This window comes from Zalophus californianus, chromosome 9, assembly GCF_009762305.2.
Source record: "Zalophus californianus isolate mZalCal1 chromosome 9, mZalCal1.pri.v2, whole genome shotgun sequence".
Classification (NCBI taxonomy): Eukaryota; Metazoa; Chordata; class Mammalia; order Carnivora; family Otariidae; genus Zalophus; species Zalophus californianus.
The window spans coordinates 80,624,358-81,656,153 of record NC_045603.1 but is presented as its reverse complement, the minus strand read 5'-3'; the positions used below and the strand labels follow the sequence as shown (position 1 = coordinate 81,656,153).

General features: G+C 37.3%; 7 protein-coding genes, 2 long non-coding RNA genes and 1 pseudogene across 54 annotated transcripts; 5 read left to right on the top strand and 5 right to left on the bottom strand.

The window, feature by feature from the left end:
* The first annotated feature begins 24,175 nt into the window (after window positions 1-24,175).
* On the top strand, window positions 24,176-58,870 carry LOC113922300 (inositol 1,4,5-triphosphate receptor associated 2-like). The gene is made up of 3 exons (XM_027594252.1): window positions 24,176-24,262; window positions 29,711-30,318; window positions 58,686-58,870. The coding sequence occupies exons 2-3, from the start codon at window positions 29,724-29,726 to the stop codon at window positions 58,868-58,870; spliced, it is 780 nt and encodes a 259-aa protein (XP_027450053.1). The 5' UTR covers window positions 24,176-24,262; window positions 29,711-29,723.
* LOC113921794 lies at window positions 37,601-41,632 on the bottom strand. Its single transcript, XR_003519813.1, has 4 exons — window positions 41,163-41,632; window positions 40,861-40,984; window positions 40,222-40,292; window positions 37,601-38,407 (listed from the first exon to the last, which is right to left on the bottom strand). It is a non-coding gene; the product is annotated as an uncharacterized LOC113921794 (long non-coding RNA).
* A 2,584-nt stretch (window positions 58,871-61,454) lies between the features above and the next one.
* On the top strand, window positions 61,455-144,955 carry IRAG2 (inositol 1,4,5-triphosphate receptor associated 2). Of its 2 annotated transcripts, XM_027593026.2 has the most exons (36): window positions 61,455-61,523; window positions 61,614-61,692; window positions 63,035-63,193; window positions 66,766-66,883; window positions 69,572-69,622; window positions 72,530-72,607; window positions 75,111-75,167; window positions 76,465-76,524; window positions 76,624-76,688; window positions 77,658-77,757; window positions 79,381-79,536; window positions 80,254-80,355; window positions 81,472-81,635; window positions 101,509-101,623; window positions 102,088-102,250; window positions 109,050-109,111; window positions 110,409-110,489; window positions 111,272-111,368; window positions 113,195-113,342; window positions 114,064-114,145; window positions 123,641-123,687; window positions 123,794-123,858; window positions 124,015-124,122; window positions 126,489-126,559; window positions 129,467-129,524; window positions 130,411-130,474; window positions 130,563-130,590; window positions 130,849-130,989; window positions 132,768-132,902; window positions 138,212-138,359; window positions 139,256-139,299; window positions 140,798-140,860; window positions 140,972-141,018; window positions 141,302-141,403; window positions 143,318-143,425; window positions 144,226-144,535. In XM_027593026.2, exons 2-36 carry the CDS (start codon window positions 61,619-61,621, stop codon window positions 144,467-144,469), a joined length of 3,405 nt encoding a protein of 1,134 aa, XP_027448827.1. In that variant the 5' UTR covers window positions 61,455-61,523; window positions 61,614-61,618; the 3' UTR covers window positions 144,470-144,535. The 2 variants fall into 2 exon arrangements, with proteins under 2 accessions (XP_027448827.1, XP_027448828.1); XM_027593027.2 differs by lacking the exons at window positions 61,455-61,523; window positions 61,614-61,692; window positions 63,035-63,193; ... (10 more) ...; window positions 101,509-101,623; window positions 102,088-102,250 and adding an exon at window positions 102,371-102,424 and having other exon boundaries at window positions 144,226-144,955.
* CFAP94 (cilia and flagella associated protein 94) lies at window positions 144,832-204,256 on the bottom strand. Of its 9 annotated transcripts, none has more exons than XM_027593028.1 (16): window positions 204,156-204,256; window positions 200,572-200,589; window positions 188,909-188,993; window positions 187,570-187,661; window positions 185,025-185,126; window positions 184,056-184,193; window positions 179,156-179,302; window positions 176,533-176,636; window positions 174,899-175,208; window positions 156,721-156,796; window positions 154,042-154,202; window positions 151,387-151,543; window positions 148,410-148,624; window positions 147,464-147,631; window positions 145,943-146,056; window positions 144,832-145,228 (listed from the first exon to the last, which is right to left on the bottom strand). In XM_027593028.1, the coding sequence occupies exons 1-16, from the start codon at window positions 204,156-204,158 to the stop codon at window positions 144,953-144,955; spliced, it is 2,166 nt and encodes a 721-aa protein (XP_027448829.1). In that variant the 5' UTR covers window positions 204,159-204,256; the 3' UTR covers window positions 144,832-144,952. The 9 variants fall into 9 exon arrangements, with proteins under 9 accessions (XP_027448829.1, XP_027448832.1, XP_027448834.1 ...); XM_027593031.1 differs by having other exon boundaries at window positions 154,042-154,151; XM_027593030.2 differs by having other exon boundaries at window positions 144,927-145,228; window positions 145,973-146,056.
* Window positions 204,257-204,305: 49 nt separating this feature from the next.
* ETFRF1 (electron transfer flavoprotein regulatory factor 1) lies at window positions 204,306-210,472 on the top strand. Of its 6 annotated transcripts, none has more exons than XM_027593041.2 (3): window positions 204,306-204,439; window positions 209,276-209,363; window positions 209,440-210,472. In XM_027593041.2, the coding sequence occupies exons 2-3, from the start codon at window positions 209,313-209,315 to the stop codon at window positions 209,659-209,661; spliced, it is 273 nt and encodes a 90-aa protein (XP_027448842.1). In that variant the 5' UTR covers window positions 204,306-204,439; window positions 209,276-209,312; the 3' UTR covers window positions 209,662-210,472. The 6 variants fall into 6 exon arrangements, with proteins under 6 accessions (XP_027448842.1, XP_027448843.1, XP_027448844.1 ...); XM_027593042.2 differs by having other exon boundaries at window positions 204,391-204,443; XM_027593043.2 differs by having other exon boundaries at window positions 204,417-204,504.
* A 146-nt stretch (window positions 210,473-210,618) lies between these two features.
* KRAS (KRAS proto-oncogene, GTPase) lies at window positions 210,619-250,158 on the bottom strand. 4 transcript variants are annotated; one of them, XM_027593038.2, is made up of 7 exons: window positions 249,996-250,147; window positions 248,186-248,243; window positions 246,047-246,168; window positions 229,134-229,312; window positions 227,558-227,717; window positions 220,026-220,149; window positions 214,922-215,052 (listed from the first exon to the last, which is right to left on the bottom strand). In XM_027593038.2, the coding sequence occupies exons 3-6, from the start codon at window positions 246,155-246,157 to the stop codon at window positions 220,030-220,032; spliced, it is 570 nt and encodes a 189-aa protein (XP_027448839.1). In that variant the 5' UTR covers window positions 246,158-246,168; window positions 248,186-248,243; window positions 249,996-250,147; the 3' UTR covers window positions 214,922-215,052; window positions 220,026-220,029. The 4 variants fall into 4 exon arrangements, with proteins under 4 accessions (XP_027448841.1, XP_027448839.1, XP_027448840.1 ...); XM_027593039.2 differs by having other exon boundaries at window positions 248,211-248,243; XM_027593037.2 differs by lacking the exon at window positions 248,186-248,243 and having other exon boundaries at window positions 249,996-250,148.
* On the top strand, window positions 230,412-244,217 carry LOC113921795. The gene is made up of 3 exons (XR_003519814.1): window positions 230,412-230,512; window positions 235,152-235,223; window positions 243,901-244,217. It is a non-coding gene; the product is annotated as an uncharacterized LOC113921795 (long non-coding RNA).
* Window positions 250,159-408,377: 158,219 nt separating the features above from the next.
* Window positions 408,378-905,172, bottom strand: LMNTD1 (lamin tail domain containing 1). Of its 24 annotated transcripts, none has more exons than XM_027592017.2 (12): window positions 905,078-905,154; window positions 870,182-870,235; window positions 780,717-780,891; window positions 614,396-614,494; window positions 506,227-506,345; window positions 496,674-496,903; window positions 486,740-486,935; window positions 465,975-466,161; window positions 465,125-465,244; window positions 462,887-463,101; window positions 462,096-462,267; window positions 450,515-452,658 (listed from the first exon to the last, which is right to left on the bottom strand). In XM_027592017.2, the coding sequence occupies exons 3-12, from the start codon at window positions 780,738-780,740 to the stop codon at window positions 452,590-452,592; spliced, it is 1,431 nt and encodes a 476-aa protein (XP_027447818.1). In that variant the 5' UTR covers window positions 780,741-780,891; window positions 870,182-870,235; window positions 905,078-905,154; the 3' UTR covers window positions 450,515-452,589. The 24 variants fall into 24 exon arrangements, 23 of the variants coding, with proteins under 23 accessions (XP_027447823.1, XP_027447818.1, XP_027447820.1 ...); XM_027592019.2 differs by lacking the exon at window positions 905,078-905,154 and adding an exon at window positions 904,738-904,828; XM_027592014.2 differs by lacking the exon at window positions 905,078-905,154 and adding an exon at window positions 903,904-904,461.
* LOC113921612 lies at window positions 649,617-669,616 on the bottom strand (annotated as a pseudogene).
* On the top strand, window positions 904,826-1,030,037 carry RASSF8 (Ras association domain family member 8). 6 transcript variants are annotated; one of them, XM_027592038.2, is made up of 9 exons: window positions 904,826-904,960; window positions 918,821-918,888; window positions 939,310-939,440; window positions 939,954-940,072; window positions 941,367-941,464; window positions 997,099-997,304; window positions 1,022,063-1,022,952; window positions 1,025,044-1,025,188; window positions 1,025,797-1,030,037. In XM_027592038.2, the coding sequence occupies exons 6-9, from the start codon at window positions 997,202-997,204 to the stop codon at window positions 1,025,916-1,025,918; spliced, it is 1,260 nt and encodes a 419-aa protein (XP_027447839.1). In that variant the 5' UTR covers window positions 904,826-904,960; window positions 918,821-918,888; window positions 939,310-939,440; window positions 939,954-940,072; window positions 941,367-941,464; window positions 997,099-997,201; the 3' UTR covers window positions 1,025,919-1,030,037. The 6 variants fall into 6 exon arrangements, with proteins under 6 accessions (XP_027447839.1, XP_027447838.1, XP_027447844.1 ...); XM_027592037.2 differs by having other exon boundaries at window positions 939,292-939,440; XM_027592040.2 differs by lacking the exons at window positions 918,821-918,888; window positions 939,310-939,440 and having other exon boundaries at window positions 904,834-904,960.
* The last annotated feature ends 1,759 nt before the right edge of the window (window positions 1,030,038-1,031,796 follow it).

Below are 1,031,796 nucleotides of genomic sequence, written 5' to 3'. Positions count from 1 at the left end.
GAAACACAAAACTCCCTGGTCAGATCTCAAAGAGCTGTTCTCCTTCTCAGTGGGTGTAAAATACTTTCTTATCAATTTGTGCTCATAAATAGATGAACAGAGAAACAAAACAGGCTAACAGACCATATTCTCTGTCTGTCACATTTCACCCCACAGAAAATTGATCCTCATCTTCATGAGGGAGATTACCAAGGGAGCAAGTGATAAAACCAGACTCTCAGTTATTATAATAATTACTGCCAGTAATGAGGAGTAAATCATCAGCCATGTAAGTCATAGACTCACATATACACAGGGTGCTCGAAGTCCATTATGCACTACTTCCTGGACCATATTGTAGAAGAGAATGTGGCCCAACCACTATTTTCTAAGGACTCAGGAATACACTCAGGAATATGACCACTTTGTGCTGCAGCTGGCTGCACTGGCTTACAAGATTGTGTTTAGCTCTTCCTAACTTTGCATTCATTGACAACACGTTGCTAGCTTATCATTGGCCATATTGGAAGTATTTATACCGTAGAAATCAGTAGACACTGGAAAATCAGCCCCTATGCCACCTCAAAGAACCAATTGTCAAACATTTTCCAGCATACAATTGTCCTTTACCCACTAGTTCCTGGACCCAGTAATGAAAGGAGAAATGTCCCCAAATGCGAGTTAGACAAGATGTGGACATTTTAACAGATTTGGCCAAGAAAAGAAAGAAAAACAAATAGACAGAACGAAAAGAAAAGGAAGCAGAGGAGGAGAGTCAGCAGAAGGAAATTCCACTGACACATGACTAGGCTTAAGCAGCCCATGTGGTGCAATTCTAAGGCAGTTTAGTTAGTCCCAGCAAGTGACTCCACTTGGACATCTCAGTGACCTTCCAAACTTTCCAAGCATAGATTGCAAAAGCTAATAACATGACTCCCACACACATAGAGAATAACCATGAATCAAAAAACTTACTTAATTCATGAATGAGGGAGCCAACATGAGAGTAGAGCTGATTCAAAGAAGTATAGTAGAGACTGAAGTATTTTGTAGCCAGTGAAAGATGGAATGCAGAACCACAATGGCAAAGTTCAATACAAACTGGACTCTGGGAAAGAAAAGAAGGAAAATATCCATTCTGACATAGACCAAAATAATAATAGGAAGAAGAAGGAGAAGAAGAAGAGGGGGAGTGGGAGGAAGAAGAAAAAAAAGAAGAAGAAGAAGAAGGAGAAGGAGAAGAAGAAAAGAAGAGGAAATAAAGAGAAAGAAGGATGGAAAGAAGGAAGGAAGAAAGGAAGAAAAGAAAGGAAGAAAGAAAAATAGTTTAAAATGACGTGAATATTGATTGGGATATAATAAACAAAAATCAAGTCATAGTTATTTTTCCTCATAGATTTATCTGGTCTCAGTTTCATAGGTCTCTTATTAACAGTCAAACACAGACCAGTGTTTATCATACTTTGAGCTCAAAGAATACATGAGCTTTAGGAATATGTTTTTAAAAATTAAACATTATCACCTCAGGTGAATCTTCGACTGATTTGATTATAAATAATCAAATCAAATGTGGACAATGAAATTTATGATCTCTTCTGGCTACAGGATGTCCTTAAGAAAATTTAGGGGGTAGTGGGGAATATATATATTATTAGAAAATGCCCACACATCCCAAGAGCCTGTACCCTGAGCAGAAACAGAGGGTCTAAACTAACCAACAGCTCTTTGTGGATGAAAACTCCTAAGGAAGTGGTGCCTACTTGGAAGTGAGGGTTTCCAAGGATGACAACATGCTTGGAGTATTGACATGAGGACCAGCAAAGCCAGCAGCAGGCCAGCACATGCCAGGGCAAAAGCTCTCAAGACTGGAAACCCTAAGTATCCTTTTTATTGCAAATATTTGATAATGCTCCCTTTACGATCCTAAAATAAAATCCATAGATAAGATGACCTACCTACACACCTAATTTAAACACACACACATGATAAAGGAAAGCTAAAGGGAAAATAATTTATAATAAAATAATCAGTGTTTCCATATGTAAATGCATAGACATGACTCTTCAGCAAAGCACAGTGGAGCCTAATGCTTACACCTGTATGTGATATCAACATGAGTAGGACAGCTTCAGATGTAGACTGATCCTGGGGTGTGGACTGATAACACTCAGAACTAAGTGTGATTGCATTTAAATGATGCATTTTTCCCATTAGTGAACACCTCTTCCAAACTCCAAAGTTCAAAATTATGGTACAACTTGTCCTCTACTTACATGGATATTGAATTTCAAAAAATTGTTTATTAAACTACATGTGTGCATGCATGTACACACACATACACATGCTTTAAATAGAGCTTTTTTAAAGATTTTATTCATTTATTTGAGAGAGAGAGCACAAGCAGGGAGGAGGGGCAGAGGGAGAGGGAAAAGCAGACTCCCCGCTGAGCAGGGAGCCTGATGCAGGACTCAATCCCAGGACCCTGGGATCATGACCCGAGCCGAAAGCAGTTGCTTGACCAACTGAGCCACTTGGGTGTCCCTAAATAGAGCTTTTTCTTAAAAAAAAAAAAAAAATTATTCACTTGAGAGAGAGAGAGAGAACAAGGAGGGGCAAAGGGAGAGGGAGGGTGAGAATCTCAAGCAGACAACCCACTGAGTGCAGAGCCTGACCTGGGGCTCGATCTTAGGACCCTGAGATCATGACCTGAGCCAAAATCAAGAGTCGGGTGCTTAATCAACTGAGCCACCCAGGCGCCCCTGCATAGAGCTTTTCCATGTTGGACTTTCAATGTCAAAGGGCAGTTAAAATTCACTCTAGAAAGCTTGGAAGTTGGAATTCAGTTATCTTCCAACTTTATATTTCCTGAACTTGAGGAAATTGCTATGGCAAGCCACTTCCAGTTTCAAAGCAAATCCTGCCTGTTACATTAGTCCACAAAGCTACAATTCTTGAGAACTCAACTGACCAGTCTATACACCTCTCATCCTCTGGGGCCACACCAGAAGTTTTGGGAGAATTTGAATTCATATTACTATCTATGCAGCCATGTGTGGCTGTTTAAATTTAAGTTAATTAAAATAAGATAAAAATTTCAGTTCTTCAGTCAATTTCAAGTGTCCCATAACCACATGTGGCTGGTGGCGACTATACTGAATAGAGCAAAATGCTGAATATTTTCAACATCACAGAAAGTTCTATTTGACAGTGCTGAATTTGATTATAAAAAGGTTGCTTGGTATCAGAAAAATCTGGGTACTTACTTTCTGACACAGATGTGTACATAATATGAAAGTTGTTCTTATCTCCTGAAACTGAGAATACAAATAGGAATTTGTATCGATTAAGACCTTTGGGACTGCCTTCCAGGAGAAGATAATGTCTAGAACCATAATGGTAAATTGCTGTAATCTGTTATCTTGCTCTTCACTGATTTTCCAAATTTCCCATAAACCCTCTCAGTTGTGACATTAGTGGAAAACACTAATGATATGGGACTTCTGTTGATGCAGACATTTTCACACCATTTTGGAAAAAAGAAATTGCTCTCTTACACAGGATTTTATTCTTGTGGAAATATTTAGTTTAAAGGCCACCTCTTCCATGTAGAATTCCCTTATTTCAATTCCTTCTGTTACTCTCTTCCTTGGCAGCAGAGGATGGAGGCTAAAAGGGCTGACACTGGAGCTAGACTGCCTGGTTTCAAATCCCGTATGCTACTTATCAGCTGTGTGACCCTGGGCAAGTTGCTTAACCTCTCTTTGCCTCAGCAATTGGTAAAACAGCAATCGGTAAAACTACCAATTTTAGTTTTGTTTCAGAAATAATAAAAATTGAAGAAAGGTAAAATTTTATTACTCAGGCTTTTCTCTCCATATATTTGAGATTATAGCATGTATAATATGCTTTTATTTACTTAAAAGCTTTGTTTTTAAACTTAAAGATTATTTTCACGCTACTCCCATTGTATCAGTTTTGGATGTCCCCCTTTTCCTCAGTTGTATTTGAGAACTGATGGAAGACCAACTCCTCAGAACTCTCTGAAGCAGAAATGCTACCACAGCTGTTTGAACTGCCAAAGGAGCTTTATTAAGTCAACAAAATACTTTCTCAGCTTTGAGGTACTGTGCAGTGAGATTCAACACAGACATTCCACTTGTCTGGATTTTCCATTTTGAGACTCATGTAAGTTAGAAAAATATGTAAGTTCTACCATTTACTTTTTATTGTTTCCTTTATGCTTTTATTTATAGCCATATTTTTTAAAATTAGGGGTTTTCGTGGATGTAGGCCTTTAGTAGGGCTTACAGAAAATCTTACAGGAAGGTGTTATAAAGTCTATAATTTACTTTAAAAAACTTCAGTGTAGGGTGCCTGGGTGGCTCAGTCAGTTAAGCATCCGACTTTTGATTTCAGCTCAGGTCATGATCTCACCATGTGAAATCGAGCCCCGTGTTGGGCTCCATGCTGGGTGTGGAGCCTACTTGGGATTCTCTCTCTTTCTCTCCCTCTGCCCCTCCCCCCTCTAAAAAACCAAACCAAAACAAAACAAAATACAACTTCAGTGTGGTCAGCATATTATTATGTACATGCCAATTCGTTTAAACTGTATCTCCAGGGGTGATCAGTTGACATGCTGTTTCACAGGTATTTCACAATGGTCATCAGCACTGTCTGGAAAAAGCCAGGTTCTCTGCTAGCCTCTCTCCTCCATCAACCGGGTCTTGGCCAATTAGCTTATTGGATGTTAAATACGGGCTTTTATTGGCAAAACTCATGTTTGTATGGTATCAAGATGGTAGATGTTAGAAACTGGTTCTCACTGATAAAAATAATATTCTCTCTCTATATGTAGAAGCAAAATACTTTAGGGACACTTTCTAAATCAGTTCATAATCTGCCGTATGGTAGGCCATCCCCGGTGGTTCCTGCCTTTGTGTAATCTCTTAGCCTAAGTGTGCGTTCGATTTAGTGACTTGATGACAAGGAATAGAGCATGGCAGAGATGGAATGTCATCTCCAAAATTAGGTTTAAAAGACCAATACTATTTTTGGCCTCTCTCTCTCTTCCTCTCAGAATGTGTGTGTGAGAGTCTTCTCTTTCTCTTGGATTGCTCACCCTGGGGGACGCTGACCGCCACAACTACCCATGTCTGATATATTTTTGGCAATAAAATAGCTAATTCTCAGAATGCCCGCTAGGTGCTAGGCAGTCGTGTATGTATTTCATTGGTTACTCATACTGTTGTTTATGGACAATTCTCAGGTAAGGAAAGTGCCATAGAGAGGTTAAGTCACTTGTCCAAGAGGCAGAGTTTTGAGAAGCACCCCCCCTCCCACCCCCCGGCAATCCAGGTATTGAGCCCATCCTCTTTAGGACTGTGCTGCATTGTAGGTCTTGTGGTTTAATTATGGCAGGAAAAGTGAGCCAAGTGCAGTCAGAGGGCCCTGATGGGCAGGATGGAGGGAACATGAGCAAGACGAGAAGTTGAAAATCCTCACGAAAGGCTAAATTTGACCTTATTAAGCATAATCCACAGGAATGAAATTACCCACCCCATTCCCACTAAAAGCAACTAGCAGACTCTGGGGAAATCGGCCTATTTTGTCAGGAGGGGCATTTTTCAAGAGAGGAAGAAAGCCCAAGTCAGAGATATGACAGATAGGGTCAACAGTGTTTCTTTGGGAGGCTGTCTGTTCAAATAAATGAACACTTCCATCCCAACTGATGCACTCAGAAGCAATGAATTCATCAACAGATTGACCCAAAGAGGCTCCCTCCAAGATAAAACAAAATATATTACTGTGATTTTTCACAATGAAAGTCACAGACTATTTTGTTTTCTTTTTCTTCCTTTTTCACACACCTTCTATGCATCTGTGTTTGGCATTTAGGGTAACATGAAGGGAGCAGGGGCCTTGGGGACTCCACAGGGCTTCAGACACACTTCAGGCTCATCTTGTCCCTGCAGAGAACGCCAAGAAATCCCATGTGTGCCCTGTGAGCACCTTCTGACCTGGTTGGTGAAAAGAATAAAGCTCAGCACCCTGTGGTTATTGCTGATTAAAAAAAAAAAAAAAAAAAAAGCCTTGTTGAGTGTCAGGAAATTTAGCCCAGTTTTGTCCCAACAAGGTATTGTAGACCATGGATAAACAAATGGAGGAAAGAAGTTTAATAAAGATGTAAGTAATGATGTCTCCCTCTTAGGACCTACGCAGTGCTGATATATATTATAGTGGTCAGGATCATTCTACCTTCATAACAGTTTCACACCTGCTTACTGATTTTCAAGAGTAGAAGCTCTTGTCTGAGAAGCTTTATTTTTCCTATAACATGTCAAAGCCAAGTCTGTTGATTTAGGAGAGCGGAGAATACCCAGGTTTTACTTAGAGTGTTTGATTTATTATTCAGCTCTGTGCGCTAGTTACTTCGTGAGTAGTTTTATGGGGGAAAAGTCATGGTGAATAAGTGATTCCATTTTGTATAACATAAAAACAAGAAAGTGAATGCAATATTTATGTAACACAACCCTAACACTAATTCTTACCTGCCAGGCAGGAAAAATAAAAACATGTTTGCCTTGCAAACTAAATAGGGCTCTAGTTCAAGTATTCATGATTGCACATTTGGGAGGAATGAAATACCTCTTCCATTTGAAAAGTACTTGCATGTGTTCTCTTTGGTTTTCTAGTGTATAATTTGGAAACATGAACCGCTCAAAAGGGCTTTTTTTTGGAAGGATATGCAAGGCAGATATATACCCAGAGCACCTAAGTCACATAGCTCAGTCACTAAATGCCATCTGAGCCCTCCTCTTGGAAAAATAAAATAAACTTTGGGCTTACATAGTTACTAGAGCCCTCTACCCACAGTCCCTCACTGCCATGGCCATACCCGTGGCCTTGTCATTACCAATCACCGCAGCCTAACATATCTCAGATTCTGGATTCTATACTTGAGCGTCATCTTCTAACTTCCGAGTTCTCCCCTTCCGGTACCCCAGCTTCACCATTCTCTGACCCTACCTGGACCTTCTTTCTACCCACTGATCCTACTCCTGCTGTATTGTCCCTCATGCCTATCCTAGTTAAATCTCATGTTCATTGTTGGGTCACTGTTTTATATATACTCTCAACTCTGCTCTTTCTCACATCTCATGTGGTACTCGTTAGATAAATCACAACCCTAGTTAACTCCAACACTCCACCTATTCTATGCCAGCCCCCAGGCAACTCAACAACACACAACCACACTAGCCGGACTCATGTGAAACTGGGGACCACAGATCTTCGTACTGTCTCCTGCTGTCCAGCAACCACACCGTGCTTCCTGAATGCAGTCTCTCACTCTTTCTCCTAGGTTATTTCATACTTTCTCCACTCTCCTCAAACTTCCAACACTCCTTCCTCTTTGGCTTTGCTGAGATCATTGAAGCAATCAGAAGAGAACATTCACCATCTCTCGCCTGTACCTACCTATCTGTCTCTGTGCCCATCCGTGGTGCCTTCCCTTGGCCTGTGGATGGGCTGCCTCTGCAGCTGGCGAAGCCTGAGCCCACAGGGCCTAGGTCTCATGTGTCAGGGGTGACACATGCTCAAGGACAGGTCTACCATTCCCAGCTCTCTCTTCTGTGGCCTCATAATTTCCCTTCTTGATTGGATCATTCCCATAAATGTGCAGATGTGCTGTTATTTCTCTCCCCTGTAAAAAACAGCTAAACCCCAAACTCCCTTGACTCCACTTCTCATACTGGTGTTGTCCATTTCTTTTCTTCCTTTTACAGCAAATTCTTTTATTTTTCTTTTTTCTTTTATTTTTTGCCATTTTATTGCTATATAGTGAATATACAAACACTTTACATATTTAATGTATACAATTGGATGAGTTATATGAGAATATACCTGTGATACCACCACCATAATCAATATAATAAGCATATATATTACCTCCAAAAGTTTCCTTATGTCCCTTTTCTTTAATTTTTTCTTTTTTTTTTAAGATTTTATTTATTTACTTGAGAGAGGGAGCATGAGAGAGAGAGAGAGAGCATGAACAGGGGGAAGGAGCAGAGGGAGAGAGAGAAGCAGATTCCACGCTGAGGAGGGAGCCCAATGCAGGGCTCGATCCCCAGACCCCAGAATCATGACCTGAGCAGAAAGCAGACGTTAACCGACTGAGCCACCCAGGTGCCCCTCTTTTTTGGGGGGGGTCATCAGAATACTTAACATGAGGTCTACCCTCCTGTATTTTTTTTTCTCTTCCAGACATTTCTTTTTATTTACAGTTTATGTTCAATGCAAATCAATTCTATAACATGAGAAGTTACTATGAATCAAAGCATAAATACACAAACACAATATATAATCCAAAATAGATGTATAGCATTCAGGTGTGAAACAAAACAGAATGTTCATTCACACACACAGTAGCTTGACATCTGTTGGACATGGTTGTTTTGGTGTAGGTTCCTAAAGATGGGGAAAAAATGACTTCAGGTATCAAGACTACTATGGCCATATTAAGATATTGGAACATCTAAGCATTAGTGAGTGACCATGCAAACAAAAGTTCTTACAGTGTCTGTTTTTAAAAAAACTTTCTGTGCATCGAGGCAGTTGTGAAAAGATATACTTACCGGAATCAAGCCCACTTAGACTCAGGACCTAGTTCTATATAAAAATATTGACTAACAGAAAGTGTTCCAAATGTGGCTATTCTGATTCAGAGTTAAAAAATACATATGTTAACAGAAAGAGCATAAAAGTTTTTGGAATTTAATGTAAGCAAGCTTCCAGTCTTTACTTCCCAAATACTTGATTTATGGTTTGGTTCCTGCATATATTTTGCCTTTTTAATTTCAAGATTTGTCAATTTTACCTTCACAACAGATAATTTTTTTCAACATATGCATAAATAAAAAGCATTTTGGAATTACTTGAGGTCAATGTACTTCGACTCTTTGGAATCAGTTTAGGTAAATGAATCTGGCACTCTCATTGAACAGGAATAAGTGATCAGTATATAAGCAAAATGTACTCATTATACTTCAATCTGAGGTAGATTCCAATCCATCATTGCCCTGAAACATGTCAGTTACTATATAAAAAATCAAATCCAATGTCAAATCCAAAGTCTCAGAAGAAAGAGTTCCGCTCCCAAGAGACGGTGATAGCTTAACAATATAAAACTTTATCTGGAGTACATATGCATTAAATTAGGACTGCTGAAACAATGCATTGAGGATTTACAGCAACATCTGGAAATTCCTTCTAATGTACATATAAATAGAATCATGGAAGCTTTTTGTATTGCCTATTTCATGGCCTTAAAGATTTAATGAGCCAAATGAAAACTGGATCACATCCCATCCTTTATATCTAGGTTAGATAAAATCTATTCTCATTTTCAAGGTAGAATTTTACATGTCCATACTTCTTAAGCCACATTTAAAGAAATCATCTCTTAACTAATTTTGGAATTTGTCTCTTCATCTTATACATGAAACTCCAGTAGATTTAATAGACATCACCTAGACAATACACCCTTCACATATTCTTCAAACCAATCAAATTTGGGATCCTCAGTATTTTCTTTGTCAATAAAAGAAGGTATGGAATTAGCAGATTCAATGAAGACCTGTTTTTCCCCTGTCACAGTGGATGTCTAGCCGCCATTTGGATTGGGTTTAGAAGACAGGGAAGTGTAGATGTTTCTTGGCCCAAGTCTCTTGACAGTAGAGATGTAGAAGGAAGATGGAGATCACAGAGAGACTGGCTGATGACTGCAGAGCACTCCCAGTTGCCACGGTGGTGGCATTAGCCAGATTTGGGGCAGTTGAGGTATTCTGGGAGGAGTTCCTTGAAAGTGTTACAACAATTGTTTGGTTTGAAGAAATCAGCATGGGTAGGAGCAGCGTTAGAAACAGCAGCCCCAGTCCCAGGCTGGCCACCAACGCTCTGCCTGTGCCTGCTCTGTCTGTCTCTGTGCATAATGCATCTCACTGGGTACATGCGAGTGAGAACCGCGGGGTAGGGTGGGCACAGGCAAGGGTAGCCTCCTGTATTTTAAGGTGCACAGCACCACCTCCTTAACTATAGGCACGATGTTGTATAGAAGTCACAGCAAATGCTTAAAAAGCAGTGTCCGGGAGCACCTGGGTGGCTCAGTCAGTTAAGTGTCTGCCTTCGGCTCAGGTCATGATTTCAGGGTCCTGGAATCAAGCCCCACATGGGGCGGGCAGGGAGCCTGCTTCTCCCTCTCCCTCTGCCCCTCCCCCTGCTTGGGCTCTCTCTCTTTCAAATAAATAAAATCTTAAAAAAAAAGAAAAAGAAAAAAGCAATGTCCATACTCAGATGCTCTAATTTCTCTCCTGCCATTTATTTTGGAACACATTATAATGAAATTTCTCTTGTCAAGTCACCAATATCTTCCTCCCTTATTGCTAATGGAAGGTCATTTCCTAGTCATTTCTCTTCCTTGAAATCCTTTCCCTACTTGACTTCCAGGACACCACACTCGCTGGATTTTCCATTCTCTGCCTTCTACCTTTCTGGTGCTCCTTTCCAGTCTCTTTTGTTGGCTCCACCTCATCTCATCACCCAGGCTGTTGAAAGTTGACATGCAGTGAGGCCCAGGCCTTGGACTTCTCCTTTCTACTTACCTTCACTGCCTGGCTGATCTCAATAGGTCCTGCAGGTTTCCATGCCACGTTTATGCTGAGGACTCCCACATTTATACCTCTAAGCTGAACCTCTCCCCAGAATCAGACCATACATCCACCACCTATTTGACAACCCCCAATTGAATATTTAGTAACATCTCAAACTCCACATTCTGAAAGTGAGCTTCTGAGATTCCTTCCTCCCTCTAAATCATCTCAATTAATGACAGCTACACTTCTCCTGTTGCTCAGTCCAAAATCTTGAAGTCATTCTTCACTCTTCTGATACTCTTGTACCCCACAGTAGTTCTGGGCTGGCCAGCATATCCTGTCTCTTTTAGCAGTACATAACCCTATCTATTATCTATCTATCTATCTATCTATCTATCTATCTATCTATCTATCATCTATCTACCTATGATTTCTTTTTTTCCACAGATTATTTATTCAACAATTTTTTTGTTTGTGTTTAGTTTTTTTATTTAAATTCAATTAATTAACATAGAGTGTATTATTAGTTTCAGAGGTGGAGTTCAGTGATTCTTCTGTCTTATATCATACCCAGTGCTCATTATTTCACATGCCCTCCTTAATGCCCGTTACCCAGTTCGCCCATCCCTCTACCCCCCTCCCCTCCAGCAATCCTCAGTTTGTTTCCTATGATTAAGAGTCTCTTATGGTTTGTCCCCATCTCTGATTTTATCTTGTTTTATTTCCCCCCTTCCCATATGATCCTCTGTTTTGTTTCTTAAATTCCACATATCAGTGAGATCATATGATGATTGTCTTTCTCTGATTAACTTATTTTGCTTAGCATAATACCCTCTAGTTCCATCCATGTCATTGCAAATGGCAAGATTTCATTTTCTGATGGCTGAGTAATATTCCATTGTATATATACACCACCTCTTCTCTATTCATTCATCTGCTGATGGGCTCTTTCCATAGTTTGGCTATTGTGGACATTGCTGCTATAAACATTGGGGTGCAGGTGCCCCTTCAGATCATTACATTTGTATCTTTGGGGTAAATTCCTAGTAGTGCAATTGCTGGGTCGTAGGATAGATCTATTTTCAACTTTTTAAGGAAACATCATACTGTTTTCCAGAGTGCCTGCACCAGCTTGCATTCCCACTAACAGTGTAGGAGGGTTCGCCTTTCTCCACATCCTTGCCAACATCTCTCATTTCCTGACTTGTTAATTTTAGCGATTCTGACCAGTGTGAGGTGGTATCTCATTGACGTTTTGATTTGGATTTCCCTGATGCCGAGCAATGTTAAGCCCTTTCTCATGTCTGTTGGCCATTTGGATGTCTTCTTTGGAGAAATGTCTGTGCAAGTCTTCTGCCCATTTCTTGATTGGATTATTTGTTCTTTGGATGTTGAATTTGATAAGTTCTTTACAGATCTTGGATACTAGCCCTTTATCTGATACGTCATTTGCAAATATCTTCTCCCATTCTGTTGGTTGTCTTTTGGTTTTTTCGACTATTTCCTTTGCTGTGCAAAAGCTTTTTATCTTCAAAAAATAATGATGTAATGTATGGTGATTAACATAGCAATAAAAAATTTTTTAAAAAAGCTTTTTATCTTGATGAAGTCCCAAAAGTTCATTTTTGCCTTTGTTTCCCTTGCCTTTAGAGACGTGTCTAGCAAGAAGTTGTTGTGGCTGAGGTTGAAGAGGTTGCTGCCTGTGTTCTCCTCTAGGATTTTCATGGAATCCTGTCTCACAATTAGGTTTTTCATCCATTTTGAGTCTATTTTTGTGTATGGTGTAAGAAATTGGTCCAGTTTCATTCTTTCGCATGTGGCTATCCACTTTTTCCAACACCCTTTGTTGAAGAGACTGTCTTTTTTTCCATCGGATATTCTTTCCTGCTTCGTTGAAGATTAGTTGACCATAGAGTTGAGGGTCCATTTCTGGGCTCTCTATTCTGTTCCATTGATCTATGCATCTGTTTTTGTGCCAGTACCATAGTGTTTTGATGATTACAGCTTTGTAATAGAGCTCGAAGTCCGAAATTGTGATGCCACCAGGCTTGCTTTTCTTTTTCAACATTCCTCTGGCTATTTGGGGTCTTTTCTGGTTCCATACAAATTTTAGGATTATTTGTTCCATTTCTTTGAAAAAAGTTGATGGTATTTTGATTGGGACTGCATTCAATGTGTAGATTGCTCTAGGTAGAATTAACATCTTCACAATATTTGTTCTTCCAATCCATGAGCATGGAACGTTTTTCCATTTCTTTGTGTCTTCCTCAATTTCTTTCATGGGTGTTCTATAGTTTTCTGAGTACAGATTCTTTGCCTCTTTGGTTAGGTTTTATTTTTAGGTATCTTATGGTTTTTGGTGCAATTGTAAATGCAATCAACTCCTAATTTCCCTTTCTCCTGTCTCGTTGCTAGTGTATAGAAATACAACTGATTTCTGTGCATTGATTTTATATCCTGCCACTTTGCTGAATTCTTATATGAGTTCTAGCAATTTTGGGACAGAGTCTTTTGGGTTTTCCACATAGAATACCATGTCATCTGCCAAGAGTGAGAGTTTGACTTCTTCTTTGCCAATTCAGATGCCTTTTATTTCTTTTTGTTGTCTGATTGCTGAGGCTAGTACTTCCAGTACTATGGTGAACAGCAGTGGTGTTAGTGGACATCCCTGCCATGTTCCTAACTTTAGGAAAAAAGCTCTTAGTGTTTCCCTATTCAGAATGATATTGGCTATGGGCTTTTCGTATTTGGCTTTTATGATGTTGAGGTATGTTCCCTCTAACCCTACACTGTGTAGAGTTTTAATCAATAACGTTGCTGTACTTTGTCAAATGCTTTTCTGCATCTATTGAGAGGCTCATATGGTTCTTGTTCTTTCTTTTATTAATGTAGTGTATCACATTGATTGATTTGTGGATGTTGAAGCACCCTTGCAGCCCAGGAATAAATCCCACTTGGTCATGGTGAATAATCCTTTTAATGTACTGTTGGATCCTATTGGCTAGTATCTTGGTGAGAATTTTTGTATCCATGTTCATCAGGGATACTGGTCTGTAATTCTCCTTTTTGGTGGGGTCTTTGTCTGGTTTTGAGATCAAGGTAATGCTGGCCTCATAGAAAGAGTTTAGAAGTTTTCCTTCCATTTCTATTTTTTTAAACAGCTTCAGAAGAATAGGTATTAATTCTTCTTTAAATGTTTGGTAGGATTCCCCAGGGAAGCCATCAGCCCTGGACTCTTGTTTGTTGGAAGATTTTTGATTACTGCTTCAATTTCCTTGCTGGTTGTAGGTCTGTTCAGGTTTTCTATTTTTTTCCTGGTTCGTTTTTGGTAGTTTATATGTCTCTGAGAATGCAACCATTTCTTCCAGGTTGCCTAATTTGTTGGCATATAGTTGCTCATAATATGTTCTTATAATTGTTCGCATTTCTTTGGTGTTGGTTGTGATCTCTCCTCTTTCATTCATGATTTTATTTATTTGAGTCCTGTCTCTTTTCTTTTTGATAAGTCTGGGCAGGGGGTTATTGATCTTTTTAATGTTTTTCAGAGAATGAGCTCCTAGTTTCATTGATCTGTTCTACTGTTCTTTTGGTTTCTGTTTCATTGATTTCTGCTCTAATCTTTATTAATTCTCTTCTGCTGGGTTTAGGTTTTATTTGCTGTTCTTTCTCCAGCTCCTTTAAGTTTAAGGTTAGGTTGTGTATTTGAGACCTTTCTTGTTTCTTGAGAAAGGCTTGTATTGCTATATATTTCCCTCTTAGGACCACTTTTGCTGCATCCCAAAGGTTTTGAACAGTTGTGTTTTCATTTTCATTTGTTTCCATGATTTTCTTAAAATTCTTTTTTAATTTCCTGGTTGATCCATTCATACTTTAGTAGGATGCTCTTTAGCCTCCATGTATTTGAGTTCTTTCCAGATTTCCTCTTGTGATTGAATTCAAGTTTCAAAGCATTGTGGTTTGAAAATATGCAGGGAATGATCCCAATATTCTGGTACCAGATGAGACCTGATACATGAACCAGTATGTGATCTATTCTGGAGAATTTTCCATCTGCACTCAAGAAGAATGTGTATTCTGTTGCTTTAGGATGGAATGCTCTGAATATATCTGTGAAGTCCATCTGGCCCAGTGTGTCATTCAAAGCCCTTGTTTCTTTGTTGATCTTTTGCTTAGATGATCTGTCCATTGCAGTGAGTCGGGTGTTAAAGTCCCCTACTATTATTGTATTATTATCAATGTGTTTCTTTAATTTTGTTATTAATTGGTTTATATAATTGGCTGCTCCTGTGTTAGGGCATAAATATTTACAATTGTTAGATCTACTTGCTGGATAGATCCTTTAATTATGACATCGTGTCCTTCCTCATCTCTTACTATAGTCTTTGGTTTAAAATCTAATTTTTCTGATATAAGGATTGCTACCCCAGCTTTCTTTTGATGTCATTTACCATTTTCATGGTAAATGGTTTTCCACCCACTCACTTTCAATCGAGAGGTGTCTTTGGGTCTAAGATGAGTTTTGTGGGTGGCTCAGTCAGTTAAGCATCTGCCTTTGGCTCAGGTCATGATCCTGGGGTCCTGGGATCAAGTCCCGAGTCAGGCTTCTTGCTCAGTTGGGAGCCCGCTTCTCCCTCTGCCTGCCACTCCTCCTGCTTGTGTTCTGTCTCTCTCTGACAAATAAATAAATATAATGTTTAAAAAATAATTTAAAAAATAAAAATGAAATAAAATGAGTGTCTTGCAGACAGCATATCGATGGGTCTTGCTTTTTTTATCCAATCTTATACCCTGTGTCTTTTGATTGGGGCATTTAGTCCATTTACATTCAGAGTAACTATCAAAAGATATGATTTTAGTGACACTGTATTACCTATAAAGTCACTGTTTCTGTTCCTTTCTGGTCTGTGTTTCTTTTGGGCTCTTTCTTTGCTTAAAGGAGCCCTTTTAATATTTCTTGCTGAGCTGGTTTAGTGATCACAAATTCTTTTAGTTTTTGTTTGTCCTGGTAGCTTTTTATCTCTCCTATTTTGAATGACAACCTTGCTGGATAAAGTATACTTGGCTGCAAATTTTTCTCATTTGGCACCCCGAATATATCACGCCAATCCTTTATGGCCTGCCAGGTCTCTGATGATAGGTCTGCTGCCAGTCTAATGTTTCTATCCTTATGGGTTATGGACCTCTTATCTCAAGCTGCTTTCAGGATTTTCTTGTATCTGAGATTTGCAAGCTTCACTATTATATGTCAAGGTGTTGACCTATTTTTTTTTTTTTTTTGAGGGAGGTTCTTTGCGCCTCCTGGACTTAAAGGCCTGTTTCCTTCCCCAGATTAGGGAAGTTCTGTGCTATAATTTGCTTCAATATAACTTCTGCCCCCCCTCTCTCTTTCATTATCTTCTGGGATCCCAATTATTCTGATATTGTTTCACCTTATGGTATCACTTATCTCTTGAATTCTCTCTTCATGATCCACTAGTTATCTCTCAGCTTCTTTATTCTCCATCATTTGGTCTTCTATATCACTAATTTTCTCTTCGGCCTCATTTTTCCTAGTGGTTAGAGACTCCATTTTTTAAAATATTTTATTTATTTATTTATTTATTTATTTATTTATTTATTTATTTATTTAATTTATTTATTAGAGAGAGAGAGAGAGAGAAACAGCATGAGAGGTGAGAGGGTCAGAGGGAGAAGCAGGCTCCCCGCTGATCCAGGAGCCTGATGTGGGACTCGATCCTAGGACTCCAGGATCATGACCTGAGCTGAAGGCAGTCGCTTAACCAACTGAGCCACCCAGGCACTACAAGAGCCTCCATTTTTTTTTTTTATTGTATCTCATTATTAGCCTTTTTTATGTTGACTTGATTGGATTTTAGTCCTTTTATTTCTCTAGAAAGGGATTCTCTAGTGTCTTCGGTGCTTTTTTCAAGTCCAGCTAGTATCTTTATTATTGTTATTCTGAACTCTAGTTTTGACATCTTACTTATGTCCATACTGATTAGGTCCCTGGCAGTCAGTACTGCCTCTTGTTCTCTTTGTTGAGGTGAGTTTTTCCATCTTGTCATTCTTTCCAGAGAAGAAGAGATGAAGGAGAGAACAAAATACTAAAATGGCAACAATAGCCCCAGAGAAATATACACTAAACAAATCAGAAGTGACCTGAAACTGAAAAAAAAAATTAAAAAAAGAGAGAGAGAGAATATAATCAGACAGGTGAACAGAACAGAGCAATACACTGGATCCTCTGTGTACTTTGATGTTTATTAGAAAACTGGATCCCAGAATTGTAAAGAAAGAAAAACTTATATAACTTATAAAATTGAACACAATGAAAGGATAGAATGTAATTTAAAGATGAAAATTAAAAAACACTTTAGAAAATAGAGAATATAATCAGACAGGTGAAGAGAACAGAGCAATACACTAGATTCTGGGCATATTTTTGTCTGTTAGAAGAAACTGCATCCCAAATTTGTAAAGAAAGAAAAACTTATATATATATAAAAATAAAATTAAGTACAATGAAAGGATAGAATGTAACTGTAAAGATGAAAATTTTAAAAAGACTTAAGAAGAAGAGTTGACAAAATAAGAAATTGGTTGAAAAGGAGAGAGAAAAAAATTAAAATTGAAAGACTAAAGAATTATGAGAAAAAAATCATTAATTTTATACACTATTTTCCCTTAGTGCTGGAGTTTTGCAGTTCTGTGTGACGGGTAAACTTGGTCTTAGCTCCCACTGTTCTTGCTGATCTGGGGGAGGGGACTGTTAGTGCTGATTCTCTTGTGTCTTTGCCCCAGGTGGAACTGCACTGCCCTTGGTAGGGGGCTGGGTTCTAGTGGCTCAGGATTGCTCTATGTGGCTTTTGTTCCCTGAAGGCTTTCTGCACACTTTAGAGGATGAGAATGAAAATGGCAGCCTCCCAATCTCTGTCCCTGGAGTGGAAAGCTCATGCTCCGCCCCCCACTCCTCAGTGCTCCATCAGGGAAAAGCAGTCAATCACTCCTGTCTCCCTGATTTCTGTCCGCACTGTGTGCTCACCCAGCCTGTGACCCAGTGTTTCTATCTTAGGCAAGGGCCCCCCGCTTTGAGTCTCCAAACCCTGCAGACTCCTGCGGTAAGCACCTGCACCACTCCTCCTCGGGGAGCAAGGGGTGTCTAGCTAGTTCTGCCACTTGTTGGGCCCCGGCTCGGAGAACAGTTGCCTGACCAAGCCCCAGTGAAGGGTATATGGCAACCCTGAGCTGAGAACCTGCTCCTGGGCTTATTGATCGCACCTGGCTTCCCTCACTCTGATGCCTAGAAACTCTGCTGCACTTAGGCACCCCCAGTCTTCCTGTAACCCTGGGGTCTCACTTCCTGTGAGACCACACTGTCCCATCTGGGATTCCAACTCACTTCGCCACCTGAGTACCTTTCAGGCAGGGATGTCTCTCACTGGAGCAGACTTCTAAAAGATCCGATTTTGTACTCCACTGCTTTATCACTTTCAGGTAGCCAGCTTCCGGAGGCTCCCTTTCCCCCGAGGTTTATGTTCCAACATATCACCTTGGATTCGCTTCTCTGCATCTCCTACATTGCAGAAAGTGGTTGCTTTTCTATTTGTAGAATTACAGCAATTCTTTTCTTAGATGTCTGGTTGAGTTGACGGTATTCAGAATGATTTGATAGCTATCTAGCTGAATTCCTGGGACCAGACGAAACTAAGGTCTCCTACTCCTCCTCCATCTTAGAAACTCGAGCCTTCCTCTGATTCCTCATTATCATTTCTCCTCCTGGATTATTGCTACAAACATCTAATTAATCTCACTGTTTCTACCCTTGACCCTTTACAGTTTTACACATTTATTCAGAGCACATATCTCCTCTCCTTAAAATCCTTCCAATGGCTTCCCATCTCACTCAGAGTAAAAGTCAATGTCCTTCTATAACCTTAAGGCCCTACATAATCTGTCTCTTCCATTAATGCTCTGACCTCATTTCCTACTATTCTTTTCTATTCTTTTCACTCTAGCCACACTGGCCTCTTTGCTGTTTCTCAAACATGCCTGGCAAATTTATACCTCAGGACATTTGCACTTGTTCTTCTGCCTGGATGCATTTCCTCTGACTAGTTCCTTCACTTCCTTCAGGTTTTTATTCACGTTAACCTTCTGGTGAGCTCTTCCCTGGCTCACCATCTACAATTGCAAGCCTTCCTCCAAACTCATTCTTCACATTCCCTTTATTTTTCTTTGTTCAGAATTTATCAGAGTGTAACATACTGTATATTTTTGTCAATTATGTTAACTTTATGTCTCCTTTGGTAGGAAGTAAGTTCTATGAGAGCAAGAAGTTTGTCTGTTTTGTTCACTGTGTGTCCTCAGCACTAAGACATGCCTGACACACACAAAGTCTTCAGTATCTGTCAAATGAATTAATTATAATGCTGAGAACTGAGCAAAATATGTAGACTGACAAGACAAACATATACAATAATGCTCACTTTTATACAAATTGTTAAAAATAGTTATTATTTTATTAATATTTCCACATGAAAAGTGGAGTTCTGCACTCAGATAACAAAACATTAGAATTATGGACTACTACAAAAGTGTGTGATTTTTTTAACCTTAGCAAATTCCCACAGTGATTGCTAAAAATTGTGATATAAAATATTATCATTCTTATGATACACTCTTTGAGCAGTTGATAATAATCACAAAATAGAGCACGAGAAACCTTAGGTAGGTTTAGTAATGATTTCTGGGTCTTGAATTTCAACTCATTACCAGCAGAGGGTGCTACCGATCCACACTTTCATATATATGTTTAAAAAGAGTTTTACCGGTTGCCTGGGTGGCTCAGATGGTTAAGTGTCTTAACCTGAGCCTTCAGCTCAGGTCATGATCCCAGGGTCCTGGGATCGAGTCCTGCATCGGGCTCCCTGCTCCTTGGGAGCCTGCTTCTCCCTCTGCTTCTCTCTCTCTGTCTGTCATGAATAAATGAATAAAATCTTAAAAGAAAAAAAAGTTTTACTGACTTTAAAATCAGGTTTCAACACTAAATGACATTATCTTACAAATCTACATTATATGGTAATGGATCAACCACCCAAAAATAACGATTTGAGTTTTAAAAATCTACTGTTTTATTCTTTTTGTACTTATTTAAAACGAGGATATTGTACATAGATATGATACAAAAATATACAGAAATAATTAAATCTCTCTTCTACCCCTTCCTTGAACTGCCAGTTTTCCTTCCCAGGGTTATCATTGTCTCTAGTTTCTCCTGTATTTATGTGTATGTGTGTTTCGCTTTGTGTTTGTACTGTATATTTTTAATCAGAAATGATGTAAGTACTGTTCTTTATCTTAGGATCAATTTATAACTTGACCACATAATTTTGGGATTCCATATTAGTACTTTTAAAAGCTTTTTCTTTTAAACAGCTGTATTTTATTCTAATGTGTGAATGAATTGTGATTTATATAACCAGTACCCTTTTGAAGGGTGAAGATTGTTTTCAATATTTTGCCTTTCCAAACAAAACAATAATAAATAGTTTTATATTTACATTTGTAAATATGTGCAAATATATCTGTAGGTTAAATTTCTGGAAAAACTGGGTAGCCCTTTGAAAAGTAATGAAGGTAAAGTCCTATTTGCCTACATACCAAAATAAATTCTAAATGTAGTCAGTCATGAAAGTACTAGAAAAAAAAATGGGAAATTCTTTTGTGTGATTTTGGAGTCAGGAAAGACTTCCTAAGGCTAACACAAACTCAGAATTTCACACAGAAAAGGTTGAAATTTGACTGTATTTAAAAAAACAACAACAACAACTCTGCATGGCAAAAATAGCATAAACCAGAAATAGAAATGACAGTTGTACAAATGAATTGCTAATGCATATTAAAAAGAAATAAATTTCTTAATATATAAAGAGCTTTTCTAAGTTGATAAAATCAAGCCCCTATTGAAAAGTGGCCAAAGAATACAAACAAACAGAGCATAGAAATACAAATGGCTTTTAACACATGAAACCATATTCATGAAGAGAGAAATGCAAATTAAAATGGCGTGATGCCATATTTCACCTATCAGATTGGCAAAGATCAACACATTGTGAGGGTGCATGGAACAAAGCAGGCTCACAGATTGTTGGCAAGATGATAAACTGATATAATCTCTATGGAAACCGATTTGGCAATAGCTATTAAAATTTTCAAAAGAAGGTTGGTGAAGTTTTCTTTTTCCTTTTAGTCAAATCTCCTTCTTTGAATTATCTGTATGTACACAACCAAAAGTAAAGGCTAAACAAAAGAAAAGGCACAGAGTTTAAAAATAAAACCAAAATATTTTAGGAGAGGTATTATGGGGACACCTGGGTGGCTCAGTCAGTTAAGCTTTCGACTTCGGTTCAGGTCATGATCTTAGGGTCCTGGGATCGTCCTGCATCTGGCTCCCTGCACAGCAGAGTCTGCTTGTCCTTCTCCTCCCTCTGCCTCCCCGCCCCCCCCCCCACCAGCTCGTGCACTCTCTCTCAAATAAATAACATCTTAAAAAAGAAAAAAACGAGAGAGGTATTATGCCTTTTGTGTAATGTGGATGGCAACCATTTTGGGCTATGGAAATTTACATGACAACCAAAATTATCCTTTAGTGTATATCAGTCAAGGTCCCTTAGGAAACAGATGGCACATTTTTTTTAAAGGGGAGGCTGAAAAGAATTTCACTCATGAAGGTGTGGGCAGGGTTAAGAGAAACAGTAGGAAGAAGGGAGCACCCCCTGGTGTTGGCATGATGGCTTTAGGAAGCCATTACCATCCCCAGCAAGAGCCACGGGAAGGCAGAGGTATAGAGCCAAGCGAGGATTGTTACTCCTGCTCTACGTCTGGATAGATCTGGAAAGGCAACGGATGATTTTCATTCAGCTAATATGTATCTTGGTGGTATCTTCAGGGCCTTGCTTTATTTCCACTTCCCTCCAAAAAGGAATTGCCAAATTTTCTTTCAAAACGTTCACTTCGGAATGGGACCCATAGATCACTTACTTTCCAATCCTTTTCTTTCTGGGATAGTGTCTTTATGAAAGTTGGCTTCCTGAAGACATTGCTTTTGTTTATTGAAGTTTAATTAAAAGTGATTTAAAGATGATGGCACCTAGAATATAAGAGCATTTCAGAATACATTATAAGAAATAGTACATTTTACATAGAGTGGGCTTTGAAAAATAAAATGTATGTTATGTTTGGCTATACTGAAGGAGGATTCCACTATCTAGTTTTCTTTCCTTCCTTCTTTCCTTTCTTCTAATAGTGCCCCCTTCCTTCCATCCCTTTCGATCTACTTTTGGTTGGACAGTGTGTCCCTTGGATCAACCAGAGTTAATCTCAGAGATTGAGCTGCTAATGTCTAGCCACATTAAAGACAGTTAGAAAGGGATATTGTTTCATGTAAATACATCTTTTCTTTTTTTTTTCTCACCTACTTACATAAGATTGCATTTCCTTGCAGTGTCCCTCAGTGGTTCTTGGATACAAGACAAGCAGTTACTTTCAGGTCTGGCAACGTCAGGGTCAACGTGCCTTAAGGGGAAATGACTTGGCAGGTAAACACCCTGCTGTTATTAACTCTCCAGTATATCGAAAAACCCAAAGCCCCGTCTTGTTTTTTGTTTTTTTGTTTTTTTGTTTTGTTTTGTTTTTGCTGAGTCTGCATTTTATCCCTTTATACTCTCTCCTGTGTTCACAAAGCATGTGTTTGGGGTGGGAGAAGCTGTTTTGGGGGAGAAGGCACGTTTCTGGCTGCTTTGGGGCTTGTGCTGTCCACGGGCAGAGAGCACAGTAGGAGCACATTCTGTTAGGATCCTATGAGGCAAACAACAAATAAATAATGGAATAATATGTTCATTTAATTCATTACACATCCGTTGCAGTTTATTGTGCAGGCTTTTCCTTTCACTACTTTGAGAAACATCAAGTGTAATACGCTCCTAGGGAGCAGGAAGTAAGAGTACAATTTGCCAGACAGGTGATATGGTCTAGTGGATTCAGAATTTTAATATTATTTTTGGCTCCACCACTAGCTTCCTTTATGACTATCAGGGAACTCTCTCTGGGTCTTACTGGTTTCGGTATCTGCGGGTTGATAAGATCACAAGCACAGATGTTATGATAGTTAACTTCCTGGGAAATTAAACAGAGCACATCAATGAGAGGAATGGGTTAATTGGTTCTTTCTGGGCACTCCTTTTCTTTAAGAGTACATTTACTATCTGAATAAATTAAAGGAGTTTCAGAAAGTGCATCCTACATGTGCTGTCTCATCTCATCCCTGCAGCAAGCCCTGGAGGTCATTCATAATATTGATTTTGCAGATAAAGAATCTGAAACACAGAGTTAAATAATTTGTCAGAGGTCACAAAACTAATTGGGCTGAGCTGGGATTTGAACTCAGGTTATCTGAATCCAGAGCTCCAACTCTGAACTACTACACTTCCCCTCGCTCTCCTTTGGGGACAGAAATGATGACCCACAGGAATAGGAGCAAATATAAAAATCTAGATATTCCAAAAATATTTTCAGAGCACCCCAGGCTGGGCGAGGAAGAGAGAAAATAGAAGTAGGAAATCACCAGTGCTAAGGGCTGTGAAGCATGTGATTAGGGAAGGAGGGGTCTGGCTAGAGAAGCCCAGGGGGCCGTAAGCAACACTGGCAGCTTGAGAACAAAATGTTCCAGTTACGATGTTTCTTGTATGTGTGGAACCCAGAAGCTGGTTTGCTTGTTTGTTTTGTTTCTAAGATGTCTGTCCTCCCCCTGCATAGTATTTCTTGGATGGGAAATGGCATTACAAAAAAAAGGTCCCTCATGTCTGAATCTGCCTGTATCTTCCCTATGTAGACTTAAACATTTTTTTTCACTATTCTGCAACCTCCCACCTACCTCGCGGTTCTGTTTACCCAGTGCTGCCAGGTCTCCCGACCTCACAGGTTTGTCCAAGCCCCTACCTTCCCCAAATAGTGTATTATTTAAAGCCCAGTTTATGTCTTACCTACTTAAAAAACACCTCTCAACTCACACTGTCCTCTCCCTGTCCCGACCTCCCAGGGAGTTTAATGTACCGCCCGTGCACTTCTTTGCTTAATTATTGCACTTTGTGTAGTCGACATACTGTGTCTGCCAAACCAGAGACAGTCCCTTAAGAGATGTCATGATTAATATTAGTGTTTTTAGAAACCATACAGCACTTGGCCCAACAGAAACGTACGAAATTTAGTTAAAAAATGACTTTTCCTCCATCCTGATTACAGAGATTATATTCTGGGTTATGTTCATTTTGTTGTTATTACCGTGGCGGGGAGCACACCAAAATGGCATCGATACATCCAAAGCAGTGGTCCTCCTTCCTCCTCTGTCTTTCCTCACCCCCCCCCCCCCCGCTCTCAAGATCTTGGTGCGACCCAAGCGGCAGGTGCAGCTGATCATTGGCTTCCCTTTTCTCCAGCTGTAGGTAGTTTCTCTGCTCGCTCCAGAGCGCCCCGGCGGAAGTCAGCTCCGCCCAATCATCTGATCCTGCGGGTCTTGTCTCTAGTCTGCTCTCAGAAGATGGTTCTTGGAGTGCTGGTAAAGAGAAAATAAGGTGGTGAGTTTTCCCCCAAGTAAACAGCTAAACTTTGGCGGATGCTGGCCTTTAGTCATCTAAGGTCAAGAAAGTCCCTTCTAAAAAAAAAAAAAATTCCCTTCTAAACAAGGCAAAGCCATCCCAGGGCTAGCCTCTGTCTTCTCCTCACCCCCAGGCCCAAACTCAATACGCTTGTGGCGCTGAAACTAGATTAGCCCCAGAGATGTTTTCACCACAGGCAAATCCTAGAATTGTTTTCAAAGGGGCGTTTGGATACCTAAGGTCCTGAATTGTCATTTCCAGCCTTAGTCATGTGCCATGTGTGTTAGTGGAAAGAGGTTATGTGGTTTTGTAGATTCCCCCCAAGAACTTGGAACCACCTGGATTCTTGCAGTTAGAGATTTTAGGTCTTCTCCCAGTCTCTGAGAGGAAAACCAGACCTCATATAATAAGAACTGAAACAGAAGAGCACAGTGAGTTTTCAGAAGCATATGTGTGACTATGCTATTTCAGGAATTGTTCCAGTATGAGATGTTTATCATAAGTTTGGTGTGACCCAGCCAAGGAGCTTAATATAACAGGGTTAAGTGAATGGTGGGAGGGGAGAGTCCCATTCTATGCCAGCTTGCATTTATTAGTAATCAGACAGGTTTGCAGATGAGACTCGCTGAGAATTTACTAAATCTGGGACTTGTGGTTTGCAAATCATTTTGATTAACAGCTGCTGTCACCTATCTTAGGACAGAAAAAAGTGTTATTATTTTATTACACTAAATATTAGTCACAAAGAGACTTAAAACAGTATAATTTGGCAAATATAAAATTTACTGGTTAAGTCGAAAACCATGCTCCGCCCTCGCACTAGGCTTGCTAAAGATGACTTTCCTGGGAACATCTTAGTGAACAGATGCTTCTTCTGTTTCCATGAAGAGTTTACTGGCATCTGTTAGTGAAGGGCTCTTTTGGCAAAAGGAATTTCTTGTTTATCTACATATACACACAGATATTTAAAAAAAAATTTTACATAACTTACTTAAGGGTTTTGCCTTAATTAGATCTCCAAAAACTGGGACTCAGGTGAAATATTTGCCTGAGTTTCATAATTAAGTATTGAACGATTATTAAAATATGCCTACCTGATCTAAAGTTTGGAAGCTTAATGTTCAAGAAATAATTGTTAGTAAAGGGAGAAAATACTTAAATGGTTGCTAAAGGAAAGATAATTACATTGTCAACATAATCTTTTGAGTTAGAGTTTGATTCAGAAGACTTTCTTAAAGAGCTTTTGAATACCACTAAAATCTTTTTTCAAGGACGCTACTTTTGTATCTTGTATAAATCTTTGCAAAGAAATTCAACTATTTCTTAGTGATTAAAGAATATGGATATTGAAAAATACAAATTATGTCCTTATGTTTGTCAATTCCTAAAGAATATGAAATACTGTCTACTGTACATAAATAGTGAATTTATTCTAACTCCTTTAGGAAGTCAGAACAACTGCAGGAGATTTCTGTAAGTCTCAGAGTGTAAATGCCTAGAGGTTAATATTGAACTCTGCAGTTACATCACTGGTGAAAATTAGATCCATAATGAGTAAAATTACTTTAGGTAAGAAACAAATCACATTATTTTTTAAGATTTTATCCATTTGAGAGAGAGCGCACAAGTAGGGGGGAGGGGCAGAGGGAGAGGAGGAAGCAGACTCCCTGCTGAGCAGGGAGCCCTACTCAGGGCTCCATCCCGGGACCTGAGATCATGACCCAAGCCGAAGGCAAACGCTTAACTGACTGAGCCACACAGCCACCCCCAAATCACATTGTTTTATAGATGTTGCCAGGCCTCGGAGGCTTTTAATCATTGCTTTGGATCATCAGGGAGATGGTTAAAAAGTGTTGACTCAAGAGATTTTACTATATATAATAAAGCAATTCAGGCAATAACGAGACTCAGATTCTAGAAATAACAATGAGGTGTAGTTCAGTCAATGAGAAATAAAATGAGTGAAATAATTGGTATGGATAATCTCTAACATTATTTTAAATTCAGCTAATGTGAATCTAAATGGAAATTCCTATAGCAGATTTGTGGTCCCAGTGTTCTGTTTATAACCATGATTTAGCAAACAATATAGCATTATGCACAGTGCATGACACATAATAGAGGCCCCTCAATTTTTCCATCCTCACTCCCAAACTAGGATAACCCCCTATTATAAGCTCCCAGAGACCCTGGCACTTTTCTTTCCCAGTGTGTAATTATATGGTTATCTCTGGGCTTTAGGGTTGCTAGATTTATCTAATAAAAATAGAAGCGGCTCAGTGAAATTTGAATTTCAGATAAACAATTTTTCAGTATGTTTTTCTTGTGCAACTTTTGTGATGTACTTATACTAAAAAATTAGCCGTTCTTTATCTGAAATTCAGATTTTTTTTTTAAGATTTTATTTATTTGAGAGAGCACAAGCAGGGGGAGTGGCAGGCAGAGGGAGAAGTGAGAAGCAGGCTCCTGGCTGAGCAGGGAGCCCAATGTGGGGCTCCATGTGGGCCTCAATCCCAGGACCCTGGGATCATGACCTGAGCCGAAGGCAGACGCTTAACCCACTGAGCCATCCAGGCGCCCCTGAAATTCAGATTTTCTTGGGCATCCTGGATTTGATGTGGCATTCCCGGTAGCTTGCTTGTTCATATCTGTATGTCCTGCAGACTACAGGTCTTAGGAGAGCAGATACTCTCTGGAGCAGAGGTATTAGCACTTTCTAGGTACTTGATAAATATTGGTTGAGTGCCTAAAAGGATGAGTAGTATGGAGTACAACTGAGGTTCAGAGAATTTAAAAGCAAAAAGCATTTCCTGGGGCACCTGGCTGGCTCAATCAGAGGAGCATGTGACTCTGGATCTCAGGGTTGTAAGTTAGAGCCCCACATTGGTTGTAGAGACTACAAATAATAAACTTAAAAAACAAAAAAACTTCTTCCCTTTGGGATTTCTACAAGTATACCATCTTTACACTGTGAATATTCAATCAACTAAGATAAAGAGGAAATTCCATTTAAAAGAGACTCTGAAGGCGCCTGGGTGGCTTAGTCAGTTAAGCCTCTGCCTTTGGCTCAGGTCATGATCTCAGGGTCCTGGGATCAAGCCCCACAGCAGGCTCCCTGCTCTGCAGGGAGTCTGCTTCTGCCTTTGCCTCTGCCTCTGCCTCTCACTCGTGTGTGCTCTCTCTCTCTCTCTCAAATAAATAATATCTTAAAAAATAAAAGAGACTCCAGGCAACTGATCTTGCAAATATAATTAACTTTCAGTTTTTAATTTGCAGTTAGTACTTTTTCAAAGATAGTTATTGCACAAGTTCAACTTGTATTTTTAAGTGTTATGGCAGATTGCAGCTAACCTTTTCTGTTGAGATCTAAAACTAAAAAAGGTTTGTACGGGACAGACAGGAGATGTTTCCAGGCCATATATGGAGGAGGTGCCCCAAATTTTGAAATCCTTATCATCACATCTTTTGAACTCAGACGTTGTGCTTTATATTAGAAAAGGCAAAACAAATTAATCTTGAGAACGTTCATTAGTTCATGAAGAGTCAGAGTCTTAAGTATACTCTTTTTAAGGTTTAGTTCATAAACCATGGAGTGGAGGTCACTTAGGTGAGTCATGGGAGTTTAGCAAGCAGATGGTAAAAGGAGAAAAATGCCTTGGAAAAACAAATAGAAATGCATGTCTTATATACTACAAATAGAAATGCATGTCTTGTATGCTAGGAACATTAATCTGGATTAGTCACAAATGCCCACAAGGCAAAGCCTTTCCCTGTGGCTTGAATGGCCTCCCACTACAGAGTTCAACAAGGAGGGTAGACAGGATCTGAGAGTTTGAGGTTCCAGTTTTAGGGCTTCTATTAGCCTTGTGCCCAACCTGCACTTCTGTTCTCTGGCTCTTGAAGGGACAAACAGTCCTTTCATATTGAGAACACTGACAGACTCTACTTGACATGAGGAAATTCGATGGCTCCTCCGGTGTCCTCGCCACAGTCAGCCATAGATTTAAAGCATATGTATTCACAGGTGAACTCTCTTCTGTCATTCCCACTACATCACTTCCAACCTCCCAGTGGAGCGAGGAACAGCTCCCATTTGGCCAGGGCAAATTCTGCAGATAAGGTGGTAGCTGTGAGGAGTTGAGGGTCAATACTCACGGGAGCTGGGGGACACATCTACAAGCCTGGTAATTGTGTGTATTACATATGACTGTGGCTTATCAATGATGCCAACAATAATGTATTGTGTATCTAGAAAAAAATCACATCATGGTTTTTGAATACAAGAATTAAAATTGTTTTTGAGGAAACAACATGCATACAGAGTTTAAACAATGTCTTCCAGTGATGGAAGACAAAATTTAATTAAATGACAAACATACAGTACAATTATAAAACCTAGGAGAGTTCAGGAAGAATAGACTCCAGTGAGTATACACTGATTCCAGAATTTCCATAGAGGAATGTGTTTTAGGCTTGGCGTTGAAAAATAACCCTTGAATATATGCAAAGGAGGGTATTGTCAAGTGACAACACAAAGGTTGAGATGATCATGACTCTAATTAGTAAAGGATTCTGCTGGAGGGAACTTCATTGGCTAGAGCTGGTGGTTGTCAACTTGGAGTAAAATGAAGCCAGATTTTGAGGATTTTTGAGTACCTTCTAAATACCAGTCTTTCTAAATACTCCTTCCAATTATAGTTTTTTTTTTTAATTTCTCTACCTTTTGTTCATTTTCTCTGAGGGGATTTTTTTAAGAAAGATCTATGAATGGAAATCTTAAGGTCCTAAAAATCATCACTTTCAAACTCTGTAACTCTCCAGCTATTTGTAACTATTCAAGCTATTATAACTCTTTGCCTAGGTTAATTTAAATTTTGCCAGTTTAGGCAAAATTTTGGATTTATTTCCACAGGGCATATATAGTAAGTTCTCATTAGATGAGAACTAGAACAGTACTCAAATAGGAGCTGTAAGCATCCTTACCATCACCATCATATGTGACATATTATTATAAATGAAAAGCAATATGGTTAGGAGTCAGCCTCTTGAGCAGGACTGCCTGGGATCAAATCCGGCTCCAGCACTTATCTGGGGTGACTTTGGGTATGTCTCTTATTTTCTCTTTGCCTGGAAATGGAGATAATAGTAATGTCTACTTCATAAGGTTGTTTTGAGAATGAAATGAGTTGATACATGTAAAGGATGTAGTACCATGCCTGGCATGTGGCAAATATTTTATATGTGTTAGCTGTGTTTATTTTCAGGAAATTCAAGTGCCAAAGTTAAACACACGGAAAGTTGTTTAAACCAATCATTTAAAGACCTCTTAATCCCTCCACACGTGATTGAGGACTAAATTGAGTTGTTAGATTATTGTCAGGACAATACTAACTTAAAAAAAAATGTCTACTTCTGCCTGCACTTTAGCCACTTCATCTGCATGATCGGAGGAAGGTCAGCAATGGCTTCTGCGAGGAAGGTCACTGACAAGCGGCATAACCCAGTGGAAAGCATTTGTAGAAAAATCAGAGCCATCCAAAAGAGAAAAGAGATTTCAGATCCAGTTCAACAAATTCTCAAGTATCAATCTAGCAGTTTTGATAGTCCACAGATTAACACCAAGAAAGATTTTGAAAAGGTACTGAAGAACATGGCAACCACTCCTATTCCCTCACCCAACACTTGTTTCTCAAGTATTGAGAAAGACGATGCCATCATTATATCTCCTCAAATAATGTCTCCAAGAATCCCATCCATTTCTCACCTCAGCTCTCCCGAGAATGCAACATACCCTATTCCTCTCACAAGTTCCGAAAACCTCTCAAGGCCAAGATCACAGAGCTCTCAGAATTACACATCTCGGGTATCACAGACTAGGAAAGGGGAGCACTTCTTTAACAAGGATTTGAAAAACTGTTGTAGTGAAAATAATTTTAGTGCATCAACACTTGACTTTGATTCAACGTCTCATAAAAACTCTGAATGTTTTACTCCTCAGGAATCACTGGCGAAAAAATTATCTCTAAATGGAGCTGGTAAATATTAATCGTTTAATGTTAGTTCTTCCAATAAAGGAATAAGCACTTTCTGAATACCTGAGTTAAAAAAAAAAAACCAATCCACATGATTAAAACTTAGATGGAAGCATCCATCTTTCCCTTTTTAAGTATGTTTCTTTTTCTCTCTTAAAGAATTTTTCATTTTTAAAAATTATTTTTAAATTTTTTAACTGATGTATAGTTGACCCATTTCAATTATGTACTTTATTAAATGCTCACCATAAGTGTAGTTAATGTCTGTCTCTGTGCAAAGTTATTACGTATTGTTGACTATATTCCCTGTGCTGTACTTTAATACCCATGACTTATTTATTTTATAACTGAAAGTTTGTACCTCTTAATCCACTTCACCTATCCTGTCACCTACCTCCCTTCTGGCATTCACCAATTTGTTCTCTGTATTTTTTTAGTCTATTTACTTTTTGTTTTTGTTTTTTAGATTCCACACATAAGTGAAAGTAAATGGTGTCTTTCTCTGTCTGACTTATTGCACTTAGTATTATGCCCTCTAGGTCTATCCATGTTATCCTGAATGACAAGATTTTATTCTTTTTTATGGTTGAGTAATATTCCATTGGGTATATATATATATATACACCACTTTTCCTTTATCCATTTATCAGTAGACATTTAGATCACTTCCATATCTTGGCTATTGTAAATAATGTTGCAATAAACATAGGAGTGCATATATCTTTTCAAATTAATATTTTTGTTTTCTTTGGATAAACACCCAGAAGTGAAATTACTAGTATTTTCATTTTTAATTTTTTGAGGGACCTCCATATTGTTTTCCATGGTAGCTGTGCCAGTTTACAATCCCACCAATAGTTCATAAGGCCTCCCTTTTCTCCATATCTTTACCAACAGTTGTTATTCTTGACTTTTTGATGCTCATTCTGACTGGTGTAAGGTGATATCTCACTGTGGTTTTGTTTTGCATATCCCTAATGATTAGTGATGTCAAGCATCTTTTCATGTGTCTGTTGACCATTGGTATGTCATCTTTGGGAAAATGTCTGTTCAATTCCTCTCCCGATTTAATTGGGTTATTTGGTTTTTTGGAGTTGCTTGTTATTTCTATGTCTTGGATATTAACTTCTTCTTGGATATATCATTTGCAAATATATTCTCCCATTCATTTTATTGATAGTGTATTGCCGTTTCATTTTATTGACAGTTTTCTAAGCTGAGCAAAAGCTTTTTAGTTTGATATGGTCCCAATACTTTATTTTTCCTTTTGTTTCCATGTCCTGAGGAGAAAGATTCAGAAAAATATTGCTAAGGTCACTGTTCAAGAGTTTACTGCTTGTGTTTTCTTTTAGGAGTTTTATGGTTTCATCCTTTACATTTTGATATTTAATCCATTTTAAGTTTATTTTTGTGTATGATGTAAGGAGTGGTCTAGTTCCATTCTTTTCCATGTCGTTGTCCAGTTTTCCCAGTATTATTTATTGAAGAGACTATCTTTTCCCTACTACACGTTCATATCTCCTTTGTCACAGATTAATTGACAATAAGTGTGGGTTCATTTCTGGGCTTTCTATTCTGTTCTATTGATCTATGTGTCCGTTTTTGTGCCAGTACCATACTGTTTTGATTACTACTGCTTTGTAATATAACTTGAAATCTGGGATTGTGATGTCTTCAGCTTTGTTCTTCTTTTTCAAGATGGCATTGGCTATTTGGGGGTCTTTTGTGGTCCCATATAAATTTTAGTATTTGTTGTTCTAGTTCTGTGAAAAAAATTTTTTTTAATTTTAGGTAGTTAACATACAGTGCTATTTGTTTCTGGGGTAGAGTTCAGTGATTCATCACTTACAAACAACACCCAGTGCTCATAACAAGTGCCCTCCTTAATACCCATCACCCATCTAATCCATCCGCTACCCACCTTCCTCCATCAACCCTCAATTTGTCTCTATAGTTAAGGAATCTCTTTTAGCTTGTTTCCCTCTCTCCTTTTTTCTTTTCCCCTTCCCATATGTTCATCTGTTTTCTTTCTTAAATTCCACATATGAGTGAGCTCATATGGTATTTGACTTTCTCTGACTGACTTATTTCACTTAGCATAATACACCCTAGCTCCATCCATGTCATTGCAAATGGCAAGATTTCATTCTTTTTGATGGCTGAATAATATTCCATTGTGTGTGTGTGTGTGTGTGTGTGTGTGTGTGTGTGTGTGTACGTGTACACATACCACATCTTCTTTATCCATTCATCAGTTGCTGGATATTTGGGCTCTCTCTATAGTTTGGCTATTATTGATAATGCTGCCATAAACATTGGGGTGAAGGTATCCCTTCAAACCTGTATTTTTTGTATCCTTTGGGTAAATAAATACCTAGTACTGCAATTTCTGGGTCATTGGATAGTTCTATTTTTAACATTTTGAAGAATCTCCATACTGTTCTCCGGAGTGGCATCAGTTGACATTCCCCCCAACAATGCAAGAAGGTTCCCCTTTCTCTGCATCCTCATCAACACCTGTTGTTTCTTGTGTTGTTAACTTTAGCTATCCTGACAAGTAGCAGTATTTTGATAGAGATTGCCCTAAATGTATAGATTGCATTGGGTAGTATGGATATTTTAACAATAGTAACTCATAATCCATGAGGATGGTATATCTTTCCATTTTTTTTGGTATTGTTTTTAATTTCTTTCATCAATGTCTTATAGTTTTCAGACTACAGGTATGTCACCTCTGGCTAAATTTATTTTATTTTATTCTTTTTGATACGTTTGTAAATTGGATTGTTTTCTTAATTTCTCTTTCTGTTTGTTATTGGTGTATAGAAATGCAACAGATTTCTGTATATTGATTTTGTATTTTGAGACTTTACTGAATTCATTTATACTTCTAAGAGTTTTTGCTGTAGTCTTTAGTGTTTTCTATATACAATATGTCATCTGGAAATAGTGACAGTTTTACTTCTTCCTTACCAATCTGGATGGCTTTTATTTCTTTTTCTTATCTGATGGCTGTGGGTAGGACTTTCAGTACTGTGTTGAATAAAAGTGGTGAGAGTGGACATCCTTGTCTTGTTCCTGATCTTAGAGGAAAAGCTCTCAGTTTTTCACCATTGACTATGATGTTAGCTGTGGGTTTTTCATATAAGGCCTTTATTATGTTGAGATATGTTCCCTCTAAACCTCCTTTGTTGAGGCTTTTTTTATCATGAACGATGTACTTTGTCAAATGCTTTTCCTGCATCTATTGAGATAGTCGTATGGTTTTTCTTCTTCATTTTGTTAATATGGTGTATCACATGGATTGATTGATGCATATAGAATCATCCTTGCATCCATGAAATAAATCCCACTTGATTGTAGTGAATGATCCTCTTAATGTACTATTGAGTTCAATTTGCTAGTATTTTGTTGCGGATTTTTGCAACTATGTTCATCAGAAACACTAGTCTGTAGTTTCCTTTTTTGTAGTGTCTTTCTGATTTTGGTGTTAGGGTAATGCAGGCCTCATAGAATGAACTGGAAGCTTTCTGCTCTCTTTCTTTGGAATATTTTGAGAAGAGTAGGTATTAACTCTTCTTTAAATGTTTGGTAGAATTCAATTGTGAAGCCATATGCTCCTGGACTTTTGTTTGTTGGGAGTTTTTGATTACTGGTTCAATTTCAATACTAGTAAGTATTCTGTTCAGATTTTCTATTTCTTCCTGATTCAGTTTTGGGAGATTGTATGTTTCTAGGAATTTATCTATTTTTTCTAGGTTGCCCAATTTGTTGGTATACAACATTTTGCAGTAGTCTCATAATCCTTTGTATTTCTGTGGTATTGGTTGTAACTTCTGTTTCATTTCTGATGTTATCTGAGTCCTGGATTTTTTTTCTTAAGATTTTATTTATTTGTTTGACAGGAGAGAGAGAGAGACAGTGAGAGAGGGAACACAAGCAGAGGGAGTGGGAGAGGGAGAAGCAGGCTTTCTGCTGAGCAGGGAGCCCGATGTGGGCTTGATCTCAGGACACCGGGACCATGACCTGAGCTGAAGGCAGACGCTTAATGACTGAGCCACCCAGGCAACCCCCCCTTTCTTTTCTTTTTTGATAAGTCTGGCTAAAAGTTTATTGGTTTTTGTTTATCTTTTCAAAGAACCCAACTCTTAGTTTCATTGATCTTTCCTATTGTGGGTTTTTTTTTTTTTTTCAGTTTCTATTTCATTTATTTTCCTGCTTCCTCTGCTTCTATTTCTTTTCTCCTACTAACTTTGGACTTTGTTTTTTCTTTTTCTAATTCCTTTAGATATAAAGTTAGATTGTTTATTTGAAGTTTTTCTTGTTCTTGAAGTAGGCCTATATTGCTATCAACTTCCATCTTAGAACGGTTTTTGTAAGTCCCAAAGATTTTTGAACCAACAAAGATTTTGTGCTTCCAATTTCATTTGTCTCCACGTACTCCTTGATTTCTTCTTTGATTTCCTCATTGACCCTTAGGTTGTATACTAGCATGTTGTTTAGCCTCTACGTGTTTTGTGGTTTTTTCCAGTTTTTTTCTTGTAATTGATTTCTAGTTTCATAGTACTGTGGTTGAAAAAGATGTTTGATCTTCTTAAATTTACTGGTACTTATTTTATGGCCTAATGAAATCTGTTTTGGAAAATATTCCATGTGCACTTGAATGTGTACTTTGTTGTTTTTGAATGGAATATTCTGTATCTGTTAAAGTCCATCTGATATAATGTGTCATTTAAAGCCACTGTTTCCTTATTAATTTTCTGTCTGAATGATCTATCTGTTGATGTACATGAGGTGCTAAAGTCCCCTAATGTTATTGTTCAGTTTCTTTCTTTATATCTGTTAATAGTTGGCTTTTTGTATTTAGGTGCCCTGTGTTGGGTGCATAGGTATTTACAATTGTTATATCCTCTTATTGGATTCATCCCTTTATAATTATGTAAATGGCCTTCATTTTTTTGTTTCAGTCTGTGTTTTAAAGTGTACTTTGTCTAAGTATTGCTACCCCAGCTTTTTTTTTTCCATTTGCATGAAATATCTTTTTCCATTCTTTCATTTTCAGTCTTTATGATTTTAGTTTAGGGTCTCTTGTAGACAGCATATAGATGAGTCTTGTTTTTTTATCTAAGTCGCCCTATATCTTTTGATTGGAGCATTTAATCTATTTACATTTAAAGTAATTATTGATAGGTATGTACTTATTGCCATTGTGTTAATTATTTTCTGTTTTTGTAGCTATTCTCTGGTCCTTTCTCCTTCTCTTAGTCATTTCTCACAGGGAAGAGAATTTCTTTAGTGTGCTTGGATTTCTTTCTCTTTATTTTTTATGTATTTATTACAGGTTTTCGGCTTGTGGTTACCACGAGGTTCATATATAACATCTACGTATATAGTCATCTGTTAAGTTGATGGTCACTGAAGTTCAAACACATTTTAAAAGAACCACAGTTTTACCCCCCTCTACATTTTATGTATATGATGTCATATTGGGTAGCCCTTCACTAATTTTTGGAGGTGTAATTGATTTTACCACTTTTGTCTTTTAACCTTTATACTAGCTTTATAAATGATTGATCTAGTATCTTTACTCTGTTTGCTTTTACCAGTGAAATTTTTCCTTTTATAATTTTCTTATATCTAGTTATGACTTTTCTTTTTTCACTTAATTAAGTCCCTTTAACATTTCTTATAAGGCTGGCTTAGTAGTGAGGAAGTCCTTTAACTTTTGTCTGGAAACTCTCTCTTTCAATTCTGAATGATAACCTTGCCATGTAGAGTATTCTTGGTTGTATTTTTCCCCCCTTTCAGCACTTTGATTATATTGTGCCACTCTCCTTTGGCCTGCAGTGTTTCTGTTGAAAAATCAGCTGATAGTCCTATGGGGTTTCCCTTGTACCTGTTAACTCCCCCTCTTGCAGCTTTTAAGATTTTATCTTTAATTTTTGCTATTTTAATTATTATGTGTCTTGTCAGTCTTCTTGGGTTCATCTTGTTTGGGGCTCTCTGTGATTCCCGAATCTGGATGTCTGTGTCCTTCCTAAGGATAGGGAAGTGTTCAGCTATTATTTCCTCTAATTTGTTTTCTGCCCCCTTCTCTCTCCTGCTTCTGGGATCCCTATAATGTGAAAGTTGTTATGCTTGATGTTTTCCAAGAACTTCCTTAACCTGTCCTCATTTTTTGAAGTTCTTTTTTCTGTTCAGCTTAGTTGCTTTTCACTACTTTGTCTTCCAGATCACTGATCTATTCTCCTGCATCATCAAATCTGCTATTGATTCCCTCTACTGTATTTTTCACATCAGTTTTTATATTCTTCAGATCTGGCTGATTCTTTTTTATATTTTCTATCTCTTTGTTAAGGTTCTCACTGAATTTATCAAGTCTGGCAAGCATCTAATGACTGTTACTTTGAACTCTTTATGAGGTAGATTGCTTATTTCCATTTCATTTAGCTCTTTTTCTGGGGGTTTGTCTTATTCTTTCATGTGGTTCATAGTCCTCTGTCCCTTCATTTTGTCTGACTCTATTCATTACTATGTATTAGGTCAGCTGTCTTCTAGTCTTGAAAGGAGTGGCCTTATGTAGAACATGTCCTGTGAGGCCCAGTAGCAACCCCCCCCCCAGCCCACAAAACCAGGTGTTCCAGAGGTGTCCCTTGTGAGGCCTATGTGTGCATTCCTCTTATGACTGGGTCATGACTGCTACTGGTCCTCTGGTGGGCAGGACCAGCCCTTAGCCCAGCTGTCTGCAAGATGGGCAGCAGGGCTTGCTCCCAGCACAGCTGAATGAAAGCTGTGATGTGATGGATACAACCTGATCTGGGAGTAAGGATGGCTATTTAGGTGTTGGTTATTTCTTTATAATTTTTTATGCCTATTTTGCATATTTTACCAGTGTCTTGAGTAATTTTTTTGAGCTTACCAACTGGTTTACCAGCTCCAATCATTGGAACTTCTTACATGTCATCAGTGATCCCTACTAGAAATATATACCTCAAATTTATAAAATCAAGATACAAAATTTAGCTCAAAATTGTTAATTTTAGAGTATGTAAAAGTTACTATCCTTACAAGATTTAGAGTCACTCCCAAACATAGCCAATGAAAGAACTGACAACCTGCATGCCCCAAGCAGAAAGAAAGCCAAGCCACATTCTTAGTGAGGCAGGCCGGCTGAGTCCCAAAACCCAGGGGGCGGTTGCAATGGACCAGCCAGGACCCTTCCTTGGCTTCACGCAGAACAGAAATCAAATGTGAGCCAGAGAAAGTGGAAACAGAGTTTATTGAATAGTGTGACAGACAGATAACAGCAGACGGAGTGTCTGGGAGACTCAGAAAGGAGTGAAGAATGAGTCTCATCATTGTTAGGTGTTTGTATTAGGAGAGTCTAGGTACATGTTCCTCCAGGAATCCAGAGTAGGGTACAGTCAAAGGCAAGCGTCAGGTGAACAAGAGGTGTTATTCCATAAATTACTGAAGATAAGTGTATTGATGCCAGCACCAGTTGAGGTTTGTTTGAAGCTAATGTTCTGGGACATGTTTAGGATCTGGCTCTTCTTATATGTTATCAGGTGTTTGGGGCCTAGGACAAAACTCAGTGATTAACTTGCTGTCCTCTGCCTGTTGCAGGATCATTGAGTGGGCAGAAAGAGCTGAACTTTTACTGTATGAAGCTGGTGGTTGGTTATATGCTTAGTGCTCAAAGGAGAGGGGACATGCAGGGAGTATTAGATCATAAATGTTTTCTTTCAGTTTCTACTCATAAAACTACTTTTGCAAGATTTCTCTGGTGCTTATCATTGAGCTTGATATTAACTATTAGAAGTACAGGTGGTCATAAGACCCTTTAAGAATGTAGCAACCAGCACATATTGGATCCTTATCGGAACGATGCAGGCTATAGGTCAGCCTTCTGGGCTAAACGCGAACATTTTTCTGCTTCTATCCCTCATCACCCCTTGAAGTGGGAAGATAGCTTCTTTGGCTTGTTCAGAGACAAAATATGGAACATGAGTCAATAGGGCCTAGCAGAAAAACAGCAGAGATGGAGACTTTCTAAAATGGAATCCCTTCAGCTTTCCTACTTCCTTAAGACCTAAAACGATACAAGCAAGAAGGAAATAGTTAATTCTAGGAGATAAAGGATCAATAACCAATGGGTCTGGATTTGGGAAGGAAAGAACGATGTGAATTTTTATTTCCATCTTTAGACTGGGCTGAGGAACAAATCTATTTACAAAACTCTTGAGGATCCTCTCTGGGTTTAGGAAATTCTTTAACTAAGACCCTTAGTTCAGACTTTGACCAAGGAGTGAAAGATGCCTGATGAGGATCTCTGGTGGTCCTGAATGGTCTTATTTTTAAAGATTTTATTTATTTGACAGCTAAAGAGGGAGAGAGCACAAGCAGGAGGAGTGGCAGAGGGAGAAGCAGGCTCCCCGCCGAGCAGGGAGCCCAATGCGGGGCTTGATCCCAGGACCATGGGTTCATGACCTGGGCCGAAGGCAGTCGCTTAACCAGCTGAGCCACCCACGTGCCCTTGGATGGTCTTATTTTTAAAAGTACCTGTTTAATAGTCTCTTTAGCGTGGAAAGACAATTCAGAAAGAGGATAACGAGAATGAATGCTCAAAGGATAGAGGGGAGCATTAGGAGTTACATCAGTCTTATAGTCTTATTTTAGCTACATTGTCTCTTCATTAGCTTTTTGTAATGAATCAGTGGAACTACTTTGGAATTTTGAAACTTTTTAGAGGCTTCTGCATGCCAGTTACAACAGGTATCCCATTCTGTTTAATTTGGGAACCCTTGCTTTCAAGTGCACTTCTTAAATGATCTTACCTAATTAGAAAAGTTCCCCATACTGGCCATTGTATTTCTAGGTTGTAATACCCTTGAGGGCTGGGAGCAGTTTGGTAGGACCCTAGCTGCAAATGGAGTTAACCCACATTTCTTCTATTCAGCCATATCTACCTGCAAATGAAGTGAAACTCACATTTCTGTCTGGCCTTATTTTGAGGCCCCCAACCTGACAGTTACCAAGCCAAGTTCCACAGGACACAAAACAAGTTTAGTGAGATTTTGCTGTTTTTGCTAGATAACTGAGATTTCTGGAACTATAGTTCTTAGACACAAAATAAGCAGGTGTGTAAGAAGGTGGCATGCATGACTCTTAGCATTTAAGAATCCCATTAGCTACCTGCAAGGATATTTAAAAAATAAATAAATAAATCCCATTACCTAAGACTGTGGGTTTCTCAGAGCCAGACTATACCTAAAAGGGATGTGCCACAGGGTTGGGGTTTGTGTATGTTTTATAGTGTACCTTGTTGCATGGAAATTTCCTTGCAGTTGGTGGGTGACCTAAAGTCAATCTAACACATTCTGTGGCCAACTTATCTTGTCATGGGATTCTTTTTGAGGTGACTAGTGCTCTAACAGCCTTTAAATGCTCAAACTATGCCTACCAACTTTTGCAGCTTTTTGGCCTCCAAGATCCCTACAAACAAACCTGTCCACCTTAATGTATCAGTAGCAACCTAGAGATGTTACTGTAGCCTGGCCACAAGAAGGCCCTGTATGCACCACCAATTCCTGTGGAAACTTGAAGTTTTCCACTATGGGAATTGTGGTCTGAAAGGCTAAGGGCTTGGTTCCAGGCAGACCCTTCTGCCAGCTCAGTTGGGCTCTGGGCAGAACCACCAGCTCCACTGGGCTCTGGGCAAATATGCCAGGTCAGTTGAACTTAGGACATCACTGTCTGCCCCCACAAGCTGACCTGCCCTGTAAAGGAAAGCCAATTAGATTGAGAGCTCAAATACAACAGAGCAGAGCTCAGAACTGAGAGGAATTTACCCACAGCCCTTGGAAATGACAAGAAAAACAGAGAACTCAAAGAGTTCATGGGTACCATGGCTGTGTGTCTCATCATCCCCAAACGTTGCTGGAAGTTCACTTTGGATCCTTTTGCTGCCACCAAATCTGTTAAAAAACAAAATTCAACTGAGTAAATTTGAAGGTCTAATTGGCTTTATTAAATGATTTATGAATCAGGCAGCATCCCATCTAGCAAGTAGGAAGGAATTCAGAGGTGTACAAAATAGAAGGTTTTTATAAGGACAGTGGAACAAGAACATTATTAGCAGAAGAAAAGGATTTTTCCAGGCAAAATGGCTTTCCCTTAGGGGGAATAGTGGGAAGGATTTGGGAGGGATTGGGGTGGAGGATGGTGGTGTCTTACCATGCGGATTCTTCCTTTAGGGACAGAGAGGGCCCATGAAGCAGATTTGTTGGTACCCATCAGAAAATTCCCCATTGACCAGTTGAAACTACATTTCTGGGGGATTGAAACTGCAGTTAGATTACGTATTGAGCTCTGGTTTGGGACTTAGCCTAAGGGACACTAATTTGGGCCTGTGGTTTTCTTTTTAATAAGGCCTACCTCTGTTCTTTCATTAGGTGGTGCAAATGGTGATATTCTATCATTCCTTCCTAATTTCTCAGCTGGAATAACTGATGAAAAGAAACTCCTTCCTGCTACATCACCTACCTGGCTATCCTAGGTCTTCTTTCCCGAAGGAGAAGCAAGATAAAAGCCTGATTGTGTTTCTGATCACTCAAGAGTAGGTTGGGGATGTTGTGCCTTCTTACCCCTGTACACTGGTGCATATTTCCTATAAACAAGAACATTTGCTTGCCTGAATATGGAACAGTGATCAAGATCAGGATGTTTAATATTATTGCAATACTATGATTTAATTCAAAGTTTGTTCCAATATTCTCAGTTGTTGTCCCAATCATATACTTTACAGCTTTTTTGTTTTCTGGACCAGGTTCCAATTCAGTTCACACCTTGTATTTAGTTGTCACAGCTCTTTAGTTTTCTTACATCTGGAGAGTTTCTCACTTCCTTGTCTTTCATGACCTTGAAATTTTTGAAGAATATAGGCTAGTTACTTTGTAGAATGTCCAGTATTTTCTCTTGAGTATTCAAGTTATACATTTTCACAGGCACACTACAGAAGTGATGTTGTATTCTTCTCAGTACAATATATCAGGATTTTAAAATTTGATCACTTGATTAGTGTAGCGTCTGCCAAATTTCCCCATTGCAAAGTTATATTGTTCCTTTGTAATTAATAAATAATTTATGGGAAGATATTTTGAGTCTATGTAAATCTCCCATTCCTCATCAGATTTTCATTCACTAGTGTTAGCATCTGTGCTATTGTGCTTTATAATAAGAAATACATATTTGATCTTTGTCCCATTTCTGGCCCTGAGCTCCTAAAACATAAGGAATTTCTTAAATGATGAGAGCAATAAAGGTGTCTTTTGTTATGTTAATGAGGTGACTTTTGGGCCTCACCTAAGGACAGGGGGCTGGTTGCTAGAGGAGACAACTGCAGGATTAGAAGGTTGGAACTTTAAGCTATTCTTCCCTGACCTCAGGATGGGGGAGGGGCTGGATATTGAGTTCTATCATCAACGGCCAATGATTTAAACAATCTTGCCTATATAATAAAGCCTCCACAAAAACCCAAAAGAAGATGGTTTGGAGAACATCCAAGTTGTTGAACATGTGAAGATTTGGAGAGAGTGGTGTGCCGGAGAGAGGGCATAGAAGCTCTGTGCCCCCTCCCCACACCTTGCCTTGTGCATCTCTTCCGTCTGGGTGTTCCTGAGTTATAACCTTTTATAATTAACTGTGGATCTAGTGAGCACAATGTTTCCCTGAGTTTTGTGAGCCACTCTAGCAAACCAAAGGAGGGGTTCATGGGAACACCCAATCTATAGCAGGTCAGTCAGAAACACAGGTGATGTCCTAGACTTGGGATTGGCATCTGAAGGTTGTAGGGGTGGGTCTTACGGGATCTGACACCATCACCAGGCAGAGAGTGTCCAAATTGAATTGAATTGTAAGACACCCAGCTGGTATCCAAGAATTGCTTGGATGTGTGTGGGGGGAGAAAAAAATCTCCACATTGGAATTTGTGGTTAGAAACATGGCATCCACTGGTATTTCTTGCCTAAATCAATTACTACTATAATTGTTGCCAAATAGAAATATTTTTTATCTCCATCATTCTTTCTATATTTCTTGTCAATCTACTGTAAGGGTTTTACCTTCTTCCTAATTAATAAATTAATATCACAAGGAATTCTGGATTCTTCTTATATCCAGTGGTTTATAATCTATTACTATCATTATTTATTTTGAAGCTCAAATTGTCCCAGAGTTGGCTGGCAGGATATTATTTAAGGTGGCTTCTATATCTGTTTGGTATGTTCCCATCTTTCTTTGAGCATTTAATTACTTCCTGGTAATAGCCAGATGTCCCAGGTACTAATACTTTCGACATGTCCTCATTGTTTTTAATAGCTTATTTTCCCTGGTATTATAAAAGTCTCTAGGCTTGTCTTATACATTTCCTGCCCCAACCTTGGAATCATCTATTTCTTCAAGTATGCATGGCTCTTTTTCATGGGAAATAATAGAGGCTACAATCTGGAGGCAAGGAGTTGTTGTTATTTATGGGCCTTTTCAGTAGTCAGATCTAGGGAGTACTTAAATTTTTTGAAGATAACATACATTATAAGTTCAGCAACTTTATCCAATGCAAATTTAGTATTATAGGGGTTTTACTTGTCTCTTCTGTATCTCTATTTCCTTTCTCACCCATAGAAAATCCTGGTCCTCAATGACACCAATATAAATGCTCATTTGTTTTATTCTTCAATATATACACAACACTTTTAGAATAATAATACCCAAACTACTTGTATTATTTTTCTGTTGCTGAATTTCCACAAACTTGGTGGCCTAGAACAATACACATTTATTACCCCATACCTTCTGTGGACCAGGAGTCCATGCACAGCTTAGTGGGATCCTTGGCTAAGGAAATCACAAAGTTGCAGTCAAGGTGTTGGCCAGGGCAGCTGTGTTATCTGTGGCTCAACAGGAGACTGACCTGCTTTGGGAAGCAGAATTTAGTTGTTTGTGGTTATAGGACTGAGGGTTTCAGATTCTTGCTGTCAGCTAGAGGTGTCCCTGAGTTTCTTGACAGTTGGGCCTCTCAGCATAGGAAGCCCATAACATGGCATCTTGCTTCTTCAAAGCCAGCAGGAGAATTAGTGACTCCAGCCAAGTCAAGAGTTGTGATCTTATGTACCTTAATCATATAATCACATACAGGTATATCCCATCACCTTTGCAATGTTCTATTGGTTAGACGCAAGACATAGGTCCTGCCCATACTCAAGGGGAGGAAACTACACAAGGGTGTAAACATTAGGCGGCAGAGATCAAAAGGGACACCCTGGATTCTGTGTACCTTACTACCACAGTAGATTGCTGAAAATGGTTTAAGATTTTTTGGGTCATTCTTTTATTCTTAAGATACATAAAGTATGTTCCCCAAATGTGCATGGGAATGTTTCCAGACTTGTTTTTATAATCTGCTTTTACTCACTTAGTAATTTTGAGTGCTCATTTGTGTCCGCAAATTTTCTTCATATACTATACCTTTTTGGGAATATATCATATTTTACTTAACCAATCTGTCTCAACTGGATATTTTTTCTCTATTATAAACAGCATCATAATGAATATTCTTGCAGCAAAACATTTCCATGCACCCTTAATTATAGCATAGGATCAATGGTGCTTATTTATTTCCAGAAGGCTGCTCTGCTTGGGCAGGATTTAAGGAACTATTTCCCTGAAGAAAATAAGGAAGCTCCACTGAAGGTAGATATTGATCAGAATTCTTCAGAGAAACAGAACCAATTGTGTGTGTGTGTGTGTGTATGGGTGGATAGAGGGATGGATAGATGGATAGATAGATAGATGATAGATACATACATACATACATAGATTTATTATAAGGAATAGGCTGACATGATTAGGGAGGCAGGCAAGTCCCACGATCTGTCTGTAAGTCAGGAAGCTAGAGACCTAAGGAGCTAATGGTTTAGTTCCAGTCTGAATCCAACCAAAGCTTCCCCAATGAGAACCGGGAAAGCATATGGCATAGTTCCTGTCTAGAGGCAGCCTCAAGACCAAAGAAGAGCTGATGGTTCCATCTGAGTCCAAAAGCAGGAAGAAAGCTGAAGTCCCAGTTCAAACAAAGGCAGCCAGGCAGAAAAAATTCTCTCTTACTTACAGGAGGGCCCACGTTTTTGTTCTACTCAGGCTCACACTCGTTAGGAAGGACAATCTGCATTAGTTAGTCTACCAATTTAAATGTTCATTTCATCTAAAAATACCTTCACAGAAATATCCAGAATAACACTTGACCAAATATTTGGACATCCCATGGCCCAGTTAAGTTGACACATAAAAATCCATGACAGGAGGCATTTTCAGTTTGAGGTATGTGATAGAGGGCTTAGAGTTTTAGTGGAGGAAAATAAGATGAAGATATTCTTGTTGGTTTCACAGCTCTCTTTTCAATTCTATAAATAAAAGGAATAATAACCATCTCTCTAAATGTATTTTTTCCCTTCTCAGTACCTCCTAACACTGCCAAATGACATTTGCCATTAAATTAATACAGATCTTCCTCGACTTATGATGGGGTTACACCCTGACAGATTCATTATAAATTGAAAATACCCTAAATTAAAAATGCATTTAATACATTTAACCTACCAAACATCATAGCTTAGTCTAGCCTACCTTAAGTGCTCAGAACACTTATATTAGCCTGCAGTTAGGCAAAAATCATTTAATACAAAGCCTATTTTATAATAAAGTATTGAATATCTCATGTAATGAATATTGTACAAAAAGTGAAAAACAGAATGGTTGTATGGGTACAAAATGGTTGTAAATGTATTTGTTGTTAACCTTTGTGATCGCATGGCTGACTAGGAGCTGCGGCTTACTGCTACTGTCTAGCATCAAGAAAGAGTATCATACTGCATATCACTAGCCAGGGAAAAGATCAAAATTTGAAGTACAATTTCTACCGAATGTGTATCACTTTGCAACCACTGTAAAGTTGAAAATCAAACCACTGTAAGTTGGGGACTAGCTGTACTCTCTTTAAAGTTATTCATTCATTTGTTAGTCTATATTTACCTCCTTGAAGGGAGAATCTTCACCCCTGCATCCACCCTGTCCCCAGAGCATATATCTCAAGGCAGGCTTCAGTTAGAAGTAAAAGACAAGTCTTATGCTTAAATAAGATTGGTGTGTCAATTACGAACTTACTTTCTGAATGTGATAGTAGGAATGACTGTATCTAAGAATGGCCTCTCCACATCAGTTTACCCAAAAAAGATTCGAAGTACTTACTTGAGACTGAAATTTCATCTAGGGTAGATGCTGAATGCCTTTGTTTTCTCCCCACATTTTCATATTTAACTAATAACACTTTTTTTGTGCCCTGAGAAAAATATAGGCAGTAGTTAATTTTTAACTTTATTTTTGAAGTATAGTTGACATAAAATGTTACATCAGTTTCAGGTGTACAACATAGTGATTCAACAAGTCTATAGTTATGCTGTGCTCACCCCAAGTGTAGCTACCTTCTGTCACCATACCACACTATTACAATACTGCTGACTATATGCCCTATGTTGTGCATTTTATCCTGACTTTTTCTTTTTCTTTTTTTTAAGATTTTATTTATTTACTTGGAGAGAGAGTGAGTGAGCTGGGGAGGGGCAGAGGCAGAGGGAGAGAATCTCAAGTAGACTCCAAGCTGAGCACAGAGCCCGACACAGGGCTCAATATCATGACCCTGAGATCATGACCTGAGTCAAGATCAAGAGTTGGATGCTTAACTGACTGAGCCACCCAGGTGCCCCTCCCCATGACTTTTTCTATAACTGGGAGCCTGTATCTACCACTCCTCTTCACTTGTTTTGGCCATCCCCCCCCCCCACCCCTTCTCCTCTGGCAACCATCAGTATGTTGTATTTGTGGGTCTGTTTCTGCTTTTTGTTGGTTTGTTTACTGTTTTTGTTGTTTTAGATTCTACATATAAGTGAAATCATATGGTATTTATCTCTGTTTGACTTATTTCACTTGGCATAATACCCTCCATGTTGTCACAAATGGCAAGATCTCATCCTTTTTTATGGCTGAGTAATATTCCATTATGGATATATAATGCATTTTTAAATACATATAATGCATTTTAAAATGCAAACTCATTCCTATGTGATGTGTATGTATACATCTTTATCTACTCATCAATCAGTGGATACTTGGGCTGCTTCTGTATCTTGGTTATTGTAAATAATGCTGCAATAAATATAGGGGTGCATATATCTTTTCAAATTAGTGTTTTTGTATTCTTTGAGTATATACCCAGTAGTGGAATTGCTGAAGCATATGGTAATTCTATTTTTAACTTTTTGAGGAACCACCATACTGTTTTCCAGAGTGGCTGCACCAGTTAGCATTCCCACCAACAGTACATGAGAGTTCCTTTTTCTCCACATTCTTGCCAACACTTGTTGTTTCTTGTGTTTTTTATTTTAGTCATTCTGACAGGTGTGAGGTGATATCTCATTGTGGTCTTGATTTGCATTTCCCTGAATATGAGTGATGTTGAGCATCTTTTCATGTATCTGTTGGCCATCTGGATATCTTCTCTGAAGAAATATCTGTGTATGTCTTCTGCCCATTTTTTAATGGCTTATTTGATCTTTGTTTTTTGGGGGGTTTTTTTGGTGTTGTATAAGTTCTTTATATAATTTGGATAGTAACCCTTTATCAGATATGTTATTTGCAAATATATTCTCCCATCTTGAAGTTTGCCTTTGAGTTTTGTTGATTTTTTTCCTTCACTGTGCAGAAGCTGTTTATTTTAATGTAATTCCAATAGTTTATTTTAGCTTTTGTTTCCTTTGCCTCAGGAGACATACCTAAAAAAATGTTGCTACAGCTTGTGTCAGAGAAATTACTGCCTGTGTTCTTTTCTAGAATTTTTATGGTTTCAGGTTTCATATTTGGGTCTTTTTTTTTAAATGCAAACTCATTCCTATGTTTATTTTCATTTTCTCTAGTAATTTATAGCATCTGCTATTGATTCTTTAATTTAGTCTTCACATTTTTGTGAATTATCTCTTAATATTGACTGCTATACAAAGAAATGATATTTGTCAGTATTCGTAGGATCCTACAATCATCCAGCTATTTACACAATAGAAACTGACATTATGTTTTTGGATCATCAACACATATTGGGACCTATAGCAAATCAAGCATATTTTATGAAATACAATGATGCAACCAAATAATGTAGATCAACACAATTCTTTTTTCCCTGTCTTTTCTAAAAATGTAAGGCAAGAGGCATGACTTAAAATATTCTTATGATCTGTGATTCCAGTAGTAAAAGAACATGTCATTTCAGTAAATGTCCTGTCTCTTCTCTCCCTTATGCTCTAAATTCCATTATATAGATATTTTTCCTTCCTCTTTCTTTCTCTTTCTCATTCTTTCTTTCTTTTTCTTTCTTCTTTCCTTCTTTCTCTTTTTTCTTCTTTTTTTATTTCTTTTTTCTTTTCCCATTTTGTATTCAATTTCTAGTTTCTTTTATTGAAATAAATTTCATCTGTACTGCTTCCTTTTGGAAATTTAGATTTCTCTGTAATCAGTTTTTTTGTTTGTTTCATTTCAGGTGTAGAATTTATTGATTCATCACTTATATACAACACCCAGTGCTCCTCACAAGTGCCCTCCTTAATGCCCATCACCCATTTAACCCATCCCTCTGCCTACCTCCCCTCCAGCAACCCTTAGTTTGTTCTCTGTAGTTAAGAGTATATTTTATGGTTTGCTTCTCTCTCCCCCCACCCCCCATGTTCATTTGTTTTGTTTCTTAAATTCCACATATGAGTGAAATCATATGGTATTTGTCTCTCTCTGACGGGCTTATTTCACTTAGCATAATACTCTCTAGCTCTATCCATGTCATTGCAAATGGTAAGATTTCATTCTTTTTGATGGCCGAGTAATATTCCAGAGTAATATTCCAGTGTGTGTGTGTGTGTGTGTGTGTGTGTGTGCGTGCATGCAAGCGTGTGCATGCGCACGTGTGTACACATGCTCTTGTATACACACACCACATATTGTCTATCCATTCATCACCTAATGGACATTTGGGTTCTTTCCATAATTTGGCTATTGTTGATAATGCTGCTATATAAACATCAGGAGACATGTATCCCTTTGAGTCAGTATTTTTGTATCCTTTGGGTAAATACCTAGTAGTGCAATTGCTGGGTCATAGAATAGTTCTGTTTTTAACTTTTTGAGGAGCCTTCATACTGTTTTCCAGAGTGGCTGTACAAGTCTGCATTTCCACCAACAGTGTAAGAAGGTTTCCCTTTCTCCATATCCTCACCAACATCTGTTATTTCCTGTGTCATTAATTTTAGCCATTCTAACAAGTGTGAGGTGATATCTCATTGTAGTTTTGTGAATATGAGTGATATTGAGCATCTTTTCATGTGTCTGTTGGCCATCTGGATGTCTTCTTTTTTTTTAAGATTTTATTTATTTGAGAGAGAGAGAATGAGAGATAGAGAGCACGAGAGGGAAGAGGGTCAGAGGGAGAAGCAGACTCCCCGCTGAGCAGGGAGCCCGATGTGGGACTCGATCCCGGGACTCCAGGATCATGACCTGAGCCGAAGGCAGTCGCTTAACCAACTGAGCCACCCAGGCGCCCATCTGGATGTCTTCTTTGGAAAAATGTTTTTTCATGTCTTCTGTCCATTTTATAATGGGATTATTTGTTTTGGGGGTGTTGAGTTTGATAAGTTCTTTATAGATTTTGGATACTAACCCTTTATCAGATATGTCATTTGCAGATATCTTCTCCCATTACGAAGGTTGCTTTTAGTTTTGTTGATTGTTTCCTTCACTGTACAAAACTTTTTATCTTGATGTAGTCCCAATAGTTTATTTTTGCTTTTGTTTCTCTTGCCTCAGGAGACATGTAAGAAGATGCTATGGTCAATGTCAAAGAGGTTACTGCCTATGTTCCTAGGATTTTGATGGTTTCCTGTCTCACATTTATGCCTTTCATCCATTTTGAATTTATTTTTGTGTATGGTATAAGAAAGTGGTCTAGTTTCATTCTTTTGCATGTTCCTGCCCAGTTTTCCCAACACCATTTGTTGAATAGACTGCCTTTTTCCCATTGAATATTCTTTCCTGCTTTGTCAAAGATTAGTTGACCATATAGTTGTGGGTCCAGTTCTGGGTTTTCTGTTCCGTTGACTTATGTGTCTTTTTGTGCCAGTACTGTCTCGATCACTACAGCTCTGTAATATAACTTGAAGTCTGGAATTCTGATGCCTCCAGCTTTGCTTTTCTTTTTCAAGATTGCTTTGGCTATTTGGGGTCTTTTGTGGTTCCATACAAATTTTAGGGTTGTTTGTTCTAGATCTATGAAAAGTGCTGGTGGTATTTTGGTAGGGATTACCTTAAATATGTAGATTGCTTTGGGTAGTATAGACATTTTAACAATATTTGTTCTTCCAATCCATGAACATGGGATGTTTTTCCATTTGTGTCAACTTCAATTTGTTTCATAAGTGTTCTATAGTTCTCAAAGTACAAATCTTTTACCTCTTTGGTTAGGTTTATTCCTAGGTATCTTATGGGTTTTGGTGCAGTTGTAAATGGGACTGATTCCTTGTTTTCTCTTTCTGTTGTATCACTCTACCATTTTTTGCATTTTTTGTATATGGCCTTTATGATGTTGAGGTATGTTCCCTCTATCCCTACTTTGTTGAGACTTTTTCTCAAAAATGGATGCTATACTTTGTCAAATGTTTTTCTGTATCTGTTGAGATGATCATATGGTTCTTATCTTTTCTTTTATTAATGTGTATCATATTGATTTTGCAAATATTGAACTACCCTTGCAACCCAGGAGTAAATCCTGCTTGATTGTGGTGAATGATTCTTTTAATGAAACTGTTAGATTCAATTTGCTAGTATTTTGTTGAGAATTTCTGAGTTCATGTTCATCAGGGATATTGGCCTCTATTCCTTTTTTTAGTGGAGTCTTTGTTTGCTTTTGGAATCGGGAATGCTGGCCTTGTAGAATGAGTTTGGATGTTTTCCTTCCATTTCTATTTTTTTTGAATATTTTGAGAATCATATTTATGTCTTTAATCTATTTTGAGTTTATTTTTGTGTATAGTATAAATAAGTGGTCCAGTTTCGTTCATTTGCATGTAGGTGTCCAATACCAGCTTTTCCTAATACCATTTGTTGAAAAGTGTCTTTTTTCAATTGCATATTCTTGCCTCCTTTGTTGAAGATCAATTGACCATATAAGTGTGGGTTTATTTTTAGGCTTTCTGTTCTGTTCTATTGATCTATTTGCTATTTTCGTGCCAGTACCATACTGTTTTGATCACTACAGTTTGTAATATATCTTGAAATCTGTGATTGTGATACCTCCAGTTTTGTTCTTCTTTTTCAAGATAGTTTTGTCAATTTGAGGTCTTTTGTGGTTCCAAACAAATTTTAGGATTATATGTTCTAATTTCACGAGAAATGCTGTTGGTATTTTGATAAGGATTGCATTAAATCTATAGATTGCTTTGGGTAGTATGTACACTTTAACAATATTTTTTCTCCCAATCCATGAGCATGGAATATCTTTCCATTCATTTGTGTCATCTTAAATTTCTTTCATCAGTGTTTTATAGTTTTCAGAGTACCCGTCTTTCATGTACTTGGTTAAGTTTATTCCTAGGTATTCGTGCAATTGTAAGTGGGATAGTTTTCTTTCTTTTTTTTTAGATCTTTTTAAAATTCTTTTTAAAGGTTTTATTTATCTGACAGAGAGAGACACAGCGAGAGAGAGAACGCAAGCAGGGGGAGAGGGAGAAGCAGGCTTCCCGTGCAGCAGGGAGGCTCATGTGGGGCTCGATCCCAGGACCCTGAGATCATGACCTGAGCCGAAGGCAGACACTTAATGACTGAGCCACCCAGGGGCCCCAAGTGGGATTGTTTTCTTAAATTCTCTTTCTGCTACTTCATTATTAGCATATAGAAATGCAGTGGATTTCTGTATATTGATTTTGAATCCTGTGACTTCACTGAATTCATCAGTTCTAGTAGTTTTTTTGGGGAGGTCTTTGGGTTTTCTATACATAGTCTCATGTCATCTGCAAATAGTGAAAGTTTTACTTCTTCCTTACTAATTTGGATGCCTTTTATTTCTATTTCTTGTCTGATCGCTATGGCCAGGACTTCTAGTACTATGCTGAATAAAAGTGGTGAGAGTGGACATCCTTGCCTTGTTCCTGCTCTTATGGGAAAAGCTCTCAGTTTTTCTCAAGTAAGATGTTAGCACTGGGTTTTTCATATCTGACCTTTATTATGTTGAAGTATGCTCCCTCTAAAACTACTTTGTTGAAGGTTTTTTTTTTTATCATGAATGATGTTGTACTTTGTCAGATGCTTTTTCTGCTCTACTGAAATGATCATATGGGTTTTATCCTTTCTCTTGTTGATGTGATGTATCACATTGATTGATTTGCAAATATTGAACCACCCTTACATCCTAGGAGTAAATCCCACTTGATCATGAAGAAGGATTTTTTTAATGTTTTGGATTTGGTTTGCTAGTATTTTGTTGAGGATTTCTGCATCTATGGTCATCGGAGATATTGGTTGATAGTTCTCTTTTTTTTGCAGTGTCTTTATCTGTTTTTGGTATCAGAATAATCCTGGATGCATAGAACGAATTTGGAAGCTTTCCCTTCTCTCCTATTTTTTCGGAATAGTTTGAAAGGAGTAGGATAGCTATTAACTCTTCTTTAAATGTTTGCTAGAATTCACCTGTGAGGTCATCTGATTCTGAACTTTTTTTGTCAGCAGGTTTTTGTTTGTTTGTTTTTTGTTTTAACAGATGCAGTCGCATCGCTGGTAAATGGTATGTTCAAATTTTCTATTTCTTTCTGATTCAGTTTTGTGGGTTGTATGTGTCTAGGAATTTATCCATTTCTTCTAGTTTGTCCAATTTGTTGGCATACAATTTTTCATAATATTCTCTTATAATCCTAATCCTTTGTATTTTTGTTGTGTTGATTCTTTTTTCTTTTCTTCCTCCCTCCCTCCCTCCCTCCCTCCCTCACTCACTCACTCCCTTCCTCCCTTCCTTCCTTTCTTTCTCTCTCTCCCTCTTTCCTTCCTTCCTTCCTCCTCCTCTTCTCTCTTTGTCTTTCTTTCTTTCTCTCTCACTCTTTCCTTCCTTCCTTCCTCCTCTTTCTCTCCTCCCTTCCTTCCTCCCACCCTTCCTTCATCTTTGAAAAGATCAGCAAAATTGAGCCACCACGCATCCCTGGATGGAATGATCTGAATATATCTGTTAGATCCATCTGGTCCAATGTATCCTCCAAAGCCACTGTTTCTTTGTTGATGTTCTGTCTAGATGATCTATCCATTGATGTAAATGGGGTATATCTTTTGTATTACTCCCTTTATCATTAGAAGTGTCCTTCTTTGTCTCTCGTTAAGTCTTTGGTTTAAAGTCTATTTTGTCTAAGTATTGCTACCCTAGCTTTCTTTTCATTTCATTTCATTTCCATATGCATGACAAATGCTTTTCCATCCCTTCACCTGCAATCCTCATGTGTCTTTAAGTCTGAAATGAGTCTCTTGCAGGCAGCATGTCAATGGTTCTTGCTTGTTTATCCATCTGTCACTCTAGTTTTTTGATTGGAACATTTAGTCCATTTACATTCAAAGTATTTGATGAGTTTGTACTTATTGCCATTTTGTTGCTTGTTTTATAGTTTTATAGTTATGTTAATCACTATACATTACATCATTAGTTTTTGGTGTAGTGTTCCATGATTCATTGCGTACAACACCCAGTGCTCCATTCAGTACGTGCCCTCTTTAATACCTATCACCAGGCTAACCCATCCCACCACCACCCTCCCCTCTAGAACCCTCAGTTTGTTTCTCAGAGTCCATAGTCTCTCATGGTTCGTCTCCCCCTCCGATTCCCCCCCTTCATTTTTCCCTTCCTACTATCTTCTTTTTTTTTTTTTTTTAAACATATAATGTATTATTTGTTTCAGAGGTACAGGTCTGTGATTCAACAGTCTCACACAATTCACAGCACTCACCATAGTACATACCCTCCCCAGTGTCCATCATTTTATAGTTGTTTTTGTAGTTCTTCTTTATTCCTTTCTTCTCTTGCTCTATTCTTTCATGGTTTGCTGGTTTTCTTTCTTTCTTTTTTTTTCCATATCATACAATTTTTTATTTTTCCATAAGGACATGCATTATGATTTATAGCATAGAATAGAATCTTAGGAATCAAAATTTGTGCTTCAAAGAAATGCTACATTGGGACAGAAAGGATAGAAATTCATCAAAGTGGAAGCTTAGAATATTGGATTCTATATTTGGCTCTTATGACATTCAAGAAGTATTTACCCATTTATCTTAATCTGTACAAATCTTAATATACACAAATCTATACCCTTCTGATAAGAAGTGTTTGGTAAGCTTTTCAAGGTCGCTCCCATAGCTTACCTACTACATGTCCTTAAGAATTCTACAAAGGGGCATTTCTTCTCCTCAGATATAGAAAGCACAAGACTCCCCCAAATATTGGCTACTTTTAATGTTTTCTTAATGGCTACAACAGAGTTTGATGGCTAAGTTTATGTGTCAACTTGACTGGGCTAAGGGATGTCCAAATAGTAGTCAAACTTTATTTATGGATGTGTCTGTGAGGGTGTCTCTGGAAGAGATTAACATTTGTGTTTGTTTATTTGTTTTATTTTGGGCTTTTTTTTGGTCTTTAAATCTTTTTTTGTGTGTGATTTTTTCCAAATTTTTATTTAAATTCTACTTAGTTAACATATAATATTGGTTTCAAGAGTAGAATTTAGTGATTCATCACTTATATACAACACCCAGTGCTCAACACAAGTGCCTTCCTTAATACCCATCACCTATTTGCCTGCCTCTCCTCCATCAATCCTCAGTTCTATATATTTAAGTCTCTTATGGTTTGCTTCCCTTTCTTTTTTCTCCCCTTCCCCTATGTTTATCTGTTTTGTTTCTTAAATTCCACATATGAGTGAAATCATATTTTATTTGTCTTTCTCTGATTGGCTTATTTCACTTAGCATAACACACTCTAGCTCCATCCATGTCATTGCAAATAACAAGATTTCATTCTTTTTGATGACTGAATAATATTCCATTGTATATATATACACCATATCTTCTTTTTTTTAATTAACACATAATGTATTATTTGTTTCAGGGGTACAGGTCTTACACCATATCTTCTTTATCCATTTGTCGGTCGATGGACATTTGGGCTCTTTCCATGCTGGTTTCCTTTGGTTATATGCTTGGATTCATTTCTTTTTATTTTTTGCATATCTGTTACAGGTTTTTGATTTGTGATTACCATTAGGTTTATATCTAACATCTTATGCATATAGCACATTATATTAAATTGCTGGCCATTTAAGTTTCAACCCCATCTTAAAGCACTAAGTTTTTACTCCTCTGCCACCTGTATTTTTGCTATAAAGTTTCATACTTTTGTGAATTCCTTGACTGACTTTTATAGGTATACTTAATTGTAGTGCTTTTGCGCATCCTACTTTTCTTACTCCTGCTTGTCTTTCTACTCATAGAGTCCCCTTTAACATTTCTTGTAAGGCTGGTTATTGGTCATGAATTCCTTTAAATTTTGTTTGGGAAACTCATTACCTCTCCTTTTCTGAGTGATAGCCTTGCTGGATAGAGTATGCTTGGTTGCAGTTTGTTGTTGTTGTTGTTGTTTTCGGCACTTTGAACATATATCATGCCACTCTTCTCTGGCCTGCCTAGTTTCTGCTAAAACATCAGTTGAGAGCTTCATGGGGTTTCCCTTGTATGTAACTGTTTTCTTTCTCTTGCTGCTTTTTTTTTTTTTTAATATTTATTATTTGAGAGTGAGAGAAAGAGAGAGAGAGAGAACATGCACAGGAGGAGGGTCAGAGGGAGAGAGAATCTTCAGCAGAGTCCCTGCTGAGCACAGTGGCCAACACAGGACTCAGTCCCAGGGACTCCCCACCCAAGATCATGATCCGAGCTGAAATCAAGAGTCAGACACTTACCTGACTGAGCGACCAAAGTACCCATCTCCTGCTGCTTTTAAAATTCTCTCTTTATCACTGCTTTTTGCCATTTTAATTACTATATGTCTTGGTGTGGACTTGCTTGGGTTGGTTTTGTGCCCTCTCTGTGCCTCCTGGGTCTGGATTTGTGTTTCCTTCCCCAGGGTTGGAAAGTTTTCAGCTGCTATTTCTTCAAATAAATTTTCCTCCCTTTTCCTCTTTTCTCCTTCTGGGATCCTTTAATGTCAACATTATTACTTGATGGTGTCATTGAATTCCCTTAATCTGTACTCATTATTAGTCTTTTTTCTTTCTCCTGTTCAACTAGATCTCTTTCCACTACTTTGTTCTCCAGGTCACTGATCCATTCTTCTGTTTCCTCAACACTACTATTTATTCCCTGTAGTGTATTTTAAATTCCAAGTATTGAGTTATTCATCTCTGGTTGGTTCTTTTTTTTTTTTTTTTTTTAAGTAGGCTCCACACCCAGTGGAGGCTTGAACTCATGGCCCTGAGATCAAGAACTGAGCTGAGGTCAAGAGTCCAATACTTAACTGAACCACCCAGGCGCCCCTCTGATTGGTTCTTTTTTATGTTTTCTTTCTCTTTGTTGAGGGTCTTACTGAGATCCTCCACTCTTTTCTCAAGTCCATTGGGTATCTTTATTACCATTACTTTAAATTCTCTAACTGGCATATTACTTACCTCTGTTTTATTTAGCTCTTTTGCTGTGATTTTGTGCTCTTCTTTCATTTGGGACATATTCCTCTGTCACCTCATTTTGTCTAACTTTGTTTCTATGTGTTAGGAAACTCAGTTCCATCTCTTGCTCTTGAAAGAGGTGGGCTAATGAAGTGGAGGTCCTGTAGTGCCCTGCAGTGCAATGTCTCCTGTTCACCAGGACCTGACACTTCAGGAGTGTCTCCTATGTGTTTTGTGTGCACCCTACTGTTGTGGCTAAGCCACATTTGCTTTCAGTTCAGTCATCTGCAATAGTTCTCCTTGCCTGTTTGGGCAGGATTTGGTCCCTGTGTGGTTAATGGGCTACTCTGGAGCCACCTTTGGCTTGAGTTGGATCAGATTGGGTGTTCGCCAGAGCTGTGGTCATACAGAACTGCAAGGCTCCCTTCCTGTGTTGTCCCCTGAGAAGCTTTCTTTGGTGGGTGGGGCCTATAGTCAGACCAGATGTCTGCCCCCTGTCCACTTTTGGGACCATAGTCAAACTGATGTATGTGGTTATCTTCCCCTCTCCCTGGGACAGGTGTCAGTTTGGAGTGGTGCTGGTCCTCTTGGGATACTTGCACACTGCCAGGCACGGGGCACTGCTTTGGATGGATTCCCTCTGAGGGTATGTTGGATTGAGTGGGTCCACAGGAGAAAGCTGGGGTAGGGTCACTGTTAACATGCTAGGTGGAAAGAGGTCACACTGCAGGTTCCTGCAGGTGTCCATATATCTAGACTGGGCAGGGGGAAAGGCTGGCGCTTGCCAGCACTTTTTTTCTTGGAGGAGTCTCCCAATGGTCCCTGTCCCTCCTGCACATGTTCTAAAATTAGTAAATAAATCTTCCCATATATTCCAGGTGTTTTTCAGATTGCCACTTCTCTGTTATATCTCAGCAGTGTTGTTATGCTGTCTTTTAAGGGCAGGAATCCATTTCCTGTTGCCCTCCTGCTCTCCCAGAGCCATGCCTGCTGCTTTCTAAGGTTCTAGGTGTTAAACCCCACTGATTTTAAGAACTTGCAAAGTTAAGCCCCTCTGGTTTTCAAAGCCAAATGTTATGGGGATCCATCTTCCCAATGGGGATCCCCCATGCCTGGGATGCCTGGTGTGGAGTGTGCTCCTTTCTGATTTCTGTTCCTGTGGTGTCCCTCCCTCCTGTGGACAGTCTCATGAGTCAGTTTGGTTTCTCTACCCTTCCTACCTTTTTTGATGTGGCCTCTTTTCTACATTTAGCTGTGGAGAGTCTGTCTGTTCTGCCAGTGTTCAGGTTATTTTCTGGATTGTTCATACTGATGTGCGTGTTATCTAGATGTATCCATGGGATGGGGTGAGTTTGGGATCCTCCTACTCTGCCATCTTCCCCAGATGTCCTACAAGTTTTACGGTTTTATATCTCACTAATTTGGCCCTTAATCCATTTTGAGTTTGTTTTTGTTTGTGGTGTAAGAAAGTGGTCTAGTTTCATTCTTTTACATGTAGCTGTCCAGTTTTCCCAGCAGCATTTTCTGAAGAGACTGTCTTCTCTCCATTATATATTCTTGCCTCCTCTGTCATAGATTAATTGACCATATAAGCATGAGTTTATTTCTGGGCTCTCGAGTCTGTTTTATTGACCTATGTGTCTATTTTTGTACCAGTACCATACTGTTTTGATTACTACAGCCTTATAATATAACTTAAAATCTAGGGTTGTGATGCCTTCAGCTTTGTTCTTTTTCAAGATTGCTTTGACTATTCGGGGTTGTCTGTGGTTCCATACATGTTTTAGGATTATTCTAGTTATGTGAAAGATGCTGTTGGTATTCACTGAATGCTTTTTTTTAAAAAAAAGATTTTATTTATTTGAGAGAGAGAGAATGAGAGAGAGAGAGCACATGAGAGAGGGGAGGGTCAGAGGGAGAAGCAGACTCCCTGCCGAGCAGGGAGCCTGATGCGGGACTCGATCCAGGGACTCCAGGATCATGACCTGAGCTGAAGGCAGTTGCTCAACCAACAGAGCCACCCAGGTGCCCTCACTGAATGCTTTTTAAGGAAAGAATGGGAGATACAAAAAAGAATGTCGCCTTTTGATTACTCTCACAAGTGATTATTGAGTATATATATATATATATCATGCATATTTAAACCTCACAACAACTGTGTATGGTAGTTTTTATCATCCCCATTTCACAGATAAGAAAACTGAGGCTTAAAGAGATTAAGAAATTTTCCCAAATCTACACACCTGGTACATGCCAGAGCACAAGGGTCCTGAAAGAGTTGAGCACTTCACTCTTCACTTTTAAAACGTAATCTTAATACATCTTTCAAAAGGGATGCCTGGGTGGCTCAGCTGGTTAAGCAGCTGCCTTCGGCTCAGGTCATGATCCTGAGGTCCTGGGATTGAGTCCCGCATCGGGCTCCTTGCTCAGCAGGGAGCCTGCTTCTCCCTTGCCTGCCACTCTTGCTTGTGTTCACTCTCTCTCTCTCTCTCTCTGATTAAAAAAAAATACATCTTTCAAAATTAATTTGCCTTTCTTCCTAAGGTTCAGTTGGAGTTGCCAAAATAATAGATTACCTGAGACAAGCAAGTAGTCAAAATTCTGAAGATAGTGGACTTGAGGAGCTATGGAACATACTTGATCCTGAAAAGGGAGACCTACATGTGGACCTGGAAATTTTTTGTGCCATCCTGAAAGAATGGATGGCTTGCTGTAGAAACAAATGGTAATCATTGGGGTGCCTGTGTGGCACAGTCGGTTGAGTGTCTGACTCTTAGTTTCAGCTCAGGTCATGATCTCATGGTTATGAGATCAAGCCCTGTGTCCAGCTCTGTACTCAGTGCGGAGTCTGCTTGAGACTCCCTCCCCCTCTCCCTCTGCCCCTCCCCCCTGTTCTCGAGCCCGTGAGCTCTCTCTCTCTCTCTCTCTCTCTCTCAAATAAATAAATCTTTTAAAAAAATGGTAATCATAGTCCCAGCAGGATGCATATTCAGGTTCTGTTTTAACAACTGACTACAATTAATGCTAATCACTGTGTGTGTGTGTGTGTGTGTGTGTGTGTGTGTGTGTGTGTGTGTGTTGATGGAAGTACTATAGATATATCCAGTGCTCCTCACACTTTAGCATGTACTGGAATCACCTGAACTATTTATCATACCTGATTGTTGCCCCCCAACCATGATTCAGCAGGTCTGGGGTGAAGCCTGATAATTTGCATTTCCAACATATTTCCAAGTGATAATGATGCTGAGGAGTGTATGTGTACACATAGGGGTGATAAGCATACTTTGAGAATGTATTATATTAATTATGTTAATCCTAATAACATCCATTTATTGTGATTAGGGGCAGCACATATTATTATGTTCTCATAAAAAATTGAGCTGACATAGGAGTGAAGCAAATTATTGATAATGACCAGCAAATCTCCAAATGCATTTAAACTCAGAGTGAGTGCCCTTTAGAGGTCAGTGGGGATAATTAGGCAGTGAATATAATTTGAAAGCCTAGGATAAAGAGAAGCTAAAGGGAAAAGGAAAAAAAGTGGAATTAGAAAAAAAAAAAAAAAAGAAGAGTATGCATGATGTCAGGTGTGCCTGTGTGGAACCTGGAGAAATTTTACCTTCTTTCATAGGAAGCCTAATTTCTCTGGCTTTAATCAGCCACCGATCTCCAGCTATCAGCTTATATATACTAGGAATTTTCTTAAATAACACTGCAAGCCTAAAAAGTGACAAAACTTGCTAGATTTCATGTAGGGTTAGGATGTCTAGATGACTTAAGATGACCAAAATGTTGTTTGCCAAGAACGAGTTAATCATGAAAGCAAGATAAATTCATAAAAATATCTAATTTTGCTAGTAATCAAAGGAATACAAATAAAGACAACATACCAGTTTTGCCCATCAGTTTTAAAAGAATAACTCTACCCCATGTTGTCAAGGCAGGTGGAGAAATAAGCCTCCTTTCATACAGTGTTGCTGGTAGTGCAAGTTGGCATAGTTTTTTCAAGAACAATTTAGGAATATATATCAAACCCTTAAAAATATGTGATGTATTTGGGCTAGTCATGTAACTTCAAGAAGAATAACCAACCATATATGTATGTTTATGACAGTGATAAATATAAGCAACTTACAAATTTTAAAATAGAGGGTCAGATTAATTATAATGCTTCCATCCACTAGAATCCTAGTCACTCAAAATTATAATTAGATAAACATTTGAGAAGAGAAATATTCATATATATTTATTTCAAATATGACCGTAAATACATATATGTATTATAAACCCATATTAAGGGAAAATATGCATAAAGTTGGGAAGAATATATTCCAAAATGATTATCTTTCCATGATGGTTTCATCTTTCTGTTTTTTTCTTATGCATTTTCCCATTTTTCTAAAATACTTAGGTTTGTATAATGAAAGTATTAAAAATCTATTATAAGATGGTGTGAGAGCAAAAGAAAAAAACAATTTTTATAAAAAAAGTAAAGAAAAATGTGGGAGGTAAAAGCACAAAATAGAAGAACAGAAACTCAAATGGTGATAGGTATATAGCTATCAATAGTGAAGTGGTGCGTGAATTATTCTGACAGACGTCGCACATTGAAACACAATGAGATGTTAGTACAGATCTAGAGAATTCTGTAGCTGTTCCAAAGAGATAGTCTAAGTATTTGGCACTTAGAAAGATTAAATAAAACTTAAAAGCATAGTATAGAGACTCTTAAAAAGGAAATGGTTGAAACTTTAATATGTTTGAGGGTTAGAGCTAGAATTTGTGTTCTAGATAGTGGACTATATAGAGCTTTCCCCAAATTTCAGGAGTAAAAGCTCAAAGTACAATTCATTTAGGTTCAACTTGGTTTTCCATGAGAAAGGAAAAATGATAGCACCATGAAAGTATTCGTTGTTCATGCCTTTTCCTTCCCAATTTTTCAAATCCTACAGTCTTGTTATCTCTGCAAACTTATTACGCCAAACTATGTGTTGACTTCCTAATCCCTTGAGACCTCCCGTTCCCAATCATAAGCGCTGCACATCATTACCTGCCTACTTCTGCATGCACATATTCTTTTTCAGGTTAGATTAAAAGTTAATGGAAGATAGAGGTAATGCCTTAAGTTTCTTTTCTGTTACCCTATCTAAGCACAATGTCGAACTCCAAATAGTTGCTGAATGAATAGTTTTAAAATTCAGAAAGAAATACCTGAATAGAGAAGTTACAGAGCACATCTGAAAAAGTAGCTGAGCTTTGGGCTGGCAAAGAATCCTAGCTCATGGGTTTTGTTTGGTTGCAGGGAAAGAATGAGTGGTGGATCAGGTGGCACCGAGGATTCTGTTTTTGAACAGGACAGCATAAAATCAAGTAGAGCAAGTATGCATGTGTTTCTTCCTGTTTGTTCTGCCACTTTCTTGTGGTCTGGAGAAATGGATTTTTCATAAAACACTCTTGTATGTGTTTCAGTTAAGATGACCACAGATAAAACAGAATCTACGTCATGGAGCTTCGAGGCTTTGGGTGGAGATATGTCTAAAGGAGTCTTGTAAGCATTCTTACTTGTAATGCTTTCTCAAGTACCTCTTATTTCTTTTTCTCATTTATTTCATAGGTCTACTTGTTTTACTTATGATAAAGCCTCTTAGCTTTGTGTGTGTGTGTGTGTGTGTGTGTGTTTGTGTGTGTGTGTGGCTAACCAATCTTTTATTTAACTCTTGACTATTCTATCCCAATTGTATTAGAACTAATTTCACTAGGAGCACGATTTATATAAGACTCACATTATATAAACTAACATTTCCTCACTAATAAAACCCTTCTCCTACATTAACTTCATGTGCTTTCCATGGAAAACAAGTTCCATTTGAGGTAAAATTATGACATTGACCTTCAGCTCTTTGGGTGATTGTTTTTAAAGCACCTCTTTAATAGATACTTTTAGATATGAATGAGAAAGAATGTTTTCTGCTAAAGGTGTGTAAGTTTTAAACATCAAGAAGAGGCAGTTCTCTCTCTCCCTTATGTTCTCTTTGCCACTTTAGGTTTGCCCCTGCAGAAACGTGTGGTAGGAACCATGTGCTCAAGCTGTGCTAAGCACTGAGATAAAATGGCAGAGAGGAGAAGGCCTAGGACTCCATGAAACATGCCGTCTAGACTCTCAAAGGGCCTGAGCTCTAATGTCAGGATCGAGGGTGACAAACACATTAACACGCTGTAGAAAATATTAGGAAAGATGAATCCTAAACTGTGAGCTACAGGCTGCAAACATAAGTCTCTAGGAATTGTTTCCTAGTTAAAGGCCTATTAAAACCTGCCAAGATCGCTTGGCTGAAAGAGTAACAATGTGTCAGTTTATTTCAGAGCCCTCATAACCCGGGCAGAAATGGAAACTCTTCATAGGAGGCCGAGGCAAGTGTTAGAAGCGAAGTGGAAAAGAATTAACAAAGCTGTGGCAGCTGACTTCACAGCTGGCCGATGCTGAATATTTGGCAGTTTTGGAAAAATCTCTGCTACTGTAACAATGCTTGAATAAATATTTATTATATAAATGGACTACACTTACTAGGATTGAAAGGGATAAAGTAGAAAGTTGCACAGTGAGGGCGCCTGGGTGGCTCAGTTGGTTAAGCGACTGCCTTCGGCTCAGGTCATGATCCTGGAGTCCCGGGATCGAGTCCCACATCGGGCTCCCTGCTCAGCAGGGAGTCTGCTTCTCCCTCTGACCCTCTTCCCTCTCGTGCTCTCTATCCCTCATTCTCTCTCTCTCAAATAAATAAAAATAAAAAATAAAATAAAAAATTGAAAGTTGCACAGTGATATATGCTTTATTTTGATCAGGAGGGATTGGAGATGTTGAAGATGATTCTCATTCATTCTTTCACCCACAGAGAAATTTCTGATTTGATTACCTATGTAGCAGACCTGCATTTTCACAAGCAGAAACTGGAGGAGGAAAACAATAAGTTTAAATCGGCATTAGAAACCTTGGAAGAAGCTAACTGCCAGTTATCAGAGGATTGTACTGAGTTACGCCATCAGATAAAAAGGTGACCCATAGAGAAGGGGACAGTGTGCTGGGAGCTTTCCCTTCTTAAAAAATCTGTTTTTTAAATTGGGTTATAATTCACATGGCATAAAATTTTACCCTTTTAAGGTGTACAATTCAGTGTTTTTTACTGTATTTGCAAGGTTGTGCAGCCAATTACCATGATGCAATTCATCACTCCTGAAAGGAAACCCATCGCTGTTAAGTGTCACTCCCTATTTCCCTTCCCCTCAGCCCCTCACAACCACTAATCTACTTTCTGTCTCTATGGATTTACCTGTTCTGGCCATTTCACATAAATGGAATCATACAACATGTGACCTTTGTGTCTGGTTTCTTTTACTTAGCATAATGTTGTCAAGGTTCCATGTAGCATATATGGAACTACTTTGTTCCTTTTTGTGGCTGAATAATATTCCATTGTATGGACATACAGTTTTGTTTATCCATTCTTCAGAGTATAGATATTTGGGGGTATTTTCACTTTTTGGCTATTACAAATACTCCTGGTATGAACGTTGGTATACAAATTTCTGTGTGAACATAGGGTCTTAGTTCTCCTTGTTATATACCTAGAAGTGAAATTGCTGTGTAGTGACTTATAGTTAGAATCTTGAAGAATGGCCAAATTGTTTCCAAAGCAGCTGTACTATTTTAGATTTTTGCTAGCAATGTTTGGCAGTTCTTTTCTAGCAATGATATTCTTTATGTCATTGTCTAGTAATGATATTTTGCTAGTTTGCTAATTGCTTTTCTAACAATGATATTCTTTATTGTCATTCAAAGCAGTGTTGCCTATTTAAGACCAATATACCTATTGACCAAGTGTGGATCTCTCCAAAGCATTCTGTTGTTCAGCTGAACTCTTACTCTATGCAAATTCCCATGCTAAGTACAGTTGACCCTTGAATAACAGATCTGATCTGCACGGGTCCACTTACACATGAATTTTCTTCAATAAATACAGTACAATACTATAAGTGTATTTTTTCTTTTTTTAAGATTTTATTTATTTATTTGGCAGAGAGGTACAGAGCGAGAACAAGTAGGCAGAGAGGCAGGCAGAGGGAGAGGGAGAAGCAGGCTCCCCGCCGAGCAGGGAGCCCGATGCGGGGCTCAATCCCAGGACCCTGGGATCACGACCTGAGCCGAAGGCAGCTGCTTAACCGACTGAGCTTTCTTCCTTATGATTTTCTTAATATTTTATTTTCTCCAGCTTACTTTATTGCAAGAATACAGTATATAATACATATAACATAGAAAATATGTGTTAATCAGCTGTTGATGTTATTGATAAGGCTTCCAGTCAACAGTAGGCTATTAGTAGTTAAGTTTGGGGGCGAGTCAGAAATTACACATAGATATTTTAGGAGGGTTGGTGCACTTCACACCCATGTTGTTCAAGGGCCAACTATATTATGAGAGATTCATTGATAAGCCAGGTTTTAAAATGTGCTTTCAGGGGTACATGATAAGGATGATGGATGATAAGAAAAGTTGTGACTTTAGCTTAAGATAAAAAGGGATAAAGGACCTAGGGGACATATCACATAGTATCAAGTACTGGTAAAATGGGTTGTGAGGAGATGCCTAAACTTCAGGGGAAAAAAGCAGCAAAGTTCTCACAAAGTCTGTAGTTACAGATGTTGTAGGTGCTAAAATTTTGAACAGAAAAGTTCTAAGTTAACTTGAAAAGACAGTAAAGCATTCTGACCATGGATTCTTCCCCTCATAAATTTTGACCAGCCAGTCCAGCCTCCAAACCAATCTATAAAATAAATAAAAAGAACTGCTTACCTTGAGTTTTCTCCATTCCACAATAGTTTTATTTATTATTTATTTGAAATATAATAATTCAGTTTCTCTTAAAAATCTATGCCTTAATAAAAAGAAAAAAAAAGTCTATGCCTTGAGAGGTGCCTGGGTGGCTCAGGCTGTTTAGCGTCTGCCTTCAGCTTAGATCATGATCTTAGGGTCCTGGGTTCGAGCCCCACATTGGGCTCCCTGCTCAGCAGAGAATCTGCTTCTCCCTCTCCCTTTGCCTGCCACTCCCCCTGCTTGTGCTCTCTCTCAAATAAATAAAATCTTAAAAAAAAAAAATCTATGTCTTAGAGGAATCTACTACTTAGTTCAACTAAACATCATCTTTCATCCGGATCACTACAACAGCCTCCTGATTCATCTCCCTGCCTTTCCAAAACTAGTGCCACATGGGCAGGAATGCTAGTCTGACCACATCATGTCTCTGCTTTAAACACATCCATTGATCCCTATCACCTTCAGGATGAAATTCAATTTGCAGAGTCCTTTCTGACAGGGTTTCTGTTGCTGATCTCTACTCCCGTTTTCCACTCTAGGTTCCAACAATATCTAACTGCTTGCAGCCACTCAATGGGCTGCTGTTTGCTCTCTCTCTTCCCCCACCCCTACCCTCCCATTATCTGAGCTGTCTGCCTTTTACCCAGTGTCTACAGAACTTGGGTTCACTCTAATCTTGGTTCTTATCACACTGTATTATAATTATGATTGTCTGTTTACCCTTCTCTGTTTATCCTTCTGGTCTGTAAGCTCCAGGGAGGTAGAGTTCTCATGCTTGGACTCACTTTTGTCTTCTTCAGGGCCTAACATAATGCCTGGTACAGAGCTGGAGCTCCATGAACATTTATTGAATGATCAGTGTAATTTCCTTAGCAAGGAAAAAAATGGTACCTTCTTTGAGACCCTGCTCAGAAAACAGTTTATAATCCAGTGGGAATACAAATAAGCAATTCAATGATATGAATTACCATAATTCATTTAATAAGTTTTTTTTGTTGTTGGACATTTAGGTTGTTGGTATTGTAAACAATGCTATAATAAACTTCTAATGTAAAGTACATAGACACTATTTGTAATGATTTGTTTAGTTGTTCCTCTCCTTCACTAGTATGTAACCTCTACAAGGGCAAGGACTGTGTCTCTTGTTCACCATCATAGGCCTCTTTGCAGGATACAGCTCCTAGAACATGGTATTAGTCAATAAATACTTGTAGAGGGGCGCCTGGGTGGCTCATTTGGTTAAGCGACTGCCTTCGGCTCAGGTCATGATCCTGGAGTCCTGGGATTGAGTTCCGCATCGGGCTCCCTGCTCAGCAGGGAGTCTGCTTCTCCCTCTGACCCTCTTCCTTCTCATGCTCTCTCTCATTCTCTCTCTCTCAAATAAATAAACAAAATCTTTAAAATAAATAAATAAATAAATACTTGTAGAATTGCATTAACTAAATATTATATCTTAGTGGAAGGAAAGAACCATGCGATTCAGCCAATGATGAATTTCAAAGGGAGACTCCAAATTTTTATCCTCAAGAATGTTTGTTTCCTTCTATCTCTCTTCCCCCCACCACACTCCCCCCAAATCTCTTCCTTTTCTAAGGACTGTGAAAGATCATGGGTGTATTTTTACTATTGTTGGCATCTGGCTTAAGCCTTTAGTGGTTTTCAGCTTGGGTACAAAAATAGTCCTTGGCTTTACTTTGTATCTTTGACGGTTATATTTGAGGTTTTGCTCATTGCCTCCCCCTCCCATCCCCACAGTGCCCACCAAGCTATTATGAGAACAAATCTGTTAAAAGAAGAACTGGAGGAACTGAAAATTAGTATGAATGCTTCTGAAGAGCAGAAGACCATGATTTTAGCCCAGAACAAACAGTTAGTAAGTCAGCCAAGTAATTTGAAATTGGCATATAGTTTACATAACTGAAATCCAAGAGGGTTTATTTGGGCAAAAATCAGAAGTCAGGGGGACGCCTGGGTGGCTCAGTCAGTTAAGCGTCTGCCTTTGGCTCAGGTCATGATACCAGGGTCCTGAGATCAAGTCCCTGCTCGGTGGGGAGCCTGCTTCCCCTCTGCCTGCTGCTCCCCCTGCTTGTGTTCTCTCTATCTCTCTGACAAATAAATAAATAAAAACCTTTTTAAAAAATCAGAAGTCAGGTACGCCTGGGTGGCTCAGTTGGTTAAGCATCTGCCTTCAGCCCAGGTCCTGATCCCGGGATCCTGGGATCAAGTTCCACGTCGGGCTCCTTGCTCAGCAGGGAGCCTGTTTCTCCCTCTCCCTCTCCCACTCCCCCTGCTTGTGCTCTCTCTCTCTCTCTCACTATCTCTCTCTCTGACAAATAAATAAATAAAATCTTAAAAAAAATCAGAAGCCAGTAGGCTGATGAATGAATTGGTAATACCTTAGAAAAGTAAAGGAAAATAGGATAGACTTTTTCTTTTCAGCCAAGATTAAAATTCTTTACAAAACTCAGTCATATTCACAAAGGTTTCTGAAGATCTAGAAGATCTCTGGAATGCTTCCTGAAGTTGATAGGTGAATTCATAAATACCTGATACTAAAAACCACTTGAATTCTCTAAAAAAATAAATTCCCTATCAAATTTTCACCTTTTTCTCAGGTTTAAAAAAATCCATTATCTTAGTACTTACAGATTACTAAGAAGCCCCATAAATCAGTCCTTACACTAAATAAACACAGGCTTGAAAATTTTAGAACAAAACATTATTTAGACTAAGCTTTAAATTAAAGCTAAGTTTTAACTAAAAACTAAGTTAAACTAAATTGAAAACCAAGTTTCTAAATTGAGAATGTTAAATTATTATCTATTTATAGATAATATATATATTATATATTATATATATATAATATAAAATCTATTATGCTGACAATGGTGGGGTCAGATGAAAGTCATTCAGACTAATTCCTTTTTAGATCTATAAGCCATCAGGAGACTTGGGCTCCAGGCCTATGTCACTCCCACAACCAACACAGATTAGCTTAGCTCTTGCCTCAGTGGCACAAATGTGGGGACTAGACTCACTGAGTGTCAGGTGACTCTGCAAGTCTCTGAATGCAGTACAGGAAAGACTCAGTTTGGGACCACAGAGGAACTTGTATGTGGAGGAAATGCTGAGAAACGAGCAAGTAGCCATTCTTGTGAGTCAGACTGCTGACATCCAAGGCCTGACTCCAGCGACTGTGTAACTTTAGGCAAACCATGTAAACTCTTTTGCCTTTAGCATCCTCACGTATAAAATGAAGATAACTGTACTACCTACCCTAGGGCTGGAAGGGTTAAATAAGTTAATACGTGTAAAATCATCAATGTCCTTTTTGGACAATTGATGATTTGGGCTCAATATTGTTAGCTGCGATTGTTAAAAGGTCAGAATCCTAGATACACAATCCTAACCTTTTGCATTTTATAGTGTTTTACAATTTCAAAAGAATTTTTACTACTTTACCTCATTGGTCATAGAAATTCTGTGAGGTAAAAACAGAAGTTGATATTCTTCAATTAAAAAAATTAATAGTTATAGGTGAAGTCCAGAAATGTTTTGATTATTCAAAGTCAATTATCTGATAAACGCAGAGCTACGACTGAACTCAGGTCTTCAGATTCCAATTACATGGTGTGTGTGTTCTTTCATTCTCATACCAATGACATCTTAACCTGAGCTGGTTCCCCTTTTATTTCTATGTTATAAAGGTAATACCTGTTCACTCTATAAAATGAGGAAATGCAGGGGTCCCAGGGTGACTCAGCCAGTTAAGTCTCCGACTCTTGATTTCAACTCAGATCATGATCTCAGGGTTGTGGGACTGAGCCCTGGGTTGGGCTCTGCACTGAGCATGAAGCATATGCTTAGGACTCTCTCTCTCCCTCTCCCTCTGCTCCTCTGCCCCCCTCCCCCTCCCCCTGCAAGCATGTGTGTGTGCACACACATGCTCTCTCCCTCTCTCAAAAAAAAAAAAAAGAAAAAGGAAATGCCTATTAACAAAGAAAAAATAAAATCCCACAAAATCCTTAACTTATTCTATCCACAAGATTTGCTGTTAACATTTTGGCATTTATCTTGTCCTAGAATATTTTTTCTTCTCGTGGTTCTGAGTTTTGGGCTCTTCATTATAAAACAGTTTTTGATATTCATATGTTCTGGCAATATTGAATCTGAGAATATCCACCGCTTCAAGTAGAAAGTTAGAACTTTTTGTGATTTCAAGGTGCCATTTAAATAGATGAATTCATACTACCTGTCATAAGTGGACAGTGGGAATGTTGCAGGGAAAGAAGCCGGGCTATTCCTTTTTTGTTTTTCCTCTTTCCTTCCCTGTCAGGTTGAGTCAAAGAGAAGAGTGACGATATCTTATAAATCCCAAGAAACTAGAAGCCAAAGGCTTAGCTTCATACTGAGAATATTTTCAGACTAAGCTCCTTTGTGATATGTCAATACCATGTTTAAAGTTGATAAAGAGAAAGAATGTCAGTAGTCTTAGAGGTAAATAAGTGGTATTTTCAAAAACTTCTAAATACTTTTTAATTCCTTTCTCTTAATGAATCAGGAGACAGAAAACCGGGCTCTGATTCTTAAGATTCGGATTCTCCAAGAAGAGGTATGCTGAAATTATTAAACACAGGTAGAGAAAAACATATGGAAATCATACAGGCATGAATTCTGACCCTGGATTAAACAGAAATCATGTGAATATTCAGACTCCTGTGAACGAAGACCAGTTTGCTTTGTCAAATGCAAGTGAGGAAGAGTGGATAGGACCTTCATGTCTGAACAGAAGTACATTATTACCTTTGTAATTATCCATGGAAGAAATGGGGTTTAAGAAATTCAGACTTAGGATAAAATGAAATTAACCCATGTAAAAAGTATACAAATCAAGAAGGAAAAGGTAGACATTATTAATTTTCCATTATTCCACTGAACTAGCTGGAAAAAGTCTTGAATCAAAGACCTAGTCACTGGGTCTGAAAGTCTGACTTTGGAAAAACCATTTATCTTTTTGGAGTTAATAATACCTATTCCCTACAGTAACTTTGGAGATTAAGATATTGCATGTGAAGCTATTTGGTTAATCATAATGTACTTCATATGTGTTAGGAAATATTAGTAAAATATCTAAAAAAATAGTCCTATGCCTTAAGTTTTTAAGCAACAGAGTTAAAGCATTGAAGCAACAGATAACAGAGCTACTTGTAAGTTAATATTTTGGAGGAAAATTCTCTATAAGTACCTTTTGAATGTTAAGTTTATAGCTTTTTAATTTGGGCTTTTTATAAGTTTATCAGGGGTATTTATTAAGCTGTGATAAACAGTCTGTGATGAAGAGTTATCTCAAATATGGGCCAACCGGACATTAAAGAAATTATATAGTGGGTTGGAAAGGAACAATTAAAAGATTGTCAAGAAACCCTACATTAGATTTAGACATGGTATAGCGACAAGGCCAGGTTTTCATGAAACTAGTGCTTTACAGTTAAGCTCTCAGTATAAGATATTTTTCTCCTCATATTTAAGATGATTGACTAGCATCAAAGAATTGTACAGAACTGAATTTAGAACTGAGGTAGAAGGAGGAAGATGTGGAACCCTTCCTCATGAGAGCATTGCAATTATTGATTTGCATTAGTAAAAGCATATAAATGTCACTACTAGATGAGATTCCTTTGGGGGGTAAAAATCTGATGCACTGTGAAGAGTAACAGCACAATAGCTTGGGTAGTTACGTTCATTCATTCATTCATTCATTCAACACATACTTATTGGGAAACCTTTGTGAACTAGGAGGCACTATTCTAGGTGTTGATCATACAAGCTTATGTAGAAAAGCCCACAAGGACCTAGCATGTTAGGTGGTGATTAGTGCTATGGAGGAAAGAAAAGCAGAAAACTAGAATTACGAGACAGTGCAATTTAAACTAGAATGGTTAGGAAAAGTAGCCCTATGAAGTTAATCATTTGATCAAAACGAAAGGAGGTTTATCAGTGAAGGAGCATTCTAGGCAGAGGAAACTGTAGCTGTAAGTCCTCAGGCTTAGCCTGCCAGCTCTTTTCGGGGGACAGCAAGGCCAGTGTGGCTGGAGCAGAGGTAACAAGCCCAAGAAGTACAGAGAGCTTCAGGGAGCCAGACCCACAGCATCTCATATAGGCATTGTGTGGACTCTGGCTGTTTCCACTGACTGAGATGGGGGCTGTTGAACAGTTGTGAGCAGAGGAGAAATATGATCTAATTTCTATTTTAACAAGATAACTCTGGCTGCTGGGTTTAAAATTAACTGTAGTGGGACAAGAGAAGAACTGGGAGACCAATTACGAGCCCTTGTAACATACAGGCATAAATTTATGGAGGCTGACTGCTGGAGAGAAGTGTTAGATCAGCAAATGCTTTATAACATATCCAGACGTATTTATTATATGTTCTGGTGATATAGAAGTTCTCTTCTGATTGTTTCTAATGTCTCAGTGACATAAAAGCAAAGTGATCAGCTGATAGTGAGGAAGGTGGAGGAAGTATTTGACATTCCAGGAGAGAGAAGGGATGAAATGGGCCAGGAGTTGGTAAACTTTCTTGTAAAGGATCTGATAGTAAATACTTTTAGGCTTGCCTGGCTAAAAGGCCTTTGTTGTAACCACTCACTTCTGCCATTGTCATATGAAAGCGGCCATAGACAATATGAAAAAAAAAAAAAATAGGCACCGTTGTGTTCTGATAAAACTTTATTTCCAACCCAGGTAGGTGGTCAGCTGGAGTTGACCTGTGGGGGTGGGGTGGGGTGGGGAAGTTGGTGTAATTTGCAGTTCCCTAATTTAAGCCAGGGGCCACATGAATGGATTAGGATTGTATGATATGATCACCGTCAATATTGAAGTTAAAAATTATGAATTGAATGTGTGACCTGTTGCTTCGTTTGTATTTTTCTTTAACAATGTTTATCTGGAAGGGTGCTGTTCATGGAGTGGGTGGCAAGCTGAAATTAAGCAGCTACTAAGAAGTAGATAGGGGAGAAGGAAGGGAATAGCGGGCAAGTGGAAGAGAGGTATTATGATGATTGACCATGGGAGAATTTAAGCTGAGTAAAGAGGGGACTGAGTTCACAGGAAGGGGGAAGGATAAAGAGAAGGTGGTGGGATTAATACAGGCTTCAGTGGGGACTGAAGGTTTGTTGGCTCTCAAAGAAGTAATCTGCAAAGAGGAAGTGGTGGTTGAAGAGTGAGATGTTTGCAATTAAAATAAAGGAGGGGTCACACTTGCTGGCAATGACAAGTCTGAAGATGAAGATGTGACTGGGGAGTGCATGGCCAAGGGGCCAGGGAAGATAAAGGGACTCCCAAGAGTCCTGGATGGTCATGTTAAAAGGACCATGTTACTTTTGGATAAAGTCTAAAGTTTTGTCCCTTAATTTAAAATGGATTGTGATATTAATGATGAAAATACCACTTCCTAAAAAAAACTTTGTTCTTTTATTTTTTTGTCTAAATTTAAGAATATTATCTTCTTTTACATCAGAATACTAAGAACATTATGGATATATATAAATTGGAAAAGAAGATTGAGGAGTTGTCTAAAACTGAGACAGAACACCAAGTAAGCACTTCCCAAATACTGGTAAAATATTTTCTTTTGTCAAACCAATATTATTTTGTGAAGGTGTATATGACTTCATTGACAAAGTATCCTTTGATTATAAATTTTGAAATTTGTGTTCCTCAAAAAGTCTGAATTACGGTGTATAAAACAGTTCCTCTCTCTTTTTAATGTAATGGCTTTACTGATATATAACACACATGCCATTAAATTCATCCACATAAAGTATGTAAGTCAGTGGTCTTAGTGTATATTCACAGAATTGTACAACTATCATCAAATCCAATTTTAAAATATTTTTATCATCCCAAAAGAAATCCCTTTAGCAGTCACTTCCCATTCCCCACCAACTCTAGACAACCGCTATAGAGACTTTTTGTCTCTATAATAAAGATTTACTTGTTCTGGACATTTCATATAAATGGAATTATATACACTATGTGGTCCTTTGCGATTGGTTTCTTTCACTGAGCATAATGTTTTTCAAGGTTCATTCATGTTATAGCATATATCAATACCTTATTTCTTTTTATTATTGAATAATACTCCATTGTATTGATATACCACATTTTGTTTATCCATTCATCTGTTGATGAGCATTAGGGCTGTTTCTACTTTTTGACTATTATGAATACTGCTGCTATGAACATTTGCATATATGGTTTTGTGTCAATCTATATATTCTCTTAAGTATATATTTAGGAGTGCAACTACTGGGTCATATGTCTATTTTTGACTTTTTTTTTTTTTTGAGAGAGAGAGTGTGCACGTGTGAGTGGGGTGGGGGGCAGAGGAAGATGGAGAGAGAATCCTAAGCAGGCTCCACGCTCAATGCAGAGCCTGATACAGGGCTCAATCCCACAACCCTGAGACGATGACCAGAGCCAAAAATCAAGAGTCGGATGCTTAACTGACTGAGCCACGAGGTGCCCCTATGTTTGACCTTTTTAGGAACTTCCAGACTTTTTCCTGGTACCATTTTACATTTCCACCAGCTATTCATGAAGGCTCAGATCCCTGCACATCCTTGCCAACACTTGTTACTAATTATATTTTTTATTATAGTGGCAATTTCTAACTTAAGAGTATCTGGTTTTGTAAATCCCTTAATCAGCAAAGATTTCAACTGTTAGACTTTCTTAATGCAGAAAATGAGAGCTGGGAAAAATCTATCCTTGATTGAATTAAGGGATGATAGGGCTACAAAAATGATTTTTTAACTATATTGCATCTAAAAGTCTATATTTATTGTATATTCCGTATATTCTTATTAGGAAACTGAAGAATATTAATAAATTTAGGAATTTGTGTCATACTTATTGTCATCTCTAATAGTTTCTTTGAGCAATATTTTTTGTTGTAGTGTATGTGCGAAATGATGTACTTAAGTTTCATGTTTGTATGTGGAGTTTTCAAGTTTCCTAGCAGATACCTAAATTCTGTATATGTGTGTGTATACATATACATATATTATGACATATATATATCTATCTAGCTCATAGTTTAGATATTCAAATTAATTTTATTCTAGGAATGACTGTTTTTGGAAAACACAACTGTCATAAACTAGTAGTAGAAAGAGTCAGAAGACATGAGTTCAAATCCTGTCTTCTCTACTTAAAAGTTTTATGACCTCAAACAAGCAGTTATCCTCTTTAAGTCTCAGTGATCTCATCTGCTAAATGGTTGTGATATTTCCTACCTAATCCCAAAGCTTGGTGGAAACTCAAATGAGATGATTATGTGAAAATACCTTTAGAACTATAAAGGGGTATCAAATATATATGATTATATGGTGATTTCTACTTCTGACTATGCTGATTATTTTTCTAGGTTTTCAATTCAATTAATATATATATATTTATTAATCATATTTAGAAACTTTTGCCAACAAGCTTGCTTTTGGTTTGAATAAACTGATACATTCTAATATTTGTTTTGCTAAAAGACATCTTGAACATTTTAAACTATGTTTTTAAAAGAGGAAGAGTTTTTTTTTTTTCTTGCAGTCCAGCTAATCAGATTTTGGCAAGTCTAGGTTATATTGCTAGATAATCTGTGGGTTTCTACAGTACTTGTTATCCAAGAGGAAGAGTCTTTTATATGTTCACATGGACTCTGTGTTCATGTCCTATCTAGACTTTCATTTTCACCCAAAAAATTAAGACTCAATTGGTCCTCTTACTTTATAAAGGGTAAAATAGTGGAAAGGGCACTTGGCGAGAGCTGAAGATTCATATTCTATCCTCAGTTCTGACCCTTACTGTTTAGGACATTGGGCAAAGTCTCTTAATAGTGCTGAGCTTTGATTTCCTCACTAGTAAAGTGAGGGCAACAACCCTGGCCTCTCTGGTTGTTGTGAGGCTGATGTGAAAGTTGTTTATAAAGTAAGAAACACATGCTCGTTAAAGGGGTTTGAGAAACATGTCTCCCTATTGGAATGATTTTGGTGGCATTATCTTTTACCAAAGCAATGGCCTTCCCTAAATTTGTCTCTTTTCAGATGCAGTTACATGCATGTGAGAACGCTTTGCTTAGTAAAGATGCAAGTTTGCAGAAGGTTGGTACTATTCCTTCCCATGAAGTCCCATGGGATTTGCTAACTCTCCCTAAATCATAATGGATATGATCATTTGAATAAATTCACCCCTATTAAAGTACCTGATCCTGCTATTCCGTCACAAGACTTTCCTTTATAATACTTCACAAAAATGTTCTTCTGAGTGAAGAATACTGACTCTCTACCTGGAATAAGTTTTAACATATCCTCTCTAAATTTTGGTAGTATTCATCCATTTATGTAATAAATACTAGTGTGCCAATTTACCAGTTACTGCCTAGGTATGGTGATGTAGTTTTAAATCATAACAACACAAATGAGTGTGTGGTCATTTATTTTAGGGAAAAGGAAGAATGTATTCCCAAATTATTTTCTACCTAGTGTGATTGATTTGATTGATAGGTAGATAGGTAGGTAGATACCATTCTCTTTATCTTTATATCCTGTGATCATTGCCTATGTGATAACAAAAGATTCTGGCTACAGAGATGCTGGTTATGGTGGCTTTAAGAGACATAGGAAGGACACAGTCCAAGTTAATAAACTTCCACTTTCCAAGACAGGGAAGTAAATACAAAGCAGTGTTTTCTCTTTTCCTTTCTCTGAATGTCATAAAGTTTCCAAGGAGTCATATGAATTGTGGACATTGATTGATGAGGTTACTGAATGTTGTATTGACTTTCTTTCTTCATCGTGGGTGTTGTCTCCATATGGTGACATTATGGTAGTGGTGGCTGCTCACCTCCTCCATAACTCTGGTCTTCCCACCACTTTGCATTTATGCCCAACATTCATAAGGTATTGATTGAGCACTTCCCATTTGTCAGGTTATGAGAAGCTAGTCATGAGATAAAATGATAAGTCAGACATTGACTATACCCTCTGGTCTTACAGTACAAAACCGTGATTTTAACAGATATCATTTGAACTGGATAAAAATGGATGCCTTAATAATTCATCAGTCATTTGCAGGTAGACTATTTTTTTCCTTAAATATGCCATGATAATAAATATAATTTTGACTTGAACTTGAAGATTACCTTTCAGAGTTTGATTCCATTGAACCAAGGGAAATAAAAACCTAATGGCACAAGTTAGGTATAGCTGCCTTGCTGTCCCATACTTTTTGTGTGTTTTTAATCATAAACACAGACTGGCTCAGTTTTCAAATAATAATATTGGTAGAAGGTCTTATCATCTTTGGGCATTGACAGTTCTGTGGCTCTGATTGACATTCTACTAAATATCCTTTGGTAGACTCCTACATTTATTTGTTATTCTCTCTTCTACTTTTCAGAAAGATTTAAGTATAGAAGAACTTAAGTCAACCATCATAGAATATGGAAACATTATAGAGGTATACCACAATAATCTCACAGTTTGCAAGGTGGGGTTGTTTAAATGTAAATCACCCATTAAAGTAACACATACAGCCTAATGTTGTATGTGATTCCAGAATTTACGAGGGGATAAAAACAAACTGACTCATGAGTTACAGCACATGCAGCAGGAACTTATCATGTAAGTAGAGCAACTTCTCACCAGCCTTCTCTCATGTGCCTCCATCCTTTATTATTGGCCTGCTTGAGCTATACATAATTCTTTGAACGTGCCACATTCTTTTCTTCTGTACTTGTATAGGTGATATTTTCTCTGCTTTTCTCCAATAGAGCTCCTTCTCAAGTTTTCTATGACTTTCCCTTGCTTTTCTCTTACCTTGAAATTAAGCAGTCCTTTTGAGTGCATGCATAGCATGCTGTTCTTACTTCTTCCTTAACACATATCATCTTATAATAGTTTGTTTTTGAATATGCAAAATATGCTAGTCCAGGAGTCTACAGGAGCAGATACCAAAAGTGAGTAAGGCCACTAGGGTAAGTCCACATACTTATGAGAGTGACAACTGAGAAAAATGAATTAGCCAGATGAAGCCAACTAATCAAGAGTGTATGGGCTCAGGGCACCTGGGTGGTTCAGCTGGTTGGGTGTCTGACTCTTGATTTCTGATCAGGTCATGATCTTGGGGTCTGGGTTCTAGCTCAGCAGGGAGTCTACTTGAGATTCTTCCCCTCTCCCTCTGCCCCTCCCCCTGCTCGTGCATGCTCACTCGCTCACACTCTCTCTCAAATAAATAAATCTTAAAAAAAGAAAGAATATATGGGCCCAGTGCAGCTGCATCTTTTGATTTTTTAAAGAAAAGCCAGAATTCTAGATTTTCAGTGGAATTTACTAATTTTTAATTATTGGCTCCAGTTCTTTAAAAAAAAAAAAAGCATGACCTACCTGTTTACAACCACATAGAGTCCGTCACTAATCTGTGCAGCTCCTGGAGGATAAAGACTATCTGTTATTTCTCTCTCTCTCACTGAGTACCTTATACAATCCTTGGCACACATGAGGGCTTACTGTGTTTAGAGGTAAACTGCATTTTGGTGACTTATAGCATAGTCACATCTAACCAGACTAGACTATTGCTTTTGTTTTTTCAAGAAATGGGATCCAGTTGAATATTAGTGGAGAGTGTAATAGAATCATCTCTGAAGAAGAAAAATCTTTACATTGTGAACTCATTCTTGCTCAGTCTGCAGAGGTAAGTAATCCCAAACAGAAAGCTTGAAACAATAAGACCATATGCAATAGTTTTCTATTAGATGAAGGCCCAAGCTTGCTGAAGAGTGACTGTGACATTTTGAGGAATCTGTTGATTGTTTTTAAAATCCAAGTCTAAGGTCTCTTAGCCTGGAAAAAAAAAATGGACCTTTTTCAAATTATGCTGAAAACCATAGTGAGGCTCAAGACTAGGGTTGAAGAAGCATGTGTTCAGTGAATCCAGACTTTAGAAATCTTTATATTCTTCATATTTTTTAGGAGAAAGTACCTGTGCTGATCCCCAGCCTGGGGTCCTAAAGGTAACAATAGAGCTCCATGAACCATTTTCAGTATTTTCCTAAACCCCCAAAGCAAATGTATCTGCCAAAAATAAAGATGCTTAGAAACAACATGAAACTTCTCTGCTCTAAAATGTAATTGTAGCAACCCAGTGCAACGGCACTGATTATTACATTCTGAACAGAATTAGAATGTTCGTGTTTTGGTTAATTTTAAAAGGCAAATGAATTATTACTTAAATCTTTGTTAGGTAGAATCAGTTTTTTACAGCATGGGAGGAAATAATCAAAAGCCTTCGTGCGGATGAAATGTTGGGGATTCCCCCCAATACTCTGTTTTCTCTCCTTTGTGCTTTCCAGTTTGTGCTTGTTATCTTAGGAAAAGCTTTATTAGCAAACTGCTTTCTTTTCACCATTTTGAGGGGCTCTCCCTGTCTGTGGACAATAGAAATGTCAGAACGTTCTCCTCTTGACAGCTGTGATGTGACCTTGAAAGGAGAGGAAGAATGTCTTTGGGGCTAATGCTGTTTGAATTTCTCCTGCCAAGGATGCAGGGGCAACATATGCTGCATTCATCTAAAGCTGTCTCGGGCAGCCTTGGCCATTCTGCTGAGGGCTCTGCTTTCCTGACATACTGTTTCAAATACTCATCATCTGACTGAGTTTTTGAAACCAAGCCAAACTGCCAGACTGAATGAAATGGTGACAAATCTGCCACAGCAGTCCTCTGAGAGCATCATGATGTCAAGATACCAGCCTGTAAAGGTCTACACTTCTCAGCAGGGGTTAAGCCTCTGGCAAAGTTCTGGCTCTGGGGTTTATCCCATTAACGGATTAGGAACTTTGCCTTCTAATTGGAGTCTAGAAATAAGAGCTCTATAAATGTTTTCTAATAGACAACAAAAAGGAAGTTAAATGTGGTGTTGCCATTTATCTAAAATATGTCAGAGATGGATGCTTTGAGAGAACTGTAAGAATATCCTTTGGTAAACATTATTGGGAGGGAGAGACAAAAGAAACTAGTCTGTTATCAATGGGATCTGTTGACCACCCTCCCAACAGTTTTTTTTTCCTATGAATTTCTTTACCTTCCCCTATTTTCATAAAAAGAGAACCGTAGCAGTTTATATTACCCACATGTACATGTTATCTATTGGATAAATGCTTTTCCTTAAGAATGAATAAATGTTAAGTTGAAGCCATCCTAGAGAGAAAATGTAAACCATTGGACAGTTATATTGACCCATGAGCATCATTTTCATAAAATAAAAATACTGTTCTTTATTAGAATGACAGAGTTGTGGACATTTTAATAATTGTTTCAGAACGATGAAACTGGGTGGCAGTGCGGTTTAATCAACTTGTCATCTCTGGATATAATGATGGACCAAGAAATGCTGCTATTACTGAGAACATTTGAACAAAAGGGAGTGAAATTCACAGCTATGCTTCAAAAGCTGGAATTGTATAACATATGTACTGTGGTGATTCACTGGCTAGGAACGTCTGCAGATAACTGATCTACATCCTCTTTGCTGAGTCCAGGCATATCTGTGTTTTGTCGAGACCCAAATTATTCCTACTATGAAAAAAGATTTTTCTAAAACCTTCTTGAGGTTGATTTTCTAGTTCTGGCTCAGTCAGTTCAACCTCATGATCATTAGATATGAATTGTTTGGCCTTATTTTTCCTATAGGTTAATCTGTAGTATCAGAGGACTAAAGACATGGTATCTATTAAACAGTTTCCTTCTGGCTAGTAGCTAGTACCTCTTACTCTATTTTGATTTTTGACTGGAAACAAGATGATTAGAGAAAGCAGAGAACATATTCATGTTGGTATTTCCAGTCCCTTTCACAGTGCCTAGCATATGATAGGTAGTATTTAGTTTAATGAGTAAAAAAATCCATGAAAATGATTGTTTCCTATTTTAGAGGGGCATAAAAATGGGTACATTTTGTTTTGAAAAACAATTCTATCTGTATATATTCAGCATATATGGAGCACCTGACAAGAGTTGGCATTAGGCATGGCGACACCCTGGGATAAAGGAAAGTCATGGGGTGGCGTTAAATGAGAAGGAATTCTGTATGGTGTCTTAATTATCTATATAGTAGACCTTTGGTCTAAATTACTTCTTATATAATAGCCTATGCCTTTCACCTGAATTCCTAGTTGAACATGTGGAACTTTTTCAGCATGAAGAAGTTTCTGAAGATGAAACCATCATGGATAGCTCGCTACAGTGGGTAACTGATCCAGAAATTACTGTGAAAGAAAAGTGGGAGAACAAGCTTACTGTAAGTGTTTTATATTTTGTGATTTTCCTGGTTTTTCTTCTGCTTTCTTAACCCAGGTAATACTTATTACGTGCAGTACCATTTCTAAGACTTTATTATAGTCTTCTGCTATCTCGGTCTGTTGATGTGTATGGAGTGTATGTCTGGGGATGTGTGTGAGTGTGTGCATGTCGGTGAGAGTAAGAATGTGAAGGTGAGGGTGAAGGTAAGTGTGTGGGACTGTGAGGGTGAGAATAAGTGTGCGTGAACTTGAGGGTGAGAGCAACTGTGTGTGACGGTGAGGATAAGTGTGTGACTGTGAGGGTAAGTGTATGTGCATGTCAGGAGGAAAGTGAGAGTGAGGGCATGTGATGTGTTAAAGAGACAATAAATAAAATGATTTAATAAAAAAGTATTTTATTTGAATCCTGTGACAATTGCTAGTCTAATCTTGGATTTTTCCTTGACCTATTAAAATTCTCTAAATTTGATAGAATGATTATTGTGCAAAGGAATGTTATTCCTGAAATTCTGACAATTTTATTATCCCACAAATTGGCAGAACATGACAACTTAGGTAGCTATTTCCAGTTTTGTTATAAAGGAAGCATATAAGATGAAATTTCTTTAATTTATCAATTACTTATCTCTAGTTCTTGACTGCCAAACAACTTTCTAATATCCATTAGCTTCCTAAGTTAAGCTAAAGCAAGAAGCAAACTCTGAAGACTCTGGAATATTAATTTCAACTCCTTTGACAAGCACTTTTTTAAAAACTGCTTTTGCATATGTTTATCAACAAATATTGATTTTTATTGCATTTCCTTGTCTCATCCTATTCTAAAGCAGTTGTGATGTTTGATGAAATAAATGGTCAGGGACCACTTATATTAAAAAAAAAACGCAATTTTAGGCACATAACAGGCATACAATATGCACTTGTTAAATTGAGATAATCATTTCAAAGAATAATCAATCTTTGGGCAATGGAGAATTGGTATCTGTTCAATTAGAATTTTCGGGTTTAATAACGATGAATACTACTGAGATAGGATGACCATAACATTTTGTATTGCCTACCATTTATTTATATTTAACACTGGAATAGTAGAGTTTGTTTTGTGACTTTTCTTGTAGGAATTCAAATATATAATGGAAGAGAAACTAAGTCTTTGCATATTAATGCCAAACGGCTTGGGAAACCAAAAAGAATCTCTTGATAAAGAATTTGTCAAACTAATAGAGATTTTGAAGAGATTCAGGCTGGAATATTTTTATTTCAGAAAAGAATTTCTCTCCAGGTGATGGTCATTTATATTTAAGAAACCCATGCTTTATATACATGACACATTTGTGATTGTACCATAGCATCCAGTTTACTTTTTTCAAGTTGTATACATTGATTTCAGATGATACTTTTTCAAAGAAGGCATTTTGTCTGATAATTTTGAATTCTGAAATAGTGTGAAATTGACTTATATGTTCAAAATTGCAAATAGTGAACTTTAAACTTTGTGGAAACCCTGTATAATGAGTTATTTTCCCTAAAGAAGGCAGTTGGAATTACAGAATATAGAATTCTTTTAACCAGAAAGGACTTTAGAGAACATTTAGTAAAATCTTATAATTTTATAGAGAACTGAGGCATAAGGATATAAAGTGAATTGATCAAAACCCAAGAGTTATTAACGGAAAGTATGAAGTGATTTATTAATGGAAGAATTTGCTGAGTCTATTGACTCCTATCCCATTGGGCTTCATTTCCTGCCTCAGTACACAATGTATTGCATTGGGCACTAGGACTAGTCAATTAAATTTCAAGGAAAAGAAGTCGGGGAATAGAGGACTCTAAATGTAAAATAATACTATCTTACTGTTCCTCTACCTTAATTCTTGTGACTGTGGGGAAATTCTTGAAATCTGTATACGCTGTAAACCACATACTAAACAAGGACAGCTATTTTATCTTTTATTGACCACTATTTATATAGCTGCTAGTACCATACTAAGCATTCCCTTAAGAAATGCTTTTTCAGTGAGTGAATGAACATGGGTGTATAGTGAATTTGAGTAAAGTAAAAAACAAAAACAAACAAACAAACAAACAAAAACCAAAAAAATCAGGGCATCTGGGTGGCTCAGTCAATTAAGCATCTGCCTTCAGCTCAGGTCATGATCCCGGAGTCTCAGGATCGAGTTCGAGGATCAAGTCCCACATTGGGCTCCCTGCTCAGCTGGGAGTCTGCTTCTCCCTCTGCCCTTCCTCCTCCTTGTGTTCTCTTATTCTCGCTCACCCTCTCTCTCAAGTAAAAAATTAAATTAAAAAAAAACATTAAAAAAATGTAGAGACAAAAGTTGCTTAAAGAAAGTAGCCAGAAGAAACTATTTTATTCCCCTAAGAAAACTAGATACCAAAGAGAGGTTAATACCAAAAGGAAATTTCAAGAAAATGATCTGCTTTCTCTAAGAAGCAGGGAACCCAGACTTCCCCATAGTGGTAAAGGTGTGGGTTAAGTGGATATGCAGCTTCCTTACATGGATACCATCTCCACAAAAGGGAGCACTGAAATTCTTCTAGTTAGCAACAAAGAACTATTTGGAGAGAAGCCTGCATTAGAGTCATTTCTGAGTAAGTGAATCTTCTGTATTATTCTACAAGACACACAAGCAGTCCAATTAAGTAACAGTAGGTGCAATTTGTTGAGAGCTTACTGTGTTGGAGGTAGTGCTAAAAATTTGACATACTTTTATCTCCAGAGAGGTTCAGTGACTTACCCAAGGTTACCCAAGAGGGATTAAGTGATAGCTGGGAGCAGACCTAGATGTGTGCAACTTCAAAACCTATGTTCTTTCAACTCATAATCCCCCACCATCTGCTTGTTAAAACTGAATAAAATATTCATTAAAAATATTCTGGGAACCTGGCATTGGGCAAGATACTAATCACTGTAAGGATGGTTAAGCCCCTGCCTTCTGGATATAATTTAAAACAGACAAAACCATTTAGTGGCTACAGACAAAATGATTTGGCTATCAGTTTTAACTATGAATAAGAATATAAATGGAGTGGGGTGCCTGGGTGGCTCAGTTGGTTAAGTGTCCAACTCTTGATCACACTTCAGGTCTTGACCTCAGGGTCATAAGTTCAAGCCCTGTGTTGGACTCCATGCTGGGTGTGGAGCCTACTTAAAATATATATATTTTTTGGGGGGATGAGAATAAGAATTCTATGTTTAGATGAAGTAGGAAATATTTATTAAAGGTAAACTTTTAGGGCCTGTTTACTGAGAAAGAGAAGGCTTTCATTCTGTTGCAAGATAAATAGGCTCCAGTGCTAGGGAATGGAAAGAACTGAGTGAGTCAAGGAGAGGCAGTGAAAGAAAAAACTGCTCTTGAAGGTCTCAGTGAGAAAAAAATATCGTTTATGCAACACCCAAGTGCTAGCTTTTGCCAGTTTTTTTTTTCTAGGTGCTAAAAAATTAAATAAGACCAAAATCTCTGCATCCATGAAACTAATATCTATTAGTTAGACACAGACAGTAAACAAATAAACATATAACTATATAAGATAATGACAGGGAGTGGTAAGTGATATAAAAATTAAAGGAGGATAAGAAGACCAAGAATGATGGGGCAGGAAGACCTAATTTTAGGAAGAATGGCCAGGAAAGGCCTGTCTGTGATTGATAAATTTAAGGAATTGCTGAAGTGAGAGAGTAAGCTAAAAGATGATCTGGGAAGGGTTCTAGCCAGAGGAATTAGCTAGTGCAAAGGCCGTGAGGTTTTAATCAGCTTGGTATATTTGAGCAGCAGCAAGAGGGTGGCATGGCTGGGATGGAGTGAGTGCTAGGCAATGGTAGGAGATGAAGTTAGAGATATAGGCAGGAGTTAGGTTCACAGTGTTGCAGTTCATGCTTAGGGATTGGCATTTTATTCTAAGTAGATGAGAAGCAATCAGAGGGTTATAAACAGGGAAGTAATATGACATATTTTGAAAGATTATTCTAGCTGCTGGTAGAGCATTGTCTATAGAGGGAGAAAGTGAAAACAGTGACACCAGTGAGAAGAGTTTCTTCAATAACAGATCACCAATGAGAGATCTTGAAACCAATTTATCAGATTATAAGTCATTTTAAAAAATAAATATAAAATATCAGTGTATTTCATATAGTAATATTTCATAAAAATATTCAGCTATGTGTATGTGTGTACTTGGTTGAAATATAAAATATTTGCTGTGTCATGGTCAAAAAAAGCCACTGAGTTAGAAACTATTTTTTTTTAAGATTTTATTTATTTGTCAGAGAGAGAGAAGAGCACAAGCAGGGGAGGAGCAGTAGGCAGAGGGAGAAGCGGGCTCCCCACTGAGCAGGGAGCCCTGTTCGATGCAGGGCTCAATCCCAGGACCAGGGGATCACAATCTGAGCCAAAGGCAAATGCCTAACCAACTGAGCCAACCAGGTGCCCCAAAACTATTTCAATAATCTAGGTGACGGGGTAGGACATGACTCAATGTGAGCCAGTTGGTATGAAATGGTTGGATTCAAACTGTATTTTGAGGATGGGTCAGATCTGACATGCTAGTGAATTGGATGTGGAAATGCAAGAAAGAGTCATCCTTGACTTACAGGTTTTGGGTCTCCAAACTAGGTAAATGGGGTTCTATTTAGATGGCAAAGTTTCAGGGAGAATCAGACTAGGCAGATGTAGAAATCAAGATTTAGCATGAGGACATGTTAACAAGGATAGTTACTGAATTCAAAAACACACTCAAAGCTAATACTATATTTCTTAACATGATAGTGCAAGTCTCTATGGAAGAAAACTCTTCAAAGGTTTAAAATCTGTTGAATATCTTTAATAATGGTACTATATAATTTTTTTTAAATTTTATTGTTATGTTAATCACCATACATTACATCATTAGTTTTTGATGTAGTGTTCCATGATTCATTGTTTGTGCATAATACCCAGTGCTCCACGCAGAATGTGCCCTCTTTAATACCCATCACCAGGCTAACCCATCCCCTCACCCCCCTCCCCTCTAGAACCCTCAGTTTGTTTTTCAGAGTCCATCGTCTCTCATGGTTCGTCTCCCCCTCCGACTTACTCCCCTTCATTCTTCCCCTCCTGCTATCTTCTTCTTCTTTTTAATAATGGTACTATATAATTTTTAAAAAGTTATTAAGACTGTTATGATTCATAATGTGCATTATTATCTTATAGGTACAAATAATATATATATGTGATATATATGATTAAAAGTTGTAATATTATTAAATGTGGATTTCTGTTGGTCCCTTACAGTCCTTTTGCTTTCCCTTGGAAGATAAGGGACAGTCTTGAGAGCTTAGACTATTCCTACAAAAGAGAAAAGTTGATAAAACTGATATCTTAAAAAAAAGAAGAGGTGATGTCAGCAAGAAGGAATAGGAAGCCCTGGGCCTTCCTTCAGCAATATACAAACATATTCCTTTTGTGAGAAATCCAGAAACTAGTTGAAAGGCTCCTGCACCCTGGGTAGATGTGAAACCAGCCACATCAGTGCTGGTAGGAAAGTTCTAGATACCCTGTCAGTGTAATTCCTGCCCTGGCATAGGATCTTGTGATCAGAGGGAATCCCTCATCTCCCAGATTTTCCCTGCGGATGAAAGAGTCAGACTATGTGTCCACATTCCAACTTTTCTGAGGACTTCCCAAGATACTGGCTTTTGTCTTGCCTGTCTCAGAGTGCAGATGGAACTGGGCATACTATAGACATCAAGAGGACACTAAGAACAATGACGGCAGGTGGAACCAGCATACAAGTAACTCATCATAGTCCTTCTCCTTGGCTCAGAACAAAGTAAGCAGATGAAAAACCCCAGATCTTAGCTTTTCCCTGGAAGGAAAGAATAGGATCACACATTCAATATTCCAGCTTTTCTGTGGGTTGTCTAAAAGACTGTCTTCTGTCACACCCATCTTAGAGCAATGATGTTGCTATGATACTCTAGACACTTAGGGCCTACTCAGGACAAAAATGGTGATTTGAACTAGCACAAAGATTTGAGAGCCCCCAGAACCTTGCCCAGACTGATTGGTATAAGTTTTCTCCTATATAAGTCCAGGCTGTGGAGACTGTGAGAAGTGGTTGTTTTTTCGAATGTGCTGATACCAACAAAAAGCGTCAGGAAAAATGGAGAAATATGTTCCATCCAAAGGAACAAAATCTCTAAAAACTGACCCTAATGAATCAGAGATAAATTATTTACCTCAAAGAGGATTCAAAATAACTGTCTTAAAGATGCTTAATGAGGTTAGGAGAACAATGCATAAACAAAGGGAGACTATCAGGGTACCTGGTGGCTGAGTTAAGTATCCAATTCTTGATTTGGGCTCAGGTCATGATCTCGTGGTCATGGGATTGAGCCCCGTGTCGTGCTCTGTGCTCAGTGAGGAGTCTGATTCAGATTCTTTCTCCCTTTCTGTCTACCCCTCCCCACTCATGCACTCTCTCTCTCAAATAAATCAATAAAATCTTAAAAAAAAAAAACCAAAGTGAGAATATCAACAAAAGACAAAAGTATTAAAAGAATACCCAACAGAAATCTTAGAACAGAAAAATATAAGTGGACTGAAAAATTTGATTAGAGAGGTTTAACAGCAGACCAGATCAAGGAGAAGAAAAGATTAATGAACTTGAAGACAGGTCTCTGGAAATGATGTAGTCAAAGAAGTGAAAAGAAAAAGGAATGACAGAGAGTGAGGAAATCTTAAGGGCTGTATGGGATATCATAAAGTAGACCACTATATGTATTATTAGAGTCTCAGAAGGAGAAGAGAGAAAGAAAGGGGCAGAAAGGCAAGGAAAAATATGGCCCAAAACTTCCAAAAGCTGGGGAAGGACATCTAGATCCAGGAAATCCAATGGATCTCAAATAAAATGAACCCAAGAAATCCACATTGAGACACATAATAATTAAATTGTCAGAAGTCAAAAATAGAGAATTTTGAAAACAGCAAGAGAAGTTTTATGATGTACAAGGGAAGCACCATGACATTATCAGTGGATTTCTCAGCGGAAACCTTGTAAGTCAGGAGAAAGTGGGATGATACATTCAAAGATACCAACCAAGAGCACAATTTTCAGCAAACTGTCCCTCAAAAATCAGGGTGATATAGACTTTCCCATATAAGCAAAAGCTGAAAGAGTTCACTACCACTAGACCTCCTTAGTAGAATCGCTAAAGGAAGTTCAAGTTGAAACAAAAGGATCATAAACAACAGTATGAAAACATATTAAAGTATAAAATTTGCTAGTAAAGGTAAATATTATATAGACGAATACAGAATACTGTTATACTATAGCAGTGATAGGTCAATTTTAATTCTAGGATAAAAATTTGTAAATTGTAAGTATATAAAGTGACAAAAACGTGTTAAGGTACACAATATACAAAGTTGTAAATTGTGACCTCAATAAAAATGTAGTGGGAGGAGAGAAGTGAAAGTGTAGTTATTGTATGTGATTGAAGTTAAATTATCAGCTTAAAATAGACTTGTGTTTTATGTAAGCCCCGTGATAACCATGAAGAAAATACCTATAGAAGATACACAAAAGAAAAATGAGTCAAAAAAATTAAGAAAAAGGAAACACAAAGGAAGACAAGGGAGGAAAGAGGAACAGCAAGACAGAAAACAATAAAAAAAATGGCCATAGTAAATCCCTCTGTATCAATTACTTTAAATGTAAATAGATTAAACTTTCTAATCAAAAGACATAGAGTGGCTCAATGGATTAAAAAACAAGATCCACCTATATGCTGTCTACAAGAGACTCACTTCAGATTTAAGGACACACATAGGCTGAAAGTGAAGGCATGAAGAAAGATGTTCCAGTCAAATACTAACCAAAAGAGAGCCAGGGTGGCTATACCTATATCAGAGAAAATAGACTTCAAGTCAAAAATTGTCACAAGAGACAAAGGAAGGACACTATACAGCAATAAAAGGATCAGTTCACTAGGAAGATATCACAATTATATATATATCAGAGCACTTAAATATATAAAGCATAAAGTGACAGAATAGAAGGAAGAAATAGAGAGCGATATAATAATAGTAGGAGACTTCAATACACCACTCTCAATAATAGAACATTGAGATATAAGATCAATAAGGAAATAATACACTGGAACAACACTGTTGACCAGGTGGACCTAACAGACATATACAAAACATTCTACCCTCTAGCTACAGAATATACATTCTTCTCAAGTGCACATGGAACATTCTCCAGGATAGATCACATTAGGTCACAAAACAAGTATAAACAAATTTAAGAAGATGGAAATTATACTAAGTATCTTTTCAAACCACAATGGAATAGAACTAGAAATCAATAGCAGAAGGACAACTGGAAAATTCACATTTAGAAATTAATACACTGCTGAAAACCACAAAGAAGAAATTAACAGGGAAATTAGAAAATATCTTGACAAAAGTAAGAACAACATATCAAAACCTATGGCATGCAGCAAAAGCAATACTGAGAGAGAAGTTAACAGTGACAAATGCCTACACTTAAAGAAGGAAGATCTCTAATTAACAACTTAATGTTATAGCTCAAGAAACCGGAAAAAGAAGAACAAACTAAGTTCAAAATTAGCACAAGGAAGGAAATAATAAAGATTAGGAGAAATAGAGAATAGAAAAACTCTTTAAAAAATAAAATAAAATGGAGTTGGTTTTTTAAATTAAAAAATGTAATTTATATTTAACTATTATGTTATTTAACCATTATAAAACTTAACTATAATTTTAATTCTGGTATAATTAACATACAATGTTAGTTTTAGGTGTACAGTATAGTGATTCAACAATTCTATCCATTACTCAGTACTCACCATGATACATGTATTCTTATCCCCTTTACCTATTTCACCCATCCCCACCCACCTCTGGGAACCATCAGTTCTCCATATTTAAGAGCCATTTTTGGGGGAGTGTTTGTCTCTTTTTCCTTTGTTCATTTGTTTCATAAATTCTACGTATAAGTGAAATCATATGGTGTTTGTCTTTCTCTGATGGACTTAGGTCATGTAGCATTACAACCTCTAGATCCATCCATGTAATTGCAAATGGCAAGATTTTATTCTTTTTTATGGCTGAGTAATATTCCAACACACACACACACACACACACACACACACACACACACACACACACACACACACACAACACCACATCATCTTTATCCATTCATCAATCAGTGGACATTTGGGTTCTTCCATAATTTGGCTATTGTTAATAATGCTACAATAAACACGGGTGCATATATCTTTTCAAATTAGCATTCTTGTATTCTTTGGGTAAATACCCAGTAGTGGAATTATTGGATCATATGGTAATTGTATTTTTAACATTTTGAGGAACCTCCATACTGTTTTCCACAGTGGCTGCTTTCTGTGCACAAGGGTTCCTTTTTCCATACATTCTTGCCAACACTTCTTGTTTCTTGTGTTTTTTATTTTAACCATTCTGACAGGTGTGAAGTGGTATCTCATTGTGGTTTTGATTTGCATCTTTCTGATGATGAGTGATGTTGAGCATCTTTTCAGCATCTGTTGGCCATCTGTATGTCTTTGGAGAGATGTCCATGTCTTCTGCCCATTTTTTAATTGGATTATTTGTTTTGGGATGTTGTATAAGTTCTTTATATATTTTGGATACTAACCCTTTATTGGATATGTCATTTGCAGATCTCTTTTATTCCATAATTTGTCTTAGTTTTGTTGATTTTTTTTCCTTTGCTGTACAGAACATTTTTATTTTGTTATACTCCCAATAGTTTATTTTTGCTTTTATTTCCCTTGCCTCAGGAGACAGATCTAGAAAAATGTTGCTGTGGCTGATGCCAGAGAAATTACTGCCTGTGCTGTTTTCTGGGATGTTTATGGTTTCAGGTCTTACACTTAGGTCTTTAATCCATTTTGAGTTTATTTTTGTGCAGTGTAAGAAAGTGGTCTGGTTTTATAATTAATTAACTAATTCATTTATTTATGAGATAGAGTACAAGTGGAGGGAGAGCAGAGGTAGAGGGACAAGCAGACTCCATGCTGAGCACAGAACCCAATGGGGGGCTCGTTCCCACAACCCTGAGATCATGACCTGAGCTGAAATCAAGAGTCAGTCACGACCGACTGAGCCACCCAGGGGCTCCATTGTTTCATTCTTTTGCATATAGCTGTCTAACACTAGTATTCCCCAACATCATTTGATGAAGAGACAATGTTTTCCCCATTGCATATTCTTGCCTCCTTTGTCATAGATTAATTGACCATATAAGCATGGGTTTATTTCTGGGCTCTCTGTTCTATTGATGTGTCTATTTTTGTGCTGGTACCATACTGTTTTGATTACTACAGCTTTGTGGTATATGTTAAAATCTGGGATTATGATACCACAATTTTGGTGTTTTTTTTTTTTTTCAGGATTACTTTGTTCAGGGTTTTTTGTGGTTTCTTAACATATTTTAGGGTTATTTGTTCTAGTTCTATGAAAAATGCTGTTGGTATTTTGATAGAGATTGCATTAAATCTGTAGATTGCTTTGTGTAGTATGGGCATTTTAACAATGTTTGTTCTCCCAGTCCATGAGCATGGGCTAACTTTCCATTTGTTTGTGCTATCTTCAGTTTCTTTCAACAGCGTTTTATAGTTCTCAGTGTACAGTTTTTTCACCTCCTTGGTTATGTTTATTCCTAGGTATTTTATTATTTTTTGGTGCAATTATAAATGAGATTGTTTTCTTAATTTCTCTTTCTGCTACTTCATTATTAGTGTATAGAAACACAATTTCTGTGTGTTGATTTTATATTCTGCAACTTCACTGAATTCGTTTATTCTAATGGTTTTTTGGTGGAGTCTCTAGGTTTTTTTTTTAATATATATATATAGTATATCATCTGCAAATGGTGACAGTTTTCTTCCTTATCAATTTGGATGCCCTTTATTTCTTTTTCTTGTTTGATTGCTATGGCTAGGACTTCCAGTACTATGTTGAATAGAAGTGGTGAGAGTGGACATCCTTCACTTATTCCTGATCTTAGGGGGAAAGATCTGTTTTTCACCAATTGAGTATGATGTTAGCTGTGGGTTTTTCATATATGGCCTTTATTATGTTGAGATATGTTCCCTCTAAATCGACTTTGTTGAGGGTTTGTGTCATGAATAGATGTTGTACTTTGTCAAATGCTTTTTCTGCATCTATTGAAATGATCATAGTTTTTATCCTTTCCCTTGTTGATGTCATGTGTCATGTTGATTGATTGGTGAATACTGAATCATTCTTTCATCCCAGAAATAAATCTCACTCGATAGTGGTGAAAGACTTTTTGAATGTATTGTTGGCATTTGGTTTGAGAGTATTTTGTTGAGGATTTTTGCATCTATGGTCATCAGAGATATTGGCTTATAGTTTTATTTTGTTGTTGTTGTTTGTTTTTTGTGGTGCCTTTATCTGGTTTTGTTTTGTTTTTGTTTTGTCCTTTCTTTCTTTTTCTTTCTTTCTTTCTTTCTTCTTCTTCTTTTTTTTTTTGTATCAGAGTAATCCTGGCCACATAGAATGAATTTAGAAGCTTTCCTTTCTCTTTATTTTTTTGGGAATAGTTTGAGAAGGATAAGTATCAACTTTATTATTATTTTTTTAATTTAAATTTAAGTTAGTTAACATATAGTGTAGTGTTGATTTCAGGAGTAGAATTTAGTGATTCATCACTCACATGTAACACCCAGTGCTCATCCCAAGTGCCCTTCTGAATGCCCATCACCCACTTAGCCCAACCCCCCAACCTATCACCCCTCCAGCAACCCTCAGTTTGTTCTCTATATTTAAGTCTCTTATGCTTTGCCTCTCTCTTTGTTTTTATTTTATTTTTCCTTCCCTTCCCCTATGTTCATCTGTTTTGTTTCTTAAATTCCACATATGGTGAAATCATTTATATGTCTTTCTCTGACTGACTTATTTCACTTAGCAAAATACACTCTAGTTCCATCCATGTTGTTACAAATGGCAAGATTTCATTCTTTTTGATCACTGAGTAATATTCCATTTAAATATATACGACATCTTCTTTATCCATTCATCAGTTGATGGACATTTGGCCTCTTTCCATAATTTGGCTATTGTTCATAGTGCTGCTATAAATGTTGGGGTGCATGTGCCCCTTCAAATCAGCATTTTTGTATCCTTTAGATAAATACCTAGTATGAACTCTTCTTTAAATGTTTGGTAAAATTCACCTGTGAAGCCATCTGATCCTGAGAAACTTTTGTTTCTTGGGAGGTTTTATTATTATTATTATTATTATTATTATAGATGCCATTGCATTGCTGGTAACTGGTATGTTCAAATTTTCTATTTCGGGGTGCCTGGGTGGCTCAGTCATTAAGTGTCTGCCTTTGGCTCAGGTCATGATCCCAGGGTCCTGGGATTGAGCCCCACATAGGGCTCTCTGCTCTTCAGGAAGCCTGTTTCTTCCTCTCCCACTCCCCCTGCTTGTGTTCCCTCTCTTGCTGTGTCTCTCTCTGTCAAATAAATAAATAAAATTTAAAAAAATTTTCTATTTCTTTCTGATTCAGTTTTGGGAGGTTTTATGTTTCTAGGAATTTACCCATTTCTTTTAGTTTGTCCAATTTGTTAGCATATAATTTTTCATAATGTTCTCTCACAATCCTTTATATTTCTGTGTTATTTCTGTTCTTTTGATTCTCATTTTGTATGTTTGAGTCATCTTTCTCTCTTTTTGATGAGTCTGGCTAAAGGCTTATCAATTTTGTTGATCTTTCTAAGGAACCAGCTCCTGGCTTCATCCATCTGTTCTGTTTTTTGTTTTTTTTTTTTTCAGTTCCTATTTCATTTATTTTTGCTGTAATCGTTATTATTGCTTTATTCTACTGGTTTTGGGATTTGTTTTTCTTTTTCTAGCTCCTTTAGGTGTATGGCGAAGTTGTGATTTTTCTTGCTCCTTGAGGTAGGTCTGTATTCTATACACTTCTCTCTTAGAACAGCTTTTGCTGTATCCCAAAGATTTTGGACCATTAGTTTACATTGTCATTTGTCTCCATATATTTTTTATATCCTCTTTGTTGACCCACTCATTGTTTATTTCATGTTATTTAACTTCCATGTATTTGTATTCTTTCCAGATTTTTTCTTATCGTTGATTTCTAGTTTCATAATGCTTGGTCGGAAAAGATGCATGGTATGATTTCAGTTTTTTTTAAATTTATTGAGACTTGTTTTGTGGCCTAATATGTGACCTATTCTGGAGAATGTTCTATGTGCACTTGAATGTGTATTCCACTGTTTTAGGATGGAATGTTCTGAATATATCTGTTAGATCCATCTGGTCCATTGTCACTCAAAGCCATTTTTCCTTATTGGTTTTCTGTTTGGATGACCTATCCTTTCATGTAAGTGAAATGTTAAAGTCTCTTACTATTATTGTATTGTTTTCTATTATTTTCTTTATGTTTGTTAATAGTTGCTTTATGTATTTGGGTGCTCCCAAGTTGGGTGCATAAATATTTACAATTGTTATATCTTCTTGTTGAATTGTTCCATTTATGATTACATAGTGTTACAGTCTTTGTTTTAAAGTCCATTTTGTCTGGGGTGCCTGGGTGGCTCAGTTGGTTAAGTGACTGCCTTTGGCTCAGGTCATGATCCCAGGGGTTCTGGGAGTCCTGTGTCAGGCTCCCTGCTCAGTCAGGAGTCTGCTTCTCCCTCTCCCTCTGCCCTTCCCCCTGTTCATGCTCTCTCTTTCTCTTTTAAATAAATAAAATCTTTAAAAAAATAAATAAAGTCCATTTTATCTGATCTAAGTATTGCTCCTCTGGTTTTCTTTTACTTCCATTTGCATGATAAATGCTTTTCCATCCATTCACTTTCAGTCTGCATGTGTCTTTAGGTCTGAAATGAGTCCCCTATAGGCAACATATAGATGGGTCTATTTTCTATCCATTCTGTCTCCCTACATCTTCTGATTGGAGCCTTATTCCATTTACATTCAAAGTAATTATTGATAGTTATATATTTATTGCCATTTTGTTACTTGTTTTATGGTTGTTTTTATAGTTCTTCTCTGTTCCTTTCTTCTCTTGCTCTCTTTTATCATGGTTTGCTGGCTTTCTTTAGTGATATACTTGGATTCCTTTCTCTTTATTTTTTTGCATATCTATTACCAGCTTTTGATTTGTGGTTCCCATCAGGTTTATCTATATAGTGTTTTGCATATAGCATTCTAAAGTAACTTGATGGCTGCTTAAGTTTGAACCCATTCTAAAAGTACTAAATTTTTACTCCTCTCCCCCCAGAATTTAGGTATACGGTGTCATACTTTACACCGTGTGTGTGTGTGTGTGTGTGTGTGTGTGTGTGTGTGTGTGTGTGAATCCTTGACTGATTTTTATGGATATACCTAATTTTAGTACTTTAGTGCATCCTACTTTTCTTACCCCGGCTTATGGTCATTCTTTTCCACTCAAAGGGTCCCCTTTAACATTTCTTGTAAGGCTGGTTTAGTGGTGATAAATTCCTTTAACTTTTTTTTTTTTTTCCGGGAAACTCTTTATCTCTCCTTCTACTCTGAATGATAGCTTTGCTGGATAGAGCATTCTTGGTTGCAGTTTTTTTCTTTCAGCACTTTGAATATCATTCTAAACCCTCTGGCCTACACAATTTCTGCTCAAACATCAGCTGATAGCCTTATAGGGTTTCCCTTGTATGCAACTGTTTTCTTTTGTTGTTTTGAAAATTCTCTATTTATCACTACTTTTTGCCACATTAATTACTATGTGTCTTGGTGTGGATCTCCTTGGGTTGATTTTGTTTGGGAATTCCTTTGCCTTGTGGATCTAGATTTGTGTTTTCTTCCCCAGATTCAGGAAGTTTTCAGTTATTATTTCTTCAAATACATATTTCTTCCCCCTTTGCTCTCTCTCTTCCTTCTGGGATCCCTATACTATGAATGTTGTTATGCTTGATCATGTCATTGATTTCCCCTAGTCTGTTTTAATTTATTGCTATTTATTTTGTTTCTCCTGTTCAGCTAGATTGCTTTCCACTACTCTGTCCTCCAGGTCACTGATCCATGCTCCTTCCACTACTGTATTTTAAATTTTAGTTATGAGTTGTGCATCTCTGATTGGTTCTTTTTTATGTTTTCTCTCTCTTTGTTGAGGGTCTCACTGAGATCCTCCAGTCTTTTCTCCAGCCCATTTAATATCTTTATTACCATTACTTTAAGCTTTCTAATAGGCATATTACTTATCTCTGTTTTGTTTAGCTCTCTTGCTGTGATTTTTAAAAATTTTTTATTTATTAGAGAAAGTGTGTGTGTGCATGCACATGAGCACTAGTGGGGGGAGAAGCAGAGGCAGAGGGAGAAGCATGGAGGGCTCGATCCCAGGACCCTGAGATCACAACCTGAGCCAAAGGCAGACGCCCAACCAACTGAGCCACTCAGGCGCCCCGTTGCTGTGATTTTTGACTTGTTCTTTCATTTGGGACATACTCCTCTCTCTCCTCATTTTGTCTAACTCTCTGTGGTCTGTTTCTATATGTTAGGAAAGTCAGCTATGTCACCTGCTCTTCAAATTAATGGCCTTATGAAGAAGAGGTCCTATGGAGCTCTTTTGTGCCATATTCCCTGTTCACCAAAACCTGGTCCTTCAGGGGTGTCTCCTATGTGTGTTGTGTGTACACTGCTGTTGTGGCTGAGCCACATTTGCTTTCAGTCCAGTCATCTGCAGTGGCTCCCCTTGCCTGTTGTGGGCACAGTTTGATTCCTGTGTTGTTAATGGGCCAGTCTGAGGACACCCTGGGCTTTATTTCTGTCAGACCATGCTTTTGCCAGAGCTGCAGTAGCACCAAACTTCAGGGTGTTCTCCCTATGTTGTCACATGAGAAGCTTTCGTTGGTGGGCAGGGACTGCAGTCAGACCAGATATCTACCCCCAGTCCATTGCTAGGGCTACAGTCAGACTGGTGTGTGTGGTTATCTTTCCCTCTCCCCAGGGAAGGAGTCAGTTTGGAGAGTGTTGGCCCCTGTCAGGTCTGCTTGCACACAGCCAGGCTTGTGGCACTGCTTTGAATAGGCTCCTGCCAAGCACATTTTTGGGGGACAGGTCTGTGGGAGAATGGAGGGGTGGGGTGCACTGCCAGCAAGTTCTGTGCTGGTCTGCTTTGGGAGGGTGTGTGAAAACTCCTGCCTAGTCCAGGATGGAGGGAGAGCATCTGCAGGAGAATGCAGGTTGGGGTGCACTGTTATCAAACTAGGCAGAGGGTGTTTGCTCTGTGCTGTTCCTGCAGGTGCCTGTGTGTCTAGACTAGGGTAAGGGGTAGGAGAGGAAAATGGTGCCCACCAGCTCTTTTGTTCTTGGAGAATCTTACAAAGATCCCTGCCCCTCCAGCACCTGCTCTGAGATGAGTAAATAACTCTCCTTCTCTTATGCCCCAGGTTTTTTTTTTTTTTTCAAACTGCCATTTCTATTCTGTATCTTAGTGGGACTCTTTGTTGTGCTGTCTCTCTAAGTGTGGGGGACTCAATTTCCTATTGCCCTCCAGCTCTCCCAGAGCTCAGCTTGCTCATTTTTAAAGTTCAAGGTGTTAAGCTACACTGATTATAAACTTGTGAAATTAGGCCCCTGTGGTTTTCAAAGCCCAGTGTTATGGGGATTCATCTTCCCAGTGTGGCTCCTTGATGCCTGGGTTGCCTGGTGTGGGGTGTGCTCCTTTCCTCTCTCTGTGTCAGTGGCATCCCTCCTTCCCATAGACAGTACTGTGAGTCAGTCTGGTTCCTGACCATGTCTCCACCCTTGCTACCCTCTTCATTGTGGTCTCTTCTTTTACATTTAGTTGTGGAGAGTCTATTCTGCCAGTCTTTGGGTCATTATTCTGGGTTATTTACACTGATGTGGGTGTTATCTAGTGTACCTGTGGGACAAGGTGAGCCTAGGATCCTCCTCTTCTGCCATCTTCCCTGAAAGTCTGAATTTTTTTAAAGATATAATTGACAAACATTTAGCTAGGCTAAGAAAAAGAGTAGATTCAGATAAGATAAGAAATAAAAGAAGAAATACTATAACTGATGCTACAGTGAGAGGGTTGGGGGTGAGGGTCATAAAAGACCACTGTGAGCAGTCATACACCAACAATTGGATAATCTTGAAGAAATAGATAAATATTTAGGAACATACAACCTACCAAGACTGAATTAGTGAGAAAAAGAAAATCTGAACAGAACAAAAAATAGTAAGGAGATTGAAGCAGTATTCAAAAATCCAACAAAGAAAAGATCAGGACCAGGTGGTTTCACTGATGAATTCTGCCAAACATCTAAGGAAGATTAATAGTAGGAGATTATTGAAGACTTTTGAAACTTCCAAAAAATCATAAAGGAGGGACCACTTCCAAATTCATTTTATGAGGTCGGTACTATCCTGACACTGAAACCGAAGATACTACAAGCAAAGAAAACTACAGGTCAATATCCCTGATGAGTATAGGTGCAAAAATCCTCAACAAAATACTAGCAACCAACTTTAATCATGCATTGAAAAAATCATACCATGTGAGATTTATCCCTGCAAGGCAAGGATGGTTCAGCATACACAAATTAATGTGATATACTGCATTAACAGAATGAAAGATAAATATCACATGATCACCTGACTTGATGAAGAAAAGCATTTGACAAGCTTTAACACTTTTTCATGATAAAAATATTCAAAACACTAGAAATAGAAACTACCTCAACATAATAAAGGCCATTATGAAAAACACACAGCTAACATCATACTCAGTGATGAAAGACTGAATGTGTTTCCTCTAAAATCAAAACCAAGACGAGCATGCCCACTCTCACCACTTCTAAGCAACATAGTACTAGAAGTCCTAGCCAGAGCAATTAAGCAAGGAAAGGAAGAAGTAAAATCATCTGTATTTGTAGATGACGTGATCTTATATACAGAAAACTCTAAAGACTCCACAAAAAGTTGTTAGAACCAATAAACAAATTCAGCAAAATTGCAGATATGTAATTAACATACAAAAATCAGATGCATTTCTGTACACTAACAATTATCCAAAAAGAAAGTTGGAAAAACAGTCTGATTTAAAATAACATTCAAAAGAGTAAAATAGGAATGAACTTAATTAAGGAGGTGAAGACTATAAAACATTGCTGAAAGAAATTAAAGAAGATACAAATAAGTGAAGACATCTGTGTTCATAGGTTAGAAGACTTAGTATTGTTAAAATGTCCATGATACCCAAAATCATCTACAGATTCAGTGCAATACTGATCAAAACCCTACTGGCATTTTTTTATAGTAATAGAAAAAGAAATAATTCTAATATTGACAGGGAACCACAAAGAATCCTGAATAGCCAAAACAATCTTGAGAAAGAAACGCAAAGCTGGAGGTAGCACACTTCCTTATTTCAAAATATATTACAAAGCTATATTAATTAAAACAGTATGGTAGTGGTCTAAGGACAGTGGAACAGAATAGAGTGTCCAGAAATAAACCCATGCATAAATGGCCAACTGATCTTTGACTAGAATGCCAAAAATACACAATGGAGAAAGGATAGTCTTTTCAACAAATGGTGTTGTGAAAGCTGGATAGTCCCATGCAAAAGAATGAAGTTGAACCCTTGTTATATACCATATACAAAAATCAACTCAAAATGGATCAAAGACTTAAATATAAGACGTAAAACTGTGAAACTCTAGAAGAAAACTTGGGGGAAATTCTTCATGGCTGTGGACTTGGCTATGACACAAAAGTACAAACAATGAAAGAAAAGTTAGGTAAGTGCGTCTACACCAGGCTTAAGAGTTTTTGAACAGCAAAGGAATTAACAGAGAGAACAGGTACATGAAAGAATGGAATGAAAGAAAATATTTGCAAACCATATATCCAATAAGGGGTTAATATTCAAAATACATGAAGAACTACAACAACTGAGTAACAACCAAATAACCCAATTTAAAAATAGCAAAGGACTTGAATAGATATTTTTCCAAAGAAGACATACAGTTGACCAACAGGTATATGAAAAGATGCTCAACATCACTCATCGTCAGGGAAATGCAAATAAAACCCACAATGAGTCATTCACAATGATGAATGAATCACACCCGTTAGGGAAGGCTATTATTAAAAACCAAAGGGAAAAAATAACCACCAAAAGATACCAAGTGTTGGGGCGCCTGGGTGGCTCAGTTGTTAAGCGTCTGCCTTCAGCTCAGGTCATGATCCCGGGGTCCTGGGATCGAGCCCCTCATGGGGCCTCCTGCTCTGCGGGAAGCCTGCTTCTCCCTCTCTCACTCCCCCTGCTTGTGTTCCCTCTCTCGCTGTCTGTCTCTCTCTGTCAAATAAAATCTTTAAAAAAAAAAAAAAGATACCAAGTGTTGGCAAAGATGTAGAGAAATAATTAAAACTCTGTACACTGTTGATGGGAATTTAATACAGTGCAACTGCTATGGGAAACAGTATGGAATTTCCTCAAAAAGTTAAAAATGGAACAACCATATGATCCAGCAATTCCACTTCTGGATATATGTGCAAAAGAATTCAAAGCAAAATCTTGAAGAGATATTTACACACCCAAGTTTATTACAGCGTTATTCACAATAGCCAAGACATAGCACAGCCTACATTTGATCAGTGGTAAATGAACAGAGAAAATATCGTGTATATATATGCAATGGAATATTATTCAGCCTTAAAAAGGAAATTTTGTCGCATGTGATAACACGGAAAAATCTTGAGGATATTATGCTAAGTGAAATTAACCAGTTACAGAAGGACAACTATGGCATGATAGCACTTCTATGAGGTATCTAGAATAGTCAAACTCAGAGAAGCAGAGAGAGGAATGGTGGTTTCCAGGGACTAGAGGAGGAGGAAATGGAGAGCTGCAATTTAATAGGTATAAAGTTTCAGTGATGCAAGATGAGTAAGTTCTAGGGATCTTCTGTACCACATGGTGCCTACGGATAACAACATTATACACTTTAAAATGTGTAAGGGGATAGACCTCATGTTAAATGTTCTTACCAAAATTTAAAACAAGAAGAAACTGACTATAAGGTATTGAACAAGTCTCAGTAGATTGTTTAGGTAGTTTTTATTTTTGTTCAGAGTTTTGTTTGCTAGTTTACCATGATGGTAAGCATTCTGTGCGACGATCCTTGTCTCTGGTGCGGTTGTTCTTGTACTTAGGGCTGGATTTATGCCAATATACGATGTGATTCTGACTGTGTTAATGTTTGAGAGGCATGCAAAAGGCCTAAACCTGACAATGTCTTCCTCTTTGCTTTGAAGCTCCCAAAGTTTATCATCCGTTTGAGCTAAGGATATCATCAATATTCATTTCAAGCTGTTTCCAGATAGTCACTGATATATTGATACCTAGCATTGTTTAAATAATCTCATCAGCTGAGAGCAGGTGCATTTTAATACATTTTGGAGGATTAGAAATGGATCCAAAAGAGAGGTAACATAACAACACTAAGAGATTTGGAATGAGGAAGAAAGGGGGGGTCAAGTTTTCAGGAAAGACAAGGCTGTGGTAGAAATACTAACATGGAGTGTTCCATCCATGCTTGGGGGCAGCCCTTCTTGTGCTCACCATTTAGCATGATTGACAACTCTTAAAGAGAAAAGGCCATGGTCATGACCCAAAGCTCTTATTGCCTTTTTTTTTTCTTTTATCCTTCCCTTTCCTTTCTTTTTCTGAAACAGCAAGCTATGATGTGTAAATACCGCACCTGTCACAGTGACCTCATTACTGTGCCATCCTCTAAGCAATTGGTGCCTGATGCTAATTACTACGATGAATGTAGCTTGTGGGAAACTGAATATCCCAGTGTAAATAGGAGACCAAATGCCCTTATCTCTAAAGTGAGCGTATCAGACCAACTGATCAATATGAGTGCTTTGATTAAAATTCTCTATTTGTTAAGCATTTATATGTATGTAAATACTTTCACTTTTTCCTCTGATCTCTGAGGAAGTGCATTAAGTTTGAATTTGTCACAACTTCCCAGGGGTGACTCTCAGCTGAAATATCACTGACAGCTTGTGGTTTGGACTTTTTTTTTTTTTTTTAACTCCAGGCAGAAACAACGAGAAGCCCTTGAACAAGTGCAAGAAGATGCTGTCAACCAGGAAGCTGTCGTTAGGAAGAAGATCCAAAGAACCAGCCAATGGCTGGAGGACAGGGAGGAGCAGGTAGGGTAGCCTGTGACTACTTTATATTCAAGGGGAAGTTTCCTCAGATGTCCTTGAAACCATGAAGTATAAAACGGAGGAGGAACAGAAAAGAAAAAAACAAAAAACAAAAAACAAAGAGGAACTGCGAAGTTCAGTCCCTGGCGACCAGCAGTGAGCGGAGGAAGTACAGGGGAGTTGTAAAGGAGGTGGTGTCAACAGCCTCCTGATGAAAGAGGCATCTTTGCAGAAAGAGGCAACTTGACATATCAGGACTTTTACCACTGTAGAAATAGCTCAGGAGCCCATGCAAAGCCCATGCAAAGCCCATGCAAATACAGAATTGCAGAAGTTCACTAGAGGCTTATCACTTCCCTGAGAAGAAAAGCACATTTTCAGTTTCGTGTGCATAATACCGGTGAGTGCTCAATTGCTTTCTTTCCTGGCCACCCTGCTAAAATCCAGTATTAACCGTACGTGTCCAGGTTGAGGATCGAGATCCGGCAGCCCACTCAGCTGGCGACAAAGAGAAGTCTTTGCTGCATGAATTAGAGGAAGCAATCTCGGAACAACCGAATCTCCAGACTGTAAATACCGTGTTGGTGAACACTTGCCAGACACTTGAGCAGAAGACGAGGAAATTGAAAAGTGAGTAGCAAATATGTGTTATGTCCCAATTCAGTCCACTCGGAGGTGGGGCAAAAGGACTACACCCATTTTTGTAGATGAGACAGCTGCTGTGTTAATACCCACATTTATTACAATAAAATGGTTCCAGAAGGCAGTATCGTGGGCTTCCAGAGAGGCTTGCCTGGTGTCCAAGTAGGCTGATTTAATGACTAACTTTCCCTTTCAGTGTTTTGTTGTTGTTGTTGTTGTTGTTGTTGTTGTTATGAGCTGGATTTGTCCATGACTGTTATTTCTTTAAAAATTAAAGTTCTCAATATCTGTAAAAGTAAAGAAGGGGGAAAAAATCTTGTATGCATGGGGTATTTGAACTTGTAAATGGCTTACCTATTCTACCCTGATTTTATTAGCTAGCTTGTACCCATTATATTGTAGAAAAGGACCTGCCTCTCTATTTTCTTTTACATAGTAATTTTAGGGGTGGGCAAAATACTTATGAATTCAGTGCATCAAAATATTAAATATGTGAAAATCCTTTTTAAATTTTAATGTGCTCTTTACAAATATATTTTGCTTTAAAAAAATTAGAATATTTGTCATTTTTCTGTATTACCTGAAAGTAACTGTTTACTAAGGATTTAGGTGAAAAGACAATTGTCAAATGACAGATGTCAGATTATTCAGAAGCGAATTTTATTCTAGAAACATAATTTGGTAAAAATAAAGCTTATTTGACCATTTATCAGGAATTGCTTTTGTTTGGCCAGCTTCTTGTTCTAGCTGTCCTAGATGCTCTTTTTAGACAAAATTATTGATTCGGGTAACAAATGAATTATCAACATAAGCTAAGCTAGAGAAGGAGATTTTCAGACCTGGGTTTGTTTTGGATTTATTGTACCCTTTCTACTGCTATCTGAGAACGCTGTTTAAAAGTTTAAAGGACTTGGCTAGTTCTAACGTAACAGTAATTATTCAATATTTTATTATTATTTTTTTAAACCTTGTAGGACTTGCTAATTTTCAATAATTTTAAGTACGACAGTGTAAGTCTTTAAATTACATAATCTATATGTTGTTTTATGATTGCTCAGAGAGCATTGGAAAAGGTTCCATTGTGATTAAAAGTGTTCATGTTGAGACATGAATAATAAGGTGTTCCAAATTTGGTTTATGGTATGTTTGCTTTAGACACTGTACTTAGAGGACTAATCTTTTGGTTCAGTTATATTTATCTTCGATTAAGTCAACATTATACATCATAGTTTTATAAAACTAAGAATTTATCTCCTCCCACAACTCTCCCCCCTGCCCCTTTGATTTCCTTTTAGTACCTTCTTGGAAGAGTCAAATTTTATAACTTATCCCAAAATATACATTCCTGATATAATGAACTCGCTATTGTCTTCTCACTTCATTGGTCCAAATATTCTTAAAAATAGAAGATGAAAGCCACCCTGGGTTGCAAGCGTGTATTTTTTTTTTTCTTGGCTGCATATAGTTGCTCACAACCTGCCTAGCTTTTTGAGTTCTTTTACTTGTTTGTATCTTTTGCTGCCCGTAGAAGGCATACATATCAAGATTTTGCTCTGAAGACCATTTGCTTATGAGGATTTTTCTAACAATGCCCTTAAAAATCGACCTTTGCAACAAGAGGGAAATTTAGGTGGCACATATTTTTGAAATGTTCTGTGGAGCAGATTTTCCAGATAGACTGTGAATAAATGTCAGTGAGGTAGGACAGTTATCACATAAACACATCCTGGCACATTCCACCATTACCACTGTCACCACATGCTGTTTGAATTCTGAGTCAGACGTTTGAATTCTGAGTCAGAAAACAAAAATATTCAAATCCATTTAGTTCTTCTGAAACTTTCTGGTTAGCTTAATACATTTATTAAGTGCTTAAGGCAATGGCTTTTTGTCGTGTCTGAGAATGGTTCTTTTGCAAATTGGGTGGGGATTCAGTGATTGTGTCCAATTGTTCAGGTCAATGACAGGGTTCTTAAACTGGAACTAGGAAGTTGTTTATGACATTTGATTAGAAATCCTGAACTTCATATTGAAGAAGTAATATTGTTCGTGTTTTCAATGGCCACCAGGACTGGACTGCTGAATGAGGTTCTAAGTATACATGGCCAGCTTCTGTGACATGTGCCATTAGAACTGCTAAGTTTCTTGAATGGTTACTTACATATTTTCTTTCTTCTGCTTCTTACTTATGTATGTATCCAAGTATCTTGTTAACAAAGGCAATACTAGGTATAAATGGATGTTTGGTTTGAAAAGGAAACAAAAAGGCTTCTTAGATCTAGGGTGTTTACCCAACGTATGAGAGTGACTCTAATGAGACATAGACCACTTGATCTAATAGAGACTCGACTACCTCTTTGCTGTTCATCCTCCTCTTGCCCCTTCTAACATGAAATCTTCATTGAGTCCCTGATTTAATCAATAATAAGGGCATTGATTACCTTTAGAAACTATAAATATTTCCTTGGCAAGAGAGCCTGAGCGGCTCCTGTATATCAGAATTCCTTATTTGAACATAGTAGCTGTATAAACTTTAGAGAAGGCTTTCACCTAGATGAACCCACTGGAAACTGTCTTCTGATTTGCTGTCCTTAGCACGGAGGGCATGGGGTAGGGGACAGATAAGAGCCTTATGGCTTTGAGGATGGATGCAAGATGAGAACCATGTGTCTCGAGCAGTCAGTACCTAAGAGGGAAATGAGACACGAAAGGGGGCTTGAGGTGATTGAGACACTTAAAGATAGGCGTTAGGTTGAGGACCAAGGGAAAAACCCCAAATCAGATAGAGCTTGCTCAGCAGCTCCGATGGGGATGGGCGCCTAAGTTTTCCCAAATGTATGCAGAAATGGATGAAATAATCTAGGAGGCCATATAGCGTAATGACTAAGAGCATGGTATTTGGCCTTAAACAAACCTATGTTCTAAGTCAAAAGCGAAACTGGATAAAGTTAGGCAAATCTCTTTACCTCTCTGGGTACTCAGTATCCCCTTCCAGACAATGCAGTATGTAATTTATAAATAACAAATGCAAAACAATAGCTAGTGCTTGGTCATACTTGGGAGAGTCTGTTCTGCTAGAGCACGTTTCTGCCGTGTGCGTTACCTCGTTCACCATTAGCCAACGGGTAATGACGCGAATGTCAGATGGAAGTTGTGTCGTTTCATTCATGATTTTCCTAGGTAGGGGATCTGGGTGGGTAGGGATAGAACCATAACCTTCAGCGGGGAAGGAGGAAGTGTTTGGCTTGGCTGCTGACAAACAGCAGGAGCCCCTTTAGCTTTATTTTGCAAGTGTCTGCACTTAGGCCACCTCCCCCAGAGAAGTGCGGCCCAGCCTTGCAGGGCTCTGGCTGGAGGCCGGCTGTGCTCCCTCCTGCATTCACTGCAGCAGTCCCACTGCCTGAGTTCTGCTCTCATCTGCATTTTCTTAGCATCCCACCAGCACTGCACCATTTAAAGGTCACCAGCATCTCTACGCTTTTGTTATCTATTCCTATTATCCTGGGGGGCAGCCTTTGGTCATTTTAAGAGGCACGAGGTCTCGGTGATCCAAGTTATCTTCCCAGGCACTATAATTATTTATAATTGTGTTTGTTAGTGCTCTGGTTATAATGTTGCATTTACATTTTTAGTGGTCTTTTCCTAATGTTAATCTCATAAACTCTGTTATTTTTGTTCTTGTAACTTTTACGTTTTTTTATTAATGCATAATTAACATCATGAAATGTTCAGATCTTAAGTGTATTAGTTTTTTTTTAAGATATTATTTATTTATTTGACAGAGAGAGAGCAAAAGCGGGGAAGCGGGACAGGGAGAAGCAGGCTCCCCACTGAGTAGGGAGCCTGACACAGAGCTTTTTCCCAGGACCCCGGGATCATGACCTGGGCTGAAGGCAGTCGTTTAACTGACTGAGCCACCCAGGCACCTCCTTAAGGGTCTTGTTTAACCAGTTTGCCAAATGCACATCGAAACACAAAACTGTAACCCCAGAAAGTTCCCTTGTGCTACTTTCCAGTCACTGCCCCTCCCCCACCTCCACCACTATAAGGATCAACCTCTGATCTGATTTTTATCACTAATGGGTTAGTTTAGCTCCTAGAATTGAGATATAAAATATGTACTTTGGTGTTTTTGTCTTCTTTCCCTCAACATAATATTTATCTTAATATGTTGTGTTTATTCATGGTATGCCTTTTTCATGATGGAGTCATATTTCTTTGTATGAATGGTTCCACAATTTGGTTATCTTTTCTCCTATTATTGGACATCTCAATTATTTAGATGTTTGGGATTGTTATGGAGCAAGCTGCTATGAACATCTGTGTATAGGTCTGTGTATAGACATATGTCTTTCCTTAACCTAGGATAAAGATCTACGAGCAGAGCTGTTAGGTCATAGTGTAGCTGTAACCATTTAAGAAACTGCCAGTAACATTTCACACTCCCACCAGCAGTGTGTGGGAGTTCCAGTTTCTCTACAGCATCAATGCTTGGTGGTGTCAACCTTTTCCACTTTTGTCACTCTTCTGGGTATCTTGTGATTTTCATTTGTTATACTGATTGGCTATTATGTATCTTCTTTGTGAAATATCTTTTGCCCACTTTCAAATTAGGACATTTGTCCTTTTGTTATTGGGTTGTAGGATTTCTTTACATATTTTGGATACAAGTCCTTTGGTAGATATATGTGTTGTGAATTATTTTCTCCTGGTCTGTGGTTTTCAATGAAACTTGATTTTTTTTAATACACAGTTTTATAGAACATGAGATAACACATATATTGTGTTATAAAAATCCATCCTCCATAAATGTCAACCATCATTGATAACTAGCATTATTATCATTCTAATACTATAGTTTTAATTATCAACAGCCAATTAATTGGCAGGGCCTTTGCCTGAGAGTCTCATTGCATAGTCATTTGGAATGTTGTTTTATCCCAACTTCCTTCAAAGGCAATGTATCCAAGACACCCGGTCCCATCCTATATCACAGATGGCAACAGCAGGGGATACAGTGGCCATTGTTTCATTTGCTTCCATGTAAAATCTAAATGTCCTAGAGACATGGCAGGTCCAACTCCAAACACATAAAAAAGCATACAAAGGTGAATGCAAATTAGGGTCATAAGGCAATGTGTTTTGCCTCATGGAACATATGGAAATAGTTGCTACACATTGCACAAAACATCTGTTGAAATAAGGTGTACAATTTAAATATTTTGAGATGGACTATTCCTAAAACTCAAGATTGCCTGGTGGGAAAGCAGATGGGCAATTTAAATAGTCTTATACTAACTCATTATTTCTTCTGAAACACAAGCCTATTTGGAAATCCAAAGACAGTGTTTTGGAGATACACGGCCTTCACAAACATAATGTTGGCCACTTCTGAAAGGTTTGGTTGCTGTTGCTTAGATGTAGTTTGGGAGAAGGATTTATTTAATACCGTTAAAAGAGAGAATTTTCTAAAATTGAATCTTTACTAGAGTTTTAAGTATTAAAAATTAATTACTTAAATATGTTAGAAATTTTTAAAAAGTATTTTCCTCCTAGTGGGCCTAGTAACACTATGTCAAGCTTAGTTGTGAAATAAGGAATTTTTCCAAAAAATTCTTACAAAATAGAATTTTACATGAGTAATTTTTGATGTAATTGAAGATTTTCAAGACTTTTTTCTTAGAAAAAAATTTTTTGTTAGATTATGTACTTTTCACATATATTAGTATTATTTTAATGGTTCAGAATTTTTTCAGGCTATTGAGATATAAAACTGTTGCTACAGATTCATATGTGTTTTGGACAACGGAGTATTTGCTCTGAATTTTCCTTGCTGTTGTGATTAAAAAAAAAAAAGTGGCAGCTATTAATATGTCAATGTCTCCATCTAGCAGAGCTTCCTACCCTCATGTAACTTTTGTTTTTAATCATCTGTGGGCTGAGAAAGCAGTCAGAGCTTGTGAGAATTATGTATAAATTCAGAGCCTACTGGATGAGTGGAAGTGTGAGGGATTGCCACAGGAATAAAGGTCATGAATATCAACATCTATTTTGGTTCCAAAGATTTGGGCCTATTTTCTGGTTCTTGTCTATATTTTAAAGAGTATGGATTGTCAGATAAGTAGTGTGTACCTGTGTAACTCAAAGAGTTAAAAAGGTATTTTTTTCCTCATTTCTGTTACTCCAGAGATGAGAAGTTGGAAGTTACTGGGAGGCAGATTTCAGTGAAGTAGAAAGACAAACATTTTTAATTTCATGAAAAAGTATACTGAATTGAACATTATCCTGTGAGTCTGATCCCAGCTGCATGACTAACCAGTTATCATTGAAATCCTCTGGACAAAGTGTTCTCATCATCTCAGACCTACCCATAGGATTCTGGGATCACGGGGCTCCAATTCTAGGGGCTGCCGTCACTCACAGCTCACGCAGAGGTTTCTGGGAGAGAGGATTTCCACACCCTAGGCGGTTGGACTGAATGACCTCTGAGGTGTATTCCCAAGTTAAGGTGGAATCATTCTGTGACTCACTTCTAGAGGACATCACTTGCATCTGTCAAGGGGAATTTTGAATGCCCAGGGGTGATCATGGGTTAGCTGCTCTAGCCTTTGTTTTGCTCTTCTATTCCCACAAGACATGAGTTGAGAACGCCATTCTCAGAAGTCACTGCTTTCTCTCTCCTTTCCTCAGACCCCAAATTTAAAGCTGTTAAAAGTTTATGAAAGGAACTGAGGGAAAAGGGGGTTACAAATCGTCCTATTAAGCTGGTTATGAATTCTCTTTATAGCACCAACTGAGTCACTGAGAAAGAAGTTAATTAAAGGACGCCTCCATGGCTTGCCGTTTCAGGTAAAACAAAAACAAAAACAAAAAACCCTGTGATATGTGTTTACTGTGGGGAAGAGGTCCAATCTGTATATGGATTTGAAGCTAATTTATAATAGATAATGACTTTTATCACAAAATTAACCAACTTAGAAGAAAATGCTCTGGTGGACTTTGTTCTCTTCTGCACCGAAAGCATTTAGCCAAACAAGAAGGGGGAACTCACATTAGTGAATGGCTAATAACATCTTTTAAAGAGGAAGCATTTTAGAATTTACTGTATCTGTTAGCAAAGGGCCAGTGTTTTAGTCTTAGGTACCTGTTTTCTGATAACTCTTGAATGCGTACTGTTGGATGGGCTGGGATGGTTCCTATCTCTTTTTTCTCCTATTTTTTTTAAGATTTTATTTATTTGAGAGAGGGAGAGAGAGAGAGCACGTGCACAAGCAGGGGGAGCAGCAGAGTGAGAGGGAGAAGCAGGCTCCCCACCGAGCAGGGAGCCTGACTCAGGGATTGATCCTTGACCTGAAGGCAGACACTTAACCAACTGAGCCACCCAGGTGCCCCTCCTATTTGAATTAAACTTTTAACTCCTTCCTGTCTGGATATCTCAATATATCCATGGTAGAGTTCAATGTATTTCTTTCCCTTATGATACTTGGTGAATTTTTCCTTTTTGTTCATAAATGAGGAACATAAGGAACAGTAAGGTTGGCATGGGGGAAGGGACTGGAGAAGGGAAGAAAGAAGGGCGATGTCTGCATGTATCTGTTTCCAGAGCATAATGCAGGCACATCTGTTTAAGTAGAAAAAGAAATTTTCATGTGGGAGATTAAGCCAGGCAGAGTACCTAAAAAGCCCCCTACAACAAATTGAAGTGGAAAAACCTCCACATCTAAATATGCTTTAATCTTACCAGGAACACCAATACAATTTTCTATTATAACTGTGATAGGTATGTATCTACCTCTTGGACTAACGCCACAATCTGATTGCTATGAAATTTTCACAGGCAACATTTTCACTACACTGACATGTCTCCAGCAACCTCCTTTGGCCTCTGCCTAAAGATTTCAATGACAAAGCCATTGTATTTCCTGTCCCTGATCTTTGAATTTCATTCCTAGAACAAGTAAGGGGAAAAATGCAATGAAAGTTTTACAATTACAAACCTGTTCCCTTAAGTAGAATACTTGACAGAATTGGCCAATACCACCCTCCTCAGGTAGCACAATATCTTCTCTTAAATGGAATATGTTTTGTATCCTTGACTCTGTCGTCATTCTGCCTTTGAACATGCTCCACCATTTTTTCATGACAGAGCTGTTTAGATGAGGAATTTCCTCACTGTGATCCCTCGTCCGGCACAGATGGAATTCAACAACCATTTCAAGATCAACTGGTAAGTTTAAGCTTTTTGAAACAATTTAAGTGCCAGTTGTGAATCACCACTGTGTCAAAAGAGAAAGTGAAGTCCAGTATGTATTAGTAGTCTTAGTACTTTAAGCCAGATCACTTTTGAGAGATTATTAGATGAAACAATGGATACCTACTTTCTTTTTTTAACTTTTTTTTTCTTTTGAGAGAGAGAGCGTGCAAGCAGGGGACGGGGGGAGGGGAGGGTGGGCAGAGTGAGAGAGAGAATCCTAAGCAGACTCTATGCCCAACACAGGGCTCGATTTCATGACCCTGAGATCATGACCTGAGCTGAAATCAAGAGTTGGATGCTTAACCAATTGAGCCACCCAGGCATCCCTACCTAGTCTTTTTCTTTGTCACACACATGCATACAATGCTGGTAGACCCTACAATATGGCAATATGTTAAATTATTTGACTGTGGTATCATGAAGAAGTATTGTCTAACTAAGCTTGCCTCTCATCCATACCTTTTTCCTCAAGGCTTTTGTTTATATGACAGTGTCGATTATTGGGAATTGATATAATTCTGTTAAATTATTGAACTGTGATTTTTAATGAGAATTACACTTTACCCATAGGGTATAGCTTTTGATCAAAAGGTTGAAAGCTTTATTACTTTATTACTTGCAATCATTTATTTTCTTCTTGACTCTTCTTGATGCCAGTGATATTCTTTCTACCTTTGGAAATGAAGAGAATAGATGATGAAATATGTTATGTTACACCCCTTTAGGTAGCTAATACTATTTTATTTTCTGTTCAGAAGCAGTGTTGCCGTAAACAATATAGTGGTCAAGAAGCAAGAATATATCAGACGCTCCTGACCTTCAAACATACATGCTGGTATACACCTCTGCTGGGTAAGCATGGATAGCCCCCCTCTTACACCCTATCAGGCATGGCTGAGGGTAAGGTTCTTTTTGAAAGGGAAAATAATTAATCACAATTATATTTATACAGGAAAAGTTGTTGAATGTTTGGATATTTATCCCTGAATTCTGTCAGTCAACTGATGTTTGAGCACCTACTCTGTGCAAAGCACCATATTATGTATAATAGAGAATAAATCCTAAAATAGCTCACAGATTATCAGGGAGGTTAGAATGGGCTCAGAGAAGCCCAAGAAAGCTCTATAGAAGAAATGAGAGTTGAACCAGGCCTTGAAAGATGGGTTGCATTTGGAGTAGCAAAAAGCATGGAAAAAGTATTTTAACTGAGGAGGACAAAAAAAAAAAAAAACATAAAAACAAAAACCAAAAAAAACAGAAGAATGCAAAAGCCTCAAGTGTTTGAAGAGGAATCAAAACTGGACAAGTCATTTTGGAAACAAGAGGAGTTTGGTTGTGATACAGTAGAATGTAAGTTTGGAGCAGGTTGTGGGTCAAATGGTGGGCTATTACTCAGTGCCAGGCTAAGGAGAATGAGCTTTATTTTAGGAAGAAATGCTCATGGTAGTGACATCTCTCATCACAACCGAGATGTGGTTGAAAGCAAAAGTTAATGGCTGGTTCTGAAATGACAGAAGACATGGGATGGTTATCAAAATAAAGTTAAGAAGAAATAAATAGCAAGTAAAATGATCTGTGGATCATTTCAACTAGAGAAGGGAAAACTACTACCACTACTAATTGAATGGCCATTTTGTATCAAACAATAGCTTAGAGCTTTATAGAGATGATTTTACTCACACTAACCCAGTAATAATAACACAACCACAACCCGACAGTGCCTGCAGATGCCTGCTATATACCAGGCACAGTTCTCTGCTCTTAGCATCACTACTACCTCATTTAATCCTCACCACATCCCTGCCAGGTAGATGCTAATGTAATTTGCATTTTCAAGATAAGGAAGAGAAGGAAACAGAGAAATATGGAGTTAGTAATTTCCCTAAGGTCGTGTGTCACTTCATATGTAAGTAAGCTAAGGCTCGGAGTGGTTTAGTTATGTGTCCAAGAGCACACAACTAGTATGTGGCAGAGCCAGGATTTGAACTAAAAATTTCTGATTGACTCCAATGCCTGTGTTTTCTTCTATTAAACTCTGCTGCTTCCTATACTCAGAAAAACACATAGCAAGATGGCTTCCTCCAAAACACATGATCCGTTACCCTATTTCCTTTGTCTCTTTAACGGGTCCCCATCACAATGTCTAACCCTCTTCCCTTCAGGGTTTGGTAAAGCTGTTTCTGTCAAGGGCCAGACAGTAAGTCCTTCAGCCTCTGCAGGCTGTATGGTTTCTGCAGCAATTACTCAGTATCACACAAGTGGCCAAGTAATGAATGAATGGGTATGTCTTTGTTACTGTAAAACTTTATTTACAAAAACAAGCAGCTGGATGTATTTTACCCTCTGGCTGCAGATTGTTGACCCCTCTAGTTGTTTTTAGGCAAGGATTTTCTGCCCCCTCCCCACTCTGCTTAAAAAAAAAAAAATGGCATTTTCACTTTCGCAGGGTTAATAGAATTGAACTGACTTCTGCTTTTTCAGAAATGGTCCAACCTCTCAAAAGGGAAAAAATTCATATATGTATGATATCTATTTTTATATATAATAAATACTATATAATATACATGAGAAAAATAAGAATTTTTATATATTATATATATGAATAAATATAAATAAGTATTTATTATATAGTTTAAACCAGGAACAAATTTCTGGTTTTATTCTTTTCTGTTCTGCAGATGCCTTGCATCTAGAGAGTCTCACAGCAATTCCAAGCCTGGAACTCACACTTTCCTCAGGTGTAGCCAAACGAATCCAGGTTTCATGTGAAAGGCCCAACTATGGAAAAGTAGAGGATGGTGATTTGGATGTGACTAGAAGACGCAAGTAAGTTAAAAGAGCAAAATATACTTACCCTATTCTTCATGGGTGGCCTATTCTTAGTGCCTGAACTTCTAATCAGTTAGACTTTTGTATCCTGAGACTATAACGTCTTTAGGATGGAACTTCTGACTTTCTGAAAATTCGCAATTTTAAAACAAAGATACCTCTATAGTTTTCTTGAAGTGACTTTTCTTGTTCTTTGAATTCTCTAATGTCCATTCTAAAACGTAAAAGACAAATCAGGCTACCTGAATGTTTCCCAACTTTTAGGAATATACTATATACTGCTAAGTTAACTTACTCAGAGAGGTTTTGATCATATTCTATTCCTTCTTCCTCAAGGTTAATGAGCCTCTGCAAATCCCTGTCCCCACATCTGTGCTCACCTTTCTGAGTACACAGACTGACCTTCCTTAGGAAAAGTTTCAAAATGTCAGTGGAGTTTGTGAGCACTATCCACCCCAGTGAAATTCCCTTTCTGTATCAAGGGTGAAGAAGCAAGATTTTGAATTGCAAATTCTTTATTTTCATTTTTGGCTAGATTCTCTATGGTTTGCAACCTCTCTCTGGTGGAGGTTGGAGCTCTTTTTCCTCATGTCTTACTAAAACCATGAACTTAATTAGAAATTTGGTTAAGCTGGGATAGAGAAGGGAAACCTTTTGGTATCTGCTGAAATTCTCGGTCTTTCTCTCTGTAGTAAGGAACTTTGCTTTCTATTGTCAGGTGCCCAGGCCCTAAAGTTGGCCCCCACCCAGGAACAGATCTTTCAGGTTGCATCAGGATGAATGATGACCTAAGGATGGAAGTGAGCATTTGACTATATTTCAACTTTATTTTAGTACTACTGTATCCTGGTCCTCCTCTCTGGGTGTATACATATTTTGAAGTATTATGAGCACTCTTACAGCAAGTATGAATCTTACACCACAAAACACAGATGCGTGAGAACTGTCAGCCTTTGATGGCAGGAAATTAAAATTCAGTCATTTGGGGGCTTTCTACCCCTTCTGTAGTATAAGCTCAAGGGTATATAGCCAAAAGGAGATTTTGGTGAAGTATACTGAACATTTTGTTAAAGAGGCAGGCTGGTTTGGGACTTAAAATTCACTAATGACTCTAAGAAGTCTCAGGTCTCATTGTCTCTCTAAGAATTGAAGCCAAGCCTAGATAACCTTTGACGTGCTGGTACTTTGTAAAAAGTCACAAAGTAGGACAATGCCCAGAGAGTGTTCTTTGCTACAGTTAGGTGCTTATGAGACTTCTCTACCTAACAACAACAACAACAAAAAAGAGTAACACTGAATAACATGTCATTTAGACGAACTCCCCAGGTTATGGAGGTATGTATGAAGTGCCTCCCTCAGTCTACAACCAGAGCCTGAGCTCCATAATTTTCTCAATCAAATGAAGCAGACAGTTCTGTTTCAGGATATAATAATCCATCATTCTTCCTTTTTCTTTCATTGCTTAATTGAAATATAGTTCATATATTAAACAATTGATTCAATTAAATGCTTTTAAATAAATTCACAGAATTGTACAACCATCACCAAAATTGATCTTAAAACATTTTGACCATCCTAAAAAGAAACCTCATGCCCATCAACAGTCTGTCCCTATTCCTCCCACCCCCAAACCCTCAGTCCTAGGCAATCACTAATCTACTTTCTGTCTCTTATACATTTGCCTAGTCTGGATATCTCATATAAGTGGAATAATACAATATGTAACCTCTTGTGACTGGCTTCTTTCACTTAGTATAGTGTTTTCATGGTTCACCCATGTTGTAGCATGTTATCCCCATACTTCATTCCTTTTTATGACTGAATAATATTCCAGTGTATGAATATATCACATTCTGTGTATCCACTCATCAGTTGATGGGCACTTGGGTCATTTCCATTTTTTGGCTATGTGAATGATGTTACTATGAATGTTAGCGTATAAGTTTTTGTATACACATATGAGTATTCTTTGGGGTATACACCTAGGAGTGGAATTGCTACATCATATGGTAACTCTAACATTTTGAGAACCTGCAAAACAGATTTTCAAAGTGATTACTCCATTTTACATTCCCACAAGTAATGTATGAGGATTCCAATTTCTCTACATCCTTGTCAACATTTGTCTGGGTGTTTTTTTTATTATTATTATAGCCATCTTAGCAGATGTGAAGTAATTTTGATGGTTTGGGTATGTATTTCTCTAGTGACAAATGATGTTGAACATCTTTTTGTGTACTTATTGGCCACTTGCACATCTTCCCTGGAGCTGTATCTACCCAGCTCTTTACCCATTTTAAAAAATGTGGTTCTTTTTACCACTGAGTTATATGAATTATTCTTATTATTCCTTTTAAGTGTGTGTATCTGACATTTTTCTGTTCCTTAATACCCATCCTATTGAGTAGCTAAGAAAAGGAAAGAAAAAGGAAATGAATCTATTTTGCTATTACTTAGCAGTTCTTGTAAATTTAATAAAGGAAGTTGGACTTGGAAGCTTACAGAATGTTTGGTTATTAGTAATTTCCCTTTTATCTGACACTGATTTCACCAACAAGGGGGAAGAAACAAATATCAGTTGTGTACCAGGTACTTTGTAGGAAAGCATTACCACATGCCATGTTATTAATCTTCTCTACAACTCTGAGTGGTAGGTATTCTCAGCTTTTGCAGATGAGACAACTGAAGTTCAGAGAGGTTAAATAACTTATCCAAGATCACTCAACTGGTAACTAGCAAACCTGGGATTCAAATTCAGGTTTGTCTAACTTCAAAGGAGAAGCTTTTCTCACAGACCCTCTTAGAACACTGATTGTAGACCTTTCAATCATAATAATTACTCATAATTGCCTTGAAAGTGGTTTTTTGGCTAAGAAATGTGCTATCTAAAAGGATCTCCTAATCCACTATCTTTAGGATATGTGATAGATTTTGTCTGTGGTCTTGACACCACTGAGAAACAGGAGCTAACAGACCATAATAGAAACTCCTATCAAACATCCCTGGGGAAATGGACACACTCCCTGAAGTTTATCATGCTGTCTTCTGCACCGTTTCTTCTAGAGTCCCCAGGAACAAGTCTGTCGGCTGCACTTGGTGGCTGATATCACCACTTCTCACCATTCCCTTTCCAGGTTTCTGCTCCACTGAAGAATCTCTTCAGCCTGTTCACTGAATGATTCACTCTCTCATGCTTATTCCTTGAGTAGATCCCCACTTCCTACCCCTCAGACTCCCTACACCCATCTCTAAACAAATAGAAAATTCTCCTTAGGGGCGCCTGGGTGGCTCAGTCGTTAAGTGTCTGCCTTCGGCTCAGGTCATGTTCCCAGGGTCCTGGGATCGAGCCCCGCATCGGGCTCCCTGCTCAGCGGGAGGCCTGCTTCTCCCTCTCCCACTCCCCCTGCTTGTGTTCCCTCTCTCGCTGTCTCTCTCTGTCAAATAAATAAATAAAATCTTTAAAAAAAAAAAAGAAAATTCTCCTTAGAAAACCATTTTCTAAGCATTCTCATTAATAAGCGCAGGGAATTGGAATAAAATATGAGATAAAAATTACAAAAAACATAATCTGTATTTACCCCAGCGACCCATAAATTATAGTGTTTTAAGTCTTTGGCTTCAAACTGTAGGGTTTTTGTCACCCTTGAGAGCCTTTATAACAAGCAACTTGATTTGGTCTTCAAGCCCCTCTCTAATCTGGTCACAACCTACCTTTCCATCATTTCCCACTGCCTTATGGTTGTCCCTGCATGTCAGTGAAACCGAGTAGCATTTATCATTGGAATATATCCCCAAAGCCTGCTTATACTGTTCTCTCTGCCCAGAACACCATGCACTTCCCCATTTCTCACATTCTATTTGTTGAGGCCCATTTCAAAACCAGCTCTTCTATAAAACCTTTCTTGTGGTAGCAAGAAATGTTTACAGTCAACATTTCCTGTCCTTCTAGACTAGAGGTAGAAATCAGAATAATTAGAAGTTGAGAGGTGAGGTTTTTCCCTGTTTCTACCTCTGTGTAACTATGGAAAAGTCATGTCTTTCAGGCCTGTTTCCTCATTTCTCAACTGTCCCACTCAGGAAAAAATGAGTTCACTCCCTTCTTTTAGACCCCAGTAACTCTTTGTCCTCCTTGTTGTCATCTGTATGCTCTGGTTGCATTGTAATTCTTTGTTGTCTTATATTTATTTCTGTAGTAGATCAGAAGCTTGGTAGAGAGTGCCTTTGACCATTAACCAACATGCATCTAGCACTCTGCACAAATTTGGTGTATGGTAGCTGCCCATTAATACTCATTAAATGCCTATTTACTTATTCTTGTACTCCCTACAGGGCCTATTTAAAACATCAAGACTGAGCACTCAGTGAAATTGTTGAGTTGACAACCTTGCTCTATTGCTTTCTGCCTCTTTTCTTTGGACTGGTATTCCTGAGAACTTGGGATTTATTTTTTTATTCATCTCCCATATTCATAGAAGAAGCTACATTCTAGCATCCTTTTCAGAAAGCACAGGGTGAGGTAAAAGTGAACATCTGTATTCTTAGGATCTTTCTGAGTGAGCAAAGGACTCTAATAAGATTATTGTCTCAAGAAGAACATCTCATAATAAAATAATTTGGGGCCCAGTTTGGGACATTCTTGGGGAAAACAGTTCCTTTATTGACCCGGAAAATTTATTTATTTGGAATATTGTAGTGTAGAGAGAAAAGAAGAATATTAATTATTTCCAAACCTTGTCTTTTAGAGATTCAGACTGAGATATTTATGGAAGAAATGTTTATGATATCTGGGATTTACATCAAAACAATGCAGGGGTGTTTTTAGTGGGTGACAGAATAGATTGGCCACAGGTTGGTAATAGCTGAATCTGCAGAATGGGTACACAAAGGTTACTTATTCTATTCTGTTACTTTTGTATTTATTTAAAAATCTTTCCAGTAATGACTTAGAATTTTTAGCCACATAGCATAGACTTTGGGATCAAGCAGTCCTGAATTTAAGACTGGCTCTGTGACTTGCTAGTGGTATAAACTTGGACAAGCCTAACCTCTCTGACTTTGCCTGTGTCCCCCCGTGAAACAGATACAACTTTTCAGGGTTCTTTTGAGGTTTCAAATACACAATACATACATGTATGCACATACATATCTACATATCTGCAATGGCTAAGTTCTAGCCTAATCAATCCATGAAGACAAACCAAGTTGGTCATATTTAGAGAAAAGACAAATCTTAATTCTGTTTCACCACTTGCTGCTGAATAAGAAGACCTTTCATCTCCATGGGGTCCCTTCTCAACATTTCCAAGAATCTCTAGGGGCATATACTGCTATCTCCTAATGTCCTTCAGGCCCCACCAACTAGTGGGTCCCAGGAAAGGACACCTAACCTCCCCAGAGATTGTGGGGGAAAAGAAGCTGGTTTTACCACTCATATCTTTGCAGTCGTCTTTGTTCATGATCCCTGCTGCCCACAGGCCCTCCATGCTGACCTCCTTGGAGCTCTGTGTCTGATCACCTAGTGATCTTCTCTCCCTGGGTGGTAGAGAGATGACTCTCCCTTCTTGTCTCAGGACTTCAGTGTGAGGTCCTACTGTGGTTGGGTGGACTGCTTGTGATGGGATTATTAAAATTACCCTCTCAGTTAGTTTCAAGGCACATAAATAATCCAGCAGGCTGGGAGGCACAGTAGTCCCTAAGTAGCCGCCTCCCACTGCCTCCACCACTGAGGCTTCCTTCAGGAGCTAGGCCTGGCGGTCTGTTTAGCCCGACTTCCTCAACTCTTCCTCACTCTTGGCAGTTTCTCTCCAGGGCCCAGCTGTCTCTCCTGACAATCTGTCTTCTTCTCCTTAATCACTGCTCCCACCATGGAGTCTGAACAGCAGCCCAAGGGCCAAACTGAACATGTGCTTAGGTGCCTGGGTGTGTCCCCAAATACTCCAAGAATTAAGGAGCTTCGTGAAAATTCTATGACCATGAAACTGATTCTTCTCTCTACCTTTCAGTCTCAGGTCAGACCCCACCAAGACACTTTATAAAGTATATGCAAAGTTCCTGATTCCTAGTAAACACTCTGAAAATAGCAGCTGTGACTGTCCCCCAGAATCAGAATGATCAGCAGTGTGAAGCTCAGACGATACCTTGTTATGAGCATTATGTAGTGTGTAGACTTGTCAAATCACTGTCTTTTATACCTGAAACCAGTATAACATTGCATGTCAACTACACATCAATTAAAAAAAAAAAAAAAGCAGGGGGGTTGCCTGGGTGGCTCAATTGGTTGGGTGTCCAACTCTTGACCTCAGCTAGGGTCTTAATCTCAGGGTGGTGAGTTCAAGCCCCATGTTGGGCTCCACACTGGGCATGGTGCCTAGTTAAAAAAGAAGAAAGATACCTTGTTACAGTCAGAAGATATGAAAATGAATTTCTCTGTTTTTACTCTGGCTGTTGAAAAAAAAATTAAGTGTATTGCCATCCCTTTGAGCTGTCCTTCATGTTATTACATGTTTTTGTCTAAGATACACTATCACTAAGAGGAGGTGATTTATGAGACAAAGGACAGAATCAATTTTGAAATATCTCAGATTTTCTGGCCATTGTCTGTCCTGTTCTCTCAGGCTGTGTGTGGTGCAGCATTAATAACCTTGGAGAATAAATAACATTGACACTTACAAAATTGGGACATGTAGAAGTTGACTGATAACTGCACTATAGATGAACCTCAGAGTGGTGGGTGTGTCCTGTAGATCTGAGGGTGTGGTGTCCTTTTAGTTACAAATTAAGAAAAAAAAACTTGTGAGGAAATTTACTTTTGTTTAGGTTACAGTAGTTGTGATCTTTTGGCGTTCAATTTTACATTCTTTCTCTTTTTAGAACATGGAAACCGGCACTGAGTCAAGGGCATTTTTTTTTTTTAAGTTAGAATGAAATAAGACCATATGGACTTTTTTCAGTTTTTTTTCTCAGAAAATCCTATTAATTTATTTCAGTAGCACCAATCATCTACAATAGGTCTGGTAGCAAAAATTATATTGGTAATGTGAATGTAGCATAGTGGAAGGGTTTCTGCTCATAAAATCTACGGATGAAGAAACATTTCATCTAATAGAGCAAAAATAAAGTGACCCTGGGAAATTATCTAAGCCAATAATTACCCTTACTAATATCTTAAAAGCTATAACTTATTATTCTTTAACTTTTTCTACCTAAATGTTGAAATAACAGTGGTGTGCATGTGTGTATGTGCGTGCGTGCATGCACATGCGCATGTGTGGCGTGTTTGCTAACCCAGCTGATGGGAGAATATGTCTCATTTTGTTCCATGAGTACCTTGGCAACCCCACCCTACGGTAGACGCTATCAAAAACAAATGGGCTGGACCACAGATTTTCATGTAAATGTTATGCAGGTTGATATTTGAATGGCTTGGACAGGAAGAATATTCTTCCTGCTCTGTGCTATGAACATGAGTTAGACTCATTGACTTGAGCCAATCTTCTACAGGTAAGTCAGTCTGTCATCTGAACTCTCTTTTTCTTGCTTTTAGTCAATTTCTTAACTTTGCTTGGTTTTAAAATATAACCAGCAGGTTATCTTTTTCATGATCTGCCCAGGTCTTTATAACTCTGTGGGGGTTAGGCTTTCTTACGGGTCTAGGATTCTGGTTTGAATAGTTGGGCTTTTGATGCTGGGAAAAAAAAGAACACAATTGTGGAAAATTTTTGCTGAGTTATCTCCCACCCCCACTCCATATGTACAGACACCCTGAGGAGTTATATTTAAAATTTCATTAACTATAGTTCTAAATTTGAAAAAGGAAAACTTCTTTTGTCTAGCTATACTTGTAACAAGGGAAATATGCTGTTAGGTCAAATTTGTGAAAATCTGGGATTGAGATATGTTGTATATTGGGGTGTTTTCTGATCAGTGGGATTTATAAAGACTAATGAATTGGAAGTAATATCCAATTGCTTACCTTGCAACTGTTCCAGAACAATATAGTAATGTATGACTACTAAATATATGACATTTCTCCAAAATTACAGAATTATTACTTATTTAATCCATAAATATTTTATATTTATCAGAAAGCTTCTCACTAAAATGTTTCATATATAAGGTATTGAACAGAAGGACTTATACAGAACATTACAGCAAATGAGACTAATTTGTAATATAATGGAAGTAAACTGTATTTCTGCTGTATTATTTTGACTTTAAATGAGACTTTTTTAAAAAAAAGTCTTTTTCAGACAAAATTAGCTTTTTAGTTAGTGCAATATTATTATTATATATGTATTAGTTATAGTACAGTAATAAGTGTCATTTCAAGCCATATATAATCAAAATTTTATATGTTATGGAGTCTTAAGTGGGCCTGATTTTTAAATTCCTATTAAGGAATGAATCCTTGTTGACTTTTATGAAGTATGATACTTGATGAAACTGAAGGATATTTAATATTTTCCTTTTTTATAGCTTCATTTCTTACATATATATTGGAATATAGTTAAATAAGCATATAATTACTAATGCATTCTATTAAATCTTTTAATGATAGGGCTATCATCATTTACCTGTAAGTTATGTTACAATTTCTCTTCAAAATGTAATTCAAATATTACCCCACTCTGTTTTGTGCATATTTCTTTCCTCTGTGGAATGCTGCCTATAATTTTTTATTTGTTTTATATATTCGTCTTCCTGATTGGCCTACAAACTCCTCTGGGACAAGGACTGTAGTTTTGTGTGTCTCCAGCTTCTGTCACTGCTCCTGGGACAAAGTGGGCCTTTGATGAAAGTTGTTGAATTAAATCAAGCTGATGTCATGACGGGCTTCAAGCACACATGGTCTGACCCAAAGGCATTTAAAGCAGAGGCAAAATAAAACAGAGAAGATTGCCTGACATTGATATGTAGGAAGATTAGGTATAAATTCTTGCTTTGCAAGTTTGTGAATTCTTCTAAACATTTGAGATGAACATTTTAAACGTTTATGTTTAAATCATCTACCAGTGTGTAAGACAATAATTGGGAAGTCTGTGCCTTACCAACAGCCTGGGTTAGGGTATCTCAGAGACAGTTCTGTTTACAGTGGAGAGGACACTGTATTTAGTTCGAACTGGGTTTGAAGGCTGACACCACTATTCAGAATACTCCCGGGATATTAGTTTATTCACTGGCTTTACTTTCTTTACCTGAAATAAGTAAATATTTTCTTGCTAAAATCCACTTCCTAAAGTTGTTGAGAGAATTAAATGGGATGATATATAAAAGGGCTTCTGTACATTTTAAGTGCTGTTATTATATTGTATAACTATGTATTCTGCAAACTGTTACTAAACTCATACCTTTCTGTGACGATAGTCAATATTGTCTGGGGTAGATTCTAAATACTGTGTGCGATATACAATGTCCCTCCATTGAAACCTTTTGTTGGGCTGTGGCTGTTAATAAGTTCTTTCCTTGATTATAGAACACGTAAATGTCTTCATCTTTTCATTGTTTGTGCAGGTTCTTGATATGTTCAATTGGTTTCAGTTTTCAATATTAAATTTAATTCCTACGTAAACCAAACACTAATGAAAATATATGTATTAGAAAAACATTAAAGAGTAACCCATGTTCCCACTGCATTATTTGAGAGTAAGTGAGCTAATCAACCCTAATGTCCTAAAGTTCCCCCTAAATTAGGAACTTCTGATCAAGATTAAGAAGTTCAAATAAAACTTTCAAACACTTGCCCTGGCAGGCTAGGACCACAATTTTGTTAAGGTCTGTTTGAGCACCAAGCAATAGGTGCTGATGTAGATATAATCCCTCAGATCTTTGAGAATGGGATTAAGTTTAAAAGGTATTATTTGTCTAGCTAGACAATTGAAAACCATTTTTAAATCACCAGGTCAAAAGTTTTAGGTTGAATAATATTTCCATAAATAGAAATGTGTTATGCCCACATAGAATGTTCTGTTTAAAGACAACTTGACTTAAGTTCATGAAAGAAACTCTATCTGCCCTTTAAGTTTAGAATTTGTTTTGCCCAAGAATTTATTAGGTATTCCTCAAATATTGGACTTGTAAGTATATTTAAAATTGGATTTTTTTGCAAGTACAACTTGGAGAAAGTATGTTTATCAATCTACCCTACAGCATCCCAGTCCCGTATCCTCTTTTCTAAAAGAGCAAAGTAAATATGGGTTCATTTAAAATTGTATGAAAATGTTTGCTTAAAACAACCTCTCTGGAATGGAAAATGTCAAATTGTTGAACTTGTTTTTCCTTTTTTTTTTTTTCTTTAGGAGAATGGTGTTGACCGCTTGTATTCTGAGAGCCTGCCACAGTCCAGGTTTGCTTGCTTGTTTGTGTATATGAATTTGAATGTATATTTGGTTAATTTTTAAGGAACTCTTTGGACCTGACACTCCAAAATATTTCCTCTACTCTCTTGACAGGGAATGTTCCACACTGTCATCTCCTGGACACACTTTGTCCACAGAGAGTACTGTAACTTCAAGTGGTGAGTGAACTTGGAAAATATATAAAAATAGAGGATTAGTATTATAACTATAAGCTTGGTTTCTGTGGCCTGCTGAGGTGAGTGCAAATGAAAAGAACATAGGCAAATAATTTTTTTTGCATAGTGTTCATGCTGTTAGTTTCTTCCTGTTGATAGATTCTGGGTCAGAAATTTTGAATATGGCTTCTGGTGACCTGGACTGTAAATCACTCTGTGAGAAAGAGGGAGATACAATTTCAGCTTCTGCTATGATAAAGATCACAGGTAAGCTATTGAAGTATTCAAATATAGTTCCCATTCCAAAGCAGTAAGCAAACCTGTAAGCTACTGGAGCAACTATCCTCATGGTTCAGTAATATTATTTTATTAAAAAAAAGCTTGAAGATATAGTCTGGGGAAAAAAAGTCCAAGAGGTAATCATGGCCTTCATATATGATAATGTTGCCATTTTTTCCCCAGTTCTATAGAAAGAACAAAAATTACAATATATTTTAATAGGGCTTAAATATTTCCTAATGGCAAAGATTGACTGGATACAACTGGGTCTCAACTGTGGCATAGATGTAGAATCACCTGCTTAGGAAATTCTCAGAATCTTGGGGTGCCTGAATGGCTCAGTGGGTTAAGTATCTGGCTCTTGATTTTGTCTCAGGAAATGATCTCAGGGTTGTGAGATCAAGCCCTCCATCAGGTTCTGCCCTGAGCATGAAGCCTGCTTAAGATTCTCTCACTCCTTTCCCCCACTCCCTCCACCATTCTGCCCTTCTGCTTGTGCCCATGTGCATGCTTTCTCTTAAAAAAATAATTCTCAGAATCCTAATTAGAATCTGTTTGGTTAAAAGGATGGACCAATTCGTGATGGTCCACTCAGGAGGCAAAAGAATTAACAGATAATATGTTACATCTTTTTTTGCTACTTGAGTCTGAAAACAAGGTAGTTATTCTCAACCATTCCCAGTGAGACATCACTACAGCTGACACTCATGGGAAGCACATAGGCTCCCATTCCCACCAAAAAAAACAAAAAACAAAAAACAAAAAACAAGGAAAATTCATTCTATTGTTTAAACTGGACAGTTAAGTTGAGATATAGATGCTAAACTAAAGGAGTTGTAAAATTGTAGAAATGGAATCCTTTCTTTATTTTAACGGAAGAATACCTTCATACTTTACCTCAGACTGAGTAAGAGAAATTTTAATTAGAACTACACCAAGATATCATTTTTCACCAGTCGTGTAGACAAAGATGCAAAACTTTGATTACACTCTGTTGGTTAGCTTGTAGGAGAAAAAAAGAAATCTCATACATTTCTGTAGGGAATGTAAATTATTATAATTAATATAGAGGGAAATTTGCCAATATTCACCAAAATGTTAAATATACATATCCTGTGATAAAACAATTTAGTTTCTGGGAATTTATCCTATAGATCTAAGTACTCACATGACTTGTAGAAGTTTCTTTACTACAGTATTTTCTATAATAACAAAATATTGAAGACAAGTTAATTATCAAAAGAAGCCTAGATAATATATATTGGCATCTCCATGTAATGGAATACTAATATACATCCATAAAATGTATATAAGGAAACTTTCTTAGAAAGATATCAAAGAATTATTGTCTCTTAAAAAACCCCAAATAAAAACATTATGTATTGCATATAAAATTTTGTGGGAAAATAAAAAGGATAGGAAGAAGTTTTTATGTATGCATAATGTATCTCTGGAAGGCTAGACAAAAATTAAATAACATTGTCTGTGGGGAGGAAAAGTAAATTTCTTATAGGCATGTATGGGAGAGAAAATTTTTACCAAAAAATATTTTACACTTTAAAATTTATGGGCCATATGAATCTATTATCTATCTTAAAAGTTAACAAAAAAAATTAAAATTTTCATTGGGAAAAGACGTTTTATCTCTGAAGAAAGTGGTTACCATTTTGTTCTTATTTCCATATAAATTTTAAAAACATAATACATTATTTTTTCTTAAAAAGAAACAAAACCTATTTATAGCTGCTGACCTTTATGCCTGCACTGAACTAAATTCAAGACAATGGACCATGTAAAGAGGAAAATCATTATCAAGTACATTACGGTACAAATAAAGTACACAAAAATAAAGGGAAATTACCAAGAGGAATGGCATAAATTAAAAGTACCTTTGTTTCTTAGTTTGATGACTTTTTTTTAGAAAGATACCATGTTTTGAAAGGACATCAAACTTGGTTATCAGTCTTGCAACTGTAATTAAAAAAAACCTGTTTGTCAAGCTGATTGTTCATTCTTCCTTCATCCTGTTTCTGTAAGTTTAGTAGTAATGTGTTTGATTTAAAAAAAAGCAGCAGCCTTAGAAAAGATTTTAAAACTATTACTTGAAGGCCATTTATACAGATACTCATTTCTATTAAGAAATCTTATATGGCTAGCTTCCTTGGGAGCCTTAGCTGCTCTAGTCCTGATTTTTAATCAATGGGCACATTTAAAGTTTTTTGACATATAATTTGACTCACGTGTTAAGGTCTTTGACACTTACTAGTCTGCTCATATTGCCACCCTCACTATTTCTTCCTTTCTTACTTGTTACTGCTCAGGCAACTATTTAGTGTGTTCTCTTTTTCTCATAGGCCAAAGTCCAGCTCCTGAGAATATCGCACTCCAAGGCTCTATGAGTGAGGACAAAACCATGTTAAATTTGGTAAGGAAATATACATATGTTAACAGTAAAGGTAATGATATATTACAATGGTATAACTGTCCCTCTAGGTTTGCAAAATACTCTTAAAAGCACTGTCTCATCCTCTCAAAATATTATGAAGTTAATAGAATTTAATTACTCCAGTGTCTTATAGATGAGGAAGTAGGTGCCAAAGAGTCCTTGTGACTTGTTCAAAGTCACACAATAGAGTCAGAGCTAGGACCTCCTGACTCCACATTGTTTTTTTGTTCATTCATTCATTCATTCATATTCATCAAAGATCTACTGGAAACAAGCTCAATATCTATCAATAGAGGACTTTTAAGTAAACAAATGTATTAATAAATAAGGTTAAATAAAACAGTAATATTTACCTTAAAGATATGTTCTAATTAAGAGAACATGTTCTAATTAAGGGAAGAAACATACAGTTACTCAGTAATATATAATTACTCAGTGTGGTTAGGGATATAAAAGAAAAATGTTTGGGTTAAGAGGCCAGACAAGTGTCATGGAGGAGGTACCTTGTGAATGGTATCAAATGCTATCCAGGTACCTGGAACACTGCTATAAAACATTGTTTAAATGTTTATAGAAAAAGTTAAGTTCCTTTCCCTAAAGAGAGGGTTCATTGTCACTGATATGAATTTATAATTATTGAGGAGTAACTCGTAGACTATGGATCCCATTCCATGTTTCTTCAAGGGTCTTGTTTATGTATTAGTCCCCCTCTGTTAAGAGATGATGATTAGCAGTGTGTGTGTGTGTGTGTGTGTGTGTGTGTGTGTGTGTGTGTGTGTGTGTGTGTGTGTGTGTGTGTGTGTGTGTTGTTGTTTTCCCCTCTGTATATGAATATTGCTTTAGTTAGGCCCATTTGGTTTTAAGAAACAGAGACTCAGGAAAGCTAACTCAAGTTAAGAGATGATTGTGGCATAGATATATTTGAGGCAATAGAGTAGATAAAAATTTTATAGTATTCTAGTCTGAGCGGAGTGGAATGATTGGGTATGTTATTTGGACTCGTCCTTTGTAGTGTAAAGTATATATAGAGTGTAGTGTTGGCTAACAAGAATGTTGAAAGTGGTTGCTCCTTACAAAAAATAGAGGAATATTTGAGTCCTCTAATCATTCACAGTAGTCTTCCGATAAAAAAGAATTTTTTCTCATCTCAAAACAAGATAGAAATAAACTTAGAAATAATTTGTTAGAAAACATAGTAATGGAGATGGGGTACTGGTTAGGATACTGGGTAACAATTCAGGCAAGAGATGAAGATAGTATGAATTTAGTGTGGATGGAGAAGAGAAGAGTAATTTGGGAGAGATTTAAGGGACAGAATTTATAGTACATGGTGACTGATAACCAGGATGGGGGTTGGGGATGCATGGGAAAACGTAAAAACTTAGGCTTATGGCTTATCCTACAGAATGAATAGACTATTATGAGAATAGGGAGAAAGTAAGAAGAATTTGGGGGTAAAATAAGATTAAGTCAAGTTTCAGGTTGATATGACATCAGTACTCTGAAAGATTATATACATAGCTGCATACCTATATTCATAAATTCATTCCTAGGACTTTTAGGAGCAGACACACATTTGTGAGCTATCAGCAAAAAACCAAGTATGTGAATAAGATTTCCCAAGGACTCTGGCAGGCAGGAAGAGAGCACTGAGAATAATGGACTCTTGCTGATTCCATTATCTCATAAAAGAAGGCAATGACAGAGGAAACTCAGAAGGAGCTACTATAGCAATAGGAGGACATCAGGAGATGAAAACCAAGGAGAGAAAAATCTTCAAGGAAGAGAGAATTAAAGATCATTTTAGATGCTACAGTGAAGCCAAATAAGATAAAGACTGAAATTTTCCCATTGAATTTGGCAATAGAGAGTTCACTGATAACTGGGGAGGGAGGTTTTCTTGGAGTATTAGGTACAGAGACAGAAGAGAGCTGAAAAACTGGAAGCAGCAATTATGGACAATTCTCCCCAGAAGAAGCATGACCATAAAGGATAGGATTAGAAGAAGGTGCCGTATCTAGAAGAGATCATGGGGTTGAGGGAGGATTCAGAAAACTTAAGAATATGTAAATGTTGATAAGAATGATCCCGTGCTTTACCTGTATTATTGCATTTGTAACATTTTGTCAAAATCTTAGCTTCAGTTCTCTAAAAAAATTACATGACATTTTATCAATGGCTCTACCGAGGAAATTTGTCTTAGACTTTATTTTTCAGGGAAAATTTCCGAGAATGCTGAATAATTATCACCATAAAATTTTATACCTATTGCTTTCTCATTAGATTTTTCTCAGGCAGTATAGTACAACCCTTTTACCATTGGTAATTCTTGTTGTATAGATATATTTGTAAGATAGTTGGTCAGTGACCTTAAAATGTATTTATATGGAGTAAAAGCCTCACATAACATGGTTCTACCTGCAATTTTTGCCACAAGTTCCCCAAAGATCCCATCTAGACAGCTACATGTGATATCCTGGATCACCCCTACCTCTTTATCTATCCAGTCCTCCCACAGCATCAAGCTCCGGCCATGTTCCTTGTCTGTAAAGACTTCCCATGCTTCTCAAGCCATGGTGTCTCTCCCCTCCGTTTGTAGAGCACTTATTTATTGACATCTCATTTATTTGGCAATCAATCCTAGTTTGCCTTATGGTAACTTGTATCACATTTATAGCTGTTCATATGTTTCTGTCTTTTGTACCTCAACTAGATTGGAAACCCCCTTAGAGCCAATCCTGTTGTCTTTTTAACCTCTAGTTCAGTTCTTTGAATACCACAGTGTTTTTGATAGAGTAGGTTAGGAGAGGACAGGAAGTTGGGAAATGATTGGTTATGAAGGATTTCCACTCTATGTACAGCAATAAAATCTCTTTATGATTTTAGGAAGCAAAAGAAGAACCAGAAACAATAGATGAGCATAGAAAAGAATGTGCTGCAGGAGGTAAGGAATGTTCTCTTCCAACTCCCATGTGAACTTTTGTTCCTGCTTATATTTTTATGGGTGAAATCTTTCTGAGTAAAGATATGGTACCTATAATTATGCATCTTTAGCTAAAATCAGCCAATAAAACTGATTCTTGATTCAATTTGTATCATTTTTGAAAAGCCACATTTATGTTGCATTAACTATTAAGCCCCAAAGGACTTGTAATAACTACTACGTTATTGTGAACAAAGAACCATGTCAATGTTGGTAGTAAATTCAAGCTCTACTTTGAGATCTTTTTCTATTATCCTGTCCAAAAGTAAATAAGATAGTATTTAAAGAATAAGTGCTAATATACTTCCCTCCCCATTTCACCTCCAGTAGGATGGAGTAATGGATAGAGTTGAGACTTTGAAGTCACACAGACTATATTGGGTGACTTTCTGACCAGCTTTGACTTCAGAAGTTTATTTAACCTGAGTGTCAACTTCCTCATCTGCAAAATGGAAATGAGTTAAAAAAAATTAACCTTTATTGAAAATATATCATATGCTAAATTCTAGACTAGGTTCTTTTTTTTTTAAGATTTTATTTATTCATTTGACACACAGAGGGAACACAAGCAGGGGGAGTGGGAGAGGGAGAAGCAGGCTCCCCTCTGAGCAGGGAGCCCGATGTGGGGCTCGATCCCAGGACCCTGAGATCATGACCAGAGCTGAAGGCAGACACTTAACTTACTGAGCCACCCAGGCGCTCTGAGGCAAATGCTATTATTAACTGGCTATTATTTCAGACATACTTCAATGAAATGCCTTTGTGTAGTGGAGAGAGGGCATTTGATCAAATGTGCCTTCGGCTGGGAACCTTTGTAACCCAATACTATTTTATTGTCTTTTAATAGACACTGCTCTTTCCTCTCGTCCTGTAACCACTGTGAAATCCGTTAACTTTAGACAAAGTGACAAGTAAGTTCTTCTTCACATGGCATGCTCACAGTTCTTGCTCTTCTGCTGAATTATGTTGGAATAATTTTTTTTTTGTCTTATCCTACAGCACTTCTGCTAATGAGAAGGAGGTGGAGGTGAGTTTTTTTCCCTTTAAGTTAAAAAAAAGTGTTTCTGATTCCCTCGTCTATCATCAGTTCATACTTTTATACAAGCTGTGGGTATGTTTGGTGTCTGGCTGGCTTGGCAGCAACTAAGTACAGGTAAAGCCGATGCATGCCAGCATTATGTTGCTGGGAGGAAAAAGAAATGGCTCAGCGTAATCTGGTATTAAACTGAAATATTTCACTACAACCAATTTTCTCCCCCTCACCCGTACATTATTTTGACAACAGGCTGAATTTCTCAGATTATCTTTGGGATTTAAGTGTGACTGGTTCACCTTGGAGAAAAGAGTGAAGCTTGAAGAAAGATCACGAGACTTGGCAGAAGAAAATTTGAAGAAAGAAATCACTAACTGTTTAAAGCTGTTAGAGGTGAGAATCCTAACAGTTGGGAACTACACATTTGATGATCATATTGTTAATAATGTTTTCAAGATTAGATACAAGTTTACTTGTGTGACTAAAACCAACACCAGGTACCAAGCCCTGCCTGACTCAAACGTAAATTAATAGGAAGTAAGAATTCAGAATCAGGCTAAAATAAAAAATTCACTAATAAAACAAATGCCTTTTGAAGTCATTGTGAGTCACCTGCCTTCTCTGGACATTCAAATAGGTTTCAGGCAGAAGAGTCATCATGCAGGAAACTGAGCAATAGGAAAGAATATCAATTGTAAGCTTCAAAGAAGAGAATCAAAAGTCTATTTCCATTTGATTAACTGAAAAAAGAGAATGGTGATTGATTTTAGTCTTCTCAGGTGATGGGCAAGCCCTCTGTAGGTACATAGGTAACAACTACTGTTTTTCCATTTTGTGAAATCTCCATATAAATATAGAGATGGGTTGGAAAGTTAAGAGGGTTATTTTTGGAAAAAAAATAAAACTTGAGAAACCATATTCTTTTTTTTATTGTCATAAAAAACACATAACATCAAATTTACCATATTAACCATCTTAAGTGTACAGTTCAGTAGTGTTAAGTATGTTCACATTGTTGTAAAACAGATCTCTGGGACTTTTCTATCTTGCATATTGAAACTCTGTACCCATTAAACAAGCCCCCTTTTCTCCTCCTCTCGGCCCCCAGTCACCATTTTACTTTCTATTTCTATGAATCTGACTACTTCAGATACCTCATATAAGTAAAATCATACAGCATTTGTCTGCACTGAGCAATCTCACGACCCTGAGATCACGACCTAAGCCGAAACCAATAGCCAGATGCTTAACTGACTGTGACACCTAGAAACCCCTACTTTTCCTTTTTTAAATGACATACAAAATTTATGGTGTTTTAGACTTGGGCAAGTCTTAGAAATTTGCTCATGGTCACACAGTTAATAAGCAGTGGCTTGTTTGCTTCCAAAACTGCTGTCCTCTTAATTCTGTCTCTACCCTAGTGGGATGGATGGTTCTCCATCAGGAAGGCCATCATCGTGGATCAAAGACACAGGTTTCAAAGAAATATTCATAAGGCTGTGAAGGCATACCCATCTAGCCAGCTCAATAATGCTTTGTCATCAATGGAAGAGCAAGTAGCATAGTCAGAGCCATATCTAAATCTTGTATGTTTTCACTACTTTTATTAAAAGTTCAAACTGGGGTGCCTGGGTGGCTTAGTCAGTTGAGCATCTGCCTGTGGCTCAGGTAATGATCTCAGGGTCTTGGGATCGAGCCCCACGTCGGGCTCTCAGCTCAGCTGGTAGTCAGCTTCTTCCTCTCACTCTCCCTCTGTGCTCTCTCTCTCTCAAATAAATAAATAAAATCTTAAAAAAAAGTTCAAACCATGCCCCTCATATAATACATTCAACTCATTCACAAGCATAATTTCTTTACCATTAAGTATATCCCATTCTCTTAATTGTGGAAAGTGATATAAATGTGTATGAAGAAATGGCAAATTCGGGAAGTAAGGAAGGAAGAGATTGAGATTAGATATAAAAGGTTTTGTGAATATTCTCATAGGTCTGATAGCCAACAAAGATATTAATATTCCATTATCATTCATTATTGGTCTTTGTTGCTGCTTTTCACTTTATACCAAGATAACTGAGATGTGACTGTCATCTGTATTTACAACATAGTCATTGTTAGAATCACTTGCTGAATACTTGGGTTGGATATATTTTAATACTTTGCTTTCTGTGCAGTCTTTAACACCACTTTGTGAGGATGACAACCATGCCCAGGAAATTGTTAAGAAGCTGGAGAAGAATATAACATTTCTTAGTCAGTGCACTGCACGAGTGGCCAGTAGGGCTGAGATGCTGGGAGCCATTAATCAGGTAATCTGTCTCCATTTCTTTAGCTAAATGAAATTACTAAAAGGATTTGTTTTCCCTGAGATTATGGATTACATTTCTAAGAAAAAGTTAAAAAAAAAAAAACCTCTGTGTTATATAAGACATACGTGTTTAATATAGAGAAAATGGAATATGCAAATAAAAATGTAAAAAAAAAACCCTCTTAATAGCATTAGCCAGTGACAATCATCCAAATAATCTCTTCCAAATATCAGTTTCATATTTTCTCCTTTCTCTTCAAACCATCATCATGTCCTTTCCCATCTTCTCTGTCAAATAATGACTGCTTCCTGCCTCAGTGAGAACATTGAGTCATTCAGAAGGGAACTGCCACAAGTTCCAAACCTAGTAACATCTGAACCCTCATACTTTTCCTTCCTTCCCAGTATAAAATATGAGTTGTCTCTAATCCTATCTAAGGCTAACCATCTCCCCTGCATACCAGAACCCATTCCTAATTTACTTAGAATCTTGCACTCAGATTCTCCCTACTTTCCTCCATCTTGAATCTTCCCTGCTACATTAAATCATTCTCATGAGTACACAAATATGTTGTTTTTAAGATGGGAAAAATAACATAAACACAAGCAAAATAATCTTTGACCCTTTCTCCTCTTTCTCTGCTCTCATTTATAGCAAATATCCTCACAGGATTGTACTCACTGTCTCCAATTTCTCTCCTCCCATTTGCTCTGAAATCTACTCTAAATGGCCTTAACCCACTCATTTTCCTTAGCTGACCTGCTACATTCAGCATATCTGAGCTCTTCCTCCTCCTGAAAACACTCCCCTCATCTGGCTTCCAGGTACCACATTCTCCTGTTTCTCCTCTTAACATCATGGGTCATTCCTTTCCAGGCTCCTTTATGGGTCCCACCATTCTCCTTGGCTTCATAATATCAATGGGCCCCAAGGCTCGACCCTTGTGCATGTGATGTCCATCTTCCTTCAATCCCCATACCATTCTGTGTGGTCAGTTGATAACTCCCAAATTCACATTCTTATCCTAAACCTTTGCCATGAGTTCCAGACTAGAATATACTACTATGGATGCAGCATTTCCATTTGGATGTTTGACAAACAACTTAAACAACACACACAAAAATGAACTGCTTATGGTAACTCCAAAACCTATTCCACACATGATCTTATCTCTGTCAAAGCTGATCAGATTGAAAATCCTTGGGAGTAATTCTCAACAATTTTCTCTCACACTTTACCTCTAATCCTACAGAAAATTGTAATTACTCTACCATCAGAATAAATCCTATTTACTCTACCATCAGAATTCAACCATTTATTTCCTTCTCCACTGCTACCACCTTGAGCTAAGCTACCATTCTGTTTTTTTGCAGATTAATACAATATCTTCCCACATGGTCTCCCTGTTTCCATTTAAACTCAGTACTCCTGCAACATAGTCTGTTCTCCATAAAGCAGCCAGAATAATCCTTCTAAAATGTAAGCTAGATCATGTTTCTTTTTGGTTCAAAGTCCTCCAGTGGCTCCTCACTTTTTTCAGAATAAAACCCCAAATCCTTATGATGGCTTAAAAAGGTTTACATGATTCCGCTGCCCTCTTAACTTATGAAATTTATTTCCTATGATAATCTTCCTGATTTATTGCATTCCAGCCAGACTGGTCTCCTGTCTGTTCATGAAACATGGGAGTAAACATGTAGTTTGTTTAGAATGTGTTCAAACTTAAATGACCATCAACTTAATATAGACTCCTATGTACTTACGATGTTATGTATGAATTTCATGGTAACCATAAAAACCTATAATAGATACACAAAAAATAAAGACAAAGGAATCATAACCCTAAAGAAAGTCATCAATCACAAGGAAGAGAGCAAGAGAAGGAGAAAGGACAGAAGAACTACAAAACAACCAGAAAACAATGAACAAAATGACAATAAGTACATATGTAGCAATAATTACTTTAAATGCAAATGGTCTAAATGCTTTAATCAAAAGACTTAGGATGACTGAATGAATAAAAAAAAAAATATCCATCTATATGCTGCCTACAGGAGACATGCTTTAGAGCTAAAGACAGACTGAAAGTGAAGGGATGAAAAAAAAATTTCATGCAAATGGAAATGAAAAAAGCTGTGGTAGCAATAATATATATCAGACAAAATAGACCTTTTTTTTTTCAGACAAAATAGACTTTTAAACCAAAACTGTAACAAGAGACAAAGAAGGGCATTACATAATGATAATGGGATCAATCCAACAAGAGAATCTATAAAATTGTAAATATTTATGCACCCAACATAGAAGCATCTAAACACATAAAGCAAATATTAACAGACATAAAGGGAGAAATTGACAGTAATACAACAATAGTAGGGCACTTTAATACCCCACTTACATCAACAGATATATCAACCAGTCAGAAAATCAATAAGGAAACAGTGGCTTTGAATGAGACATTAGATCAGGACTTAACAGACATAAATAGAACATTTATTTTTCTAACAGAATGCACATTCTTTTCAAGTGAACATTCTCTAGGTTAGATCATATGTTAGGCCAAAAAATAAATCTCAGTAAATTTAATAAGATTGAAATCATATCAAACATCTTTTCTGATCACAACAGTGTGAAACCAGAAATCAATTACAAGAAAAAATTTGAAAAGATAGAAACACTTGGGAGGCTAAACAATATGCTATTGACCAATGGGCAAAGAAATCAAAGAGGACGTTATAAAGACATGAAAATGAAAATGCAAAGGTGTAAAATCTTTGGGATGCAGAAAAATCAGGTCTAAGAGGGAATTTTATAGTTTATACAAGCCTACTTCAAGAACCGAGAAAAATCTCAGAAAATCTAATCTTATACCTAAAGGAACTAGAAAAACAAAGCCCAAGGTTAGTAGAAGGAAGGAAACAATAAAGATCAGAGTAGAGATAAGTGAAATAGAGACAAATTATATATATATATATAGACACAAATTTATATATATAAATAGACACAAATATATATATAAAATGAAACTAAGAGATGTTTCTTTGAAAAGATAAGGAGAATTGGTAAGCCTTTAGCTAGACTCATTAAGATAAAAAGAGAGGCTCAAAATCAGGGGAAAGAAGGAATAACAACTGACATCACAAAAATACAAAGGATTATAAGAAACTATTATAAAATATTATATACCAACAAATTGGACAACATAGGAGAAATGGATAAATTCCTAGAAACATAAATCTTCCAAAATTGAATCAGGAAGACGTAGAAAATCTGAACAGAAGGATGTAATGAAATTGAATCAGTGAAGGAAACAATTAACAAATGTAAAAGGTAACCTTTGGAATGGGAAAAGCTATTTGCAAATGACATATCTGATAAAGGGTTAGTATCCAAAATCTATAAAGAACTTATCAAACTCAATACCCAGAAAACAATACAGGTAAGAAATGGGCAGAAGACATGAATAGACACTTTTCCAAAGAAGACATCCAGATGGCTAACAGACAAAAGATGCTCAACATCACCCATCATCAGGGAAATAAACATCAAAACTACAATGAGAGACCTCCTCACACCTGTCCAAATGGGTAAAATTAACACAGGAAACAACAGACGTTGGGGAGGATATGGAGAAAGGGGAATCTTTTATACTGTTGGTGGTAATGCAAACTGGTGCATCCACCAAGTGGATGGAGCTAGAGGGTATTATGCTAAGCAAAATAAGATAATCAGAGAAAGGCAAATACCATATGATTTCACTCATCTGTGGATTTTAAGAAGCAAAACAGATGAACATAGGGAATAGAAAAAAAGAGGGGGGCAAACCATTAAGGAGACTCTCAACTATAGAGAACAAACAGGGTTGCTGGAGGGTAGGGGGGGATGGACAAAATGGGTGATGTGTATTAAGGAGGGCACTTGTGATGAACACTGGGTGTCATATGCTAAGTGATGAATCACCAAATTCTCCTGAAACCAGTATTACACTATATGTTAACTGAAATTTGAGTTTATTTTCATGTACTGTTTTAGACCCTGAATGGATATAAGCTGGCAAATTATGTTCTTGAGTTCTAGAGATTTTTTGAATTATTTCCTTTTCCACATTTTGTGGAATTTTCTATGCTTTCTTGAGTTCCTGTTTTTTTTGTCTGTTGGATCTCCTGAACAGGTCCTTTTTCATCTCTTTTCTGCCTTTCAATTTTTTTGCTCTAGTTTCAGGGAGATTTCCTCAACCTTACCTCGAAACTATTATATTGAGTTATGTATTTTTGTCATATTTTTAATTCCTAGATTCTTTTTATTCTTAGCATGTAGCTTTCTTTATCTTGTTCTTATTTCATGGATGTAATACTTATTAACTCTGAAGATATTGCTATTTCCCTTGAAGCTTTTCTGTAGTTGATCTCCTCCAGCTTGCGTTTTTTCTGTGTTGATTTTCCTTTCATGGTAGAGGCTTTCCTCTGACTAGTGATGATCCACTATATAGCTGAATAGGAGCTGTATAGCTGAATGTAGGGTGGGGAGGGTTCTCATTGGCTCTGAGTTTCACACAAACTGGGATGTTTCACTGGGATATTCTTGATGTCAGTAGTTTTAAGACTTTTATCTTGCTACGTTAGATTCCTCAGAGGAAAATCTTCCAATTGCCTGCTTTGTGAGTATAAGCCTGGCTACCTGTGTTTGCAAGTTGGAAGAAGAAATCAGGCTAGGAATCTCAGTATTCAATATGTATACAGACTTTTGCCTAAACCTATTCTTTTCTCTATGATCCATTCACCATCAACTCTTACTGTGCGATCCACAGGCTCTCTGTTTCTCTCTCTCTCTCTCTCTCTCGATATCCAACATTTATAGTCTTTCAGCAAAGTGGTGAAGGAAAGTTGCTCAGTTGGCCTGAATAAGGGAGGAGATCTGCAGATCTAATCACTTTTTCTGCAGGTTTTCAACCATTTCTTCTGTTCACATATCTACCTTCACACTTAATTCCAGAGGCACCACTAATTCCTGAGCCTGTATGGCTTTCTGTGATGCAGCCCAGGTTGCTTGTAGGCTTTTCCTACTTTTTCTTAGGGCTCAGGTTTTTCAGGTCTTAGTCATTCACCACTAGTCCTACTACTAGCAGGCTTTCAAAATTTCATTATACCCTCTTCTATTTGTTCTGTGTCTTTTAAAACAAACAAAACCACTTCATTGTAATTTTAGTGAGATTTGGTGATGGAGTGAAGATAGATGTATGTGTCTAATCATTTTTTAACTGGATATCAAGAATAATATTTTCAATGTAAATTTACTTTTTTTTCTACTAGGAAAGCCGAGTTAGTAAAGCAGTTGAAGTGATGATTCAGCATGTAGAAAACCTGAAGAGAATGTATGCCAAAGAGCATGCTGAATTAGAAGAACTGAAACAGGTTCTTCTGCAAAATGAAAGGTCTTTTAACCCTCTTGAAGATGAAGGTAATAAAAGTTTAATGGTATCAGTTATGTTTTTCTAAGATTCTCCTTTCATTCTCTTTCTTACTAATTCTTATGTCTTTAGTATAAAACTCTTAGGTTAAGGTTATGTTAGAATAATAATTCATTCCTGTTATTTATATAGCCCCAAGTAAAATGTAAGTTAGAAAACAGGTTGGGACACAAGGAGGATTCTTTGGTAATGACACCAAAAATTCATTAAATTAATTTAGATTGCTGAGATGAGAGAATATATTTTTCTTTTTTTTTTTTTTGAGAATATATTTCATCCAACCCACTGAGTTGACTCTAATGTTCTCCTACTTAGGGTATGTTAGAATTGGCTCTTTCTCCACACACAAAGCAAAGCACAATAAATTAAATGAGCCACTCTCATCAACAATGGTTTTCTATTTCTTGAAGAAGGAATGACTCTGGCATAGTAAGCTGGCAGACGGATTGGAAAATAAGGACACATCTCAGGCCATGGGAAATACCTTAAAATATAAGGTTTATATAAGTCTTGTAATAGTTTTATTTTAAATAATGTGAACTTTTCTGAGCAGAGTTATTTTAATGATCTCTTCCCTTTTCTAGGAAAAGTAATCATATTTGATAACCTTCTGATCTATAGTTTTGGATTCATTTATTCAGCCTATATCCATGTAGCATCTCCTATGTGCTGGGTAAGCATTGTGGGCATATATAGTGACATAGAGGACAGTATTCAGATGGTAATTGTTATGAGTCACCAAATGATAACCAGATATCTTTACTGTTCAGTAGTCTTTAGGGTCTTAAATATTTCTGACTATTGCTTTTCTTTGTTAAGAAATAAGACCATTGCAATAAATTGCTTATGTAATTCCTCAAATGTGCCAATGTGTTTTTCCTTTCAGATGACTGCCAAATTAAAAAACGTTCATCTTCCCTAAACTCCAAGGTAATTACTAGTTGACTTAACAGTCTATCAAATGTTATGGATGAGATGGTTTTAAGATATTATTTGAAACAACACGGTTTTAAATGTAAATCATGTATATTTATGTAGATATGCATACGCATGTTTAAGTTTATATATGTATGCTTTTATACTTCTTACTATATTTGTACATCATTTAAGTTTGTCTGAAAGCAAGAGGAAAGCCAGATAGTTTCTCTCTCATGTAAAACTGGAGATGGAAATAGGCAGTCCAAAAATGGTAGAGTGGCTTCACGAAATCCACAGGGCCCAGTCTCCTCTTGCTGCTTCATCACCCTCAGGCCTCTGCTTCCACCTCATGGTCTAGGGTGGCTCCATCAGTACAGGGGGCACCAAGTTCTGGTCATTACATCCAGTCACATTCTAAGAAAAAGGAAGACATAAAAACAAGTGTTCCCTCTCCCTCTAATGACAATTCCTAGAAGTCCCAAATAACATTTCCTTGTCATTCTTGGCTGAAAGACTAGAAAATCCATTTTTATATCTGGAGGCTTTTGTGCCTAACTGAAAATCAAGGTGCTCTTTACCAAATAAAAAGGGGGGAAATGGAATATTGGAAGTCAACCAGCAGTTTTTGCCAGTTTGAAAATCAGGATTTCACAGAATTTTTGAGCGAGAGACTTTAAAATCATTCCATCCAAATCTTTTTCACAGATGAGGAAAATCACTTTCACAGAAGTTAAGTGATTAGTTACGATCATATAGTAGCAGAACCATGGTGAGAACCCAAATTTCTTGGATTGCAATTTGATATTCTTGATACTCAGCTAACCTATGAAATTAGGAATGGTGGTTTAAGAAAAGGATTCACCTTAAGCTTCTTTAGCTTATTTCCTACATTTAATATATTTTTTATTTCCTGAAGTTGTACTTATATACTACTTTGATTTCTAAAGTTTAACATTTTCCTATGCAAATCTGAGGCTGATAAATAAACTCATCCATTTATCAAAATATCCTGCCCATCTTTAAATGTCTTAAATGGAAAAGATGAAACCATGAAAAAAACAGCTAGAAAATAGGTGCACATGTATCTCCTCGAGTTGGGAAAGCCTCAGCATAAAATAAATGATAGCAAAAGATAGATTCAGCTGCATTAACAATGAAAAAAACTTCTGCCAGAATTATCATTAATAACATTAATATGGGCAATGATCATACAGTTCCCAGAGCAGATATATACATGATTATTCACATAAAAAAAGTGTTCAATGTCACCAGAAAACTAAACAAGAAACTTTATTTGGCAAAAATTATAGTCATCCAGTCTTGGAGAAGGTAGAGTATAAACTGGTACAATATTTCTGGAAGGCAATTTGGCCATAACAAAATATGTCCACAGGTTAACTCAGCAGTGGTCAAATGCAGGGATGTGTATGCACAAGGATACCCATTAGTGTTGTATCCAGTGAGAAAATACTGATAGTTTTCTAAATGTACCTTTGCCTTCCTCGGGTAGCCATCTTCTCTCCGAAGGGTGACCATTGCCTCTTTGCCCAGAAATATTGGAAATGCAGGAATGGTAAGCAAATTCCTAAGTGTTCTTAATCAAAAGCAAATTCATTTTCATATAACAAAAACAAACTTCACTAAAGTCATATTTCATTATTTCTTTAACATCTGAAATTTAAAGGTGCCTGGGATGGAAAATGACCGATTCAGTAGGAGGTCAAGCAGCTGGTAAGTGTAATTTTATGGTTGCTCTTTGGGAACCCTACTGTTTTATAATTGACTGAAGTAAATGTGTGCAATAAGTAATAAAGTAACATTTGATTTGCACAGGGTATATGCACAATAATTATAAAATAGGTGTATAATCATGAAATTTTATTATGAAGTATGTGAGTGTGCCAACAAAAAATAGAACATATAATTTTTGTATTAATTTAGGTAGTAGGAAATAAATTGATAATGGCTACAGATGTATTTAATTTGACAAGAGGCTATAATCATCTTTACTTAGGCGTATTTTGGGATCAAAGCAGAGTGAACACCGTCCCTCATTACATCGATTTATTAGCACCTATTCCTGGGCAGATGCTGAAGAAGAAAAATGTGAACTAAAGTAGGTAAAGCTTGGTGTGTGTGTTAACCTGATGTGAGCTGGGAAATAGTGGCGATCACTTTTATTCCATGGAAATGAGATAATGCTGCATTATTCAAAACAGAATTAAGACTTTTATAAACCATAGTGCATTGCATAAATGTTATTTGCAAATACATTTACTCTTGTAGCACTCAAAACTGTAAGGTTTGAGGTCTTAAGTTAGACACTGAAATTTGCCAGAATTGTGAAGATTATTTTTTTCCTGTATAGGTATCTGGTCATCAGGGAGAAAGGTCAATAAAGAGCCACAGAAGTAAAATGTCCATCTACTTAGATGGAAAAACAAAACAAAACATGAATTATATGTAACATGTAGCCACATATGTAATATATGTGTATTGTATATACATCTATTTTCTCTATGTAAATGAACAGTAGGAGAAACAAAACTCTATATTGCTGTGGAAGTGTAGCAATAGGTAGAGGGCAGAGGAGGGACCGGAAGAAATGTTGCCTCTAACTCCTGGAGTGACATTGGACCAATTGTTTAACTTTATTTGGTTTCTGTTTCCTCATCTGTAGAGATCTTAATGAAATGATTTTATGTTCATTTTATACATGTTCATACCTGCCTACTATGTGGTAGATACCAAACTCAATCCTCAGGGGTATAATGATGAGTAAGACGTAGTGCCTACCCTCAGGTTTTGTGTTTGTTTTTAAAATAATCCTGGGAGCCTACTGCATGTGCTGAAAACCATTTTCAGATTTAGAGTTAACATAATGGATTTTTCTGATCTGGGTTAAAAAAAACAAGTTTTCTTCAAAAGATTACAATCTATTATTTGCTTTTTGTTAGTATGGTATGATTTCTACTGAGAAGTCTTAGTGAACAAAAGACTGAAATCTTGAGAATCTTACAAGAATTCAGTATGTTGGGCCTTTTCTTTTTTAAGATTTTATGTATTTATTTTCGAGAGAGCATGCAAGTTGGGGGAGGAGCAGAGGGAGAGGGACACGCAGATTCCCACTGAGCATGGAGCCCAACGTGGGGCTCGATCCCACAACCCCAAGATCATGACCTGAACCAAAATCAAGAGTCTACATTCAACCAACTGCCATGCAGTCGCCCTGGGCCAGGTTTCCTTTAAAAACTAAAACTAGCCACATACATTCCCTATAGACGTCCAAGAAGAAAAAAAAACTTTGAGAAACAGTTGCCTTTGGTAATAGAGCATTATTAGCTTGGAATTTCAAAATTCAAATCCAACTAGGAACTCATCAGTAAACATGATAATGAAACAAATTATGTTCAGGTTAAAGGAAAAACTCTTTAGATAATATGATTTTATTTAAAATACATTTGATCCAATTTATATTCCCCAGCTCATTAAATAAACACTTTTAAAATTAAGGTTTTTAAAGAAGAAATGACACTTGATATTACTCCAGTTTAGCATAAAATCCACTGTTAATATATTATGGGGTAGAAGGAGAAAAATTTTACCATATGTTGAATAAAAACAATACAGAGGAAGAAATACTCATCTTTGTTTTTTAAAGTTTAGTTACTATACACAAGCAGGGAAAGAAATCACAGGTTAATAACACCGGTTAATTATGAGTGGTGATAACTGACGAACTTCTACATGTTCTTTGTAAATTTCTCCTTTTTACTTATCCTTTGGCTAGTATCCCAACTTCCTACAACAAACATTTTTCTAAATATAGCAAGTTTTTAAAATTAAATTCCTATAAATAAAAATTTAGTGATTTGATTTTAGAATTATATAGCAAATCTTTCTAAAGAAAAATACCTGAGAACCTCTTTAGTAAACAATAAAAATTAGCAATATTTTATAAATAATCTGGTATATTATCCATAGTTTCAAATATTTATTTCAAATATTTAAACATAATACTTATTTACAGAACTAAAGATGACTCAGAACCACCTGGAGAAGAAACAGTAGAGAGGACAAGGAAGCCAAGTCTTTCTGAAAAGAGAAATAATCCATCAAAATGGGATGGTTCTTCAATGTAAGTTGTCTGCTTGCTAATGATACCATTTTTGTGGAATGGGGAAAGATGAGGCAGGGTTAACAGGTTAATCTTAAAGTACTAAAAGACCTGTCAAATTGTTAAATTTAAGATAAAAAAAAAACAAACTTCACATGGTCTACCGGAGTTATCCCTGACCCCGTAATAGGTCACACTGATAGGACCTTGGTCCTGGAGCAGAGGGGCCTAGGCAAGTTCATCTTCTTTTGAGTGGCAATTTCTTCATCTAGAAGATAGGGATGACAATAGTAGTACATGTAAAATGCTAAGACTTAGTTGATGTTATAATAAGCTTTTCTTGTGTGTCTCATTTCTTAAACTAAAAATAGTTTAAATTTCAATATAGCACAAGTCCAGGGTATGGTGAGAAATAAGTGACATATGTATATACACACATATCATGCTCTACTCAGTAAATAACATTTTTGTTTCTACTACTGTAGGAATTTAAGATGCCTTACCTGATTGAAGGAATGAGATAAATACTCAAATGTTCTTGTTAGGAGTTAAATAATGCCCGAGTCACCTAATTTTCAGATCATCACCATAGCATTTCTTAACTCTAAATCATTTCTTTAATTCTAAAAATTATTGGGGTGGGAGTGGGGCAAATTGTGGCCTAAACCAAGATAGCAGGTCACATTATGTAGCTTATTATAAGGCAATGTTTGTGGTAGGTAGGACAGATCGATGACTTGACTGGTATTGTTGGCAAAAGAAGTGTTTCTAATAACAGATTGTTGCTATTACCAGATTCTGAATTTGTATTTTCCTTATAGTTATGACACAGTAGCTTCATGGGCAACAAATCTCAAGACTTCCTTCAGAAAGGCGAATAAGGCACTCTGGCTTTCTGTTGCATTCATTGTACTGTTTGCAGCTTTGATGAGCTTCCTCACAGGACGATTTTTCCAAAAGTCTGTGGATGCTGCTCCCACACCAGATGGGGACTCCTGGGTGTCTCTAGAACAAATCTTGTGGCCGTTTACCAGACTCCAACACAATGGACCACCACCAGTGTGACTAGAGCACATCTTGATGTGTGTGTCTTGATTTTTAAAGTTTCAGTATCTGAACTTCGTAAATTAGTCATTTTTAGCTGGGAAATTATAGCATTGAACCAGAGGGTCTCAGAAGGACTGTAAGGTATTTTACATTCCCTGTTTCTGCGATTTTCCTCTCTGGCTAAAATACAATGGGGAGGAAGCCTGCCTATAATTTTTAATGAGCTTTTTGAGGAGGAGATATTATATATTGTTTGTTAAAATTTATTGAAATAAAGAACCTCAAGTCTTCCTAGAGTGAAAAGTGGAAGTCTCAGTAGGCCAAATATTCATAGGGGGGGAAAAAACCCACTTTTTAAAAAATAAAATTTGAGTATAAAATGCTTATTAAATTTTAATAACCTCTTGAAATATATTCACTCATTACATTTTATTGAAGAAATACCTGATTTTGCTCCAAGTTGCTTGATTCTACATACTGCATAAAATTTATCAGTGGGGATTAAGAATAGCTGAGTAATCTAGTTGAGAGTAGCATATAGCACACAGAGTCAATAAACTGACAGTTGGAGCTCCTAATTTTTTCCATTGCTTTTTTGGAAGCAAAATCCTTAACCATGTGATATAAAGTAGAATGAAACTCAGTTTCCTCCTGAAGGGCTTCAGAGAATGCCTCACTGTTTTCATTGATCTTGAGCCTTTGCGCTCTGTCACCACTAAACATTAAATTGGTCCAATTAGGTTTCTGAGTAGGTTCTTCAGTAAGGTGTTCCTTCAGCTAAAGAAAAAGAAAATTAGAGAAATCCATTAATAGTTCTTCTTTTAGGTATTTTGGCAGAGTATAATTTGAACTCAGTCCCCAAAATTGCTAATATAAAAGAAACATTCTTAAACCATGTTTGTATGGAGCTTATCATTCAACAGAGATTTATTGAGTAGCTACCAGGTGCAGGGAAGGTTCGAGGTGCTGGGGATATAACAACAAAGAAAAATACATATTAACAGCTGCAACAATAAAATCCTATCCTCAAGTAGCTGATATTCAAGTGGGAGAAACACACAACACACAAGTAAATATGGAGGCTCATGCTAAAACATTCATCAGCTTTTAGAATTTGTTATCTTTTTCATCAGGCAGTAGTAAATGTGCCAAATGCTAAATTGGAGGCCTGTCTCTGAGGAAAAAGTTTGTGAATCATAGATATATTCACATTAAAAGCTTCCATCTGTTCTCATGTTGATGTAAAGAGTTATAAGGACGCTAGCCTGAAGTCAAGAGTGTTTGATACCATAATGGACAATGAAGGCATAACCTTTATATAGTTTGGTTTTATATCTTTGACAAAATAAACAAAAGTGAAGTTTTAAAACTATTTTGGATGTTAATTTTTTTCACCTTTCCAAGAGGAGAAAGCATGGCCTACATTCATTTAGCTTTTGAGTATCTTCTTTTGGAGGACAAAGTAGTTTTATGGGTTTTTACATACTATACCTTAACTATAACTTTTTTTGAATTACATACTGTATTCCACTTGCTCCAACCAAATGCAAAAGCAGAACTTAACAGGGCCAGTTGTCGATAAGCTTTCATTTCTACTAAAGGATCCTGTCAATATAAAAACAAATAGAGCTGATCATAGAGCCTTTCAACAAGACTTCCATCTTTGGCCTCCTACAGTTGCTTCTCAACACAGAAAAATCCATTTAAAATGTAAGTCAGATGATATGACAACTCTGTCAGAACAGGGCAATGGTGTTGCCTTTCTCTTCTCAGAAGAGAAGCCAAAGTCCTAACAATGACCTACAAGGGCCTCTCTAATCAGACATTCCCCCCCCCCCCCCACAGACTTCCCATTATCATCTCCTTTGCTTCTCCTTTTGCTCTCTGAGCTCCACTTGGCTAAATTCCCCACCTTCAAGTTTTGTTCAGATCTTACCTTCTCATTGAATGCCCCCTCCTCCAATACCCTATTTGATACTCTATGTTGCCCTAACCCCATGATTCCTAGCTGCCCTTTTTTTCCCATATAAAATATAAGATTATCTAGTATATTTTTGCCTTCCTCTGCTAGAATGTAAGCTCCACGAGGGCAGGTACCTTTGTTTTATTCACTAATGGATCCTAAGCATCTAAAACAATGCCTAGAATATAAGCATTCAGAAAAAAAAATTCTTAAATATTGAGATGAATAGTACACAACATTCAGCATTTGTAGAGTAACTGGCAATTGAGTTACTAAAACCAATGTGTTTTTTTTTCCCTACACATATGTACACACTCTTAGTGATATTATTTTCAGATGTCATATGGCTACCTACATTGTCATTTTCTGGTATATTATAAACGAGTTCTATAGCCAAGAACATCTTTCATGATTAGAGCCTACTTTGGCTTCATTTATATATCATAAATATTTACTAAACATCTGATTCAAGGAATATGCTAGGTGCTAGAAGAATCATAGGTGATGAAAGAACAGTCCTCATCCTCATGGAGCACACAGTTTAACATGGAAGGATCTTATTTAACTAAAGTCTTATGAGTAACATGAAGCAGTATGCAGACAGGGAGCCTCTCTCAAGAAACGGAAGGAAGTGGGTTCTGTATATCAGTGGTCCTTTTATGTGTTTAATTTTGCCTAATTTGTCATGTTTGGGAAACTGCTGAGTCATTTACTCTTTTAAGAAATCTTACATATATCCAGCCTGGAAGAAGAAAGAAAATACACAAAATGCAAAGTTGCTCTAACTACCTTTGCACTACACTGACCAGCTGTGGGTAAGGTTCCATTTGTCAATACGAAGATCATACTACAGGCTTACTTTCTTGGGAAAGATTATTAAACTTGAGAGAACCCTGGATTTCTGGTGTTGCCATTTATTCCTTCCTAACCATAATTCTGTGTAAGTGAATATAGAAAACCTAAAATGTACCTGAAGAGTTACATAACATTCAATACTTGCTAACATTCTAAATGTCCATTACATTAAATTTGGAAAGATTTGTTCTTACCTTATAATTTATAACAACATAAAAATGAGAGTGTCCACTAGGGAAGATATTCAATCCAGCTTCTTTCAAAGCACAAATAAAAGAAATAGGAGTCATCCATTTTCCTTCCAAAATAGAGGAATGCTTTTTGTTATTTAGTTTGATTGATGCTAACATGCAGAGGTTTTCCTAGTTTCAATAAGAAGAAAGATAATTACATCATTATTCCATTTCCAGCCTTTAGGTTCTTCATACTAGTTTTTTTTTTTTTTTTTAGCTCATTCTGTATTAAAAAGAATGCAGGATGGATATGTTTTGGGCCAGCTCTGAGAAGTCTCACATAAAGTCTCCCTTGTTATCCCAACCAGTCAGTCGGTCAACCCTTTGGGGGCTTTATCTGAACAAATCAAGGGACTAAAAGATCTCTCAGGTCTCCACCCATTGTATGAGTTATGATCTAAGAACACTGAATATGGTCACATTGAATTACAAAAGCTATTTGATAGCTATTCATGTTGCAACTTTTAAGGATAATTTTTTTCGACATACAAGATTTAACATAACAATGCAAAATTATCCAGTTTTAAAGTTCGCAAAGCGGCAATTTGAAAGTGTACAGAGTTCACATCTCTCATCTGGTTTTAAGGAGGAAGCCTCTTTAGAGTGGATCAAAAACTCTCTCAAAGTCACACTGCAGCAGGCTTGTAGCTTCATTAATTGGTTTATTTATTTTATTAAATTATTTAAATAATTAGTTATTTCTACTAACTTTAGGGTACAAATTTGCACATCACTTGTTATATGTTATTACCTATCCAATCACTATTTCATTTAGAAATTATGGCTCAAAGTATATTTATAACTGATTTCAATAGGTAAATCACCAGTGACTGATTACTTTGACATACTTTTACTGTCATCAAAGCGGTTTACCGCTCTCATGTGACTTGCTATAATTGTGACTTACCTTAATTTGTATTTGAATCTCAGTAAATACTGTAGTCACAGTCAAAAGTACTTTATTCACATCAAGTGGTCTTAGTTCCCATGACTGGAACGGCATGTTAATATGAGAATCTTGAATCAAGGTAACAGGGCCAAAAGTTTCTAGGCTGAATGTTATAAGTCTCTCTTCTGATTTGTAAGAGACATTGCTGATGCCATCAGTTTGCCAATGCTTACCTTCATAATAAGGAAGAGAGTAACAGTTTTATTTTTTCTATACAAAAATAAGATGAATGAAACCACCCAAATAACTGCAAAGGTGTATAAATTTATCTTTTACATTTAGAAGAGAATCTCTACAAAAACCACTTTTGCTGGGAGGTTCTTACTGTCTACAGGATCAAATCCAAACTCCTCAGCATGATATATAAGGCCTTCAGAATGAAGACTCATGTCTCTGGCTTCATCCCTTGCACTTCCTACACCTGGTTTTAGCTATGCTTTTTTTCCCCCTCCCCCAACAGCATCATATACTACTGAGCCTCTGCACATGCAGTTCTTTCTTCCTAGATTACTTAATCCTTTAGAGAACCCCTCCTCATCTTGTTTTAAAAAAAAAAACTTTAAAATTCACCCATGTTAAGTATATATTTTTAGTAAATTCACCCAGGTGTGCAACCATTACCACAATCCAGTTTAGAACATTATTATTCTCTCCTTAAGATCCCTCATGTCCATTTTATAGTTAATTATTCCCATTCTCACCTCTAGCCACAGGCAACCATTAATATACTTCCTGTCTCTAAAGATTTGTCTTTTCTGGACTTTTCATATAAATACAATCATATGTGGGTGGTCTTTTGTGTCTCTTACAACTTACTAATAAAACACAACACAATTTAAAAATGGGCAGAAGATTTGAGTAAATATTTCACCAAAGAAGATCTAGTAAAGGATAATAAACACACACAAAAAGATGCTCCACATGATCAGTTATTAGGGAATTCAAATTATAACCCCAGGAATACCACTTCATACTCACTAGAAAGGCTAGAATAAAAAAATAATCACAAATGTTGGCAAGGATGTGAAAGGTGGGAAACCTCATATAATGCGGGCATGTAAAATGGTACAGTTACTCTGAAAAACAATTTGACAGTTTCTTAAAAAGTTAAACATAAATTTATCATTCAACCCAGCAATTCCATTCCCAGGTATATACGCAAGAAAGAGGAAAATGTACATCCACACAAACACTTGCATGCCAATGTTCTCTTAGTCTCTTAAGGCCCAGTTCAATATTCCATACTATGACAAGTCTTCCTTAATGCTCCAGGTGGACCCACTGTCCTGCTCGATAGCACTTTTATCTATTATAGCACCTTACTGTATCGTATTATGAGGCTTTTCCCTGTCTGCCTCTCCTACAACTTTGAAAACTCCTAGAGGAAGGAACTATGTCCCATTTACTCTGTATTTCTTATTGTGTAGCATAATTATGGAATACATGAGTCATTCCCTTCCTAGAATGCTCTCTCCATCTCCACGTGGCTTTCTCCTCACATGCAGGGTTCCACTCACTATTTTTAACTCTTAAATTCAATATAACAAATACAATTATATTGATAAACTAAGTTAGTCATAATTCCTCTTTTTGTTTTTACATTAACAAAATTACTATAATTTTTTAAAGGTAAAAATTAAATATCACCTATAAACAAACTCTCCAAATTTATAGTATTTCCTGGAAAAAAGTTTCCCCATGGGAAGAATTATTGGAATTGTATATTACTGATCACTAATTACTGCAGTCAGAGACAAATTTTACACATTATATTTCCCTGAATCATGTGGGATAACTTATCTTGTCTAATTCTAATTTAATGTGAATAATTTTTAACATAGTAAACATTTAAAAACATTACCATTAAAGGAAAAGTGAAACTCCTAAAGCAATGTGAAGGGTAGAAATTACCTAACTGTTCATTTTGTTGTTTTATAATTTAATGTTTTGATAGACCTATACTGTTATTAATTCATAAGTTATTTTTAGAATATAAATATCTTGTGTCTATGTCTATACAACCAAAAATGTGGATTACTGTAGCTATCATAAAAAAAAAAGTTTAAACTACATAACATTTACCCTTCCTGGTAGAGAAATTCCTAAATTCTCTGCTCCTTTGACTACATAAATGGATTAAGTAATAGCTCTGTGCCTTTATGATGTTCCCAAGCTGTCACCAACTAAGTAAATTCCTCCATAAATATGAATGTAAAATGCTTCACATTAAAAGTAAAGCTAAACCTTTTTCCTCTAGCAGCCTCAAACCTGCATGCATTAATTTACCAGACCAAGACTTCTCAGACTTGAGCCAGCCAACCCCAAATGAGGTATTTGTTAATGATTAGTAAATCATTAGCTTGTATTTCTGCTGGTACTTCTGACTTTGTTCATATTTATTTCACATTCTGGATAACCATGGTTCCACAATCAGAAGTTATAAAGAGGCAGAAAGTGGCTAGTGTTCTTCTGTCTCGGGTTTCCCAATGGCTCACTCCCTATCTCCAGTACTTGTTTGTAATAAGATGTGCAATTTCTAAGTTATTAAGATTAAAATAAATTTTAATCACACCAATCTGAATTGTGCAGTCATTTCAGGAGAGAGTAGGTTTTTCATTTATTTATTTTCATGTGTACTACTATTTTGATATTTTTGTTAATTTATTATTCTTTTAAAACATAATGACATAAGTAATTGTTCAGAGATTATGGCAGATCTAAGACTTCAGCAACTAACAGTTATAACATTCAATAAATAAATTCCAATCCCTATTCATTTCCATCAAGAGCAAACAAAGCAAAGACTCCAGAGTTGCCATAGAAATGTGTAAGATTAGAGATGCAGAGTTTACACACTGTATTTTCTGTTTTAAGGATTTGTGTTATAGCTCTTTTCATTACATAATTATCAAAGCTGATTAAGGTATTGCTGTACCTTCAGCATCCCACCTTGCAACCACAGGATCCTCAAAAAAGATTACATTCTCCTGAACCTCAAGTGTGACCTCTATGGGTGGGAAAGCATTTTCTGTTTCAACGTCTTCTGTAGTTTCTGGAGGATAGATATATTTCTGCAATCCTTCTTTGAGTATCTTTTAAAAATGACCAAAATAACATCAAGTTAGAAGCTGACTGGTAACAATTAAATATGTAAATATTGCTGACTAAACTATATATAATTATTCCTAATAAGTGCTGAAGATTGGTCTCATTTAACTAAAGACTGACTAACAAAATGTCACAACAAAATTAAAAGATGATTGAGGAGGAAAAAAAAATCACTAAATCTGAATTACAGAATCTTCCTATGGTCCAGGTTCTATGCTGGGACTTACTCATCATTTTATTCCTCCAAGTAATCCTACAAGACATATATTTAACAGAGATAACTGGGACTTAGAGAAATCAAAGAATTTGCCAAAGATTACAAAATGACCTCAAGGAGGCACCACAATTCAATAACAGAGCTATAGGACCCTAAATCTCAGATTCTAAAACCTTTGGTTAGGGTGTATAGGTGAAGAGAGAAAAGAATATAAGCAAACATTGTGAGAAGTATAGAAACAAATGGATGAAAGTAAATTAAAAATCACACGGTGGTACCCTTATATAATGCTTTATGTCAATTATATCTCAATAAAGCTGGGGAGAGAAAGTAAATTAAGCCAACAGCAGATTTCCCTGGGACGAAGATTTGTCCATTATTTGAACACAGCAGAGAAAGATCTAGGGAAGGAAGGGTAGGGAAGATTAAGAATGGTAAAAAAATAGAGGAAAAAAACTGGATAGGTAAAAATTCTAGAGGAGGTAGAAGATTACTGAAAAGAGACTTGAATAAAAGGAAGAAGACCTCTTTGTTGGAGAAGAGAAAAACAAGCGTAAAGGAGGATACTTCAGGCTCAAGTGGAGAACATGGAATGGTGATATCAGGACACCAACAAAATTCAAGAACAGATCTTTGAATGAATTCTTGGAAACCCTACCTCTGGCTGGGCCCTTCCTATGGATAAAGAATTTTGAAGGCCTACCTTCCCCAAAGAGATGCCTTTCTGTGACTCCCCATTGTCCTTCAAGTAACCCTGAGGTAGAAAGAGCTGATTCGAATAGATTGTTCAAAGTGGCTACAGACCAGGTTATCTACCTCAGGCAGGCTCTAGTAAGTGCGTTCTCACTTGGGGGAGAAATGGGAAAGGGAGAGCAGTATCATCCCCAAGGGGGTGAAAATTAGTTTGGGGGGCATGAAAAAAATCATACTCTTTTAGGTGTAAAGCACAGCTATCTATTTAGTACATACACAAATATATTGTATATCTATGGTATTAAAATTTCATGGGGTGGGTGGCTAGGAAAGAAAATGTCTACAAAGGCTCCTTAGGCGATAATGGGGAAAAGAATAAAAGTTGAGAAATACCACTCTATTACGAGAATGTACCAAGATCCTTAATAGTAGAACTGTGGGTGAGAAGTGCCTGGCAGTCTATGCACATGATGTGCTGAAGGAGAGAGAAAGAGGTCGGAGAGACAGAACGAGAGGGAGGGGAAGAACTCAGAAAGGCTGGAAAGCAAAAAAGGGAGGAGGAAGGGTCTATGACAATATAACAGGGTATATTTGGGACACAAGCCACCATGAAGTAAAGTTAAAATAAACCAAGTCAATACCAGGGCAAATGTTACTATTTATTGAAACAGGAGTGAGGAAGTCCTTTAAAAATGATCTAACACCTGCTGTCATTAGCCTCCTTACTAAAAGTGTGGAGCATGGATCAGCAACATTGCCATCACCTGGATCTGTGCTTCTCAAACTTAAATGTGCATATGAATCACCTGAGGGTCTTCTTAAAATTCAGATTCAGTAGATCTGAGGTGAAGCACCAAATTATGCATTTCTAACAAGGTTCTAGGTGATGCTGACGCTGCTAGCTCATGGACCACACTTTATACATCAAGGATCCAGACCAGTGGTTCTCAAACTTTGAGGTGTGTTTTGCTAATACACAGACTGCTGAACCTCACCTCCAGACTTTCTGATTCAGTAAAACTGAAATGGGGCCCATGGATTTGCATTTCTAGAAAATTCACAGATGATGCTAATGCTTTTGGTCAAGGGACCACATGTTGGGAACCACTGATCTAGACCAGGGTACACAAACTATGGCCCCTGGAAAATCTGGCCCACCACCAGTTTTTGTAAATAAAGTTTTCATTTATATATGGCTGTCTTACTGTTAGGATGGCAGCACTGAGAGTTGCAACAGAGCTGGTATGGCCACAAAGCTGAAATATTTACCATCTGGCCCTTTACAGAAAAAGTTTGCCAGCATCTTAAATAGACTATCATTAAGACCAAACTGGCACAATCTAAACATAGGTTTACAATTAACATGCATGAATTATAGTTTCAAAATTCGTATTATTTTAGAGTCCTTTCCTTTAGTATCTGATTTAAATTTTATAAATTCAAGACAGTTTAAAATTAGTTTTTCTCTTTATGCTTGCTGAATAGGGTTAAAGTTCATTAGATGTTAGATCATTTAAGATAAAAGTGTGAGAAATTATTTTACTCATAAATTTGATTCAAAAATCAACCTACTTCCACAATCATCCAGCCTTTCATTGGTTTACACTGTGGGGGAAGCTCCAAAATATCCAAGTGGTACACTCCACCCAGGGTTGTGAATTGGCATAAATCAACCTCATTGTCTTCAAAGAAACACGGCTTTTCATTAGCATTCTCTATCAGCAACAACTGTGCTAAAATTAATCAGATTAATTTAGTTTCTAAATAGATTGTAACATTTTGGTATTAGGAGGGAAAGGAAAAAATTCTGATACTGGAAACAGTATTTAGCTACTAAAATGTCAAAAAGTGGTTAATTCAAAACTATTCACAAAGCTAACCTTCAAAGTAGTAATAAACACGTATAATGGTAGGATAAAGGGAGGGCTCCATTTGTGGTTTGTATACCAAAACTTTAAGAATTTGTATGTAATAAGCATGTTACTATTAAAATAACTTCAAAAATATATTGTAGAGGAGGAAAAATAATTTTCCCTCTTCCTTCTGAGTTCTCGGCTGAACTTTTATAATAAAAGATTAACAAGAGAAAAAACCATTCATTTATTAAAATATGTATACCTCGTGTAAACATGGGAGATTACCCAGGGAAAAATGAGTAATCTGAAGAGGTGGCTCAGCACTCTGTTTTATACAGCATCTTCAACCAAGAACAACAAACTTGTGGGGAAATGACAAAGGAAAGGAGTTTTAGGTTTTTGAGGGTAGAGAAAAGGACTAGTAAGTAAAGTTTGTTATGCAGATTCCTCTGGTTCTCTCTAGGCTGACAGGGTCTGAAATTATCTCTGGGCATTAACCATTGTCCCTCTTGGTAGAGAGAGAAGGAGTGACACCTTTGAAATTTTATGTCTTGTTTTTAGGCAAATAGGAAGGTAGGCAGCTTTTCTTACATCTGCACCTTTTCAGTCGCTCTTAACTTAAAATATCCTTATGCCAAAGTGGCATATTTTGGGGTGGCATATTCTGCTACCTTTATTATAAAAATATGAAAAAGTGAATTAAGACAAAATTTGATAACTGATAAATTAATGTTTTTAAATTGGACACTATGGGGCTAAAAATCTGAAAAAAGAAAGTAAAATGGTGAAAAACATAAATTTTGGACCATATATTAAAGCTAATTTTCTTTTTCAACAAAAACAGGCCCAGCTCATAAAAAAAAAAGAGGGATAGAGGCTTTAAAGTGAAGAACTGAACTGGATAATCCCTTCTGTTTAGAAATTTTATGGGGAAATTCTATAATTCCATAATTCTCAGTGAACAATCAAGGGAATATTTTAAGTCACATATCACTAAGACCTATCACCAAAAGTCTTTCAGTGTAGTGCTCTAGATAAGAAAGGGAAATCAGACCACTTATAGGTTCCACCCTTTACTTGCTGTGTGACCTTATGCAAGATACGCTAATTAACATGTCTTTTCTCCCTTTCCTCTACAAAAGAGATATTAATATCTACCTTATTGAATTTGGGGGAGTTGTGAGTTAATACATGTAAAAAGCTTAGAACTGGTGCCAGACACAGAGTAAAACTTAGGATGTGTTAGTCTTATTATTTATCATTATAATTTTCCTCTCCCATGAAAGGAAGCACACTTGAGAAGTCACTGAATTTAACCCATGGAGATCAGACACTAAAAATTAATGACAATATGCAAAGAAAATTCCAGTTAAGCAATTGTCCTTTTTCCCCTGTATACCTTCAATAAAATGCAGACTTTAATTTTCAAATTTATCTAGTTAATAATCCATTTACCTAAAAAGAAAGAAAAAGAATACCATATCCAATTTCAGACAATTATGATATATATATATATTATTCAGGGATTACCATATAGAAAACCTCAATATTATTGACAGAGATTCATGGACTATAGTATCCTAATTCTAGCAGGAAAATTACCTCCTCAAGGTTATAGAAAAGTTTTAAAGATATAAACCTAGTTGGCTGCTGAAACAAGTGTGTTGGAAAAAGTGAAGAAGTAGACAAGAAGTATGTTATGACAAATATGCTAAGAAATCTATAGAATCTATTGAATGTAGAAAATTTCTTAGAAGTTCCTGGGAAGTGATGTACATAAATCTCAAACTAAAAGATCTGCAAATTAGACATCACTATCATTTTGACATTTTTAAACTCTCTCAAATTTCTATTTTCCAAGATAAGACTGAATACAAAAGTGCTGAGAAATTTATGATTATGTATGTGTGTTTGTGAATATTCATTACAACATTGTAATAATAATTAGAAATAACCTTACTATCAATAAAGACTTAAAGAATCTTCCATTATTGGATGGAATTATATAGCTACTAAAAAGTAAGTTTATTAATGTGTTCTAACTTAGGATAGTGTTGAATATTATTCATTTAAGTAGAATATGCATTATGTTCTATGTATGTATGTATGTAGAATATGTTACATAAAACAACAAATATTATTGATAAAAAAGTAACTTTCAACATTTGTATGGTATTTCATGGTTTCATTAAAAATCAAGAGAGCTACAGAGAGAAGAAATACAAATAGGAGAAATTCTGTTCATATTGGTTATTTCAGAAGAGGGATTATGAAGAATTTTCACTTTAAATATATTCTGCAACATCTGAACTTTTTTATAATGACCCTGCATTTCTGTTGTAAGCAGGAATATCCCAATAAAGTTAAATTCTACAAATGTAATTTAGAAGAATACCTGATAAAACTGTTTCACTTAATAATTTCATCTCCAGTTCAAATTTTGTGGCTTCAGGTTCTTCCTGGACAAAACTCTACAGAAAACACAAGGACAGATGGGTATGCTTGTCAGTGTCTGCTGCAGCCCAGATTCATTCTTCACTCTCTCTCTGCTCCAGTTTCCACTTCGGATGCCTGCTACTTTAATTCTTGGGCCCCAAACTGACACTCGCTCTGGCAGAAAAAATGGACTCAAAAACAGTATTTTAAAAATCAGTGAAAACGAGAGCATATCTCCACAGAACCTCACGAGGGTAGGAGCTAGTCTGCTCAGATTCTCTGATGACAGTCATCAAGGATAAAATAAGATGAGGAGGCAATGCAAGCTATAGAAATATTTATATTTACATTTTGATTTTAGCCAAGATTTAGATTTTCCTTGACTGTGGCAATCAGCTCGCTGATAGACTGATTCCAAAGCCCGCTTTTGGGTGAGCCTCTCAAGGAAATTAAAGATGCCATGCACCAAGTAATGTACAAGATACTATGCTGTAATGTAGTAAAGTGAGCATTTCAACAGGAGGACATAAGATCTAGAATGTATATCTAAATCTGCCACTAACTTACTTTTGTAACCTTGAGCAAGTCATTGAACCATTTTGGGCCCCAAATTCCTGCTTTACCAACATATTGGATACTGAACTGTGTGCCAGACATAATGACACAACGTGTAAACAATCCTAAGAGATGGCTGTTATCTTCATTTTACAAAAAAAGGAAACTGAAGCTTAGGGAAATAACTGTTTTAAGAATCAAATAAAATAATAGAAGAATTTTGTACACAGTAAAGCTGTGTACACTGTAAAAATTTGGCTTGTGTGTGCTAATATTTGCTAACTGGATGATATCCAGTAAACTTCATTTGACCCCATATACCATCTGTACTTCTAGAGCAATAGAAAAATCTTGTATCAGAATTTTAGTCAGAAGCTAGTTAATCCCATCATGTGTCTCATCCTCAACCACTATACAGAGCCTAGTCTCCCTTAATAAATTATCTTTTCGCTTATTCTTGTCACTGTATTGTCCTGTGTCTTCCTCTTGACCAGTTTTAAAAACTACTCCATTCTCTGCCAACCCTTTCCATGGCACCTCTGAAACTTCTCATTCACCAACTCATTCATTGAAAGAATTTTAACAGAGTGCCTAAATTGTACAGGCATTGCCAGATACTAGGAATAAACAACAACAAAAAAGGTCCCTGACTCGAGGTGCTCCCAGTCTATTAAGGAAAGCAGGTAAACAAATAGTTATAATACAATTTTGTGGGTACTACAGTAAAAAGTCAGGGGATCCATAATAGGAATATAAAGGAGGAATAGTTAATATTCCGTGAGTGAGTGAAGATAGGAAATGCTACCCAAAGGTGGTAAAGTTTGAACTAAATCTTGAAAGATAATTAGGTCTTCCTGAAAAAATGGTGGGATAGAATTCCAAGTGTGAGTGAAGGCAGAAAGGCATGAAGCAAAACAGAGTTCCAAACACCCCAAGTACTCAGGTATGATTGAGGTGAGACATACTGAGAAGGTGTAAAAATCTGAAGCTGGAGAGAGACAGGGGCCAGAGTGTAGAGTTTAGATGACACTCTAAAGACTAGAATTTCTCCTATGGGTAAAAGAGAGCCCCAAAAGGACTTAATAGGAAAGTGGAGTGAAGAAGTTTGCATTTGGAAAGAGTATTCTGGTGGCCAGCTGACGAATGGATTCCTCAGTGGAGAGTAAGAAGTCCAAAGTAAGAGGATCAGGGCCTAACTCAAGGTAGAAGTAATCAGGTTCATTAGAAGGAGCATATATGAGAGATGACACAGAGGTAGAATCAACATAACTTGGATGGTAACTTGATATAGAAGACAAGGGACAGGTGAAGGCTGATTTTCAGGTGTCTGGCTTAGGTAATAAAGTACATGGTGATACAGTTATCAGGAAAAGACAAGGAGGAAGGACAAGTCTGGGGGAAAAGTAGTGAATTCAATTGTGGATATGTTGAATTTGAGGTGCCCATGGACATCCAGGTGGCCTTTGACATTATCATTAAAAAGCCAGTTGCATTTCTTTCTTACAGGAAGGATTATGATCATTAAAAATACCAAAGATACCAGGCCAATAAGCAAGGCAGGCTTTCCAATTCACATCTTCAAAAAGTTGAGAATTCTTCAGAGTTTAGACCAAACTGGTTTCTTACCTTGCAGGAAAACTAAAAATTTAGATTTCTCAAAGGAGCTTTTCCCTTGATAACCACAGTACTACAGCAGGCAACAACAGGAATTTATCAGCTTCTGTGTTATCACATAACAGAATAATCTGGTATTTAACATACTACTTTACATAATTCAGAATTTTTACTATTTTATGTTACTCTTTAGCTCAACTGATTTTTTTCTGAAGCTAGACCACTTGATGCAGGAAGCAATGTGTCAATTTACATTCTGGTGCAAGCTCCTTCATCTTGCTCACTCCTCCAGGAAGTCTTCCTGTCATTGCAGCTGTGCCACCAGAATGGACTCCTGCACAAAACTTAAGCTCCAAACCGCATCTGTTGGCAATATAATCCTTCACAGTTTTATACATGAAGTTCCTTGCGTTAGTTATGAAGCTGAAAAAAATGTTTTTCTTCATATTATGTTTTATATCTGATCATGAAAAGTCCTGTTTCATCATAATTGTTTTACAAAATTGGCTATTTTCCATGGATTTTTTTTTCTTCTTCTCCAAATAAACTTCAGTAGTGCTTTGTCAAGTCTCAAAAATTACCAACTGGAATTTTTACCTGAATTGCACTAAATTTATACATGTATAATAAATCTATAAAAACAACACTTTCTAAAAACTGTTTGCCTGGAAACAGGCAGTGAGACCTGGGCTCAAAAGATACAGGAATTGGCTTATAATGTGGGAAGAACTTCACAGAACACTAGCAAAGTATTTTTTATTGCAACTTGATAAATGTGCAGATATTGTAACATGGAAAAATTTTAATATATACATGATTTGAATTTGATATAAAACAACCTGGATCATGAATAAGATCAGTGGAAACAGAATAGAAATTCCAGAAATAGATCTCATGATCCACTTGGGAACTTAGCATTTGGCATTTCAGATCAATAGGAAAAACCTAGGTTCATATGGTAAGTGTTTTGAGACAGTTGGCTAAGATTTGAAATAAAATAAATTTAGATTCTTCCCACTTTACACTAAAATAAATTCCAGATGGAGAAAAGATTTAAATGTAAAAACATAACTAAACCAATCAAAAGTCACAAAAATCATGCATGTATTTGATGAGACAGTATATGTTGATATCAACAATTATCAGTGCAGTAGGTGATCTTAATATTGCACATCTGCAAAACATCAGCACTGACTACAAGTTGGTCTAGAATTCTATTGTCCATCAAAAGAATATCCATATAAAGGAAGTTCATTGATCTGAAATCCTATTTTTTCATCAAAAGGTGGTTTAAATTTAGAGCTTCAGAATAAATTGTTGGAATTGGTTCTTCATAAGGAATTAAAATGAATTTTGAAAATACAGTGTCATTTGCTTCATCTTGTCAAAAAGCTAAGGATGATTATCCTGAGTTTGCTGAAGTCTCATTTATTCCCATGGCTTTATACCATCTGTAGGCCAGTGGTTTCCAGATCTACGCTAGTGATGCTCTTCGGGACACCACCATCTGTACTGCTCAACTGTAGAAGTGCAGCGCACAATGCACACGTGGACATGTAGCTGTGCCTGACTGCTCAGAGCTCCAGGTTCACATCTGCCTACTTGACGTTTCCATTTGTGTGTCCCCAAAGTACCATGCCCAAAATAGAACTCTTGTTTCACTGTCACTCTCAACCAGTTCAGCCCATTCCTGTGCATCTTAGTAAACTGTATCACCATCTGCTTAGTTTCCCAAAATAAAAACTCCACAGGATTATTTATTTTACCTGCAAAACATGTCCCAAACATATCCACCTTTCCATGTCTCTTACTACCACCTTCAACCAAGCACCACTGCTTCTCATGCTTCCCCACTGCTATTTAACCAGATGCTGGGCTTCTACTCTGACCCTGCACAACCCATTCTCTACATAGTAGCCAGAATCACTTTGCAAAGCTATAAATCATGATCATGCTACCCTCCCACTTAAACCCTCTAATGGCTTCCCACCTTAACTTCTTACTCTGGCCTGCAAAGCCCTGCTTCTTCTGGCTTCCGCTCTCCTCTCTGATGTCATCACACACCACTTTCCTCCTTCCACCATATGTCAGGCCACTGGCCTTCTTACCTGGCACTCATTTCTGTCTCATGATGTTTGTAGTAATTGTACTCTCAGACTAGAATATTTTTACCCTATTACAATAGCTGATTCCTTTTAGTCATTCTCAGCTTAATTAATAATTCATTATACAAGCCCCCCCCAACCACCCAATCTAGTTACCACCAGTCACTTCCATAATCCTGTTTAATTCTGTGCATGATATTTACTACTGTTTTCCAGTTTTTCTTATTTATTGTTGGTTTCTTGTGACTTGTATATAAATCATGAGAGCAAGAATCTCATTTGCCCTTTCACCATTGTCCTTTGAGGAGAGAACAGTACCTGCATACATAGGTAGACATTCAATAAATATTTGTTGAGTAAAGAAATAAGCACAAGGTCCAGGGTCTGACCATGAAAATGGGTCAATGAAGGAAATTTGTGGGAAGTTGAAGGTCACTGAATGTTAATGCTATATTTTTTACATGGATTACGGTTATTCTCATGGATTTTAAATTTATCATGATGCCAAGAAGTACCTGAATCTCTAAGGATATTTCATGTTTTCACACTTTTCCCCATAACCAGAATAATTTCCTTTCCTTCTCATCTAAACTTCTCCATGCCTATCAAAAGATTTAGTTCAAATGTTACCTCATCAGAGAAGACTTCTTCTATTCACTCTATTTTTCTTTTGGATTAAATGTGGTCTCTTAACTCCCATCCATAATCTCTCTCATTGCACATATCAAAATATATGGTAACTGTTACTGTTCTCCACGAGATTGTTAGTTCATTGAAAATAAAGATCATGTTGAATTTCTTATAGAAGGTGCTTAATAATGTTTTATATATATCTACTCATATTTGTTAAATTTTGTATCTTTTTAGAGTATCTTAAAGACAAAGACTATTTTTAACTTGAGCTTTAAAAAGTTCAAAGGCCCATATATCATGCATGCCTCTTAGATCACTACAATATTTCTGAAGGTGACTATCATCTTTTTAAAAAAAAAAGTCTCATAAATGTGTGACAACGAGGCTTTTCTAAAAATTTTCTAAGATATATAAATTGGGAAGACAATATTACCCAACACCTATAATTTTATTGTATTAGTATTACACATTTAAATTAACTAAAAATATGGTATTAAGAGCCCCCTAGTGGCAAAGTTCTTAATAGACCTATGGAAAAAAAGATAATCCGGATCATCTTCAAAGAGATTTAATTTTTTTAACAAGGTGCTAAATACTTGTTATTTGTGATCATATCATGTATCACATACAACTCGGATATCTTGGGTAATTCCTGCATTATTATACTAATAATTTGTCTTGCAATCAGCTCCCAAATTCATTAAAAAGATAGGGGAAATATATTTATATTAAAATATGCCAACCTAAAATTTTAAAGGTAAGCAGTTTACCCTAAATGAAAAAAGAAAGTTGTAAAAATAAAGAAGTCTCTTCCTCTAAAGCCAAAATATACTAAGTTTTCCTACTGATGTTACAGGTAGTCCCTAATATACACATACACTTAAACAAACTCATGTACCCAGACATATACAAGTTAAATTTCATGAAATTTACATGCCAATTAAAAAAATTTAGAATACCCTTGCCAAACAAAACAATGTTGTGGCTGACATTTAGGGTTATGATAGTCCCTATACTGCTGTGATTATAATATAGGAATACAAACCTAATTGCTTTTCATATATATTGTTTCAAATTCACTCTGAGTTCCAAATGGACTACAAGGGGCACATTTCCGGAGGCGTTGTGGTGGAAGTGAAGCCTCCCTATCACCACTTCTGTCAGATCACTACAGGGATCAGGACTGCTGAGAACAGGGTCCCAAGAATCTCTATTGACGAGCTTGAAGATTCCCTAAACATAGTATAAGTGGTTCCCAGCACACTCAACTGTAATTGAAAGGGTCTTAAGCATCTCTAATACAGAATAACTTAAATGCGGATAGTGGCTGATTCCTTAAAATGGGTGGCTGTTCTGTTATGTAGGTTGTTCACAACAAATCAGACTTAAGTCAGGGCCTACTTTTAATCACTTAACCATACATTCATTCACTTATTTCAAATAAACGTTCTTTGAGCCCCTACCATGTACCAGGCCCTGTGCTTATAGTAAATACAAACTCTGTCAAGATATTCTTGTCCTCAAGATCATAATTATTGTTTAAGGTTAAGAATTCTGATAATTAAACAGAATAAGAATGGAGTAGAGACATCTAATCTAGCCTGAAGGGGAAAACTCTATATATAGAGGTAAAATTTAAGGTAAGTCTTTAAAGACAGAGAATTTAGGTGTAGTGGACAAGGATGATGGGTGGAAGAGAATTTCACAATGACAAAATAGCAAATAGGACATCACAGAAGCTTATGAACTTTCTCCCTTTAAAATAAAAAAAGGAAATATATTGTTTCATTTTCTATTAGAACAGTAATGTGTGGGAAAAAAAAGTGTGTTGAGTACTTGCTTTTTGAAAATGCAAACAATATATAAGAGTAAAGAAATTTTTAAAATCACTGATAATATAGAATCATCTCACCTTTCTCACACTCCCCACACCTGACCACCAAAATAGCCACTGTTTGGTGACAAGCCTTCCAGATTTTTTTCTATGCATTAACAAGTAACAAAAATCCCCTCACAAAACAGAATCCTATGGCTAATACCATTTTGTAACTTGAATAAGTATCTTAACAATACATTTTTGGTATCTTTCTATATAAAAGTATACAGGTTCCAGTTCAAGATGGTGATGTAGGAGGATCTTGAACCCACCTCCTCCCACAGACACATCAAAACTACAGCTACATATGGAACAGTTTCCTCTGGGGCCGGGCAGGGAGGGGGGAGCCCAAAACTAGCTGAGTGACTCCCACACATCGGGTGAATGAGAAAAAACCCACATCAAAGTGGGTAGGAAAGGCTGAGATACAATCTTGCCATAAATCCCACCTCCCTGCAGTGACCCACAATCAGGAGGGAATACATAAACACCATCTTCTCGCTGAGGACTGAAGCATTTGAACCCCCTATCTAGCACCCTAACTTTTAAAACCTGCAATTGGGAGACCAGCCCCTAAAATACCTAGCTTTGACTGCCGGGGGGGCTTGTGTCTACAAAACCCACAGGGCTATATAGCAAGCTGAGAAAGAGTTAAAAGGTTCCTGTGCATGACTTACCATCCCCAGGGCCTAGTGCAGAAGCTGCTGACTGAAAATCACCCTTTCTGGGAAAGAGGCTTATTTGCTTATCTTAAAGCACAGGGCTGAGGGCCAGGCATCTAATTTAACACACATCTAGGAGCCTACTGAATTCCTCTTCAAAAGCAGAAGCCAGTGGGTACCATCTCTGTGTTCTCCCTCTGTCTAGCTCCAGATTCCAGTATCTCCCAGAAAGGAGCTTGTAACCTTTTTCTGTGTGTGATTTTTGCAGCTGCCCCCCAAGGGGACACCTTTAGATTGCCTGGCTCTGGTGACCAGCAGGGCTCACATACAAGAGTCCCATAAGACGATAACAAATATAGAAAGGGTTCTTAACTGGCCACCATCCCCAGGGCATAGCAGAGAGGCAAAAGACCCAGGAGCTTAGTCTTTTTGTGAAAGCGGCTTATTAACTTATCTAAATAGCTGTGGCCTGAGGGGCAGGCTCCTAATTAAAAACACATCTAAGGGCCAACTGTAATCCTCCCCAGAGACTGCAATGGGGGGGGGTCTCTCTGCCCCGTGCACCCCCCCACCGCCCCCGGGCTCTAGAGCACCAGTATTTAGCAGAGGGGAGTTCGTACACGTGCCTGGTGCCCTAGTTCCCTGGTTTTTGTGGCTGCTGCCCAGGGGACACCTCTTGATTGCCTGGGGATGGTGGCCAGTGGGGCTTGTATTCATGAGTTCAACAAAACAGTTGCAAAGAAAGAAACAGTCTTAACCGGCTATCACCGCAGGGCTTAGCTCAGCGGGAGCAAACAAAAATATCCTTCCTCCAGTAGTCCCTTGAAAGATGTATATTTGCATACTTTAAAAGCTGCTACCCGAAGGCCTGGATTCCAATTAGCCTGAACCTAGGTTGCTGACTGAGACTTTGGGAAACTCAACTACTGAGAGCCACCAAAAATAAAGTAGGCTGCTTTGGACAATCACAAAAGATCAAGAGACAATGAAGAGCTAGGGCAGGGTTGAATGATACATTTTATCTGCTACATGAGGCCACTCCAAGACTGGGAAAGGTGGCTGTTTAACGTACAGAAACCAACACAGAGAGTCAAGTAAAATGAAGAAACAAAGGAATATATTCTAAAGGGAAGAACAAGATAAAACCTCAGAAAAGACCTTACTGAACTGAAGATAAGTGGTTTATCTGATAAGGGTTAAAAACCATGGTCATAAAGATAACTCACCACGATGAAAAGAAGGGATGAACAAAGTGAGATTTTCAATGAAGAGATAGGAAAATATAAGAGTGTGTAATAGAGCTAACGAATACAATAAATGAACTGAAAAATACAATTAATAAACTCAAAGACAGGGCAGTGGAATTCACCCAATCAGAGCCGAGAAAGAGAGAGAAAGTGTGGAGATAGCTTTAGAGACTTACAAACATTACACAGACCAACATTCACATTATAGGGGTCCCAGAAGGAGAAGAGAGAAGGGGGTAAAAAACTTATTTGAAGAAAGAATGACTGGAAACTTCCTTTACCCTGGGGAAGAAAACAAACATCCAGATCCAGGAAGCCCAGAAAGTTCCAAAAAAGATGAACCCAAACAGACCCACACCAAGACACATAATTAAAGTGTCGAAAGTAAAAGACAAGGAGAGAATCTGAAAAGCAACAAGAGAAAAATATTTCATGACATACAAGGTAGCCCCCATAAAACAGTGAGCAAATTTTTTTCAGCAGAAAGTTTGCAGTCCAGAAGAGAGTGTCACAATTTACTGTGCTAAAACAAAAAAACAAAAAAACAAAAAAACAAAAAAACCTGCCACAATGATAACTGGCAAAGTTATCATCCAGAACTGGAGGAGAGATAAAGAGCTTTCCAGACAAGCAAAAGGTTAAGAGTTCATCACCACTAGACCAGCCTTAGAAATGTTAAAATGGCTTCTTCAAACTGAAACAAAAGGGTATTAATTAGTAACAGGAAAAAACAAGAAAGTAGAAGTCTCAGTGGTAAAGGTAAATATATAGTAAAATTCAGAATAATTAATGTTGTAAAGATGGTGAGTCAATTTCTCATAAAGCCTATAAAGGTCAAAATAGAAAAGTAGTAAAAATAACTATGACTACAATAATTTGTTAAGGAATACACAAGATAAAAAGATGTAATTGGTGACATCAAAACCATCAAACGTGGTGGGAGTAAAAATACAGAGTTCTAGAATGTGTTCAAACTTAAATTGTTATCAACTTAAAATAGACTGTTATAAATATGTTGTTTTATGTAAGCCTCACAGTATCCACAAAGCACAGAACTTATTATAGACACACAAAGATTAAAGAGAAAAGAATCAAAGCATACCACCACAAATCAAAAGTAAGAGAGCAAGAAAAGAAGAACAAACAGAGGACTTACAAAATTACTAGAAGACAATGAACAAAATGTCAGTAAGTAAATATTTATCAATAATTATTTCAAACGTAAACCAGCTAAATTCTCCAATCAAAAGACATAGAGTGGCTAAATCATAAAAAAAAGAAGACCTATCCATAGGCTGCCTAAGAGATTCACTTCAGATGTAAAGACAAACACACACACACACACACACACACTGTGTGAAGGGATGGAAAAAAATACTCCAGGCAAACAGAAACCAAAAGAAAGATAAGGTACCAGCACTTTTATCAGACAAAGACTTTAAGATAAAGACTAATAAGAGATAAAAGTCATTACATAATGATAAAGGGGTCAATCTAACAAGAACATATAACATAAACATTTATATACCCAACATAGGAGCACCTAAATATAGAAAGCAATTATTAACAGATCTAAAGGGAGAAATAGACAGCAATAGAATAATAGTAGGGGGCTTTAATACCCCACTTTCATCAATTATTAGATCATTCAGACAGAAACCAATAAGGAAACACTGGCCTTAAATAATATGTTAGACCAGATGGACTTAACAGACACATACAGGCCATTCCATCCAAATGCAACAGAATGCACATTCTTCTCAAGTGCACGTGGAACATTCTCCAAGATATAGCATATGTTAGACCACAAAATAAGTCTTAATAAATTTAAGAAAACTGATATCATATCAACATCTTCTCCAACCACAATGTTATGAAACTAGAAATCAATTACAAGAAGAAAACTGGAAAATTCACAAATATGTGGTGATTAAACAACAAGCTACTGAACAACCCACGGGTCAAAGAAGAAATCAATAGAGAAATTTAAAAAAAAAATGCCCTGAGACAAATAAAAATAGAAACACAACATACTAAAACCTATGGGATGCAACAAGAGGGGTTGTAAAAGAAAAGTTCATAGCAATAAATGCCTGTATTGAGGAACAACAAAGATTCCAAATAAACAATGTAACTTTAGACCTCAAAGAACTAGAAAAGGAACAAACGAAGTCTAAAATTAGAAGTAAATAATGAAGATCAGAACAGAAATAAATGAAGTAGAAACTAAGAAAACAATAGAAAAGATCAATAAAAGAGCTATTTTTTTAAAAAGATAAAAACAAAATTGACAAAACTTCAGCTAGATTCACCAAGAAACAAATAAATAAAATCAGAAATGAAAGAGGAGACATTACAACTGATACCACACAAATACAAAGGATCATAGGAGACTAGTCTGAACAATTACACACTAACAAAATATACAAACCCAGAAGAAATGGATATTCCTAGAAACATACAACCTGCCAAAACTGAATCTTGAAGAAACAGAAAATCTGAATAGATCAACTGTTTGTAAGGAAATTGCATAAGTAATCAAAAACCTCCTAACAAACAAAAATCCAGGACCAGATGGCTTCACTGATGAATTCTACCAAATATTTAAAGAATAGTTAATTCTAATCCTTCTCAAAGTCTTTCAAACAACGGAATAAAATGGAACATTTCCAAACTCATTTTACAAGGCCAGCATTACCCTGATACTAAAACCAGACAAGACCACCACAAGAAAATTACAGGCCAATATTCCTGATAAACATAGCTGCAAAATCCTAACAAAATATTAGCAAAGTGAATTCAACAATACATTAAAAGGGTCATACACTATATTATAGGGATACAAGAATGGTTCACATCCAGAAATCAATCAATGTGATATAGCACACTAACAAAAATGAAGGATAAAAATCATACGATTATCTTAGTAGATGCTGAAAAAGCATTTGGGAAAATTCAACAGCCATTTTTGAAAAAAACTCTCAACAAAGTAGGTATAGAGGGAATGTACCTTAACATAATGAAGGCGATGTATAACAAGCTCACAATCATCATACTCAACACTGAAAAGTTGAAAGCTTTTGCTCTAAGATCAAGACAAGGATGCCCACTCTCACCACTTTTATTCAACATAGTATTGGAAGCCCTAGCCAGGGCAATTAGTCAAGCAAAAGAACAAGTAAAAATGCCACTATTTGCAGATGACATGATATTATATACAGAAAACACTAAGGACTACACCAAAAACCTGTTAGAACTTATCAACAAATTCAGTAAAGTTGCAGGATACAAACTCAACATACAAGTATCAGTTTCATTTCTATATACTAAAAACAAACTATCAGAGAAATCAAGAAAACAATCCAATTATAATTCTATCAAAAAGAATAAAATACCAGGAATAAATTTAAACAAAAGACCCATATACTGAAAACTATAAAACACTGATAAAAAGAAATTAAAAACACAAATAAATGGAAAGATCTTCTCTGCTCATGGGTTGAAAGAATTAATATTGTTAAAAAGTCCATACTACCCAAAGCAATCTGCAGATTCAGTATGATTCCTATCAAAATTCCAATGACATTTTTTACAGAAATAGAACAAATGATCCTAAAATTTGTATGGAACCAAAAAAGACCCTGAATAGCCAAGGCAATCCTGAGAAAGAAGAACAAAGCTGAGGCATCGCATGTCCTGATCTAAAATTATATTACAAAGCTATAGTAATTAAAACAGTATTATATTGGCATAAAACAAACACATATGTCAATGGAACAGATTACAGAGCCCAGAAATAAACTCATCCATGCCTGGTCAATTAATTTATGAAAAGGACCTGAGAGGGGTGCCTGGGTGGCTCAGTAGTTAAGCGTCTGCCTTTAGCTCAGGTCATGATCCTGGGGTCCTGGGTTTGAGCCCCGCCATCAGGCTCCCTGCTCGGCTGGGAGTCCGCTTCTCCCTCTCCCACTCCCCCTGCCTGTGTTCCCTCTCTCGCTGTGTCTCTCTCTGTCAAATAAATAAAATCTTAAAAAAAAGAAAAGGACCTGAGAATATGCTATGAGAGAAGACCAGTTTCTTTAATAAATGGTGCTGGGAAAACTGGACAGCCACATGTAAAAGAATAAAACTGGAACACTTCATTTTTTTTTAAGATTTTATTTATTTATTTGACAGAGAGAGACATAAAGAGAGAGGGAACACAAGCAGGGGGAGTAGAAGAGGGAGAAGCAGGCTTCCTGCAGAGCAGGGAGCCCGATGCGGGTTTCGATCCCAGGACCCTGGGATCATGACCTGAGCTGAAGGCAAATGCTTAACGACTAAGCCACCCAGGCGCCCCAAAACTGGAACACTTTACATCATACACAAAAATTATCTCAAAATAGGGTGCCTGGGTGGCTCAGTTGGCTAAGCGACTGCCTTCGGCTCAGGTCATGATCCTGGAGTCCCTGGATCGAGTCCTGTATCAGGCTCCCTGCTCGGCAGGGAGTCTGCTTCTCCCTCTGACCCTCCCCCCTCTCATGTGCTCTCTCTCTCACTCTCTCTCTCTCTAATAAATAAAATCCTTTAAAAAAAAATCTCAAAGTGGATTAAAGACTTAACATAAGACCTAAAACCATAAAACTCCTAGAAGAAAGCATAGGTGGTAAACTCCTTGACATTAGTCTTGGTTACCAAAAACAAAGGCAACAAAAGCAAATATGAATAAGTGGGATTACATCAAACTAAAAAGCTTCTGTAGAACAGAAGAAACAATCAAGAACAGAAAAGACAACCTACCAAATGGAAGAAAATATTTGCAAATCCTATATTTGATAAGGGGTTACTATCCAAAATATATAAAGAATCTACATAACTCAATAGTGAAAAACAATCCAATATAAAAATGGGCAGAGGATCTGAGTAGACATTTTTCCAAAGAAGACATTTAGGTACATGAAACAGGCCAATAGGTACATGAAAAGGTACTCAACATCACCAATCAACAGAGAAATGCAAATCAAAACCACAATGAGATATCACCTCCTACCCATTAGGATAGCTATTTTCAAAAAGATAATAACAAGGGTTGACAAGGAAGCAGAGAAAAAGGAACGCTTGCGCACTATTGGTGGGAATGTAAATTGGTGCAACCACTATGGAGAATAGTCTGTAGCTTCCTCAAAATCATTAAAAGTAAACTACCATATGATCCCATAATTCCACTCTTGGGTACTTATCCAAAGGAAATAAAAACACTAATTTGAAAAGATATATGCACCTCCATGTTCACTACAGCATTATTTAGTCAAGACATAGATGCAATGTAAGTGTTCACCAATGGATGAATGGATAAAGAAAACATGGTATATATACACAAATGAATATTAAGCCAAAAAAAAAAAAAAGGAAATCTTGCCATTTGTGACAACATGAATGGACCTTGAAAGCATTATGTGAAATAAGTCAAAGAAAAACAAATATTAGATGATCTCACTTACATGTGGAAGCTAAACAAAAACAAAAACAAAGTCAAACACAGAGAAGACATTGGCAGTTACCAGATATTGGGGGGCGGAGAGAGTGAAATGGGTGAAGATGGCTAAAAGGTAAAAAACTCCAGGTATAAAATAAGTCCTGGGGATGTAATGTACAGCATGGTGACTGTAACTAATAATACTGTATTGTATATTTGAAAGTTGCTAAGAGAGATCTTAAAAGTTCTCATCACAAGAAGAAAATATTTGTAACTATGTGTGATGATGGATGTTAACTAGACTTATTGTGGTAATTATTTCATAGTAAAGATATTAAATGATTATGTCATACACCTGAAACAATAGGTATGTCACTTTTATTTCAATAATTTAAAATTTAAAAAAGTAAAAATTTAAAATTTAAAAGAAGTATATAAAATTTATATCATTTTGAATGGCCACTAATATTTGACTGTTGACTATTTGATAATCACTCTGTGGACTATATTTGCTACTGTAAAAATATCTCAAAAAACATTGTAGCACATTTTTATTTACTTGTTCTATTACTTCATAATAAATTACTAAAATTAAAATGGGTACATTTACATACTAATGCACTTCAGAAAGATGGTACAAATTTACATTTCTAACAACAGTAAGTGAAAATGCCTTCTCCCCTTCATGCTAAACCTAAGAAGACAGGGTATAATGTTGCTTCTAATTTGATCACTTATTTGATTCTGTAGCTTTTCATTTTTTCATTGGCTAGTTGCATTTCTCCTTTCATCTGCCTACTCGGGTCCTTAGCCTAATTTTACATTAGGAAATTATCTTACCAATTTGTAAGAGCTCTTTATATTAAAATATTAATCCCCTGTTTTATATGTTTAGTTTTCTCATTTCGTCATCTTTCAACTTTCTTCATAGAGAGGTTTATTTGGCTATACAAATGTTTGAATCCAGTCTCCTTTTATGGTCTTGATTTTAATGCACTGATAAGAAAGGCCTTCTTGTAAAGATAATAAAATAACTTCCTATGTTCTCCTCATATATTTGTATCATTCTGAGTTTTGATTAGTTTGTTTTTATATTTAAAACTTTAATTTTTTAATCTGTAGAGTGAAATACAAATAAAAATTAATTTCAAATCCCAAGGCAATTATTATATTAAATCCATCCTTTCCCGTCTCAATTTCTGGAACTTCTTTTATACAGAATTTGAAACTCTTACTTCTTTCCATCCTTTCTTTTACTTCCCCCCCCAAATAAATTCCAACAAATTATCTTCGTCCTCCTCTTTTGAGCTGTTGATTCTTTTTATATATCCAGTGATTTTTGCCCTCTGCAGGCTACTCACACTTACAAAAGGTGGTTTACACTGTTCAGAATTGGTAGCAAGAGTAGGCCCAGCTGACCATGGTTAAAATCTGCTCTCTCTCCTTTCCTACCCAGCATAGCACATCAAGGGCCTGGGGGATTCTTCACTCCAAGCAGTTCCTGCTCCCCGGGCCTGATCCCGCCCCATTAATCCTCCCTCAGCACAGGAGATGGCTTTTCCTTCCCGCCTTGGCACACTTAACCATTACTGTGGGATCCTTCTGCTTCTGTGGAACTCATATAAACTTTCTCAGAATGCTCTGGGGTTTTTGGAAGGATGATAGAGCACACATGCATAAGCTTCTATACACACTGCCTGTTTGGTGTGATATGAGTTTTGGTTCCTGGAAAGTAGGGGCCCTAAGTGAATTAATGTTACTCATCTTTTGGGCAATTTTCTCTTTTGAAATCCCCTGAAAACAGTTTCCTCCAGCCACATTTCCCTGTCTACCATTCATACAACTGTTGGTCAAGCTTCCCAGGCTGTGGAGAAGTTTCATAAAATAAAACTATTTCTTCCATATCACTCATTGCCTGCTGATCTTTACTCTGGGTTTCCTAGACTATTTAGTTGAGGACAGCTTCAATATTCCATGAAACATGCATTTTACCACTGGGTAGAATGCTTTTCCTGGGCGTACTTTTGTGGCATTATCAACACTAGCCATTGGCATACCTTTAGTTATCGTTATAAGTTGAAATTGTTCAATAAAGCATTAAATAATAATGGAAAAACCAGATGTAAAAACATTGGTAAGAGCCATTTGAACTGAGGAAAGCTTAGTTTGGTACCTTTGAGCTCACTAGTTGAGAGTAAAGGAAATAACTCCTTATTGTAACAAATGACAGACCTTGAAAAATCTGTAATTGCACTGTTCCGAATTACAGTGCACTTATAGGCTTGTATTTTTAATATAAAATTATTTCCAACATTAACAGAACTATAACAAATTATCACTGCATAAGGCCACTTTAACAGACATGTGCATAAGAAAGAATTGTGTTAGCCATGTCAATTCAAGTAATCAAATTATGTTTTCTAATTATTATTTCACAATTTTCAAATAATGTGAAATTCTTGAATAAAATGTTGGTGTGTTTTCATTAAATATTAATTATAATCAAAGGAACTTGAGGGGGGAGAAATTATCCAGTATTTTGAATCAGATCAAGGCCAAACATTTTTAGACACATTTTCGTACAACAATTTTGTTACCTTGTTTTTAATTGTTTTCATGAATGTTCAACCACAAATCCTGTCAAATTTTAAGTTAATGGGTTTTCATTTTGTTTTTTACTGCATATTTAATTATTGTGAAGTCCAGGGCCCATTTACTCATTCCTTATTCCCCATCCCCCTTAGAAATCAGTATGTCCCTTCCACTCACATCTTATTAGCTAAAGCAAGTCCTAGTCATGCCTAACTTCATGGGGGTGAGGAGAATAATCATCCAATGTGTTCGGAAAAGGCAGGAGAACTGTAAATATTGTTGAACTCTATCTAGTGAAGCTACCATGCCACCTGAGAGGTAAAATCAATTTTTTTATTTTAAAAGCTATTGGATTGCTCAACGAATTTTTTTTTAAGTGACAAATTTTTAAAGAGCAAATTATTTCCCACATCTCTAAAATACTAGCTATATACAGGTTTCTGGGTTCTCCTCCTCTATTCCTTTTAATTTTTACATGGTTGTAATCATACTCTAAATACTATTCTTTGTATTGGTCATAATGTCATATCCATTTTCTATATTGCTGAAGAATATAATTTTTTATTCTGGTGTAATATTTAAAATGGAATTTCTCAATTAAATATAGTCTTAGATTATTTAATAATTCCTATTCTGATTTCAAATTTATATTCAATCCAATGCTTAACCTCTCCCTGTGTTTAAAGAAAATAAATCAAAAAAACAATACATATCATGTCTTAGGCACTTGTAGGAAAACCTGCTATTTCTGGTTCTTCTTAAAAAGCAGATTGTTTATGGCCAAAAAAGATGCTTAGTTCTGAAAAATTCTAAAGAGGCAATTCTAACATAATAAGTAGCCTAAAAATCCCAAAAATAGAAAAGAGCAGAAAATGACTAAAGGAATATGATTATTAAATTACCCAAATATGTTATTATGTCTAAAGATGTTTTAAGTTTTAAGACAGCAGTACAATACTTTAAGAAAAGCAATTTTACTTTACAAAATTCTTTCTTACAAAACCAAAAGCTAAGAAAGTAATGTAAGATAATCTTTCAGTTTGTGAAAGTATTTACCTCAAGTTTCCATATAATGGCAAGTTCCCTTAAGTGAGTTTGAAATACAATATATAAAAATTAAATTAGCTTCAAAGTTGTTCAGGCATGTCCCTAAAATATGACTGAGCAATTCCTGTGCTGAACTTTAGGATGCTGAAGCAACAGGCTCAACTATGAATAGTGACTATTAACAGAAGGCAAGAAGAAAATATACACATTCAAAAATGAGCCATTGGCAAGAAAGTGGCTTTCAGACAACTTCTGGTTGTTTAGGAAAATAATCTTAAGAATGCTCCAAGGGAATTTAATAACACCTATTACACGAAGAAAAAATGTACACGTTTAAAAAATGTGTCCTACCATTTGTACTTCACTATCACCTTGTTCCTCAAATTTTGTTTCTTCTTCCTGAACTGAGCTGGACTCATTTTCTCGTTGTTTACCCTCTTCTTGGAGCTCTTTGCTGATTGCTGCTTCTTCATTCTTAACTTCATCCTTGACAAAGTGAGTTACTGTGGCAGTATGTTCTTGTAATGATGTTGGAACAGGGCACAGTGGTGTGACATGGTCATAGTGTGTATGTAGGAGGCGTAGAGCAATGTCACTTGTTGCTAAAATCCTTGGAATTTCAAATCCAATTTGTGTTTCAGAGAATCTGACACTTTTGTACCTGTTAATAATTTTAACAAAAGGGATGAGATCCTAGGAAACTGAGTCTGTTGAGAATTTATACCTAAGCAGTATTTCGCTCCACTCGAATTTTGCCAAAGTTTGGGGTCCTGATGCTTGCTTGCTTGCTTTGCAGCATTTGGACCCAGTTGCTAATGTTATCCTTCTCAAAACACTCTCTTGGGATCTATGACCCCATACTGTACCATCTCTGGCAGGTCCTTCTCTGTTTCCCCTGTATGGCCTTTTTCCTACTGTCCCTTAAATGTTGACATTATTCCACTCTCTATCCAGGCCCTCTTTCTTCTTCCCTCTACACGGTCTCCTTGGATATTATTCTGATGCCTGAATCATAACTTACGTTATCAGTTTTCAGCATGAGTTCTATGTTTCCTGGGATGGGTTGGCAGGGGAAGAGGCATCCCTGAATGGGTTTTAAGAAGTCCAAAAATGCCCTTACCTATGATAAGTATATATAAGTTCATAAGAGTCTATGATTCCCCAAAAGTTAAAAACTACTGATCTATATGACGTCTCCTCAAAATAGATCTCCAACTCAGATTTTTTTTAATGCCTTCAGACATTTGTACTTTGATATTTCGTAAGTATTTCAAACTGAACAGGTCCAACACTGAACTCATCATCCCTGCAACCCCCCTCACTATCACTCTCAAATAAAACAAAACTTGTTTCTGCCTCTACTGTTCACTATATTAGTAACACACCATCTAATTCTCTTCTTAAATCTGAGTAGCTAATACAGGGCTATTCATTTTGCTTCTTTTAAAATTATACAGATTAATTTTTTACTCTTCTATATGTAACACATTTTACAATGAAAAGGGTTATATTATTATATCGTCTCATTAGATTTAAATGACAGAGTATTTTACAGCAAATATAACCTGGAAAATATTTTGTCCCTTCCTGTTACTAAATATCAAAATTAAAGTCCAATTCTTTCCATTGTCATATGACCAGTCTTTTCAGAGCTGGGACCAGAACCCAGGGCTCCTTTTACTTTGCTAATTTTTTCCTAAAACTCACTGCCATACTAACTCAATTAATTTGAAATACTGAAGATTAAACAGAAGTGATCATGAATTTATCATTATCATTATCATTTCTCAGAAAGATGTTATTTGCTGAAAATAACTTGCCTAAGGTAGACAAACAGCAGGTTTGTGATTCAAACCCCAGTTGGCTGACTTCCTAACATAGGTTTTTTCCCAAGTATACCATCCTAGTATACAACAGGCATCTGCCTGGTCATCATGATGTGACTCCCAATGTCTTTTGACCTATAGTATCACCCACAGGAATACCTTGGATTCTTCTTGAGGTTTGCCCACACATATAGAGTAACATTTTCATCTTGAATGACTTTTTCCATATTTCCACTGTCCAGATCTGCTAATGTACTAGCTTGCTATAAGAGAAAAAAAGAAAACATTATAAAAGATGAGAGGCCTCATAAGCTATGCAACTTAGAGGAGTTATTTCATCACTTAGGTGTTAGATTTGTTACTTAAAAGAGTAATTTGGGTAAAAGTATCAAAATAACAAAAAATTGTTTTAAAAAATTCTCTTAATGATATAAATGTATTTAACCTAATTAAATGTGCTTCACCTTTCCACTCAGTTTCTCTTACTGTGTCTAAGGATTCAAGTTGCTCCTATAGTCCCAGGATTACTATTATATTACCCTTTTCAATTTTAACATTATCATGACTTTAACTATTCACATGCTTCTTTATCTGTACCTTATTAAAATGTAGATCATGCTACTACAAAAGTTAGTCTATTTCTGAATATCATCAAGTTTAGAAAATATCCAGTTCATGAAATCCAGATGGGTCATGTTTTATAGTCCAATACTTGATATCCAACACTAAACACAATTTAAGGATGTTCTTATGAATGTTTTAATAAAGACTAATATAGCTTGGTGTATATTAACTCTCTTAAATGGCTTAACTAAGTCAATATTGTATGTATTTAGTTGCCATAATATAAAAACTTAGAAGTATTGGAGATTGAATTTATTGTACATTTTTAAAAAGGAATTGATCCCCCACACTTTTTTCCCCCTGGGACATTCACTTTGGAAGCGTTCAGAATAGTTGTCTTATAGAACTGTTCCACATTGTGAATTTATCTGATTCCTCATGGTATTGCTTAACTTGCTCTTCTATCCCCTTTATTTTTTGAAAGTTAGGTCTAGGTAGGCTTAATTATTTTCGGCAAGAAGGCATTGTAGGTTATGTTGTATTCTATATGTTGCACCCTATCAGGAGGCATATAATGTCCCACTATTAACAATGTGGATTTGATCACTTGGTTAAGGTGATAAGTACCCATATCTCCCAGTTGTGAAGTACACTTTTCCCCAATCAGTAAGTAATCTGTGGTCTAATACTTTAGCACTATGAGAATCATGTGTTCCTCAACAACTTTTCACCTAATTATTTAAGTGAAAATGATCCTTATCATTTATTACATTGAGGATTAAAAAATGGTGATTTTCTAACTGACAATTCCTTCTACATTTATCAGATGGCATTCTTTTATAAAGAACTGTTCTTTCCCTCCACCCCCCTTGCCCCCTTCCTTTTTTGGAGTATCACTTTAGACCCACGGATTTTTATTTATTCAATGGTCTATAATCAATTATAATTATTCTTTATGATATTCAAATTATTCCAAATTTGACCAGTGGGAGCCCCTTTAAGCTAGTTCTCTCCCTTTGGATACGACTCCATTAGTCTCTGAGCATTTATTTGCTTTCTAGCACAAGATAACTCAACCTCATCTTTCACTTACCCTGCTCCAGACCTGGAATTGGCTGTTTACCCCAACTAGACCTGGTTCCATTTTATGGATTAAAAAGAAATCTGGTTCATACTGATATTTCCATTTCAAATTTAACATTACAGTATTTTTTCTAATCTCCTTTTCTTTTACATACTATATCTTTTTCTCTTAAAATAATCTTGATTACTAAAAATTATAATACATTTCCTTGCTTTTCTTACAATATAAATAAAATAGTTCCAAAATTACATTATGAATATTACTACTAACAGTAAATTTAGTGAAATTTAAGCCTTCTTTGCAGTTCTTTTTGTAATTAGAACATATTCTACCAAGGCAATACAGAGAAAAAATAAACCAAAAGATAAAATAGACAAAAAAAAAAAAAAAAGTGTGATTTTTAGGTTGTTTTCTGATTTAAAGACCAAAATAAAACAAAAACAGCCATAGAAGACATTCATGGGATAGGATATTAGCCAAAATTTAAATATGGACTGGACATTAGATTATGGAATTATTACTTTCTAAGGTATAATAATGATTTTACAGTTATATGGATATTATCATTAATGATAAGGTATTTGGGGAAAACAGAGTGACTACCAATTATTACGATCTTTGTCAATTTATCTAGAGTAGGGAATATTTAACATATTTAACATATTTATCTAGAGTAGGGAATATTTAACATATAAATTTTGTGAATTTATTTTCATAGTGATCCTACTAAACCTTAGCAAGTATAAGAAAAAAAGGGGGGCCTGGGTGGCTCAGTTGGGTAAGCATCTGCCTTTGGCTCAGGTCATGATCTCAGGGTCCTGGGATTGAGCCCCACATTGGGCTCTCAGTGAGGAGTCTGCTTCCTCCTCTTACTCTCCCTCTGTGCTCTCCCCTCTCTCAAATAAATAAATAAGATCTTAAAGAAAAACTGGACTTTAACTATATTGATAATGTTTTTTTAGAAATATTTACAATTGTTATATCTGGATAAATATATGTGTTCAAATTATTCTACTGACTTATCAATAGCCTTGTAAATAAAAAGATACTGGATTTTTTTTTATCATATAATGTAAAATTTAACTTTTTAAAAAAAGTTAATCATAAGTTATAAGCAAAAAACATCACACTTACTCTGAGAAGTATTTCTGTGGCTATGTTAAACTTAAGATGAAGGAGCTCCTGCAGTTCTAGAATTGATCCTTGGTACTGTATTATATTTTTATCTTCCAAATCATATGGTGGTGTTTCCAACAAAATTAATTTCAATTTATCAATTAACTATAAAATAAAAACAATGTAAAAACTTACTAAAAAATAATCTTCTGACAAATAGTCAAAAAGTGAAAAGGGGATGTTCTATCACTTTTGAATTGAGGCACACATCATATCAGTAAAACATAAAAATCCTTTCTTATATTTATTGTATTATTTAAGATCATGGAAAAAATAAATATTTTCTCCAGAAACTCCATTATAAGAATTCCCAACTATCTGTCACAGAGCTTTCATTAGCAAGTTAATAGAACAGGGACAGCTGGGATACCTAAGCCTATGGAACAGTAGAAATGATGATATAACAATAATGAGGAGGAGGAGCAGGACATGAAGAGAGTCACTAATATATACTGAACGTTTATGTAGGCGTCCAGGGCAGGCCACCCCCAAATGAACCATAAAGGCACAATACTGATCATTTTGAACTGAAGCTACTTGAGAATCAACTGGTACAAAGACACTCAGACCCTCCTCTGTCCTCCTGAAATCAGGAAACATATCTCCCATATGAAAAATACCCTCCCTGTACTAAGAAAAAACATCTTTATCACCACAGACATGGACTTTCAAGTAGAGAAAACTGTGGAAATAAACCTTGTTACTTTTTTACTAATCTACTACCTCGGCCCAAATTCCTCTTAAAATTCCTTACTAATTCAAGCTCACAAACACCTGTTTTCCTTATCCTGTAAATTCCTCACAAATCTATTTTCTTTGTCTAAAATTTGCCTGCCTTGGTCATTTCTTTGGGTCTCAATTTCATTATTGGGTCTTCATGTGCATGTAATAAAATTGTCTTTTTTCTCCCATTTTCCTGTCTCATATGAATTGAATTCTCAGTCCAGCTGAAAGACCTTGAAGGGTAGAAGAATTTTCTCTCTCCTATACTTACTATGTGCCAGGAACTGTTCTAAAGGTTTATATGTTTTAATTCATTCTATCTTCATCATAACTCTATGAGCTAGATACTGTTACTGTGCCTATTTTTATAGATAAGGAAACCAAAGTAAGGAGTTTGGAAGACCCCACCCCATCCTAACAAGTAAAAAGAAAAGCTCAACAGACTGAAAAATCAGCAACTCTTCTTTGATCCCCAAGAGAGGAGGAGATAGGACAAACACCTGCCCTCAAGATTGGAGAGATCTATATTCAGGAGCAAAAGCCACTGCAGAAACCAGTGCCAAGTAAGAACATCTGAATTGTAAATGACAAACTATTGGAGACTCAGTGTAGACAACTCTTGAGAGTTAAAAACTCCAGGAGAACACAGCCATGGAAGAGGGCCCACAATATTGTTAGATTTACCTCCAAATGCTCCACCAGGTTCTCATAATAACTGTAGGAGCAAACTCCCCTCCTATTTCTAGCAGAGGGAGGGGAAAGAAACCGTTTTTGAAATACATCAGAGTACTCTTTTTTTTTAAAGATTTTATTTATTTATATGACAGAGAGAGGCACAGTGAGAGAGGGAACACAAACAAGGGGACTGAGAGAGGGAGAAGCGGGCCTCCTGCGGAGCAGGGAGCCCGACATGGGGCTCGATCCCAGGACCCTGGGATCATGACCTGAGCCAAAGGCAGACGCCTAATGACTGAGCCACCCAGGTGCCCCCAGAGTACTCTGTTCTTAACAAGGCCTGATCTCAGGGGAAACTACTTAGAGCCTAATCTGCAGGAGTTTTATCAGAGCCTAACTCACCTGGGGGAAAGAAAATACACAACTCCAGCTGGCTCTAGCCATTCCCTCCCACTTAGGAGGGAATAAAAACAACTGAAAACACTTGTGAAGTTCACCATGCAGAGATGCAGACACAGGCTTTACTAAAAGACTGAGACCTAATTTCACAGGTCTTCCCCTCTCCCCACCTTACCTCACAGTCCCATTACTAAAGGCCTATTTACAGAGGCACAAAGATGTTGTCCAAGATCACACTGGTAATAAGTGGCTAGGATTGAAGCCCTGTACATCACTGTGTCTTCTTCATTTGTGAAATGGGAATAATAGTGCCTATCTCATAGGGTTATTATAAGAATTCAGTAAGTTACTATTTCTAAAGCCTGGCATAGTATTATTTAAGAGCCTGCCAAATAAATTTGATCATTCGGAACTTGGTGTTCACCATGTCATCAATGCTATCCAATTCTTTCTGTTCCTCATGTGCTGCCTGCTTTAGTTTCCTATTGCTATGATCATTCTCTTCCATCTCCTGTTTTGTTTTACTTACCTTTTTTTCTCATTTTCCCTATTATTTATTATGTCCATTTCTGTAACCCACTCTCATAATAGGAAGATTTCACTTCCAGCTTATCACTGATGAACTCTACTACTTCTGCTACTTCCCACTCTCTCTAGGCTTTTGCAGAGCATCAGAGACCAGCATCCTGTCATGGAAGCATGGCAGAGAGGATATTCAATGGCAAGAACACCCCATGGTGTGGGGGAGGCTCCATGGAGCCCTTGGAAAGTCAGAGTAAGGGGCGCCTGGGTGGCTCAGTCAGTTAAGTGTCTGCCTTCAGCTCAGGTCATGAGCTCAGGTCCTGGGATCGAGCCCCGCATCGGGGCTCCCTGCTCCGAGGGAAGCCTGCTTCTCCCTCTGCCTCTGCCCCTCCCCCCGCTCCTGCTCTGTATTTCTCTCTCTCTCAAATAAATAAAACCTTAAAAAAAAAAAAAAGAAAGAAAGAAAGAGTAAGACCCATCTGAAGTCTCATAGGAGGCTCTCAGTAAGTCACAATTTCTCTCTCTTTATACGTAGAATGGGTCTCATAAGCTTGTCCAGATCAAATTAGGCAATGCACGTTAAGAGCTTAACAGAATCTGGAGTTACTCCATCTTACAACAACACGTAGAAGTAAACCACAGTGATAAGAAACACAAAAAGGTGGGGAGGAATTTTAACAAAAAGCATTAGAGGATAAAAGGACCAAGAGCAGTGAATCCCGTCTAGTTTCAACTATTATCTAGGTGTGTCTAGTGTGCATTTTTCTATTCATCCTAACTTGGGATTTGTTGGGTTTCTTGAATCTGAGGGTTTGTATCTTTCCTCAATTCTGGAAAACGTCAGACATTTTATCTTTGAATATTGTCATTCCCTCATTCTTCTGCATCTCTTTCTGGTACTCCTTTTCAATGTATTTTCGCCTCTTTTCCTCTGTCATACATGTTTATTAACTTCTCATTCATATTTTCCATCTCTTTATCTCTCCTATATTCTGGTAAATTCTCCCAATCAACTTTGGATTCACTTGTGATTATGAATCATTTTCTTGTTTCCCTTCTCTAAGCTAAAGATGAGCCAAACAAGTTCGTATCATCTTTTGCCGAGTAGGTATTTCCCCTATTACCCACAATAACTTTTGGAGGCTCCCAGCCATATAAGGACTCTCTGATTCAACTTGCCACCTTTCACATTCTCTAGGCTTTGCCTCCTGATGGTCCTTTAAACCAATGCGAACCCAAGACTTAACAGAGAGGGCAGTCTCTGGGAAGCCACTGACTTTGAGACTTGCCCACTTTTCTGAATTGGCCTCTAAGATTTTCCCTTACTTTGTTTTGAACTAGGCAATGAATTTATTTTTTTTAAAGATTTATTTACTGGGGTGCCTAGATGGCTCAAATGGTTAAGTGTCTGCTTTTGGCTCAGGTCATGATCTCCAGGTCCTGGGATCAATCCCCACGATGGGCTCCTAGCTCAGTGGGGAGTCTGCTCCTCTCTCTCCCTCTACTTCTCCCTCTTCTTGTGATCTCTCTGTCTCTCACTCTCAAATGAATGAATAAAATCTTTTTAAAAAGATTTATATATTTAATTTATTTATTTTTAAAGATTTTATGTATTTATTTGACAGAGACAGCAAGAGAAGGAACACAAGCAGGGGGAGTGGGAGAGGGAGAAGCAGGCTTCCCGCTGAGCAGAGAGCCCAATGCAGGGCTCGATGCCAGGACCCTGGGATCATGACCTAGGCTGAAGGCAGACACTTAATGACTGAGCCACTCAGGCGCCCCATATTTATTTTAGAGAGAGAGAGACAGCATGCAAGATAGAGCACTAGAGTAGGGGAAGGGAGGGAGGGGGAGAATCTTCAAGCATACTCCCTACTGAGCACGGAGCCATGTGGGGCTCAATCTCACCATCCATTAGATCATGACCTGAGCCAAAACCAAGAGTCAGACACTTAACCGACTGAGGTACCCAGGAGCCTATAGGCAATGAATTTAAATATCATTAAAAAAAAGTTGTTTCTAGCATTTTTAAGTGCGTCATAATGTGGTAGATCCTCAGGGTAGTCTGTCCATCCTATTTGCAGAAGTAGAAGGTACAATGTTCTTACTCATCTTTGTACTTTCATGCCTTAAAGGATAGGTGCCTGGCACATAGTTAACATTGAAAAACATCTGTACTGAATCACAGAATAGTGGAAAATTTCAACTCAGGATAAAATCATGCACTTTTTCCCCAAGTTATCTACATAAATGGATGCAAAATTTTTTTTTTCCTGCTTGGATTAGACACACATAATGTTTCACATTTATGTTATGTTGACCTTATATCTAAGGTGGCAAAGATAAAAAATTTAAAAAAGGAGTTGTAAAAATAAAAAAAATGAAAAGATTAGCAAATAAATTTTCTCCATAGCCAAGCAAGCAGTAGTGTTAATTGGCAAGTATGACAGTTATTCAATTTATTTTTATTTTGGAGTCAGTATCAGACAATTTGTAATTTAAGTAATTTAAAATTATAAAATAATATTCCAATACCTACATTTAGCACTAGTTTACTCTTCGCAATCACTTCCTCAAGAGTCTCATTTGTTTCCTCTTTCCACAGGCTAATGAAAGTATTAATTTCTGGGGATATTGAAGGATCAGGACTCCCATCACATTGAATGTAGTGTTTCCACTGTGGAATAAAAATGTCTGAAGGTTCACACTGATGAAAATTCAAAGATTAAATAACTTTTTTCAAAGTATCAGTTCTCATAACCTAGTTTTTCCAATTTAGGCAAAAAATATTATGACTTTAACTGCTTGAGACATCTCTAAAATAACAAAATTCTCTTCACCAAAATAATTTAAAAGCTTCCATAATTCAAGTAAATAACAATTCTAGTAATTGTCATATTTTTAAAACAGTATTTATGAGTTGGTTTTGTTTTGCTTTCTTCTCTAATCATATAACTTCTATATTTACAAAAGCCAACACAGGCTAATTTCCACTTCTCAAATTGTTACTAATTGTTAATCACCATTGGCATTTTAGTATGAGTTCTTCCATTCATTCTGTAGTCTATGCAAATTCTACATTTGTAATCATATTGTACTTAGAGTTTTTTGCTTAAAATTATACCGCCATCTTTTGTCATATTATTCGTTTTTTCTTTTTCTCCTGATAATAATCTTTATTGTTTCCAAACTTACGCTGTTTTGAGCAACACTAGATTCCATGAAGCTCAGTTTTCTATTTTAATTTAGAATAATTTCCTCAGTATAGATTCCCCAAAATTAAATCAGAGTCAAAAGATATAAAAATTTCAAGGGTCTTATTATTGACAAATAGTTCTCTACAAAACTATGTGAATTTACTTTGCTACATGCAATATAGGAGATTTGTCCGATTAGAGATGTTTTACAAAGTCAAAGTTTGGGAGGATTAAAAAGGATATCAGACTATAACTCCCTCTTGTGGTACAAAAGTATTGGTTCACACACACGTAACACAAATCAGTCTTACCTGAGAAAGCAATCTAGTATCTCGTTTCAATTTCTCTGCTTCAGGAAAACACCCCTCTAATAAATAAAGTTCTTCAAGTTCTTCATTTCTCCTTTCCAGATCCTATTACATGGGGATAAATACATTGGCTAGCTCTTTAATTTTAGCTTTATGTTTCACAAGTAGCATCTAAACTTTACTGAAAAAATACTTAGTTTCAAAATGAACACTAACTAAAGTTAGTTTGAATGTAACCGCTATTTCCAAAAGGTTTCATCTGAAACTGTGGTTTGTGAATGATCTGCAGACTCCTAGTGGGTCCCCAAGACTCTTTAGGGATCTATGAGGTCAAATCTGTCTACATAATAATACTAAAACAGTATTTGCCTTTTTTGCTGTGTATACATTTGCACTAATGGCACAAAATGGTATAAAATTCTGGGTGCCTCAGCACAAATAAGTCATAAGCTGTACTAGGGGGCACATTCTTTGGGGGAGAGGGGTGGGAAACAGCCAGTTTCACATAAGAATGATGTGATGAAGTGAAAATTATTAATTTTATTAAATATCAACTCATCAGTATATGTCTTTTGATTATTCTGTGTAATAAAATGGGAAGTATACATAAAGGACTTCTGCATATCAAAGGACAAGACTGTCTTGAGAAATAAATACTTGTGCAATTATTAGAGTATCTTGGCAGACACTCTCAAAAATGAATGAATTGAGCATGTCAATTCCAGGGAACAACTAAAAGTATTTGTTACCAATGATAAAATTCAAGTTTTCAAATAAAAATTCAAATTTTAAAGGGGTACCAGGGTGGTTCAGTCAGTTGAGCATCCGACTCTTGGTTTCGGCTCAGGTCATGATTTCAGGTCATGGGATCAGGCCCTATATCATGGGGCTCTGTGCTCAGTGGGGAGTCCCCTTGAGATTCTCTCCCTCCCGCTCTGCCCTTCCCCCCTGCTTTCTCTCTCAAATAAATGAATCTTTAAGGAAAAAAAATTCAAATTTTAGGAAAACTTATATCTACGCCGTGAGCTTGACATTTTTTTCCTTAAAAACCTTTCTGATTTGATTGGAGATGAAATTAGTGCATGTGATTTTTTATAATGAACAATAAAAATGTGTCAGTATTTGGAAGGAAATAATTCAGTAAACCAAATTTTTCCAAGCAACGAATGCATGATATTGCAAAATCATACATGGATACAAGATCTACTTAAAGAGTAAGATAAATCAATGTTTTAGTGTAACAGAGCATGAAAAGCTCACTGATATGATTTCAGATTCCACATTGAGAAACTATGATTTATTGAGTTTTGGTATAGTATCAAAAAGAATATTCACAGTTATCTGAAAGGCTATTACAATATTCCTTTTTCCAACTATGAATCTTTGTGAGGCCAGATTTTCTTTATATACTTCAATTAAAACAACACATTGAAACAGACAAAATACTGAAGTAGATATGAGAATCCAGCTGTCTTTTGTTAAGTCTGACATCAAAGAGATTTTAAAAATATAAACAATGCCACTTATTTCCCTAATTTAAAAAATACATAATGTGTGGTTATGGATGTAACTATTGTATTGTAGTAATCATTTCACAATATATACAAATATCAAATCACTATGTTGTACACCTGAAACTAATATAATGTTATATGTCAATTATAAATCAATAATGTATATTATATATGTAATTCTATGTATAGTTGTTTTCTTTCTTAAAATGTTAATACATTTTATTTTTACTAATGTTTATTTTTAACAATATTAAATATCTATTAATATAATGCATCTTAAAATTTCTCAGTTTGAATTTCTAATATGGTAAATATTGATAGATATAACCCACATAAACAAATCTCCTTGGGGGGTCTTCAATTTTTAATACTTAAGAGGTTTCTCCTCAGATCAAAATATTTCAGAACTAATGATCTGAAAAATTCTGGTGAAAAAGAGAAGTAAAACTAAAACAGGAGAGGTAGAAATTGAGTTTGGGGGTGGGGGAGGGGCATCCCTGTTTATCTATAAACAGATTGAGAAAAATAACAACGCTTACAAGCTCTGAAGCAAAGCTATTTATGTCTAAATCCTGGCTCTGCTGCTTCCTTTCCCTATTCCTCAATTTCCTTATCTGTGAAATGTGGGTAATAATTTCACTAACTTTCTGGTACGATTAAATGAGTTAAACCAGTTTATAAAGGCCTAAACACTAGTGGTAGGTATGGGGGAGAGTGACGTTACATGGCCAAACAGATCTGATAGCCACATAGTTTGTCTTCATTAATAACATTACTAGGGGTGCCTGGGTGGCTCAGTCGGTTAAGCGTCTGCCTTCAGCTCAGGTCATGATCCCAGGAGGTTAAGCGTCTGCCTTCAGCTCAGGTCATGATTCCAGGGTCCTGGGATCAAGTCCTGTATTGAGGTCCTTGCTCAGCGGGGAGCCTGCTTCTCCCTCTGCCCACTGCTCCCTCTGCTTGTATGCACGCGCTCTCTCTCTGTCTCTGACAAATAAACAAAATCTTTTAAAAAAATATTATTAATGTTTATATACTTTCGCTTCAAGTTGATGCCATTTTTCTTTCTCAATCCGTTGTATTTCAAGCCTTTCCATTTCTTCTTTTTCATATTTCACACGAGCCTCCTCTAAAGAACCAAACAAATTTTTTTCTCAGTGATTATATCAATCTATTTTTAAGCCCTTAAAATTGCTTAAAGTATTTTCAAAATGTAAGGGTGGTGGAATTTTTATAGAAGTCACAACCATATCATGTGATAGAAATAAGACGAATGCTAGACTTCTTTCAAAAAACAACATGACTCAAACTTTCTGGCCAAGAAAATAGGACTATAATGATATTTCTCTTGCCCAAAAAGTTTATAGAAATCCAATAATGATTTAACCAATAAAAAGTGACAGATCTATCATGGGTAATTAAGGAGAGGTAAAATCTTCAGAAGATTTCCATAAGTTCGTGACATCTACATCATCAGAAGCAACTACCCTAATCTTCTCTTGCTTTCGCTATTAAAAACAAAATATGAAATATATGTTGAAGAATATGAGTTTAATCCAATATAATAAAACTTTCCCCAAGATCTAGATCCTGATAATGTATTCTTATCATGAGCCACCTAAGAAGGATTTATAATGATTACACATAAAAAATCAACATGGAACCAGAGGGCAGACTTTTAAAACCTGAATTTGAATCCACACATGTTCTTAATGCTAAAAGCTACAACCACTTGAAATAGTCAGATTTTTAAAATCACTTTTTGGTATTTTAAATAACTGATATTTTTATTAATTTTTAACTGACTTTTTTTTTTTTTACAAATGAAAATCCTCTTTAAATTTGGCAAATAAATACTATTAAACTCTAAGAACTTAGGCTGCTCTGTACATTTCTTGCTAGTGTCTACTTCCTATATTTAGTGAATTTGAGTTTCAGAATTCTTACTGTACAATAAGCACCAATGCCTCTGATTTCATCAGTTAATATAAACACTTCAAGACAGGTTGGCCAGAGTTAGCAAATAAAAATACACAGTGCTTAGTTGAACTTGAATTTCAGATAAAAGAACTGCCCTTTTTAAAAAATTTAAATATGTTCCATATTGCATGAGGCAAATTATTCCAAATTATCCATTGTTTATCTGAAATTCAAATTTAACTGGGTATTCTGTATTTTACCTGGCAACTCCACTTCTGAAAGTGATGGGTGTGTACTAACGGAACTTTCTGGGTACCCTTTAAGCAGCAGACATTATAAAACAGATAAAATTTGAAAAATTGAAGAATTTTGAAAATCCTTTTAGAAGAATGTAGAAATACCAACCCATTGCTATATTCCCTGCGTATGAAAATAGCAACACTGTGTATTTTGTACCTTCCTCTCTCTGCCGTCTTTCCTCCTCCTCTTGTAGCTGCTTTAATCGTTCAGCTTTGGTGATTTTCCTCTTCTTCCTGCCAGACTTAAATGTCACAACAGAAAAAAGACTTAATATTAACATGCACCCAAATTACTTTAAAACACGTATCCCTCAAATAGTAATTATGAAAAACACTTATGCTTCCATGAATCCAGTTTTTCATTCGTTCAAACAAGACTGTTACGTACAAAGCCTTGACCCAATGCATTGAGGACAAAGCATGGAAACAAGTAAGAAAAATAAGCATATAAGTTATTTAAAGGCAAGAGTGACAGTGCCAATTTAATTACTATACAATTAATACTATGCAATTAATATGCAATTTACATAATTTTCTCATTCCCAGTTTCCGCATCTTTAAAATGGTGCTAAATAAGACTTCATTTGGGGGTGCCTTGGGTGGCTCAGTCGAGTGTCTGACTCTTGATTTCTGCGCAGGTCATGATCTCAGAGCTGTGAGTCAAGCCCTGCGTCAGGTTCTGCGCTCAGCACAGAATCTGCTTCAAATTGTCTCTCTCTCTCTCTATCTCTGCCCCTCCCCCCACTCACGCACCCTCTCTGTCTTAAATCACAAACTTAAGTTTGTGCCCAAAAGATTTTAACATTCAGATATGTGGGGAAGGTATCTCAGGAAGAGGGAAATGCAGGCAATAAGATACGGAGACAGGATGGCCCTGCAAAGGCAAGAAGTTCATGGGCCCTGGGGAGATTCCAAGAAAAGGTTACAGAAATGAAAATGGAAAAAAAGGCTGGAGTCTATGCTATAGAGGTTGGACATTATTCTAAAAATGTGGAAACCCTCTAAAAGTTTTTGAGAAAGGCTGTGGCTATTAAGAATATAATTTTGAAAACTAACTTTTGTATTAGAAAAAAAAGACTACGAAGAGGATACCATTTGGGTGACTATTAAGAGTAGTTACTAAAACTAAAGTCATAACAATGTAATAAACACAGGAGAATGGATCCAATAAATATTACATAAGCTAACTTATTTGATAATGATAAAAATTGGAGGCAAGGAGAGGAATGAATTAGAGAAGAGTAAAAAGAAAACCTGTAGTCCAGAACAAGTAAATTTGGATGCAACATTGTTGAAAGGAGTTTAAATATAATTAATATGAAGTGTGAGTAGAGCATCCAGGCAATGTTTGCTGGCACTGAACCTGGAGAACTAAGCTTTAGCAAAGAGATCAGGGCTATGGAATACAAATTTGAGAACTATCTTGGTGATAACGACCTCCTCTCCATTTTCCCAGGAAAGGATAGAAAGAAAAGAGCACTATCTCAATTTAGCAATCAGTAGAGTGGTTACTCCTTGGAATATATAGACTTTTGGATAACCATCTTCTCCTTTTGGCTCACCTACTGCAGAATGCTCCATTGGAATCTCTAATCCATTAGCCCTACCATTTCTTCATTGATCATTAAGCCCCCCATTCCTCCACTTCTTTACCCAGGTGAAGTTTCACAACTCATCACCATAATGTGTTAATACACATCCTCATGACAAGCTACCTTATGTTTTATAATGAGCCAGGTATGAATTGACTCTATTTCCTCACACACTGTTTTAAAAAGATGCAATTTTAATGTTCTGATCTTAACACAATTTACATTTTAGGGTCAATATTGAATGTTCCATAGAAACCAGGACTCAAATTTTAGGCAACCAAAGCCTGTTTGTGAATACAGATCTTCCTTGAGACCGGGTTACATCTCGGTCAACCCATTTTAGGTTGAATCTATGGTAAGTAAAAAATGCATTTAATATACCTAGCCTACCAAACACCATAGTTTAGCCTACCCTACCTTAAAAGTGCTTAGAATGCTTACGTTGGCCTACAACTGGACAAAATCATCTAACACAAAGTCTATTTTATAATAAAGTATTGAATATCTCATGTCCTATACTGAATATTGTACTGAAAGTGAAAAACAGAATGGTTGTGTGGGTACAGAATGGTTATAAGTGTTTTGGTTGTTTAAGCCTGTGATCAGGTGGCTGGCTGAGCTGGGTGGCTCACTGTTGCCACCCAGCATCATCAAGAGAGTATTGTACTGCCTATCACTAGTGCAGGAAAAGACCAAAATTCAAAATTAGAAGAATGGTTTCTACTGAATATGTATCACTTTTATGCCATCATAAACCTGAAAAATCACAAGTAGAACCATTGTAATTTGGGGACTGTATGTACAGTGTTCTAAAATTAAAATAGGATTTTAAAGTACAGATATGAACAATAAGTCCCCCCACTGCACATTCTTTACAGTTCTAGGCTGGGAAGTACTTGGGCACCATTCTTAATCTATTCAAAAAAGGCAATTCAAAGAAAAGTATTCTAAGTCCTGTAAAATCTCTTCACAGCTGTATTACTAAAAGAATCCAAATGTCAAAATGTCATTAATAATGCCATTTTCTTTACTGGAAGAACAGTCATAGTTATTAGCTGGGAACAACTGGAATCACCTATGTATTCATGAACCTATAAGGTAATTTTCCCCTACAATCTAATTCATGTCTTCTGCTATTCCATGTATTTTATGAAGTACAGTGGTTTCTGAAAAAAAAAAAAAAAACTGCTCTAAATGCAGTGATAGATCTTCTAACAGTGTAACTTTTCTGTAGTCTTGGACAATTTTCCTCGCTTTTGCAATGAATAATACTAGTTTAAGTTCTATCAAGTTTCACAAGCATCTTTAGTGAAAACATTAAGCTTATTTACATTTTTGGTGATACCCTTAAATCTTTCTTCATTAAAAAATTAATATTATAAATTGCATTGTGAGAGGGTTTTTTTGCATCTTCGTTGCACAATAATCTCACAGGTAACGTCACTAAAAATTATTACCAGTTCCACAACTCTAGGCTACAACATAAAAGAAATTTACACTATCTCAATACCTCTACTGCCACATTTCACCACAAAGAACAAGAGACACAAAGTCCCTTGGTACCTTCATTTTGCTAATACCAATATTTGAATTTTCCCTTAGTTTCATAGCCTAGGCCCTGGGGCAATGAACCACTAAGATTTAGATCCACTCTGGTTTTGTAAAGCAAGAGAGTAATTGTGAAAAGGGAGGACTTCATGACAGATTTTTCCCAGTAAAGGCGAAATATGGAAGTTGATGATCTGGAAACTGATTTCCATAAAACTATCTGTGTTCTGGCATCCTTAGAAAATCTTTGTGTATCTCTGAGAGTACTTTTTACTTGTAGGTTTATTTTGGTAAAAAGACTTCTGATCCAGACTGCTGCAATAGCTTTGTAACTGGTCATCCTGATTCTACTCTTAACTTCCCTACAGCGAATTTTCCACTCACCTTTTAAAAATGTAAATCAGACCATGTCACTCTTCTGCTTACAACTTTCCTAGGCTACCAATCACACTCAGAATAAAACCCAAACATTTCACCATGGCCTACTTGGCCATTATTGCAATAGCTGTTTTTTTCTTTCTAGAATCTCATCCCCCAGGTAATTATTCACTAACTCCCTTGCTTCATCTAGGTCTCTACTCAAACTTTACTTCCTTAATCACCCTATATGAAAGAGCATCACCACTATTCCCTACCCCACATTTCTCACTGACTCCTTTCTTGGTTTTCTACATTTTCAAAGCTATCTGAAATTATATGTCACCTCACCTCCCCCAGATAGAATGTAAGCTTTATAAAATGACACCACCATCTCAGAGATATCTGTACCCCCATGTGTACTGCAAGACATGGAAACAAACTAAGTGTCCATCCATAGAAGAATGGATAAATATAAGTGGAATATTATTCAGCCATAAAAAGAAGAAAATCTTGCTATTTGTGACAACATAGATGAACCTTGAGGGCATTATGCTAAGTGAAATAAGTCAGAGACAAACACTGTATGATCTTACTTACATGTGGAATCTAAAAAAGCTGAACTCATTGAAACAGAATAAATTGGTGATTGTCAGGGGCTAGGGCATGGGTGAAATGGGCAGATATTTGTCAAAGCATAAACTTCCAGTTACAAGATGAGTAAGTTCTGAAGATCTACTGTACAGCATGCTGACTACCGTTAACAATACTGTATTGTATACCTGAAAGTTGCTTAGTCAATCTTAAGTGTTCTCACCACACACACACACACACACACACACACACACACACACATATACACGCACACATATATATAATGGTAATTATGTGAGATGACAGATGTGTAATTAACTTTAGTTTGGTAATCACTTCATAATACATAAGTACATCAAATTGTTACATTGTACACCTTAAACTTATAGAATGTTATATGTCAATTATATCTCAATAAAGCGGGATAAAAAAAGAATGTAAGTTTCATGAGATCAGAGACTCTGTCTTGTTATTGTTCTCTTAATGTCTAGAACACTGCTAAATCAATGAAATAAGTATTCGTCCATACAGATGTAAGGCCTTATATACAAAGATCTTCATTCTTACCTTGTTATGATAGCAAAAAAGAGGGACAACATAAAAATCACAGTACATACTTTCAATGAAATATGAAGAAGCTGTGAAAAGAAGTGACACTATCTCATTGTGCTGAAACAAAAAAGTCCAAAGACATACCTATTCTACCCAATCTATGATGCCATCAGAAGTAAAATGTACCTTTAAATTATTACTACAAAAAAAGGGAATGCCCAAGATGGGAGTCTAATAGGAGATGCCTAAATAAAGCCGGATATGAGTAATGAGAAATGAACCCACAACACAGAGAGATACAGCAAGAAAACTTGCAGATCTTAATCCTGAAAAGGAATAGAAAGAAGAAAAAAAATCCTGAAAATTTAAACCACAAGCCAGTTCACATGGATTTGCAGCCTGACTGATACCATTAGCATGGTCCAAAAACTCTCAGAAAATTTAAAGTAGTATTAAGTATGAGTAAGCCCATGTGACTGACAGAAGCAAACATCCTCTCTTGAAGAAATGGATGTCAATCCAGAACTATGATGATTTTAAGATGATACTGACTATAAGACATATCTCAATTTTAGTAATGTTAAAATGTAAAAAGATGAGTATCCTAGGATTAATGAAATACAGTATCATTAAATGATAAATAGGAGGTGCAGAATGCTCCCAACTGTGGGGAGAAAAGGGATTGTGTGTGTACTCTTTAACGCTTAGACAATTTATGAAAAGATATGCAGTAGTTCTTCCAGTCTTGAGTAAGAGGAAATTTTCCATTTTTATCCTATTTTAATTTTATACCATGTGCATTTATTACTTCTCCCTTAAAAAAAATCTGTGACAAATCAGAAAGAATAAAATATATCTTTCAATGCTTTCCTAACTATACTATAAATTCCCTTACAGACTCAATCCCCAAACCACAATCTTTAAGAATGGAATAAATAAAAAGTGAGTGATTTATTCCTTATGTTTGGTTTCAAATTTCATAGGCTTCCTATCACCATTCTCTAAGGGATTCAACACTCTGAACAAAATAGTCCAGAAGTATTTATTTAGCATCCATGCATATACACTTAAGCACAGAAGTCACTTAGAACAATGAGTTTTCACATTGAAAACAATGTCTCTAAGATTTCACAATCTAAAACCAAAAATGAGAATCCACACAAACGAATAAACTATTACAGAACCACATACAAATAATTGTAGTCCTCCATAATACTTCCATGAGAATGTTTCCAGAACCTTCATAAATTTTGTTCAGTTATACCCACAGTCCTTAAAACAGTTTCAGGTTGGTAGTGGGTCCAAATGACTGAGAAGCAAACACAGAAGGCACTCAAAAGCATCTCTTGAAGAAATGTTTAACTGTATAAATATTGAATACACATTTAAATAAGAATTTTCTTTAAATGGTCAAGGGCCCAGGTGTTTTTAAATGTTTGCAGGGTAAATGGGTTTCACATATTCATTAGACAAATATTGACTGAATTTTTATTATGTGCCAGGCATTGCGCTAAATGCTATGAACATAAAAATTAATACGACATGCTCCTGAACTTAACTCACAATTATAAATTATGACAATAAAATGATATAAGGGTTATAACTGAGGTATGTACAAATGAATGTGCTATAACTGATGGTGGAAGAAAGAATAGTAGAAAATTTTAGAGAGAAGTGACCTTATGAAATATGCCTTAAAGCCAACATTCCAAATCCAAATCCCTATTGGGATCAGGCAGGTAAATAAAGTAGGGAGTTTGTTCATAGTCAAGACCATGGCGAAATGAAGAGTTTATGCATTTCTAAAAGGGGTGGCTGCTACTCAATCTAGACAACTGCTGCCTTACAGGACTATAGGCCCAATGTTATCAGGTTTCCAAATTTTCAATAATAGATGGAAATCATATATTTCTATGAAAATAATTTGGCAACTAATAAAAAAAACTTTTCTGGTCAACAAAATATGGTAAAGGACTAAATCTGGCTTGCCGGTCAAGAAATTATAATTTCTGCTTTAAAGTACAAATCTACTAAGTGAAGAAGAGAATAAGGCATTCTAGACATCCTTTATTAAATTCAAATTTCTAGAAAGTACAAAAGAAAATCAAGTATGCATTACTATACAATCCTTCTAAAGACATTTTACCTTAGGGTCCACTTTTCAGGTTTTGTAACTAAATTTTTATGTTTATCTAGAATAAAGAAAAGGGGTTCCTAACCTAACATTTTCTAGAGCACAACTAATAAAAAGCCTCAAACCAAGGTACAAGTAAAAATTAAAGACTGTGAAACTAGAAGAATCTTTTTATGTCAAATTTGAAGTATGTCCTGTTTTGTAAAGGATTACCCATGATTTAAATAGCAGTAATAAGTCTCAAAGACAAAGAGAAAATTCAGAAAGCAGCTCGGGAGAAGAGATCTGTAACCTACAATGGTAGAAACATTAGATTGCCAACAGACCTATCCACAGATAGATGGCAGGCCAGAAAGGACTGGCATGATATATTCAGAGCACTAAACAAGAAAAATATGCAGCCAAGAATACTATATCCAGATAGGTTGTCATTGAAAATAGAAGGAGAGATAAAAAGCTTCCAGGACAAACAAAAACTAAAGGAATTTGCAAACACAAAACCAGCCCTACAAGAAATATTGAAAGGGGTCCTCTAAGCAAAGAAAGAGCCTAAAAGCAACATAGACCAGAAAGGAACACAGACAATATACAGTAACAGTCACCTTACAGGCAATGCAATAGCACTAAAGTCATCTCTTTCAATAGTTACCCTGAATGGAAATGGGCTAAATGCCCCAATCAAAAGACACAGGCTATCAGATGGGATTAAAAAACAAGACCCATCGACATGCTGTCTGCAAGAGACTCATTTTAGACCCACAGACACCCCCAGATTGAAAGTGAAGGGGTAGAAAACCATTTACCATGCTAATGGACACCAAAAGAAAGCTGGGGTGGCAATCCTTATATCAGACAAATTAGATTTTAAACCAAAGACTGTAATAAGAGATGAGGAAAGACACTATATCCTACTTAAAGGGTCTATCTAACAAGAAGATCTAACAATTGTAAATATCTATGCCCCTAACATGGGAGCAGTCAATTATATTTGCCAATTAATAACAAAAGCAAAGAAACACATCGACAACAATACAATAATAGTGGGGGACTTTAACACCTCCCCAACTGAAATGGACAGACCATCTAAGCAAAAGATCAACAAGGAAATAAAGACTTTAACTGACACACTGGACCAAATGGACTTCACAGACATATTCAGAACATTCCATCCCAAAGAAACAGAATACACATTCTTCTCTAGTGCCCATGGAACATTCTCCAGAATAGATCACATCCTAGGTCACAAATCAGGTCTCAACCGGTACCAAAAGATTGGGATTATTCCCTGCATATTTTCAGACCACAATGCTTTGAAACTAGAACTCAATCACAAGAGGAAAGTCGGAAAGAACTCAAATACATGGAGGCTAAAGAGCTTCCTACTAAAGAATGAATGGGTCAACCAGGAAATTAAAGAAGAATTAAAAGAATTCATGGAAACAAATGAAAATGAAAACACAACTGTTCAAAATCTTTGGGATACAGCAAAGGCAGTCCTAAGAGGAAAGTATATAGCAAGAGAAGCCTTTCTCAAGAAACAAGAAGGGTCTCAAATACACAACCTAACCCTACACCTAAAGGAGCTGGAGAGAGAACAGCAAATAAAGGCTAAACCCAGCAGGAGAAGAGAAATAATAAAGATCAGAGCAGAAATCAATGAAATAGAAACAAAACAAAACAAAACAAACAAAAAAAAATAGTAGAACAGATCAACAAAACAAGAAGCTGGTTCTTTGAAAGAATTAAAAAGATTGATAAACCCCTGGCCAGACTTATCAAAAAGAAACGAGAAATGACCCAAATCAACAAAATCATGAACGAAAGAGGAGAGATCACAACCAACACCAAAGAAATACAAACAATTATAAGAACATATTATGAGCAACTCTATGCCAGCAAATTAGATAACCTGGAAGAAATGGATGAATTCCTAGAGATGTATCAACTACCAAAACTGAACCAGGAAGAAATAGAAAACCTGAACAGACCTATAACCACTAAGGAAATTGAAGCAGTCATGAAAAATCTCCCAAAAAACAAAACCCCAGGGCCAGAGGGCTTCCCAGGGGAATTCTACCAAACATTTCAAGAAGAACTAATTCCTATCCTTCTGAAACTGTTCCAAAAAACAGAAATGGAAGGAAAACTTCCAAACTCGTTTTATGAGGCCACCATTACCTTGATCCCAAAACCAGACAAAGACCCCATCAAAAAGGAGAATCACAGACCAATATCCTTGATGAACACGGATGCAAAAATTCTCACCAAAATACTAGCCAATAGGATCCAACAGTACATTAAAAGGATTATTCACCATGACCAAGTGGGATTAATCCCTGGGCTGCAAGGTTGGTTCAACATCCACAAATCAATGTGATACAATACATTAATAAAAGAAAGAACAAGAACCATATGATCCTCTCAATAGATGCAGAAAAAGCATTTGACAAAGTACAGCATTCTTTCTTGATCAAAACTCTTCAGAGTATAGGCACAGAGGGTACATACCTCAATATCATAAAAGCAATCTATGAAAAACCCACAGCGAATATCATTCTCAATGGGGAAAAACTGAGAGCTTTCCCCCTAAGATCAGGAACACAGAAGGGATGTCCACTATCACCACTGCTATTCAACATAGTACTAGAAGTCCTAGCCACAGCAATCAGACAACAAAAAGAAATAAAAGACATCTGACTTGGCAAAGAGGAAGTCAAACTCTCACTCTTTGCAGATGATATGATACTGTATGTGGAAAACCCAAAAGACTCCACCCCAAAACTGCTAGAACTCATACAGGAATTCAGTAAAGTGGCAGGATATAAAATCAATGCACAGAAATCAGTGGCATTCCTATGCACCAACAAGAAGACAGAAGAAAGAGAAATTAAGGAGTTGATCCCATTTACAATTGCACCCAAAACCATAAGATACCTAGGAATAAATCTAACCAAAGACGCAAAGAATCTGTACTCAGAAAACTATAAAATACTCATGAAAGAAATTGAGGAAGACACAAAGAAATGGAAACACGTTCCATGCTCATGGATTGGAAGAACAAATATTGTGAAGATGTCAATGCTACCTAGAGCAATCTACACATTCAATGCAATCCCCATCAAAATACCATCCACTTTTTTCAAAGAAATGGAACAAATAATCCTAAAATTTGTATGGAACCAGAAAAGACCTCGAATAGCCAGAGGAATGTTGAAAAAGAAAAGCAAAGCTGGCAGCATCACATTTCAGACTTCAAGCTCTACTACAAAGCTGTCATCATCAAGACAGTATGGTACTGGCACAAAAACAGACACATAGATCAATGGAACAGAATAGAGAGCCCAGAAATGGACCCTCAAATCTATGGTCAACTCATCTTTGACAAAGCAGGAAAGAATGTCCAATGGCAAAAAGACAGTCTCTTCAACAAATGGTGTTGGGAAAATTGGACAGCCACATGCAGAAGAATGAATCTGGACCATTTCCTTACACCACACACATAAAATAGACTCAAAATGGTTGAAAGACCTAAATGTGAGACAGGAGTCCATCAAAATCCTAAAGGAGAACACAGGCAGCAACCTCTTCGACCTCAGCCACAGCAACTTCTTCCTAGCAACATCGCCAAAGGCAAGGGAAGCAAGGGCAAAATGAACTATTGGGACCTCATAAAGATAAAAAGCTTTTGCACGGCAAAAGAAACAGTCCACAAAACCAAAAGACAACCGACAAAATGGGAGAGGATATTTGCAAATGACATATCAGATAAAGGGCTAGTATCCAAAATCTATAAGTTCTTAAACTCAACACCCAAGGAACAAACAATCCAATCAAGAAATGGGCAGAAGATATGGACAGACATTTTTACAAAGAAGACATCCAACGGCCAACAGACACATGAAAAAGTGCTCAACATCGCTCGGCATCAGGGAAATCCAAATCAAAACCTCAATGAGATATCACCTCACACCAGTCAGAATGGCTAAAATTAACAAGTCAGGAAATGACAGATGTTGGCGGGAATGCAGAGAAAGGGGAACCCTTCTACACTCTTGGTGGGAATGCAAGCTGGTGCAACCACTCTGGAAAACAGTATGGGGGCTCTTCAAAAAGTTGAAAATAGAGCTACCATATGATCCAGCAATTGCACTACTGGGTATTTACCCCAAAGATACAAATGTAGGGATCCGAAGGGGTACGTGCACCCCGATGTTTATAGCAGCAATGTCCACAATAGCCAAACTGTGGAAAGAGCCAAGATATCCATCAACATGAATGGATAAAGAAGAAGTGGTATATATACACAATGGAATATTATGCAGCCATCAAAAAGAATGAAATCTTGCCATTTGCAACGACATGGATGGAACTGGAGGGTATTGTGCTAAGCGAAGTAAATCAATCAGAGAAAGACATGTATCATATGACCTCGCTGATATGAGGAACTCTTAATCTCAGGAAACAAACTGAGGGTTGCTGGAGTGGTGGGGGATGGGAGGGATGGGGTGGCTGGGTGACAGACATTGGGGAGGGTACGTGCTATGGTGAGCGCTGTGAAGTGTGAAAGACTGTTGAATCACAGATCTGTACCTCTGAAGCAAATAATACATTATATGTTAAAATAAAAGAAGAAGAAGAAGAAGACAGCAGGAGGGGAAGAATGAAGTGGGGGAAATCGGAGGGGGAGACAAACCATGAGAGACTATGGACTCTGAGAAACAAACTGAGAGTTCTAGAGGGGAGGGGGTGGTGGGATGGGTTAGCCTGGTGATGGGTATTAAAGAGGGCACATATTGAATGGAGCACTGGGTGTTATATGCAAACAATGAATCATGGAACACTACATCAAAAACTAATGATGTAATGTATGGTGATTAAGATAACATAATTAAAAAAATAATAAATAGCAGTAATAATCTAAAAAGTAAGCTTAGTAAATCCTATTATAAACTACAATAAAACTAACTAGAAAAATGTTTAAAAATTCTGTTCATACAATGTCAGTGCTTATAAAACTATTTTGAAAGAATAATTTCTACCTACCTTTTTTGCTTTGGGACCCTGAAAGTTGGAAAAACAAAAGGATTGATAAATTTTTTTAAAACTCAGATATTTTTAACAAAAGTAACAAGATTATATAAAATGTGAAAATTAGGAGAAGGCGGGTAAAAAGCATAAGGAAACTGCATCATCTTTGCAACTTTTGTGTAAAACTAAAATTATCTCAAGATAAAGTCTTTTTAAAAAGAATTTAGACAAAACTACAAGCAGGTCTAGGAAAAACAAAAATAGTTCACCCACTGAAGCACCTTTTTTAAATTATACACTCTTTAAATCTTACACTCTTTCTTGTGACAGTCAATGACCTATGCATAATGAAATGACCTACCACTACACAGAAGTAGCAGTCAGGGAGATACTGGTTTAAAGGGTTCCAAGGAACAATAAGTGATTGACTAAAATACAGGCACTGATGTCAAGTTTGAAAGTGTGGAAATGATCTCATAAATAAATCACCTTTCTGAAAAATTAGATTGCTGATTTTCTAGAAAAAGAATCAGTTATTTAAAGCAGGCAAAGCTATGATAAAATGATTCTCTTCAGCAGATCTATTCTTCTTTGGAAATTAATTTGGAAAGCACAGTATTGCAATAAATATTTACCATTAGCATTATCATTACATGTGTTTTTCAATTAACACTACTTGCAATTTCCTGATTAGGCTCATGTGTCCATTAGATTTCTGATAAGGAATCTGTAGGAGATCATGTGACTATAAGATTATACACATTCCATATTTGACAACTTATCCAGGAAAAATTACTGGTTCAAGCTATAAGATTATCAACTGTATTAAATATAAATGTTGAAACTGACATGAAGCAGATTTTATCTTCTTGAAGGTACATATATTTCATTAATTCATTCAGCAGATATTTATTAATGATTTGCACACAGGGTGCTCTGGGACACTGGAGATGATATAAAGAGGAATAGTAGAGACTTTGCTCACATAATTTTTACAGTTGGGTTCTATTTTTATCATTGTATTTACTATCAATTAATAGTTAATACAGTCTCATCTTGAAATAAGTACTATACAGCAGAATATGCAAACAGTATTGCTCCTGTTCTCAAGTAGTGATATTTTAAGATGGGCAAATGATCATCTCTCACTAGTGCCTTTAGTGTGAAGTGGGTTCGGGATTAGTACTTATCCTAACCCCTCCTGCAAATCATAAAAAGAGCATCATGTAGTATAGTACAATTGACCCTTGAACAACGCAGGGTTTGGGATGCCAACCCCACGCAGGCAAAATCCACATATAACTTTTGATTTCCCCCAAAACTTAACTATTAATAGCCTATTGTTGACTAGAAGACTTACTGATAACATAAACAGTTAACGCATATTTTGTATGTTATATGTATTATATACTGTATTCTTGCAATAAAATAAGCTTGAGAAAAGAAATATTAATGATAAGAAAAAATACATTAACAGTATCGTACTGTATTTATCAAAAAAAATCTGCCTATAAGTGGATTCCCGCAGTTCAAAGTGGACCAGTGTTATTCAAGAGTCAACTGTAGTTCTCAAAGATCAGAGGGCTTGTTAAAAAAATGCATATTCCTGCTATGGTGAGTGCTGTGAACTGTGCAAGACTGTTGAATCACAGACCTGTACCTCTGAAACAAATAATGCAACATATGTTAAGGGAAAAAAAAAAGAAGATAGCAGGAGGGGAAGAATGAAGGGGAGTAAGTCGGAGGGGGAGATGAACCATAAGAGACGATGGACTCTGAGAAACAAACTGAGGGTTCTAGAGGGGAGGGGGGTGGGGGGATGGGTTAGCCTGGTGATTCAGGCTATTAAGAGGGCACGTTCTGCATGAAGCACTGGGTGTTATGCACAAACAATGAATCATGGAACACTACATCAAGAACTAATGATGTGATGTATGGTGATTAACATAACAATAAAAAATTTTTTAAAAATGCATATTCCTGTGGTAGAAGTGTACACACTTCCCCTCCCCACTGCGATTCAGTAGACATTATAGATTGAACTGCTTTCTCATCCTATTCCCCGGTACCTCCAAATTTTACCTTATTTGGAACTAGGGTTGTTGTTGATGTAATTAAATTAAGATGAGATCATAATGGAATAGAATAACCTTTAATCCAATATGACTGGTGTCCTAATAAAAAGGAGAAATTTGGACACAGACACGCACACAGAACACCACATAAAGAATGGGGGTATGTTTCCACAAGCCAAGGAACTACTAAAAGCTAGGAAAAAGGTCTGAACAGATCCCTCCCTAGCACCCACAGAGGGAGCACAGCCCTGGAAACACCTTGATCTTGGATTTATCAGCCACTAGAATTGTGCAACCATAAGTTTCTACTGTTTAAGCCACTTTGTTTACTTTGTTACTTGGCAGCCCTAGGAAACTGGTACAGGTTTGTTTGGAGTCCAGTCTGTTCCTAGAATCTGCATCTTAACAAGTATTCCAGATGTGGTAGAAGCAAATGTTCCAGGGACATTTTGAGAAACATTGCTAGATGGATAAGATGAAATTTATGTTCCATTGGAAAATAAATAGGGGCTTATTGTTCCCTCAATTTACCAGCAGTTTTAAGTCAGCTTTAAGTCCATTTACTTCCTGTTCTTCCTGACATGAACATTGTCCATCAATTCTGGTAAATTCATACTCATACTTTAAAACACAGTTTGAAAAGCACTGCTCTTCCCTTTCGGTGCCCTTTCCCATCCCAATTTCATCATTCCCAACTTAATCTTAATCCATTGTAGACATTTCAAGTGTTACAGTTAAAAAACTGTATTCTTATTAGTTTAGCCTGTCTTCCACAGCAGGGAGGGGTCGTAATATTCACTTTTAGATCCTTGACTTCTAGCCTAGTATCAAACACAAAGAACGTAGTCCGTATTTCCCTTTAATTAATGAATTAAAAAAATACATTTTCTGCTTCCTTTGGTTTTAACCACATAAAATGGAAGTCACATTTAAGAAAATGGGAACAGAGATCATCTCATAAGGGGCAGGTTGGTCTGTGTTCTGGAAAAAGACAAAACAGCTGAGGAGTGCATTAAGACAAAACAAGCAGCTTTATTATATTTAACAAATTCAAGGCAAGCTGAGTAATTTGAATCACAATTCATATTTCCACAAAATACCACATAAAATGACTATCCAAAGCAGAATAAACTGCAACAGCTTTTAATTAACTACCGAGGAGGCACAAAAACACATTTTCGCCAAGTTGCCAATGAAAAAAGCAATTTAATGGAAACGTCTATCATTCTTGGAAGTTACCAGGTTGAGGCCAATTCTTAAACCTAGCAACAGTGCGAGATTAGGACACCATTTGACCGCACTGGCCATCCCTCATTTGCAGAAACCGGTTTGAGACTCCCATCCGTCCCTGAGATCCCGGACGGTAAGGCCACGGGATCAGAAGGCCAATTTCCCACAGGGGTAAGGGTTCTTTCTGAAACCCACCCGCTCCCCTCTAACATATGTCAGGCTCTTATTACATCATTTAACACGGGTGAATCACTGCTCGCCTCTTCACCTGGGTCCCCCACTTTCCCAGCTCACCATTCTGTAGCCAGCACAGCCTCCACAGTCGGCCAAATCGGAGCTCAGAGTATGTGGACGAACGCTCCCGGGTTGTCAGGACGACAAGCCCCGCCCACTTGCCCCAAGGGAAAGAGCGCAAATCCTCGCGTACGGGTCCGCGCAATCGTGCCGGGGTTCTTCCGTGGGGCGCCCCGCCCCCTTCTCTGACTGGCTGCCTCACACCAACACCCGCCCTGCTTCGCTGTTGACAGACCCCGGAGTCGAAGCGGTCGGAGGCCTTTACGACTGTGGAATGCCGGAAAGTGCGTGAGTGCAGCAGCCGGGACGTTTTATTGTTTTCCAGATGCCGGGGTCTGGAGGCGGTGAAGTATGGTCTGGGCAGGGACTACCGGGTGTGGCATAGGGTTTCTGAACGTCTTCTGACGTTGACAGTCTCTCTTCCTCCCTAGGAGTGTGTTGGGGCCGGTCTTTCTGTGAGGGGTTTCCAGAAGGAAGGGAGACGCCGGCTACGCGATTGGGTGAAGTGACTGACACCCGGGTGGGCTGCCGGGCCTGCCTTAGGCCCGAGTGGGGACGAGGTTCAATTGGCAATTTAGAGAAAGGGGTAAATAAATTGGTTCCAGGAGGGTTGGTTATTTTGAAATTAATGACCTTTGGATTCTTCTCTGCACATGGTTCAGTTTACTTTCTGTGCAAGTTATGTTTTGCAAGCCGGTTTTCCTAAGAGCAGCTCTAAACAAGAACTGGAAATTACTTGAAGTGATTCCTAGGTAAAGGATTTCCTACAGTTGAAGGTCGCTGAGGCCCAGCAAGACTCATTAAGCCCAAGGTCACAGGCTAATGGTACTAGCCAGTTGCACAACCTTCAGAATTTCAGTCTCCTCCCCACATGAAGAAACACTGGCAACTTATTAGACCAACAGGAAAACTAGAAGAAATTAAGTGATTAAGAAATTAAGCTCCTTCCAAATGCTCAATTCTCTGGTTTTTATGGCCCTGTTTTAGCATGACAAAACATTGAATACTTTCAAATCGTTGCATTTCTTATCTCTGAATTCTAATTGTATAATGCTCTCTCCCAACTTTATTGACTAAATATATTAGTAAATAAGGATTACTAAGCTAGTCTTGTGGGCTGAAGTGTTATTAATCCCCATTGTAATAGAAATCCAGATTGGTAGCAAGATAAAAAACATCTTAATGTCGACTTCATAGAGAGTTCTGAAGCCATCTGGTATGGAAGTTTTTGAGTGTTTCAAACTAATGTTTATGATATAAAACCTCAGTCAACTCAATTAGGATTGATGGGCATAGAGTGGTGTTAATGGTAATCCCATATTACCTTAAAATGGTACGCCTCTAGGGGAGAGGACTTGCCCAAGCTCGCTCTCGATGCTGCCTCCCTCCTAGGGAGGAGGAAGTGCTAGGGATGTGTAAGAACATACTAGACTGTTCTAGGGACACTGTGCTGTAAAAATTATACCAGTGAGTTTGGCTCTCTAGTACTTCCCTTGCAAGCTGCCTAAGTGTAAGGGCGATTTCCTGTTCTCTCTGCCTTCAGACCAGCACAGTATCCACCCATTCTGAACATACACATAACCAGCTCCTTTCAACTCCCTTCTATAATCTGGCTCCTAGGTATGCCTCGACCAAGCCAAATGCCAGCCTTAGGGGGGCAAAAATTTTTTGCCACCTACCTCTCTGATGACATATCCTTTGGAGCTGGTGTTAGAGTTTTTTATGTGAAGCTTCTTAGGCTTAACTAGTTTGGGGAAATGTGTTTCAGCTGTTTGAAGTCAAAATCTTATCAGAAACCAATAAATGGTAACATTGCACTGCCTTTCTTTGCCCATTTTCCTTCAACTTTTATTGCCATCTGAACTTCATGAGGAAGACTGATTAACAACAGCTTTGGCCACCAGTAAAATGACAATTCTTAGTTAACCCAGGACTGGAGTTGGTGAAGTCTGAACTCTCTCAGCCTGCAGTCATTGGAAAAAAACCATCAATGGGGATTGTACCTCCTTCCCCTTGCCCACCACACACATTCTCAGAATGATAGGGGGCTTCTCTTAGTCCCTAATAGCTTGGCTCTTTACAAAGAGCAGTAACCTGCATGACTTCATGTAGGGTTAAGGAGCAGCCCCAGGTCCCTGCTGCACTTTAACCTCACCAGGTGAACCCAAAGAGACCTCTTTCTCCCAATGGCTAATAAACTTAAAGCCTGAAGGTCAACATAAAATCATGATAAACTGCCTTAATTTCTATAAATTAATATATCAAAGAACAGGACAATTTTACGGTAGTAAACCAGCTACATTTTTTGCTGGGCAAATCCTTTATTATGTATGATTTGTAAAAAAAGGCAATAGCTTAAAAGGACAATTTAAGCTTTTACAAATTATAAATTCTGACTTAAATAAAGCTGTGTTCTTTGCCAGAAAATTTAACAGGCTATAATTTGCAACTTGAGAGTATGTCTACGTAGATTTAGAATCATTTTTAAAGCATGCGATTCTTAAGAACGATTCTTCAATAAGATTAAACCACACTAGAAACTGGCTCTCAGCGAACAAAAAAGTTTTAAAATGGAAATTAGGTGTTAATATAGATTAAATGTACGCTTCTAATTTCATTTCCTTTCAAAACTCCACTGATCGTCAGTAAAAGGATATAAAAATAAATTGAAAAAATGAGAGAAAAAAGATGACAACAGTAAAAATTTGGAAGCTGCAAACCAGATGAATGAATGTGACAACACACCAGAAAAGCCCAATTTATACTGCATAATTCTCAAAAGGCACTGGAACAGGGCCAGTGGAATTGGAAATGAAGAATGAAGTAAATCAAAGAGATTAACTACAGGGTGCCTGGGTGGCTCAGTTGGTTAAGCGACTGCCTTCGGCTCAGGTCATGATCCTGGAGTCCCAGGATCGAGTCCCACATCAGGCTCCCTGCACATCAGGCTCCCTGCTCAGCAGGGGGTCTGCTTCTCCCGCTGACCCTCTTCCCTCTTGTGCTATCTCTCATTCTCTGTCTCTCAAATAAATAAATAAAATCTTTAAAAAAAAAAAACAGAGCTGTCATCAGCTTCTTAAAAAAAAAGAGAGAGATTAACTACAAGCTATTTGAAAAACACCTCTAGAGGGACTGCACCTCTCACTCCACAGAAGCATGGAGATGTATTTCTGACTAAATAATATTCTATGCACTGAGGTGTCCTCAGGTATACTAAGTACATGAGAACCACACTGGAAACAAATTAAATTTGGTGTACGTAATGCTGAATGCAAGGCCCCCATCCTTCTTCCATTTCTTAAGGTTGAATAGGCAAATCCTCAGCAAACTGGAAGTTTCTTCTCTGGTGAATCTGATCAACCAGTCCAGGAAGAATGACTTTGACTTCAGAGGTTCCCCCACAAAGGAAAGGGTGCACTCAGATAATCCCTCAGTGAGGCTCAGTCTGTTAAGCTGTAATCTTCTAAAAAGCTTTTTTTGTCCTTTCACTTGTAAAAATGGGGGAAAAACATCAGACTTGGGAAGAAAGCTCAGAAGCAATCTAGACAAAAGCAGAAAAAGCAATCCAGAGAAAAACAGAAAATTTCAAGAAAGCTCAAAAAGAACTGTTCTGCTACATTGTATGTTTGCTATATGAATTAGCTTAAAAACTACTAGTAAAGTGGGGAATTATGTAAGAATTAAAATGTAAATGTTTCTTCATTATGTGATTCTTCTCCCGCTTAAGAAAGAAGACAGAGAATCAGATTTATGAACTTCACCATGAAATGAAAAGGACTTCATTTAGCTGCCATCCCGGCAGCAGGAGTCTTCCAAGTATATTTTTTAAAAATTTAAAATAAGTGTTTACAACCAGGGCTCCCACCCCAGAGAGGCATACCTGGTTTTATGCAACTTGACTGGTGGCTGGTTTAACCACCTAACCTAACCACTAACTGGCAGCCTTGTAGTTTAGATCTCCATTTCCATGTGTACCTCACTATCTCCCACCCCTCCTCTTAACATTTGCCAGCATATTTACACCAATTTTTTAAAAGTTTTACTGAGGTATAATTGACATAAGTTATACTTAAAGTGTAAATAGATTTGATTAATTTGACAGACACATACAGCTATAAAACTAGCACCACAATCACAGTAAATAAACATCTCCATTATCCCCAAGGATCTCCTCCTGCCTTTTGATCCCTTCCTGTTCTCCAGTCCCTTGCTCCCCTTCCCAGGCTACTCTCTTATTTCTGAGCACTTTAAACATCTGTGGTAGTCTCCAGCTATTCTACAAAATAAATGGCCTGTGATCTTCACAAGTATGAAGTTCATGGAAGTCAAGGAAACTTGAGGAATTGTTTCCAGACTGAAAGCTAAAGAGACATGAAAACTAAATGCAATGTGTAATCTTGGATAGGAACTTTCTGCTATAAAAGGCATCTTTGGAATGACTGCCAAAACATGAAGGGGTTGTGGGTTTGACGTGGTAATGTAGCAGTGTTAGCTTCCTTATTCTGATGGTTGTACTGTCAGAAAATGTCCTTGTCACAGGAACTATACTCTAAAGCTGTGCTGTCCAGTATGGTGGCAACTAAGCCACTGATACCTATAAGCACCTGATATGTCGCTAACATGACACTGAAATAATATTTTGGATATGAACAAAATGTATTAAAATAATTTCTCGTTTTATTTTTTAATATGGGCTACTAGAAAATGTTGCCTTGAGAGCAACGTAGACAGTCTTCCTTTCGATAGTAAGGAAACTGAAGCTCATAAAGTTTAATCTGTGTAACATTATGCAGCTGGGATTCAAATCTAATTCATTCCCCTCTGTATAAAAGAAGGTACACCAACATAACTATCTTTGACAAGTCATTTTCTCTCTCATTACCCTTTCCCTTCATAGGACTTACACAATTCATAATTCTCTTGTTTATTATGTCTCCCACAGGAAATGTTCTGTGAGAGCAGGTATCTGACATTTCGTAGCTATTTCCCAGTGCTTGGAACATAAGTGCTCAATAAGTTATTGAATGAAAAAAAAAACATTTTTTCCCAATGTGTAAAATCTTTGATTCTTTTTTGGGACTACAATGCAGTTATTTACAAAAATTTTTTTTTTTCTTTAGGTATGTTATGTATAGAAGTGGATACTTTCCATAATAAATGAAAATGGCCAATTCTTTAAGAGGAGAAGTACTGAATCTTTATAAAAATGTAAGTAATTATGTTGCCAGTTTTATACATGTTATTGAGATACAGATTTAGAAATATGTAACCTTTCTTTTTTAAGCTGCTGTATCTTGGACGAGACTATCCAAAAGGAGCAGACTATTTTAAAAGGCGTCTGAAGAATGTTTTCCTTAAAAACAAAGATGTGAAGGACCCAGAGAAGATCAAAGAACTTATTGGACGGGGCGAATTTGTAATGAAAGAGCTAGAAGCCTTATACTTCCTTAGGAAATACAGAGCGATGAAACAACGCTATTACTCAGATATCAACAAAACTAACTGATCGCTATTACTATAATTTGACTGGAATTCAGTGCCAGCTGTTTATGTATACCAGATATGATAAAAGTAACTAACTTAAAATGGCAAGATTTACACGTCATGTAAAAAAATGCCTGAGCTGCCTTAATGAACTAAAATAGGTTTCAACTTCTGTTCACAGAGCTTTATCAGCAATCCTTAATGTTTAATTTTTATATAAAACCAGCAATATAGCCAACTACCAATTAAAAATTAATGAGTACCCAATTTTGAATGAAAATATAATGTACTTAAAATAATTTTATTAAGTTTTACCAATTATTCTTAGCCCATTTCTTCATTTTACTGACAAGAGAATGCCATTTAATGCATGTAACTAAGCAAAATAATTTATTGCACATTAATTTCCCTTAACTTTTGAAGGAGTACCATCTTATTTCCTTATTTTTGAACCTATTTGGTACATTAATAGCACACATTCAAGGTTCACTACAAAACAAATAGCACATGGTAATGATTTAAGTGCAGTTATAGAAATAATATGTATGGAGTAAGATTATTTCTGATATTGAAGTAGGCTGCCAGGGATTGGCATTATATACATACCTATTTAATATCTTCCATTATTAATTTTGCTTCTGGCTCCCTTTGGGTCTTAAAACAAGTCACCTGTTGTGTATCAATTACCTTTACTGATAAAAAGTAATAAATAATGTTATTCTGTTCTTTCATCATAAAGGCAGATCTGTTTTGCATCTACTTCTTAATGAGTTAACACAGTAATGGACCTAAATCTAACATGGTTTTAAGCAAACACTTAAACCTTTACATAATGTTCACAGCACCTTTCACAAATAAAGAATATATCTAACATATAAGCTGCAAAAGATTCACTAATAATAGGGTCTGTGGCTTATAAACTATTCCATATCAACTGCGGGGCAAATGTTTCAAATTTCAAGAAGTACACACTACCATAGTCACCATAACTATTTTTATTACATTACAATAATTAGGAGCAGTACAGTTCATGACAAAAATATTACAAATTTCAGATCACTTCACAGCACATACTCCTATAAACATTTAAAAGTTAATTTTAATTAAAAGAGTGGTCATTTTTAAATTTAATGTTTGATATGACCAACATTCCTAGGTCAGCGCAACCAAATGATGGCAAACAACTGGATCACACTGCATATGTCCCACAAAAAAAAGCACAATGTACAAAATGTGCATGTTTCAGTTTACACTATACAAAAATAGTTAAAATACATTCCAGGTAAACATGTTACATTAAGAAATAGTACTAGTAAGAAATTGGCACTCAAAGGAAAAATGCAAAAGTATTTTCAACATGAAAACACAAGACAGTGGAATTGGAAACTTTTGGATAAAACATTACATAACCCATTTAGCTCTATGGGGAGGGCAACCCTCTGTAATGGACATTTCTGTAAGTTAGAACTTTGTTTTTTCCTAAATTCATCGAAATTGCCTATCATCCCAAACAGGCACTTAAAACTATTAAACTAAAACAGTTATTAATCTAGTTATAACTATTCTTCAAGAACTGATGTAAATATATCTTTAGGAAGAAATAATTTTCATTTTCTGAAGGAATTTACAGCTACCAGTTGTATGCTGTTCAATTTCTCAATGCAGATTTCATGCTACCCAACACTAATACAGAAGTTATTAAATATAAATGCAGTTTTAAAGTAACAGATGGTTTTTTAAAAACCATTAATACAGTTATCAAGAAATTACTTTTTGACAATGGAAATGACAGTTTTTATTGCCTACCAAAAAAGCAATGTGTATTTATTGTTTAGGAAAAAAAAAAATGGTTAGAAGAAAAAAAATCACTGGAACACAAATGAGATGAACTTGTGCAAACTGCAACTGAACATGCCTCACAAAAGTTTCTATATATATTAGGACAAAATTGTGCAATGGTGGCAAAGATTTTGATAACCTGTAAGTTAGGTTCTAAATTCCTATGCAGTGTGACTCAGTTAAAATAGAGCCTAGAATTCCTAATTGGGAATATTCACTCAAATTATACTACATACTTCTGCTATGTTCTTCCACAAACATGTTAATGTCTAAGACTATGTAATTTAGCAATTTTTTCAACTCCAAGGATTTTTGATTTTTATCTTTAAGGCCGTAATAATTACATAGTATTTTTTTCTAGGATTATCGCTCCCCTTTTAAAATCTCTACAAAAACAAACCTTTTGTCAAACCATTCAAAATTCACATAATAAAGGATGATTACCACTGCCTAAAAAAAGTTGCCCAGCTACATCAAAAAATTCAAGAGTCCTAAAAATCCCTCAGTTATGCACTGCAATTCCTGAAGTATGGCCATTTCTTTCTCTTGTGTAGAAACAAGAGGAAGTACTATATAAAGTCTTAACACACTATCTAGATAATGTTCCATAAACTTGTAGTTTAGCATAGCATTTCAGAAATTGGACTGAATTTTACACAGAAGTTTCCTTTTCTGTGAATTAGTTCAGGCATCTGTTTATTCATACCCAGATAAATAAAACTATTTTTGAATTCAATATTTAAGTCTATTTTAATTATGATACAGAGACCAACTAGAATGTTACACACTTGGGAATTTTAATGTTATCATCTGACACACGATTTAATGTATACTACAATTGTCCCAATAAAGTCACATAATTATCCCAAATAAAAAATATAGTCAAGTTTACTCCCTTAAAATAATGAAGTAAAGTGATTTATATAAAGTAGCTTGATTAAACAGCTTTATTGGAATCAGAGCGAAACAATTATTTTAGAACTGGAAGAAACCTTAGAGACCATATCCCTTCTTTGCAAAACTAAAATATGCATTATCTTATCTCTGGGTCATGTGCAAATGCCTCACTAAGATTACAGACCACTCTAAAATATCAGCACTACTTAAGGATAGGAATTAGGTCTCTTGTTGGGGATACTATGTAGTATCCCCACTGCCTTGTGCAGTACCTGGCATCCAATAGGCACTCAAATATTTGCTGGATAAATGAATTCTGCTAAAAAGCTTTATGAATTAAATTTTAAAGTATTTTTCATTGTAAGAAGATTTTACTTATTAAAATAATGGAATGTATCACTGCTACCAGGTCTAGTCCTAGTTTTAGACTATCTAAGGAATCTTTCAGTATTTATTAATTAAATTTATTAAATTCTTCTACTGGATAGGGTCTGTCTATTCTTAGCAGGTATGAAAAATCCTACTTTTCCTACTTAGCCACTAGTCGACCAGGTAGCAAAGAGATGATGTTCAAAGGGTCAAAATTAAATTGCTATAGCTACCACCTGAAAATTAGCTATTAGGTCAAATCCTACTACAGTATCTGTCAGATTATGTTGAGCCTGAACAATGTGACTTGATGGGAAGCCTTCAGGGAGATACCCAAAGCAGCAATAAATTTTGAGGTTAGGGGAATTAGAAGAAAGTCATGTGGCATGTAGAAGGGTAGGCAGGCAAGATGACACTAATATGGGAGAGGAGTACTGCTACTGGAGAACAGAGAGTCAAAAATAAACTTCACCTCTTGCACAACTTTGTCTAAGACTGGCGCTGAAGATAACACAGGTAAAAAGTTACAGATTGTGCTGAGATTGACAAATCGGTATATCCTTATGTAAACTGAAGGTAAATCACATAGTTGTAATGCTAGCTAAGCCTGAGATGACTTCTTTTAACATGAAGAAATGGATAGTAAGTGATTTGCCCAAAACTGAAATTGTAAAAGACATGTAACTAGAATCTAAGTCACCTTCCTCCTAGTCCAGTGATACTTTCACCTCAACACACCATCTCACTTGAGATATTTAAAAACACATTTTAAACGCACTGAAAGAATCACTGTTATTAATTTATTATTTAAGCATTAGATATTCTTAAATACGGACCATACTTGCAAAGTGTGTATGAAATGTTACTTTAGCCAGTGTTGAGAACTAGCCAATACTAAAGATTTTGAAACTTTTTCACTTCATTGTTTTAAAAAAAAAATTAAAGTCTTGCCACCCCTACCCCAAAATCTTAATTGAAATGTTTTTAAAAAGTTCTATTGGTTGTTTTTTTTTTAAACCAAAGTGATGTTCCTGATCTGTCAGCAGGACCACCACATAGTGAGGATGCATCTTATCCAAACTCTCCTCATCCCCATTTCTGATCACCCAATTCATGACAACACTGGGAGACCACAGGGATGCCAGTCCATACTATGAAACTCTTAATGAAGCTCAAAGATTTACACAAAGCCTGGCCTTGCAACCTTGGTCTCTTTAACATCTACTAAAGCTAACTGGCCCAAATAATCTTTAACGTCACTACCAGAATTAAAACTATTTTCTAAGACCAAAGATCAAGAAAAGATTTAAAGTTATGCTAAGAAAGAGCAATCTGACACAGGGAGACTGTTTAATTCCTATGGGAATTTTTTATACATGTTAAAATGTTTACAATTAATACAAAAATTTAGTAGCATGTAATATAGCCCCAAAATGGTTGCAATAATCCTCATTACATACTGGGTCTGCCTTAACAGGAAAAGCTATTCAGAGTATTATAGGAATTTATCTAATATGGAAAGTAAATGCCTTTTAATATTTTCCATTGCCTTGTATTTTTTTCCATTTTTTTCCCTTTTTATAGAAAAAATATAATATTTTTGGGAGCGTGACTATGACAAATAGCAGTGAAAGATGGAGAAAACCTTTGTGAACAGTGTTAACTTTACATTCATTAAGGGTGACTGAAACTATAGGACATTATACCTACAAGATGAATCTACAAGAAGCCCATAAATTCATGTTCCCTCAATGTTTCAGTAAAACCAATCATGAAATCTCAACTGAAGTTATAATTAGTAATTAATCCATGTATGTGACTAGATAAAACACAGAATAGGGATGATTCGAAAGCTTCATTAATTTGTTTCACATCAAAGTTCACAATTGGTTAAGAAAAATAGGAAGTAATCAACTGCATGCACCAAAAACCCCAAGACCAAAATCTCAGGTATTCAGTTTCTTTTTCACAGGCATTGCTAGTTCAAAAACCAAAACTCAGGGAATACTGGCACTTAGAGGAAAAAAAGTTTCCACTGTCATTTTAAAATAAGCATTCAAGATAAAAGCTTAACAGTTCAGATGGAGCAGAAAATTAGGTAATGCTAAAACAAATGCTAATAATTTAGTGTAATGTACAAAAATTACCACTTTTACTTAAGTATGCCTTAAGAAAAAAGTACAAATTGTATTTACATAATTATACACTTTGTCTTTGACTTCTTTTTCTTCTTTTTACCATCTTTGCTCATCTTTTCTTTATGTTTTCGAATTTCTCGAACTAATGTATAGAAGGCATCATCAACACCCTGAAACACATGACAAATATTAAAATGTGAGTACATATAATGGATTGAGGTATATAGATAACAGAAAGGATATGTAACTACTGGAAACACTAATACTGATAAAGAGTAAGGACACTTTACATTTTTCTTTAGGCAACTGAATATATGTATCAGACTTTTATTCTTAAAATGTCTTCTTCATGAATATTTCATCAATATCATAAATAGGAACACTTTCACTTTTGTGAAAATCAAATGTACACAATCTTACATAAACTAAACAAATAAATTTTTCCCAGAACTTAACTTTGCTACTCATTTTTCCATATTGGCATACTTTGTCACCAAAATCCAAATGCACTTGTGTTTTTCTGTGTGTGAATATATATTTACACTTAATTATCCCGGAGCTTCTAGATATTAGATATAAGCCATGCAAGTATATATTATTTTCATAAATACTCAGTAACAATATTTGAGCTCTGGGTTCAATACTTACTTAAATCCATTAGATTTAAATAATCCCCAGGAAATAAATATTCAAATATCCTTTCAGCTTTCAAATAATATATATTAAGGCATAGTTTCAATTCAATACTTAACATATAGAAACTTAAAGTTGATTCCAAAGACAAGACACAATAGTTCGAAAAATGTAATACCTCAGATTTGTAAAGAAATGAGCTAAATCATTTAAATGGTGGTGTAGTTACCAATTTGGAGTAGATTCTCTTTTATATATTATTGTTTTAGTTTCTGTTTAATACATTATGTATTCAAAAGTTTGCCATAATAAGCCAAATTGCTGTATCTTCAAAGAAATTTTCATTTGGTCATTTTGATACATCTATTCCTGATCAAAGCAAGGTGTATAAGTAAGTAATGGCTGAAAGTGATTTCAAGTCAGAATTTTTATCCTAATAATTCATAAGGTAGAAAATGGCACTCTGAAAGTGGTAGCAGAACAGATTTTAACCCTGCAATATTGAAATTATACAATGCACAGACGTCAATTCCTGTCATGACCCCATTAAAAAGCAAGTTAAATATAACAGCAAAATAAAAAACTGAAGAAAACAAATTTCAAAAAGTATGATCCTCTATGTATTTTAAAATCTGTTCAACGGAAATAGTAATTATTTTTAAGCCTGTTAACCTAATGATGCTTTCAAACAGAGACACTAGAGGGAGTCCTAAGAACAAATACCCAGCAAATAAAGCTGTATAAATCAAGCTACTTTAAGAACAATGAAAATTGGGTTTTTACTCATCTTAACCACTTCTGTTGAATATTCATATAAATGCACTCATTAAGTTATATTATCTTGAACATAATTTAAAATTTAAAAACTTAACAGTGATATGATTTCTCCTTTACTGCACTACTAAGATCTTTTACAGTTAATATTTCAAAATAATAAAATTAATTCAGGGCATTTTCATTCAAGTTACATTTAACTAATTTTCACAACAGATCTAAAAATCAGAAAAATATTATCACTATTTCTAAAGAAACACAGAGCAGGAATGACAGGCTTGCTCAGGTTTAAATAGAGTTGTAGGGGTGCCTGGATGGCTCAGTTGGTTAAACAGACTCTTGATTCTGGTTCAGGTCATGATCTGGGGGTCACAAGATCAAGCCCCACCACGGGCTCCGCCCTGAGCGCAGAGTATGCTTGAGATTCTCTCTCTTCCTCTCCCTCTGTCCTTCCCCCGCACCCCCCACTCTCTCTCTCTCTCTCTCTAAGGGGCACCTGGGTGGCTCAGTCGGTTAAGCATCCAACTCTTGATTTCAGCTCAGGCCATGATCTCGGGGTCCTGGGACCCGCATCAAGGTCTCCTCTCAGCAGGGAGTCTGCTTGAGGATTTCTCTCTCTCTCTCTCTCCCACTGCCCCTTCTCCCCGTTCTCTCTCTCTAAAATAAATAAATCTTGAAAAAAATAAATTAAATCTTTTAATATGTAAATAAATAAATAGTTCTGGATAAAAAACAGAGTTTTTGTGTGAAGTCTAGTTAAAAAAGTCCCCAATAAAACACCCAAACTGCACTCAACTGATGTTCTCCACTTTCTGATTATCATTCATTACTGATACACATATGCTTTTTCTTTACCCAAAGGAGAGAGGAAAAGTGATAAAATATAATTTTTCAGCAATACAATCAAGGCTTAATTATATAAACCTTCATGCTAACACTTTTAACACATAAAAAGCAAAAACTTCCAATGATATAATAAAGAATAATTATTTTATAGCTCACCAACCCAACTAATTTATAATCATAAATCCTTAGAATGGTATGGAATCTTAAAAGAGGATCTAGTCCAACTCCCCCACCCTTCACAAATGCCCTTTGATCACACACACAAGCTTATGTCGTCTACCCCACTTCAATTGCTTTTATAATGAAGAAAAATGTCAATGATACTAAAATGGTGAAGCAGATAAAATGAAAAACCATGATATGGATATAGAGAAGACACATTCTAAGGTGAAAACGACACAAGTATTTAGGAGACAATGAAAACAGAACTGTTAACATTACCTTCTTCAAAGACTCTGACAAATACTTTAGGTTAATACTGCATTCTTTCTTAATATTGAACTTTTTAATGTAACTTACTAAAATTAAATAATTTCAAAGATTAGGGATAGGTTATAATTAGTAGAAACAGGGCACTAAATTCCTTTTTTCCATATGGGAATTAGTCATTTTCATATACATATATAAAAGACAAAAATATTACCCCAGTAATTTTGCTGAAACCCAACCATTTTAGGACGAAGAAAAACTAATTTGTATATATTTATTACTGTCAATTTAATTTTATAAAACTATTTTATTTAAAATTTTAAGTATTAGCAAGTACATTTTATTTAAATGCTTTCCATGCCCACTGAAGAAACAAGGACTTAATTTATCATGCCCACCAACTGACATTCACACTACATAGTCACAAATAAGAAATCAGAAAATGATGTGCTTCCACCTTTGTTTTAAACAAAAGTTAAACTGTAAAATTTATTTTATTGTACTTTAAAAATCACCTCTAGTAAGACAATAGGAGGAGAAAATAAAAAAACCCACCACCTAAATCTGGTCATGGCTACTGTTATTTAAAAAGTTTAACTTCTCAATTACATTGTAATGTTAAATTTTATCAGAACTTCTAAATTAAGATATTTGTCCTATACAATGATACTCAAACAATATTGAGTTCATAAATTTCAATAAAAATTAATGCCAGTCATGCTTTATTTCTTCTTCTGAGGTTAGCAGATTAGTATAACAGCTATCTTTTGGGACTGAGTCTATTCAGATGTACATTTTATGCTTTTGGGAGATACACTAATTACTTCAGACCTTATATCCACATAATAAAAACTACTGAGTGAAATCTTTTCTGAGCAAGACCAAATTTGGTAATTGGTTTAGAAAGGAAAACTGGGGCACCTGGGTGGCTCAGTCAGTTAAGAGTCCAACTCTTGATTTGGGCTCAGGTCATGATCTCAGGGTTGTGAGATGGGGAGCCCTGTGTCAGGCTCCACGTCAGCATAGAGTCTCTCTCTCCCTCTCCCCGACTGCGTGCATGCCCAAGCGCATGCACATGCTCTCTAAAATAAATAACTCAATCTAAAAAAAAAAAAAGGAAACAAATTCCACTCAGTAAATCCAAATGGGCAGCTATTATGTGCCAGGAATCTTGTTAGGCCATCATCACGCAAGGATTGAAAATACATGATTCTGGCTAAGATTCTACTGTATAGGAAGCAAACATAAAAGAGCTTATTTCAATTTAACATGGCAAGCATGTAACAGTTAAGAACAGTATATTGGGAATACACAGGAAAGGCATTATGCCTAGTCTAAGGCTATAAAGATTCTTGGAGAATAAACAACCATGAAAAAATGTTAGCTAATTAATAAGACTATGGATAAAGATAATGGCATTCCAACCAAAAGCAACAGCCAAGACTCAAGGGAAGGTAAGAAATAACGTGGTGTTCAAGTAAGGACAAAAAAAAAAAAAATCAACAAAAGAAAACTTCAGGCAGGCGCCTGGGTGGCTCAGTTGGTTAAGCGACTGCCTTCGGCTCAGGTCATGATCCTGGAGTCCTGGGATCGAGTCCCACATCGGGCTCCCTGCTCAGCAGGGAATCTGCTTCTCCCTCTGACCCTCTTCCCTCTCGTGCTCTCTCTCTCTCAAATAAATAAAATTAAAAAAAAAAAAAAGAAAACTTCAGGCAAGGAGTTTTTAGGGATAAAGCCAAAGGCTAGGAGGGTAGAAAGATGTTAAAAGACTATACAACATACTATGAAGTTTGAGATTTTACTCCATAGGTAACAGGAAATCAGTGACTGGACTTAAAGAAAAAAGAATGACATTTCTTTTAAGTGTATCTCTCCAGTTGCACTGTGAATAAAGGCAGCAACAGATAAGTCAAATAAGAGAATATAACAGTCCCAGCAAGAAATGACAGGAACCTGAACTAATGATGTGATAAAAGTCAAAATATAACATCAAAGGAATTTGTGGTTGCCTCCAAATGAGAGTGCAAAAGAGGGATGTCAGAGTCATCCCAAGACTCCCAGGTTTCTTACTTGGGTAAAAAAATGATGCTGATGCCACTGAGTTAGAGAACACAGGCAGAGTAAGTACCTGCTTGCAGAATGTCCAAAAGAAAGAATACATTGTAAGAGTGGGTCCTTCCCCACCCCTGGACCATTCAACCTTACTCTCTATACAGTTTCCTTCCTTTTTTCTTTCTAGACCCAATGACAAATGTAGTCCACAGCTACCAAAACTGCATCAATTATAATTAACATGCATTAGATTAAAAATAAATGTACTAATTATGGAAATAAACTACCTATTTCTTATCTTTTAATACTTCAAATCAGAATCCCACACCTAGGTAGTTCTAATGTGGTTGCTACTTTGTTACCTTTGAAAGACATCTGCTTTCGGCCAAAATTAATATGCTGAACTTACCAGATTACATTACAATGCATTTTTTAATTTTCACACAGCCAGGAGTCTTTTCTTCTTTGTTGATTTTTTTCAATCTGTATTGTCGGATCTCTCTCACCAATGTATAAAAAGCATCCTCCACTCTCTGCATTGTAAAACAAAACTTTAAAGTCTGTTCCATTGGTAATAGTAATTTATTGGGACAGCCTTGTGTAAGAAGTTTGAAATTATGACCTTCACTTGGGAATTTCTTTTTAAAACAGACATCAGATTGTCTGAGTAAAACTGGGGATGCAGTTTTAAAATATGGGCTTGAATCCTGGTTTGTTCTTTAAAATCATTTTTGTTTTATAATGGAATTAGAATTCTAAAAATTTTTAATTAGGAATTAGGGGAGATTATAAAAAACCTAGGCACATATATTAGTATCTGTGTATCAATTAATGCAATCATTTTAGTTCACTAGTCATGGAATTAATCAAAGCTTAACCTCAAGTTAGATTTAAATTATTTGACTTAGGAAAAACAAGCATCCCTACCTCTCCCACCTTCCCCTACCTGGGGAATGAGGAGAAAAATGGTACAAATGGGATGTTTAAAGTTAAAAGCACACACACACCACACACACCACACACACATAGAAAATACCTCAAAATAAAGTTGGGTCAAGAGACTGGAATATTGAGTTCTATCTGCAATTAAAACACTGTCCAGCCAATTTCTAGAGTCCACAAGTGGAGCTGAAACTGAGACTTTTGCAGGTGGATAGCTACATTATTTAAATAAAAATGCTACATGAGGGCTGTTTACCATAATATGAAAACACCATGAATCGCTTAAAGTACACACACAAAATAGTAACAATGCATTTTGTTTCCTTATAAGAAATATTCTTAAAAATAATTTTTAGAACAGTATCCAATTATACTGGCTTCATACCTTCTATTCTAATTTAAATACTCTAAAGGGAGAAAGGACTTCTGCTTAATGCCATAGTAAGAAAGTTATGACAACAGACACAATCATATATGGCCATATTGAGATCAACAAAGTTTTTAATGTCTTTTTCAGTCCAGAAAAGTGAGCAGTAGCCAAAGGGGATATAGTATTCAGTTAACTGTGCTCCTAGTTTGTCGAAGAAAACATACCACCAAAAGTTGAAGCTTACATCTAAAGATAAATGCATACAAATATTAATCTACATGTACTGATTAATTTAAAAGATTAATAATTGTGTTTATTCTTCTAAAAGAAAATGTAAGTATTTAGAAAGTGTGGTATATTTTATTGCACATTTAATTTTAAGCCTAATCTGTTTTTATATTTTAAAATGAATTACTTACTATGGGGATTGGCATATTTTAACTTTCTGGGATTGGTAACATCAGTCTTTCTATGAACCAAATGTGACAAAATGGACCCAGTACCTAGAAAGCTAAGATATATATCAAAAATATGATTTGTAGGTTTAAATTCAATCAGGCACAGAGAATTGACCATTTAAATATTAAATGAAGTAAACCAATAGCTAAGGTTTAATTTTTCCATTCAGAAGTTATCACATATTCATTACCTTTAATAGTTAAGGGGAAAAAAAGGCACCTCAATTCTTTAGGGTATATTAATTTTTATAAATCTCAAGAATATACTAAGAACTGCTTCAGGAGAGTTCAGTAGTTTACCTTTGAAGTAAAACTTTAAAATTCGTAAAATTAAGTTTCAGTTAATAGGCATTTAAATATGTTGTTTATACATTAAAATGTACATCTCAAGTTATTTATAACCATCCAGTGATATATTTCTATTCAGCTATCTAAATACAAAAATCGTAATAGCCCAAGAAAATTTGCATCTCCTTTTTAACGGAATCAATTTACTCAACTAGCTAGCCAGCTAGCTAAGTCAACTACAAAATAAAAATTTCCAGCCATTTTCTAAAATTATTAAATACATTGGTACTTTAAATTAGATAGCCACTGGGCGCCTGGGTGGCTCAGTTGGTTAAGCGACTGCCTTCGGCTCAGGTCATGATCCTGGAGTCCTGGGATCGAGTCCCACATCGGGCTCCCTGCTCAGCAGGGAGTCTGCTTCTCCCACTGACCCTCTTCCCTCTTGTGCTCTCTATCTCTCATTCTCTCTCTCTCAAATAAATAAAATCTTTAAAAAAATAAAAAAATAAAAATAAATAAATTAGATAGCCATTTGTGAATGTATACAAATCTTGTATTTTGTATTTATCATTCTCAAGAGGAAAGCATTTATTACTTTTAAGTCTGTAAAAATTATGTATCAGAAAGTCTCATTACGTAAGATAAATAATTTAGGGCATTAAAATCACTCCTGTAAAACATGTAAAATGTAAAGTGTGAGCTGGCATTTAAGATATTTTCATAAATGACTCTCTTTCAATTCAAAGATCAATGCAATATTATAAAAAATTAAAAATATATATATATACACACACACACTTATATGTGTATACACACACACACACACACACACACACACACACAAACAAACCAGGTAAAAGCTCATGTTTTTTAAGAACGTAAACTGTTATTCCTATTTAAAAAAAAGTTACAAGGTCAGCAAGAGAAGTAGTAAAACATGCTGCGGGGAGAGGACTGGATGTTGGTCCTCCACTAATTTAGCAGAAGCAAATTTTGATTGTAACTTATTACTAAAATCAGTTTGAACATGTCTACTTTTTAATTGTGTGCATCCCCATCACCAGTACAGAATATATGATTTTTGTTTCCAGCAATGCAGAGAGAAAATTGGAGGCCAATAATTAAAAAGAAGAGATTACTACCCACCACCAAGAATTCAGCATTAGGGCCTGAGTGGCTAAGATAATTAACACTGAGAAATAGTTCTTCCAGAGTGACTCTGGTCATTTCTTATTTTTACTAAGAGGAAATTATATTAGATTTTAAAGAGTCAGCTATTTACCATATTTTCTCAGATTTAAATTATTTCTCATTTCTTGATAATATGCTTTAAAAGTCATATGACATCAAAAGAACATTATTTATCCTTGTGTGTACCTTAAGCCACTGGCACTACTGAAGAACACTGGTTTCATACTCCAAAATGTGTAAGTAATTTTTGAAGACAAAGTGTAGCTGAAACAGATTTTCAATACCCACTGAGCTAGCTGCTAAGCTCTTAACTGGCACTCAATGATTTATTCTTGAGAATATGGCTTATTGCCACATACATTCATTTTCAAACATCACTTACTAAACTTTCAGAATAACTGAAAATATGTAGGAACAAAAGTGTACAAGTTCATATGTGTAAACTGTTTTTAAATCAAGAGATTTGACAATAATTTCAGCTCAGCTATTATCTGAAAACACACTTGTGAGACTAAGGAAACAGAGCATTCCATAACAGAAAAGAAACTGTCAACAAATAGCATCATCCTATATTCTGGTGCCTATAATGCTTTCACTAAATGATTTCATTCTAAACAAGTTCCTGTTGAGTGGCCTATTATCAAGAAAAATTCTTGAAAACACTTTCAAGGAAATAACACTTCAAATACCCTCAACAGAGACAGATACAAGACAACTAGCTTTCTTGGGGGACAGGAATGGGATAAACTAGATGTATTCTTAAAAAAAATTCTGTATTCATGAATTTCTCAAGAAACCTTGCCAAACTATAGTCCATCTCAGGTACTACTGAAATGCAGCAATACCACTAACTTGGGAGGTTATGCATGGTGCCCACAGCAAGTGCTCGGTTACTGTTTTATTTTTAACTCATAAAAAAGCTAAAGTTCAAAATATTTATCTCATGTACACAAACTCAACTACTAACAAACAAAAATACATAAGGAGATTTTTTATTTGGCTTGCTTCAAAACAATCTGATCAAAAGCTTTCTTTAATACAGGTCTTCTAACAACCAATTTTAAGTATCTAGAAATTAACAAAAACCAGGAAATTAATCACTCAACATTTTCAAATCTGTAAAGCTAATTTTCACATTATGCTCAAACTGAGACCTCCAGGAAGTAAAAAAGCTGAATCAGGAGTAGCAGATACGCTAAGAATTCTGCTTCTGTCATCCACTTTCCTGAACCCTCCCCAATTCTGATTTTAGCAGACTGGAAAACACACAGCTGATTACCATGGTGTCAATGTTTTGGTTTCAACAGTCTTTGCCAACACTGCATGCACTGCCCAATGAGGCCAGAAAAATCTGGCATTTACTAAACTACCCAGATAAATGTGAAGTAGGTGGCAGTCTTTATATACTTGGAACACAGGGGCCACATAAAGCATAGTAGCAGAAAATAAAAATTACTCTGGCCTTTCAGATGTGGACTAAAATATTGTAAAAAATATATAATTCATTATATTCTAACCCAAATAATGGGCTTTTTTAAAACTACAAAGTAATTTCATAAAATATATATTCTGCAGTCCTATCTTAAAAAGTACTAGAGTAAAACTCCTATTTCCCTTTCATAGAGTATCTGTTTTATTTTAAAATTACTACTGTTAGCCTGTAAAATTTAAGTCTAAAGTCTGACCTAATTTCTAGCATCTAATCAAACAATACAGTTCCCCCAGAGAATCAGGGATCAGCACACTACAGCCTGCAGGCCAAATGTAGCCACAGCCTATTTTTTGTACTGGCCACAGTTAAGAATGATTTTTTTGCATTTTTAAAGTGTTATAAGAAAATAAACTGCAACAGATATCACTATGGCCTCCAGAGTTTAAAACACTTATTATCTGGTCCTTCTAAATGAATGTCTTTTTCCTACCAACCTGAATATAAATAATTCTTAGTTTTGTGTTTTAGGTTCATGCTCAAGACTAAAACTTAGGGTATGAAGCAAGTAGCTGCTGATAAAATTCAACAAGAGTATGCATATTTAGTTTGCTCAAACAACAAATAATAGCAGATAAGTAACAAAATACTCTGCAGAAAATAGGGCTTCAAATTTTCACAAAAACTGGAAACGTAAAATTTATAAAAATTTACATATATCCTCCACAATTACTTGGAATAGCTTTTTAAAGTCTTCCAAAAGCATGCAAATATCAAATAATTTCAACAGAGAAAGACTGAATAAACTTTTGAAAGGCAAATCAACAAGTCCATGAGATAAAGAGAAATCAAAGATCAGAAACTTAAGTATCTATAGTTTAGCAACAAATTATATAAAGATATAAAGTAGGTTATAAATATAAGAAAAGCTGAGCATTAGAAGAAATAAAGTACTACAAGTATTCTTTCATATTACTCTATATTTTAGATGATCTACATAAATGTCAACAAAGCAAATTTAAATTAATCTACTTCCATATCATACATACTACATTCACACTCCATACCCCCCCCAAAAAAACTGTAAAAGCTACAAAATCTACTTTAAAAGGAATCCAGGTAATTTTCTGATTATTATGAATGCTGTGGTATATTAAAGCATTAACGTCAAACACTAAGAATAAACTGTACTTCTTAGGTAGTAACTATACAACAAGAAAGAAGACACAGCTATTTTAGGCTCTTAAAGTAGAGGGCAACATTGTCAGAATAACAGACAACTCCTTTTTACTGTCTTCTGTTGTCTTTCTACCCCAAGTGTGGTCCATGTACCAAAATCAGCATCACCTGAGAGCTTGTTAAAATGCAGGACTACAGGTCCCAACCTGAACCCACTGATCAGAATCTGGATTTGAATAAGAAGCCTACTCCATTCATATGCCTATTAAGAAGCCCTGCTCTATTTGCAACCCTTTTAACCACATTAGGCAAAATCAGGTTTTTAATAAAAAGTAAACTAAAATATTAAGTAATGTTGTCTAAAAAGCATCTTTTAAAAGTTACAAATAGTGCAAGTTAATAAAATGTAATGGTATGATTTAGTAGTAGGCAGTACGTTGACAAGTATTTTCAGTAACGTTCCTTGTATTTTACATTTTCATAAAAAAATGTTGGGAGAAAAGTTATAAATATTATAATCATGTTTTCTGAGTACATCCTCTATAAGGCAAATCAAGAAGTCTGGTTAGAGAAGACCAGTAAAAAGAAGACAAAAACCAAACTTTTCCCAGTCTCTGGGACCTGGGAATGGATTTGAATGCAATCTCAATTCAATCTAATTCACTTCTCAATATAGAAGTGCTATATACCAACTTCCTCAACCTATAAATCAGGCTTTAGAATGAGATATTTGTACTATAATCAAACTATAGAAATTCAGCTTTTAATCCCTCCAAAAAAGACTTAAAATAGAATTCACTGTTTCTTCAGTGTGTATCAGATTTGTACAATCAGGAAGCAGTACATATGATCTTCCACTAGCGAAACAGACATATACACTAGCTGAATGATGGTTTACTTTAAAATTTTTATCCCTTTATAAATTCAGTGAAAGTTACAAATACCTGTTTTTATGTTTAAACATGTAATGAGTTGTTCATCAGTTTTCTTACTAGCATTACAGAAGTTAAATTCCACAAAATTGTTTTTCTGGGTCACAGGTACATGTTACTAGCAAAGCCCAAAACAAACGTTCAACTTGTATGGAATATAAAATTGATCAATTTCTCAGTATATGAAAATTATATTCCATCATATCGTTATGTATTCCTTTCTAGAATTTTTTCCTGTATGTTAAACTCTCATTTCATACAAATAGGTTAAATAATGTCAACTGAAATTATTTTAACTAGAGAAAAAGTCACTTTCAAAAAGGATAATTTTTGAAACAAAATTGAGTTAATATGCCATTACTTTTTTGTCAGAACAATACAGTAAATGAATAACTGAGAATTTCAATTTGCTTTCTAAATATCCTTTTGCTTTAATGAAAACTTTCTCCAAAAATAAATATATCTTAAAAAAAATTCTACCAAAAGGGGTATGGGGGGATGGGGTGGCTGGGTGATGGCCACTGGGGAATCGGATATGTGTTGTGGTGAGTGCTGTGTATTGTGTAAGATTGACGAATCACAGACCTGTACCCCTGAAACAAATAATACATTATATATTAATGATAAAAGAAAATTTAAAAAATTCTACCAAAATAAAATTCTTCAAACATAATAAAACTTAATCTAGAAACACATGGCATAATACCCTTCCTTCAAAACACTTCTAAAATAGGAATCAGTATTTGTTCCCTTGTTCTTTGACTTTATAAATATAAGTTAAAAAAAAAAATCCCTGTATTTCTTGAATGCTTAATGTAAGATGTGCTGAGCTGAAGAGAAATATTCAATGTGGAAAGAAACCAAAGCCAAAAGTAATACCATGGACATTGGATTAAAAAATGCTGCCTTTCATATCCTTAACTAGAACATTTACCAAATAAACATTGTTTTTTCTATTTTAGCATAATGAAAGAAAAATTAAGTTACATTAAATGATATAACCGTTATGCTATCAGGTATGTACATTTATCAATGTTCTTGCCTTCCTACCCTCAAAATGATGTTACCAGAATGTCAGCAAATTATGATAATTAAAATTTTTTGATATAGGTTTACTGAGAACAGATTCATATTTATTACAATTTTACCTACCTGTCTTGTCTTTGCTGATGTTTCAATAAAAGGAATTCCATAACTTCTTGCTAAGTCCTGAGCCTGTTTTGTGTCTACTGTTCTAGAAGGCAAATCACATTTATTTCCTACTAGGACCATAGGTACATCTTCAGAGTCTTTAACTCTTTTTATTTGTTCTCTGGGGAGGGAAAAAAGAAAAACACATTACAGCAGAGACATTAGTAACAAAATATATCTTTCAAAAATTGTCCATAATTGTCTTATAAAATATGGCTGAAAGAAGACATTTAATATAATCTCTAGTTTCCAACCACACCAAATTTTCCTTGCTTCTCCTTCTATTTATTTTTTTCTCCAATTTAAAGAGAGAATTTCTATGTCCCTTAAAAGATAAAATACCAAAAAAATATGGTAAAACTACAACCTAATAGGTCCATATGCAGGTAGGTCACAATGATAAAACAGAAAATATTGAAAAAATTCTGGGCTAAAAATGTGCTGTGCCTGTTAAAATTATAATCTTAGGAACATATACTATGTTATTAAATGTACATGTATTTATTACAAAAACATGTAAGGATTACAACACTGACATAATTTTCACGTATCTTTCTCAAAAAGGAGAGAACCAAGTGGAAAGATTCTGATTTGTATGTGGATAACACTGACATTACTACACTGTCTATTCTGTTAAAAGTCCTACATGTTGATTTTTTTCAGTAAGATGTGCATAAACTCTAAATTTGGGGTAAAGTTATATTCTTTTACAATTTTAGGTGAATTTCAAAGACAGAGCATGGAATAAGTAGTAGAGAATGGAGTAAGAACTGGTTCAAATTCCCAGTTCCTCTACTCAATAGCTAAGTAACCTTTATAGCTTAACATACTGACACCTATTTACTAGTCTACAAAAACACTGTCACCCATTCAAATTTCTCTCTATCACTAGACTACAAAGAAAACATGCTGTAAGAAATGTATTAAAATGTTACTAACTCATTGTTATAGAACATAGCTAATGAATAGGATATTTAATATGCACTTTGAAAAGAAATAGAATATAAATTATATTTAATACAATAACAATTAAAGTAGTCAATTTTATGCAGATTTGCCAGATTCTTTAAAAACTGTAATTGTTCCAGTATTTCAATCTTTTACAACCTCAGAGTTTGTTTTTCTTAACTATCTAAAGCCAATGTTTATCCAGTTCCAAGAAATTCTACACTATACTCGATTATTTTTAAGGCTATTTCAGTGGTACCACCTCCATTACCTTTTCACATTTTTGTTGATGGTATTCATTTTTATGATGGCTCTAGCTTAAAGCCTTGCAGTGGTTAACAGCACAGGTTTTGAATTCAAACAAGCCTAGGTTTCAATTCCAGCACCACTATCTATGCAATCTGGAACAAGTTACTCAACTGTTCTAATCCTCAAGAACTTCATTTGTAAAACAGAGATATATTACCTACCTCATTATTATTTTAAAATTCAGATTAGATAATTTATGCATGGTAGTCAGCAAAGACTCAACAAATGAAAGATATAATTACTCCTCAATGTCATCTTACTATATTCAATTTAAACCCACCTATAATGGTGAATATCTTCAAAAGATTTAGTATTATTTATGGCAAATACACAAAGAAAGCCCTCCCCAGTCCTCATGTACTGGTCCCTCATTGCACTGTACTCCTCTTGACCTGCTGTGTCGAGAATATCCAAGAGACAGGTTTCTCCATCAATTACTACTTGTTTCCTGTAGGAATCCTAAGAAGGGAGAAACACAGTCTGGATTATTATGGTGCACCTTTTACTTTTAAAAAGGTGTTATATGCAACCCAACAACAAAAAGACAACCCAATTCAAAACGGGGTAAAGGACCTGAATTGACATTCCTCCAAAGAAGATAAACAAATGTCCATTATGCAAATGAAAAGATGCTCAATACATCGTTAGGGAAATGCAAATCAAAACCACAAGGAGCTACCATTTCACACCCATTAGGATGATTATTATTTAAAAAAAGGGGGATGGGGGAAGACAAGTGTTAGCAAGGATGTGGAGAGACTGGAAATTTTATACATTGCTGGTAAAATGGTACAGGCATTGTAGACAAGTTTGGCAGTTCCTCAAAAAAAAAAATAGAACTACCATATGATCCAACATTTCTGTGCCTACATATATAACCAAAAGAATTGAAAGCAGGAAGTCAAACAGATACGTGTATGTCAATGTTCATTGCAGCATTATTTAGAATAGCCAAAATGTAGAATATATACACAGTGGAATGTTATTCAGCCATAAAAAGGAATGAAATTCTACATATGTTATAACACGGAAGAATACTGCAAACATTATGCCAGACACAAAAAAGGGCAAATAACTGTCATTCCACTTATATGAGGTACCTAAAATAGGTAACGTCACAGAGACAAAAAAGTAGAACAGAGGTTACCTGGAACAGGGGGAGAAGGGATTTGAGAATTATTGTTTAATGGACACAGGGTTTCAGTATGGGATGATGAAAAAGTTCTGGAAATAGAGCTACTGGTTGCTCAACATTGTGAATTTACTTAATTCCACTGAACTGTACACTTAAGAATGGCTGCGATGATATATAAGATATGTAAGATATATGTATATATCTTACAATTTAAAAAAGTTTCCAAAAAAGTGTTATGCAGAGATTCAACAATGCAAGTGTTCATATTATTAACAAAAAGACCCAAATGCTCTATGAAAGAAAATAATTATTACAAAAATGGGATAGCTCTACCAACTCTATTATTCAGAATAGGATGATTTAAAATGGCAAGAAAAATCAATCAATTTACAAATAATTGTCATGCATCTATTTTACTTACAGTCAGAAGAATATATAAGAGAAAGGTCAATACTGAGGACTTTAATGCACTTATCCATTTCTGAATCCTGGGAAGAATATGTAACAGCCAGATGGATACTACGGTAACTCTAGAGGGCATGACTGTTTTATCCGCAAATTCTATGGGGCTTCTATAAAAGGGGGAGCAAGGAAGGGAGAAAGAGATGGATATCTTAAAGAGACTGTGCAACTCTAAACCTTAGTAAAAGGAAAGGGAGTGGGTAACATTATAGAATCTTAAAATGAAAATGTGATTTTCCTCTGACTTTTGATTAATACTTATGCCTAAAAGACTTCATGTACTCTCTGCCAAAACAGGACTCAAAAAAGTAAGGAAAAGGGATGGTGCAATGTGAAGTCATGGAATAAGAGGCAGGGCTAAAAATGGGTATAAAGTATAAACCAAGGGGGCGCCTGGGTGGCTCAGATGGTTAAGCATCTGCCTTCGGCTCAGGTCATGATCCCAGGGTCCTGGGATCGAGTCCCGCATCGGGCCTCCTGCTCCTTGGGAGCCTGCTTCTCTCTCTCTCTCTCTCTCCCTCTGTCTCTCATGAATAAATAAAAGAAAATCTTTAAAAAAAAAAAAAATAAAAATAAAAATAAAGTATAAACCAAGGACACTTCCTTATTGTTCCACATGTAGGCTATAGTATTAAAGTGCCCTTAGTTCAGGAATTACTGCATAGACTACTCTTATCATTAAGAAAAAAAGAACGGTCATTAAAAATCATATTTTTGGTATAATATCTGAAAAATCTTTATAATAGAACACAAAGATATATATGTAGCATGATCCCAAATATATGCATTTATCTATATAAATTTATCAGTATATATATTTAAAAACTGGTGGTATATACATCAAAATGCTAAAAGAGTAAGTTTTTGATAGAGTTACTTTAGGAAATAAGTAACTTATATCTTGCTTATCTTTTTATTTTTTTGGTACTAGATACTATATTAAAAATATTCCTTTCTATGAATTTTAATTTTTAAAAGTGCAAAAAACTACCATATTAGACTATGATCTCAAGCTTATCTTTTAAAGTAAACTATACTTTCTAAATTGTCTATAATAAAAATTAATTATCCATCAGTCAGAAAAAAAGGATATCTATTTACTTTCTAAACAAGAAGGTGTTTACTAAAGATTCGAACATTTGGTTGGCATTTTATTATTTTAACCTATTCCCTTAAGTACTTAAAAGAACTCCTGTATATTATAAATTGAAAACCAGTGTTTTTGAAGTATGATGGAACAGCAGGAATTGAAGCAAAGTACAGTGTCTTAAAGTCAATCCATTCATTACCCAGGTGTAGCTATAGACCAAAGACTTTCTTTACCTATTGCTGTCACCTCACATTCTTCACTTACCAATGCCAACTTAAGTTAACCTTACAGTTGATAGTTTCCTTAGTTTTTACATCTAAAATTTTCTCCCAACAATAAAATTAAAGACCATAGTTTCTGGAGCCTAAGGCGTGGCTGGGGGATTACTCACTATCCACCCACATATAATACCTCCAAGATGTACCTCAATGAATTCCCATTTACAAAATTTTGAAACACTGTGTTCCAAAAGTATATAATGTGGAATATTAGTATTTTCTTTGTATATTTCATAACATGTTTCCATGATGAATATTTTCTCCATCAAAGGAACTGAGAAACTGGAAAAACAGTCCTTATTCACCAGTACATTTCATTCCCATTATCTTTTCCCTTCTAAACCCTAAAAAAATTGCCAGCAAAGTTCTGAGTCACACTCGGTTATTGAAAAAAGTAATCTAAACCTACGTATGGGCAGTGAGTAGAATACCCTGATTAGAAATAACAGTTTTAGTTTAAAAATTCAGTATTTCCAAAGTTAATTCTAACTAGAGTTATCCTAGAAGTGCAGTCACTGAGCTACATAAAAAGGCAATACAACTTGGTAAAAGCTTAAGAACAAAGTGTTAAATGGCAAAATATTATCTGAAAAGAACGGACATGTGTGGTGACAAAGCAGAAGGCAAGCACAACAAAAATGACATATAAATACTAAAGATTTTGTTCTAACTTCAGGTTAGCTGTAAGAAAAGAAGTATATGGAAGTAGAAAAAATTTACATCAATGTAGACTCTTTCCCAGGATCAGAGTCTAAATAAGGGTTCAGCAAACTACTGGCCCATAGGCCAAATCCTGCCCACCTGTTTTTGCATGGCCCACAAACTAAAAATAGTCTTTGTGTTTTTAAATGGTTATTTAAAAAAAAAAAAGGCAAAGATTATGTGATGAAGACCTTTACAGAAAATGAAATGTGGTCCTTTGCAAAAGAGTTTGCCAACCCCTGCTCTAAGCTAATAACTTTTCACAAATCTGAAGCATTCTCAATACGTTATTTATTCTTTTTACACTTAAAAAAAAATCACCACTTTGAGAAAGTACAGGTTATCAAAACCCAACCAATTTAAATACACATAGGTTCTATAATGAAACTAGTTAAGAATGAAGCAAGAAAAGGATCAAGACTTTTTTTTTTTTTTTTTTTTTTTAAAGTAAGCTCTATGCCCGATGTAGGGCTCAAACTCAGGACCCTGAGATCAAGAGTTCCATGTGCTACCAAACTGAGCCAGCCAGGAGTCCAAAGACCTTACATTTCTAATTAGTATTATTTCCAGCCTTTCAAATGGAATAAACTTTTAGATCGGGTACATAGGTTACTAACGTTCTTTGCAAAAGAAGATAAAGCCACTTAAATTAATTCAGTATAACATTAATTGAAGGAAAGTTATTCCACATATTTTCCTTTACTCCCAGCTAAAGTGCTATTTTTTAATTTGCTGAAGTGGTTAAAAAACAAAACAAAACAAAACAACCTTTCTTTTTTTTTATTTTTTTTTAAAGAGTTTATTTATTTATTTGAGAGAGAGAGAATGAGAGACAGAGAGCACGAGAGGGAAGAGGGTCAGAGGGAGAAGCAGACTCCCTGCTGAGCAGGGAGCCCGATGCGGGACTCCATCCCGGGACTCCAGGATCATGACCTGAGCCGAAGGCAGTCGCTTAACCAACTGAGCCACCCAGGCGCCCACAAAACAACCTTTCTAAAAGAAATATACCATGCTGGCAAAAGTTAATCTTGATAGAGCACAAACATTTCTGGTGATACAATAAAAACAGGCACAATCCTTTCGGAAAGCAATTACGGTATTTATCAAGAATCATACAATGTTCATAGCCTTGGACACTGCAATGCTACTTCTGGTAAACGATGCTTGAGGAAACATGGTTTTATCTTTTTTAAATGAGTTATAATAGAGATATACTAAACGTGGCATCCTAAAAAAATTACATAGGCATTTAATACTGACCCACAATCTTGCTATTTATCTATTTTCAAAATATACTTCACATCCATGCATCCACCACCACCACTATCACCCTAGTTCACGACAACTGTTTTGTCTCATGCAATTTCTTACAACTGCTTACAACAGAGATCCCTGTTGTTACTCTTATATGTTCTCCACAAAGCAGCTAGTGATCATTTTTAAACGTAGGTTAGACCATGTCACTCGCTTGCTTTAGGACTTCTAGTAACACCCCTTCCTTTTTAAAAATAAAATCCAAAGAAGTTACCAGTCTTCTTCAACACGTCTGTATTTCCTTCACAGAATGTATTATAATATATAACTACGGTTTAAGTGTATACCCCCTACTATGCTGTGAACTCCATGATGGTTGGGCTCACATCTGCTCTGTTCACTGTACACCCTATGTGTAAAGTCTTGAATACCACAGGCAACCAGTACTGTCTGATGAATAAATTCAACATAAATATATGCATACACTATAACAGTCTTATAGAAATAAGCACAGGTTTAAGATATTGTAAATTATATTAAAACAATGAAGTTGTAAATTTTAAAATTATATTAAGAGTATTTTAACAAATGTATTCAAGCAAGTTTTATAGGATATGAAACCTTTAATGTAAAAATATAAACAAAACATGAGAAAAATTTAAAAAACATTTTTGGGAGGAAAGAGTAAGATTGCAGAGACCACAGGGGCTTTCAACTGCATTAAGTTTTATATCTTGAAAAAGAAAAAGGATCTACACCAAATATTGCAGAATGTGAAGATATGAAAAAGCTGGTTGGTGCATACATGATGTTCATTATATTAATTTTCCATACGACATTAAGAATGTACCAATTTCATTACCACTCACTAGCAATGGATTTTATATGTTTATTTTTCTTTAAATTTTGTCAATTTATTAAGCTAAAAATTCTTATTGTTTTAATATCCATTTCTTTGAGGACTGTTACTTTTTTCATATTTCCATATTTATTCCCATCACCTGGAATTTTCATCTTTTCTGCACTGACCTGTATAATTTTTTAAAGTGTTTTCCAGTTTATTAAGACACCTTTAAAGGGGGGAACCTGGCTGGCTCAGTCAGAAGAGTATGTGACTCTTGATCTTGGGGTAATGAGTTCAAGCCCCACGTTAGGTTAGAGATTACTAAAAAAATAAATTAATTGAAAAAAAACACCACACACCTTTAAGTGTTGTTTTATATACAGAAACTTATCTGTAGACCCAATTAGAGGAATTTGAAAATTAATACTAAATCGTTCAAGACGAGATAAACTTGTTGACCAGGACATCACTTTGTCAATTTTCTATTATAATTAATAGTAACCAAGTCACTCAGTATGTTCATCTTTTCACAGACTCAAGTTTGTTTTTCAACTCAGGCAGTGAAACCCTGAATGGGAAGACACTACAGTAAACAAACAAAAATGGTATGTCAGATGCTGTGATAAGCATATTACAAGTATTATCCCATTTAATCTCCATCTTCATGCTGCTGATTCCATCAGATGCTCTTGTAAATATGAATAGGACTGCTGAAAATGTCAGCTAAAGCATTATTTGAGGATTTACTTTAGAAATGTTTGTAAGGTTTTCTTAATGCATTAAGTGCCATGACTACTTTTCATGTATTGCTAAATATAATAACCCCTACAGGAAAAAAGGAGAAACTCACTTTTACTCTCTTAATGCTCAAGTATTTTGTTACTCTTCCAAAAAATTATGTTAATCCATCACAGAATGATATGTTCCACACTACTGGTTATAAGCCATCAAAGGCTGCTGTAGACAGCTACTTTTTTTTTTTTTTAAAGATTTTATTTATTTGACAGAGAGAGACACAGCGAGAGAGGGAACACAAGCAGGGGGAGTGGGAGAGGGAGAAGCAGGCTTCCCGCTGAGCAGGGAGCCCGATATGGGGCTCGATCCCAGGACCCTGGGATCATGACCTGAGTCAAAGGCAGATGCTTAATGACTGAGCCATCCAGGCGCCCCTAGACAGCTACTTTTCAAAGACAGCTAGAATCATGTATAATAGCCAGATATGTCTGAATTATAATAGGAAAGAAACATGGAATTTGGGAGATACAAACCCAGGCTTATTAGTTCATTCCCACCTACCCACTCCATTCTCCCTTGCATCATAGGGACACTTACTAAACACCTACTAAGTGTTATATACCATGCCAGGAGTTATAAAGTTTCTGACTTCAAAGAGCTAGGTCTGGCAGAAGAGATATGATATACAAATAATTAAAATACAATAAAATATTGTATTGAAATAAATGCACCACCATATTCAGGACAAAGTACAATGGTGGCAACAGGAAGGAGAGATCAACTCTGCTTAAAGGGGTTAAGAAACACAGGGGAGGAGAGGGCCACTTGAGGTGATAAGGAGCAAAAAGAACACATAAAAACATGAAGCATATGTTGAGTACATGGAACCAAGAAGTTCAATACAACTTTAACTTAGAGGGATTTTAGGTAAGTAGAAGTGAAACTCGACAATCAGGCAGAAGTCAGCTTATGGAGGGTCTTGTATGCCACATTAAGGAATTTGGAACTTCATCTTATACTAAACTACTAGAAGGTTTTTAAGTAGGAAGGAAACATCAGATTTACCAGATTCACTGTTAGCATTATTATGAAAAATTATAGAAAGGGAGCAGGTTGGAGGCTGGAAGATGAGTTAAGAAGCTATTACAAGAAATGATAGAACTTGAAGGCAGCAACAGCAGTAGAGAGGGAGAACATTAGTTAAGAGAAATATTTAACGGGGAAAACTGGCAGAACTACCTTATACACTGCTGGTGAGAATGTAAACATTGCAAGCACCGTGGAAGCGTCTGACAGCTGCTCAGAAAGTTAAACATAAAGGTACCACGTGGCTTTGCAATTCTACTTCTAGATACATACCCAAGAGAACTGAAAATACATGTTCACCCAAAAAGTATACATAAGTGTTTACAGCAACATTATTCAAAACAGCCAGAAAGAGGAGACAATCTAAATACCCATGAACTGATTGATAAACACAATATGGTATTATCCATACAACAGAATATTATTCGACCATTAAAGGAATGAAGTGTTGAACTTCAGGATGAACCCTGAAAACATTATCCCACATGAAAGAAGCCAGACACAAAAGGTCACATATTGTATGATTCCAATTATATGAAATATTCAGAATAGGTGAATCCACAGAGACAGAAAGTAAATTACTCGTTACCAGGAGTGGCAGAAGAGACTAGGGAGTGAATGCTTATGGGTACGGGGCTTCTTTTCAAGGTGACAAACATGTTATGGTCATTTGTGAATATACTAAAAACCACTAAACTGTATATTTTAAAAGGATGAATTTTATGCTATATGGATTTTATCTCAATTTTTTTAATGGCAGTTTAGTGACTGGGCATAGGAACAGAGGGTAAGAGTAGAGGAAAAGATGAGTTCAATTTGGGGCAAGTCGAATTCCACGTTTATGGGTTGTTCTGGTGGCCATGACCTGGAGGCAGCTTGCTATACAGATCTGGCGCTCAGGACAGAAATCTAGACTAAAGATATACTCCTGAATTGTCCATCTAGGGGCAGCTGCAGAACTCCACTTACTTGTGGTATGAGTGCGGGCAAACTACTTTAATGTCTCATGTACTGTAAGCCATTGTTCCCTCAGCGGTAAAAGTAGGTAAATAATACCATACAGGATTTTGCATAGCTTAGGATTAAAGACTATGAAAATCCTTTATAAAATGAAAAGTGCTATAACAAGTTAACTGTATGATTTTATATATTACATTGCACATGCTATTACAGGCCAAAAAGGTTAGGGGCTAGGCCACTGGCTACTATGAACTACACGGCAACAGTAGTATCCTGTCTTTATAAGATCACTGAACAACTACACTTGGACTACTTTTTGCAAAACTGGTCACCATATTTCAAAATAAATACAATGGTGCTGGACAAGCTCCAGGGAAGGAGGGCTAAAACTCTGAAGATTACAAAGGATCTCTGTTTTGATTAAGCAGCAAGGGTGTTAAAAGAGCTTGTTCTCATGACAGAAGTTTTGGTTAAGATATTCATTAATAGTAAAAATAAAGAAAACAAAAATTTCTTTACTAAATACTTTATGAGAATGTTGAATCTTCGCTTAAGACTAGAGAGAATAAAATGTGTACTACTTGCAAGAGATAAAACTGGTTCAAAAATCTGAATAAACTCAAGGAAAATCTGCATAACAGATTTTGAAAATAAAGATATAATAAGCATACATCTGTAACTATTGAAGTCATGTGGCATTCTGCCATAAATTATCACTCGATGCCAAGGTCAGAATGTGAGGCAGGATCGAGCATGGATCCAATCTTAAAACTACAGATGCCAATAAAATTTTCATGTTTTGTTATTATATCTCTCTCAGCTCTTCTTTAATTGGCCTAATACCAAATTCTTTATCCAAGATACCTCTGCATTGTCCAATCTGTTGAGGCTTTCAAAAGGGGAAGAAAGTAAATATGAAGTAATCTAATGGTAGATAATATGTTAGTGACTTTTCTCCCTCAAAAATGAGTATTTACTTTTCCCTCTCAGAAAGTATTATGCTCATTTTTAAAAACCAAATACTAGAGATGAGTCTGACTAAACTACCATATTTTATGTACATATCCACAGTTTTATATAAATGGAATCAAACTCTACACAATGTACTATGATGCAGCTTCACTTACATAATGGGTATTTTTCAATGTTAGTACATACAGATCTACCTAATCTTTTTGACAATGATATAATTTGTATAGCTATATCATAATTTACTTTACCCATTGGTAGCCATGCGGATTATTTCCATTTTCAAAAGTCATAAACAACACTGCAAGAAACATTCCTATGTGTTATACATCTTTTTTTTTTTAAAGATTTTATTTATTTATTCATGAGAGACAGAGAGAGAGAGAGAGAGAGAAGCAGAGGGAGAAGCAGGCTCCCCGCCGAGCAGGGAGCCCAATGCGGGGCTCAATCCCAGGACCCTGGGATCATGACCCGAGCCGAAGGCAGACGCTTAACCATCTGAGCCACCCAGGTGCCCCCATGTGTTATACATCTTAAACATTTATCCAATTGAATGGTTGGGATAAATTCCTAAAAGTGAAATTACTTGGTCAAAGAACATGCAGTTTACATTTTGATACATACTGCCAAACTGACTTCCAGAACGTTTATAAGAAGGTACACTTCCACTACCTCATTAAGAGTACACTTGCCTACACACCCTTCCCAGCAGCCAATATCAAAGTGAAAAATTTCATTGTTTTGAACTTGCATTTTTATATTAATAAAGTATCTTTTTATATGTTTATATGTCATTTGTTTTATTTATTTTTGATGGATAGGTTGTCTATTTATATCCTTAGCTTCTTTTTTATTCCATTTGGATGTTTGCTTTTTTCTAATTTATATATGAGAGCTTCCTGATGGATATATGATGCAAATACTTTTCCCAGGTTTCCTTGTATTTTTAATGATGTCTTAATTTTCATATACCCAAATAGCTCAATCTTTTCCTAGATGTTTTCCTAAGTGGTTTATGAATATTTTGACAATGGAAAGGATCCCTACTTTTGTCAGTGAAGAAAAATGTTTAATCCCAATTCCATGAATACAGAAGCTAACCTAATGTTAACTCACTTGATCTGTATTACTTAAGATAATACTGCAAGAAAAGAATTGAAGACTGATACTTTATTTCAACAGCTGTCTGATATTTAACAATGAAATGTATACAAGGTAGAACCAGGGTTCTCACCATGGGAGAAAAAGATAATGGAGGAAGGTGAGGAAGAAGGAACTCATGATTTTTAAATAAAATATATTTCTCAGTTCTGTCTGTTGAAAGGGTCTAGAAGCAGTGACACCCCAGTAGCAATAAGCATACCTAACATCTAGGTCTTTTTTTTTTTTTTTAAAGTAATCTCCACACCCACAGAGGCAGCCAGGCACCCCTCTAACATCTGGGTCTTAATTTCTAAATACCATTCCCCACCAAAAGGAATCAGGACTCTTAGGACAAATGGCTGAATCCAGGGTGAAGACACGGAAAGTACAACGTGCACCTGGAACACACTGTGCCGGAAAATAAGAAAGAGCTCAGAATCTGATAGAGACCTGTCAAAAGGATACAGAGGCCAGCTTGAAAGGGATTCATTGGCCATATCAAAAACAAATCTGAGGGGCGCCTGGGTGGCTCAGTCATTAAGCATCTGCCTTTGGCTCAGGTCATAATCCCGGGGTCCTGGGATCGAGCCCCATATTAGGCTCCCTGCTCAGCAGGAAGCCTGCTTCTCCCTCTCCCACTCCCCCTGCTCATGTTCCTGCTCTCGCGGTCTCTCTCTCTGTTAAATAAACAAATAAAAATCTTAAAAAAAAACAAAACAAAAAAAAAACAAATCTGAGATCAAAAAATAAAGTACAGTAATAGACTTGAATATGTTGAATAAAAAAAGAATCCATGTGTCCACACTAATACAAATAAGAAAAAAACAAACAAGGGGAGAGAAGAGAAAAGAGAGAGCCCTTATTTATGGATGTTGGGGCACCTGGCTGGCTCAGTCAGTTAAGCGTCTGCCTTCGGCTCAGGTCATGATCCCAGGGTCCTGGGATCAAGCCCCATGTTGGGCTCTCTCTGCTCAGTGGAGAGTCTGCTTCTCCCTCTCCCTCTGCCCCTCCCCCTGCTTGTGCTCTCTCTCTCTCTCTCTCTCTCTCTAATAATAAATAAATAAATAATCAATCTATGGTAGATGTTAACTAGGAAGTATAGAAGATGTTAACTAGTAATGATAGGGTTATAAGATGACCTACCATTCTGCAACCACTATTGTAGTAATTTATTCTGGCAAGGATTATCATGGACGCTGTATCCCACTGAGTGCAAGTATGTTGGAGAACAGGATAGTTTATAGTCTCAAAGCATCTCCCCTTAGGGTACATACTAAAGAAAAAGAAGATACCTTTACATCGACAGAAAACTGATAGACATCACCTTAACCAAATAATCAATGTAACCTGTTTAACGCTAACAGGTATTCACAGTATTACTTTTCACTACTTTTCCATAGGTCGGAAATTTTCAAAATAAGCAGCTGAAAAATTACCTAACATAAGCACTGTGTCCCTATTTAATCCTCTCAAATATTTTATTTTTACTACCCATTTCTACTAATTTTATTAAGATTACAATAATATAATTGCCTATAAACCTAGGCACCCTGTGACAATATAGTTAGAGGAGATGCAAGAAATCTAATGCCCTCCTAAAGCACAAAGCCTCTAAATTACATTAAATAGAATTAGGATCATTGTCCAGAAGCACGCTCTTCAAAATACATTTAAGGCCAGAAAGCTTCATGAAGACAGTGCGATCTGGTCCCTTTTGCTTCTCAAAGTATCTCCAGCCCCTAGGAAGCCTGTATGGTAGAGTGGGCACTGAATAATTATTATGGAATTAAGGAATTAGTCGTGTTGTTAAAACCAGAATCTTGTTAAAACCAGAATCTTTTAAGAGATGCCAAATCATAAAAATATTTTTTCCTTTCACTTATTTCTGTTACCAACTTTCACTTCTATGTTTGTAAAGCTTTGTATTTATAAAAATTCAAGTAAGAATAAAACATGTCTGATAATTTTTAACATTCAGGTCTCAATAAGCAGTTATTATTATTAAATACTTATTCTTAAATTGACCTAAACACAAGGCCTGCATTTTGTGTTACTTTATTCTAAAAATCAGGTGCTCACAACTATTCTACAGTACTATAAAAAAAAAATCTATACGATGTGAACTGTCACAATTACCACTTTCCAATAGGCCCTTTCCTAACACCCCATGTAACACATCACTAAGCTTTGAGGTCTGTAGCGTAGCTCCTATGTGCATGGAAAGAAATTCAGAGTCAAAGTGCCACTTTTTATTCCCATTCCCTCAAAGTAACCTCAGTAAGGGTTAACAACGGAACCACCCCATTTTCTCCTTCACTGCCACATTTCCTTTCTTAGTTAAAAATATTCACCTATGTATTTAATTAGTTAGGCCTAACTAGTTCACACAGTAATCTTAATATTAGCAGAGAATAAAACTGACACTTTAGATTTTTAAAAATTATATAAAATGACTTCTAAATAAAACTGACTTATTTATAAACTGATCATACCCACAGTTTAAGTAGGAAAAATACCCAAACCTGGTATTTCATTGTTACTTATTATAAAAGCAAATAAATTGACCAGTAGAGGGCACTCACTTGAAAGGGGGGGGAAGAGCGGGCCAAAGCCTTGAGAAATGCATTTACAAAATTACTGTGTACTTTATTTTAAAAACAATGTTTTAATAGAATGCTAGAATCAGCTAAAATAATATACTATTAGTTTAGAAAAGGTAAAGTTTAAATCTGTGCTATGTTAGAGTATCTATCATAAACCTTATTCAGAGACTTCAAGTTGACAGAGATGTTGAAAGCTTTATATAACACATAGGAGGGTCTCAACCTCAGCACTACGGACACTTGAGGCCAGCTCACTGTTGTGGGAGCTATCTTGTGCACCGTAGGAAGTTTAACAGCGTCCCTGCCTCCAAAGTGCCAGTAGCAGTGCCCCTTCTCAAGACGTAACAACCAAAAATATCTCTAGATATTGCCAAATGTCCCCGGGAAACAAAGTCACTCACCCCTCATTGATAACTACTGCTACATTAAATATAAGACCAGAAAAATAACGGCTTTCAACATTATACAATGCTTTCTTTTCTCACACCATTCTTCAATACTGGTTTAATAGTACAAATGATCTAGCTACTACACCTTATTCAGCAAGTAAAATAAATTCCATAGTTAACATGAAAAAGTAAAAAGAGAAACTGATAAATCTTGAATAAATACTCCACAGCTCAGAGCAATAAAGATGGAACAAATCAATCCAATCAAGAATCCATCATCCTTACTGAGTAGGAAACTTTCATCGAAGAAGGGCATAATACTTAGACTGAATTATAAGTGTCACATTAACAGAACTCTTCTGGAACTCTTTGGTGAACTTCACAAAAGATAAAGGTAAAATGTTTCAAAACAGAAGCTGATTATCATGTACACAGACTCAAATATAAGCATGATCTATCTATGCATCATGCCCGTTTAATTTTATATCATATCTCTGCCATTAAGATGCCACTGGAGAGGAAGCTAAGTTCAAATTTTGGTATATCGATAAATCTGAATCAGCCTCCAATATTAAATATCTTCCTAGCTTAAAGACTAATTTCTCATTTTTAAAGCTGTGTATACAAGGGTACAGTGGAAATCCCACTTAACTTGGTCTCAGAAAACTTAAAAGTCCACTATTTACTAGCTAAGTATTCTCAGGCAAGTTATAACCTCTGAGAGACCATTTTTATCTATAAAATGAAAGAAACAATGACCACCTTCTTTATCTACCTCCTAGTATAAATCTTTGTAAATTCTAAACCACTAGAAAATGGTATTCTTTAATTTTTAAAAAAATTTCCATTTGTTTTAGTTCAGGAAAACTGATGAGAATTCCAAATGCGCAGTCTATGTGCTCCTTCATTTTCTCTTTGACCTACATTATTCACCAATCAAAACCTAATAGCAGTAGTGATATCCCCAAATCTCCTTTTTAAACTTTTTATTATAAAAAATCAAGTCAGCATTTTTGCTTAACCACTGTTTATTAAAATAAGCTACTAAATTATCTTGTCTTTCTTGTAATTGAACTACACCAAGAATTTAATGTGTCAGTTCCCTAAGACTCACTGTAATTTGGAAGACAAGAGACAATCTCTGATAGTTTTTCCCGGATGGCTAAACTAGTGAGGGAATGTCAAAGTTTCAAAGTTCACAGGTAATCAATGCTTCCCCAGAGTCAAGTCTTCTGCCCTGGCAGAAATCATAATCAGAGTTAGGGGTTTGAATTTATAAACTTTTTCTACCTTCACTCAAAGGATTAACTTTTGGCTTTATTTTAGATCTATATTGTACTTTTAACAATTCTGACAGAAAGGCTTCCCAACATGTTTTATCACATTATCTCGTATAGCACACAGGAAACAGAGTGTAATGGAATCCCTTGGACTTTCAAAGAAGATGGAGAGCACTTCTGCTAAAATCACCTTCCAAAATCCCAGGAAAACTTCTGTGTTTAACCGGAATTCTATTAAAACTTCCTTTTACTTCTGATTTAAATGGAGTATGCCAAGTAACCCTGGTTTTCGAATTGGGTGAACTATTTAATCCTCCTCAAAGAAAAAAAGAAAAAAACAAACAGCACCGAACTGACTTGTCAAGAGAAAATATAGAAGACTATTATACAGGTGGTCCACTTCAGTTAGACTCTTCCCCTTTCTTCATGCCAAATAAAAGCTGGCTAGATTTAAATCATATCTTTGCAAATAAGTGTCATTTCTCTCTTTTTTTCCTGCAGTACCAAAAATATTTGACATTTCCTTATGAAGCTGTCTAATCAATCCTCAAAGTTCTAACTGCATAAACATCTTGCCAAGGCCACCAATGCCCTCAGAATCTACCTCAATGCAGTCAAAGTGTTCTTGAAGACATCGTACAGCACAGTCCCTTAACAGGGCATCTTAACCTGTTCCAGATTCCACAGCGAGAGACTCAGAGAAAGTTCTGGGAAATTTTTCAGAGCTGATTAAAAAAATGATATGATCTGCAGACCCAGAATAAAAGCTAAGGGATTAGGACTGCTTAACCTGGGATAACAAGTCTAAGAAATAAACTAACAACATAAGTCTATTTCAAAGACAGGTGATATATTTATTTCCATCTCCACTGATGTTGCAGTTAACATATATATTCAGATTATGTGTAAAATACGTTCATAATTACAATCTGGAAGTGAGTTAACAAGGACAGTGATGTGCCATCCCCTCCTGCAGGTCTTTAGGATTAAATAAATCCTTATCTGCTTGAGATAATTTGAGTATAGCGCTGCCAGAAGGCAGTAGGAAATATTATGTGACCTCTCAAGGTCTCTTGCAGGCCTTTATTCTATTATTTTGCTGTTGGCCTTTACTTTGGCAATTTTTCATGAATTAAAAAAGTTTAAAAAATTTAGTAATCAATTTGTAATAAAAGCAATTCTAACATTTCTTTGAGTAAATTAAAAGAGGGCTGCAAAGCAAAGGTAGGGATTGATAGTGGTACCCTTATGTAGCACCTGATACAGATACAGATATAAAATACACAAAGAATGAGATTTTAAAATGTATCAGTAGCTAGCTATAGGTTCTCCCCTACTTCAATGTGAAAACGGAAAATGCTACTAATTAAGTGTTTTTTTATTTTTTTTATTTTTTTTTTTTTAAGATTTTATTTATTTATTTGACAGAGAGAGAGCCAGCTAGAGAGGGAACACAAGCAGGGGGAGTGGGAGAGGGAGAAGCAGGCTTCCCGTGGAGCAGGGAGCCCAATGCAGGACTCGATCCCAGGACCCTGGGATCATGACCTGAGCCGAAGGCAGATGCTTAACGACTGAGCCACCCAGGTGCCCCTAAGTGGTTTTTTTAAAAACCAACCACCAAATGATTACATTTTACCAGTACAATTCAACTATAACCTGTATGTGACATTAAAATGGCAAAAAAGGGGAGCCTCGGTGGCTGAGATGGTTAAGTGTCTGCCTTCAGCTCAGGTCATGATCCCAGGGTCCTGAGATGGAGCCCCACTTCCCACTTCCGGCTCCTGGCTCAGCAGGGAGCCTGCTTCTCCCTCTCCCTCTGCCTCTCCCCCTGCTCATACTCCCTCTCTATCTCTGTGTCTCGAATGAATAAAATCATTTAAAAATAAAATAAAATAGCAAAAAAACCCATAAAAATAGCCATTTTTTTAATGACTGTTTGAATTTGGAAGATGTAAATTCACATCTTTACCCTCTCACCGAACTCTGAAATACACTTAAAATTAAAAAACACATATACTAACATAGAACGAACATTATACCTCTTAATATTCTCTAGAGAGAAGGGCTCTCCAAATCTCTGGTTGTATATATAACTTCAGAATGAAGCCATGGAACCCAAGTACATTTCGGAAAACTTGGTAAAATCATTTTCAGTATAACTGCCTTGTAATGAGTAGCCACAAAAAATGATCAGAGAAACCTTCTTTTTGTACCCAAAGAATGGGCCTGCACAAATCAATATGCATATTAAAATAAAATTTACCTCTATTGTAGGATCATATTCATCCACAAAGTGATTCTGAATTAGCTGTATCGTCAAGGCACTCTTGCCTACGCCACCAGCTCCAACTACCACAAGTTTATATTCAGTCATTTTCAGCAGGCCTTATAATAAAAATAATGAAAATGTGACTAAATTAGAACATGTGGTTAATATAAATTAGAACATGAGGTTAATATAACCCACTCTATCAATACCTTTTAACACAAATTCACCCTTATATAAAAAAATTATTTCAAAATGCTTCACCAAATTCAGTGATGAAAACTTCACTTGACTACAGATGAGTATTGTAATGAATTGCACTTTGTTTACAAACTCTCCCATCAACATTTGAGAAAAATGCATTCAGAGTACAAAGTTCTTTTATCTTATATTCAGGTTGTTCTATCTAAACAGCCAGTCTGCTGTTCTGTAGCAGTTAATGGCTCTCAAAGGAACATGCCATGACTTCACTCAGTAGAAGAGCCTATACCCTGTGGACACACCCACACAAAACTTGTTGACAGCTACCTCTACAGTATTCCTAGTTGACTCTGGCCCCTAAGAGTTACAAGTGGATACGCTGAGTGCCTTTGTCAGAGCCAACAGCTATAGAAAACTTTTTAAAAGCATCATCATAGCAGTTCTCCTGGAGTTAACAAGAGTCAGATGGGGGGCAAAGGGAAGACTGACAAATAAAGCTGGATTGTGTAGTAGGGAAATAAAAATTGAGACACCAAAGCAGATTTGATAACATTTCAATCTGTAAAATATCTGCTGGTGAAAATAATGGTGTATAAAAACTAAGAGAATTTTAAGAATTTTGAACTATTCAGTATGGGTGACTTCATCATCTGTCACAATATATAATCCTATATTAGTGCTGAGAAAAGCACTTTGCACCAGAAAAAATTAAGTATATAAAATTTAAAGATAAGCACTGCTTTTAATGAGAGGAATTTTAAAAGCTGTAAGTGAATACTTCTCAGCGACTTTTACTCTCTGCTCCTTGTACATAGTCTCTCAACAACTGAAATAAATATTGGCAACTTATAAGGTTGACAGCTCAAGACAGAAAATATTTTTTAATCAGCTGTTTCAAACTTTTTGAAATAAAGTGAATTTATTTAATTTTATCTTCTTCTCCCCCAATAACTACATTATTAAAAATAAGGATTGAACTGCAGAAAGAATGGCAGTAAATGCACAATAATTACAGGATAAGTTATTCTAAATTAATGAATGTGCAAATATAAACACTATAGTGCATGCAGTATTATATTAACTGAAGACCAAGAATTATCCAAATAAGCCCCCACAAAGAAAGTTCCAAATGATAACATACTAACCATTACTTCCTTACACTATTCCTGAGTCTTCTCACAAAGAACAGTTAGGCTAGACAACTGTTGTATCAAAGACTATTATATTACAGCCCCCTGGCCTATTTTGTGCCACCCAGCCTTATTTGCTAGGCCACCTTGGGAGCCTCTCCCAAGCATTTATCTTATCCTGTTCGCTCCCGCTTTTTTATTCCAAATACAGGCAATAGGAAATGGGGAACAATGAGGAGAATCACACCAAAATGTACTCTAGCTCCCTGCCTATCCCACCCCCTAAAACAATTTGGGTAGCCTAGAACAGTAGTTATCAAACTGTGGTCCAAGTATCCAGCAGCATTCCTAAAACTTTTGGGGGGTCCAAGAGGCCAAAACCAATAATACTAATACCATTACTACTGCAATGTTATTTACCCTTTCCACTCTTATTCGTTAACAAGTGTAGTTTTCCAGATGTGATCACAATAGAGTGCAGAAGCAGACAAGCAGATGTCTTCTATTAAGCAATATAGTTAAAGAGATTAGCAAAAATGTGAAACAATGCCACTACTCTAATTTTTGTTTGTTTTGAAAAAGTCTTCATAAAAATGCTATTATGTTCCCAAGTAATAGGCTTATTATTTCTATTTTTAAATGAATTAATTTTGTAAATTCTCGGTTTTAATTTGTATTATGGTACTTATTGACATACCCCATATAGGGATCTTCAATAATTTTCAAGAGTATAAGGTGTCCTTGCAGCTAAAAAGTTTGCTAGCCTAGGAGATACAGTGAACAAGATAAGAGATTAGAGCTTAACTGTTTAAGTGCTGAGAAACACACACCTTCTGGTCTACCTGTTTATGCAGCTGTTCTTTCTGGAAAAGAAAAAAAATCCCTGAATTATTTTAGAAACCAAGTAATATTTAAATCCACTGGAGAGAACTGGGTTCCCAAGGAGACTTACTGAAAATCATAGGCCAGAAAGAGCCCCCTCACCCAAAGCTAAGACAGCTACGGAGGGGTAAAGTGGGACTAGAACCCAACATTTTGTTAAGGGAAAAGGAAAACCACTTTTGTCATAAAACTGAATTATCCTCTCATCTACGGTCTCTTAAAATCAAGTATGCCTGAGGATGGCTACAGTCTCAAAGTAAACAGTATACTGGTATCAACCATATTTGATGTCTATAGTCTATCTCATGGTCGAGTCAGCATTTTGGACCTTAGTCACCTAAAGTGACATCACTCATATGGTTGATTCTGAGATGATGATTAGGAATAGAATTTTTCCCTTTGTAATTTCTTTTTCAACCATTACAAATAACACATATACTGTATAAAAACTAGAAAATACCTTTCTGTTTTAACCCTTGTTTTGATAAATGTCAAGATTTAAAAATGCTAGCTTAGGACTTCAGCTAAAGCATGTACATGCTTAAGAGCATTTCAGGCAGTTGGCTGGAAGATTGCTACAATTAACTCCTCTTGCAAGTCAGTTTGAAAAAAAAAATGCGCGCTATTTAGGAGTACTGTAATAACTCTTGGGACGGCGGTCAAATATGTAAGGATAAAGGTAATATACAAGAGATAGGGGAAAGGACAAGAACTGGCAAAAAAAAACTTTAAGTACGATTTTAGCTATTGCTGTCTACACTCAACTAGCAAGGAAAAAGCCCTGATTCTGCTCTGCGGGTTTTCTGTTTTAACTTGACAAAGCAAAACAGACCTTCTGGGATTAACTTTTTCCTTTTCACTAAGTCACAGGCTTTACGTTGTAGGGTGTTGGCCACCTGTTCTTCCACCACCATCTCTACCTCCACCTCCTCCTTTGTGGCCACAGCAATGTCACAGCCCATACATGGGGGAGGGGAGCAGTCAGGAACTCGGCTGCAGATGCATTTTTTCCAAACACAATAACCACAAACAGTGGTCTCTAAGCACTTTCTTAGGCTCTTCCAAAACGTGACCTCTCCTATTACTCATATACCCCCTGCACACTGGAAGGGACCACTATCCGTCGTCCAGTCCGCGCTCGAGGGAGAAGTTTATACCTTCGTCCTAGAGATGCTAGATGCAGCAGAGAAGGCAGTAACCGAGGCAGCAGAGGGCTGGGAAGGGAGGAAGAGGTGTGGGAGCGAAGGGGGAGAGAGAGAGAGAGACAGAGAGAGAGAGAGAGAGAGAGAGAGAATGAGAGAGAGAGAGAGAAGGACGACGAGGGGGAGGGGAGATCGGAGCGCATCGGGAGTAACCTCCACCGCACCCGACCGCCCCGAGGGGCAGCCCGCCCAGCCCGCGAGTTTCTCCCCGGCCGCCTCCAGCCGAGGCTCTCGGGGAGGAGGAAGGAAGGGGTTCCCCGTCCAGGAAGCAGCACAAGCGGCGGCCGCCTCTAGCCTCACCCTCCTCAGCCCCGCACCGCCCATTCCTCATTCCCCGCGTCGCCGCGTCCCCGCGCCTCCCCCTGCAGACACCCCCACCCGGTCCGCTCGCCCGCTGGGGCTCAGCGCCCGCGCCCCCTCCCCGCCCCTCCAGGGACCCCTAATTCATTCACTCGCCGCTGGCCCCACCCGGCGCCGGCGAGGAGGGTCGGGACCGGGGCAGGGGCCCAGGAAGGGTGGTCCGCTCCGTACCTCTCTCCCGCACCTGGGAGCCGCCGAGCCTCTGGCCCCCGCCGCCGCCTTCAGTGCCTGCGCCGCGCTCGCTCCCAGTCCGAAATGGCGGGGGCCGGGAGTACTGGCCGGGCAGCCGCCACCGCCGCCGCCGCCACCGCCGCCGCCGCTGTGCCTCCGCCGCCGCGGCCGCCGCCTAGGGAAATCGAGCTCCGAGCACACCGATGAGTTCGGGGCCGGGCGGCCGCAGAGGGCAGAACTATCGATGCGCGCGGCGCTCGATTCCTCTCCAGACCCGCGTGCGGGGAGGGAGCGGCTGAGGGCGGTGTGGGAAGAGGGAAGAGAGGGAAGCCTTGCGAGCGCCGCCGGGGAGAAGGAGGGGGCCGGGCCCGGCCAGCGGAGGAGGAGCGGGGCCCGGGCCGGCGGGGGAAGGGGGTGGCGGGCGGCGAAGGGTGGGGGAGCCGGGCCGGCGGAGCAGGGGGTTCTGGGCGGCGCCTCGGCGGGGCGGGGAGGAGGGACCGCCGGACCCACGCGGCGGCCCGCCTCGGGACTCTAGCCGCAGAGCCCAGCTCGCAGCCGCAGACTCGCACCCGGGCCGGCGGGTGGTGGGCTACACGCACGCCAGGGGCTCCGTGAGCGACCCTGCCGCACCCTTTCGGGGTCTACTGCGAGAAGCCGCGGGAAATCCGTCGCCGCTCGGGGTCGTTCATTAACTTATTTACTGCAAGTAAATAAACAATGCAGTGACCAAATGTGGGAGGCGACTTCGGTGACTTAGGGAGACATGAGGCAGACAGTTCCCCACCCAGGGGCTTTCTGACTATGGCTTGGTGATTACCAGCCTCAACACTGGGGGCTGGGAACCTAGCCCGAAGCCCAAACAGACATGACATAGCCTTTCATCATTAATCTTAACGGAGAGGTCTGTCGTTTATTGTTGTTGTTTTTATGAATGTTTTGAAGTCATCACAGGTCATTGTAAACAGCGACCTCAAATGTGCCTATCGCCCATGAGGGCACAAACAGAAGGCAAACTGTGTTTAAGTGCCCTTGATAGTTTAGACCTGAGGAGAATCACTCAAACATTAATTAGAAGACCGAGATGAATCAGTTAACGTTCAGGGAGTTAACACGTTTAACAACAGAACAATTAAAACTGCTAGCATAACCCAGAGTCTGATAAACTACCTAGAGAGGTAAATTGTTTGGGTGAGTTTTCAAGATTGAGGCCTGGCAGACGGGCGTCTGCATCTGAGTCTCACCTGAGTCTCAACTTCCAGTTCCGTCTCTCTAGTCCACATCCTAAAACACAATAAAATGATTATTTTAAACTATTACATCACTTAACATAGGCCTTAAACCAACTGTCACCCTTTTCTTCCTACCCCTTAGGTGGGCTGTCAACTGCAAGGCTTATTCTGGTCTTTCTCTCCTAGCACCTGGTACCAGGTGGAAGAGAGAAGAGAGGAGGTGGAAGACAGGGAAGGGGAAAGGATGTGCCTACTCTGTGTCAAGTAGTTGCTCAGTGTTTTGTACATATCATCTTATTTAATCATCACAACAACCTTATGAGGACGAATACCTTTCACTATTTTACAGATGAGGAAACAAATTTAGAGAGGTTAAAAATTGGGCCCAAGTTTCCCCTCCCCCCCCCCCAGAAATGAAATATCTGTGTCAGATCATGTTCACTCCTCTGCTCCCAGCTCTAGAGTCTCCCATCCTGCTGTGGCTTCCATCCCACCTAACAGAAAAGCAAAAATCTCCCAAGTCTTATGGCCTTAGATTATGTGACATCCCTCACCCCTTGCCTCTCTGAACTCTATCCTATTACCTTTCCTCACTTCCACACACACACACACACACACACACACACACACACACACACACACACACACACACACACACACTGGTTCCTGGCTGTTCCTTGAAAATGCCAGGCAGGCTTCTTGTGGAGGAATTTGCATTTGCTGCCTCTAACAGAACACATGTCCACTACACAGCCACAGATCTTCCTGACACAGATCTTATAGGAGACTTTTTTTTAATTTTTTGACAGAGATACAGCACAAGCAGGGGGAAAGGCAGGCAGAGGGAGAAGGAGAAGCAGGGTCTCTGCTGAGCAGGGAGCCTGATGCGGGGCTCGATGCTGGGCTCGATCCCAGGACCCCGGGATCATGACCTGAGCCAAAGGCAGCCGCTTAATGACTGAGCCACCCAGGTGTCCCCTTATAGGAGAATTATAAACGTCTCCTTCCAATGAGTTTTTCCCAAAAGATCGTCTTTGATATTGCATCTCTCCCTCCCCCCAAATCCTGTCTCTCTTCCTGCTTTCTTTTTTCCAAAACACCATATTCTAATATGCTATATAACTTATTTATTATGCTTTCTTGTCTTTCTCCCACCAGAATATTAAGCTCCAGGAGGGCAGGGATTTTTGTCTATTACTTACTGCTGTATTTCCAGTGTCTACAACACAATAGGCACTTAATAAATATTTATGGAATATTGAATGAATGAAGTTATGTACCCTCCCTCTGAACTCTGTGACTCTAAATCCTTACTTAGAGTGCCTTAAACTCTCGGTAATCTGTTTTCACTTTCTTTCCAAAAAATGCCTTTAAACTCACCCAGGTCACCTTCTGATGAACCACACCCTGTGGAGTCAAGGAAAGTGTCTGCACATAATGGACACAATGAGTTTTTGTTAAATGAATGAATTTGCACTTACTTGGATGTTGCTTTGTAGTCGCTCTTAAGTATAAACTACAGATTTATTTTGTCCAACTTCAAGTACATGATACACTCTTGTTTTCCTTGACAGCTGCTAATACAATGTTCTCCCTGTAGTTGGTGCCCCATAAATCTTGCAAGGACTATAATAAAGAGGAGAGAGCTTTATATAGCACTTTAATGCTGATTGTGAAAATTCTGGCATTAGCAGAAACCTAATCCATCTCCATGGTCTCAATTATCATCTAGGTTCGTGATTCCCAGAGCAAACCTGCATGCCACTCTGTTCTGCACACCCTATCCTCCAGCTTTACCTCACACACCTTCTCTCTTTCCTTTTCACTCCTACAGCAATGTATGCCCATGCTGTGCCAAACTTTTCCACCCTTCAGTTTTGAGTGCTTGCTCAGATGCCAGAATTCTCTTTCTTTCCTTGACACAGGGCTCACAGCAGTGGGTCTCAAAGGGAAGCACCTTGCATACTTAGGAAAATGCAAGTTCCTAGGCCGCTTACCCAGAGATTCCATTCAACTGGGGCAAGGTGATCTAGAAATCTTCATTTTTTTAACAAATCAGGTGATCCTAAACTGGTGGTGAGCAGTCTGTACACTGAGAAACTCCGATCTTGACACTCACATGGCTCTTGGCAGCCACACTGTCTACTGTCTTCTGGGGTTTTCTTCCTTAAGCTTGGTGCCTGCACTGAATAGTCTCCATGGCCTCTCCTTTTCTCTGCTCTCCCTAAGGACAAGCCCACAGACTTCTACTGTGATCACGATGGGAAAAGAGAGAGGGAATAGCAAAAAGCATAAACTTGGGGATTCGAGGCTTGCTTTGAGATGTAATTGAGGATTTTACCCTCTACTCTTACACTCTTAGGGGAAGGCAGCCACATACACACGTGTCCTTGGCAACATCCTTTTGATCATGCTTTTTTTTTTTAAGATTTTATTTGTCAGAGAGAGAGAGCACAAGCAGGGGGAGCAGCAGACAGAGGGAGAAGCAGACTCCCCGCTGAGCAAGGAGCCCAATGCGGGACTCGATTCCAGGACCCTGGTATCATGACCTGAGCTGAAGGCAGACACTTAACCAACTGAGCCACCCAGGCATCCCTTGATCGTGCTTTATGAAGATCACACTGACCTATCCTTCATAAGGTACGCTCTTCTGCAGATAGAGTGAAAGCCCAAACAATAGAAATTCCTTTGTGCTAGCTGGGTTCTTATGAGCTATAAAGTGCCAGGACATGTTCAGAGCACTATGAATGCTGAGGGTTTATTTTAAGGAAAGAAGGAAACCTTAGAAAGACATATCATTGGCCAGAGCTACTGTCGATTCCAGAAATCAACTGCAGTTCTTAGGATCCTGCAACAGGCTCTGGTGCCTTGCTCATCCCCTCACTGACAAGCGTCTATTGCCCATGCTCTAGTAATTTTGCCATTCTCCTGAATCAGCATCTCTCTGCTTCTTTCTCATATACAGTCCCAACTTCTACTGCTATCTCTGCTTCAAGTGACCACTCTCTGTGACTTACATTTTAAAACATCCCAAGCAAGAGGATCGAAATGTATCTGTCATTCACTATTCAATAAGAAGGGCTTTTAGGGGTCACAATTTTCCTGATGGGCCACCTGACTGGTGGTGGGTCTTCTTCATGCCTGACTTTGAAATGATTGCCTTCACTTGGGGGCCAATCCTGAGTCCAGACAGTCTGGCCAGAGTAGCAGGACACAGAGCAGGAAAGATTAAGCAGAAGGAGCTACCTACGGGTGCTTTCATGGACTCTCCAGTTTTTCTCTAGTGGGAAATTTGTGTCACTAATAAGTGTCATTTAATTCACTTTCTTAGTATATAATCTCCTCTGGACACTTATCTTCATTAGACTTTATATTCCCTTTCGCACATCTGTTTTCCCCATTACGTTAATTCCTCAAAATCTCTGCCTCATTTAACTCTATATCCCATAGCTCTTAGCACATAGTAGTGATTCTATAAATACCTGCTGAAGTGAATAAAATTATAACAAAACTTCAGCCCTGTTTCTACATAGTCACTTCATTCTCATCTAGCCAAATTCCTAGTCCATTTCTAAATGAATGTCCTGTCATCATCTTGGATGCCTGTCCGAAACTAAATTCTTCACCTTATTCCCCCAAATCAATTCCCTCTGCCAATTATTCCATCTTACCTGAGTGGCATCATGGCCCCTCAAAACACTTAGATTTGAAGACTTAAATTAATTTTCAACCCACTCCACATTCAAATTGGTTCAGTTCCTTTCTTCCTAAGTATTTTCTCATATCTGTCTCTTCCACATTCCTTCCTTCACGCCTATATTTCTGGAACAACTTCCTCATGATTTTCCTACCTGTTGGCTTTCTTCTTTTCAATTCAGGCCATATGATGTTACCAAATTAATCTTCCTTATACATGTCTTTCATCATCATCAAACATTTACTCTGCACCTATTCCATACAGGTTTCAGTCCTACAGATTATAGAGTTTTAACGTGCAAAGAGTTACAAACTAAGTACCTAATGAGTACCTAAAGATGATGATAATTACCTTTGAAATTAGAGGGAGAAATGATCATTGGTCCCAGCAAAGCCTTCACTCCAACTGAATCTTGCTTACAAATCTTTAATAACGCTCTATATCTACCTGAATCAGGTCTAAATCCTTGATGCCCAGCTTTTGATCACATGCACGGTCTGGCACCATCCTGCCCTGCCACTTTGTCTTCCACCTTCCCAGAGCAGATGCTCTCCTCTCAAGCACATCCCCACTCTGTGCCATAAAATCAGCATGTTGTTTTTGCTTCTCTTTTCACCTAGCATTTTTTGTCTCTCTCTTTACTAAAATGCTCTCTCTTTCAACATTCTTTATAAAAGCTTTGTTAATTATGCCATTCTCTTTTTGGTCTTTCTATTATTTCATTTGCATTAATCATGTCTCCCCAAGTAAATTCTAAAATTCCCGAGGCAAAACCCCTATCTTAGGTGTGTGAACACCACCAGCCCCATGCAAGCCTAGTTCACTGCAATTACTCAATAACTGCATGAATACATATAATGTGCGTATCAGCAAGATAAACATGTTGAAAGCAATGTTCGAGGATGAACAGAATGGCAGCTAAATGCAGAAAAGATTGGAAGGAAAAAGACCAAAGGTAAGGTGTTTTGTGGATGGCTAAGAGTACCCAGTGACAGTGGGAACAGTGCACTGGCCAAATTTACTAGTTCTGTGAGCTAGAATAAATTCGTTAATCTCTGCAAGCTTCTTGCTTAAGAATCCAGCAGTGACATAACAGCTACCATTTGTCAAACTACTCATATAAGCCAGACAAGTGTTATGCATAATTTTAAACAAAGAGCACATGGATCCCTTGTCTGTCCCCTTGTCTCCTTCTTCACTGCTACCACTGCAGTCCAAATGCCATCCTTCGTCCCTGTCCCAGGGGGACAGTCATCTCTAACGGGTCTCCTTGCTTCTACTCTTGCCCCTCTGCAATCCATTTCCCATGAAGCAGCCAGCCAGATTCTTTTCAAAATGCAAACTGAATCACATGACAAGATCAAACTCTTCAAAGCCTTTTCATTGCACTCAAAAATAAAATTCAAACTTCAAGCTATTTCATGTGGCTTCTGACCACACCATGTAGGACCCTTCTCCTTTCTGGGCTCCCACTATACTAGCCACCTTTTGCTTCCAACCTCTTTGGGGGCCCTATACTTGCATGCTCCTGCCAGCAAGCCTCTTCCTGCCTTTGAGATGTCGGCTTAAAACTGCACTTCAGTGAGAGATTCCTTAACACCCAGTCTACATCATCGCTCCCCACCCTGTTCCCTCACTTCTACCCTTCAAATAGTCACATTTAACACAATGGCCTGTTTCATTCCTTTACTTAGTGTTCACCATACCTGAAATTATCTTGGTTGTTTATTTGGTTGCTTGTCTCTTCCTCTGATGAAATAATAAATGTTATGAGCCAGGGACCACTGAATTCTCAGATTTTATGAGCCAAGGAGAGTTGAGCACATTGTAGTTACTTAATAAAGATTTGCTGATAAGCTGCTCCAGAGAAAATAATAGGACAAATAATCCACTCAAGTGAGGTCTTTGCAAATCAATTTAAGTCCCTTGCTTTTGTTTCTATTCAATGCAATAGTAACTTTATTTAATGCTTGCTTTGTTTTTAAGAACATTAAAAGTCATGGGGCACCTGGGTGGCTCAGTTGGTTAAGTGTCGGTCTCTTGATTTGGGCTCAGGTCATGATCTCAGGGTTGTGAGATCGAGCCCCGCCTCAGGCTCCATGCTTGATGCAGTCTGCTTGAGATTCTCTCTCTCCCTCTCCCTCTGCCCCTCCCCCCGCTCATGTGCACCCATGTTCTCTCTCTCTCTCTCTCTCTCTCTCTTAAATAAATAAATAAATAAATATTAAAAGTCAGATTATTATTTTTTAATTGCTTTCGTCTAGTTCTCCAAGGAGGTGCTCATTGGACTACTATCAATTACAAGCCTGAATTTCCTAGTTTCTGTCTTTTGTCCTTAATCACAGTTATTAGATATATCGTAACATCAATTCTGGAGCCTAGGGGCATTAACCCTTTGGGACCAAGCTTCTAATTTAGTATCCATATGTCCTCAGTTGAAAGAAGCAAGTCGCTTTTTTTTGCTAAATTTTTCTTGTTTCGGTGGAACATTATTTGCCTTGTCAAATGTCCAGTGAAAGCTAAGATATAGGAGTTTGTGAATGTACCAAAAAGATAAGAGGACCAGTCATTCAGATGCTGAAAACTCAAAAGAACTTCTTGGTTTTCAATGAAAGGGTGATTATTTCTTATATCAGGGGTCTTTGAATGTATGGAGAGGTTATAAATGGAAATATAAATGATTATTTCACTTTATTCTGAATTTTTTTCATGAATAATTCTAATGCATGCATAAAATAAGTCCCTCCTAATGTATGTACAAACCTCAACAACCCAAATATTACCGTTTGTCTCAGGCCCTTGAGAAGTCCGTGTTAGTTCAATAGTTACATGTTAGTAACCACTCATTCATTCATGTATTCATTTAGCAAGTATTTGTTGAGTACTTAATATGCTAGATACTCTTTGGGCTGCTTGGTGCATTGATGCACAAAACAAAAAAACTTCTGCTCTCTTGGAACTCACATTCTAAACCAGTGGTTCTAAAAAATTAATTAACTAACTAATTAATTAATTATATAAAACAGTGGTTATCAGACTTTGTGATTTCAGGATCCTTTCACACACTTAAAAGTTGTGGAGTTCCTTATTTAGTCACTTCAAACAACAATAATAAACTCATTGCATGCTAACATAAAAACCATTTTTATAAAAATAACCTAAATCTTTAAAGGTAGTGAGAAGAGGGGTGCCTGGGTGGCTCAGTTGGTTAAGCAACTGCCTTCGGCTCAGGTCATGATCCTGGAGTCTAAGGATCGAGTCCCACATCGGGCTCCCTGCTCACTGGGGAGTCTGCTTCTCCTTCTGATCCTACCCCTTCTCGTGCATTCTCTCTCTCTCTCAAATAAATGAATAAAATCTTTAAAAATAAATAAAAATAAATAAAAGTAGTGAGAAGAATAACACTGTTTTAACATGTTTGCAAATCTCTGTAATGTCTGGCTTAATACAATAAGCTAATTCTCACATCTGCTCCTGAATTCTATCTATTTAGAATGAAATAGCCTCTAGAAAATTCCACTGTACACTCATAAGAGAAATGAAGATGAAAAAAGAAAATAATAGCTTGGTGTTATTATAAATATGTTTGACCTTGCAGACCTCCTAAAAAGGTCTTGGAACTTTCAGGGGTGCCAGGACCACACTTTGAGAACTACTGTTCAAAAGAACTTTTGTTAAATTTTTTTTGGTAGTAATTTAATAATTTAATTAATTTAATAAAGGCCAGTGCACTAATTAGCTTTTTTCCAAAATTTTTGTTTTATGTCTCAGAACAGGCTCTCTGAGTCCTTATTAGACAGTACTATTGATATTAGTATTTGGGAGAAATTATCACTAAGATAATATATAAAGGTAAAACAGATGCCCCAAATAATGTACTTCCTTGCCATAATTGAAAATTCTTTTTTTTTTTTTTGAAAATTCTTTTTTTTAGGGCGCCTGGGTGGCTCAGTTGGTTAAGCGACTGCCTTTGGCTCAGGTCATGATCCTGGAGTCCCGGGATCGAGTCCCGCATCGGGCTCCCTGCTCAGCAGGGAGTCTGCTTCCTCCTCTGACCCTCTTCCCTCTCGTGCTCTCTGTCTCTCATTCTCTCTCTCTCAAATAAATAAATAAAATCTTTAAAAAAGAAAAAGAAAAAGAAAATTCTTTTTTTTAGTTCAGTTTTGTGTTCTTCAGGATCTTGAAGTACTTTACAGACATTACTTAATTGAATTTCTCAGAATGCCAAGGGAATGTTTCCAAATACAATTTTTGTGCATTTTGCAGATGGTTTAACTGACACGGTGGCAGGGCTTGTCCTGGCTTGAAGAAAAGCTCTGAGTAAAAACAAAGAATTATCATGTATTTATTACGACTATAAACACACCACAAATCTTCCTTGACTTATGATGGGTTTATATCCTAGTAAACCCATCATAAATTGAAGATATCAAAAGTCGAAAATGCATTGAATACACTAAGCTACCGAACATCATAGCTTAGCCTAGCCTACCTTAAACATGCTCAGAATCCCTTACATTAGCCTACACTTGGGCAAAATCATCTAACACAAAGCCTATTGTATAATAGAGCACTGAATATCTCATGTAATTTGTTGAATACTGTACTGAGGGTGAAAAACAGAACGGGTATACAGGTATGGTTGTCAATGTACTGGTCATTTACCCTCGTGATGGCAGGGCTGACTGGAAGCTGTGGCTGCCGCTGACCAGCACCACAAGAGAGGATCATACTGAATATCACGTGACTGGGAAAAGATCCAAATTCAAAATTCAAAGTATGGTTTCTACTGAATGCGTATGGCTTTCTCACCATTGTAAAGTAAAAAAATTTTAAGTTGAATCATGGTAAATTGGGGACCATCTGTATATATTCTCCAGATTGTTTTAACGCATCAGGCTCGTCCGGAGTATGGATAATATTATAATCAAAGTTTCTACTCTCACTATCTCAACAATACTTGATCTTTCTCTCTCTCTCTCTCTCTTCCTTCTTTCTTCCTTCCTCCCCCTTCCCTGCCTCTCTTTCTCCTTCCTTCCTACCTTCCTTCCTTCTTTTATCAAAATATAACAAAACAAAAGAACTCAAAAAAACAAAACTATGAAACTTCTCAGACACTAGCTCCATAAAACACCTTGGCTCTCCAGAAGTCATCATTAAGTGACTTCAAATTCATCGTATCCCATCCACTGATGCTCAGGTCAGTCACAATAAAACCTTGTCACTCCTTTGTTCAAAACTTCTAATAACTTCCTATCTCATTCAAAGGCAGAACCCTCAAAATGACCCATGAGGAGCCCCCCCCATTTCCTAATAGTATATCCTCCCCTTTTTGGTGTGTGTGCTCCAATAAAACCTTATTTATAGACACTGACTTTTTTTTCGTGTAACTTTCACATACCAGGAAATATTCTTTTGATTTTTTTTTCAACCTTTTAAAAATGCAAAAACCATTCTTAGCTCCTCGACTGTATAAAAACAGGTGGTGGGCCAGGCTGCAGGCTGTAGTTTGATGACTCTTATCCTAGAGGGCAGATTTCCAGCAAGTTCCTCAAGGCAGATTTTCAGCAAGTCCTACCAGTACAGCACCACAGTAACTTCTCTGCTTTTCAGTGAGCCACACCTGCCCTCTCCCACAAGGTCTGGATCTCAGCCCCAGTTGTGGGGCTGAGGGGAAAGTAGAGTGTCTCTTCTTTCTGTGCTCTGTCTCAGCCTAGCTAGGGGTAGTGGCAGCTCCTTATCAACTGCTATTCCTATTGTCTTTAAAGTTTCCTGTCACTTTCTACAAGCTTTATGAATTTCTGTCACTGCCTTACAAAGTACCACAGATTGAGCATCTTAAGATAATAAACATTTATTATCTCAGTTTCCATGGTCAAGAGTCTCGGCAGAGCATAACTGGGTGCTTTTCCCAGTGTCTCAAGAAGACGGTGAAGATGTTAGCCAGGGCTGTGATCTCATCTGGAGCTGGGGTCCTCTTCGAAGCTCACTGATTGTTGGCAGAATTCAGTTCCTGTGGTTGTGGTAGGGGGCCCCTCTGCGAGGCTTGCCGGGACCCCCTCCACAACAGGGCGATTTGCTTCAAGGCTCACAGGAGAGCACGTCTGCACTGTCTGCTTCTTCTGGCACTCCTACCTTTAGGCACTCTTTTGTAATTTCCCTTTTAATTCAGTCAAGTGATTAGGGATCTTAATTACATCTGCTCCTCCCCCTCTTTTGATGCCACACCAGCCTCCTCTTGTTTCCTGGACAGAACAGCACACAGTCACCTCAGGGCTTCTGTACCTAGCGTTCCTCCTACCTGGAAGGCTCCTCTCCTCAGGTAACCACAGGATTCACTCTCTCACTCCCTGCAGCTCTTTGCTGAAATGCCTCATTCTCAGTGAGGTCCCTGACCACCTTATTTAAAATTGCAGCTTCCACTCCAGAACTCTCTTTCCTTTATCTGCATTGCTTTCCTCCACAGATCACCATCTGTCACACAATATGTTTGACTTATTTATTTGTTCACGGTCTGTCTTCCCCCAACTAGAAACTAAGCTATATGTGAGCTAAGATTGGTGTCTGTTCTCTTCCCTGGTGAATTCCCATCACCAGAACACATAGTAGACACTCAAAAAATATTTGTTGAATAAAAAACTACAGAAATCCTCAAATGAACTTTGACATGTGTCAGAATGATAAGAATGTGGCCAACCCAAGAAAATATACAAAAATAATTAATATGTACTTCCAAAAACACATGCTGAAAACAAGCTATTACATCAATAAATAAGGACAAAGGGATGCTCCACTCAATTTTTTTTTTTTCTGGTTTCAGAATGTGATACAGCTTGTATTTTTAAAAAGTTAATGGGAGGATTACCCAAAGGAGTTCTGTTAATAGATAAATTGTGAGCAGAGGGCAAATTCTCCTCATGATTTTATAGGAGAGAAGGTAACTTACCTTCAAACATATTTTGTGTATTTCTTGTTTTTTCCTTATGGTTTAGGATACCTATTAGCCTGAAATCAGTTTTATGAAAATGAATAAAACAAAACAAACCCTCAATAACCAGTCTAGCTTTTTAAATGAAAATTTGTTGTTATTAAATGTACTCGTATTGAATGCCCAGGTGGCGCAGTTAAGTGTCTGCCTTCAGCTCAGGTCATGATCCCAGGGTCCTGGGATCGAGCCCCATGTCAGGGTCCCTGCTCAGCGGGGAGCCTGCTTCTCCCTCTGCCTGCCACTCCCATGGCTCGTGCACACTCTCTCCCTCTCTTGCAAAAATAGATAAATAAAATCTTTCAAAAAAATAAATGTACTTGTATCTAAAATCAAAGAGTAAATTCTGTGCAATTGTGTGTAATTGTTGAGAGAGTTTGAAAAATCAAAGTTCAGAAAACAAAGGTAAGAATGAAAAAAGGAAAGGTCTTTGTTTAGTTAAGACTGTGAATACATATGTGTGTGGATGGTGGGGAAGTATGTTGTGTGTTGTGCGTGTGCTTTACCGACCCTGAGTGATACTTGAGGGTGACAGGATCATCAAGCCTAGGGGCTCCCAACTAAGCAAGGTGTTGACATGTGTTTAGCGGTGAGGATATCCGTAAGTCATTTCTAACCAATGTTAAAGTCTTTCAGACTTGAATGGACTTTAAAATTTATTTATTTGTCAGAGAGAGAGAGAGAGAGTGAGAGTGAGCAAGCAAGCACAAGCAGGGAGAACGGCAGGCAGAGGGAGAAGCAGGCCCCCCTGCTGAGCAAGGAGCCTAATGCAGGATTCAATCCCAGGGCCCTGGGATCATGACCTGAGCTGAAGGCAGATGCGTAACCAACTGAGCCACCCAGGCACCCCTGACTTTAAAATTTTAATTCCTGTTCAGGTTTAACCCTATCAAATGCTTCCCAAACTGAAGTGAATGTTTGTATGCTTTCTTGGGTAGGATTTGCAGCTAGTTCCCATGGGAGTGTATGATGACTGGGATTAGCTCCAATCATTTGTGTCTCAGATGGAAAACACTGAGAATCCATTGGTCTGGTTCTTTTTTCTAAGGAAAATTGGAAATCCTACAAAATAAAGCAAAAGAAGAAAGAAAAGCTCTGACGCCATTATCAATAGACTGTTGGGCCATCTTTCTCAAATATTTCTAGAATAGAACACTTGAAAACCATTCATCACAGGCTTGCTTTCAGATAGTCAGAGGCAGGCTGCGGCAATGCGTGTAATTACACATGGTGAGATGTGAGTTTTAAAATCCTGACATGTGCAATGTTACGCTCTGAGACATTAACCTATAAAACCCAACATCCTAAAGTAGATTGCTTTTGGTTTTTGGTAGATTGCTTTTGAGAATTCTTAGATTTCTCAAAGCATCTGAGAAGAAGAAAAAAAAGCATTACTTTGTAAAAGAAAAAAATTTGGGACTGATTAAGTTTCAGTAACATCTCTACCCAAAATAGTAAACAATGTGTGGAATGGTTATTATTTTTCATTATGTGCTGTTGAAGAAACAAGCTGTTATGGAATTTTGCATTTTGTATGCAATCCCATTGCTATAAATTAAAGAAAGATGTGTAGTATTGCTGTGGTACTGACTTACCATAAAGAGCTGTAATAAATAAATAATGAAGATGGGTATAAATGCAAGACACTAACACAAATACTGAATGGTAACACTGTAAAGTATACGTACTTTTACACTGACCATATTGCACATTACCTTTCACCTGGACTTCTGCACTGGGTTCCTAACTTGCCCCTACTGACTCTTCAAATCCACTTCATACACTATTTTCAGATGAATCCTCTTGAAGCACAACATTGACATCCCCCCCCACCTGCCGCCGCCCGGCCGTGCCGCTGCCTTGTTTAGAAATCATAAATGCCTCCCATCCAAGCCTACATTATAAATACCTACAGAATAAAGTTGAAATCTGGATCTACTTTTCCAACCTCACTTCCCACGAATATTTCCCTTTTTGTGTTGACTTGAAGCTAAACTACTTCCCTCCCTGCCCTACCAGTAAGACTTTGTCCGCTGCCTGTAATTCTGACTTCCAAGTCTGCATCCTCCCTAACCCTCACACATTCGCAGACATGTTCTCTTAACAAAGAGGGGGAGGGGCAGAGCCCCAGGTGTAAGACCTAGGGGGAAGTGACTACTTTCAAAAAGTGCAACCCTGTAACTGCTCTTTTCGTAATGTTCTCGCCAACCTATTTCCATCATAGCTTTAAAAACTATCGAGACAACGTAATACCTGAAAAACAGCTTACAAGTCCTTTTTAAAAAAATTTTTATTGTTATGTTAATCACCATACATTACATCATTAGTTTTTGGTGTAGTGTTCCATGATTCATTGTTTGTGCATAACACCCAGTGCTCCATGCAGTCCATGCCCTCTTTAATACCCATCACCAGGCTAACCCATCCCCCCACCCCCCTCCCCTCTAGAACCCCCAGTTTGTTTCTCAGAGTCCATAGTCTCTCATGGTCGTCTCCCCCTCCGATTTCCCCCTCTTCATTCTTCTCCTCCTCCTACTATCTTCTTCTTTTTTTTTCTTAACATATATTGCATTATTTGTTTCAGAGGTACAGATCTGTGCTTCAACAGTCTTGCACAATTCACAGCACTCATACAAGTCCCCTTTTAAGAGAGTATGTTGGGGAGCAGTCAGTCCCTCCCTTCACTCCCAACTAGGTACCGTCTGACTTGGAGGCTCTGCTCAAATGACGCTGTATCTATGAGGCTGGTCCCTGAGTCTCTCAGCAAGGGATAATTTCCCCTTCTCTTGCCTTTCATTGTACTTCGCCCGCTTCTCTCATTCAACAATACTCATTCCAGTATCTCTGAACAAATGTCTGATGCCAAAACTTCAAGGTAAGAACAATTCTACTGCTATGCATGTAGCCCTTCAAACTTCCCATGTTTTGTTGTGTTGGGAGGGGTCTTCTCAGGGTGTGAGGAATAGGCACACCAGGGCCCCCAGGAAAGACCCATCGTCCCAACAGGCAAATCCATGAAGAACAGAAGCTGATTCCAGGACACAGCAGTGCTTGGGACCCTCCAGGCTCAGAAGGAGCTCTAGTGTTCTGCTCGGCTGGCCATCCCCCTTCCTTCCACTCAAGGAGCGCATCATTGCTTGCTCCTTATTCCGATTTTCTGCTATCACAGTGACATAGGAAGCATCTATCTCTATTTCTTCAACTTCAGCCACGTTACCAACAAACTTATTCTCTCTGCCTGTCTCACATTCAAACTTCCAGAAGGTGAACTTAATCAAGGGGCCAGTGAGGCACTCGGCAATTTTGGAGTCCTGTCTTGGGCAGAGTTTATGCTGCAGACCATTTCTGGATTTGGGTATTGGTTTCAGATTGAATCTTTAAAGCCTTGGGAAGCACAACAGATACAAAAAGTAATAGTTTCAAGCTATTTTTCTTTGAAGGTGTGTAGGAATATATCAGACAAAGTTTCATATCAGACTTACCTTTATGATAGCTGTTTGTATAATATTTCAGGCCCTTCCTTATTGCAAGCCCCTTGAAGACATGACTGTATTCCATTCATCTTTGCATCTTGCACAGTGAGTAGCTTAGTACCTGGCACAGAGTAGATCTTCAATAAATATGCATTAGTATATGCCAAGATTATACTCCGAGTATAAATCCTATGCCTCCCTACAAAATGCTGAACAGTGCAATCTGGCTTTGGTTACTCTCTCAGATGGTTATGTACTAGCCCTGTTCTCAGCAGCAGTTACACCAACATAGTTGTGCTGCTTTTTACATATAGTTCTAGCCAGAAGGGTGCAAAGCTAAAGGTGGGGGCCTTTTTGTCAGTTTGTCAGTTTTTTCTCCACTGTGGAGTATGTTATAAACAGTTTTATGAGATTTCACTAGAGCCCAGGGCCCCTATATACATAAGAAATGCTAAACTAATTGCCAACTGATGGTTTAAATGAAAAGAATTTCAGGGGTGGAGCAAGAATGTGCAACAAAGATTAGGCTTTAGCTCCCATAACCACATTTCTAGTCCAGTGATTTGGCAGCCATTCAGAGGGGTCACATTATGCTATAGATGACATTCGGAAAACAGATTTACTAGTGAATTTTCTGTTGGTGGTTTTTTTTTTCCCCCAAGTAATTTGTTGTTTCTCCTTTATATCTTTTGGATTGTATTTCTAGGTAGCAGCATTATGTTCACATAAAGGAAAACGTTTTTGGTTTTTGCCTTTAATACCACTCCCCTGGAAGCTTTTTTATCACTAGGTTCTTTCTCATATTCACTTTGCAAGATTTCTTTATTTCTCTAACACCAATTATCAATAACTGTACTTTGTCATATATATTTTTGATATGTTCATATTTCTTTTAGTAATGATTCTTTCCTGAAAAGAATACCAATAAAGTCCATAAAAAATGTAAAATGTTTACATAAAATCTCATTTTACTTTCAAATCACTTATCAAATATGAATGCTTTCACCCCAAAAGAGAATGATTTCTTTGCTTTTCCTGCATGATTTCCTCAGCGCTTGAAAAGAGAAACACAACATCATTTTGTTAGACATTTAGTTTGAAATTTTTCATTAGGATCATTGCTACTTGAACTGAAAAAATGAGAGGAATGAATGTTACATGCATAGTAAGAAAAATTTTATGGATCTGTGAAACAGCACCAGCCCTGTTTAGAGAATAATTCTAGTCTAAAGCATTAACAGGTTAAAGAAATGAATAATTTGCCTGTCTACTGGAGAAATAAAACAGGATGAATTCTTTAGACCACTCTTCTTCAATTTATTATCCATCAGTTTTAACCTCTTGAGTTGACTTGTGAAATTATATATGTAGTTTCTGTATTAAATGTTTTGTTACCCAGGAAATGCAGGCTTTTGTGGCCTTAGCTCTTCAATATTATACATAATGTATGACCACCACCAGTCTCCATTTATATTCAGCAAGTCTTTGTTGCAAAGCATCCATACCATTAACAGAGATAAACATATTTACCCCAAACTTTACACACCACCCTGCATTTTCCATAATGAAAACGTTAATAGCCCAAATGGCATTCTTTTTTTACCACTAAATGCTCTTGTTGTCTATTATTTGCAAATTAAGCTATGTCACTCGAGTGCATTAAACTAATATCATCAACATACAGAGAGCCCTTCAAGAATCTCAATATAATAAGCCATCTGTGCCTTGCTCCTGTAGGAATCCGTGGAAGCCAACAATATGTTTAGAGTCAGAGGTACTCTCGTAGTTGAAAATTTCTGCTAGAAAATCCTTTTCTGTGTTTACTTGGGAACAAGGACCCATAAAGTAATGTTCAACAGCACACTTTCCTTTCATTCTAGGAGACAATTTCCCTTCCTAAAGGAATACTTTCTTCCTTTTAGTTTGCAGCCAAGGGATTTTCAAGGTAGAACACAAATTATTTTATGACAGCATAAAGTCAAAGCACAGCTAGCAATGGGGTCTGACCCTCAAATGTCTCACTCACATATTTAGATTAGAATGATGTGGTGAAAGGCGTTGGTAACGTTACTTTTAACTTCTAGCTTGTTCTGCAATGGGAAAATTTCCCTTTAAGTAGTTAGCGCAGTTTTTAGAAACTAGGTCCCCTCTAGTAACTCAGTAATCCACAGACTCCCTCCTTCTGGGTTTGCTGTTCCTCGGGGACTCCAGTGCTGTTTTTCCTCTTCTTCTTTTCCACTTCACTTTAAGATCTGATCAGAAAGAACAATGCCTACTCCTGTGATAAGAAGGAAGGTTATATTAAAATTATTTACAGAAATTTATATTTGGTGGGGGTGTCTGGGTGGCTCAGTTGGTTGAGCGTTTGCCTTTGGCTCAGGTCATGATCCCGGGGTCCTGGGATTGAGCCCCGCATCTGGCTCCCTGCTCAGCGGGGAGTCTGCTTCTCCCTCTCCCTCTGCCCCTCCCCCTGCTTGTACTCTCTCCCTCTCTCTGACAAATAAATAGATAAAATCTTTTTTAAAAATTTATATTTGGATTCTAATGATACACAATAAAATGGAAATAAGCATACTAATGGTACACCCAGCCGTGAAGAAAAACTAAAGTTACAGCTACACACTAGTGAGAAACTAACAGAGAATAAAAAGTTTGACTCTTCAATATTTTGTTTCTTGAGCAGAACCATTTGACCAGGAGATAGAACTTTGTTTTAGCACCCTCCCAGGCTTCCTATATAGCCTTGGCAAACTGGGAAGACCAAATTCTTAAATCACCTCTGGGCTGGACGTGGTGCCTTTACCATATACGGCACCACAGGGACACGTTATTACTGTGCAGTCTTTGTGTCTTTTACCGGAACGGGAGTCCGCGTTCATCCAACAAATATGAATCAAAAGTCTCCTAGGTGCCAGTCGCTCTCTAGGGTACTGGGAAGACAGAAGTGCAAAACCCAAATAAAACAAAACCAACAAGACAGTGCAAAACCAACAAATAAAACAAAACTCCCTGCCCTCATGTCGCTTATAGTCTAAGAGGTTCAGTGTTGTGTTGCCTTTCTCAGACCTACTTGCCTATGTGTTTTCTGTGCTTTGAAGTCTCTTATCCCCTCGATGTCTTTACTCCCTGTCCCTGTTCCAACTCAGCCTTGCTCAGTGTCTGGTGTTCCACAGGTATTTGCTGAACTGAATAATTGTTTCTCTGTGTTCCATGGAGACACAGCCTGTGGCAAAGTCAGAGAAACAGCAGCACATTGTGGTGGGGCCTGTTGGCAGGTAAGGTGGGACCTACAGAGAGAGAAAGTTTTGCGGTCGTGACTCAGGCGCGCAGAATGGAAGCAGGGGCACGGGGTCACTGTGGCATGGCCTATGCCTATGTGAGATGCGCTCAGGATTCTGGCTGAGGGGCTATGGGGGTAGCTAAGGACATAGACAAGTGATTTAAGAGCTACCAGGAAGCTCCCTTTCATCACCTTAAAGAGCAGGGCAGAAGCTCAGGAGCTGGTTTTAACTGAGTAGGTCACCCTGAGCTGCTTTTCTCCTTGAATTGATGAAAAATTTTCTGTCCTGCTGGGATTACATTTTCTGATTGGGAATAAAGGTAAAAGGAGAATGGAGGTGGAGGTGGACAGTAGATGATGAGGCCCTCCGAAAAAATAAGAAGTAGAGGCCTATTCTAAAGATAAACCAGAAGATAGGTGGGGTGAGGAAACCCTACAGTGGGGCCGCAGGCTATGATTAAGGTAAGACATGGCCCTTAGGAGACCCTGTGCAGGGCCTTGGGCCTGTGGACTCTGAGAGTGACCAGCTCTAGTATCCAGGTGTGAACTTCTTTCCATATTGTTGTTCTCTCCTGTTAAACTTAGCCTTCAGTAAAGCCTTAGTTCAATGTTTAAAAACAAGTAAAGATAGATATTTAACATAGCTGTACCAGCAAAACTATTGTTAGCATAGAATATAGTCTATAGCCACTTAGGAAGGTCACATAGCTGCTAAGAAAGGTGACATAGAAGTGGATTTCTTATCATCTATTCCCAATATAGTTTTAAGTGGAAATAGTAGATTATAAAATTGTATGATCCCGTTTCTCTAATAAGAAATAGATATCTACGTATGTGTTTAGAAGGCTATTCAGTGAACTATTAATAGTGAAAAAGAGTGGGTGGCGAAATTAAAAGTTTTAAATTATTTTTAAATTTTAGTAATAAGTTTGCTATTTATAAAATAATAAAACTACACATGACTTCTAAAAATAGAAGTGAAATGCAAAGGGAATTAGGGATAAGAATTGCTCTTATAAAGGCTTTGCAGTCTTTATAGCTTGCCAGTTTGGGGATTTCTTCACCTGTATCCGTATTTTTTTCCCCAAAGTGATCAAGAAGGGAAATCCCTAAAAGAAAACAAGACTTACTTATTCAAGCTACAGATATTTTTCTGAGCACCCACTTTGTGCAGCCGCTACCGACTTAGTTGCTCAGTGTGCACAAGTGGGCAGGTCGGATGTGGCTCCCAATCTCGTGGAATTCCGAACAGAAGAGCAGAACCATGTTAACGGTTTGCCAGCGTCTATTCCATAACAGAGCAGCCTGAGGCCTGTCTTCGCAATCTGGCAGAAGTGGGCTCAGGTGTCTTGCCTAGAAAGCTGCTGAGTGAAGAACTCAGTCACTGTTGTCCAGGCCTCCCGTCATCCACTGGTGTACAATCGTCACCCCATCTTCCAGAATCACGCTCCCTGGCTTTCCTTGCCTAGATGTCAGCAGGCTCTTTTGAGCGGTCATGATCCCCTTTACTAGAGTTGCTCCCCCAGTAAGGGTAACTATGCAGTAAGACATTTTCTCCTTATCACCTTCCTTAAAAAAGCATTTATTTACTTAATGAAGCAATTTTTTTTTTTAATTTACACAGCAAGAGAGGGAACACAAGCAGGGGGAGTGGGAGAGGGAGAAGCAGGCTTCCCGCGGAGCAGGGAGCCCGACGTGGGGCTCCATCCCAGGACCCTGGGATCGTGACCTGAGCCGAAGGCAGACACCTAACCATCTGAGCCACCCAGGCGCCCCTTAATGGAGCAATTTTTAAAGTGGTACAAGTTAGACAGTAAAGTATGTGTGTGAAAGAGATATGGCGGGGAGCCTGGGAGTGCATCCCAGCACCCCCCTTAGATTGTGTTCCTATCAAAAAGCTAGTCCCCCCCTAACGCAGTAAGTCCCTATATAGCGTATTGATTGAAGACCTTAATGAAAACAATGCCTCATGACATATGTTTGATTAATTAGTGATATCTACTCATTGCATTTCCCAGAGGCCACCAGAGAGAAGGGGACATGTATTTGTTCATTTAATACACATTTATTGTGCACTATTTTATGCCAGGCATTGGACTGAATGGCAAAGATGAATAATGAATAAGACAGGCAACACTCCTATTCTCACCTAGTTGTAAAACAAAAGACCCCATCCACATAATGGTTTTTATTTCAGGAATCCCATATGCAAGTGCTAGGAGGGCAGCAAAACATAGGCTCTTTACATTGAATTCAAGGTAGAACTGGGTTTAATCTCAGCTCCAGTGTTTTGGGGCTTTTTTTCCAGAATCCATGTTTTAGAAATTTATATATATTTTTTTAAGATTTTTATTTCTATTTTTATTATTTATATGACAGAGAGAGAGACAGCGAGAGAGGGAACACAAGCAGGGGGAGCGGGAGAGGGAGAAGCAGGCTTCCTGCCGAGCAGGGAGCCTGATGCGGGCTTGATCCCAGGACCCTGGGATCATGACCTGAGCCCAAGGCAGACGCTTAACGACTGAGCCGCTCAGGTGCCCAGAAATTTATATTTTTAATCGATATTTTTCTTCTGAGGGTTTCCATTTACAAATGAAATGTTTCTTTTTTATTTTTAAAATAAACTTTATATTTTGGGGTGCCTGGGGGGCTTAGTCCGTAATGGGTCGGGCTCTTGGTTTCTCTTGATTTCAGCTCAAGTCATGTTGGGCTCCATGCTCAGTGGGGAGTCTGCTTGAGATTTTCTCTCTCTCTCTCTCCCTCTGCCCCTCCCCACCACTCTCTCTCTCTCTCAAATAAATCAATCTTTATTTTTTATTTTTAATTTTTTTTAAAGATTGATTTATTTGAGAGAGAGAGAGAATGAGAGATAGAGAGCACAAGAGGGAAGAGGGTTAGAGGGAGAAGCAGGCTCCCCGCTGAGCAGGGAGCCCGATGCGGGACTCGATCCCGGGACTCCAGGATCATGACCTGAGCCGAAGGCAGTCATTTAACCAACTGAGCCACCCAGGTGCCCAAATAAATCAATCTTTAAAAAAATAAAATTAACTTTATATTTTATAACAGTTTTAGATTTACATAAAAATTGTGAAGATGGTACAATCCAGCAGCATTTTTGGGGTGGGGGGAGAGAGAGAAAGAGCACACGTGTGAGGGGGGAAGGGCAGAGAGAGAGAGGGAGAGAGAGAATCCTAAGCAGTCTCCATGCTGAGTGCAGAGCCAACTGGGAGCTGAATCTTGACCCTGAGATCATGACCTGAGCTGAAATCAAGAGCTGGATACTTAACCAAATGGGCCACCCAGGTGCCCCTTAGATCTGTGAACTTTTGAGCAACTGACTTAACCTAATTGAGCCTCAGTTTCCTTATCTGTAAAATGGGGATTATAGAGTGGCTTTTATAGGTCTGTTGTAACAATTAGAAATGATATTTTTAAAACATCTCACACTTGGTGGGTGTTCAATAAATCCTTGCTCTTATTATTGTTCTCCAGCCATGTGATTGGGTTCAGCTAAAGGCTAATGTCATTCCTGGACTTACAGGCCAGTCGCTGATGGGCTTTCAATCTCTATGTCATCTGTCCAAGGGACACTTGGGCAGTGGCCACATCTCCAGAGTGACCCAAGTACACTCTGTTCAGGGTCAGAGTTATGCCAGTGTTGGAAAAAGAAAACTCTTACTCTAGGAATTCTTGATTATGTAACCATTAAATCATGGCCATCCTCTTAGACAATTGACATACTTATTAGGCTGGAAGAATCTAGAATTACAATGCTTCATCCAACTGAATTCAGCCAGAAATAAGTAAGATCAAATGACTCACTAATGGTGAGAATGGCCAACCAGCCAATTGGAGAAAAAAGAAGTTTGAAGAGAGCGTCATCAGCAATGCTTCGGGCTGTGCTGATAAAATGTGCATGACTAAATCACAATATGTGTTTTAAAAAAAATCTATCTTTAGTTGGCTTTTATAAAAACTTCTTTTCAAAGAAAAATACTTAGATTCATTGCCATGGGAAATACTAGTGGTTATTTTTATAGCAAACATTTTTTGAGCACTAACAATATGCCAAGCACCATATTGGGAGCTGTACGCATATTTCCTCACGTAATCCTCATGACAACTCAGTGGTGCAAGCACCCATACTCTTCTACTCTTCAGATGTCGAAAATGACACTGAATTTGATTCAGAACTTGTGCTTTCAACCCTGAGACATACTGTATTATGATGTATTATTCAACAAATAGTTTGAGCACCTATGTTATGCTGGGTTCTGGGAATAATGGGGGACAAACAGAAATGGACTCTATCCTCACGCAGTTCAGTGTGGAGGAAAGGCAGTCAATTATGAAGTGATTTCAATAAAGTCTGATGACTATTATCATGAGGGAAAAATAGGGTACAAAGGGAACAGAGTTAAAGTATAATTTTACACCAGCTGAGCTCGCCAGACAGTTCTGAGACTTACTGCATTCCATAGCAAAATGTGGGTTGCTGATTACACGTCATTTAGTTCACAGACCTATAATCCTTTATCATCTTAGTAGGCCTTTTTCCTTCTCTTCTTCCTTCTCTCTCTGTTCTTCCCTTTTTCCCTTTCCTTTTAACACGTAGATTAAGAATATGTTTGGTTTCAGGGCGCCTGGTTGGCTCAGGCGGTTGAGCAGCAGACTCTTGATTTTGGCTCCGGTCATGATCTCAAGGTCCTGGGATCACCCTGCAATGGGCTCCAAGCACAGCAGGGAGTCTACTTGGGATTCTCCCTCTCCTTCTCCCTCTGGCCCCACTCACTCTCTCTCTCTCTCTCTCAAATAAATAAATAAACCTTTTTTTTTAAAGGAATACGTTTGGTTTCTTTCCTATTGCCTATTAATTTTCTGGAATTCAATTACTGTATTTTTGTTCATAACCGAAAGAAAGGAGATTTTCCAGAGATTACTTTTTTCTGTGTACAAAGGAAGAAAAAATATCTGGTAAGGTTTGAGTCCAGGCTCCGAGACCCTTTTAAGAAAACATCTAATTTGGGCGCCTGGGTGGCTCAGTTGGTTAAGCGACTGCCTTCGGCTCAGGTCATGATCCTGGAGTCCCAGGATCGAGTCCCGCATCGGGCTCCCTGCTCAGCGGGGAGTCTGCTTCTCCCTCTGACCCTGCCCCGTCTTCTGCTCTCTCTCTCTCTCTCAAATAAAATAAAATCTTAAAAAAAAGAAAACATCTAATTCAACTCTTTTTTGAGAAGGCAGTTTCACTGTCTAAAACACCGCTTAGTTAAAAAACTTACTGAATTTTAAAACATCAATCAATTCCTATCAAACAATACTGATATAAGTAAAATGAGTTAGAAATATGTACATTACATTTCCCTTGAGACCATTTGAATGTCGAAAAGAGAAATTCTTTTAGAAAATCATTTTGGTTTTGCCAAGCCGATAATATTTGAAAAATAATTTGAAATATTTTGTGAAACCTCATATCCCAAGAGATTCATCCATCTCTCCCAAATTATTAGAACATATGTTTTATTTCCACACCTAACTTTCCAATTTGGGCCCTCTCATAGAATTAAAAAGAACAACAGCAACAACAACAGCAAACTTTAAAGCAGGAGGGGAAAAAAAGCTACCAAACTACAAATTCAAACCAACTGTGACCCTTGGATTTGAGTGTTAATGTGCAGTTTTTGCTTTTGCTTGAATGATCGCTTTTAAAATAATAATAGGCACCATATATGGAGCTCCTGTTATGTTCCAGGAGCTGTGCAAGCTTTCGATATTCTGTTAATCGGATTCTTTTGGGGTGCAAGGAACAGAGACATAATCAGTTGGCTCAATTACTGTAGGTTTATTAAAAAGGATATGACATAAGAAATAGGAAAGATAAGTACAGGTCTCACTGGCAGGCTTGTGGAAAACCAGATGTTTGTTACAGTCCATCAGCAACAACTGAGTAATAGCTCTCTAGTCTAGGAGTAGAAGCTACCCTTCGGTGACCTCACAGGAACTCGTGGCTTCTTGCCATGCACATGATTCAGCTCTCCTGTCTCTGTTTCTGTCTACCTGCATATTTTTCCAACTACTGCTACTGATGACACTCCACTCACTTTCTCTCTGCCCCATGGCTTTGCTTACTCATGGTGTCTGTTTCCTGTCTTCCTTCTGTCCACTTCTGCATTTACCCAGGGCTGGCCCTCCCTGGATGTTTTACACTCAAACTCTGTAAGAAAGAAGAAAGGGCACTCCTTTCGTGCCAGGCGTCATCCTAAGCCATTAGTCTTTAGGTCATGTGAGTCCCTGTCGAATTGGCAGAGTACATGGCAAAAACACATGGTTCACGCACCTTAGGGAACCTCTCACAAAGAATTACTCTGATGCTTTTCAGGAGAGAGAGGAATGAAACTGGCTAGGTGCCTTAACAGGCCTACACATATGTTACTATTTAACTCAGAAACTCAACAAATGCACAGTTTTTATATAAAGTAAACACTATCCTCACCGTTATCCTCCTCAACGTCATCATATGTACCTTGCATAATGATACCCTAAAGGCTAGGCAACAATTACCTTGTGTAACTGTGTTACTCTCTCAAACACTCTTGTTAGTAGAGAGTGGTTTGGCACACTGAGGATTGTTACTTTTAGAAAAAGTCAAAGAAAGGGGCACCTGGGTGGCTCAGTTGGTTGGGCGACTGCCCTCGGCTCAGGTCATGATCCTGGAGTCCCGGGATCGAGTCCCACATCAGGCTCCCTGCTCGGTGGGGAGTCTGCTTCTCCCTCTGACCCTAACCCCTCTCATGCTCTCTCTCTATTTCATTCTCTCTCTCAAATAAATAAATAAAATCTTAAAAAAAAAAAAAAACTAGCTTTAAAAAAAATAAATTTAAAAAAAAAAAAAAAAGAAAAAAGAAAAAGTCAAAGAAGAAGGCATAATGGCATAACCCAGCAGTTTTCAAATTGGGGGTTTTACAGGGCTGGGGTGCGGGGAGGTCAGAGGCAGGAAGAGAAGTGAAGCAGTGAAACCAGCTGCTCAATCAGAGCATCCAGTTTATCTGTTGGATATTTTTCACATGCACAGAAGCTTTTGCCTTAAGATTCCATAGTTTGACAAAAAGTTTGAAAGCTATTTTTATTTTAATTTTATTTATTATTTTATTTATTTATTTGACGGAGAGAGAGAGAGAGATCACAAGTAGGCAGACAGGCAGGCAGAGGGAGAGGGAGAAGCAGGCTCCCTGCTGAGCACAGAGCGCGATGTGGGGCTCAATCCCAGGACCCTGGGATCATGACCTGAGCCAAAGGCAGATGCTTAACCGACTGAGCCACCCAGGCACCCCTTGAAAGCTATTTTTAAAGATATATGTTCAAATCCCAGTTCCTCCTCTTTATCGCTATGTCAAAAATGTGCTAAGTTAACTACCTTCTTTGGCTTTTCTTTATGGGGATAACAGTAGCTCCTTCACAGGTTTGATGTGTGGATCTGTCTACTGAAATACAGCATGTAATGGGCCAGCATCACCGTAACTAAGTAAACGTTCGTTCCTGTCCACATCAAACACTGAACTGTAAAACTCTGCTGGTCATGACTTAATCTTTCATTACTGGTTTCAAGAAGGATTTTTCAGCAGCTTCATAAATAAAATGTTGGCCGAGAGTTACATACAGTGTCTGCTGCAGAAATATTTAAATTGTATTAAAGATACCAAACTATACTATTGTGAAAATCAAGTGTTCTAGAAACTTTGCATTGTACAATCAAGGAATTAGGGAGACCATAAGAAAGAAACATCATCCCATTGGATTATTCACACATATTATTTAATATGTAATTCAGTTATAATTTAAACCATAATTCCTTGAAAATAATGTGTTTTTCAAATATAAAGTATTATCATTTTTATAATTATGATTCATTCCTGGCTTCTATGTACTTTTTCTTGACAGCATTTTAAAACATTAATTTTACCTCATTGATAATGTTTCCTTTTCACAATCTTTCCAACAGTAAGATTAATTGTACAAAATGCAACTCTAGGTATCAAGAACACAAATGTAACTGAAGATCTATTGCCTCACACATACAAATGTTAATGTTTTTTTGACTTGCCAATATACAAGTTGGATAATTGAAGACTCACTATTTGGTGACTTGCCCAATTTTATAGAATTTGAGGATTGTACATGTTTGAGGCAGTTATTTGATAAATGAGGAAAGTAAAGGCAGGGAAGGTGTGTGGAGTCATACCACAGTTAATGCTGGGGCATGAACAAATATAGATCTGTTGGCTCTCAAACCTTCTGCCTCACATTGAGAACAATGAACCATCTGCTGAATTATCATTTGAACAGGAAGTTGAACTAGAGTCTATTTTTTTGAAGTATATAATAATGATTAAAACTAGAAAACATGGAGAATAAAAGCAGAAAAAAGTAAAAATTTAATGCTATTTAACAAGTTTAAAAACATCACGTCCAAACCAAAAATTTGTATTGTATTTGCAAAATATTCTACATTAAATTAAAAATCCAGTATTCTAATAGAGAAGTCAATGAGAAAATCCAATGATTAGAGTCCTCTTTAGATGATAGCAGCAGCAGTCCTCAATTATTCATTTGTCTGAAAGAAAAGTCTTACCTTTATTATATTAAGCAGTGGGAAAATGCGTTTAAATATCTACAACAAGTTAATATTTATTTTTCTACGAGTAACAACAACTGAGATTTAATATGTTTAAGTGTCGATATAGAATCTTATCTAAACTGATTGTGAAATGGAATTCAAATGAGTTGATTTGCTATTTTTTTCTATATTGAGATATTAGCTTTTATGATGGTTTGTGCTAATGTATATAACCCAGGTAAGTGTGTAAAGGAGATAGGAGATAGGAATACTGGGTATCAATGGCTGCCAACATAGTCAGTGACCATGTCTCTGGGAAAGAACTATAGCATTGTATTAGGCTTCTCCCTCTTCTTAACAATATCCCCACAATGCTGTATGAATTATCTGATTTTATATAGATAACATATTTGCTTAGGCTAACCAATTACCCCCAAATGAGTGGCTCGAAACAACAATAATCTCTGATAGTTTCTGTGGCTCTGGGATTTGGGCATGACTTGGTAGGTGGTTTTAAATCAGGTCTCTCATGAGGTTGCAGTCATCTGAAGGCTTTTCTGGGGCTGTAGAATATGCTTCAAAGGTGTCTCGCTCACCTGGTGACAAGTTGGCCCTGGCTATTGGCAAGTGGCCTTAGTTCTTCTCCATGTAGGCCTCTTCTTGAGACTATTTGGGTGACCTTACAACATGACAGCTGGCTTCCTCCTTTGCAAGCAATCAAAAAGACCAAGATAGACGACTCAGTATTTTCTCTGACCTAGCTATAGTAGCCACACACCATCACACCTCCTATGTTCTTACCGATCATATTCCTACTCAATCTATGAGGATACTACACAAGGGCGTGACTCCTAGAGTTTAAGATCATTGGGGGTCATCTCGTTGGTTGGCTACCAAAAGTATAATATATTAGCCAGGGCTTTTTTGGTCCTCAATTGACAGAGATGCAACTAAAATTTACTTAGGCAAAGGGGAATTTATTGGTTCACATAACTGAATTGCCACTAAGGGTGGGATGTATCTGTGCCTTAGATAATCATGAAACCAGATATACAAGCACCCTGAGAACTCTGTCTATCCCAGGCATCTGCTCCTCTTTGCATATCAGTGGTATGCTCTTAAACTTATCACATGGTGAGGCACACCCCTTTTACCTTTGCATTCTTCAAAGAAGAACTGACTCTCTTCCCTTAATTCAGTTAGAAAAGTCCTGCAGAAAAACTCTCATTGGCATCATGTGGTCATTTTTATGGCCATTGGTTTGGGTACTACAGTTGGCTGTTCGCACCAGAACCATCAGGTTGGAGTTCAAGGCAAACAAGCTTCCCAAAATAAATGGTGCTGTTCTCAGAAGAAAAGATTTGGGGGACAACCAAATGATAGGGGTCTACAAAAATTAAATATCTTGGGGCATCTGGGTGGTTCAGTCGATTAAGTGTCCAACTCTTGATTTCGGTTCAGGTCATGGTCTTGGGGTCGTGAGATCGAGCCCCACAGGCTCCTTCCATGCTCGGGGGGAGTCTGCTTGATTCTCTCTCTCTCCCTCTTCCTCTGCGCCTACCCCTGCTCATGAGGACATGTTCTCTCTCTCTCTCAAATAACGTCAATAAATAAAATCTTTAAAAAAATTAAATATCTTAAGTTACCTAAAAAAACAATCACTTAGGCACTATTTTTTTTTTAGCTAATCCACTCTGAGTAGAAAACAACTTCTTCCTTTCACTGCCATTATTTCCTTTTACTCACTTTTATCATTAATACACTTTTTAATTTTTTGCCACCAAGGGCAGTATTTGTTAAACAAGAAAGCCATTTAAAATCCTTTTTCAGGGTGCCTGGGTGGCTCAGTCGTTAAGCATCTACCTTCGGCTCAGGTCATAATCCCAGGGTCCTGGGATCGAGCCCCGCATCGGGCTCCCTGCTCCGCGGGGAGCCTGCCTCTCCTCTCCTACTCTCCCGGCTTGTGTTCCCTCTCTCGCTATCTCTCTCTCTGTCAAATAAATAAATAAAATCTTAAAAATAAAAAAAATAAAATCCTTTTTCAAAGGCTTATTTTAAAAGCTATAGATTATGTATTATTTTAATCTGATATCAGTATAATTTACAGATAGTTCAAATGAACAATGTGGGTGCTAAATAATGTGAAGTTAAGAAAAGATAATTATGTTGGTAGACTGGACAAATAGAATATTTGAAATCTGGAATGAGATGAATTTGACTAAGAACACAAAGGTTCTATCTCTTTGTCTGCCTACATATATATAATATTTAGAGTAAGAAGATGTTATATATGTCTATAGAACATTTCCAGAACAGAAGAACAAGGAACAGATACACTCACTGCTGACAATTTATGATAAAATATTAATGGACCAAAAAATGCAGAACTCCTCAAATCCTCCTTCCTTTTCTACCGAGAAAACACTAAACTTTCAACTGGGAAGTACAGATCAATCACTGCTAAGGGAAACCTGAAGCTAAAGATAGATAAAAGTATAACAAGAGAACAACTAATTGCTGTAATGAATTCATATCTTCTGAGCCAGCCAAAGACTTACTAAGTTACTATAAAACTTGCAAATGGGCTTGAGGACTCAATTTCGGTAATCTTTAAGAAATCACGAGGTTCTTCAAGTAGGCTATGTTGATCAGCTGTTATTACTGTGTCTAAACTAAAATTATTTCTCCTCATGGATGTGAATAAACCAGAGGTGCTTTCAAAAAGTAATCTCCATAAATCACTTCATCTAATAATAACAATAGCCATATGCCTCAGACATGTGGATTGAAGAGGCTCAGTACAATCCAAGTGTTGGAGTGAATCCATACAAGTTACCCAGAGGATAGTCAATATCATTCACATTTTATTGAAGATGAGAGAAAGACCCCAGAAAGAATCTGGGGTCATTTATTGTGTTTTTCAGAACATTCAGAGGTAAATTCTCACAGATCCTACAAGCATTTGAAAAACTGTTTCAATGATAGGACTTCTGTAGGACAATTCTTTGTCTCCTAAATAAACTGATTTCCAACAGATATATAATACAATCCACAAATGTGAATCACATATGTGATTTTAAATTTAATAGCTACATTTAAAAAAGTAAAAAGCAACGTGAAATTAATAACATTATATTTAACTCAATATATCAAAAATGTTATACTCTGAACATGTAATCATTATACAAATTATTGAGCTACATGTCATTTTTTATTTGTACTAAGTATGTGTGTATTTTAAACTTACAGTACCTCTCAACTCGAACCGGTCACATTTCAAGTGCTCAGTAGCCACATAGAGCGCTGCTATATTGGACAGCACAGATCTCGCCCAGAATTAGGGACAATTGGTTCTCAAACTATTGTTCCTGCTTTCCAGGAGGACCTGAAGACTTATTAAGATTGCTCTTTGCCCATGTCAAGGGAGCTGTGAAACCAGTGTGCAATTCTTCAGCTTCTTTGCATTCTCTGTCACATGCATGTTCCTTTCTTTCAGTCAACTTAATGGTGCTAAAAGTGGCTCCAACTCAACATATTTCCTGTTTTTCTCCAATGAACAAATCTGGTTTAGAAAGAACACGAGGGCAAGACATATCTGAGTTCAAATCCCATCTTTATCACTTATGACTGCCGCCCGATGCAGGACTCGATCCCAGGCCCCTGAGATCATGACCGTCGCCAAAGGCAGACGCTTAACCATCTGAGCCACCCAAGTGTTCCTCAGACATTTACACTTTTATATATGCCACTTCTGCTTTGGAGTTTCTGTTACTTGGCAGCAAAAATCCTTAAAAAAAAATGACCTTGGGTAAAGGTTTAACCTCTAAGGTTATAAGAAAGGTTAAAGTGTCTGTTCTAAAGGCTAGTATCAAGTACACATTTGATACTGTTTTTTTTTTTTTTTACGTATACTGCTTTTTTAAAGTATATTAAAATTACAAATCCACTTAACTCTGTAAGATTCCAAATAAACTCATTTGTTCCTCTTCTAGCTCTGCTTCCATCCTGGCTTCTTTCTGAACTAACTTGTAGATAATGCAAAGATCTTCATCGCCTTTGCATTTCTCTCCAGAAAATTGCCTTACTGCCAGTATAGTCATGTTCATGAATGCCTAATGGCTCAGAAAAGCCTCTGCAAGAACCCCTCATATAAATATTTAGAAAGGCAATATGAGAGCACTTGGCAATGCTCCTCCAGAATTTCTAAAGCAACAAGATACCAAGATCATGAGGCCCTTCCTCACTCAAAGCAGATCTATTTACCGTACTATTATTTTTAATAGGCTAAACAAAATTATGAAAGGATTCTTTTAACAGGTTTCTCACTTTTTAGGAGAACAAGTAGAGAGTTAAAAAGCATAGGGAACATAAAAGTTTCTATCAGTTGTTTCCAAGTTCTTTTTTTTTTCTTTGTAGTGGAAAATTTCAAGGAACCCCACTTTCTAAAAATTTCAAGGAACCCCACTTTCTAAAACAAAAGTTTAACTACATAAAATCAGTGATATCAGGAAGCATTTATTACAGAATGCCATAATAAAGATACCTGCCAACCAAAGTAAAGTTCTCAAGGATGCTGATGTACTTAATTTGTATATAACACATTTTGGTGTGCATTGCCATTTATCACGCTTTCAAAAAATGGCTAAAAACAAAAAGGTTGGGAGCATTTCAGAAAGACACAGGAGTTAGCCCAAAAGAACTCCCAAAGACCAAAGCTGGAACAATTTGAGAAACAAAATTAATAACGGTCATATTGGTCTATAATTCAAAGAATAACATAAATATATATAAGTCCATACTGATATAAATACATGATTGAATAAGTAAATAAATTGGGGATAAGCGAGCAATCTTTCTTTTTTTTTTTTTGAAGATTTTATTTATTTGACAGAGAGAGACACAGTGAGAGAGGGAACACAAGCAGGGGGAGTGGGAGAGGGAGAAGCAGGCCTCCAGCCGAGCAGGGAGCCCCATGTGGGGCTCGATCCCGGGACCCTGGAACCATGACCTGAGTGGAAGGCAGACGCCTAACGACTGAGCCACCCAGGCGCTCCGCGAGAAATCTTTCTTATAAGAAACTGCAAATAATACATTTAAATACTTCCACTCCAGGAGGTGGAGCTTAATTCCCTGCCCCTTGGAGATGAGTTGGACTTAGTGGATTACTTTCAAAGTATGGACATTCTACAGAATACGTGACTAGGACCCTTCAAAAGGGTCAAGATCATGAAAAACAAGGACAGACTAAACAGACTGCTGCAGATAGGAGGAGACTAAGAAGACATGACAACTGAAAAGCATGTGCTATCCTGGACTAGTTCCCGAAACAGGTTACATATATTACACACTATACATATATATCACATATATATTAAATACCCTACATACATTACATGTGTAATATTCATATTATGCATAGTTCTCCCAGGAGCTATTAAATAAGAGAAGCATGGTTGCCCTTAGGGAGTTAAATTATAAATGATTAAAAATGATTCAGAGCAGATATAATGAAAATCACCTTTGAATGATAGTTGACATTTATATAATGCTTTATGTATACCAGACACTATTCTAAGCACTTTATATAATCATATCAGATCATTTAACCCTCCTAAAACTCTATGAGGTAGGTAATATTACTATTCACATTTTTCTAATGTTTTATTTTGAAATAATTATAAACTCATGTAAATTTGCAAAGAAATGTATAGAGAGGTCCCATCCACACTTCTTTCAGACTCCCCCAATGTTAACGTCTTAAACATCTACAGCACAATATCAAAACCAAGAAATTGATATTGGTATAACCCACTGAGCTTATTCAGATTTTACCACTTGCACATGCACTCATTTGTACGTTTTTAAGTTCTATTTATTATTCCCATTTTACAGATAAGAAAACTGAGGCCTAAAAAGGCTAAGTAATGTTCCCAAGGTCACTCAATTTGTTTGTGATGAAGCCACTCTTCAAATCTGGGCAATTTGGCTCCAGAGTCCGTACTCTTAATCATTAAGCTCTATTGTATCTCAATTTAGAATATTGCAGTAACTTGAATGATTATATCAACATATCTAAAGAAAGAATGTAATAAAAATATGGGTAAAGTTCAGGGGATAGGGTATAAAAAAGCCTATGGAAAGAATAATGTGCCCACCCTGTAACTAAGGAGAAAGATGTGGGGCTATCTTCAAATGTTGTGATGCAGTCACCATGAAAAGCAATTCTTGTAATAAAAAAGAGTATTTCAAGCTACGTTAACTAAAGAACACATCTCAGGAACAACAAATAGCCTTCGTTCTTATTCATGACCCCAGAACAAAATTTAGTTATACATTTACTGGTAATGTCTCATTGAAAATAGAGTCAAGAACTAGTCTGTAAACTCACCCGGAAGTTCCTTTGGTGTCCATTTTGTTTATGCCGCCTCCTGTTGAATGAGTGAATGAATGAACAAACAGATCGGTGCTGTTGTTATCACCTGCTCCCTGCCCCCCATTTATCTAGAATTCTGGAAACCTTTCAGTGCTTTTCAAACCTTTTCCATTCCTTTTTTTTTTTTTTTTTAGATATTGTTATTTATGTATTTGAGAGAGAGAGCACACGAGCAGTGGGGAGGGGCAGAGGAGAGGGAGAAGCAGACTTACTGCTGAGCAGGGATCCCGATGCCAGACTCGATCCCAGGATGCTGGGATCATGACCCAAGCTGAAGTCAGAGGCTTAACCAACTGAGCCACCCAGGTGCCCCAAACCTACTCCATTCCTAACATCCAATCAATCCTTAAGTCCTAAGGAGACTCTTTCTAGTTTTTCACCCCTTCATTTATTTTATTTTGTTTTTCCATCACCAAAATTATCATCATACCTACAACAGTACCCATGTACTCTGCTTCCCTTCCTCTTATGATGAAATAAATGTCCCTACTGTCTGAGGCCAAGCCCTCATTTTGTGCTCTCATTTCATTTCCTCATTTTAACAAGGACATTTCTTTGGCTTATATGTTCATAAATCAAATAGAAAGTAGCCATTTATTCATGTTTAGTATGTTAATAAACTGTTTTAAAATATAAAATAAAAATGAGTTATATTAATATAATTTTTTAGAATACTCTGATTCTCGGTTCTCCAGGGTCATGTATGAAGATGGACTTTTTCAATCAGTGCCAACAGCATTTTAGTGAATGCCAGCAATTCATAGCATTTCAGTCCATGCCAACAGGGAAATACTGATAGCAAATCGAGATGGCAATGACAGATATACTAATTAGAGATTGCGTGTGTGTGTGTGTGTGTGTGTGTGTGTGTGTATTTTTTAAAAGGGAGATGGGGGAGAGGGGCAGAGGGAGAGGGAGAGAGAGAATCTCAAGCAGATTCCCCACTGAGCATGGAACCTGAGGCCGGGCTCATCTCACAACCCTGAGATCATGACCTGAGCTGAAATCAAGGGTCAGAGGCTTCATCGACTGAGCCATTCAGGCTCCCCAAGACTGTATATTTTTAAATATCATTAATATTATAGTGATCTTCACAATTATGCCTGATACAAAAGAGTTTGAAAATAGCAGGAAAATCACTACATTGTGTTTAGGGGATACATATTTGATGGGTTTCCTCATTTCCTTGTTTTCCTTATGTAAATTAAGTATCCTTCAGTTTCTGCTTTATTTTTATAAAAAGCTTTTTTTTAAAAAAATAGTTATCAGATTTAATAAATTTTTTTAGCTTTATTGTGATATACATGACAAATAACATTGCAATATATTTAAAGTGTGCATGGTAGTCATTTGACATACATATACATCATGAAAGATTCCCACCACCTAGCTAATTAACACATTCCTCACCTCATTCATTCATTCATTTAGAACTTAACAAGGATCTTGGCTTCAAATTATCTCCTTTTCTTGCACTTTCTCCCTCATGGCTGGGTTATTTCCATCCGCAGACAGACATGCCTTAATGTCATCTATGTTAAAAAATAAATGATGATAACACATTCTTTGACTTCAGGTCATCTCTAGCTACCCTAGATGTCTTTGATCACCTTCAGGACAAAATCTTGAAGTTGTCCATGTTACCTGCCTCCTTCTCTCTCCTTTACAATCACTCCTCAATCCCCTATGATCAGGTTTTTGTGAATAGCACTCTACCGAAATGGATTTTATGAACACCACCAAATAATTTCATTTTGCAAGGTTCTTACAGGCCAACTTTCCACCCATCATTTGATTTGATCTCTCAATTATTCTCTGTTGAAACATTTCCTTCTCCAGGCTTCCCTGGTATCACAGGCTCCTGATTTTATCCTCTCACAATAGTTGCTCTTTCCCAATCTCCTTTGTTCCTCGGTCCTCTTTTTTCTCTTCGTAGTGATCTCATCCAGGTCTATTGTCTTGGATACCTGCCATATGCTTTACGACTCCCAAGTACATCCAGTTCTGATCTTTCCTCTGAGTTCCCGACTCATATATCCAATCATCTACTTGACATCTCTTCTTGGATATCTAACAGGCATCTCAAACTTAACATTCCCACGGTGGAACTCCTGACTCGTGGCTCCCCCCCCCCGCCTCCGCTGCCACTCCTCCGGCCCAAATGTGTTTCTCCTCATCTCAGTAAATGATGCCATGACACACCTAGGCCAGAAAAAGTGGCACTCATCCTTGATCCTATTCTCCTCATGTCTCATATTCAAGACCTATCTGTGACACCTTCCATATAGCCTGAAGGTGACAACTTTTCCAACCATTTCACTGAGAACTCTGGTCCAAATCTCCCTTATCTCCCACCCACTCCATTGCAACAGTCTCCCACCTGGTCTCAGGGCTTCCGCTCTTGCCCCACCCACCCATGCCTATTTGCTACCTAGGACCCACAGTGGTCTTCACACACCACATTGACTTCCGACTTCAATGACTTTCCCTTGCAATCAGAATAAAATCCAAACTACTTTCTAAGGTCCACAGACCGACATTGTTTGGCTTCTGCCTACCTCTGCAATGTCACCTCCCACCACTCTCCCCCCTTTGTGTATTTCCCCTTGCCATATATAGTTCCCTCTGCCTAGAATATTTTCCCCCTGACTTCTCTCTGACAGAATAACACCTACTCCTCTTCTCAAGCCTCAGCTCTGTGCAGCTTTCCCCGACATCCTCTTCTGGTGGACATGCAGTTGCTCAGGAATTGTCACTTCTTTGATCTAAGCTTGATTTCACCTCAGGGCTTTTGTATTTTTGGTTCTTTCTGCCTGAAAGGCTCTTCCCCCCAGAAGTCCTTATGGACGCCCCGTTTTTGTCATTTATGTCTCAACTCGAATGTCACTTCCACGGAGGCGTCCTGTGACCATCTAAGGTAAAGTAGCTGCACCACGCTCCCAGTCCTCTCTGCCCCTTCTCCTGGTTTCATTGTCTTGCTATCACTCAGCATCATCTGCAACGATTTCATTCACTTACCTGTATACATGTTTTTTTCTGTGTCCCCAGTTAAGATGTAACCTCTGGTATATTAGTAAGATACACAATAGAGAGTGGAATGGATAACCACGTAAGGATAGTTTACTCTATGCCGGCTGCTATGCTAGGTAGAGGGGAATAACTCTGAAATACTGGTCCTTGCTCTCATGACCTTTCAAGCTAGTTTGGAAGAAAGATATGTTAGCAAAAACGATCATCACACGGTAAGTTCTACCGATGGATGTATAACTAGTTGTTATAGGCGCTCAAAAGAAGGAATAAGCAATTAATTCTACCTGCAGAGAAGGTTGACTGGGAAGACTTAACAGAAGTGGTATTGGAACTGAGTCCTGAAAAATGAGAAAAATGTAAAAAAGTGTATTTCAGGCAGGAGGACTAGAGTACAAAAAACCATGGAGAAAAAAAATTTTTTGAAAGAACATGGTACAAAATTGATCTATAGATCAATGCCATGCAAGTCATAGTCCCAGAAATTTGTCTTTTTTTTTGTTTAGAAATCGACAAGCTGATTCTAAAATTAAATGGAAACACAAAGGACCTGGAGTGCAAAGCAAATTTGAAAAGCATTGGAGCATTTATACTACATGATTTCAAAACTTAACATAAGCTACAATAATCAATAAATCATGGTATTGGCATAAATATCAACAAGCTCAATAGAACAGAATTGAAAACCCAAAAGGAAATCTACACTCAGAAGGTCATTTGGTTTTGGTGATGTGCCAAGACAATCCTATGGGAAAAAGAAATTCTTTTCAACAAATGGTTCTGCAGTAACTATGCATCAATATGGAAAAAAATTATTCTTAACTTCTACCTCACACTGTACACAAAAAAGTAAATCCAGTTAGATTATAGATCTAAATATAAAAGCTAAACCCATAAGATTTCAAGGGAAGACATAGAAGAATATCTCTGTGACTTGGTGAAAGTTTCTTAGGATATGGAAAGCAATAGCCATAAAAGAAAAATATGATCAATTAGACTTCATAAAATGACAAACTTCTGATTATCAAAAGATACCATTAGGAAAAGAAATAGGTAAGCCACATAGCAGAGAAAACATTTAAAAAACTCACATCTGAGAAAGGACTGGTAACCAAGATATATAATGATCTCCTACAACTTGATAATTAAAAAGCCAACAATTTGGACACATTACAAAAGGAAGTCTAGATGGATGCAGTGAGCATATGAAAAAGGGCTCAACATCATCAGTCAACAGAGAAATGCAAATTAAACAATATGAGATGACACTACACACTCGGAATGTGTGCGTATGGCTAAAATTTGATAGGTCTGTGAAGCAACCAGAACTCTCGTACATAGGTTGGTAGAGAAGTGTAACATAGTACAACTACTTTGGAAAGAAAACGTTGTAGTACTTTATAAAGTTAAATGTATACCTTACCTTATGACCCAGCAATTCCACTAATATTTACCCAAGAGAAATAAAAACATATGTCTAAAGAAAGTGTTGTCCAAGAATGTTCATAGCAGCTTATTTGTGATAGCCAAACACTGGAAAGAGCCCAGGTTTCTGACAACAGGAAAATGGATAATCAGACTGTGAGATATCTATGCAGAGGAATACTACTCGGCAGTGAAAAAGAAATGAACTACTATACACTCAGCTGCACTCCGAAACAGTAAGAGATGAGATATGCTTTATAGGTCCATTTATTTATTTATTTATTTATTTATTTATTTATTTTAAAGATTTATTTATTTGACAGAGAGAGACACAGTGAGAGAGGGAACACAAGCAGGGGGAGTGGGAGAGGGAGAAGCAGGCTTCCCGCTGAGCAGGGAGCCTGACACGGGGCTCCATCCCAGGACCCTGGGATCATGACCTGAGCCGAAGGCAGACGCCTAACGACTGAGCTGCCCAGGCGCCCCAGTATAGGCCCATTTACATGAAGTTCTATGACAGGAAAAACTGATGTTATCTCTGGTGGAAAAAAAAATTTTGAGTAGTGGTTCCTTCTGGAAGGCCCGACAGGAATCGACCAGAAAAGAGTGTGGAGGAAATTCCTGGAATGATGGTGAAGTGCTACATCTCAATAGGGATTTACATTTCAGGCATTGGTCAAAGATCAGTGAATGTGGGGGTTGGGCACCTGGGTAGCTCAGTCAGCTGAGCATCGGACTCTTGGTTTTGGCTGGGGTGGTGATCTCAGGGTCATGAGACGGAGCCCCACAAGGGGCCCTGGCTCAGTGTGGAGTCTGCTGGAGATTCTCTCACTCTCACCCTCACCCCCTTTCTTTCTCTTCCTAAATATAAATAAATAAATAAAATCTTTAAAAAATTCAGTGAATGGTATACTTAAGATCTGTACATTTTACTACTGCATATAAATTTTACCTCAGCAGGAAAATAAAAGGCTGTAAATAAGTACTAATCTCTCATGAATGAATATACGTGCTGAGGTGTTTAGGGGGAAAAGTACTGGTCGCTGCAATTTCCTCTGATGGACAGAGGTATGGAGAGATAGATGGATACGTAATGAAGTAGGTACAATACAATATTAGTGATAGAATTTAGGTTGTGGACATATGGGTGCTCGCTGTAAAATTCTTGAAACATTAGCCTGGAAATATTCAAAATAAAATGTTGGGGGAAAAGGCAGGGAGCTGTGAAGGATGTGGGGAATCCCAGATGGTGTTCAATGGAGGAACATGGGGTACTTTGGCAAAACACGAGGCAGAAAAGGCAATCACAAGTCAGACTGTGAAGGGCCTTTCCTGTCATGCTGAGAAGCTTGTATTTCATCCTGTGCAGCAGTATCAGTTAATTATCTTGCCTGTTCTCACTGATAGTGTCTTTAGTCACGCCCTCATTAACCTTCATCTGGGCTTTGGCACCATATTTATTTAATCAAATCGGGTTGAACTAAATCAGATATGAAGGATGCACTTATACTTCTTGTGAGTTTACACAATTTATCCTGCTTTCATGTCAGGTAACTTTAAGATTTTTGCATATAAATAGAAATTGCCATTTGAATACATTTTCAGTTGAGAGTAGTTTCAAAATTGTATTTTTGTTTCTAGCCCTTAGGGCCTTACTTTGATTTTTCCCGAAAATAAGCAAGAAGCAGACTTCATAGGAAAGTTTAACAACTGAACAGTGAGAAATGAATTCTTCATTTTTAAAAGAATTATTAAAAGATTTATTTATCTTAGAGAGAGAGAAAGAGAAAGTGGGGGTAAGGGCAGAGGGAGAGGCAGAGAGAGAGAATCCTCAAGCAGACTCCCCACTGAGCGTGGAGCCCGACATGGGGCTCAATCCCAGGACCCCAAAGTCATGACCTGAGCCCAAATCAAGAGTCAGCCGCCCAATGGACTGAGCCACCCAGGCACCCTAAGATATGAATTCTTTTAATTTTTCTCAGTAAAAAATATTCAAGCAAATGTATATAAAATATTGTAGGAAACACGAAGGAGTTGCATAAATTATCTAATTATTAAAAAATAACTCCTGCCTCATTGATCCTGATGGTCAAAATTCCTACATTTTATGAAACACTAATAGAATTCTTTAAAATGTATGCTTTGTTGCTAGATTCTGTGAGGTTTTCCCCCTTTTGTTTTTTCTATTCACATTTGATAATGAGATAACTATTTGCAAAGGTGTAATGGTAGATGATGTCATCGGTTTGAGCACATTGTTTACCATCTATGGAGATAAGGCAACAGAGACTGAGTGAGCCTTGTATTTCCCAACATCTTCCTCCAAAATGCAAACTCACGTCCACAAGAGGCTTTTAAGAAAATTCTTAAAACACAGTATTACTTATGCATTAGGCAATTTCTCCCTTTGAAGAAAATTTGGCTTTTTTTATTTTTTTGCTTCTTCTCACAAGATCTGATTTCATTTGAATGAGTTTTAAAATATGAATATCTCTTAAGAGATTAAATCTTCCAAGCCTACTTATCCATTTGTTCATGTGAACTCTTTGTTTTCACCAACCTTTGAATTCTTGGAGTTTTGACTATTGCTTGGCATAAAATATGTAGATAATAAATATTACTTGGATAAGTAAATGGATGGTATCAGACATGGTATCAGAATACTAGAAAATAGAACTAATGATTATGCATTTAATAGTAAATTAAATAACATATAATCCCTTCTTAGTATTAAGTCATAAAACACTAGGTATCTCTGCATGTATCAAATTAACATTTCATTAAATTATAGGAGTCATCTTGTATTTCATTGGTGAAATCATTATTTCAAAAAATAGTTGTTGTATACTAGCTTTGGTGGGGAAAAGGAAGCATGATACCCTAGGTGGTATACTCAATAATTCCATTAATAGACTGCTTCTATTAATAGGTCCTAATGACAGGTGTTGCTGTTACTGGTATACAATGATAATGGATATTAATTAAAGACGAATTTAAAACCAGAGTTGAGCCCCAGGGAAAAGCTTGAAGGTTAAGAATTGTATATTTGGAACCTTTTCCCTCTTGTGTCTTCTCCTCTCTCTTCCACTTCATAGAATCACATATTCTTCTGCCCTTGTGCCACACACTGGTTGCCTCATCAATAACCAATTTTCTTCGTTTTTCTGTCCCAATAGACCTCCACTTTTATTTAGGTATCCATCCTCCTCTAGGAGCTGGGTGCTTGGAGGGATATCGGCCCCATCTCTAGCTCCAGAAGCAATCATGGCATTCTTATTCCCCTGGCCAGAGACGAATATGGGCACTTGTTTCTGACATAATTTCAATCGTGCAATATCATGGGGAGGTTTGCCTGGGAACTTTGGGGAAAGGTTTAGCCATCTCGTGACACACAGGAACGGAGGGTGCCATCTTGCTCTGGACATTGTTGTGCTGTATCTGGTGTTGGCACCTGGACTTGTTATGGCTTTACTTGCTACGAGGCTGAAGATGAAGCCAACAAGCAGAGAAAGGCAAAGGCAAGAGATTATAGGGAAATGGAGCTGAACTCTAGGCGGTCTACCTGACTTCTGTGTAAGCCAATTTTGTCTGCAGTTTTCTGTCACTTGCTGCTAAAAGCAGCTTAACTAATAACCTTTCCTTCAAGTACTGGATAGTCTCATGTTTTTCTTTGGTACCCAAAGCCCCTCATTAGAAACCATCCAATCTACTCTTTACAGCATTCCTCCCTCTACATTACCACTTCTTTTAGCTCATTATTCATTAAAACTGCATTTATCTGACTGCCTCTATTTTCAGCTAGATTCAAGGGGAAAACCTATCTGATGCTAATTTTCACTAAAATTTTTCCAGGAGACAACCAATCTGATGCTGAGTCATACTAAGCTGAGAATAACTGGACCCCTTAGAGCAGCCATATTCTCAACGCAGAACTTGGTCACTGAAATAAACCTTGGATTGGTTTAAGTTTAGGAAAAGTGACAAAATGAAGAGAATTTCAAGCAATGTGAGGAAATATCTGAAGTTGGTTCTTAACTCGTTCTTCCTTGAAGCTAGGCTAAAGTATACCAACATATTTATAATGTTATGTGGATTTTATCAACTCTAAATCTTGGAAAGCTGACCATCTATGAATGACATACATAGAAATATAATTAACCAGAATGTTTGACTTTCATTCTCAACTTGGTCTGGAAGATGAGAGTTTAATGTGGATGTTTAATAATTAACATATAACCTTTCCTTAAAGTCTTTTGGTTAGGGCTAAAAAAAATATTAAATGAACTACATTAGAAAAGAAGAAAATCATTTTCTTAAGCAAAAGGAATACTTTAGCATCATATCTTGTGCCGTCCACCCTTAGAACTGACTGCAAAGAGGAAAGCTTACTTGATGGTCTGTGATTATTTACTCTCGGCAAGGCCTGTAATCTGAAGAATTTCATCCAAATGGGGCTAGCTCACACCAAGGACACATGATGGGCTCTCGAACATAATTGGCGCCACTTAATAGGATGGTGGTTAATGTTGCTGTCTGAGTAAGGAGAGCATGTGACCAAGGGATCAATTTCACATCATCACAACTGAAGATTCCTTTATTCAAATCAGATTCTTTGGAGGATACTTTGAAAACCTCAGGTCAAGTGACAGAGGAGCTGAGAAATGCTCTTATGAGCATTGATGATGAAAGGAGCTATTTTAAAGGCTAAGATAAAAAAAAAAAGAAGAGCTGATCCTTTCTGAATGGGCTATTCCAGGCATCTCCTATGAGTGAAGGCAAACGGGAAGTTACTGCGCTCAGACCAAATCTTGATAGCTCCATTACTCCACCAGGTATAGAGAGAGGGCCATGACAACAGGATTATGACTCACTGTGGCTCAATACCTGGCACAGTGACTGGTACGGGGGGAACATCTCATTGTTATTTACTGAATATCCAAACAATGGAAAGGCTGGAATGAAGGGGTCACTTCTCCTCTAGCAGCAGCCATTGATAGGTCCCTCAAAGGAGTTTCCATTGTTTTTGTGGTCCCTAAAGATTAGAAAAAGAAGGAGTTACAGAACAAGAATCAAGATAGGAACAAATCGCTTTGCGAGCCCAAAGCAGAAAGCAATTAAATGCCTGGGGGAGCCAGATGTATTTCCATACAGGTGTCTTATGGAGTCAACGAACGGGTGCCTTAGAGTCAACGAAGTCTTATTGAATGCCTACTGTGTGCCAGTGGAGAGACATGGGAAGCTTACACAGGCCAGGAAGTCTGGGTTGGGACGACGCCTGAGGTTCAGGGTAATTATAGCTTTAGGTATGTCTGAAGTCCATGGGAATGTCGGGGAGGAACGGGTGGCAAGAGAGGAAACCAGAAGCTGAAAGAGAGGGACTGCCAGGATCAAATCTTGTGTTTTGGAAAGTGTTTCACGTGAAGAATGAATTCGTGGAGAGAGAGATTAGAAGCAGAAGAGCCAGTGAGGAGGTCATTTTAATAGCTCATAGGAGAGCATTAAACCCATTTCCAGTGAGAAGGAAGAAAATACAGAAGCCAGAGAGTTTTTAAGAAACAAAACAAAAGCACAATCAGGAGGACCAGGGGACTGATGCGTTGTGGAGGGAGAAAAGGGCAAGTTGAGGATTATTGCAAGGGTTATAGTATACAACTCCAAGGAGATATACAAATAATTTCTTCCATAAAAGCTCCTGTGTTTATGTATGTCACTAAATCACCGAAGAGAGAATAGCCTCGTGAAGGTAATGTATTAATAATTTATTAATAATAATAGGTAACAGATTGTAGACATGGTAGGGTGTAGAGAACTGAAGAAAAGATCCTCACTAAGTTCACAAAGTGAATGATATTAAATAAAATGTTCTCTGAAATTCAGGATACATAGTATTATTATTCAACTTATTATCGATGTTATCAATAATAATAAATAGAAGCTATTTACAATAAACATCAGCTATACACAAGAAGCCAGAAGAAACATAATATTTTCAGTAATGCTTCTAGTTTTCAATTAAAATTTTCCTCCTTAGTTTTCAATTCTTACCCTGAGCTTTTTGACTTAATCTTCACATATTTAGCCCCAAAGTCCTATCTGTGAGCATTACTAGTCATATTTTAAAAGAAAAGGAAATAGCTAAGTCATCTGTTTTCACTTTTGATGCTGAGTTGGTCTAGACAGGATGAATTTATTTTAACAGCGCTTTCGGCTAGTAGCCATTATGCCCTTAGAAATGTGATTTTTCAATTGAGGATATGCTATTCGAGTACTTCCATTGTTAAGAATGGCCCTTTGGTTCTTTGTAAGTATTTGCCTATTGTTATTACAAAAAATAATGATACTATGGGCATAGGGTAATTTATAGTTTTAAAAATGTCCTTACATTTCTCACTTGACTCATAGCAGATGTTTGATGTTGATAGGGCTCATAGAATTAAGTCCTTTGAAATAAAAGTTAACTCCTTAATTATGAAATATAATGAATATATAATAAGGTACACAAAACATGTACAACTCAAGGAATTAAGACAATCAACTGTGGAACCACCTCCCAGTCACGAATCATTGTCAGAACCCCCAAATCCCCTCCTGCCCTCCTCAACTCTCACACCGACCTGTACCCCACAGGGAACCACCAACACTTCCTGGCTTTTCTTTATAATTTTGCCAACCACATATGCATCCCCAAACATTGTAATATTTGTTTGTTTAATTTGATTTATATAGAACTGTACTCTACATATTCTTTGGAGCCTGGCTTCTCACTCAAGATAATGTTTTGGAGACTTATTGACATTGTTTCTAGCTATAGTTCATTTGTTTTCATTGCAATAAAGTATTTTCATTGAATGAATATCCCACAACTTACTTATCCCTTTATATTGATGGATATTTGGATTGTTGCCAGGTTTTGGCTAATGTAAATAATGCTTTTATGAACTTCCTTCTACTTGTGTTCTGGAGTGCGTATATGCATATGTTAGTATATATCTGGTAGTGGAATCCTTGGGTCACAAACGGCGTACATACTACATAATGTCAAATTGTTTTCATTTGTTTATACCAATTTACATCTCCATCAACAGCAAATGAATATTGTTGTTCTGGCTACTCATTAGCACATTGCTATTTGGTCTTTAATTTCCTACTTTCTGGTGGGAGAATATAGTACTATCTTATTTTAATTTGCATTTCTTTGATTATTACCAATGGGATTGAGCCCTTTTTCATGTGTTTATTGCCACTTGGGTATCTTTTCTTCTAAAGTATCTATTGAAATACCTTGCCTGTTTTTTCTTTCTTTCTTGCTTGCTTGCTTGCTTGCTTGCTTGCTTTCTTCTTTTTAAGATTTCATTTATTTATTTGACAGAGAGAGGGAGAGAGAGAGCACAAGCAGGGGGAGCGGCAGGCAGAGGGAGAAGCAGGATCCCCGTTGCGCAGGGAGCCAGACGTGGGGCTCGATCCCAGGTCTGGGATCATGACCTGAGCCGAAGGCAGAGACACTTAACCTATGAGCCACCCAATAGCCCCTATCTGTCTTTTTCTTGTTGATTGCTAGGATTTCTTAGTATATTTTGCATGTCAATTCTTTGTCATTTTTATTAAAGATACAATTTTTTTTTTCTAGCTTATGGCTTGCTTTTTCACTTTCTTCATGGTGTCTTCTGATGAACAATTCTTAATTTTAATGTAGTCCAATTTATCAGTCTTTTCCTTTATGGTTATCATTTTTCATTTGCTTTCTTTGTTGTATAAGAACTCTCCATTTACTCCAAACACCAGAAGGTGTGTCCTATTATAAAGAAATGGAGACAGAGAGAGATGGTGTGGTTTACCAAACTCGTATCCAGTTATTCTGATACCAAATTCTGTTTTATCTCCATTACATCATGCTAATGTCAATTTTTAATGCAGAATTATTTTTATTTATTTTAGTCACTCATCTTTCCTCATTGCTTGAGGTAGTACAAAGCTTTAAGAGTATGGGGGAGCAGGTGATGGTATTTAGGGATAAGAAAAGTCCAGAAGCTCCCACATGTCCCTTTATACCCTCAACTAGGACTAGAAGAATATTTGGAGATACTACAACTTTAATGCTCATACAGCCTTTTTTCAGCTGATTAATATTCCCACACATCTTCTGGCCTCATTTCTGTCCTACACATTCAAGACCAGGCAAAATACAGTGCAATAGGGTATTTAGGTTTGTAGAGAGTATATATGCTAAGCCAATAAATCACCTTAAAAGGTTTTTTGTTTTTTGTTTTTTTTCTTTGAATAGCAAAATACATGGAAAGTTTTGGGGAAGGATCTATAAATAAAGCAGTAACCCAGCATGTTTTCAGCTGAGTATAGGCCTCCTCAAGGCTCATAGGGATGTAAAGCTACATATGATGTCACCTATGCTGGATAAAGATCCCACCACATTTAAGAAGCATCTAGAGTTCCTATAAACACTCTGGCAACTTCCCCTAAGTGGTTCTAAAAACTCTGGGTGCATCTCTGCTTGCTCACTGGGAGTAAATGACTGGTACAGACCAACTCTAGTACATCCCTAACATTATTTTGTATAACCAATTTCGACATAATTTTAAACTTGCAGAAGTTGCAATTATACATAGACTCCCATATGCCCTTATGCAGTTTCACTAATTTTTTACATATTAGTCCATTTGCTTTATCATTCCTCTATCTATCTGTATCTGAATACATTTTTTTCTGAAGCATGTAAGAATGAATTGGAGACATCATGTCAACTTTTCTCCTAAATACTTTGTTATATTTCCCATTGTCAATATTATAGGCTCATTTGATATTTTCCTTGCCTGAGCTTTGGAATCAATTTTTTTTTTATGGATCTCTAGTTCTATTTAGTGGAGAATGGTATTTAGGAAGCTAGATCCAGGTAGCATTTACACAACTGCATGCATTTATCAAAACTTACAGAACAGAGAAAGGGTAATTAAATTTTTTTCTTTCTACTTCTTTGTATTTGTAAAATAATATATGTAATCATGATAATAAGAAAAAATAGAAGTTTTAAAAATGAAATTCAGGCCATTAGTAAAGTCTCTATCAATCAGTCAAAATACAGTATATTTCCAGTACTCACACAAATTATCTGTGGCCCCTTAATGTCAATCTCTCCTTCTACCCAGCCCCTGACAGCCACTGATGTATTTTCTGCCCCTATATTTTTGCCTTTCCAGAATGCCTTATAAATGGAGTCATGCAGTATATATATCCATCTATCTCTTAACTTCATTCATTGAGCCTTTTCCATACTATTGCACGTATTGGTAGTTTGTGGGGTTATTTTTTATTGCTATGTGATATGCCATTGGAGAGATTAAGTTTATCCATTCATCAGCTGAAGAACACTTGAGCTTTGGCCATTATGAATAAAGCCACTAAAAACATATATGACAAGTTTTTGTGTGAACATACATTTTTCATTTCCCTTAGGTAAATACCTAGGAGTAAGATTACTAGATTGCATGATGTGTTTAACTTTATAAAGTAAAACTTTATGCTTTATAAAGTATTAAAAAATGAAGTATAAAAATGCCCTTCACTTTATACAGTTTAAACTGTTTACCTTTATAAAGTAAAACTGTCAAACTGTTTGCTGCTTGCATTCATACCAGCAATGAATGAACGTTCTAGTTGCTCTAATGTTTGCCAGCGCCTGGTATTGTAACATTAAACAAAGACAACAACAACAATAACAACAAAACTTTAGGTATTCTAATAGATGTATAGTGATATCTCATTTGTGTTTTAATTTGCATTAACTTGATTACTAATGACATTGAGCATTTTTTATATAGAACTTATGTTTTTAAAAAACAAAAGTGGACTTGTATTGGGTATACTGTTTGTAACCTTTTTATTTCCCACCTAACGTGTGTCATTCATGTTGCTCTCTAATACAATCAACTATTTTGTCTGAAGTCTAAGTAAATTAGTGGCTAGCAAATGTGAAAAATAGATGAGGAATCATGTAATGTGATGCCACTTTCTCTAATAAAAAAAAATAAATCTAGAATTCACATTTTGGTGCCAGAAGGACACTTAGCCCCAACTCTTTCCCATTATTTGCTTTCCCTCTTGGAATAGCCTACAAATTATTATTTAGTGTCTCGTTTCTCCATTTCCCGGACCTCTTGCCTGAATAGCCTTCGGTTGGAGACGGAGCTGGCAGAGTAATCTGTTTCATAGTGCAATCTTCAATGCCTTCCTTCTCTTCCCTCCAATTCATCTCTCACTCTTTGATCAGCCTCTCCAAGAGGGAAAGGTTCAGAAAGATATTGCTCCTCTCCCCACCGTGTGGGAGACTTTCCTTACCTAGTGTCTTTTAACTGAGCTCTTAGAGACAGTCTACTACCATGACGACTCCTATTTCCCTGGGATCCACTGGACCTCTCAGGACCCAGTCACTAACTGCTCTGCTCTCAGCCAGTTCCTATTTTATCATGGTTGTGTTAGTTTGCCAAGAGCATGCCACAGACTTCTGCTGGGGTTGATTTTGTCAGATGATTTCTTCTAAAGTTACTTTTTTACTCACTATTTCCATGGAATCTTCTGTTTAGCTGGATAGGTTTCCTAGAACAAGACATGTAGTCCAATTTGCTGTTTTGTTCACCTCACCCACATGGAAATTTGACGTAGAAATTTGATAAATCAAAATAAGAGAATGACTTCTCAGAGTTGGGATTTTAAAGTCCCCTTCCCTGGGTATGCTTCCCTCTGATAAGAGGCTGTTCATGGACTTCTGTGCTCTCCCTTTTTCCAGAAGGCAGAACAATCACTTGGAAAAGATCATTGTGAATGCCTGGCTCTTAAGCCCTACCTCGTCAAGTGATCCCTGACTCTGCTGGTGAAAAACCAGTTGAAGCCCTTCTTGTTTTGAATGGTCATTCTTCTCTCCCCTTTGAAGCAGAAGATTTGTGGGAAGCAAGTTTCTCTATGAACTCATTTCTTCTCCATGTTGGTAAGTACTTCCTCCCACTCTTGAATAGATTTCCAAAAGCTTCTCTCTGCCTGGACATTGACTCCACTTGGTCCTCTCCAGTTAAGTTTCTATTGTCCAGAGTAGGCATTTTCCTCCCCACTTTGTTGAAGATTTGATGAGGACAAGCTAATCCACCATCTTATCCCTTAACTAGTGTTCAACCCAAAGCCCATCATATCAGAAGATGTGCTGAGAATGAGCTGGGATGTTGGTAAGATCTGAATCTGTCTCCCCTATTTAACACTCCTTCTGGACTTCTTGGCTCTACACTGCCATGCCTTCATTATCTCTCATTGTGTAATGAGTTGTCCCAAAATGTAGCAGCTTAAAACAGCAAACATTATTATCTCACATAGTTTTTGCGGGTCAGGAACCTGGACTGACTTAGCTGGATGATTCTGGCTCAGGATCTTGCATGAGGCTGCAGTCACAGTATCAGTCAGGGCTGCAGTTTCTGAAGACTTGACTAGAGCTAAAAGATTTGCTTTCAGGCTCATTCCTGTGGTGGTTGACAAGTAGCTTCAGTTCCTTACCACATGGGTCTCTCCACTGGGCTGCTCATGGCATGACTTCCCTCAGAGAAACTGATGTATGAGAAAAAGATAGAGATAAGAAAGAAGAAAGAAAGAAAAAGAAAGAAAGAAAGAAAGAAAGAAAGCAAGCAAGCTTCCCAAGATGGAAGCCAAAATCTTTTCATAGGCTAATTTCAAAAGCAACATACCATCACTTTCTGTTGTATGCTATGTGTCACACAGCCCAACTTTGGTACAATGCAAGAGGGGACTACACAAAGGTGTGAATACCAGAAAGTGGGGTTCATTGGGGGCCATCTAGAGACTACCTCCCATATGCCAATTACCCTTCCCCACCGATAGCATTCTTAGAAACTTTGCCATAAAGAGCCAACCCTCATGATCTTCATGCTGGTCAATTCATCAGCCTTTTTTTCTGAGAGATCTCTCTTCTCCCTATTACATGGCTTTTTCCTTATCAACAAATATTTGCTTGTTGACAATAAATATTCTAGTGTTATGATAGATTTTTTTCCTACCCTTTATTCCTAAATGTCTGCGTTTAGTCATAAGTAAAACTGACTCAAATGCAAAGTATCATGGATGCCCCAAGTTGGTCCCCAAATCTTCTCTGTGTTCGTGCAACCTCACTGGCTTATGGAAACGTTTCATTCATAGATCGGCTAAGTGCTCCAATCCTTTTGAAAGGATTTTCTTAATCTGGTAAAACTCAGCACCTTCTAAGGATCAGTGCAGAGGGTTAGAGCAGTGGGTCATGCAGTTCTCTTTCTCCTTCTTGGGAGTGTCTTGCTGATTATTATTTTTTTGCCACTACTCTGGTGTTAAAGCTTTGTGATAGCATCTCCAAAACTCTCACCCATCTCTTCTCTTTGTAATTTTTAAGGCCTAACGAATCTGCGACCGTCAAACAAGCTTTTTCTGAAAGGTTTAAGACTTACAAAGAAAGCTAACACAGAGAGTAACAAATTTAGAAAATATAGCTCACAAGGTAGTTTAGGGACTTTTGCTTATACTCTACTCGGAAGTCCTGATCCATCCTTCCTAGCTATTTCCCTGCATCCACCTGGAAAAGGCTTTTGTTAATTCTAGCCAGTAGGGCCCACTTCCCAGACACCTGGATTCCTTACTATCTAGCCAGAATGAAGACAGAGCTCTTTACCTACCTGGAAGTCACCCCTACAGTTTTTCTCCTTAAGGAGTTTTCTCTTCTTGTGATGCATCAGGAAAGACATTGCCTACCCTTTAGGGGAAAGACTGCTTCCCAAGCCGAAGAACCGTGGCTCTGCCTCTGTCAGCCTTAACCTGATTGCCATTTCTAAACAAGCACAGTGACCCGATATTTGCATATGTAATGCAGAAACTGGAAGTTGTTTTCTTACAACTACTACCATGATCAATTATTTTAATTATTGATGTAATTTTGGTTCAATTTCATTCATGTTGAGAGGATAATTCCCAGAGTATATTAGTAAAACGGCTACAACAAATATTGGCAAGACATTTTATATCATTTCTCCTACTAGGATAGGTGTTAAATTTAACATGACATTCTTTCAGAAGTGAGGTATAGATTCCAAATTAATTTCCAGTCACATGGTTTAACTCGGACTTATTTCCCTGGTTTGCATGAAGAATAGGAAAGGCATCTAGAACTTTCAAGAGTTTGAAAGTTCTGGAGGACAGGCTCTAATCACAAGGACCCCTTGCTGTGAAGAGGAACTCTCAGGATATATCTTTCCTTTGTACAATACCTGTCATTCAAATCACATACTTAAACTGTGTCAGTATTCTGTGTATCTGGGACGGCAAGAGGATTTCCTATCAAAGGCCCAGAGTATTGTACTGTGAGAAATGATAAGGTTGCATTTGTGATGAGTAGCAATGAGTCTCTATAACTGGTCAGAAATTTCTGCATTTGGGTCTGGGTGGTCTTGTGTAGCCCAAGTGCCATGAAGAGGCTGTGCCCACACAAAAACATTGTCTAGTTTGTGGGCTCTGGGATCTTGGACCATCAGCCCATCTAAGCCAAATGTGTAAGATGCCCAATTCCAATTAGGAGAGAAAGTGTTTATTCATCCCCTCCCCCAGTCTGTGGAAAGTGGACTCAAGTAGGTCTTTTGTTTAACAAGGTCAACCAAAAGAAAAAAAGAAAAGAGGAAAAGCTAAAATTTTCTTATTTACACCCCTCATAAAAATTTCTTATTTACACCCCTTTTGGCAAATTTGCATTTTAAATGGAACAGGTTTAAATTGTATAGCTAAACTGATGAAGTTGCTACAAATATTCAACAACATACACCAACATGAAGCAAACTGGGTTTGAAAAGAAGCTCAAGAGGACAATAGTTTCTCTTAAAGCAAAGGGGAGAAAAAAAAAAAAAACCCTCCTGATGTGACTTTACAAAACACCACACCAAATATTTGAGGCATTCATGAGAACTAGTTCTGGAAGCTTGTGTAAAGAAAAGACATATTCTTTTCCAGCACCCACTAGCTGTAACTACCCTCCCAACAGTCTCCAGAGTTCACATAATTGGCCCCAAGATTTTCAAATGATTTAGCCAAGTCCCTGGAGTAAAATATTTGCCATTTAAATGTTCATTGCTTCTTTCAATCATGCCTCGTTTTTAATATCTTACTCACTTCTTTGTCTAGTAATTCATTTACCAATTTGTGTAATCGCCAAATTTTTCTCTTTTGAGATAAACATACAGTTTCAGGGCAAAGAAGAATTTCCAGGATTTTGGATATGTTATATTACTCAATATTAAGGATCTTTATGATGTTAAGTGTGGAGGATGGGAAGGAAGACATCTCTCTATACACTTGAAGATGGGAAGAAGTTACGAGTACTTAATGGCACATCAAGTCTCCCTTTAGGTAACCAGCTAACAATTAAAGTATTATAAGTAATTCAATCACACATATTTGCTAAATATGTACGCTGGGCATACACCGGAGGCTATAAAGATTGATAAGGCAGAATCCCTGCCCTAAAAAACTTACCACCTCATGAAGGAGGTAGGCACACAAGTATAACTTCCTATTCTTCTGAGATAATTCTGTAATAATGAATTGAGGCTAAATGGCTATGTTCCCATCCCAAAAGAAATATGATTTAGATCTTTTTGATAGAAGATAAAAAATAATGTCTTCTCCAAAGGTGAAGTCGAAATGGAAAAGGATTTGGGGTTTATACCTGGGACACAACAGTCGTGCTTCACATATGCACAGTATTTCAGTGTTTGAAACATCACTCTGTTGAGTTATTATGATCCCGTCTTACACATAAAGAAATCGAATCTCATAAAGATGGTATTATATTCCCTTAAAGCCACATAGCAAGTAAGAGTTAGAGCCGGGACTAAACCTCAAATATTTGTACTCCAAGATCAGGTACACCATATATCCAAGTGAGTCTTCCCTATATTCATATAAGCATCCTCCCTGTCCAGGAAGACCCCACATGCAGGGGTGTACAATTCCACTAAGTCCATTTCCTAAATGTTCTCATGTCTCTTCTTAAGAGAAACACTTCACAAAGTAATTACCCCAAGTTCCCCAGTTGTTCCCAGCTCCACTGAAGAGAGAAAGGGAAAGAAATGGCACAGAGAAGATGAGATTAGAAATCAGACTCGAGCCATTAAACACAACAGGTTACCGGTGGTAGTTGTGCAATTTGCTCAAAAGGTGTCTACAGACAGGACAAATTCTCAGCTGCTCAGAACTATTTAAAACATAGTTCTGTCTGAAGGTCAGAGAATAGTTCCAGTAATTTCAAAATATAATTACACGATTTAGGGGAAATGGCCAAAAAACCTCTTTCTTATCTTCAGTGGAAGTGAAACATAGCGTGTCTAGGTTGATGGTCAATAATAAACAGAATGAACGTTACTTTGTAAGCTTTTAAAATAGAGACATTTATCTCAAACTCTTTTTCTGCTATTGTTAAATCCTAGAGTTGGAGACTTGTGACAAATAACCCAGATTCCTCTATGTTGTAACAGCCAACTTTCCCCTGAGGAAAACACCTTTAATCTTCAAAAGACAAAAAGAGAAAGTGTTCAGATACAAAATTTTCACTAGCATTACTTATCACCTAGCAGACATAGCAAACCTACTATATTTAGAGTCTCAGTAAGACACCAGAGGGAATACAGAGAAGGCGAAGGCACCATGCTTGTAACTGAGCCATGTAGCAATTTTATTGGGATCACCAAATGACAAAGAATCTATGATATATTTGCAGTTCGAATTAAAACTCCCTGGAGTGGTATCTTTAAGCCCCAGCCCTAATTCATTTCCAGACAGCCTGCTGTTTTAAGGTGATTTGTAGGCCTTCTGCAAAAACTGTGGAGAAAGCCCTTGGTAGTCAGATGTCCTGTACAAATATAATTTACAGATCAAATCAGAGAAAAGGCATCGAAGCAACTCCAAGGGAGGGAATGATGAAATGTTCCGAAACCCTATAGCGTCCCTAACACCACAGGTACCTGATAAACTTCGGTCCACTAAAGAAAGGTGCCGTGCCAGACACAGTGAAGGCTACGGGGTGAGGAACACATGGTACCTCCTCTCTGGAGGCTCATCTCTCGTGGGGACAGGAGCACACAAGTGACTGTTAGCAAAGACGTGCCTGCACGGGACCCCTGAACCACTCCCGACATGACGGCGGCAGAAGTGACGGGCACTGCATTCAGAGCGGTCATGAGCCCCTGAACTTCGCTTACGTAATTCCTGTCTGCTCATCTTGCAACTGTCAACCTTGAACCTTCTCACACATCAACGTATGTCATTCCTGATCCATTTGGCTTTACATCTTGGTCCTGCCCTGACCCTTAGTTAGAACTACTTATCTTGGCACAGCCCCAGCAAACAGTTCGGAGGGAGGTGATTAAAGAGCACAGACTCTTAACTATCTTTAACCATCTGTATTTGAAGATTGGCTCTACTTCTTTTTAGCTCTTCCGTTTTATCTTGGGCACATGACATAACTTAGTGTTTCAGTTTCCTAGTCTTTTGAATTAGGATTATAATAGTACCTAATTCATAGGGTTGTTGTAAGGACTGAGTCACTACTTCCAAAGTACTTAGAAAGGTTCCTGACACCTGATTTCTATATTAAAGTCGCCTCCTCGTGGTGTCCTCCTAGTGCTGTTGGACTAAATTGAAAACGATAGGCCCTATGGCCACCTGGCCTGGCCAGATCCTAAAGAGCTCTGAGTGAGCAAAGGTAAGGAGGTGGGCAAGTAAAGAATGTCTAAGTAGTAGTCCAGTCTGACTAAAGCCCTGGGCTCAGGGACCTGCATATGTAGTAGTGGTTTTATTTATTTATTTTTTAAGATTTTATTTTATTTATTTGTCAGAGGGAGAAAGAGAGAGGGAGAGAGCACAAGCAGGGGGAGTGGCAGGCAGGGGGAGAAGCAGGCTTCCCGTTGAGCAGGGAGTCAGACGTGGGGCTCGATCCCAGGGCCCTGAGATCATGACCTGAGTCAAAGGCAGACACTTAACCAACTGAGCCACCCAGGTGCCCCTGTAGTAGTGATTTTAAAAGGTTGAAAGGACCAGGTTTTGGAGTAACTTGAATACCAAGATGGGGTGCTTGTAATCTCATATACTGTGTACTATGTGCCATCCCAGCGCTATGTCAGTGCTCTAGAAAGAATCCTGTTGATAGTAAGGAGGCTGGATAGGAGGCTGGGAGATGATGCAGGCAAGAAAATATTTTTCAAAAAGTTGCAATGACATAGGTAAGCGATAATGCAACATGAAACTAAGACGCTGACAATGTCAGCAACATTGAGAGAGAAAATGCTAAGACAGTAGACACTATTTGGGAGCAAACCAAAAAAAGTAAAGTGTAGAAAAGTTATTTGCATGTCTATTATATGTCAGGCCTGTACAAGGTGCTTTGGAAAACATTTAATTGATGCAACATCTAGGTTGGGTAAATATGGGTACTTGATTAATTCAGATTAAGAAATTCAGGGAGATTAAGCAATTAGCCTGAGGTCACAGTTCTAGAAAGCAGCCGAAGAGGGATTCAACCCAAGTCAATTTGGTTCCAAATCTGATCTTTTTTCACTGATTAAGTTCATGAAGGGAATGAAAAGGAGCTGAATGTGCTCCCAAATGTTCTGAGTGGCTGGAAATGCATTAAACTAGGCAAGAAAGTTTCAGAGATGAGATGACTTTTGCTTTGATTTTAAATTTTGCTTTGATTTTAAATTTTAAATTGTTTTAGGATATGGAGACATAAAGCAGGCAGTTGGAAATTCAAGTGCTGAATTAGGAGAGAAGCCAGGATTGGAAACACAAGGATTCGTTGTGGGGGGATAAAAGATCAGAAACGTGTAGCTTTTGGAATCACTTGCAAAAAGTCAAAAAGCTCTCAAAAGACAGCACAAAGAGAGAGCCGGACGAAGGGGATCAAGAAGACCCTTAGTAACACTTCATTTAATGGAGAGAAGAGAAAAAAAAAGTCTGCAAAAGGTAGTGAGGCAAAGATCAAGGTGGGGAGTCCAGGGCAGGGAAGAGAATTTCAGCAGGGAGCAGCCGGTCAATAATGTCAGATGCTACTGAGGTCAGAGAGGATAAGAAGAGAGAAAAGCCCAGCGTTATTTGTGTGCGGCGAGGCCACTGGGACCTACGGGAGGACACTTTTAGGAGAGCAGAAGGAGCAGACCTGGGTTTAAAAGTGAAGGTTTGGTTATAAAAGAAGGAAAAGAGATGGGGCATTTGGACAGGGATGAGGAAAATGGAACATGTTTATAGGTTGAGGAGAAGTCGAGCTAGCAAGGGTGACTGAAACTTCATGGAAGGATGACTGCAGAGAACAAGGCCGCAGAGGAGATTGGAAAGGGTGAGGTCACCTGTGGGGGAGGAGCCTTCCCTGGAGGAAGTAAGTCCTCTTCTCTTCAAAGATCCAAGGAAATCTGTGGTGAAGGGCAGCGTGGTGAAGGAAGCCCATGTTGCCAGATCTCGCTTTCCCCAATAAAGTAGATGCAAATAATGATCTGCTGAAGTTGAAGGTCTGGAGGGATGGCTAAGGCGTGTGAGAAGAGCAAATAATCCAAACCCTTCTCTTTTACCTTTTTCTGCCATATTGTTGAATGGCCCATTACAGACATAGTTTCTCATTTTCCTTTATTGACTTCTTATTGTTGTCTTTTTTGGCCTCATGCAAGAGGTTTCCAGCTCTTTAAATGGTTCTCAGTTTTTCCTGGCACTTAGGAAATAGATTTAACATTCTACGAAAAAGAGTGAAAATTTTATAAGAGGATACAATTGTAGCAAAACAATAAATAAAGAGATAGGTAAAATAAGATATCATGACAACCCTTGTTGTAAAAATACCCAAATGAAGAACCCAAAATAAGATTGTTGGTGGATTCCTGAAAATGATAGTTAAATCATGTAAGCTTTGTCTTCGATGACCAATGACATTTTCTACATTTTCTAAGCATTATCCTAGGAAAATGGGAAACATATTTTTACTTTTAACGATTGTTTCTTGTACTTCATTTGCCCTATTTCAAGACAAGAAGCTACATCTTTGTATAGTGTAAGTAACAATAACATCACTGTTGATGATAACAATAAATAGAAACATTTCCAGTTCTTCCAAACTGTAGGTCAGGGACTAGAGGTTAGACACTGAAATTTATGCAGAATGGGATGAATTCCAGCCCAGCTCCTGCAGAGCACTCCCCCGATCCTCCATTTTTCTAGAGATATGAGCAGTCTTCGGGGGTTTCCTGGTTGTAGAGAAAGGGCTGGTATGTAGTGGCTCTGCTTCAATTCTCATGGCTCTGTGAGCCGAATCGAGGAGAAAACATATGAGGGGGATGGTGAACTGAAAACTGTCTGTGTGGCGCATTTGCAATGTGGCTGAAAACACTGATCAGAATATCACTTCTCTCTGTTACCATGCTTTTCATTGAAGGAGCTCAGACATCTTTGTCCTACAGAGAATTCCTGTCTCAGGATGGGCCCAGTAACTAGCCCAAGGCAGAGGAGGCACCCGGGTTAGCCATTTAGTTCACTTAGTCAAGGCAGAGGTTTAATCACATCTCCCATTTGACTTTTCCAAATTTTTTCCCCTAAGGTCACCCAGTTTTTAACTGTTTACTACATGACAGGCCCTGTATTATTCATTCACATAAATTAACTTGTCCCATATTAACTACTCTGAAAGGTAGTTTTTATTGCCTCAATTGTATAAATGAAGACACCATCTATCTGGAAAATAAGTAATTTTCCCAAGATCATTCAGCTAGAAAAAAGTAGAACTGAAATTTGAATATAGACTGTCTACATACAAAGGTCATGGTCTTTACACCCTAGGAAGCCACTTATTCATGGACGCCCTACCCTCACCCACATATATACTATTTCCCTCCCCCACACAGAGTCTTATCCTTTCCCTTGGTTAAAAAAAAATCTTGCTTTTCAGTACATTTGTGCTTAAAAAGTAATGAAGAAGAAAACTCCATAATTTTATTTCTGAAAAGTAATTACTGGTGTTACAAATGTTCATTCTGTATTGAATATTATGGGTCCAAACTACTTCAAAATATATATGTAATAATGCATTTTGAGAAAAATTTGAAAATACGTATATAATTTAGGGTCCACTGAAGTCTGGTTTCAACCTCAGTACTCAGCCAAAATTTACTATTTGACTTCAGTTTCAAACTTACACTTGGCTTCTGAAAGTCAGAATAGCTGAATGCCCACACCATAACGTAGTATAAGTAATACAATGTATGTTATTCAGATTAATATTAATATCTGATTATTCACTTTCAAATATAAGTGATTATATGCTTACATATTATATATTTGTAATGTAAGCTTTCTAGAAATGAGATTTTATAATGAAATTTATAACATTTACTTATAGAAATATTATAATACTTATAAGCATTCTAGAACGTACTTAGAGTAAAAGTTCACTTGTGTGCTTTGCTCAGATTTTGTCAGTTGAAGCATAAGTGCATTTTGACTGTTCTGAGAATAAAATGCTGCAATAACTGATCATAATTGTAAGCTTACTAATTTTATGCACCCAAAATGGCCCTCGACGACTGAGAACCTTGAAATAAAGATTGACAGTTACTATAAATATAGGTCTATAATCCTTTGTCCCATATATCTTATAGAGTTCAGAAATGTTCGGATTTCAGGAAGGTAATAGATTACATGCACCATATTTATCTACTCCTCTGGGGGTTGGGGGACTGGGAAACAAAAGAACGAAACATATTACTACATAGTATTAATATTTCTACTGAGTTTCACATCAGATCAGATTTTGTGGCCAAGTTGTAAAATATTTTCATTTCTCAGAGCTTTTGGATTTTTTTTTTAAAGATTTGTTTATTTATTTTAGAGAGAGAGAGAATGTGTGCACATATGGGGCAGGGCAGAGGGAGAGAGAGTCTCAAGCCGACTCCTCGCTGAGCCCCCCCCCCTCAATAAGGGACTCCACGCAGGGCTCCATGTGGAGCTCGAGCTCAGGTCCCACACGACCTGAGCCGAAACCAGGAGTCAGTCGATTAACTGACTGTGCCACCCAGGTGCCCTTCAGAGCTTTTGGATTTTTAAATTCCAGGTAAAGGATTATAGACCTCTTTAGTGGAGACATTAGCTAGATAACTTTAGGAAGAGTAACAAATGTTTTACAAAAAAAATGTTCAGAAACATAAAAGTAGTAATGCAAGACAGAAAAATAGAGGTAGATATTAACATCATACCATAATGCTAATCTTGATTGAGTTGTTTTGTGAACTGAGATTCATAACATTAAACAACAATCATCTTTTAGAATAGTATTTAATTTTTAGCTATTTGGTTCCATTTAGGCCATTTTTCAAGAAGGTCTCTATTTGGGATTTCTTTATACCCTGTGAGGATGAATTAAAAAAAAATTCAGCATTACCATCTATAAATTCCACAAGGATAAAAAGCTCTAAAAGTATGTACAATAACATTCATGATGAAGACAAAATGTATGAAGGAAAGAAGATAACCTTAGAGAAAGATAAGGTACTCAAAACATACCCTGTACTCACTACTCGAATTTCAAAACAATAGACTTTGTAGGAATGTTTTCGTAAGATACTTTCTTTCAGTTTTGAGTCCATGAATTCAAAAAATTTAAACAAAAAGCTTGTTTAAATGATTGTTATAGCTTGCCAACTATGTAAAGATAGTGGATTTTCAGACTTAACTACACTGTGAGTCCTGGGTACAAATCTTCTAGAAAACATGTTACTGAAAAACATCTGTTTTGCACAAAAAAAGTGAGTGATGTCACTCAAAATGGGGCATATCTCCATTGACACAAATGTAGGATCTAGAACAATCTAACAGCTGACTATGCTAAGAAATTATTGTTTCTGACTGTAATGCAAACTTATCTAATTTTTATTTTATTTTTTTATGATTTAATTTATTTGAGAGAAAGAGAGAGAGCATGAATTGGGGGGTGGGGAGCAGAGAAAGAGGGAGAAGCAGACCCCCTGCTGAGCAGGGAGACTGACCAGGGGCTCAATCCCAGGACCCTGAGATCATGACCTGAGCTGAAGGCAGATGCCTAACTGACTGAGTGCCCAGGTGTCCCTAGAAAATATAATTTCAAACTGGGACTATAGAAAACAGTATAGTGACAAATTTTGACACTGGTTCTGATGAAAAATCAACACTATTTATTGAACTCCTATTATGTGCCATGCATTGATCTAGGTACCTTCAACCAATGGCTCTGTGAGAAAGGTGGTTTTAGTGAGAAAATTTCACAGGGGAGAAAATTGAGGCTCAGACAGATTTATTTATTTATTTATTTAAGATTTTTATTTATTTATTTGACAGAGAGAGACACAGCAAGAGAGGGAGCACAAGCAGGGGGAGTGGGAGAGGGAGAAGCAGGCTTCCCGCTGAGCAGGGAGCCCAATGCGGGGCTCGATCCCAGGACGCTGGGATCACGACCTGAGCTGAAGGCAGACACTTAACAACTGAGCCACCCAGGCACCCCAACTCAGACAGATTTAAATGTTGAGGTTGAACCCAATTCCTTTTTACTTCAATTTTAGAAAATGAAAAATGAGGGTAAAACTAATTATCATGGCTCTCATATGAGAATAAAACCAAAGCAAATTTACAAATCAATGCCAAATTAAATCAATACCATATAAATCTACAGCAGTAATATGATATTTGATGTCATTTTATTGAAGCTAAATTGTCAAGTTAAATAATGGAAAGATATTTTGTATATTTTACTCTACTTGTCTGCATGATTCCTTCGCTTTCCCACATGATTAATCCTCAGTTGTATTGCCATTGGACCTGCAGTTTGCTTTTCTTTTTAATTTTTGACTTTCATTTATTATTTTGTTCTGCTAATAATTTTAATAATGTCCTGCAAAACACAATCAGTAGGACAATTTTGTAAAGTTTTATAATTTTAACTATGCTAATGTTAATCAACTGTCATAAGTTGGAACGCATACAGACATATACACTACAGACTCCTTGTCTAGAATAATGAATTGTCACCTAGAGCACAGTTTCTCTTAAGTTCAACAAGGCTATACACCATGCTCAAGGTAATGATTCAATTTTCCTACCACTTTCCTCTATTCAAATTACTGGGAAATCTTTGCTTGTGCAACATAGCATGATGTCATTTGGCTTGCTAGGAACCCAATCATAAACAGAAATGTAAATAAGGACCCTGAAATCACATGACACTACTCAGAAAGAAGGTAGTTGTCCTGGTGATCCAAAAGCTACTTGGATAACAAAAATAAAGCACAAAATTTTTAAAAAATCTTGAACTTCCAGACTCCTGAGAAAACAAGGACATAAACATAGGTACCATTAGATGTTAGTAAATGTGCTGTAAAACAAAACAAAAACAAAAAACAACACGTATTGTTGAATAGGTTTGGGAAACTGATTACCATATTAAAGACTCTGAGAAGTTTCATTAACTTTCACTCAGTTCAAACTAGAATGCATTTTGGCAAATGCCACTCTAAACAATGATACACAAGGTACTGGAATTGATACAGTTAGAGAGAACCCCATAATACAAAGACTGATCTTCTCAAAATACCAATTGTTTTCAGCTCAGACTTTCTAAAGTTTTTTTTTTTTCTATCTGTTTATACTACCTTAATCACATAGTAATAGTATCTGGATTCAACTTAACTCTCATTTCAAAGAGAAGAATTACATCTTTTATTCTGAATATGACCACAGTGCCTACCACAGTGTCTTGCATGTTGTAAACACTTGCTAAATGTTTGATATGTGGCTGATGATGCAATTTCTCTAAGCCCCAGGTAAAATTCACAGGGGTAATTTTTATTGATAATAAGTCCATTGGGACTGAATCACATGAGCACAAATGTCAAAGCCATGATACTGTCAGCAACCTCCAGCCCTGTTGCTGTTGAATAAATATAAGTAAATATTTATGATATATGCCGAAATAAAATAGATAGGACATTTTTATATATGAGTACAATAAACAGGATTGAAAAGAACACAGGATATATTTTTAGCCCATGTTCTCCCTTCTTATGAGACTGGACGGTTTGATGTTTCATGTTTTTAAAAAGATGTTTTCATTTCCTTTGAGATTTTTATGAGTTCTTTTCGGTTAGGAAAACTGCTGCCTCCCGTGGCACATAGGTCTGTAGAAGCTGCTTGTGGATTTTGGCCCTGGGGACGTAGGCGTTATTGTGTATTTCTACGATAAATTTTCAGGGATATGTAACTTGCCTATAAAAATATGCCTGTGGGCTGAATCTTGGCAGCTAGCATTTTAGTAAGAGAATATATTTAGTAATATCTGAATGTCTAAACAACCAACACGTAGGTAAGCTATTTTTTAAAAACTGGGTGACAAAAAACATTGCCACCTTTTGAATGTGTTTGGCTATAACTAAATATCAACTTCCAAATTTATTTTTTTTAAAAAAAAAACATTCGAGAAGCAAGGATTTGAGTTAGCCCTGCCTTGGGTCACCTCGTCATGAAAAACAAATAACCCAAATCCTTCATTTGGAAAATTGGTGACACTGAGCTGGACTTTTTGAGTCAAAATTAACACTCCTTGACTTAGGCCCTTGGGTTCAAATTCTGAGGGCTAGCAATGACTGGGGGTTCTCATTACAATCTCCCTTTTTCTTCACTAATTCAGTTAGTTTCATAAGGGTGTGGAGAAAGTATTTAGCATCCCTAGTTAGCATTTACTTTGTCTCAAAAGTACACAAAGACAGCACCTAAGAACTGGAGGGTGTTAGCTTTAACAGGTGTCTGTAACTTACACGTACAGCTGAAACAAAGGAAGCAGCTTTGGAAACTAAGCCCTTTGTTCAGTGGGCTTCTCATGAATAGTTTATGGGTGGGGACACAAATTTATTAACCCGCAAATTAAAACACCCAAATGAGTGAATAATAAGCGCATTTGCAAGACAGATGGCTGTCGTGAAAGACTCCATGCTTTGGATCCAAGCTTGGGCATGGTTCCCTAATCTATTTTTGCCATAATGCTCACATTTGTAAAATTGGGATTGTTTTGCAGGGTTGCGGGGTTGTTGTAAAAATTAGACAAATACAAAGTGTTCAAAAACTGGGGACTACATGATGAAAATGTCTTTATGGCCAAGTGTCGGAGTTTCATAGCCAGAAAGTGCTAATGGGAGTACTCAGTAAGGGAAGGGTGAGGTAGCCCAGAGCAGCCGAGAAAGGCCTGGTCCTCGCAGAGGTGAGACCTGTGTAAGACCAGACTGTAGGGGCGCCTGGGTGGCTCAGTCGTTAACGCGTCTGCCTTCGGCTCGGGTCATGGTTCCGGGGTCCTGGGATCGAGCCCCGCGTCGGGTTCCCCGCTCTGCGGGAAGCCTGCCTCTGTCTCTCTCTCTCTGATAAATAAATGAAAATCTTTAAAAAAAAAAAAAAAAAGACCAGACTGTAGACAACGGATGAGGTGGGAGGGAAGAAACTTGGTTTAGAAAGAAGCCTTTCTTTGATCTCACTTAGGACTACATGCTCAAGCCACATGGAAGGATTGTAAATCCAAAATCTCTGCATTTTCATGGTCAATAGGAGAGTACACTGTTCTTAACACTATGTTGAAACTGGATATGGCTATTATGACTGAAATTTTCTTTGACTGGAAATGAGAAATAACAGAGAAATCTGTTATTGGCCATATTTTCATATTTTGAAAAATATACCGGTTTATGTTCCAATCACATATTAAGTTGAGCATTGGCCTGGTGCTTTCACAGACATGATCTCATTTCACCCTGACGGCAATGTTGACAAGTGTGCATTATTATTCTCACTTTAACTATGACAAAATAGGCTCAGAGAGCCCAGCAGAGCCAGCATTAGCCTTTAATGACACCTTGTTACACATCCCATACATGTCCATATCTGTATCACATATCACAATGATTTTCTACTGTTGTTCTTAAATTTCAAAACAGTAATTGAGGGAGGGGCAGGAGAGCAGGAAAATCAGAGTATGGAGGGAGATGGGGAGCTCTTGGGGTGGAGGTGGGATTGAAATGGGGACTGGGTAGGGAGGAGACTATCAACTGTATTCTAAAATAATCCAGTGTACTATTAATTCAAATATTTTGAGGTTCTCACTGGGAACCTCAAGAAATATATTTCTTGTTTCCTCAGTTACTTACTGTATCTCACAATTTTGGCAGGGGGCAAAATTTGTTATCACATGGATTTCTATGATAACTCTGTTTGAGACAAGCGGCTGCTAAAACCCCACCTCTTCCAGCAAGCCCTCCAGGACTACCGCCAAGGATGTAAAGACAACCAGCAACTCCACCCAGGGTAGGCAGTAGTAATTCCTGTGATTCCTTCCTACTTGTCACTCTTCCTCCTCAGGCCTGCTGACCTTTCTGTTTTTTCAGTATATCTTACCCTTTCATTCAACTTTGACAATCACATTGTCTACACTCCTGGTAGAGTCTGCATTGTTATCTGTTTATTGGTCTGCCTCATCTTGCAAAGCAGAACTTCCTGACTGTTTACTTGAAGACTTAGGAAAGATCTTGAATTTGAAAACCTGTGAGCATTTCCGTTTCAAGGAGGGCAGTAAAGCTCCCAGAAGCCAGGACGGCCTGTCTTGAAGCTTTGGGATATTTTCTAGACTCCCCTTTTTGCGCTCGGACTTGCCAGGTTTACTGTGGATGTGGCGTAGGTAGAATTTTCAAAGACGTTGAGTATCAGCACAGTGTCGAGAGGAGCCCCAGCCTCCCAAGCCCGCGGTGTGCACCTACCTGAGTGCCTGTGCTCCTACCGGTGACCAACAAGAGCGTTTAGACAACTGGTGAAGAAAGTTCAGAGCAGATTATAGAATAATTTAAGCATAATTTTAAAGCCTATTTTAAGGCCGCCTGGGTGGCTCAGTCGGTAAGCATCTGCCTTCGGCTCAGGTCATGACCACGGGGTCCTGGGATCGAGCCCCGCATCAGGCTCCCTGCTCCGCGGGAAGCCTGCCTCTCCCTCTCCCACTCCCCCTGCTTGTGTTCCTGCTCTCCCTATCTCTCTCTCTCTGTCAGATAAATAAATAAAATCTTTAAAAAAAAAGTCTATGTTACTTTATTACAAAAGGAATCCCTGTTTATTGTACAAACTCTGTGAAAGGTAAGCATTCGGATATGATTGACAACAAACCATAGGCATCTCTTAGCTGGCTTGGGGGCTACTCTCCTTCCACAGCCTCTGCTCTCATTAAAAGACAAATGTGACAAAGGGTACCAAGAAGTTCCTTTTCTTTTCTCTCTTTTCACAATTGCATCTTACAGAGGAATGGCAGATCTAGAATTTTCCACAGAGGGGCTTCGGGGCCATGTCCTATTATTATAAAGAGAGGGTTAAGGCTGTGAGTTTGCATGGCACTTGACCTAAGACCTGGACCATGTCAACTGTTTATTTTAAAGAAAGGCTCATGGAGATGTTCTGGAATATAAAGTCCTCCCAAGCTGTGATTCTAGTACCACAGTTACTACAGAGGAATGTTCGAGGGGGCTACCCAGTTCTTTATTCAGCTAACAAGTGTTTACTGAACACCTTCTACGTGCAATGCCATAAGGTAGATTCTAGATGAAAACAGACACAAGAAATAAACAAACTTTGGTTTTGGCCGTTATGGAATTTTTTAAATAACAAAAAGACTTTGTTTGACATTTAGGTCATTTTCTACTAAAAATAATTCAGTGATGAAATCCCTGTGGTTAAGTTCTTTTGCACATCTATAAATATTTCCTTGGGACACATTTTTAGAAGGGGATTTGTAAGGTGTCATTGGATGATCTTAGAACTTAGGATAAAATAACCAGACAAATGCATTAGACATAGATAGAACTTAATGGATTATTATTTGGATATCTGTAGGGGTTGAGTGACTCTAAAACTATGAAAATATATAAAAAGAATGCAAGCATTTGACTAAAAAGACATTTAAATATCTCAAAGTCCAAAGAAATAAAAAATCCAATCCAATGAAGCATTTTTTTTTAAGATTTTTATTTTTAAGTAGACTCTGCACCCAACATGGGGCTCAAGCTCACAACCCTGAGATCAAGAGTCACATGCTCTACCTACAGAGCCAGCCAGGCACCCCCAAGGAGGCATTTTCAAGAGTAGGTGTCACAAATTCTAATATGTCTTGAAAATTAGGTAATGAAATGACCCAAATCTAAGGTCTTTTGCTAAGTGACCACCTTTTGTTTTAAATGATGACTACTTCTCTGTTAGAGGCTAAAAATGGGGTTCAAGTATGCCACTATGCCTCATCAGTGTCATAAACAAGGACCCAGTATTGTCTCGGTCTGTACCATCTGGTCCTTATGAGGCTTCAGCAAGCTGGAAACACGATGTAAAAGTTACATGGGGAGGTAATCCTCCAAACTATAAAGGATGACATAATTACTTCATTGGTGGCTAAGCATCTTTCAATTCAAAGATTTAGAAAATTTTTCTTGGTATTAATATATTTTGTATTAGGAAATTTGTGCATACTTAGTATTTTTGGTACTTTCAGTGTTTGGAATTTGGCTAGTAGAGTTAACAGATCAGTTTTTTTGTTACAGTCTAGAACATATAATATGTAATGGATTTAGGCTTGTGATTTAAGCTAAAATTTTATTGAGTTGATATACATATTAGAAAAGTTAAAGTTCATTGCACTTGTGAGTTTATTTTGTTAGATTTATGGTTTATTTGATACCAGGAAGATTTTTTTTGCAATTATAGTATTAAAAAAGAAAATGAATATTTTAAATTTGTAAATAGACTTTAAGATGTTCAAAAGCATGTAACTGTAAGTGAAATCAAGCATTAATTGATGATCTTTAAATATGATTGGAAGTATTTATTGAATATAGAATATTATTATTATTATTTTAAGATTTTGTTTATTTATTTGACAGAGAAAGACACAGCGAGAGAGGGAACACAAGCAGGGGGAGTGGGAGAGGGAGGAGCAGGCCTCCCTGCCGAGCAGGGAGCCCGACGTGGGGCTCGATCCCAGGACCCTGAGATCATGACCTGAGCCGAAGGCAGACGCCCAACAACTGAGCCACCCAGGTGCCCCTGTAGAATATTATTTTTAAGCTTAATTTAACACTTTAATAAAAAACTACTGTTTAGAATTTGTAACTTTAATTAAAAAGTTCTGAATAATCTTTCTACACACAAAATCCTTCTTCAAAGATAATCAAAAACATCTGACTTTTAACACAAGATTAATACAAACGCACAAGTCTAGTTGTTTGGTAACTATTGGGTTATCTGTATTTGAAGTTTTGAATTCTCTTACCCCTGATTAAGTTATCCCCATAATATGCATAGCATTATCCCCACAACACATTTTTTTAATCTTTCTTTTTAACCTCTTATTTTACTCTTCTTATTCTACTGAATTTTGAACAATCTTGGTCTAGGGCATACATTCTGACTTACAAGCTGGTTGGCATTATGAACTTCTAGGGGATATAAATGCATGTTTAGAATTCAGAGATTCTAAAGAAATCTACTGGTTGTAGAGTTTTCATGTTATTAGGTAGGGAAAAAAAAGAATTGAGATGACTTAATGAAAGAACCACAAAACTAATTAAAGTTTTGTGAAATAAGCCCCACAGGAAAAAGTTTAAAGGTCTGAAATATGTAAACTGGAGAAAACTGAAATGTCTAAACAAAGTGGGTTTAAATTTTCCTTGTAAATACTGGTTGGAGTCCTTCCAATAAACTCCTCCCTCCTCCTCCCCACATGAAAGCCAATGAAGCTGAGATTTTTTTTTTTATTCATCAGCTGGTCTACTAAGTACAGAATTTGAGGGTCTCTCGATATAGGAAGAGATATCCTATGAATTATATACTAAACAGACATTTTCTTTCCATTAGAGATAGTACAAAAATAGAATTCGCTTTAACTATAGAAAGATTATAGGTTGACGTAAAGCTTTAGATCTCAAGATAGCATTGTACAAATAATGTACAAATAATCTTTTTTTCTGGAAAAAGAACTAAAATAAATAGAAACCATTTTTTCTTTTCCTTTTTGTTTTTATTTGGAAGAGTGTGATTATTTTCTTATAATTGAAAATTTAGTTTATGTTTTGTACAAATTTATGAAATGATAATGCTCCACTACACTAAATATTACCCATATATGATCAGTATTAGTGTTTTCAATAACATTAAGCCATGACCTATGCTTTCTTTCTTTTTTTTTTTTAAAGATTTTATTTATTTATTTGAGAGAGAGAGAATGAGAGATAGAGAGCACGAGAGGGAAGAGGGTCAGAGGGAGAAGCAGACTCCCCGCTGAGCAGGGAGCCCGATGCAGGACTTGATCCCGGGACTCCAGGATCATGACCTGAGCCAAAGGCAGTCGCTTAACCAACTGAGCCACCCAGGCGCCCCGTGACCTATGCTTTCAAAGGTCCTGTTTCTTCGTTAAAATATCTCTGATACCAAAAAGTAATCTCGGGATGGATTTTCCGCTTAATTTACAAGAGTCTTAAATTATTTAAAAGAGTCTTAAATTAAATTTGCATGCACCTAGATATTAATTGCTGTTTACACTTTTTTAAAGAGTTCTTATTGTTATTTCAGAAAGCATAGCAAATATGAGCTGTTGGAGTTTTCCTTTCATAAAGTTAGTAGCATATTTTTTACCTAAAACTTTCTCATTTTAGATAATTTTCTGGTATTGGAAAATAATGTATTTCCTTTCTTTACTGGTAAAAAAAAAAAAAGGCTACCCATAGCCTCTATGCTTAATTAACCAAACTTTATGATAAGTTAATTAACATTCTTTTTGTTCACTTGTTTGCTATGTACCCAAACAATTGATTTTTATGATGGTTTAATGTCAACTAATGTGGGGGCACCTGGCCCAGTAGGTAAAGCGAGCAACTCTTGATCTTGGGATTTTGAATTCAAGCCCCATGTTGGGTGCAGAGATTACTTAAAAAAATAAAATAAAATAATGTCAACTAATATGATTGTAAATATGTCAAATTATCATATTCCATGAACATTTCTGTTATACATTTTAAACCTTTAAGTACAAGTCTATATCTGTAAATGGCTTACTGTAGTATCTAACATATTTCATATGCTAAGTATTGACAAAAATTCTAAAAACTCAACTGAAAGATCTAATCAACAAATTCATTAAAGTTGCAGGATACAAATTTAACGTACAAAACTCAGTAGCATTTCTATATACTAGCAGTGAATTTTCTGAAAAAGAAATAAAGGAATTGATCCCATTTACAATATCTTTTAAAAAATTTTTTTAAAGATTTTATTTATACATTTGAAAGAGTGAGCAAGAGAGAGAGCACACAAGCAGGGGCAGAGGCAGAGGGAGAAGCAGACTCCCCACCAAGCAGGGAGCCCGATGTGGTGCTTGATCCCAGGACCCTGAGATCTTGACCCGAGCCAAAGGCAGACGCTCAACCGACTGAGCCAGCCAGGCACCCCCCATTTACAATATCTTAAAAACAATGAAATTCTTAGGAATGAATTTAACCAACACCATTCTTTAATGACCAGAGATGACCAGAAAAAGGTGCTGAGGAAACCTCACAAAGCAGAAACTGAAGGAAAGGAAGCAAGGGTAAGTAGCACTTGGGCATAGTCAGGTACTAGACAAAATTTTAAAGATGTCAAATTCAGTCCTCTAGTTATTCCAACTTTCCTACCTCCCATTCAGGCCCCAGGAAACTAGCTCCTCAGAACCCTCACGGTCACAGTCCCCTCTCTGAACCACACTTGTCTTTCTCTAACCAACCTGTCTCTGGCCCTCAGGGCTTTTTTTTTGATGGAATAAAAATCTGCTCATCTGACAAGGTAGTGCTTACTCAGTTGCTAATAGGTACCCCTTGGCTAAAGTGATCTTTGCCAAATAGCACATGTACCTTATAATCAGATTCTCCTGAGTATTTAAAACTTCACTCAGAGAAATTACTTCAATAATAATACTCTCTGGTACTTTGTTAGGTCTGGGTGGGGAAAGCAGATTTGGGGGGGAGATCTAAATACTCCATGTGTATTCATTCATTCAGTAAATAATTACTAAGCAGTTCCTGTGTTCCAGACACTGTTCTGGGCATGATGGCATCAGAGAAGAACAAGATATGCAGTGTCCCTTTCTCATAGGATTGTGTTCTAGTGGGATTTAGGGGAGACAACTGTAATTTCATATGGTGACATGCACTATGAAGAAAACACAAAATGGTGATGAGACAGAGTGACTGGGCAAGGTTGGGCAAGATAGGGGGTGCGGGTGGGCATGGTGGGGGGATGTGCTCCTTTTTCTGGATTGGGCAGTCTTGGGACTCATCTCTGAGGAGGTAACACTTGAGCTGAGAATCTGAGCAATATGGAACTAGCCAGGTAAACATTTGGGGGCAGAGTTTTCCAGGAAAATCTTCCAGTGAGGTTGGATGGTCTGTATAAATTCAACCGAAGAATACCAGTAGTCCTGGCAATACTGGGCTCTCATCATCTCTAGAGGTTCCAGAAAACTAGGAAATTCAGACCATAATCTGACACCCCTCATGATCATTTTCTTTTTAGATTTCAATCTTCTAAGCAATTAGAATAGTCATACTTGGCTCATATAAGCTTCTAATTATTCATTTATTCATTAGATCTTTAACATTCATTCAATAAATATTTATTATCTACCATGTGCCAGATGATACAGCAGTGAACCAAATAGATAAAAATCCACATCCAGGGGTGCCTGGGTGGCTCAGTCGGTTAAGCATCTGCCTTTTGGCTCAGGTCATGATCCCAGGGTCCTGGGATGGAGCCCCATGTTGGCTCCCTGCTCAGCGGGGAGCCTGCTTCTCCATCTCCCTCTGTTGCTCCCCCTGCTTGTGCTCTCTCTCTCTCTCTCTCTCTCTCTCAAATAAATAAATAAATAAATAAAATCTTAAAAAAAAATCCACATCCATATGGAGTTTGCACTCTAGTGGGAGAGAGATACAATAAAGAAAATACCCTATTTCATGCAGCCTAAGATGCACAATTGCTCACACTTCAACATTTTTGAAATTCTAATGTGGCTTTTTCAACACTATCTTACATTTATAATTGGCAGCTGTTTTTCTTTCCTAGTTATACAAAAAATAATATTGTATCTTATGCTCAAAGGCATCTTAGATTTGATGAATTATAGTTAATAAAAAATAAGTGCATAGTTAGATAGTGCTAAGTACAGAATAGAACAGTAAAGCAAGAAGGGAGAGGTAGAAAGTGCTGGTGATGTTGGGAGGCAGGGGAGATATTGCAATGTTACATGGGAAGGTCTCATTCAGGTGACATTCATGTACAGACTTGAGGATGCTGAGGAACCTGAGGGGTGGTGAGCCATGGGGTCATCTAGGGGAAAAGCATGCCAAATAGAGAACTGAAAGTGCAAAAGTCCTGAGGTAGGAGCTTGCTTAAAGAACAGCAAGGAAAGACGTGTGACTGTGACAGAGTGAGCAAAGAGGAGAGCAGTTCAAACAGGTAATGGAGTGCCAGTTATGAATGGCTGTATCAGTTGATTTGCCATTGATGAAGAAGGAGACTTCAGGAGGAGAGGATTTGAGGAGAAAATATGAAGAACCCAACATGGGGCATGTTGGGAAATGTCAAGGAGTCAGTTTATCCTTGTGTCTAGACTCAAGAGAGGTCCATGTTGGAGCTATAAATTTGGAATACATATATATATTCAAATTGTTTATAAATTTGGGATAAGAATGCTAAGGACTGAGTTGGAGCGAGGAGTGTTACTCCAGCATTTGTCTGTGAATCAAATAGGGAAGCTTGTCCTCAAAGATGACTGACTTACCTATTCTGCACTAGGAAGGAACCTCACTCACAAGGCTTAAAGTTCCCTAGTTCCAACCCAATTAATCTAAAAGACCCTGCGGGATACATTTAACAATACTGCATGCATTTATCACAGTGGATGATGGCATAGGTGGTTATTCCTTGGGGAGCAGTGTTTTGATCTATTTTACCTGTTCCAGACACCTTTCAGTACTAATATATTTCAGAATTGAGCACAGTTGTGCCATAAACATCATCCAATCTAGATTTTTCCCATTCCTTGAGAGGTTACAAATAATGATATCAATTTCCTCACTCTTAAAATAGGAATATAATAGCTATTTGACAACATTGTTTTGATGAAATAAAGAAAGAAAGCATCTAATACAGCATTAGGGAGCACACTGTCAAATCCATATGTGTTTATTTCTCTATTTCTTTTTTTCCAGGAACAGTCTTGAAGATATTTTTTTAAAAATCCCACTGGACCAGAGTGTAAAGATATGTTCCAGGAAACCACCCAATGGCACCTGCAATTATAAAAAATGAATGTGTGAGGATATTTCAAGATTATCTTGGAATCATATGAAAAGGTTAAGGTTAAATGCACAATCTTCCCCCCCTTTGCAATGTATAAGGAACGACTATAATGCTTTGCATCATTGAAACTGCTCTTACATATAGCTTAAATTGTATCAACAGTATTATTTGCCGTTTATCTTAATTTTAAAGACTGGTACTAAAAATCTAGGCTTCTAGAAGAAAGAGAACTTTCTAACATGGTGCTTCATCATACATATAACATAGCACTGCATATCCATTGGTCAACAGATTAATTTAATGGATGTCTACATATTTCTTTAACAACTAATATTTTAAGGACTTACTATGTACTGGGTAGTATACTAACCACTGGAAATCCATTAGTGAATAAGATAGCGTTTGTGCTGTCAAAAAGATTAATGTAAAGAGTAAAGTGGAGGAGGAGAAATTTTACAATAGGAGTTAAGTTCAATGCAGTATGGGAAGACAAGAGGACCAGGATTTTTCCCCGAATCTTTCATAACCCACTGGAGATTTCATTTACTGGAGGTCTAGCTTCCAATGTCACAATTCCACTTTATGAGTAGCAGATGATTTCAAATATCTGAAATAGAGTACCTCATTAGCATCATTCAAGTTTTCCTTTTCCTTTCTACACCCAGGAGTGTGAATATGAATACCTGATTCTAACCCAAGCGTGGTCAGCCACAATAAGAATAGGTATTACAGTCATTTTGCAAGTCAAGCCTGAATCACAGTTTCAGTGAGTAAATTCTCTCTCTGCAGATCTTTCTGTAAGGGTGCAAGAGTATAAATGTCTTGGCTAAATAACACCAATGCTATTTTCCTGCAGGGAAATCAGATCTCATAAAAGTATTTTGATTTTCTTCCTGGAGTATTTACAGTCAACAGCTCCTGGAAGCAAAATCTCCCAGTGGATGTAGTTCTTGTGTGTGATAACTTCTTAAGCCATTTCACTGTGTTTTTTTTCTTCTCTCCGAGTTTCAAGGTAGATTACTAGCTCCCTCAACACTTATTGAGTGCTTATGGGTCCTGGGCTCTAGGGGTGAGGAACCGGATAGTATTCACCTCACAGCCTCACACCTTTCTTCCTGGACATTGCGAATTCTCTTTGATCAACTTCCAACCACAGAGGTCTCTGTGATATTTGTTCATGGAGGTTTACCATTTGATGCTCACCAAGACAAAAGAAAACCATAATTAAAATTCAGCAATATCCCGAACCACCTAGAAATGACCCATACTTAGGGAGAAACAATTCTATTCAAAATTCCTTGCTTATCCACTAACAAGTTACCTCGGAAAACATCCCTAAAAAAAGGCTGACAATTTCTATTTTTTTGAAAATGTTAAGTAATTCAGTGAGGTTGAATCAGGTGCAAAATATTGAGGAAATTATTCATGGTTTAAAATTTGTCTTTTTTAAAAAATTAGAAGTATACTTTCCATTTTAGTGGGAAAGAATTATTACAGTTTTTGCCTAAAATAAAGAAATGTCTCTTTTAAAGCTAGGCTTATCCTGTAATAGTTTATCATATATTTCTCCGTTAAAAATATTACATTCAAATTTCCATCCTTCTTGTTGCCTCTTTGTAGACCTCAGTGTGTGAGTGCTTATACAGATATGCATTTTCAAGTGAATTTGAGATTTGTTGAGAAGGACATATGCTTACAGTTTTATTAATAAAGACAAAACATGTACTTAATTACTCAACTAGTAAAGGACTTAATGAATGAGTTGTATTGTATGAATTTCTTTACATCTCTCTCTGATTAGACTGTCAGTTACTAGAGAACAGGGACTGAAATCCTTAAGTATGCACAGACCCGACACCTAATGGAATTTCAATAAATAATTCTTGAACTGGATTCTCAAATGGGCCCTAAAGACAACGAGACTGTGGATAAATAGGAATTGGAAGGAAAATTAAAAATAAACTTTTAATCCTGGTCATGTATCTAAGATATTTTATGCCCTAGCACTGTATATAGAATCGCTAACATAAGTGTAGGTAGAAGGTAATGCCAACCCCCAGAGCAGTAACACATTTTATGAGCAAACTAGTCTGAGAAGAGGGTTTTTTCCCTGTTTTTTTTCTTGGTTGTTGTTATTTCTAGTATCTGCAATTAAATGAACGGAACTGCTGCATCCAACAATTTTCTGTGCTTATTGTCTGTTTAAAGCCAAATATAGCAAGATTCCCACAGCAGTGGATTCTTATAATGGCTTTGCTTCTTTACCTTCTCAACAGCTGTGTGTCCATGTGCGTGCCCGTGTGTGTGTGTGTGTGTGCACGCGTGTGCTTTTATTAAATCATTACCGACCTATTTAAAGAGGAAAACTTCTGAGAAAAATCACCAGAGAACTGAGTTTATCCTCCTCTGACAAACTAAAAATATGAAAACAAAAAAACCAGTTTCAGCAAATCATCTCTTACCTCTCTTTACAACACTTGATCCATTTGCAAAATCACAAACTTTTAACTTAAAAGTTCTTTCCCTCAAAATATATAATATGAAAGGGAAGAATAAGAGTCATATCATTAATCAAAGCCAGGGTTTGTACCAGGTTTCTAGGGTCCTTATGAATGCATGTAAGCTAACCTCATTCAGAAAGTTTCCCTTTAAAATGTTGGGCTCATTCTATCCTCTTTGAGCAAAGGACAATCACGGGCATGAGGAAGAGAAGAGTCTTTTAAAACAGCTTCTTTTCCAGTTGTCCGCCTTCCGTCAATCAATGACGTCCATAACTATTTATTGAATGCTTACCAAGTATCCCCTGCACTAGGAGATACAAAGATGAATAAAACTAGGTCCCTCTCCTTAGGGAGAGTGACAACAATACATAGGGCAGGCACACTGTGGGGAGCCATGTTACCTGTCTGGGGACGCTGGGGAAGGTTTCCCACAAGTGTCTTTTCACTGGAACTGGGAGGGGGAGTTGGCGTGCTGGGGAAGCAGGGAAGGGGAGAGGGGGAAGGAAGGCCCTTCATTTCAGGCAGGGTGGAACCACAGGGATAAAGGCAAGAGGCACTGGAGGACCTCCTATGTTTGACAAGTGGGGAGGCATCTGGAAGGCTCAGAGGGTGGAGAAGTAAATAGCATTTGGATTCTGAAGGCCTGAAGAAGGAACATGGGCTTTGTTCCCTAGACTTCAGACGGCTGCTTCTCAAACCGCTGTGTTATGTACTCACCCAGTGGCATCTGAGGCTTTAGGATAAACACAGTGCAGCTTCCTAGATGACCAATTTAACGTGAAGATTTGGGGAGGGGAAAAACCATCATTTTTATATAAAAATAAACATGTATATATTGTCAAGTAGAAAGCCACATTTTCTGTTTGGCACAGTTGCTTAGGGCTTTGCCCTAGATGCTCAGATTTGCTCTTCTTCCAACCCTTCAGCCATTAGGCGTATTCTACTTATGTCTGGGAATGGCTGGAAAGTCATCAGTTAGCTGATGTAGAGCCTGGACCTGAGTATAGCCACCCAGTCAGAATCAGGAGACCTTCAGACTGGCTGCCCTCCCCCTCCTAAAGCAACCCCCCCCCCCCCCCGGGTGTTAGGTGCATTCATTCCATCCTTTCTCCCTTCTCTGATGTGTATCTGAGTAGGAGTTCCAAGTTTAAGTGGAAAGATAGTAATTATAGCGTCATTTAATAAGATGACTATGTGTCATGCTCTGAATCTACATTATGACATTAAACTCTTAATCTCCTGCTAGAAACTGTGCTTGTTTTGCATAGGAGAAGACTGAGACCTAAGGTCACATAGTTTGGAGTGTTGGGGTCAGAACTTGAAGTCAGGTCTATCTGACCCCAAAGCTCGTTTTCTAAGTACTTTCCTTTATGTAACTCTGCTCGGAAAAAAAAAAAAAAAATGGTTGACAGAATTAGTTAACCATGTCTGTGGTGAGTCCTGATGCTCAAAACAGCATACTTGTACACGGTGTCCTAAATCCACAGAGACAAAGCCATACCCAGGTATAAGCCTGCCCACTGTGCACTTGCAGAATCTTCATCCTGAGTTGCCAGACCTCTTTCAAGGCCACAGAACCCAAAACAAACACTGGGGCTGGGGAGGTAAAATGTGGATGCCTCAGGCTGGGGTGGAGTCCACTTTGCCTCCCTGGCCCAAACAGGAGTTCATACAGTTCTAGCCTCACACCTTGCCTATGGGAACTAAGACCCAAACCAAAGAGCTAATGCAAGCACTCTCATTCAGCACTCCTTTAGGCTTTTCTGACCTCCGCATATAAGTGAGGGTGGGGTTTGTTGGCAAATTTATGTAAATTGGCACTTCATTTCCTAGTTGATCAATGTTTTTCTTACTTTGTACTCACCCTGTTATGGAAAGTTTTTTTTTTTTTTAATCTGGCAAAGCATGAATTCACCAGAAACTTGCAAATTGTTTTTATAGAAGCTTGCAAATAATTTTATTTTTATTTATTTATTTTAGGGGGGAGGGGCAGAGGGAGAGGGGGAGAGAGAGAGAATCTCAAGCAGACTCCCAGCTGAGCACGGAGAGGACCAGGGGTTGGATCCCAGGACACTGAAATGCTGACCTGAGCCAAATCAAGAGTGGCCCACTGCACCGACTGAGCCCCCCAGGCACCCCGCAGATCATTTTACAAAACAGACATTTTCAGAATCTTACATACTTGGGGGAAAAATTAGTACTTAAGGGCAGGAAATTAAGTATATGGTAAGAGCCTAGCTGTAGGACTTTCATCTGCCTGATGAGTCACGTGTGAAGTTCATTTACTGCTGATTCTGGGTCCTGGCCTTAGGGATTCTGAGTTAGTACTTCTGGAGGGTCCATGAAGTGGCAGAGTTAACAAGCAACCAGGAGATTCTGAAGCAGATCACATTCTTGAAAAATACTGTCTGAGCTACTGTTCTGGGATACTATATAATCACTTTGCTTGTTTTCCAACTTTTCCAGTTTTGAGATTGTATTATTTTTGTAATCAGAACCAAACATCTAGTTTTAACCAAAAGAAAATGATTCCAACTGCTGCCTTAGGCTACCATAAACACTTTGCAAAACTTCCAACATATCCCATGATTTCTTGCTGAATTTAGTCTCTAAAAAATATGCAACTGGGCATTAAGAATTCTCCGTTGATGCTCAGTCTCTTTCCCCAACCTCCAAGCAGACTGAATTATTTGAGCCAGGCCCTTATTGCACAATTACAATAATGAAAAAAAAAAAAAAGATGTGCAACTTATAGATGCATCAGTATTGTGAACTAAGGATTATGATGAAACTATTAAATTTTAACTTATTAGCAATTAAATAGCAATGCCATATAAATGCTTCACCAAGAAGTAGGGGCAGAACTACTTATCGAGAAGAGCTAGAAAGGGCAAGAATGTCTGCTGTGTCAACCAGGACATAGATCACACAAGTCAGAATGGGCTGAGCTTGCTTTTTTTTTCATGCCTTCACATCTCCAAGCTTTTTCAGGCACACCCGGGGTTCCTGTGCTTTAGGGTCCATGGTTCCCCCGTTAAGAAATCCTGGACCAGCCTGATGAGGTAGTTTTGGAACTTGCCTCATCATCCAGGTATTTGCTGTCCTCTCAGGATAAGAAACTATTTTGAGTGGAGTAGGGCCAGTTTCAGGGACTCCTTGGAAAGACTCAGTTCTACACAGGTTTACCAGCGGTATGAGCAAAGTAAGAGGACAACTTGAACTCCAGGCAAAATACTGTATTAGTTTTCACATCCATAATCTAATTTCATCCGAACTTCAAATTAGCCTACATTTTTTTAATGATTTTTTTCCTAAGAAGGGCTACTAGTAATACAACCATGATTTTTTATTTATTTATTTTTTTTAAAAATATTTTATTTATTTATTTCCTTGAGAGAGAGAGCACGAGAGGGGGGAGGGTCAGAGGGAGAAGCAGACTCCCTGCTGAGCAGGGAGCCCGATGCGGGACTCGATCCCGGGACTCCAGGATCATGACGTGAGCCGAAGGCAGTCGCTTAACCAACTGAGCCACCCAGGCGCCCTAGCCTACATTTTAGAGATGAGTTTCGGAGAGGGTAAGCAACCCTCCCAAATTCACACAGCCATAAGTGGTAAATCCTAGTTTCAAATGAAAATCTGTCTGACTTTCAAACCCAGGAAACCTCATGTCCGGGGTGGGCGGGGGTCACATAAGAAACCCTAAGTAGGATCTCACAAGCCACGAAAAATAATCTGCGAATATTACAAGCTCTGAGGCCAATGTAGCACGGGAGGGGGCAAATGGGAGACTGGAGAAATTAAGAAATGATGATGCATGCTATGAGGTAAGTTTCAATGTTTTTGTTTACTTTTGGACACTAGAAAGCATATTTGAAAGGCTGGCTTGGGGTCGCCTGTGTGGCTCAGTCAGTTAAGCGTCTGCCTTCAGCTCAGGTCAAGATCCCAGGGTCCTGGGATCGAGCCCCGTATCGGGCTCCCTCCTCAGCAGGGAGCCTGCTTCTCCCTCTGCCTGCCACTCCCCCTGCTTGTGCTCTCTCTCTCTCTCTCTGACAAATAAATAAATAAAATCTTAAAAAAAAAATGAAAGGATAGCTTGTATCCATAAAAGCTAGGATAGAAAATTCATTAAGGGAAGGAAAGAGGTGTTTATGCAACTAGATTCTAAATAGAACTAGGTAATCAACAGCCTCAGCAGCTTAATTAATAAGAGATGATGACAAAGGGGCATATTTTCAATTAAGAAGAGCACTTATTCAAGATCAGCTTAACTGATACATGTTCTACAAGACTGAAAGAGATTATTTAACTGTGATCCTATCTTATTTATAGAGAGCTTAATGTACTAGGAAAGATTTGTTTCACTTTGTTTCAGTTCAAATCACAAGTCTATAAAAATGTTTTGTTAGATAAGCAACGAAGAGACCTTAAAAATGTCACCGCAAGTCTTCTCCACTGTCACCCCAGCCTCAATTGCATTGCCCTCTTTTGTTTTCCTCAGAACGCTTGGTACTACCTGCAGTTATCTTAATTTATATACTACTTGTGCATCTACTAGAGTATGATCTCCCCGAGAGCTGTCTGGTTTGTCACCATACACCCCGTCATACATCTGTGCCTGGCACCTTGGAGGAGCTGGTTGTGAATTTGTTCAAGAAATGAATAAGACAGTCAAAGCACTTGCATGAGGGATTTAAAACTATTTTATCTGGCTAAGTTTATGTTTTGGATCTGGTAGCGGAAGAATGATATAGCTGCATCTAAAAGTGTTACCTCATTATTTTGATTTGTAGTTACTATCCTGTATTTTTAAAGAGTGCTCTGAAACAGTATATATTTTATATAAAATAGAAAGATACATTACATAGAAAGCCAATATTTATTGTGTGCTTACTATGTGCCAGACACATATTATCAGCTCAATCCCACCACACCACCATGAGCTAGGGCAGTATTTTCACCTTCTAATTTTTATAGGTGCTAAAATTAAAGCACAGGGAGATAAGGCAACTTGCCAAAGTTGTCCAGCAGGGAGGCTGTGGAATTGGGATTCAAACCTAAGCCATCACACTCTGGAATCTATAGTCTCAATCACTACGTTCTACTGGCTCTGTCTTATATATCATTGTTACACATGGATTTTGTCGGGGGGAGGCCATAAACATGGCAGGAATCACTACATATGTAGAAAAAACATTTTTTTTTAATTCTAGGATGGTCCTGACATTTGGTGCAAACACAGGTCTAAAAAGTAGACATGATGCCATAGATTACACATTAGTCACAAGGGGGAAAGCCAGTAACGACACAGGGGAGGAAAAGACTACATCTTGACTAGCTAACCAAAATTAAATCGCCAGTGAGGAGGAGGTGGCCGTCGTAGGTCCACCACGGTTGGAATACCTTGAGAAGGACATAACATCACTTAATGTAATGATACATAACCTGACTCTAATCATGAAGAAACATCAAACAAGCCAAAGCAGAGGAATATTTCATAAAACCACAGCTGTAAAACAAAAATGTCAATGCCATGAGAGACAAAAGAAGGCTGAGAACCTGTTTTGGATTAAAGGAGAATGAAGAAAAATGGCAATTAAGTCTAATGCATGATCCTAGACGAAATCCCATATCGAAGAGAGAAAATGCGATACATGATCAAATAAATTGACAAAATTCAAACACGGACTACAGATTAAAGTATTCTAGCAATATTGAATTTCCTCAATTTGATAACTGTACTGTGATTATATAAAGAGTATCCTTGTGCTTTGGAAATACACACTGAAGAGTAAAAGGATTAAGGGGTCTGATGGGTGCACCTTCTTAAATGGTTAAAAAAAAACAGTAAAGAGTGATAATGTATGTAGCAAGTTTTTAAAAATTGGTGAATTTCTCTAAGTTGTATATGGGAGTTATTTGTATTACTCTTGAAACTTTTTGGTAAATTTGAATTATTTCAAAAGAAATAATTTAAAGTTAAAAATAATAATTTAATAATTTAAATTTAAATTTAATAATAATAATTTAAAGTTAAAAAAGGAAAAAAATGCTTCAAAGAGGCATTGGGTTTATTATTTGATATAACTGATTTATGTAGACTGTATTTCAAGAAAGATCCTATCCAAACTAGGACACAGTTTGAGTTGTTGGGTGTGTTATCATGCTTCTGTCACAGGAATCACTATGTTGTCACTAATTATGACCACTTATTATTGGCATTCAATTTCTATTCAATCTAACGCATGGTATCCTGTATGCCTTAAAGATTCTCTGATAGAAGTGCTCAGAATCACCTCAAACAACTGGTATCCTGTAGTTAGGTAGAGAGAGACTAAATGATCCAGGGTTTTGGCTAACAAACCATGAGTTGAGACCTGAGAGAGATCAGTGAGGCTTTATTAGATCTCTAATTTACAAATTAAGATATGGAGGAAAGAATGTTAAGGAACTGGCCAAAATTATGTATTCATATGAAATAAGGAAAAAGCGAGTTTGGAAGGTGAGTTGAGGACAGGCTCCATTCAGGTTAAGCACTAGTTTATAAGCTGCACTTCAAAAGGTGGTGGAATGCATATTTGTTGCATTTTTATGTAATAATTCCTATGTGAGAACTTTGGATTACTCCAGTGGACAGCACACATTGATTCCCAACGTTTATACCGTTTATGGAAGCAAGAGTTTGTTCCTTCTTTATTTGTTACACTAATGTTTTTAAAAACTCCCAGTTTTGATAGAGCTCTTTTCTTAAAACTAGCTGTTTTGGTAAAGGGGTAATTTCAGCTGAGTGTCCAGGAAGTCCCCCCGGAATCCTTTTTATCTTGAGTAGACGACTGTTTGAAGACAGCCACTTAATCTTAAGTAATGGTGATTGTTACTGACAAGTAGAATTTTCAAGTCTTCCCCAGTACATATAGTCACAAATGGAAAAGAATCTTGTACCAAGTCATTCAGATGCATTCTAAAAAGACTGTCGGCAAGTTTGTTTACACTGATGATTCCAGCCACCTAAATGAGCAATCCAGCTGCTGAATGGCTAATCTGTCTGAGTGCAGTACAATTCAACTTAGCACTCAGAATCCATAAGGCAAAACTTGATTCCAGTATAATTTATAGACATAAATTAGCTAATTACTTCTTCCAGAGCCTTGAAGATTAAATAAAGTCTTAACATAGCCTATTACTAATGTTGATAGAGGAAAGTAAGGTGTTTCTCTAAGAACTTAGAAACTAGAAAAAGATTATTTTCCTAATATAAAGGAGAGATGATAGTAGTGATACATAAGAGTAACCCAAAAGGGGCCCCTGGGTGGCTCAGTTGTTAAGCGTCTGCCTTCGGCTCAGGTCATGATCCCAGGTTCCTGGGATCGAGCCCCACATTGGGCTCCCTGCTCAGCGGGAAGCCTGTTTCTCCCTCTCGCACCCCCCCCGCTTGTGTTCCCTCTCTCGCTGTCTCTCTGTCAAATAAATAAATAAAATCTTAAAAAAAAAAGAGTAACCCGAGAGAATGCTGGCAATAGTGAATAGAGTTTTTTGGGGGAAATGTACAAAACAAACCCTACTCAAGGCGTTTAAAGTATTATTTGAGGAAGGTATGAATGGATGTGATTATAATAAAGGAAGACAAAATAAAAACAACTGTACAGATATAATCAATGAAGAAAGATTTTATTTACAAAAACAGAAAGAGCCTCGGAAAGGGGAGTCCAACGACCAGCAATGCGGCACCTTGGTTAGGAAAGACTTGGTGCTCTCTGTGAGTGACAGGTGTGGTTCATCAGCCTCACCTGGACCTGGGACGCAATCCCCCTCAAGAGTGGCTTGCTCCTGCGTTCAAGTTATGTTTCTTTTCCTCACTAAGCTCCCTTCTGCATTTGGCTGCTCAAAAGGAGAGAATGCACCAAGCAAATGAACTGGAACTTCTGTTCCATTTGTCAGCTATGTTTCTCATTTAAATGAAGAATTTGTCGCTCTGTTTAACACGGCAAGCTCTTGCCAGTTTAGTTAGCAATATTAGATTCCTTGCTCCCCTGTCGCTGTGCTGACTCTTCAAAGCTGGAGACCAGTTTTCTGCGAAGCAATGACCATGCCCAGGTACTGCTAGATTAAAGGAGCTGCATCCCCACAAACTCTCCCTAAATGACAGTTCTCCCTTTAAACCCTCAATCTGTAATCACTGGGAGATGTATCATTCTGCTAATTAACTGTAATTAATTTTATAGCCTTAGTTCCACATCTTATTGGTTTTAATGTTATTTCAAAATAAAAACCCACAGCAACTAAGGCATTACATCAGCAACGTGCTATGTAGTACCTCCTTCTCACAGCTGGATGGATGGGACAAAGCAAGATGGAAGCCTGAGGGGTCTGGGTGAGGGTTAGGGAGTTGAGGACAGGCTCCATTCAGGTTAAGCACTGGTTCATAGGTTGCACTTCAAGAGACCTGGGACGTATTCAGAAGACCATCAGGCAGCATAGAATGAGCAAGGCAAAGAGACCCAAGAGAATCTGAACTCCCCTTTTCCCAACCACAGGAAGGAAGATCTATTAGGACTGCCTGAAACCTTTACTCCCACAAGTGGTCTGCCAGCCATTAATATTCCTGATCTCACTGTCTTCACAGTCCTACAGTTTGCTCTTTAAACCATATTATCCTGCAGGGAGGTGAGGCTATCTCACAACAGAATAATATAAATACCATTCAGCTAATATCTATTGAATGCCTACGACATGCCGGGCACTCTACTTCATAGGGTCATCTCATGTAACCCACACGAGTTTGCAAATTAGTTGCTGCTGTTAGAGAGTATATATATATATATATATATATATATACACATATATATATATATATACACACACATATATATATGTATTTAGTATATTTAAATTTATTTGTATATACTTAAAATATATATGTGTATATATTTACACACAGATGTGGAAATTGAAGTCTATAAAGCTTAAGTAAGACAGGTCAAAATTCACACTGTCAATAGGTGGAACAGGATTGAAATTTACATCTGTCCGTGTCCTTCCCACTGTACTGTGTGACAAGAGCACATTTGCACAAATCCCTAGCCAATTAGTGTCCACCTTACCTTGGACCCAGGCCATTTTCGAAGCAGCTTGGTTTAGATGTACAAAAGTTCCTCTGGAATTTCAGGGATGAAACAGCTTTTCATACCTACCTATAGAGATTGACAGTTACTATTAGTTATTGTTATTATCAATCATTATTTCACCTGAATATTCAAGCAGGACAAACATAATGTTGCACGAATTGTTCTTTTTAATATTTACTTTCATATTGATTTTTACCTTCTTAGTGCTTTTATACTTAGTGTCATATTTTTCTAAACACTATGACAGATATAGCCAATCCACATTCTTTCAAATATTCTCAACTGTGAATACTACTTACACTTTTAAAATTTTAAAAATTGAGAAAGCACTTCACTGACAAAAGACTGTAGTGTCCCTGAAGAGCAAATAGACTTTTTACTGAAGGACTCAAAAGTCTAGGAGAACACAGACCAGCCCCATTTTGTATCCTATAAGGGATCTGGAACAAACTGGTGTTCCGTAAATACGAAATAATATACCAATTGAATTTAAGTTACCATTCATCATTTCAGGCTAACTTTATACCTTAATAGAATGGATATTATTTTCATAACAGTACAAAGAAAATGATTAAAACTGCTACTTATAGATTGTGTTTCTAAGATGTTGGAGCCTTCCCCACCCCCTGTGGTGTATTTAAAACATTAATAGTATTACTATTATTACTCTCAGTTTTGAGTAAGAAAGGACAATCAGATAGTTGTTTTTCCAAGGTAATACAATGACTGTGGATCAATTAATAGCTTCTAGTTTAGTCAACTTGTGCTTTAACTCTTATGTTCCAATTTTTTGTTTTCCAAAAGAAATGTCTTTTCACTTATTCTTTAATCACTGCAGATAGGGAGTTGTCTGGGACAACTTAAGAAAGTATTTTGCAATGCTGATTCGAAGGGACACAATGTTTATAACAGCACTATCAACAATAGCCAAATTATGAAAAGAGCCCAAATATCCATCAACTGATGAATGGATAAGGAAGATATGGTATATATATACACAATGGAATATTACTCTGCAATCAAAAAGAATGAAATCTTGCCATTTACAACAATATGGATAGAACTAGAGTGTATTATGCTAAGCAAAATATGTCAGAGAAAGACAAATACCATATGATTTCACTCATATGTGGAATTTAAGAAACAAAACAGAGAACATAGGGGAAGGGAAGGAAAAATAAAATAAGATAAAAACAGAGAGGGAGGCAAACCATAAGAGATTCTTAAATATAGGGAACAAACTGAGGGTTGCTGGAGGGGAGATGAGTGGGGGGATGGGCTAAGTGGGTGATGGCACTTGTTAGGGTGAGCACTGGGTGTTATTTGTAAGTGATAAATCAGTAAATTCTACTCCTGAGACCAATACTATACTCTACGTTAACTAACTTGAATTTAAATTTAAAAAAAGTATTTTGCATCGGTAGTAATCAAACCAGATGATTTCTGAGGTTTCTTATAAATTTGATATTACTTTAGGTATAAAGCATTTAATATTAAAACCAAATAAGCATATAATATAGATTTAATATCTTTTCAAAGGGTTACCTATGTGTTATAAAATATATGAACAATATAGAATTGTGATAAACACAAAAATATTGAGCATCTACTGCCATACTTATGGTAATGACTTCTCCGGTGACACTGTCAAGCCAGTTTCTCTCCCTTTTGAAGGACAATTCTTTTTCTTTCACTCCAGACATTGCTTCTAGGTAGGAACTGCCACGTTCTTACATGCCTGCTCATCCCTGGCTACAGGATAAAGAGGGTATGTGAACCAATTTGGGCAACGACAGTATCTACATTATTGGCCCCAGTTATTGGTGCAGGAATGGGCATGTGACCCAAGCCAGGCCAATCGGAATCCTTCCCTGAGATTCTTGCTAATTCAAGATGAGGGAGGAAGAACTTTCTGGGAAAATGTGAGCCTAGAGTCCACCAGCAATGGCCATGTCCCCACAGGGTGAAAAAAGCAAGTCTGCAGTTCAAGAGGATATAACTGAGATCCAGAAAGAAAAATAGCAGAAATTGTTTATGGCATTTAGATCCTTGACCCCAGATATTCCTCAGGCCACCTGCACACATGCCCTTCCTACATTTGGGAACATGATCCAATAAACTCCTTTTTTTTTTTAATGCTAGCTCAAATAGAGTTTCTAGCATTTGCAGCACTCCCCCTGCCCCAAAAAAGTCTGATTAGTACAATTAATGTATAAATTTGAAAGCAGAATAGTCTCCCCAACCCCATCTCCAGAGGTCCTAGTCAGGGCTTTATGGAAGTAAGTTCAGAAACCCAATTTGATCCATCTTAAACGAATAGGGGGATTTATTTGCTCATATAATGGAGCCTTTGGAAGGGCAAGTTGTGTGAGCTGGCCCTCTGGATCGACACTAGGAGCTCAGGAGCAGCTCTGTTTCCTTCCTGTTTTTCTCTGCATGTTAACTTCATTCTCTCAGACTGATTCTTTTCCGCTTGGCATGAAATTGGCCACCAGCAGCTCAAGAATCATTCTGTGACCAGAGAGGGAAGAGGCCTTTCTCCTCCTGTTAAAAGAGGCTAGTTAGAAAAGCAGAGTGGCCAGAGGCTCTCGGGCAGCACAACTGGCCAAGTCCTGCAGCCAGAGACAGAAAGAATTGAAAAGACAGTGGTAGCTTCCATTTGGAACAGCTGACAAGAGCAAGAGGGGTGGCTTATCAGAGAGGGTTGCTGTTTCTAGAAGAAAAGAAACGTGTAAAGCAGATAACCAGTTACTGATCACATGCTTTCCTTTAACAGTTTGGTGCATACCTTCCAGACTTTTGTTCCTTGTGAGTAAATGTAGAAAATAGGAAAATCCCAGTGTATCTGCTTATGCTGGATGCATCCCAATATTTAAGACAAAGCATAGCTAAATACAGATTTCTCTGTGAAAATGAGACATGCCATATTGTATCTTGTGTTAATATGAAAGGACAAAATTGTCCCTGTTCCTAATTGGTGGCATTCTACTTTCTTTCAGGTCAAGAGAAAAGCAGAATTTCCCAAAAGAACTTGGAGGTGCAAGCATAACTCTGCCTAACTTTTGGAAAGAGAACACCATTCTGAAAATATATTACAAAGATACCCTTCCTTTTATTTTTTAAAGATTCTATTTATTTATTTGAGAGACAGAGAAAGCACAAGGAGGGCAGGGGAGAGGCAGAGGGAGAAGGACAAGCAGACTCCTTGGTGAGCGTGGAGCCCAACTCGGGACTCGATCCCAGGACCCCAAGACCATAACCTGAGCCGAAGTCAGACACTTAACCCCTGAGCCACCCAGGCTCTCCACAGAGATACCCTTCTGATAAAATCCTGAGACTGCTCTATCACTTCTGCTATGTCCCTTAAGATGCTCCTAGCATGGTTGTAGGCATTCAGCATATTCTCAATAAATAGATGATTCACTGCCTTGGAATCTAAAATCCGTATGTGTTTTCATCAGGCCTCTGCTGTTCTCTATGTATAATATTACATGTATATATATGTATATATATATATATTTGAAAAGAAGTTAATGATTTTGCAGTTTGGTAATGTTTAAAAATCATCTGCATGGCTTTCTACTCTAAGCTGTGGCAGCCAACCTCTGAGAAGGGCCCCTCTGTGGTGTTCATGCCCTTGCATAATCTTCTCCCACAATGAATCAAGGCTGTTTTGTGTGACCAATAAAGTAAGACAGAGGTAATGGTTTCCGAGGCTAGGTGACTGCCGCCGTGCCTCGTGCCCTCGGATTAATCACTCTGGGAGAAGTCAGATGCCGTGTCATGGATATTCAAACAGCTCTGTGGAGAGGCATGTGTGGAAAGAAACTGTTTCCTGCCAATAGCCACACCAACTTGCCAACCATGTGAGGGGGCCACCTTTAGCCCCAGTGAAGCCTTTACATGAAGTCAGTCTCAGGAGACATCTGAGAAAAGCTTGCAAGAAGACTGAGCCTGAACAGCCCAGCCCAGCCATTCCCTGATTCTGGCCTATGGATGAATACTGTGGAAAATAAGAAATGTTTATTGTTTTAAGCCACTAAATTTTGGGGAGTTATTTGTTACACAGCAATAAATAACTAATATATAAATGAATAAAAATAAATTTAACAAATATATCTCAGTACGCTTAACAGCAACCTTTTCTTCTGAAATTCTAAGTCAATTTTGAGATGTCAAATTAGACCACATTACCACAAATGGAGTATGTTTTCTGGTTCCTTCTTCCTGTTGAAGCTACTATTCTGAGAAGTGCCTATCTCTAAGGCACTAATAATTAAACATCTGTCTTCAGCCAATGAGATCTTTGTTGCAGAGAAAACTAGAAACCTTGTTTTCTTTACCAGTAATAAAAATTCAGGCAAGTGTTGAGGTCACCAGTGAAAGAATACAAAGTAGCAGTTGGGCCATATCTCTCCACCCCACCCAACGGGTTTTCCTTTAAATGCTAAACAGACCTGTACCTTAAAAAAAAAAAAACAAAACACACATTTAACAAAAGTGCTGCTATTCATATAGTTTAGAATTTTTTTTGTTGTTTACTTTCACTAAGTAACTTGTTGAGAAAATGCACGCTACTGAATTATTTTTAGTTATATAAACTTCTTGTTAATTGCTAAAGGAAGGGGTTTTTGGAAACACTCACGCTAATATTTGCTTTCCTGAACACCATCTGGCTTTTAGCTACATGTTCAAAAGATTCAAAGAAAGAGCTTTAAATATTGCAGAGAAGGAAGAATGAGAAAAAACTATTTTTCAAAAAAGAACTGTTTTTAGAAAAATTCAAATTGATCTAGGCATTCTAACAAAGGTGACAATGAATTATATTTAAGTTCGTGTCTAAAATTACAGGATTTAACATGAGTAAATATGAAAATATGGTTCCTTTTTAGCTGCAGGTTTAAAAAAAAAACTCCTACCAAGTTAAAAATCATTGTCATTCAGAAAGTAGATTAGTGGTTGTCTAGGGCAGAGGGTGCAAGGGATGGGGAGTAACAGCTAATGGGTTCAAGGTTTTTTTGAATCTAAAATTAGATTATGATGATGGTTGTACAGCTCTGTAAATTTACTAAAAAACCATTGAATTTCACACTAGAAATACAAATTATATCTCAATAAGTCTGTTCTTAAAAATTGTCATTGATGACTGAAAATACTCAAAGTATTTGCAATGTGCAAAAGGTCACCAAAAGAAGCATTCTAGCTCAAGTGTTGTTTTCCTGCTTCTGACCTGTTAGATGTGCATAACTAAAGCTGAAATCAAATTTTAAGATGCTCCAATGGTACATTAAAAAACCTCTCTAACAAGAAACACATTTCAGAGGCCTTATTTAAGCGTGGAGTTACGCTTCACCTTGTGCTCTGACAATGAATTTGATCGACTTTGAACTTGCTTTCAGAACTGAAGAGGTAATAGCTACAGTTGTTTGCAGTTACTATCAAGGCAAATGCAGAGTGCAAAACTGAAACTCTTACAAGTGAAAAAGGCATGCTTTTCATAGACATTACTGTAACCACAACAAAGCATGCCAGATATTTTGCATTTTAATTCTTTCAAAGGGTTACAAAGAAATTGTTTTCCTTATGGGTTACCTTATATATATGGAACAGTTGTGAGCTCTAAAGTATGCAAGTCTATTTTTGTTTGTTTATTTTAGTTTTTTACTTCTGGCACTGCAACAACCACCAAAAAAATCTTGTAAATTAGATTTTGTTGACTGCCTGCAATATGAGTTTTCTGAGTGGGAAAGGTTTAGTTCTTCTTCTTTTTTTTTTTAAGATTTTATTTATTTACTTGACAGAGAGAGAGAAAGCGAGAGTGAGCACACAAGCAGGGGGAGCAGCAGGGGGAGAGAGAGAGAAGCAGGCTTCCCGCTGAGCAGGGAGCTCGATGCGGGACTCGATCCCAGGACCCTGGGATCATGACCTGAGCCAAAGGCAGACGTTTAACAACTGAGCCAGCCAGGTTCCCAGAAAGGTTTAGTTCTTACGTAAAAGGCCAAAGATAATTAAAGGTACTGTAACTATATCTGATCTATACATTTACAAATTAATTAAAAGTTTATTCAATATACCAGGCCAAATTGTATATTTTATTTAAAAAAATATAAAATGTATAATGAAAATATATTTAAAACAAAATATAATACTTATAGTGAAAAAAAGCCAGGAAGAAAAGACTATTACTGTATGATTCCATTTATATCACGTTCTAGAAAAGCAAAACCTTAGGACAGAAACCAGATCAATGCTTCCCAAAAGCTACGGGAGAAGGGGCGCTGACTACAAAGGCACACAAGGGAACTTTCTGGGCTGATGGAAATGTTCTGTATTTTGATCGTGGTTGTCATTACATGACTTTGTGCATTTGTCAACATTCACTGAACTGTAATTAAAAAGGATGAATTTTAACGTAAGTAAATTATAATGCAAAATCTGACATAAATATATTAGAAAAAGTAGATTTAACTACATATTTTGACCATAGTATGTTGTTAGAGTTGACTATATAATGCTGAAAATACACTATGGTATCAAACAAAGATTGAATCTATAGTTACTGGAGGTTTTATTACTTCCCCCAATTTTTTTTATCTTCATTGTGGAAATTCGATGAGAAAAAGGTTTTAAACCCAGTCTGGATAGAAACTCTTTAAGCTGAAATTAGTTCCTATGATGTAGATGATCAAGTGTTTTACAGGGTACTTACTTCATCATTCACCTGATTATTAATCATTTACTGCATCCCTCTATAATTCGTCACTGCTGTTATTATTACAACTACTTAATAAGCTATAGTTCATCAAAGGCCTACTAAATGCTGGCCATTCTCTCACCTCTGTCTCTCTCTTCTCTTTCTTTTTTAAAAAAAGGATTCATTTCACTTAGTTCCCTTGATGCAGACACTTCTTTACTGTGTGTTGAGGTAACAGACCATCCACATTATAATATTCTCGGTATATGTATATACAATGTTACACATTTAATAAATCGGAGAGATTTGAACCTAGATTTTTTTCAATTGGAAAAATGTATCTTTTCATGTTTATTTCTATTTTGCCCTATTATGTGAATTGTTTGATGGAAGGGGCAATGCGGTATGTGTCTCCATTTGCGATCTCTACTGTTCTGCCCTCAATGTAATGCACGCAGCACATGCTCATACGTTGTTGCACAAGGACAAAACTGAGCCAAGAACAGTCACCACAGAGAGTTGTGGTGGCTATTGTAATACTTAGCCTTGCCTCAAAATCTTTTTGGAGATATATTTACATTAAGAGTTATGGGGAAGGGCTTCTCCCCACATCAATAACAAAACTGATTTATAATATATCCTTGACAGTCATGGTCACTTTACTTTTAAAAGAGCATTTCCATTTATTAGACAAGGCTTGGAGGCAGAATTTCGTTCCATTCCAATGAATTGAAGACACCACTTGACTGTGGTTGTGATGGCTTTTGTAGATTAGTGTTGGACATACTTTATATCATCCTTCTAACGTGCCTGCCTATTCTGCAGAGGCTCCCAGCTTCCTTGCAGCCGGGTCCCGGAACGTATTTAGTATCAGCCAATGAGATGCTCTTCCGGAAGAACAAAGGCTACTTCCGTTGCCTCTGCGGGCAAGGACAGTTGTGGAAGCTTTAGTACAGCACCCGCTCTGTCTAGTTTCTAGCTTCATGGGTGTGGGGCACGGGTTTTGCTGGTTTGGATAGAAATGAGTGTGAAGTGCTTCTGAAGCCAGCAACCATACCGCTCGGTTTCTGATCGTGGCATTAATGGCGCAGTTCTGGAACCTGCGACTTCCTGACTAGAGAAGAGGCAGTAGCTTCCTTGGTGGTCAGTCCTGTGGAGTGGTTTTGTGGATTGTTTTTAAAAGCTAAAACTCGAAGGCTGTTTCTTCAGCCATTTCAAAGATTTAAGTCATTTAATACTCCCTAATAAATCCTTTCCTGCTTAAATAAGCTTGAGTAGATTTTATTCTCTGCAAATGAACCCTGACCGGTAGAGAAATGAAATGGACTGTAGTCATCTATGGACAAAAATTAAATGGATGATAGCAGTCTACTGTCAATCAATACAATGACCAAAATGACTCCTGAGCCTCGCTAAAAGGAATGAGTTTACATTGTAAGTTTAGATGGAAATTCTTTGTCTATCTCTAATCTAATGAACTCCAAAGAGAAGGCTCCATATTGCATATACATTGAACATCGTCCGAAATAAGAAAGTATTGATTAGGACCTGTTGGCTTATGATATTTTCCTTTTGATAACACTGTTTCAAACTGATTTTAGGCATGATTAATTAGAAGTGGGAGGGAGGGAAATAAATGAGTGAGTCACGTTTTTGAACGGAAACTTTTCTAAAATATGCTAATTTTATGAAAATCTACTGATTTTATTTAGTTACAAAGAGTCTTAAGCAAAGCCTGTGAGAAGTCAAAGCCCTCCCAAAAAGGGGGGACCCCAAGTATTTGAGGGTACTGGATTAAAAGGGGAGCCCTTCATGAAAAGTTTTGTTTGGAGGTCTGAAATTACACACAGGATATGTGTAAAATTTTACTTTGAAACCATATAATCAATTGGTGTTAGACAACTTATTGCAGAGAATTTTGAACATTTAGAAGAAAAAAAAGCCTTAAAATGTAGACTATGATGATGATCATCTATTTTGAAGGATATTTCTCTTGAATGGTAGTTAGAGCCATCATAACGATTTTCATGATGCTTTAACTTAAAATAGTTAAAAGGAAGTCTTACAGTACCACCTAGGTGTTCAAGTTATATCATTATATCATTGTGAATGTGTCAGCAATATAGAACTGCTATTTAAAAAGCGCTGACATGATCCTACAGTATACCAACTGAAATATGACACACAAAAACCGTGAAATTTTTCCCTATATATATATATATATATATATATATATATATGGTCAGTCAAACCTATATTAGAAACTCGCATCCAGTCTGAGGCTTCATTTTTTTTAAAAGGATGTGCAGAAACTAGAAAGGGAACAGAGTATAGTACAAAGACTGATTAAGGAGCTAGAAAAATAGCGCATAAAAATGGTAAGGAAGGGAACTGGTTTTATTTAGCCATAAGAAGGCTAAGTGGTTTTAATGTGTAACTTAGCATTCTTGGCTATAAAAATAAAATATAGACAACTTACAGGCGATCCGGACAGTAATGGCATAGAATTAAAGAAATAGGAACCTAAGGTTTGCCACAACAATCACGTAATGGAGAACTGGTTCTACCTTTTGATTCCAAAATAGCTAGCCAGATCAACTGAATCTCCACAGTGTAAAAATACCAGGAAAATGATAGAACTTCTGTGGTGTCTGAGGATTGCTGGGTTAATATTTAAATATTTCATGACAAGAAGAAATACTCCAACTATTATTTATTCCGGGGAAAACCATTAATGGAGAGGCCAGCATGCTGTCCCAGTTGCAGATATTTTCTGTAGAATAACTCATTCACATAGGCATCAAGCTAGCTGGCATTAGCAAGTTCCAGCAAGTTTTACGAATAATTGTAGAGTACATACTTAACATGTACTGACAGATTTGAATCTCCAGTAGTAACACTTATTCTTAAACCTAGGCTCCATGCCAACAGGGAAAAAACAAACTATTGGCTCTTGCATCCCTGTCTATTTTCTGCGAGGAACCTGCCTTGTCATAAACTCAGTGTTTTAAAGAATAATCTTGGTCATGAGGCTGGTTTCTAACATAAACCAGGCTAGGATTAAAGATGGCAAAACAGCAGAAAGCTGTTATCAAATGCCACTAATTACTTCTTTTGAAACGTTTTTGAAATATTTTTTTAAAGATTTTTATTTATTTATTTTGAGAGACAGAATGAGAGAGAGAGAGAGAGCATGAGAGGGGGGAGGGTCAGAGGGAGAAGCAGACTCCCCGCTGAGCAGGGAGCCCGATGTGGGACTCGATCCTGGGACTCCAGGATCATGACCTGAGCCGAAGGCAGTCGCTTAACCAACTGAGCCACCCAGGCGCCCCGTTTTTAAAATAGTTTGATAATAAAATGAGGGTCCTCAGTTGTCACCCCTGCAAACCTCCCCCCCAAAAGGAAGCATGACTGATTGCCAGAACAATGCCATAGATCTTGGACCACCCTAATGACCACATATATCAAGAGACAGACCCGGGGGTTCTCTAGAGAATCATGTGGGAAGATGTGGGAGGAATCTGGAAGGGAGCTAGTGAGGAGTAGAAAAGTGGTGTTGCGAGAGAGCTTCTGGATGTTTTCTGCAATCAGATATAGCCTTGATGCTTTAACTCTGCCTCTTAAAGAAGCTTAGAATTCCAAGTAAAATGCAAAAAAAAAAAAGCCAAAAAGAGGTGTGAGGAAATGTTTTCTTAGTTCAAATGAAGAACAGAATGCACAATTATCCAGTGATTTTGAAATAGTTCCAGGATTCTGTTTGGATAAGCAGGCAAAATGAGAGTTTCATATGTTCCCTGTAGTGGAAACCTGTGGCTTTTTTGCTGCTCTCTAGGCCTCACTCTGGGCAAGTACTACCTTGCCCAGCTCCCTGGGATCTCGATAGGACAGCCAATCACATGGCTCTGCCTGACCCACCACAGGCCTGAGCATCAGAGGAACCCCTTCCCTGGGCACTGTAGTTAGTCCAAGGTGGCTATGGGTCTAAACTGAGCCTTGGAGATTAGTGTGGCTTTTGGAGAATAGAGGCCACCTCTTCTTCTGGGACAACCAGCTAGCAAGTCCATGTAAACCTAAGATGGTGGAAGACTACCTTTCTTGCCACCAGGAGAGAGTCCACAAGAGAATGAGTCCAAAGCAGAGCTGGTGCCAAGAGATCAAGAGTGAAAAACAATCCTGTAGCAATGTTTGAGCCTATCCAGCCATGTCACCATGTCACAAGCCGACCCCTGGACTTTTTATGTGAAGGGAGCCATAAGCTTCTTTGTTCTTTGGTCTATGTGTACTTACATTTCTGTCACTTCTACCAAGAGTCCTGACTATTACACTCCTGTACAGATTGGGAAACAAAAGTATGATAATTATTAAAATCTAGAGTGAACAAGATGTGAGAAAACCCATCAAAATGTTCACTACTCTATAAGCAATTGGATCTACATGGACACAATGATGCTATCACAATTTTATTTATTTGAACTTAACCACTTTAGAGTTTTTGAGGTTTTATAGTACAGAGGTGAAGGGCATGGGTTTTGAGTCAGCCCACAGTCCCAGTCCCAGCTAACATTTACTGGTTGAGAGGCCTATGTGGCAAGGGAGAAGATGAACCAAACCCCCCGATGTATCAGTTTCCTTATCTGTAAAACAGGAAGAATAGTAATTCCAACCTCATACAACTATCATAAGGGTTAAATGAGGTAGTATATGTAATTTAGTGTGTGCAAACTCTATGTAAACCATACAGTGAGTGGTATTTGGTAAGGATTCAATAACTTCCTCCTGTTTTCCTCATGTTAGTTCACGCCAACATTATAAATGAGACCTAGGGGAAGGTTCAAGGACTGGGGGGCAGAAATTTTGTGCATTTCAGAGTATGGAGGTTTTTTTCCCCTACATTAAAAGATACAGTTATAAAGCTGTTCTGAACATTAGAACTGTTCTTTTAAAATCAATTGGACCTATCAATCCTGTGTATACATAACAATACTACAATGAGGGAGTTTTTATTATTTTTTAAAAGATTTATTATTTGAGAGAGAGTGAACATACGCATGGGGGAGAGGGAGAGAGAGAGGGAGAGAGAGAGAGAATCCCAAGCAGACTCTCTGCTGAGCACAGAGCCCAAGACAGGGCTCAATCTCACAACCCCAATATCATGACCTGAGCCAAAATCAAGGGTCGGATGCTTAGTCTTAACTGACTGAGCCACCCAGGTGCCCCAGTGAGGGAGTTTTTAGAAAAGTTAGATTATTTGTGTCCTTCTCTGTCTCCCCTCCTTCATCCTCCTCAGTCCCACCATCTTCCTGGTTTCCTAATCTCCAGTTCTGACACAACCAGCCCATCTCAATCCAGGCAAGACAGCCAGGAGCAATCGGTTAACTCTTTCTCCTTTATCCTCACGTCTTGCTCATTTGCTGACTTGCTCAGATCTATTTTCGTACCTTCCTCAGCTTTGCTCTTCCTGCAAAAGACAAGCTACCTTTCTCAGCCTCCCTTGCCAGCCAGCTCCTGGTCAGCCTTGGCCAGTGGGGATAACGGGACCAGGGGAGGGCATTTCTTCCCTCTTGTTGCTCTAGCTGACTGCATCTCTTTCATGGTCCAGCTCCCTCTAGGCAGCCACAGCTCCTGGGGTCTGGTGGCATGACCTGCCTCTTTGGTCCATCCAGTCTCAGGGGGAGTAGCCCTGCTCTTCCTAATCTCGGGGTTTCCAACGGTTTCCTATTAACCCTTTCATTTTTCTAACACCTTCAAAAATAGTTCCTCATGTTAAATCTCTTCTATGAAACTCACTGACATGGGTTCTGCTTTCCTGAGTAGACTCTGACTGATGGAGTCCTCTATATCCAATTAGTGACAGTGCCTTGCCAATTTGTGTCTCTGTTTCTCTTCATCCTTTTCTCAATGCCCCTAATTCAGGCCATCATCTCTCACCTGGAGTAATCTAATGTCCCCATTTCTAGTCTCTTGATCTTCAGTCCAGTTCCCTATAAAGACCTTTTCCACATGCTGCCAAAGCAAGCTTTCTAAAACACAATCACCTTACTGTGACCTTGTTACTAACCTTCTTAAAAACCCCTTCAGTGGCTCTTTATTTCATACAAGAGCTCTGAGCTCCTTGGCGTGATAGACAAAGCTTTTCATAACCTGTCTCTTTACCCCTGCCAACTGCATCTCTGACTTCCCAGTGTTCCAGTAACACCAAATTGCTTATTACATTGGCCCACACACATTCACACATATGTATGCACACAACTCCTCACACACAAACATTCTGTTCCACCTCTCTGGTCTTAGATTGTTTCCTTCTTATCTGGCTGACTAGCTCTTCCTTCAAAACTCAGTTCAAAGATATCTCCTCAAGAAAACTTCTGTGATGATCCAGCCTGGGCTTCCTCTGAGCTTGAGTAGCATCTTGTGAATACTTTTATGAGTGTAGTTACCATATTTTATTAACATACCCTGCTTATGCATCTCTTTTACCCACATGGAGTTCCTCAAGGGCCTCGACCATGCCTTCCTCCTTCGCCTGTTTCTGCACTTCCTATCAAGAGATATTGGTTGAACTGAACTGAACCCCCATGTGCCCTGGCAACCCAAATTAGGAACCTGTGAATCATCCTTAATTTCCTTCTCCTTTACTACTACATCCAGTTGGTGAACTGGTCTTAATTGTACCTCAGAAATTACTCCGCTATCTTGATCCTTCTCTCTCACCCCAGAGCCACTGCCTCAATCTTGAAGTCAACGTTTTTAAACTTTCTTGAACCCTGACCCCATGGTAAGAAATATATTTTGTGGGGCACCTGGGTGGCTGAGTTGTTAAGTGTCTGCCTTCAGCTTAGGTCATGATCTCAGGGTCCTGGGATCGAGCCCCGCATCGGGCTCCCTGCACAGCGGGAAGCCTGCTTCTCCCTCTCCCACTCTCCCTGCTTGTGTTCCTGCTCTGGCTATCTCTCTCTCTCTCTCTGTCAAATAAATAAATAAAATCTTTAGAAAAAAAAATACATTTTGTATTCTGACCCAGGATATGGATTCTGTAGTTCGCATTTTTAATAAAATCACTTCTAAGATACCATTTGTAACCAAGAGGAAACTTACTCAAGATTTAAACCTAATAACTAACCACTCATTTTTTCCCCTCATTTCTTTTATTTTCCAGGTCATAAACCCTCCATTATATTGAATGGCCTCAAGCTGTCACGCTTTCTATACAAAGTAATGGTGACTATGTTGAAACATAGGCACTTAAACATGTTAAATTTTAAGTAAATCCACTTTGTTCATTTTTAAGGTTATTTAAATCTACTGTAGAAGTGAATTTATTAAAAATTCAAATTACCTAGAAAGCAATGCACAATGAGTAAATCAAAAAGAAATTTTATGAAGTATTGGCCTTTATTACATGAGGCTCTGATATTTTTTGTATTCAAATCTATTTTTTTCTAAATGCAGGTTGTGACCCACTAAAATCATTTCAAGATCCACCTATGGGTGGCAACCCACAGTTTGAAAACCACTGTTGTAGGCTTTCGTGATCGCTTGCTTGTCCTACTGCAATTACATCCAACTTGTCTCCTTGTCTCCAGGCTGGTCTCCATGCAGCTACCTTTCTAAAAGAGGTAAGTCTAACCATGTCACTTTCCTTCTAGATAAAATATGTTCTGGGAGACTGACTCCCCACTACCTATAGAATAAAATCCCTGTTCCTTAGCACAGGCACATCAAGTCCTCCAGGAACAGCCCAACTTCACTTTTCACCCTGATGTCTACCCACTGCTGTCACATGCTCTACCACACCACCCAACGTTTACCTTTCCCCTCACAGACACATTCCTAGAGCCATCCTTCACCACTGCTGTTCCCTCTACTTAACGTGCCCTTCCCCTTCTTATGGGTCTGTTTATCTTACTTTATTCTTCAAGGCCTAAGTGTCAATGTCAATATTTATGTCTCCCTCACCTGCCCCTCACCTCTAAGAGGCTAGCAGATTAACAGCCTCCTCATCTGTGTTCCCATTTGACAACTTTGGCATTATCATTATTGCTTCTGTGAGGCTTAAGATGTGCCTATGTCACCTTTCTGATAGGAGCCTCTTGAGGGCAGAAAATTTTGTGCTATTAGAAGAGATGATGACTGTAAAGCATTTGGGAAAGAAGTTGTCAGGATCAATAAACATAAATTCCTTTTCCTTTTCATTCATCTTTGTGTCTTATCGTCACATGGTCGTCAATAAATGTGTGCTGACTTCCAGCTTATAACTTCTCTATATTTATAATTATTGTATATTAATAACACCCTATTTTCATATAGTACTTTATAGTTACATCTGACAAAGTATTTCTGCAAATGTAACCCACTGATCCCGACAATCAATGGGGTATGTTGTCGGACAAATGGAATCCATTTTACCATGGAAGGAAGATCCAGAGAGGCTGTACTATTGACTAAGGCCAAACGTATATCAGACCCGACTCAAAGCCACCTGTATCTTGTTTTCTTTTGGGGAAACTACGGAAGGCCACTAATGCCTCGCAGCCATCCACCTGCCAATGGAGCCCCATCCACATTCGGTGAAGTGCAAAGGCTCTCACTAGCTTTCAGTTTACAGCTTTCTAGCTCCAGTCTGACCCCTCCTGAGTTTCAGTCCCACTCCTTCAGACAATCGGAATAAAATTCCTTTTCTGAGGATGGCTTCCCCCCAGAAAGGATTTTGGGAAACATATTTCTCTCTTAGAACCAACAAAAATCCAGACCAACAGAGAAACAGTATATATGAGGCAGTTTGTCCACTAACAATGGAGTTTCAGTCAAAAATCAGGCCTACGTTTTGTAGATGTTTAAAAAAAATTTAGGGATGTGGCAGGGCTCTAGGAACTTACTGTAAATATCTTTCTCTTTCACTCACTTGGGGGAGATAAAGGGTGACAAGGATGACAGACACAAAGCATCAAATGATAACTCCTAAGCTTCATTATTTATTTGTTTATTCATTTTTTTTCAGTAGGCTCCACACTCAACTTGGGGTTTGAATTCACGACCCTGAGATCAAGAGTCGCATGCTCTACCAGCTGAGCCAGCCGGGGGCCCTAAGCTTCATTTCAACAAGTGGAAGGAAAGACAATCCAGAGGTACTCAATGTCTATTATGTCCTGGTGACTCAATATACATATTTTATCTAACCCTCACATCCCCAATCAACTGTATAAGTACTTCCTTCCAGAGTATTTTCTACTCTGTGCCTCACACTGTACCAAGCATGGAGATAAAGGTGGACAGGGCAGATCCCGCCCCTTTCCCTGTGGCACTGCCAACCTCATGTAGCCGTTCTCAACCTTTCTTCCGTCCTGACACACTTGGGGGACACAGCATGTCATCCATGCCAGGGACTCATTGTGTTGTGAGTTTCAGCTCAGAACACACTCATGGCAGATTGGGAGCAGGGAGGGGTAGATGGGGTTTTGGAGAGCCGGTTGACAAAGCACCCTGAATGATTTTGATGTATCCCCCTTCCACATGAATAAGGACACAGGTTCATCCAAGTTTAAAGGCACTTAGTATACAGTGTATGGGTGCTGTGATGGGAGAGCAGTTCACTGAGCAAGCTCAGGAGCACCTACAGTGGAGCTGAGTGGAGGTCAGAGCCTTCTAGAGGAAGTAACATACAGTGAGAACTAAAGAGTAGTAGGAGCTGTTAGAGAAGGGAAGGGAATGGGATGACATGGTACGGCAGTACCCTAGGAGTAGCTTATGCTAAAGCTCAGGAAAACAACGAAAGGATTTGGTGCCATTAGAAGAATTAAAAGAATTTAAGAATGGCTGAAGGGTGGAGTGCAAGCGAGAGGAACAGCTCAAGACCTAGGTATGGACCTAGTCTTGAGGGGCTTTGTAACCCATGCCCTGCTTCATTCTGAGGGCAGCAGAAGCTACCAAAGGGGATTGATGAAGGGGATATGGCTGCACAGTGAAGAAGGTTTTGGGGGCCGGTAGACAGAAGGCAGCTAACAGCTTGCCCCACGGTTGGAGGGGATGTATTTGGATGTATCGGTTAAGGGAAAGAGGAATTAGCTAGGTTTTGACTTCAACACCTGGGTGGGGATATACACAGGCAGAGCAGACCTTTTCTCGTAAGTGGCTAGGAGACAGATAATGACCAGTTCAGTTTGGAACATTTAAGTTTGAGGTGTCCAAGTGGGGACTTCTATATATAGTCAAATACACAGATCTGGAGCTCAGAAAAAAGACCTGGGCAAGAGAGGACTCCAAAAGGTAGCCAGGCCCACGGCCAGGGTAAATAATCTACGGAGTGTGTGTCGAGTGAGAAGAGACGGCCGAGGCAGGGGTTTTGATCTTTTAATAGCAGCATTTCAAGAACTAGAGGAGGAAGAGAAGGTAGCAGAGGAGAACGTGAGGAGCAAAGCTGTCTAGCAGTGGACGTGTAGCAGGTTACCTTCCATTCCACAGATGAGGAAACTGGGTCTCACATTTCACATCTCGTCTAAGGCCTTCCAGCTGGGATGGGGCAGAATTGAGCTTCAACCTCTATCAGGTGTCTGGCTTTCAAATCACTTGTTTCTATTAGAGGCATACCTTGTTTTATTACACTTTGCTTTATTGCACTTGGCAGATATTGCATGTTTTTTGTTTTTTGTTTTTTTTTTTACAAATTGGAGGTTTGTGGCAACCCTGCATCGAGCAAGTCTATTGGCACCGTTTTTCCAACAGCATATACTCACTTCATATCTGTGTATCACATTTTGTGTAATCCTTGCAATATTTCAAACTTTTTAATGATTATATTTGTTATGGTTACCCGTGATCACTGATTACGACTTGCTGAAAGCTCAGACGATGGTTAGCATTTTTAGCAATAAAGTATTTTATTTATTTTATGCTTCAGTAATCACTACACCCAATGTGGGGCTCCAACTCACAACCCTGAGATCAAGAGTTGTGTGCTCCTCCCACTGAGCCAGCCAGGTGCCCCAGCAATAAAGTATTTTAAAATTAAGCTTTTGAACGTAAAAACATTGTTTTTTAGACATATGCTATTGCACCCTTAATAGACTACAGTATAGTGCAAACATAACTACGTACACTGGGAAACCAAAAAATTCCTTTGACCCGCTTTATTATGACATTTGCTTTATTGCAATGATCTAGAACTGAATCTGCAGTATCTCCCAGGTATACCCGTGTACACAGTTGTGGCTGTATGAACAGGTACAAACTCATCCCTCTAAACCTTTCCTCATTTGGATTTCCCTTCCCAGACACTAATCACAATCTTCCAAAAACACAGGCAGTTTCCCTTCCCTGGCTCTCTGTTGCCTAAATGCTAGTGAAGAGACAGAAGGCAACCAATGGGGAAAACAAAGACTCATCTGACCTTGAATTAGGCTATTGGCTAATTCTGAACATGGCCTCCATCCTAATTTACATGGCAATCTCACTCAGTTCTTTAGGTTCCCTATATGCTTAATGGGGAGAAGAGGATTTCACATTATCCAATGGTCTGAGCTAAGAATGAGGGGCTATATAAAGTTAATCATTAAATAGCTTATAAGATACTGTTGCAAACAGTGCAATGAGAAAATTAGCTTAGGTAACTTCGGCTTTCCCAACAGTCTCTTTTACATAAAGGGACTAAACCTGCTAATCCTGCCACTTGACACCCACCTCGTTTAACCAAGAGGTTTGGGTTTTTGCTTTTTTAGTAATCTTTACCCCCCAACATGGGGCTAGAACTCACGACGCTGAGATCAAGAGTCGCAGGCTAAACTGACTGAGCCAGCCAGGCGCCCCATGACCAGGACTAAGTTTATTGTGGTTCACAGGATGTCAGAAATGAATAAAGGCCCTTGCCTTCTTGGTGAGAGGAGAGGTGAGCCTGGAAGTTCCCCAGACCACAGCTGTCTCCCCTCCCCCATACAGTTGGCACAGAGAGGTTAACTGTGAGCTTTGGAGTCAGACTGCCCGTGTGTTCCCATCGCCCTAGCTAGTGGACGCCAGATTCTTGGAATCAGTTTCCTTATCTGTAAAACGGGGTAATAGTACTCACCTCATCCCACTCCTGCGCGATAAAGTCTGACAAAGCACTCAGCAAGCTGCAGAGCACACAACAGTCAATAATCATTAGCTGTTGTCACCACCTTTTTTGTGTTAAGCTTTGCCCAGGGGTGGAGTGGGGCAGGAACCTGGAACTGGTCACTGAGGTTACCTTGTAATGACCCTGAACTGGGGAGTGAAGGAGCAGCAGAGCAGGGGAGGCTAGTGTCAGACTCAACATTCCAAGCGGCAAAAACGCACCAGTTCACAGTACTTTCCTGCTTCATGCCCGTCAAGAGATTTCTAAAGAGCAGCGGCAAGGCCCCAAGAAGATGGGCCCCCGGCAGAGAAGAGGTTTCTTGTGATCATGTCCTGCGATACTGAGAAATAAGATCCCAGACAAGGTGTGGAGAACTCGTCCATTTCTACACATTGTTGGGATTTCTCCCCATACACCACCTGCCTTCCTGGGGTTGACGTGAGCTCGCGCTAAACTAAGGATAGCAGCTGAGCACTCCGTGCCGGCCCCCACCCCCTCCTGGAATTTAGGAAATCCATCTAAGCGCCGGGCTATCTTTGAAAGGAATTAGCTGTGGCTTCTAAGGAGCTCGCCGGGGAGGGCGACGTGTAGCCGCTCAGGCCAGCCAGGCGAGGAGTCCCCGAACGCCACCCCCCCAGCCTTTGCGTGAACCCCGCCGCGCCGCACAGCGGGACATCCAGCGCCCCAGCCGGTGGCCAGCAAAACCTTTCCAAGAAATAAAGGGGAAAATTTGGGAGAGGAAAAAAGCCAGCCCTGCAGATGCAACGGCTGCCATTTGGGTCTCTTCTCTCTTCTGACGTAATGCCAGTTTCCTGCTTTCGCATTGCAGCGTGCGGTTTGCTGGCTGGGAAGTCTTTAGATCAATCGACTGAAAGCCAAGATAATCACTGCCACTATCTTGCAGTTTATTTTCCGCGAATACACTAAAACTGGTCCAATAACCCCGCCCCCAAATTCCACGACTTTTGGCTTTTCAGGCCGTATTGTTCTCCCCTCCCCCCAGGAAGGCCGCCTCTACTGAGCACAGCCCAGCAACCAGGAAACGGCGCCCGTTTGTGGCTCAAATGTGAGGCCGGGGCGGGGTCGGTTCAAACGTTCTGCCCCCTTCTCACCCCCCAGCTTCTGTGAGATTCCACATGCCTGGCTTTGTTTTAAGTAAAACTGTTGCCGAAACTGCAGCATTTCCTCCCCCTCTCCAGAAACCGAGGCTGGGAAGTGGGTAAAAACCACCATGGAACGTGCTCGGACGCTCTCCCACGTCCCACACCCCCACTGGGATGGGACCAGCAGCGACCGCTCCGCCACCTCACGCGCGCCGGGGTAAATGCACCTCCACAGCCTCCGCCGCCGACACCGCCCAGCCGGGCCCGGGGAGACTCCCAAGGGCTCTTTAAATACGATCTATAAATACTACGGGCTCTGGGCGCGCGCGTCAGGGCAGACTCGGCTTCCTATTGGCTGTCGTAATCTTGCTTATTTGCATAGCCGGATTGCTCAACCGGGCGGTGACCTCTGCCTAGTGCGGCCCTCCTCCTCGGCTAGCGCGCGGGGCCGCGCGGGCGGGCGGGGACAGCGGAGTGGCGGTCGCGCGGCCCGGCGACCGGCGCGGAATAGCGGCGGCGTCCAGAGTTGTTAGAACTGGGGAACCTTTTAAGTCTTGAGTCGTGCAGCAGCCCTGCGGGATGCCTGTTGTTTCCCAGAAGGATCAGTTTTGGGAAGCCGAAAGTCGGCCCTTTTAGACTGGATTTTTTTGCTCTCTCCAGAAGGAAAAGGCACGAAGTTTTAAGGGTTTTAACCCGAGCAAACGCTCGGTGTGGCTCGTAGAAGCACCACGTGGGAGCTGGACACGCATCTAGAGTGCTGTCCAATGACTTGCGACTTGGGGTGTTCAAAAATGGCTTTTGCCTGATCCCTGGTAAGACCTCAGTAGCTTGAAAACGAAACAAGGAGGGTTCAGAAAATGCAAGATGTAGGATTCCTCCTAGTTTAAATCTAAGTCTTTAAAAATGAGCCAATTAGCTAATAAAAAGCGGCGATGCGGAAACTTTCCCCTTTACAGTTCTTGCAGAAGAGAATCTCTTGTAGCAGTTGAAAATGTGCAGCAACTTGACTTTGCCCGGAGTTGGTTCGCTCTGGGGAGAGAGGTGGTGAGGGGTAAGGTCAGAGAGGGAGGAATAGACCATGATTTGAAATCCAGGAAGCAATCCGATGTTGTGGAGAGGCACAGAAGATTCTATCCAGAAAAAGCCGTAGATCACGCGAGAAATATGCAGCTATTGTCATATATTAATAGTCGGATGTTACAAAATCATTTATCTCTTCAGGATGTGAACTGAGAATAGAGACTTTCTGCTGTTCGTTCCAAACATCTTAGGTAGAATCTATCATACAGTGAATTCTTTACATTTGAGTGGGTAAATATGGTGACTTTATTCCTTCATTTTGTTTTAAAATGTTCTGCCCTTAAAGCGCATACAGCATATTATAAAGTTCCAAGCCTTCCTGTAACAATATCCGGGATGACTGCTGGAAGTATATGTTGGTGTCTCACACCTCTTTGGTCCTCGGTAAGTATTAGCGGAATGAATCAATTGGACAAAGACATTTATTCAGAAGAGACTAAGCATGCGCTAAAATCAAAGATATCATTAAATTGTATTTCATAAACGTTCCACTTTGACATCCTTCTCCCCTAAATAAAACTCAGAGCCCAAACGTACTCTTGTTATTTGAAAACAGTACTTCAACTACTGTTCCTTGGATTCTAGTGAATATGCTATACCCTAAAAGCCTTTTAAAAAGAATTTCGGATTTTAACAGAAGAGCGCCCTCTGCTGCCAAATGGTTTATGGGCAACGCGCCTGAAAAGTAAAACGCTTGTGGTGTGTGCCATAGTATACAAGTCAGTTTATGCTTTAAAATCCATATTAGAACAAAAGATGGACTTGCTTCATAATCATTATTCTCCACATTAACAGGTACTAATGTAAGAAAAAGTGCCTTAATCATCGAACTACTTTTTCCAATAATGTTAGTATGAATCATCAAAGTTGATTTGAATACAGTCTACTTGCAATCATCTTACACCAGCCTTTCTCTTCTCAACTTGTTTCCCCCTATCTCAATTAATTAGTGTTTCTAATTTCCTAAGTTAGGTATGGATGCATTTACAATCTCTGCCTTCTTGGTAATCATCTCTTCAATACAAAGACTGTCATTTTATTGTAGTATCTGTATATTTATTGCATTTGTACAGTATTTTCCCTAAAGTTTTTTTAATGTTACTTTTTTTTTGCTAATTCATTTATTGGTTTCCTTGTTAATATGCCCAGATGAAAAAAGATTTTGAAAAGCCCCCAAGTAACTGTGTAAGTTGAAAACTGCACATCTCAGCTGCCACTTCCATTTGCTCTCATTTTTTAGAGGAGCTCATCTTGAGGAAAAAACTACAATCAGGGGTTAGCTGCTGGGACAGCTTTGAGTCAGTAGGAGGTAAGAGGATAACTGGTAAACCACAAACGAAGAGATAAGGGAGGTGTCTGTCTCCCGCTGTAAATGCTAATATGGGCGTTTCAGCTGTGTTCTTTAAGCACTTTACCACCCTTTATAGAAACATACAGATAATGATCACGGATTATCCTGTGGTTCTCAATTCTCTCTCAGTTGCAGAGGCACAAATGGAAATAGAGTTTATTATTATGCTGAAAAATGTATTTAGAAGAAGCTCAAGTACTCTCAGGGCTGGAGAGACTCTGTGCCTGTGTAAGCCTGGGGCAAACAATCCAGAACTCTTAACAGGAGTGCCAAGCGCTCCCGCTCCTGGGTGAACTGGGCTGCCTTTTCCCACCTAATGGTGCAGGAACCGTGTCTTTTTCACACGGATGGCCCTGTGGTCACCACACTTCAAGCCAGCTCTAAAGGTAGAAAATGGATGTGGGTGCCATGAGAATATTCCTGGCAATATGTTTGCGTCTTTTCCCATTTATTTAGTGATAATTACAAATTGTCCTCTTTATAAAAGTTCACATCTCTATCATGCACACATAGTTGGTAAAAATGTCAAGGCTTAAGGGCAGATTGGATACTGGACAAAAGATTTATGAACTGGCCCAGCTTCACTGCAGTTAGGTCAGCACACCCCTGAGATTCTGGGGTGATTAATGAATTAATTTGCAGTGGAGTGCAATGGTGGCTTCTCTGGTCCATGGACTGAAGGATGGTCTCTAAATTGTATTCCTGCTGCCCTTGCTCACTGACAGGGAGATCATCTGACCATATGACATGAGTATGAGAGTATGTGCCTTAACTATTGAGAAAGTGTGAAATACATGTTTATTAAACTTGGGTTGTCTTTCCATATTGACATATGACTCGAGTTTTGTATATGTTGTCTCTTAGGAGCCCATAAATTCTGGTTAAAGTCAAAATTAGTTTTGTTTTTATAAAAATGAATTTACAATAAAATCCACTTGACTTTTATGATTTATAGTTACTCTTTCAAAATTTTGCTTCCTCATTCAAACACAACTTCCTTTAAGTAATTTTGCTCTGTATGTCAGATGGCCTGAAGAATGCTATTAGTAGGATTACCATTTAATGAGAATTTAGTGTCTACCGGGGACTATACCCAGGTTTCTTGCAATCCTTATCTTAAAAGGGTAGCACTGTTTCTGTTTGCATTTTACAGTGAGGTAACTGATCTTTAGGGAGGTTACATAACTTGCTCAAAGTTAGTGTCAGAGCTGGCCTTCAAACTGAAGTCCATCTACTCCAGGTCAAACCCTCAGAGAATATTGCAAATATATAAAATTAAAAATAAAAGTTATAGGCCCAATACTAAACCACTTTTTATAGTATGATAGAGCAGTACTTCCCGAATTATGTATCAGAGAATGTTAGTTCCATATGACATGTATGAATGACATAAAGAAAAAAGAAAGTTTCCACGATCCAATAAGTTTTGGAAGTAATGGTTTGAACAGTAGAACTGTACAAGGTTTGTGAAAGCCATTCATATTGTAGTCATCGTTGGATTTATATAGTTGTTACAAGATTTTTCCAGGAGATGGCAAAAATGTGTCTTGAGTAGGGGAATGTTCTGTTTTGCACGATGGTGCCATTTGGACTCTCATTGGGGCCAGAGGTGTGGGAATAGTATGAAATGCCTAACACCTGGATAGAGCCCCATTTTTTTAATGTATTGCCAACATCATCACTTTCTGGTGTTTTTTTACGGTGATAGATTATTTGTATCAGATAGATTTTAAAAAGAGCTAATTATTTTTAGGGTTTTAAATGCCTCACGCTATTACTTATTACACCTAAAAGATATGTTTGGAATGCTAAAAGATTTTCTTGCCAGTAAGAGACTTCACAGTGTGTTATAAGAACATCGGAATGATGAAGTGTAAAATTATTTTCAAAATCAGCTAAGAACAGGTAGTCAGTTCAAGTGAAAATAATTGAAATTTGTAATGAATGTGCTAATACATGTGCATAAAATCCATTTGTTTAAACTTCTTGAAGGGAGAGGCTGTTTTTGTTTCCTTATCCTTGCCAAATGCCTGGCCCATAGGAGGCGTTCATAAATGTATTAAATGTTTACTGAGTACTTTCTTTGTACCAGGCATGGTTCTGTCCTGGATACTAGAGATAAGAGTGAAAAAGTGGGTTTTTGTCCTCAGGGAGCTTACATTTTATTGGAGAGAAATACACAATAAGTGGAGAGGGGGAAGTGAAGTCATGCAGTGGGTACTACACAGTGGAAAAGTTGTAGGGCCAAGGGATCAAAGTTTTCAGTGAGGCCAAAGAATTTTTGAAATTCTTTGTTTAAGTAAAGGCACTAGGAAGGATAACTTTTTGGGAGGTGGTATAGTGACTGGTAACTCTGAGGTGAAGTTACTTTAGAAATAAGAGGATTAAGTTGAAGATGAAAGGTTTCCTGGAGAGGAGGCCTGAGCAGGCTTGATGTTGAATGGGACAGCACCTGGGTGTTGCAGTCGTTGGGAACGGTGAGAGGAGCAGAGTGGACAGGAAGACGGTGAGCTCTATGCCTGTCTCCTGGGAAGCAACTTAAGAGATCGTAGATGACAGCACAGGGAGGGGTAGGTACTCGTTACGTTGCATGGGATGACTTCATAAACGCTGGAGTTTTTCAGGAACAAAAGAAGAGAAATGACTCGAAAAGGGCAATTTATATAAATTCAGGTCAAAGGTAAAGAAGGTGAGGGAACAGTCGGGCAGAACACGTTCCCAGGAGCAGCCAGATTCCACTTCTGCCACGACTGTGATGGAAACACGTATTTGTTGAATGAATAAAATTTAAATCTTCACAGAGACTGAATGATTTTGGATAGTTTTTAACTTAGCCTTTTAGGATAATTTACGTTTAAAGTAATGCATATTCCAGTTCTCCTTGTTCCTATTTTCATTCGTGTTTCAATATACTCCTAAGGATAAAAGTTGGAAATAGAAGAGAGATTTCTGAATTTAAAGTATATGTTGAGAGGGCAACTATCATTTTTTACTTCATGCACCTTTTAGTGGATTTTAAAGTTTATTCCAAGTACCTAGTCCTTTTATAATAATATGAAGGTGAAAATAGAGTATGTTTCTTTACCATAAATATCTGAAAATCGGGCCATCAAAAATTAAAATGGATATCTTGAACAACTTCCCTTTCATTCCTGAGCTAGGATAATTTCAGAAAAGACAAGTCATCAATACGTTTTTTGTAGATTGTTCTGCCATCTCCATTCCCCTAACCAAACAGGAATTGTGGTTGGATTTTCTCCAAACAACTGAGTAGTAGTTACTCCTTTCTCTTTGTGGAACAAGGAGCTCTAAAGACTTTTCATATTATATCCAGATTCTAGTGGATGTTTATCCATGTTAAGGAAGTGCATGGAGGGGTTCTGAGGAGAAAAAATGGTTCTTTCTGTTTCCTATTTTCCAAGTAATTACTCACTTGTGTAATGTGCCAGTGAGCTCTACCAAATCTTTTTATTTGTTTTGTTTTTCCAGCTTTATTGAGACATAATTGACAAATAAAAATTGTACATAAATAAGATATACAATGTGATATTTTGATGTGTGTGTGTGTGTGTGTGTGTGTGTGTGTGTTGTGAAATGATTGCCACATTAAGGTGAGTTAATACATCCATCATCTCACATAGTTGTCATTTGTGTACGTATGTGCTGAGAACATTAAAAATCTACTGCCCTAGCAATTTTCAAGTACACGATACAATATTGTTCACCATAGTCACCATGCTATATGATAGATCCCCAGAACTTAATCTTATAAAAAGTCTTGTGTAAAAATAGAACTACCATATGATCCAGCAATTCTACTCCTGGGTATATATCTGAATGAAATGAAATCACTACCTTTAAGAGTTATCTGCACCCTTGGGGCACCTGGGTGGCTCAGTCGGTAAAGCGTCTGCCTTCAGGCTCAGGTCATGATCCTGGAGTCCAGGGATCAAGCCTCATGTGGGGCTCCCTGCTCAGCGGGGAGACTGCTTCTGCTCCTCCTCCTGCTCCTTTTTCATGCTCTCTCTCTCTCTCTCTAATAAATAAAATCTTAAAAAAGAAGAGTTATCTGAACCCTCATGTTTATTGCAGTATTATTCGTAATAGCCAAAACATGGAAACAACTTAAGTGTCTGACAGTGAATGAATGGATAAAGAAAATATGGTGTATATATACAGTGGAATATTACTCAGCCATAAAAAGAAGGTTGCCATTTGTGACAATATGAATGAACCTTGAGAGCATTATGCTAAGTGAAATAAGTCAGGGAAAGACAACTACTGCAAGATCTATGAAATCTTTGGATAAATAATTCGATAATACTTGAGGCTGAATATTGCCTTCTTTTGGGTTATACCTTATCAACAATAGGTAAAAACATGCTTATTTAATAAAAATAATAACAGAAATGAGCATACACTATGTTTAAGGCATTATGCTAAGCACTCACCTTAGAATATCTCATTTGATCCTTGTAACACCTCATTGAGGTAGGTGCTATTGTCTACTTGATAGATGAAGAAACCTAGACACAGAGGGAATAAGCAGTCTGTACTGTGAACCATTAGGCTATACTGCCTCTCTGTTTAGGTTATTCAGTAGACATTTTCATTTTTGCTGTGTTTTAGAGCTGAGATTGTCACTGGAACTGGATAGTTTTCCTAAAGGGCTTTAGGGAAATGTATTTAGGGTAGAAGACGTTTCAAATTTCCATAAAAGATCATCTCAAAATGACTATATAGTGACAACAATAAATGATGTTTTTTATAGTGTAGTGAGTGCGATTCATGATATTGTTTTATGTGCCTTGAATCCAGATGTGTTAAGAGTAATTGAGACTCTTTAGGGGGGAAAAAAAAGAAAACAGGAAAAAGAAAAAAGGAAGGAAAGAGAAAGCGTATTAAAAATCCCCAATGATTTTGAGTAACATATCTGTATCAGAATTCTGTCAGAAAAGGGGCAGCGTACTCATCTGGGATTGTCTTCCCCCCAGCTTTATTGAGGTATAATTGACAAATAAAATTTTTATCTATTTACGGTATATAGTGTGATGGTTTGATATATGTATATATTGTGAAATGACCACCACAATCAAGCCAATTAACACATCCATCACCTCACATAGTCCTGATTTGTGTGTGTGTGTATCTGTGGTGAGAACATTTTAAGATCAGTTTTCTTAGCAAGTTTCAACTATGTAACAGAGTTATTATTAACTATAGACACCATGCTATACATTAGATCTTCAGAACTTACTCATCTTGCATAACTGTGGACTTTTTTTAAAAAGTAGTATTTATTAAAATGATTATTTACAGAGATGTGAATGGTTTAAGGGATTAAGGGACTCAATAAGAGATGTTCAGGCACCAGGGATTAATAACAGCAGAAATCTGAAGGGCAGGAGAGGAAAGGGTGTTATCAGAGCTGATGAGAGTGGTGATCTTGGACATGACCTCTAGCAAGAAGTACGGTTGTTGAAGGACCAGCCACGGCCAGAGGGGATGAGGTAACACATAAGCAGGAGGAATCGACACTGCCAACTAAAAGGGAAAGGGCAAGAGACCGAGGTAGGGGTGAGGAGTTTCCTACCACAGAGGTTATTCTTCCGGAGCACAGAGCAGGACAGGGAATAGATCTGGGAAGAAACTGAGAGAAAAGGCCCCTTATTTATCAAGAACAGACCCAGGAGTGATAAGCTAGAGCCCACTGAGTCTCCATTATTTAGTAGGAGCAAAGCTGCATCCAATAAATGGCAAAAACCTTAGGAAATAACTGAGATCTATAGAACATGATTATAGAGCTGAACTATATGAGAGACACTTTGGTATATAAATCACCAATTAGTCAGCTTGGACTGCTGTAACAACATACCATAGATTCAGTGGCTCAAACAACAGGGATTTATTTTCTCACAATCCTGGAGGCTAGAAGTGCTGGATCAGGGTGCTAGTTTGGTCGGGCTCTGGGGCAAGCTCTTCTCCTGGCTTGTAGAGGGCTGCCATCATGCTCACATAACCTCTTTTTTGTGCATGCTTCGGTTGGGGGCAGGGAGGAAAGAGACAGAAGAATGGGAGAGAGAGTGCTCTTCCTCTTCTTATAAGAATTAATCCCATTGGATTAGGGCCTCACCCTCATGACCTCATCTAACTCTAATTACTCCTCAAAGACTCCATCTCCAAATATCCTCACATTGGGGGTTATGGCTTCAAGATATGAATTTTGGGAGAACACAATTCAATTGATAGCGATTAGGATCTCTTTCCCTCCTTTTCTACCAAAAAAAAAAAAAAAGTTAAGGGCGCCTAGGTGGCTTAGTCAGTTAAGCGTCTGCCTTTGGCTCAGGTCACAATCCCAGGGTCCTGAGATCGAGTCCCACATCGGGCTCCCTGCTCAGCGGGGAGCCTGCTTCTCCCTCTGTGTGCTGCTCCCCCTGCTTGTGCTCGCACTCTCTCTCTGTCGCTCTCTGTCAAATAAATAAATAAAATCTTTTTAAAAAAAGTTAAGAATTTGTTTTCTGATATTTCCTTTTAAACTTTTTATTGGGAATCATTTTAATCTTAAAAAAAGTTGCAAATAGAAGATAGGTATGTAGTTCCTATATACCCTTCACCTGTCTTCCCCCAATGTTAATAGTTCATATAACCATTGTATAATCATCAAAACCAGGACACTACCATTACTATAATACTATAAGCTAAACTTATTCAAACTGCACCAGTTCTTCCCCTAACGTCCTTTTTTAAATTCCAGGATTCCATACCAAATTTAGTTGTTTGTATCCTTAGTTTTCTTCAATGTATGACAATTCTTCATTCTTTCCTTGTCTTTAATGACATTGACATCGCTGATGAGTACTGGTCAGTTGCTTTGGAGAATGTCTCTTATTTTGGGTTTGTTTGGTATTTTCTCAAGATTAGATTGACATTGTGCATTTTTGTCATGAATACCCCAGAAGTGACCTTGTATTTTTCTCTGTGTATCATTTCAGGGGACACATAATATCAATATGTCTTTAACTGGTGATCTTACCCTTGATCACTTGGTTAAGGTGTGTTTCCTGGGTTTCTCCAAGAAATGTTATGATTTTTACTTTTATAGATAAATATCCTTGAGGAAATCAGTCTCTGATTCTTGATTGTTCAGTGATATCTGAAAACAGAAGTAGGGAAGGGAAGGGAACTTTCTGCCCACAATATTATATGTGCTTTCACTCTGTGAAACACAGAGTGTGAGACAGAGTAAAATGAAGTTATTATTCCTATTTTATTTATTTATGTATTTTTAAAGCAAGTTTTACAACCAACGTGGGGCTTGAACTCACAACTCTGAGATCAAGAGTCACATGCTCTACTTACTAAGCCAGCCAGGCACCCCTGTTCTTCCTATTTTAAAAAGAAAACTGCATCTTTTTTAGTTTAAGCGACTTGGCCAAGGTTAGAGCTAAGCCTGTATTTGCTCATTTTGAGTAACTATCGGATATTCAGAAGAACTGATTATAAATATAATCACACAATTTGTGACAAGAGAATCCCAAATTTACATTTATTTAATGATAGAACAAATTGTTTCCCTGGTTTTCAAGTGCCTCAATGTGCTAGAATTTATACAGTCTTTAAAAGCAAGTGATAGCTCAGTCTGAGGTATTAATTTAAAACCATGGCACATCTCCAAACCTCATTTAAGAAACCAAGTACTTAATTAAATCTTCAATCAGATTATTTAAGTGCTTTTTAATAATTGTGCTGTGGTTTAGGCAAAAATGATAGAGAAATACCCTTTGAAAATGTGTCATGATTTTTGGAACCAACCAGAGATCATTTACTACCGATAAGTAATGATAAAATGAATAACCATAATGATGATAGCAATTTTTGAGCTATTTAGGATAAGAATTTGTCAATTAAATCATTGTGAATACCTTCTGAATACATGTTAAATTTGAGTGAAGGTGGAAAATGGCACGTTATCTAAATTATATTTTTATTGACAGATGATTGTGTAACATTTCCCAGCATGGCTAAGGAACAGAGGGTACCCCTCCTACACCAAGCCTCCTGCCTTGTCCTGTGCCTGGGGCCATCAGGGTACTAACCCACCACCACCCAGGACCCCTCACTTCCACAGGGCAAGTCTGGCCAAATGGGGCCCTCCTTTATTCTTGGAAACCTCCTTAATTGCCTCTCTTCCTCCTCCTCCCCCTATCCATCCCCAGCCCAGAATCTTCAGTACCAGACACAAAAACAGAAGAGCTTAAGGCAGGGCGGGGAGGGCTACTCCTGCACTCCTTGTAATGTTGCTGTGGGGAGGGGGTGGAGTGGACAGATGCCAGAATGGCCCCCCACACCCTTGGCATCTCAGGCCTCAGGAAGGCTGGGGGTGAGAGTGAGCGATTATCATGGCTTTGTGTGAAGAAGTTTTTAAGTTTGCTCTAGTCCCATTTATCTATTTTTACATTAGTGTCATATCTGAAGAAATAATTGTAATGTCCAATGTGCTGAAGATTTTCTATCTTTTTTTCTCTAAGAATTTTATTGTTTTAGATCTTACCTTTAGGTCTTTAATCCATTTAGAGTTCATTTTTGTATATGATGTAAGGTAATGGTCCAACTTTATTCTTTTGCATGCAGATATCCAGATTTCCCAGCACCATTTATTAAAGAGACTGTCCTTTCCTCATTATGTAGTTTGGCACCTTGTCAAAAATCACTTGTTTGTAAACAAAAGAATAATTATTATATAAGGTAAAAAGTAAAAAGGCAATTCCAATATTTAGGAAGATGGCATGGACATCTTTTTCCCTAGTTCTCCCACTATGTATAATTGAAATACTAGGATATTATATATAAAACAAACATAAGAAGGATGTGAAAGGTAGAGATAAAAAGGCAGACTTACTAGGGGCCTTAGAGCCCAAGGAACTACATAGTGGTAAGTATTATGGGTTTTCTTTTTGCTTCATAGATCTTAGACTTGGAATTGAAAAAACTGGCAACCCAGGAACTGTGAATATCAACAAAAACATAAAAACAAAACAACTTTGACAAAAGCCTGTTTTTTCTAGCCAAAGGATCAGGAAAAGGATAGCCTAGCAAGACAAATTTTTAGACAATAACCACTCTACTGTAGCTCAACACTACTTTATGCCAACAAAGGCTGAGTGGGAGGTCTAGTTTTCTAGACTCACAAAGCTGTGACTTTTATCCTTTCTTGTAGGCAGTAAGGTATGTTCCCTACCCCTTGCAGTGTCAATGGATACTGGACTTCAACTCCTTTCTGGAAGTAAAGGGACTCCCCACCCCTTTCCACTGGGTTAGTGTTGGGAAGACCTGTTACAGAGTCAGGACTTTCACCATTACAGAACAATAATAAGACCACAGGCTGTGATGCTATTGGAGATTACTTGGGGAGTTGGAACTCCCACCCATGTCCAGAAGTAACAGAGGGACCCCCACTGTCGAAAATAAAGCATATCAAAAGTTGTAGAGAACAGCTAAAGCAGAGCTGAGGGGGAAATATATAGCACTAAATGCATACATTAGAAAAGAGAAAAAAATATCAAATCAATAATCTCAGCTCTCACCTCAAGAATCTAGAAAAAGAAGAACAAAATAATGCCAATGCAAGCAGAACGAAAGAAAGACTAAAGAGAAGAAATCCATGAAATTGAAAACAAACAAACAAAAAGAGAGAGAAAGAGAAAAATCAATGAAAAGGCCAATAAAAGTGATAAACCTCCAGCAAGACTGATAAAGAAAAAAAAAGAAAAGACACACGTTACCAATATCAGAAATAAAATAGGGACTATAACTACAGAATCTGCAGACATTAAAAGGATAAGGAAAAACTACAAGCAACTCTACACACAACATAAAGTTGATAAAAGAAATGGACCAGTTTCTCAAAATGCACAAACTGCCACAAGTCACCCAAAATGAAATAATTTGAATGGTTCCAAAATTTTAAGAAAATTGTACTTATAACTGAAAAACTCCCAACAAAGATATGTCTAAGGCTCAGATAGTTTCATTGCGAATTCTATCAAATTTTCAAAAAAGGAAAAATTAACACAAGTTATACACTTCTTCCAAAACCAAAAAACAAAACAAAACAAAAAAAAAACAAAAAACAAAAACAGGAGAGAATACTTCCCGATTTATTTTATGAAGCTAGTATTACCTTAACACCAAACCCAGGCAAAGCGATAGACACAAAAATGAAAAGTACAGGCCCATGTCCCTAATGAATACAAAAGCAAAATCCTTAAAATATTAGCCAATAGAATTCAGCAGTATATAAAAACAATTATATACCATGACCAAGTGGGTTTATTCCAGGGAAGCAAGGCTGGTTCAGTATTGAAAAGTCAATCAATACAAACCATAATTTTAACATGGGTTTTAACAAAAAAGAAAATCATATCATTATATCAATCAATGCAGAAAAGTGTTTTTGCAAAATTCAAAACCCATTCATAACACACACACACGCACACGCACACACTCAGAAAAATGGGTATGTAGAGAGGAATGTCCTCTATTTGATTACAAACATCTACACAAAGCCTATAGCTAACATTATACTTAACAGTGGAAGACTGAATGCTTTCCTCTGTAAGATGGGGAGAAAGGCAAAGATGTTTAATGTTACCATTCTTATCCAACATAGTGCTAGAAGTTCTAACCAGTGCAATAAGGCAAGAAAAGGAAATAAAAGGCATACAGGTTAGACAAGAAGAAATAGAACTGTCCCTATTTGTAGATGACATGACTATCTACCTATAAAATCCCAAGGAATCTACAAAATAACTCCTAGAACTAATAAGTGAGTTTAGCAAGGTCACAAGATATAAGAAAAACATACAAATATTGCTAGTATATGAAAATACAATTGATTTTTTAATATTTATCTTATATCCTACACTACGCTGATGAAAGAAATAAAAAATCCAGGTGGAGAGACATACTGTGATCATGGATTGGAAGATCTAACATAGTGAAGGTATCAATTCTCCCTAAATTAATACGTAGATTTAAAACAATTCATATAAAAATTCCTAATGAATTATAAAGGATTTGTGCAAAATTGTTCTAAAATTTGTATGGAAAGGCAAAGGAATAATAATAGCTGAAACAATTTTGAAAAAGAAGAATAAAGTGGGAGAAATCAGTCTACCTGATTTTGAAACTTATTATATATATCTACAGTAATCAAGACTCTGGGGAGGGATAGATACATAGATCAAAGGAACAGAAAAAGAAAACTAGAAATTGCCTCACTGATTTTTAACAAAGGTGAAAAAGCAATTGGATTAAGGAAAGCCTTCTCAACAAATGGTACTGGACAATTGGACAACCATAGGCAAAAAAAAATGAGCCTTGATAAGTCTCACACCTTATACATAGATTAACTCAAAATGGACCACAAAGTAAATGTCAAATGTAAAACTATAAAGCTTTTCAGGAAAAAATAGATCTTTGTGATCAAAGAACTCTTAGCTCTTAACTCTTTGGTTAGGCAAAGAGTTCTTAGGCTTGAAACACAAAGTAAAATTTATAAAAAGAAAAATTGATAAAATGGACCTCATTAAGATGAAAAACTTTTGCTTTGCAAAAGACCTTGTTTTTTTTAAAAAATTTTTTTTGAGAGAGTGCACACACAAGGGAGTGGGGGTGGGGAGGAGGGGCAGAGGGAGAGAGAGAGAGAAAATCTCAAGCATGGAACCCACTTGATTTCAAGACCCTGAGATCACGACCCAAGCTAAAATTAAGAGTTGGTCATTTGACTGAGACACCCAGGTTCCCCTGCAAAAGACCTTGTTAAGAAAGTGAAAAGACAAGTTGCAGGGTATGAGACAATGTTTGCCAAACATATTTTTTAAAAAAAGGATTAGTATCTAGAATATATAGAGAACCCTATAACCTCAACAGTAAAAGAACAAACACTCCAACAAGACATGAAGAGAGATATCCCTGAAGAGGACATACAGATAATAAATAAGCACATTAAAAAATGGTCAACATCTCTTACCCTTATGGAAATGCAAATTAAAGCCACAATGATATACTATTACACACCTATCAGAATGGTTGAAATAAAAAAATAGAAAATGACAAATACTTGAGAAAATGCCAAGTAACTCGATCACTCCATACTTGTTGGTGGAAATATAAAATGGTATAGTTACCCTGGAAAACAATGTGGCAGTGTTTTAAAAAACTAAACATGCAATGACCATATGACCCACATATTGCAGTTGTGGGCATTTATCCCAGAGAACAAGAAGTTATGTTCACATAAAAATCTGTAGACAAATGTTTATAGTACCTTTATTTGTAACAGTCCAAAACTGGAAAATATTTAAAGATACCTTTCCACAGGTGAATGGTTAAACAAACTGTGGTATCTCCATACCATGGAATACTACTCAGAAATGAAAAGCAATGAACTATTAACACGTGCAATAGTCTGGATGAAAATCCAGAGAATTACGTGAGTGAAACAAAGCTGTACCCCAAGGTTACTTATTATTGGATTCCATCTATACAAAATTTTTGAAATGACAAACTTATAGAAATGGAGAAAAGATTAGTGTTTGCCAGGGGTTAAGGAGCATATGGGGGTGGGAGAGAAATAGATGTGGCTATAAAAGGACAACTTGAGGGATCCTTGTGGTGATGGAAATAATTTATATCACCACTGTATCAATATTGTGGTTGTGATATTGTACAATATTTTTTTGAGATGTTACCAGAGGGGAAACCTGGGTAGAGTATATGACATCTCTGTATTATTTGTTGAAAATGCATGTGAGTCTACAATTATCTCAAAATAAGAAGTATAATTTAAAAAAGTGAAAGCACCTCCTTTGCCCTCCAACCTCACCCTTTCCCCAAATTTAACAACCATTAAACATTTTGGTAAACTTTCTTCCAAATGATGCATTAGAACAAAATCCAGATTTCAGATAAGAATTCCATGGCCTTTCAGACTATGTTATACATATTGGTTTGAAATGCTCACCTTTTCTACTTAGTAATCTATTCCAGATGGTATATATTTCTATGTTATTATAAATTCCTTTCTTCTTTATGACTATAGAGTGGTCCATTATAGGGTGTAGAATTCCATTTCCACTATTGATGAACTTTTTTGGTTGTTATGGGTTGAATGGTGTCCTCCTCCAACCATAAGATATGTGGAAATCCTAACCACCAGTACCTTAGAATGTGACCTTATTTGGAAATAGGGTCTTTAGAGAGGTAATCAAGTTAAAATGAGGTTATTGGGATAGGTCCTAATCCAACATCACTAGCATCCTTATAAATAGAGGAAATTTGGACACAGAGACACATGTACAGAGGGAAGATGATATGAAGACACAGGGAGAAGGCCATGTGAAGATGAAGGACTGGAGTACAAACCAAGGAATGCCAGTGATTGCCAGCAAACCACCAGAAGTTAAGAAGAGTCAAAGGATTCCCTTACAGATTTCAGAGGAAAGCATGGTCCTGCTCATACCTTGATATCAGACTTCTAGCTTCCAGAACTGTGAGATAATACATTTCTGTTCTTTAAACTAAGTGTATGGTACTTTGTTATAGCAGCTCTAGGAAACTAATATAGCTTTGTTCCTTTTTTTTCTATTATAAACTGCTGCAATGAACATTCTCATACACATTCTTATTATTATTTCTGTAGGAATGAGGCAATTTATGAATCATAGTATATGTATATAATACATATTAATATGTATATTAGTTTTCTTGGGCTGACATAACCAAAATATCATAGACTGGGTACTTAAACAATAGAATTCGAATTTTCACAGTTCTGGAGGCTGGAAAGTCCAAAATCAAGGTGCTGGCAGATTCAGTTCCAGATGAGAATCCTCTTGTCTGCAGATGGCTGCGTTCTGGCTGTGTCCTAACATGGTCAAGAGAGAGGCAGGGAATTTTCTCTGGTGTCTCTTCTGGAAAGGACATTAATCCTGTCAAATTAGGGCACTGCACTCACGACCTCATCTAACTCTAAGTACCTCCTAAAAGGTCCCATCTTCAAATATCATCGTACTGGGGATTAGGGTTTTAACATACGAATTTTGGAGGAACACAATTTAGTCCATAGCATTCTGCTTCTGCCCCCCCAAAATTCATGTCTTTCTTTCATGCAAAATACAGTAATTCTATCCAATTAGCACCAAGTCTTAACTCATTCCAGCATCCACTCTAAAGTCTAAGGTCCAAAGTCATTTAAGCATCATTTAAAAATCCCTATCTGTAAACCTGTGAAATCAGACAAATTATGTTCTTCCAAAATACAATGGTGGGAGAGGCATAAGATAGACGTTCCCATTCCAAAAGAGAAATAGAAAAGAAAGAATGAGGCATGCCAAGCAAGTCAAACCTAACATTGTAAATTCCATAAAATCTTAATCTCTTTTGCTGAGTGCCCACCTTCCAGACCCACGGGGGCAGGGTCCTACATTTTGGACCCACTGACACGGTGTTCCCACCCCTAAAGCTCTGCTAAGCAAGGCTGGCTCTCAAGGCTCCAGGGAGCCCCAAGCCCATGGCTCTGCAGGGTAGCCCCATCCCCAAGACTTCAGGCAGAGGCCATCTGGCTTATTGTAACCAAAAGTGGTGGCTTCACCCTTTGGAAGAGAGGAAGTAGCCCTGATGATCTTTGAATTGCCTTTGGGGTCATTCTTCCCTTTTCTGGAAGACCAGTGCACATTCTTAGCCAAATAGCTCTATGGTCTGTTTCTATAGGATCTAGGAAGTCTGACAGCCTTCCTTCATTCTGTCTTGTTTATTCTGTCCCCATTAGTTCCTGCTGCCAGTGTTTCTGCCAGTAAAATCCCATTTCAATTCCCGGTTTCTGCTGAGATGGCTGATTGAATCCATGAATCACACCCATGATCTTTTTATCTAATGGTTGTTCAGCCACACCCTTAGGTTCTGTTCAGAACAACTGTTCTCTTTCTTTTGCAATATGGAGAGCCTGAATTTTCTAAAGCGCCAGATTCCTGTTTGCTTAACAATTCCTTCTTCAACTCATCTCCTTCCTTTTTGCATTTTACTTTAAGCAGTCAGGAGAACCAAGTTGCTCCTTGAACACTTTGTTTACAAACCTCCTTGGCTAAATATCCAGTTTCATTGCTTGTAAGTTCTTCATCCTACAAAACATAAAACATGATTCAGCCAATCTTTTTGTCCCATTGTGACAAGGGTCTCTTTTCCAGCAATTCCTCAATAAGGAAGTTGTTCCTCATTCCAAGACCTTACCAGAATGGCCTTTAATGTCCACATTTCTATCAATATTCTGTTCACTCTTCTTTATGTATTCTCTAAGAATATGGAAGCTTTCTCTCTCATTCTCTTCTTTCTGAGCTGTCATCAGAATTGCCTTTAATGTCCATATTTTTAGCATGTACTTCAAAACTCTTCTCACCTCTACCCTAATATGCAGTTCCAAAGCTGCTTCCACATTTTTATGTGTTACAGTAGCATCCCACTTCTTGGTACCAAAATCTATATTAGTCAGCTTGGGCTACCATAACAAAATACCAGAGAATGGGAGACTTAAGCCACAAAAATCTAATTCTCACAGTCCTGGAGACTGGGAAATCCAAAGTCTAGGTGCCAGCCAATTTGGTTCCTGGCTTTCAGATGGATGCCTTCTTGCTTTATCCTCCTGTGGTAGAAAGAGAGGCAGCAGGCTCTCTGGTATCTCTTCTTAAAGAACAATAATCCTAGCAGATTCAGACCTTACCCTCACCACCTCATCTAACCCTAATTACCTCCCAAAGGTTCCATTTCCAATACTGGCACACTGGGGGTTAGGGCTTCAACATATGAATTTCAAGGGCATATAATTCAGCCATAGCAGTATGCATATAATACGTGATGAGCTTCCAAAATACCCCATTAACATTATGGTAATGGGTGAAACCAGAAGAAATTTAATCTTTTTTGGGTTGGGGCTATAATCGCAGGTTCCATAAGAAGCCTCTTTTTTATATAGCAATTATTGTACCACCGGATGTTTTAATTATGTGTGAATGGGGTGTTATTGTTTATCTGTAACATTGCCATCTTAGAGAATAGCTACACCTTGGGAGTACCCAGACCTTGGACTCCTTCTCCTAGCCTGATCTTCTATGCCCTTTTTCTTGGTCCTTCACAAGTCCTCCCTCCTCACTCCTTCCTTCATATCAAAACTTGTTTTCTCAACAAGACTATAGTGTCAATGATATACACAATTTTAATGATTTAACCAAATGTGCCTTATCTTTCATAAGATTTACTTTTTAAGTCTGGGATTGTAAGCATTAATAAGCAGAAAAAGGGTTGGTTTGGAAAAATGAAGGACCAGCCCAGGTACACTTAAAAATGAGATGGACAGAACATCTACTCCTGTGCTGGCCTGATTAGCATGGTACTTCCTGCCTTCCCTCCATTGCTGAACTTTTAGGCCATACATGTTACAATGTGCTTATGGTGGTTGTCCAAGGTCTAGGCTTATGTGAGCTCCCCACTGTCTCTGTTCAGCAAAAAGGGGAAGAGTACAGTTCAACATGGAGAAGGCAAGTGGACAAGTGGCTGAGAAACTCACCTATTTCTCAGCTCATGCTAAATCTTTTATTCCCCTGTTGTTCTTTGGAAATGTAGTAGGCAACACATGTGGCTTGCGTATGGAGAAAATTCTGGGATGATAAGCTACAAAAGTCCAAACTTAGCTTCAAAGAAGGCCTCACATCTTCTCTTTCCTTTCCTCCCAGCCCAACCTCTCTCTTCTAAGGGTTTCTCATCTGCTTCTCTTTCCTTGTCTTAAGGTTTTTTCATTTGCTGCTGACAACATAAGCTATAAATTTAGTAAGGGTTTTGTTGAACTTTGGAGTAAAACTAAAGCACAGCTGTTTCCTTTCTCTTGTGCTTTTTTCTCCTCCCCATCATTTTTTCCTTTGTTTGGACATTTAATATTTTTAAAAATTAGCCAAGTATCTATATTTTATAACCAGCATTGGCTTTTGAAAACATCAGTCTCATTTTCCTTTTTTAAAGCACGGTTCTAGGACTCTAGCTACTCACTGTTAAATATGAAGAAAAATGATTGTTGGACTGTTTTGAATGCGGGTGTAGCTGTGGCAGGGTTTTGTTTTTTTTCTTCTTTCCTTTGCACACACCTCAGGAAGGAAAATACAGAAACACCCTTTAGACTACTCTCTTGAGAAGTACTCTTTAGGCTTAGAATAACCCCAAACAAGCAAAACCTTTGTGTTTAGCAGAGAGTGGGTATGGAGGAGAAGAGGATGTTAAAAAAGACGCAGAACATTGGGCTCTTCTCAGAAAGATATTCTGTGCTGTTAGTGTCTCTAAAAGCTGTTTACCAAGGGAAAGGATGGTAGGAAATGTACTCATTACAGGGGTTGTTTGAATCTCTAAATCTGACTTCAGTTTCTAAGGTGAATGGCTTGTGTAAATAAAACTAAAATTACCTCAGATTTCTGTATGAAATATTTTTCCTTCCTTTTCTGCTGTGGTTGGCTCCAGTTTGGGATGAGCTTGTAAGTAAAGCTCTAGTTGTACAGACAGCAAATACTTCCAGAATGGACCAGGGCTTTTATACTCCCAAATTCATCAATTCACAATAAATCTTCATTTGGGGAAACAACATACATTTTTGATATTTTGATATTTGTTCTTTTTTGGAAAGACATTCCCATGGAATATTGGACTCTATTCACCATGGAGTTTTTATATTTATAATTATCTATTATAAATTTTCTAACTTCTTGCCTTGAAAACCAAATTTATTAGCTTCCTCACAAAATTTCTTCATTTACTGAGGAAAAAATTGAGTGCTTTCTTCTAGGCACTGGGTTAGGTGCTAGGACTATAGGGGTGAATGACTTGATAAGTCTCAGCTCTGATGGAGCTTACATTCTAACAGGAGAGATCAGAAAGTAGGCAATAATTATCTTAATAACTGTATAATTACAATTGGGATGCACAGGTGCCATGAGTGAGTTTAACTGAGGAAGTCTGTCCTGATCTGGGGAGTTAGGAAAACTTCATTAAGGAAGGAAGGTCTGAGCTGAGCTCTAAAAATGATTAGATGTTCCTCAATGGAGTTACTATGGATGTGTCCAGGGGAATCCATGGCCAGTGGAAAGGACGTGAATTGTGAGGAAGCATGTTGTGTTAAAGAAACAAACAAATAAAACCCAAACAACAACAACAGAAGTTAGGGTTTCTGGAATAGAGAATGAAGGGAGAGTGACAAAATTTACTCTAGTGGGGTAGACTTGGAGCACGAAGGCCTTTCAGCCTTGTGGGAGATTTTAAATTTTATTCTAAGTGTAATAGAAAGCTGTAGAAATATTTGAAGCCAGAGATTCAGATTTAACTTAAAAAGACTAAAATAGGTGCACCTGGCTGGCTCAGTTGGTAGAGCATCGGACTCTTGTTCTCAGGGTCATGAGTTCGAGCCCCTTGTTGGATGTAGGGATTAGTTAAAGTAAAATGGCTGACTGCTGTGAGGAGAATGGAAGTGAACTCCGATAGTTAGAATTCTTTTTTCATCTAGCACTCTGTCCCTTTCCTCCACTTCCAGTAACAGAACCCCTCTGCTTGTGGGGATCTCCTTCCATGTGATTTGAGTAGAGTTGACTCTCCCTCATCCCTCATCACAGGGATGGGCACTTAACCCATTTAATATATAAATAATCAGAGTTCCCTGTTCTTCTGGCCTCAGTGTTTGGTTCAGGGGTGGGCACATGACTCAAGTTGGACTAATCAATATTGTCTGCAGAACTTCTACTCAAACTCTCAGGAAAGAGATAATCCTTGTCACTCTGGGACTATTACCTATAAGAACCAGGTCAGATCATCAAGGGAAAAATCAGTAACTCCTCCATCATTTGGGGACAGGCATCTGAGAATCAAATCAACACAGAGGGAAGCACAAGTAAGAGATGGAAAGAAAGATGAATTCCTGAATAAACTGGGCAAATCCATAGATCTAGTCATCTAGATCTAGTTCACTTCCTCTTTATTATGTGATCCATGAATATATTTGCTTTTTTTTTTTTTAAATAATCAAGTTTGGATAGAATTTCTGTCATTTGCAATCAAAGAGTACAGACCAATTCCAGAGTAAGAGTATATGTAGGGAGACCTATTTGGTAGGCTTTGCAGTGGTATGGGTGAGAGACAATGAAAGCTTGGACTAGTGTGGTCATAATGCAGATGGAGAGAAGCCAACACATTTGAAATCTATTTAGAAGAAACAATTAGCAGGATTGAGTTAACTGATCAGATTTGAGAATGTGAGGGTGAAGGGAAGAGAGAAATATCAAAAACATCTGCTATTTTTCCAACTTGCCTATCTGCTGATACCATTCTCTGAGATAAGAAACACCCAAGGAAGAGCATTTTGGGAGTAGTGATGAAAGGAGGTCTTTAATTTTGGTCTTGTTGAGTTTGGGCCTCTTCAAAGACACATGCTTGTTAATGGCAGTATCATTCTATTAATCACTTTGACTTAAAACTATTCCCTTTGACTTACCTTTCATTATTCTTGTGAATCTAGGAAGATCTTAAGGTCCTATTTAAAAAAAAAATCAATTTTATTGAAGCATAGTTTAGCACACACCCTCAAATTGCATACATTTTATATGTACAGTACAAGTTGTGACAAATGTTCATACCCATGTAACCATTAACACAATCAAGATACAGAACATTTCCATCACCCAAAAGTTTCTTTTGTGCTCATTCCCAATCTATTTCCTGCCCCTTGGTCCCAGGCAAACACCAATCTTCTTTTCATTGTTATAGATTAAATTTGCCTTTCCCAGTCTTTTGTATAGATGGAACTATATAGTATGTACTCTTCTCTGTCTGTATTATTTTATCCAGTGTAATGTTTTTTGAGATTCACCCATTGTATTGCTGAATTATTCTATTCTATGGATATATTATATGTTAGTCCACTCTCCTATTAATGGATATTTGAAAGGTTTTGAGTTTTTGGCTTTAGAAATAAAGCCGCTATGAACTTGTCACGAATAGGTCTTTGTGTGGATATACATTTTTCTTTTTCTTTTCTTTTTTTTAATTTAAATTCAAGTTAGTTAACATATAGTGTAACATTGGTTTCAGGAGGAAATATAGTGATTCATCACTTACATATAATACCCGGTGCTCATTATAACAAGTACCCGACTTAATGCCCATCACCCATTTAGCCCATCCCCCCATCCTCCTCTCCTCCAGCAACCCTCAGTTTGTTCTCTATAGTTAAGAGTCTTTTATGGTTTGCCTCCCTCTCTGTTTTTATCTTATTTTATTTTTCCTTCCTTTCCCCTATGTTCATCTGTTTTGTTTTTTAAATTCCACATATGAGTGAAATCAAATGGCATTTATCTTTCTCTGACTGACTTATTTCACTTAGCATAATACACTCTAGTTCCATCCATGTCGTTGCAAATGGCAAGATTTCATTCTTTTTGATGGCTGAGTAATGTTCATTATATATATACATATATATGCATATGTGTGTGTGTGTATATATATATATATATATATAGTGTGTGTATACACACACACACACACATATATACCACATCTTCTTTATCCATTCATCATTCATCAGTCGATGGACATTTGGGCTCTTTCCATAATTTAGCTATTATCGATAGTGTTGCTATAAACATTGGCGTGCATGTGCCTCTTCAAATCAGCATTTTTGTATCCTCTGGATAAATACCTAGTAGTGCAATTGCTGGGTCATAGGGTAGTTTTATTTTTAACTTTTTAAGGAAACTCCATACTGTTTTCCAGAGTGGCTGTACCAGTTTACATTCCCACCAACAGTGCAAAAGGGTTCCCCTTTCTCCACATTCTTGACAACATCTGTTGTTTCCTGGGATGTTAATTTTAGCTATTCTGACAGGTGTGAGTGGTATCTCATTATGGTTTTGATTTGTGTTTCCCTGATGATGAATGATGTGGAGCATTTTTTCATGTGTCTGTTAGCCGTTTGTATGTCTTCTTTGGAGAAATGCCTGTTCATGTCTTCTGCCCATTTCTTAACTGGATTATTATTTTTTGGGTGTTGGGTTTGATAAATTCTTTATAGATTTTGGATACTAACCCCTAATCCGATATGTCATTTGCAAATATCTTCTCCCATTCCATTGGTTACCTTTTAGCTTTGTTGATTGTTTCCTTCACTGTGCAGAGGCTTTTTATCTTGATGAGGTCCCGATAGTTTATTTTTGCTTTTGTTTCCCTTGCCTCCGGAGATGTGTCTAGTAAGAAATTGCTGCAGCCGAGGTCAAAGAGATTTTATTTTTCTTGAGTAAATACCTATGAGTTAGATATTTGGGTCATATGGTTCTTACCTTTGTTTTTCTACCTTTATAAGAAATTGACAAACTGTTTTCCAAATGGTTATACTTCCCCAGTGTATGAGAGATCAAGTTACTTCCACATTCTTGTCAATACTTGGTATTGTTATCTTTCTAATTTTAGCTATCCCGGTGCATTTATGGTGGTTATCTCATTGTGGTTAAATTTGCATTTTCCCGATAACTAATGATGTTGAACATTTTGTGAGGTGCTTATTTGCTGTTTATATATATTCTTTGGAGAAGTGTGCAGAACCTTTTCTCATTGTTAAAAAACATCTTTTTATCTTGAAATAATTATAGGCTTATAGGATGTTGCAAAAATAGTATCAGTCCGATGTATCCCTCACCCAGCTTTGTAGCAGCGACATCTTATATACCTGTAGCACAGATCAAAACCGGGAAATTCACATTGATATTACTATTAACAGACTTAATTCAGTTTTGGTTTTTCATAAAAACCTGCATTTTTTATTTTTATTTTTTTGGTATGTGGGTGTGTGTATACGCATGAGTGTGAAGTTCTATGTGATTTTATCCCATGCATAGATTCATGTAATCACCACCACAATCAAGGTACAGAACTGTTCTATCACTACAAAAGAACTCCCTCATGCAGTTTGTATTTACACCCTGGCCCATCCTTTGTCCCTGTCTTCTAGCAACGAGTCTGTTCTCTACCTTCATAATGTTATCATTTTGGGAATATTATATAAGTAGAATCATAGAGTATGTAACCCTTTGAGATGGGCTTTTTTACTCAGCATAATTCACCTGAGATTCACTCAAGTTGTGCCTATCAGTAGGTGGTTCTTTTTTATTCTTGTGTAGTATCACTTAGTATGAAGGAGGTACCACAGTTTTAACATTCACTCATTGAAAAGACATTTGGGCTGTTCCAGTGTTTAGCTTCTTATAAAGCTGCTATGAACATTCATGACCAAGTTTTTATGTAAACACAGGTTTTCTTTTGGATAAATGCCCTAGAGTACGATTTCTCAGTTGTATAGTAAGTACATGTTTAATTTCACAAAAACCTACCAAACTTCCAGAATGGCTGTACCATTTTACAGTCCCAGCAGCAATGTATAAGAAATGCAGTTTCCCTGCATCCTTGTCAGCCTTTGGTATTGTCACCTTTAAATTTTTTTTAGTTGGTTTAATAGGTAGGTAGTGATATTGCCCATATTTCTAATTGGATTGTTTTATTATTGACTTATACTAGTTCTTTATACATCCCGAATGTGTCTTTTATGAGGTATATGTTTTACAAATATTTCTCCCAGTTTGTGGTTTGCCTAGCTACTTTCTTAACATCTTTTATTTTTTTAAATTTTTTTTCCTTTGAAAGATTTTATTTATTTATTTGACCGAGAGGGCACTAGTGGGGGGAGGGGCAGAGGGAAAGGGAGAGGGAGAAGCAGACTCCCTACTGAGTGGGGAACTTGAGAGATCATGACCTGCGTCAAAGGCAGCTTAAATAACAAGGTTTTTAATTTTGCTAAAGTCCAATTTACCAATTTTAAAATTCTCTTTTTCATGCTTTTTTGTGTCACATTTAAAAAACATTTGTTTAACCCAAAGTCAAATGATATTCTCCCACTTTTCTTCTTATACTCATGTAGTCTTTATTTTTATCTGTAGGTCTATGATTCATTTTGAGTTCATTTTTACATATGGCATAAAGAATTGAGGTTTGTATTTGTTCCACGTGGATATCTAATTGCTTCAATGTCATTTGTTATAGAGCTTATCCTTTCCACACACAATTACTTTGGAAACTAAGTTAAAAATTAACTATATATGTAGAGGTCAATTTCTAGACTTTGTATTCTGTTTTGTTGATCTATATGTCTTTTTTTTTTTTTTAAGAGAGAGAGAGCATGAACAGCGGGGAGAGGGGGTGGGGAAGGGGAAGAGGGAGAGAATTTTAAGCAGACTCCGTGCTAAGCTTGGAGCCCAACACGGGTCTTGATGCGTGGCTCAATCCTACGATCCTGAGATCATAAGCTGAGCTGAAACCAAGAGTCAGATGCTTAACTGACTGAGCCACCCAGGCACCCCAATGGTCTATATGTCTTTCTTATGCCACACCACACTGTCTTGATTATTCTAGCTTTATAGTATGTCTTAGATTCATGCAGTATGAGCACTCCAACTTTGCTGTTGTTTTCAAAGTTGTCTTGGCCTATCTAGTTCTTTTGCATTTCCATATACATCAGCTAAGATTTTGACTGGGATTGCATTAAAATCACAAATCAATTTGGAGAGATTTGACACATCAACAATATTGTGTCTCCCAATTCATGAACATGATATGTCTCTCAATTTGTTTAGGTCTTCTTTAATTTTTCAAAAAAATATTTTATAGTTTTCATATCAGTGTCACAATCTTTGTTCTATTGATTCCCAAGTATTTCATGTTTTTAATACTGTTGTAAATATTTAAAATTTTTAAGTTTCAAATTGTTTATTGCTAGTATATAGCAGATGATATATATATATATTCTGTGACATTACTAAAATCACTTATTAGTTCTAGTAGTTTTTTCGTTGATTGCTTAAGATTTTCTACAAGAGATGACCATGTTGTTTACAAACCCCCATCCCCCCAAAACTCGTTTTCTTTACCCTTTCCTATCTGTATGCTTTTTGTATCCTTTACTTTCCTGATTATATGGGCTAGGATATTCAGTACAATGTTAAATAGGAATGGTGAGAGGGATGTCATTGCCTTTTTCAGATCTATTTGCTGAATTTAGATTGCTATTACCTTACTAAAGAATTTTGTATTTGTCTTCATAAGACATATTAGTAATTTCTTTCAATATTTCTGGTTTTGGTTTCAGGGTAATGCTGACCTCAAAAATGAGTTGGGAAGTGCTCCCAACTTCTCCATTTTCTAGAAGATCTTAGGTAAGATTAATATGATTACTTCATCAGTGAAGCCATCTGGATCTGGCATTTTCTTTGTGGGAAGGTTAATTATAAATTTAATTCCTTTAATAGAGTTATGCCTGCTCACATTTTTTTGTTTCTTTTTGAATCAGTTTTGATAATATGAGTTTTTCAAGGAAGTTGTCCATTTTATATAAGTTGTTTGTTGCCAAAAGTTTTATATAATTTTCCTTTATTACCTTTTTAACATCTGTAGGATATGTAGTGAATTTCCTGTTTTATTTCTGATACAGCTAATTTCTGTGTTGTCTGTTTCTTCCTTGATCAACCTAGTAGGATGTTCATAAATTTTTTCTTGTCAATAAACCACCTTTTCCCAATTAGTAGTCTAAACTTAATTGCCTTTACCTACTGTTTATTTTCTATTTCATTCATTTAATTTTTCCTCATTTATTTCCTTTTACTATGGTTTTAATTGCCTTGCTTGCTTACTTGCTTGCTTGCTTCATAATGTTGGCTCTTAGAACATTATTATGAACCTTTCTTTGGTCCTGTGATTTTTGAAAATTGAAATATAATTTACATACCATAAAATTCACTCTTTTGAAGTATACAAATTGATAGCTTTTAGTATATTCACAAAATTACGCAACCATCCACATAATCTAATTCCAGAATATATCACCACTCCAAAAAGAATTCCATACTTATTAGCAGCCACTTTCCATGCCACCTTTCCTCTAGCCGCTGCCAGCCACTAATCAGTTGTACAATATTTTGTTTGCCCCTCACCAGCTAATGGCATTTTGATTGTATCTTCCTTTTGACTATTACAAATAATGCTTCTATGAACATTCATGTACAAGTTTTTGTTTGAATATATGTTTTCAGTTCTTCTGGGTACATACTTAGGAGTGGAATTGCTGGGCCCTATGGTAATTCTATATTTAGCTTTTTGGGGAACCACCAAACTATTTTTCACAGTGGCTGCACCATTTTACAGTCTCACTAATGATATGTGAGAGTTTTAATTCATCCACATCCTCTCCAACTCTTGTTATTTACATTTTTTATTATAGCCATCCTAGTGCATGTGAAGTGATATCTCATTGCGATTTTGATTTTCATTTCCCTAATGACTAATGATGTTGACTGTCTTTTCTCTTACTCAAAGGATGGCCAGCTCTTTTGTTCTATTCAAGCCTTTAATTGTTTGGATGAGGCGCACCTACATCAGGGAGAGCAATCTGCTCTACTCAGTCTACTGATTTAAATGTTGATCTCATCCAAAAACACCATCATACAAACACTAAGAATAATCTTTGGCCAAATATCTGGTCACTTTGTGACTCAGTCAAGGTGACATATAAAATTAACTATCATACCCACCTTCAAGGTTGTGAGGATTTAAGTTCCACCGCCTGGATGGGAGATTATCTACAGATATTATCTTAAATTCTTCTGTAAGGAAGACTTATCTGCTTTTCTCCATTGAGTGGTTTTTTTGTTCCTCACAACCAATCAAATGTGCCTTCAAACAGAAGGCCTAAAAGCCATGAAGAGGATATATATCCCTTAGGTATGATATTTTAATTTAAATTTAACTAATAGAAATATTTTTTTTATCTAAAACCTTCCCTCATATCCTATAGTAGTTAATGTCTATCTGGCTGACCTTTGGTGAACTAAACCTCCCACAGTGGTATGTTGGTTCCCCTGAGTTCATCAGATATTTACTGAGTGCGTAATATGAACCTGGGATGATGCTCAGCCCTGAGGACATGATAATAATAAGAAGTCCTTGCATTCACAGAACTATAATCCAGTGGGTCAAGCAAAGGTACAGAGTTAGGAGAGGTGGGTTGATTCCCACTTTACCACTCACTCTGACCTTAGGCAGCTTGGTTAAATATTATTTGAACTTCAGCTTCCTCATATGTCAAAAGAATGTAATGACAGTAGTAGTAGTAGTTGTAGTAATAGCCAGTTCACAGGGTTGTTGGAGTAACTAAATAAAGTAGTATTTGTAAGGCAAAAGGTAGTTGTTAGGTTGTTGCACAAATGCTAGTTATTATTCTTAGTAACAACGGACTGAGATAGGCAAGAAGAGATGTCATTACCCCTAACTTTAATAGCTTTGAATCGATTAAATTCATAGCTTTGAATCCATTAAATCCATAGCTTTGAATCATTCCAAAATGATTCAGTATGTTGTGCAGAATCCCACAGCCGGTTATGTGTGGTGCTCATCTCAGGATCAAGGTCTTTGCATTCTGTTGTTTTCACCCCCTCCTGCACTGCAAGAATCTTATGCATTCCTGTTTATAAGGGCAGCCTGTCTATTTTTAAAATTATTCTGGGACACGTCTGAAAAGCCATAATGTGAGATAAAAAAAAATAAAACCTCTGTTTTGCATTTATCTTGGCAGCTTGGAGAGAACATATTTTTCTGGGCATGTTTAGAAATGGATGATAGTTTTTGATTCTCATCCATATCCTCCAGGCTTTCTTTGGGACACTCCAGAGATTATGTTTGGGATTCAGAAAAGCAAAGCATAATGTCATTTTATTTTTCAAATCCTCAGGGTGTTAGAAGTTTTGGGTCTTATTTTCCTGTCTGCCCTTTCATTATAGCTATTATTTTTTATATATAATATTCCTAATTCATTTTGTTGAAGAAGAGATTTCATTTTATGCCAATAAATATGTATGACTATTGGAAGAGTAAAAAGCGTCTGAGTTGTGAGTGTTGGCAAGAATTATAAGGCATAGTATAGTAAAATAGAATGGGGAGATTATGTCATTGTGCTCCTCTGTATAAAATGCATGATTGAGAAGAAAATGGGAATCATCTTCTGCTGAAATTCATCTTGGAAACATCTTCAAAAGCATGTTGGAAATGGATGATAAAATTAAAAGGACATAGTTTATTTTATTTGGAAAATCATAATCCCTTATGAGAGATCTGGGTAAACAGACTTCAGAGTTTTGGCTTTGTTCAAGATTCCTTGACTCACTGGGTGGCTTGAAAAACTGATTTAATTCACTTGAATTCACTACCCTTGAAATTAGAATAATCATAGCTTATAACACTGTACTTGGCACTTAGTAGTTAATTATATTAATGACTAGTGTTTATTGTATGATTACTGTCTTCTAGACTACATGCTAGACTACATGCTATACCTATAATTCATTTAATCCTCGCCATACTCTGGGAAGTATGTACAATTATTGTTTCTATTTTATAGATAAGAAAACTGTGGTAGGAGTTTTTCAGTGTATTATAATCATATGTTTTCATGTTGTCTTTTCCTCTGGACCTGAATTTATGAAGGTAGGTACTGAACTCCCATAACATCTGTCTCCCATGGTTAGCATAAACTCCGGTTCATAGACAGTCAGTAAGTATGATCTAATCTGTGCTTCAGGAAGCCACTGTGTGTAGGATGAATAGAAGTGTGGAAAGATGAGGTAAGGAAAGAGCTGAGGCTATTTCAATTGTTTAGGCAAAATCAAATAAGAACGTATATTTAGATAACATACATAGAAAAAGAAAGGTGAGGAGACATGAAAAGATAATTAGTAAGTGATAAAAATTTTTTTATTTATTTGAGATAGAGAGAGAGAATGCACACATGTGAGCTGGGGGAGGGTCAGGGAGAGGGACAAGCAGACTCCATGCTGATCATGGAGCCCGACATGGGGCTCGGTTTCACGACCCTGAGATCATGACTTAAGCTGAAATCAAGAGTTGGCTGTTTAACTGACTGAGCCACCCAGGTGTCCCAGTAAGTAATAAAAGATTTTAAGTTAAATTAGCAAGAACATGTATATCAATTAATAGATCATTGAATGTTGGAGCTTTGAGTAGTGATTTGAAGGAGAAGTATGGTAAACAGTAAGAGGATAATACAAGCTGATTTTGCTAATAAGTAAATGATTTTAACAGCTATTTAAGAGTCTAATTTCAACATCTGTATTTATGGCTATTGATTGGCTGTCTTTTCTCGAGAAATGTCAAGATTTTTCTGGTTCTTTATATGTTGAGTAATTTTGGATTTGATCCTGGACATTTTGAATATTATGCTGTAGGACTCTCGGTCTTGTTTAAATCCTATGGAGAATGTTCGTTTATTCATTTAACAGGCAATCAAGCAGCTTAGGTTTAGTTGCAAATTCCCTATTCTGCCTTCTGTTGGCTGTGATTCCAAAGTCAGTTCAGTTTCCAAAGCTTTTGCTCTGCTACTTGGGTCTGTCCCATGCATATTAACACCCAGAGAACAGCGTGAGACTCAGGTAGTGGTCCACCCTGTAAATCAGTTCTCAGTGCCTCCTGTATGCTGTTTAGGGTCAGATCCATGCATGTGCAGCTCAGAGATGGACACAGGAGTTCATACATAGTTTTATGATCACTTTCTTGAACTTCCTTCTCTTCATGAGAATCTTTCCTGCTCCTAGGCACCACCTTCCTGGTCTTTTGACTGACAGCTACAACTTTAGTTTCCCTGGTTATGCACTTTCTGCAACTGTGTCTTGTACTGGGACCAAGTAGCGAGAGGTCAGAGAGAAAAGGGCACCAGGGATTTCTCTCACACTTTAGGATCTATGGTTCCTCTGGCCAGGGAGAAGGGTTCCTTTCCTTCTGAGTTTTAGGCATTTGCTCAGGTATTGTTACTTCTGTGCCAGGGGCTAGGACAAGAGAGGGGGAAAAAAACCCCAGAGGATTTCCCCCAATTTTTCTGATCCATAATAGGCCATTTCCTGCTCCTCAGACAAGAAAGAGAAGGCTTCTCTTGGAGCACTTTCTGTAGGCACCTGTTATACGCTTCTGGATTTCAGGTTGCCCTTGAGTCCAGGCTGGGAGAAAGTAGATTTAAAGAAAAGGGAAACTCACTCCCAGGTTAGTGGTTCTCAGAGATCTGTTTGTCTTCCCCAATAAACTCGCTACCATTTCCTTTTCAAAGTCCTTAGGTAGTCCTCAAAGTCCGACATGTTATTTCGTATTTGGATTCCATGTTAGCAATGCAAAAACAGGAAATGTTTAGTATTCACAGAATGTGGTCATCTCAGTCTCTCTAAGGGAATTAATATTAATATTAATGGCCCTTGTCTACTCACGACATAGCTATCTGTGGATGTGTTGTTTTCTATTTAAATAGATGAAATCCCAGAACAGAGTAGTAGGTAATGCCTTAGTCAAAGTCACTCAGAGCAAATATTCTCATGCAAATATAGTTATCACAAAAGGGTCTAAGTGTCTCTCAAAATCACACACAGAATCAGTTGCTGAAGGGAATGTAGGATGGGTAGAAAGTCTGAGGGAAGGAGGCTTGGTGGGGAGAGAAAAGAACAATATGCAGAGAAAAAGGAGTCTTGAGCCAGAGACTGGAGCCAGCAATTGGCTGGTTCGAATTAGAGAGGAGTGAGCAGTGTACATTGCCTTCTTTCTTTTCCTTCAGTGGAAGTTCCTTTGGGAAGCTCTTTGCTGAGCCAGGTTGGAGAAATTTCATTCCTGTAACTGTAACTGTTGTTTTGACTGGCTTACCCCAGTGGTTCAGAGCTGTAGTTTGAAGATTTTTCAAGCAAGGGAACTTTGTCTGGTTGATGAGTTCAAAATTCAGATACAATCCTGAAAGTGGTAAAGAGTCATTATTGTTATCTGAAGCTATAATTCTTGAAGGTAATTGGGTTTAAAAGCAGAAGTATTTGGGAGATTGATTTCATCCTCAATGAAAGTACATTTTACTTTCTTTTAAGGTACGCAGTGGAAGTTGTGACCCAGAAGTGCCCCCGTAAGACATTACAGATGGCTATTCTCATGTGCTGCTTGGCATATGTTCAGGAAAACCACAGGGGAAAATTGGCTCTGAAATGCTTGTGCTTTAAGGTATATGTTGCGATACTTTGTAAGGATTCATTTTCTTGCCAAATATAACATTCAGTTACCAACTGGAAGTGTAAAAGTTCATATTTTCATGAAAATCTTACCAATGAGTTTAACAGGCCTGCTTAATTAGGTTTCATCTTTTCCATTCTTCAGTTCCTACTTAATTCACCACTAGAGGGCATTGTTGGCAGTGATATGAAGGGAAAGCAAAACAAAGAGAACCTTACCTAAATTTATTCTGAGATCTTTTTCAATTTTCATTTCAGCCAGTAAAAAATAATGTACATTCAAAGGCTACCTTTTTGCTATTTTGTTCTTATATTTCACACCCCAGATACTTAACTTCTAGACTTTTTTGGGGTGCATTAATTTAATAAAAGATAAATAATCGCAAAGTTTTGTTCTGGATTTCTAACAAATTCTAAATCTAGAACATGCCTCCCCCCCACCATAATATCATACATTCTTGCACATCCTCTTTTGGAGTGTTATTGAGCACTTGGGGACTCATTATTTTTTATTTCCTAAATCATAAAACAGTTCTATTTTCCAAATCATATTTTTCTGATATTTGTCAGAGGATCTTGGAGTGGGAAGGGGCCTATTTGTTATAACAGATAAAGTCTCTTTTCTATACTGATGGGCTGTCTACATCTAAAAATGATAAGAGAAGTTCTTTCCATTTGGGGATAGCTATATTATTTATTAGATGTTCTTCATGTGAAGAGAAAATTTGCCTCTTTGGAATTTATTGTATTAGACAATATCCTTTACTTGCAAGTAATAGAAATCAAATCAGGCATGCTTATGCAGAAAAAGCAGGAGGGTGTGGGGGAATTTATTGTCAGGAAACAGAGATGGCTCGTGGGCTGTGGCTAACATGAGATCTGGAAACTAGAGATTTGTCAGGACACACTCAAGTCTCTTGTGTCTGCTTCTCTCTCTGTCATTACTTCATTCTTTCTCTCTGCATGTCAGTACTCTCTGCTTCTTGCATTCTCATGGGAAAATACACCATTTGAATGAGTAAAAATGACAAAAGATATTTGTTACCTAAGAGTAGGCCATTCCAGCAGTCTATGAAGCCAACTACATCTAGATAATACAATATGTGAAATGATCCGTGGTTCCCACAGTCATGGGCTCCCCTCCTCATCGCCTTCATGGTGAAGTAGGTATCCCAGTTGGATGCCTTGTTACGTGGATTTTCAGGCCTATGGTTGAGGCGCTCCACAAGCCCTTGATAGTGGTGCTGATGGAGGCTCTGCAGACAGGAAAGGCAAACATATACATGAAATTATGTATCTATCCCTGTGAAGGTGAATGGCTGGCCTTTTCAAGATAGAGAGGATCCATGTAGCCAACTTGCTACTAAGCGGCAGGTTGATTTCTCCAAGGAATGATGCCATACTGGGAGTTCAGTGTTTGTTGCTGACAAGTTAGATATTCAAAGTCAGCAGTAGTTATTTGGCATTGGTAAGCAGGGTCTATGCTCTTGGGCTCATACATAGATTCTGTTTCTCCTACCATGTCCACTCTGTTCATGTGTCCATCATAACTTCTCTGGGTGACTGATGACAAGACTGGCTATAAGGCCGAGTTGCTGGTCATTTGTTTCCTTGGCTTTGTTAAGGGCTTTTTCCATGGTAGATGCTTTCTAGTCAGTATCCACATGTATTACACAAGTTTCACAGTTCATGCTGTCATCTTTGTGTGTCTATTCACAGACCTCCTTGTCTCTGATCTTCCAGTTCTTTTCCTTTCAGTTTTCTAAACAGATAATCAAGTTATTGGCCATTGGCCAAGAATTTATACATACTCTCATCTTGGGTCACTTCTCCTTCCACCCAAGTGCATGACCAGTTATACTGCTCACAGCTCTACCATTGGGAAGATTTTCCTATCAGCTCTCTTTCCAAGTCTGGCACAGAGGTGCTCAAGCTTTAGTTTCATTAAAATAATCTGGAAGCCTTTTTGAAACACTGATTGCTGGGCTCAACACTGAGAGTTTCTGATTTGTAGATCTGGGATAAAAATCAAGACTGCACTTCTAACAAGTTTCTAAGTGATGCGGATATAACTGGTCTGGGGACTATACTTTGGAAATCATTGAATATGCATCCTTAACTTACTACAGTCTTTGAGGACTATTTTACCATTTAATGAACAATGTAAAAAAATCTCTAAAAGTTTATAATGGCCTTTTTTTTTTTTTGCTCTCTTTACCTTGTATTTTACTTCTACCTATATTATAAACTTTACTACATGCTATTGTTTTTATCATTTTGTTGCTTTAAATAGTCACTAGTCTAAAAAGCTTTAAAAGAATTAGCCCTTTACACTTATCCATATCTGGACCTCTTTGTTCTTTTTAAAAACAATTCCACATTTCCTTTTGGGATAATTTCCTTTCATGCTGAAGAACTTCTTTTAGCATTTTTTATATTGTAGCTATGCTGGTGAAAAATTCCCTCAGTTTTGGTTTGTTTGAAAGTGTCTTTATTTCACCTTCACTTCTGAAAGATATTTTTACTGGGTAAAGAATTCTGAGTTGGCAGTTTTCTTTCATGTTTTTCCAGCACTTAAAAGGTGTCATTTAATTGTCTTTTGGCTTTCACCAATCATATAATTGTTCCCTTGAAGATGTGTCATTTTTCTCTGGCTACTTTAAAAATTTCTTCTATCTTTAGTCTTAAGCTACTGTTCTTAGGAGTTTTTCTTTGTATTTATCCTATTTGGGATTCACTGAGCTTTTTGAATTTGTGGTGGTCTTTCATCAGCTTTGGGTAACTCATAGACAGTATCTTTTCAAATATTTGCTTTCCCTATTCTTTTTCTCTTCTCCTTCCAGGACTCTAATCACACATATGTTAGACCATTTGACAGTATCTTTTTCTTTTTTAAAAATTCCTTTTCCTACCCATGCTTCAGTTTGAATAATTTATTTTGAGCTGTCTTGGGATTCACTGACTCATTCCATAAAATTATAATTTCCTATACTGTATAGTTCTAGCAAGTTCATTTGATACTTTGTAGAGATTCCATTTCTCTGCTTAAATTCTTCATATTTTTATCCATTTTTATCCATTTTATTCCATTTTTATCCATTTTATCCATTTATCCAATATTTATAAAAATATTATAAAATGGATAAAAATATTTATAATATTTTGATGTCAGTTAATTCCAACCTTTTGAGACATCTATACATTTGCTTCTATTATTTTCTTGATTGCAAGTCACATTTTCCTGTTCCTCTGCATGTCTTTTTTTATTTTTAATTTTTTAAAATTTTATACTGGACATTGTATAAAGAGATCTTAGATACCGACAGAGAGAGATTTCTCTCCAGGTAGGGCACACTTTTTCCTATATCAGGCAGCAAGGTTGAGGGGCTATTCACTTCAGTTCTGTCAGGAATTGAGTTGGGATAGGCATGAGTTACAGTTTTAGCTTGCTGTAGTTCCCATCTGATTTCAAATGTATTAAGAATGAGATCTGTTCTGTGTTTAATACAGCTGCTCCCTCTCTCTTTGGGATTTAATCATGTTGGGACTACGGAGATCTCTCTTTACCTTTTCAGCGTAGTGCCCCAGCTTCACAAACTGCCCATCATTTATCAAAAGCTTAGGTAAAGACTGATTGGTGGGGAGAACTGCTTATTCTTTTGGGGGGGTCCTCTAGACTCTAAGATATCACTCATGCTCATGTGGCTATTTTAGACTCTGTTAGATTCACTTTTCCCTCAGAAAAAGTGTTCCTCTTCTCATGGCAAACTCAATCATCTACCTATTCCAAGCTCAGCAAATGCTACCAGGGAGGAAATGACTCTTCCCTATCTGGAATTTAATTCCTTTAGACTTCTAAAGTTTTGTGGGGTTTTTTTTGTTTGTTTGTTTAGTTTTTCAATTTCCCCTACTTGTTATAGTGACAATTATCATCTGCTACAGGCTTTTACATTACAACCTAAAATAAAACTCATCTAAATTATTTGTAATCCCTATGAAAACCAGGCAAATGAGATATTTTATCTTTATTTTAAAGATTAAGATGAAGCTTAGAGCAGACCACTTGCCTAACATTATCCAATTTATGTGTAACAGAGTCAGAATTTCAGTGCAGGTTAAACTTTCCATGCCAACAGAACATGTGCCCAGCTCCTTTCCCCGGCCTGCCCCTCTTCTCTTCCCATTATTATTGCAGTACTGTAAGGTGACTCGGAAAAAAAAAATGTTCTGTGGTCAAATCAATCTAAGAAATGCTGTAGGCTATCCCCTTCTCTTTAAGATTCATGATATCCAACAGCATGTTAAAAGTCCTATAGTAAAGAACTTGTTTAATACGATGTTTTCGAAACTTATTTGACCTCAGCACTTTTTCCCACCTCAGCAAATCATATCTATTAACACTCCACAGAACTAGACTTACGTGAAGTACGTTTTGCACAAAATAGCCCTACATTAGTCTGCCTCTCAGATTCTGCTGGTTATGTCATCCTAAAAGGTCATTTATGCATTATTTTATAACACTTCACCAAAGCATTTGACAGAAGACTACAGTGTTAAATTTTATTAATTTTATTATCCCCTATAGAGGAATATTTGGAATACATCTACTTTAAGTCATGCCTTTTTAAAAAGGAAAATGGTAAATATGAGGGAATAAACAGAGTTAGAATAATAAAATATATTGTTTTATTTAGAATATATTCTTACCTGAATTATGAAGCAAGTTGCTCTACCCACACCAATAATGAGTCATTTTGCAGCATATAAAAATGCTACTTTAGAAGTATTTTATATCAAGAGGATAAGGAAGTTCAGCAACCGAGAAACTTATAGCTGTCTAGACAGAGGTCATAAAAACAGAAGTATTTTCTCCATAAGGTAGACTTATGGAATATCACTATCTTGCCTTATCATATTTTCCTGTGGATTTAACAATAAAGGTTAAAGTAAAACCTATAAAATACATTTGTTACAGGAAATGCTTTAGAGTGTGTTAATTTGATTAAGACTTACAATATAAAATTACTTATGAACTAAAAATCAAATTGGCCTCTACTGGATCTTCTGGAATATCTACCAAATTCCAGAGGAAATGAATGTCCCTATTTTTTTGAGATAGGAGTCCTCTGTGTGGTTTGAAAGCATCACGACCATGATCTGTTAAGTGGGAAAGTTTAGTGTGTTAGACTCAAATGTACCAGGTAGTCACTATGTCCCAGAGCAGGGAGGGTATGCTCCTGATCCTGAATACCACATGTTTACTGAGAAACATGTGACTACTCTTGACCAAAAATAACACTTCATTTCTGTCCCAATATTATGTGAATAAATGCTGAATAGTTGTTCCTCTTATAGGGAATACAAAAAACACAATGTTTACCTCAGAAAAATATAGTGACCCCTCACATACTCATAATCTCAGTTTAATCAATTATTAACTCTTGACCAGTTTTATCTATACCTCTTCCCACTTCCCACTTCGTATCCTCCCCTAAGCTGGATTATTTTAAGGCAAATCCTGGATATCTTATTTCAGGATGGCTTTCTAAGGACTTTTTTCTCGCACCTTGCTTTTTTTCTTAATAAATATTTTATTTTGGAAGCATTTTAGGTTTACACAAAATCTGCAAAGGTAGTGCAGAGTTTCTGTATACTCTATACCCAGTTTCCTGTATTGGTAACATTTTACATTAGTAGGGTATATTTGCCACAATTACTGAACAAATACTGATACATTTTTATTAACTAACATGGTTTATTCAGATTTCCCTAGTTTTTGCCTTATGCCTATTTTCTGTTCTAGGATCCTACCCAGAATATTAAATTTAGTTACCGTGTCTCCTTACACTCTTCTCTACTGTGACACTTTCTCAAACACTCCCTGTTTTTTGATGGTCTTGACAGTTTTGAAGAATACTGGTCAGATGTTTTGTAGAATATTTCTTAATTGGTACTTCCAATTACTTCATCAGGAGCTACAGAGGTAAAATGTCATTCTTATATCATATCAACATGTACTCTCAACATGACTTATCACCATTGTTAAACTTGATCACCTGGCCAAGGTAGTGTTGTCAGGTTTCTTCACTGTGAAGTTACTCTTTCCCCCCATTATCCATTCTCTTTGAAAGGAGTATGTCATGTGCAGCCCCCATTTAATGAGGTGAGAATTATGCTCCACCTTCTTGAAGGGAAATATCTACATAAATTATTTGAAATTCTTCTGTGAGGAGATTTGTCTATTCTCTCCCATTTATTTATTCAATCATTTATTTATATCAGTATGTAATCATGGATATTTGTATATTGAGTTACAATCCAATACTAACTTATTTATTCTGTTGCTCAAATTGTTGCAGCTTTAGCCATTGGGAGTTCTTTCAGTTGATATTTGTGTCCCTTTGACATACTGTCATCATTTTGGGGCTTTTTGTTTGTTTAAGAACTTCCTTACCATGATTTAAGCCTGTCTGATATATTTCCTACCCCAGTCCTAGAATCAGTCATTTCTGGTTTTATTTATTTATTTATTATTGGAGAACATACTAGAAACTAAGATCTAGGCTCTATTTGTGTTTGTCACGTCTGGGGTGTCATTGCTTCAAGGTTCTCTCAGCTGACAGAACAAGGAAATGTATGTGTATATCTATAAGTATTTCCATATATAACCATTTGTATATTAAGCTAAAATGAATTCATACTGATATCTCAAACTCAAATTCATTACCACATAGATCATTCTAGTCTTTTCCCCTTTGCAACCTCTCCTCCAACGGAATCCTGGCTCCCACCATCTGCCACCCATTTACACAATAATTTAATTCCAGTATATGCATATAGTGGTTTCCAAATTGTTAAGCCAGACTCCATGGGAAATAACTTTATCAATTAAAATATAGTTCTATGTGCAATTTCTTTTGTTTCTAGTCTTATAGACTCCACTCATTTCTGATGTTATTTAGGTCAGCACCTCATTCTTCTACCCATCTAAGAATTTTTAAAATCCAAAATAGCACAAAAATTATAATAACAAACTAAAACAACCCATAAAACCATTCTCATCCCCCTAAAATTAATAATTCCTAAATATCATCAAATATTTAGTCAGAGTTCACATTTTCTTCTATTATCCAATAAATGTTTTATTTTATTGCTGCCTTGTCTGAGTCACAATATAGATAAGTCTCACCCATTGAATTTGGCTGATATAACTCTTAAGTTTCATTTGATCTATAGGTTTTCTGCTCTCACTTTTTAAAAAAAGATTTTATTTATTTATTTGAGAGGAAGAGGGAAAGGAGCATGAGCAGGGGGAGGGGCAGAGGGAGAAGCAGACTCCTCAGTGGGCAGGGAGCCCTATGCTCAATCCCAGGCCCCTGGGATCATGAGCTGAGCTGAAGGCAGAGGGTTAACCGACTGGGTCACCCAGGCACCCCTCTGCTCTCATTTTTCTGTTGCCATTTATTTTTTGGAAAAAAAAAAGGTTTAGTTGTTCTACAGAATTTTCCATATTCTGATTTTGCTAATACTTAATATCTTACTTTCTCTGTATTTCCTATGACTCAATATTCCTGTTATTTGGATTTCTTGTAGTCTTTTATTTAGATCTAGAAGCTTGAGAAGATTGATGGGAGGAAGATGTTAATATTTCATAGGCAGTGTTGAGTATGTAGGCACATAATATCTACATATCTTTCTTTTTCTGACGCTAAGACTGATCAATGTGTTAAGATATTGTCAACTCAATTATCTACTATAAAGTTCACCATCAGCATTTTACCTAATCATTTTAGTGATCATTGATGATTATTGCTTACATTCATTTTCTATCAGGGCTTAGAAAATAGTGATATTCTAATTGAGTCACTTTTTTGCATTTATGCTTTTTATGCATTTAATGGTTGAACCTTATTCAACCATTGGTTTTGATGAAACACAGTTTATACAGGAATGCCTGATTCTTTCTCTTTATTGTTTTAGTTTCCAGCATAATAAATTGACCCTCTAGCAACCCTTCAATGTGACCAATAAGGTTAAATTTTTTTTAGTATTAAAATTCATGATTTTTCACATAATTTTATATGTTTCCATCTATTGTTATTATGAAAATTAATTTTGATCCTCAAATTTCCTCTTTATTGACCCATGGGAGACTCTTCAATTGGCTGTGTCTTTTTGACTTGAATCTGATGTTGATAGTTTCTTTGCTTTGATTCCAGCCTCTGGAATAAGCCATTTTTCAGAGATTCCTGGTTCCTTTTAGTAGGAAATAGTACTTAGAGATCTGGGCTCTAGGATGATACATTGCCTATGTTGATCATTATTTTTAGGTCTTTTCAGTGGGTATAGCTAGGAGATGTATACTCTCAAAAGAAAAAAATACATCATGAGTTTATACTGATGTTTCCAATTTGAATTTAGCATTACATGGTTTTTACTCAGCTTCCTTTATTTTATAATTGCATTTCTTATGCTAAAATCCTTGATTCCAAGTGAAAATAATGTAATTTATTATTTGAAAGGAGACAGACCCAAAAGAAAACATACTCTGTGATTTCATTTATGCAAAGTTCAAAAAACAGGGAATAGTACCTTGTAGTATTCAGAAATAAAATAAAAAATAAACTTAAAAAAATAAAAACTGTTTCCTACTACTCGTTGAACCGTAAAAGAGTGAAAGCAGTTAGGATCTGAAGTTTCAGAAAATGGGAAACTTTGTTTACATGTCCATCTCAGTATAGTATGAAAGGCTCTGGGTGGAGGAAGGCACATCTGATATATTCAGTTTATAAGTGCCAAGAGGGAACTAAAATTTATTCATTCTCCACAAGAAAAATCTGGTGCTAGAATCTGCATTAGTTATCTCAGGTGAGAATGATGGCTTGTAAGAGTGACATTTAGAGTTACTGCATTGCTCTAACAGTATCACTTGAGAGCTAGATTTGAGCGCTGGGAAGCACTGAGTAATGATATACCCCCTCTTTCTAGGAAGACTAAGTATTTTTCCTGATGTGTCACTTAACTAGTGAGTAATAAGGCTGGAGACAGACTATAGGTCTCTGGACTATGGATTTAGTGTCTTTTCTGCCAGAGCCTGGTGCCACCCTGCTTTTTTGTGCCCTTCAGCATTAGGTCAACAGACACCATAACATTTTATTTGGCAACTTAGAGAGATAGGGGAAATGCTTATCTAAGAGAGAGGGAAGCTTTCTTTGCTAACAACCAGCTTTGCCTCATAGAGAGAAGAGGTGGTCCATGCCCCTTGGTAAGAAGACAGTTTCTGTTCCTGGGGGTCCCTGGGCAGCTCCTTGCTGATTCAGTCCCATGTGATGAATGGGGCAGTGAAGCACTTATTTAGCTGTTTTTTTTTTTTTTTTTTTTTTTAATCTGGCCAAGAAAAAATGATGACTGAAGTAAAAGAACTGCATGTCTGGCCTTTATAAAATAAAAGTGTTCCAGATTTTGTCTTAGCACTTCATCTTATTTCCATCCCTTTTTATGCCAGACCCGGGACCTGGAGCTGAAAGACTGATTTTTCATCTCCCAGACTCCATTTCCAGCAGAGTTTTGGACTCAATTTAAGTAATGATAGCGAGACGCATTCTTGTGAGATTTAGAAGGTAAAGGAGGGTTCTCCAGGCATCAATGGCAGGTGTGTGAACTTCAGCAGTTCTAAAAACATGGGTTTTTATAGTTAATACACTTCCCTGCCAGTTACCCTCCTCAGGGCTGCAGGCAGCTCTGACTTTCAACAGTGGTTTCCTGCTATTTCTGGGCAGCAATATGAGCTTCCTGATTCTCTGGACCAAAACTCTAGCTAAATACTAAAAGCTTGTGGTCCCTCACTCCCCGTAATTTTTGCTCCTAGCTTTTTCAGTCGTTTTGAAAACATCTGATTCTACATACTAATCCTTTTTGCTTGAAATACATAGAATAGATTCTGTTTTACTGACTGAACTCTGATTTAAAAAGTTGTAACCTTATGATCCAGTAATTGCACTACTAGGTTTTTATTCAAAGAATACAAAAACACTAATTCAAAGGCATCCATGAACCCTGATATTTATAGCAGTATTATCAATGAGCTCCAAGCTATGGAAACAGCCTAAGTGTCCATTGACTGCTGAATGGATAAAGAAGATGTGGTATCTATATACAACGGAGCATTACTCAGCCATAAAAAAGAATGAAATCTTGCCATTTGCAATGACATGGATGGAACTAGAGGGTATTATGCTAAGCAAAATAAGTCAGTCAGAGAAAGACAAATACCATATAATTTCACTCATATGTGGAATTTAAGAAACAAAACAAATGAGCAAAGGGGAAAAAGAGAGAGAGGCAAACCAAGAAATAGACTCTTAACTATAGAGAACAAATTGTTGGTTACCAGAAGAGAGGTGGGTAGGGTGATGGGTTAAAAGATGGGGATTAAGGAGTGCACTTGCTGTGATGAGCACCGGGTGATGTATAGAAGTGTTGAATCACTATATTGTACACCTGAAACTAATATAACACTGTATGTTAACCAACTAGAATGAAAATAAAAACATAAAAATGTTGTAATTAGAGTGTCTATGTCTGAAGTTCAAATGGTAGGACCAGTATATGTCTCTGACAGCAAAGACAATGGGAAGATACAAACTAAGTTGTTTAACAGGAAAAAAAGAATCATGTTTTTATTTAAAAATGAAAAAAAGAACAGAAAAGTCATAACTACCAACATTTTGCTTTGTCTTTTTTGAACCTTAAAGTAAGGCTAAGTCTACCTTAATCTTCCTCACTTCCCCCCACCCCACACCGCTGACATCATCTCCCATTCCCTTCATCCTTTCTCAGAGCAACCACTATATTGGACTTGTTTATATGCTTCCAATTGATATTTTAAATATAAATATGTAGAAATATTTTATGCATTTAAAAAATAGCATCATATGTACATATTCTCCATCTTGTATATTTTCCTCAAAATCAATTGTTTAGTATATGTGCTGCCGAAGCGAGCACAAAATCAATTGTTTAATATACATAAATCTAGTTCAATTGCTTCAACTGCTTCACAGTATTTCCTGGTAACTGATTATTCCACATTGTATTACTATGTTCCCTATAAGATTATTTCCAATTTTTATGCTATCATTAAAACAGTGAAATAAGCTCCTTTTGCTTTGAATGCTTTCTGAACCTTGAATTTTAGGGAAGCTAAGACAACATATATGTTTAAAAAAATATCTTCTCACTCCTTGGTATTTTCTTATAAGGCAACTACTTAATAATGATGTGCTCCATACATTCTAAAAACTGAGCAAAGTCTGATTTTAAATGATCAAACAAAAGAGATAGTTGAGAGGAACAAGTTTTCTTTAAATTCTCTATCCCTTCTGACTCTATGAAATCATGGAGACAGAAAAGAACTGTCAGTGTTAATAATTATTTGTGAGTCTCTTGGCTTTTAAATTGTGTCAGTGCAGTTTTTGCTTTAAAGTACTTTGTTGGGTCCCCATCAAAGAGTAGCAACACGAAACGCCTTGCCTCATTTGGACATCCATACGTTTGCTCAGGCTCAATGTCAGTTTCTTGCTCCCTGACAAATTCCCTGGCAGTGCAGAAATCAATGTTGGAGTGCAAAATCTAGTTACGTGTGACAACGATCCTTAGCGACTGTCCAGTGTAGTCCTTAACAAGAGTATTTAGTCTTTCACTTGAAAGGCATGTTTCATGCAGAGAGATAGGTTTTGCAGAGATAAAATTCCAAGAGGGTTGAAATGAGTCATAGTAGTTGATTAGTCTATGATGGTGATGAGTCACAAGAACCAAAACATTTTGCAAAGTGCCTGGCGGATGACCAAATGCTCTGGCTTGAACCACTGAGATATGACATTTTGGAAAATGGGAAGAAAACTGTGATATCTTACTATCTCCCCATGGAACATGTTTGTCAGCCGCTGAGAGTCTTATTTTCATTTTTGCAAATATTGCTCCCTTGACTTGAACACCCACTCTAATGCTACCACTCAGACTTGCAAATTCCTATTACTCATTATTTAAGATCCACCTCAGACCTGAAGTTTTCCTGAGGCACAGTTACTCACTGCCATTGCTGAGCCCCATAGCTGTTGGTTTCTACGGTTTTAAGACCATCTGTCATGTGATATTGTAATTTACTGGTCCCTAAATTTATCTTCTTCACCGTTCTTCTGGAGCAGAGACCTTGTCTTTGTTGTTCTTTCCTCCTTAGCACTTGTAGCACAAGGTGGAGTTCATCTCATTTTTGTTTCTTTGTTAAATGGGTGTGTTTCTGTTTATGTAGGCGTTTCTGTTTATGTTCCAACAGTAACAGTTAATAGTTACTGTTTCTTCTGTGTTGGGCACTGTCTTAAGTGCCTTTGTTGTTTTATTTCATTTAATCTTCTAACACCATCCAGAAAGTAAGTACTATAATCCCTTTTATAGATAAGGATGCTGAAGCACGAAGAGGTTAAGTACCTTGTCCTAAGTCACACAGCTACTAAGTGTGGAGTTAGGAATTACACTCAAGCATTCTGATAGCAGAGGCTGCAAGCTTAAGCACTGGGCTATATTGCCTGTATTTTATCCTAGGAAGAGATCCTAAAGATAATTTTAATGGGACAGAATATAATTTTATTAAAAAAAAAAAAAGAAAAGAAAAATGGCAGTCACCAAAAGAGAATGTCTCAGAATTAAGTTGAAGGCTGTATTTGATTGAGTCAGAGCTATTCCTATTTGCCTTGAGGGAGTCTCTAATATACTGTGTAGTAAAGTAAGGAAACCAAATTGTAGAGTAACTATGTAGTGTGATTCCTGAAATTAGGAGAAAATAATGGAAGGCTCACACACCCTGGAGCTCTTTCTTTCACAAAACATACTTGCAGGCCAGGCTGAAAATGTTATGACACAGAAAGAGACTAAAGCAGGAAGGTGAGCTTATTAATTTTCCTCTTCTTTGCATTAGTTCACTGCAACATTATTTCAGTGGCAACATGTCACTTTTTAATATTTTAAGAGGAATTTAAAGAAAAAATGATTGAAGATCAATAAAGATTCTAGTAAGAAATTTCAGGGAAGGTGACTTGCCAAGTCACACCTGGTAGGCAAAGTTGACTTAATTCAAAGCGGTTTTCACGAAACCCTCATATTAGAAGTGGTAGGTCCATTCATAAGGGCTGTAAGAAATGAAGAAATTGTGACGTGAGGCAGGTGGACCAGGCCTAGTGGGGTGTACCATAATCATTGATGCATCTCCCCAACTCACTTTGCCCCACTTGCCCCTCAGGCCTTGGCCACATGCCACTACCTGCTAGGTCAACCTTCCTAGGAGGGCTCCTCATGCATCCCTGTCTGATCAAATGCCTCACAAAGTTCTGGCTCCTGCTGTCATTTCTGGTTTCAGAGGAAGTACATGCTATAGGACAGGAGATTTGGTTTCCCCAGCAGCTGCACCAAAGGGCTGGGAAACATACACTGAGAGTATGAGGTGCAGTGCGCTCGAACAGGAAACAGAAGAAAGCCTGAACATAATCCTTCTCTCAATCCTCCTGCCCATCAACTCTTCTGAGACTTAGTGGTTCCAAATGGCCTTCTTGGAGATGTCCATGCAGTCAAATAATGGACTAGGTCCTCTTGTGAAGCCACAGCCACCACCTTGTGCTTGCTTTCTCTCCTTCACTGTCTCCCTCTCCCTCTGCCCTCACTCCTGTTGTTCTGTGAACAAGAGTGGTACCATGTAAACTTGCCATCACGCTCTATTTTCTAGGGGACTGGGGCCAAGTGTGGTGGGATATCCAGCTTTAGAAATGCTGGCACCTGATGTTATAAATAGTCCTTTAGACCAAAAGTTGGGAAGCACTGTTTGACGTTTGAGTGCTTGACCTGTGGGCTTTTGAAGGGATTAAAAAAAAAAAAAACCCTATCTTTGGTCTGATACAAGAAAATTCTAGGCTAGACATAATTATTCAGGAAAAATAAATTTTCTCTGTATTATATAGAAAAGAATTAACTTGGGATTTTTGTGGAGTGGAATTATGTGAATGATATTTGTTTAAACACCTCGATTCTTTTATTTTGTCTGTCTTCACTAATAGGATATATCTCTTGAATTAGCACCCTGTTATGGCCAAGTAAAAAGTACCAGCAAATGTTTGGCATTTTGAACAACTTGTAAATGTATAGTTAAAACAAAAAAATCTAAATAAAAATAATATATGCTTATCTGGAAATGTGATAAATATAGCTACATATGAAAATTAAGAATTGGCGATAATCCTATCATACAAACACAGTGGTGTGAACATTTTGTTATATATCTACCCACGTTTTCCATGGATAGGATATGTACATATTTCACATATAGTTTAATTTATATATTGTACACTGGTAAACATAATATACTTATAGGTACCACATGTACATGTAGAATGTTTTTCAAATATACTGTATTAATATTTGTATACATTTTATAAAATCTGAACATATTTTATATTTGATTTAGGATGTTATCATTTAACTTAATACAGTATGAAATATTTCCTAAGTTATCAAGTATCCTGAAACATGCATTTTTATGGAGACATTCAGTATTTCACTGTGTAGATAGGTCAGAGTTTATACCTAACCAAATACTTTGTTGTTGGACATCTAGGATGTTTTAGATAAGGCTTCTTGTAGAAGTTTCCCTTTTCCTTGTCAAAAATGTTATAGAATTTAGAGGGATAGAAAGGGCTTTGAGGGATGGTCTAGTTCATACCTCTATTATCCTTTAATCATCCTTATAAGTAGGACTGAGACTAAGTAAAATTGTAGAAGGGATTTATTCTGTTCCATTTTCTTTTATTCTCCTTCTTGCTCAGGTGCCCAATGTCGTCAGCCCCCCCACCCCCGTGTTGCCCAAAGAAAAAATGATCAAATCCTTATCTCTCTGGTTTTAATAATCATAGCAGTAACAGTAATAATAGGTAGGGCATAAGGGCCTTACCCTGTACCAGGTTCTAGCCTAAATATTACATTCATTTTAACTTATTTAATTCTTGCAGAACTTTCTGAGATAGATGCCTTACTGTCCTCCAATTACAGATGAGATGGAAGCAGAGTGGTTAAGGTAATTATTTACATTAACATAGAGTTATTAATTGGTGGAGCCAGGATTTGAGCCTGGGCAGCCAAGTTCTAGAATCTGAGCTCCAACCACTATGCTTTAACAGAGGATCCCCAGAATAAAGATAGCAAGGAAGTTTCATTCTGAGCTCTACTTGCAATCACTGGGAATGGCTGCCTGGAATGATGTATTGAGAAGGATTTGGAAGGTGTATCTGGGTTTAGAGGGGAAAAGTGCCATGATGTATGAACAATGTCTCCCTTATGTGAAAGGGTGGAGCAATTGCATATTTCCCATCTTTGCCTTATGGTTTTCATTATGCTAGAATTAGGGGTACAGGGATAAAGCTCTAGAGATAAAAAAAAATCTGTAGGTGGAACAGAATTAACTTATTTACTGTTTCTGCAGGAGGGAGATGAGAGGGCAGAGGTTAGGGCTATTACAGGCCTTAGAAAGCACACTTTTGGTCTACCCCCTTCCTGTCAACTGGCATAGTGCCAATGACTCCATATGCATTTCAAGACTGCTATTTTCACATTTGTTAAAAAAAATTGCCTCTTTCATTCTGTTTGTCCTCAGCTGAAATAAAAACAGAGGGCAATGGGAAGCACAAAGAGTTTGGAGACAGAGATATGGGCTTGTATTTTTGGCTCCACAGAATTAACTATTTTCTTGTGTAGCACTTATTAAACCTCCCCTAACCTCAATTTTCTCATCTGGAAAAATAATTCTTACTTTTTAAAATTGTCATGGAGATTAAATCATATAATTGTGTTGGAGATGCCTTATATGCTGAAGGCGAATGTTTCTTCCCTCATTCTTTCATACTAATTCATACACTGTATCTTTTCGTATTCATTTTTCCTTTACTTCTGATGGAGGCCATTTACTAAAATGTTTAATAGCTTCATTTTTTTTTTCTTGGTTTTGGTTATATGGAAATATCCTGACCAACCTTTTTGTTATGGAGATCTCAGAAATTAACACTCAACTCAAGATCTGGCTAGTGCTTGGTGACTACACAAAACTGTATAACAGGTTAGTTTAGTGCTTGCTTATTCATGAATTATATTTTAAGAGGTATTATAGAAAGCCCATTGCTCTCTCCTACCTTCATAGATCCACCATTTTCTAAATTGCCCAAGGCAGAAACTCAGGGGCCGTCATATTCACTTACTTTTGTTTTGGATAACTTCTCTGATATACTAATTGTTTCTTCAGCAGTGCCTACTCTGATGTCAACCTCATTTGTGAGGGCAAATTTTTTTTAAAGGTTTTATTTTATTTATTTATTTATTTAATTTATTATTTATTTGAGAGAGAGCATGGGCACACAAACTGGGGGGAGTGGCAGAGGGAGGAGAAGCAGGCTCCCCACTGAGCAGGGAGCCTGATGTGGGGCTCAATCCCAGGACCCTGGGATCATGACCTGAGCCAAAGGCAGACGCTTAACTGACTGAGCCACCCAGGTGCTCCTGTGCAGGCAACTTTGCATACCTTTTAGAAGGACCTACCTGGGGGCCTGGCCCTTGGCTGCCACCTTGGAACTTGCCTTTGGAATGTTCCCCACATTGATAAGGCTATTTTGCCCACTCGGGACCCTCCTGTACCAGCTTGCCTTGATCTAGATTAATTGTACAAATGATGTATTTATAGGGAACACCAGCTTTCCTGCTGGGAGTCTGGAATTTTGGCAGTTGTAGAGTGTGCCAAACCCTGGACTTTTGAGTCTTAAGCAGGCTTCCCAGGAAGAAACCCTGAATTTTGTTGGGAGGAAAGAACATGTTCTGTGTGACTATTCCTCCACTCCTTACCCCATCCAGCCTCAAAGGGAGAGCTTTGGAAGTCTGTGCCTGAATTCCTGCAGCCTCCACCTTACATGTCTTCTTCCCTTGTGGGGCCTGCTGAGTATGGTTGTGCTATAATAAACTATAGCTGTGATTACATTCCCACTGTGGTAATGAGCCCTCTGAGCCATTCTAGTGAGCAATCCAACATGTGGGTAGGCCTGGGACACCTGAAAAACCATCCGTTGTACTTCTCATGCCTTAAAGTTTAATTTGAATCTTTTTCTTATCATCCATGTCCCCTCTTAACAAGCTCAATCTTTTCTCTACCTTCTTGAACATATGGAATATATTTATTATAATTGCTTTAATGTCCATGTCTATTAATTCTATCATCTGTGTCATTTCTGGGACTGTTTCCCTTGAATGATTATTTTGTTCTTCTCATAAGGGGTTGTATTTGCCTGCCTTTTGGCATACTTAGTAATTTTTTATTGGATGCCAGACATGAATTTTACCTTGTTGCTTATTGGATAATATTCCTTTAAATATTCTTGAGCCTTTTTCTGCAGTTAAAGTACTTGAACATAGTTTAGTCCTTTGGAAGCTGTCTTTTGAGCCTTGTTATATGGGACCAGAGCAGCCTGTAGGCCCACAACCAAGGCAGTGAGTGCTCTTCTGTGTTCCCTATCTGATGCCCTGCATATTACAAGGTTTTTCCTTTTGGCAGTTGTAGAGTGTGCCAAACCCTGGACTTTTGAGTCTTAAGCAGGCTTCCCAGGAAGAAACCCTGAATTTTGTTGGGAGGAAAGAGCATGTTCTGTGTGACTATTCCTCCACTCCTTACCCCATCCAGCCTCCACTCTGCCTGGTAGAAACACAAAGTACTCCCAAGTCCTGTGTGAGCCCCAGGGACTGTCCTGTTTCTTGAGGTGGTCCTTTCTTGGCTCTGGTAGTTTCTTCACATGCATGCACTGATCAGTATTTAAGATGCAAGAGGAACCCTCAAGAAATTTCTAGAAATTTCTCTTTGTGGGGCTCCCTCTTCTGCATTCAGCTCTCTCCTCTCCTGTAGCGGCCTTGGCTTCCCCAAATCCTCCACTCGGTCTCCTCAACTCAGGGAGACTGCTAGGCTTTGTTTGGGTGCCAAGGCCTGGAAACCAGGCGGTGTGTTAGGGCTATCATGGGGCTCTCTTGTCTGTTTTCCTTTGCTGCACGATCACTTCTCTCTACTGCCTGTTGTCTAGTGTCTAAGAACCACAGTTTTTTATATTTTGTTCAGTCCTGTTTAGTTTTTAAGGTTGTAGATCTAGCCTGATACTCCTTCTTGGTCAAAAGTGGATCTCCATCCTTCCACACTGTTCTTTGAATCATGAAGGAAAGGGCCTTAACTCCTCTGGGGACAATGGCTGTCACACAGTAGACAGTCAAACATGAGTTGCTGAATGACTAACTCAGCGAATAACTGGTCTCCCCAACTTTACTATAAAGTTAAAGACACAATATTATTCTTCATTAACCACACTGGACATTTCTTAGTAAAACATCAAGCAATTGTATCGAGATCTATGCAGGCTTGAGGTAAAATCCCTGCTCTGGCTTTCAGTAGCTCTCTGACTTTATGACTTTTTCCCTTTTGAGGATAACAAGTGGTTTACTGGGCAGGCAGGAGAATTAGCCAAGAGGCGGTGTGTGTAAAGTGCACAGTAAGTTCTGCGTGAAGGTGGGAGCCGGTATTATTCTTAGTGTATTGAAAGGATGACCTTGCATTGATATAAGACTTTGTAATTTGTGTGCTTTCCATATTTGTATCTCACATAATCCTAACAATATATTTCCTCCCAAATAGTTACCTAGGTTTAATATAAAGCAAACAAGTTTCTTATGAAAGAAGAAAAAAAAATAAAACGAACTAATATTTGAGTATCTGGAGACTTGAGAGCAGAGGAGGACCTCTGAACATCACACTCTATTTCTGGCTTTGAACAACAACATCGGCTCACATGATAGACTTTGTCTCTCAAGTTTTTAACTTGCTCTTCATCTACCTGTGTATACTGAAAGCTGTTTTACATAGACTCCACTTTGTACTCACCTTCTGCGATATAAGGCCTAAAATTAATATGATGTGCTGCCCTGACAGCTGGTAAAATTGGGAAGGGCTTGAATGGCTGAACTGCCAATTTCCCACCCCACTGTGTTCTCACGGAAAAGGCCCCCTTGCCAAACCACCCTCCTTATCAAGGGGACCAGGCACAGTTTCTGCTTATCCCTCACTTTTCTTGCCAGCCCGTGGAATTACTCAAACAAGCCAATCATATCTGAACCAGAGGGCACCCCACCCTCTTGACACTACAAAGCCTGCCTCCCACAGCCCCTGGATGTTCACACCATCCGAGTGCAACCTCCATGTGACCCTGCATGGGGCGCTGTGTCCTCCATCCCTAGGCTGTGAGGGTATGTGACTAAGAAGTTGTTTTTGAGCTCATCTGTCCAATGTTAGGTGTCAGATGTTTGGCCATCCTCAGAACCGTAGGGTGGGAATCTCCCCCTTGACAGTGGGGTGACTAGGCAGTGACTAAAACACCATCCTTGTCATCCACCTGCCCCTCCTCTCATCACCTTTCTGTGCTAGTGGGGATTTGTGCAGGCAGTGCCTCCAGATCCACTCCGTTGGGCAAAGAAATCAGGGTCTGAGAGGAGAAGGAGAGGGCAGGGAGAAAGAAGGCATTTAAAAGTATGCTTGCTAACCCTTTGAATGCTCTGGGAATTTAGACGCCAGTTAGCATACGAGGTTGGGGGAGGGGGGTAAGGAGCCAAACCCAGCTTCTCATGCTGGGGCTCTGAGCAGTGCCAGCTCTCCTGCACCCTAGCAGAGGATGACCTGGAGTGTGGCAGGACGGGGTGTTCTTCCTCTGCACTCTTGTCTTCCCTTCATCCTCACCTGAGATGGGGAACGTGTCTTCTAATCTGATTACATATCCAAATTATGCCATGAGAGGTCCATATTAGGAAGAGGAAGATATGCTTGCTTAATAACTTCTTTGGTCAAGAGTCCCACTGAGAATGTTGGAAGCCACTGTTACAACCCAAAATAGAACCAGGAGCAATGGTCTGGTTGGCTTTGGAGAGGTGGTGGGTGGGAAGAATGGACTGGACTTGGAAAGGGAATGAGGATAGAAAAGGAGGAAGTGTTAGTACAGTGTCTGTTCTGTTGGGACTGACATATTTCAGGCCATAAAATATAATTCCCACCAAACTTTTAAGTAATAATAATATAATTAGATGAAAGAAAAATAAATATATGATGTAGCTCTGACTATAGTTTATTTCCCCACAAAATTCCTAGTGTTAAACGCATTAAGTTAAATCAGTTAGGGAACCAGAAGTTAATTTCAGTTAAAAGGAGAATTTGATGAATCTGAATATTTTCCATAGGCAGCTGATTTAAAAATCTTCCTTCTAGCTGGTAATTAGCATAATTGTTTTAGCTGGTGAAGATCTCTTTCCACATTGACTGAATCAGAATGGTCTCTCCTAAGAGGGAGATAAAGAATCCTACCTTTTTATATTCATTGAACAGTCTGGGGACATCACAAGTAATACACAAGCACTTGCTTACATACATTATCTCATTTAATCCCCATCACAGCCCTACAAGGTGCTGGCTGTGTGACTTCGGGCAAGTTACTTAACTTCTCTGAGTCCCATCTATAAAGTGGAAGGAGTCACAATACTTATCTCATGGAGTTTTTGTGAAGATTAAGTGACAGAATCAATGTAAAGCACTTAGCTCAGTTCCTAGTATACATTAAGTGTAAAAAGTAGCAGAATATGCTGCCCCAAAATATGCCTCCTTGGCATAAGGTTATTTTGAGAAACAGCAGACACAGGGGAACTCTGAAAACAGAGTAGACAGGAAATTTACATTAGAAAGGGGCCTGTACCAGGAAGAGAGCTCCTAGCAGACAGAACTTCTTCACTTGAGAGATTTATCTGCCTGGCAGGGCCAATTTTGTTTACCAAACATTCTCTCTTCTCTTTGAAGCACCCGCCCTCTGTCCCTTTCCTTAGCTCAGGAGGGTATGTAAGCAAGCGTCTCTCGTCTGGCACCTTTCTAAATCTCATTTTTGTGGGGCTCCTGCACATATGAACCTAAAATTCCCCACCCCTATTAATCTTTTATTACAGGGGGGTTGTCTCAGCCATAGAATGTAGAAGGGTAGAGGCAAAATTATTTTCCCTCCCCTACAACTGCTCAAAGTATTAGCTGCTAAAAAGCTATGCTATTTTTATCCCTGACTGTCGGAGGAAAGTGTTTACAGACTATGGATATGAAAAATACTTGAAATGTTAAAAACACTCAGAACATCCAACATTCTATGCCTGGGCTGTCATTCGAGTGCAGGTGCGGATCAGTGCTGGGGGCGGGCCTGTTACCCCCAGCCCCTGTCTCAGACCACTAGGCATGTTTGCATCTTCTGGCCTGAGGCAGACGGTAGGCAGTGCAGTGTACGGTACAACACGGCGGCCTCTGTGGACTGGGGGGCTAGACTGCTTGTATTCTAATCCCAGTCCTGCCAGTTAGTAGCTGTGTGACCTTGGGCTTTTAGTGAGCCTCCCTGTACCTCAGTTTGTCATCTGTAAACCGAGAAAAACAGCAACACCTACCTCAGAGGATCGTCATGGGGATTAAAGGAGCCAGGGGATGTCGATGCGCCCAGCAAGCTGTGAGCACTAAAGATTGATAGCCAGGATCCCTTGATGAAGCACATTCAAGTAGAAGACTACTTGAAGTAGATCCTAATGCAAAATACAAATAAGGTGTCACCCAGGAGTTCCGACCTCTATCATGTGGAGAATTCTCTGAAAAGATTGGTTTTGGGTGCTTCAATAGCTCACATGGACTGAGTATTATTTACGAGGCACTGTGCTCAAGCACTTTTCCGGTTTGAATTTATTTAATCTTCATAATAATGACATAAGATAGGCACTGTTGCTGTTCCCATTTGACAGATGAGGAAATGGAGGTACACAGAAGCTAAGCACCCACTTCTCCCAGCAGTAGGCAGGACTACGTTGATGGGCCATATGGAGGTGGTTTGGGGCAGAGCTCCCTCATCCACAGCGTTCACATGCTAGCCACTGGGCTTAGAGCAGGGGACCACAGCCTGGTCTGGGAGAAGAGAGCGGGTAGGCTAAACCTTTGCAAATTCCCTTGTCCGCAGAGGGGGTGGTAAGAACCTGCAGGGCACACTTCTTATCCGCTCACCTAGAAGCCACTGCTGCAAGAAGCCACTTTCCTGCACCTATTAGCAGAGGACATGGCAGTGGAATGCTTTCCTAAAACTCAGGTACTTGGCATTCATGCAAACTGAAACAAAACAAAAACGAAAAACAACAACAACAACAACAACAAAAAACAAGGGAGGAATGGAATGGCTTTGTGGGGTGACATGACTCTTAGCACAACACTGAGGTGAGGCAGAGATGCCTTCTGGCCAGAAATACCCATCCTACCACATGTTCTGAAAACTCTCTTTCCAGAATTCCCTGTTTACAAAGGGAAGGACACAGGGAACGCGTTTAACTGTCTTCAGGTAACACGAATTACCAGTTAATCCCTCAGAGTGGCTATTTTACATGTATTTGATGAAAAGATTGAATTTAATGTCATCCAGCTGAGAACAAGAAAGGGAAAAAGAATAAGAAGCTAAATGGTGTGTGTGTTTGCGGGTTGAGAGTAAGGATGGGGGTGGCAAGCACAGGGGATCTGAGAGAGAATCTGGGCACCAGAGACAATTCTGCCTGCTTCCAATTTCTCTTAAACCAGCCTGGGAAATGCCATTCAAGAGGCCCTCATGTGATTCTTTGGCATGGATGTTGTAGAACGCTGACCCTTGGGAGAGGGCACACAGGAGTATTGTCTCTTTCATCTTTACAAACACTTTACTTTCTATTCAGCAACTGCCCTATGGCAATTGAAGTTCCCATCAGTCAAGCAGACATTAAGTGGCTTCTTATATAAATACTTACAGAGTTCTGACTTTGCAAGCCTCTCTGAAAAGCATTCTGTTTCTTATAAGTTCTTTGAAGTTTTCTATTGGCTCCAGCAAGTGTGTGCAGATCTATCCACAGATTGACATATTCTTGTGCAAATGAACTCCACAACAATAAAGTTATGTGAGAGAATATGCTCAAAATTCACTGCTGGAGCAGCCCCCTCAAAAGGTCATCCTTAGGTAGCATGATTGGGAAATTGCTTTTGCTGTTGATTATTGTCCTCATTTAGAATAGAGACTTTAAGAATGTTCTTATTCTTTTTAAATTTTAAAGCATTTGACAAATTTTTTAAAAAAGATTTTATTTATTTATTTGACAGAGAGAGACACAGCGAGAGAGGGAACACAGCAGGGGGAGTGGGAGAGGGAGAAGCAGGCTTCCCGCTGAGCAGGGAGCCCGATGCGGGGCTCGATCCCAGGACTCTGGGATCATGACCTGAGCTAAAGGCAGATGCTTAACGACTGAGCCACCCAGGCACCCCAGCATTTGACAATTTTAAGGATATGGATAAATTGAAGAATTTAAATTGAAGAAATTAAAAATAACTTGTACTTAAAATACTGAAACAGTTCCCATTAACAATTTTTACTCAGAATATACCTGTATCTCTGACTTTGTTTCCCTCTACCAACTGATCAACCAATCTGCCTATGGCCACAATAATATTTTGAGATATCAGCAAATTTTTATTGTAAATTTTATTGAATTATAATATACATATATAAAAGTGCATGAATCACAAGTGTACTGATGCACAAATCACTGTGTCTTTTTAAACTAAACACACCCATATGCCTAACACTAGCTCAAGAAATAGAAAGTTACCAGAATTGGTGTGTATTCCCTCTGCCTTTATTATACACTGAAGCCCTTTCTCTGCCTTATGCTAGAGTTTTCCAACTTCATGTCTTGGGAAAGGGAGGTCTCAGCAGATCATAGAAAAAAAAAAGAACTTTACTTTTTGACAGAGATCCAAGAATGAGAGACTTGGAAGAACATGAATAAGTCCTAGCTGATTTTTCTAACCGTAAGCCTAGATAAAGGATTCTTGGAGGGGCAAAGAGGAGAAAAGAAATAAAGTAAGCAAGTTAAGCAAAGACACCAGTGGGTCTCTCAGAAGGGAAACTGGCCCTGCCTGAAGTTCAGAAACTCTATCAGGGAAACTGGATAGGGCCTTTGATTCACATGGAAATGGTTCCAGATCCAGTAGCACCCGACTTTCAATACAGTGAAGTCCTTGTTCAATTCAACTAAAGAAGCCCTCATGAGCCATTTCTCAGTGTCATCTTCCATGTCCTAATATGCACATCCCAGATATGCAGGGGACTGATGCAGATGGTCCCTGGTCCTTACTTTCAGAAACATGGGCGTAGGTTTTTGTCCTGATCATGCCCATGGACCAAACTTGTCTGTGCATCAGAATTACCTGGGAAACTTGTTAAATATCCAGATTTCTTGTATATTTAAGACCCACCACTAAATTTAATCAGGCCTGGCAATCTGAATGTTGACCAACTCTACAAGTGATTATTACACAACCAGTCTGGCCTCCACTAGAGACTGGATTTGGGAAGTTGCTCTTCCAGTGGCCTGGGAACTATACCATTCTATCAGGACAAAGACTCAGGGCAGTGTGTCTGTGTCACCTGCAGAGCCCTTTTAGAAGCTACTGGTGGGAGGGGAGCAGCTCAAGTGGTAAGGCTCCTCTCCTGCCCTGCATTCAACAAGACCAGCCCATCCTACCCCAAGGTACTTGCATAAAGAACTACAACATTAAGAAAGGTTGGCAGACCACTTTCAATGCCACAGTGGCGACCATTATCAACCCCATCTTTGCTTTGTCATTTGTTTAATCAACAGAGGGATTTATGTGAAGATAAGAGTACCCCGGGATGAGGCCAAAGTCCTCTCTTCATTCCCTGAAGGGATGGTGTTGTTGTGACACTGCCGATCAGGCCTTCCTGGCATGAGGGCAGGGTCTGTAGGCCTCCCGAGGCTCCCAAGAGATGCTGCCATGGACTGCATTATGTCCTTCTCGCTAGAGGTCCTCTAGACCTGGCTATGGTGGCTTTTAGAGCTCTGTCGTCAATTATTAAAAGCATGGCAAGGGTGCAGAAAACATTTATAATAATGATAATGAATTTTAAATGCCAAGCCTATAGCACATTAATTTTTTTAACCCCTCTAGATGAGCTAAAAGTGAAAGCTCTAGAGGAGGGGAGGAGAAAAAGAATAAAGTGAAAGCTCCAAGTGTAATAACCCACTAGGATAATGTATGAGCCACTGATCAGTCACAACTAGCATATGTACTGCAAAAGCCAGCACCTGTCACCACCGATTGGGCCTACTTGTTTAGGGCTGCTACTGAATAGGATGAAGTCTCTGTCTGCCAATGGGAGCAACTTTTAAAAAATGGATAAAAAAGAAACCAGATGGGGAGAAATCTAGACTCTGAGACCCCCCCCCCCCCCCGCCCAGTAATCCTCCAAATGCAATACTGGAGAAGATACAAAAGGAACTCATAGGGACCAGGTGATTCCCATTCAAAAATGAGACTATCCAGGAAAAACAAAGGATGGAAAGGAGGTGATCACTGTGTCACTCAAAATCCTGGTGCTGGCTACAGTGTAGGATGTTGAATGTGCTAACTTCTTATTTAGATTCAGGAAGTAAGGATGGGAAAAATCAGAATTAGGTGGTGTTTATTTTGATTTGCTTTTATCCAAGTCAATTTCTTATTTCAGTATATCTTATATACGCAAAGGTACAAAATCATAAATTTATAGTTAGGTGAATTTTTACCAGATGAACTTGTCACTTTTGCAAGTGAGTACAGGGTGAAGAATTATCAGGTCCCTGGAAGGCCCATTTTGTCTCCTCCTCATCACTGGTTCCCATGAAGGAAATCACTATCCTAACTACTAACACGGGGGATTAGTTTTGCCTACTTTTGAACTTCACATAAATGGACTCATATGGCATGTACTCTTTTATATCTGGCTACTTTTACTGTGTTTGTGAGTTCATCTATGTATTTGTGTATAACTGTTCATTTTCATTACTATATAGTGTCCCATCCCTTGGACATACCATACATACCATAGATTTTCTACGCTGTTGCCAGACTATTTAAGGTTCTTTACAACTCTTGGCTATTACAAACAATGCTGCTATGAACTTGTTTGTGTGTTTTTAAAATAATCTTTATCTTTGACATTACTATAAGAGGAATTCAACTATTTTTATTTAAGAAGAACATGTTGAACATATGGCAAAATATTTTCTTGGAACTAAAAGTTACACTTCACTACCATTTTATTTTTATATAAAAATAAAATATTATGAGCATACATTTATCAATGGTACACACCACTACTTCCTCTTTTACTTTTTGAATAGTGGGAGGAAACTGCAAACACACGATTAGAGTATTAAGTATCAAGAAAGTTACATTTATGGGTAGGGCTCCTTTGGTTGAAAAGAGAAATTTAAATTTTTTATTTTTTAAAAATATTTTATTTATTTGTTTATTTCAGGTGGAGGGGGAGAGAAAGAGCATGAGCAGGTGGAAGTGTAGAGGGAAAGGAAGAGGGCGAGAGAGAATTTCAAGCAGACTGCACTGAGCACAGAGTCTGACGTGGGGCTTGATCTCATGACCCTGAGATCATGACCTGAACCAAAATCAAGAGCCAGATGCTTAACCAACTGAGTCACCCAGGTACCCCAAGAAGGGAAATTTATAATGGAGTTTTCTGCTTTTTATCATAGACCATAATCTGGGTGATCTTTTCCTGGTAAGAAATCCTTCTTTTTAAAGAGTTTATTTATTTGACAGAGAGAGCGTGAACAGGAGGAGGGCAGAGGGAGAGGGAGAAGCGAGAGGCAGCCCCCCCCTCCCCCCCGCAGAGCAGGGAGCCGATGCGGGGCTCGATCCCAGGACTCTGGGATCATGACCTGAGCCGAAGGCAGATGCTTAATTGACTGAGCCACCCAGGTGCCCCACTGGTAAGAAATCCTTAAGTCAATTCATAATACTTTATAATCTTATGTTAAAAGTTCATTTAAAACTGCTGTTTCCCCATGAATGTGTTCTAATTCTAATTTGTCTTGGCCAGGGTGTGGTGGGTGAGTGCCAGCTCAGTGGTGTTCTCCTGCGTATTCCGTAATGGCCATGTTGTCTCTGTGTATTAGCTAAGATCATGTTCAGCTCCACATTACAACAAAACAGTATGAAAGAAGACAAAATGACAGTGACTTAAGCCCGATATAGTTTATTTCTCTCTAGGTCTGGGGATATACTATGATATCCTTAAGATAGTATTGGTGATCCAAGCTTTTATTTTCCTTATCTGTTATCCTAAGCACTTGACTTCCATTCAGGTGGTCACCTCATGGTTCAATAGGGTTGCTAGTGATTCAACTGAAAGCTGGTCCATGTTATAGGGAAGAAGGAGGAGGAGAAGGAGGAGGTGAAGAGGGAGAAATTTTTTAACAGGTAGGGATGCCTGGGTGGCTCATTGGTTAAGCATCTGCCTTTGGCTCGAGACATGATTCCAGGGTGTTGGGACTGAGCCCCACATTGGGCTCCCTGCTCAGTGGGGAGTCTGCTTCTCCCTCTCCCTCTGCCCCCTACTTGTGTTCTTGCTCACTCTGCTCTCTCTCTCTCAAATAAATAAAAAATCTAAAAAAAAAAAAAAGAGAAAGATTTCTGAAGATTCCTTTTAAATCAAAACTTAACTATTTAGTTTACTCAGTAAGGTCAGCAGATACATACTTAAGTCACCAACATTTATTAATATATTGTCTCTTCTGATATGCATGCTTGTGTGCACACATACACATACACAGACACACACACACACACACTGACCCTTGAACAATACAAGGATTAGTAGGGGCGCCAACCCCCCATACAGTTGAAAATCCTAATATATTTTTGACTCCCCCAAAACTTTACTAATAGCCTACTGTTGACTGAAAGTCTTACTGATAACAGTTAACATTTTATGTTGTATGTACTATATAGTGTATTCTTACAATAAAGTAAGCTAGAGAAAAGAAAATGTTATTAAGGAAATCATAAGGAAGAGAAAATACATTTATGGTAGTGGTCTGTATTTATTGAAAAAAATCTGTGATAAGTGAATCCATGCAGTTTAAACCCATGTTGCTCAAAGGTCAGATATATATATCTCAAGATATAAAGAAAGTTGAAAATAAATTCATCAGGGTTTTCATTTAAAGGCTATAAGTCAAGCAATACTTTTTTTTTCTGAAACAAATCTCTTCAGCAGTATTTTTCTTTGTGGTAATGGAAAATAGCTAACTGTGGATGATTAGATGAAAGTGAAACAATTCGCAAAAACAGTTCAGAATATGTATGAAAACAAAATGGAGGCAAAAAACAAACATTAAAAAAAGAATTCTGCATACTCTAAACTTCAGGCTATAAAATGGCTGTTGTCAGCAGTGCATGTTTGACAGTTACGAGGTAAGGTGATTAATTGGCTGAGTGTGATTAGAATCAACAGAAGATATGTTGAGACCTAATTTAACACTTCATATTGATTCCAGAACCACACTAGCCTCAACAGTTTTCATTATCTCTAATTTTACATTTCCCAGTAATTATATTTTTTTACAGTTGTCAGAGATCATTAATCTTGAAGTTCTAAGACAATCTACTTTCATGAGAAAAAAAATTAAAGCCCAGGACTTAACACAAATCTAACTGCCACAATAAGACATTATTAATACTTATACGTTGACTCATTATACTTTTTCAGAATGTTTAAGAGTGTCTCTTTTCCTTATTAAAACAACAACAAAAAAACAGTTAAATTCTGGATGGATCCTTTGCTAATGTTCCCAGTGAGAATCAGTAATAAAATGTAAGAGATAAAGACAAGTAGTTCCTTCTAAAATGAAGAAACAGGAAGTGAAATTTATCACATTTTCAATTTTTTCAGAAGACGCACCTCTCATGTCTCTGAACTCCTATCCTCCTGGAGCCTAGCTGGGTGATTGTGTTTATTATGTTCAACCCCCTCACTTGAAAAGGCACAGGCCCAGGAAACAGCTGTTCACAATTAAATTAATTATCATTTGTCAACGACATTCTGAATGCTGTTCTGAGGCCCAGAAATTCTGTGTTCACAGAGGAGAATGTTGCCAGGCCACAGTGCACTTCAGAATGTGTGTTCACTTATATTAACCATTTCATTTGGAAAAGCATCTTTAAGGTTTTCAAAGCAGTGACAATATCTTTGTAAAACTATTGTCACATAATCCACTAACATTGCTCTCTTAAACTTTAGAGTGTTTGCTCATCAATTATCTAAGAATTTTTTATTCCCCTTGGATTTTGACACCGTACTTAAAAATCTAAGACAAGTAGCAGAGAATAAATTGGGTATAAGAAATAGCAGTGTGGTCCTTTAATAATGAATAGCTCATGGTTGAAGCTAAAGTTTCTTGGGTAGTAACCCCACAAAATTTATGAATTAAGATTCTAACCCTATAACCCCTTGGTTAAAATATTTCTTTGCTGAAATAAATAATCTGGAGAACTAAATAGGACTTGGAAGACCAAGAGCTTTAACTGTACTGATTAACCTTAAGGATTGTGTCTATTCGTGCAAAGCAAAGTTCAATCAGAAAGGGGATTAATCTCAAATTTGCCAGGTAATTGACAGAAAAAAGCAAATGTATTTAAGTTAACCTGGATAGTTACTTTTAAGTTTTTCTTGTGGAATTTCTTTTTTTTTAAAGAAATACAAGAATTTTTTGGAGTTAAGAATGGGGGAGTTAAATTTAGAAAATATTCATATTTTATTCAACTAGAGTTTTCAATTAAAGTTAAATTCTTCTCTCTAAATTATTTTTATTTTTAAAATAAACATGTCCATTAACATTTTTGTACACCAAGTAAATAAGCCAACATATAGAAATAATAATACACACAAATATGTTTCTTGAAGCTTTGTTTATAACAGGAAATATTTGGGAAATGATTTGAATATCCTGAGGTGAATAGATAAATAAAGTATGAGACTTGACCCGCTGGTCATTTTAAGTAGTTATGAAGACTATGAGACAACATGTACCATGCTTATGATAAAATTACATAAGAAAATCCAATGATATTATCGAAAAACAAAAGGAAGAAAAAAACCAGGATATAAAGGTTGTATGTACTGATTTCAAATGTACTTATTTCTATAGCTTTCAATATCTTTATGACATGGCTATAAATTTATTAGTATAATTTGAAATAATGTATTACATCTATTTTTATAGCAAAGAGAGATTGTGAAAACATTGCTGATAAAATCTAAAGAAAACCAGGAAGTTTAGTTTTTTGGAAACTATTGGAATTTAAATAAAAAAAAAACAGTTTACAAATATCCTTTTGAGCTTCCTGCTCCCCCACCCAACTCAGCTTCCCCTACTTGTTGAACATTTAAAAGTTTTTTCTTTCTTTTTTTTTTTAAGTGGAGACTAACATGGGGCTTCAACTCACAACCTTGAGATCAAGACCTGAGCTGAGATCAAGAGCTGGACACAACTCACTGAGCCACCCAGGTGCTGCTAAAAGTTTATAGGTCCCTAAAAGTCTATAATGTGTAATTTATTCTTCTCTAACACTATCTCATATTTCTAGCCCCTAAACTCCCCTTTTAAAAAAGATAGCAAGACATAAGGAAACAAACCTGCAACTAGCAAAGAAACACTATAGATAATGACAGACATCCATAGTGGTTTTTTGCTAGCTATAAAAGAACTAGCAAAAACTCCATTTGGCACTTTCAAAGAGGATTTACTTATATTTGTAAAAATTTCCTAACATAAGTGAAATTTAAACCATAATTCTTCCTTCAAGGATATCATTTCTGAAACACATGGCAATTACAAATCTTAAGGCAGATATATTCCTTAGTTGCCAAGGAACAAAAGGAATGATTTATTATCTAAACAGAATGTGTAAGTTCATAAAAGTTAAAAATGAAGCATTTACAGTTAAGGTGTGGACAAAAGGAAATCTTATTTAATGGGGGGTATGGAAGGGAATTTGGTAGATGAAATTACTTTTAAAATTTTTGTGAATAGCTTATGTTCAGAACTAAAGCCTTTCCTTTCTCTTTACTTTTGCACTATTAAACTATTTTGCTTTTTCTTCTGGAAATACAGGGTCATCAACATCTTCTTATATTGAGCTAGCAGTCTTGGTTGAATACAGAACTTAATCGGGAAGTATTTGTAAAGCTTCTGTAATCTTAGTTCTCTAATTAGTGCTTCTCTAACATTGACGTGCATACTAACCACCTAGGGATAGAAAGTATGTCTAGAGCTGATTCTAAGGTGATGAGTTTCTAATAAATTTCCAGGTGATTCAATGCAACTGTCTAAGACTAATCTTTGACTAGCACCACTCCAGAATACCAGAAGGCAAAGTTGCATGCCTTTGTAAAAAGTGAAATGAAAGTAGATAGTTGACAGAGGTGAGCCATAGAGTACTTGGCCAGATGTAAATAAAGCAACTGCAATTGAGCTCTAGTTGACTGCTGGTGTTGAGTGCCAATGTTGCCTGAGGATAAAATGAGAGCTATCTAGTTCAATGGCTTGCACAATGTAGGTGTTCAATAACTGGTTTTTCCTCTTCTTTCTACAAAAATAATTACCAAATGAAACTGCCAGCAAACATGTCCAAATAATATTTCAGCATTTTATACTGATAAAATCAAAAGCTGATTAGAGAATGGGCCAATGGGTATAATATAGAGTGCAGAAGACATTACTTAATAAATTTGAAATCAGGGTTTGTTTTGAAAGAAGACTGACTTACTTAGCAACCACAACAAAAAAGCTAGAAAGAGTAATTTTCCATAAGATAAGTAATAGGAAAGTCAATCATGGAAGTGGTGGGGTGGTTGGAGAGTTAGAACTGGATTAGGAAGCTAAGGAAATGGAGCTAAGAAGGAAGGTTGATGAAGCAACATGCTTTTATGGGAGCAGTGTCCTTGAGAAGCTCCCAGAGGTGGTATGAGATTGTGATTTATAATAAGAAATATGTATTTGATCTTCATCTCCATACCTGGCACAGAACTCTTGTAATTTCCTGTGATGAGAGCTTTTGTTATGTTAATTAGTTACTTTTGGAAAACATCTAAGGATGGGGGCTGGTTGCCAGGGGAGCCAACCTTGTGATTAGTGGGCTTAGTTCTACCCTCCTGACTGCTGGGGAGGAGGGGTGGGTCTGAATCAATTACCACTGGCCAATGATATAATCAATCATGCCTCTCTGTAATGAAGCCTCCATAAAGACCCAGAAGAATAGGATTTGGAGAGCTTCCTTGTTGGTGAACATGTGGGGATTCGAGGAGAGCAGTATGCTCTAGGACAGGGCATGGAAGCTCTGTGCCCCCTCCCCATACCTTGCCTTATGCCTCTCTTCCATCTGGCTGTTCCTGAGTTGTATCCTTTTATAATAAACTGGTAATCTAGTAAGTAAAATGCTTTTCTGAGTTCTGCAAGCTGCTTTAGTGAATTAATCTAACTCAAGGAAGGGGTCTTTGGATACCAGTGGGTCAGAAGAACAGGTGACAACCTGAACTTGTGAGGGGCCATGTGAAGTGGTGGTGGGGTGGTAGGCAGTTAGGTAGAACTGAGCCCTTTAACCTGTGAGACCTGATGCTATCTCCAGGTAGAGAGTGTTAGAATTGAGTTAAATTGTAAGACACCCAGCTAGGGTTGGAGAATTCCTTGGTGTGGGGGAAAAACTCACACATTGTAATTGGGTGCAGAATCTTTTTTAAAAAAGTAATGTCTACACTCATGACTCCAAGATCAAGAGTCAGATGCTCTACTGACTGAGACAACCAGGTGTCCCTGGGTGCAGAATTTGGTATGGGAATGTCCCAAAAACTTCAGAACTTACATGATAAACATTCAGTTCTAACTTCTTTGCTGTGCTGTAGACTAAGTGACACAAATCCTCTCTACTGCCCCAATACAATGTGTGCTGGACACATACAGCCTTATGTAGGAAGTACTTGGGATGTGGAGGATTCTGATACTATTCAGCCTGATTCTGGCAGTATCCAGTAATGTTCAGCTTGAGGGAAAGGACAGCACATGGAGAAGGTAAGACAAGAATAGCACATGGAGAATTCAGCAGGAGGAATTAGTGACCAGGGGGAACATAACCCCTAAACAATCAACAATCAAACCCCCAAGAGATGAGGGTTTCCCATGATGGGGGCAGGAAGAGTCACTGGGAACATTTAAGGAATTGGCAATTTACATAAAAATAAAATGCTAATTGAGACAGTAATATGCAAATAAATACAGAAGGGAGAAACATGATGTGACCAGAAATCAACAAGAAGATTTAACATACTTTAGATTTCGCTTCAGATTTCAAACTATAGGGAGTAAGCATCATTGTGGGATCTTGAGCCATAATATATGAGCTAATTTTCATTGTGGCAAAACTAATAGTGCAGGTTTAAAAAAATATAGGTCATTCTTATAGCATCATTTTTCTTTATTTTTTTGATAAAAGGTATCTATTTTTTTTAATTCAATTAATTAACATATAGTGTATTATTAGTTTCAGAGGTAGAGTTCAGTGATTCATCAGTCTTATATAATACCCAGTGCTCATTACATCATGTGTCCTCCTTAATGTCCATCACCCAGTTACCCCATCCCCCACTCCAACAACCCTCAGTTTGTTTCCTATGATTAAGAGTCTGTTATGGTTTGTCTCTCTGATTTTTGTCTTGTTTTATTTTTCCCTCCCTTCCCCTATGATTCTCTGTTTTGTTTCTTAAATTCCACATATGAGATCATATGATAATTGTCATTCTCTGATTGACTTATTTTACTTATCATAATACCCTCTAGTTCCATCCATGTCATTGCAAATGGCAAGATTTCATTTTTTGATGGCTGAGTAGTATTCCATTGTATGTATATATATATATATATATATATATATATATATATATATATATATATATATACCACATCTTCTTAATCCATTCATCTGTCGATGGACATCTGGGCTCTTTCCATAGTTTAGCTATTGTGGACATTGCTGCTATAAACATTGGTGTGGAGGTACCCTTTTTGATCACTACATTTGTATCTTTGGGGTAAATACCTGGTAGTGCAGTTCCTGGGTTATAGAGTAGCTCTATTTTCAACTTTTTGAGGAATATCCTTACTGTTTTCCAGAGTGATTGCACCAGCTTGCATTCCCATCAACAGTGTAAGAGGATTCCCCTTTCTCCACATCCCTGCGAACATCTATCGTTTCTTGTTTGTTAATTTTAGCTATTCTGACTGGTGTGAGGTGGTATCTCATTGTGGTTTTGATTTGTATTTTCCTGATGACAAGTAATGTTGAGCACTTTTTCATGTGTCTGTTGGCCATTTGGATGTCTTCTTTGCAGAAATGTCTGTTTATGTCTTCTGTGCATTTCTTGATTGGATTATTTGTTTTTTGGATGTTGAATTTGATAAGTTCTTTATAGATTTTGGATACTAGCTCTTTATCTGATAACACATTTGCAAATATCTTCTCCCATTCTGTCAGTTGTCTTTTGGTTTTGTCCACTGTTTCCTTAGCTGTGTAAAAGCTTTTTATTTTGATGAAGTCCCAAAAGTTCATTTTTGCCTTTGTTTCCCTTGCCTTTGGAGATGTGTCTAGTAGGAAGTTGCTGCAGCTGAGGTCACAGAGGTTGCTGCCTGTGTTCTCTTCTAGGATTTTGATGGATTCCTGTCTCACATTTAGGTCTTCATCCATGCATTTTGAGTCTATTTTTGTGTATGGTATAAGGAAATGGTCCAGTTTCATTCTTCTACATGTGATTGTCCAATTTTCCCAACACCATTTGTTAAAGATACTGTCTTTTTTCCACTGGATATTCTTTCCTGCTTCGTTGAAGATTAGTTGACCATAGAGTTGAGGGTCCATTTCTGGGTTCTCTATTCTGTTCCACTGATCTATGTGTCTGTTTTTATTATTAGCACATTTTTGAAAAGCCTTTTTAAAATTAGAATTATCTCCCCACCCCCCATGAAGTTTTAGCTGAAAATTCTGTAACATAGGGTTAGAATAATTCAAGCCAACTTTTCAATTTAGGTTCACACCTCCAGTCTTTCTCCTTAATAAAATACCTTCCTCAATTCCTGAGATAGCTCCTTGAATATGACGATTTCTCAGTAGCATATTTTCACAAAGGAGATTGGACAATATGCCATTATTAACTTGGTAACATGAGTTAATTGTACAGATTTGATATTGGCTTTAACATTAAATTCCTGGAGGATGGGGAATCCATCACACAAATCATGGCTACCTTCTTCGAGTATTTATTTGTATGCTTTGTTCTAACAGTAGATGATGGAGGTAAGGAGAATTTTAAGAAGCTTATCCTGACAGTAAAGACAGATCTTTACCCTGAAGCCAAAGCTAGATGTAATCAAACACTGCATTTGCTCAATGACTTTTAGGTTTTGTAACTTATATGTGTGTAGCTAGAAATGCTCTACTCCATATTTTTTTTCTCATTGAAAAAAATTTTTTGTTTGTTTTAAAGCAAGTCTTATAAAAAGTGTGTTTGGAAAAGGTTTCTTAGAAAAGTAGCCACCATATTATAGTGGAACAAATTCTCTCTCCATCTCTCACTTTCCCATGTACTGACAATTCCAAAGGCGAATCTGGAATTACTATTTCCTTTCTATAATGTTCAAACTTGGCCCCAGAACACAAAGCTCAGGATTGGCTCAATCTACCTTCCTACTCTCTTCTCCTTGTTCTTCCTTTCATTCCATATTCTACGCACACCAATATAAATGGGCATTTCTCAAAACCATCTGGTGCATTTACTTCATGCATGTGCTTGAAGCATCTTCACTTTTTTCTTAAAATCAGCTCCATGGCACCTATCTGGAATTCTTCATTCTCTAAGAAGCCACAGGATGTTGTGTTTAGCTTTACTGTAGTATGTCTTTGATTTTTTTTTGTTGTTGTTGTTACAAGCATGTTGCCCACTGGTATATGAACCCCATAAAACCATGAATCATGTATTTTTAAAATTCCAGTGTTTAGCATATAAAAGGTGCTCAAAAATATTTGGTGATTAAGAATGCATGACAGGAAAAAATAAGCTTGCAAAATGCAAACTAGCTAGACAACTACCAACCCTTCAAGATATATCTCCAGCTAATCTGCATAGATTTTAGTGATTTAAAGATAGAAAGATACTGAGAGGTCCTAGAAAGGTGGTGCAAGAAATTAAGAGGTAATTTATAATCTCTATAGCCCATTATTCTTTCAGGACAATATTTCAAATGGATTTCCCTTTTTCAAGTAAACTCACAATATACCTTAAGTAAAGATGAGGATGTCACAGTTTCGTGCCTGTTTTGTTGTGATTCTTTTAAATATCAGGATTCAACTGCTTCAGGGGATATACTTTATTTTCCAAGATTGGGGCAGACATTCCCACTTGAGATTAAAAAGACAAGATCAAATTGAAAAGAAGTACGTATTTTCTTGCTGATTTACAAATAGTGCTGGTTTTAAAACCAGCCACAAAATTCTCAGGCCTCCTTTAGAAAAGTGATGTCTATGTCCTCTCCCCTGAAATATAGGCTCTATAACTTCTTGACACGATGCCATGTCATTTTCTGCATCTAGATCTTAAGACATTGGTAGCTTCCACTTCCTGGTTCTTAGGACACTCACTCTTAGAACCTAGATAACTTGCATGAGGGAGCCCAAGCTGCCTTATGCAAAGGCCAATGTGGACATGAACATGCAGTCAGCACCAATTTGCCTGTCATTTGAATGAGCCATCTTGGGAGTAGATGTTTTCCTACCTTTCACCATCCCCAAGCTCCTTATAGTTCCCCTGTTTTTAGTAGAACAAGAAATATGAGAAATAAACTTGAAAATTAGTTCCTATGATATTTTAAAAGTTTTACATTTTCTCATACTGTGGTAAAATATAAACTACAGGCTGGTAGTTTCATGGCATTCAACCTACTAAAATGGTCTTTAGCATAAGAAAAGTAAAATATTAGGAAAGTGAAACTCTAAAAATGAAACAAAATTTCTACTTGTATCTAGTTTGTCTTGTAATGTATTCCAAATAATATGTATATGTCTGTATAGATATATTTCAAACCAGTATTTTTGCAAACATAAATGAATGGTAACCATTCTTATTATGTAAGTACAAAGTTGTATTGTTGCTCTACGTTTAAAACTTGCTCAGATGGTTAGATTCTAATGCCTCCTCTACTTGGACTTGGGATAAAGTGCCAAGAGTAGCAGGAGTTTACCTCCCAAAAGAACTCTAGCCCTGATACTGATCTGAAAATTTGGATTCCTCTTCAAAGCTCATTGGCAATTAACCAAAAACACTTCATCATCAGAACAATGTTTACCTTTTCACAATTATCTTTCATTATTTCCTGCCAAAATCATAAAATGTGTGTGTGTGTGTGTGTGTGTGAGAGAGAGAGAGAGAGAGAGACAGACAGACGGACAGACAGAAAGGGGAGGGGACAGGGAGAATGTGCTGAGGTAGGGCTTAAAATGTTCACCTATCTTGGAGGATATTCAGCAGTAGGTAGGGTTTTGGATTTCTTTTTCATTGTAATTCATCTAATTCATCCATCTGTAGATGAATTTGTTTCCCTAAACAATGAATATTATTTAGCAATGTTCATTATTCAAATGCTTTATGAAGTAATCCTCATAATTCCTATAAAGTAATTACAAACAGAGTGGGGCTGCTAACTTGCAGACGGCAATACTGAAGTGGCAAATTTCTGGAACTATAAGATAGAGCTCACTGTTATGTCAGGCTGCTGAAGCCTAAATGACGGTGTTGTCGCTTTCACTCGTAGAAACTTAGGAAAACAAAATACTCCAAACCCACATTCTTTCTTTGTAATCAATCCCTGAATAGGCTTGCCTGAGCATTTAGGCAGTTAATGATTTATAACCAGCAAAGGTGGGCCTATCTTTCCCCATCTATACGATTCTAGAGAGAAACTGACAGTTCTTAAATAGGAAAATAGTTGGGGCATTGTGCTAGAACACTCTGTGGTGACTTAACTGACAAGGAATCTACTACAAATCCCAGCACCAAGTATTTATTTCTTTTTCTTGCAGGGGCATACACTTTCTAAAAGTGAACTTCACAAAAGTAAACAATACTTAAATGTACCATATTTTTGACCACCCAGAGAGGAAATGATCTTAAAGAAGAGATCAGAGGAGATATTATGTTATTGATGAAGTGTCAATGAATCAAGAATATGTAGATGAAATTCTTCTGAAACTACACAATCTTTTAAGGAAAACTATTTGAGCTGAAACATGTTTTGCATTAGGAAATCTTTGCTCATATGAGGGAAATAATTGAAAACACCTGAAGCTTACATGCCACTTCTTTCATGTGTTTCTATCCAAATCTTTGAGGAAAGGAGGTTGGAAGTCTGTTATGGGTGAGATCGCTTATTGGCTATAGTTATTGGAGCCCTTTTGGTTGTATATTTATACTCCCAATGTGAACATGATATTCACAAATGCAGACAGCTGGAAGAAATTGTAAACCATGAAATAAGTTAACTTTTATTGTGCGCTCTCTGATGCCCTTGTAGTCTCCTCATAATGCCATGATTACACAGTTTCCATGGTAACCATGAAAAAGACAGAACAGCCTACACATTTAGCCAACATACGATTGATTCAAAGATCATACTTAATGGTTCAAAATGGTATAAGGTAATATTGACAGTTTTCCAAAAATGTGCAAGTCTATTCCTAAATGTCCAAAGAATGAGGAAATAATGTGATCAGTGTGGCCTGGTGGCAAGAAAATATTTATGTTGCATCACTATGCAGGGATAAATGTGAATCCTTTTTATATTAAACCAAAAAGTTATATGACAAATTTTTCTGTCAAGCAATGTATGTCTTCTCAAATGCTTTAGACTGGCATATGATGTTTACTTTTTGCCTTGGAAATACTAATCAGATTTTATTAAAGTTATTTTTAAATCATTTTAACTATTTTTAAGTGGACAATTCAGTGGCATTGAGTACACTCACGGTATTGTACAACCATCTTCACTATTTCCAGAACTTTTTCATCATCCCAAAAGATAGATTCTATACCCATTAAATAATAACTCCCCATTCCCTTCTTCCTCTAGTCCCTTGTAAACTGTATTATATTTTCCACTTGTATAAATTTGCCTATTCTAGGTACCTCAGATAAATGGAATCATAAAATATTTGTCCTTTTGTGTCTGGCTTATTTCACTTAGCATTAACATTTTTAAGGTTTACCCATGTTGTAGCATATATTAGAATTTAATTTTTTAATGAATGAATAATATCATTATATTGTATATACCACATTTTTAAAAATCCATTCATCTGTTGATGGACACTTGCATTGGTTCCACCTTTCAGCTATTATGAATAATGCTGCTATGAACATTGGTATACAAGTATGTGTTTGAGTCCCTTGGTATACGACTTTTTAAAAAATGAAGTATCTTAGTTTTTAGTGTTTGAATGTAATAAAACAAAATTCAATGTCACCACAGGATGGGTTTTTGGGTTATTTTGCTTTTCTTTATTTTTTTTAAACAGATACTGGGAAAAATCCTTACTTTCTCACTCCTCACATTCTAGGACTGTATATGCCCCATCTTTCTTCATATGCTATATAAATACACATAAATCAATGTAAATTAAATTAAGTTAAGCAGGTTTACATGGTATAGATTGGATGTGTTTCTCAGAAAGGGAAACAATCATACCTTCTGACTACACAGAGAGTCAACATTACAAATGAGCAAATTTCATTATTTTTTAAATTCTATACTTGTGATAGGTATAGAATAAGATTGTTAAGGAATAAGGAGTAAGAATGTGGGAAAAAAAGTGCTCCCTTAGATTAGTTGAAACATTCTTGGCATTTCCCTTCCATGGGATTTTGTACTTAGTACTGCAGCTAGAAGACACGATTTTGGATAAATTTGAGGTAAGTGTAGGCAGGTTTAAAAACTCCCAACCAGTTACTCCATGGAAACCTCATCTACTACTTTCAGTCATTAGGAAGCTCAGTTAATCCATGCTTTAATGAGAGAGACCAGATTCCAAGTGTAAAGAATCAGACAGACCACAGATTCAGAATTCCTGAGACGTGCTTTTGGAAAATGCTTCTGCAGAAATGGTGGGATGGTAGACCTAACAGACAGGCAGGTTATAACAGAAATTAGTGATGGGGGAACATCATGTGCATAATGTGAAGACTGGGATGGTTTTACTTTTGACCAATGTTTCTCTTCTTAACAGCCCAGCAAACAAATGGTTTAACTTGACCACAAACTCTATTTCCTTCTTTAAGAAAAGATTACCGTAAAGTCCGGAAGAATTATCTTTTCAAAAAGAAACCATTTTCTTGCTTGCTGCTGGCTTCCTCTCCTTTGCGGAAGGCTGTCTGTGACATGTTGGGCATCCTTGTATTCTCTAGATTTGGATATTATTGTCCTGAACAAAAAAACAAAATGGCAATGCATGGTGAAATATAACACAGACTGCAAATATGCTGAAATTGTTATAGAATAAAAGTTGAGATGTTTAGAATCTTTCGTTTGCCTTAATCTTAAATTAAGATTATGGCAGTAAAATAGCAGATCTTGAACATACTCACTGAGGACAATAATAGGAGGGAGGAAATTATTCTGTGATACCTCAACCTTTGCCAAGGTGAAAGGATGATTCATTTTTTTTCCTCTTTTGTAAATCAACTCTGTAACGTGTGCTTGTTTAGGTTACAGTTTTAATGATGATTTATGATGCAGAGGACTCTTTGATTGTTAAGCAGCATAGTTATTTCATTAGCTGGTCATGGATATTGTTTACTTCTGGTCTTAAATATGAAGATCAAAATTGTTCTGAGGCAACCAGTCTAATGACCCATTTTGAAATGTTCATGCCCTTCATTTCCTTCTTGATGGGACTTGAATAGTACCTCACTATCTTTTCCATTAAATGTCTAAGATGTTCCCTGGATTTAAAATGTACTAGGTAATACATATAAAAATGTAATAAAAAGGGGAAAGTTTCCTTTCTCTCTGTGTGCAACTGGTTGAGTCTTCTCCAGGGATCTTGACAGGAGACCTCACAGTCTGAGAAGTTTATGTTCTATGCCTCCTTTATGGAAGTGGAACTGGAGACCTTTGCACAGGCATCTAGTTTTCTTTAAACTCTGGAACACCTGTGACCTCACATGGTGGAGAGTCTAGATTGCAGGTCTTTTTACTCCTCCCTTACAACTTAACTGTGACACTGTAAGGTTAGGCTGGGAAGAGAGAGAACAAGGTGGCTGACAAACTTTAAAGGAAGGATGTTGGGGGAAACAAATATTCATGAAATTTGAACTGAAGAATTTTGGAAACAGCACTTTAAGGGCCGAGAGGAGAAATATATTAATAAATAAATGGCAGGAATATACAATAAAGTATAGATAAAAAAATTTGACACCAGAAAATTTAACCATTAGACTTTCAAGACTTCTTTAGCAGGGTTTCATATTAAAGAGTGTTAAATATTAGTCCCTCTTTCTGGGCTGTTGAATACTGACTCACTTCTCACAAAAAGTGGCCCCAAGAGGAGAAATTGTTAAGGAAGGTTCTTGTCAGGGTCCCAAAGAAGGCTCCTAGGAGGGCTAGAAGGACTCCTCATGTTTGGGTTGCACAGTTTGGGCCATTCAGAACCCTAAGCGATGTGTGAACATAGCTTACCTAACAAAACCAGAACTTTGTTAGGAGTGCCTCCTAGGTATAAGCACTTTTACCAGTTATGAATTTAATATCCTGTGTTTGCAATTTTGGTGCTTTCTTCCCAGGTCCTAAGCAATTGGATACTCTTGAGGACAGTGCCGGTGATAGGTAGTGAATCTTACCTCTGCCCCTCTTTCTTCCCTCTCTATTCTCTTATATTCTTCAGTGTCTCCTAGCAAGTCTGAATTCATATGGCAAGTGGCAGACAAAGGGAAATCACCTGGCCTTTCCAGAGTTCTCTAACTCTAACTCATGGAAATTTGTTTTTGTGGCTTCTGTGGCATCACCTACCTACACTGCCCATTAGTCACACAGTAGAACTCCCACACAATCCTTGCAAAGTACTGAGCAAGAGCATTTGAGAATTGTGACTTCAAGTACAACTGCATGGTTTTAATCAGTTGTAGCACAGAAATGTGATTAGCAGTCAAAGACCCCTGAGAATGAAATTTGCTTTGCTGTTTGTACCAATAATTAGCACTCTGTTAAATCAGCGGTTTTGGAAAAAAGACCTGAATCTTTTTTACTGTATGGAGCAGTGTTAAGATTCTCATGATAGCCAACTCCTTTTTTTTTTAATGAATAAAAATGTCTCTTTTCTATTCCTACTTCTTAATATGTGTTATTTTTCCTTTCAGACAAGTGGGGGAGTCAATAAGACAAAGACAATAATTGGAGGGGGGGGCAGAGGAAGAGGGAGAAAGAGAACTCTAAGCAGGCTCCATACCCCCAGCACAGAGCCTGATGTGGGGCTCAATCTCACAACCCTTAGATAATGACCTGAGCGGAAATCATGAGTCAGACACTTTACCAACTAAGCCACCCAGGCACCCAAGACAAAGACAATCTTAATGCTGGCTTGCTAGGATTCTAGTCTTAGCTCTGCCACTTACTATCTAAGTAACTTTAGGCAAGTCACTGAATCTCTCTGAGCTGAAGTGTTTTCAACCATAAAAGGGGGATAAAATCAGCCTTATCTACAGGCTCAAACAAGATAATGTGAAAAACATGAAATGCTATATGAGTGTGTAACATTATAAATTACCAAGGAAAGGTCGTGAATACCAAAGAGAACTGAAAGATAACTTAGTTTCTGAACAATTTTCCATGAGTAGACATGCTAGACTCAGAGCTGACTACCATATAAAAGTTATTCACTGACAGATAAAATTTTGTTCCCAATAAAGGCTTCAGAAATATTCTGAGGGCACATTGATGGTCAATCCTAAATATACCACCAGATGGGGGTGGAGGCTCTGAGAAGACAGAAGTAAGGCATCTTAAGCCATCTGGAACTTTTCAAAACAGGGTAGGTAAAAAAAAAAAAAAAATCAAACCCACCAAAGAATCTCCTACAGAGGGGAATCAATGAATAAATTTGTGACCATGGAAGTTAAGCAAAATAACTGAAGAAGACCAACAAAAGCTAAAACCTTTGCCAAAATTATGTTATCCAATATCCAATGAGAGGATTCAAAACATTTTTTTTCAACCAAAGCCAACAACAACAAAATTCTCTGTTTTTATATATAATAACATGTTCCCTTTCCAACTCATATGCAGTATAATTCTTTCCTGGCTAAAGAAATGAAAGGTAATTGAATTGTAGAAGTGCTGGCTGCCAGTGTCTTGGGAGGATTTCAGATCCCCTCCTTTGCATTTCGACTACACTCTGCTCATGGTTATACTGACTGGAGGAAATGGGTCCCAGTGAAGGTAGACCTCTGAGAGCCGGAATTATTTCAGTGGGGACTAAGGCTGGATTCTCCAGTTCTTTGCACTTTGAAGACCTTAGATTTAGTTTTGACTCTGTGGTTGATTATGAGGTGAATTTTGCTAACTCATCTCTACAGACTTCAGTTTCTTTCGCTGTAAAATGAGGTGGTTGAAAAAAATCTCTTTACATTCCCAATCTCATTTAGGAAATGTCTGAGAAGAAAGCTTCTCAGAACTGTGACCATCCATATTTTTAGGAAGTTGGAAGCTCAAGGGTAATGATACTACACAAATAGAGAGAGTGGACTTGTGAAAGAGTAGGTGACATTCAGAAAAATAGAAGATGAGGATTCAGGAAAATCTAGGGAGAGACAAACTGAAAGAAATTGGGACAACGGAGCAATCTAAGAAAAACTGAAATGCTGGTACACAGATGTGGGTAGTAAGAGGCACTATGAAAGGCCAACAGGCTGTGTGGAGTGGTCAAATTAAGTCATTTCTGCCAGTGGAGTCTAGCGTGTTAACAAGTTAAGGATCGGGTGGATATAGCTTCGTTCTTAAACCAAGGAATAAACCTAAAGCCTACTCAGAAAAAAGAGCAAGGAAACATGTAAATAGATCAGTTATGGACTAGGACAACAAAGGATGTAAACCAGATGAGGATACTGAAGAGAAGGAATCCTTAACCAAAAAAATCACCTTGTCATCAGCTCTTTGGGGAACAGTTTAAACACAACCACTAACAAAACAGAAAGCCATTGAGATCTTCCTCAGTTACTTAGATGTTAATACCATGAAAAAGATGAAGCAATATAGGAAGTAACTGGTTAAATGACACAAGTTATTTATCAACTGAGTAGCAGAGGTCAGAGTTCCTAATCCTTCCTTTCATTGCCATTTATGAGATAACACAATGATAGAGCATCTGCAGTCTCTTTAACCAGAATAATTTTTTATACTATTAATAATGTGTTGTGCATAGGAACTAAAATGTGTTGGTATAGTTGCAGAATGTTTTTTGGGCATTTGAAGTGACTCTGGATTCTAATTGCTCTTACTTATCCACCAACAAGGATAGCATGAGGATATAAGGCAAAAAGTAAAGATGTGGTATTTCCTTCTTTCCCATTCTTAGAAAGTTTATCATACAACAAGGGAAGACAAAAACTGATGGATCCAAAAGCAACATAAATATTTAACAGAAAATTAATGATTATAGAACATATGAGAACAATCCATGTCCTGATGGCTCTGCAAGATATATCTGCAAATTATTTTAGTCTTATTTTTCAGCAGAGAAGGCAAATTTGCAATACTATTCCTTACCTTTAGAAGTTGAGTTGACTGCCTATTTGCTTTTGTAACTCAGATGTCATATTTTTCTTGGTCCCTGCAAAACCCCCCAAAAGAAGAGAGATTGGGAATCCAATATTCCAAGCATTGAGTTTTCACATTAAAACAAATCCTGGGATAGACTATGAACAAAATAATTTTCTTTCATTTGAAGGAGACATCTAAGGTTTAAGGACATTTATTTAATGGTAACTTTAAACAAGGGGTTTAAAAACCACTTGATAAGTAATATTTGAATATTAAGTTCAAGTTTTCAGTGAATCATTTAAAAAAGAAACCTGTATTTCAAGACATATTAATCAAAACTTAGAAGAAATGTCAATCTGAAATATATATTTTTAAAAACTGAGGTTTACAGGGTAATTTTACCAGCTTTTAAAATTCCTTAAATTCTCTATTTTCTACACTTACAGCTACCATAATGATGGAGTAGCTAGTGAAGGGAGGCTTGGGAATTAGGCTGCATCATGAGGGATGCATGAGATGGTGTGTGGACAGAAGCAGACGCTGCTTAGCTTGCCAGTTTTGCCACCTTCACCCTGGTGATGAATGAAGTGACAGATATGGTGGCCTCCCTCATTCTATATGCTTAGGCAGGGATTGAAAGTCACTTTGTTTAAATATAGTTTTTACACAGAAAACTAGAGTATCAAATTGAAATAGTGCTCAGTTGAATAATACGAAATACAAATTACTTCTAGTCCAGAAATGAAATGGATTTTTTCCCTGTAAAATAAAAGATAAGAAGGCAAAATAATATTCTAGGTACAGACAATAATAAGCTCCTCTGGAAAAAAACAACTACAGGAAAAGCGACTCAGTCAATACCTAACTTTTTCTTTTTCTCTAAGAGTGCAAAAGAATTATCAAGTTAAATTGCCACCATTTGATTACAAAGAAATAATACCCAGAGGCTGGATGTGAAAATGTGATCCGAAAGAAAGATGAACAAAAATGCAGGGTGTTTCTGGTTAACACAATGATTCTGTTAGTCACCAATAGTTTTCTGAATCCAATGAGTCAGCATGCTATTTGGCTCATTAGTGTGTAAACTTTCTGAATACTAAGTTGTGGACCTGGAGTATAAATAGGCTTTTAAGATATTTTCCATACTTGAGACAGTGGCTCAGATATAATAAGAATCTAACTCATCACGTCTCATCTTCTGGTACAATTTGTTGGCATGAAATAAACCTTGTAACTATTTTATGTATGACCTTCCAAACTAAGTAGCCTGAGGATGGAGGCTTTGAATTGCACCCTGGAAGCTTGTTCTTCAGGAAACAAAGTACAGTATTTTATTTTTAAAAAAGATTTATTTATTTATTTGAGAGGGAGAGGACAAGGAGGTTAGAGAGAGAGAGAGAATCTCAAGTAGATTCCCTGCGGGGCTCCACCTGAGATCATGACCTGCGCCAAAACCAAGAATCAGATGCTTAACTGACTGAGCCACCCAGGCGCCCCCAAAGTACTGTATTTTGGAGCTAAAAACATTTATAAGAAAATTCCCACCTATAATTTCTTAAAATTTAATGACAGGATTGTGAGTAGCAGTAGTGTTTGTTTCAATTTTGATGGGTGATGGCAATTTCTTAATGGTTATTTGAGCCTGAAGCATTCAGCTCTGGTAACTTTAATCTTAGAATACTCTGACTTCCTGAAATAGTATTTCTTACTTTTGTGAAGAAATGGTTCATTAATGACATATATATCCATAAATGAGATTATAATTGTTCTTAAGTAAAGGTAAATTACTTTAAAATACTTCTGTTTTGTAACACTGAATTGTTTTCAAATAAGAGATCTAGTCATGACGTTACCAAATCATTCTGTCATTAGGGCTAATATCTTGGAAGTTTTTGTATAGGCATTAAAAAAAAAACCTTTATTTCACCTATAAGAACAGACAAGTAAATGGTTTTAATCGTCTATTTTATAGAAAAAGGAATATGATGATGTTACAATTTAAATTTTCTGAAAGCAACAGAAGAGAAAAATCATTACCCTTGAATACATGCTATAATTTTCCTTTATAAAAAAGTTCCTGATATTTTGATGCTATTATTTTGATGCCAAAAAATGGACAGAAACTCTTGACAGTTTTCAGTGTTCCTTCAACTAATTATTTTCTACTCAGTTGGATTGTAAGAGGTTCAAGTAATTGGCCTTTTCTATTCTGAAGGATCTAAAGGATAGCCAGATTTTTCCTCTATATATAAGTTCATACAATTTCTAATTATATTATTGATTAGTACTGTCATATATAAATATGTATATATATAAAAATACATATATATATTTATATAAGTATATATAAGTAAGGTAAAAATCACAGAGATGTGACATTTAACATTCCAAATTTGTAATCTGATAAATGTAAATAATGTAATACAGTTATAAATATCAATAAAGAGAACAAAATACTTACATGGAGGATACTTAAAGATGATTTATTTCAAACATATTTTTTTCCTTTTGGAAAAAGGGAAAGGAAAAAATTTTTTCCTTTTTCCTTTCCTATTATGGATTGGAAACATGTTTTTGTGGGAAAAAAATACCTTCCTTGATCCCAGCACAGATAAGCCAGACCTATTGCACTGTAATGAGTACTTGCCCACAGTCCAACTAAAGTCAAATTCCATAAATGTGATCTTAAGATATAGAGAGCTTATAGTAGTAAGATTTTAAAAATGTTTAATTCTTACATGTTATCTATGGTCTAGCTTCCTTTGTTTACTAACAGATTGGCTTTTATTGTGTGGTTCTGCAGCCTTCAGAAACAAAGGAACATTATTATTATTTTTACTATTATAACATCTGTATGGAAGACAGTAGCAGCTGTAGAGTCTACAATTAAAACGAATCCCACTACAGGGTGCAATATGGACCACAGATGATAGGAAAAGTGTATCAGACAGCATGCAAATAAAATACATTAAACAGCACACACACATACTGTCAACTTAACACACTGTCGGTAGCATACTATCTTCATACTACTTCCTGCCATTTAACTTGAGTTACAGAAGACTGACAAAGTTGTCCACAATCTGTACACTAATCTCAGCAAGAAGAAAGTGAATTCTCTCTAGGCCTAGGAGAAACAGTGGCAACACAATGCAAACACATCTGCTTTGTCAAAGGTTAGCCTTCCTAAGAGAACTTCATTTATGCTGCACTTAGGTCTTGCCTCTGTGCGCTAATAGCTCCAAGTGCATACCACATTTTTTTCTTCTTTAAATTTTTTGTTATGTTAATCACCATACATTACATCATTAGTTTGTAATGTAGTGTTCCATGATTCATTGTTTGTGCATAACACCCAGTGCTCCATGCAGAACGTGCCCTCCTTAATAACCATCCACCAGGCTAACCCATCCCCTCACCCCCTCCCCTCTAGAACCCTCAGTTTGTTTTTCAGAGTCCATTGTCTCTCATGGTTCATCTCCCCCTCCGATTTACCCCCCTTCATTCTTCCCCTCCTGCTATCTTTTTTTTTTTAACATATCACATTATTAGTTTCAGAGGTACAGATCTGTGATTCAACAGTCTTGCACAATTCACAGCACTCACCATAGCACATACCCTTCCCAATGTCTATCACCCAGCCACCCCATCCCTCCCACCCCACCCCCACTCCAGCAAACCTCAGTTTGTTTCCTGAGATTAAGAATTCCTCATATCATTGAGGTCAGATGATACATGTCTTTCTCTGATTGACTTATTTCACTCAGCATAACATCATTGAGGTCAGATGATACATGTCTTTCTCTGATTGACTTATTTCACTCAGCATAACACCCTCCAGTTCCATCCACGTCATTGCAAATGGCAAGATCTCATTCCTTTTCATGGCTGCATAATATTCCATAGTATATATATACCACCTCTTCTTTATCCATTCATCTGTCAATGGACATCTTGGCTCTTTCCACAGTTTGGCTATTGTGGACATTGCTGCTATAAACATTGGGGTGCATGTACCCCTTCGGATCCCTACATTTATATCTTTGGGGTAAATACCCAGTAGTGCAATTGCTGGACTGTATGGTAGCTCTATTTTCAACTTTTTGAGGAACATCCATATTGTTTTCCAGAGTGGCTGCACCAGCTTGTATTCCCACCAACAGTGTAGGAGGGTTCCCCCTTCTCCGCATCCCCGCCAACATCTGCCATTTCCTGACTTGTTAATTTTAGCCATTCTGACTGGTGTGAGGTGGTATCTCATCGAGGTTTTGATTTGGATTTCCCTGATGCCGAGCGGTGTTGAGCACTTTTTCAAGTGTCTGTTGGCCATTTGGATGTCTTCTTTGGAAAAATGTCTGTTCATGTCTTCTGCCCATTTCTTGATTGGATTATTTGTTCTTTGGATGTTGAGTTTGGTAAGTTCTTTATAGATTTTGGATACTAGCCCTTTATCTGATATGTCATTTGCAAATGTCTTCTCCCATTCTGTCGGTTGTCTTTTGGTTTTGTGGACTGTTTCTTTTGCTGTGCAAAAGCTTTTTATCTTGATGAAATCCCAATAGTTCATTTTTGCCCTGGCTTCCCTTGCCTTTGGCGATGTTTCTAGGAAGAAGTTGCTGCGGCTGAGGTTGAAGAGGTTGCTGCCTGTGTTCTCCTTTAGGATTCTGATGGAGTCCTGTCTCACATTTAGGTCTTTCAACCATTTGGAGAATATTTTTGTGTGTGGTGTAAGGAAATGGTCCAGTTTCAGTCTTCTGCATGTGGCTGTCCAATTTTCCCAACACCATTTGTTGAAGAGACTGTCGTTTTTCCACTGGACATTCTTTCCTGCTTTGTTGAAGATTAGTTGACCATAGAGTTGAGGGTCCATTTCTGGGCTCTCTATTCTGTTCTACAGATCTATGTGTCTGTTTTTGTGCCAGTACCATACTGTCTTAGTGATGACAGCTTTGTATTAGAGCTGGAAGTCTGTAATTGTGATGCCACCAGCTTTGCTTTTTTTTTTTTCAACATTCATCTGGCTATTCGGGGTCTTTTTTGGTTCCATACAAATTTTAGGATTATTTGTTCCATTTCTTTGAAAAAAGTGGATGGTATTTTGATGGGGATTGCATTGAATGTGTAGATTGCTCTAGGTAGCATTGACATCTTCACAATATTTGTTCTTCCAATCCATGAGCATGGAACGTTTTTCCATTTCTTTGTGTCTTCCTCAATTTCTTTCATGAGTATTTTATAGTTTTCTGAGTACAGATCCTTTGCCACTTTGGTTAAATTTATTCCTGGGTATCGTATGGTTTTGGGTGCAATTGTAAATGGGATCGACTCCTTAATTTCTCTCTCTTCTGTCTTGTTGGTGTATAGGAATGCCACTGATTTCTGTGCATTGATTTTATATCCAGCCACTTTACTGAATTCCTGTATGAGTTCTAGCAGTTTTGGGGTGGAGTCTTTTGGGTTTTCGACATACAGAATCATATCACCTGCAAAGAGTGAGAGTTTGACTTCCTCCTTGCCGATTTGGATGCCTTTGATTTCTTTTTGTTGTCTGATTGCTGTGGCTAGGACTTCTAATACTATGTTGAATAGCAGTGGTGAGAGTGGACATCCCTGCCGCGTTCCTGACCTTAGGGGAAAAGCTCTCAGCTTTTCCCCATTGAGAATGATATTCGCTGTAGGTTTTTCATAGATGGCATTTATGATATTGAGGTATGTACCCTCTATCCCTATACTCTGAAGAGTTTTAATCAAGAAAGGATGCTGTACTTTGTCAAATGCTTTTTCTGCATCTACTGAGAGGATTATATGACTCTTGTTCTTTCTTTTGTTAATGTATTGTATCACGTTGATGGATTTGCGGATGTTGAACCAACCTTGTAGCCCAGGGATAAATCCCACTTGGTGGTGGTGAATAATCCTTTTAATGTACTGTTAGATCCTATTGGCTAGTATTTTGGTGAGAATTTTTGCATCCATGTTCATCAAGGATATTGGTCTGTAATTCTCCTTTTTGATGGGGTCTTTGTCTGGTTTGGGGATCAAGGTAATGGTGGCCTCATAAAATGAGTTTGGAAGTTTTCCTTCCATTTCTATTTTTTGGAACAGTTTCAGGAGAATAGTATTAATTCTTCTTTAAATGTTTTGGTAGAACTCCCCTGGGAAGCCATCTGGCCCTGAGATTTTGTTTGTTGGGAGATTTTTGATGAGTGCTTCAATTTCCTTAGTGGTTATAGGTCTGCTCAGGTTTTCTATTTCTTCCTGGTTCAGTTTTGGTCGTTGATACATCTCTAGGAATGCACCCATTTCTTCCAGGTTATCTAATTTGCTGGCATAGAGTTGCTCATAATATGTTCTTATAATTGTTTGTATTTCTTTGGTGTTGGTTGTGATCTCTCCTCTTTCATTCATGATTTTGTTGATTTGGGTCATTTCTCTTTTCTTTTTGATAAGTCTGGCCAGGGGTTTATCAATTTTGCTAATTCTTTCAAAGAACCAGCTCCTAGTTTTGTTGATCTGTTCTACTGTTCTTTTGGTTTCTATTTCATTGATTTCTGCTCTGATCTTTATTATTTCTCTTCTCCTGCTGGGTTTAGGCTTTATTTGCTGTTCTTCCTCCAGCTCCTTTAGGTGTAGGTTTAGGTTGTATACTTGAGACCTTTCTTGTTTCTTGAGAAAGGCTTGTATTGCTATATACTTTCCTCTTAGGACCGCCTTTGATGCATCCCAAAGATTTTGAACAGTTGTGTTTTCACTTTCATTGGTTTCCATGAATTTTTTAAATTCTTCTTTAATTTCCTGGTTGACCCATTCATTCTTTAGTAGGGTGCTCTTTAGCCTCCATGTATTTGAGTTCTTTCTGACTTTCCTCTTGTGATTGAGTTCTAGTTTCAAAGCATTGTGCTCTGAAAATATGCAGAGAATAATCCCAATCTTTTGGTACCGGTTGAGACCTGATTTGTGACCTAGGATGTGATCTATTCTGGAGAATGTTCCATGGGCACCAGAGAAGAATGTGTATTCCATTGCTATGGGATGGAATGTTCTCAATATGTTTGTGAAGTCCATTTGGTCCAGTGTGTCCTTTAAAGTCTTTATTTCCTTGTTGATCTTTTGCTTAGATGATCTGTCCATTTCAGTCAGGGGGGTGTTAAAGTCCCCCACTATTATTGTATTGTTGTCAATGTGTTTTCTTTGCTTTTGTTATTAATTGGCTTATATAATTGGCTGCTCCCATGTTAGGGGCATAGATATTTACAATTGTTAGATCTTTTTGTTGGATAGACCCTTTAAGTAGGATATAGCGTCTTTCCTCATCTCTTATTACAGTCTTTGGCTTAAAATCTAATTTGTCTGATATAAGGATTGCCACCCCAGCTTTCTTTTGGTGTCCATTAGCATGGTAAATGGTTTTCCACTCCTTCACTTTCAATCTGGGGGTGTCTTTGGGTCTAAAATGAGTCTCTTGCAGACAGCATATTGATGGGTCTTGTTTTTTAATCCCATCTGATAGCCTGTGTCTTTTGATTGGGGCATTTAGCCCATTTACACTCAGGGTAACTATTGAAAGAGATGACTTTAGTGCCATTGCACTGCATGTAAGGTGACTGTTACTGTATATTGTCTGTGTTCCTTTCTGATCTATGCTGCTTTTAGGCTCCCTCTTTGCTTAGAGGACCCCTTTCAATATTTCTTGGAGGGCTGGTTTTGTGTTTGCAAATTCCTTTAGTTTTTGTTTGTCCTGGAAGATTTTTATCTCTCCTATTTTCAGTGACAGCCTAGCTGGATATAGTATTCTTGGGTGCATATTTTTCTTGTAAAACAGTCCTCTGAATATATCATGCCTGTCCTTTCTGGCCTGCCAGGTCTCTGTGGATAGGTCTGTTGCCAATTTAATGTTTCTACCATTATAGGTTACATATCTCTTGTCCCAAGCTGCTATCAGGATTTTCTCTTTGTCTCTGAGACTCATAAGTTTTACTATTAGATGTTGGGGTGTTGAGCTATTTTTTATTGATTTTGAGAGGGGTTCTCTGTGCCTTCTGGATTTTGATGCCTGTTTCCTTCCCTACATTAGGGAGGTTCTCTGCTATAATTTGTTCCAATATACCTTCTGCCCCTCTCTCTTTCCTCTTCTTCTGGGATCCCAATTATTCTAATGTTGTTTCGTCTTATGATATCGCTTATCTCTCGAATTCTGCCCTCGTGATCCAGTAGTTGTTTATCTCTCTTTTTCTCAGCTTCTTTATTTTCCATCATTTGGTCTATATCGCTGATTCTCTCTTCTGCCTCATTTATCCTAGCAGTTAGTGCCCCCATTTTTGATTGCACCTCATTAATAGCCTTTTTGATTTCGACTTGGTTAGATTTTAGTTCTTTTATTTCTCCAGAAAGGGTTTCTCTAATAACTTCCATGCTTTTTTCAAGCCCAGCTAGTATCTTTAAAATCATGATTCTGAACTCTAAGTCCAACATCGTACTAATGTCTGTATTGAGTATGTCCCTGGCAGATGGTACTACCTCTTGTTCTTTTTGTTGAGGTGATTTTCAGCATCTTGTCATTTTGTCCAGAGAATAGATGAATGAGAGAACAGAATGCTAACAGGGTAACAGGGTAACGTCCCCAGAAAATATACTCTAAACAAATCAGAAAAGACCTGAAACCATGGGAAAAGGGAAAGAAAGAAAAAAGAAAGGGAAAAAAAGAAAAAGAAAAAGATAAAAACAAACAAAAACAAAACAAAACAAAACAAAAAAGAGAATATGATCAAATATGATCAGGCTGGTGCATAGATCAGTGCCACACACTAGATTTTTGGTTTATTTTGGTCTGTTAGAAGAAAGTGCCTCCCAAAATTTTAATCTTTTCTTTTTTAAAGATTTTATTTACTTATTTGACAGAGACAGAGATAGCGAGAGCAGGATCACAAGCAGGGGGAGTGGGAGAGCGAGAAGCAGGCTTCCTGCGGAGCAAGGAGCCTGTGGGCTCAATCCCAGGACCCTGGGATCATGACCTGAGCCGAAGGCAGACGCTTAACAACTGAGCCACCCAGGTGCCCCTTGCCTTCCAAAATTTTAAAGAAAGAAAGACTTATATATGTACAAAATAAGGGTTGATACGATGAAGGGATGGAATATGACTGTAAAGATGAAAATTATAAAAAATTTTATAAAAGGAATTGATAAGAAGTTGTTTGAAAAAAGAAAGAAGAGGATTTAAAAAAAGAAAAAAAGAAAAGAAAAAAAAGGGAGAGAATATGATCAGGCAGGAGACTAGAACAAAGCCATACACTAGAGATTTAGGGTATATTTTCATCTGTTAGAAGAAACTGTATCTCAAAATTTTAAAGAGAGAACAACGTATATATATACATATATATGCCAAAAATAAGGGTAACTACTATGAAGGGATAGACTATGACTCTAAAAATGAAAAATAAAAATTAAAAAAAAAGGAATTCATAAGATGTTGATTGGAAAAGGGAAAAAGAAAAATTAAAAACAAAAAAGACAGTTAAAAAAATTAACTTTGAAAGACTAAAGAATCATTGTAAAAAAGCCATGAATTCTATGTGTAGTATTCCCCTGGCGCTGGAGTTCTGCTGTTCTCATTGATCGGTAAACTTGGTCTTGGCTCGCTGTTCTTGCTGATCTTCTAGGGGAGGGGCCTGTTGCCGTGGTTCCCAAATGTCTTTGCCGGAGGTGGAATTGCCCTGCCCTTGCCGTTCGGGCTACGTAATCTGCTTGGGTTTGCTCTGGGAGCTTTTGTTCCCTGCAAGCTTTCTGTACAGCTTTGGAGGATGAGAGTGAAAATGTCGGCCTCCCAATCTCCGCCCCGGCGGAGCCATGAACTCGGGGCCCGCTCCTCAGTGCACCCCCAAAGAAAAGCAGTCAATCATTCCCGTCTCCCCAGTCTCCGGCCGCATTCTGTGCTCACCCGGCCTGTGACGGAGCATTTCTATCTTTGGCACAAGACCCCGTTTGGAGTCTCCAAACCCAGCAGATCTTTGCGGTGCGCTCCCGCGCCATTCCTCCCGGGGGAGGAAGGGGAGTCTCCCCAGATCTGCAACTTGTTGGGCCCCTGCTGGAGGACCAGTGGCCCGACTGTGCCGCGGATCACGGTTTATGGCAACCCCGAGCTGAGAGCCAGCGCCTCCGCTCCGTCTCTGCAGCTGGCTTCCCCGCTCCGATGCCTGGGAGCTCTGCCGCACTCAGGCACCCCTGGTCTTTCTGTGACCCTGAGGGTCCTGAGACCACACTGTCCCACAAGGGTTTCACCCCCCCCACCCCCTCGGCTTAGCCACTGGAGCGACGTTCCTCAGCAGAGCCAACTTCTAAAAGTTCCAATTTTGTGTTCCGCTGCTCTATCACTTGCCAGAAGCGGCCGCCGGAGGCCCCCTCCCCCGCCATCTGTCCTCCTGAATATCGCCTCGGATTCACTTCTCCACACGTCCTGCCTTCCAGAAAGTGGTCGCTTTTCTGTTCAGAGAGTTGTTGCTATTCTTTTCTTCGATCTCCTGTTGAGTTCGTAGGTGTTCAGAATGGTTTGATCCCTGTCCAGCTGAATTCCTGAGACCAGACGAAATCCAGGTCTCCTACTCCTCTGCCATCTTGCTCCGCCCCCTCGCATACCCATTCTAACAGATATCTTTCTTGCTAATTTTTTCAAATTTTTATTGTGAAAAATTTGAAATATAAAGAAAACATGAAAGCTTAATACAACCAAATACATATGTCTATCACCCAGATTCAATAGTTAATATTTTGCCATATTTGCATTATTTATTTATTTATGCTTATATCACCAAACCATTGAAAAGTAAGATTTCTGTATGAATCTAAGAACAACCAATATACCCACAACAAAAACAACTCAATTAGCAACCTAAGGAAAGAACAATGATTTGTCAATATCCAATATTCATTCTATATTTAAATGTAATTAATTGTATTAAAAATGTCTTTTCTAGCTGTGACTTTTGTGTTTTTTTAAAAATTTTTTATTGTTATGTTAATCACCATACATTACATCATTAGTTTTTGATGTAGTGTTCCATGATTCATTGTTTGTGCATAACATCCAGTGCTCCATGCAGAACGTGCCCTCTTTAATACCCATCACCAGGCTAACCCATTCCCCCCAACCCCCTCCCCTCTAGAAACCTGTTTGTTTTTCAGAGTCCATCGTCTCTCATGGTTCGTCTCCGCCTCCGACTTACTCCCTTTCATTCTTCCCCTCCTGCTATCTTCTTCTTCTTTTTTTTTTCTTAACATATATTGCATTATTTGTTTCAGAAGTACTGATCTGTGATTCAACAGTTGCACAATTCACAGCGCTCACCATAGCACATACCCTCCCCAATGTCTGTAACCCAGCCATCCAATCCCTCCCACCCCCCACCACTCCAGCAACCCTCAGTTTGTTTCCCGAGGTTAAAAATTCCTCATGTCAGCGAGGTCATATGATACATGTCTTTCTCTGATTGACTTATTTCACTCAGCATAACACCCTCCAGTTCCATCCATGTTGTTGCAAATGGCAAGATCTCATTCCTTTTTAAGGCTGCATGATATTCCATTGTGTATATATACCACCTCTTCTTTATCCATTCATCTGTCAATGGACATCTTGGCTCTTTCCACAGTTTGGCTATTGTGGACATTGCTGCTATAAACATTGGGGTGCATGTACCCCTTCGGATCCCTACATTTGTATCTTTGGGGTAAATACCCAGTAGTGCAATTGCTGGATCGTATGGTAGCTCTATTTTCAACTGTTTGAGGAACCTCCATACTGTTTTCCAGAGGGGTTGCACCAGCTTGCATTCCCACCAACAGTGTAGGAGGGTTCCCCTTTCTCCGCATCCCCGCCAACATCTGTCGTTTCCTGACTTGTTAATTCTAGCCATTCTGACTGGTGTGAGGTGGTATCTCATCGAGGTTTTGATTTGGATTTCCCTGATGCTGAGCGATGTTGAGCACTTTTTCATGTGTCTGTTGGTCATTTGGATGTCTTCTTTGGAAAAATGTCTGTTCATGTCTTCTGCCCATTTCTTGATTGGATTATTTGTTCTTTGGGTGTTGAGTTTGGTAAGTTCTTTATAGATTTTGGATACTAGCCCTTTATCTGATATGTCATTTGCAAATATTTTCTCCCATTCTTTCGGTTGTCTTTTGGTTTTGTGGACTGTTTCTTTTGTTGTGCAAAAGCTTTTATCTTGATGAAATCCCAATAGTTCATTTTTGCCCTGGCTTCCCTTGCCTTTGGCGATGTTTCTAGGAAGAAGTTGCTGCGGCTGAGGTTGAAGAGGTTGCTACCTGTGTTCTCCTTTAGGATTTTGATGGACTCCTGTCTCACCTTTAGGTCTTTCAACCATTTGGAGTCTATTTTTGTGTGTGGTGAAAGGAAATGGTCCAGTTTCATTCTTCTGCATGTGGCTGTCCAATTTTCCCAACATCATTTGTTGAAGAGACTGTCTTTATTCGATTGGACATTCTTTCCTGCTTTGTCAAAGATGAGTTGACCATACACTTGAGGGTCCATTTCTGGGCTCTCTATTCTCTTCCATTGATCTATGTGTCTGTTTTTGTGCCAGTACCATACTGTCTTGATGATGACAGCTTTGTAATAGAGCTGGAAGTCCGGAATTGTGATGCCGCCAGCTTTGCTTTTCTTTTTCAATATTCCTCTGGGTATTCGGGGTCTCTTCTGGTTCCATACAAATTTTAGGATTATTTGTTCCATTTCTTTGAAAAAAGTGGATGATATTTTGATGGGGATTGCATTGAATGTGTAGATTGCTCTAGGTAGCATTGACATCTTCACAATATTTGTTCTTCCAATCCATGAGCATGGAAGTTTTTCCATTTTTTTGTGTCTTCTTCAGTTTCTTTCATGAGTATTTTATAGTTTTCTGAGTACAGATCCTTTGCCACTTTGGTTAAATTTATTCCTAGGTATCTTATGGTTTGGGGTGCAATTGTAAATGGGATCGACTCCTTGATTTATCTCTCTTCTGTCTTCTTGTTGGTGTATAGGAATGCCACTGATTTCTGTGCATTGATTTTATATCCAGCCACTTTACTGAATTCCTGTATGAGTTCTAGCAGTTTTGGGGTGGAGTCTTTTGGGTTTTCCACATACAGAATCATATCACCTGCAAAGAGTGAGAGTTTGACTTCCTCCTTGCCGATTTGGATGCCTTTGATTTCTTTTTGTTGTCTGATTGCTGTGGCTAGGACTTCTAATACTATGTTGAATAGCAGTGGTGAGAGTGGACATCCCTGCCGCGTTCCTGACCTTAGGGGAAAAGCTCTCAGCTTTTCCCCATTGAGAATGATATTCGCTGTAGGTTTTTCATAGATGGCATTTATGATATTGAGGTATGTACCCTCTATCCCTATACTCTGAAGAGTTTTAATCAAGAAAGGATGCTGTACTTTGTCAAATGCTTTTTCTGCATCTACTGAGAGGATTATATGACTCTTGTTCTTTCTTTTGTTAATGTATTGTATCATGTTGATTGATTTGCAAATGTTGAACCAACCTTGTAGCCCAGGGATAAATCCCACTTGGTGGTGGTGAATAATCCTTTTAATGTACTGTTGGATCCTATTGGCTAGTATTTTGGTGAGAATTTTTGCATCCATGTTCATCAAGGATATTGGTCTGTAATTCTCCTTTTTGATGGGGTCTTTGGTTTGGGGATCAAGGTAATGGTGGCCTCATAAAATGAGTTTGGATGTTTTCCTTCCATTTCTATTTTTTGGAACAGTTTCAGAAGAATAGGTATTAATTCTTCTTTAAATGTCTGATAGAATTCCCCTGGGAAGCCCTCTGGCCCTGGGGTTTTGTTTGTTGGGAGATTTTTGATGAGTGCTTCAATTTCCTTAGTGGTTATAGGTCTGCTCAGGTTTTCTATTTCTTCCTGGTTCAGTTTTGGTAGTTGATACATCTCTAGGAATGCACCCATTTCTTCCAGGTTATCTAATTTGCTGGCATAGAGTTGCTCACAATATGTTCTTATAATTGTTTGTATTTCTTTGGTGTTGGTTGTGATCTCTCCTCTTTCATTCATGATTTTGTTGATTTGGGTCATTTCTCTTTTCTTTTTGATAAGTCTGGCCAGGGGTTTATCAATCTTGCTAATTCTTTCAAAGAACCAGCTCCTAGTTTCGTTGATCTGTTCTACTGTTCTTTTGGTTTCTATTTCATTGATTTCTGCTCTGATCTTTATTATTTCTCTTCTCCTGCTGGGTTTAGGCTTTATTTGCTATTCTTCCTCCAGCTCCTTTAGGTGTAGGGTTAGGTTGTGTATTTGAGACCTTTCTTGTTTCTTGAGAAAGGCTTGTATTGCTATATACTTTCCTCTCAGGACTGCCTTTGCTGTATCCCAAAGATTTTGAACAGTTGTGTTTTCATTTTCATTGGTTTCCATGAATTTTTAAAATTCTTCTTTAATTTCCTGGTTGACCCATTCATTCTTCAGTAGGATGCTCTTTAGCCTCCATGTATTTGAGTTCTTTCTGACTTTCCTCTTGTGATTGAATTCTAGTTTCAAAGCACTGTGGTCTGAAAATATGCAAGGAATAATCCCAATCTTTTGGTATCGGTTGAGACCTGATTTGTGACCTAGGATGTGATCAATTCTGGAGAATGTTCCATGGGCACTAGAGAAGAATGTGTATTCTGTTGCTTTGGGATGGAATGTTCTGAATATGTCCGTGAAGTCCATTTGGTCCAGTGTGTCATTTAAAGTCTTTATTTCCTTGTTGATCTTTTGCTTAGATGATCTGTCCATTTCAGTCAGGGGGGTGTTAAAGTCCCCCACTATTATTGTATTGTTGTCAATGTGTTTTTTTGCTTTTGTTATTAATTGCCTTATAAAAGTGGCTGCTCCCATGTTCGGGGCATAGATATTTACAATTGTTAGATCTTTTTGTTTGATAGACCCTTTAAGTAGGATATAGTGTCCTTCTTCATCTCTTATTACAGTCTTTGTTTTAAAATCTAATTTGTCTGATATAAGAATTGCCACCCCAGCTTTCTTTTGGTGTCCACTAGCATGGTAAATGGTTTTCCACACCCTCACTTTCAATCTGGGGGTGTCTTTGGGTCTAAAATGAGTCTCTTGCAGACAGCATACTGATGGGTCTTGTTTTTTAATCCCATCTGATAGCCTGTGTCTTTTGATTGGGGCATTTAGCCCATTTACATTCAGGGTAACTATTGAAAGAGATGAATTTAGTGCCATTGTATTGCCTGTAAGGTGACTGTGACTGTATATTGTCTGTGTTCCTTTCTGATCTATGCTGCTTTTAGGCTCCCTCTTTGCTTAGAGGACCCCTTTCAATATTTCTTGGAGGGCTGGTTTTGTGTTTGCAAATTCCTTTAGTTTTTGTTTGTCCTGGAAGCTTTTTACCTCTCCTTCTATTTTCAATGACAGCCTTGCTGGATATAGTATTCTTGGCTGCATATTTTTCTCGTGTAGTGCTCTAAAGATATCATGCCAGTCCTTTCTGGCCTGCCAGGTCTCTGTGGATAGGTCTGTTGCCAATCTAATATTTCTACCATTGTAGGTTACAGATCTCTTCTCCCGAGCTGCTTTCAGGATTTTCTCTTTGTCTGTGAGACTCGTAAGTTTTACTATTAGATGTTGGGGTGTTGGCCTATTTTTACTGATTTTGAGAGGGGTTCTCTGTGCCTCCTGGATTTTGATGCCTGTTTCCTTCCCCACATTAGGGAAGTTCTCTGCTATAATTTGCTCCAATATTCCTTCTGCCCCTCTCTCTCTTTCTTCTTCTGGGATCCCATTATTCTAATGTTGTTTTGTCTTATCGTATCGCTTATCTCTCGAATTCTGCCCTTGTGATCCTGTAGTTGTTTATCTCTCTTTTTCTCAGCCTCTTTATTTTCCATCATTTGGTCTTCTATATCGCTGATTCTCTCTTCTGCCTCATTTATCTTAGCAGTTAGTGCCCCCATTTTTGATTGCACCTCATTAATAGCCTTTTTGATTTCGACTTGGTTAGATTTTAGTTCTTTTATTTCTCCGGAAAGGGTTTCTCTAATAACTTCCATGCTTTTTTCAAGCCCAGCTAGTATTTTTAAAGTCATGATTCTGAACTCTATGTCTGACATCATACTAATGTCAGTATTGAGTAGGTCCCTGGCAGAGGGTACTACCTCTTGTTCTTTTTGCTGAGGTGATTTTTTTCGTCTTGTCATTTTGTCCAGAGGAGAACAGATAAATGAGAGAACAAAATGCTAACAGGTTAACAACGTCCCCAGCAAATATACTCTATACAAATCAGAAAAGACCTGAAACCAGGGGAAAAGAAAGGGAAAGAAAGAAAAAAGAAAGAGAAAAAAAAGAAAAAGATAAAAACAAACAAAAACAGAACAAAACAAAAAAAACCAGAATATGATCAAATATGATCAGCTAGTGCATAGATCAGTGCCACACACTAGATTTTGGGTGTATTTTGGTCTGTTAGAAGAAAGTGCCTCCTAAAATATTAAAGGAAGAAAGACTTATATATGTACAAAATAAGGGTTGATACAATGAAGGGATGGAAGATGACTGTAAAGATGAAACTTATAAAAGGTTTTATAAACGAAATTGATAAGAAGTTGTTTGAAAGAAAGAAGATTTAAAAAAAAGAAAAAAAAATGGGAGAGACTGTGATCAGGCAGGAGACTAGAACAAAGCCATACACTAGTGATTTAGTGTATATTTTGATCTGTTAGAAGAAACTGTATATCAAAATTTTAAAGAGAGAAGAACTTACATATATATATATATATATATATATGCCAAAAATAAGGGTAACTACTATGAAGGGATAACATATGACTCTAAAAATGAAAAATAAAAAATGTTTTTTTAAAAAAGAGATTGATAAGATGTTGGTTGGAAAAGGGAAAAGAAAAATTCAAAAAAGAAAAACAGTTAAAAATTAACTTTGAAAAACTAATGAATCATGGTAAAAAAAGCCATGAATTCTATGTGCAGTATTCCCCTAGCACTGAAGTTCTGTTCTCCTTGATCGGTAAACTTGGTCTTGGCTTGCTGGCTGTTCCTGCTGATCTTCTGGGGGAGGGGCCTGTTGCCGTGGTTCCCAAATGTCTTTAACGGAGGCAGAATTGCCCTGCCCTTGTCGGTCCGGGCTAAGCAAGCTGCTTGGGTTTGCTCTCAGGAGCTTTTGTTCCCTGCAAGCTCTCGGCACAGCTTTGGAGGACCAGGGTGAAAATCGTGGCCTGCCACTCTCTGCCTGGAGGAGCTGAGAACTCGGGGCCCCGCTCCTCAGTGCGCCCCCAGAGAAAAGCAGTCAATCACTCCCGTCTCCCTGGTCTCCGGCCGCACTCCGTGCTCACCCGGCCTGTGACCGAGCGTTTCTATCTCTGGCACCCGACCCTGTGTGGAGTCTCCAAACCCAGCAGATCCCTTTGGTGTGCTCCCGTGTCGCTTCTCCTGGGGAGGGAGGGGAGTCTCCCTGCTCTGCTGCTTGTTGGGTCCCTGCTGGAGGCGCAGTGGCCCGAGTGGGCCGGGGATCACAGTTTATGGCAACCCCGAGCTGCAAGCCCGCGCCTCGGCTCCGTCTCTGCAGCCGGCTTCCCTGCTCCAATACCCGGGAGCTCTGCTGCACTCAGGCACCCCCGGTCTTTCTTTGACCCCGAGGGTCCTGAGTCCACACTGTACTGTGAGGTTTCCACCTCCTGCTTAGCCACTGGAGTGACATCCCTCAGCGGAGCCGACTTCTAAAAGTTCCGATTTTGTGCTCCGTGGCTCTATCACTTGCCGGTAGTGGCCGACGGAGGCCCCCTCCCCCGCCGTCTATCCTCCCGAATATCGCCTTGGATTCACTTCTCCGCACGTCCTACCTTCTAGTAAGTGGTCGCTTCTCTGTTCAGAGAGTTGTTGCTACTCTCTTCTTCGATCTCCTGTTGAGTTCGTAGGTGTTCAGAATGGTTTGATCCCTATTCAGCTGAATTTCTGAGACCAGACAACATCCAGGTCCCCCACTCCTCTGCCATCTTGCTCCGCCCCCCTGACTTTTGTGTTTTTTAACCAATAGTTTAAGTGAAACTAAATGGTAGTGATATGGTGTGGGGCATCTGTTTTAGACACAAGTTAACAATGGCTTAAACAAAATTATTTCTCTTTCATTTAGTCTGGAGATGTGCTGATACAGGGTATTTAGTGTGGCTTTTCCATCCTGACATCCAACACACAGCTTCATCTCTGATTTGAAAGATGGAAGCTGCAACCTGTTATTATGGCACAGAGGAGACACAGAGACGTACAACTCCAAGGGCACAATCCAGAGGTTGCATACATAATTTCTGTTCACATTCCATTATGCAGAATGTAGACACATGGTCTAGCTGCAGCAGAGGTGGAGTCAAACAGGCTTTATTCTTGGTGGCCATGTGTCTAGATTTCCCTGGACTTGTGCATCTTGTATATGAAAGAACAATGGTCTAGGGGCAGTAATTAACCATCTTTGCCAGAGATATTCCTGGAAATAACTAAGCTATGACAAACTATATTAAAATTAATTCCCTATACATTCCAATATAATGATGGGCTTAGACATATTTCAGGTAACACTGTTTTTGTCCTATACTAAATAAGCTTTGTGTTATTAATACTCATTTTGAGTTCATCAATCTATTTTTTAAGATTTTCTTTCTCCTTCCTTGTCAAGGTATAAGCTGTCAGTGCTTATTATTGTAACTGTGTTTATTTTCCTTTATAAAATTTTCCTTTTTTGTTGTCATCAAGTTTCTAAAAAGAAGAACTTTATCTATGTATAACATATAACATACTTTTATTTAAGTATAACATACATGCAGAAAAATTCACAAGTCATAATTGCACAACATGATGAAAATAGTGAGAAAACAGTGATACATATAAACACTATTCAGATTAAGAAGTGGAGTATTATTCGTATTCTAGAAGCAGTTTTGTGCAGCCTCCACATACTACTCCCCTTCTCCTCCCAGAGATAACTATTCTGATCTTTAACATAATGGTTTAATTTTGTATGTTTTTGAATTTTATATAAATGGAATCATACAACATATATTCCTTTTTGTCTGGCATCTTTTGCTCAATATTATGCTTATGAGATTCACTGATGTTAATTCATGTGGCGGGTAGTTCATCCATTTTCATTGCTTATAGGTTTGTATTAATGTAACATAATTTATTTATCCATTATATTGCTAATGAATAATTGGATTGCTTCTTAGCTTTTGGCTATTACAAATGCAGTTGTTATAATCATTATTGTGTTTGGTTTTTTTTTTTGGTATACATATGTATATATTTGTTAGGCATATGTAATTCCTGGGAATGGAATTGCTAGATTATAAAGTAATGGGATATTTGTATGTCCTTTTTTTTTTTTTTTGCCTTATTGCACTCAGACTTCTAGTGTAATGTTGAATAGAAGTTGTCATAAGGAAAATTCTTGTCTTTATCTGGATCTCTAGGAGGAAACTTCCATAACTTCACCATTAAGTATGACAATTTATTTTAGGATTGTTGTACATGACACTTGTCAGATTAAGAAAATTCTTCCTAGTCCTAATTTTCTAAGGTTCTCTCTTCATAGGTGGGTTCTGAATTTTATCAAATGCTTTTTCTATATTTTTGAAATGGCTGTATAATTTTTCTCTGTATTCGGTTAAAATAAGTTTACCTGATTAATTTTCAAAACTCAAACCAACCTTGCATTCCTGAAATAAACCCACTTTGTGATATATTATCCCCAAATACCTCATATATCAAAGAAGGTATCACATTGGAAATTAGAGTATATTTTGGACTGAATGGTAATGAAACTGATATATATCAGATTATAAACATGACATTCTTATACTATTCTTTTATTGTCTATCCTAGATTATAAAACATGCATCCTTGATTTACTAAAGACTAATATAAACTGTAACTTTTACAACTTACTGGATAAAACATGTAATTTAGAACACTTTAACTCCATTTACTCCCCTCCCAACTTATGTGTTATTGCTGTTGTTATGGGTTAAATTGTGTCCCCTAAAAAGACATGTTGAAATCCTAACCCCCTGAACCTGTGCATGTGACCTTATTTAGAAATGGGGTCCTTGCAAATGTAATTAAGTAAGATGAGGTCATACTAGATTAGTGTCCTTATAAGAAGAGGGAAATACAGACATAGACACATAGGAGAGAAAGCCATTAAAAAATGGAGGCAGGTTTGGATTGATGTATCCAGAAGCCAAGGAACACCAAGATTTGCCAGCTAAGAGGGAAGTAAGGATAATCCTTTAGAGCTTTCAGACAGTATAGCTTTTACCAACACCTTGATTTCAGACTTCTGGTCTCTAGAATTGTGAGAGAATACATTTCTGTTGTTTTAAGCCACCAAGTTTGTGGTACTTTGTTACAGTAGCCCTGGGAAACTAACACAGTTCTCATGTATTTAAATTCTATATAAATTTTAATCTCTATGAGAAAATATTGGCATTGTTTGTACAGTGAATATACATTTATGTTTATCCATGTTTGACTCTTCCCATTTTTCTTCATTTCTTCCTAAATCTCTGTACATCCCTTCTAGGATTGTTTTCTTTCTTCTTGGAGTACTTCTATCAGTATTTCCTTACTGTGGGTTTGCTGTCCTTGAATTCTCTTAGTTTTGTTTGCCTGAAAATGCCTTTATTTTACCTTCATTTTCTGAAGTATATTTTTGCTAGGCATAGAATTCTAGGTTAGTAGTTCTTTTAGCATCTAGCACATTGAAGATATATCATCCATCATCTTCCGACTTCTGTTATTTGGTTTTGTGAAGTTTTACTATAATATAGACTGGTGTTGTTCTCTTTGGCTTTGTGTTGCTTGGGATTTACTTTTCTTGATTCTGTGACTTGGTGTCTTTCATCAGTTTTTGACAATTTTTGTCATTATTTCTTTACATATTACTTCTGCCCAAATTTTTCTCTTCTTTTCCTTGTGGAACACAAATTATAACTTTATTAGACCTACTTATCCTTAATCTCTTTTTATAACCTGCTTAAAAACCTTCAGTATCTCCTTTTCCATCTGTCCTTCAGCAAACATGTATTAAACGACTATTATGGGTCATGCACTGAGTTTAGTGCAGGAGACAAAAAGGTGAGCAGTATAAAAGCTATTTCCATCCCTTCAGAGCTTATAGTCCAGGGATAAAGAAAATTTATAATAGAGTGCAGTAAGTGCTATGTATGATAGGGGAAGGCGTATCAGGAACATAAAACGCATTTGGTGGGGGCCAGAAGATGGACTCTTTGGAGGTAAGGACACATAAGTGGAAATGTTAAGAATGAATAAGATTTATCCATGTGAAGAGATGGGTGACAGAATTTGTGAAGGGCCAGAGGTAGTTATAGCATGCTGGAGGAACTAAAAGAGCTTCAAGATGGTTGAGGCATAGAACACAAGATTCATGTTTGATGAGATAGGTTGGGCCAGGCTACAAGATACATAAACAATTTCATGGGTTTGAGCTTCATCATGAGTACAATGGGAGAAAAAAATGAAAATATTTAAGCCAGGAAAGTGAAGAGGTTAAGATAAACAAGATTTTGTGATTGATTATAGGTGGGAGTTGAGATAGGGAAAGGAGTAGAGAAAGATTCTCAGGTCCTAGGATTTCTGAATTGCATTTGCTAAGATATAGGGCAAAGGAGGAATGACAAACGTTGAGGGAGAGATGATAATGAGATAAATTTTGTAAATATTAGGAATGGGATACTCATGGGGCATCTAAGAAATTATAGGCAATTGGTCTCATGAATCAGGAATTCAGATTAGAGGGTTGGGCTAAAGATATAGATTTTAGAATCTTTCCTACTCCATTTCATTTCCCATATAGCTTTCAAAGTTCTCTTTCAAAAATAGATCTATCTCTGAGACACCTGCTTATAAACCATCAGTGTCTACTCATAGCTACCTGATACAGTCTAAACTCTTTCACATAATGGTGTGCAAAGACCTTTAAAATTTAGTACCCACCAAAATTCCCAGACTAACATCTCAACAGAGTAACATCTGTTTCAGTTGGATACAATTTCTCACTGTTCTCTAGACACAAAGAGTTTATTTTTATCTCCATATGCTTTTAAAATATGCTGTTTCTTTTACTCAGAATGCTTTGTCCCCTTTCTTTTCAACCTGAATAACTTCTATTCATCCTTCAATATCATAGTTCAAATACATCTCCTCTGAGTTGCCTTTTCAATTGCTCTCCTCTCACTATATAAATGTTTCTAAAACAATGTTTTTCAAAGGGCAGATCCTGTCCCATTTATTGGTTATAAAATAAATTTAGAGGGTCATTACAGGTACTTAAAATGAAATAGAACAGAGTAGGAAATATAGACAGTTCAAAAAGTTAAGTATTGCCTTTTGAAACTTTTGTTTCCGTTACATATGTACATCTGTATATGTATATTGAATAATCATATAAACCATATTTCTTACTGTGGTTTATGGTAAAAAATATTTGAAAGTCATTACCCTACTACTCTTGTTGCTTTATGAGTTGTCTTTCTCCCTAGAAAGAGGGTGCCTTATTTGTTTTTGTGTCTCTGGTGCTTAGCACTGTGATTCATTATAGCACTCAGTCATTTTTTAATAAATTGTTTATGGTAGAAAATGCTTTACATAGTTGCCAATGTTCTCTTCCTCTTTCTTTTGTTCAGTGTTCCTTCAATTCTTCTGTTAAGGTAAAGAAATAGTAATAGAAATAGTTTAAGTTTGTTGGTAACATCTCTTTAATACATATTCATACTAAAAGGAATGATGTGTTCTAGGTCTGGAAGATATATTAATGGCTATGGATAAATTTTCTGAGCTTCAACAGTTCAGAGCAGAAAATTTTCAGAATTTCAAGTTAGATTTGAGCTGAACAACAACACAATACAAAACACCACCACCACCACCACCACCCAAGTTCAGGGAGAGGGGGAAGAGACGAGGACCACAGAAGGAACTACAGGGGGATTCTGCTTTACAAATAATATTTACGTCTTTTAAAATAGAAAATCACTGATGCAAATATGACAACATATTAACATTTTCAGTTGGGGCAGTAGGCAGAGGAGTGTCTTTTGCAACTTTCTGTATTTTATAGCATTAAAAAAATTTCAAAGAGGGAAAATTTTCTAGCTCTATCACTAACTTTCTTTATCCGTGAAATGGAAATAATAATGGGACTTATAATGAGTATCTGTCGTCAGATTTCTCTTAAGATAGGGAAGGGCATATTGACAGGCTTTTGATAAAAGTTGTGGTGATCTCTGAAGTTATGGGAGTAAGTATGCTTCTAACAGAGAAAATGAGAGCAATTATGACAAGAAATTTGGTTGTTCATGGAATGAAGGGCCAGTGGATGCCCTCTCCCCCTTGGTAGGATAGCTGAAAGGACTCCTCAGGAGAATCTATTCACAATTTTTGGCTTTTTTTGTAAGGGGCCCTTCTTTCATAATTCCATAATTATCAGGAGTACTCTCTTTGTATGAGTGGGTTTTTGTGTGTGTTTTAGTTTGTTGTGAACATTCAGCATGGAAAAATGAATTTCATATCTTATTTAATCCTTCTATAATGTGTAGGCACTAAGTTAACTGGAGCCTTTGTGCATTTTGTGATTTCTATCAGATTGGATAAAATTCCCATATATTTTAGAAGATCAGAACATCCCCCCCAAGTTTCTGCTAATTCCAATGGGAATAAATTCTCAGCAGATCAAATGATAAGTGGAAACTTTTGGCAAACATCCTGTTGTTGCTTTAGAAGCATTCTCATCAAGAGTAGAAACAAGCCAACAAGCTCATTGGAACTATTCTATAATATATCAGAGAACCTAGTCAATTTAATAACATAAGAAAATGGTAAAGGACTTCTGAGGAAGATGGCAGGGTAGGAGGATCCTAAGCTCACCTCATCCCACAGATACAACTAAATAACACCTACATCAGTGCAAATAAGAAAACAACGTAAAGACTGGCAGAACAGACTCTCCACAGCTAAATGTAGAGAAGAGGCCACATCAAAGAAGGTAGGAAGGGTGGAGACATGGTTGGGAGCCAAGCAGACCCACAGGACTTTCCCAGAGAGGGAGGGATGTCACCAGCATAGAGAGGGGGAGAGGACCAGACCCCATACCAAGCACCTCAGGCACCGGGAACACACATGGAGAAGATGAATCCCTATAACATTTGGCTTTGAAAACCACAGGGGCCTAATAATCAGTGGGGCTTAATATCTGGAACCTAAAAAATCAGTGGCTCAGCTCTGGGATAGCTGGGAGGGTGGAGTCCCTGCCCTTATAGAGACAGCACAACAAAGAGCCCTCCTAAGTTATAGCATAGAAGCAGCAGTTTGAAAAATGCCTGGAATATACAAGAAGGAGATTTATTTACTAATCTCACAGCATGTGCTGGAGAGGCAGGGATCTTTGGAATACTACTGCAAGAGAAAAAGAGCTAGTGGTTGTACCCCAGCCCAGATATATGGACACATGTGGGAACAAGTGCAGTGCCAACACTCTCCATCTAGCTTGCTAAAAGCATACCCCTCTCCTGCATGGACCTGCCCATGCACCCAGCCTCTAAAGGAGTTCTCCAAAGTGGCTAACAGTCCCCTACCACAGCAGAGGCAACCTTGTTAACACTGCATGGCAGGCCCCTGTGAACTTCTTTGGATCTACCCCCTTCAACCTGGTGAGCCTTGGCAGTTTTCCTGAGTGACAGCAGACCAGTATGACCCTTGCTGGCACCTCAGCCCACCCCCATGTTTTCTTGTGGACCTCCCTCCTCCAATATGCTCTTGGCTGGAGCCCATCCAAAGTTGTACAAACAGCCCCAGCAGGGACCGGGACCACTGCAGAGTGACTCTTACCAGAGAGGGAAAGAGAATGAGAGAAACCAGTCAAAATGAAGCCCCACAGTGGGCTGGGGGCAACTATCAGGTCTGACTACAGGCCCTGACCACCAGCAAAACTTCTCAGGGGGCAACACCAAAGAAAGCCTGGTGCTACTGAAGTGCTGGAAAACAACTGGTCTGATTCAATCAAGCCCAAGGTGGCCCCAGACTGGCCCACTAACAACACAGGGACCAAACACTGCCCACAACAGGCATAGAGTCATTGCAGATAACTGGAATGAAGGCAAGTGTGACTCAGCTACAATAATAGGGCACACACAACAAACACAGGAGGCACTCCTGAAGTGCCAGGTTCTGGTGAACAGGGAACATTGCACTGCAGGGCACTACAGGATCTCTTCTTTATAAGGTCACTACTTTCAAGAGCAGGAGATATAGCTGACTTTCTTAACATATAGAAAGAGAGTTAGACAAAATGAGACAGAGGAATATGTCCCAAATGAAAGAACAGGACAAAATCACAGCAAGAGAGCTAAATGAAATGGAGATAAGTAATATGCCTGCTAGAGAATTAAAGTAATGGTCATAAAGTTACTCACTGCACTGGAGAAAAGAGTAGAAAACATCAGTGAAACCCTTAACAAAGAGACGGAAAACATTAAAAAAGAACCAATCAGAGATGAAAAACTCAAGAACCAAAATTAAAAATACACTAGATGGAATAAAGGGTAGACTAGAGGAGGCAGAAGAATGGATCAGTGACCTGAAGGACAGAGTAATGGAAAGCAATCAAACTGAACAGGAGAAAAAAACTAATAATAAAAAATGAAAATAGACAGAAAACTCAGTGACACCATGAAGCATAACATTTGTATTACAGGGATCCAAGAAGAAGAAGAGAGAGAAATAGGGGCAGAAAATTTATTTGGAGAAATAATAGTTTAAACCTTCTCAAATTGGGGAGAAAACAGAACCAAAACCAGGAGGAATAGAGAGCCCAAAACAAAATCAACCCAAACAGGTCCACACCTATACACATAGTAATTAAAATGGCAACAAGTAGTGAGAAAGAGAGCATATTAAAAGCACAAAGAGAAAAGGAAACAGTTATATACAAGGGAAACCCTATAAGGCTAACAGTGGAGTTTTTAACAGAAACTCTGCAGGCCAAAAGGGAGTGGCATGATATATTCAAAGTGCTTAAAGGAAAAAACCTGCAGCCCAAAATATTCTATCCAGTAAGGCTATCATTCATAATAGAAAGAGAGATAAAAAGTTTCCCAAACAAACAGAAGTTAAAGGAACACATGAGCATTAAACCAGCCCTACAAGAAATGTTAAAGGGGACTCTGAGTGGAAAGGAAAGATCATAAGTTAGGAGTAAGAAAAGTAGAAAGTTCAAAAGCAGTAAAATTAAGTATAGCTATAAAAATCAGATAAGGGATTAACAAAATAAAAGGATGGAAAATATAACACTATAAACCTAAAATGTGGGAGGGGAAGGAGTAGAGAATGTGTTGAAAATTAAGCCACCATCAATTTAATGCAGACTGCTATATGCATAATATAGTATATATAAACCTAGTAGTAACCACAAATCAAAACCCACTCATAGATATGGAAAAAATAAGGAGAAAGGAATCCAAGCATATCACTAAAGAAAGCCAGCAAAACGTGAGAAGAGAGCAAGAGAAGAAAGGAACAGAGAACTACAAAACCACCATAAAACAAATAACAAAATGGCAGTAAATATACTTACCTATCACTAATTACTTTGAATGTAAATGGACTAAATGCTCCAGTCAAAAGACTATATAGGATGCTAGAATGGATAAAAAAGCAAGACCCATTTATATGCTGCCTACAAGAGACTCATTTCAGACCTAAAGACACATTCGAATTAAAAGTGAAGGGACTGAAAAGCATTTATCATCCAGGTGCAGGTGAAAAGAAAGCTGGGGCAGCAATACATATCAGACAAAATAGCCTTTAAAACAAAGACCATAACATAAGACAAAGAAAGACACTATGTAATTATAAAGGGAACGATTTGACAAGAAGATACAACAAATGTAAACATTTACATGAGAACAGTCAAATATATAAAGCAGCTAATAAAAAACATAAAGGAAGTACTAGAGAAATACAAATCAAAACTACAATGCGACATCACCTCACGCCTGTCAGAATGGCTAAAATTAACAAAATAGGAAACAACAGGTGTTAGCAAGGATGCAGAGACAGGGGAAATCTCTTACACAGCTGGTGGGAATACAAACTGGTGCAACCACTCTGGAAAACAGTATAGAGATTCCTCATAAAGTTAAAAATGAACTACCCTGTGTTCCACAATTGCACTATTAAGTTTGAAGGGATACATGCACCCTGATATTTATAGCAGCATTATCAACAATAGTCAAATTATGGAAAGAGCCCAAATGTCCATTGATTGATGAATGGATAAAGAAGATGTGGTATATATATGCAATGGAATATTACTCAGCCATAAAAAAGAATAAAATCTTACCATTTGCAAAGATGTGGATGGAGCTAGAGAGTATAATGCTAAGTGAAATAAGTGACTTCACTCATATGTGGAATCCAAGAAACAAAACAGATGAACATAAGGAAAAAAAGAGAGGCAAACTGGAAAATGGACTCTTAAGAGAACAAACTGATGGTTACTGGAGGGGAGGTGAGTTAAATGGGTGAGTTAAATGGGTGATGGGTGCTAAGGAGGGCACTTGGCTGTGATGAGCACTGGGTGTTGTAAATAACTGATGAATCACTAAATTCTACATGAAACTAATATTACACTGTATGTTGAATAACTGAACTTTAAATACAAACTCAAAAAAAAAAAAAGAACTTACACAATTGAAAACCAAAGAAACAAATAATCCAATTGAAAAACGGACATAGGACCTGAATAGACATTTTTCCAAAGAAGACATACAGATGGGCACTAGACACATGAAAAGATGCTCAACATCACTCATTATTGGGGAAATGCAAATCAAAACCACAATGAAATATCACCTCACATCTGTCAGAATGGCTAAAATAAAAAAACAAAAAACAAAAAATAACAAGTGTTGGTGAGGATGTGGAGAAAAAGGAACACTTGTGCACTGTTGGTGGGAATGCAAATTGGTGCAGCCACTGTGGAAAACAGTATGGAAGTTCCTCAAAAAATTGAAAATAGAATTACCATATGATCCAGTAATTTCACCATTGGATATTTACCCAAAGAAAATGAAAAAACTAATTAAAAAAGATATGCACCCCTAGGTTTACTGCAGCATTATTTACAGTAGCCAAGATATGGAAGCAAACCAAGTGTCCATCCATAGATGAATAAATAAATAATATGTGTGTATGTAAATATATATAATGGAATATTATTCAACCTTAAAAATGAATGACATCTGACCATTTGCAACAATATGGATGGATCTAGAGGACACAATGCTAAATGAAATAAGTCTGTCAGAGAAAGATAAATACCATATGATTTCACTCATATGTGGAATTTAAGAAATAAAACATGTGAACAAAGAATAAAAGAGACAAAAAGACGCTTTAAAAAAAAATTATTGTAATACCAGTATAGTTAACATACAGTGTGGTATTAGTTTCAGATGTATAATATAGTTATTCAGCAGTTCAATATATTACTCAGTGCTCATCAAGGTAAATGTAGTCTTAATCCCCTTCACCTATTTCACCCATCCCCCCATCCAACTTCCCTCTGGTAACCATCTGTTTGTTTTCTATAGTTAAGAGTCTGTTTTTTGGTTTGTCCCTTTTCCCTTTGTTCATTTGTTTTGTTCCTTTTTCTCCACATCCTTGCCAACACTTGTGTCTTAAGTTTTTTATTTTAGACATTCTGACAGGTGTGCGGTGATATCTCCTTGTGTTTTTGATTTGCATTTCCCTGATGATGAGTGATGTTGAGCATCTTTTCATGTTGTCCATCTGTATGTCTTCTTTAGAGTAATATCTATTCATGAACAGACTCTTAAATTTAGAGAACCAACTTTTGGTTGCCAGGGAGGAGGTGGGTGGGTGGGGATGGATGAAATAGGTGAATTATGAGTACACTTACCATGTTGGGCACTAAGTAATACACAGAAATTTAAATCATTATATTGTACACCTGAAACTAATATAACACTTTATGTTAATTATAGTTGAATAAAAAACTAAAAAAAGAAAATTTGAAGTCAAATTTCTTTGGGAAACAAGTGTGTAGAATGGGTAAAATAGTGAAGACTATCATTAATTGGAGAAAAACATAATTCACGTACTTCTTGTGAGTCTCAAATCTAAGTTTTAATGTACTGAAGTGTGTATCTATGTGTACTATACATAAAATTATATGTACAAATTATTGTTGAAAGAACTATTTACATTTCAGACCAAATCTCTCACTTGACAGATGAAGAAACTCAAGCACAAAGATATAGGTTATTTAATTTTATGAAATGGAACATATTCAGGACTTTACATGATTTTCATCATTTCACTTCTAAAAGTTACTATTTTGGGGGTGCTACTTCCAATTATATGTTGGTTTACTAACACAGTGGTTTTCATACTGTGGTATAGAATTCTGTGATTCCAGAGAGGTGCCTCAAAGATGACAGGGAAGGAGTGATGAAGCAAGGAAAGATGGGATGGAAAAAGGGTGTAGTGGGCAGTGGGAATTGCTACCTTTTCTTTAACTTGGACAGGCTTGCTTTTATCCATTTTATATATTGGGTCTGCCCAAGATTTCATTATAAAAGCATCCTTCTACTAAATAAAAGTTTGCAAATCATTATAGCTTGAACAGGATTTAGCACCTGTATGAAACAGACTTTCTCCACAGCTTAGGATCTGGCATTGTGTTTTAATTAGTTTCTTGTAAACATTCGGGGGCACCTGATGAAACTCTTTTCCCAGGAAACAGCATATAGGCACACATTTATGTACCAAATACAGTAGTTCAGGGACTTCCTGAAATCCATTTACAGATTCTGGGTTAATAACACAACTCTGAAAACTTTAGATGACTTAAATAAGAAACTTCTTGTTGAAAAAGAATAAGAATTTGGGATTAAATTAGAATGTGTTTGGAAAAGATGGATTTATCTTTAAACACAGCATAACTTTGTAGGGCCAGTTTTTCCTGCCTAATGAAAAAACAAATGTACTTTTGACCAAACTTCAAGGATCCTATGTACTCTTGTTGGCCACACTATTCTTTTGATTCACTGATTCATTCAATAGATATTTATCAAGAACAGTAGAAGACACTGTGCTAAAACAAATGTAAGTGAATGATTTCAGATATTTGCTTTAGAAGCCATCTGTACTTGAGGATATGAATAGTTTTTAGTCCTTAGTGAATTTTACCACTTAACCCCTTTCACCAGGTCTCCTTCCCTCCCCCTCCCTCCCTTCTCCTTTCTTGCCCTCCCTCCCCACACCCCCACATCTCTTAACTGTCCATTGGAGTAAGTATCCCTTTGACTTACCTGGGCTGGATCAGGCCTGGATGACTGAGGCCTCGGCTGTCTATCCAAGCTGCTTTCAGTCATGCACGTATTGCAAGTTTCAATCAGAGGACTGTAGGGATGTGCAGGGACACTGGGACTGTGGCACCAAGGGCTGCTATTGGGCAAAGGGTTTGGTGGGGTTTCTTTTTCTCTGTTAAAAAGAATTAATCCAAAAGTGAACCCAAAAGGTATCTTATATAGTGGAATTAGCAATGAAGGTTCAATTAAAGTGAAAGCATGTTTTAAGACCAGAGAATATGGCTTTTTTAGACCTTTGGGCAGCACTTTTTTTTTTTTTTTTTTTTGGCAGCACTTTTAGAACATCAGAAGCATTTGCCTAGATAAGTGTGATATAAAGGCTGCACTTTAAGCCACAAGCCAGCTCTTGATCCAAGATGAAATTTCTAGATGATGCACCTCTTCCTCCACCTAAGCACTGCTAAAGACATGGTGATAATTTCATCTCTTCACCTCTCCACAGCCTTGCCTCTAACAGCAGTGCCACTAAGAAGTGAAATGGCCAGAGGGGTCTTGATATTGCCTAGTAGAAGTCACCGCCTTTACTGTTCCATGACTATAACCCTGCTTACTCTGTGTTTTTCATAAAACACAAAAAGTATTATGGCTTGTATGGTCCTATTTGAAATAGGATTTTTTTATTTGATTTACCTATTCATCATGTATCTATTTGTCACCCAGTCATTCCTACTTGCTCAGTTACTAATTGTGGGAAGGATTCAATTAGAAAAAAAAAGCCAAGCAACTTTTACCTTTTGAGAAAAACTCTGACTCGTTCCATTTGATATTTTGAGATATCTTTATTACATTTATCTTGTTTTTCTTTAGTTGTAGTTATAGCTGCTGGCCAATTAAACATGTGTCTTCGAGACGTTGTACTTACTACTGAGCATCTGTCAAATTCAATGTCAGTCTCTAATTTCTCCCATGCTTGCTTCCAGTGAATAGGAGTGTACCAGGCAACAGCCTAACAAAAATGATTCATTAATATCAAATATCAATGCAGTTAATTTTTTTAAATGTCATAGGTTTATTGCAATAACATTTCAAAGTCAAACAGTTTAATGTCACTTACCTACTGTGTGTGAATTAGTGGAACACAATGAGGATGTAGTAAGACATCCTGGCCTTAGTTTCCAATTCTGAAAATGATAAGTGGCATAACCTCAGGCAGATTAGTCACTTACTGTCTTGGACTGTGTCCTCATATGTGAAATGAGGGGGGTGATAGTAGGGAATTGCTATATGAAGGTGTTATGAGATTCAGCTAAACTACTAAATTTCATAACTATAAAGAACTATGCAAAAAGTAGTTGTAATGTTATCATTAAAATTTAAATATTTAAGATATTTTATATATGTATATATGTATATGTAGGTCTTATTTGAAATGGGGAAATGGAGTAGAACTAGAGACACGGAGAGGAAACCACATTTTTTGAGTTAGAATCTTAGGTGGAACTATTAAGGAGACTAACTAGACTCTGAATTTCCTGAGGATAGAAACCATGCAAAAGTTATGCTCTTTTTCCCCCAGCACCTAGCATAATGCTTGGCAGACACTAAACATATGTAAACGTTCCCCATATGAATGAATTGGTCAGTTTCATTCTTTTACTAGCAAATAAAATTATTTGTGTTTACATCACCCTGCAGAAATAATCCGATCCTATATGTGCAAAGTAGTTCAAACCAGAGTAAAAACAGTAGTGTAAGTACAAAGACTAATCCCGTTGCAGAGAATGACAACTTACTCAAATGGGCATTCCAGGAATTTAGGGACCTGGTCTGTCTGGTTCAACACTCAGTGCCTGGGAACAGTGTGCATACAAAGTAGAAACCCCAAACATGTTTGCAGAGTGAATAAATGGGTGGATAAATGTGACGAAAAGTTTGAAATAAGAATGCCTTAATCTTAGAGTTTTGCCAATGATTTTTTATGAACCTGAGTAAATAATTTAGATCACATAACCTTATTTTTCCCAACAGTGAAAATCATTAGAAGTATTATAAAATTCATTTGGAGCCCACTAAAAGATCTAAAGGTGAGTAAAGGCTTCAAAATTACATCTAACAAGTGTTCTATCTAAGGACAACTGCTGCTCTTACAGAAAGACATTAAATGGCTCTTAATAAATTGGCAAGTCTACTCTAAAGAAAGTCAAACTAAGCATGAGATATAATGTAGCAAGCAAGACAAGCAGAGAGATAGATTCCAATCAACATATTATCTGGATTAGTAGTTATATGACATAGTAAGTAAGACTGGAGGTAAGAAAATAAGAAGGCCGGTATTTAAGAAAAATCGAAAGAATGGTTTTGCAAAAGGAATAACTTTTTTGTTATAAACAAAGATATCTTTCAACTTTATTAGTGTGTATTTGGGCATATATTTATGCTAATATTATGCTAAGGAAAAGGTAGAATGAAAATCTAAAACTGTCAAATACTGGCAATGAGTTACCCAAAATTATTACTAATACACTTAATTTTATAGTGAATAATGTATAGTTGTTACAAATTAGACTATGGATCCTTTCATTAGAATATTAGTCTCTTAAAAGCAGATATCATATTCTATTCTACATTACATTCTCAGCACTTATTACAGCCATTGGAATTGAGAATAATCTCAGCAAATATTTGAGAAATTAATAAATGAACAGAAAAGATCTCTATGTAGTACCTTCCTTTCTTATTCCACTCTTCAGCCCAAATATCACAAATAAAATCCATTCTTGACTCGAATTTGAAGCAACTTCTTGGAAATACGGGCTATGAAAATTATTTTTGCCAAATTAAAAGTAGCTCTTTGGCACTTTGGCCCTGGGAACAGAGTGCTGTTGATTTACCTGCCATGTTATTGCAGTTAGTGATGGTTTAAACTATTAAGGATGGAAAATACTTGAGTCAGCTAAGAAGAGAAGGGGAACCTAAGGAGAACTATCCATTCTTCTTTTAAAACTTATCATTAAGAATAGGACACTGACTTCACCATTAGGTTTGCACAGAATCGTTGTACAATTTGGGCTTGTTCTAAACTTGTTTTGTTCTCTCCAAAGAAAATCTGATGGTGGCTGATGCTTTGCTTCAGATGCAGCTGCCCACACCTGTAAGAAAATGGTTTGTTAATGACAAATGCCATTTGAGTTCCATGTACTTTTGTCTATGTCAGAGGGTCATTGCAATGTATCATTCTGAACAAATGAGGTTTTAAAATATGACTGTATAATATATAATGTCAAGCTGTGTAACTGTACATGGTTTAAAGGAAAGCACAAGAAAGAGGAAACCTTCCAGCATCGGCTAATTACCTGTTCTCTAAGCAAACAATCTCTGCTTTTCTTTTAAGGATTATATTTGCTTAGTTTTAGGAGCTTAGGTATTTTGTTTTAATAGTTGAATCATAAAAACAAAAGGTATTCAGGGCACGTGGGTGGTGCAGTCGGTTACCTCACTTACCTCACTGACTTTTGGTTTCGCTTCGGTTATGATCTCAGGGTTATGAGAGTGAGCTCTGCACTTAATGTAGAGTCCACTTAAGACTCTCCCTCTTCCTCTGCCCTTTCTCCCCGCTCTCTTTCTCTCAAATAAATAAATAAATCTTTAAAAATCCCAAAAGGTATTGTACACCAGATTGAGGAAAGCCATGGAAATTTAATTATGGGTATTTATTTACATTCAGGGATGGACAAAGTGGGACAAGTAACTAACAACAACAAGGAATCACATTTTACCTAGAGATCGAGTGATGAAGAAACTGGTGCTAAGCCAGTCTGGCTGGGTGAAGGAGTTTTTCCTGTAAAATTCTAGATCATAGCATTTGTATCTTATACTCACTGTTATTGTGCAGTTGGCCTGCATTATGATATTTGGAGGGAAGCGGTACAAAGAGACTGTTTGTCCATTCACATTTTGCTGGAGAATATGACCTCCAATCTCCAGTTCTTTGTCAAGGGAAGAGTTAATGAGTTTCACAAATAAACCCTTGACATTCACTTCAGCTATTTTAATGTCTCCAAGAGCACTAAAAAATAAAGCACAAAGATTATAAGGTAACTTTAGAGAAATGTATCTTTAGCTCATTTTAAGAACTGAATAGTATGCTTTAGAAGTACAACTTTTAAATAGCTGTGTATTCTATTGGACACATTCTATGTAGAAATGGTGTATTTTATAACCTAAGACATATGGTTTGATCTCTTAGTTCTGTTTATCTGTGCAACAAAATTATCTCTTTCACAAGGAAGTTAAAAAGTGCCAATATATAAATAATAAAGAAAAGTTAAAAAGTGTCAAGGTATAAATGCCATAGGAAGATGTGATTATCATTATTTAAAGTTCCTTTTATTCATCAAAAAAGCATGAGACATGAAACTATCAAGTAAATAAAGAGGAAAGGTAAACCATTTAGATTATTTCTGATAAAGTTACTGTGAAGATGAATAGCAACTATGTGCTTAAAAGAATTTTGCAAACAAAATATTATGCAAATGTAAGATGGTAATTTTTCCCTCTAACATGTGTTGAGAGCCTAGTATGTACCAGGGAGTAGGCTAATAAACATTTATATGTTAGCATTTCTCAGAGTGTGGGTCACAACCTAATAGTACATCATGAAATCCATTTGGTGGGTTATAGCTGTCATTTTAAAAATGAAATGCCAATAATAATAACCAATACTTATTATGTGCTGGGCACTTTTTAAAGATTACATCTATATCTACAAATTCATATCCACAATTCCAAAATCCATAAAGTTCTGAAAAACCCCAAAACTTAAAAAAATGCATTTGATGTTTGATGAGCACCAGGTGTAGTATATAAGAGATGAATTGCTAAATTTTACAGCTAAAACTAATATTAGCTGTAACATTAATGTTAGTTAGCTGGAATTTAAAGAAAAACTTGGAAAAGAATACATTTTAAACAAAATCTGACCTGAATTCCTTTGGTGGCAAAATCTGACCTGAAACTGAGGGGAGTCTATTTATAGTCTTTATTTGTGGTTTGTGTGAATTATTCATATGTTTGGCTGTGGACAAATTAATGTTTGATTTTGGATACTTTTCTAAGCCCTGATGGGGTGTTATGTGATATGTGTTCTAGTCATCATATTACCTTTCTGAAATCCCCCAAGTTCTGAATTTTGAAACAGATCAAGTTCCCAAATATTTTGGGAAAGGCATTGTGAACTTATACTCATTTAATTCTCATTATAAGGCTACATATTTCTTACTGAAAGTCATGGTTAAAAAAATTGAGGGACACTAATATTTCATGAGTGAAATAGGCTTATTTCATCTGCCCCCAATCCCTCCCAACTCTGGTAACCAATAGTTTGTTTCCGGTATCTATAAGTCTTTTTCTGTCTTGTTTGTTAATTTGTTGTTGTTGTTTTTAGATTCCATATATAAGTGAAATCATGCAGTATTTGTCTTTGTCTGACTTATTTCATTTAGCATTATATTCTCTGGGTCCATTCATTTTGTTGGAAATGGTAAGGTTTCATTCTTTTTTTATGGCTGAATAATATATATATATATTACATCTTCTTTATCCATTCATTTATTGATGGGCAACTTAGGTTGTGTCCATTATCTTGGCTATTTTAAATAGCCTGCAATGAAGACAAGTGTGGGCATATATCTATCTCTTGAGATTGTCTTCATTTTTCAGTAAATACCCAGATGTAGAATTGCTGTATCATATGATAATTTTTTGAGGAACCTCCATACTCTTTTCCATAGTGGCCACACCAACTTACATTCCCACTAACTTAGTCTTTGTCTTAATGTCTCTGTGGTATTTGCCTTTACCAGATATGCTTTCTTTTTAGGAACTCCTCTCCTTGTTTACCCAAGTCCCTGTTTTCCTTCTATCAGTCTAGTTGCTCCTTTTCAGTCTCTCTCTCTCTTTTTATCTTTTTAATTTCTTTTTCAGATTTTTCTTCTTCATCTATCTCTCAGACATTGATCCCTGGGATTCTTCCAAAACCATCTTTTATTCTCATCACATTCTATATATGTGATATCACCCATGAACAGGGCATCAGTAACCATTAATACACTGATGACTGCTAAATCTAAATCTCTTCCTTAGATTTTCCTGCTGAGCTTTGGACCCATAGAAAAAACTGACCACCACAGACCCCAAAGATGCCTCTGAATCAACATGGCCCAAATTGAATTCATCATTTTGGAAGGGTGGGAAACCTATTCCAGTGAATTGCATCATCATTTATCCTGTTGGCCATGTCTGAAATTTCAGTTATTTTCTCACTCTCTTAAGCTTCTTGCCTTATCTGTGACAAATACTATTGATTCTATCCCTATATCTTCTGTAAACCATCCTTTTTTCCCCATCTATTTCCATCTATTGCTGTTGTCTTCATTAGGTCCTCCTCACCTCTGTGTGATATTGTAACAGTGTCCTAACTGGTTTCTCCAGTTCTGTACCCTCCTAACTATTCTCTATTTTGTTTTCAGAACAGTCTTTGTTTGCTATCCAGAACAAGGATAAATATTGCAATAACTGACCATTTCCTTCCAGAGAAAACACCAACTTCATAGCATGGAAACAAGGCCCTACCTAATCTGCTAGCCTTGTTAATCTCTTTTTTTCCCACGTCCTAGCTTGCTTGAACTTCAACCACAAAGGATTTATCCCAACACTTGTGACAGGTCATACCATTGCATGCTTTACCCACTGTCTATGCAAGTATTAGTAGTTCTTCTTATTCCCCACATTCCTACCAACACTTGAAACTTTCAGACTTCTTAATATTTTCAATACAATGGGTACAAAATGGTATCTCATTGTTATTTTAACTTATTTCCCCCTGATTATAGTGCATTTGAATAAGCTATTTATTGGCCACCCAGTTTTCTTCTGTGAATTCCATGTTCATATTATTTTTTCCACTTCTATAAGGTTGTTTTACATTTTTATGATTGAGTTCATAGTATTTAAATAAAATAGCATTTAAATATATATACACATATTTTTAGAAGAAGAACTGTGCTGTAATAAAAGAATATTATTCATGTTATTTTAAGTTGCTATAATGGTGATAATTTGTTATTGCAAGCAATAGAAAACTAATATCCACTTATAAATTTTTAAATTGTGTGCCAGAAATGTTGCCAGAGTCTTCTGTCTTCTATTTTTCTAATGATAAACCACTCCCAGTCTTCTATTGTTCCTTCGAAGGTAAGTTTCCTTTTTCTCTAAGATTTTCCTTATGTCTTGAATTTTTCGTTTGTTTGTTTGTTTAAAGGGGGGGTTGGAGAGGAGGGACAGAGGGAGATGGTGAGAGAGAATTTTAACAAGGCTCCACACCCAGCATGGAGCTAAAAATCAAGAGTCTTAACCGACTGAGGCTTAACTGACTAAGGCCACCCAGGCACTCCTCTTATGTCTTCTGTTATAGAAGTTTTTCCAATATGTACCCACAGGTTTGGGTTTTTATTTTTCTGTCTTTTATCTTTCTGGTAGTTGGTAGTGCTTCTTGCATCTGTGGCTTGATGTCTTTCATTAGTTTGAGAACCTTCTCTGCTGTATTTCCACCAGTACTGTTCTACCTTAATCTGTGTCTCCTCCCCTTAAGTAACTTCAATTACAAGTAGGTAGGGTGTTTTTTTTTTTTTTAATCTTTCTCTATTTATCCTTATGATTGTTTCTGTTCTTCTAATATCTTTGCAATTCAGCCTGGGTATTTTCTTCTAAGAATGTTTTAGTGCAATAATTCTCTCTTCTGTTGCATCAAATATATTGTTAAACCCATCTACTTCTGAAATAGTAATTTCTCTTATTGGATTTTTTTAGTTCTAGAATTTCCTTCTGACAATTTAATAATAAACCAATAAAATATTCAGTTTCCAGTTCTATCTTGTCATTTAATTCCTTGAATACTCAGTCATTGTTATTTTAAAATCCCTGTCAGATAACAATAATATCTGCACCACCGAGGCCTGTTTTTAGTGTCCATTTTAACCTTAGTTTTTGGTTAACTTTTCCCCCCCCATTTTTATTTATTTATTTTTAAATGGTATTTTATTATGTTATGTTAGTCATCATACATTACACCATTAGTTTTTGATGTAGTGTTCCATGATTCATTGTTTGTGTATAACACCCAGCACTTTACCCATTTTTAAACTGGCTTCTCTTTTTGTTGTTGTTGAGTTATAGAATTCTTCATATCATCTGGATACTAGTCCCTCATCAGATATATGATTAGTAAACATTTTCTTTTCTTCTATGGATTTTCTTTCTGCTTTCTTTCTTTCTTTCTCTTTTGTTTTGGGGGGGAGATTTTTCAGTTGTATGCCTTGTTATTGTTTACTTAGTGTCTAGTATTATAGATTTAAAAAAAAGCTGCAGAGATAGTTTAAGACTCTGAATAGCATTTTCTCAACACATAAAGGATGTACTTAGCTTCTGGCAGCCATCAAAGTTGGGGGTAAATCACTTTAATCAAACCAGGGTGTGAAATGATTTGATGCTATGCCTTAGCTCCAATTAGGATGGTCTATATTGAATATAGCCCTACTATTGGGTGACCTTTGAAGTTCCAACTGAAAACCTGGGTTGTTTATCAGTGACCCTCTTTCTGGATAGGACCTGAATCCCAATTTTTATTCACCTGGTCCTATGAAACTGCCAGTATATTATTAACTTCTCAGCTTCTTAGCTGCTGCTTTCAAATTAACAACTGTTTTGAGGAGAAAAGCGACTCCAAATGTCAGCCATCACTCTGAGTTTCCTCTTCTAGAAAAGGAATTGTGAGAATAGAGGATGTAAACATCCATGAATCTCAATATACAGTACTAAACTGTTTTCAAAATAGTGGTCTCACTTCATATTCTCATTGCATTGTATGAGAATGCCTGTTTTGCAGAGGTTCACTTTTGAGTAATTTACATTTGTAGTCTTTTGCATTACCATTATGGTTCTTACTAAATTGTGGCTATAACATTTTATTCTTTGAAATCTCTAGAATTCCTCTCTGTCATCCTTATCCTACTGTTATTGAATCCTCTGTGGTATGTTTTCTAATTTCTTAACAAGATGTCTTTTTGTTTTTCAGACTTGCTTTTTTTGCATGGGAGATGAGCACTATTTTGAATTTTGCTTTTAAACAGGTAAGACTCTAGAATAGTTCAGTTATTCCTTTGTTATCATACATGTAATGGAATATGTATAGTTGCTTTTCAAAAATCTTTCATTATTTAAGTGAACTGTTTATTTGTTGACCTTAAATTTTTATTTTATGTACATAAGAATAAATTAGCTCATATAAAAAAATAAAATCATCCATATCACTGCTAGTCACTTCATTTGCCTTCCTTTTGATATCAGTCCAAAAGCTATAGGAAAATACTTCTCACACAGTACATAGAAATTCACAGAGGCAGGGCTGTTAAACTGCTATCACACAGACTTTAGTAGTTATCTTTTTCTCTTTCCAATAAGCCTTCCCATTTTTCTTTAGTAGGAAAGTGACTTGAGACCTCTGCTTATAAGTCATTATTTGATGAGAGTGTAGAGCAATGTACCAATCATTCTGTCAGGCGTTTTTGCATGGAACTGATTTGTAAAGAGATTGAAGAGACATATGGCTATGTAACTTTTTTAAAAACAATGACTTTCCATCATTTAAGTCCTGATTTATCTAGTTCTTGGGTTTTTCTTGACAGCTTCATGCTACTTATCTGCCTTTAGGTTTCTACAACTTTAAAGTTTGCTAAAATTACCTTTAGAGTTTCACTTCTTCCAGTATACACCTACCTAACATTCTCCATACAGATTGGCATCTGTGTTCATAGCTGTGAGGGGTCTGGCAAAGGGGTGAGTATTTAGGACCTCCTAAATTTTTAAAAGACAAACTTAGGAAGACTCAGGGAACTTGATTCAGTTCATTGGTATTACAAGAGAAAAGCCCTCAGATTGAAAGTTTTGGTAATAGATCCTTAATGTAATGAAGAAGTAGGTTAGTACATCATTATATCAGGTTTTAAAACATCTGGGGGAATAATAAATGGGACTTAGTTTGAATTAGAGTCTTTGGGGAATATGAATAGATTTGTAACATCATAAGTTATTTTGGACCAAAACTATTCATGTAGTTATCATTATTTTGCTGAGGCCTATTTCAGTCTACAGTTTACTACCATCCTGATTCTAGATTTATAGAATAAAGAATTGCCTGGGGTGGGAAGAGAAAGTGAATGGGTGGGAAAGTAGCCTTAATATAGTTTGGTCACTCCTGAGTCATCTAGAACTGACCTGGGGGCTAATACATGGTCTTAGATACAGGGGAAAATATCATGCATAGCTAGTGAAAATTCTAATAATGTCTCCATCTTGTTTCTTGTTTGCCAATAACTTTTTTCCTCCTGGTGGAAGATATTAAACATTCTTAGAGATGATGAATGATAGTAGGAAAGAAACACATTTTATTGAAAACAAACAAATTGATAATTGGCTTCTCTTTCCAGCCAAGATAGAATAACAGAAACCGTATTTGACCACCCACCTGAAACAACTAAAAATCTGGAAAAAATTATATGAACCAATGTTTTTCAAGATATTGGACACTGGTCACTGAAGAATAGTGATCTCTGAAAGACAGAAAATAAATGAGGTGAGCCTTAAAGTTTTCCCACACTACTGCCTTGAGAGAGTTTCCAGGCTGTGTCACAGAGAGGTTGAGCCTGGTGGATTCTCTCACTTGAGGAGATGGAGCTGAAAGCCTGGAGAGACTAAGGTGACAGGAGGTCACAGGCAGAGTACAAGAGAGGAGACTGCTTCAAAAGAGAAAATTCTGGAGATTTTCAGGAGATTCCCTTTAAGTATTCAGCAGAGGATTGATTAGCACGTGCATTTGAGTAAACTCTCTAAGACTGGATAAGAAGAGCACTTGAAAGGATTAGGGAGACCAGCACTCAGAACACTCCCAGGATCAGGAAAAGTGCATGTTCCCATCAGCCAGACTGAAAAACCTCACAATTCATGGGGCATTGGGTAGAGTGCTCAGAAGAGTCTTGCTTCAATAGTGAGGATTAATTCAACGTTGCTCTACTGCCACCTAACAATGTTTTTTGTTTGTTGGTTTATTTATATATTTTTGAATTTAAATTCAATTAACATATAACATATTATTAGTTTCAGAGGTAGAGTTCAGTGATCCATCAGTCTTATGTAATACCCAGTGCTCATTACCTCATGTGCCCTCCTTAATGTCCATAACCCAGTAACCCTATCGCCCCCCTCCAGCAACCCTCTGTTTCCTATGATTAAGAGTCTCTTATGGTTTGTTTCCTTCTCTGATTTCACCTTGCCTTATTTTTTTCTTCTCTTTATTTTTCCCTCTCTTCCGCTATGATTCCACATATGAGTGAGATCATATGATAATTCTTTCTCTAATACTTATTTTGCATAGTATAATACACTCTAGTTCCATCCCTGTCCTTGCAAATGGCAAGATTTCATTTTTTGATGGCTGAGTAATATTCCATAGTGTGTGTGTGTGTGTGTGTGTGTGTGTGTGTGTGTATTTGTATGTGTATACCACATCTTCTTTGTCCATTCATCTGTCAATGGACATCTGGGTTCTTTCCATAGTTTGGCTATTGTGGACATTGCTGCTATAAACATTGAGGTGCAGGTGCCCCTTGGATCACTACATTTGTATCGTTGGAGTATAAACTTAGTAGTAGTGGTTGTAGGGTAGCTCTATTTTCAACTTTTTGAGGAATCTCCATACAGTTTTCTAGAGTGCCTGCACCACCTTGCATCCACACCAACAATGTAAGAGTTCCCTTTTCTCTGCATAGCTTCCAACATCTGTCATTTACTGACTTGTTAATTTTAGCCATTTTGACTGGTGTGAGGTGGTATCTCACTGTGGTTTTGATTTGTATTTCCCTGATGAAAAGTGATGTGGAGCACTTTTTCATGGGTCTGTTGGCCATTTGTATGTCTTCTTTGGAGAAATGCCTGTTCATGTCTTCTGGCCATTTTTGATTGGATTTTTTTGTTCTTTGGGTGTTGAGTTTGGTAAGTTCTTTATAGATCTTCATACCAGCCCTTTATTTGTAATGTCATTTGCAAATATCTTCTCCCATTCTGTCAGTTGTCTTTTGGTTTTGTCCACTGTTTCCTTTGCTGTGCAAAAGCTTTTTATCTTGATCAAATCCCAATAGTTCACTTTTGCGTTTATATCCCTTGCCTATGGAGATGTGTCTAGTAAGAAGTTGTTGCAGCCAAGGTCACAGAGGTTGCTGCCTGTGTTCTCCTCTAGGATTTTATGGATTCTTGTCTCATGTTTGTGTCTTTCATCCATTCTGAGTCTATTTTTGTGTATGGTATAAGAAATGGTCCAGTTTCATTCTGCATGTAGTTGTCCAATTTTCCCAACACCATTTGTTGAAGAGACTGTCTTTTTTCCCTTGGATATTCTTTCCTGCTTTGTCAGAGATTAGTTGGCCATAGAGTTGAGGGTCATTTCTGGGCTCTCTATTCTGTTTCATTGATCTATGTGTCTGTTTTGTGCCAATACCATACCGTCTTGAGGATTGCAGCTTTGTAATAGAGCTTGAGGTCTAGGATTGTGATGCCACCAGCTTTGGTTTTCTTTTTCAAAATTCCTTTGGCTTTTCAGGGTCTTTTCTGGCTCCATACAAATTTTATTATTTGTTCCAGCTCTGTGAAAAATGTTGATGGTATTTTGAAAGAGATTGCATTGAATGTGTGGATTGCTTTAGGTAGCATAGACATTTTAACAATATTTGCTCTTCCAATCCATGAGCATGGAAAGTTTTTCCATCTCTTTGTGTCTTCCTCAATTTCTTTCCTGAGTGTTCTGTTTTCTGAGTACAGTTCCTTTGCCTCTTTGGTTAGATTTATTTCTAAGTATCTTATGATTATTGGTCCAATCATAAATGGGATGGACTCCTTAATTTCTCTTTCTTCTGTCTCATTGTTAGTGTATAGAAATGCAATGGATTTCTGTGCATTGGTTTTTGTATCCTGCCACTTTGCTGAATTCCTGTATGAGTTCTAGCAATTTTGGGTGGAGTCTTTTGGGTTTTCCACATAAAGTATCATGTCATCTGTGAAGAGTGAGAGTTTGACTTCTTCTCTGCTGATTTAGATGACTTTTATTTCTTTTTGTTGTCTGATTGCTGAGGCTAGGACTTCCAGTACTATGTTGAACAACAGTGGTGAGAGTGGACATCCCTGCTGTGTTCTGACCTTAGGGGAAAAGCTCTCAGTTTTTCCCCATTGAGGATAATATTCGTTGTGGGCTTTTCATAGATGGTTTTTATGATATTGAGGTATGTTCCCTCTATCCCTACACTGTGAAGAGTTTTAATCAAGAAAGATGCTGTACTTTGTTACACGCTTTTTCTGCATTTATTGAGAGGATCATAAAGTTTTTGTTCTTTCTTTTATTAATGTAGTGTATCACACTGATTGATTTGTGGATGTTGAACTACCTTTGCAGCACAAGAATAAATCCCACTGGATCATGCTGAATAATCCTTTTAATGTACTGTTGGATCCTATTGGCTAGTATCTTGGTGAGAATTTCTGCATCCATGTTTATCAGGAATATTGGTCTGTAATTCTCCTTTTTGGTGGGATCTTTGTCTGGTTTGGGGATCAAGGTAATGCTGGACTCATAGAAAAAGTTTGGAAGTTCTCATTCCATTTCTATTTTTTTGAAACAGCTTCAAAAGAATAGGTATTAATTTTTCTTTAAACGTTTGGTAGAATTCCTCAGGGAAGCTATCTGGCCCTGGACTCTTGTTTATTGGGAGATATTTGATTACTGCTTCAATTTCTTTGCTGGTTATGGGTCTGTTCAGGTTGTCTCTTTCCTTCTCTTTCAGTTTTGGTAGTTTATACGTTTCTAGGAATGCATCCATTTCTTCCAGATTGCCTAATTTGTTGGCATATGGTTGCTCATAATATGTTCTTATAATTGTATTTCTTTGGTGTTGGTTGTGATCTCTCCTCTTTCATTCATGATTTTATTAATTTGAGTTCTTTCTCTTCTCTTTTGGTAAGTCTGGCCAGGGGTTTATTGATCTTATTAATTCTTTCAGAGAACCAGCTCCTAGTTTCATTGATCTGTTCTACTGTTCTTTTAGTTTCTATTTCATTGATTTATGCTCTCATCTTTATTAATTCTCTTCTCCTTGGTTTAGGCTTTGTTTGCTGTTCTTTCTCTAGGTCCTTTAGGTGTAAGGTTAGGTTGTGTATTTGAGTCCTTTCTTATTTCTTGAAGAAGGCTTGTATTGCTATATGCTTCCCTCTTAGGACCGCCTTTGCTGCATCCCAAGATTTTTTTTTTTTAAAGATTTTATTTATTTATTTGACAGAGAGAGAGAGACAGCGAGAGAGGGAACACAAGCAGGGAGAGTGGGAGAGGGAGAAGCAGGCTTCCCACAGAGCAGGGAGCCGGATGCGGGGCTTGATCCCAGGACCCTGGGATCATGATCTGAGCCAAAGGCAGCCGCTTAATGACTGAGCCACCCAGGCACCCCGCATCCCAAGATTTTGAACAGTTGTGTTTTCATTTTCATTTTTTTCCATAAAACTTTTAAAATTCTTTAATTTCCTGGTTGACCCATTCAATCTTTAGTAGGATGCTTTTTAGCTTCCATGTATTTGAGTTCTTTCCAAATTTCCTCTTGTGATTGAGTTCAAGTTTCAAAGCACTGTGGTCTGAAAATATGCAGGGAATAATCTCAGTCTTTTGGTACAGACTGAGACCTGTTTTGTGACCCAGTATGTGATCTATTCTGGAGAAAGTTCCATGTGCCCTTGAGAAGAATGTGTATTCTGTTGCTTTAGGGATGGAGTGCTCTGAATATATTTGTGAAGTCCATCTGATCCAGTGTGTCATTCAAAGTCCTTGTTTCCTTGTTGATCTTCTGCTTAGATGATTTGTCCATTGCTGTGAGTAGGGTGTTAAGGTCCCCTACTATTGTATTATTATCAATATGTTTCTTTAATTTTGTTATTAATTGGTTTATATAATTGGCTGCTCCCAAGTTAGGGGCATAAATATTTACAATTGTTAGATCTTCTTGTTGGATAGAACCTTTAAGTATGATATAATGTCCTTCCTCATCTCTTATTAGTCTTTATATTAAAATCTAATTTGTCTGATATAAGGATTGCCACCCCAGCTATCTTATGATGTCCACGAGCGTGATAAATGGTTTCCCACCTCCTCACATTCAATCTGGAGGTATCTTTGGGTCTAAAATGAGTCTCTTGCAGACAGCATATTGATGGGTTTTGCTTTTTTTTTTTTTAATCCAACCTGATACCCTATGTCTTTTGATTGGGTCATTTAACCCATTTACATCCAGTGTAATTATTGAAAGATATGAATTTAGTGCCATTGTATTACCTGTAAAGTCACTGTTTCCTTATATTGCTCTGTTCCTTTCTGGTCTATGTTACTTTTGGTCTCTCTCTTCATTTAAAGCATCCCCTTTAATATTACTTGTAGGGCTGGTTTAGTGATCACAAAGTATTTTAGTTTGTTTGTCCTGGAAGCTTTTAATCTCCCCTTCTATTTTCAATGACAGATAAAGTATTCTTGGCTGTATATTGTTCTCACTGAACAACCTGGATATATCATACCAGTCCTTTCTTACCTGCCAGGTCTCTGTGGATAGATCTGTTCCTAAAGTTTCTACCCTTGTAGGTTATGCACTTCTTGTCCTGAGCTGCTTTTAGTGTTTTCTCTTTGTCTCTGAGATTTGCAAGTTTCATTATTGTATTTCAAAGTGTTGACCTACTTTAATTGATTTTGAGGAGGGTTCTCTTTGCCTCCTGGACTTGAATGCCTGCTTTCTTCCCTAGATTAAGGAAGTTCTCTGCTATAATTTGCTCTAAAATACCTTCTGCCCCCGCTTCCTCTTCTTCTGTGATTCCAATTATTCTAATATTGTTTTGCTTTATGGTATCACCTATCTCTCAAATTCTCCCCTCATGATCCAGGAGTTGTTTATCTCTCTTTTTCTCAGCTTCTTTATTCTCCATCATTTTTGTCTTCTATATCACTAATTCTCTCTTCTGCCTCTTTTATCCTTGCAGTTAGAGCCTCTTTGATTTCAACTTGATTCAATTTTAATTCTTTCATTTCTTGAGAAAGGAATTCTCTAGTGTCTTCTATGCTTTTTTCAAGCCCAGGTAGTATCTTTGTAGTTGTTATTCTGAACTCTAGTTCTGACATCTTACTTATATCCATACTGATTACGTCCCTGGCAGTCAGTACTGCCTCTTGTTCTCTTTTCTTTTCTTTATTTTTTAAAGATTTTTTATTTATTTATTTGACAGAGAGATAGAAGGACTAGTAGGCAGAGAGGCAGGCAGAGGGAGAAGCAGGCTCCCCGCTGAGCAGGGAGCCTCTTGTTCTCTTTTCTGAGGTGAGTTTTCCATCTTGTCATTCTGTCTTGCAGAAAATGGTCGCTTTTCTATTTGTAGAGTTGCTCCTATTCTTCTTAGATCTCGGGTTGAGTTCGCAGATGTTCAGAATGATTTGATAGCTATCTAGTTCAATTCCTGGGACCAGACAAAATTAAGGTCTCCTACTCCTCTGCCATCTTGGACTCCTTGCCACTAAACAAATTTTAAAAGCAAGTCCCAAAAGGCTCAAACTATTTCTAAGTAACTTAGTTTCATTCCCGAACAAAGCTCAAGAATATATTTAGAAATACAAAGATATTCCAGCATTCAAATAAGATAAAAATGTCAATTTCTGGCATTTAATAAAAATTACCAGGCATGTAAATAACTTGGATAATACAACCCATAATAAGGAGAAATAAAAATCAAAATTGATCAAAATTGATTCAGAATGGACAAAGATGTCAGAAATAGCAGAAAAGGCAAAGTCTTTGTAACTATATTCTGTATATACAAATCTAGATGAAAGATTGAACATGACTGAGACACAGCTGAGGTAAAAATACACTAGATGGGATTAACAAGACTAGTCATTGCAGATAAAAACATTAGTGAATTTGAAGACATAGCAATAGATATTATCCAAAATGAGACACACAGAGAAAAAAAGACTAAAAAAGAACAGAGCATTAGTGAATTGTGGGATAACTTCAAATGGCCTAGTACATGTGTAATTGGAGTCTTTAAAGGAAAAGAGAGAGAAGGAGAAAATATTTTAAGAAACAATTTCCTAAAATTTTCTAGAATTTAAAAATTTTAAGTCTATATATTTGCAAATCATAGAAGCTCAACAAAGTCCAAGCATAGAATTCCTAAAGAAAGTTACACCAAGGCACATCATAATCAAATCTCCCCCAAAGCAGCAAGGGAAAAAGATTAATCACATACAAAGAAACCACCATAACACTATAGGCTGATTTCTCAACAGAAACTGTGTAGGCCAGGGGAAATGGGATAGTATATTCAAAGTACTGAAAGAAAAAATTGCCAACCAGATACACTTTACCTTGAAAAGCTACCCTTTAAAAGTGAAAGGGATATAAGGCCTTTCCCAGGCAAACAAAAACTAAGGGAATTTTTCACCATTAAAATTGCCTTACAGTAAATGCTTAAAGGAGTTTTTCAAATGGAGTCAATAAACACACTAAACAGGGCACCTGGGTGGCTCAGATGGTTAAGCATCTGCCTTCGGCTCAGGTCATGATCTCCAGGTCCTGGGATCAAGCCCCATGTCAGGCTCCCAGCTCAGCTGGGAGTCTACTTTTCCCTTTCCCTCTGCCACTCCCCCTGCTTGCACTCTCTCTGTCTCTCTCTCTCTCTCAAATGAATAAAATCTTAAAAAAAAACACACTAAACAGCAACATCAAAGTATGTGGAAGTATAAATCTCAGTAGTAAAGGTATATATCTATAAATCTATCTCTCTGTCTATATAGTCAAATACAAAATAATATGACACTAGTAGTGGTGCTCAAATTACTAATAACCAAACATAAAAGTTAGAACAAAATATTAAGAATAACTATTACCATGAAAATTTGTAAAGGAGTCACATTATTTAAAAAAGCCAACTCTGACTTCATAACACAAAGTGTGTGTGAGGTAAAAGTGTAAAATTTTTATATTGAATCGAACTTAAGTAATTATGAAATCAAAATAGACAGTTAAAGCTACAAGAAGATTTATATAAGCATTATGATAACCACAAAATCCCTATAAATTTCATTACAGAAATTTATCAAATAACAAAACAGAGAGGAAGAAAGGAATGAAGGAACTGCAGAAACAAAACAATGAACAAACAAATGGCAAAGCAGGTTTTTATCTATTGATAGTAATTTTAAATGTAAAATGGGTTAAATTTCCCAATCAAAAGGCATAGAATAGCTGAATAGATTAAAAAGAAAACAATATCCAGCAATGTGTTTACAAGAGATTCACTTTAGATATAAGGACACACATAAGTTGAAAGAAAATAAATAGAAAATGATACTTCAGGCAAATGCTAACCAAAATAAAGCAGAGGTGGCTATACTTAGACTAAAAGACTTTAAGTAAAAACTGTCATTAAAGACAAAGAAGGTCATTATATAATGATAAAAGGGTCAATTCAACAGGAAGATGTAACAATTGTAAATATTTATGCACCCAACATCAGAGCACCTAAATATATAAAACAAATACTGACAGAGCTAAAGGAAAAAGTGACAACAATACAATAACAGGAAACTTAGATCCACACTTTCAATAATAGAATATTGAGGGTAGAAAATCAATAAGGAAACAGCTGACTTGAACAACTCAATAGAACAAATGGGTATGACTATTATACAGCCACCCTACAGTGGCAGAATACATTCTCCTCAAGCACACACAGAACATTCTCCAGGATAGATCACATGTTAGGTCACAAAACAAGTCAACAACAATTTAAGATTAAAAACATCCCAGCTATCTTCTCAAACCACAGTGGTATGAACCTAGAAATCAATAACAGAAAACAGGAAAATTCATGAACACATGGAAACTGAACAACACATTCTTGAATCACCATTGGATAAAAGAGGAGATCAAAAGGGAATTTTAAAAATAATTGAGATGAATGAAAACAAAAAATACAACTTACCCAAACTAATGGGAGGCAGCAAAAGCAGTACAAGGAGGGAATTTTATAGCATTAAATGCCTACATTAAAAAAGGATAAAGATCTCAATTACAATACTCCATTTTACAACTCAAGGTATATGAAAAGTTGTTTAACGTCATAAATTGCCTGAGAAATGAAATCAAAATCACAATGAGATATCACCTCATACTTGTTAGGATGGCTATTATCAAAAAGAAAATATGGGGCACCTGGGTAGCTCAGTCGGTTGAGCATCTGCCTTCAGCTCAGGTCATGGTCCCAGGGTCCTGGGATAGAGCCCCATGTCGGGCTTCCAGCTCAGCGGGGAGCCTGCTTCTCTCCCCCCTTCCCCCTTGCTCGTGCTTTCTCTCTCTCAAATTAATAAAATCTTAAAAAAAAGAAAATATAAGTGCTGGTGAGGATATGGAGAAAAAGGGACACTTGTACTGTTGGTGGGAATATAAATTAATAAGGCCATTATGGAAACATATGGAGTTTCCTAAAAATATTGAAAATATAACTACCATATGATCCAGCAATGCCACTTCTGGGTGTATATCCAAATTAGTGAAATCAGGATCAGGAAGAGATATCTGCAGTCATGTTCATTGCACATTATTCACAATAGTCAAGATATGGAAACAGCCTAAATGTCTTCAATAGATGAATGGATATAGAAAATGTCACACACACACACACACACACACTGAAATATTCAGTCTTTAAAAAGAAGGAAATCCTGACTTCAACATGGATGTATGACAACATGGATGGAATTGGAGGACATTATGCTAAGCAAAATAAGCATGACACAGAAAGAAATATTGTATGATCTTGTTCGTATGTGGAATTTAAAATAATCACACTTACAGAAGCAGAGTAGGATGGTGGTTGTTGCTAAGGACTGTGAGGAGGAAGAAATAGGGTTATGTGGTTCAAAGGGTACAAAGTTTCAGTTAAGCAAAATGAGTAAGTTCTGGAGATCTAATGTACAGCACAGTGACTATGTATATGATACTGTATTATATACTTGAAAATTGCTGAGAGGATAGATCTTAATGTTCTCACCACACACACCAAAAAGGTAATTATGTGAGGTAATGGATCTGTTAACTAACCTTATGGTAATCCTTTCACTATATATATATATATATATATCAAATCGTCATGTTTTACACCTTAAACTTACACAATATTATATTATATGTCAATTACAACTTAATAAAAAAATAAAATCAAGTTATACATCATGTGTATGTGTGTGTATATATATATGTATGTATATATATATACACATACCATTTTTATGTCAATGATATCTTAATAAAGCTGTTGAAAAATAAAGAAAGAATTCATCACAAGCAGATCCATATTATAAGAAAGGAAGTTCTTTTTCAGGTAGTAGCATAATTATAGGGGATGGAAACATGACTTACAAAAATAAAGCACTAAAAACACTGGAAAGCAGTGAAAACATATAAGGGTAAATATATAACATATTTTTCTTATCTTTTAAATTTCTTCTAATAATTATTAAACAAAGTAACTATGGAGTATGGGATTATTACATACATAGAAATAAAATATGTGATAGCAAAAACACAGTATCTGGGATAAAAGAAATAAAAGAATAGTATTGTAAAGCTCTTATACTATTTGTGAAGTGGTATAATATCACTGGAAGGTAGTCTGTGATAGGCTGAAGATATATCCTATAAATCTGAAAGGAACCACTAAAATAACAGAGTTATAGCTAATCAGCCAACAATGGAGATAAAATGGAGTCACTGATAATATTCAATTCAAAAGAATACAGAAAAAGAGGAAAAAGACAACACAGAATAGTTGGGGCAAATAGAAAACTAATAGCAAGATAGTAACCCTAACCCTAACCATATTAACAATTACTTTAAATGTAGTTTAAATGCTCAAATTAAAAGACAGAGATTAGACTCGATAGAAGAATAAGTCTCAACTGCATGCTACTTACAAAACATACATTTTAAATATAAAGACACAATAGGTTAAAAGTAAAAGAATGAAAAAAGACTTACCATGCTAACAATAATAAAAGGAAAGTTGGAGTGGCTGTATTAATATCAGTAGATTTCTGAGCTAAGAATAATGCCAGGGATAAAGAAGGTCATTTCATAATGACATAGAGATCAGTTCATTAAGAGGACATAACAATTCCAAATGTTTGCAAATCTAGTAACTGAGGTTCAAAGTACATAAAACAAAAACTGATAGAACTGCAAGGCAAAATCAACAAATCCACAATTATAGTTGATTTTAACATCTCTTTCTCAAAAATTGATAGAACAAGTAGACATAAAATCAGCAAAAAGACAGTAACTTAATGCCATCAATACCTGACTGACATTTATAAAATACTCTACTTAACAACATCAGAATATAAATTCTTTGTAAGTACACTCAGAACTTTTACCAGGATAGACGATATCCTGATTATAAAACAAGTCTCAACACATTTAAAAGAACCCAAGTCATTCATACAAAGTATGTTCTTTGACCACTATAGAATTAGAAATTGATAACAAAAACATATCTGTAAAATCACTGGAACTGGCAAATTTGTCAATATTTCTTATGTCAACTTCTTATGACACAAAGATCAAAGAAATTAAGTGGAAATTAGGGAATATTTTGAAGTGAATGAAAATCCAACATATCAAATTTGTGGGATGTCACTAAAGATGTACTTAGGGGAAAATTTACTAAATGCTTATATTAGAAGAGAAAGGGGTATCAAATCAATGATCTCAGACTCCATCTTGAGAAACCAGAAAAAGAAAAGGAAATTAAACCTAAAGTAGGCAGAAGAAAGTAAATACATATCAGAATGGAAATCAGTAAAATAAAAAAACAAAACAAAAACCACAGAAAACCAATGAAACCAAACACTGGTTGTTTGAGAGGCTCAATAAAGCTGATGACTCTTAGGCAAGATTGATCAGGAAACAGAAAGAAGACACATCTGACCGGTATCAGCAATAAGAAATGTCACATCACTACAGATTTTACCGATACTAAAAGGATAATAAGGGAATATTATGAACAAGTTTATGACAATCTGACAACTTAGATGGAATGGACAAATTGTGTGAAAGACACAAACTATCCAAGAAGAAATAGATAACTGGAATATCCTGATATCTATTTTCAAGAAATAGAATTTGTAGGTAAAAACCTTCCCACAAAGAAACTGCAGGCCCAGAATGCTTCACTGATGAATTCTATAAAATATTTAAGAAAAGTTACTTCTATACAAACTCAGCTAGAAAATGAAAGAGGAGGGAATATATCCCAACTCGTCCTATGAGGCAAGCTTTACCCTGATTCCAAAGCAGACAAAAGACATTACAGGAGAAGAAAACTACAGATCAATACTCTTCACAAACACAGGTGTAAAGATTTGAAACAAAATTTTAGCCAATAAAATTCAATAATATATTAAAAGAATAAACATTATGATCAAAGGAGTTTAAGTGTGTAGAGTTGCTTCAACATTGAGAAAGAATAACCATATGATCATCTCAGTAGATACATAAAAAGCATTTGACAAAAATCCAATATTCATTCATATTCATTGCCACAATTAAACATTCAGAATCATGATCCTGTTACTCCTTTGTTTGAAACTTTCCCATTGTTTCCCATTTCCTATTGTGAAAATCAAATTCCTCATCCTGGTGTTCAAGGCTCACTGTGATCATTCCCCAACCCTGGCCCCTACAACCCTGTTACACCAATTGATGCACTGTTCAGTGGGGCAATGCTATAAAATGCCTTATACCTACCTGGTCCTAGTGTTTTCTGCCTCCTTCACTTTGTTTATGCTGCTCCTTCGTTCTAGGCTGGTGGTTCTCAACCTTGACTATGCATTAGAATTTCCATGGGATTTTAAAAAATTACGATGGTCAATTCTACCACTAGAAATTCTGACTCAAAGAGTCTAGGATAGGGTCAGGACATTAAAAACTTCTCAACTGATTCAATTGTGTAGGTAGGATTGAGAAGTAGTGCCCTAGAATGTTCTCACAGACTCCAAATTTGCATATCCAAAATTTATGTATCTTTTTTTATGTTATGTTAATCACCATACATTACATCATTAGTTTTTGATGTAGTGTTCCATGATTCATTGTTTGCATATATCACCCAGTGCTCCATACAGTATGTGCCCTCTTTAATACCCATCACCAGGCTAACCCATCTCCCCACCCCCCTCCCCTCTAGAACCCTCAGTTTGTTTCTCAGAGTCCATAGTCTCTCATGGTTTGTGTCCTCCTCCAATTTCCCCCCCTTCATTTTTCCCTTCCTACTATCTTCTTTTTTTTTTTTTTTTAACATATAATGTATTATTTGTTTCAGAGATACAGGTCTGTGATTCAAGTCTTATACAATGCACAGCGCTCACCATAGCACATACCCTCCCCAATGACTATCACCCAGCCACCCCATCCCTCCCAACCCCCACCACTCCAGCAACCCTCAGGAAACAAAATTTATGTATCTTTCTAAGATAATTCTAATTAACAACTCCTTCACAAAATCTTCCCAGATCATCCTCTGCTGGGAGAAAATTCTCTATATGCCTTGATACTTTATTTGCCTCTTTCAATCTTTATACCGGCAGGCATTTCCTGATCTGAGTAAAAGTTCTTAAAACCATATTCACAAGTCTTTTTTTTTTCTTTGAATTTTTGCTTCAAATAAGTCATCATTCTTAACATGTTAGATAGATGTTGAACGAATAATTTGATGAAGTGTTTTTAGATGGTTGAGAGAACACTTTATTCACTACAGTTGAATGGTAATAGTGGTTGATTTTAGGAAATCTGACCTAAGGGGAAAACAGTTTCCTTTATGTCTGAACTTCAAACCTAGCTAATAACTTCTCTTATCCCTCTCACACCCTCTGGGGACATGTGTTTATTTCTAATAATTCACAATTCAATCTGTTGTTAAAGCGACAAGAAAAGCAGGGTTAAGTAAATGTAGATAAGTCAGCTCTTTTATTTTAGCTCTAATATCAACTTTCTTCCTGATCAATTCTTTTTGCCATAGATACCAACAACTATAAAAATGGATCAATGAGTAAGTCTATGTTTTTCTTTCTGTCTCGAACTCAAGTGCCTAGTAGAAGAGAAAAAAGACACTACATCCATCTGAATGATTTGCCAATAATAAAAAAATAGAGTTGACTTTATTTGTAGGGATTATGTAGTGATGTTTTCACCTGCCTCTTTGAAAAATCAGCATCCTTTGTTTGGTTCCCTAGAAAATTACAGTGGTTTCTTATCATTCCGCAGGACATGAAACAGTAATATTTCAATAAACTGCTTAGGGTTTTAGATGAAATCATGGATGTAATATCAGATTAGAACTTTATTACCTACTGAAGTAAAGTAGCTCCTATTCCAATAGAAGATATTAAATAGTTAAAATAGAATAGGTACCTGGATCTAGATTGGCCCACTTCTTCAAGAATCATAGAAAAGTGTTTCCAGGCTTTCTCAGCATGGAATGAATGTGGAAGAAGTTTCTTTGAATCACCAAACAAAGATAGGAAATAATCTTCTCCTTCCCCAGTTACTGGTGTCTCAGCAGCAAGGAGCAGAGCCTGTCTCTTTGTCATTATGGAGCTGTTGACTCCTTTCAAAGAAACCGAAGAGGAAAGCAACAAAAAGTAGTAAATAAAAGGACATTAAAGAACACAAAGCCACTATCTCTATTTTTTGCTTCTACAAAATTATATTCTTTATACATTTTACTGTCACTTTCAAACTCAATGAGGATAATTAAAAGCTATAAACCAAAGTCTATGAAGTAAGTAGTAAGTGATTATTTTTGTGACACACAATTCCTAGAGATTATGTCAGTTATCTTAAAATATCAATAATGCCATTAGCATAATGACTTTTATTTAACTGATTATTCAGTTGTAGTAGAAGCATCATAAGTTTTCAAGGAGGTAAACATCTGAGTTTCTCAAATTTGGATATGTTATATATAAATACAACTTGATTTCATATTAGCCATCCTCCCCAAATTACTACCCCTAAATTAAAGCCTCAAATGAACCCTTCCTACCAATAATTAGTAATTTTGCCAGGTAAAGACTTAAATTTCCTCTATTCAACTAAAATAGTTTATTAGAAAGATAGAGTAATGCTTAATCAGACTCTAGTATCCTCTTGGAAAGTTGTTCTTTTAAAATTATCACTACTAAGATTTAAATACAGAACAGTTTTTATAATTTTGCATGGAAAGAAGCAGGCTGGGTAAATCTAATGATGTGTCTGCAAAGAGTGAGTAAAACTACAGAGAGAGACAATAGTGAAGTGGATAGAACACTGTGTCTTGGAGTTAGACAGACCTGCAATTTTATCCCAGCTCTGCCACTTAGTAAGACAACTAATTCTCCATTTTCCTGAACATAGAATAAGGCAATGTGAAGATTGAAGAAAATGTAGATAACTTTCCAGTGTAGTGTCTAGTTTTTAACAGGTATTTAGTAAGTGATAGCAATTATTGTAGTTCAGGGGCTTTGGTTGATGTGACACTGTGTCCAAAATCATCAAAGGACTGAGACAATCTAGAGTATGCTTTATATTCTTGTATCCTTAACAAAACCAAAGCAAGGTGAAAGATGAAAAAGAATAAACACATAGTTTCTAAAGAGGATTAAAGAAATGTTTGGAATTAAATTAGTTCATTCCCAGTCACTTGAGTATTTACTTAATCCTTGAGTTCCTTTGGGGAAAGAGATTATATAGTATTCTTTTTAATGGCTCATCTTGAGGGATGAAAATCTTTATACTATAAAAAGGAAGAAGACAGATTAATTTTAGTCCTAGTTGTTATTTCACCTAGAGGAACAGATGGAACGGAACCAAATGCAACAAGTTTCAGTGGACCAGGCATTTATCTACAGAACCTGAATCTACAGCAACTGAAGAAGACTACACACCCCAGCTCAACTCTCATCTTGCAAGGGGAAACTACTATATTTTGTTTTTCCCCTAAGAACTTGCAGTTTAATCCAAATATAGAATATATACCATGATGATACAGGGATAAAGAAGGAAAAATATTCCCTCCCTGGATGTAAAGTTGGTATTTTCACTTTTGAGTATATGGATTTTGGTCATTGCTAAAGGTCAGTGTGATCTTAGGAGGCTTCTTTAAAAAGTGCATTATAGGTATACAAACAATGAAGCATAGGGAATAATGGCAGATCAAAATCCTACATAACACTGTGTCACAAGCTTAGGAAAATGCCAGAAACAAAATGAAATATAGACAAGCAGCAGCCAGGCTTAAATATCCACAGAATAATAGAGGAAAATAGAGACATCAAGTAGTCATGGGTGTGTTTATGCTACCAGTTTTGAAACTTGTTGACTGGTAATTGAAATACAGATCCCCAATCTAGCCTATTCAATGAGGAGGTGCTTACAGATATATTCATATTCATGACTAATTTTTTATTAAGCACTTACTATATGCTAGGTGATTTTCATAAGTATTTTATTTAATCCTTAGGCCAGCCCTGTGAAGTTGATATTTTAATCCCTATTTTGCACTTGTGGGTAATGGAACTCAGGGATACCTAACCTATTATCTCACAGTGTAGGTAGAAATATCCTTTAGACCTAAGTTCTCTGTTTCCAAGACCATGATTTTTTCAGTAAACCATGATAACATACCTTTAAAGTTCCCTAACATCATGAGGAACACACTGTGGATATTGCTGAGTGCATTGCTTACACTGTTGGCAACTGTCAAAACCCGACTTTTTCCTATTGTAGTACTGTTTTCATTTTCTTCTCCTCCAAATTCATTATTGTTCTCCTATCTTTCCACCATTTTCTTACCATTTATTTTGCTTCTGTTATATGTCTGTCTTTTCCTTACTTTTTTTTTTTATTGTTATGTTAATCACCATATATTACATCATTAGTTTTTGGTGCAGTGTTCCATGATTCATTGTTTGTTCATAACACCCAGTGCTCCATGCAGAACGTGCCCTCCTCAATACCCATCACCAGGCTAACCCATCCCCCTACCCCCCTCCCCTCTAGAACCCTCAGTTTGTTTTTCAGAGTCCATCATCTCTCATGGTTCGTCTCCCCCTCTGACATACTCCCCTTTTCTTCCTCTCCTGTTATCTTCTTCTTTTTCTTTTTTCTTAAAATATGTTGCATTATTTGTTTCAGAAGTACAGATCTGTGATTCAACAGTCTTGCACAATTCACAGCGCTCACCGTAGCACATACCCTCCCCAATATCTATCATCCAGCCACCCCATCCCTCCCACCCCCAACCACTCCAGTAACACTCAGTTTCTTTCCTGAGATTAAGAATTCCTCATATCAGTGAGGTCATGTGATACATGTCTTTCTCTGATTGACTTATTTCACTCAGCATAACACCCTCCAGTTCCATCCACGTCGTTGCAAATGGCAAGATCTCATTCCTTTTGATGGCTGCATAATATTCCATTGTGTATATATACCACATCTTCTTTATCCATTCATCTGTCGATGGGCATCTTGGCTCTTTCCACAGTTTGGCTATGGTGGACATTGCTGCTATAAACATTGGGGTACATGTACCCCTTCGGGTCCCTACATTTGTATCTTTGTGGTAAATACCCAGTAGTGCAATTGCTGGATCGAACGGTAGCTCTAATTTCAACTGTTTGAGGAACCTCCATACTGTTTTCCAGAGGGGTTGCACCAGCTTGCATTCCCACCAACAGTGTAGGAGGGTTCCCCTTTCTCCACATCCCCGCCAACATCTGTCGTTCCCTGACTTGTTAATTTTAGCCATTCTGACGGGTGTGAGGTGGTATCTCATTGAGGTTTTGATTTGGATTTCCCTGATGCCAAGCGATGTTGAGCACTTTTTCATGTGCCTGTTGGCCATTTGGATGTCTTCTTTGGAGAAATGTCTGTTCATGTCTTCTGCCCATTTCTTGATTGGATTATTTGTTCTTTGAGTGTTGAGTTTGATAAGTTCTTTATAGATTTTGGATACTAGCCCTTTATCTGATACGTCATTTGCAAATATTTTCTCCCATTCTGTCGGTTGTCTTTTGGTTTTGTGGACTGTTTCTTTTGCTGTGCAGAAGCTTTTTATCTTGATGAAATCCCAATAGTTCATTTTTGCCCTGGCTTCCCGTGCCTTTGGCGATGTTTCTAGGAAGAAGTTGCTGCGGCTAAGGTCGAAAAGGTTGCTACCTGTGTTCTCCTTTAGGATTTGGATGGACTCCTGTCTCACGTTTAAGTCTTTCAACCATTTGGAGTCTATTTTTGTGTGTGGTGTAAGGAAATGGTCCAGTTTCATTCTTCTGCATGTGGCTGTCCAATTTTCCCAACACCATTTGTTGAAGAGACTGTCTTTTTGCCATTGGACATTCTTTCCTGCTTTGTCAAAAATAAGTTGACCATAGAGTTGAGGGTCCATTTCTGGGCTCTCAATTCTGTTCCATTGATCTATGTGTCTGTTTTTGTGCCAGTACCATACTGTCTTGATGATGACAGCTTTGTAATAGAGCTGGAAGTCCGGAATTGTGATGCCACCAGCTTTGCTTTTCTTTTTCAGTATTCCTCTGGCTATTCTGGGTCTCTTCTGGTTCCATACAAATTTTAGGATTATTTGTTCCATTTCTTTGAAAAAAGTGGATGGTATTTTGATGGGGATTGCATTGAATGTGTAGATTGCTCTAGGTAGCATTGACATCTTCACAATGTTGATTCTCCCAATCCATGAGCATGGAACGTTTTTCCATTTCTTTGTGTCTTCTTCAATTTCTTTCCTGAGTATTTTATAGTTTTCTGAGTACAGATCCTTTGCCTCTTTGGTTAGATTTATTCCTAGGTATCTAATGGTTTTGGGTGCAATTGTAAATGGGATAGACTCCTTGATTTGTCTCTCTTCTGTCTTGTTGTTGGTGTATAGGAATGCCACTGATTTCTGTGCATTGATTTTATATCCTGCTACTTTACTGAATTCCTGTATGAGTTCTAGCAGTTTTGGGGTGGAGTCTTTTGGGTTTTCCACATAAAGTATCATATCATCTGCAAAGAGTGAGAGTTTGACTTCCTCCTTGCCGATTTGGATGCCTTTGATTTCTTTTTGTTGTCTGATTGCTGTGGCTAGGACTTCTAATACTATGTTGAATAGCAGTGGTGAGAGTGGACATCCCTGCCGCGTTCCTGACCTTAGGGGAAAAGCTCTCAGCCTTTCCCCATTGAGAATGATATTCGCTGTAGGTTTTTCGTAGATGGCTTTTATGATATTGAGGTATGTACCCTCTATCCCTATACTCTGAAGAGTTTTGATCAAGAAAGGATGTTGTACTTTGTCAAATGCTTTTTCTGCATCTATTGAGAGGATCATATGATTCTTGTTCTTTCTTTTGTTAATGTATTGTATCACGTTGATTGATTTGCGGATGTTGAACCAGCCTTGCAGCCCAGGAATAAATCCCACTTGGTCGTGGTGAATAATCCTTTTAATGTACTGTTGGATCCTATTGGCTAGTATTTTGGTGAGAATTTTTGCATCCATGTTCATCAAGGATATTGGTCTGTAATTCTCTTTTTTGATGGGGTCTTTGTCTGGTTTTGGGATCAAGGTAATGCTGGCCTCATAAAATGAGTTTGGAAGTTTCCCTTCCATTTCTATTTTTTGGAACAGTTTCAGGAGAATAGGTATTAATTCTTCTTGAAATGTCTGATAGAATTCCCCTGGGAAGCCATCTGGCCCTGGGCTTTTGTTTCTTGGGAGATTTTTGATGACTGTTTCAATTTCCGTAGTGGTTATAGGTCTGTTCAGGTTTTCTATTTCTTCCTGGTTCAATTTTGGTAGTTGATACATCTCTAGGAATGCACCCATTTCTTCCAGGTTATCTAATTTGCTGGCATAGAGTTGCTCATAATATGTTCTTATAATTGTTTGTATTTCTTTGGTGTTGCTTGTGATCTCTCCTCTTTCATTCATGATTTTGTTGATTTGGGTCATTTCTCTTTTCTTTTTGATCAGTCTGGCCAGGGGTTTATCAATCTTGTTAATTCTTTCAAAGAACCAGCTCCTAGTTTCGTTGATCTGTTCTACTGTTCTTTTGGTTTCTAGTTCATTGATTTCTGCTCTGATCTTTATGATTTCTCTTCTCCTGCTGGGTTTAGGCTTTCTTTGCTGTTCTTTCTCCAGCTCCTTTAGATGTAGGGTTAGGTTGTGTATTTGAGACTTTCTTGTTTCTTGAGAAAGGCTTGTATTGCTATATACTTTCCTCTCAGGACTGCCTTTGCTGTATCCCAAAGATTTTGAACAGTTGTGTTTTCATTTTCATTGGTTTCCATGAATTTTTTTAATTCTTCTTTAATTTCTTGGTTGACCCATTCATTCTTTAGTAGGATGCTCTTTAGCCTCCATGTATTTGAGTTCTTTCCGACTTTCCTCTTGTGGTTGAGTTCTAGTTTCAAAGCATTGTGGTCTGAAAATATGCAGGGAATGATCCCAATCTTTTGGTACCGATTGAGACCTGATTTGTGACCTAGGATGTGATCAATTCTGGAGAATGTTCCATGGGCACTAGAGAAGAATGTGTATTCCGTTGCTTTGGGATGGAATGTTCTGAATATGTCTGTGAAGTCCATTTGGTCCAGTGTGTCATTTAACATCTTTATTTCCTTGTTGATCTTTTGCTTAGATGATCTGTCCATTTCAGTCAGGGGGGTGTTAAAATCCCCCACTATTATTGTATTGTTGTCAATGTGTTTCTTTGCTTTTGTTATTAATTGGCTTATATAATTGGCTGCTCCCATGTTCGGGGCATAGATATTTACAGTTGTTAGATCTTCTTGTTGGATAGACCCTTTAAGTAGGATATAGTGTCCTTCCTCATCTCTTATTACAGTCTTTGTTTTAAAATCTAGTTTGTCTGATATAAGGATTGCCACCCCAGCTTTCTTTTGGTGTCCATTAGCATGGTAAATGGTTTTCCACCCCCTCACTTTCAATCTGGGGGTGTCTTTGGGTGTAAAATGAGTCTCTTGCAGACAGCATATTGATGGGTCTTGTTTTTTAATCCAATCTGATAGCCTGTGTCTTTTGATTGGGGCATTTAGCCCATTTACATTCAGGGTAACTATTGAAAGGTATGAATTTACTGCCATTGTATTACCTGTAAGGTGACTGTTAACTGTCTGTTGTCTGTGTTCGTTTCTGCTCTTTGCTGCTTTTAGGTTCTCTCTTTGCTTAGAGGACCCCTCTCAATATTTCTTGGAGGGCTGGTTTCGTGTTTGCAAATTCTTTTAGTTTTTGTTTGTTCTGGAAGCTTTTGATCTCTCCTTCTATTTTCAATGATAGCCTAGCTGGATATAGTATTCTTGGCTGCATATTTTTCTCGTTTAGTGCTCTGAAGATATCTTGCCAGTCCTTTCTGGCCTGCCAGGTCTCTGTGGATAGGTCTGTTGCCAATCTAATGTTTCTACCATTGTAGGTTACATATCTCTTCTCCCGAGCTGCTTTCAGGATTTTCTCTTTGTCTCTGAGACTCGTAAGTTTTACTATTAGATGTCGGGGTGTTGACCTATTTTTATTGATTTTGAGAGGGGTTCTCTGTGCCTCCTGGATTTTAATGCCTGTTTCCTTCCTCACATTAGGGAAGTTCTCTGCTATAATTTGCTCCAATATACCTTCTGCCCCTCTCTCTCTCTCTTCTTCTTCTGGGATCCCAATTATTCTAATGTTGTTTCGTCTTATCGTATCACTTATCTCTCGAATTCTGCCCTCGTGATCCTGTAGTTGTTTCTCTCTCTTTTTCTCAGCCTCTTTATTTTCTATCATTTGGTCTTCTATATCGCTGATTCTCTCTTCTGCCTCATTTATCCTAGCATTTAGTGCCCCCATTTTTGATTGCACCTCATCAATAGCCTTTTTGATTTCGATTTGGTTAGATTTTAGTTCTTTTATTTCTCCAGAAAGGGTTTCTCTAATAACTTCCACGCTTTTTTCAAGCCCAGCTAGTATCTTTAAAGTCATGATTCTGAACTCTAGGTCCGACATCGTACTAATGTCCGTATTGAGTAGGTCCCTGGCTGACGGTACTACCTCTTGTTCTTTTTGCTGAGGTGATTTCTTTCGTCTTGTCATTTTGTCCAGAGGAGAATAGATGAATGAGAGAACAAAAGGCTAACAGGTTTACTACGTCCCCAGCAAATATACTGTATACAAATCAGAAAAGACCTGAAACCAGGGGAAAAGAAAGGGAAAGAAAGAAAAAAGAAAGAGAAAAAGAAAAAAAAAAGAAAAAAAAGATAAAAACAAAAACAAAACAATTCAAAAAAGGCAGAATATGATCAAATATGATCAGGCTAGTGCATAGATCAGTGCCACACACTAGATTTTGGGCGTATTTTGGTCTGTTAGAAAAAAGTGCCTCCTAAAATTTTAAAGGAAGAAAGACATATATGTACAAAATAAGGGTTGATACAATGAAGGGATGGAAGATGACTGTAAAGATGAAAATTATAAAAGATTTTATAAAAGGACTTGGTAAGATAAGTTGTTTGAAAAAAGAAAGAAGATTTAAGGAAAAAAAAAAAAAGGAAAAAGGGAGAGAATGTGATCAGGCAGGAGACTAGAACAAAGCCATACACTAGTGATTTAGGGTATATTTTGATCTGTTAGAAGAAACTGTACCTCAAAATTTTAAAGAGAGAACAACTTATATATATATGCCAAAAACAAGGATAACTACTATGAAGGGATAAAATATGACTCTAAAAATGAAAAAAAAAAAATTTTTTTTTTAAAAAAAAGGGATTTATAAGATGTTGGTTGAAAAAGGGAAAAAGAAAAATAAAAAAAAGTCAACAAAAATTAACTTTGATGAAATAATGAATCATGGTAAAAAAAAAAAAAAAAAAAAAAAGCCATGAATCTATGTGCAGTATTCCCCTAGCGCTGGAGTTCTCCTATTCTCCTTGATCGATCAACTTGGTCTTGGCTTGCTGGCTGTTTGTGTTGATCTTCTGGGGGAGGGGCCTGTTGCTGTGGTTTCCAAATGTCTTTGCCGGAGGCGGAATTGCCCCGCCCTTGTCGGTCCGGGCTAAGGAAGCTGCTCCAGTTTGCTCTCAGGAGCTTTTGTTCCCTGCAAGCTCTCGGCACAGCTTTGGAGGACCAGGGCGAAAATGGCGGCCTCCCAGTCTCCGCCCGGAGGAGCCGAGAACTCAGGGCCCCACTCCTCAGTGCGCCCCCAGAGAAAAGCAGTCACTCCCGTGTCCCCGGTCTCCGGCCGCTCTCCATGCTCACCCGGCCTGTGATCGAGCGTTGCTATCTCTGGCACCCGACCCCGCTCGGAGTCTCCAAATCCAGCAGATCCCTGCAGTGCGTTCCCGCACCGCTCCTCCCCGGGAAGGAAGGGGAGTCTCCCCGGATCTGCTGCTTGTTGGGTCCTTGCTGGGGGAGCCGTGCCCCGACTGGGCCGCAGATCACAGTTTATGGCAACCCCGAGCTGAGAGCCCGCGACTCTGCTCCGTATCTGCAGCCGGCTTCCCCGCCCCGACACCTGGGAGCTCTGCCGCACTCAGGCACCCCCGGTCTCTCTGTGACCCCAAGGGTCCTGAGACCACACTGTCCCGGGAGGATTCCACCCCCCGCTTAGCCACTGCAGCGACGTCCCTCCGCCGAGCCAACTTTTAAAAGGTCCGATTTTGTGCTCCGCGGCTCTAGCACTTGCCAGAAGCGGCCGGCGGAGGCCCCTCCCCCGCCGTTTATCCTCCCGAATATCGCCTCGGATTCACTTCTCCGCACGTCCTACCTTCCAGTAAGTGGTCGCTTCTCTGTTCAGAGAGTTGTTGCTACTCTCCTGTTCGATCTCCTGTTGAGTTCGTAGGTGTTCAGAATGGTTTGATCCCTATTCAGCTGAATTCCTGAGACCAGACAAAATCTAGGTCTCCTACTCCTCCGCCATCTTGCTCCGCCCCTGTCTTTTCCTTACTTAAGCATGTCTCCTAATGGCACAAATGCACAAGACATTGCTTAATCTTTCTGGTAGTGTTCAGAGGAAAGGGAGTTAATGCTATACATTAGAATTTTTATCTAGCAATTCTAGAGCATCCAAGCATCAACCCATGAACCATTATGACAATTCAAGATATTTTAATCACAGGGATGGTACATTTGGCCACATACATTTATATGACCTGAATATGACTCAGTGTTAGGATCAATGGTGAGCATAATCAAGTTACTCTGCATATGACATTAAGAAATCTGTGTTATCAGAAGACATTCTGACGTCCAGGCATATAAAGAAGCTATTGAACTACATGCTTTAAAAATAGTCTCAAAAAATTTGGTACATGTTTTGCTTACCCAAGCTGTTTTCCAATCTGGAAAGGCCCACTCCTGTAGTTTTAGGAGTCTTCTGCCCAATTGTTGATATAGTTATTCCACTAAATTGTGGGCTAGACAGATTGTAATCAAGAGGCACTTCATAGGATAATGACCATGACAATGGCAGGGTAATATCTGAATTCGTTGTCGAAAAAAAATGTACTAAAGATCGCTGTGTCATTGGGAGACTGTCTTGGGTGTCTTTTCTTCTGTGTACAAAAATTAGTATAATAAGCAAAGTGAGAAAGTCAAAATGAATAGATATGAACATAAGAATCATGAACTATGATTATTACCCAGAGTTCTGCTTTTCAAAGGTAATATGCATCTACATAAGCATAAGGACATCTTATAGTTGTAGTTTTAACAATCTAAATAGGACGTTTGAGTGTTAAGAAATGCTTTTATCTACTCTTTTATCTAAAAATCAGTCAATTGGGGGTGCCTGGGTGGCTCAGCTGGTTAAGCATCTGCCTTCAGCTCAGGTCATGATCTTGGGGTCCTGGAATTGAGTCCTGCATCAGGCACCCCGCTCAGTGGTGAGTCGGCTTCTCCTTCTCCATCTGTGCTCCCTCTCCCTCTGTGCTCTCTTGTGCTCTCTCTGTCTCTGAAGGAAATAAATAAAATCTTTACTAAAAAAATAAAAAAATAAAAATTAGTCAGTTGCTACTGTAGATGATTTTGAAAAGTGCAAAAGTAGAAAGAAGACAAAAATCACCAAAATGCTAACAACCAAAAATTTTACCAAAAAATCACCAAAATGCTACCAATCATTTCATTCCAGCCTTTTTTTTATCATGTTATGTTAGTCACCATACAGTACATCACTAGTTTTTGATGTAGTGTTCAATGATTCATTATCTGTGTCTAACACCCAGTGCTCATTACAACACATGCCCTCCTTAATACCCATTACCCTGTTACTCCATACTCCCACCCCCCTCTCCTCTTAAGCCCTCAGATTGTTTCTCAGAGTCCATAGTCTCTCATGGTTCATCCCCCTCCCTCTTATTTCCACCTCCCTTCAGTTTTCCCTTCCTTCCCATAATGTCCTCCATGCTATTCCTCATGTTCCACAAATAAGTGAAACCATATGATAATTGACCTTTTCTGCTTGACTTATTTCACTTAGAATAATCTCCTCCAGTTCCATGCAAATGGTGGGTATTCATCTTTTCTGATGGCTGAGTAATATTCAATTGTATATATGAACCACATCTTCTTTATCCATTCATGTGTTGAAGGACACCTTGGTTTCTTCCATAGTTTGGCTGTTGTGGACATTGCTGCTATGAACATTGGGATGCAGGTGCCCCTTCTTTTCACTACATCTGTATCTTTGGGATAAATACCCAGTAGCGCAATTGCTGGGTCATAGGGTAGCTCTATTTTTAACTTCTTGAGGAACCTCCATAATGTTTTCCAGAGTGGTTGCACCAGCTTGCATTCCCACCAACAGTGTAGGAGGGTTCCCTTTCTCCATATTCTCACCAACATTCATGTTTCCTGCCTTGTTAATTTTTGCCATTCTAACTGGTGTGAGGTGGTATCTCAGTGTGGTTTTGATTTGAATTTCCCTGATGGCTAATGATGTCAAACATTTTTTCATGTGTCTGTTAGCCATTTGTATGTCTTCTTTTGAGAAGTGTCTGTTCATGTCTTCTGCCCATTTTTTGACTGATTTGTTTTTTGGGTGTTGAGTTTGATACATTCTTTATAGATCTTGGATACCAGCCCTTTATCTGATAAGACATTTGCAAATATCTTCTCCTATTCTATGGATAGCCTGTTAGTTTTGTTAACTGTTTCCTTTGCCACGCAGAAGCTTTTTTTCTTGATGAAGTACCAAAAGTTCATTTCAGCTTTTGTTTCCCTTGTCTTTGGAGACATGTCATGAAAGAAGTTGCTGTGGCCAAGGTCGAAGAGGTTACTGCCTATGTTCTTCCCTAGGATTTTGATGGATTCCTGTCTCACATTGGGGTCTTTCATTTTGAGTTTGTCTTTGTGTATGATGTAAGGGAATGGTCCAGTTTCAGTCTTCTGCATGTGGCTGTCTAATTTTCCCAGCACCATTTCCTGAAGAGACTCTTTTTTCCATTGGATATTTTTTCCTGCTTTGTTGAAGATTAGTTGATCACAGAGTTGAGGGTCCATTTCTGGGCTCTCTATTCTGTTTCATTGATCTATGTGTCTGTTTTTGTGCCAGTACCATGCTGTCTTGATGATCACAGCTTTGTAATATAGCTTGAAGTCAGCCATTGTGATGCCCCCAGCTTTGGTTTTCTTTTTCAACACTTCCTTGACTATTTGGAGTATTTTCTGGTTCCATACAAATTTTAGGAAGGCTTGTTCCAGCTCTTTGAAAAATGCCAATGATATTTTAATAGGAATGGCATTGAAAGTGTAGATTGCTCTGGCAGCATAGACATTTTAACAATGTTTATTCTTCCAATCCATGACCATGGAATGTTTTTCCATCTCTTTGTGTCTTCCTCAATTTCTTTCATAAATGTTCTGTAGTTTCTAGAGTATAGATCATTTACCTCTTTGGTTAGGTTTATTCCTAGGTATCTTATGGTTTTTGGTGCTATTGTAAATGGAATTGATTCCCTAATTTCTTTTTCTACAGTCACATTGTTAGTGTATAGAAAAGCAACGGATTTCTGTGCATTGATTTTCTATCCTGCCACAGTACTGAATTGCTGTATGAGTTCTAGTAACTTTGGGGTGGAGTCTTTTGGGTTTTCCACAAAAAGTATCATGTCATCTGTGAAGAGAGAGAGTTTGACTTCTTTGCCAATTTGAATCCCTTTTATTTCTTTTTGTTGTCTGATTGCTGAGGCTAGTACTTCTAGTACTACATTGAACAATAATGGTGAGAGTGGACATCCCTGGTGTGTTCTTGATCTTAAGGGAAAAGCTCTCAGCCTTTCCCCATTGAGAATGATATTCTCTGTGGGCTTTTCATAGATGGTTTTTATGAAATTGAGGAATGTTCCCTCTATCCCTACACTCTGAAGAGTTTTAGTTTTAATCGGGAAAGGATGCTGTATTTTGTCAAGTGCTTTTTCTACATCAATTGATAAGAATCATATGGTTCTTGTCTTTTCTTTTATTAATGTGCTCTATCACATTGATTGATTGGTAAATGTTGAACCACCCTTGCATCCCAGGAATAAATTCCATCTGGTCATGATGGATAATCCTTTTAATGTACAGTTGGATCCTATGGCTAGGATCTTATTGAGTATTTTGGCAACCATATTCATCAGGGATATTGGTCTGTAATTCTTCTTTTTGATGGGGTCTTTGCCTGGTTTTGGGATCAAGGTAATGCTGGATCATAGAATGAATTTGGAAGTTTTCCTTCTGTTTCTCTTTTTTGAAACAGCTTCAGTAGAATAGGTACTATTTCTTTAAATGTTTGGTAGATTTCCCCTGGGAAGGTATCTGGACCTGGACTCTTGTTTTTTGGGAGGTTTTTGATTACTGCTTCAATTTTGTTACTGGTTATTGGTCTATTCAGATTGTCAATTTCTTCCTGTTTCAGTCTTGGTTGTTTATAAGTTTCCAGGAAGGCATCCATTTCTTCCAGGTTGCTTAATTTGTTGGCATATAGTTGCTGATAATAATTTCTAATAATTGTTTCTATTTCATTGGTGTCATTTGTGATCTCTCCCCTTTCATTCATAATTTTATTAATTTGGGTCCTTTCTCTTTTCTTTTGGATAAGTCTGGCCAGAGGTTTATTGATCTTACTAATTCTTTCAAAGAACCTGCTACTAGTTCTGTTGATCTGCTCTACTGTTTTTCTGGTTTCTATTTCATTGATTACTGCTTTATTCTTTATTATTTCTCTTCTCCTGCTTGGGTTAGGGTTTGTTTGTTTGTTGTTGTTGTTGTTGTTGTTTTTTTTTTTTGCTGTTCTTTCTCCAGTTACTTTAGGTGTAAGGTTAACTTGTGCATTCGGGATTTTTCTACTTTTTTGAGTGAAGCTTGGATGGCTATGTATTTCCCCCTCAGGACTGCCTTTGCAGTCTCCCATTGGTTTTGGACCAGTGTGTTTTCATTCTCATTGGTTTCCATGAATTGTCTAAGTTCTTCTTTAATTTCCTGGTTGACCCAAACATTCTTGAATTCCTTCCAATTTTTTTCTTGTGATTGAGTTCCAGTTTCACAGCAGTGTGGTCTGAAAGTATGCAGGGAATAATCTCAATCTTTTGGTATCAGTTGAGACCTGATTTGTGACCCAGTATGTGGGTCTGGAGAAAGTTCTGTACACATTCGAGATGAATGAGTATTCTGTTGTTTTAGGGTGGAATGTTCTGTATATATCTATGAATTCCATCTGGTCCAATGTGTCATTCAGAGCTCTTGTTTCTTTGTTGATCTTCTGCTTAGATGATCTGTCCATTGCTGAGAGTGGAGTGTTGAGGTCTCCTACTATTAAAGCATTATCAACAATATGATTCTTTATTTTGGTTAACAGTTGGCTTATGTAGTTGGCTGCTTCCATGTTGGGGGCATAGATATTTACAATTGTTCGATCTTCTTGTTGAATAAACCCTTTAAGTATGATATAGTGTCCCTTTACATCTCTTACTACAGTCTTTAGCTTAAAATTTAATTTGTCTAATATGAGAATTGCTACCCCAGCTTTCTGAGGTCTGTTGGCATGATAAGTGGTTCTCCATCCCCTCACTTTCCATCTGGTGGTATCTTTAGGTTCAAAATGAGTGTCTTGTAGACAGCATATGGATGCGTCATGTATTTTATCCAATCTACAACCCAGTGCCGTTTCATGGGAGCATTTAGGCCATTCACACTGAGAGTGCCTATTGAAAGATGATTTTAGTGCTATCATTTTGCCTGTGAAGTCCCTGTTTCCATAGAATGTCTCTGTAAATTTCTGGTCTATATTATTCTTGGTGTCTTTTTTCATTTATAGAATCTCCCTTAATATTTCTTACAGGGCTGGGTTGGTGGTCACATATTATTTCAGCTTCTGCTGCTCCTGGAAGCTCCTTGTCTCCGCAACCATCCTGAGTGATAGCCTTGCTGGATAAAGTATCCTTGGCTGCATGTTCTCATTTAGTACCCTGACTATGTCTTGCCAGCCCTTCCTGGCTTTCCAGGTCTCTGTGGAGAGGTCTGACATTATTCTGATGTTCTTCCCTCCATATATAAGAAATCTCTTCCCCCTAGCTGCTCTCAGGATAGCTTCCTTGGCTCTAAGATTTGCAAATTTTACTATTATATGCCGGGGCACTGGTCTGTTCTTATTGATCTCGGGAGGGGTCCTCTGCCTCTTGGACATGAATGCTTGTTTCCTTCCCCAGGTATGGAAGTTCTCAGCTATGATTTGCTCAAATATACCTTCTAGTCCTCTCTCTCTCTCTCTCTACCCCCTCAGGGATCCCAATAATTCTGACATTGGAACATTTCATGGCATCATTGATCTTTCTAAGTCTGTTCTCATGGGCTTCTAGTTGTTTTTCCCAGGCCAACTTGGCTTCCTTCCTTTCTATCATCTTATTTTCTAGCTCACTAATTCATTCTTCTGCCTCATTTACCTTGGCTGTCAGGGTATCCAGTTTAGACTGGATCTCATTCATAGCATTTTTAAGTTTGGCCTGATTAGATCTCATTTTGGCCCTTAGAGATTCTATATTTTGGTGCTAATATTTTTCTCAAGCCTAGATATCGACTTCATAATTGCTACTCTGAAGTCTATCTCTGACATCTTACTTATATTTGTATCCAGTAGGTCTACGGAAGAGGCCATAGTCTCTGATTCTTTTCTTTGTTGCGGGCTCCTTCTCCTAGTCATTCTGTTGAGGGGTGGTTGAGGGAATGTACAGAATCCAAAGTATTAACCATGACCCAAGCAAAATGCACCCGTTTTATGGGGACCCTCGGGTTGTCATCCTCTTGTTCTTCCAGCCTGTCTTCTGGGGGAGGGACCAGCCACCCTGTTACTCAGACAATCCTGCTTGGGCAGAGATGCCCTGCCCCTGTCCAGGGGGTGGGCTCAGTGGAAAACAGTTTTTTGAGCTTTTGTTCTCTGGTGGCTTTCCATGTCTCTTCCAAGAGTTAGAGCAAAAATAGCCACTCCCAAACCTCTGTCCAAGAACAGAGAGATCGCAGTCTGCTCTTCACTGAGTCCTACAGGACACATAGTCTCCGCTTCTGTATGCACTGCTAAAAACCGCAGCCTCCCGTAGTTGTGTGCGCCCACAGCAACTCTCCCAGAGGTCGACCCCAGGGCCGGGGCATGTCTCTGCCCTTTGTGCTTATAAAACTGTGAGCAGTACTGGGTTCGTGTGCATGCACCCACAGTTCCTGCTCTAAACCCCTTTCCCAGATGCTACCGCTCTGTGAGTTTGTGCCTGGTTCCCAGTGTGGGATGCTTTTGCGCAGGTGCCAGCTTATGGTGGCTCCCTCCCTCTTCTGTTTATCTTCCGATATCATCCACAGATTCACGACTCCACCCTCCATACCTTGCAAACGGCAGAGATTTTCTGCTTGTACAGATCCAGATATATATTTTTACATCTCAGGCTGATTTCGTGGGTGTTCAGAATAGTTTGGTAGATATACAGCTAAATTCAGGGGACTGGTTGAAATAGGGTCCCCAACTCCTCCACCATCTTGCCTCTTCCACTCCATTCCAGGACTTTTTTTTTTTTTTAATTTATTTATTTTACACAGAGAGAGACAGCAAGAGAGGGAACACGAGCAGGGGGAGTGGGAGAGGGAGAAGCAGGCTTCCCGCTGAGCATGGAGCCTGATGTGGGGCTCGATCCCGGGACCCTGGGACCATGACCTGAGCCGAAGGCAGATGCTTAACGACTGAGCCACCCAGGCGCCCCCATTCCAGGACTTTTAATGTATTTTACTCAAAATTGAGACTCTAGAAACCACTTATATCCCACTTTTATTACTTATTATATCATATTTCCCTTTCCATTAACTAAAAAAGTATAATATATAATATAATTCCTGTTTAATATTATTGTTTAGTAAACTTTGTTCCTTTAATTCCTACTGCTTAACTAATTTTCCTATATTTATAAAAATTCTAGCGTTGTCTACTTTCAAATATATTCTGAAAATTAATTACTTTGAATACAGTATACATGTGTATATGTGTGTACATGTGTTTACGTGTGTGTGCATGTGTGTGTATGTATGTTGAGGAGAATACAGAAAAGGAAGAAAACAGACTTAATTTCCAGGTATTATTTTTATAATTAAATCTTATTATGAACACAGGCTTTTCTTTTTTTTTAAGTATAAAAACATTTGTTAACTAGTGTGCATTTAAACAAAGCCTCTAAACTACAACACAATTATTTTACAAGTAAAACAATAGTCCCATGGCATGGCTCATGAAAAGATTTATGACAACTTCATTTTATGAGTCACATTGAGACTAAGTTACCTCAAAGCAATCTGTGTGTATGTGTATGTATGTGTGTGTGTTTAATACTTGAATTGTGAACAAAGTCCTGGCGTCCAAAATCCTTTGGCTTTTTGAAAAACTGGATAAATATCCCGTTCATGCACTCCCTTACTGGGGACCACTTATATATCCTCTGTAAGTCAAGAGCTAAGAATTTTGCCTCCACAGATTTTCTCTATTTTGATTCTTTATTTTACAGAGTTACTGTAAAGATATTTTAGCAAGTCTGTTTTTTGTTTGTTCCATTTTTGTTTTCCAAATGTTTCTATAAGGGAAAGGGCCTGAAGTTTCCTAATGTGCCAGAGTGATGTCAGTCTTAATCTCTTTATTTATTAAGAGGTAGTCATAATAATTTTATTCTACAATTTGTAAATTCCTTCATCAGAAATATTATATCCGGAGGGTTTTGTACTCAAAACCAGACTTCTCTAAATGTACCTCTCAGAGGGCACAGACAGCTCAGGCAATTTTTTTTTTTTTTTTTAGTAAATGGCTTTGGCTTTGAAAATTGTACTCTTAGGCCACTGCATATTAAGCTTGAGCATTTGCCATTCTGCTGACACCCCAAGCACTCATCTTTGTCAGAAAAGCTCTAATCCATGAAAATATACTCTTGAGTAGGATGTGGTGGTTTGTGGGAAGGAGACTAAGAGGTAGATTGTCAAATTACAATATTTCATCCCTGTCCAACCTGAGACAAGATCATATGACACAATTTCTGTCTGACACTGGTTAACATAAGCAGGAAAAGTACTTTTCTTTTCAAAGTTCCTTACATCTGGGTTTCATTACAAACTGGCTGTATCTTTTCAGCATGTTCATTTTAAAAGCTCCAAAGTTTTTTCTTCCCCAGTAAAACAATAGCATTTCCAAATAATTTAATTCCACAGAAGATTCCTAGTAAGCCTCTACAAATGTTGTGATTAAAGAAACCTGGCCTAGGGCCACAAAGTGTTCTTATTTTTGTGGTTGAATAAGAAATTTCTAATGGCTGCACACACCTTTGAAAGAGCTGAGACATTTCACAAGAGGCACATGTGATGTAGCCCATTGTCTAAATCCTGCACTCACCATCCTGTTAGAGTCCCTTTGGAAGATTAGAGACTTGGCCTAGTGCTTAGTTAGCTTGCCCTTTATCATATGGAATTTTCCAAGCCCCTTCTTGGTATTTTGTTCCCTCTGTAATTGATTAGCACTACACCAGAGGTAGTTAAAAAAGTTCAATTCTGGGCACCTGGGTGGCTCAGTCAGTTAAGCATTTGCCTCCCTGCTGAGCAGGGAGCCTGCTTCTCCGTCTCCCTCTCCCTCTGCCCTCCTGCCTGCCTACTTGTGATCTCTCTGTCAAATAAATAAATAAAATCTTAAAAAAGTTAAATTCCCACAATTCAGTGTTATTTTAGGAGATGCTACATTGGTAATTCTGACAACAATCATTTCTCAGATGACCTCTAAGAACAAATTTTTAAAAGATGAACTTGAACTGATCAGTAAACACACGACATGTAGGTGCAAAATAACATTAGCTTTATATTAGGTATATTCAATACTAGAGGTCATTTTTTAAAAAACACTGGAAAACCCATGCTAATACTTTTATTGATAGAATGATTTATAGTAGTAGTAAAATAAGGACTTGTAGTTTTTTGGTTTTTTTCATTTTTGTTTTTCTTTTTTGGTGGTGGGAAGGGAGTTGTAGTTTTTATTTAACATCTTCACAGGCATTTCCAAAACCAAAATTCTCTATTAATTCTTTGTCCCAAAGGTTAGTAAAGGAGTTCTAAAGAAATTATCTGCCAACTGCCTTAACATGTTAGATATAAGTTCTGGAATCTCAACCATGTCTTGTATGATAGAGATCTGTCCATGTGAAGTTTTGTATTACTCAAGTACTGAACCTTATAAAATAGTGTTTGAGGAAAGAGTTATGTTATAATTAATTAATTTTAGAAAAAGTGTGGAATCAATTCTAGTTACAACTACTTCATAAGATGTTTTGAAACAAGAGGTCAAGTACTCCATCATTATCCTCCAAATCTCAGATCCTTCTCTCATTTGTGCCATTCTTACTGTGCTTGGTTCTCCATTTTATCTTCCTGCTCATGGAGTTCACTCTGCAGGGCCACTGGAGTTTCCGGACTGGCCTGCATGCCTTTCATCTTGGCTAGAAGAAAAGTCTCTTTACTTTCCTGGGGAAACAAATCATGATACTAGTCATAAATACAGCTGAAGTTCAAGGTAGATTTTCTTTTCAAATGACCTCAACTGTCTACCTCAAAGCATCTGCCAGATTTAATAATTTCTTTCCCAAGCTGGTGCCAGAACCAGGTTTCTAAAGTGAATATGTAAGTACTGACATAACCAATACTAGTATTGGCTGAGCATATTATGCAAATCAAGGTGAAGGTGTGTGGCATTCACTGGAAGCAGCTCAAGAGAAAGGGCAGCAACCCAGCACAGCTACCTTTATGACTAGAACCTTCGTATCTGGCCAACACTGCCTGTTAGAACACTGTGAGGTAATGTCTCCATGGTTACAAAGTTCCAGTCTCTGAGCAATTATGTTGATGCTGCACCTGCTTTGTAGTTTGCAGACATTAAGTAGGGTAACTTGCTTTTAGGAGAGCCATAACTTTCACCAAATTTTGCCACCAAAATATTCAATACCTCTTTTGGATTTATGAGGGTCAAAGCTAGTATGTAAATACTTGGAGCATTAGTCAATGTTTTAATTGTTTTTTGATTTTTGTTTGTTTTGTTTTGACAAATGCTCTTTGAACACATGGAAATGGCCAAGCAGCAAGAAGAGAAAACTTGTGTACTTTTCAGGCAGAAAGAAACCTATTAGTAGAAGTAGTGAAATCAAAGCCAGCAGATTTACATTCCTCTACTATTTATGCCAGCAGTATGATTTAGAAGAAATCACTTAGTTCAGATTCTAACCTTGAGTAAAAGATTCACACTTAATGTTTTATGATAATGATGGTATAAGAATAAAATTAACACTAGGGCACCTGAGTGGCTCAGTTGGTTAAGCGACTGCCTTTGGCTCAGGTCATGATCCTGGAGTCCTGGGATCGAGTCCTGCATCGGGCTCCCTGCTCAGCAGGGAGTCTGCTTCTCCCTCTGACCCTCCCCCCTCTCATGTGCTCACTCTCTCTCTTATTCTCTCTCTCAAATAAATAAATAAAATCTTTAAAAAAAAAGAATGAAATTAACACTATACACAGTAATAAGATATATTAGCAATGATGATTATTGGATGAGTAATTTCTTTCAATAAATATTTAAATAAGCATCAATTCTGTACCAGGAACCAGCTAGGTTCTATGAATTAACAGTTCCTACTTCAAGGAATAATGATAAAGTATCTTTCAATCTAGATTAGAAAATGGTTTCCATCATGGAATGATAAGCGTTATTTAAATACAAAGGACAATGAAAAAAATAACTGTTTTAATAAGTCAAAAGAAAAAGATTTCTTGGGGACCCTGTGAAATAGTGGCATAAGAGGATCCTAAACTATCTTGTCACACAGATGCTCCTAGATAACAGCCACATCAGTGTAATTAACCCAGAAAATGACTTGAAGACTGGCATAATAGACTCTCTACAGTTAGAGAAAGGAGGTCACATCAGAAAATGATGGAAAGGATGGAGCCCCAGTTGGGAACAAACCTTACCTGTGAGACTAACCACAAAGACTGGAGGGATACCACAAGCACAGAAGAGGGAGAGGAAGAGATCCTACACCAGGCACCCCAGACATGTAGGACCTACACTGGGAAGATGAGTCCCCAGTAACATTTTGCTTTGAAAATTAGAGATGCTTAACTTTGTGAGTATTTACAATCACTGGGGTTTAACACTGGGAACTTTTTAAAAATCAGTGGGATCAGCTCCAGGAGGGCCAGAGGGTGATAGGAAATAGTCCCCACCCTTAAAGAGACAGCACAAAAATAACCCTGCCAAGATACAGCATACAAGCAGCAGTTTGAAAAGTGGAGATTTATTTACTAATCTCAGAACATCAGCTAGAGGGGCAGAAATCTTTAAGAAATTTTTCGAAGAACAAAAGAGCTGGTGGGCACCATTCTCCCCATTTATCCCCAGCCTAGATACCCAGACATCTGTGGGGAAACAGCATAAACACTTGCTACTTAGCCCAGGTTTCATCTTGCAAGCAGATGGGCACTTACCTTGCTAACACCTGTGTGCTCTACCTCCCACATTCCCCTGAAGACTGTTCCATTCAACCTGCCTCAATCCTTCCAAAGCTATGCCTGATGCATTTCATTCTTCAAGCAGCGCTGACAGTGGCCAGCACCACTCCAAAGTGACTCTTGCTCTGGTGAGAGGGGAAGATAATCACAAACATAAGTTCCACTGAAGCCCCAGAAGTGGGCTGGGGGAAAACATCTGATGTGACTGCTGGCTCTGCCCACCAACAAAAACCTCACAGGGGGCAGCACAAAGAAAGAGCTCTGTAATTGGGGGGTGGGGGTGGTCACTACAACCCAAAAAGACAGACTGGGGGCAGACCTCTGGCCTGATAGTAGGTCTCATTCTCAAAAAAAAAAAAAAAAAAAAAAAAAAAAAGCCACTCAGGAGACAATGCAGGTAGATGTGTCCACAGTTCTGGCAAACAGGCTGAGGGCAAGCATCTGGTCTGACCCAACTACAGGCCCAAAGTCACCCCAGACTGGCCCCATAATAGAAGAGATACCAAACCCTGCCCCCAAGAAAGATGGCTGTGCAGCTGACTGGACTGAAGGCAAATGCGGCTCAACCACAATGGTAGTGTGCATGCAACAAACACAGGAGACATCTCTGAAGTGCCATGTTCTGGTGAACAAGGGACATTGCACTATGGGGCACAACAGGATCTCTTCTTCATAAGTCCACTACTTTTAAGAGCAGGAAATGTAGTTGACATACTGAATATATAGACACAGAGAATTAGATCAAATGAGACAGAGGAATATATCCCAAAGGAAAGATCAGGACAAAATCACAACAAAATGATTTGGAAATGAGCAATATGCCTCATAAAGAATTCAAAGTAATAGTCATAAAGATACTAATTGGATGTGAGAAAAGACTGGAGGATCTCAGTGAGACCTTCAACAAAGAGACAGAAAATATAAAAAAAGAACCAATCAATGATGTAGAGCTTAACTGCTGAAATTAAAAATACACTGGAGGGAATCAGTAGTAGGTCAGAGAAAGCAGAATAATGAATCAGTGAGCTGGAAGACAGAATAATGGAAAGCAAAGAAACTGAACAACAAAAAGATAAAAGTATTAATAAAAAATGAGAATACATCAAGGACATCATCAAGCATAGTAACATTCACATTATAGGGATCCCAGAAAAAGAAAATAGAGAAAGGGAGGCAGAAAATTTATTTGAAGAAATGACAGCTGAAAACTTCCCTAATCTGGGGAAGGAAATAGACCTCCAGATCTAGGAGGCACAGAAAGCCCTCGAAACCCAGGGAAGTCCACACCGAGACACATAATATTCACAATGGCAAAAAGTAATGGCAAAGAAAGAATCTTAAAGGCAACAAAAGAAAGGAAAACAGTTACATACAAGGGAAACCCCATAAAGCTACCTGCTGATTTTTCAGCAGAAATTTTGTAAGCCAGAGGTGTGGCATGATATATTCAAAGTGCTAAAAGGAAAAAGCTTGCAACCAAAAATACTCTATCCCACAATGCTATCATTCAGAATAGAAGGAGAGAGAAAAGTTTCTTAGACAAACAAAATTTAAAGGAGGTCATCACCACTAAATCAGACAAATAAGAAAGGTTAAACGGAATTCTTTGAGTGGAGAGAAATGGCCAAGTGGAAAGAATAAGAAAATTATAAAAGGAAAATTTTCACAGGTACATGCGAACATAATAAAAGTAGTAGATTAGTTACTTAGAAAGCCAGTATAGTTAAACCACAAAAACAGTAAAGTCATATCTATAAAAATGAGTCAAGGGCTAAACAAAATAAAAGGATGTAAAGTATGACATCATATAAATAAAATATGGGAGGAGAGAGTAAAAATGTAGTACTTTAAGAATGGTTCAAACTTAAGCAGCCATCATCCTAATAGAGACTGCTAGATGCATAGGATATTATATACCAACCTAATGATAATTACAGATAGAAAACTGTAAAAGATATGCAAAGAAGAAAAGAAAGGAATCCAAGTATATCACTAAAGAAAGCAAACAAACCAAAAAGGAAGAGAGCAAGAGAAGAAAGGAAGAGTGAACTACAAAAACAACCATAAAGCAAGTAACAAAATGACAATAACTATATACCTATCAGTAATTACTTTGAATGTAAACAGACTAAATGCTCACATCAAGACATAGCATGAATGAATAGATAAAAAAGCAAACTCCATCTATATGCTGCCTATACACAACTCACTTCTAACCTAAAGATGCATACAAACTGAAAGTGCAGGGATGGAAAAACAATTATCATTCAAATAGAAGTGAAAACAAAAACAAAAATAAACAAACAAAAACAAACAAGTGAAAAGAAAGCTGGGGTGAGAATACTTATATTGAACAAAATAGATCTTAAAACAAAGACTATAACAAGAGACAAAGAAGGATACTACCTAACAATAAAGGGAACAATCCAACAAGAAGATAAAACAATTATAAATATTTATGCACCCAACATGGGAGCACCCAGATACATAAAGCACCTATTAACAGACATAAAGAGAGTAATATAGTAATACAATAATAGTAAAGGACTTTAACACCCCACTTACATCAATGGATATATCACCCAGATGGAAAAATCAACAAAGAAAGAGTGGCTTTGAATGACACATTGAACCAGATGGATCTAACAGATATATTCAGAACATTTCATCCAAAAACAGCATAATACACATTTTTTTTTCAAGTGCACATGAAACAGTCTCCAGAACAGACCACAGGTAGGGCCACAAAGCAAATTTCAAAAAATTCAAAAAGATTGATATTGTATCATGCATCTTTTCTGATGATTATGGTACGAAACTAGAAATCTAACACACACACACACACACACACACACACACACACAAATCTGGAAGAACACAAATACATGGAGGGTAAACAACATGGTCCTAGACAATGAATGGGTCAACCAAGAAATCAAAGATGAAATAAAAAACACATGGAGACAAATGAAAATGAAAACACAGTGGTCCAAAATCTTGGGATGCAGTAAAAGCTATTCTAAGAGGGACAACTATAGCAATACAGGCCTACCTCAGGAAACAAGAAAAATCTCAAATAAACAACCTAACCTTACATCTAAAGGAGCTAGAAAAAGGACAAACAAAGCTCAAAGCCAATAGGAGGAAGAAAATAATAAAGATTAGAGTAGAAATAAATGAAATAGAGACTAAGAAAACAAAAGAATAGATCAATAAAACCAGGAACTTGTTCTTTACAAAGATCAACAAAATAGATAAATCTTTAGCCAGACTCATCAAAAAAAGAAAAAGGGAGGACTCAAATAAAATCAGAAATGAAAGAGGAGAAATAAAATGAACACCACAGAAATTACAAAGGATTATAAAAGAATATTATGAAAAATTATATGCCAACAATTTGGACGACTTAGAAGAAATGGATAAATTCCTAGAAACATACAGCTTCCCAAAACTGAATCAGGAAGAAATAGGAAATCTGAACAGACTAATAACTAGCAATGAAATTAAATCAGGAATCAAAATCTCCCAACAAACAAAAGTGCATGATCAGATGACTTCACAGGTGAATTTTACCAAACATTTAAAGTTAATAACTATTCTTTTCAAACTATTTCAAAAAATAAAAGAGGAAGGAAACCTTTCAAATTCATTCTATGAAGCCAGCATTACCCTGATAACAAAACCAAATAAAGATACTACAGAAGAGAAAAAAACTACAGGCCAATGTCTGTGATGAACATAGATGGAAAGATCCTCAACATATTTAGCAAGCCGAATCTAACAATATATTGAAGAAATTGTTCATTACCATCAAGTGGAATTTATTTCAGGGATGCAAGTGTTGTTCAATATTCAGAAATCAATCAATGTGATACATCACATTAAAAAAAGAAAGGATAAAAACCATATGATCATCTCAATAGATGCAGAAAAAAGCATTTGACAAAGTACAACATCCATTCATCCATTCATGATACAAACCTTCAACTTATACAACTCAACACCAAAAAAACCACAAATAATCCAATTAAAAATGGGCAGAAGACATGAAGACATTTCTCCAAAGACATACAGATGGCTGACAGACACATGAAAAGATGCTCAAAATCACTATTCATCAGGGAAATGCAAATCAAAACCACAATGAAATATCACCTCACACTTGTCAGAATGTCTAAAATCAAAAACACAAGAAACAACAAATATTCACAAGAATGTAGAGAAAAAGGAACCCTGTGCACTGTTGGTGAGAATGCAAATTGTTGCAGCAACCTTGGAAAACAGGATGGAGGTTCCTCAAAAAATTAAAAAGAGAATTACCATATCATCCAGTAATTCCACCTCTGGCTTTTTACCCCTCAACAACAAAAGCATTTATTTGAAAAGATATACACACCCTCTCTTTACTGTAGCATTATTTACAATAGCCAGGATATGGACGCAACCCAAGTTCCATCAATATATAAATGGATAAAAAAGAGGTAGTGTGTGTGTATAAATATATAATGGAATACATATAATATATGATGTATATTATATATAATAGATGTATATAATATATAATGAAATATATATATATATAATGGGTATATACATACACACACATATATAATGGAATATTACTCAGCCATAAAAAATAATGAAATCTTACCATCTGCAACAACAACATGAATGGATTTAGAGGATATAATGCTAAGTGAAATAAGTCAGAGAAAGACAAGTACCATATAATTTCATTTGTATGTGGAATTTAAGAAACAAAATGAAGAAAGAATGAAAGAAAGAACAAACAAACAAAAAAACCCAGATTCTTAAATATGGAGAACGAACTGGTAGTTGTCAGAGGGCAGGTGGGTGGGGGATGGGTAAAACAGGGGAAGGGGATTAAGAGTACACTTATCATGAGCGCTGAGTAATGCACACAATTGTTGAATTACTATATTATACACTAAGTGTAAACTAATATAACACTGCATATTAATTATATTTGAATTTTAAAAATGAGTAAAAAAAGACAAAAAGTATACTACATAATGAAGGAAGTAAGCTAGAGGAAAGTAAACATTTGATTAATTTTCTCTATTTTATTTATTTATTTATTTATTTATTTTTTTAAAGATTTTATTTATTTATTTGACAGAGAGAGACACAGCGAGAGAGGGAACACAAGCAGGGGGAGTGCGGGAGGGAGAGGCAGGCTTCCCGTGGAGCAGGGAGCCCAATGCGGGTCTCGATCCCAGGACTCTGGGATCATGACCTGAGCCGAAGGCAGATGCTTAACGACTGAGCCACCCAGGCGCCCCAGTTTTCTCTATTTTAAAGAGGAAGCATAATTCCTTTTAGGATTGTGGGCCAATTATGTGAACATAGCACAGAGATTTATAAATTTATACTTATGCTTAGAAAATAAGTAAAAATGGATTTATTTTTTGCCACTATCCCAGTTTCCCTACCTGTCTGGATGGTATCCTAGCTGTTGAAATTTTCTGTATTTGAACTATATATATTACCATGAAGTCATTATGATCTCATCTGTTTTATCAGAGAGCTTATTCACATTTTCCAACATAGTGTGGAGAAACAAAATTCCATCAACTAAGAAAAACTTTGAAAAGTTTAATTTGTGAATGTTCTATCAGTCATTCCCCATATAGGATTTTTCCTAAAATTATAGCGTATATGCAACTAAAACCAATTTCCTCATTTTCAGTTGAGCTAATTAAGTCAATGGTTTTCAGTGGGGGATGGAGTGAACCATTGAGGGCATTTTGTAAATGTGAAGGGAAAGTCATAGTAGTCACAACGATTTGGTGGGGTGTTCCTGGCATTTAGCAGATAGGAGCCAGAAATGTTAGGCTTTCTGAAATATGGCAAATAATTTTCCCATATATCTTCCCATATACTACATAATTTGCCAGACATTCATACTTTGAAAAATAGCGTATAACTAATGTAAAGCCCAATTCCATATTAAATATAAATATAAAATATTTTGCACACTTTAAATATATACCAAAATTTCCAGGGAGTAACTATTTATTGTTTACATCGAGGGAAGAGTGTATGTTGGTTTGTTCAGAACTTTTCTAAGAGTTGTCAGTTTGGAAAAATTACATTATCAATGGTAATAACATTTGGTGTATTCATGTGGTTTCTATAACTTTCCTGGCAATAAGTAACAGCAGCAACAACAATAACAAAATCAACATGATATTTAATAATACTAAGGAATAATTATTAAATGTTTTTAGATGTGCTTGATATTATGATTGTATTAAGAAGAATCCTTATTGTTTAGAAATACATACTGAAGCATTTTTAGATAAAATTAGATGATGTCTGGATTTGCTTCAAAATAATACAGAGTATAGGGAATGGATGCAGATGTAGATGAAAAAGATGGGTCATGATATGTAACTGTTGAAGCTGGGTAATGGGTACTTGGAGGTTTGTTGTATATTATGTCAATTTCTTCTTTAAATGATTGAATTTTTCAATAGTAAAAAGGTTAGAGAGGAAGTTTCATTTTGGGATCTGTAGACTTAAACACTGATAGTATCATCATCATGGCAGTCTCTAGCTTAGAAAGGATAGGGTCAAGCAAGAGATGAAAGAGAAAAACAGAAACACCTATTGTTCATGAGGTACAATAGTCTTTTTTTTTTTAAATTTAAATTCAATTAGCCAAAATACAGTACATCATTAGTTTTTGATGTAGTGTTCAAAAATTCATTAGTTAATATAACAACACCCAGTGTTCATCACATCACATGCCCTCCTTAATGCCCTTCACCCAGTTACCCCATACCCCACCCACCTCCCCTTCCACAACACTCAGTTTGTTTCCCAGAGTAAAAGTCTGTCATGGTTTGTCACCCTCTCTGATTTCTTCCCACTCAGTATTCCCTCCCTTCCCCTATGATCCTCTTCACTATTTCTTATGTTCCACATATGAGTGAAACCATATAGCTGTCCTCTGATTGACTTATTTCACTTAGCATAATTCCCTCCAGTTCCATCCACGTTGATATAAATGGTAGGTATTCATCCCTTCTGATGGCTGAGTATAAACCATTCTATATGTTCTTTATCCATTCATCTGTTGAAGGACATCTTGGTTCCTTCCATAGTTTGGCTGTTGTGGACATTGCTGCTATGAACATTGGGATGCAGGTGCCCCTTCTTTTCACTACATCTGTATCTTTGGGATAAATACCCAGTAGTGCAATTGCTGGGTCATAGGGTAGTTCTATTTTTAACTTCTTGAGGAACCTCCATACTGTTTTCCAGAGTGGCTGCTTATGCATTCCCACCAACAGTGTAAGAGGGTTCCCCTTTCTCCACATCCTCGTCAACATTTGTTGTTCCCTATCTTGTTAATTTTAGCCATTCTAACTGGTGTAAGGTTCCCTGATGAAAAGTGATATGGAGAATTTTTTCATGTGTCTGTTGGTCATTTGTATGTCTCTGTGGAGAAGTGTCTATTCATGTTTTTGCCCATTTTTTGACTTGTTTTTTGGATGCTGAGTTTGATACGTTCTTTATAGATCTTGGATACCAGACCGTTATTTGTAATGTCATTTACAAATATCTTCTCCCATTCTGCAGGTTGCCTGTTACTCTTGTTGACTGTTTCCTTTGCCGTGCAGAAGTTTTTTTCTTGATGAAGTACCAAAAGTTCATTTCTGCTTTTCTTTCCCTTGCCTTTGGAGATGTGCCATGAAAGAAGTTGCTGTGGCTGAGGTTGAGAACAGCCTAGGTTCTCTTCTAGGATTTTGATGGATTCATGTCTCACATTGAGGTCTTTCATCCATTTTGAGTTTATTTTTGTGTATGGTGTAAGGGAATGGTCCAGTTTCATTCTTCTGCATGTGGCTGTCCAATTTTCCCAGCACCATTTATTGAAGAGACTCTTTTTTCCATTGGATACTCTTTCCTGCTTTGTCAAAGATTAGTTGACCATAGAGATGAGAGTCCATTTCTGGGCTCTCTATTCTGTTCCATTGATCTATGTGTCTGTTTTTGTGTCAGTACAATGCTGTCTTGATGATCACAGCTTTGTAATATAGCTTGAAGTCAGCCATTGTGATGCCCCCAGCTTTGGTTTTCTTTTTCAACACTTCTTTGACTATTTGGAGTATTTTCTGATTCCATACAAATTTTAAGATTCTTTGTTCCAGCTCTGTGAAAAATGTTGATGGCATTTTGATAGGGATTGCATTGAAAGTGTAGATTGCTCTGGGCAGCATAGACATTTTAACAATGTTTATTCTTCCAATCCATGACCATGAAAAGGTTTTCCATCTCTTTGTGTCTTCCTCAATTTCTTTCATAAGTTTCTATAGTTTTCAGAGTACAGATCCTTTACCTCTTTTTTTTTTTTTAGGTTTATTCCTAGGTATCTTATGGTTTTAGGTGCTATTGTAAATGGGATAAATTCCTTAATTTCTCTTTCTTCAGTCACATTTTTAGTATATAGAAAAGTGATTTCTGTGCATTGATTTTCTATCCTGCCACAGTACTGAATTGCTGTATGAGTTCTAGTAATTTTGGGGTGGAGTCTTTTGGGTTTTCCACATAAAGTATCATGTCATCTGTGAAGAGTGAGAGTTTGACTTCTTTGCCAATTTGGATGCTTTTATTTCTTTTTGTTGTATGATTGGTGAGGCTAGGACTTCTAGTACTATGCTGAACAATAATGGTGAGAGTGGGCATCCCTGTTGTGTTCCTGAACTTAACAGAAAAGCTCTCAGTTCTTCCCCATTGAGAATGATATTTGCTGTGGGCTTTTCATAGATGGCTTTTATGATATTGAAGTATGTTCCCTCTATTGCTACACTGTGAAGAGTTTTAATCAGGAAAGGATGCTGTATTTTGTCAAATGCTTTTTCTGCATCAATGGAGAGGATCATATGGTTCTTGTCTTTTATTTTGTTAATGTGATCTATCACATTGATTGATTTGCAGATGTTGAACTACCCTTGCAGCACAAGAATAAATCCCACTGGATCGTAGTGAATAACTCTTTTAATGTACTGGATCTTGGTGAGAATTTTTGCATCCATGTTCATCAGAAATATTGGTCTGTAATTCTCCTTTCTGATGGGGGTCTTTGTCTGGTTTTGGGATAAAAGTAATGTTGGCCTCATAGAACAAGTTTGGAAGTTTTCCTTCCATTTCTATTTTTTGAAATAGCTTTAGTATAATAGGTAGATTTTTTTTTTTAAATGTTTAGTAGATTTCCCCTGGGAAGCCATCCGGCCCTGGAGTCTTGTTTATTGGGAGATATTTGATTACTCCTTCAATTTCCTTGCTGGTTATGCATCTGTTCAGATTTTCTATTTCCTCCTGTTTCAGTTTTGGTAGTTTATAAGTTTCCCGGAATACATCCATTTCTTCCAGACTGCCTAATTTGTTGGCATATATTTGTTCATAATATGTTCTTATAAGTGTTTGTTATTTCTTCAGTGTTGGTCGTGATTTCTCCCCCTTCATTCATGATTTTATTAATTTGGGTCTTTTTTCTTTTGGATAAATCTGGTCAGAGGTTTATTGATCTTATTAATTCTTTCAAAGAACTAGCTTCTAGTTTCATTGATCTGTTCTACTGTTCTGGTTTCTATTTTGTTGATTTCTGCTTTAATCTTTATTATTTCTCTGGTGCTTGGTTTAGGCTTTATTTGCTGTTTTTTTCTCTAGGTCTTTTAGGTATAAGGTTAGCTTGTGTATTGGCGATTTTTCTAATTTTTTGAGAGAGGCTTGTATTGCAATATTCTTCCCTCTTAGGACTGCCTTTGCTGTATCCCAGAGGTTTTGAACTGATGTGTTTTCATTTTCATTTGTTTCCATGACTTTTTAAAATTCTTCTTTAATTTCCTGGTTGACCCATTCATTCTTTAGTAGGATGCTCTTTAAGCTCCAAGTGTTTGAGTTCCTTCCAAATATCCCCTTGTGATTGAGTTCAAGTTTCAAAGCATTGTGGTCTGGAAATATGCAGGGAATAATCTCAGTCTTTTAGTACAGATTGAGACCTGATTTGTGACCCAGTATGTGATCTATTCTGGAGAAAGTTCCATGTGCCCTTGAGAAGAATGTGTATTCTGTTGCTTTAGGATGGAGTACTCTGAATGTATTTGTGAATCTATCTGGTCCAGTGTGTCATTCAAAGCCCTGTTTCCTTGTTGATCTTCTGCTTAGATGATCTGTCTATTGCTGTGAGTAGGGTGTTAAAGTCCCCTACTATTATTATCAATGTGTTTAATTTTGTTATTAATTGGTTTATATAATTGGCTGCTCCCAAGTTAGAGGCATAAATATTTACAATTATTAGATATTTACAATCTTCTTGTTGGATAGAGCCTTTAAGTATGATATAATGTCCTTCCTCATCTCTTATTAGTCTTTAAAATCTAATTTGTCTGATATAAGGATTGCCACCCCAGCTTTCTTTTGATGTCCATTAGCATGATAAATGGTTTTCCACCCCTTCACATTCAATCTGGAGGTATCTTTGGGTCTAAAATGAGTCTCTTGCAGATAGCATATTGATGGATTTTGCTTTTTTTTTTTTAATCCAATCTGATACCCTGTGTCTTTTGATTAGGGCATTTAATTCCTTTACATTCAGTGTAACTATTCAAAGGTATTTTAGTGCCATTGTATTACCTGTGAAGTCCCTGTTTCTGTAGATTGTCTCTGTTTCTTACTGGTATATGTTACTCTTGGGATCTCTCTTTGCTTACAGGATCCCCCTTAATATTTCTTGCAGGGCTGGCTTAGTAGTCACATATTCTTTCAGTTTCTGTCTGTCCTGGAAGCTCTTTATTTCTCCTTCCATTCTGAATGACAGCCTTACTGGATAAAGAATCCTTGGCTGCATGTTCTTCTCATTAATACCCTGAATATATTATGCCAGCCCTTTCTGGCTTGCCAGGTTTTTGTGGATAGGTCTGATGTTAATCTGATGTTCCTTCCTCTGTACATAAGGAATCTCCTGTCTTGAGCTGCTCTCAGGAAGTCTCTTTGCCTCTAAAATGTTCAAGCTTCACTACTGTGTGTTGGGGCAATGATCTATTTTTATTGATTTTGGGAGGGGTCCTCTCTGCCTCTTGGACATGAATGCTTGTTTCCTTCCCCAGATTAGGGAAGTTCTCAGCTATGATTTGCTCAAATATACTTTCTGCCTCCATTCTCCCCTTCAGGCACCTCAGTAATTTGGCATTTGTTTCTTTCAAAGCATCATTAAATTCTTGAAGCCCTTCTTCATGGGCTCTGAGTTGTCTTTCTCTCTTTTCCTCTACTTCCTTTCCATCAGCCTGTCTTCACTTACACTCTCTTCTGACTCATTCACCCTAGCTGTTAGAGCATCCAATTTAGATTGCATCTCAGTTACAACATTTTTAAGTTTGGCCTGATTAGATCATACTTCTTTACTTAGAGGTTCTCTACTGTCTTTTATGCTTTTCTCAAGCCCAGATATTAACTTTATAATTGCTATACTGAATTCCATCTCTAACATCTTACTTATATTCATATTGATTAGCTCCATGGAAGAGAACATTACCTCTGTTTTTTTCTTTTGTGGTGAATTCCTCCTTCTAGTCATTTTGCCAAGAGAAGAATGGGTAAACAAGTGAGCAGAGTCCAAAATATCAACCCTGACCAAGCAAAATACTCCCTAAACAAATCCAAAGTGGTTAAAAACCAAAACAGAAAAGCAAACAAAAAACAAAACAGAACAAACAATAAAAAGAGAAAAAAAAAAAACCCAAAACAAAGTGTGTGTGTGGGGGGGAGAGACTATAAATCTCACAGGGTGGACAAAGCAGGGTGATCCACTTGTTCCTTAGTGAAGTTTGGTCTGTGTATTAGAAGACACTACCTCCCAAAATTACAAAGAAAGCAAAACTTATATATATACAAAAATAAAATTGAATAGAATGGAAAAGGACTAAAAGCAAGCATATATCTATTAAATGTAGATGTAAAAAATAAAGTTAAAAAGCGACTTAAAACCATAAGTTGGTAAAATAAGAAATTAATTGAAATGGGAAATGGGGGGGGGAAGGAAAATTTTTAGACTGAAAGATAACCGAATCATGAGAAAACCCTCAAGCTCAGTATACTATTTTCCCCTGGTGCTGGAGTTTTACAGTCTTGGGGATCTGCAACCTAGTTTGCACCTGCAACCTAGTTTGCACCTAATCTTCCAGATCGTCTTCTAGGGAGCAGCCTGCTGTGCTGTTTCTCAGGTGTCTTTGCCTAGACAGAGTTGCACTGCCCCTTGCCCAGGACTGGGCTCAGTGTAAGCTGGTCCTCCGTGTGGCTTTTATTCCCTGGAGGCTTTTTGTGCCTCTTTGGCTCTGGGCCATGCCCTGATCTCTGAATATCTTCTGATATTTCCCCACAGATTTACATCTCTGCACCTTCTACCTTGCAAAAAGCAGTCGCTTTTCTACTTGTAGAGTTCCAGACATATTTTCTTATATCTCAGGCTGAATTTATGGGTGTTCAGAATGGTTTGATAGATATCTAGCTAAATTCAAGGGACCAGATGAAATGAGGTCCCCTATTCTTCCGCCATCTTGCATCTCTGCCCTGAGGTACAATACTCTTTACACAGGTTCTTTCATCACAGCTCTGGAAGATGGGAATTTCCCCATGTTCTCAAATGAGGAAGTGGAAGTTCAGAAAGATGAATACTTCTTCCAAGGTTATACCACCAATAAATGGCAGAGCCAGAATATGGTCTCACATTTATTACAAAGACTCCTCACTGTACTCCCTGTTCCTCTACTGCAGTGCCTGTCCAAAATCTTCCTAACTCCTTCCATGGTAACTGCCTGACATCTTACCTACTCCTGAATCAGCTTTGCCCTGATCTTTCTCTCTGCTTTGGTCTCAAATGACTCTCTCCTGGCTTCCTGACCCTGTGTCAATTCTTTCTTTGGTCTTATCCTCTGTTGGAAAAACACCAGAATTTTGCATGAGAAATTGAAGTACTCCCCATGAGACAGATATAGGGTAAAATAGGATGATGAAAACTGAGTTTAATTTTCTGAGCTTTCACTTTAAGAAAAAATTAAAAGTGGCAAAGTATCATATTCAGCAATTAAAAACAATCCAGGAAAACATTACGTGCACATAATTTTTTAAAAGCTGAAAACACAAAGAACTGGCTTTATGTATTCTAGCCCTCTGTATCCACATATGGAGAACATTTGCACCATAGGGGATTTTATTAATTTGGTAACGTAAATAAAACGTCTTATGTGAATGCCGACTGTATATATAAGGAGAATTTTCATCCCCTCTCAGGCCAAGGGTGGGAATTCCCATATCGAGTAATATGCAGCCTAAAATTACAATTTAAAACATGACACGTTTCACTAGCTAAGATTCAAAGACTTTGTATATATAGGAATACAGTTTCACATTTGCACCTACATAAATATAGTAGAGATTCCTATTGTAAAGCATCTTCCTAGTCTAAAAATGCACGAGGTTGGTTCATTTCCTTCACAAGATCCACATATAAGTAACACAGCTGCAAACATAGTTGCTATTATTTTACCTTGAAGTCAGGGTCACATTAAGGTCCTCTTGGAAGTGTTCACAGAAAGGGTAAAGAATCATTTTGGGGAAGTTCAAGTTTCAGATAGTTTGTCCAAATACCTTCATGGGTCTTTCCAATCACAATTCTATTGGGAAGCAACACTAAGATCTTAGATCTGCATATGTGATACTGAGTATCAAACTACAGTTTCAATCTTCAGATACTCCTATCAGTTTTCACAATGGTTCATAAATACCTGCATAATTACTTCGCACATAGGGTACATGTATTTTAGGCTTAGTCTCTATCCATGAATTTTTTTCTCTATCCATGTTCTTTAGAGGAATATAATGCTTATTATTCTAAGATAAGGCATCTCAGACTTGTTTAGGGGGCAGAGATCCAGATTACAATCTTATTTGCAGAACACCATGTTCTTTGAAAAATATTTAAAAAAATACAAATAAATATATTTTTTATTTCATGTATATGTTATTTTTAAATATTTTACTAGCAAAAAGAAATCCATCTTGTATTATTTGTATAGCATATAAACTTAAAACCACCAGCTTATAGGCCTCAAAACAAAATAAAACACCAAACTGTTGAACCAAGAACAAATGATTGGTTTTGAGTTTATTTATTGATATGACTTTGCAACTTCATTTTCTTCTGTCATCTACTGGCAACCTTTAGCAGAAAAAGTGGTGTCTGGAGCCAAAGACATGTAAAGAATTATTGGAGAACAGTTTGAATTGAGAAAATGCTATCCATTAACTTTTTTTTCTCTGCAAGCAGGGTAAAGGCAATCATTATTCAATATTACAATCAAATAAATGCTTTATTTCTCTACAACTTATGGAATACTAATACTCCATAGAAACACTGTGTGAGGAGCACTGGATTAAAAGAGTATGCAAGAGAGTTATTAGAAGTATGAACATGAGCACTATCAATAGCTTCAGGCACAAGTATAAGTCTAAATGGAGCCCAGCCAAGCTCAAAGTGGAAGCCCACGAGGCAAGGGGGGAGCCTCCTTCTCTTCCTCTTTGGTTATGGCACACCATAACAAGTCTGATCAGTGTTAGCTTTACTCATTATTGATAATGGTGATAGGTGGCAATGAGAGGTACAGTTCACCAAAAGTGAATTAGTTATTCTTGAAAAATCCTGTGATACTATTTACATACATGAAGCTGTTTCATTATTCTGAAAATGTGATGTATAAGCAAACTGAAGTTGGGAAATTAAATTTAAGGTGGTTGGCAGTTTTCTTCTTCATGTGCAAATGAGAGAACAGAAGAAATTAGGATGTTTCTAAAATTATTAAGGACCCTGAGCTTTGAGTTATATCTTTTGCAAGAGGACAGTTTTAACCTTCACTAGCAACAGAAAATAAGCCACGGGGGTGGGTAATGCTGTGTCTAAAAATTTACCGTGTCATTTATTTGAGACCCTGTGTGTTAGAAAGAGGTGAGAAACCAGACATCTGAGATGGAATGAGAAAATTCATGCAGTGTTAGGAAACGGAACTCTCTAAAAGATCTTTGGCTACATGTAGATTAGTCTGCAGTAGAAGAAAGACAAGCTGGACATTTTTATGAAATGCTTGATACATCATCTAGCTTAGTTTTGTTCTATTAGTCTTAGTTTTGTTGTTCTTCGTTCACATTTGTTTCTCCCTTAGTTCTCTGAGTAAATCCACTTACAATTCAGAGTCAGCCATAATCAATAGTGACTACTACTCCTATTTCTGTTATCAGCTATTATTTATCATGTTTCTTATTTGTGTTAAGTACTCTATGTATATTATCTCATTTCACCCTTTTAAGGATGCATTATTAACTGCCTTTCACAGATTAGCAAATTGATGCCTATAGCAGTTAGGTAATTGCCTAGAGTAACAGCTATGAAGTAGCAGAACCAGGGCCAGAGTTTAGGTCTCTCTCACTTAAGGGATTACTTTCTTCACCATTACACCACACCATTCCCTGAAAAATATTGAGCAACACTGTTTAGTAACTGGACAGATACACCACAATAATATAAACAGGTGTCAGACATGTTCCTTGCTCTTCTGGAATTTACTCTTTTGATGGGACAGTAGTATCTGAATATGAAAAAAATATAATACATAACAGAATGCAAAAAGCATCAAAAGAATAGTTTTGTTAAGAGCTATAAGAACTCAGCAAATGATTAGTTTTGTTGTTGTGGTTAGGCAAGACTTCACAGAAGGGGTGAGATAGGTGGACTTCTAAGGATAGATAGGACTTCAAAAGACAGCAAATAGGATGGAAGGCGTTTATTCTTATATTTTTATTTTTTTTAATGTTATTTATTTATTTGAGATAGAGAGAGCATGAGTGGGGGAAGAGTCAGAGGGATGGAGAGAGAAGCAGGTTCCCCATTGAGCAGGGAGCCCCATCTGGGGCTTGATCCCAGGACCCTGAGATCATGACCTGACCCGAAGGCAGACACTTAACCAACTGAGCCACCCAGGTGCCTTTTTTTTTCTAAGTTAATTTTATCAATGCCTTTAAAGAGCCATCTATCAGTTTTTTATCTTTATTATATGATTATTTGTATATTTTCTCCTTATATTTTTTTTACTTTCTTTGGGTTCACTTTGTTGCTGTTCTTTGTGTGACTACTTGAGATGGATGCTTAAATAATTGTTTTGAAGTCTATTTTTCTTTTCTTTTTTTTTAAATTTTGTTTTATTATGTTAGTCTCCATACATTACATCTTAAGTTTTTGATGTAGTGTTCCATGATTCATTGTTTGCATATAACACCCAGTGCTCCATTCAATACATGTCCTCTTTAATACCCATCAGCAGGCTAACCCATCCCCCCACCCCCCTCCCCTCTAGAACCCTCAGTTTGTTTCTCAGAGTCCATAGTCTCTCATGGTTTGTCTCCCCCTCTGATTTCCCCCCCTTCATTTTTCCATTCCTACTATCTTCTTCTTCTTTTTTTTTTCATATAATGTATTATTTGTTTCAGAGGTACAGGTCTGTGATTCATCAGTCTTACACAATTCACAGCACTCACCATAGCACATATCCTCCCCATTGTCTATCACCCAGCCACCCCATCCCTCACACCCCCACCACTCCAGCAACCCTCAGTTTTTTCCTGAGATTAAGAATTCCTCGTATCAGTGAGATCATATGATACATGTCTTTCTCTGATTGACTTATTTCACTTAGCATAAAATACTCTCTAGTTCCATCCACCTTGTTGCAAATGGAAAGATTTCATTTTTTGATGGCTGCATAATATTCCATTGAATTTATATACCACATCTTCCTTATCCATTCATCTGTTGATGGACATCTTGACTCTTTCCATAGTTTGGCTATTGTGGGACATTGCTGCTATAAACATTGGAGTGCACATACCCCTTCGGATCACTACATTTGTATCTTTGGGGTAAATACCCAGTAGTGCAATTGCTGGGTCATACAGTAGCTCTATTTTCAACTTTTTGAGGAACATCCATACTGTTTTCGAGAGTGGCTGCAACAGCTTGCATTCCCACCAACAGTGTAGGAGGGTTCCCCTTTCTCCACATCCTCGCCAACATATGTCATTTCCTGACTTGTTAATTTTAGCCATTCTGACGGGTGTGAGGTGGTATCTCATTGAGGTTTTGATTTGGATTTCCCTGATGCCGAGCGATGTTGAGCACTTTTTCATGTGTCTGTTGGCCATATGGATGTCTTCTTTGGAAAAATATCTGTTCATGTCTTCTGCCCATTCCTTGATTGGATTATTTGTTTTTTGGGTGTTGAGTTTGGTAAGTTCTTTATAGATTTTGAATATTAGCCCTTTATCTGATAAGACATTTGTAAATATCTTCTCCCATTCTTTCAGTTGTCTTTTGGTTTTGTTGACTGTTTCTTTTGCTTTGCAAAAGCTTTTTATCTTGATGAAGTCCCAAGTTCATTTTTGCCCTGGCTTCCCTTGCCTTTGGCGATGTTTCTAGGAAGAAGTTGCTGTGGCTGAGGTCAAAGAGGTTGCTGCCTGTGTTCTCCTCTAGGATTTTGATGGACTCCTGTCTCACGTTTAGGTCTTTCAACCATTTGGAGTCTATTTTTGTGTGTGGTGTAAGGAAATGGTCCAGTTTCATTCTTCTGCATGTGGCTGTCCAATTTTCCCAACACCGTTTGTTGAAGAGACTGTCGTTTTTCCACTGGACATTCTTTCCTGCTTTGTCGAAGATTAGTTGACCATAGAGTTGAGGGCCCATTTCTGGGCTCTCGATTCTGTTCCATTGATCTACGTGTCTGTTTTTGTGCCAGTACCATACTGTCTTGATAATGACAGCTTTGTAATACCGCTTGAAGTCCGGAATTGTGATGCCGCCAGCTTTGCTGTTCTTTTTCAACATTCATCTGGCTATTCGGGGTCTTTCTGGTTCCATACAAATTTTAGGATTATTTGTTCCATTTCTTTGAAAAAAGTTGATGGTATTTTGATAGGGATTGCATTAAATGTGTACCTTGCTCTAGGTAGTGTTGACATCTTCACGATATTTGTTCTTCCAAACCATGAGCATGGAACGCTTTTCCATTTCTTTGTGTCTTCAATTTTTTTCATCATGAGTATTTTATAATTTTTTGAGTAAAGATTCTTTGCCTCTTTGGTTAGATTCATTCCTAGGTATCTTATGGTTTTGGGTGCAGTTGTAAATGGGATTGACTCCTTAATTTCTCTTTCATCTGTCTTGTTGTTGGTGTATAAGAATGCCACTGATTTCTGTGCATTGATTTTACATCCTGCCACTTTACTGAATTCCTGTATGAGTTCTAGCGGTTTTGGGGTGGAGTCTTTTGGGTTTTCCATATAAAGTATCATTTCATCTGCAAAGAGTGAGAGTTTGACTTCTTCTTTGCCGATTCGGATGCCTTTTACTTCTTTTTGTTGTCTAGCCACAATTGCTGTGGCTAGGACTTCTAGTACTATGCTGAATAGCAGTGGTGATAGTGGACATCCCTACTGTGTTCCTGAGCTTAGGGGGAAAGCTCTCAGTTTTTCCCCATTGAGAATGCTATTCGCTGTGGGTTTTTCATAGATGGCTTTTATGATATTGAGGTATGTACTCTCTATCCCTAAACTCTGAAGAGTTTTGATCAAGAAAGGATGCTGTACTTTGTCAAATGCTTTTTCTGCATCTATTGAGAGGATCATATGGTTCTTGTTCTTTCTTTTATTAATGTATTGTATCACATTGATTGATTTCTGGATGTTGAACCAACTTTGCAGCCCAGGAATAAATCCCACTTTGTTGTGGTGAATAATCCTTTTACTGTACCTGTTGGATACTATTGGCTAGTGTTTTGGTGAGAATTTTTGCATCCATGTTCATCAGGAATATTGGTCTGTAATTCTCCTTTTTGATGGGGTCTTTGTCTGGTTTTGGGATCAAGGTAATGCTGACCTCATAAAATGAGTTTGGAAGTTTTCCTTCCATTTCTATTTGTTGGAACAGTTTCAGAAGAATAGGTATTAATTCTTCTTGAAATGTTTGGTAGAATTCCCCTGGGAAGCCATCTGGCCCTGGGCTCTTGTTTGTTGGGAGAATCTTCTGCTTCAATTTCCTTAGTGGTAATAGGTCTGGTTCAGGTTTTCTATTTCTTCATGGTTCAGTTTTGGTAGTTTATACATCTCTATAAATGCATCCGTTTCTTCCAGATTATCTAATTTGCTGGCATATAGTTGCTCATAATATGTTCTTTTAATTGTATTTCTTTGGTGTTGGTTGTGATCTCTCCTCTTTCATTCATGATTTTATTTATTTGGATCATTTCTCTTTTCTTTTTGATAAGTCTGGCCAGGAGTTTATCAATCTTGCTAATTCTTTCAAAGAACCAGCTCCTAATTTCATTCATCTGTTCTACTGTTCTTTTGGTTTCTATTTTATTGATTTCTGCTTTGATCTTTATTATTTCTCTTCTCCTGCTGGGTTTAGCCTTTATTTGCTATTCTTTCTCCAGCTCCTTTAGGTGTAGAGTTAGGTTGTGTATTTGAGAACTTTCTTGTTTCTTGAGAAAGGCTTCTATTGCTATATACTTTCCTCTTAGGACTGCCTTTACTGCATCCCAAAGATTTTGAACAGTTGTGTTTTTATTTTCATTGGTTTCCATGAATTTTTTTAATTCTTCTTTAATTTCCTGGTTGACCCATTCATTCTTTAGTAGGATGCTTTTTAGCCTCCATGTATTCGAGTTCTTTCCGACTTTCCTCTTGTGATTGAGTTCTAGTTTCAAAGCAGTGTGGTCTGAAAATATGCAGGGAATGATCCCAATCTTTTGGTACTGGTTGAGACCTGATTTGTGACCTAGGATGTGATCTATTCTGGAGAATGTTCCATGGGCACTAGAGAGGATTGTGTATTCTGTTGCTTTGGGATGGAATGTTCTGAATATATCTGTGAAGTCCATTAGGACCAGTATGTCATTTAAAGTCTTTATTTCCTTGTTGATCTTTTGCTTAGATGATCCATTTCAGTGAGGGGGGTGTTAAAGTCCCCTACTATTATTGTATTGTTGTTGATGTGTTTTTTGATTTTGTTATTAACTGGCTTATATAATGGCTGCTCCCATGTTAGGGGAATAGATATTTACAATTGTTAGATCTTCTTGTTGGATAGACCCTTTAAGTAGGATATAGTGTCCTTCCTCATCTCTTATTACAGACTTTGGTTTAAAATCTAATTAGTCTGATATAAGGATTGCCACCCCAGCTTTCTTTTGATGTTCATTAGCATGGAAAATTGTTTTCCACCCCCTCACTTTCAATCTGGGGGTGTTTTTGGGTCTAAAGTGAGTCTCTTGCAGACAGTATATCAATGGCTCTTGTTCTTTTATCCAATCTGATACCCTGTGTCTTTTGATTGGGGCATTTAGCCCATTTACATTCAGGGTAACTATTGAAAGATATGAATTTGGTGCCATTGCATTGCCTGTAAGGTGACTGTTACTGTATATTGTCTCTATTCCTTTCTAGTCGATGTTACTTTTAGGCTCCCTCTTTGCTTAGCGGACCCCTTTCAATATTTCTTGGAGGGCTGGTTTCGTGTTTGCAAATTCCTTTAGTTTTTGTCCTGGAAGCTTTTTATCTCTCCTATTTTCAATGACAGACTAGCTGGATATAGTATTCTTGGCTGCATATTTTTCTCATTTAGTGCTCTGAATATATCATGCCAGTTCTTTCTGGCCTGCCAGGTCTCTGTGGATAGGTCTGTTGCCAATCTAATAGTTCTACCATTGTAGGTTACAGACCTCTTGTCCCGACTTGATTTCAGGGTTTTCTGTCTCTGAGACTTGTAAATTTTACTATTAGATGTTGGGGTGTTGACCTATTTTTATTGATTTTCAGGGGGGTTCTCTGTGCCTCCTGGATTTTGATGCCTGTTTTGTTCCCCAAATTAGGGAAGTTCTCTGCTATAATTTGCTCCAATATACCTTCTGCCCCTCTCTCTTTCTTCTTCTTTTGGGATCCCAATTATTGTAATATTGTTTCATCTTATGGTATCACTTATCTCTCGAATTTTGCCCTCGTGATCCAGTAGTTATTTATTTCTCTCTTTCTCACCTTCTTTATTCTCCATCATTTGGTCTTCTAATTCACTAATTCTCTCTTCTGCCTCATTTATCCTAGCAGTTAGAGCCTCCATTTGTTATTGCACCTCATTAATAGCCTTTTTGATTTCCAACTTGGTTAGATTTTAGTTCTTTTATTTCTCCAGAAAGGGTTTCTCTAGTGCCTCCCGTGTTTTTTCAAGCCCAGCTAGTATCTTTATAATCATCATTCTGAACTCTAGTTCCAACATCTTACTAATGTCCATATTGTTTAGGTCCCTGGCAGTCAGTACTGCCTCTTGTTCTTTTTTTTTTGAGGTGAGTTTTTCCATCTTGTCATTTTGTCCAGAGGAAAACAGATGAATGAGAGAACAAAATGCTAACAGGGCAACAATGACCTCAGAAAAATATACACTAAACAAATCAGAAGAGACCTTCCAGAAAGTAGTCACTTTTCTGTTCAGAGAGCTGCTGCTATTCTTTTCTTCGATCTCCTATTGAGTTCGTAGGTGCTCAGAATGGTTTGACACCTATCTAGCTGAATTCCTGGGAGCAGATAAAATTTAGGTCCTCTACTCCTCAGCCATCTTGCTCCTCTCCTATTTTTATTTTCTAATATAGGCAGTGGAGGCTATATATTTCCCACTAAGCATGGCTTAAAGCTTTATTTCATTAATTTATTATGTAGTATTTTTAAAAAGATTTTATTTATTTGTTTATTTATTTATTTATTTATTTTACAGAGAGAGGGAGAGAGAGTACACAAGTAGGGGGAGCAGCAGACAGAGGGAGAGGGAGAAGTAGCCTCCCTGCTTAGCAGAGAGTCTGATGTGGGGCTCAATTCCAGGACCCTGGGATCATGACTTGAGCCAAAGGCAGATCCTTAACTGAGCCACTCAGGAGCCCCTAGCAATGAGTGGTTTTTTTTTTTTTTATCATTTATTTCAATGTATTTTAAAAATTTAAAATAATAAAATTTAAAATTTAGGTTTTTTAAAAAAATAGCTATTGCTTAATTTCCAAACATATGACAATTTTCTAGTTATTCATTTGTTAGTGATTTTTAGCCAAATTTCCTTGTGTTTGGAGAAAAAATTCTGAATATTTTAAGTCCCAAATTTATTGAGTTTACCTCATGGCCAGCATATGGTCTATTTTTGTAAAATTTTCATGTATTTTTGAAAGGAGTGTGCACTCTGATTTTTTTGAGTGTAGTCCTTTATAGGTCTCAGTTTAATTGTAATAATTGTTATTCAAATCATTTATATGATTTTTCCTAGATATTGTCAAAATTACAGAGACATATCAAAATGTATCATTTTGATTGCAGGTTTTGCCTATATTTTACACTTCCATCAACAGGGCATGAGGGTTCCTTTTTCTCTACACCGTCATCAATACTTGTTATCTCATCTTTTTCATAAAAGCCCTCCTAACAGGTGTGAAGTGATAGCTCACTGTGGTTTTGACTGCATTTGTCTGATAATCAGTGATGTGGAGCACCTTTTCACGTACCTGTTGGGTTGGGAAAATATCTATTCAGGTTCTTCACCCATTTTTAATTGGATTATTTGGGGGTTCTTTGCTATGGCATTGTATAAATTATTTTTATGTGTTATTTCTATGTGTTATTTCTATGGGTGTTTAGGCACCTGTCTTGTTTCCTCATATTTTTGAATATTCTTGATTGAGTACCAAACACAGTTTATGAAAAAATTATGATATATAACTTAGGTCTAAAGTGAGATTACATGCTTCAGAGTATATATATTAGGTGGCTAGAGACACTAGGAAGTTCTTATTAACTTAATTAATTCAATCAGGGATAAAAACAATTTAAAGCTGGGTTTCAGTTTCTGTGAAGGCCAGTCCATTTCTGAGTTATTCTTACTCCTAGAGTATGACTTTTAGGGTTCTAACCGAAAGTCTGGAGGGAGATGTTACCAGGGCTTCTTTTTTTGTTGGACCTTAAACTCCAACTTTTGTCCTCCAAATCTTCAAATCTATAAAACCTCTGTTCATCCTGTCAACCAACTCTTCCTAAAATAACCTGATGAATTTAGGGCAAATCTGACAGTAAAGATGGGTTATCCTTTGGGTCTTTTCTTTTTCTGGATCTTGGGAATCATGATACTTGAATGCTTTGATAGCTTTCTGGTATCTTTAGTTTTGTTACATTTTCCCAGCTTTTCTAGATGTTTTTAGCAGGAGAGTTAGTACAGATCACCTGGACAGCCATTACTAAAAACTTATCTTCATACTGCTTAAACAAAATATTTGTATATCTTTTGGCTTCACTGTTTACTATACTGGTGTCTTCAGTCAATAATAATAATAAAATACTCCTTTTAGTACTCCTTTTAGTATTGGGCTTAAACAAAAGAGCTAATCTTATAGCCTATAGGTTACATAACAAATTTAAGGTGAGATTCAAATTTATCTTGCTACTTGGCGATATTTCTTTATCGTAATAATCTTGTTCTTTTATAGCTACTTCACTTTTCTCTTCCTGTTTTTACAGAATATGTTATGCAAATTAAATGAGAAAATGCCTGTGAAAGGTCTTTGTAAATGTCTGAAGAACTATACAAGTATACAAGTATAAGATAACGTTACTATTTTAGACTCACAATCATTTATTTTGTAAAAACCTTATTCACGTAGATTAGTGCCTCTGAGTATGTTTTGGTGGGGCATTCTCTGCAGAAGAAATGTTCTGCATTGACAACTAACCTAAACAGATCTTCTGGGAAGAAGGATAACAAAGTAAACAAAGAGAAATTATTTATCTGCTCATGAAAAATGTATGATTAAGTGACTCATCAAAATCATACAGCTTGTATTTAATGGAAAAGGTAAAGCTAGTATATGGCAGCAGGGACTTAAACCAGGACGCTATGAATCCAAATCTCATAAAATGGAAACAGTGCAAAAATAAAAAATTAGAGGCGGTAGACTTATTTCCAAAGAAAAATTTTCAAAGATTTGAATTAAAAAAAAACACAACAAAACACCAAAAAACAAAAAACACAACTTCTCAACTTGGAGCTACTGTCGTAGCATAATCATTCCTACCTTCCTTCTTGCCTTTTTTCCTTCCTTCCTTCCTTCCTCAACCAAAGATCTTTGGGCACAGAAAAGGCTACACTGCTTTCATTTCCTTACTGCTCACTCTCATTAAATCCACTGTGATAGGGACACCTGGGTGGCTCAGTCGGTTAAATGTCTGCCTTAGGCTCAGGTCATGATCCTTGAGTCCTGGGATCAAGCACTGCATTAGGCTCCCTGCTCAGGAGGGAAGCCTGCCTTTCCCTCTCCATCTGCTTCTCTTCCCCACTCATGCTATCTCTCTCTCAAACAAATAATAAAATCTTTGAAAAAATTCCACTGTGATATGATTTGTTCCTTTATGAATAAATCATACCTGCTCTTTGGGGGACCTCCTAGTAGATTCATCAAATGGATTCAATCCTCTGTCTCCTTTCTGGAACTTTTGACATGATTGACTACTCTTCTGTTTGAAATGTCTTTCTTTGTTTCTATAAGATACCATTCTCTCCTGTCTTTCTTCCCTCCAAATTCTTGACCAACTTCCCTTCCTCTTCTTTTTCTCCAAGTTCAGAGGATCCTCTTGTGTCAGTCCTTGGCCTTTCCTCTGTTTGTTTTTTTCCCTTTCCTATTTCCTTCAGCCATTTCATTCACTTTTCCATACCTGCAAACATTACATCTTTATAATTCTAAAATCCCTAGCTTAAAAAAATTAAAAAAAAATAAAATCCCTAGCTTATACTTTCCTATTAAGCTCTAATTCAACAATTCCAACTGTCTACTGCAAGGCTCAGATTTTTCCAACCCTATGCAGCTGCCCCTAATTATTAGGAACCTCTCTGATAGGAATAGAGCTCAGCCCAGTCCTAGAATTAATGAGAATTCAGGCTGGCAAGAAGTGTTAGCTATCCTCCCTGTGAACAAACAGGGTCTAGAAATAATGTAATCTTTTGACTTCCCTATGCCTGAGATTAGAGTGCTTTAAAATGAAAAGAGCCCTAAACTGGCTGATAGCATAATATTTTATTCTTTCACTGAAAAAGCACAAAGCCCTACCCAGAGAACTCTTTAGCTAGCCCTTCTGCCTAGGTCTGTGATGCCCAATTTTTCTGCCAGTTCACCAAGGGGTGGAATGGGGAGTATCTTTTTCAAAATTCAACCTTGTGCCCTAGGAAATTGGTAACTAGCAATGAGACAGAACTGGTTCAGATAAACCCTTTTAGCCTAAATAAATCATTTTCCTTGTGGCTCAATTTTGCTGTCAACTTCTCTCTTGAAATTGGAAGGTTTGGCCTTGAAAGTTTGTCCCTGGTGACAGTTAGTCCTCACTTCCTTCATGAGTCACCATGGTCCATGCTATGAGGATCACATTTGGTACAACATGGTACCTCCCGGAATTGGATTTGAGTTTGATGCACCCTGATCTAAGATTATCTGTCCAGCGAGACTACCCTTGATGTTCAGAACTTCATAACCCCTACCACCATAGATTATGTATCATACTTTGCTTGGTCCTTCCCCCAAGCCTTTTCTCTACTTGCACAGACAGTGTTAAGACATTTATAATTAAGCTTGTTAAGCCAGAACCTCAATGTACCATATTCTCTTGTGTTTACTGTTTCTTCTCCTAGTATCACTTTCTCTCAGACTGAATAATTCCCAAATCTCTTCATCTTCAACAAATCTTTCTCCTTAACTATCTGCCAGGTTATTTTATTCTATCTCCATGACAATTTCCATCTATTCCTCCATTACCTAACTAAAAAAAATATTCAATTTTCTTTTATTACTTTCATTTACCCATCTAATGCTCCAACCAAATTAATCAAGGTAGTATTTTTATATGTGCCCCTTGCTTTCCCACATTCATGCCATTGTTTTGACTATTCCCACTGATAAAGTAACACCCTTCCCAATACTCCTTCTGACTCTAAAAATCTATTCATTCTTCAAAACCAGTTTTCTCAGCTATAAAATGGAATTAATATCTATTTCAAAAAGGATTAAAAAAATAACGTGAGTAAATGATTTTAAATGGTAATTATTATTTATATTGTTAATATTACCCATATCTTCTATAGAGTACCTTTTTTGATTCTCCTTAAACTGGAAATGATTTCTTTCTCTTCTGAATATCCATGGGGCATATTTTTCATTCCTTCCCCCACATCATTACTTTCCACATTACATTACAGTTATTTTGCACATGCCTTATTCAATCATAAGAGATTCTAAGATCCTTGAGGTCAGGGACCATTTCTTGGTAATATCTGTTCCTTCCCCAGGGCATAAAATAGATATCTTAATAAGTATTTGCAAAAGCAATGAACAAAATCACCACAGTGGTAATTATAGCTTTATCACAATCTTTACTCACAAATTACATCTTGATGAAATTACAAATTAACAAATCCCATTATACCTACAAATTGCATAGTGAATCATTCATCTGGAGGGTGATTACCTGGGTATTGTTGAGAGGTGTTGGCAGGCTCTCAAAGACAAGCAAAGACCTGAAGAAGGCAGTGCTGCTGTTCAGAAGTAATAAACTGGCAAGAATTTTTGTCCCTGGTAAACCTTTTCAATTCCAATACCAAATTTCTTACATTCTTTTGGCTATAAGATATGCCATTATTTTATCAACTACCAAGAAAAACAGTCCAAGATAGGGAATCTAATAAGATACTCTGGCATAAAGCTGGGATAGTTGGGATTCCTCAGACACAACCTGCATTTCTTAACCTTAGTACTGGGAGGAGAAAGAAAAGATAAACCTTCCCTGAGATTTTGAACCACAGCCAGTACATAAATATGAGGTCTGAATTCACACCACTAGTATGATGTAAAAACTTGAGAAATAAAGTTTAATTTAAAGTGGTGCCAGATCAATAATGGTCCTAGGTAACTGTTGAAAATAAATGCTTTTATAAAAATTCAATCCAGGCAACACCAATGCTGTAAGATGCCATTGATCATACAATGTGTCCCAGTTTCAGAGGTGTTAAATTGTGAAAAATCATCATTTTAGAATTAATGCAATATGTTTTTTCCATTAAGTATGGAGAAGGTCTGAAAGTAATTCAATGAAGGAGATAGAAAGTAAAAACAAACCTCTCTTTTTGGACATTTTGACCAAGGCCAATTGCCTCTCTTCCAGAGACCAGTTAAGAAGTAACCTCTGCATTCAGAAAACAGATTCTGAGAGGGTAGGACATTTCAGGGTCTGTGCTGGTCTCATTGACCTGTCTTAGGGAGAAAGCTAGGGTTGAGGAGGAGATGGTGAGAACCATTTTCTCTAGTCCCAGTGTACTGATTTCTTATACCTGCCAGTGTCTCAACTTCACACTGAGGAGAGGCTTCTTGCTTTGTTCACCTGCCTAGTTGTCCATATGCTTGGTCTTACAGAGCACAATAAGAAGTAGGTCATTCATGGAAGCAGACATTTTACATTACAGGGCATGTGTGCACGTACACACACACACACACACACACACACACACACCTTGGACATACCTTGGGAAGATTGGCTGACCATTTTAATACTACTGTGAATAAACCTAAATCCCTAAAATGTGGTGTTGCTTAAATGGGAGTTAAATGACACCAGACAGGAGCAGGAAAGGTGGTCTAGGCACATGTAAAGGGCAGGTCTGAGTGAAGTACAACAGTGGTGGCTATTGGGCAAGTAGAGTTAGTTTTAGGATTTAGATGCCTGGATGTTAGGAAAGCAGTGGTACCAGTAGGTGAGAATGTGCCAAAAACAAACTAACCATCTTTGTAGTTTTTTCCCCTGGGGAACCAGGTATGGGCAGGTAAATAATAGAAATAGCATATGCTTTCAGTCTGACTTGAGATACTGATCACACAATATATTACATGCATATGTGAATTGGTTTAATGCAAAACCATGTAAGTGAGGGAGCTGTTTAATACTATATTGCTCATTGATATGAAGATTCACTACCATTATTGTAGACTAGAGCTGATTTAGGCTATGTACCAATACTGAGCAATTCCCCCAGTTGCCATTTGCCAAGTCAGTGCTGGAGTTTTATGTGCAACTTGTGCACATAAACCATGTAACAGCATGCAATCTTGGAATTCACTAAAACAAAATAATAAAAGAACTGTCTCAGGAATATTTGCAAATCAAACTTACCTACAAGACAATCAAGATCTAACCTTAGACTTACCAGCACAGTAAAATATCAAAATAGGCCAAACTTAGTTTTAGAATACATTGATATTTATAAATTATGATATGCAATCTATAAATTGACTCAAACCATAAAACTAAAAACAAATTGTTCTGCTAAAGGAGGAGGAGTTACACATTTTAGTTTCAAAGTATTTCCTCCTTAGGCTGTGAGTTGTCTGTCAAGTAAGTGTGTGTGTGTGTGTGTGTGTGTGTGTGTGTGTGTGTGTGTGTGTATAGGATAGGATAAGTACTGTCAGTCATCTACATTTCCAATTGTCTGTCTGACTTCTCCATCTGGGTGGTTTGCATGACATATTTTGTATGAAACCAAGATCATTATCTTGCTCACTTTCCAAACATACTGGAGATGTTATCTCCATCTGCCTGTACTATCTCAGGTAAAACCAATAAAGTTGCTCAAGCCAAATGCTTTGGACTCATTCTTCATTTTTTCTTTCCCACCTCAATACATTCAATCAACCATTATATATAGTCAAAATGTCTCTTACATCTATCTCCTTCTCTTTACAATACCAGTACAGACTAACATCATATATCTCTTAAATTATTGAAATAGCCTCTAAAAGGTCTTCTTCCTCTAGTATATTCTCTACAATACAACCAAAATTATCTCAAGTAATGGAATTCTTAGGTTCTCTGATGCCCGGGGAAGAAAGTAAAAACGTCTTAGCTTAGCTTCATGATCTGGCCAAAAATGACTATCTACCATCATCTCTAGCCATTACTCCCATGAACCCTATAATCTAACCACAGCTGCTAGACATTTCTCAATGCTGTCCAGTCTTAGTTTTTTTGCTTGCTTATTTAGTTATATTTAATTTAATTTTATTGCTGTAAGAACACTTAACATGGAATCTATCTATTGTTAATTACAGGGACAATGATGTACAGCAGATCTCTAGAACTTACTCATCTTGCTTAACTGAAACTTTATGCTTGTTGATTAGTAACTCCCCATTCCTAGCTCCTAAAAACCACTATTCCACTCTGATCCTATAAATGTGACTATATTAGATTCTTCGTATACAGCCTTTGTTTGATATAATTGCTTCCTCTGTCTAAAATACCCTATCTTATTTTGTCCAATGGAAAACTCCCACTTATCCTTCGAGGTTCAAATCATTTGCCATCTCTATTTTCAGACTGTTCATGATCATCTTCATCCCTTCCTTCTACCCTTCTCCATCTGTATTCCCACATATCTCTATTTGAGTATTAATTACATTATTAAATGCAAAGCTGATAGGCAGTAAGCATGCACTTCAGCCACACCAGCTTATGTAGCCAGTCATGTTCTGATTGGTTGGTGCTTGTTCACTATAGTTATTGGACATTTTGAATGGCACTCTGGATTATAGGTCTTATTTCATATCTAACTCTACCATGATGATGTGAGATGAAGGATAGCGACTGTGTATCTTATTCATCCTCATATCTTTAGGGACTGGCATAATTCCTGTAGATAGGTGTGCCCTATAGGTTTGGTGAAATAAACAAAATGAGACAATTAGTCTTTATAGTAATTCTTTGAAAAACAGCATTTTTTAAGTCTGAATAATTACTTTTATCTTAATAATTATGAAGTTTTCTTGATTTATACCAAAATTATCATGAATCTCTTTGATGATCAAAGTTACACTCTGGATTTGATGAGTTCAGGAGGTGGTTTGGGTAATCTTATGACTTTTCCTTCTTGAAACTTGGATGGAAAACCTGGACTTTGGAATCAGACAAACCTCAAACTGAATTGAGAGAAATCTCATAAAAACTATGTGATTTTGGTAAGTTATCTGAGATCTATTTATTCTTCAAAAACAGAAAATATATACCTCCTTTATAAAGTTGTTATAAGAACTAAGTGAGATCATGTATTTAAGTATATGGCATATAATCCTACATGAACAGTAAGCTTTGACATACTTGGAACTAATTTACATTACTAAATAAACTTTTCATTTTGAATAGTAACCTCTCCAGTCAGAAAGAGAGTAAGAAAAGGCATATGAGGTGCATATTCCCTGGAAGCATCCCATAGAAGCTGTATATAGTCCATCACACAGACAACATGCCTGTTACTATAAGCCAATTCTGACTGTGGCTGCTGAGAAATGCTGATATGGCTGGTGTTAGGTACTAGGGGTAAATTAAAGGCCGAAGACAGCTCTTCATTTGTCAAAACAGGAACTACTGGTGTTCTATCCCTAAAGCATCTGGTTTTAAAACATTTGAATCCATTTTCAATGGAGCAACTTTTGCTGATGAAATATGAGGAGCAAGAAGGTAATATAGTTGGTAGGTCAACTGTCAAAATTGGTAATCCTCTGAATCTATTAGGATTAGGTAAGGTGATTCTGAGACAAAAAAAAAAAAGTTGAATATCTCTAAGTCAGAGTAATAAAACCAAGAAAAAAATTGTTCCAAATATATTACTCTTGATTAAATTCTATTGTCCTGGCATAGAACTCTAACATGGAAAAGTGACAGAAATAATTGATATTACAACAAATTAAATCTAGGCTACAAAATGTATTTACTTTTATTTTCCTAACTTCTTTCCCTATTCTAATTCTATTCCTCTTCATTCAGAAGAGGGAATAAAAACCTGGTGTCATAGCCCCTAGCCAACAAGTATGAAATGTTTTCTTACTGAGGAACAAGAGGATTATATGGTAACTCCATGTGGATTTTTAGGATCTAAGAAGGATGCTAGAGTGGTCAAAAGAAGAATTCAGGGAAGAGCTCAGTGTGATTTCCTCCCTTTACTTTCAAGTACTGTCTGCTTCACATTTATTTTTCAGATCCAAATAGTTCTGTTTATATACTGGTGTCACCAGAGATGGTTAAGTTGATGTGCAAACTTTACTTCCAAACTTATTCTCAAATTTAACAAATTAAATCAGCTGTTATTTTCATACTTGTTCATCAATAAATTGCATACAAAGACATAACTCATCTTACAGAAGTCTGTCTCCAGATGATAATCTTGCTCAGAAACCTATAAAGAATCACATGAAACACTTACTTAGAAGATTCTTTAAGAATAATGTCACTGTTGAATACAATGAATCATGGATCACTACATCAAAAACTAATGATGTATTGTATGGTGACTAACATAACATAATAAAATAAAATTAAATTAAAAAAAAGAATAATCTCACCGTCAGCTTCAGCCGGAAATAAGTATGAACAACAACAAAACTGCATAATTCTGAAATATTTCTTGGAATCCTTGTTCCTGCTCCCTGTCCCAACCTGGATTCTATAAATTAGAAGTTTTGGCCAAAGTAATAGATATTGTTACTACAGAGGTCTCAGGTTATGCCTTCCTTGTCCTTTGAACTAAGCTCCTTTGATTTTCTGGTTTACCTCTTGGGGATCTACAGATATATATAGACTTTGGAATTTCTCCAAATTCAGAGCTGAAATAGATTCTGTATATAAATGTAGCATTACTTGGAGACTTAAAAATAAGTCTTAGAAACTATGGAAGGATCCTGAATCATGATTAAGTTATAGACAGGCCACTCCTTCAAGAGATAGACAAACCAAAGTAGCCCAAGAAGACATTAACAGGAGAGCCTCTCTGTTATGATTTTAAAAGTTAAAACTTGCTACATGTGCAGAGAATTCCATCAATCACATCTCTGTAGAAAGTAAAAGGTTTCTGAGATTCTCTGGTAATTATTCTTTAAATGATCCAATTATAAATGAGTTCTAACTAGGTAGGATAGATCAATGGGAGTACTTAGGATGTTGAGTAAGTTAACAAATGATTTTATAAGACACTCTGGCTAATAGCAAATCAGTTTGGTTATTCTTGAAATGTCCTTGCAGTATTACAGGGGAAGGATGGAAGGGAAAGGCATGTTGGAGTTACCTAGGATAATTTATAGCAATGGAGATGCACTCTCTCAGTGTGGTTGTCAAACCTTAAAGTACCAAAGAATCACCTAAGCATCTGTTAAAAATGAGGCTTTCCAGGGATTCTTATTCAGGAAGTCTAAGATAGGTCTCAGGAATCTGTTTTTTAAACCAAGAATCCTACTGATCCTGATGCAGACAGTGCAAGACAATGCTTTGAGAAATACCCTTGAGTTTCTCTAACTGGGAATAGAAGAAGCAATATCCTTCTTTTTAATATATGTTCCCCAAGATGACTTCTTGCTTGGGTTAGCTTGCTAGAGAGTTTGTTCCTCTTCCAGGCACTATCTGGAGAACTTTCCATGTATTAATTTATTTGATCTTCACAATAGTCACATGAAGTATGAACTACTATTTCTCCAATTTATAGATGAAGAAATGAAGGTCCAGAGAGTAGAGAGGAATGATATTGTGATTTATAATCAGAAATGTATATTTGGTCTTTGTCCCTGGTTCTAGCACACAGATCTTAAAAACCTCTGAATTTCCTAAGTAATGAGAGAGATAAAGAAATTAATGAACTGACATTTAGAAATCCCTTAGGTAACCTAAGGTTGGGGCTGATTGTCAGGGTAGCCAACAATGTGATTAGCAGGTTGGAACTTGCAGTCCCACTCTCAGACCTCCAAAGAGGGGAGAAGGGCTGAAGATTGAGTTCAATCACCATTGCTCAAAGATTTAATCAATTATGCCTATGTAATGAAGCCTCCATAAAAATCCAAAGGACAGGGTTCAGAGAGCTCCCAGGTTGGTGAACACACACAGAGAGAAAGCATGGAGGGTCTGTGCCCTTCCCCCATACCTTGCTCTATGCATCTCTTCATCTGGCCATTACTGAATTATACCTTTTTATAATAAACTAGTAATCTAGTAAGTAAAATGTTTCTCTGAGTTATATGAGCTGCTCTACCACATTAATTAAACCCAAGGAGGAAATTGTTAGAACCTCCAATCTATAGCCTATTGGTCAGAAACATAGGCTGTTGGATTGGTATTTGAAGGAGGTGGGCAGTCTTGTGGGACTGAGCTCTTAAACTTGTAAGAACTGATGCTATCTCCAGGTAGATGGTGTCAATATTGAGTTAAGTTGTAGGACACCAAACTGGTGTTAGAGAATTGCTTGCTGGTGTGGGGGAAAAACTCACATATTGTTATTGGGTTCAGAATTGTTAGGAGGTATACAGCTATGTTAAAGTCAGAGAGAGGCCAAGCAGAAGTTTTTTTTGCCTGAATCTTAGGGCCATATTCTCCTCAGCACTTAATTATAAAATAGGAATATTTGCTTTGGGAAACTGAAACTGTGGGTCAAGTAAGGCAAACTGGGAAAATCACTTCTTTGTCTCTATTTTTCAGACTATCCTCAAAATTCCAGGGACAAATAATATGTTCCCAACCTTCTTTCACTTAACAAACATTTACTAGAAATCTACTCTATGTCCATGTACTGTGGTAAGCATCAGGAATATAGCAATGTACAAGACACATTGCTGCCCTCAGGAAGATCACAATGTAGTAGATTTCTTAAAATCTGCCTCCCTGAATCAGGGAGGCTTTAGATTAATCCTACTTTAAGTTAACTGTGCCCCTCAGGGGTTGAAGAAAAAGAAAGAACATGGTCTTTTTAACCTATCTACAGGGGCCAAGGATATGTTCCCACCCATCATACTTATCATAATTTAATTATATAGATCTCCCCTGCTATTTGTTTTTTTTTTTTAAAGCTATTTGAGAGAAAGAGAGAGCATGAGAGAAAGCAAGAGCATAAGCAGGGGGTAGGGGTAGAGGGAGAAGCAGACTCCCCTCAGAGTAGGGAGCCTGACATGGGACTTGATCCCAGGACCCTGAGCCACCCAGGTGCCCTCCCCTGCTATTTGAAAAGAAAGTGTTCCTATGAGAAGTTTCATAAGCTGAACTGGTGTAAAGCAAAGAAACAATTACCATTAATTTATATGAAAATTTTTTTTTAGCATTTTTAGCAGACCCCAAAAGTAACCCTCCTCAGGCTTTTCTGATACCTTAGGACATATCTTGCTAATGTATGCACAAAATAAACTGACAAAAAGCACAGATGCTCACAGACAGAATTCAAAGCTACAGTGGCTCGATGCTGACTCTAGTTCCCAGGAAGGAGTTTGGCAGTACCACGCTCGCTGTTCAGGGTGCATGCTGCCTCTATAAGGGCTCAGCTGCAAAACAAACACTGAATGCTATTTTTGCTTTTTTTTTTCAATAAAAGCAAAAATATTTTTTGCTTTAGTTAGTGAAAACAGGTACTATTGTAGGTCTTTTGTAAAAGTGAAGTGGTGTAACATGAACTTTTGAAAAGTGGAGGATACCTGTATTTTTGTAATTACTTGATTATTGTCTATCTCCTCTTAGATTGTAAGCTCCATATGGGTAAACTTTGTTTTTATTATTATTTTATTATTATTATTATTATTTTAAATCATACTTAATGGTGAAAACTGAAAGCTTTCCCCCAAGATCAGTTCCTCATAAAATAAGAATGTACACTCTTGCCACTTCTATTCAACATTGTACTGGAAGTCTGTCCAGGGAAATTAGGCAGCAAGAGAAATAAAAAGCATTCAGATTGTAAAGGAAGAAATAAAACTACCTTGATTTGCAAATGACATGATCCTACATATAGAAAATCCTAAGTAATCCACTAAAAAGCAGTAAGAAAAAACAAGTTCAAGAAGATTGCAGTATATAAGAGCAATATGCAAAAATCAATTGTCTTCCTATACACTTGTATGAGCAATCAAAAAATAAAATTAAAAATTCCATTTACATTGAAGAATAAAATACTTAGGAATACATGTAACAAGCACTGTAAAACACACAGTGAAAACTATAAACACTGTTAAAAATTAAAGAAAATCTTAATAAATGGAAGGATATCTTATGTTTATAGACTGGAAGACTTAACATTGGTAAGATGACTATACTCACCCAACTGATCTATAAATTTGGTGAAATACTACCAGAATCTCACATGGCTTCTCTGTAGAAATTTTAAGCTGATCCTAAAATTCATATTGGAGCTCAAGGGGCTCAAAATAGCTAAGAACATCTTTAAAAATATGAAAAAGCTGGGAGACTCACACTTCCTGATTTTAAAACTTACTATTAAGCAACAATAGTCAAGGCATTATGGTACTGGCATAAGGATGAGCATATAGATAAATGGAATAGAACTAGGAATTGTAAAACATACCATCACATCTATGGTCAGTTGATTTTTGGTGCTACAGAACAGGGTGCTAAAACCATTCAATGGTGGAAAGAATAATCTTTTCAGTACATGGTGCCAAGGCAACTGGACATTCATATGCAGTGGAATAAAGTTGGACCCCTACCTCATACCATATACAAAAATTAGCTCAAATTGGATCAAAAATATAAATTTCAGAGCTAAAAATGTAACACTCTTAGAAGAAAATATAGTAGAAAACCTACATGACCTTGGATTTGGCAACAGATTCTTAGATACAGCACTAAAAAGCATGAGCAACAAGAGAAAAAATAGACAAATTGGAACTCACCAAAATTAGAAACTTTTGTGCATTAAAGGACATTATCAAGAAAATGAAAAGACAATCCACAGAATGGTAGCTAATACTTGCATAGCATATATCTGATAAGGGACTATACAGAATATATTGAAAAACTCTTACAGCTCAATAATAAGAAGGATAAATAACTCAATTTAAAAATGGGCAAAGGATAGGAATAGGCATTTCTCCCAAGAATATATACAAGTGGCCAATAAGCACATGTCTTTGCTGGTCATTAGGGAAATGGAAATCAATTCCATTTCATACACACTAGAATGGCTATTATCAAAAAGACAGATGATAACAAGTGTTGGCGAGAATGGGGAGAAATCAGAATCCTCAAACATTGTTGGGGGTAATGTAAAGTGGGGCAGACACTTTGGCAAATAGTCTGGCAGTTGCTCAAAAAGTCAAACATATGGGTGCCTGGCTGGCTTAGTCGGTTAAGCATCTGCCTGCAGCTCAGGTCATGATCCCAGAGTCTTGGGATTGTGCCCCGCATCAGGCTCCCTGTCCAGTAAGGTGTCTGCTTCTCTCTCTGCCCCTCACTCTGCTCCTCTCATGCTCTCTCTTTTAAAGATTTTATTTATTTATTTGACAGAGAGAGAGTACAAGAGGGGGGAGGGTCAGAGGGAGAAACACACTCCCCATTGAGCAGGGACCCTGATGTGGGACTTGATCCCGGGACTCCAGGATCATGACCCGAGCTGAAGGCAGTAGCTTAACTGACTGAGCCACCCAGGTGCCCCCCCCTTTTCAAATAAATAAATAAAATCTTAAGAAAAAGAAAAAAGAATCAAAACATGTTTAAAAAAAGGTTAAACATAGAGTTACAATTTGACCAGAAATTCCACTCTATGTATATGACTAAGAGAAATGAAAATAGATGTTTACACAAAAAATGTTCACCTCATATCTATAGAGACAGAAACTAGATTAGTGTTTGCCTTGGGCTATGGGACTGGGGAGTTGAGGGGGTGATAGCTAAAGGATACACAGATTCTTCTGAGAATGATTAAATGTTCTAAAATTAATTGTTGGGATGGTTGTAAAACTCTATGATACTAAAAACCATTACATAGCACACTTTAAATGGGAGATTCATATATAAATTATCTCTGAATAAAGCTATTAAATGACAACAATAATAATTATAATAACTATATTCCCAGTGCTTTTGACAGTGCCTAGTACCTGGTACAAAACATATGCCTGCTATATTAAGGAAATATTTTCTATATATTGACTTAGAATTCTCAAGCAATGCTCATTAGGTGCTCATTTTCATAATATGGAATATAGTTTCTTTGCAGTAATCTTCAAATTTTAATATATGTAAATCACCTAGGAGAATGTGACTCTCTGTGACTCAGAGTTCTGGGTCACAGGATTACAGATCTATTTCAGAAGGTCTAGGATGAGGCTTAGGTATCTTTATTTTAAACAAGCCCTCTTCAAAAGCACTGTGCAAATACTACTTTAAAGAAATTGCAGCATGTTCCAAAGATAGAAGCCCTGCTCTCTGGATAAGCTATTGAGAAGTTAGAAGTATTTCAGCTTTTCAGTTTGAAAAACACCTGGGGCATATGACAAGGAGATTTGTTTACTAACCTCAGAGCATGTGCTCGCAGGGCAGAGATCTTTGGGAAACTTGTCCAGGAACAAAGGAGCTAGCTGGCATTATTTCCCTTCCCCAACTGCAGGGTTAGACACATGGACATCTGTGGGAGCCAGCAGGGTGCCAATACTCACTACCTAACTTACTAATAGCTTGCCCTGTCTCCACATTCTCCTGTGGACATGCCTCCTATAGCCAGGCCTTGGTTCCAGGTCTCCTCCCACAGCAGACCCATGCAAACCTTACTAACACGCATCCTGCCCCTCATGCTTCTGTGAATCCCACCCCCCTTCAACCTGGCCTGCCTCAGTCCCCTGTGACTGCAGCTCCCATCCCACAGTGGACCAGCTCAGACCTTTCCAAACTTGTGCACCCTGACCCTGTGTTCATCTGCAGACCTGCCCTCTCCAATATGCCCTTGGCCAGCGCCCATCCAAAGTAGCACCACAAGCCTAGCAGTGTGCAAACTGAGCCAACAGGGACCAGGACACTACAAAGTGACTTGTGCCCTGGGGGAGAGGGGAAGATAACCACATACACAGGTTCTGACTGCAGCCTTAGCTGTGGGCGGGTGGCAGGCAGACATTTGGTCCGATAGCAGGCCCTGCCCATCAACAAAATCATGTCAGGGGACAACACGGGGAAAGCACCCTGCAGTTCTATGCTACTGCATTTCTGGATAACTCCTGGTCTGACTCAACTCAAGCCCAAGGTGGACCCACACTGAACCACTAACAAAACAGGGACAAAACACTGCTTACAACAATCAAAGAGAGCCACTGCAGGTGACTGGACTAAAGGCAAAAGCAGCTCAGCCACAACAGCAGGATGCACACAACATACATAGGATATACCCTTGAAGCATCAGGTTCTGGTGAACAGGGAATATTATACTGCAGGGAACTACAGGACTCTTCATAAGGCCACTACTTTCAAGAGCAGGAGAGGTATAGCTGACCTTACCAACACAGAGAAACAGACATAGAGAGTTAGACAAAATGAGGAGACAGAGGAATATGTCCCAAATGAAAGACTAGGATAAAGTCACAGCAAGAGAGCTAAATGAAATGGAGACAAATAATATGCCTAATAGAGAATTAAAATAATGGCCATAAAGATACTGAAGGGACTGGAGAAAAGAGTGGAAAACATCAGTGAGACCCTCAACAAAGAGAAAGAAAATATAAAAAAAGAACCAATCAGAAATGAAAAACTCAATAAATGAAATAAAAAATACACTAGGCGAAATAAATAGAGTAGAGGAAGCAGAAGAATGGATCAGTGACCTGGAGGATAGAGTAATGAAAAGCAATTAAACTGTTGAACAGGAAGTAGAAAAATGATAACAGAAAATGAAAATAGACTTAGGGAACTCAGTGACACAATAATACTTGCATTATAGGGATCCCAGAATGAGAAGAGAGATAAAAGGGAGCAGAAAATTTATTTGAAGAAATAATAGCTGAAAAGTTCCCAAATCTGGAGAAGGAAACAGAAATCCACATCCAGGAGGCACAGAAAGCCCCCCAAAATTCAACCAAGCAGGTCCACACGAATAGACATAGTAATTAAATGGCAAAAAGTGGTAATAAAGAGAGAATTAAGAAAAAAACAAAAAGAAAAGAAAACAGTTATATATAAGGGAAATCCCATCAGTCTTATCAGCAGATTTTTCAGCAGAAACTTAGCAGGCTGGAAGAGAGGGGCATGGTATATTCAAAGTGCTGAAAGGAAAAAACCTGCAGCGAAAAATATTCTATCCAGCAAGGCCATCATTCAGAATGGAAGTTAAAGGAAAGTTAAAGGAATGAAATGACCACTAAACCAGCCTGACAAGAAATGTTAAAGGGGACTCTCTGAGTAGAAAGGAGACCCAATAAGTAGGAGTAAGAAAAGTAGGAAGCATAAAAGCAGTAAAATTAAGTATAGCCATAAAAATTAGTCAAGGGATTCACAAAATAAAAGGATGTAAAGTATGACATCATATACCTAAAATGTGGTTGGGGTAGAGGCGGGAGAGGAGTAAAGAATGTGTTTGAAACTTAAGTGACCATTAACTTACTATGGACAGCTGTAGGCATAAGATGTTATACACAAACCTAATGGTAATCAAAAACCAAAAAGCAGTAATAGATATGCGAAAATAAAGAAGAAGGAATCCAAGTATATCACTAAAGAAAGCCAGCAAACTGTGAGAGAAGAGAGCAAGAGAAGAAAGGAAGAGAGAAGAACCACAAAAACAACCAGAGAACAAGTAACAAAATGGCAATAAGTATACATACCTACCAATAGTTACTTTGAATGTAAATGGACTAAAGACTCCAATCAAAAGACACAGGATGATAGAATGGAAAAAAAAGCAAGACCCGCCCATATGCTGCCTAGAAGAGACTCATTTCAGATCTGCATGCACATGCAGATCGAAAGTGATGGGATGAAGTATTTGCCATGCATATGGAAGTGAAAAGAAAGCTGAGGTGGCAATACTTATATTGGACAAAATAGATCTTAAAACAAAGACCATAACAAGAGACTGAGAAGGACGCCATATATAATTGTAAATGGAGCAATTCAACAAGATATAACAATTGTAAAATTTATGCACCCAACATGGGAGCACCCAAATACATAAAACAGCTAATAAAAAGCATAAAGGAAGACATAGATAGTAATACAATAATAGTAGGGGACTTTAACATCCTACTGATATCAATGGTTAGATCATCCAAACAGAAAATCAGCAAGGAAACAGTGAATTTGAATGACACATTGGACCAGATGGATTTAACAGATATATTCAGAACATTCCATCCTAAAGCAGCAGAATACATATTCTTTTCAAGTTCATATGTACATTCTTTACAATAGATCCCATTTTAGGTCACAAAAATGTCTAAACAAATTTAGAAAGATTGAAATCATACCATGCATCTTTTCCAACCACAAGGTGATGAAATTAATAATCAACCACAAGAAAAAATTTGGAAAGACACAAACACATGAAGTTAATTAACATGTTACTAAGCAATGAGTGGGTCAACCAAGAAATCAAAGAGGAAATCAAAAAGTACATGAACACGAATGAAAATGAAAACACAGTGTTTCAAAATCTTTGGGATGCAGTAAAAGCTGTTCTAAGAGGGAAGTTTATAGCAATCCAGGCCTACCTCCAGATAAGAAAAATCTCAAATAACAACCTAACCTTACACCTAAAGGAGCTAGAAGAAGAAGAATAAATAAAGGCCAAAGCCAGTAGAAGGAAGGAAATAATAAAGATGAAATAGACTAAAAACCCAAAAGAACAGATCAATAAAACCAGGAGATTGTTCTTTGAAAAGATCAACAAAATTTATGAACTTTTGGCCAGACTCATCAAAAAAAAAAAAAAAAAAAGCAGAAGAAGAAAGAAAGAAAGAAGACTCAAACGACAAAATCAGAAATGAAAGAGGGGAAATACTAATGAATACCACAGAAATACAAAGGTTTATAAGAGAATTTATGAAAAATTAAGTATATGTTAACAAATTGGACAACCTAGAAGAAATGGATAAATGTTTAAAAAAATATAGCCTCTCAAAAGTGAATCAGGAAGAAACAGAAAATCTGAACAGACTAATCAGTAAGCAGACTGATTATAATGCAACTGAATCAGTAATCAAAAACCTCCCAACAAAAGTCTAGGACCAAATAGCTTCACAGGGAAATTCTATCAGACATTTAAAGAAGAGTTAATACCTATTCTTCTCAAAGTATTCTAAAAAATAGAAGAGGAAGGAAAGCTTCCAAATTCATTCATGACCAATTACCCTGATTCCAAAACCAGATAAAGACACTACAAAAAAAGAAAACTACAAGCCAATATCTCTGATGAACATAGACACAAAAATCCTAAAAAATATTAGCAAACTGAATCCAACAATATAAGAAAAGAAATCATTCACCACAATCAAGTGAGATTTATTCCTGGGATGCACATGTTCAATATTCACAAATAAAACAACATGATACAACACATCAACAAGGGAAAGGATATAAACCATATGATTATTTCAATAGATGCAGAAAAAGCATTTGACAAAGTATAACATCCATTCATGATTTAAACCCACAACAAAGTAGGTTTAGAGGGAACATACCTCAACATGATAAAGGCCACATAAGAAAAACCCATAGCTAATATCATACTCAATGGTGAAAAACTGATAATTTTTCTCTTAAGAGGAGGAACAAGACAAGGATGTCCAGTCTCACCACTTTTATTCAACATAGTACTGTAAGCCCTAGTCACAGCAATCAAACAAGAAAAAGAAATAAAAAGTATCCAAATTGTAAGAAAGAAGTAAAACTGTTACAATTTGTAAATGACATGATACTATATATAGAAAACAATCAACAAAACTAAAAGATAATCTACTGAATGGAGAAGTATTTGGAAATGATATATCTGATAAAGGATTAGTATCTAAAATATATAAAGAATGTATACAATTCAACACCAAAAATACCAAACAATCCAATTAAAAAATGGGCAGAAGACATGAAGTCATTTCTCCAAAGAAGACATAAAGCTGGCTAACAGACACATTAAAAGATGCTCAACATTACTCATTATCAGGGAAATGCAAATCAAAACCACCATGAGATATCACTTCATACCGGTCAGAACGGCTTAGATCAAAAAGATAAAAACAACAGGCGTTGGCAAGGATGTGAAGAAAAAGGACCCCTTGTGCACTCTTGATGGGAATGCAAATTGGTGCAGCCACTGTGGAACATGAATTCATGACCCTGAGATCATGACCTGAGCCAAAATCAAGAGTGGGACACTTAACCTACTGAGCCACCCAGGCACCCCTTAATATCTCATTCTTAAACATACTTTGGATTTACTATATCTTTTTGATTCCCAATGATTGAACTCTAATATTTGTCCTGATTAATTCAAAGGTTGGTAAACCAGCCTTTGCTGAGATATAGAGCAATAATGTAGAGATCAGAGTCAAGGTGTATCTGGCAAGAGGCTGGTGAGGCTGGGGCAGAGGATGCAAGGGCTTGGGAAGGGTTACAGAGTGACAGGAAATGAGTGAGAGCTGATGGAGAGGCCAGATCCTCAGGGTCTTATCATCATGGGAAGGACATGAAAGAGAGAGAAGGAAAGTCATCCAAGGGCCTTGAACTGTGGAGTAGCAGGATCTGACTTCTGTTTTAAGAAGGCCACTTTGGCTTCTTTATTGAAAATAGCCTAAAGGAGAGGAGGAGACTGTTGCCACCATCCAGGAAGAGCTGATGGTGCTGGGCACCTCCACTGGTAGCACTGGAGGTGATGAGATATGGTCAGATTCTGGCTATATTCTGGAGGAAATGTTGGCAGAATTTTATGGTAGATTAGATGTAAAGTGTGAGAGAAGAGATAAGATGAAGCCAGAGATTTAGGCCTGAGCAACAACAGTATTTAAACTGCTGGCATATGGATAGATGGATGGATGGATGGATGGATAGATTAATATAATAATAATAATAATAATAATAATAATAAAATAGCTAATAATTATCTATCTACCCATCCACCAAAACAGTGATGGATAAATTATCTATCCTATCTATCATCTATCTATCTATCTATCTATCTATCATCTATCTATCTATCTATCATCTATCATCTATCATTTATCTATACAACATAGTCATGATTTTTCTCACTTAAAGTGAGACTGAAATAATCAGAAATTGTGAGAGAGTAGCTAACTAGTTTACCTAAGGTTACCTTGCTAAGAAGGGACAAGCTTGTCCTTGAGCATTGCTCAGTGTAACCACTGAGCCTATTCTCTTTGCCTTATAGCACAGTGGTTCCTGCACAAATCTCAAATTTTTGGTCAACACAAGTTCTGTACAGTGTTTGGGATTTTGGGAATTTGCAGATTTTACATAATCAAAGATATTTTATAGACCTAATCAGGTATGCAGTGTTCTGGTGGTGTCAGCTGTAATCCAGAACTCTGGGTCCCACATTCTACACATGTGCCAAAATGTAATAAAGATAAAGAGTAATGAACTTTGCATTTTAATGTCTGTTTGTCAAATGCAAAGAATGATTAATTAAAAAATACAACTGACAAGGTTGAAAATTATTTGGGAACTTGAGGAACATCAAACTGTGGCTTCAAAGTTGATTATATCAGCACAGTCTTATTTGCATTTGTTTTCTTTGGGCCACCTAGAAAATGTAGATTTTCATAATAGACTGGGATCTAATACTTACTCAGTAAGGAATATTTTTCTTAGGGTGAGAGATGCAAATTTGGCGCTAGATACGAATTCTAAAGTATTACATTTACATCAGATTTCAAAACTTTTTTGTATCAAATAAATACTAGTTGAAACACTTTCCAAGTAAAATGGATTATATCTGCTGAAAGCATTACTGGTTCTCATTTAAGCTGCTGATTTTTTAAGAAAAGTGACCTTGAGGACAGCTGCCAGTTGGCACAGAACACAACGGAGATGAGAGATGTGAGCCAAAGCAAACACCTGAGTTTACCAATTGTGTCCCATGGATTCTTTCATGTCTCCATAAGGCATTGGGGATCTTGGATTTGAAGATTCCTTCCAAAAGACTCATCCTCAGCAAACTTCCTGCTAGTTTAGATTCACTGGCATTTTACAAACCTGGCAGTGTGCTTGGGTCCTGCTTGTTAAGACTTGCAAAGTACTATGGACTCAGGCTGCAATCTTCAGCTGAATTTGGATATAGGAAATTAGCAATTACAAAGTGTTCTTTCTGCCAAAAATCACATGCTGCCACCATTACTTTGCTCTGTGATGAAACAGGTCATTTTAATCCTTTGTAGTAGGTGGAAAAATGTGTACTCACCCAACCAAAAGGGAAAATACTTCTTAACTCAAGGGAGATATTTTCAGCTACCACATTGTATGTAGACTTATGTACATAATAGGAAAGGCAATCTTTTTTACCCCAAGTACAACTTTTTAAGTAATCTTGAGATGCAATTGGCAAAATCCCCTCCACTTTAATAAGAGATTGTAAATTCGCTGAAGTTTAATACCACCAGACCACACTAAACTGGGTTTCTAAGTGCCAAGTGAGAAGAGATGTGAAGCAATTAGACAGGAAATTGTGTTTACTTGAACTTTAAGATATTGCTTCACTTACTTTTTTCCATTGGCAAGGAATGCATGGCTGGGAGTGATGCAAGACTGTTCACATTGTGCTGCTGATTTGTATGGGGGATTGGTCTGATTAGTGAATCAAGTAATTCTATAGCTGATGATACCTTCACCATTATCTAGTGCAACTTTCCAATTCTACATATGAGGTAACTAGAGTCCGGAGGATAAACTCACTTGCCATCTGTCACTCATTTAGCTGGTAACAGTCAGGTCTGGAAGTTTTCCTAACTCACTGTCTTTAATAGAAGAGAAAGACCCAGCATCCTGTGTTATTTGGATACTTGTATCTCCCCTTCTGCTTTTAAGTAAAATCCAAACATTTGAGAGAATCTCTGGGGAAAGTGAATTATCAAAGGCAAGAAGTCTTTATATTGTAATAATACTACTTTTATTTTTTTCTTGTTTTGCTTTTATTTTTTTCCTTCCATCTGTTTTATGATGGTGAAAATTCCCCATAGCAATACCTCTATCTACTCAACCATTCAAGCCAGAAACCGAGAGTTATCACCCCATCCACTAGGTCACCAACTCTTAAACCAGTTGGCTTCTCAAACAGCTCTTAGATCTTGCCCACTCTCCATCCTCACGAATGGTGCCTTAACACAGTACCTTATTATTTCTCACTACAATACTGCAGTAGTCTTTTATTGGCTTCTCTTTCTTCCAATGTCTTATTTTTCAGTGGGAAAAACTGTCATTTGTCCTCCATTTCCATTTTTTTTTCTGCTACACTTCCCTGCTTACCTTGAAGTTGGGTGTCACCATGTGACTAGGAGCTAGCCAATGGCAGGTAGGTAGAAGAGTCATATGGCAGTTCCTGAGATCTTCTTAAAAAGACAGTTGGTGGGCATATGTTGCTCTCTTTTACTGTGTCCCTACTCAATTTTGTTGCCTGGAATGTGGAATTGCCATCTTAGACATAATGAGAGGCATATACAAAGCAACATGTGAAAGCAATAATATAGGAAGAGACTGAGTCTTTGACACTGTGGAGCTTCTGATGTCATATCAGCCCTGAACTGGATCTCTGGACTAGCTTTTTAAAGAGGTGTTATTTTGTGTTACTGTCAATCGAGCCAATCCTAATACTATACAGCTGGGCACCTAGATTTCACAACAGCTTGAAGGTACTATTTCTGAAACATAGATTTGATCATGTCCCCATACTTAAATGTCTTCCTATTGCTTATAGAATAAAGCTCAAAGTCCATTACAAACCTTGATAAGACATGGACCTTCTTTGGAGCTTCATCTCTCTTCATGCTTCCCCTTTGTGCTTTAAACTCCAGCAATACTGAATCATCTGCAGTTTGCTGAACTCACTGTGACCTCCAGGCTTTTGCCCATCCTGTTTCCCCTGGCTGGAAATTTTCTATTCATCCTTTAAAAACCAGTTTTGATGCTTTCTTATTCTGTCATGTCTTTGCCTAACCCACTGAACTCTAAAAGAGTTAATCATTCTCTCCTCTACGTGACTTTTACCTTGTTCTTGTTTCTATTATTGCCCTTATACTACATGGTAATTATTTTTCTATATGTACATTTTCTTGCCTGGACTATAAATACATTGAAGAATAAATCAGTACTTTTTTCCCCCTTTCTTTTTATAGTTAGAGGAGGGGATATTGCCTAGGCCCTCAGTAACTGTTGAGCTGAAATAATTTGAGTTGAACTCTAAGGGTGTTTTAGGAAAGAGAGTGAGAGAACATGTTGTAAACTAGGTAAAAAGTAGTGAAGTTTTTTTTTAATTAGCATAGAAATATGCTTGGATCCTAATAATTAGTATTTACTAAGCATCTTGGCTTGGGCAGCAAATTTGAATATTTATAATTTATCTCATTATTTCATATTATATTTCCATGAACCCAGAAGACTAGAAGTTCTTCTAATGTATATATTTAGGCTACTAAAGAGAAAAGAATATAAAAGAACTGGCCATGCCTTTGAGGCAGTAGATGTAAAGTGTGGGTGTATTAAAGTTAATTCATGATTATAACAAACATAAAACAGTCAGGGATAAGGTAGCAATAAAATGAAAATAAATATGCTACTATAGCAACTAACTAGCAATTTAGTGAGATCTCCTGACTCACCTGGAATTAACATAGAGAAATTTGTAAAATGGGGTAAAATGGAAGACATAAATGGATTTAAATGAATGTTATTTTTTTTAGGTTTATTGAAATTTCAACTGCTAATCCATTGTTAATTTGAATTATAGGCAAAGCTATTGGCCTGCAGTAAGATGGACCACAAATGCTATACCCTTCAAGATAGGATATGAGATCAGGCTAAGTCTCACAAACAATGTTGATCTAAAGAAGTAACCTCCCCCCAAAAAATAAAGAAAGAAGCAAAACCTAGAAGAATATGTATAGTATAAATTTCAAAATAGAGCATATTAAACTATATTGTTTAGAAATAGATATCTAGATGATAAAACTATCAAGAGAAGCAAGGAAATGACTGTCAGAAAAATCAAGATGATGGTTTCCTCTGGAGCAAAAGATATCACTGAATTAGAGAAGGACATGTGGAGCTTCTGGGGTCCTGGAAATGTTTATTTCTTTTTTTTTTCTTTTTTTTAAGATTTTATTTATTTATTTGACAGAGAGAGACACAGCGAGAGAGGGAACACAAGCAGGGGGAGTGGGAGAAGTGGGAGAAGGAGGCTTCCCGCCAAGCAGGGAGCCCGATGTGGGGCAATCCCAGGACCCAGGGACTATGACCTGAGCCAAAGGCAGACGCTTAACAATTGAACCACCCAGGCGCCCCCTGGAAATGTTTATTTCTTGATGTAGGTTGTACTTACATGAATATTTCCTTGAAATTATCTATTAAGTTGTACCTTGAAATTATTTATTAAATTGTACATAGATGTTTCATATAGCTTTGTTTATATACTATTATATTTCACAATTAAAATGGGAGGAAAGCCTGTATATCAATAGGTAAAAGTGAAACATTCCAATAGGAAAATGTGCAAAAAATCAGAACTGAGTGGTCATTAAGCATAAAAAATATGCTCAACATTAGTAACTGGGCAATAAAAATTAAAAATACAATGAGATCCCATCGACAGTATCTTGGTGAAGCTATGGAAGAACAGAAATTCCTATATGCTGCTAGAAACCAAATTAAAAAACAACTGGGGCATTATCTAGCAGAGCTAACACATGTATTCCCTACAAACCAGCAATAACTATTCAAGATACGTGTATAAGGATAATCACAGAAACATCAGTTATGACAGCAAAATTTTGCAAACAACCCAAATGTTGATCGTTAGGAGAAGGAATAACATTTCCACATATACAAAAACCACTTAATCCATCTGAAAACGGTCAAAAATAGATTAACTAGAGCTACACAAATCTACATGAATGGCTCTCATAAACATATTAAGGAAAACAAGTTACCGGTAAAAAAGTATATCTTTTATGTAATATTGAAAACTTAAAAAATTATATAACACACATATAGGCATACATGTTAGAGATGCATACATAAGTGGTAAAATTACAAAGTCAAGCAAGGAATTGATAAACACAAAACTTGGGATAATGGTTGAAGGGTCCTATTAGGGGCTGGCACTGGGAATGGATACATAGGTGACTTCAAAGCTTTGTTAATGTTCTGCTTGTTCTATCTCTGTACTTCGGTGATAGATATAATTTTGTCCATTTTACTTATTTTTGTTAAAATTACATATGCCTGTATATAGTTTTTTAATATGTTATATATTTCATTTTATAAATTTTTTAAACATAAAGGATCTGATTATTTTTTTGATGTTTCAGGTACCTGACATATTTCCAAGAAGGGATTATGAGGTTTAGAATTTTATAGCAGGAATATTCCACATGGAATAATTATAAAAATGTTTCTAGCCCACAAATTAGACTGAAGGGACCATAGATGGCATAAAGCAATTATTCACTGTGCAGTACCCCACATCTGCTTACTCTGTGAGTCCCTGCGCTGGCAGACATGTTACACACTAAGGCTCAGCCTAAAACAGCCACCACTTAACCTACCCACGTTTCTAGAGAGCTGGTACATGTGTGGGGATTAAAACCCCAGAGAAGATTCAATTCTCCTGCAAAACAAAGCTAATGCCTTTGGAACACAAGATACAAGTTTATAAAGAAAAGAAAATCAATATGTAATCATCAGTCCTCATGTTCCACTTTTGCTGAAAACCACATTAGTTCTTTTCTGAATGGTTGGCCAACATCTTAATGCCTATGCTAGAATGTTAGAAAGCATGTTTCAGGTAATAATGTCAATAAGTTTGATTGTTTCTAACCATGCTCCTTTTATATCTAGAAATTTATTCTAATTAATTAATAATACCAGAAAGAGGAGAGCAACCATATTAAATTTTAAAATCTTTTAACCTCTTCATAAATCTATCAGAATAGGATGAAATCAGACTTGTAATTGGACAACATGACTCAGGTTGCAACTTGTTAATCCTAAATTTTTCTTTTTTAGGTCATGCATCCAACTGAAAAAGAATATACCTACAGCCTTCTTGTTGACTGTTTTTGGACCACATCATTCTGACTTTCTCCTCTTTAGGCTGAGAGGGAAGAGGAAGTCAGAGGAAAGAAGGGCAATGTAGTAGAAAGCATAAGATATGCTTAGAGGGAAATCACTGAGTTTTGTTAATTTCTGAGGGGCTGAAGTGGTCAGGGAGTCACAGGTCTTCCTTTTCTTGGCAGTGTCACATTTGCCTCAGACCCACATGGAAGAGCTTTCTCTCAGGCTTATTCTAAGGGGCTTCTAAAGGCTGAGAGTTAAAAGATTCAGAAGATTGTTTCCTAAGAAGTGTCCTTTACCAAAAGCAAAAGACACTCTGACCTGGTGAAACTGTCTTACTAGATTCTCATATATTTGGATTTTCCTGGAGGCCAAAGTCATGCTTTCACCTCATAATTTGGCTTTTAGTCCCCTTGAGTCACTTGAGAACTGAGCACAGATGGGAAAGAAAAAAAGAGAAACAAAAGCAGTTGAAACAAATAAAGAATTTAGGCTTAGTTTTCAATGTAAATTGCTCTGCTTTTTTTTCCCTCTTGTTTTATCTAACCTAGTCTAACGGCACTTCTGAAATTTGGACAACACAAGTTTCTGTAAAATCACACTGAAAAAAACATCTGGACTCTTGGCAGAGATTTGCCAGACAGATATCAGCACCAATGGAAATGTTCTATATGCTATAAAGAGCAGAAAGAAAGGGTAGAGATAAACAAGTGGTAAAAACTTCTGATATATCACAATAAGATGTTCCCTTTCATAAGCCTTGCCAGAGTTCACTGTTTACTTTTTTGATGTTCTTCATTATGTAACATTTAACTTTGTGGAGCTCTGGTTTAGTGTCACTTAATTTCATAAAAATAAAACCAGATGGACAATTCTTTTAATGTTCAAAATTCTACCAGGAACATGTGTTGACTATCTCAATAAGGATGGTGCAAAAATTCTTGAAAAATAAAGTTACCTACATTTCAAAGTCAGATTTAAGAAACTTTCTTACAAAACCAGTTTGATAGCAGTATATCTGACTCTTTATACTCACAGTAGGAGGGGACAAGAAGGCTTTTGTACATTCATTATTAAATAAGTTCTAGAACCAGATTTATAGATTTTTTTTGTTAAAAGTCTTCTAAGAAATGATTTACTCTAGTCTTTTAGTTCTAAAGTAAAAGAAATATACATTGGCTGAATAAAGAAAGGGATTCTATCATATAAGGTCCTATAGAGAGGATATATCAATATAAAGGTAATTTCTGCCTCATGAAGTTGACATCCTATTAGGTAAAAGGAGAAATATACACAAATAACATGAATATGATGATTAAGTGCCTTAAATGGATAAATGAAGCACTGAAGCTTTGGAATAGAAGAACAACTCATCTATTCATGGTGGTATCTAAGATAGGAAGAGAGAGATTTTCCTAGAAAAGGTAACATAGGATTTGGCCATTGAAAAATGGATAAAATTTTGACAGAACTGTAAGTCAAGGAAATTACACATAGGGAACTGCATGGACATGTATAAAAATTAAGAGGAAAACCTAGAAAAGTGGGTTGGTCTTGTATTCCAGGCTAAGGAAAAGCTACACAAACAATCATATGACTGAAAGAATTATATTCTGGAATCAATGCTATAACATTCTCAGAAATGCATCCAATTTAAATAACAACCTCTGTTACAGAGAATCTGCTATCTCTTAAGAGTTCCTGTCCCAACTTTGTTTAGTTCTATTTTTGCTTTATATTGAGCTAAATCATTTTTCTTATAGCTTCCACTTAATTGTTCAAATTCTACCCCTTATGGCCGCATGGAACAAAAGAAGTCCTTTTCCAAATGGCAGTTACCAAAATATTGAGGTCGAGTGTCTTTTTTTTTTAAATTGTGATTCTTGGGGCACCTGGGTGGCTCAGTTGGTTAAGTGTCTGCTTTTAGCTCAGGTAGTGATCCCGGGGTCCTGGGATAGAGTTCTGAGTTGGGCTCCCTGCTCAGCAAGTCTGCTTCTCCTTCTGTCCCTCCCCCACTTGTGCTCTTTCTCTCTCTCTCACTCACTCTCTCAAATAGATAAGTAAAATCCTTAAAAAAATAATAAATGAATAAATAAATGAATAAGTAAATAAATAAAATTGTGATTTTTGTGGCCAAAATATCTCCACTTCTTTAACCACTTGTTATATGACATGATCATAGATCTTTCCCCATCCTCGTCACTGTACTCTGATTGAACTCTTGTTTCTTATATCTCCCTTGAGGTGAAACGCCTCCACAGGACACAATTCTGATCACATTAATGTGCAGTGGAGCAGTCTCCTACCCCTCTTGTTCTTATTTTAGACATCATAGTGTAACTGATGCAGTTTAAGACCACTTCGTTCAGATTTAGTTTAGTAGGCAGTGCAGGACCATTGAAGGCTTCTGCACAGACTCACAGCTGGCAGTGGCTAAGGTCTGATTACAAAATGAAGAGAATGAAGGAGCAAGATTATTAGGAAACTAGGACAACAGTGCAGGGAAAAGGCAGTGTGAGGCTGAATTGAAGGAGTGATAGTGCAAATGAGATGGTGAATGGGGTATAGGGCAGTAGACCCCATGGAGCTTGGTAGCTCATTAGTTGGAGGAGAGGGAAAAGATACAGAAATTTTCAAGGCTTTTAATTTGTACTGGGAAAATGGTTGCCTCATTAGTCAGAGGAAATCTCAAGGCATGATTGGCTTTAGTGGAAGATGTGTTTGGTTTTGGACATAAGTTTGAGGTTGGAGCAGAGGCTAAGATGGATGGAAAATGGGAAGCCATCTTCCCTTAACATTTGAAACTGTGTGAGTGGATGAGATCCTCAAAATAATTTTTCTAAATTTAATTTTATTATGTTATGTTAATCACCATATATTACATCATTAGTTTTTGATGTAGTGTTCCATGATTCATTGTTTGCATGTAACACCCAGTGCTCCATTCAATACATGCCCTCTTTAATACCCATCACCAGGCTAACCCATCCCCCCACCCCCTTCCCCTCTAGAACCCTCAGTTTGTTTCTCAGAGTCCATAGTCTCTCATGGTTCGTCTCCCCCTCCGATTTCCCCCCCTTTATTTTTCCCTTCCTACTATCATCTTTTTTTTTTTTAACATATAATGTATTATTTGCTTCAGAGGTACAGGTCTGTAATTCAACAGTCTTACACAATTCACAGCGCTCACCATAGCACACACCCTCCCCAATGTCTATCACCCAGCCACCCCATCCCTTCTACCCCCTACCACTCCAGCAGCCCTCAGTTTGTTTCCTGAGATTAAGAATTCCTCATATCAGTGAGATCATATGATACATGTCTTTCTCTGATTGACTTATTTCGCTTAGCATAATACCCCCTAGTTCCATCCACGTCATTGCAAATGGCAAGATTTCGGGGTTTTTTTGATGGCTGCATAATATTCCATTGTATATATATACCACATCTTCTTTATCCATTCATCTGTTGATGGACATCTTGGCTCTAAGATACAAATGTAGTGACCCGAAGGGGTATGTGCACCCCAATGTTTATAGCAGCAAAATCCACAACAGCCAAACTATGGAAAGAGCCAAGACATCTATCAACTCAAAATAATGTTTTAAAGAGAGAGAGAACTTTGAGAAACTCCTACTTGTAGAGGCTTGCAGGAGTCAGAAAAAGGAGCAAAGAGAGTGAGGAGAACCAATATAATGCAGTGTAAGGATGTCAAATGAATAATAAAATTTTATCATCAAATGCCAGGGAAGTTCAGAAGAATAAAAACTGAGGCAAGGCGATCACATATGGTGATTAAGAATACAAATTATTTAAAGGGCAGTTTTAGTGGTGTATCAGGGACAAATTATACAAGATGTTCAGATAGGAGTAGGTGGTGAGGAAGGGGAGACTACAAGGACAAATGAGTTAAAAAACACTGCCAATCAAGTTGAGGAGAAGATTAACACAATCAAAAGAAGCTATTTGATTGTTTTGATGGTGGTAGGAGGTTTTTATTTACTATGGGGAGACCTGAGAAAAGGCAGTGAAAAGATATAGTGATGAGGGGGGGACAGAGAGGAAGGAAGGAAATAACTACATTCTGGAATCCTTGACTATCTATGTAGATGAGTTAAGATAGTTAAGTAAAATCCATTAATTTTACTCAAAAATAATAGTTTAGCTCTAGCATTCAACTATTCTGTTTAATAACATATTATAGTATATTACCTCAAAGGACAAAAATTTAATGAAAAAAATCCCCAAATATTATTGAGAAATAAAGACTGCCTTTCCTTTCATCTCTCTGTGTCTGTGTCTGTCTGTCTGTCTGTCTGTCTCTCTCTCTCTCTCTCTCACACACACACACACACACACACACACACACACAGAGCCATGAAAATTTCAAAATACTTCTTTGACTATTTTTCCAGGCAAATGGTTTGATGAGCCAAGTCAAGTGCATATTGACCCCAAAATTATTTCACACAAGCAAGTAAATTAAGTAAAATGCAAGTATTTTTAATGTTGAAGCCTGATCCTAGGTCCTGAAAGAGCAAAAGCTTTGCGTTCAAAAATTAGAATAGGACACATTTTATGCCAACCTCATTTCTTATTTAAATGGTTCTTTATAAATTTGGATTTCCTTTGCTTATCATTTTGGCCTCTTTCCCTTTATTATGTGTGGTAGAATTAAAGAGTAAATGTCTATCAGTCAAAGACATTTTCCCTTGAAACAGCAAAATTTCAGTTCAGAGATAGAGAATGCTTGTTAAGCTTGTTTTATCAGTTTAGCCTTTAACATAACTACCTACTCAAAGGTTTTTGTGTGTATTCAATGAGATAGAGCTTTTCTTTCTATTGCTAACTACTGAAATAAAAATACTGTGGCATTTGATAGAGACATAGCAAAATTAGAATTTTTCAGAGAAATTAAAATGTTTCTTGTTAAAATAAATGAATAAACTGCCTGAAAAAAGAATGTCATTCCTTATAATTAACCATCTCTATGTGAGATATCTGTGATTCCTAACACACACACACACACACACACACACACACACTTTGAACAACTACTTGTAGTTCTTGGAATACACTGTGGGTTTCACACTTGTGGGCTTGGACAGTTTCTGTCCCTTTGCCTATAATTCTTTCAAGTTGCCTGGCAAACTCCTACTGCCATTCAACACTTAGTTCAATTAATTCCATGTCTGGGAAAACTTTTGCTGAGTCACTCAGGCAAAATAAGCTCTAATCATATCTTATACATTCCTTTACTATCATCATCTTTTGTTATAACCCCAATACTTTGCATGGTACCTAACACACAGAGGAGCTCCACATTTGTTGGCTGAATGAATGAAGCAGTGATTAACCTATCTGGATGTGGGGAAGTGGAAAAGGGAGGCTGGGCCTGGAGTGACTTTTTATTAAAAAGATGTAGTTCCCTAAATGTACAATTTAAAGGATATCATGTGTGGTAGGCCAAATAATGGCTACCAAAGATATTCAGGTCCTAACCCCTGAAACCTGTGAGTATTGATTTATGTGGGAGAAGAGACTTGGCAGAGGTGATTCAGTTAAGGATCTTGAGATGGGGTGATTATCCTGGATTATTTAGGTGGGCCCAATGATGTAATCACAAGCTCCCTAAAAGGAGCTAGAGGGAAATTTGACATAAGAGGGAGAAGGCAATGTAATGATGGAAGCAGTGGTAGAAACAGTGATGAGAAGAGGGGCTGTGAACCTAGCAATGAGGACAACCTCCAGAAGCTGGGATAAGCAAGGGAACATATACTCCCCCTGCAGCCTCTGGAGGAATGCAGTCCTGAAGGCACCTTGACTTTAGTCCAGTGAGGTTCATTTTGGACTTCTGACCTCCAGGTAAGAGAATAAATGCACATTGTTTTAACCTACCAAGTTTATGGTAATTTTTTACAGCAGTAATAGGAAACCAATATACCATGGACGCTCCATTCTCCCTCTAGATTTCCAGATGCCCTTACACCTAGGTCTGGCATAGTGTTTGGAGTGGAAAGGAATCAGTACTAGTTTAGGAGCCAAAAGACTTAGGCTCAAGTCTTGATCTACCGATTTTTAGCAGGACATTTTTGTCAGACATAGATGGACCCAGGGTATTATGTTAAGTGAAATAAATCTGACTGAGAAAGACAAATATGATTTCACTCATATGTGGAATCTAAGAAAACAAATGAATAAACAAACAAAAAGCAGAGTCAGACGTATAAATATAGAAAACAAACTAATGGTTCCCAGAGGGGAGAGAGTGGAGGGATGGGCAAAATGGGTGAAGAGGAGTGGGAGATATAGGCTTCCAGTTATGGAATGAGTAAGTCATGGGGATGAAAGGTACAGCATAGGGAATATAGTCAGTGGTACTGTAAAAGCATTGTATAGTGAACGGATGGCAGCTACACCTGTGGTGAACATATAGCATAATGATAGACTTGTCAAATCACAGGCTGTACACCCAAAACTAATGTCACATTGTGTGTCAACTATGCTCAAAAATTTTTTTAAAAAATATATCAAAAGGCTCATTGGAAGAAAGTACAACATTCAATTGCTACCTATCAACTTTATCTAGTCAATCCTCTGGTACCTTTAAATCCTTCTATAAAACTTATAATGAAAGGTTATTATTAGTAAATTTGATCACTTCATAAATGAAATTCTAGTAATTTTTTTAATAATTGGAGAAAAACTATTTTAATTGAGAATAATTTCTAAGCTTTTTTGAAAATCCAAAAACAAAACTAGTTGTAAGGAAATTTCAATATGTTGTTAGGTTATCCTCATCACAAGGCCCTGAAAAGAGGGAGGAGATGCCTGATAGGAGAGTCAGAGATGAGGAGGGGATGTGATGGTGGAAGCGGAGGTGAGAAAGACTGAAGATGCTGCTCTGCTGTCCTTGAAAATGGAGAAATAGGTCTATGAGCCAAGGAGGCTGGTGGCCTCTAAAGTGTGGAAAAGGCAAGAAAAGAAACTCTCTCCTAAGGCTTCCACAGTATAGCCTGCCAATACATTGATTGTAGGTCTTCTGACTTCCATATTTGAAAGATACTAAATTTGTGTTTTTTAAGCCACTAAGTTTACGGTATTTTGTTATAGAAACAACAGAAAATTAACACCCTGAAAAAAGAGACTTTGCCATTTTTTATGAGATGAGGAATAAATTTATTTAAAAGGTTTTATTTAGGGGCACCTGGGTGGCTCAGTCGGTTAAGCTTTTGCCTTTGGCTCAGGTCATGATCCTGGGGTCCTGGGATCGAGCCCCACATTGAGCTCATTGCTCAGCAGGGAGCCTGCTTCTCCCTCCCCTTCTGCCCCCTACTCATGCTCTCTCTTCTCTCTCTCTGCCTTAAATAAATAAAATCTTTTAAAAAAGATAAAAAATGAAAGGTTTTATTTATAATTCTAGCCTTTTTTACTTAGCATTTGCTACAAGCCATTTTCATGCTAATCATTCCAAAAGCTAAGAGATAAAGTTTATCCAGGTTTTACTTTTGTGGCAATTTGCTCTTACAACAATTAATAGAACTGAAATGTAGTATGCTATTTAGATATATTATCTTTACTTTTTTATAAAGACTTTATTTATTTATTTGACATTGAGAGAGACAATACAAACAGGGGGGAGTGGGGGAGGGAGAAGCAGACTCCCCGCTGAACAAGGAACCTGATGTGGGGCTCCATCCCAGCACCGGGGATTATGACCTGGGCCGAAGGCAAATGCTTAACGACTGAGCCACCCAGGTGCCCCTATTATGTTTACTTTTATTATTAAAATAGAAGAGAAATGCATCTTTATTTTTAAAAAAAAAGATAATTTTGGGGCACCTGGGTGGCTCAGTCATTAAGCATCTGCCTTCGGCTCAGGTCATGATCCCAGGGTCCTGGGATGGAGCCCCGCATCGGGCTCCTGACTCAGTGGGGAGCCTGCTTCTCCCTCTCCCTCTGCCTCTCCCCCTGCTCATGCTCTCTCTCTCTCTATCTCTGTGTCCCAAATGAATAAATAAAATGTAAAAAAATTAAAAATAAAAATAAAGATAATTTTGTCAGAATCAATGAACTTGACTTTCCTGAGGTTAAAATGGTATCTGTCCAATCTATTTCATGGAACTGTTATGAGCATCACATGGTATTTTATCTATCATCTATCTATCTATCTATCTATCTATCTATCTATCTATCTACCATCTATCTATCATTTATTTGTACATGCACATTATGTAAACTGTAACAAAAGTAAACTATTATTATTCCTACTTACTCTTTTGGACTTGGGAACTGAAGGCTTCTGGTAAAATGTGAATGAGTCTCATTTGGTCATTGTAGTTCAGTGCTTTGAATGGTGCCTGGCACATAACACCTTGTACATAGTTACTGAGAAAATAAATGAGTGGATGATTGCATAAATGAAATTGGCATATTAAAAAACAACAGAATCCTGTTGAGAATGGGTCACAGGGAAATTAAATATTGGGAAGAGACAAAGTATTTGGAGAAGTTCAGGGCATAGGGTACCACTTATAATGGGGACGGAGAGCTACAGAAGTGGCTGATGTGAGAGAGATGTGTTAAGTGAGATGTGGGGCAAAGGCAGATTCCTAAATAAAACTGGCATTTTGAAGAGTTGCTGAAGGAGAGGGAAACCAAACAGTAGTGGGATAGCAGTCAGAGGGACAGGAGGAAGACCAGAAAAGAGCACTGTGGCAAAGGAAGAGACTATTTCAAAAAAGGAGGAATGATTGTCAATATCAAGTGCTCCCAGAGGGTTAAAATAAAAACAGACAGGGTCTGCAAAAAGTGTCCATTGGGTTTACTGAGGTAAGTCACTAATGACCGGACCTGCTCGTGGGTACTTTTCCAAATATCCCTCAGAGTAGTGAAGTATGAACTGGAACCAAGACTAAAGTTTAATTTACCTTCCGTGAGCCTATCCTGAGCAACAAACTTGGTGCCCATTCTCTTTTGGGTGTTTTCCTTCCAAAATTAATTTTCAGAAACCCAGAAGAGAACACAGTGACAGAGGTTAAATGCAGAAGAGCAAATCGCACTTTGCAAGCAGAGTGTAGGGAGACAGTATCAGAATTCAAAATACGCTCGGTAAATAGGAAAAGTGGCTGTATTAGCTTGCTAAGGCTGCCATAACAAAGTACCACAGATTGGGTGGCCTAAATAACAGAAATTTGTTTTCTTATAGTTCTCGATGCTAGAAGTCAGAGATCAAGGTGTTGGCAGGGTTGGTTTCTTCTGAGGCCGACTTGAATTGCAGATTGGCTGCCTTCTCTCTGTCGTCACATGGGTTTCCCTCTGTGAGTCATACTGGAGTAGGGCCCACCCTAATGACCTCATTTTACCTTAATTACCTCCTTAAAGACCCTATCACCAAATATCGTCACATTCTGAGTTAGTGGGGGGTTAGGACTCCAACATATAAATTTTGGGGGGACACAATTCAGGCTAAAACAGTGGCCTAAGACAGAATGAAGCTCAGTTAAAAGGGAAAAACGTAGGTAGCAAAATAAACTCCTTGTTCAACAGATGAGGATGGGCTGGGTATGTAGAAGTTGGGCAGAAAAAGTTCCTGAGGTCATTGTGAATAACATGCTGACCACAAGTCAGTGATGTAACTCAGTAAAATACAAAAGCGTGATTCCTGGATATTTAAATAGGAGAACCCTAGTAGAACTTATGAGGTAATTCAGCAATTAATACTTTGCAGTGGTCAGTAATAAAACACTCTTTCCAATTCTGAACTCCAAACCAAAGAGAGATGTGAAGATTTTGGATGCGATTCAGAAGAGAACCACATAGAACCATGTATTTTAATTATTAGAAAGTAAAGACACTGAAATTTCTCAGGTCAGGAATGAGGAGGCTGAGGAGGAATTTATTAATGCTCATTAACTCAAAAATGGTCACTGGGAAGATAGTGATCAGTAGTTCTCCAATCCATAAACTAGAGAGTGAATGGAAAGAAATTAAGATTTGCCATAAATAATAAAAAAAAGATTTGCCATAAATTATTTCTTAATGTTAGTAATTTAGTTGTCATAAGAAAGTATTTCTCACCAGTATGAGGTGGTAAAAACTGGAATGGTTTACTAACTTTTAAAAATAAGTTGTCTTTTATTTCAGGTGATTTTAGCATGCTTCTGCCTAAATTATGAGCATATGGAATATAATCATTCATTTACTTATTCAATAAATATTTATTAAGTGCCTATCATGTGCTAGACACACACCATTCCTGACCTAGCAGTGAACCAACAACATCCCTGTCCTTATGTTTACTTACAATAGGGAAGACAGAGCTCACACACACACACACAGACACACACACACACGTTAGTGATAAGGTCTATGAAGAAAATAAAGGCTGAAGGGTAAGATATGACTGATATTATTTAAGACAGTGTGGTTAGGGAAGGGCTCTCTAAGGAAGAAATACTTAAGGAAAAACAGATAAATCAATACTAATAGCTGATATTTACTGAGTACTTACTATGTGTCAGAATTGTTAAACTATCATTTAATCCTTACAGTAATGTATTTTACAAAAGAGAAACTGAAGCTCAGGAAGTTTACCTTGATTAGAAATTTGCACAGCTACTAAGACTCACAAACTCTGGCTAAGTCTTGTTTTTCTTTAGCTGCTATTAACATTAATGTTAATGGCTGTATAATGGCCCCCAAATTAATATTAACATCAAAGTTAATATTAAAGTTGAGGTCCTGTGGGGTATAGGGTTTTTCTTTATTTTTAATGAGTAGTACCTAGGCAATGGGTGATTTTTACAGAACTCCAGTGTCCCTGTCCAGTCCAGAGTAGCCTCTAGGTTCTGAGGCATGACCAAATACCAGACTCTCTACTGATGTTGGTCAAGTCCAGAGGCAGTTGTCTCAGTAGACAAGAATGGATGAGACCTCATGGACTGGTGGAAGGGGTGGCCTTTACCAGGAGAGTGGATTGTTCACCCATGGTGACAGGGAAGGCAGGATGTATTGGCACTGATGAAGCTGGTGGATAGAGGTGGTGGTGGGAGCTTGTAGGAGTTCTCTTCTGGGGGCTTCTACTTTCTCAGAGAGTTAAAATAGGGGAGGGTGATAAAAATTCAGTAAAATAAGGATTGATGTTTATTTCCTTAGTGATAAAATAATCTTCCTTAGTGTGAAATGCCTCATCATACTTGACAAAAAACTGTCATAAGGGGAGACAGACAAAAAATTACATCAACTGCAGTGCCAAGTGATAAATAGGTGAATAATACTAGTCTCATTGGAGGGTGCGTGGGGCCAGAGAATGGAGCAATTTACTCTTCTCAGGGACTCAAGGGAAACTTTAGAGAGTAAGCAAAATTTGAAGCAACTCTGGAAGGATATAATGGTAATGCGCAGACACTTTTCTAAGTACTTAATATTTGTCATGGTCTTATAAGAGGTAGGTGTTGCTCTTGTCCCCATTTTACAGGCCCAGGGATTGATGTACACGCTCATACAGCTAGTGTGTGCAGCAATGACACAAACTTACCTAGTCTCCAGAACCTGCTCTCTCTTAATCACTTTCCCAATCTTAACTTTTTCAGATGAATACCATCGTGATGTTATTAATTAATTAATTTATTTGAGAGAAAGAGAGCATAAGCAGGGGGAGGGGCAGAGGGACAGGGAGAAGCGGGCTCCCCACCTAGCAGGGAGCCTAACATGGGGCTTGATCCCAGGACCCTGAGATCATGACCTGAACTGAAGGCAGACGCCCAATTGACTGAGCCACCCAGGCGCCCCACCATCATGATTTTAAAACTGCCTTCACAACTTCATAGTTGTTCCTCTGTGGTTGTTTGTGTGTCAGATGACTGTAGGATTTTACTTGAGATGGATATGTTGATTAATCTCAAACATGGCAGCCAATTAAGCTTGCACCATGAGCTTTTAGAAATTCTTAGTTCCAGGCTCTACCCTTGAGGATTCTGATTTCATTGGTCTTGATTGGGGCTCAGACATCAGTGTCTTTTAGAGTAATTCTCCCGGTGATTCTAATGTTCAGCTGGAGCTGAGAATTGGTGGCATAAATGAAAGAGAAGAATTCTGAGGGGTAGATATAAGAATTTAATACTTGCAATACCATTAGTGATACCTGCTGTTGGGGTTGGAGCAATATGTTAATAAGTCCCTAGAAAGATTTAGGGGGAGTGATTTTTGTCAATTCTCCTTTCTCCTTATGGTGAGACCTTCAGGAGGACCGGCAGTATGGCACCTAGGCCTAGAAAGGAAGGAGGCATTAGAAATCAGAGAAGCCAAAGTTGAATCAAAAGTCAAGGATTTGCTCTTTTCTCAGTAAAATCATTTGACATCAATTTGAATATTTATCAGTGAGATTTAATAATAGGCTCTGAGACCAAACCGTCTGGCAAAATAATCAAATGATATCCTGAAATTAATTTCAAGATCATACTCTGATTAGTAAGGTACAAAAATGGCAAGGCTATAATCTTCAGGAAGGCAGGTGTTCTATCCTACTGTACCCATAGCACCTAGCATAGTACTTAACACTTAACAAACCACTCATTAAATAATGACTGAAATTTATCACCCATTTTCATTAGTGTAAAATGACTTACCCCAGAAGGGGAAACAGGTTTGATTGATTCAGTCTTTGCTGTAGCATTGTAAGAACATTCTATACCTTGCTTCAATTTATTTATCCATTTCCCTATTCAGTGACATTTAGATTGTTCCCAAATTTTTGCTATTAAAAACAAAACTCAAAAAACACCTTTGTTATGTGTTTGCCCGTGCACTTACACAGCAGTTTCTCTAGAATATAGCCACAGAAGTAGAACTGCTGGGTTGGTGGTATGTACTCATCAACCTTTTATATATTGTTAACTAGTTTTCCAACTTTATGCTCCAAATAAAACCAAAATGAAAAATATGAAAAGGATTATCAATTTGACTTAAAATATAAAAATTCTAAATGACAAAATATAGAATGAACAAGCTAAAACACATTGTAACCCTTTTCACTTCTTTCCAGTGCAAGTAAAATATATAATAAACAAACTCAAAGTTCGAAGTTGCCTTTTGTAATCAGTTCATAAGATGCTTAGTAGAGATCAGCCACCATCACCTGCCCTCCAACACCCCTTGGGTCTGTCTTTGCCTTAAGAAGTTGTTTAGAAGAATAGTCACATCTCCAGATGGTTCTTTAGAGCAGCTTGGCTAGTGGTAGTCAGGCTGAGATCCAGGAAAGAATGATCTAAGACTGCAGGTGCTCATTCTGCCATTTTTCCAAAGTGAGTTCCAAGCCCTTAGTGGGTGAGGCAATGCACAGGGCCACCTGGAGTCCCTCCCTGGCACATCTGCCTTTTCCCTCCATGGTCATGCCCCAGGCATGGACTACTTTTGGCTAAATGGATGGTCAAGGTATCCTGGGCATAACTAATGCAAGAGAATTCTCACCAAGGCTGACCATGGATAGATTTGCTAATGCTTTCTTTTTCTTTTTTTGCAATATTTGTTGTAAGATTTTTGTCCTACATGTAAATTCTGGCTATAATCAAATAACTCAGAGTTAGAGTAGAAGTGTCTGACACCATTCAGAGAATCCTTTGAACTCTGTATCTCCAAAAACTTCAGCTTTATAAATATTCAAGAGATTTGAAATATACACATAGATGACCATGTGTATTTTATGATTTAGACTCTCCTTTAGCTCTGCTTGAAATTCAGGTGTACTATGCTGAGAAAAAGAAAAAAAACTTGGCTATTGCCATAGTTTATTTCCAGTTATGACAGAGCTGCTCTCCCAGAGGAAACTCTATGTTCCCATACATGATTGTATTTTAGATGAACTAGCAACACCTATGGTGATTTTCCATACAGTGCTTTTAAAGGACATTTCAGCAAAACAAAAACAAAGCAAAGAAACAAACAAAAAACCGAAAAGGGACTTTTGTTACGTTATCAGGAACTTCAACATCCTCTTAGTACAATTCCATTTAATTCTATGCTCTCAATTCTACTTTTTACAGTTAGTAAAATAAATTTTATGAATCTCTCTTCTTTTTGGTTGTTTCTCTGAAGGAAAGGAAAAGCAGTAAAATAGACCCTTTCAATATAAATGTTCTTTTCCTTCAACAAGATAGGAGTAAATTTACTGGCTTTTGTGCCACAGCAACACAAAAACTGCTGTCACATGACTCTTCCATTTGTCCATGCTCTAGGTACAGAGCAGATTAGCACAGAGTGAGTCATTCAGTTTGACTTGCCTCTATGCACCTTTTCTTTGAACTGGCTTCTTTTCCTTGTGTTGAACATAGATGTACTAAACACAGTACTACAGCTTCAAGCACCAGGTCACCTTGGTCTTCTCACAAAACCTTTTGTGGATTGTATTCATCTCGAAGCCATTACTGTTTGGCTTCCATGTCTTCATTTGCTCTAATGATGTTCAATATTTATTGAATTCTTGCCACATGTCAAATGTTTTATGTGCACTGTGTCTCATAATTCTCACCAACACTAAGCAATAGAGAGGTCACCCCAAATTTACAGATGGAGAGAAACTGAAGCATCAAAAGGCTTAAGTGACTTGTTCAAGAGAGTCAGGTAAGTGGCAGGGAGGAGACTCAAAGCCAAGTGAGCTGACATCAGAGTCTGGGCTGTGAACCACTGTCCTGGGCTGCCTCCTTGTCTGCTCTCTTCATCTCTGTTCATTGCTAATGCTGACTCCACAAGAGCACCTTTCTCCTGGTTTGTTCACTGAAGCATTCCAAGGGCCCAGGACAGTGTGTGGCACATTAACACATAATAAATATTTCTTGCATAAATAAATCTCTTTGCTACTTTTTGCTTTCACTTATTCATGTATTTGTTCATTAAAGAAATGTTGATTGGGCCAATAAAACTGGCTTTTTTCCTACACATTTGAGATACAATAATGAACAAAGTCCCTCCCCTCCGGAAGAGATTACATTCTTGAAGGAGGAGGCAGACTAATAAATATTTAATATCAGGTAAGGAGTTGTGAAGAAAATCAGTCAGGGTAAAGGGGCTAGAAGATGATGTGGGGATGCTATTTTAGCTAGGGTAGTTGTGGAAGGCTTATCCAAAATGGGGACATTTGGGCACCCACCAAAAGGAGAAAAGGAAATGAGTCATTTGGTTATCGAATGGGAGAGGGTCCAAATAGAAGAAAAAGCAGGTGCAAGGGCCATTAGATGGGAGCATTGGGGATGTTCCAGCACAATAGGAGGCCAGTGTATATGGTCCATAGCAAACAAAGAGGAAGGCAGTAAGACAGGTGGTTGGAGAAGTGGGGGAAAGGAAGGCATTGGCCCTACCGGCCATGGAGAGGACCTCAGCTTTTACACTGAGTGAGACATAAAACTAATAGGGCATTTTGAATAGAGATCTGCTGTGATTTACCTTCAAAGTAAAGGGATCTCCCTATGGGGAGAAGTGTAAGAGCACATGTGTGGAAGCAGATTGACCAGTCAGGGGCTATTACAATAATCTGGGCTAGAGGTGATCATAGCTTGGACCAAGGTAGTAGCAATGAGAGTAATGAGAAATACTTAAATTCTAAATATCTTTCAAAGGTAGTATTATTTGCTGACAGAGTGAATGGCAGATATGAACAAAAGAGAGGAACAGCCCTATGGTTTTCAGCATTTGAAAGGGCACATTTACTGAGTTGGGGAAGGCTGGCGGAAGGGAGGCTTGGGACTGGATGGGAATCAAGAGTTTGGGTTTTGAACATGTTTCTCACCATCTAGTACTACCTTGTATGGTAAGAATATAAGACAGCAACTCAGGGACCTGAAAATCCAAACACCCTCAGGGTATATGAAACAGGTAACCTAAATATGACTTGGCCAAGTGTGAAACAACAAAGCAGTGATGAGGCCAGTGAACTAGGGAGTTCATGCATGATCCACAGGCACTGACATAAAACAAAAGGTTGTGCTGGCCAGTGTTGCCCTTGACCTTGGGTTTGTGACCCCTGCAAAATGATACCAGCATCATTGGCTTTTACTCACATCATTCTAAGTTAATACTTATATGTGTCTTCTGCTGACCTGGGCAGGTAGCTCAATTTTGCAGGACAGAAACTGCATGTCCTGTCTTCACTCATCAATATATTATTCTCACAATAAATGTTTGTTAAGCCCTTACTCTGTGTCAGTCACAGTTCTAGGAAAGACATGACAGCAAATGTATAGTGCCAAATAACATTTCAGATTATGTGAATACCTCACATAGTCAGAGATGACCCCTGATAGTCTCAACCTTGAATACAAACAAAGTAAAACAAAACATAACATAAAGGCACCAAAAGGATCCTGAGTAGTTTAAATAGATGTTTGAGGTTGGACATTCAGGTATTAAAGCTTATATGCTTAATTCATAACATTTTCTCAGGACCATCTTGTTTTACACATAATTTTAACAAACCTGAACATCTGTTTTTGTAGCCCCAAACAGATAAATCAGAAATAAGTTGGCAGTAGAGGAAAAGGGAAGGTCTAATAAAGGTAGACACACTAGGAAGGGTTAGATGTAATAAGAAACACCATCACACTGCTAGAGAAAAAAAATACAAAAAATAAATAAAATAAACATAACTTTTTAAAAATGTGTTATTCTGGGGAGACTATATTTCCTGAATGGACAAGAAGTCTGTCTGAGCTTAATAAACCTGAAGTCTTCACTATTTTAAAGCAGTTAGGGATGGTCATCTAGTAAGGCTTATGCCGAACTTATAAATTCTGATTTAGAAGGTAAAGGAATATATAATCCTTTTTTGTTTAAGAATTTTTTAAATTTAGATTCAATTAGCCAACATATAGTACATCATTAGTTTCAGATGTAGAGTTCAATAATTCATCAGTTGCATATAACACCCAGTGCTCATCACAACACATGCCCTCTTTAATGCCCATCACCCAATTGCCCCATCCCCCCCCCCCCCCTCAGTTTGTTTCCTAGAGTTAAGAGTCTCTCATGGTTTGTTTTCCTATCGGATTATTTCCCATTCAAGGAATATATAATCCATTGAAAAGGTTTCCCTGGCAATTACGAATGTATGAATGTATGAATGTATGAATTATGGCATTTTAAAGTTGTTTCAGGTATTTGGAAAGTCCATTAAAGTGAAATATCTCATTCTGCAATAATATTGGGTCTGATCCCATACTCTGGTCTGTATACCACATCCGTGGCCATATGCATGGTCAACAGATACTAACAATACACCCTCAGATACACTTTCTGTTTACAGCAAGTGCCTCAAATCTCTCACATTGCTCACCTCCATTCTCTCTCCTGTTTCCATTCCAGGATGCTGCCAGGGTCTGCTCTACCTGCTGTCCCTTGGCCCTTTGTGGCCTGCACTCAAAGTTGCCCCTGATGACAGAATTCAGCTTCCCTGCATCCGACCTTCGGTGTTTCCTGGGATGTGGCTGTGTGTGTGCACCTCAGGTATGCACCTGTCTTCACTGGGCTTGTGTACCTCAGAGCCTAATTCAGCTTCAGCCCAGACTTGATTTGTACCGGCATTGTATCCACCAGAACTCCCCGTGACTGCTCTTGCACTGAAAATACCTTTTACATGTGAAAAGGACACAACCATCACACCATGAGTCAGGATGCAATGTGAGTTGTTCCTGAGTTAGTGATCTTTCTTTTCAGAAGTGGTTAACTGACAGAATCATACCTCTTAGGCTTAGAAATATCCTGGAAGTTTGCCATCAGTCTTAAGCTGAATACTATCCATGAAGTTACCAAGCTTTGCCAGTTTTCATTAGTCTCCCTTATTTTCAGAAATAGTCATTTGCAAAACAGAAAACTAGGAAGAGAGAGTCCACAGCTGTGACACAGACCAAAGCTAAAGAGTTAATAAAAGGATTTAACCAATGACCTTCACTTGTTTAAAGTAGAAAAAAAAGAGCTAGCTGGCCATAGCTAGAGAGCCTGATAGTAGGGCTAACTGAGCAGCCCAAACCCATCCACTAAGTTTTACAAGTTTAAATAATGTTAACTGTTGTCCAAGGTAAAGGATTGAGCCACCATTACTTGCATTATTTAGGTGTGTGTTCTTTAGCTTAAAGCTAATTACATTTAACCATGTGACCTGGGTTTCAAAACACATAGAGATCACAAACACTTTTATAAAACAAGTTATCTGTCTAAAGGCAAATAATATGACAAGCATCCCTGTGTCCACACATTGCCCTTGCAATTGAAACTTTCTATTATTTCAGCTGCTATATGAAAAAAACTGAGTTCTGTAGATCAAAAGTACATAATAGCATTACAATAGCCACAACAGATCCAAGAATGGTGGGCACACACATATACACACACAGAAACATACATACCAAATACAAACACACAAATACACCAGAGCAGAGTGTTAATGGGCTTATTTCTGTAACTAGGTCCTTTCCATTCACACTTACTCCTCATTTTTTCCTAGCCAGCTGAGCAGAAAGTTAGCACAATGGGCTTCACTTGAGTAATAACGTGACTCCAATTTCACAGCATCCCCACAAAACTCCCTTAACCAACTGCCTAGCCCTAAGTTTTCAATTTGTGTTTTTCAGGCTTCTGAACCATAACATCTTTCCAATACAACTCAGTAATACAAAGTAGTAAAATGACCTGACCTGAGTAATAACAAAGAATAAAATGAGCTCTGGAGGCTGGGGGATGGCTATTCTGGTCCAAGCATCACCATATACATCCCTGCAACTGGAACACCCCTTGGGCTCTGTTTCTGTATCTATAATGTCAGGGAACAAACTGAACAATTCCTGTGAAATGGACCCTATCCCCCCATAGTCTGGTCTGCTCTGAGGGGTACTAGAACCTTCTCTGCCTCCTCCAGTTGGACACCTGGTGTAGTTCATTCAGGGCCTGCTTAATTTCTTAAGCCTGCTCTTTTCAGGCCCCTGTGCTTACTCCTTACCTTCCTGTCTTCATTTAGAAAGTGGACTTTCTTTGTTCAGAAAGTCTTTTTCATCCTGGCGGTTTCCAGAGCCCTGCCTGGACCTTGGCCTCACCACCACCAAAGCAGGCCCAGTGCCAGCCCCAGAGACAGATTGAGAGCTTTGGGGTGGTACCTCTGCCTCCCTCTAGTGGTGGCCTCCAGCAGTCTGGGCTGTGCACAAAACCTGTTCCCTAAAATCATCATCTTCAAGAGTCTGAGAATTTTAAAAACTAATAATTCAGTCCTCTTCACAAACTGCTTATTTCTCTTGTGGTTTTATATAAATGCCCCTCCTATACTGAATGGAAAAGAAAGTAGAGTTATACTTATCTCTTCTTCCCTTTTAGTGTACTTTTTCATCTGTCTGAAAGTGATGACAAATACTTTTGGGTCCTTCTAAATTGCCCAAGAAAAAAGTGTGCCAGAAAAATGACTATTCAGCCACCTTTTCAAACTTCTAAACAAGCAATATCAAATCCTTTTTAAAAAGATTAAATAAAGGGGATTTGGGGGATACTGTCTCAGATTTGGGTGCTGGCTACACAGGTGTGTTAAGTTTGTTAAAATTTATAGACATGAGTATTCATAATATTTATATTTTTGTGTATATTTTATACTTCCACAAAGATTTTGTTCAATTAAGTAAATGTGCCATTATTTTAAAATGCTGCCAAATCAATATTTCTTCCCTTATGTAAATGACAGGTATAACTCTTTATTTCCAAAAAAGCAGGAATTGCTACGGAATTCGTGTTTTGTGAACAAAAATACAATGTGATTAATATACCTAGTGATTCTCTGGGCTGAATTTTCTAACAGAACTAACTGGAACCAAAAAGTTTTGTCCTTTCCCCCTGAAAAGAAATGTACATATTATTTAAATGTTAAAGTACAGTGGAGATTGGAAACCTTGTTCTACAATTTTTAGCACATGTTGTAGTCTATGTCACTATTTCTCCATGTTTGTTTACAGGCTGGAGAGTTTCAGGCAGCCGATAGAATTTTTAACAGAATAATCATAAAAAATTGTTCCCACCCAATGTGAAATCTCAAAACATTCTCAGAGAGCTTGAACATCACTTGAGAATACAATAGACAATGGCTTTTCTTGATTAAAGAGATTTGTTTTAGGATTCTTTCAAAAAAGGCCTTTAAATTCAGTCATTTGAGAAAATGTTTGATGTACTCTTGCATTGCATTTATAGAATAGCAGTAAATCAGTAAGTCTGGTAAAGAATATTCTACAATAAAAAAAGTATCTTTTCCACAGAACCCAATTCCATGCCCAGAAAACACCCTTATGCTACCTCTTTTCCTTTCTCTGGACTTATACTACAAAGGGAATTTTACATGCTAACAAGAGGGTCAGATCAAGTCTATTTGGCAGTGTAATGATCCCTTTCAAGGGCCAGATTCTTTCCCTGTAACTACTGCTTATAACTGACAATAGTTTAGTGTTCCACTTATTGAGTGGTGATGATGCACCTGTGAAAAGGCAGCCATGGAGGGAGGGAGGCTTGTTCTTTCCTTTCCTTTCCTTTTCTCTTTCTTTCTTTTTTTCTTTCTCTTCTTTTCTCTCTCTCTCTCTTTCTTTCATTCATGAATGGTTTTGTACAACTCTATGTACAGACACTGTTGTTAAAAGGAACAATTTCAAATCTCATGATGACTTTTTCCCCCCACAGTACTGTGTGCCATAGCTAATCAGTTCTTTCCATGGGTCATTTTATGTCACAAGAGAAATGTTAACATGCCCTGAATGTCCTTGAGGAGCTGGGGATAAAAACAACCCTAGAGAGAAGAAATGCTGGAGGGGATCACACTTTATAAACTTAAATTAGTGAAAATACTTTTTGGAAAGAGACCCTCCCACATCACACACAGTTCATTCAATTAAATTTTCCAGATTCCTTCTGAAATTGTGGATGATTTCTGTCATTTGGAATCACCAAAGGACATATTACCCATAAATTATCTAAATGTGCATATGTTTATTCCATAGTGCATATGGTAATAACTACATTTTATTGCATATATTCATGAACATGAATTAAATTAACTTGGGGAAAACATCTTGCTTGCAGCCAATCCTGTTCTTTGAAAAGCAAAGAATGTTATAAAAGGTGAAATTTGAATACAGTGATTGAATTGCATATATTACCTTTAACTTGAATTCAGATCGCTAGTTTTGATAAAACCAATTTTATGCTTTCACAATTCACCATTTTAAATTGTATATCTATGGATTAGACTCCACAAATAATATGGATTTTATTTGTGTTTAATCATTCAAACTTCATGTCCTAAAATAGGAGTTTGGAGACCTGGTTCTAGCTCTGTGACACACTAGCTATATGACCTTCAGTGACTGTAACTAATCTAAACTACAGTTTCTTCATCAACAAAGACTACAGCTCCTTCCAAACACTAAAATTGCACAATTCCAGAGAATTGTGCCTCACCCCCACCCGCCAGATGCTTACATACTAATTCCTGGGAACCTGGGAATATCACCTTATATAGCAAGAGAGAAATTGCAGATGTGATCAAGTTAAAAATCTTGAAAAGAGGAAATTATCCAGGTGAGCCTGATGAAATCACCAAGGTTCTTATAAAAGTGACACAGGAAAAGTCAGTGTCAGAAAGCAGGGTATGTGACAATGGCAGCAAAGATTTGAGTTATGGGGTCCCAAACTGAGGAATGTCTGCAGCCTTTAGAATCTGGGAGAGGCAAGAAATGTATCTTCCCCTTGAGGATCCAGAAAGAACTAGTCCTGCCAACACTTTGACTTTAGCCCAGTGAAACTGATTACAGACATCTGGTGTCCAGAACTGCAGGAAAATAAATTTGCATTGTTTTAAGCCACTATGTTTGTGATAATCAGCCACACCAGCTTAGGAAATAAAAACACCATTTTAGGGAGAAGCATTCTCAGTGAGTAGCTCTCTGGACCCTCTTCCCAGTGAAACAACCGGGCCTAGTGAAAATTATAAAAGCAGTTACCATTTAGAGGCTCTGGAAATTTTCCTAAGAACATACAGAAAATGAATTAATATTTATTTAAGAAAATCTGCTAAATCTCATTAAAAACAGTGAGTCTCTGGCATTTGAACCACAACTTGCTTCCCATCCTCTAGTTTAATGTAATGGAAGTTCTACTCCAAGAGCGGGTGGTCAAGAAGATGAGTTCTTTCTTCCTTCAGACTACCACAGTCAGAGCAAATTAGGCAAGAAAATAAAATAAAAGTCATCCAGATTAGAAATAAGTAAAACTATCTCTATTTGCAGATGAAATGAGCCTGTTTATAGAAAATATTAAGGAATCCACTAAAAACCTATCAGAACTAATAAACAAGTTCAGCAAAGCGGCAGATTAATATATGTATTTCTATTCATTAGTAATTAACAATTGTGGTTTTATTAGTAATGAACAACCTAAAATTAAAGAAAATAATTCCATTTATAATGGCATAATAAAATATTTAGGAATAAATTGAAGAAATGCAAAACTTATATTTTGAAAACTACAAAACATTATTGAAAGAAACTAAAGATCTAAATAACTGGAAGACATCCTATGTTCATGGATTGGAAGACTTAATATTGTTAAGATGGCAGTACTCCCCAAATTGATCTACAGATTCAATGAAATCTTATAAAAAATCAAGCTGCCTGCCCTCCTTTCTGGGAAGAAATTAAGAAAGTGATCCTAAAATTTATATGGAAATGCAAAAAATCCAAAATAACAAAGCAATCTTGAAAAAGAACAAAGTTGGAGGACTCATGATTCTGGATTTATTACAAAGTTAGAGTAATAAAGATAGTGTGGTGTTGTGGCAATAGGATGGACATAGAGATAAAGAGAACATACCTGAGAGTCCAAAAGCAATCCCTTACATTTATGGTCAATTGATTTTGACAAGGGTGTCAAGGCAGTTTAAAGGGTGAAAGAATTGTGTTTTCAACAAATTATCCTTGGGTAACTAGATATTCACATGCAAAAAAAAAAAAAAAATGAAGTTGGACCCTTCTTCACACCACACACAAAAATCGGGCTCTGTGCTGAAAATGGGGCCTGCTTAAGATTATCTCTCCCTCTGCCTCTCCCCCATCCCTCCCATCTCACACACTTTCTCTCTCTCTCTCAAAAAAAAAAAAAAAGAGTGAAAAGACAACCCACTGAATGAAAGGTAGTATGTGCAAATCTGATAGAGAACGTGTCCAAAATATATAAACAACACTTGCAACTCAAAAATAGAAAGACAATCCAATTTAAAAATGGTCAAAGGATTTGATAGATATATTTTTAAAGACCAATATACAAATGGCCAACAAGCACATGAAAAGATGCTTAACATCATTAGTCATTAGAGAAATGAAAATCAAAACCACAATGGGATACCACTTCACACACTAGGCTGGTTATGATGAAAAAGACAATAAGAAATGTTTGTGAGTATGTGGACAAATTGTAAGCCACATACATTACTAGTGGGACTGAAAATGGTGCCACCAGTTTGGAAAACAGTTTGGCAGTTTCTGAAAGTGTTAAAGTTACCTTATGACTTAACAATTCCACTCCTAGATATATACCCAAGAGATAGAAAACCATATGTCCACATGAAAACTTGTGCATGAATGTTCATAGCAGCATTGTTCATAATAACCAAAAAGTGGAAACAATCCAAATGTCCATTAACTGATGAATGGATAACAAAAGTAATAGATCCATACAATAGAATATTATTGAGTGATACAAAGAAATGAAGTACTGATGCATGCTACAAAAGGGATGAACCTTGGAAACATTCTGCTAAGGGAAAGAAGCCAGTAAGAAAAGACCACAAATCATATGATTCCATTTATATGAAATATCCAGAATAGGTCAATTTATAGGGACAGAAAATAGATTAGTGGTTGACTCACGCTAGGGCACGGGGACAGAAGAATGAGGAATGACTGCTGATGAGCATGGGATTTCTTTTGGGGGTGATGAAAATGTTTTAAAATTATATTGTGGTGATTGCACAAGTTTGTGAATATACTAAGAAGCATTGATACATCTCAACAATTGCTAAAAAATTTATTATCCAATATGTTGTACAGCTAAATTAATATATATTTTATGTCAACTATACTTCAGTTATAAATCAATCAATCATCAGCAAACAAACAAATGCTGGTGTGTTCTACCAAAACAGCAAACAAACACACTATATGGCTAACTGAAACTCCAGAAAGTATATGCAATTTCAGACTTCCACTCTTAGTGTATGAGAATGTGTACTACTTTACTTTTTATATCACAAATTACATGTTGTAAAACCATGTTTACTATCTTTTTAATTTATAAAATATATCTACAGTAAGCTGAATAATGGCCCTAAAGATGTCCATATCCTAATTCCCAGAATCTAAAAACAAATTTTTTTTTTATCCAAGACATTACAATAGTAACAAAATACCAACTCACTGAAGGAAGGTATCTTTAATTTGAAGTTTATTTTAGTTTTCTGTTCATTTACTCAAACTGCATTTATGAGATGCCAGAAAGTGCTTATTATTAAGACTGCTGACAAAAATTAGTGTCAAAAAAATTAGTTTCTGCATTTGCTACTATTCCTGGCTCAACAAATACATTTTGAGTGTATGGATGAATGACAATAGAGTAAGTCTGGTAAAGACATAAAGGTGAAAAAATTCTGTTATTATTTATTTATTTATTTATTTTTCCATTTCTCCACTTACCTCCACTCTGGTACTCATCTGTTTTCTCTTTATAGTTAAGGGTCTCTTTCTTGGTTTGTCTCTCTCTCTCTCTCTCTCTCTTTTTGTTCATTTGTTTTGTCTCTTAAATTCCACACACGAGTGAATTCATGGTATTTGTCTTTCACTGACTGACTTATTTTGCTTAGCATTACATTCTCTGGTTCTATCCATGTTGTTGCAAATGGCCAAGATTTCATGCTTTTTCATGGCTAAATAATATTCTATTCTATTCTATATATACCACCTCTTCTTTTCTTCTTTATCTATTCATCTGTTGATTGGATGGTTGGGTTGCTTTCACAATTTGGCTATTGTAAATAATGCTGCAGTAAACATAGGGGTGCATGTATCACTTTGAATTAGTGGTTTTGTATTTTGGGGGTAAATATCCAGTAGTGCAATTATTGGATTGTAGGGTAGCTCTATTTTTAACTTTTGAGGAACCTCCAAAGTGTCTTCCACATTGACTGCACCAGTTTGCATTCCCACCAACAGGGCACAAGGGTTCCTTTTTCTCCACATCCACATCAACACCTGTTGTTTCTTGTCTTTTTAATTTTAGCCATTCTGACAGATGTGAGGTGATATTTCATTGTGGTTTTGATTTACATTTCCCTGATGATGAGTGATGTTGAACATCCTTTCATGTGTCTGCTGGCCATCTGTACATCTTTGGAGAAATGTCTGTTCATGTCTTCTGCCCATTTTTTAACTGATTATTTGATTTTTGGTGTTGTGTAAGTTCTTTATATATTTTGGATACTAATTCTTTATCAGAGACGTCATTTAAAAATATCTTCTCCCATTCAATAGGTTGTCTTTTACTTTTGTTGACTGTTTCCTTCATTGCATAGAAACTTTTCATTTGATGTAGTTCCAGCAGTTTATTTTTGTTTTCGTTTCACTTGCCTCAGGAGATACATCTAGAAAGATGTTATGGTCGTTGTCAGAGAAATTACTACCTGTGCTTCCTTCTAGGATTTTTATGGTTTCAGCTCTCACATTTAGGTCCTTAAACCATTTTGAATTTATTTTTGTGTCTGGTGTAAGAAAGTGGTCCAATTTCATTCTTTTGTCTGCATCTGTCCGGTTTTTCCAACACCATTTGTTGAAGACACTCTATTTTTCCCATTGCATATTCTTGCCTCCTTTGTTAAAGATTAATTGATGAGATAATTGTGGGTTTATTTCTGGGTTTTCTATTCTGTTCCATTGATCTATGTGTCTATCTTTATGCCAGTACTATACTGTTTTGATTACTACAGCTTTGTAATATAACTTGAAATCTGATATTATGATACCTCCAGTTTTGTTTTCTTTTTCAAGATTACGTTCTGCATGGAGCACTGGGTGTTATGAACAAACAATGAATCATGGAACACTGCACCAAAAACTAATGATGTAATATATGGTGATTAACATAACAATAAAAAATTAAAAAAAAAAAAAAAGATTGCTTTGGCTCTTTGGGGTCTTTTGTAGTTCCATATAAATTTTAGAATTATTGTTCTAGTTTTGTGAAAAATGCTGTTGGTATTTTTTTTTAAAGATTTTATTTATTTATTTGAGAGAGAGAATGAGAGAGAGAGAGTACATGAGAGGGGGGAAGGTCAGAGGGAGAAGCAGACTCCCCGCTGAGCAGGGAGCCCGATGCGGGACTCGATTCTGGGACTCCAGGATCATGATCTGAGCCGAAGGCAGTCGCTTAACCAACTGAGCCACCCAGGTGCCCCGGCTGTTGGTATTTTGATAGCTGTTGCATTAAATGTGTAGATTGCTTTGAGTAGTATAGACATTTTAGCTATATTTGTTCTTCCAATCCATGAACATGGAATGTCTTTCCATTTCTTTGTGTTGTCCCCATTTTCTTTTATCAATGTTTTATAGTTTTCAGAATACAGATCTTTCACCACCTTGGTTAAATTTATTCCCAGTTATTTTATTCTTTTTACTACAATTGTAAATGGGAGTGTTTTCTTAATTTCTCTTTCTGCTGCATTATTAGTACATAAAAATGCAATAGATTTCTGTACATGGGGTTTGTATCCTGCAACTTTACTAAATTCATTTATCAGTTCTAGTAGTTTTTGGTGGAGTCTTTAGTATTTTCAATATATAGTATCATGTCACCTACAAATAGTGAAAGTTTTACTTCTTCATTACCAATTTAGATGCCTTTATTTCTTTTTGTTGTCTGATTGCTGTTGCTAGGACTTCTAGTACTATGTTGAATAAATGTGGTGAGACTGGACATCCTTGTCTTGTTCCTGCTCTTTCAGGAAAAGCTCTGTTTTTCCCCATTGAGTATGATGTTAGCTGTGAGTTTTTAATGTATGGCCTTTATTATGTTGAGGTTGTTTATATTTATTTTTATAAAAGTATATTAAGTTCTCAAAATTTGAATTTTACCAAGACTAGGTAACATTTATGTCCCAATATCCTTTCCTTACAAGTTGTTTACTATAAACTAATAATTTGGCTGCAAAAACAAACTACTATAACAAAATTATTAGCTGATATAGTAAGCTAGGTGCAATGGAAAGGACTTGTTATCAGAAAAACATGGGTTCAAATACTGTCTCTGGAACTTACTACCAATGTAAACCTGAGATGAGTTATGTAAGTCTTAGTTCCCTCATCAGTTAATGGGGAAGAATAGTAATACCTCCCCTACTTGGGAAGATTATTAATAATGTGTATTCAGAAAGCAGCATAATGTTTAATAAATGGCAATTACCTTTATTAAGTTTATTGGAATTTACCTCAATTCAGCAAGTAATATAATAACTCTTTGTACTGTTATTTGTCCATAATGGTAAACATTTAAAATGTGTATTTGCAGGGCCCCTGGGTGGCTCAGTTGGTTAAGCACAAAACTCTTGATTTCAGCTCAGGTCATGATCTCAGGGTCATGAGATGGAGCCTTGCATTGGGCTCCATGCTGAGCAGGGAGCTTGATTAAGATTTTCTCTCTCCTTCTCCCTCTGCTCCTCCCCCCGCCCATGCTTGTTCTCTCTCTAAAATAATAATAAAAAAATTAAAATGTGTATTTGCTATGTCACATCAAACTTTGTGATAAATTTATGGAACTCTAGAGTTGCACAGAAATAATTAAAGATACACATAACTTAAAAATTAAACTAATAATTCCTGAAAACTTGGTCCATTGAGATTTCTTTGTTTTCCCATTCTAATCTTTTCTTTAAATAATAAATATGTCATTATTATTTGTACTATTATATATAACTACAATAAGACATTTAATTTTTTAAAAAGTAGCTTAGAATTATTTATACCAAAAAATTTGTGAGTTTGCAATCAGAAACACTAAAACTCAACTCTGCAATCCAAGGGCTTTTACTCGCTGCCCAGCCTCATTAATCCAACTACTCCAATGCTTCATCCAAAACATTTTTTAAAATTTTTTAAAGGTTTTATTTATTTATTTGAGAGAGGGAAAGCAAACATGAGTCAGGGGGAGGGGGACAAGGGCAGAGGGAGAGGGAGAAGCAGACTCCCCACTGAGCAGGAAGCCCAATGCTGGGCTGGATCCCAGGACCCTGGGATCAGGACCTGAGCTGAAGGCAGGCACTTAACAGACTGAGCCACCCAGGTGCCCCACATTCAAAACTTCTAAAAGTATTTCCTCAGTGTTACCCAATTTAATTTTATGATTTAGATGCCACTGCAAAGTAATAAATGTTAAAGGATCTAGGGTAAGGTTTGTTTCATTTGGGGCCTTGAGATAAGGAGGCTTGTCATTCCCAATATCCCCATGATATATCCTGAATGTTTGTATCCTCTCCAAATTCTTATGTTGAAGTCTCCATCTCCACTCTGATGGTATCCGGAGGTGGGGCCTTTGGGAGGTTATTACAGTTAGATTAGGTCATGGAGTTGGTGCTCCCATGATGAAGTTAGTGTCCTTACAAGGGGATGAAGAGGCCAGGCTCTCTCTCTCCACCATGCAAGGATACAGTTAGAAGGCAGTCCTCACCAAGAACTGGATCATGCTGGCATCCTAATCTTGGACTTGCTGGCCTCCAGAACTGAGAAACAGATGTTCGTTGTTTAAGCCTTCCTGGTCTGTGGCATTCTATTTTTGCAGCCTGAATGGACTAAAACATCTCGTCTCTCTTTGGCCATCTCCCCTAGTACTAGAGGCTCCAGAGAAAACACATTAGCTCTATTTTCCAATAACTTTCTTCTCCTTTCGAAAAATGTATAAACAACAAATCTATCTTTTGAGCTCCTTTCCCCTCCTCACTTTAGAAAAGCATTAAGAAAATTTCTTACGAAGTTTTATTTTGAGTCAGAGCTACCCTCACTGATGCTTAGTGGATTAATTTCATTCTGATGCCACATCACCAATATGAGCTTAATTACAGCCAATTAGAATGACATATATCAATGATTCAGCAAATACAACAGTCAAGCCCTGTTCTAGGCATTGGAAATACCATACAACATCATAGTCTTGAAAGAAGATTAATATTCCCTTAAGAATAACCTTATCAAGGGTCTTATATTCTAGTGAATGAGACAGAAAATAAACAAGAAAATAAATATATAAAAATGGCAATTTTATATTGTGATAAGAGTTAAAAAGTAACTAAGTTAAAATGGAATGAGCAAGGGAAGCCTTTCTAAATCAGATGACATTTGAATTGAGTCCCACATGACAAGAAGGAGAAAGCCATGCAGAGAACTGGAGGAAAAGCATTTCAGGCAGAGGGAACAGAGAAGGCAAAGGGACCTGAAACCTTGATGTAAAAATAAAAAGGAAAAATAAAGAAGAGGTCACTGTGGTGAGTAAGCAAAGGAAAGAATGGTATGGAATGAAAAAAATAAGCTACGTCCCCATTGTAGAGGGCCTTATAGACAACAGGGATAGACATGGGATTAAAAGGAAAGACACAGGATCCGATTTACATGGTCTTTTTCAATAACAAGGAAAATGTTCCTGGAGGCTCTGCTGCAGATTTTTCTTTCAATTCATTAGCCAGAATTGTGTCACATGTACATTTTTATTTTTAAACCAATCACTAACAATAGGAATTGCACTACCATGATTAGGCCATGACTAATCAAATTTCACCTGGGTGTCCAATCACCTCTGGTAACTACAAAATTAAGGTTTCTCTTAGCAAGAAAAAAGGGAGGAATGGCTGTTGGATAGACTTCTGATGGAAAGTGCCACAGAAAAATTTATGTTTGTCATCCAAGTGTAGGTAACAGGTAGTCAGTTGATTATACAAGTCTGGAACTCAGGGAAGGGTGTCAGATGGCAGATGAAGTCTTCTGTATATGGTTGGTATTTAAGGTCATGGACTGAATGAGATCACCTGGAGAAAATATATATAGATTTAGAGACAGGCCAGGATTATGCTCTGGTATATTCCAATATTTAGAGATCAGGTAAAGATGGAGAAGCAATTAATAAATTGACCATAGTTAGTTGCAGGAGAGCTTTTTTTTTTAAAGGCCAAAGGAGAAAAGGAAGGGATTGGACAACTGGGTCAGGTGTTTCTGAGGGTACAATGAAAACAGAAAGAGTACTCAGAGGATCTAGCAATAATGAGATTCCTGATGGCCCTGACAAGAGCAGACTCAGTGGATAGTTAAGCAGAAGCTTAGAGTAACCAGAATGAATGAAAGCTGAGGAAGTATTTTGAGGAAGTTGCTGTGGAAAACCAGAGAAATATAGCACAGGAAATCATAAGAGTCAAGGGAAGTTTTTAGTTATTATAATTTGGGAGATTATAGAACTTGTTTGTATGTTGTCTGGAATGATCCAATGCAGAGAAAAACATTGGTGGTACAGAACAGAGGTGAGGGTTAACTATGAGAACAAAATTCTTGGAAAGGTAAGAGTGAGTGGGATCTGAGTACGGGTGGAAGGACTGACCTCTGAAAGTAGCAGGTACATTCATTCCATTTCAAAAAGGGGGAAGGCAGAGAGAACAGGGGCACAGAGACTGAGAAATGAATAGACTTAATAAAATGCAAGCATTCCTGTATGATGGCTTAGATTTTTTTCAAGGTATGAGCCCCAGTCATTAGCTAAGAATGAGGAGGGAGAGAGTACAGGAGGTCTGGAGGGAGAGGAAATATGAAATAGTTATTTCAAAGATTCCAAAGGGAGCTTTATTAAGGAAAGGTAGTGAAGCCCTTTGGCACTACTGAGGATATATTTGAGGCTGGGGATCACAAGTTTAAAGTGCAACAAGGAAACAGTTGTGATATAATCTCCAGTAGGTACAGGCATAGAAGAAAATAGCTAGTAGGCTCACAAAGGGTTGGGGTCTAGCCAGGCAAGTACAAGAAAAATGGGGCTAGAGAATTAAATGTGTTTTCAAGTGAATTAATTTAATGATGGGTCGTGAATTGTAAGTTTGGTAACAGAGAAGCCAACTTAGGAGAGTAGTGAAGATTGTGAAAAAGTATCAGTATCAATGGAGGTCTTCATAAAATTACAACAGAAGTTCTAGAATAAAAAGCTGAAGGGATAGGCAGTAGCAACCATCAGACCAAGTTCCCACTTTTAAGAGTTAGATTGCTCATACATAATGACTTTGCATTTTACTACAGGCTTTTCAAAAAGATCAAAGTTCCTGCTGAGCCCAGCTTGCTAATTAAGAGTACAGTTATGTGTGGCTATGGTGCAGCCATGTGATTAGGGAGTTGGTAATGCGCTACTTCAGCAATGACATGGTAAAAGTGTCCACATAACATTAGATCTGAATAGGGCAACAATCGTGGCATAAGGAAAAGATCTTGGGCTTGAAGTCAGAGCACCCTGACTGAAGCCCTCACTGTGACAGGTAGAGGCTCTATATCTTGGGGCATATTTCTTAACCACTCTGAACCCTGGGTTATCCTTTTAAACTGAGATATGGCTACCTCCTTCGCAGGGGTTGTTATACACATTAAGAAGGAAAATAATATATAAAATGCCTGGAAATAATAGGTTCTCGCTAAATATTAACTACTGGGAAAATAAGAAGCCATGTTCCTACTTCTGCATGGTAGTTGTGTATCATTTGGAAGCCTGTGCCCTGGGTATAGGTGTGGAAGGCATGTGTCAACCAGAAGGGCAAAGAAAGGATTCTCCATATAGGGCCATCATGGGCGAGGGTGAAACCTGAGTTGATTACTGCATTATATTTAATAATATAAATATTATAATATTTTGATGATAGAAATGAAGATTTAATTTCGACTACTGGCATTTTAGAGGTCAGAAATAAAATCACAATACCCGGATTAACATTTCTGAATAAATGAAGAACACTAAACTAGGAGACGTAGTGTGCTAGATAGTGTAGAGTGACAACACGAGTAGGCCAGGTGTTTGTAGACATTATGTGGCAGTGGTACTGCCATGTTTCTACATGGGCCCTGAAACCACCCTAGTCTTAACCTCCCTTTCAGTTCCCTCTCATCTCTCACAGCCCTCTCCAGCTGCTGTGTGATCTTATCTGCCCCTACTTTGTCATTTGATTGTGCTATCTTCCCAGATTCATCTTGGGTTAGAGCATCTAATCTCCCCCCTTTTATTTTTTAAAGATTTTATTTATTTATTTGAGAGAGAGAGAGAGAGAGAGTGAGCATGAGCAGGGGTGGGAGACCGGCAGAGGGAGAAGCCAACTCCTCACTGAGCAGGGAGCCTGATGCAGGACTCAATCCCAGGACCCTGAGCTGAGATCATGACCTAAACTGAAGGCAGATGCTTAACTGACTGAGCCACCCAGACGCCCCTCTAATCTCCCTTTCAAATGGCCCTCCCTTTTCCTATTGATGGACTGCTAGTACACAACCTGGTGCCTCAATCTTTTCTTTTTTAAACTTGTGTTTTTCTAAAGCCCCTTAGAGTACAGCTGGGTTGGGACTGGTGATGTCTGCCATTCATGTGTGTTAACCCAAAGTTCCTGGTTTTTCAATAATCCCTGGCTTTGATTATTAAAGGAGGAAAAAGTAGACTGAAAATATGCAGCAAAGAAACATCAACCACATTTCAGAGAGAGATCACCACTAATTGAACAGGTGGCCCAAAACAAAATTCCAATAGTAACAAGCTGCAAATATTTTCAAATATAGTGTCCTGGTGGCCTTAGAAAAATCCCTATAAAGTAGGTGAGGATCAACTGGGGCTCAGAAAGTTTAAGTGCACACCCACTTTTCCATACAAATTTTGCTTTCAGACTAAGTATCTGCATTGTAATCTTTAAACTTTATAACTCAAGTAATATGAAAACTTTCTGTAACATCTATGTTTTACATATGAGAGGTGGTTGATATATCTTATCTAAACCCCATCAACTAAGAAGAAACAGGAGAAAGAGGGCATACTTTTAAAATGCTTTCCTAGTATTGTGGAATGACACTAATTTGGATTTTCTTCTGGTAACTTCTCAAATCTTTACAGAGAGCTTTTTTTAAGATAGTGGAATAGGGTTTTGATGACTTTATACATAACGGATTATTTGGCCATTCCATAAAAATAATAAATATTTTTCTTATAGAATTTCTACAGTTCTACACAAACTATTTGGGAAGTAGATGCAAGTACAAAAGAATATGTATAGTTAAATCTGTGAAAGAGGGGCTGTGTCTTATTCACGCCTTTATCCCCCACACGTTGCATAGTTCTTCACACTCACCAGTTGAGTGAATGAATAAATCAATTAATTTTATCATCTTCTGAGTTTCCATTATTACATACCAAGAAAGCACTTATTATTATTTTAAATAAATTCATTTCATTTAAAGTTTTGAAATTGGGCACACTCTCCAGTTGACTTTCTATTAATTCTCTCTATTGACTCTTAGAGTCTGGTAAAAACAGGTAATTTCTTTTTTCTTTTTTTTTTTTTAAAAAACAGGTAATTTCATAGCAACTGTCAAGTAATCTTGAAAGCTGGTAAAAGTAGTTTTTAGGATAAATTTGAGGATTTTTTACCTTTTATATCTTCTTTTTTTCCCCCCCTTTTGGCCTGCTGTATTATTACATTACTATTATTATTGCCAGAGGATTATTTGGTTATTCAAGACAGAGAATGTAGTTTTATAAAACCCAAAAAGTTATTTTCATAATAAAAGTAATGCATATATATTGGAGAAATTTAGAAAACATGGGTAAAGCAAAACATTAGAAATCACCAGAAATAGAAATCCACTTCTTTGAGATACCTCTGTTTACACTTTAATATCTTTCCTGTCTTTATACATGCATGTTTATTTCTACAATCCTGGGATCATACTATGTATACCTCTTCAATATTATTCACTTCACCACAGACCATATTATGTTTTGCTTAAAAATAACATTTCAATTCATGCAATTTGCTTAAAAATAACATTTCAATTCATGCAATTTTTATTATTTTAGAAGTGTCATCTCCATATCTGTGAAAAAATAGTGTTCCTTCTTATCAGTGGTGATGACAAATATAACCATTTTCTAAAGTGTCGGGTGTTTATAGTGTAGCAAGGAAATGAAGTAAGCTACTTAATTACCCGATGGGAAAAATCAAAATTTATTTCCCAATTACAATGATGGTCTGGACTTTGGAAACGCCAATGCTGCCTGCTCTTGCTGGCTATTGAAGGTAGCTTCCCCCAGTTTTTAGCCTGTTATACTCAGACCTGGAAATCTGGCACACAAAATCATAGTAACAGCTCAGGCAGCCAGGTTTCCTTAGCTACACGTTAGTGAAAGGACAGGATGGCTGGCCTGAAGTTCCTGCTACCGACTTAGTGAGGCGACTAGGAACACACAGCATGAGGTGGGAATGTGCTCCTACGTTGCTTCAGAGGCAGTCAACTTAAAAGTCAGTCAGTCAGCCCATGAGCTTACTGATCTCATACCCTGGCAGGGCTCTAACAAGCTTTTATAGGTTTTATGGGATCTTATCTGCTTGGTAAATCAGTTTAATCATACAGAAAATTTGTTTTTTTAGATTCTACCTTCTGTGAATTAGTCTGCAAACAAAAGACCTTTGATTGTTATTTTCCTAAGTAAATTGTTTCCACATCCCATATTAGGTTAATGAGTGCAGTTGTCATTATAATGATATGTGTGTGTACCCTGGGGGTTATTCTTTATTTCCTATAATGCATGCTGCATTTACTGATTTCCTATTTCACTTGATAAATATGTACCAGGCACTGTGCTAAGGACCAGGAACTCTTAGAAGGAACTCAGTAACCTCTCTCTCAGACCTCATATTCTAGAGCTGCGCTATCCAATATTGTAGGCATTAGCCACATGTGGCTATTTAAATTAACATTTTAAAATAACTAAAATTTTAAAAATGAAAACTTTAATTTCTTAGTCATATCAACCGCATTTCATGTGCTTGATAGCTATGCATAGCTAGTAGCTATCATATTGGACAGCACAGAGAGAGACATTTCTGTCATTGTATGAAGTTCTATTGGACAATGCCAGTGGAGACACTGAGAAAATATCAACGCTGTTAATAAATTATGTTTCTGTACCTGGCATATTAGATCCATCCTTCAAAACATTTTGATGACTCTCCCTGTGGTGGTTTGTAATTATAGAAATAACTCTGTAAGGACACTTAAAGGGAGATTGAAGAAGAGGGTAAGGACTAGCATATGCTCATTGTTGACAATTTATCTTTGAACCTTTTGTAAACATATGCTACTATAGTAAACATTTTTGAGCAAAAGTACCAATATAGGCATTTGTATTTATAAAATAATTAATGTCTTACTTTCAGCTAATATTTCAAAGCACAATATATATTTAGAGTTCATTAATGATAACAAGCATAAATTCACATTTCGAATAATCTTACCGATGATTTTGAATTTCAGGGGCTAACTTCTTGTCATATCCAATTAAATCATAATTGTTGTAATTTAACAATGTAGGTGAAAAAGAACTTTTTTCTATAAGTGGAAGTGTCCATTCTGCAATTTTCCTCCTCACTTGTGTTTGCATATTATCTTCTATCCACCATTTGTTTTCAGGCCTCTTTTTAAGCCATGTGTCCATTTTGTTGAGGGTAAGCTTAGTTAATGCTAGATAAGGTGATTGTAATTTCAGTTAAGCGGGCACACCTTAGGTGCAAGAGTTTACAACAGGCCTTCATTGAAGAACCAGGGTGTGCACTGCAGTCAATGATGAACTCCCACTTTTCCTTTGGCTGTCTTACACTCAGCTGCCCTAATATGGATCAAGTGAGGGTATGATTGTCAACACTTAGTAAATATTAGGAAAGCTTATTTCCTTTTTTTGTGATAAAAATATAAATACAAGTTCTAACATTTTCTTCCCTCATCCCAACGGATCATGTCATCTCATGGGGTATAAAACCTTGTTTTGGAGGCCACTCATTTAGACTATAGCGGAATGTTTTCAATCCTGTCATGTAATTTATGGACGGTATTTTATTGGCCTTATCTAAAATTATGTTTATGTTTAATTTAATTTACAATGCCTCCAAATTTATAACAGCTTAACAAAAGTTTATACGATACCAAAAGATTTTTAAACACAAGAAATATGCCTGGGATCTTGTATACTTAGTCTACAAATTTGGTTATTAGCTTCCTAGCAGCTAGTGTAAATCAGGAAGTATGCACCCCAATAGAATGACCTCCATTTTACATTAGAGCAAATGTAGGCTGAAGAAAGTTTAAATAATTTTTCCAACTTTTTCTAGCTAGTTGGTGGCAGACAAAAATGTGAATTCAGTTCTATCTAATTTCGCAGCTATTTCTTTTGGAATAAGGCAAGTTATAAAAACATCTAGTTTTTAAGTGGAGCTAACACTACTTACCATGTAAATTCTTATAAGGACTAAATTAGATAGCATATTAGTTTCTGAGGGCTGCTGTAATGAAGCACCACAAACTGGGTGACTCCAAACAACAGTTCACAGTCTTACATTCTGAGGGCTAGAAGTCCCAAATCAAGGTGTCGGCAAGGTTGGTTCCTTCTGAGGATTCTAGGGAGAATGTGTTCCATGTGTCTTTTAGCTTCTGGTGACAGCCAGCAATCCCTGGTGTTTTTAGCATACAGACACATCCCCTCTGATCTCTGTTTCTGTCTTCACATTGTATTCTTCATGGGTCTCTTCTCCTTTTCTTAAAAGGACACCAGTGATATTGGATTAAGGGCTCACTGTATTCCAGTATGAACTCATCTTAACTAATGATATCTGCAACAACCCTTTTTCCAAATAAGGTCACATTCGGAGGTACTGGGGATTAAAACTTCAACATATCTTTTTGGAGATCACAATTCAACCCATAGCAGACAGTGGGTATAAAATACCCTCCTCCATGTCTGGCACATGGTGGGTTTTCCCAATATATATGAGTTTCCTTTGCCTTCCACTAGACTGAACTTCTTAAGTGCAATGATTTCGTCTTATTCCTCTTTGTGGTCTCAATACCTTGCACACATAGATGTTCTTTAACAATTTTAGTAAATGGCACACCAAAATCTACGAGACATGGTGGTGGGCAAGATAGTGCCCCCAGCCCTGCAAGAGCAGGCCAGGTGTTTGTAGACATTATGTGACAGAGTGTCGTGTTTCTAAATGGGTTCTAAAGCCATCCTAGTTTCTACCTCCCTCTATTATCTCTTATCTCCCATGGCCCTCCCCAGTTGCTCTGGCCTCTCCTCTGCCCCTAATCTGTTGTTTGATTATTCTGTCTTAGCCTCATCTTGGTTTGTAGCATCTAATCTCCCTTTTGGATAGTTCTGCTTTCCTGTTGATGGACTGGGCCCTGGATCTTTTTTTACTTGTGATTTTTTTTTCAAAGACCTTTGAAGGGTGGCTGGGTTGAGAGTAGTGGTATTTGTCACCAATATATGTTAACCCAAAGTCCCTGTTTTTTTCATATTTTCTTTGATTATTATAGGAAGAAAAAGTAGGCTGGAAATATGTAGCCTATCATATTTCAGAGAAATACCACCCAAAGCAAATATTCAGAGTTTATATACTATAAACGTTGCACACTATAGTACAGACCAATGTGAGTGGAAAGTTAGAATCTTAAAAATAGTCTATATTCAATTCTACCACTTTCATTATTTTCAGTTAGAAACAACCACCAAACCTAGGTTAAACCAGTATAGATGATAATGAATAGATAAGTGTTGTTTGTAATTAGTAAAACTAACAATCTACCTTAGCAATGGCTATATTTATATATAAATGGGTAACATTTGCAAATGATTAAAGCATGTGGGTAAACTTTCCCATTATAATTTTTCTTTTTTATTTTAAAGCTTTATTTACTTATTTGAGGGGAGATGAAGAGAGGGAGAGAGAGGGGAGAGAATCTTAAGCAGATTCCCTGCTGAGTGCAGGGCTTGATCTCACAACTCTGAGATCAAGACCTGAGCCGAAATCCAGTCAGATGCTTAACCAACTGAGTCACCCAGGAGCCCCTCCCATTATAATTTTCATACAACACACTTGCCTAAGAAATTTCTTTTCTATCAGTGGAACTAATGAAATCCTTAGTTTGTGAAACTCCAAATGAATTGCTGAATTACTCATTTTCATTAAAATAAATGTGAATGAATACAAAATTCAGTTGGAAAATGATACTCTACATATATAGAAAAGCAACTAACTAGAGTAATGATTTTCAAAGTTAAATCTGTTTTCTTCTGTATTATATTGCCATGAGATGGATGAAATAAGTTTTTAATTCTTTAAAAATACTTTCATAAGTGGGGTGCCTGGGAGGCTTAGTCAGTTAAGCACCCAACTCTTTATTTCAGCTCAGGTCATGATCTCAGGGTCCTGGGATTAAGCCCTGTGTTCAACAGGGAGTCTGCTTAAGATTTTCTCTCTCCCTCTCCCTTTGCCCCTCCCCCCACTCATTTTCTCTCTCTCTTTCTCAAACAAATAAATAAATCTTAAAAAATCCTTTCATAAGTGTGTATGTGCTCCCCTTTCTTCCCCATGGAATCAAATCTCTCATAAACCAGGTGCTTATTCTAGTTTGGTCACCAGTTTGCAGGGAGAAACAGACTTTGGCAAGTTACTTGATCTCTTCAGGGCCTCTCTTTGCTTGTCTACTAAGGGCATTGGAATATATTAGTTTTAGGTCCCTTCCAACTCTATAGTCTCAGATTCTATGAACAGAGAAGTAGTTTTAAACTATATTATTCATCTTCCTACAGAAAGTTATTTTTTAAGCGATATGAAGCTTACACATTTTTAAATGACCAAGAAATCAAGTATGTATTCAAAAATAAATAAAATCCAAACCACAAATTGACCTGTACAAATAATAATTATAACAGAGAAGCATGCTGGGCATGGACCCCGATAAGGTTTCTACATGGTATCTTTATAAATCATACACTAATTTCTTAACTAAATGAGGTCCTTCAGGTTATGCTGTGATTTTCAATATTATGAGAGCAAAGGATATATTCAGTGAATTTCCATGGTTGATTCTGTTCAAATCATTTTGCATATACAGCAAACTGAATCTATTTAAAGACAAAAATCCATTCGCCAAAGTCACCTTAACAAATTTTAGCAAACGTGTAACTTAAAGCATGCTTACAGTATACTAGATTAGAATTTTTTTTTTTAAAAAAGAGACCTTGAAATTGCATTTAATTTTGAACTAAATGTAAATTTACAAGGCAACGTATGAGACCAAGAACACCTTTTTCCATGCTGATTGCATCAGGTGTTTTAAACAAAGCAGCAAAAGGGGTCGTTAGCCCCTAAAGGAGCAATTTGGTAAAACTGCTATAGTTTACTAAATGTGTAATATATGATGTTTCTGGAAGAGTTTCAGTCTATGCAAAACAAATCAAAATAATAAATTTTTCTTAAAGGGACATTACACAATTCAATACTCTATCTATCTATCTATCATCTATCTATTATCTTATCTATCTACCAATCTTTGTATCATCTGTATCTAAAGTTCCCTTCCTACAGGATGCTATATTGGGCAATTTAGAGATTATACCTTGCTCCAAAACTACAGTTTTTTAGTGCTGATGAAAAGTTTACATAATTTTCAAATTCTGTGACCTAGATTCTTAGTGTCTTCTTTTTTCTATAAAGCAGCTTTTCCAATGCAATAGTTCTAATATACCAAACTTTTTATACATGTGAAAACACTCCTATCCTCTGATGAGCATAGACAGTACTTCAAAGTTACTAGTAATCCCACCAAAACTAGAAGGACAGCATTCCAGACACTGGAAATTTCCTTCTAGAGGGACTTAAAAGTCTCTGCAAGCAATAAAGAATTAAGATGACATGTGTTGACAAAATTGATGGTGAAACCACTCATTTTAGTATATTGACTTTGAAAAGAAGGAGATCATTAGAAACTAAGAAAACAAGAGGTAAAAATTATTCTCCAGAATAGGCTGTATATGTGCCTATCAAAGACTGAGTAGAAGGTACCTGGGGAGGGGGAGATACTGCGCATACTGAAGAATGGGCAGATGTGTGAGGAAACCAGTTGTGGGAGAGCTGAGGCAACAGGTCAGCACAGGAGGCATGACAGCCTTGGAGATGGGTGCCCCTTCCTTCGAGAGAAAATATGAAAAGGGGAGAAAGAAGGAATACAAAATGGCTATGTGTTGAGCTGGATGCTCCGTGAAGTATTTTACAGAAATTTTATCATTTGGTCATTGCAAGCACCTGGAGATAGATGGTAATCCTCATTTTGTACAGATGCCTTTACATAATTTATCTATTTATTTTATGCCTACATAAGTAATTTATCTATTTATATGTCACACTGCTAAGAAGTGACAAACACAGCCCTTTAGGACCCAAACCCATGTTCACTTCCCATTTCACTGCCCTGCCTTCCAAAGGAAAAGACTGAGGAGTTAGTGTAGACACACTGTGAGGGTAGAAAAAGAAATGGAGGATAAGATTGACAGTGACTTACTTTTATCCCAGCATTAAGAAAGGATATGGGAGCTGAAGGTTTAAGGAGAGGATAGAAACTTTCATCTGTGATACACAGATTAGTCTTTAATGCAGCTTCTCCTTAATCTAGCTCTTACTGACTGGCTGTGATTGATTAGAACTTTGAATATCAAATCCTGTTGATTTAAGTATACTTCGTCTTTATGTCTGCATAATTTTCAGTTAGGAATCATGTTGACACTGTTTTTCTCTGCCTCCATCTCTCTGTCAGCAGTTAAGAAATGCACCAGAAAACTTCGAACACTTTGTTGATATTTTTATAAATAATTCCATTTTAAAGCCATCAACTCTCACCCAATTTGTTTGCCTTAGTTCAGTGCATTTTTATTGAGTTTCATAGAGGGTGTGCAATTTACAATAAGGTACTCTACAGTTTGGCAAATCAAATCAAATCAGTGGCAACAAATAATTATTAAACACTGATATTCTTGATGCAGCTTGGTAGATTCATCCAATCATGTGAAGATGATGGAGTATACCAGGATGCCTACTGGTAAGGGAAATAATCACTCAGAACAATACTGGCCTGAAAGGACCTTCTGTCCTGCCAAGACATAACTAGCCACTGGAGAGGGTTAGCTAGAAGATCCAGGACCAGGGCCCCAGCCAAGCACACAAGGCCTGGCATGTACTACAGCCAGCTAGTGGCAGCATGAGGTCTGGATGGTGTGTCAGGTAACAGCACTAATAAGCAGAAAAGAAAGGTGTGTGCTTCTGTCTGGCACACAGATGCAAGAACTGGGACCTCAGTGGCAAATGCCAGTATACAAGAAGAGGAAACAAATACTTTGGCTTTGAAAACTGACACAGCTAAGGTTTTGGCTTCCTAGAAAGTAGCGAACAGCCCAAATACATAGTCAAAAGTGGTGTGGCCAAATCAAGTTCTAGTTCAGCCTAGACAGGTACACAAAGGATCACCAAAGCAATGAGAATCTGGATTCCAGGGAGTAGGGACCCATAAAGTCAGATGAAAAGCAGCATTTTGGGGCCAAGTGATGCAACAGGGCTGAGCAAAAGCTAGGCAGGGTGGCAAGGTCCAGCTAACCAACTGGAGCTGAAGTATAAGGAAGGACTTCAGGGCACTGATGTGTTCAACAGAAGTCCAAGTATAAAACACAGTTTTACAGAAGGGACCAGTATGGCACAGGTAGGACAGAGATCATTCCCAGATTTCTGATCTCTTGTCTGTATCTACAAGACTATTTCCAGAACTTACCTGCTTAGGTTGAGGTGGGAGGAGTAGGAAAGGGCAAAAACTTCTCAGCTTCTCTCTGTCCTGGTTTGGCTGGCATTGGTACTAGGCCAGACCGAACCTTAAGGGGAAATGCTTCCATGAGTAGAAAGGAGGGGGGCTGAGGAATGTGCAGCAGATGGAATGCAAATAGGTTCTGCCTAATTTCATGCTTCCTGTCAGGTATAAGTCAGCAAGGAAAACAGCCTGCAAGCAGAGACTGACCAGGACTGGGACACCCACAGAGTTACTGGGATCTGGGAGTTTCCTTAGCTCAGGGGCCTAGGCAGATGTGGGAGAGGTCATGCCAGATCAGTGACCATGGCCCCTGGGGCTGACTGAGATCACCTTTCATGGTGAGCCTTCAAAGCCTGGGGTCATAGAACCAAGTGAGGGTGGAACATTGGAGATGCCAGTGCACTGGCCAGGAAGTGGCCCTGAAAGAGCACGTTAAGCAGGATCATCCTGTGTTCCTCATTCCAGCTCTTTCTTGCGGCTTGCTAAGCACTGGTTGGTGAGTCCATCTCTCTACCTAATTGTTGCTTATGGAGCTCTGGAAGCTACTTCAAAATATTCTAGCTTATTTATTTTTTAATTCCCCCCAAAGGCTTTTTTGATAAGCAATAAATATTAAATATTAAATATTTTTAAATTAAATGTTTTCTGAGGGCCTACTGTGTACAGATCATTTACTTTCAGTGTGCTCTCAATGAAAAGAAAGATCTTGACCTGCTTACTTCCATACGTTTTCAGTCAATAATGTTTGAATACCTGTATAATCCCTCCCTTTACCTATTACATTTCTCTTCCCCACATGGAACATGCTCCTGGGGAGAGTTAAAAAATTAACCATTTTTACCAGCCTGACCAAAATTAAAAATAAATCAGCCTGGGGAGTTTTGGGGCTTTACCAAAACAAATTCCTATTTTCAGAAATCTCTGCTTTTATTTCCCATGTAGCCCCAAGACCGCCTAGATTTGGAGAGGAAATCCAAGCTGGTTCGTATAGCAATTTCTAGGGAACCTCTCCGTTTTCTGGGAAATCTCTGTGGGATTTGATTTGAGAGTCCCTCAGGGGTGGAAGGACAAAAGTCTTAATGGTGTATTTCAAATCCTTCCTTTGATTAAGAGAAGCTGCTATCACAGGCATAAGAAGCTTTTCTTTCTTAACTGCTCTCTTCACCCCAGCCTTCACCACAAACTCACACACACACACACACACACACACGCATGTGAATGAGAGCAATTTTTTTGTTCAAATGTAAGGCCACAGTGACTCTGTCCTTACATCTAATCAAATAGAATCACGGGCAATGACATATGATGTCAAGATGACCTGGCCAAAATAATATAAACTGATAAAGTATTGAAGGCAGACAAGTATTTTATTTTATTTTTAAAAGATTTTATTTATTTATTTGAGAGCAAGAGGGGGAGAGAGAGAGAGCACAGCAGGGGGAGCAGCAGAAGGAGAGGGAGAAGCAGGTCCCCCAGTGAGCAGGGAGCCTGTTGCCGGGCTTTATCCCAGGACCCTGGGATGAAGACCTGAGCCAAAGGCAGACGCTTAACTGACCGAGCCACACAGGCGCCCCAGCAGACAAGTATTTAAAAGTCAAAGGAGAACCTTGCTCTTCTAAGGACTAAATGGCAGCTAAAAGAAATAGCTGAGACTTGGTCTGGATTGTGGAAGGTGAACAAATAAATAAGAAAGGCAAATGAGCCCATATCCAGGCGTGGCTGAAAATTAAGGAAAACAAAGAGAACATGAAAGAGGCAGATCAATGCTGTAAACCTGTAGCAAGCACAGGCCATTACTGAGATGGTGTAAATTATAATTTGCACAATCTCCACAGTCCGTACGTTTCAAAATAAATTAATTAGTGTAAAGAGGAAAGGGAGAATGTGGTAATTCTGCAATTTAATAAAATTCTTGTCCAAATCTGAAAAAAAAAATTACAGTCTTATTAGCTTATTAACATTTTGACTTCACCTTGTCAGGATTAAGAATCTGAATGGAAGTCACCCTTCAGTGAGGACCATATCCTCATATCCCAGAGGCACACATGAGCTCTGCCACTCGTTAACTGACTGATGCATCTTCCAAAGGACCACTGCTGCCTGCCTCCTGCAGGTCGTACTGTCAGAAGAAATGGGCTGAAACAGTGTTTCACCACCCAGAACTCATGCTAATGATGCTCCCCTTGCCGATTCTCTGAATTGGAAAGGACTAAAAATGCCCTAGTGTGAAGAGTATTAATGGGAGTATGTGGCGGGTTTAGAGTGGAAAAGAGAGAGCTGAGCCCAGGGCCCAAGCCTGACAAGCTCATATTACCCGCCTCCCCAAAAAAGCCCAAACAAATACGCACAAAATCTTTAGAGGAGGAAGAGAGCAGTTTGTATCTGTGTGAGGTTCTAGAATTAAGATCTCCCAAGAGTTCTGTGTGAACACCCTGTTTTGCTTAACCCTGACTACTGTAAAAACACACGTTTCCTTTTTTAAAGATTTATTTATTTGAGAGAGAGAAAGAGAGCGCTCACGCAAGTGGAGGGGTGGCAGAGGGCGAGGGAGACAGAGAATCCCAAGCCAGCTCCCAGCTGAGCATGAAGCCCAAAGTGGGGCTTGATCCCACCACCCTGAGATCATGACCTGAGCTGAAACCAAGAGTCAGAGGCTTAACCAACTGAGCCACCCAGGTGCCCTGAAGCACACATTTCTATGTTGTTGCATACAGTATTTATGAAGCACCTTAGAATCATCTGCAGAATATAAGCTTCATTCCAGGCAAAGAAAGCAAACAGTTCAATTACAATCCATGCCAAATGTTGACAATCAGAAAGGCAGCAAGTATGTTTACCGCAATCACTGCACTTGCTTTATGGCAACATAAAAATATAATGCTTACATGTTGTCCAGCAAAGTTGCCAAATCAGTGCCAGGCTCTTTATGAGACAGTAAAGAATAAATACAATCTGATAAAAATACAGGAATTGCCATGCTGGGTGGTCCAGTGTTCTTATAGCTCAGTCCTCTACTGCCAGGGCAAGTCGGCAGGGAAAGGAAGGCTTGGTTGTCCTTCCTAACTGTAGGCCTTTTCCCAATTCTCTTCATCCCATGGCTGGGCCTCTGTTTTGTAGGCTCCTTAGCAGAATGTACTTTCCAAACCTTTAAGCTTTTCTTAGTTGGTAGGAATGGCTCTGCCATTCACAAATCTGTTCAAATTCTTTCCAAATCTATTTATATTTTCTTCCATTACTACCTCCCAAAATCATAAATTCTATAAAAGAACTTGCTATGTGAAATTGTAAGCCAGAGAGTAAAAATTTTAAGCTTTCTTTCTCTGTAAGAAACTACATTAAAATATCTCAAAGGTTTTTTTTTTTTTTTTTTTTTTGAGCAATCAAGCATATTTGGAAAACTAGAGAATTTACTCAAGAGAGGTTCTGAAAGAATTGAAGGTCTAGGGACGCCTGGGTGGCTCAGTCGGTTAAGCGGCTGCCTTCAGCTTAGGTCATGATCCCATTGTCCTGGGATCGAGTCCCACGTGGGGCTCCTTGCTCAGCGGGGAGCCTTCTTCTCCCTCTCCCTCTGCCTGCCGTTCCCCCTGCTCATGCTCTCTCTCTCTCTCTCTGACAAATAAATAAATAAAATCTTAAAAAAAAAAGAATTGAAGGTCTAAAAAATTTGGGGGCCTCCATTAGCTGTAGGAAGGGCCTGCAATATTTTAAGCTGTTGTTCTGAGTTATTGCTCACTTTTCCCAGCAATGATCCCAGTACATGGCAAATAGAGGCTACTCTTCAGTCTATATTTGTTTTTAAAAATATGACTGATGTAGTATATTCACATATAATCTGGGTCTATCAGGCCTAGTTAGGGGTACATTAAAATGTTAGGATTTCCTTTTAATTTTTCATTATTTTCTTCTTTCAAAAATTTACCTATTACTATCTTAATATGCTTTATATTTTATTCATAGCAGCTATTACTATCCGGCATTATGTGTGGGTTTACCGATTTGATTTTGGCCTGTCTCTCCCAGAAGAATGTGAGTCCATGATGGTAGTAATTTTGTCCATTTGTTCAAACACTGTACCAGGAACTGGAATAGTACCTGGCATATAACATGAACTCAATAAGTGTTGGTTGATTGGTGAGGGAATGAATTTTCTTTTTTTTTTTTTAAATATTTTATTTATTTATTTATTTGAGAGACAGAATGAGATAGAGAGAGTACATGAGAGGGGGGAGGGTCAGAGGGAGAAGCAGACTCCCTGCTCAGCAGGGAGCCCGATGAGGGACTCGATCCCGGGACTCCAGGATCATGACCTGAGCCGAAGGCAGTCGCTGAACCAACTGAGCCACCCAGGCACCCAGGGAATGAATTTTCATTCACATGTTATCACCAACCTAGCATTTCCCCCCAGAGAGAGGACAACAAGGCCAAGTGAAGGGACTCAGAATCCAGTCAGGCCAACCAAGAGGTCATGCCCCAGCCCCCAGCAGGTCACAGATGGCACACTCTATGCTCCCTGGCCTAGCTTACGTTCTTAGTATTCCCCTGCCAAACTTCCTTTTGCAATGTATTTCTTTTTTTTTTTTTTAAGATTTTATTTATTTATTCATGAGAGAGGGAGAGAGAGAGAGGGAAAGAGAGAGAGAGAGAAGCAGAGGGAGAAGCAGGCTCCCAAGAAGCAGGGAGCCCGATGCGGGACTCGATCCCAGGACCCTGGGATAATGACCTGAGCCAAAGGCAGACGCTTAACCATCTGAGCCACCCAGGCGCTCCTGCAATGTAGTTATTATTACTGCACTTATTTTCCCAACCATACAAAAACATAAAGACAATTTTTTATTTTAAAATAAAAAAAAATAAAGTGTTCTATTTCCTTGTGTTCAGTAATAAGCAGGCCAGAGAAACTCTAGTCTTCATACTGACAATCTGTTGCCATAGTAACAATAACAAGCTTGATTTTTTTTAGGGAAGGCAAAAAAACCATTTTCAGTTGATATTGAGGGAATGGTCTCTTGTTTTTTATGTTTGTATTTATTTGTGTGCATAAAAAAATAAGACTATCTTATCCTTAAAAATCTTAGTGGCCAATCATTATGTTTGCCTTGATGTCTAATTTTCCCACAAAGACTTGTTTTAGAGAGAGTACTTCTCATCAGCAAGTAGAAGACAGCATCCCCTTCATCCTATAGTTCCTTTAAGAGAAGTAGTTTGCTTTATTTCCATTTTACAGATGAGTAAAGAGAAGTATCACATTACGGGTGATCTATCTCAGCCCAAGATGAAAATGACTGACTCAAATGATGAGAACTGTAGTCAAAGAAATCCGGTTAGAATCCAAAAATGATTTGTGAAGCTCTCTGCAGATGTGGTTCTTTTCTCTTTTCCATTTGGCTTGGTTTTCTACTGACTCCATAAAATAGAGAGATTCAACACAGATGCCTATTAGTGAGATGAGTAACAAATGGAAAGAATGGAAGTGATTGAATATGGGGTGAGCATTCATAAGTGTTTGGGGCAAATTGGATTATTTTAGACAAATGGTGTTTTGGGAAACTATGTATAAAGCTTCTGGGGGGGAGACATTTTCTGGAACATATTTTGTACTTTAAAATGCAGAAAGATTCTAATAATCAAAGTTTTTTTTCAATATATGTGTAAGTAGTATATAACAAAAAAATTAAATTACTGTTTTAATGAATAAACTTGAATAACATTGGATTTTATATTTATGGTTTTCTTTTTTTCATGTTTGGTCTGCCTTTCCTGATATAGTTTACACTTTTTGAGGGTGTGGATCATACCTTCTTTATTTGCACCCAATAGTCAAGAAATGCTTATTCATTTATCAATTTCTTAAATAGATATAAAAGTAATCAGTGTTTTATTTTCCTTAAAAAAGAATGTTCATTGATAACTAATTATTTCTACTCTAAAAATAATATACATTTATTTTACAGAAATGGAAAATAATAAAAAATACAATAGAAATTTATTTTCCAACTTGGAAATAAAGTAATAACATTTAATAAATTTAATTTACCTCTTTTTTCTTGGTTTATATAAAACACGCTCTAAAAAAATCGAAACCACAATTGCCATTTTGCTTTGTATGCAGCTTCTTTCATTTGACACAAGTTTATCATTTTCCACTTACGTACAGTTAGCACAATATAAAAGCAAGAAATGGAACCAGAACACCTCACATTTTAAATTAGAATGAATCACAAACATTTGCAATGGTCCTTCTAAAATATATTTTGAAAACCACTCAGCTATTATGAACTTCTAATGCAATAAACAGAATTTGCCTGAAGCCCTGCTCTTAAGTACAAAAGGAGGATGATCTTTAGGTCTTGGTGCACATTCCTAGAGTTCTAGCCCCCTATTCTTCCTACTTCAGCTGCAGCTTGTCCTTCTGTCAAGGAGGCCCCAGTACAAGGAAATGGCACGGAGTGACTCAACCGCATCCCCTCATTTCCTTTCAATGACCCACACATGCACCTATCGGCTGTATCCCCAAATACCAGGCTGACTTACAGCTTCTCTGAGCCCTTCTTCTCAACATATCCCAGGTCAGAGACCCAATCAGAACCATCACTAGCATCGTCAATGCACCAGCTCTTGCTACTATCACACCATTGCTTCTCCTTCATGGTATTAGTTTTCAGGAGTCATTTCATTTCATGCTTTTTTTTTTTTTTTGGCTTATTTGTTTTGTTTTTATTTGACACCCTTTAAAGTAATGAAATGACTGAATCACTCCTTACGAGCTATGAAGAAACATCTTCTGTTTATGGAACAAGGTAATATTTTATTGCTTCCTTTCTTTCTTTTTAAGAGAGGGAGTGGTGAAGGAGAGGCAGATGGTGAGGGAGAGAATCTCAAGCAGATTCCATGCCCAGTGTGCAGCCTGATGCATGGCTTGATCTCACAACCCTGAGATCATGATCTGAGCCAAAATCAAGTGTCTGACACTTCGTTGACTGAGCCACCCAGGCACCTCTTTATAGCATTATTTTATTTCTAAAAGACATAATTTTAAGTTTTCCAGTAAGTCTATAATTTAAAAAATCAAATAGAATTTTGTGGCTTAAAAATAAAAGGGCCGTTCTTAGCACAAATTTCATATGAATTTAGCATATGAAACAGAAAGTGAAACATTTGATCTTATTGTAGGGTGGCCCACTATCCAATTTTGTCTGGGACTGCTCCAGGTTAGTGGTAGTTTCAGCAGTACCTAAATTCCCTGGTCCTGGGGGATCTCCTCAATCCCAGACAAACCAGGAGGGTTGGTCACCTTGAGAATTGTTCAGTAAGGTACGTGATATTTACCAGGCTACTGATGTTCATGATGTTGGGGGTATTGTCTAGGGAATGAACTGGAGTTGAAACAAATCAAACTTTTATCCACTTTATGGTCTAATTTCTGTCAAGTGTAACTGTAACCTATCGAGGTCATTCTAGGAGATGTGTTTGGCCCTCTACATTTCTTACAAGAATATGTCATCTGAAAAATGTTTGTTAATTGCCTAAAGTCCATATGTTGATGCAGGCATTAAAATAGCAATTTGATAAAATTGCGAAGACTTCGTTTTCCATTGCCATTTTGTTTCTGGCTACTGTTAGTTCCGAATTGAGCCAAAGCCCAGACAATTCCAAACTTTATGTCTTTCAGATGTGATTTTTTTTTTCCCTCCAAGATCTTTAGCACAGTGGGGTCTCTACTAAAGTTAACATTTCCCTGTAGTTCTCCAGAGCTGTTTCTCTACCAATACAAGGCATTCCCCGAGAAGCCTGAGAAAAAGTAGGTAATCCTGTAACTGAAGAACACCTGCCATCCTTTTGCCTATAGGTAGGAAATAACTACCCATGGAAGGCCCTCTCTCTCTCTCACTTTTTTAAAGATTTTGCTAGCAATCTGTCCTTCAGATTGACCTTACCTCAATGCTCTTTCGCATATGCTAACACAGTGTAATATGGTGACTGCCTCTTTAATTCATCCTGGAGTTCGAGAATGTAAGCCACATAATTGTCAACATCCTGATGCACAAGTCATATTTTGTTAATATGAAAATTCATTACTGTTCCCTCACAGGGTACAGAAACATTTTATAGCAGCTGGGGAAAAAAACATTATATGATTTAAGAAAAAATAAAAATATACTGACATTTCCTTTTCAGAAAAGGGATGACACTAGTCTATATAACTTGCACCCAGGAAACTCCACAGTGTTGATGTCATTACTTGAGCATCTGAGCATCTGGAAAATGGAAACTCGTTGTTTTTCGCAAATTTTACCCATATGTTATAATGCATGGCAGTTTCATATCTCGGAATTTAATTTCATTGTAGATTGAGAGGCACTGTCACATTCTTTATCCTGATAAAAATATCAGAGGCCATTCTTTTTTAACTCACTAAATGTTTTGAATTTAAATAGTCTGAATGGTGACTAACATAATTACTATGGGATGATATTTTATTTTTAGAAAATATTTCAAGAGAAGAACTGTATCTTCACTCAAAGAGATTTTGGAATTTGTTTTATACCTCAGATTAAAGAGCCACAATTTTAGTGCCTCAATAGAAGATAAATGGAATGTTATTTTGAAATGCCATTTTTAAAAAGAGCTCTCAGAGATGCATTGTAAATAACTAGATCCCTTAAAATTTATCAATTTATAAATATTACATGAGGATTATGTTGGCTCCATATGGCTCTTTGAGGGTTTGTATTTTCTCTGGAATGTAGTGGTAAATGCATAAAGAATTATGCATTTATATCAAGTTGTAAGTAAAAAGGCAATGTGGCCCCATATTTCCTCATCAGAAGTCAGCTCTGCCACCTGGCTAACTGGGCCACTTTGAACAAATCTGTTTAAGCCTTGGTTTTCTCATCTGTAAAATGGGGAAGGTCTTAATTAAATGAGATAACATACAAACAGCATTTAACAAAATGTCTGGCACGACTCAAGCATTTGATAAATGATAGCTGCTATTATTAGTTTCATTAATCATCAGAGATACTGGGGTACACAATGGAAACAATATTCTTAAAGCCATCTCATGCTGCTTCTCTTCATAAAATGCCCTCCCCAAATTATGACAGCTGACAGCTCAACCAAACTTCCAGGTACATCCCAAATGTCATTTTTTTTCAAGAAGCTTTCTCCTCAATTATATGGGAACAGTCACTCTTTTACATGCCCCAAGCACTTACTATTTGTCTAAAGTAAAATGCCAAAATACACAAAGGTACTGGTATTCAGTGTTCTTTGTGTTCTTACCTCCTTAGGCGCAGCGGTTCTGTTTTACTCATCTCAGCATTCTCCAACCCCTAAGTTCCCAAGGTCAAATAGGAAAGAAAAGGCATGAACACATACAACTAAAATTCCAAGCAGCACAGGACAGATGCAAAGGAAGTAGTACAAACAAAGCTGCTAATGTCTGAAGAGGGAGGGGTGGTGACTCGGTGGTTGGTGTGATAACATAATTTGTCTGGAGGAAGTAGCTTTTAAGTGGGCCAAAAAGGCTCAAGAGGACTTCAAAGGAGAAAAAAGGAGGGAAGGCAACTTCATGAAGAAACAGGTGAACCATAAAGAATAAGTCTGTTTGATTGGAGCCCGGTGAGTGTGTGACTGGTGGGAGATAACTACAGGAAGGGAGAAGCAGTATGACTGAGGAACCATAAAGGACACGCAAAGGAGGCTGGATTTATTTTGGGGTCAGTTGCCAAAGCTGGGAGAGAGGAAGTGACACAGAGAAGAAATGTCACTGCTCTCATTGCAACCTTTTAATTCTGAACTCATCAACACTCAGATGACTTTGCTTAATATCTCCAAAATATCTGTCTCTTCAAGATAACAAACCATGCCACATTACTAAGTCTTGAAAGGATGTAAGTAAGAGCATGGGTTTGGGAGGCTAAAGTCTTGGATTCAAATCTTTGTTCTGCCAGTTACTAAACAGTGATCTCAAGAAATTACTTAACCACCCTAAGTCATAGTTTCCTCACCTCTAAAATTAGGTAGTTTTCATACTATCTCATGGGGTACTGTGAAGTTTAAATGCCACCTGTGTAAAGTACTTAGCACAGACCACAGAAACAGCTCATGGGACACTATGACTACTCTTCATTGCTCCATCCCATCTCCCCCATTCCTTAAATTCCTTATTTTCTTGGCCTCCAACTTTTAATTCTGTTTCCTGTTCTCCCATACGTTCAACAGTCTGACTGGGCTCCCTTCTCTATTACCAGGGACATCTCAAGAAAGGTTGATCCACTCAAAGTACTTCAGCCTGAAAAGAGTATAGTAAAGGAACCATTTACAGAGGTATGCCCTGGGTTAAGAAGCCAAAGATGGTGGAGCACCACTGAGTGGGGGGAAATCATGATAAGCTTTAGGTTTAAAATGCAAGAGGAACAGAGGTGTCACTGGAGCCAGGTGGTAGCTAGAGCTGTGGCCAAGAGGAAAGCAACCACCCTAGAACAGCAGTAAGGCAGGGAGGGAGTAGCGTGTATGCAAGGGAATAATCCAGCTTCTTTCTCTTCCTTCCTGCCAATCTCTTGCCAGTGACTCCCATTGACTGAACCCAATTGGAAGCAAAATAATAACAGAGCCAGGTGATGGATGCAGTCAAGAGGCCCATTTTCTGGGGGGCAAAAGCAGGGCAGAGAAGGACAGGGAACAGATGGTAGAGTGGGGCCGGGGCAAAATGTTCTGTTGTTTTTTGCACAAGTGGTAGAAGAATGGGAAGAAACTGTAACATCCCAAGGGAAAAGTCTCATTGCCCCCATGATAGGTGAAGGAAATGAAACTCAGAGAGGTAGTGAATTGCCAAGTTTTCCAGCTAGAAAAAGGAACCAGATTCAGATCTTTAAATGGTGCCTCAGGCTATGCTGTTTCCCACTACACTGTGTAGCTCTGCTCAGAGTGATGGCTGAAATTATCTTGGTCTTACCTAAGCAACTGCTGCCCAGAGATAAACCAAGGGTAGGGAATTATATCTTGTTTTTTTGCCCCTCCTTCAGCTCCCTACTCACTTGGTCTAAATCCATTCATTGTGGTTTTCCAATTATCTTTCAGAGACAGTTTCTCAAAGAATAATTTTGATAGTTGACAATAACCAAACTGGATTCCCTCCTTTTTAGGGAGAGGGAAGGTTGTATCTAAAATATGAAGGCATCTGAAAGAAATTCAGAGAGAGAGAGAAGGAAGGGAGGGAGGGAAGGAGGGAGGAGAGAGAGGAAAGGAGAGAGAGGGGAGAGGAACAGAGAAAGGGAGAGGTAAGGGTAGAAGCTTTGTAAAAAAAAAAACAAAACAGTCTGAGGAGCATTATTTGTAATAGCTAAAAACTGGAGACTAACCAAATGTCTATCAACAACAGCAGAATGGAAAAACAAATTGTGGAATATCCATGTAATGGAATATTATCCAGGAAGAGAACTAAAACTGCAAACAACAGAAGGAATGAAACTCTTAGATCTAGTATTAAGAAGAAGGAGCCAGATTCCATTCATAAGATTTCAAAAGCAGGTGAAATAAACTGCAGGGTGAGAGGATGGGATAGTGGTTATTTAGGGTCTGGGAAATGACTGGAAAGGGGTTTCTGTGTTGTTAATAATTTTCTGATTTTTGTGTATTTTTGTTTGTTTAAGCTGGGTGGTGGTTATACAGGTGTGTTCATTTTGTGACAATGTGATGCCTGCCCTCTATGATTTATGCCCTTTTATATGCACAGACACACAAGTTCAGGTAACTAGTTGCATTAGTCAGTTTCCTGTAGTAAAAAATCAATCTCCCCAAATCTCTGTGGCTTACAATACAATTATCTCTTTGTAGTCTGCAGAATTCTAAGAAGGCCTGGATGGTGTCTATCCTTTGGTGTTACTCGTGTGATTATGTTATATTACATGGCAAAGGGATTTTGCCAATGTAATTATGTTTATTAATCAGTTGACTTTAAGATAAGGAGATTATCTGGGTGAACCTAACCCGATCACATGCACCCTTTAAAAACAGACAGTTATCTCCAGCTGCTGGTCAGAGATTTGCCAGGAAGGAGAGTCAATGTGCCAACGCTGGCTTGAATATGGAAGAGCCACAGTAAAAAGATCCAAGAAAAGCCACTAAGAACTGAGAGCAACCCCTAGCCAACAGCCAACAAGAAAATGAGTCTTTAGTCCTACAACCACAAGAAAAGAAATTCTACCAATGACCAGTGAGCTCAGAAGAGAACTCCAAATCTCAAATGAGAACAGCAGCTAACACTCTGATATCAGCCCAGTGAGACCCTGAGCAGGCTATCCAATAGGGTCACGCCCACATATCTGACCTACAGAAACTGTGAGATAAATAAATTTGTAATTTTAAGCTGCCAAGTTTGTGGTAATTTATAATGCAGCATTAGAAAAATGAATGAATGCACACTTGTTCACATTTTGGCAGCTTTGTGTTGGCAGCTGCTGAGATTCTGCTCAGCTTTGCTCCACATGTCTTCACATTCTGGGACCCATATTGAAGGAGCTTCCCTATTTGGGACATTCACATGACAGAGGGGAAAAAAGCAAGTGAACTGACAAAATACCATGATGGCTCTTAAAGGATGTAGTGTTTATCACATCTGTTCATACTTCAGTGGCCAAACCAGGTCACACAACCTTGCCCAAAGGCAATGGAGCAGGATGTATAATCTTATAGAAAACGGGAGATTGAGTAATTTCAAAAAATAATATAATATAATCCACCACCATGGAACGTTGTAACTCTGGTCTAACAGGAAAAAGCAAAGTCTTTGGGGTCAGAAAAACCTGAGTATGAATTTTGGTACAACCACCTTACTGGCTATGTGACCACAGAGAAATTAGGAAATTTCTCTGAGCCTTAGTCTCTTAAATGGCAAATACATGCCCTAGAGAATTGGTGTAAATGTACCAGTATAATGCCTGATAGATATTCTAATATATGTTGATAAATATTAGCTTCAGCCTCTTGTCTCAAGGATTAACAGAATGTAATTCTCCCAAAGGGAAAAGTCAGGGAATGAAAGCCATGTCTAAACATACTTCCCCTTCTTCATTTTCCTAATAAAACTAATGTAGAGTCCCAATTGCATAATTCCTTCATATACTATATCTCTTTGAACATTGTAGTAATAAATCACTGACAGTAAAGGGGATATAATATTAGTCTTCTTAATGGGATTGTTAAATACAATCAATATCAGAGGTGGGATTATTCTATAATTACATTTCTAAATTGATGATTCACTTTAACATCTATTTCTGGTTTGTGAAAACGTTGTCATAAAGCCATAGTTATTGCAGCTGAAAAATTGGCCAAATCAAACAGTGAATAATACTTTGTCCTCAGACTGTTTGGACTTCCTTTTTGACTGCCCTGATGGTTTTAAACACTATTTCATGTTTCCAGTTCGCAAATATTTGTCACTTTTAAAGCTATTATTAGTTGTTATTGTTTAAGCCTCAATCTACTATTTAGGGTTTTAATTTTGTTCTTATTACACAAAAAATAACCATCTTTCTCTCTCTCCCCCCCTTCACACACACACAGTGAAGTCAGTACACTTTCATCAGAATCAGGCAAAAGCCAAGTCACTCCAAACAAAACAAAACAAAACAAAACAAAACAAAACAATTTATGAGCTGAAGATAACCGTAGTCAACATTGTGGAGTGTATTCTTCCAATTTTTTCCCTGAATAGTTAGTTACATAGATAGATAGCATGTGTCTGCATTTCTGTATATTCACATCTCTTTCACAAAAATGGGGTGACACATTCTATTTTATAACCTGCTTTTTCATGTAGTTATATACATATATGCCACTGTTTTAATGGTTTCATTTAATAATTCTATGTATATTTTTCATAAGTACCTTATTATTGGATATTTAGGTTACTTGTCAATTTTCTATTATCCAGCCTCATAAACAGAGCTTCTGCTAGCCCATACATATGAACTAGAGGAAGCCAGGGTATAGGGCTTCCTGACTAAAGCGCCTGCTGGATTTTGGCCCCATTCACCCTGACTTACCCCTTTGATCAGATCCCATATTTGGTAGCTCAAATATCCAAATATATACTGGAAATGTTAAAGAACAATAAGCATAGAATCTCTGTCAGAATGGATGAGCCTTTGTTGAAGTCTCCACCCATTTTGTATTATCAAGAGTTGCCAGATGGTATGTAAAAGTATCTGTGTTTTAGTTTATAAACTGCCCTTTCCATGATTTGTCTTTATTGACTGGTTAATTTCTCTGTGAAATCAAAATTGATTAAAGTGCTATAGACTTTACAGTACATAGATGCACACAGTGCCCTGTCTCCAGTGTGTCACAAAGGTGCCCCCTGATTAAGGCACTCAGGTGCTGTCTTTTTTTTTTTTCCCCACAACAAAAATTGAAAAAGGCAACCTTGTGTTCTGAGTCTTTTTTTGCTTCAGACCAAGAAAATGATTGCTCATAGAGTCCCCAAAAGAATGGCCAACAGTGATTCTGGAAAGCCCTGAATGAAGCCATTGTTATAGAAATATTCCTGCCTTTATGGGAGAAAAAAAAATCACATATCTATCTATTTATCTATCATCTATCTATCTATCTATCTATCTATCTATCTATCTATCTATCACCTATCTATCATCTACCTATCTATTTCAAACATATAAGGAATTCAGCAGAAGTTTCCATCTGCCTCTGTTAAGAACTCCCTTTAGAGACACTGCAAGGCCAATTACCTAGGAGCTGGTGGACACTGACCTCTAACCTGGGCCCCTGAGCCCAGGCTTCCGTTGTCTCCTCCTGGGCTCCAACTTGGCTTCTGATGAATGTGCTATTGTTGGTCTCTTCAGAGAGGAGCTGTTAAAGGAAAGGGAAGATTATTTGCAAGTGGGTAGGAAAATGTTCCAACAAAAGAATGAAATGAAGTAATTAGCTTCCTTCTATATATGAGCACCAGCACTGTTGCCAAATCTTTAGACTGTAGTGAGTGAAGAAATGATGACATTACTGATGCAAGGCAGAGTCCCCTGCAGTCACTGACCAATCATGGGTAAAGCCACCCTCCTCTTTACCCCAGGGGAAGATGGGAGGTGGAGGTGCCTGCAAATTTATCCTAGGATATTTCTCATCTTATTAAAACCTTTTAAAATGGGGACCACTGCCTGAATGGGAGGACTATGTAACATAACAAGCTCTAGGGGAACTAAAGGTTTTTAGGATGATATGCCCCTTCAAGAAGCTGAGAGATCTATGGGGTGGTGTTAGCTGATTGTTTACTTTTCCTATGTGAAAGGTCTTGCCATGGCTTAGAATAAAGCTCAAGAGAAAACTTACCACCACCCTCTTCTGGTGAGCCTAAGGTCTGACAGGAATCTCAAAGCTATGAGGAAAGTCTTCTTCTTTTTTTTTTTTTTTTTTTTTAAAGATTTTATTTATTTATTTATTTGAGAGAGAGAGAATGAGAGATAGAGAGCACGAGAGGGAAGAGGGTCAGAGGGAGAAGCAGACTCCCTGCTGAGCAGGGAGCCCGACGTGGGACTCGATCCCGGGACTCCAGGATCATGACCTGAGCCGAAGGCAGTCGCTTAACCAACTGAGCCACCCAGGCGCCCGAGGAAAGGCTTCTTAAACTTGTGTTGTATTATTTTAGAAAATGAGGGAAGATCATGGGTTGTCTATTTCTTATAGACAATTTGACACTGTGGACTATTAGAAAATTTGAACAGAAAAATGGACAATTGGAAGGATTACAGCAGAAGGATAAAAAGAGAAATATCTGGGCCTGACACTAGTTAGCTACAACTTAACTGATAGCTTTGTCAAAGAGATGTATGACGTGGCTGCTATATGGAATGAGGTGTCTTCACTTTCACCATGAGGAGAGACTTAAAGAAAGGAAGCTGGTGGGTTTGTTAAAGGTATGGAAGTGCATCTGTGAAAATGGATGCCATCAGTGATGGAAAATAATAGTTAACTTCCAGGAGTACCATAAGAACCAACCAAAGGGTTTTTAAAGAACAGAGGTAGTTGGATGTGGAAGACAAGAGTTAAGAAGAGTGAGAAGGAAAAAGAAAAAGCAGAAAAGATAAAACTTTACATTTTGAGGTCTTTCTTAAACTTCCTGGCTTCTTTCCTTTCTACTTCTCTGTCTCAGGTCTAACCCTCCAAATAACACCGTCCCTAGGAAGTCTTTTCTTTCCAGGCTGAGTGAGATGTCTTCATCTGGGTCCTTGGACTCCCAATGTCCACCCCTCATCACAAAGGCCTACAATGGCCTAAATTTCCTTGTCTGTCTATCCAGTAGACTCTGAGCCTCATGAGTTCAGTACAACATACCCACTTTGCTCCCTGCTGTGGTCTTAGAACCGAGAGCAATGCCTGGTGCACGGTGAGTGTTCAAAAATATGTTGAATGAATAAATTGCAGAGGGAGGGTGCAGAAGTCATAAGCAGAGAGAATAGCCTGATAAGAGAGGAGCAGATTCATGGGATGGCCACGGTCCACAGGTAAAGAATTGATACAGTTTGGGAATTTAAAGAAGCACCACAGAGTGTGAAAGAGTGGCAAAGATGGGGCTTGAGGGGAAAATGGGTTGATCACAAAGAGCCCTCAAGCCATGTGAAAGAGATTAGAATTAATGCTGAGGGTAGCATGGGGACATTGACAGGAAAGTTGGGAAGTGATGTGATTAAATGTGTATGTTTAGAAAGAGGAAGCTTGCTGCAGTCTAGAAAACTGATTGGAGAGGGGCCAGCATGGAGGAAGGGAGCTCATTTAGAAGACAGTTGCAGATATCTATGACAGATATCATCATGAGTTGAACCATGTAGTGCAGAAGGGATAGAGAAAGTGGATGGATATATGAAATATTTCAAAAGTAGAGTTGACAGAGTTTTGATATTGATTGGAGAATAAGGAATAAAAAAGAAGTTAAGATTGATAGCTATATTTTAAGATTGATGGTTTGACCAAATAGATACTAAATGGTACCATTCACTAAGATAAGCAAATAAGAGGATTATTTTTGCCTTTTTGTAAAATCAGCTTTGGGCAGGTTAAAGTCAACGTGCCTATGCAATATTGAAGAGGTCACATCTGGACATAGTTAAATATGCACATCTTGAGAGCTCAGGTAAATAACAGAGCTGGATACACAGAACTAGTGATCATGGGCACAGGTGGTAATTAAAGCCAGGGAAACTGATGAGATTGCTTAGAGGAGTGTGTAGAGGGAGGAGAAAAGAAGATTCGGGACTCTGAAGAATGGGCCCTTTTTTTTTTTAAAGGGCAGAAGAAAGAAGCCTAAAAAGAATAGTACAACAAAGCAGTCTGAAAGATAGGTGTCACAGAAGCAGAGGGGAAAATTCATTTCAGGTAGAAAGAGTGGTCTAAATATCAAAGTCTATAAGAAGTTAGGTTGACAACTGAGACAATGTCAATTAAATTTAGCACCAAGGCAGTAATTTGTTACTCTGATAATAGCTTCAGTAAAAGTTTGGGGACAGAAGCCATATTACACTGGGTTGAAAAGGGAACAGGAGATAACAGTGTGAATACAGTCAGTATGGACAAGTATTTCTAGAAGTTTGACTGTAAAGGGGCAAGTACTCCTATAGTTTTCAAACCCTTAAAAATCCAGTCTTTATGGGAAGAAATAATTGGCAACTAGTTGTGGCCTAAGGAAGATCACAGAACAAAACAGACCCTCAAGAGCTGTGGATAACTCCAAAACCTTGGAGGTAGTGGTCTCAGAAGGCAGGGGAAAGTGAGTTTGCTGGGAAAATTCCATTTTAAACTCTGATATGATGGATGGTGTTTTGCTGAGTGAAAACACACAAAAGCAATTAGAAAGAGGAGTGGAATTGACTGAGGTGCTCTGGCTGAGATGAACATTTTAGGAGTTCAATGCAGTAGTAGCAGCTAAGACAGTCCACAGGTATAAGACTTCCAGGGGAAAAAATGAGAGTGAGAGAAAGAAAAAACTAAGGATAATAATGACATAATAATCCACTGATATTTGTCATCTAGGAACTAGGTACTCTCCCTGATTGGACAACTGGATAAGGACAGTCAAGTTATCACTTTTATGCAGACTTTTAAACTTTTACTAAATTATCAAGTAGAGACACATTTAAACTTTTGATTATTAAAGACAAGTTAATGCCTCCATCCACAGGCTATGTATTAGCACAATACTCTTGACTTTACAACTTAAAATTCATTCAGTAAAATTTATTCAGATACCTTTAGCATTTTCTGTATTACATAATTTCTATGAACAATATGTTTCCCAACAGAAACTATTATTTTCAATAATGAGTAAAATTATGAGAGATACAAATATAGAGTTCAGGCTCTCTCTGAATGAATGCTAAATGGTGTCATGTGTTTGAGCAATGGCCAGAAAGTGGGTGACTGATAGAGAATACGGAGTGCTCTGTTAGGAAGGGGAAACTAAAAAGGTGGTGGAAGTCAGATCATGGCAGGTCTTCAATATTCTGCTAAATACTTTTAGTTTCATTCTGCAGGCAAGGGAAAATCACTGAGTGATTGTGGGCAGAGGAGAGAGGCTTAGATCTGAGTTTTAAGAAGGGAATTCTGGTAATTAGTAGGCTCTTAAAACATATTTGTTGACTGAATGGAGAAATCAGACTGAAGACTGGGGGTCAGAGGAAAAGTACTATTACTGTTTGGAAGACGATGGGAGATAATGTGGAAGGTCTCTCATTCAGGGAAATCAGGGACAAATCAGGGACTCAATTTGGTCAGTCATTTGCAAAACTTATCAAATCAGAGAACAACAAAAAAAAGATATTTACCTTGGATATTATATTTTAACTTAAGATGCATATGAATACACTTAACCAGCAATTATATAATAGAGTGCGCTAAGGCGCCTTCTTTGAGTACAGGTCTGCTAATTGGAGTTTTGTATTATTTTTCTTGCATGAACCACACCCATATTTCTGTTTATGTTTCTTTAAATTGCAGCAAAAGGCAATTGGAGTGCAGAATCTTAAAGAAATTTTTACAAGAGTAAAAACCAATCATTTTTGGTTCACCTTCTCCATACTTAAGTCGATAATAATATTTTCAGCGACTTACTCTCATCCTGTCTTTCCAAAGCATTCAACTCAGTTTTCATAGGGAGAGCTCTCTTTCATACTCATATCTCATTAGTTTACATTGTATTTAATTAAATATTGTAACGTAATAAAAAGTACAACTGCATTGCCTGGCTTGAGAACAAAATACAACTCTTTCTTGGTAAACATGCAACTAAACTGATGGGACTAGGAACATTCAACGTTCCAGGCAATCTCCTACTAGTTTCCAGTGATGAGTGTGTAAGAGGATTGAAGAGTGTTATTAATGACATGATTTGACTAACTGGGGATTGGCTAGCAGAGCTTCTACTGTGATGATCTGAGTTAGGGCTACAGCAGTGGAAAAAGAGAGGAGAATGTATTGAAAAGTCATCAAGATGCTCACTACCTTTGGAAATAAAGAGGCTTGAGTTCAAATACTGACTTTATCACTGAGCTCTAAACATCCAAGTTTCTGTTTTCTTATGTGTAAAAGAAGAATGATGCAGAATATGGTGAAAGATTGGGAAAATTCACCTAATGTACTTAGCAATGTGCCTGACAAAAGTAAATTAATATGATACTAAATCAATAGAATTTGATGTTGAATTCAAGAAAGTAAAGAGTCATAGATGACTCCTTATTGTCTAACTAGGCTGAATAAAAGATAATAATACCACTAACTAAAATAAGAAACACAAGAGGAGAAATAGGTTTCGTAGATAATATAATTTTGGATGTATAGAGTTTCCTGGTGTGATATTCATATTGAGGTGACTAGAAAGCAGTTGGAAATGTTATTCTGACTTTCAGTGAGAGGTCTTGGTTAGTGATATCAGCTCAACGTCATCCATATAGAATGATAAATGAAGCCATGAAATGGGTAGGTTTGGATACAAAAGGAATGAGGACATAGCAGGTTGGTTGGGGAAATACACAACCAGACTTGAGGCAAAATCCAAGATACAAGAGGAACCAGCTGGGGTAGTGAGGCCATAGTGGCATGTCCAGGAGATAGGTTTAGATAATTAGATGACTTCCATGTATGTCTTGCACATTGTCTTGGCTCAGCCTCCCTAGTCTGAGGCAACTTTTTCACTCCAGAGGCATGGTAAAGCTCTGCCAATAGCACTGAAGAGTAGGTGGCTATGAAAGAGATTTCAGAGTAGTTTTTGAAAGGGAAGCAAGACTGAGAGGATTTTTTTTTTAATAGTTAGAGTTAGGGTTCAAGAGAAGACTTGAGCATGTTTCCAGGTTAAAGGAAGGGAACTAGTAGAAGAGGGGAAGAATGAAGGGGAGGAAATCGGAGGGGGAGACGAACCATGCGAGACGATGGACTCTGAGAAACAAACTGAGGGTTCTAGAGGGGAAGAGGGTGGGGGGATGGGTTAGCCTGGTAATGGGTATTAAAGAGGGCATGTTCTGCGTGGAGCACTGGCTATTATGCACAAACAATGAATCATGGAACACTACATCAAAAACTAATGATGTAATGTATGGTGATTAACATAATAATAAAAAAATAAAATAAAGAAACCAGCCATAAAATTCTACCATAAAAAAGGAGAAATTAAAAAAAAATTAGAAATAAAAAATGGCTCACTCTATAATATGAGATTGTAGGTGATTTTTATAGTCATCTTAGTTCCTTTCTGTATCTCCCAAATTGTCTGCATTGAGAATATAAATAATAGACTTGGAAAAAAATTATTTTCTTTAACATGAAATTGGGGATAGTCTAGGAAACAATGTTCTGGGGCGCCTGGATGGCCCAGTCAATTAAGTATCTGCCTTCAGCTCAGGTCATGATCACAGGGTCCTTGGATAGAGCCCTGCATCAGACTTCCTGCTCAATGGTGAGAGTCGGCTTCTCCCTCTGCCCCTTCCCCTCCTCCTTCTCTGTCTCTCAAATAAATAAACAAAATCTTTAAAAAACAATGTTTTTTAAAGAAAAAGTAGAATGGGGTGGTATCAGGAATGCAGGTGAGAAAAAGAATTTGGAAAGGGCATAGGGACGCTTCTCCCATTGAGAGAAGAAAAGAGAATGACTTAAGATTCAGAGACATTTTGAAGTGGAGGTGGGAGAATTTGAGGAAAATCACATCATTTGGCCTCTCTCTATATTTTTTTAAATTTTTAAAAAAGATTTTATTTATTTATTTGAGACAGAGACAGAGAGAGAGAGCATGAACAGGGGGAGGAGCAGAGGGAGAGGGAGAAAGAGACTCCTGGCTGAGCAGAGAGCCAGACGTGGGCCTCAATCCCAGGACCTCAGGATCACGACCTGAGCCAAAGGCAGACGTTTAACTGACTGAGTCACCCAGGTGCCCTTGACCTCTATATTTTTAAAGTAAATTAAGAGGCAAGGTAGTTTGCTGAAACCGAGGAGGAAAGATAGGACTACAAATATGGAAAGAGTGAAAATGTTTTTAAAAGTCAATATGAGGAATAGAAAAGGATTTACTTTGAAATTGGTAAAAATAGTTGCAAAGAGCCTAGAGACCCAGCTGAAGCTGGATAATATGTATGTGTAGTGTAGCTAGTTACTGAGTTATCTCCTATGTCAACAGTTACTTGTCTGTATAGTCACAGCAGTTAGAATTCCCCAGGCAGGTGTCAGAGAGTCAGTGGGTGAGGAAATCTATGTTAGCCCTCACTCCCACCCTCATGAAACCTGTTTTCTTGTGTTCTCTGTCTCAGGCAATGATGTCACCAGGACTTCTGTTGCTAATTGTAGGAACCTTGGAATCATCCTAGATCCCTCTTTCTCTTTCATGAACCCTATCTAAACAATCCCCAAGTTCTGCCACTTCTTCTCCTAACCCTTCTCCTACCTTTACTGTTACCATGCTTGCCCAGACCACTATATGGCCCTGACTATTGTCTTGGCCTCTTAACTGCTCCCCCATATCTGTTCCTGCTTCACTCAATTCCATTCTTTGCACTTTGTCTTTTATTAAAACAAAACAAAACAAACAAACAAAAAACCCCCACAAAAACACATCAAGTGTTGCTTCACTCTTTTAAGACCCTTAAAAAGGCTTCTGACTGTTTTTAGGATAAGGACCAAAATTCTCAACACAGCCTACCAGGTCCTTATGATCCAGCCCCTGTGACATCTCCAGACTCACCTGGCATAGTCCTTACCCTTCTTCTCCATTTCCTGGCCATATAGGGCCTTCTCTCTGCTCCTCAAAAACATGGAGATGAAAAGTGACCAACAGAGGCAGAGATGGAGGGTGTTATATAATCAGAGAAAAGCAAAATAATAAAATATAAAATAGACGGAGCATTGACCCAAAGGGGTTGAATAATTTAAACCAGAAAGAAAAAAGGTGACATTTACATCTTGTTTAGCTTTCCCAGTGCTTAGAAGCTTGTGAGGAAGTTCATATCTATTTAAGGGAATAAAAACTCAGACCCTTCACAGAGCACCAGATCCTCTAGGACAATGGTCTCTGGGTACCTTCCCTGGATGCCCCATAGCATCTCACCCTCAGCAGCTCCCTTCTCCCTCTCTACTCCCATCCATCTCTGTAAGCCACACCTGTGCCAGAGCCAAGTTGTCCTGGCTCCTCTCACACCTGTTCCTACTGACATGGCACCAAAGGCCTTCTTGGCCAGGCCCCCAGCTTATTCTGTCCCCAGTCTAGTTCCCTTATCCAGTCTCTCTCCCATCCACCCTCGGCTCAGATACGAGCTGATCTTTCTAAATCATCAACACCATCACATTACTCTCAGGTTGAAAAGGAAAAAAAAAAAAAAGGAAGTGGTGGAATGTAGGATAAAATGCTGAGATTGTTTACTAAACTTGATACAAGGCGCAGGGAGGAAAAAAAAGGATGACCTCTGTTTGAAAGATTATGATTCAAGAGTAGAATTATCAGAGGAAGGCCAAATTTCAGTCAGTTGCATCCTGTTTTTCAATACTTGGATTAGAAAATATGATAAGTCAAATATTTCTCTATATAGCTGTGAAATGGTTGGGCATTGAAGACAATACATGTTAGCACAAAAGGGCAGACCCTCTTTCTTAAGTGAGGCACAAATTTCTGTGAAGCTTAAATTAACTTCCATATAAAAATTTCACAAAAATGTTCAGACTTTTTGTTTCATGATAGTAAGATAACACTTAGGATGGTCATTGAAAAAAAAAAATCCCTTGGAAATTGGTTGAAACTCAGCAATGACTCCAAGTGAGATCACCGGATAATATGTACAATTGATGTTCTCTCATTTCCTGACTTGGCAGGTGACTCAGCCCTTGTTCAGCAGGGCCATGAGGCACAAGTTATTGCTTGTGGCCTCAAAACCACATTACACAAAATTAGGTGATCATAGTCCTCTTTTCTAGTGGGTAGAGGGCACAAAAGAACCATATCTCAAACAGCATATTTATTTAGCAAAGAGCCTTATTTCCAGGGATCATGGGAAGGGAACCTCTTTCAACCTCTTTATGTAAATACCAAAGCACTTTTCAAAATGTTATGAGAGCATGCACTTGAACTGCTGTTATTTGACAAGTGAACTGTGGTTTTCAACTAGCTTCTCAAATTTTAGCCCCGAAAGTGGTAAACAAAGAATTGCTTAGAGCCTCAAGCTTCATATGTCATTTGTCTACATAGATGATTAATATCCCAACCTGAGCCTAAACCGGGTTAAGACATTCTGGATGTGTACAAAGTGATATCTTGAAGCATCTTTTGGAGAACTTAACAATCTTGATCAAGAAACACACTTGCAGTTAGAAGACGAAATAATTCTGAGCGCAATTTGGGAGTGGTCTTCTACTCAGCCTCATGAATCACAACTGCATGAAAGAGAGAGAGAGTTGGGGGCTTGCTTTGGCTCCTAAGCACGACCCAGAGGGTTCAGGTCTCACCAAATTCCAGACCCCCATTCAGCTTTAGTGCTACAAGAAAACTTTAATGCCATCACCCAGTGGGAGATGGAGGATCAGGAGCCACATTGGCAGGAGGGGATTTGTCAGGACCTTTGCTGTGGACTGTGAGCAATACTTGCTGGGGAGGGTCACTTTCTAGGGAGAGTAAAGTCTAAGACAATTCACAAATTTCAGGCTTGGCCAACTGATAGTGGTAATGGCATTTCCTGAAATAGAGAATAAAAGAGAAACATGATGAGCGGATCAGTTTTAGACATGTTGAGCTTGAGATGTTTATGAAATGTCCCAGGAAAGGTGTCAATAAGGCAATTGAGAGCTTTAGAGAGTGTTTGGGGATAGAGCTATAAATTTAGGGTCATAAGTTTAGAGATGTCAGTTGAAGTTAGGAGGAGAAGGTCCAGAGAAAGTATGTGAAGAGGCAAAAAAGACTGCAAACCCACAGGGTGTGAAGCCCTGCGTACTTTCCATATTGAAAGGAGTAGCAAAAAGTGACCTTACTGGGAAATGCTTGAATAACAAGGTAAGCTTAGGGCTTCCTCCAAATCTGCAAGGAGATTTGGAGGAAGCTGCTACCCAAAGAAATTACACTTAGAACTTAATCTACAGAGTTGTTTTCAGAAAATTATATTACTTTTTTGTTTCCAGATCTTCCCTTTCAGAGGAACTAACTGCAGAGTATTAAATCTGAAACTGGATTTTCAAATAAAGGAAATAATTGTAAGGACTTTTTTTAAGGACATAAATCAGCAAGTAGTTAAGCCAGGGAATAATAAACAGTCATTAGCTGAAACATGGCAATGTAAATCCTAGAAACTTTTATTTCTTTTTAAAAATTGATTGTCCAGTAAGACACTAATAGCATAAAGAGTCACATTAATTGGTGCTTATAAAGTGATTAATCTCTTTGTTTCCCCTCCAGTCATTTGAAACATTCTATAAGATGTCCTTGTAAAAAAAGTATTTTAAAAGGAACTTTACAAGGGCTTTCATTTTCAAAGTTTTTAGAGTGTGGTGGCACAATTTTTGGCATTATAATTCAACAACAGCTAACTTTAAATCAGACATTTTTATGTAGGTTCAGAAGATATGCAGGACGTGAATTCTAACACTGAAATTTCACAAGGCAACTCCTTCATTTTTTAACTGGAGAATAAACAGATTGCTATCTTCTTTGCAAAAGAGGCCCCACATGATAAAAAGTGAGGATGACAACTTTGCCAAGTCCCTCGATTTCCTCCTCCTTTAGGAATAAACCAACCACTGAGGGAGCCTGGCTGGCTCAGTTGGTTAAGCGACTGCTTTCGGCTCAGGTCATGATCCCGGAGTCCCGGGATCGAGTCCTGCATCGGGCTCCCTGCTCGGCAGGGAGTCTGCTTCTCCCTCTGACCTCTTCCCTCTCGTGCTATCTCTCATTCTCTCTCTCTCAAATAAATAAATAAAATCTTTAAAAAAAAAGGAATAAACCAACCACTTAATATTTGCCCTTACATAAGATGACGTGGAGCTCTATGCCCCAGTCCCACATCCTCCATGTCCTGTCCCATGAGGAGTCCCACCCACAGCAAGCAAGCATCTGTTCTCCAGAAGAACTCAGGTGGGGTGCTAAAGAGGATGAGGCGTGCAAACACAGTGTTGATGGGTCTTCCCTGTATTCTGAATTCTCACGATACTGAGTGGGTAAAAGGTGACTGTGACTTCAAAGTTGGTTTCTCTATGTATCAATTCCCAGAACTCCCAAGCCCTCAGGAACTGAATGAACAGTTGCTGAAACTAGCAATTAGTAGGCCCCATTTCCTCTTTGTCTTTCCCTGGCTGGTTCTGATGATCTTCCCATCTACATGTTCAGTCTTGCCCATCTTGGACAGGAAGTATTTACAAGCCTGGGACCCTTGATCTCTTCACAGTCAGGAAAAATTTAATATGAAATGTCCTAGAGGGAGTTCATTGGCTTGTACTATGCTAGTAAACACCTTACTGCCTGCCATACATTAGGGTGTGAAGCCCTGCGTACTGGTCCACATTTTGCCTCTCACTTCTCTGTGAGGTTCCCAATGGGCCTCTGTACTTGCCTTGCCTTTGAGAACTGGCCCTCCTTTGTTCTTGCTGGTTCTACTACTTAAAGCTTTGCCCTGATTCTAATTCAGAGGCCAAATCCCTGCTATTCTTATACAAGCCAACTGGATGTAGCCTGTCAATCTCTATGAACTCACATCATGGACTTCTATGGCTGACCACTTACTAGAGTCTGTTATAACTCTAAAACTTGGTGTTTTCTGCCTCCCAGGTGGATCCATCCTGTCAGTCCTGGAATTGGCACAGGTCTCCTTGGGGCAGGCCTACATTACTAAGGGGGCCAATATCAGATTAATTACACTGCCCTCTGCTCTGATTTGCTAAGAATAAAAACTTGATGTATCCCTGACAGATCCCAAATTATACCATTAGCATCTAATACACAAGAAGGCTTCAATCTACATCAAAACTATGTCATTAATTATCTGTGTAATGAACTCCCTTGATAAAGTGAATAAATTTTTAAAATGTGTTCAGATCACATGGACGTGGTGCCTGAGTATTAGTAACAACCTTTGCAAATAATAATTTTTAGTAAATGTAGGGTGGCCCACTAGTCAGGTTTATCCATGACTCTCCCAATTTTAGACTGAAAATCCTACAAACTGAGATGTTTGTTCACCCTAGGAAAATTAATCAATCTCTCTTGTTGGCTTTGATCTGTAAATTGAGAAAGGACCCAACAATAACTATATATAAAATTATAATGTGATGATTCTCTTTTTAATTGCAGCCTCTTCATGCCCATTCAACATACTATAACTACACAGTACTTCCAGCTAAATAGGTCCTTTCCACTTAGAACACTCTTTCTTCTAAGGGACCTTTTCCATTTCCTACGTGACACATTTTGTTCCAAAGATCATCATTAACACTGCCATCTAGATTTCAGCAGATCATCTTGAACCAGACAGTGACCCTGGATCTATGGGAAATCTTTTATCCAAGTCTAGCAGTTGTCCCTATTTTCCCATTGTTTTGACTGATGCATTGCAGAGTCCCATTTTCTCTATCCTATAGCATATGTTTTAAGTGTTTAAACCAGGAAAGGAGCAGAAACTCAAATGCTAGTGTAAGCCAAATAAAGTTTTTTTTTTCTATTCTGCAGGACTTCTCAAAGTCTTAATTTGCTACATACTAACATTGTCAATCTCCAAAGGAATCAAGGGTGTTCAGTTTCCCAAACATACTTGATAATGGATATCTTCAGAGGAGTAACATTATTAATACTTTGTGGACATCATGTCTGGCTGTATACAGTTTGGGAAGTGCTAGAATAAGAGGAAAAGCACAGACTTTGGTGCCAGAGAGCTCTGGGTTCAAATCTTAGCTCCAATGTTTTTTAGTTGGGTGACTTATTTACTTAACTTATCTGTAAATCTTTTATTTAATTACACTTCCATGTTGTTATTTAAAATAAAAAGGAAAGCATGTAAGAAAGGAGGGAGTTTTAAAAGCAATTTTTGTTTCCTCTTTTGTACACCAGGTATCTACCTGGTGGGACTGTTGTAAGAATTTATAAGCTTACGTATGAAATGCACCTACCATTCTACCTTAAAAGCTTGTGTGGGTGTGAATGAATATCTCATTCCAATGACTATAGCTTCATGAGAGATTAATGAATCAAAACTAGAACTAAGAGCAGAAAGCCAATGTGCTATGATTTCAGCAAAAAGTGCATGTACAACATCATTGTCTATCATTTCAGAATTCCTTTCCTTTGAGACTTAACATTTTTATCATGTTAAATTGTTATCAAATGACCCCTTAGCAGACACTGTTCAAAAGATAATGACATTGAGAAAAAGTAAATGGGTAGAGAGAGAAGAGAACCAATGTATGCTTTGTTCTTCTTTGAGACCCACAAGGCATATCAGCATAGTAAAGTCTCCTTTTGGGTGACAGTGGGGCAAAAGGTCATAAGGAAGTTGGAAGGAAGAGGCCAGAGGCATTAAAGATACAGTTCAGATCCTACATACTCAACAAATAAGGGGTGAGAGGGTTAGAGCCCCAGTTGTTGAATTCCCGAGCCAACTGCTCTTTTTCAGGAAAAACTTTCAAATCTATACTCAGTCTTATTTCACAGACCAGATGTGTTCCAGAAAAGCTGACCATTCAAGCTTATTATGAGAACAGACATAGGTCTCCTGGGAGGGAAGGAGTAAGCCTACACAGAGCCTATCATTACGTTACAGTGGAAAGGACCCCAAATGTTGTCTGCTAGGCAACACAAAGAACAGGAGCTCTTCCCCTTAGGAGGCTTCAGTTTATTCTTGAAAATAGGGATGATGCTGATGATGATGATGATGTCCTTCCCCAGCTAATTAAATAAGTAAGTGGAAAAACTCTATTAAACTGCTACTACTCTGAGGATAGGAACTATGTTTATCTTGCTCATCATGGTATTTCTAGGATGGTCTCAGGGTTTGGTCTATGGGTGGTGGCCAGTGTATCCATATTAAAAGGGTAAATTAATACTTTATAAACTCAAAATCCCTGAACAAATTCTTGTTTGATTTTTGTTCAGTTCTTTATATATCTTAGGAGTGTTTTATAACAGTGTTCTAGGACTTTTAGATTTTATTGCATCTACTGTTAACTCTATTTAATGTAAGAAAGAGCATTTTCAGATCAAAAAAAGTAGGAATAATGTCATCTCTTTATATTAGGCAGTTCTGCCCAAGAAAGAACCATTAGTATAGTTAAGCTGTCTAAAAATAATATTATTAGCATTTATTGAGTGCCTACTGTTTTATGTGCTTATATGTAATAACTAAGTGAATCCTCATAATTCCCCATTGGATAGCTACTTTTATTACAACCATTACATAGATGAGAAAACTGAGATACAGAAAGGTTAAGCAACTTCCCAAAGATTACAAAACCAGAATTCAAACCAGCTCAAGTGGCTCCACAGCCCTCACCCATAACCATCATGCTTTGTTACCTTAGTTCTTGATACTGTTTTTATTTTCCACTAAAGAAAACTTCATCATAAACTAGCACTGGTCTGAAGTCTAGAGAACCAATGATTTATTTTACTTGAGGATTCTTTTTGCTCTAACTATCCTTTCCTCTGAAACTCCAGATCCCAGGAATTTCATCTACAACTCGGGATAAAAATGATAACCAGTTCTGATCAGAAGATAATAATGTAGAAAAAGAAAATATAAACAGAGGCAGGCTTCCACTAGTAACAAGAGAAGAAAATCAGAAAGACATATTAAGTGGTAATAAAATCTGTGCTATTAGAGGGGGCAATTTGTCAGGAGCAATGAGCAGAATTAAAAGGAGTTAAGTCAGTAGACTCATGTACCAGTCACTGAGTTGTGGTGGAAAACCTTAAAAATGCCCACTTGCCCGGTGGACAACCTGGCAAATATTACCTTCTTTAATCCAGGAGAATGAAAAGAGCCAAGAGCATGAGTTACACCAAATGGAGTGGAGGGTATAAATGAAACTAAACTGTGCATACATGGGGCCTCTCCTCAATTTCATGAACTAGTCAATGCACAGGTGAGCCATCATGTGGTCTATGCCGCACCCTCCCCCCGCCCTTGGGTGAGCTTAGTCAGAAGCAATGAGGGTTTCAGGAGCAAACATTTTTCCTTTGCTGGCTGGGTCCATGCCAGGCTCTGCCAATGACAGAGTAAGGGGCTGACAGGAAGGCTGAAGGAAGACAGGAGTACTTGCTCTGACTGCTTCTTCCAGACATCTTGGCTGCTTCCTATTCCTTTGGGTGTCTCCCCAGCACTGTTTTTGGTGTTGTTGTTGTTGTTCTGCTTTTGTTTTTGTTTTTCATCTGCAGCAGGTATTCCAGGGGCAACTGATTGTAGTTTTCAAAGATTTGTTTTCCCCCACCTTCCCAGGATCAGCTTTAACAACCCCTTTCAGAATTACCAGCCAGTAAGTGCTCCCTCTTCAGAAGTCTGGCTCAACTGGGCAGGATCCCTCCTATGAGCTTTTAAGTTCTGATACCTCCAACCTCTTGTTTTGTTTCCACAAGGTAGGAGTGGGAGCTGTTTCCTGTAGTTACCTCTGGGCTCCCTTTTCCCTTGTCAATTCTCTAATACCCATTTGGTCAATCTCTTTGTTAAAATATCTGGTTGATAGAACAGTATCCATACGCATCTGCTTTTTGATGTTTATTCTTCATATCCTTCATCTGTCACTTTGTACTTAAAGATTTGCATTGCTGCAGAGGGTTTTTGTTTGTTTTTCTGTTTTCTGTATGTGTTCTTACTTACCATTTATTTTTTTTCCGGTTTCATTTTTTTAATTTATTTTTATTTTTTAAATTAATATATAATATATTATTTGTTTCAGGGGTACAGGTCTGTGATTCATCAGTCTTACACAATTCACAGCGCTCACCATAGCACATACTCTCCCCAGTGTCCACCACGCAGCCACCCCATCCCTCCCACCCCCCTCCACTCCAGCAACCCTCAGTTTTTTCCTAAGATTAAGAGTCTCTTATGGTTTGTCTCCCTCTCTGGTTTCACCTTGTTTCATTTTTCCCTCCCTTCCCCTATGATCCTCGGTCTTGTTTCTCAGATTCCTCATATCAGTGAGATCATATGATACTTGTCTTTCTCTGATTGACTTATTTCGCTTAGCATAATACCCTCTAGTTCCATCCACGTCATTGCAAATGGCAAGCTTTCTGGTTTTTTGATGGCTATATAATATTCCATTGTATATATATACTACATCTTCTTTATCCATTCATCTGTTGATGGACATCTTGGCTCTTTCCATAGTTTGGTTATTGTGGACATTGCTGCTATAAACATTGGGGTGCATGTGCCCCTTCGGATCACTACATTTGTATCTTTGGGGTAAATACCCAGTAGTGCAATTGCTGGATCATACAGTAGCTCTATTTTCAACTTTTTGAGGAACCTCCATACTGTTTTCCAGAGTGGCTGCACTAGCTTGCATTCCCACCAATAGTGAAGGAGGAGTCCCCTTTCTCTGCATCCTTGTCAGTGTCTGTCATTTCCTGACTTGTTAATTTTAGCCATTCTGACTGGTGTGAGGTGGTATCTCACTGAGGTTTTGATTTGTATTTCCCTGATGCTGAGTGATGTTGAGCACTTTTTCATGTGTCTTTTGGACATTGGGATGTTTCGGGTCTCTTCTAATTTGTTTAGTGTATATTTTTCTGAGGTCATTGTTACCCTTTTAGCATTTTTTTAGCATTTTGTTCTCTCATTCATCTATCCTCCTCTGGACAAAATGACAAGATGGAAAAACTCACCTCAAAGAAAAAGAACAAGAGGCAGTACCGACTGCCAGGGACTAATCAATACAGACGTTAGTAAGATGTCAGAACCAGAGTTCAGAATGACGATTATAAAGATACTAGCTGGGCTTGAAAAAAGTATAGAAGGTACTAGAGAATCCCTTTCTGGAGAAGTAAAAGAACTAAAATCTAACCAAGTCAAAATCAAAAAGGCTATCAATGAGGTGCAATAAAAAATGGAGGATCTGACTTACCATTTAGATAAAAACTTCTGGAAGCACAGAAAAAAACTTACAATGTTCGGATTCAGAAAGATATAGATTTAAGCTCTGGTTTTTCCATTTCACAAAATAAGTGATTTTGAGCAAATTATTTAATATCTCCACATGTCACGTTCTTATCTATAAAATGGTGACAATAATGCCTGCTTCATGTTGATGTTGAGAGGATATAATAAAATATAAAGTGCCTTAATAAAGGCACTCAGTATGTAAAGATGCTCAACAAATGGCCTTTTAGTTTATAGGTGTCTGTGCATGATTGCCTAAGACACTGGCTTGTACACAGTAGACACTCAATATATACTTGGTGGTAATGATGATGATTTAGGCTTTCTGTGTTTATGTCTGTGTCCCATGCCATTGGACATTGGCTTGTGCATAGAAGTTCTCAATGAATATTTGTGGGTGATGACAAATATAAAATTAGACTATTTGATTAATAGCCCATATCACATTATAATCCATTTGTTGTGTATATTTACTAAAAAATGGACTGCTGCTCTGCCTGCAAAGATTTCCAGAACATGCTATCTGGCTGAAGGTCTGTCTTACTTCTACAGAACACCACACATGGACCATGTACTGGTACAATGTGTTTGACACAAACGGTCTGTCATCTGTTCAAGTGCCCCTTCTGTTAGGAAAGAAATGAAACTCTTTCTAGATGATGTTCCTTGAGGAAAACAAAAGTCTGTGACTTTCATTACTGACTGATTCTTACTATGAAAATCGCAGACATGCACAACCTATTAGTTCACAGGAACTCAGAACAGCCCTGAGGACAGTGTAAGTGTTTTGGTAATGGAACAGCAAAATGTGAATTCCTGTAGCTCCTCTGATTGCCCTTGAAGAGTCTGAAAGCAGAGCTGCATGTTTAATCATGGGGAAGGAATAATAAAGATCACAGTGCCTGGGGGGGGAGCACCATGCAAGTCCAGCAGGCTCTGCTGAACACTGCGTAGTGTAAAAATGTTTTGTTGTCCCTGCAGTTTGCTTGCCTTAGATAAGGTCCATCCCAGAGTAAAAGTAAAAACAATTAGAATCTCTGAGGGCTTGAGGGAGCTTTCTTACCTGTTTCATTTAGTCTTTAGACTATATTTATATTGAGCAACACCAAAAACAAATATCTAGAATATTTACACTTATATTTATATGCACTAAGATTGTTAAGAAATTAGACAACCAGGGCCTCCTAGTTGTTACTGAATTAAAGCTATTCTGTCAAAATGGGCCAGTTCAGGGAAGTGACATTCATTTGTGATATCTAAAAATAAGTCATGACTCAGGAGTTTAATTCTGCTGGTATTAAAATGCTGCCCTCCTCGTTAGTCTGGTCAATCTAAGGTGTGTGTCTTAAATACAGTAGTGCTTAAGCTTTAGTGCCTGTAATATTCACTTGGAAGACTTGGCGAAACACAAATTGATGGGCCCCACTCTCCGGGTAGAGCCTGAATGGAATTCCCAAATGTGTTAGCATTCTCCAGAGAACTGGAGAACTGCAGAACAGTCAGAACCACAGGACTAATTGATTGAGTGAGTAAGTGATTTAAAGAAATTGGCTCACGTGGTTATGGAGGCCAAGAAGTTCCAAGAGCTGCAGTCATAGAGCTGGAAACCCAAGAGAGCTAATGGTGTAAGTTTCAGTCTGAATCTGAAGGCCTAAGAACTAGGAAAGCTGATGGTGTAAGTTCTAGTCTGAAGGCCAGCAGGCTTAAGACCCAAAAAGAAGCAATTTTTTAGTGCAAGTCCAAAGGCAAGAAGCTCATGCAGACAGGCAGGATTTTCCCCTTATTCAGCCTTTTGCTCTATTCAGGTCTTCCATCGAGGCTCACCCACATTAGGGAAGGCAATCTACTTTACTCAATCTATCAATTCAAATGTTAATCTCATCCAGAAATGCCCTCACAGAACAGCCAGAATAATGTTTGACCAAAGGTCTAGGTACCCCAGGGCCCAGCAAAGTTAACACATGAAGTTAACCATCACACCAAGTGATGCTGCTGCTGCTAGTCCAGGATCTACACTCTAAGAACTACTGCTGGAGAAGAAATTGGGTCAGGAGTAGAAACTCACTACTTGCTTTATCCTTATCACAGAGCCTGGTACCTAGGTAGGTACTTTAATGAAAAGTGTATTGGGTGAGTAAATAAAGTAACAGAAGAACAGAGAGGATGGAGGAAGGATCTCTATATAAAGTGACCTGAGTGGACATTAAACGGTCAGGGTTCTAGTTTGACTATGATGTGGGAAACAAAGGCAGAAGAAAAATTAAATTTCCTTACTACCTACACCCCATTGACAAGTCCTTGAAACAGGGAGAGTGACATCCGTCTAGGGACTCAGCTGCCTCTATGTTAATACTTTGCTAAGGGCCAAAGGCAATCTTAGCCTGCCCCCATTCCCACCAGGATCCTGTACGTCTACTTTAACATATAAAAATTCCTTTGGGAACTTCCTTTATCTCTAAACCCCCTAAGATACATGTTGGCAATCAACCCCCAAGCATATGACCCACTGACATACATCTGAAGGGTCTCATGACTAAGGTTTTATTAGATGGTAATAAATGACCTTTTCCCAACAAGCCCCCTCAAAGTCCTGGAAACCTTGCTTCCAAGATTCCTTAGAGACTTATGCTATCCCTAACCCCCTCCCAACTTGAAAGTATATAATGCGCCGCTCCCCATGACCCCAGTGCAGCTCTTTCTGCTCACGGGTCCTGTCCCCATGCTTTAATAGAATCACCTTTTTGCACCAAAGGTGTCTCAAGAATTCTTTCTTGGCCGTCGGCTTTGAACCCTAACGTTCTTTCCTACATCAGCTAGACCTCGCTTTCCTCAGCTTTAGGGTTTGGCCTAGATTCTCTCAGGTCTTTCGTGGCTCCATATTTCTAAGTTCATTCTAACTTAAAGAGAAAGTAATGTCTAACAATTATTTAAAACAAATGATTTATTTTAACCAAGAAAGTGAGCTTTTGTTGCAAGCCTGTTACATGCCAGGTACTGTGCTAAAAACTTTGTAGCATTATCTCATTTGACCTTCACAATAACTCCATTATTCCCATTTTACAGATGAAGAAACTGAGTTGATGTATCGAGGAAGTGGTTGAGCTGGGACTGTATCTAGGTTCTCTTTTGTTCCAAAACCTTCCTTCTATATACTGACTGCACCACAAACATTTATAGAACATCAAATATGGGCAAATCACCGCACTAGGGAAACCTCAAAGCATTTATCATCTAGTGAGAGCCAATATTTTATTTTTTAAAAAGCCAAGTACCTTAAGAAATTTCAAATAGAAGATTGGTCAAAATGTTACTGGAATATAACATTAAGGACTAAGGCAGTAGGTATAATGGTTTTAAGAGTGTAGATTTCGAGATCAGACTATATGGGTTTGAATCCCATTTTCACTGATCACAACCTGTATTAATTTGGCTATGTTACATAATCTCCTGCTGCAGCTTCCCCATCCATAAATATTTACCTCATAAGGGTGTTTACAACCTACAGGTTGGATTACATCCTCACAGGATTAAGTGAATTACCATATGTAAAGCATTTACATAGTGCTATTCACATGACAGTCAGTATATGAGTTATTATATCAGTATGTGAGTTACTATTATTATTACATCCTCAGCATCTAGCCCAACACCTGACATGTGAAAGAAATTCTGCATGTAACTTGAAGAATACCAAGAACCCATGCTCTCTAGAGGTTATAGCAGTTATCCATATAGCAGGTATATTTCCCTATATAATTGACCTTCTGGAAGCTCACTCAGCCTTTGGATAGCTTCTTCCTTTTCTTAAGGCAACAAATTCAATAACGTGTTATTACTATCTCTCAAAGTGCCTGCTTATTGCTGGTTCAGTGATATTATATTAGTATTGTTTTGATGTGCCACAGAACTAAATACAGAGTAAGAAAATGAGAAAAAAACCCTGAAATTTGCCTGAAATGTCTGTTTTCAGTTCTTATAGCTGAAGATGATTGAAAGTTTAAGAGTTAAAAAAAATTTAACTAGGAAGAACTTTTCTTTTTTTTTTTTATTTTTTTATTGTTATGTTAATCACCATATATTACATCATTAGTTTTTGGTGCAGTGTTCCATGATTCATTGTTTGTTCATAACACCCAGTGCTCCATGCAGAACGTGCCCTCCTCAATACCCATCACCAGGCTAACCCATCCCCCTACCCCCCTCCCCTCTAGAACCCTCAGTTTGTTTTTCAGAGTCCATCATCTCTCATGGTTCGTCTCCCCCTCTGACATACTCCCCTTTTAGGAAGAACTTTTCAATTTGCCTTTTAATTAATACCCTATGTATAAATTACAGTAATGACCTCTTGTTTTGCTTACCAGATCAACTGAATAAAAATCACTTAAAAACGCAAAACTGCACTCATACTTTCTTTAAAAAGTGGCACATTGCCAAGAAATTCATAGCAGAGCATAGTGAGAGCTGTGGTTTGTTCTCTGACATTTAAAAGTATACCTGAGCTCTTTAGCACATGGATACTGAATATTCAACAACGGTCTGAGATTTCCAGTGCTGCTGCCTGCTTCAGCACTTTAATTCCTGGGATATGCCAGGGTTGCTTATTAGCATTTAAATGGACAGCCAAGTCCTGCAGAAACCTAAGATATATGTCACACTGTAACTGGCTTCAACTCCTTCAGGGGCTGTGGAGTTTCTTTGCCTCTTCTGATGTTCCAACTTCTCTTTCAACTTTTGCCTTTGTGGATTTGGAATGATCAGTTATCTGCAAGATTTATAACCAACAGCTTTGATGTCAGACAGATGTATGGTGTCAACATTCTGCAATTCAAGAAAATTCTCTTTTTCCTTTAGGATGTACTGTTGTGTTTTTCTGTCTGCTGACTGCTCACTTTAATATAATGAAGCAAACTTCAGTTCCCTGGGTTTCTCTTAGGAAAATTTTAAATCAGCTCTCATTCCAAGTTGGAACTTAATTTGGTATAATGTCCCTAGCTTCACTAAACCACCAGGCTACATCAGAAAGGGCTCACTCTCCATATACCTAAAATCCACAGCTGCTTCTGTCTCAGCAGCAAAACCACAAAGTACTAATTACTAGAGTACTTTTATTTGGATGTGATTACTTGCCTACTGAAACTCAGACTAAATACACAACTTAAATCATATGTTTCTCAAAGAGCCATCATTGAATCTATCTTTTGACCTTAAGAGTGATAAAGGTAAGTCTTATCAATATTCCTGGATAACCTTATTATATTGCCTTGTCGGTATAACAATGGATACAGGACATAGAGCTGGTGGGTTGATGTCATACAAGTGTGCAGCCATACTGCTTTCCAGTGTGCTTCCCTTGGGGCTGCTGCATGAAGCACCTAACTAATGATCATTTTCATGGCATCACCTAGAGCTGTGCTGTCCCACAGAGTAGCCACTTGTTACAAGTGGCTACTTAAGTTAATTAAAAATTCAGTTCCTCAGTTGTATTGTTCACACTTCAGGTAGTCAATAGCCACAGGAGGCTATTGAATTGGATAGTGTTAGAATATTTCTATCATTGCAGAAAATTCTATTGGACAGCACTGATGTGGAGTCTTAGGATTTAAGGGGCCTTAGAAAGGGCAACTAACCATGCTACTTTTCCCAGGACTGAGGGATTCCTGGTATCTAGGACCTTCAGTGTTAAAATTATGACATTCCCTAGAAAACCAGGACCCGAAGAGGTCATTTGGTCCAACCATATACCTAATGCAGATATTCCTCCTGCAACATTCTTAACTATGGACATTTTTGAACCTGCTAGCTAAGTGATGTTATATATTAACTGGGGTGGCTGAAGTGGGTAGTATTTGAACTATAGTAGAAGATTAAGCTAAAACTAAATGGGTACTGATTTTCATCAAGAGGTAGAAAGTGCACAGGAGCAAGTAGACTATTAAAGCAAACACAGTGACATGGTCCCACCCACTGAAAGGGAACACATTTCATAAGTAGCCTACAAGATAGGTAATGAGTCTAGCATCAAGGGCACATGGCTCTTAGAAATGTCTGGTGAATCAGGGTCCTGTGTCATATTAACACGCAGGGTTCTTTTGAATTACTTTTCCCCAAAATAAATAAATAAATAAATAAATAAATACACAAACAAATATATATATATATATTGCAGTCATTGAATTCAAGAACTGAAGCCTTGGGGATTTTCCAGTCCAACTCCAATTATGCAGAAGAGGGACCTGGTGCCCAAAGGGCCTAAATGTCTTTTCCAAGATTCCACAGTAATGGAGAAAGTCCATATTGCTTTTTCTAAGGGCAAAGGCATAGATTAGTCTATATTCCTGCAAAGAAAATTAATGACATTTTAATTGAGTGTTAAATTTTTATTACTTCTCCATGATTTTTGTTTAATGTTGTTAGAAGTATTTTATTTTATATTATTTTATATTTGAAGTAGCTTCCTATTGAGAAAATTATTAATAAACATTGAATAGAAAGATGGTTTAATGTTGTCAGATGGCAGAGGGAAGGCAGAACTATTTTTATTTTGCTTTGGCTTCTACAACTAGAAGAATGATCACTTAATGAAAAGAGTATAACAACATTGTAAGGGGGAACTGAAGTCCAATTTAGGCAAAGAAATGGAAAGAGAACATCTAGGACTCCTTAAATATGGTGAAAGTCCAGGCTCTAGACAAAAACAGACCACAACTGTGTGATTTTTGGGTAGGTTATCTTGCCTCTCCATTCCTCAGCAAAGTCAATCTATAAAAATATGGGTTATAACAGAAACTATCCCATAAGGCTAGATAACATGTATAAAGTGCTTAGAACAATGTCTCAATAAATGCTATTAATTACTCTAATTATTATTATTAAGTTATAAAACTGATTTCAAGTGTCCACATCCAGATGAACTATATGCCAGGGTAATAAGTAACTTGCAGAAATATTTGTTGAATGATGAATACACAAATTACAAGTCCAGCATCTGTAGCTTATGACTATTGCCTTAATCAATAACATAAAACACCTGCATTCAGACACTTGCCAAAGCAACGTTTCACAAAAGTTAGTCATTTGGTAAACATCTGTATTAATTTCCTATTTCTACTGTTATAAATTATCATTGGCTTAAAACAAGAGGAATTTACTCTTACACAGTTCTGGAGGTCAGAAGTCTAAAACAAGTTTTTAAATGGGTTTAAAATCAGGTTGTTAGCAGGAGTGGTTCCTTTGGAGCTTCAGGGGAGAATTTGTTCCTTGTATTTTTCAGCTTCTAGAGGCCACCTGTATTCCTCCGCCTGTGGCCCCTTCCTTACATCGCTGCCTTGTCACATCTCCCATTCCTGTCTCTGACCCTCCTGTCTCCCTCTTAAGAACACTTGTAATTACATCATTGGACCCTCCCAGATAACCCAGGATAATCTCATCTCAATAGCCTTAGTTTAGTCACATTTGCAAAATCCCTTTCACCATATCAGGCTTCTTATTTTCTCTTCTGAATTCTTTGAGTTTTTTCCCAGTATTATTTTAGAATACTTGAAGGCATGGTTTTTGAGTCCTATTACTTAAGCCAAGCAGAAATTCCTTGACCAAGTTACAGCTTAATGTTAAGTCCTCTACTGTCAAGGAAGGTCAATACAAAATCATCTCCTTGAATTGCATTTCTGATCCTTTTGTAAATCCACCATTGGAGATATGATCCACTATGGTAGGAAGCATTTGTACAGAGAAGCAAGTAATAAATTCCTGTCTTGAGTTTAGTTCCAGGAAGAAAGATGGTATTAAATTTATTGGCTTTCTTTTGTTATAAAAAGAAAACAAGAATAATAATAATAAAAAAAGAAGAGCCTAATTTGTTTCTGTTTTTGCCTAAGTTGCTAAACATAGATTTAAGGGGTAGATGAAATCAGCTCAACTCTGGAATGTTGGCAGCAAGATTCCTTTGCTTCCCACTTATGAAGTATATTGTCTTGAGGCCTAGTTGTTTTACTTTATATTGTGTCCAGTATTGTTTGACGTAATAATATACAAGTCCTATTGTGACGGAAATTGTAATTAGGTGGATATGGATGTTTTATATAAAATAAATTCCCGAATTCTGAACTATATTTGATATTTTAAGAAAGTAACTGTGGTGGGGAATGAGAATGTAACCACAGAGAACCTGATCAGGGCCCAGTTGCATCCATCCCCTTGTTCGCACCAAGGCCATGCTTCCCATGGGCTGTTCCCAGATAGGACTGAGCATGGAAGGGCTACTAAAACAGGTCCATTCCTGGGAGATTCAGAACCTCGTCGACAGCCAGTTTTGGCTTGAGGGCTCTCTGAGAGCCTTGCTGAAACTTCCTTAGGTTGCATGGTAATCTAAGATCCTTCCATCTGACTTTCCTTCCTTTTTCTTGTTTACTGTCCTTGCACTGTGATCAGAAAAATCTGCTTTCTCTGACTCCCATCTCTTTTTTCTCTCACAGGCATTTCCTTAATTAAATCTATATGTATATGTATTTAATCCTATTGTGGCATCTACATCTGGAAAGACCTAGATTAAGAAGTATTATAACTTTCTGATCCTTAAAATAATCAGAACACCTTAAAGGTTTTTTTTTAAATTATTTGAAGGCAGATATGTAACTACTTTATACAGTGGTTGTACCAAGTTTTTTGGTTGTATATTTGTCTATCTAAAAAGAGAGGGCATAATACAAAGATGTAATACAAAGCTTTGTTCTGGCATATTTAAACTTGGGGCTGTATCTGCTTCTTGGGAGTATTTTGTTGCAGCTTCCATGTGGAACAGCTTAGGATCTATATCAGTGTAGTGTAGTTGGACCGTTAGGCCATCAAAAGACTGCTGATGGAATGATGAATGATGAAAAAGGCTTAAGTAGCTATTATGGGGTTTTGTGATGAGATACAGTAGAGAGGAAGAGTTATCATAGTTCTTAGGTGTGAAGTAATTGAGACTGACCTTGCTGACAATTTATTTAGGATGGAACATGGGAAAACTGAAACCACAACTATACTGAAGGCAAAAAAACCCCAAAACCAAAAAATAACAACAACAAAACCCTGGTAAAGAAATGATATGCTTGAATAGTTGGCCTGAAATTTCCTTTTGAAAAGATGGGGTGCTTAAACATAATACCCAACTTGAAGAGGATATAACACAAATAACTTTTAGTTTTCTTGAATGCTTCAATAGCAGCCACTTCCTTGTTTTAGCCCATTTTGAGTGACAGGACTTTTAATCTCCATGCCTCAAGCCCTGGTCATATGCCAGGTTGTGACAAAGGGGCAATCCCTCATGCTATAACTTTAATTCCATGCAGCTCTTTCAAATTCCAGGGTTATTTCTGCAGGACTTGCAGTCCTGATTTTTAACATATATGTACACATAAGCGGACTGCAGAGTGTATTTTCATAATATATGGCAATTCTTAGGACTAAAGTATTCATCATACATGTATGGTATATACAATGGTCATCTTTCAAGCATCTTAGATGGTACCCTATGTCATTGCATAATCCCTTTAAATTTGATTTTATGTAGTATAGACAATCGGAGACAACTGATTCTTTTACTATCATTTTGTTTAGGAGTTGTTTAACTGATAAGAGTTGAGTCACTGTTGCCCTGAGCAAGATTAGTAGTACATAGTGCTCAAGGGAGTCTCATTTTCTTTTCTTTATTTAGTTTTAAAGATTTTATTTTTAGAGAGAGAGAACAAGGCGGGGGAGGGCCAAAGGGAAAGGGAGAAAGAATCTCCAGCAGACTCCCCACCAAGCAGAGCCCAACCAGGGCTCCATCTCACGACCCTGAGATCACAACCTGAGCTGAAATCAAGAAAATCTTAACGGACTTCATCACCCAGGAGCCCCAGGTGTCTCATTTTCAATAAAACACACAAATCAGATATTGCCGGTAGATATGAATTATGTTTGAAAATTTTATGTTAAAAAATAGATGCTGTTATAAAATATAATAATAAGTTAAGGCATTGTTTAATTTTCTCCAAAGCATTTCTGTTGTCTAAGTAATTGAAAGAAATATCATTTTAAAAGGGGTGGAGTGTGAAAAATAGGAAAAGCCATAGAGATGTGGAATTATTTCTCTGGTAGTTTTAACTTTCCTTTTTTTTTTTTCTTCTTTCTTTTTTAAAAAATTGATGCTATGATAATAACTACCTCTAAAACATATGCATATTGGAAAGGAGAGGTCAGAAATTGTGGAACTAATTATAAAACCTACTAGAATGTTGTATGATTATCTTAAACTATTCTGTGTATATATATATTTTTAGTAATGAAAAATACATATTGCTTGAAAGAGGAAATCATTCTTCATTTCTCCTCTACTTTTACTCTACTACTCCTAATACTTCACTTCTGACAACAGATATGTGGGTTTTCCATACCCAACTATTCTCCAGCTTTCTGGATACCAACTAGGTATCCTATAATTTAACTTATTGCTGAATTTGCATCACACCCCACAAGTTAAGGGCTTAGTACCACAAAATGTACCACAAAAATGCCTTCTCCCCTCAACTTCAGATGCCAATCAGAAGTCCAGGTGGTCTCCTACGCTTGTGACTAATTGGCTCTAAATGGGAGATACCATGACCCTTTTCCCCAAGTTTGATCATTTGCTAGAGTGGCTCATAAAACAGGAAAACAATTTACTTATGAAATTAGCAGTTTATTATAAAGGGGATACAACTCAAGAATAGTCAGGTGGAAGAGATGCACAGCTTGAGGTTTGAAGGAAGTGGCATGGAGTTTCCACGCCCTCTGGGCATGTCACCCTCCCAGCACCTCCATATGTTCATCAACCAAGAAGCTTTCCTAATCCTTTTGATTAAGATTTTTAGAGAGGCTTCATTATATAGGCATGATTAATTAAATAATTAGCTATTGGTGATTAACTCAACCTTTAGCCCTTCTACCACCCCTGAGGTCAGAGGGGTGGGGCCAAAAGTTCTAAACCTCTAATCACATGGTTAGTTCCCTTAGCAGCCAGCCCCCAGCCTGTGATTATCTAGGGGTTTTCCAAAAATCACCTCTGTAGCATAACCTCAGATGTGGCTGAAATGTGTTTGTTATGAATATCAAGACACCTTTATGACTCTTATCACTTAGGAGATTCCAAGGATTTTAGTGGCTCCCTGCCAGGATTGGGACTTGTTATGAATATCAAGAGACACTTCTTTAGCCTTTGCAGCTCTTATCACTTAAGAAATTAAAATGGGGCTCTGGCCAAAAATTGGGGACAAAGACCAGATATACTTATATTGCTTATTATATCACAATATCACACTATTACTAAAATATTTAACCATGGCTCTGATCTATAACTCAGTTAGAAATGAGATTTCAAGAGAAATCCATTTTGCACTGTGGTATGTTCTATGGTAGAAAAGAAAGAGCAAGTGTTTCCTAAATGTAAGCCCCCTTTCAATAGTAGCACTTGACAGGAGCCTCAAGTTTCACATTTCCACTTTAGTGGACTGGGTGGAAATCTTTACAAAGTTGGTGTTAAAGAGAGTACCATATGGAAAGAGACAGAATAATGAACAAGGAGGATGGGCTGTAAAGAGATTTTAGGTTCAGGTACATTTTAAACCAAACTGAAGTTATTTTTAAGTAGATAGCAGGTAGATAAGCATTAGTAAAATATCACCAGTGTCTCCACCGAGGGAAAAAGTAGCAAGAAGGTAATTAGAGGCTGGAGTCAACCAATTACTGAAATGGTTCCTGGAAAGGAAAAGGAGTCCTACAGTCCAAACATTCGACAGAAATGGAAACTAGTAGCCAACAGAATTAAATTGTGATTTTTTTCATCTTTGGACTCATTAAGGGTGATTATATAGGCACCTCCCAAAGATGATTTAACTGTTGACAATGCCTAGAACATTATTACTCTACTCTTCTTGATAATTTTATTTTGGCAATTGTGGTATGACTGCTGTTATTTCAACAGCTGGAACAAAATGCCTTCCTATACAGCATAAGGTCATATATTTGTGGGTTTTTCTTCATGTCTGAGTATCATTTACCAGATACCTATAATGACTTAGATTAGATGTCCTCTAGGAGTCCATTGAGCTCTAAAATTCTTTGTGTCTATGAGGTGCAAAAGACATAATACTTTCTTATAGAAGACAAATAAATGGGGACTTTGAGTCCTGGCCAATATGGAGAAACAAGGAACTGATTTATCCTTCACTTTAAACAAATATAAAATATATGGGGAAAAAACAGTTTTCAGACATTGGACAACAGACACCACAGGAATGTAATTCCCCAAGCAAAGGGACACAAACAAGATGAGCAAAGACTGGATTAAAGAGAAGATCTATGTGCTCCTTCGTCAGCAGGCCCAATAGGCCGGGAAATAGCTGAGTTAGAAGCAGTGGGGGCTGGGGGTGGGCTTGGAACACAGGTGTGTACAGCATGCTGCAGTGGCGGCTCTGTATTGTAGTAATCCTGTTTCCATCTTGGTGTACTCTAGCCAGGATGTATTAGATGGTATTAGATGAAATGTGAGGATCTTATTCAATCTGAAACCCCCATTGCCCCCTTCCCCTCCCTTTTTTTTTTTTTTTACTTAAACATTTTTATGATAATTTAGATGGAAGTTGTTTGTCAGTTAATCTTGGTTCCAGTCCTTCAAACTGTTCATATCTGCTTTATAACATTCGCTGTACTAACCCTTCAGGTTGGGGTGGGGGGGTAGTGACAGTTCAGTTACATGCTCAAGATAAAGTTTTAGTGAAAAATGAATAAATGTTCTTTAGTTATATTTTCAAAAAAAAAAAAAAAAAAAGGTCTGACCACTCTCGGCTGGACCCAGACGGGCTTCTCAGCGGGAATGGGAGCCCCCTCCACCTCATTCATCTCATCTGTTTCAGGTTTGGGGCTGTATGTCTCTTCTTAAGAGTGCAGAGGGTGAAGAAGAGAACATGGTGGGTGGGGGGAGGATTCAACAGAAATGCACTTTGCGGGGAAAACGGCAACTGGGAAAGTGCACTGGCTTGAGGTTCACTAGGTTCACAGTCTAGGACTGCACTGTATTACTGCCCAGAGAGAGTTTCCAGACATAGAACAAAAAGAGACCAAATGCAGTATGGTAGTCTCACTGTGTTGAAAGCACAGAGATTGGAGTTTAAGGTGACCAAGATGACTAGATTTTATGGAGCGGAGCACCAGAGAGAAGAGAACCACATATATTGAGAGAGATTTCCAGAAATTTGCAGAAGGCTCTCTTTGAGTCTTTCAGCTCTTTACTAATCAGTGCATGTATCTGAAGAAACTACCCAAGACTGGGGAGGGAAAGAGCTACCAGGAAAAGAACAGGCAAAATAATGTGTAGGAATGGTTCTGCTGGGAATAGTTTGTGTTCCCACTAGCCAAAGTAAAAAGATCTTGCAATACACAGGGCCTTAGGAAGAATCCCCAGAAGGCCTTAGTAGAATGACTAAAATAACCCTATACAAAAGCTGCTCTGCATCCACTCTAGCTAAGCTTAAAAGAGAAATTCTCTAACTACTTATTCTAAGTATGTTTATGGCATGCAGAAGAAAATCAAATGCTATTTAAAGGACGACAACAAAACCCAGTACCAATAATGCAAAATTAGCAATGTTTGGCATCCAATTCCAAAGACCAGGTATGATAAAGAATCATACAACTTAGCACCCCAAAAAACAAAAAATCCACTTAAGAAATGGGCAGAAGATCTAAACAGACATTTTTTCCAAAGAAGATATACAGATGCTGAACAGGTGCATGAAAAGATGCTCAACATCACTAGTCATCAGGGAAATGCAAATCAAAACCACAGTGAGATATCACCTCACACCTATTAGGATAGCTATCATCAAAGAGATAAGAAATAACTAATGTTGGTAAGGATATGCAAAAAAGGGAGCCCTTGTACACTGCTGGTGGGAATGTAAACTGGTGCAATCATTATGGAAAACAGTAGGGAGGTTCCTCAAAATATTAAAAATAGAAATACCATATGATCCAGCATTCCACTTTTTGATATTTATTTGAAGAAATATGCAATAAAATAAAAATGAAATAAAATGCAACCTCAAAAAGATATATGCATCCCCATGTTCACTGCAGCATTATTTACAATAACCAAGATATGGAAACAACCTAAGTGTCCATTGGTGGATGAATGAAAAAAGAAAATGTAGTATAAATGGAATACTATTCAGCCATAAAAAGAAGGAAATCTTGTCATTTATGACAGCATGGATGGATCTTAAGGGTATTATGCTAAATGACATAAGTCAGAGAGAAAGACAAATACCATACGATCTCACATGCATGTGAAATTTGGAAAAAAAAAACAAGTTCATAGACATGGAGAACAGAGTGGTGGCTACTGAAGATGGGGGTGGACGGGAGAAATGAGTTAAGGGGGTTCAAAAGGTAAGAACTTCCAAATACAAAATAAGTAAGTCATGGAGATGTAATGTACAGCATAGTATCTATAGTTAATAATACTGTATTGCATATTTGGAAGTTGCTCAGAGAGTTAGATTTCAAAAATTATCATCGTAAGAAAAAAAAGTTTTGTAACTATGTAAGGTGACAGATGTTAACTAGACCTATTGTGGTGATCATTTTGCAAAGTACACAGATATCAAATTATTATATTGTACAACTGAAAATAATATAATATGTCAATTATACCTCAATTAAAAAATACTAGATATGAAAAGAAGCAGAAAATATGACCCATAACTAAGTGAAACAGACACAGAAATGGATGAGATAATGAAACCAACAGACAAGGATATTAAAATGGCTAGTGTAACTATGACCCATATGTTTAAAATGGTAGAGTAAAACATAATCATCATAAAGAGAAAAGCCAAAGATATAAGAAAAGCGTATAAAGAACTCCTAGAGATTAAAAAAAAAAGCACATGATCTGAGATGTAAAACTACACTGGAGAGGCTTAGCAATAGCTTAGACACTATTAAAGAAAAAAAATTAATTGACTTCAAGATATAGCAAAGGAAACTATGCAAACTTAAGCATTGAGACCAAAAAAAGATTGAAAAAAATTACCTGTGGGACAGTATAAAGTAGTTTAATGTGTATGTAATTAGATAGAGGAGAGAAGATAGAAGGACAGAAAAATATTGAATAAAGAATGGCTAAGCATTTTTCAATTTGATAAAAATTATAAACCCAAAGATCCAAGAATCTCAACAAACCCAAAGCAGAATAAATATAAAGAAAACCATGAAAGTCACATTGTAATCAAGTATTGCAATAAAGAGACAATCTTAAAAGTAGCTAGAGAAAAGCAGACATATTACATACTGAGGAGCAAAGACAAGAAAGACAAAAAACAATTGGAAATATCTTTCAAGTACTATCAACCTAGAATTCTATACCCAGGGAAAATATCTTTCAAAAATCAACGCTAAATGAAGACTTCATCAGACAGACAAAGCTGAGAACAACTACAACTGACTTCACTCTTTTCATAAATTTGAATTATTTGAAAAAAAAAAACAACTTGCATTACTTGGAACTAGCAAAGATAGATCAGGCTTCTTTGAAATTTAAAGGCTTATCCTGTCCCACTCTCTCTCACACACAGCATTACAGAGTGAGTCCATGTTAAATAATCCCAAGATATGAGGCAAGCATGTGCATTCCTGACACAAGTGTGCAGGACCTCCTTATCTCACCTGTCACACTTTGTCATAGTCTGATAAATTGTACTATCATACAGCTTCTCAGTCTAAAGATTACTAACTCTATAAGATATAAATCACAGAAAGAGAACCCCCTCTTTTTAAATAAAGGTAAAACCATATCAGTCTCCTCATATCTAAAACAAAGACGTTCGTCTAGATGACATCTCAGGTTCCTTCTATCTCTGAAAGTACATAAGCCCAAGAAAAATGTTGACATAACCATTTACTGAATAAGAACTCTGCAACGCTATCCCTGTCAAAGTATTATATAAATATATAATTACAAATTGTGATAAGTATTACACAGGACAAAACATATTGCTATAAGATAAAATAAAAGGGGATCTAATATAGGTTGGGGAATGCTATTGGACCGAATTGCATCTGCCCCACGAAATTCATATATTGAATCCCTAGCCCCTAATGTGATAGTATTTGGAGATGGGGTCTTTGCAAGATAATTAAGTTTAGACGAGGCCTTCATGATAGGAATAGTGCCCTTATAAGAAGAGATAACAGAGAGTTTCTGTCTCTTTTTCCTTGTCATGTGAGGACACATGAAGAAGGTGGCCACCTCTGGCCTGGAAGAGAGCCTTCACTAGAACCTAACCAAGTTAGCACTCTGATCTCAGACTTCCAGCCTACAGAACTGTGGGAAAACAAATTTCTGTTGTTTAAACCACCCAGCCACCTATCTCATTTTGTTATGACAGCTCATGGTAAGATTACAAGCTGTCAGGTAATGCCTCCCTCAGGTAGTAACATAGTAACATTTCAGCTGAGACCTAATGGATGAGTGGGAACTGGACACATGAAGAGTGAGAAAAGCATTTCAGGTAGGAAATGACATGTGAGAAGAATGCAGCTAAGAAGAGAAGAGTGTAACTGCAAGAAGGATGAAGCTATCAGGGTTGAGGAGGATGATGTGGGGCTGGAGAGGTAGGCAGGGGCCAGATTAGTCAGGTGCTTGAAGGCAACATTAAAATCTTGGTTTTTATCCTATGTGCAAGGCTTAAAGTGAGGTAATGACATGAACACATTTTTGTTTTGAAAAGATCACTGATCACAGTCTAGAGTAGGGCTGTCCAACAGAAATATATTGCAAGCCACACAGAACATTTAAATTTCCTGTTAATCACATTTTTAAGAGTAAAAAAAAATCTATCATATTATTTTTACTGATAGATTTTATTTAACCGAACATATCCAAACCATTAGATCATTATCATATCAATGTAAAAGTTTATTGACATCTTACATTTTTTTCCATACTAAGTCTTTGAAATTCAGTGTGTATATTTTTTCCCTTGTATTTTAAACTTACAGCACATCTCAATTCAAACCTGCAGCATTTCCAGTGCTCAGTAGCCACACATGGCTGGTGGCTACTGTCCTGGACAGGGCAGGTTTAGAGAATGAACTGGGGGCACTGAAATGGGAGCAGAAATCTCAGTTGCGAGATTACTACAGAAGTCCCAGTGATGTAAGCATTGCTTGGGTTAGGCTAGTAACAACAGAGATGGCAGAAAGTGAAGAGATCCAAGATTAGTTTGGAAGGAGTTAACAGCAACAGAAATGAAGGAATGTGGGGAAAGGCATTAAAAAGTAAAATAGAACCAGAAATAAACCATAGGATAATTTGAAGACTGATCCAAATTAAGGTTTTGATCTTAAATTTCCTCTTTGTAGAGGAGGCCTTAGTAGGATATGTATTTTCACTGTCACCTACGATTTTATTATTTTCTTTATATTTACTTTCATTTTTTGATCAACTGCTTTTCTGACTTGGTCTGTTTCAAATTCCTGTTTCTTTTTCATCTGTATAGTTAATTCAGCTTGATTTAACAGATATTATTGAATGATTGATTTGTGCAAAGCTTTGTGCCAAACACTGGGAAGATAAAGAAAAATAAGAAATGATACTCATATTAAGAAGTTAAGTCTAGGGGTGCCTAGGTGGCTCAGTCACTTAAGTGTCTGACTCTTGACTTTGGTGCAGGTCATGATCTCAGGGTTGTGGGATCAAGCCCCACGTCAGGCTCCTGCTTGGGGAGTCTGCTTGAGATTCTCAGATTCTCTCTCCCTCTCCCTCTGCCCCTCCCCACTGCTATCTCTCTCTCTCTCAGATAAATAAATCTTAAAAAAAAAGGAAGTTAAGTCTAATATATGAGAACTAAAACATTTACTCTTTTTCTAGCAATTGTTTTTACTGTTTTTGGTTTTTTTTTTTTTTGTCTGTTTGTTTGGGGTGACAAAAATCACAATAGGCAGCTTTACTTGTAGAATTTGATCCAAAAGTCCAGAAAAAATAAATAAAAGGTTAGTACACAAAATAAGCCAAAAATAACATCAACATTACCCTGAGATCATTTAAATGTATTTGCAAATGATCTGATAAGGGAAATATGATTTACAACATGGGAAACTTCTAACAACCAAAGACTTGAATGCACTGCACTGTAGGTCATCTAGACTACGTAGCATGAATGAACAAAGCCGTAGGTCCAAAATGCATTCCCCAAACACCTTCTCAGATGCAGACTTTGATAACTGTCTGTGGTAAAAAAACACCAACTCCTGTTCTTTATTATACTGGATGGTCATTTTGTCCATTTTTCTCCCGTGATAATGAATCCATTTTAAATACTTCAATTATTATGAAAACACTCTAAATCCACAGAACAGCGGACGTTCCCATCCTTGCATTTGCAGGTTGTACAAGGAGATCCAGTCATGTTCATACTGAGCTGCTAAGCCTTGAAATGCCACAGCTGTCCAGGCAAGATTTTCTGATGTCATAGGCAATGTTATCAGCTAGGCAGGGGTCACTGACACAGTGGGAACAATAATGCCTTTCCAAGATGGCTGTGTACTCACAGCTCAAATTGGAACGAGTGACCAGTAATCTACCTCTCCTTCCAGACACTGGCACTGCTGGCAGCTGTGAGTCCAGTTGTCTCCACTTTGATAGAGCTTGTGTCCATTTTGATCTAAATATTGACTGGTGGCCCTGGTTCACACTTTGGGCAACAGAAAAGGTCAACATTTGGATTCCAGCAATCACAAGCTGTCTATTGGCAGAAAATCTTTTGGTCCTTGCAGGAACAGACAGAACACATGTTTTCTTTCAAGGTCCACACCTGCCTATTGCACTGCAGTTCTCCATGGGGGCAGTCACCAGAGCAGGAGGGCCCAGAAAGACAGAGGCAGTGGAATCCCCTTGCCAGGTTAATGGAGGCAGAATCACTCCAAAGGTATGAGTTCTTAAGGCACATTCATCACTGTCAATAGAGACTCCATCATCCTAAAAACTGCTTCTGCACTCACAGTGGTACCACCCTGGCAGGTTAACCCAGCAGGAATGGTTGTGGCACTCAACGCCTCCCCCTGTACATTCATCAGTATCTTTTTCACAGTGGCTTCCTTTGAATCCAGAGGACAAATGCATTTGTTAGGAGCCACAGTATTCCATATCTGCTGCCCTCTTGGCAGAATATTCCATAGATAGTCCCATTCCCCACTTAGCCCAGTTTGTAGGTGCAGCTGTGTCTCTGGACAGTGTTGGTACAGGTGGTGTGCTCATCATAGGTGTGCTGCCTGCGGCCACATTCATCCTATTTTGTACAGGAGAAGTCATCCATATGAATGTGTCCTGGGACATAGTCACAGTGATGTAACCCAGGCAAGATGACACACAGAGTATTGGTGTGACAGTAATGCATTTTAGCTGCACACTCATCAATATTTTCATGGCAGGCAGAGTCTCTCTGGACACAGATGTAACCGTTCTTGCACTCAAAAGTAGCTTTTGTATTCTAGTTTTTGAACTGTAAGTTTTCACCACATTTAGCGCTGTCTGCACAAAAGTTATAACCTCTACTGCATGTGATCCTTTTCTGAGCAGTTAAAGGAGGGCATGATTCTGTAATTTATACTAAAACTCCATCTCAGCATTCCCCACAGCTCTCAGTTAAAATCCACTGGCCTTCTGCAAGGACTTTTCCTGTATAGACACGTTTTGGTCAGCAGACTTTACAGCACTGGCTGGCAATGTGCATGGGGAGGGTGTCTGGTGAGCAACTGAGTGGGAGATAGGACGTCCTTTGACACTCCACAGCACCATTTGGCATGTTCAGTTCCTGCAGTGATCATCATCAACCCAGGAGACTTGGTCTCTACAGAAAAACCTACTCACCTGGCAGATCTTGCAATGACAATTTTCCAGTTGACTAAGTCTTGTGACTGCATAATTTAGTTTTGTAAGCATCTTGGCCAAAAGTTCCTGAAAGTCCATTACTCCTTGCACCAAGCTTAGGAAATCACTGCAAGTTGGACAAGTGTGATTCAGGTTCAGACACTATGTTATGTAGCATTTGGCATAAAGACGATATTCCCATCTTGGATGATTCTTTGGAATAAGACATGTTTTGGTTTTGCTGACCAATGTGACCTTGTGCCATTGTCCACTTACCATCCAGTATGGAAGTGCTTCAGTTCTGGGCTTCCCATTATGTACATAGTGGTACTGGATCTCATCCCTCAGACCATGGCTCTCCAGTTCAAAGTAGCTGTGTTTCAGTTCTCAAATGGACAGTATCATTCCTAAAGTCAGTGTTTTTCCGCTATACAGTGGCCAAGAAGAACAGCTCTTATTACAGAACAGCTGAATTAATTTCTTCTAAGAAGAACAGCTCTTATTCCAGAACAGCTGAATTAATTTCTTACTCACATGAGGGACTTCATTGATCTCTCTTTGTATATCTTGCCTTCTCCAGGTTTCTTCAGTTCTTGTCCCTTTCCTATATCTTCAAAGTCAGCAGTGTAGCATCTTAGACTTTCTCTCTGCTTCTATATTATGCTGTGCCTCTATCTTGTCTTTACTATTTTAACAGTAGTTTCCAGTTTCATCCAGAACATTTTCAGAGAATGTGTACTCCCCTATTTTTGGCAGAACACCTGATCATTTCTCAGGGTCAGTCAGAAGAACAAAAATCACTGTAGGTATTTTGAACAAAATGGGGTTTAACCCTGGGAATTAAAGACTTACCAAACCATCTGAAGGGCTAGGAGAGCAAAAGTCAGGGAAGCCCCTGCAAATTTTCAGGAAATCTAGAAGTACAAGGATATTAGAAAAGCCACCTCCATTGACCTTAGCTGCTTCACCAAAGTGAGTGTTTCTCAGAAAGGAGGATGTGTGGAAGCTACTGGCAGAACTTCACAGTGACCATCTCCCAATCCTTATCTGCCTGCCCATGGCTGCCACTGAGGAATGATAGAATTTTTTTTCCATTTTGTATTTCAAGGAAAAACTTCTCATTGGAGAATCCTACCTAAAACCTGCTGGCTAGGGATTCTGGCAAATGTAGTTCCCAGGATCCTCCTCTAAATGGAAGGGAGAATTTAGAAAGAGGGTAGGCATGAAGCTGAGTTGAAATATACAACCAGGCACATGTAGATTAGGCACATTGTTGGCTCTGTGATAAAATACTGTATGCCTATAAGCCTCAGATACTCAATTTTAATTTTGTACTCCCAAATAAGTTTTCAATTAGATTTCTAGCATTTATATCTTGAATAATGTTTCTTTCACCAGAATCAGAAAGGACTTAGGGAGTTCAAAGGCAACTAAGCCCTACAAAGATACTGAGAGACTGAATATACAAATGGAAAATGGATAGACCATATATAAAAATAGAACTTTGACTCACAACTTATAGCAACCTGCCCAGAAACCAACCCCTCTATGTACAGTAAACAACCTACGAAGCCAGCCAACTTTAAATCAGACTTACAGGAAGCCAGATTGCTATCTCTAGTAACAATCCAGGAAGCTAAACAATAACTTCTGTAACAATCAGCCCAAAATGGCCAGGACTTGATTAGTAACTGACAGCTTCCCTGCTTTTTGTCCTCACTTCCAACTTAGGACCAAGCAGAGGAAGTCAAGTACAGACCCCTAACCAATCACACAAGATGCCCTACTTCTAGTTAGCCTGCCTTCAATTTCTCCATGCCAACAACCTCCAATGAGGACACACCTGAAAGCTTTCCTTTTGTCCACTCTGAAGCTTTCCCAACTTTGTTTTTTTTCATTTGGTTGATCTTCTTTATTTCTACAGTATTGATTAAGCTAGGATTTGATCTAAAAAGAAACTGTATTTGTGAGGGAAATAATGCATGAACTTCTAGGCACCAATGTTCTCATATGGAGCAGGCACTATGGCACAATGGTTAAGTGCTTAAGTTCTAGACTCAGAAAACCAGACTTCAACTTGTATCATTTTCACTGTCTGGCTGTATTCTTCAGGGTTGTTAAGAGGATTAAACTAGGTGATGGTTGTAAACTACATTCTCTAATTTCGTATTATCATTATCTTCTCTTTCCAATTTCATGAACCTCCATCCTGTTCTGCCCATAAATCATCTCTTGATTCATCGTCCTTCCTCCACCTGATCCTTCCTTCAGCTTACCTAACAAGAAGCAACCAAATACATCTTCCTCAACTGTTATCCCATTCCCCTACTCAAAAAACCCCAGGGCCTTTAAAGACATCCATAATCTACTTTCCACATTTTCTCACACTCTCTCTGACAAGAATGACCTTCCACTCTAGCCAAATGCACATATTCACTGGTCTAGAGATATTCCACAAACTCTCATGTAAATGACCATTTTCCCTCCATTGCTCATATTTGAAATAAACCACACCCCCTTTCTCAATATCTGAATCTTACATTTCATTTACAGTCCAGCTCAAATCCTCTCTCTCCCATTAAGCCTTATCAGACAACTGTATTCCAGAGCAATTTCTTCCTCTCGAGAGTACTAAAGCTTTTATTAGATTCATTGAATCATATTCTGATTTGCAATAGATACAACTTTTCACATATGTGTATCAAAACCTCAGTGAGAAAATAGTATTTCCGAAGGCAGGGCCAGTAGTTTATTCTTTTTTTGTGTATTGCCATATACTTAAGCATAACAACTGTAATTGTTATTCAGAACTATGTTTCTGTTATTATGCCAAACACTTCATTTTATCTGATTTAGTTCTCTCCAGAACTCTTGAGGGAGGGGTTAGAATTAGCCACTTATCAGGCAAGAAAATTTAAGAACAGAGAGGTTGAATTATTTGCCCAACGTCACAGAATTAGTAAGATGGATTTGAACCGTCTTACTCTGGTAAGACTCTGACTCCACAGCTTATGCTGGTATTTCTGACTCCACAGCTATCTCTGACTCCACAGCTTATGCTATTAGTAACATTTTGTGGATTGATTAAACATACTGCTTTATGAAATCTTACTAGATATACATATAAATTTCCTCTCTTTATTTCCAGTGTCTCCTTGGGAAACCCAAATATGGGATTCATTTTAGAGATCATATATTTCTACAGTAGAATCAATTTCCTAAGACATTTTTCTTTAATCTGTGATAGAAACCTTGAAACAATAATAAAGGCATCAAAAGTACATTTACTTCACCATGTAGGTTGTTCAGAATTGAAACACTGCAGAACAAATCACATGAGGCCATGTAACATCTTTCTATTTGCCATTCATTCCTATTTTAAACAGAATTTGGGTACCACTATTCATCCAAAATTATTAGGTGGGTTTTAGAATACATGTCTTAGGTCCCAGCTAAAAAGAAGAATAGTTATTTATAGCATTTCAATAATATATGAAGATCAAAACTAATGTAAAATTTCAAATATTGAATATTCCATAAAGCTTTATTGTGAGAGAGGTTATTTTTGGCTTTTTGATTCATTTGTTTTTTACTTTGTCTCTTTCAGTAATCTTGGTATACACCATTCTTAAAATGGTGTGAGGAGGTAGAAGCATAGTGGGGTTGGAAGAAAACCTTGTCCAAAGTATCTTACAGTTTTAAATTCTTTAATCAGAGAAGCGTATGAACTCTCTTGAGTCTTGTTGAATTAAAAAAACAAAAACAAAAAACCATTTAAATTTTAAACCTGACCATTCAAGAATATTAAACTGACTTGGCTTTTTCGGCAATCTATGGTAAAGGAAACTTGGGAAAATCCAATCCTGACAAAGAAATTCTAATTCAAAGAGGGTAATGTTAATAAAGATCTTTCTCAAAATACACTTCAAGTATAAAGAGGCCATATCTTTATTCTATTCTTGTTTGTTCTATAAAAATACTACTGTATGGAAAGGAAATGAAAATTTCAGTCAACATTCAGTGGTAATTAAAAGCAATTGTAGTCCTCAGGCTTTTTCTTTCCAGTATGATCCAGTGATCAGAAGGAATTGGAAATGATTACATTTTAACTAGAAACACATTTCTGTCCAGAACTGAGCTTCGAAGCATGAAAAAGGCACAGTGGTGGCCCCTGTTTGTGTTTCCATCTGGGGCTCTAATTTGAACTTCAGTTGATTATTCTGCCAGACTTCTGGCTGTGCAAAGATCCAGAAAGTCAAAGCCAGCATATTCTTGTATGCTGTTTCACGCAAAAAAAAAAAAAAAAAATTGCACCAATTACCATGTTTGCATTTTGTAGAATGGCTCTATTTAAATCGATTATAGGTTAAACAAGAGCGTTTGTAAAATTCACAGCTCAGAGTTAATCTGGCTTTATTCCAGGGCACCCGATCTGAAAAGTGAGGGATTGCAAGCACTCTTGGAAAAAAAAGTTAGCAATGGCCTATAATGGAAAACAGTCTTTAACAATTAAATTTAGTCTGCTTTTCAAATTAAGAAATTCATCCCATTGCTGGTCTTTCATTTGAAAGATTTCTTCAGATCCCATTAAAAATGCTCATTTTTTTCTGATATTCTGTTAGTGTTTCCAAAATGACATCATCATCAGTGATAAGGATAAAAGCAATGAAAAATGTAATGTCTCATGCCAGGAATGACTTGGTCATAGGAAGCACCTGAAGGCCGTTGTAGTCGCTCTGACTTCACAGCTCCTGGTGCTGGGAATTCTGTTTTCTATGGCCAGGAGAGAACGATGAAGCCAGAGAAGTCTTGATGGGGAGAAAGAGGATAACTCTGTGGTCCCTAAAGAGCTTGGCAACTTACTATATTTGAGGTGAAATGTACAGTCCTTTTATTTTCTTATTCTAAAAACACATGAATCTTTTTGATCAATGAATCTCTGCTCCTTATTCTTATTCTGAGAATCTAATCATTACTTAGAACTTTTATATAAAGTTTTAAAGGATATGATGTCATTCTTGGGGTTTTTACAAGGTATGAAAACTGAATGCCTATAAAATAGCAGAGTAAGATTCTCCTAACTCTATCTATAACCATTCAGAGATGTTTTTATTACCAAAACACTTTCCTCAGAAAGATAAAGGGGAGAAATGCCCTAATGGGAAAAGCAGATTATGATTCATAGGAACAAGTTAGATGCTCTCAGATGGCATATTCTTTTCATTCATTTCATTTCACTTCACAAATACCTATATAATGCTTCCTATGTTCCAGGTATCATTCTCAACACTTCACAAGTATTAATTCATTTAACTCATACATCAACACCATAAAGCAGGTACTATTATTAACCCCACTTTACAGGTGACACTGAAAGAGAGGTTAAGTAATTTGTCTAAGATCATACAGTTGGGGAGACAAAATGAAGTTCTGCAGTCCATCTCATGTTTATAAGGAACCCTGATGGTATGAACAAGCACAAGGCCCACATAGACCATCAACAAAAGCTGTTAAATGGCATGGACTTTGAGAGCAAATGGCAAAGTCATTTTGTACTTGGTTGTATGAATTTTATAGCTTAGAGGTGATTTTTCATGTTTGTCATGTAAAGGGTAAAATTTTCAAATGCCACCATAAAATCTCTAGCTGTGTGTGATGAGAAAAATATACATAAGTCAGATGATTTGTCTGTCTGGCTTTTCTTATTAGCATGCAATAGCAAGGCTGAATCTTTAAAATATAAAACTAAGATGAAAAAAAGAAAGAAATTATATAGATATAAATCTCTCTATATATCACAGTATCATTTATGTAAATCTAAAAATATATGCAATATAAAACCATAATATGTGTTTTACAAGTACATACACAAACCCAAAAATGGATACATAGCAAACACATTAGAAGAGTTTAAATAAAACAGGAGCAGAACTTTACAGGGACCATTAATCACAGACTGAGATTTGTGATTAACTCAGTTCCCTGCCCCCAAGGTCTGAGGTGAGGAGAAAGCATTTATCTATTTATCCATGCATGTATAAAGTCCTCTTATCTATGTATACATTCATGCCAACAAGAGACAGTGAGACTGTTTTCTGTGTTGCTGATGCTCATTAGATTATTTTATTATATAAAAATTATTAACCTTTGATAGTAGCAGTTCTTCCCACATTTTCGGCTCAGCATATTTTATACTATATAAATTAAGGACTCTGAAGAGTTCACAGCCTAAAGAGATATGTCTATATCAATTTATGTCTATGGATACTTATCATATTAGAAGTGAAGTCTGGGAATATTTAAATACATATTAATTTAAAAATAACAGGGACAATCTCATTACATGTTAATATAAATAACATATTTTAATGAAAAATAATTATATTTTCCAAGACAGAAAAATCTAGCAAGAAGGGAGTAATTTTTACACATTTTGCAAATATCTTTGATATTTGGATTAACTAAAGATAGTTGGATCCACATATCTGATTCTGCATTCTATTTTTGCCTTGATTTGCTTTGGTTGAAGTATATAAAGAAAATCTGGCCTCACACAGATGTTAGAAAAAGAAAGAATATTTTAATGGCCTTTCAGATAATTGTGGATCTTATTTTTTGATACGACACCAAAACTTGACAAGTTATTAATGGTTATTGCAATGTGGAATCAGAAACCATATCAATGAACTTTTTGTACTGTGTTACATTAAAATTCACTGGTGTATGTTATATTTTGAATGGATCTTTTACACATGCATGCTTTGTAACAACATGCATTGATCATTTAAAAATTACAGGTTCACTGAGTTATGCAGATCTTCCAAATGTTGACACATTTCATTAAGCAATATCAAAATATCACATTTGTTAATATCTACGTAATAAATGCAAATCTCATCCTAAAAGTCCCTTTTAAATTTGGGGAAGCTTCAAGCTCACAATGGTAGATACAAATTTTTACAAAATTTGAATTTTCATTTGAAAGCTTAGATGTTATCATTAGCACTTAATTACAATTATTTTCCTTAAAGTGACATACCCATTTCATTTTTTTAAAAGATTTTATTTATTTATTTGAGAGAGAGAGAGAGCCAGACGGGGGGAGGGGTACAGGGTAGGATGGGGGGGCAGAGGCAGAGGGCGAAGCAGACTCCCCACTGAGCAGGGAGCCTGAAGCGGAACTCCATTCCAGGACCCTGAGATCATGTCCTGAGCGAAAGGCAGATGCTTAACTGACTGAGCCACCCAGGCCCCCCCATGTCATTCATTTTTGATAAAATGATAGTTTGTAGACATTCTTTTAAGGAAAAGTGTTACTCAGCCTGCAACTCAAGCAATGGCTTTCCCTAGAAACAACTATTGTACTTTGGTATGCAGAAGAAATACTTAATGTGTACAGAATATTTAAAAGACATGTAGTCAAGAGCTGAAATTTCATAAATTTTCACTGCTTTGTCAAGGACATTCTTAAGTAAGACATCTTTTTTTTTTTTTTAACAGTGAACACATGGCAACAAAGAACACAATGTCTGATGCTGTCTACTTGACTCCTGCAAAGACACCAGCAGATTTCCCTACAACCAGGACATAATAAATAGAAAATAACATCTTGCCATCATTATGAAAATAGTTTTGATGTCACAGGATCCCCAGGGGTCCAGAGACTGCACTGCTACTCTACAACATGAGATCTATTCAAACTCAGCACCTAAAGAATTTACATTCTAAATATATCCTAAAATACCTAATGAAAGCTGGATCAGGTACTTGCTGAGTCTCAAATAAGAAAGAATCCAGAGTTTTCAAGATCTGTTCCTTAATTAATCTTGTTTGCCTTAGTGATGTTTGGAGCATCGATTTTTAAAAAGACAAACATTTAAGTGAATTTTCAAACTTTCTTAACTTCCTATTCCCAAGGACTTCACAGCTTACCCAATAAGATTACCAGTTAAATCAGTGAACAATTCTTTTGCTTTATGGCTTATTCAGAAGGTGGTTCTAAGGCTGTTTCAGACCTGAGCTGGGTCACTGATCAATACTTAATCAACTCACACACTACAATTCACTAAATTGATTTTTTGGAGTTGTCCGTCTAATTCTGGTTCCCACTCCACCCCTTCTACATTAAAATCTGCAGAAAAACAAGTGTTGCTTGCCACAAGTATTCTAGTTCTTGTCCTTGAAGCAGACTCACAGGCTCCTGAAATTTGTACTCTGAGGATATTTTCTCTGTTTCTGCACCCTCCTCCTCACTACCTACCCTTTCCTTTCAGTGGCTATGGAGTGTTCTCTTTTAATATCAGCCAGGTAAGAAAAGTATGAGTGCCTTATAACATATATAATACATCAAGAACATGAATAAATCCCAGCTCACATTTAGTCAGTGAACACTTTCTGATAGCCTCATGAAGACACCGGATGGATGCAGGGGATTTGGGAGTAGGAAGAAGAGCAACAACATTATAAAGAAGGTGAAGTTAGAGTGCTTAACCTCTGTACACTGAAAACATGTTTGAGAGAAACAGCTCAGACTCATGTGAAAGGGCAATAATGAATGGAGGCAATATCCAATGAGAAGTCAAATGTTCAATACCAACCCAGTGCTGTTCCTACAACTCCAAACCCACTCCTGATTGCATGACCTTTGCACTTGATGTTCCTTCAGTCTGCAAACTTCTTCCCTCAGTGCTCCACACTTTATGCATCTCTCTGCTCAAATGTCACTTTAGCAGGGGGGACCTCACCCTATATAAAATAAGATCCCCCATTATCTCTTTCTTACCCTGTTTTATTTTTCTTCACAGGAGCTATCACATCTGATATATTATATATTTATTTCTTTTCTTGACTGCTTCACTTCAATTCAATGTTGGTTCCCAAGGGCAAGTACTTAATTGTTCACTGCTGTATCTCAGGGCCTAGACAGTTTTGGTACATAATACAACACAATAAGTACTTGCTGTTTGAATGAATAAATGAGTGAATGCTATCGAAGCTCAGAGTGGGGAGAGGAGACCAATGGTACTGACCAGGTGGTAAGGAACCATTTTATAGTCTGAGGTCTTGAGCTGGCCCTCATATGTAGGGCCAATGACCAGAGTAGTCTACTTGTCTTATAGGACTCAGTTGAGATGCCATCTTTTCAAGCAAGGCTTGTTGGGGCTCTAGGACTGGATGACTTGCCACTGCTTTGGGGACCCATAATTCTCTATGTTTTCCCCTATAGTAGAGTTCACGCTAATGTATTTTATCTCCTATTTACTTGTCTGGCTACCCCAATAGAATATTAGCTCTGGGATGACAGGGGCAATGCCTTATTCATAGTTGTATATTCAGCCATAGCATAGATCTTGCTACTCCCTAAAAATACTAGTTGACGGCATAATTTATTAAGCTAAGCAGCAAGCTCACATAGAGGAGTGAGAAAACATAATATGGACCAAACCATGGTTTGTGGAGCTGAGACATGGAATGCAGGCTTTAAGCAGGGAGATGCTATGACAATCTATTTTCTTAGCAAGGCTAATATGAGCATGTGTCTATGATGAAGCAAGTGAAAAAATAATGTGTACAAAAGACAAATTATAACCTATTGCAATGCTCTACGCACAAAATAATAAAGAACTGGACCAGCCTGGTATCAATGCGAATGTTCATGCAGGAACAAATGTAGCCAAATGTCACTGATTCGATGTTAAGAGCAGCCATAGATGAGTGCACATCTTAAGCCTGGATGACTATGAAAGGCTGATGCAGTCACTCTAGCCCATGTTCCAAATCTTCAGCCTCTTAAGAAAAGTATTTTTGGGTGCCTGGGTGGCTCAGTTGTTAAGCATCTGCCTTCAACTCAGGTCATGATCCCAGGGTCCTGGGATTGAGCCCCGCATCAGACTCCCTGCTCGGCGGGAAGCCTGCTTCTCCTTCTCCCACTCCCCCTGCTTGTGTTCCTGCTCTCACACACTCTCTCTCTGTCAGATAAATAAAATCTTTAAAAAAAAAAAAAGTATTTTTGACAAACTATTGACTGTAATGGCACAATTTCTTTATTTTAGTATACTTAATGGTAGACTCTGTCAGAGTTCATTTATACAACCTATACTCTGATATTAAGCTTTTATTTTTGTATTTTTTAGTTTTTTTAAGATTTTATTTATTTATTTGACAGAGAGAGCACAGCGAGAGAGGGAACACAGCAGGGGGGAGTGGGAGAGGGAGAAGCAGGCTTCCTGCTGAGCAGGGAGCCTGATGAGGGGCTCGATCCCAGGACCCTGGGATCATGACCTGAGCCAAAGGCAGCCGCTTAATGACTGAGCCACCCAGGCGCCCTGCTGATATTAAGCTTTTAAACAAAACTTTAAAATTCTAAGATTAAATTTCTCTCCTGATTGCTGACAGTTATCGATGAAAAGAAGTTAATTTGTAGGAGATAAAGTTAAAAATAAAATATTAAATTTCATCAAATTCTTCTTTGGAAGTATCACGGAATTCAGGGCTTCCAGAAACCTCAAAGCAGATAAAGCAAACAGGATTTCTTTCTCATGAGAATTATCTAAACCTGGGCTCAGTGATTCATGGGCTAGGCTAAGGCAGTGGGTAGAGGAGATAGGAGCACAAGTACCAGATTTTTTTATCTTCCTGCCTTAGAGGTCAGCTCTGGTGCCTTCTCTTTTGAAAATAATAAAGTTGTACTAGTGATGAGATACTGAAGGTCACAGGGCTGATCAGAGGCATAATTAGATCTGGAACTCAGATCTCCTTTCAGGTAAGAAGGCAGAGTAAAAACAAAACAAAACAAAACAAAACAAAACAAAAAACAAAAAAAACCCACCACAAACAAAGAAAAAATATTTTTAAAACAATACTTCTTAATAGGAATAGGTAAGCTTCAGAAACCAAGGAACAACTTTGGTCTTCTATATCTCCTCCCCAGCAAAGAGGAAAATGAGCAAAGAATAATCAGAAGTATTTTGGAGGTGATAATAAGATATGAAAAATCTGAAATGCTAGAAAATCCATGAGAAGAAGACGTTCAAAGTTAAGGTCCCAACCGGTTTCATACCAATTTTCCCCTTCGTATTCTGAATCTGGATCTCTATCTTTGTCACTCGTATTTTTCTAACCAAAAGCATATGTGGCTTAGGATTAGGATATTAGACCTATCCTTTCCATGCTTGGTGTAGTTGCATTTTTCAGCTTCAGACATGGATATATCCAGGGGTTAATATGACATCTTCTTAATTTAGTCTTGTTTTTCCTTCTCTCATCTCTGCTTTTTTTCTTCTTTCAGTTTTTAGATCTCTTCACATGGTGGCAAATTAGCTACTATCCTATCTTCTTAACAACCACAGCCAAAGGTCTCTTTTCAGAGTTGCAACAAATGCCTCCCAAATTGAATTTCATTGACTTTTATTATGTCCTAGGGCCTTCTATGAGCCAATTATTGTGATTAAAGGAATGATAATTGACCAAACATGGGTCATATGCCCACATAAGGAATGAGTAGATGGGCTAACTGCATCCAAACTTCATGGACCTTAGTGAGAAAAAATAGTTTTCCTAGAGAAAAATCAGTGTGCTCTTAGCAAAAAGAGAAAATAGGTGCTGGGTACACCTTGATGATAGCTGTCCTCTATACCAACTAAACCTAGTACAAGTCAAAGTGGATTCCCTCTAAGGAAACATGTGATTGGAATTGGGCCTGGAATGTTTTCATGAGATAAGCAACTATACTGGTTCTGTTCCACCTCCCTTCCTTCTTTTCCTCTCTCTGCATATCCTTTCTAATCTTTCTAAAATATTTGTTCAGCTTAAACATATTGTTTGCTTTCTTCTAACTTTAGCTTGTCAGGGCTTCAACTCGGTAATAGCATCTCTCACTGTGCTCTTTCAGCTTCTGCACTGGCTGCTAATTGCCTCATTCTCATTAGTTTCCTAATTACAAATTCCTAAGAAAGGAAACTGCTTAAAACCATTGCGTGCCATGTCAAAGGTGATATGCCACAGGCTAGACATTACAATCTATGGATTGCCTACCAGTCCAGTGCAGTTCTTATTCTAATCACTTTAACGAGGGCGGGGAAATAATGTTCTTAACCCTCTTGGCCAGATCATAGGCAGTCAAATTGCCTTTAGCAAAGTGAGCTGGAAGAACAGCTTTTGTTACCAAACACAGTATTGACCTAGTAACTTCACTTTCCTACTTTTCAAATCAATTACTTTACACCTTCTAGTACCCTCTCATCGCCCACTCTCACGGCATTCTTCCCTGGGATAATATGCAATCAATACCTTTTTTTTTTTTTTAAGATTTTATTTATTTATTTGAGAGAGAGAATGAGAGATAGAGAGCACGAGAGGGAAGAGGGTCAGAGGGAGAAGCAGACTCCCTGCTGAGCAGGGAGCCCGATGTGGGACTCGATCCCAAGACTCCAGGATCATGACCTGAGCCGAAGGCAGTCGCTTAACCAACTGAGCCACCCAGGCGCCCCGCAATCAATACCTTTTTGGAAAACATATACACATCAGTGTATATATAATATATATTATATGTATATTTTCCCAACCACAAATCCACCAACCCACATTCCTATCTGGGGCTGCACCATCACTTGTGCTCTGAATCCTAACCCCCTCTCCTTCCCAAGGATTTCCCTCTAACCATTATCAGTTTCTTAAAATATATTATGTATTTCTCTATGTCTTTATTATCTGTGTCTTCCAATTTATGTCTTCCCACTAGAAAATCAGCTCCTTGAGACCAGGATGCTATGTGTTTAATTTAGCACTATTCCCAGCACCTAGATTAGTGATCCACAATTAATTTTTGCTGTTTGACTAATTTGAGTATGGCCGTTGCTCAATAAATAGAACTACTCTTTCTCTTATTCCCTTCAAGTTTATTCTGCATTTATTTGGTAATAATTTCTGTTTAGAGAAACTTTACTATAAACAAAATACAAATAAAAATCTATTTGGCAGAAAAGTATCTTTATTTTTTTAATCTTAAAGATAACTAACACACTGATGCATATATATTTTCCAAAAAGATATATGTTTTCCAGATGTATTTTTCAAAACCTGCATAGCTTAATCAATAAGTCCAGAATGCCCTCAAATTGAGGAGCTTTCTGTTATGTATATTTCAGGAATAAAATAAAATAAATGAAATGAAATGAAAAACTCTCAGGGAGCTTTCCATGAGAGACTATGGACTTCAGGAAACAAACAGGGTTTCAGAGGGGAGGGGGGTGGGGGGATGGGGTAACGGGGTGATGGGTATTAAGGAGGGCATTTGTGATGAGCACTGCGTGTTATACACAACTAATGAATCACTGAACACCACATCAAAAACTAATGATGTACTATATGGTGGCTATCTGAACATAATAAAAAAATAAAAATAAAAAATAAAATAATTTTAAAAGGGGGGAGCTTACAATCAAGTAAGATAACCAAAGTAGTGTGTGGAAGAATGGTTATCATACTTTGGTTTATAAAAGGAAAGATCTGAAATAATCTAAATCCTTATCAAAATACTCGTCAAATAAATTGTAATTGGTGAAGACTATTTATTGCAGCATTTCTGCAATAGCAAAAGACTAGGAAGAACCCAAATGCCCATTAATTGTGGACTATTTGAATAAGCCTAAAGTAATACCAATGAAATGAGTACCATGCAGCTGTGATTGCAAAGATATATCATTAAATGAGAAAAATAATGTATACAGTATGTGTTTTCTATGCCATTTTATAGCTAAGAAATACAGGGACAATATACAAACACACACATGCACACGTATTTACCTTTTTAAAAAAATGTCAAGATAAACCAAAAGCTAATAACAATGGTTATCTTTAGGTGAGAATGGGAATTGGGTAAAGGGTTAAAGATAAAAGTTAGATCTTTCAAAATATTTTGTAGATTTTATTTTGGAAACAAATACTTTGCATAATCCTAAAATAATAAAACTTATATACTGCACCCTAAGATTAGAAAACTAAAGGAAAATAATAACCAATTTTTAGTTTTCTGGCTTAACCACCCAGAAAATAGTTATTTCAAAGTGACTTTAAAATGGTAATTTTTCTGTATAACCTTGGTAGGATATAGTCTAAGGACAAAGTAAATGCAAAAAAAAAAAAAAAGCCTTGTAAATAATTAGAATTCTACTCAATAATCATTAATATTAACATACTGTCCTTCTGAAATTATCATAAGATAAAATAAATAATTATATTATTCCATTTAGGAACCAAGGTTTTCAGTGAAAGTGGAATAAGGCAAATATAAGTCAAATAAGTAAAAATCCTGTAACCAAAATTTGATTTGGAAATATTAGTATAGACTTCTCAACTATTTTCATAGCTTTGACTACTGAAAAGATCTAGAAATAGTGGTCCTCTCTGCAACTAGACTGGAGATTCTAAATACCATTTTTCATTAAAAGGAACCTTGGAGAAATGGCAGATTCCAGATCTAGGACAGGAAATATACAAGATGAACATGGAGCATCTCTTTGCTCTAGTACGTCCTGAAAAGAACTCAGGAACTAAGTTGAAGATGCTCTCACCACCCAAAGACAGGACGATTTTTTTTTAATTTTTTTATTGTTATGTTAATCACCATACATTACATCATTAGTTCTTCAGGTAGTGTTCCAGGATTCATTCTTTGTGCATAACACCCAGTGCTCCACGCAGAATGTGCCCTCTTTAATACCCATCACCAGGCTAACCCATCCCCCTACCCTCCTCCCCTCTAGAACCCTCAGTTTGTTTCTCAGAGTCCATCAAGACAGGACGATTTGAGCATAGAAAGAAAAAAATAATAGCAGTAGACTTGAAATATAGTAAATATGTTTTAAAACCATAAAATAATACATTTACAATACTTTTACAATAATACTTTTAAAAAGTACATTGGTGATCTTTGCCAGGGGCTAAGGAATTAGCTCATTATCCTGACTGATAAAGGAAAGAATCAAGCATTTATATATCTTTCCTATACTTCAAGGTAAGCAAATAAATAGCTGATGAAGAAAAGCTGTCCTATATGGAAAAAATTCCAGCTAATAAATGAAGAAATAATTATAAAATTGGATTATCTCAATTTTGTAACCCCTAATGAAATAATTGATTGAGGTGGGGATCATAAATATTTGCTAAAATTGCTAGGTGAAAAGCTGATGAGATGAAAAGATGTGGCTGACATTACTTAAAAAAAATCAATCACAAAAAGAGACAATTAAGTACATGTCCTTCTTGATATAATGCAATAGGAAGTAGACAACCCTATCTATGAGGTATTCCTGCAAAAAGAAAAAAAATGTGATTCTGACCAATTTATAGAAATACAAGGGAATAAGGAACACAATAAATGACACCACAGGAACACAAATTAGCAAAATTCACAATAGGAGATACTCTACAAATTTTCTCAATAAATGAAAGAAAAACAAACAAAAAGATGAACCTATGTATTAAAAGAACACTGGAGATATAACAACAAAATGCAATATATAAACCTGCTGAGATCCTCATTAAAGCATACCAACTGTTAAAAAGCAGAGAGAAAAAGAGATAGAATAGAATTAACATATCATATTCTCAATACTATTATTACTTTTTTCAGAAGTGATATTATGTTTGAGAATATGTTTTTAAAAAACCCGAAGAATCCTCATCATGCATGAGTTCATAGTGTAGTACTTACAAATAAGTGAGATGATGTTTGAGATTTACTCCAAAATAATCTAGCATGTAGAAGGGAAGGGAATGGGGATAGAAGGCGAAATGAAACAGATTGGCGTTATGTTGATAGCTGTTGGAGCTGGGGGATGGGTGCATGTCAATTCATACTAGTATTATCCCTACTTTTTATATGTTTGACAATTTCTATAACAAATATTTGAAAAAGTCATCTCAATATCTTTATTCCGTTTTCTTTCAGTTATTTCTGGAAAACTATAACATGACTCATGGAAATAAAGGACAATGAAAATCCCTTTTCAGAACAATATGAAATCTTAATGAATTCCATAAGCATTAAATCTTCTCTACCCTCCATCAGTTATTTTAAAAGAAAACTATTTCACACATCAACTGACATGAAATATTTATATAATGGACCCTTGACAAGAAGGTTTTGATTTTGCATGAAGGAAATACAATAATTGAGTTAGAAAAAAATATGGATTTTTTAAAAAGAACACAGATTGGTTTCCTCTAAGGTAACATTCTATTAATTTGACTCTCAGGAGGACTAAGGTATATTTTACAATTTGCCAAACATTTGTCACTGTATAGTGACTAAAATTTTGATTTTTTTTCCTATACAATCTAAACAATAGAATATCTTTCTTTAGACTGAAATCAATACCCCAAATCCTTCCAATCTTATTTTCTACAATAAGTCTTGTCATCTGTCCTATGCTTGAGCTGACAGTGGCTTTTGGCCTTTCCCAACAAAATAGACATCATTATCTTGAATCATGAAGATATCTTAACTCTCCTAGGTAAATATCAGAGTAAAATGATTCAAAAGAATGAATGCACTGCAGCAACTAAGGATAACTAAAACAAACTTTACACAGTTCCACATTTCTAGTAAGCAGAAAAATAAAGACAACACTGAACAAATGAAAGATGAAATAGAAGTGGGATGTTACCACCAACAGATTCAGAGCAACTCCTAAAAATTGCATATCATGTCTGAATGAAGGCAGAGATTTTTTTTCATGTATGGAGATTATGTGCATGCACACGTGTGTATGTTGTCATAGTACAGGCAGTATCACGGAATCTCTGAGAGTTCTGCCATGGTTTATGCTGAAAAATTCTTGCTGAATTTTATGCTGAATTCTATGCTTAAAAAGGCAATGCCCCTATGCTACTTTATAAGCAATACAACAATATGTTGAATAGTCATAGATCCAAGGATCTGACTGTTTGGGTTCAATTACCAACTTTACTATGAACTAACTGTGTCGCTAGGGGTATATTACGTCTCTATCCTTGTGCTTCAGTCTTGTCACCTATGAAATGAAATTATTTAGGCTTGAGACATAATATCACCTTCTTCCCACATTTTCAGGAAGATTTTTTTTGATGAAGCACTTAATGAATGAACTATGCACAGCATGGCACTGGTAATGATGCATTGCACTTGGTGCATGGTTATCAAAGGGAAAGGCCCCATCACGCTGACATTTTAAGTCACTATATTTGGGTTGAAACTCTTCTTGTCAACACAATATTTGTCATTGTCCGGTCCATCATCCATTGATTCCTTTCTCCATGATAGCAGAATCCTGGCTTTTAGTGGGGCACAATGTCACCTGGAGTAAATCATGTCCCAATCTCCTTTGCTGCTGGGAGTGGCTACCCACCTATGTTCCAGACAATGAGAATCAACTAGAAGTGTGTGGGACTTTCAGGAAATTTTCTTGAAGGGGGTGTATCGGCCCTTCCTTCTTCCATCCTGCCTCCTGGAATGTGGATGTGATAGCTGGAGCTAGGTGCCACCTGGACCACAGAGCCATATCCTGAGGATGGCAGAGTAGCTGGACAGGAGTCCAAAACCTGTGTAATTCTAGAGCTGCTTTACAAGCCCAGGACTTCTCACTTCCAGATCTTTTCATGGGGGTGATACATAAAATTCTGGCTGATTTTAATCACAGGGTTTTTGTTTTGATTTGTTTCATTATTTTTGTTGTTTTGTTTATTACATGCAGTCAACCAAGCCCTTTAGATATGGTCAGAGACAACAAAACTGGCTGAGAACTACATTTCATTTGTCAATGTCTGTGCCAATCCATATGTAGGTGAGCGGAGAAAAACAGACTTGCAAAAGATGCTTATCTGAGATTGTGACAGATTAAGAAAATATATCAACCAAGTAAAGAAATAAAGGCATATAAATTGGGGAGGATTATGAGAATCAATATATGGCTCTGAAGCATCATTAATATATTACAGTGTAAATAGTATACAGAAATTCTTAGGAGACTTCAGACAAAAGAAGTAGATAAAATGAGAAGAAAGGACATCTGGAGACATGGTTAATGGCTCTGGAGCATGAGGAGAGGAAAAATTTATGCAATTCTTGGGGCTTGAGAAAGAGCCAAAGTATTTTGGCAGCTGAGCACTGAAAGTCAGTAATCTATAATAAGTGAGAGCCACTACACCAAAATTGTTCCTAGAATGAATCCACTCTGAATTTAATAAGGGAAACATTCCCATCCATACTGAGAATTATTAATTTAATGGCAACCTTCTTTATTTTGTTTGTTTCACCGGTTATGGGTCAAGGCATGCACACTGATTTATGTTCTAAGAAATTGGTGGTTTTCTCTTTTGCAATAGCAAATGCAAATCTAATGCAATCAGCACTAAAAATCCCGTCAGTCTGGCTGACCTGGAATTGTCTGTTAGAAGCTGATTGATGGGTCTCATGTTGCGCTTTGTTTAACAGCCAGAGCATGCTAAAACACTTGCCTCCACGTTGTGGCTGATCCATCTCTTCAATAGTTGATTTTTTAATAGATTTTTAATCATACAACATATCTTGTATGTATATGCAGCCCCTTGCTATTTTCTCGTTATATTACAACCAATAAAGAACCCTCAGCATTCATCTGGTGCAGCCCCCTCGTTCAGGTAGAAGCCAAATTGAAAAGGCTGGGTCTGGTGATTATCTATAAAGTTAGGAAAAACTCCTCTATTACAGACCTCATAACTAACTCAGTAGTCCAGTCTGTTATTTTACCGCTAAGCTTGCTAGAAGTTCTTCTTCGTACAATTTTTTTTTTAAGATTTTATTTATTTATTTGACAGAGAAAGAGCAAGAGCAAGTGCATGCACAAGCAGGAGGAGCGTGGCAGGCAGAGGGAGAGGGAGAAGCAGGCTCCCTGCTTGAGCTGAGAGCCTGACATGGGACTTGATCCCAGGACCGTGGGATCATGACCCAAGCCGAAGGCAGACGTTTAGCCAACTGAGCCACCCAGTCACCCCTCTTATAACAATTTAAAAATATGTACTGTTTTAATGTACTCATTTCCTCTTGTTTGGTCTTCTGTGGACACAAAGAATAGCTGATCAGGGTCTTCATGAAAAGCTCTTCTTATTCTTGAAAACAAACCAGGTCATCCTTGATCTTCCTAAAGCTAAACAGCTTCAATTCTTTTGACTTTTTTCATATATCATTTGCATATTTGTGATTCTCTTCTCAGTATCTGTTCCAGTTTCTCCACATTCTTTTAAAGATCTGATGCCTCAAACTGGACACACTGATCTGATAAACATCTGACTAATATGAAGTATGAAAGAAAGGTCATTTCCCATATATGACATAGACTTAAATATTTATAAAATACACAGGGATACACACACACACACACACACACACACACACACACACACATATATGGATTTTTCATCTTTAGCACACACATGTGCACACACACATACACACCATATGGTCAGTAATAGAGCCAAATTTATTTTCTATATACTTCTCTTTAGATGGTGGTTCCTGACCCATATTTGTGTTGATGGGTTTAAGAATACAATTGAGACTTCATCCCTTTTAACCTCTATTCTGGTTTTGTATGTACCACCTGGGTATATTGTAGTAAGAAGGTGTGAGCAGTAGCTATGGTTTAGAAGTATTCAAACAAGTGTGGAAATTATTTCTAGGGAAAGATAAGGAATACATAATATAAAACTGGCCTCTGAGAAAGTTATGGTAAAGAGCTCCAAGATAATTGAACATTTACTATGTGCCAAGCACAGGGCTCACCTAAATCTTGCAACAAGTGCAGTAGGTAGATACTTTACTTCATTTTATAGAGGAGAAAAAGCAATTTCTTTGAACTAACCATGACTACACAGACAGGATTTTGACCCATGACTGTCTGACTCCTGGACTTGTGCTTTTAATCATTACATTAAAGTACCTATCAATATGGATATATCTGAAGAAAGGAGAATTTGGGTAAAATTTCTCAAATTAGAGAAATTGAGAAAATCTAGACAATCTATAAGAACCAACAAGTAGTAGTTGCTTCATCATACAAGAGTTTCCATACAGTGTTTACCTTTAGCTTGAAATAGTTTTAGTATTAATTCTAGAAGGATGGTGTTAGAGGCCACTTGGTTATTGTTTCATTGGGAACAGTAACTGGTTTTTTAACATGAGAGTTGAAGTGTTTTTGTAATTAATGTGGATGTGGACTTAGAACTAGCCTAGAACCTAGAGCCAGGCAGAGTGGAGAATCGGTGCTATATAATAACAAACACTATTTTAAAAAAGTAGATGAGTCTGCTTATACACATGCAAAACCTATTTGCAATTTTATTTTTCAAATGTTTCCCAGATGGTTTGGCAAAGGAAAAGCATATCTAGAGAAAGGATTGGAACAAGTGAGGCCAGATGTTAACATAAAGTTAGGGATGTCAGATTTACCAAATAAAAACACAGGATGCCCAGTTAAATTTGCATTTCAGATAGACAACAAATAATTTTTTAGTGTAAGCATGTCCCAAATATTGCATGTATACTCAGACTTAAAAATTATTCGTCATTTATCTGAAACTCAAGTTTAACTGGGAATCCTGTATTTTGTCTGAAAACTCTACGGTAGTTGAATACAGACAGGGGTATGAGTATTCATTGTTCTTCATTCAACTTTTTTATTAGTTGGAAAAACTTTTAAATAAAAATATTATAGGGATGCTGGGTAGCTCAGTTGGTTGGGCGTCTGCCTTTGGCTCAGGTCATGATCTCAGGGTCCTGGAATTGAGTCTCTCGTCGGGGTTCCTGCTCACTAGGGAGCCTGTTTCTCTTTCTCCCTCTGCCACTCCCCATGCTTGTGCTCTCTCTCTCAAATAAATAAATAAATAAAATCTTTAAAAAAGTAAAAATATTATGTGCTTTCTATATATTTATGTATTTAGTCATACTGTCAGGCTTCTTCACATTAATGACAAATTCTGTTGTGTAGGAAAGGGAAAATGATTTACGTTCTAAAACTGCATTTACTCCATGAAGATATTGAGATAGGAGTGGGAGGGATGAGATTGGTAAGAGGGATTCAGCTATATAGCAAGCAGTCTGACTTGAAAGATTCTTTGTCCCCAGGGGCTCATGACAATCCTTCCCTGTCCAGAGACACCAGGTCAGTTTGGGGGCACTGAAAAGGAAAATTCCTGAGAACTTCATCAGCACCAGATAAACCAAGCAGATCAAAAGAAGGTTCTAAAAATTAAACTGCCTTCAAAATCACAACACACAACTAAATAAAGATCCATTTAAATTCTAAACCTAAACCTGCTAAAACAGAAGTTTTAAATAGGATCAAGAGTCTCGTAACATAATAGACATCATGTCCAGGGCACAATAAAAAAATCACCTGTCACAGAAAGAACCAAGAAAATTACAACTTGAATGAGAAAATCAATGGATTGACACCAACCTCAACATGAATCATGTGTTGGAATAATGTGATAAGGCTTTAAAGCAGCCATAATAAAAATGTTTGAATTAATTAAGTACAAATTCTCATGAAACAAATGAAAAAATTGAAAATCCTGACAAAGAGATCATGTCAATTCTCTTCAGGAATGTATTCTGTGAATTATTACACTGAATAGTATTATTCAGTGGATAATTTAGGATTTCTTCAAACCAAAGTCTTTGAAGTAAATGTAGTAACAGTACATATAGCCAAAGTAATGTAATGTAGAGTGCTTAATTAAGCACAATGAATGTCAAGTATAAAAGAGATGATGTTCAGAAGGTCAAGCAGGGCATACAAGTTGTGCTTGTTTGGAATTCCTACTTTTAGAATAGTAGCATTAGAAACAAAAGAATGACTTTAAAGTTATACTAATTAAGCAACTCAATTCCTATTTGCCTTAAGAACATTGCTAAGAATTTAGAAAAAAGATCAAATGTCAGAAGTCTCTAACAAACTGAAGAAGCTAGGCTTTCCAGCTGTTGCTCTACATTGTAGAGATATACAAATGATTCCCCAAGTTATTTTTTGAAGTCTTATGCCAAGTAGAAGTGAAATGTTACAATGTCAACATAGATGCTGTCTCTACATCCCCATCTGCTAAGAAGACATGTGCTAAGACAGTTGAAGTGAACCACAATTAGCCAACAGAAGTGTTTGTAACCACAGATGTGATTAAAACATTTCCACTTTGGAAATTTTCCTAGCCCTAATAAATATTATAATAGCCATAATTCTAGCAGTAGTTTATTGTGCACTTACTATATACCAGACATTGTGTTAAGAATTTATTTGCATTATTTTATTTAATGCATAAAGCAATTCTCATGGTAAATAGTATCCCCCTTTTACATGAGGCCACACAGTTTGCTTAATGAAACCCCATTTGCTTAATTTAATTCCTTATATATTAAATCCAAATCTCTTATCACTCTATACCTGTATCCCTTCAGCTGAACATGATCCCACTTTAAAATCATGGCAGTGGACCTTAAGGGATCACTTGATTCTGCTAGCATTCACACTACATTTCCCTACGTCACTAACATTTCCATTTGAAGGCAACAGGCTACAACTTCTTAAACTTCCAATCTCTCCCTCCTATCCTCACTCTTAGCTGGCTACTTTGCTCCCTACTTTACTAAAAACATACAGTCAGAAGAGAAATTCTGAATCTGCACACTTTGCCATCCCACCTGTTACTACAGATGAACTGTGTGCTCTGTGTTTCAGTTTCAGGCTATCCCTGTGCTCTGTATTCCTATCTTAAATAATCCCTCTCCTTGTTCCTTAGACCCCACCCTCTCCTATTCAAGGGCATCCTCCAGCAATTCTCCCATTTTGCCTGCATTATTATTTTTTTTCCTTTCTACTGAATCATTCTTATCAGCATATGCAAATATACTATTATTCTCCCATCTGAATAAAACAAAATAAATAAACACAAAGGCAAAATTTCTCTTTCATCCCTAGCCACTGACCATGTATTATTGTGTTTAGAGCAAAATTCAAGATTTGTCCATACTTGCTTTCTCCATTTCTTCTCATTCTCTTTAAAACATGCTCAATCCTTCCTCACTGAAAATGTTCTTGCCTAGATCAATGATGACCTCCACTTTGCTAAATTCAGTGGCCAATTCTTAATCCTGTTTGTAGCTGGCCTCCAGCAGCATTTAACACAGTGGATCACTTCCTCTCCTTGACATGTATTCCTCAGTTGGCTTCTAAAACACACCGTGGGTTTTCTTCCTACCTCTCTTGCTGCTTCCCCACAGTCTCCTTTGCGGGTTCCCTCTCAAGTATCCAGCCTCCTAACATTATCATATCCAAGGCCCAGGTTTCAGTCCTCTTCTATTCTCAATCTTTCCTCACTCCCTCAATGATCTCAAGTCTCTTGGTTCTAAATATCTTTTTTCAGGGCGCCTGGGTGGCTCAGTCGTTAAGCGTCTGCCTTCAGCTCAGGTCCTGATCCCAGGATCCTGGGATCGAGCCCCGCATTGGGCTCCCTGCTCAGCAGGAGGCCTGCTTCTCCCTCTCCCACTCCCCAGCTTGTGTTCGTCTCTTGCTGTCTCTTTCTCTGTCAAATAAATAAATAAAATCTTTTAAAAAATAAAAATAAATATCTTCTTTCTGCTAATGACTCCCAAATTCTTATCTCTAGGCTACACCACTCTCCTGAATTCCAGACTCAAATATTCAACTGCCTACTCTCACTTCCCCTTTGATATCTCAGAAGTAGTATGTCCAAAGCTAAATTTCTTACCTTCTTCCCATATCAGTCATAGTTCTGGCAAGAAACAGATGGCACACTTAATTTAGGCAATTTGAGGAGAGTTTCATAAAGGAACTATTTACAGGGTGTAGGAAAACAACAAAATATAGTGCAATACCCCAGTGCCAATAAAGGTGGCTATTGTTCCACCAACTCTGAAGGGCAAAGGAGTAAAGGGATAAAGTAGTTGTTACTATGGGAGAGAGGAAACAGAAAGAGGTGTGAAGAAGGTCAACTGACAGAAGCTGTGACCCTTGGTGGAAGAGTGTAACCAGTTAAAAACAACTCCTCCTTCCTTCAAATCTCTCATCAGTGTTCCTCATTGCCTAAACAAAGCTGGAAAGATAGAGAGCAAGTCTCTTGCTCTCTATCTGGTGTATTCTGTAGAGGTTGGCCTCCTGGGGCACAGAACAGAATGAAGATGGATAGTCAGTGGGTCTAGAGGGGCAAATAAAAAATATCCTGCCCACTCCCAAAACAATTCCACCTAGAGTCTTCTCCCTATCAACTGATGGAAAAGCTATCCTGCTTGTTCTAGGCAAAAACAAGGTGTCACCTTTGACTCTCATATCTAAACTATCAGGAAATCTCTTTGGCCCTGGCATCTAAATATATCCAGACCCTGACCATGTCTCACCACATCCACCAGTACCATCCTCATTGAACCATCATCATCTCTTGCCATTCACAGCTAACACGTCTCTCTACTTCCATCCTTGACCCTGTACATGAAATTGTAAGCATAGTAAATAGAGTAAGCTCATGTCTTTCTAGAAATTTATGCATTTCATCTAAGTTTTCTAATTCATTGGCATATAATTGTTCATAGTCTTCCTGTATAACCCATTTTATTTCTTTAAGTTTGGTAGTAATGTCCCCTTTGTCATTTCTGATTCTAGTAATTTTAGTCTTCTCTATTTTTTTTCTTGGTCACTTAGCTAAAGGTTTCTTAATTTTACTAATCTTTTAAAAAAATTAGCTTTTGTTTTTATAGGATTTTCTCTATTATTTTTCCATTCTTTATTTCATTAATTTCCTCTCTAATCTTCATTATTTCCTTTCTTCTGCTTGCTTTAGGTTCAGTTTGATCTTCTTTTTCCAGTGTATTATGTGAAAGGTTAGGTTATTGATTTGAAATTTCATCTTTTTTGATATAGGCACTTATAGCTATAAATTTTCTTCTAAACATCATTTTAGCTGCATCCAACAAGTGTTGGTATGTCATGTCTTCACTTACGTTCATCCCAAAGTATTTTATAATTTCCTTTGGAATTTCTTCTTTTAATCATTAGTTACTTAGGAATATGTTGTTTAATTTAAACATATTTGAGGGTTTTGTAATTTTTTTCCTGTTATTGATTTCTAACTTTATTCCATTGTGCTCAGAGAAAATATTTTATGTTCTTTTATGATTTTTACCCTTTACAATTTATTAAGGTTTATTTATTAAGGCCTAGTATGTGGCCTATCCTGGAAAATGTTCCATGTACACTTGAGAAGAATGTATTTTCTGCTGTTGTGTGAAGTGTTCTACAGATGTTTGCTAGGTATTATTGGTTTATAGTTTTGTTCAAGTCTTTCATTTCCTTGTTGATCTTCTGCCTAGTTGTTCAACCCATTATTGAAAGTGGGCTACTGAAGTTTCCAACTATTATTATTGAATTGTCTATTTCAGTTTTTGCCTCATGTATTTTAGTGCTCTTTTGTTAAGGGCATATATGTTTATAATTATTATATATTCCTGATATATTGACTCTTATTATGCAATGTTTCTCTTTTATCTCTAATAATATGTTTTGTTTTGAGGTTTATTTTTGTCTGACACTCCAGATTTCTTGTGATTGCTATTTGCACAATGTATCTTTTTTCCATTCTTTTACCTTCAATCTACTGAACTTTTGAATCTAAAATGCATCTCCTATAGGCAAAATATAGTTAAATTTTATTTGTTTTTTTATACAACACGACAATCTCTGATAGGATTTTTGATATACTATTTGGTCCATTTTCTTTTAACGTAATTGCTAATATAGTTGGATTTACATCTGTTTAACTTTTTGTCTTCTATTTATCTCATGTCTTTTGTTGTTGCTGTTACTTTATTTCCCCTGCACTGCTTTCTTTGTGTTTAGTGAATATTTTCTAGTGTAGCATTTTAATTTCTCCAATGATTTTTTTCACTATATTATTTTTTGAGTTATTTCCTTAGTGGTTGTTCTACGGCTTACCTTATCTTATTAAGAACAGTTCCAATTTTATACTAATTTAATTCCAGTGAGTTATAGAAATATTACTTCTATTTAGTCTTATTCCCTTTCCCCAATTTTTGTGGTACTGTTGCTGTAAGTATTGTATCTATAAATGTTAGAAACCCATAACTACATTATTATAATTATTACTTTATGTAATTTTATGTCTTTTAAAGAAGCTGAGAGGAAAAAAGAATAGCAAGTATATACTCACAGCTTTCATTATCTTAACCTTATTTATCATTTTCACTTCTTTTCATTTTTTCCTGTAAACTTGATTTACTATATGGAGTCATTTTCTAAGCCTGATACACCTATCCATCTCCTTTATAATATTATTGGCAATTATATTACATTTTTATATGTTATAGGCCCCCAAATAAATTATATACGTATACTTTTATACAATTACTTTTTAAATCATTTAAGAAAAGAAAGAAGAAATACACATTTATAGTGTCTATACAGTCATTTATAATTATACAACTATTTTTATTAGTGCTTTTTCTCATGAGTATTTTTTTATTTAAATTCATTAGCCAATTTACAGTACATCATTAGTTTCAGATGTAGTGTTCAATAATTTATCAGTTTCGTGTAACACCCAGTGCTCATCATATCACATGCCCTCCTTAATGCCTATCACCCAATTACCCCATCACCCCATCCACCTCCCCTCCAGCAACCCTCAGTTTATTTCCTATAGTTAAGAGTCTCTCATGGTTTTTCTCCCTCTCTGTTAACTTCTCATTCTGTTTTCCCTCCCTTCCCCTATGGTCTTCAGCCCTGTTTCTTATATTCCACATATGAATGAAACCGTATTTTCATGTGTATTTTAATTACCATCTGGGAGGTCACTTGTTTTCAACCTAAAGAACTTCCTTTAGTAGTTCAAGGAAAGTCTGCTAGTAGAAAATTTGCTTAGATTTTGTTATCTGGGAATGTCTATTTCACCCCCACTTAAAAAAAATAGCTTGGACACCTGGGTGGCTCAGTTGGTTGAGGGTCTACCTTCGGCTCAGGTCACCATCTCAGAGTCGAGCCCACATCAGGCTCCCTGCTCAGCGGGGAGCCTGCTTCTCCTTCTCCCTCTGCCCTTCCCCCAGCTCATGCTCTCTCTCTCTCTCTCAAATAAATAAATAAATAAATGAATATTTACAAAAAAAATAGCTTTGTTGGATACAGGATTCCCAATTGACCATTTTTTTCACTGAGCACTTCAAGCATATCATCCCATTGCCTTCTGGCCTTCTTTGTTCTAGGTCAGCTGTTAATCTTATTGCAGTTCCCTTGTAAATGAGAAGTCATTTTTCTCCCACTGCTTTCAAGATTTTGTCTTTGTCTTTGTCTTTCAGTATTTTTACTATGACATGTCTATTTTTATATTTCTTTGTATTTATCCTACTTGGAGTTCACTGAGATTCCTGATGTATAAATTACATTTTACAATAAATTTCATTAGTTTTCAGCCATTATTTCTTCAAATAGTTCCCTTCTCCTTTTTCTCTCTCCTCTCCTTCTGGTATTCCCATTATATCAATGCTGGTGCACTTAATGGTGTCCCACATTTCTCTGAGGCCCACTGTTATTCTGGGATGACAGTGGTTTTGGCAAGGTTCTCCTTGTCTCTTTCCCTGACCACACCCAGTTGTCAAGCCCCAGTGATTGCTGTGTTATTTCCAACAGTGTTTTGTGGCATAAATCACTTCATAGACTAATCCAATCAAAGTTTGGCACCTTTGAAGAGACAGCTCCCAAAGTCAGTATGTGAAATTTGTTCTGAGCCCAGGAGGGCTTTCCCAGCTGTCTCTTTTCCATCTCTCTGGAAAACTAGCTGACCTACATACAGCTTAGCCTTTATCACCAAAGAATCTATCAGTCTCCTCCTACTTGGAGGAATTTCACAACTGCCACTGTTTTTGAATGACCTTAGGTTTGAACTTCTCTACACTGTTGCAAATGAAGTCAATCCTTTGGGGAGTGATTTCGAATTCTCTGTTCTATGGCCTGCTTTTCCTCCTAGGTAAAATCTCTGAGCCACAGCACTGATGTTGGGGGGTGGGGAGGCAATCATGCATGCCTGAGTGACTCCCCACTTTAGGAGCTGAGCACTCAGTGGATGAGGGGACAACAGTCCCACATCTGCTCAGCTTGACTTCTCAGCATGAAACTTCTACCCCACAAGACAATGAAAGAGTGATCAGAGTCCCTGTATTCTCAATGATGCCATGGTCTAAGTAGAGCCTCCATCCCATGAGTGAGGACTGGGCAGGAGAAGGAGCTGCCATTCTCAGCCATATTCAACTGGAACTTAGCCTCAGCAACAGGTAACTGGAAGCAGATGAGAAATACTTATGTACTGTTCCTCCTGAAAAGAAAGCCCTCCAACTAGGAGCTGACCAGAAAGTAAGCCCTGTGTTCATGACAGTATCATTCTGAAGTTTCCATCTCACTGAGGTGGGAGGGATTTGTGAGGTTGTGGGTCTTGGTTCAAATATCAAAGACACTCGCAGTTCTTACCAAGTTTTGGTAGAGTTTAAATAAATGTGTCTTTGTTTGCCATATGTTCTTTGGGCCCTTTCCAGAGACCTTAAATGGTTGATTTTAAAAAATGATTTTTCAGTAGTTTCCACGGGGAGTGGATATGTGTAACTCCTCACACTGTAATGCCAGAAGTGTAACTTTCTTTCAACTTAAGCCTTTAAAACATAAGTCAGATCATACCACTCCTCTGCTCAGAAGCCTCCAATCTCTCCCTCTCCCATAGAAGAAAAACTGAAGTCCTTATAATAGCCCATAGGACCCTGTGACCTGCTCTCCTCTCCCAACCTCTCTGACCGCATTTTGTACTTTTCTCCCCCTTATTTTCTTTATTCCAGCTATTCTGGCCTCCTGGTATTCTCATACACATCAGCAAACTTCTGCTACCAGGCTTTGCACTTGTGTTGTTCTCTCTGCCCAGAGTGCTCTTTCCCTAGATATCCGCAAAGCTAACCCCCTCATCTCCTTCAAGCAATTATTTAAATATAACCTTCTCAGTGAGATCTACCCTGACCATCTACCACTCCTGACTCTCCCAGCATTCCCAATCCCCCATCCTAAAAGATATATAGCATGTTTTTAACATGTTATACAATTTGGTAATAAATTAAAGTTTAGTGCATAGCTTTTATTGTCAGTCTCCTTTAGTAGCATGTAATAAGCTTCAGGAGGGCAAGGATTTTGTGTTCACTGCCTGATCATCTACAACAGTGCCTGTCACTAGCAAATGCTGAATTAGTATTTGTTGAGTGAGTATTGATTTGAAGAAATGGTGGAATTGGGATTTGATGAAGAGATCCTGCTTTTAATCACAAACCTACGTTAAGACCACTTCTAGACATCAGGTCCCGCTTAAATAAAATTTATGGGCTCAAAGAATATTTTACAAATATTTATAAGGTTAATGAGTTCTTTAGTGTTCATTTTTAAAGTGCGGGGAGAGCTTCAGATTACTGAAGTCATTGGCAGGCATCTTTGCAGAAACACAAACCATAACATTTAGAAAGCAAAAAGGAGAGAAACTTGAGGTCAGATTTTATAATCATCTATCAGAATTAAGTCTATACAGCCATGGAAAATCAGATTTTAATCTATTTCAATTTTTAATTGGTATTTGAATTTGTTTCTACAGAATTTCTTCAGTGATAAACTTGGATTTCATATAATTAATGAGGGTTTGTTAGGACAGCTTTTGGGAAACCAAACCATTTATTAGTTTAAAACTTTATGGCAGATATCATCATTGGAAAGTATAAACTGAGGTCCAGTACCCTCCTTTGAAATGTATTACTCTAGATCTGGGAATAGAAAGGATGGTTGGCATTTGCTCTGTACAGCTGGGTCTTACTTTAAAATAAAATTAATGTTTAAAATAAAATTCATGAGCTGAAATAATATTTTATAAATATTTATTAGTATAAAGAGTTCTTGTAGCAAAATGAGGTATAATTTTCCAGGTCATCTTTTTTCTTTTTTAAGATGAATATACAATCTGCCCTCAAGTTCTCTCCTTCTTGTTTTCCAAATATTGTGGTTTGTATTTCTGTGATGACTTCAGTCACCTGAAGTTCTCTAAGCTCTTTAAAGATGAACATGAAAGAACTCATTATGTTGCAAATACCAATCTGCCTTCTTCCTTCTTGCTCACACATAGTTTAGATCTCTGTCTAAAGCCACTCTCCCCAAATTTCTCTACATGATTTTCCCTAAAGCTTAGACCACTGTGAACTCCTTCCTGGGGAATTTTACCTTCTTAGTGATCCATGCAAATTATGATAGCTGCTCTTCACTAAAGAACATTTTTAAAAATCAGGAATGGCAAAACACACAGACATGGAAATAACTATCATAAAGAAAGAGGATTTTTATATTCATAGGTCCTTAGAAACAGAAGGCATGGCACACAGGGGAAGCACCAAGGTCAGTCAGGAGGCAGAGGGGTGAGGGGAAATATGGGTCCAAACCTTTATTGTCATTTTCACAGGAAGAATGGGCCAGGAAGAAATCACCTGGTCTTGGGTGATTTAGGGCAAGGGGATAGTGTCCTAGACTGCAGAAGCCTGATAAAAGGAAATATTGAGGATATGGGCTCAGGATTGTTTGGTTTGCATATCAAGAGCATCTGCTGTCTCCAGGAATTAGTTCACCCTAGGAGGGGCAATCTCTCCAGGATTTGCAAGGTCCCAAGATGTCAAAACATCATAAAACACAGAAAATAAAAAGCATGAATATTATAATCACCTCCTCAAAGAGGCTTTCCCCGATCAACCAAACTGAAGTGATTAGCAGTCACATTCTATCCATCATTCTATTTTAATTCTCCCAAAATACTGTGACATTTTTCTATTTCTCTAGTAATCTGTTTATTCTCTCTACCATTAGACGAAGAATATTTTTCATCTTATATACTTTTTTCTCTTCAGTACTGAAAACAGGGATATGTAAAATATTCATTAAATATTTGTTGAATTAAATGTATGCTTTCCTTTCTTCTTAGATTTCCCACCACTTCCTTTTCATCGTAGGTATTATGAGAATCAGTACAAATTTAGCACCATGATCATGGACTTTATTTCTAGAACCTTCAGAACATTGTTCCTGGAGAGCCACAAAGGTCAATGGTATAAGGGCAAACAGAGAGAAATGAGACAGAAGGTTCCCCGCACACAGAAGGTAAAGACTGATGAGCCTATTGATGGCACAGACATAGAAGGGATGGTAACAAAAGTAAAGTGGGCAGTCGTGTCACTTGAAAATTTTTATTTTATTTAAATTTAACTTTATCCATTCATTTTTATTCAAAAACTTATTGTTTATCTTCCTTGTGCCAGGAAACAAAATATTGTCTAATTTTTTCAGAAAGAAACATCATTAAGCTGCTTCTCTATACATTCTGTGCTGGACAAAGGATACTGTTTAGGTCTCACATTAAAAGAAAGAAGTAGAAAACTAAAGACAGTCCCAGAAGGCACAGAACGCATTCAAATACACTTAGACAACTGCATATGTCAAAAGACATATTTAACAAATGGACTCAATATTAAAAAATTGAGGCTTTTGAATTTTCCTTCCTATCACATAATATATTCAATATATATTTGTTGAACAAATGAATTATAGAGGAAAAGGAACAAAGATCTGACCAATACAAAATCCTTGTGGAGCTAAATACCTTTTACTAAAACAGGGTCAATGAATATTAGGATTAATGCTGCAAAAAACAGAGTGGTTCAGTTTCTCTTAAGTATTTTCAGTGGTAAAGAAGCTGATGATTAAGAAAATCACAGAACTTGATTCCAACACATTCATAGTTAATTTTAGAATACAAATTACATAAATCATAGTCTTTACATTCAGCAACTATATAAATAGGTCTAAATTCCCTGGGGAGTAAGGTAAGTGTTGTTGTTGTTACGTCTAGGCATATGTGTGTGTGTGTGTGTGTGTGTGTGATTGTGCATGTGTGTTTATGATTGGCTGCATAACAGATGTTGAAGAAAATGATGCCCAGAAAAAGAGAACTGAAAAATAGTTGTACAAACATTAGTAATACAAAGAAAGTAAAGAGAGACAAAAAGAGAAGCCCCAGCTTATAAACACAGCCAGTCTAGATGAATGTCCTCAAAGGGACTCACTCTAGTCAAGATGCACAGATCTGCTTCTAATAGGCCCCTTGGATACTGAAGGAAGGCCTCTGATATATGAGCTGTTGCATCTTTATTTGCATATTAAATACATAAATAACCAGCGGTGCAGGGAAGACATAGGGGGACAGATAGGAACTGGACATTGAAAGGGCATATTCATCAGTTAAAAACTTACTGGAACACAACCAGACTCTAGTGCACACAGACAGACTCATATTTTTGTAGCAGGGCCTGAATCCAAAACAAGAGCAATGTAACAGTCCTCACCTGACCAACACAGCATACGGGGCTGGAAGACAACTTGCAGATCATTTGTGTGACTCTCCGTTACTCACAGAGAATTAAACTAAGGCAGGGTAGACTGACTCAGATAATATTAACAAGTGTAAATTATGACCCATGCTATGGCATATAAAGGATGAATGAGACATGGTACTATTAAAGGGCTTTGCCATTTATAGGGGAAGGGGTACAGATGAATAGTGAAATTCTATATAACGTGATGAGTGGAAAGATCCAGGTTGATACAGAATGCTGTGGAAGCCCAAAGGAGGTGTAGCAAAGATGTAGACTACATTGGAAGGAGGTTCTCTAGTACTCGGCTGCAGGTAGTATAAATTCAATCTAAAACAGCTTAATTTTCTCTGCCCACCCCTGGGAAGATTCATTCTATGCATTTATTAGTTCTCTCTACACTTTCCTCCTATGTCTGCATTTTGCTCCCTTTACAGTTAGTAACCTAGTATGAGGTTGCCTATTTTATGACTAACTCAGAACCCCATGGAAAGCCACCCTTAAAAATTTCTCAAGATGGAACGCCTGGGTGGCTCAGTTGGGTAAGCATCTGCCTTCGGCTCGGGTCATGATCCCAGGGTCCTGGGATCAAGTCCCGCATCGGGCTCCTTGCTCAGCAGGGAGCCTGCTTCTCCCTCTGCTTGTGCTCTCTCACTCTCTCTCTCTCTCTGACAAATGAATAAATAAAAATCTTAAAAAAAATTTTTTCTCAAGATTCCATGCAGGTTCTGCCATGGGGCAGCATGACATTTTCCCCCCCTTGAGATTTCTAGGGCACTGCCTCCAGTTCCTCTTGAAACAAGAGACTAGAGTCAGCATTTCTTTCAGGTAGGTAAGTGAGAGGTTTTCTTCTCTGTTTATAAAAAATAAAACAGGGTCATGATTTTATAACAACTTATTCACTCAAAGTTCAACAAACATTAACAGCCAAATCCTGTGGGAGTTTAAAGTTGTTCGGATCACCAATTCTGGTGTGTGTTAGTGGGAGGTTTCTCCACACCAACAAGCAATTATTGGACACCAGCTGGGTGTCTACAATTCAGCAGACACTATCAACTGGAGATTGCATCAGATTCCATAGGTTTAGTGGCTCACTCCTACAAGACTGCCCTCCACCCTGCCCTGCACTTCAGATGTCAATTGCAAACCCAGATTATCATCTGGGCTTCTAACTAATCAGCTATAGATTATGGGTTCCAAAGACCCCCTCCTCAAGTTCAATTAGTTTGCTAGAGTGGCTCACAGAATTCAGGGAAACATTTTACTTACTAGGTTACTGGTTTATTATAAAAGGATATAATTTGGGAATAGTCAGATGGAAGAGAGGTATAGGGCAATAATGTTGGAAGGGGTACAGAGTTTGCATGCCCTCTCTGAGTGTGCCACTCTCCTTCTATGGCCACACATTCATCAACCCAGAAGCTCTCTGAACCCTAGCTTCTTGGGTTTTTATGGAGGCTTCATTCTTTAGTCCTGATTACACTGGAGTTTCTTGAGTGATGAGAGCAGTAAGATGTCTTTTGTTACGTCAATGAGTGACTTCAGCGAGCACCTAAGGATGGATGCCAGAGAAGCCAATCATGTGATTAAAGGATTGGAACTTTCGGACCCACCTTCCTGACTTCTGGGAGAGGGGGGAGGGGCTGGAGATTGAGTTCAATCACCAGTGGCAAGTGATTTAATCAGTTATTATTATTGTTATTATTAAGTTTGAAAGAAAAAATTAGCAATTAAACCAAATTTTAGATACTGATAAGTATTGTAAAGGAAATAAAACAGGATTATGAGAGAAAGTGATTGGGAAAGTTACTTTACATTGGGTTATTAGGGAGGCCTCTCAGAGATGTGCCATTTAAGCTGAGCCAAGCAGATCAGGGGAACAGCATTCCAGGCAGAAGGAACTGCAGTACACAGGCCATAAGGCAGGATCATGCTTGAAATACTACAAAAGAAAAGGCAGGCAGTGTAGTTAACCAAGGGGAAGAGTAAAAGGCAATGAAGTCAAAGAGGTAGGCAGAGGCCAGATTGCAAAAGTCTGATAAGAACTAGAAATAGGTTCTTTTTTCTCTCAGTGAATGGATCTTAGACAGAGCACATGGCCTCACAAGGCATGGGTAGGTACTAGACAAGCGAGGTTAAATGGACTTGGTTTTCCCAATCCTCGGTGGAGGAGAAAAGGGATATTTCATAGGCAAGAAAAGGGGAGCCAGAGGGTAAAGCTTCTCACCACTCCAGGTAGGGTACAAGCAGAGAAATGGAAAATGAATTGCTTTGAGGGCTGCAGATTCTCCAAGAGACTGGACTTTCCTTGTCTGATAGAGGAAGGATCCACAGTTTACCAATGGGTCCACATGTAATAGCAAAAGTGTGGCCTAGATAGTAGCCTGTTGACTCAGGCTGTGCTGGAGAGATGACTGAATCCCTCTATGAAGAAGGCAGGACGCAGGGGCAGAGCTGAGTACATACATACAAGCAACTCACTGCTTCTTTTAAACACAGCTAAAACCAGTCAAACTATTTTCAAACTTCAGTATTATGATCAAAATGCCTCAGGCTTTGTGTTTAAGGCTCATGGACATTAATTAATTTAGGAGGTGAGCTCCCTATACCCTAAAAAGTTTTACTACCATGTAGTATTTATAATATTTACTTAGAGTAAGGATGCTCCAGATTCCATGAGCAGGATAATCATATAATTTATCAAATAGGTCAGGACACTTCTGAGAACAAAAGGAGGTGTTTTTTGGGGGGATTTTTTTGTTTGTTTTTTTAGAGATTTATTTTAGAAAGAGAGATGGAGGGGGGAGAAGCAGAAGGAGAGGGAGAGAGAGAGAATCTCAAGCAGACTCCTCACTGAGCAAGGAGTCCAACTGGGGAGGGGCCGCTAGCAATCTCAAAACCCTGAGATCATGACCTGAGACAAAATCAAGTGTCGAATACTCAACTGACTGAGCCACCCAGGTGCCCCAGAGGTGTTATAAATAATAATCTTAGAACAACAGTATCAACTAAGATTGTCTTGGGGGAAGGACTTGAGATTTTATTTAAATGAGGTAGGAAAAGTCATTAGTGGGTTTAATCAGGGGAATTACATTGTCTGATTTCTATTTTCAAAAGCTCTTTCTGACTTCTGTGTGGAGACTGGATTGTAGGGGCACAAAGAGAAATAGGGAACATTTTAGAAGGGTTTTGCAATGGTCTAGGCAAGAGATGATAGAGGTTTGAACAAAGGTGGGGCAGGTAAGACTGACAGAATAAGTATAATAAATACTTTTGAGGTAGAGCTCATAGAACTTACCAATGGATTGAAGTTTGGGGATGAAGGAGGCTGGAGTCCAACAGCATAAGTTAGTGAACAGATGAAGTTGACATTTACTGAGATGACAGTTTTCTTTATGTGTCAGCAAAAATGTGTGTCATATCTTTAGCTTGATCAGGTGCAAGTAAATAGCAATAACAATAATAATAACTAACCTCTTTTGATTGCTTCTGTCAGATCCTAAGCACTTTACATGTATTGATTTAATCCTCATAAAAACCTATGAGGTAGATATGATCATTCTCAACGTTTTACAAATGAGTGAGTGATAGCACAGAGAGATTAAGGAACTTAAGTCACACAGCCAGTATATCACAGAGCCAGGGTTGGATTTTATTGATCTGGGAGCTCTGATTCTAGATTCTGCCTTTTAACCCCATGCCATATTGCCTGTTTGTTTGACCCCATGATTCCTAATTTAATCATTGGCCTCCTTTGTGGCATGTTGTTTGAAACAAGGGTCTCAAGAGCTAGAGTATGAGTTGGCTCATCTCCAAAATATTCACTGAGATTGGAACACAGGCTCCCCTTCCCCGAAGATGTTCAGAAAGAAAGCCACTGAAATCAGAGGGTCATGCACTCATCCTAAATGGGACTGTGATTCCATGGAGTAAGCAAACATTAATCCTGTGCCTGTTTTAATTTATGAACTAGGAGGAGGCATGTTATCTTCCTCTGCCTCATTTTAGTCATTTGAAGTAATGGGAAGTACTTTGCATTAATTATCTAGGAGGCAGCCCTGCACATACCACAGTTTAAAAGGCTGTTCTGGAGTCAGATTCCTGGGTTCAGATGCTAGCTCACCACTTGTTAATTAGGTGAGTTTGGTATATTACTTAACCCCTTTCTGTCTGTTTCCCCATCAGTAAAGTGAGAATAATAACACTATGTCAGAGACTGCCTACTGTTTCAACAAATCCGTTTCCTTCAGGCTAAAGAGCTAGACTAGTTTCCAAACTCTCTCATGGTCTGGTGTGGCCAGATGATGCTGGCTGTTCGGAAAAGGGAGGAGTGATGGATGCCACCTTCAGATCTGGCCCATATAAATCTTCTAAGTTATACTCTAGGTTCTTCCTTTCCTGACTGCTGGATGAATACAAAGGATTTAGCAGAGGACTCTGATCCCCCCAGGGGACAGCAGAGCCAGACTAGAAGATGTCTGAGTTTCTGAATGACCTTGTGAAAGACCTCCTGCTAGGTAGGACTATTCACTTACTCTTACCAGCTTAAGCTTTTATTGTGTGCAACCAGTGAGAGTTGGGGGTTTATTAGAGCAACTTGAATTACTTATCCAAACCAGTTTATATATCTACCTCAAAGGATTACTTCAAGCACTAATGTATCTATAAAGTACTGGTGTAAATGTGCTCTTAAAACATAGGAGAAAAAGAGTCTCTTTTTCCAAATTCTTTGTTTAAAGCAAGAGGATAATGTAGACCTCATCTGAAATTGAAATTATGATTCTCCATGTAAGGCATCTTATTGTGATTGACAACACACTCTATTTATACACAAAAATAGGTATGAGTAGATGATATAAAATAAGCAAAATAGCAAGGAGGTGAGCAAATGTGACCTAGGGGAATTCAAAAGACTGTGCTCTGAATGTTTCTCTCATCCTTCCCAGAGTTCCCATGACCTTAGTGTGCTGTAGGATCTGTGTAGCTCAGTCTCCCCAACATGCCTGCACAGGCTGGGTAAAAACTTAAACCAATGGACTTATTACAACCCATTGTCTTTCTTTGGGGTAGAGGTAGACTTACCAGTAGTGACTCCTATAGCAAGTGGGCAGAAGAAAAGATTTTAAAGAAAATTGATATCATATAGAATCAGAGATATATGCTTAGAAATGGAAGTCATTCTTGAGGGATGCTTAGATTTTCCTTTGAAAATCTTTTATAATTGCTGTAAAGTCAAAGTCCCAGAAATACTTCAGAGATTCAAAAGAACATTCAGCAAGGGATCAATTACAGTTCTACCCAACTGGAATATTTTGAACAAAATGAAGACTTAAGCAACTTGATAGCTCACTTGTATATTTACTTGCTTCTACCCATCCTGCCAAGTTTTCTTTAGACTCTTATTGGTAAATATATCTTTGAAATGATGTTAATTTTTTCCAGTTCACCTTCAGGCTCTTAAGATGTTGTGTTCCATCATCATTACTCACCATCTTATATCTCTAATGTATCACAAATCTTATTTTATGATATAGCACTGTCAGCAGATACACTGCTTAGGTGACACAGAGAATACTTCATGGGTGTCTAAAGTGGTCTTGTAGATAAATAGGTCTATCAGGTCAAGGATATTCATATCCCCACAGAAACATCTCATCACTGGAAATTTTCCAATGCCCCAAAGTGTGGCTGAGATAGTAAGCACCCAAAGAAAAAGTCCATTATAAAATCTCATAACTATCATACAGATACAATCCTAAGGAAGCCATGGTCACTTGGTTCAGTCCCAGAGGGCTGTTAAGTTCAGGGCTATGTAATCCAGACAGGACGTCCAACGTTCACATACATATTTCAACATCTTTAAAGAGGATACATTACATAAACAACAAAACTTATTAAAATCCTCTCTTTTCCTATTTGATTATGCCCCAAGGCCCTGAAAACCGCTCACTTTCCTTCCCCAGAAGAATTGCTTATGCTTCCATATCATCCTATCATGCAGATTTCTTTCTTTACAAAGTTTATAATTTCTTCACAGAGCCCCCTAGCAAAGGACATGCCTTGATACAGACCTCTAGACATTAGTTCTCTTCTGTGCTCTTTTCTGTAAAAAATCCACCTGCTTTGCTTTTGGCCTTTCTATCCCATCCTCATTCCATCAATTTTGCATATAAAAGCCTAAAGAATTGCCTGGAATTGGTGAAAATTTCCTCTATGTTCAGGTAAAGATTGGGAACTGAGCAGGCCAAACCAGAACCTTCCTCATATGCTAATTACTTTTGTCCTATCACACCTATTAAGTCTAAGACTAGTGGAACAATGTCCTCAAAGTGTACATGTCGCCTGTATAGGCTCACTTCCAAAGAGCTTTCCAATTCAAAAGCAATGCTTTGTAGAAAATAGAGACAGCCATTTGCCTCTGGTAAATGATTCAAGAAAGTCCAACATGATAGCACCATCTCTCAAAGGCTTCGCACAGCTGAGCTTTAGGTAACATAAAAAGTCCCCGTCTGTCGCCTAGTAAAAGAAGAATAGCTTTTTCTCCTACTGGGACTAAATTAAAAGATGCGGCTGTTCCATCATATTTAGCAGCACTCCTATAATGCACAAAAGCTTCTGTGGCACTGATTAAAAGGAGAAAATATCATCTGGCTTGTAGAAAGGATCTGTAACTAAAACAAAAGTATTCTCACCCTTGACTAAACATTTACTGTCAACAATCTGTCTTCTGTATGTGCCCAGGAAAACAACACTCCCAAACAGACACACATAAACACAAATGTTCTATTCACAATAAATCTGCTCTAAGAAACAATTATCTAGGAATAATTTTTCTTTGCCTTTTAAGTTAAATGCTTTACAAGTGAACATCAGGATTAAATGTGTCTCCTCCAGTAATGGAGGTCTACAGGCCACTTAGGCTGCCGGTTTTCAAAAGAAGGAAAAAGAAAGATGGATTATTTTCTTAGCCCTTATTATGGTCATTATGTTGGTCATTATTTCCACAAATAGGTTTCATTTATCCAAAATTGACTGTCTAGGATCTTTACGGTTCAATTTAGTGAAGGGCATAAACCTCATTTTCCTTCCGTGTGTATAATATCCTTGCTGTGGACAAGGAATCTCTCTGCACCTTCATCTTCAAAAACTAGAATGAACTCATCCAACACAGCCATTATGTATAACACAACTTCTCTTTCTTGGATTTTAAATCTTATTTAAGTGAGATCCAAATGTTGAAATCTTGGACAAAAGACTTCTGTCCTCTTTGTGACAATATAAAAATATTTATTTAAACAATAGATAAAACATTTTTTTGTTTTACTTCCTATGCTGTTAATACCTCCAAAAATGAGAAATACCAACCTAAAGTATGTTAACATTATTTACACAATGTTATATGTCAATTATATCTCAATAAAGCTAGAAAAAATGTTAGTGTTTTTATTATTTAAGAAATTGTTACTATAATTTGCAATTATAATTATTTCAGTTTAAGCCTTACACATTTTTGAAATGATTTCTTTGTGAAATAAGTTAGGAAAGAAACAGAAAAGATTATGATAAATGCATTTAATAAATAGTCCTCTAATTTCCTTATTTTCCAATGTCTTGACACTGTATTCCAGATCTTATTCATTCCTATTATATTAACTATACCTATATTAAGTGGAGGAAGTTGTTTGTTAAAGGTAAATCCAATTATATATTATACTTAATTTCTTAATTTTGAGGTTTGCTCCTCTGTAACCTTCTATTTCATATATCATTTAAAATTTCTCATTTTTTATGGGTCTTTTAAATCACATTGTCTGATTTATTTTTGTTTCTTAGAAAGGAGGGCTTTTAGCCATTTAATTTGTTATTTATTGCCCCAGGATGGCAAAACCACACCTACAGATGTTTAATAAAATTATCTAAAGATAAATCACAAACTTTACATTCTGCTCACATTGTAATGAAATGAAAATAAAAACAAAATTGGGTTATCCTTCTAAGTCCTATATTTGGAGTTGAGTGAGGCTCACATTAGAATAATGGAGACAGTCTGGAGCTTCACGCTGCAAAGAGGGAGGTTTGGAAGCAATCCCAAAGGAAAATGATAAACATGTTCAATTATTGAAAAATACATCAGATGGGGAAAGCAACTGCTCTTGCTTAGCTTAGAAAAGAGAATTTCTTCACACATGGTTCCCAAGCACATGAAGTTAATAAGAGGAAGATAATCAGCTATTCTCTTTCTGTCTCTCTAATTAGAATAGATGGACAAAACTATTTGTAGAAAACAATTGTATATAAAATTTTTTTAATTGTTTGAATATTTGGGCCAAAAGCTGAGTTAAGTTAGATGTGTCAAGAAGAAAGGTAGAAAATAAAGCTGGCTTATGAAAAATCATCAAACAAGAGACTTGTCTCTATTCTTTGGCTTTTTGTGCTTCTACACCAACTCAGTAACCCTGATCTCCCATTCTGCAAGGCACCATACCCTTGCTCTTTTTTCCCCGTCCCTATCAAATCTATCTCAGTACAAAATCTGATAAAGTAATCCACATTATGGTAAGTAACTTAGATTATTAACACTTAAACATATTACTCCCTAATTCAACACAATAAATATTTTTGGAGGTCCCACTGAGTATTAGGCTTTTTGCCTTTTTTTTTTTTAAGATTTTATTTATTTTCGAAAGAGAGAGAGCACATGAGCACATGAGCACATGAGCAAGGGGAGGAACAGAGAATCTCAAGCAGACTCTTCACTGAGCATGGAGACCAACACCAGACTCGATCTCACAACCCTGAGATCATGACCTGAGCCAAAACCAATAGTCAGATGCTCAACCGACTGAGCCATCCAGGTGCCCTGGATATCAGGCTTTGTATTAGGCTCCTAATATACTATTTGTGAGAGTCTAAATTGGTATAACCTCTTTTAAAAGCAATTTGACATTTTTAGTAAAGGTAAAGATATATAAACTATAAACCAGCAATTCCATTCCTATATGCATATCCAAAAGAAAAATCACAAGAATATACAAAAATATACATAGCAACACTGTTTATATTAAACAATGGGAACAAACCAAATGTCCATTAAAGGAAGAATGAATGAATAAATTGTGGTATATTTACATGATGAGATAACATAGTGAAAATGACTCATCTGTAGCTAAACAACATGGATGAATCTTACAAACATAATGCTGAATAAAAAAGAGAAATAATCATATGATAAAAATTTATTAATATAAAATTTTTTAATATAAAAATTTTTTAACTAAAATAGGTCTGAGAATACTTGCATGTATAGTAAAAAGAGGAACTCCAAATTTAGGATTATTGCTACTTTAGGGGAGAGGGGATCAGATGGGATTGAGGAGAGGCCCACAGGAGACCTCAAAGATATTTGTAAAATAATTTATATCTCCTAAATCTATGGCCAGTACATATATGTCGATTTTATTGTTATTCTTAATATTTTACACACATGTGCAATATGCTTTTCTTGTTACTAAATATTTAAAAGTTAAAAAAAAGGTTGAGTTTCTTCACACCATTATAATTTCTACAGGTGATTATTTTATTATTTCAAAGAGTGAATTTTCTGGGGCCAAATATATAATGGGAAGTTTTAGATATTTTTTTTACCCTATTTTTAAGGTAGTTTACTCCCTTCCACAGGTGAAGAAACAGATCCACAATGTGTAAATTATGGTTCCAGGGTCTTCTGGATGAGTAGAGGTGGGTGGGAATTTGAAACAATGTCTCTCTGCTTCCAAAGTCGGGGCTCTTTCTGCTCCACCAAATGCTACAAAATGTTCCCCCACAAATTAATTCATTTAAAACTCTCAATAGCTCTCTAGGGGAGGTATTGTTACCTTCATTTTTAAGATGAGAAAACTCAGAAGAACTAAATGCCTTTCCTATAGTCTTGGCATACAAGAACTTAAACCCAAGTCTTCTCATTCCTAAATTCAGTGATTTAGTAACCAAAACATTGTCATGTTCCGGATGGTAAATCCTAGAATAACTGGGGTAGGGGAAGGAATTAAATTAATTTGCAATACATTACAGAACCACCAGAGTGGTTATCCGATAAAAATCTTTTTATTTTCTTTCCTCTAATATAAATAACCAAAGTAATATTTATCAAGAACTATTTTATATTCTGGTAGCTTCAGAAGTTCTGACTAATTTTTCTAGTTCCCAGATTCCTAATTCTCACGTTCTAGTTCCTTTATTTCTTTTTCTTTGTTTCTCTTTTCTTCTTTTTCTTTCTTTTCTTTTTTCTGTGGGAGCCATCCTTGCACTCCTTCTCTGCCTCTTTCCAGCCAGTGGTCACCATTTTTGCGTTCTCCTTCTGCTGCACACCAGAGTGTCAGTATCTGTCCAAGGGGACCTTCTACGCGTGTCTGGGGACCCAGTTTTTGTGGCTGCAATCCATGGAACACCGTGCAATTGGCTGATCCTGGAGGCCAAGGGAAGCTTGCATTCCTGGGTCCCATGGGACTATAACAATCAGATATTCACTTCTTTTCAGAATATCACTCCCAGCATCCTGCACAGATAGCTGACTGAAACACAGCCCCAGTCTTTCTAAGAAAGAGGCCTGTCTGTATGTCCAAGCACTTTGGCCTGAGGCACAGGGTTTTGGCACATTTATAAGGGCCTACCAGCCAAGCATGGATACATCCTTGTGCTCTCTTTCTGCCTTGCTCCAGTTTGCCTGTGTCTTCCAGAAAGGAGCTTATACCCTTCTCTGATGGCTTGATTTTTCTTTTTTTAAAGATTTTATTTATTTATTTAATTTGAGAGAGAGAGAGAGAGAGAGAGAGAGAGAGAGAGAGAGAGAGAGAGAGAAGCCTGAGCAGGGAGGGGCAAAGGGAGAGGGACAGAATCTCTAGTAGACTCTGCACTGAGCATGGAGCCCAGCCCACGTGGGGCTCTATCTCTCAGTCTCAACCCTGAGATCATGACCTCAGTTGAAACCAAGAGTCAGACACTTTAACCAACTGCACCACCCCTCCAGTGCCCTGATTTTTATGGCTGCTGCTCTACCTCACTTGGCTCTGATGGCCAGTGGTGCTTATGCTTGGGGGTCCCAGAGGACTATAACCCACAGAGAAATAATCCTTTACCAGCTACCACCACCACCCTCCCCCAACCCTGGGCACATCAAAAGGCAATAAACCCAGAACCTCAATCAATCCTTCTATGAAAGAGGCCTACTAGCTTATGGTTAGAGCTGTAGTCCCAGGGGCAGGCTTCTAATTAAACATATACCTAAGGGCCAAGTACAAACCCTTCTTTCTGGAACACTCATTACTTCAAGTCAAAAAATGGTAAACTTTAAAATTTAGGAGATTTCAATCAGTGGTTCTTTTCTTAATTTTATTTAATATGTATAAATGTGTAGGAATTTGTGGTCCCTGTGTCTATAGCTCTAGGAAGCAGGAGGGGCATACTGGGGGGTCTGGGGTGTGGAGAAGTATGGAGATGGCAGATGCAGAAAGCTCATGAGAATTTTTTTACTTGATTGGGAAAGTCAGAATATAAACCTCTGTCAATTGATCAACTGATCAGTTCATTGATATATATGTTCATGTACAAACATAAAATTTGTATTCATAAAGAAGGAGTACCTACAGACATGTACTGACAGATAGTAGTGGTGGAAGACGCAAAACAGATCTCTTATTTTTAACCTTGTAATTTAAATCTAAATAAAAATGTTGTTTGGTTAGTCTGGAATCTACTATCTACATTAGGCTTTATCCTAAATGTCTCATATTAAGAAGTCTGAGCTGTTATTCTAATGTTAATGATAGCAAAAGTTTTGAATGAGATACATAACAAGTGCTTAGTGCATTTTACATACATTCTCTTATTTAACACTCAAAACTTTCATAGGAGATAAGTATTGCTATTATCCTCAGCATTTATTCAGCAGAGCTAACTAAAGCTTGGAGAGGTTAAATGTCCAAGGTCACAGAGCTGGCAAGTGGTAGAACCTAGATTCAAATATTTGTCCTATGGCCTCTCAGTTGCTTTTCTTCTCAGCTGCACCATGCTGCCCCAGTAGCACCGAACTTCTACTTTAACAACCAACATTGTGATTCTATTCTGGTAAGTCTAATGTTTTCCTGTTTCCAGGTGGAATAAGTTCCACTATTTTCTAGGGAAAGAACAGTGGTGTTGGGGAAGAGAAGTACCTCTGCCTTCTGAGAAACTGCTCAGAAATTTTCCAGACCACGTCATGGGAATAGCTTAACCCCACACCCAAGACATTTACGTGAGCCAGGATGGCGGGTTCTGTGAGAGGAAAGTGTCAAGCAAATATTTCATCTCTTAGATACAGTCATTGTCCTTTATGTGTCCTTTGGCCTGAGAGAGCACAGAACAATAAGGTCAGCCAAACAGATGTGAGGGCAAAGCTCACCATGTGCTAGCTTTCTTCAGACACTATTATGAACATCAAAGACAGCTTTGAAGTTCAAAAGGAAAGTCATAAAGACAGCCTGAGGGTCTGTGAACCTGTGAAGGGCACTACTTCCTTGGCAGGAATGCTAGGTTTTGCAGGGAGGAATAAAGAGTATAAAGACACAGGTTATTGAGAAAACAGAGCATCTTAGCTTCACTGATCATCCCATGAAATGGTAAACTCCATGAAGACAGCCAGTTCTTTACTATACCTAATGCCTAGTTCAGAGCATGTAGTATATAGATAATAATTCATCCATATATTCAATTATATTTATTAATATGGATTGATTGAATGATTGATAGAACACCTACTATGTGCTTCTGTTCTAAGTGCTAGAGATATAGAAGTGGATGAACCAAATTCCCTGCTCATAAAGTTAACAGATCAATGTAAATATACATTATGTTAGGAGGCATAAGTGCTAATAAGAAAATTAAAACAGAGTAAGAAGAAAGAGAATAAAAATAACAGACTGGGGAGGCAGATAGAGATAAAAGTGTGATCAATAAAGATGTCTCTACTAAGGGGCATTTAAACAAAGAGTTCTGAAGGAATTGAAGGACTGAACGTGCAGATATGGAAAAACAATCTAATCAATTAATGATTTTAACTTCATAATCCCAATGTTTCCAAATCCTATTTGCTTGAGTGTAGGATGTCCAGAGTCTCCCTTCTGGGAATATCTAGGAATGACCAGGTTCATTGTCACATGTTCTCGAATTAGACTTGGTATCCAGTTTAAAAGCCTGCTCCATACATGTAACCACATAGTATTGGTTTTGATATCAAATAGTGAGTACATTTCCTTTTCTGTTTATTGGTCATTTTCCTAAAAGATAAATAGTAGTAAGAGCTTTTTATACCAGGGCTCTCATGGATGCATTCACCTGGCCCAAGACTGGCTAATGGTCTGGAAGTTGGGGCACAGGGGTCACTGCCCTCATGGACATCAAGTGCCTTGGGAGCCACAGACCGAGCAAGATGGTGGAGGAGTAGGAGACCTGGATTTCGTCTGGTCTCAGGAATTCAGCTGGATAGGGATCAGACCATTCTGAACACCTACGAACTCAACAGGAGATCGAAGAAAAGAATAGCAACAACTCTGAATAGAAAAATGACCACTTTCTGGAAGGTAGGACGTGCAGAGAAGTGAATCCGAGGCGATATTCAGGAGGATAGACGGCGGGGGAGGGGGCCTCTGTCAGCTTCTCCTGGCAAGTGATAGAGCAACGGAGCACAAAATTGGAACTTTTAGAAGTCGGCTCCACTGAGGGATGTCGCTCCAGTGGCTAAGCGGGGGGTGGAACCCTCGCGGGACCATGTGGTCTCAGGACCCTCGGGGTCACAGAAAGACCAGGGTGCCTGAGTGCGGCAGAGCTCCCAGGTATCAGAATAGGGAAGCTGGCTGCAGAGACAGAGCAAAGGCTCTGGCTCTCAGCTCGGGGTTGCCATAAACCCTGATCCGCGGCACAGTCAGGCCACTGGTCCTCCAGCAGGGACCCAACAAGCGGCAGATCCGGGGAGACTCCCCTTCCTCCCCTGGGAGGAGCAGCACGGGAGTGCACCGCAGGGATCTGCTGGATTTGGAGACTCCACACGGGGTCGTGAGCCAGAGATAGAACGCTGGGTCACAGGCCGGGTGAGCATGGAGTGCAGCCAGAGACGAGGAGACAGGAGTGATTGACTGCTTTTCTCTGGGGGCGCACTAAGGAGCGGGGACCTGAGTTCTCGGCTCCTCCAGGGCGGAGACTGGGAGGCTGCCATTTTCACTCTCATCCTCCAAAGCTGTACGGAAAGCTTGCAGGAAACAAAAGCTCCCAAGAGCAAACCTGAGAGATTACTTAGCGGGGACCTGAAAGGGCGGGGCAATTCCGCCTCCCGCAAAGACATTTGGGAACCACAGCAACAGGCCCCTCCCCTAGAAGATCAGCAAGAACCGCCAGCCAAGACCAAGTTTACTGAGCAATGAAAACGGCAGAATGCCAGCACTAGGGGAATACTGCACACAGAAATCATGGCTTTTTTACCATGATTCCTTAGGATTTCAAAGTTAATTGTTTTTAATTGTCTTTTTTTTTAATTTTTCTTTTTCTCTTTTTCAACCAACACCTTAATCCCTTTTTTAAAAAACATTTTTATTTTTCATTTTTAGAGTCATATTCTATCCCTTCATAGGAGTTACCCTTATTTTTGGCATATATATATATAAGTCATTCTCTCTTTAAAATTCTGAGATACAGTTTCTTCTAACAGATCAAAATATACCCTAAATCTCTAGTGTATGGCTTTGTTCTAGTCTCCAGCCTGATCACATTCTCTACCTTTTGTTTCCTTTATTTTTAATCCTCTTCTTTTTTCAAACAACTTCTTATCATTTCCTTTTATAAAATTTTTTATAATTTTCATCTTTACAGTCATAGTCCATCCCTTCCTCGTATAAACCCTTATTTTTGTACATATATAAGATTTTCTTTCTTTAAAATTTTGGGAGGAACTTTCTTCTAAAAGACCAAAATACACCCAAAATCTAGTGTGTGGCACTGATCTATGCACCAGCCTGATCATATTTGATCATATTCTGTTTTTTTTGTTTTGTTCTGTTTTTATTTTTATTTTTTTTCTTTTACTTTTTCCCTTTTTCTTTTTTCTTTCTTCCCCCTGGTTTCAAGTCTTTTCTGATTTGTTTAGAGTATATTTTCTGGGGACATTGTTACCCTGTTAGCATTTTGTTGTCTCATTCATCTGTTCTCCTCTGGACAAAATGACAAGATGGAAAAAATCACCTCAACAAGAAGAAGAAGAGATAGTACCGACTGCCAGGGACCTACTCAATAGGGACATTAGTACGACGTCGGACCTAGAGTTCAGACACATGATTTTAAAGATACGAGCTGGGCTTGAAAAAAGCATGGAAGTTATCAGAGAAACCCTTTCTGGGGAAATAAAAGAACTAAAATCTAAACAAGCCAAAATCAAAAAAGCTATTAATGAGGTGCAATCAAAAATGGGGGCACTAACTGCTAGAATAAATGAGGCAGAAGAGAGAATCAGTGATACAGAAGACCAAATGATGGAAAATAGAGAAGCTGAGAAAAAGAGAGATAAACAACTACTGGATCACGAGGGCAGAATTCAAGACATAAGCGAAACCATAAGACGAAACAACATTAGAATAATTGGGATCCCAGAAGAAGAAGAAAGAGAGAGAGGGGGGCAGGAAGTATACTGGAGCAAATTATAGCACACAACTTTCCTAATTTGGGGAAGGAAACAGGCATCAAAACCCAGGAAGCACAGAGAACCAATCTCAAAATCAATAAAAATAGGTCAACAACCTGACATCTAATAGTAAAACTTACGAGTCTCAGAGACAAAGAGAAAATCCTGAAAGCAGCTCGGGAGAAGAGATATGAAACCTACAATGGTAGAAATATTAGATTGGCAACAGACTTATCCACAGAGACCTGGCAGGCCAAAAAGGACTGGCATGATATACTCAGAGCACTAAATGAGAAAAATATGCAGCCAAGAATACTATATCCAGCTAGGCTGTCATTGAAAATAGCAGGAGAGATCAAAAGCTTCCAGGACAAACAAAAACTAAAGGAATTTGCAAACATGAAACCAGCCCTACAAGAAATATTGAAAGGGGTCCTCTAAGCAAAGAGGGAGCCTAAAAGAAACACAGACCAGAAAGGAACACAGACAATATACAGTAACAGTCACCTTATAGGCAATACAATGGCACTAAATTCATATCTTTCAATAGTTATTCTGAATGTAAATGGGCTAAATGCCCGAATCAAAAGACACAGTCTGTCATATTGGATTAAAAAACAAGACCCATCGATATGCTGTCTGCAAGAGACTCATCTTAGACCCAAAGACACCCCCAGATTGAAAGTGAGGGGGTGGAAAACCATTTACCATGCTAATGGACACCAAAAGAAAGCTGGGGTGGCAATCCTTATATCAGACAAATTAGATTTTAAAACAAAGACTGTAATAAGAGATGAAGAAAGACACTATATCCTACTTAAAGGGTCTATCCAATAAGAAGATCTAAAAATTGTAAGTATCTATGTTCCTAATATGGAAGCAGCCAATTATATAAGGCAATTAATAACAAAAGCAAAGAAACACATTGACAATAATACAATAATAGTGGGGGACTTAAATACCCCCCTGACTGAAATGGACAGATCATCTAAGCAAAAGATCAACAAGGAAATAAAGACTTTAAATGACACACTGGACCAAATGGACTTCACAGACATATTCAGAACATTCCATCCCAAAGCAACGGAATACACATTCTTCTCTAGTGCCCGTGGATCATTCTGCAGAATAGATCACATCTTAGGCCACAAATTAGGTCTCAACCAGTACCGAAAGACTGGGATCATTCTCTGCATGTCTTCAGACCACAATGCTTTGAAACCAGAACTCAATCACAAGAGGAAAGTCGGAAAGAACTCAAATACATGGAGGCTAAAGAGCATCTTACTACAGAATGAATGGGTCAACCAGAAAATTAAAGAAGAATTTAAAAAATTCATGGAAACCAAAGAAAATGAAAACACAACTGTTCAAAATCTTTGGGATGCAGCAAAGGCAGTCCTAAGAGGAAAGTATATAGCAATACAAGCCTTTCTCAAGAAACAAGAAAGGTCTCAAATACACAACCTAACCCTACACCTAAAGGAGCGAGAGAAAAAACAGCAAAGAAAGCCTAAACCCAGCAGGAGAAGAGAAATAGTAAAGATCAAAGGAGAAATCAATGAAATAGAAACCAAAAGAACAGTAGAACAGATCAACGAAACTAGGAGCTGGTTCTTGGAAAGAATTAACAAGATTGATAAACCCATGGCCAGACTTATCAAAAAGAAAAGAGAAATGACCTAAATCAACAAAATCGTGAATGAAAGAGGAGAGATCACAACCAACACCAAAGAAATACAAACAATTATAGGAACATATTATGAGCACCTATATGCCAGCAAATTAGATAAACTGGAAGAAATGGATGCATTCCTAGAGATGTATCACCCACCAAAACTGAACCAGGAAGAAACAGAAAACCTGAACAGACCTATAACCACTAAGGAAATTGAAGGAGTCATCAAAAATCTCCCAACCAACAAAAGCCCAGGGCCAGATGGCTTCCCAGGGGAATTCTACCAAACATTTAAAGAAGAATTAATACCTATTCTTCTGAAACTGTTCCAAAAAATAGAAATGGAAGGAAAACTTCCAAACTTGTTTTATGAGGCCACCATTACCTTGATCCCCAAACCAGACAAAAACCCCATCAAAAAGGAGAATTACAGACCAATATCCTTGATGAACACGGATGCAAAAATTCTCACCAAAATACTAGCCAATAGAATCTAACAGTACATTAAAAGGATTATTCACCACGACCAAGTGGGATTTATCCCTGGGCTGCAAGGTTGGTTCAACATCCGCAAATCCATCAATGTGATACAATATATTAACAAAAGAAAGAAAGAACAAGAATCATATGATCCTCTCAATAGATGCAGAAAAGGCATTTGACAAAGTACAGCACCCTTCTTGATCAAAACTCTTCAGGATATAGGGGTAGAGGGCACATACCTCAATAAAAGCCACGTATGAAAAACCTACAGTGAATATCATTCTCAATGGGGAAAAACTGAGAGCGTTCCCCCTGAAGTCAGGAACGTGGCAGGGATGTCCACTCTCACCACTGCTATTCAACATAGTATTAGTAATCCTAGCCACAGCAATCAGACAACAAAAAGAAATCAAAGGCATCCGAATTGGCAAAGAAGAAGTCAAACTCTCACTCTTTGCAGATGAGATGATACTTTCTGTGGAAAATCCAAAAGACTCCACCCCAAAACTGCTAGAACTCATACAGGAATTCAGTAAAGTGGCAGGATATAAAATCAATGCACAGAAATCAGTGGCATTCCTATACACCAACAACAAGACAGAAGAGAGAGAAATTAAGGAGTTGATCCCATTTACAATTGCACCCAAAATCATAAGATACCTAGGAATAAATCTAACCAAAGAGACAAAGGATCTGTACTCAGAAAATTATAAAATACTCATGAAAGAAATTGAAGAAGACACAAAGAAATGGAAAAACGTTCTGTGCTCATGGATTGGAAAAACAAATATTGTGAAGATGTCAATGCTACCTAGAGCAATCTACACACTCAATGCAATCCCCATCAAAATACCATCTACTTTTTTCAAAGAAAAGGAACAAAGAATCCTAAAATTTGTATGGAACTAGAAAAGACCCTGAATAGCCAGAGGAATGTTGAAAAAGAAAAGCAAAGCTGGCGGCATCACAATTCCGGACTTCCAGCTCTATTACAAAGCTGTCATCATTAAGAGAGTATGGTACTGGCACAAAAACAGACATGTAGATCAATGGAACAGAATAGAGAGCCCAGAAATGGACCCTCAACTCTATGGTCAACTAATCTTCGACAAAGCAGGAAAGAATGTCCAATGGAAAAAAGACAGTCTCTTCAACAAATGGTGTTGGGAAAATTGGACAGCCACATGAAAAAGAATGAAACTGGACCATTTCCTTACACCACACACAAAAATAGACTCCAAATGGTTGAAAGACCTCAGTGTGAGACAGCAGTCCATCAAAATCCTAAAGGAGAACACTGACAGCAACCTTTTTGACCTCAGCTGCAGCAACTTCTTCCTAGAAACATCGCCAAAGGCAAGGGAAGAAAGGGCAAAAATGAACTATTGGGATTTCTCAAGATAAAAAGCTTTTGCACGGCAAAAGAAACAGTCAACAAAACCAAAAGACAAGCGACAGAATGGGAGAAAATATCTGCAAATGACATATCAGATAAAGGGCTAGTATCCAAAATCTATAAAGAACTTATCAAACTCAACACCCAAAGAACAAATAATCCAATCAAGAAATGGGCAGAAGACATGAACAGACATTTTTCCAAAGAAGACATCCAAATGGCCAACAGACACATGAAAAAGTGCTCAACATCACTCGGCATCAGGGAGATCCAAATCCAAACCTCAATGAGATACCACCTCACGCCAGTCAGAATGGCTAAAATTAACAAGTCAGGAAACGACAGATGTTGGCGGGTATGCGGAGAAAGGGGGACCCTCCTACACTGTTGGTGGGAGTTCAAGCTGGTGCAACCACTCTGGAAAACAGTATGGAGGTTCCTCAAAAAGTTGACAATAGAGCTACTGTACGATCCAGCAATTGTACTACTGGGTATTTACCCCAAAGATACAAATGTAGGGATCCGAAGGGGTACGTGCACCCCGATGTTTATAGCAGCAATGCCCACAATAGCCAAACTGTGGAAAGAGCCAAGATGTCCCATCGGCAGATGAATGGATAAAGAAGAAGTGGTATATATATATATATATACATACACACAATGGAATATTATGCAGCCATGAAAAGGAATGAGATCTTGCCATTTGCAACGACGTGGATGGAACTGGAGGGTGTTATACTGAGTGAAATAAGTCAATCAGAGAAAAACATGTATCAGATGACCTCACTGATATGAGGAATTCTTAATCTCAGGAAACAAACTGAGGGTTGCTGGAGTGGGAGTGGGGTGGGAGGAATGGGTGGCTGGGTCATAGACATTGGGGAGGGTATATGCTATGGTGAGTGCTGTCAATTGTGCAAGACTGTTGAATCACAGATCTGTACCTCTGAAACAAATAATGCAATATATGTTAAGAAAAAAAGAAAAAGAAGATAGCAGGAGGGGAACAATGAAGGGATGGAAACCGGAGGGGGAGATGAGCCATGAGAGACGATGGACCCTGAAAAACAAACTGAGGGTTCTAGAGGGGAGGGGGGTGGGGGGATTGGTTAGCCTGGTGATGGGAATTAAAGAGGGCACCTTCTGCATGGAGCACTGGGTGTTATGCACAAACACCGAATCATGGAACACTACCTCAAAAACTAATGATGTAATGTAAGGTGATTAAGATAACAATAAATAAAAGTTAAAGGGAAAAAGAAAAGATAAATAGTAATAAGAGATTATTTCCCATTTCTTATATGTAAGGGAGTTTTTATGACATTACATATAATTGAAAAGAAATTTGAAGTTTCTACTTCAATTTGAAGTGTTTAAATATGTCCTAATGGTGTACTAGAGAAGTTTTAAGTCATATATTTACTCATGTGGATAATTCAGGTATTGGACAATGCTTATTTGCTGCCATTGACGAGGCATTTAGTTATATGCTGATTTCTGACACTTCACTCTAAGGGTCAGAACTACAATGCCCTAGGACATGGGAGTCTTAGCAATAGTAATAGTTGGAGTCATCACAGAAGCAGCCAACCTGGAGACTCAAGCAGTCAAGTTCTACAAAACTTTTCCAAAAACAATGCATTCATGGTTAGGATCAATCTTTATTTGTTTCAAAACTAGGAAATATTTATTTCGCACTTTCTCTATGCAAGACCTTATGTTAACTGTCTGAAGGGTTTGTAATTTTAAAGAATGAAACATTTAACCTTGCTGTACACTCTGGCTGCTGCTACTGTCTCTTCACAGAGCTTACTCATGCCATGGAGTTTATAAATGCAATGCAAATGTGTTGTCTGAATTACGTGAACAGTTCCTTAAAACATCGGAGTGTTGTTGAGTGACAATTAACCCTTAAGAGACAAATTCCGGAGAGCGGGGTAAGATGGTGGAGTAATGGTGTACTCCATTTCAATCAGTCCCCTGAATTTAGCTAGAGATATACCAAGCCACTCTGAACACCCATGAAATCAGCCTGAGATATAAGATTCTACGTCTGGATCTCTACAGAAAGAGGATCATCGGTCGAGAAATGTTTAATACAACATACTCCATAGTAACTTTTTAGCTTGAACTTTTTCACACATATACTTTTTTTCTTTTTCTTTTTTTATATATATAGATATAAGCTTCTATGTAGTCTTTTTTCCCTACTCAAGACTACCTTTATATATATACCAGTTTTAATTTCCCTATATCTCTGGGAAGTACTGTTCTCTAACAAAGAGAACAAAATACACCCAGGAAGAGCTGAAACACTCTACCTTTCCCACATAGAGGAGTTATAGCCACCTTCCCTGCACCACCTTTTTTTTGTTGTTTTTGGTTTTTTGTCAGTTATTTTGCATGTGTGTGGTTTTATTTGTTTGTTTTTATTTTTGTACTTTATAAATCTTATTCTTGGGTTTCATTTTGGCTGGGTTTTCTTTTGGTGGTGGCTTTCAATTGCTCCAAACTTTCCCAGGGTGCACCTTGCCTGGACTGTGGTTATTTTTGACTGTATATCCCCCTCAACCACAACTCAACAGAAGGACTAGGAGGAGGCACTCCCAACAAAGAAAAGACCCAGAGACAATGGCCTCTCCTGCAGACCTAATGGATATCGATATAAGCAAGATGTCAGAAATAGACTTCAGGGCAGCAATTGTGAAGACAATAGCTAGAGTGCTGAAATCAATTCATGGCCACATAGAGTCTCTAAGGGCAGAAATGTGAGCTGAACTGGCAGAACTTAAAAATACTATCAATGAGATCCAATCTAATCTAGATACTCTAACAGCTAGGGTAAACAAGGCACAAGAACAAATTAGTGATCTAAAAGACAAACTGATAGAAAAGACGGAAAATGAGGAGGCCTGGGATAAACAGCTTAAAATCCATGAAAACAGAATAAGAGAAATAAGTGATACCATGAAATGTTCCAATGTCAGAATTATTGGGTTCCCTGAGGGGGTGGAGAGAGAGAGAGGACCAAAAGATATATTTGAGCAAATCATAGCTGAGAACTTCCCTAATTTGGGGAATGAAACAAACATTTGTGTCCTGGAGGCAGAGAGGACCCCCTCCCAAGATAAAGGAGAACAGACCAATGCCCCGGCAAGTAATAGTAAAACTCGCAGATTTCAGAAACCATCTTAAGGGCAGTTAGGGGGAAGAGATTCCTTAAGTACAGAGGGAGGAACATCAGAATAACATCAGACCTATCCACAGAGACCTGGCAAGCCAGAAAGGGCTGCTAAGACATATTCAGGTACTAAATGAGAAGCACATGCAGCCAAGAATACTTAATCCGGCAAGGCTGTCACTTAGAATGGATGGAGAGATGCAGAGCTTCCAGGACCAGCAGAAACTGAAAGAATATATGACCACTAAGCCAGCCTGCAAGAAATATTAAGGGGGGGTTTTATAAAAGGAGAAAGACCCCAAGAGTGATATAGAACAGAAATTTACAGAGACAATCTATAGAAACAAGGTCTTCACAGGCAACATGATGACAATAAATTCATATCTTTCAATAATCACTCTCAACATGAATAGCCTAAATGCTCCCATAAAAATGGCACAGGGTTGCAGATTGGATAAAAAGACAGGACCCATCCATATGCTGTCTACAAGAGACTCATTTTGAACCTAAAGATACATCCAGATGGAAAGTGAAGGGATGGAGATCCACCATCCATGCCAATGGACCTCAAAAGAAAGCTGGGGTACCAATTCTCTTATCAGACAAATTAGATTTTAATCTAAAGACTGTAGTTAGAGAGACAGAAGGACACTATATCATTCTTAAAGGGTCCATCCAACAAGAAAATCTAACAGTTGTAAATATCTATGCTCCCAACATAGGAGCAGCCAACTACATAAGCCAACTGTTATCCAAAATAAAGAGTCATACTGATAATAGTACATTAATTGTAGGACCACTCTCAGCAATGGACAGATCATCTAAGCAGAAAATCAACAAAGAAACAAGAGCTTTGAATGACACACGGGGCCAGATGTACCATAGATATATACAGAACATTCCACCCTAAAACAACAGAATACTCATTCTTCTCGAGCGCACACAGAACTTTCTCCAGAATAGACCACATACTGGGTCACAAATCAGGTCTCAACCAATACCAAAAGACTGAGATTATTCCCTGCATTTTCTCAGACCATAATGCTTTAAAACTGGAGCTCAATCAAGAAAAAATCTGGAAGAAATTCAAACACTTGGAAGCTAAACACCACTTTGCTTAAGAATGTTTGGGTCAAACAGGAAATCAAAGAAGAACTTAAACAATTCATGGAAACCAATGAGAATGAAAACACACTTGTCCAAAACCTATGACATACTGCAAAGGCAGTCCAAAGGGGGAAATATATAACCATCCAAGCCTCACTCAAAAAAATAGAAAAATCCCGAATTCATCAACTAACTTTACACCTTAAAGAACTGGAGAAGAAGCAACAAATGATGCTTAAGCCACGCATTAGAAGATAAATAATTAAGATCAGAGCAGAGATCAATGAATTAGAAACCAGAAATACAGTAGAGTAGATCAACGAAACTAGAAGCTGGTTCTTTGAAAGAATTAATAAGATCGATAAACCACTGGCCAGACTTATCCAAAAGAAAAGAGAAAGGACCCAAAATAATAAAATTATAAATGAAAGGGGAGAGATCATGACTAACACCAAGGAAATAGAAACAAATATTAGAAATTATTATCAACAACTATATACCAATAAATTAAGCAACCTGGAAGAAATGGATGCCTTCCAGAAACCTATAAACTACCAAGACTGAAACAGGAAGAAATGACAACCTGAACAGACAGACCAACAACCAGTAACAAAATTGAAGCAGTGATCAAAAACCTCCCAAAAAACAAGAGTCCAGGGCCTGATGGATTCCCTGGGGAATTTTACCAAACAAAGAAGAAATAATACCTATTCTACTGAAGCTGTTTCAAAAAGTAGAAACAGAAGGAAAGCTTCCAGACTCATTCTATGAGGCCAGCCTTACCTTGATCCCCAAACCAGGCTTAGACTCCAACAAAAAGGAGAATTTCAGACCAATATTCCTGATGAATATTGACGCCAAAATTCTCAACAAAATCTTAGCTAATAGGATCCAACAGTACATTAAAAGGATCATCCACCATGACCAAGTGGGATTTATCCCTAGGATGTAAGGGTGGTTCAACATTCACGTATCAATCAATGTGATAGAACACATTAATAAGAGGAGAGAGAAGAACCGTATGTTCCCCTCAATTGATGCAGAAAAAGTATTTGACGAAGTACAGCATCCTTTCTTGATTAACTCTTCAGAGTGTAGGGATAGAGGGTACATATCAATATCATAAAAGCCATCTATGAAAAACCCACAGCAAATATCATATTCAATTGGGAAAAACTGAGAGCCTTTCTCCCCAAGGTCAGGAACACGGCAGGGATGCCCACTATCACCACTGCTATTCAACATAGTACTAGAAGTCCTAGCCTCAGCAATCAGACAATCAAAAAGAAATAAAAGGTATTCAAATTGGCAAAGAAGAAGTCAAACTCTCTCTCTTCACAGATGACATGATACTTTATGTGGAAAACCCAAAAGACTCCACCCCCAAATTACTAGAACTCATACAGCAATTCAGTAATGTGGCAGGATACAAAATCAATGCACAGAAATCAGTTGCTTTCTTATACACTAACAATGTAACTGTAGAAAGAGAAATCAGAGATTCCATTTACAATAGCACCAGAAACCACAAGATACCTTGGAATAAACCTAACCAAAGAGGTAAAGGATGTATACTCTAGGAACTACAGAACACTCATGAAAGAAACTGAACACATAAAAAGATGGAAAAACATTCCATGCTCATTGATCAAAAGAATAAACATTGTTAAAATGTCTATGCTGCCCAGAGCAATCTATATCTTCAACGCCATCCCGATCAAAATTCCAATGGCATTTTTCAAAGTGCTGTAACAAAGAATCCTAAAATTTGTATGGAATCAGAAAAGACCCTGAATAGCCAAGGAAATGTTGAAAAAGAAAAAGCTGGGGGCAACACGTTGCCTGATTTCAAGTTATATGACAAAGCCCTGATCACCAAGACAGCATGGTACCGGCATAAAAACAGACACATAGACCAATGGAACAGAATAGAGAGCTCAGCTATGGACCCTCAACTCTATGGTCAAATAATCTTCGACAAAGCAGGAAAAAATATGCAATGGAAAAAAGACAGTCTCTTCAATAAATGGTGCTGGGAAAACTGGACAGCTATATACAGACGAATGAAACTCGACCATTTTCTTACACCATACACAAAGATAAATTCAAAATGGATGAAATAACTCAATGTGAGACAGGAATCCATCAAAATCCTAGAGGAGAACATAGGCAGTAACCTCCTTGACATCGGCCACAGAAACGTCTTTCAAGATACGTCCCCAAAGGCAAGGGAAACAAAAGCAAAAATGAACTTTTGGGACTTCATCAAAATAAAAGCTTCTGCACAGCAAAGGAGTCAACAAAACAAAGAGGCAACCCACAGAATGGGAGATTTTTTTTTTGCAAATGACACTACAAAGGACTGATATCCAAGATCTAAAGAGAACTTTTCAAACTCAACACCCAAAAAACAAATAATCAAGTCAAAAAATGGGCAGAAGACATGAACAGACACTTCTCCAAAGAAGACATACAAATGGCTAAGAGACACATGAAAAAATGTTCATCATCATTATCCATCAGGGAAATTCAAATCATACCACATTGAGATACCACCTTACAACAGTTAGAATGGCAAAAATTGACAAGGCAAGAAACAACAAATGTTGGATAGGTTGTGGAGAAAGGGGAACACTCTTACACTGTTGGTGGGAATGCAACTTGGTACAGCCGCTTTGGAAAACAGTGTGGAGGTACCTCAAAAAAATGAAAATAGAGGTACCCTATGACACAGCAATTGCACTCCTGGGTATTTACCCCAAAGACACAGACGTAGTGAAAAGAAGGGCCATATGCACCCCAATGTTCATAGCAGCAATGTCCGCAATAGCCAAACTGTGGAAAGAGCCGAGATGCCCTTCAACAGATGAATGGATAAAGAAGATGTGATCCATATATACAATGGAATATTACTCAGCCATCAGAAAGGATGAATACCCAACTTTTGCATCAACATGGATGGAACTGGAAGAGATTATGCTAAGTGAAATAAGTCAAGCAGAGAAAGTCAATTATCATATGGTTTCACTTATTTGTAGGACAAAAGGAATAGCATGGAGGACACTAGGAGAAGGAAGGGAAAAATGAAGGGGGGGAGTCAGAAGGGGAGACGAACCATGAGAGACTATGGAGTCCGAGAAACAAACTGAGGGTTTTAGAGGGGAGGGGCTTGGGGAGAAGGGTTAGCCCAGTGATGAGTTTTAAGGAAGGCACGTCCTGTATGGAGCACTGGTTGTTATATGCAAACAATGAATCAGAGAACACTACATCAAAAATTAATGATGTACTGTATGGTGATAATATAACATAATAAAAAAGAAACTGATAGTAATACATTAATAGTAGGGACCTTAACATCCACTTATATCAATAGATAGATCATCTAAACAGGAAATCAAGAAGAAAACAGGGCCTTTGAATGACACATTGGACCAGATGGACCTAACACATATATTCAAAAAAATTCCATCTTAAAACAGTAGAATACACATTCTTTTAAAGTGCACCCATGTGCATTCTCCAGAATAGATTACATACATGTTCAGTCACAAAACAAGTCTCAACAAATTCAAAAACACTGAAGTCATATGCATCTTTTCCAGCCACAAGAGTGTGAAACTAGAAATCAACTGCAAGAAAAAATTTGGAAAAAACACAAACACATGGAGGCTAAACAACATGCTACTAAACAATGAACAGTTCAACCAAGAAATCAAAGAATAAAAAAATACATGGAGTCAAAGGAATTTAAGATAAAATCTTTAAAAAAAAAAAAAAGAACACAATGGTCCAAAATCTTTGAGATGCAGCAAAAGCTGTTCTATGAGGGAAGTTTATAGCAACACAGCCTTATCTCAAGATGCAGGAAAATGTTCAAATAAAAACTTAATGTTATACTTAAAGGTGCTACAAAAAGAAGAACAAACAAAACTCAAAGCCAACAGAAGAAAGGAAATAACAAAAATTAGAGTAGAAATAATTGAAACAGAAACTAAAAAAACAATGGAACAGATTAATGAAACCAGGAGCTGGTTCTTTGAAAAACTGAACAAACTGATAAACATTTAGCCAGACTCCTCCAAAAAAGGAGGGGGGAGGACTTAAAAAAATAAAATCAGAAATGAAGGAGGAGAAATAACTGACACCACAGAAATACAAAGGATTATGAGAGAATATTATGAAAAACTGTATGTTAAGAAATTGGACAACATAGAAGAAATGGATAAATTTTTAGAAACATGTAACTTTCAAAAACTGAACAGGAAGAAATAGAAACTTTGAACAGAGTTTTTACTAGCAGTAAAATTGAATCAGTAATTCAGTAATCAAAAACCTCCCAACAAACAAAAGTCCAGGACCAGATGTCTTCACAGGTAACTTTACCAAACATTTAAAGAAGAGTTAATACCTATTCTCAAACTATTCCAAAAAAACAGAATAGGAAGGAAAGTTTCCAAATTCATCCTACAAGACCAGGATTACCCTCGTGCCAAACCAGATAAAGACACACAAAAAAAGAAAGAAAAAAAGAAGAAAGAAAGAAAGAAAGAAAGAAAGAAAGAAAGAAAGAAAGAAAGAAAGAAAGAAAGAAAGAAAGAAAGAAAGAAAGAAAGAAAGAAAGAAAGAAAGAAAGAAGAAAGAAAGAAAGAAAGAAAGAAAGAAAGAAAGAAAGAAGAAAGAAAGAAAGAAAGAAAGAAAGAAAGAAAGAAAGAAAGAAAGAAAGAAAGAAAGAAGAAAGAAAGAAAGAAAGAAAGAAAGAAAGAAAGAAAGAAAGAAAGAAAGAAAGAAAGAAAGAAAGAAAGAAAGAAAGAAAGAAAGAAAGAAAGAAAGAAAGAAAGAAAGAAAAAGAAAAAAACTACAGGCCACTATCTCTGATGAACATAGATGGAAAAATGTTTGACAAAATATTCGTAAACTGAATCCAACAACATATTTAAAAAATCAGTCACTACCATCAAGTAGGTTTTATTTCAGGGATGTATGGGTAGTTCAATAATCTCAAATCAATCAAGGTGAAACATTTCATTGATAAGAGAAAGGATAAAAACCATGTGATCATCTCAATAGATGCAGGAAAAGCATTCGACAAAGTACAACATCCACTCATGATAAAAACTCTCAATAAAGTAGGTTTAGAGGAAACAAACTTCAACATAATAAAGGCCATATGTGGAAAACCCACAGCTAACATCCTAATCAATGGTGAATAACTGAGAGCTTTTCCTCTAAGATTAGGAACAAGACAAGGGTATCCAATCTCACTGATTTTATTCAACAAGTACTGTAAATCCTAGCCATAGCAATAAGACAACAAAAAGAAATAAAAGGGGTCAAATCAGTAATGAAGAAGTAAAACTTTCACTATTTGCAGATGACATAATAGTATATACAGAAAACCGGAAAAACCACCAAAAAAACTACCAGAATTGATAAATGTATTCAGTAAAGTCAAAGAATACAAATTTATACACAGAAATCTGTCGCATTTCTTTCACTAAATATGAAGTAGCAGAAAGAGAATTTATACAAAAGATTCTTTAATAAATTAATAAAACTAAGCACCATAACTTCCTTCTTATAGCTTCTATGTTCTTAGTTTCTTTCTCTCCTTCCCTCCCTCCCTTTCTCACCCTCCCTCCCTTTCTTCCTTCCCTTCCTCTCTCTCCCTTTCTTTTCTTTCTCTCTCCCTTTCTTTCTTTCTCTCTCCCTTTCTCTCTCCCTCCCTTCCTTCCTTCCTTTCTCTTTCTTTCTTTCCTTTCTACTAAGACTTTTCCCAATATGTCCTCTCTTCCCTCATTTGCTTTTTTTTGCACTTTTTTTTTCACTATAGAACATGAGTTCTGCCCAGAGCTTATAACCGAAATTAGAGAAATAAACACCTCAGGTATAAGATGGAGAAAATATGGTAGGAAGGATAGGAAAGAATATGGAATGAATAATATGCACTTCATCATCTACACAAAGCCTTAGCACCTTGTACAATAACTTTTCAAGGCACTTAATTAATATTAGTTAAATAAATGAATGAATGAATGAATGACTTGCAAATATGACATCTTAATTATTTATCAGTAGCAGAATCCATTGACATTAACAGAGCTTCTTTGAATTATTCTTGTCTCTAGGTATGTTTAGATTATTAACAATTCCTTATACATTTAGTTCTGTAAATACAAAATATGCTATTATATGTTGCATCAAAAAATAGAAATATTCTTTCTAAACTACCATACACCCATTCTTATTTTTTTAAAAGATTTTATTAATTTGACAGAGGAGAGGGAGAGAGCAAGCACACAAGCAGGGGGAGCAGCAGAGGGAGAGAGAGAAGCAGGTTCCCTGTTGAGCAGGGAGCCTGATGTGGAGCTCGATCCCAGGACCCTGGGATCATGACCTGAGCCAAAGGCAGACACTTAACCAACTGAGCCACCCAGGCGCCCCTATATCCATTCTTAAACATAGCAAACAATAAAAAAAATACACTGTACAAGGTACATTTCTCTATATGCTCCAATTCATGAAACTATCAGTGATGGAAAGGACAGTATTTTGATAACAGCCTTACAATGTGGTACCTGTGGGTGGATCTGTGTCTCAGAGATAGAATTTTCTTCTCACCCAAGGCATTTTTGATGAGATCTCTTAAAACTGCAATAATTTTCTCATTTCAACTAATTATTTTTCTCTGTAATGTACTAAGAACCCACTCTTTCCTCCTGCTAAGTATTAAAGTTGGGCCATCCAGGATCACATTCTTGCAAAAAATCTTAAAGAAAATTTGGAAGGGAGGAAAGTGTGAAATAGAAAAGGACCTTCCAGCCCTGTAAGATGGTGCCAACCTTTTAGCAGGAACGTATAATGAGTTAATAACAATAATGCCATTTTACAATTGTATACTTAGATCCATCTTCCAAGGCACTTTCACAAATATAATCTAGCCTAATTGTCACATGAGACCTGTGAAGGAGAGACCAAGTGATTCACCTAAAATCAAAGTGGCAGGGTACCATCTCAAACCCAAATCCCCGTTCTTATTTTCACTTATGTCTGAGCCTTAAAGTCATTTAGTCATCACAAAATTATGCATCTAGTATATAAGAACTCTATATCAAGAGCCTAGATGAAAATCTTAATTTTGAACTTTTTCTCATATTACTTTCTCTCTGCTGCCAAAAAGAAAAGTTATACTTTTATTTTCTCAATTTGGTAAACAACGAAACTTCTTACAACTTCAAAGTAGTAAAGTTTCATTGGCCATCCTATGCAATAAAATAGTGACTTGCTTTTCCACTTTTGATTAAAATGAGACTTATATAAGTAAATGTTATGAGATCTGGAAGAAAACATGTATTTTTCTTGTACTATTTGTCCCCCCCCCCCCCATGATTCACAACTCTGTACTAATCTTCAATGCTACAATGAATCACAGTCCAAAATTAAGGGCTATCCTAACTACAAAAGAAATGAAAGGAGCTTTTTCTCCAACTAAAATTATACTTATGTTTGTATATAGAGTGTGTGACTGACTGTGTAGTACTCAAATTCTAATTCAGAGAAGACTATGCTTTAATGTAGAGCATAAAAAGACTAGATATTTGTATATCAACTGTTCAAGATCAAATGAAAATGAACTATAAAAGTAAAAAGTTTGAGTAATTTTTAAAAATAAAGCCAGATGCAAGTCTTAAGATTGACTCGATTTATACTATTTTTAAGTTATGAAACTAAGAAAACTGTTCTCTTTGGGCAAAGTATTATAACATTGGCATAGTAGTTTTTAGAAAATTGGGTGCCAGTCCTGGATCCACTACTAATAAGCACTTTATGATCTCAGTCTTAGCATCCTCACTTGCAAAATGGTAGATTGGGACTAAGATATTTTTCACATCTGATTTTCTATCATTTTAAATCCCTTTCCAAGGACTTCCAGCTGCTAATAGAACCATGTCTGGTACTCAAGGAACTTCATTAGAGTGTGGTATTCTCTTTTTAATACCATGCTGAAATTGTTAATTGCATGTAAAATGATATTCTGTGAAATAGAGAAAACTTGATCTAAAATAGTTTATAGGTCAATAGTACAAAAAGTACAGAAAAGGTAAGTGGTTCTTCCTTATCAAGAAAATTTGTTTCCTTCTTTTTATGGTCATTTAAAATGTTGAAACACTTTCAAAACATGTATGTGAATGGGCAAACGCTGTCTAGAGATCTATTTTATAGTTGATGCTTTCATTTTAAGGAGATTTCAGTTCTGCTTTTTCATCGATTTCTTAATGTTGCATATTTTAATGAGAGATGTTTTCAAATAGTGAAATACATCACATGAAACGTCTGAATTTAAGACAAGTTTACAATGCACTTTTTACATACAGCATATTGTTTAATCTAATTATAGTAAAGCTGAGTTAGGAGTCATGTATATAGCATCATTGTTATCTCCTACCTCTGCAAAGACTAAGCAAATGCTTTCCATGAACTTTGGGTATTTCTGGTAAACAGGAGTTATAATATTAACAGTCCTTAATCTCACGGAGATTCATCTCAGACACATACAAAACACTAACGTATGGTGCATTAAAAGAAATAGGCAGGCCTTCCAAATGTCCAGGATGACGTTCAGTGTAAGAGGGAAAGAAACTCATGAAACTTGAGTCATAAATGTGCTGAACCTTTTAAGATTTCTCTGGAAAAAGTTACAACCAATATTCATATGAAGAGCATTAAGAAAAAACTTTTTAGGAAAGTATAACCCATGTTTAGAGAAGTACACAAATCACAAGTGTACAGCCTAATGAGTGTAAGAAACAGAGCATCTCCAACATCCCAGAAGTGCCCTTTGTGCCCCCTGCTTGTCACTAGCACCCAAAGCAATCACTATCCTGGCTTCGTTTCTGAATTTTATGTAAACGGCATCATACAGTAAGTACTGCCTTTGCCCAACATTATGCGTCTAAGCTTCATCCACATTGTTGTGTGTAGCTGTAGTTTGTGTGGTCTAATTGTGTGGTATCCAATTACATAAATATATTTCAATCTTCTTACCCATTCTAATGTTGATAAGCATTTGGATAGCTTCCAGTTTCTGGCTATTATGGATGATAGGCTGCTATAAACCTTTTTCCATATATTTAAAAAAAGTATACATGTTTTTTGATGAACATATCTATGTATTTTTTAATCTTTCCTATGTTCAGGGTCTGCATCCATTCATCTTTACTGGATACTGAAATATGGTTTTCTGAAGTAGTTATACCAATTTACACTCCCATCAGCAGTATATGGGAGTTTCAATTGTTGCCTATTCTCATCCCAGCACCTGATTTTAGTAAAACACTTAATGACATTTTTATTTTTCTTGTACACTTATAGTTAGAAAAGCAAATGATTCTGAAACAGTGAATTTTTACACTTTTTAAAAAATGAAATAATCTGAGTAATCCTTGCAGTAAAGCTAGATATGCTAAATTTGTCCTAAAAGTTTTGAGAAAATTTTGAGAGCTTTGAGAAAGATACAAAACATATGGGTTTTCTCTTTATGTATGTTGTTTGTACAAGAAATCACTTAAGGGCGCCTGGGTGGCTCAGCTGGTTAAGCGGCTGCCTTCAGCTCAGGTCATGATGCCAGGGTCCTGGGATTGAGCCCCACATCGGGTTCCCTGCTCAGCAGGGAGCCTGCTTCTCCCTCTCTCTCTCTGCCTGCCTCTCTGCCTACTTGTGCTCTCTCTCTAACTCTTGTCAAATAAGTAAATAAAATCTTTAAAAAAAAAAGAAATCACTTAAGTGACATCACTACTTTAATGGGCAAGTCAGAATCAACCTATGATTTTTAGCTGAAGAGTCCTAATACTAGTTTGGAAGATATGGGAATTTACTAACATGAGGAAAGTGGATATTTTGGAAGGGTGAGGAGTGAAATAATTTCCCTATACTGAGTGTATGAGTCCCAGGAAGAATTCATTTTGATAGACTGAAAATTAAGACTTTTATCAGTATATAGGGTGAAGAACTCTCAAACACTGATTATTTGTAACAGAGGCCACAGTTCTTCCCAATTTCTCTATCAGAGTTCTAAACAATGTAATTTACAAGTGTAATCAGTAAAAACCAAAGGTGTATTCACAGTTCAAGTCATATTATCGTTTAGAGAAAAATTAGAACAATTATGGATTATTTGTCTTCATTTTTTAAACTTAGAAATGATGAGAAGCTTTAGTTGATATAAGAAATGATTCTCCCTCAAACAAAGTAGAAGACAGAGCTGTGAAAATCCAAAGCACTGTTTAGCAGCTATGGTGGTAGAAAAACTCATCCTTCTAAGTTCCTTCCAATAAACTGGCATTCCCATTTTTCTTTACTATTAGCTGATCTCTTATCACCATATATTTGGAATGTTTCAACTTTTCCTTCTCCTAACTATTGCTTTAAATTTTTCTTCTAGAAAAACAATGCAAAGACATGCCCATATATTTTGACATCTAGAAATCACCAAAGTTCACTTAGTCCTAAATCCCCTTATTCAAAAATATTTGTTGATCTCCATATAGAAGTACTTCCAGAAGGGGTCCAAGGATAATAATATTTTGGAATCACTAATATAATCTGATGAGTAAAATAATTTAAAGGCTTAGCATAAAATTTAAATGAAGTTTATTAAATAGCCCTTTCTAGATATCTCTAATTATAGACTATATTTCCCTCTGATGAAAAATGTTGTGGAATATATGATTTCTGAATGTCTTCATACTATGAAGAGTCAATGAGCCCATTAAGAATACTTTTCTCCTCCCTGTATTTAGATGAAATGACTCGTGTCTGCATTATATTTAGAGCAGACTATAAACTCCAGTGGGAATGAAGTCTTTGTACTAATTAATCATCTCACAGTATCCAATATAATGACACATACAAAAAGTCATATAATGCTAATTATTTGGTTATTTGTTAAGAAATAAACTTAAAAAGATAACGATAATAGCTAACTTTTATTGAGCACTTCCTTGTGTCAAGCAGTATGTATATATGTGCATTTATTTTCACACTTACCTTTAACAATACCCCCTGGAATAATTACCCCTATTACAGATGAAGAATCTGAAGATCAGATAAGGCAACTCACCCAAGGCCACTTGAACAAGGTCTGCCTATGCCCTTAATCACCATGGTTTCCCAAAAGAAAGTGCCTTTGGCAAAGAGAGAGAAAGACAGCGAGAGGAAGACAGACAGGAGTGTTGTCACAAGAGCACTGACTAATCATCAACAAAAGATATATTTCAATTTACATCTCAACCACTGACCACTGAAAGTCCCTCAGTACATCAGATATCCACTCTGAGGCATTCTCTTGACCTCATTACAACAGTAATGGATTTTTGCTTTTAAGTCTCTCATTTCAGAAAGAAGTCATGTTCTGCAAAGAAAAGCATTATTGAAATGATGCTCTCTTAATTAGAATTTTGCTCTTATAAAGACTAACATGGAGATGATAGCCTAAGTTCTGAGGCTGAACCTGGGGACACAGATCATGGGTTGATTGGCCGGACCATTTTTGCATTCAGGACAACTAATATTTAGAATACAAGATACAGAGAATGGATTTCATGGGAGTAGGGCAGAGGATGCATTAGGTATGCTACCCACCACAGTCCTAAAATATTAGTCTCATAACTGAGGTTCAAACAAAATTTTGTGGAAGTTCAAAGAAGGAAGGGAAATACTGTTTGAGTGGGTGTTCTTCAACCTTCAAGCACCCTGCTCAGGAGGCCATTGTAATATTGTGTCCCTCAGCTCCAGGTCTATCTGGGAAGAGCGATTAAAGCTGAGCTGCTCCCTGAAATTAGGGGTAGGGGATAGCTACAGCTGAGGTCTTTTGTCCCATGGGCAAAGACTGGGTGATGAAGCCACAGCTGTTTCATCAAATCATGCAATCAGGATGTTTTTAATGATTAATGACACTATTCCTATCCTCATCAAAGACCAATGAAAGGAAATGCATTTTAAACTGAAAGAGAAATAGTGAGGTGCCCAAGTGGAAAAAAAATCCTGATATTAGATCTAGTAGACATAGTCACAATTTATTGAGCAATTGCTCTTGGCCAGGCACTATTAAGAACCTTACAAGAATTATTTTGATACTCATAAGACCCTGAATGGGTATTTCCACAATTTTTCAGATGAGGACATTGAAGCTTGACACAGCAAGAAGCTTCTTTCAGCTCAAGCAGTTTATTGGTGGCTTAGCCAGCCTTGCCACCCAGGTTGACATTTTTAGTCATATCAACTAAAAAGTCATGTTCTTTCTTCCCACAGATCATTTCTCAACCTATGGATTTTGGAATACTAATTTTATGGGACAATAAGAGTTATAATGTCTAGAATAAATATGTTTAAGAAATACTGACTTAAAGTTTAAACAAGTTTTTTTTTTTTACTACCAACTTTTTCAAATACACTGGTAATGTGCATTATAAATCTCCAATGAAGGATTCTAGTGTCTAGTGTCTAGCATTTTCCAAACCTGTTTTGTCACAGAACTCCTTTATTACTGGCATAAGCAGAATCTCCAAGAACTCACATTGCATGGGACAGAATTTAGGAGAATCTGTACTACACTTACCTGCTACAAAGTCTCCTTCAGTAGAGACCTTTTAAAAAAATGAAAGAGTTAATTCATAGACTCATAGAAACAGGGCAATTCAAATCCCCAGTGGCTACTGGATTTCCCTCATCTTCAACATATTTCTGGTTTGTCTGTGCTGGTCAACAATGGATAGGTGACCAGTTCCACCTTCACATAACTCAACTGTTAGGAAATTCCTCACTTTCTAACATATCTCTTTTCCTCTCTAAGTTACTCTATGAAGTCAATTCTTGCCACCAATGAACAGTGAAGCAAGCCTTTCACTATAACAGGTTTGGTCCCCAAATATTTCACTTGTTCACTGTGTAGTTGTAGCAAGCTTCACTGGCAAGGTTACAGGCTGTAGCTGCCCAATTTCTGAAATATGGGAACAGAGAAATCCTAGATCAAGGATTCTTTATCCACAGTCCAAGGGTACAGTAAAATAACTCCTGTCCAGTATTGCAGCATCCCAAACCCTCTTCCCTTTGACATTTTTCATGCCTCCAGTCTTTGTAGGTATGGAAAGAAGACTCACGTTACAGTTAGTGGAAAGGTAGATAGCAATACTCCCCACACCTATGCAAGTGCTCCCTTAAGCTGCTTTGTGATGCCAAACAGCGGCCTTTAAGAGCAGTGCTGACATGAACATCAGGCACACCTTGATACCTAAGGATTAGGGCAGGTTGTGCTTCAAAATAGACACGGTTTGCACCAGACAAAAGATGACTAAGGACTCCTCTTTGCACCACAAAAACTGTCTCCCTAATGATAAAGCATTTCTCTGTAAGTATAGTCTTAAAAAATGATGTATGTTTCTTCTCTCCTCTTTGAGATAAGGTAGGTGAAGAAAGAAAAAAAAGTGTAATATGGAAATAACTGATATAATTATTTCTTCAAATGTCTAAATCCGTAAGCATATAAATATAATCCTATACTTGTGGATCATAAATTCCCAGAGGGCAGAAATGTGTCCTACTTATTTCACTAATCCCCACTGTTCCTAGCAGCGTGATCTGCACTTAGTAGGCACTAAGAAACAGTGAAGTGAATTAATTACTTAGTTAATTCCAATTACTTGGTTAGAAAGAAAATGTAAGAAAAATCATTGTTTAAGAAATAGACTCACAATTTCAAATGAGACCTCTTCTATAGTTCCTTGAAAATATAATATTCCATTTAGAATTTTTAGCAGGGATTTAGTAAAAGTGACTTTGTGCCTTAAATAAAGAACCTACCCACACTATCCTACAACTATATTCTCCTTCTAAGAACTAAAAATGTATTGATACTCTCTTTAATTCATGATGATTTAGAAATAATCAGAGAAAAAGGCGTATCATGAATACACTGTACAATCCCAAATATAATTACATGAGAATGTGAAACATATTTTCAGTTACTATTAAACAGTATTTCTGACTTTGATATTCATGATATTTCAAGTGCAATTAGAGACCATGGCATTTCAGGCTAGCAACTACCACAGAGATCTAATTAAGCTCTCTCTCTCCCCACCTAACAAACAAGAAAACTGAAACCTGGAGGGAGGGCTACACTACCACAGCCTAAGGCGACCAACACAACACGTTACTGGCAAATTCAGGACTAGATGCCAAGTTTCTTAGGTCCTGGTTCAAGTTGCCTTTCTCCAGAGTTGATCTTCCAGCTTTTCTGGACTAAATCAACTCCAGCCTCTCCCAGGGGATCAAAGAATCAGCCTCATTAGAAACAGGGTTGTTTGGTGTTTTGTTGTTGTTTTTGTTTTCCTTGAAAACACACTGCTTCACACCATTTCTTTTTAGGGCTTTGGCTTTAAGATTTTTTTTTTCACTAGTAAATAGAGATCTTATTTGTGTCAACAGCACACTTCAAGAGCTAAGCAGTCACATGATTGCACCTTGAGCAAGACACTGAAAGTAAGATTTGTCTGATAAGCTGATCTCTTTCATGCCAGGGGACCTTGTAAACTCAAGAAAAATTGTTCTCTCTTCAGTGAGGAGTGGATATGGTTTAGATTGTTTTAGGACTCTCTTTATTCTGAAAAAACATTTGCAATAAAATAGTTACAACATTATGAGGCAAAAATAAATAAAACAAAAAATATATAAATAGAGTAAAGCCTGTCTAAGGGTACTTTAAAACCCAATATTCCCATTATGCACTTAACCATTCTCTGGATAATGAGTAGGGTAGTAGCTTTAACAGTGAATTAATCCTTCAAGAATTTCACTTGAACCTGAAGTTCAGCAGTCTTTTCTGTTATTCAGAGAAATGTCACAGGATTAGCTAAAATCACTGATAGGACATATCCCTTAAGGTTTCAGGATCATGGTATTTCTCAAACAGGCAATTCTGGGGAAAGAAAAATCCAACTCGGCAGAGTTAACCAAATCAGATTTTCATGCAATATAGAACAAGGAATTTATTCGAGAAGGAAAACAAAACAAATACTTGGTCCAGGACACAGACTCCAGCTATAACTGTATCCTTAATGAGGGTTCACTTGGTGGTCACTTTAATAGTGCAGTAACTAACAGAGAATGTTAAGTTGGTGAGTAATAGAAATGCTGGGTTTAAAGTACACTTTATTTATATATTTATTTGTTTTATTTACTTTGCCACATAATGTAGCAAGTATTTTATTCCAATTGTTTTTATCAGAATAAAGAGAGCCCTAAAACAATCTAAATAACATCCACTTCTCAGTGAAGAGAGAACACTTTTTCTTGAGTTACAATGTCCCCTGTCATGAAAGAGGTCAGATCTATTTCTTCATGAATATTTTCCAGTTCTCCAGGCTTAAAGGAATCAACAGATGGAGGGAAAAGAGAAGTGCATGCCAGAAATCCCTGTATCACACTGGGTCTACATTTACTCCTCTGGAGTCCCTTGCTGTCTGGGAAAGGACAGTGAGCCTGGTTGATACAGGGGGACAGGTCTGCTCAGTGTTCAGTCACTTAATGTCAGCTGGCTGGGGCAGGACTCCAGGGGAGAGCAGTTTATCAGCCACAGAGCTCTTGGGAAAGCTCACCACTGAAGAATGGGCCCCATGGGAGCAGAACACTATCAACTCAACCATCTGAGTTCTGCTTCCTATTATGACTCCTTTTAGCAGGAGAAATTATTTCCTAGTGGTTGGGCATGTTCAAATTTATTGCTTTATTTGCTGGCTATTGAGTAAAGGGGGAAAATCCACCACAAGAATACCTTAGGAACACTGAGAAGTCATTTGTCTCATCAGATTCTGTCCTTTCATAGCACTCTTTCTATTTAGAATTTCTCTAATGGCTACTTAATAATTCTAGCATTTGGTCTCAGCAGTCTTCCCTGCATGAAACACCTGTTTTGGCAAAGTTCAAAAGGCCTCTATACTCACTAAAAATGATCTGTTTGGGAGAGTGTTTTTCTAATAATTCCAAAGTTTGTATTTCCATTGTCAGTATACCCACATTCAAGCAATCACGAAACATGTACATACATTTTTAAGTATCTAGATCCTTAAGAGCTATTTTGAAGAAATTCTTCCACAGATCTATATAATTGACATTGAGGCCAAAAAATTCCTTTTCAGTAATATATTATATAACATTATTCACATTATATTCTTCCGAGAAGTAACGTTTGTTTTGATTACTATCCAAAATAATGAAGAGTATAATGATTACTAGCACATATAAGGTTACATTAATTAAAAAATCTGGTTCTAAGCAATAGTCAGTATTTTAGTTGCATAATAGATTATATGTACTCAGATATATTTCTTAATGTTCATTTAATTGCTAGATACTCCAATATGTATATGATAGTTTTCTTATTATTAGTAGTAGTATGTCTAGTTTGACTTTTTGACCCTCATCTACCACCCATGATTTATGGCTATTCACACATTTTAACTCATTTTGAGATACTGTGTTCAGTTCTGTGATGTATAGGGTGTAGGACCCATGAGGAGTCAGCATGACACAAAGTTAACAGATTCTGACTTGCAGCTGGACAGTTAGGACAGATTTTTAGGCAGTGATCCTCCGCTAGCTTCCTACTAATGCATTAGGACCCTGTGAGGGTCCTTGATCTGATGCCACCAGTTCAATAAACTGCAGGTACCATATGTGGTGCAAGTATTTGGCAACATCTCAAATGAAGGGCAGCAAAACACAGTGGAAGGTGGCTTTGGAGTCAAATTGAGTTTAAATCCTGCTCTGACACTTAATCTGCGAAATAACCTTGGGCAAGTTATTTTACAGTTCTCCGACTTCTGGAGAAAAAATTAATCGTAAAGAATAATAGTTGGGTTTAATACGGTTGGCCATGCAGAGCAGTGGTTAAAGGCATAGCCTCCTAAGTTCCGGTCCAGTCCTGTCTGCCATTTTCTAGTTGCTCAACCTTGGGCAAGTTAACTTAAATTACTACATCTTTGCTTCTTCACCTGCAACATAGTGATAATAGTTAACTTCTCACAGGTTTTTGGAAGGAATAAATTTTAAAAATAAATGAAACCATCCTTCACAATATTTAGCACATAGTAAGCCCTCAATATTAGCTATTTATTTTTATAAAATTTATCTCAGGTTCCTAGCACTCACAGGTATACCTACGTACAATACCCTAAGTCCAGGGTCTTTTTCATCCATGCTCCTGTCCATGGACTCTTTTCCCTGTGTTCTAACTAATGCCAGAGGCCACAGTCATGACAATGGGAGTAACTACAGAGCTAGTGAAAAGAACTTATATTTATAAAATCTCCTAGAAAATATACTTTATTTTTCAGCTTTGTAGGTGTTATTTTGAAGCCCTTAAAACTATTCTATCTTTGAAACACCCAATCCTTAAGCCATATATTTTCAAGAAAAAGCATCCTTCAGTTACTACCTCTACTAAAATATCTATGTTTATTTTTTACTGAAACAGTTGTAACTGATGTGAACACTCAGCAATCAAGATACTTTAGAAGTGTTTTTCTATTTTCATTAAATAGTGCTTATCCCAAAGAGAAATGCTTTATGCCTTCAGCATTACTTTTAGAATGATACATATTTATGACATAATAGCATTCCACTTTTGGAACTTTTTGCATTTAAGTTTCTAAAAAATGATATTTACATAAATTTTCCTCAAGCATTTGTGTAATTCTCTCAAGCACGCTCTTCGATGATTTTACATATACATATTCCTTTCATCTTCTAATAGCAGATTTGTTTATCTCCTCATTCAAACAGAATATTTTAGATGAATATTGAAATAATTATTGGCTTTTAAAAAATCATGTAATCACAGCTGAGTATGGCTGTAAATGATATACATATTTTATCAGTTTTAAAACGCACTCATTCTTTATAGCAAATTTCATATAATTGGGTTTTTAAATTATTTTTGATATATAGTTTCTATTTATAAATGAAGGTGGCTTACCTTTGCTACCATCTAAAGAAACTTACTGTCAACTTAGAAACTTTGGAAATGTGGAAGACATTTCTATTAATTATTTGGTGCATAATTTATGCATATATTATCTGTGTATATGTGTACTTTCATATACATCAATATATTACCTATAAATACATATTATTACATATTAAATTAGCAATAGGATATGTTACTAATGCAGCTAAGGTGCCATTTTTCTCTAACCCTTCCTCTAATAATCATTTCCATCTTCTCCTTTCTATTACCATCACTACTGATCATGATAGGGGATGCCAAAGAATTCTGTGTTTCTGTGCTGCATTTCTTCTCATAATTCTCTTCAACCTCCACTAGGCTCCATCCCTATTCCAACATATGTGCATGGGCCCATGCACACACATGTGTGCGCACACGCACACACACACACACACACACACACACACTTCAAGTCCATGTCTACAGTGAGAGTTGCCTTAATCATGTTTAAAAACGTGTATGTTATTTTCTATTGTATTTGTACATAGGTAAATTATACATATATAATACAAGTAAAAATTAATTTATATATACATCTATATCTTCAGATGTATCCATATAAGTATGTAATTATGTATATGACTGCACACATTTTTATTTCCTTCTTTTTGGTCAAAAAGTGGTTTTCCTTCCAGATGTTAATATGATGCATAGAGGAAGCTAAATATTATCCCAATAACTTCACAACCTAAGAGCAAACTTGACACCATTCACAGTCACTCCCTTTCTATGTACAGTAGATTTAGGATGTAACTTTGAGCAGATGGGAGTTGGAAATAGGGGAATCGCACACAGTGTCTTAAGGATTTCTTTATATGTGCAGCTGCAGTCCCCATAAATCTTAGGTTTGGATGTTTTCTACACTGCATTTAGGTTATGTCAAAAGGAATGTGAGTTTATAAACACAGGGTGTGAGAAAGTTGGTCTGTTTTTAAGCATAAGTTGCGAAGACTATTTTATCACAAGTTCCTTTCTCAGTACTGAGCACACAGTAGGCACTCAAAAGATATAGATTAAGTGACTGACTGAATGAATGAACATACTGCAATCATGGTTCAAGCAAAAATGAAAAGTGGGGGAAAATTTTTCTTCTTTTTCAGGGATTCGTCACTATGTATTGTGAAGATAGAGAAGAAAATCTGGTGGCCTAGAACACATTTGCTATTTTCCAATCATGCAAAAAGAAACTTCACAAGTTTTCCATTAAAGAATCAGAGTCATGATCTGGTTACAGAACCCTAGGTGTGGACTAAGATTAAACAAAGAAGTTGAAGAGAGGTCACTTAGTCTAAACATACTCATATTCCTTAATGAATAAGCTTGTGAACTGAGGAAATCCTTGTTCTCTCCATCTGGCCTCAGTTAACCTATGCAGAAAGCTCCAGAGTCAACAGCAAACCTGTGAAAAACATGTCTCATAATGACAGTCTGGTATTATAAATAGTCTCCTGATCCTAGTGCAGCTACCTCTTATTAATGATTGCTCCTACATGACATATTAAAATCCAACAGAAACATCTTCCATACAAAGAGTAAACATTCTACACACTTTCTAAATTTAATGCTAGTACTAAAAGCAAAACAGGCTGGGAAGCTTGGCTACTGCCACCTTTAAAGAAAGTGTCATCCAGCAAAATAGTCTTTACAGTCTTTCTGGAAGTGGGTGGCCACTTTAGGAATAGCTCCACAAAGGATGCTTAGTATGCAATTGACCAGGCTTCTCTTTGGAAACTAGAAATCCAGCTGACCTTCCTGATCTTCCCTGACTCAGCATTTGCTTAGACTGATGTATTTGCATACGTTCCATGCAGTCTAATTCTTTCTAACTTAGTAATAAAAACATGGCAAGATGGGATACACACCATGTTTCATGCATTTTAATGTCCTAATATTTGTTAAATTGGAATGAAATATAAAATATATCCAGTTTTAGCACTCTAGCAAGCTGAATGCCTGGCCATCTGTTCATTTCTAGCTTTTATATTTCTTAGTCATTTCACTTCTGCTTTTAATTGTAACTGCCACTTTTATGCTGATGGCACAAATCCCGAGACCCTTTTTAATGCCATTTGCAGTCCTCCTGACCCTTGGCTCATCTAAAATGATGGCTTAATCTCAGTTGCTTTTAAATTTATGTTTATACTCAGGAAGTATTTTCTTGAATAATACAATTCCATTTTTTAATCTTATTTCCTGTTCTTGTTTTTGTTTCTTTGTTTTTTTTCACATTGGTTAACCGAGTCCATAGTCTGGTCTCCAGCACTGTAATTTTTTCTTTCATGTCTTAGTCTCTGCATTCCATCACAGCTGAAACTTTAATCACATTATCCTATTGCACATTATGATTTTGCTTTCACACTGCCACCTACTCTGCTTAATTAAATAATTTGTTGACACGCTCAGATTTCTGTTTACTCTAGCCCTGGCATTCCAGCCAAGAAGATTACATCTAGGGCTTCAGGATCTGCCTGTGGTAAAATGTTGAAGTAGGAAAAATCTATTTTTGAGCTTTCTCCCACAGGATTTATCAACTCTATTTCCTCTCTTTTCTTCTTCGTTTCTCTTTTCTCTCTTCTCTCTCTTTTTCTCCAACATGTGAAATGATCATCTATTTTAGATATTTCATCCATTCTTAATTTTAAATACTTTCCCATTTGTCATTAAACCTCACTAAAATTCATTGTCTCTATAGGGTTAAAAATATAGTGAAATTAGCAAAATCCTAATCCTACTATTACTACTAAAATATTAATAAATAATAAGCCTGTCAGTTCTTAAGCACTTGAGTTAGTTCAACCCTGTTGAAAATAAAAGTACTTATTGTCATCTGTGCTCAGGGCACCGTCGTAGGTACTAGGCATATAGAGAGGAATAAAATACCAGTCCTTGGTCCATGGAGTCTAGCAAAGAAAACAGGCGCAGACATAGAAAAAAACAGTATGTTATGATGGTTCCATGGCAATTATGTACATTGACATTGGGAGCACAGGTAATGAGCAACTACTCTGAGCCACCCTCCTTTCATCTATAAATTCTATGTTTTCTTTCTGAAATGGGTGTCATTTCATCAGATTTTTTAATTAATAGTAATTGTTTATGGGCACCTGGGTGGCTCAGTTGTTAAGCATCTGCCTTCGGCTCAGGTCATGATCCCAGGGTCCTGGGATTGAGCCCCACATCGGGCTCTCTGCTCAGCTGGAAGCCTGCTTCTCCCTCTCCCACTCCCCCTGCTTGTGTTCCCTCTCTTACTGTGCCTCTCTCTGTCAAATAAATAAAATCTTTAAAAAAAATAGTAATTGTTTACAACTGTTGAGAAAATAGTATATACCTGGGATTGCTCTAAATATATTATACTAATTCATCTGATTCTCATAAATGATGAATGATACTGGTAAGTAGACACTTATAGTCTCATTTTATAGATGATAAAATTAAGACAGAGAAAACATTAAATTATTTGCTTAGAGCCATGCAAACAGTAAGTGTCAAAGATGTCATTTAAATCCAGTCAGTTTGGCTCTAGAGCAGCACTGTCCAAAAGAACTTTCTGTCGCTGATCAAAACGTTCTGTATCTGTACTGTCCAATACAGCAGCCACTAACCACATGGAGCTATTGAGCATTTGAAATGTGGCTATTTGCAACAGAGAAACTGAATTTTTAATTTTACTTAACCTTACCTAATTTTGATAGCTCTAGCTCCTGATCTGCAGGTCTGCTCCTCATCACTAAGTTCTATTCCTTTCCAAAGCAATGTGATAGTGAAGTGAAAAAGAGAAAGCAATCTGGACAAAGATATCTTGTGTGACTTCCTGTCAGAGATGGTGACAGTTTAGTAGTCTGCTCTAGAAAATACTTTAAGACCTGAAGAAATAAATGCTCTCAAGGTGGAATAATTAATATGCACCTGAAATTTAAAAGGTGTGCCTCTTACCAGTAACTTCTCATCAAGGCACGTCCATCTACCAACAGCAGGTACCAATTACCTTCAGTCTTATTCCTTCCAACACTTTCAAGAGAAAGGATGGTAAAGCTCTACAATTAGAACTTGAGTGGAATTTAAGTACTGTATTTTAAGCATTGTGAATTTCCAGCCAATCAGAGACAAATTCAAAATATAAGTTCAATGAGGAGAGGGTGGGGAGAGGCTACTACATGGTCATAATAATATTGGCAACAATAATAATAGCATTTATTGAACATCTCTTATAAATTTAGCAGGCAATTTCAGTGGATTTTATATCTGTTACTTTGTCCTTACAACACTGTAAGGTGAGAATTATTGACTTCATTTTGCAGACATAAACATAAAGGTGCAGGAAGATTACAAAGTTTGTCCAAAGTTATATGTCATCTAAGTTGTGGAACCATGGTTTGAACTCCTACCTTTTAAGTCTGGATCCAAAGCCTATGCTTTTTCCTCTATGCAAATTATCCTTCTGCTAAAATTGCTTCATTAAGCATCTGATAATCTGTGTGCCCAACTCCAGCTTCCAGTCTCAGTTTCAATATCTGTCATGAGGTTACTCAATAAAAATAGTAGAAGGCACTGAGATTATCTGGGAGGCTCCCCATAAATGTTGGTTTCCCTTTATAGCTCATTTTCTTCAATATCACCGGATCAATCTTCCTGGTACAGAGTTTCTTCCAAGTTACTCAAAAATCCTAGACATTGGTAGGATCAGGCACAGATGATCTAATCTGTCACAAAAGTAATCTTATTCCACTGATTAGCAGGGGTCCATTTAGTAGCATGTGTCAGTGTAAAATGTCATTGCTGTGCAGCTGACTCCCTCACTACCCACAAGCATGGCCAGATCCTTCACTCTTTCTCCTCTTCAGTCTGGAGTTTGTCATTCCCTCCATCTATCCGACATCTAAGCATGTGACAATATTCAGGTCAAATCCATTCTTCCACAAAGCCCTCCTATTCCAGCAACCACTCCCCCACCCCTGCCCATCTCTCCCAAGCTTGACCTGCCTCACCAGTGACTTCCTGCCACGTATTTTGACACTTAATCATAGGTCACACTGTTATCTAGTTCTTGCATGCATATAAACCTTGACTTTCCAATGAGGCTACAAGATGCTTAAAGGCAGGAATATGCTAGAAAGAATATTCAGTATCCATTTGGTAATTGAAGGTTAATGTAAAGGGCCTATGGAAGGACCAGGAGGATTAGACTGTCTGTAGCCTCCAGTTCTCTTCTCCATTCAGCTGTGATCTCTTCAGGGCAGGGTCTATTCATTATTTATTTTTGTCCTTTTCTAAGTGTCTTCAGTGTCTCTTCTAGGATCTTCAAACAGTGAATACCCTATAAGTGCTTAATGAACAATATTTATAGTAAACTGTGTGCCAGACACTGTATAAAATGCTATTTATGGATCGACTCACTTAATCCTCATGGAACCACACAAAAGGGAAATGTAGTGAGTACATGGCGCATTCTGTCAAAACCCCCTCTACAAGACTGAGACACCCCTTCTGGCTCCCAGCAGTGCTGGGGGTTGCATTACTCTCCAGGAATTGCTCTCACTGAAAAGAGTCATGTCACCCAAGGTCATGCTTCTTTCCTTGATTGGCTGATGCAAGAGTTTAAAGGCCCAGCCCCTTGCCTCAGAATGGGTCACTCTGAAAGGCCACTTGAGCTGTTGAGCTCCTTGAGGGATCAGCGGAGGCCCTTGTTGCAACTGTACCATAGTTCAACTCTTGCCTCTGTCCAACCCTGCTCCTTTTATTCTCCCACAGCTGCGAATACCAGGGTGTCTGCAATTAACTTCCTGCCTGCAAACCCCTCTCAGTCTATTTCCCTGGAAACTGACCTAAGGCAGTATTACTATTATGGTTATTCTCATGATACATATGAGGAAAGGGAGGCTTAGAGAAGTAAAGTAATTTGATCAAATTTAAACAAATAGTGGGAAAGAGATGTAAGCCAGAATGGATGATTCACCTTTATCATGAATGAATGTTGTACTTTGTCAAATGTTTTTTTCTGCATCTACTGAAATGATCATATGATTCTTACTCTTTCTTTTATGAATGTGGTATACCACATTGATAGATTTGCAAATATTGAACCTCCTTTGCCACCCAGAAATAAGTCCCACTTGATCATAGTGAATGATTTTTTTAATGTACTGTTGGATTTGGTTTGCTAGTATTTTATTGAGGATTTTTGTATCCATGTTCATCAGTGATATTGGCCTGTTAGTTCTCTTTTTTAGTGGATTATTTATCTGGTTTTGGTATCAAGGTAATGCTGGCCCATAGAATGCATTTGGAAGTTCTCTTCCTTTTCTACTTTTTGGAATAGTTTGAGAAGAATAGGTATTAACTCGTCTTTCAATGTTTGGTAGAATTCACCTGTGAAGCCATCTGGTCCTGGACTTTTATTTGTTGGGGGTTTTTTGATTACAGATTCAATTTCTTTGTGGGTTATTAGTCTGTTCAATTTTTCTATTTCTTCCTGTTTCAGTTTAGGTAGTTTATACCTTTTTAGGAATTTACCAATTTCTTCCAGGTTGTCCAATATGTTGGCATACAGGTTTTCATAATATTCTCTTACAATTGTTATTTCTGTAGTGTTGGCTGTGATTTATCCTCTCTCATGTGTGATTTTATTTATTTGGGTCCTTTCTCTTTTCTATTTGGTAATTCTGGCTAGGGGGTTATCAATTTAACTAATTTTTTCAAAGAACCAACTCCTGATTTCATTGATCTGTTCTATTGTTTGCTTGTTTGTTTTTAGTTCCTGAATCATTTATTTCTGCTCTAATCTTTATTATGTCCTTTCTTCTGCTGACTTTAGGCTTCATTTGTTTTTCCTTTTCTAACTCCTTAAGTGTAAAGCTAGGTTGTTTATTTGAGATTTTTCTTGCTTCTCAAGGTAGGCCTATATTGCTATGTACTTTCCTCTTAGATCTGCTTTTGCTGCATCCCAAAGGTTTTGGACCATTGTGTTTTCATTTTCATTTGTTTCCATGTATTTTTTTAATTTCTTCTTTGATTTCCTGATTGATGCATTCATTGTTTAGTAGCATGTTATTTAGCCTCCATGTACTTGTGGTCTTTCCAGGTTTTTTTCTTGTGCATTTTGTTCAGAAAAGATGCCTAGTATGACTTTGAGCCTCTTGAATTTGTTGAGGCTTGTTTTGTGGCCTACTTTGTGACCTATTCTGGAGGATGTTCCATGTGCACTTGAAAAGAAATGTATTCTGCTCTTTTAGGATGGAATGTTCTGAGTATATCTGTTATGTCCATCTGGTCCAGTGTGTCATTCAAAGCCATTGTTTCCTTGTTTATTTTCTGTTTAGATGATCTGTCCACTGATATAAATGGGGTGCTCCCAAGTTGGGTGCATAAATATTTACAATTAAATCTTCTTATTGGATTGTCCCCTTTATGATTGTATAATGCCCTTCCTTGTCTCTTTTTACAGTCTTTGTTTTAAAGTCTAATTTGTCCAATATAAATATTGCCACTCCAGCTCTCTTTTGACATCCATTTGCATGATAAATTTTTCTCACCCTCATTTTCAATCTGTAGGTGTCTTTAGATCTAAAATGAGTCTCTTGTAAGTAGCACATTGATGGACCCTGTATTTTTGATCCATTTTGACATCAGTGTCTTTTGATTGAAGGAGTAGTTAGTCCATTTACATTCAAAGTAATTATTGATAGATGTATTTATTGCTATTTTATTACTTGTTTTGTCATTGTTTCTGGAGATTTTCTCCGATCCTGTCTTGTCTTTGTCATTTTTGGTTTCTCCTTTACACTCAATGAGTCCCCTTTAATATTTCTTGCAAGGGTGGTTTAGTGGTCATGAACTCCTTTAGTTTTTGTTTGCCTGGGAAACTCTTTATCTCTCTTTCTATTCTAAATGATAGCCTTCCTGGATACAGCATTCTTGGCTGCAGATTTTTCCCATTCAGCACTTTGAATCTATCATGCCACTCCCTTCTGGCTTGCTAAGTTTCTGTTGAGAAATCCCCAGCTAGCCTTTTGGGTTTTCCCTTGTAAGTTAAAGACTTCTTTTGTCTTTCTGCTTTTAAGATTTTTTTTTAACAATATATTTTGCAAATTTAATTACGATATGTCTTGGTGTTGGCCTGCTTCTGTTGATTTTCATGGGAGTTCTCTGTGCCTCCAGGATTTGGATGTCTGTTTCCTTCCCCAGATTAGGGAAGTTTTCTGCTATTATTTCTTGAAATAAATTTTCTGCCCCCTTTTCTCCCTCTTCTTCTTCTTCTGGAACTCCTACAATACGAATGTTATTACATTTGAAGGAGTCACTGAATTCCCTAAGTCTATTCTTGTATTGCATAATTTTTCTTTCTCTCTTTTGTTCAGCTTCATTATTTTCCATTATTTTGTCTTCTAGGTCATCAATTTGTTCCTCTACTTCTTCCAGCCTGCTGGTCATTGCATCAAGCCTGTTTCCAATTGCAGGTATTGTATTCTTCATCTCTGATTGATTCTTTTTTAACTCTTTTATATCTGTGTTAAGGGCCTCACTGATGTCTTCCATTCTTTTCTCAAGCCCAGTGATTATCCTTATGATTGTTGTTTTAAATTCTCTGTCAGCCATGTTACTTATATCTGTTTCACTCAGATCTCTGGCCATGGCATTATCTTTTTCTTCCATTTGGAATAAATTCCTCTGTCTTAGCATTTTGTCTAAGTCTCTGCCTTCTTCTATGTGTTAGAAAAGCTGGTTATGTCTCCTGCTCCTGAATGAAAAAGAGTTCATGTAGTGCCCAGGGCTTGGCACTTCAGGGAATATTTCTTTTTTTTTTTTTTTAAGATCTTATTTATTTATTTGAGAGAGAGAATGAAATAGAGAGAGAGAGCATGAGAGGGGGGAGGGTCCAAGGGAGAAGCAGACTCCCCGCCGAGCAGGGAGCCCGATGCGGGACTCAATCCCGGGACTCCAGGATCATGACCTGAGCCGAAGGCAGTCGCTTAACCAACTGAGCCACTCAGGCGCCCCTTCAGGGAATATTTCTGATGTATGCTACATGCACTCTGCTGTTGTGTTCTGACTGCTCTATCCATTAGGCTAGTGATCTGCAGAGGGTCTTTTTTGCTGTTGGCAATGTTTGGTTCCTGGCCTGAATGTGGCACATTTTAACTAGGTGTGCTCTGGTCTGCTTATGAAATGAGACCTGACCCCAACTCCACCAGAACTGAGACCCTACAGAACTCTCTGGTCAGATGTGGTGTGGGCAGGGGTGTGTGCTGTGGTCTTCTGGGGAGGGGTTCTGAGGGTAGGGAACTGAGACAAGCTTGACTGAGAAAGACAGTCCCACCAAGGCACAGGGAGGGTGGGGCTTTGTGTAAGCAAGTTAGGCAGCCAGTGTTAGTGCTGAGCTTCTTCCCTCAGGTGGCTCTGTGTTTATGCTGAGGGGTGGGGAAGGGAAATAGCACCAGCTAACTCCTTTGTTCCCAGAGAGGTGCATATGTGAACACTGCCTCTCAGAGACACCTTCTGAAAAGAGAGGGGAGGGGGGTGGAGGGTGGGGGGATGGGTTAGCCCAGTGATGGGTATTAAGGAGGGCACGTACTGCATGGAGCACTGGGTGTTATATGAAAACAATGAATCATGGATCACTACATCAAAAAACTAATGATGTATTGTATGGTGACTAATATAACATAATAAAATTAAATTAAATTAAAAAAAAAAGAGTGAATAATCTCCCCACTGTGTGCCCCAGGTGCTCTTCAGATTGCTATTAACATACTTTCTGCCCCCAGGTTATTTGCCTGCCTTCTCCCCAGGAGCAGGGTAGTGCCCTCAGGGCTCTATCCCAGCTAAACCCACTGACCTTTAAAACTCTAGCCTTTGAGCCCTGCTGGTTGTAAGAACTCATGAAATTCAGGCTCTCTCATTTTCCAAGACAATGGCTTGGAATGTTCTCCTTGTGCATTCCTCTCTCTCTCTCTCTCTCTCTCCCTTCTCTAGAACCATAGCTCCCTCCTGTCTGCAGCACCTGTGATCCTTTTCTCCCCTAAACTACGTCTCTACACTTCCTACCTTCTTTAATGTGGCGTCCTCTCTCCTTTTAGTTGTGGAGTTTGTTCTGTCAGTCTTCAGGTTGATCTCTGAAGTATTTAAGATGATCTGATAGTTATCTAGCTTTGTTTGTGGGACGAGATGAGCCTCGGGTCCTCCTACACTGTGGCCATCTTCCTCTTTTCTCTTTGCACCTCCAGTATTTGTACCCATTTAAAATTTATGTGAATTTCTTTAATTCCATGTCCTCTTTTTCTGAAAATATTTCATAACCTTAAAATAATTTTTTTTAGGTTTTAGCCCACAGACTTACTCAAGTATTTGTTATCTTACACATGCCAAGCACTGTACTAATAGATGAGGAAACCCTCACTCTAGTTATGGCCTGAAAAATATAAACCCTGAGGAAGCTATTTAAGGTCTCTATCCGTGCACTCAGAACACCAAAATAAGACCATGTCATGCCTCTCAAATGCTTACAGAGCCAAGGAAATACCATAATTGAATTTGAAGCTGAGACATTTCATTTACACATTAACCAAAAAGGTACATTCTCCACTTCCACAAAGAAACTTGCTCTCTTCTATTTGTTTTTAAACAGAACCCTCTCATATTTTGTTTTCTCATTTTGTTTTTGCTTTTGTTTTTGTTTTTAAGAGAGAGAGAGATGGGGAGGAGGGGCAGAGGGAGGGGGAGAGAGAATCTCAAGCAGGCTCCATCATGGATCCTGACATGGGTTCAATCTCACGACCCTAAGATCATGACCTGAGCTGAAATCAAGAGTTGGTCGCTTAATCGACTGCGCCACCCAGGCGCGTCCCTTGTTTTCCCATTTCTGACAGAAACAAATATTTTTCTTTCTTACTAAATTTACTACAAGAAAATAAAACTACAAACACAATGATCAATGTAAACAGACCATTGGCCACAATATTACCAATCCATCAAAGAATGCCAGGATGGTGTCACAATGGAAAGCCCAGACCCATTTATAAGAAGCACCTGCTGCTCACTATGTAGGAATGCAGGCCCTGTACTGCCTAATATTCCAAATTATCAAGAGAAAGCCAACATATAGATTTTTATTTGAAAATCATTTACTTGAAAATTTTGGCAACCAATTCAAAGAATTATAAGAACTCAACATGTGTCATCACTGTGGAGAACAAATAACATATAGTTAGGGCCAGCTGCAGCCTAGGGATTGTCAGTTTAGGACTAGCTGATCTCTTTGGTTTTTCTTACTCAAACAGTTCTATGATTTTCATTAGGAAACCCTGAGATTGGGATCAGAATGGCATGAATCCAATTAAAATCACAACTCCCAGAGAGGGAGAGACTTTTAATATTACCTGTGTCCTGAAAAAAAAATCATCCTAAGAGAAGTCATTCATTACATTTAATAAAGTAGCTGGTAACAAGAAGCTTAGAAGATCATTAACTTCTAAATTATGGAATGTCTATGTTTAGGTGCCAGTTATAATTCTCTTGAGACCTATGGAATAACAGGCCTTTGATATTTGATGTTGCTAATATTGACTGAAAGTTGTATAAGTTTTCTGAAATGGAAGGATCACTTTGATATATGATTGATAGAATTTTTACATCATCAGCATCCATAGATTTCCATGTCAGAAAGTGCAAAGCAGGGCTGATGATATTACCCAGTCCCGTTCAGAAGATACATGGTTTCCATTGTGATATGCATCCACTATATCAGTTTGAGGTACCTCCGAGTGATTAATGGTACCTAAAAATAGTTTCAGAGAAAACAAATAAGACATTTTGGCATGCCACTTATTAGTCATGTGTCCTTGGACATGTTATTGAAACTCTCTGGACTCTTTTTTTCATCTGCAAAATAGGAGTTTTTGTGACAATTAATCAAAACATTATATGCAAAAGGCTGACATAAGGTAGGTACACTGAGTAAATATTCATTGAATTGAGAGGGTGAGTAACCAATTGGCTTTGTTTAGAAGACTCTGGAACATCTAGGACAGGGTTTCTCATGAAAATATCTTAACAAATTAGGGAATTACAACAGTGGTGGGAAAAGATGGAAATTAGAGTATGTACATAGGAAAGTATACATAGCCCAAATCTTATCTCTGTAGCAGCCAGACTGTCAAAGTCTGGACCTACCCTTGGGTGGATTTAGATATACAATTTATACCTTAATAATAAAAGACACAGAAAATCCAAAGATGCTTTTCACATTTTTGGTAACAAATTTATTATTTGTGGTTGGTTGTATCTCAGATCATTCCTAAATTTTGACTAAAATAAAAGGCCCATTTTATTCTATCATATCATCAGGGCAGGAATTAAAGCAGAATTGATACAGCTAAGGGGGAGCAGGGCTGGAAACTCATGCTATCCAAGCTCAGAATGAGCCAAGAATTCAATTTAGTTTATGAAAATGTCAGAGATTGTCTGTTACAGCTGCTCTGACCTCATGAGACTCTCTGTCCATGACACCATGAAATCACCCCAGGTGGTCAGTTTCTAGGCCATTACAATTATTTAAATAATAGCTAAAACAAGATACAAGAGCATTTATCAAGAGTACAACTGAAGGTTAGAAGAAAACTTTTGGCTGGTAGATGCCCGTAACTTTTTGATTGGTAGGGGGAAGGAAGGATCCTTTTAAAATAAGCAATAATTTAGAACTTCTGATATTCTGAGTTAGTGTTACTATTTGGGACTTATGTGGGTTTTTTACTTTGGGTAAATTCCCTTTTAGTACTGTATGTTGTTCTTCTAAGACTTGCATCTAACCTTCGGCCCATTTTGCAATCTCTCCTGCCTTAAAGATGGTGTACAGATTACTTGAGATATAGACTAACAGCTGTGTTTTTTCTGGCAATTCAAACACTTTGAATATAGGTCTTGGCAGTTGAAATGCTAACCTGAAAACTCTGCACAGAAGTTCTTTGAGAATTTATCAATTTGTGTTTAGGGACTTTTCAAATGGAAAGATGAAGTCATTCATGTTTTCACAGGCAGTTCCAAATTCCAAATTGTGTCAAGGGTAAAATGTTTCTGTGTTTGAAAGGCCAAGGCAGACTTACATAACCCTGAAGAGGACAATATAATGCTACCCCAGGAACAAATTATAAGGCTTTAAAAATTCGCTATTCTATAACTTTATGCAATAGGAAGTGGTTCTTTCTCACCCTTAGGGGAACTGAATTTGGTTTTCATAAAAAAAAAAAAAAAAAAAAAAAAAACAGTAAGGCCCGGAGAATTAGAAATTCAAATACTTATCATAAATAAAGAAGGTTTTGTTTTATATTTTCCACATTTGGGAAACTGTCTCTCTGAGGAGTTTTGCTAGTGACATGCTCTATGGGTTTTTCCGTGTTGCTACTGGTAATTGTGATCTGTGTACTTTTTCTTTTTTTTTTTTTTTTAAAAACAATTGAGACTTCAGAGCCTTTGTGAATCTTGACTACCACATAGATTCACAGAATTCATTAGTCAGATATTTTTCCAAGCTAGGTTCTTCTTATTAGTCCATCTTTCACTCATGTTTTAAGCTCTAAGATGGGACCTGGGCTACATAATATTAAAACCCAGAAAAGGGTAGGGTACATTGTAATTGTTGAGAAGTATGTGGAGGGTTTTCTATTTGTAGTAAGGGTTTATATACTTGAGTTTCTATACAAGTAAGAGTTTCTACAAAAACAATAAGCTGGCTAAACCAGCAATAGCAAAGAAACCAATACCAAGTCCTTGGCTGGTTTGGAACTAAGGGACTCAAGGGGTAAATTCTAGAAAAGGAATTAAGAGGAGATGAAAATATGGATCAACAGAAGGGGCTGTATCATTTCACTGAGCGAATATCCTGGCTTAATGGTTTTTAATTCCAGAGTCCACGGTTTTTCTACAACACTGTGCTGCACTCTGTCTGCAACTATTTCCATTTGGGAACCCAGCAACTGACTTCAAACTGTAAGTATATGTTGAAATATTTGCAAGCAATGAGCTTGGTGAGGAAGAATAGTGAGTAAAAAAGCACTATTCACCCTTAAGAGAAATTGATAAGACAGCTATTCTTATAGATTCTTTGTGCCAAATATTTTTGAGAGCAAATATTTCTAACAGAAACTCTGATACACACCCTAAACCACCACACTGAAAGCACAGGATGTTGTAAGAAAGAAGAAAATATGAAAAAACTTGGAACTCAAAATCTCCCAGAAGTTTCTTTCATCTACAATGGAATAAAAGAGTGAAAACTGTGTAACCAAATACTTTGTTTTAAGGGTGGAACAAGCTATTTTTTTAAAAAGGTTATAAAAGCCAATCCAAACTTTTATTCAAGATGATATTATTTGTTGTGGTTTGTTTGGCTTTATGGTAAGCACAAGTAGACAAAATGTTCTCCACAGAACCTAAAGATGGAAGATAGTATGGTTATCCCATTTCCCTTTAGAAGGGCATAACACCATTCTATTAATTCTTGCAAGGACTTAAAATTTGATATATAAGATGAGCAGGTATAAACCTTGGAAAGGTAAATGTATTGAACAAACAGAAGGTTATTAGCACAGCAGTGCCCAAAATGATTATGTCTATCATCTATTTTCCTCTTTCTTCACCTAAAATGACATAGAAGCCATCTATGTTTTCTTCTTGCAGTGTTTTAATTAGAACATATTTTTCCATGTTACAATTTTCCACAGTTCTTTCTCAGTTTGGTTTTCTCAAAAAATTAGAAGAAAAACTAAGAAATTGGTAATTATAGAATTTCATTATCTGTAGAAATTTAGTGATTTAAACAAATTTAATCAATTTATGTGTTGGAAAATTCAATATAGTTCATGTTAGTCTGCAAATATCTGGACAGTTATAAACTTTAGAAGGCCTATATTTTTAAATTTTTTCCTAATTTTTTTTATTTCACTATATACTATTTATTTTCACTTACCGAGATAAGAACTTACCAAATTAATTCATATGAAAGAAGTAGCATTCGTTTATTTCACAAATATTTATTAAACATCTGATATATGCCAAGCAATAATTAGACACTGGAATATGGTAGTAATATCTAGAAAGAATCTTTGGCCTTACTAAATCTATAATGATCCATCATAGAACACAAACAAGAAATAAAATAAAGGGTGCTATATTATAATGACAGAAGTACTTTGGAGGAGTACATGTCAAGAAGCATCTAAGTTTAGCTGGGGTCAGGAAAAGCATATAGAAGGTACATTCCACAAACATCTCCCTTCTGGGTATTTTTCAGTACCTAAAATTATTCATTTGTTTGTTTCCATGTTTATTGTCTTTCTGTTCCCAACAGTACGTGAGCTTCTTAAGGACAGTGACTGTTTTGCTCATTCTATGTCTCTAGAGCCTAAACAAGTCTGGCACACAATAGGCAATAAGTATTTCCTGACTAAATGATTAATGGTAAGAAATGATGCTGAGAAGGTAAACGATAGCCTTCTAAGTTATGCTGAGATGATCAAATGTCATTTTTCCAATCAGTGGAAAGCATGGAATGGTTTTCAGCAGGGTACCAAACTTAGCTCCTTGGAGAAAATGGATCAGGCAGGAAAAAAAAAGGTGATGAACTTCAGTGAGAGAGCTATGGCCAGTGTGAGTTAAAATTGATGGTGGCCTAAAGTTCTTGATGGCAATGGGGTTGGAGAGAAGTGAAAAGATTCAGGAGACATTTAAGAAGTACAATCAACAGTGACTGGTTGTGGTGTAGGGAGGGAGGGGATCAGTCAAGAAGGATTCTAGATCTGAATCCCTGGATGGATGGATGATAATATTCATGAAGATAGGAAGCAAAGGAACAGAAGTTTTCTTAGGGAATATGAAGAATTCAGTTTTGAGCATGTGTACTTTGAGGTGCCTACATGATATCTAAGTAAAAATGTCCAGTAGATAATCAAATACATGAGTCCAAAACAAAGAAGAGTGTCTGGACTAGAGATAGAAGTTCATAGAAGTTGAACTTCTAGTTCAACACAGACATTCAGTTGAACCCCAAACTTGTTAGGAAGTTTGCAATCAGAACAAACACTTTTTCTTTCCATTTTCATGACACTTGGCATGCCACACTTGCTAAGCATTAGCTGTTGCTGATGACAACTTCCTGGTGTCAGACTAGTCTTCAAGTTGAAGTGCTGAACTGAACTGACAGAGGCCTGGCCTAGTGCAATTTCCAAATTGCCTGGCAGCGGAAAGAGGTGAAAAACTCATTACCAAGCCATCTGTCCTGAGGTTCTGTCCTGATTTCTAGGCCAGAGAAATTTGAATAATTCTGAGAGAATTTAAATAGCACACACAGATCAGTAAATTCATTCGCTATCAGCTCTATATCCTAGTTTCTTGGGCTTTAATAAAAACCTCAGAAAGCTGAGCAAGGTGGCAGTATTAGCAAGTTGATACTCTAGAGGTAGCCTTCATTTCAGAAGAACACACAATTTAACAAAGGATCAGACGTCTTTCCATAAGTATACTACATTTTTGTTACTAACGTTACTTTTTTCCTCCAATTTCTATGATCTATTTCTAGTCCTATTTTAGGGTGTTCCTGTACAATAAAATTAAAAGATAACTAGCAACGAAATTACTGTAACAGTCAATTTCAATCTCTTGCTTGTTGTAGAGAAACTTTTCTGGATTCAGCTTTTCTCCTCTACTTCCCTCTAGTCCTTTCCTCAGCTTTTTCTTTCCACTTTTCCTGTCTCTCTTCTTTCTCCTTCCATTTCTTTCTTTCCTTGCATAATGAAAGAGCATGAGATTTTGAGTCAGATAGACTTGGGTTTGAATCAGATCTTGACTTTATTTAGTTAAATGCTCTGGAAGTGTTTTCTAAATTTTAAATAATAGTATTGATAATTTAAAATATTACGGAGTTACTATGAGGGCTAGATGAGAAAATGCACATAAAATCCACTGTGTAAAGATGCCTCACAGTAGGTATTCCATAAATATAACTTGTATTCTCTCTCCATTTCCATTTTCCTCCATTAAGAAGGTTACTGGAACTCAGCATAATGAAACTTGTTAAGCATGGTTAAATTAGATTCAGGGAGTGATGGAAGACAAACCTGGATGATAATGAGTTCAGAAGTGAATAAAAAATAATGATTTACAGACAGTAAGTGACTTAGCCATTCTTTTTAAAAGTAGACGAGGGCAAAGGGATATGCAACAATGGAGCAATACTAAGAAAGAGAATCAGAATCAGAGAAAATTTTTGTTGGTGAGGGTTGGTTGTTTGATGGGAGGTTTGAGTATGCCCATAACAAGGGGAGGAGGGGACTGACTGAGAGGAGGAATATAAAAATGAGAGAGATCAGTAACAGAGAAAATACCCTAAGGGAATAGAATATAATAGCAGCACTAATAAAAGTTACTATAGCTATAAAAACAAATTGCCAAATGAACACAAACTCTTTTTGGATAGTACAAGCAGGGCCTTTGGAGACCTGGGATCACCATGACCTAGGACTTCAGTAGCCTGTTATCTTTAGCCAGCGCGACCAAAGAGTTCAGTGTTCAGGGCTGAGGAATATTGTAGGAGTGGCCTTTATGTGGCTGTCTTTTCCTAAAGCTTGAAATGGCAATTACTCATTATATGTCAAGTGGTTTAAGAGCCTATCTTCAGGAAATGCAGACATTAGTTTGAATGTGAGCTCTATAACATATTATTTATATATAATCTTGGGAAAGTTTTAAAATTTCTCTGAGCCTTAGTTTCTTTAAGAACAAGTAATAACTCTCACCTATTATTGGAGACAATGTATGTCAAGTAATTAAGAGGGATTAGCACATAGGAAACAATTTTCACTGTGGTGTGTTAGAGTACTGTAATTTTACTATTTGCTTATTATTGAATAATTTTTTTGTTTTCTTTCCATAAAACATTGAGTACTTCTAATATAATGTGCTTGCAGAGATTTGAGATGATATCACCATTGGTGGTGTTACCCTAGGGTGGTTGAATATTGTCCCAGGATTCTGAATGTGGTCTGAGCCAATAGAACTGTGACATTCCCCCAAAGAAACCCAAGGCTTTTGTGCTACAGACATGTGTGACACATAACTTATCCATAGTATCCAGCTTCAACAAAAGAAGGAAAATTTTCATTAAAACTTTTCAATGCTTAAGACATTATCCTCAGGGACTTTACCTAAGACTTTGACATCTGTTTGCCTATTTCCTTGAGATTTAAATCAAACTGATTCTTTCCCAATGTGATGGCAATTATAACACCAATAAAAACACAAAATACAGAAATTCAGAGGTAAAAAGAATGTCTCATTCAATTGTTTCATTTATGGACATTATTACTATAATTATTGTAATTTAGTAAGTATTGTATTTATCCAGTAGTTTTGACTAGACCAATCCATTAATACATTTTTAATGTAACAAACTCAGAATGTAAAAGACATAATATATGAATAACCCAGTTTTTATACTGCTTTTCCTTAATCCTGAGTTCATATTCCACCCAGAAAAGGCAGATTCTAACATTAAGTCCCATCTATTACATAATTACATTCAATAGTGAAGGATATTTGGAATTGATTGAAGTAATAGGGCAAGGGGTGGGGGCTAGGAAAGACCAAATAGAATGATTATTTGATATAATAAAGAAGTGCTTCTCAAACTTTCATGTGGATGTAAGTCAGCTAGAGATCTTGTTAAAGTGCAGATTCTGATTCAGTAGACCTAGAATGGGATCTGAGATTTTGCTCTTCCAACAAACTTCCAGGTGCCAAGGATGCTATTGTTCACCCACCACACTCTGAGTAGTGAGGAAGAAGCTAGAATCCAGTAATTGAGTGGGGAGGGACATGGCATGTGTCTCTAGCTCAGCATCATAGAAAACATCTAAAAACTCAACCAGCAGCTACTTGCCATCTCAAATCTCTTGTCTTCTAACATGACAACTCTCTAATATTCTGATGCTGATAACTGACTTATACCCATCTATAGGCAGAAGTCATAATCTCTGGAAATGTTTCTTTATCTAGAAACCTGATGGACATTGGTCAAATAGCCAGAGAGGTAACAGTAAAGGTGACATCATCTCCTGAGTTGAAAGAGCAAAAACAAAACCAGGAACCTAATCAACTGCCTTTATCAGAATTGTGACATTCCATATACCTAAAACTCTCATGTTTTATGTCAATCATATTTTGGTAAGAAAAAAAATAATTCCGCCATTCTTCACATACTCCAATGGTGATTCTAAAGGTAGATCCTTTGGGAAAATTATAACAAATCCTTCTATTAAAAATTTTTTTATGATGGGCCTATCAGTATGAGTGGTTCCTCTCTTTCTCCAGTATAAAACAAATTCAGATTCACATTCAATTTCTATAGATTTTAATTCTTTACTAAGTAATTTTATTTTACAAGGGAGCACATGGGAAAAATACCTGAATATATGAAAACCTTAAAGACGTAGTATGCCCTAATTACTTTTAGAATTATTTGCGTCACCAAACACAACACAAGAATCATATTGGGAATCAATACTCTGGTTTATCTCTTTTTAAGAGTGTCTATTTTCATTAGAATATTTTTGTTTCTAAAAGCAAACACCTTCTTTAGGCAATGAAAGCAGGCTAGTTGTACCCATTCACTTTCAACTGTGATCAGAAGCAGTACACATTCTCTAGTGAACTCAGGAAAGACTGTCAAAAGTGTACTGTTCATGAAGATGTTTACTCAGCAGGGAGCTATCAAACATATTTAAGTGTTTTATCTTTAACAGCCAAAGAGAATGTCAGAAGCCTCATTTCCTGGCTAGACAATAGCATCCTGTCCTAAGCTTAGCCGAGTATACAGCATACCATTTCAATTGTTGTGTGAGTGATGGCATAAGTATGACAGCTGACACCATCACTAAACCATATTCTTAGAACAAGGCAGTCTATAAACTCAGAGAGCAAGATTTTGCTAGTTGGGTGTTTATATCTATATTTGCCACCTGGGGAGAATAATAGCTTTATTTTAGAACATGTTGTATAAGTAGAGATAGATCCTAAATTTTACAAAGGAGTAGCAGATGCTTTTGTTTTGTTTTGTGTCAGTCATTGCAGTTTTGTTTACTGGGTATCTTAATGTAAAATTACTCTCGAAAGAGTTTTGCAAATTTATCATGTACCCATCCTCTAGGCTAAAGAGTTGTTGCAGTTGCTTCAGAAATGGAAACCCTGATTTCTATTTCACAGGTATTTTCGAAGGCACAGCAGCACAGTGGAACCTATGTTCACTTGTGTTTGTTCCCCTGATAAGCAGGAAAGCATCCTGGAGAACAACAGACACAGGCTGTCACTGAGAAGCTAAGGTTCATGTTCACTGTGAGAGCCATTCCTGTCACTAACATGACACTTTATTTAAACTACCCAGACAAAAATAGATCTTTACTTGAGCTGGAAAAACAGTGGTAAGGAAAAGTATAAAATTACAAGTTTAAATACTTCAGCTCTGTCTATGGAAATGACTACCTGTTTGTCAGTAACCTTGATCAGATTAGTTCACTTAAGCTGCCACAAATTGATCCACGTTTCCTGTCAATCAAGTGAACCACTTTTTTTTTTTAAAGATTTTTATTTATTTATTTGACACAGAGAGAGAGAGTGAGAGCACGAGCAGGGGGAGTGGCAGGTAGAGGCAGAGGGAGAAGCAGGTTCCCTGCAGAGCAGGGGGAACCTGATGTGGGACTTGATCCCAGGACTCTGGGATCATGACCCAAGCCGAAGGCAGTCGCCCAATCAACTGAGCCACCCAGGCGCCCCTCAAGAGTGAACCACTTTTAAAACGATAATGAACACAGTGAAAGAAAATGCAGCAAATTAACTTGAAGCTGACACGATATCAGTTTGGACCAGCACTGATGACATTTACACAGGAAACAAAATATTGAATTAAAAGCACATCTGCCTTTTTTTAAAAAGTGGCAAATTTCAAAACAACCAATTTTGATTAATAATGATTTAACTATATCAATTAACTTTTTCTAGGATGCAGCTATTAAAATAAAAGCCAAATTTGACAATTACCTTTTCTTCATTAGTCTCCAGTTGATTTTTAGGGATTGCTATCTTTCCAACTAGATTATAAACTCTTTAAGGGCAGCAATAATGTATTCTTCATCCATGATTTAGGGCTACATCACAAGATCTCCATGCTACCCATGAGCTCAACGTGGATAGAGAGATGAGAAAGAATTCCAGGCTAGCCTCTAAGAAGTCCTCCATTTGCATTAAGGGAATAAAATGTCCTCTGTGTCACCAACTTCCTAATTACTCTATTCCTTTGTGCCACAGCTGGATTAAACCAAAAGTATAATGGGGATTTGGAGGCAGAGAGAGAAGGCTAGGAAATTTCATAGCCTTGTCTCACCTTATGGTTGTGGTCCTGATGCGACAGTACCAACTCATTTGTCCTACTGCTCCTGAGAACTGATTAAAATAAGTTTTACCTTTCCTGGAGTTTAAATTTCTATTCCTTTACTTTAATAAAATTGAAGTATCTCTATGCAGTGATTCTTGCTACAGCCATTTATTTTGTAATTATAATACCACCAATATTTACCATTTATTGGTGAGTATCTTAATAGATTATGTAATTAAATATACTCAAAAACCCTATGAGGTAGCTATTGTTAGTCCCAAAACAGAGATAAGGAAGTTGAAGCCTAGAGATCTTATCTAACCTCATACATCTGAAAAGTGAAGGAGGAAGTATTTGAAACTGGGTCTGTCTGACTACAAAGCTGTGCTCCTAATGTAAGAGTCTTGAACATCTTAGAAAATAAAGCATCTCTATGTTTGTCAGGTTGTATGGCTACTGAATAATGCTGTACAGTGGGATAGGGAAATAGATGGAGCAATCATTTGCTTCAGGTACAGCTAAAACACTACCATAAAAACACTTAATGATGACTGAGATGCAGTAGAATGCTGAGATATAGTTGCTACCTTCAACTGATAGAAAAAAGGAACTCAACCTTGTTGGATGATAGACCCTGAATAATTTATGAGACAACAAGAGATAGACTTGATTGAGAAAACTAATTATATTTTTTCCTTCGCTCATAACTTTATCCATAATAGAAAGTAAAAGGATGGTTGATGCAGACACCAAAAAGAGGGTGAAAAAAGAAGTCACAAATTGGGAGAGACTTGTAATGCACATAACTCACAAAAAGAACTTCTGTAAACTAATCAGAAAAAGACAAAGAATCCAATAAAAAGATGAACAAAAGGCTTAAATAGGCTCTTCACAGAAGAGTAAATACAAATGGCCAATACAAAGAAAAAGATATTCTGTCTTATTAGGAATCAGGGAGGTAAAAATAAAAACTTCAGTGAACTACCATATTACATATACCAGATTGGGAAAATATTACAAGTCAGGTGAGAATATGAAGTAACTCAAGCATTTACCCAAGTCTGGTGGGAGGACTACTTTGTAAGGCAAGTTGACATTATCTAGAAAGTTGTTTTACTCCTTGATATATGCCATAAGGACAATTTTGTCCCTGTATACAGGGAGAAAAAAGGCTCATAGCAACACTAGTGTAATAACCAAAAAAAGAAAAAGGGTAAAAAGAGAAGCAACTCAAATATCAATCAACAGATCAACAATAAGTGGATACATAGATGATGGTGTAGCCATGTGATAGAATAGTACATGACAGTGAAAATAAATACATGCACAACTACATGTAATAATATGAATGGATCTCAGGAATTAAAGATTAAACAAAAAGCTGTTGCAGAAAAATACATGAAGTAAAATTCCACTTACAAAGCTCTTTGACATGCAAGATTAAGTGATACAGCAAAGGAATGATAATGCAAAATTCACACCAGGACAGGGATACACTATGAGAAAAGTAGAGGATGAGACCTTGGAAAGACTCACAAGACAGCAAAATTAAATGTGGTGTTTTCTTCTTAACTTTAGTGGTGGGTGTCCAAATGAACACTGCATAATTATACTTTTTCTAATTCTTTTTTTGTGGCCTTTTTTTAAACTCTAGTAAAATATATATAACACAAAATTGACCATTTTAACAATTTTTAAGTGTACAGTTCAGTGGCAATCATCATCCTTAGATAAAAATAATTATTCTTTTTGTCTAATAATATTTGATTAAACAAGTTTATAGTAATGCTTGGTGATAATTATATCTCTTTCATATCTTGAGTGAATTTTAGCCAGTTCATGATTGTAAGAAAAACATCTCTCATTTTGGTAAGTTACCGAAGTGAGAAACTTGGTTTTCGTTGCTGAGAAAAGTACATTGGGCTAGTCTGGGGGAAATTAATATAATATTTAGAGGAAGATTAAGAAGTTTCATCTCCTGAAGTAAATAAAATGTAGCAGCATATTTACAACGGGATCTGAAGGTTCAATGACACCTAAAGTTTATCTGCTACTTGTAGGGTTGACTGTAAAACAAATGTTAAGTCATATAGTTGTTTTATTGCATTCATTAACTTTCAGCTGTCTTTCTAATTATTATTACTATTAATTATTATTAGCCCAGTAAAAAAAAAATTGACAGTTGCACCTGGACACTTTCCAAATATTATATAGTTAAAAGTAGCAAGTAATTGTTTTATAATGCTTTCTATAATACCAACCATTCATGTGTTCTGTGAAGAGCAAGGATAAAACAGCAGGTATGAAACCCAGTGGAGTTATTTCAAATTTTCCATCAATTCACACTTTCAAGCATTATTGATCTCATTTTTGTCCTCCAAAAGCTAGGATTTCAGACCCAAGCTTAGCAATTTCTTGTTGCAGTTGTTCATTTGTTCCCTGTGCCTGTTGAAGCATGACTTAGTCATTGTTTAAATGCATTTGTAACTCCAGAAACAGCAGAAAAAAAAAGGGGGGAGGCGGAATCAGGGCTGTGTTAGGCAAGAATTCTCTGTTTCATAATAAAAGAAGCCATTGAACACCAAAGCTGATTATGAAACAAATCCAATCAAGGTCTGAAAATTCCACCAGAGAATGAAGCATGATGGGAATTTTCAAATCCTAATTTCTTTTCTGCCTACAGGAGTTCTTGGTTAAAAGCAATGTATAAACCTATTAAAAAAATCTGGCACGACTTCCAAAAAAAGTAGTTTAATCTGCTACATTTTATAGCCAATTCATGTTTTAACAAGTTCATTCACTTAATAATTACAATACATTATCTGATACATTTCCCTTTTATAAACTAGATTTTTTTCTCATGAAGTATTATTTGTTCAGATTTTTTAAAATCTCAGTTTCTTTATAGGATAGTTCCATCGATATTCACAATGTATAATTTTATGTTACACATTTATTATAAAGGCCTTAGCCAAAAATGCACCATGAAGAATAATGATAATACACTTTGCTGGTTCTGCTTCTTTAGGATTTTAATTAAAAGTAACCACATGGCACTAAGAAGGTGGCATATAGATGATTTGTGAGAAACAACATGGCAAAGTAAATTAAAATTGTAAACAATTGTTTCATTGTACAAATAACTAAGTTTCACATTTTGAGAGGCAACACAGTCCAGTGGAATCTATTGGATGACAGATCCCAACTTCTACGTTCTCAATTGCAGAAAGAAATGAAACACTAAATGTACTATCTAAACCTATTATAATTTGTTGGGTGCACTCACTTAAGCATCTTCTGGAAATTCATATCTAGGGTAATATATACAGACCCAATTTGATAAACTTGCACACAGTGATGCTTCATTAAATTTCTATAAATCTCTGATATGCTTTCCTTTAAAAAGTATAAATATGTGTATATTACAAATATATGTATGTGTGTATGCATACATACATTTCCTCTACCCCACCCCACCCATACTGTAGGCGGTACATTCTCAGTCAGTGAGATCTAGGCAACACACGGTATTTTACACGTATTTCTGGCTAAAGGGAATTAGTGCACCACCACCCTCTGCCAAAGAGTACTCTACTTGATTTTCCTAAGTTAACTAGGTTCTAAAACATGTATTGTTTACTCTGTTGTAACTGCTCTTTCTACTATATTTTTTTTTATGGTGAAGTTTTGACCCATAATGAATGACAATAAATCAAAGAGTACAGAAGTAATATGTACACAAAGGTGGTGAGGGGGGCTAAGCAGGCCACAAGGTGTTTTCAGAGAAATGACTTAGGAACCAGAAAGTTAAGATCATAAAGCACATATTAATGTTTGAAGGTCCTTTGACCTTCATAAACATCGTAAGTATCATTGCAAGCTGGAGAACTGACCAGCAAAGAGATTTGCCATGTTAATTGTCTGAAAAGCATCTCCACAGGGCTGTCCCCCAAATAACCCATATAGAAATGATCCTGCCATTTCTGGTAATCCATCCCCAGAATTAAACCAATTTGCTATGTCCAAAAATTTTCCAGAGACATGGTCTCTTTTGAAAAGTAATTTAAAAGATATGGCTTTTCATGGGAGTATTCAAAAAACTGGCTGAATCACAGCAGGCAAATTACAGAGTGAAGGGGATGGACTACATTGGGTGAAAGTAAAATAATAAAAAGTAGGACAATATGTCAAGAGACAGAAAATAAATAATAAACTTATTTCACTCAGCATAACTTATGTAAGTTTAAATCTCATGTCTAACCTGGCACACTTAAAACAAAATGGAAGCCACTCTTCTGATGTTGTTGAGAGGCTTAAAACGGCAGAAGACAGTGGATAAACTAGTCCGTAATGGTTAATCTTGCTCAACCAACAAACAGTGCCTGTCTGTGTGTGTGTGTGTGTTTGTGTGTGTGTGTGTGTGTGTGTGTTAGTAATTAGTGAATGAATTCACAAATAGCCCACATCATCCAAGTAAAATCAGCCTCTACCTAGGAAGTGAAGGTCAATCTTGTTTTCCAAATTGTAGGTAAAATGTTATAAAAATTATACCAGCAGGAAGATTCTATACATCTGACCATTTTTGATGTTTTTTAAAAAAATAAAAACAATTCTAAGATACCGTAGCTAAGTTGTATGTTTAATCAGAAGACAAAGGAGTTTTCTCATAGGTGTGTGCTCAAGGTAAAACTTCATGAGAAAGGGTTATTTATGGCCTTTTTAACCTTGATATGTTTTCTTTTTAGGCCCACTTTCCATGAAATGGGTCCATGACAATCAATCAAATTGAGTCCTAGAAAAGGTATTTTGCTTCCAAAAGCTGACTCTGTCTCTAAAATCATTTATTTTCATATTTTCTACAAATATTTACCCCCTTTTCATTTCCACATCTCACAGATTGGGAGAGAAATTATGTGAACTCTTCCATACAACTCTTTCCTACCTTCCCATTTCCCACACATACGTATAATCAGGAGAAAAGGAAAGTTAAAGAAACATAAGGAAATCCTCTCTGCAGTAAATAAAAGTGTTTAACCTCTATCAATTATTTTACCTGCACCTACCAAATATTCAGAGGTTTGAGGGGTGGGGTTGTGGGAGAAGAGGCAGAGGAAGTGGGAAGGACCCATAAGTGACACATTTACTCTATCAGCAGTGACCAGGCTCACTGACCAAGCTGGAGACACCACTGTCAATAAGATGCAGCTCCACTATCATGGAACTGTCATTATAAAGATAGGAATGTGAACAAATAAATAAGCAATAATAAAATAAGTATAAAATTGTAAATGTTATGAAAGAAACAAATGAGGGCTGGAAGGTAGCAATGGCTGTTGTGTGTATTGGTGATGGAGACCAAAACCAAATGAGGAGTTGGCCATAGGAAGATGGGGAAGCATTTCCTGGGGAAAAACACCAACACTATTGCTCCTGAGGTAGAAAGAGTGTGAGGGGCAATAAGAAATTATGAACAAACACCCACAGTGACCAATTCCCCTTTGCAAAGATAGTTCCGGTTGTCTTACAGAGAATGGACTGAAGGAGTCAAGAGCAAAAGTGGAGGGTTTGTTGCAGAAGTGGCCAACAGGACCATACAGGGCCAAGGAAACGGAAAGAGTGAAGAGATGTGGCTTGCTGATGGAGTGGGTGTGGCAATGCAAGAAAAGGGAAGACTCAACAGTGACTTCCACTTTGCAACCTTGAACCGTGGCCAGGGGTGGCATGCATTGATATGAATAAGATCAGACAATGGGAAACAGATTTGGGGGGAAGGATTGGGTGACTAAAATCAAGAATTCCATTTAATGCTCTTTTTATGGATTGATTCTGTAGATTTATTCTGTCCGAAGTGGCCATAAGCAGAAATTCACTTACAAATAACCTCATCGTTGATCCTGTTTGAGCCATGAAATATCTGCTTTATAAAATGAGATTACAAAACTAAATACTGTAATTATTCGTCTCAACCTGGTATAACAAGTAACCATGTGAGAACTATGAGACTCAGTACATGGCCATTTTGAGCTTCTCAGAGGAAAGTACTGGTAATATGTGGAAGGGTCATTAATTTAGTATCCAGAAATGCATTGTTGGATACAGTAGTACTAAAAATAAGAGGAGAGGTTTAAAAATACTAGCCCAGTCTCCTCCCCCATAAATGCTTTCTCTAACAGTTTAACAAATGACATTGCTCCTGTTCATGTACCCTGTCCTAGTTTAAGTCTGTGAGTATTAAAACAAGTTAATATGACAAAGCTCACAATCTGGAAAGGTACTAATGCTATATTTGAAGTAAAGTCCATTATATTTAGAGATGAGATTCTCCCTGTTTTCCTTGGACTTCTGTGCTATTTGAGTTGAGGAGACTTCCAGAAGTTACACATGGATTTACCTGCTTCAAATTCTTGACTAGAGGACTAATTATTAACTGTATAAAATTACTGATAGAAAGCTAAATATGGGCCTTCATGCCATATCAGTTGTTTCATTACATTGATTCTTTAATGTTTTGTATGAAATAGTGTATGCAGTAACAGCTATTGCCCAAATTTCATTCTCCTCTGAGGCATCCATCAGCCAATCTTCAGAGATCCGAAGTGTTGAGATATATAACTCATTCTTGAATGTTTCTAGAGAACTCCTAGTTGGATCAATTTAATAAATATTAAGAAAATGTGTACCATGTGTCAAAAACTGCAAGCGGCTAAGGATACCAAGTCAATGTTTTTATAAACTGCCTTAAATCCCCACTTCTATTTTTTTAATAGTAGCTAATATTTATTGAGCTCTTAATGTGTTCCAACAAATGTCTTAGATAGTTTCAAGGAATAACTCCGAGTCAGTTACTTTTCATACAAATTTTCTCAAATTACAAGGAATAGGATGACCAACCTGTCCCAGAGTGCTTGGGACTGCCTCAGTTATTTTTTTTTAATTGAGGTGAAATTCACATAACTTAAAATTAACCATTTTAGATTGTATATTTTGGTGGCATTTAATACATTAACAATGTTGTGCAATCACAACCTCTATCTAGTTCCAAAACATTTTCATCACCTCAAAAGAAACTCCCTAACCCATTAAGGAATCACCCACTCTTCCTGCCTCCCCCCAGCTTCCGGCAACCACCGATCTGCCTTTTGTCTTTATAGATTTACCTATTTCTGACATTCCACATAAATAGAATCATACAATATATGACCTTTTGTGTCTGGCTTCTTTGACTTAGCATAATGTTTTTGAGGTTCATCAACATTGTAGCATACATCAATACTTCATCCCTTTTCTGTGTCTAAATAGTATTCCATTGTAAGTATATACCACATTTGTTTATTAATTGTCAGTGGTCAGACATTTGAGTTGTTTCTACCTTTTAACTATGGTGAACAGTGCTTCTGTGAACATCCATATACAAGTATTTGAGTACCTGTTCTCAATTCTTTTGGGTAAATACCCAGGAATGGAATTGCAGAATCATATGGCAATTCTGTTTAACTTTTTGAGAAATCACCCAACAGTTTTCCACAAGGGCTGCACAAGTGTTCCACTTTCTCCACATGCTTGTCAACACTTGTTATTCTCCATTTTGTGTGTGTGTGTTTAATTATAACCATCCTATTGGGTGTGAAGTAGCATCTTTTTTGTGGTTTTGAGTTTCATTTCTCTAATGCCTAATGATGGTGAGCATCTTTTCAGATGTTTATTGACAGTCTGTCTATCTTCTTTGGAGAAATGTCTATCAAGTACTTTGTATATGTATTAGTTGGGTTGTTTGTATTTTTGTTGTTGTGTTCTAAGAATTTGTATATATTCTGAATATCTGTATGTATTCTGAACATCCTTATCAGATGTATGATTTGCAAATATTTTCTCCCATTGTGTAGGTTGTCTCATCACTTTCTTCATAACAAAAGTTTTAAATTTGATGAAGCACAATTTATCTATTTTTCCTTCTGCTGCTTTTGGTGTCATGTTTAAGAATACATTGCCAAATCCAAGGTCACAAAGATTTGGGCCTACATTTGCTTCTAAGAGTTTTATAGTTCTAACTCATATATTAGGTCATTTCATTTTACATTAATTTTTGTATATGGTAAAATGTAGGGGTACAATTTCATTATTTTGCATGTGGATACCCAGTTGCCCTAGTACCATTTGTTAAGAGACTATTCTTTTCCCACTTAATTGTCTTGGCACCCTTGACTTAACTGTCAATTGGCCTATGTTTGGCAGTAATTTCTGTGGCATTGGCTGTAGAAACATTTTTCTAGATAGGTCTCCTCAGGCAAGGGAAACAAAAGCAAAAATAAACTATTGAGACCACACTGAAATAAAAAGCTTTTGTATAGTGAAGGAAACCACCAACAAAACAAAAGGCAACCTACTAAATAGGAGAAGATATTTGCAAATGATGTATGTGATAAGGGGTTAATATCCAAAATATATTAAAAAAAAACACACACACTCAACACCAAAAAAATAAATAATCCTATCAAAAATGGGCAGAGGACCTGAATAGACATTTTTCCAAAGAAGATACACAGATGGACAACAGACACATAAAAAGATGCTCAGCATCACTAATAATCAGGGAAATGCAAATCAAAACCACAGTGAGATATCTCCTTACACCTGTCAGATGGCTAAAATCAAAAACGCAGGAAATAACAAGCGTTGGCAAGAATGTGGAGAAAAAGAAACCCTCATGGGAATGCAAACTGGTGAGAATGCAAACTGGTACAGCCACTGTGGGAAACAGTATGGAGGTTCCTTAAAAAATTAAAAATAGAATCACTGTATGATCCAATAATCGCACTACTGGGTATTTACCCAAGGAAAATGAAAGCACTAATTTAAAAAGATACATGTGCCCCTATGTTTATTGCAGCATTACTTACAATAACCAAGGTGTGGAAGTAATCCAATAGATGAATGGATAAAAGAAGAGGTGATATATATATTATATTATACGATTATATGATATATATATGTCATTATATATATAATGAAATATTACTCAGCCATAAAAAAAGAATGAGATCTTGCCATTTGCAACATGGAAGGACTTAGAGAGTACAATGCTAAGTAACATGAGTCAGTCAAGAAAGACAAACACCATATGATTTCACTCATACGGAATTTAAAAAACAAAACAAATGAACAAAGGAAAAGAAGATACAAACAAAAAGACAGACTCAAATACAGAGAATAATCTGGTGGTTGCCAGAGGGAAGGTGGGTGGGGGGATGGGTGAAATAGATAAAAAAGATTAAGAGTATACTTATCTTGAGAAGCACTGAGAAGTATAGGAATTGTTGAGTCATTATATTGTATACATACAATTAAAATAACACAGAATGTTAATTATACTCAATAAAAAACAAAATAAAAATAAAACAGTAAGAAGCTACATTAAATACAAATTCAGCACGGTGAGATTTCAGTGTGTGTTACACATACACATTTTGTAATGCTTATACGGAATGGATTAAGAACACTTCTTACAAGATATATCTAAGAAGCTACATTAAAGATACAATAGCACAGTGCAATGGGACATGTTCCTATTTTGTAATGCTTATACAGACTGATTTTTTTTTTCAAAAAGATTTAAAAATAGGAAGAAAAAATCAATTGGCCATAGATGTTTGGGTTAATTTCTAAACTGTCAGTTTTATTCTATTGGTCTATATGTCTGTCTTTATGCCAGGACTCAAACTCACACTTCTTGAAGTGGAGGTGGGTAAGGCAGAGAGAGGTTCATACCAAAAAATACATATATCTACAAAAATGTAAAAATAGAGTTTCTATCATTTAAGAGCTCACAGCCTAAATCACGAATGTACAATCCCTTGAAATTAGACAAAATATTTTCATGAATGTATGGATCACATTTATCTAGGGAGAAGGATCCATAGTTTTGCTAGATTCCCAAAAGTGTGTATAAAACAAAAACAAGGATAAAAATTAATTAAGAGAGAGTCATTCTCAATCCTAGGTATATATTAGAATCCCCCAGGAAGCTTTTAAAAAGTACTAATTCTTGAAAGTCATACCTACAGGTTCAGATTCAATTACATGGGAGTGAGGTCCATGTATTAGTACGTTTTTTAAAGCTCCCAAGTTATTCCAATGTGTGGCCAGTGTTGAAGACTCCTTGTCTAAAGGGAGAATCATTATTATCATATAATGATATAGTTTACTATGTACTATATTATTTTATTTATATTATATTTTATATTTATTATATTATATTTTATGTATTTATATATTATTTATTATTTAAATAATTGCAATATAGTGTGATAAATACCAAATACAGATATCTATAAAAACTGTTCTCTTTTCCCTTAAGGTATCACAGATCATGATTGGGAAATTTCTGATATAATATAAAGACTGAGAAAAAAATTTAAGAGAATTTTTAACCCAAATTCTTATATATGTTTTTATTTTCTCTATCTGCTTCTGGATGCTGCCTCAAAATATCTTACTGAGCCATCTTTGACTGCAACCTCAGAAACCCGGAGCCAGGGCCACCAGCTAAGACACTCCTGGGTTCCTGACCCTCAGAAATTGGGTGAGACAATAGATATTTGTTGTTGCAAGTAACAAAGTCTTGGGATTACTTGTTATGAAGTAATAGAAGACAATGCAGACAGCAAATAAATATCCAAACGCTGTATAAAATAAGCATGCTCTCCATGAGTGTTCCCACGTGTAGAACAAAGACAATGGTTGGCTTTGTGGTAAGGAATCTGCGTTCCAGTTGAACTTCATGAATTGTTCTGTGAAATGGGAATTATAATGTTTGTCTCCTTGGCCAGAATTGCATCACATGTCCATACCTAAATACATTATGGCTCATCCCTTTTGGCTCAGGCTGGGGCTATGACTGGTTAGAGGAAAGTAGATACATATACAACATCAAGTCTACTTGGACAAAGGTTTAATGTTTTTTTAATAAGAATAGAAACCATCTCCTACCACCACATATTAACACAATGACCTTAAACAAATAGCCTCTCCAAGCCTCCCAGAACAGAAACACTGATGACAAGTCTTGAGTGCTTACAGTGGGATAAGTAAATAAGAGAAACAAATAAATACAAAAATTATAATGTTACATTGCAAAGAAGGTTTGGAAAGATAATTTTGATGTAACTGCCAAAAGTATTCTGTATTTATCATATACAATTTAAACTAGAAGGTTAGCCTTCTCTAATGTAACCTCCTATAGCAATGGTAGGAATGAAACATCATGTAATGTGATGGTAGTACTACAAGAAATTAATAGTATCTAAAATATCTTCCAGTTAGTAAAAAGGAAAATATTTTTCATAAGTTGAAAACTTGCCTGCTTAGGATTTCTAAGAGTAATCTGGAGGTTTAATGAGGCGATTTTTGATTCTAGTTCATTGATAACATGGTACCAATAAAGAATGATTTCCTTATACCAACACATGGACACAAATAAAAAACATAGTATGATAAAATTTTACTTTCTTCAGCAAATGAACAAATAGCAAAACAGCAAAGTAAAGTTTCCTATAGATATAACTGAAGATAAATTATAGGAGAGTTTTATCAAGCACTTAAAATCTTCAATTTCTATAGATTTCCAAGTTTGTTGAATAATTACTTGGGGCCCATATTTTTTTTAGATTGCATTTCTTCTGTACCACAGATGATTTTCTATATATCTTTTTTCCAAAGCTAGTGAACAGTTATTAAGTTTCACTGTCCCTTTATATGACCTGTATTTTATAATATGGGTAAAGAAAACAATAATAACTCTTTATGGGCTTTATATAAAGTAGAGGAAAAGAGATCATCTGAGTAGTTATTATTTTACAGCTTCTCTTAGGTATTTGGTACCTCCCTACAGGCAATGTACCCATGGAAGCAAGAGTTTGTTTTAACCTTTTATAGTAGCTTCTCCCTAGATCCTGGTTTGGACATTCAAATCAGTGTTCACACTTTAAGTCCTATAAAATGTGGGGTGAGGAGTTGGGAACACAACTAGAGTAGGTGAGACTCTTGCAAGTACCAAATATCACAGTATTGGATTCTGGACATTTTAAATTCTAAGTTCTAAATGTTTTCTTGCTAGGCAAAACTTAAATGATATACTTGAGTTAGTTTCAGGTAAACTCTTCGTTAAAAGAGTACTTGGGGTGGTGCCTGGGTGGCTCAGTTGGTTAGGCATCTTGTCCGCTTATCTCTCTCTCCCTCTGCCCCTCCCCCTGCTTGTGTGGCTCTCTCTCTTTTTCTCTCAATAAATAAAGCTTTTCTAAAACTTTAAAAATAATAAATAAAAGAGTACTAAGTTTCTACTATACAATATGTCCTGATTGTTTCTATATATAGATACCAACATAGATATTTTATTTTTAGTTGTAAGATTGCTTGAGTTAGAATCTTAGACTCACAACTCATTTATTTAACCACTTCATGCCTCAGTTTCCTTGCCTGTAAGTATTTACCTGACCTCTGTAAAATGAGGATAATACCTACCTTATATCTGATGTTGGTATTAGGATTAAATGAGTTAATACATGTCAATAGTTAGAACAATGCCAAGTACAAATATTAACATATTTTTAAGAAAAAAGTAAAACTGTATATATTTTTACTCATCTCTAACTCTTATGTGCAAAAGCTATTGTTTTTTATAGCAGTGGCTGCTGTGGTTTCTAATCTTAACATGGAGAGTTTATTTAGCGGGATGTTGGAAGTCCATGGATTTATGGGGTTCTGATCCTATCATACCCAGGCCTTTGCTTTACACTCTAACTTCTTAGGACAATGACTCAGAATCACTGCCATCCAACTTGCCTGGCTGCTTCTACAAAATGACTTAATTCTCTGTGTCCAGCTCATGGGGAACAGATGTTAAAGTGAAAAAATAACACCATAACAATTTTCCCTAATTAGCACCTTTGTGAGTAAACGAACAAGAAGACTGAACTGTCCTAGAAACTAAATTACCCTCTCATCTGTGGGTAGACCTTCCAGCTCAGCCGGATGAGTCACTACAGCAGAGATAACTCCTCTGTGCCTCTTCTGTGAATAAATGGGGCCTTCAGTCTTTCAGGTTACAAATCTGGCCATTTCTGAAAGCACTTTAATCATTCTCCATTTTTAAAAAGACCATGTTTTCATACTATCTTTCTTCTTCTTTTTTTTTTTTGCTTCTTCTCCTTCATAAACACAAAGTGAAATAACTGTAATTTCCACATTATGACTGACTCAGAAATTCCACTATTTTTTATGATCTCCTATCAGGAGCAGAATAAAAATATTACCAAATTAAGAACTATCAAGGTAACCTCTGAAGAAAGGAAAAGAAAAAGAAAGGGGTTGAGGGGAGGGAGAAAACTTTGTTTTATCACAAGAAGTCCCCAGTCAAAATCACATGATACCGAACGATGATTTTTGATGTTCTAATATGAAATCCAACATTCATTTGAGAATATTTTCTCCTGACTTAATATGCAGCATCATCTGATAGCATTAATTTTAATATCATGAGAGGAAGCTCTAGCATCTCAACTACTTCATTTGCATACTATAATTTCTATATGATTCAGTTCCATATCGATTTGAAGCCCAGGAGCCCAAAATAAATGTATCATTATCACCAAATTGCAGCATTTTTCTCTCTTTATAAAGATAAATTTATTCTTAAATTTATTCCAATCCAACTTGAAATATCCAGCCACCATCACAGGGGACTATTCTGAAGACTAAAGGAAGAGGTAAAGGGTCCTTTGGTCTCAGACCACTTTTAGAACCCCTCAGCAAGAGTGGTTTCAAACCCCGTGTTAGGAGTCCTCAAGGAAAAAAATTTTCTAACATCTCCCAATAACTTCTTCTGCGGCTTTGGCTACACAGAGTGTGACAATACAGCAACAAAACATACATCCATGAATCATTCTTGAAAATCTTTCATTTCAAAGTCATATTCCACAAAGGGAATTTCTCAGGTCACATCAGACTAACATTTTACTTTTTGGACATTAATACAAGTTGTTAGGATGAAATTTTTAATGAGTTGTCTTTTATTCAGCCTCTTACTTTCTCTTTCCTTTAGCGTATTTTAAATAAGTGATGTGATCCTTACTAAAAATTCTTTATTTTGACTTAAAGGGATTTATTGTTAAATTACCTTTATGATGATCTTTAATCATTATAGATAATATTGTTGTCTATGATATCCTTTTAAAAGGCCCATATTTATTCTCTAATGTAACAGGACGAAAGGAAGAAAGAGAGAGAGAAGGAACAGACAGATACACATTAATGACTGGTCATGGATAGCTGGAATATTTTTGCTGCAAGAATACTAACCAAATCAATCCTTTTAGGAATGAAGTACAAATGCAAGTTTATGAAAGTCTATCAGTTTTTATAGCTTATAAGATTGAACGTTCCTTTTCAAAAGGACTCATAAATGTTTTTGTTTCACAAAGAATGTTTATCTTCTTGGGTTTCTTTCCTATGCTCCTAAAGAGCAATGTGGTTTTGTTTAGTAGGTATTTATTAATACCCAGTATCTACCAGACACTGTGTTCAAGGATGGGGATACAAAGATGAGTAAAACCAGGTTCATACCTGTGAAGCCTGCAGTCTTGCAGGAACCACCAACACATAACAAACACATCATTTCCATGCCAGGGCAAGTGCCATGAGGAAAGCTTCTACTGGAGTATGGGAGGCCAAAGGAATATGAAATCAGAGAAGGCTTCCTAGAAGAGTTGCTGTAACTAGCAAAATTTCTAATTTAATTTTTAAGAAAATAGTCTGTATAATAGAAAGTTAAAAAATAGTATTTATGGCAGAGACTCTGGGAGGGAATGTATTAGGAGATGAGAGTGAGAAGGAGGCAAAATATAAATCAACTGTGTCACTGACAAAGGGAAAAAATTTCCTCTAAAATGCTTAAGCAGAGTTGGTGAACATTCACCGATATGCTTCTAAAATTCTGACACAATTCCAATCTGTGTGTGTGTGTGTGTGTATGTGTGTGTGTGTGTGTGTGTGTGTGTGTGTGTGTGTGTCCCACACCAAGCGATTCTCTGACATTGGCTAAATGTCCTACAATTCAACTCAATTCTGACACCATTTATCTGGAAATAGCAACAGATTCCACAGGTTAAAGGCTCAGTCCCACAAGACTGCCCCCTCACCCCACCAACACACACACACTCACCTCAAATCTAGGTTGTCATCTGTGTTTCCGACCAACCAGGTATAAACTGGAGGTTCCCAAGATTCCCTCCTTGGGTTTGGTTAATTTGCTAGAGCAGCTCACAGAACTCAAACATTTACTTATATTTACCAGTTCACTTAAAGAGATACATAACTCAGGAATAGCTAGATGGGAGAGATATATAGGACAAGGTATAGGAAGGGTCATACAGCTTCCATGTTCTGAGTGTGCCACTCTGCTCTAATTTCCACATGTTCACCTACCTGGAAGCTCTACAAACCCCATTTTTGAGGGTTTTTATACAGGCTTCATTACATTGGCATGATTGATTAAATCATTGCCCATTGGTGACTAAACTCAATCTCTAGCCTCTCTTCTCTCCTGGAAGGAGGGTTCCCTGGCAACCAGTCCTCATCCTCATGGGCTATCCAAAAGTTAATGCATAACATAAACTCAGGTGTGGTTGAAACATGTTTTTTATAGATATCAAGACACCTTTATCACTCTTATTACTTAGGAAATTTTAAGGGTTATAGCAGCTCCCTGCCAGAAATGGGACTTAGAGCAAATACACATTTCTTATTATAAATCATACTATCACAGTCCCAACCCCAAACACAAATCCCTAATAGCAAAATAATCATAAAAGTCAAAAGATATTGGCACATTACTAGAATCTCATTCAGTCATTAATAACTATCCAGGCCATTGTCATCACATTGTATGACAATGTCTCCTAAGCTAAGGCCACTCAGGTGTTCAGGCTTCCATTCCATCTTGTCAAGTTCCAAAAGCAATAGCAGTACCAGCAATATATGGCTTCACCATAGTAAGAGACATATCACTTCCTGCTCTGAGCCTTTTCTGAGGTGTTAATGTACTATTGGATTTCCCTCATTACATAACCCATTTATTCATTCCTTTACCCACAGCTACTATTTTTCCTTCTCTCCATTTATACCCAAACTTCTGAAGGGACATTAAATTTGGCCACTAGGCTGGTCTAGATTGCAGGCAGCAGTACTGGTCTAGTAAGTGCCTGCCCCTCCATCCACACTCATTCAGACAGGGCAAAGTTACATAAATGCTGAACTAGTGGGTTTTCTTTACCACCAGGCAATTCACTTTTAATACCAATTTTGCCAGATGGGGTAAAGGCATACCCCACCCCACCAGGCCCTTAGGAATTCTGACATAAATATTAAATATGTAAATATATATTATATATGTAATAAATATATAATATACATACATAATATATATTATATAAATATATAATATTTATATAAATATTAATATACTAATATAAATATTAAAAACATAGTTACAGTTTCTTGCTTAGAAATCATCCCTGGTTTCAGCCCCTGTAGTTGCAGCCCTATGACCACTGCCACAAGTAACTCTACTTCCTGTTTTTCTCAAACCAGACTGTGTATTATTATCACTTGGATGCTTTAAACAGACAAGTATACCTGAGGCCACACCTTCAGAGAAAGGGGGCCTGGAGAGCATCCCTGGATCTATTTTTAATACAATAACCCAAGATAATCGTTTCATAATGAACTTCCCTCTATCCCTTGTGTGGACCAGTGTATTTGGGAAACACCTTCTAAAGAAATGACTCTCAAGTTTTGATATATTTAAGAATGAGTGGGGTTGGGGCACATAGGTGGCTCAGTTGGTTAAGCAACTGACTTCTGCTCAGGTCATGATCTTAGGATCCTGGGATTGAGCCCCATGTCTGTCTCCCAATCAGCAGGGAGTCTGCTTGTCCCTCTGCCCCTCCCCCTGCTCATGCTTGCTCTCCCTCTCTCGCAAATAAACAAATAAAATCTTTAAAAAAATAAGTGGGGTCTCTGGTTTTTGTGTTTGGAGGCATTTTTCTATGAGATTCTAATGCATACCTAATGTAAGAAATCCTGGTCAAGACAAAATGTGATTGGTTTGAGTTTGGTTTCTTTAGGTACCATGCACACGCTATATAAGAAACTGGACTTTTTAGACAAAATAGGAATATTAATGAAGCACTCCCATATTTGGTGAAAGTTTTAACACATAGCAGACATTGATCAGTGCCCACCCTTACTCCTTGGGCCTCTTCCAGCTGCCAATATTTATATCTCTGGCCTGAGATGTAAATCCCAAAACTGAGGGCGAAAGGGCCTACATAACTAACAAAACAGCAAGAGCCAGGATGAGCAAGCTCAGAAGCAGCCCTCAACCAACAGCTCTCAGGGACTCATGTATAAATGTCTCAGCTCCCTGTCCCTTTGGCAGGGTGATTCTGAGGCCTGTGTTTACCTCTGAGAGTAAGCTCTCGTCACTCATTGTGGCTGGCTTAATAATGCACCTTTTATGGGCTGCCTTCTCTTCCCTGTATTCTTTCCCTGCTCCCCTACTGGTGTTCCCTGAACCTCTAAATTGCACTCAAATCTTTATCTCAGCATCGGTCTGCTTCCAAGTAAGGGCAGGTCCATCATCATTCTAGGTGCAAGGCCAAAGAATGGTAGAGATGGCAAGGGAGGTGTCAGGTGGAAACCTGAAGAGAGGTATCAGTTTTTTATAAGTATGTAAATGTAAGCATACATATAGAAAAATGCTGGGAGACTGCAAATCCACTGCTTCCCCAGCTGACTCTGATCAGAACAGTGTAATTAATAAATCATGACACACTGATGTACTAAAGCTGGCTCAGACCAGCTCATGAGAGCCTGAGAACTGATTGTTAATTTCAGGAATTTTGCAAGCCAGATTACTTTATACTGTAGTTTGAAATAGGCTGTAGTGGGGAGTATTTATACCACAGAAATGGGCAAACACTATAAATCAGGCTTCCTTCCTTCCCCAAGAGCCAGTTGTTAAACATTTACCATCATACCCCTGAATCCTGATGTTGTCATTATTCACCTGTTCTATTAATTAGTCAATCTTACTGCAACAAGTAAACCAAGGACTGGCAGTAGATCAAGGTTCACTTCAAGGTATGCCTTGTAAAATTCTACTCGACTGTAGGAGATCAAGAAAGATATTGCCTAGTTAGGTTGGTCTTTACATTGAACTTTGCTTGGGGGTTTACATATACAAATAGTTTTAAGGGACTACATTTTCAAATCTTCAAATTTTATATACGCTCTTTCCAAAAATTTATTTGCCTGAGAATGAGACTACTTCTCCATGGTTCTTCTCCCATTTTATAGAAAAAGGGCATACCTTCACACACACACACACACACACACCCCAAATCTCACTACTGGGCATTTCTCTGGGGTGTAAAAGTGTCCAAGGCCCCAAACAAAGGCATACAGAGAAAGACTGGTTTGGAAGAAGAAGACTCCTTCCATGATTAATCAAGGCATCTTAAATACAGAGAATCAGCTGTCTTCCCCTGTTTTATATATATATATATATATATATATATATAATATATGCAATATATAACATATATTTTAATGTTTCATATTATTTTATATATTTTATAATATATAATATATAAATATTACAAATGAACATAAACATATATAAATATATCTGTTAAGATGAAGTTTGCATTAAAAAGGAAAAATTTTTAACTTATTTTTAAAATTTTTCTGAATTCAGAACAACTGAGGAAATATAGATCAGTAATACTGATTCTTTTTGTTGTAACTGGAGTGCTTTACAGGACTACCTAAAAACTTAAGATACTTTGAAAACCCCATAGCTATAAATTTCACATGCCTTCTTTGCTATTCAGGGTGCTTTATCCAGTAAGGCAATTAAAATGCACTTAATCAAATCATATCGTGAAACATTTATCCAATTACAGTCATTTGATTTTACAAGATATTCAATATTTTCTACTTCCTAGTGACAAAAACATGAATTTGCTTAAACTTACAATTAAAGCAAATTTAGATGTCAAGTTAAAAATGACTGAAAGGGTGCACAGCTTTTAGGAAAATTCCTTTACTGGGCACAGGAGCAAAGAGGTTTGGCATTTCGGGCTGAGGTTACTTTCACAGCCCTTACTATTAGCCTGGGAAGTCCAGTCTCTCCAGAGGTGGACTGGATGGGGGCAAATAAATACCCTTCCAGAATACCCAAAAGAAAGAAGATAGGTGGCACCTGGGTGGCTCAGTCGTTAAGCGTCTGCCTTCGGCTCAGGTCATAGTCCCAGGGTCCTGGGATCGAGCCCCGCATCGGGCTCCCTGCTCGGCGGGAAGCCTGCTTCTCCCTCTCCCACTCCCCCTGCTTGTGTTCCTGCTCTCGCTATCTCTCTCTCTGTCAAATAAATAAAATCTTATAAAATAAATAAATAAATAAAATTTTAAAAAAAGAAAGAAGAGAAAAAAATTCGTTTGAAGAATTTACTCACTGCAAGTGTTCATTATAGGTGTTATTTAACAGAGAAAGTACCATCATTGATGTGTGGGTTAAAAAAGTTTCTGAAAAGGATCTAGAAGAAAATACTTTTAAAGCATTGTGATCTTTGAAAAAAATTAAATGTGTGGGTTTACTCAAATATATACAGGTGTCGTGCTCTCTTCAGCAGCACATACACTCAAATATACACATGTGAATATTGACTTCTGTCATTTCATTTAAGTAGAGTGGAGAGAAGAAAAAAGGAAAACCTCTGATTTGTATGAATAGTCACTAATCCACAGCCAAGAGTATATCTCATTGCTTTATTTTTTCAAGTGTACCAAAAAGTTAGCTTTCTTTAGATCCTGTGATCTAAGTGTGCCTGATGTAAGTTCTACTAGGGAGTCATACCAGATAGTAAATGTCTATATTATTCATAGTATCAAAGCAGTAAATGCGTTCCTGATATAGGCTAAGCCTGGGTATTTATGAGGCACCTGCACTTTTAAGAGTTCATATTGGCAGAACACATTGAATCATTTCTTCTAAAACCATCTACTAAAAACTACCCTCTTTTCCCTCTTTATTAGGAATTCCAGAAGTTATGGTCTCCCATAAAATTGAAATCATGGGGGAGTAAAATTTATATTCTTCCAGAAAGTTCCTCCCAGCATTACAGATGATGTATTTGTGGCCCTTCAAACTGTGTGGCAGCCATCTATGATGACTGTTCCAATAAAATTCTCAATTTAAGGGTAACTTGTTTTGGCAACTTGACAATTACATTTAGCGAGGCTGGAAATGTGGAGGCAGATAAAAATGTTCTTGATCAAGAAAAGAGAAAATCTGTGTATGCGTATTTAATCAAAAAACAATCTTGGGTTCCTTGGGTGGCTCAGCCAGGTGAGCCTTCAGCTCTTGGTTTCTGCTCAGGTCAGTATCTCAGGGTTGTGAATCAAGTCCCCATGGGCCCTCCTTCAGCTGAGAGTCAACTTGAGATTCTCTCCATCTCCCTCTGCTACTCCCCTGGCTCTTGTACGCATGCATACGCATATGCACTCTCTCTAAATCAATCAGTCAAATCTTAAAAAAAAAAAGCAATCTCAGTGGCCACTCGCTCTTTGTTCAACTAACTGCAGACACTGCCTTACTTTTTTTGGCATAAACAGTGTGAAGAATGGCAAGAAATAAACTCTATTTTAATGGAAAGAATCTATACCTATTTTGTTTTCTAGAAATGGGACAAATAATCTATCCTGGCAGTTTATCTATTTGTGTGTATTGGGAAACTTACTTAAAAACTCTTTTCTTTTGCAAATGTGTTCAGCAGTATTGATTTAGCTTCTGTTTCTCACATTCAAGGCATAAAATCAAATGATTACTTATGTTCATGAAGGGAAATGAAAGACTCAGAAAATAATTGCTGTTTTTATATATATTATTAATATAAATATATTATAACATCTTATAATATATTAAAGTATTAATATAATATAAATATATATATATATCTTTTTTAAGCCAAAGGTACCACATTTTAGAGAGCAAGAGAAAGGGAATAAAAATAATGAAAGATTTCAATGATGAAAAGAACTATGCATGTTCAAGCTAGAGGAAGACACATATGCTTAAATGACAATTATGAAAGGGAGTGGCCATTGGTTTTACTTATTGTTGAATAATCAGATGAAGTACAACAGACTTAAGAATTACCCTCTGGACTCAGGGTCCATCAAAGGTGGTTCCTCAGGCCCATTTTGGAAGCTTCCACAGCCCTCAATTTGGTAGAAACAGATAAAGGGCTCTACTCCCTTCTTCCCTCCTCCCACCTATTTCCTTTTCTTCTATTTTTCTTGTCTCTCTCCTTTCTTGGTAGCACCCAGCTTAGCTGGTGCAGTGTTTTTTTTACCATCTTGAGTCTGCCCAGTTATATTTACTCAGTTTATTCAGGAGACTCGATTTGTTCTGTGTGTAAACAAAAACATCTTATTTCTTCCAATAAATAACTGCCTCCAAATATTTCTGTCAATGCTCCCCTTTTCCTCTTGCTGATTAATGCCCTTAAAAATATTTTCAGCCACTTTTACTTATTAGAATAGTCTAATTCCAGTGTTTAAGACACAGTACTATTTGTTTCAAAACTTGAAGTTGCTTGATTGAAGTATTTTTCCTTTTCTCTCTTCAGCTCAGGCTAAGGAGAGTGTGTTCAATGTGTGTGGTGGGGACAAGGGCTGGCTCTTAGGGACAGGTGTTTCTGATCTGCCCTAGCAGGCCTCATCCCTTCCCCTTCTAGGCACTGGCTCCTCTAGCGTTAGAGTGGTGAGAAACGAAGGAATGGGGCCAAGGCCTCCTTACTTGACAGAGCAAGGTTGCAGTTCTGACTGCTGTCAATTCTGTTTCTCCAACCTATAACTGGCTTTATTTCTGTTTGTGTGTCTCAGGGTCAAACACTGGTCTGAAAAACATGGGGTTCTTTGTGGGACCAACCTTCCTCCTGCAAGGTTTCCAGATTTGAGAGGGGGGCTCTGGCCAGACTACTCATCCACTCTTAGTTCCTACCCCTGGCCATCAGCCCCACAGCCTCTTGCTTCAGAGAACTCCTCTTCCAGAAAATAGCCCAGCCCCACCCCCCATCCCACTCAACTTTCATGTCCTTGTTAGCCTAAATGAATGAAGTACCACTGTGTCTGTGCAACCTGCTCTCCCAGCCTATTTCTTTGCCAACCTTTCTCTACTTGTCCCAGGAGCAATCAGCACTCAGCAATTCCAATGGGTCTCAAATTTCAATGAAGAGATCCCTAGTTTCTGACTCTGTGAAGGTGGGGAGGGCAGAAGAGTTCAGGCACCTGTCCCCTACCATCCCTCATCTACTCACTCCCACCCTCGACCCACCACACCCACCCCAGCCCCACAAACTGTCTTGGGCAATTATCTTGAGGTCTCCCTTCCTTGGTCTTGGGAGGTGATAATGTGTATATATATGGAAAGAATAACTTCTCCCCACAAAGATAGCACCTTTTTAGAGGCAGCATTTTCTCTCCAACCACTCCCACCCACCCACCACCACCACCACCCCCCGACACACATACATGAAGTTTACTTGGGGACCTCATCTGGGAAGAGAAGGCAGGGAAGGTGGTTGGTTATAGGGCTGGTTCTCAGTACCAGCACCTCTCACTATACCCTGGCATCACTCTAAATGTAGAATGTGAGGTACTTGGTGCCTTTAATCCCTCAGTAATACAAAAGGAACAACCGCATTTCACATCCCACTATGCATGGACTGATCTAGATAAGTCACTGAGACAACTTCCTGACCTTGGGTCCACTTGAGAGAAAGTCCTGGACTCCTGCTCCTGCCTTGTTGGATGCTCAATCTTTCTGACTGATATTTGGCACTAGTCAGGCAAATATCTCACCGGTCCTCATCAGCCCCAGAATCATACCTGGTATATAGGACATTTCTTCTTCTAATTACAAGATACAGACCAAAACTTCTCACTAACTCAAGTACCCTAATAACATAAAAATATACAACAACCTAAGTGAGGATTAAGACCTAGGATCAGAATGTCCACTGACAGCTAAGCTCTTCCTATCATTTTCCCAAGGACCTGTGCATGTATCCTAGCTCACCTCTCCTAGCAACAGCCTTCTCTGTGTACCCATTTTTATACTACCAATCAGAATATTCTTGAATTACTCCCCATCCTTCCCCAACCCTGAGGAAAAGAACATACGGCATTCCCTTGGGTTATGGTTATTTCCATGCTTATCTAAAAGATGTATGCTTTTCCCCAGGTGATACATTCCTTTTGATTTCATTGACTGTGCCATACTATCCAAATCCCACCACCTCAAGGCAAAAGTTCACTGGCAAAGTTTTAGCAGCATCACTCTAAGTTGTACCAGAGTTAAATGCGTAGAACTATCATTTTTACAGAAATCAAAATGTATGTGTTAATGCAAGGTCAACCTACGGCAAATTGCAAGGCAACTGCCCAAGGCCCTGTGCTTTGGGAACCACAGAAAACAGATGCCTGTGTAGCAACTGAGATGGTATCTATTGGAGGAAAAGCAATAGCTGAGTAGTTGGTGAAAGGAAAAAAACCACAAATGTCATGAACACATAACTAACCTTTAATTTCTAACAGTATCACCAAAGAAAAAGGATAAGATCGCCCCTTCCCTAAGGCACATTCTCCAAGAAGTCCGTAAGACTTCTTTTCCCTACAATGGTTATAATAGCATTGCCCTTAGAGGTTTTATTACCAAGATTCCACCAGCTTCCAAATGTGGATGGAGGAAGAAAAACGGCTGAGGGATATATTTGTATGGAAGCAACTTCAAAACTCTGAAATTATGGAGCTGTTATAAATGAGCTTCTAAGTGGATGTGACTCCAGAATTATTTTCCAGCTCTTTGAATTTACAGGCATGAAATTTATTTTTCCATGGCCACAGATAAACAACTGGAAGTGAAAGTGAACTTCAAAACATGTCTCTTTTCTCTAGAGATTTATGTCATGAATGAGTAAGGGAGAAATGGAACTATCTAGGAAACCCATTGCATGGTTCCACCTTCTTTCTAAATATCACAAATACATTACCCCTTTATTCAATTATATCCTTATGTCCAAAACACACAGAAGATTTATAACTGATTTCTTAATTTACCTGTCTTGATAACAAATTTAGATAGTTATGACTCATTGTATTATACAGTGATAATCTCTAATTTGGTTTCCTGGTAGAATACAATAATAATCTATCCTTCCCCAGTTGAATGTGTCAGTAACTCCTTAGAAGTAAATTGCTCTTCATAGGAATATTTAGAGAGAAAACAAAAAATCTTATTCCCTAGGATTTTCTTTCTCTCTTCCTTTCTTCCTTCCTTTCTCTCTCTTTCTTCCTTTCTTCCTATCTGTCTTTCTTTCGCTCTCTCTCTCTTTCTTTCCTAACCTCTAGGAATTTAAAGCACAAGTTCAAGCAAGTCACTTTGTCTTCCTGAATCTTAATGTCAGCATTCATTTAATGAGGATAACAATGATAATGATGATGATGATGATGATAATGTATTATAACCCAAAAGGTCTGTTATAATAATTGCTGTGGAAGACTTTGTAAACTATGAAATGTGATGCAGACATTAGTTACCTACAAAATCCCTCTATAGGGCTCTGTATTTCTCCACATCACCCTGTATTATAATGAAGAATAACTGTCATCTGGATGTGTATTTCCAAATATATAATTATGTAAGCAGATCGTCACAAGTTTATCAGGATCATTTCTAAACACTGCCCTTAAAGTAGTGCGTGAAAGTGTGTGGCACATTTTAACTAAGTTAACAACCCTCCTGCTTCACCAGGTCCTACAACTCTTGCATTGTTCAGCCATTGCTAACTGCAAACTATAAGATCTGAATCTTACACTGCAAAAGCCATATTAGGAGTTAACCAGCGAGTCCCAAGCACACACCCTGTGTCTTCTCCAGAGAAATGGGAAGTTAAAATAACATCAATAAGCTGCTCCCCAGAGTCTTTACAATGCCGGGTACAATGCTGAAGGCTTTCTATACCCTTCCCACTTAATTCTCATGAAAACCCTATGAGGTAAGTATTATTTTCCCCATTTTAGAGATGTGAAAATTCTTATTTTCTAATGAGAAAAGTACAGGAACTGGGACTCATGATTGCTTCAACTTGGCTGTAGATGGGTGCTATTGGGCCCTTAGAAGCAGAGGTAGGGGTAACATCAACCTATTAGTGTATCAGGCCCCAAGATAAAGATTTTCCTTGGGTTTTTGCCTCTTCTCACATGACTAGGAAAGAAAGAAAATAAAACATAAGGCAGGCCCCTAGAAGGTTTTTCTGCTCTACATCAAGTTTTTAAAAGGTTTGATCAGGGGGTCCTTCATAGTCTCAGTTCTAAAGGGAAGATGGGATAACCTTCTAGATTAGATTGCTTTGACTCTCCTTAACACTAGGATGTATGCAAATGAAAGATCCCTCATGAATATGTAAGTAGCACATATTCTCCCGAACACAAGTGTCCAAGTGCATTAACAGCTAATGCTGCAATCCCCAGGAACATTTTGAAAATCTGTCTGATGTCAGAGTGAAGGGTTTTTTTCCTTCTGCAACACCCAATTTTAACAGCCTGTGATGTATTTTTGTTTTTACATTTTCTTTCATAAATGAGAAGAATTTCAGGGAGTGAGTGACAGGCAAATCTCAACTTGTCAGGGGTGATTTCCCTGCATAGGGCAGCTGGTGAACCTGACTTCTGCATTCATGGAGCTAAATCCTGCACCAGCTGATACACAATAAAGTGTAACATCATTCACTCCAGGCTGTCAGAGAGGAACACACAGAGGCCTCATCATACTCCTGTGTCTGACAAAGTAGAATGTATGCTAATTAACAAATGTGATATAAGATGAAGCCACAGGATCATGGAAATTTAGAATGAATGCATTGACGAGGTTTATTCCATCACTCAGGCAGGAGTCCCATTTGCCTAGACATAACAGCTAACATTTATCTATTGCTGTGTGACAAACTGCCACAAACTAGCAACTTAAAACAGTGCCCATTTATTATTTCACAGTTCTGGAGGTCGAAAAGTCTGGTGGTCTTGGGTGGATCCTACAAGGCCAAAGTCGGAGTGTCAGCTGGGTTGAGTTCTCCTCTAGATGCTCTGGAGAGGAATCTATTCCCAAGTGCTTTCAAACTGTTGGCAGAACACAGCTCCTTGTTACCATAGGACAGGGACTCCATCTCCTTGATGGCTGTCAGCCCAAGACTGCTGTCAGTTTTTCAGGTTCTTTGAGACAGTCATAGCACATGAAATCCTTCTTGTGTCTTGAATCTCTTTGTCTTCCTCTTCTGCCACTAGCAGGAGAAAGCTTGCTGCTTTTAAGGGTTCATGCGATTAGATTAGATGTACCTGGATAATCTCTCTTTGAAAAGGTTAACTCTGCCAAATAATACGCCACTTTCAAAGGTTCTGTGGATCCTTGGGGGGCCATTTTAGAATTCTGCCTACCATACCTAGGAAGCAGAACTAATAAAAATATTGTCAGACTTGTCCTATCCTCAAAAGATCAAGACATTGTAAGTATAGCTGAAGCTGTTAGAAATAACACTGAGAATCATGTTTAAATTTCTGAACATGGATACCCATCAGTGATGAGTATTAAAGAGGGCACATACTGAATGGAGCACTGGGTGTTATATGCAAACAATGAATCATGGAACACTGCATCAAAAACTAATGATGTAATGTATGGTGATTAACACAACGTAATAAAATTTTTAAAAATATAAAAATAAATAAATTTCTGAACGTAGAAATTTAAAGTTTAAAAGTTAGACTGAAATGGTAAAGAGCCAATGTCCTTTGAAGAAAGTTGCAACATTACTTTAGCAACCAATCTTCCTTAATACATAGTTTTAGAAGACACTAAACTATCTGAACTTGCCTTACAAAAAATAAACCACAGCTGTCCTGCTGACCCTATACCTTTAATTCAGCAATCCCTTGATATCCTCTCCTTCATTCACAGTTGATGTCTTTAAATTAGCCTTGAATCATATTGTACTCCATCCCCTGACCTGCTCCCCTCAGTTCCTGAGCCCTTAGCACAGCCCTTAGTTTCTGTGTACTGCCTTCTATCATCCATCAGGCTCCACTGGAGCTAACTGTTGTAGCTCTTGCCTAACCAGATCTGCATTGCTTCTGGCCATTCTATAAGCAACTTGTCAGGAGCCATCTCTCTCTGCCAAGCCAAAGGGCCCCTGTGATTGACTTCTGTCAGCATCACATCACCTGTCAAGGAAACCTGCCCTATCCTCAAAGAATAACTGTGCTTCCCTGGCTAAACTTGTAACTCTTGAGATCCTTTTGTTTGTCATCCTGTTTTTATGCACTTTGTTCTTCCATTTACACATGATAAAAATATATCACCTATTATTTATTTTACTCAATTGCTTATTTAGAATGACTTGTGTCTCCTTTACATTTAGGTAAATATTCGCTCTTGGATTAGGCATGCTTGCAGATGGGCAAGGTATGAGCAAGTGTTAAAATGCTTTGTGATGTATTTGCTCAGGGATAATTATGTTCTTGATGTTGAGATGTTCTGGGTAGACATCCCCAATTTTATGCCTATATATCACTCAAATGCCAAAACCTAAAAGGTAAAGATGAGCCTAGGTTGATAAATGGTAAATTGCCAGCCACATTGTTGGAAGTTGAGAGGTTAATAAAAGTTCAGAATTTTAAAATGCCTTTTCCTATTTAACTGGAACAAAATTTGCTCCTAACTAGTTTCCTGGTAAGTACATTCCCTGGTCCCTGCAAACTCAGAGGCCAATGTCAGAAATTTCTTTGCTGGCTATTAAACATGTATTTTTTATCTTGATTTTGATTAATAATTGATATATTCATGCAAGTAAAATAAAGTGTTTTTCCTTAGTCACTGCATTCAATTTAAAACAAAGTGTTGACCTATCATGGTTTCCTAAGCTAAAATGCAAGCCTTGTGAAATTCCTATTTTTTTTAATGAGTAAATTTTATCAAAGCAGAAAACTTTGCTTTGAAAATAAATTTTGGGGGGCGCCTGGGTGGCTCAGTTAAGTGGCTGCCTTCGGCTCAGGTCATGATCCCAGGGTCCTGGGATCGAGCCCCATGTCCGGCTCCCTGCTCAGCAGAGAGCCTGCTTCTCCCTCTCCCTCTGCCTGCCACTCTGCCTACTTGTGCTCTCTATCTCTCTGTCAAATAAATAAAAAAAAAAAAAAGAAAGAAAATAAATTTTGGGAATCTAAATGTAATCATAATTTTATTAATTTCTAAAAATAAAGATATTCTAAGTATTCTTGGTCACAGGTTAAAAATTGTTTTTAACATCATTTAAAATATTTTATTTCTTTTCCCTCTATGTCATTAGGTAAGTTGTCCCTGATTCCAGATAACAAAAATGAAGCAGAATGACAATTGGGGGAATCAGTTCCTGATAATATTTGCCAGATCATCACAATCAAATTGGGTAGGAGGCATGTGCAAGCCCTTGGGGATAGGAGGAAGAGTTTTCATTCAGCAGCAATGTCATTACCAGACCTTTGCCCTGGACTTCACCCTGCAGAATCCCTATCAGGTCTTTTTCCTGCCTACTGGATCCAAAATAAAGCTTTGCAGCCAAAATATTCAGTGACAGATGGCTCATTTCATTGCTGTAATGTCACCCTTTGGGTCTCTGAGGGGATGATTCCAGGAATAGAAAGCAGGGCAAATACAGGAATGGACTTAATAACAGAATCTAACACAATCAGGGTTTCTCCAGTTACTGATGGAATAAAGAACTTCTAAATTCTTTTCATCTAACAACATAAGTGGCCCCTCTTCTCTCTATATATAGTAATTAGTGCATAGAATGTAGTATGGGTCCAATCCCTCCTCTGACCCTGACAAGTTCAATGATTTTGAGCCTGCTACTCAATTTCCTCCTAAGTAAAATGAGCATCATAATAGTATTTAGCAAAGGCAACAAAAGCATAAAAAAAGTGAGACTACATCAAATTAAAAGGCTTCTGCACAGCAAAAAAAGCCATCAACAAAATGAAAAAGCCACCTATTGAATGAGAAAATATTTGCAAATCATATATACAATAAGGAGTTAATATTGAAGATACATAAAAAACTCATACAACTCAACAGAAAAAAAAATAATCTTAGCCTTAGCTAAAAACCCAATAAATAGTAACTAACATTTTCTTCCCTCTCTTTGATTAATTTGGTTTTGTATAAAAGAACAATACATAATAGAACATAAAACAAGAGGCACAACATAGGAAACCTATTAACAGAAATGATATTTTGTTAATGTTCTTAATTCAGAAAGGACCTAGACTAAATAAGACCAAAGTCAGTATTTTATTGTGTTATTCTAAAATGGGGACGGGGAGGTTTCTCCCACTGAAACAGGCTGTAAGAGACAATTAGTTATTCTTTCCACTGTCGAGATCTCTAAGGCTATGGGAGATTGTGATTTTTTTTCTAGTCACATCTAAGCTCCCTTGATAAAATTTCTTACAGTGCTCATTAGAATTGGTTCCAAATTTCATTTTTTAATTGCTTCCCTTTTTGAGAAAAGGTATGAACTTTTTCCATCATATGCATTTACAAAGTTATAATTCACAAAGATTCTGGGTTTTTTGTTTTGTTTTGTTTTTCATTTTTTCCCTAACCTGGCACATCTTAATCTTTTCCTTAAGGTCTGTATCTATATTGCTATTTTCCAGGTTGTCTTGGTATCCTTGCTTCACCATTTGGCACCAGAGTCAACATAGTTTTACCACCATTATCTACACAGCAGCACCCCATCTGAATGGGACTCGCAACTGCCCTCCTCTATTGCATGCCTTTGCCTGGGTCTGCTTTCCCATTATGTTACCTATCTATCTGCTCCTAAAGAATGCCGTGAGGGAATGATGGTGCTTCACACAGAAGTTTTAAATCTTGACCTTCATTTGAATTTAGTCACTGTGTATCACTGAATTCCTAACTTCCTTTCTTCAAGACTTTTTCTAAACTGAAAGTGACACCAAGTTAATCAGATTCACGTTTTTTAAAGCTCACAAGCTTTTTCTCTAATTATGATTAATTTGTTCTTGATGGCATTTATAGTTAATCATTAGGTACAGAATCTTTACATATTTTATTTTTAATTATTACACTAACCTCATGTGTTAATAAGTGCTATTATCCCCATTTTATAGGTGTGAAAACCAAGAATCAGGGAGTTTAAGTAACTTCTCCAAAAGCCTACAGTATGCATCTGCCTTTCCCACTAACCCAAGATCCAGGAGAGTCCTTTGGAGGCCATAACAATTGTTCTCAAATGTACATATGTATAAAAATTATCAGCCATGTTTATTAAAAGTGTATCCTCTAGTCCACCTTCCAAATTCCAGGCTCCATCCTCCAGATTCTACTTCAGTGGGTAGACCCAGGCTTTGCCTTTCAACAAACTCTCTGGAAAATTTTGATGCAGACCATCTGTGCAGCACACACAGCTCAGGAGAGACCCAGACTGACTCTGCATTCCCAGCTATGTACCAGCTCCTAATGAAGCACCATATTTCCTGCTTTTCTTCTCCTTAAAGCCATAAATTAACCAAGTGCTGAGATTTACTTTTATAACAAAACTTAAGCTGAACGGGGTTTTCCAGAATTCAGGTTTTGTTAGGAAGCAGAATTATAGCCTGGGGATCAATAAAACTGGTTTCTTTGTCTTTTTCCTTTACTGACTTCTTGCATGTCATTTGATAAAATAAACTTACTGTGTCTCATTCTTCTCCTCTATAAATGGAATGTGAAAATTCATGCCCACTACTCACTGAAAAGACCTCTAAAGAGGAAGATGACGATGGAGGGAGCACGAAAAGCTCCAGGCAAAGAACATGGTGTGAGTCCTCAAGACTCAATTACTCTCTTAGCTAAGTAGGGCATACTGCTTTTATTATGGCTGCCATTTATTGCACAAAACACGAGGGATAACATATTTGGTTGGCATTGGTGAGACTGGCGTGCAGTACTTTGCAATGCACAGGTTTCAGGTTCTTGGAAAAGTTATTTTAAGTCAATACACCTCCTTTTCTTCATGTGAAATGGGAAGGCATAATAATATTATCAGCTTCATGGGATGTTGAGTTGTCACTTCATGATTTGCATAAATGAGCTTTGATAAATTACTCAGCCCAAATATTTTCATTCTCAATAGCCTCGCTTCAAGCTATTGATAATATCAGTATATTCACTCTTATGTCTCTGTCTGTTACAGAAAACAAATACAACACTGTTCCTGCTCTTAGGACAGTTACTTTCAAAAAAGATGAGACAATCTAATGTGATACCTAAAACAAGAGATTTGGCAGGATTTTCACAATGGGGGAGAAAGGGAGGAAAGCAAGAAAAGTGTATATAAGTGTATATTAATGATCCTAGTTTTTAAAAACAATTTTAAAACAATTACCAATTCCTCCATAGTTTTGTATATATCCATTAAACATACACATATAAAATTTGTGTATACATATTTATATAATATGTAATTTACTAAATATAAAATACATATATACATATATATCATTAATATAAGATGTTTTGGACAGAGAATAAAGAAAATAAAGGAATAAAGAAAAGGAAGGAAACGAAAAAGAAACATAAGTAAATAATAACAGTTTAAAAAAATACATGGATGTCCATTATAAAAAGAGCATATGTGATATGACCCCATCTAAGTAAATGTGAATTTGTGGGTGTGCATGTGTCGGAGATACATGAAAACATAGACAAAACACTAACAGGTTAGTTCAAGGTAGCGAGATTTAAGTGATCTTTACTCTTTTTCTGTATTGTTAGACTATTTCATATAATGACATGTTATTTATAACTGGAAACATTTTACAAAGGATAGACTGTGTCAAAATATTTATTATTGTACATGATGTATTGTTTTACTTTGTCTTTTCAAGTGTTCTCTAAAAGGTATGAATTATTTTGAAATGAGAAAAATGATATTCTTTAAAGAGGTATTCTCAGTAGTAACAAAATGCAGTGGAACAAAGATATTCTTAATAGAAGGCCAAGGCTGCTTTAGGGACCCAAATAAAGCAAAGTGCACAATGAGCTGGTTTTGCCAGAACAAACTCAGTCACTGAACTCTTCTTTTTCTTTCTTTTCTTTCTGTAGATGTTTTGAATTATGTAAATATTGGATTTGTTGAAAGAATCTATTTTTTTTTAAATCTTTACAGTATGGTTTTACTTATGTTTTTCCAATTCATTATCATTTTCTACAACTCAACATGTCCCAAGCTGAACTTAGGATTTCCTTTCTGCCTCAACTTACTTCTCTTCCTGTCTCCTTTTTTAAGAGGTTTGTCACCACCTTCAACCAAGTCACCCAAACTGGATATCTGGGATCCACCCTGGATTCCTCCCTCTGTACCCAATGAGTCAATCATTTCTATAGATACTACATCCATCAGATCTCTCCTTATCACATCTCTTCTCCATAGCTATTGTCCTCATTGGTCCTACTCAGATTGCAGCAATTATCTTTAGATTGGTCCCCTTATCTCCACTTAGAAAATTTGATCAAGCCTGAGAATGTCTAAACTTCTTTACATGTTATGCAAACAGATGTGAGTTGCTTGCCTATCTTCATCTCCTTCAACGAACAATCTCTCCCAAAACATGCTGTCTTGGGGACTGTCAGTCACAATATTCTCACCCTCTATGATATTATAAGCCAGGCAGTGAGAGCTTCATCCCCCGAGGCTAAATGAGTGGTTTAGGGGTGGGCTTATGATAAGAAGGGGCAGACATTATGTCTCAGGACTTCTCTGCTACAGATAGAAGAAAAACTCTCTCTTGCTTTTTGGCAAGTCACATATGAATGAAGCAAACTCTTCTGTAAGACTTACTTCCTTGAAACTTTCTAGGAGGCCATGTTCAAATAGTATAGACACAGAACAAGTGAATTATTTTAGTTGTCCTATAAGCAGGCAAAGATATTCATCTTGTTTGGGAACCAACTCTAATTCTAAAAAGGTAACCAAATTAGTGGTGATTCATGACGATTTCTACTTTATTATCAGTGTGGTGGTTCCAAAAATTAATTAATTCCAATTTCTAATTCCAACCAGGCTAAAAGTGTCTTTATTTTTTATCATCCCACATTAGGGGATTGTCATAGCAATTGTCTATTTCTTGTTCTAACTTTTTATTGATTAATAATATGTATAAAAGTACACAAAGTATATTGCTTAATAAATCTGCACAATTGAATACAACTTTGCTACTGCATATTTTTATGCACATAAATAAATTTTAAGATGTCTAAGGTCAGGACCATGTTTTCATTTTTCTCAACACCTGGTTCAATCCCAGGCCTAATGGTAATGCCCACTATTGATATCACTGTATTCTACCTGCCAGACATTTTATACTCGAAAGTCATCAGGTAAAAGGGTAGGAAGGCTACTGTAGAACATTCATTTAACAATAATTCTGCCAATAGCTAACACTTATCAAGTGCTTATAGGCACTATTATTATCTCAGTTTTACAGATTAGGAAACTGTGGTAGATGGAGATTTAAAAAGTGACTGAGATCAAATAGCCAGTAAGTTAAAGAGTAAGACCCCAAGAAAAAATTCAATTCCCAAAATATAATTTAAGCAATTGAATCCGTCCACTATGATAATTACCTTTTTCACTGAGATGAGAAAAACTTAACAATCTTTCTAAAGACCAAGCAAGAGACAATGCACTTTTCTTTAGTAAACATTAGCAATGATTCAGTCTTGGAGGAAGAAAGCAGTTGAGTGAATTCTAATAGCATTTAAAATTCTGCAAAAAAGACAAGCAAGAGCACATTTTATAATTAAAGACTTACTTTTTTATTATAGTCATCTTCCATTTCTTCCTGGATCCAGATCACCTCTGCTGCACTAGGCTTCTTTTTCACATTGTTGCTTGTTTGGATTCTGGAATCCTTAATTTGGGTTCTCTTCCTACTGGGTGGGATGATGCTTCTGAGTGGGCAGCCTGTCTCTCATCTCTTGAAATGCCTGTACATTTTATTATAAGACAATAAATGAGAAGGTCAGATTGTCCTTGAGGCCAATGAAAAAAACCCAACCAAAAAACCCACAAAATCACATTTACTCAAATTGGTTAAGGTGAAGAAATTCTTCAGATTTCTTAAGATATGTTGGAAATAGAGAGGGTGGTCCAAGATGGTAGCATAAAAAGACCCTGAACTTACTTCTTCCAAATCCACAATGACATATGGATTAATTCCTACTTAAAAAAAAAAACATGAAAACTAGCTGACCAGTTTTCTCCACAAGGGATAAAAGGGCTGGAGAGAGTTAGGGAGGAAGAGGGATAGGAGAGAAAGAAGTCTTACCAAAATCTACACATGGCAGCACAAACTAGGGAGGGATCTTACAGAACAGAACCTCTCCTTGAAAACTGAAAGGTTTATACCCCACATTGGGCATCCTAACTCTTAGGACCTACACCAGCGAGGAGGCACAAAAAATGTCTGGCTTTCAAAATCAATGGGGCTTACATCCAGGGGACACAAAGAACTGTGGGAATCTGAGATACTCTTTTTGAGGGGCTCCTGTGTAAACTCACTGATTCCAAAAAGCAGGGCAAAGGCAGTAGTTTGAGAGAGGACTGGATTATTTGTGAGGGTGATGGAGCCCCACATCAGACTCCCGACTGGCTCAGCGGGGAGACTGCTTCTCCCTCTCCCCTCTGGATGTGTGCTCTCTCTATCTCTCTTTCTCAAATGAATAAAATCTTTTTAAAAAATTAAAAAGATTAAAAATAAAAAAGACTACCCACTGATTTTTCGGGCAGAAACTCTGCAGGCCAGAAGAGAGTGGCATCATATATTTAAAGTGTTCTACCTGGCAAGGCTATCATTCAGAACTGAAGGAAAGATTAAAAGTTTTCCAGGCAGGCAAGAGGTAAGGGAGCTCATCAACACTAAACCATTCTTATGAGAAATGTTAAAGGGTCTTCTTTAAGCTGAAAAGAAAAGGCACTAACTAATAACAAGAAAATATATGAAAGTAAAGATCCCTTATAAGGCTTGTATTAAGGTTAAAAAACGAAAGTAGTAAAATGAATTGTAACTACATAATCAGTTAAGGGATACACACAAAAAAATGTAAATTATGACATTGAACACATAAAATATTCAGGAGTAGGCAGTAAAAAAGTAGATTTTTTAAAGAATGCATTTATATTTAAGTTGCTACCAACTTAAAATAGATTGTTCTATATGTGGACTGTTATATATGAACCTCACAATAACCACAAAGCAAAAACCTATAGTAGATACAGAATCTAAAATAACACCAAAATTCATAAAACCACAAGGGAAGCAGAAAGAGAAGAAGAAAGGAACAGAGAGGAACTCAAAACCTCTAGAAAACAATGAACAAAATGGCAAAAGTACATACCTATCAATAATTACTTAAAATGTAAATGGACTAAATTCTCTAATCAAGGATATAGAGTAATTGAATGGATAGCAAAAACAAAAACAAGACTCATTACGTGCCCACAACAGACTCACATCAGATCTAAAAACACACATAGAATGAAAGTGAAGAGATGGAAGAAGAGTTTCCATGCAAACGGAAATAAAAAGAAAGCTATACTTATATCAGACAAAATACTTTAAAAGACTGTAGTAAAAGACAAAGGAAGGCATTACCTAATGACAAAGGGGTAAATCCAATAAAAGAATACAACATTTGTAAATATTTACATACCAAACCTAGGAGCACCTAAATACATAAAGCAAATATTAACAGATCTAAAGGGGAAAATTGGCAGCAATATAATAATAGTATGGGACTTTAATACCCCACTTATGTTGAGGGATAAATCATCAGGACAATAATTAATAAGGAAATATCAGCCTTAAAAACATTAGATCAGATATACTTAATAAATATATGCAGATCATTCCCTCCAAAAGCAGCAAAATACATATTCTTTGCAAGTGTACATGGAACGTTCTCCAGGATAAATCACATGTTAGACCACAAAACAAATCTCAATAAATTTAAGAAGACTGAACTCTTTCTCAAGCATCTTTTTTTGATCACATGGTATAAAACTAGAAATCAATTACAATAAGAAAACTGAAAAAATCACCAGTATATGAAGGTTAAACAATGTGGTACTGAACAACAATGGGTCAATGAAGAAATCAAAGGGGAAATTTTAAAAATACCTTGAGACAAAAGAAAATAGAAATACAACAACCCAAAATCTATGGATACATGAAAAATAGTTCTAAGAGGGAAGTTCAGAGCAATACAGGCCTACCTCAAGAGACAAGAAAATGCTCAAATAAACAATCTAATTCTACACCTAAAGCAATTAGACAAGGAAGAACAAGCAAAGGCCAAGGGTAGTAGAAGAAAGGACATAAAAAAGATTAGAGTGGAAATAAATAAAATAGAATAAAAAATAGAAAAGATCAATAAAACTAAGAGCTGCTTCTTTGAAAGTATTAACAAAATTGATAAACCTTTAGCGAGATTCACCAAGAGAAAAAGAGAGAAGGCTCAAATAAATAAAATTAGAAATGAAAGAGAAGTTACAAAGATAACACAGAAATACAAAAGATCAAGAGATTTACTATGAATAATTATATGCCAGCAACTGTACAACATAGAAAAAATTAATAAATTCCTAGAAATATATGATTTTCCAAAAAATAAATAAATTCCTAGAAATATATAATCTTTACTATTCTTTATGAATAATGAAGAAATAGAAAGTCTGAATAGACTGATTATTTGTAAGACAATTGAATCAATAATAAAAAACCTCCCAAAAAACAAAAGTCGAGGACCAGACAGTTTCACTGGTGAATTCCATGAAAATTCCAAAGATTTAATACCTATCTTTCTCAAACTCTTCCAAAAAATTGAAAAGGAGGGAATGCTTCCAAACTCAATTTACAAGGCCAGCATTACTCTGATACCAAAACCACACAAGGACACTACTAAAAAAGAAAACTACAGGTCAATATCCCTGATGAACATAGATGCAAACAAAAATCCTCAACAAAATATTAGCAAACTGAATTCAACAATGCATTAAAGGGATCACACGTCATGATCAAGGGGGATTTATTCCACAATGCGAGGATGCTTCAACATCTGCAAATCAATCACTTTACATCATAACAAAATGAAGGGTAAAAATTATATCATCATCTCAATAGAGGCAGAAAAAGCATCTGACAAAATTCAACACCCATTTATGATAAAAACACACAATGAAGTGAGGCTAGAGGGAATCTACCTCAACATAATAAAGGTGATATATGATAAACCCACAGCAAATATTATACTTAACAGTGGGAAGCTGAAAGCTTTGGTCTAAAATCAGAAACAAGACAAGGATGCCCACTTTCACCACTTTTATTCAACATTGTATTGGAAGCTATTGTCCTGGCAATCAGATAAGAAAAAGAAATAAAAAGCATCCAAATAGGAAAGAAAGAAGTAAAACTGTCACTATTTGCAGATGACATAATTCTATATATAAAAACCCTAAGGATTCCACCAAATAACTCTTAGAACAAATAAATGAATTCAGTAAAGTTTCAGGGCACAAAATTAGTATATTAAAATTGGTTGTGTTTCTATATACTAATAACAGAAATTTATTTATTTATCAGGAAGAAAAACTTTAAAAACCATTCCATTTTGAATGGCATCAAAAAGAATACAATACCTAGGAATAAGTTTTACCAAGGAGGTGAAATGCCTGTATACTGAAAATATAAGACAATAATAAAAGAAATTGAAGATACAAATAAATGCAAATATATTTCATGCTCATAAATTGGAAGAATTAATATTGTTAAAATGTCTCTATTACCAAAGCAATCTACAAATTTAATGCAATCTCTATCAAAATTCCAATAGCATTTTTTCATAGTACTAAAACAAATAATTCTAAAATTTGTATGAAAACAAAAAAGACCCCAAATAGCCAAAGCAATCTTGAGAAAGAAGTATAAAACTGGAGGTATCATGCTCCCAGATTTAAAACTATACTACAAAGCTGTAATAATCAAAACAATATGGTATTGGCATAAAAACCAATGCATAGATCAATGGAATGGAAAAGAAAATTCAGAAACAAACCCACACATATGTAGTCAATGAATCTATGACAAAGGAGGCAAAAATATACAGTCAGGAAGGGACAGTCTTTTCAATAAATGGTGCTGGGAAAACTGGACAGCCACATGCAAAAAAAAAAAAATGAAAGTGGACTGCTATCTTATACTATACACAAAATAAACTCAAATTTATTAAAGACTTAAATGTAAAACCTGAAACCATAAAAGAAGAAAAAATATGCAGTAAACTCTTTGACATTAGTCTTAACAATATTTTTTTTTTAATTTGGCTTCTCAGGCAAAGATAACAAAAGTGAACAAAACAAAAAACAAAAGGGACTACATCAAACTAAGAGGCTTCTGTACAGCGAAGGAAACCATCAATAAAATAGAAAGGCAAAATTCTGAATGGGAGAAGATATTTGCAAATTATATATCAGGTAAGGGTCTAATACACAAAATATATAAAGAGCTCAATAACAAAAAACCAAACAGTCTGACTTAAAAATAGGCAAATAACTTGAATAGATGTTTTTCCAAAGACATACACAGATGGCAAATAGGCACACGAATAGATGTTCAATATCACTAATAACCAGGGAAATGCCAATCAAAATCACAATGAGATAACACCACAAACCTGTTAGAATGGCTATTATCAAAAACACAAGAAGTAACAAGTTTTGGCAAGGATGTGGAGAAAAGAGATCCCTTCTTCACTCCTGGTGGGAATGTAAATTGGTGCCACCACTATGCAAAAAGTATGAAATTTGCTCAAAAAACTTAAAAATATAACTACCATATGATCAATACCACTTCTGAGTACTTACCCAAAGAAAATAAAAACACTAGATTTTATCAGCCAAAGCTGAATTTAAACACACAGTCTTGTCTCCAGTATGGGTTGTAGTATGTGACTCTCCCCAAGGGGCAAGGCTATGACATTTAATTCAGAGACTGTAAGGAGAAATAAATATTCTAAAGTGTTTTTCATTTGGGGAAGACTCTTATTCCAGCAATATTCTTGCTTAATTATTTTCTCTAATAAGAAACTGAAAAGCTACTGGAAGTCCAAGATGGCACAGAAGAAGGAGACCTTAGTTATGTCTGGTCCCAGGAATTCAGCTAGATATCTATCAAATCATTCTGAACACCTGTGAACTCAACCGGAGATCTAAGAAAATAGCTGCAACTTTACAAATAGAAAAGCGATCACTTTCTCCAAGAATGAAAAGATGGAAAAACTCACCTCAAAAAAGAGAACAAGAGGCAGGACTGACTGCCAGGGACCTAATCAGTATGGACATAAGTAAGATGTCAGAACTAGAGCTCAGAATAATGATTACAAAGATTCTAGCTGGGCTTGAGAAAAGCACAGAAGACACTAGAGAATTCCTTTTTGGAGAAATAAAAGAACTAAAATCTAACCAAGTCAAAATCAAAAAGGCTACTAATGAGATGCAATAAAAAATGGAGACTCTAACTGCTAGGATAAATGAGGCAGAAGAGAGAATTAGTGATACAGAAGACAAAATGATGGAGAATAAAGAAGCTGGGGGAAAAAGAGATAAACAACTACTGGATCATGATGAGGAGAATTCAAGGCATAAGTGACACCATAAAGCAAAACATCAGAATAATTGGGATCCCAGAAGAAGAGAAAAGGCAGGGGGTGCAGAAGGTATATTGGAGCAAATTATAGCTAAGAACTTTCCTAATCTGGGGAAGGAAACAGGCATTCAAGTCCAGGAGGCACAGAGAATCACCCTCAAAATCAATAAAAATAGAACAGTATCCCGACATATGCTAGTGAAAATTGCAAATGTCAGGGACAAAGAGAAAATTCAAAAAGCAGCTCAGGACAAGAGGTCTGTAACCTACAAGGGTGGTAACATTAGACTGGCAGCAGACCTATCCACAGAGACCTGGCAGGCCAGAGAGGACTGGCATGATACTGGCATGATATAGTCAGAGTGCTAAATAAGAAAAATATGCAGCCAAGAATACTTTATCCAGCTAGGATGTCATTCAAAATAGAAGGAGATAAAAAGCTTCCACGACAAACAGAAACTAAAAGAATTTGTGATCACTAAACCGGCCCGGCAAGAATTATTAAAAGGGATCCTTTAAGTGAAGAGAGAGCCCAAAAGTAACACAGACAAGAAAGGAAAAGAGACAATACATGGAAACAGTGACTTTACAGGTAATACTATTGCACCAAATTTATATCTTTCAATAATTACTCTGAATGTAAATAGGCTAAATTCCTCAATCAAAAGACACAGGGTATCAGATTAGATTTAAAAAAAAAAAGACCCATTGATATGCTGCCTGCAAGAGACTCATTTTAGACCCAAAGACACCTCTAGATTGAATGTGAGGGGGTGGAAAACCATTTATCATGCTAATGGACATCAAAAGAAAACTGGGGTGGCAATCCCTATATTAGACAAATTAGATTTTAGAACAAAGACTGTAATAAGAGATGAGGGAGGACATTATATTATAATTAGAGGGTATTTCCAACAAGATCTAACAGTTGTAAATATTTATGCCCCCAACTTGGTAGCAGCCAATTATATAAACCGATTAATAACAAATCAAAGAAACACATTGATAGTAATACAATAATAGTGGGGGACTTTAACACCCCATTCACTGCAATGGACAGATCAGCTAAGCAGAGGATCAACAAGGAAACAAGGGCTTTGAATGACACACTGGACCAGATGGACTTCACAAATATATTCAGAGCATTCCATCCTAAAGCAACAGAATACACATTCTTCTCAAGGGCACATGGAACTTTCTCCAGAATAGATCACATACTGGGTCACAAATCAGATCTCAACCAGTATCAAAAGGCTGGAATCATTCCCTGCATATTTTCAGGCCACAATGTTCTGAAATTTGAACTTAATCACAAGAGGAAATTTGGAGGGAACTCAAACATTTGGAGGTTAAAGGGCATCCTGCTAAAGAATGAATGGGTCAACAAGGAAATTAAAAAATTCATGGAAACAAGTGAAAATGAAAACACAACTGTTCAAAACCTTTGGGATGCAGCAAAGGAGGTCCTAAGAGGGAAGTATATAGCAATACAAGCTTTTCTCAAGAAACAAGAAAGGTCTCAAATACACAACCTAAACTTACACTGAAAGGAGCTGGAGAAGGAACAGCAAATAAAACCTAAACCTGGCAGGAGAAGAGAATTAATAAAAATTAGTAAAGATTAGAGCAGAAATCAATGAAATAAAAACTAAAAGAACAGTAGAACAGATCAATGAAACTAGGAGTTCGTTCTTTGAAAGAATTAATAAGATTGATAAACCCTTGACCAGATTTATCAAAAAGAAAAGAGAAAGGACCCAAATAAATAAAATCATGAATAAAAGAGGAGAGATCACAACCAACACCAAAGAAATACAAACAATTGTAAGAACATATTATGAGCAACTATATGCCAACAAATTAGGCAATCTGGAAGAAATGGATGCATTCCTAGAGACATATAAACTACCAAAACTGAACCAGGGAGAAACAGAAAACCCACACAGACCCATAACCAGTAAGGAAATTGAAGCAGTAATCAAAAATCTTCCAATAAACAAGAGTCCAGGACCAGATGGCTTCCCTGGGGAATTCTACCAAACATTTAATGAAGAATTAATACCTATTCTGAAGCTGTTTCAAAAAATAGAAATGGAAGGAAAATTTACAAATTTATTCTATGAGGCCGGCATTACCTTGATCCACAAACCAGACAAAGACCCCATCAAAAAGGAGAATTACACACCAATATCCCCAATGAACATGAATGCAAAAATTCTCACCAAAATACTAGCCAATAGGACCCAACAATACATTAAAAGGATTATTCACCACAACCAAGTGGGATTTATTCCTGGGATGCAAGGGTGGTTCAACATACACAAATCAATCAATGTGAAACACAACATAAATATAAGAAAAGACAAGAACTATATGATCTTCTCAATAGATGCAAAAAAGCATTTGACAATATACAGCATCCTTTCTTGATTACAACTCTTCAGAGTGTAGGGCTAGAGGGTACATACCTCAATATCATAAAAAGCCATCTACGAAAAGCCCATAGTGAATATCATTCTCAATGGGCAAAAAACTGAGAGCTTTTCCCCTTAGGTCAGGAACACAGCAGGGATGTCTACTATCACCACTACTATTCTACATAGTGCTGTAAGTCCTAGCCTCAGCAATCAGACAACAAAATGGAATAAAATGCATCCAAATTGGCAAAGAAGTCAAACTCATGCTTCACAGATGACATGATACTCTATGTGGAAAATCAAAAAGACTATACCCCCAAATTGCTAGAACTCATACAGGAAAATCAACAAAGTGGCAGGATATAAAATCAATGTACAGAAATCAGTTGCGTTTCCATACACTAACAACGAGACAGAAGAAAGAAATTAAGGAGTCAATCCCATTTATCCAGCTAGGATTGCACCAAAAACCGTAAGATACATAGGAATAAATGTAACCAAAGAGGCAAAGGATCTGTACTTGGAAAACTATAGAACACTAATGAAAAAATTGAGGAAGACACAAAGAAATGGAAAAATGTTCCATGCTCATGGATTGGAAGAACAAATATTATGAAGACGTCAATGCTACCTAGAGCAATCTACACATTCAAAGCAGTCCCTATCAAAATACCATCAACTTTCTTCACAGAGCTAGAACAAATAATCCTAAAATTTGTATGGAACCAGAAAAGACCAGAATAGCCAAAGGAATGTTGAAAAAGAAAACCAAAACTGGTGGCATCACAATTCCTGACTTCAAGTTATAATCTTCAAGACAATATGGTACTGGCACAAAAACAGACACATAGATCAATGGAAAAGAACAGAGAAACCAGAAATGGACCCTCAACTCTATGGTCAACTAATCTTCCACAAAGCAGGAAAGAATATCCAATGGAAAAAAGATGCCTCTTCAACAAATGGTGTTGGGAAAATTGGACAGCCACATGCAGGAGAATGAAACTGGACTATTTCCTTACACGAGACACAAAAATAGACTCCAAATGGTTGAAAGACCTCAGTGTGAGACAGGAATCCAACAAAATCCTAGAGGAGAACATAGGCAGAAACCTCTATGACCTTGGCTGCAGGAACTTCTTGCTAGACACATCTCAAAGGCAAGAGAAATAAAGGCAAAAATGAGCTATTGGGACCTCATCAAGATAAAAAAGCTTTTGCACAGCAAAGGAAACAGTGGACAAAATCAAAAGACAACTGACAGAATGGGAGAAGATATTTGCAAATGTCTTATCAGATAAAGGGCTAATATCCAAAATCTATAAAGAACTTATCAAATTCAACACCCAAAGAACAAATAATCCAATCAAGAAATGGGCAGAAGACATGGACAGACATTTCTCCAAAGAAAACATACAAATAGCCAACAGACACTTGAAAAAATGCTCAGCATCACTCAGCATCAGGGAAATACAAATCAAAACCACAATGTGGTCTCACCTCACACCAGTCAGAATGGCTAAAATTAACAAGTCAGGAAATGACAGATGTTGGTGAGGATACAGAGAAAGGGGAGCCCTCCTACACTGTTGGTGGGAATGCAAGCTGGTGCAGCCACTCTGGAAAACGGTATGGAGGTTCCTCAAAAAGTTAAAAACAGAGCTACCCTATGACCCAGCAATTGTACTACTAGGGATTTACTCCAAATATACAAATGTAGTGATCCAAAGGGGTCCGGCACACCAATGTTTATAGCAGGAATGTCCACAAGAGCCAAACTATGGAAAAGCCCAGATGTTGTCCATCAACAGATGAATAGATAAAGAAGATGTGGGGTATATGTAAGTACATATATATATATACATACATATGCATATATATATATATATATATATATATATATATACACATTCAATGGAATGTTATACAGCCATGAAAAAATGAAATTTTGCCATGTTACAACATGGTTGGAACTGGAGGGTAATATGCTAAGCAAAATATGTCAGTCAGAGAAAGACAATTATCATATGATCTCAGTCATGTCTGGAAGTTTAAGAAACAAAACAGAGGATCATAGGGGAAGAGAAACAAGATAAAATCAGAGATGGAAACAAACCATAAGAGACTCGTAGGCTCAGGAAACAAACTGAGGGTTGCTGGGAAGGAGATGAGGGGATGGGGTAACTGGGTGATGGACATTAAAGAGGGCATGTGATGTAATGAGCACTGGGTATTATTTAAGACTAATGAATCACTGAACTCTACCTCTGAAAATAATAATACATAATATGTTAATTAATTGAATTTAAATTTAAAAGACTCTCCCTCCCTCTCCCTCTGCCCCACCCCCACTAAAATAAATAAATCTTTAAAAAAACACTAATTTGAAAAGATATGTACCCCTATGTTTATTGAAGCATTATTTACAATAGCCAAGATATGGAAACAACCTAAGTGGCCATTGATGGATGAATGAATAAAAAAGATGTGATATATATACACAATGGAATACTACTCAGCCATGAAAATGAAGGAAATCTCACCATTTGCAACAATATGGATGGGCCTTTAGAGTATTATGCAAAATAAAGTAAATCAGACGGAGAAAGACAAATACTATATGATTTCATTTATATGTGGAGCCTAAGAAACAAAACAAAACCCATATATATAGAGAACAGATTGATGGTTATCAGAGGGGAAGGTATTTAAAGAGTGAAAAGGTTGAAAGGTCAGTTGTATGTTGATGTATAGGAACTAGACTTATTTTGTGGTGATCAGTTTGTAATATATGCAAACAAATTATAAAATATGCAAATTATTATGTTATACACTTGAAATTAATATAATGTTATATACCAATTTCCCTCAGTAAAAAAAGGTGTGTGAAAAAGAAATCTTAAGACTGTTTACTTTGACACATAGCTTGAAAAGCTATAGATATTGCTGAGACATTTCTAGGTGATAAATCTATGTTCTGATTCTTATTTTATTGTAAATATTTCTGCTAAAAAATAAAAAATAAACAGTAGGCATTAGTGATTTCATTGCTGCCTTTCTTTGGTTGTTTTTATTTAATATATCTAAGATGAAAAGAGAAAATTTGGTGAGACAAATATATACATATACTATTTTGATGTCCATGCCATGAAATATTCAAAAGAATAAGTGGAATTAATATATGTTGATTCTGGACTAGAAGAGACCACACATGAAGGTTTTATACATTATGGATCTGTAGTCCAAGAGGAGATAAGACAGATTAAAAGCATGAGTTTCAAGTTCCCTTATAATTAAATTCAATGAATCAGTGTAACTTTAAAAGCAAAAGCAAATCTAAGCAATTTAATAAATCAATTTTTTAAGTAAGGGTTTCATTTTTTCATTGAGTAAAAAAACTATTGTAGTTGTAAAAGACTGTGATACACAATCCATATTAGGGAGAAACATGGTCCTAACCTTTAAGAAATATCTCTTGCTCTTTCTTTCCCAAAACAACTATCTTAATAAATATCTTTCAAATCAAGTGGTAACAACCACAGAAGTCATGTCAGTCTGCATTTGCATTATCTAACTGATGATCTGAAGAATGATGAAGGGATGACGATTCCATTAAGCTGTCAGCCCAAGTCACTGTGCACACAGCATTGTAAATTATCCATTTCTTCATTGTGCTCCCCTTATTTTCAAATGTTAGAGTAGGATCCAGTTAGGCTCAGAAGGGTCCCAGAGGAATATTTTCTGCCCTTGCCCACCCTGCCTCCCTGCATCCTGCATCCTCACAATGATATAACACTTCAAATCTCATCTTGTGGGAGTCACAAGGTCAAACTGGTTGGTTCTATGCAGTTCCAAACAAGAGGTGCCTTTTAATATGCAGTTTTTCCTGATTCATAGGAACTTTAATATTATCACAAATATGCATGAACATTATTTCTTTCTGAACCAGTAAACCAGGTAGATACCCCTGTCATGGCCAGAAAAAAAAAACATTTAGTTAGGCAGAGTGATCTTTCCCATCAGTCCAATACTCAGCCATTAAACAAAGCAGCAGGTGGATAATGACGGAGTTAATGGCTATTAGATGGTTCTTATTAAAGGAATAATATCAACTGCTGAATATTTGCTATGTTCCATTCACAATGGAACAACCTTACAAACTTTGAAATAGGTGTAATTGTTTTCCCAATTTTATCTCCTATCTTACAACCTTTGAATTAGGTGTAATTGTTTTTCCAATTTTATAGATGAAGAAACAAAAGCTTATAGAACCTGTGACACTGCTAGGAGCTGAATCAGGATTTGAATCCTGCTTCAAATTTTAACTTGAGAGTTAATTTTAGACTTCACAGAGGAAGCTGTGCATGACAACAGTCCAAACACACAGAAAAAGCAAGCTTGGTCCACCATGAAGCTATGACGTAGAGAAGAAAATACTATTTTTTCCGAAAATTTGATATGTCTATGAGGGTATTACACAGGCAATTTACCTGAATTCCATTATGAAACAAAAAAAAAATTAAAGAGCATGGAAAGTTGGTACTCTTTCAGGAATAATAATAATAAGGTAACACCCTTAGAGCTCCCACTAAAGGCCCTGCCTTTTTTTTTTTAAGTTTCCCATCTGTGCTCCTATAAGCATGAAATTGAAAGAAGACACTGCCATGCCAAACAAACCCAAATTTCCTATCTGAATTCTCTAGAATGTCTCCTTTTTCAACCTACTTGTAGATTTTTATTTTATTCTTTATTTGGTTCCAGTGCATTCTACATCAAAGCAATAGTTCCAGCCTCCCTTTCAAGTCTCTAAATCTCATTGCCTTTATTCAATTTCTTCTCACTCTATTCTACTACTTTCATTTTTATGGTCCATCTTACTCTTTCTATTTTCTTCTGTGGTTGTGAACATTATGAATACCCCTGCTCCTGTCCCTGTGAATTATAAATCCTCTGACATCATCTTCTTTATTTTTCTCACTTTCTGTCTGGGATAGCTAAAATAAACCCCATATTTACATAATAGGTAACATCTATATAATCTCTTGTGTATATATTTGCCAAAGAGAGGCAAGAATACATTTGTTAATTCATGAATTTATTTGCAATTGAGATTATAGTGTTTATCCAGAGTATATATTAATTATATAGATTCTTTGACATTTAATTACACATCTAGCAATGATTTTTTTAAAAAGAATCATTAAAAATGAATTATGTTAAATGGCAAATACACAAAAACCTCACATAACAGTGATAATTATGACTAGATAATTTATCACCTTGATAATGATAATAAAGATGGCAATGATGATGATGATAAATCTATGAACTAAATATTATTATACTTGTATACACACAAAAAAAACCTATCCTCCTTAAGTGATGGTAAATAAGCCTAAAATGAATAAGCCTACAATCATGGTTGAGTGTAATCATGCCACTAATATTGTCTTTTGCACAACTCCTACTTAGTGATTTTGAATTTAATGTATTTCCAAAGGCATTGCCAGATGCCAGTGAATACATAAAGAATATAAAAGAGAAAAAAAATAGAACAAGTGCCTTAAAACATTATCAAGTATCAACAGTTTTGTTTTAACAACTTCTGAAAAGCTGAAAAGTACTTCCTATTGTACTCTACATACTAGATAATCCATGTTCACATTTACTTACATAAATGCTGTTGTCTGGAGGCTCTGTTATTACCATTTATTATTTATGGAGTGCCAACAGGATTTTAAGACATTTTCCCTTTATGTTGAGTCACACTCAGTCTAGATAGAACAAATGAGATGAGGCATAAAAACCCAGGAGTAGGTGGGAGTATTAAGTTCTTGCTTGTTTTGTTTGTTTGTTTCTATGCTACTTTCCTCGATGACAGAGAACACAAGCATCAGTGTTCTTGATCAAAGAAGGAGCATAGGAAAAAGAAGAAAACGTGGCTAAAGTCAGGACATGTCAAAGAAATGGCCAAAAAATGCCTTAATTCATCTATTATAATTCTAGCTTCAGGAAGAATAAGAAAAGGATATTGTTCTTTTGAGTCCCAGAAAGAAAAAAGAAATCCAAGAAATGAATTTGTGAAGTCAAACTTTAAGAAAGTAAATTGAGTAAGAAAAGCTAGGATTTGCTTTTATGCTTAATCAATTGAATTTTATTGGTGCTCTTTTTACCGTGTATTACAGACCATATTACAATACTTAATTCATATTCATTTCCCATTAATTCAGTTAAATGGCTCTGTTGGCCACTCTTACAATAAAGACAACTAATAATAATGATGGAATTGAAAAAGATATATTGTGGCCCATGCATCATTTCTCAATACTGGAGGTAAAACAGAATCCAGGATTCTGGAGCCAAACTGTATGGGTTCAAATCCTGACTCTGTCACTTACTAACTGTGTAACCGTAGACAATTTACCTAACCTCTCTGTGTTTCAATTTCCTCATCTTTAAATACGGATAATAATAATATCTACCCCATTGAGTTGTTACAAAAATTAACTTAGTTAATAAATATAAAAATTAGAATAAGTGCCTTCCATATATTAAGCACTATTTAAGTATCTGCTGTTATTTGAAAGTTATTTTTGTAAAAATATGTGACTAATTATGACATTCACTTCTGGTTTTAATAATACTCATAAAACCAGAAATAGAAAAAAATTCTTAATTTGAGGTATCGGTTAAGAATGCTTCTGGTGGAAAATAACAGAAAACTCCATGAATGGTGGTTTAAGCTACAAAAACATTTTGTGTTTATTTTAAAATAATTTCAGAAGCAGACAGTCTCAGAACTGGGTCAGTGAGCCAAAAATATAACCCAGGACTCGCTCATTCCAGCTTTGTGTTCTGCCCATGCTTAGTTAGCTCTCAGCTCTTCATTCTCATGCTGGTTGCTTATGATTAGAAGGGCTGCCACAGCTCCACACAGCAAGACTAGATGTAGAGAAAGGAGAACTGTCAACAAGTCCTACACTCACATATGAACTGACACCTATCCCCTAAGACGATTCAAGTTATCTCTCTCTTAAAACACTAGCAGACTTCCTATAAAACAGGCTCTGCAGCATCTATAATGAGAGGCCACAGAATGGCTTTTGGGTCAGCCCACTAGCAAGTTCTGTTACTTTGATAAAGACAGTCTATCAGAAACCAACAACAAATGTCACACATATGGTGAGACACTCAAAGTATTCTGATTGAAGCTCAGAATAAAAAAAAAATCTGCTTATTTACAGGTATTATTCAATATTTTTATGGAGGCCCTAGCCAATGACTGTAAGCAATGAAAATCAAAGATAATCAACTGAAAAATTTAGATTTGAAATGAAATAAAATCAAAATTCAATTCCTTTGTCTCACTAGCAACATTTCAAGTGTTCAATGGCCTCATGTGGTAGTGGTTACCATACTGGACAACACCAATTGAGAACACTTCCACCATCTCAGAAAGTTTGACTTGACATTGCTGTAGTTTAGAGGTAAAGTTGTCAGTATCTATCAACCTTTAAAATGTGAGTATTTGTTGAATGTACAATTACACTATTGATAATAATTTACTGAAACACACAAGTACACAAAGATGTATGTATAAAATTGCAGTATCATTAGCAGTACTCAAAAACTGGAAATGATATAAGTACCTATCACAAGAGGGGGATTTAATAAATTATAGTCCATTTGTATTGTAACATATCATGCAGATATTTGAAAGAATGACATATAACTATATATAGTAATAAGGAAAATTGCTTGCCATATATTGTTGAGTGAAGCAAGTTACACATGTAGAGGATGATCTTATTTTGATTTTAAATTATATGTAAATTTGTATAAATTGTATACATACATTTGCATAAGTTTCAGGACCAGGACTAGGGGGATGTAAGTGAGGTGTTTAGAACACAAAATATAAGGTGCTCACTCTCAACGCCTCTTTAATTTTACACACTAGATCCCTCACTCTCCGTACCAGAGTCCTGGCCTTGATGTGGGCCTTGAAAAATTCTTGAGAAGAACCATACATGAGTAAAAGAGTATTATCATTTTAACCCTTTTTACTTATATGTTATTTGAATTTTTTTTTTTTTAAGAAAAGATTGGAAGAACTTGTTTAATGAGGCCTGTATCCAAGGGACCAATGTCTACCATATGGCAGTGAAAGGTTTTCTTTAGCCTGGGGCCCCTTACAGTGCAGCAACACGTTAGTATTTGAGCAGACTTTCATGTTCACTTCCACATAATTTCTCAGAATTTTCATTTATTTTATTAATTCTCCAACCCTTTGACAGAGGAAATACTATCAACACTGACTGTATGAATGATCATATTTGCTTCTAAGTATGTTTTTTAATGTTCTCAATGCTTATTAGTAATAGCTCTTCTAGGGTCAGTTTCTGTATAGTTACCATATAATTGAGCAAAATTTTAATGACTCTTTAACAGCACAGAAAGTGGTTAGTCATTTGCCAAATAATTGCATTAGCTGAAGTCACTGGTCTATGTACCAAAAGATACTCTGCTAACCATGGAATCTCTAACATGAATATGAGTGACTTCAGTCTTTTTCATTCAGTCTATTTATCTTTCTTTCTGATCAATTTTCATTCCCTTTGTTGTTTTGCTTTTCCAAGTTTTGAACTTTACATGATTATTTAAATGCAATTTGATAACCTTATTTTTTCAGGAGAGCATATTTGTTGTATCCTACTAACCTTTAGTAATTAAAACTAACATTTGGCTTAGCTTTATTTTATTAGGCATACTTTTCACAAAAGATAAAGTGTAGGAGTGTGCCCTGTTTTATACTGATAATAAATTGACACAATCTTCTTGCTATTTTTATATTGCCACCATATGGTGTGAAATGTTTCCATTGTGTTTTGTTGTTTTTCAAAGACAGAACTAATAGTTTTCTTTTCTGTTTTAAAACCTTCCAAACCCATCCATAAAAAATCCTACCCATAATTCCACCATCCAAATTCACAGTTATAAATTAGTAAATGGCTGAAATAAACAAAACATATTTCAAAATACAGATTACCTGGTTTTTATTTTCCCCACGTGTAATTTTAAAAACAAATGCTGTGTCCCCCAGTCTTCTGCTGTGATGCCAGTATGTCACAAGTCAGTTTATGGAAGAATGAAACCTTTATCTAAGTCAGCCAGCTGTTTGGGATGCATTATGCCGAACAATGGATTTGATCATTTTTCCTAATGACCTGATTAACTTTGGTCACATGAAAATACTGATAGTTGCTTAGAAATTAAAGTTAAGATGATGTCAATTTATAATTTTAACCAAAGTTCTATTTCAATAGGATAGGTGTTTATGTATTCCTTTAGAGAGTAAACAAACTAAATTAATATTTTAATATGGAATAAACTGATTCATGTTTTTGGATTCACGTCTGTTTGTAAATTTTATCTACATTTCCTAGTTGAACAAAGAGTGAAATCACTTTTAAGGAAAAGAAATTAACTATTTTTAAATTAGTGGACCCACCCTATTTCAGTCATGTGGTTCTTTTTTGGCTAGATTAAGTTGCATGAAAAATAACATTAATTTGGTTCTTAATACAGTTAGTTAGCTTGAAAAATTTAAATCTCAAAATCCTTCAGCAGTCCACTGTTTATTTCCATTATTATAAATACATGGAAGCATTTGTCTATAATCTCTATTGACTATTTTAGATGCTTCTTTCCAGACCTCAGTTTACCCTTAGAAAGTTAAAAGAAAAAATCTCTATCATTCTAAAATTCTATAATTCTATCTGAATTTTCAAATGGTCTAATAAAAATATATTCTTGCTTCATGTTATTTGATGTGCATAAATTTTTCTTTTAAAATTTCTGCCTAATTACATTTCTCTGCCACTGTTACAAATTATTTATTACTACCACTATCTGAATTAGATGTGTTAATAAGATACCTTATTTGGAAGGGATGGAAACATAGTATCATGTTAGTTTAAGGCAAAAACAAAAATGATGGTTCATATATCTGGGAGATTCAAGGCCTTACTAGCTTCGGGTGGAGCAAGCAGAATCCAAGTGGTCAAATGTCAGGCATTTGTCTGTCTCCACGTCTACTTTGGTTTGGGTTTATTTCCAGGCATATTTTTTATGTGTACCATAAAAAATGACCACCATTAGCTTCATTTGTCTTTACATCCAATGAACTCAATCAACGAAATTATTGTTAAAGTGCACATTTTTCCTGATAGCTCTAAAGTCCTAGGATGAACTCTATTTGGCCTAATATGGGTCATGTAGCCAAATCTGAACTAATTCCAGGGGCTAAGAGGATTCTCATTGGCCAGACCTGGGTCACCCACCCCTGACATCAACTATTTTAATCACTGAAGTCACTCTGATTGGATCCATGTGGACTCAGAGAGGAGGAGTGATTCCCCCCTCCCTAAAATTAGGTGTGCCACATTTAAGGAGAAGGAACATAGGGCAGGTAAAACCACAAGATGTCCACCTTGCCAACTCGCAACAGCATTCCATCAACTTGAGTCCCTAAACAGCGTACTCTACCATCCAGTCTATTTGTGCAGCTATTGTTAATGTAGTTGAGTCCAAAATGTTTATTTTATGACACCGACTTGATATTTTCCAGAATCTAGTATCTTACATGCAGTGATGAAACATTTTTAAAAACAAGTATAAAATACATTCTATTATAGAAATGTCTTTTATCAGTATTTTTTCAATAGTTTTTTTACAGATTTTTGTCAAATTTTCTCTGTATTATCTAATTTATAATTTAATATGATAATGAATAATAACTGTAGGGGGGCGGAGCAAGATGGCGGAGGAGTAGGAGACCTAGATTTCGTCTGGTCTCAGGAATTCAGCTGAATAGAAATCAAACCATTCTGAATACCTACGAACTCAACAGGAGATCGAAGAGGAGAGTAGCAACAACTCTCTGAACAGAGAAGCCACCACTTACTGGAAGGTAGGACGTGCGGAGAAGTGAATCTGAGGCGATATTCGGGAGGATAGACGGCGGGGAAGGGGCCTCCGCCGGCCGCTTCTGGCAAGTGATAGAGCCGCGGGGCACAAAATCGGACCTTTTAGAAGTTGGCTCGGCTGAGTCGCTGCAGTGGCTAAGCAGGGGGTGGAATCCTCCCGGGACAGTGTGGTCTCAGGACCCTTGGGGTCACAGAAAGACCGGGGGTGACTGAGTGCGGCAGAGCTCCCAGGTATCAGAGCGGGGAAGCCGGCTGCAGAGACGGAGCCGAGGCGTGGGCTCTCAGCTCGGGGTTGCCATAAACTGTGATCTGCGGCCCAGTCGGGCCACTGCTCCTCCAGCAGGGACCCAACAAGCGGCAGAGCCGGGGAGACTCCCCTTCCTTCCCGGGGAGGAGCGGCGCAGGAGCGCACCGCAGGGATCTGCTGGGTTTGGAGACTCCACACGGGGTCGGGTGCCAGAGATAGAAACGCTCCGTCACAGGCCGGGTGAGCACGGAGCGCGGCCGGAGACCAGGGAGACGGGAGTGACTGACTGCTTTTCTCTGGGGGCGCACTGAGGAGCGGCCCCGAGTTCTCAGCTCCTCCGGGTGGAGACTGGGAGGCCACCATTTTCGCCCTGGTCCTCCAAAGCTGTGCCGAGAGCTTGCAGGGAACAAAAGCTCCTGAGAGCAAACCGGAGCAGCTTCCTTAACCCTGACCGACAAAGGCGGGGCAATTGAGCCTCCGGCAAAGACATTTGGAAACCACAGCAACAGGCCCCTCCCCCAGAAGATCAGCACGAACAGCCAGCAAGCCAAGACCAAGTTTACGGATCAAGGAGAATGGGAGAACTCCAGCGCTAGCGGAATACTGCACATAGAATTCATGGCTTTTTTTTACCATGATTCATTAGTTCATCAAAGTTAATTTTTGTTAACTGCTTTTTTTATTTTTCTTTTTCCCTTTTTCAACCAACATCTTATCAATCCCTTTTTTAAAAAAAAAACTTTTTATTTTTCATTTTTAGAGTCATATTTTATCCCTTCATAGTAGTTACCCTTATTTTTGGCATATATATATAAGTTGTTCTCTCTTTAAAATTTTGAGATACAGTTTCTTCTAACAGATCAAAATATACCCTAAATCACTAGTGTATGGCTTTGTTCTAGTCTCCTGCCTGATCACATTCTCTCCCTTTTTCCTTTTTTTTTCTTAAATCTTCTTTCTTTTTTCAAACAACTTCTTATCAAGTCCTTTTATAAAATCTTTTATAATTTTCATCTTTACAGTCATCTTCCATCCCTTCATTGTATCAACCCTTATTTTGTACATATATGTCTTTCTTCCTTTAAAATTTTAGGAGGCACTTTTTTCTAACAGACCAAAATACGCCCAAAATCTAGTGTGTGGCACTGATCTATGCACTAGCCTGATCATATTTGATCATATTCTGCTTTTTTTGTATTGTTCTGTTTTTGTTTTTATCTTTTTTTTTTTTCTCTTTCTTTTTTCTTTCTTTCCCTTTCTTTTCCCCTGGTTTCAGGTCTTTTCTGATTTGTATACAGTATATTTGCTGGGGACGTTGTAAACCTGTTAGCATTTTGTTCTCTCATTCATCTATTCTCCTCTGGACAAAATGACAAGATGAAAAAAATCACCTCAGCAAAAAGAACAAGAGGTAGTACCGTCAGCCAGGGACCTACTCAATACGGACATTAGTACGATGTTGGACCTAGAGTTCAGAATCATGACTTTAAAGATACTAGCTGGGCTTGAAAAAAGCGTGAAAGTTATTAGAGAAACCCTTTCTGGAGAAATAAAAGAACTAAAATCTAACCAAGTCGAAATCAAAAAGGCTATTGATGAGGTGCAATCAAAAATGGGGGCACTAAATGCTAGGATAAATGAGGCAGAAGAGAGAATCAGTGATATAGAAGACCAAATGATGGAAAATAAAGAGCCTGAGAAAAAGAGAGAAACAACTACAGGATCACGAGGGCAGAATTCGAGAGATAAGTGATACGATAAGACGAAACAACATTAGAATAATTGGGATCCCAGAAGAAGAAGAGAGAGAGAGGGGCAGAAGGTATATTGGAGCAAATAATAGCAGAGAACTTCCCTAATGTGAGGAAGGAAACAGGCATCAAAATCCAGGAGGCACAGAGAACTCCTCGCAAAATCAATAATAGTAGGTCAACACCCCAACATCTAATAGTAAAACTTACGAGGCTCAGAGACAAAGAGAAAATCCTGAAAGCAGCTCGGGAGAAGAGATCTGTAACCTACAATGGCAGAAACATTAGATTGGCAACAGACCTATCCACAGAGACCTGGCAGGCCAGAAAGGACTGGCAAGATATCTTCAGAGCACTAAACGAGAAAAATATGCAGCCAAGAATACTATATCCAGCGAGGCTGTCATTGAAAATAGAAGCAGAGATAAAAAGCTTCCAGAACAAACAAAAACTAAAGGAATTTGCAAACACGAAACCAGCCCTCCAAGAAATATTGAAAGGGGTCCTCTAAGCAAAGAGAGAGCCTAAAAGCATCAAAGATCAGAAAGGAACACAGACAACATACAGTTAACAGTCACCTTACAGGCAATACAATGGCACCAAATTCATACCTTTCAATGGTTACCCTGAATGTAAATGGGCTAAATGCCCCAATCAAAAGACACAGGCTATCAGATTGGATTAAAAAACAAGACCCATCAATATGCTGTCTGCAAGAGACTCATTTTAGACCCAAAGACACCCCCACATTGAAAGTGAGGGGGTAGAAAACCATTTACATGCTAATGGACACCAAAAGAAAGCTGGGGTGGCAATCCTTATATCAGACAAACTAGATTTTAAAACAAAGACTGTAATAAGAGATGAGGAAGGACACTATATCCTACTTAAAGGGTCTATCTAACAAGAAGATCTAACAATTGTAAATATCTATGCCCCGAACATGGGAGCAGCCGATTATATAAGGCAATTAATAACAAAAGCAAAGAAACACATTGACAACAATACAATAATAGTGGGGGACTTTAACACCCCCCTGACTGAAATGGACAGATCATCTAAGCAAAAGATCAACAAGGAAATAAAGACTTTAAATGACACACTGGACCAAATGGACTTCACAGACATATTCAGAACATTCCATCCCAAAGCAACGGAATACACATTCTTCTCTAGTGCCCATGGAACATTCTCCAGAATTGATCACATCCTAGGTCACAAATCAGGTCTCAAACAGTACCAAAAGATTGGGATCATTCCCTGCATATTTTCAGACCACAATGCTTTGAAACTAGAACTCAATCACAAGAGGAAAGTCGGAAAGAACTCAAATACATGGAGGCTAAAGAGGATCCTACTAAAGAATGAATGGGTCAACCAGGAAATTAAAGAAGAATTAAAAAAATTCATGGAAACCAATGAAAATGAAAACACAACTGTTCAAAATCTTTGGGATACAGCAAAGGCAGGCCTGAGAGGAAAGTGTATAGCAATACAGCCTTTTTCAAGAAACAAGAAAGGTCTCAAATAGACAACCTAACCCTACACCTAAAGGAGCTGGAGAAAGAACAGCAAATAAAGCCTAAACCCAGCAGAAGAAGAGAAATAATAAAGATCAGAGCAGAAATCAATGAACTAGAAACCAAAAGAACAGTAGAAAAGATCAACGAAACTAGGAGCTGGTTCTTTGAAAGAATTAACAAGATTGATAAACCCCTGGCCAGACTGATCAAAAAGAAAAGAGAAATGACCCAAATCAACAAAATCATGAGTGAAAGAGGAGAGATCACAACCAACACCAAAGAAATAAAAACAATTATAAGAACATATTATGAGCAACTCTATGCCAGCAAATTAGATAACCTGGAAGAAATGGGTGCATTCCTAGAGATGGATCAACTACCAAAATTGAACCAGGAAGAAACAGAAAACCTGAACACATCTATAGCCACTAAGGAAATTGAAGCAGTCATCAAAAATCTCCCAAGAAACAAAAGCGCAGGGCCAGATGGCTTCCCAGGGGAATTCTATCAGACATTTAAAGAAGAATTAATACCTATTCTCCTGAAACTGTTCCAAAAAATAGAAATGGAAGGAAAACTTCCAAACTCATTTTATGAGGCCACCACTACCTTGATCCCAAAACCAGACAAAGACCCCATCAAAAAGGAGAATTACAGACCAATATCCTTGATGAACATGGATGCAAAAATTCTCACCAAAAGACTAACCAATAGGATCCAACAGTACATTAAAAGGATTATTCACTACGACCAAGTGGGATTTATCCCTGGGCTGCAAGGATGGTTCAACATCCGCAAATCAATCAACGTGATACAATACATTAACAAAAGAAAGAACAAGAATCATATGATCCTCTCAATAGATGCAGAAAAAGCATTTGACAAAGTACAGCATCCTTTCTTGATTAAAACTCTTCAGAGTATAGGGATAGAGGGTACATACCTCAATATCATAAAAGCCATCTATGAAAAACCTACAGCGAATATCATTCTCAATGGGGAAAGGCTGAGAGCTTTCCCCCTAAGGTCAGGAACGCGGCAGGGAAGTCCACTCTCACCACTGCTATTCAACATAGTATTAGAAGTCCTAGCCACAGCAATCAGACAACAAAAAGAAATTAAAGGTATCCAAATTGGCAAAGAGGACGTCAAACTCTCACTCTTTGCAGATGATATGATACTGTATGTGGAAAACCCAAAAGACTCCACCCAAAACTGCTAGAACTCATACAGGAATTCAGTAAAGTAGCAGGATATAAAATCAATGCACAGAAATCAGTGGCATTCCTAGACACCAAGAAGACAGAAGAGAGACAAATCAAGGAGTCGATCCCATTTACAATTGAACCCAAAACCATTAGATACCTAGGAATAAATTTAACCAAAGAGGCAAAGGATCTGTACTCAGAAAACTATAAAATACTCATGAAAGAAATTGAAGAAGACACAAAGAAATGGAAAAACGTTCCATGCTCATGGATTGGGAGAACCAACATTGTGAAGATGTCAATGCTACCTAGAGCAATCTACACATTCAGTGCAATCCCCATCAAAATACCATCCACTTTTTTCAAAGAAATGGAACAAATAATCCTAAAATTTGTATGGAACCAGAAGAGACCCCAAATAGCCAGAGGAATATTGAAAAAGAAAAGCAAAGCTGGCGGCATCACAATTCCGGACTTCCAGCTCTATTACAAAGCTGTCATCATCAAGACAGTATGGTACTGGCACAAAAACAGACACATAGATCAATGGAACAGAATCGAGACCCCAGAAATGGACCCTCAACTCTATGGTCAACTTATCTTTGACAAAGCAGGAAAGAATGTCCAATGGAAAAAAGACAGTCTCTTCAACAAATGGTGTTGGGAAAATTGGACAGGCACATGCAGAAGAATGAAACTGGACCATTTCCTTACACTACACACAAAAATAGACTCCAAATGGTTGAAAGACCTAAACGTGAGACAGGAGTCCATCAAAATCCTAAAGGAGAACACGGGCAGCAACCTCTTCGACCTCAGCCGCAGCAACTTCTTCCTAGAAACATCGCCAAAGGCACGGGAAGCCAGGGCAAAAATGAACTATTGGGATTTCATCAAGATAAAAAGCTTTTGCACAGCAAAAGAATCAGTCCACAAATCCAAAAGACAACTGACAGAATGGGAGAAAATATTTGCAAATGACATATCAGATAAAGGGCTAGTATCCAAAATCTATAAAGAACTTATCAAACTCAACACCCAAAAAACAAATAATCCAATCAAGAAATGGGCAGAAGACATGAACAGACATTTTTCCAAAGAAGACATCCAAATGGCCAACAGGCACATGAAAAAGTGCTCAACATCGCTCGGCATCAGGGAAATCCAAATCAAAACCTCAATGAGATATCACCTCACACCCGTCAGAATGGCTAAAATTAACAAGTCAGGGAACGACAGATGTTGGCGGGGATGTGGAGAAAGGGGAACCCTCCTACACTGTTGGTGGGAATGCAAGCTGGTGCAACCACTCTGGAAAACAGTATGGAGGTTCCTCAAACAGTTGAAATTAGAGCTACCATTCCATCCAGCAATTGCACTACTGGGTATTTACCACAAAGACACAAATGTAGGGACCCGAAGGGGTACGTGCACCCCAATGTTTATAGCAGCAATGTCCACAATAGCCAAACTGTGGAAAGAGCCAAGATGTCCATTGACAGATGAATGGATAAAGAAGATGTGGTATATATACACAATAGAATATTATGCAGCCATCAAAAGGAATGAGATCTTGCCATTTGCAACGACGTGGATGGAACTGGAGGATGTTATGCTTAGTGAAATAAGTCAATCAGAGAAAGACATGTATCATATGACCTCACTGATATGAGGAATTCTTAATCTCAGGAAACAAACTGAGTGTTACTGGAGTGGTTGGGGGTGGGAGGAATGGGGTGGCTGGGTGATAGACATTGGGGAGGGTATGTGCTACGGTGAGCGCTGTGAATTGTGCAAGACTGTTGAATCACAGATCTGTACTTCTGAAGCAAATAACGCAACATATTTTAAGAAAAAAGAAAAAGAAGAAGATAACAGGAGAGGAAGAATGAAGGGGAGTAAGTCAGAGGCGGAGACGAACTATGAGAGATGATGGACTCTGAAAAACAAACTGAGGGTTCTAGAGGGGAGGAGGGTAGGGGGATGGGTTAGCCTGGTGATGTGTATTAAAGAGGGCACATTCTGCATGGAGCACTGGGTGTTATGAACAAACAATGAATCATGGAACACTACATTAAAAACTAATGATGTAATATATGGTGATTAACATAACAATAAAAAATTTTAAAAAATATGATAATGAATAGATCAGTAAATATTATTCACTTGTTCACTTTCCAAACTTGAAAGATTTGAGGCCTTGTAAATTTTCTATTAATCCTCAAATTATTTTATTACTAAGATCGTCATGGGAAAAAAACAATTGTTCAGTGTACTTGCTTTGGGAAATCCACTTACAGTATATATCTACTTACAGTAAAATCCTTATATTATCAATTAAGACCCTGATATAAGATCCAAGACAGACATACAAGAGTCAGCAACTAGATTCTTACATGCTTATCACTTCTAAAAAAATTAATTTTAGGCAATTGAACTTTTCAAATAAGTTTAATAAATATTTAAAATTGTCAAATTATAAAAACAAATTTAGCACCCTGATTCAAAGTCTTACTTGTACTTCCCTCAGCATTTTAATTGTATATAATTGATCATCTTCATGATTTATCCAAAATATATTTACTATCAGGTAATAAGTTCTTTAGAGAACTCTTCACCTAAGTGAGCCTCCTCAGACAAGGTCTACTGTGCTTGAAGTGAATAGTATCATTACAGATGCAAATTGAGAATAGATTGGAGTTTAATGAGACTCACAGAGCCAGATATTCTGTACCTCCAAATAGTCTTAGGTTGTAATTAAGCACCATTGGCTACTTTTAGGCTATTAGGGAACCAATTTACCAGGTTAGTCAGCATAAAAAACAAGCAACACTTTTTCCTCCCTCCCTCCCTCCCTCCCTCCCTCCCTTCTTTCCTTTCCTTCCTTTCTTCTTTCCTTCCTTCTCTTTCTTTCTCTCTTTCTCTTTCTTTAAGGAACATATATTTATTTCTCCTGGCAGTTTAGCAAGGTTCAGAGTAGGTGACTTTTTGCTTCTTCAGACATCCAAATGGCCAACAGGCACATGAAAAAGTGCTCAACATCGCTCGGCATCAGGGAAATCCAAATCAAAACCTCAATGAGATACCACCTCACACCCGTCAGAATGGCTAAAATTAACAAGTCAGGGAACGACAGATGTTGGCGGGGATGTGGAGAAAGGGGAACCCTTTATGTAAATCCTTAATGAAAAATATGTATAATATTTTAAGTTAGGGTTCACATACAATGTCATATTTAGAGTATTCAGATTTGAAACCATGGGCGTGAATTTCAGTTGCAGCTTCTCACTACAGTTTAGTTTGACTCTCATAAAAGGTGACTAGTCTCCGATCCCCCCTCCAAAATAGCCCTTGGTTTCATTGTCCTCAGCTGTCCCACTCATTAGACTCACCTGTGGAGCATTTAAAACCTGATGCTAGGGCCCCATCCCCAGAGATTCTGAGTTAATTGGCCTGGGGTGTGGCTTGTCATTGGTTTGTTCCTTAAAATTCTCAGGCTCCACAGAATTATGTATGCAAAGGCATCAAATACCTCTTTCTCTTTCTTTTGTCCCTTAGTTTCACAATTTAGCCATTTTAAGGAAGATTATAATATGAACATGATCTCTTTAAGAATACTTAGATGATTGCATAATGATTCTGTCTTTTCATTTGTCAGCAATGATATAGTAACTCTTACAGTTACTATAAAATGGTCTCATAAATTGTATTTTAAAATTATTGAAACTGTGTTCACCAGCTAATGAACTTTTTTTCTATAAACCCAGTCAGACACAAATTTCTATAAAAGTAAGTAATGACCATTTTTCACCTTCCATAGAGAGAGGTATTCTGTTTCTAATAATGTCACTACTAGTCTCCCAGGCATGCAGACCTGATTCTTCCTTCTCCACCACAGTACCTTGTAGTGGGTTAAATAGAGCTCATTTTATTTTCAATTTAAAAATAAAAACACCCTATTTGGTGGTGGGGGTTTGGGTAATCAATGCCTCCTCCTGTTTTACAGTGATTTTTTATCTGTGATCTGTTTGTGAACTCTGCCCCTGCTGTTTCTGGAGCTGTTGGGTTCCCGCCTCTCCACACTGTTCACCAGACCTTCATTTAATAAATATTTCTGAAGCACCTAATATGTGCCACATTCTATTTAAAACTGTGGACCTAGCAGCAAGCAAGACAGGCCAGAAGAGCGAGTTCTATCATGGAGATTGCTCTTCAGAAGGGGAGACAGAATAGAGGACAAATAAATAAATATGAAAATGTGTAGTACAGAGAATGTAATGGTCACAATCTCGTATTCCATATAACACACTTTGGGAACTTCCGGTCTCTATGTGTATCTAAAATAACTTTCTCCCTCCCTGGTTATCACAAACTCTAAAATGACTTAGTTATTTAGTCCCAAGAAATCTTTCACTTCCCCCTTACCAACAAATTCTTATAGAATTAGGTCTAGCTTAAGTTTCCAGAATTTTGTCTGTTGAAAGCTCACTCTGACTATTTTATCTTGAAGTTCAGGAGAGAAATGTTGAAAGGGGCACGCTGTAATATTTCAAACGAACTCTTGCTTGGAACCCCTAATATGTTGATTATTTTCCTCTTGTTTCTTTGTTATTTTCTGTTCGCTTTGACTCTAAATTTTCTTCATATTCTAGTTCTTACACTGATCAAAGATGAGTTTTTCCATCTCCTTCTATTAACCTGGATATTCTTTCTCTTCACCCAGCACCTGAATTTAGTTTGGCCAGTACCATTTTTACTCTGCCCTTCTCAAGTTTTATTGACAAGCCTGGAGGCTCCACATTATCAGGACTCAGCAAATACATATGCTACTTCCAACTCTGTTGTTATACTAGTTATTCAACAAATATTTACTGACCATCTTCTATGTTCTAAGATCCATATGATGCACAGGGGTTACAAAGATGAACAAGATATGGCCCATCTTCTATGGAACTTTACAGATGCTTAAAGGAACACAGGATAAGGTCAGTTAGTTAAACACACACACAAAAACTATTAAAGTGGATAATCATAACATAAATAACTGAAGTGTGTAATTTTCACTTTAAACCCTTAAATATATACTGACTCACCAAACTTTAGATATAGGGTCAAGGTCTTTTCTTCCATTGCTTATTGGAATTTTGCATGCTCTTTCTTGCATAGCCATAACACATCATCTATAATTTCTAGGTTCAGTTTGCTTAAACAGAGTAATAATGTTACAACACTATAGAAGTATCTGTACCAAAACCATTTAGATTTTTGTGATTTTTTCCCAGTCTTTTACAGTTTTCTTGCTCATACCTATTCTGATAGCACTTGTTTTAGCATTTCATTTTTATAGTCTTTCCAAAGTACTCAGATACATTTTCAAGAAATAACTCTCTTTCATTCCACACTTAATATTTCATCAGGTTAATGTTTAATTAAATTACATGTTTTAAAATATCAAGTATAATTAACATAATCAGGTTTTAGTACAAACATGACTGACTCTTGCTAAGTGCACACCCCAGGGGAGGGAGGCAAAGACATGCAAACAAGAGAGGGAGACCTTCCAGCTGGGAGCATTCAGTGCACCTGGGGTATCTATCGCTACATTTCAGAGACAGCAGGGAATGCTCTGGTTAATCTGGCAGGTTGCTTAAGAGATCTACTCCATATTATGTTATTGTAATACCATATAAATGGTTTAATAAAAGCTTATGCAAAATATTGTTATATCTTAAAAGGATCCTTCTCTGTTACCCAGCCTTATTTCTTCTTCTCCCTCTTCTTCTTCCTCTTCCTCCTCCCCTCTCTGTCTTCCTCCTCCTATCACTCCTCCTCCTCCTCTTTCTTCTACCTTTGATTATTTCAATTTATCTTTTGGAACAAGTAATATAAGTCTATAGTACAAAATTTTTAAAGTAAAACAGTGAAAAGTATCTCTGCTACCCCTGCTCCCTAGTTGCCGGCCCTTTTTTCCAGAGACCAACCACCAATGTTACCAATTCCTTCTGTGTCCTTTTTTAAATGAATATAAAAACACATCAAACACATAATCACATATTCTTTTTTTTTCCTTTTATAAAAATACAAAATGTTAGCTTATCACTTCTGCCATTTCTAGGATGAGTTTTGAAATTTTCCTTCACCCTCATGGGAGACAGAATTTTCATCAAGCAGGTCAAGAACTTGTCAAATGCCCTGTGTTTAGCTGACTAAGGCTTCCAGCAGATGGCCAGATTATGTCCCCATTACTACTATATCTTGATTCTGTGCCAGTTTTATAAAATATACCAAGAAGACATCATCTGTTTCCTCTCTAAGGTAAGCTCAACATCATTTCTTTCTCATTTATTCATTTCTAAGGTATATATTTGGTGGATTTCCTTAGAGGTGTATCTTCTTGACATACAATACTGTTATACCTTCCCTCCTATCAGATTTTCAGTTATTACTTATTTATTTGGTGTATGAGATAAGCTTTTTCATGAAAATACTTCTAACAAGTCTTGGTATTTCCCTTTTAGCTTATATGTGTGTGTACATGTTGTAATGTTTGTTCATTTTATTTACAACCATGTGCTTTACATTTGTTGTGGTATTTGAATTTTTAAGCAATACTTCTGGTGTCTTTCTCATGTGAGTCACTGAGAAGTTCCTTCAGTCTTATTTTTCTTTCCATGTTCTATCTGTTTTTCTCCAATGAAATCAGCATGATGGCTTTATCTTGGAGTTTGCTTTGCTTTCTTTACATTTTCATTGTAAAGCCCACTTGAACAGGTCAGCTAACCTCTGGGAAAACACATTTGTTCTTCCCCATTTGGAATATGCAAGTCACCCAAGAGCCTATCATTCCAGGATATTAAGTCATGGTCCAGGTATCTAAGCCCATTTCACTAACACTAACTGCATTGTCGGTAGTTCCCTTCCCAGAGATTCCCCTATCTTCCAAATGTTCTACTCCAATGAAAAAGAAACAATGGAAACATGACCTATAGTCCACTAGTTTCCTGCCTAAAAATTCACAGTCCCTAAAGATATTTCCCTAATCTTTTGTTAGTGTCTTTTTTCTGTTAAAGAATGAACAATTTGTTAATTTGCCAGCTTTGTTAATTAATTCATTACTTTATCCGACAAATATTTATTTAGTGCCCAGGGGCTGGAGTTATTAAAAATGATTAAATTTTACAGTAATTTATTATTGTGTAACTATAGTGTCTATAATTTAAACTGGTAAGTATTACATAAAAGTATGTTACAAAAGATATAGGATAAGTGAGGAAGAAGCAACTAAATCTGGTGGGTAGCCAAGTAGTGGAAGCAAGTAAGAAGGCTTTGCAGAAGAGAAAATCTGGGATTTTAAAAATAAGTAGGAATCTATCAGGCAGGTAATGCAGAAAAGTGCATACAGGGAGGCAGAGGATTTTGTGCAAAAGCACAGAGATATGAATACACATGTAAAACCTAAACTAAGGAAACATCAGTAGTAATGAACAGGTGAATACACAGTTGGGAGACAGTTTAGAGTTAGAATTTGTAAGGTTTACCGACTATTAGGATATGGAAAATGAGAGAAAGGTAGGATTCCAGAATGACTAAGTTTGATAAGGGGTAGACTGATGATAGATGGTGAAGTCTGAGATGAGAAAGTCATGAACGGGAACAGGTTTGGGTGTTAGACTTATGATAATGAACTCAATTCTGCACATACAGATTTTGAGGTAGCTATAAGCTATTCAAGCAGACGAGCTCTCTCATAGCTATGAGAACTGTCTGAGCCCAAGAGTGAAGACTTAATAAAACGTAAGCACGGGCAATTGTTAAAGCAAAGTTTGATATGGATTGAAAAGTTAATTAGAAGTAAACAAGTAACATAACATAATAAAAAAATTAATTATAAAAAAGAAGTAAACAAGTGGGACATCTTGTCTTAAACACTCTTTCAAATAAGAGGTAAAATTTGGAACAATTTTTTAATCCATTTATCTGTCTTAACAAGTTAGTAATGGAAAAACATATAGTAATAGAAAGCATTAGTAATAGAAATATAATAGTAATAAAAAAAACCATAGAATTTCCAGGGAAGATGATGGAGTAGGAGGACCCTAAACTCACCTCATCCCACAGATACAACTAGATAACACTCACACCAGAGCAAACAACACAGAATAGGACCAAAGACTGGCCAAACAAACTCCACAACTAAATATAGAGAAGAGGCCACAGAGAAGAGGGTAGAAAGGGCAAAGACTCCGTGGGAACCTAAACCCTGTGGGTCTGAACACTGGAGGGAGGGAGCTATGGACACAGAGAGGGGACAGAAACAGACTATCACGTCGGGGAGCGTGCGAGGGATAGCAAAATTCCCCAAGCATTTGGCTTTGAAAATCAGAGGGTCTGAATTTTGTGAGTGCTTATAACCAGTGGGACTTAAAGCCTGGAACTCTCAAAATTAGCAGGTTCTGCTCTGCAAGGGCCCAAAGGGCAATAGAAAGCTGAGTCCCTGCCCTTAAAGAGACAACACAGCAAAGAGCCCTCAGAGATACAGCTAAGAAGCAGCAGTTTGAAAGGCCAGAGGCTTACAGGAGAAAGAGTTAGCTGCTAATCTCAGAGTTCGCTGAGGGGCTTCTCCAGAAACAAAGGAGCTGGTAGGCACCATTTCCCTCCCCTGCCCTCATTATAAACACAGGGCTACTTGGCAGGAACCAGTGCAAAGCTTGCACTCACAACCTAACTTGTTACACCATGCCCCGCCCCCACCTTCAGCCAGACTTGCCTCAGTCCCAGTGTTGTGGATCCTCTCCATCAGAAGACCCATGCAAACATTGCCATCTGTCTCTTGCCTCCCTCACAGCATGCACAACAGCATGCTAAAACTGTACACCTTGCCACAAGCTCTGTGGAATAGCCCCTTGCCTGCCTGGTCTTTGCAGCAGCTGCCTGTCCCAGTGGAGGACCAATGCCGCCTAGTTAAAAGTGCACCTCCTACCCACTACTTTCAAGAGCAAGAGATATAACTGACTTTCCTAAGACAGAAACAGACACAGAGAGTTTGGCAAAATGAGGAGACAAAAGAATATGTCACAAATGAAAGAACAGGACAAAACCAGAGCAAGAGACTTAAGCAAAATGGATATAAATAGCATGCCTGATAGAAAATTTAAAATAATGATCGTAAAGATATGCACTGGGCTTGAGAAAAGAGTGGAGGACATCAGGGAGACCCTTAAAACAGAGATAAAAAGAACCAATCAGTTATGAAGAACACAATAAATGAAATTTAGAATACACTTGATGGAATAAATAGCAGGCTGGGAAAAATCAGAGGAATGAAATAATGAACTAGAAGACATAATATGGAAAATAATTAAGCTGAGAAAATGAAAAAAAAAACAGAATTATGCAAAACAAGAATACACTTAGGAAACTCAGTGATACCATCAAGAGTAATAATATTCTCATTATAAGGATCCCAGAAGGAGAAGAGAGAGAAAAGGGGACAGAAAATTTATTTGAAGAAATACAAGCTGAAAACTTCCCTACCTGGGGAAGGAAATAGATATGCAGATCCAGGAGGCACAGAGATCCCCCAACAAAATCAACCAAAGGAGGTCCACACCAAGACACATAGTAATCAAAAATGGCAAAAAAAAAAAAAAAAAAAAAAAAAATTGTGATAAAGAAAAAAATAGAAAAGCATCAAGAGGAAAGAAGACAGATTCCCAAGGGAAACCCCATAAGGCTATCAGCAGGTTTTTCAGAAGAAACTTTGCAGGCCAGAAGAGAGGCACATGATATATTCAAACTGCTGAAAGGGAAAATTTTGCAGCTGAGAATATTCTACACAGCAAAGCTATCATTCAGAATAGAAGGAGAGATAAAGGATTTCTCAAACAAAAACTAAAGGAGTTCATGACCAGTAAACCAACGCTTCAAGAAATATTAAAGGGGACTCTGAGTAGAAAGGAAAGACCAAAAGTGACAATATAAAAAGTATGTAACATAAAAGCAGTAAACATAAGTATTTATGTATATGCCTAAAACAAGGGTGGGAGAGGAGTAAAGAATGGGTTAAAACTCAAGCAACCATCAACTTAATATAGGCAGATGTTGTATACAAACCTAATGGTCGCCACAAATCAAAAACCACTAATAAATATGCAAAAAATAAAGAGAAAGGAATCCAAGTATATCACTAAAGAAAAAGAGCAAACCATGAAAGAGAGAAAGATAAGAAAGGTCAGAGAAAAACTACAGAAACAATTACAAAACAAGTAACAAAATGGCAACAAATACATAGCATCAATAATTACTTTGAATGTAAATGGACTAAATGTTCCAATCAAAAGACATAGGGAGACAGAATGGATAAGAAAAACAAGACTCATCTATATACTGCCTGCAAGAGACTCACTGTAGACCAAAAGACACCTGCAGATTGAAAGTGAGCAGATAGAGAAACACTTATCACACAAATGGATGTCAAAAGAAAACCAGAGTAGCAATACTTATATTGGGCAAAATGAGCTTTAAAGCAAAGACTGTAACAAGAGACAAAGAAGGACACTATATAGTCATAAAAGGGAAAATCCAACAAGACAGTATAACAATTGTAAAATATTTATGCACCCAACATGAGAGCACCTAAATACATAAAACAATAATAAACATAAAGGAACTAATCAATAATAATACAATAATAGTAGGGGACTTTAACACCCCACGTATATCAATGGTTAAACCATCCAAACAGAAAACCAACAAGGAAACAGTGGCTTTGAATGACACACTAGACCAGATGGATTTAACAGATATATTCAGAACATTCCACCCTAAAACAGCAGAACACATATTCTTTTCAAGTGCACATAAAACATTCTCCAGAATAGATCACATATTAGTCCACAAAACAAGCCTCAACAAATTCAAGAAGACCAAAGTCATACCATGCATCTTTTCTCACCAAAACTCTACAAAACTAGAAGTCAACCACAACAAAAAATCTGGAAGGACCATAAATACAGAGAGGTTAAATAATATGCTATTAAACAATGAATAGGCCAACCAAGAAATCAAAGATGAAGTAAAAAATTATATGGAAACAGGGATGCCTGGGTGGCTCAGTCTATTAAGCATCTGCCTTTGGCTCAGGTCATGATCCCAGGGTCCTGGGATCGAGTCCTGCATTGGGCTCCTTGCTCAGTGGGGAGTCTGCTTCTTCCTCTGCCTGCTGCTCCCCCAACTTGTGCACATGCGCACACTCCCTCTGTCTCTCTCTGATAAATATAAATAAATAAAATCTTTAAAAAAATTTTTAAAGTATAGGGAAACAAATGAAAATGAAAACACAACAGTCCAAAATCTTTGGGATGTACCAAAAGCAGTTCTACAAGGGACGTTTAAATACAGCAATACATGCCTACCTTAACAAGCAAAAAAAAAAATCTCATATAAACAACTTAACCTTACTTGTAAATGAGCTAGAAAAAAAAACAACCAACAAAATCCAAAACCAGTAAAGAAAGGAAATAATAAAGATTAGAGCAGAAATAAATGATACAGAAACTAAAAAAAAAATAATAATAAAGTAAATTAAAAAAATTAAAAACAGATCAATGAAATCAGGAGCTGGTTCTCTGAAAAGATCAACAAAACTGATAAAACTCCAGCAAGACTCATCAAAAAGAGAGAGAGAGGACACTCAAATAAAATCACACATGAGGGCGCCTGAGTGGCTCAGTTGGTTGAGCGACTGCCTTCGGCTCAGGTCATGATCCTGCAGTCCCGGGATCGAGTCCCGCATCGGGCTCCCTGCTCAGCAGGGAGTCTGCTTCTCCCTCTGACCCTCCCCTCTCTCATGTACTCTCTCTCTCTCATTCTCACTCTCTCAAAATGAATAATAAATAAATCTTTAAAAAAAATAATAAAATCACACATGAAAGAAGACAAATAACAAACAACACCACAGAAATACAATTATAAGAACATATTATGAAAAAGTATATGCCAACAAATTGAACAACCTAGAAGAAATGGATAAATTCCTAGAAACACAACTTACCAATACTGAAGCAGGAAGAAACAGAAATTTTGAACAGACTGATTACCAGCAAGGAGATTGAATCAATAATCAAAAAATGCCCTACAAACAAAAGTCCAGGACCAGATGGCTTCACAGGCAAATTCTTCCAGACATTTAAAGAAGAGTTAATACCTATTCTTCTCAAACTATTCCATGAAATAGAAGAAGGAAAACTTCCAAATTCATTCTATTAGGCCAGTATCACACTGATACCAAAACCAGATAAAGACACCACAAAAAAGAGAGCTATAGGCCAATATTTCTGATGAACATAGATGCAAAAATCCTCAAAAAAATACTAGCAAACTGAATCCAAAATACATTAAAAAAATCTTTCACCACAATCAATTTGACTTGCAAATCAAAGTGATATATCACATCAATAAGAGAAAAGATAAAAAAAATCATTTCAATAGATGCAGAAAAAGCATTTGACAAAATACAATATCTCTTTATGACAAAAGCCCTCAACAAAGTAGGTTTAGAGGGAACATACTTCAACATAAGAAAGGCCGTATATAAAAAACCCACAGTCATCATCATACTCAATGGGAAAAAACTGAGAGCTTTCCCAAGATCCGAAACAAGACAAGAATGTCCACTCTCATCACTTTTATTCAACATAGTACTGGAAGTCCTAGCCACAGCATTCAGACAATAAAAAGAAATAAAAGGCATCCAAATCGGCAAGGACGAAATCAAACTTTCACTATTTGCAGATGACATGATACTCTATATAGAAAACCTGAAAGATTCCACCAAAAAACTGCTAGAACTGATAAAGGAATTCAGTGACATCACAGGATACAAAAATCAATGTGCAGAAATCTGTCACATTTCTATACAATAATAATGAAGAAGCAGACAGAGAAATTAAGAAAATGATCCCATTTACAACTGCACCAAAAAGAATAAAATACCTGGGAATGGAGGTGAAACACCTGTACTCTGGAAACTATAAGACACTGATGAATATAAAAAAAAAAAAAAAACTGATGAAAGAAATTGAAGACAACATTAAAAACTGAAAGACATCCCATGCTCATGGATTGGAAGAACAAATATTGTTAAAATGTCTATACTACCCAAAGCAATCTACACATTTAATGCAATCCTTATCAAAATACCAACAGCATTTTTCACAGAACTAGAACAAACAATCCTAAAATTTATATGGAACCAAAGAAGGCCCAAAATAGCCAAGGCAATCTTGAAGAAGAAAAGCAAAGCTGGAGGCACCACAATTCCACATGCCAAGTTATATTACAAAGCTGTAGTAATCAAAACAGTATGGTACCGGCACAAAAACAGACTCATAGATCAAGAGAACAGAATAGAAAATCCAGAAATAAACTCACAGTTATATGGTCAATCTTCAACAAAGCAGGAAAAAAAAAGTCTCTTCAACAAGTGGCTTTGGGAAAATTGGACAGCTACATGCAGAAGAATGAAACTGGACCACTTTCTTACACCATACACAAAAATAAACTCAAAATGGATTAAAGACCTAAATTTGAGACCTGAAACCATAAAAATTCTAGAGGGGAACACAGGCAGTAATGTCTCTGACATCGGCCATAGCAACATTTTTCTAGATATGTCTCCTGAGGCAAGGAGATAAATAAAAGCAAAAATAAATCATTAAGACTACATCAAAATAAAAAGCTTCTGAACAGTGAAGGAAACAATCAACAAAACTAAAAGGCAACCTATGGAATGGGAGATGATATCTGCAAATGACATATCCAATAAAGGGTTAGTATCCAAAATATATAAAGAACTTATAAAACTCAACACCAAAAAAATAATAATCCAACTAAAAAATGGGCAGAAGACATGAACAGACATTTCTCCATAGAAGACATATAGATGGCCAACAGACACAAGAAAAGATGCTCAACATCACTCATCATCAGGGAATGCAAATCAAAACTACGATATACCCTCATACCTGTCAGATGGCTAAAATCAAAAACACAAACAAATGTTGATATGATGTGGAAAAAAGGAACAGTCATGCACTCTTGGTGGGAATGCAGACTGGTGCAGCCTCTGTGGAAAATGGTATGAAGATTTCTCAAAACGTTAAAAATAGAACTACTCTATAATTCAGTAACCACACTACTGGGTATTTACCCAAAGAATACAAAAACACTAATTCAAAGAAATACATGCACCCCTATGTTTATTGCAGCATTATTTACAGTAGCCAAGATATGGAAGCAGCCTAAGTGTCCACTGATAGATGAATGGTTAAAGAAAAGGTAAATATATATATATATATATATATATATATATATATATATATATATATATATATACATACACACACATATATGTATATATATATATTTGCAATATATTATTCAGCCAAAAAAACAAATGAAATCTTGCCTTTTGCAAGGACATGGATTGAGCTGGACAGTATAATGCTAAGCAAAATTAGAGAAAGAAAAATACCATATAATTTCACTCATGTGGAATTTAATAAAAAGGAATAAGCAAGGAAAAAAGAGAGAGAGAAAGAAACAAACCAAGAAACATACTCTTTAGAGAACAAACTGAGGGTTACTAGAGGGGAGGTGGGGGGGAGGATGGGTGAAATAGTTGATGGGGATTAAGGAGTGCACTTGTCATGGTAAACACTGGGTGATGTACGGAATTGTTGAATCACTATATTGTACACCTGAAACTAATATAACACTGTATATTAACTATATTGGAATTAAAATTTTAAAAATAAAATAATAGGAAGAGTAAGAGAAAATCGTAGGAGAAAAAATATGTCATAATACAATATAATGTTGTCTATTATATTGGGGCCAAAAACACCAGTTCCAGCACACTTTGCCATTTATGACCCTGGTTCTGAATTATTCTTTTCGATCTTTTTTGGTAATATCACACCAGATCCTCCCTAAAAATTAGACAAAGACTAAAATCAATAAGTCACTTCAGGTACCTCCAACTGAATTGACCAAATCTTTGTAATTTATAATTTAACACTTGGTCTGCACAGTTACTGCTATGGTGATGACCTAGCAACTGGCTACTTTTGGATATTTATGAATGCCAAAGGAATAATGGGCCAAATGTGACAAACGATTCCTTATTGCTATTAACAGACAATTCAATTAACCCTGTGATTTGGTTACAAATGTTATTGGTTATTTAGCATTTTAAGTTTCTCAATGAATTCAATATAAATGAAGGAAGTTTAATATGTCCTCAATATGTCACTCTATGGACTGGGAGTAGTTTCATTTTTTCAAATATTTTATCACAACCATAAAGTGGCCCAATTCATAAAGATGAAAAAAAAAGCAAGACTTTCTGAAAATTCCAACACAGAGACACCAATACTATCTATGAGAGAAGGAATTCAGGCAAAGCAGAAATGCAAAATGTTGTGTCAAAAGTAAATAGGTCTCTGTTTCATGAGGGAAGCATACCCACAGGGGAGAAACTGGGTTGAATGAATTTTCCTTTCATGCATTTCAGGCTGTACAGGAAAACTGCCAGGGATGTGACAGAAAGCTAAGCTAAACCAAATCTGTTGAATCTTTTTGGTTCAACATCATTTCTACCCCATGCTCCTTTACAGAATGGAAACTGAAGACATTCTAATTCAAGTTACATGATTAGTTAGATGATCAATTCTTCCTCTAGTCTAACCTATGAATAGGCCATCACAATGTCTTTATATTCTTTGGAATTTTAAGAAAAAAAACACATAAAAATGAAGATCTAACAGATTTGTGTATGTGTTGTAGAAATCTTTATTTAAAACACGTGACAAAAATAGTAAAAGCAACCATAACTTTAAAGTTCTGCTTCAGTATACTCATTTTTTTAAGTAACTAATAAACTCTGGGCAAGGGAGAATGCTGACCCAGTTTCTTTTGCCTCACATAATCTCAGTCAATTATTGGCATCTCTATTCCATTTCTCTTTAAGGTCCAGGACAGAGATCATGTTTATATTACATACCAATCTTCTCTCCTTACTTTGTTCTTCATCGTACTGTCCTTATCTCAAGAGATCAATTATTTATCACCTGCTATATGTTAAGTATTGGAAACACAAAGGCAAATAATACTTAGACTCTACTCTCAAATACTTTATTATAGAGTAAATCAACAGTCAAAATAATTGTAGAAAAGGCAGATAATTCTGACTTCCCAAAAGAGGTAGCACATGGACTGAATCTTCAATGACAAGTAGAAGTGAAGCAAGGAGGTAGCATGTGCAAAGTAGCATGGAATCAAGGGAAACCACAGCACATTCAAGAAGTAAGTCGTTCTTTAAGAATGAACATAGGTATTATAAGATGAGGTCAGCAGACTAGATAGAAATGATAGAAGTAGGCAGGACTAGATAAAATCACTAAGCCTCTATGCCATCCTAGGAGTTTGACTTTAACCTGAACCTTCTACATAGCCATTGAAACGTTTAGTTAGAATAGAATTTCCATAATAGAAAAAGGTTCTCTGATAACACAATTGAAAATATACTGAATGCAGAACAAGAATACAGGCAGAAACACAGTTTAGGAGAAGCTGTTGTACTTTAGAAAAGCGATGACATCTGAACTATGGTATTGACAGAAGGGAAGTTTAGCTCAAAGCACTCTAACCAGTTGGGAGGAGATTACCACAATACTCCAGGAAAGAAATGATGTTGTCCTAAAACAAGGCTGGGGCAGTAGAGATGAAAAAAAAAAAAAAAAAAAGGAGATGAATTTGAGATTTTCTTTCTCTCAATTTCTATACAACATGCCTATTGTTTTGAATTTCTCCTTAGAATCTAAGTATATGTGAGTGAAACCTGTTGACTTTCTTGCTCCATGGACTGGATAAAAATTGTCTAATGTTATTTTCATTTGTAGGTATTTGAGATTAAGATGTAAATATAAATACATTTATAACACACTTTTTTACCAACTCTTACCTGTAAGTACATGCTATAAAAGAATTTAATAATCAGCCAGAACCCTAGTGAGCCAGCTTCCTAAATGGATGAAAGCATTTGGTAGAAAAAAAGAGCTTGAAGAATGATCCTGTTAAAATATAAGTTAAATCATCTCACTCCTACTCAAAATCGTTCAATATCTTTCCTTCTTGCTCTCAGTAAAAGTCAGTCCTTTACTGACTTTTTACTAATTTTTACTAACTCACAAGGCCCTACAAGAGCAGGAACATGACTCTCTGACTTCAGTTCTTCAAGTCCTACTACTCTTTCCCCTTCCTCATTATGTGGCCATGTTGGACTCCTTGCTGTTCCTCAAAGTCTGCAGGCATGCTTGGGCATTGAGCACTTGCTCCTCTTGTTTCCCAGTTATCCTCCTGGCTTGCTCCCTCACCTCCTTTGGGTCTTTTCCTTACCTTATCACTTTATTTAAAAATAAAATATCTCTCTCACTCAGCATTCTCTGGTCAATTTTTATTTTTCCATAACACTCATCACAATCTAATAAACTTTATAACTTTACTTATCTTGTGTAATGTCTATCTCCTACTATTCCACAACTAGAAAGTAAGTTCCATGAGGGCAGGAATGTTTAATGTTTTTCTTCATCTCTAGTGCCTAGAACAATGCCAAGAGCATTGTAGAAACAAATGAATAAACTGCTGATTCAGCATGACTGTCAATCATGGTGTTTGTTCCAAAGACCTAATGACTGACCCGCAAAATCTTAACCATGGAAAGAACCCTGCAATTAGTTATTGTCTTTTTCATCAGGAAACCACTAGCAAAGTCAGATATAGTCTGAACTGTTTCCATGAACACAGAATAAAGCACCAGAATTAGAATTTGGTTCATAATAATTTATAACCAGTCTTTGCCTGACAATTAATGACTATAAAGCTGTGTTAAATTCTTTAGCATAGTATAAAAGCTGTGCTTATTCATAAATGCAGCTTTCTACTCTATCTGGTAACAACAAAATGCTCACTGTTCATTACCACTGAGAAAGCTTTTTGTTGAGAGTAATTCCATTGCCTTCAGCTTTGTGGTTAGACATTTTAGGGTCCTCACTTGAAGGTGACCATATCAGCTGAAGCAATCATCACAATGAACAAAACTAAATTACTGGGTGATGCATCCAAAGACCCTTTTTTAGTGGTCTTATTTTTGGGAAGGTTTTTACTGCTATTTGATTTTGTAATACATGAAAGATTGCTCATCGTAAAAAATAAAATCAACTAATATAGACACAGAATTTAGAAGAATAAGTTTACATTCATCCTTCTCCCCAATTCTGTCCTCCTCCCCAGAAGTAACAAATATTAGTAGTTTAGTACATATTTTTCTATGTTTTTCCTATGCATTTACACAAATATGCACACCCAGAGTTTTATTTTTGGAAGATATATATACATACACACACACACACACACACACACACACACACACATATACATATATCATTTTTTTGGAAAGTGCTTTCTTTACATAGTGTTTTGAACTTTCTTCCACATTAGTACATACTGAATTCAGCAATTATATGCCTGGATTTATCTTATTTTCTTGGATTAATTATTGAAAGTATCCTCTTTCACTATCAAAAGTAGCCTAGTTTGAACAGCAAATTATGTGGTCCCCTAATATAAAGCTACCTGATTAATGAATTCATAGTAGTATATAAAACCATAATTTTTGTCATCATTACCTTATAAATGAACATTTAGATATCACCTTTTTTGGCTTTATGAATAAGGCTGCAGTGAACATCCATATACACATATGTCTTTGTGCATGTGTATGTATATTTGGATAAATTCTGTAAGTCCAATTGTGATGTTAAAGGATACATGCACTTACAATTTTTATATACTGTCAAATTGTTTTCTAAAAAGCTATGCCATTTTCTACTTCCATCAACAGCACCTATGTTCTTCCCATACCCTTATCAACCACCTCTGGATATTATACATTTTTTTGGCCAACTCAATGGGTAAAATATCATATCTCATTCTTATTCAAATTTATGTTTCACTGATTACAATTGAGGTTACTTCATATCTTTTCCCCATTTTTCAATGAGATTGTTTTTCCCTTATAAATTTGTACATATGTTTTTATATTAAATGTAATATATAAGTTGTAAATATTTTCTCCAAGTATTTCACCTATTTTTTCAATAGCATAAAAAACAAATGTGCCAATTTCACAGCTATACCCACCAGTATTTTTATTCTCCAAAAGTGGTTAAAATACATGTAACTCAAAGCCTACTGTCAATATACTATGAATTCTTTTAATTGTATATACCATTTCTCCAAATTTTACATTAATTCCTTATTTTTTCAATAGTAAATATTTTATTTACAATTTTGAGTGCAACAACAAATAAATATGTATTGAATATAAATCACTCTAGCTCTTACACATAAAATCTCATCTCTTTAGAGGAAGCAAAACTTAATCAGATTCTTTTGCATTTTTCATACTTTGACTACATCTAATTTGATCTTCAACAAATTTCATCAAGGTTGAGTTAACTTTCATCCCAAGGTCAACATGGATTGCAGTGTCTGTCATCCAAGCATGCAACTGACACCTGAAATGTTACTCATATAATTTTTTTCAGTAATTTATGAAGAAATAGAGATAATAGGCTTCCTCACTGGAGAAAACATTTAATGATTTCCAGAGGGACAGAGAAAAAGCAATTTTTATATATATGTATATTATATTTATATATAAATATGTATATTATATACATATACACAAACACTCGATTCAATATTCTGTAGGCAAAAGATTTCCCTGAAACACTCTCTCAAATGAATATATGCTATTTGCCAGTTGGTTGTCAAATAATCTTTCTCTTTTGTTTGTATGAAAAAGCCATTTAGTGAGGTATTATCTTTTCTTTGAATACACTGTTCATTAATTAACAAAAATTAAACATAAAAATAGAATAGCAGCAGGAATTCTGATTAATAACATGATATTCATCCTTTAGATATAATAGTCTTTGTATTATTTGATATACTATTAAATATAATAGTCTTTATCAAAATCCCATTGCAACTAACAACAGGCATTAAAATTGGATATCAGCATTTTTATTATAACCTGATTTATATTTAACAAGTCCTCATCAGTTCCACACTTTTTAACAGGTGACAAAAAGGCAAAATCTGGGCTGTTCAAATAATACCACTGAACAGCAACTGGAAATAACTGATCTCCCCCTAATTAGGATCAACTTAATAAACTGTGGTAAATTAGCTGACCTGAAACTTTCGGGCTTGGCCAATTTATCTTTATATATGTACTGACACATTCTCGAACAAGACTTCCAAATATTAGATAAATATTCCTTTTTTAGTAATTCCACACTTCTGTCCACTTTGCATAAAGATCACCTGCACTAATTTATCACATTCTTCATACTCTTGAGACTCTCCACAGGTGTTCACTAATGACAGTCTAAGTGTGAGGAATAAAACTTGGTTTTCCTGCTGTTTGACTCTATGCAATTGTTATAATTCCCTCAGCTCAGATTCAAGTGGTAATTGTTATGTAAGATGAGATTGGAAAGGCAATTTTTTTGCTGTCTCATTCCTCTGAGTATTTCAAAGCATTGTCGTCATAGCAGGAGCTCTAATGGTAATCACAATCCATCTTTAAAAGACTTGAGTGAAAAATTTTAAAATGCAAAAGATCTTTTTTTTTTAATCACTAGAGTAATAAAGCATTAGTCAGTCACAGCCAATCCCACCCAAACCCCAGTCTGATAGAACCCAGTTTGTTTTCTGCCAGATTTGATCATTATTTCTAGAATGCAGTTCTTAGGAAAGAAATCATTCACCTATTTTAAAACTAGATATTGATTTGAAAGTTTTTTTTAAGATTTATTTATTTATGTATTTATTTATTTATTTGTTTATTTATTCGAGAGACAGAGACACCACAAGCCAGAGGAGGGGCAGAGGGAGAAGGAGAGAAGCAGATTCCCCCCGCCCCACCCCAGTACAGAGCCTGACTCAGGTCTTGATCTCAGGACCCATGATATCATGAACTGAGCTGAAACCAAGTCAGACACTTCGACTGAGCCACTCAGGCACCCCTGATTTGAAAGCTGTTTTTGTTTTTTTTTTTCAAATTTTATTTTATTATGTTATGTTAATCACCATACATTACATCATTAGTTTTTGATGTAGTGTTCCATGATTAATTGTTTGTGTATAACACCCAGTGCTCCATTCAATATGTGCCCTCTTTAATACCCATCACCAGGCTAACCCACTCCCCATCCCCCTCCCCTCTAGAACCCTCCGTTTGTTTCTCAGAGTCCATAGTCTCTCGTGGTTTGTCTCCCCCTCCGATTCCCCCCCCTCCATTTTTCCCTTTCTACTATCTTCAATAGTCTGCAATTAAGGTGAAAATTTGACATCTTTGAATGCTTTTCTCCAATACCAATTATTAATAGCTGTATATTAAAATAGGAATCACTGGATTGAATGGTATTTCCTATGTGCCATCTGCTGATATTGATAAAGGAAATGTTCTAATTCTGTCCTTCATTTATGACAATAAGGAGCCTGTTAATCATTTAATTAAATCAGCTCACTATTGCTGCCCACAATGAATCCAAGCAAGGGATCTGGAGCTAAAGAAAACTAGAAAACTGGATTACATTTCAATTCTACCATTTATTATGTCACCTAGACAAATTACCTCCACTTTCCAAGTCTCATAAAAATGGAGATAATAATACTCACCTCATAAGTTATGAAAATAAAATGTTAAATGTTCAGCAGAGTGCCTGGCACTTCTAAGCATTCAAAAGGCAACGTTATTATCATTACATCTTTTTTTTTTTTTTTGGTGAATTATTTTACAATAAATGATGGTAATCTTTCGTATCTTTCAAAACCATGGTAAAAATTTGGCTCTCATACCAACATGCACTGATGAAACTGGGGGAAAATATAAAGTCCAATTGGCTAGGGTACCTTTTGAATTGAGTACTTTTACACATTGCTGGTGAAAGTACACGTGGGTACGTTATTTCTGAAAAGCAATTTGGCAAAATATGTCAAAAATCTTAAAAATATACACATTCTTCAGGTCATTGTTTCCTTCTTAATTATTTATCCTAAGGTTTTAGTCATAAAGATGTTCACTGAAGAATTACATATAATACCAAAAGTCAGAATCAACTTATAACTTCACTAGTTATGAATTATGGCTCAAAGATAGACACAAAAGAAGTACAACTAAAACTCTAGATATTACGGGCGCCTGGGTGGCTCAGTTGGTTAAGCAACTGCCTTTGGCTCGGGTCATGATCCCGGAGTCCCGGGATCGAGTCCCACATCGCTCCCCCTGCTTGGCGGGGAGTCTGCTTCTCCCTCTGACCCTCCCCCCTCTCGTGCTCTCTGTCTCTCATTCTCTCTCTCTCAAATAAATAAAATCTTTAAAAAAAAAAAAACTCTAGACATTACATCTAAAACAAACATAAGAAGACTTTAAAAAGTAGAGGAAAGAAAAAAAAAAAAGTAGAGAAAAGGTAACCTGGCTTAGGACCTGAAGAAAGACATGGCAGTAAGTTCCCCGGGTTTTCTTTTTGCTGGAGAAATAATAACTTATAAGTGCCAATAGGCACAAGCGAACAAAAAAGTCCTAAGGAAGAGCCACTTCTCTCTAAACAAAGGACTAGGAAAGGAATAGCCTAGTAAGATAGAAAACTTTTAGACCATAACCACTCCTACCCAAACCAATGGGTCCTGAGGGAGAGGGGTGGTTCATTACTGCTTCCTACCTGGCCTCCACCAATACCACTAAGTGGGGGTGGCAGTCCACATGGCCTCTACTGACACCACCCCAATGGTGGTAGACAAATGTGCACCCTCACTCCCAATGCCATCAGCAAAGGCTGAGTGGGGATTATGGATCTTGCTGGTCTGTAACAAGGAACATCCTTTTCCCTAGTAGAGCCAGTACTTTCATCCTTGCCTAACAGTTACAAGCCCCTCTCCCTTACACTGTCCGTAAAGATCACAGGGGGAGCTTGGACTTCAATCCCCACCTGGTGGTAACAAGGCATCCCTTCACCCTCCCGTTAGAATGGTATCAGTGGAGGTCATGTGGACTGTTACTCCTACTTAGTGGTAACAAGGAACCCCTCCCCACAGCAGTGTTGGTGGAGACCAAGTAGGGACGAGGAATGAGGTACCCTTTCCCTCAGGCCAGGATGATGTCACTGGTGGCCCAGTGGGGAGGCTGACTCTTTTGCCCACCTATCAGTTATAGGACTCTCCCCCAGCCCTCCTGCATGTCAACAGAGGCCAAGGGGAGAATCTAGACTTCCACTACTACCTGGAAGTAAGGAAGTGGCTTCTCACCCACTTCCTCTCTGCAATAGTGTCAAATAAATTCTTCTGAACCAGAAGATTTAAAGAAGATCCAGAGTCCCAAAACATAATACTTTAAATGCCTAAGATACAATCATAAGTCACTTGTCATATCAAGAAGCAGGAAAATCTTAACTTGAATGAGAAAAAAACAACAGATGCCAACATTGAGATAACACAGATGTTGGAATTATCTGACAAGATTTTTATGGCATTCATCATAAAAATACTTCAACAATTTGAACATGCATGAAACAAATGAAAACAATAGAAAAAACTGATGATATAAATTAGAACCAAATGGAAATTTTATAATTGAAAAATAAAAAACACTAAAGAAAAACTCAATAGATAAGCTCAACAGAAGAATGGAGGACAGAGAAAATAAATAGTAAACTTGAAGACAGAACAAAAGAAATAAACCAATTTGAACAACAGAGAGAAAACAGACTGAAAAGAAAATGAACAGAGCCTCAGGGAACTATGGGACTATAACAAAGGATCTAACACTTATGTCATTGAAGTCCCAGAAGGAGAAGAAAAAGAGGGAAGGCAGAAAAAGCATTTTTAGACAATCGCTGAAAATTTCCCCAATTTGGAAAACACAGACATTTTCAAAGAAACTGAGCAAACTCCAAATAGAAACTCAAAGAATTCCACAATAAGATAGGTCATAGTCAAACTTTTGAAAACCAAAGGCAAAGAAAAATTCTTAACAGCAGCAAGAGACAAATGGCATCTTACCTATAGGGGAAAAACAATCCAAATGACAGGGAATTTCTTATCCAAAACCACAAGGGCCTGTAGAAAGTGGCATAACATTTTTCAAGTACTGAAAGTAAAGAACTGTTGATCTAGAACTTTTATCCAGCAAAAATATTCAGAAATGAAGAAGAAATCACGACATTATAAGAGGAGGCAAAAAAAAAAAAAATTTGTTACCAACAGACTTACTCTAAAAAAATGACTAAAGGAAGTTCCTGAAACAGAAAGTAAATAACAAAAGAAGGAATCTTGGAACATCAAGAAGGAAGGAAGAGCAACAAAAGAGTAAAATTATGAGTAAATATAATAGACCTTTTTTTCTTGATTTTTCTAAATTGTGGTTGACTATTGAAGCAAAAATGATGACACTGATTTGTAAAACAAAAAATGTAAAATGCATGTATGTAAAGGAATAGGCAGAACTCATTCTATGAGGCCAATATTACCCTGTTACCAGAACTAGACAAAGGCATTACAAGAGAACTGGAAACCAGTATCTCTTATGAATATAGACACAAAATCCTCAGCAAAATACTAGTAAGCCAAATCTAGCAACATATAAACATATTAAAAGAATAAAGAACAAAAACCATGTTATTATCTCAATAGATGCATAAAAGTACCTGACAAAACTCTAACACCCTTTTTTGATTGAAAGAAACAAAGTAGGAATAGAAGGGAACTTACTCAAACTAATGTATGAAAAACCCACAACCAACATTTTACTTAAAAGCGTATGACAACACTTTCCGCCTAACTTCAGGAACAAGACAAGAATATTCACTCTCATCACTTCTATTTAAAATTGTACCAGAAATTCTAGACAGGGCACTCAGTTAAAGGAATCTAGACTGAAGAGGAAGAAGTAAAAGTATTTACAGATCTATAAATTCAATGCAGTTCCCATTCAAATCCTAGGTGAAATTTTTTTTTTTGCAGAAATTAACAAACTGATCTTAAAGTTCATACAGAAATGTGAGGGACCCAGAACTGCAAAAAAAATTTTGAAAAAGAGAAAAGTTCTTGGAGAATTCATTCTTCCTCATTTCAAAACTTACTACAAAGCTACATTAAACAAGAAAGGGTGGTACTGACAAAGGTAAACAGATAGATCAAGGAAATAGAAATGATAGAGTGGAAATAATAAAGTCAATTGCTTTTTGACAAGCTAGCCAAGATAATTCAATGGGGGAAAGAGTAGTCTTTTCAACAAATGATCTAGAACTTCGAGAGAGATGAGTTGGGTGAGGGGCAGAGGGAGAAGCAGACTTCCTGCAGAGCAGGGAGCCCTATGTCGGACTCACAGAACTATGAGTCCTCAGAGAACTCATAGAACTACGTTCTCTCTCTCAAAAGCAGATGTCCACATGCAAAAAATAGAAGTTGCACCTCTTCTTATACTATACACAGAAATTACCCAAAATGGATCATAGACCTGAATGTAAGAACTAAAACTATAAAACTCTTAGAAGAAAACATAGAGGTAAATATTTATGACCTTTGATTAGGCAAGGGCATTTAAGATATGACACCAAAAGCATAATAAAATAAAATAAATAAATTGGAATTAATCAAAATCAAAAACTTTTGTGCTATGAAAAATACCATCAAGAAAGTGAAAACATAATCTATAGATTGGGGAAAGCATTAGCAAATCACATATCTGATAAAGAGCTTGTATCCAGAATACATATATGTATATGTAAATGTATGTATATACATGTGCATATATGTATATATGTATATCTCTTACAACTCAATAATAAAATTAAAAAATAAGTGAAGTTTCCAAATAAACATTTCTCCAAAAAAGATATGCAAAGAATCAATAAGTACATTAAAAATGTTCAGGTAATTAGGTGGCTCAGTCGGTTAAATGTCCAACTCTTGGTTTTGGCTCAGGTCATGATCTCATGGGTCTTGAGATTGAGCCCCACATCTAGTTCAGTACTCAGCAGGGAGTCTGCTTGAAGATTCTCTCCCTCTGCCCCTCCCCCCAAAATTAAATAAATAAATCTTAAAAAAAAATGTTCGGGTTGCCTGGGTGACTCAGTCAGTTAAGTGGAGACTCTTGGTTTCAGCTCAGGGCATGATCTCAGGGTTGCGAGATCAGGCTCCACACCAAGTGTGTGTCTTCTTCTGCCCCTCCCACCACCTCTTTCTCTCAAAAAAAAAAAAAAAGTTCAGTATCACTAGTATTTAGGGAAATGCAGATCAAAACCAGGTCACTAGAATCACTTTAATTTTTTAAAGAAGAGAAAATAACAAATACTGCCAAGGATAGAGAAATTGGAACCCTCATACATTGTTGGGGAGTACGTAAAATGGGGTACAGTCCGTTAGGAAAAGAGTTAGGCAGCTTCTCAAAATGTTAAACATAGAATTACTATATTATCCAGAAATTTTACTCCAAGGTATATACCCAAGAGAAATGAAAACATACATCTCCACAAAAACTTATACACAAATGTTCAGAGCAGCAATATTCACAATAGACAAAAAGTGCAAATAATCCAAATAGCCCTCAACTGATCTATGGATAAATAAAGTACGGTATTTCCCTACAATAGGATATTATTTGACAATTAAAAGGAATGAAGTATGGATTCATGCCACACATAAATGAGCTTTGAAAACATGCAAGTAAAAGAAACCTGTCATGTGGCACCTTGGGTGGCTCATGATTCCAGGGTACTGGGATTGAGTCCGACATAGGGCTCCCTGCTCTGCAGGGAGTCTGCTTCTCCCTCTGCCCCTCACCCAACTCGTTCTCTCTCTCTCTAAAATAAATAAATAAATCTTGAATAAAAGGAGCCAGTCATAAAAGACCAAATATTTTATAATTCCATTTATATTAAATGTCCAGAAGAGGTGAATCCATAGACAGTAAGTAGATTAGTGGTTGTCCAGGGCTGGAAAGCTGAGGAAGAGTTGGGGAGAGATAGGAGGAATGGACTAGTTATTCATAGGTATGAGGTTTCATTTTGGAGTGATGAAAATGTTCTAAAATTGATTGTAGTGGTGGTTTTTCAATTGTGAACATACTAAAAACCACTGAATTGTCTACTTCCAATGGGCAAATTGTATGGTGTGGCAACTCTATCATAACAAAGTTGTTAAAAATGTCAATAGAAACTAAGAACAAGAATTTTTTAATGATATAGGTAAATTATTATAACATTAGGGGAAAAAAGCTGAAAGCAAAATTATCTATCCACATATGTTCAACTCCATGTAAAGTATACAACACTTATTTTCTAATTTTCTTATTTTCACTTATTTGTGTATTAAAGTATTCATTTGCACATTTTCTTCTCTTTTCCTGTGTATTTATATTCTATCTCCTTAACTTGGCAATAGGAGCCCTGTGACCAAAACTCAATATTGCATTTCTTCCTCATTTCTCACACAGAACCTGCTAAGGTCATTTATACCTAGTTAATAATAAAAAGCATTGCTAACTTATTAGACAGCTCACTCCAGTATATTAAAATTTGAGAGCTAGGACTCAATAGATATATTTAAGAATAGCATTTACATCTCCATGACATGGAGTCTGGAAATAGTCCAAAAATATTTGCTCTACTGTACTTAATTCCAAATGTTTTCATTTGTACAATTTGCACCCAGTGTTAGATTGAAAGAAAAGAAATTATTTGAAACCAACTTCGTTCTTTATACTAAAGATATAGTTGAGGTAATTAGATATCAAAGTAATCTGAGAAAAGGAAAAATTAGATTGAAAATAATCATAATGGTAACAATAACATTATTGAGCATATTTACTCTCTGCCTCACATTCTACATGATTTATTATTTCATTAAATTATCCCCCAAATCCTAAGAGATAAGTATTATTCTTACCCCCTTTTTAGAGATAATGAAATAGAGGTTTGCAGAGTTTAAAGAACTTGCCCAAGTTAGCATAGCTTATAAATAACAAAGATTCAAACCGAGGTTCGGTTGATTCCAGGGACTGAACTTTAAACCAAAAAGCTATATGTCTTCAATTTGCCAAGAACATGTTGTCTTTGAAAATCATACATTTCAATCACTTCTTTCCTTTCTGGCATTAAGTCGATTAAGATTTAAATAAGTTGATGGGTTACACAGAGTATAAAACAAGGAGTACTGTCTCTCCCTTTTTTGCAAATAAAAAATGAAGTATGTTGGAGAGATGTTTTTCCTAAACTTCTTAACTTTGGTGATTTGGGATTGGAAAAGGTAATTCCACCCCATTTCAATCCCGTAAGTAAACTTAGCCACCTTCTGAGTCACAGGAGTCCCTCCTGAAGAGGGACTTCAGTATCCGCATTACAGTTTCAGAACTTCCCAAGCTCAGCTTTTCTGATACCACTTCCCCCCTTTATTTTTTTGGTTCTTATCAAACTCTCTCTTTATGAGAAGGAAGGAAGGAAGGAAGGAAGGAAGGAAGGAAGGAAGGAAGGAAGGAAGGGAGGGAGGGAGGGAGGGAGGGAGGGAGGGAGGAAGGAAGGAAGGGAGAAGGGAGGGAGGGAGGGAGGGAGGAAGGAAGGAGGGGAAGAAAGAAATGGGGAGGGAAAGAAGGAAGGTGGGGAGGGAAGGGAAGGGAGGGAGGAAAAAATGAACTATTCAGTCTGGTGAGAAAGAAAGACATGAGCTTTTTATCAAAAAATATTTCAGTAATTGAAATTCCATTAATGTTTCTAGCAAACTAGAATGTTCTGTCTTTCTCTTTTTGCTCAATTATTTTCTCCCCACTCTGAATGTAACCTCTTCCTTCAGACTTCATTGATTAGTGCTTTCCTTCACTGTGATATTTGTCATCTGTACCTATGGCTTTTGATTCTTCTTGCCTAAACTTAAGCAGTTGTGTACGGCCTGGTCCATCTCCCTAACTTTCACTACCTGCTCTCCACCTCCCAAGTCTTTGGGCTTCCTCAAGCACAGTACTATCACACCTTCTGCTCTCAAAAATCATGAAGTCCAAATTTGTCTGGCAGATAAGGCCAAACATGATTTGGCTCCAACCCATGCTTTCAACTAATCTTATTTCTCAGCTCTTGGCTTATTAATAAACCTTAAGGTTTTGATGGCAAACAAGCAGTAATGCCCACTGAATCCCAGTCATGGGCATCTGTCTTGCTACCAGGAGAGTTGTAAAGGAAACAGCAGAAGCAGCTCCTCCCAGAGAAACTCACAGCCTAATAAAGGCAAAATTTACTTCAGCAATGAATTTAGTTATACTGAAGATGCACTTGCACTTACTCAGACACTTTCTACAGAAGATCTGAAGAAGGGCAGAAACTATAACATATAAAGCACTTATGAGGCAACATTAAAATTCTATATACATGAGGACTGAGTATAGGTAATACTGTTCATTAAGTTTTGTACCAAAACTGATGGGAGAATCTTCCAAATACATCTTTATTCATTTACAACCCTCTTTTATTCTGATCCACTCAAGGTGAGACAAATTCACCCTCTTCTTTAAGGAGTAGACGTGAGTAGACAAGAAATATGAGATTCTGATCATGCTGGACCAGGTTATTGCTGCTCTGAAGTTAGCCTACAATTTCCAAATAGGCTTTCAAAATAATGGAGGGGGATGGCGGTGAGTGGTCCATCAAGCCAACATCTCTTGATCCTTGAAAGAACTCACTCATCAAAGGCCTTGTCAGATCTGTTATCCAACTAGTGGGTCAAGGAAATTTACTTTGATGAACATAAACAGGCATTTTTCACAATCACCATTATTTACAGATGCAAATGCTGCATAAAATATAGTGCCTAAACTCAGCTGTGATTTAACACTACCTATTTCCATTATGAATGTTAGAAAGGATGAATTAATAGACCTTTTAACTGAACATGTAATAGCTTTTAGTAATCTAGGGGCTCCTTTAATTATTTGAATTAAAATAAAAATTGAGGATTAAAAATTATAGATTTTAATTAACAGAATTAACAGTAAACCACCAAAGAATGTACTCATAGCAAACAAATTTTCATTGGTTTCTATAAACAAGACATTATATCAGACCCAAAAAGTAGTAACTCAAGAAAATATATCAATTCATTCAGCATTCAAGTGTAGAAATATGCTTATGACATGAAATTCATTATTGGTTTGACTTGTTTCGCACTGCTAATGAAATAGGAAACCCCTGTGCCAATATAACTTACCCTATCCCCTAAATATTAGATTTTTCCATTTGGAGCTAAAGCAAGCAATAAAAATGTTTGCTTTTTGTTTGTTTGCATTTTACATAACTCTAAATCACTTCAAAATACTTTAATTTTAAAAATATGTTTAAAGATTTTAAATTGTCATATAGATTAAAAAATAGTTGTTTGAACTAAAGTCAAACTCATTTGTGTGCGTAAATATAATCATTATCTCACTACATGATTTTTAATTTCTTTTTTAAAAGCACTCATTTTCTACCCTTGTAATCTGAGTATATTTAACAAGCTACCAAATAAAGCTTACAGCTCAAATAGATGGCAATAGTACTGACTGAATTTCATCCCTCTAAATTCTTCCGACAGAACATGTACAAGCATGTGGTTTTAATTACAGTTTCCCCTTCCTTATTTACAGTTTCCCCATACATCACTTATGACTTAAAAGTATGGATTCATGTTTTTTCTGGTAGTTTCTAAGCATAATTACAAAGAATAGCAGAGAAAACACACCAGTAACAGTAGTATGGTTTTAGTAGTATGGTTTTTGAGCCAATGATCACATTCTGCTTGATGTTCATTATTGTGTTTAAACCCAGGCAGGTTGTATCTTGTTCATCTTTCTTTTTTTTTTTTTTAAGATTTTATCTATTTGAGAGAGAGCAAGAGAAAGAGATTGAGAGAACGAGTGGGGGGAGGGCAGAGGGAGAAGCAGACTCCCTGTGGAGCAGGGATCATGACCTGAGCCGAAGGCAGACGCTTAACCGACTGAGCCACCCAGGCCGCCCTCTTGTTCATTTTCTATCCTCCACAGTGCCTAGCTATGCACATTGTAGATGCTCATTATTTGTTAAGCAACTGACTGAATAAATGAAGAACTAATAACTAATACTTCTATTCAGAAGAGAAGAGTGGAACAAACCTACCTATATGCCTTTATCGGATGAAATGAAAACCTGGATTCTAATGGAAGTAGTTCGGATTTCAGTATGACTAATCAAGTCCTTCTCAGCTAACTTTACTCAAAATCACAAATTGAAAAGAGAGAAAAGTATGAGTGCGCCTCTTAAATTTCTTAGAAACTTTTTATTATTCTGAGAAGAATAAATGACTTATACAGTTTCAGGGGGTTTTCAGAGTTGACGGTCTTAGGGACGATTGCTTTATCATTGAAGTACATTCTCTAATCCCTCCTTTACACACACACACACACACACACACACACACACACACACACAAGTACACACAAATAAGATGTTACATCTGAAGAAATTTTGGAGTACCTCCTAATGTAAGCCTGACCCTTAAAGATTGGTGCTTCCTAGGATTTTGTCTTTGGCCCACCTCTCTACTTATTCGTCATGTTCTCGTTGAATGATGATACTCACTTCCATGGTTTTAACTTCCATCTATATGCTTAGAATTTCTAAATCATTACCTCTGACACTGACCTTGTCTTAAGCCTCAAATGTATATATCCTTCTGCCTAGTAACATCCATACCTGGATATTTCTCACTTTCCTAAATTCAAAACTTCAAAAACTCATCTCACTCTCTAACACATACCAACAAAACTGTCTAAGTCTTTTCTCTCAATTATTATCATTTCCATCTATCTAGTCATAAGAGACAAAAACCTAGGGTTTATTCTAGACCTGATATTGGGAAACTATAGTCCATGGATCTGTTTCCATAACTAAAGTTTTACTGGAGCACAGCAACGCCTATTCATCTATGTATTGTCGATGGCTGCTCTTCTACTACAATGGCAGAGTTGAACACATTAGAGGCCATATGGCCCACAAAACCTAAAATATTTGCTATCTGGCCTTTGGTTTAAAAATGTTTGCTGGACCCTATTTTAGATCATTCCCTCTCTCTCAGAAGGCAAAAACTACCTACTTCTCCTCCTATATATTTCTCAAATTCATTCCTACCACCTCTCAAACTTAGGCTCTGTCTTACCTGACTATCGCAACAACCTCCCAACCCCATCCCACTGGAGTGATACACATAAAACATGCATCGGATTGTTATACTGCTGTGGAAAATTCTTCACAGATCTCCAACATTTCTGTGCATCTTGTGAGGAGAGGCATTGACAGCTTTTATTCCAGACTGTCCTTTCAAGAATATTTGTGTAGCAAATATACTTAGAAAATATAGTGTCTCCCTTCAGGAGAGAGCACAGTTGTTTGCCGTACAGTAAAACAAAGATAGCATCTTCCTTCAGGGCAAACGTTGGAGAGGTTTGCATTCATCACCCTTATAAAATATCAGGGAATTCTGAGCTTGGGGTTTCTTCGCTGTGATGGAAACCCACTGTGTGTACAACATCCTCCTGGGCCCACCTTCCTGTTGCCCCCATGGAAGAAAAAACAATATGAATTTGAACCTTGTACTGCCTATTGTGCCTTGAGTAACAAAATCCTTAGTCTCTGACCCGGGAGTATTGTGTTCAAGCATTTATGAAACACTAGAAGCCTAACTTGTTAGCTTGCAAAGTGATTCAAACCTCAGACCCTTCACAGTCTGTGTCACTCAGCCCTTTCCTATTTCTCTCCGTCACCTATACACTGAAGTCCAAGAGCCATAGCACTCAATGATCTGAGTGGGCCTGGTCCTCTAGCCCCATTCTCCACCATTCCCCTCCTGATAATAGTTACTCATGGTCCACAGCTGATTGTAGCTCTTCAATTAGCACATCCAATTCTGTGTCTTCCCATCTTTCTCACCTTGTCTCTTCTGCCTTCTAATCTAATTAGAATTGCCTTCTAATCTCTCCAACCACACTTCCTCTTTTCCCTTTTCCCACCTCAGACTTTCTTAGCCTGCAACCTTCTTTTCATACCATAAACACAGTTCAGGCATTATCCCCGTCCGAGAGCATCCACCCATCCATCCCTATGCTAAATTCAGATCCCTCCTTGTGGACTCCCAGAGTACCAGAGAACAACTCAATCATAGTCCTTGCCATATTTTTGAAAGTGTCCATTTGTGTGCCTATCTCATGCATCAGGCCCTAAGTTACTTGAATAAAGAAACAGTATTTTCTTCATTGTGGTATCCTCAGCACCGCATTTGATGCTGGCACCCATGGATGCTCAGTAAATACTTGCTGAACTGATAATAACTGAAACAAACTAAACTGATTTTATTAACTCTAATGTCCTTAATTCTCACTTGGAGAAAAAAAACAATCCTTTTCATTTGTATCCTTAAACTGGGAAAACTGCTTTCATGCTTCCTTTATAAATGCTATTTTCCCTTTCAGAATATGACTCATTAAGACTTAAGGCCTTCCAGAGGAGGTAAGAATTTAATAAAATGTTCTATAGAGGTTTGATATTTCTCCAAATCTAGTTTTATTCTCCAAACCATATTGGATTACTCATGTGATTCCTGATATAAATAACTGAAAAGAAAGCAGCCTAATTCTTTAACACTAAACACTTAAGGATTGCACTGAATAATGCCAGAGAATATGGGCCATGTGAATAGACTCAACACTGCCTGAGTACTCTGACTCCTGGGAAAACCCCCTGATTAGGGCATTGAATTATCAGCTCTAGAGGAAATATTTTCTAGTCTTTAGTTAACTAGGTAGAACAATGTGTCACATTGATGCAGGAGGTGGGGAGAATGTCACCATTAGATTTTTCAGAATCATCTCATAAAATGTGTGGTAAGAAATCCATCTTTAGATTCATTGATCTGTTCCACTGTTCTTTTGGTTTCTATTTCATTGATATCTGCTCTGATCTTAATTATTTCTCTTCTCCTGCTGGGTTTAGCCTTTATTTGCTGTTCTTTCTCCAGCTCCTTTGGGTGTAGGGTTAGGTTGTGTATTTGAGACCTTTCTTGTTTCTTGAGAAAGGCTTGTATTGCTATATACTTTCCTCTTAGGACCGCCTTTGCTGCATCCCAAAGATTTTGAACAGTTGTGTTTTCATTTTCATTTGTTTCCATGAATTTTTTTAAAATTTCTTTAATTTCCTGGTTGACCCATTCATTCTTTAGTAGGATGCTCTTTAGCCTCCATGTATTTGAGTTCTTTCTGACTTTCCTCTTGTGATTGAGATCTAGTTTCAAAGCATTGTGGTCCGAAAATATGCAGGGAATGATTCCAATCTTTTGGTATCATTTGAGACCTGATTTGTGACCTAGGATGTGATCTATTCTGGAGAATGTTCCATGGGCACTAGAGAAGAATGTGTATACTATTGCTATAGATTGGAATGTTCTGAATGTATCTGTGAAGTCCATTTGGTCCAAAATTAATAGGATTGATAAACCCCTGGCCAGATTTATCAAAAAGAAAAGAGAAATGACCCAAATAAATAAAATCATGAATGAAAGAGGAGAGATCACAACCAACACCAAAGAAATACAAACAATTATAAGAACATATTATGAGCAACTACATGCCAGCAAATTAGATAATCTGGAAGAAATGGATGCATTTCTAGGGATGTATCAACTACCAACGCTGAACCAGGAAGAAATAGAAAACCTGAACAGACCTATAACCACTAAAGAAATTGAAGCAGTTAACTATCAAAAATCTCCCCACAAACAAAGAGCCCAGGGGCAGATGGCTTCCCAGGGGAATTCTACCAAACATTTAAAGAAGAATTAATACCTATTCTTCTGAAACTGTTCCAAAAAATAGAAATGGAAGGAAAAATTCCAAACTCATTTTATGAGGCCAGCATTACCTCAAAATCAGACAAAGACCCCATCAAAAAGAATTACAGACCAATATCCCTGAAGAACATGGATGCAAAAATTCTCACCAAAATACTAGTCAATAGGATCCAACAGTACATTAAAAGGATTATTCACCATGACCAAGTGGGATTTATCCCTGGGCTGCAAGGTTGGTTCAACATCCACAAATCAATCAACATGATACAATACATTAACAAAAGAAAGAACAAGAATCATATGATCCTCTCAATAGATGCAGAAAGAGCATTTGACAAAGTACAGCATCCTTTCTTGATCAAAACTCTTCAGAGTATAGGGATAGAAGGTACATACCTCAATATCATAAAAACCATCTATGAAAAACCCACAGCGAATATCATTCTCAATGGGGAAAAACTAAGAGCTTTCCCCCTAAGGTCAGGAACATGGCAGGGATGTCCACTCTCACCACTGCTATTCAGCATAATACTAGAGGTCCTAGCCACAGCAATCAGACAACAAAAAGAAATAAAAGGCATCCAAATCAGCAAAGAGGAAGTCAAACTCTCACTCTTTGCAGATGATATGATACTGTATGTGGAAAACCCAAAAGACTCCACCCCAAAACTGCTAGAACTCATACAGGAATTCAGTAAAGTGGCAGGATATAAAATCAATGCACAGAAATCAGTGGCATTCCTAGACACCAACAACAAGACAGAAGAGAGAGAAATTAAGGAGTTGATCCCACTTACAATTGCACCCAAAACCATAAGATACCTAGGAATAAATCTAACCAAAGAGGCAAAGGATCTGTACTCAGAAAACTATAAAATACTCATGAAAGAAATTGAGGAAGACACAAAGAAATGGAAAAACGTTCCATGCTCATGGATTGGAAGAATAAATATTGTGAAGATGTCAATGCTACCTAGAGCAATCTACACATTCAATGCAATCCCCATCAAAATACCATCCACTTTTTTCAAAGAAATGGAACAAATAATCCTAAAATTTGTATGGAACAAGAAAAGACCCCGAATAACCAGAGGAATATTAAAATGAAAAGCAAAGCTGGCAGCATCACAATTCCGGACTTCCAGCTCTATTATAAAGCTGTCATCATCAAGACAGTATGGTACTGGCACAAAAACAGACACATAGATCAAAGAAATAGAATCGAGAGCCCAGAAATGGACCCTCAACTCTATGGTCAACTAAACTTCAAAAAGCAGGAAAGAATGTCCAGTGGAAAAAAGACAGTCTCTTCAACAAATGGTGTTGGGAAAATTGGACAGCCACATGCAGAAGAATGAAACTGGACCATTTCCTTACACCACACACAAAAATAGAGTCAAAATGGTTAAAAGATCTAAATGTGATACAGGAGTCCATCAAAATCCTAGAGGGGAGGGGCGCCTGGGTGGCTCAGTCATTAAGCGTCTGCCTTTGGCTTAGGTCATGATCCCAGGGTCCTGGGATGCAACTCCGCTTCGGGCTCCCTGCTCCATGGGAAGCCTGCTTCTCCCTCTCCCATTCCCCCTGCTCTTTCGCTGTGTCTCTCTCTGTCAAAGAAATAAATAAAATCTTAAAAAAAAAAAAATCCTAGAGGAGAACACAAGCAGCAACCTCTTTGACCTCAGCTGCAGCAACTTTTTCCTAGAAACATTGCCAAAGGCAAGGGAAGCCAGGGCAAAAATGAACTATTGGGACTTCATCAAGATAAAAAGCTATCGCACAGCAAGGGAAACAGTCAACAAAACCAAAAGACAACTGACAGAATGGGAGAAGATATTTGCAAATGACATCAGATAAAGGGCTAGTGTCCAAAATCTATAAAGAACTTATCAAAGTCAACATCCAAAGAACAAATAATCCAATCAAGAATTGGGCAGAAGACATGAACAGACATTTTTCCAAAGAAGACATCCAAATGGCCAACAGACACATGAAAAAGTGCTCAACATCGCTCGGCATCAGGGAAATCCAATCCAAACCTCAATGAGATACCACCTCACACCAGTCAGAATGGCTAAAATTAACAAGTCAGGAAACGACAGATGTTGGCGAGGATGCGGAGAAAGGGGAACCCTCCTACACTGTTGGTGGGAATGCTACCTGGTGCAGCCACTCTGGAAAACAGTATGGAGGTTCCTCAAAAAGTTGAAAAGAGAGCTACCCTATGACCCAGCAATTGCACTACTGGGTATTTACCCCAAAGATAGCAATGTAGTGATCTGAATGAAGGGCTACGTGCACCCCAATGTTCATAGCAGCAATGTCCACAGTAGCCAAACTGGAAAGAGATGAAGGGATAAAGAAGACGTGGTATATAGATATACAATGGAATGTTATGCAGTCACCAAAAAAAAATGAAATCTTGCCATTTGTGATGACGTGGATAGAACTAGAGGGTATTATGCTAAGCGAAATAAGTTAATCATTGAAAGACATGTAACATATGATCTCACTGATATGAGGAATTCTTAATCTCAGGAAATAAACTGAGGTTGCTGAAGTGGTGGGGGGTGGGAGGGATGGGGTGGCTGGGTGATGGACATTGGGGAGGGTATGTGCTATGGTGAGCGCTGTGAATTGTGTAAGATTGTTGAATCACAGACCTATACCTCTGAAACAAGTAATACATTATATGTTAAAAAAAAAAAACAAAAAAGAAGAAGATAGTAGGAAGGGAAAAACAAAGGGGGAGAAATTGGATGGGGAGACGAACCATGAGAGACTATGCACTCTGAGAAACAGACTGAGGGTTCTAGAGGGGAGGGGGTGGGGGGAGGGTTTAGCCTGGTGATGGGTATTAAAGAGGGCACCTATTGAATGGAGCACTGGGTATTATACTCAAACAATGAACCATGGAACACTACATCAAAAACTAATGATGTAATGTATTGTGATTAACATAAGAAAATAAAATTTAAAAAAAAAAGAAATCCATCTTTAGAAAGCACACAGAGAGCTCTGCTACCAGGCCTTTTAGAACATCCTCAAATCCATTGTTAGTAGCACTTAAGAGGTTAATAAATGGTGGAGACTGCTTACCATTTACTTGGTTACCCTAGGGAAGGATGTATACTTTTAAAGATGAGAAAGAAAGGAAAAGAAAAAGAAGTGTGGGAGGAGAACAGACCATTGTTAGCATCCCTGGTTTTTTTTTTATTGTTATGTTAATCACCATATATTACATCATTAGTTTTTGGTGCAGTGTTCCATGATTCATTGTTTGTTCATAACACCCAGTGCTCCATGCAGAACGTGCCCTCCTCAATGCCCATCACCAGGCTAACCCATCCCCCTACCCCCCTCCCCTCTAGAACCCTCAGTTTGTTTTTCAGAGTCCATCATCTCTCATGGTTCGTCTCCCCCTCTGACATACTCCCCTTTCTTCCTCTCCTGTTATCTTCTTCTTTTTCTTTTTTCTCAAAATATGTTGCATTATTTGTTTCAGAAGTACAGATCTGTGATTCAACAGTCTTGCACAATTCACAGCGCTCACCGTAGCACATACCCTCCCCAATATCTATCACCCAGCCACCCCATCCCTCCCACCCCCAACCACTCCAGTAACACTCAGTTTCTTTCCTGAGATTAAGAATTCCTCATATCAGTGAGGTCATGTGATACATGTCTTTCTCTGATTGACTTATTTCACTCAGCATAACACCCTCCAGTTCCATCCACGTCGTTGCAAATGGCAAGATCTCATTCCTTTTGATGGCTGCATAATATTCCATTGTGTATATATACCACATCTTCTTTATCCATTCGTCTGTCGATGGGCATCTTGGCTCTTTCCACATTTTGGCTATGGTGGACATTGCTGCTATAAACATCGGGGTACACGTACCCCTTCGGGTCCCTACATTTGTATCTTTGTGGTAAATACCCAGTAGTGCAATTGCTGGATCGAACGGTAGCTCTAATTTCAACTGTTTGAGGAACCTCCATACTGTTTTCCAGAGGGGTTGCACCAGCTTGCATTCCCACCAACAGTGTAGGAGGGTTCCCCTTTCTCCACATCCCCGCCAACATCTGTCGTTCCCTGACTTGTTAATTTTAGCCATTCTGACGGGTGTGAGGTGGTATCTCATTGAGGTTTTGATTTGGATTTCCCTGATGCCAAGCGATGTTGGGCACTTTTTCATGTGCCTGTTGGCCATTTGGATGTCTTCTTTGGAGAAATGTCTGTTCATGTCTTCTGCCCATTTCTTGATTGGATTATTTGTTCTTTGGGTGTTGAGTTTGATAAGTTCTTTATAGATTTTGGATACTAGCCCTTTATCTGATATGTCATTTGCAAATATTTTCTCCCATTCTGTCGGTTGTCTTTTGGTTTTGTGGACTGTTTCTTTTGCTGTGCAGAAGCTTTTTATCTTGATGAAAACCCAATAGTTCATTTTTGCCCTGGCTTCCCGTGCCTTTGGCGATGTTTCTAGGAAGAAGTTGCTGCGGCTAAGGTCGAAAAGGTTGCTACCTGTGTTCTCCTTTAGGATTTGGATGGACTCCTGTCTCACGTTTAGGTCTTTCAACCATTTGGAGTCTATTTTTGTGTGTGGTGTAAGGAAATGGTCCAGTTTCATTCTTCTGCATGTGGCTGTCCAATTTTCCCAACACCATTTGTTGAAGAGACTGTCTTTTTGCCATTGGACATTCTTTCCTGCTTTGTCAAAAATAAGTTGACCATAGAGTTGAGGGTCCATTTCTGGGCTCTCAATTCTGTTCCATTGATCTATGTGTCTGTTTTTGTGCCAGTACCATACTCTCTTAATGATGACAGGTTTGTAATAGAGCTGGAAGTCCGGAATTGTGATGCCGCCAGCTTTGCTTTTCTTTTTCAGTATTCCTCTGGCTATTCTGGGTCTCTTCTGGTTCCATACAAATTTTAGGATTATTTGTTCCATTTCTTTGAAAAAAGTGGATGGTATTTTGATGGGGATTGCATTGAATGTGTAGATTGCTCTAGGTAGCATTGACATCTTCACAATGTTGATTCTCCCAATCCATGAGCATGGAACGTTTTTCCATTTCTTTGTGTCTTCAATTTCTTTCATGAGTATTTTATAGTTTTCTGAGTACAGATCCTTTGCCTCTTTGGTTAGATTTATTCCTAGGTATCTAATGGTTTTGGGTGCAATTGTAAATGGGATCGACTCCTTGATTTGTCTCTCTTCTGTCTTGTTGTTGGTGTATAGGAATGCCACTGATTTCTGTGCATTGATTTTATATCCTGCTACTTTACTGAATTCCTGTATGAGTTCTAGCAGTTTTGGGGTGGAGTCTTTTGGGTTTTCCACATACAGTATCATATCATCTGCAAAGAGTGAGAGTTTGACTTCCTCTTTGCCGATTTGGATGCCTTTGATTTCTTTTTGTTGTCTGATTGCTGTGGCTAGGACTTCTAATACTATGTTGAATAGCAGTGGTGAGAGTGGACAACCCTGCCGCGTTCCTGACCTTAGGGGAAAAGCTCTCAGCCTTTCCCCATTGAGAATGATATTCGCTGTAGATTTTTCGTAGATGGCTTTTATGATATTGAGGTATGTACCCTCTATGCCTATACTCTGAAGAGTTTTGATCAAGAAAGGATGTTGTACTTTGTCAAATGCTTTTTCTGCATCTATTGAGAGGATCATATGATTCTTGTTCTTTCTTTTGTTAATGTATTGTATCACGTTGATTGATTTGTGGATGTTGAACCAGCCTTGCAGCCCAGGGATAAATCCCACTTGGTCGTGGTGAATAATCCTTTTAATGTACTGTTGGATCCTATTGGCTAGTATTTTGGTGAGAATTTTTGCATCCATGTTCATCAAGGATATTGGTCTGTAATTCTCTTTTTTGATGGGGTCTTTGTCTGGTTTTGGGATCAAGGTAATGCTGGCCTCATAAAATGAGTTTGGAAGTTTCCCTTCCATTTCTATTTTTTGGAACAGTTTCAGGAGAATAGGTATTAATTCTTCTTGAAATGTCTGATAGAATTCCCCTGGGAAGCCATCTGGCCCTGGGCTTTTGTTTCTTGGGATATTTTTGATGACTGTTTCAATTTCCTTAGTGGTTATAGGTCTGTTCAGGTTTTCTATTTCTTCCTGGTTCAATTTTGGTAGTTGATACATCTCTAGGAATGCACTCATTTCTTCCAGGTTATCTAATTTGCTGGCATAGAGTTGCTCATAATATGTTCTTATAATTGTTTGTATTTCTTTGGTGTTGCTTGTGATCTCTCCTCTTTCATTCATGATTTTGTTGATTTGGGTCATTTCTCTTTTCTTTTTGATCAGTCTGGCCAGGGGTTTATCAATCTTGTTAATTCTTTCAAAGAACCAGCTCCTAGTTTCGTTGATCTGTTCTACTGTTCTTTTGGTTTCTAGTTCATTGATTTCTGCTCTGATCTTTATGATTTCTCTTCTCCTGCTGGGTTTAGGCTTTCTTTGCTGTTCTTTCTCCAGCTCCTTTAGGTGTAGGGTTAGGTTGTGTATTTGAGACCTTTCTTGTTTCTTGAGAAAGGCTTGTATTGCTATATACTTTCCTCTCAGGACTGCCTTTGCTGTATCCCAAAGATTTTGAACAGTTGTGTTTTCATTTTCATTGGTTTCCATGAATTTTTTTAATTCTTCTTTAATTTCTTGGTTGACCCATTCATTCTTTAGTAGGATGCTCTTTAGCCTCCATGTATTTGAGTTCTTTCCGACTTTCGTCTTGTGGTTGAGTTCTAGTTTCAAAGCATTGTGGTCTGAAAATATGCAGGGAATGATCCCAATCTTTTGGTACCGATTGAGACCTGATTTGTGACCTAGGATGTGATCAATTCTGGAGAATGTTCCATGGGCACTAGAGAAGAATGTGTATTCCGTTGCTTTGGGATGGAATGTTCTGAATATGTCTGTGAAGTCCATTTGGTCCAGTGTGTCATTTAAAGTCTTTATTTCCTTGTTGATCTTTTGCTTAGATGATCTGTCCATTTCAGTCAGGGGGGTGTTAAAGTCCCCCACTATTATTGTATTGTTGTCAATGTGTTTCTTTGCTTTTGTTATTAATTGCCTTATATAATTGGCTGCTCCCATGTTCGGGGCATAGATATTTACAATTGTTAGATCTTCTTGTTGGATAGACCCTTTAAGTAGGATATAGTGTCCTTCCTCATCTCTTATTACAGTCTTTGTTTTAAAATCTAGTTTGTCTGATATAAGGATTGCCACCCCAGCTTTCTTTTGGTGTCCATTAGCATGGTAAATGGTTTTCCACCCCCTCACTTTCAATCTGGGGATGTCTTTGGGTCTAAAATGAGTCTCTTGCAGACAGCATATTGATGGGTCTTGTTTTTTAATCCCATCTGATAGCCTGTGTCTTTTGATTGGGGCATTTAGCCCATTTACATTCAGGGTAACTATTGAAAGGTATGAATTTAGTGCCATTGTATTACCTGTAAGGTGACTGTTAACTGTCTGTTGTCTGTGTTCGTTTCTGCTCTTTGCTGCTTTTAGGTTCTCTCTTTGCTTAGAGGACCCCTCTCAATATTTCTTGGAGGGCTGGTTTCGTGTTTGCAAATTCCTTTAGTTTTTGTTTGTTCTGGAAGCTTTTGATCTCTCCTTCTATTTTCAATGATAGCCTAGCTGGATATAGTATTCTTGGCTGCATATTTTTCTCGTTTAGTGCTCTGAAGATATCTTGCCAGTCCTTTCTGGCCTGCCAGGTCTCTGTGGATAGGTCTGTTGCCAATCTAATGTTTCTACCATTGTAGGTTACATATCTCTTCTCCCGAGCTGCTTTCAGGATTTTCTCTTTGTCTCTGAGACTCGTAAGTTTTACTATTAGATGTCGGGGTGTTGACCTATTTTTATTGATTTTGAGAGGGGTTCTCTGTGCCTCCTGGATTTTAATGCCTGTTTCCTTCCTCACATTAGGGAAGTTCTCTGCTATAATTTGCTCCAATATACCTTCTGCCCCTCTCTCTCTCTCTTCTTCTTCTGGGATCCCAATTATTCTAATGTTGTTTCGTCTTATCGTATCACTTATCTCTCGAATTCTGCCCTCGTGATCCTGTAGTTGTTTCTCTCTTTCTCAGCCTCTTTATTTTCTATCATTTGGTCTTCTATATCGCTGATTCTCTCTTCTGCCTCATTTATCCTAGCATTTAGTGCCCCCATTTTTGATTGCACCTCATCAATAGCCTTTTTGATTTCGATTTGGTTAGATTTTAGTTCTTTTATTTCTCCAGAAAGGGTTTCTCTAATAACTTCCACGCTTTTTTCAAGCCCAGCTAGTATCTTTAAAGTCATGATTCTGAACTCTAGGTCCGACATCGTACTAATGTCCGTATTGAGTAGGTCCCTGGCTGACGGTACTACCTCTTGTTCTTTTTGCTGAGGTGATTTCTTTCGTCTTGTCATTTTGTCCAGAGGAGAATAGATGAATGAGAGAACAAAAGGCTAACAGGTTTACAACGTCCCCAGCAAATATACTGTATACAAATCAGAAAAGACCTGAAACCAGGGGAAAAGAAAGGGAAAGAAAGAAAAAAGAAAGAGAAAAAGAAAAAAAAAAGAAAAAAAGGTAAAAACAAAAACAAAACAATTCAAAAAAGGCAGAATATGATCAAATATGATCAGGCTAGTGCATAGATCAGTGCCACACACTAGATTTTGAGCGTATTTTGGTCTGTTAGAAAAAAGTGCCTCCTAAAATTTTAAAGGAAGAAAGACATATATGTACAAAATAAGGGTTGATACAATGAAGGGATGGAAGATGACTGTAAAGATGAAAATTATAAAAGATTTTATAAAAGGACTTGGTAAGATAAGTTGTTTGAAAAAAGAAAGGAGATTTAAGGAAAAAAAAAAGGAAAAAGGGAGAGAATGTGATCAGGCAGGAGACTAGAACAAAGCCATACACTAGTGGTTTAGGGTATATTTTGATCTGTTAGAAGAAACTGTACCTCAAAATTTTAAAGAGAGAACAACTTATATATATATGCCAAAAACAAGGATAACTACTATGAAGGGATAAAATATGACTCTAAAAATGAAAAAAAAAAATGTTTTTTTTTAAAAAAAAGGGATTTATAAGATGTTGGTTGAAAAAGGGAAAAAGAAAAATAAAAAAAAGTCAACAAAAATTAACTTTGATGAAATAATGAATCATGGTAAAAAAAAAAAAAAAAAAAGAAGCCATGAATTTATGTGCAGTATTCCCCTAGCGCTGGAGTTCTCCTATTCTCCTTGATCGATCAACTTGGTCTTGGCTTGCTGGCTGTTTGTGTTGATCTTCTGGGGGAGGGGCCTGTTGCTGTGGTTTCCAAATGTCTTTGCCGGAGGCAGAATTGCCCTGCCCTTGTCGGTCCGGGCTAAGGAAGCTGCTCCAGTTTGCTCTCAGGAGCTTTTGTTCCCTGCAAGCTCTCGGTACAGCTTTGGAGGAGCAGGGCGAAAATGGCGGCCTCCCAGTCTCCACCCGGAGGAGCCGAGAACTCGGGGCCCCACTCCTCAGTGCGCCCCCAGAGAAAAGCAGTCACTCCTGTGTCCCCGGTCTCTGGCCGCACTCCGTGCTCACCCGGCCTGTGATCGAGCGTTGCTATCTCTGGCACCCGACCCCGCTCGGAGTCTCCAAACCCGGCAGATCCCTGCAGTGCGTTCCCGCACCGCTCCTCCCCGGGAAGGAAGGGGAGTCTCCCCGGATCTGCTGCTTGTTGGGTCCTTGCTGGGGGAGCCGTGCCCCGACTGGGCCGCAGATCACAGTTTATGGCAACCCCGAGCTGAGAGCCCGCGACTCTGCTCCGTATCTGCAGCCGGCTTCCCCGCCCCGACACCTGGGAGCTCTGCCGCACTCAGGCACCCCCGGTCTCTCTGTGACCCCAAGGGTCCTGAGACCACACTGTCCCGGGAGGATTCCACCCCCTGCTTAGCCACTGCAGCGACGTCCCTCCGCCGAGCCAACTTTTAAAAGGTCCGATTTTGTGCTCCGCGGCTCTAGCACTTGCCAGAAGCGGCCGGCGGAGGCCCCTCCCCCGCCGTCTATCCTCCCGAATATCGCCTCGGATTCACTTCTCCGCACGTCCTACCTTCCAGTAAGTGGTCGCTTCTCTGTTCAGAGAGTTGTTGCTACTCTCCTGTTCGATCTCCTGTTGAGTTCGTAGGTGTTCAGAATGGTTTGATCCCTATTCAGTTGAATTCCTGAGACCAGACAAAATCTAGGTCTCCTACTCCTCCGCCATCTTGCTCCGCCCCCAGCATCCCTGGTTTTTAAAACTTCTCACTGATGCACATAAAATAATTATGGGCAATGCAGTTTCTTATCTAGAAGCTAGCATTGGTATGTCGAGGCTTTCCAGATAATCCCTGCAAGCTCAAATGAACCCATCCACAATGCAGTAGGTAGACTGAGCACTGTGCCATACACCCATAACCAAGGGATGCTATGTCTAATGAAACTTGGCTAAAATATCCTTGAATATTTTATCGGGTATAGTATTTATACACACCCTAGCTTTTCTCACAGCTTCCCATTGACCTTTCCAGATAATCTCTGGTCCCTCTGAACCTAGATAAAGAAATTTAACCTGACAATTCAACCAATCCTACAACTGCTATCTTCAAAATACTAACTCTTTTCAAACTGTGGTGGTAGAAAAGGAACATGGTCTACCTTCACCTCAAGATATATTACAAAACCAAAAATACGCCCCCTCCCTAATTAAAAGGTAGAGCCCTAGACTAAGTATAAATCCATATCGAATCAGGACAACCCTTCAAAAAAACTAGCTTGTCTCTTTCTGAATCTTTTGCTTACTACAAGTGGAAAGTATAATGCATCAAACTACCTAAATATAATCCACCAATGTGTTAGTGAATTAATGACTTGAGAAATATATATCTGGACTTCATATAAGTGGGAGTGATTCCAGGATTTGAAATATCTTGTTGAAACATTTGGCTATGAAAAATAACAAATATATTTACTATGAGAACATATTTCTTATCTTATTAATACTTTGATATTGGATAGAAAGTCTAAAAATGCCTAATCTCTTTTGCTTTCTTATAAAATCTTAGGGTTAGCATATCTTTTTTAAGACAGCAGGAAAAATCTTTAAAAAAGCTTATGGCAAAAATAAGTTTATTATCTATTTCAAAAGATATTGGTAGTGGCACATACATATATGTAAAATGGTTTTGTCTATTTCCTAAAATAAAAATGTTATGAAAGAAGAAGTTCAGGATCTTGAAAACTAATCAATGCACTTAAAACTCTAAGCATACAGATGCTCAGCAGGGAAATATGTTCAAAATAGCTAGAAAGTAGCTCTCTCAATAATGTTGACAATGCAAGATTATTGCAATATTTGCAAAATAGAATTGCAACAAAAGAAGACTTGCATATTTAATTCATTAGCTTTAATTTCTCCCTGAATATCAAGGGGATTAAATTCATTTGCATCAGACTTTGGTGTTAATCCTAAGAATTTATTAGCCCCTCTGCAGCATTGTTTTAAAAGTACTTACTTTTTTCTTTCTAGATGTTCTGAGATTTTAACCTTATAGATGCCAGGAAGTTTCAGCAGAATATCACTGTAGAATCACCATTCTTTCAGGCTTGGATTCCTGGGGCAGCTACAGCCAAGTTTGTTGTGGGTTGTCCCAGGCAGCAGCTGTGCTGATAGTTACACTAGGGAATGTTCTCCATCTAACTGGGCATGGTCGACTGCATTAGTTATATAAGTAAATAAGAGGCAGGGTAGAATACCCACTCATTCAAAACATCTATTGTATGAAAGTCTGTGCTTGACTGGCTCAAGTATGCCTGTTATAATAGATTTTTAAATATTCAGATGGCATCCAGTTACACAAGCGTGGTGGTAATTATAAAATCTATAGCCTATTGTGCAGATCACAACCTACTTCCCTGACTACCATCCTCTTTGTTCTGAGGATGACCACTTTAAGATAAAAGTTCTGGATCTGTAGGATGCATGATATGAAGAGTTGTTTTCATGGTTGTTTATCAATTTTACCATCTTAGAGACACTAACTTTCTGACTCATCACAGCTTTTTTATTTTTCCTTTAAAAGAGTTCTACCATATTGTACGTTAAGTTTTCAGCATGTTGATGGTATTCACAGTTTTACTTTACAGATTCATTTTACATTTAAATTCCTATCATGGTTGCATCCTAATGGTTTGCATGACAAACCATTAACTCCAGTGTAGTTAAGAAGCACATGCATTTCAGCACTCCTGAGAGTAGCCTGAGAAGTGGGGTCCCACTCATTCTAAAGGTGAGGGTGTTTTAATGACAATGCTAATTCCAAAGCAAGGATTTCAAGACTTACAAATGACCCATAGAGACTAGAAAAATTTCTGTTTATAGCCCATGCTGCAGATAAACCAATTTGGTGTTTATTTCTATTTCTTATGATAAGGAAATACGAATATAAATTAGCTCTTTGTTTATTATAAGAAAAAAGTAGCTGTCTAAAATTAAGGACCATATGTTTTGATTCAAACCTGAAAAACTGAAATTGATAACTCTTAAATAAAAATTTCTAGCTACTGCTCAAAATGTCTTCACATAACTGGCACGATTTAAGATTGGCTCACTTCTGTCCAGTTTGCTGGAAATGTTCAAAAGCAGTAATAATATTTGCTTTCTTAATGCAAAGGACTCCATCCAGGTCTTGTCATCAAATCATCAAATCTATTTATCCAGATTTATCTGCCTAGATTCTTGCCTCTAAATGCATTTGAATCTAAGCCACTCATAGTTCTGACATATTTTATGTTCACATATTAGATTATTCTGCTGTGCTGTTAAAAATCCATCTTTAGGGGTGCCTGGGGGCTCAGTTCGTTGAGCGACTGACTTTTGATTTCAGCTCATGTCATGATCTCAGGGTCCTGGGATTGAGTCCCAGGGCAGGGGTCCCCACTCAGTGGGGAGTCTACTTGAGGATTCTCTCTCTCTCCCTTTACCGCGCCCCCACTCCACTTATGCTGTCTCTCTCAAAAAAATAAATAAACCTTTAAAAAAATTTGTCAATAAAATGAGACTGGATGATTTCTAATCTTTTATGTTCAAACTTTCTATGTTGTTGAATTCTCCAAGGAAATGGGCATTATTTGCAATGGTAGTATATTTTATGGTTTATAAGCCTTGAAATCTGGATTTCTTTCTTAATCATGTCTGTAGTAATGACTGGGGCCTTTTGCTGTCATTTACATTGGAAATGTAGTTGGTTGGTACTGGGACCTGAGAGAGTACAAGTTGAGAAAGGTACAAACAAATTGAAAGAGAAATACTAGCAATGTCCTAAGAAGCAGAAACTTTCTAATTCTCTGTTGTCATTAAATTGAAATTTGTTAATTGATATGAACTAATGAAAGCAGCAAATCTAGGTGTGACATGAACATAGGGATTCAAAACATACAAAGGGGAAAATAAGAAGTCCTTCTGCCAAGGTTGAAATATGATGAGATATCACCATTTTCAAAAGAAGCTGAACTTCCAAAGAAACGCACAATCCCACTGGTATTTTCACAGGAAGTTGTGTTGGGAAAGAAGGAAAAAGATAACCATTAATATTCTACCAATAACTGAGGTGCCTGTGTTATATATGCAGGAGATTCAACTGAACAGAAACATGAGTGAGAAAATAGATGTTTTCATGTCTGTCTATATTAGCTTAAGAAATTTAACCAATTCACTAGCCAGGGTTTTTTTTCACAGTTTTATTATAAATATAAATATAGATGAGATATATTCTCCTAGATATACACCAAATTCTTCATGGTGACTATTTCTGAGAAGTGACATTGTGGGGAGTGAAATGGTGGAGGACTTCCACTTTTTTAATTTGTATAATTCTGTACTGTTCATTTTTTATGTGCATGTTTTTATGCAATAAAATGTATGTGTCTTTTCTTTGAAATTCATAAATAGAAACTATGATATACCCTGGGTTTTTTTTTTTAAGATTTTATTTATGTATTTGACAGAGAGAGACACAGCGAGAGAGGGAACACAAGCAGGGGGAGTGGGAGAGGGAGAGGGAGAAGCAGGCTTCCCGTGGCGCAGGGACCCCAATGCAGCGCTCGATCCCAGGACCCTGGGATCATGACCTGAGCCGAAGGCAGATGCTTAATGACTGTGCCACCCAGGCACCCCTACCCTGGAGTTTAAAAAGACAAAAACAAAGCAAACTTATCCTGGCCATCCATAGTAAGAATTAATTTATCCTGAACTAAACCCTGTGACAAGTTTAATAACTAAAACTTATTAGCTTTAGTTATTTTGTGGATTTTTTTCTCTAGAACAAATTATTTTAAAGTGATACTCTAACGTAATATAGGCAGGCAATATATTGTTTCTAATCTTGCTGCCCTTTATTTTGTTAATAAAAATGCAGCCCAGTACTAAATCACTGCCTGCCAGGGGATACATCATCACAATACAGGGTTTCCCAGTTTCCCCGAAAGCTTACTATAGGCAGGAGCCTCAGGGGTTTCTTTCACTTTCCATGTTTGCATTTCCTGGTACGACACAGTGACAGAAAATATATGTATATGGACACACAGTCTAAAGGACCCACAATTCACAATATTTGGGGTAAAGGGTGAGCCAGGTATTAAAGTTGCTGTAAGCAGTGGCTTCTATCTTGGCACCCCCTTCTAAATCCTGTCACCCCTCAAAAATAATCATCATGTCTTCTGTTTTGGTGCCGGCCTTACCCCTGGTCATTTCCTATGCATCTCATATAAACTATATCTAAAATGTAATTCACTTGACTCTTACCCTTTGTGAAATGCTGCAGGTAGGATTCTCCAGGAAATATTCTAAAACTGAAGTTTGCACACAAAATGTTACAGGGTATGTTCCGGGGGGGTCGACATCTATACAAATGTAAAGGAAGTTGGATTGGGCAGAGGAAGCAATTGGGCTGCACTGAAGTCCCACCAGAGCCTCATCCATCCTGTGGTGACTTCTGCATCTAGAATGGCCCTGCAAAATTGTCCCAAGTTGGAGCAAGGTCAGAAAACAACAGTCTCCTGAGTGGACCAGTCTTTAGATGCAGGCAGGGGCAGCACATTGGGAAAAATGGCTCTTTCCAGCCCCACATATTCACCAGAAAAGGGATACTCAGCTATCAGAAGTCTGCCATCATACTCCCAGCAGCTGGAGGAGTTAATGCTCCCATCTGGAAGGGCAGATCTGAGCAGTGCTCCATAGGGTCCAGCACATTAAATATACCAACCTCTTTCTACAACAGTAGTTGGCACTTACCACAGTAAATCATTTAACTGAAACTCTTCTGTTTGGTTCATTTGTACACTCTTAATATGCTACCATGCATAAATATTCTCTAGCTCATTCATCAATTCTTTCAATTTGGTTCAATCCAACAACAATGTGTTGAGTACCTACAATATGCAAAGTACTGCTTAGCTCTGGTAACACAGAAATGGGTAAGGCATAGTGCAGAAGAATGATAGTCATGTTATAAAATATTTATTGAGCTTTTACTATGTGCTAGGTTCTGTGAATCCCAATTCTCTAACAACCTTGTAAATGAATTCTATTTTTATCCCCATTTTTCAGTTGGGAGGACTTATGAATGGAGGGGTTTAGTAATTTTTCCAAGGCCACTCAGGTGATATGATTTGGAACAGGGTGTGAACCCCAAGAGAATGATTCCTGAACTGGAGGCCCTAACCACCAGGCCTGGAGAGCTGGAGAAAACATCTTGAAGGATGTGATATGGGGAGCAGCGTGGGTGATGATTAGGATTATCAAGGTGAATGAGAGTTAAATAGCACTCTAGGAAGAGAGCTACAACTAACAAAACAAAGAAGTGAGGCAGAACCACAAGTAGCACAAGGTTTCTACAGCATAAAAGTGCAAACAAGGGAGTGGCAGGAGGTGAACTAGAGATGGAGATGGAGACGGGGCCAGGTCACAGGGAGCCTGTATGCCATGCTAAAGAATGTCTGCTGAATCCTGGAGGATGGGAAGCCATTCAAGGGTTTAACGTAAGGAAGAAGAAAGTAGAATTTGTGCTTGAAAAGCTCTCTCTACTCGGTGGAGGATTTAGGGTGCGGTGCCATGCTGAGGATAGGTAAGTTAGTTGTGGAGGAACAAGGATTAGAGAAGACACTAGGATGGCTGGCAGCTGACTGGGTCTTTGGTGTTGTTGCTAACACAAGAAATTCAGAAGGAACCTTCCACAGGGAGAGGGTAGGGCAGACTGTGATAAGGAAAAGGCCAGAGGGTAGATGTTTAATTCAGGCTTACACTGCATTTAAAGAGATTATGGAACATATATGCCCACTGGGCAACTGGATATTTGAATCTGAAGCGCAGATGAGAGGTGAGAGCTAGATATAGTTTGGAGACTGATTAGAATGTGAGTGATAGTTAAAACCATAGGGTTAAAGTGCCATTATGGAAGTTTGCTACCTTGAGTATTGAAAATAAAAGCAATAGACTGAGTATCAAACCTTAGGGAAGGACAAGCAGAAAAGAGTTTACAAAGGAGGACAAAGGGCTAGAGAGAGGAGGACTTCCCAGTATCAGAGAGAGAGCACCTTACAAGAGCTTTACAATGAAAAGGGTAGTCCCTAGTGTCAAAGGCATGGGATAAATCAGATAATTCCAGTGCTGGAAAGTGTTAGTGGGATTTGGCAATATGCGAGTCATTGTTGACCTTGCCAAGAGTGCCTCTTGGAAGTAAAGAGGGTAGGAATCCTATTACCCTGAGTTGGCAAGGTGAATGGGAAGTAAAAAGGTAGAAAGAATGGTATTGAGAATTCATTCAATAAGATTGAAAGAAAGTGAACACAAAATGGGGAGACAGTATCAAAGGGACATTGCTTTAAAAAAAAAAAATCTCTGGACAACTAATATATGTCAGATGCTAGGGAGACAGAAATGCTGAGATCTGGCCCCTACCTTCAAGGGACTCATAATCTAATGCACAAGATAGAAACACAAATAGCCATAGTAAAATGTGATGAGAGTGGGAATAGCAGTATGATCAAAGAATCACAGGAAGAGGAGAAAGGTCCTGACTTTGCTTAGAGTTCAAGGGAATAAGTGAATTAGCAGATCAACAGATGATCAGCAGAAAACTGAACAGCTGCGTAACAGCATGGAGGAGTGTCAAAGACAGCACATTCGTTGAAATGAATGTTCAGTGTGGCTGAGTACAGGAGACTGGTGGAGGCAAGACATAATGCTAGAAAGGTATGAGTTCAAATCACAAAGGGCTTTGTTTACCACATTCAAGAGTTAAGCTTTTTCTTCTAAGTGATGGAGGAGCTTAGCTTACTGAAGAGCTTTTATGTACACCAAGTCATATGAAAAACTGTCTTATACGCTGGTTAGAGAGAAGAGGGTGGATTGGAGGAAGCAACTCAGGAGTCAGGAAGACCAGTTATGAGACCACTGTCATTTATGATGAGGGACACAGCAAGGATGGGAATGAAGAGGAGGGACAGATTTGAAAGAAAATAAGAGACAGAATTCATAGAATATTATTATACTGAAAGGGGGTGGGAAGGAAAGGAACAGTAAAAGATCATTCCAGATTTCTGAATTGATGGCTGAATAGATGTCATTAGAATGAACTGAAACATAGAACCTATAACAATATTCTAAAGTTTATAAAATATAATGAGTTTGATGCTGAGATGCCCATGTGCGATCCAAGAGCACAAACCTCCAAGTACCCAGTGTAATATGAATGTGTGGAGTCAGAGAACGGATGGGATTTGGAGGTAGAAACTCATGGTTGGTAGTTAAAGCAGGAGAATGAACACAGAAAGAAGAGAAGGGCCTGAGGACAGCACCCTGGAAAATACACATGTATGAGGCTATAGAAGTAGAAAGTGTTTGGACCAGCCATTGCGGGAAATAAGAGGGAGAAAAGGCCCAGGAAAAGTACAGGGATTATTAAGTGGCACTGAGCTTGGCCTACAATGGAAAACTTACTTTTATAGGGGTTCCATCCACAGGGCTGTATGAGTTTGTATAGCAATGTTAGGTGATCCAGAAGAATAGGTGAATTGAACTTAGTAGGAAGTTTTCTGGGCATATAAGTCAGAAGGAAGCAATGTCAAAAAATTTGAAGGTAGAAATCTTTTTGTTGTTAAAAATGATAAAAGTATATTTTAGAAAATAGGAAAAATCTTCACATTTCCACCATCTATATAGCTAATGTCTTGATTGGTTTACTGCCTTCTATATGATATATATAATTGCAACCATAGTTTACATATGATCATCTATTCTTTTATTTTAATTAAACATTATAATGTAAGCATTTTCCATGTTGCAGCATAGCTATTATAATTAATCAATAGGTTATTAATAAATGTTTCAAATTACAATTTTGAGATACTCCAGATCACAGATTAAGATCCTCATTTCTATGAAACTGAAGAAGAGGACTGCCAAACATCAACTAAATTACCAGGAATAAAAAGAGACATGACTCACTTTTGTCTTACTGTTAGAGACCCATGGTATTCTGATTTCTCTTATCTTGATGTTGCAAACATCACTCTTCCCTTTTGCCAACTATGTTCCTCAACCATTTGAAGTTAGGGATATTAACATAAGTTTGTTCAGAGTACAGATCAAGGTCATTGTATCTAGTAAGTGCAAGAATTACATTAGATGGGTCTTCAGCTATCCCCAGAACCAGGGCTTCCCTTTAGAAGTGTACTAAGATGATTTCTATCTATTCTTACCATAGATGCAAGATAAGAAAGTTACAAAATTTCATTGGTTCTCATTTCTCTACCCTCTTGTTTTCTCCTGGGTTGGAAAAGATTTATTTTAGGTCTGCTGAAAGACTGGGTGATTTAGTGGAGTGAGAATTTATTTTACTTTTTTGCAGAACCCCTGAAGTCTTCTCTGGCAAGAATGGATCCAAAGACACATGAAGAAAAATTCTCATTGTTCAAGTTAGAATTAAAGATGTAATAAAATTATCAAAAATCAAAATACACACTCAGAATCTTGAGCCTGTGTTTATGACAGTAAATGCTGCGTTAATGAGTCTTTAGAAAGATAGTCTTGATCTGTGATTTGGAGTATCCCCAAATTAAAATTAATTATAATTGTAATTATAGTACATAAAAGCTATGTTACAACATTGAAAATACTTCCATTATAATGTTAAATTAAAATAATAGATGACATATGTAAACTACGGTTGCAATTATGTACATCATGTGGAAGGCAATACATCAAACCAGATATGAGTTGTGTAGATGGTGGGAATGTGAAGATTCTCCCCCTCTACTTTCCAAAATGTAGTTATACTGTTTTTATGACAAAAAGAAAACCTACCTATGCTTGGCCCAGCTAGAAAATATGTAAAGCAGCACAGTCAATAGGTATTATTCTGTACCATGGGAACTTATAAATCTTTTCCACTCTAATGACCTTCAACTCTGCTCTACTTTGAAAAACCAAGCCCTGAAGCTTGCCACTCACTATCTGGAACAGCTAAGTCTCTGAAATCTGAAATCCCATATTCCATCCTTAGATGACAGCACCCTATCTTTCTAAATTTTTCACATCTTTACCACAATACCTGCTTTTCAACGTCATCAAGAACTCCAGTTCTTTTGGTCTCACTTTATTCCCAGAAGACCCCATTTCTCCTGCCTTGGCATCTCCAGATCCTTGACTCATCAATTCCATCCAGGATGACCAATATTCTTATATTTCTTTGTCTAAATTCCAAAGTATTGATTTCTCCCCCAAAGATGCATTATATGGGAAGAGGACCTAGTCTTACAGGTATATCAACAGATGGAACCCCACTCAAGAGACAACTTTGACCACTATGGCAGACTTTGGCAATTGCCTTCTCCATATCCTCCTTCTTTACTAAGAGAATCTGATTTTCTTTAGCATACTATATGCATAGCCAAAAATTACTCTCCTAAAAATAGAGGTAAATATTTTTAGAGGTAAATGAGATATACTCAGTAGTCATAGGGTAGGTGTTCCAGAAAGCTCTTTAAAGGAAGCTGACTCTTTTGGAAGGTTTGCTCTTTTGGGCCTTTCTCATTCCTTCTCTCTTCAAGCCTTTAGCTGAGATGTGATGGCTGGAGCTTCAGCAGAAATTTTACAACCATGAGGAAACCTTAAAAATGTCCCTGCATGCTAAGGATAGTGGAACAGAAACCTAGAAGCAGCCTGGGGGCATTGACAATATTGCATAATTATGACACAGACTTTCTTTTATATGAAAGAAAATAAACCTCTATTTTTTTAAGTCAGTGTTGTTGGGTAATTGTTACTAATTTGGCAATTCCTAATAAATACACCATTCATTCATGCACTACCATGTATTTGCTAGCTGCCTGTTTGGAGTTCAAACTTATGTTAGAAGTTTGGGTAAAAACAGAAAAAGTGTAAGAATAGTTTTAGAGTAAAAATATATTCCTCTTTCCTCTATTTAAGGAAAGACAGCTATATCTTAAAAATTAAGATTCAACTTTATGGCAATATAGGGTATTTTTCAAGTACGTTAAAAAGTATAGGCAATGAGCACTGAGGGATGGCAGAGGTGATCTGGGTGTTGTAGTGATTGAGAAAGAAGTTGATGAGGCTTGAGTTGAACTTGAAAGGAAAAAAAAAAGGATGGGGATAGGGTTAAGCATTTCTCCTCATGCTGCAAGGAAAATCATGAGCAGTGGGTCAAAAAGGAAAATAAAAACATAAGCTTAGGAAGTATTAAGGAGTGGCTGGCTGGACCAATTTTGTTGTGAGCCCTTAGATAAGACAGTCAGCTTCTCTCTCTGTTCTGGAGGTTTCCCTCCTTCAAAAACACCACATGTTTATAGCATGCTTGGAGACTGCTGGTTGAACTCTGTACAACACTGTCAGTGGCACAGGAGTTTTATGTCCATAGAATACTGACCTTTCCTCATAAGGTTATAAGAATAACAAATTATACGGGATTAATATTTCAGAGCCCTTGGTCTTCGTAGCTGAAATTGTTAGCCATGCCTACAGTGTTTGTGCTGAATGAAATCACTCTTCACAGGGTACTTTATCAGGTCCTCCCTGATGTGGTGGGAGCTGCCTGTGGCTTCCTCCTGCTCAGTGAGCGTGCCTGTTTTTGTCCTGTTGTACTGTATTGGCTAATGTATCATGTTGTCAGTGAAGGTTTTGTTGTAATCTTTTACCAAACAATGTCATAACCAGAGTACACTCCTCTTCCTGTGATCACAGTTCAGAAAGCTACACTGGCTATTCAGTCACTGAGGTTACCTGTAGGCAATATTTAACAATCTGTGTACAACTGATGTGAGAAAGAGAATCACTGACTGCAGTAAAAACCAATATATTTCTATTTCCCCTTTTCTCTCCAGTACAGATCCTAACATGCCTGTAAGCCTCCAGTTCACTGATCCTTTTCCTCAGTACTTTTCTCATGATTCAGTTCCTGTTTTTTTGAGTCTTTAATAATATTAAACGGTGTTTCTCAGATATCTTCTACAGCCATTTAGTATTTCAGCATAAGGCTAATCTTTCAGTAACTCAATGCCTTGACTAAAAGGCCTTAACCTACACAAACACTCTTTTTTTTTTTAGATTTTATTTATTTGAGAGAGAGAGAGAGACAGTGAGAGAGGGAACACAAGCAGGGGGAGTGGGAGAGGGAGAAGCAGGCTTCCCGCCGAGCAGGGAGCCCGATGTGGGGCTCGATCCCAGGACCCTGGGATCATGACCTGAGCCGAAGGCAGACGCTTAAGATTGAGCCACCCAGGCGCCCCTGCACAAACACTCTTAACCTGTTTTTATTTTGATAACCTGACTTCATTTTCTAAAGCCTGGTGCCGTTTAAGAAAAAAATATCACAGGCTATCTTCTGGGCATGTCAGAGACCAAACTAATATAACCTGTGGGGGAAAAAGCCTTTGGGAGGCTTTTGGGAGCTGGGAAAGAACAAATTTTTATCCATTTCTGCTCCAAGATGAGGACTGATGCCCTCACACTTATTTTGTTTCTGCTCCAGACCTGGGAGTGGATGGCAAACATTAGGATCCTTCTTTAATTAGAAGGCACGAAAGCCAAACATTTTCACCATGAAAACTATCATGTAGGCAATGGTGGTCTCTTCAGATGGCCCCTATTAAAAACCAGCATGGAGGGTCTTAAGTCCATTGATAAGTTTGCCAGCTTCAATGTTAAGTATAAAGGAAAAATCCTATAAATGATATTTAAAGGCAAACCTTTTTGACTTTGAACTATCACATTAGGCAATTGTACACTACATATTCCTATTTAAGATCTTAAAACAAATGAAAAGTTACTATTCTGCTGTAGTGGAAGCCCATACCAGCTGTGAGAGAAAATTCTCCTCTTTCTACCAGGAAGATTAGAGGTTGTTTTTAACAAGGCAAAAACCAGTTATTAATGTTTTCTAGTTAAATAAAGACTTTGTGTTATTGGGGACATGTAAGCAATTAGCTCCTGCCATCACACACAAGATACATAAAGTGGATTGTAGGAGAACTGTGGGTAGGGGATAAGTAGAGCTCTATTTATCCACACCTAACTCAATTTTCCTGCCTTTCAGGGAAACATTTATCCTAAGAAACTCCAAATGAGATGCAAGATACTTCAAACCCCTTTTCACAGGGAGTCAGTGTGGACTGGGGATCTGGACAGTGCTTCAGATACTTGCTCTATCACTTACTGGCTGTGGATCATGAGCAGTTCACATACACTCTTTAAGCAACAATTTCCCATTCTGCAAAACGGTATGAATAATACCTACTGTGCAGGGTTATTGGGATATTTAGCAATAACATATATAAAGTAGCTTAAAGCATATAGAAGGCTTTAAGTACCTGGTAAATATTGGTATAAACATAACAAATCTCCATGTTTCTCCCAAAACACACACAAGTGTGCACACACACATAGTGGGGTTGAGGGGATGAGGGAGAAGAGAAGAGGGAGGAGAAAAGGGGCAACAATTCTGTGTTGCTGAGAAAGAGGAGGCCTATAGGAATATGCTTTAATTACTTTATCATTTCACCATCACCATGTAGGAATAATATAAAGCTCACCTAAGCTATATAAGTTTTATATCAAGATTCAGCTTCCATTCAGAGAAATGTATTACTTTAATTTCCCAGAGAATGGGCAAGAAATTTTCTTGAAGGGAGAGGGAAAGGGAAAGATTGCCCATCAGCCATATCCTCTCTGAGAGTCTGACCAGTCTGATCTACTTGGATGAACTACCCCTGCAAATTTTGTAAAAACAATGGTAATCCAGCCATGGAAAGGAGTGGGATATGTGAAGGGGAGGAGTAGGTGAACCTTTTCTCTTCACTCCTGCTTACCACTCCCAACTGTGTGTAATGTCATTTTCCATAACAATATCTGACTTTCCAAGGTAGAAAGATAAAGCGGGGACTTCCTTTCTTAAAATACTGTCTTCAGTGCCTCTCATTTCACCATGACTCAGGGTGGGTACATGGTGAGCTGCCCAGATTCCCCTGCAGGCTGAGCCTCTCATCCTCTCTGCTGCTGGGAGAACTGCTAGCTGACTCTTTCCCCAGGAACTGCCCTCAAAGGGAGCTGCCTTGTTCTCCTATGGCAGCCCATATCCCATGACTACTTGATATGGGGGCACAAACACCCTGAACTCTTGCCTCAACTGAGGAAGGGCCATTCCAGCTCTGGAACTCTGCAAGGGGTCTGCTGAGATCTCTGTTGAAGCTGCATCATGACACAAGTCTTCTCCTGTCTCCTCTGAGTGGATGCTGGCTCTTCCTTATTTCCCTCACTCCCTAATAGGTGTTCCTGAGAGTTCTCCCCAGTTAACTTCCTACATGAAAATCTCTATCTCAGAGCCTGTGTCAATGAAACTCAGCCTACAACAGTGGCCTTCAACAATAATGGGCAGAATCTGGTAGAATCATACTGCTGGCAAAATTCATGACAGTCTACTAATCATGTGTATAGATGCCAGGGAGGGGGCATGCTGGGAGTATCTACTCACTAAAGGCTGACTGGAGACTGCATTTATCACAGAGGCAGCCTGGTGGAGGAATTAAACACCTGGGCTCTCAAGCTAACTGCACAGGTGGAATCTCACCTCTTTGCCCCTTGATGGTTATATGACCTCGGACAAAGTCCTTAATCCCGGTGTAACTTAGCACCTGTCTTCCTTTATAAACTGAATATATTATACTACCTACCAGTTACATATATATATATATATATATATATGGTATATGTATGGTATATGAGATATAAATATATAAATAAATGATATACAAATATACAAATAAATTGTATATATATATATGGTACCTACTTAATAAAAGTGTTGGGAGGATTAACTGCATCAACATGTGTAAAGAGCTTAAATTAGTCCTGGCACATGCTATACACTCAATAAAACATAAAACATTTGGATAATCCATGTGTGTATCTGTATTTAGGAACATCCAGATTATCAGAGTATTTGTATCCACTGCATTTTTTTTAAGTTTTATTTATTTAAGTAATCTCTACACCCAATATGGGGCTCAAACTCAGGACCCCAAGATCAAGAGTTGCACACTCTTCTGATTGAGCCAGCCAGCCAGGCACCCCTCCACTGCATATTTTTATCTCCCTTCTTTAAGATAGTAGTAAATTCCTTGAGGGCAAAGATAATGTACTTAATGATTAAATAAATACTAATATACAATTCATTCATTTATACACATCTACATATATGTAAATGCACAAGTGTGAACATAGAGTATGAGTATGTGTCACGCTGCCTAAAACTCTATTTGTGCAAGGATACCACATAGAGACAATCAGACATGTAATGACCCTAAGCAGAGGAGCTAGAAAGGACAGAGGCATTGATCTCTCCATTGTGTTCTCCACTGATCTGCACTCTTCCCTTGGGCTCTGACTTTGGTCCCCTTACATTGAGAAGGCTTCTCTAGCTAACAAAGGAACACATAGAGGACAGGACCTAGGTCTTGGCCTCAATAGCTGTGGCTAATATCTAAAGAGGTACTATGTACTATAGAAGGACAACTGGCTGGCTCAGTAGGTTGAGTGTCCAACTCTTAATTTCAGCTCAGGTCATGATCTCAGGGTCCTGGGATCAAGCCTGGAGTCAGGCTCTAGGCTCAGTGTCTGCTTGAGGATTTCTCTCCCTCTCCTTCTGCCCCCCCACTCACATCTCTCTCTCTCTCTCCCTCAAATAAATACATCTTTAAAGAAAAAAAAGGATGTATTATGGAGACAAAGGGTTATTCTGCATATTTGGTGCTTGCAATTGTGATGATTTGTAAGATAGTAACTCTGATATGTTATATTCACAAAAGGATTGAAACAGATTGAAGGCAGGACTGTAGAGAATCCAAGAGGAATCTGAGCTTTACAGTAGTACTGTAGGATGCTAAAGAGAAACTTGGCCCCAACACTTGATAAAATGACTTGATGTTTGCCAAGCATTTTTGCATTGTGTACTTCTAGACTACATGTGCATAGAAAGCAGAAAGTGATGATAAAATGCCAGTCATTGTCCACTTCAAACAATTCAGAATCCATCCCAAGGCAAGCTGAACGCTGGCCTGGGAAATAGCAATGGCATGAGCATTGTTATCAAATACAAGGAACAATAACAATAATGAACATTAGAAGAGTGCTTTACAGATTACAAAGTATTTTCAAACACAGCATTTTCCATCTTCATGATGGAAAACCACCAGAGGAGTAGACATGTTGCTATTGTTGATATTACCACTATCTGCAAATGAGGGGACTTAGATTGGTTCAGAGAACTTCTCCTGGTCACATGCCTGAGCCAGGACTCACATGCAGTGGTCACTCCAAGCCCTGGGCACATTCCCCTATCCAAAGATGCTCATCTCCAATAGTACCTAAGTTTAATGCTCTCTGCTGAGCTATATCATCATAGATCATGGAGTACATAATAAACGAAGTGAAGTCAGAAACACGAACCACTTACTTCACACAGACATATTATTTCTCCCACCCAGAACAAGCCCACTCACTCAGTATCAGAGATTTTTTATGGGTGTGCATGAAAGACCAAATCTGAGATTCTTTAGAGGCTACCTGAGCTAACCCACTGAACTAGAAGACATTTTAGTGTGTACCTAATAGAACATCCATGCTCTTATACTTAATAAATTCAGCCTCTGTTTCCTATGAGATCAAAACCACTCTGAGACCAAGTTCCTTCCTCAAGAACTTCCTAATACATACACAAACCTCTTAGTATATGAAGGTGAAGGAATTTTGAGTAAGGGGTAGGGCAACTCAATAGTGATCCCCTTCGAATTTTGAGCAGGAAAACAAGAATTTTATCACCTGTAATTGTCATCATGAATTCAATCTCCTTGTGTCCCACCCTATCCCATGAACATTTTTACTGCCTGACCTAAGCATGGATCTACCTGAAGCAGCCATGACAGCAATTTTCAAGTATGATTTTTAATGTAAAATCATAAATGTACAAGCTGCTGAAAAAAGATGAAAGCAAAGCTAGAAAGGCTTGTTATGCTTACCTAAATGCTGCATTCAGGTATACGAGGCCTAAACCAAAGAAAAATTATAGCTATCATATTCCATGAGGGAAATGTGGGTTAAATATTCCTCGTTTAATATTCTACTTAGTTTTCTTGATCCTGTAAAGCCATTTTCATTTCTTAAACTTATTACTAAAGCCCACAGAGAGGATCGAACCTGAATTTGTTAATAGGATATACTTAAAGCTTAAATGTGTGATACATGATTTGGGGAAGCATATATTGGGTTGCTGCTATGTGGATCTCACATTTGTTCCAGTTTGATTTGTGAGAAGCTATTCTTAATTTGTTCCACTTATTAGCTATTCTGATCTCTAGGGTGTCTGTTTATGGCATGCCAGAGGGGAACATAATATTAGGAGCAGATTTTTCTTAGAGCAAAGTGGGAAATCTGCATGAACTTTTTAAACAGAACTTTGAATGCACTCCAATCTGGAACACGTAATTATTTCATGCTGACTAAAATCAAGAAGTAAATATGTGACTATACTTACAGATGTAATTACAAATTACAACCTGTGCTTCATCACTGCCATCTACTCAAAGATACTCTTTGTTGGATTTCTTAAAATGATGACTCCTTATTTCTATAATTTAATGGAATCCTAAGAATAATGTAACACTATGTCATTTCTAGATAATTTATGGTGCCTGGTGACACTTGCTGGAAATTGAGGAACATTTCTAATGATGTTAAAATATATTCACAAGAACACACTAAAATTTTTTTGTCTTCTTTTTCTATGTATTTAATATTCTTTTTAAAAACAGGAGAATAGGAATAGTCTGCACTAACTCCTGAATTCCTTTTTGGAAGTGTTACTGAAACTCATCATTTTATGAATACAGTTTGAATTATTTTTACATAAATGTGTAAAAACTTATGTTTGTCAGAAAGGAGCTCATTTGACACTTTCCTGTCTTTTAACTCTGCCTCTGAGATACTGCCTCAGATTTTCTGTGTACCTGGCATGCTTCCATCTGGAAAAAAAAAAGTCATATCATTTGTAAATTTGAAGTTTTCACTCATCTATAAAAATTTTAAATAAACCCATTCCAGTACTGATCCCAGGTAATTCCACTATTTGCCCTTTTATATTATTTAGAAAATACTTATTTATTCTTCTCTTGTTTGAGGTCGCGAAGCTAGTCATTTACCCATGTCAGAATTTGTTCTTCAATCTCCTGATAACTTTTTAGGAATCTTCCTCAAAATCTTGCTCTGACCAAATTATCCTTATAGGAAAATAAACCTTTCCCCCAATAGTGTTTCTTGGGCATTTAATGAGTCTCTACTTAATCTTGGTTTCCAACAGCTTTCCAGATATATAAATGAAGCACTCTAGGATATACCTTCCATTTCTGTGGCCCTTCCATTGGATGGAAGTCGCTATGGGAGTCTATCGAGAATGTTCTAGCAAGTGCTATAATTGCTGCACAACGTTTTCTCCTTATCTTTTAGTAACCAAATCAAATTTTATCTCCTCTGTGAAGTTTTCTATGATGCATTTTATTCCTATCATCCTGCTTGCATGAACAAAACCAAATATATTTGAGAATCAGTGACTAGGAATGCTTTTCTTCAAAGTCCAGAGGGATAGAAAACTGGTTAGATGAGTTCAAAGAGACATTTTAAGGTGAATCAGTAGAACATTAGGAGAGTTTTTGTTAAACAGCCTTGACCATATTACTGCACAGTAGCTTTGGATCTACTGTGGATCCAGCTAACTGAATAAAAATTTAATAACTTTTATAGATATTGGGCTATTCATGTATTCTATTTCTTCTTCACTGAGCTTTGGTGGTTTGGGTCTCTTTAAGGAGTTTGTCAATTTCAGATAAATTGTTCATAATATACCTTTGATCTTTAAATGCTGGTGCTGATGGAAACCAAATTGAGGATAGACTCATTGAATGTATAAAAAACATAATCTAATTCGTTGGATCTGTTGGATCTGAAAGGGTTCCCTTTTTCATTTGTAATATTGGTTATGTGTTTTCTCCCTTTTTTTTTTTCCTGCTTAGTCTGGATAAAGTTTTATCAGTATTATTAATCTTTCATAAGAAACAGTTTTTAATTTCACTGACTGTTCTCTATTGTTTTTCTGTTTACTCTTTCAGTATTTCTGCTCTTCATTATTTGCTTCTGTTTCTCTTGAGCTAAATTTGCTCTTCTTTTTCAGGTTTTTTAAGATCATTGATTTGAGACCTTTCTTCTTGTCTAATATAAGCGTTTAATGTTATAAATTTGTCTCTAAGCATTGCTTTGGCTTCATCCAACAAGTTTTTATGTTGTACGTTCACTTTCACTCAGTTCAAAATATTTTCCAAATTTTCTGGTGATTTCTTCTATCACCCATAGATTATTTAGAATGTGTTGTTTAAATTCCAAATATGTGGGGATTTTCCAAATAATTTTTTACTGATTTGTTGTTCAATTCCCACTCTCCATCTGGTCCTAAGTTTGAAGTTGTGACTTTGATCTCTCTGTCTGGGTACCTACTAGGATTTGATCCCTGAAATGTACCCTCCAGCTTCATACCCTATGCTCTTGCCCTTTGGTAGTCCTCATGGGACTCATCTGGATGTGTCTGACTCTCTATCTTCTACCTGATGTGACAGACCAATCACAAACAACAGTAAACTGATAGGAAATCAAATACAGATCAATTAAAAATCTACCAAAGTGCATCAAAGGTTTGACAGAATTTAGATTAGTAATACACAGAAAGTGAACTCCAGAAATAGTAACTGAGGAATAGGGCACTGAATATGTATAATGGGGTTTCGTTCAAACTTGGGAATTAACAGGATTGATAAGATAAAGGTATAGAGGATTTTCAATTGTAGTAAGACCCATTTTTAAATAACCCCACAATTCTTTCCAGATTATCTTCCCATTTATTTCCTTTGGCTTCTCAGTGCAGATATCAAATGATTATGTGAATTAAATATTCTATTTGATACCACAGTCACAACAGAGAATATTTTCAGGTTCAGCAAAGGTATAACCCCTATTCTTCATCAATGACTATTATTATACCTGTCACTGGCAATTCCTCTAATATTGGTTACAATATAGACCAACCTATTTCCCAACTTCTCAAAACTTAAATTCATGTCATTAATGTTTCAGATGTGAGAATTATAATGAGAGTTTTTTTTTTAATTAAAAGGGTTCCTATTTTTTAAAATATTTTATTTATTTATTTGACAGAGAGAGAGAGAGAAAACAGCAGGGGGAGCGGCAGAGGAAGAGGGAGAAGCAGGCCCCCTGCTGAGCAAGGAGCCCAACATGGTGCTCCATCCCAGGATTCCGGGATCATGACCTGAGCCGAAGGCAGACGCTTAACCGACCGAGCCACCCAGGAGCCCAAAAGGGTCCTTATTTTTTAACGTATATACTGAAATATGTGTAGATAAAATATTTTTATATAAATCTAAATGTAATTACTTCTTTATTGAAAAAGAATATACTAGAAAAAAATCTCAAATGAAGAGTACGTGAAGAAAAACAGCTGAAATATATAGGATCTAATGTCTATATCCCCTGCATATAAAGTCTTTAGACAGACATCTCACATAATGAGGCACAAACAAACTTCTTCTTAATTTGAAGAAAGTCATGACTGATATTCATGGAAGCCAGGCCCTATAAAATATATCCTCTTTATGGCATGGAGCAAATTACCAACAATCAAGGGAGATGCTTAAAGAGGCAATTAAAACATGAAGATGTTACTTAATCTGATTATGGACAAAGCTGGGACTTACCTTAGGTTGGCCCCTTCTGTGCTTCCTAACTCATAATTCCCCTTCCAAGATAGCCTGAAAGAAGAGAAAGTAGAATAGCTCTGACTAATAAATCAGGTTATATCTATATGTACAAACAAAAAGGGTAGCTTCTGAGCTGAATTTTATCTCTCTCTATTCAGAAAGAACAGGATCCTTACTCATTTTTGAAAGTAATATTTATTTTTAATACTATGTATTTATTAATATAGATATAGTACTAACTGCATTTATAGGGTTTAAATTAGCATAGTTCCATGTCTGCAAAATTTGATGAAAAGTACTATAAAGATGCCAGGTATTTTCATCAATACTTTTATGGTAATTGATTTTTTAAATCAGCAAATTAATTGTGATAATGCTGAAGGCGACCAATTTTCCTATTGTTTTAAGTTATTTGTCATTTTGGGAAATGAAAAATAATTTTCTTGTAAAAAATTAAAGCATACAACTTTTCTTTTTTGGACTAATGTTGTGATATTGTCTGGTATCACTAATTGAAAAAGGATTGATTAAATTTGCTAAAAGTCTTTAGGTATCAGATTTTAAGAATGTTTTATAATCATAAATATATCCTACACATAAAATCAGATTCCAATCTATAATCAACAGGACTTAGGAAACTTGGCTGAATCCAAAAAAAGAAAAGGCAAGCAGAAGGGAAAAAAGAAAACAAATGGAAGGCTAGAGGGGGAGGTTTTAACTCCTAGAAAAGATAAAAACCAGTCCAATAATCAAAACTTGTGATTATTTATTATAAACATAGCAGAGAGTTTGAATTAAAAAAAATCTTGCTTCACTGGCCATCTGTCCAAACTCTGGTATTACTGCTGCTCTTAGGAAAAAAAAAATACATCCTGGGTTGAACTCAGGAATACTGGATTTACTATTATTAACATTCTCACTGATGTGCCTTAGTCAACCTCTCTGCAGTCTAGAAAAATATGATAAATGAAATAGAATGTGAATTGATCAGAAGCTTTGATGTCATATTTATCATTTTTGGGTTTTTTTGTTGTTGTTTGGTTTGGTTTGGTCCCATTCTGCAATTCTTAATAGCCAGAATTTCATTTCAATCTCAACAGGAATTAAAGAATACTGAACACTATAATGTCCCAGCTTTTAATGTAGCTGAATATCACTTAGAACAATGGCTGGGGGAGAAAACAACAATAAAGTTTGTTTTGTTTGACAGTGACTGACAATGATATTATTGCCCACACACGTCTGTCTATAAATACTGTTGTACATTTTGCAGCTCTTTCTCCTCAAGTATAATCTAGGTATGGAATTAGTTGATCAACTCATTACCATGGATACTGAAGAATCTGACAAAGTGACCTAAATGTAGATTGTGGGTAAAACTGTATTGTTATCTATTGCTATAACTAATGCCAATGCTCTGCCCTCATTAGGAAGAGCAGCCCTGGGGAGGCAGTCCAGTGTCCCCAGAGACCCTCATCCCCATGGGTCCTACTCTCACTTTTTACTTGTCTTAGCTCCACAAGCTCCCCTGAGGTTCTGAACTCACAGGTCCCACGGTCTATTTGCACGGCAATCTAATGATACCACCACTGGTCCCCACTATTTGTCTCTGGGATACTTACATCTGACGTCTAGGGATTTACTAGTTTCTCTCTTTATCTGAAATAAGTTTGGAAAATGTTTTATTTTGTTTCATCTTAAAAAAATGCTTAACCCAGAAAATTAGGAGGAAAACAGTGAATTTGAAAACAAAACTTCAAATTTCTTGTTCCACCTTTAACTCACCATAAACCTTGAGTAAGTTACCTCACTTTCAGTTATTTATTCAACCAACATTGCTGAGGGACTACTATGTCAAACATGCTTAGAGAACAGGTATGCAAAGAAAAATAGGAAACAATTCTTGTTCTCCAAGAGCTCACAATGGAAAAGAGAAGATGGACATATATACCAATGTTCACAAAGCTAGGTGACACAAATCATGATAGAAGGAAATGAAGGAGTTCTTAGAGGGTCATCTCACCCATACTGGGAAGGTCAGGGTGGGCTTGTAGAGGAGAAGAGTCTCAGGTGAGGCCTGAAGGATGAGCAGGAGAAAACCAGTCCAAAAAGGAAGGAGGGGACAGGGGGAGTACAAAAGGAGGAAAAAGTGCAATGCTAATGGCCCTAAAAAGAAGAAAATAGGGGCACCTGGGTGGCTCAGTCGTTAAGCGTCTGCCTTCGGTTCAGGTCATGGTCCCAGGGTCCTGGGATCAAGCCCCATATCAGGCTCCCTACTCTGCACGAAGCCTGCTTCTCCCTCTCCCATTCCCCCTGCTTGTGTTCCCTCTCTTGCTGTCTCTCTCTCTGTCAAATAAATAAATAAAATCTTTAAAATAAAATAAAATAAAATAAAATAAAATAAAATAAAATAAAAAGAAGAAAATATTATCCTGGCATGCTCTTTGACCCACCATGAAAGACTGTCATGATAATATGTCATTAATTAGCTTTTAAAGCCAACCTGTAGATAAAAGTATTGTCAATGGTTTCAGCATAGAATAGTTAATAACGTTAAATGTCAGCATTATTTAAACATATAAAAGAAACTTATCTAGCCTATGACCTAGTAATTCTACTCCTAGGTACTTATCCAAGACGAATGAAAACCTATGTCCAACAGAAAATTAGCAACTTTATTCGTATTAGCTCAAACTGGAAACAACTCAAATGCGTATTAACAGTGAAATGGACAAACAAATCATTTATATTTACACAATGCAATACTACTCAGTGATAAAAAGAAATAAACTATTAATACAGGCAACAGCATGGATGAATCTCAGATGCTATGCTGAGAGAAAAAGTCAGACACACACACAAAAGACAATACTGTGATTATATTTATGTGAAATTCTAGAAGAAAATCTACTCTCTGGTGAAAAAGAATGGATGTTTTTGCCTCTTGAAGGGGCAAGTGACTGACTAGGAAGGAGCACAGGAAATTTCTGGAGTATTGAAAATAATAGAGATGTGGGTTACACAGGTGTATAGGTGTATACACTGATTAAAACTCATTGAATTGCAGTTTCCCTTTCTGTGAGGGGGTGGCAACAGAATGAGTGTGCTAACCTCATCCCACAAATGTGACCAATGCAGTCAAATCATCCTAAGTGACCCAGAAGTCGACCAGGAGACTGACAGAACAGACTCCATAACTGAAGGTTGGGAGGAGGTCACACTGAGGAAGGTGGGAATTGCAGAGATGTGGTTTGGGAGAGAGACAGATCGTGGCCCCTGTTACGGGGGGAAGGAGCCGAGGTCACAGAAGGGGGCAAGGGATGGGCTGGCACATGGGGGAGTACGTGGGGAAGACAGTTCTCCATAGCAATTTGTTTGGAAAGCAAGAGAGGCCGAATTTCATGACTTCTTGCAAGGAGCTAGCAGGGCTTAAAGCCTGGAGTTTTTAAAGGTCGGCAGGAGCCCTGAGGGCATCACACTGGTCTTGCAGAGAAGGCAGGGCAAACAGCCCATGGACATACATCCATACAGCACGAAAAAAGCAATCTAAAGAGTACGTAAGGCACACAGAGGGGAGGTTATTTTACTCATCTCAGAGCGTATCCAAGAGAGGCAACATTCACTGAGAGACTCCTCTGGAAACAAAGGAACTGGAGGGCGCCATTTCCCTGCCTGCCCCCAGCAGAAGCACAGGGCTACCTATGGCAACCGGCTCAGCGCTGACACTTGCTACTTAACTTGCTTACACCATCCCCCCAACTCCAGCAAAACTGCCCTTCCCAGTCACACTTGCCTCAGTCCAATCATGGTGAGTGCCCAGCCCCCAAAAGATGAGTCCAGACCCTTGGCAACACCGCATCTTCTGACCCACGAGTTTTGCAGGGCTTTGGTTCCAGCAGCAGCGACAATGGGTCTCATTTCACAAGCATTCCAGAGCACACCTAGTTAAATGTGCCACATTCAGGTCTTTGCAGATGACTGGCCTGAAGGACAAAGTGGCCAGGATGAAACAGCAGAGCACACGCAGCACACGTTGAAAACACTCCCTAAAGTGCTAGGCCCTGGGGAAGAGGGAACATGACAGGACCTCTTCTTCATAAGGCCATTACCCTTAAGAACAGGAGATGTAGTTGACTTTCCTAACACACAGAAACAGGCACCAGAACTCAGACAAAATGAGAAGACAGAGGAATTTGTTACAAATGAAAAAACAGGACAAGTCCACAGCCAGAGATCTAAGCAAAACAGTAACATGCTTGATGAAGTACTTAAAGCAATGATCATAAGGATACTCACTGGACTTGAGAAAAGAGTGGAGGACATCAGTGAGACCCTTACTACAGAGATAAAAAAGAATCAGAGATGAAGAGTGCAATACACGAGATTAGAAGCACATCTGATGCAATGAAGAGCAGGCTGGAAGAAGAAGAGGAATGATTTAATGACCTAGAAGACAGAGTAATGGGAAGTAATCAAGATGAATAAAAGAAAGAAAAAAGAATTATGCAAAATAAGAATAGACTTAAGGGAACTCGGTGACTCCATCAAATGTAATAATACTAATATTATAGGAGTCCCAGAAGAAGGAGAGAGAAAGGGGAGCAGATGAAGAAATAGCTGAAAACTTCCCAAATCAGGGAAGAGAAACAGATATCCAGATCCAGTAGGCACAGAGAACCCCCAACAAAATCAATAAAAGTAGATCCACACGAAGACATATTATAGTTAAAATGGCAAAATATAGTGACAAAGAAAAGCTTTTAAAAGCACCAAGACAGACGAAGACAGCTACAGATGAGGGAAACCCCATAAGGTTATCAGGGGTTTTTTTCCAGCAGAAACTTGGCAAGCCAGAAGGGAGTGGCATGATATATTCAAAGTGCTGAATGGGAAAAATCTGCAGCCAAGAATACTCTAACCAGCCAGACTATCATTCAGAATAGGAGAGATACAGAGTTTCCCAGACAAAACCTAAAGGAGTTCATGACCACTAAACCAGCCCTGCAAGAAATACTAAAGGGGATTCTGTGTGGAAAGAAAAGACCAAAAGTGACAGTATGAAGGCAGGAAACACAAAAGCAGTAAAAATGAGTGCTTTGGCAAAATATCACTCAAGGAACTCACAAAATAATAGGATGTAAAATATGAACCCATATACCTAATACGTGGGGAGAAGAATAAAGAATGAGTTTCAACTTAAGTGATTATCAACTTTTAGATATAGAGTGCTATATGCAAAAGATGTTATATACAAACCTAAAGGTGGTCACAAATCAAAACTACTAATAAATATGCCAAAAATAAAGAGAAAGGAATCCAAATATATCACTAAAGAAAAACAGCAAACCATGAAAGAAAGACAAGAAAATGTCAGAGAAAAACTTCAGAGACAACCACAAAACAGGTAATAAAATAGCAATAAATACATAGCTATCAATAATTACTTTGAGTGTAAATGGACTAAATGCTCCAATCAAAAGACACAGGGTGATAGAATGGATAAAAAAACAAGACTCATCTATATACTGCCTATAAGAGACTCATTTTAGACCAAAAGACACCTGCAGATTGAAAGCGAGAGGGGATAGAGAAACACTTGTCATACAGATGGATGTCAAAAGAAAGCCAGAGTAACAATACTTATATTGGGCAAAATAAGCTTTAAAACAAAGACTGTAACAAGAGACAAAGAAGGACACTATATAGTCATAAAAGGGAAAATCCAGCAAGACAGTATAACAATTGTAAATATTTATGAACCCAACATGGGAGCACCTAAATACATAAGACAGTAACAAACATAAAGGAACTAACTGATAATAATACAATAATAGTAGGGGACTTTAACACCCCATGTACATCAATGGAAACATCATCTAAACAGAAAATCAACAAGGAAACAGCGGCTTTGAATGACACACTGGACCTGATAGATTTAACAGATATATTTAGAACATTCCATCATAAAACAGTAGAATACACATTCTTTGCAAGCGCACCTGGGACATTCTCCAGAATAGATCACATTTTAGGCCTAAAACAAGCCTCAACAAATTCAAGAAGATCGAAGTTATACCATGCATCTTTTCTGACCAAAATGCTTTAAACTAGAAGTCAACCACAAGAAAGAATCCAGAAAGACCACAAATACATGGAGGTTAAATAACATGCTACTAAACAATGGATGGCTCAACCTGGAAATAAAGAAGAAATTTTAAAAATACATAGAAACAAATGAAAATGAAAACACAATGGTCCAAAACCTTTGGAATGCAGAAAAAGCAGTTCTACAAGGTAAGTTTATAGCAATACAGGCCTACCTCAAGAAGCAAGAAATATCTCAAACAAATAACCTAACCTTACATCTAAAGGAACTAGAACAAGAACAACAAATGAAGCCTAAAGTCAGCAATAGGAAGAAAATAAAGATTAGAGCAGAAATAAATGATATAGAAACTAAAAAACAACAGAACAGACCAATGAAACCAGGAACTGGTTCTCTGAAAAGATCAATAAAATTGATAAACCTCTAGCTAGAATTAACATATAAACAAAATCAGAAAGGAGAAATAATAACCAACACCAGAGAAATACAATTATAAGAGAATATTATGAAAAACTATATGCCAATAAATTGAACAACCTAGAAGAAATGGATAAATTCCTAGAAACATATAACCTACCAAGAGTAAAACAGTAAGAAATGGAAAATTTGAACAGACTGATTACCAGCCAATTTGATTCAGTAACCAAAAAAATCACAACAAACAAAAGCCCAGGACGAGATGGCTTCACAGGCAAATTCTACAAAACATTTAAAGAAGAGTTAATACTTATTCTTCTTGAACTATTCCAAAATATAGAAAAGAAAGGAAAACATCCAAATTCATTCTATGAGGCCAGGATTACCCTGATACCAAAACCAAAACCAGATAAAGATACCACACACACACACACACACACACACACACACACACACACACACACACACACACACTACAGCCAATATTTCTGATGAACACAGATGCAAAAATCCTCAACAATATACTAGCAAACCAAATCCAATAATACATTAAAAAAATCATTCACCAGGGGGTTGGGGGGATGGGTTAGCCTGGTGATGGGTATTAAAGAGGGCACATTCTGCGTGGAGCACTGGGTGTTATGCACAAACAATGAATCATGGAACACTACATCAAAAACTAATGATGTAATGTATGGTGATTAACATAACAATAAAAAAATTTTTTAAAAATCATTCACCACAATCAGGTGGGATTATCACTGGGTTGAAAGGGTGGTTTGATATTTGCAAATCAATGTGTTACATCACATTATAAGAAAAAGGATAAGAACCATATGATCATTTCAATAGACACAGAAAAAGCATTTGACAAAGTACAACATCCATTCATGATAAAAAACCCTCAACAAAGTAGGTTTAGAGGGACTATACCTCAACACAGTAAAGGCCATATATGAAAAAAATCACAGCTAACATTATCCTTAAAGGGGTAAAACTCAGAACTTTTCCCCTAAGTTCAAGAACAAGACAAGGATGTCCACTCTCAACCTTTTTATTCAACATAGTAATGGAAGTCCTAGCCACAACATTCAGACAACAATAAAAAAAAGTGAAAGGCATCCAAATCAGCAAGGAAGAAGTAAAACTTTTACTATTTGCAGATGACATGATACTCTATATAGAAAACCTGAAAAAACTCCACCAAAAAACCTACTAGAACTGATAAATGAATTCAGTGAGGGGATAGAGAAAGGATACAAAATCAATGTGCAGATATCTGTTGCATTTCTATACACTAATAATGAAGCAGCGGAAAGAGAAATTAAGAAAATGATCCCATTTACAACTGTACCAAAAATAATTAGATACCTAGGAATAAATCTAAACCAAAGAAGTGAAAGACCTATACTTTGAAAACTGTAAAACACTGATGAAAGAAACTGAAGATGACACAAAGAAATGGAAAGACATTCCATGCTCATGGATTGGAAGAACAATATTGTTAAAATGTCTATACAACCCAAAGCAATCTACACATTTAATGCAATCCCTATCAAAATACCAACAGCATTTTTCACAGAAGTAGAACAAACAATCTTAAAATTTATATGGAACCACAAAAGACTCTGAATAGCCAGGGAAACCTTGAAAAAGAAAAGCAAAGCTGTAGGTATCACAATTCTGGATGTCAAGTTATATTACCAAGCTGTAGTCATCAAAACAGTATTGGTACTGGTATGAAAATAAACACATAGATCAATAGAACAGAATAGAAAATCCAGAAATAGAAAATCTAGAAAACCCACAACTATATGGTCAATTAATCTTTGACAAAGCAGGAAAGAATATCCAATGGGAAAAAGACAGTCTCTTCAATAAATGGTGTTGGGAAAACTGGACAGCAACATCCAGAAGAAAGAAACTGGACATTTCTTACATCATACACAAAAATAAACTCAAAATGGATTAAAGAACTAAATGTGAGACCTGAAACCATCAAAATCCGAGAAGAGAGCACAGGCAGTAACTTCTCTGACATGGGCCACAGCAACTTTATTCTAGATAGGTCCCGAGGCAAGGAAAACAAAAGCAAAAATGAACTATTGGGACTACAACAAAATAAAAAGTTCTTGCATAGCAAATGGAATAATCAATAGAACTGAAAGGCAACTTATGGAATAGGAGAAGATATTTGCAAATGACATATCCAATAAAGGGTTAGTATTCAAAATATATAAAGAACTTATAAACTCAATACCAAAAAAAATTATAATCCAATTAAAAAATGGGCAGAAGACATCAACAAACAGTTCTCACACCCAGATGGCCAACAGACACATGAAAAGATGCTCATGATCACTTACCATCAGGGAAATATAAGTCAAAACTATAATGCCATATCACCTCACACCTGTCAGAATGGCTAAAATCTACAATACAAGAAACAAGAGGTGTTGGCAAGGATGTAGAGAGAAAGGAACCCTCTTGCACTGTTGGTGGGAAGGAAACTGGTGCAGCCACTGTGGAAAACAGTATGGAGTTTCCTCAAAAGTTAAAAATAGAACTACTCTAAGATCCAGCAATCACACTATTGGGTATTTACCCACAGGATACAAAAACACTAATTTAAAGGGATACATGTACCCTGACGTTTATAGCAACATTATTACAATAGCCAAGATATGGAAGCAGATTACGTGTCCCTCAACTGATGAATGGATGAAGAGCTGGTATATACATAAGATGGAATATTATTCAGCCATAAAGAATGAAATCTTTCCATTTGTAAGGATGTGGATGGAGTTAGAGAAATAAGTCAGTCAGAGAAAGACAAATACCATATGATTTAACTCACATGTGGAATTTAAGAAACAAAACAAAGGAGCATAGTGGAAAAAAAGAGAGAGAGACAAACCAAGAAACAGGTTCTTAATTACAGAGAACAAACTGATGATTACCTGAGGGGAGGTGGGTAGGGGGGTGGGTGGAATAGGTGATGCGGATTAAGGAATGCATTTGTCATGACGAGACAGATGATGTATGGAATTGCTGAATCATTATATTATACACATGAAACTAATATGACATGTTAAATAACTGGAATTAAAAACTTCTAAAAAAGAATGAAAAACAAACAAAAACTCCTTGAATTGCACACTCAAGATTTGTGAATTTCATTCTATATTTTTTATCTAAAAAAATGAAAACAAGCATAAACTCTAATTAGTAGGTTTGCTTTTTTTTCAGTAGTGTAAGTTAGCCATTCTGAGGCTACCTCCTACGTTCTAGGCTTAAGCAAAATTCTAGGGTTTTGAAAATAAAGGGAGCCAGGTCTCTCACTGTCCAGGATTGGGTAATAAATACAGAAAGAAAGAAAACTAAACCTGTGTTGTCCAGTATGGTAGGTATCAGCCGCATGTGCCTTTTGAACCCTTAAAATATGGGCTAGCCCGAATTAAGGATATGCTGTCAAGGTCAAATACACACTAGATTAGGAAGTCTTAGTACAAAAAATGTAAAATATCTTATTAATAACTTTTTATGTTGATTATATGTTGATATGGTAAAATTTGATATATTGGGTTAAATAGTACATTATTAAAATCAATTTCAATTGTTTCTTTTTACTTTTATAACATAGCAACTAGAAAGTTTATGGTTACATATGTGGCTCATATTTGTATCCACTGGACAGTACTGAAATACATTGTAGCCTGTGGTGCTGGACTGGAATTGGAGCTATCATATTCTAATATGTAAACTCAGAGTTCTATCTGTCTATTTTTTCTTCTTTAAAATGGCCTGGAAACAATGATATACCAGTAGCAATAAGCATACCTAGCACCTAAATCTTGGTACCATTCTCCATTAAAAGGAAATAGAGTTGCTTGGAGAAAGGGCTAATTTCAGGGCTGGGGCAGAGAAATTACAGTATGAGCCTGGAACATCACAAGATGTTACTTTCTTATTTCACAAGAAAGTAAAGGATTGCTATAAAAATGATGGGCTATATCAAAATGACACAAAAGAATCACTGGGGCTCCCAGTAGCCAAATCTAGGATAATCTAAACATTAATAAAAATGATGATAGCAATGGATTATAGCCTATTGAATAAGAATTCATGAGCCCATATCCATTATACATACATACATACATACATACATACTTCCTTATAGTAGAATGCCAACTAATAAATATAGAAAAATATGATGGAAGTAGAAAATTATCAATGGATAATAAAACCAGTGGGTAAAAGTTTGATGAGAAACAGCACTATTTACCTATTAATTATACAGGGGAAGATTTCTTTAGTTTAGAAGAATGATTTAATAACTTTGCAATTGAAAAAAATTATCACAATAAACTCAAAACTAATTATGTAATCTTGCTGCATTGGTGTTTTTAAACAGCCCTGAGAGGATTCAGCCTTCCCTTCCTACTCCCAATTTGATGAAGGAAAATTTACCTCCCCCTAAGTTTGGTTTTTGAATGACATTAGAATCATCTGAATTTTTTTTTTTAATGAAATCTTTGTAAGACATAGGGGCAGAAAGCCTTCACATCTGGAGGCACATGGCTCTAGTGGGTACAATTAAAAATCATTTACAAAACTAATTAGCAAATCTGGTCAGGAAGCAAATAAGAGAGTAATAAAGGAAGTGACAGTCATTTTTCATAGTTTTACTTGTTATTGTCACTTTATAATGATATCATTTTAAGTAGTGTCAAAAATCTTTTGTAAACCTTGCACTGATACTTCCTAAGACACTTCATGTAATTTTAAAAACCATAATATATCAGGAAAGTAAAAAATTTTATAATTGGGCAAAAATATGATATTACCTATAAAATTAGATATTCTATTCTTAAATAAACTCAACAGAAAAGTATAGTTTATTGCCCAGCTATACAACTTCCACATTAAAGAAGCAATACCATTACCCACACACATGTTGGTGTCAGAACAATTTAAATCAAGTGACAGAACAATTTAAATCAAGGAGTCAGTAACTGTATGATTTTTGAGCCCAAAAATTTAAAACCCAATTATATGCCAATTGCTGTATAATTGAAAAAAAGAGGATCAAGTGAATTTATTCATTGATTTTTCTGTCTGTTTAATTGTTTTAAGATAACCTCTTTTCAAAAGATTTGAGTTGCTTACAGAGGGCATACAGAATATGTTATTCAAAATGGAATATAAAAACTTTCCATGTTAGAGCCGTGGCAGGTTTGGATGTGAAGAGGAAGTTGCCTGCTTTCCAGAGTTTTCTGAAAAACCAAAAGAATGTTCATGGAATTGAAAACCAAAAATCTAGTAGTTGACTCCAAGGGAGCTTAAAAAGGACAAAACCTTCTTAATGAAAGGGTTAAGTGCTATCATAAAGATTGCAGGTCGGAATGCGAGAATAAAATTTGAATAAATAAGATGGAAAGAAAAACTGGCAGAGACTGGGAATCTTTGAACTTCAAGTTAACATTTGTCTTTAGGATCAAAAGAATCCCAAATCCTTCACTGTCCAAAACTTCTTGGCCTTCACTGAAACACTTCATAAGGACTGTGAAGTAATATATTTCACAGATTCCCTAGCTCTTAGAAGATCAAGAAACAAGTCATCCTGATCTTTTGGTAAACATAGATCATCTGCCATAAAAACATAATCATCAGATTTATTTATCAAAGCTTTCAGAGTTGCAAATAATTTACTGTGTTCTTTACAGTGTATTTGCATGTACTGAAGAGGAGATACTACAGTGCTTGTGTGTGGGTGGGGGGTGAATGTTTGAAAAGACCAGTCCTGCTCCTTAAGTTTCTTTTTTCCTTTCTGAAGGTGTCCATTTGCCAATGGAACAACTAATGGACATAGGTATATAGAAAATGTGTGTGGAAAATAGCAAGATTGGCTATAGAAAGAATAGCATGAAAACCTTTTCAGTAAAATCAACTGAAGGTATCTACAGCAACTATTTAAAAAACTATGATTATCTTTTCTTTTAATTTTAACACAGTTTAAAACATTATAAAAGAAAAAGAAAATTCAGACCAAGTTGGAGAAGGAAATAATGTAAACATGCCAACTGTGAACATTGTCAGAGTTGCCACGATCATTTCAAATCTGTGTTGAGCATCCTGGCAGCCAGAACAATGAGCACACAAAATTATAAAGCTTTGTTATTGGAATAAGGAAATATCCTAGTTTCTCAGAAAAGGAAAGGCTTTCCTTGATTTAAAATTAGAAAAATATTTCTCATGTGAAGAAATAATACATACTATAGTATAGTATAGACTATCTTCAATTGGATTTCTATTGCTACTATCAAATGATTGTCTATGGCATTTGACACTAAAGTATTGCTCAGTGAAGGCAGTCCTAGGAGGGTTAAGGAAAGTTCACTAAGCATCCAGCCTTCCTGTGCTCTAGGAATAACACATTACGCTCTCTAATGTACATCTAAGTGAATATGTTTTACCACTTGATTATATCATGTCATATAAACATAGTCAATGGAATGAAAATTCATTGATTAGTTTGTTGCATGAACATAGACACAAAGGCTCTGAAAGTTGGGGAGATTTTAAAGATCTCTTAGTCCAATAATAAATTAGAGCAGCTAATGTCATAAAAGTCATCTCTGATAATCAGTATAAGAACTTGGCTGGCACACCATAATGGATAGTGGGATCATTCTCTCACAAGTCCCTCTGCTCCACTGTTGGAGACAGCTCTTTTTTATATAATGCCGAAAACTCCTGGACTGTAATTTCTACCATCTTTTAAAGTCTGTTCTCCAGATCAACAGAACAACCCTTCAAACACCAGAAGACACTTTTGATTTGCCACTTCTGCCTCAACTTCCCTAAGCTAAACTTCTTTAATTTGTCCATTTGAAATGATAAATACTACTTAAAAGTCACGTAACACTTTAAACTTTTTTCAGCACTTTGTATACATAATCTCATTTGGCCTTTATAATACATCTGACTGCTGTACAACAGGTATTTCACATATGAGAAGATCAGCTTGCACAAAGATTGTATCACTGGTTTATGCCAGAATATAGACTAGAAGCTTGATCTCTTCACTTTCTATCTTTTAATTTAAATGGGCATTTACATAGACTGAACACTCACTAACCACAGTAAATATTTAAGACAAAAAAATTTTGAAGGCATTTTACTAAGAAAATAATTAGGAAGATACATTTATGGTAATTAATACTTAAAAAGTTACAAAATTTTTCCAAGTGGCAAGAATTTTATATGGGTGTTTAGAATTTCAAGAAGACATATTAAGCATTTCTCTTGTTTCCAGCTAAAAATTTTGACCAACTATAGGTCTGAGTTCAGGTTCAATTTTCTGATCATTTCAACTGTGAGAAAATATACCAATATAAACCCCCTGGTTTGCCAAAAAAAAGTAGAATTCTTAGAGTAATTTTAAAAATGTGTGAAGGTTCAGATACTGTTTTCCTGCTGGTTTTCCAATATTCATCTTCGTCCACTCATATTTGTTGAGTTCCTGGGCATCTGCTGGTTCCTCCTCTGGGATCTCAGCAAGGAATGTAAGAATTCAAACATTTTTCCTTAAACAGCAACAATAAAAACTCACTGCATACATAAAACTTCACTGTTGGGATAAAATCCTTGAGGCCTCCGAACTGAATAGAAGGTCTCAGAACTGAATTTAAATACACGGAAGCAGCAGTTGTTAATGTATATAATTAAAGTATCAGCTTTAAAATCTGCCTCCAGGGTGCCTGGGTGGCTCAGATGGTTAAGCGTCTGCCTTCGGCTCAGGTCATGATCCTGGGGTCCTGGGATTGAGTCCCGCATCAGGCTCCCTGCTCCTTGGGAGCCTGCTTCTCCCTCTGCTTCTCTCTCTTTCTCTCTCCCTCTCTCTCTTTCTCCCTCTGTCTCTCATGAATAAATAAAATCTTTAAAAATAAAATAAAATAAAATGTGCTTCCAATGGCCTTTCAACAAAGTCGATTTAAAGAACTTTCACCATGCCGAGGGGGTGCTCTACTGAGCCCAAGTACATTGACAAATGGAGGGCTCTCCATGAGGGACACCCTGGCCGTTATCCACTGTAGATGGAAGTGTGTACTGATGACAGAACTGGGAGTGCAATCTAACATTGTTGTGATGGGGCAGGAGCAGAACCAGGGAGGCTCTCCACCTCTGTGGGAACTGGAGCACCAGCCTTTGAGGACGTGATGAGCTGGGACTCGGTGGCAGGCTGGACTACTGGAAATATCAGACTGACTGCATGGTCGGTTTGAGTAGAATGAGCCCGCTTTTTAGTTTCTTATTTCCTTTCTGAATGTCAAGTTGAGCCATTTACCCAAGGAACAAACTAACGGACATAGGTATATAGAAAACGAAAACCAGTAATTATGCCCTCTGGCTAAAAAATGGTCACAGTTAAAGAAGAACAGACTGGGAAGCCATGATCAAAACTGAGATCAACCAGCCTCTCCTTGAGGTATCCATCCAGCCACCAGCCAGGCCCAATTCCAATTGTTTAGTCTTGCAGGCAATGACCAGTTGTTGAGCACCAGTGATTCAAGCTACCACGTTACTGGTGGCTCCTTCATCTTGCAGCTTGCTAGGATTCTTAGTAAAGAATAGCATTCCCTACTCCCCAGTCTCTGGTGTGTTTTCTTTCCAGAAGCAACAGAATCATTGGGAGGAAGCAGGCTTTAGAGTAAAACAGTCTATTTTTAACCTAGGTTCTCCCACCCTTAAGGATGAGGTTATGCCTGGCTTCTGATGTTTTCTTGTATTTGGAGAGACCTCAGCTGATAGAACACTCCTGGCCTCTTCACTCCTTTACCACTCTGCCTCAGGGAATGAGGAGCAAATTATTTGATTGGTAGATTTCAGAAGAGTAGGTAGGGTTTGCAGAGCTCAACCGCTGGCATGCTCTCCTTCCTTGCACATATTCATGTCTTTTCTTCTGCGCTGGAAGTTTTAAAAGGGGCAGGCCCCACAGGAGGAAATGTGTCCACCTGGCCTGGACTAATGGATAAGATCTGGCCTATTTCTGAGATGCAGTATCAGGAATCCCACCGTTGCTGCACTGCTAAGCCACACTATCCCTTCCAGCCTTAATCAGTAGTAAGCATGGTATTCTGATCTCCATCTGTCCTATTCCCTGTCTATCTTGTAAGTGGCTTACAACTCAGAACCACTTTTTAACTGTGTTGACCTTGAAAAGTTATTTAACTATAGTTGTCATTAACCACTCATGTTTGTCAAGTTTTTGAGCATCTTCTGGTTCTTCTTTTGGATGTTATCATTATTTTATTAACCTGGCAGGACTGTGACTGTAAAGTGCCTAGCACAGGGCTTTGCATTCAATTAAAGTTTGCCTTCCCTTGCTATTATTTTGATTTTAACTTAGTCATCCCCACATTTTTTAAATTCCATCTTCCTTTTAACTTTCTCCAATAGATTATCTTCTATCCCTCCTATCTTCAACACTTTCTTATTAAATCTTTCTGTTGCCCTACATCAACCTAAATTTTGTTCTTAAAATATAATCCCAGGACCAGAAGCATCAGCATCTTCTGGAAATTTGTTGGAAACGGAAACTCTCAGGCCCCATCTCAGACATACTGAATCAGAAACTCTGGGGGTGGAGCCCAGCAATTTGTGCTTTAGCAAGCTGTCCAGGTGATTCTGAGGCACATTCAAGTTTAAGAACCAGATGCCTACATCATTCCATTTCTGTTCAGTTCTATGACTTGTCTCTGCCTAGTTACTTTTCTTTTTGTGCTTTAGTCTCCTTTGTAATTACTAACCATTTTGTTTGGTTATCATTATCAATTGTTTCATACCTGAAAGCTCCCATCGCCATCCAAAAAGGGAAACAAAAGTTAACGATTTTCCCCTTAAGTGATTTAGGATCTACAAGTCTCATATTTTTTTCCACTCCTAATTATTATATCTGACTTATTGAAAAGCCAGTCAACTCAGTATGTTTTAATGTAGTTTACCAGGTGTTCATTTTCACAGCCATTGCATAACATAAACCCACTCACAAATCTGTAAATCTTTGCTCTGTGTTGTTTTTAATAGGTAAACAGAAAAATCTCGTATCACAGGAAACTACAGGTAGCACTGAAAAAAAATTGGTTTTCACAGTACTGGTTTCCCAACAACTTGAAAAGCATCAGGCAATTCAATTATCCTAAAATTGCCATCCAATTTGTTTCTCTGTGGGAGAGCTAGTATTCTTATTTCATGAAGACCAGGAAATTATCTGCTTTTTGGAATATGTGAGTCTTTTCCTTCCTATTTTTGCTGAATCTCTGAAAGAATATTTAGGGGCAGCAGGGATGGGGGAAGGGTTGGGACTAGGGGGAAAGGGAAGAGGTAAAATGGGAGCTGACAAAAAAGGTATTTTTCATTTCAAATAACCCCCAAATATCACAATTTGTTAAATATACTTTGAAATTATCCTTTGGCAAATTTAACCTAATGCTTAGGTCCTTCAAATAATTGATTGGTTCGGGTAATTATTAATTTCCCTCCCACCAGTCCTCAAATGCTTATGCAATTAGTTTTCAATCAACAAAATTTGTGGACACACATGATTTTATAATAAATTAGTATTAATGTGTAACATTTTGAGGAAATGTCATTCTCCTGCCATTCATTATGAGGCATTTTTGGGGAAGCAAGTCATTCACTTAAACTGTAATGAAAAGCATTTAGTATTTATTAGTGTGTAGGAGGCTTGTTCTCAAGGGAGTATTTCACAGCTATTATTCATTCAATCTTAGTTCCCTGGGAGGGATGAAAAGGGAGCCTTTGTGAGCCAAAGTCAATGAGTTGAGTCATTGTTCAGCTCCATTCCAAAGGACTACTCTGTTTCAGCCCCAGGTTCAAGTTAAGATTCTCTGGCTCAGGATTTTCTTTCTGATCTAGTCCCATTGGCAACAGCTCAGACATCACTTGTCTGTTCTCTGATCACCTTCCTGGGAGGGCCCTGAGATGCACCCATGGAACAAGAAAACTGCCTAAGGAACAAAGGCCTTCCTAGGTAAAACAGACATTCCTAAAGTTCCACCTTCAGATTTCTTCTGAGATCCCCATAGTACCCATGGCCAGATGTTCTTATTTTCAACACTCCAAGATCTTAAATTTGGTGGTAGTGATGATAGTGGTCCTCCTTTCTGATTTTCTCTTCATTGATTTCTCTCTTTTGTACTACCTTCTTCTTATAGAAAGGGCACTTTGGTCTTATTTGTCTCAAGTCTTTTTTCTATTCCAAGCCGATCAAGTTCCTTCTGGTTTCCTTTGCTTTACCAACCAGTCTGAACTGCAAGACAAATTATTTCAACACTGTCTTTTTTTTACACTCATTCCACCCTTTAACTCTTCTTGAGTCTTCCACATTAATACCAGTCCCTGGTCATCTCAACTTTCTTTTCCATCTCCATATCTAAGATGCCAAACTCTGGGGAAAGATTACAAAACCATATCAAGTAGTTTTTCTCAGCAGTCCTTTCAAACCCTCCAGTGGACTTTGTACAGCTTCATGCAAGACGTTATTGGTGTCTCCTCCTGAAATGCCTCATCACAATCCCATCTCCCTTATTCTATGAAGGTGACCTAACCACTTGTCATGACACCCGTTTCTGCCTCCCCTCTTCAAATTTTGTGCTTCCACTCTTTTCTTTCTTCTTTACTGCTTCAAAGGGAGTTTTGCCTTTTCTCTCTTCAACTCCGTCATCAGTCCCACCTCTCCCTGTTCCTCTTCCTGACATTGCCTTTGCTTAGCTGTCTCAGTCTCCTCTTTTCACCTTTCTCCTGGATGCTTCTGTTAGGCCTACAAACACTCTCAGTACTTTCCTATAATTAAAAATGAACAAGCAAGCAAACAAAAGTCAACTTCTCTTGGTTTTACAGTCCCTTCAGATTGTTATCTTCTTGGTTTCCTTTCTAGGGTAAATCTGTTTGCTCCTGGACCTCCTGAAAACTGGCAAAATGCCACACTGTTTCATAAAAGTTGTTCTGAGGCCACCAATGACTTCTAATCACCAAATCCAATGAACTGTTTTATTATTCAGTTTACCTTATTCATTCTGACATGTCTGTTCTTACCAACTCATCTTGAACTCACTCCATTGCTTGGCTTCCAGGAGACATACCATGCACTAACTGTGCCTTCCTTGCTTCTGTCAAGGATTCTGATTTCTTCCTCTCCCAACTTGTCAAAAGTGATCTTCCACGAGGTGCTTTCTCTAGACCTCTTTAATCTCTTCCTTGACTTCATCAACTCCCACATTTTAAACTGTTGCTTCTTGTGGATCATTCCAAAATCTAAATTTCAACTGCCACTGGACATTTCTACCTTGGATCTTTTAGAGAAAGGGTTGGAAACTTTCCATAAAGGATAGTAAATATGTCAGCCTCTGCAGGCCATATGGTCTCTGCTATGATTACTAAACTCTGCTGTTGCAGTGTGAAAGCAACTAGAACACATAAATGAATATGACTCTGTTTCAATAAAACTTTATTTATGGACACTGATATTTGAATTTCACATAATGTTAATGTTTTACAAAATACTAGTCTTTGGATTTCAAAAAATTAAAAGTGGCAAAGTCATTCTCTGCTCTTAAGAAGACAGGCAGCAGGCTGGATTTGGCCCACGGGCTGTACTTTGCTGACCTCTGTTTTAGATGCATTCCCATAGTCACACGTTCCTCAGCCTCCTTCCCATTGTGATAGTGTTTCCTCTTTAAGCATGTCTTTATTTTTACTTTAAAATAAAGAGTTTTATGTAGCATAACATCCTGCAGGTACAGACTTCCTTTACAGTGGGCTTGGGAAAAACAAGTATGGATACAGCATTCTTATTTCAGAAAAGGAAGCTGAGGCCTAGCTTGGATTGTCATAGAGTTAAGGAGCACTAAAGCCACCATTAGAACTCAGTTCTCCAGACTTCTTGGACCAAGCCTCTACATAAATTGTCACACAGCAGTCAATTGCCTATAATGTGTGGTTTATATCTTTCAATACAGAAAGAAGTAGAAAACTTGTCAAGGTTCTTTTCAGATCTATAATCTATACTATACTGCACCCTGCCCCTCCATAAGCATGTTCTTTTTTTTTTTTTGGTCAGTCTGATGGCTTATTATGATGCTTTTACCTAGATTAGTCAGGCAGCCAGGAACTGGTGGAAGAGGGGCAACAATGTTTACTAAAGCAAAGTTCCACAGATGTCAGTGTAAGGTTGAAGTAGAAAACTTCCTAAGTGTAATGAAGATCTAGATAACAACTACCATTATTTTGGTACCAACAGAGAGGATTAAAGCTCAGTATTGTATTTTTTAAAAAAATGCATTTGCTATTAGAAAGAGAGAATGGACAATGTTCCTATAGCTAATGCCTATTTTATCATCTTCCATGTATTTTCTCAGAACTCACTTGGGGTTCTAAGTACTACTAAGAATATTATAATATTCATTTAGTTTTTATGAGTTTTATGAGATCATAGATTCTTCTGTAATCTCTTTTCTACCTCTTCAATTTTAGGATTGAGAGAAATGAATTCACCCTTATGTCATTCAAATGCCACATGTTTGTTTTTTTAGCCATAGGCTAATTTTGCACTATTTATTTTAACTTTCATATTTTCTATTATTTTGTTAATATCTATTCTGATAGAAGAACTTTACAAAAAAAAGCCTAAATTATAAATATGATTTTGCTTTGTGAGGAAAACAGGGCAAACCAACAAATACACAAGCAAAAATACACAGCAAAGAAGCACCATTAAGTATAATACCAAATATGCATATAAAAACCAAACCATGAACAGGTGTAATAAGTGATTCTACCCTCAGTCCGATTCATACTTTTTTTTTTTTGGAAATTTGATGATATTAACCTTGCTTTATGCTTTTTTTCATTATGGTATTAATAGGGTGACCCCTGAAGATTCTTGTTTCTTAGGAGTACATATGATCATAAGCAGAATTTAGCCCTAATTAAAATGGGATTATCATAGCATATCAAAGAAATGTGCTTCTGAAATGGGTATTCTTTTACTTATTTTCCTTTAACAGATATAATGAAGGTCAGAACATATTACCCCTTTCAAATGACTAGTCTCTGGAAAATATATCTGCCTTTGGTAAACAGATTTTTATGTCTGAATGGGAGATTAAATTTAGCCTTATTAATTTCTTAATGTATAAATTCACTATCAGAATCAGAGGAAAACAACTGAAAATGTCGAGAGCTTTGTTTTCTGAAGAAAATGACTTCTTGCTTATATAGTTTGAATATTCTCTACATTGAGGTAAAATACTTTACAACGGACATCTTGTAAAATAATTTCTGTAGTAGTATTATAGAGTAGGCTAAAGCTACTGTAAGAAAGAAAACCCCCAAATTCAGTGGTTCAAAGAACAATGAACCAGTTAACAGTGCAAGATAAGCATTCCAGTTTGGTGGGCAACTCTGCTCCAGTCAGCCGTTGGACGCCCAGGCAGGGAGCAGCTCTGCCATCAGCTGTTGGCTTGCAGGGCTTCGGGTGTCGCCATTCCAGCTGGCTAAATAGGGGAAAGCCAGGGAGTCTCCGGCCAGGGATATCCTCTGAAGCAGATAAAGTAGAATTTCCTTACATCATTTGTACTCATATTCCACTGGCAAGTATCCAGTCACACAGTCACACGGCACTACAGGGGAGACTGGAAAATATGGTCTCTCCATGTACGTAGAAGAAGGGAAGAACAGAAGCGCACGCAACTGCAGTCTCCATATACTGATTATTAAAAATTATAAAACACCAATAACGTACACTGCAAGGTCTCCAGAATGTTATACAAACACAAAAGAATGTAACAAACACGTTATTTTTTTCTATTATGAGAATATTCAACAAGGTAAAAACCAAGGCAGGTCTCTGATTTTATGTTACCACATCAAAAAGATTTTTGTTATCAAACACACAGAGGAAATACCCAACTTAAAATAAATCTTGTTCTAAAAGCTGGGAATTCATTTTCTCATAGAAACAATGTTCTAAAAATGGCCAGGTTCCAAAGTTATTTCAAAAGGGCTCACTTACCTCCTGTGGTCTATCTGCAATGAAAAGTAGTGGAAGACAATACTGTCCCGTAGCTCTCAAAATGGAACTATTAGCTAGAAATAATTTTTAAAAATATTTTTAATAAGGAAATTAAGTAGAGAAGGATATGATAGAGAGTGGGAAATGGGAAATGAACACTTTCATGTAAAGCCAAAGGGAACTTTCAAAAGCATTCTGGCACTGGCTCTTTAGGTTGATTTTTCCTCCTTCAAGGTTTATCATAAGCAAAATGAATGGTGCTTATCAGCCATGCATTACAGCTAGATTTTTGGGAACAAAATGGAAGAGAGAAAATACTGAACACAGGTGTGGAGGAGAGGGTTCTATAAAATAATCAGGGAAGGGAGGAAAAGTCCCCCGTGCTCCTGTCTCTACATCAACAAGTATATATCAAGAAAGATAGGCAGAAGGAAAGACAAAGCTGAGGGAGGGAAGAGAAATGAAGACTGACATATGCAGGATCTCTCAGGGGCAAGGATGAGAACAACTGGGGATTGAGTTTTCTCTGGTCCAACCACTAGGAATTTACTTACTGCAAAGAAGGTCTCAGGTTCGGAGAAGCAGCGTACAAGCGACTACGCGTAAAGAATGTTCATAGGCTGAGAGGAATTTAGGGAGTAACTGACTTCTATTTCATTTTTCTTTAATTGGCACAAGGAAAGTTCGTGATTTAAAATTTCAAAAAAAGGAAAACCTATCAAAATACAAATCAGAAGAATCTTCATGGCAGAAAAGACACATCTAAACAGGGTCCCTACAAATATACCCAGTAAAGCCTCTTCCCGCCTTTCCAGTACACATTTGTTTTTTCTAGCTGTTCTATTCCAGTACAACTTAATAGTTCCCCCAGTGCTTATAACATGACTTCTGAAGATGCTTGATCTTAAGTAAAAAGGCAATTTCAGGCAGCCTGATCTGGGGGGTAAGTCCTGTATCTTAAATGCAGTGGACGGCTGTTCTCTGTGCGTCTGACTGCTCACAGCCCATTGATTGCAGAACTCACCAAGAGATACTGGTTTCTCTCACTTGACAACTGCACGTACTATAATCAGAAAGGCATGACTTTGGGCTCCTCTAAAAAGCCCAAGCCTCGAATTGCTTTTGAAGCAGTATTTGGTCTAACAGTAGCACCAGCAACAATGAACCATTGCCATGGGCATCAAGAGCCCAGCCTTTAAAGCCTGAACACGGAACAAAGATTTCTTTAACTTCTGAAAATGAAAGCACACTTTGAAAATAAACAGATTCTCAAATTGGCTGCAAACTATTTAATCCAATTTTTTTTTGTGGTTTCAGAGAATATTAATACAATCCTAAACATGTTGGCACAATTTTGCTCACAAATTTCTCTTATTCCAGCTTGCTGCTGTGTTAACTATTTTGCAGAGATGAAAGTTGATAAAACAAGGGATAGAAATGATGTGAGGTTTCAATACAAATGTTTGTTTGTATTCTGTCTGGAGTCTTAACTTTGAGCCTAATTAGCTGCATTATCTTGAGCAGGTCCCTAGACATCTCTGGATTTGATTCCTCAACTGGAAATTGAAGGGATTGGATGAGATGAGCTCTAAAATCCCTTCCAGCTTGACAGGCTATAATTCAAATTTTTTCAGCTTCAGTTGTGCCATGACAGGGAACTTTATTGGCAGTCTTGAATTACTTAAAGATGGAGCATACTGTTTCATGCCTATGCAATACTGCCCTGAACAGATATCTCACAGCTGTTCTGCTTCCTCCTGCTAGAGGCTGCTTAGATGGGGGTGAGACTGTGAAGTTCTGTGCCCAGCTTTAAAGAGTTTTTGAAAAGCTGCCATGTGACTCCTAAGAAGATTTTCCTATACAACCTGACTACCCAAAGCCAACTTTACAAAGCAACAAACAGGCATTCACAGTCAACACCAAGAAAAGCCTTCTCCTGCTCAGCCCCTGCCTTGCCACACAGAACTCTCATTCACAACAATATTGTCAAGTCTGGGCTCAGATTTTAAATAAAAGACTGATTTAAAAAAAGAAAAGCAATGATATTTCAGGGGCCTGGTTTTCCAGTATTTTCATGTGCAGTAATAAGTTCTGAGTGAGGATGTTTATCAGCAGGATGGACCAAAAACAAAACAAGTATAGGAAAAAACTTTTCTTTCTAATACCCACCTTGGGGCTAAGAACCGCAGCTGGTATTGGTCCTCATTTCTGAATCCTCACCAGGCCATCAAGTTCCCTCTTCCCCACTTCTCACTGAGAGACCAGGTTTCTGACCTCACACCTGAATCCTTGTCCCAACATAAGACCTCATATAAAAGGTAGTACCTCACTGAAAGATCAGGCCTCCAACCCAAAACTTCTGGTTTCAGTAGAAAGATCAAGGATAATAGCGAACTTGAACTGCAGTCTGTTCTAGGCCACACACAGTTAACCATTCAACCACTCTATTTGGTAAATACTCATTACAGTCATCCCTTTTTACACATGCAGAAACTGAGACCCAAACACATTAAATAAATTGCCCCAAATCAGCACCACCATACTGACGCTGATGTTAATCCACACACTTGTCAGTTTGCTTGCAGCCATCTATAGTGCTCTGTTCTCTCACCTTCAAGAGGGGTTAGGATAGCCAGGAGGAAGAAGGGTTAAAACTAACAGCAATTAAAGACTTCAATATACTTCGTTCTCAAATATTCTATCCTTTTTATAACTGTCCTCACTCAGGCTCTCTGAAGAAAGCTCTGAAAAGTGCATTAATTTATCTAACAAAAAGACTCACTCAGGTGCCTCTTATATATATAGTAACTACTAAACTGGCTGGTGTAGAGTAGGTTTGAAAGTAGAGAAAAGAACTCCAAGATGTGGTCCGTGCCCTAGGAGGATTATAACCCAGGACTGAAGCCTTTCAAACCTCTTCCAAACCTGTTACTTCCCAATGCATCTTCTTTCCTGCCTATATTAAATTAGAAAATCATTTACCTATAGTCTACTTTCTCTCAATCTTAGAAATTTGAATTTTAATCATTCATGTGATTTCTGCACTGTCTCTAAAATATATCCTAAGGATGTCCTTGAGCTCTCACAGTAAAATAATTACGTGCAAAGTATTTCTTCCTCCAAATCACCATTTCCTTTCCCAATTTCAGCCTACTAGAAAGACAGTAATTAAAATCACCTGCCTTTAATGATGATGCCATCCCGTCTCCCCTGGTTTCCTTTTTCTGCACAGCACCCAGGCATGGGTGTTGATTGCCAAGGTCTGGAATTTTAACTCCCATATTTAGTTTTGTCTTGCTTGTTTTGCTTTTTTTACCTTGATTTTTTTCCCTAACAACCCCCTCATTTGCTCCTGTATAAAATGACCAGGCAGGACTAGGAGCCCTTGCCTACAAAGACCCCCATAGTACAATCATGATTAGTCTTTTATACAAGAGACGGGAGACTGAAGTGCTACTCCATCTTTGATTAATTTCTGACACTTGGGTTCTAGTACATAGTTTTTGTTTTAACCAACACTTCCTTAGGGAACATAAGGTGCTAAAATTAAAACACAAAACAAAAAATGTCTCTGCCCTGAGGAGAAGAAAGATTTCCTTTTCTTGATTTACTCTCTGAAACTACCCAAAGCTGAATTGATTACCTACTTCCATCTAGAATCACTGGAGTATTGTGCAGTTTCCCTTCAGTTTGACACACTGTCATGACCCCTATTAGTAGATGGACTTCCCAGTTTTAAAGGCAACAAGTAACAGGAGGCTATTTCTTCTTAGGGTGTCCACTCTTTGTTCAATTATTTGTTGTAAAGCTCTACTGGTTCATAGACCTCACAGGATAATGACTTTTTTGAAAACCAGTGCTCACAAATTAATATATAAATTGAATGTTAAGAGTGAAGTCACAGAATAAAGTAAAAAATATATAATAGAATTACATTCACTTGATATTATGTTCCTGGTGCAAATCTATTTTAAAGCCTTACCTAAAAATTTTTTTCTGGATTTTTCAGTTGAATTTGGAACTGCTATTTGGGTCATTACTAGAAATGGAAGCAAGCCTATTCTGCCATGGCTCCTCTCTTTCAATGGCATCAATTATTTATGATTCATATATTCAGAATGTTAGATCTACATGTGACATTGGAGGTAATTTTGTAAGCCCTTGGTATAAGAACAATGCAGTCCCACCTGGAAATGCAGCCCTCTTGAAATAAACACACATGGGGGGTACACAGGGAATAGGAGAGGGAAAGGGTACTCCCACTAGGCAGCCAGATCCACCAGTCAATCCTGGGGTTCAAAAAATCACTGGCAGATCATACTTCCATCTTTCAGAGGTCCCAGAAAGCAAAAGCACTTGCCCAGGGTCACAAAGCTGATTTAAGCAGTAAGAACTAGCACTCCCTGGGTCATCTACTAGTATGGTCTGTTATCCAGTAAAAGATACACACCACCAGGCATGTCCTTTAAAATGCACACGGTTACCTTAGTCATGGTCGTCTGTGGGCTACTTTCCCGATTTCGTTATATATCGACCTGGAAACTTACCAATCCTTCTAAAAAATAGTTTAACTTCTTTTGCTACGCAAACTGTCTATGATGAGGAGTCTTTGATACTGCTGAGCTAGCCCACTCCTCACTCCCCACCCATCACCCTCAGCACAGATGAAAGGAACCTGCTTAACCCAGACCTCAATTTGTGATGCCACTGTCATCTTTTCACTTTGAACTTGTGCCAATTCCACACTTCATTCTCTCAGCTATTTTTGATTCTTGCCCTACTCTTTAACTACATACTGTACTGGTAAAGACTACAGATTTGGAGCCCCACTTCCTGGTTTGAATCCCAGCTTTGCTACTATCTAATAATGAATCTTGGGTAACGTACTTAATATCTCTCTGCTTTGACTTCCTAATCTACAAAATGGGTCAAATAATAGTGCCTACCTGATAAAGTTGTTGTAATTTAAAAAGTTAATGTACAAGAAGCGTTTAGAACAATGCCTGGCACAGAGTATTTTGAAACAGAAAATTATAATTATTGGATTTGCCGTTAAGTATCTTCCCACCTAAGAGCTTGCAGATAATAACAATAACACTTACATGACCAGGCACTGTGCCGAATGCTGTACACATGCTATTCTAATTAATCATAATCACTCTTTTTGTGCTACTACTATTACCTTCTCCTCTCTCACCCCTTATTTGTTTTGAAATAAGAAAACTAAGGTCGGAGACGCTGAATAATGTGCCGCTGGTCACCCAGGTAGTAAGAAGCAGAGCCAGGACTTGAACCATGATCTGTCTCGGCAACTTGCCAAATCTCTGAGAAAAGGGCCTTCGAGTTCTTTTAAAGTTCTTGTATTTAAATGTGTTGACTTTTCCCATACAGGTCAGGAAGACTGGGATCTCCAGAGGGAAGGGAAGGGGGAAAATGTCTCTTGGAAAATGTTCAGGCACGGGATAAGGATACATCAGTGTCATAACCAGGCCCACCCCCTACCTTTCACTGTGCCATTCAGCACTCACGTGGACTATACTGCCAGAGGCCACCCCCAACCCACTGCTTATTTGAGTACAATATTAGGGAATGTTGTTCTAACTCAAACCATAGTGTTGGTGTTTACAATTTCAGTATCAGTAGTTCTTGAAATCGTTTATTTCTACCCCAGCTTCAAGGTATAGGGAACGTCTCTTCCTTTCCCAGATTAGAAAATAAAAATTATGGTTTTCCTCTATTCCTTCAGAGCCTATAGTAGCCAGTATCTCGCCACTCCTGCCCCAAACCGACCTATTCTCAGTTGTCAGCATTTCTTCCATTAGTCTTAAATGGTGTCTTCAGTGGTCTGGGGGTGAAGGGACAGGAGAGGGAAGAGAAGGAAAGTCCTTGAGTTTGCTAGAGGACAAGTATGCACTGCCTTGTCCCTGCTCCTGTAACACCTGCCCACTCCTGTATCTCCTCTGGAGTTGCCTACCTTCTTTACTCCCACGTTGCATCCCAGACCCTTCACTGAGAACCTCCCAGAACAGCCTCTGGGTGCTCCCCTGAAATGCAAGTGAATCAACTACATGGCCTGTTTTTTCCAAAGACCCACCCATAGTACCCATGTTGGGTTTGGCTTATTGGCTAAATCTAGGAAAGGGAAGAGCATGGGAAGGATTTTTACTCTATTCCCTCTCCCCACACCCACCATCATATTTAGCTGTCAAACTATTCAAAAATGTCAGAAAAGCTGAAATTGATTGTTACATAAGGAATGGTAGAAAAGCTGTTTGAAGAAAGATAAATAGGGCTCTGGAGGATGCCAAGGGAGAAAGAAATGCTGATGAGCAGCAACGAGATTGACAAAGGAAAGATAAGCAGGCAAGTATGTTTCTAGGACCAGTGGAAGAAAAGAAAGGGGGAGACTGGCAAGTTGGCCTCAGATATAAGCCTTAATCCAAGAGTCCCCTAGTGCCATTCCAGCCTCTCTGAATTGATTCTAAATTTTCCTAGCATCCTGAGTTCCTTCCCTGCTGGGCACCTTGCCTCAGTCCCTGAAGCCACCACCAGCTACCACTGCTTGGCACAAAAGGTAGGTGAGAGGAGAGGGAGAGTACATCTCCAGAAGAGGAGATATGTTCCTGCAGCCCTAGTCGTACTCTGAAAGTACAACTTTAGAAACAAGGTCATAAATGTTGTTTGGCCTCTGTAGTGGTTTTAGAGGTATGCTTCAGTTGTTATAGGATCATTAAGGGTTTTTCTGGGTCTGTAACCTATACATGATGTGTAGTGGACGTTGCTGGTGCCCTGCACAGATCCTCTTCTCAGACTGGTACCTGCATCCCTTGCTGCCGTGAGTGTTGGTTGCAAACTGCAGCTGCCCTGCTCTCAGAGAGTACCTTTGCCTTTGGGGGAACAGAAGGTGCCTTGCCTTGGGGGTTACCACCAACCCCCAGCCAATGAGTTACTGACAGTGGGGGTGCAAAAGGCCAGCCTCCTTGACCCAAGGGACCAACTCTGTGGTGCAATTTCTGCTTTAGAATTCCCCACAGAATCAGGCTGAAGCAGGTCTCCTGCTGAGACCATGTCCTTACTTGGCTTTATTTATTCCCCACTGTACTATGCAACCTCCCCTCCCCTTCTCCTGAGGCATGCTCCCAATAAGTCACTTGCATCAGAATCCCTGTCTCAGGCTCAACTTCCAGGGAACCCTACCTCAGACACATGTTCACTCCATATGTTTATTAAAGGTCCTTTAATGTCACCAGAGTAATACATCTCTGGAAAAAAAACAAAAATGAAACAAGGAGCAACTTAACAGGACCCTAAACCAAATTTGGACATATAACCCAACTTAATTTATAACATTCCTAGGCCTATACCTAATATCTGCTCTCTTGCAGACACTAACAGACCACATTCTATCAAATCCAAAATGAAGACTTATTTATTCATACTCTAACTTTTCTTACTACAGAACATGTATTAATATACATATTTTAAAAATTAGCTATGTAGCATTTATCATTAACCAATACATTTGTTGCAATTCTTAAAAATGTGGCTGGATGATTCTAAATTATTTTGTAATAATTATTCTTATTTTAAATTTTAAAAAATTTAAATTTTAAATAAAAAATTATTTTTAATCACTTTCTGGGTTTTTTTTCCTCCCATGAACTATAAATTCTGCTATTGTGGTCCCTGATAAGCATGTTCTGGTTAATCCAGCAGTGTTATAAAACAGATAAAATTTCCAGCTTGCAATTAATAAACATATAATTAAATATACGTAGGCAAAGCAAAAGATAATTTAATTTTTCTGCTAGGATTCAGAAGTCATTTCAGGGTCATCACTATAAGCCTCAATTATAGTACTGCAGAAGTATAGGGAGATTGGTGAATAGCATTCAGGTTGGAAGAATGCCAAACAGACCAGATTTTACTTCATGTATTTACAAAAATGCAACTTCATAACACCAGGTACCACACTCACCGTTTTCCCCCAATATACTGATCCTAGTATAGCCTCTTATATAGAGTCCCCTATAATTAATCTCAGCTGATTAAATCCATTCTTCTAGTCTATAATAAAAAAATCAAGACTTTTTCATTTTCATGGGATTATCCTCTCAAAAAACTTCTACTGAAAGAGGACCCAATCATATTTTAAATCCTGTTTCTGAATATATTTGCAAGTATTCCTTTTGGTAGAGCCTGCTGCAGTTCCCATTTACAGTTTATGCTGTATTTTCATTCCATACCGTACTTTATTGTTTAACAAAATACATCACCCTCCTACCCTCCCCCCCAACAAACTATTGGAGAGTCTTTTAAGGAGTAGTTTATGACTTGGTAACTAATCTTTTTTTTTTTTTTAAAGAAGAAACTATCATGACACAAAAAATTCCTACAGATATGAGAACTGTGCTCTGTTTCTAAAAAGCCCTTTTTTGTTTGTCAAGTAAATCACAATATTTATAGATCTTTATCTTATTTCAGTATGCATACAAGATATTCATTAAGAATGAGAAAGAATACCATATCTACTTGCTTTCCACACACATCTACTGAAGAGGAGAGATGACTTTTTTCCTTTTCCTTCCAAATTTATCAGTAACAGTGACTAAATGAAGGCTTGGTAAGATAGGCTAACTCTAAATGACCCCATCTATACAAATTGTAGCATATGACTTCAGGCTTCCAGGTAGTCTTGATGTCACAAGATTGTGGCTGTGACTCCATCTATCACAACTATATTCCAGGCAATAATAGTCTTGAGTCAGCCCTGCTAGCAACACCCCCCCACAATATATACAAATAAGGAGTCCCGTACAACACCTCCCATCCACATATCATGGCCTATACTTAGTAACCCCTATCTGCAAGGAAGGTTGTGAAATGAAACTTTTCACTAGGCACAAAATCAGATTTGTTACTAAGAGAGAAGGGAAGGAAGGAAACGGGATAGGCAACTAGTATTACCTGCCTCATTTTCTTTTTTTGCATGTTTCCTCAGATGAACTATGAGTTCACAGAAGGCTAAGATTTTTGTCATATTAATTTTTGTAATCTAAGAACCTAGCACAATACCATAGCTTATTGTTTTTTTAAATGTTTATTAATTACAGACAAGATCAAAGACAAGTATGACAGGTGAGTGACATTAGTTTGTTCCATTTATATTGTCACTCACTTGTTTGTTATTTCAACTAATATTAATTGAGCTCCCAGTTTGAGCCAGGTCCTGTATCAGGCATGGGGAATACTGTGATAAATACAACATAGTCCCTGGCTTTACGAAGCAGGTGGAGGTAAGGTTAGAGGAGGATGGGGATGGCTCTAAAAGTAACAGGCAATTTCAAGGTTACATGGTAAGAGAATGAGAAGTGGTCCTGAGCCACCGTTTGAGAGGGAATGAAGCTGTAAGTAGTCTGGGTGAAGCACAGAGTGGGGAAAGAAGTAGAGAAAAAGAAGGAAAGCTAGGAGGGCTAGGTGATAAAGAAACTTACAAGTTTTAGTCATAAGTCCATAATTTATCCCTGCCAGCACACATACCTATTTGTTGTGAGAAAATGTTTGTTTCTCCCTTAGACTTCCTCATTAAAAAATTTCCCAACACTTTGCCCTTGATGGATCTGACCCACTGATAAACTTCTTGGCTGGCCTGAACTGTAGTCACAACCGTGTTCCATGGACCTTATCCAAGCATAGAGCAACCGTCTTCCCGGCATCCCATCTTATAGGATGATGTTCCCTGGTGGACCAGTTTGGGAAATGTTGGTCTAGACACATATTTCTCAAACTTGGCAATATGACTCCACTGGACACCATAAAAAAGAGTTGCCGGGGATTTCCAGAGAAAGGGACTGATCCCCAGAAACTGCAGATGTGAACCTGGTTTTCTTAGTCTGTTAACACCTTGGGTTTCAGTTCCATGAGTCACCGGAGGAATATAGGTCTGGCTGGACTAACCATACCACTTCAGCAATGTTACAGTCAAATAAGTTAACCCTATGACGATTTGGCTAGTAATTAAAACACTGTCATCTCTTCCCACAAGTAATCCAAATCAGTTCAGTTTGTAACATATACAGCTAGAAATGTATCTACATCAATTCCTGTTTTCTTTGCCTACCTTACAGAAAAAGACACCCCCTAACCATGAAGCAGAGATCCCAAGAAGAGAGAAAGATTTGAAGATGATATACTACTGGCCTTAAAGATGGAGGAAGAGGCCACAAGCCAAGGAAAGCAGGTGGCATAGAAGCTAGAAAAAGCAAAGAAATGGATTCTCCCCTAGAGACTCCAGATGGGACACAGCCCACACCTTGATTTTAGAATTTCTGACCTCCAGAACTGTAAGATAACACATTCTTGGTTTTAGCCACCAAGTTTGTGGTAACTTTTTTTACAGTTAGCAATGGTGTAGTAATACATCTCTAGATGGTGTCTTCCACCCCCTCATTCCCACAGCTCTCAACGTAAGTCTCTCTTGGATTCTCCTGTTTTCTGAATCTACCCTCTCCAACTGTTTTCTTGAAAATCAAATCCGATTATGTCACAGGGCTTGAAATGCATGAATACTCACGGATTCTAGTTAGGTTACTTCTGGGAATATAATTAGAAACCAGAAATAAGGGTTGTTTACAATATTGGACAAATGTCCTGTCAAGGACATTTGGTGTGATCTCAGGAAGGTTTAACAGATGTGATTACAGCTAAGAAAGCTTAAAACAAATTGCACTATACACTGAAGAAAGAATGCATTAACCACATGGGGTTGAGGTAGAGAAGAGATTTTTCTGTGTTTATTCAGGACGGGACAGAGGTAAATTCACTGACCTTGGCAGCCATCAGTAAGACACATTCTGGTTTGAAGGTGGGGATACCTCACCAGGTACCTGGATCCTCGTAAGTGCTTATCCTAAACAGAGGTTATAGTTATACTATCATAGTAAATTTCATCCTGATTTAAATGCTAGTCACACAAAAGCTGGTTGTCATGAGTCAGTCCACTGTTCACCTCTGGACGCATGATAAAATTGAGGTCAAGACCCTACTGGTGACCAACAGAAACTAGATGAAGGTTCTTCTACTGCCACTACCTCCTAAGAAAGTTAAAGGATATGTCCTTGGGTAAGGTCCTGAATCCTAGTTTTAACAAGAGCCACAATCCTGCCAGCTATCACTCACTCCTGTTTCAAGACCTCCACAAAAGAGGGATGACTATCAACAACAGCAACAACATAAAAGGGAGGAAAGTTCTAAGAAGGAAGGGGAGGTCAAAATTGGCAAACGCCACAAAGGGCATGACAAAATGGGGATTAAATTTTTCCATTAGATTTGGCAATTAGGCGGGTGACTGATGTTCAGCGGCGTGAAAGGTTGACAAGGGAATGAGCGCTTAGGAAATGTTAACATTAAAGCTGGAAAAGTCCTCTGAGAAGAGGATCCATGCCCCACAGAATCACCTTAAATAAAATTCCCCCAGGTTTTGCATTTGAATCATAGAGAACTCATTTTTGTCCTCAAATCCTCCAAACCTTAATCAGCCAAATTTGAGTCTTAGTATCTCTGTCTCTCCTCAGTTCACCGAGAACTTAAAGGAACTAATGAGCTGTGCAATAACTCCAGAAAGGTCAAAAAACAAGAGGAAGAAACAAAAGGCCTACAAACACAAACTCAAAACAAAACAAATCAGGTCCTCAGTAAGATGAGCTGTAACAAGTTTGCTTCAGATTTAATATCCCTGTTTTGATTAAAAAAAAAAACAGTGCAGAATTAAAAGGGGCATTTTATAATTGGAATGTTTTCTTGTATCTCATCCACTATCTTCACTCCATCTTCCTCCAAATTAATAGCTGCTGCTGAGTTGTGGGCATGTGTGAGCACAAGCCTGGACCAAAGGCCGAATTTTGTCCAGTGGCTAGAGTAATTACGTGCCATTTAAAAAAAGGGGGGGGTGGAAGAGGGAGAACAATATACGTATCTGCGTTTCCAGATGAAAGCACGGGTTTTCTTCCTCGACCGTTTGCTGTATTTGGGGGTGGGGGTTGGGGAGAGAAGGCAGTTTTCTGACTCTGAGCCCAGCTCTTTCTAAACTTGGTTACTCACGTCTGATTCATTCGCTGTGTTTTTCGTCTCCTGTCTCTGTCACTGCCTGCTGCTGAGAAGGGGGTCGCTGAATCACTGCCACTCCAGAGGAAAAGCAATTCAAACCCAGTTCTTGGGGGATGGAAGGGCTTTCTTTTTCTTTTTCTTTTTTAAGGGTCTGCAGAAAAAGCCTCCTACTTTCCGGGATGACCGTAGAGGGCAGTTTTACAAGTCTCACCCCGGGCTATGGAAGCCTGTGCTCCTGTGAGAGTCAGTAGGCACCGGTCACCTCACCACTTCGGGCTTCCCGGTCCACAGGCCTCGGCGGTGTTGGGTGTGTGGTGGTACGAGCGGCGGCGGGGCCGTGCTAGGGGCGCCGGGGTGAGCTTGGCCCGGTGGGCCCGAGCGGGCGGGCCACGTTCCCCGCCGCTTTAAAAGCTCCCACAATGCAGCGCTGGCGTCCCAGTTCCGTTACAATATCTCTCACGGCGCCGGCGAACCGGCGGGGCGCGGGCGGGGAAGCCGGGGAGCCGCGGCTGTAACCCGAGCGCCCGGCCGAGGGGGGCGCCCCCGCGCCGCTCCTCTCGCGCGCTCTGCCCGCGGCCCGGCGAAGGGGCGGAGCCGCCCGGCCGCCCGAGCCCGGCCCGGCCCCCAGCCCAGAGGCACCGGCCGCGGGAGCGAGCCGGCCGCCAACTCCGCCGTCCGGCACAGCGCCCGCCGCCCCGCTCCTGGCCGAGCCTCGCTTGACCGCCTGCGGCCGCGGCGACGACGCTGGGGGCGGCTCCTGCGGGCGGCGCAGAGGCTGCCCGCGCGCTAGCACACCGCGGCAGCCCCACCAGGGGCGTCCGCACTCACCTTAGCGCCGGCGGGGAGGTGCGCGGAGAGGGCGCGCCGGGAGCCAGGGCCTCCCGCCAGTGCGGGGCGCGCGGCCCGCCGAGTGCGGCGGAGGGAGGCGCGACGGGCGGCGCGGCCGGGACAGGCGCTGGGCGGCCGCCGAGCTTCGGACGCCGCCGCGTCCCCAGCGCTCCGGCCGGCCCCGCCAGGCGGACTGCCGGGGGCGGCGCAGTTGCGAAACTGAGTAAGTATTAACTTTACTCGGCCGCCGCGATTTCTGGGCAGCGTTTGGGACCCTTCCCTCCTCCTCCTGGAGCCTCCGGGCTCCCCCTTCCCCGCCCGCTCGCCCCTCTGTCGACACCTTGGGTTTCTTCGCCGGTTCTGCCCTCCGGCCTCGGGCTCCCTGTTCCTCCGGTTCACCTTTCCCGGTTGGGTTCGCCTTTGCGCGTTCTCCCCGCCGCACACACGCGCCTCTGCTTGAGAAGTACAGGCTTGTGCCCTGCTTCTCGGTTTCCTCCCAGTGTCCTTGGCAGGGGAGTTTAGAGGCCACTTTTGTTGGCCAGGGAACCGTATGTATAGCTTCTTTAATATTTGTCTCTCCAAATGAAAATCGGATGCTCGCTTGCCGCGTGGCGGTTTGGTGAACGTCTCTCCTCTGAAAACACGACTGGTTTTTAGGTTTTAAAATTTTGTTTGAACGCTTAACCATCATCCTCTGTCCCTGTTTCCCTTTGCCGCCAACCCGTCTGGGGAGGGGAGTCCAAAAGAAGGGACTTTCAAAGTAATTCCGTTTTGCAGACTAGAAACTTTGCGAGGGTACATCGCGGAAGGCTTAATAAGCTTCAGCCTGAAGGGACGTGAGCTTTGAATGTGGGTCCTTGTGCGGCACTGGAGCTTACAAGCCGAGTACCTGGGTTCGTAATCGAGTGTTGCGTTATTTTAGCATCGTAGAGCCGCCTGGTGTTGCTAAACCACTACTTTTTCAACATCAAATGGCATCTTGAGCAGTGCAAGCGTTGAACGTAATTACGGGTCAGTATTGCCTCTGATCTTTAGGGATTTAGAAGGGAAATAGATGCAGGGCACATTTCCTAGCTGACTTAAACCCATCAGGTTAGCTGTGTCAGTACATCAAAACCTTGTATTAAAAAAAAAAAAAAAAAAAAATTCTTCCAGCCTGGTAACAGCGAGGAGAAACATTTACGGATTTTCCAGTATGATGTGGCTCAGCAATTCCTCATTAGACCCGTTGTGTCACCAGAAAGGACCTTTAAATATGTACAGATCTCTGCTCTTCTGCCGATTGGATTAACCACTTATTCTGGTAGAAGGCCTCAGGTAGTTTCCCCCCCCCCCTTTTTTTTTTCAGTTTTTCATCTTTGGGTTGCCAGGAGTTGGCCATCCTGTTATGAAGGAATAGAAAATGGGAAGCTTTCTTAATGGATTTTCAGCATCCCGTCCTTTGCCTGGGTGAGGCAGTAGTGAATGCCAGCTAGACCTCTCTGCAGGGAGAGGTGCCAGGTGGACACAAGAAACAGGAGGAAGGACACAGTAGTACTATCATTTTGGAGGGTGGTTTGTGTGAGTGTTTATCTTTTAGTGGGCATATTAATGCTACTTTTTATTTATCTCCATGGCATACTCTCCCAAAAAACCGTGAAAATTGCATATGGCCATACCCTACTTTAAGAACACTGAATGTAATTTGATTATTTTGTTGAAGGATCAGACCCACCAAAATATAATTTGTAATGTAGGTGATAAAACCTTTCAAAAATCTCCCCCTTCCTCATTTTCTCCCCTTTTAAGAGCCTCAAGCTGGTACTTTCAATAATAGACACAATTGTTAGTAATAGGTTGAGTTCTTTCTAGGTTCATTAATCAAGCCTAATTTCTGGGCTTCAATAGCTGAGGGGGACATCAGCCCAGAGAGGGAGAAAATCATGAGACTCTGCAGATAGGAAAGGCATTTCAGTTTGCTAAAGTGTCATTGTGCTGCAGGGAAAAGCTTTTAAAAAGCCGAGAGAATGTTTAGGTATTTAGCTTGCATGTTTACTGAATTTGGCATTTGGTTAAGATATTTGGGAATTGCAGATATTAAATTCTATACAGTTGTGGTATCATTTCTTTTTGCCTAACATTCTGTTCTTTTAAGGTTTTGGTTTTTTAATGGGAATCGCAATTCTTAGCTTTTGTAGCCTTCTGTACTGGGTGGCTTGCATTAATTTTGGACTTGAACACCTTCGCCATTTTTGAGAAATAATTTTTCAGAATTTCTTGCTCAGTTGATCTGTCTTATGTGGATGTATGTATGGCTTGAGAGTAAAAATATTGTTTGCTGCTTGATCTATCTTATGTTGATGTATGTATGGCTTGAGAGTAAAAATATTGTTTGCTGCTGGGTATTGCTGCTTTTTTCATCATGGTTCATTCCTGGCATCGTGGCTTTGCTCCTTTATTGTAAAACAGTAAGGTCCTAGATACCTTGCTAGAGTTCGAAACATTGCAAAACTCTGCAGATAGAAGTGGAGTGGGGTTGGGAGTGGTAAAGGAAAACAGTATGCAAAATAAATCTGAGAATTTGGATTTAAAAAATAAGGTATCACCTGTTTACTCTTCTTGGGTGCTAGCTTGCTCCAACCCTAAATAGATTTCAAAATGCAAAGTGTAGAAATAGTTTGTAAGAACTGTGTATTGTGGAAAGAATGCTTACCCCACAGCCAGCCAACCAGACTTGGATGGCAGATGTGACTTTGTCACTTTGAACTGAATGAGTTCGTCATGCAACTTCAACATCATGATCTACAGTTTGCTTTCTGTTAAATGGGGATACCGCTACTAAAAAGGGATTCTGTGACAAGTAGAATATCTAATATAGTGCCTTGTACATCGTAGCCAATAAATGGCATTATCTCACACTTGTCCAGAACTGAGCTCTTGATTACCCAAGCTTTCAAACAGTTCCTCCTCTGTTTTTCATCTCATCCATCCAACATGTGGCTCAGGCCAGAAGGCTGGAGTTTATCCTTCATTCTCTCTTCTGTTCTTTCACCCCTTCCAACCTCCCCCCACCTTATCTACTTTTATGGAAAAATCTCTTTCAAATCTATTTGATTTTCAGCCTCCACTATGCTTCCATTCTACTTGAAGCCACCATTATCTTTCTGCATTGCCTTTTGCACATACGCTGTACCCCTTCCAGTCCCTTTTCCCACCAGCAGCCTAAAAAGAAAAAAAAGTCACTTGATGTTTAAAGTCTTCAAAGCTCTTAGGAAACACATTTATTTCTCCAGATAAAATATGAAGTCTTCAACATACATACCTATAAGGTCCTGCATGATTTGGCCACTACCCCCCCATCTTCATCCTTTGCCAGCCACATTGTCCAGTTCTCCAGCAGACTCACTTCAGGGCTCTTGCTCATGCTATTGGTCTCTATTTTAGGACCATCTCCTTGAGTAATTTGTCATCCTTGGGTACGAATTCAGATACCCTCTTTATAAATGTCTTATCACCCTTCTCATCATGTAACTTAGAATCCCTTTATTTTCTCCCTCATAGCACAATCATCTTTCCTTTTTAATGTTTGTCATAACTTATAATTATGTATTATTTAACTAATGTTTATCTCTTGCCTTTCCAGGGCAGAAATAATGCCTGGTTTATTCACTAGTCTATACTCAGTGCCTGATACATTTAGTAGGTGCTCAATAAATGGTTATTATTGTAATGAATAAGATAATAACATTAGCTTTGTATTTGTATCTTGATTGCCTTCTTTATCACTGTTTAATCTGCTTTTCATAACAGAAAAGCCGGACTGACACTCTCCTGTTTTTCTTCCTTGCTGGTGTTATATGTAATATGAAACAGCCTTTGCAGATACTAGGCAAAATTAATGCATTTGGGCTCTGTGGAAAATTCAGAGTAATAAATTGAGATACCTTTTAAATTAGTGTTACCGTTGTGATTTTCTTTTGTAGATAATCCTTTTTCTAAGTAGATCATTAAAGTAATTATGCTTTTTTTTTATCAGCACAGGATTACTGAAAGAAATCTTACTATGTCATATTATTTTACACATGTCATATGATACATTAGTCAGCAGCTGTTGATCACTCAGTGCCACACTTCAAAGGAAGATAGAGAAAACTAGTAGAGAAATGAGAGTTATAGCTCTAAGGATGTTTAGTACTGTCCAGTTGTTGATGTGACTTGCATAAATAACTAGATATCATTTGAACATTTAGTTAAGGTAGCTGAGTAGTTGTTTAAAAATTGGAGCCACCTAGAGGTCTGGAAATTCTTTTTCCTTCTCTCACTAAAGCATTCCTTCTTTTAGCCAAAAAAGTCTCATGACATTCCAAGACCAAGGAAGGCTTCAAGCTTTGAGTATTTTTGTCATGTGGTTGCTCTTTACAAATTATGAGTTTGATGCACTATAGCTCTAAAGTATTTATGTTCTTCTTATTATTTCTAGTCTCTCATTCTTACATAATCACCCACATTTTCTTTCGGTTCTTAGGACTTCAGTTTCATTTTAGAATTTTCCCTTTTACCCTTAGAGTATAATTCCAGTTCCTTTCTAGTTTTGTATTTTGTAGGTCATAAGGTATACAGAGAATTTAGGAGTTGATTCTAGTTCTTTCATGATTTATTGGTTTGCACTTAACCTCTGGGTTTCTCCTGAATGCTATGCTTCATAAGTGGTCTGGACTCTGAGTTTTTGTCAGCAAAAACCTGGATGCCCTTGGGTTGGGAGAGCAGGGAAAATTAAAAAAGCATTTTTAAGTCCTTGTTATGTGCCAAGCTCTGGGCTAAGTGCTTTCACAAAAGAAGAACGAGTAGTTCACCTGATTAAAATCATAAAAAGGAACCTTAAGCTTTTCATACATTTGCTTTACTCAAGAAAATTGTTCTTGTTGTTCCCCCATTTACCCACTCTTTATTTTCTAGTTGGGAAGGCCTGACAAGATAGAGAAGCCCTCTCTAGCCCAACCCATTACCTTAGCTTTTTATTCATTTAAACCTGATTTTACTTGTCTAAAAATATTGGAACTGGGGCCAGAGAGGGGCATGCCCTTTGATTTGTCTTTGAGGTAGGTCTCTGTGCCCCAGGACATTTGCACCGTGAATAGCTACCACTGTAGCTGGTAGGAGGAGAAAAAAGTTATTGTTTAAAACCTGTTATTTTTTTCCCTCATGTATACATGCTTACTTGGTTACTTTGGGTGACCTTGAACAAGTTGCCTGGGGTTTTATAGCACCAATAATATCTATTACCTATTTATTTCACAGCCTTGCTATAGGATTTAGAAGTCTTATTTTTGGTAGTGTTTTTTTTTGCCACATTCAAATATATCCCAAAGCTCATTACAATTAACTCCAGTGCTGTCCAAGTTTTATGCATCAAGAAAAATATTTTCTTACTCAGTAGCATGTGTTTTAACTCTTTGTTTTGATAAGAAATCGGATATGAGTACAGGTTGTAACAAGAGGAGAATTGTAATAATTTTCTACCAGTTTTATTCATGTGGGTGATATATTTTGTCACTTGTTAACTGTCACTGGCCCCTGGCTATATCAGGTTTATCTTTATAGCAATTTTATTATTGGAAAATCACTTAAAATTATTCTTCAGAAAGAAGCACATAGATTGAAAAAAATTAGAGTTCTCTTAATGGGTAGGTATTGGACAGAAAAGTAAAATATCACTCTAATTTTTGCTTAAAATATTTGAACAGATTTATAATTTCTGAAACCCTACATAGAAATACTATCAAAGATAGGTTGGGAATAATTTGCAGTGTTTAATGTAAAATTTGGTCATTTCTGAAACAGGTTCTAATATTTGATGCCATTAGATGTCAGGAAGCCTAAAATAGTTTACTTGAGCTATATTTTATTTTCTTTTAGTATATAATGATTTGCTTTTCTATTTCGTTTTTTAAAAATATCTTTACTGAGGAAAACTGAGATAAACAGCTACTGACATGCAATGAACTGCACACATTTAAGTGTACAGTTGGATAAGCTTCTGACCTACATATATGAATATGAAATCATCACCACAATCAAGATAGTGAAAATATACATCACCCTCCCCAAGTTTCTCCAGTCCCATTTGCAATCCCTTGCCTGTCCATCATCCCCTCCCCCCAGAAGCTTTGCTTCTGTCTCCGCAGAGTAGTTTGCATTTTCCAGAATTTAAATGAATGGAATCGTGTAGTATATAGTTTTTTTTTGGTCTGGCTTCTTTCACTCAGAATAATTATTTGGAGATACATTTATGTTGATATATGCAACAATAGTTCACTTCTTCTCATTGCTGAATAGTGTTCCATTGTACGGCTATACGACAATTTATGTATGTACCTGTTGATGGACATTTGAGTTGTTTCTAATTTTTGTCTATTAAAAGCTGCTGTGAACATGTGCATATCACCCTTGAATGGACATATGCCTTCATTAGTCTTGGGTAAGAACCTAGGAGTAGAATGGCAGGATCATGGTAGATCTATGTTTAGCTTTTTCAGAAATTGCCAAACTGTTTCCAAAGTGGTATCATTTTACTCTGCTACCAGCAATTTATAAGCATGATGATTCCTTCACATTCTTGCCAACACTTAGTATGATTGGTCTTTCTTTTTCATTTTTTTATTAGTCTTTTTCATTTTAGTCATGAGCAATATTTCATTTTGATTTTAATTTGCATTTCCCTAATGACCATGGTGTTGAGTATCTTTTGATGTATTTTTTGCTATCTTTATATCTTCTTTGGTGGTCTGTTCAAGTCTTTTGCTCACATTTTTATCGGGTTGATTGTTTTCTTATTATTGAATTTTGAGAGTTCTTTATATATTTTGGGTAAGTCCTTCATCAGATATATGCTGTATAAAGATTTTCTTCCAGTTTATGGCTTCTTTCATTTTCACAGTGATTTTGAAGATAAGAGGTTTCTAATTTTGATGAAGTCCAGCTAATGATTTTCTTCTCTTATGCATTGTGCTTTTGATGTCCTTTTTAAGAAAACCTTTGCCTAAGCTAAGGTCACAGAGATTTTCTTCTAGAAATTTTCTGTTTTTTTTCCTAGAAGTTTTATGGTGTTACATTTTACGTTGAAGTCTATGATCTATTTCAAGTTATCTTTTTAAAATAGACTTTATTTTTTAGAGCAATCTAAGGTTCACAACAAAACTACACTGAAGGTACAGAGATTTCCCATATACTCCCTGCCCCCACACCTGTATTCCCTCCTCCATTATCAGCATTCCCCACCAGAATGGTACATTTGTTGCAGTTGAACCTACATTGACATAATCATTATCACCCAAAGTCCATGGTTTCGTTTACATTAGGGTTCACTCTTGGTGTTCTAAGTACTATGTGTTTGGGCAAATGTATAATGACACGTATCCATCATTATGGCATCATTGAGTAGTTGCACTGCCCTAAAAAATCCTCTGTGCTCTGCCTATTCATCTCTCCCTCTCAACTAACGCCAGGCAACCACTAATGTTTTTACTATCTCTGTAATTTTGCCTTTTCTTGAATGTCATAGAGTTGGAATCATATGGTATGTAGCCTTTTCAGATTGGCTCTTTTACTTACTAATATGCATTTATGTTTCCTCCATATCTTTTCATAGCTTGATAGCTCATTTTAGCCCTGAATAATATTCCATTATCTGGATATACCACAGTCTGTTTATCCATTCACCTACTGAAGGACATGTCTGCTTCCAAGTTTTGGCAATTATAAATAAAGCTGCAGTAAGCATCCATGTGCAGATTTCTGTATGGATATAAGTTTTCAGTTCCTTTGGATAAATACAGAGGAGCACAATTGCAGGGTCATATGGTAAGAGTATGTTTAGTTTTGTAAGAAATCACACTGTCTTCCAAAGGACTTTTCCAAAGAGTACCATTTTGCATTTGCACCAGCAATGAATGAGAGTTCCTGTTCCTTCACGTCCTTATCAGCATTTGGTGTTGTCAGTATCTTGTATTTTGACCATTCTAATAGGTGTGTAGTGATATCTCATTGTTGTTATATTTCCCTGATGACATATGATGTGGGGCATCTTTTCGTATGCTTATTTGCCATATCTATATCTTTGGCAAGGTGTCTGTTAAGGTGTTTGGCCTGTTAATATTTTATATTGAGTAAGTTTTGGATTGAAGTTTGTTTTCTGCATATTGAAATCTAATTGTGAAAAAGACTATTCTTTCTCTACTGAATTGCCTTTGCATCTTTGTGGAAAAGGAGTTGTCTGTTGTATCTCCTTTTATTTTATCAATGGGACATTCACAGCTGGAAAACACAAACTAAAGAAAAAGTAACTAAATCGTGTACTTGACAATGAATGTATTTTTGTCATGTTTAATAAAATTTCTAGTTTCCTTACTGTAGCCTTTATGTAAACCTCTTCTACTCAAACATTTCTTCTTTTCCCTTTCTCTTTTTGTAATTTGCTATGTATTATAATAATAAAGTCTGGTGATGGGGGGACATGCATAACTTACCCCTTTAAATTTTAATTATCTTTACTGTTAGTGAAAATTATTTCTGTTTTCTCGCTCTGAAAATCTCCCAACCTAGATCACACCTTCCATTTTAATTTTTCTAATTTTGATCTCTTTTCCTATTATATTATTGAGTAATGGTATGTGGTATATATTGGAAAGAATGCCCACTTCAGTTAAAAGCCTGGCTGGACCTTGGTAGCCTTGGAGTAGTTATAAAGCTCACCCCTTCTCAAGTTTCCTTTAAATGGGGTTACTAATTCATCACTCAGGGCTGTTTCGGAATAAAAGTGATGTTTATAGATGTCCATATATGGAAATGAATGCATATGAAATGTCTCAGTGAAGGGTTAGTGCCTTTCCCCTTCCAACTCCAGTAAGCTGTGTATACTTCTTATGTCTGAACTAGGAGTCTGAAGAGGACCCAGTGCTCTTTGGAGAGGACAGATACTCCACAGGCTGTCTAGGCTGATGGTCTCAGAAGAGAATATGGTCAGTGTAGATCATCCAAGTGTGAGAGAAGAGTGTTTGCTAGTTAACATGGATGATCCTCCTCATCCCTCACAGTCTGGAGTTGGTTATCTGCTAGGCCATTCTCCATTAGTAATCCTTTCTCTCTATTGATTTTCAGGCTCCTCTTCTCTTCTCTCCTTACCTTCAGCCTGGAAAGAATATGCTCAAGTCTCTCTTGACATTGCTACTCCTTCTAGCTGTCTCATTTCTTAACCAGCTTCTTACAGGAGTTGTCTGTGCTTAGTAGTTCTACTATATTACCCTACCAACTCACTCCCCAGACAGGTACCAATTCTTGGAAACATTTCCTGCCACAGACACCAATTTCTTAATTGCCAAAATAAATGGAAACTTGTTACCTCTGATATAACAGCAGCTTTTTGTTGTATGTTTACACTGTTGAGCCATCTCCCTCTGTCTTCAGACTTCTTGGTTTCCTTGTCAACACTCTTTTTTTTTTGTTCATTCATTCATTCAGAAATGAACTGTATGACCTTCCACGCAGGGAGTTATAACAGAGAACAAAACACACAAAACTGCCCTCATAGAAAGTATACTCTATTGGAGGTAGTTAGATAATGAATGAGTCATTTTACATGTTTTACAGGATGATAAATGAATCAGAGGGAAAAATTATAACAAGTTGGAGAAATTGAAAATGGTGGGGATGGGAGTAGAGGTGTTATTTGATATTAAATGGGCAGGAAGTCCTTACTCATGAGAGCACATTTGAGTAGAAAACTTAATGAAGCGAAGGAAATAACTCTGCAGCTATCTGGAGGAAGAACACTCCAGATAGAGGAGAGAGTGAGTACAGAGGCACTGAAGCAGGTGCATGCAGTTGTGCCCATATCATATCAGTGAGGCTTTGGAGTAGGGGGAGGGCAGGGGATAGCAGCAGGAGACAAGGTGGAGGAGGTAGGGGGGCCCATATACCAGGCACTTACTGTCTATGACCGGGATCTTGGTTTTTACTCTTGAGTGAGAAGACAGTTGAGGATCTTGAACAGAGGAATGGATGAGTTGGAGGGAAGCATGGAGTAGTAGGCAAGAGTGTGAACCGTGGAGCCAGGTGCCTAAATTAAAATCCCAGCCCTACACTTACTGGCTCTGTGGCCTTGTAGTAGTTCTGTAACGTCTCTGTGCCTCATGGGTAAAATGGGAATAGGAATGATACCCATCTCACAGTGTTGTTATGAGGATGAAATGAATTAATATTTGTAAAAAAAAAAAAGAGCATGGCAGATAGTATTATAAAAATGCTCATTAAATACAATTAGTAAAATTAAGGAGACTCACTTTGCTGCCATGTGGAAGGGGCTTGTCAAGAGAAATTAAGAATAGCAGAAAGCCAAGTCATGGAAACAACGTGGGCATCCGTTGATGAATGGATAAAGAAAATGTAGCATATACATGCAATGGAATATGATTCAGCCAGAAGAAAGGAAATTTTGCCATTTGTGACAACATGGACAGATCTTGAAAGCATTATGCTAAGTGAAATAAACAGAGAAAAACAAATACTGTATGATCCCATATACATGTGCAATCTAAAAACAGAACAAAACACCCAAGTCATAGATACAGAGAACAGATTTGTGGTTGCCAGAGGTGGGGAGTGGGGGTGGTTGAAATGGGTGAAGGGGGTCAGAAGGTACAAACTTGTGCTTATAAGGTACATACATCCAGGAATGTAATATATAACATGGTAACTTAAGAAAGAAAAAAAAAAGAAGTAGGAAAACCAATTAGGAGATGATTGCAATAATTCATTCAAGGGATGGCTTAGTTGAGGTGCTAGTGGTAAAGGTAGGGAAAAGGGTCATATCATGGGTGTGTTTTGGAAATAAGGATGACTTATTGGTTGAGGAGTAGATCTGCTTTTCCTGCCATCTCTGATCTTTCTGGCTCAGTTTTCTTTGCTGCTTCCTTTTCTCCCTTTTGACCAGGGGTTCTCAAACAGGGTAGTAGTATTTGGAAATATGTGGGGGCCTTTTTTGGCTGTCACAGAGACTAGGCTGTGGGTATTTCTTATGTTCAGTGGGCAGGGGCTGGGCCCGGGTGCTCAGCATTCTGCACGGTGAAGACATATCCCGTGCAATTTGCCAGTAACATCTTTGTTGAGACATGCTGCTTTAGACCTTCTTCCCACCTCCCTCCCCTAGTCCCCAGGCCTAGGATTTCTTAACCTGTGGTCCTGTGTGGGTAGCAGGGGGCTTGTAAGCTGCCTGGTGTTTTTTTCCAAAATGTTTGTTTATGTGTATTTTGGTGAGGCGGGGAGGAGGTGAGAATTTTCATCAGGTTCTCAAAAGGACCGATAACCTAAGAATGTTAAGAACTCTTGTTCTGAGTGGTCTCACCCACTTTCATTGTTTTTATTCTGGCCTATGTAGTGATGGACTTTCAAATCTGTTCCTGTTGTGTTCTGTGCTCTGCCTTCTAGACCCTTCTCTGCTGAACCATGCAGCAGTTCCTCAGGATTAACATGTCTCCAAACTTCTTCCTATATTTCCCACCTGGGTTTGTGGCACCATCATCCACCTTGTTCTTAATCTTGCCTTTCCTATGCCACCTCACCTTGACTAATTCATCTAGTTCTTCTGATTTTACCTCCTGGACAGCTGAGGAAATTTTTCCTGTTTCCCCTTCATTAACTACTCTAATTGAGCATCTCTCATTTAGACTGTTGGCCGCCTCACTGGTCTTTCCGCCTGAGACCCATCTTCCACGTATCAGCAGATGAGTGCTTGGATACAGAAATTTCACCGTGTTACCAACTTGCTAAAAACTCAGCTTTGTCAATGCCTGCAGGGTTGAATTCAGACTCTTGTTATAGCATACAAGACCTGTGAAATCTGGCATTAGTCCCCTGTCCTGGACTGGCCAGGTGGCTGTCCTGCCTCCCTGCTTGGCTGCCCTCCAGCTCTCCTCCCTCACCTGTCCTTCTGTCCTATCCTGTAGCACAGGTAATTTACTTACTTAAGTTAGTAAGCTCTTTTATGCATTGATGCTGAAACATCTAAATATGCTATTTGATCACATGAAAAAAAATAGTTCAACCTCTCTCTTACCCATACTCTGTACCTTTAAAACCCAGCCTGGATATCCTCTCTTCCTGAAGGAGGTGCTCACTCCCTTAGACGTCCATCTTACTTTTCTTTATATATCATATGCATGCCCGTTTCTCTTTCTTTGCATTGTAATTTCAGAAGCTCTCTATTTCAAACAGATGAACTTCTGAGAGGCTCTTCTTAAGCTCATTTGTTCACAGGTTCAAAGTGACTAAGAAGACTTTAAGCTTGCAGTCCCCCAGTGCAGTTCAAGGAGTGTAAGTTGGTCCTTTGAAGCTTTATAACCCAGTTATGCCCTTGCTGCTGGATGTTCAGTGGGGCATCTTTTTCTAAAGTGGAGTAGCTTTGTCTACATTAAAAATCTCTTGAGGCAGATGGCTCCTTCATGGTCTCTTTGGAGCCCCTGGGGAGCCCCTTAGTAGCCCTTGGAATCCAACTTCCCTTCTTACCTCTTGAATTACAGGAGCCTTGGTGGGCTCAGTCTTGGTTCTGTTCACCCTTTGTGTTCTAGAACAACTTCCTGGCCTCCTGAACTAACAACATTAGGCCAAGTTTCCACCTTTAGCACTGATCACCCTGTTATACATTCAAAATGGAAAAACTTCTAAAAATCTGTCTTCTCTATTATGGCTGATTATTACTGTTAGGTTTTAATAGGCATAGGTTAGCCTTTTTCACCCTCCGCCCCATTCATCCTTTGCCCTTTAGGTTTCTTCCCAGTCTTCATTCCATATGTAAAAGGAAAAAAAAATATTTTTCACGACTCTCAACTATTTTTATTAGCACTCCTTTTGTTTCTATCATAATTTTGTGTCTTTTTTATTAGCACATTAGGCATGTACTGTACTTTCCCATTATCAGATAACAATGGGGTTAATAATGTTTGTAAAATACTTCAAAACATATTTTAAATATAGCAAACACATTGGTCTACAGACTAATGAACATGAAGGCACCCACCCAAGGCAGAGTTTTCAGAGTTTGGCTCTGGGACCAACATCTTGGCAGTTGTGATTTGAAAGCTCAGGAGTAGGGAAGTCAGGATGTGTTTTATGCTAGATTCTGGGTCTCCTTGAAAGTGGGATCCGTATTTAATTATACATCAACTATAAGCTCTTTGATGGCAGGAACTTGTCTGATTCTCCCTGGATTCTTGGCTCATGACGCTGTTGGTGGTGAATGAACTCATTATGCTAGCTAGCATTTAGCCTCAAGGGGAACCATGCTAAACTGCCTCTAAGCATTTAGTTGTGTGACTAAACAAAGAGTTTAAAATGTAGACGACTAAAACATTCATGTTACATGGATGACTGAGGTGATACTGAAATTGGGTTGATAGGAATAGATATTTTACTTGGCTTTTGAAAACACTTCACAACTAGTGAGTACTTACCGTGTTCAAGAGTAAGGTTTTGTAGAGGACACGTGGAGGGGTGGTGTAGTCTGTGGACGCTTATTATTGAGAACTGAGGTTGCAGTAAATACATAAGTACATATGGCAGTGTATGTTATATATAATATTATAAATATATTAAGCAGAGTATGAGGAGAGAGTGGCTAAATGACTTAAAGGGTAATGGTATTCACTAATGCAATTTTTTTAAAAAGATTTTATTTATTTTGAGAGATAAGAGAGATGGTGCGAGTGGGGAGGGTCAGAGCAAGAGAGAGAATCCCAAGCGGACTCCACACCACGCAGGGCTCGATTCCATGACCCAGAGATCATGACCTGAGCCGAAACCAAGAGTCGGACGCTTAACCAACTGAGTCACCCAGGCGCCACACTAAGGCAATTTTATAATAATAACTGGAAACATCTAAATGGTTGATTGCAAGGTACTGGTTAAGTAAGTGATGGCACAGGTTCCAGTTAGACTGTTATTTAGCCATTAAAAATATTTATGAAGAATTTATAGTAATTTGGGTAAATGCATATGCTTTTTTTGTTAGATGAAATATCAGAATATAAACATACACAACTTTTTTTTAAAACAGGCATCCAGGAAGAAGAAGAGCACCAGGAAGAAAACACACCAAAATATAAACATTGCATCTGACTTCAAGTATTGTGTGTGTGTGTGTGTGTGTGTGTGTGTGTGTGTGTGTGTGTGTATACATGCATACATATCCTAAATATACACTTCATTGAATTTTCACACACCAAACATATCCATGCAACAAGTGCCCAGATTAAAAGATAGAACATTATCAGCATTCCCACAGGTCCCCTGTGCTCTTAATTTTCAGTGACATTACATAGTTTTAACCATTTTTGTTCCTTAATATAAATGGAATCATACAACATGTACTCTCTTGTTTCTTAATTTCTTACACTCAACATGTATGATTCACCCATATTGTGTATAGTTCTGTAGATTGTTCATTATTATTTATTATGGAAGACTTTTCATCTTGCTCTTTTATGTTTTCCAAAATTTTCTATAATGAACATGTATTTTATAATCAGAAAAAGATTACATTTGTTTTTTAAATTTTTTAAATTTTTTATTTTTGAGATTTTATTTAAGAGAGAGAGCACATGCACACGTACACACACACAAGCAGAGGGAGAGGGAGAAGCAGGCTCCCCGCTGAGCAGGGAGCCCTGCATGGGGCTCTATCCCAGGACTCTGGGATCATCACCTGAGTCAAAGGCAGACACCCAGCCAACTGAGCCACTCAGGTGCTCCTACATTTGTTTTTTTAAAGATGCAAAGGCAAGTTTGTGCTGAGGTAGATTCAGTTACCTAGTTCATCTAGACCATGGGAAATGTGGAGAAGAATTGAGAAAATAAGTTGTGGCTGTTCAGAAACACATGTGGTGCAGTGCAGTGTGAACTCAGCATCAAGAGAACCAGACTCTGTTTTGTCATTTAGTAGTCCTCGGACTGTGGACACATCCTTGAATTCTTTGATCCTCAGTTTGCTCATCCATTGGTCAACTGGGTGTGATGATATTCTTCCTTATAAGCTAGGCATAAGGATGAACTTGAGATGATGCGTCTCTGAGTGCTTGAGATAGCAGTCTGTGAGTCTGCTAGATGGTGAGGTCCTTCATTTAAAAATTGGAGTTAGAGAGGATGGATGTACAGGAAGGGAGCTCATGTCCAGTAGCCATTAATTTCCTCTATGAAGGAGGGCTGAGAGTTATTTGTAAGTGAAAGTATATGGCTTTGAGGTGGTGGTTTGCACAAAGCAGAAGAGCTTTGGGGCAGGCAATCCCTGTGTGCTCAGGGAACTAGGGGGCATAGGGGGAATGCAGGGAGAGCTCTACAGTGTTGAGAGCCCAGCTGAGGATGGAGCATATATGTGAATATAGTGTGTGAGTTTTTCCTCCTGAAGATTATGTTTTATTTGGGCTACTATTAAGGTGATTTTTTCCTCATGCAACTGGAGGATGGAGGAGGTAAAAACAGAAAAAGGAAGGAGAAGGAAAACCCCTGACACAGGAGAAATGCCATGTCTAATCTACAAAGAGAACACTGTTTAGAGGAAGTCTCTGACTTAAAATGTGTTCTAGAAGTCCACAGTGATTTGGAACTTAGAATATCTTTTTCCAAGGGTATTTACACTAAAAGGGAGATCTAAGATTTTAGTCTAGCCCACGAAGGGCTACAAAACAGGCAAGGAACTTTTACTAATACTATGTTTTCTAGCTCTGAGACTCCTAAAATTGCTGGCAGTTTTAACTATTTTAGATCCTTCAGATAAAATAGGGCTTGATGGATCAGCCCGGAACTGTATTCATGGATGGTATTGTTTCTGTGAGAGTAATACTCAGGTGCACTGAAAATTTCTGGGAATGCACTCTGAGTTTGTCGGAGCACAAGGTTCTGAACCCAATACTGGGAGGTTAGCTATTTGCTGATAAATGATGTTGGTGTATTGGGCGGTGTCTTTACTCATCTTTGATCCATTCACACAGTATCTGTGGAGTTGCCTACAGGCTGGATATGCAGAAACAGAGAGAACCAGTCTTATCTTCCAGATAGTTTGTATCTGGGCCAGGCATTTAAAGAAATCATTTTTGGAATGCAATCATGGATAAGATGGAGATGTGGTTTCTTGGGGTGGGATTGGAATTGTTTCTGGAAAGATGTTTCTAAGTCAGCCTGAAGAAATCAGGGAAGGTTTAAGAGGAAAATTCACTCTTGAACTAAGACTTGAGGATGAAAAGCATTTTTGGGGAGGATACTCCATAAGACAGAATGATAGACAGCCCCTGGGAACAATACATAAGGGAGAACATGGTCTGTTGGAGAACTACAAATAGTTTTGGTATCTCTAAAGTTAGATGCGTACAGTGGAGTGGGGGAAGGACAGGAGCCATTAGGAAATCGCCACCATCACCACCAGGCCCCACCCCGCCCCGGGATTTGGGGAAGGATATCACATTGTCCTAAAGTTTGTTTAGGTTTCTGTTGATAGCATGATTGGTTATGAGAAACACAGTTTTTCTCTTTCTGTCCTGAATTAAGATTTCTGTTTATTTAGATTTTACACTAGGAGGAAATTTTGAGGTTGCTTTAGAATTAACTGGGTCTTAAGAGTACTGCTCAGTGTCTTCTAGTACAGTGTATTCAGATCACCTTGTTTATATTCACTTCACATTTATGAAGCACATGTTATATAGAAGGAATTATACTTGTTATGGATGGTATTTTGAGGATTGGAAATGGCCCCTGTCTTTCAAGAAGCTTATAGTCTAGTTAGCAAAGCAAAGTCTGAACTTTAAAAAGCCCTATTATGGAAATAAAGATGATAGCAGGAGGAAAGAGGATGGACTTGTTACTTAGAACTATGGTGAGCAGAGAATCTATTTAGAAGTCTGTGTACTTTAATCAAGGACTGAAAGACCAAAAGAAATATGACTGGTGGACAGTGGTGTAAGGTGGGGCAGGGTGATTGGGGAACTGGAAAGAGGCCACCCCAGCCAGAGGACCGTGGTTGGGAGGTAACACAGTGTCTAGAGTCACTCAATCTGGAGTGTATTGCTGTGAGTAGAGAGATACGGGGCTGTATATGTGGCTGGGGCCAGGTGTTGGGGTCTTATATGCTGGACTTTGAGCATATAAGGAATTTGAACTTTATTCCAAGGCAATAAGCTTTCAAGAACAAGTCTTCTATGGTCTTCCTCACCAACTCAGGCTGCCACTGTCTAGTTCTCCCTCCCATTTGCTATGTTCAGAACAAGCCCAGTATAATAGGCCTAGTCCTGATACCACGTGACAGGGACTCTCCTGGTTTTGTACAGATTACCAAGGAAATTGTGATTTTGGTCTAGATGTTTTCATAGCAGCCTAATCCCTTGGTATTGGTTCTCCTTACTTTTAGATTTTTGCAGCACACTGTTCAGTTTTTCAACTATTTTTGTGTCCATTATATAATTTGATTCTTGTTTTTGGAAATAATCAGATCAGACAGCTTATAGTTAGAGAAATCAGCTCAGAAAACCTAAGTGAATAGCCCAAGATCAATCAGTAGTGAGAGTTCAAAATGAAATTAGAAACTGTGACTTTATGACCCTCTTTGGTCCAAGATTCCTTCCATGAAGTCATTATGCCATAGCCTTCCACTTTAGTGGTTCTGACTACCAGTGAGTGTACGCCAGCTGTATTGCTATGGCATCGGCAAGATGTTTGCATGGATTCATCCCTGTTGGTTGGGATATTTTAAAATGACTGAGATTATGGGTCACATCTGTAATTATTACACAAAGAGAAACTGGCTTATATGGGAGTTTGCCTATAATCATCTTATTTTTTCTCTATTAAAGGAACAGCCTAACTTCTTAGTAAGCCTCTTTGATTCAACTAATCATTTTTTTTAAAAGATTCCATTTATTTATTTGAGAGAGAGAGCGTGCACATGCAAGAGAGAGTGTGCACATGCGAGAGAGGCCTGAATGGGGCTGCGGGGGGGAGAGCAAAGGGAGAGGGAAGAGCAGACACCTCGCTGAGGAGGGAGCCTGATGACCCACCGGCTGGCTGGGCTCCATCCCAGGACCCATGAGATCATGACCCGAGCTGAAGGCAGACACAACCTACTGAGCCACCCAGGCGCTTCTCATTCAACTAATCATTTTGATTTTTTTTCTGGAAATAATCTACCTAAGTCATTGGAGTTTTTATTCTTAATTTCATATATTTAGCAGGAAAATTGTTTTCCATTTTTCAGATATTCAGCAAGATAACAAAGTTAAGTGTATACTAGTTTTGTGAATCATTTTTAAGCAGTATGACTTACAAAGTTAAGTGCACAACTTAAAATATTTGTAAAACAAAAAAAATTGAGGAATCTTGCTTTATTTTTTTTTAAATATTTATTTATTTGACAGAGAGAGACATCGAGAGAGGGAACACAAGCAGGGGGAGTGGGAGAGGGAGAAGCAGGCTTCCAGCTGAGCAGGGAGCTCGATGCAGGGTTCAATCCCAGGACCCTGGGACCATGATCTGAGCTGAAAGTAGACGCTTAATGACTGAGCCACCCAGGTGCCCCAGGAATCTTACTTTACAATTCTCTTTGATTTTGCCAGGAGTAACAAAGTTGGCCTTTTAAAAGTCATGACTGAGGCTATCTAGGTTGTAAGGCAGCTATAGTATTGGCAAAAATACTAGTTTTTATATTTAAGGACCACTGACATCGAATACTAAACCTATAGAATTACGATAGAGATGTGGTGTTGACACTGGGAGGTCGTACCATATTCAGAAGAGCAGTCACGGAAGAATAGCAGTGGAAGGTCACATAGTTAATAGGATGTGGGACTAGGTCTTGAGACACTCCTCCTAGGCTCCCTGTTGTCAGTAGGATCAGTCTTAAACTCCTCAGCCTAGGCCTTTGGTCTTTGAGGGAGTGTGGAGGCTTTTTCCAAGTCTGACAACAAAGGCACAGAATACAGACAAAAACAAGGACTTGCTTATCAGCAGAGTGAATGTAATTTGATGGCATTATAGTAATGACGGTAAGTTTCACACCTATCTCAGAAATGAAGATGGAACTCTTCTAACATTCTGTTAAAAAAAAAAAACACACTAGACTCTAGTTGAATATGCAGAGGCTTCTGAGCTTCTGATAGAGCTGATCTGGAACACTTTGTTCAATTCTAAGGTCAATTCAAGTTATTTTTAAGCTCCTAAATGACTGGCACTGGCCTAAATATAATACCCTTATGTATCTGGAAGTCAGACTGGCCAACCTCACCTGTCTAATAAGAGCATGTACAGTGGCAGTCACAAAACGTCTCTGTTCCTTCACTATCTTCATTATTTCTTATTTAATGCTATATTAATTACATGTGTACTACATGTGATTATATTAATAATGATATTGTTAATAATAAATATCACTTATCTTATTTCCAGTCCAAAATGTTTTAGACTTTAGACAGAAACCTGTGTGTGTACATGTGTTTGGTGGGGAGGGGTTCCAGAGCAACAGAATGAGGGCCCTAAAACATAGGCACATAGATAAAACTAACATTCAGGAAAGAGGCAGCATTCTTTATGTTCAAAGTATAGTCAAAAAGGTGGTAATACTGCACATGATTATGGGGCCTTATGGTTTTCAGATAATTTTCACATCTTTTAAATCATGTGATTGTACGGCTAACCTGTAAGAATGGTACGCTAAACATCATTCACATTGTCCATTCAAAGTGAAGTTATAGACCACGTTGTCTCATGTAACAGATATTTACACCATTCTTCCACAGTCAGTTTGGTCCTGCCCAACCTTCTAGGTCTTATTTGGGGGATTAGGTTGATAATGATATCTACCAAAGGAGCTTGAAGCAGGTGAGGATTACCTGGCCTCACTACCAGCTTGTAATGAAAGCACATTTTGATTAAATTACACGTACAGATAATGTTTAGATAAACATTCACTGGCAAGTAGCATTAAATTGTTGATACAGTCTGGTTTGTAAGCTTGACGAAGGCTCTGATCTTTGTGTTTTTAGGCGTTCTGATAAACCTTTCAAGGAACATTTACTCGAAGCAGACAACAGCATGGCAGAGGAGAGATTCTTGGTTTTTTACTTGTCATGAGAGGTTCCAGACTTCAACAGATTCTTAGTTTGTTTACTTAAAGGTGGAAGTATCTCTAAAACATTGTAACAAGCCACACATACTTGAATCTGTCTCTAACATTCATCAGGCTAATTATAATTAACAAGCTGCTGATTACACCAAAGAAAATCCATCCACTAGGTAATGAGCAGTGTCCCCAAAGTATTTGTCTCCTGTAAGCATTGAGTTAGAGTGTGAGGAAATGTAGGCTGATTTTTAAATAATCATAGTAATTTTATTTACAATATCCAAATTTCTGTAATTTGCCAGGTGCTAAGCACTTTACTCGTATTAACTCATGTAAATCTCACAACAACTTCACGGAGTCTATATTTTTTTTTTTGACAGAGAGAGAGAGATGGATGCCTAATGACTGAGCCACAGGTGCCTGTCTATACTTTTTTATCCCCCGTTTTACTTGTGCAAAAACTGAGGCATAGAATAATTTATGCAAACTTACATGGGTAGGAAAAGTGGGCCAGAGCTAGGATTCTAACCATAGGGTGGCCCCACCACTATTTATTTTAAATAAATACCATCCCATGCTGAAGCTTTGCACATAGAGTTTTGGTGCTTTTGTGTTCTTTGTACTGTGTTGGGTGATGGGGACACAGAGACAGTTCCTCCCCTAGAGGAATTTTTACAAGAGTAGTAGGGAAAATGGATCAACAACACCTGCAGTGTTCTCATTTCTGTGGTAGAAGTGTGTAGCAGGTAGAGTCAGGACGCAAGAAGACTGTGGCCAGTTTTTAATTGTTGGAAGAAGGAGGGGGAGGAATCAGAAAAGGTCTCTTGGAGAAGGTGACTCTTAAGCCGAGGTTCACAGTAACGGAATTTAGAGTGGTGGTTTAAAAAATTTAAGTGCAAGAAGCTGGATTTCATCCTTAGGTCTACTTCTTTTTTTCATCAGATTTTCTAAGTCTTCTTCCCCTATGGTTAAAAACTGATTTAAGCAAATATGACATGTCTTTAAAAGTCTGCAGCGGGCTTGTCCTAACAAGGTATTGTGAGGTATTTAACTCACAAATGTGAATGTTTTGTTGTTGTTAATTTGTTTTGGCCGGGTGGGTCATTATGCTGTAACACTCCTAATACAATTATATGGAGCATTCTCCTCAGAGAAAGAAAAGACTTCCCTCACATATTCTATTTTAAGAATTTTTAAAAAGCACACACATATACACAACAAAAAGATAGCATCTCTGGTTTAAAGAGAGTATTTAATAAATGTAGTAACTACTATGCTTTCTGTCTGGGGTGGGAAAGACCTTTCTTGCATAATCATTTCTATGCCTTCATTAAAAGCACCTTAGAAGAAATGAAGTTGTTGCCTAATGAGAACAAGGAAATCAGCAAAGAAGGAGTTCTAGAAATCTTGCAGGATCTTTCTGAGTAACTTTACTTCCATGCCATAGGTGCCCTCTCTCCATTAAGTGATTACATGATGTAGCTGAGTTTATTATTTCTTATTTATAGTTTTGTTACCATTTTTTTAAAAGCAAGCAAATTTTAACTTTTTTTTTAACTCAAATTCCATAAAACAAAGTTGTTTTATTGCATTGGCTCACTATTGGTTTTGTTTTGGGGGTTGTTGCCCAAAATAATAGGAAGAATCATGAACTGAGTCACTGTTATAGGTTACAGGGCTATGCTCGGTCCTTTACCCACATTTTTGTTTAATCTTATAACTCTGCAAGGTAAATTTGCTCATTTTATAAATCAGAGAAGAGGATTGGAGAGATTTTTTTAAACTGCAGAAAGTTAACTAAGCATCCAGTGGGAGGAGCCGGTCTGAGAAGAATGAGGCCAACAGAAGGAGAAAAAGCAGAGATGAGATGAAGGAGGGCATGGAAGAGAGCAAAAAAAGAATGAGAGATCAGATAGATGAATCAGTCAGCAGACTGACCTGGTGGGGTATTGGAAGTTCTTGTTCTACAACCCCTGAGGCTGTGGGTATACAGTGCCCTTGTCTTGGATATGTTAGCCTTCTATGTACAAGGGGTATCTCTTTTCTCAAATGCTTTATGGCAGGGTTTGCAAACTCATTACAGCAGTCAGGCAGGTGGCATTAAGAGGTGAGGTGGGGTTGGTAGAAAGGATGAATGGTTAAAACTGGCAAGTTAGAGTATATATATGCCTTACCTAAAGGGGGTGGTTGCCACTCAGCTCAACCTGATTACTGCCCTTAGGAAATGTGGGTGGACAAGGGTTTGGCATATCTTCAGGTTTTTTCAGAGAAGCCATATATCTGGATATTTGGGGGTGATTTCCAGCCCTTTAAAAACATCAAAACACCACGATGGCCCAATAGAACACAAAGTGGAAGATGGATTTGTGCTTTAAATTGTATCATGTCTTCTTGTTAGCTGGTGAGAGTAGGGTGTAGGGGTTGTACTAAGTCCTCAGGCCTTTGAGAAGAGATTTCTTGGTTACCTGAGCAGGCCTAGCTGAGGTAAGTGCAGTAGTTAGAAATGTTCTAATTTTAATTTTTTCACCACAGCGGATGTAGATGTCAGATTGTCAAGATAGTCTCGTTTCAGGAATAATTTAAATTTAAGCTAATTTTTAAAAAATTCATGGAATAAGATATTCCAACTCGGTGAATTTTTTAGATAAATTCCTTTAAAACTTTCATTTTATGAATTAAGGATATCAAACTGCCTGTTTTAATAAACAATATATTAAACATAACATTTGGGAGGGAGGTGTTGAAGGACATTATTAGCATATTATCCCATAAATTTAGATTTTGCCCAGTAGAAAATTGTCAGTGGATGTGCACTTTTTATGAGCAGTTTAAGGAGATAATGAGGCAGTTGCTTTATTAAAAGAAGTAAGAGTTATATTGCTAGGGTGACACTTGTCCTGATTTACTAGATCAGTCCTGTTGTTCTGGCATAACAAAAGGACCTTTTGTCCAGGGTGATAAATTATATGGTTACCTTATATAATGTTAATGTGTTTTTTAGTTGCTGGTCCCTTTCTCATAGAGGTGGAATGAGCCAGGTATGCTGAATGACCTTGTTGCTTCTCGTGAAATTAATCACCGAAGCAAAGGGTAAACCAGTCTTCACCTCAGTGTGACTCTCTCAGCCCTCCCTGAAGGATCTTTGCTATTGCTGTCATGGTTTTACTTGTCAGCAGCATTTAAACCATGATTGATTATTTCTATATCATCGTTTTCAAAGCCATCCTTCTTGTTAACTTTAACCTACCCTTACATCTGTATCAAATTTAATTTGTGGTACGTGAGGGAGGCATAGCAATCCCCATTTCAAGGGTCTATACTAAAAGTTATCCATAATCATCATCCTTAAATGACACTTAGGTAAAGGTAATAAACCTTTGATTTTATAAAAGCACATTTCCAGGCAAATATCTTTTATTGCATGAAATTGAACATACTGGGTGCTACTTTCCTGATGTATCAGTGTTTTTCAGAAATTGTATTTTATAATTAATTATATATGAGTAATATCATGTTCCAAATATTTTTCAACTTGGAATAAAAATATAGAAGGCATGTTAATCAAGTTTGTGAATGAAAAAGTTTGAAGATACATATAAAATCTAAAAATGACAGATTGAGAATTCAGAAAGATTTTAATGGCTTCAAACAATGGCTAAACCATAAAAAGACTAAATTTAATGGGTTGGAATATGAATTTCTACATTTAGATTAAAAAATAACAGCAGTTACATAATGAGGAATGAGGAAACTTATCTCAACATAGCGCATATGAAAAAGAACAGGAAGCAGTGGCCTCTTAAAAGGTTAATGCGACCTTTCATTTCTGGTGGTGTGTGAGACTAGATACATTAAACTACTCTTCTACCACAAACTGAAATAAAAACGCTAGATAAGTTATATAAATGTGCCTTTAAAAATGATGAGGGGGAAACGTGGGCCAGAAAATGAAAGTGAGAAGTCAGTGAGGTGAGTGAAACAGCCAATATGAGAACACCTGTTGAATCCAGCAAATAATGAACTTTGATTTACTTGGTCTCCTGTTGCTCTCTCCAAAGCCCAGAGCCTGTGTTAGGGGAAAAAATTGTTTAATAGATGTCTCACATCAATCTGGGACCCCCTAAGGGCTAGTTTCATAGTAGAGCGTTGAACTAGAACTAACTTTTTCCCTGACTCCTCCCAATCCCCAGCAACTCTAAGGAAAACTGCCTATCTAATATTTCATAACCAATAACTAGCATTCATGCAGGTTTGCAGTCCTAATTTAGACCTACCTGGTTGATTCAAAAAAGACAATATTTTGTTGTAAAGTGGTTTTTGCATAGTAGCTCAAGGCAGTAGCAAGTGCAGATTCCTTCTGGGGGAATCTTTCTTCAACCCGGGCCTCAAAGAGTTCGAAAAATATAATTGCAAGAAATTTTAACTCACAGTCAAAATTATAAAACAGACAACTAAACAAAGCATCATGAATAGATAATAGAATTAGACATGGAGTGGGACACCTGGGTGGCTCAGTCGTTAAGCATCTGCCTTCGGCTTGGGTCTTGATCCCAGGGTCCTGGGATCGAGCCCTGCATCAGTCTCCCTGCTCAGCGGGAAGCCCACTTCTCCCTCTCCCTCTCCCTCTCCCCCTCCCCCTGCTTGTGTTCCCTCTCTCTCTGTTTCTCTGTCAAATAAATAGATAAAATCTTAAAAAAAAAAAAGAATTAGATACAGAGGGATCTCAAATATAGTTATCAGACAGAGAATGTAAAGTAACTTTGTTTTAAAGAAATGGGAATGTTAAAAATGTGAGTGAATAGCAAGTGAATATAAAAATGACAAAGGAGGTCTGAAAAAACTAAATAGAGCTTGAGAAATTAAATATATAATTGGATTTTAAAAATCAGCACACGGGCTTAATGGTAAATAAGACCTAGCCAAAGAAAGAATTCTTGAACTGGAGGACAGTTCTGAGCTTTCTGACTGTAAGAAACTCATTTATTGACGTGTGTATACAGGTGATACCTGTGTATAATTTAAGCCAAACTTTCAAGAAAGTGATTGTATCCTCCTAAGGGTAATGTTCTCTATTATTTTTCCTTTCTAATTTGCTCTTTTTCATTTAAAAACAAAAGTTGAATGCAACCCAGGAAATTTTATAAGCCACAGTGAGTCATGAGTACGGTTTTGAAGAAAACTGATTTTAATAAAGTTGAAGATACACATACCCCACAACCCAGCATATATCTACCAGTGTTCAGAGTACTTTATATGGCCCACCCCAGAAAACCTGGAAAAAAACAAAACATCAGTTGTAGAAAACATAACTATGGTGTGCTTTATACATACAGTGGATTACTGTAGGACTAAGGTGATAACTGAACATGATGAATCACCAGTAAATACAGCATGGGCACCACTCCATCAGAGTGCGTGCTGCCTGTAAACAGCCAGCCTTAGCCCATACCTGTGCATGGGAACTCTTTCTGCAGCTTTGAAAATGAATAGATCACCCATCTAAGCAGCAACACAATATCGAATAGAAAAAGCAAGGTGCAAAAGATTATATGTGGTATGATTCCATTTATATGAAGTTCAGAAATTTAGGCAAACTAAATAGTATATCATTTAGGTATAAATGATTATTTTTCCAAAGGCAAGAGTACACACGGAGTTTAGGGGAGTTTTAACCTCTTAAGTGGGGCATGAGGGAGTGGGTTAGGAAGAGTCAAAAGGAGCTTCAGAGATATTAGTAATTTTTTTTTCATAAAACTAGTTGTGAGTACAACTAGAATTCCCTTGGGATTATTTATCCTTTATATCTACTCAGCATTTAATAAAAGTAATTTAATAAAGCCAAGGCAGAGTCAACACAGGTAATAAATCTTTTATGCCAATCAGACCGTCCTTAGTCATTTTTAGTTCATGGACATTAACAAATTGGAATATTTCCGGAGGAAAATATCCAGGGTGATGATATAAACCTGATCATGAGCCTTTCATTTTTTAGATGTGAATTTTGAGCATGGGGCAGTTTTGGTTTCCCCAGGCCTGTTGGCTAGTATGTGTGGGAAGTGAACTCTGTTAAGTCTTAGGGCTGCACTTGTGTCACACCATGCAGAAATGAGTTCTAAAAAATTTCTACAATTGTGTAGTTTGCTAAAGGTTTTGTTTTTTTCCGTTAAATTCTGTAACTGTAGACCTTATGTGGCATGTCATAATATACCAAATAACAGCTCAGGAATGGGATATTTCATTGCTGGGTTCAGACAAGCCCTGTGCTTTCCTTAGCTCCTGAAAGCATCTTTAAATTTGGTAGTATCCATTGAAGGGAGACACATCCGGGTAGTTTTGTTTGGTGTCTTTTGGAGGAAAGGCAGACTCAGTCCTAGCATTGCTCTGTCTTTGGCTGTGCAAGGAGCCATTTTGTCTGACCAGGGCCTTAGTTGGACATAGACATGGAAGGCTGGGCAGATGGTAGCCTTTATCTAGGTAATGATCACTTGAGGTGAAGGTATAAATTAGCAATTACTGAGGATCTGCAGTGTGCCGGCTGTTGTTAGGCATTTTTTTTAAGACTATTTTTTTAGAAGGGAGGGAAATCGGAGGGGGAGACGAACCATGAGAGACTATGGACTTTGAGAAACAAACTGAGGGTTCTAGAGGGGAGGGAGTGGGAGGATGGGTTAGCCTGGTGATGGGTATTAAAGAGGGCACGTACTGAATGGAGCACTGGGTGTTATACACAAACAATGAATCATGGAACACTACATCAAAAACTAAAGATGTAATGTATGGTGATTAACATAACATAATAAAATAAAAAAAAGGCTTTATTTTTTTAGCGCAGTCTTAGGTTTGCAAAACTAAGAGGAAGTTACTAAGATTTTCCATATATCCCACATGTGCATAGCCTTCCCCATTATCAGCATTTTCCACCAGAGTTGTACATTTGTTACAATTAATGAACCTACACTGACATATCATTATCACACAAAGTCCATAGTTTACACTACCATTCGCTTTTGGTGTTGTACATTCTGTGTGTTTGGACAAATGTACAATGATATGTATCCCCCATTAGAGTATAGATTTGCACTGCCCTAAAAATTCTCTGTGTTCTGCCTATTCATTCCTCCCTGTCCCTCAACCCATGGCAACCACTTACTGTCTCCATAGTTTTGCCTTTTCTTGAATGAATGTCATATAGTTGGAATCATATAGTATGTAGCCTCTTCAGATTGGCTTCTCTTTCACTTAGTCATATGCATTCATCTTTCCTCCATGTCTTTTCATGGTTGATAGCTCATTTTTAGCTCTGAATAATACTCCATTGTCTGAGTGTACCACAGTTTATTTATTCACCTACAGAAGGACATCTTATTTGCTTCCAAGTTTTGAGAGTTATAAATAAAGTTACTGTAGACATCCATGTGCAGGTTTCTGTATGGACATAAGTTTTCAACTCCTTTGGATAAATATCAATGTGTACAATCACTGGATCCTGTGGAAGGAGTATGTTTACTACACACCAACTGTCTTCCAAAGTGACTGTATCATTTTGCATTCTCACCTGCAGTGAATGAGAGTTCCTATTCCATTTGGTGTTCTCAGTGTTCCAGATTTTGGGTATTCTGATAGGTGTGTAGTGGTATCTCTTTGTTTTAATTTGTATTTCCCTAATGATATATGATGTAGAGCATCTTTTCCTGTATTTCTTAGGCATTGTCATATAAAAATATTCTATTCCATTGGGAAGGCAGTGGTCTTATCTCCATCTCATGGATGTGAAACTCAAGGAGGAGTGACTAAAATCAGTATTTGAAGTAAAGAAGGCCATCCTGTCAGGAGAGCAAGCTGCAGAGTCCTGGCTAGAGGCAGTGTTATGGAGTGTTTAGGAGCATAGGCTCCAGTAGACAGAGCCGGATTCATATACAGAATCTGCCATTTGCTAGCAGGGTAAGCTGGGTTGTAAGTTATTTGCCTTATCAGGAAGTGAGGAAAATACTTATTTCGTGGGATTGTTACGAGAAGTAAATGAATTAATATGCATAAAGTACTTAAAACAGTGGCTTGGCACATAGAAAGTGGTATAAAATGAGGTGTTGAGAGAATTTTTTTCCCTGACTATAGGTCTAGCAAGCAATTCTCCTGGTCTCTGTGACCCAGTAGCAGAGCCTGCCCTCAGTGTTAAAGAGGTGAGGTCCAGTCTGGTTTCCCCAGCATCCCAAGTTGGGTTCTGCCCCACCCAGAGGTGGGAGTGGTCTTGATGATTTACATTCATCAGTTCATCTTCTCCCAGGATCCTTCATCTTCCAGAGGCATAGAGATGTTGATTATGATGCATTTATTAAAAGATACAGCAGGTGCACTTATTCCCAAGAGCTTTGCTATACAGATGAGGAATTGAGGCTCAAGGAGGTTATGAGTGTCCCAAATGCACGTCATAGCAGAGCTTGGATTAGGGTGTTTGCTGTACTACCTCCAGAACATGTGGAGGGCAAGACCACTTTTCTCCTTGGAGCCTTGACCTCATAGTGTGGATGACCTCACATTTCTTGGGTTGTCTGGATCATTGAGATTGTGGATTCTGAGTGTCTTTTGGGGCCTGTGATGTGTAGGCTGTTGCTAGCTTCCATATCATGTCAGCACTGCTTGCCTCTTCTGTTAGCACATCTACTAACTGCTCCTCTTAACCCAATTTCTCTCTGAGTCATGCAGGCATTAGCCTTCCAGTGGCTTCCTCTGTGTGTTTCCCTTACATCTGACCTATCATTTCCCTTAGTAATTGGCTTTTCACAACCCTGACCAAGTTCCTATTTATTTATTTCTCCCCCTCTTCTCTTCTGCCACTTCTGTTTGCTTTAATCATTTTCCCTTTTTTATACTGTTTTCTCCCTTATTTATCCTTACACACTGGCTCTTGTATGTTTCTGCCATTTTTTCCTGTATCTGGGGTCCAGAGTGGACTCTTGATTTTTGGAGTCATTGCTAGACAGTGAATGGTATGAACTGGAATGTGGTATGAGCTGACCAAAATCCATGATACATCAATGGCAACTATGTCATACAATCTTGCCTCCTAACTTCATTTTGATTAACCTGGACGCAAATTGAACATTACTAGCATAGCATTACAGTCAATATCATAAGGTCTAAGAGAAAAGACACCAAACCTGTGGAGACTGTAATTCCAGAAATGATCCAAGGACTTCCCTTCCTTAAGGCACTAAGGCAGGAAATGATAAGGTCTCAGAAATAAGTAAAGTATAATAATTACAAGTGCCTGGCTTAAATAGCATTTAAACATAAAGATACTCTTTTCTTTAGCTTAAGGTAGCCTTATTGCTTAATGCTCTTCTTCAAACTGAAATGAAGACATTTATTCAAGATTAACATACATTATGAAACAGTTCAATTTAGGAAATTAGATCATGGTTTAAAACATACTTGAGCATGCTGAAATGTTACATAGTAATTGTCAATTTCAATATCAGGGTATACTTTGCTCTCTGTTTTTTGCCTTTTTTAAAAATATATGTTAAAAATTTTCTGTCAACTCCTATTTTAAAAGGAGAATGAAAATCATTGTCACTTGAAACTAATTAGTGTTATTTTTAAAATGAATCCATCACATTTGAAAATACCCTTCTTTATGATAGGGTTTTAAAAAGTCAGTTCTGAGACCAATAGAAGAAAAATGGGAGAAAGTTTAAAACCTCCCCACAGACAACCTTCTGATCAGAACTGTGAGGTCTTTAAAAGCAATCTTGGGATTTTTCTTGTTGTCTGGGAGCAGTATTGAACAGATGATAAATTGACAGAAATAAAGCTGGATAATCAAATTTGATAAGCTAAGAAGAGGTTAACTAGAGAAATCTGTGGTATTTTAAAAAATTTCCAGGGTGATTGGGGAGTGGTGGCTAAAATCAATATTTGGTATTTCATTTGTGTTAATACAAAAAAAAAAAACCCACAAGTTTGTTTTTTTTTTTCATTTAAAAAGTAGTCCTCCTACCTCCCAACCAATCTGTCCTTGTAGGTGGAGAAGGAAAAGAGAAATTTGTATCAGCTGGCTGCCTGCATGCCACCTCAGGAAATAGCATGTTAAATTCCTGCTTTATCAAGCCCCTCCTGCTGGCCTTCCTCCCATCCTCATTTAGTGAGTGTGCCAGATTCTGTGTGAGGTGCTGGGACTATAAAGAAGAAATGAAACAGGATTCCATGGTACAGTGGGCGGGGGGGGGGTGTCTAACAAATAACACAAAACATTCTGGAAATCTCTAATCCTTTTAGTATGTTTAGAGAAACTACCTGCTGAAGGACTGGCCACAGCTTCACTGGTATCATTAACCTTTGTAGTTCATTTAAATCAAAGACCAGTTAACTTATTTGAATTTTTCCCTGGTCTTAGAAATAGCTCTTTCACGGGTATACCTATCCCACCTAAATTCTTCTGAAAAATCACTGTGCCCCCAAAAGAGCCTTGTACTTTCTAAGCGACAGTAAAGACAGTTTTGCAGAAGGAGCCCACTTCCTTTTCTGTTCTTCAGGTCTTTTTCCCTCCTAATACGTCCATCAGTTTGATGTTTTCTCTTAAACACTGGGCCATGTGTGCTGTCCTAATCACTGGACCACACCAAGAATCTGCTGTTTCTTTCTAAGTGCTTGCTTAATGTAACTGTTTAATATGTCCCAGTGTCACATTTGTCTGATGCGTGTTCTACAGGGAAACATAGCTTCTATTAACACAGTTCTGTTTGTTCTTTAACCTATATGCATTTAACTGTGTATTTTGGGGGGGGCCAGCTCAAATTGGAGTAATAGGTCTTCAGTAAAAACACCCTATATTATCTGATGGATGCTTACCAAACTCTGCAGTTGATCTGGAAACAATTTTGCTGTGTGGGTTAAGTGTTAGCTAGGGGAAGAAGACCCTATCCAAGCAACCCTTGGAGAGGTTGTCTAGAAAAGCTTATGAAGTGCATTTTTCAAACTTATCTAAGCAAAAATGATTGCTCGGCTATTTAAGAAATAATTGATCATATCCTTTGTCTTATCCTTCTTCTTTGTCACTCTTCTGATTTCCTGTGTGACATTTAATAACAAATCAGACTAACAAGGATGCATTTCAATTCTAACGGTTTATGGATCAGTTTATTAGGCCAGATGGGGAAGGTGCAGTAAAGAATGTGAACACTTCCTAGGATCAGCATGGGTTATGCTAACTTGGGATGGAAGTCTGGTAGAAAAAAGCAGGATCTTTCAAATCAAGTACTCCTGAGTTCACATCAGGGCTCCACCATTTACTAGCCCCATGTGATCCTGGAAGGGTACCATATCTTTCTGAGATTTTAGTATCTTCATCTGCAAAATGGGCCTGTCAGGATTTACCTTCACAGGATAGTGGATAGCTTCTAATTATGCATAGTGTTGCCTGGCACTAATTTTCCAAGTGTCTACTATAACTTCTTTAAAAGGCAGGAACTTCGTTCACATCAGGTCACCTAATCTTTCTGAGCCTCAGCTTTGTCGTTTGTGTAATGGGAATTTGAACATAATATGAAAAAGCTCAAAAAATTTGCAGTCATATGCAGGTATAATGACTTATTTCACAAAGGCCTCCTGACTATCCACAGGAATATCAACTCTACTGTAGCTTTTTTTCAGGTCTTGTTGGTGCTTCCAAAACATTCACTTGGTATTACTATTACTACATATTAGTTATGTCACACAAATATTGCAGAATTAATGGAAAGAAACCCATATCTTATTCACATTTATAATCCCTACTATATTTTAAATATATTAAGGGTTTGGTAAATGTTTATTATATAAATAATTATTTTTTGTTATTATCATTGCCCTCAGCTTTGCAAACTAATACAGCTAATAGCATCATAATGGATTTATTTCTACCTTTATTATTTCTGTAATCATTTTATTGTTTTAACATTTTATATGGAATATGTAAAACCTAAGATACCTTTCTTACTAACATTGCATATTTCTTTTAATACAACTGAATCATATTCACAAATGTAGGATGGCTGTGAGTTTTGGTGTCAAAGAAGAAAAAAAAACTTTGAATGTTCCTACCTTTTCTTTTATTAGAAAAACTAAAAATTCAGGAGATTTTCAAATTTGCATAATATTTATGATTTTAATTTATTTTGTGTATACAAAGAGATATCACTTATGAAAGTATGCTATTGCATTCTATTTATAGTTGAATATAGTTGAATATTTAGAGAGATTTTCTCTTTTTGATAAAAAGAGCTTTTTTAACTTTTGAGGCATCTTGAAGTCACAGAGGAAAGAATAGCTTCCTCCAAACCTTTAGACTTTTTCTTATATGACCTATAAGACTTGAATAACTGGAGCAATAAGCTCTTTTCTGAGTTCTACAGTAATAAAAATGCCACTGTTGTCCATTGATTATCCATCTATGGGCCTAGTTTAGAGGAAGGGGATATACCAAACAATCAGCAGTCACTAAGAGATACCTACAAGCAGATGAAGGTCTTGCATGCTTTATTTTATTTATTTAAAAAAAAGGGAAAGAAAGGAAAAAGGCAATATCTCTTGAAAACTGGAATTTATTTTGCTCTTTAGTTGTTCTTATTCTATTGTGGTTTTGGTCAGTGTATAGGAATTGCAGTAACCTGATACTGTGTTCATTTGCATCAATAACTTCTATTTGCATTCTTATAAACTAATTTAAATAAAGGCTGTGTATGTTACAATAGATATATATTCGTTATCTATTGCTGCATAACAAATTGCTCTGAACCTAGGGACTTAAAATAATAAATGTTTTGTTTGTTTATGTTGTTTTATCTCACCAAATTTTAGATCAGGAATCCAGGAGTGTCCTAGGTGGGTGGTTGTAGCTCAGAATCTTACATAAGATTGAAGTGCAGATGCCATCCCATGTTATAAGTAGTCTATGTGAAGACTTGACTGGGGCTGAAAGATTCACTTCCAAGATAGTTTGCTCACATGCCTGGCAAGTTTGAACTGGTTGTTGGCAGGAGGCCTGTTTCTTACCATGTGGACCTCTCCATAAGGCTGTTTTGACCATCCGTAATAACATGAGCAAAGGATCAGAGAGCAGGATAGAAGCTGCATTGTCTTTTACGACCTAGCCTGGAAGTCACACATCATTTCCATGATAATCCTGCTGGCTATACATGTTAACTCTGCTCATAGTGGGAGGAGAATACACAAGGGTGCGAAGACCAGGAGGCAAGGATCTTTGGGGGCTACCTTGGAGAAACTAGAATGTTTAATCTAATATTCACAAGTGTCCAGTGAATGTTCAGATAACTTAAAATTTAATTTTATCAAAAATAATATAATTACTGGAGTGTAGAGGTTTTCAGATTTTACATCTTTTATCCCAAATTGTACATGTTGACATACATCAATTATTGGTCCATTTCATTTGAATATAGATAGCAGTGCAAAATGTCTCTGCCCTCAAGGAAAGGCAAATATTTCATTATAATTATTCCAAGTATTACAACAGAGGTACATACTGAAGATGATGAGGTCAGGTGTTGAAGAACATGAGCTCTGAAGTCAGTTTGCTTGAGTTCAATTTCTGGCTCCCTTATTTATTAGCTCTATGACCTTGAACCACTTATTTAACCTTTCTATTCTTTAGTTTCCTTTTCTGATTATTCCCTTTTTATAGTTTCCCTTCCTCGGGGATTGTTGTGGGGTTGTGGGGATTTAAGAAACAGCACCAGAGAGTACTATTAGCCAGCCACTTGAGATTTTCTGGAATGATCAGTTTGGATGAGGGAAGGTTTCCAGGGAATGTGAGACATTTGAGGGAGACAATTGTCTCTTGGAGGGTAAGTTGGAGTTTGGTCAGCACAGAAAGTTGGTGGAACCCGGGCATGAGATGCCAGCATGAAGGAGAGCCAGAGGCAGAGGAGCTGAGCAGTGGGGTTGAGGCTGGGGCGTGTCATGTGGTAGCTTCAAGGGAATGACCAGAAGTAAGTTTAGACAGTGGCATGCAAGGATGTGAAGAGTCGCAGGTGGAGCCCCAGTACATTGTAAATTTTCTGAGATTATCTCAGTTTAAATCACAAATTTCTTACTGCCTCATGACTACTCTCACAATTGCTAGATCTTATGTCCATATTTGCAGTTAGGAAAATATTGTCACTACGTTATAGGCAAAACAAAAGAAGTTTGAACTTTTTTTGTGGAGGCTTTTAAAAACCGTAGAATGGTAGGATTTGCTCTTTTTGTGTGTGTGTGTGTGTGTGTGTGTGTGTGTGTGTGTGTGTGTGTGTGTATTTTAAGTGGTGTGGGCAATGGGTTGAATAGTTAGGATGGTTATAGATATCAGTAGGGAGAGGACTGAAGCCTCACAGGAGACTAGAGAGGTGCATACAAGTATACAAGAGCCTGAGACCCTTGCTTCTTGTCAGTTTTGGCATTTCCCACAGGCATCCCAAGCACGTTCCCAGGACACTGGCAAAACCAGGACACTTCCCATCCATTTCAAAGAACCGTGACTCATCCAGAATTTTGCAATTATAAAAATCTAAAAAGGAGAGATTTTAATGTTAGCATATATGTAAGTATCAGTTTGAATTATACATGAGGAAATAGGCACAATAATCTACTTGGCCTTTAAATTCCTGGCTCTAGAATTGATAACCTTATTTTATGGATAAAAGAAGATAATGATTATGTCAATTTTAGAAACTCCTCAGCTGCCCACTTCCCAGGTTCAAAAGATTGTTTTGATTCAATACATGCCCTCTTTATTGAATGGAGCACTGGGTGTTATACGCAAACGATGAATCATGGAGCACTACATCAAAAACTAATGATGTAATGTATGGTGATTAACATAACATAATAAAATTAAATTAAAAAAGAAAGATTTTTTCTTGAAAACAAAACTGAAAAGAAAGATGAGGCTTTAAAGAAGAAAAGACAGGTAAAAAATGAGATTTTTAATTTAGATAAATAAGAATCCCTTTGGCAGAGAGCTGGATTCCAGATGGCTTCTAGGCCCAAGGGTGGAAATTAGGATGCTTAGTCTATTTAGCCTTTCTCACGTGGTTTTTAATTCGTCTTCCAGTACTCTCTCCCAGCGGGGCTGACTCTTCATTGCTTTTTGGATGACATGCTCCATGGACAGGCTCTTTTACCAAGACACATGAGCCTCAAATATGTGTCTTTCTTTGGCTTCTTTAGGAGGTAGGTAGGTCTAGTTGAAGCCAGAAGGCTCTAACCCATCTGACATAAAATGATGAAACAGGAATTCCGTGATATCTAGTTCGCTTAAAGCTTATTTGTTTTCATGAGAATTTTAATGTGAGTGCTGCCCGCTTTTTCTTTGAAAACTTGGAAGCATGCACTAATGCACCTTTGCACTGCAGCCATAACACTATGTAAAAAATAATCCAGAAATGGGTAGTGTTTTTATACAACTATTAAGTTATATGAAATGTTAGTCTAATAACGAGACTGAGAGACAGTGTCTCCATTCAGGGATATAGTAGCCTTGCAGGGAGAGCCCAGCTATGGAAGGGGAAATTTTGGAGTAACTTACCCTGTCTTCAGTTGTGTTTGAAATTTATATATTTTCTGATAGTTTTCATCAGATTTGGGCTCTCTCTCTTTACACTATTTCTAATTTGATATTTCATATTATTTCATAACTAAGATTTTAAGGATTGTAACTTTTTTCATGATATTTTCTACTCATAATAAAAGTAGTTCAGTGTCTTGGTGTGCAAAAAAAATAGTTGATGGAAGATGGTCTTGTTACTAAAGTAAACCTTTCTATAAATAAATGCAGAAACATCTGGTAAGGGCATAGTCTGAATGTGGCAGACATCTGAATTGCATCAATTCCCGCCTTGTGGCCAAGATTTCTTTCTTAGGCTTTCTTTATAACTAATGGCAGAGTTTCACATTCTCACAGCATTAGGCAATAGAATGGTCAAAAGAACTGGTGCCAAGTTACCCTTTTTCTTGGGTTAGCTGGTGGTAATAATATATACTCACCAAGGAAAAGTGTGGCAGGTTTTTGTTTTTATTTTTGAAGACTGAAAACCTGAGATCTCTCCTTCAACGTCACTTCTAGGCCCTGGGTTTAGGCAGTTTTCCAAATGTCTGTTCAACTGCTTTCAAGAAATTATTGTGGTGTTGTAGGAAGCTTTGGTCAGGAGAATAAGGCAGCACACAGTCTTTCCTAGAACACCATGGGCCCATCAAATGACCTTTTTCAGAAACAACTGAGATTCTTTTTTCAATGGCAGAAAAATGCTAATTGAAACCAAACAGAAAACAGACTCACCCCACAAGTATTGTAGTTCAAATGAGTAAGGGGGAAGTCAGAAAGGGGATGAAAAATTCTTCTTGGGAAAACTTTTGAAGCTAAAGCTTATTTATTTGGTCTTTGATGATTATAAGTTAAGATGGGGTGGTTTAGCATTTTTAAGATAAAAATGAGCCAGGACTATAAGAACACTGTGTACCCTTTCAGGTGCCTGTGTACCTCTTCCTAGAATACCTGTCTGGTGCTCTACTGTTCCTCAAGACTACCTCGACACTCCTTCCACTTGGGGACTCCAGTGCCATAAGGTGAGTCGGCATATTTGTACTCCTTGCCTATATCCTAGAAGAGTATCATTTTTAAAACAATTTTTCAAAATTTTGGGAGGCTTTCAGAGGTTGTATTCACTGGTGAACTCTCAAGAATCATCATTTGTAAGCCCTATGTTTAGATAAGTATAAAGTTTAATTAGCAATAGTATCTTTTGCCAGTGTAGTATAAACCCTAGGTTCAAATTTGGGTTGACACTAATAGCATTATGAAACATGCTTTAGATTTCAAATTTGAAGTCTGAAGCAAATTTTTGCAAATTAGTATGTCACCACTCTTAGGTTTCCCAAGCATTATTGTACTCATGCTTTAAATTGAGAGCATCTTTTTTTATTGTTTGATTGATTGATTAAGTTTTTGTTTTAATTCCAGTTAGTTAGCATACAGTGTTGTATTAGTTTCTGGGGTACAATATAGTAATTCAACACTTTCATACATCACCCTGTGCTCTTCAAAACAAGTGCACTCCTTAATCCCCATCACCTATTCAACCCATCTCCACCCCTCTCGCCTCTGGTAACCATCAGTTTGTTCTCTATGATTAAGAGTCTGTTTCTTGTTTTGTGTCTCTCTCTCTAATTTTTTCCCTTTGCTTGTTTTGTTTCTTAAATTCCACGTATGAGTGAAATCAGATGGTATTTGTCTTTCTCTGACTTATTTCACTTAGCATTATACTCTCTAGGTCCATCCACGCCGTTGCAAATGGCAAGACTTCATTCTTTTTTATGGCTGAATAATATTCTATTTTAAATATATATATTTATTATGCACACCACACCTTTATCCATTCATCAATCGATGGATAGCAGCCTCTTTTAAAGCAGAAAAGTATTTCTAACAGTGAAGGTTAGAAGATCTCAGTAAGTCTGAAATAGCTTATAGTGTGAGCTTCCATCCCTTAAGTAGTGTAATTGGCTTCATTAAGTAAAGGGGGTCACAAAGTCTCTTGAGGTGGGAATATACAACTAAATTAATTTTCGCTTGCTTTTTGTACATTTGATGTGTATCCTCTCTTGAACATTAAAGTGACTCATTGGTCTCAGAAGGGAAAATAATTTGACCTTGTTTGTAGTATGTGAATCACTTGTGAATAAACTGTTCACATTTTACAGGTGAATAAACTCTTTAAGGGCACCAGCCAGCATGCTGTCTCAGAAATTCCTTAGTCCCTCATTTGCAAAAGTTATGTGCTTGCATTTTTGCCTCGATGATTTTCAAAGGTCTTACATAATTAATTCCCCCCTGAAATAAAAAAGTATGACCTTAGAGCTTTGTAGTAATTGCTAAACTATGTGGAGGGAAATGGATTCCTAAAACCACAAGTTGTTATCCTCACTCGTCCGTTTTCTTCCTGTAGACCCTGTTGTATTGCTTGTGGCATTAGCAAAATCCATGACTAGAAGGCCCCAAGTGTTGAAAGTAAAAGACAGTCTGATTCTAATCAAGCAATTTTGTTATATCCATGTAAGAGCTGAAAAATTCTAGTTAAGCCCTGTTATTTGTAATACAGTCTAAAGAAGAAAAGTATAAGGAACAAAATGTATTATGTAGTCCCACTTACTATAGTTCTCTCCATAATTGTGTCATCACTTAAATTTTAGATTTAGCTTTTATCACTGATAAAGCTATTCTGTAAATCTTTCTTTTCTTTACATTAATTATTTTCTATTTGGTAGGATTTATGTAAAAGTTATACCAAGAGGAACTGTGGTTCAGATTTAATGTTTAGAGATTGTGTACACTAGGGCTTGAATGTTTCAATTATTTTGTTTCTTTTAGAACACTGGTAGTTATCCCCACATAACAGGTAGGAGATGTGGGAGTTGCTTGGAGTTCACTGCCAAAGAGTTAATTTTTTACTGTTTCTTTTCAAATGTTTAGTATGCTAAAAATTAACAGCCTTTAATTCTTGACTTCAAGTGCATAGAGACTCCCTTAACATACTGCCTTGTTTTCCTTTTTTAAATGGAGTTTTGTCTGGATGTGGTAGAGCTATACATAAAACTGTTTTGCTCTTGGATCCAGTAATCCAGTTTACTCATTGAAAGAGGGTATGTGAGTTCCCTAAACCTTTTTGAATGAAGCATCTAATTTCAGTCATGTTAACTTTGATAGCAACAAAACCAGCTTTGAATTCTCGGTATTGGTACACTGTAAAGCTACCTTAAATTTTTTTTTTAATGGAGCAGCTTTAAATTTTTAATGTTTTACAATCAGAATATTTATTTCTACTAAATTACATTTTCTCCACAATGATGCAGTTTTTCCTGAGCCATTATTCTTTTAGGGAATGATAGAGAATAATTCACATTTTATTTATCACAAGGCATCTTTTCCTAGGTTTGTAAATTTGAGGCTGTGTGAGAACAAACTTTAAAACTATTTTATGTAAAAAAGATAGATTACATAAAACAAAATAAGATTTTGCAGATTATTTATTTACTTCTCTCTCTGTTCGGAATAGGACTGCATTCTTCTCCCATCCCCCTTTTCTGGTACCTTCCTATAAAAGGCATTAGAAGGAAAAGAATGATAAACAGGACTTAGCCCTATAATTTTCTTTCAAAACTGCCTTGTAAGTAATTACCCATAGTTTCTGTAATGAAGCTTATGATGATAGTATAGGGTGCTTCTGGTAGTGGGGAGTAGTTTCAAAATACTTTTTCTTTTTTTTTTAATTTTTATTTATTTTTATTTTTCACATTTTTTATTATGTTAATCTCCATATATTACATCATTAGTTTTTGATGTAGTGTTCCATGATTCATTGTTTGTGCATAACACCCAGTGCTCCATGCAGAATGTGCCCCCTTTAATACCCATCACCAGGCTAACCCATCCCCCCAACTTCAAAATACTTTATTTTAAGCTGTGTGTGTGTGTGTGTGTGTGTGTGTGTGTGTGTGTGTGTGTGTGTGTGTGTGTTTTCAGGTTAGGTTTTCTGCCCCATGTAGATTTAATGGAAAATACTTTTTATTTGCTTATACTTGGTTTTAATGGTTTAGATGGGGGCATTTCTAAATAAAACTTGTAAAGAGATGTTTATTGTTGTTACAGGTAACTCATGTACACAGATTTTAGGAGGCTGGAAATGATCTTTTGGCAGAAAAACTTGGTAGAAGAAGGGAGGACATTTTCTGTAATTTAAGTTGTCATAGTAACCTGCATCAAACCTATACTTGGAATCCAGGCCTGAAGAATTTCAGTGACAATAAACATTCCAGTTGCATTCATCTTTTTTTCTTCTCTGAGAAAGGAGCCATCAATTGTGATCTAATTATTTCATTTCTGTTTTTAGATGAGTAGCAGCTTGCATTTCTTACTCTTTGAAATTTCCCTGGCAGAGTAAAAATGAAAAGTTAACTGTTTTATTTGAACTTGGCATTTTCTCTCTCTTTTTTAATTATGTTATGTTAATCACCATACTTTACATCATTAGTTTTTGATGTAGTGTTCCATGATTCATTGTTTGCGTATAACACCCAGTGCTCCATGCAGAACATGCCCTCTTTAATACCCATCACCAGGCTAACCCATCCTCTTAGAAAACCCTCAGTTTGTTTTTCAGAGTCCATAGTCTCTCATGGTTCATCTTCCCCTCTGATTTCCCCCCTTCATCCTTCCCCTCCTGCTATCTTCTTCTTCTTTTTTTTTTTAACATATAATGTATTATTTGCTTCAGAGGTACAGATCTGTGATTCAACAGTCTTGCACACTTCACTGCACTCACTATAGCACATACCCTCCCCATATCAGATAAAGGGCTAGTATCCAAAATCTATAAAGAACTTCTTAAACTCAACACCCAAAGAACAAATGATCCAATCAAGAAATGGGCAGAAGACATGAACAGACATTTTTCCAAAGACATCCAAATGGCCAACAGACACATGAAAAAGTGTTCAACATCGCTCGGCATCAGGGAAATCCAAATCCAAATCAAAACCTCAATGAGATATCACCTCACATCAGTCAGAATGGCTAAAATTAACAAGTCAGGAAACGACAGATGTTGGCAGGGATGTGGAGAAAGGGGAACCCTCCTGCCCTGTTGGTGGGAATGCAAGCTGGTGCAACCACTCTGGAAAACAGTATGGAGGTTCTTCAAAAAGTTGAAAATAGAGCTACCATATGATCCAGCAGTTGCACTACTAGGTATTTACCCCAAAGAATGAACTTGGCATTTTCTGATACTGTATCTCAAACTATTTCAGATGACAAGATAGGTTCAGTATAATGGTTACTTAATAAAATATGAAAAAAAACGGACTTTAATAAGGATTTGAAGACATTGCCACATACATTTGTGAACATGCAAGTTTTTAGTATTAAATGTATTGGAATCTGGTTTTCATGGAACTCTGATCTGGGAATGTTAGGATTTTCCTAATACCAAATTGTTAATATATTTCTTTTATGGCATCTTGTACTTAAGCATGAATGTATTTAAAAAGGATGAGGTATCATTTTTATTAGCAGAATAAGTTTAATTTGAGAAATTTGTATCCAGGCATTTTTTAGATATGTTCTCTTTCACAAAGGACAGTAGAATTTTGTTTCTAAGGACAAAACTTTTTTAGGGTTTTCTTCACTCTTTTGCTTTTTGCAAGATACTGATTACTAATCAAGGTAATTTGGAGTTAAAAACATTCTCCTTAAGCAAGGAACATTAGGAGAAATAAGGAGATAAAGATATGTGTGTCCATTCATTTTAGGAATCTTGGAAGATAAATTGGAAGAGTTTGTGACTAGTCTAAGTAATAAAAATACACAAAATTAGCTGCTATTGGATATAACTGTAGCTATTTGTAGATAAAAATGGTAAAATTCTTGTAGAAACTTTTCCACATATATATGAGACTCAATCAAATGGATAATTTTTTTAAAAACATAAATCAAAATTTGAATTTTAAAAAGTATAAGGTAGATGTAGAAAACCTAGATAATCCATTTACTGGGAAACTGAAGGAAAATATAATCACCTATTATCGCACTGTTAGAAATATTTACTATAAACATTTTATGGGAAGTATCTGCAATTTTTTAAACAAATTAGGAATCAAGCCAATAGGCAAAATACTAATAATGGTGAAACACTAGAATTTTATCTCCTATTAGAATTAGCAGCATACTTGCTGCCATCACTACTAAAGTAACTCTGAAATATTTAGCCAGTGTATTAAGAACAGAAAAAGAAAACTATTGGAAAGGACAGGATTATTTGTAGATAATAAAAAAATACCCAAGATACTCAAACTAATGTAGTAAAATTCCATTGTAATGTAAATAGCATGATTTGTATAGTAGTAATAATCAGTTCAAAAATAGAAAAAAAAGAGACCATTCATAGTAGCAACAAAAATTTATGCTGAGGATTAAACTCTTAAGAAATGTGAATGGCCCACGGGCAGGAAACTGTTAAACTTCATATAGGTCTAAAGATTTGTTCAGTCTTAGTACTTAATAAAGGATTGTCGTATTTGGTATATCATATCATTAAAGATTCAAAAACATGTACATGAGACATACATGATTGACCTTTATGTAAGATGTAACCTAGACCAATATAATTCCTAATGTTGACTGTGGGAGAAGATAGACCGGAATGCTCATGTAATGAAACTACAGGGTAGATGGTGTTGCAGCTAGTAATGTAATCTGTCTACCTACCTACCTATCTACATACCTGCTTATTTATAGATAATTTTTTTTCTATTTAATGAAATGGAAAAATGAGAGTAATCTAAAAAGTTAACAATGTCAGGACACAATATAAACCATAACCTTTAATTTTTAAGTATATTTACTAAGAAAACAAATGAGGAGGCAATATGCAAAGTGTTAATGATGACTGCAAGTGGTAGAACTACAAGAATAATTATTATTATCAAATTACAGATTCTCTAAAACAAATATATTTATAATCAGAAATGTGAAAATAGATTTAGTTTTCTAAACATCTAAGGTTGATCAAGTGTCTAAGATTTCATTATGTATCTTCTTGAAAAAATTATTGTAAAAACATTTATTGAGATTTGTTATATACAGAATTAAAAAACGAGGGGATCATCAGAGTCTCTGGTTAGGGCTTAACAGACTGCACTCCCCAGCTACCATTCATGTTAGGCTGTGGTATATACCTATGCGTCTGGTAATTATGCCTCCTGGGAGTGTGGGGCCCAACATCCCTGAGAATGATAAAGAGTAATGTGTTCCTATGTTTAAATCTCAGCCCTTTCCCCCATGCCTATGTATCAAGTGCCACAGCAGTTTAAATGTTCAAATATTGATTGCCAATGACATTGAATCAAACTTACTAAAGTCTTTATGGATTAAATGGGAGAATTAGGACAATTATTTTAATTCTGTAGCCACTTTGATTATTTACCCTTCTCTCCCCTTTCCCATTGACTCTACTGTTTTGTTTACAGCAATTATACCTGGGGAAGAAACTTAATAATTTTTAGGAAATACACCCAGCATGAGATGCTGTGCCTCTGAAGTCTTAAGTGTTAACTTTAATTTTTTTGTGCTGTTCTTCCTGAATACAGCTTTTAACAGTGAATTTGTTTTTTCCAATACCCACACAGTTCAAACCTGTGGGAGTCAACTGTATATGTAAAGGTCTTAGCATGTACAAAATTCAGTGTATGATAATTATCACCATTTTTATTAAAAGAGTGGTATTTTCCCCAAATGCTTCAATCTTGTTTCAGACTTAGGCTAGATATAGTTTTATGTAAGCAGACTTTCATTCTTCTGTCCTTATGGAAACTGTGTAATTTTTCAAACCAGACACTTTGGAGAGTGAAACATGGCACTATTGATAATTATGCTGGGATAACAATGTAATACACCATTGCTGTTCTAGGCAAACCAGGATGAGTGGTCACTCGGGGTATACTGGTAGTACCAGATTTGTGGTTCATGCTCAGAGAACACAGGTCATTGTCATTAAGTGAGACGGTGAGGATATAGGACAAGTGAGGTCCCATTCATCTTTTTGAGCTTTAGTTCCTTACTCGTTAAATTGAGGTTAACAATAACTAGCTCACAGGGTGGCTGTAAAGATTAAATGAAATTGTGATCTCATAAATACAGTATAAATGTGGAAATTAGACACCTGTTAATTCTGTCTCCGCAAATTACCTTAGCTATGCTGATGGATGAAGTTTTGTGTATAGCTGTGTTATGTACTGACCTCTCACACTTCCTTAGTGTTCATTTGACTGGACATGGTAGGTGGTAGTCATAACCAACTGCACATGTGGTTCCTCACTTTACAGTGGAGAGTTGGTCTATATTGCTTCAATTAAGCACTTTTTAACATCGAAAGGTATGAACTGTAGTGTTCAGGAACCACACCTGCTTTCTCTGTAAATTCTCTGCTGTATTTTTTTTTTCCTTTTGTGATTTTCTATTTTTTGGATGGTTCATAGTCTAAATAGGAGGATTTTTTTTCCTTAAATATTTCAAATATGAATGTTTATGCATTTAATAGACTTTGTGTGAATCAAAGACACTTGTTTTGCACATCAGCTGCAGAGATGTATTTCCTGGGGGAAAAAATCTAGCTGAAACCTTGAAAATTAATAGGATAATTGGTAATATATGTACCAAATTTGATTCTTATAATTTATAAATAAATTTTAATAACACAAAACTGGAGGAAGTAATAGACCTCAAGGTTTGGGTCTTTGGCAAGATGACCACAGCATTTTCACCATTATCTTCCATAGTTGTTCTCTTCATTAACAAATCTGTGTTTGTTATTGCCTGGTATTGCCCAGTCTTCAGGCTTATAGATTGGTAGTAAATGATTTTAGTCATATCATAAATTATGCAGTTGTGGAATGAAGAAGGTATGATGGGAGCATATGGGGAAGAAGTTTGTACAAAGGTTAAGGAAGGCTGCTTGTGGATACCATTTAATTGTTTAATGGTGAGTAGGTCTTTAGGGAGTAGGGAGAAAATCTTTGAAAATGGCCTGGGAAATGGCATATGCCAAGCCTAGAACGGTTCATAAGGAGCAAGGATGTGTTTGGGGCTTAACAAGTACAGCTAAGTGTGGATATGAATGTGGATGGGGAGGGGATGCCTAATTTAAAAAAATGGGATTCTTACTCTAATTGATACAAACAACCTTTTCTGGGGATCTGGGCTTTATTGTATTGAAAGGATCAAAATTATAAGTAGATAAAGTTCTATTTGGAGAAGAAGTAGAAGTGTTTATGATTTGGAGCAACCTAAACTTAAGAAATTTCTGTAACGAGAAAGATTACTCACATTCTTTATTCTTTATAGTTTCTCTGTAATCTTAAGAAATTAAATATTTAACATATCCTCACTCTTCAAAAGGATATTGCTACTTTAAAATGTTCACACTTAGGGGTACCTGGGTGGCTCAGTCGTCAAGCGTCTGCCTTCAGCTCAGGTCATGATTCCAGGGTCCTGGGATCGAGCCCCGCATCCAGCTCCCTGCTCAGCAGGAAGCTTGCTTCTCCCTCTCCCACTGCCCCTGCTTGTGTTCCTGCTCTCACTGTGTCTCTCTCTGTCAAATAAATAAATAAAATATGTAAAAATAAATAAATAAAATATTTGCACTTAAAAAATTAGATATAAATAGATAACATTAAAAGCTGTACTGTTTCCAGCCAGTTGATTTAACATTCCATTCATTTTGTTAACATTTTCTCCTGTGAGCTGCTCTATAGCCACCAGACAATTTTACTGTGCAAAAATTTTTTGCAAATTTTGCCTTGTCAAAATGTGAATTGTGTGAGGGATGAAATGAAAAATTGCTTTTTTTTTGTACAGCAGATAACACTTTCAGAAAAGAACATGCTGATATTAACTGCCATTTCTATTCCTTTTGCTCCCAAGAATTGTTTGAATGTATACACTCCATCTTTTTATTATCTCAAAAAGTAGAACTGTTAACAAAATAGTAATTTCATATAGTAATATTTATATCATCATGTGAAAAAAATAATGTCATATGGGTGACTACCTTAGTTCTAATACCATCTTGCCTGCTTCATTTTGTATTTTCCCTGTGCTACACTATAGCACATATATAAAATCTTTATTTTTTACTTGGAAAGCACTTTGAACATTCAGATTTGAGCTAGAAGAAACCAAGGCCCAGTTGGAGAATGATTTGTTCCCTTTAGACATCTTCTCTAGGGCAGAAACTCTTCTACACATATTTGTGGTCCCAGTGCCTAGCTAGTAGATAAAAATCTGTCAAATAGGTGGATACATCTCTTACAACACACATCTTTTGATTCCTAATCAGTCGATGTTCTTTCCTGTACACTTAAACTTCCCCCATCTGTTTTTCTACTACAAAATGGAAGCCCTAGGTTTCAAATTATCTATAATGCATAGTTGTTGGCTATCATAATCCCATCCCCATCTCACAAGAAAGCCACGCTCACCAACATGTTAGGACAGGGGGACTCTCTGGGCTGAGAACCAATGGATATACACCAGAATATTCCTGAATAAATTTAATTTCCATACTCAAGATGGATGGCGCTTTGTGCTTTTCAGTATGTTGTTCATGCTTCTTTTGATTCAACTGCAGAGTCAAGAGATTCTATTGGTTTAGAGACTGTAATGCTAGATAGTGTTTCTAAGCAGGAGTAGTTCCACCATCAGGGGTGTTTAGGAAATTTGGGAGGACATTGTTGGTTATCACAGTGATAGAAAGAATGCTACAGGCATTTAGTGAATGGGTAACAGAGATGCCAGGCATCCTGTGGTACACAGGACAGTTCCACACAGTGCTATTAGAATAGCCCACTCTGTTTTCCTATTGAAAAACCACAACTGAACATACTTTTTACATGTATACACAAGGCATTTTTGCATTGTCTTAATATATAATGAATTTTATAGGAATGCAACTATTATGGAAATTAAGGGAAAATCATATTTAATTCAGAATTTGAAAAAGAGTTGTTCCCCAGCTTAATAACCATGTGACAGACAGCAGTCCCCCTTGTAGTATTTGAGTTTCCTATCAACAGACCTACACTTACATACCTGCACTTACAACTGTTGCATTTATGGTATAGGCATACCTCAGAGAGATTGCAGATTTGGTTCCACACCATTGCAGTAAAGCAAACATCACAATAAAGCAAGTCAAATGAATTTTCTGGTTTCCCAGTGCACATAAAAGTTATATTTACACTATAGTCTGTTAGGTATATAATAGCATTATGCCTAAAAAAATAATGTACCTACCTTATTTTAAAATACTTTCTTGTTAAAAAATACTAACGATCATCAGAGCTTTCAGTGAGTGGTAATCACTGATCACAAATCACCATAACAAATATAATAATAATGAAAAAGTTTGAAATGTTGTGAGAATTACCAAAATATGAGAGAGACACAAAGGGAGCAGATGCTGTTAAAAAGAAAAAAAAATGGTGTGAAAAGACTTATTTGTTTCAAGGTTGCCACAAACCTTCCATTTGTAAAAAAACAGAGGATCTGCAAAGTGCAGTAAAGCGAAGCACAATAAAACGAGGTATGCCTGGGAAAACATAAGGGTCTAGATGCTTTATTATGTTTTGTCATTTATATATTTAAATTCATGTCTCTCTATTATAAAATATTTTTCTTTTATTTCTTTCTGGCTTCCATGCTGAGAATAGCGTGTTTGAGGGTGGAGGAAGCACAAGGTAGAAGCAGGAAGATTCATTAGGAGTCTGTTTCAGTTATTCAGGTTAGCAATTACGTAGGGTAGATAGAGATAGAGCTAACAGGATTTCCTGACAGATTAGATATGGGTTATGGGAGAAAGAAGTCAAGGATAACTGTTGGCATTTGGGCCTAAGCAACTAAAAGGATACATTCTAGTTGCTTTGAACTGAGATGAAAGAGTATGGGTGTAACAGATAAGGGGGGTAAGAGTAAGTTCTTTTCAGACATGTTGAGTTTGAGATGTCTACTGGACATCAGAATGGCAATGTTGACTAGGCATCTGAATGTGAGGCTGAAGTTGAGAGAGGGGTCTGAGCTCGAAATACTTGGGAATTGTCAGGTATATAGTATTTTAAGAAATGATCAAGTTGAGTGAAATCACCAAGGGAGTGAATATAAGTGGAAAAGAGTGAAAGACCTATGATTGAGATTTGAGATTCTCAAACCTAAGTAAAGCTTAGAGAAGAAATTGAGAAGGAACACCAGTGAGGTTGGAGGAAACGCAAGAAGAGAGTACAGGTGTTCTGGAAGCCAAATGAAGAAAGTGTATCAGGAGGAGCGAGTAATAAATTGACTCTTAGATTTAACAATGAGCTAAGCATGATGGATGAGCTTGGTTTTGGTGTAGTAAGAGGGGTAAGAGCCTAACAGGAACGAACTCAGGGGAGAAGGGAAGGAGAGAATATGAAAAGGGAATAAGATACGGAGGATAGCTGGTAGGGGAAGTGGGATCAGAAGAAAGTTGTTTTGTTTTTTGTTTTTGTTTTATGATGGGTAATATAGGTGCTTATTTATTCTCTGATCCACTATAAAAATCAAAGGAGATCGTGATGATGCTGGAGCTGATATAAGGGGACTGGCATCCTGGTTGGCCATGGTGTGCCTGTGACTGCACCACTAGTTTTCCAAGCATCTGGTATGCCATAGCCCTGGAATAGCTAACTGATACATAATAGATCTTGAGACCCTGGGACCAGAAGGCTTTCTCACTCGCCAGTGTTTCTTCCTTTTTTGTTTAGGAAAGTTGATCAGGTACCAGCCAAAGGGTTTAGGCTTTAGCCAGACACTAAATTAGAAATTAGTGGGAAATTAGAAGGGAATGCAGAACCAATTCCTTCTCCATAGGCAACTACTTTAGAACAGCTAAATTTTGTCCTTCTTGTCCACTTGGAACAATCTTAACCATTTTGGCTTGTAGGCACAATGGCACAGGGCCTTTAAAATAAGGAAAGTGAGGCACCTACAAGAGCACAAAATACAAGGAGGCACTCACCTTTAGAGTAATGCAAATACAATGTTGGCACTTGAGAATGATGCCTCATTGCATTTTGCACCCTAGGCACCTTGCTTGCTACACACCCCCTAATTCCCCTGGTCCTGAGAATGGGTACTGTGGTTTAAGGAACAATAGAAAACTCTTTTTCCCTAATTATCTCTTCTCATATTATCAGTTGGAGATTAATGTGCTTAGTCAGTCTGATACTCCTCTCCTTCCTCCATATCTGGTCAACTTTGGTGACTAACAAACATGAGGAAGACTTGGTAAAGAAGAAAATAAATGCTTCTGGGCCGCAAAATTGTATTGTTAGTGATGAGACAGAGTAGGGAATGATTGGTTGGGGCCTTTGGGCCAGGAACATGAAATTTTGGATACTTAAGAGGCTGGTGAGAGGGAACTGGGGGATAGAAGGGAGACTGATGAGGATCAGTTCTGTTTGCGAAGACGAGAATAGAAACTGTCCCTCTCTAGCTTAGTACATTTGTCACTTTTAAGAGTTCTAAGAGCCCTGGTACCATTTTTCTTTCCATCTTTGGAATCCAAGGGTGAGAGGAGGTTATCACTTATTTTGTCAGTCCTAAGAATTGAGTTTCTTGTTCTGCCCAGTGCAGATCTGAGAAAGATTCTGAGGTCATCTGAGGAATTATCCATCTTTGTACCTCAGAAACTGAAGGAAGCCTTACAGCAACATCTGCAGAACCCAGAGAATTCTCAAGCTTTTGTGTCCTGGAGAATATTGTCATATGGTCTTGTGCTTGTCGCCTCTGAGGGAGCCATAGTGATAAAGGTATAATAGAGAATCATGGACCATCTTGATCATACTATCTGAGTTGACAGATTTTCATAAGAAGAACATTTAGGACCAGATGTGTAGAGAAGGTGCAGATGTGCTTGTGTACAAAATGAGAGTCAGCTGAAGGAATAGTGGGGAGAGATATACAAAGATGGCTCTGAGGAGCTTCCATCAGGAGGAAGTATCTAGAGGGGCAGGCAGCAGACACACTTTGAAGAGAAAGGATGGAGGTGGTTAGAGATATGGTCAGTGATTCTCTTATAACTGGGAAGTTGCTGATTATGAGACTGAGGAAAAGCCCATTGAACTTACAAGCGAGAAAGTTTTCTTCATTTTAAAGTGGCTCATGGAATGGCAAGAAGTCCATGACTATGAATGATATAAAAGGTAACTGATTAAGGATCCTATTTTTTAGATCTGGAGGCATTTCATGCAAAAGTTATACCGTTATATATGAATGAATCTGGGAGAAGTACTATCAGATGACAGAAGTTTTTATTGCAGTTTCTTCTGGGATGAGGCCTGATGCTGCTTTATCTAATTGTCGACAGTCATATGTCCATGGAAAGAAGTCTGCACTGAAAACAGTAGATGTTTGACTTGATTGAGTGTTATATAATTAGGAGGTCCTTTGAGATTTTCCCCAGAACTTATTGTTCAAAATATTAGTCAAATATTTCCCAGAAGAGCTTTCTTCTTTTTCATAAGCAATATTATTTTGTTAGTAGTATTCTTCTAGGCCCTTGCTTCCTCTTCACCTCTAGTCCCACAAACAGCTGAGTCAAGTAAATGTGAGGACATAATTAATTGAGAAATGGAGACTGACCCATGAACTTCAGTTTAAATCTAGTGTCTTTAAATCTTTTATCATATGTGTGGCAAATAGTAGACCTTTAGTAGTAAATGCTTTTTTGAAACCATTAAGTATAATGTATATTCTGCTTAATTATTTCTTTTATTAGATGGTTGAGTTTATTAGTTCATGGTTTGAGGTCTGGTTGCAGACTGCCTGGATTCAGATCCTGGCCTTACTCCTCATAAGGTATGTGATCTTGGGCAAGTTTTGTAACTTTGCTGTGCCATGGTTTCCTCTTATAAAAAGTAGGGACAATAATAGTGTCTACCTTTTAAGACTATTATGAAGACTAAATAAATTGATACACTCAAAGCATTTAGAACAGTTCCTGGCATATGATAAGTACTTAATAAATATTACAAATGACTTTAACAAAAGCTGTCAGGCATTTAATATTTAAAGAGTAAGAAAACCAAATCTCTGCTTCTCCCCCAAATAGCACTGTAACTGGCAATGAATACTTGAGTGTTGGTTGTGTGAATTTTAGATAAGCCTTTTTTCGGTGGATGTAAACAGCTTCCTGTGTTTCTGAAGACGGAGCAATAGAAGTCATCTTCCCGTCTGGCCTCATATCAGTATATCACTCTTGATACTGTGCTTATATATTATTTATATTTTTGCTAATCATAAAAGTGAGTTGAGCTTTTAAAAATTTGTGGGGACTGTGATTAGTATCCAGGTTTGTTTTTTATTGGATATTCTGTGTCCATGATGTTTCCTTCCATAGAGTGTTTGGAGTGGTGTGGTTTGTTCCATCTTCGTGCTCTGCCCCTCTACCCAAATGAATAGAATCAAAATAAAGGAAAGTGTATCTCCCAAAATAAGACAATGATGAGATTTCCTTGTAGGCAGCAACATGTTATCCACAGGGTTCTTTGTTGATAATAGGCTCATAGTCGTAAAGGGGATAGAATTCTCTTCATATGGTTTGCCCACAGGACTTCCCTCCCTCCCAGCATCTCTCCTGTTTCCAGTAATCCAAGTCGATTGTATAAACACCTGGCAAAATGTGGCTGATAGCCACCTGATGGGACAGCACTTTGGTGTTCATAAAACACTTTTAAATAGGTGAATTTAGTGTGATGCTCACAGCAGACTAATGAGAAAAATACTCTTATCAGTATTCTGCAGCTGAAAAAAATGAGCCTGCATGAGTTTAAGGGAGCTCAGGGTTGCACGGTTAAAATACGCAGTGAATCCAGGTCTGCTGACTCCTTAAATCCCATGTCTTTCCCGTTTTATTGCTTTCTCATCAGAATCACTTGGACTCAGTAAAATCATGAAATAGGACCTGGAATAGTAGCCAAGACTGTCCATTAGAAATCATAATCACAGAATTAGAATTTCAAATACCATAAAATTTGACACTATATCTAACTGTTGAAAAGTTTACTTTTTATAATAAAAGACCCTGCTTTCTTTTTAGATATATTGTTCATTCTTCCTAGTTATATAACACAAGCATTTTCTAACTTTAAATTTTTAAAGATTTTTTTTCATTATATGTATGCTTTGTCATTAAAGTAGATTTCATGTTGATAGAAGTCTTTTTTCTTTCAGTGTGGCTAGCGTTGAGTAGGCCTAGATTGACTTTTCTGAAATTCTTAGAAGAGTGTAATTACCAGTTCTTATCCTGTACTTGGTAGGTAGGTGAGTGGTCCCAGGAAGAAGAAAATGGTTCTATTTTTGTAACCATTATTTTTCTAAACCTCATTCTGAGTAAATGGCACATTTCTGTATTGCAGGGACAAACCTCAGACCTGTAGCATTGGTTTGAAGACTATGAGAGTGTGGACCTTTGTAGCTTCATGGAGTTGTGTTCGTGTGCCCGGCCTGAGCTGCCAGTGCCACAGATGCAGCCACAGCTAGCTGGTGCCATATGTCCAGTGACTCACTGAGGGAAAGCGCTCTCACTCTAGAAGCAGAGTCTGGCAGAGAACTGCCTGTTTCAAGATCACATTCAGTGATCAATCACTAATGAGTTCTGAAAGACCCAAACTCCTATAGTAAGAGTAATAGCTATCTTTTCTTAAGTAATTACTGCATGCCAGGTTGTATTTAAGTCTTCATCTTCATTGTTAGCTCTGACAAATTTAAGGATGATTATTCCCACTTTAGAGCCAAGGAAACTAGTAATTTGTCTAAAGTCATAGAGCCTGTAAGTGGTGGGGCCAGGATTTGAATTGAGGGCTGCCTGACCACTAAAATGTATTCTTAACCAGCAACTTCCACATGAAGGATAATGAAACATGTCGTGTGTGTATACCTGTGCCCATAGCAGACATAATTGCTCATGGTATGTGTTCAGGCTGAGCTGATAATCCTTTTTAGCATGACATTCTTGGCATCTGTAGTCAAACAATCAGACTTTTAATAGGCAAGGTAAAATATACTCTAAATGTGTCTTTATTAACTTTCTCTGAAATTTCAGTGGTGTGTTGAAATTGGGCCAGTTTGCTTTTGGGAAATAATAAATAAGGTAAATTATCGCTTTGTTATATAGGAAGAACAAACATGCAATATTTTTCTATGGAAGTCTTCATTGGTGTGGACAGTTGAATTGAATTCAGGATAAATTCCATTTTAAATAACATGTAAAAGTCCTCTCCATGTCAGAAAATTTTAAGGCAAGTTGATTTTACTGATTTATAATATTTGAAAATTTTCTCGAATGGATATTTGAAATAAAAAACAAATTTTGACAGTGCTCAGAGTTTGTTATAATGAAATTAGATTTTTTATACAACCAGCAGAAAATGAATTTAAAATTCATTAGATTTTAGTCATAGATCAAAATACTAATCCTTCAACAACTGAATTTAAAACTCTGTGTTATGGCTATAGTTGTAGAAATAAAAACTTGTTAGGATTACAGCTTTATTTACTTAACTTGCTTATGGTCCTTTTTTTTCCAGACCTTACTACTACTTCAACTGAAGATAGTGTTTTTTAAAAATGTCACATATGATCAAACAGACATCCCACTGTGTCTCTTAACCCCTTGATGTAAGGGATTCCTCCTCACTGCAGTATTATTGAAGAGCATCTTAGCACAAGATTCAGGGTTGGCGTATGTAAGCCAAAGACCAGTAATACCTACTGTAATAAATTAACATTCCTGTCTGCTGCTTAGTGTTCAGATTTCTAGAAAATGCGCTCTTCATTATTCTCCTCTGAAATCTGACACAAAACTGAGAAATAGAAAATAACTGGTATCAAAATGTATTTCCATAGATAGGCTACTTCACCAGCAAAGAGACTGAGGTATAACTTAATCCAAATTAATATGTGAGGCCATGGAAAATTCTTTATCTTTTGTGTGTATCTTTAAAGTTAAGTAACATTAAACTTTAAGTTACTTGTCTCCATTTGTAAAGAAATGAAAATTTTCCTTATTTTTCATAGTGATGTTGTTAGGAGAAGAAAATATATAATACTGAAAATAAAACAATGTATTATTATGCTGTAAGCAATGCTGACTTGAATGTGCTTTTTTGAAAAAATAAATGAAATTAAGAGAAGTAACTCAATAGTGTTTCTTTAGTAACGCTGCTTGTCCTCAATAATACCATTTCTGGTTTCTCTTTATTGATAAAGTCCTAGCTATTCATACTTTAAAAACAGAAGACAGTACTTCTTTATAACACTGTGACCACAGACCTCACCAACTCTGACTAATGGTTACTTTGAAGTGCTGGTGGCCAGTTGAAGTTTATAATTTGTTACCAAATTACTATTATCTTTATTTTCATCCTGTATTTTGCCTGTCATACAGTCATATTCTCCAAAATGGGAGAGTCAGAACCTTCAACTAAAAAGTTTGTTTAACTAGAGGCAGGAAGGGCCTATTTTCCCTTGAAACACTTGGGAAATTCATTCATTTTCATTTGTTTTAAACTTAAAAATCTGGAAATTATTTAGGGTTGCTTAAGGGGTTTCTGGTTTGTTTGCTTGCTTGATTATTTGGTTGATGGGAGTTTTTGTTTTTGGTATTCTTCTTGACTCAATTGTAGATGCGATTGTTTTCTTAATTTTCTGATAGTTCATTATAGGAGGGATCTTTTTATTGATGTTATTATCTCTAAGGACATATGAAAAAGAGCTTTATAACTTTTAAATTCTGTACAGTTTTTTTTTAAGATTTTGTTTATTTGAGAGAGAGAATGAGATAGAGTATGAGAGGGGGGAGGGTCAGAGGGAGAAGCAGACTCCCTGCTGAGCAGGGAGCCCCATGTGGGACTCGATCCCGGGACTCCAGAATCATGATCTGAGCCGAAGGCAGTCGCTTAACCAACTGAGCCATCCAGGTGCCCCTGTACACTTTTTATATTGAATGAGAAGGTTGTTTTTAGGTAGTTATAAAGATAAAATATAAAAATTAACAACTTTTTTTCAGAATTTAAATTGCTTATAAAGTTGTTTCCTGGCAGTTGTCAGTGTCAGCCCATTTAAAAGTTGTGAAAATATCTTCTTCTTTCCCTTTTTCTTCATGCTGTCTGATTTGTTTTGTCCTGTACATAAATGTTCATTTGTAGTTTTTACTTACATTAACAAGACAGGATAGATAATGAAATGAAGTTCATTCATTAGTTGAGACCTTTCCTTTTTCTTTTCATTTCTAGTGATTTGTAAAATTGACTTGAGTCTTTATTTCTCTGCTATGCACAAACCAGACAAGTTTTCTTTTTTCATGGAAGCTTTGGCTTCACATTTTTAGTATTTTCAACTGGAATTTTCCCCCTGTAGATGAATAATAGTAAATGAGGAAACATTCTTTTTTTTTCATTTATTTAATTTTTTTTAAGATTTTATTTATTTGACAGAGAGATCACAAGCAGAGGGAGAGAGAGGGAGAAGCAGGCTCTCTGCTGAGCAAGGAGCCCGATGTGGGACTCGATCCCAGGACTCTGGGATCATGACCCGGGCCGAAGGCGGCTGCTTAACCGACTGAGCCACCCAGATGTCCCATGAGGAAACATTCTTACTTATGTTTCCTCTGGTTTTTCAAATGGGAGTGAAAATCCCTATAGGATTAGGTAAGTAAAATATTTTTAACAGAAAAGCTTTTTTCTGATTTTTTTTGTCTTTTTATTATATCAGTATTGTTAATTATTAGTAAGCATATTTATTCTGAGGTACACAAGAATCGGAAAACAGTGCTTTCTATTGCTGGACAAATCTGGGTCCAGTCAGGAGAGAGGAACCACATGAGCATTTGAACAGGGACAGTTTAATATAAAGGACTATAAATATGGCAGGGAATAGGAAGTGAGAGATTGATAAGAGGTAAAGAGAACTTTGTAGAATACAGGAATAGCAGGTATCATACGATTTTAATAGCCACTACCCTATGGCTGAGATAGAGTACCCCAAGAAGAGGCCCCTTAGGACTGAGTTTCAGAGTTTGTTGCGGAGAACCTGGCTGTGGCTCACTGCAGACAAGTCCGTGTGGCACCTTGGTGATGGAACTTACCCAAAACCTACCCCCCGGGAACTTGCTGAGGATGCATCTTACCAGAGGCATTCCACTATAAAGTCACCCAGAGCTGGTGCTGGGGAAGCTGCGGGGTCAGCTGACCTCCCTACAATATTGTGGGAGGTGGGCAATGGGAGAGCCACAAGGGAACAAACCCCTTTCCTCTTGCCCTCTCTCGTGCATCTCTCCAGTGCCCTCTCTTGACAAACCTTCATATGCTGCAGTTGTCAAAACCTATTTAAGGACCCAGATCCATTTTCAGAGCAGGCCAAAAGGATGAATTTGGAGCTGAGACGCAATAGTTCATAACCACCATAACCTGCAAGATCATTTCATGACAAAAAACATTTTTCCTGTCCCATGGACTCTGACAGTCTGTGAGATAGCCTGATTCCATTTCTACTAACATGTCTGTAGGAGGCATATGAATTGTTAGGCATCTCAGTTTATTTAACTTCTAATGCAATGTATTAATACTTTGTAATTGGTGTATATCTGTTCTCTTGATGAGTCCTTAAGAATCTGTGTCACTATAAAAGCTAATTTTTATTATTTTTTTAAAAAGTGTTGCTTCATTTCATTCTTCTTACTTATATTCATTAGACCATAAACATCCACATAAATGTTACACAGGCGATTGGCAGCCACCTGTGAAGAATTTATTCTTGCTTTAAACTGTATTTGAAAATAGCTATAGAAGCTTGTTATACATTTTTTAATTTTAAAATTCTTGACATTACATGACTAGATTGATATTTTATGACATTCTGTTTTAATATTTCTTATTGAAAAACAAAATTCATGAGATGAAAAAGACAAGACTAAAACAGAAAAGGGGGCTCCTGGCTGTCTCTGTTGGAGGAGCATGAGACTCTGGATCTCGGGGTCATGAGTTCAAGTACCACATTGGGTGTAGAGATTACTAAAAAAAAATAAAAGTTAGGGCGCCTGGGTGGCTCAGTTGGTTAAGCGACTGCCTTCGGCTCAGGTCATGATCCTGGAGTCGCGGGATCGAGTCCTGCGTTGGGCTCCCTGCTCATCAGGGAGTCTGCTTCTTCCTCTGACCTTCCTCCCTCTCATGCTCTCTCTCTACCATTCTCTCTCTCTCATATAAATAAATAAAATCTTTTAAAAAAAAAGTTAAAAAAAAAACAAGAAAAGTTTATAAAACCAAGTATGGATCCCAGCATTTGTAGCCAAACAGAGAACATGATTTTAATATCTTAGATATATGGAAACTAAACACTTAAAATTATTAAAACTTGAGATCACTGACCAGAAATTACGTAGGTCCCATGGGAGAACTAGCAGAAAGTGTCTCGTGGGAAACCTGTGTTGCGCTGGTTGTACCCCATGCCACTTCCAGGGGAAAAGGGACATTGAATGGATACTGGGTTAAATCAAGGATATTGCTCTACCTATCAGAAGAGCCTTTCACTGCATTTGGAAAGTTCGATCTAGCCCTAGACCTGATGACTCATGTTATCCCCTTTGTAGTCAGGTATTTAGAATAACTAGTTCATGTGTGGCTTCAGTAGGTACATCCAAATTTTCTCAATAAGCCTTCTCTCAAGAGTTCAACTCAATTCTGGTGAACCTGAAGCTCTCTTGCATCATGGCAAAGTGAGACTTGTCTTCTCCCTGGTTTGGTTTGGCCATAGTAGTGAAGTAGTGTACTGTCCTTGAATCAAGTGGTCTTTTGGGTCCTAGGTGGCATGGGGATGGACTACACAAAGGGGACTGGAGAGCTGGATTGTGGTGGTCATAACTGTCCACTGGTGAGTGTCTCCAGTTTGACCAACATATCTGCTTGACAAAATTGGCTACAGAGTACAGTGTACCAGCTTTATTCTTTTAAAATAATCTTAATATAAAAGAATGCCACATGGGGTAAGCTTGCTTTTTAAAAATAAGACATAACTATCTCAAGTTCAGTGAATAATAATTATGAATGAATTTAAGAATGCTAAACTGATACTTTTAAAAGAAAGTTTTGCCATTAAAAATAAGACTTGTGGTTTATAATAAACGATACAGAAGAAATTTCTAGAAGAAGAATTATATAGTTTGAGAAGTTGAAAATTATGAGTAAGTATATATTTCCCAAATTGCCTACCCTAATGGGTACAGCACCCATCTACATGTAAAGTATGGAATTATATATTTAAAAAAATGTAGTCTAATTACTTTGTACTCATAACTCTTAGTAAGAGCTTTGGTGTAGCAAAATCCAAATTTTTACCTTCTAGAGCAGACTAAATAATATAAATGTTCTTCATGCATATATAGGCTTATGTAGAAGAAAGTGTGTATGTATGTGTGTGTCTGTGTGTTACTAAATTGAGTTTAAAAGATACTTTGAACTGTAAAAACATTCCTGAATGTAGGGAAAGATTTATCATTTTGCAGAAGGACGATGAGTTATTGTTCTTTCAAAGGAATGTTTGGATGAGTTAAACATCTACTTAATTTAATAACACATTTTTAACTTGGATGTTTTAGATAATTCTCTTGTAAGAGGGAATTTAATTTTCTTGATATCCATTGTTTGATAATGTTTTTTAAATTGTGTTTCTGGAAGTACTTCAGGGCTGAAGCTTAAAATTTGCAGTTTTATGGCATTTGTCTAAGATGTAACAGGGCGGTAATGAATATAAGAATCTCATTTGTCATCTTACATATAGTATGGCAAAATAAATAAGGATTTTAAATCTTTAAACTGGATTATCTGGGACGGCCCTAATGCAATCATATTTATCCTTATAAGAGAAAGGCAGAGGGAGTTTTTTTGAGACAGAAGATGATGAGGAAATGGGACCATGGAGGCAGAGATTGGAGTGATGTGGTCACAAAGCAAGGAATGCCTGGAGCCACCAGAAGCTTGAAGAGGCAAAGAAAAGATTCTGTATTGAGCCATTGATGAATATATGGCCCTATTGTTACTTTGATTTTGGCCCAAAATCAAAACTGATTTTTGGATTTCTGGACCCCAGAACTATGAGAGAACAATTTTTGTTGTTTTATACCAAGCAGTTTATGGTTATAGCAGTTCTAAGAAACTAACTCACTTAGTGCATGGATTGATTGAATCTTTGTTTCCCCCTAAAATTCATTATGCTAAATTAATTACTAAATCCAATGTGATGGTATTTGGAGGTGGGACCTTTGGGAGGTAATTAAGTTTGGATGAAGTCATGAGGGTAGAACCCAGACGATAGGATTAGTGTCCTCATAAGCAGAGACCTGGTGGCTATCTACAAACCAGGAAGTGGGTCTTCACTGGACACCAGATATGCTGGCAACTTCATCTTGGACTTCCCAGACTCCAGAACTGTCAGAAATAAATGTTTCCTACACCATCCAGTCTGTACTATTGTGTTGTGATAGCCCAAACTGAGTAAGACACCTAGAAATGAAACAAATGCAAAAATAAAATGTAAATATAAGATAAATCAACCATATGAGAGAATATTTTACAGAGATTAACAGCTATATTTTAAAAGAATATTGTATTTAGTGATGGTGACTAGATAAGAGGTACTATCATATGCTGCTGTGAAAGTGAAGGAAATTTGGCAAGGTAGAACAAAATTATGGAGCCATTAGAAACTATTTTCAAAGAACATTTAAGGTAAAAATATGACTACAATATAATACTAAGTAAAAACAGGATTTAAAATTTATTTACATTATGGGGGCACCTGGGTGGCAGAGTCAGTTAAGCGTCCTACTCTTGGTTTCAGCTCAGGTCATGATCTTATGGTCATGAGATCAAGCTCTGCGTCGGGCTCAGGGCTCAGCGCTCAGCACAGTCCTGCTTGAGATTCTCTCTTCCTCTCCCTCTGCCCCTCCCACTTGTGCTCTCTCTCTCTCTCAAATAAATAAATCTTTAATACAAAATAAAATTTATGTACATTATGAACTAAATTTTAAGTATATATTATCTGTTTATAGAAAAAAGTAAAATAAAAAAATACAGTCTGTGGAGCACATTTACATTTCTTTAATCCCTGCTTTTCCACTTCTTAACTCTGTGAGCTTGGGCAAATTACTGAAGCTTTTTGGGCCTCTGTTCACATCAATAAAATGAGGATAATAAAACAATTATGCACCTTATAGAAGACTAAATGTGTTAATATTTTTAACCACTCAAAACAATGCATAGCATATTCCAGGTGCGAAGTGTATAATACTTATTTTTTGTCTTTTTTTTAACATATATTGGAATGAAATTTTCAAAATCTAAAGAAACTCTTCACCTGATTACTTCAAAACCCATTTTATTCTTCCTGCACTTAAAATATAGATATTGAAGAGAGGCTCAACTTCCAGAATGGCAGTATGAGAATCTCTGTGATCTCCACAGCAAAACAGGCATAACCAGTGGAAATGATTTTTTAAAAATTAAAGTCACCTGGATGTTGTCCTATAGGTATACACCAACTGAAGAAACATTTATCCAGGAAAATATGCTAGTAACTATGGCAATTAAGTCATGACCAGCCCCTACCCTTCACTACTGCCCACAGCTCAGTGTTATAATAGCTCCACTCTCAACAGGTGTAGCTAAGAAGTTGCATGCTCTTTCATCTCCCAGTGAAAGGATACCGTATCTTACTTATTTATTATTATTTTTTTAATAGAGAGAGAGTGCACAAAAGGTAGGGGAGGGGCAGAGGGAGAGAGAGAATCCTAAGCAGACTCCATGCTCAGTGCAGGGCTCCATCTCACAACCCTGAGATTATTACCCGAGCTGAAATCAAGAGTCAGATGCTTAACCAACTGAGCTGCCCAGGCACCCCAAAGGATACCGTGTCTCATGAGGAGGGCAGGCTACCAGCATTTCTCATCCCCTCCAACTTTAAGTTATAGAGGCTGCATTCCTGGTGAGTGCAGCCACGATGTCAAAGGCTCCCATCCCCCACCAGCCCCCATATTGATAGAATGGAGACTCGACTCCAGATGTAGCAGACCTAGAATCCTGGGGCCCCAGTTGTCTTCACTCTGCTTTGCTTACATAAAAGCAGAAGTTTCACGCTGAGAGGGGCAAGCCAGAAGACCAGATGCTGCTGACCCTACTCAGCCCCTGGAGTAGTGGCTCTAAGATTCTGCCTGGGGAAGAGGTAATCCATAAGAACAGAGAGTACCAAAGCTCTTCCCAGAGGAACTAGTTTTACTTGAAATGGAGTTTTGGAAACGCAAGTCTAAGGATGCTCTCAAAAACAATGGAGATCTTAAAAAAAAAAAAAAAAAAAATGGAGATCTTGAGAATAAGCAAATAAGAGCAGGTTGATAGATCCTCTTAATTAAGAGGAAAAAGCTAACCCGTAGGCCAGCGAGTTCTCAGAACCAAGGAAAGAGCTAAGAAGAGGTGAGAACAAACCTCAAAGACTAGCCAAAAAACTACCAATGCCCAAAAGGATCAGAATATATGCCCCAAAGCACTGTTTAAAAACAGTAGAGCAATCAGCCAGCAATTAGTTGAGCCAAAGATCTGGGCTGACATTTTACCAGAGATTAAGAAAAGGAGTCAAAGTTTTGCTAACGTAACACTGGCATTCCCTGATGATTTTATTTAACATAATGTCCTCCAGATTCATCCATATTGTAGCATGACAGGATTTTTCTTTTTTATGGCAGAATAGTCAGTTGTATTATATACTACATTTTCTTTAAGCATTCATCCATTCCTGGACATTAAAGTTATTTCCAAGTCTTGGCTAATTGTGAATAATGCTGCAATGGACAGAAAAGTACAAATGTCTCTTTGGGATCCTGAGTTTGGTTATTTTGGGTAAATATCTAAAAATGGAATTGCTGGATCATATGGTAGTTCTATTTTTAGTTTTTGGAGGAACCTCCATACTGTTTTTATTTACATTAGTGGACCCAATAGTGCACAAGGGTTCCAATTTCTCCACATCTCACCAACACTTATTTTCTGTTGTTTGTTTTATGTAATGGCCATCCTAACGGGTGTGAGGTGATACCTCATTATAGTTTTGATATGTGTTTCCATGACGAATAGTGATGGTGAGCCTTATTCATTTATCTGTTGGCCATTTGTATGCCCTCCTTAGAAAAACACTTATTCAGGTCTTTTGCCCATCCCATTTCTTTTTTTTTTTTTTTTTGAGAGAGAGAGAGTGTGTGCACAAGCCAGGAGAGGAGGAGCAGAGGGAGAGATTCTCAAACAGATTCTACACTGAGCGCAGAGCTGGACATGGGGCTCAATCTCACAACCCTGAGATCATGACCTGAGCCAAAAATCAAGAGGAGGACACTTAATCGACTGAGCCACCCAGGCACCCCTCTTTTGCCCATTTGTAAATTGGCACTAATTGTTTGTTTTTTCCTCTTTCTGGCTTTTTTTTTTTTTTCTGAGTTCTAAGATCTCTTTATGTATTTTGGATATTAAGCCCTTATCAAATACATGGTTTGCAGATATTTTCTCCCATTCTGTAGGTTGCCTTTCACCCTGTTGATGTTTTCCTTTGTTGTACTATTTTTTAAATTTTATTATGTTATGTTAATCACCATACATTACATCATTAGTTTTTGATGTAGTGTTTCATGATTCATTGTTTGCGTATAACACCCAGTGCTCCATTCAATACATGCCTGTTTGATGTACTTCTTTGTGTCTATTTTTACTTTTGTTGCCTGTAATTTTGATGTCATATCCAAGAAATTATTGCCAAGCCTTATGTCAGACTTCTTCCTTAGGTTATCTTCTAGGTGTTGTAACAGTTTTAGGTCTTAACATTTATATCTTTATTTCATTTTGAGTTGATTATTGTGTATGGTATGAGATAAGGGCCAATTTCATTTGGTTTCTTGTAGACATATTGCAATATATTTTGAAATCACAAAGCGTGATGACTTCGGCTTTGTATTTCTTAAGATTTTTTTTTTTTTTCTCTCTATGGTCATTTGTGGTCCCCTGTGAATTTTAGGATTGTTTTCTCTGTTTCTGTAAAAACTGTCATTGGGTTGTTGCTAGGGAATGCATTGAATTTGTAGATCACTTTTGATAGTTTTGGACATTTTAACAATACTAAGCCTACCAGTATATGAATATGGAGTGTCTTTCCATTCGTTCGTATATGCTTTAATTTCTTTCATCGGTGTTTTGTTGTTTTCCATGTACAAGTCTTTCACCCCCTTGTTTGGTTTATTCCTAAGCATTTTATTATTTTGATGCTTATTGTAAATGGGATTATTTTCTTAATTTCTTTTTCAGATAGTTTGTTAGTATATAGAGACACAGTGATTTTTATTTATTTTTTTTAAAGATTTTATTTATTTATTTGCCAGAGAGCGAGAGAGCAGAAGCAAGGGGAACATTGGAGAGGGAGAAGCAGGCTCCCGCCAAGCAGGGAGCCCCATGTGGGGCTCGATCCCAGGACCCTGGGATCATGACCTGAGCCAAAGGCAGACGCCCAACCATCTGAGCCACTCAGGTGCCCCCACACAATGGTTTTTATATGTTGGTTTTGTGTCCTGAAATTTTATGAAGTCATTTGTTAGTTCTAACAATTATTGTATGTATATGTGTGGATTCTTTAGAGTTTTCTACTCTATAAGATCATATTATCTGCAAACAGATAATTTTACTTCTCCCTTTCCAATTCGGATGCCTTTTTTTTTTCTTGCCTAGTTGGTCTAGCCTTAGCTAGACCCATTCAAGACTATGTTGAATAGAAGTGGCAAGAGAAGAATCCTTGCCTTGTTCCTGATTTTAGAGGAAAAGCTTTCAACTTTTTACTGTTAAGGATAATGTTAGATGTGGCTTTTCATATATGGCCTTTATGAGTTGAGGTAATTTCCTTAGATTCCTATGGTGAGAGTTTTTATATGAAATAGTGTTGAATTTTGTCAAATGCTTTTTTACATCTATTGAGATGATAACATGATTTTTATCCTTCACTCTGTTAATGTGTGGGATGTCATATTAATTGATTTCTGTATTATGAACCATCTTTGCATCCCAGGCATAAATCCCACTTGGTGATGGTGTATGATTCTTTTAATGTGCTTTTGAATTTGGTTTTCTAGCATGTTGTTGAGGATATTTGCATCTGGGTTCATTAAGGGATATTGGACATAATTTTCTTTTCTTATACTGACTTTGTCTCACTTTTGTATCATGGTAATGCTGTCCTCATAAAATGAGTTTGGATGTATTCCCTCTTCAGTTTTTTGAAAGAGTTTGAGAAGGATTGGCACTAATTCTTCTTCTTTTTTTTTTTTTTAAGATTTTATTTATTTATTTGAGAGAGAGAGCATGAGAGGGGGTTGGGTCAGAGGGAGAAGCAGACTCCCCGCTGAGCGGGGAGCCGATGTGGGACTCGATCCTGGGACTCCAGGATCATGACCTGAGCCGAAGGCAGTCACTTAACCAACTGAGCCACCTGGGTGCCCGGCACTAATTCTTCTTTATGTATTCGGTAGAATTACACCAATCAAACCATCTGGTCCTTGAGGTTTTTTTGTTGGGAGATTTTTGATTACTGATTTAATCTCCTTACTCATGATTGGTCTCCTTGGATTTTCTGTTTCTTCATGATTCAGTCCTGGTAGGTTGAATGTTTCTGGGAATTTATCTATTTCTTCTAAATTGTACAATTTGTTAGTCTGTAATTGTTTATAGTAGTCTTTCATCCTTTGTATTTCTTTGGTGTCAGTTATAATGTCTCCTCTTTAATATCTGTTATCTAGTAAATATTTATTTATTTGAGTCTAACTCTTTTTTGCTTAGTCTAGCAAAAAATTGTCAATTTTGTTAATCTTTAAAAGTACTTTGATTTTGTCAATTTTTCTGTTCTCTATTTCTTTTATTTCTGCTTTAATGTTTTTTATTCCCTTCTTTCTGCTAATTTTGCACCTAGATAGTTAGTTCAACTAGTTCCCTGAGGTATAAAGTTAGTTTATTTATTTGAGATCTTTTTTTTTTAATGTAGGTATTCATTGCTATAAACAACCTTCTTCATACTGCTTTTGCTGTATCCATAAATTTTTATATATTGTGTTTTCATTTGTCTCAAGATATTGATATTGTCTCATTTGTTTTTTGCTTTTTGACCCACTGGTTATTCAAGAGTAATCTGTTTAATTAACATAAATTGGTGAATTTTCCAGTTTTCCTTCTGCTATTGATAGCTAGTTTCATTTCACTATGGTTCGAAAAGATACTTATTATGATTTCAATCTTAAATTTGCTAACTTTTTTGTGATTGAGCATGTGATCTATCCTGGAGAGTGTTTCATGTGCACTTGAGAAGAATACATTTTCTACTGCTGTTGGGTAGAATGTTCTGAATATGCCTTTTCGGTCCTTTTGGTCTATAGTGTTCAAGTTCTGTTTCTTTATTGATCTACTCTGGATGATCTGTCCGTTGTTGAAAGTGGGGTATTGAAGTTCCCTTTATTATTGTATTGCTGTTTCTCCCTTCATTTCTGTCAATGTTTGCTTCATATATTTAGATGCTATGATTTTGAGCACATGTATAATAATTTTGTCTTCCTTAGTGACCTTGACTCTAAAAATATTGGCAAATGATTGGACATTTATTTAAGTTAAATGTGTTTTTATGATTCACTGCTTAATCCACTTTTACTATTAACCAGCCAATTGCTATTCTAGCTGTAGCAGATAAGAGACTTCTGCTGGGTGTTTCTGGCCTTGGATCTAAGAACTTTTTTTTTTTTTAAGATTTTATTTATTTATTTTGTCAGAGAGAGCGAGCGAGCACAAGCAGGGGGAGCAGCAGACAGAGGAAGAAGCAGGTTCCCCACTGAGCAGGGAGCCTGATGGGGGGCGTAATCCCAGGACACTGGGATCATGACCTGAGTCGAAGGCAGATGCTTAACTGACTGACCCACCCAGGCATCGCAAGCTAAGAACTTCTTGAAGATTAGATTTGAAAGTCATTAAGTCATTAATAAAATTAAACATTTATTAAGCATCTATTGTGTGTTATTGCCTATTAGCATGTAGCTAATAATTGATACCATAAGAATGACTTTGGTCACTTAGGGAAAAGACATAAAGAAGTGGCATAGAGGACCGAGCCAGAAAATCAGTAGTTAATGGTTAACATGAAAAAGAATAGCCCATAGTGATGGCTATTAGACAGTGACCAGATGAATGGGAGAAGCCATGGAGAATAGGATGTAAATCAGGACAGGAGAGTGTTTGCAAAGGAATGGTCAGCAGTGCCAATGCTGTAGAGACATTAATAATGTACAAAGAGTAAACCGAGTGTAAAGATATGGGCCTCCAAGCGTGAGATTCTTGGTGAACTTGTTGGAAGTATTTCATTGGTAAAGGGAGGACATATGATAGTGGAGTTTGTGAGGTGAATGGAAATGAATTATAAGAATTTGAAGCCATGTATAAATTTTTTTAGTATCTTAAAAATATGTTTCACTCAGAACTTTATCTTCTTTCCCCATATTCTGTGGGATTATAGGTGATTTTATTTTCCTAGAGCCTTTGCCCATTTACTGAATATTCTGTAATGAACATATTTTACCTTTGTAGTTGGAAAAGAAAGTTATGTATCCAAAAGCTATAATGATGTGCAGTAGCCTTATTTGCTAATATGTTGAAATACAAAACAATGTTTTTTAAACAAGTATATTACAGACTGCTAAGGACTTTTACTGGCCTACTAAAAACTCTTCTTTGGTGCTACATGGAATAAGAAAGATTGTGTTTTAGAAGGTTCTGAATCCATAGGTAAATAAGGGTTTGTGCTGAACTGTCTCTTGACTGCTGTAATCCACATACATGAAATTATAAAAGCCTCCTCTAATCCTTGAATTTTACTTCTACCTGTGGCTTACAGTAGTAGAGTGGCAGTAAATGGAGACAGTTGGGCCCTACCTTACCTAACGGAATTGAAATGAAAGAGATTGAAACTTTTGGCTGTCTGCTCCTTCTTGTATTATATGAGAGGTGGGCTGAGTGGGGAAGAGTGTTTCCTGACCACATGTTTTATGCAAGACACTATGATGAATTAAGGGTCTCTCTTTCTAATTTGATTGTAAATATATATGTTGAACCCTAAAGGACCCCCAGCTAATTTACTTTTTCCTTAAAGCCATATTTGGTAGACAAAACTTATGTTTGGCATGTCAAACTAATTTAAAAAGCAGTATAAATCTTTACTGCATTCTTTAGCTGAAAAATGTCCAGGAATGGTTATATTTATAAAAATTCTTAAAACTGAAATTTCATGCAGTTTTCTCCATTATCTCTTACTAGCATGATACCTGTTCACAAATCTTTCTTCTCCCAGGAAACTGTGTCCTCTTCACTCTTCCCTCACTGCTTGAGTCAACTGTTAATGTAGAGCATTTAGCCTCTCAGTCTATTTCGGTTTTTCTTTTCCTCCATTACCTGTATTCAGCACTAAGGGTAAAGGTGGTGGGGGGTTCCATGCTCAGATAGTGTTTGGGTGGGGAGATAATATTGCAAATACAGGCATTGTTTGTTTTTTATTATTTTTTATATCCTTATTACAAATACACAGTAACTGACGAGTGCCTCACAAACCCTGTTTTTCATCTCTCTGGGGAAGGCTGACCTCTGGTGGCTAAAACAAAAAGCCCCAAATTCAGGAGACCTAAAGCTTTATTTCATCTCTGCTCAAATTGTGTGCATATGTTCATGTTTTGTCACTTTTTGTAATATTCCACATACTCATTCCAAGTAGGTAAGTATCTTTTGCCACCATGTTTAAATCCTGCATCTTTTGTTACTCATGAGCTGTACCCTCGGGATTCATAATTGGCTTTAACTTGAGATCTAAAATATTTTCTTAGTAAAATATGTTAATTGTAATTATTAATTATTAATGTAACTATATTTATACAAAAACTGTATATGTATTTGTTATTAATAAAGTGGTTGTTTATTAATAATTATAGTTGCATAGCTTAATATATAACATATAGTTATAACTTAATTAACATTAATTAATATAGTAATTTAATTATATTTTCTTAACAAGACTGTCTCCTTGGTACTCTGTTATTATTAAAACTTAAAACTTTTCTATTAGTTTAAATTGATAAATGTTATTAGTGATCGTTCTAATTAGAAAAATAGTTGTTTTTACCTACTGGTTAAAGAAGCTGTCAGTCTCGAACTATGCTGTCTGATTTATACCCCAGGCTACTATTTATCTTTGAATCAACCCTGTAACCAATATTTAATTTGGGTTGCTTCCTCAGAGATACTTGTCTTTACCTTGTTTAGTCTGTCACTAAATTGCAGCCAAATTGTCAATTTTGTTTTCATAACAATCTTCACTGGTTTGGTCATTTGTGTCTCACTTTGTTTAAAAAGGATTTAGGACAACTTAAAAAGAGGCATACTGAAAAATGGTCAAAATAAATTTTAAAATAAAAATGAAGCAAAGAGATAAGGTATCTTGGTTCAGTTTATACTACAGAATGTCTAAATTTTCTCAAAATTGATTTTAATCCATTTGTTTTCTAACATGTACTTGATAAATGTTATACTGATTAATATGGTTACACTTAAGAATAAAATAATTCTTAGTAATTTTTCCCCATGATCTAAAGAGTCTTTATTGAGGAGAAAAGAAAAAATTATTTCTGTAGCAGTTTAAAAACCTACATTCTCATGTTTTATAATCCTGAGTAGGGAGAGCATAAGAAGCAGAAATGGATCCATTCTACAGAATTATACTTGTTTTCAGAGAACTTTCTGTAAGTTTCAGTAGGATGACTTTTTAAAAAAACACTTATCTAGATAAGGTGGGTTCTCTTCTTTTGTAATCCAGTATTGAGTTTTTGTCTGTCATACACAGAATTATTTTTACAGCCTGTGATGTTCTACAGAACTATTACTAATGCCATAGGCATTTTTGCTGCGGTGTTTGGTATGAAACAAAAATTCCTGTGTTACTCTAAATGTAGTAGAAAAGTGCATTATTCTAATAAATAATAGTTTGTTTTGTAAACCAAGTAGCTGTCTTTGAACTTCTCTTTTTTCCCAAATTAGATTTAGCAGCCCCAGATTAACATCTGAAGCAGAGGATTGAAAAAGCATTTTTTCACACGAATTGTACAGACAAGTACTAAGTTTTCACGGTTAACTGTGTATCACAAAATATCTCCAACCTATGGCACAAAGAAAGCAATACTAACAAAGGCCAGACTATGCTTAATTATTACATTTCTAGGACCATTAACCACTATTCTATTGATAATCTAAGACATCTTAATTTCATAAGTGTATACCATTTTGGTATATTATTTCCTATAGGAACATAGTATTTCAGTGTCCTGTAGTAATAAAACAATACAGATATTCTATCATTGGTTATAGAAAGAATGTACTAATTACTCAATAATCACAAATATGTTCTCACAAAATATGTCTCTTGGCTGCTGTAATCCACTTACACGATCATTGTAAAATGGGTTTTGAACTATTGGCAGTAAAAATGGCAAATAGTTGATTGAGATATTTTTAAATAGAGGACTGGAAAATTAGTATCTGCTTCTGAAGGTGGCTTGTTAAGTGGAGTCTGAGTGATCAGAGTGGGGGTGGGAGAGTTTGAGAGAAAAGGGTTTAATAGAGATTTCAGTACATGTAAAACTACAGCTATTCCCATCATTATTGAAAATACTTCTTATTCAGAGAAATTTGAAAGTCTGAAAAAATGCTTCAGTGGTTTGATATGACGTGTATGTTTTATTTATAAATGCGTTCCAAATAAATTTACCAAAATACCTTGTTTCCCATCATCACATACTAGTTTAATGAATGTATGTTTCTGTGTGTTTAATTTATATTTATGCATGATATCAGCAGCCTGCAGCATAAGAAGGAAATTTTCCATATCCCAGCAGAGCTAGTAACTAACATATGGTCTTGGGAAGTTCAGAAATTTTATGTCTGGAAAACTTCTGGTTTTAGGAATTTTTCCATTGAGCATGCTTCACTTGCAAAGATCCTTCCTAATAGTCTGTAGTGTTTATTGTCCCAGCTCATCCATTTTTGTGATGATTTATTCATTTATTTTCACATGTAAAACTTGTAAATGTCTTTTTGGAAAATTTGTGGAAATATGTATGTTGTTGCTTCATTTTTCCTAAAAGGAAGTGGGAGAAATTTGAGTCATTAATATAAAAACAATTCTATGTCTGTATGCTGTTAGATTCACAGTAGGTTTCTCCAAATCATCTAGGTAAGGAACTTTGGAATGTTTATTCAAAATAAACTTCTAGCACTGTTTCCTGTAAAGAAGTATATCCCAAAGTCAAGTTCTAGGTCTCATGGGAAACTTTCATGGCTTAATCCAAACGTTCCCTTGGGACATGTGAATTTTTAAAAGGGAGAACAATAACAGAAAAGGATTTGGAAATTGCTACACTAATGTGCAGCAAAGAATTTTGAAGAAATATTTTCTGGCAATTTTTGTACCTTATTTACCTGTTCTTTGTAACCTAAGATATTTTTAATCCGTAAACCTCCAAATCTATTAAAAGTCAAAGGCATTAAATAGATTTCATTAACATGTGAAATGCCCAGTTTTCTTTACCCTTCTATAATTATTTAAAAGAGGGTTAGTAATGAGAATATCAACTGAGAAATTCTGTTGATGTTTGAAATGCCTGGGGTGCCAACATAATTAAACAGCATATGTACACACTGGCCCTGTTCCAAAACCAGTGATTACGTGTCTAACATTAATCCCGTGCCTCTACAAAAGCTGTTAGAGTAAACATCTGGGATCTTTTACTACCTAAACTAAAATATTACATAATCAGTTAAAGGAGCTTCTTACCCACAGATGTACTACAGTGAGCAATTTATGCGTGTGATTTATTTTAAAGCGCATATGGGTTAGGAACTAAATACATATATCAGATACTCCAGCCATCCTTGAACTGTGAGTTTTCCTCTAAGGCAAAAAGTAAGGACAGTGCTGTGCTCATTTTGGCAGCACATATACTAAAAAAAAAAAAAAGACAGTGTAAATGTTGCTGAATAGTTCAGTTTGACCCCAGACACTATGATTAGACTTAGGATCAGTTGGAGATCCAATTCTTACCAGTATTGTGTGGCTCAGCTCTCAAGCCATTACAGAATTTGTTGGAGCTCCTTTGATCAAAAGAATTTGATATCTGCTCATGTAAATATTGAAGCTCTAGGGGCACCTGGGTGGCTCAGTCGGTTAAGCTACTGCCTTCAGCTCAGGTCATGATCCTGGAGTCCTGCGATCGAGTCCCCGCATTGGGCTCCCTGCTCAGCAGGGAGTCTGCTTCTCCCTCTGACCCTCTCATGCTCTCTCTATCTCATTCTCTCTCTCAAATAAATAAAATCTTTAAAAAAAATTGAAGCTCTAAGTAAAACGTGTGATCTTTCAGGTCAGAACAGAAATACCAAATTGTTTACAGCATTTTTTTGCTTTTGCAATAAAAAATTACATGAATAGTGAACTTTTCCATATCTTTTTAAATTTTTCCACTATATTGCTTTTTTTTAAGATTTATTTATTATTTGAGAGAGCAAGAATGAGAGAGAGTACATGAGAGGGGGGAGGGTCAGAGGGAGAGGCAGGCTCCCTGCTCAGCAAGGAGCCCAATGTGGGACTCGATCCCAGGACTCCCAAGATCATGACCTGAGCCGGAGGCAGACACTTAACCGACTGAGCCACCCAGGCGCCCCACCACCATATTGCTTCTTCATGCTTGGTACTCTCTCACTCTTTCATCCTAAAGCACATTGAAATTTTCAAGAGTAAAATGATTTATCTGTAAAAATGACATTAATATAGTTAATTATCCAAGGTTTCTGTTTTAGAAAATTAACATGAAAGGCTATTTTTTTAAGATTTTATTTATTTATTTATTTATTAGAGAGAGAGAGAGAGAGAGAGTGCATGAGTAGGCAGAGCTGCAGACAGAGGGAGAGGGAGAGGGAGAAGCAGGCTCCCCACTGAGCAGAGAGCCCAATGCAGGGCTCCATCCTAGGATCCCGGGATCATGACCCAAGCCAAAGGCAGGTGCTTAACCAACTGAGCCACCCAGGTGCCCCCATGAAAGGCTGTTTATTGTTGTTGTTGTTGTTTTTATGACAGATGTAAGATGAAACTGAAGAAAATAATCTTCATAGAAAGAAATAAAGGGCCATGTATTTTTTTTTAAGTGTATTTCTTTGTGGAGGTGAAAACTGTTTTCTTTGTATTTAATATGCAAATCTGCCTGGTCCCTGTGGGGTTTCCCACCCTCTGGGTAAAGATTAAGAGCAAGGACTGGAGTCAGACTCAGTTCAAATCCCTGCTCTGTGTTGTACTAGCCTGTATTGTATCTAGTTAACCTTTGAAAGCATCTACATCCTCATTTGTAAAATGGGGATGATGATACATTTTCTCAGTGGGTTGAGTTAGTATATGTGCCTGGCATAGAGGAAGCTCTTGGCATCTGCTGGTGTGCCTTTCCCACCACCATCTCATCAAACAGAAACCAGCTGATAATTGGGGTGGGCCTGGTCAAGTGGGTAGGAAGGAGGAGGATGTTTAGAAAACAGTACCCAGTGGGGCAGAGAGACATGGCTACCTCACGAGGGGAAGTGTAGTTGAGGAGGGGCTGGAATGAGGTGGACAATGGTAGGAACTTTATCCTGAAGTCAGTGAGGAACGTTCATGGATTTAAGCAGGAGAGGCCCAGATATATACTACTAGTGAGTGCATAAATGAATGGGGGAAATGAACTGAGTTGCTTTGGGATGGATTTGAGCTGAGGGAAGAAGCTAAAATGAAAAGGTTGTCATGATACCTGCTGTTTAGACTGAGTTTGAGCCCTTATGGTTAGAGGAATGAGGTTATGGATGGTCATGGGTTTCTTCAAAAAGAAGTCTTAAGTGTATGTATAAGTTCCAGCCCAGATAATAATTATTCTTAGCCAGCTGTGAGGATAGGGACTGTCATTAGACCATACAACTTAATTACACAGGAGTAAAACTAGCTAGACAGTAATGCCCACAGAAGAAGGGTCAGTGCCTTGGTACAGCCTTACCTTTATTAACCTTACCTCTAGGAGTTAATTTTTACCAATAGTATTGGACATTTGGGAAAATGCCCATTAGAGTTTATAGGGAAATACTGACGTAATCTTCATAAATCTCAAAAATAGGATACGGTTCATAGCAACTAATGCACATAGAAATTAAAACTGAAGTATTGCAATAAAAAGAAAATATCCAAGGTAAAAGAAATTTGCAACAAACTAATTGGAAGAACCCTACAGCTTGTGAATCTGAGGTATGGTACTTTTTTGTTAGATGGGCTTTAAAACAATTAAGAATTAATATCACAGATTTTAATAGATGATGTGGAAAAGATACAATAAATAATTTGGACCTTATCCCACCCTTGTTTGGTTTTTCTCCCTCTTCAGCCCTGGATTTTAGAAGAAAGTCAGAAGCAGGAAGTTTTACAGTGTTCCCTAACTTGAAATATGGACAGTAAATGCTAGAGGGTAAGGACTAAGAGTTACTTAGGCTGTCAGAAAAAAATTGTTTTTTTTCTAAGAAGTTTATTTGTTTGATCATTTCCACTTTTAAAAAAAAGAGTTTTAATTTCAGAGCAGTTAAGAGTGCTAAAAATCCTAGATAGGGCATGGCGGTACATCATCCTAACCCTGTGAACTCAAGGATTTCGATGTATTTTCTCTCATCCCCCTACCCTGACCATTGCTGTGACTATCCCAGTGGACCACTGTGTTCACGAAAGATGTGTGTCCTGTCCCTCAAGCACTGGAACTGTAAAACAAATCCCTGACCTAGATGATCTGTAGATCCCTTCAAGGGCTATGGGTCTGTATCTTTTCAAGTGCATGCAACTGCTACTAAAGAAGTACTATGAAGATGGGAGACTATCCTAAAACAAAAAGGAGAGAAGCAGTTGAGCCTGGTGATATAGCATCTATATTTCAGTGGGTTACGAACATAGCTCTAAAGTGCAGCAAACTAAACAGACCAGTCATGAGATATAGAATTCAATGTAGCCTAGCACTGTTTTCCTCAGAATTTGTTAAATTACCTCCTTTTAATAGGCGGCAAAGAGAAATAAGAAGGAAACAAAGATAGGAAGCCATTTCATCCTCTCAAATTAAACAATATCAGTGATAAAATACTCTTCCTTCACTTCACCTCAGTGGATCACTGCCAATGCCCACCTCTTACCCTCTTTGATCTATAGATCCCTCCAAGGGCTCTTACAAAAGTGAACTCTTTACAAATAAATTTAAAATTTCATGTTATTTTATGTAGTTTTTGTGTTTTGTACTTTTTGGAGGTATTTTTAGAAATAGGGTAGAGATTAACATATTTTACTACCAGTATCCCATTTTATTCTCTTTTGTCAAAATTTCCATCCTGTTTTTAAAAATTTTATGACCAAATTGTATTTTATTTGTAATTTTATTTGTTTTTATTAGACATTTAGGACTGAAAATTTTATTAGACGTCTAACACTTTTAGTTTATTCAGATTAGCACTTGAAATAACAAGCTTAACATAGTAAATTTAAGTAACTCTTTTCAAAAGCAAATATATTTCATAGCATGGACAGCCTTTTTATGGCTGATGGACGGCCATGACTACTTTAGTGGGCCCTTCTATATGGGGGGGTGCACACCATTTTTGTGTACACATACACAAACACATGAATAGGGTACAGGGATAAGAGCTTCAGAGGAGTGGCAGCGTGCTGAAACCAAGAGCTGTCCCTAAAGGTCACCACAACATACTTGTTTCCCAAGAGTCAGAGTCTAAAGGAAGATAATGCCCCACCAGCCTGAGTGTGAAACAATTTAAAGGTTTTGTTGTTGTTTTAAGAGAGAGAGAAAGGTAAGCAAATATGTATTAAACTCAATTCTGGGACTGAGCTTGAGTGCCTGTGACATGTGTATGCTTAAGATCTCACCTCCTTTTTAGTGTATTGTCCTTCTACCTTGTACATGCCTCCGCCATCGTTATCTGGATTTGGCACACAGGCTGTGCGTGGTATATATGCTTTGGGTGAACTAGTGCCGCCGTGATAAAATAGTTTGTTCTCTTCATAATGTTTTCTCTGCTGTTTTATACTTTTTTCTTAGAGTGAAGGTTTGTTTCAAGATGAAAGTCTCAAAGGAGAATATCCTCAGCCGCTTTAGAAATAGAACTGACTAGAAGTAAAAAAAAAAAAAAAATGCAGTAAAGACCACAAAGATAAATAAGCCAAAATACGTGGTTATGGTAGTTTCCTGAAAGTATTTTACCTTCTCAGTCATTTATGGGCGCCCCAGATCCTGCATACTTACTTATTTGTTTTTATACTTTGTGCTTAGAACCCCTGCTTCTGGGTCATGTTAGAAAGCCCAAAAATATAGAACTAGATATTCGGCTTTTAAGTATTTCTTCAGTGTATACCTTCATCATTGTTACCCAGGGCACATTAAAAAAAAAAAAAAAATTACTTGTATCACCTATTCTTTAACTCCCAAGATTAATTTGAGAAAATAATTCACAATGCTTTCTTTAAAATTCTTGTTTAAAAAAACCCCACTGTTTTAAAAGGGAACATATTTAATTTGCCTCGTTTCCAACCAGATATAATTAGTGCTTAGTGAAGCCTCAGTTCCCAGTGCACAAAACTAGGACATTGCTTTGTCTCTTGTTGGTTTTATTTAATTTGACTTTAGTGTCTTCACAATGAATTTATTGGCCTGATAAATTACTCCTTTGTTTTCAAAGACAAATCCTTCCTGTCACTCAGGTCTGTGTCAGTCCTTTCTGCTTAGAGCTTTGTGGAACAGTCACAGATGTTTATTCTTCCTACATAATTGTAGGACTTTTTCTTATTTTCCTAGAAAATGTTTATATTCTTCAAGTTTGTTTTTGAGTTATCTTTTTTTTTTTAACTATTCTAATGGCACTCACAATGTGAAGCATTAGAATCACAACTGGAAGGGATATCATGGGTGTTCCTCATGATTGGGCAGGGAACTGATCCAAAGCTGTGAGTTTCTATGAAACTCCTCCACTCTTGAAATTTAACATACTGCTCGGGGCAGGCTCAGAAGAATTCTTAAGGTGACTTGCAAGCATCTCCAAAAGAATCCCCAGAAGAATTACTTTTGCTAAGTAGATACTAGGCAAACTCCATTCCTTGGTTTTGCTTAGGCAGGTGGAAGGTGTCGTCTTTGTTTATCTGCTCCTTATAGATCTCTTGTGATAAATCTGGGAGGCTGATAGGGGTGGGTCCTGGATGTTAGAGGACTGAAGATCAGAGACTTGAGTTCTTTACCTAACCCTTTAACCTTAACTCCTGAACCCTCTTGAACCCATCTGTTAGCCTCAGCTGTTGGTGTTTTGTTTTGTTTTTGGAAGTGGGAGTGTGATATCGTTATCACAAAATGATAGTGATAACTGCTTGGCTAACTTTATAAATTAACCCTTGTCAATACATCGTGTATTTAAAATTAAATCATTATTTCATTTTCTTGACTTTGATTGGATCTCCACAAATTTAAGTATTAGATTCATTTGAACAGTCGCTTTTTTGTTTTGATTTTAATATTTTAATGTTTGATTTTAATATTCTTGATGTTTTTGGTTTTTGTAGTTGTTACTGAATCATAACTTTAAATATATAGTGTTCTTGATTTTTTAAAAAAGGAGATTAGGACACTGTTTATCTCCTTAACATAGAATTTCTGGTTCAGTAGCTAAGCACAAATAATTGGTTCCTTGATTTGAATTTTAAAAATTAACAACTTCATTCTCTTAGTCATTCTGCCACTTCTGAGTAAATTTTGAGCAGTGGAAAACCTTCCAGAAGGTTAAAGTTATGCTTCTACTAGTGTTTCAGTGAACTGATTATAGATAGATACTCTTGACTGTAAAACTTGTATCCCATGCTACTGTGCTGAAACCTCCTAAATGCCCCTCTTCATTCCCTTCCCCCCTTCCCCCCAACCTTCTCAGCTTTTTTTTTTTTTAAGATTTTATTTATTTATTTGAGAGAGAGAGAATGAGAGATAGAGAGCATGAGAGGGAAGAGGGTCAGAGGGAGAAGCAGACTCCCTGCTGAGCAAGGAGCCCGATGCGGGACTCGATCCCGGGACTCCAGGATCATGACCTGAGCCGAAGGCAATCGCTTAACCAACTGAGCCACCCAGGCGCCCCCTTCTCAGCTTTTAGATATTAAATCTACTAGCTTTTAAATAGTAAATTTGTTAGATCTTGAATGCTTGATTCCCATTTTATTATTAAGGTAACCGCTGACTCTATTTGGACTGAGACTTTTTATTGTTTTCTGAGCACTGAATATATTTATGCAGGATGAACATGAATTTAACATATTAATATTTTTATATATAGGTTTTATTCTCTGTGATTTGTTTTCATACTAAAATTTAATTATTTATTTATCTTTTCGCCTGAATATGTTGCTATCCATCACATTAAAACACAAGCCATGAGTTTTTTGAGATTCCTTCCATTAGTTTTAGTATATACGGCTTTTAGAGTATTTCATTGTTTAGTTTGTTTCTCAGAGGTCTCTACTCTTTTACTTCTTTGGGAGCTTAGTTGGCTTAATATCATTGTGGATTTGTGGAAATTTAGACTGTCAGAAATGCACTGATCTCCTGGCTTTAACATTGGATAGTTGTATAACTTGAACAGTTATTACTAATATAAAAAGCATGCACTTTGTTCACAAGATTAGCAGTTATAAAGGAAAGGAACTCTGATTTCTAGTTTAAATTATAGTTAAGGAAGCAGAGAGGGAGAGAGAAGGGTGTGTGTGTCTGGGCATGCACACACACGTATGTGTATAAATAGGCATACACATATACATACGTTAAAATACTAAATTGCAAGTCTAGATCAGTCTTACAATGGAAGCACAGGACAGCCTGATATAAATTTGTACAATAATGCTAAGGAGGGGCACTTGGGTGGCTCAGTCAGTTAAGCGTCTGCCTTCTGCCCAGGTTGTGATCTCAGAGTGCTGGTTTGAGCCCTGTGTCCGGCTCCCTGCCCAGCAGGGAGTCTGCTTCTCCCTCTCCCTCTGCCCTCACTTCCCCCCACTCATGTGCATACTCTCTCTCTTTCTGTCTCTCAAATAAATAAAATCTAAAAAAAGAAAAATTAAGGAGATACTATTTAAGGACATAGAGTATACTTGAGTGAGTTTTATAGCTTTATGTCACCTCTCTGATACTGTGATGTGTTGGATCTGTCTTCTCAGCTCCAGATGCAAATTTTTAATTTTGCTGAATAGCTCTACAGAAATATTGCTCTTACAAATACAAAATATTCAAGACTTATTAACTTCTTCTTTATGACAGAATCATTGAGAATATGAATTGCTAGTTATTGTAAATGTTTTGGAACTCTTAGGGTCTAATTTTAAAAATAAAATGAGGTACATGTTTATTTAATTTTTTTCTGAAATAATATACATACAAGTCAAAAAATGTTAGTTTATTTTTTCCCCACCTAAGTGAGCTAAACATAGCAATTTAAGAACTTGTTTACAGAGAAAACAACATATTTGAAGGAACAGTTTGGGAAAAGAGCATTATGTTGTGTTCACTCTGTGTATTCCCAAGCTTTGAAATGGAAGAGAATATTAGCCACAGGTCTCTCTGTGGGTCTCTTTGTCTTCATAATCTTAGATAAGTTATTTAGATAGGTAATTTATAAACCAGAATCTGAAAATGGCTTGAGAAGTCTGTGCTGTTTATTTTATCAATTCCTTTGTTATGATTTCATTAAATTCCTTACATTCTTTTTATTAAAACTCTCTGAGTGTGTAGGGTGGAGCATGTCTTTCTTTTTAACTGGTGACATTTGGCCTATTTTGATTAATTTGTTTTTAGGGAGGGAAGAGCTTTGCTTAAAGTGATAAGGTGTTAAAGAGCCCTGTCAGCAGAATTTTATACTGCACTGATTTTTTTTTCATTTCTAAACATTAGACATTATTTTTGCAGTTATTTTTCTATCTACTCTTTCATAAGTATGATTTACTTGCACTGAGCATTTAAAATGAATATCCATAAAATTATTTCAGTTAAATATTTGATTTAAGATCATGTGGAAGCTATAAATTGTAGATTAAAACAGTAGTATTCCTTTTGTAGGCATTGCCTTGGGATATACAATATTTAAGAATTTTACAGTGCAGGGGCACCTGGGTGGCCCAGTCGTTAAGTATCTGCCTTCTGCTCAGGTCATGATCCCAGGCTCCTGAGATTGAGCCCCGCATTGGGCTCCCTGCTTGGCGGGAAGCCTGCTTCTCCCTCTCCCTCTGCTTGTGTTCCCTCTCTCGCTGTGTCTCTCTCTGTCAAATAAATAAATTAAAAAAAAAAAAGAATTTTACAGTGCAGGGGAGCCTGGGTGGCTCAGTCAGTTAAGCGTCTGCCTTCGGCTCAGCTCGTGATCTCAGGGTCCTGGGATCGAGTCCCGCATCGGGCTCCTTGCTCCGCGGGGAGCCTGCTTCTCCCTCTGTCTGCCGTTCCCCCTGCTTGTGCGCTCTCTCTCTCTCTCTCTCTCTCTCTGACAAATAAATAAAATCTTTAAAAAAAGAATGTTACAGTACAGTATAATATTCACAGTAGCATCATTAATGGTAAGATTTACCATTTATTCCAAGAGTTTAAATCAGGGCTTGCCTGGGCTTAAAATACCTCAATGTCTATTTTGTCATCCAGAGGTGATTAGTACTGTGCTTTTTTTTCCCCCCAGGTAAATGTAAACTGTCAGTTTCTGTCCTGTACAGTTAGGACCTGTGTTACCCAGCAAACACACATGGTGTGCCCACTATGTATCAGCCACTGTGCTGAAGGGTTCAAGAGGTAGTACAGGAATCAGAAGAGCAAGCAGATAAAGCTCTGTGAGAGTTGCCATGATAAAACAAAAACATTATGCTTTTTGAAGAACAGAGAGTGGCCACCTTCAGATCAGAAGAGGAGCCAAGAGATTGGGGGAAAGATGCCTAGAAGGAGGCAGGAGTCAGGAAAGTATTTTCCAAGGAGGAAGAATAGCTTATACGGGGCAAAGATGCCAGAGAGAATGACGTATTCAATGAACCGCAGTGTCTTAGCATAATGGTAGAGGGCAATTGGGAGAGTTGCAAGAGGATCAAGAAGGATTACATCAGTGTCCTGTGAGGAGCTTGGATTTTATAGATTTTTCAGATTTTTTTGGATCCGAAGGCAGTAGAGAGCCTTTGGAAGATTCTGAGCAGGGGTGTGGGATCAAATTTGTATTTAAGAAAGATTTCTCTAGCAGTAATGTACCAAATGGACATGCAAGGGAAGAGGTAGGATAGGAAGGAAGAGGGGTCAGCTGGAAGGCAGCCGCGGAATGCAGTACAAGTGTTCAAAGCAGCATTTGTAATAGCCAAAAACTGAAAACAACCCTAGTGTCTATCAACCCTAGGCAAATGAACAAATTGGGGTTTATTTATAAAATGGAAATCTCGACTGCAGTGAGAAAGAATGAGCTACTGCTATGCACAGCAGCATGGATGAAGCTCAGCAAACATACTGGTGCACCAACAAAACCAGACACCACTTCCTATGATGCAGTTCATTTATACAAAATTCAAAACCAGGTGAAACTAGTCTGTGATGATGGAGGTCAGAATAATGGTTGTCTGTTAGGAAGGGCTCAGGATGAGGCGAGGGGTTCTTTTTGGTCTTAAAAAGTCATTAGATGTGTTTGCTTTGTGAAAATTTGTCAGACTTAAAATTTCTGAAATGTTACATTTCAATTAAATGTTTCTCTAAAAATCCATTTTTCTTAACTGCTAAGCAGGGCCACTATTTCATTCCCTTTCCCTAGAAAGCCCCTTTCTATCTAAATAGTGACAGTTATTATCTTGTGGATCCTTTGCTCCCACTTTGCAACTCGTTGAGGCAAGGGGTAGGTTTTGGCGATCACTGGAGTAATCCTTGGCCTGTTTTTTGACCCATTTCGTTCAATGGGGTGATAGTTCTACAAGTGTCTTTGCCAAGATAACTGCTGGATTAGCAGTGCTTGCTTGAGCTTTGCTTTTTACTCTGAAAATGTAGGGCTTGTTGAGATGTAAACACATTGTGGAAATCAGATATACTAATGAAACATAAGTAAATGTATTTAAACATAACAAAGACTAAGGGGTTTTTTTCCCCCGAAGCAAGCAGTTTAATTTGGAAAGTATATTGGGATTTTTAAGTTAATTGCTTTAGTTGCTGTGCCTTACAGTTGCGCCATTTATATTTATTCATGTGCTCTAGGTTAAAGCTTTCCTCATTCAGTCTGTCTACTGACTGACAGGTTGTAGCCACCTTCACCCGGCTCCGCTAGTTCACAGTAAAGGGCAGGGACTCAGCCGAAGCCCAGTTCTTTAAATAGAATATTGTCAAGTAGAATACCCCTTCAGTCAGCATCACTGGTAATATTTACAATAAGTACCATGCCTTTTGCCCTGAAGTGTCACAGCACACATCTCAAACTTAGCATCTGTCTTCTCCAGTAATACTGAATGCCCACAAAACAGTGCAACACTTCCTAGGTTATTTGAAGTCCAAAACTTCCCCCAACTAAATGCAGAGCGGCACTTAGTATCTCTTTAAAGAGAATGGCATCTAAAGATAATATGAGGAATAAAGTGTGGCAGTTTGGAATAATAGCATTATGTGTTACATTACACTGAATAATTAACCTCTCTATTAAAATTCTACAATGGAAAATACCTAGTACTTGAAAAAATCACCAAAAGATGCACCTATTTTTGCATATTATCTAGGGATTTAATTATTTAACTTAGATTTTTCTTCAAGAAATAAAAAGAATTAGCAAAATTCTTCTTGATTCTTAAAGATTACGGGAAAACTGGCTTTTCACATTGTTCATACTTTTTAATTTTCTTTGAATCGAAGTAATCCTACTTTAATAAAGATTCTTAGGGATCATGCATGTTTAGCTTGCCAAATATAATATCTGGCTTCCATACTCTTAAAGCATTTAGTACTTTACCAACTGAGTAAGTATAGTAATGAAATTTTGGGAAATATTTGAACTGTTCCACGTTATATACTATATTATTCAAATCTTAAAATTGAAGTTAGTACAAGTTTTATAGTGTGGCAACTACTTTGACCCAGGAATCAGGCACTCACATTTTCTTTAACTGTATGTATTAATTTCAGTAGCATTTTCTCCCAAAATTCTTTTGTCTTTCAAATGTTTACTAATTTAGCTTAGAAATACTAATTTCCTATGCCTTCAGAGGAACATGTTTTGACATACAAAGTTTGGCTATTTAAAGTTACCATTGTAACCGTAAGTCAAAATGTTGTTTTGTTGAAAAGTTTACACTTATTTCATTGTAAATATAAAAATGGACTTCTTTGTCAGAATTGATAGGCTCAGTATTTATAAAAATATGAATGAGAAGTCTGTAGTGATCTTGGCTTCATGAATAAAAAATAAATTTATGTTTATCCACTATGAAGTAAAACAGCAGGTTTCATCACAGAATGTCATAAATACTAAATTCAGGAAATAGATTCATTATACCTCAATGATGACCATAAGGCCACAACACAATTTGCTGTCACTCAAATGGACAACAATCATTCATGAAATAGCCTGTATCCAATGTGGAGAAGAAGATGATTCTGCCCTGCAGATACTTTGTTCTAGTGGAAAGAACTTGGGCTTTGGGGGTCTGATAACATTTGAATTTAGACCCCAGCTCGATTCCTGCTTCATTGAGACAAGGGAGAGGGGGGAGGAGCAGTTTCCAGCAGGAATTTCAGGGATCATGTATTCCTTACTAAGTCTGATATGATTATTGAACATCAGCTCCTTGCTTCTTCTCAGCTCTGTGGCAGTAATTAGGCTAACTATATCATTCAGCTTCATAGTATTGGAATTTCTACATCCTGTGGTCACATCTACTTGATTACTTTCTCTCCTGAGCCAGGACTGGTGATTACAAAGTCCTGGCAAACTTTACTAATAACTTTATTTCATAAATATAAGTAACTTTTTAGTAGTTCCTATGAGCATTATCAGATTTGGATCTGCCACTTGCCGGCTGAGTGACTCTGGACGAATTACTAATTTCTCTATACCTCCATTTCCTCATTTGTATCAAAATTATTCATATCACATAGAAATATAGATGGCTATTGAATGGATTAAATATAGTAGTTAACTTTTCATCTATCACAAAGTAAGAGTTCAGTCTATATTAGCTATTTATTCTTGTTGTTATGCAAGTAACAAAGATGTGTTTTTATTTGAAGGGTTGGTTTACAATGAAAATACCAAAGTGCATCTGCTCAGGGAGAAATATCAAATATCTGTTTGCACTTACATCTATCATTTAAAATGTAACCAAGTGTTCAGTAATTTTTTTTAAAGTACATTGTAACATTGCTCCCTGCCAGTTTTCTAATGATTATGAATGAGAACCTTAAAATAGCACATATAGTAAAAGGCACAAATTTACTTGAGGCCAGAGTTCAGGGTTTTTTTGCATTAAGACTTTGAGAATGTGATCCTTCATGCCAGGCCTTAGAGCTCTAACAGGAGTTAAGCTATCACAGATCTTGTCACTATACACATGCCTCCAACTATCTCTAAAGGGCCACAAAGTAGACTGGGACCTTAACAGAAGATATAAGTGCAAAACAGATGGCTTTTTATATTCCTTTTTTATAATACTGCAGCAAGAAATAGAACCCACTGGTATATTATTTTTATATTTCTTAAGAGATTTTGTATTAGTAAAACTAAATTTTAAGGTCCCCCACTGTTCCACCTTCCATAAACATGTAACAGAATTAGCAAGAACAGCAACACATAGTTTTTTCATACTCCTACTTTAATATCAGTGGTAACGCCCATTTTATGGCCTATTTTAACTAGAATTCTTTATAGGAACAACTCCTTCAACATCTTCTATACTGGGCAGTTAATTTATTTCAGTATATGTAAATATATTTAATATCCATTTTCAGAATAATCTGATATTATTCCAAATATTGGCTAACATCTATCCATGTGATCTTGATCAAATGATGTAAACTGGCCAGGCCTCAATCTTCTGTATTCAGTAAAATGATTATACTGGTTGGTGACCAGTGAGTTGCTAGCTCTGAAAGGCAAGATATCTTATCCATTTGGTTTTGGTGAACTTTATGAAATGATTGACCTTTACCTAGAGAGAAAATACCACCATGTGCCCGTCCCTCTCCAGTTTCTCCAGTGCAAGGAATCCACAGCTTCCTTGTTAAAACTTTTGCCAGATAGAGCCAAGTGTATTTTGGGGTGTTGTTGGTTGGCTTGTGACTTGGGAAGAAGAATATGGTAAGGATGGAATGGTAGAAAGGAAGGAGTAAAAGAAGAGGCATGTGCTGGGATCTTACTGGCACTTGTGTAGAAGTTAAAGTTGACTCAGGGCTACTACCACTAGAGAGACTGTGACCACCAGGAACTGGCTTACAGTGATGGCTGTTTCTGTGTGTTGGCCTTCATTCATTTCCATCACTTTTATGACATCCCTTCATACCTACCAAGTGGCCATCGTCTCATGCCACCATGGCTCCCTGGCCCCTCTGTATCTTCTCCTGTGCTTCTTTTCACAGTATGATGTTCCAGGTTAAATTCCCAGTCAGAACACTTGATCCAGTAATGTCCTGTCAACCAGAAGTCAAAGAGGAATTCAGTCTAGTAAACATGGCCTTGTGTATCCATAGGATATTAGAATGACTGTACAAATGGTAACCATTTTGAGGGGAATAGGCAAGAAATTACTTTCTGGTAGTGTCAGTATATTAGACTGGTAGAAGGAATTATTTTGAAGCAGAGTTTGCTATTGAGACTAGCCTTGGTTGCTGGAAACACATCTCTTCATTTTCTAAAATGGGCAGTTGTAAAGATTTTGCTTCCTCTTAAAATTATATTTATTACATAGAAATCCTGTGTTCCTGCTCGGAGCTTTAATTAACAGATGAAAGTTTACCCAAATTTTTAGTTCAGAAATCAGTTTGGTGAAGTACTGTATTCCCAAAAGATTCTTGATACTGTTTTGTGAGCATTTGGTTAACACCTCTGTGTATAGGAGAAGTTTCCATTTCAAAGTCACAGATATGGGTTTAACATTATATATGATTTAGAAAAATACTATCCTCAATAAGCTATCTGAAGGTGGGCTTAGAATAAGAAACTCAACTGAAGGCAATGGCTCTTATAGCACCAAATTTGATATTAAATAAAAAACTAAAGTTACTAGCTATATCCATTTTAAAAGTTTACTTTTTTAAGGAGAGAAAGGTAGTTCAGCAGGATCAGTATTTTTTATACCAGTAACTTTAACTTGATTTGTATCATGTTTATACCAGATGTAATTGAAATTTCTTAATATGGATGCTAGTCCCAGTTATCATTTATAATCTTGATTTAAAAACTTTGAGAATGTTGGCTGCTCTTAAGGTACATGGTGTAATAACCTAAAATGTCTTTATTTTTAGATACTCTTATTAAAATAGTAATAGTAGTTCTGAAATTTTGCTTTTATATTGATTTTTCCTATAATAAAGAAATTTCTAATTTTTGAAAGTTATAATTTTTATTTCCATACACAGAACTAACTTTTGTTGAATCCATATTTTGTTCCAAACCCTGCACTAAGTACATTTTAAAAAGACATTTCATTTCTCGCAAATGCCTCTTGGAAAGTTACACATCTTGACTTAAGTCACACAGTAAGTAATAGACTCAGGATTTGAACCTTGGTATATTCTGTTTCCACTAATCAGTGTTACCTTGAAAAAAATGGCTTTTTCCAAAAAGTAGTTTTTAATGGTGTGAACTTAAAATATCAGAAATCTCTAAGAAGCTTTGGTTTGTATTTAAGGCAAGAGTTAAAAATTATCACAAATATGCAGACATATTTATTTTAGAATCTGTAAAAATAAATCTGGGTGTAATTTTCAAAAACTGGAGGAATAATTTGTTAGTGCTGAAAGATGAACATGATCATGAGACACTCATTTTGCTGACATGTGCAGTTATTTATCATAGGTTCTCTGAATTAAAACTATAGTTTAACAGGATTTAGTTGGTTTACTCTTTTCTTTCTCCTAGAACAGAAAATTTGTACATGTTGTCTGATCATTGTTTATTGATAAAAATAAATTTTCAAGTGATGGTAGATGAGATTTCTTAATGTAGCTTGGAACATTTTAAGAACATTTATTTGGGTCAATTGAATCCTTTTAGAGAAGTCTGCAGTACTTACTCATGCTATAATTTCTTTCCTTATCCCAATTTGGAATATATGTCCCTAAATTCCTAGGTTTGTGACCTTATTTAAACTGAGACTCACTTTTCTCATATTTAAAATGAGGCTAATGATACCTAACTCACTGAATTGTATCATGAGGAATAAGTTGGACACAATACACCATGCTTAGCAGATAGTAAGTACTCATGCCATTCGTCACCATAATTGCAGAATGGTCACTTGAACATGTTAAATTTGGGAAATGTTAAATCACTGCATGTGTTTGAATGCTGTGACCTAAGGATGATGAATAGTAGAGGAAAGAGCATGGGTTTACTGGATTTAATAATTGATATGCAAATCTTCCTTAACATTGTGAACTTTTAAAAACATACTATCAAAGCAAAAATCCTATGACTTAAGACAGTTCTCGAAAAAGAAAAATACAAAACCCATCTTTAGAAGACGTTGCTTAATCGTGACAGTTAAGACTTCATATAAGAGAAAGAGAAAAGCTATAAACTTTCTCATTTGTTCTGTATTGTCCCTGCAAGTACAGCTTTACACAGTGTATCTATCACCACTCCTGGGTGTTTCAAAATACATTAAAGGGCTAGCAGAAGTCTCATGTTATATACAGGGTATCTTCAGAAGTTGGTTATTTGTATCCTGTAGTTCAACGGGGTATTTTATAGGTGTTGTGCCTCTTTTCCACTGTCTCGCCCTCCCTGCTAAGTCACTGAGTACTAGTTTAACAGAGTTTAACCAGTTTCTCAGCTGTGGAGTATCTTGCTGCACATGGTCTCCCAAAGACAATGTGTTTTGAAGTGTTTCCCAAAATTGTTAGACTGGGGAGCCTTATTTCCGTGGTGCATGTCATAGAACTGTTGTTTTCAATATCTCGTTTGGGGAGGCTTTTATTGATATCGCTGGAGTCCTCTTCCTTAGTGCCCACTGTTTAACGTTGTGTACCTTTTACGACAACCTATTTTCTGTGACACCATTTGCAGAACCGCAAAATAATGGGTTTGCTACAAGCAACTGAACATTTAACTGGGTTTCCAAAATACAAAACCAGAGTGTTGTAAACATGCGTCACCTGAACACTGCTGTTTAGGAGCAAGTAACCTATGACTGGCATCTGAGGCAGTTTTCCAGAAACTGTTACTTGTACCTACCAAAATCTGTTTTCTTACCCACTTTTTCCTTCCTAATGTGTTTTCACTCTCTCCTTCTCTTATTGTGCTTCATCCTGTCATGTTCTCCAGGTGGTTTTTGTTGTTGTTATTTGTTTTTATCTTTGGTTACTTTTCCATCTCCCACAGGCAAGAAGTACCCATTTTTTTTCCTTACCTCAGTAACCATTTGAACATTAAAAGGTTAATACTTTTTTAGTTCATAACAGTTGTTCTCCATAACTTCACTTAATTCTCACATCAAATTAGTTTTAGAATGAGGTAATCTAAACTCCCTTTAGTTTTTATTCTTTAAAGGATTTATTTATTTGAGAGAGAGTGCACATTTGCAAGCAGGGGGAGGGGCAGAGGAAGAGGGGAAAGCAGACTCCCCGCTGAGCACAGAGCCCAACACAGACCTCAATCCCATGACCCTGAGATCATGACCTGAGCAAAACCAAGAGTCGATCGCCCAACCGACTGAGCCACCTAGGCACCCCTAGATTTTATTTTTTAACTAGTTTTCTGTACAAAAGAGAATTTGGGTTGGGTATCTGATTATTAGTTCTAATAAGTACTGTTCAGAATACACAGTGTTCATTGTGCAGAATCTCTGTATGATGCCAAAAGAACTAGTGGCTAGCATCAGTGTTTTTTTAATTAAAGTAGCTAGCTTGATTGTGAAGATTTTATTATAACACATTTTATCTGTATGCTGTTTCTGTAAAGAATGCTTTAATATGCAATAACCACAGATATTGAACAAAACTGGACATGAAAGAAGTGTAAAAATTGGCAATAAGCCACCTGTATGCTTGTGTCTAGTGTCCAGGGAGTAATGCAGTTTGCTTAGTAGCTTGATGGTAGCCATCACAAGGAAGTTATACCATTTTAAAGTAGGCAGTCAATTCTTGTTATTTGTGAGAACCTTTGGTCACAATAGTTTCATCAGCTGATCAGTATATCACCTTGTTTTATGTGTTTTTCTGTCGAAAGATGCCTTATGTGACGTATATTATTGATTCATTGCCATTAAACTCACAGCCAATAGCGCTCTAACTCGTACCTGAACAAGACTTACCTAACAACACGTACTTTTTTCCATAAGTCACATCCTTCTTGTACTTTAGGAACACTAGATGGTGTCAGTACTATGCTTGGGAGACATTTTCAACAGTGAAATCACCAACAAAAACTACAAAAATGCCAAAACATGGCACTAAATACACTGAAAAAAGATAACTTGTCGGCAGTATGAAACATGAAAGAAGGCAGAGTATTGCTTCGTTACAACCTCAGCTGGGAATGTGTAGGTCAGGCAACTCAAATTTTTCACTGCTATATACATGTCTTTGAATGACTCTGAAAGTGCCATAAAGATTGATTTTGGGGTTATAAATAAATTTTAGTGAGTGGGTGACTTCACAAATAAGGAACCCACGAATAATGAGGATTGACTAAAATTGTTTTATTAAAGCACTGTTCTTGGGGGAATATGTCTCCACAAATGCAGATGCTTAATTCCAATAGGCTTTCAAGATAATAAATAGTTTTTAACTAAAGAACACTTGTTCCCAGTAGGATGTTACTGAATAAACCTAATTTTTCATTATAAAAATTAAAATAATAATGATTTGAATATAGAAACCTTATGGTAAAAACAATAAGAACTATAATATAATGCCCTTGCAATAGAACCTTACTTCGACCTACATCATTGTTTCCATGGAAAAATTTATTCCAAATTCCAACTGAGATGCCAAAGCCCTTTAGCTTCTTGAGTCCTTAGTTCCAGTGATGAGCAATCCACCATACGCACCTACAGTGTAGGACTTCCATTTTCCCTCTAGTCTAGTTCTGGGGCTGGGAGCAGAGCCATAGGAGTTGGACTCTGGACGATAGAACAGAAGGGAGTAGTAGGGGCTTCTACCGAGAAGACAGTTTCTTCAAATGACTTTCATGAATAACACCGTGATTTTTAGGGAAGCTAGGGGGATGATTGTTAGTACAGTCTCAAATTGACAGAAGCCATATTTTGAAAATAGTGGCTCTGCTAGAAATAAAATTTTGGACCATGTGGTTCATTGATCTATTTTTTTTTTTTTTAAGATTTTATTTATTTGACAGAGAGACAGAGAGAGAGAAATCACAAGTAGGCAGACAGGCGGGCAGAGGGAGAGGGAGAAGCAGGCTCCCTGCTGAGCACAGAGCCCAATTGTGGGGCTCTATCCCAGGACCCCGGGATCATGACCTGAGCTGAAGGCAGACGCTTAGCTGACTGAGCCACCCAGGCGCCCCTGATCTGATCTATTAAGGCATATTTTTTACTCTCCTTAAGGATTTAAGTTTGAAAGATAATATTCATGGTGTTAAAAGAAAAATGCAGATGCTGGTCTTCTGTGTGATGAGCTGTGGTAGGAAGTCTCTGATCAAGAGGATAAATACCCTCCAAGTTGATACCAACTAAGCAATATTATTTATGCTCAGTGTTTTCCCATAACATTATTATACTCTGTAATATTTAACAGATGTACTTGTGTTCTGTGTTCCTTTGTATTCACTTAATGGTTAAAAGTTTGAGGTGAAATAATGATAATTGAAGATAAGAAAATGTGATATACTAAAACCTTTATAGAACTTAAAAATGAACCTCATAAGTTTCTTTTAAATGACAGGTTTCTTTGGGGGGAGGAGGCCTTTAATGAGATCTGTCTTTCTTGCCAGGTTTCCCAAGTTTAAGATCTTTTAATGAAAAATAATGGACTAGGTATTAAATAGATTTTGATTCAGTTTAGATTTTTAAACTCAGCTGAGTTTTTTATTTAATAAAATAATTTAATTTTAATATATTAATTTAGTGCAATATATTAATGTTTGGCCATTTTTTAATCTTTTATTCCAAGAGGAATAATACATATTCTATTTTTAGTAAATAGAGCAGCTGACGGAGAAGGAGAAAGATCTTGTTTTAAGTCAGAATTCTTCTGTTTCCTTTCCTTAAGTGGTCTTTAAATGGACTGGGGACAGTAGCATATATAAACCTCTCATTTGAAATTTCGAGTGTGCAACAGCCTATTAAATGCTCAGAGTAGTCTAACTGTAAAGAAACTTGTTTATTTGCAAGATTTCTTAACATTTCTTTGGCTTTGGAACCCTTCCCCCTACCCCCCAGAAACTTTAGCATCTCACAGGATGTCATAACTGAGGAACACAGTTACGGAAATTAGCTTGTCAGAGGCAAGTGGCCCTCCTTCTGGGCATATAGGGGGTTTATGAAACCACCTTGGCACTTCAATGTGTAGGCAGAGGGAGCCAAATCGACACACTGGGAAACAGTCAGTCCTTTCCCTTGTTTTCAGGATGACAAAAACTATTTTTGTACCTTCTCTGGAGAAAGCAATAGGTTTATTCTCCTTCACTTATGTGTGTTCTGTCTCATATACACGGGTGACAGGTGGCCTAGAACTATCTTAGGTCCTTTAAGAAAATGCACAAGAACTATGTTATTGTTTGTAGTAAATACTGTTTTACTAGATACTTTTTTAGTGTTTTTTAAATCAATAAGTCATTAATCCTGAAACACCAGTTCCATTGTTGACTTTTAAATAAATTTAAATGTTCCTTTTAATCAAATCAATGTTTATTACATCTCATAAACTTTAGCATTCTTTTCAAAAACTAACAAAAAAATAAGAAGACCATAGGACAATGGACAAACAAATCATAGATTGATTAAAATTTTAACACAGGAAGAGCTGAGATTTTAAAAACCTACAGGAAAAAGAATTGTGTGCAATTGATTTTTAACCAGCTAATAACATTCTGATCAATACAAGAAATCAAGGCATTTGGGTTTGTGTGAGAATGTAAAAATTTCTGCTTGGCATATATATATAATGCAGCTAAACAAAAAAATCAAACAATGAGGAAACAGCAAGTGTAACAACAAGTTGAGGTTTATATAATTAGAGTAACTCTTGTAATTTAAGAATACTATCAAACCTCAGTTAAATAAATGAGAAAAGGACAAGCAGTTCATACATGGGGAAGTTGTCAGCCAGTAAAGGAATTAATTTCTATCAACTAATATTTTCTGCACACCTATGCCTTATACTGTGGTTGGTGTTGGAGTTTGAGTGTTGAAGAGGACACTCAGCCCTTTTGGGGAAGAGAGGGAAGCAAGGGACACAATAAACAAAGGAATGCAATGGAGTTATGAAGATAGATTTACAAATGCTGGCAAGGCTAGGGAAACTGGTTCAACTGGTTTATTATTCAAAAAAATGACAAAAACTTTTTTTAACCTTACAAATGATCCCAATGAGATTTTTTTTTTAAAAGAAAGGAATAGCATAATACTAAGCGAAATAAGTCAGTCAGAGAAAGACAAGTATCATATGATCTCACTGATATGAGGAATTTGAGAAACAAGACAGAGGATCATAGGGGAAGGGAAGGAAAAATGAAACAAGACGAAGCCAGAGAGGGAGACAAACCATAAGAGACTCTTAATCTCAGGAAACTGACTGAGGGTTGCTGGAGTAGAGAGGATGGGAGGAATGGGGTGGCTGGGTGATGGACACTGGGGAGGGTAAGTACTATGGTGAGCACTGTGAATTGTGCAAGACTGATAAATCACAGACCTGTACCCCTGAAACAAATAATACATTATATGTTAATAAAAAAAATTTTTTTAAAAAGGAATAGCTTATATGTTGAACAATAGGGCTTAGTCAAGTAAGTAAGATTTCTTAGAGTTGCTTTTTGATTTCTTAGAGTTACTTTATGATTAAAAATATAATTATGAAAATTATAGTAATATGAAACAATATCATGAAGAAGTGACTGTAGTTGTATTCATGCTACCGAATTCTGTTCTATAAAATAAGTATGTACATGGTCATTAATGGTAGTAGGATTTATTTTGCATAATACTTAATAGAAGAAATTTGAAGACTCATTTTATTAAAAATGTTTTTTCCTCCTTTTAGCTGACTACACAAGACTGCCTTCCCCATATTTCCATAGCCAGCGACATGACCTGACACCTTGATGACCAGTCTCAGGGCCCTTGGGTGACTGGCTGGTTGCACCATGGAACTTAAAGTATGGGTGGATGGAGTTCAGAGGATTGTTTGTGGGGTCACCGAAGTTACAACTTGCCAGGAGGTTGTTATAGCCTTAGCTCAAGCGATAGGTAAGTGGACTTTCTGGGAATTGGAGATAAAGTGGTTTATGCTTCCTCTTGTGGTTTTTGTTTGCTTGTATTAAATATAGATTTCTAGTTTTTTGTTTATTTGGTCCCATAATACAACTTGCAGGTATACTTGTACTTATTATATTCTCCCATGCTTAAATAAATCTGTAAAGACACTTATTCTCTCTCTCCCCCCAGATTTTACTGATCTTCAGACTAGAGTCTGCACTGCCTTCTGCTCTATTGTTGTTTATCCTAAACAACAATTTGTGGAACTAAAGATGTTTTCTTGAGCCAAAACATAGATTCCTAGTTCCCAGACCCCTCATTAGGAAAAATCCTATTTACTGTTTATTCTGACTACTTTTAGAAAAGAAAAATGCAACAAATAGCATGGTCCTTCAATAGAAAGATAATATGTGCATTTTTAAATCTTACTATACAGTGCAGATGAAGTTGTGAAGTACATGCTTACTCGCTCCATCTTGTTCACCTACAGTGTTGCAACTTTTCTTCTTAGTTAGTCTCAGTTTATCTTCATCATTTTTATGCATGTTTTTTAGTTGCCTTAACCCTTTTGGAACATGATGAGGGCATAAGCACCTACATCAAAAGAGCCAATAATGTGGGTTATAGCTTACATTTGCATCTTAAGTCCATCATTTAGCAAATATATATTAAAAGGAAATTGTTTTCAGCACCATGTTAGGTGCTTAGTGCTTCTTTGTCTTTGAGCAACTAAACAAGTTTATTTTATGTCATGCTAGTTTATATTGGAAACATGTCACGTTTGTTCAGGATTGAGAAAAGTCACCCTGCTCCATGACACCTTAGCATTTTGTAGAGACATTTCTGGCAGATACACTGTTAAGAAGCTGGCAATGCCCTGTGCAAAGACAGAGACTTTCTTTTAATACTGACATTTTTTTATTTTTCTTTAAATACTTTGTAGCACACACATATGTTAAAACAATGCTAAAAATCCTAGGCTTTCACATTCAGTGAAATTTTCTTGCATTTTGGCCTAATTATATTTGTGGACTTAAGTTTAATTGTTAAAGAAGGGAAAATAAAGGCATTTGATTTTCTTTCATATTCTTTGCAACCAACTTATTCAGTAATTGTCCCTTTTACAAGCCTGATAAAGAATTCAAAGTAATGATCATCAAGGTACTCACTGGATTTGAGAAAAAAGTGGATGAACTCAATGAGAATTTCAACAAAGAGATAGAAACTATAAAAAAAAAACCAGTTAGAGTTGAAGAATACACTAATTGAAATTAAAAATATATAGAGGGAATCAGCAGCAGATTAGAGGATGCAGAAGAATGGACCAATGATTTGGAAGACAGGATAATGGAAGGCAACCAACCTTAACAGCAAAAAGAAAAAAGAATAATAATAAATAAGAATAGATTAAGGAAACTCAGTGACATCATCAAGCATAACATTCACATTATAGTGAGCCCCCGAAGAAGAAAAGAAAGGGGACAGAAAACTTATCTGAAGATATAATTTGAAGAAAAACTTCCTTAATCTGGGAGCGGAAACAGATACCCAGGTCCAGGAATCACAGAGTGCCCCCAAACAAAATGAACCCAAGGATGTCCACACAAAAACACATAATAATTAAAATAGCAAAAAGTCAAGATAAAGAGAGAATATTAAAAGCAGCAAGAGAAAAGCAAGCACATATAAAGGAAACCCCATAAGGGTATCAGCTGATTTTTCAGCAGAAACTTTTCAGGGCAGAAGAGAGGGGCATGATATATTCAAAGTGCTAAAAGTAAAAAACCTACAACCCAGCAAGGTTATGATTCAGAATTGAAGGAGATAGCTTCCCAAACAAAGGGGTTTACCACCACTAAATTGGCCTTACAAGAAATGTTAAAGGGAATTCTTTATGTGGAAGGAAAAGATCATAACTAGAAATGAGAAAATTATGAAAGGAAAAAAAATTCACTGATAAAAACTACGTATGAAGCCATTATGGAGGTTAAAACACAAAAACAGTAAAAATCAATCATACCTTAAAAATTAGTTAAAGAATACACAAAAAGAAGTAAAATACGGTATCATATACATAAAATGTGGTTGGAGTAAAAATTTAGTGTTTCAGAATGTGTTCGAACTTAAGTGATTATCAGCTTAATATAGACTGCTATATATATAGGATGTTATATATGAACCCCATAGTAACCACAAATCAAAATTCCATAGTAGATACACAAAAAATAAAGAGAAAGGAATCCAAGCATAACACTAAGGAAAGTCATCAAACCACAAGGGAAGAGAACGAAAGAAGAAAGGAACAGAGAAGAACTATAAAAACAACCAGAAGACAATTAACAAAATGGCAGTAAGTATATACTGATCAATAATTACTTAAAATATAAGTGGACTAAATACTCCAAGCAAAAAACATAGGGTGACAAAATGGATTAAAAAAAAAAAAGACCCATCTTGCCTATAAGAGAAGAATTCATATCAAAAGACACTTACAGACTGAAAGTGAAGGGTTGGAAAAAGATAATCCATAGAAATGGAGGTGGAAAAAAAAAAAAAGGTTGGGTAGCAATACTTACAGACAAAATAGACTTTAAAACAATGACTGTAATAAGAGATAAAGAAAGGCATTATGTAATGATAAAAAGGGTTCAATCCAAAAGCAAATATTAACAGACTTAAAGGGAGAAATTGACAGTAATGCAATAATAGTAGGGGACTTTAACACCTCATTTATATCAATAGATAGGTCACCCAGACAGAAAATCAGTAAGGAAACTGGCTTTGAACCACACATTCGGCCAGATGGACTTCACAGATATATACAGAACATTCCACCCCAAAACAGCAGAATACACATTCTTTTCAAATGAGCATGGAATATTCTCTAGGATAGATCACATGTTAGGACACAAAACAAATCTCAATAAATTTAAGAAGATTAAAATCAATCAGACATCTTTTCTGAGTACAACAGTATGAAACTAGAAATTAATTACAAGAAAAAAAAAACTGAAAAAACCCAAACACATGGAGGCTACGTAACCAGTGGGTCAGTGAAGACTCAAAGAGGAAAAAAAAAAATACATGGAGACAAATGAAAATGGAAACACAACTGTTCAAAATCTTTGGGACACAACAAAAACAGTTCTAAGAGGGAAAGTTAATACAAATACAAGCCTACCTCAAGAAACAAGGAAAATCTCAATCTAACCTTACAACTAAAGGAGCTAGGGAAACAAACAAAGCTCAAAGTTAGTAGAAGGAAGGAAATCATAAAAATTAGAGTGGAAATAAGTGAAATAGAGACTAAAAAGAAAAAAAAATCAATGAAAATAAGAGCTGGTTCTTTGAAAAGATCAAATAGTCAAACCGTTAGCCAGACTCTGGAAGAAAAAAAAGAGAGAAAACTCAGGTAAATAAAAGTCTGAAATGAAAGAGGAGAAATAACAACTGACACCACAGAAATATAAAAGATGTGAGAATAGAATGAAAAATTATATGCCAACAAGTTGGACAACCTAGAAGACATAGATAAATTTTTAGAAACATAAAATCTTTCAAAACTGAATCAGAAAGAAATAGGAAACCTGAACAAACAGATTACTGATAACAACATTGAATTGGTAATTAAAAAAAAAAAAATCCCAACAAACAAAAGTCCAGGACCAGATGTCTTCACAGGTGAATTCTACCAAACATTTTTTTTAATTTTTTAATTGTTATGTTAATCTCCATATATTACATCATTAGTTTATGATGTAGTGTTCCATGATTCATTGTTTGTGCCTAACACCCAGTGCTCCATGCAGAATGTGCCCTCTTTAATACCCATCACCAGGCCAACCGATCCCCCCAACCCCCTCCCCTGTAGAAACCTCAGTTTGTTTTTCAGAGTCCATCGTCTCTCATGGTTCGTCTCCCCCTCAAACTTACTCCCCTTCATTCTTCCCCTCCTACTATCTTCTTCTTCTTTTTTTTTCCTTAACATATATTGCATTATTTGTTTCAGAAGTACTGATCTGTGATTCAACAGTCTTGCACAATTGACAGCACTCACCATAGCACAGTCCATACTCAATGTCTATCACCCAGCCACCCCATCCCTCCCACCCCCCACCACTCCAGCAACACTCAGTTTGTTTCCTGAGATTAAGAATTCCTCATATCAGTGAGGTCATATGATACATGTCTTTCTCTGATTGACTTATTTCACTCAGCATAACACCCTCCAGTTCCATCCACGTCGTTGCAAATGGCAAGATCTCATTCCTTTTGGTGGCTGCATAATATTCCATTGTGTATATATACCACATCTTCTTTATCCATTCATCTGTCGATAGACATCTTGGCTCTTTCCACAGTTTGGCTATTGTGGACATTGCTGCTATAAACATCAGGGTGCACGTACCCCTTCGGATCCCTACATTGTATCTTTGGGGTAAATACCCAGTAGTGCAATTGCTGGATCATATAGTAGCTCTATTTTCACTGTTTGAGGAACCTCCATACTGTTTTCCAGAGGGGTTGCACCAGCTTGCATTCCCACCAACAGTGTAGGAGGGTTCCCCTTTCTCCACATCCCTGCCAACATCTGTCGTTTCCTGACTTGTTAATTTTAGCCATTCTGACTGGTGTGAGGTGGTATTCATTGAGGTTTTGATTTGGATTTCCCTGATGCCGAGCGATGTTGAGCACTTTTTCATGTGTCTGTTGGCCATTTGGATGTCTTCTTTGGAAAAATGTCTGTTCATGTCTTCTGCCCATTTCTTGATTGGATTATTTGTTCTTTGGGTGTTGAGTTTGGTAAGTTCTTTATAGATTTTGGATACTAGCCCTTTATCTGATATGTCATTTGCAAATATCTTCTCCCATTCTGTCGGTTGTCTTTTGCTTTTGTGGACTGTTTCTTTTGCTGTGCAAAAGCTTTTTATCTTGATGAAGTCCGAATAGTTCATTTTTGCCCTTGCTTCCCTTGCCTTTGGTGATCTTTCTAGGAAGACGTTGCTGCAGCTGAGGTCAAAGAGGTTGCTGCCCGTGTTCTCCTTTAGGATTTTGATGGACTCCTGTCTCACGTTTAGGTCTTTCAACCATTTGGAGTCTATTTTTGTGTGTGGTGTAAGGAAATGGTCCAGTTTCATTCTTCTGCATGTGGCTGTCCAATTTTCCCAACACCATTTGTTGAAGAGACTGTCTTTTTTCCATTGGACATTCTTTCCTGCTTTGTCAAAGATAAGTTGACCATAGAGTTGAGGGTCCATTTCTGGGCTCTCGATTCTGTTCCATTGATCTATGTGTCTGTTTTTGTGCCAGTACCATACTGTCTTGATGATGACAGCTTTGTAATAGAGCTGGAAGTCCAGAATTGTGATGCCACCAGCTTTGCTTTTCTCTTTCAATATTCCTCTGGCTATTTGGGGTCTCTTCTGGTTCCATACAAATTTTAGGATTATTTGTTCCATTTCTTTGAAAAAAGTGGATGGTATTTTGATGGGGATTGCACTGAATGTGTAGATTGCTCTAGGTAGCATTGACATCTTCACAATGTTGGTTCTCCCAATCCATGAGCATGGAATGTTTTTCCATTTCTTTGTGTCTTCTTCAATTTCTTTCATGAGTATTTTATAGTTTTCTGAGTACAAATCCTTTGCCTCTTTGGTTAAATTTATTCCTAGGTATCTTATGGTTTTGGGTGCAATTGTAAATGGGATCGACTCCTTGATTTGTCTCTCTTCTGTCTTGTTGTTGGTGTATAGGAATGCCACTGATTTCTGTGCATTGATTTTATATCTGCTACTTTACTGAATTCCTGTATGAGTTCTAGCAGTTTTGGGGTGGAGTCTTTTGGGTTTTCCACATACAGTATCATATCATCTGCAAAGAGTGAGAGTTTGACGTCCTCTTTGCTGATTTGGATGCCTTTGATTTCTTTTTGTTGTCTGATTGCTGTGGCTAGGACTTCTAATACTATGTTGAATAGCAGTGGTGAGAGTGGACATCCCTGCCGCGTTCCTGACCTTAGGGGAAAAGCTCTCAGCTTTTCCCCATTGAGAATGATATTTGCTGTAGGTTTTTCATAGATGGCATTTATGATATTGAGGTATGTACCCTCTATCCCTATACTCTGAAGAGTTTTGATCAAGGAAGGATGCTGTACTTTGTCAAATGCTTTTTCTGCATCTAATGAGAGGATCATATGATTCTTGTTCTTTCTTTTGTTAATGTATTGTATCACGTTGATTGATTTGCGGATGTTGAACCATCCTTGCAGCCCAGGGATAAATCCCACTTGGTCGTGGTGAATAATCCTTTTAATGTACTGTTGGATCCTATTGGCTAGTATTTTGGTGAGAATTTTTTTTTTTAAAGATTTTATTTATTTGACAGAGCTAGAGAGAGAGCACAAGTAGGCAGAGAGGCAGGAAGAGGGAGAGGGAGAAGCAGGCTCTCCACCGAGCAGGGAGCCCGATGCGGGACTCCAGGATCATGACCTGAGCCGAAGGCAGTTGCTTAACCAACTGAGCCACCCAGGCACCCTGGTGAGAATTTTTGCATCCATGTTCATCAAGGATATTGGTCTGTAATTCTCCTTTTTGATGGGGTCGTTGTCTGGTTTTGGGATCAAGGTAATGCTGGCCTCATAAAATGAGTTTCGAAGTTTTCTTTCCATTTCTATTTTTTGGAACAGTTTCAGGAGAATAGGTATTAATTCTTCTTTAAATGTCTGATAGAATTCCCCTGGGAAGCCATCTGGCCCTGCACTTTTGTTTCTTGGGAGATTTTTGATGACTGCTTCAATTTCCTTAGTGGCTATAGGTCTGTTCAGGTTTTCTATTTCTTCCTGGTTCAATTTTGGTAGTTGATACATCTCTAGGAATGCACCCATTTCTTCCGGGTTATCTGCTTTGCTGGCATAGAGTTGCTCATAATATGTTCTTATAATTGTTTGTATTTCTTTGGTGTTGGTTGTGATCTCTCCTCTTTCATTCATGATTTTGTTGATTTGGGTCATTTCTCTTTTCTTTTTGATAAGTCTGGCCAGGGGTTTATCAATCTTGTTAATTCTTTTCAAAGAACCAGCTCCTAGTTTCGTTGATCTGTTCTACTGTTCTTTGTTTTCTATTTCATTGATTTTCTGCTCTGATCTTTATTATTTCTCTTCTCCTGCTGGTTTTAGGCTTTATTTGCTGTTCTTTCTCCAGCTCCTTTAGGTGTAGGGTTAGGTTGTCTATTTGAGACCTTTCTTGTTTCTTGAGAAAGGCTTGTATTGTTATATACTTTCCTCTCAGGACTGCCTTTGCTGTATCCCAAAGATTTTGGACAGTTGTGTTTTCATTTTCATTGGTTTCCATGAATTTTTTTAATTCTTCTTTAATTTCCTGGTTGACCCATTCATTCTTTAGTAGGATGCTCTTTAGCCTACATGTATTTGAGTTCTTTCCGACTTTCCTCTTGTGATTGAGTTCTAGTTTCACAGCATTGTGGTCTGAAAAGATGCAGGGAATAATCCCAATCTTTTGGTACCGATTGAGACCTGATTTGTGACCTAGGATGTGATCAATTCTGGAGAATGTTCCATGGGCACTAGAGAAGAATGTGTATTCCGTTGCTTTGGGATGGAATATTCTGAATATGTGTGTGAAGTCCATTTGGTCCAGTGTGTCATTTAAAATCTTTATTTCCTTGTTGATCTTTTGCTTAGATGATCTGTCCATTTCAGTCAGGGGGGTGTTAAAGTCCCCCACTATTATTGTATTGTTGTCAATGTGTTTCTTTGCTTTTGTTATTAATTGCCTTATATAATCGGCTGCTCCCATGTTCGGGGCATAGATATTTACAATTGTTAGATCTTCTTGTTGGATAGACCCTTTAAGTAGGATATAGTGTCCTTCCTCATCTCTTATTACAGTCTTTGATTTAAAATCTAATTTGTCTGATATAAGGATTGCCACCCCAGCTTTCTTTTGGTGTCCATTAGCATGGTAAATGGTTTTCCACCCCCTCACTTTCAATGTGGGGGTGTCTTTGGGTCTAAAATGAGTCTCTTGCAGACAGCATATTGATGGGTCTTGTTTTTTAATCCAATCTGATAGCCTGTGTCTTTTGATTGGGGCATTTAGCCCATTTACATTCAGCGTAACTATTGAAAGATATGAATTTAGTGCCATTGTATTGCCTGTAAGGTGACTGTTACTGTATAGTGTCTGTGTTCCTTTCTGACCTATGCTGCTTTTAGGCTCTCTCTTTGCTTAGAGGACCCCTTTCAATATTTCTTATAGGGCTGGTTTCGTGTTTGCAAATTCCTTTAGTTTTTGTTTGTCCTGGAAGCTTTTTATCTCTCCTTCTATTTTCAATGACAGCCTAGCTGGATATAGTATTCTTGGCTGCATATTTTTCTCATTTAGTGCTCTGAAGATATCTTGCCAGTCCTTTCTGGCCTGCCAGGTCTCTGTGGATAGGTCTGTTGCCAATCTAATATTTCTACCATTGTAGGTTTCATATCTCTTCTCCCGAGCTGCTTTCAGGATTTTCTCTTTGTCTCTGAGACTCGTAAGTTTTACTCTTAGATGTCGGGGTGTTGACCTATTATTATTGATTTCGAGAGGGGTTCTCTGTGCCTCCTGGATTTTGATGCCTGTTTCCTTCCTCACATTAGGGAAGTTCTCTGCTATTATTTGCTCCAATATACCTTCTGCCCCTCTCTCTCTTTCTTCTTCTTCTGGGATCCCAATTATTCTAATGTTGTTTCGTCTTATCGTATCACTTATCTCTCGAATTCTGCCCTCATGATCCTGTAGTTGTTTATCTCTCTTTTTCTCAGCCTCTTTATTTTCCATCATTTGGTCTTCTATATCACTGATTCTCTCTTCTGCCTCATTTATCCTAGCAGTTTGTGCCCCCATTTTTGATTGCACCTCATCAATAGCCTTTTTGATTTCGACTTGGTTAGATTTTAGTTCTTTTATTTCTCCAGAAAGGGTTTCTCTAATAACTTTCACGCTTTTTTTCAAGCCCAGCTAGTATCTTTAAAGTCATGATTCTGAACTCTAGGTCCGACATCGTACTAATGTCCGTATTGAGTAGGTCCCTGGCTGACGGTAGTACCTCTTGTTCTTTTGCTGAGGTGATTTTTTTCTGTCTTGTCATTTTGTCCAGAGGAGTATAGATGAATGAGAGAACAAAATGCTAACAGGTTAACAACGTCCCCAGCAAATATACTGTATATAAATCAGAAAAGACCTGAAACCAGGGGAAAAGAAAGGGAAAGAAAGAAAAAAGAAAAAAAAAAGATAAAAACAAAAACAGAACAATACAAAAAAAGCAGGATATGATCAAATATGATCAGACTAGTGCATAGATCAGTGCCACACACTAGATTTTGGGTGTATTTTGGTCTGTTAGAAAAAAGTGCCTCCTAAAATTTTAAAGGAAGAAAGACATATATGTACAAAATAAGGGTTGATACAATGAAGGGATGGAAGATGACTGTAAAGATGAAAATTATAAAAGATTTTATAAAAGGAATTATCAGTTGTTTGAAAGAAGAAAGAAGATTTAAAAAAAAAAGAAAAGAAAAAAGGGAGAGAATGTGATCAGGCAGGAGACTAGAACAAAGCCATACACTAGTGATTTAGGGTATATTTTGATCTGTTAGAAGAAACTGTATCTCAAAATTTTAAAGAGAGAACAACTTATATATATATGCCAAAAATAAGGGTAACTACTATGAAGGGATAAAATATGACTCTAAAAATGAAAAATAAAAAAAATTTTTTTTAAAAAAGGGATTGATAAGATGTTGGTTGAAAAAGGGAAAAAGAAAAAAACAGTTAACAAAATTAACTTTAATGAACTAATGAATCATGATAAAAAAAGCCATGAATTCTATGTGTAGTATTCCCCTAGCGCTGGAGTTCTCCCATTCTCCTTGATCGGTAAACTTGGTCTTGGCTTGCTGGCTGTTCAGGCTGATCTTCTGGGGGAGGGGCTTGTTGCTGTGGTTTCCAAATGTCTTTGCCGGAGGCTGAATTGCCCCGCTCTTGTCGGTCCGGGCTAAGGAAGCTGCTCCGGTTTGCTCTCAGGAGCTTTTGTTCCCTGCAAGCTCTCGGCACAGCTTTGGAGGACCAGGGCGAAAATGGTGGCCTCCCAGTCTCCACCCGGAGGAGCTGAGAACTCGGGCCCCCGCTCCTCAGTGCGCCCCCAGAGAAAAGCAGTCACTCCCGTCTCCCTGGTCTCCGGCCGCACTCCGTGCTCACCCGGCCTGTGACTGAGCGTTTCTATCTCTGGCACCCGACCCCGTGTGGAGTCTCCAAACCCAGCAGATCCCTGCGGTGCATTCCCGCGCCGCTCCTCCCCGGGAAGGAAGGGGAGTCTCCCCGGCTCTGCCGCTTGTTGGGTCCCTGCTGGAGGAGCAGTGGCCCGACTGGACCGCGGATCACAGTTTATGGCAACCCCGAGCTGAGAGCCCGCGCCTCTGCTCTGTCTCTGCAGCCGGCTTCCCCGCTCTGATACCTGGGAGCTCTGGCACACTCAGGCACCCCCGGTCTTTCTGTGACCCCGAGGGTCCTGAGACCACACTGTCCCGGGAGGATTCCACCCCCTGCTTAGCCACTGCAGCGATGTCCCTCAGCCCAGCCAACTTCTAAAAGGTCCAATTTTGTGCTCCGCGGCTCTATCACTTGCCAGAAGCGGCCGACGAGGCCCCCTCCCCTGCCGTCTATCCACCCGAATATCGCCCCGGATTCACTTCTCCGCACGTCCTACCTTCCAGTAAGTGGTCGCTTCTCTGCTCAGAGAGTTGTTGCTACTCTCCTCTTCGATCTCCTGTTGAGTTCGTAGGTGTTCAGATGGTTTGATCCCTATTCAGCTGAATTCCTGAGACCAGACGAAATCTAGGTCTCCTACTCCTCCGCCATCTTGCTCCGCCCCCAATTCTACCAAACATTTAAAGAGCTAATAGCTGTTCTTCTCAAACTATTCCAAAAACCAGAAGAGGAAGAAAAACTTACAAATTCATTCAACAAGGCCAGCTTTTATTACCTTAATAGCAAAACCAGACACTAGAAAAAAGAAAGAAAGAAAGAAAAGAAAAGGTAAGTACAGGCCAGTATCCCTGATGAACATAGATGCAAAAATCCTCAACAAAGTATTAGTAAACCGAATTCAGCAATACATTAAAAGGATCATTCAGCATCACCAAGTGGTATTTATTTCAGGGATGCAACGATGGTTCATTATTCACAAATCAGTCAGTGTGATACCTCGTATTAACAAGAGGGAGGATAAAAAATCATATGCAGAAAAAGCACTTGACAAAATACATCTGTCTATGATAAAAACTCTCAATAGTGGGTTTAGAGGGAGCATACCTCAACATAATAAAGTCCATATATGAAAAACCCACAGCTAACATCATACTCAGTGGTGAAAAATTGAAAGCTTTCCCTCTAATATTAAGTATAAGACAAGGATGTTTACTCTCACCACTTTTATTCATCATGGTACTAGAAGTCCTAGCCACACCAATCAGAAAAGAAAAATGAGTAAAAGTCATCCACATTGGTAAGGAAGAAGTAGAATTCACTATTTGCAGATTACATCATAACTATGTATAGAAAACCCTAAAGACTCCACTGATAAACTGTTAGAACTAACAAATGAATTCAGTATAGTTGCAGAATGTAAAATTAATATACAGAAAACTGTTGTGTTTCTATACACTAATAATGAAGTAGCAGAAAGAGAAATTAAGATAACAATCCCATTTACAGTAGCACCAAAAAAAAATAAAATACTTAGGAATAAATTAAATCAAGGAGGTGAAAGACCTACACTCTAAAAGCTCGTAAGACTTTGATGAAAAAAATTGAAAGAAACACAAACAAATGGAAAGATGGACCATGCTCATGGATTGAAAGATTTAATATTGTTAAAGTGTCCATACTGTCAGAAGCAATTTATAGATTTAATGCAGTCCCCATCAAAATACAAATAGTACTTTTCTCAGAACTAGAACAAATAATTCTAAAATTTGTATGGAAGCACAAGAGACCTTGAATAGCTAAAGCAATCTTGAAAAAGAACAACAAAGCTGGAGGTTTCACAATCCCAGATTTCAAGATATACTGCAGAGTTCATAATAATTAAAACAGTATGGTACTGTTAGATATATAGATCATCGGAACAAAATAGGCAGCCCAGAAATAAACCCAGTTACATAGTTGATTAATCTATGTCAAGGGAGGCAAGAATATACAATGAAAAAAAGATAGTCTCTTCAATAAATAGTGTTGAGAAAACTGAACAGCTGTATGCAAAGAAATGAAACTGGGCCACTTTCTTAGACAACACACCATAATGAGCTCAAGGTGGACCCCTCCCCCACGCAAGGTAGATTAAAGACCTAAATGTGAGACCCAAAACCATAAAACTCCTCTAAAAGGAGTTTTGGACATTGGCCTTAGCAACATATTTATGGATATGTCTCCTCAGGCAAGAGAAAAAAAAACAACAACAAAAAATATATATATTTTATAGACTACACCAGAATAAAAAACTTTTCCACAGCAAAGGAAACCATCAACAAAATGAATAGACAACCTACTGAATGGGAGAAGATATTTGCAAGTGATGTATCTGCTAAGGGGTTAATACATAAAATATATTAAGAACACATACAACTCACCACCAAAAGAAAATCTGCTTAAAAAAATGGGCACAGAACCTGAATAGACATTTTTCCAAAGAAGATATACAGATGGCCAACAGACACATAAAAAGATGTTCAACATCACTAATCATCAGGGAAATGCAAATCAGAACTACAATGAGATATCATACCAGTCAGAATGGTTAGTATCAAAAAGACAAGAAATAACAAGTGTTTGTGAGGACGTGGCAACAAAGGGAATGCTTGTGCACTGTTTGTGGGAATGTAAATTGGTGCAGCCACTGTGGAAAACAGCATGGAGTTTCCTCAAAAAATTAAAAATAGAAATATCATATGATTCAGTAATTCCACTTCTGGATATTTATCCAAAGAAATGAAAGCATTAATTTGAAAAGATAAATTCACCCTATGTTTATTGCAGCATTATTTATAATAGCCAGGACATAGGAGCAATCTAAGTGATCACCAGTACATGAGTGGATAAAGGTGTGTGTGTGTGTGTGTGTGTGTGTGTGTGTACATATATATATGTATGTGTATAATGCATATATCTGCATAACTGTGTGTGTATGTACATATATATGTATGTGTATAATGCATATATCTGCGTATCTGTGTGTGTATGTGTGTAATGGAATATTACTCAGCCACAAAAAACAGTGAGATCTTGCCATTTGCAACAACATGGATAGACCTAGAAGGTATTATTGAATTAAGTCAGACAGTTAAAGACAAATACCAAATGATTTCACTGATATGTGGAATCTGAAAAACAAAGCAAACAAACAAAAACAGACTTACAAATACAGAGAACAAACTGGTGGTTGCCAGAGAGGAGGGGTTGTGGGGATTGGCAAAATAGGTAAAGGGGATTAAGAGGTACAAAATTCCAGTTATAATAAGTAAGTCATAGTGATGAAAAGTAGAGCATAGGAAATATAGTCAATAGTATTTTAAGAACATTGTATGGTGACAGATGTTAACTACACTTACTGTGGTGAGCATTGAGTAATATGTAGAATTGTCAAATCACTGTGTTGTACTCCTCAAACTGATATAACATTGTATATCAGCTGTACTTCATAATAAAAATAAATAAAAAATTAAAGATAGTAAAAGTTAAAACATAAGAACTGAGAGGTATTTTGTCTCAAGACCCAATTACATATATACTAACCAAAATAAAGTCATTTAGGCATATTAATATTTAAAAAATAGCTTTAAGACAAAGGACACTAGAAAGAAGAGACTTACTACATTAGCATATATAAGGCTTAATTCAAAGGAAGATAAAAGATTGTAAACTTACATACAACAAGTTACATCGCCTCAAATACATAAAGTAAACCTGGGTGGCTCAGTCAGTTAAGTGTCTGCCTTTGGCTCGGGTTATGATCTCAGGGTCCTGGGACCCACATAGGACTCCCTGCTCAGTGGGAAGTCAGCTTCTCCCTCTCATTCTCCCTCTTTGTGTGTGTGCTCTCTCTCTCTCTCTCTCAAATAAATAAAATCTTTAAATATATATTAAAGTAAAACCAATGGAACTAGAAAGAGAAACTAACTCCACTATAACGGGAGATCTTAAATATAGTTCAGTGACTAAAAAGAAGAAACAACAAATCAGGGGGAAAAAAGCCCCACATAATTTATTTAAATAAAAATACTCATCTTTGTTTTTTTCTGCTTAGTAAAAACTCTAAAATTAGCAGTTGTCAAATCTAACTTTCTTTGTTATATTTGAGAATCAGGCCATGGGCAGTGGTTTAAAAGAAACTGAGTATTTTACAGGGTGGCTGAGGAGTGCAGTTAGCTATATCTGTCCATCTGGTATCCACATTTTCTATATAGAATTTCAAGGGGAAAATGCGCAGATGTACCAGGTGTGTGTTTATCCATTTGGACTAACCAGTGTACTGAACTTGTTTGTGAACAAGCTAAAAAGTTTTAACTGAATCTACCACCATTTTTGCTTTGTCAGTTAACTCAGTCCAGAGCTGTTTTTGAAAAGTTGACAACTTGAATACAGAGGTTTTATGATATTTCTCCAAACTTGGCTAAACAACTCTTTTTCTGTATCATAAATACTTCATTGAATTCAGAATTCACCTGAGAGATGATTCAACTGGCAATCAGCCGAGGACTGTTGATCCTTGCTTCTCCAGTGCTGTAAGATTTTCTCAGCATCAAATGTAATATGCTTCTGATACATACCTAAATATTTCTCTATTTTGTGATGGGAGTTATTGGTATTCAAAGTTTAAACACTAAATGAAATTTTTATAATATTTTGACCTTATTTCCACTGTAAGAAATAATAGGGGATTTGTGAGTTAGGAAAAATTAATGCTGTGACATCCAACCCCAGAATTTCTGTGGCTTAACACAATAAAAGTTTATTCTATTAGCAGAGTATTGACTGAGCAAAATGCAGATGTTTCTAAAAAATGTATAATGAAGCAACTTGTAGAATACTTTCATTGGTTTAAAATTTTTTCTTTTTAGATTTTATTTATTTGAGAGAGAAAGAGACAGACTTAGTGAGAGAGAGCACAAGTGGGGAGGAGAGACAGAAGCAGGCTTCCCGCAGAGCAGGGAGCCCGACACGGGACTCGATCCCAGGACCCCGGGATGATAACCTGAGCCAAAGGCAGACACTTAACCGACTGAGCCACCCAGGCACCCATCATGGGTTTAAATCCACATATTTGCCACATGGGGTGAAAGCATCAAAGATATACTCTTGATTAGGGATTGTTAGGAATTTTTCTGGATGGCTAAAATTACTCTCAGAAAACCATCAAGATATAAAAATATTTATATAAGTTAGCAATCTGCAAATATATATGGCAGAGAACCTTTTTTGAGTTTATGCTGCTAATCAATGAAATCAAATTAGAAAATAGCTAAAGAGAACATAATTTGGTAAAAGATGTTGAAAGTATCTGGTAATATGGAAAGAAATTCTTTCTGCTCTGATCTTTGACTACCTTGACAGGTTATATTTAGGTGGTGGAAATAGAACACATCCAAATTATGAGACAGAATAACAAAATAAAAACATAATTGAAACACTTTAATTGGCATGAAGTGGTTAAACTGCCCTGCAGTGCACTGTGTGTTTGGTCACTATATATGCTCGGCTTTTTGACACATTCCCAGTTTCGAGTATTTTATCTTGTTTCTCCCATAAATTATCCCAGAAATGCCATTATTTCACAGTTCAAACTGCTTCTCAAATCTGTATGTGAAACAGAAAGCCTTTGACTGTTCATCTGTTTCTAGTCCAGAAAATGCATTTGCTTTTACATGTATTTCTGCCCTCAAGTAGCTTAGAACTTGAGGAGAGTATGGCTAACAGAAGATTAGAGAGGAAAAGAGAAGGAAGAAATCAAGGAGACTGAGGGAAAAGTTCTCTGATTCACACTCCTTTGTTGCCTGGTGCCATTTAAAGTACTGAAGATTCAGAATTTTCCTCTATTCCCACTTCTTGTGATCTTGTTCCCGTATCTTCTTCAACTGGGGCCAGAGATAGCATTTACTAGATAATAGAGACAAATTGGTTGGGGCTGGGGTCCAAGGTGGAGTAGACTGTCCCTGAAAAGCCATGTTTCATATGGTTTGCCCCAAGAAAATTGGTTTTCTATTTTTTTTTAAAGATTTTATGTATTTATTTGACAGAGAGAGCACAAGCAGGGGGAGTGGCAGGCAAAGGGAGAAGGAGAAGCAGGCTCCCTGCTGAGCAGAGAGCCCGATGTGGGGCTCCATCCCAGGACCCTGGGAGTATGACCTGAGCCGAAGGCAGACACTTAACTGACTGAGCCATCTAGGCGCCCTGAAAATCAGTTTTCAAACCACATTTTATACTGAATTCTAGTTTAACTATTTAATACTTATTTCTTTTCTCTGGAAGTCCCTCTAACATAGGGGCCCTGCTTGTTTATCCTTCTTACACCATTGCTTTGCCTAAAGTAAGTACTCAGTAAAACATAGTTTCTAAAACAGTGCTGTCCAGTAGAACTTTTTGCAAGGATAATAAGGGTCCCTATCTGTGCTGTCCAGTATAATAACCACCAGCCCAATGCAGCTACTGAACACTTGAAATGTGGCTCGTATAACTGAGGAAATGAATTTTTAATTAAAATTTAAATGTGGCTAGTGGTTAATTGGTATTGTAGTAAACAGTTCTAGGAGATGACTAATTGGTATCTCAGACTTAAAATGTCAGAACCCGACCTCTGTATCTCAGAGACTTCTCACCCTCAGATTTCTTCCTTCTCATCTCAGCAAATGAAAACTTTTCTTTTAATTGATTAGATCTAAAACTTTTGTGTGATCTTTGCTTCTTTTCTTGTTCTAATATCTCACAACCATTCCATCAACAAATCCTATTTGTACTACCTTCAGTCTATGTGCAGAATCTTGTTTTTCTTCACAACCACTGTTAACACCTTGATGTAAGCCACCATCATTTCTCACTTAGATTTTTGCAGTAGCCTTCAACTCATCTCACTGCATCATCTTGATCCCTCCAGCCTATTCTCAACAAATTTCTTTTAAAGTTAATACTTTCTTTAAAGTTTTTATTTAAATTCCAGTTAACATACAGTGTAATATTAGTTTCAGGTGTACAATTTAGTGATTCAGCACTTACATGCAACACCCGGTGCTCATCTCAGGTGCCCTCCTTCATCCCCATCACCTATCTCCCCCATCCCCCACCCACCTCCCCTCTGGTAACCATCAGTTTGTTCTCTAGAGTTAAGAGTCTGTTTCTTGGTTTGCCTCTCTCTCTCTCTTTTATTTTTCCCTATGCTCATTTGTTTTATTTCTTAAATTCCACATGAGTGAATTCATATGGTATTTGTCTTGCTCTCACAGATTTCACTTACCATAATACTCTTTGGTTCCATCCATGTCTTTGCAAATGGTAAGATTTCATTCTTATTTATGGCTGAGTAATATTCCATTGTGTGTATCTGTTTTTTTATGTATATACCACATCTTTAAAGTAATACTTTTAAGATATGCATCATATCACTCCTCTGCTCAAATTGTCCCCCCCATCCACAGTGGTTTCTTACTCAGAAAATTCTAAAGTCCGTACAGTGGTCTTCAGGACCCTAATGAATCCATACTTTATCCCCTTACCAATCTGACCTTATTTCATGCCAGTTACTTTTGACTGTCGCTTCTTATACACACCAAAGACATTTCTGCCTCAGTCTTTGCATCTCTTCTTTTCTCTGCTGAGAATACTCTGCAGCCAACTATCTTCAAAATTCATTCCCTTGGATCTCTGTTTAAATATCATCTTCTCAGAGAAGATGTCCCTGACCACATGTACACATACACATGGACACACATGCTTATACACTCAAATACTCTTTATCTGCCGTACTCCAGTGTTCTCTAAAACACCTAACCCTCCTGACATTACATATAGGCCACGTATATAGACCATATATGCATTTTCAAATCTAAACATTTCTGAAAGCCTAAAGTTTATCATACTTCATTTGTTTTGAACTCATTTGGTGGTAAAAACTGCTCTGATTTGATATGAGGTTATTAATTTATATTTATTCCATTTGATATGAACATTGATACATTTAACTTTATACATTTTAATATGTTTGATTACAGACCTACAGGATAGCACTATGTTGCCTTTCTAAAATCCAAGAAGTTCTGAATTTTCAGCATATCTGGCCTTAAAGCTGTTGGCTAATGGACAGTAGACCTACATTTACTTATTTGTGTGTTGTATATTGCTTGCTACTGTTTTGTTATTGTCTATTCTCATAGCTTAAAACCATGCCTAAGTAATAGACACTCAGTACGTATTTGTGAATAAATGAATGAATTTTTTAAAGTTTTTTTCTATAAATTACAGGCCGAGCTAGGTGACCACCTAATGTTTCATCCATCCGTAAGATTATATGATCCTTTAGAAGATAAAAATAATATTTTATATTGCCACATTTAACTCAATTTCATGCATAAATTATCAATTTTAGAAATTTACAAATTTATCAATATTGTATCTGTTTACAAAGTAATACTATTCATTGTAGACTGTTTTGAAATTTAGAAAATAAAGCAGGAAAAAAATGACCCTACCTCCTAAGAGTAATCACTATAAGCAACGTTTTTTATGTACCTCTAGATGAGCTTAAAAACAAAGATTTCACTCTCCATAATTCTTGATAGTTTTAAAGTCTCATTTTGCATTTACTGGATTGTGAATTAAATTTTCCACATCATCTAATCCTCATAACAGTCTTATGAGGAAAGCACTGTTATTATCTCTACAGATGATCAAGCTAAGGCCCAGAGTTATCAGATAACTTGCCCAAGCTCCTGTACCTAGTAAGGAAGGTACTGGGATCCAAACCAGTAGTCTGACTCAAGAACCCTGCTCTTAACTACTGTTATACTGTATTGATTATACCCCATATAATCTCAATGGGCATCTGTTAGGAAATATAGTTATTGATTGAATTATATTGAAACAAGAAATAAAAACCTTAATAGTAAAATATACTGCTTTTTTATAGCCAAGATCATCTTTTGCAGTTTGGTATTTATAACAATAGTGTAAGCATTCATAATTTTAAGTACTTTCTAGATTTTCTACATCCATAAAACATTATTTTAATGAATGTGAAGACATGCAATTCATAGCATGCATCAGTCAGGATAGGTTAGATCATGCTACATTAACAAAATATCCCCCACATCTTACTGGTCTACAGTGATAAGTGTTAGCCGTTATTTTGGTTAATAGTATTTATGCAAAGTAAGTAGCATAGTGCCCAGCAAATATAGGCATGATAAATGTTAATCATTATGAAATCAATAAATTTTATGTTTTCATTATTTTTAATAGTAGTAAGCTTATCATATAATCCTAAATAGTTCCTAAATTAATATGCAGTAATTCTGTGATTACATGATAATCTCATCAACACACTGGGAAATATACTGTGAATGATTTAGCTGTGAGTTGTGCACAGCTGGCTGACAGGTTATACTCAGAGATATTTACATTATATCACTCTCAGCATGAAATAAACACTCCATGGGTAAAGTTATCTTAATAGCTACACTCAGGACTTGTAGAAAATTCACTGATAAATTTGCAGGATAGTTGTATGTGATTGGAAGATTGCTTTAAATTCTTTAAGCTTTGATTTCTTCACTGGTAAGTTGAGGATCATAATATCTATACTGCTTACCTCATAAAACCAATTAGGATTACATATATGTTATGTATTTTTATATATTTTATATATTTTTTATTTTTATATACATACATATATGTAAACATCAAGAGCACTTAACAGACTATAAAATGATACAGTGTAATTTCAATATTCCTGGTAAGAATTCTAAGTCATTATGAGAAGGGTTAGTTATGTTCATTAGAGTCTATATAAGAATCCAAAATGTTTATATAGCTCAAGGAGCAAAGTATCTGTTACCAGAAAAGCTCAGTGGGGTTGGATAGATTATTCATGATTAAGAAGAAGCTGTTACTGACATTTCTTCTAATATGTACAGAAACAGGAGGCTATGTTAGCATTAAATTCGTAAGAGATTAATGCCAACTCTGTCATGTTCTTTTGTTGTTTTTTTTTTAAAGATTTTATTTATTTATTTGGCAAAGGGAGACACAGTGAGAGAGGGAACACAAGCAGGGGGAGTGGGAGAGGGAGAAGCAGACTTCCCATGGAGCAGGGAGCCTGATGCGGGGCTCGATCCCAGGACCCTGGGATCATGACCTGAGCCGAAGGCAGACGCTTAATGACTGAGCCACCCAGGCGCCCCGGTCATGTTCTTTTGAATAATGTACCATATTCATCTTTGGGATAAGAGGGATTTGAAACTGAAGAAAAAACCAAATGTCAGTTAAAACTAAATCTTATAAAGAGGGTTGATGATCAAGGTGTTTAATGGAATCCCCAGGGGCTGACACTATTTCTGACAGATATTTGGTGTTTAATATATATTTGTTGAGTAAATAACAAGATGTGACTTTTATTTTATTATGTTAATCACCATACATTACATCATTAGTTTTTGATGTAGTGTTCCATGATTTATTGTTTGCATATAACACCCAGTGCTCCATGCAGAACGTGCCCTCTTTAATACCCATCACCAGGCTAACCCATCCCCCCACCCCCCTCCCCTCTAGAACCCTCAGTTTGTTTCTCAGAGTCTATAGTCTCTCATGGTTCGTCTCCGCTCTGATTCACCCCCTTCATTTTTCCCTTCCTGCAATCTTCTTTTTTTTTTTAACATATAATGTATTATTTGTTTCAGAGGTACAGATCTGTGATTCAACAGTCAACAGTCTTACACAATTCACAGTGCTCACCATAGCACATACCCTCCCCAATGTCTATCACCCAGCCACCCCATTCCCCCTACCCCCACCGCTCCAGCAACCCTCAGTTTGTTTCCTGAGATTAAGAATTACTCATATCAGTGAGAGCATATGATACATGTCTTTCTCTGATTGACTTATTTCACTCAGCGTAATACCGTCCAGTTCCATCCACATCGTTGCAAATGGCAAGATTTCATTCCTTTTGATGGCTGCATAATATTCCATTGTGTGTGTGTGTATATATATATATATATATATATATACACACACACACACCACATCTTTATCCATTCATCTGTTGATGAACTTCTTGGCTCTTTCCGTGGTTTGGCTATTGTGGACATTGCTGCTGTAAACATCGAGGTGCATGTACCCCTTCGGATCCCTACATTTGTATCTTTGGGGTAAATACCCAGTAGTGCAATTGCTGGGTCATATGGTAGCTCTGAGATGTGACTTTTAAATCATGATTTTGTTCTTTGGCTCTAAGAAATTTCCTAAAATTGTAAAAAAACAAAAAAAAATGGTTGCACCATTGAAAGAGAGATTGAAATAAGGGCATAATGTTTTTGGGTGACCCATATTTGAATATTTGAGTTTGGGTGTATATTTTCAAAAACTTCATATTACTTCACAGTTATACATACTATTCTGCTTTAAATTAGTGAGAGTAATCTGTTATCCTATTTCCTTTTAATTTATGTCAGTCATCTAATGAGATTCCACTAATGCATTAAAGTCTCTTTATGTGATTTTCCGTATTATATGAAGTTAATGATCCTTGGGATTACACTCAATTGCTTCAGCTATTCGAAAGTATAGTCAGTATTTTATTTATTTACCATTACTTATTGTGACATGTATTTCTAGGTAGCCAAAACAGCCTAAACTACAAATGCTACAGATAGGTAGGTAGGTAGGTAGGCAGGTAGATAGATAGGTATTCCTTTTTATTAGGTTTAGGGGTACATCAAGATAGTGTGCAAGGTACAATTAAATGTATCCATTTAATAAAATACATTGAAAGGAGTTTTGCAAGAAGAATTTGAGTCTTTCCAAATGAAATAGGATCTTTAGGGCCTTACCAAATATGGTATTAAAAATAATGATTATGGGATTTAACTTGTACATAACCTGTCTAAAACCTAATTTTTATAATAAAATCAAAGCTATTCATTTACCTTTTTAAATTTAATTTTATTATGTTAGTCACCATACAGTACATCATTAGTTTTTATAAAAGCTTTTTTATATTGCTGGATAGGATTTTTTTTCTTTTTGCTTAATTGCACATTTATAAATATGTGTTATTTAACAAAAAGGGAAAACTGGCAGTAAAAGCAATTCTAAATAATCTTCTAGTAAGACATTCTCATAGGGCAGCGGTACCATTAAGCACTGGAAAAAAAATCCTAATTATGGCTCTAAATTAGGGTCTTTAAAATTCTTAATATAACTTGTCTAATGTGATGATTCCATTTTCTTTTTCAAGATGCTTCATTGGCCTGGTAGACAATTAGAGAGGGCTCTGCTGATCTATTCTAACCCCTCACATTACTGATGAGGACACAGAGCTCCAGAGAAGAGTGAGATTCTAAAAGTAGTTGATAGGCAGCAAAGCCAAGAACACAAAGTGCTGTGATCTTTGAAGCAATGTGTACACATGGAAGTTTTAACCTTGCAGATTTATCATGTGGTTTTTCTTGGAGTAATTACAGTAATTTTTAACCTGAAAATCACTAGAAACATGTTTTATTCCAAGAAGCCAATCCACTGTATTAAGGGTTTCTTCTTCATTCCCCTCGTTTACCCAGATATTTTGGCAATAGTAACAACTAACATTTGTATAGAACTGCTCAATTTTAGAGAACAGTTTTATATTTTACATCTCACTTGACTCTCGCAACAACATTGTCAGTAAGAAAATATTATTCTCACCCTATAGATAAGGAAACTGAAGCCAAAAGAAATTTAATAAATTGCGCAAATCATTTAAATAGCTGGCCAAGCCAAATTTGAACACAGGCCTTCCGACTGCAGAGCCTTTGCTCTTTCCAGCTTTATGTTGCTAGGAGTTGCTAAAAGTTGTTTAAGGATTTTTTTTTAAGCCACCTTATTGTCACGTCACATCATTTTTAAGAGGTCTCTGGTCAGCCCTTTTTGTCACGTGAATAACAGGGTTTTAAATTAGTAATGGCTACCATGTATTGATTGAACACCTGCCCTGGGCCAGGCGATGTGGTGGGTGCTTATTATGCCTGACTCTGACTCTCAGGACCTGTGAGGTGTACACTATTTATCCAGTAGGTAATTAAAACTCAGATTAAAACTCCACTCTGTTTGCCTTGCGAGCTGCAACTTTTCAGCTGTACCCAAGATTCAGTTTCCATAGGAGAAAATATGCATATGTTTAGAGCAATATCACTCTTAATGTACTACTTCCGTATTGCATATATGGATATTCACATATATATGTATCCAGACCTCCATTTATTACCTCCATAATAACTGAGAAAATAACTGCTCTTGGTTCAGAAGCTCATGAAATTAAAAAACAGGAAAATCAATAGCTGTATATACCAGTGTTATAATTGCAAGACGACAGGATCAGTATTTTCTTCCTGTAATAATGATAAGTAGTAACGGATACTTTTTTATTGAGATATAATTGACATGTAACATTTATATTAGTTTCAGGTATCCAGGGGACACTTCTAACAAAATATAATCAATCTGACCCACCCACCTTAAATGAAAGTATTTAGGAAGTGTGTTCAAGTTAATGATACTATAATGTCTTCTGAAGCTTGATTTTCTGTAAATTACCAGTTAGGTTCAGTATAACTTTTACTTAAATATGATTTTATTGTTTTTGTTTTTTAATATTTTTGCCTTTTAAATTTTTTTTAACAAGAATCTTTGAAGTTACAAGTACCAAAACTGTAGAAGACTTTTTTCTTCAGGCCCCTATTTTTATACAAAATTATTTTGAAGGGTCATTTTCACTGAGGTGATTTTTTTTTTTTTTTTTTTGCCTAGGGTGTGCAGAAAGATAGCAGCAGTGTGAGCTATGAGTTGGCCAAACCCTCATGCAGAGACAGAGGAAAGACCTTACAACCCCCTGTGAGCTGAGTAGCAGGTTGTCCACTGTCTCCATACCTCCCTTCAGGAGGAAAATGGGGCCCCCAACCTTCTCATGTTCTAATGTGCAGAGAAAGCAGAGGGATTCACAAAGTGGAAATTTATTCAAGTTTTGAAGTTCTACCCAGCTCTGGGACCGGCCCTCATGACTTCCAGTGGGGCTTTCTGATGTCATCCTTTGTTTCAGCTGGAGGTCTTACCCCAAACAAGAAAGTCTAGGCAATCAGGCATTTGACAAGAATATGAGTCTCACTGAGGTTTAAAGTATATAGTTGAATTTCTAAGCAAGTCAGAAGGGTATATGTAATTCACATCCCATAATTTTAGGCTGTTAACATATCTTCAAGAGAATTTGTTTGGTTTGGTTTGGTTTGGTTTTGGTTTTGGTTTTGGTTTTTTTGTCTTCAAGAGAAGTTTTAAAGGCAGTATGGACTGGACTTGGATGCTAATCAAGACAACACAGTTATCAAATAAGTGTCCTCTGTTGCATTATTTTAACTATTGCATATTCCACTTTAACAGTTTATTCTTATCTTTTTTATCTAGGTCGAACCGGAAGGTACACTCTTATAGAAAAATGGAGAGATACTGAAAGACACTTAGCACCTCATGAAAATCCTATCATATCCTTAAACAAATGGGGGCAGTATGCTAGTGATGTACAGCTAATTTTACGTCGAACGGGGCCATCTCTTAGTGAGCGACCCACTTCAGACAGTGTGGCTCGAATTCCGGAGAGAACTTTATATAGGCAGAGTTTGCCCCCCCTGGCTAAACTGAGGCCTCAGATTGACAAATCAATCAAAAGGAGAGAACCTAAAAGGAAATCATTAACATTTACAGGAGGTGCCAAAGGATTAATGGACATTTTTGGAAAGGGTAAAGAAACTGAATTTAAGCAAAAGGTGCTGAATAACTGCAAAACAACAGCAGATGAATTAAAGAAGCTGATCCGGTTGCAGACAGAGAAGCTTCAATCCATTGAGAAAGAGCTAGAATCAAATGAAATAGAAATACAATTTTGGGAGCAAAAATATAATTCTAACCTTGAAGAGGAAATTGTTCGCCTGGAGCAAAAGATCAAAAGAAATGATGTCGAAATTGAAGAGGAAGAATTTTGGGAAAATGAGTTGCAGATTGAACAGGAAAATGAAAAACAGCTGAAGGATCAACTTCAAGAAATAAGACAGAAAATAACAGAATGCGAGAGCAAATTAAAGGACTATTTGGCTCAGATTCAGACTATGGAAAGCGGTCTTGAAGCAGAAAAATTACAACGGGAAGTTCAGGAGGCACAAGTCAATGAAGAAGAGGTTAAAGGAAAGATTGGTAAGGTCAAAGGAGAAATTGACATTCAAGGCCAACAGAGTGTGAGGCTGGAAAATGGCATTAAAGCTGTAGAAAGATCTCTTGGACAAGCCACCAAACGATTACAGGTAAGAACATTTCTATAAAAAGAAATGCTTCATCTGTTTTAAAGAATTAATATATTCTTGGCATTTTCTTTAATGACTGTCCATTTTCTCTTACATTTAAAGTTAGAAACCTACCTTGGTTTATAAGTTTCTTAGAATTTCTGTGACTTATGACAAAGCTAAAATGTGAGACCAAAACAAAGATGAGAGCTAAAGCCTCACTGATCCTTGCTCCACAGAAAGAGGTGTCTTACTGTGGCAGTTGGAACATTATTGGATACAGAGAATAGAATCTCAGAGCTGGAATGGACACTAATGATGAGATAGTGAATCTGACCTCCTCTCCTTTAGAGAGAAGGAAACCAAAACCAAAAGAAATTACCACAGATGGGTCTACCAAGGATTGTGTGGCTAGTTGACTGCTTATCGATTACTTCTCCGTTGTTGCTCACCCCATCTTTTCCTGAGATGTAAATAGTCCCCTTCTTTTCTCCACATTACTTACTTTCCTTTGCTTTCCTGAGGAAAGGGGCACGGAGGTTCCTCTCTGATTTTCCCTTCTCGGGTTCCAATACAAGAACTTTTATATTTTGCCATGAAATCCTGATCACTCAACTTATATTTCTCAGATACCCATTCTCGAGAAGAAACTGTGCTGATGTTAGGGGAGTTGCAAAGAGGTATTAAATAGAAATAATATTTTAATATACTAAATGTAAATAATATTTAAAGTGTTAAATATTAATATTAAATTTTAAAATATTAAATAAATATACATTTCTGGGTTTGGTTACATTTGGCCACATTTCAAGTGCTCGACAGTGGTTGCTGTATTGGTCAGTGCTAGTTGGTGACTTGCTATTCAAAGAGTGATCCATGTAGTTCAGGGCACACTTGTTAAAAATTCAGAATCTCTATTGTAATAAGATCTCCAGATAGTTCCGGTGCACATGGAAGTTTGAGCAGAGCTACTTTAGAATATGAACAGTTTTACAAGCAGAGAAAGCTGAGGTTTTAAGAATCACTTATGTGATTTCCATTCTCTGCCACAAACAATATAGTCAAGAGGTAAAACTACCACCAAAATTTTGAAAATCAAGAATTTCTCATGCAGTACAAGGTTGTTAACTTCTGATTTGTCAGTATTATGCTATTTGGATTCATTTTGACCCTTAAAAAGGATACAGTTGGAAGTTGTGTGGCCTTTGATATTGTTTACAGGAAATGCTAATTTATGACAGTCATTGCCAGTAAATCTCCCTACCCTTTGGAAAGGATCTCATAATCAAACTAACATATCTCCAAGTGCCCGCTACACGCACAGTAAGTGGAGGAAACAACCACTCATTTCTGGTATCTCTTCCTACCACTGCCAGTCTTCAGGCACACTCAGCTTGGGTGAGGCCTTACCACTTTTTCCTATAGTGCAGTAAGGGAGAGAAAGAACATCCATTCAAATCATGGAATACCTCTCCTTGCTTTTTGAGCTTTCTAGCTATCCGAACTTGATCTCCTTTCTTTAAGGATCTTCAGTTCTCAGACCTGTCTTTGCCAAGGACTTAAGAACCCCAAAGTGAAAATCTTGTGGGAATCTTGCTTTCCTCATGCTGTAATGTATAGCTCAATAATGAATCCCATGAAAACAGTTTACCAAAAACAAGAACTTCTCTGAATCTCATGGACCAAGTGTCTATTGATTTTGCAGTTGGTTATGAAGTCAGTAGGGAAATTTAATTGTGAATAGCTTATAGCAAGATTGCTGTAAACACTGGGATGGATGAAAACTAGCATTTTACTGATAAAAGTTTATAGAGACAGATTTATCTCATCAGGTGCATAGTGTTTTCCTAACAGAGGAAGGCATCACATTTAAGAGGACAGACTGAAGAAGCTGTTGTCCTTTATTTGCTTATGTTTTGGCCTGTTCCCCAGAGCAAAAATGATCTCTTTTTTAGCCCATTGTATCAACATTAACCAGGTTTGTTAAAGGCGTTCTTGGGAAAGCACGTATCGCACATCCAGCCCCTGTAGCAGATGGACTCTCACCGGGATGTCTTTAGCTGGCCAAGAGTGAATCTTCAAATAAAAAGACAAATTTTAACTCCCATCTAGGACAAAGAACAAGAACTGGAGCAGTTGACTAAAGAGCTGCGGCAAGTCAATCTCCAGCAGTTTATCCAACAGACAGGGACAAAAGTTACCGTTTTGCCAGCGGAGCCCATTGAAGTAGAGGCCTCACATGCAGACCTAGAAAGGGGTAAGGTGTTGAGAAATCTGCTCGCTTTACTTTATTCTCACAGGTTAACTTTGAAGAAACTACTTGTATTGAGCTAAAATATTAGCCTACTGTTCAAAGCTTGGGCCACTTAAAAAAAAATTGACGTACTTCCTGCTTCTGGGGAAAATCAATAATATCTAGATTGTTGATTTACGTTCGTGGGCATGTAATCCCCAAATCTTGTATCATTTGTTTTAAACTGCTTCTTTAAGAAACCTTTTCCTTATGTTTGAGTCTGTCATCTGTTGATTTTTATTAGCGTTTCTAATGCCCCTTCTTCCTCTCCTAAGAGTCTTTATTATTAATTTGTGCTGATATTTAAAAGATGTGTATCATCTGAACAACCAAGAAAGAGAAGCAAAATGCTCACCTTTTTGAAAAGATGTTGAAATCACTGAAAACTGTTTTTATCAATGGAGAGGGTCAAGAAGAGTTAGCCTTCTCTTCTTACCCCAGGCCCCACAGGGGACTGCAATTTTACAGTTTGCTCTTTGGCTCTTGAGGGCAGGAAAAGTTCTAGTTTTTCATGTTGCTGACTACGTCGAGTTGCTGAATACACCAAATGACTTTCTTTGTTTTCTGTGTAGAGGCACCATTCCAGTCCGGGTCCCTGAAGCGGCCTGGTTCATCTCGGCAGCTCCCCAGTAATCTTCGTATTCTACAGAATCCTATCTCATCTGGTTTTAATCCTGAAGGCATCTATGTATAACATTATCTGTCTTTAGGGGAGAGACCCAATAAAGGTACCAAGGACAGTAAAAATTCCTTCTTTGATTTGTGCCAATGATGAACAGAGGATCTATTTCACAAGCCACCGTCTCTTTTTTCTGTCCTAAATTGCATACCACTTGGAGCCATACCCTATGCACTGATGCTAAAGAACAAAGAAACTGTGTTTTCACACATCGACAGTGTTGACATGTTTGTCCAGCAGCTGTAATGCAAAGCCTTCATTTTTATTTGTAGCATTTTGAGAGCGTTAGGAAAGTATTATACTGTGTGTATACGTAAATAAAACCATGACTTAAGAGCAAAGAGAAATATGTGACTGGCTTAATTTATTCCATATAATCGATTAATGGGTGAATGTTGATGTTTTAATATTTTTATTAATACTTATCCTGTGACTGAATTACATTATATATTGTGTGAAATACATTATGTATGAATTACATTATGACTGTGTGTGCATGTTGCCAGACTACATTTGTACATTGCTGATCTACAACTATACAAGTGTCATAGGGTGCTCCACCATCAAAACTAACTCCAAAGGAACCCACTTGTATTTATTTTGTGTACCCGTCCTAGCCATTGCTTCATTAGATGAAATAATTCCGGTTTTAGTATCTGGACTTGGATCTTTGCTTTACAATATTTCCAGTATATGAATGACCATATACCAGAAGAGAAGTATTTTCACGAGGTGTAAATTTTATGTTTAGAAGATTTGCAGAACTTTGGGCACTGTAAACAAAAAATGTAATTGTTGAATATCTGTCCAAACAGGCATGGGGTTTCCTGATACATTATGTGTTTTGTTTCTGCCCTGCCTTAATCATTTAAATCTCATGGATCCTCAGAGTTGCCATAATACATAAGTTAGAGATAACTGGTTGATCTACTTCAGAAAGGTTACTTTAAGTGATATATTTTTAAAATAACCCATTTCATATGTATAGTCTGTTGGTATAAGCACCCATGGGTAAGTTATCGCTTGCACATAATTTAATCTGTACTTTATGGATTTTGCTATTTCTCCAGTCACTTAGATAGAAAGTATATTGGAGTTTAGGTATTTTTTACAAAGGAAATAAAATTAAATTCGTTTTTTTTTGTTTTGTTTTTGTTTTTTCATTCTTGAGCTTGGCTTTTACAGGACATGAGATGAGTCTCCCAATTGTACATATATTTTCTTATTTATTTATAAAACCAAAAAGTCACAAGTAGTATCTGGATGGATGTGGTCAGATACCATTTTGCCATTTTTACATTCCCTCTGATCAAAATTTGGTACAATATAATTAAGACTTTAAACTGAAATTTAAAGTGGTTTTTAATTCTGAGGAAAATATATTCTCTGTATTACATGCAACAAAGTAAAAGTGGATTAGTATATTAATTCCATGGTAACAATAAAAAGATGTAAGTTATATCTTATGCATGAAGGCAACTTTGGATGTTTTAACACATTTGACTTATTTTGGTTTAAATGAATGCTGAGAATGCTACATTTAGGTTTCCAATGAAAAATTTTAAGAATGGCTATGAAAATATTATATAGCAGCTTCTAGAGAACTGAAAGTAATAATGCAGAGTTGCCTTTTCTAGTCCAGCTAAATGGCAGACCTCAACTAAAGGTATTATTTTCTTTGGGTTCTTGGAGTTATCCAAGTCAACTTTACAAGTTGACTTTGCCATTATACTATTTTGCAAATAACTTGAGAAATAATTTATTCTTACCTACATAACCCCAACCTATACACATTTGTTCTCAATTTATAATAGTTATTTCATATCTATACATATTTAAAAATTAAAATTAAAAAAATCAAGATACTTTGTAGATTTTGTGACAGTAATGATTTATGTATGCCCACTATAAGCCTTATTTTTAAAGGGTTCCATCCTATACCAAGAGTCATTTTGTTAACTTGTTCAGAGAAATTAAGATCTTATTCACAAAGAAAAACATTTTTATAAATTGATCACATTCTATTTAAATCAAAATGTTAAACTGAGGATATAATAAACGTTGCAGTTTTTAATTGCAGAGATGCTTGGTATGCCATCAAAAACACAAAGTCAATGTCCAACTTAATTGTAAATTATTATCAGCATTAACCTAATAACTTTAAGACTGGCAGCATTGTGACAACTTCATCTGAATTTTCAAATGCCAAATAATCTTTATGGACCTGATTACGGATAGAAATACTATTTCCTAGATGGGAAGAATATATAAATGTGAATTTGATAAATATATTGAGCAGCTATACTTTTTAATCAGTTACAATACTTCTGAAAGAACATCTCTAAGAAATATTTTCTAAGTCTTTTTAAAATAGAAGAAAGAAAACTCATTTCTCCTAGAACATCTTAAAAATAATATAGTCCATTCCTGGTCATTTGTATCTATTGTGAACACAGAGGAGTTAGATTAAAGTGCCACATCTTTTGGATACATTTCAGGGGGATGGGGAGGGCGACAGCAGGCAATGATATACAAAAATACCAAATATAAAATTTTGCATCTGCGGGAATATTCAGGTTCTAAATACTAAACTAGAGTATAAGGGGCTTTTTATTACTGTTATACTGCAAGTTGTTTCATTATGATTTCCTATAAGTATTAAATAAATTAGAAGATAATTTTTTTTCTTACCAAGGAGTGATTTGAAATAGCATTGGTATATTTGACCCTTTTGAGTGTCTAGCATCCTCAGAGAATGATCCATAGTGGGTTGCCTCAGTCCTGTTTTTTGGTTTTTTTTATGAGATATTTTGGTTTATTAGCATGCTTTTTGTCCTGATGGCACAGAGAATTTATATATGAGACTTTGGTTGGTATTGATAGGAATTACCCATTTAATTCCCTCAGTCATCTCTGAAGTAATCATCAATTCCTATAGTTCAAATTAATCATAAACTGGAGCTAAAACAGCAAAAATACAGAATTTATGGTATGAAATGTGATTAATAGTGTTTAAGAAAAACAAATAAAGCACTTACTTCCAGAGCATAAGTAAATTTTGTACCTGCATTAAAAGGACATTTTCTTTGTGAATAAGAGAAAAATGGTCTTTCGAGTAAAGAAACATCAGTTAAAGCCATTTCTGTGAATATCTCTCCAAGTTAGAACTATAATAATGGATTGAGGAAATGATACGGAAAAGGCAAAAACTCTTGATTTCGGGTGTGCAAAGGATGTGGGCAGATGGGCATTTCCCTGTGTGCATTGCCTTTGAAAAATTGGGCCTTAATTTATATGTATAGAACAATGCTGTGTTCCCATCCCTCTTCTACCTGAAGTTGTCTTTATTAATCTATATTGTATTAAAATTTAGCTCATAAGTATTACTTTTATATTATGTCCATTTTTTGCATGTTTATACTATTTGCTACAGTGTTTTTAGGTTTTGGGTGAAGGCCATCAGCTGTGTGGAGAAGAGAAAACAATCACTATTTATTCAGTATTGCTGCTTTACATTTCCAGAATAAGCTTTCAATGCCAGGACACTGACTTCTTGAAAGCTGCAGGAGCTCTATTCCAATGCATTTTATATATTTTTAGAAACCAAATAAATGCAGATAACTATTTAGTATACTAATTATATTAAACCAGCAGAAATAGGCAATAAAGTATATACATATATATATATATATGGGGGGAGGGAAAGATTTAAAAAATAGGTTTACAGCCAGACATGGTGATAGCCCTAAATATATTTCCAGTCTGTCTTTATTGACCCAAGGAGGATTTGAGTTGCTGCAGCTTTAAACAGAAAATTGCCATGTTCACTACTGTGGACACATAAATATGCTTTTAGTACTGCTTTGCTTATGTACCAATAAAATAACTGTAATATGTATTATATGTAATTATTCTTTTTTTGATGTTCATTTCAAAATGTATATTTTCTGATTATTATGAGCTGTAAAACAAAGGATCAGTATCTGATATTCTCCCACATAATAAATTTTCAGGATTCATTGGGGCATTATAGTTGCTGGTTTGTTTTTTATGTGTTTAGTATTTTAAAATATGTTTCTTTTCTTTAAAAGATGCCAAAGAGAAAAGGTCTGCATATCAGTGATATAAAATTACATTTCTTTAAAAGTAATGTTAATTATTATAACTAAAGAATTACCTATTGCTAAAAAACGCTGTTTTGGGGCATCTGGGTAGTTTAGTCAGTTAAGCGTCCAGTTTGATTTTCGCTCAGGTCATGATCTCAGGGTCATGAAAGGGAGCCTGGCGTCAGGCTCCGTGCTGGGTGTGGAGCCTGTTTAAGATTCTCTCTCTACCTCTCCCTCCGCCCCCCGCCACACACACACGTGCGCTCGCGCTCTCTTTCTCAAATAAATCTTTTTTTAAAAAGCTGTTTTATCCAAGTGAAACTGAATCAAGAAATTAATGTCTCCCTTTTATTTCAAAAGCAAAAGGAAACGTGTCTTAATGAACCTCTGTATTCTCAGACTTCTTTAAAACCACAAGTGAGGGGAATAATTCAGTACCTACTCTGTTCCAGGTACAATGGGAGATACATTCAGCCATCTAGGGAACCTCTTCCAAATCATACAGCTAATAAGTAGCTTACAGGGAACTTGAATATAGACCTTTCAGATATTGAATACTTCCCTATATTCCATGATAAGCTGCATAAGTAGCTTTTTATGTTTTTAAAGTGAAAATAATGTGGAAGTACATAAATTGTCATTTTCATAATTTGTGTAAGTTAGATCTTGGTCAAGAAATTATACATATGAATAATAATAGTATGTTATGAAAAATGATAAATTATTAAAATAATGCAAAATATAAATTATTCTTTGTCCTATTTTGGGGGACTTTTAAAATTTTAATTTTACTGTTCTCCTCTAAAGCATTTGTTTAGTTAATGGCAGAGCAAGAAATAAACTTCTGTTCACTTGACTCTTGACACCTGCTGCCCACTTCACGTATTTGTGCTGCGTCTTAGGCAGGGTCAGCAGAGTCCTACAAAACAGGCACAAACTTGCTGGACACGTTTGTACTTTCTGTAGACATTTAGTGAGGCTTTATTGTTAGCCACACACTGTGCTGAAATTAACATGATTTGCTTTGCAGCTCAGGGAGGTTACAGTCTAATGCTCACCATTAAAGGAACAAGGATAGAGGGCCGTGGAAACACACCAGAAGGGCTTTACCCCAATCCAGAGTGTTGGCAAACCCTGGAGAAGGGAATATAAAGTGGGGAGGGATATCTGACCGGATGGTGAAAAGGTCGGGAGGGCTAAGAGAGAAGGTATCATGGAGGGCTTTGGTTGCTATGGTAAATAAGGACTTTATCCTTAGACTTACAGAGGAGTTTTAAGCATGGAAATGAAATGATCAGACTAGCATCTTAAGAAGATCCTTCTTGCTGCCACTGTGGAGAACTGACTAGAGAAGTGTCAAGACTAGAGGCAAGAAAGACCACTGAAGAGGTCTGCAGGAATCTAGGCCAGAGATAATGGTAACTTGAACTAAGTAAGTAATTGGGGCTTATTCAATAACAAATGTTTATTAAGCACCTACTTTGTGCCAGAAGAAGAGAACCAAACAGGGTATAGACATCCTAAGTAAACAGTAGCAAAAGGATATCATGTTTAAATGGTGGGGCAGAATAAAAGAATCCAAGAAACTCCAGGTGTTTGACAGCTATCCACAGCCCTAAATGGCTAATAATAATGGTGCTGAGAGTTTCTCCATGATGAGTAGTCACAGTACTCTGTTCTGTGTGCTGGGGACAAAAGATTGGGAGAGGAGGAAGGGAAGAGAGAATAAAGACCTGAAGCATCTGTATTTGAGAGTAGGTCTTCAAATGGGCCTCCCCCTTGTATAG

Coding starts and splice junctions, on each gene's coding strand:
- LOC113922300 (XM_027594252.1), top strand. CDS start 29,724: ATGATCGGAGGAAGGTCAGCAATGGCTTCTGCGAGGAAGGTCACTGAC. Junction 30,319..58,685: donor ATTATCTCTAAATGGAGCTG/GTAAATATTAAT, acceptor TTTCTTCCTAAG/GTTCAGTTGGAGTTGCCAAA.
- IRAG2 (XM_027593026.2), top strand. CDS start 61,619: ATGACCACAGATAAAACAGAATCTACGTCATGGAGCTTCGAGGCTTTG. Junction 124,123..126,488: donor TGCTATGATAAAGATCACAG/GTAAGCTATTGA, acceptor TTTTTCTCATAG/GCCAAAGTCCAGCTCCTGAG. Junction 130,990..132,767: donor ACTGTTTAAAGCTGTTAGAG/GTGAGAATCCTA, acceptor CTTTCTGTGCAG/TCTTTAACACCACTTTGTGA.
- CFAP94 (XM_027593028.1), bottom strand. Junction 185,127..187,569: donor GGCATCAACTTGAAGCGAAA/GTATATAAACAT, acceptor CCCATGTAATAG/GATCTGGAAAGGAGAAATGA. Junction 156,797..174,898: donor GTGATAGTGAAGTACAAATG/GTAGGACACATT, acceptor TGTTTTCTGTAG/AGTTTTGTCCAGGAAGAACC.
- ETFRF1 (XM_027593041.2), top strand. CDS start 209,313: ATGAAAATGGCCAATTCTTTAAGAGGAGAAGTACTGAATCTTTATAAA. Junction 209,364..209,439: donor TACTGAATCTTTATAAAAAT/GTAAGTAATTAT, acceptor TTCTTTTTTAAG/CTGCTGTATCTTGGACGAGA.
- KRAS (XM_027593037.2), bottom strand. CDS start 246,157: ATGACTGAATATAAACTTGTGGTAGTTGGAGCTGGTGGCGTAGGCAAG. Junction 229,313..246,046: donor AATATGATCCTACAATAGAG/GTAAATTTTATT, acceptor CTCCCTTCTTAG/GATTCCTACAGGAAACAAGT. Junction 227,718..229,133: donor GAAGATATTCACCATTATAG/GTGGGTTTAAAT, acceptor TTCCCTCCCCAG/AGAACAAATAAAAAGAGTTA.
- LMNTD1 (XM_027592013.2), bottom strand. CDS start 506,573: ATGCCACACACCTTCACCTTGATTTGCATAATATGCTCAGCCAATACT. Junction 466,162..486,739: donor GTGGGCCAATCTAGATCCAG/GTACCTATTCTA, acceptor TTTATTTTTTAG/TGCTCTTGGAGACATTAAAA. Junction 463,102..465,124: donor TGTGCAAACCTAATGGTGAA/GTCAGTGTCCTA, acceptor CATTTTTGTTAG/GCTGTTGCCTGGTACACTCC.
- RASSF8 (XM_027592038.2), top strand. CDS start 997,202: ATGGAACTTAAAGTATGGGTGGATGGAGTTCAGAGGATTGTTTGTGGG. Junction 1,022,953..1,025,043: donor AAGCCACCAAACGATTACAG/GTAAGAACATTT, acceptor ACTCCCATCTAG/GACAAAGAACAAGAACTGGA. Junction 1,025,189..1,025,796: donor ACATGCAGACCTAGAAAGGG/GTAAGGTGTTGA, acceptor TTTTCTGTGTAG/AGGCACCATTCCAGTCCGGG.